Below are 1,145,564 nucleotides of genomic sequence, written 5' to 3' on the forward strand. Positions count from 1 at the left end.
GGATGGAGACCTGAGAGCCACCTCTCAATATCTGGGGGGCTGACCCATGGAAGAGGGAGCCAGCTTGTTTTCTCCTGCCCTAGAGGGGAGCACCCAGAATAAGGGACCCAGAGGACCAGAAAGCAGTTTCTGCTGCCTAAAGAGCAGGAAGAACATTCTGACGGGAAGAGCAGCAGAATCCCTTGGGAGATGGCGGACTCTCCTTCCTTGGAGGTTTTTAAGAAGCGGTTGGATGCTTTGGCTGAGATTCCTGCCTTGCAGGGGGGTTGGAATAGATGACCCTTAGGGCTCCCTTCTGGGACGCAGGTGGCGCTGTGGGTTAAAGCCTCAGCGCCTAGGACTTGCCGATCGAAAGGTCGGCGGTTCGAATCCCTGCGGTGGGGTGCGCTCCCGCTGCTCGGTCCCAGCGCCTGCCAACCTAGCAGTTCGAAAGCACCTCCGAGTGCAAGTAGATAAATAGGGACTGCTTACCAGCGGGAAGGTAAATGGCGTTTCCGTGTGCGGCTCTGGCTCGCCAGAGCAGTGATGTCACGCTGGCCACGTGACCCGGAAGTGTCTCCGGACCGCGCTGGCCCCTGGCCTCTTAAGTGAGATGGGCGCACAACCCCAGAGTCTGTCAAGACTGGCCCGTATGGGCAGGGGTACCTTTACCTTTACCTTTAGGGCTCCCTTCTATCCCTCCCATTCTAGGAGGAGCTTCCTTGCTTCCTGCAAACCCCTTTTCCCTGCAACCTCTTCCTCCACTTTCTGGCCAAGGGAGGGAGCGGATCACAGACCAACCAAGAGCAAAAATAAAATGAGCATCTCTGGGATTGTGCAATGCAGGAGAGAAAAGGCAGAGAGGACTGAGCAGGGTGGACTCGGCTCTGCAAGGGTTAAAGGGAACTGAGCTGCATTCCTAGAGAGGACAGGAAGTAAAGGGGGGCCAGGTCCTCCAGAGGAAAAGCCCCTCCCTCCCCTTCCTGCAAGGGGGGGCAGGGTTGCTTTCTGCTATTGCAAATGCTGCATTGTTCTCTTCCAGGGGGATCTGGTGAGTCTCTTCCTCCCCCCCCCCGAGGGTGCAGTGGGGGGAGAAGGTGGGGGTCCCAGGGCTGCAGCAGGGGAGGGTGGCTCAGGTGGGGGGGGGGAGCCCCAGGGAGCAGGGCGTCCTGCCAGGGAGGGACGGGGTTGCGCGAGGTTTGCAACTACAGTACTCTATATTCTGCATTTGTATAAAGACGCTGCTTACTCCTTTGGGAAGGGCAATCCTCTCCTGGGATCTGGTGAGTCTCCTCTCTCTCCCCCCCCCCCCCGGAGGGTGCAGTGGGGGGAGAGTGGGGGTCCCAGGGCTGCAGGAGAGGGTGGCTCATGTGGGGGGGGGCGAGCCCCAGGGAGCAGGGGGTCCTGCCAGGGAGGGGCGAGGTGGCAGGAACTGTCTCCTTCCTTTAGATCTTTTGTGGGGGGGGGGGAGGTTCCCGCCCCCCTTCCAGAAAAATAATTATTCAGAGCCCCCTGGGAAATCTAGCAGATAAAAATCCGGCTTCTTTAAATAAGCTTATCATTCGGACTTCTGCTGTGTGTGACACGGGTCAGCGTCATTGCACAAGAGAGGAAACGTGTCTGAATGGTTGCTCCCAAACCTCTTTCTTTGTTTCCCTTCTTTCTTTCTCCCTGTTGGCAGAGGAGGCCAGCCAAGCAGATCAAGCCAAGCTTTGTGAGGAGCTGGGTATGTTTACATGGAGAAGAGAGGAGACAGAGAGGAGACAGGAGAGCCATGTCAGATTAGATAATTTATTACGGTCAGAGACCAGCTTATAACACACACTTGGGGGTACAGTCACAGAAGTAAAACAGGCAATTTATGTACAACAACAAATTTAAAAACAATGTACACCAACAAACTATCCCAGGGAGTTGACTCAGAGTCACCCATGAAACCGAGTTTGGGGATTTTCATGACGGACTATTTTGAGTTGGGAGATAGTCTGTGCCCACAGATCTGAACACAGTATCTGGCCACCATCCAGGTCATCTTCTGATCTTTGCCTAACAGGAAACGGTCTAATTTTTGCTTTTGCGGGAGGTCAGCGAGCCTCACCAGCAGCGGATCAATGGTCTTACTACGTGTCTCTTGGTAAAAGGGACGTCTGAAGAACAAGTGTTCTTGGCTTCTTATCTCTCCCAATGGGCAGATAGGCATAGGGGGCATAGGGGACTTTTCTAAAGGCTCCATCCAGGTCCAGCGAGGGAAGAGCCGAGCTTCTGGCGAGTGTAAAGGCCCTTCTTGCATTTCTAGATGCGAGAAAGAAGAGATATTCTGCCGGTGCGCCTATATATTTCTCGATTTCTCCAATTTTATGGTCGGGGCACCTTGCGCAGTCCTGTTGTCTCTCGGTGTCTAATATTCTTTGCCTGACTGTAGCTTTGGCCTGGCCCAAGCCCAGACTTAGAAGGGCTTGAGGGGCAAAACCCAGTTTCTGGAGGGTGTTCAGAACTCCCTCAGGGGAGCAGATTCAATGTCAGCCATTTGTAGATTGATGTTAGTCAGATGCTAGCCTCCACTCTCATCATCCCTGTTTCTCATCTAACCCATGAGTTTGAGACACATCTGGGCACTTGGAGGAGAGCTCTAAGAAGTCTAGAAGGGGAGAGGAAGGCGGGGGCAAAAAGGAACCATAAAGGAGTTGTGCCAAAGTTTTGGCTTTGTATAATTTTAGAGCTGCGGGAACAAAGAAGCCCCCTTGTGCTCTGAAAAATTTAAGGACACAAATTGCGGGTTTTTCCACTGAACTCCCGATGGAGTTTATGTGTAGTTTGTTGTCTCCTGAGGTCTGTACCACCATTCCTAGATACTTGTAGTTTGAGACTTGTTCTAATTTATGCCATTGGAGTTCCCAGCTTTTAAGCTTTGGTTTTGCCCCAAAAGCAAGTATCTTGGTCTTTTGATAGTTGATTTTGAGACTTTCAAATTCACAGTATGCTGCGAGCTTTCCTAGTGCTCTTTTGAGTCCAATGGGGGTTCTAGATAGAATTACTGCATCATCGGCACATAGCAGGACCGAAATATGCCGATTTGCGAGCTTTGGAGGGTGGGGTTCTGAGTCATGGAGTGCAGATACTAAATTATTTAGATAGAAATTGAATAGTAGAGGGGCCAATAGGCACACTTTCCTGACTCCTTTAGAGGTTTTAATAGGGTCCGTTAGGTGTCCTAGGCGGCTACACCTGACTCTAAGAGCCGTGTTTGCGTGCAGTGCCTGAATTAAGAGCAGAAGCTCTTAATTCTATGTAGGTACCCTGTAGTCTGTCCCAGAGTCTGGTTCTGGAGACTGTATCAAAGGCTGCTTTTAGATCAGCAAAGGCAGTGTATAGTGAGGCCGGCCTTTAGGAGAGCCATGTCACCTGGGCGCAGGATTCCAACCAATGGCTTCAAGCTACAAGAAAGTGTTGGCTATTTGCAGTATGGTAGCGCTGCAGAGAGCTTGCTGGGGAGACCTTGCATTAAAAAGGGACTCAAAAATAACGTAAACAAGGTTTTAATAAGAAAAACAAAAACTCCTTATACACTAAATACATCAACAAACAAACCAGACCCAACCACCAACCCATCCCCCAGGGTAAAGGGAGAGCTAGGTGCTGCTTCTTATATACTACACCCAAATGCTGACACACCTTAATCAGTACAACTCAGCAGCACCTGCTATGTTTCACAGCTGTAAAGCTGGGTCTCGTTATTTTGCTCTGGCCCTTGCGCTGGCCCCTTAAAGACATACACATCGGGTGGAACAATGATGAACCTTTACATTTAAAGAAACCATTCAACATTTCCCCTGCGATTCATCATTGTGAAACGAAAACATAAAGCATATTTTGGACATGTCTTTCATGTGTAACCTTTGGAAGTGCTTTTGTAAAAATGTCCGCAATTTGATTGTTACCTGGAACATATTCAAATACAATCATTTCATCAGCAATTAGTTTCTTTACAAACTGCAAACGTAATCTTAAGACTCTAGTGTGCTGCGTATTGGTTTCTGAACGTAGGATGGCGAGTCCACTCTGGGAATCAAGGTAAACTTTTACTGGTAGTGTTACTTGCATCTGTAGGTCTGCGAATACTTGCAGATACCATTCTACATCACGAGTGGCCTGAACGCATGCACATAATTCACTCTGTTGTGGAGAGACAAATAATGGTTTGTGTCTGGGACTTCCATTCAAACGGACAACCATCATAACAAAACACCATACCAGACACACCCCTGCAATTATTTTGTTCCACTGCATGAGATGCATCGCAGAAAATTTCAAAACCTTTGTCAATAGTTGATGTAAACTGCAACCTATAATGTTTGGTATGTTTAAGGTACATTACCACTCTCTTAAGAGCAGAGAAACATTGCGTAGTGGGCTTTTCCACAAAGTGGAAATGTGAAAAGCATAAGTTATATCTGGTCTTGAGATTCTTTGAATGAAATTTAGCTTGCCTATAGCACAACGATACAAAGTTTTGTTAGGAAATGGCTTATCTTCACCTGTAAAGGTGAAACCACACACCATAGGCGTTTCCTTCCCATTTGCATTTTCTAAACATAGCATTTCAACAAGATCATCAATTTTTGCAGTTTGATGAACCAGAAAAGATCCATTTTTGCCTTTCTCAATTTGCATGGATAAGTAATTTTTAGCTATGCCTAATTCCACCACATCAAATTTCTTCTGTAACTGTGAAATTACCTCTTCATATTCCTGTTTAGTTTTTGTAGAAATTAACACGTCATCTACGTACACACATATCTTTCCTTTATAAACACACAGTTGTCTGCCTTTCCTTGTGAAAAACCAATATCCAGCAATTCTTTTGCTAAAGTTTGGTGCCAATTCCTCCACTTTGGTGCAGACCATGAAGGGATTTATTTAATTTGCATACCAAACCTTCAGCGTCGTCTATGCCTTCAGGGACACGCATAAAAATTTGTTCTTTTAAATCTGCAAACAAATATGCAGTTTTTATATCTAGGTGATAAATGGAATGTCCACGTTGTGATGCATCTTTTAACAAAAGCCTAACTGTTTGATATTTTACACTTGGTGAATAACACAAATCATAATCTTCGCCTGGAATTTGTTGAAAACCCTTAGCAACTAATCTTGCCTTGTACCTTACAACTTCATTTTTGTCATTCATTTTAACTCTATAAACCCATTTTGAATCAATAAGTCTCATATCTGGGGTTTGTGGTACAAGAGACCAAGTGTTATTCTCTTTTAAAGAAGCTATCTCGGAGTTCATAGCTTTATACCAATTTACAGCTTGGTGCTTAGGTAAATTCTGAACATCATTGTAGCTTTTTGACTCAAAAACCGCCTTATTGGCATACACAGTATTAAAATGTTCATCTGCAAAACGTTGTGGCTTCTGCCTCTTTCTATCTGAACGTCTCAGTCCGGAAGGAGAGTCAGACTCCTCAGACTTAATGGGACTAAGTGAACTACTAGTTTCAGGTTGTAAATCATCATTGTCAGACTGAAGAGGTGCCTGTAGGCTAAGCTCACGGTCAGAAAAATCAAGAGAATCTAACCTCCCCTCGGGTGCCTGTGACTTTAAATCATCAAACAAATTATCAGATTCAACAGGCTTTTTGTCTTTTTCCATTAATTCAGAAGCACCATTTCCTGCTGCTGCTTCTTCCTCTTCTTCCTCAGTACTATCTATACCGTCAGTATCTTGGAAAACAGCAACTCCATTCCAATTTACAGTTTGTATCATGCTTCTGGTAATATGAAATTTGCCAGTTGCTGGTATGTAAATTCTGTACGCCCCCTGCTGGTAGCCCATTAATTTTCCCTGAACACTACGCTCACCCAATTTTTGCTTAGCGGGATAATGCATAATTACATCTGAACCCCAAATGCGTAGGTATTTCAGATTAGGGCGTTTTTTAAACAGCTTCTCATAGGGGGTGACATCTAAACCAGAATGATAACTGTGATTTCTAACATAAACCGCATTAAGCGCTTCTGCCCAAAAGTCTTTGGGCAGATTAGCATCGTGCAGATATGTTTTAACCCCTGCCTGTAAGTCACGCTGCACAACTTCAACAAGCCCATTTTGCCAGGGACTTCGGGGGCAAGATAACTCATGAGTAGTCCCCTGCGCTTCCAGGAATTTCTCAAAATCCTCAGAAACAAATTCTCCGCCCCCGTCAGAAAACAGGTTCTTAATTGGTTTGTTAAAGTGCATTTTTACCCAGTTGCAAAAAACTTTGTACTTCTCAAATGCTTGGGACTTCTCAGCTATTGCATAAGTCCAACAATATCTACTATACTGGTCTATGAGGGTGAGCCAGTACTTTGAACCTCCTAATGATGGTGGGAGTGGCCCAACTAAGTCACAATGTACACGCTCAAATGGCTCAGTTACTTTCCTATCTGAGCACCTACCCTTGCGTGCAACCTTAATCTTATTCTTGCAACAAGATAGACATTGCATAAAGAATTTACATGGTTTTAAGTTGAGGCCATTAAGAATATTCTTTGTCTTAATTACATCAGCAAAATTCACGTGTCCTAGAATTCTGTGCACCTCGTGGACACACCCGGAGTGAGGCCTTACATTCCTCAACCCCTGGCTTGACTGTGCTGCTCTGCAATTTATAAGCGATTGAAGTAGGTGAGAAAATACAGTCTATATAAACCATCAGAGTCCCGGGCATACAATAGACGTTTGTTCCCCTCAAAAAACTCACACATTGAATTTAAGAAACGCACACTTATGCCTTGACAAGCAAAACACCTTACTGATAATAAATTGTCCACTGATGGGCAGTAAATGCAGTTCGCTATTGTAATGTTTAGAGAGTCAAATTAAACAGTACCCCTGCCAAGCGACTACAAGACTTGTGAATTGGCTAAATGTACATTACCAATTTCCTCTTCGAAAGAAATAAACAAGTTTCGATCATTGCAAATGTGGTGAGATGCTCCTGAGTCCACAATAAAAGACTTCCACTTGGCACCTTTAATTCTTTTATGATCTGCAGTCCGAGCGTGAAAAGCTCGTGGCTCGTTTCTGTCTTTACGGTACGATGTCGACTGCTGGGCTGACAGCCGTGACTGACGAACAGGAACAGGCTTGGGAGTACTTTGCTTTCTTTTGGCTCTGCAGTCCTTTGCAAAATGTCCTTGCTTATTGCAGAACCAACAACGCTTTGCAGCTTTAAATGCAGTCGCATCACCAAAAGGTTGCATATGGCGTTCCTCATTACTTCTGGAAATAGGAGTGCTTATGGCACAAGCCTCCCTTCTATCCAACTCGCCCATTAATCTTGCCGTTACCCCTTCCACAGTTAATTGTGCTGGTGGAACGGCAGATATATGGCTAGCTATGCCATCAAAGTCCTCGTTAAGGGAACAAAGAATGATAAAAACATACTGAATATCAGGTATGTCCATGTCCCTTCGAATTAATTCGCCACGTATTGCCTCCAGACGTCTCAAGTGTGCTGCCAAATCACCACCAGGCTGCAACTTAGTCTGGTACAACTGCTTGAAAAATGTCAATGCAAACGCTGACTCTTTTCTAACATGCACTGCTGCAAGACTGTCCCACATTTCTTTGGCAGTTTTCTTATTCCTTGTATAGACTACTTGCTGGTCGCTGACTGCCAAATTAATTATCGCCCTGGCTTTCGCATCTCCTTTCGACCAAGCATTTGTTACAGGGTCAGGAGGGTCATCAGTTACATAGGTCCATACTTCTCTAGAGGTCAAAAGCGCCTCCACCCGAAAAGACCATAAACTATAGTTCTCATCTGTTAGCTGTGGAAAGACCAGAGCCTTCTCAGCTTCTGGAACCCGGTCAACCATTCTGGAAATCTTCCAGACCCACAGAACTACACTAACAGGAGAAGGAGTTTTCAAACCTTTCTCAGAGTCCAAAAATATGCAGTCATCCACTCAGCAGCTGGGCCCATAACCAAGATGTTGGCTATTTGCAGTATGGTAGCGCTGCAGAGAGCTTGCTGGGGAGACCTTGCATTAAAAAGGGACTCAAAAATAACGTAAACAAGGTTTTAATAAGAAAAACAAAAACTCCTTATACACTAAATACATCAACAAACAAACAAACCAGACCCAACCACCAACCCATCCCCCAGGGTAATGGGAGAGCTAGGTGCTGCTTCTTATATACTACATCCAAATGCTGACACACCTTAATCAGTACAACTCAGCAGCACCTGCTATGTTTCACAGCTGTAAAGCTGGGTCTCGTTATTTTGCTCTGGCCCTTTCTCTGGCCCCTTAAAGACATACACAACCAGCATGAACCTGTTCAACTTCATCTGGACTTGTCTCAAAATAATATAACCCATTTCTGCATTCCACCTGCAAAAGAGATACATTATTCTTTGAAATAGTGCAAACCCCATTTTCAAACACAGTTTTAAACCCAACTCTATCAAGTTCTGACACAGACAAAATACACCCCTTCAATCCCTTTAGCACGTAGGCATCAATTTCTGTTTGCAAACAATTCAAGAACACTGTGCCTACGGTTTAATTAGTTTAATGCAAAGTAAATGTCCGGTGCGCTTCCATCGTCTCAAGTCCCATTACAGCAGAGCATTTCGCGCAGCAGTTTAAGAAGGGCAGGAGAGGCAGTATTTCTTTTCAAAGAGGAGTCTTGGAGCAAGCGGTTTTGGAACTCAAAGAAAAGGTTTATTTACAAAAACAAAAAACCCGGCGATGAACCACACATATCAGCAAATACGCCAAAAGGGGAGAGAAGGGAGGAGCAAACACACAGGAGACTATTTATACAAACTCATGTTCCTGGAAGCCTAATGACTTCCAGCTGCTCAGTGATTAGAGCGTTTCTGCTACCTTTTAACCCTTTGATAGCAACACCCCCTCTCGCTCGTAACACTGAGCTGTACCAACCTTAATTCAAATTTAAACCTGAACAGAAACATTTATGAGATTGCGGACTCAAAGCTTTCGTAAAACCGTCTGCGAGATTTTCTTGGCTTGGACAATACTTTAGTTCAATTAAACCTTGTTTTACACTTTGGCATACATTTTGATAACGGATATCCAAGTGTTTTGTGTGTGCCTTGAATTGACCTGATTTAGCTAGTTTAATACAAGGTTGATTGTCTTCCCACACTCTGATAGGTAGGGAACATTCTCCAAACAATTCTTGTACCAGTTGCTTATAAAATTCCAGTTCTCTACATACATCTGATAATGCATTAAACTCAGATTCAGTTGAACTTAAAGCTATAAGTGACTGCTTTCTTGATCTCCAACCAATTAGTGCATTTCCAAATTTTATCGCCATTCCTGACACTGATTTTCTATCTGGTCCAGCATCTGCCCAACTACTGTCGGCCCAACATTCAAGTTGTGTGCTGCCCTCTGCTGATAGTTTTAAGCGAAACCTTTTGGTAGTTTGGAGATACCTTAAAACTCTTTTTACTCCTTGCCAAGCATGAATTGATGGTTTTTCAGCTTGTCTACACAGCATGTTGACAGCATATGTTATATCGGGCCGAGTCCACTGTGCAATGTGGAGTAGACTGCCTATCGCTGACTGGTAAACCCCGGGATTAGAGAACTCTGCCTGTTGCCCGGCTTGAGCATCCTTTATGTAACTTAACTCCATTGGGGTTTTAACACCAGCACAGTTGTCCATTTTAAACCTTTCCAGCAACTGCTGGATCTTAGCTTCTTGGCTAAGCCAATAGTTCCCATTTTCATCTTGCTGAATTTTAATTCCTAGATAAACAGATACATTGCCTAGTGATTTTATCTGAAACCTTTCTCCAAGCTTTGTGGCAAATTGTTGTGCAAGTTTATCATCCTTTCCACTGTATAATAAATCGTCAACAAATATCAAGACTGCTTCTTGTTCACATCCCGAGCCTTTTAGATAAAGACACGCATCTGCTGCGCTCTTTCTGAAGCCCATGCTCACTAGAGCATCGTTTAAGCAGGAATTCCAATTACGGGCAGACTGTTTCAACCCATAAATGGATTTGTGTAGGCGCCAGACCTGGTTTGGCTTGTCTCCTTCAAAACCCGGTGGTGGTGTCATATAGACTTCCTCCTGTAAGTCTGCATTTAAATAAGCCACATTGACATCAAAATGAAACAGCTTATTTCCCTTCTTAGCTGAAGAGGCTAAAAGCATTCTTAGTGACTCCGATCTTGAAGTAGGGGCATAGATTTGAGAATAGTGAACACCTTTGCGCTGCGAAAACCCTTTTGCAACTAGTCGGGCTTTATATTGCAACTCTTCAGTAGTTGTGGGCTTTAAACGATATACCCATCGACAACCTACAGCTTGTTGCCCTTTCGGAAGCTCTGTACTTGTAAACACACCGAGAGATTTCATTGAAGCCATCTCCTTTTCCATTGCTTCCTGCCACTTTGCGGCTTCTGAGCTTGGAAGCTGTTGTACTTCCATATAGCTATCTGGCTCACACTGTGCCATATTTACGTATACACTTGTCACCTTAAACCGCTCTGGTGGCTTGCCCTTTGTGGCATGGTTTGACCTGCGCAATTGTTCCTCTTGTGCCCCCTCTGACCGTTGGCTGTCAGAATCTGTCTCAGACTTTATATCTGGATGTGCCTCTAGGGATAAAGACCTTCGTTTAGATACCTCCCTTGGGCTTGGTGTTGCAGGTGACCTGCTTCGCTTTTGCTGTCTGCTAGGCCTACTGGGTGGCGATGTTGGAACACTCCTAGATTTTGGCTTTTCTACCTTAGGAGAAGAACCTTGTGCCTGGTCAGAATCTGCATCTGAACCATGTGCACCATCCCCTTCTGGCTCACTACTCTCTGGACTTTCACTCTCAGCATAAATGCCTAAATCATCTCTCAAAATGTCAGGGTTAGCATGTAAGTGAGTCCATCCGGACTGCTCACAAAATTCAGTGCTCCTACTGAGGACCACTCTTGTAGTATCCCCATTTGGGTCCACGAATCTCCAAGATTTGGCGTGTGGTTTGTACCCACAAAAGATGAGTTTCCTAGCCCTTGGACTTCCCTTTTTCCTTAACGCCTTTGGGATAAGTACATAGGCTTGACATCCAAACACCCGAAAGTAATTAATTTTGGGCTTCTTCCCATATAAAGCAAAATATGGGGTAGTGACAATTACCAAATTATATACTCGGTTCAGAATATGAGTAGCCGCCTGCCAGGCTTCCGCCCAGTAACTTTGAGGGAGATTAGCATCAAACAACATAGAGTTTGCCAACTCTTGTAGAACCCTGTTTTTACGTTCGGCCACGCCTCCTTCTTGGGGGGAATAAGGTGTAGACAGACGATGCTTAATTCCCTTTTTCTTAAAGAAATTCTGCAACACAGACCCGGTAAATTCTGACCCTCTGTCTGTCTGAAAAGCAAGTACTTTAGTACCAAATTCAAGTTCTACTGCATGAACCCAATTTTTAACTGTTTCTGCAGTATCTGCTTTTGTTTTGAGAGGAAAAAACCATGTAACCTTCGTTTTGTCATCCGAGAGACACAGTGCATACCTCGAACCTCCCATGCTAGCAACAGGCATTGGGCCACATAGGTCCATATGCACAAGTTGGAATACTTTGTCAGATTTCCTATCTGAACTGGGATAGCTGCATCTATGAACCTTCGCCCTTTTGCATGCAGTACAATCCAAATACTTAGTACATTTGTTCATTTTGCACCCTTCTGATAATTCAGGTTGCTTTTTAATATACTGAAAATTAATATGTCCCAGACGGCGGTGCCATAAATGGACACAAGAATTATGGGTAGGCGTGTTCACACAACCAGCATGAACCTGTTCAACTTCATCTGGACTTGTCTCAAAATAATATAACCCATCTCTGCATTCCACCTGCAAAAGAGATACGTTATTCTTTGAAATAGTGCAAACCCCATTTTCAAACACAGTTTTAAACCCAACTCTATCAAGTTCTGACACAGACAAAATACACCCCTTCAATCCCTTTAGCACGTAGGCATCAATTTCTGTTTGCAAACAATTCAAGAACACTGTGCCTACGGTCTCTAAGGAACGTTTAGTTGAGTCTGCCATTGTCACAACTTTAAGGGTTTGCAAATGTCTGCAATTCTGCAAACGGACACTAGATGGCGCCACCAGGTGGTGAGATGCACCACTGTCGATCAACCAGCGTAGATTGCTGCCTTCGCCACGCCCTTGCATCAACGCCATTGCTGAAGCCATGTGCTGTGTGCTGTGGGAGTAGCCACGACCTCCTCCTCTTCTTCGACGTCCCCTGGAACTCCTTGTCTGGTAACTAGGGGTAACGGCCTTGGTGCTGTCTTGACCAGGTTCACGTGTGCAATTCCTGATTAGATGGGAAGGGGAACCACAGCGAAAACAGTGTCTAGCTGTAAAAGCATTTACTGTGTTCTCAAACTCAGCATCCCCACTCTTAGGCACAGCATAACTCCCCTTTGAAGACAAACCTCTTTCTCTTTGCCTTTTATCCTGTTCATCTGCAAGCCGAGATGAAATGTATTCAAGGGTTAATTCAGTTGAAGGCATAGCCTCCAAAGTTAGAGCTAGAGTCTCATAGCTTTTATCAAGAGAAGACAACAATATGTATGACTGCTGCTCCATAGAGAAAGGAATGCCCAGCTGTCTTAGTTGATTAAAGGCAGACACCATTTTGGCAATATGTTCTTTCACACACGCTCCCGGTTGGAGACGTAAATCAAACAAACATCTTGTAGCATGGATCTTGGCCCCCGCAGTGTTTCTGGAATTTAACCGCTGCAGAACCGTCCAGACCTCATGCGTGTTCTTTAACTCAGAAACATAAGGCATTTGCTCTGGTCCCACTGCCAAAACTAGTAGACCTTGGGCTTTCCTGTCGCGTTTCTGTGAAGCTGCTGCTGCTGCTTTGTCTTCTGCAGACGCGTCTGCAGCTGCCTGTAAAGGCGGTGCTTCAGTACAACTCCACAACTCTTTTGCTTGCAACCAAACCCTTACTCTAGCCTTCCAATCTTGCCAATTTTTCCCATTGAGTCGCGTAAACGGGACAGAAAAACTTTCCTGGGACTCTGCCATCCTCCCTGGGGCTTAGGAACGATACTCACACACCTGTAGACCGTCTCCCAGCTGCTGAGGTGGCTCCTTGAGGAATAAGACGTCTTCCAGCGAGTACAAACTGCTCAGTGCCTGTTTAAAACTTTTCTAGGCACGTTGCAGGACTCAAGCTGCTTTGAAGGTTTTCGTTGTCGGCAACCGCTTCTGACTTCGCTCCAGTCCTTGCATAAATCACTCTGAACTGCACTCCTTAGCTCCTTCTTGACGTACAAACAGCCATAACCTGTCCCATTAAACTTTAATTAGTTTAATGCAAAGTAAATGTCCGGTGCGCTTCCATCGTCTCAAGTCCCATTACAGCAGAGCATTTCGCGCAGCAGTTTAAGAAGGGCAGGAGAGGCAGTATTTCTTTTCAAAGAGGAGTCTTGGAGCAAGCGGTTTTGGAACTCAAAGAAAAGGTTTATTTACAAAAACAAAAAACCCGGCGACGAACCACACATATCAGCGAATACGCCAAAAGGGGAGAGAAGGGAGGAGCAAACACACAGGAGACTATTTATACAAACTCATGTTCCTGGAAGCCTAATGACTTCCAGCTGCTCAGTGATTAGAGCGTTTCTGCTACCTTTTAACCCTTTGATAGCAACATTTCTCTGGCCCCTTAAAGACATACACATCGGGTGGAACAATGATGAACCTTTACATTTAAAGAAACCACTCAACAGAAAGGAGATTCAGATTCAACACACGTAGTCATTTTTCACTAGGAACCAATGAATCCCTTGTCAATCAGTTCTGATTTCATGCATTGACTTGAAGGAAGGAGCAACCAGGCTGATTCGCCTCGCATTAATCTCTTTGCTTGCCACCACATTTCCACAATCTCCCTTCTAGAGGCCTACATCATCTCCCCCTCCTCCTCCTCCTTCTCCTCCTCCTCCTCCTTTTTAGAAAGATAGCTCAGAGTCTGGGCTGTGGTGCAGTCCTACCCTGGTTCCCTGCAAGACTCATCCATGCTTGCTCAAGGAACCTTTTTCTTCTCCTAATATTGTACAATTTTTGTAACAGAACAATGTATTTGCTTTGTAGGAATTTCTAGAGCTTCTCATTCAGACAGACAGAACTTGGCAGAAGACCAAAACGTTCCTTCCGATGTCTCAGAAGCTTCCTAAGAGCACAGATGGATTTGCGAGACACAGCTGGCCCTAGAGCAGGAAGAGGCCATGTCATCCAAACTGGGAGCAGTGGGGGATTCTGGGAAAACTCTGTTCAGAAAATCCTGGGTGAGGAGGATACCCTCCGCTCAGAGGTGGAGAGCCAGCAGTTGAGGCAGTTCTGCTGTCAGGAGGCCAAGGGACCCCGAGAGGTTTGCAGCCAACTCTACCACCTTGATCATCAGTGGCTGAAGCCAGAAAGGCACACGAAAGCTGAGATGCTGGACCTGGTGATCTTGGAGCAGTTCCTGGCTGTCCTTCCCCTGGAGATGGAGAGCTGGGTGAGGGACTGTGGAGTGGAGACCAGTTCCCAGGCGGTGGCCCTGGCTGAAGGTTTCCTCCTGAGTCAGGCAGAGGAGAGAGAGCAGGCAGAGAGAAAGCAGGTGAGAGAGACTTTCCTTTGGATACTCCCAAGGGGCTTCAAACAGGACAGAGAACATCCAAAAATGGTCTGCTGATGGCCCATCCTTTTTCTGGGAATGAGATCTAACACCCTTAAAGATTCTGTTTTTGTCATTCTCTTTCTAACATTTCTCACCATTCATTTACAGTTTTGAATCCTTGTTGTTCTTTCAGAAAAGGGATCATTTTGCAGAAATGGACCTGGTTTCCTGTGAGGCAGAGAGGCCTCCGTTGGACACCAGAGAGAGGCCACTGGGTAAGGAGGAAGGTGGCTTTTCTCCGTTTGGTCTTGTTCTGTTGGTTTTCCAACTCATCTGAGGGTTCTTTTCATCTTGGTGGTTTTTTTTTTTTTGAGGGGTGGGGGTTAGGAACAAGGGTTCAGAGGAGGAAAGATGTATTTCTGCACACCTAACATGAAATGGGCACAAACCTTCAACTGCACTCAGCAGGTAAGGCTTTCTGAAAGGCCCATCAGTAGTTAGAGATGTCCTGTTTCCCCTGTGAGAGAAGCAGGCACTCCTAGCATTCTGCTTACCTTTTTTTCTTTTGCAGGTGAAAGAATGATGCCGGCAAGACCTCCTGATCCATCTTTTCATGGGGGCAGAAGAGAAGCAGTGGCAGTGGAACCAGATCAGGTATGGGGCAGCTGCCTTGTGGGGACAGAGGCCGAGGGATGGAGCAATGTCAGGTTCTGGTTGGGCACAGAGGAATGGTGGGAGGAAGCAGCCAGGGAACCAGGAAGGGAAGATTGCTCTGAGCCCAAGGAGTGAAGGTGGAGGAAGGATTGGCGGCCAGAGGGAGAAGCTTGGGAAGAGGAGGTGTCAGAAGCTGAAGGGGTAACAGGACTTAGTGAGCTGGGAGGCTCTGTGGCAGAATGCAGTGCAGAACCAGAGGCAGAAGAGGAAGGAGGCGAGTGGGAGGAGGGAGGTTGAGAGGCAGAGGTGAGTCAGGAAGAGGAGGAGCCACCGGGGGCTCCCTCTCCTTCTGCTAGAATCCACCCTCCCTGCTTGTCTCTCAGAGCCAAGAGGGGTCTAACATGGAGGAGCAAAGGCAGGCTGCACACTGGCACACTGTTCAATTGCTTGCCAGAAACCCCAGACGAGGGGACTTGGAAAGCTGTGGGGAGCCGGGGGACTTCACTCTCAGCAACTGCTTTTGTGGAGGAAGAGGCTCAGGGAATGAGCTGCTGTTCTCATTAGGCCCGAAACTCAGCCAAGTCTGTGAACATCGTGTTCTTGCTAAGAAAGTGTTAACTCCAGCTGTGAACTGTGGGATTTCCTGCCCATATAACTCTGTGACACCAGCCTTCTGAATGTTGACAGTAGGATTCCTCTGTAGTTGCAGTTTCCATGGAATCCTAGAGTTGAAAGGGACCCCAAGGGTCATCAAGTCCCACCCCCTGCATTGCAGGAATCTCAGCTAGATAATCCAAGACAGATGGCCATCCAAACTAGGCTTCTTGTATTTCTATATTCATCAATGAATTTTAAAATAGGCTTCAAAGCAGCGGACAGACGATAACAAATAGTGTTCAGGATTCACCTAGCCAGCCCCATCTGCTGCAAAATGGGGCCTGCCCCCCACTCCTCCCCCTCTCCATGCCCCCATGATCCCCTTGAATTTGGCTCTAGGGCATTGGGAGGGAACCTCCCCAGAACATCACACGAGGAGAGGAGAAAGTGGATCCTTGCACTGGGGAAACTGGGATGCTTGCGTAGGCAGAATAACGTAATCATAAGCTGGAGTACCACCTATTTGCACAAAGACGAATACCCACAGTTAAAATGCAGAATAAAAGAATTCAACTAAAGCGTTAAAATAGGTACCCATAATTAAAATGTGCAGCAAAGCAATGCTATTGAAATAACACAGCAATTAACAGGAAGGAAATAACAGAGCATTGTGTAGCAGATCATATTTCTGCTGTCTCAGAGGAGGAAATTTCCCTTTTTCTTTTAGGGTCCAGTGTGCTTTGAAGATGTCGCTGTTCGTTTCACGGACGAGGAGTGGGAGTTGCTGGATCCTGACCAGAGAGCTCTGCATAAGGACGTCATGGAGGAGAATCGGGGGATCGTGGCCTCTCTTGGTAAGCCCCCGTGTGCTATCGTCCTATCTGCCAGGAAATTCAAAAAATACCTCTATGTGACAAACCTCATATATTTTCACAGCGCCCCCTACAACACCTGGGAACCTAACACCCCCACAAGAAATAGTAGATTACAGTTTTTTCTGTGAACAATCTTCCTCCAGTTCTGCCTCCTTCTACCACAGTTGGGCTGGTCTGAACTACCCAGGCATCTTAAATGTCAGCTTCAGAGTTGTTCGGAAAGATAAGTAGCTTCTGTCAGGTTTTCTGTTTTTGTTTTTGCTGCTGTCAGTCTTGGGTTGACCAAAGAGACGACTGACATTGGAGATGGAGGAAATGCCATGAGTGGGCCAAACAACATCTGCCCCAGAGAAGAGCCAGGCTGATTGAATCTCAGGTAGTACTAGCAGTGATAATAATAGTAATAATAATAATTTTTATGTATACCCTGACCATCTGGTTGGGTTGCCCCAGCCAATCTGGGAAGCTTCCAACACATATACAGTGGTACCTCTGGTTGCGAATGGGATCCGTTCCAGAGGTCCACCCAGATCCCGAGGTTTTCGCAACCCGCGGATCACAGCGAATGGATTTATTGCTTTCATAAGCTGATATTTATATAATCTGAGGGTTATGTAACACGAGGTGCTACTGTATAAACATGAAACAGTAATAATAACAATCTAATCCAATGAAAAAAGTACAAAATTTTTACAAAAAGTACAAAATTTATAAAATGAGTAACTTACTTCAAACAAAGCAACATTCAACCAACGATTAGAATCCAATAAGAAATACATTGGTTTATTACACATAACAAAGGTAATGAACACTGCCTTCTCTACAACAAATTTAATGAGCATTATTCCCTAGCTGGGGGCTCCATTTGTTCCTGAGGCTCTAATCCCTTTTTCTCTCCATTGCAGATGGTGATGAATTGGAAAGCAAGAACAAAGGTGACCACAAGACAATCTGCAGAGTGGAGAAGGCACGTAAAAATTTGGAATGTGGAAAGAGCTGCAGTCAGAGCTCCCATTCCAGTTCCCATCAACGAAATCTCATTCGAAAGAAACCCTATCAGTGCATGGAATGCGGAAAGATATTCAGTATGAGATCCTCTCTCACTTCCCATCAAAGAATTCATACAGGGGAGAAACCCTATCAGTGTGTGGCATGTGGAAAGAGCTTCAGTCAGAGCGCCAATCTCACTTCCCATCAGAGAATTCATACAGGGGAGAAACCCTATCAGTGTGTGGAATGTGGAAAGAGCTTCAGTCAGAGCTCCAAGCTCACTTCCCATCAAAGAATTCATACAGGGGAGAAACCCTATCAGTGTGTGGAATGTGGAAAGAGCTTCAGTTCGAGCTCCGATCTCACTAAACATCAAATAATTCATACAGGGGAGAAACCCTATCAGTGCGTGGAATGTGAAAAGAGCTTCAGTAGCAGCTCTAATCTCACAAAACATCAGAGAATTCATACAGGGGAGAAACCCTATCAGTGTGTGGAATGTGGAAAGACCTTCAGTAGGAGCCACAATCTGACTAAACATCAAAGAATTCATACAGGGGAGAAACCCTATCAGTGTTTGGAATGTGGAAAGAGCTTCAGTTTGAGCTCCGATCTCACTAGGCATCAGAGAATTCATACAGGGGAGAACCCCTATCAGTGTATGGAATGTGGAAAGAGCTTCTGTATGAGCTCCCATCTCACTTCCCATCAAAGAATTCATACAGGGGAGAAACCCTATCAGTGTGTGGAATGTGGAAAGAGCTTCAGTCAGAGCTCAAATCTCACTTCCCATCAAAGAATTCATACACGGGAGAAACCCTATCAGTGTGTGGAATGTGGAAAGAGTTTCAGTAGCAGCTCCTCTCTCACTAAGCATCAAAGAATTCATACAGGGGGGAAACACTATCAGTGCATGGAATGTGGAAAGAGCTTCAGTAGCAGCTTCGATCTCACTAAACATCAAAGAATTCATACAGGGGAGAAACCCTATCAGTGCATGGAATGTGGAAAGAGCTTCAGTCAGAGCTCCAATCTCACTTCCCATCAAAGAATTCATACAGCGGAGAAACCCTATCAGTGTATGGAATGTGGAAAGAGCTTCAGTATGAGCTTCAATCTCACTTCACATCAAAGAATTCATACAGGGGAGAAACACTATCAGTGTGTGGAATGTGGAAAGAGCTTCAGTCATAAGTCCAGTCTCACTTACCATCAAAGAATTCATACAGGGGAGAATCACGGAATTGTAGAATTTTTGAGCTTGAAGTGATCCCTGGTGCAATATATTCCACCCCTTGTGATGCTGGCATAGCAAGTAAAGCATCCATGACAGATGACCATCCAACATCATTTGAAAACCTCAAAGAATGGAAATTCGAGCACTCCCAAGGGAGTCCAATCCACTAACAGCTCTTGCTATCAAAAAGTTCTTCAGCATGTTTAGTCAGTCTTTTTTTTAAAAAAAATAAAACTTGAAGGCATTGGTTTATGTCCTACCCTGTGGAGCAGGCGTCCTATTGGGAAGACCCAGTTCTCGTGTGCATGTTCTGGAAGTTGGACAATAGGGGCAGTACAGGATTCCTTTTGGTGTACCGAACTCCCCACTGCACCAAGGATTCCCTGCCCGAGCTGCTCCAGGTCATGGCGGATGTTCTCCTGGAGACACCTAGTTTGGTTGTCCTAGGGGATTTTAACATCCAGGCCAACACGACCTTACAAGGGGCCGCTTGGGACTTCGTGGAAAGCATGGCCTCCATGGGGCTTTCCCTGAATATGTTTGGCCGAACTCATAGCCATAGACATGCCTTAGACCTGGTGTTCACCTCTGTGGGTGTTCGTGATCTGACACTAAGTAAAAGCAAAATGAAAGAAGTGCCATGTTCAGATCACTTCCTGGTTCAACTGGACTTCTCCGCGAACTTTCCCCTCTGCAGGGAGGTAGGACCGATTCAGATGGTCAGCCCCTTAATGGATCCAAATGGTTTACAGAGGGCGGTAGGGGATGTTTTATCCCATGTTGATGGCCTCTCAGCTGATTCCTGGTGGCCCGCTGAAATGTGGAGTTAACCAGGACTCCGAAGCGCACTCTCCAATGCATGGAGTCCGGAGAGCCCCGTGGTTTTCCACGGATCAGAGGGCAATGAAACAATCGCTGAGATAGCTAGAGCGCCGGTGGCGGATAATCTGACACTAAGTGAAAGCGAAACTAAAGAAGTGCCATGGTCAGATCACTTCCTGGTGCAACTGGACTTCTCTGCGAACCTTACCCTCTGCAGGTTTTTGGGAATGATTCAGATGGTCCGCCCCTTAATGGATCCAAATGGTTTCCAGAGGGCGGTAGGGGATGTTTTATCCCATGTTGATGACCTCTCAGCTGATGCCTGGTGGCCCTCTGAAATGTGGAGTTAACCAGGGCTATTGACTGTTTGGCTCCAAAGCGCCTTCTACGATTCCATGGAGCCCGGACAGCCCCGTGGTTTTCTTCAGAGCTGAGGGTGATGAAACAATCGCTGAGACGGCTAGAGCGCCGGTGGCGGATAATCCATTCTGAAGCTGACCGGATACGGGTTAGAGCTCAAGGTCGAGCCTACCAAGTGGTGATAGCGACGGCCAAGAAGACTTTCTTCACCACCTCTATTACATCTGTGGAAAACAGCAGCAGGAGACTCTTTCAGGTGGTTCACAATTTAGCAGAACCACCTGCTCCAGTAGGGCCCAGTACCGACCACATGATCTCCTGCAATGATTTTGCAAAGTTTACTGCAGACAAAGTCACTCCGATTCGAGAAGACGTAGACTCCACCGTGGGAGCCGGGGCGGGAGAGTGCTAGAGTCCTGCCTAGTCAAGTTGTGTGGGATCAATTCCAATCTGTTACCCCCGAGGATGTGGACAGGCTGCTTGGACGAGTGAAACCAACCACTTGTCTCCTTGATCCTTGTCCATCCTGGCTTATAAATGTAGCCGAGAAGGGCTGGGCGATGGGCTTCGTGGGGTGGTGAAAGCTTCCCTCTGTGAGGGAGCCTTCCCGCACCCATCTTTAGATGTGGCCACGATGGCCAACTATCGCCCAGTCTCAAATCCTCCATTTGGATTCCTTCCAGACGGGATTCAGGCCTCAACATGGGACTTGAAATTGCCTTGGTCGCACTGGTTGATGATCTCTGGCGGGCTAGGGACAAAGGTGAGAGCTGTTTCCTAGTTCTGCTGGATCTCTCAGCGGCATTTGATACCATTGAGCATAACATCCTTCTGGACCGTCTTGAGGGGCTGGAAGCTGGGGGCACTGTCATACAGTGGTTCCGCTCCTTCCCCCTGGGCTGTGTTCAGCCTGGGAGTCATTTTGGACTCACAGCTGTCCATGGATGCACAGGTCAAATCTGTGTCCAGGGCAGCTTTTTACCAGCTCCATCTGGTACACATGTTGAGACCCTATCTGACTGCGGACTGCCTCGCCAGATTGGTGCATGCTCTCCTTATCTTCCGCTTGGACTACAGCAAAGCGCTCTACATGGGGCTACCTTTGAAGTTCTACCCAGACACTGAGGTCCAGCACCGAGGGCCTTCTGGAGGTTACCTCTCTGCGAGAAGCTAAGTTACAGGCAACCAGCCAGAGGGCCTTCTCGGTAGTGGCGCCCTCCCTGTGGAACGCCCTCCCACCAGATGTCAAAGAGAACAACAACTACCAGACTTTTAGAAGACATCTGAAGGCAGCCCTGTTTAGGGAAGCTTTTAATGTTTGATGTGTTAGTATTTTAATATTTTATTTGAAGCCGCCCAGAGTAGCGGGGGAAGCCCAGCCAGATGGGCGGGGTATAAATAATAAATAATAATTATACTTATCATTTTATTTTCTTACTCCTGTAGTAACCTATGTTATCCATCATTTGAGAACCATGATATTGTTCTCCCTTTGCTCTTCTTTCATTTTTATCACAGTCTTTGAACTCTAATAGTTTGAAGGAGTGAGGTTTTAATTTCATGAAGTGAGGCAGCTCATCCTCTATTAACAGTCGTAGCTGAGATAGGAAGTCCATCTTGAGGGTCTGGAGAGAGTGTTCAGATGGGAAGACTCTTCTTTTGGGGTCTCGTTCCATTTGGGAGGGGAGAGATTTTCTAGGAAAAGAGGATTTCTGAGTCAGTAAAAAGGACACAGATGAGTCTGGCATACAGAGGAAAATACCTCGGGAGTGGGACTGCTAAGAGAGAGGGGAACCGAGGAAAAGTGGCCCCTCGTTCACGGACCAAAGTATGAAGCCATGAAGGAAGCTGGGCTGTTCTGTCATAACTAAGGAAGGGAATGAGAGAGAAGCAGCAGAAACAGAGTTAAGCCTTTTAGCATTTATTCTGGATACCTGAGGAGGGAGTTTAAGAGAAGCTGTGCCTGTACAGTGGTACCTCGGGTTAAGTACTTAATTTGTTCTGGAGGTCTGTTCTTAACCTGAAACTGTTCTTAACCTGAAGCACCACTTTAGCGAATGGGGCCGCCGGAGCACGATTTCTGTTCTCATCCTGAAGCAAAGTCCTTAACCCGAGGTACCATTTCCAGGATAGCGGAGTCTGTAACCTGAAGCGTTTGTAAGCCAAGGTACCATTGTAGTACCTTGTTTAATCCTGTGACATTTAGCTGAAGTAATAAGTTAACGTCTTCCTGACAGAGGCCTTCCAGAATCCGATTCAGAGCCAAATCATGTGGTTGCCGGACAGAAAGTAGATATCTTTAGAGAGATTCCACTGAAATTGAGGAGTAGAAGAACCAAACATAAATATTTAACAATAGCACTCAGGAGAGCTGACATTAGATATAAATGGGAATTCCCAGAGGGCATTTCCTTTACATACATGGAAAGGAGATACAGGCTAACATCAGAATTTCAGAGAGTCCTTTGACAAATACAGGAGAGACTTAGATTCCAACTGCTGAAAGGCACATATGGTATTCTGTTAGAATGGGAGACGAAAGAGTGTGTTTGTGTGTTTTTACAATCAAGCAATGTATACATTTTATGAAAATTACAATACATCATAACATCATATAACATAAGCAGGAGTTATAAAAAATAATAATTAAATAGCGCACTGTCTTTCAGGTTGTGTCTTCCTGGAGTTCCATAACTTTTCTGGGTGGAGAGGAAATGGTCTCTCCTCCTTCATCTCAGCTCCACAGCAGTTCTCTCAAAAAGACTTGGCACTCCAGAAGGCGGGGAAATAGTAATATTAATAATAATATTAATAATAATAATAATAATAATAATAATAATAATAATAATAATAGTATTTATTCAATTTATATACCCCCCTTTATCAGAATATACCGGGGTGGTATACAGCATTATAAGCACAATACAGAACAACAATGATAAAAACATAATAAAAAGCATCCTGTGAGACCGCCTAGTAATGCAGCACTCCTTTTAAAACTTGAGGGAGACACACTGCTCACCTGCTTTTACGGCCACTATGGGGGTGTGGTGATTCATCCAAGGGAGGCTCCTCTGCTGGCCCTCTCAAGATTCTGACATCGTCCACTCTTTCTCCTGTCACCCACAGCCATAGAATATGAATAGAGTTGTCCTCCCAAACTCTGCCTACCCTCCAACATGTTGCAGAGGGAAATTGGGACCTGCGACTTCTGGGGCCACACTCCTGAATGAGTCACGTAAGTCCCGCAAGAGCAAGTACCCCCCAAAATGGGTGTCTTTTGGGGCCACAGTTTCACGGGAGCCAAAACAGGACATCCTGGGAGCCAATCAGAAGCCAGGGTGGCTTCTGGAATTGCAGGACGTCCCACTCAAAGCAGGACAGTTGACAGGTATGTGAAGACCGCCAAAGATGGAGAGTCCACAACCCATAGTGCAGGCATCCCCAAACTCGGCCCTCCAGATGTTTTGGGACTACAACTCCCATCATCCCTAGCTAACAGGACCAGTGGTCAGGGATGATGGGAACTGTAGTCCCAAAACATCTGGAGGTCCGAGTTTGCCTATGCCTGCCATAGTCAAGATGGCTGCCTTTCCCACTGGCTGAGATGCTTCTACCCATTTCATCTGCTTAGCCAATCCAAATATTCACGGCCAACATGTGCCACCCCTGCCTCCAGCAACTCTCTCCCATGGGAATGGCTTGGCCAGGAGGTGGCTCCTGTTGTCACTTGTCTCCCCTTCTTCTCTCTGTGAGAAACCAGGGAACGGGAAGGGGAACGAAACCAAGCTAGAAGATGATCACAGGGGTTTTTTTGGGCGGGGGCTTCTTAACAGTCCTGAGTGGCACCTTGAAGGCTCTCCGATTGAAATATACAGTGAGTTGAGTGTGGATTTCATGCTCTTTATTCAGCTCACAGTGGTGAGGAGGAATGGAAGTTCCCCCAGAATTTCTGCTTTATATACATTATTTACACAGTGGGCCCCATGTGATTGGCTAATATCGGGATTCACCTGCAGGTAAAATCACTTTTGTGACTTTTGTGACTTGTCCCCACAAAACACTTCATCACAGTTTCTTCCTATCTGCTCAAAGCGCCTCTGCTGCACAATACCAAATGTAAGAATTCACTGATAAAGGTATCTCTGTACTGGCTCACTGGGAAAACTTCAGAAATTCTTATGGACATGTGAGCTCAGCTACTCAGCAGCCCCTCTGCCTGAGGGATAATCCCTGGCATCCTGGTACCTGAGTGCCAGACAGGTAGCCATGCCAGAAATTCCAGAAATAACAAACCCAGAGGAAGACAAGAGGGTGTGATTGACTTGGCTGGGAAACAGGGAATATCCGCCCACCCTTCCCCACAGGTGGGCGGGGTTTGCGGCACCAAGCGAGGCTCACCTGGGCGGGTGGCACCCACCTGCTTGAGCTGGCCTTGGACCCGCCCTCGGCCAGGGAGGACAATGGACGGCTGGCTGGGGGTGGGCCTAAGGCCAAAAGAAAAGAGGCTGACCCCTGAGCTCAAGCCTCTTTTGCTCTTCTTCCTTCTAGGATCAGGATCAGGATCAGGAGCATATCCAAGCGGCCGGACTGAGGTAAGTAACCGGCCTTCTTTTGCTTGCATTTGGGTGGCGGGGGGGGCATAGCTCCCCTCCGCCGCCTGTCCGGTGCCCCTTCCGACCCAGGCGGGCAGCGCGGGGCTCCAGCGAGGCCGCGGCTGGGCCTGCTTGCTTTTTTTCGGCGGGGGGGCACTGGGAGGGCAGTGCGGGCCTCACTAGGCCTCAAAACGCAGCCTAGTCCCCTTTTCCCAGCGGCGGGGGGCCAACATTGCCCCCCGCCACTGCCTGCCAGCCCAGGAGGGCTGCACAGGCCTCACTAGGCCTCAAAACACGGCCTAGTCCCCTCTTCCCAGTGGCGGGGGGCCAACATTGCCCCCCGCCACTGCCTGCCAGCCCAGGAGGGCTGCACAGGCCTCACTAGGCCTCAAAACGCGGCCTAGCCCCTTTTCCCAGGGGCGGGGGGCGGCGGCATTGCCCCCGCAGGAGGCCCTGCTGACCCAGGAGGCTCTGTTGAGATTTATGACTTAATTTGTCTGTTGAGGCTTATTGTTGTGGTTTGTTGAAGCTGCTGCTGCCGACCCAAGCAGGATGCACAGGCCCCAGCTAGGCAGCAGCCACTGCCTGCTTGTTTTTTGCAGCTGGGGGGTGGCATTGCTGCTAGCCAGCCACTGGTGTTGCTGGCCAAAATGTGGCGCAGGCCTCAGCTGGGTCGCTATGCTGGCCTGCTGTTTTGCCACCCGCAGAAGAGGGCCATAAGGCGACCTTTTTGAGTTGAATCACGCTGGGGAGGGGGTGCCTTGCCGGGCTGCAGGGCAACCCACTTCAGTTTTTCCTTATTGGGGGGGGGAACTAAGTCAGGCCACATGGCGGCCATGCTTCCACCCCCACCCCCCCGTTCCCCCAAGTTGGTCTTCAGGATGTGTGCTAACTGTCTCTATTTTTTGCAGTCTTAGCGTTTGTGCGCAGTTAGGTTGGCTGGTTCTGTCTTTCACCTAAACATTCCAATTGCAAATATAAATAAATCTAATAATTATAATTAATATAACAAACAAGCAAAAACAAACAAACAAAAACAAATACAACAAACTGCCATCATACTTAGGTATTTGTAGGCCTTAGTAGTGGTTGACTTGCTTCAAGGTGCATTATGTCTCTAGCCGTGGCTGCTGATCAAAGAGAAGGCTCCCCCTCGCACTCTCTTGGTGCCGTAGGGGTGGGCACCCCAAGAGCCGCATCGAGGGGTACCCCTAGCAATGCAGTAAAGGCAGCCAACAGGATTTTAAAAAAGGGCCTTTCAGCCGGAAGGTCCCACCTATGAAGTTAATTATCTCTAAGAAAAAAGTGAGGGAGTATGGCCCCTCCACCTTTGATGCCAGGCCCTACAGGGCCCTTCCTAAGAAGAAAAAGCGGGCATACACAGAGGAGCTCACTGCTGAGAGTGATTCTTCCCAGTCCAGTGACAACGATGTGCAGGAATTGCTGCGTCAGAACCGCATCCTGCAGCGTCACCTGGTTAAGGAGCGCTTAGATAAGTCTAAGTCCCCTGGTGAGTTCCGCATGATACACAATCCTAGGGGTGAGTCTGTAAACGACGCCATACCGCGGGAGCTTTGTTCAGTTAGATATGCATCCTTGGATGTGGCCATTAAAATGATTAGGGAATTGGGCACTGGGGCCTTATTGGCAAAATGTGACATCGAGTCAGCCTTTCGGCTGCTCCCAGTTCATCCTGAAAATTTTGGCTGCTTGGATTCAAATTCAGGGATAGCTGGTACTTTGACAAGGCTATGCCCATGGGCTGCTCTGTGGCCTGCGTAGCCTTTGAAACCTTCAGCACATTCATTGAATGGGCCTTCAAAACCACATCTGGTTCCCCTTTTGTGACCCATTACTTAGATGACTTTCTTATCATGGGTGCTCCAGACTCCCCCAACTGTGCCCTATCCCTAGCTACATTCATGCGCCTTGCAGCCGACTTTGGCATACCTCTGGCTGCTGACAAGACCGAGGGCCCTTCGACTCTCCTTTCCTACTTGGGTATTGAATTGGACACAATTCAGCAGTCGTCGCGCCTACCGCAAACCAAGTTGGAATCCTTGAAAGCTTTGCTGGAGGCCATGCTTGGGGTTAAGAAGACCACCCTTCGCCAGGTGCAATCCCTGTTGGGTCATCTTAATTTTGCGTGTAGAGTAGTGGCACCAGGCCGTGCCTTTTGTGCCCGTCTGGCACGGCTCACAGCCATGGGGGTAGCCCCCCACCATCACATCAGGGTGACAAGGCAGATAAAGGACGATCTGAGGGTTTGGCTTGCATTCCTGCAGGATTATAATGGGGTGTCTTTTTGGCAGAAGTGCCTTAACCCCGGGGCGGAGTTCCAGGTTCATTCTGATGCTTCTGGCTGCTTTGGCATGTTCTTCAGGGGACATTGGTGCGCCCAGCCGTGGCCATCTTCTTGGCACGCAGCAGGCATTACTCGGGATTTAGCCTTTCTGGAGTTCTTTCCTATTCTAGTCGCCATTCGCATCTGGGGAACCCTCTTTTCGAATTCCAGGGTCTGTTTCTGGTCTGACAATCAAGCAGTGGTAAGAGTTATATCTAGGCAGTCAGCAAAGTCCCAGAGGGTCATAAGGGCCCTGCGCCTGTTTGTGCTGGAGTGCCTGCGGCACAATATTTCTTTCACTGCCCGCTTCATACCTGGCCTTAACAATAACATTGCTGATGCCCTGTCTCGTTTCCAGATGGAGCGTTTCCGCGAACTGGCACCAGGAGCAGCCCAGTCCCCAGACGCCTTCCCAGACAATCTGTGGGAGATTGGAAGCAAGAAGTAAACCAGGGAGTATTGGCAGCAATAGCACCCTCCACTAGACGTTCTTATTCCAGGGCCTGGGATGCCTTTGGGCGCTTTTGTGGCTCTGTAACACGGCGCGCATCCGAGGAGGAGGTGCTTCAGTTCTTGGTGCTCCTAAAGCACAAGGGCCTTGCCATAAAAACTTTAATGCTTTACAGGGCAGCTATTTCTTTCTTTTGTAAATTCCGTCACTGGCCAGACCCCTGTGACAGCTTCCATGTCAAGAAGTTACTGGCTGGGTGGCAGCATGTCATTCCCCCTCGTCAGGATGGCAGGAAGCCTATCACCATAGACATACTTTATCTAATTTGGAAAAAACTACCAGAGATCTGCTGGTCAAATTTCGAAACGCGTCTCTTTCGGGCAGCATTTTCCTAGCCTTTTTTGGTGCCATGCGCATTGGGGAGTGTTTGGCTGGGCCCCTGCAATCAGAGTTGGCAGACAATGACATCAAGTTCTCTGGGCATACGTTGAATGTTAAGATTCGGTCCTCAAAAACTGACCAGTTGCGGAAAGGGGTCACGCTCGCGCTGTCCCCAACGGAACAGGCGGGCCCCTGCCCATATCACGACACACGCTGCTTCTTCAGGGTCCGGCCCCAGTGCAAGGGCCCTTTCTTCATTCACTCAAACACGCGCCCGTTGACGTGATCACAATTCACAGCGGTTTCACGCAAAGCCTTATCTGCTTGCGGTGTTAGTCCCCAGGAATATTCCGGGCACTCGTTTCGTATCGGGGCTGCTACTTCAGCAGCGATACAGGGTTGGGACCCCGCACACATCAAGACACTGGGCCGCTGGCGCTTGACACTTGCAATTTAATTGTCTTACAGGTTTGCCCAGCATGAAGATCTGGGTGATAGGCCACAGCATTGTCCATTGGGCAGCAGATTATGCACGGTCTCAAAATTGTGGCCTTAACCTTAACATCCACCCCAAGGTACGCTTTTATTGGATGGCCCAGCGGGGCATGCGTTGGCGGAGCTTGATGCCCATGCTGCGTAGTGCCGCAGCGACCCACGATCCTCCAAGGGTCTTGATTATACATGCGGTGGAGAACGATCTAGTGGAGCAAAAAGGCATTGCCCTTGCCCTTGCTGCAAGGGCAGATCTAAAAAGCCTGCATGCCTTGTACCCATCAATGACCATCGGCTGGTCCAATCTCCTACCCCGTCTTCACTGGAGGGGGGCTTCCAATCCCTCTCACCTCAATTATGCGGTGAGTAAAATTAACAGGGCCATGCGCAACACCATGCGCCAAATTGGTGGGTTCTCTATCCCACATCCCACCATCACATCAGATAGAGTTGAACCATAAGGGAACCATAAGGGACGCAGGTGGCGCTGTGGGTGAAACCACAGAGCCTAGGATTTGCAGATCAGAAGAACGGCGGTTCAAATCCCCGCGACCGGGTGAGCTCCCATTGCTCAGTCCCTGCTCTTGCCAACCTAGCAGTTTGAAAGCACGTCAAAGAGCAAGTAAATAAATAGGTACCGCTCCGTTGGGAAGGGAAACGGCGTTTCCGTGCACTGCTCTGGTTCGCCAGAAGCGGCTTAATCATACTGGCCACATGACCCGGAAGCAAGATGAGCGCCGCAACCCCAAAGTCGGCCATGACTGGAACAAACGGACAGGGGTCCCTCTACCTTTACAGGGAACCATGGGGCAGGGTCCAGGATGCTCAGATTACTGCCACCAGACCTCTCCTTTCATGATGTAACCATGATGTATTAGTGATATAGTTGGGGTTGTATAACATGAGGATTAGCAGCTGATAAATGTTTGGGGGCTCTCTTGTTCTGGGCATCCATCTTGTTCCACCTTGTGGCAGGTGGGAGTCCTGTCGCCACAGTCTTCGATAAAGACCAAGCCAACTGGCTGCTGTTTTGCTCTGGTATTCCTGTCTGGTGTCATTGCTTTCTCCTCAGATTTCTCCATTAACAAAACGTACCCAAAGCCTTCAAAATGTGCACTTTCCTGCATTTTGCAGCTCAGCAATGTGTAGTCCCAGGAGAGGCAGGAACAGCGTGTCTTCCAGTTCCCCCCTCAGCTGAGACCTGCCTGGATGGAGACCTGAGAGCCACCTCTCAATATCTGGGGGGCTGACCCATGGAAGAGGGAGCCAGCTTGTTTTCTCCTGCCCTAGAGGGGAGCACCCAGAATAAGGGACCCAGAGGACCAGAAAGCAGTTTCTGCTGCCTAAAGAGCAGGAAGAACATTCTGACGGGAAGAGCAGCAGAATCCCTTGGGAGATGGCGGACTCTCCTTCCTTGGAGGTTTTTAAGAAGCGGTTGGATGCTTTGGCTGAGATTCCTGCCTTGCAGGGGGGTTGGAATAGATGACCCTTAGGGCTCCCTTCTGGGACGCAGGTGGCGCTGTGGGTTAAAGCCTCAGCGCCTAGGGCTTGCCGATCGAAAGGTCGGCGGTTCGAATCCCTGCGGTGGGGTGCGCTCCCGCTGCTCGGTCCCAGCGCCTGCCAACCTAGCAGTTCGAAAGCACCTCCGAGTGCAAGTAGATAAATAGGGACCGCTTACCAGCGGGAAGGTAAATGGCGTTTCCGTGTGCGGCTCTGGCTCGCCAGAGCAGCTTCGTCACGCTGGCCATGTGACCCGGAAGTGTCTCCGGACAGCGCTGGCCCCTGGCCTCTTAAGTGAGATGGGCGCACAACCCCAGAGTCTGTCAAGACTGGCCCGTATGGGCAGGGGTACCTTTACCTTTACCTTTAGTGCTCCCTTCTATCCCTCCCATTCTAGGAGGAGCTTCCTTGCTTCCTGCAAACCCCTTTTCCCTGCAACCTCTTCCTCCAGTTTCTGGCCAAGGGAGGGAGCGGATCACAGACCAACCAAGAGCAAAAATAAAATGAGCATCTCTGGGATTGTGCAATGCAGGAGAGAAAAGGCAGAGAGGACTGAGCAGGGTGGACTCGGCTCTGCAAGGGTTAAAGGGAACTGAGCTGCATTCCTAGAGAGGACAGGAAGTAAAGGGGGGCCAGGTCCTCCAGAGGAAAAGCCCCTCCCTCCCCTTCCTGCAAGGGGGGGCAGGGTTGCTTTCTGCTATTGCAAAGGCTGCATTGTTCTCTTCCAGGGGGATCTGGTGAGTCTCTTCCTCCCCCCCCCCCCGAGGGTGCAGTGGGGAGAAGGTGGGGGTCCCAGGGCTGCAGCAGGGGAGGGTGGCTCAGGTGGGGAGGGCAGACCCCGGGAGCAGGGCGTCCTGCCAGGGAGGGACGGGGTTGCGCGAGGTTTGCAACTACAGTACTGTGTATTCTGCATTTGTATAAAGACGCTGCTTACTCCTTTGGGAAGGGCAATCCTCTCCTGGGATCTGGTGAGTCTCCTCCCCCCCCCGGAGGGTGCAGTGGGGGGAGAGGGGGGGTCCCAGGGCTGCAGGAGAGGGTGGCTCATGTGGGGGGGGGGGAGCCCCAGGGAGCAGGGGGTCCTGCCAGGGAGGGGCGAGGTGGCAGGAACTGTCTCCTTCCTTTAGATCTTTTGTGGGGGGGGGAGGAGGTTCCCGCCCCCCTTCCAGAAAAATAATTATTCAGAGCCCCCTGGGAAATCTAGCAGATAGAAATCCGGCTTCTTTAAATAAGATTATCAGTAGGACTTCTGCTGTGTGTGACACGGGTCAGCGTCATTGCACAAGAGAGGAAACGTGTCTGAATGGTTGCTCCCAAACCTCTTTCTTTGTTTCCCTTCTTTCTTTCTCCCTGTTGGCAGAGGAGGCCAGCCAAGCAGATCAAGCCAAGCTTTATGAGGAGCTGGGTATGTTTACATGGAGAAGAGAGGAGACAGAGAGGAGACAGGAGAGCCATGTCAGATTAGATAATTTATTACGGTCAGAGACCAGCTTATAACACACACTTGGGGGTACAGTCACAGAAGTAAAACAGGCAATTTATGTACAACAACAAATTTAAAAACAATGTACACCAACAAACTATCCCAGGGAGTTGACTCAGAGTCACCCATGAAACCGAGTTTGGGGATTTTCATGACGGACTATTTTGAGTTGGGAGATAGTCTGTGCCCACAGATCTGAACACAGTATCTGGCCACCATCCAGGTCATCTTCTGATCTTTGCCTAACAGGAAAAGGTCTAATTTTTGCTTTTGCGGGAGGTCAGCGAGCCTCACCAGCAGCGGATCAATGGTCTTACTACGTGTCTCTTGGTAAAAGGGACGTCTGAAGAACAAGTGTTCTTGGCTTCTTATCTCTCCCAATGGGCAGATAGGCATAGGGGGCATAGGGGACTTTTCTAAAGGCTCCATCCAGGTCCAGCGAGGGAAGAGCCGAGCTTCTGGCGAGTGTAAAGGCCCTTCTTGCATTTCTAGATGCGAGAAAGAAGAGATATTCTGCCGGTGCGCCTATATATTTCTCGATTTCTCCAATTTTATGGTCGGGGCACCTTGCGCAGTCCTGTTGTCTCTCGGTGTCTAATATTCTTTGCCTGGCCCAAGCCCAGACTTAGAAGGGCTTGAGGGGCAAAACCCAGTTTCTGGAGGGTGTTCAGAACTCCCTCGGGGGAGCAGATTCAATGTCAGCCATTTGTAGATTGATGTTAGTCAGATGTAAGCCTCCACTCTCATCATCCCTGTTTCTCATCTAACCCATGAGTTTGAGACACATCTGGGCACTTGGAGGAGAGCTCTAAGAAGTCTAGAAGGGGAGAGGAAGGCGGGGGCAAAAAGGAACCATAAAGGAGTTGTGCCAAAGTTTTGGCTTTGTATAATTTTAGAGCTGCGGGAACAAAGAAGCCCCCTTGTGCTCTGAAAAATTTAAGGACACAATTTGCGGTTTTTTTCCACTGAACTCCCGATGGAGTTTATGTGTAGTTTGTTGGCTCCTAAGGCCTGTACCACCATTCCTAGATACTTGTAGTTTGAGACTTGTTCTAATTTATGCCATTGGAGTTCCCAGCTTTTAAGCTTTGGTTTTGCCCCAAAAGCAAGTATCTTGGTCTTTTGATAGTTGATTTTGAGACTTTCAAATTCACAGTATGCTGCGAGCTTTCCTAGTGCTCTTTTGAGTCCAATGGGGGTTCTAGATAAAATTACTGCATCATCGGCACATAGCAGGACCGAAATATGCCGATTTGCGAGCTTTGGAGGGTGGAGTTCTGAGTCATGGAGTGCAGATACTAAATTATTTAGATAGAAATTGAATAGTAGAGGGGCCAATAGGCACCCTTGCCTGACTCCTTTAGAGGTTTTAATAGGGTCCGTTAGGTGTCCTAGGCGGCTACACCTGACTCTAAGAGCCGTGTTTGCGCGCAGTGCCTGAATTAAGAGCAGAAGCTCTTAATTCTATGTAGGTACCCTGTAGTCTGTCCCAGAGTCTGGTTCTGGAGACTGTATCAAAGGCTGCTTTTAGATCAGCAAAGGCAGTGTATAGTGAGGCCGGCCTTTAGGAGAGCCATGTCACCTGGGCGCAGGATTCCAACCAATGGCTTCAAGCTACAAGAAAGTGTTGGCTATTTGCAGTATGGTAGCGCTGCAGAGAGCTTGCTGGGGAGACCTTGCATTAAAAAGGGACTCAAAAATAACGTAAACAAGGTTTTAATAAGAAAAACAAAAACTCCTTATACACTAAATACATCAACAAACAAACCAGACCCAACCACCAACCCATCCCCCAGGGTAATGGGAGAGCTAGGTGCTGCTTCTTATATACTACACCCAAATGCTGACACACCTTAATCAGTACAACTCAGCAGCACCTGCTATGTTTCACAGCTGTAAAGCTGGGTCTCGTTATTTTGCTCTGGCCCTTGCGCTGGCCCCTTAAAGACATACACATCGGGTGGAACAATGATGAACCTTTACATTTAAAGAAACCATTCAACATTTCCCCTGCGGTTCATCATTGTGAAACGAAAACATAAAGCATATTTTGTACATGTCTTTCATGTGTAACCTTTGGAAGTGCTTTTGTAAAAATGTCCGCAATTTGATTGTTACCTGGAACATATTCAAATACAATCATTTCATCAGCAATTAGTTTCTTTACAAACTGCAAACGTAATCTTAAGACTCTAGTGTGCTGCATATTGGTTTCTGAACATAGGATGGCGAGTCCACTCTGGGAATCAAGGTAAACTTTTACTGGTAGTGTTACTTGCATCTGTAGGTCTGCGAATACTTGCAGATACCATTCTACATCATGAGTGGCCTGAACGCATGCACATAATTCACTCTGTTGTGGAGAGACAAATAATGGTTTGTGTCTGGGACTTCCATTCAAACGGACAACCATCATAACAAAACACCATACCAGACACACCCCTGCAATTATTTTGTTCCACTGCATGAGATGCATCACAGAAAATTTCAAAACCTTTGTCAATAGTTGATGTAAACTGCAACCTATAATGTTTGGTATGTTTAAGGTACATTACCACTCTCTTAAGAGCAGAGAAACATTGCCTGGTGGGCTTTTCCACAAAGTGGAAAAGTGAAAAGCATAAGTTATATCTGGTCTTGAGATTCTTTGAATGAAATTTAGCTTGCCTATAGCAGAACGATACAAAGTTTTGTTAGGAAATGGCTTATCTTCACCTGTAAAGGTGAAACCACACACCATAGGCGTTTCCTTCCCATTTGCATTTTCTAAACATAGCATTTCAACAAGATCATCAATTTTTGCAGTTTGATGAACCAGAAAAGATCCATTTTTGCCTTTCTCAATTTGCATGGATAAGTAATTTTTAGCTATGCCTAATTCCACCACATCAAATTTCTTCTGTAACTGTGATACTACCTCTTCATATTCCTGTTTAGTTTTTGTAGAAATTAACACGTCATCTACATACACACATATCTTTCCTTTATAAACACACAGTTGTCTGCCTTTCCTTGTGAAAAACCAATATCCAGCAATTCTTTTGCTAAAGTTTGGTGCCAATTCCTCCACTTTGGTGCAGACCATAAAGGGATTTATTTAATTTGCATACCAAACCTTCAGCGGCGTCTATGCCTTCAGGGACACACATAAAAATTTGTTCTTTTAAATCTTTTAAAAGATTTTTTATATCTAGGTGATAAATGGAATGTCCACGTTGTGATGCATCTTTTAACAAAAGCTTAACTGTTTGATATTTTACACTTGGTGAATAACACAAATCATAATCTTCGCCTGGAATTTGTTGAAAACCCTTAGCAACTAATCTTGCTTTGTACCTTACAACTTCATTTTTGTCATTCATTTTAACTCTATAAACCCATTTTGAATCAATAAGTCTCATATCTGGGGTTTGTGGTACAAGAGACCAAGTGTTATGCTCTTTTAAAGAAGCTATCTCGGAGTTCATAGCTTTATACCAATTTACAGCTTGGTGCTTAGGTAAATTCTGAACATCATTGTAGCTTTTTGGCTCAAAAACCGCCTTATTGGCATACACAGTATTAAAATGTTCATCTGCAAAACGTTGTGGCTTCTGCCTCTTTCTATCTGAACGTCTCAGTCCGGAAGGAGAGTCAGACTCCTCAGACTTAATGGGACTAAGTGAACTACTAGTTTCAGGTTGTAAATCATCATTGTCAGACTGTAGAGGTGCCTGTAGGCTAAGCTCACGGTCAGAAAAATCAAGAGAATCTAACCTCCCCTCGGGTGCCTGTGACTTTAAATCATCAAACAAATTATCAGATTCAACAGGCTTTTTGTCTTTTTCCATTAATTCAGAAGCACCATTTCCTGCTGCTGCTTCTTCCTCTTCTTCCTCAGTACTATCTATACCGTCAGTATCTTGGAAAACAGCAACTCCATTCCAATTTACAGTTTGTATCATGCTTCTGGTAATATGAAATTTGCCAGTTGCTGGTATGTAAATTCTGTACGCCCCCTGCTGGTAGCCCATTAATTTTCCCTGAACACTACGCTCACCCAATTTTTGCTTAGCGGGATAATGCATAATTACATCTGAACCCCAAATGCGTAGGTATTTCAGATTAGGGCGTTTTTTAAACAGCTTCTCATAGGGGGTGACATCTAAACCAGAATGATAACTGTGATTTCTAACATAAACCGCATTAAGCGCTTCTGCCCAAAAGTCTTTGGGCAGATTAGCATCGTGCAGATATGTTTTAACCCCTGCCTGTAAGTCACGCTGCACAACTTCAACAAGCCCATTTTGCCAGGGACTTCGGGGGCAAGATAACTCATGAGTAGTCCCCTGCGTTTCCAGGAATTTCTCAAAATCCTCAGAAACAAATTCTCCGCCCCGGTCAGAAAACAGGTTCTTAATTGGTTTGTTAAAGTGCATTTTTACCCAGTTGCAAAAAACTTTGTACTTCTCAAATGCTTGGGACTTCTCAGCTATTGCATAAGTCCAACAATATCTACTATACTGGTCTATGAGGGTGAGCCAGTACTTTGAACCTCCTAATGATGGTGGGGAGTGGCCCAACTAAGTCACAATGTACACGCTCAAATGGCTCAGTTACTTTCCTATCTGAGCACCTACCCTTGCGTGCAACCTTAATCTTATTCTTGCAACAAGATAGACATTGCATAAAGAATTTACATGGTTTTAAGTTGAGGCCATTAAGAATATTCTTTGTCTTAATTACATCAGCAAAATTCACGTGTCCTAGAATTCTGTGCACCTCGTGGACACACCCGGAGTGAGGCCTTACATTCCTCAACCCCTGGCTTGACTGTGCTGCTCTGCAATTTATAAGCGATTGAAGTAGGTGAGAAAATACAGTCTATATAAACCATCAGAGTCCCGGGCATACAATAGACGTTTGTTCCCCTCAAAAAACTCACACATTGAATTTAAGAAACGCACATTTATGCCTTGACAAGCAAAACACCTTACTGATAATAAATTGTCCACTGATGGGCAGTAAATGCAGTTCGCTTTTTTAATGTTTAAAGAGTCAAGTTTAACAGTACCCCTGCCAAGCGACTACAAGACTTGTGAATTGGCTAAATGTACATTACCAATTTCCTCTTTGAAAGAAATAAACAAGCTTCGATCGTTGCAAATATGCTGAGATGCTCCTGAGTCCACAATAAAAGACTTCCACTTGGCACCTTTAATTCTTTTATGATCTGCAGTCCGAGCGTGAAAAGCTCGCGGCTCGTTTCTGTCTTTACGGTACGATGTTGGCTGCTGGGCTGACAACCGTGACTGATGAACAGAAACAGGCTTAGGAGTACTTTGCTTTCTTTTGGATCTGCAGTCCTTTGCAAAATGACCTTGCTTATTGCAGAACCAACAACGCTTGGCAGCTTTAAATGCAATTGTATCACCACAAGTTTGCATATGGCGTTCCTCATTCTTTCTGGAAATAGGAGTGCTTATGGCACAAGCCTCCCTTCTATCCAACTCGCCCATTAATCTTGCCATTACCCCTTCCACAGTTAATTGTGCTGGTGGAACGGCAGATATCTAGCTAGCTATACCATCAAAGTCCTCGTTAAGGGAACAAAGAATGATAAAAACATACAGAATATCAGGTATGTCCATGTCCATTCGAATTAATTCGCCGCATATTGCCTCCAGACGTCTCAAGTGTGCTGCCAAATCACCACCAGGCTGCAACTTAGTCTGGTACAACTGCTTGAAAAATGTCAATGCAAACGCTGACTCTTTTCTAACATGCACTGCTGCAAGACTGTCCCACATTTCTTTGGCAGTTTTCTTATTCCTTGTATAGACTACTTGCTGGTCGCTGACTGCCAAATTAATTATCGCCCTGGCTTTCACATCTCCTTTCGACCAAGCATTTGTTACAGGGTCAGGAGGGTCATCAGTTACATAGGTCCATACTTCTCTAGAGGTCAAAAGCGCCTCCACCCGAAAAGACCATAAACTATAGTTCTCATCTGTTAGCTGTGGAAAGACCAGAGCCTTCTCAGCTTCTGGAACCCGGTCAACCATTCTGGAAATCTTCCAGACCCACAGAACTACACTAACAGGAGAAGGAGTTTTCAAACCTTTCTCAGAGTCCAAAAATATGCAGTCATCCACTCAGCAGCTGGGCCCAAAACCAAGATGTTGGCTATTTGCAGTATGGTAGCGCTGCAGAGAGCTTGCTGGGGAGACCTTGCATTAAAAAGGGACTCAAAAATAACGTAAACAAGGTTTTAATAAGAAAAACAAAAACTCCTTATACACTAAATACATCAACAAACAAACAAACCAGACCCAACCACCAACCCATCCCCCAGGGTAATGGGAGAGCTAGGTGCTGCTTCTTATATACTACATCCAAATGCTGACACACCTTAATCAGTACAACTCAGCAGCACCTGCTATGTTTCACAGCTGTAAAGCTGGGTCTCGTTATTTTGCTCTGGCCCTTTCTATGGCCCCTTAAAGACATACACATCGGGTGGAACAATGATGAACCTTTACATTTAAAGAAACCACTCAACAGAAAGGAGATTCAGATTCAACACACGTAGTCATTTTTCACTGGGAACCAATGAATCCCTTGTCAATCAGTTCTGATTTCATGCATTGACTTGAAGGAAGGAGCAACCAGGCTGATTCGCCTCGCATTAATCTCTTCGCTTGCCACCACATTTCCACAATCTCCCTTCTAGAGGCCTACATCATCTCCCCCTCCTCCTCCTCCTCCTCCTCCTCCTCCTCCTCCTTTTTAGAAAGATAGCTCAGAGTCTGGGCTGTGGTGCAGTCCTACCCTGGTTCCCTGCAAGACTCATCCATGCTTGCTCAAGGAACCTTTTTCTTCTCCTAATATTGTACAATTTTTGTAACAGAACAATGTATTTGCTTTGTAGGAATTTCTAGAGCTTCTCATTCAGACAGACAGAACTTGGCAGAAGACCAAAACGTTCCTTCCGATGTCTCAGAATCTTCCTAAGAGCACAGATGGATTTGCGAGACACAGCTGGCCCTAGAGCAGGAAGAGGCCATGTCATCCAAACTGGGAGCAGTGGGGGATTCTGGGAAAACTCTGTTCAGAAAATCCTGGGTGAGGAGGATACCCTCCGCTCAGAGGTGGAGAGCCAGCAGTTGAGGCCGTTCTGCTGCCAGGAGGCCAAGGGACCCCGAGAGGTTTGCAGCCAACTCTACCACCTTGATCATCAGTGGCTGAAGCCAGAAAGGCACACGAAAGCTGAGATGCTGGACCTGGTGATCTTGGAGCAGTTCCTGGCTGTCCTTCCCCTGGAGATGGAGAGCTGGGTGAGGGACTGTGGAGTGGAGACCAGTTCCCAGGCGGTGGCCCTGGCTGAAGGTTTCCTCCTGAGTCAGGCAGAGGAGAGAGAGCAGGCAGAGAGAAAGCAGGTGAGAGAGACTTTCCTTTGGATACTCCCAAGGGGCTTCAAACAGGACAGAGAACATCCAAAAATGGTCTGCTGATGGCCCATCCTTTTTCTGGGAATGAGATCTAACACCCTTAAAGATTCTGTTTTTGTCATTCTCTTTCTAACATTTCTCACCATTCATTTACAGTTTTGAATCCTTGTTGTTCTTTCAGAAAAGGGATCATTTTGCAGAAATGGACCTGGATTCCTGTGAGGCAGAGAGGCCTCCGTTGGACACCAGAGAGAGGCCACTGGGTAAGGAGGAAGGTGGCTTTTCTCCGTTTGGTCTTGTATCTGAAGAAATGTGCATGCACACGAAAGCTCATACCAAGAACTAACTTAGTTGGTCTTTAAGGTGCTACTGGAAGGAATTTTTTTTGTTTTGACTATGGCAGACCAACACGGCTACCTATCTGTAACTGGTCTTGTTCTGTTGGTTTTCCAACTCATCTGAGGGTTCTTTTCATCTTGGTGGTTTTTTTTTTTTGAGGGGTGGGGGTTAGGAACAAGGGTTCAGAGGAGGAAAGATGTATTTCTGCACACCTAACATGAAATGGGCACAAACCTTCAACTGCACTCAGCAGGTAAGGCTTTCTGAAAGGCCCATCAGTAGTTAGAGATGTCCTGTTTCCCCTGTGAGAGAAGCAGGCACTCCTAGCATCCTGCTTACCTTTTTTTCTTTTGCAGGTGAAAGAATGATGCTGGCAAGACCTCCTGATCCATCTTTTCATGGGGGCAGAAGGGAAGGAGTGGCTGTGGAACCAGATCAGGTCAGGGGAAGCTGCCTTGTGGGGTCAGAAGCCGAGGGATGGAGCAATGTCATGGACTGGTTGGGCACAGAGGAATGGTGGGAGGAAGCAGCCAGGGAACCAGGAAGGGAAGATTGCTCTGAGCCCAAGGAGTGAAGGTGGAGGAAGGATTGGCGGCCAGAGGGAGAAGCTTGGGAAGAGGAGGTGTCAGAAGCTGAAGGGGTAACAGGGCTTAGTGAGCTGGGAGACTCTGTGGCAGAATGCAGTGTAGAACCAGAGGCAGAAGAGGAAGGAGGCGAGTGGGAGGAGGGAGGTTGAGAGGCAGAGGTGAGTCAGGAGGAGGAGGAGCCACCGGGGGCTCCCTCTCCTGCTAGAATCCACCCTCCCTGCTTGTCTCTCAGAGCCAAGAGGGGTCTAACATGGAGGAGCAAAGGAAGGCTGCACACTGGCACACTGTTCAATCGCTTGCCAGAAACCCCAGAGAGGAGGGGACTTGGAAAGCTGTGGGGAGCCGGGGGCCTTCACTCTCAGCAACTGCTTTTGTGGAGGAAGAGGCTCAGGGAATGAGCTGCTGTTCTCATTAGGCCCGAAACTCAGCCAAGTCTGTGAACATCGTGTTCTTGCTAAGAAAGAGTTAACTCCAGCTGTGAACTGTGGGATTTCCTGCCCATATAACTCTGTGACACCAGCCTTCTGAATGTTGACAGTAGGATTCCTCTGTAGTTGCAGTTTCCATGGAATCCTAGAGTTGAAAGGGACCCCAAGGGTCATCAAGTCCCACCCCCTGCATTGCAGGAATCTCAGCTAGATAATCCAAGACAGATGGCCATCCAAACTAGGCTTCTTGTATTTCTATATTCATCAATGAATTTTAAAATAGGCTTTAAAGCAGCGGACAGATGATAACAAATAGTGTTCAGGATTCACCTAGCCAGCCCTATCTGCTGCAAAATGGGGCCTGCCCCCCCACTCCTCCCCCTCTCCATGCCCCCATGAACCCCTTGAATTTGGCTCTAGGGCATTGGGAGGGAACCTCCCCAGAACATCACACGAGGAGAGGAGAAAGTGGATCCTTCCATTGGGGAAACTGGGATGCTTGCGTAGGCAGAAAAACGTAAAAATAAGCTGGAGTACCACCTATTTGCAAAAAGACAATTACCCACAGTTAAAATGCAGAATAAAAGAATTCAATTAAAGCGTTAAAATAGGTGCCCATAATTAAAATGTGCAGCAAAGCAATCCTATTGAAATAACAAAGCATAATAAGAGGAATAACAAGAAGGAAACAACAGAGCATTGTGTAGCAGATCATATTTCTACTGTCTCAGAGGAGGACATTTCCCTTTTTCTTTTAGGGTCCAGTGTGCTTTGAAGATGTCGCTGTTCGTTTCACGAACGAGGAGTGGGAGTTGCTGGATCCTGACCAGAGAGCTCTGCATAAGGACGTCATGGAGGAGAATCGGGGGATCGTGGCCTCTCTTGGTAAGCCTCCGTGTGGGATCGTCCTATCTGCCAGGAAATTCAAAAAATACCTCTATGTGACAAACCTCATATATTTTCACAGCGCCCCCTACAACACCTGGGAACCTAACACCCCCACAAGAAATAGTAGATTACAGTTTTTTCAGTGAACAATCTTCCTCCAGTTCTGCCTCCTTCTACCACAGTTGGGCTGGTCTGAACTACCCAGGCATCTTAAATGTCGGCTTCAGAGTTGTTCAGAAAGATAAGTAGCTTCTGTCAGGTTTTCTGTTTTTGATTTTGCTGCTGTCAGTCTTGGGTTGACCAAAGAGACGACTGACATTGGAGATGGAGGAAATGCCATGAGTGGGCCAAACAACATCTGCCCCAGAGAAGAGCCAGGCTGATTGAATCTCAGGTAGTACTAGCAGTGATAATAATAGTAATAATAATAATTTTCATGTATACCCTGACCATCTGGTTGGGTTGCCCCAGCCAATCTGGGAAGCTTCCAACACATATACAGTCGTACCTCTGGTTGCGAATGGGATCCGTTCCGGAGGTCCACCCAGATCCCGAGGTTTTCGCAACCCGAGGATCACTGCGAATGGATTTATTGCTTAACATAAGCTGATATTTATATAATCCGAGGGTTATGTAACACGAGGTGCTACTGTATAAACATGAAACAGTAATAATAACAATCTAATCCAATGAAAAAAGTACAAAATTTTTACAAAAAGTACAAAATTTATAAAATGAGTAACTTACTTCAAACAAAGCAACATTCAACCAACGATTAGAATCCAATAAGAAATACATTGGTTTATTACACATAACAAAGGTAATGAACACTGCCTTCTCTACAACAAATTTAATGAGCATTATTCCCTAACTGGGGGCTCCATTTGTTCCTGAGGCTCTAATCCCTTTTTCTCTCCATTGCAGATTGTGATGAATTGGAAAGCGAGAAAAAAGGTGACCACAACACAATCTGCAGAGTGGAGAAGGCACGTAAAAATTTGGAATGTGGAAAGAGCTGCAGTCAGAGCTCCCATTCCAGTTCCCATCAACGAAATCTCATTGGAAAGAAACCCTATCAGTGCATTGAATGTGGAAAGAGCTTCAGTCAGAGCTTCTCTCTCACTTCCCATCAAAGAATTCATACAGGGGAGAAACCCTATCAGTGTGTGGAATGTGAAAAGAGCTTCAGTAGCAGCTCTAATCTCACAAAACATCAAAGAATTCATACAGGGGAGAAACCCTATCAGTGTGTGGAATGTGGAAAGAGCTTCAGTCACAGCCAAAGTCTCACTTCCCATCAGAGAATTCATACAGGGGAGAAACCCTATCAGTGTGTGGAATGTGGAAAGACCTTCAGTAGGAGCTACAATCTGACTAAACATCAAAGAATTCATACAGGGGAGAAACCCTATCAGTGTTTGGAATGTGGAAAGAGCTTCAGTATGAGCTACAATCTCACTTCCCATCAAATAATTCATACAGGGGAGAAACCCTATCGGTGCATGGAATGTGGAAAGAGCTTCAGTAGAAGCGCTGATCTTACTAAACATCAAAGAATTCATACAGGGGAGAAACCCTATCAGTGTGTGGAATGTGGAAAGAGCTTCAGTATGAGCTCTGATCTCACTAAACATCAAAGAATTCATACAGGGGAGAAACCCTATCAGTGTGTGGAATGTGGAAAGAGCTTCAGTATGAGCTCCCATCTCACTTCCCATAAAAGAATTCATACAGGGGAGAAACCCTATCAGTGTTTGGAATGTGGAAAGAGCTTCAGTATGAGCTCCAGTCTCACTTCCCATCAGATAATTCATACAGAGGAGAAACCCTATCAGTGTGTGGAATGTGGAAAGAGCTGCAGTAGAAGCTCCGATCTCACTAAACATCAAAGAATTCATACAGGGGAGAAACCCTATCAGTGTGTGGAATGTGGAAAGAGCTTCACTGATAGCTCCAAACTCACTTCCCATCAAAGAATTCATACAGGGGAGAAACCCTATCAGTGTGTGGAATGTGGAAAGAGCTTCAGTATGAGCTCCCATCTCACTTCCCATCAAAGAATTCATACACGGGAGAAACCCTATCAGTGTGTGGAATGTGGAAAGAGTTTCAGTAGCAGCTCCTCTCTCACTAAGCATCAAAGAATTCATACAGGGGGGAAACCCTATCAGTGCACTGAATGTGGAAAGAGCTTCAGTAGCAGCTTCGATCTCACTAAACATCAAAGAATTCATACAGGGGAGAAACCCTATCAGTGCATGGAATGTGGAAAGAGCTTCAGTCAGAGCTCCAATCTCACTTCCCATCAAAGAATTCATACAGCGGAGAAACCCTATCAGTGTATGGAATGTGGAAAGAGCTTCAGTATGAGCTTCAATCTCACTTCACATCAAAGAATTCATACAGGGGAGAAACCCTATCAGTGTGTTGAATGTGGAAAGAGCTTCAGTCATAAGTCCAGTCTCACTTACCATCAAAGAATTCATACAGGGGAGAAGCACGGAATTGTAGAATTTTTGAGCTTGAAGTGATCCCTGGTGCAATATATTCCACCCCTTGTGATGCTGGCATAGCAAGTAAAGCATCCATGACAGATGACCATCCAACTTCATTTGAAAACCTGAAAGAATGGAAATTCCAGCACTCCCAAGGGAGTCCAATCCACTAACAGCTCTTGCTATCAAAAAGTTCTTCAGCATGTTTAGTCAGTCTTTTTTTTAAAAAAATAAAACTTGAAGGCATTGGTTTATGTCCTACCCTGTGGAGCAGGCGTCCTATTGGGAAGACCCAGTTCTCTGAGTGCATGTTCTGGAAGTTGGGCAATAGGGGCAGTACAGGATTCCTTTTGGTGTACCGAACTCCCCACTGCACCAAGGATTCCCTGCCCGAGCTGCTCCAGGTCATGGCGGATGTTCTCCTGGAGACACCTAGTTTGGTTGTCCTAGGGGATTTTAACATCCACGCCAACACGACCTTACAAGGGGCCGCTTGGGACTTCGTGGAAAGCATGGCCTCCATGGGGCTTTCCCTGAATATGTTTGGCCGAACTCATAGCCATGGACATGCCTTAGACCTGGTGTTCACCTCTGTGGGTTTTCGTGATCTGACACTAAGTAAAAGTGAAATGAAAGAAGTGCCATGGTCAGATCACTTCCTGGTTCAACTGGACTTCTCGGCGAACTTTCCCCTCTGCAGGGAGGTATGACCGATTCAGATGGTCAGCCCCTTAATGGATCCAAATGGTTTACAGAGGGCGGTAGGGGATGTTTTATCCCATGTTGGTGGCCTCTCAGCTGATTCCTGGTGGCCCGCTGAAATGTGGAGTTAACCAGGACTCCGAAGCGCACTCTCCAATTGCATGGAGTCCGGAGAGCCCCGTGGTTTTCCACGGATCAGAGGGCAATGAAACAATCGCTGAGACAGCTAGAGCGCCGGTGGCGGATAATCTGACACTAAGTGAAAGCGAAACTAAAGAAGTGCCATGGTCAAATCACTTCCTGGTGCAACTGGACTTCTCTGCGAACCTTACCCTCTGCAGGTTTTTGGGAATGATTCAGATGGTCCGCCCCTTAATGGATTCAAATGGTTTCCAGAGGGCGGTAGGGGATGTTTTATCCTATGTTGATGACCTCTCAGCTGATGCCTGGTGGCCCGCTGAAATGTGGAGTTAACCAGGGCTATTGACTGTTTGGCTCCAAAGCGCCTTCTACGATTCCATGGAGCCCGGACAGCCCCGTGGTTTTCTTCAGAGCTGAGGGTGATGAAACAATCGCTGAGACGGCTAGAGCGCCGGTGGCGGATAATCCATTCTGAAGCTGACCGGATACGGGTTAGAGCTCAATGTCGAGCCTACCAAGTGGTGATAGCGACGGCCAAGAAGACTTTCTTCACCACCTCTATTACATCTGTGGAAAACAGCAGCAGGAGACTCTTTCAGGTGGTTCACAATTTAGCAGAACCACCTGCTCCAGTAGGGCCCAGTACCGACCACATGATCTCCTGCAATGATTTTGCAAAGTTTACTGCAGACAAAGTCACTCCGATTCGAGAAGACGTAGACTCCACCGTGGGAGCCGGGGCGGGAGAGTGCTAGAGTCCTGCCTAGTCAAGTTGTGTGGGATCAATTCCAATCTGTTACCCCCGAGGATGTGGACAGGCTGCTTGGACGAGTGAAACCAACCACTTGTCTCCTTGATCCTTGTCCATCCTGGCTTATAAATGTAGCCGAGAAGGGCTGGGCGATGGGCTTCGTGGGGTGGTGAAAGCTTCCCTCTGTGAGGGAGCCTTCCCGCACCCATCTTTAGATGTGGCCACAATGGCCAACTATCGCCCAGTCTCAAATCCTCAAATTCCTTCCAGACGGGATTCAGGCCTCAACATGGGACTTGAAATTGCCTTGGTCGCACTGGTTGATGATCTCTGGCGGGCTAGGGACAAAGGTGAGAGCTGTTTCCTAGTTCTGCTGGATCTCTCAGCGGCATTTGATACCATTGAGCATAACATCCTTCTGGACCGTCTTGAGGGGCTGGAAGCTGGGGGCACTGTCATACAGTGGTTCCGCTCCTTCCCCCTGGGCTGTGTTCAGCCTGGGAGTCATTTTGGACTCACAGCTGTCCATGGATGCACAGGTCAAATCTGTGTCCAGGGCAGCTTTTTACCAGCTCCATCTGGTACACAGGTTGAGACCCTATCTGCCTGCGGACTGCCTCGCCAGATTGGTGCATGCTCTCCTTATCTTCCGCTTGGACTACAGCAAAGCGCTCTACATGGGGCTACCTTTGAAGTTCTACCCAGACACTGAGGTCCAGCACCGAGGGCCTTCTGGAGGTTACCTCTCTGCGAGAAGCTAAGTTACAGGGAACCAGCCAGAGGGCCTTCTCGGTAGTGGCGCCCTCCGCGTGGAACACCCTCCCACCAGATGTCAAAGAGAACAACAACTATCAGACTTTTAGAAGACATCTGAACGCAGCCCTGTTTAGGGAAGCTTTTAATGTTTGATGTGTTAGTATTTTAATATTTTATTTGAAGCCGCCCAGAGTAGCGGGGGAAGCCCAGCCAGATGGGCGGGGTATAAATAATAAATAATAATTATACTTATCATTTTATTTTCTTACTCCTGTAGTAACCTATGTTATCCATCATTTGAGAACCACGATATTGTTCTCCCTTTGCTCTTCTTTCATTTTTATCACAGTCTTTGAACTCTAATAGTTTGAAGGAGCGAGGTTTTAATTTCATGAAGTGAGGCAGCTCATCCTCTATTAACAGTCGTAGCTGAGATAGGAAGTCCATCTTGAGGGTCTGGAGAGAGTGTTCCGATGGGAAGACTCTTCTTCTGGGGTCTCGTTCCATTTGGGAGGGGAGAGATTTTCTAGGAAAAGGAGATTTCTGAGTCAGTAAAAAGGACACAGATGAGTCTGGCATACAGAGGAAAATACCTCGGGAGTGGGACTGCTAAGAGAGAGGGGAACCGAGGAAAAGTGGCCCCTCGCTCACGGACCAAGGTATGAAGGAAGCTGGGCTGTCCTGTCATAACTAAGGAAGGGAATGAGAGAAGCAGCAGAAACAGAGTTCAGCCTTTTAGCATTTATTCTGGATACCTGATGCGTAACAACTGATTATGAGAGGAGGGAGTTTAAGAGAAGCTGTGCCTGTACAGTGGTACCTCGGGTTAAGTACTTAATTTGTTCTGGAGGTCTGTTCTTAACCTGAAACTGTTCTTAACCTGAAGCACCACTTTAGCGAATGGGGCCGCCGGAGCACGATTTCTGTTCTCATCCTGAAGCAAAGTCCTTAACCCGAGGTACCATTTCCAGGATAGTGGAGTCTGTAACCTGAAGCGTTTGTAAGCCAAGGTACCATTGTAGTACCTTGTTTAATCCTGTGACATTTAGCTGAAGTAATAAGTTAACGTATTCCTGACAGAGGCCTTCCAGAATCCGATTCAGAGCCAAATTTGGAGGAGACATATGTCACACAGACAATTTCAGAATGGCTGGGAGAAAGCAAAAATTGGTTGGGTGGGCTTTCAGAGAGCTGTTTCAGGATTAGATCGCGTGAAAATCGAGAACGGACGCAGCCAGGAGATGTTTTATTAAGACTAGTAACAAAAAGAGTGAAGGACGCGATTCTTCAGAACAGTTTTTGAAAAAAATCATGTGGTTGCCGGACAGAAAGTAGATATCTTTAGAGAGATTCCACTGAAATTGAGACTTAGAAGAACCAAATATAGATATTTAACAATAGCACTCAGGAGAGCTGACATTAGATATAAATGGGAATTCCCAGAGGGCATTTCCTTCACATACATGAAAAGGAGATACAGGCTAACATCAGAATTTCAGAGAGTCCTTTGACAAATACAGGAGAGACTTAGATTCCAGCTGCTGAAAGGCAAATATGGTGTTCTGTTAGAATGGGAGACGAAAGACGAAGAGGTAAAATCAGTTATGATTAAATGGGCACAAGATAAAGGTCATAATATTATGATGGAAGATTAGGAAAGGTTATAGAAAACCGATTTAAAATTCACAGATTGTTCCTTGCTGAAAGAAAATTATATGAAGATGATGTATAGATGGTATATGACACCAGTGCAGTTAGGAAGAATGAACAAAACCAGCTCAAATATGTGTTGGAAGTGTAAAGAAAGAGACAGGACTTTTTAATATATGTGGTGGGATTGTAATGAAATAAAAAAGCTTGGGGAAATGATATATAGTGAGTTGAAGAAAATGTTCCAATTAAAATTTGTTTAAAAACTTAAGGCATTTTTGTTAGGGATTGATGGAAAAATTGATGGATTACGTAGAATTGGCAAAACTGACACACAAACTATGTGACAAGGATAAATGTGGTTTTAAAGATGAATGGGAACCCTTTACAAAGTACATAAAGAAGCAACAAAATAAACTGGACTCCTTGGCAGTTTTTGAATAAACATTTACAAACTTTTTATCGATAGCATTTAGATAGAAAATTAAAAATCTGTACAGTATTGTAACATGCAGAAAATAAAATATGTTGATAAACCAGAGAGGGGAGCTGAGGGAAGGCTGAGGGGGAGGGGAGGCTGGGTCAGGTTTTTTGGAGAGGAAAAATAAGGGGGGAAATTTTAGGATGATATATTATTTGATAAAATGTTATGTTGAAATTACTAATAAAAATATTTTTAAAAAACATTTTGAAAGTGTTGTGTGTGTTTTTACAATCAAGCAGTCTATATATTTTATGAAAATTACAATACATTATATATTATATTATATACAATACATATAACATAAGCAGGAGTTATAAAAAGAATTAATAAAATAGCGCACTGTCTTTCAGGTTGTGTCTTCCTGGAGTTCCACACCTCTGCTGGGTGGAGAGGAAATGGTCTCTCCTCCTTCATCTCAGCTCCACAGCAGTTCTCTCAAAAAGACATGGTACTCCAGAAGGCGGAACTCAGAGCCCTTTATAACATGAAAACAAGGAACTTATAGTGCTGCGGAAGTAGTAGTAGTAGTAGTAGTAGTAGTAGTATTTATTTAGTAGTAGTAGTAGTATCTGAGGTCCCCCCAGGGCACCTGCTCAGCTGAGAGGAGGGCGTCATAGCACAGGTAGCAAATCAGCTGCTGCTCCGTCCCTTGATTACCCGCCACTGTATAAACCCTCTCACCCCGGCAGCAGGAATGAGGTGGTACAGTGTTCAGGTGCTAAGAGTGTGTCCCTCCTTTGGGAGGGGGAACACAGCCCCCCAGCAAAGTTTGGAGGATGAGCCAAGAGGTATAGCCAGGCATTGGAAGGTAACTGTTGCAGGAATTTATGTATAGGTTGGGGGGGGGGGGTTGCCACTGCAGTAGATATCATGCACATGCAGCCCACTACCAAAATCAGCACCATCACTTTTGTGACTTTTTTGACTGGTCCCCACAAAACACTTCACAGTTTCTTCCTATCTGGTCAAATGGCCTCTGCTGCATGATACCAAATGTAAGAGTTCACTGATAAATGTATCTATGTACTGGCTCACTGGGAAAACTTCAGAAATTCATCTAGACATGTGAGCTCAGCTACTCAGCAGCCCCTCTGCCTGAGGGATAATCCCTGGCATCCTGATACCTGAGTGCCAGACAGGTAGCCATCGCAGAAGTAAAAAACCCAGCCGAAGACAAAAGGGTCAGGTTACATTCCATGGGTGTTTGATGGAAGGCAAGGGGAACCATGGGCCAGGGTCCAGGATGCTCAGATTACTGCCACCAGACCTCCCCTTTCATGATGTATGAGTGATGTAGTTTGGGGGGGGCAACTGTGAGGAGAACCTGAGCTTACAGGGTTAAACAGCTCAGAGTGTACGCACTGCCCACTGTTGGGAGGGGGGAGACCCTGCAACATTTCTGAGTGTCTCCAGCCTTTGTTCTTTCTCTCTACTTTCGCTTTTGAGGAGAGAGGACGATGCTGTTCGCTGTGGACGATAATGGATAGTCTGCTGTAAATAAAACTGCTTCTAGCTGCTAAGATCCAGTCTGGACTTTATTTTAGCACACTGAAGAAAGCATTTGAGCTTACAGCTTTCTCTTAACGCTGCTTCAACTCTGCGTTTGCTCAGAACCTTTGGAATGTGGCCTTTGAAGTCCACCGTAGCTGCGCAGCCGAAGCGCACTGGACGCCAGGATTTATCTGAGCAATAAATCTTATCTTAAGAGCAACATGGGGATTAGCAGCTGATAAAAGTTTGGAGGCTCTGCTGTTTGGGGCTTCCATCTTGTTGCAGCTGGTGTCAGGTGGGAGTCCTGTCTCGACAGTCTTCAAGAAAGACCAAGCCTACTGGCTGCTGCTTTGCTCTGGTATTCCTGGCCGGTGTCCTTGTTTTTTGTCCAAGGGAACCCTCAGATTTCTCCATTAACATAACCTACCCAAAGCTTTCAAAATGTGCACTTTCCTGCATTTTGCAGCTCAGCAATGTGTAGTCCCAGGAGAGGCAGGGACAGCGTGTCTTCCAGTTCCCCCCTCAGCTGAGACCTGCCTGGATGGAGACCTGAGAGCCACCTCTCAATATCTGGGGGGCTGACCCATGGAAGAGGGAGCCAGCTTGTTTTCTCCTGCCCTAGAGGGGAGCACCCAGAATAAGGGACCCAGAGGACCAGAAAGCAGTTTCTGCTGCCTAAAGAGCAGGAAGAACATTCTGATGGGAAGAGCAGCAGAATCCCTTGGGAGATGGCGGACTCTCCTTCCTTGGAGGTTTTTAAGCAAAGGTTGGATGCTTTAGCTGAGATTACTGCCTTGCAGGGGAGCTGGAATAGATGACCCAGGGGGTTCCCGTGCGGCGAGGTTCAAGTACAGTCCGAGGACGAGGGTGAGGTATGGAGACTGTCTGGCACAGCTGAAGCCCAAGGCAGGGAGTCGGGTGAGGTCAGGAACTCTGGCAGAAGAGCAGGACAGGGTGCTGGCAAGAACTGTTACCAACAATGTTGCTCCCGCAACCTGGGACTGGGCTGGCTGGCTTTTATCTGCCCCGAGGCATAGCAAAAGCAATAGACTCAGGGTCTGAGTCTGAAGCAATGGGGTAGCTTTGGAAATACACACATTTCCTTCCCACTTTGCACAGCACTCAACATCCCTAGTGAATAAGATCAGCTTGGTATGACCCTGATGGTTTCTCTTTGGCTTTCTATGAATGTTGTTGTTTAGTCACTTAGTCGTGTCTGCCTCTTCGTGACCCCCTGGACCAGAGCACGCCAGGCACTTCTGTCTTCCACTTCCTCCCACAGTTTGGTCAAATGCATGCTGGTAGCTTCGAGAACACTGTCCAACCATCTCGTCCTCTGTCACCCCCTTCTCCTTGTGCCCTCCATCTTTCCCAACATCAGGGGCTTTTCCAGGGAGTCTACTCTTCTCATGAGGTGGCCAAAGTCTTGGAGCCTCAGCTTCACGATCTGTCCTTCCAGTGAGCACTCAGGGCTGATTTCCTTCAGAATGGAGAGGTTTGATCTTCTTGCAGTCCATGGGACTCTCAAGAGTCTCCTCCAGCACCAGAATTCAAAAGCATCAATTCTTCGGCGATCAGCTTTCTTTATGGTCTAGCTCTCACTTCCATACATCACTACTGGAAAAACCATGGCTTTAACTATACAGTTAAAGCTATGTTGGCAAGGTGATGTCTCTGCTTTTTAAGATGCTGTCTAGGTTTGTCATTGCTATTCTCCCAAGGAGCAGGCGTCTTTTAATTTCATGACTGCTGTCACCATCTGCAGTGATCATGGAGCCAAAGAAGGTAAAATCTTTCACTGCCTCCATTTCTTCCCCATCTATTTGCCAGGAGGTGATGGGCCCAGTAGCCATGATCTTCGTTTTTTTGATGTTGAGCTTCAGACCATATTTTGCACTATCCTCTTTCATCCTCATTAAAAGGTTCTTTAATTCCTCCTCACTTTCTGCCATCAAGGTTGTGTCATCTGCATATCTGAGGTTGTTGATATTTCTTCCGACAATCTTAATTCCGGCTTGGGATTCATCCAGCCCAGCCTTTCGCATGATGAATTCTGCATATAAGTTAAATAAGCAGGGAGACAATATACAGCCTTGTCGTACTCCTTTCCCAATTTTGAACCAATCAGTTGTTCTATATCCAGTTCTAACTGTAGCTTCTTGTCCCACATAGAGATTTCTCAGGAGACAGATGAGGTGATCAGGCACTCCCATTTCTTTAAGAACTTGCCATAGTTTGCTGTGGTCGACACAGTCAAAGGCTTTTGCGTAGTCAATGATGCAGAAGTAGCTGTCTTTCTGGAGCTCTCTAGCTTTCTCCATAATCCAGCACATGTTTGCAATTTGGTCTCTGGTTCCTCTGCCCCTTCTAAATCCAGCTTGCACTTCTGGGAGTTCTCGGTCCACATACTGCTTAAGCCTGCCTTGTAGAATTTTAAGCATAACCTTGCTAGCGTGTGAAATGAGTGCAATTGTGCAGTAGTTGGAGCATTCTATGAATACCCCCACCTCATTTTGCATACTTTTGCCGGGTTTATTCAGATGGTCTGGCCTCGGCCAGTGATAAGTTTCCCACTCCTTTTGCCAGAGATCCTTGTAAGAGGAGATGTCAGGGATCGAAGCCTTTCGTCTTTCAGAGTGCAGAGCGTGAGCTCCCCCGCGATGCTGCAATCCCATACGCTGAGGCAAAGCAGCCACTTCTTTGGCCACAGCTTCCTTGCGATTTGACACAGGCACACATTGCACAGCCTGGCCTGGCTCGTTTCTAAAGCCACACCTGCAGGCATTGCAAGATGGAGAGTGCAATCCCCTGCACATTTACAAAGGAGCATGTTGCATTGAAATCCCTGGGACGATTCAGAGTAATAGTTTGCAATAAATGCATAGATGTTGTTGCTAAGCTCCTCTGTCATAAAAAACATAGGAAGAATCTCAGTACCTTTGTTGTCAATATACTTGTTAAAACTGGGGGGGGGGGGGATTGCAATACCTTGAAAATCTGAAGTCCCCATTGCAGCCTCCAACTAAGGCCAGGACAATAAACCTGACCATTCCCTTAGACTTACCAAACCTTCAAAAATACACAAGAAGTCGACGGTTTGTCTGATTCTTTCCATTCCAATGGCGTATTACTCCTAAAGGGAAGGAGAATCCAGGCTCCTTCCTTCCTCCACAATCCCCTGAGCGTATGGTCACATACTCCCCACTCCTCCACAAGGTGTGAAATCAAACCCCATTGTGGGAGGCAGAAGGTGTGATCAAGAGCAACAGTGTACCAGACAGAAATCCATTGGAATATGACCCGATCTTTTCAAAACACAAACAAGAAAGCCTGGAAGGTCACTCCAAGAGGAATAAAACATTATTGCAGAACAACATTATTAATCATTAATTATTAGTAGCAGAAGCAAAATATATAGAGTGGTGGGGAAGTTTTGTAGGACCAGATTGTGGTACCTGATTAAAGTCTCTTAAGAATTAAACTCCTACAGACACCCTTGGGAAGAGGGCTTAGTGGCGCAGAGAACAAATCAGCAGCTGCCCTCTCCCTTGTGACTGTCCTCACCTCACATATTGCCTGAAGACCCCAAGATTACATCACGCCAGACATCACATATGCTCCCCGCTAGAAGCACTCCCAGGGAACAGGAGCAGCTGTCTGGTGCTATGGAAGGTGGGTGTCCTACAGGGAACAGAAGGCTACAGCTTAGGCAAGACTTAAGGCAGCTCCCTCTCTCCTCAATTGACTGGAACCAAGGAGGAATATGAATGGGGAACGGAGCTTCTGCTTTTGATGGGCAGAATCACCACACTGTTACACAAAATCCCCCAAAAAGAGAGTAAGAGAGAACAGCCCACAGATGAATGGCGCCTTCTGACAACCAGTCTTCTGGATCTGAGCCGTGGTCACCATTGACCTGATATTTCTGATGCTGGGGCACATGTGAGATAAAATCCCAGAGAGTTCTGCATAGATACTTCCTGGTGTCTGCGTCCCGTCACCTGATGCATTTTCATGGACCATGTAGATTCTCTATCATTTGATGCATGTCAATGCATGTTTGATGCACCATACCTGTTGAAGAACGTCAATGCATGTTTGTGCTGCCTGCTTAGAGTGTAGCTTTTCCAGGGTTCACCTAGAAACAAGGGTTTCTTCCATCCCCAGTCTGGAGTGGCGAGGGCAGCATCCTTGGAAACAAGGTAGGTACAACAAAACATGGCTATGGAGTGTGCAGAGAGCCAGCCCCTTTAGCTGCAGAGTTTGCACCAGCCCCACACCCCAAAAAATAATGAACACAAGCTGTAGTGGAAGGAACAGTGTACAGATGGAATGGCACTTGCAATGTAAAGATCTACTGCACCAGTTATCAGTTTGTTTCCGGACAAATGCCAGGCACAAATTTTGACACAGAAAAGCTTAAATAGACTGGGACCAGTTGAATATCTATAGGACCTGTGTGATATTCTATTCACTGTGGAGAAAGGAAGCAAGGTGGGCAAGGAGAACAAGACCTTTCCTATAAGGTCATGTGACCTTTAAGCAAAGTTCTTGTTATTTCTGCTCTTCTCTCCTTTCATGCGCTTGTTAAGCCATTGCTTTTCATCATAGTTTTCATCATATTGTTAGCTGCTGGCTCAGGTGTGGTATAAATATCTTCCTCCTATATACATAAAAATGCAAGGCTGTTGTCATGCAAACATGACGCCAGCACACTTTAACTGATGTGTGTGTGGGGGGGGGGGGAGAGTTTCTTCAGAGTGGTTTGGCATAAGTGCCTAACCCAATACATTATGCTCTTAGCAGGCACTTCAGAAAAACACTCTCCCAAGTGCCTCCCCCTCCCTTAAGAGGAGGTGGGGGTGAGCTGTGAGAGGAGGGAAAGGGCCTTGGGGCAACTTGCAAGGGAAGGAGAGACAGGATAGGAGAGGGGTAAAGCAGGGTGGGAATGAGATGTAAAGGGAGGAGGGGTGGGCCAGGTGTTGGAGAAGGTGACTTGGCAAACAGCTTAGTGGGTAGATGTGGTTGGCAAGTGAAAGGAGGAAGGTTGGCAGCCCCTCACTGAGAGCCAGTGTGGTGTAGTGGTTAAGAGCGGTAGTCTCGTAATCTGGGGAACCGGGTTCGCTTCCTTGTTCCTCCACCTGCAGCTGCTGGGTGACCTTGGGCCAGTCACACTTCACTGAAGTCTCTCAGCCCCACTCACCTCACAGAGTGTTTGTTGTGGGGGAGGAAGGGAAAGGAGAATGTGAGCCGCTTTGAGACTCCTTCGGGTAGTGATAAAGTGGGATATCAAATCCAAACTCTTCTTCTTCTTCTTCTCATTTTCAGTTAAGATACATAAACTGCAAAATCTTAAACTCTAGCAGTGGAATGTCCCCACAGTGGATTCTGATGGTGGTACTTACCTCTGTCCTCTTCGCAGAGGAAGTGGTAGCCATTGCTTTGTTATTCTTTTATTGTATTCTAATTATTTATTTTTATAATATTTATATTTTATTAAGGTGATTTCAGTAAAAAGAAATAAAGTGATACGGGGGGGGGGAGAAGGAAAAGTAAGAGGGAGAAAAACAACAACAAAGATACACATAAAAATGAAAATATACAACAAACAACAACAACAACAACAAGCAAATACAGAAACCTCAATACGGAAAACTCAATACGGAAGCTGTGTAGCATGTTCAACTTCAGAGGCATGTTTGAAAACCAAAGCATTTACTTCTGGGTTTACGGCATTCGAAAACCTAAATGTTTATCAATGCAGGCATTCAAAAATCGAGGTACCACTGTACGCTATTCCCATACATTGTTGCATAAACTGGTATAGTGTGGTTCTCCTAGTGCTTATGTAAATGCTAATAGCCTACTGCATTTTGTATAAACTCATTCCATATGTTATCACATTTATCCACACAGAGCCTGCGCCTCTAAGCAGTCCGTTCATCAATTGACAGTGATGTCATATCATCAGCCCATTGATTGAAGGGTTTCGTATCTTTATTTTTCCAGTTCCTTAATATCAACCTTTTGGCAGCCATTAGGGCATGGAAAATCCTTTTCCGTTGTCCCATTAATAGGAGACAAGGAACTTCTAGCAGCTTGTTAATTGCCTTTGAAGTGGAAACAGGCCGATGATAAGATTAATTGTGAGCCGCACAGGGAGTGTTCTACTCCGAAGTGGCAGCCATTCCTTGAAGTTCCTCATGGCAATGTCCACTCCTGCCAACCTCACGACCATAGAATTTGCCCTGAGGGGCTTCCCTGGGCTGGAGGCGGTTCATGGCTGGATCGGGATCCCCATCTTTTTTGCCTACCTGGCAGCCGTCCTAGGAAACTGCACCATCCTCTATGTCATACGGACGGAGCCCAGTCTGCACCAGCCCATGTACTACTTCCTGGCCATGCTGGCTACCACGGACCTGGGTCTCTGCCTCGCCACGGCACCCACAGTGCTGGGCGTCCTCTGGTTCCAGCTGAAGAAGATCAGAAAGCCCTGCTGCATAGCTCAGATCTTTTTCATCCACTCCTGCTCCTTCATGGAGTCAGCTGTGCTCTTTGCCATGGCCCTGGACCGATTCCTGGCCATCTGCTCTCCTCTGAGGTATGCAGCGCTGCTGAACTCCAGTAGAGTGGTCAGAATTGGGCTGGTCCTCCTGCTAAGGAGCACTGTTCTCCTCATGCCGCCCTTGCCTTTCTTCCTGAAGTTCCCCTTCTGCCCAGATGCTACCCTTTCCCATTCATACTGCCTGCACCAGGACTTGCTCCGCATGGCATGCGCCGACACAACCTTCAGCAGCTTCTATGCCCTCATCCTCATCCTCCTCACCATGGGTTCTGACCTGCTCTTCATCCTCATCTCCTATGGCCTCATCCTGAGGACTGTCCTGGGCATGGCCTTTGATAACCAGGGCCACCATAAGGCTCTGGGCACCTGCGTCTCTCACATCTGTGCCGTTCTGGTCTTCTACGTCCCAGTGCTTGGGCTCTCCATCGTACACTGGTTTGGACAGCATGCCCCTGCCCTCCTCCACGTCATCATGGGCAATGTCTACATCCTCCTGCCACCCTTGATGAACCCCATCATCTACAGCATCAAAACAAAGCAGATCTACAGCAGGATCCTCAGAATGATCTCAGTGAAGAACCTCTGAGGAAGTCAATGTAAGGAAGGCCCTACTTAATTCACTCAAAGGTTCAGTCTTCCCATGTGGAAATAATGCTTTATTCAGAGTTTAATTCCATAGTGTGCCCCCAATGATCTCCTGGTTTCCTGTGTTTCATTTCCTCCAAGGAAACTGTGTTTAGTATCTCATAAGGAAGCTAGTAAAATGTAGGTTGAATGAAGTAACTGTTAGGTAGATTTGTAGCAGACTGACTGAACCCAAATAGTACTCCTTCGTGGTTCCTCATCATCCTGGGAAAAAGTGACAAGTGGGGGGCCTCAGGGTTCTCTCCTTGGCCTGTTGTTGTTCAATATCTTTATAAACAACTTGGATGAAGGAACTGAGGGGATGCTCATCAAATTTGCAGGTGACACAGAAGGCAGAATCAGAACTCAAGACAACAGATTGGAGAACTGGTCCCAAACTACCAATATGTATTTCATTGGGGACGAATTGGGGACGAATGTCAGGTTCTGCACTTAGGCATGAAGAACCAGATGCACAAATATAAGATGGGGGACACCTGGCTTACTAGCAGTACATGTGAAGACGATCTAGGGGTCTTGGTGGACCACAAGCTCAAGAAGAGTCAACTGTGATGCAGCAACAAAAAAAGGCAAATGTTATTCTCAGCTGCATCAGCAGAAGTCTAGTGTCCGGAACAAGGGAAGTAATATTCCTGCTCTCTTCTGCCTTGGTCAGAACACACCTGAAATATTGTGTCCAGTTTTGGGCACCACTATTTAAGAAGGATGTTGACAAACTGGAAGGTGGGCAGAGGAGGGCACCTAGAAGGATAGGAGGTTTTAGGATCCATTTGTAAAATAAAGAGCTGTGGGTCCCCATCATTTTGACTTCCATGCACTGAGGACAGAAATGGATATCTGGCAACACATAATGGGTGTGTGTCTGAGAGAGAGAGAGAACTTCCTTATGCAACCAGCTGGGACTTGGACTATGTGCCTCATATTGTGCACATGTCCTGAAGCAACAGGTCCTTTCCTAGAAGGTTCTAAGCCCTTATTGACTGAAGGAGGAGAAGATTAAAATGCTGTGGCTCACATCCAATGTTTTCCCCGTTGTAGGGTGCCCTGCCGAAGGGGGCCTCTGTGAGCAGGGCTGCCTACTACAAATAGTTCAAAAAAGGGTCAGGGAGGGTGGTATGTCCGGACAGGATGGGGGAGATAATTCATTCAATTTGCTTTGAGAAGCACAACCATGCAATCCACACTTCCCAGAACAATATGCAACACTTAACGCAGCCTTCCTTGAAAAATCATGCTTCTCCAATCCCACTAAGGTGTAGAAAACGAGGTGGTATGCATTATATAGGTGAAAAATAACACTAACATATTTATTATTATTATTATTCATTTCATTTATATACCGCTATATATTTTTAAGAAGAATCTGAAAGCAGTTTACAGCATATTAAACATCAACAAAACAATCGAGAATCAAACATTTCTGAAGAAAGTCAAATGTAAAGTATACAGTCAAAGCAACATAATTAAGAGGAAACAAAAATATTATCTTAAAGATTTCAAAATGAAACATCACAAAGGAGGTCAACTACAGAATACAAATTTAACACAAACAAAGTTAACAAAAAAAAAATCTTAAACGTTAAAAGAAAACACCACTAAGTCAAATATAAAATGTACATTTAAAACAGCATAGTTAACAAGAGGGAAAAAACATTATCATAAATATGACATGGCTGTTTGTCAGGCACAAAAAGGTGGGTCAAAGGAATCCAAGAATTAGGGTTTGTTGCCAGGCATAGCAATGTTACTCCACTCTCACCAGGAGCCTCTTCAGTGGGGCTGGTGAGTCTGGGCCCTGCCCCCTAGGCCAGGTGGAAAAGGTTAGCTGTAAATGTATTCTAATATATTCTAAATGTATTCTAATATATTCTATAAATATGGATCATAAAGAAGACTGGTCGCCGAAGAATTGTTGCATTTGAATTCTGGTGCTGGAGGAGACTCTTGAGAGTCCCATGGACTGCAAGAAGATCCAACCTCTCCATTCTGAAGGAAATCAGCCCTGAGTGCTCACTGGAAGGACAGATTGTGAAGCTGAGGCTCCAGTACTTTGGCCACCTCAGGAGAAGAGAAGACTCCCTGGAAAAGACCCTGATGTTGGGAAAGATGGAGGGCACAAGGAGAAGGGGATGACGGACAACGAGATGGTGGGACAGTGTTCTCGAAGCTACCAGCATGAGTCTGACCAAACTACAGGAGGCAGTGGAAGACAGAAGTTCCTGGCGTGCTCTGGTCCAGGGGGACATGAAGAGTCAGACACGACTAAATGACTATACAACTAAACAACAATATTGAAAGTCTCATTTTAGCTTTCTGTTTCTTCTGAGGATGGTGTGTGTCTGGCTGCTGCTAATACTTCAAAGGGAGTATCAGCCTGAACCCTTGAACTCCAGATGAACTGTTTTCTCTCGCAGAGAAAGGGAGAAAGTCTTTTTACAAACGGCTGGGGGTGCGTTTGCTCATTTTCAAACAAAGACAGACTAGATCATGTTCTAAAGTGGTGGTTCTCTTCAGCAAGCTTAGCATATTCTGTTGTGGGTTATTTTGTATACAGTGGTACCTCAGGTTAAGAACTTAATTCGTTCTGGAGGTCCGTTCTTACCCTGAAACTGTTCTTAACCTGAAGCACCACTTTAGCTAATGGGGCCTCCCACTGCCGCTGTGCGATTTCTGTTCTCATCCTGAAGCAAAGTTCTTAACCTCAGGTACCATTTCTGGGTTAGCGGAGTCTGGGTAACTGAAGCGTCTGTAACCTGAAGCGTCTGTAACCCGAGGTACCACTGTACAAGCTTCTTAATTAGCAAATTTTATAACAAGAGTTTTTAGAGCAATACATAGCTTACAGGTAAAGGTAAAGGTAAAGGTACCCCTGCCCGTACGGGCCAGTCTTGACAGACTCTGGGGTTGTGCGCCCATCTCACTTAAGAGGCCAGGGGCCAGCGCTGTCCGGAGACACTTCCGGGTCACGTGGCCAGCGTGACATCGCTGCTCTGGCGAGCCAGAGCCGCACATGGAAACGCCGTTTACCTTCCCGTTGGTAAGCGGTCCCTATTTATCTACTTGCACCCAGAGGTGCTTTCGAACTGCTAGGTTGGCAGGCGCTGGGACCGAGCAGCGGGAGCGCACCCCGCCGCAGGGATTCGAACCGCCGACCTTTCGATCGGCAAGCCCTAGGCGCTGAGGCTTTAACCCACAGCGCCACCCTTTAGCAAAAAAAGGAAAGAATTTAAAAAGGGACTAGCTCCTATCTACTTCAAACGATTGGCTGCCTGCCAACCTGCTCTCCTGCACTGCTTGTCTGGATAGCCTGGAACTTGCTCAACCTTTCATGGTTCAGCTAACAGGCTGCAGAAAGGAAACAAGCAGATTAACAGGAAAGGAGAGAGAGTCTCACCCTTTCTATACAATTTGGGGTTGAGAATATAGCTACTATGGGTGCATTCTATTAAATCTAGTAAGTAATATATCTTATTTCTGTTAAGCCAATGGAGAGTCAGCATTTATTCCTCACACTCTTCTCAGAAGGATGTTGACAATTCTGAGCCTCTGACTGTCAGGAAACAGCAGAAACTCCTAAAAAATGGACAGATTCACCTTTTTGCATGAATCCTCCTTTATTTGGGGTATTGCCTGTGTGACAATTTGGTGTAGCCATATGCTCCATAATGGAGAAACAATGAAGAGCAAGAAAACTGGACTGGCCCTCTTTCCCACCCAGCTTCATACTCTGGGCCCCAGAAACTCCCAATTATCCTTTGCCTGGATTTTGTGCAACTGAAGCTTAGAGAGCCTTTAAGCCACATATTGCCCAGTAAAGGACACTGTAATCACGTTTGTACCACCTCTCCATTATTAGTGTTCTTCATTTATCAATGTATATATCACTCACATGCTACAATGGTGTCTAAGGGGTATGCATGTATAAAATCCATACATAATTAAAATTCACAAATAAACAAGTCCATTAAAAAGCACAACAATTAACACAGTAAAGGTAACAACTGAAAGAATAAGATCCAGACGTCCAAGTTTGGGGGTGAGGTGGGGGGATGCTTGTCTGAACAGGTGTGTCTTCAAGAGCCAGTGGAATGCTGATAGAAGAAGAAGAAGAAAAAGAAGAAGAGGAGGAGGAGGAGGAGGAGTTTGGATTTGATATCCCACCTTATCACTACCCTAAGGAGTCTCAAAGTGGCTAACAATCTCCCTTCCTCCCCCACAACAAACACTCTGTGAGGTGAGTGGGGCTGAGAGACTTCAGAGAAGTGTGACTGGCCCAAGGTCACCCAGCAGCTGCATGTGGAGGAGCGGAGACGCTAACCCGGTTCCCCAGATTACGAGACTACCGCTCTTAACCACTACACCACACTGGCTCTCAGATACAGATGGAGGCCTCTCGTTCTTCATCCGGAAGGGCATTCCACAACACTCGTGCCACTGCCTGGCATTCAGCAGGCCAGGCAGTCAATGCCAGCTGGTTCAGAGGAACAGGCACACAAATTCTCAGCTGTGAAAGCTCTTCCTTCAACTGGAGATCTCACTTATTGCAGTGAAGCCATTGCAGGGTTCGGATGACACACACACCTTGCACCGAGAGAACACATGATGGGCTTGTGGGACCATTCAGGCTAATTTCTTCCTCCTCCTCACCATTTTGTGTTTGTCATCCATCAGAAGGGGCTCTAGATGCATCCTGACATATGCACGCATGGGTTTGCCAGTGTGGGGAGTTTTTACTGGAGCCAGAATCCACCACTGTGTAAAGGACCTACACGCTCAGACATTTGCATGCACAAAGAGCCCCCTTCTGACACATTTACTGGTTTAATTTATATTCCACATTTCCTCCCTAAGGAGCCCAGGGCAGCAAACAGTAAAGACATATTGAAAACAATTCCAGGGCAGATGCAGACTGGGACTGAGCTAAGAGGACAAGGAGACCACTTTTGGGTCAGGCCAGGGCCCCTCTAGTCCGGCATCCTGCTCTCACAGGGGACGACCAGGTGACCATTATGGGAAACCCACAAGCAGGACCTGGGCACAAGAGCAGCCCTCTCGCCTCCTCAGGTTTCCAGGCAACAGGGATTCAGAAGCATCACTGCCTCTAACCAAGGCAGTGCATAGCAATCATGGCTAGCAGCCATCAATAATCCTCTCTTCCTTGCATTCCGAGCTGCAGAAGAACTTATTTGGGGCACGGCACCTGATTCGAGGTACAGGAAAGGTAGATGACATCGTCCCAATCCAACCAGCTACAAATGGAGTTTGCCAGGGCCCTTCCAGCCAGGTAGGGTTGGCATTTAGGGGGGAAGGGAATCAGTCTCAACTCAGCCTGAGTTTCACCATGACCCTGCCTGGGAGGAAAACCCTGGTGACCCGTTCCCGGATCTCCTTGGTCCTCACCCCATACACAATGGGGTTCAGCATGGGAGGGAAGAGGAGGTAGAGGTTGGCCAGCAGGATGTGGATATGGGGGGCCACAGAGTGGCCAAAGCGGTGGGTGAAGAAGGAGAAGAGGGCAGGGCTGTAGGAGATCAAGATGACGCAGAGGTGGGAGCCACAGGTGCCAAAAGCCTTGTGCCTCGCCTCGCGGGAAGAGAGACGGAGCACTGCACGGACGATGAAGAAGTAGGAGAGCCCAATGCAGAGAAGGTCTCCTCCGATGACGATCAGAGCCACACTCAGCCCATAAGTGCGGTTGATGCTGGTGTCCCCACAGGCCAGTTTGACCACTGCCATGTGCTCACAGTATGTGTGGCGAATGACGTTGGTCCGGCAGTAGGACAGCCTCCGGATCAGGAAAGGGCAAGGTGCCATCAGCAGCGTTCCCCTGACTATGCCGGCCACAGCCATCTTGGCCACCAGTGAGCTGGAGAAGAAAGAGCTGTACCTGAGCGGGAAGCAGATGGCCACATAGCGGTCCAGCGCCATCCCCAGCAGCACCGCTGACTCCATCATGCACAAGGCATGGATGAAGAACATCTGGGCCAAGCAGGCAACAGCCTGGATCTCCCCGCCCTGGAACCAGAAGATGCAAAGCATCTTGGGCAGGGCGGAGGTGGAGGCTGCCAGGTCAATAGCTGCCAGCATGCAGAGGAAGTAGCACATGGGTCTGTGGAGAGCTGGCTCTGTGGCCACCACCAGGAGGATGGTGCAGTTCCCGGCAATGATCACCACGTAGATGCAGGACACCGGCACAGAGAGCCACATGTGGTAGGCTTCCAGCCCTGGGATGCCTTGCAGGAAGAACGTGGGAGGCCAGGAGTGGGTCAGGTTGGCCAGGGCCATGAGGAACCAGCTTCATCGGAGGCAGATGATTCACCACGGCTGCTTAGCCTCACTCACAGGTTTCCTGAAACGCAGAGGAGAAAAACAGACACACACAAAGGTGACATGAGAAGATCGTAGAATTGCAGAGTTGGAAGGGATCCCCCAGTTTTCTAGCTCAACCTCCTGCAATACAGGAATCCCAGTTAAATAACCCCAGCAGATGGCCATTCAATCTCTGTTTAAAAACCTCCAGCCTCTGAGGTCATAAAATAGCAGAAGCGTAGAGTTGAACGAGAGCCATCTGTTTCAATCTCCATCAAAGCAGGAATCCTGGCTGAAGAATTCCTGACAGGGGGCCTTCTGATTTCCCTTCTGAGGGAGTGTTCCATTGTCACACAGCTCTTACCCTCAGAAACTTCTTCCTAACGTTTAGTCAGAACCTCCTTTCCTGCAATTCGAATCTGTTGCTTCAGGTCCTCCCCTTTGGAGCAGAAGGAACCAAGCTTGCTCCATCTTCTGATATTTGAAGGTGACTATCCTATCAGTTCTCAGTCTCCCCTTCTCCATACCCAACTTCCTCAGAAGGTTTGATTTCCAGACTCTTGATCATCAGATATGATGGATGGGGGGGGGGGATCACACTCCCTGCAGTAGCATCCTCTGTGACTCTGAGAGCTTTTGCTTCAGCTGTCCTGGCTCTAGGCATGGAACTCCAGCAATGAGAGAAGAAATACATACTGGGGGAACATGTGGACTGTGCAAGGTCCAGCCCCACATATGGAGGGACAAATCTGTCCATTTTGGATTGGCTCAGGTTCTCATTTTTCCAGTCTTCACTTCAGTTCTTCACATTTGCACGTAAAAAACATAAGAAGATCAGGCCAATGGGGTTCATCCTCCTGGTCTCACAGTGACCAACCAGATGCCCATTATGAGAAATCCGCAAGCAGGATCCAAGCACAAGAGCCCCCTCCCTTCCTACAGTTTCAACAATTGAGATTCTGAATCAGTGCTGCTTCCAAATTTGTTTGCATTTTTTAAAAATAATATTAAATAATTCTTTATGAATATTCATCAGGATTTTTGGTAGGATTATGACAACAATTGTAATGTAACAAGAACTATGGTATGAACAGAATTTTAAGGAAAAATGGAAAACATTACATGATGCAGGTGGGAAAAGATTAACAATTGAATCCATGGAGGGGTGGAGAGGAGTCCAAGGATTCAGGGAATCCTACATTTCTATTATTATGGTTTATGAATGAACGTAAATGTTAAATGTAAAACTGAATAAAAAAAAAAGAAGAGAAAGAATATTCAGCAGGATTTTAGTGCATGTTTCTCCTAACATTTATACAAAATGTTGTCCAATATGCACATTTTAGGAAATCCCTTTTTCTTATTACAATGCATTTCTGTATATTATTTTCAATCATATGTGTGTTGTTGCTGCTGTTATTTCGGTTTATTATTCACTCGTCATAGGGAAGCTTAAGTTAATTTTAAAGTCGGCATTAAAAACAGTTAAAACAATCACTATATATTCCTTGGCCAGGGAGCTGGGATGCAAAACTCAGAGAATTTCAAAGGACAGCTCTATTTCAGCTCAGTTCAAATTAAAGAAGTTCATCTTTAGAAAAAAAAAAAAAGGTGAACTGAATTCCTCCCCCTCCCTTGTCCCACAGGGATCAGGAAGAAAAGCAGTTACACAGGGCACAACCTTATGAATGAACAGAGACAGATATCCTTCATGGAGGAGAAGATAATCTATGGTTCTTAGCCAGGATGGCTCTACTTTGCAAATCCACAGCTGGAGGCAGCAATGCTTCTGAAAACCAGCTGTTGCAAATCACAGTAGGGGAGAGGGCTCTGGTGTTCAAATGCTGCTTGTGGGTTTCCCATAATGGGCCACTGTGAGAACAGGATACTGGACCAGATGAGCCATTGGCTTGATCCAGCAGACACTTCTTATGTTGTGGAGGCTGCGCTGGTGGCCACCAAAGGAAGCTTGAAGTGCTGACTCGCTTTGTATTAGAAAAACTCACCAAGCAGGCAGCAGAGAGGCAGAGTCCTTGTGGGGTCCTGGTGATACCGATTCTACAAGGGGGCACCTGTGAAGGGCAGGCAACAGACTTTATAGGCTCCCTTTGCCAACCTCCCAGCAAAGATCCCCAGAAGCTGAGGCCCTGGTGCTTAAGGGCAGCTGGGCAACGCTGGTGGGAGCGCCTGGGCTTCCTCCTCTCACCTGCTAAATAGCCTCTCAGGTGTTTCAAGTTTGCCTTCCTGAGAGATTTGGCTGGCTGGCTGGATGTGTGGGGCTCCTGAGGCCACCGTGAAGGGAGCAGATGGAGAGGCTTCTCAGGCAGGAGGTTCTGCAGGTATAATGCTGAAGAGCAGCGCCAGCATCTCTGCAGCATTGCTGACCTCATGGAGCAAAGAGCACAGCACCACTCCTTCCAGTGAAAACAACCAGTCCCCAAGAGACTGTTGGAAAACAAGAAGGTCTTCATCTGCTGGCAGAATGACAACGAGGAGGGAGCCTGGTCTAACTTCTCTGGGCATGCAGTTCCAAAATCGCCTGGTCTTTCAGATAGCTTGGACCTAGATAATTTTTAATTTTCTAGTACATGATGTTTACTGTTGCAAATAAAAGATTGCTGTCCAAATGATACAGACTGTCATTGAGTTCAGACTGGCGAGTCTTCACTTTTGAGACATAATCAGCTCAGTTACTAAAGATGAAAGGAATGCATAAGAATACGACAAAATAATATGATTCCAGCCCATTTAACTAACCAGAAAGGACTTGAATGCACCATAAAGTGAGAGGGGGTGCAATTCGGGTTTATTCTCAGATTCTTGCTTGTTCCTTTTATAAGTACAACAAGGTCATACTTTATTATTCTTAAATTGGTTTTATTGATTCCACACACACCCATTTCACATTGTATATCACTTTGAAATAAAAATAATACAAACCAACATTTGTGGTCAGCTGCAAACCTGATGACTCCCTTCCTGGGTATTAAAAGAGGCCACTGTGAGGCCAGGAGTCACATCTGAAGGCAGCCCTGTTTAGGGAAGCTTTTAATGTTTAATAGGTTATTGTATTTTAGTGTTTTGTTGGAAGCCGCCCAGAGTGGCTGGGGGGACCCAGCCAGATGGGCGGGGTATAAATAATAAATTATTATTATTATAATTCATAGGAAGGAAAGGGGGGTGAGCAGCCCTCCAGTAACAAGGTTCACTCTACCTCAAATGCCCCATTCACACCCCCTGTTAATGCCTCCTTTCCCCCTCCCTAGCCAAAGCACACCTGTAGATATGGGTAGACCACTTGCCATACCACTAGCAACCAATCAAAACCCGTAATCTTGACAGTTACTGAAATCCCAGCCTATTGGAGAAGAGAATGCCTAGAGAGTTATGAAACAGCGCCCCCTACCAAGGGCTACACTGGCACTGCAGCTGTCAAACCAGCCTCGGCTCTAGCTTTAGAACAGGCATAGGCAACTTCGGCCCTCCAGATGTTTTGGGACTACAACTCCCATGATCCCTAGCTAGCAGGACCAGTGGTCAAGGATGATGGAAATTGCAGTCCCAAAACATCTGGAGGGGCGAGGTTGACCATGCCTGCTTTAGAAGGTTCCTCTGTCGCGAAAACTTTTAGAAATTCATATAAAATGTTTCCTGTGATGGTTTTACATAGTGATGGTTTTAAATAGCTATCATGGGAGGAGCTTGGGACATGAGATGGGGCAGCTATAATCCCTGAAGCTGAGACCACATGTACTCAGCTGGCAACACTGCCTGGGTGATAATAGCTGGCATCCTGACACCTGAGTGCTAGACAGGTAGTCATTCCAAGAACAATCGCAAACCCAACCTCAGTGGAATGGGGTCTCAGTCGAGACAAAAGGGTGTGCTTAACTTGGCTGGGAAAACCTTTGATTCACTTAAAGGGTGGGAGGTGGAGGTCAGGTGAGGGACGGGGCAAGCCTGGTGCTCAGGTTTCTGCCAGAAGACCCCTCCCAATTTGTGACATAGTTATAACAAATGTATGATGTTTTACTAAAGGTGTTATGGGTAACTTCCGGAAACTTACAAAAAGGAGAGCCATCCTTTTTGGGGGGCTTCTCACAACTTCTTATATGTGGTAGTTTGAAGTCTTGTTGAAACAATAAAGACCAGGCCTACGGGCTGCTGTTTGGCTCCTATATTTTTGCTGGAGTCTTTACTGGCAATCCAAATGAGTCTGGGAAATTCTCCACTACACTCTCTAGATGTTTTGGACTACATCTCCCATCCTCCCCAGCCAGAATAGCCTTGCTCGATGGGGTTGATGGAGGTTGTAGTCATAGAGGCCAGTGAAGGTGGGGTAAGGTGTGTGGTGCAGTAGATGAGTTCACTGTTAAACCACTGTTGCAAAAATGCCTCTTTGGGTCTCTCCTGCCTTGATAATGGTCCCTTTTTTGGAGCTCCAGATCACTATGATGCGCCAAAGTGGTCTTGGGTGGTACAGATGATCTTGATCAATTTCACCCTTGGTTCTAACCCATTTTTGGTCTTAAAACAGCCTTGGGCACCTTGGTGGCTGACCTATCTCAGGTGCTGGACAGGGGAGCTACACCCCTGTTGGGAATGGGTGGAGAGCTTGTCTTCCAGATGAGTGAGGGAGACTACAAAAGGCCCTTAGCCCAGCTCCCATTCTTTGTAGAAATCAACCACTGCTGGGTGAATCCAGCAATAAGGGGAAGTTTCCTTGTAAGCGTGGAAGAGCTCAGAATAATTCCTCCTGCTCCTCGAATTGAGTGTTACTCCCTGGCTACTTCCAGAGTTCAAGAGACTAAAGCAGGCACCTGCTCAAAGAAGGTGCTCATGGGAACATTTAATTAACGGCACAGGCAGCAAATCAGCTGCACTGTTCTAGGCACTGTGGATCTCCCCATCATTGTTATTGTCTGGGGGCTCCTAAGCTGCACTATCATCCTCATCATTCCCACATCAAGAAGGTCCTCTATAAACGCTCATAGCCTGTCCTCTTTCTTGCAACCAAATATTGCATGCAAACTCTCTTTCCCCAAAAACAAAATAAAAAGGGGGAAGAACAGCATTCTGCCAAGGCAGCTTAGACAACATAGCCTTCTCTCAGCTACTTGGAAAGGAGCAGCGGTGAAGAACTCAAGGCTCAGAAGCCTTACCCTTGGAGCTCAGAGAGCCACAAGGAGGCTCTTCCACAGCATCGTAATAGCATCCAAGAGAAGACCCTTCCTGCCCCAGCAAAGATTCCCTCCAGGCCACTCTACTAGCCCCTGAAACACTCAAGGAGGGAGACTCGGATCAAGGAGATCAGGATTTCTCCATCCGCTTCACTGCAAGCTATCCTTTTATTCTTGAAGAAGAGTCAGGAATTCTTCCTTGCATTCCATCCTCAAAGATGACAACTGTCCTCCAATGCTCCATTTCCGTGTGAGAGATCCTGGAAGTGAAAGATAGTAGCCGAGGTTCATCATGGTGCAGGATACTTTTGCCAACTTGAGCACTGCAGTGCTTGCCCTGAGGGGCTTCCCTGGGTTGGAGGAGGTTCATGGCTGGATTGGGATCCCAATCTTCTCTGCCTACCTGGCAGCCGTCCTAGGAAACAGCACCATCCTCTATGTCATACGGACAGAGCCCAGTCTGCACCAGTCCATGTACTACTTCCTGGCCATGCTGGCCACCACTGACTTGGGTCTCTGCCTCGCCACGGCACCCACAGTGCTGGGCATCCTCTGGTTCCAGGTTGAAAAGGTCAGCAAGGAAGCCTGTGTAGCTCAGCTCTTCATCATCCACTCCTGCTCCTTCATGGAGTCAGCTGTGCTCTTTGCCATGGCCCTGGACCGATTCCTGGCCATCTGCTCTCCTCTGAGGTATGCAGCGCTGCTGAACTCCAGTAGAGTGGTCAGAATTGGAGTGGTCCTCCTGCTAAGGAGCACCTTGTTAATACTGCCCCCTGTCTCTCTCCTCTTGACGTTCCCCTACTGTCCACATGCTGTCCTTTCCCATTCCTATTGTCTGCACCAGGATATGATTCGCGTGGCATGCACAAACACAACCTTCAACAGCCTCTATGCTCTCACCTTAATCCTCCTCACAATGGGTTCTGACCTGCTCTTCATCCTCATCTCCTACGGCCTCATCCTGAGGACAGTCCTGGGCATGGCCTCTGATAACCAGGGCCATCACAAGGCCCTGGGCACCTGCGTCTCCCACATCTGTGCCGTTCTGGTCTTCTACGTCCCAGTGCTTGGGCTCTCCATCGTACACCGGTTTGGACAGCAAGCTCCTGCCCTCCTCCATGTCATCATGGGCAATGTCTACATTCTCCTGCCACCCTTGATGAACCCCATCATCTACAGCATCAAAACAAAGCAGATCTACAGCAGGATCCTCAGAATGGTCAGGAACTCCTGAAGGATTTGTCAGTTCATGGATTATTGCTTCATTTTATTTTCCTGTGTTTGTATCCTCCTTTTCCCCCATCATGGAACCCAATGTGGCATTCTTGTGTTCCCATCCTGCCACTGACCAGTCACTGACATGCTTTGCTCCAGCAAGGCGGTGGCCTCATGGACCTTCAGGCAAGGCCCTGGGACCATTCATCCAGGGGAATCCCAAGAGAGAGCCAGTCAATCAACTCACTGTGACCAATATCGATTCATCAATATTGTGCCAGGCACTGTAGAAAAACAGCGTTTCCCCTCTCTGACTCAGAGTTGTACCAGTTTGGATGCTATTTTTGTTGGGTTGTTTCCCTCTATGTCTAATGTTATCATATCTCTTCTGCCTTCTCTAAATAAATACAAGATTAAACAGCCTGGATAGTCCAGCTGGTGAGAGTGTGGTGTTGATCATGCCAAGGTTGCAAATTTAACCCCCATGTGGGACAACTACATATTATTGCAGGGAGTTGGACCAGAAGACCCTCTGGGTCCCTTCCAACTCCATTATTTGATGATTCTAATATTTTATCCTGGGTTCTTTCATTGCTGTGGCTGATCTGCTACTAAAAGTACTGAATGCCACCCTCCCACAGCTAAGTGAAGCTCCTGTGGACACAATGGGTAGAGGAAGAGCAGAGATGGTGATGGACTTCATTCCACACAACTGGGTGAGGGTTGCCTGCCAGTGGTGGACCTTCTCAAGATTTGGTGAGGGTTTCCTTCAGGGCCTGGACTCCTGGCCATTTAGCCACACAGCATCACTTATGGGTCAGGTGGGTGTTGTGTGTAACTCTCAGTTCCCCCAAACATTCACTTTCCAAGCTTCAGCAGGTGCAGGAAACTGTGCCCTGGACAGGGGAACCTCTTGGGCTTGCAGATCGTAAGGTCAGCAGTTCGAATCCACGCAATGGGGTGAGCTCCCGTTGCTCTGTCCCATCTCCTTCTAACCAAGCAATTTTAAAAGCATACCAGCGTGAGTAGACAAATAGGTACCACTGTGGTACCTATGTGTGGTATTTCCATGTGCTCTGGCACTCATCAGAGTCCTATGTACATCAGTAGCGGTTCAGTCCAGAATAACCTTTGTTAAAAAACCAGAAGCCTTTTTGATTGGGTATTACAGGAATCTGTTTGTGTATGCGACAACGGCTGCCCGGATATTGCTAGCGCAACATTGGAAAGAAGAAGAAGTCCCCACCAAAGAAGATTGGCAAATTAAGTTAATGGAGCATGCTGAAATCGCTAAATTAACCAGGAAACTTAGAAATCAATATGACAAATTTTAAAAAGAATGGAATTGTTTATTGCATATTTACAAAAGCAAATATACACAAGTTAATACATCACCAGGATTTTTTTTAAAAAACCACTTGCAATACTATACACAATGTACAAAATTGGAAGTAAATACAGGATTTTATTGACATGCACAAATGAAAATAATATAAAGGAACGGGGGGGGGGGAGGGTCAGGGGATTCAAGTAATCCCATTCTGTGGATTCAGTTTTAATTGTATATATACCGTAGTTGTTTCAAATGTTTTATTTTATGCCTTTTAAGGTAATGTTTTTGCTATTACGAAAATTAATAAAAATTATATATATATATATAGAGAGAGAGTTCATCTACATGCTGAGGGTATACGGGGAGAGAAAAGCTCTTAAAAGGAAAGGCTAGTTTAGAGTAATTTTTAGCTATCTCACTGCAATTGTGGGAAGTTTGAGCAGAGGGACTCTGGTGCTCAAGGTCATTGCAAAGCCTCTGTGGAGTTGAAGCACTTTAATAATAGAGCCACAAGGCGGCTCTTCCACAGCATCTTAGCAGCATCCAAAAGAAGAGACTTCATGGACCCAGCAAACATCACCCCTAGGCCTCTCTTCTATCCCCTGAAACTCTCAACCAGGGAGACCTGGGTCAAGGAGATCAGGATTTCTCCATCCCCTTCACTGCAAGGTGTCCTTTTATTCTTGAAGAAGAGTCAGTATTAGAGTGTCTGCTTTGCATGCAGGAAGTCTCAGGGTCATTGTCCAGCATTTCCAGGTATAGATGTGAATGTCCCCTATCTCAAAATCCTGGAGATCTGCTGCAAGTCAGTGTAACCAACCCTGAGCTACATGGACCAGTGGTCCAACTCAGTTTATTGCAGCTTCCTATGTTCCAATACTTTCCACTCCTGAATGACAGATATCTTCTGCTTGGGGCATAGCTTAGATTTCTACAGGAATTCTTCCTTGCCTTCCATCCTCAAAGATGACAACTGATGATGTCCTCCAAATGCTCCATTTCTGTGTGAGAGATCCTGGAAGTGGAAGATAGTAGCTGGGGTTCACCATGGTGCAGGATACCTCCGCCAACCTCAGCACCACAGAATTTGCCCTGAGGGGCTTCCCTGGGTTGGAGGCAGCTCATGGCTGGATTGGGATCCCCATCTTTTCCATCTACCTGGCAGCCATCCTAGGAAACTGCACCATCCTCTACATCATACGGACAGAGACCAGCCTGCACCAGGCCATGTACTACTTCCTGGCCATGCTGGCTACCACGGACCTCTGCCTCTGCCTCGCCACAGTGCCCACAGTGCTGGGCGTCCTCTGGTTCCAACTGAAGAAGATCAGCAAGGAAGCCTGCGTAGCTCAGCTCTTCATCATCCACTCCTTCTCCTTCATGGAGTCAGCTGTGCTCTTTGCCATGGCCGTGGACCGATTCCTGGCCATCTGCTCTCCTCTGAGGTACACAGCACTGCTGAACTCCAGTAGGGTGGCCAGAATTGGGCTGGTCCTCCTGCTAAGGAGTACCTTGTTCCTACTGCCTCCTGTGCCTTTCCTCTTGACATTCCCCTACTGCCCCAATGCTGTCCTTTCCCACTCATACTGTCTTCACCAGGACACCATTCGTGTGGCATGTGCCAATACAACATTCAACAGCTTCTATGCCCTCATCCTCATCCTCCTCACCATGGGTTCTGACCTGCTCTTCATCCTCATCTCCTACAGCTTGATCCTAAGGACTGTCCTGGGCATGGCCTCTGACAACCAGGGCCATCACAAGGCCCTGGGCACCTGCGTCTCCCACATCTGTGCCGTTCTGGTCTTCTACGTCCCGGTGCTTGGGCTCTCCATCGTACACCGGTTTGGACAGCATGCACCTGCCCTCCTCCACGTCATCATGGGCAATGTCTACATCCTCCTGCCACCCTTGATGAACCCCATCATCTACAGCATCAAAACAAAGCAGATCTACAGCAGGATCCTCAGAATGGTCAGGAACTCCTGAAGGATTTGTCAGTTCATGGATTATTGCTTCATTTTATTTTCCTATTTTTGTATCCTCCTTTTCCCCCATCATGGAACCCAATGTGGCATTCATGGTGTTCCCATCCTGCCACTGACCAGTCACTGACATGCTTTGCTCCAGCAAGGCGGTGGCCTCATGGTCCTTCAGGCAAGGCCCTGGGACCATTCATCCAGGGGAATCCCAAGAGAGAGCCAGTCACTCAACTCACTGTGACAAATATCAATTCATTAATATTGTGCCAGGCACTGTAGAAAAACAGCATTTTCCCTCTCTGACTCAGAGTTGTACCAGTTAGGATGCTATTTTTGTTGGGTTGTTTCCCTCTATGTCTAATGTTATCATATCTCTTCTGCCTTCTCTAAATAAATACAAGATTAAACAGCCTGGATAGTCCAGCTGGTGAGAGTGTGGTGTTGATCATGCCAAGGTTGCAAATTTAACCCCCATGTGGGACAACTACATATTCTTTATTATTATTATTATTATATTTTTATTAGTTTTCAAATACAAAAGCAAATTTATACATTCCATACATCTTAATTACATCTTACTTCTCTTTTTTGACTTCCCTCAATTTGTCTGCCATTCCTTCCTATTGTTACTTTTTACACATTTCTGCCCTTATAACCCTTTCCCCTCACAGAGCTTCCTTAAAGCTTACAAACGTAATTTTATTATCACTCAGTTTTTGCATATATTGGATAAACTTTTCCCAATCTTCTGTAAATCTTTGATCTCTCCGATTCCGGATCCTTCCTGTCATTCTGTCCAGTTCTGCATAATCCATCATTTTAGTTCTCCGTTCTTCTATCGTAGGTAATTCCTCCTGTTTCCATTTCTGGGCCATCAATATTCTTGCTGCTGTCACTGCATATAAAAATAACTTCTTTTCTTTCTTATTTATCTCATTACCTGTAATGCCTAGTAAAAATGCTTCTGGTTTCTTAACAAATGTATATTTCAACATTTTCTTCAATTCATTATAAATCATTTCCCAAAAGCATTTTACCTTCTTACATTCCCACCACATATGATAAAGGTGTGAGGATAACCTGAGCTTACAGGGTTAAACAGCTCAGAGTGTACGCACTGCCCACTGTTGGGAGGGGGGAGATTCTACGTCATGTCCGAGAGTCTCCAGTCTTTGTTCTTTTTCTCTACTTTCGCTTTTGAGGAGAGAGGACGTGTTTTCACGATGCTGTTCGCTGTGATAGATAATGGATAGTCTGCTGTAAATAAACTGCTTCTAGCTGCTAATATCCTGAGTGGACTTTATTTTAGCACACTGAAGAAAGCTCTGAAGAAGTTTTTGCAGCTTTCTCTTGCTGCTGCGTAAACTCTGCGTTTTTTTTGCTCAGAGCCTTTGGAATGTGGCCTTTGAAGTCCAGCAGAGCTGCGCAGCCGAAGTGGGCTGGACACCAGGGCTTATCTGAGCAATAAATCATCTGATAAAAGGTACCTTCTTTTTCTTTACATTTCCAACATTTGTTGCTTATCTTATACATTTTTGCTAACTTCACAGGTGTTACATGCCATCGGTACATCATTTTCATAACATTTTCTTTTATAACTGTGCATGCAGTGAATCTTAAGCCATCATTCCAAAGTCTTTCCCAATCCTCCATTTGAATACTATGCCCTATATCTTTGGCCCAGTCGATCATAACTGATTTTACCTCCTCATCCTTCGTACACCATTCCAGTAATATCTTATACATTTTTGCTAAATTCTTATAATCATTATTCAATATTTCTGTCTGAAATTTTGATTCTTTGTCAGCAAAACCCCTCTGATTTAAATCTTTTCTGAACTTCTCATTAATTTGAAAATAATGCAGTCAGTCATTCACATAGTCCTTAACTTCTTCAAATGATCTCATTTTCCATTTTCCTACACCTTTACACACTAACTTCTCATATGTCACCCAACCCCCTGTCATATTGACTTTCTTCACACTTATCACCTCCAACGGCGACAACCAATATGGAGTTTTTTGTTCCAACAAGTTTTTATATCTTTCCCACACTTCAATCAAAGACCTTCTTATAATGTGATTTTCAAAACCTTTATGTACTCGTCTCATTGTTGGTTTGCAAGCCCCCTCCATAGAGGCCGGCCCCTCTCACTGTCCTCGGAGCTTGCTTACCGGTAACCTCCTCTGGCTGATATCCAGACAGACCAGGGAGATTTTGATAGGCGACATTTTCCCAAGCATGGGTAAAATGCACAACCCCTCCCTCCTGCTACCGCAGGGGAAAGAAAATAAGTCAGAAATCTATTTACATGATGTTTATTCCTGACATTAGAGCACTAGAGAAAAACACGTCCTTTCAGTTCAGTTCTTCCAGCAAGTCTGACAAACTTCCTGAACATGCGCAAATGGAAGGTTTCAAATTACACTCTTCACAAAGACTTATCCAGCCAGTGAACGTCCTGGGAAATTCTTCTTTCCCACAGATAGGCACATCATGTGATGTCAACAGTCTGGCTGTCTGCAGCGGTGATGTTTCCATATACTGACACTCTTGTCATACCACAAATACGCGTGCCACCCAAATCTATTATCCAAACCTTCCAGATCTAACACATCCGTGTCTTCTAATTTCATCCATTCCATCAACCAACAGAGGCAAGATGCTTCGTAATACAATTTCAAGTCTGGCAGGGCGAAGCCTCCTCTTTCTTTTGCGTCCATCAATATCTTAAATTTCATCCTCGGCTTCTTACCCTGCCAGATATACCTTGAAATTTCTCGCTGCCAATTTTTAAAAATCGCTGCCCCTTTGATTACTGGAACTGTTTGAAACAAGAATAACATCTTTGGTAGCACATTCATTTTTATCGTTGCAATTCTTCCCCAAAATGACAATTTCATTCTTCCCCACACCTCTAAGTCTCTTTTGATCTTATTCCATGTTGGAATATAATTATTCTGAAACAAGTCAATACTCCTGGGGGTTAACCAAACTCCTAAATATTTAACTTTCTTTACCACTTCTATTTCAGTTTGCTGCTGTAATCTGTTTACATTCTCCGAATCTACATTTTTAGTAATTGCTTTAGTTTTTTTCTTATTCAGAATGAATCCTGCCAACTGACCAAACTGGTCCATTTCTTTCAACACTTCTGTTACCGTGTTCCTGGGATCTTCCAAAGTTAATACTAAGTCATCCGCAAAGGCTTTAACCTTAAATTCTTTTCTACCCACCGTTACCCCTTTTATCTGATCATTACTTCTGATTGCCCTTAAAAACACTTCCAGGACCGTGATAAATAACAGAGGTGATAAAGGACATCCTTGTCTTGTTCCCTTAGTTATCTTTATATTTTCCGTCATCACATTATTAACTATTAATTTAGCTCTTTGATCCATATAAATAGCCTTAATACCATTTAAAAACGAATGTCCCACCTCCATCATTTCAAAATTCTTTAACATAAATTCCCAAGAAATATTATCAAAGGCCTTCTCTGCATCCACAAATATTAACATCGCTTGTTTGTCATTCTTAGCATTCAGGTATTCCAAAATATTAATTATATTTCTAATATTGTCTTTCATTTGTCTACCTGGCAGGAAACCCGCCTGATCTTTATGTATTAATTCCTTCAATGCTTTTTTTAACCTGTTTGCTAGTATGTTTGCAAATAATTTATAATCATTGTTCAAGAGAGTGTGGTGTTGATCATGCCAAGGTTGCAAATTTAACCCCCATGTGGGACAACTACATATTCTTGCAGGGAGTTGGACCAGAAGACCCTCTGAGTCCCTTCCAACTCCATTATTCGATGATTCTAATATTTTATCCTGGGTTCTTTCGTTGCTGTGGCTGATTTGCTACTAAAAGTACCATATTTTTTGCTCCATAATACGTACCTGACCATAAGACACACCTAGTTTTTAGAGGAGAAAACAAGAAAAAAAATATTCTGAATGAAAGAGTGGATGTATGATTTTTGTGGTTCATTCTGTGGCCACAGACATGATCTTATGGTGAATTTGGGGTGACCCAATGCAAAAATCCTGAGGATCCATGTGAATCCATGCTTTGTAACCACGTTTTTGCGCCATTGCAGCCCCAGGAAACAGTGGATGCATGATTTTTTTTTTTGTGCAGGCTGTAGCCATGGACATGCTATGTGATCTGATGGTAAATTTGGGGTGACCCAATGCAAAAATCCTGTCGATCAATGGGCTTTACTTCCACCTTCCCAGGCAGCCTCCAAAAGTGTCCCTTATCTCTCTTCTGATCCCACCAATCAGCTGTTTCCTTTCAACACTCCCTTCCCTCTTGTTTGCCTTAGTGTCTTTTCCTTAGCTGGAGCAGTTTTTTTGCTTCTGCTTCTTCTAATTTCTCTCCTTATTGCTTTAGTCTTCCTGTCCCCCCCCCCCTTTGCAAGTTTGCTGTCTTCACCTCCCCCCTCCCAGGCAGCCTCCTTTATCTCTAGCATCCCTTATCTCTCTCCCTGATCAGCAAATGATCAGGCTTTGTTTCAACACTCACTTCCCTCTTTCAAAAGAAAAAGCATGATCTTCTTTTTGCCCCTGGGCAATTCGGCTCCTGGGACCACACATTTGCTCCATAAGATGGACAGACATTTCCCCTTACTTTTTAGGAAGAAGAAAAGTGCGTCTTATGGAGTGAAAAATACGGTACTTGAATGCCACCCACCCACAGCTAAGTGAAGCTCATGTGGACACAATGGGTAGAGGAAGAGAAGAAATGGTGATGGGCTTGATTCCACACAACTGGGTGAGGGTTGCCTGCCAGTGGTGGACCTTCTCGAGGTTTGGTGAGGGTTTCCTTCAGGGCCTGGACTCCTGGGAGCTGCCCAGAGTGGCTGGGGAAACCTAGCCAGATGGGCGGGGTATAAATATGGTCATTTAGTCACACAGCATCGCTTATGGGTCAGGTGGGTGTTGTGTGAAACTCTCAGTTCCCCCAAATGTTCACTTTCTAAGCTTCAGCAGGTGCAGGAAACTGTCCCCTGGATGGGGGAACCTCTTGGGCTTGCAGATCGTAAGGTCAGCAGTTCGAATCCACGCAATGGGGTGAGCTCCCATTGCCCTGTCCCATCTCCTGCCAACCTAGCAATTTGAAAGCATACCAGTGTGAGTAGACAAATACAGTGATACCTCAGGTTAGATACGCTTCAGGTTACAGACGCTTCAGGTTACAGACTCCGCTAACCCAGAAATAGTACCTTGGGTTTAGAACTTTGCTTCAGGATGAGAACAGAAATCGTGCTCCGGTGGCGTGGCGGCAGCAGGAGGCCCCATTAGCTAAAGTGGTGCTTCAGGTTAAGAACAGTTTCAGGTTAAGAACGGACCTCCGGAACGAATTAAGTACTTAACCTGAGGTACCACTGTAGGTAACACTGTGGTGGGAGAATAAATGGCATTTCCGTTTACTCTGGGATTCATCACGGTCCTCTGTACATCAGCAGCGGTTCACTCCTGCTGGCCACATGAGCCAGAAAACTGACTGCAGACAAATGTCAGCTCCCTCAGCCTGAAAACGGAGATGAGTGCCGCACTCCACAGTCAAATTCAACTGGACTTAACTGTCCAGGGGTCCTTTACCTTTTACCTTACCTTGCCTATCTGTTTATTTGGTAGCATTTTGTAGCTGCGACTACACAGTGAACCAGGCAAAGCCAGTGGGGTTTTTTCAGGGGGTACTCAGGGGCACACAGTTACCGGCACCTCTTATTCTGGTTGTCAAAAAGTGTAGCACTTACTGTAGCAACTTCACGGTGAGTACCGGTACCTATTTTTCTAGGGAAAAAGCACTGGGCAAAGCTGCTCTATCCTGGAGTTCATCTACATGCTGAGGGTGTATTGGAGGAGTAGAGAAAAGCTCTTAAAAGAAAAGGCTAGTTTAGAATAATAATAATAATAATAATAATAATAATAATAATAAATTTTATTTATATCCTGCCCTCCCCAGCCAAAGCTGGGCTCAGGGCGGCTAACAACAATCAAAATAATCCAACGATTCTAAAAAAAATTTCATTATAAAAATTAATTAAAATCAATTTATGGCAACCAATAAGCAAAATTCTGTGCAGATTGCCAGAGGAGGGGGGTCAGGCTGCGCCCTGACCAAAGGCCTGGTGGAACAGCTCTGTCTTGCAGGCCCTGCGGAAAGATGTCAAGTCCCGCAGGGCCCTAGTCTCTTGTGACAGAGTGTTCCACCAGATTGGAGCCGCGGCCGAAAAGGCTCTGGCTCTAGTTGAGGCCAGCCTAACCTCTCTGTGGCCTGGGATCTTCAAGATGTTTTTGTTTGCAGACCGTAAGTTCCTCTGTGGGGCATACCAGGAGCACTAATAATTTTTACCTAATAATTTTAGCACTAATAATTTTAGCACTAATAATTTTTAGCTAATAATTTTTAGCTATTTCGCTGCAAGTGTGGGAAGTTTGAGCAGAGGGAATCTAGTCACAAGGTTGAAGCCTTTGTGGGGTTGAAGCACTTTATTAAAAGAACCACAAGCATGGGCTTGGGCATAGCCAAGGGGCAGCAGCTGCACTCATCCCCAATCAAGTAAGTAAATAAAAATACTTAACTAAAAGTAGAAATTGTAGAAAGCTGTTGACAGGTTTTTCTGAGAATTTGGGGTCAAAGGAAAGCAATTTAAAACAACTGTTGCTGAGACATTTTATTCCAAATCTGCTAGACAGAACCTGATAGAGGATGGTGATAGGTGGGTGCCCTGCCCCCCCCAACATAGATCCTGTCTGCACCCCTTGCCATGAGTGCCAGAAGAGACTTCTCTTTCTTCTCCAGGTCCATCCATTCCCCTTGGAGAGGCACCATGGAGTGGTCAGAAAGCTCCCAACCAACCAGTGATCCCTGAAGATCACACCGCAGCCCATAAATATTTCCTAGCTTTCCTCCAGGTTCTGGCAGAATCAGGTTTGCTACAGTTGTGACACCGGGGTGCCAATGGCTTGTCTGAGAGGGGCTTCGGCTGAAGGTGGAGTCCTGAACATCCGGACAGAAATTGCGGTAAGGAACCGGGGGGGGGGGGGGGAGGAAGGTGAAGATTAGCAACCAGGATAGTTTGGAACTATGTCTGTTACTGCAGCATTCCCTGCAAAGTGAGGGAATCCCTTTTTGATGGCCTCAGTCACAACAGCAAGATCCTATCTGGGTGTTTGTCTTGGAGAATCCAATTCTGGCTGCATATTAAAGAGAGATAGCAGATTTAAAACAAACAAACAAACCCAGATAATAGAAAGTCCTTCTTCCTCCAGTATGTAGTTAAACTATAGAACTCCCTTCTACATGAGGCAATGATGGCCTCTAACTTGGGTGGCTTTAAAATAGGATTAGACAGGTTCATGGAGGAGGAGAGGGCTATACATGGATACTGGACAGGATGGCTCAGCTCTGCTTCCACAGTTGGAGGCAGCCGTGATTCTGGAGCCCAGATGCTGGAAACCACAAGAATGGAGAGAGCTCTCGTGTCTGAATCCTGCTTGCAGGTTTCCCATACTCGGCATCTGGTTGGCCAGTGTGAGAGCAGGACCCTGGGCAAGATTGGCCCCCACAGGCCTGATCTGGCCAGATCTTCTTAGGTTCTCAGGCCCGTACTCTCTGCTTAGCAAAACCAGGCAATATGCAAGCAAAATGGCCTTTGCTGACTCCCAGGTCTCCTCCAGAAAACCTGGTTATTGAACGTTCCTCCTGCTCTGCTGGTTAGCTGATGCCTGTTCTTTGCTGAACATATTGGTGTTTTTCAACTTTGACCTGTTGCAGGACCTTAGCCAGACCTTAGCAGAGCATACTCAGAGTTCCAGAAAGCAATCATTTGCAGGCAGGATGGACGAAGCAGGAACAAGACGCTGCTACTAGTAACTTGGTTACTTAGAGGTGTTTATTATTTACAGCAGACTCTACGTTACTATATACAAGAACAGAAACAGATCTTAACTAGCTCTCTCTTAACAAACTCTGAAAATTTTCAGTTGAAAATTTTACAGTCCCATATCCAACATAGAAACGAGATTCCAGAGAATCTTCTGGACTCCCCTCTTCCTCTTTGTGGGTCCTATTGTTAATAATTTCCTCCTCCATCTTTTATAATAATACAAATCTTTTACCTCTCCGCTGTGTCCATTAAACTACAAGTGATATTCAAACCCTACTAACGATTTTAACTGTTTACAATGGTTTTTAAGATTAGTTATGAATTTCCCCCATTCCTTATTAAAATTCTGGTCTTTCTGATTTCTGATTCTTCTGGTCGTTTTAGCCATTTTGGCATAATTCATCAACTTGAACTGCCATTCTTCTCTGGTAGGGACTTTATCTTCTTTCCATCTCTGGCCAGAGATGAGCCAGAGACACCCATCTGTTGCCCCAGGAAAGCCCCCTCATCACTGCATGCCAACTCAGAGGCCAAAGGAGCCAGCTGAAGGGCACATCCTCCCTTACCAGGCTCAACCTCACACAGTCCGGCATTGAAGGGTTGGACTAGAAGGCCCTTGGGGTCTGGGTGGATAAGAGAAAGTCCTTCTTCACACATGTTGTTGTTGTTGTTTAGTCGTTTAGTCATGTCCGACTCTTCGTGACCCCCTGGACCAGAGCACGCCAGGCACTCCTGTCTTCCACCGCCTCCCACAGTTTGGTCAGACTCATGTTTGTGGCTTTGAGAACACCATCCAACCATCTCGTCCTCTGTCGTCCCCTTCTCCTTGTGCCCTCCATCTTTCCCAACATCAGGGTCTTTTCCAGGGAGTCTTCTCTTCTCATGAGGTGGCCAGAGTATTTGAGCCTCAGCTTCACGATCTGTCCTTCCAGTGAGCACTCAGGGCTGATTTCCTTCAGAATGGAGAGGTTGGATCTTCTTGCAGTCCATGGGACTCTCAAGAGTCTCATCCAGCACCATAATTCAAAAGTATCAATTCTTTGGCGATAAGCCGTCTTTATGGTCCAGCTCTCACTTCCATACATAGTACATAGCACATACATACATAGCACATAGCAGAGTTAAACGATGGAGCTCATGCCTGCAAAAGACAGTAATGGCCACCAACATAGGTAAAGGTACCCCTGCCCGTGCAGGCTGGTCGTGTCCGACTCTAGGGCTGTGCACTCATCTCACTTAAGAGACCGGGAGCCAGAGCTGTCCGGAGACACTTCTGGGTCACGTGGCCAGCGTGACGAAGCTGCTCTGGCGAGCCAGCACCAGCGCAGCACACAGAAACACCATTTACCTTCCCGCTATAAAGCGGTACCTATTTATCTACTTGCACTTAGGGGTGCTTTCGAACTGCTAGGTAGGCAGGAGCTGGGACCAAAAGACGGGAGCTCACCCCGCCGCGGGGATTCGAACCGCCAACCATACGATCGGCAAGTCCTAGGCACTGAGGTTTTACCCACAGCGCCACCCGCGTCCCTTGCACCACCCGCGTCCCACCAACATGGATGGCTTTAAATGAGAATTAGACAAGTTCATCATCTGGCTGGCCACTGTGAGAAGATGATGGGCCATTGTCCTGATTCAGCAGCCTCCTCTTGGGATCTTTTGACTTGGTGGGAGGCAGTTTCAATGCTCCTACGATGTTCCTCACAGAAGTTCTCTCTCCTTCCTTCTCCTCCAGGAAGCATGCTCAGTGATGATGACCTGATCTCTCCAACAAGAGCATCATGTGTGCTTCCAACTGCAGTTCCCAGGCCACCCCCTCCTCGTTCATCCTGCTGGGAATCCCAGGGCTGGAAAGTGCTCAGCACTGGCTCTCCATCCCCCTCTCTTCCATGTACCTCATCACCATCTTGGGCAACGGCACCATCTTAGTCGTCATCAAGACGGAGCCCAGCCTCCACAAGCCCATGTACATCTTCCTCTCCATGCAGGCTGTCATCGACCTGGTCATCTCGACCGCCACCCTGCCCAAGATGCTCTGCACCTTCCTGTTCGATGCCGGCAAGATCAGCTTTGGTGGGTGCCTGGCTCAGATGTTCTTCATCCACTCTTTCTCCGTGATGGAGGCCACCGTTCTGGTGGCCATGGCCTTTGACCGCTACGTGGCCATATGCTCCCCGCTGCGCTATGAGGCCATTTTGACCAAGTCTGTCCTCCTCAAGATTGGGGTGGTGGTGGTGGCCCGGGCGGTTGCTCTCATCACTCCGCTCCCGGTCCTTGCAGGGCGGCTTCCTGTTCTGCAGAAGCCACCTGGTGCCCCATACCTATTGCCAGCACATGGCTGTAGTGAAGCTGGCCTGCACTGACGTCACGGTCAACAGCCTTTACGGGCTGAGTGTGGCCCTCTATGTGGGCATCTCAGACATGCTGCTCATCGCCCTCTCTTATGGCATGATTCTCCGTGCTGCCCTCCGCCTGCCCTCCAAGGAGGCTCGCCTCAAGGCCTTCAACACCTGCGGCTCCCACATCTGTGTCATATTGATCGCCTTCGTCCCGGGACTCTTCTCCATCCTGACACACCGCTTTGGCCACAAGGTGCCTCCACATGCCCGCATCCTCCTGGCTAACCTCTACCTGCTGCTGCCGCCTACCCTCAACCCCATTGTCTACGGGGTCAAGACCAAGGAGATCCGCAACAGAGTGTTCCGCAAGTTTTGGAAGAGGAAAGACTTGTACTGAAGGCACTGCACTGGTGGGCAAAAAGGCATTGGAGCAATCAGGGAACCCCCAAATGCAACATAACTGGAGACATTGGGGCAGAATGCTGCAACATGATTGCTGACCATAGTGGGGCCTTCTCAGCCTAGAACACCTGTGCTCTGGAATCCGCAATGGCTGCTAATTTGCTGCCGGGGCAAGTTCAAGCTTTTGATTCCTGCATTGCAGGGGGCTGGGCTAGATGACCCTGGGTACCCCTCCAACTCTGCAATTCTATGATTCTATGGAGGGGGGGACGACCAGTTTGCCTTATCCTCTATGTGCCCAGTCAACTGCTACATGAAAGCTGTTCCTTATTTGTAAGAACCCAGTCATTTAGTGTGGCAGCATCTGAACTTTGAAACTCCCTTCCTCTTGACATCAGGCAACCAGGCGCCTTCACTGTACTTTTTTTGGCACCTGCTAAACACATTTATGTTTATTATTTATTATTATTTATTTTAGGTAAATATTAAATTTACTAGTTTTCATAAAACATACAAGAAAAAGTAATACTATACCCTTCTAGTTAAAAAAAACCACCCACTCAAGAACGAGAAATTTCTGTTAACATAAATATATACCTTTCCCATGCCTGTGCTTTCCCACCACCCCTCCCTTTGACCCCCCCTCCTCCACCACACCTCCACTTCCTTATCCTTTATATTCTATACTTCCATTGCAATATTTTAAACACATTTATGTTTAGACAAGCCTACCCAGAAATGTAGAATACTGATATTTGTTTTGAATCTGCTTTTCGTTTATTGCTGATTTTATATCTGCAACGTTTTTGAGAGTTTACTGTTTTTACCGATAATTTATTTTATTGTCTTTGCAAATCACTCTGAGATTGATTGATTTTTACATTCAAGCAGTGTATAAATTTTGTGAAGTGAATGAATGAATAGAAAAGTGCTGCTAAACGCTAAGAGTGGCTTAGCTGTGAGCGACTTGCCACTTGAGTATAACTTTAATAAATAATAAAAGAGCAGTGCATATATAATAAATAAGAATCATCCTAGCATTTAAAATTCAATTTGCACACCATCCAACAATTTGACTTCACTCCCAAAGGTGCACTCCTCTGTTGTCTCCTGAGACAGACGGATGCCAGTCAACATGTGTTGGTTGTGGCTACAGCGATACCTTGGTTTACAACCATAATCCGTTCTGGATGTCCAGTTGTAAACCAAAACAGGTTGTAACCCAAGGCACGCTTTCGCCAATGGGGCCTCCCCCCAAAAATGGGTTGTAATCCAAAAAAAGGGACATGCACTTCCGGGTTTGATGTGGTTATAATCCAAAACAGTTGTAATCCAAAGCAGTTGCAAACCAAGGTACTCTCGGCATGAAGAGGGCTGGGATGCCAGCTGGCTAGCCCCAGCTGGGCCATCTCCTTCCAGCTGTCCCCCCGAGAAGACCATCACTTCTGCTCCGATGTAAATCAGTGACCTGGACTTCAAAACCAGGGCACACTATCAGCAGATCGAACTGCACACACAAAATAGGCGTGAGGCTTGTGGAAGCATACTACAGCTATGGATTTATTGATCATAAATCAGGACAAAGAAACATGTCATCTCTCTCTCATGTCATCCCAGAGAGAACAGCAAAAAGCAAAAGCTATACACAATGGACGTTCCCAGCATACTGTGCTGGAATGTAAACAGACATGTGACACGCAACAATTCCACACACCTGTTCCTTAAGGTGGAATGGAAATGTCAACAGGTACCACTGTAGTCTAGTTGTCAAAGCTGGCCAGCCAAACGGAGCTCCCAGAAAAGCAGAATTTTACCAGAGTTCCTAAATCAAGCTGGTAAATCCTAAATCCATCACTCAGACACCACACCTGCCACAGTCACACCTTGGTGCTTGATGGAAGTAGAGCCAAGGGGGCTTGTGGGGCACCCATCTGGCCCAGTCATATTCAGGGGTGCTGAAAAGCCAGCCAGCTGCTCACACCATTGTCTGAGATGGGAGGCTTTCTAACACCACTGACTTCTTAGCGAGGGTTGCCAAAGGAGCATAAAGGAGGCAAATCAGGATGTCAGTTTGCAACGGAAAAAAGCAGGCTCATCTTGCTCAGGAGGCAAGAAGATACTTATTTAGGGAAGTCAGAAGAGAGACAATAATGTTAGCCATAGAGGCGAGCAACCAAACGAAACTCTTGAGATAGGGATGGAAAATGCTGCTTTTCTTTTTTGTGTGTATAATTTTTATTACGTTTTCTATTTTACAATTTAAAATATTCATTAAACATCCTTAAAATGTCAGCAACTTCTCTTCTTCTCTTTCAATGGTTCATTTTGCATACTGTAAATCCCTGCGTATTTTACATAAACTAAACCATTCAGTATTCCATTAATACATCCATCAGGACTTGTTTACACTGTTGAATTTATCTTAACGTTGCCAACGTTTTCAAGTGTACACCATTTCCTCCCATATATTCAGCAAACATTTTCCAATCTTCTTTAAACGTATGTTCTTCTTGTTCTCTTATTCTATATGTTAGATCAGCAAGCTGCACATATTCCATCAGTTTAAGTTGCCATTCTTCTTTAGTTGGGACCTCGCTTGTTTGATTATTGTTAGCTGCCCTGAGCCCGGCTTCGGCTGGGGAGGGCGGGATATAAATAAAATTTGTTGTTGTTGTTGTTGTTGTTGTTGTTGTTGTTGTTGTTGTTGTTGTTGTTGTTGTTGTTGTTTTCCATTTTTGAGCTACCATAACACAGGCTGCAGTAGTGGCATACATAAATAACCATTTTTTACACCTGGAGAACCCACTCTTTAGTTCTAAATCGAAACAAATAGCAATCTGCGGGAAATTGCCGCTTGCTCCAGTTGAGCACAAAAGTGTGATTTCTGCCAACAGGAAGCATCAGAACAAGAAGAAGGGTGGATTTGCCCCATGTTTTTGGCACAAAATCAAACCAAACAGGAATAAATTCATCTGTTCTACATTGACATCTAAGCATTGACCTGCTCTCCCTTGGCCTTTCCTTGGCTGAATGTTTCCAGGGACTGGTCTGAAGGATCAGGAGGCCACCTCCTTGCAGAAGCTAAGCAGGTCTGGATCTGCTCAACACCTCGATGGGTGACCACCAGGGAACTTGGGTTCTGCGTCGTAAGAAAGACAGGATCTAAACATACTGAAACAAAATCTAGTAACAAGCTGGAACTTGTGCAGAGGAGGGCAACCAAGAAGATCAAGGGTCTGGAAACCAAGCCTTATGAGGAACAGTTGAGGGAGCTGGGTAAGTTTAGCCTGAAGAAGGAAAGGAGAGGGAACTGGGAAAGGCAGAAAGGATACAAAAAACTTATGGAATATGCAGAAATAGTGAAACTTACCAGAATAATGGAAATGGTTAATTGACTATTTACAGATAAATTGTAAACAGATAAAAACATTGGCAGGATTGTTGCAATAACCTGCAGTTTTAAAAGAGTTTATATTTATGGTAGATAATTAAATGACCAAGTTAAAGGAATTTGGATGTGCAGAGGATATTTAAAAATAAATTTAAGGAACTGCAGAAAGAGGGGGAAGGAAGTCAAAATTTGAAATGTTAAATTGATTGTAAAACTAATGAAATGTATAAATTTGAAAAGTATAAATAAAAAGCTAAAAGAAGGAGAAGGAGAGGAGATATGAAAGCCATCTTTAATTATCTGTTGTTGGTTTTTTATAGAATATTTATTAAAGTTTTCAAAAAATAATACAATGTGAAGTGAAAAAAAAGAAAAGAAAAAAAGTAACAAAAATACAAAAAAGACAAAAATACAAAGGTAATTAAAAACGCATAGAATTTCCATTACTTATTTTCTTTTAACTTATTTTCCAGACCTCCTCATACCTCCCTTTCTTGTATTCCAATTCAAATTGTTGGTTCAACAAATCCTCACCGTTAATTTTTACTTATTTCTAAACCTTATTTTTCATATCTCTTAAGCATTACAGCTGGAAACTACTTAATTTCTGTCCAAGATCATTCTAACATTCATTAATTTTACAATATTTCTGCAAATAGTCTTTAAACTTCTTCCAGTCTTCTTCCGCCGACTCTTTACCCTGGTCTCGGATTCTGCCGGTCATTTCTGCCAATCCCATATAGTCCATCATCTTCATCTGCTATTCTTCCAGAGTGGGTAGATCTTGTGCCTGCCATCTTTAATTATCTGAAGGGCTGTCACATGGAGGATGGAGCAAGCTCATTTTCTCTGGCTCCGGAGGGTAGGACCAAACCAATAGTTTCAAGTTGCAAGAAAGGAGACTTCAACTAAACATCAGGAAGAAATTTCTGATGGTACAAGCTTTTGACAGTGGAACAAAATCCCTTGAAAGGCGGTGGAGTCGCCTTCGTTGGAGGTTTTTGAGCAGAGGATGGATGGCCATCTGCCAGAGATGCTTTAGTTGAGATGCCTTGCAGGGCATTGGATGTCCAGCACCCCTTCCGACTCTATAAATCTATGATTCTGTGATTCTACAAATAACTAAATTCTTTGGGCATTCTTGAACATTCTGAGGATCCTGCTGTAGATTTGCTTTGTTTTGATGCTGTAGACAATGGGGTTCATCAAGTGTATCCATGCAGATCTGATGCTCTACTGCAACCCCTTGAATGGAAGAGGATGGAGAGATCCTAATCTCCTTGACTTTAGCCTCCCTCCTTGCCTGCTCCAGGAGTGGCCTAGATGAAGTCTTCACTGGAGCCAGGAAGGCACTTTCCATGGTTCTGCTAAGTTGCTGTAGAAGAGCCTAGCTATGGCTCTCTGAGCACCAAGGACAAGACGGAGACTTCCATGGCTTGAGTTCTCCACCTCTTCTCCATTCCAGGTAGCTGAGAGAAGGCCATGTTGTCTAAGCTGCCTGGGAAGAATGCCATTCTTTCCCCCTTTCCATTGTGTGTCTTTCCTTGCAAGATTTGGTTCCCAGAAGTACGACACGCTCTCTGCCTGAATTAACTTGATGGAGGTAATTGTGGTGATGCAGACCAGGAGCCCCTGACAATAGCACAGGTGGGGAAACCTGGGTGTCTGGAACAAGGCAGCTGATTTTCTGCCTGTGCCATTAATTATGTGCTCCCAGGAGCAACTTCAGTGAGCAGGTGCCTCCTTCAATCTCTTGACTCCTGAAGTGGCCAGGGAGTAACACTCAACGTGTCCAGAGGAGGGCAACCAAAATGGTCAAAGGCCTGGAAACGATGCCTTATGAGGAACGGCTAAGGGAGCTGGGCATGTTTAGCCTGGAGAAGAGGAGGTTAAGGGGTGATATGATAGCCATGTTCAAATATATAAAAGGATGTCACATAGAGGAGGGAGAAAGGTTGTTTTCTGCTGCTCCAGAGAAGCGGACACGGAGCAATGGTTCCAAACTACAAGAAAGAAGATTCCACCTAAACATTAGGAAGAACTTCCTGACAGTAAGAGCTGTTCGACAGTGGAATTTGCTGCCTAGGAGTGTGGTGGAGTCTCCTTCTTTGGAGGTCTTTAAGCAGAGGCTTGACAACCATATGTCAGGAGTGCTCTGATGGTGTTTCCTGCTTGGCAGGGGGTTGGACTCAATGGCCCTTGTGGTCTCTTCCAACTCTATGATTCTATGATTCTATGATTCAATTCAAACACAAGGAATTATTCTGAGCTATTCCCAGGGAAGCTTCCCCTTATGGTTTGACTCGCCAAACAGTGGTTTACTCCAGCGAAGGATGAGTGCTGAACTGGAAGCAAGGCTGCCTTGGGTGGTCTCACCCACTGACCTTGAAGGGGAACCCTCCACCCATTCCCAGATACAGTCATGCTCACCCCCCACTGGGTCCCCCCCCCTTGGGATCATCAGCTGACGACTCCTCAAGCTCCTCCCACCCCTGGTCCTGATCCAACAGGCATGCCCACAACTTCTCCCAGGGCCCTGGGGAGAGCCACACCGAAGGCGAGAGAGGCAGGCGATCTTTTCTGGCACCAGGCAGTTTCCAATGCTGTTTACAGCGGTACCTCGGGGTAAGTGTTGTAATCTTCGAGCCTAGTCAGAGGAATGTGCCATACTCCAGGCACCCGGCTCCGATTACTTTGTTGACCTCCCTGTCCAGCGACTCCCGGCAGGAGACAGGCGAGGTCTCTATCGGCGATTCTCCTCAAACGTGAGAAGAACACACTACTCTCCCTCCTCCCTGTTTTCCCCAGGAGGGGGAAGAGACAGACAGAAATGTATTTACATGCCTTTATTTCTGTCTATGCAGCAGTACAGAGAAACACGTCCGTACTCTTCAAACACCAACAGCAGAGAGAGTAACTCCACCCCTGTACTTCCAGTACATGTCAGGTGACACACTGAGCTAACATCCGGTGCTCAGTACAGTGAATAGGCTGTCCCTTTGCTCCCATGGTACAGCCCCAAACATCAACATCCTGTTTGGCTTTTCCAGCCAGCTGCAGCTCGCTGCTGCATTGCTCCTTTTCGTAACAGTAAGCACTTAATTTGTTCCGGAGGTCTGTTCTTAACCTGAAACTGTTCTTAACCTGAAGCACCACTTTAGCTAATGGGGCCTCCCGCTGCTGCCACGCCGCCGGAGCATGATTTCTGTTCTCAATCTGAGGCAAAGTTCTTAACCTGAAGCACTATTTCTGGGTTAGTGGAGTCTGTAACCTAAAGTGTATGTAACCTGAAGCGTATGTAACCTGAGGTACCACTGTATGTGGTTTGCAAGGGCGATATGGTGGAATGTGAACCATGTACCTGAAGGGATTTTAAGTCAAAAGCCAAAATAAATAAAAATGCTGTTTTACACACACACACACACACACACACACACACACACACATTGAGAGCCAGTGTGGTGTAGTGGTCAAGAGCGGTAGTCTCGTAATCCTGGGGAACCAGGTTCTCGTCTCCGCTCCTCCACCTGCAGCTGCTGGGTGACCTTGGGCCAGTCACGCTTCTTTGAAGTCTCTCAGCCCCACTCACAGAGTGTTTGTTGTGGGGGAGGAAGGGAAAGGAGAACGTTAGCCGCTTTGAGACTCCTTAAAGGGAGTGAAAGGTGGGATATCAAATCCAAACTCCTCTTCTTCTTCTCTTCTTATACCCTGCTGTTTTCCATGTCAGGGACCAAAGGAGACTTACGGGTAATAATAAGAACAACTAAAAACATAGAGAAAGTAATCATGAAGAATCTTCTGCTCTAATCCCACTTGCAGATTTCCCACTGGGGCATCTGGTCAGCCGTGGTGAGAAGAGGGTGCTAAACTAGATGTGCCCCCTTTGGCCTGATCCAGCAGCCTCTTCTTATGGTCTTATAAATATAGGAACAACACCATGTCTAAGTAATGAGCTTAGCTTCAGAATGGGCAGGACAGAAACCACCGAACGAACCAATATGTTGAATAAAGTAAAAGCTTCTGGATGTTTTTTTTGTGTGTGTGTGTGCGTGTGCGTGTGTTTTGCACTCCTAACCCTAACCCCTCCCTGAACCTGCTGGTACCTCTTTCTTGGGCACTATTTTGGCTACGAAAGTACCCACACTTGCCTCTGAACTGCAGAAATAGAAAGAACTAGGAGGACCACCATAGAAGAAAATGTTTATTTTGTTTATCTGTTTATGAATTCTGTTCCACAAAGCACCCCAAGATAAAGTTCTGCCGTGCATCCCTGGTCTCTGCCTTCCTCGTGGTTCCCTCTTCTGCCTGAAACACCCTCTGGCCCAGATGGCACAGTTTAGCCGAGAGGGGTCAAGCCTCTCCTGGAAGCCCATGGGCTGGGAGAAGACATCTTGCTGGCCACTGGGAGGACAGGCTGCTGGACCAGATGGGCCATGGTCAGATGCTGTGAGCCAAGGAAGGAGAAAGGGTCCATTGCAGACCATCTGTAGCCTTATTGGAGTTCACCGACTGGGTCTGCGTTGCTCTGGGACAGGAGGAAAGAAGTCAAAATGACACCGAGGTTGCTTCAAAGAAAGAGTTTATTCTGCTCTCCGGATAGCAGAAGGCACTTGCGTGGTGAGTCCACAGCAAGTACAAAGAAATGACAGGTTTCATGCAGTTTATATACCCTCCAGGCATCCTCTCCCCCTTCCCCAGCCACGTCAACTTGTATATGCAGGTTGACATCACATATGTTCCTGCTCTGGTACTCTCAACCATAAAAGGATCTTCCTTCCTGTACTTCTGACCATAAAAGGATCTTCCTCTTCCTACTCTTACCTGGGAAGAGGTCATAATCTCCGGGAACACGCTTTTGGCGTTTTTCCCGGACATTGGCCTGTGATAAAGTTCTGACGTGTTCTCGCTGTTCCCCTGGGGAGCCAAGGCCATCCCTTGCCGTGACTGATAAAGGAGAGAACTGTTTATGCAGGTGTGCCCTTATTATGGTTTTGCTCAACAGTTCAAGTTTTACGCATTGAAAAGTGCTCTCTTTTGAAAGAACAAAAGGGGGGGGGGTTGAGTCAGTTTTAAAACTTGCTACACAGAAACCCATTCCTTCACATCCAAACTGACGCACTGCAAGGGAGTCACCTCCGTCTCCGCTCCATCCCCCTCTTCCTCAGGGTGCTTTGTTGGAACACCCAGATTATCTCCTTACGCACCTGCTGGGTTTTCAGGGCATAAACGATGGGGTTCAGCATCGGAGGGACCAGGAAGTGGAGGTAGGACAGGAAGATGTGGGTGTGGTGGGGAGCCTTCCTCCAGAAGCGGTGGATCATGGAGAGGCTGATGAGGGGAGTGTAGAAGAGAAGGACCGCACAGAAGTGGGAGACGCAGGTGTTGAGGGCCTTGGCTCGCTCCTTCCAGGAGGCAATGCTCAGCACAGTTCTGAGGATCAAGGTGTAGGAGACAACGATGAGCAAGGAGTCCAGTCCCAGGGTGGAGAGAAGGACGAAGAGGCCGTAGCTGCTGTTGAGGGAGGTGTCAGCACTGGCCAGCTTCATCACGTCCGGGTGCAAGCAGTAAGAGTGAGAGAGCTGGTGGCTTTTGCAGAAGGGCAACCTCCTCAAGAGGATGGGGGCTGGGATGTGCAGCCCAACTCCCCGGATGACGATGGCCAAACCGATGCAACCGACCCATGCTCTGGTCAACATTGAGACGTACCTCAGAGGGTGCCGTATCGCGACATAGCGGTCGAAGGCCATGGCCAGCAGAACGGAGGACTCCAGGATGGAGAAGGTGTGGATGAAGAAGAGAGGGGTGAGGCAGGAGTCAGCGGCCACCTCCCTGGAGCCCAAGGCATACACCTGGAGCATCGTTGGCAAGGTGGAGATGGACAGGCCGATGTCTGCCAGGGACAGCATGGAGAGGAACAGGTACATGGGCTCATGAAGTGTTGGATGCAGCTTGATCACGGCGAGGATCAGGCTGTTGCCGACAAGTGCAACAAGGTACATGAAGCAGAATGGGACGTAGAGCCAGGGCTGAGGTCCAGCCCCAGGGCCAGAGATGCCTGCCAGAAGGAAGGAGGTAGGCTGCCTGCACTTGCTGTCGTTGAGGGTGAGCATCATGGGCCAACCAGCTGCTAGGACGCCAACATCACCCTGTGGTCAAATGAATACACAGAACAACAGACAATGTGCTTTCCAGACAATGACTAATGCTTAACATCTCCTTCCTTTGAGGTTTTTAAGCAGAGGGTGGGTGGCCACCTGAAGGAATGGCCGCCAGGTGTGGACCACACTTCCACCCGCAGACAAGCCACAGCTGTCTGACCTCGTGACCTTTGGGTGTGGAGTACACATCCACCCACAGACAAACCACAGCTGTCTGAACATCATGCCCTCTAACCTTTTGCTCTCTTAGTGGTCTGCTGTGCCCTGTTTGTGACCTTTGTCTCCTTCATACACTGTTCAGGGGGAAAGTGATGTGGTGGAAACAGGTGCCAAAATAACTTTGTACCACCCAAAACAAAATAAAAGAAAAAAATTCCTTCCAGTGGCACCTTAAAGACCAACTAAGTTAGTTCTAGGTATGAGCTTTCGTGTGCATGCACACTTCTTCAGATAGTGCATGCACACGAAAGCTCATACCTAGAACTAACTTAGTTGGTCTTTAAGGTGCTACTGGAAGGAATTTTTTTCTTTTATTTTGTTTTGACTATGGCAGACCAACACGGCTACCTATCTGTAACTTGGTACCACCCCACGATCTCGGGATTGGAAGATGTGTAAAGGTCACAGCCCAAAATGTATCTGACTGGTTTTGCATATTGTGCTAATAAAAAGAGCCTCGGCAGAGCTAGCTGGCAGCTTGCTTGTGCACAGTTCACCTGCATTACCAACTCCTCCCTCATGCCTTCACTTCAGCCACCCGTCAAGGATTCTTGAGCTATGATTCCTGCAGTGCGGGGGGTTGGCCTGGATGACGCTTGGAGTACCTCTCCACTCTACCATTCTATGACTTTATGATTCTAACCCCTTCTTCATTGTCACCAGACATATTCCAGAGTGAAAGCCAGGTTCTGAGCCTTAGACTGGGTTCTGGATTAAACCAGGCCAGACACAGGGTTTGCCTAGAGAGAAAAACCTTGCCAACCCATCTGATGGGGGCTACCTGTCCAGGTGAGCAAACTCTGAAGGGTTGGTAGCAACAATGGCTCTACCTGGCACTGGCAGAATAGCTAAAGGTGATAACCCTCAGCACCCCTTCCAGCTATAATTCTATGATTCTATGATTTGTCAGAAAGCAAAAGAGCCCCATGCAACTGCCACTTCCAACCCCCCAATCCCACCCCACTTGATGACCTCTCAGCAGCCCTGAAGCAGGTGAGGGGGCCTGGGCCGCCCAGTGAGCCTCATGGCTAGGCAGGGATAGGAGCTTGGCCAGCAGAGAGAAAGGTTGAAGCTCAGGGGCAGAGCAGAAGCTTTACATTGAAGCTCTTTGCCCAAATACTTGCAAGGCAATCCTGCACATGCTTATGTTCTGAGTTGTGGGGGTCAGTCTTGATGACACCCTGAGTCCCTTCCAGCTCTTGGGATCCTGTATTGGGGTGGGAATTAAATGTGTGAGAGCAAGCTTGCAAAACAGCTACTTTGTCTGGGTGATGCGTTTGGCTGGCTGGTTAAGCATCACGATAAGCATAACGGAAGACGTTGCTGTGTGCTATAGAAGGAATGGTTGGGCCTTTCCCTCCACCTCCCCAGCAGGAGAACAATAGCCGGATTTTAGTGTGGGTGAGTTGAGCTGAAAGGAGGCTGGAAGCTGGAGACACAGAGACCAGCTTCCTCTGTGCTGGGTCCAAAGCTGCGGCTGCTGGAGAAGCAAGACCTGCTTGGGGTGTTGAGGCTGTGAGCCCCTTCATCCGATGGTCAGGTTGTGTATAAGAGTAAATGAAACCCTCTTTTCTAAAGATACCCTGGTCTCTGCTGACCTTCATCCCAAGGAAAATGAACCTGGCTATAAGGCCCGAAAAAGACCCAATATGGAGGCCAAATGGCCAAAATATTGGGAAATATTAGAAAAAGATGGAGACAATTGGAAATTGCAGAGTTTGGAGAAAATGAAGGATAAAGTGCGAGACTGGTTACACTACGCTCAGATTAAAGAAGTTTTTAAAAATGACAAAAAGCTAGGGTTCCAGGTGGAGAAATCGAAGTTGGAAACAGAACTGTTAGAGCCTAAGACTAAGGTATTATCAAGAATGTATAACTTGCTGCTGAAATGGAATACACAAGACGAAATGGTTAAATCGGTTATGATAAAGTGGGCTCAGGATATTGGGCATAATATCATGTTTGAGGACTGGGAAAGGTTGTGGACCACTGGGCTGAACTTCACTGCATGTAATGCTCTGAAGGAAAATGTAATGAAAATGATATATAGATGGTACATGACCCCAGTTAAACTTGCCAAAATATACCATTTGTCTGATAATAAATGTTGGAAATGTAAAGAACATGAAGGAACATTCTTTCACCTCTGGTGGACCTGCCCTAGAGTGAAGGCCTTTTGGGAAATGATATATAATGAGTTGAAAAAGGTATTTAAGTATACCTTTACTAAGAAACCAGAGGCCTTCCTTCTGGGCATTGTCGGCCAGAAGGTGTTAAAGAAGGACCGAACATTTTTTATGTATGCAACAACGGCAGCAAGGATACTTATCGCCAAGAGCTGGAAAACTCAAGATCTACCCACACTGGAAGAGTGGCAGATGCAACTGATGGACTATATGCAACTGGCCGAGATGACTGGCAGAATCCGAGACCTGGGAGAAGAGAGGGTTGAAGAAGACTGGAAGAAATTCAAGATTTATCTACAAAAGTATTGTAATTTGGTTGAAGGCTAAGAAGGATGCTAGATCATAAATAATTGCCTACCATTTAATTAGATTTGAAATTGACGATAAGTGAGATTGAGGGAAATATAAAATTTGTGGAGAATAGATCAAATTAATTGAACAAAATCTAAGATTATAATCAAGATGATAAATTGCTGGGAAAAATTTATAACGATGTAAGTGGGAGTGGGAGACGTGAGGGAGTCCAAAGAAGTTCTGGAAAATGTGTTATGATTCATGTTATATTGTTTATTATTTTTGCATTTTGTATTTTAAAAAATCTTAATAAATATTTATAAAAAAAAAAAAAGGAAAATGAACCTGGCTAAGGTCTTAGAGCCTCTGAAGTCTCTTGCCACTCCCAGATTGGGACAGCATGTAATAATAATCATAATAATAATTTATTATTTATACCCCGCCCATCTGGCTGGGTTTCTCCAGCCACTCTGGGCGGCTTCCAACAGAACAGTAAAATACAATAGTCTATTAAACATTAAAAGCTTCCCTAAACAGAGCTGCCTTCAGGTGTCTTCTAAAAGTCTGGTGGTTGTTTTTCTCTTTGACATCTGGAGGGAGGGCGTTCCACAGGGAGGGCGCCACTACCGAGAAGGCCCTCTGCCTGGTTCCCTGTAACTTGGCTTCTCACAGTGAGGGAACTGCCAGAAGGCCCTTGGCGCTGGACTTCAGTATCTGGGCAGAATGATGGGGGTGGAGACGCTCCTTCAGGTATGTACCATTTACAGAGAAGTTGCCCTATGTTTGGTGAGGTCTGCTCCCAGATAAATGCATAGAAGACTGGTGAGGAGAGATAAAATCCAAGCACTTACCAGAGCACATTGGATGGCTGTGGTGGCCGTGAGGTTCTCCTGCTTTCTGCTCCCGTTCCCTCCCGTGTGGACTGGGGTGAGCAAATGCTTCAGGGCAGTTATATATATCTACAACAGGAAGGATCTCTGGAGGGCCACTGAAACTCTAGGGAATGGCTCTGAGCTGCAAAATAGCACAATCTCTTAACGGGCTGATTTTCCAAGGAACCCATTTTATGTTGAAAATCAGGGCAACTGTGCACTCCAGATGAGAAGCACATGTGGAGATAAATGTGTTCATGCACAAACACACATTTCAAAATAAGAATAGAACATTTAAGAGCAGAGAAAACCAACAAGGCACAATGTTCCTGCAGCAGAAGAACTTCATAAGAATGGCTCATCTAGTCCAGAGTCCTGTTCTCCCAGGGAACCCTCCGGGGGTTTCCTAAAAAATCTAGGGTGCACTTTGTGCAATATGGGAGGTAGAAATCTGAGGGTCAAAATAGATGTCGCACAAGCCCCACCAGGTGGATTCCCCTCTTCTGCTCAGGTTGCTCAAGGGGCAGGAGTCCTGCCACTGTCTCTTGCAGAGATCTTGCCACCCTATAGTAATGTGCACACAGCCTCAGTCATCATCATCATCATCATTTTGGATTTGTATACCGCCTTTCTATCTTACAATACTCAAGGCGGTTTACAAGCTGAAGAAACAAAAAATGTACATCTTATAACAATCTAATGCAATACAAAAATGTGATAATAAAACATATCTTTAAAATAGGCAAACTCCATCAAAAAAGTAACATTCAACAATTGTTAGAATAGTATAAAATAATAATATCAACATATAAAAGTTAAACAGAAATCCACTCAACACCATATCAGCAGTCATCAGGGAAGTACTAAATTGGAGGTGGGGTAGCTCTTCAGATACTTGAAGATGGCCATCATATCAGCTCTTCATCTTCTCTTCTTACAGCAACAGGGGTTTGGTGGCACAGACAGGTGCTGCCTCACTGCATTCACAGACCCGTTTCTGATGCATCCACCAGGTGACTCTTGTGATTCACCAGAAAATGCCAGTAACCTGTGCAGTCTCCCTCCTTACATGCATCGCACCATGAACTGTGACATGTTCCTGGATTTCATGTCATGTATATCAGCCTTCCCCAAACTGGCACCCTCCAGATGTTCTGGGCAGCTGTGTTGGTTGCATCTGCTGGGAGTTGTGATCTGAAAAATCCGGAGGGCACCAGCACGGTGAAGGTTTGCCCAGCTGCTGAACAGATCTCCATAAAACAGCATGAAAATACAGTGGTACCTCAGGTTAAGAACTTGATTCGTTCTGGAGGTCCGTTCTTAACCTGAAACTGTTCTTAACCTGAGGTACCACTTTAGCTGCCGCTGCACCGCCGCCACATGATTTCTGTTCTCATCCTGAAGCAAAGTTCTTAACCCGAGGTACTATTTCTGGGTTAGCGGAGTCTGTAACCTGAAGCGTCTGTAACCTGAAGCCTCTGTAACCCGAGGTACCACTGTACTGTTGCACACCACCACAATCTCCAAGCGCTTAGCTATGATTTGGTTTCCTTGGAATGAAGGCAAATGGAGACTGTTGCATCTTTAGGATATATGGGATTTACCTATACATATATAGAACCTGAGCATAGAATGGCGGGGCTCACAGCATAACACTGACGGACAGTCCTCAAAGTTGGATGTTGGGAAATGCAGGACGGGCACCAAGGCAGATCTAGGGGAGCTTGACTTCTTCAGTTGCACCAAGGAGGCAGCTTCTGAAGTGCCCCAGCAGGAGACACGACTGTGAAGTCCAATGGAAGGCGAGAGGCCAGGAGTGCCATATTTTGCAATCACAGAGGGCACTGCTGAAATGAGAGACGCCATGGTCCGCCACTGACAGATTAAAAACATGCAGTGCATAGTCAAACTATGGAACTCACTCCCAAAGCCAGCCTAGATGGCTTTGAAAGAGAATCAGATGAATTCATGGAGGAGACTAAGCATGGCGGCTCCGCTCTGCATCCACAGAGGAAGTAATGCACCTGAATGTCCTTTACTGGAACTCCCAGGAGGGGAGAGTCGCTCTTGTGGTCGAATCCTGCTTGTGGGTTTCCCATAATGGGCATCTAGTTGGCCACTGTGAGAACAGGAGGCTGGACTTGAAGGGCTCCGCTTGGACTGATATAATAATAATAATAATAATTTTTATTTGTACCCCGGCCTCCCTGGCCAGAGCCGGGCTCAGGGCAGCTAACACCAATAAAATTACAGTAAAAACATAATGGGGGGGGGGCAATTTAAAATACAGGTTAAAATGCAATTTAAAATGCAGCCTCATTTTAAAAGTGGCCCATAGATCAAAAGCATAAGGGGAGGGAAACATAAGGGTCAGACTGAGTATAAACCAAAGGCCAGGCAGAACCCCAGGGCCCTGGTCTCTTGTGACAGAGCACTCCACCAGGTCGGGGCCAGTGATGAAAAGGCCCTGGCCCTAGTTGAGACCGAACTAACCAACTTGGGACCTCCAAAATGTTGTCATTTGTGGACCTTAAGGTCCTCCGCGGGGCATACCAGGAGGGTCCTAGGCCGCATACGTGGGTCCTAGGCCGCAAAGGGCTTTAAAGGTCAAAAGCAGCACCTTAAACCTGACCCTGGACTCCACCGGGAGCCAGTGCAGCTGGATGAATGTGATCCCGTGACAAGGACCCCGTCAGGATCCTTGCCGCGGCATTCTGCACCCGCTGGAGTTTCCATGCTCTTGCAATATGATAAAGCAGGCTTGCCTGAGCAATTTGGAGGACAAGAAGGACATGAAACTAGGCTTCTCCACACTTGACTTCACTCTTTCCAAGCACGCTCTGGGCACCCTATTTGCGCTCTGAAGTTTTCCCTGCAAAAGCACAGTATTTAAGCTCAACCAGAACAAATGCCAACTGACGTTTGCTCCGACTGAGTGCTACAGAGTGGGTTTGAGGCATCTAATCATAGCCTGCATTTTACTTAGGCTTATATTTTTGATCAGGGCCTGCATTTTAAAAAGAGCTTAAAGATTTTCAAATGTTTCATGCCAGGCAGAAGACCAGCTGCCTAAGTACTTTGGCAAGATGTTTATCCTCCTGGACAAGGGGGCCCCCTGATTTATAGCAGAAAACAATTCTCAAAGTCGTAAAAAGGGAATTACAGGCTGAGAGCCAAGGTTACACTGACCCTACATATTACAGAATATAAAAAAGGCTGAGAGAAAAACATAATTAAGACTTGGTAAATAGTAAAATAAAACCATGTGCCTCCCATTAAACTTGAGCCATATTTTCCTAAGGTTAAAAGGCCAAGAGCAAATAGAAAAGCAACTGGCTTGGCTGGAGAAGGGAGTGTAAACAGAAGAAGAGGTTTTCTTCCTATTTTATTTTGAGACTGTAAAATGTACCTTCCTTTTTTACTTTGAGAAGGTTTATTCTTCTAAAAAGCTATCTATGATAATGTATGAAATATATTAGCTTAAATGTAATTATGCAAAGGATTTAGAAACCAAGAAATGTTAAATCCTTATGCTAGATTCTTATTTCATATAGAGACCACAGGGGCCATCAGCCCAGCCCCCCTTGCCAAGCAGGAAACATCATTAGAGCACACATATGGTTGTCAGGCCTTTGTTTAAAGACCTCCAAAAGAAGGAGATCTTTCAATGTTGATGTGAACTCAAGATCCTTGACATCTGTTTAAGATAAAAATTTAAAACTATTAAACCATCTGTTTTGGAGGGCAATAGGGCAAGGAGGGCAAGAGGTGAGCTGGTAATTAAGGTTTCTTGTTGAGACAAATGTAAGATATATGACTACTTATTTGTCATTTATAGATAGAAGAATATACAGCTTTTTGTTTCCCATAAAAGGCAAAAAGGAAATGGGTGTATCTTTTGTGATTGGTTCTAGCAAACAGCCAATAGGAATTTCAACCAGGCTGATTGGACAGAGGCAGCCACAGGAGGAGCAAGGGGGCTGGATTAAGGAAATATAAGTGCTGGCCAGAATGGCAAGAGGCCAGGCCAGAGCTTGGTAACCATATACCACTGTGCCTCATATTTATTTGTCTGACAAATAAATTATTATTTTAATTTCTCTATTGCTGTGTTGAATATTTCATTCCAGCTAAGCGTTAACCACAAGCAGGGGCCCCAAACACAACTACTGGTTTCCATCCAAAGCCTCGCTCTTCTGTCCTCCTCCTCTGGATGACCCTGGGATCCCCTCCTCTCTCTCCACTCCGGAATTCCAGGAGGAGCTTCCTTGCCTCCTGCAAAGCCCTTTTCCCTGCAGGCTCTTCCTCTGGTTTCTGGCCAAGGGAGGGAGATGCTCAGAGTCCAGCCAAGAGCCTCACCCCCAAAAGGATATCTGGGCATGGGCGGAGCCGGGGGGGCACCTGCCCCCCAAAATCCATAAGAAATAATAAGAATCTGAGAGAGGGCTGAGCGAGGGAGGGCTCGGCTTGGCAAGGGTTAAAGGGAAGTGAGCTGCCTTCCTAGAGAGGCCAGGAAGCAAGGGGGGGCCAGGTCCTCCAGAGCCAAGGCCCCTCCCTCCCAGTCCTTTCCTGCAAGGAAGGGGGGTGTTACTTTGTATCTCTCCTGCAAGGGCCGAATCGCAGCCCCCTCCTGGGATCTGGTGAGTCTCCTCTCTCTCTCTCTGGGATCTGGTGGGGGTCCCAGGGCTGCAGGAGGGGAGGAGGCCTGGGGGGCCTGATCTGCTCCTGCAGGGGGGGGATCCCACGTCAGGGAGGAGGAGAGGGTCCTGCCAGGGAGGGGCCAGGGCTGCCGCGCTCTCCTTCCTGCAGATCAGAGGATCCCAAACTCATTTGGCCCCCCGCCCCCCCCCCCGCTTCAGAAAAGATCTCCCTTCTTTACACAAAGGAGTCCCTGGGACTTTAACTCTGTGTGACGTCGCTCAGCCTCATTGCGCAACAGAGGAAACATCTGCAAATGGTTTTCCAAAGCTGGACGGGGAGGTGGACTAGCCCCCCCCCACTCAAAAAAACTCACGGGGAGGGAGGGAGGGAGGAAGTTAAGGTGGGAGAGAAAGGGCAGGAGTAAAGAGAGGGATCCCAGCCCAGAGCCTGGCTGCTGCATTGCGGACCAGTTTCCCAGTGTCTCCCAGGGCAGCTCCCCACGGAGGCCACTGCAGCAATCCCCTCGCACCCAGAGCAGGGCATCCCAGGACCACATCCTCTCTGTCCCAAAGGGATTGTTGCTGGAAAACCAGCTGAGCCAGAAATGGGCGCTGCTACTCATTGAGGCTCCAGGGCCTAAATTTCAAGGGAGGTGGGGTTGGCCAGAAACATACCTGGCCCTCAGAGCAAAGAAAAAGGGACCCCACCCCAAGGGGTCTGCCTGGAGAGTGGCAGAGAGTTCAAGTGCAAAAAAGGAGACAGAAGCAGGGGAGTGGGGGTGGGGGGGAGAACAACTCCTGAGGACCCCCGGGTGAGGACCCCCACTAGAGCTAAGCATCCATTTTTCACAAGATACAAATGACTCCCTTGTCAGTCAGTTTTGACTTCATGCATTGACTGGAAGGCAGGAGAAACCAGGCTGATTCATCTCCCAGAAATCCCTTCCGTTGCCTCCACATTTTGCATTGCAATCTTCCTTCTAGGAGGATAGAGGCTGCTTTCTTCATCTTCTCCTCTTCCTCCTCCAGATACCTCATGGTTTGGGCTGTGGTGCAGTCCAGCCCTGGTTCCAATAATAATTTTATACTCCACCCACTCTGGGTGTCTCCCAATAGAATACTAAAAACAGAATGAAACATCAAACATTTAAAACTTCCCTAACAGCTGCCTTCAGATGTCTTCTAAAAGTCAAATAGTTGTTTATTTCCGTGACATCTGATGGGAGGCTGTTCCACAGGGCGGGCACCAGTAACGAGAAGGCCCTCTTCCTGGTTCCCTGTAACCTTACTTCTCACAGGGAGGGAACTGCCAGAAGGCCCTCGGAGCTGGACCTCAGGCTGAATGATGGAGGTGGAGATGCTACTTTAGGTCTACTGAGCTGAGGCCCTTTAGGGCTTTCAAGGTCAGCACTAACACTTCGAATTGTGCTCAGAAATGTACTGGGAGCCAATGTAGGTCTTTCAGGACTGGTGTTATGTGGTCACGGTGGCCGCTCCCAGTCACTAGTCTAGCTGCCACATTCTGGGTTACGGTAGTTGTAGTTTCTGAGTCACCTTCAAAGGTAGCCCCACATAGAGCTCATGGCAAAAGTCTGAGCGGAAGATAACTAGAGCATGCACCACTCTGGCGAGACGGTCCGCGGGCAGGTAGGGTCTCAGTCTGTGTACCAGATGGAGCTGGTAGACAGCTGCCCTGGACACAGAATTGACATGCACATTCATGGACAGCTATGAGTCCAAAATGACTCCCAGGCTGCACACCTAGTCCTTCAGGGGCACAGTTGCCACATTCAAGACCAGGGAGTTCCCCACACCTGCCCACCCTCTGTCCCCCAAAAGAGTACTTCTGTCTTGTCAGGATTCAACCTCAATCTGTTAGCCCCATCCATCCATCAACTAGCCGCCTCCAGGCACTCACACAGGACCTTCACCGCCTTCACATGTTCTGATTTAATAGAGAGGTAGAGCTGGGTATCATCCACATACTGATGAACACCCAGCCCAAACCTCCCGATGATCCTTCCTAGTAGCTTCATATATATGTTAAAAAGCATCGGGGAGAGGATGGAACCCTGAGGCACCCCACAAGTGAGAGCCCAAGGGTCTGAAGATTCATCCCCCCCCCCACCACTTTCTGAACACGGCCCAGGAGGAAGGAGCGGAACCACTGTATGACAGTGCCCCCAGCTCCCAATCCCTCTAGCCGGTCCAGAAGAATGTTGTGGTTAATGGTATCAAAGGCCACTGAGAGATCCATCAGAACTAGGAAACAGCTCTCACCTTTGTCCCTAGTCCACCGGAAATCATCAAGCAGCACGACCAAGGGAATTTCAGTCCCATGGTGAGACCTGAATCCCGATTGGAAGGAATCCAAATGATCTGCATCCTCCAGGCATGCCTGGAGTTTTTCAGCAACCACCCGCTCAATCACCATGCCCAAAAACGGAAAATTTGAGACTGGGTGATAGTTGGCTATATTGGGCTGGTGGTTTAATAATTGCCTCTTTCATCGGGTCTGAGAAGGCTCCCTTACAGAGAGAAGCATTCACCACCCTGCAGAGCCCATCGCTCAGCCCTTCCCGGTTCACTTTTATGAGCCAGGATGATCAAGGAGAAAGGTGGTCAGTTTCACTTGTCCAAGCAGCCCGTCCACGTCCTTGGGGGTAACAAACTTGAATTGATCCCACACAACCTAACTAGACAGGACTCTAGCACTCTCCTGCCCTGACCCTGCTCCCACGGTGGGGTCTACCTCTTTCCAAATCTAAGTGACTTTATCTGCAAAAAACTTTGCCAAATCATAGCAGGAGATCTTAGGGTCCTTTTGATGCAGGTGGTTCCACTAAATTGCAAACCACCTAAAAGGGTCTCCTGGTGTTGTTTTCTGCAGATGCAATAGAGGCAGTGAAGAAAGCCATCGCTATCATCACTTGGTAGGCTTGACGTTGAGCTCTAACCCATATCTGGTCAGATTCAGAGTGTGTTTTCTGCCACCGACACTCTAGCCATCTCAGTGATTGTTTCATCGCCCTCAGTTCCGGGGAAAACCACGGGGCTGTCCAGGCTCCATGTATCAGAGAGGTTGCTTCGGAACCAGGCCATCGATAGCCCTGGTTAACTCCACATTCCAGGGGCCACAAGGAAATCAGCTGAAAGGCCATAAACATAGGATAAAACATCCCCTTCTCCTTTCTGGAAACCATATGGATCTATTAAGTGGTGGGGGTGGGCCATCCAAATTGGTCCCACCTCCCTGCAGAGGGGAAGGGTCACGGAGAAGTCCAGTTGCACCAGGAAGTCATCCGACCATGACACTTCTTTTGTTTTAGTTTCACTTCGTGTCAGATCACCCACATCCCTAGAGGTGAACATGCCAGGTCAAGTCCTCCATCCAAGTCGTGGTCTCATGAACCGTTGACCTGGCATTGCGTAGCAGCCCCTTCAGGTCACGTGGGTCTCCCTTGCTAAATCCAGTATCCTTCTGGTCAAGACCTGACCCAGAGGCAGGGATAGTCCTCAAACAATGACGTGGTCTGGTCTTAGTGTAACTCTTCCTCCTACCCGTGACCACTGTGATCAGGTGTCCCAGTGCATCCCCACCCCCACCCCGGGGAACCTGCCCCTGCCATTCTGTTGGATGGGGCCCACTCCCAGACAGCCCTAACCCTCTCACTTAAGGAACAAAACTATACAAACTATATAAAACTATATCAACTATACAAAAAAATAAAAATATTAACTAATAATAATAAAAACAATTCAGTAACAATGCATTTGCTTTGTAGGAATTCCTAGAGCTTCTCATTAAGACAGAACTTGGCAGAAGACCAAAGGGTTCCTTCCGATCTCACAGAGGCTCCCTCAGGGCACAGATGGATGAGCAACACTCAGCTGGCCTTGGAGCAGGAAGAGGCCATGCCAACCAAACTGGGAGCAATGGGGGATTCTGGGAAAACCCTGTGCAGAAGATCCTGGGTGAGGAGGACACCCAACGCTCAGTGGTGCAGATCCAGCAGTTCGGGAGGTTCTGCTGCCAGGAGGACAAAGGACCCCGAGAGGTTTGCAGCCGACTCTACCACCTTGATCATCAGTGGCTGAAGCCAGAAAGGCACACAAAAGCTGAGATGCTGGACCTGGTGATCTTGGAGCAGTTCCTGGCTGTCCTTCCACCAGAGATGGAGAGCTGGGTGAGGGAATGCAGAGCGGAGACCAGTTCCCAGGCGGTGGCCCTGGCCGAAGGTTTCCTCCTGAGTCAGGCAGAGGAGAGAAAGCAGGTGAGAGAGACTTTCCTCTGGATACTCGCAAGGGGCTCCAAACAGGACAGAGAACATCCCATAATGCTCTACTGTTGGCCCATTCTTTTCCTGGGAAGGCATCCATGGGATGAGATTTCACACCCTTAAACTTCTGTCCTTGTCATTCTCTTTCTAACATTTCTCACCATTCATTCTCTGTTTGGAATCGTTGTTGCTCTTTCAGAAAAGGGATCGTTTTGCAGAAAAGGACCTGGATTCCTGTGAGGCAGAGAGGCCTCCGTTGGACACCAGAGAGGGGCCACTGGGTAAGGAGGAAGGTGGTTTTTCTCCATTTGGTCTCATTCTGTTGTTTTCCCAACTAATCTGTGGGTTGTTTTCATCTTGGTTTTTTTTTGGGGGGGGGGAACAGTTGGGACCAAGGGTCCAAAGGAAGTGTCAGGGAACTGAAGACAGAAAGGGAGGAGGGCCTGGGACGAGACCTCCTTTGATCAGCAGCTGTTCGTCTTCAGAAGAGGGAGAAGACGAAGAGGGGTCAGAGGGGGGTGAATCTGAGAGGGAGGATGAACTTCCGAGGGCAAGCACCTCTCGTCATAGAGGAAGGAGGGGGGTTGGGCTTCGACGTTGGCTATGCTGGCTCCCAAAACGGAAGGAAGTTAGTCGGGACAACTACCCACCATAATCGAGTCACACTTTTGAAGTGCTGTAAATAATGTCAAGAAGAAATAAACCCTTTGTAAATATGGCTGGGTTCCCGGAGTCTTATCTCCGCTGAGTGCTCACAACTCATTTCTGACAGGAAGGGAGAAGTAGTTTTGCACAACTAACATGAAATGGGCACAAACGTCCAAATGCACTCAGCAGGTAAGTCTTTCCGAAAGGCCCATCTGTAGTTAGAGATGCCCTGTTTCACCTGTGAGAGAAGCAGGCACTCCTGGCGTCCTGATGACCTTTTTTTCTCTTGCAGGTGGCGGAAGGATGCCGGCAAGACCTCCTGATCCGCCTTTTCATGGGGGCAGAAGGGAATCAGCGGCTCTGGAACCAGATCAGGTCAGGGGAAGCTGCCTTGTGGGGACAGAGGCTGAGGGATGGAGCAATGTCATGGACTGGTTGGGCACAGAGGAATGGTGGGAGGAAGCAGCCGGGGGACCAGGAAGGGAAGATGGCTCAGAACACAATAAGTTGAGGTGGATGAAGGATGAGCTGTCAGAGGGAGAAGCCTGGGAAGAGGAGGTGTCAGAAGCTGAAGGGGCAACAGGGCTTAGTGAGCTGGGAGACTCTGTGGCAGAATGCAGTCCAGAATCAGAGGCAGAAGAGGAAGGAGGCGAGCGGAGGAGGGAGGTCAAGAGGCAGAGGTGAATCAGGAGAAGGAGGAGCCATTGGGGGCTCCCTCTCCTTCTGCCAGAAGCCACCCTCCCTGCTTGTCTCTCAGAGCCAGGAGACGTCTGACAATGGAGGAGCAAAGGCAAGCTGCACACTGGTGCACTGGTGCATCGCTTGTAAGAAACCCCAGAGAGGAGGGGACTTGGAAAGCTGTGGGGAGCCAGGGGCCTTCACATACCCTCAGGGAATGAGTTGCTGTTCTCATTCGGCCTGAAACGCAGCCAAGTCTGTGAATATCGTGTTCTTGCTGATAAAGAGTTAACTCCAGCTGTGAACTGTGGGTTCTCCTGCCCAGATAACTCTGTGACAGCTGTCAGGGAGGATTTGGAGGAGCAATGGACAGAAGAGGCAGAACAGGGGGCAGAGATCGGTCAGGGAGAGCCGGGGCTCAGGGATGCTGAAGAGCCCCTCAACCACCTAGAGGCTCAGGGAGGAAGCTGAGACTCCGGAAGGGAGGGGGCTTTCAAATCAGCACAGACAAGTGGGGAAATGAAACGTAAGGATCAAGGACGTCTTGCGCGGGAATCATAGGAAGATTGTGAATATCGTGTTCTCGCTGATAAAGAGTTAACTCCTATGAACTATGGGATTTCCTGCCCAGATAACTCTGTGACACCAGCCTTCTGAATGTCGCCAGTAGGATTCATCTGTAGTTGCAGTTTTTATGGAATCCTAGAGTTGAAAGGGACCCCAAGGGTCATCAAGTCCCACCCCCTGCATTGCTGGAGTCTCAGCTAGATCCTCCAAGACAGATGGCCATCCAGACTAGGCTTCTTGTATTTCTATATTGAACACTGAATGCTAAAATAAGCTTCTAAGCAATGGACAGATGATTACAAATAGTGTCCAGGATTCACCTAGCCAGCCCTATCTGCTGCAAAATGGAGCCTGCCCCCCCCCACTCCTCTCCCTCTCCATGCCCCCATGAACCCCTTAAATTTGGCTCCAGGGCACTGGGAGGGAACCTCCCCAGAACAACTCACGAGGAGAGGAGAAAGTAGATCCTTCCATCAGGGAAACTGGGATGTTGCGTAGGCAGAATGAATTCAAACCCACAAGGTGGAGAACCACCTATTTACAAAAAAATGACTGCTCCCAGTCACCAGTCTAGCTGCCGCATTCTGGATTAGTTGTAGTTTCCGGGTCACCTTCAAAGGTAGTCCCAGGTAGAGCGCATGGCAGTAGTCCGAGCGGGAGATAACCAGAGCATGCACCACTCTGGCGAGACAGTCTGCGGGCAGGGAGGGTCTCAGCCTGCATACCAGATGGAGCTGGGAGACAGCTGCCCTGGATACAGAATTGACCTGCTCCTCCATGGACAGCTGTGAGTCCAAATTGACAGCTGTGAGTCCAAACTGACTCCCAGGCTGTGCATCTGGTGCTTCAGGGGCACAATTACCCCATTCAGGACCAGGGAGTCCCCCACACCCACCCACCCGCCCCTGTCCCCCCAAAACAGTACTTCTGTCTTGTCGGGATTTGACCTCAATCTCTTAACCACCATCCATCCACCAACCGCCTCCAGGCACTCACACAGGACCTTTACCGCCTTTACTGGCTCTGATTTGAAAGAGAGGTAGGGCTGCGTATCATCCACATACTGATGAACACCCAGCCCAAACCCCCTGATGATCTCTCCCAGAGGCTGCATTAACAGGAAGGAAATAACAGAGCATTGTGTAGCAGGTCATATTGATCCTGTTTCAGAGGAAGACATTTCCCTTTTTCTTTTAGGGTCCAGTGTGCTTTGAAGATGTCGCTGTTCGTTTCACGGATGAGGAGTGGGCGTTGTTGGATCCTAACCAGAGAGCTCTGCATAAGGACGTCATGGAGGAGAATCGTGGGATCGTGGCCTCTCTTGGTAAGTCTCCCTGTGGGATCGTCCTATCTGCCTGGAATATCAAAAAATACCTCTATTTGACAAACCTCATATATTTTCACAGAGCTCAACAGCGCCTCCTCCAACACCTGGGAACCTAACACCCCCACAATAAACCTTGAACAGCAAGTTTTTTCTGTCAAAAACTGTTTTTTCTGTCAAAAATATTCCACCAGTTCTGCCTTTTTATACTACGATTCGGCTGGTCAGAACTGCCCAGGCATCTTAAATGTCAACATAAGAGTTGTTAGGAAAGATATGTAGTTTCTGTCAGGTTTTCTTTTTTTGTTTTTGTTGCTGTCGATCTTGGGTTGACCCCAGAGACGCCTGACATTGGGGATGGAGGGGATGCCGTGACTGGGCCAAACAAAATCCGTCCCCGAGAAGAGCCAGGCTTATTGAATCTCAGGTAGTAGTATCACTGATAGTAATAGTAATAATTTTTATTTATCCCCTGCCCATCTGGCTGGGTTGCCCCAGCTCCTCTGGGTGGCTTCCAACACATATATACACATGAAACATCAATCCCATATTAACTTTAATTGAACAACTTATTGTTGTTGTTTAGTCGTTTAGTCGTGTCCGACTCGTCATGACCCCATGGACCAGAGCACGCCAGGCACTTCTGTCTTCCACTGCCTCCCGCAGTTTGGTCAGACTCATGTTTGTAGCTTCGAGAACACTGTCCAACCATCTTGTCCTCTGTCGCCCCCTTCTCCTTCTGCCCTCCATCTTCCCCAACATCAGGGTCTTTTCCAGGGAGTCGAGTCTTCTCATGAGGTGGCCAAAGTCTTGGAGACTCAGCTTCAAGATCTGTCCTTCCAGTGAGCATTCAGGGCTGATTTCCTTCAGAATGGATATGTTTGATCTTCTTGCAGTCCATGGGACTCTCAAGAGTCTCCTCCAGCACCATAATTCAAAAGCATCCATTCTTCGGCGATCAGCCTTCTTTATGGTCCAGCTCTCACCTCCATACATCACTAATGGGAAAACCATGGCTTTAACTATACGGACCTTTGTTGGCAAGGTGATGTCTCTGCTTTTTAAGACGCTGTCTAGGTTTGCCATCGCCTTTCTCCCATGGAGCAGACGTCTTTTAATTTCGTGACTGCTGTCACCATCTGCAGTGATCACGGAGCCCAAGAAAGTAAAATCTCTCACTGCCTCCATTTCTTCCCCTTCTATTTGCCAGGAGGTGATGGGTCCAGTGGCCATGATCTTCGTTTTTTTGATGTTGAGCTTCAAACCCTATTTTGCGCTCTCCTATTTCACCCTCATTAAAAGGTTCTTTAATTCCTCCTCACTTTCTGCCATCAAGGTTGTGTCATCTGCATATCTGAGGTTGTTGATATTTCTTCCAGCGATCTTAATTCCGGCTTGGGATTCATCCAGCCCAGCCTTTCGCATGATGAATTCTGCATATAAGTTAAATAAGCAGGGAGACAATATACAGCCTTCTCGTACTCCTTTCCCAATTTTGAACCAATCAGTTGTTCCATATCCAGTTCTAACTGTAGCTTCTTATCCCACATAGAGATTTCTCAGGAGACAGATGAGGTGATCAGGCACTCCCATTTCTTTAAGAACTTGCCATAGTTTGCTGTGGTCGACACAGTCAAAGGCTTTTGCATAGTCAATGAAGCAGAAGTAGATGTCTTTCTGGAACTCTCTCGCTTTCTCCATAATCCAGCGCATGTTTGCAATTTGGTCTCTGGTTCCTCTGCCCCTTCGAAATCCAGCTTGCACTTCTGGGAGTTCTCGGTCCACATACTGCTTAAGCCTGCCTTGTAGAATTTTAAGCATAACCTTGCTAGCGTGTGAAATGAGTGCAATTGTGCGGTAGTTGGAGCATTCTTTGGCACTGCCTTTCTTTGGGATTGGGATGTAGACTGATCTTCTCCAATCCTCTGGCCACTGCTGAGTTTTCCAAATTTGCTGGCATATTGAGTGTAGCACTTTGACAGCATCATCTTTTAAAGTTTTAAATAGTTCAGCTGGAATACCATCACTTCCACTGGCCTTGTTATTAGCAGTGCTTTCTAAGGCCCATTTGACTTCACTCTCCAGGATGTCTGGCTCAAGGTCAGCAACCACACTACCTGGGATGTACAAGACATCCAATTCTTTCTGATATAGTTCCTCTGTGTATTCTTGCCACTTCTTCTTGATGTCTTCTGCTTCTGTTAGGTCCTTTCCACTTTTGTCTTTTATTATGGTAATCTTTGTACGAAATGTTCCTTTCATATCTCCAATTTTCTTGAACAGATCTCTGGTTTTCCCATTCTATTGTTTTCCTCTATTTCTTTGCATTGCTCGTTTAAGAAGGCCTTCTTGTCTCTCCTTGCTATTTTTTTGTTTGTTTAAGAAGGCCTTCTTGTCTCTCCTTGCTATTTTTTGGAAATCTGCATTCAATTTCCTGTATCTTTCACTATCTCCCTCGCATTTTGCTTGCCTTCTCTCCCCTGCTGTTTGTAAGGCCTCGTTGGACAGCCACTTTGCTTTCTTGCATTTCCTTTTCATTGGGATGGTTTTCGTTGCTGCCTCCTGTATAATGTTGCGAGCCTCCATCCATAGTTCTTCAGGCACTCTGTCCACCAAATCTAAATCCTCAAACCTGTTCCTCACTTCCACTGTGTATTCATAAGGGATTTGATTCAGATTGTACTTACCGACCCAGTGGTTTTTCCTACTTTCTTAAGTTTAAGCTCGAATTTTTCTATAAGAAGCTGATGTTCTGAGCCACAGTCGCTCCAGTTCTTGTTTTTGCTGACTATATTGAGCTTCTCCATCTTTGGCTGCAGAGAATATAATCAATCTGATTATGATGCTGCCCGGACTTCTGGGGTGGCGCCTTCGGCAATGGCTGTCTCCCTCTGAACTGGAGGGACCAGCTCCGCGCGAAACGGGTCGTATCCGCTACGGCAAAGCGGGGACCTTTTAAGAAATCACAGGTGGACGAAGCCTGTGACCATGGGACTCGGCGGGCACCTTTAGCCCCCCCCCAACCCGCAAAGGAACCCATTAACGGGCTCCGAAGCAAAGAGGGGGAGGTGGCGCGGTGCTGTGAGTCTACTGCTCTTTCCGTGGAGCGAAGCTGCATTGTCGTTGCCAGAGAGCGCTGCCTTTTTCCTGGACAATTTGGCATTTAAAGAATCACCTGTGAGTACTTAAAACTCGAACAACTGGATTTTAAATAAGGACTGGCCAGTAGAGAAGAATTGGACTCAAAATTTATTTCAATTTGGTACTGAAACGGGAAGGTCTATACAGGAAGTCAGCCTTCCGTTTCTTTGTAGTCAGAACAGAGCAAAGACAACATAAACTAGAGCTCAGAAAATTACCTTTAAAGGATTGACTTTCATAATTTAAAATTGTGGAACCCCCCTTCGGTGGCAGGAAAAGAAGGGGGATTCTTTTTGGGACTGTTTAAACCTGCAGAAGTGAGTTTAAAGTAAAGTAACTTTCCACTGTCCTGATCCTGGAGCGGAGTGCCAGGACTGACGTTTGAAGCTCATTGACCAGAGACAAATGTTTTTGACAGATAGTTAAAAGAAAAGTAACATAGGGAATCCATTGTTTCCTTTCGCATTTTAAAGGAACAAATATTGACTGAATATCTTAAAAAAGAAACTTTGTTGCTATTGTTCTTAAAAGAAAGAAGAAACAGACGTTTTCCCCCTAGAGGGAGACTGTGAAATTGTAACCAACTTCAGGAGCTTGCAGCTGTTACAGATTACAGTCGTGGGAAAGGACTTGTGACCTTGTAGGACAATGTCTCCAGAAGCGCGGTTGGGCGCTCTCTGCAAAATAAATGCCCTACTGGACCAGTTAGGACAGAAGATGGATATGGTGACTAATGTGGTTAGAAACTTTGAACAGGCAATAGGAAAGTACGCGGAGCCTACCCAGGAACTAAAACAGGAGTGTGCTACGACAGCACAGATGAGAGAAGAGGATATTGCTGAATCCTGGGTGCCAGAAATGGAGGGAGTTACGGCCCTGCAGGACTGTGGGCCTTTGGATTTGATAAATAAATTTGGAAAAAATCAGATTTGGAAAAATAAAGTTTGGTTTGGTTTGGAAATGGGGGGTTGGATTGACCCTACCACGCAGGAATATTTGGACTCTCTGAGTCTGGCGATGGCCCGTCAGATGTTTGGAGTGGTGAGGGCTCTTAATTTTGGAGGGAATCTGAAACAGGTGTTTAAACATTACATGGAGTTTTGTCCGGACTATGGAAATGGGGCTGATCTGCTGAAAAGGGTCAAAATCATTATTAAGCTGGAGTTCCCATGAGTGAAAGGAAAACATGAAGAAGAATCGCGGGGGGGTCATGGAAGAGGTTTGAGGGCCTCGGACATAAGGGCACCAGGTTAATGCGCTAGGTTAATGGGACAAAAAGGACTGACAAAATCCAGGACCAGGAGGAAGGGACGCTGGGTGAAGATTGGACTGTTCTACATTCTTTTTTTTTCTTTTGTTATTAAGACTGTTTTAAAAATAATTGATGAATGTTAGAAAAATGTTGAAATGGAATTATTTGGCTCTAGCAAAAATGTTTTAAAGAATTAGGTTAATGATATGGCTATGAGAAGTTGATAAAAATAAGATTTAAATTTTAAGTTTGAAGGCCTTCTATAAGACAAGATGAAAATAGATTAAGATAATGTAAGAAAATGTAAGGATAAAATATTGTAAAGAGGGTAAGGATTTGCTGTATTTGATTGGGTAAAGAGGAACACAAAAAGGGGAGGCGTGAGGAAGTCAAGAAAGAAAGTTAATTAAGTATGAATTTAAAAGCTGGAGTTTTTATTTTTCCTTTTGTTGGGTGGAATTTTATTTCTCTTGTATTTTGTTTTTCTGATCTGTTTTATGTGTATTTTTGATTATGTTTTGTTTTTCTTTACTTTTTTGGTTGTTATGTGTTTTTTCTTCTATAAAAGCCTAATAAATATATTTAAATAATAATAATAATACGATGCTGCCCATCTGGTGATGTCCACGTGTAGAGTCATCTCTTGTGTTGTTGGAAAAGAGTGTTTGTGATGACCAGTTTGTTCTCTTGACAGAACTCTATTAGCCTTTGCCCTGCTTCGTTTTGATCTCCAAGGCCAAACTTGCCAGTTGTTCCTTTTATCTCTTGACTCCCTACTTTAGCATTCCAATCCCCTATAATGAGAAGAACATCCTTCTTTGGTGTCACTTCTATAAGGTGTTGTAAGTCTTCATAGAATTGGTCGATTTCAGTTTCTTCAGCACCAGTGGTTGGTGCATAAACTTGGATTACTGTGATGTTAAAAGGTCTGCCTTGGATTTGTATCAAGATCATTCTATCATTTTTGAGATTACATCCCAGTACAGCTTTTGCCACTCTTTTGTTGACTATGAGGGCCACTCCATTTCTTTTACGGGTTTCTTGCCCACAGTAGTAGATGTGATGGTCATCCGAACTGAATTCGCCCATTCCCGTCCATTTTAGTTCACTGATGCCCAGGATGTCAATATTTATTCTTGCCATCTCATTTTTGCCCACTTCCAACTTGCCAAGATTCATGGTTCTTACATTCCAGGTTCCTATGCAATATTTTTCTTTACAGCATTGGACTTTCCTTTCGCTTCCAGGCATATCCGCAACTGAGCGTCCTTTCGGCTTTGGCCCAGCCGCTTCATCAGCTCTGAATCTACTTGTACTTGTCCTCCGCTCTTCCTCAGTAGCATGTTGGATGCCTTCCGACCTGAGGGGCTCATCTTCCAGCGTCATAACTTTTATATGTCTATTGTCTTTGTCCATGGAGTTTTCTTGGCAGGGATACTGGAGTGGCTTGCCGGTTCCTGCTCCAGGTGGATCACGTTTGGTCAAAACTCTCCACTATGACCTGTCCATCTTGGGTGGCCCTGCATGGCATAGCTCATACCTTCTCTGAGTTATTCAAGCCCCTTCGCCACGGCAAGGCAGTGATCCATGAATGGAATGATCCATGAACAACTTATACTAGTGGCTAAAATCATGGAAACCTTTTTTAAAAGTGTGTTTGATGGCTCATAACACCACTTTTTTGGGAAGTGATACCATAGGAAAGGGACGCGGGTGGCACTGTGGGTTAAACCACACAGCCTAGGGCTTGTCAATCAGAAGCTCGGCGGTTCGAATCCCCATGACGGGGTGAGCTCCCGCTGCTCGGTCCCTGCTCCTTCCAATCTAGCAGTTTGAAAGCACGTCAAAGTGCAAACAGATAAATAGGTACCGCTCCGGCGGGAAGGTAAACTGCGTTTCTGTGCGCTGCTCTGGTTCGCCAGAAGCAGCTTAGTCATGCTGGTCACATGACCCGGAAGCTGTCTGTGGACAAACACTGGCTCTCTTGGCCAATAAAGCGAGATGAGCGCCGCAACCCCAGAGTCGGTCACGACAGGATCTAATGGTCAGGGGTCCCTTTACCTTTGCCTTACCATAGCAAAGATAATTTAATGAATATTGCAATGCAATAACTTTTATGAAGGAGTATTTATTAGAACAGTAGTCATAAAAAAGAAATGTGAAACGCTTAGAAAAAAGGAGATATACAGAAATTCTCACCATGTCAATAAATACTGACTTCAGTAACCTTTAGCTTTAATTCCGGCCTTACAATGCCTTCCCATGGAGTGAAGCAAGTTTTTTAGTTCTGCAGCTGCAATAATGTGAAACCAAGACTGAATTATTGCCTCTATTAATTGGGCTTTATTGCTGGGTTGCTTCTGACTAACAAGTTTCTTTAGTCGGCTCCCAAGATTTTCGCTTGGGCTATTCCCAGGCCATTCCAGCAGTGGAATATGATTTCACATTCAGAACACTTCAGTTCAGGCTCAAGTATTTGATTTATGTATTTGGGGGCATTGACGTTCCCATTAATGACACAAATTCTGCCCCCACCTTTTACAACTCCAGATCATCACACTATCTGGGTGTTTCACGGTTGGTGTAATGCAAGTAGGATGTAAATCTCCCATTCTCCTCAGCACGTATTTCATGCCCTCACTACCAAGCAAGGAGATTGGGGTCTCATTGCTCCAAATAACACTGTCCCATTGTTCCGCTGTTCAGTTACCATGGGTTTTAGCCAGTTTAATCTTTTCCACCTTTGCTTGAGAGATAATGGCTTTTACCTTGGAATTCTAGCATTATACCAGTCCTTGCACTCAACTTCACCTTCCATTGCCCCATGTCATCTTGTAAACACCCAGATGATTTTCTTCTGTCACGTAGGCACAGTCTCTTCATCCTTCGATCGTCACTTGCTGTTGTGCACCTTTTCCTGCCTTTACCAGTCTGATTTTGTAGTGACTGAGTCTCCTTATACCTCTTCACAAATATAGAAAGGCCAGCTTTGGTTAAGTTTTCCTCAATCTTTCTTCTTTTTTCTTTTTAAAAAATGAATATTTATTGAATTTTATAACAAATAAAAATATCTCAATCATCATGTTATATACAATTGTTCTCCCTCCCGTCCTCAACTCTGTTACAATATGAGAACATCCCTCAACTCCGTTACAATATGAGAACATCCCTCAACTCTGTTACAATATGAGAACATCGCAGCTGCAGACAGCCAGCTTGTTGACATGATGTGATATGGCTAGCTGTGGGAAAGTAAATTCCCGGAAGTTCACAGGCTTTGGAAGTCTGTGTCCAGTGTGTAATTTGAGACCTTCCTGTTGCATTTGTTAAGGAAGTCTTTGTCACTTGCTGGATGGAAACTGAAGTGACTGGACACGTTTTCTGTAGAGCTGTAATGTCAGAAATAAACAATATGTAAATAGATTTCTGACTACTCTTCTTTCCCCTGCGAAGGGGGAGAAGTGGGTGTGCATTTTCCACGCTGGGAAATGTCACCTATATCAAGATCTCCCTGGTCTGTCTGGGAACGCAGCCAGAGGCAGATCACCGGTAAACCAGCTCCGGGAGCAGGGAGAGGGGGCAGCCTCTCCAGATGGGGCTAGTTTTCCAACAAACTCCCCCTCTACTGAGTTATTTAGTTTTATTTATTGTGTCCTGCTTTATATAAAAGTAAATTTCCTTATCATTTTGTTAAAATTTCTATTACTATAATAAAGTTGTAAATGTTTATTCAGACCCTGCCAGTGAGTCCAATCCATTTTGTTGTTTCTGCAAATAACCTGTAAATGGTTCCCAAACTCTTTCAAAATCCTTTTTGTCCTTCTCTCATAGTTTCTCTGTTAGCTTAGCCAATTCTGCATAATTCATCAGTTTTTCTTACCATTGTTCTTTTGATGGTATTTCTTCCATCTTCCAATTTTGTGCAGTCAAGATTCTTGCCGGTGTTGTAGCATACATAAATAATGTCCATTTGTCTTTTGGCAGCTCTTGATTTGAGCTTCAGGATGTTTACCAAAGCTCATTTTAAACATTTTTTTCAGTTCATTATATATCATTTCCCAATATTTTTTAATGCATTTGCATTCCCACCACATATGATAAAATGTTCCTTCCTTTTCTTTACATCTCCAGCATCCAGGGGGTTGGACTCGATGGCCCTTGTGGTCTCTTCCAACTCTATGATTCTATGATCTCTTATTTTCTTTCTTAAACATCTTTGCCATTTTCACTGGTGTGATATACCATCTATACATCATTTTCATGTAAATTTCTCTTAATAATATAAATTTTATGTCAACTTTCCACAATTTTCCCCAACTTGCAACCTGAATGTTGTGTCCCACATACTGAGCCCATTTAAACATGACTGATTTAACCTCTTCATCTTTGGTTTCCCACTCTAATAAAATGCTATATACCGTATTTTTTGCTCTATAGGACGCACTTTTCCCCCTCCAAAAATTGAGAGGAAATGTGTGTGCATCCTGTAGAGCGAATGCAGGCTGTGCGACTAAGCCCAAAGCCAGAACAGGGAGACGGAGCCAAAACAGGGAGACGGTTCTAGCTTTGGGATAGCTGCGCAAAGCCTCCGCAGGGCAGCGGGGTGACTTCACCCCGCTTCTCTGCGGAGGCATCAAAGGCTGCACTCCGGGGGCTTCAGGCAGCTATCCGCAAGCCTTCCGAGTGCGGCAGGAGATATAATGAGATATCTTGGATTTGTCATGCATAATGAGATATCTTGGATTCTTATCTCATTATACATGACAAAGCCATTTTTCACCTTCTCACCCCTTGCTTTTTCCTGTAAGACCTATTGCAGTCGTTAAGAGTCGTCAACAGGCTCATCACAGCTATCTGCCAATCACCCAATCCCACCACCCTTCTGAGTAATACCCCTCCCCACCTTCTCACTATATAGAAGGGTCTGGTGACTTCTGTTTCAGTGTATCTGAAGAAGTGTGCATGCACACGAAAGCTCATACCTAGAACTAACTTAGTTGGTCTTTAAGGTGCTACTGGAAGGAATTTTTTTTATTTTGTTTTGACTGGGAAAAGTTATGGACCACAGGTATGAAATTTACGGCATGTAATGCCTTAAGAGAGAATTTAATGAAAATGATCTACAGGTGGTACATGACACCAGTCAAGCTTGCAAAAATTTACCATTTGCCCGAAAATAAATGTTGGAAATGTAAAGAGATGGAAGGTACATTCTTTCACTTTGGTGGACATGCCCAAGGATTAAGACTTTCTGGGAGATGATCTATAATGAAATGAAAAAGGTATTTAAATATACCTTCCTGAAGAAACCAGAGGCCTTTCTCCTGGGCATGGTCGGCCAATTGGTGCCAAAGAAGGATAGAACTTTCTTTATGGATGCTACAACAGCAGCAAGAATACTTATTGCAAAGTACTGGAAGACACAAGATCTACCCACCCGGGAAGAATGGCAGATGAAGGTGATGGACTACATGGAATTGGTGGAAATGACTGGCAGAATGCGAGACCAGGGAGAAGAGTCGGTGGAAGAAGATTGGAAGAAATTTAAAGTTTACCTACAGAAACATTGTAAAATTAAGGAATGTTAGAAGGATGCTGGAATGAAGTTATGGGGCTTTAGCAGAAATGTTATAGAATCATAGAATAGAATCATAGAATCATAGAGTTGGAAGAGACCACAAGGGCCATCGAGTCCAACCCCCTGCCAAGCAGGAAACACCATCAGAGCACTCCTGACATATGGTTGTCAAGCCTCTGCTTAAAGACCTCCAAAGAAGGAGACTCCACCACACTCCTTGGCAGCAAATTCCACTGTCGAACAGCTCTTACTGTCAGGAAGTTCTTCCTAATGTTTAGGTGGAATCTTTTTTCTTGTAGTTTGGAACCATTGCTCCGTGTCCGCTTCTCTGGAGCAGCAGAAAACAACCTTTCTCCCTCCTCTATGTGACATCCTTTTATATATTTGAACATGGCTATCATATCACCCCTTAACCTCCTCTTCTCCAGGCTAAACATGCCCAGCTCCCTTAGCTGTTCCTCATAAGGCATCGTTTCCAGGCCTTTAACCATTTTGGTTGCCCTCTTCTGGACGCGTTCCAGTTTGTCAGTGTCCTTCTTGAACTGTGGTGCCCAGAACTGGACACAGTACTCCAGGTGAGGTCTGACCAGAGCAGAATACAGTGGCACTATTACTTCCCTGGATCTAGATGCTATACTCCTATTGATGCAGCCCAGAATTGCATTGGCTTTTTTAGCTGCCGTGTCACACTGTTGGCTCATGTCAGGTTTGTGGTCAACCAAGACTCCTAGATCCTTTTCACATGTACTGCTCTCAAGCCAGGTGTCACCCATTTTGTATTTGTGCCTCTCATTTTTTTTGCCCAAGTGCAATACTTTATATTTCTCCCTATTAAAATTCATCTTGTTTGTTTTGGCCCAGTTCTCTAATCTGTCAAGGTTGTTTTGAAGTGTGATCCTGTCCTCTGGGGTGTTAGCCACCCCTCCCAGTTTGGTGTCATCTGCAAATTTGATCAGGATGCCCTTGAGTCCATCATCCAAGTTGTTGATAAAGATGTTGAATAAGACCGGGCCCAAGACAGAACCCTGTGGCACCCCACTAGTCACTCTTCTCCAGGATGAAGAGGAACCATTGATGAGCACCCTTTGGGTTCGGTCAGTCAGCCAGTTACAAATCCACTGAGTGGTAGCATAGTCAAGTCCGCATTTTACCAGCTTCTTTACAAGAATATCATGGGGCACCTTGTCAAATGCCTTGCTGAAATCAAGGTAGGCTACATCCACTGCGTTCCCTTCATCTACCAGGCTTGTAATTCTGTCAAAAAACAAGATCAGGTTAGTCTGACATGACTTATTTTTCAGAAATCCATGCTGACTATTGGTGATCACAGTATTCCTTTCTAGGTGCTCACAGACTGTTTGCTTAATGATCTGCTCCAGAATCTTCCCTGGTATTGATGTCAGACTGACTGGGCGGTAATTATTTGGGTCCTCTCTTTCCCCCTTTTTGAAAATAGGGACAACATTTGCCCTCCTCCAGTCTGCCGGGACTTCGCCTGTTCTCCAGGAATTCTCAAAGATGACTGCCAGTGGTTCTGAGATCACATCTGCCAGTTCTTTTAATACTCTTGGATGCAGTTCATCTGGCCCTGGAGACTTGAATACATCTAAACTAGCCAAGTATTCTTGTACTATCTCCTTAGTTATTCTGGGCTGTGTTTCCTCTGCTGAATCATTTGCTCCAAATTCTTCAGGTCGGGCATTGTTTTCTTTATTGGAGAAGACTGAGGCAAAGAAGGCATTGAGGAGTTCAGCCCTTTCTGTGTCCCCTGTTTGCATTTCACCATCTTCTCCTCTGAGTGACCCCACTGTTTCTTTGTTCTTCCTTTTGCTACGAACATACCCATAAAAGCCTTTTTTGTTGCTTTTAACCTCTCTAGCAAGCCTGAGTTCATTCTGTGCTTTAGCTTTTCTGACTTTATGTCTACACGTGCTGGCTATTTGTTTGAATTCCTCTTTGGCGGTTTCCCCCCTTTTCCTTTTTTTGTACACATCCTTTTTAAATCTTAACTCAGTTAAAAGTTCTTTAGATAGCCACCCTGGCTTCTTTAGGCACCTTCCATGTTTCCGTCTCATTGGTATTGCCTGAAGTTGTGCTTTTACTATCTCCCTCTTAACAAACTCCCAGCCATCATGAACTCCCTTTCCTTTTAGTATTACTGTCCATGGGATCTCACCCAGCACTTCCCTAAGTTTTATGAAGTCGGCTTTCTTAAAGTCAAGAAATTGAGTCCTAGTATGCTTGGCTGCTCCTTTCCGCTGTATAGTAAACTTCAGAAGAGCATGATAACTCGCGCTTAATGATCCTTCCACTTCTACCCCACTAACCAGGTCATCAACATTGGTTAGGACCAGATCTAAAATGGCTGTTCCTCTTGTTGCTTCTCCCACTTTCTGGACAATGAAGTTGTCTGCAAGGCCAGTGAGGAATCTGTTTGACCTTATACTCTTGGCTGAGTTTGACATCCAACAAATATCTGGGTAATTGAAGTCCCCCATTACTACTATCTCCCTTCCTTTTGCATGCTTGGCCATCTGTTCCAGGAAGACATCATCTATGTCCTCCGTTTGGCTTGGGGATCTATAGTAAACTCCCACAATGAGGTCACTGTTATTCTTCTCTCCCTTAATTTTAACCCAAATGCTCTCACTTTGGCTTTGAGGTTCTAAATCTTGGATCTCTTCACAGGTATACACATCCCTGACATATAACGCCACTCCTCCTCCTTTCTTGTCTGGTCTGTTTCTCTGAAATAGATTGTATCCCTCCATTATTACATTCCAGTCGTGGGACTTATCCCACCAGGTTTCAGTGATGCCTATTATGTCATATTTAGTTTGCTGTACCAAGAGCTCAAGCTCATCTTGTTTATTACCCATGCTTTGCGCATTAGTGTACAGACATTGAAGTCCATTAATCATTCCCCCGTGTCTCTTATTTAAGGATTTTTTCCTCCCACCACTAGGTCTGCGTGCTGTTTGCTCCATTTGGTCTATGACATTTGGATGATCATCTTCATCAATTGATAGACTCCTACCTTCAGGAGCACTGTCTCCCTCCCCCACATTAGTCAGTTTAAAGCCCTCCTGATGAGGTTTCTGAGATTTTTGGCAAAAACATTCCTCCCAACCGTTGTGAGGTGCAGCCCATCGCTTGCCAGAAGTCCATCTTCAAGAAACTGCAGTCCGTGATCTAAGAATCCAAACCGTTCCTGTTTACAGGACTATATGTTATAAAGGACTAAGTAAAAATGGATTGTTAATTGGTGAAAGAAGAGAATGTAAAATTATAGTATAGAGAATGTAAAACTATAGTAAATTAAGATATTAGGATATATTAGGATAAAAACAAAGATGGAAAGGATTTGCTGAAATATCTAACTGAACTAGAATACAAAAAAGGGAGGTGTGAGGAGGTCAAGGAAACAAGCAAATGAAAGATAAGTTATGGGAAGGTTTGATTTGTTTTTTTAATTGTTTGTAATTTTTTTCCTTTTTACTTATTATGATGTATTTAATAAATATTTTTTTAAAAAAATACAGTACTTTTTAAAACAAAATTGGATAAAATTGGAAAAAGAAAAAGAATCCTCCATATTTCTTCTAATTTCTTCATAACTGTAGCCTTTCTCACTTAATAGTACTATTTTACATCACTTTCTGGGTGTCCAGTCAACTTCTTGTGCCATTTCTTTAATTTTATTATGTTTTACAAACCACTAAACGAAAAGACAACAAATAACCAACCAACATGATAGCCATCACACAACACACTGTCAAAAGTCAACCTAAGCAAGTTGTGCTTCCTTTTTCTGGTTATTCAGTTTTGACTTTTGATAGAATACAGATACAGATTACAATCTTCATTAAACTATCTTTCCATTGATACATAATTCTAAGGTATTACTCAAAACAAAGTGGCGTTACGAGCCATCAAATATCTGAAATACACTTTCCCCCCAAAAGGCTTCCACAATTTTGGCCACTATTGTATATCAAACAAATTGACATTCATCAATCCATCAGAATATATTAATAAAAATGTTGGTTAATGACAACCAACAAAGGCAACGAACAAACACCCCACTCCCTTCAGTTCTTCTTGATTTGTTCCTGAGGCTCTAATCCCTTTTTTGTCTCCATTGCAGATTTTGATGAATTGGAAAACAAGAACAAGGAAGAACATGACAAAAACCCCGGAGAGGAGAAGCCATGCAAAAATTTGGAATGTGGAGAGAGCAGCAGTCAGAGCTCCCATTCCACTTCCCAACAAAGAATTCTCATTGGAAAGAAACCCTATCAGTGCATGGAATTTGGAAAGAGCTTCAGGAAAAGCTTCAATCTCACTTCCCATCAGAAAATTCATAAAGGGGAGAAACCCTATCAGTGCTTTGAATTTGAAAAGAGCTTCAGTCTGGGCTCCCATCTCATTTCCCATCAGAGAATTCATACTGGGGAGAAACCCTATCAGTGCGTGGAATGTGGAAAGAGCTTCAGGAAGAGCTCAGATCTCATTTCCCATCAACTAATTCATACAGGGGAGAAACCCTATCAGTGCCTGGAATGTGGAAAGAGCTTCAATACGAGCTCCTATCTCAGTTCCCATAGAAGGATTCATACAGGAGAGAAACCCTATCAGTGCATGGAATGTGGAAAGAGCTTCATTCAGAGCTCCTCTCTCACTTCCCATCATAAAATTCATACAAGAGAGAAACCCTATCAGTGCGTGGAATGTGGAAAGAGTTTCAGTCAGAGCTCCTCTCTCACTTTCCATCAGAAAATTCATACAAGAGAGAAACCCTATCAGTGCGTGGAATGTGGAAAGAGCTTCAGCAAGAGCTCCAGTCTCACTATGCATCAGAGAATTCATACAGGGGAGAAACCCTATCAGTGTGTGGAATGTGGAAAGAGCTTCGGTTACAGCCACCATCTCACTTCCCATCAGAGAATTCATACTGGGGAGAAACCCTATCAGTGCGTTGAATGTGGAAAGAGCTTCACTCAGAGCTCCTCTCTCACTTTCCATCAGAAAATTCATACAAGAGAGAGACCCTATCAGTGCGTGGAATGTGGAAAGAGCTTCAGTAAGAGCTCCAATCTCACTATGCATCAGAGAATTCATACAGGGGAGAAACCCTATCAGTGTGTGAAATGTGGAAAGAGCTTCAGTATAAGCTCCAATCTCACTAAGCATCAGAGAATTCATACAGGGGAGAAACCCTATCAGTGCATGGAATGTGGAAAGAGCTTCACTCAGAGCTCCTCTCTCACTTTCCATCAGAAAATTCATACAAGAGAGAAACCCTATCAGTGTGTGGAATGTGGAAAGAGCTTCAGTACAAGCTCCTCTCTCAATTCCCATCAAAGAATTCATAGAGGGGACTTTTTCCAATCTTCTTCCACCGTCTCTTCTCCCTGGTCTCGGATACTGCCAGTCATTTCCGTCAGTTCCATATAGTCCATCAACCTGGTGATCTTCTGTCCGAGGCTCTTAACTCTTTTCCAAGTCCCTTCTGCAGGTCTTCTTCATATTTATACATACACTTTACTTTGTCTTCTGCTGATCTTGTTCTTAATTTCCTTCCTTTGATACTGAAGAGTAGATCTCGGGGAAGCTCCGACCTAGCAATGTTTTTATTCCTTCTCAACAGGTCAGCCAAATCTCCGTAGTTGAAACTAAAATCCAAAAGATATTTCAGGACGTGTTTCAAAATCCCTCCAAATCTGAAAGTCCCCACAGCTCCAATCTCCTCCTGACCCAGGTCCAGGTCCCAAAGGTCAGTAAATCCCTGCATGAGGTGATCTATCCAACTTTCCTTCTCCAGTCCAAGCAGGGCTCCAATCCTCAAAAACTGACTTTCTCTGAATTCAATCATAGAAGGCAACAACTTATAGTCATCAAATTGCCTCTGTAAGGCTGGGGCTCTCTCCCTCTTCACTTGTATTACTTTAGGTTCAACAACAACTTTTTCCCTCACCTTCTCCCCAGTTTGCCATTTCAAAGTAGATTCCTGTATCAATTCCTGAATAGTTTCTGTATAGATGTTCACTTTTTGTCCCAAATTAGTCACTTTTTGTCCCAAGTTATCAATTTTGATGGTCATCAGATCCGTCTTCTTGTGGAGCTGTTCCAATGAATCACTTATCTTACATTGCATCACTAAGGCTTCTTCTGTCGACATTCTTAGCCGATCCAAGGTCAATCCCTGGTTCTCACGGATTTTTATCTTACAGCTGGAGATTCCACCAGCTCAACTCTTGTAACAGTTTCAAAGGCTCCCTCTAGAGGGAAACAATTTCTATTTGTATCAATCCTTTTAAGCACAGTTCAAGCAATAAAATTAGTTTCAATTTTCAGTTAGTTTTACTCCTTTTTAAGTGCAGAAGGAGACAATGGAAACAATATATTTCTCTTATTTAACTAGCTGTCAACAAACGTTTTATTTGCAGTCAATGAACTTTCCCAAAACGTCAGTCTTGCTAGCAGCCCGTTTCCAGGTTCAGAGGGGTGGTAATTGAACTTTCTTCACTCCTGCAGGCTTATGCGATCCAAAATTTCCCCCCTCTTCTCCTGCTTCCAAGGGGGGTTTAATGATTTTAGCCAATGGAAGTTTAATCCTTTACAGAGGACTTTCCAGGACTTTAGCTTGCAAGCTCTTTGCTTCAATCAAAAGGGGAAGGCGGACTTCCTGTTTGAAACCTCCCTGCTTCGGTGCCAAATTAAGATGTTTGAAAATCCAATTTTCCGTTCTACTCATGGGTAGTTGTTTAGAATCAAATTGTCCACAGGAAAAAGTCAGCGCTCTCCAGCAACAGCAGTGCGGCTTCACTCCGTGAAAGAAGCAGTCAATTCGAAGCACCGTGCCGCTCACGGTGGAAGAAGATTGGAAAAAGTTTAAAGTCTATTTATAGAAATATTGTAAAATTAATGAGTGTCAGAAAAATGTTGGAATGAAATTATATGGCTTTAGTAGAAATGTTATAAGGAGTTAAGTATAAATAAGTATTATAGTATTAATGGAAAATAAGGTTAAAATAAGTTAAGATAATTATATGACAGAAAATAGAGAAATATGGAAAGGAATTGCTGAAACAATTAATAGAAGTGGAATACAAAAAGGGAGGTGAGAGGAGGTCGATGAAACAAGGGATGAAAGATAAGGCATTGAAATGGTATGATGTATGTTTTTAAATTGTTTTTGCTCTGTTTTGTTTAGTCTAATGTGTTAATGTTGCGTTGTGTATTGTTTATATATTGTATTGTATTGTATTTTCTTTTGCTTCTTTTTTCTTCCTTTTCTTTCTCTTCTTTTTTGTAAGGTTTAAAAGTAATAATTTTTTTTAAAAAAAAGAATTCATAGAGGGGAGAAACCCTATCAGTGCGTGGAATGTGGAAAGAGCTTCAGTCAGAGCTCCCATCTCACTAAGCATCAGAGAATTCATACAAACGTTGGAAAAACCATTATATAGCTTTAGGAGCCAGGCAATGCGCACCTTTGGCTGATTGACATCTAATGCCCTTTTAAAATGTGGTAGGGAGGGGGGTTACAGATGTGTATTTTGTGTTTTTATATTGTCTTTTTATGTTGTAACTGTCCTGAGACATGTGGGAACAGGAGTCGACTTTTAGAGGCCGATGGGTCTTTGCCCCCCTCCCCCCCATAATATACAGTCGTACCTCATGTTACGTCATCCTGCGGTGACCTGGAAGTGCCAGAAAGAGTTACTTCCAGGTTTTGCCGCTCACACATGTGCAGACACGTAAAATGACATCACGCGAATGCGCAGAAGCGGCAAATCGCGACCTTCATGTGCGCAGACACACAGATGTGGATTGTGTTCCTTTCAGGTTGTGAACAGGGTTCCGGAACTGATCCCGTTTGCAACCAGTTGGGAAACCCAACTGGTTGCAGAGAACTTGGCAGGGCAGCAGCTGAAGAAGGAGCAAAAGAGTTTTCTTGTGTGTGTGTTTCTTTGTGGCTGATTAGCTGCTCTCCCTGTGCAAAGGTCAGAGGGGGCAGGGCTTCTGTTGAGTCAGGTGATTAGCTGTGGGAGGAGCTTATCAGAGCTTGCAGGGCAGCGCAGTTTCATCCATCTTTTAGATTTAGGGGAGCTAGTCTCAGACATTTGTTGGGGGAGACCTAGGTTTTTTGGGATGGAGAGTGAAGGAACAGCTGCAGTCGCCTGCGGTTCCTGCACAATGTTTACCCAGCTCTACCTCTTGTTTAAATCAGAACCAGTAAAGGTGGTGAAAGTCCTGTGTGAGTGTCTGGAGGCAGTTGGAGGATGGATGGCGGCTAACAGATTGAGGTTGAATCCTGACAAGACAGAAGTACTGTTTTGGGGGGACTGTAGGTGGGTGGGTGTGGGGGACTCCCTGGTTCTGAATAGGGTAACTGCCCCTAAAAGACCAGGTGCACAACCTGGGAGTCATTTTGGACTCACAGCTGTCCATGGAGGTGCAGGTCAATTCTGTGTCCAAGGCAGCTGTCTACCAGCTCCATCTGGTACACAGTCAGACCCTACCTATCCCCAGACGGTCTCGCCAGAGTGGTGCATGCTCTGGTTATCTCCCGCTTGGACTACTGCAATGCGCTCTACATGGGGCTACCTTTGAAGGTGACCTGGAAACTATAGCTAAGCCAGAATGCAGCAGCTAGACTGGTGACTCGGAACGGCTGCCAAGACCATACAACACCGGTCTTTAAAGACCTAAATTGGCTCCCAGTATGTTTCTGGGCACAATTCAAAGTGTTGGTGCTGAGCTTTAAAGCCCTAAATGACCTCGGCCCAGTAGACCTGAAGGAACGTCTCCATTGTTCTGCCCGAACACTGAGGTCCATCGCCTTGGGCCTTCTGGCGGTTCCCTCACTGTGAGAGCAGAAGCTACAGGGAACCAAGCAGAGGGCCTTCTTGGTGGCGGGGCCCCTCCCTGTGGACTGCCCTCCCATCAGATGTCAAGGAAATAAACAACTATCTGACTTTTAGAAGACATCTGAATGCAGCCCTGTTTAGGGAAGCTTTTAATATTTGATGGACTATTGTATTTTAATATTTTGTTGGAAGCCGCCCAGAGTGGCTGGGGAAACCCAGTTAGATAGGCGGGGTATAAATAAAAAATAAATTATTATTATTACTATTAACACCAAACCGGGAGTGGAGGCTAATGTTGCAGAAGGCAGAATCAGACCACTTTATTCTGCCTTGGTCAGGCTCCACCTAGAATACTATGTTCGATTCTTGGCACCACCATTTAAGTATCTTAAATTTTGTTTGCCAGGAGAAATGAAGAAGGTGGGGGAACACAATCCATATTCCTTTTATAACATGTGGCCACAGTTTATTGAATACATAAATTGTGACGACTGTTGCAAGAATCTACCCAGCACTCATAGGAAAAGGTGGTGTGATCTTTTTTAGAATAATCAAATGAAACTTTAACACATGGCAGAATGAAAGTCTACAATTCCATCAGGACAAGTTATTTCTTATTTACTGTTGTAACCATTGCTTTCTTTAAAATGATCTTTTGTACCATGGAAATAAATAAAAGCAATATTTTTTTTCTTTTAAAAAGGAGGTAGAGAAATCATGTGTACTATTCCAATAATCTGCTTATATGTGTTTTCTGTTATTTGGAGACTGTAATTTCACATTATGTGTTTCTGTGTGTTCAGCACACATGATTGCAGGTGAGACTGAATAAAAGACTTCCTAGGAAATTCCCTTTGACTGCTTCTGTATTGTTTCAAATGTGACTTCACTTACAGATAAGAACAAATATTTATTGTTGACAAATCACACCACAGTCAGCTCATTAATCTCAACCCCAACAAACCCTGCGCTTAGCATGAGCAGCTGCTTTCTTTTCATTTCTTAGGTAGAAATAACTGTTAATGGGAAGGAAGAAGGGAGATAGACCCTTTCCCTCAACCTTTGGGGATCTGGGGGGCTTCCTTTCACCCCTTAGTCCTGCTCCTGCAAGCTTGGCAGATGTGGAGTATTTGTTCACACTCTGCCATGACTTAAAAATGAATCTTCCAAAAAAATAAAAATAAAAATGGTATTGCAGTGCTAAAAAGGCTCAATAAAGCATTTCCTGTAGTAGCTGGCATCTTAGAGAGCCCAATGCCACTCTGCCAACTGTCTCACTCCCAGATAACTAATCTGGAAAGTTGTCCTGTCATCTCTGCAAGGACTTCAGTGTTCCTTGAATTAGCAATTAAGTATTTCTGGAAGAGGAAATGATACACTTTGTATACAGTCTCTACTTACAACCGCCTCAGGTTACAAACACTTCAGGTTACAAACTCCACTTACCTGGAAGACTTACTTCGAGTTGAGAACTTTGCCCCAGGACGAGAAAGGAAATCATGTGCCAGCGGCGCAGCAGCAGCAAGAGGCCCCATTAGCGAAAGCACGCCTCTAGTTAAGAACAGTTTCAGGTTAAGAACGAACCTCAGGAATGAATTAAGTTCGTAACTAGAGGTGCCACTGTATTAGCATAAAAGCATGCATCAGAAAGTATTACTCATTTATGATGAGAATAGGATTTATTTATTTTGAACTTCGCTGGATTCATCCTTGACAGAGCTGCCCAAGGTCCCAGCTCACAGAGGACCAACGCCAGGTCGTGGTTATATACAAAAGTCTTTATTGAAGTTCAGTTTCCATTCCAAAGCCGTAGCGCGCAGCTCTACGTCTTAAACCCTAGACCGCCGAAGCTCCGTCTGAGTCTCCTCCCCCTAGACACCAGTTTAAGACTCTAGCCTTACTCCACCTCTTCCGTTGTTCTTTCCTCCTCTGGGTCCGTCTGCCCACCGGGGTGTTGCCCTTTCTGGACTCTTCTGATGCTGAAGAGTCCCCGGATTCTTCCCCCTGCCTCCGGCGTGCTTTAGGACCTGGCTCCCAATCCGAGCTCCCTGCTGTCCCGCGCGCCTGTACATTTGAACTTGGCCACCTTCCTCCTGACCGTTACACTGCTCCTGTCACTGCTTCCCCCTTCGGGGGGGCTAGCTGGATCTGACTTCCCCTCCATTCCCTCACTCAGCGATAGGGGCGTGGTCAGCCCTGACTCATCTTCTCTCCCCACTGGAGGGGAAGCCTGCCCTGACACATGGGACTCTTCCCCCCCGCTACGCTCTGGTGGGGAAACTGGTCCCGATCTCCAGCTGCTGCTTTGGGAGTCGCTGCTGGCCCCTAGCTTCTGGTGCGTCCCTCCCGGGACCCCCCTTGCCCTGGCCATTGGAGCCCCCTTCTGTGAATCTTCCGATTCGCTGGAGAGGCTCATGGAATCTCTCGGGCCACTGTCATCTTCCCCTACGCTGCCCTCAGATTCTTCCCCTTCGCTCTCCATCTCCCCTCTTCCCTGTGCTTCTGCTCCTGAGCCCCTGACAATGTGCCAGCGGCGCAGCAGCAGCAAGAGGCCCCATTAGCGAAAGCACGTCTCTAGTTAAGAACAGTTTCAGGTTAAGAACAAACCTCAGGAATGAATTAAGTTCGTAACTAGAGGTGCCACTGTATTAGCATAAAAGCATGCATCAGAAAGTATTACTCATTTATGATGAGAATAGGATTTATTTATTATGAACTTCGCTGGGTTCCTCCTTGGCAGCCAGTGTGATTCTTTCAGCAGGGCTCGAACTCAGGACCCGCTGCCTTGAGGGACATCTAAGAGCAGTTGGGCAGGGGAAAGGTCTCCCTTGGGAGGTGGGGGACTCTCCTTCCTTGGAGGTTTCTAAGAAGAGATCGGATGGGCATCTGCCACGGACGCTTTCACTGAGATTCCTGCACTGCTGGGGGTTGGACCAGATGACCCTGAGATCCCCTTCTATCCCTCCCACTCCTGAATTCTAGGATGAGGTTCCTTGCTTCCTGCTGATGTAAAAGGATCATGGGGGGGGTGCCCTGTCACAGTCCTGTAACCTCCTATTAATAAAATGTTTGCCAACAGACTGTCCGTACACCCTTTAAAGCCCACGTCTTCAGCTCCTGCATGGGCTGAGTGTCAGGAGCACCTTCTCTGACCCTTCGATCACAGGAACGCAGGAACAGGAGAGCACAGCATTCCTCTGGAACATGTCCTGGTGCAGCGGACTCACATTTGCTACTGTGAGCACCTCAAATGCAGCAGAGTAATGGAAGCGAAACAATGGAAGTTTTGTTGCATGTTGTTGTTGTTGTTGTTTAGTCGTTTAGTCGTGTCTGCCTCTTTGTGACCCCCTGGACCAGAGCATGCCAGGCACTTCTGTCTTCCACTGCCTCCCGCAGTTTGGTCAAACTCATGTTCGTAGCTTCGAGAACACTATCCCACCATCTCGTCCTTTGTCGTCCCCTTCTCCTTGTGCCCTCCATTTTTCCCAACATCAGGGTCTTTTCCAGGGAGTCTTCTCTTCTCATGAGGTGGCCAAAGTCTTGGAGGCTCAGCTTCAGGATCTGTCCTTCCAGGGAGCACTCAGGGCTGATTTCCTTCAGAATGGAGAGGTTTGATCTTCTTGCAGTCCATGGGACTCTCAAGAGCCTCCTCCAGCACCAGAATTCAAAAGCATCAATTCTTCGGCGACCAGCCTTCTTTATGGTCCAGCTCTCACTTCCATACATCGTTACTGGGAAAACCATAGCATTTATTATACGGGCCTTTGTTGGCAAGGTGATGTCTCTGCTTTTTAAGATGCTGTCTCTGCCTAATAATGATATGACCAGCCCTGCAGGAGACCAAGGATTCGGTGCTCCTTACGTGCTCCTTAGGTGCTCTACTTTTTAAGATGCTGTTGCATACCTTATTTTGTTCCATACCTCATTTTATTACTACTGGTTAAACAAAACAAAAGAACATAACAAACATGCACGTGAGAGTCAGGTCTCTAGGCAGATCAAAGAAAAACAGCACAGTGCTAGAGACGGAAGTCTGGAAGAGTGGTTTCCGCCCCTCTTTTCTCTGAGACAGAAAGTAAAACAAACATGATCTTTGCAATGGGAGGGATGAAAATACTGACAAAGACTAACGGGATCATGTACGACCTCAAAGCTGAAATAATGGTGTAAAATATGACACAAATGAAAGAAACGCCCTCTGAAATAAGGCAACCAAACAGTGAATGTAACCAAAGGAATAACTTGTGTGTATCAGGGCCAGGAGAGGGAGACCCAGGAAACTGATGCTTCACACGCCCTGGAAGCTCCAACACAGCACTCTCCGCCCCCCCACCCCGGCCTCCCTGAGAACAGCTCTCCCAGACCGGCTTCTTCCTCTGGCTTCAGCAGGGCTCTCTCTCCCCAGCCAAACCAGCAGTGTCTCGCCTGCTGCGCTCCAGCCTGGCCCCCCAAAAAGGGACCGAGGGAGATGCTCAGAGCCCAGCCAAGAGCCAGACCCCCCCCCCAAAGGGACCGAGGGAGATGCTCAGAGCCCAGCCAAGAGCCAAAGGACCCCCCCCCCAAAAGGGACCGAGGGAGATGCTCAGAGCCCAGCCAAGAGACAAAGCCCCCCCCCAAAGGGACCGAGGGAGATGCTCAGAGCCCAGCCAAGAGCCAAAGGACCCCCCCCCAAAGGGACCGAGGGAGATGCTCAGAGCCCAGCCAAGAGCCAAAGGACCCCCCCCAAAGGGACCGAGGGAGATGCTCAGAGCCCAGCCAAGAGCCAAAGGCCCCCCCAAAAGGGACCGAGGGAGATGCTCAGAGCCCAGCCAAGAGCCAAAGCCCCCCCCCAAAGAGACCGAGGGAGATGCTCAGAGCCCAGCCAAGAGCCAAAGGACCCCCCCAAAAGGGACCGAGGGAGATGCTCAGAGCCCAGCCAGGAGCCAAAGGCCCCCCCAAAAGGGACCGAGGGAGATGCTCAGAGCCCAGCCAAGAGCCAAAGGCCCCCCCCAAAGGGACCGAGGGAGATGCTCAGAGCCCAGCCAAGAGCCAAAGGCCCCCCCAAAAGGGACCGAGGGAGATGCTCAGAGCCCAGCCAAGAGCCAAAGCCCCCCCCCAAAGAGACCGAGGGAGATGCTCAGAGCCCAGCCAAGAGCCAAAGGACCCCCCCAAAGGGACCGAGGGAGATGCTCAGAGCCCAGCCAAGAGCCAAAGGCGCCCCAAAAAAGGGACTGAGGGAGATGCTCAGAGCCCAGCCAAGAGCCAAAGGCCCCCCCAAAAGGGACCGAGGGAGATGCTCAGAGCCCAGCCAAGAGCCAAAGGCCCCCCCAAAGGGACCGAGGGAGATGCTCAGAGCCCAGCCAGGAGCCAAAGCCCCCCCCCCCAAGGAACCGAGGGAGATGCTCAGAGCCCAGCCAAGAGCCAGACCCCCCCCCAAAGGGACCGAGGGAGATGCTCAGAGCCCAGCCAAGAGCCAAAGGCCCCCCCAAAGGGACCGAGGGAGATACTCAGAGCCCAGGCAAGAGACAAAGGCCCCCCCCCCAAAAGCATCCCTTACCATAGGCATAGCCAGGGGGGCAGCTACACCCCCTAAATGCATAAAAAAATAATAAAGGGAAGTGAGCTGCCTTCCTAGAGAGGCCAGGAAGCAAGGGGGGCAGGTCCTCCAGCTCCAAGCCCCCCCCCCAGTCCTTCCCTGCTTCGCTGTCTCTCCTGCAAGGGCTGCCTCGCTCTCCCCTCCTTGGATCTGGTGAGTCTCCTCTCTCTCTGGGATCTGGTGGGGGTCCCAGGGCTGCAGCAGGGGAGGGGGCCTGGGGGGCCGGATGTGCTCCTGCAGGGGGGGGGACCCCAAGTCAGGGAGGAGGAGAGGGTCCTGCCAGGGAGGGGCCAGCTCTGCCGCGCTCTCCTTCCTGCAGATCAGAGGATCCCAAACTCATTTCGCTCCCCCCCCCCTTTCAGAAAAACAATGATTCTCCCACGAAATCTCATTTCTTTAAACAAAGGAGTCCCTGGGACCTTAACTCTCTGTCTCTCAGGGTCACTGCACAACAGAGGAAAAATGTGCAAATGGTATTCCAAAGCTGGACGAGGAGGTGGACTAGCCCCCCCCCCCCAAGAAAACCCCCAGGGAGGGAGGAAGAAAAGGTGGGAGAGAAAGGAGAGGAGTAAAGAGAGGGATCCCAGCCCATAGTCTGGCTGCTGTCTCCCAGGGCAGCTCCCCACGGAGGCCACGGCAGCAATCCCCTCGCACCCAGAGCAGGGCATCCCAGGACCACATCCTCTCTGTCCCAAAGGGATTGTTGCTGGAAAACCAGCTGGAAATGGGCGCTACTACTCACTGAGCCTCCAGGGACCTTGGCATCAATGGCTGTGCGTATGTTAAGCTATCTAAGAGAGTAATCATAATAAATTGGCCGCCTAAATTTCAAGGGAAATGTCTTTGGCCCCGTCCACTTGGCTCTCTGGGGTTTTCCAAATACATTCCTGGCCCTCGGAGCAAAGAAAAGGGGACCCCACCCAGGAGTCTGTCTGGAGAGCAGCAGAGAGTCCAAGTGCAAGAAAAGGAGACAGAAGCAGGGGAGTGGGGTGGGGGGGGGAGCAACTCCTGAGGACCCCCGGCTGAGGACCTCCACTAGAGCCAAGCATCCATTTTTCACAAGATACAAATGACTCCCTTGTCAGTCAGTTCTGACTTCATGCATTGACTGGAAGGCAGGGGAAACCAGGCTGATTCATCTCGTAGAAATCTCTTCAGTTGCCTCCACATTTTGCATTGTTAGAAGGCTAGAGACTTATTTCGTCTCCTCTTCCTCCTCTTTCTTTTAAAAAAGATAGCTCATGGTCTGGGATGCGGTGCAGTCCAGCCCTGGTTCCCTCCAAGACTCATCCATGCTTGCTCAGGGAACCATCCCCCCCCCCCCCCATCCTACAGATTCTGTAACAGAACAATGTGTTTGCTTTGTAGGTTTTGGTACAGCTTCACATTAATACGGACAGAACCTGGCAGAAGACCAAAGTGTTCCTTCCGATCTCTCAGAGGCTTCCTGAGAGCACAGATGAATGTGCGAGACTCAGCTGGCCCTGGAGCAGGAAGAGGCCATGCCAACCAAATTGGGAGCAGTGGGGGATTCTGGGAAAACTCTGTGCAGAAGATCCTGGGTGAGGAGGACACCCTCCGCTCAGAGGGGCAGAGCCAACAGTTGAGGCAGTTCTGCTGCCAGGAGGCCAAAGGACCCCGAGAGGTTTGCAGCCGACTCTACCACCTTGACCATCAGTGGCTGAAGCCAGAAAGGCACACAAAAGCTGAGATGCTGGACCTGGTGATCTTGGAGCAGTTCCTGGCTGTCCTTCCACCGGAGATGGAGAGCTGGGTGAGGGACTGTGGAGCGGAGACCAGTTCACAGGCGGTGGCCCTGGCCGAAGGTTTCCTCCTGAGTCAGGCAGAGGAGAGAAAGCAGGTGAGAGAGACCTTTCTCTGGATACTCCCAAGGGGCTCCAAGCAGGACGGAGAACATCCCATAATGCTCTACTGATGGCCCATTCCAGAAAAAGCATCCATGGAATGAGATCTCGCACCCTTCAAGTCTTTGTTATTCTCTTTCTAGTATTTCTCCCCATTCTCTGTTTTGAATCCTTGTTTCTTTCTCAGGGAAAGGCTCTCTTTGCAGAAATGGACCTGGATTCCTGTGAGGCAGAGAGGCCTCCGTTGGACACCAGAGAGGGGCCACTGGGTAAGGAGGAATTTGGCTTTTCTCCATTTGGTCTCATTCTGTTGGTTTTCCAACTTGTCTGAGGGTTCTTTTCATCTTTTTTGGGGGGGAGACAGTTGGGAACAGGGGTCCAGAGGAGGGGAGATGTATTTTTGCACAATTAACATATGAAATTTGGGACGCAGGTGGCGCTGTGCGTTAAACCACAGAGCCTAGGATTTGCTAATCAGAAGGTTGGCGGTTCAAATCCCTGCGACGGGTTGAGCTCCTATTACTCAGTCCCTGCTCCTGCCAACCTAGCAGTTCGAAAACACATCAAAGTGCAAGTAGATAAATAGGTACCGCTCCAGCGGGAAGGTGAACGGCGTTTCCGTGCGATGCTCTGGTTCGCCAGAAGCAGCTTAGTCCTGCTCCCTCGGCCAATAAAGCAAGATGAGCATCGCAACCGCAGTCGGCCACGACTGGACCTAATGGTCAGGGGTCCCTTTACCTTTACCTAACATATGAAATGGGCACAAAGTTCCTAATGCACTCAGCAGGTAAGGCTTCTCAAAGGCCCATCTATAGTTAGAGATGCCCTGTTTCACCTGTGAGAGAAGCAGGCACTCCTGGCATCCTGATTACCTTTTTTTCTCTTGCAGGTGGCAGAAGGATGCTGGCAAGACCTCCTGATCCGCCTTTTCATGGGGGCAGAAGGGAAGCAGCGGCTGTGGAACCAGATCAGGTCAGGGGAAGCCGCCTTGTGGGGTCAGAGGCTGAGGGATGGAGCAATGTCATGGACTGGTTGGGCACAGAGGAATGGTGGGAGGAAGCAGCTGGGGAACCAGGAAGGGAAGACGACTCAGAGCCGAAGGAGTGGAGGTGGAGAAAGGATGAGCGGTCAGAGGGAGAAGAGGGAGAAGCCTAGGAAGAGGAGGTGTCAGAAGCTGAAGGAGTAACAGGGCTTAGTGAGCTGGGAGACTCTGTGGCAGAATGCAGTGCAGAATCAGAGGCAGAAGAGGAAGGAAGCGAGTGGGAGAGGAAGGTCGAGAGGCAGAGGTGAGTCAGGAGAAGGAGAAGCCACCGATGGAGCCATCCATCCACCCTCCCTGCTTGTCTTTCAGAGCCAGGAAACATCTGACAATGGAGGAGCAAAGGCAGGCTGCACATTGGCGCACTGTTCAATCACTTGCCAGAAACCCCAGAGAGGAGGGGACTTGGAAAGCTGTGGGGAGTCGGGGGCCTTGCCTCTCGGCAACTGATTTCATGGAGGAAGACCCTGACATGGAATTCTACTCAATATTGATCCAGAGCAGAACCCCAATATATAATTAGCAGAGTAAAATTTAAACATGTTATAGGATTCCAAAAAAATAGACCAGAGGCAATGGTATTTCATTCATCAGAGCTTTACTGCTACTGAAGACTAATGAGCATAATGGTCACAAATCCAATACATTCAGGATTGGCACTGCCCATAAGAAATCCAGTTGCAGCAGACTTAACATAAATTCTCAACATAACTTATAATAAGTCTAAACCTTAACACTAAGCATACTGTGTACAGAACATCAGAAAAAACCAAGACAGAAAGAGAAAGTGAAGCCCAGGCTCCTTCTGGCCTCTTATTATAGTCAGCATGACCTTACAGAAGAAATAACAGAACCAGTTTAAACCAACTGTACTCACTTTCTCCGAAGGAATAACCCAAACACCAGGAACTTTCTGCTTGTTTCTTCCAGAGCCCTCTTGAATTAATTAGAATAGGAAAGAGCTCTACATATCAGATCAATACTTTCTGTACTAAGAAATGCAAACCAACAACCTCCCCATTTATTTTGTGAAGGAAGTACTGGTATGCAAAACACTTATAGAAAAACATTTACACAAAACAGCTATCTTATAAACCTTAGCTTATCTTATCATCATCTCATCTTTTCTTACATCTTTTCTTCTTACATCTTTTCTTATATCTATAATATATAAACTCCACTCAAATATATAAACCAAGGCCTGAAAGCCACACTTTATAGCAGGCAGGTCCAATGTCCATTTTGGGGACCTAAAGCCCAACAATTTCAATCCGAAAAAAAGGTCAGCAACTTTGGTCAGCCCTCACACGTTTACTACATCAAATCTGGCCTTCTTTGAAAAAAGTTTGGGCACCCCTGCTTTATAGCAAACCTAAACGGCCTCGGTCCAGTATACCTGAAGGAGCGTCTCCACCCCCATTATTCCACCCAGACACTGGGGTCCAGCACCAAGGATCTTCTTGTGGTTCCCTCGCTGCGAGACGTCAAGTTGCAGGGAACCAGGCAGAGGGCCTTCTTCGTAGTGGCAGCCATGCAGTGGAACACCCTCTCACCAGTTGTCAATGAAATAAACAACTACCAGACTTTTAGAAGACATCTGAAGGCAGCCCTGTTTAGGGACGCTTTTAATGTTTGCCGCACTATTGTATTTTAATATTTTGTTGGAAGCCGCACAGAGTGGCTGGGGAAACCCAGCCAGATGGGCGGCGTATAAACAATAAATTATTATTATTATTATTATTATTATTATTATTATTATTATTACCTCTCTAACAAAATACTCAACAGAGTACCTCTTTACAAGAGCACTTAAACAAACTTTGCACTATATAATCTCACTTTTCATATACCTCCACACTAAAGAAACTTCCACCTAGACTAGTCCATTAATTGACAATACAAACTGGCAGACCCTCAGGGAATGAGCTGCTGTTCTCATGAGACCTGAAACTCAGCCAAGTCTGTGAATATCATGTTCTTGCTAAGAAAGAGTTAACTCCAGCTGTGAACTGTGGGATTTCCTGCCCATATAACTCTGTGACCCCAGCCTTCTGAATATTGCCAGTACGATACATCTTTAGTTGCAGTTTTCATGGAATCCTAGAGTTGAAAGGGACCCCAAAGGTCATCAAGTCCCACCCCCTGCATTGCAGGAGTCTCAGCTAGATCACCCAAGACAGATGGACATCCAGACTAGGCTTCTTGTATTTCTATATTCACCACTGAATGCTGAAATAAGCTTCTATGCTGTGGACAGACAATAACAAATAGTGGCCAGGAGTCACCTAACTAGCCCCATCCGTTACAAAATGGGGCCTGCCCCTCATTCCTCCCCCTCTCCATGCCCCCATGAACCCCTTGAATTTGGCTGTAGGGCATTGGGAGGGAACTCCCCAGAACAACTCACGAGGAGAGGGGAAAGTGGATTCTTCCATCTGGCAAACTGGAATGCTTGCGTAGGCAGAATGATTTGAAAACCACAAGGTGGAGTACCAACTATTTGCACAAAGACGAATACCCATAATTAATGAAATAATTCAATTAAAATGTCAAAATAGGCATCCAGAATTAAAATGTGCAGCAAAGGAATCCTATTGAAACAACACCGCAATTTACAGGAAGGAAATAACAGAGCATTGTGGAGTAGATCAAATTTCTGCTGTCTCAGAGGAGGACATTTCCCTTTTTCTTTTAGGGTCCAGTGTGCTTTGAAGATGTTGCTGTTCGTTTCACGGACGAGGAGTGGGTGTTGCTGGATCCTGACCAGAGAGCTCTGCATAAGGACGTCATGGAGGAGAATCGTGGGATCGTGGCCTCTCTTAGTAAGGCTCCCTGTGGGATCATCCTATCTGCCTGGAAATTCAAAAGATACCTCTATCTGACAAACCTCAAATATTTTCACAGAGCTCAGCAGCGCCCCCTACAACACCTGGGAACCTAACGCCCCCACAATAAACCTTGAACAGCAAATTACAGTTTTTTCTGTGAAAAATCTTCCTCCAGTTCTGCCTTTTTATACCACGATTCGGCTGGTCTGAACTGCCCAGACATCTTAAATGTCAGCTTCAGAGTTGTTCGGAAAGATAAGTAGCTTCTGTCTGGTTTTCTGTTTTTGTTTTTGCTGCTGTCAGTCTTGGGTTGACCAAAGAGACTACTGACAATGGAGATGGAGGGGATGCCATGACTGGGCCAAACAACATCTGCCCCAGAGAAGAGCCAGGTTGGTTGAACCTCAGGTAGTACTAGCAGTGATAATAATAGTAATAATAATAGTAATAGTAATAGTAATAATTTTTATTTATATCCTGCCTATCTTCCAACACACACACACACATATATATGAAACATTAATAATAGCAATCTGATCCGATATAAAAAGTACATTAACTTTAAAATGAACAACTTACACTAGTGGCCAAAATTGTAGAAACCTTTTGGGAAAAGTGTATTTCTGAGGTTTGATGGCTTATAACACCACTTTTTTGGGGAATAATACCATAACGTTATACATCAATGGAAAGATAATAAAATGAAGAATGTAATGCAATAACATTTATAAAGGATTATTTATTAGAACAGCAGTCATAAAGAAGAAAAGTGAAATACATAGAAAAAAGGGGATACAGTGGTGCCCCGCAAGACGAATGCCTCGCAAGACGGAAAACCCGCTAGACGAAAGGGTTTTCCGTTTTGGAGGCGCTTCGCAAAACGAATTTCCCTATGGGCTTGCTTCTCAAGACGAAAATGTCTTGCGAGTTCCTGTGGGTTTTTCCCCCTTCCCCCCCTTTTTCTAAGCAGCTAAGCCGCTTATCAGCTGATCCGCTAAGCTGATAAGCCGCTAAAAGCTGCTAAAAGCCGCTAAACCGTTAATAGCACTAATTTGCTAAGCTGTCAATGGGCTTGCTTCGCAAGACGAAAAAACCGCTATACGAAGAGATTCACGGAATGGATTAATTTCGTCTTGCGAGGCACCACTGTATACAAAAATTCTCACTATGTCAAATAATACTTAGTTTGGTAACCTTTAGCTTTAATTACAGCCTTACAACGCCTTCCCATGGAGTGAACCAAGTTTTTTAGTTCTGCAGCTGTAATAAAGTGAAACCAAGACTGAATTATGGCCTCTGTTAATTGGACTTTATTGCTGGGTTGCTTCTGACTAACAAGTTTCTTTAGGCAGCTCCATAAATTTCTGATTGGGTTGAAGTGTGGGCTATTCCCAGGCCATTCAAGCAGTGGAATATCTTTATCTTGAAAGCACCTTTTGCACACAGCAGCAACATGACATGGAGCTGAATCCTGTTGAAGTATAAAATAAATAAATTATTTATAGAAATATATATAAACGCTTAACTATCTGGGAAAAGATCATATGTGGAACACTTCAGTTTGGGCTCTAGTATTTCATTTATGTTTTTAAAGCATTTACATTCCCATTATTGACGCAAATTCTGCCCACTCCTTTTGCTGTCATACAACCCCAGATCATAACACTATCTGGGTGTTTCAAAGTCAATGTAATGCATGTAGGATGTAAATCTTCTCTGATTCTTCTCCTTGCATATTTCATGCCATCACTACCAAGCGAGGAGATTTTGGTCTCATTGCTCCTAATAACACTGTCCCATTGTTCCACTGTTTTCAATCTTGGCTTGAGAGATAACAGTGGCTTTTCCCTTAGAAATCTAACATTTAGACCAGTCCTTGCACTCAACTTCACATTACATTGTGCCATGACATCTTGTAGACACCCAGATGATTTTCTTCTGTCACATAGGCACAGTGTCTCCATTCTTCGATCGTCACTTGCTGTTGTGCACCTTTTCCTGCCTTTACCAGTCTGATTTTGTAGTGACTGAGTTTCCTTATACCTCTTCAACAATATATTGTTGAGGGGACTTGAGGGGGCCTACAATTTGATATGGGTGAGATAAGGCGATGAGTGGAAGACTGCATTCAATACCAGATATGGGACTTTCGAGTATTTAGTCATGCCGTTTGGTTTGCAATCAGGTATGGCCACCTTCCAGGCCTTCATCAATCATGTGTAGGCAGGCCTCTTAGACAAATGGGTCTTATTGTACCTCAATGACCTCTTAATTTTCTCGGAGAGCCTTAAAGCACATGTGCAACACGTGAAGGAGGTGTTGTGATGGCTGAGGGCACACAGGCTCTATGCCAAGTTGGGGAAATGCCAGTTCCACAGGAGAGAAGTGGAGTTTTGGGGGTATCAAGTGTCTCCTGATGGGGTGTAAATGGACCCTGCGAAGGTGAAGACGGTGTTAGAGTGGCAGAAGCCCAAGACAAAGAAGGACCTGCAGAGGCACTTGGGCTTCGCTAACTATTACCAGAAGTTTGTGCCCAACTACTCGCAACTCACCACGCCCCTCATGGACTGTTTGAGAGGTAAGAAGCCATTTGCCTGGATGGAGGAGGTACAGCGTGCGTTCAAGAAGCTCAATGAGATGTTTGCAGCAGGAGTATCTGTATCATGCAGATCATTATCAACTGATGGTGCTGGAGTCGGATGCTTCTGAAAGGGTGGTAGGAGCAGTGCTGCTTCAGGAAGAATGCCATGGCAACCTGAGGGCGTGCACATTCCACTCTTGGAAGCTGAACACCTCGGAACAGAACTACACCATTTGGGAGAGAGAACTGCTAGCTATAAAGGAAGCCTTAGGGACATGGAGGCACTTCCTAGAAGGAGCACAACACCAAGTGGAGGTGTGCACAGACCACAAGAACTTAGAATACTGGCAGACCGTGACACAACTAAACCAGAGACAAATCCGATGGGCACAGTTTTTTGCTCATTTCAACTTCCACATACAATATGTGCCAGGGCATCAGAATCAGAGGGCGGACGCCTTGTCTGGGAAACCTGAGTACATGGAGAGAGAACAGAAACAAGAGTTGAAACACATTCTGAAGCCAAAACAATTGCAACTGGTGGTGGCGCCTGTTGTCGGAGTAGATGAGTTTAAGCAACAAATAGAAGGAGATGAATTTGCACAGCAGAAACTGACAGTGATACGGAGCGGTGAGAACAATACTGAAGGATTCATTGAAAGGGAAGGTCTCTTGTTCAAGGGAGAGGCGCTCTACATACCAGAAGGTAACTTGCGGGCGCAAGTCATGCGGCAGTGTCACAACAACCCAACAGTGGGCCACTTTGGATAGTACAAGACTGTAGATCAGCTAAGGAGACAGTTTTGGTGGCCCAGAATGAGAGAAGAGGCTAAGGAGTATGTTAAGGCATGTGACACTTGCCAGCAAGCAAAAACGCCACGGGCAGTGCCAGGTGGGCTGCTGCGACCACTTTCGACTCCACAAGGACCGTGGGAGGCGATTACAATGGACTTTATCACGGACTTGCTGGCCTCCAGGAAACAGACAGTGGTCTGGGTTGTGGTGGACTTGTTTATGAAAATGGCGCATTTTGTGCCATGTCCAAAGCTGCCGTCAGCACAGGAAACTGCACAGATGTTTGTCGACCACGTGTTCAAGCTGCACGGGTTGCCATTGCGTGTGATTTCAGACAGAGGGACACAATTTATCTCACAATTTTGGAGGAAGCTGATGCAGCTTTTGGAAGTGGAAGTGTGTTGGACCTCAGCGAGACACCCTCAAACCAACGGAGAGTCAGAGAGAACCAATGCTACATTGCAACAATACCTGCGTTGCTATGTGAACTACCAGCAAGAAGACTGGATGGACAAACTCAGAATAGCAGAATTCGCATATAACAATGCGGTGCATGCGTCGACCCAACAAACACTGTTTTTAGCCAACTATGGAAAACATCCCAGAGCATTTACAGATCCATGGAGCACCTTGTCAGTGCCAGCAGCAGAGCAGCTTGTGGGGGAGATGCAGGCCTTACAAGAACTACTGAGGGAAAAACTGGACAAGGCTGAGGCCTCGTACAAAAAAGATGTGGACGAGCGTAGACAACAGGGGGAGGAGATCCAAGTGGGGGATAAGGTGTGGTTGTCAACAAAGGACTTGCCAATGAAAGGGAGGTGCAGGAGGTTGGAGGCAAGGCAGTTGGGGCCCTTTGAAGTGGTAGAACAGATAAACCCAGTGTCGTTCAAACTTATACTCCCAGCCTGGCTGATGATATATCCTGTTTTCCATAGGGCTCTCCTGTCACTGTATGTACCTGCACACCACTACCAGGAACCTAGGCAGGCACTCCCTCCCGCCATTATGGTAGAAGACCAGGAGGAATTTGTGATCCAACAGATTATAAAGTCAAGGCTGTGTAGAAGAAAGTTGCAGTATTTAGTGTCATGGAAAGGTTATGGACCTCAGGAAAACTCTTGGGTACAGAGCCAGGATTTACACACCCAAGAATTGCAGAGGCAGTTCCACTGTAGGTACCCCCACAAGCCCAAGCCTAGAGGGTGGAGGGAGGAAAACGATCTTAGCTAAGAAGCTGAGGAGAGTGATACAGGGTGGGAACCAGAACCGAGAGAGTCCTCTGTGGCAGGCAGCAAGGCCGAAGAGGAGGAGGAAGGGGGCTTAGAGGAGGGGGTGATGTCAGAGAACCGGATTCTTTGACAGGCAAGACAGAGCCTGGAACAGTGGAAAAACAGTGAGAATTCCTGAGAAGGGGAGGAAGCAATTAGCCCCAGGAATTCAACCTTTGTACACACAGAGGAGGGGGACAGAATGCAGAGAGAAGAAAGTTGCAGAGCACTGAGAGTGAAGCAGACACAGAGTGAAAGGAAATGATCTCTGCCAAACCTCATTAAGCTATGAAAGTTCATGAGACGTGCGAAAAAGAGCGGAAGAGACCGTGGGAGCTTGTCGTTGAAGGAAGGGGCGGAGCTCAGACTCAACATTGAACTTGGGGGAAGACGCCGAAGATTGAGCTCTGCAGTGATTAATGAGTTTGAGCAATAAATATGAAATAATTTCTGCCGGAGGTGCCTCATTGCTCTGGGGAGACCCAAGCCATTACAATAACTAACTTCACGAGTAGAGTTACAAGAAGTTTTGTAAGGTGGATTTTATCAATTATTGCAAAGTATAATTTACAAATTGTTGGTTTATGATTAGGATTTAAAGGTAATAATTATAATCCCAAAATGAAATATAGGATAATAAGTGGGAAAACCATTAGTTGAGGAAGAGGAAAATTTCAGGCTGTTGTAGCCAAATGCTTTCTATATTATATATAAGTTGAATGTTATGTTTAAAATAACTGCAAAAACCAATGAAAATTATTATTTGGCTAAAACTTTTCATAGAATACAGCGAAGTGAACAAATTTTGTTGCATTACGTTCTTGATTAAATTATCTTTCCATTGATATACAATTTTATGAAATAACTCCAAAATAAGTGGTTTTTTGAGCCAACAAACCTCTGAAATACACTTTTTTCCAAAAGGCTTCCACAATTTGGGCCACTACTGTATATCAAACAAAGCAACATTCAAGAATCCATCAAAATCTAATAATAAATATATTGGTAAATGACAAACAACATAGATAATAATCATACACCCAACTCCCTTCAGTTCATCTCCATTTGTTCCTGAGCTCTAATCCCTTTTTGTCTCCATTGCAGATTGTAATGAATTGGAAATCAAGAACAAAGGTGACCATGATAAAATCCCCAGGGAGGAGAAGCCACGTAAAAATTTGGAGTGTGGAGAGAGCTACAGTCAGAGCTCCCATTCCACTTCCCATCAGCAAACTCTCATTGGAAAGAAACCCTATCAGTGCATGGAATGTGGAAAGAGTTTCAGTCACAACTCCTCTCTCACTTCCCATCAGAGAATTCATACAGGGGAGAAGCCCTATCAGTGCATGGAATGTGGAAAGAGTTTCAGTCACAACTCCTCTCTCACTTCCCATCAGAGAATTCATACAGGGGAGAAGCCCTATCAGTGCAGAGAATGTGGAAGGAGCTTTAGTCAGAGTGGCCATCTCACCTCCCATCAGAGAATTCATACAGGGGAGAAACCCTATCAGTGTGTGGAATGTGGAAAGAGCTTCAGGAAGAGCTGCGATCTCACTAGACATCAGAGAATTCATACAGGGGAGAAACCTTATCAATGTATGGAATGTGGAAAGAGCTTCAGTACGAGCTCTGATCTCACTTCCCATCAGAGAATTCATACAGGGGAGAAACCCTATCAGTGTGTGGAATGTGGAAAGAGCTTCAGGAAGAGCTGCGATCTCACTAGGCATCAGAGAATTCATACAGGGGAGAAACCTTATCAGTGTATGGAATGTGGAAAGAGCTTCAGTACGAGCTCTGATCTCACTTCCCGTCAGAAAATTCATACAGGGGAGAAACCCTATCAGTGTGTGGAATGTGGAAAGAGCTTCAGTCAGAGCCGCAAACTCACATTCCATCAAAGAATTCATACAGGGGAGAAACCCTATCAGTGTGTGGAATGTGGAAAGAGCTTCAGCATGAGCTCGGATCTCACTTCCCATCAGAGAATTCATACAGGGGAGAAACCTTATCAGTGTATGGAATGTGGAAAGAGTTTCAGTCACAACTCCTCTTTCACTTCCCATCAAAGAATTCATACAAAGTTTGGAAAAAAAACCCCATCATATAGCTTTAGGTGCCAGGCAAAAACATATCTGTTTATCGAGGCCTTTGGCTGATTAACATCTAACTCCCTTTTAAAATGTGGGGGGGGGGGGTTACAGATGTGGATTTTGTATTTTTATATTGTGTTTTTATGTTGTAACCGTCCTGAGACCTGTGGGCCAGCATGGAGAGGAAAAGGTCCGTGGGCTGGTGGAGACTGGGTTCTGTCTTGATGGCAAAGAGGATGGTTATGTTCTCCAGCACAGTCAGTGTGGCAATGTTCAGGAAGGCAGGAGAGGATTTATTATTTATGTTTGTGCATGTTGTATTGCCTGATGTCAGAAACACATATTGTCACCTCTTCAAATTTTTATATATATTCATGTTTATAAGGAGACTGCAGTAGAATGCTCCCAAATACATATTCTAAACTCCAAATCAGGTAGAAATGTAATTAATTAATTAAGTTTTTTTGTTTGCATTCAGTAAGAAGCCCTTAGCCTACAGGCACAAGTGAGGGTGATTTAGCCAAGATAAGAGCTTAGAAAGAAAAGAACAGCAAAGCCGGACTCATCATTTTGAATGGGCTTCGTGATGAACATGTTAGGAGAACCAGAGCTTACAGGGTTAATAGCTCATGGAGTGATGTCCTGTCCCTGGGGGGGGGGGGGAGGTGTCACATATGCGGTTCTATGCTTTGTTATGTGAGATGAGTTACTTTCGTTTTTGCTGCCAAAGGAGAAACAGCAATGTCTGCTCCCGGACTGCTGATGATTTATTATGCCGCTGTAAATAAAGCTTCATAGATTAGGAAGAAGCTGCATGCTGAGTGTTTTTCTGCATGCCTGAGATTCCTCCACGCAGAGCACACACCGCGGATTGCAACACATCTGGAGCAGAACTGAGGCGCAGCTGGTGTGCTGGATGTTATATTTCACAAGTTATGGCTGCATAACACCACAGAACACCTATCAATGATAGATACTGAAGATCCAGTCAGTCTTCTCCAGAGAGCTCAGCTCCTCCACAATCTTCCCCTGCCTCCCCCTTTTCTCTCTTCTCTCATCATTTATTATGACATTCGTAGCCCACTTTCCTCCCAGGAGCTCAAGGTGGCCTTCATGGTTCTCCCTGCCACCAATTTTTATAATCACAGCAGTCCTGTAAAGTAGGCTAGGCTGGCCCAAGGTTCACTGGGGAGCTTTATAACTGAGTGGGGATTCGAACCCTGCTCTCCCAGGTCCTCCTAGTCCAGCCCTGCAACTGCTACACCTCTGCCTGGCTCCATCTTGCATCTCTCTAGCTGCCCAACGCCAGCTCCCCCTTCTCCCCCTTCCTGGGGGGTCTCTCTGGCTCCAAGGAAGACTCCACCACCTCCCTCAGGTTCTGCTCTTCTGGGACCCCTTGAGACTTGGAGGTCCCTCCTAGGGGTCTCCTTCCTCTCCAAGAAGGGCAGGGCTGTCCTAAGAAGATGAGGCAGAGCAGCCCTTGAACGGCTGGCAATGCTTCTCTTTCCTTTGGGCTGGAGCGTTGGATATAGCAAGGGATATGGCATAGCCGGAGAAGGGGCTTCCGCCCAGAGACAAGGCCAAGCAGATGTCTCCAGGAAGCCCACCAGCAACAGCCCACTCCTGTGGCCTGTCCTCCCGCAGGTGCCTTCCATGCTCGACTCTAGCTGGAAGCTCTGGACAGCTAGGTCTGATTATAACCAGAGATACTCTACTCCTTCTCCTCTGTGAAGAGACGTGACCCCCGTTCCAAACTGGCAAGCCTGTTGTCCTTGCCGCATCTTGTGGCTTCCAATTTCACCAACCAATTAAACATTATGAGAATAAGTTCCCATCTATGTTAATAATGTCCCAAAGCTCTCCCCTCTCCCTGTTTATTTCATTTGTTTCATGAAATTTATACACTGCTTGACTGCATGAATGAGGGAGCCAGGCTCTCTGTTTATATATATATAAATTTTCAAATACAAAATAAAATTATACTCTTCATACATCTTAGTTGCATCTTATTTCTCTTTTTTCGACTTCCCTCAACTTGTCTGCAAATCCTTCATAATTTAACTTTAAACACATTTCTATTTTGTTATTTACATTATTACTGTAAACTTCATCCCAATTTAACATTTATTTCCCATCACAATGCTTCATTAAAACTTACAAATGTAATCTGATTGTCACTTAATTTTTGCAAATATTCAATAAATTTTCCCCAAACTTCTATAAATCTTTGGTCTTGTCGGTTTCGGATCCTTCCTGTCATTCTGTCCAATTCTGCATAGTCTATCATTTTTGTTCTCCACTCTTCTAACGTTGGTAGCTCCTCTTGTTTCCATTTCTGGGCCATCAATATTCTTGCTGCAGTTACTGCATATAAAAATATCTTCTTTTCTTTCTTATTTATCTCATTACCTGTAATACCTAGTAAAAATGCTTCTGGTTTCTTAACAAATGTATATTTCAACATTTTCTTCAATTCATTATAAATCATTTCCCAAAAGCTTTTTACTTTCTTACATTCCCACCACATATGATAAAATGTACCCTCTTTTTCTTTACATTTCCAACATTTGTTACTTGTCTTGTACATTTTTGCTAACTTTACCAGTGTTACATACCATCGATACATCATTTTCATCACATTTTCTTTTATGGTAGTACATGCAGTAAATCTTAAACCTTCTTTCCATAATTTTTCCCAGTCTTCCATTTGTATATTATGCCCTAAGTCTTTAGCCCAGTCAATCATAACTGATTTTACTTCTTCATCCTTAGTACACCATTCTAACAATATCTTATACATTTTTGCTAGAATTTTAAAATCATTATTCAATATTTCTATCTGAAATTTTGATTCTTTGTCAGCAAAACCCCTTTGATTCAAATCTTTTTTAAACATTTCATTTATCTGAAAAAAAATTCAACCAATCATTAACATATTCCTTAACTTCTTCAAATGTTCTCATTTTCCATTTACCTTCTCTTTTACTTATTAGCTTCTCATGTGTCACCCATCCTACAGTCATATTAACTTTCTTCACACTCATCGCCTCCAACGGCGATAACCAATATGGAGTTTTTTGTTCCAACAAGTTTTTATATCTTTCCCACACTTCAATCAGGGACCTTCTTATGATGTGGTTTTCAAATCCTTTATGTACACATTTCTTATCATACCACAAATATGCATGCCACCCAAATCTATTATCAAAACCTTCTAAATCTAACAAATCAGTATCTTCTAATTTCATCCATTCCTTCAACAACAGAGGCAGGATGCTTCATAGTACAATTTCAAATCTGGCAAGGCGAAGCCTCTTTCTTTCATATGTGTCAATATCTTAAACTTTATCCTCAGTTTCTTACCCTGCCAGATATACCTTGAAATTTCTCTCTGCCAATTTTTAAAAATTGCTGCCCCCTTGATTACTGGAACCATTTGAAATAAGAATAACATCTTTGGTAACACATTCATTTTGATCGTGGCAATCCTTCCCCAAAATGACAATTTCATTCTTCCCCACACTTCTAGGTCCCTTTTAATCTTATTCCAAGTTGGAACATAGTTGTTCTGAAACAAATCTATATCCCTGGGAGTTAACCATACTCCTAAGTATTTAACTTTTTTAACCACTTCAATCTCTGTTTGTTGCTGTAATCTATTAATTACCTCCTGGTCTATATTTTTTGTAATTGCTTTGGTGGGAGCCAGGCTCTCTGGGTTCTGGCATGGCTGTAGCTCTTGAACCCAGAGCACTTGGGGCCTCCTTTCTCTCTCTGCCAGCCCTTCGTGCTCCGGGCATGCCGCTTCTGTCGCCTAGTTTTTGGTAAGGAAAGGAGGCGGAGATTTGGGGTGTCTAAGTTCTTATACCTAGATAGCATCTTAAACCTAGATAGCATCTTAAACCTAGATAGCATCTTAAACCTAGATAGCATCTTAAAAAGTAGAGACATCACCTTGCCAACAAAGGTCCGTATAGTAAAAGCTATGGTTTTCCCAGTAGTGATGTATGGAAGTGAGAGCTGGACCATAAAGAAGGCAGATCGCCGAAGAATTGATTCTTTTGAATTATGGTGCTGGAGGAGACTCTTGAGAGTCCCATGGACTGCAAGAAGATCAAACCGATCCATTCTTAAGGAAATCAGCCCTGAGTGCTCACTGGAAGGACAGATCGTGAAGCTGAGGCTCCAGTACTTTGGCCACCTCATGAGAAGAGAAGACTCCCTGGAAAAGACCCTGATGTTGGGAAAGATGGAGGGCACAAGGAGAAGGGGACGACAGAGGACGAGATGGTTGGATAGTGTTTTCGAAGCTACAAACATGAGTCCGACCAAACTGCGGGAGGCAGTGGAAGACAGAAGTGCCTGGCGTGCTCTGGTCCATGGGGTCACGAAGAGTCGGACACGACTAAACGACTAAACAACAACAACAACAACAACAAGTTCTTATACTTGGGGGGGGGGGGGGGGAGAGAGGAAGAAACCACTCCTGGAATCTGCAAGTGACTGAGACAGACATGAACTTTGGGTTTCTGCACTGTACATAGTTTGCACTAAGTAAAACCTGTAAAAAGCAGGTCAGAGTCCTGGCTGTTTACTCGTGAGCAACCACCTGCAAGCCTGACAGTTACATTCTATTTCAAATACTAAAATTTTATTTTATGGTTTATTATTGTATATGCTTTGAATATATCAATATATATGGAGGCACCAACATCTTTTAAGTGCTTTGGGACTCTAAAGGTCTTAATCCGGCTCAACCCATTGCCAGAAACCCACCGCAGGGTTTCAATTTTCAAAGCCTCACCCTCACAGTAGTGCCAAAGGTATTTACGTACATGGGCCCTTAAAGAAAGAGGAGCTATTTCTGTGCCTCTCCTATTACTGGGGATCCTGTACCCAGGGAGGGTCAGAATCTAATGGGGGACTTTTGTGAACTGTTCAGACAAGTTTCTTGGTAAGACAGTGACCTTTGCTGGCCAGTTGAGTGTCCACCTCAGCGTCCCCAAAGAATGAGCTGGGTTGCAAGAACTGCAGCAAAGGGATGGGGCAACCCAGGAAATGTCATCGCCGCCACCCCCCATCTCACCTGTAGGAGGGAAAGAGCCAGAGCGAGTTACGCATGAGCTGAGCTGGAAGCTGGAGACACAGAGACTGTGTAAAGGTGAAAGGACCCCTGACCGTTAGGTCCAGTTGCAGATTGACTCTGGGGGTTGCAGCGCTCATATCACTTTACTGGCTGAGGGAGCTGGCATACAGCTTCCGGGTAATGTGGCCAGCATGACTAAGCCGCTTCTGGGGAGAAGCAAGATGTGGTGGGGGTGTCCATGCTGTGAGCCCCTCCCTCCTCCACTCAGGTTGAATATGTGAGTAAATAAAACTAGATATCATAAAGACATAAAGACAGATATCATAAACCGAAGATGGGCCTGGGGCCCAAGGAGTCTCACTGCTCAGAGACGGGGGTAGTTTGCAAATACACATACACACACACACAAATTTGTGCCTGTATTCCTAATACATAACTAAGCATGAAGGGCATGTTATGTGCTTTAGCAACAGCCCACCTGTAAATAAGGAAATGCAACCTCCGTTGCTGATTTATGGAAAAAGCAACAAAGGAATCTTCTCGGCTGCCCCATGAGGTCTGTGGGGCCCTTCAAGAAAGAGGAGCCTGACCAATGACGTGGTTGCCAAGATGGGACTGACCATCGTGCTACGGGGGGCCATCCTCCTGAGCCCGCACCCTTTCCTCCTGAAATGGCTCCCGTATTGCAGAGGCAACGTCATCTTGCACACGTACTGTGAGTTCATGGCTCTGATGAAACTGACCTGTGTGGACACGGGGGCAGAGAGGGCCTACAGTCTCCTGGTTGCTTTTCTAACTGGGGGGCTGGACTTGGTGTTGATCATCGTGTCTTACATCCTCATTTTCCAGGCTGTCTTCCAGCTCCCTTCCAAGGAAGCACGGGTCAAATCTCTTGGCACCTGCGGCTCTCACGCCTGTGTCATCCTGGTCTTCTACACTCCAGCATTTTTCTCCTTCTTAACCCACCGGTTTGGTCACGTGGCTGCCCATGTCCACATTCTGGTAGCAAATATGTATCTGTGCCTTCCACCCATGATGAACCCCATTATTTATGGAGTAAGGACCAAGAGAATCCAGCAGGGTCTCTTCAAGATCTTCTGTGTCAAAACCAGATAAAAGGCCAGGAACTTGGAGCATCTCTTTGAGTTCAGCTGCATCCACTTGTGGAAAACCACAGACAGAAGAGAGGGCTCTTCATTCTCTGCTTCCTGGTTTTCCACAGGCATCTGGCTGGACATTGTGAGAACAGGCTGAGAACTGGATTGGCCATTGGCCTAATCCAGGAGTCTCTTCTTGGATTCTCATCCACCTATGCTCAACTTGTATAGAGGTGTAAATAAAGCAGTATATCACACAACACCAGTCAGCCTCTAATGACCTCTTGCCAAAAGAACAGGAGTAGTGCAATAGCTTATCCACACTCAGTTTTTGGCCCTCTCTTTCCAAGCAGAGCTTTAACGCTCCGTGTCTGAACATGTTTTCCCTGTCCTCAAAAACCTGCTAATAATACTGGTTCCCCAGCCACTCTGGGCGGCTTCCAAAAAAAGATTTTAAATACCGTATTTTTCACTCCATAGGGCGCACCTGACCATAGGGCGCACCTAGTTTTCAGAGGGGGAAATCAAGGAAAAAAATATGATTCCCCCCCCTGTGTGCTTCTTCCAGACCTTCTCCCTGCTTTTGCGGGAGGTGGGGGAATTTCTGCACCCGATCCTTAGCCTCAGGAATCATCTGAACCAAGTCTGGGGCCTGATCCTGAAGAGTCCCAGTCTGCACAGGTTCCCCTGCAACAAGCACCAGCTGGGCCGAGTCAGGGGCCTGAGCCTGCCCTGACTCCAGATGCAGGGATTACCTCATTGCCTTCAGCTGGGCCATCGCTTACAGCTGCTCCACTACCGGTTGGGTCAGGGGAGGCTGAGGTGGCCCCTCGGTCTAGTAACCCACTGACATCTCCCAAGCTGCAGAGACTAAGGTCTGAGAGGAGAGACCTGAGTACTCGCAGGAGAAATACTCAACCTTCGGGCAAAACAGGGAGGTGAGTTACCGGGGGATCAGGACCAGCCGCTACCCTGATGGAGAGTTGCAGGCAGGATGAATGAAGCAGGAACAAAATGCTGCAACCAGTAACATGGTGACTTAGATGTGTTTATTATTTACAGCAGACTCTACAAGTTACTATATACAAGAACAGATACAGATCTTAACTAGCTCTCTTTTAACAAACTCCAAACGACTCTTTTCTCTCAGAACAACACACACTCCAGTCAGTAAGGTCATAACTCATAATGCCTGTGTGAGTTCTCAACCAATGGTAAAGCTGTATCCAAGGTTTCATATCTCCAAGCAGAATTACTCCCCTCTACTCAGTCATCCTTGGCCTTCGGCCAACTCTTTTTTTTTTTTTTAATAGATTTTTATTAAGATTTTAAAGGTTACAAAGAGAAAAAAACACAAAAAAAACACATATCAATTTAAACAGAAAAAAAGAAAAAAAAATACAAAACAATACAAGACCAAAAAGGAAAAAAGAAAACCAAACCTTTACATAACTTTCTTTCATTTGCTTGTTTCCTTGACCTCCTCACACCTCCCTTTTTTGTATTCTAATTCAATTAGATATTTCAGCAAATCCTTTCCATCTTTGTTTTTATCCTGATGATTTATCTTAATATACTATAATTTTACATTCTCTTCTTTCACTAATTAACAATCCATTTTTACTTAGACCTTTATATTGTTTCTGCTAAAAACCACATAACTTCATTCCAACATCCTTCTAATATTCCTTAATTTTACAATGTTTCTGTAAATAAACTTTAAATTTCTTCCAATCTTCTTCCACCAACTCTTCTCCTTGGTCTCGGATTCTGCCAGTCATTTCCGCCAGTTCCATGTAGTCCATCACCTTCATCTGCCATTCTTCCCGGGTGGGTAGATCTTGTGTCTTCCAGTACTTTGCGATAAGTATTCTTGCTGCTGTTGTGGCGTACATAAAGAAGGTTCTATCCTCCTTTAGCACCAATTGGCCGACCATGCCCAAAAGAAAGGCCTCTGGTTTCTTCTGAAAGGTATATTTAAATACCTTTTTCATTTCATTATAAATCATCTCCCAGAAAGTCTTAATCCTTGGGCATGTCCACCAAAGGTGAAAAAATGTACCTTCAGTCTCTTTACATTTCCAGCATTTATTATCAGGCAAATGAAAATTTTTTGCAAGCTTGACTGGCATCATGTACCACATGTAGATCATTTTCATTATATTCTCTCTTAAGGCATTACATGCCGTAAATTTCATACCTGTGGTCCATAACTGTTCCCAGTCAGCCATCATAATATTATGTCCAACATCTTGTGCCCATTTAATCATAGCAGATTTCACCGTTTCATCCTGAGTGTTCCATTTCAACAGCAAGTTGTACATTCTTGACAAATTCTTAGTTTTAGGGTCTAACAGTTCTATTTCCAATTTTGATTTTTCCACCTGAAAGCCAATTTTCTTATCCAAATTGTAAGCCTCCGTTATTTGGCAATAATGAAGCCAATCTTCATTTTTAGTTTTTTAGTTTTTTAGTTTTTCAAAACTCTGCAGTTTTAATCTGTCTCCTTCTTCTCACAAAATTTCCCAATATTTCGGCCAATTGGCTTTCAGGTGGAACTCTTAATTGACTCTGTGAAGCTGCACAGAATGGCACATAGTCAAAAATACCAACAGCAGTCCCCTGATTATCAAAGTTTCTAACTCCATCCAAAAAAAGAAAAGAAAGAGATTTCTCCGGCTTTCCTTGTTTTTGAGAAAGCCATGCTTTCAACCTGTATGTTTATGCTGTGAACCACTGTGAAATCCTCAGATGATGGGCACATAATTTTTAAAAATGATAAGAAGAAGGATATTGGCAAGCTGGAACATGTGCAAATGAAGGCGACCAAGATGTTCTTATTTTATTTATGCATTTAATTAATTTCTATACCACCCTATACCGGGGGTGCCAACTTGAATAAAATATAGGAGGGGCTTAGTAAGCCTCTCCTCACATAATAAATCACATGATGTGGTGCATGCATGCCATTTCAATGGCAATGCCTATAAACTTGGGGGTGCCCCCTCAAATATTTTATTCGGGGAGGGGGGAAACCTGTGGTCCTTTAAGAGTTGGCGCCTATTCCCTACACCCACAGGTCTCAGGACGGTTACAACATAAAAACACAAGATACACATCTGTAACCCCACTCCCCACCAAATTTTTAAAAGGCCTGGTTAAAAAGGTGCCTATTTGACAGACTCCTAAAGCTGTATAATAGTTTTTCTGACCTCTGAATGAATTCTCTGATGCCTAGTGAGATCGGAGCTCTTCCTGAAGCTCTTTCCACATTCCAGGCACTGATAGGGTTTCTCCCCTGTATGAATTCTTTGATGGGATGTGAGATTGGAGCTCTTCCTGAAGCTCTTTCCACATTCCAGGCACTGATAGGGTTTCTCCTCTGTATGAATTCTTTGATGGGAAGTGAAATTGGAGCTCATACTGAAGCTCTTTCCACATTCCACACACTGATAGGGTTTCTCCCCTGTATGAATTCTTTGATGGGATGTGAGATCGGTGCTCCAACTGAAGCTCTTTCCACATTCCAGGCACTGGTAGGGTTTCTCCCCTGTATGAATTCTCTGATGGGAAGTGAGATCGGAGCTCCTCCTGAAGCTTTTTGCACATTCCATGCACTGATAGGGTTTCTCCACTGTATGAATTCTCTGATGCCTAGTGAGATCGGAGCTCTTCCTGAAGCTCTTTCTACATTCCATACACTGATAGGGTTTCTCTCCTGTATGAATTCTCTGATGGGAAGTGAGATTGGAGCTCGTACTGAAGCTCTTTCCACATTCCACACACTGATAGGGTTTCTCTCCTGTATGAATTCTCTGATGGAAAGTGAGTTTGTAGCTTTCAGTGAAGCTCTTTCCACATTCCACACACTGATAGGGTTTCTCTCCTGTATGAATTCTCTGATGGGAAGTGAGATTGGAGCTCGTACTGAAGCTCTTTCCACATTCCACACACTGATAGGGTTTCTCTCCTGTATGAATTCTCTGATGGGAAGTGAGTTTGTAGCTTTCACTGAAGCTCTTTCCACATTCCACACACTGATAGGGTTTCTCCCCTGTATGAATTCTCTGATGGGAAGTGAGATTGGTGCTTTTACTGAAGCTCTTTCCACATTCCACACACTGATAGGGTTTCTCTCCTGTATGAATTCTCTGATGGGAAGTGAGATTGGTGCTTTTACTGAAGCTCTTTCCACATTCCACACACTGATAGGGTTTCTCTCCTGTATGAATTCTCTGATGGGAAGTGAGATTGCGGCTGTGGCTGAAGCCCTTTCCACATTCCACACACTGATAGGGTTTCTTTTCAACGATAATTCTTTGTTGGAAAGTGTAATGGAAGCTCTGACTGCAGCTCTCTCTACACTCCAAATTTTTACCTGGCTTCTCCTCCTTGAGGATTTTGTTGTGGTCACCCTTGTTCTCGATTTCCAATTCATCACAACCTGCAATGCAGACAAAAACAGGTGAAAGCCTCAGGAACAAATGGAAAAGAACTGAAGGGAATTGGGGAGGGGGATGTTCATTACCTTTGTTGTTTGTCATTAACCAATATATTCATTATTAGACTCCGACGGGTTGTTGAATGTTGCTTGGCTTGATATACATTAGTGGTCAAAATTGTCGAAGCCTTTTGGAAAAAAGTGTTTTTCAGAAGTTAGATGGCTTATAACACCACTTCTTTTGGAGTAATATCATAAAATCATATATAAATGGAAAGATAATTCAATCAAGAACGTAATGCAACTAAGTTTGTTCAATTATCTGTATTCTATCAAAACGTATAGCCAAATAACTAGAAAAACGAAGTACAACTTGCTTAGGTTAACTTTTCTCAGCGTGTTATGTGATTGCAATTGTTGATTGGTTTTTTGTGTTTTTTCATTTAGTGAGTTTCTATAATATAATAAAATTAAAGAAATGGCACAAAGAGTTGACTGTTCACCCAGAAAGCGATGTAAAATAGCCAATGTGGTGTAGTGGTTAAGAGTGGTAGTCTCTTAATCTGGTGAACCGGGTTCGCTTCCCCACTCCTCCACATGCAGCTGCTGGGTGACCTTGGGCCAGTCACACTTCTCTGAAGTCTCTCAGCCCCACTCACCTCACAGAGTGTTTGCTGTGGGGAAGGAAGGGAAAGGAGAATGTTAACTGCTTTTAAGTGAACAAGGCTACACTTATGAAGAAATTAGAAGAAAGATTTTGGGAAACATAACCAAAGCTGGCATTCCTATATTTTTGAAGAGCTATAAGGAGACTCAGTCACTTCAAAATCAGACTGGTAAAGGCAGGAAAAGGTGCACAACAGCAAGTGACGATCGAAGAATGAAGAGACTGTGCCTACGTGACAGAAGAAAATCATTTGGGTGTCTACAAGATGACATGGCGCAATGTAATGTGAAGTTTAGTGCAAAGACTAATCTAAATGCTAGAATTCTAAGGAAAACGCCATTGTTCTCTCTCAAGCAAAGGTTGAAAAGATTAAACCCATGTTAACTGGACAGTGGAGCAATGGGGCAGTGTTATTTGGAGTGATGAGAACCAAATCTCCTTGCTTGGTAGTGATGGCATGAAATACACAAGGAGAAGAATCGGAGAAGATTTATATCCTACAGTGAAACTTTGGATTATGTACCATCCTCCTTACGAACGCTTCGGGTAACGAGCTCCGCTAACCTGGAAGCAGGTGCTTCTGGTAGTGAACTTTGCCCCGGGATGCTAGCAAAAGCGCGTCTCAGGATAAAAATGGATTCGGGTTAAGAATGGACCTCCGGAATAGATTAAGTTCTTAACCCGAAGTACCACTGTATTTCTAAATAAACCTCAACTAGGAAAACTGCCAGCATTCCGTGTCTTGTGTGACAGAAGTGCTAAATCTGACAACATAACACCGGTCTTGAAAGACCTACACTGGCTCCCTGGGCATTTCCTAGCACAATTCAAAGTGTTGGTGCTGACCTTTAAAGCCCTAAACAGCCTCGGTCCAGTATACCTGAGGAGCGTCTCCACCACCATCATTCAGCCTGAATACTGTGGTCCAGCTACGAGGGCCTTCTGGCATTTCCCTCACTGCAAGAAGCCAAATTGCAGGGAACCAGGCAGAGGGCCTTCTCGGTAGTGGAACCCACCCCACTGAATGCCCTCCAATCAGATGTCAAGGAAATAAACAACTATCAGACTTTTAGAAGACATCTGAAGGCAGCCCTCTTTAGGAAAGCTTTTGATATTTGATGGATATTTGATATTTGATGGATATTTGATATTTTTGTTGGAAGTAGCCCAGAGTGGCTGGGAAAACCCAGCCAGATGGGCGGGGTATAAATCAATTATCATCATCATCGTCATCGTCATCATCTTAACCAGAGGTACCACTGTACATGTATTACATCTACTGTGAAACACCCAGTTAGTGTGATGATCTGGGGTTGTATGGCAGCAAAAGGTGTGGGCAGAATTTGCGTCATCAAAGGGAATGTAAATACCCCCAAATGCATAAATGAAATACTTGAGCCCAAACTGAAGCGTTCCACATGTGATCTTTCTCCAGATACTGAAGCATTTACATATATTTATATAAATATTTACTAATTTATTTTTATTTTATATTTCCACAGGATTCAGCTCCATGTCATGTTGCTGCTGTGTGCAAAAGGTGGCTTCAAGATAATCATATTCCATTCCTGGAATGGCCTGGGAATAGCCCAGACCTTAACCCAATCTTTGGAGCTGACTAAAGAAACTTGTTAGTTAGAACCAACCCAGCAATTAATAGAGGCAATAATTCAGTCTTGGTTTCACATTATTATAGCTGCAGAAATTTTAAAAAAAACCTGGTTCACTCCATGGGAGGACGTTGCAAGGTCGTAATTAAAGTTACCAAACCAAGTATTAGTGGACATGGTGAGAATTTCTGCACATCTCCTTTTTTCTATGTGTTTCCCATTTCTTCTTTATGACTGATGTTCTAATAAATACTCCTTCATAAACGTTAATCGGGGAAGATTATTCTTTCAGGGCTCTGCCATCGCCATCAATCCCCGACATTGAATGGGTTGGCCTAGTGTGGGGCTCTGAGGTGAGCTTGGCTGTCTGTTTGGTGTACTAGCCACCTAGTGCACCAGCAGCCACTCTGTCAGGCCTACTGGAGGCGGTGGCCGGCTGGGCCTTGGAGTTCCCTAACCTCTTGGTATTGGGGGACTTCAACATCCATGCTGATGCCACTCCTTCCTCACAGGCTCTGGACCTGGTGTCTTCCATGGCGACACTAGGGCTCTCCCACACATCAAGCAGGCCACATGCTGGATTTGATCTTAGGTGCAAGTATAGATGTGATCATGTCTCTTTCGATGAAGGTGCCATGGTCTGATCACTACGCTCTGAAAGCCAGGATTGACTTTCCACCCCCACCCTTCTTAGGTGGCAAGCCGATTTGGGCTCGCCCGCAGAGGCTAATGGACCCTGATAGATTCTGGCAAGCCTTGCGGGACCTTGCTCCCCCTGGCGACTCATTGAGTGAGCTAGTTGAGGGCTAGAATATCCAGCTCCTGGCAGCCATCGATGAGATCGCACCTAAGCACCCTCTGCGACCCCGCAGAAACTGGGCTCCCTGGTTTATTGAGGAGCTCCGGAAAATGAAGCGGGATCTCAGACGGCTAGAGCGAGTATGGCGGGGTGCCCGTGACGGAGCCTCAAGAACATCTTATAGGGTTTTTATGAAAACCTACGAAATGGCAGTGAAGGCCGCTAAGAAGTCTTACTTCTCGGCTTCCATTGCATCCGCTAGCTCTCACCCGGCGAAATTATTTAGTATAATTAGGTCCTTAATGTCCCTGGAGGAACAGCCAAATTTAAATAACAATTTGACACACAGTGGTGAGGCATTTGCAAGCTTTTTTGAGGAGAAGGTCCTGTTGCTCCGCCGTGACCTCCTTGCCGATTTGGATACAATAATGAAACTGGAGGCCCCTTGACTGTCCTCGGGTCCAGTATTGGACCACTTTGACCTGATATCCCCAGCTGATGTGGATAGACTCCTCCTAGCTGGAAAGCCCACCACCTGTCCTCTTGACCTGTGCCCATCCTGGCTGATTAGATCGTGTCCAGACGAGGTGCGGGCCCCCCTAGGGGATATCATCAATTTGTCCCTTGGCACCGGGACATTCCCAGGGGAACTGAAGGAGGCAGTGGTGCGCCCGCTCTTAAAGAAAACATCATTAGATTCTTTAGATCTATCTAATTACCGCCCGGTTTCAAATCTTCCGTTCCTGGGTAAGGTGATTGAGAGAGCGGTTGCTGAACAGCTTGGCAGGTTTCTGGATGAAACATCGGCTCTGGATCCATTCCAGTCCGGCTTCCGTGCTGGTCATGGGACCGAGACGGCTCTGGTTGCCCTAACAGATGATCTTCGTAGACAGCTGGATCGAGGCGGGTCAGGGCTGCTGATTCTTCTAGATCTGTCAGCAGCTTTCAACATGGTCGATCACGAACTCCTTGCCGACGTGGGGATCCAGGGCACAGTCCTTCAATGGCTGCACTCGTTTCTCTCTGGTCGGGGACAGAGGGTGGTGCTTGGGGGGGGGAACTGTCGCCGCGCCACTCCTTAGTGTGTGGAGTGCCACGGGTGCGATACTCTCCCCGATGCTTTTCAACATATTTATGCGCCCGCCTCGCCTAGCTTGTCCAGAGTTTTGGGTTGGGCTGCCATCAGTATGCTGATGACACCCAGCTCTATCTACTGATGGATGGCCATCCTGACTTGGCCCCAGGCACACTGATCAGATGTCTGGAAGCTGTGGCTGGATGGTTACGTGGGAGCCGGTTGAAGCTAAATCCTTCGAAGACAGAGGTCCTCTGGCTGAGACGGGACGATATGGGATGGGGGGGGACTCCCATCTCTTGCGGGGGCGCAATTATTGCCAGCACCGTCCGTTAAGAGTTTGGGTGTAATCTTCGACACCTCCCTTTCCATGGAGGCGCAGATTGCAGCTATAACAAAGGCGGCATTTTTTCATCTCCTTACCTTTCTCACCCTGACCTAGCCACTGTGATCCACGTGACAGTCACCTCCAGACTGGATTATTGTAACTCACTCTACGTGGGGCTGCCCTTGAGGCTGACCCAGAAACTCCAGCGGGTGCAGAATGCCGCGGCGAGACTCCTTACGGGGTCCTCACTGCGGGATCACATTCGCCCAGTGCTATAACAGCTGCACTGACTCCCAGTGGAGTACAGGATCAGGTTTAAGGTGCTGGTTTTGACCTTTAAAGCCCTATATGGCCTAGGACCCTCGTACCTACGGGACCGCCTCTCCTGGTATGTCCCACGGAGGACCTTATGGTCTTAAAAGAAAAACATCTTGGAGGTCCTGGGCCACAGAGAGGTTAGGCTGGCCTCAACCAGAGCCAGGGCTTTTTCGGCTGTGGCGCCAATCTGGTGGAACGCTCTGTCACAAGAGACTAGGGCCCTGCAGGACTTGACATCTTTCCGCAGGGCCTGCAAGATGGAGCTGTTCCACCAGGCCTTTGGCCAGGGCACAGCCTGACCCCCTCCTTTGGCAATCCCCACAGAACTCTAGCCAATGGTTGCCATTACTCTGATTTGATTTGATTTTAGAATGAACTGATTTTAGAATGTTATATCATTTTACTGTTGTTAGCCACTCTGAGCCCAGCTTCTGCTGGGGAGGGCGGAATATAAATAACAGTGGAATTTGCTGCCAAGGAGTGTGGTGGAGACTCCTTCTTTGGAGGTCTTTAAGCAGAGGCTTGACAACCATATGTCAGGAGTGCTCTGATGGTGTTTCCTGCTTGGCAGGGGGTTGGACTCCATGGCCTTGTGGTCTCTTCCAACTCTATGATTCTATGATTCTATGATAATTATTATTATTGCATTACATTCTTCATTAAATAATTTTTCCAATTTTATGGTATTATTCCCCCAAAAAGTGGTGTTATGAGCCATCAAACCTCAGATATACACTTTTCCCAAAAGGCTTCCACAATTTTGGCCACTAGTGTAAGTTGTTCATTTTAAAGTTAATGTACTTTTTATATGGGATCAGATTGTTATTATTAATGTTTCATGTTTATATATGTGTTGGAAGCCACCCAGTGTGGCTGGGGCAACCCAGCCAGATGGGCAGGGTATAAATAAAAATCATTAATTATTATTATTATTATTACTGCTAGTATTACCTGAGATTCAATCATCCTGGCTCTTCTCTGGGACGGATTTTGTTTGGCCCAGTCATGGCATCCCTCCATCTCCAATGTCAGGCATCTCTTTGGTCAACCCAAGACTGACAGCAGCAAAATCAAAAAGAGAAAACCTGACAGAAGCTACTTATCTTTCCTAACAACTCTGAAGCTGACATTTAAAATGGCCTGGGCATTTCAGACCAGCCCAACCGTGGTATAAAGAGGCAGAACAGGAGGAAGATGGTTCTCAGAAAAGAACTGTAATTTACTGTTTATTATGGGGGTGTTAGGTTCCCAGGTGTTGTAGGTGTCAGGATCTTTATCTCACCAGCTGGTCAGCAAGTAGCACTATGGTTGTTTATATCATGTGAGTGTCTGAGAGCGTGAGACAGGAAGTACTGTTGAGTACTGCGACAGAAGTCACTTTCACTTCTGTGTGAGATGTTGTTCTGTACTGCTGCTGAGAGAGAGAGAGAGTGGACATGCTGGTGGGTTCTCTGTATATATGGACTGTAAATAAAGTAGTTTATAGCTACTGATTGTCTTTTTCTTCTGCAATGAGATGCCAGAAGACGAGCGTACTCCTCTCAGGAGGGAGGGGTCGCTTATCACTGGTCTCTCTGGACTGAGGAAGATTTACAGCCAGAGAGAGACCACCGGAGAGACACCCCAGTGTCTTGGGAAGGTGGTGGCCTTCCTGGGCGTTTTTCCAACAGTAGGGGGCGCTGTTGAGCTCTGTGAAAATATGTGAGGTTTGTCACATAGAGGTATTTTTTGAATTTCCAGGCAGATATGATGTTCCCACACGGAGGCTTACCAAGAGAGGCCACGATCCCACGATTCTCCTCCATGACGTCCTTATGCAGAGCTCTCTGGTCAGGATCCAGCAACGCCCACTCCTCGTCCGTGAAATGAACAGCAACATCTTCAAAACACACTGGACCCTAAAAGAAAAAGGGAAATGTCGTCCTCTGAGACAGCAGAAATATGATCTGCTACAGAAAACTGCCTATTAATTGCTGTGTTGTTTCAATAGGATAGCTTTGCTGCACATTTTGATGATGATGATGATGATGATTTATTTATACCCCACCCATCTGGCTGGGTTTCCCCAGCCACTCTGGTGGCTTTCAACAAAGCAATAAAAGCAGAATAAAACATCAAATAATAAAAACTTCCCTAAACAGGGCTGCCTTCAGATGTCTTCTAAAAGTCAGATAGTTGTTTATTTCCTTGACATCTTATGGGAGGGGGTTTCACAGGGTGGGTGCCACTACCTAGTTCCCAGTAACTTGGCTTTGGACAGTGAGGGAACCGCCAGAAGGCCCTCGGAGCTGGATCTCCATGTCTAGGCAGAATGATGGGGGTGGAGACGCTCCTTCAGGTCTACTGGGCCAAGGCCATTTAGGGCTTTCAAGGTCAGCACCAAACGGACAAGGAGCCAATGCAGGTTTTTCATAACCGGTGTTATATGGTCTTGGTGGCCTCTTCTGGTCACCACTAGTCCAGCTGCCACATTCTGGATTAGCTGTAGTTTCCAGGTCACCTTCAAAGGTAGCCCCACGTAGAGTGCATTGCATAACTAGAGCATGCACCACTCTGGCGAGGAAGGGTATCATCCTATGGACCAGATGGAGCTGGTAGACAGCTGCCCTGGACACAGCATTGACCTGTGCCTCCATGGACAGCTGTGAGTCCAAAATGACTCCCAGGCTGTGCACCTGGTCTTTTGGGGGCAGTTACGCCATTCAGGACCAGGGAGTCCACCCTACACAAACATTCCAGTTTCCCTGATGGAAGGATCCACTTTCTCCTCTCCTTGTGTGCTGTTCTGGGGAGGTTCCTTCCCAGTGCCCTAGAGCCAAACTCAAGGGGCTCATGGCCACTATTTGTTCTCATTTGTGCACTGCTTAGAAGCCTATTCAGTGATCAATCTAGAAATAAAATAAGCCTAGTCTGGATGGCCATCTGTCTTGGAGGATCTAGCTGAGACTCCAGCAATGCAGGGGGTGGGACTTGATGACCCTTGGGGTCCCTTTCAACTCTAGGATTCTATGAAAACTGCAACTACAGATGAATCCTACTGGTGATATTGAGAAGGCTGGTGTTACAGAGTTATCCCACAGTTCACAGCTGGAGTTAACTCTTTATCAGCAAGAACACAATATTCACAGACTTGGCTGAGTTTCGGGCCTCATGAGAACAGCAGCTCATTCCCTGAGCCTCAATGAAATCAGTTGCTAAGAGTGAAGGCCCCCGGCTCCCCACAGCTTTCCAAGTCCCCTCCTCTCTGGGGTTTCTGGCAAGCGATTGAACAGTGCACCAGTGTGCAGCCTGCCTTTGCTCCTCCATTGTCAGACGTCTCCTGGCTCTGAGAGACAAGCAGGGAGGGTGGCTTCTGGCAGAAGGAGAGGGAGCCCCCGGAGGCTCCTCCTTCTCCTGACTCACCTCTGCCTCTTGACCTCCCTCCTCCACTCGCCTCCTTCCTCTATTGCGTCTGATTCTGCACTGCATTCTGCCTCAGAGTCTCCCAGCTCACTAAGCCCTGTTACTCCTTCAGCTTCTGACACCTCCTCTTCCCAAGCTTCTCCCTCTTCTCCCTCTGACCGCCCATCCTCCCTCCAACTCCACTCCTTCGGCTCTGAGCAGTCTTCCCTTCCTGGTTCCGCGGCTGCTTCCTGTCCATTAAACTTTAATTAGTTTAATGTTAAGTAACGTCCAGTGCGCTTCCAACACCATAAGTCTTATCTCAGCAGAGAATTTCATGCAGCGGCTGAAGAAGGCAGGAGAGTCAGTACCTTTCAATGAAGAATCCTGGAGCAAGCACTTTGGAACTCAGGGAAAAACTTTATTCACAAAAGAAAAAAAACCCTGGCGATAAAGCACACATGCTTTTATCTCCGGCATAAAGAAAACTTTACTCTAAACTTAACTCATATCAGCAAACACGCCCTTGGCCCCAAACTGAGTCTGCGAGTCAGGTCAAAGGGGGAAGAAGAGAGAGAAACACGGGTGAACTGACTCTTTATACAAACTAACTCACATTCCTGGATGCTTAATGACTTTCAGCTGCTCAGTGATTAGAGCGACTTGTTACCTCTTAACCCTTTAGTACCAACACTTCCTCCCACCATTCCTCTGTGCCCAACCAGTCCATGACATTGCTCCATCCCTCGGCCTCTGTCCCCACAAGGTAGCTTCCCCTGACCTGATCTGGTTCCACAGCCGCTGCTTCCCTTCTGCCCCCATGAAAAGACGGATCAGGAGGTCTTGCTGGCATCCTTCTGTCACCTGCAAGAGAAAAAAGGTAATCAGGACGCCAGGAGTGCCTGCTTCTATCACAAGTGAAACAGGGCATCTCTAACTACAGATGGGCCTTTGAGAAAGCCTTACCTGCTGAGTGCATTTGGACGTTTGTGACCATTTCATGTTAGTTGTACAAAAATACTTCTCACTTCCTTTGGACCCTTGGTCCCAACTGTGCCCCCCCCCAAAAAAACCCCAAGATGAAAACAACCCACAGATTAGTTGGGAAAGCAACAGAATAGACCAAACAGAGAAAAGCCACCTTCCTCCTTACCCAGTGGCCTCTTTCTGGTGTCCAATGGAGGCCTCTCTGCCTCACAGGAATCCAGGTCCATTTCTGCAAAATGATCCCTTTTCTGAAAGAGCAACAAGGATTCAAAACAGAGAATGGATGGTGAGAAATGTTAGAAATAGAATGACAAAGACTTAAAGGGTGATAGATCTCATTCCATGGATGCTTTCCCAGAAAAAGGATGGGCCATCAATAGAGGAATATGAGATGCTCTCCATCCTGTTTGGAGCCCCTTGAGTATCCAGAGGAAAGTCTCTCTCACCTGCTTTCTCTCCTCTGCCTGACTCAGGAGGAAACCTTCAGCCAGGGCCACCGCCTGGAAACTGGTCTCCGCTCCGCATTCCCTCACCCAGCTCTCCATCTCCAGGGGAAGGATAGCCAGGAACTGCTCCAAGATCACCAGGTCCAGCATCTCAGCTTTCGTGTGCCTTTCTGGCTTCAGCCACTGATGGTCAAGGTGGTAAAGTCGGCTGCAAACCTCTCGGGGTCCTTTGGCCTCCTGGCAGCAGAACTGCCTCAACTGCTGGCTCTGCACCTCTGAGCGGAGGGTGTCCTCCTCACCCAGGATCTTTTGCACAGAGTTTCCCCAGAACCCCCCACTGCTCCCAGTTTGGTTGGCATGGCCTCTTCCTGTTCCAGGGCCAGCTGAGTCTCGCTCATCCATCTGTGCTCTCAGGAAGCCTCTGAGAGATCGGAAGGAACCCTTTGGTCTTCTGCCAAGTTCTGTCCGTCTTAATGAGAAGCTCTAGCAAATCCTACAAAGCAAATACATTGTTCTGTTACAGAATTTGTAGGTCAGGAGAAGAAACAGGATCCCTGAACAAGCATGGATGAGTCTTGCCAGGAATCAGGACTGGACAGCACCAGAGCCCAAACCATGAGAGACCTTCTTTATAAAGAGGAGGAGGAAGAGAAGGAGGAAGCAGCCTCTAGCTCTCCTAGAAGGAAGATTGCAATGCAAAATGTGGAGGCAACGGAAGGGATTTCTGGGAGATGAATCAGCCTGGTTTCTCCTGCCTTCCAGTCAATGCATGAAGTCTGAACTGACTGATAAGGGAATCATTTGTATTTTGTGAAAAATGGATGCTTGGCTCTAGTGGGGGTCCTCACCCGGGGGTCCTCAGGAGTTGCTCTCCCCCCACCCCCACTTCTGGGCACATTTCTCCCCTGCTTCTGTCTCCTTTTCTTGCACTTGGACTCTCTGCCACTCTCAAGGTAGACTCCTGGAGTGGGGTCCCTTTTTCTTTGCTCCGAGGGCCAGGAATGTATCTGGCCAACCCCCTGAGGGCCAAGTGGGCGAGGCCAAAGACATCTCCCTTGAAATCTAGGCTAAGGTCCCTGGAGCCTCAGTGAGTAGCAGCGCCCATTTCTGGCTCAGCTGGTTTTCCAGCAACAATCCCTTTGGGAGAGAGAGGATGGGGTCCTGGGATGCCCTGCTCTGGGTGAGGGGATTGCTGCAGTGGCCTCCGTGGGGAGCTGCCCTGGGAGACACTGGGAAACTGGTTTGCAATGCAGCAGCCAGACTATGGGCTGGGATCCCTCTCTTTACTCCTGGTCTTCCTCTCCCACCTTTTTTTGGGGGGGGGGGGCTAGTCCACCTCCTCGTCCAGCTTTGGAAAACCATTTGCACATTTTTCGTCCGTTGTGCAATGAGGCTGAGCGACGTCACACAGAGTTAAAGTCCTAGGGACCCCTTTGTTTAAAGAAGGGAGATCTTTTCTGAAGCAGGGGGGGGGGAGGGGTAGAGGGCCAAATGAGTTTGGGATCCTCTGATCTGCAGGAAGGAGAGCGTGGCAGACCTGGCCCCTCCCTGGCAGGACCCTCTCCTCCTCCCTGACTTGGGATCCCCCCCCTGCAGGAGCAGATCAGGCCCCCCAGGCCCCCTCCCCTGCTGCAGCCCTGGGACCCCCACCAGATCCCAGAGAGAGAGAGAGGAGACTCACCAGATCCCAGGAGGGGAGAGCGAGGCAGCCCTTGCAGGAGAAACACCGAAGCAGGGAAGGACTGGGGGGGGGGCGGCTTGGAGCTGGAGGACCTGCCCCCCCCCCCGTTGCTTCCTGGCCTCTCTAGGAAGGCAGCTCGGTTCCCTTTAACCCTTGCCAAGCCGAGTCCCTCCAGCTTAGCCCTCTCTCGCTTGGCAGAACCTCAGATTCTTATTTTTTTTAATGCATTTAGGGGGGCAACTGCTCCCCTGGCTCCGCCCATGCCCAGATATCCTTTTGGGGGTGAGGCTCTTGGCTGGACTCTGAGCATCTCCCTCCCTTGGCCAGAAACCAGAGGAAGAGCCTGCAGGGAAAAGGGCTTTGCAGGAGGCAAGGAAGCTCCTCCTGGAATTCAGGAGTGGAGAGAGAGGAGGGGATCCCAGGGTCATCTAGTCCAACCCCCAGCAGTGCAGGAATCTCCGCTCAAGCATCCAGGGCAGATGGCCCTCCGATCTCTGCTGAGAAACCTCCAAGGAAGGAGAGTCCCCCACCTCCCAAGGGAGACCTTTCCCCTGCCCAACTGCTCTTAGATGTCCCTCAAGGCAGCGGGTCCTGAGTTCGAGCCCTGCTGAAAGAATGGCACTGGCTGCCAAGGAGGAACCCAGCGAAGTTCATAATAAATAAATCCCATTCTCGTCATAAACGAGTAATACTTTCTTATGCATGCTTTTTATACTAATATACAAAAGTATGCCATTTCCCTTTCCAGAAATGCTTAATTGCTAAGTTGACAGCTATGGACTCACCAGATCCCAGGAGGGGGCTGCGATTCGGCCTTTGCAGGGGAGACACCCAAGCAGGAAAGGACTGGGGAGGGAGGGAGGGGGATTAGCTCTGGAGGACCTGCCCCCCCTTGCTTCCTGTCCTCTCTAGGAAGTCAGCTCAGTTCCCTTTAACCCTTGCAAAGCTGAGTCCCCCCAGCTCAGCCCTCTCTCGCTTGGCAGAACCTCAGATTCTTATTTTTTTTATTTTTTTATTTTTTTTATAAATATTTTATTAAATTTTCAAAATACATAATACAAGATCCCTACACCAAAAAACCAAAACAAATACACCAAGAAACCATATAGAAAGAAAGAAATAAAAAATAAAAAAATAAAGAAGAAAAAAGAGAAAAATATAACCAACCATTCAATATAGCTTTTCTTATATAACTAACTGGACTTCCTCGCATCTCCTTACCCTGCATTATTTATAATCAGAATGTCAGCAAATTATTACCTTATTTTGTAGCACCCTGCTTGTGGTTAACGCTTAGCTGGAATGAAATATTCAACGCAGCAATAGAGAAATTAAAATAGTAATTTATTTGTCAGACAAATAAATATGAGGCACAGTGGTATATGGTTACCAAGCTCTGGCCTGGCCTCCTGCCATTCTGGCCAGCACTTATATTTCCTTAATCCAGCCCCCTTGCTCCTCCTGTGGCTGCCTCTGTCCAATCAGCCTGGTTGAAATTCCTATTGGCTATTTGCTAGAACCAATCACAAAAGATACACCCATTTCCTTCTTGCCCTTTTATGGGAATCAAAAAGCTATATATTCTTCTATCTATAAATGACAAATAAGTAATAATATATCTTACATGTGTCTCAACAAGGAATCTTAATTACCAGCTCACCTCTTGCCCTCCTTGCCCTATTGCCTTCCAAAACAGATGGTTAATCTTGAATTTTTATCTTAAGCATATGTCAAGGATTTTGAGTTCACATCAACATTGAGAGATCTCCTTCATTTGAAGGTTTCTAAACAAAAGGCCTGACAACCATATATCAGGAGTGCTCGATTGGCGTCTTCTGTCTGGCAAGGGGGGTCTGGTGGCTGATGGCCCCTGTGATCTCTTCCAACTATATGAAATAAGAATCTAGCATTTCTTAAATCCTTTGCATAATTATATTTAAACTAATATATTTAATACATAAATAACCTTTTAAAAGGAAAAGAAATCTTAAAAGGATCTTAGTTTAAGAAAGAAACAGCTTTAGAAAAGATTTCCCAAAATGTTCTCTTTCTGCCAGCTAGATGCTTTTTCACTGCTCTTGACCTTCTTAACCTTAGGAAGAAGATATGGCTCATTTTACTATTTATCCACCCTTAATTTGTAGGGTCAGTGTAACCTTGGCTGTCAGCCTGTAATTCCCTTTTTACGACTTTGAGAATTGTTTTCTGCTATAAATCAGGGGGGCCCCTTGTCTAGGAGTAAAACATTGCCAAGGTTCTTAGGCAGCTGGTCTTCTGCCTGGCATGAAACATTTGAAGATCTTTAAGCTCATTTTTAAAATACAAGCCCTGATTAAACATATAAGCTTTAATAAAAATGCAAGCTTATGATTAGATGCCTCAATTTCATACCTTATTTTGTACTTTCCAAATATTATACTTCTAAATTTAAAATAATTTTTATCAATTGCTCATACCTTAAAATTAAACAAAATATTGCCTTAAATTTTGACCTTTTCTTACTTATAACTTAATTTTCTATTTTACAATGCCTATTTGCTGGAGCTGGTATTTTCTAAATCGTGCAAATACTTAACATTCATACAACTTATAATATTTTTGTAGATAATCCTTAAACTTCTTCCAGTCCTCTTCCATTGTTTCTTCTCCCAAGTCTCGGATTCTGCCAGTCATTTCAGCCAGTTCCATATAGTCTATCAATTGCGTCTGCCACTCTTCCAGTGTGGGCAAGTCTTGTGTCTTCCAGTACTTTGCAATGAGTATTCTTGCTGCTGTTGTCGCATACATAAAGAAGCTTCTGTCCTTCTTTAACACTTTCTGGCCGACAATGCCCAAGAGGAAGGCCTCCGGTTTCTTAACAAAGGTATATGTAAATACCTTTTTTAGTTCATTATAGATCATTTCCCAGAAGGCTTTCACTTTAGGGCATGTCCACCAGAGGTGAAAGAATGTCCCCTCAGCCTCTCTACATTTCCAACATTTATTATCAGACAGGTGATATATTTTTGCAAGCTTGACTGGGGTCATGTACCACCTATATATCATTTTCATAATATTCTCCTTCAAAGCATTACATGCCGTGAATGGTCCATAACCTTTCCCAGTCCTCAAACATAATGTTATACCCTATATCCTGAGCCCATTTTATCATGGCTGATTTAACAGTCTCATCCTGTGTGTTCCATTTAAGCAGCAAGTTATACATTCTCGAAAGTACCTTAGTCTTTGGTTCCAACAGTTCTGTCTCTAATTTCGACTTCTCCACCTGGAATCCTATCTTTTTGTCCAATTTAAAAACCTCTTGGATTTGGGCGTAATGTAACCAATCTTGCACCTTATTCTTTAATTTCTCCAAGCTCTGCAACCTCCATTTGTCTCCAATTTTTTCTATTAATTCCCAATATTTCGGCCAGCCGGCCTCCATATTGAGTCTCTTCCGGGCCTTAGCCTCCATTGGTGATAACCATCTCGGCGTAGATTCTTATTATTTTTAATGGATATGGGGGGGGCAGCTGCCCCCTGGCTACGCCACTGGCCAGATATCCTTTTGGGGGTGAGGCTCTTGGCTGGACTCTGAGCATCTCCCTCCCTTCATCAAGAGATCTCAGAGACATTTGAAACACAGAACACGAGACGCAGACTGATGATGCATCATCTCAAATCCTTTCAAATCTCCAGGGCTGCTGCTGCCCTGAGTGCTGGAAGGAAGTCCTGCTCCCTGCAAGGCCTTTTCCCTCCTGGACTGGGGGGGGGGCGAGGACCAGACTCCCCCTGTTCATCAGAAGAGACTCCTGGGGGGCCGGAGGGACCTTGCCCTGCTGTGCATCCTGGGGAGCCCAGACTCACTGGAAGAAGCTCTGGGGCTGGGGCAAATCTTTTAAAATAGTTTTTAATCTGTGGTGCTTTAAATGCTGGGTGTTGGTTTTTTCCTTTGTTGGGGGTGGGACAAACATTTAGTTGGGGCTGGGGATTACAGTATTTTTCACTCCATAGGGCACACCTAGTTTTTAGAGGAGGAAAACACACAAAAAAATATTCTGGATCAAATGTTGTACTAAACTATTTAAGGCAGCAAAGCGGGTGGCTCCTGTCCGCTTTGCTGCTTTGAAGTGAGCCTCAGAGGAGGGAAGGAAGGGGAACGGTGGCTTATCTACGTCCAGTTAATAATGCTGAGCCTGACTTTATATGCATCTCAAAGCCCTTGACATATATACATTATAATGACAAGCCGAGATAGGCCTCCTGCAGAGGAGCCGGGGAGGGAGCCATCATAGCTCAGTGGGGAAAGCATGGAGAAGATCCCAAGTTCAGTCCTTGAAAGCTTCTCCAGACAGGGCTGAGGGTGGGTCTCCTGAAACCCTGGTGAGCCTCTGCCCATCAGTGAAGACAAAACTGAGCTCAGTGGGCTCCGGGAGGGTCCTGACGTGGTATTCTGTTCCTGTTTAAATTAGCCCTTTCTTCAGAACCATGAGGACTACAATCTTAGTTTGTTTTTAAAGGGAACAGCTGTAACTTCAGCGGCTTTGCATGCAGAACACCACACGCTCAATCCCCGGCTTCTCCAGGCCTGAAACTCTGGCAAACTGCTGCCAGTCAGTGTTGCCATTGCTAAGCTAGATGGAGTGGTGGGTCCAACTCCTTATAAGGCAGCTTCCTAGGTTCCCATTTATGCTACGGATCTGGGCGTGAGGCTTGCTGTCACGTTTAGTGTGGCGAGGGTGGTTCTTTGCACATCTGGAAGACGACTGTGTCACCTCCCATCACCCTCTTGAAGGTGCTTTTTACAGCTCAGGGGAAAGGGCAGGCAGCCACAGCATCTGTAGACTGTAGCATCCTGAATTAAGGGAGGGAGGGATTCCCCTTGCAGCCGAAGGATTGTTTGAGGCCACCACGAAAGCTGATCTTCAGCTTGAAACCAGGACTTGCTCTTTAACCATGCTGCTCCTCCAGTTGCCAATGCCATCCATGTAACCTGTGTGAATATCAAGCGTGGGTTGTGTCCAGGAACCTGGGGGGATTTCTTTCATGTGTGTGCATGTTTTCGTCTTTAAATAAACAGCCCATGCAAGTTTCCAGCTCTTATGGCCATCGAGATTAGCCTGGCCGTCTCAGTGGAAATCTGGGGAGGCTGAAGTGGACTTTCCAGTGGTCAAAGTGTGGTTGTGTCTTCCTGCCAGGCATCTATTTCCTGCCTTCTTTCCCCCCTGCACCCCTGCACCCTGCTTCAAAGCAAGCCACGGAGGAGGGAAGGCTCGCAACAGATTCCCTCCACTTTGAAGCAGGAAAGCGGGAGAGGAGCTGCTTACATGAGTGTAAGCTGCTCCCCTCCCACTTTGCTGCTTCAAAGGGAGCCCGGGAGGAGAAAATCCGCTGCCTTCGCTAGCAAAGGATCCATGGTCCCCTTCCTTCCCTCCTCCATGGTTGCTTTGAAGCAGGAAAGTGGGAGAGGAGCTGCTTACACGAGTGGAGGAGTTATGCTAAGACCAGACCATGTCATTACCGAGGAGGCAGGTTTATTTGTTCTTTGAGGACTATCCCTGCCTCCGGGTCTGGTCTTGACCGGAAGGATACTGGAATCAGCAAGGGAGACCCACATGACCTGAAGGGGCTGCTGTGCAATGCCAGGTCAATGATTCATAAGACCACGGCCATCCATAACTTGATCATGGATGGAGGACTTGACCTGGCATGTGTAACAGAGACTTGGTTGGATGAAGCAGATGGGCCTGTCCTTGCCACAGCTTGTCCACCAGGTTTCTCTTACGCACAGCAACCCAGGTCATGTGGGCGGGGAGGGGGGGTTGCAGTGATTTTTAGGAAGTCACTAGCTTGCACCAGGCGTCCGACTGGGAAGACCTAGTTTTCTGAGTGCATGCTCTGCATATTGGGCAATAGGGGCAGTACAGAATTCCTTTGGGGATACCAAACCCCCCGCTGCACCAAGGATTCCCTGCCCGAGCTGCTTCAGGTTGTGGTGGATGTTCTCATGGAGATACCAATTTTAGTTGTCCAGGGGGGTTAACATCCATGCCATCACGACCTTACAAGGGGCCACTCGGGACTTTGTGGAAAGCATGGGCTCCATGGGGCTGTCCCTAAGTTTGGCCCAACTCATAGTTGCAGACATACCTTAGACCTAGGGTTCACCTCTGTGGATGTGGGTAATCTGACACTAAGAAAAAGTGTGACAAAAGAAGTGCTATGGTCAGATCATTCCTGGTACAACTGGACTTCTCCGCAACCCTTCCCCTCTGGAGGGAGGTGGGACCAACTTGGATGGCCCACCCCACCACTTAATGGCTCCAAATCGTTTCCAGAGAGTGGTAGGGGATGTTTTCGTTGGGTCAAAATGGCGTCCGGCACATTTCCTTGCTGCGCCACTGGCTGTCCGTGCTGATCAAAACAACTTCAGCTTTCTTAGCTTAGTCCTAGCAGAGTTCACGCAGCGGGGGAAAACTGTTGCTGTGTGTGGAAAATAAATTAAACTGGATGCAGGCTTTTCTCTTATCTCCAATAGTCTTTAATGAGTAGAATAACATCGTAAATCAGCCCGGCGAATTGGCTGGCATGCTTCCGCTTCTCCGTCAAAAGCGAAAGAGAACATACACACAGAGAAACACTCCCGTATGTGCCTATAGCACGCCTCAGAATGTGAGACGTCACTCAGAATTGTTTAACCCTGTAAGTTCTGATTCTCCTCACACCCCCTCTCATCTTGCATCCTGAGGGAAACTGTGAGTATAGCTCTCCCCAAACACAACCCTTCACAGAGGTGGACTCCACGGGCGTTCTGACCTCTGCACAGTCAGACTGTTATTCTAAAGCAGCAATGCTGCAGCAAGCAAAGGCTACAGCAGCTCAGACTGCTGCTTGTGGCTGGAAAGCCAAACAGGAAGTATGTGACTGTTGCCATGGAAACAAAGGGGCAGTCCATTCTGTACTGAGCACCGGATGTTAGCTCAGTGTGTGTGTCATATGACCTGTACAGGATGTACATGGGTGGAGTTTGGAGTTTCTCTCTGTTTGTTGAACAGAGCAGACATGTTTTCTCTGTACTGAAGTGAAAGACAGGAATAAAGACAATGTAGATACATTTCTGTCTGTGTCTGATTCCCCTCCCTGGGGATATGCTGGAGAGCAGGGAGGAGGAGGAGCAGTTGGTGTGTTTTTCTCACAGCCTGAGGAAAATCGCCGGAACGGACCTCGTGTGTTTTTCCTACCGGGAGTCGCCGGAGGGAGGTCGAAAGAATTCAGCCGGTGCCTGGAGAGATAGGCACATACCTCTGACCGGCCCTAAATTTTGACAAACACAACCCTTCACAGAGGTGGACTCCACGGGCGTTCTGACCTCTGCACAGTCAGACCTCCGGAACTTCTTGCCAAGCTCTTTGGCAAAACCTTGCATCTGTCTATCTGTGTGTGCACAGCTCTCAGCCTGCTTGCCCTCTGGCAGCTTCGTGGTCGAGCACACATCTAAAGACCTCATTGAGTTCAACTCCTTTCCCATTGCCTCTTGCCCCTTCCTGGCTTTTGTCTCGGGCAACTGTTGAACCTCCTCAAAACTCTCAGGTTCACACTGTTCGAAACCAACCCACGCGCTGATGACCTGAAACCTCTCAGGTGGTACCCCCTTTGTCGTGCGTGCAGAACGTCTGAGCACTGTCTCAGGTGCTCCTTCTGACCCACTGAGGTCAGCAAGTGTGTCACTGGTACCAGAAGACTCCCCCTCTGACTTACTGCGTCTTCGGGCCTTCTGAACTTTGCTAACGGGAGACGAAGGCTCACTCTTGGGCTCTCTTTTAACAACCTGTGGAAATGCCCAATCCTGTTCTTGACCCTGGTCAGCGACCTGGTCCTCATCAACAGGTTCAGCTTCTGCCTCTCCCTCCTCATCAGAATCAAGCAGACATTCTGAGAGAACGTCAGGATTCGCATGGATCCTTGACCAACCATTCTGCTCACAGAACTCAGCATTTCTGCTGACTAGAATCCTGGACTGATCACCATCTGGATATGCAAACCTCCACCCCTTTGTCTCAGGCTCGTACCCACAAAAGATCATTTTCCAGGACCTCGGGTCACCTTTCTTTCGTTGAACCTTTGGCACAAGCACCCACGCTTCAGAACCAAGGACACGGAAGAAATGCACCTTCGGTTTCTTTCCGTGGAGCAAGAAATACGGGGTGTCACCTACCACTGAATTGTAGGACCTGTTCATCGTGAAATTGGCCGCCTTCCAGGCTTCGGCCCAAAAGCTCTGAGGCAAACCAGAGGCAAACAGTAAAGCGTCAGCTGCTTCAGCTAGTGCCTTGCTCCTGTGCTGCGCCACACCACTCTCCTGAGGAGAAGTAGCAACCGTCAACCTGTGACGTATTCCCTTCTGGCGGAAGAAACTCTGCAGAGCAGACCCAGTGAACTCTGCACCTCGGTCACTCTGGAAGCTCTGCACCTTAGTGGAAAACTGTAGTTCCACCGCCGCAACCCAATCTTTGATCAGTTGCGCTGCCTCGCTTTTGCGTTTCAGCGAGAAGACCCACGCGTTCTGGGTAAAATCATCTGTCAGCGTCAGCGCAAATCTGGCCCCGCCCAGACTCTCTGGCATGGGACCACAAAGGTCTGTGTGCACAAGCTCAAAAGGCTTTGTGGTTACCCTCTCCGATCTGGGATAACTGCACCCTTTTACCATTGCCCTTCTGCATGCCCTACAATCTAGGAATTTGTCACATGCTTTCATCTTGCAACCTACAGTGCATTCGGGTAACTTCTGGATATCTTTCCAACAGCCATGTGACATTCTCCTGTGCCACAAATGAGCACATGAATCATGAGTGGGAACATTTGCACACTTCGCCTGTGCTGTCTCAGCTTCCCCCTCACCCTCCAGAGGTGTCTCCAGAACAAAGAGGTTGTTCTGACATGCAACACTGACCAGTTGTCTCCCACCCCTGGAAATAGAACAGACATTATTTTCAAAGCAAACCTTGTACCCTTCCTGTAAAAGAGAAGATACAGATAAAAGACAATGTTTCATTCCAGGCACAACGTAGACCTCCAGCTCCGCCTGCAAAAAAGAAACAAACACATTTCCAACAGTAGTTAAAAGCCTCTGTGACCCATCAGCAAAAACGACTGTCTTCCCAGTTGAAACAGCCCTGCAGTTCCACATTTCACCACTAGGTAGCGCTGGAATCAGATGGTGACTCGCTCCTGAGTCTATAACCCAACGCAGCACTCTGCTCTCACTGGAGTTGTCCCTTAGCATTGCCATGGAGGCTAGATAAGAACCGTCCTCCACACTTCCTGTGTCACGTCCTCCCTGCGCATTCCCACGCTGGCCCCCTCTCCTGGACTGGCTGCCATGGAAACCTGGCTGACTGCCATGGGAAGCGACCTTGGAGACATCCTGCTCAGCCTCTCTGGCTCTCCGCGGACAAGATCGACGCAAATGGTAAACAGGCTTGCAGATAAAGCAGCGATGAGTGGAAAAAACCTGAACTGGGCCTCCAGCTGGCCTGGCCCCCCCTCTGCAACCGGATGGGCTCTCTGTGCCAGCTCTGCCCCCTCTGAAACGGCGTTCTTCCTCGTCACACACAGTGGAAAACTTTACAAACTTGCTTTTGGTCTTCTCTGCCCCCCCCCAACTTTTTCTACAGCTCTCCTTGAGGCTGTGACTTCAGGGACATGACCAGCCGCCCCCTCTGGGCTCTCGGCTTTCTCCCGGCCCTGATCTCCTGCTGAGCTTTTACACAGACTCCTCAGCACCTCCCAGGCAGCCTGAGCTGACTCAACGCCCTCCAAGTGGGGCAACAGCAAAGCATCCATGCTTGCTTTCAACATGCAGAGCTCCCTTTGCATTCTCTGCTCTCTATCCTCCAGCAAAGCAGCCTCAAAGCCTGCTGCATCATCCTCAGCAGCAACTGGCATGGGTGGTGCCGGCTCCTTCTGGGCTATACTCCAGAGCCCTGTGGCCAAAAACCACCCCCTTACTCTTCTAACCCAGATACCCCAGGACTGGGTTGTGAGCTTTTCAAACAGGACGGAATATGACTCCTGGCCATCTGCCATCTTCTCCCCCGGGGCTCAGCCTACTCATGTAACAGCAGCTCCTCCGGCACCCGGTTCTGCAGATCAGATCCTCCCAGCGAGCTCCTCTGCCTCAAAACGTTAGGCAAAAGCTCCAACTGGCTCCAGCTCAGCTAGCTTCTCCCACACACACAGGCACGACTTGGCAACAGCCTCCAAAGCTTGGCTGACTTCCCATAACCTGTTGGGTCAAAATGGCGTCCGGCACGTTTCCTTGCTGCGCCACTGGCTGTCCGTACCGATCAAAACAACTTCAGCTTTCTTAGCTTAGTCCTAGCAGAGTTCACGCAGCGGGGAAAAAGTGTTGCTGTGTGTGGAAAATAAATCAAACTGGATGCAGGCTTTTCTCTTATCTCCAATAGTCTTTAATGAGTAGAATAACATTGTAAATCAGCCCGGCGAATTGGCTGGCATGCTTCCGCTTCTCCGTCAAAAGCGAAAGAGAACATACACACAGAGAAACACTCCCGTATGTGCACATAGCCACGCCTCAGAATGTGAGACGTCACTCAGAACTGTTTAACCCTGTAAGTTCTGATTCTCCTCACAGTTTTATCCCATGTTAATGACCTTTCAACTGATTCCCTGGTGTCCCGCTGGAATGTGAGGTTAACCAGGGTTATTGACCGTTTGGCTCCAAAGCGCCATCTCCGATTGCATGGAGCGCGGACAGCCCCGTGGTTTTCCCCAGAGCTGAGGGCAATGAAACAATCACTGAGACGGCTAGAGAGCTGGTGGCGGAAAACTCATTCCGAATCTGACCGGACACGGGTTAGAGCTCAATGTCGAGCCTACCAAGTGGCGATAGCGACAGTGAAGAGGACCTGCTTCACCACCTCTATTGCGTCTGCAGAAAACAGAAGCAGGAGACTCTTTCAGGTGGTTTGCAATCTAACAGAACCAGCAGCCCTGTGAAGTAGGCTAGGCTGGCCCAAGGTCCACCAGGGAGCTTCATGGCTGAATGGGGGATTTGAACCCTGCTCTCCCAGGTCATCCTAGTCCAGCCCTCCAACAACTACAACTCTGCTTGGCTCCATTTTGCATCTCTCCATCAGAAGAAGCGCGGAATATCCCCTCGGGGGATTCCAAGCAGCACGGGGGCTTTTTAGAGGTTCCACAAGGACTCTGCAGACCTCAAAACCTCAAGGGGGTTTCCTTGAGGGACAGGGTACCCAGCGGCGTCCAGGCAGGTTCTCCTGTTACCCGGGTTTAGCCAAAAATCCGAGGACAGGATAGAGCAGCGGACGCGAAAGGGAAGGCACTGCCAGCTCGGTGCTGCACTGTCTTGAGCTTCAGAGGAAAGCGGTAAGCTTCCAGAGAAAAGAACGAACATAAAGCTCACAGGATAAATTTATCCATGAAAATATTGGAAATTAAAAGAGAAGATTTGGATTGCTGAGGGATGTGTAAAGGGAGTCCGTCCCTTCAGCGGTGAGAAAATGGTGCAGAGAACAAAGTTACAAGGAAGAAGACGGAAGTGAAAGTTCCTGCTAAGTAAGTACGAAAGTGAAAGTCCTCAGAAACAATGTACTGAGGCAACTGGCATTTTGAAACAACTTAACAAGAGAGGAGTTTTAAAAAAGGACCTTGTATCTAGAACTTGGGAAGATTTCTGAAGCTCAGAGGGAGAAAATATTGTGCTGAACTCCAGCCCAAGGAATAGTAATCTTTTGTGAATGAACTTGGAGTGAAAAGTGAAGTGGAGAGAGCTTTAAATGGTGCCAGAGGCTCCATTACTGCAGCGGAAAGATTGAAATCAGAAAAAATCCCAAAGATTTGCTGAACTTTGACTAATCTCAACTTCTCCTTAGAAATGCATTTGAAGGCTCAAGGTTGTGCTGGTTAGGTTTTATTAGGACTTTGCTGGCCTTTAAAAGACTGAGTTGGGGGGGGGGAGAAAAGGGAACTTTGCTTTTTCATGAAGAGGAAACAACCCCTATAATTAAATACTTTGATGGATTAAGCCAGCAAGTGGCTAGAAACTGAGCATTGGGTAAAGAAGTCTCCTTTTTCCTTATAAAAATATCTTTTTTTTTCTTCTTCTCTCCCCCCCTTTTTGTGTGGATTAAGCCAGCAAGTGGCTAGAAACAAAGAGACTTTCTTGACCTTTCTGCTAGAAGAGAGAGCTGTTGGGATTTTATTGAAAGACTAAGTTTATAAGCAGCAGAAGAACAGAAGAGGATGACCCCGGGAAGGAGTAATTAGTTGGACTTAAATTTTAATTGTTGTGGACGTTTGATAACTTTTATTTCATGAGAATTGGTGTATTTTGGGTTGGCACCTCCGGCAATGGCGGAGCTCCTCCGATCAGGAGGAACTTACTCCGTGAAAAACAGGGTCTGACCGTCACGGCGAAGGCGGAGACCCATTGAAATCACAAGCGGGAGAAGCTTGTGAACCTGGGATTCGGCTGGCACCTTTTGCGCCTCCCCTACTCTTGGGGAAACCCTGTTTTGGGGACCCGGAGCGACGTGGGGTGAGTGGCGCAGTGCTTTGAATCGACTGCTTCTTTCACGAAGTGAAGACGCATTGTTGTTGCTGGAGAGCGCTGACTTTTTCCTGTGGACAATTGGATTTTGAACAACTACCCGTGAGTAGAACGGAAAATTGGATCTTTAAACACCTTGATTTGGCGCCGAAGCGGGAAGGTCATAAACAGGAAGTCCGCCTTCCGCTTTTGTAAATAGACTGAAGCAAAGACGTTACAAGTTAAAGTCTTTGAAAGCTCTTGACAAAGGATTAAATCTCCATCAGTTAAAAATACAAACCCCCCCCTTGGAAGCAGGTGAAGAGGGGGAAAATTTTGAACTTAGTAAGCCTGCAGGAGTGAGGGGAAAATCAAATTACCACAGCTCTGAACCTGGGAATGGGCTGCCAGATGACATTTGGGGAAAGTTTATTGACAGAACGGATTTGACAGTTAGCTAAAATAAGAGTAAGATACTGTTTCCATTGTCCTCTTCTACATTTAAAATGGAGGAAAAAGTAACTGAAAATCGAAACTATGTTTATTGCTTGAGTTGTGCTTGAAAGAACTGATACAAGTGGAGACTGTTTCCCTCTAGAGGGAGCTTTTGAAACTGTTATAGAAGTGTAACTGGGAGGTCTCCAGCTGCAAGATAAGGATTCTGAGAACCTGAGATTGACCTTGGACCATTCAAAATGTGGATAGGAGAAGTTATTGTTACTGCATTATGTAAGATAAACTATTCGCTGGAAGAGCTTCATAAAAAGATGGATGACATGACTTTTAAAAATGATAATTTGGAACAGAAAGTGACTAACTTGAGACAAAAAGCGAGCACCAACACAGAAATAATACAGTACCTGGCACAGAAACCTACTTTGGCAGAACAAATGGTGGAGGAAAAGGAGAAAGTTGTTGTATTTGAACCTAAAATAACACAAGCGGGATCCTTAATTTTACAGAAGCAAATTGAGGACTATAAATTGAAGCCTTTTATGATTGAATCTAGAAAAAGCCAGATTTTGAGGATTGGATCCCGGTTTGGACTGAAGAAGGAAAGTTGGAAAGATCCCTCTATCCAGGGATTAATTGACTTTTGGGACATGGACTTGGATTTGGAGGAGATTGAAATTTTGGGGGCCTTTGGATTTGGAGGAATCCTGAAATACGTCCTGAAACACTTTATAGACCCTAGCTTCAACTATGGAAATTTGGCTGAACTGTCCAGAAGGAATAAAAGTATTGTTAGGATGGAGTTTTTTCGAGATTTGCTCTCTAGCATTAAAGAATATGAAGAAGATCTGCAGAAGGGACCTGGAAAAGAGTCAAGAGCCTCGAACATAAGATCTCCAGGTTGATGGACTATATGGAATTGACGGAAAGGACTGGCCGAATCCGAAACCAGGGAGAAGAGTTGATGGAAGAAGATTGGAAAATCTAAAGTTTATATATGGAAATATCGCAAAATTAATGAGTGATAGAAGAATGGTGGATTGATATTTTATGGATTTAGCAGAAATGTTATAAGGAGTTAAGCATATATAAGTATTTTAGTTTTAATGTTAAAATAAGGTTAAAAAATATGTTATTTATAATATGATAGAGAATAGAGAAAGATGGAAAGGATTTGCTGAAATAACTAGTAGAAGTGGAATACAAAAAGGGAGGTGAGAGGAGGTCGAGGAAACAAGGGAATGAAAGAAAAAGTATTGAAAGGGGGGATGTAATTTTTTTAAAAATTGTTTTTGCTTTGTTTTATTTTATTTAGGGTTAGGGTTAGGGAGTGGGTTTGGTTTAGTTTAGTTTAATGGGTTTAGTTTAATGGGTTTAGGTTGTGTTTTGTATTGTCTATATATTGTATTGTATTGTCTTTTTTCCTTTTGTTTTTTCTTTTCTGTCTTCTTTTCTCTTAAAAGTAATAAATATTATTTAAAAAGAGAGAGAGAATTGGTGTATTTTGAATTGGATTGAATTGGATACAAAAAGGGGAAAAGTGAAAGTTATTGTGTGGGGAGGGGAGAGAACCTAGAGGCATATAGATAAATTACAAGTAAGGATAATTGTGCTATATATTTGCTGTGCCTCCAGAGCACTCCCTGATGGACAATGTATATTATTGCAACAAATAAGTCAAAATGTCAGGGGGAAATGGGGGGGATTGGGGGGACTCCAGGGGATAGGAGAATGTCTAAACAAGAAGAAATCATAGATTTGGATATTTTGTGGTTAAAAATAAAAGAGGAATTCAAACAAAATGAACAACACATGGAGAAAAAATTAGCAGAGGTACAAGAAACATTGGGAAAAAAATAGAGGGAGTGGTAGGGGAACTCTCAAACAAAATCAAAGATTTAACAGTTAGATCAAAGACAATGGAAGAGTCAGTGAAAAGAATTCAAAAGGAAGTTAAGGAAAATAGGAAAGACAGAACAAATTAAAGATGAAGCTGCAGACTTAAGTAAAATTCAAGAGCAGGTGTGGGACAATATGGCAATGCTGGAGATGCATCAGAGGCAGATGAATTTGAAATTTCGAGGGGTAGTTGAAGAGATGAATGAAAATATAAATATAAAAATAAAAATGATCAAAGAATTGGCAAGATGGATATGAAAGAGGAAGAAATTGAATACACAGTAGAAAATGTATTTAGAATAAAAGTAAGATCTTTAAGGGCTAAAACAAAGAAACTATCCGGATACTGTCTGATGATTTTCAACTCCTTAGATATGAGAAATGCAATCTTGAGAACGAGTTATAATAATAAGTTGATAATTGGTGGGAAGCCAATTATTATTTTTTAAAGAAATTCCTACCAGATTTTTACGAAAAAGAGACGAATATAAACAATTAGTGAGCTTGTTGAAGAGAAATGGGATTCAACATAGGTGGGAATTTCCCGAAGGGATTTCTTTTTATTACAAAGATAAAAGATTTAGATTAACAGACTTCCAAGAGGTGAGGAAATTCTCAAGGAGATATGAGGAATTAGGAAAGTTGGAAGGAAACCGAGTTGGTCCCAGACCTGCAGGAAAGGAGCTTGAGCCAGGTGTTTCCTGCTTGGCAGGGGGTTGGACTCGATGGCCCTTGTGATCTCTTCCAACTCTATGATTCTATGATTCTAAGAAGGAAGAAGAAGGAGAGAAAAGAAAGAAACGGAAGAGGAAGAAAAAGAAGGAGAGGAAGAAGTAGAAGAAGAGGAGGAAGAAGAAGTAGAGGAGGAATCAGACAACAAATCCACCCAAATTTAAATTAAATTTAAAAGTTGACTGTATTAGAAAATGACTTTGAAATTGTTAACTTGGAATGTGAATGGGCTGAACAATAAATGTAAAAGAAATAAACTGGAAACTGTTCTGGGGGAAAAGAGAATATAGATGTAATTTGTTTACAGGAAACCCACGTCACAAAACTATGGAATGAAGGTCTGAAATTCACAGCATGTACCACCTTAAAAGAAAACAAAATGAAAATGATGTACCGCTGGTATATCACCCCTGACAAACTAGCAAAAATGTACAGAATGAGTAACAAAGCATGTTGGAAATGCAAAACAAAAGACAGAGAGTTTTTTCACATGTGGTGGACATGTGGAAAAAAAAATTGGGATATGGTATATAACGAATTGAAAAAAATATTTAAATATACTTTCCCAAAAAAAGCAGTCTTTTTTGCTGGGGATGATAGGTAATTAATTAAAAAAAGCAGACCACAAACTATTCATGTATGCTACGACTGCCACCAGAATCTTAGTAGCCCAAAAATGGAAAACCCAGGAAATACCAACCTTAATGGAGTGGCAGACGAAAAAGGTCGAATAGGTAGAATTGGCGAAATAGACTCATAGGATTTGGAACCAAGAAGAAACAAAGTTCAAAAAGGAATGGAATAAATTTGTTGAGTATATAGGTAATAACTGCAGAAGCTTAAAGACTGAAGCAGGGTTAAAATAAATCTTGTGATGTGGATAGACGGTAATTAAGATACTGAGAGAAAATTAAATATGAAAGCCGGATGAAAGGAGGGAGGGAAGTCTGGGCGTGACAGTACGCGTGGTAAATAAGTAGACATACAATTGTTGAAATGAAGAGCGTGACATTGCTGCTCTGGCGAGCCAGAGCCGCACACGGCGTTTCCGTGTGCGGCTCTGGCGAGCCAGAGCAGCAATGTCACGCTGGCCACGTGACCCAGAAGTGTCTCCGGATAGCGCTGACCCCTGGCCTCTTAAGTGAGATGGGCGCACAACCCCAGAGTCTGTCAAGACTGGCCCGTATGGGCAGGGGTACCTTTACCTTTACCTTTAATGCAAGTGCTAAAGCTTCTTCAGATGACATACCTTTTGACTTAGATTGTATAGATGAAGCTGCAGATGAGGCAGAAGGGCCAGATGTTGATGCTCTTCGCAGCCAAGATTTCCCAGACCTCGTTGTTTTGTCTTGGAGAGTCTACTTTTTCTTTTCCATCTGCCATAACACTTTAGCTGAATACCCAAGGTCAATCTCACGACCACAGTTTGTTTTGAAGTGGAAAATTCCCCTGGCCCAATTGTTGTAACAATTTCAGAAACTTCCTCTAGGGGGACACAGTAGCAGTCTGTACTTGTTGCATTAAAAAGCAGCACTTTTTAAACCCCCATTTCACAAAATAAAAGACAGTTTCAATTTCAGTTACTTTTCAGTTACTTCCCCTTCTTTCTAAGATCAGAAGGAGACAGCCAGAAACAATGTATCTCCCTTGCAGAGCTAGCTGTCAAAAAGTACTCTATTCACGAACAGTGCATTTCACAATGCGGCAGTCTTATTGTCCATTGGCAGCCCGTTCCCGGGTTTTGAGCAGTAGATTTTTATTTCCTTCCCTCTCTCTTGCAGGCAAATATAGTCCAAGCCTCTCCCCCCTCCTCTCCTGCAATCAAGGGGGGAGTTCACTTATTTTGATGTTGAAATTTTGGTCCTTTCCGATCAACTTTCCCAAGGCTTTAGCTTACAGCTTTTTTGCTTTAGTCTATTTACAAAAAGCGGAAGGCGGACTTCCTGTTTATGCCTCCCCGCATCGGTGCCAAATTAAACCTTTTTTTTCCTTCCTTTTTTAAATTTATCCTACTCACGGGTAGTTGCTTTTGTAGTCGAATTGTCACAGGAAAAAGTCAACGCTCTCCGGCAACGGCTGTGCGGCTTCGCTCCGTGAAAGAAGCAGTTGACTCACAGCAACGCGCCACTCGCCCCGCTTTGCTCCGGAGCCCGTAATCGGGTTTCCTTGCGAATTGGGGGGGCGCAGTTTTGAGATCTATAAATTCCAATTAGCCAGCAGAGGGTGTCACAGGGCCAGCCTACTTTCCCTTTAAAGCAAACATGGGTCTCCAGCTGTTTTTGGACTACAACTCCCATCATCCCTCGCTAGCAGGACCAATGGGGATGGATGATGGAAACTGTAGTCCCGGGAGCTGCTTGGGACCCAAGTTTGGGAAACCCTCCTTTAAAGCAACTTTGGTGTTTGGCCCACAAAGATGGGACCTGTCCACGTTTGTATTTTGTTTTTCTCATGACCTTTGTGCGGTTTTTAAAATTTCTTAAAAGGGAAAATTGAAAGCGAAATTGTATGGCAAGCTGCGAAAGAAAAAAAGGTTGCATTTGAAAAAAACACACAAAGAAAACCTGGGGGGTGGCCTCCTCAAATATTTTATGGGGGGGAGCAAAGACCCCTAGGAATTTAAGAGTGGCTGTATTCCCTACACCCACAGGTCTCAGGAGGCTTAGAACATAAAAACACAACATAAAAACACAAAACATCACGTTAAAATAGCATTAGATGTCATTAAGAAAAAGGCCTGGTTAAAACGGTGTGGATTTGCCAGGCTCCTAAAGCTGTATAATGAATTCTTTGATGGGAAGTGAGATTGGAGCTGTTCCTGAAGCTCTTTCCACATTCCATACACTTATAGGGTTTCTCCCCTGTATGAATTCTGTAATGGAAAGTGAGATTGGCGCTCTGCCTGAAGCTTTTTCCACATTCCACACACTGATAGGGTTTCTCTCCTGTGTGAATTCTTTGATGGGAAGTGAGATTGCAGCTCTTACTGAAGCTCTTTCCACATTCCACACACTGATAGGGTTTCTCCCCTCTATGAATTCTTTGATGGGAAGTGAGTTTAGAGGTAACAGTGAAGCTCTTTCCACATTCCGCACACTGATAGGGTTTCTCCCCTGTATGAATTCTTTGATGGGAAGTGAGATTGGCGCTCTGACTGAAGCTATTTCCACATTCCACACAGTGATAGAGTTTCTCCCCTGTATGAATTCTCTGGTGGGAAGTGAGACTGGCGCTGTGCCTGAAGCTTTTTCCGCATTCCACACACTGATAGGGTTTCTCCCCTGTATGAATTCTTTGATGGGAAGTGAGATTGGCGCTCTTACTGAAGCTTTTTCCACATTCCACACACTGATAGGGTTTCTCCCCTGTATGAATTTTTTGATGGAAAGTGAGATGGCCCCTCTGACTGAAGCTCCTTCCACATTCCACACACTGATAGGGTTTCTCCCCTGTATGAATTATTTGATGGGAAGTGAGATTGGCGCTCTGCCTGAAGCTTTTTCCACATTCCACACACTGATAGGGTTTCTCCCCTGTATGAATTCTGTGATGGGAAGTGAGAGAGGAGCTCTTCATGAAGCTCTTTCCACATTCCACACACTTATAGGGTTTCTCCCCTGTATGAATTTTTTGATGGAAAGTGAGAGAGGAGCTATTAGTGAAACTCTTTCCACATTCCACACACTGATAGGGTTTCTCCCCTGTATGAATTATTTGATGGGAAGTGAGATTGGCGCTCTGCCTGAAGCTTTTTCCACATTCCACACACTGATAGGGTTTCTCCCCTGTATGAATTCTTTGATGGGAATTGAGAGAGGAGCTTGTACTGAAGGTCTTTCCACATTCCACACACTGGTAGGGTTTCTCCCCTGTATGAATTCTGTGATGGGAAGTGAGAGAGGAGCTATGAGTGAAACTCTTTCCACATTCCACACACTGATAGGGTTTCTCCCCTGTATGAATTCTGTGATGGGAAGTGAGAGAGGAGCTATGAGTGAAACTCTTTCCACATTCCACACACTGATAGGGTTTCTCCCCTGTATGAATTCTGTGATGGGAAGTGAGAGAGGAGCTCTGAGTGAAACTCTTTCCACATTCTATGCACTGATAGACTTTCTTTCCAATGATATTTCGTTGATGGGAAGTGGAATGGGAGTTTTGACTGCAGCTTTCTCCACACTCCAAATTTCTACATGGCTTCTCCTCCCTGGGGATTTTATCGTGGTCACCTTTGTTCTCAATTTCCGATTCATCACAATCTGCAATGGAGACAAAAAGGGATTAGAGCCTTAGAAACAAATAGAGAAGAACTGAAGGGAGTTGGGTGTGTGTTCATTAACTGTGTTGTTTGTCATTAACCAACATATTTATTATAAGATTCTGATGAGTTGTTGAATGTTGCTTTGTTTGATATAAAGTATTGGTTAAAATTGTGGAAGACTTTTGGAAAAAAGTGTAGTTCTTCTTTTGGAGTAATATTATAAATTTATATATCAATGGAAAGATAATTTGATCAAGAATGCAATCAAGAATGCAATCCAACAAAGTTTGTTCAATTACCTATATTCTATCAAACCTTATAGCCAAATAACCAGAAAAAGGAAGCACAACTTGCTTAGGTTGACTTTTGTCAGTGTCTTATGTGATTGCTATCAAGTTGGTCATTTAGTGAGGTTGAAAAACATAATCAAATTAAAGAAATGGCACAAAGAGTTGACTAATCACCCAGAAAGTGATGTAAAATTGTACTATTAAGTGAACAAGGCTACAGTTATGAAGAAATTAGATGAAAGATTGGAAAAACTACACCAAAGCTGGCCTTTCTATATTTTTGAAGAGGTATAAAGAGACTCAGTCACTACAAAATCAGAGTGGTAAAGGCGGGAAAAGGTGCACAAAGGCAAGTGACGATCGAAGAATGAAGAGACTGTCCCTACATGACAGAAGAATATCATCTGGGTGGATACAAGATGACATGGTACAATGTAATGTGAAGTTGAGTGCAAGGACTGGTCTAAATGTTAGAATTCTAAGAAAAAGCCATTGTTATCTCTCAAGCAAAGGTTGAAAAGATTAAACCCATGTTAACTGGACAGCAGAACAATAGAACAGTGTTATTTGGAGCAATGAGACCCAAATCTCCTTGCTTGGTAGTGATGGTATGAAATACCCGAGAAGAATCAGGTAAGATTTACATCCTACTTGCATTACACTGACCGTGAAACACCCAGACAGTGTGATGATCTGGGGTTGTATGGCACCAAAAGGTGTGGGCAGAATTTGCATCATTAATGGGAATATAAATGCTCCAAAATGCATAAACAAAATACTTGAGCCCAAACTGAAGTGTTCCGCAGGTGATCTTGTCGCGAATTCCTCGCGGCGCTTTTAGCAGAAACACTCAGAGTCCCAGGTTTTTCCAGTGCAGTCTTTTTAATGTGAGCTATATACAGGTATTTACAAAAACAGTCCATACAGAGTACCTGCTCCTTAAGGCAAACGAATACTCTCCACCACAACATCACCACACCACAGCACAACCACCACACTTACTGTTGAACAGGCTTTCCTTTTAAAACAGGTGATAGCCAATCACATTCCTGCTGAGTCACTCTGACCCAGCACTTCACAGAGTATTGCATCAGCCTGTTGAAGCCTGCAGACTTACTCATCATCCTGCGAATCCCAACACTCCTCCTTAAGTCAAAGGCTTGAGACCTAATAATTCTCTTAAGTCTCGAAATTTAGGAGCATCCAAACATTGTGTATACAAATCCGCCACATTATATTTTGTGTTACAGTGCTGTACCTTTAACACATTTCTTTCCAAAGCATTTTTCACATTTCTGTATCTTATAGCAATATGTTTATTCTTGCTCTTAAAGTTCTGTTGGTTAGCAAGCTGTTGTGCAGCCATGTTGTCACTTAGCACAGTGATTGGCATTTCAGAAGGTATTCCAAGTTCTTTTGTTAGACAAGCAAACCACTCTATTTGTGACACACAATCGCTTATGGCTGAGTAACTCTGCTTCACAAGTACTTGTGGCAACAAATGTTTGTTTCTGGGATTTCCACTGAACCAGGGCATTTCCAATATATATGGCATAGCCAGTGGTAGACTTTCCATTTTCTCTGTCCCCCCAGCTGGCATCAGCGTATGCATACACTTGCTGATTATATCCTGTATCCAGCACCAGTTTGTAATCTTTTGTGCCTTTCAGATACCTTAGGATTCTTTTAAGTGCCACCCAATCTCTCTGAGCCGGGTCTGCACTTCTTTGGCTTAACATGTGCACTGCCAATGTTATGTCGGGTCTTGTCCAACAACTTAAATATAACAGAGAACCCAACAGAGAACGAAACGCTGCTGCATTCTCACATTTTTGCCCTTCTGGTTCATTTTTGTACTGGGTAGTTATGGGAGTGTCAACATCATTTGCCCTCTCCATTCCATATGTCTTTAGTAACTTTTCGATTTTTTCCTTCTGACTCAGAGAGTAGATGCCCTTTTCATTTCTCTGAACCTCTACTCCTAAGTAATTCTGAATCTCTCCCAAATACTTCAGTTTGTATTTGTTACCTAGGCTGTTTATAAACCAAGACACTTGCTTTTGTGCAGTTGTTATTAGACAGATATACAAAAGTAAATAACAAACACTTCCTTGCACCATTGCTGAATATAAACAGGAATCAGCCAGGCTTTGTTTGAATCCCATCTTTTTCAAAGTTGTATCTATGCATTGATGCCATAGACGTGCACTTTGGTGCAAACCGTATAGTGCCCTTTGCAGCTTTAACACCATGCTGCCAAAATAAATGGCCAAAATATTATGAAATTCTAGAATATGATGGTGAAAGGGTTAAACTTCAGAGTTATGAGAAACTAAAGCCCAAGGTTCGAGATTGGTTACACTATCATCAGATAAATGAGACATTCAAACAGGACAGAAAAATAGGATTCCAGAAAGAGAGGTCAAAACTAGAAACAGAATTGTTGGAACCCAATACTAAGAATTTATCAAAAATGTATAACTTGCTGTTGAAATGGAATACACAGGATGAAACGGTGAAATCAGCTATGATTAAATGGGCACAAGATATTGGTCATGATATTATGTTCGCTGACTGGGAACAGTTATGGACCACCGGTATTAAATTTACTGCATGTAATGCTTTAAAAGAAAATATTATGAAAATGATCTATCGGTGGTACATGACCCCAGTCAAGCTTGCAAAAATTTACCACTTGCCTAACAATAAGTGTTGGAAATGTAATGAGACTGAAGGCACTTTTTACCACCTTTGGTGGACCTGCCCAAAGGTTAAAGCTTTCTGGGAAATGATCTATAATGAAATTAAGAAGGTCCTTAGGTGGACTTTTCCTAAGAAACCAGAGGCTTTTCTCTTGGGCATGGTTGGCCAATTGGTGTTAAAGAAGGATAGGATTTTCTTCATGTATGCCACCACAGCAGCAAGAATTCTACTGGCAAAGTATTGGAAGATGCAAGAACTACCTACTCTGGAAGAATGGCAAACAAAGGTGATGGACTTTATGGGACTGGCTGAGATGACGGGCAGAATCCGCGACCAGGGGAAAGAGACAGTGGAAGAGGACTGGAAGAAATTTAAAATATATCTCAAAAACAATTGCAAAATTGAGGAATGTTAAGATGTCAGGGGGTAAGAGGTAAAGAATTGCAGCAGTAACTAAAAAACTAAAGGAAACTGTATGAAAGGGAATTAAGACAATTGACTTGAGGGTTGCTAAAGAATCACTAAACAAGGATGCAGGGATGGGGAGGTATGGGGAAGTCAAAAGAAAGAAGGGTATGAAATGATGACTTTGAAGCTATATTGGTCTAATTGTTTTGTGTGCTTTGATTTTCTTGTTTTTCTTCTGTTTGTTTTGTTTTGTTTTTATTATTTGTCTGAAAAATGAATAAAAATTATTTTTTTAAAAAAAACACACAAAAAAACACCATGCTGCCTTTTTCCAGCTCATAACCTGGTATTTGCTGTAAATACACCTCGGTGTCAATAGGAGCATTTAAATATGCTGAGGCAACATCAAAATGATTAACTTTTAACCCCCTCAGACTTGCCATTGCTAAAACTGATTTTACTGTTTCAGCCTTTGCTGTTGGGGCAAACACTTCATCATAATGTATCATTTTCCTTTGTGTAAAGCCCCTTGCAACCAACCTGGCTTTCCTCTGACAACTACCATCAGCCAGCTTTTTCACTTTAAAAACCCACTTACAGCTTATGGGCTTTTTACCTTCAGGCAATTCTGTAGGTACAAACACATTGTTGTTTAGCAGAGAGTTATACTCTGCCTGCATTGCCTTTAACCACGCCTCTTTCTCTAGAGTAGGTAACTCTTGCACTTCTTCAAAGTTTTCTGGCTCAGTTACACAAACCTGGTTTATGGTGGCTGGAGCCCATTGAGGAGATTTCACCCCTCCCATATCCAAGAATCTCCTGAGGAGCCTGCTGATTCTACAGAGAGGAGGAGCAATGTACTGCTCTCTACTTAATTAGTCAGTGAGTGAATTAGTGTGTCAGTCAGTCAGTTAGTGTATCGAAGAAAGAGAGAGAGTGTTAGAGATTGCTGCTAAGAGCAGCTGCAGACTCTCAGTGTAGCATTGATTTATGCTTAGATATTTTAGCTCTGTATATAGTTTTGTATCATAGTTGTAGCTATAGAATAAAAGGAAGATATTCTACAGAGCTGCTCTCCAAGTGGTTTATACTCTGCAAGACTCTGCAAAACTCTGCTGCGCAACGACTGTATTATTGTACAAGTGAACCCAGTGCTCTCAGCTCTAAGCTGTGAGTCCACAGCACGGTGACCTGTCCCTGTGAGAAAGGTGGTCGCTGGCAGTGCTACCCAGCTCGCCTAGCCCAGTCGGGGTTGTAGTGCATGAGTCCAGTTGGTACACTGGCTCAGGGGCGATGCTGACACCCATAACGGTCTGGAGGTTGACCTTTATTACTTCTTGCAGACCTCCTCGGTTCATTAATCTCACCCCCTGGGCTACCTTCAGGACTGCTTTTGGCGTGGATTGATTCTGGAGATTTACCTCCTCCTGTCCCAGTTGCACTTTCTTCTCTCCCCTGCTCCATGCTAGCTGCTGGGGAAAAATGATCAACCTTCACCTCCTCCCTTTCAGTTTCTCTGGGAGAGCTGCCAATTCTTAGCTTTGTTTCAATTGCCTTATCAGGTACGCTCGGCAGTAAAACTTTTTCTGGCAGCAGGTTTGCATGTATCTTGGGCCAATTTCTTTGCTCATTAAAGCTGGCTGATCGACTATAACTCAAAAGATTTTTATCATCTTCAAACCTGTAGGCTTTCGTACCACTTTCATACCCAAGAAATAGCAACTGCTGTGCCCTTTTCCCACCTTTTCTTCAGTTCTTTACAGGTATGTCAACCCACGCCTTTGTCCCAAAGATTCTCAAATGTTGCAAACTGGGACTTTTGTTATAGAGAATTTTATAGGGTATGTCATCTAGTACCCTTGACCACAAGCGATTCCCAATATAATTCGCGGTCTTAATACTCTCAGCCCAGTACTTAATTGGAAGATTTGCATCTGCTAACAATGCTTTCACTTGTGTCTGCAAGACACCTCCCCTACGCTCTGCTACTCCGTTCTCCTGAGGCGTTGCCACATTGGTAAGCCTATGTTTAATCCCTTGGGAACGCAACCACTTTCTTAGGGAGCTTGCCATAAACTCTCCTCCCCTGTCTGTCTGAATAGAGCACACCTTTTCGCCAAGTTGCCTTTCTACCCTTCTTACCCAGAACTTCAAAGTTTGGGCAACGTCAGACTTTTGCTTTAATGGATAGACCCAGCCAAATCTAGAATAGTCATCCACTAGGATCAAACAGTACTTGTTATGGGAGACACTTGGTGGAAAAGGACCAGTTACATCAGCATGAATCAACTCCAGTGGTTTTTTGGTTTCTCTTTGGCTTGCTCTTGCTACTGGGCAAGCCCTGCTTTTAACTTCCTTGCAGATATTGCAGTCTAAGTAATTATCACAACTTTTAATGTTTTTCATCCCCACACACAACTCCAATGTTTTGTTCAGCACCTTAAAGCTAGCATGAGCCAGACGCCTGTGCAGGAGATGAATACACATATCATGGGTCGGGACATTTTGCACATTCGCAACCTTAGACTCACACTGCAGTACATACATATTAGTTCTAAGGTTAGCATTTGCCAACACTGCCCCATTTTGCTTTGTCTGGCACTGATCTCCCACAAAGTTTACTTCAAAGCCTGTTTTTGCCAAGTCTGGAATACTCAGGAGATTGTTTTGCAAACTAGGCACACACAACACATTCCTGAATATGTGTCCCAGCTGTGGGAACACAACCTCCCCCTCACAAACCACATTAGCTTTCTGGCCCATAGCAAGACACATGTTTTTTGTTTGAAGCCCTAGCATCAGTTAGCAATCCTTTTCTTTTACAAAAGGTTTGAGAAGCTCCACTGTCCAGAACCCACAGCCCTTCCTTTTCTTGACCATCTGCAGGCACCCAAGCGGTAGACTCTCTCTGCTGCCTCCTGTGCTTCTGCTGTTTTTGTTGTTTTCTCGGGCAGTCCCGCAGATGTCCACTGGACTTGCAGCAAAAACACCTTTTTACTTTGTTGACCACCGGCTAGTCTGCAGCAGCTCCTCCTGGCTGTTTCTCCGGCTCCTGACACCTCTGGTCTTCCCGGCTGTTGTTCCCTCTGGGATGCTCCAACAGCTGAGCTGAGGTCATCTTTCGCTCTGCACGCCTGTCCTCCTCTGCATACAACTGTCCAGTAACATATTCCAGAGTCAGCTTATCAGTCTCTACAGACTCGAGGGAATTGACCAGCATATCATAGCTGTTGTCAAGGGAACTCAGGACTATAAAGACTTTGTCCTCTTCCCCCACAGGCCTCCCTCTTAAGGCTAGCTCCTGGAAGCAGCCTGTTAGGAATTTTAGGTGGTTCACCAGGGAGTCCCCCGGTTTCTTCCGACACCGGTACAGTCTCCTGGTCAATGTTATCAGTGAGCCAGCTGTCTCTTGTACATGGACAGCCTTGAGTGCATTCCACGCCTCACTTGCCATCACCTTATCAGCTACGTAGACTAGCTGGCTGTCATCCACTCCAAGAATGATCGTAGCTGTCAGGGACTCAGCGGGAGCGCAGGGAGGAGAAGAGATGGAGAGCGAGGGGGAGCAATCCGAGGGCAGCGTAGGAGAATATGACAGCAGTTCGAGAGATTCCATGAGCCTCTCCAGCGAATCGGAAGATTCACAGAAGGGGGCGCCGATGGGCAGGGCAAGGGGCGAGCCAAGGGGGACACCCCAGAAGCAAGGGGCCAGCGGAGACTCCCAGAGCAGCAGTTGGAAATCAGGAACAGCTTCCCCACCAGAGCGCAGTGGGGGGGAGGAGTTCCAGGTGTCAGAGCCCACATATGCACCACCAGCGAGAGAAGATGAGTCAGGGTTGGCCACGCCTCCATCGGAGAGCGAGTTAACGGTCAAGAGGAAAGTTGCAGGCTGGGCGTGCGCGTCAAGTTCAAAGGTACAGGCGAGCGGCACAGAAGGTAGCCCGGATAGGGAACCAGGTCCTAAAGCCCGCCGGAAGGAGGGGCAAGAATCGTCAGGGTCAGCGTCAGAGGAGTCCAGGAAAGATGAGACCCTAGCGGGCAGGAGGGCCCAGAGGAGAAAGGAACTTAGGAAGAGGTGGAGCAAGGCGAGGGTCTTAAACTGGTGTGGAAGGGGAGGAGACTCAGACGGGACTTCGCCGATCTAAGGTCGAGACGTAGAGCTGCACGCTGCGGCTTTAAAATGGAAACTGAATCTCAATAAAGACTTTTGTACATAACTACAGCCTAGCGTTGGTCCTCTGTGAGCTGGGACCTGGAGGCAGCTCTGACAGTAAGTCCCGTCTCAAATTTCAAAGAACCTCGCAACGTGAGAGGACGCAGCGAGGGGCGAAGATTGGTGCTTCGCGAGCTCACAAAAGCAGCACAAGATGACTACAGAAGAACGACTGGCAGCTTTGCAAGATGCCGTGGTACAACTCAACGCAGAAATACGAGCGGCAAGGAGGAGAGAAGAGGAATCAGATGCTGTCTGCAAGGATCTGCAAAACAGGTTGGAAATGTTGACTAAACAGGGGCCACCGGGAGCCAAATCAGAAGGGATCGGGCTCAGGAAGAGAGGGGGGAGCCTGGTGTCGCATTTCGATGGGAGTCTGCAGCAATATCCTAACTTCAGAGCAGACGTAGTTTTTGCGCTAAAGTTGCTGGAGAAGGACTTTAGAGATGAACAGGAGAAAGTAGGCTTCATACTAACGCATCTCCATGGAGAAGCTAAAGCGTGGTTGCGCAATCTGTGGAGAGATAATGATCCAGCCCTCCAAAACGCAAAAGCCTTCATTAAGGCAATGGACGATTGTTTTTTATCGGAGATAGATGTGGATGTCGCTAGAAAAGAGATTCACGGTCTGAAACAAGGCAGAGCCACTGTAAGGCAATATCATTCCCGCTTTTTTGCATTGGTCAACGCGCTGGGATGGGAAAAAGACTCAGCGTCCGTCAGGGACCTGTTCTGGGAGGGGCTCAACGGGGCTGTGAAAGACGAAATCGCAAGGGGGGAGAGACCGAGGAGCACTCAAGAAGTGGTCCAGAAGGCGCTGACGATTGGTGTGAGGCTAGAAGAACGTCCCTGGAGCAAAGATGAAGGGCGTTGGGGACGCACGCCAGCAAGGGCACCTCCTTTCTTCCCCAGAGACTCAGCGCACGCTCAATCCACGCCTCCACTGGGAGGGGGAGAGGAGCCGATGGAGATAGGTGGTGCCAAGGCTCAGTCAGCGACCAGAGCCCTCACACCAGGAGCAGCCAAGGTGAAGCCTCCTAGAGGGAACAGGAAGTGTTACATCTGCGAAAGTGCTCAGCATATGGCAAAAGAGTGCCCCCAGAGGCTCCACAAGCACAATGCAGCCTCAGCAAAAGTAACAGAAGCAGCTCAGCAGAGGGAACCGCAGCAGGGAAACGACGAAGTCTGGCTGGAAGCAGAGCCGCTGGGGCCCAGCCAGACGAATCAGTGAAGCAGTCCCCAGGAATCTTACAGCCCACAGACCCCCTCCCGCCCAAACCAGTGGTGCAGCTCACCGCAACACTCCAGCTTCCCAATGGGCTCACCATGGAAGTGCCTATTACCATTGACTCTGGTAGCAATGCAGACTTTATAGGAGTGGATTTCATCAAGCAACATAGCATAGCGCTCCTGCCTGCCGCGATGCCCCTGAAAGTAGTGACAGTCGATGGAAGAGAATTGCTGGGGGGACAGGTGGTACAGCAAATGCCGCCAATGGTGATGCACATTGGAAATCACCGTGAAGTCATCAGCTTCAACGTCACCCACCTGTCAGACACGCCCATAGTGTTGGGCATGAGCTGGTTGGACAGGCACAGCCTGGCATTGGCATGGTACCAGCGTAAATTGACCTTCTGCTCCTCCTACTGCGCAGAACATTGCATCATGACTAACCAGGAGGACGAGGGGCAAGAGGATGACCCACAGCTACAACTGGGCATGCTGCAAGCGGTACCCAACAAGTACAAGGCGTTTTTGGAGGTCTTCTGCGAGAAGGAAGCGGACAAGCTGCCTCCCCACAGACCCTACGACTGCAAGATTGACCTCCTGCCGGGGGCAACGCTGCCGACCGGGAAACTGTACTCCATGTCTGAAGACGAACTGCAAGAGCTCAGGGAGTTCATAGATCACAATTTGAAGCGGGGATTCATCCGAGAATCCAAAGCAGTGGGGGGCAGTCCTGTGTTCTTTGTGAAGAAAAAAGACACGCCCCAAAAGAGGCTGGTAGTTGATTTCAGAATTTTAAACTCGAAAACCAAGCCCACGGCTTTCCCGATGCCCAAGATCGACGACTTGCTCACGACGGTGAGGAAGGGACGCATCTTCACCAAGCTGGATCTACGCGGGGCGTACAATCTTATACGCATGCGGGAGGGCGACGAGTGGAAGACGGCCATGTTCACGCCCTTGGGCACCTATGAGTATAGGGTTATGCCTTTCGGTTTACAAAATGGCTCCCACTGCTTCCAAGCCTTCATGCATCACGTGTTAGCGGGGCTCCTCTACAAGAAGTGCGTCTGCTTCCTGGACGACATTCTGATCTTCTCGGAATCGCAGGAGGCTCACGAGAGAGATGTCAAGGAAGTCCTGCAAAGACTACGGGAGCACAGGCTTTACGCCAAACTGGAGAAATGCCAGTTCGACATGACGGAGGTGGATTTCCTGGGCTACAAGCTGTCCGACAAGGGAATCGCCATGGACAGCGCCAAGGTACGATCAGTACTGGACTGGAAGAGCCCGCGCAATCGGAAGGAGGTCCAGAGGTTTGTCGGCTTTGCTAACTTTTATCGCAAGTTCATCAAGGGTTTTGCTATGCAGACGGTGGCCATCACGGACACCCTCAGCTCCAAGAAGAAGAAGTTCATCTGGACGGAGCAGGCGGAGCAGTCTTTTCAGAAACTCAAACGTCTTTTCGCTTCCGAGGAACAACTGCTGCATGTGAACCCCAGCAAGCCCATGAGGGTGGAGACGGATGCCTCCGACAGAGCCGTGGGGGCAGTCCTGTTGCAGCAAGACCCGCAAGGGGATTGGAGGCCGTGTGCTTTCTACTCCAGGAAACTCAGCAAGTCGGAGCAGAACTACACCATCTGGGACAGAGAGTTGCTGGCCATTCATGCAGCATTCAAGGCGTGGCGGCACTTCCTCATCGGAGCCAAACACACGGTGCAAGTTCGCACGGACCATAAGAACCTGGAGTACTGGCGCACGGCGCGGTTCCTGAACCAGAGACACATCCGCTGGGCGGAGTTCTTTGCGGATTTCGACTTCAGGATAGAATATATCCCCGGAGACAACAACATCATGGCTGATGCGCTATCCAGGAAGCCGCAGTATCTGGAGGAAGCAGCACCGGTAGCGGCCAAACACATTTTCGCACCCAAGGCGTGGGCATGCGCTTCAGCCACCGTAGACCTGGAAGCGATACGACGCGAGCTGCGAACAGATTCCTTCGCGCGATCCAAGATGGAGGAGGTGCGCAGCGGCACGGCGAAGGACGACGAGTTCCAGATACGTGACGGACTGCTCCTCCGCAAGGGGGCCATCTACGTACCGGGAGATGAACTCCGCGCGACAGTACTGCAACAGCTACACGACGCACCCAGCGCCGGACATTTCGGCAAGGAAAAGACGGTGGAATTAGTAGCCAGAGACTTTTGGTGGCCCAAGATGCGGGGAGAAGTCGCGGATTACGTCACGAGGTGCGACACATGCCAAAGGGCCAAACCAGTACACAGACCGCCGGCGGGACTGTTAGAACCGCTACAGACCCCGTCCGAACCGTGGGAGAGGGTGGCCTTGGACTTTGTCACTGACCTGCCCAGCTCGAGGGGCAAAACAGCAGTACTCGTGGTAGTTGACATGTTCACCAAGATGGCGCACTTCATTCCTTGCGCGAAGGTGGCCACAGCGGAACAGACAGCCAAGCTGTTCATAGACCACGTGTTCAAGGTGCACGGCCTGCCACGGTCTATCCTGTCCGACCGGGGGCGCCAGTTCATCTCGAGTTTCTGGCGGAAGCTGATGGGAATCCTGAACGTCAAGGTCAACCTAGCGTCGGCAAGACACCCGCAGACCAACGGACAAGCGGAGAGGGTCAACGCCATCATGCAGCAGTACCTGAGATGCTACGCTAACCAGCAGCCCTCGACCTGGGTGGACTACCTGCCCCTGGCCGAGTTTGCCTACAACAACACACAACACGTGTCCACGGGGGTGACACCGTTTTTCGCCAACAACGGGCGACATCCCAGGACCTTCCCAGGCTTAGAGAAAGAGGGGGAGGGGGAGCCGCAGGGAGCAGAGGCATTGGCAGAGGAGTTCCAGGAGGTCCATGAACAGCTCCGTAGACAGTTAGACCTAGCAAAACACGCATACAAGGTGCAAGCAGACAAACACAGAAGAGTGGGGGAGGACATACGGGTAGGGGACTGGGTCTGGTTAGCGGCCCAGGCAGTGCCGGCCAGATCCTTAGCTAAGAAGAAGCTAGGACGCAAGCAGCTGGGCCCTTACCTAGTCGAGGCACAGATCAACCCAGTGGCTTTCCGTTTGACACTACCGGAGGGTTCCAGAATGCACCCGGTCTTTCATAGATCGGTGCTAACGCCCTACAAGGCACCTCACAGGTTTCAGGAGCCAGGGACGGCTCCCAGTCCACTTAGTGACGCACCCAGGACAGGGGGGTCGCCGAGGGCGGGGCCACTCAACGAGGTGACGGAGATTTTGGACTCGAGATGGGGGGAAGAGGGGGTCGAATATCTCATCGCAAGGGAAGGTGCTCCGGCCAGCGCCAACAGCTGGGTGCCGTACTATGCGGTGGAGGAGCACTACCTCAAAGACGAGTTCCACGCACTCTTCCCACACAGGCCCATGCCGGAGGATTATTTTGACGAATATCTTTTCACCCCCACACTCTCAGCCAGTACGTTTCAGGGGTTCTCCTCGGCTGAGGAGACGGTTCCAGAGACTACCTCGCCGGAGGGGTCGGTCTCAGACTTGGGGGCGGAACGCTCTTATTGGTGGGACACTCAACCCGAGGAGTGGCGGCGCAGGGGACTGCTCAGAGGGCCCTGGCACGCAGACTCCCCAGAGGAAATGGGGGAACAAGGGGGCATGGACCGGTTGGGGGAGGATCCTGGGTTCGAGCACGCCGGCAACGAGATGGAAGCGGAGGAGAGCGACGTCGATGTACCCGTCACGGACTGGCAGCATGCCAGGGGGGAAGACCGGTATCCGGCATGCACCCCCACAGCATTGGAGCACCCGGAACCCACGCCAGAAGAGAGGGAGGGGGGAAGGGCGGGCTTCGAGGGGGGGATGGATGTCAGGGACTCAGCGGGAGCGCAGGGAGGAGAAGAGATGGAGAGCGAGGGGGAGCAATCCGAGGGCAGCGTAGGAGAATATGACAGCAGTTCGAGAGATTCCATGAGCCTCTCCAGCGAATCGGAAGATTCACAGAAGGGGGCGCCGATGGGCAGGGCAAGGGGCGAGCCAAGGGGGACACCCCAGAAGCAAGGGGCCAGCGGGGACTCCCAGAGCAGCAGTTGGAAATCAGGAACAGCTTCCCCACCAGAGCGCAGTGGGGGGGAGGAGTTCCAGGTGTCAGAGCCCACATATGCACCACCAGCGAGAGAAGATGAGTCAGGGTTGGCCACGCCTCCATCGGAGAGCGAGTTAACGGTCAAGAGGAAAGTTGCAGGCTGGGCGTGCGCGCCAAGTTCAAAGGTACAGGCGAGCGGCACAGAAGGTAGCCCGGATAGGGAACCAGGTCCTAAAGCCCGCCGGAAGGAGGGGCAAGAATCGTCAGGGTCAGCGTCAGAGGAGTCCAGGAAAGATGAGACCCTAGCGGGCAGGAGGGCCCAGAGGAGAAAGGAACTTAGGAAGAGGTGGAGCAAGGCGAGGGTCTTAAACTGGTGTGGAAGGGGAGGAGACTCAGACGGGACTTCGCCGATCTAAGGTCGAGACGTAGAGCTGCACGCTGCGGCTTTAAAATGGAAACTGAATCTCAATAAAGACTTTTGTACATAACTACAGCCTAGCGTTGGTCCTCTGTGAGCTGGGACCTGGAGGCAGCTCTGACAGTAGCCAAAGCTTTCTCATCCTTTTCTAGCTGGGCCTCTACTAGTGCCAGCTTTTCTTCATCGTCCTCATGCTCCTCAGGGGGCTGCGGTGGAGTTTCCACCACCTTCCACAGGCCCTCACGCTTGAGGAAGTGTTGCATGCAGACTGGCCAGATGCTGTAGTTCGTGGCCGTCAGCTTCTCCAGCAACACGCCAGTTCTGGACTGCTCCATCCCTGCAGCTCACCTCCAGCACCCACAGCTAGATAACTGCCACCTGTACTCTTGCGCAGCGGAAGCGTGCTGGGCCCATAACCCTGTCGCGAATTCCTCGCTGCGCTTTTAGCAGAAACGCTCAGAGTCCCAGGTTTTTCCAGTGCAGTCTTTTTAATGTGAGCTATATACAGGTATTTACAAAAACAGTCCATAGAGTACCTGCTCCTTAAGGCAAACGAATACTCTCCACCACAGCATCACCACACCACAGCACAACCACCACACTTACTGTTGAACAGGCTTTCCTTTTAAAACAGGTGACAGCCAATCACATTCCTGCTGAGTCACTCTGACCCAGCACTTCACAGAGTATTGCATCAGCCTGTTGAAGCCAGCAGACTTACTCATCATCCTGTGAATCCCAACAGATCTTTTCCCAGATACTGAAGCATTTAGTGAGGTTGAAAAACATAATCAAATTAAAGAAATGGCACAAAGAGTTGACTAATCACCCAGAAAGTGATGTAAAATTGTACTATTAAGTGAACAAGGCTACAGTTATGAAGAAATTGGATGAAAGATTGGGAAAAACTACACCAAAGCTGGCCTTTCTATATTTTTGAAGAGGTATAAAGAGACTCAGTCACTACAAAATCAGAGTGGTAAAGGCAGGAAAAGGTGCACAAAGGCAAGTGACGATCGAAGAATGAAGAGACTGTGCCTACATGACAGAAGAATATCATCTGGGTGGATACAAGATGACATGGTACAATGCAATGTGAAGTTGAGTGCAAGGACTGGTCTAAATGTTAGAATTCTAAGAAAAAGCCATTGTTATCTCTCAAGCAAAGGTTGAAAAGATTAAACCCATGTTAACTGGACAGCAGAACGATAGAACAGTGTTATTTGGAGCAATGAGACCCAAATCTCCTTGCTTGGTAGTGATGGCACAAAATACCCGAGGAGAAGACTCAGATAAGATTTACATCCTATTTGCATTACACTGACCGTGAAACACCCAGACAGTGTGATGATCTGGGGTTGTATGGCACCAAAAGGTGTGGGCAGAATTTGCATCATTAATGGGAATATAAATGCTCCAAAATGCATAAACAAAATTCTTGAGCCCAAACTGAAGTGTTCCGCAGGTGATCTTTTCCCAGATACTGAAGCATTTATATATATTTATATATTTTTATTTTTATGTATTATTTCAACAGGATTCAGCTCTATGTCGTGTTGCTGCTGTGTGCAAAAGGTGCTTTCAAGATAATGATATTTCACTGCTGGAATGGCCTGGGAATAGCCCAAACTTTAACCCAATCGGAAATCTATAGAGCCGACTAAAGAAACTTGTTAGTCAGAAGCAACCCAGCAATAAAGCCCAATTAACAGAGGCAATAATTCAGTCTTGGTTTCCCATTATTACAGCTGCAGAACTAAAAACTTGGTTCACTTCATGGGAAGGCGTTGTAAGGCCGTAATTAAAGCTAAAGGTTAGCGATGGTTCCTCCCCATTCGTGGGGACGAATGAAATTATCAATGTGGGGAAGGATGTCAACGATAAAGATGAGCGTGCTGCCAAAACTACTGTTTCTGTTTCAAACAATTCCAGTAATCAGAGGGACGGCTATTTTTAAGGAATGGCAAAGAACAATTTCAAGGTATATTTGGCAGGGTAAGAAGCCTAGAATTCAATTTAAGTTACTAACAGATGCGAAAGAAAGAGGAGGCTTCGCCCTGCCAGACCTGAAATTATATTATGAAGCAGCGTGTCTCTGCTGGTTAAAGGAATGGATAAAACTAGATAATACGGAGTTGCTAGACTTAGAAGGATTTGATAATAGATTTGGGTGGCACGCATATTTATGGTCTGGAAAGAAGAAAGGTTATGTAGGCTTTGAGAACCACATTTTCCGAAGATCGTTGAAAGAAGTTTGGGATAGGTACAAAAACCTACTCGAGCCAAAAACTCCACACTGGTTGTCTCCATTAGAGGTTATGAGTGTTAAAAAAACTAATATGAGGAAAAATTGGGCTACATAGGTAAAGGTAAAGGTACCCCTGCCCGTACGGGCCAGTCTTGACAGACTCTGGGGTTGTGCGCCCATCTCACTTAAGAGGCCAGGGGCCAGCGCTGTCCGGAGACACTTCCGGGTCACGTGGCCAGCGTGACATCGCTGCTCTGGCGAGCCAGAGCCGCACACGGAAACGCCGTTTACCTTCCCGCTGGTAAGCGGTCCCTATTTATCTACTTGCACCCGGAGGTGCTTTCGAACTGCTAGGTTGGCAGGCGCCAACATATGGAGAGTTAATTGTTAAGGAAGGGGGGAGATGGAAAATGAAACCTTATGAAGAGGTAAAAGAGCATGTGTACGACTGGTTGCATTACCTACAAACAAATGAAATGTTTAAGAAGGGTCTTAAGGAGTACGGGTATGCAGAGAAAGAGTCGAAATTTCAAACAGAAATAATAAATAATGAATTTAAGATATTATCTAAAATGTATAAAATTTTGTTGGAATGGCATACCAAAGATGAAGAAGTTAAATCGGTTATGATAAAATGGGCCAGGGATTTTGGATATAATATACAAATGGATGATTGGATTAAATTATGGAATGAAAACACGAAATTTACTGCATGTACAGCGTTAAAAGAGAATATAATGAAAATGATGTATAGATGGTATATTACACCGGTAAAACTTGCAAAAATGTATAAAACATGTAAGAAATGTTGGAAATGTAAAGAAAAGGATGGCACTTTTTATCATATGTGGTGGGAATGTAAAGAAGTGAAGAGCTTCTGGGTACTGATATATAATGAACTGAAGAAGATGTTGAAATATACATTTGTTAAGAAACCAGAGGCTTTTCTTCTAGGAATTACAGGAAATGAAATAAATAGAAAGGATTGCAAACTTTTCCAATATGCAGTAACAGCGGCGAGAATATTACTGGCCCAGAACTGGAAACAAGAACAAGTACCAACAATAGAGGAGTGGAGAACAAAGTTGATGGACTATGCAGAACTGGACAAATTGACAGGGAAGATTAGATATTTACGAGATCAAAAGTTTATCGAGGACTGGAAAAAGTGGGTGGACTATTGGGAAGGTATAAGTGACAGAGAAATAACGTTAGTGGCATTTAAAGAAGCTCTGTAAAAGTCAAAGAAATATTGCAAAAAAGAAAAACAGGTCTCAAATGGTTTTCGAAAGGCAATAGCGAATTTAAGAACTGTGTATTTAAAAATCAAATTTGGATGATTGTCAGAGAGGCTGAGGGAAGTCCAAAATTGGAAAATCTGTTAAAGTTGAAATTGTGATGTGTTATATATTCTTTTTGTGGAAATTAATAAAAAATTATATTAAAAAAAAAAGGTTACCAATGGTCACCAAAGGTTTCACGTTTTTTCTTTATGACTGCTGTTCTAATAATACTCCTTCATAAAATTCATTGCATTACATCCTTCATTAAATTATCTTTCCATTGCTATATAATTTTATGGTATTACTCCACACAAAAGTGGTGTTATGAGCCATCAAACCTCAGAAATACACTTTTCACAAAAGGTTTCCACAATTTCGGCCACTAGGAGAAGTTGTTCATTTTAAAGTTGATGTTCTTTTTATATGGGATCAGATTATTCTTATTTATGTTTCATGTTTATATGTGTGTTGGAAGCCGCCCAGAGTGGCTGGGGCAACCCAGCTAGATGGGCTGGGTAAAAATAAAAATTATTATTATTACTACAGTGGTATCTTGATTTAAGAATAGTCCCCTTCCGGAAAAGATTAAGTTTGTAAACCGAGGTACCACTGTATCATCATCATCATCATCATCACCACCACTGCTACTTCTACCTGAAATTCAGTAAGCTCTTCTCTGGGATGAATTTTGTTTGGCCCAACCATGGCATCCCCTCCATCTCCAATGTCAGTCGTCTCTTTGGTCAACCCAAGATTGACAGGAGCAAAAACAAAAACAGAAAACCTGAAGCTACTTATCTTTCCTAACAATTCTGAAGCTGACATTTAAGATGGCCTGGGCAGTTCAGACCAGCCCAATTGTGGTAGAAAAAGGAATAATTTGAGGAAGATTGTTCAAAGAAAAAACTGTAAGTTACTGTTTATTGTGGGGGTGTTGGGTTCCCAGGTGTTATAGGGGCCACGGTTGAGCTCTGTGAAAATATGAGGTTGGTCCATAGATGTATTTTTTGAATTTCCAGGCAGATAGGACAATCCCACAGGGAGCCTTACCAAGAGAGGCCACGATCCCCCGATTCTCCTCCATGACGTCCTTATGCAGAGCTCTCTGGTCAGGATCCAGCAACGCCCACTCCTCATCCGTGAAACGAACAGCGACATCTTCAAAGCACACTGGACCCTAAAAGAAAAAAGGAAATGTCCTCCTCTGAGACAGCAGAAATATGATCTGCTACACAACACTCTGTTGTTTCCTTCCTGTAAATTGCGGTGTTGTTTCAATAGGATTGTATTGCAGCACATTTTAATTATGGGTGCTTATTTTATTCTGCATTTTAATTATTTGTCTCTGTGCAAATAAGTGGTACTCCACATGTGGTTTTCATTTTTTAAAAAATAATAATATTTATTCAAGTTTTAAAGGTTACAAAAAGAAACAAAGAAAAAATAAATCAATACATAAAAATAAGTCACATCCAAGAAAAAAAATAAAAAACAAATACAGATAAAAAGGAGAAAAAAAGAAAAATAATTAGATATACATACAATCAAAGAGAAAAAAACAAGTCAAACCTTTACATAATTTTCTTTCTTTAACTTATTTCCTTGACCTCCTCACACCTCCCCTCTTTGTTTTGTTTTTTTGAAGATATTTATTAGGATTTTCAATATTAATACAGTAAAATCAAAAAGAAAAACAAGAAAAAATACAAAAATACAAAAGTAAAAATAATTTAAAAACTCACAAAATTTCCATTACTTATTTTCCATTAACTTGTTTCCCAGACCTCCTCATACTTCCCTTTTTTGTATTCCAATTCAAATTATTAGTTCAGCAAATTCTCACCATTAATTTTACTTATTTCTAAACCTTTTTTCCATATCTCTTAAGCATTACAGCTGGAAACCCCTTAATTTCTATCCAACATCATTCTAACATTCATTAATTTTATAATACTTCTGTAAGTAGTCTTTAAATTTCTTCCAATCTTCTTCCACTGACTCTTTTCCCTGGTCTCGGAGGTCCTGCTGAATATGATCAGAAGGGACCAGTTTGTGAAAGGTATACAGGTCGGAGCAAAACAGTACAAATTGAGGGCATTTGCAGATGACTTAGTATTGACATTACAGGAGCCAGAATCTAGTACTAAAAGGGTTCTGGAACTAATTCAAGAATTTGGTCAAGTGGCAGGATTTAAACTGAACAAGTTAAAAACTAAGGTTTTAGAGAAAAATTTAACATCGATTGAAAGAGAGAGGTTTCAGAATGAAACAGGTTTGACTGTGGTTAAAAAAGTCTTTAAATTTCTTCCAATCTTCTTCCACTGACTCTTTTCCCTGGTCTCGGAGGTCCTGCTGAATATGATCAGAAGGGACCAGTTTGTGAAAGGTATACAGGTCGGAGTGAAACAATACAAACTTAAAGCTTTTGCAGATGACCTAGTTTTGACCCTGCAGGAGCCAGAATCTAGTACAAAAAGAGTATTACAACTGATTCAAGATTTTGGTCGGGTGGCAGGATTTAAACTAAATAAACAGAAAACTAAGGTGTTGGGGAAAAATCTGACAGATGTAGAGTCGGAACAGTTTCAGAGAGAAACGGAACTAACTGTGGTTAAAAAAGTAAAGTACCTAGGGGTAAACATAACAGCAAAAAATCTGAGTCTATTTAAGGATAATTATGAAAAATGTTGGTCTGAAATTAAGAGAGATTTGGATAGCTGGACAAAATTGAAGCTTTCTCTGTTAGGCCGAATCGCTGCTGTTAAGATGAATGTATTGCCAAAGATGTTGTTTTTGTTTCAAACATTGCAGATTGTGGACAAGACAGAGTGTTTCCGGAAGTGGCAGAGAGATATATCTAGATTTGTCTGGCAGGGCAAAAAGCCCAGAATTAAGTTCAAGATACTAATTGATGCGAAAGAAAGAGGGGGCTTTGCCCTGCCAGACCTAAAGTTGTATTATGAAGCCGCAGCCTTTTGCTGGCTAAAAGACTGGCTACTTCTTGAGGACACTGACGTATTGGACTTGGAAGGGTTTAATAATGCCTTTGGTTGGCATGCATATCTATGGTACGATAAGGTTAAGATTAATAAGGTCTTTAAGAACCATATTGTCAGGAAAGCAGTTTTTAAAGTCTGGACAAAATACAAAGACTTATTGGAAAATAAAACTCCGAGGTGGCTTTCACCTCTGGAAGCTAAGGCCCGAAAAAGACTCAATATGGAGGCCAACTGGCCAAAATATTGGGAAATATTAGAAAAAGATGGAGACAATTGGAAATTGCAGAGTTTGGAGAAAATGAAGGATAAAGTGCGAGACTGGTTACATTACGCTCAGATTAAAGAAGTTTTTAAAAATGACAAAAAGCTAGGGTTCCAGGTGGAGAAATCGAAGTTGGAAACAGAATTGTTAGAGCCAAAAACTAAGGTTTTATCAAGAATGTATAACTTGCTGCTGAAATGGAATACACAAGACGAAATGGTTAAATCGGTTATGATAAAGTGGGCTCAGGATATTGGGCATAATATTATGTTTGAGGACTGGGAAAGGTTGTGGACCACTGGGCTGAACTTCACTGCATGCAATGCTTTGAAGGAAAATGTAATGAAAATGATATATAGATGGTACATGACCCCAGTTAAACTTGCCAAAATATACCATTTGTCTGATAATAAATGTTGGAAATGTAAAGAACATGAAGGAACATTCTTTCACCTCTGGTGGACTTGCCCTAGAGTGAAGGCCTTCTGGGAAATGATTTATAATGAGTTGAAAAAGGTATTTAAGTATACCTTTACTAAGAAACCAGAGGCCTTCCTTCTGGGCATTGTCGGCCAGAAGGTGTTAAAGAAGGACCGAACATTTTTTATGTATGCAACAACGGCAGCAAGGATACTCATTGCCAAGAGCTGGAAAACTCAAGATCTACCCACACTGGAAGAATGGCAGATGCAGCTGATGGACTATATGCAACTGGCCGAGATGACTGGCAGAATCCGAGACCTGGGAGAAGAGAGGGTTGAAGAAGACTGGAAGAAATTCAAGATTTATCTACAAAAGTATTGTAATTTGGTTGAATGCTAAGAAGGATGCTAGATCATAAATAATTGCCTAGCACTGAATTAGATTGAACTTGACGATAAGTGAGATTGAGGGAAATATAAACTTGTGGAGAATAGATTAAATTAACTGAATAAAATTTAAGAATATAAACAAGATGATAAATTGCTGGAAAAAATTTACAACGATGTAAGTGGGAGTGGGAGATGCGAGGGAGTCCAAAGAAGTTCTGAAAAATGTGTTATGATCCATGTTATATTGTTTATTATTTTTGCATTTTGTATTTTAAAAAAATCTCAATAAATATTTATAAAAAAAAAAAAAGTGAAATACCTGGGGATTAATATGACAGCTAAAAATGGGAATCTATTTAAAGATAATTATGAGAAATGTTGGATGGAAGAGAAAAAAGATTTAGAAATTTGGTCAAATTTGAAGATTTCTTTGTTGGGTCGAATTGCAGCTATAAAAATGAATGTATTGCCTAGAATGTTGTTTTTGTTTCAAACATTGCAAATTGTGGACAAGATGGATTGTTTCAAGAAGTGGCAGAGAGATATTTCTAGATTTGTCTGGCAGGGCAAGAAGCCCAGAATAAAATTTAAGATATTAACTGATGCAAAGGAAAGGGGTGGATTTGCCCTGCCAGACCTTAAACTTTACTATGAATCAGCAGCATTCTGCTGGTTGAAAGATTGGCTGCTCCTTGAGAACACAGACATTTTGGATTTAGAAGGTTTTAACAATTTTTTTGGGTGGCATGCATATTTGTGGTACAACAAGGTCAAAGCACATAAAGCATTTAAAAACCATATTGTCAGGAAAGCATTGTTTAATGTTTGGATAAGATATAAAGATTTATTGGAGAATAAAACCCCAAGGTGGCTGTCACCAATGGAAGCAAAGGCTCTGAAAAGACTCAATATGGAGTCCAAATGGCCGAAATATTGGGAAATTTTGGAACAAGAGGGAGATAAATGGAAACTGCAGAGTTTTGAGAAGCTTAAGGATAAGGTGCGAGACTGGCTTCATTATTTTAAAATAAGGGAGGCTTACAATTTGGATAAGAAAATTGGCTTCAAGGTGGAAAAATCAAAATTAGAAACAGAATTGTTAGAACCCAAAACTAAGACTTTGTCAAAGATGTACAACTTGCTGTTGAAATGGAATACTCAGGATGAAACGGTGAAATCTGCTATGATAAAATGGGCACAAGATGTTGGACATAACATTATGTTTGCTGACTGGGAACAGTTGTGGACCACAGGTATGAAATTTACGGCATGTAATGCCTTAAGAGAGAATATTATGAAAATGATATACAGGTGGTACATGACCCCAGTCAAGCTCGCAAAAATATATCATTTGCCCGATAACAAATGTTGGAAATGTAAAGAAACTGAAGGTACATTCTTTCACCTTTGGTGGACGTGCCCAAGGATCAAGGCTTTCTGGGAAATGATCTATAATGAAATGAAAAAGGTATTTAAATATACCTTCCTGAAGAAACCAGAGGCCTTTCTCCTGGGCATGGTTGGCCACTTGGTGTCAAAGAAGGACAGAACTTTCTTTATGTATGCTACAACAGCAGCAAGAATACTCATCGCAAAGTATTGGAAGACACAAGATATACCCACTCTGGAAGAATGGCAGATGAAGGTGATAGACTATATGGGACTGGCAGAAATGACTGACACCTCCCCTCTTTGTATTCTAGTTCAAATAGGTATTTCAGCAAATCCTTCATCTTTGTTTTTATCCTAATAATTTATCTTAATATACTGTAATTTTCCATTCTCTCTTTCACCAATTAGCCGTCCACTTTTACCTTATTTAATCTTATTTCTCATTAAAACTGATATATTTGAACTTATTCTCTTAAGACATTTCCCCTAGGGTCATAAAAATTTCATTCCACGATTTTCCCATCTCTCATTAAAAATTTTTTTTTTTAAAAAAAGTCTCAATATATACACTTTAAATTCCCAATTTTCTTTCACCATCTCCCCTCCCCGGTCTCGGCCCCTACCAACAGTTCCATCAACCTCCAACAGTCCATCAACCTGGAGATCTTAAATCTGAGGCTCTTAACTCCTCTTCATGTCCCATCTGCCGATCTTCTGGATAATCTTTGGTATTAAAAAGCAGTTCTCGGGGGGGCTCCAACCCAACGATGGTCATATTCCTTCTTAGCAGGTCTGCCAGATTTCCATAGTTAAGGATAGGGCCCATAAAGTATTCCAAATCTTGTTTCACACTTCTTCCAAGTCCAAAGGCCCCAAAGGCTTCGATCTCCTCCTGGCTCAGATTCATATCCCAAAAGTCATTTAATCCCCACATAAGGTGATCTCTCCACCTTTCATTTTCCAGATCAAGCCAGGCTCCCATCTCCAGAAACTGGCTTCTCCTAATTATAATCATATAAGGCCTCAACATATAATCCTCCATTTGCCTCTGTAGGGTTAAGGCTCCCCCTTGCATCACTTTAACAACAACTTTCTCCTTCTCTGGTTTTTCAATTTGTTCAATTGAAAAAAGATTCCTGTGCCGGATTCTTGTCGACTTCTTTGCTGATGCCCACTTTTGTTCCCAAAATATCAACACTGGTAGCCATGGCATCTATCTGTTCATGCAGCTTTCCCAATAGATAAAATGTCCTATTCAGTACAGACGCTACTTCTTTCTCTACCGACATCCTTGAAATGTTCAAGGTCAAAGCTGGTTTCTCAGAGCCTTTATCTTTAAAACCAATTTCCCAGCTGCATTCTTGTAACAATGTCCCAAAACTCCCTCTAGAGGGAAACAGTCTCCATTTATCAATCCTTCCAGCACAGTCCCAAAAGTCTCAAAAGTAAATTAGTAACAATTCCAATTACCTTTCCTTCTTTTTAAACGCAGAAACGGACAATGGAAACAAAGTCTTTCTTTTGTATCTTGACAGCTAGCTGTCAAATTTGTCTATTCACCGTCGATGGGCTCCTCACAGACCGCTCCCAGGTTTAGGGATATGGCGCTTCAATTCTTAAATTTTCACCTTCTCCTGCAGGCTTCCCCTGCTTCCAAAGGCGGTATTAGAATAGTTTCAATCAGTGGAGTTTTAATCCTTTACGTAGGACTTTCCAAGACCCTAGTTAACAAGTTCTTTGCTTCAGTCTATTTACAGAAAGGGGAGGTGGACTTCCTGTTTAGACCTTCCCCGTTCAATGCCAAATTAAATTATTTTAAAAGCCCAATTTCCCGTTCTACTCACGGGTTGTTGTTTGAAATCCAACTGTCCACAAGAAAAAGTCAGCGCTCTCGGGCAACGGCTGTGCGGCTTCACTCCGTAAAAATAGCGGTCGAATCAAAACACTGCGCCACTCACCCCACGTTGCTTTGGATCCCCAAAAAAGGGGGTTCTCTACGAGTAGGGGAGGCGCTCCTGGTGTCAGCCGAATCCCACGTTCCCAGGCTTCCTCCGCCTGGGATTTTTGAAGGGTCTCCGCCTTCGCCGCGGCGGCAAGACCCAAATTTCACGGAGCGGGTTCCTCTCAGTCAGAGGAGCTCCGCCACTGCCGATGACGCTAACCCGGAAGTCCTTCCACATGTGGTTTTCAAATCATTCTGCCTATGCAGGGATTCCAGTTTGCCAGATGGAAGGATCCACTTTCTCCTCTCCTCATGTGCTGTTCTAGGGAGTTCCCTCCCAATGCTGTAAAGCCAAATTCAAGGGGTTCCTGGGAGCATAGAGGGGGGGATGGGGGCAGGTCCCATTTTTCATCCGATGGGGCTGGTTAGGTGAATCCAGGCCACTATTTGTTCTCATTTGTCCACTCCTTAGAAAACAATTTTAGCATTCAGTGATCAATCTACAATTAAAATAAGCCTATTTTGGTCTCCTGCCTCTGAGAGACAAGCAGGGAGGGTGGCTTCTGGCAAAAGGAGAGGGAGCCACCGGTGGCTTCTCCTTCTCCTTACTCACCTCAGCTTCTCGACCTTCCTCTCCCACTCGCCTCCTTCCTCTTCTGCCTCTGATTCTGCACTGCATTCTGCCACAGTCTCCCAGCTCACTAAGCCCTGTTACTCCTTCAGCTTCTGACACCTCCTCTTCCCACGTTTCTCCCTCTTCCCCCTCTCACCGCCCATCCTTCTTCTACCTCCACTCCTTCGGCCCTGAGCCATCTTCTGCATCAATAGGAGTATAGCACCTAGATCAAGGGAAGTAATAGTGCCACTGTATTCTGCTCTGGTCAGACCTCACCTGGAGTACTGTGTCCAGTTCTGGGCACCACAGTTCAAGAAGGACACTGACAAACTGGAACGTGTCCAGAGGAGGGCAACCAAAATAATAATAATAATAATAATAATAATAATAATAATAATAATTTATTATTTATACCCCGCCCATCTGGCTGAGTTTCCCCAGCCACTCTGGGCGGCTCCCAATCAGTATTAAAAACAGTACAGCATTACATATTAAAAACTTCCCTGAACAGGGCTGCCTTAAGATGTCTTCTGAATGTCAGGTAATTCTTTATCTCTTTGACATCTGATGGGAGGGCGTTCCACAGGTCGGGCGCCACTACCGAGAAGGCCCTCTGCCTGGTTCCCTGTAGCCTCACTTCTCGCAATGAGGGAACCACCAGAAGGCCCTCGGCGCTGGATCTCAGTGTCCGGGCTGAACGATGGGGGTGGAGATGCTCCTTCAGGTATACAGGACCGAGGCCGTTTAGGGCTTTAAAGGTCAGCACCAACACTTTGAATCGTGCTCGGAAACGTACTGGGAGCCAGTGCAGATCTCTCAGAACCGGTGTTATGTGGTCCCGGCGGCCACTCCCAGTCACCAGTCTAGCTGCCGCATTCTGGATTAATTGCAGTTTCCGGGTCACCTTCAAAGGTAGCCCCACGTAGAGCGCGTTGCAGTAGTCCAAGCGTGAGATAACCAGAGCATGTACCACTCTGGCGAGACAGTCCGCGGGGAGGTAGGGTCTTAGCCTGCGTACCAGGTGGAGCTGGTAGACAGCTGCCCTGGACACAGAGTTAACCTGCGCCTCCATGGACAGCTGTGAGTCCAAAATGACTCCCAGGCTGCGCACCTGGTCCTTCAGGGGCACAGTTACCCCATTCAGGACCAGGGAATCCTCCACACCTGCCCGCCTCCTGTCCCCCAAAAACAGTACTTCTGTCTTGTCAGGATTCAACCTCAATCTGTTAGCCGCCATCCAACCTCCAACCGCCTCCAGGCACTCACACAGGACCTTCACCGCCTTCACTGGTTCTGATTTAAAGGAGAGGTAGAGCTGGGTGTCATCTGCATACTGATGAACACCCAGTCCAAACCCCCTGATGATCTCTCCCAGCGGCTTCATATAGATGTTAAAAAGCATGGGGGAGAGGACGGAACCCTGAGGTACCCCACAAGTGAGGGCCCAAGGGTCTGAACACTCATCCCCCACCACCACTTTCTGAACACGGCCCAGGAGGAAGGAGCGGAACCACTGTATAACAGTGCCCCCAGCTCCCAGCCCCTCTAGACGGTCCAGAAGGATGTTATGGTCGATGGTGTCAAAGGCCGCTGAGAGATCCAGCAGAACTAGGAAACAGCTCTCACCTTTGTCCCTAGCCCGCCGGAGATCATCAACCAGCGCGACCAAGGCAGTTTCAGTCCCATGGTGAGGCCTGAATCCCGATTGGAAGGGATCCAAATGGTCCGTTTCCTCCAGGCGTGCTTGGAGTTGTTCAGCAACCACCCGCTCAATCACCTTGCCCAAGAATGGAAGATTTGAGATTGGGCGATAGTTGGCCAAATTGGCCGGGTCTAAAGATGTTTTTTTAAGAAGCGGTTTAATGACCGCCTCTTTCAGCGGGTCTGGGAAGGCTCCCTCACAGAGGGAAGCATTCACCACCCCGCAAAGCCCATCGCCCAGCCCTTCCCGGCTCGCTTTTATCAGCCAGGATGGGCAAGGATCAAGGAGACAGGTGGTCGGTTTCACTCGTCCAAGCAGCCTGTCCACATCCTCGGAGGTAACAGATTGGAATTGATCCCATATAACAGGACCAGACAGAACTCTAGCACTCTCCCGCCCTGGCCCTGCTCCCACTGTGGAGTCTACCTCCTTCTGAATCTGAGCGATTTTATCTGCAAAAAACTTTGCAAAAGCATTGCAGGAGATCTTGGGGTCCCTACCAGGCCCCGGTGGTACAGGTGGTTCCGATAAACTGCGAACCACCTGAAAAAGTCTCCTGCTGCTGTTTTCTGCAGATGCAATGGAGGCGGCGAAGAAAGCCCTCTTCGCCGTCGCCATTGCCACTTGGTAGGCTCGACGTTGAGCTCTAACCCGTGTCCGGTCTGATTCAGAATGAGTTTTCCGCCACCGGCGCTCTAGCCGTCTCAACGATTGTTTCATCACCCTCAGCTCCGGGGAGAACCACGGGGCTGTCCGGGCTCCATGCAATCGGAGAGGGCGCTTCGGAGCCAGGCAGTCAATAGCCCTGGTTAACTCCGCATTCCAGCGTGCCACCAGGGAATCAGCTGAAAGGCCATCAACTTGGGATAAAGCATCCCCTACCACTCTCTGGAAGCCAATTGGATCCATTAAGTGGCGGGGGCGGACCATCCGAATCGGTCCCACCTCCCTGCGGAGGGGAAGGGTTGCGGAGAAGTCCAGTTGCACCAGGAAGTGATCTGACCATGGCACTTCTTTTGTTTCGCTTTTAGTTAATGTCAGATCACCAACATCCGTAGAGGTAAACACCAAGTCTAAGGCATGTCCGTGGCTATGAGTTGGGCCAGACTTATTCAGGGACAGCCCCATGGAGGCCATGCTTTCCACGAAGTCCCGAGCGGCCCCTTGTAAGGTCGTGTCGGCATGGATGTTAAAATCCCCCAGGACAACCAAGCTAGGTGTCTCCAGGAGCATATCCGCCACGACCTGAAGCAGCTCGGGCAGGGAATCCTTGGTGCAGCGGGGAGGTCGGTACACCAGTAGGAATCCTGTACTGCCCCTATTGCCCAACTTCCAGAACATGCACTCAGAAAACTGGGTCTTCCCAATAGGACGCCTGGTGCAGACTAATGACTTCCTAAAAATCACTGCAACCCCCCCTCCCCGCCCACATGACCTGGGTTGCTGTGCGTAAGAGAAACCTGGTGGGCAGGCAGCGGCAAGGACAGGCCCATCTGCGTCATCCAACCAGGTCTCTGTCACACATGCCAGGTCAAATCCTCCATCCACAATCAGGTCGTGGATGGCAGTGGTTTTATTCATCATTGACCTGGCATTGCACAGCAACACTTTCAGGTCATGCGGGTTTCCCTTGCTGATTACTGTATCCTTCCGGTCAGGACCAGACCTGGAGGCAGGGATAGTCCTCAAACAACGACTAAACCTGCCTCCTCGGTAATGACATGGTCTGGTCTTAGCATAACTCCTCCTCCTGCCCGTGATCACTGAGATCGGATGTCCCAATACATCTCCCCCTGTGGAACCTGCCCCACCCAATCTATTGGCTGAGGCCCACTCCCAGGCAGCCATGACCCTTCCCCTTAAAAGGCAAAATACAAACTATATAATAATTTAACAGAATAATAATAATAATAAAACAAAACAGAACAAAACAAAACAAAACAAGGAACAATAGTGCTGACTCAGTGCTTATCCCACCCCAAGCAAAAATAAAATAATGAAATAATATAATATTATAAAAAACAACAACCACCATTTAAAGTGCTGCAAATTAAAAGCGATTAAAACATTTAAAACCATTTTCTCCATTGCTGCCGGTAGCTGCTCAGGCCTCTTATGCTGTGGCAGTGAGTGCAGGCCCCGCCCCCTAGGCCGGATGGAGTTGGCAGGAGAGGGAGCGGTCCTCCCAACACTCACGCAAGCAGCAGCAGCAGCAGCCGTCAAAGGCCTGGAAACGATGCCTTATGAGGAACGGCTAAGGGAGCTGGGCATGTTTAGCCTGGAGAAGAGGAGGTTAAGGGGTGATATGATAGCCATGTTCAAATATATAAAAGGATGTCACAAAGAGGAGGGAGAAAGGTTGTTTTCTGCTGCTGCAGAGAAGCGGACACGGAGCAATGGTTCCAAACTACAAGACAGAAGATTCCACCTAAACATTAGGAAGGGAGAACTTCCTGACAGTAAGAGCTGTTTGACAGTGGAATTTGCTGCCAAGGAGTGTGGTGGAGTCTCCTTCTTTGGAGGTCTTTAAGCAGAGGCTTGACAACCATATGTCAGGAGTGCTCTGATGGTGTTTCCTGCTTGGCAGGGGGTTGGACTCGATGGCCCTTGTGGTCTCTTCCAACTCTATGATTCTATGATTCTATGATTCCCTTCCTGGTTCCCCGGCTGCTTCCTCCCACCATTCCTCTGTGCCCAACCAGTCCATGACATTGCTCCATCCCTCGGCCTCTGTCCCCACAAGGCAGCTTCCCCTGACCTGATCTGGTTCCACAGCCGCTGCTTCCCTTCTGCCCCCATGAAAAGGCGGATCAGGAGGTCTTGCCGGCATCCTTCTGCCACCTGCAAAAGAAAAAAGGTAATCAGGACGCCAGGAGTGCCTGCTTCTCTCACAGGTGAAACAGGGCATCTCTAACTACAGATGAGCCTTTGAGAAAGACTTACCTACTGAGAGCATTTGGATGTTTGTGCCCATTTCATATGTTTGTTTGTGCAGAAATACATCTCCCCTCTTCTGGACCCTTGTTCCCAACTGTCTCCCCCCAAAACAAGGTGAAAAGAACCCTCAAATGAGTTGGAAAACCAACAGAATGAGACCAAATGGAGAAAAACCACCTTCCTCCTTACCCAGTGGCCTCTCTCTGGTGTCCAACGGAGGCCTCTCTGCCTCACAGGAATCCAGGTCCATTTCTGCAAAATGATCCTTTCCCTGAAAAAGAAACAAGGATTCAAAACAGAGAATGAATGGTGAGAAATGTTAGAAAGAGAATGACAAAGACTTAAAGGGTGTTAGGTATCATTCCATGGATGTCTTCCCAGAAAAAGGATGGGCCAACAGTAGAGCATTATGGGATGTTCTCCATCCTGTTTGGAGCCCCTTGGGAGTATCCAGAGCAAAGTCTCTCTCACCTGCTTTCTCTCCTCTGCCTGACTCAGGAGGAAACCTTCGGCCAGGGCCACCGCCTGGGAACTGGTCTCCGCTCCGCATTCCCTCACCCAGCTCTCCATCTCCAGTGGAAGGACAGCCAGGAACTGCTCCAAGATCACCGGGTCCAGCATCTCAGCTTTCGTGTGCCTTTCTGGCTTTAACCACTGGTGGCAAAAGTGGTAGAGTCGGCTGCAAACCTCTCGGGGTCCTTTGGCCTCCTGGCAGCAGAACTGCTGGCTCTGCACCTCTGAGCGGAGGGTGTCCTCCTCACCCAGGATCTTCTGCACAGGGTTTTCCCAGAACCCCCCACTGCTCCCAGTTTGGTTGGCATGGCCTCTTCCTGTTCCAGGGCCAGCTGAGTCTTGCTCATCCATCTGTGCTCTCAGGAAGCCTCTGAGAGATCGGAAGGAACCCTTTGGTCTTCTACCAAGTTCTTTCCGTCTAAATGAGAAGCTCTAGCAAATCCTACAAAGCAAATACATTGTTCTGTTACAGAATTTGTAGGTCAGTAGAAGAAAAAGATTCCCTGAGCAACCATGGATGAGTCTTGCTGGGAACTAGGGCTGGACTGCACCACATCCCAGACCATTGGCTATCTTTTTGGGGGGAAAGAGGAGTAAGAGGAGAATAAATATGTCTCTAGCCTTCTAGCAATGCAAATTGTGGAGGCAACTGAAGGGATTTCTGTGAGATTAATCAACCTGGTTTCTGCTGCTTTCCAGTCAGTGCATGAAGTCAGAACCGAATGACAAGGGAGTCATTTGTATCTTGTGATAAATGGATGCTTGGCTCTAGTGGGGGTCCTCACCTTTTCTTGCACCTGGACTCTCTGTCACTCTCAAGACAGACTCCTGGGGTGGGGTCCCTTTTTCTTTGCTCTGAGGGCCAGGTATGTATCAGGCCAACCCCCTAAGGGCCAAGTGGGTGGGGCCAAAGACATATCCCTTGCAATTTAGGCGGGTAATCTATTATTATTATTATTATTATTATTATTATTATTATTATTATTCTCTTAGATGGCTGAACACACACACAGCCACTGATGCCAAGGTCCCCGGAGGCTCGGTTTCCAGCAACAATCCTTTTGGGACAGAGAGGATGTGGTCCTGGGATGCCCTGCTCTGGGTGCGAGGGGATTGCTGCAGTGGCCTCCGTGGGGAGCTGCCCTGGGAGACACTGGGAAACTGGTCCCCAATGCAGCAGCCAGACTATGGCCTGGGATCCCTCTCTTTATCCCTGGCCTTTCTCTCCCACCTTTTCTTCCTCCCTCCCTGGGGGTTTTCTTGGGGGGGGGCTAGTCCACCTCCTCGTCCAGCTTTGGAAAACCATTTGCACCTTTTTCATCCGTTGTGCAATGAGGCTGAGCGACGTCACACAGTTAAATTCCCAGAGACTCCTTTGTTTAAAGAAGGGAGATCTTTTCTGAAGGGGGGGGGGGCAAAAGGCCAAATGAGTTTGGGATTCTCTGATCTGCAGGAAGGAGAGCGTGGCAGACCTGGCCCCTCCCTGGCAGGACCCTCTCCTCCTCCCTGACTTGGGGTCCCCCCCCTGCAGGAGCAGATCAGGCCCCCCAGGCCCCCTCCCCTGCTGCAGCCCTGGGACCCCCACCAGATCCCAGAGAGAGAGAGAGGAGACTCACCAGATCCCAGGAGGGGAGAGCGAGGCAGCCCTTGCAGGAGAGACAGCGAAGCAAGAAAGGACTGGGGGGGGGGTTGGAGCTGGAGGACCTGCCCCCCCTTGCTTCCTGGCCTCTCTAGGAAGGCAGCTCGGTTCCCTTTAACCCTTGCCAAGCCGAGTCCCTCCAGCTCAGCCCTCTCTCGCTTTGCAGAACATCATATTCTTATTATTTGTTATGGATTTCGGGGGGGGCAGCTGCCCCCCGGCTCCGCCCATGCCCATATATCCTTTTGGGGGTGAGGCTCTTGGCTGGACTCTGAGCATCTCCCTCCCTTGGCCAGAAACCAGAGGAAGAGCCTGCAGGGAAAAGGGCTTTGCAGGAGGCAAGGAAGCTCCTCCTGGAATTCAGGAGTGGAGAGAGAGGAGGGGATCCCAGGGTCATCTAGTCCAACCCCCAGCAGTGCAGGAATCTCCGCTCAAGCATCCAGGGCAGATGGCCGTCCGATCTCTGCTGAGAAACCTCCAAGGAAGGAGAGTCCCCCACCTCCCAAGGGAGACCTTTCCCCTGCCCAACTGCCCTTAGATGTCCCTCAAGGCAGCGGGTCCTGAGTTCGAGCCCTGCTGAAACAATCACACTGGCTGCTGAGGAGGAACCCAGCAAAGTTCATAATAAATAAATCCTATTCTCATCATAAATGAGTAATACCTTCTTATGCATGCTTATGCACGCAACAAAAGTATGCCATTTCCCTTTCCAGAAATGCTTAATTGCTAATTAAAAGGACTGAAAATGCATGGTTGTTGTTGTTATGGTTGCTAATAACATAACATTGAAAGGCTAGTGAAATATGGGGAGCCCTAGAGCATCTGCTTGGCATGCAGAATGTCCCGGGGTCAACCCCTGACATCTCCTGCAAGGGCCGGACGAAATCCCTGCCTGAAACTCTGGGGAGCTGCTGCCAGTCAGTGTACACCAGGGGTCCTCAAACTATGTCCCGCGGGCCGAATCCAGCCCTCCAGGGTCATGAATCTGGCCTGCACGGCCATTTCAGAACCCACCAAGTGTCCGAGGCTGAAAGCATCTCGCCGACCGGTCAGTCAGTCCCTGTGTTGTGCTGAGGTAAACACCACTAGCATGGTGGCGGCTCTACCAATGAAAGGCCAGGGGGTTTCACTCAGGGACAGGCAGCGTTGTCTTTTGGCTTGAAGAGCAAAGTTGAGGATGGCGGAGGAAGGCAGACTTGGATCAATTCGGTTTCATTACATAGACGTTTACTTTAAAGGTGGGAGAAGGAGGTATAGTCCTATTTCTGTGAGTGGAGCAGGGGTCTTTCCACTCATGTGATTTACATGCTCTGAAAGTTGGGATCTGTTTTGAGATTTAAATTTTAAAAGGATGGAGTGGAACCGGATATTGACCATCTTGTAAGCCTGGGGCAGGGCTCAGCAACCTTTTTCAGCCGTGAGGCGGTCCACCATCCCTCAGACCCTGTGGGGGGGGGCCAGACTATATTTTTTTTGGGGGGATGAACCAATTCCTATACCCCACAAATAACCCAGAGATGCATTTTAAATAAAATGACACATTCTACTCATCTAAAAACACACTGATTCCCGAATCATCTGTGGGCTGGATTGAGAAGACAATTGGGCCGCATCCGGCCCCCAACCCTTAGTTGCCTATCCCTGGCCTGGGGAGTCACATTCTGGTTGAAGGAGGCCAGGATTGACCGCCAAGGCTTGGGATGTCCCTCCTCCCCTGTAGTAGGACTTGGAACCCAGGAGAAAACTCTTGGAATAGCCTTGCCAGGTGCTCAGGGACGGACTCACCTGTCCCCATGTCCTTCTCTTTGCAGATGTGCTGCGGTTGCACATCCCTCCCCCAGGGGTGAGTATTGGGGAGAACCAGAGCAGGGACTCAGACCTGCCCTCCTTGCCCCCCACTCTGCACTCTCGGATGTGGAGAGACCCTCCCTTTGTGAGGAACTGACAGCCTGACTTTTGCCTTTCAGCTGCTGGAGGAAGATCAGCTGTACCTGCCGGAGGTGATTCAGAGCTGCCAGGCAGCTCAGCTCAGGGGGCTCTGAACCCTGAAGTGCTCCAGGCAGGAGACGGCCAAAGCCATCCTGGTGAGTGATGGGTGGTGTGGGAGACCCCCATGGGGAAGTGGGGGTTTGGGGAAGGGGTTGTCCGTCTGCTGGAGAGGAGGACTCTACTGGCCTAGGTTCACGTATCCTGTTTGAAAGGGGAATCATCTTAGGGACCTCTTGTGGAAATCTGGGTCAGGAATGCTGTTCCTGGAATGGACAAACACACAAGACGTAACCGGCTGTGCATTCACATGAACAATAAGCTTCTATATATTCTTATCACAATATCAAAGGTTTATCTTCCACATAAACAACACATAAAGTGCAATAATATAGACGGAAGTCCCAATAAATCAGTTCATTCATAAAGACCAAATGTCTGCTAAGTCCAAATTGGAGCCTACTACAAGTTCCACATTGTTGACAAGGTGTGATGGCCTGGGATTCGGACTTGTCTGCTGAACCTGAGGGATGCCAGCCTACACACGATTCCCCTCCTCCACAACCAGCTGAGCCAGGGCTGGGGCCTGAGCCTGAAGGGTCCTCACCTGTGCTGGATCCTCAGGTGCAGGCACCAGCTGAGTCTGCTCTGTCTCCTGAGGTGATGGAGGACCCATTGCCTGCAGGTTCTCCACTCTCAGCCCCGTCAGAGAAAGCTGAGGTTGCCTCTGGGTCCGGTAACCCTCCAGGCTCTGCTGGGCTGCAGAGGCTCAGGGTTAGAGAGGCGAGTCACCAGAGGATCTGCCCTATGCCTCAGGACAGATAAAAGCCGGCCAGCCCCAGTCCGAAGTTGCGGAAGCAACATTGTTGGTTGGTAGTTCCTGCCTGAGCTCCTGACCCGCCCTGGCTCCCTGCTTGCAAGCCTGTTCCTGACTTCACCCAACTCCCTGCCCTGCACCCAGCTTCAGCTACTACAGACTGCCTCCACGTTGCACCTTTGACCAAGGACTGGACTTGGACCTAGCCTCTCGGGTAACCCACGGGACCAGCACAGTTTGCTCCTGCCACATCCGCACTCCCCCTTTGTTGGGGTGCGTTCAGGAGGAACCAGAAGCCATGGCTGACCAGGTGGCTGCGCTGGTGGCATTGGCTCAGGAAAACCAGGTCTTGACCCACACCGTTCATCAGCTAAGCAATGACGCCCCAGCTTCTGGCAAGTACCCAGTGGCCCTACCAGAGAAATTAAATGGGTCCCTGGCCAGCTTTCCCATGTTTCTTGCCCAGGCCAAGTTGTATATTCAGGGGTGAGCCCGGAATTTCCCTGATGACTGCACTAAGGTGCACTTCCTGATCAGTTTGTTAAAGGACCAGGCGGCCAAGTGGGCATTGCCGCTGCTCCGGCAAGACTCTCCCTTGCTGACAGACTATACAGGGTTTTGCAACCATCTGGAAACCGCGTTTGGCAACCCTCAAAAGGGGAGTCAAGCCAATCGGGCGATTCGGCGATTGAAACAGGACAAGTCCACAGTGGCCGCCTATGCCCCATAATTTCGGCTGTTGGCACAGGACTTGTCCTGGAATGACTCCACCCTTCAGGACCAGTATCTCTGTTAGGATATTTCCGTTCCACCTTAAAAGGGAGCAGGCTTGTGAGTCACAGAGTCTGCGCATTTCCTGTTCTCAGGATGTTTATGTTTGCTATTGCTTTCGTTTTCTCTCTCTCTGCGCCAGAACACGCTAGCAGGCGGTCATGTTTGTTCTTTGTTCTGACCAACGCTGAATAAACATTCTAAATGATACCCTCCTGAGTGCAACTTTTGCTGTGTGAATTCTGCTGACAGAGTGTGCACCAGCCCAAGAATGTGGCAAGCTATTTCTTAGGCTTCGTGTCGCTAATTGCTGATACTGTAACTACGGGAGGTCGATGGCTCGTCCGGCAGCCGGCTTGGGGGCTCAGATGGACTTTATCTCCCTGGCAGTATCGCAACAACAGGTTAGGGGCTCTAGCAAATCCTACAAAGCAAATACAATGTTTTGTTACAAAATCTGAAGGACAGGGGGGAAAATGGTTCCCTAAGCAAGCATGAATGAGTCTTGCTGGGAACCAGGGCTGGACTGCACCGCATCTCAGACCATGAGATATCCTTTTGAAAAGAAAGAGGAGGAGGAAGAGGAGAAGAAATAAGTCTCTATCCTTCTAGCAATGCAAAGTGTGGAGGCAACTGAAGGGATTTCTTTGAGATCAACCTGGTTTCTGCTGCCTTCCAGTCAATGCATGAAGTCAGAACCGACTGACAAGGGAGTTATTTGTATCTTGTGAAAAATGGATGTTTAGCTCTAGTGAGGGTCCTCACCTGGGGGTCCTCAGGAGTTGCTCCCCACCCCCACCCTACTCCCTGCTTCCGTCTCCTTTTCTTGCACTTGGACTCTCTGCCGCTCGCCAGACAGATTCCTGGGGTGGGGTCCCTTTTTCTTTGCCCTGAGGGCCAGGAATGTATCTGGCCAACCCCCAGAGGGCCAGGTGGGCGGGGCCAAAGACATCTCCCTTGATTTTTATTTATTTATTATTATTTTGTTAGATAACTTAACACAAACTGGTTGCAATGCAGCAGCCAGACTATGGCCTGGGATCCCTCTCTTTATTCCTGGTCTCTCTTTCCTTCCTCCCTCCCTCCCTCCCTCCCTCCCTGTTGTTCTTTTGGGGGGGGGGCTAGGCCACCTCCTCCTCCAGCTTTGGAAAACCATTTGCACACATTTCCTCTGTTGTGCAATGAGGCTGAGCGACGTCACACAGAGTTAAAGTCCCAGGGACTGCTTTGTTTACAAAAGGGAGATATTGGGGGAGTCCTTTTTTTTGAAGAGGGGGAGGGTCAATGATTTCGGGATCCTCTGATCTGCAGGAAGGAGAGCGTGGCAGACCTGGCCCCTCCCTGGCAGGACCCTCTCCTCCCTGACGGCCCCCCCCCCGGCCCCTTCCCCTGCTGCAGCCCTGGGACCCCCACTGTCTCCCCACTGCACCCTCTGGGGGGAGAGAGAGGAGACTCACCCTTTGTCAACCTTCCTTTTTTTTGGCGGGAGATTCCCTTATTGCAGCGCTGTTTCCCGCTGCTTCCTGCTGCTATCCCGGATTGGTAGATAGGTGAGGCTGCTGATCCCTTATTTTCAAGGCTGCTGATCCCTTATTTTCAAATCTGAAAGTTGACAGCCATGGACTCAGCAGATCCCAGGAGGGGGCTGCGATTCGGCCCTCGCAGCAAAGACACAAAGCAACACCCCCCCCCCCTTCCTTGCAGGAAAAGACTTGGGAGGGAGGGGCCTTGGCTGTGGAGGACCTGCCCCCCCTTGCTTCCTGTCCTCTCTAGGAAGGCAGCTCACTTCCCTTTAACCCTTGTAAAGCCGAGTCCTCCCTCACTCAGCCCTCTCTCAGATTTTTATTATTCCCTATGGATTAAGGGGGGCAGCTGCCCCCCCCGGCTCCGCCCATGCCCAGATATCCTTTTGGGGGTGAGGCTCTTGGCTGGACTCTGAGCATCTCCCTCCCTTGGCCAGAAACCAGAGGAAGAGCCTGCAGGGAAAAGGGCTTTGCAAGAGGCAAGGAAGCTCCTCCTGGAATTCAGGAGTGGAGAGAGAGGAGGGGATCCCAGGGTCATCTAGTCCAACCCGAAACAAGAGGGGGCCGGGTCTAGTTCCCTAAACAGATAGCCCTGTTTAGGGAAGCTTTCAATGTTTAATAGGTTATTGTATTTTAGTGTTTGATTGGAAGCCGCCCAGAGTGGCTGGGGAAACCCAGCCAGATGGGCGGGGTATAAATAATAAATTATTATTATTGTTGTTATTATTATTATTATTACAACCCCCAGCAGTGCAGGAATCTCAGCTCAAGCATCCATGGCAGATGGCCCTCCGATCTCTGCTGAGAAACCTCCAAGGAAGGAGAGTCCCCACCTCCCAAGGGAGACCTTTCCCCTGCCCAACTGCTCTTAGATGTCCCTCAAGGCAGCGGGTCCTGAGTTCGAGGCCTGCTGAAAGAATGGCACTGGCTACCAAGGAGGAACCCAGCAAAGTTCATAATAAATAAATCCTATTCTCATCATAAATGAGTACAGTGGTGCCTCGCAAGACGAAATTAATTCGTTCCGTGAGTTTTTTCAACTAGCGAATTTTTCGTCTTGCGAAGCACGAAATCCCATAGGAATGCATTGAAAATCAATTAATGCGTTCCTATGGTCAAAAAAAGTCCAAACAAAGCCAAATTTGGTACAAAAAGAGTTTATTAACTGCTCTTTAAAGTCATACATACTGTAAAGAGCAGTTCAAAAATTGAAGGAAAAATAAATTAAGTTTATAAACATGACAGAAAAACATTTAAAAATCAATAAAATATACAGTACATTTTCTAAGACTCTGGGGGACCACTCGAAGAAGGCTCCTCTTCCACTCTTTGCTTCTTGCTGAAGAACCTGTCCATGGTCTGCTGCTTCATCCGCCTTTTCAGCACCTCCCTGAAAGGCGACATGACCCTCGTATCAAAAGTGTTCGCAAGGTCATGTGCCAGGTCCTTGTCAGGGTGGTGCCTTTCCACTTCAGGCAAATGTCCCTCAGTTCTTTGGAGGACAGCCGTTCCTCAGTTGCTTCCTCCTCTTCCAGCGAGGCCTGCTCCTGCGCAGCCTCTGCCTGCAGTTTGACCAGCTCCTGGGTGGTCAGCTCATGGTCGTGCTCCTCCACCAGCTCGCAGACGTCCTCCTCTGTGACCTCCAGGCCCATGGTCCTCCCCACGGCAACAATGTCCTGCACCACTGTTGACTCTGGTGCATCAGAGTCACTTGGTGCCACACAGGCCGGCCACAGGCTGCGCCAAGCGCAATTCAAATTTCTCTGGCTGAGCCCGTTCCAGGCTGTGCTGATCATCTTCAAGCAGGTGACGATGTCGAAGTGGTCCTTCCAGAATTCCCGCAGGGTGATGGTGGTGCAATCAGTCACCTCGAAGCATCGCCTGAAAAGCTCCTTGGTGTAGAGTTTTTTGAAATTGGCGATGACTTGCTGATCCATCGGCTGGAGCAGTGGCATGGTGTTAGGCGGCAGGAACATGATGTTGATGAAGCTGAACTCCTCCAACAAGTCCACCTCAAGGCCTTTAGGATGAGCAGGGGCTTTGTCCATCAGAAGCAAAGCCTTCAGCGGCAGGTCATTGTCCAGCAGGTACTGTTTGACAGCAGGGCCAAAAGCAAGATTGACCCAGTCCACAAACAGCACACGTGTGACCCAAGCCTTACTGTTGGATCGCCACATGACACTCAGCTGCTCCTTGTCGACCTTGTGTTTCTTGAAGGCCCATGGGTTCTCCGAGTGGTACACCAGCAGGGGCTTGATCTTCAGGTCGCCGCTTGCGTTGGCACAGAAGAGCAGGGTCAGACGGTCCTTCATGGGCTTGTGGCCAGGCAACTTGGCCTCCTCCTGAGTGATGAAAGTCCTTTTGGGCATCCTCTTCCAAAACAGCCCAGTCTCGTCGCAGTTGAAGACCTGCTGTGGAACGTAGCCCTCCGTCTTCACAACCTCCAGGAACTCCGCTGCAAACTCTTCAGCCACAGGAACATCAGAACTGGCAGCCTCTCCATGCCTGACCACGCTGTGGATTCCAGATCTTGTCTTGAACCGGTCAAACCAACCTCTGCTTGCCTTGAAGACTTCTGGCTCGCCTGAGGTTCCTGGCTGTTCCCGGACGAGGTCTGCGTGCAAGGCCTTGGCCTTCTCACAAATGACGGCCTCAGTCACTGTGTCCCCTGCATGCTGCTTCTCTTCTAACCAGATGAGCAGCAACTTCTCCACCTCCTCCAGAACAGCTGGGCGGTTCTTGACGATCCTGGTGACTCCCTTGGCTGCATCAGTCGCCATGATCTTCTCCCTCATCTTCAGGATGGTCCCGATGGTCGATGGATTCCTCCCGTACTCCCTGGCAAGGTCTGTCACACGCATTCCGCCGTCGTGCTTCCGGATGATCTCCTCCTTCATTTCCAGCGTCACCTTCTCCTTCTTCCTCTCGCCGGCCTCTGCAGCAGCAGTCTTCTTGGGTCCCATGGCAGCCCTTCGTAAACTCACACACACACACAAAAATCAGTGATGTGCTTCAAATCCAAAAAATGCAAAAGCACCCAGCCACCCACCACACAGAAATTAAAACCCAGAACCTTGAATCCTTGAATCCCAAACACCCCAACCCAAAATCCAAAAACCCCCCAAAAAGTTTTAAAAGTTTAACTTACCAAATGGATGCAAAAGAAGTTCTGGAAAAGCTTCAACAATCAATCTTCAGAAACCTCAAATGGCTGCAAAAGAAGTTTTGGAAAAGCTTCAAAAATCACCAAAGTCTTCAAAAACCTCAACTGTTCCCCCAGCCACCCACGCACCCACCACACAGAAATTGCAAACCCCTCCCCAACTGCTCCCCCAGCCCCTCCCCAACTGCTGCAAACCCCTCCCCAACTGTTCCCCCAGCCAACCAGCACACAGAAATTCAAACTCAGAAAAAAACATTCAAAAAAAACCCCAACAACCTGGCCCAATGGTCACAGAAAAACAGAAAAATTCAAAAAAAACCCCCACAATCTCCCAGATTCTTGCAAAAACCTCCTCAACTGTTCCCTAAACCACCCAGCACACAGAAATTCAAACTCAGATTTTTTTTTTTAAAAAAACAACATTGCTCAATGGTCACAGAAAATCATAAAAATTCAAAAAAACCCCCACAATCTCCCAGATTCTTGCAAAAACCTCCTCAACTGTTCCCTAAACCACCCAGCACACAGAAATTCAAACCCAGATTTTTTTTTTTTAAAAAAACAACAAAATGGCCCAATGGTCACAAAAAAATAAAAAAAAATCAACCCCCCCCCCACAATCTCCCAGATTCTTGCAAAAACCTCCTCAACTGTTCCCTAAACCACCCAGCACACACAAATTCAAACCCAGAATTTTTTTTTTAAAAAAACAACAAAATGGCCCAATGGTCACAAAAAATCATAAAAATTCAAAAAAAAAACCCCACAACCTCCCAAATTCTTGCAAAAGCCTCCTCAACCACCCAGCACACAGAAATTCAAACCCAGAATTTTTTTAAAAAAAACCAACATGGCCCAATGGTCACAGAAAATCATAAAAATTCAAAAAAAAAAAAAAAACAACCCCACAAGCTCCCAGATTCTTGCAAAAAAACCCCAACACCAAGTCCTTGAATCCCAAACACCCCAACCCAAAATCCCAAACCCCCCAAAAAAGTTTTAAAAGTTTAACTTACCAAATGGATGCAAAAGAAGTTCTGGAAAAGTTTTGGGAAAGCTTCAAAAATGAGCAAAGTCTGAAAAAGGCTACCAAACCGCGTGCTAACAGTTGCTCCTCGAAGTCAAGTCGCAACTGCAGCTGTTTAAGCAAAGCACCCTTGGTTTTAACAGTTCCAAGACAAAGGAAACAAAGTCGCAAGACGTTTTCGTCTTGCGAAGCAAGCCCATAGGGAAATTCGTCTTGCGAAGCAACTCGAAAACGGAAAACCCTTTCGTCTAGCGGGTTTTCCGTCTTGCGAGGCGTTCGTCTTGCAGGGGCACCACTGTAATTCTTTCTTAAACATGTTGCTATGTAAACATTCAATAGTATGCCATTTCCCTTTCCAGAAATGCTGAATTTCTAACTCAATGGACTAAAAATGGATGGTTGTTATGCTTAGAGAAGCTTTTAATATTTTATGGACTATTGTATTTTAATATTTTGTTGGAAGCCGCCCAGAGTGGCTTGGGAAAAACCAGCCAGATGCGCGGGGTATGTATTAATAATAATAATAATAATAATAATAATAATAATACTATTGATCAGGTGAGTGTTCTCCTTTTAAAAGAGGCAGGTGGAATCTCCATGATTGCTAATAGCATAACATTGAAAGGCTAGTGAAATATGGGGAGCCCTAGAGCATCTGCTTGGCATGCAGAATGTCCCAGGGTCAACCCCTGACATCTCCTGCAAGGGCTAGACAAAATCCCTGCCTGAAACTCTGGGGAGCTGCCAGTCAGTGTAGGCCAGGGGTCCTCAAACTATGCCGAATCCAGCTCATATGGGTGGTGAATCTGGCCTGTACGGCCATTTCAGAACCCGCCACGTGTCCGAGGCTGAAAGCATCTCACCACCCGTTCAGTCATTCCTCGCGCAGCACTGAGATAAATGCTACCGGCGTGGTGGCAGCTCTACCAATGAAAGGCGAGGGGGTTTCGCCCAGGGACGGGAAGTGTTGTCTTTTGACTTGAAGAGATGAGTTGAGGTTGGCGGTGGAAGGCAAACTTGGGACGATATGGTTGTTGGGATACTGCCAGGGAGATAAAGCCCATCATGGCCCCCACGTTGCCTCCGGACGATCCATCGATCTCTCGTAGATACAGTATCAGCAATTAGCGACACGAGCTCCAGAAAATAGCTTGCCACATTCCAGAGCTGATGCACGCTCTATCAGCAGAATTTGCACAGCGAAAGATGCACACAGGAGAGCATTATTTAGAAGTTTACTCAGCGTTGGTCAGAACAAAGGAAAAAACATGACTGCCTGTTTGCGTGTTCAGGCACAGAGAGAAAACGAAAGCATAGACACAACAGAAACATCCTGTGAACAGGGAATACGCAGGCTGTGACACAAACATCCTGCTCCCTTTTAAGGTGGAACGGAAATATCCTAACAATGGTTTCATTACGTAGACGTTTACTTTAAAGGTGGGAGAAGGAGGTATAGTCCTATTTCTGTGAGTGGAGCAGGGATCTTTCCACTCATGTGGTTTACATGCTCTGAAAGTTGTGATCCATTTTGTTATTTTAATTTTAAAAGGATGGAGTGGAACCGGATATTGACCATCTTGTTAGCCTGGGGCAGGGGTCAGCAACCTTTTTCAGCCATGAGGCGGTCCACCATCCCTCAGACCATGGGGGGGGCAGACTATATTTTTTGGGGGGGATGAACCAATTCCTATACCCCACAAATAACCCAGAGATGCATTTTAAATAAAAGGACACATTCTACTCATCTAAAAATACACTGATTCCCGAATCATCTGTGGGCTGGATTGAGAAGACAATTGGGCCGCATCCGGCCCCCAACCCTTAGTTGCCTATCCCTGGCCTGGGGAGTCACATTCTGGTTGAAGGAGGCCAGGATTGACCGCCAAGGCTTGGGATGTCCCTCCTCCCCTGTAGTAGGACTTGGAATCCAGGAGAAAACTCTTGGAATAGCCTTGCCAGGTGCTCAGGGACGGACTCACCTGTCCCCATGTCCTTCTCTTTGCAGATGTGCTGCGGTTGTATATCCCTCCCCCAGGGGTGAGTATTGGAGAGAACCAGAGCAGGGACTCAGACCTGCCCTCCTTGCCCCCCACTCTGCACTCTGGGATGTGGAGAAGCCCTCCCTTTGTGAGGAACTGACAGCCTGACATTTGCCTTTCAGCTGCTGGAGGAAGATCAGCTGTACCTGCCGGAGGTGATTCAGAACTGCCAGGCAGCTCAGCTCAGGGGGCTCTGCACCCCGAAGTGCTACAAGCAGGAGGCGGCCAAAGCCATCCTGGTGAGTGATGGGTGGTGTGGGGGACCCCCATGGGGAAGTGGGGGAGGGAGGGGCTTTGGGGAAGGGGTTGTCCGTCTGCCAGAGAGGAGGACCCTACTGGCCTAGGTTTACATATCCTGTTTGAAAGGGGAATCATCTTAGGGACTTCTTGTGAAAATCTGGGTCAGGAATGCTGTTCCTGGAATGGACAAACACACAAGACGTAACCGGCTGTGCATTCACATAAACAAAAAGCTTCTATATATTCTTATCACAATATCAAAGGTTTATCTTCCACATAAACAACACATAAAGTGCAATAATATAGACGGAAGAAATCAGTAAATCAGTTCATTCATAAAGACCAAATGTCTGCTAGTTTCTGTTCCACATATGTTCATAAAGTCCAAACTGGGGACTACTACAAGTTCCACATTGTTGACAAGGTGTGATGGCCTGGGATTCAGACTTGGATGCTGAACCTGAGGGATCCCAGCCTGCACACGATTCCCCTCCTCCGCAACCAGCTGAGCCAGGGCTGGGGAATGAGCCTGAAGGGTCCTCACCTGTGCTGGATCCTCGGGTGTAGGCACCAGCTGAGTCTGCTCTGGCTCCTGAGATGATGGAGGACCCATTGCCTGCAGGTGCTCCACTCTCAGCAACGTCAGAGAAAGCTGAGGTTGCCTCTGGGTCCGGTAACCCTCCAGCCTCTCCTGGGCTGCAGAGGCTCAGGGTTAGAGAGGTGAGTCACCAGAGGATCGGGGCCGCCCTATGCCTCAGGACAGATAAAAGCCGGCCAGCCCCAGTCCCAATTGGGGAAGCAACATTGTTGGTTGGTAGTTCCTGTCTGAGCTCCTGACCCACCCTGGCTCCCTGCTTACAAGCCTGTTCCTGACTTCACCCAACTCCCTGCCCTGCACCCAGCTTCAGCTACTACAGACTGCCTCCACGTTGCACCTTTGACCAAGGACTGGACATGGACATAGCCTCTCGGGTAACCCACGGGACCAGCACAGTTTGCTCCTGCCACACCCACACTCCCCCTTTATTGGGGTGCGTTCAGGAGGAACCAGAAGCCATGGCTGACCAGGCGGCTGCGCTGGTAGCATTGGCTCAGGAAAACCAGGTCTTGACCCACACCGTTCATCAGCTAAGCAATGCAGCTACAGTGCTTCAGCAGCGTTTGGACGCCTTACCAGCTCCTGGTGCCGATGCCCCAGCTTCTGGCAAGTATCCAGTGGCCCTGCCAGAGAAATTCAATGGGTCCCCGGCCAGCTTTCCCATGTTTCTTGCCCAAGCTAAGCTGTATATTCAGGGGCGAGCCCGGAATTTTCCCGATGACCGCACCAAGGTGCACTTCCTGATCAGCTTGCTGAAGGACCGGGTGACCAAGTGGGCATTGCCGCTGCCCCGGCAAGACTCTCCCTTGCTGACAGACTATACAGGGTTTTGCAACCATCTGGAAACCCTGTTCGGCAACCCTCAGAAGGGGAGTCAAGCCAATTGGGCGATTCGGTGGTTGAAACAGATCAAGTCCACAGTGGCCGCCTACGGCACAGAATTTCAGTTGTTGGCACAGGACTTGTTCTGGAATGACTGCAACCTTCAGGACCAGTATCTCTAGGGGCTTTCGGATGAGATACTGGACCAGCTGGCCATGATGGATCACCCCACCACGCTGGACGCCCTCATTCAACGGAGCCTGCAGATAGACGATCGGTTGGAGGACCAAGGCTCCGGGCCGCCAGCACTCCCGGCTCCCGTCCTTCCCAGCAGTTCCACGGCCACAGCCTAGTCACTGGAGGAGCCAATGCAGCTCGGGGCAGCGCGGCCTCGCCTCTCTCCCTCAGAGAAGACTCAGAGTCTGGAGGGGAACCTGTGTCTCTACTGCAGCGGGAGTGGACACTATGCGTAATCTTGTCCCGAGAAAACGCCGGCCACAGGGAAATGGCCAACCCCAGTAGCCGATGGCCCAGGCTACCTGGGGTCCCAGATATCGCATGATGGGCCCTCACCGGTGGAATTGCAACACCTCATGGTTCTGGTGCGTCTATACCCCCCTGGCGGGCCCTGGATTCTCACCCAAACTCTGGTAGATTCAGGGGCAACCCGCTCCTATATGGACTCTGCCTTCGCCGCCCATCATCAGGTGCCACTCCAGGACAAGCCGGAACCGGTACAGGCGGAGACAATTGACGAACGGCTCCTGCACTCGGGGGCCGTTACTCAGGAGACTCAACCCTTGGTCCTGTGTCACTAGCAGCACCGGGAGGTGCGCACCATGAACATTGCCACCATGCCCCGGTTTCCCCTGGTGCTCGGGATGGACTGGCTGGAATCTCACAACCTTCAGATCGACAGTCAATCAGACTGTGCGCTTCCCAAACCCGTGTCCCCATGCTCGGTCCGAGGAGCTAGTGTCCGCCCCCACGGGGGAAGCTGCGTCACTGATCCCTGCTGTTTACCAGGAGTACCGAGAAGTGTTTGAGGAACAGCTGCTGCCTCATTGGTCTTTCGACAGCGGCACAGACCTGCAGCCTGGGGTGCCCCTGCCTGTGAGCTGCCTATACTCTCTTACGGAGCCAGAGCGCTAAGCCTTGCAGAGGATTAGTGAATTGTTATTTTTTTCATTTTCTTATCTCGATTTCATTTATTACTTTGATTTATTTTATTTTATTTATTTTGATTTTCTATTATTCTTTAATCTTTTTATTTTAGCACTTATTTTTCATCTTTGTTTTTTATTTTACATTTTTGTGCACATCTGTGCATATTTTGTATATATTTTGTACATTTTTATTTTGTACATAGTTAGGGTTAGGTGTAGGGTTAGGATGGGGGTTGGGGTTGAGATCATAGCTAGGCTTAGGTGGGCATTTTAGATAGTTAGTTACTTTAGACAGGGGGGTGGGATCTTTTCCTGGAGGAAATGGGCAGGCTGTAAGTAGCATTCCTACCCTTTCTCTTCATCTCCTGGGGAATCCCCTGCCCAGACCTGGCTCTCTGGAGAGGCCTGGTCTTTAGTCAATGAACTGTTGTAACAAGACTTCCAACTACCACATGGAGGAAGCCCATTTCACCCACAACACCTTTTAATAAAATGTCATACATGCATCACATCTCTGTCATACATGCACCACTAATCTGTGGGTTAGTAGTGAGGCGAGTGGAGGAAAGAGGAGTTCATGGTGGTTGGAGAAGAGTTTGGTTTATTGTTATTTTTCCAGTGTCTTATTTTGCTTACCATTTCATTTAATACTTTTATTTGATTTATTTCTTAGTTTTTTATTCTAACACCTTTATCTTATTGTTCTTTATTTTAATATTTTTTATTTTATTTTGTGCACATATGTGCATATTTTGTATATATTTTGTACATATTTATTTTGTACATAGAGGGGTAGTTAGGCTTAGGCTTAGGGCTGGGGTCAGAGTTAGGCTTGGATGGGCATTTTAGATAGTTGGCTAGTTTAGAGAGGAAGGTGGGATTTTTTCCTGGACAAAATGGGAAGGCTATAAGTAGGATTCCTTCCCTTGGTCTTGGTCTCCTGGGGGGGGGAGTCCTGGGGTCCCCTGCACAGTCTTGGCTCTCTGGAAATTGACCCAGCCCGACTTCTCCAGAGAGCTCAGCTCCTCCACACTCTTTCCCTGCCTTCCCCATTTCTTCCCTGCTTTTATTAGGACATTCCTAGCCCACTTTCCTCCCAGGAGCTCAAAGTGGCCTTCATGGTTCTCCCTGCCACCATTTTTTATCTTCTCAGCAGCCCTGCCAAGTAGGCCAGGCTGGCCCAAGGTCCACCAGGGAGCTCCATGGCTGAGTGGGGATCTGAACCCTGCTCTCCCAGGTCCTCCTAGTTCAGCCCTCCAACCACTACACCTCTGCCTGGCCCCATCTTGCATCACTCCAGCTGCCCAACGCCATCAGCCTTCTCCCCCTTCATGGGGGTCTCTCTGGTTCCAAGGAAGACTCCACCACCTTCCTCTCTCAGCCCCCCGCACAGACACAAACACCCCCCACCCATTGGGGCTCCTGAATCGCTGTCTCCGCCCCGCTCCTCTCTTCTAGGTTCAGGTGGTTCAGGGCCCTGTTCAGCTTCTGGCGAAGGATCACACAACTTTCCAGGCCGTCCTAGAGCCAAGCCTGGCGTTTGAGGTCAGAGGTGCCCTCCTGATGCCCCCGGAAGGACCCGACTTTCCTCCTCTGCTCTCTTCCAGGACATCCTGGGGCACCTGGGGTGTTTTGACAAGCGCCCCATAGTCCAAACTTCTCCTCCAACCTCTTCAGTTCAATAGTCCACAGGATGTTTCAGGCACCCCTGGAGTTGAAACGAAGGTGAACAGGAAGCTTTGTAACTGTTGGTCTTCACTTCTCTTGACATGGCTCTTTCTTCTTCCTCTTCACACACTTCCACAACTGCACTCAGGACTCAAAATCTCTCCTCTCTTTCCCTCCTTCACCTTTGTGGACCTGCTGGCTTGAACATGGGCGTCTTCCACAGGAACTGAAGTGGCACTTCCATCGTCTGCTCTGAAAAAGACTCCCAATGCTCCACACCTCCTCCTGCTGCTTAGCATAAGTGTCCTGATGGCATCAGAGATGGTAAAGGAAAGCCAGGGACTCTGTGGTGGGGGCAGTGGAGGGCCGCTTTGGCCCAGGCTGGCCCCTGACTCTGAGATGCTCTTTCCTCCCGCAGGACCTCCGATGTTACGCCCTTTGGGAAAGTGGGGAGGAACAGAAACTAGTGGCCCACAGCATCTCTACTTAGCTGGCCTTTGCCCGAAGTTCCCCCATCTCAGAGCAAGTAGCTTTCCCCCATGGATTCAGTCCTTTCATCACTTCCATCTCCCCAAGAGGCTCCCAAGGCTACTCATCCTCTGCAGTTGATAGCAGACCTAACTGAAAAAAGGGCTTTCTCTTCTGGTGACACCAGAGAATTCTAGAAGACATTCACCCTTTCCATAGCAGTATGGATGCACGACAGTTCTTTAGTTGGAATCTCCTTTTTCGCAAGTCATTTGGGTCCTTGTCTCCAGAGCAGGAGCAGGTGCAAGCTTCTTGCAACTTCCATGTGGGAGCCCTTCGGGTATTTGAAGACGGCTCTCAAGTCATGTCTCCGTCTCCCCTTCTCCAGGCTAAACATCCCCAACTGTGAAATCCACTGTGAAATTGTATGGCAAGTTGCGAAAGAAAAAAAGGTTGCATTTGAAAAAAAAACACAAAGAAAACCTGGGGGGTGGCCTCCTCAAATATTTTATGGGGGGGGGGCGCAAAGACCCCTAGGAAGTAAGAGTGGCTGTATTCCCTACACCCACAGGTCTCAGGAGGCTTAGAACATAAAAACACAACATAAAAACACAAAACATCACATGTTAAAATAGCATTAGATGTCATTAAGAAAAAGGCCTGGTTAAAACAGTGTGGATTTGCCAGGCTCCTAAAGCTGTATAATGCTTTTTCCTATCTTTGTATGGATTCTTTGATGGGAAGTGAGAGAGGAGCTATCAGTGAAGCTCTTTCCACATTCCACACACTGATAGGGTTTCTCCCCTGTATGAATTAGTTGATGGGAAGTGAGATGGCCCCTCTGACTGAAGCTCCTTCCACATTCCACACACTGATAGGGTTTCTCCCCTGTATGAATTCTTTGATGGGAAGTGAGATTGGCGCTCTTACTGAAGCTCTTTCCACATTCCATACACTGATAGGGTTTCTCCCCTGTATGAATTCTTTGATGTTTAGTGAGACTGGAGCTTGTACTGAAGCTCTTTCCACATTCCACGCACTGGTAGGGTTTCTCCCCTGTATGAATTCTGTGATGGGAAGTGAGAGAGGAGCTATGAGTGAAACTCTTTCCACATTCCACACACTGATAGGGTTTCTCCCCTGTATGAATTCTTTGATGGGAAGTGAGTTTGGAGCTCTGACTGAAGCTCTTTCCACATTCCACACACTGATAGGGTTTCTCCCCTCTATGAATTCTTTGATGGGAAGTGAGATCGGTGCTCTGAGTGAAGCTCTTTCCACATTCCACACACTGATAGGGTTTCTCCCCTGTATGAATTCTTTGATGGGAAGTGAGAGAGGAGCTATTAGTGAAGCTCTTTCCACATTCCACACACTGATAGGGCTTCTCTCCTGTATGAATTCTCTGATGGGAAGTGAGACTGTGGCTGTGACTGAAGCTCTTTCCACATTCCGCACACTGATAGGGTTTCTCCCCTGTATGAATTCTTTGATGGGAAGTGAGATTGGCGCTCTTCCTGAAGCTCTTTCCACATTCCATACACTGATAGGGTTTCTCCCCTGTATGAATTCTTTGATGGGAAATGAGATGGGAGCTGTGACTGAAGCTCTTTCCACATTCCACACACTGATAGGGTTTCTCCCCTGTATGAATTATGTGATGGGAATTGAGATCGGCGCTGTGCCTGAAGCTTTTTCCACATTCCATACACTTATAGGGTTTCTCCCCTGTATGAATTCTTTGATGGGAAGTGAGAGAGGAGCTATTAGTGAAGCTCTTTCCACATTCAACGCACTGATAGGGTTTCTCCCCTGTATGAATTCTTTGATGGGAAGTGAGATTGGCGTTCTGCCTGAAGCTTTTTCCACATTCCATACACTTATAGGGTTTCTCCCCTGTATGAATTCTTTGATGGAAAGTGAGAGAGGAGCTATTAGTGAAGCTCTTTCCACATTCCACACACTGATAGGGTTTCTCCCCTGTATGAATTCTGTGATGGGAAGTGAGAGAGGAGCTATGAGTGAAACTCTTTCCACATTCCACACACTGATAGGGTTTCTCCCCTGTATGAATTCTTTGATGGGAAGTGAGTTTGGAGCTCTGACTGAAGCTCTTTCCACATTCCACACACTGATAGGGTTTCTCCCCTGTATGAATTCTTTGATGGGAAATGAGATGGGAGCTCTGAGTGAAACTCTTTCCACATTCTATGCACTGATAGACTTTCTTTCCAATGATATTTCGTTGATGGGAAGTGGAATGGGAGTTTTGACTGCAGCTTTCTCCACACTCCAAATTTCTACATGGCTTCTCCTCCCTGGGGATTTTATCGTGGTCACCTTTGTTCTCAATTTCCGATTCATCACAATCTGCAATGGAGACAAAAAGGGATTAGAGCCTTAGAAACAAATAGAGAAGAACTGAAGGGAGTTGGGTGTGTGTTCATTAACTGTGTTGTTTGTCATTAACCAACATATTTATTACGAGATTCTGATGAGTTGTTGAATGTTGCTTTGTTTGATATAAAGTATTGGTTAAAATTGTGGAAGACTTTTGGAAAAAAGTGTAGTTCTTCTTTTGGAGTAATATTATAAATTTATATATCAATGGAAAGATAATTTGATCAAGAATGTAATCAAGAATGCAATCCAACAAAGTTTGTTCAATTACCTATATTTTATCAAACCTTATAGCCAAATAACCAGAAAAAGGAAGCACAACTTGCTTTGGTTGACTTTTGTCAGTGTCTTATGTGATTGCTATAAAGTTGGTCATTTAGTGAGGTTGAAAAACATAATCAAATTAAAGAAATGGCACAAAGAGTTGACTAATCACCCAGAAAGTGATGTAAAATTGTACTATTAAGTGAACAAGGCTATAGTTATGAAGAAATTGGATGAAAGATTGGGAAAAACTACACCAAAGCTGGCCTTTCTATATTTTTGAAGAGGTATAAAGAGACTCAGTCACTACAAAATCAGAGTGGTAAAGGCAGGAAAAGGTGCACAAAGGCAAGTGACGATCGAAGAATGAAGAGACTGTGCCTACATGACAGAAGAATATCATCTGGGTGGATACAAGATGACATGGTACAATGCAATGTGAAGTTGAGTGCAAGGACTGGTCTAAATGTTAGAATTCTAAGAAAAAGCCATTGTTATCTCTCAAGCAAAGGTTGAAAAGATTAAACCCATGTTAACTGGACAGCAGAACGATAGAACAGTGTTATTTGGAGCAATGAGACCCAAATCTCCTTGCTTGGTAGTGATGGCACGAAATACCCGAGGAGAAGACTCAGATAAGATTTACATCCTATTTGCATTACACTGACCGTGAAACACCCAGACAGTGTGATGATCTGGGGTTCTATGGCACCAAAAGGTGTGGGCAGAATTTGCATCATTAATGGGAATATAAATGCTCCAAAATGCATAAACAAAATACTTGAGCCCAAACTGAAGTGTTCCGCAGGTGATCTTTTCCCAGATACTGAAGCATTTATATATATTTATATATTTTTATTTTTATGTATTATTTCAACAGGATTCAGCTCTATGTCGTGTTGCTGCTGTGTGCAAAAGGTGCTTTCAAGATAATGATATTTCACTGCTGGAATGGCCTGGGAATAGCCCAAACTTTAACCCAATCGGAAATCTATAGAGCCGACTAAAGAAACTTGTTAGTCAGAAGCAACCCAGCAATACAGCCCAATTAACAGAGGCAATAATTCAGTCTTGGTTTCCCATTATTACAGCTGCAGAACTAAAAACTTGGTTCACTTCATGGGAAGGCGTTGTAAGGCCGTAATTAAAGCTAAAGGTTAGCAATGGTTCCTCCCCATTCGTGGGGACGAATGAAATTATCAATGTGGGGAAGGATGTCAACGATAAAGATGAGCGTGCTGCCAAAACTACTGTTTCTGTTTCAAACAATTCCAGTAATCAGAGGGACGGCTATTTTTAAGGAATGGCAAAGAACAATTTCAAGGTATATTTGGCAGGGTAAGAAGCCTAGAATTCAATTTAAGTTACTAACAGATGCGAAAGAAAGAGGAGGCTTCGCCCTGCCAGACCTGAAATTATATTATGAAGCAGCGTGTCTCTGCTGGTTAAAGGAATGGATAAAACTAGATAATACGGAGTTGCTAGACTTAGAAGGATTTGATAATAGATTTGGGTGGCACGCATATTTATGGTCTGGAAAGAAGAAAGGTTATGTAGGCTTTGAGAACCACATTTTCCGAAGATCGTTGAAAGAAGTTTGGGATAGGTACAAAAACCTACTCGAGCCAAAAACTCCACACTGGTTGTCTCCATTAGAGGTTATGAGTGTTAAAAAAACTAATATGAGGAAAAATTGGGCTACATAGGTAAAGGTAAAGGTACCCCTGCCCGTACGGGCCAGTCTTGACAGACTCTGGGGTTGTGCGCCCATCTCACTTAAGAGGCCAGGGGCCAGCGCTGTCCGGAGACACTTCCGGGTCACGTGGCCAGCGTGACATCGCTGCTCTGGCGAGCCAGAGCCGCACACGGAAACGCCGTTTACCTTCCCGCTGGTAAGCGGTCCCTATTTATCTACTTGCACCCGGAGGTGCTTTCGAACTGCTAGGTTGGCAGGCGCCAACATATGGAGAGTTAATTGTTAAGGAAGGGGGGAGATGGAAAATGAAACCTTATGAAGAGGTAAAAGAGCATGTGTACGACTGGTTGCATTACCTACAAACAAATGAAATGTTTAAGAAGGGTCTTAAGGAGTACGGGTATGCAGAGAAAGAGTCGAAATTTCAAACAGAAATAATAAATAATGAATTTAAGATATTATCTAAAATGTATAAAATTTTGTTGGAATGGCATACCAAAGATGAAGAAGTTAAATCGGTTATGATAAAATGGGCCAGGGATTTTGGATATAATATACAAATGGATGATTGGATTAAATTATGGAATGAAAACACGAAATTTACTGCATGTACAGCGTTAAAAGAGAATATAATGAAAATGATGTATAGATGGTATATTACACCGGTAAAACTTGCAAAAATGTATAAAACATGTAAGAAATGTTGGAAATGTAAAGAAAAGGATGGCACTTTTTATCATATGTGGTGGGAATGTAAAAAAGTGAAGAGCTTCTGGGAACTGATATATAATGAACTGAAGAAGATGTTGAAATATACATTTGTTAAGAAACCAGAGGCTTTTCTTCTAGGAATTACAGGAAATGAAATAAATAGAAAGGATTGCAAACTTTTCCAATATGCAGTAACAGCGGCGAGAATATTACTGGCCCAGAACTGGAAACAAGAACAAGTACCAACAATAGAGGAGTGGAGAACAAAGTTGATGGACTATGTAGAACTGGACAAATTGACAGGGAAGATTAGATATTTACGAGATCAAAAGTTTATCGAGGACTGGAAAAAGTGGGTGGACTATTGGGAAGGTATAAGTGACAGAGAAATAACGTTAGTGGCATTTAAAGAAGCTCTGTAAAAGTCAAAAAAATATTGCAAAAAAGAAAAACAGGTCTCAAATGGTTTTCGAAAGGCAATAGCGAATTTAAGAACTGTGTATTTAAAAATCAAATTTGGATGATTGTCAGAGAGGCTGAGGGAAGTCCAAAATTGGAAAATCTGTTAAAGTTGAAATTGTGATGTGTTATATATTCTTTTTGTGGAAATTAATAAAAAATTATATTAAAAAAAAAAGGTTACCAATGGTCACCAAAGGTTTCACGTTTTTTCTTTATGACTGCTGTTCTAATAATACTCCTTCATAAAATTCATTGCATTACATCCTTCATTAAATTATCTTTCCATTGCTATATAATTTTATGGTATTACTCCACACAAAAGTGGTGTTATGAGCCATCAAACCTCAGAAATACACTTTTCACAAAAGGTTTCCACAATTTCGGCCACTAGGAGAAGTTGTTCATTTTAAAGTTAATGTTCTTTTTATATGGGATCAGATTATTCTTATTTATGTTTCATGTTTATATGTGTGTTGGAAGCCGCCCAGAGTGGCTGGGGCAACCCAGCCAGATGGGCTGGATAAAAATAAAAATTCTTATTATTACTACAGTGGTATCTTGATTTAAGAACAGTCCTCTTCCGGAAAAGATTAAGTTTGTAAACCGAGGTACCACTGTATCATCATCATCATCATCATCATCACCACCACTGCTACTTCTACCTGAAATTCAATAAGTATAGTTCTTCTCTGGGATGAATTTTGTTTGGCCCAGTCATGGCATCCCCTCCATCTCCAATGTCAGTCATCTCTTTGGTCAACCCAAGATTGACAGGAGCAAAAACAAAAATAGAAAACCTGAAGCTACTTATCTTTCCTAACAATTCTGAAGCTGACATTGAATATGGCCTGGGCAGTTGAGACCAGCCCAATTGTGGCAGAAAAAGGAATAATTTGAGGAAGATTTTTCAAAGAAAAAACTGTAAGTTACTGTTTATTGTGGGGGTGTTGGGTTCCCAGGTGTTATAGGGAGTGCTGTTGAGATCTGTAAAAATATATGAGGTTCGTCTCATAGAGGTATTTTTGGAATTTCCTGGCATATAAGACAATCCCACAGGGAGCCTTACCAAGAGAGGCCACTATCCCACGATTCTCCTCCATGACTTCTTTATGCAGAGCTCTCTGGTCAGGATCCAGCAACGCCCACTCCTCGTCCGTGAAACGAATAGAGACGTCTTCAAAGCACACTGGACCCTAAAAGAAAAAGGGAAAAGTCCTCCTCTGAGACAGCAAAAATATGATCTGCTCCACAATGCTCTGTTGTTTCCTTCCTGTAAATTGCAGTGTTGTTTCTTTTTTTTATAATAATTTTTTATTGATTTTCCAACACAGATTAAAAACAAAACAACACACACATAAACAAACAAAAACATATAAACATGTATAATTTCAAAACCTCTTTTTCATAAACCTTGCTTCCCAGACTTCCCCTTGCCTCCCCTTTTCTGCATCCCTGTTTTAAACTTTCTTCAACAACCCCTCACTCCAATTACTTAATTACATCTTCTTATTTTAGTTTCTTGTTATACTTAATCAGTTACAGCTATAATTCTGAGTTTTCCTTTCCCTTGACATTTTAGCACTCATTAATTTTACAGCAGTTCTTAAGATATACTTTAAATTTCTTCCAATCTTCTTCCACCGTCTCTTTTTCTTGGTCACGGATTCTGCCAGTCATCTCCGCCAGTCCCATGTAGTCAATCACCTTCGTCTGCCATTCTTCCAGCGTGGGTAGGTCTTGTGTCTTCCAATACTTTGCTAAAAGGATCCTTGCTGCTGTGGTGGCATACATAAAAAATGTCCTATCCTTCCTTGGCACCAATTGGCCGACCATGCCCAGGAGAAATGCCTCTGGTTTCTTATGAAAAGTACATTTAAGTACCTTCTTAATTTCATTATAAATCATTTCCCAGAAGGCCTTAATCCTCGGGCAAGTCCACCAAAGGTGATAGAAGGTACCTTCAGTCGCATTATATTTCCAGCATTTATTATTGGGCAAATGATAGATTTTTGCGAGCTTGACTGGTGTTGTTTCAATAGGATTGGTTTGCAGCACATTTTAATTATGGGTGCTTATTTTATTCTGCATTTTAATTATGGGTATTCGTCTCTGTGCAAATAGGTGGTACTCCATGTTGAATTTGCAGTGTCCCAAGCACAGCGGAATGATGAGGAGTACGTGCCACATACTCTATATTACTTTATTTACACTTCAAAGCTGGTAGATTACAGAAAAACATCTTGCCTCTGCCAGAGCAGAGAAAGCATCCTCTCTCCTCTAAAGCACGGAGAGAACACAGGGTGAACAGTGAAAAACAGGAAACCAGTGTACATCACATCCAGTCTCCTTTCCCGTGGGAAAACCCAACAGCACAGACTGTGGAATGTAAACACCTGTCTCGTGACAAGCACTTCGCTGCACAGTGAAGAGAGCAGAAACCAACACTCCACATGTGGTTTTCAAATCATTCTGCCTATGCAGGGATTCCAGTTTGCCAGATGGAAGGATCCACTTTCTCCTCTCCTCATGTGCTGTTCTAGGGAGTTCCCTCCCAATGCTGTAAAGCCAAATTCAAGGGGTTCCTGGGAGCATGGAGAGGGGGAGGAATGGGGGGCAGGCCCCATTTTTCATCCGATGGGGCTGGTTAGGTGAATCCAGGCCACTATTTGTTCTCATTTGTCCACTCCTTAGAAAACAATTTTAGCATTCAGTGATCAATCTACAATTAAAATAAGCCTATTTTGGTCTCCTCCTTCATGGATCACTGCCTTGCCGTGGCGAAGGGGCTTGAAGAACTCAGAGAAGCTATGAACTATGCCGAGCAGGACACCCAAGATGAACAGGTCATAGTGGAGAGTTTTGACCAAACGTGATCCACCTGGAGGAGGAACCGGCAAGCCACTCCAGTATCCCTGCCAAGAAAACTCCATGGACAAAGACAACAGGCATATAAAAGTTATGACGCTGGAAGATGAGCCCCTCAGGTCGGAAGGCGTCCAACATGCTACTGGGGAAGAGCGGAGGGCAAGTACAAGTAGATCCAGAGCTGATGAAGCGGCTGGGCCAAAGCCGAAAGGACGCTCAGTTGCGGATATGCCTGGAAGCGAAAGGAAAGTCCAATGCTGTAAAGAAAAATATTGCATAGGAACGTGGAATGTAAGAACCATGAACATGGGTAAGTTGGAGGTGGTCAAAATGAGATGGCAAGAATAAATATTGACATCCTGGGCATCAGTGAACTAAAATGGACGGGAATGGGTGAATTCAGTTCGGATGACCATCATATCTACTACTGTGGGCAAGAAACCCGTAAAAGAAATGGAGTGGCCCTCATAGTCAACAAAAGAGTGGCAAAAGCTGTATTGGGTTGCAAATTCAAAAATGACAGAATGATCTCGATACGAATCCAAGGCAGACCTTTTAACATCACAGTAATCCAAGTTTATGCACCAACTACTGGTGCTGAAGAAACTGAAATTGACCAATTCTATGAAGACTTACAACACCTTATAGAAGTGACACCAAAGAAGGATGTTCTTCTCATTATAGGGGATTGGAATGCTAAAGTAGGGAGTCAAGAGATAAAAGGAACAACTGGCAAGTTTGGCCTTGGAGATCAAAACGAAGCAGGGCAAAGGCTAATAGAGTTCAGTCAAGAGAACAAGCTGGTCGTCACAAACACGCTTTTCCAACAACACAAGAGACGACTCTACACATGGACATCACCAGATGGGCAGCATCGAAATCAGATTGATTATATTCTCTGCAGCCAAAGATGGAGAAGCTCTATACAGTCAGCAAAAACAAGACCTGGAGCTGACTGTGGCTCAGATCATCAGCTTCTTATAGCAAAATTCAAGCTTAAACTGAAGAAAGTAGGAAAAACCACTGGGCCGGTAAGATACAATCTAAGTCAAATCCCTTATGAATACACAGTGGAAGTGAGGAACAGGTTTAAGGATTCAGATTTGGTGGACAGAATGCCTGAAGAACTATGGATGGAGGCTCGTAACATTATACAGGAGGCAGCAACGAAAACCATCCCAATGAAAAGGAAATGCAAGAAAGCAAAGTGGCTGTCCAATGAGGCCTTACAAATAGCGGGGGAGAGAAGGCAAGCAAAATGCGAGGGAGATAGAGAAAGATACAGGAAATTGAATGCAGATTTCCAAAGAATAGCAAGGAGGGACAAGAAGACCTTCTTAAACAAGCAATGCAAAGAAATAGAGGAAAGCAATAGAATGGGAAGAACCAGAGATCTGTTCAAGAAAATTGGAGATATGAAAGGAACATTTCGTACAAAGATTTCCATAATAAAGGACAAAAGTGGAAAGGACCTAACAGAAGCAGAAGACATCAAGAAGAGGTGGCAAGAATACACAGAGGAATTATACCAGAAAGAAACGGATGTCTCATATACCCCAGGTAGTGTGGTTGCTGACCTTGAGCCAGACATCCTGGAGAGTGAAGTCAAATGGGCCTTAGAAAGCACTGCAAATAACAAGGCCAGTGGAAGTGATGGTATTCCAGCTGAACTATTTAAAATTTTAAAAGATGATGCTGTTAAGGTGCTACACTCAATATGCCAGCAAGTTTGGAAAACTCAGCAGTGGCCAGAAGATTGGAGAAGATCAGTCTACATCCCAATCCCAAAGAAGGGCAGTGCCAAAGAATGCTCCAACTATCGCACAATTGCACTAATTTCTCACGCTAGCAAGGTTATGCTTAAAATTCTACAAGGAAGGCTCAAGCAGTATGTGGACCGAGAACTCCCAGAAGTGCAAGCTGGATTTAGAAGAGGCAGAGGAACCAGAGACCAAATTGCAAACATGCGCTGGATTATGGAGAAAGCTAGAGAGTTCCAGAAAGACATTTACTTCTGCTTCATTGACTATGCAAAAGCCTTTGACTGTGTTGACCATGGCAAACTATGGCAAGTTCTTAAAGAAATGGGAGTGCCTGATCACCTCATCTGTCTCCTGAGAAATCTCTATGTGGGACAAGAAGCTACAGTTAGAACTGGATATGGAACAACTGACTGGTTCAAAATTGGGAAAGGAGTACGACAAAGCTGCATTTTGTCTCCCTGCTTATTTAACTTATATGCAGAATTCATCATACGAAAGGCTGGGCTGGATGAATCCCTAGCCGGAATTAAGATTGCCGGAAGAAATATCAACAACCTCAGATATGCAGATGACACAACCTTGATGGCAGAAAGTGAGGAGGAATTAAAGAACCTTTTATTGAGGGTGAAAGAGGAGAGTGCAAAATATGGTCTGAAGCTCAACATCAAAAAAACGAAGATCATGGCTACTGGTCCCATCACCTCCTGGCAAATAGAAGGGGAAGAAATGGAGGCAGTGAGAGATTTTACTTTCTTGGGCTCCATGATCACTGCAGATGGTGACAGCAGCCACGAAATTAAAAGACGCCTGCTTCTTGGGAGAAGGGCAATGACAGGCCTAGACAGCATCTTGAGAAGTAGAGACATCACCTTGCCAACAAAGGTCCGTATAGTTAAAGCTATGGTTTTCCCAGTAGTGATGTATGGAAGTGAGAGCTGGACCATAAAGAAGGCTGATCGCCGAAGAATTGATTCTTTTGAATTATGGTGCTGGAGGAGACTCTTGAGAGTCCCATGGACTGCAAGAAGATCAAACCTCTCCATTCTGAAGGAAATCAGCCCTGAGTGCTCACTGGAAGGACAGATTGTGAAGCTGAGGCTCCACTACTTTGGCCACCTCCTGAGAAGAGAAGACTCCCTGGAGAAGAACCTGATGTTGGGAAAGATGGAGGGCACAAGGAGAAGGGGGCGACAGAGGACGAGATGGTTGGATAGTGTTTTTGAGGTTACCAGCATGAGTCTGACCAAGCTGCGGGGGGCAGTGGAGGACAGGAGTGCCTGGCATTCTCTGGTCCATGGGGTCACGAAGAGTCGGACACGACTAAACGACTAAACAACAACAAATTTTGGTCTCCTGGCTCTGAGAGACAAGCAGGGAGGGTGGCTTCTGGCAAAAGGAGAGGGAGCCACCGGTGGCTCCGCCTTCTCCTGACTCAACTCTGTCTCTCGCCCTCCCTCTGCCCACTCACCTCCTTCCTCTTCTGCCTCTGATTCTGGACTGCATTCTGCCACAGAGTCTCCCAGCTCACTAAGCCCTGCTTTCCCTTCAGCCTCTGACACCTCCTCTTCCCAGGCTTCTCCCTTTCACTGCTCATCCTTCCTCCACCTCCACTCCTTGGACTCTGAGACATCTTCCCTTCGTGGTTCCCCGGCTGCTTCCTCCCACCATTCCTCTGTGCCCAACCAGTCCATGACATTGCTCCATCCCTCGGCTTCTGTCCCCACAAGGCAGCTTCCCCTGACCTGATCTGGTTCCAGAGCTGCTGCTTCCCTTCTGCCCCCATGAAAAGGCGGATCAGGAGGTCTTGCCGGCATCATTCCGTCACCTGCAAGAGAAAAAACGTAATCAGGATGCCAGGAGTGCCTGCTTCTCTCACAGGTGAAACAGGGCATCTCTAACTAAAGATGGGCCTTTCAGAAAGCCTTTCCTGCTGAGTGCAGGTGGACGCTTTTGCCCATTTCATATGTTTGTTTGTGCAGAAATACATCTCCCTTCCTCTGGACCCTTGTTCCCAACTGTCTCCCTCCAAAACAAGATGAAAAGAACCCACAGATGAATTGGAAAACCAACAGAATGAGAGTAAGCAGAGAAAAAACTCCTTCCTCCTTACCCAGGGGCCTCTCTCTGGTGTCCAACGGAGGCCTCTCTGCCTCACCGGAATCCAGTTCCATTTCTGCAAAGAGATCCTTTCCCTGAGAAAGAAACAAGGATTCAAAACAGAGAATGGGGAGAAATACTAGAAAGAGAATGACAAAGACTTGAAGGGTGTGAGATCTCATTCCATGGATGCATTCCCAGAAAATGGATGGGCCATCAGCAGAGCATTATGGGATGTTCTCCGTCCTGTTTGGAGCCCCTAGGGAGTATCCAGAGGAAAGTCTCTCTCACCTGTTTTCTCTCCTCTGCCTGACTCAGGAGGAAACCTTCGGCCAGGGCCACCGCCTGGGAACTGGTCTCCACTCCACAGTCCCTCACCCAGCTCTCCATCTCCAGGGGAAGGACAGCCAGGAACTGCTCCAAGATCACCAGGTCCAGCATCTCAGCTTTCGTGTGCCTTTCTGGCTTCAGCCACTGACGGTCAAGGTGGTAGAGTCGGCTGCAAACCTCTCGGGGTCCTTTGGCCTCCTGGCAGCAGAACTGCCTCAACTGTTGGTTCTGCACCTCTGAGCGGAGGGTGTCCTCCTCACCCAGGATCTTCTGCACAGAGTTTTCCCATAACCCCCCACTGCTCCCAGTTTGGATGGCATGGCCTCTTCCTGTTCCAGGGCCAGCTGAGTCTTGCTCATCCATCTGTGCTCTCAGGAAGCCTCTGAGAGATCGGAAGGAACCCTTTGGTCTTCTGCCAAGTTCTGTCCGTCTAAATGAGAAGCTCTAGCAAATCCTACAAAGCAAATACAATGTTTTGTTACAAAATCTGAAGGACAGGGGGGAAAATGGTTCCCTAAGCAAGCATGAATGAGTCTTGCTGGGAACCAGGGCTGGACTGCACCGCATCTCAGACCATGAGATATCCTTTTGAAAAGAAAGAGGAGGAGGAAGAGGAGAAGAAATAAGTCTCTATCCTTCTAGCAATGCAAAGTGTGGAGGCAACTGAAGGGATTTCTTTGAGATCAACCTGGTTTCTGCTGCCTTCCAGTCAATGCATGAAGTCAGAACCGACTGACAAGGGAGTTATTTGTATCTTGTGAAAAATGGATGTTTAGCTCTAGTGAGGGTCCTCACCTGGGGGTCCTCAGGAGTTGCTCCCCACCCCCACCCTACACCCTGCTTCTGTCTCCTTTTCTGTACTCTCTGCCGCTCGCCAGACAGATTCCTGGGGTGGGGTCCCTTTTTCTTTGCCCTGAGGGCCAGGAATGTATCTGGCCAACCCCCAGAGGGCCAGGTGGGCAGGGCCAAAGACATCTCCCTTGATTTTTTTTATTTATTATTATTCTGTTAGATAACGTAACCCAAACTGGTTCCAATGCAGCAGCCAGACTATGGCCTGGGATCCCTCTCTTTATTCCTGGTCTCTCTTTCCTTCCTTCCTTCCTTCCTTCCTTCCTTCCTTCCTTCCTTCCTCCCTGTTGTTCTTTGGGGGGGGGGCTAGTCCACCTCCTCGTCCAGCTTTGGAAAACAATTTGCAGATGTTTCCTCTGTTGTGCAGTGACCCTGAGAGACACAGAGTTAAGGTCCCAGGGACTCCTTTGTTTGAATAAGGAGATTTCGGGGGAGTCATTGTTTTTCTGAAAGGGGGGAGGCAGAAGGCCAGATGAGTTTGGGATCCTCTGATCTGCAGGAAGGAGAGCGTGGCAGCCCTGGCCCCTCCCTGGCAGGACCCCCTCCTCCTCCCTGACTTGGGGTCCCCCCCCTGCAGGAGCAGATCAGGCCCCCCAGGCCCCCTCCCCTGCTGCAGCCCTGGGACCCCCACCAGATCCCAGAGAGAGAGAGAGGAGACTCACCAGATCCCAGGAGAGACAGCGAAGCAGGAAAGGACTGGGGAGGGAGGGGCCTTGGCTCTGGAGGACCTGCCCCCCTTGCTTCCTGGCCTCTCTAGGAAGGCAGCTCACTTCCCTTTAACCCTTGCCAAGCCGAGTCCCTCCAGCTCAGCCCTCTCTCGCTTGGCAGAGCCTCATATTCTTATTATTTGTTATGGATTTCGGGGGGGGGGCAGGTGCCCCCCCGGCTCCGCCCATGCCCAGATATCCTTTTGGGGGTGCGGCTCTTGGCTGGACTCTGAGCATCTCCCTCCCTTGGCCAGAAACCAGAGGAAGAGCCTGCAGGGAAAAGGGCTTTGCAGGAGGCAAGGAAGCTCCTCCTGGAATTCCGGAGTGGAGAGAGAGGAGGGGATCCCAGGGTCATCTAGTCCAACCCCCAGCAGTGCAGGAATCTCCGCTCAAGCATCCATGGCAGATGGCCCTCCGATCTCTGCTGAGAAACCTCCAAGGAAGGAGAGTCCCCCACCTCCCAAGGGAGACCTTTCCCCTGCCCAACTGCTCTTAGATGTCCCTCAAGGCAGCGGGTCCTGAGTTCGAGCCCTGCTGAAACAATCGCACTGGCTGCTGAGGAGGAACCCAGCAAAGTTCATAATAAATAAATCCCATTTTCATCATAAATGAGTAATACTTTCTTATGCACGCTTATGCACGCAACAAAAGTATGCCATTTCCCTTTCCAGAAATGCTTAATTGCTAATTCAATGGACTGAAAATGGTTGTTGTTATTATGTTTAGGGAAGCTTTTAATGTTTGATGGACTATTGTATTTTAATATTTTGTTGGAAGTCTAGGGGCTGTCTAGATAGGAAAGCAAGACCCAGAGAGAGTTGTGGGAGACCCAGAGACCGGCTTCCTCTGTGCCGAAGCCAAAGCTGCGACTAATAGAGAAGCAAGATCTGTTTGGGTGTTGATGCTGTGAGAACCTCCTTCCTACACTCCGGTTGTGTATCTGGGTAAATAAAACTAGATATCATAATGACGCCAGTCTCTGCTGACCTTCATTCCAAGGAAACGGAATCTGGGGAAGTGCCTGAGACCCCTGGAATCTCAAACCTCAAGAGACTGGGGTAGTTTGCAAATGCACACACGCACACACACACACACACACAAATGTTCCTGTGTTCCTAATACATAACTAAGCATGATGGGCATGTCATGTCCTTTAGCAACTGCCCTCCTGTAAATAAGGGAATGCAACCCCCATTGCTGATCAACTCAAAAAAGCAACAAGGGAATCTGCTCTGGTGTCCCATGAGGTCTGTGGGGCCCTTCAAGAGGAGCCGTTGTTTTTGTTTTATAGGGTATAGGGTGGTACATAAATTCAGTAAATAAAATAAACAAATTTGCTCATTGCAAACAGGTGAAAGTCTGTAAATTTTGGTAATAAACCTGATTTGCAATTGGGTTTCGATTGCCACTGTATTTCTCAACCTCCACCCAAGGGTCTCTTTCTAGATTCTTGCTTTGCAGGGTCTTGGACTAGATGACCCTCAGGGTCCCTTCCAACTCAAAAATTCTGATTCTACGATTCTGGCCACCTCCTGGAAGACCCTCCTTGTTGAGATCTCAGCCTCTCAAGCCCCTTGGAACCTCTGGGATTTGGAGCAATCCACAGAAAACCCAAATTGCCATTTGTTCCGAAAAGAGCAGGTTTTCCCAGGCAAAGTTCTGGGGCAAAGAAGTTTGGGGGGGGGGAAGCACTCAGACATGGAACTTTAAAGGCTGAGCCTGTGCCTAAGAAGCATGGTCCAAAGGTAAGTGTGGCTGAGCTCTAAAAGGGGCAAAGCTGCCCCCACTTTGTGGAAGTGAATTGCAGAGACCAAGCAAAGTTCCCTCTTTGCACATTAGTCTCCTTGTTGCCCCAATTTAAAAGCTTGTATCGAGACATGTTATGATAGTACACCAAAAAACTGACCCACTTTTTAGCTCCTGGACTACCCATAGGGCACACGCCTTCCCTGTGATGGGGCTCGCTGCAGATAGACCAATGCACATCATGCTCAAATCTGTTACAAGGTGGAAGGGCAAGGCACACTGCTTGTTCTTGCTCTGCTCAATATTGTTTTGGTGGCAGGTGCACCTCTTTACCCTGACCTTTCGAGTCATGAGATGCCTATTTTCAGGATCCACACTACGGTCACTGCAATCAGGTTCAACCATTTGTATTTTTTTTATTCGCCCTGGGACCTGCTAGTGATGGGCAGGAAATAAACACTCCATTATGGTTTTAAGGCAGCTGTATCCCACCCCATAACTTTTAGATGAAAGGTGGACTATGAAACTTAGAATAATAAGCTTCTGCTTCCTTAGTTTTCATGATTCTGTGTTTGCCTGCCACTGCTTCTGATTGGCTGCAGGAGTGTCCTGCAGCCGACTAGAAGCTATGGAAGACATTTGGCTTCTGAAAGTCCTTTAAAAACCGCAACACTCACTTCTGGGTTTCAATCGTTCGGCAGCCAAGGCATTTGTGATCCAAGGTACAACTCTATGATGTGACTAGTCACCAGGTGAGAACGAATGCTGTGTGCTCTTGAACCAGTTTTAGCTGTTTATGTCTAACATGGAATGACAGATATTTGGTCAATGAAAATGTAATTTCTTTGTTGAGTGGCATCTCACTGAGTTACAATCCTTACGAAGCCCCAGCATGATGCCAGTCCCTTTCCAAACTGATTACTTAATCTGCAGCAGCTTTGAGACTTCTTCATTAAATTAGGTTGGCAATGCTTGTTTCCCCCCAGTATTAGTGCTGTAGTTAAGGAAACACTAGTCTAAGCCGTTTTACCCAGGCAAGAAGAACAGTCTCCAGAGGTTCTATAAGAAACACAAGTGGCATTTTTTAAAAATCCAATCAACTCCCCTGCTGGTGGGTTAGATATGACCAGCAAACCCCTTTTTGCCCTTCAAAACGTAACCACCAGGCAGCCTTGCTTTCAAGTAATGCAGATGAAACACGGGCATTTATCCAGACCAAAGCAACAGATGAGCATGGTTCCTTTAACTCTGAAACCCTATGCTAAAAAAGAAAATAGCTTGGCCAACAGGACAATAATCTACGCAGATTTCTTGTAAGGGAGCAAAGCTGTAGATTATTTTTAGTGTCACTAGAAATGAAAGGAGATGCTGCCCGCCTAACAACTGAAGGACTTGCTGTCCTCCTTTAGAATTAACTTCCACCATGGAGATTTCCCAATTAAGCACAATACTTAATTGCTACCCCTACTGGCACTCGATTTACTAATGGCACCCTTATTTGTTTCTAGGCATGCATTACTGAGTTCTCTTTTCACAGAACAAATTCTGGCAGCTGATGATACAAGCAGATGGGATGTGCCGCAAGGGAGTTGTGTTCCCTACCCCCCAAAAAAACTCCTTCCCCAGAAGTAACAAAATCAAAGGTCTTTACAAAAGGTTTATTTGAGCATCCCAAGGAGAGCCATGAGGAGCCACTTTAGAACTTTTGGAACTGCTTCTTGGTGCCGGCAGCCTTGGTCACCTTGAGGACGTTGAACCGGACTGTCTTGCTGAGAGGACGGCACTCGCCCACAGTCACAATATCTCCAATCTGCACGTCCCTGGAAACATGAGAAAGTGACAACTTTAGGACAGGGATGTAGGAGAGAGCGTATTGAGGGAAAGAAGGGCTTGATGTTTTTTGACAGAATGCAAACTAAGCCTGAGGGAACATGAAAAGACAAACAAACAAACAAACAAACAAACAAATAAATAAATAGTGGCAGATGTGTTGAACAGCTTATATGATCCCTAAAACAAAAATAAATAAAACACCAACTCAGGTGACAAAAACAAAACAATAACTACCCTCTAACTGAGCAAGCTTCATGGTTCAGTGACTGCCAGACTGGCATTTTCAGCAGCCTCTCATTCACTCGAGAGAGCTAGGAAGACCATCGTGAGTTTGTACATCATCACCAACATGCTTGCTAGACCAACCACAAACCCAGTTACAAAAAGTTCTCTGTTATTTGCACTAAAAGAGGGCTACAAATACACAGGGGCAAAAATAACTGGTGCTGTTCTTTGTGTGTTGTAATTATTTTATTTGTGTCAGCTTATACAGCACGAAGCAGGAACTGATCTGCAAACCTTATGCAATTTTCTATAAAGACCTGAAGGAACCAGACAAAACAGTATCTGCACAAGGTCAGGGATGGCAGCTAGAGACCCGCACCCTCTCACCTGAAGCAAGGGGAAAGGTGCACAGACATGTTCTTGTGCCGTTTCTCAAAGCGGTTGTACTTGCGGATGTAGTGCAAGTAGTCCCTGCGGATCACAATGGTGCGCTGCATCTTCATCTTGGTGACCACACCTGAGGGATGGAGGGAGAATGGAAGACAAATGAGATAACCGCTCTGCAAAGGAACAGGCCTGCCTCTTCCCCCACCCCCTCATCTCTCATGAGTTCCCCCAGGGATGCCTGTGTGAGGGTGGTGGGATGGCAGAGGCACAAAATACCACACAAACACCAATAAAGTGCATTTAGGAGGCTCAATTCAGATACAGCAGACCTAAAGATAAGGAAAGCACGTCTGTTCCTCAGTCCATTCAAGCACCATCAGTTCAGCCACTTGGCAATTTCATCAGAACCCTGTTCACCATGGGGGCTCAGCAGACCATCGTGAGAAAAACATCACTTGCAGCTTGAGAACTGTTGGGAACAGATGTGCAGCACCTCTGGGCTATTGGCAGCAAAATATGGCTCTGTCACACAGCTCTATGGGGGAATGCTCTAAATAATCATTCAAATGATGTTACAAGCCCACCACTTTTTACATAGAATCAAACCAGATGAGGAACTTGGGGGACCTTTGGGATGTTGCTGGACTCCAATACCAATCAGCCTCAGCCGGCACGGCCCATGGCCAGGGATCATGGGAACTGTGGCCCGACAGTATCTGGAGAGCCAAGGGCTCCTCACCTCTGCTTTAAGGTTACAATAAGGTAGTCAAAAGTAACAAACTTGACCAGTAAACACCAATAAAGTCCCAATTGCTTCATTTACCAAAATGGGTCTAGATGTCAAAAGAACATTGGAACAATGGCCACAACAAAATCTCTGATTACAGGATGCTGGGGTCTGTTTCTGAACAGGGAGGCTGCCCTACCGTGCATCAAACACATTTCCTATCCAATCTCAACCCATTTTGACCAATTGTCCCTGCAAAACATTTCCTTAACCCAAGAATTAGCAAACACTCATTCCATCAGGCATTTGTGAGCTGTACTGATTTTACTGTTTTGTTGTTTGTTTAGGCAGTTGTATAGCTTTTAAACTCTATCCATCTTAATGCAGAGTTAAGTTGCATGCTACTTAGGGTGCTTCCTTGTAGAAATCTGGTTTATAAATCCTGAAAACAAAAGGAAAGGGGTTACATCCAAGGAATAAGGATCTTCACTTGCCCTGCATGAACTCCCTGCTCTGCTCTGCCCTGGGAGTCTGGGAAGAAGTTGCTCTCTTGAAGACAGCACTACCACGTGGCAGTAAAGTGGCACCTGTCATCATTGCTGATCAGACGCCATGTCTCTTGCTGGGGCAGATGGGAGTGGTCCATCCACATTGGGAGGGCCACAGGCACCCAAGGTTTCCTTTTCCATATGGGACTTTTAAATGTGCACTTGATTTATCATCACTGCAATATGAGTGTGTACTTCATGCTGCTTCAAAACTCACCTTCTGTATTGTTTTCAACTGCTTTTATTGAACAAATGCACCTCTACAAAGCACACAAAGGCATATTGGTGCGCTGGAAAAATTCAATGCCCAGATCACTGTTAAAACTTCTCGATGGCTCACAAATGGTGCCACAGATAGATGCAGGAAACAAAAGAATTCCCAGGAAGCAAATCCACCACAGGGCTCAAGAAAAACAAGAGATAAGTGTCCACATCTTGTACTCTGTTAGCTTTAAACAGCACCTCCTCTTACCTGATAAAATGCGGCCCCGAATCGACACATTGCCAGTGAAAGGACATTTTTTGTCAATGTATGTGCCTTCAATGGCCTGGATGCAAAGAAAGAGTTATCAGAACACAGCCAAGGAAGGAGACAACACAAGCACAGTGAAGGGCCCCCTTTCTCCTCATATAAATACAGCAATAGTCCTCCCGGTTAAGACCTCTCCCCATTTCTTTCCCAGCCAGAGACAATCTGAAAGGAGGGCTTCTTCTCAGCCTGCCTCCTAATGTAGTCCTGTTCTCAGCCTGACTTCAGCTGATGATGGTAATGAAATTTTCACCGAAGGGGTAAAACCGAAATCCGGGCTGCTACTTCAGCCTGGAAGTATGTGTGTGTATCTACACTGATCTTACATCATAGAAACTTCCTGCAAAACCCACCCCCACAAATCCTTGTTTAGAGAAAAGGATCATGGATGAAAAGGCCAAGCAAGAACCTTTCTCTCTGGTGCATTTCCTGCACCTAAACAGTAATGTATCTCTTGGAAGTAGGCACATCCCATTATGTGGATGCTGCCAATAGCAGTGCAGCCCAGAGACAGAAAGGTTTGCCACCTTGATGATAAAATCATATGCTAGATGCAAGAGGCTGCTGTATGAAGAATTAGCCACGCCTCTTGCTTTTATGCACATGAGCTGACGTCAGTAAGGTCCTCTTGGACACTCTCGTCAAAGCCCCTTCACCATTGGGGCTTGGAAGACCATCGTGAGAATGTACATCATACGTCAGCAAAGGGAAACTATCCTACTGTTTAAACATTTGGCCTGATGACTCCACCACATATAGTAATTATTTTGAGCATACAGGTTTGTACTCAAGTTTCCACAAGGGAAAGGATAAAAGCGGAAATGTAGTCTACCTTTGTGTATAATTTTACAAACTTCACAGGGCTTAGCAAGCACCCTCCCATTGGCCCAAACTGCCTTCTAAGCTCAATACCTCTTTGGGGGTCTTGAAGCCCAGACCAATGTTCTTGTAGTAGCGGGGGAGTTTCTCTTTGCCAGTCTCTCCCAGGAGCACACGTTTTTTGTTCTGGAAGATTGTGGGCTGCTTCTGATACGCCCTCTCAGTCTGCATGTGAGAAAAAAGAAACAATAAACAGGTTTAGAAAGGAAGAACATAGACTAGATTGTCATCTGTTAAGGGTCATTAGCAGATGAGCAGCTTCTTTGGGTCCTGCAGAGTCCACAGGCAGCTTCTTTGGCTCTTCTGTCTGGTAGGATACACTAGATTATGGACTGAGTGCCGAACTGTACCACAACACTCTGATAACATTGTATACTAAATGGACTAGTTGGCTGCTTTGGGAAGCGGTCTTGGCTAAAAAGTAAGCTGTAGAAGCTTTAACTCCCTTTAACAGAAAAATTGGGCCACCAGGCCTATAGGAGCTAAGAGGATGGTTGTTTCGCATGTTGAAAAGCATATTTGGGGCGGGTGCTTGCAAGATGGAATGGAGCAGCCTAGAAATGGGCCATGGTTCACCAGACACATCCTGCTCCATGTTAATATTAGAAGCAGTGTGACCCCAAGTTTGAGCATCTTAGGAAACTGTTCCCAGAAGCAAGAGGGACGAGGTGCCAATAGGAAGGCAGCACATGCAAGCTGGGCCCCAACTACCTTAGGAAGGCACAGCAATTAATTTGGTGTTGCAGAGAATAGTCACCAGCAAAGCTCCAGTCCTCTTGCAATGGAAAGGAGTGGCTGAGCCTAAACAGGCACTCTTTCGTCCTCTGGCCCTGGGAAGGCCTGCCGCCCGCCGCCCCCCCGCCAGCTGCTCTGAATGGGTGAGGGCAAATTCATGGAGAGGGCCATCGGATGCCCTGTAAAGCTTGAGGCAGAGCTGCCCTTGTGCTCCTGCTTGCTGCCTTCCCCTAATGGGCATCTAATTGGAACCAGCCAGAGGGCCTTCTCAGTAGTGGCACCGGCCCTGTGGAACGCCCTCCCACCAGATGTCAAAGAGAAGAACTACCACCAGACTTTTAGAAGACATCTGAAGGCAAGCCCTGTTGAGGGAAGCTTTTAATATTTAAAAGACCACTGTATTTTAATGCTTTGTTGGAAACTGCCCAGAGTGGCTGGGGAAACCCAGCCAGATGGGTGGGGTATAAATAATAATTTACTATTATTATTATTACTATTATTATAATCTCATCAGCCACTGTGAGAACAGGATGCTGGACCAGGTGAGCCCTTTCTGGCCTGATCCAGAACCCCCTTCTCATCGTTTTACAGGAAGCACAGGAGGAGGGGAGAGCACGTGTTGTGCCCGATTTCCAGCTCCTCATAATGGGCTGCAGCGCTGCCCCCCCCCGGGCCTGATCCTGCAGCAGGACCCTCCTTCGCCGTGGTCTCAGGAAGGGGGTCAAGGACCGTTTCCTAAGCCGGGATTTTGGGGGGTGGCGTCTCGACCTTGCAGGGCCGCCTGAGCGTTGGAAGGGGAGGAAGGCGAGGGCCGGTGGCGAGGTCCTCCTGCTGCTGAGGGAAGCCGGCCTCGGAGGCCTCAGGGCGGGAGAAAGCAGGACCCCCCCCACTCACTCATCCCCCCACCAATTAACCCCCCCTTAACGGAGACGGGACCCCCCCCCAGCCGCCCCCATCCCCGTTTCCAGGGGACCCGCAGTCTCTCCCCCTCCCCCCGTCACGGGGAGCCGCTCCGACCTGCGTGTCCGCCATCTTGGCCGCGCGAGGCGAAAGGAGGATGCGCGGGGGACGACGGGAAACTTATCGCCGTGAGGGGGTGGGGGGGGAGATGGAGCCGAGGGAAGTGACGTCAGCCGAGCTCCTCTGTCCCGACCATACAGAGCGGCGGCGGGGTGGGGGGGAGGGAAGAGGCAGGCGGACTAGTAGGCGGAGCGAGCGAGGAGAGAGGCGCCTGTTCGCCTCGACGTCATCGCGTTGAGCGAAGGCGGATAGGAGGAGCGCTCAGTTTTCCCGCGCCCCCTTCTTCCCTAAGAAGCCGCGGCGGCCATTGCTGTGTGGGGCGTCTGCGCGCGCAGCCCGGTCGCGAGGCGCGGGAAGGCGGAGTGGGGGAGGGGCAGAAGAACCTGAGGAGAAAAATATTTCTCAAAAAAAAAAAAACCCCGTTTAAATGCTGGTGAAGAGAAAAATTTCCCACATTTCCTTTCTACTCGTAAAAGGTGTCATAGCAGCCGCTCCTTCATTTATTTTTAGTTATGTATTTTTAGGCGATGCCTTTCCGCCGCTTTGCGTGAGAGGAAAGTGAGGCGTTTCTGTCTCCTCTGCCCAAAAAAGAGCCCTCCCGCGACTCTCCTGAGGAAAATTTAAATATGTTATTTATATAATAAATAATATTTTTTGGGGGGGGGATTCAGGGCAGCTTTGAGCGAACGAAACGCCACACAATTTTGGTTTAATTTGGCGTTGATTTGGAAAACTTCACAAATTTTACCTGGCGAAAGAAAAGAATGAAAACAGGGCGGGTGAAATGCAGCTGTGCTAAAACGCAGAGAAGGTGATGGTTGAAAACAGAATTAAAATGGTGGGGTGGGGGAAATGCAGGTCCTAAAATTAAGACAGAACAAAACTCAAAAAACCCCAATGCTACGTGCTTATCGATTGGGGAAAAAATTGCCAGCACCTCAAAGCAGTTTACAAAACCAAACCAAAAAGCCTAATAAAATAATTAACAAAAACAAAACATTTTTTTCCAAAATGTGGGCAGGAGTTTAAATGTTTGTTTTATTTAGTTCATAAATTTTATATACCACTTTATTGTAACAAGCAAATCTCAAAGCAACACCCCATAAGAATATTGCTAAAAACCATTAAAACCTTTAAAAAAGAAATGTAAATTGGAAAAGGCTGAAGTGGGTTTGTTGTTTTTGGAGGGAGCCAGGATGCAACTTTGGCTCCCAGGTGCCCATAATCTCAGAGGTCAGGATGTCCCGGCCGCCTTCGTCCAGCTGCCAGCACATCTGTAGGCTCCGTTGAAGGAGACCTTTAAGTATTTTACGGTCTTTGTGAAATGCATCCCCATGGAACTTACCTGCTATGTAAGCGTTTTAAAATAAAACTTTTGAAAAGATAACAATAGACGAGAAGCAAAATATTTAAACTTGCACCAGCTTTCTAAACCTCTGGACAGGCTCGTCCAGACAAAAATGTTTTTAGCAGAAGGTCAAAAAGAAACTTCTGTGACAATACTAGAGAGGGAGATCATTCTTTCTCCTTGGAAGCATGTAGGCCAGCAAACCCAGGAGCATGTGGCCATTCATTTGTTTGGAAATCCAACTGCAAAAGCTTTTTCCAGGTCTTGCAACCTCCTCAAAAGCTTTTGAACACACAATGTTTGATATGTGGTGATGGTGGGAATCCCCTGTATGAATTAGAACCATATGCAGTTTCACCTAACACGCATATTTTGCTAAGCACATTTCCCCTGATGTATCTTTGTGTGTTATTTTCAGTGATGTATGCATTTGCTCACACACTTTCCCCAGTACATGCGTTCTTATACCCATAACTTGGTTGGAGAACTGCATTGCAAAATCTGGAGAAGTGTGAATTTTGAAGGGTGCCTGCTTTTCGGATTGATTTTTTTTTTGTGAACTGCAAGTTAGTTAGGTTAGCCTTTAGATGCAAACTGAATTGAATTTCTTCTCTATCCCTAGGCCATTGTGACATATTCCCTGGTATGTGCGCCTGGAGCCTGGAGTTGCTGCGGAACGCTGAGTTTGTGGTGATTAGGGCCCTCTACCAGGCACCTAAAAAGGTAAAGGTAAAGGTACCCCTGCCCGTACGGGCCAGTCTTGACAGACTCTGGGGTTGTGCGCCCATCTCACTCAAGAGGCCAGGGGCCAGCGCTGTCCGGAGACACTTCCGGGTCACATGGCCAGCGTGACAAAGCTGCATCTGGCGAGCCAGAGCCGCACACGGAAACGCCGTTTACCTTCCCGCCGGTAAGCGGTCCCTATTTATCTATTTGCACCCGGAAGTGCTTTCGAATTGCTAGGTTGGCAGGCGCTGGGACCGAGCAGCGGGAGCGCACCCCGCCGCAGGGATTCGAACCGCCGACCTTTCGATCGGCAAGTCCTAGGCGCTGAGGCTTTAACCCACAGCGCCACCAGGCACATATATCCATGCTAAAGGATCTACGCTGGCTGCCTGTTAGTCAGCAAGCCAGTATTAAGGCCGTGTGTGTGTGTGTAAGCCCTAAACAACTCTGTACAAGTTGTTGTTATTGTTATTTATTATCTTCTAAACCACTGTCTCAATTTAAACACAATATAATTAAATACAGGCAAAAACACAATGAAGTTTTCTGGTAAAGATCCATTTATCCAACTGAGAAAGTACAGAGTTGTATTTAGTCATTTTCAGAATGTGCAGATAGCAGGTATCTCTTGTTACCTCAAAAAGTACCCTATTCCACAGACCAAGGATAGCCGTTCTAAAAGCCTTGCTCTGAGTTGAGGCTTTTGAGATCTTTGAAACTTGCAAAAGAAACTCTCTTGCAGACTACAGTGATCTAATGTGTGGGTAAGAAATAACTCTCAAGTAACCTGGTCCTGAGCTGCATAAGGACTTGTGTGTTAGGACCAGCACCTTGAACTATCTGGAAGATTGTATTCCCCTCCAGTACCTGCTAAAGGGGATTAATATCAACAAATGGAATTTGCCTAGTCTTGTCTTGACCTAATCATTATTTGTTTTTAGGGGACACTGGTGGCCCTGGTGTAATAGAATGCACTCCCTGTTGAAATACAAGAGACCCCTTGTGTGTTGGCACCTATTTGCACCTGTCTTCCCTTGATCTCTCAGCCTGTCTCTCCTGCTTTAATTACTGTGTTGTTTTAGTGCATATTTTAATTATGGGAATTTTTTAAATGTTCATATACTTCATAAGAGATATGATTCTGGTCCAAGACCAAGAGTGACTGGATTTGTGTCCTTTCTTTTTTCTTTTTGGCATTCACTGCCCCACCAGTAAGTGTTCGGATGCGTCACTAGCCTCCATTTTTTTTAGGAGACATCTTTTCTCCTCAGGAGTAAGCTGACCACCTTGTCACGGATCAGCTTGGTCTTCACACCATAGACGATGGGATTGCAGAAGGGAGGCACCAGAATATAGAAGTTGCCGATGAGGATATGAATGTAGGGGGCCACATTGTGGCCAAAGCGGTGTGTGAGGAAGGAGAAGAGGGCAGGTGTGTAGGCCAAGACAATCACACAGATATGGGAGCCACAGGTGTTGAAGGCCTTGGCCTGGGCTTCCCGAGATGGCAGCCTCAGCACGGTCACAATGATCTTTGCATAGGACACACCAATGAACGTTAAATCCAGACCCACCACCAGCAAGGCCACGGTCAAGCCGTACATGTTGCTGATCACAGTGCCAGCGCAGGCCAGCCTGACAATGCCCATGTGCTCACAGTAGGTGTGGGGGACCACATTGGTTCGGCAGTAAGGCAGCCTGCTGGCAAGGATGGGGAATGGGGCAGTCAGAATGGCCCCCCTGGCAACCGCCAGGCAGCCAATCTTCACGATGGCAGGATTTGTGAGGATGGCCGCATAGCGCAGCGGCTGGCAGATGGCCATGTAGCGGTCAAAGGCCATGGCCAACAAAATGGCTGACTCGATGATTGACAGCGCATGGATGGAGAACATCTGCGTCAAGCAAGCTTCAAAGCGAATCTCTCGTGAGCCGAACCAGAAGAGGCAAAGCATTTTGGGCACAACGGAAGTAGATCCAGCCAGGTCAATGACAGCCAGCATGCAGAGGAATAAGTACATGGGCTCATGCAAGGTCTCTTCCACCCAGATGACGAACATGATGGTGCAGTTCCCCAACACAGTCGCCACGTAGATGAAGCAGAGGGGGATGGCCAGCCAGATGTGGGCCGCCTCCAGCCCTGGGATCCCCAGCAGGAGGAAGATTGAAGGGTGGAGGGTGCCATTGTAAGCGCCGCCAAAGGCAGACATATTGGACTGGAGGAGCCTTGGGACTCCTCCTATGGCCTGTGCAAAGGAGAAGCCTCTTGTTAATCTGGAGGTGTGGGAGGCAGGCAACAGTTAAAGGGCATGTTCTGCATCCAGCAAAATTTCACACCACCATTTTGAGGTCTTGTTTCCACCAGCAGGTATAAATTAGCCTGGTTGCTCAACTCCATTCCTGCTGGCAGGAAGAAATACAAGCTTTCAGCATGGCCTAATGGTGAAGGTCGGCAGCGATACAACAGTTGAAAATTTAAGTGTCGGGTAACAGCACTCAGGAGTGTGATAGATACTCAGAGCCGTTTATCCTCTAGTGTGCCTGGCTGCCTACAATTAAAGGACACTAACGTTAATTGAGCATTCAGTGATATTTTCTTCATTTAGTCAAGTAGCAAAATGTGTATAGTTATCTCAGCCAACCCTCCCCCAGCTGCTTCTGCTGTCTCCTGCCTAGTCGTTCCTCACTAGCTGTTCCTGCATTGCAGGGTGCTACAGGACTAGATGATCCTTGGGATCCCTTCTAACTCTATGATTCTGTGATACTCTTCAGCCTGCCTCTTCTGCTCCAGGGGAAAGATTTGCTTTGACCTGAGCAACTATTGTGCAAATTTGATTTTTGAAAAATTTGCACCTTCTTACTCTGCTGGTATAACAGTAGCAACTGGCGATAAGGCTCTTGAGGCCTTTAACAGCTGGATACCCGGCAAAAGTTCACAGATGCAGCTTTCCCCAACTGGATATGTAAATAGTGAGGACCCATAGTCCAGTTACTCGGCTCAGGAGTTCAAATCCCCACCTGGCCATGAAACATACTGGGCGATCTCGAACAAGTCACTGTCTCTCAGCCTCACCTACCTCACAGGGTTGATGTGAGGGTGAAATGGGGAGATGAGAACCAGGTTTACCACCCTGAGCTCCTTTGAAATAATCAAACCTCTCCATTCTGAAGGAAATCAGCCCTGTGAAGCTGAGGCTCCAGTACTTTGGCCACCTCATGAGAAGAGAAGACTCCCTGGAGAAGACCCTGATGTTGGGAAAGATGGAGGGCACAAGGAGAAGGGGGCGACAGAGGACGAGATGGTTGGATAGTGTTTTTGAGGTTACCAGCATGAGTCTGACCAAGCTGCGGGGGGCAGTGGAGGACAGGAGTGCCTGGCGTTCTCTGGTCCATGGGGTCACGAAGAGTCAGACACGACTAAACGACTAAACAACAACAACAACATATAAATATAAGAAATACTGTAAGTAAATAAATAAATATGCAGGAAGTCCCAGGCTCAGTTCCTAACAGCATCTCCAGTTAAAGGAATCATTTAGCAAGAAACAGAAGAGACGTTTGGGAGATTCTGACATGAGATACATCAAAAAAAGAAGTCTCACCTGCTTTGCTTCATCTGCTTTGCCTGTCTGTTCCTGGCTTGTTTCTGATGCGATGCTCTACCCTGTGGAATTATCCAGGGGTGTGTGCATGTGGAGAACGTTAAACAACAAGAAAATCCCTTGTGGATTTTACACAGGTAATCTGTGGGCTAGATGTCAAATTCGTATTGCCAGCTTCTACAGAATCCATTTGCCTAATACATTACGACATGACATGTCTCTGTTGGACATATCAGTTATGTGTTGAAAGCTCGCTCTTCCTTTTCCTTAGAGAGTACAGTATGCATATAAGATGAGCCCTTCTGGATCAGGGCAATGAGGTCCCAACTAGTCCAGCATCATATTCTTACAGTGGCCAGTCACATGCCTGTGGGAAAGCTGCAAGAAGCACCTGAGGACCACCTCTCTCACCTCCCATGGTTTCTAGCACCTGGAATTCAGAAGCATTGCTGTATCTATGGCCCTAGTCCTAGCAAGGGGGCTTTCAGCTAGAAAATTAAGTTGATGTTTTAACAGCAGCCTTTGCCTCTCAGCGTACACTTCCCTGTCTTTAAAAGCCAGTCCAGCTTACTTTCCAAGCTGGGTCCAAAGTCTCAGCAGGTCTTCAAGGGAGAATGTATTCTTTCATGCAGTTGACTGCAATTCCAGCCCTAAAAAGCCTAATCCCACTGGCTGGGTGAAGACACAGGCTATGAAGATGGTCACCTCTGCCTTACATGCTGCTTCTGCATCCACCTGAAGGAGTCCTCACCAGCTCTTATAGGGGAACAGCACCTGGGTGATATAACCTGCCTGAGGCTAAACATACTCACTCACCTTAGCAGATTGCAGAATCTCCCTTTGAAGAAGTGGCCATGTTGTGCCCAGTGCCCTTGCCAGCCTCTCTAGGATCCGGTGGAGGGAACTTCTGCCAGGTCTTATTTATAGGTCAGTCTGGTCAGCACCCAAGAGGAGGCTTCTAATTCCCTTCAGCCTCTGCCAGTTGCTTTCAAAGACCTCTGTGGGCATGGATGCCTCCCTCTTCGTTCTTCCTTAGATAACCAACAGATGCTCTTGGGAAAAAGAGTACTTTTTCCAGCATACACACAGGCACACTCTTCACTTTCCAGATCAACATTATGATCTAAGTAACTTTATGAGTGGGGAAGCTCTCCCATCTATTTTCCTACTTAAAATCTCTTCTAACCTGGGGTAGTTCTTCCTTTTATGGCACTGGGGATTTATTTATTTATTTATTTTTTAAAAAAACAGCTGCACAAATATAATATGTGGAACATCTGGCTTGCCAGTAGTACATGTGAAAAGGATCTAGGGGTCTTAGCAGACCACAGGCTTAACGTCAATCAGCAATGTGATGCAGCAGCAAAGAAAGGCCAGTGCTGTTCTAGACACCATCAACAGAATTATAGTATTCCAATCACGGAAAGTAATCGTACTGCTTTATTCTGCCTTCGTTAGGCCACACCTGGGGTATTACATCCAGTTCTAGATTACCCTCAGGATCCCTTTCAACTCTATTAGTGTTGTTTTTGGCATCCGCCTGTCTCAGGCTCCCTCTCATTTTAAGAGTCTTGTGCTCTGGAGATCTTTGTGACCATGACAGGGAATTATGACAGGTACAATAGGGTTCCGGGTACAGGGATTTCTGAGCTGTCTACATACAACAAATCATAGAATCATAGAGTTGGAAGAGACCACAAGGGCCATGGAGTCCAACCCCCTGCCAAGCAGGAAACACCATCAGAGCACTCCTGACATATGGTTGTCAAGCCTCTGCTTAAAGACCTCCAAAGAAAGAGACTCCACCAGTAAATATTTATTTACTGTATCACAAAAAAGTTACACAAAACTTGTAGTATAACAAAAACCATATAAGGGACTTACAGTTCATGTAAACAATTGCAAACACATTTTAAAAAGATGAATCTAAATTTGACATAAATACAGCTGCAGAGAGGATAAAACAAATTAAGCATATTCCGTAAATTATGGGCTATAGCCAATGCCAGTCCCGCTCAGAATAGACCCATTAACCCTAAGTTACTCATGACCATTAAATTCCAATGATTCTGCTCTGAGTAGGACTTAACATTGGATAAAGCTGTATATACTTACAGAAGCACGAACAATTTCACAGTTATGTTGAACACCAGATATAACATCAATAAAGCACAAAAAGACTTTGGGTGGTATTCAGCTAAGTTTTATTCAGAGTAGATCCACTGAAATTAATGGGCCTAACTTAGTCATATTCATTAATTTTGATGGGTCTATTCTGAGTAAGAGTCAGTTGAATACCACCCATTAAGATGAAAAAAACATGGGATTAAAAAAAAGTGCTTACAGCCTTACTATTTTTAATATTTCTTTACTGCCTGCGGCCTTCTAGATGTTGCATTCAACACTGCAAGCCCTTATTGAGAGCTTGTTGTTATGTAGGTCACTTCCTCCTGAGAACTATGTGAGTCACTCGTTCACGGATCTCCTTGGTCTTCACACCATACACAATGGGGTTCAGCATGGGTGGGAAAAGGAGGTAGAAGTTGGCCAGAAGGATGTGAACGTGAGGCTGAACATGATGGCCAAACCTGTGTGTTAAGATGGTGAAAAGAGCTGGGGTGTAGGAGACCAGGATCACCACCACGTGAGGTGCACAGGTGCTGAAAGCCTTATAGCGGGCGTCTTTTGACGGCAGAGCCATGACAGCCCTGGCGATCATGCTGTAGGACAAAGTGATGAACAGCAAATCCACTCCCACTACGAGGAGAGCCACCAGAAGCCCATAGACAACATTGGCCAGGATGCTTGAGCAGGCCAGCTTCACCACAGCCATGTGCTCACAGTAAGTGTGGGGGATGACGTTGGTCTTGCAGTATGGAAGACGGGCTGCCAAGATGATGATTGGGATGATGAAGACTGTGCCTCTCAGGATGACTCCTGCTCCAATCTTGGCCAGCAGTGGGTTGGTTAGGATGGAGTCGTATCTCAGAGGATTGCAAATAGCTATGTAACGGTCAAAGGCCATTGCTACAAGCACTGTCGACTCCATGATGGAGAAGGAGTGGATGAAGAACATCTGGACCATGCAGGCACCAAAATCTATTTCCCCAGCTCGGAACCAGAGGATGCAGAGCATCTTGGGCAGGGTGGAGGTGGAGAGCACCAGGTCTATGCCAGCGAGCATGCAGAGGAAGATGTACATGGGCTTGTGGAGTCTCTGCTCTGTTTTGATTGTATACAGTATGGTGCAGTTTCCTAGCAATGTGATGACATACATTGAAGAAAGAGGGATGGAGAGCCAGTAGTAGGACGCTTCCAGACCAGGGATACCCAGCAGGATAAAGGAGTAGGGGGTGGCATAGCTCCCGTTAAATACAGACATCACTCATGGCAGGCATGGCACATGGATAGTCTTGCTGGCTGCAGTGGAGGGAAGAGCCACAAATTGAGACAGCATGTGAACTTTGTGGATCCTCAACAACAAAGGCATTCCCATGCTAAATAACTTTAAAGGTGTCCGTATGAATAGCATAAATTAGGGATTCCCTTAGGTGTAGACTTAGGGAAAGCTAGGCATTACAAGGGTCTGGAAACCAAGCCTTATGAGGAACAGTTGAGGGAGTTGGGGATGCTTAGCCTGAAGAAGAGAAGACTGAGAGGTGATATGATGACCATCTTCAAATATCCAAAAGGCCATCTCATGGATGATGGACCAAGCTGGTTTCCTGCTTCTCTGGTGGATAGGACATTACGAAGAGCTTTTCGAAAGAGCTGTTCAGCAGTGGAATGGACTCTTTTGGAAGGTGGCGGACTCTCCTGCACTGGGTGTTTTTAAAGAGAGATTGGATGGCCATCTGTCAGGGATATTTTGGCCTTTAATTCCTGCTTTGCAAGGGGATGGACTAGATGACCCTTGGGTTACCTTCCAACCTTACAATTCTATGAGTCTATATTTCATTCTAGCAGGCCAAGCCCCTGCTCATTTATGTGGCAGTAAACCCTGTTGAGTTCAAATTTTGTTTTTGTTTAAATTACATTTATATACCACCCTTCATCTGAGGATTACAGGACAGTTTGCAATATAAAAACACAAAAATACATAATATGGTAAACAGTTGTGCTTACTTGAAAATAATGCATGGGAAAAATTGCTCTCTTAGAGAAATCTTGATAGTGTGGGTTGCACCCGGTGAATTGTGTTTAGCTGCCACTGAAATCAAATAGGACTTAAGTCATGTGCTACACTTTCCACATTGGTTCCAGTGGGGCTGAAGCACATCTATCATAATTGACATTTGGTGCAGTGAAGGGCAGCTATGTGTTCTGGGCAAGTGTCTCCCCTATTCTCATATCAAGTGGAGTGGGTATCCCTACAGACACAGCCTTGAGTTGCATGGAAGAAAGCGGGGAGATAAACGTTGTTAGATGCTGCTGAGCCACTTCTCTATTATTGACATTTTCTTCCCACCCCAACAACCCCCAACCTTTGTCATGTAGTAATAATAATAAAAATGATGATGATGATTTTGTATTTGTACCCCACCCTCCCCGGCCGGAGCTGGGCTCAGAGTGGCTAACATCTTATAAATAATACAATATGCATAAAAACAAGCAATCAGTTGATTAAAATGCATCCCAAAATTAATTCAAATAAATTAAAGTTAAAGTTAAAACTGGACAAATAACAATCCTCAGGTTAAAATTGAAAGCGGTTAATACTCGCCAGGACCAACTGTTTCCACTGATATTATAAGGACCTGTGAGCAGGCTGGGAAACCTCCTTCGTGCTTGTTCTTATACAAAGAGAAAATGAGTCAGACTGAACCCTGACCAAAGGCCTGGCGGAACAGCTCCGTCTTGCAGGCCCTGTGGAAGGATGTCAAATCTTGCAGGGCCCTGGTCTCTTGTGAGAGAGCATTCTGCCAGGCCGGGGTCACGTCCAAAAAGGCCCTGGCTCTGGTCAAGGCCAGTCTAATCTCCCTGGGGCCCGGAATTTTTTTTTTAAAATAATATTTGTTACTTTTAAACACTACAAAAAAAAGAGAAAGAAAAAAGAAGAAAAAAGAAAACAATACAATACAATGTATAAACATTACACAACACTAACACAATAAACTAAATAAAACCAAACACACATCATACAATTTCAATGTCATATCTTTCATTTACTTGTTTCAACGACCTCCTCACACCTCCCTTTTTGTATTCCACTTCTGTTAATTGTTTCAGCAATTCCTTTCCATCTTTCTCTGTTTTCTGTCCTATATTTATCTTAACATATTCTAACCTTATTTTTCCCCAATACTCTAATAATCTATCTATACTTAATTCCTTATAACATTTCTACTAAAGCCATATAACTTCATTCCATCATTTTTCCAACATTTGTCAATTTTACAAATATTTCTATAAATAGTCTTTAAACTTTTTCCAATCTTCTTCCACCGTCTCTTTTCCCTGGTCTCGGATTCTGCCAGTCATTTCCGCCAATTCCATATAGTCCATCAACCTGGTGATCTTCTGTCCGAGGCTCTTAACTCTTTTCCAAGTCCCTTCTGCAAGTCTTCTTCGTGCTTATACAGGAACTTTGCTTTGTCTTCTACTGATCATATTTTTATTTTCCTTCCTTTGAGGCTGAAGAGTAGATCTTGGGGAAACTCCCTCCTAAAGATGATTTTATTCCTTCTCGACAGGGCAACCAAATCTCCATAGTTAGACCTAAGATCCAAAAGGTATTTCAGAACGTCTTTAAAAATTTCCTCTCTTGACTGTTGTTCTTCTAAGTTCTTCTGGTAGTTCCAACAGTCTCTTATTTTGTTCTTCTCTTTTCCCCCTCCTCTTCCAAGTCTGAAGGCCCTCACAATTTTAGTCTCTTCTTGACCCAAGTCCAGGTCCCAAGAAACAGCAAATTCCTGTGTGAGGAAGTCCATCAAATCCAGTTCAAGCAGGGCTCTGATCCTCAAAATCTGTTTTTCTTTAGATTCAATCATGACAGGCATCAACTTATGATCATCAAGTTGCGTCTGTGAGGCTGGGACTCTTTCTCTCTCCAATTGTGTTACTTTAGGTTCAACGGCAACAGCTTTCTGCCTAGCCTTCTCCGCAGTTTGCCATGTCAAAGTAGATTCCTGTGTCAATTTCTGGATAGTTTCTGTATTGATGTTCACCTTTTGTCCCAAATTATTTATACTTTCTATATTTAAATCCAGCTTCTTGTGAAGCTGTTCCAGTGAGTCATTTATCTTACATAATGCAGCCACTAAGGCCTCTTCTGTCAACATTCTTGACCGATTCAAGGTCAGTCCCAGAATCTCACAGCTTTTTATCTTACAGCTGGAAATTCCCCCAGCTCAGCTCTTATAACAGTTTCAAAGGCTTCCTCTAGAGGGAAACAGTTTCTATTTGTATTAGTCCTTTTAAACACAGTTCAAACAATAAAGTTAGTTTCAATTTTCAGTTACTTTTACTCCTTTTTAAGAGCAGATGGAGAGAATGGAAACTATCTCTCTTATTTAGCTAGCTGTCAGCGAACGTTCTATTCACTATCAATGAACAATCCAAAAACGTCAGTCTTACTAGCAGCCCGTTTCCAGGTTCGGAGCAGTGGTATTTTAACTTTCTTCGCTCTCTCCTGCCAGCACACACAATCCCAAACTTCCCCCCTCTTCTCCTGCTTCCAAGGGGGGTTTGATATTTTCTACCGATGGAAATTTAGTCCTTTACAGTAGGCTTTCCAAGACTTTAGCTTACAGTCTCCATTACCAGAGGCGCCAACCCGGAAGTCCCCTGGGGCTTGGAATCTTCAGGGTGTTGTTATTTGCAGACTGTAAGGTCCTCCATGGGACATACCAGGAGAGGCGGTCCCGTAGGTACGAGGGTCCTAGGCCATATAGGGCTTTAAAGGTTAAAACCAGCACCTTAAACCTGAACATGTACTCTACTGGGAGCCAGTGCAGCTGGTAAAGCACTGGGTGAATGGGATCCCGCGGCAAAGACATAGAATAAAACATTTTATCACTGCAGTTGGAGGCAGCAGTGCTTCTGAATGCCAGTTACTGGAAACAGGCATCTGTTTGACCACTGTGAAAACAGGATGTTCTTGCATTTCCTACTGGAACTGTATATATGTATATGTTCCCTTGCACCTAATTCTGGAAATATCCTAACGGAATGACATTGTTCTCTCGGATGCTGTTTGTCGAGTTCTTTTTCGAGGGGAGGGGAGGCAATATTTTCTGGCCATTATGGTCAGTATACCAGTAAATGGGTTCAACAAGTGCATTATCTTTATTCTAAAATTACCCTCTCCTAGAACTTCCTGCACATTCTGCTGGTATATGGCATTTTAAAAAGGCATATTTTATTTACTTACTTTCTTATGCATGCATACGCACACATACACTTAGTCAATGGGCATGCAATTTTTGATACAGTAATTTTTTAAACAAAATATATGTCATTTTCTGAAATCATTATTTACTAAAAACCAGCTTACAGAAAGTACAGAGAAAGTAAAATGTTCAGTGTGTGTCCAATATCCTCCAGTGCTTTAAAAACCCCCGACTCACATTCTCCCGGTTGGGGTCTGTATTGTTATTGCATTAAACTAATAGGCTCACGGGCATTGCTTTGTACTTTAGATTTTCTTTCACTTACTCAGATAGTGCTTGTAAGCCACTTTCCACTTAGCAATGTAATAGGGAGTCCTTGGAGCACCCCACAATCGCCTAACCTTGACTCCCTTAGGTTCAGGTCCAGGTCGCAAGCAACAGACTCTTTGTCTTTGCCTTGTGGTGTGGAGAGGCAAGGCTCGTGGTGGTCCCTCACCCTCCCCTTCCAATTTCCCGGTAATAACAAAGGAGTGCCCAAATGATATTTTTACCCTCTAGAAAGAAAGACCCCAGACCATCAAGGTCTGGTGTATTTTTATCCCCGCACTAAGCAATAGCCTAACAAAATCCAGTACAGAACCAAATTATGTGGCTCTGTGCAGTGCTCAAAGGCAAGTGAAGGTCCTGGGTGTCAGCCAGAGTAATCCAGTGGTGATACTCACTTCTGGTGCTGAGCAACAGGCGCTTGAAATAAACATGCTAGCTTCACGGGGGCAGCAGCAGGAGGAGGAACCATCGGCCTTTGCATGTCCTACCCCTTAGCTTTTCCCTGTGGGAAGCAGGATGCTGGACTTTGGTCTGATACAGCAGACTCTTCTTATGTCTTTATGTGCTCTAAGAGTAGAGGGAGCATTTATGCAGCTTTCTTCAGTGCCGCACTGTGTGCAGATGGCCCCAGTGGTTCTGAAAGCACAAGATTTCCCTCTGGATCAGTAGTTTAGGCTGTTTTCTCTCTTTATGGCCTCCTCTCAGGGTTTCATCATGCATTCACAGCTCTGCTAGTTCCCACCCTCCGATGAAAGACTCAGGCTCCCAACTCAGGAAATCCCCAAGTTTTATTAATGAAATGAGCAGGTGGTCTCGGCATCAGCTCAAAGTACAGGTTACACAGTTGGAAGGGTGCACCAGCAGCAGCTAGGATACATGGTTAAAGGTAAAGGGACACCTGACATTTAGGTCCAGTCGCGAATGACTCTGGGCTTGCAGCGCTCATCTTGCTTTACAGGCCGAGGGAGACGGTATTTGTCTGCTTCCGCAGACAGTTTTTCCAGGTAATAATAATAATAATAATAATAATAATAATAATAATTTATTATTTGTACCCCGCCCATCTGGCTGGGTTTCCCCAGCCACTCTGGGCGGCTTCCAACAGAGATGAAAAATACAATAAATGTCACATATTAAAAACTTCCCTGAACAGGGCTGCCTTCAGATGTTTTCTGAATGTCAGGTAGTTGTCCATCGCCTTGACATCCGATGGGAGGGCATTCCACAGGGCGGGTGCCACCACCGAGAAGGCCCTCTGCCTGGTTCCCTGCAACTTGGCCTCTCGCAGTGAGGGAACCGCCAGAAGGCCCTCGGAGCTGGACCTCAGTGTCCGGGCAGACCGATGGGGGAGGAGACGCTCCTTCAGATATACTGGACCGAGGCCATTTAGGGCTTTAAAGGTCAGCACCAACACTTTGAATTGTGCTCGGAAACGTACTGGGAGCCAATGTAGGTCTTTCAAGACCGGTGTTATATGGTCTCGGCGGCCGCTCCCAGTCACCAGTCTAGCTGCCACATTCTGAATTAGTTGTAGTTTCCGGGTCACCTTCAAAGGTAGCCCCACGTAGAGCGCATTGCAGTAGTCCAAGCGGGAGATAACCAGAGCATGTACCACTCTGGCGAGACAGTCTGCAGGCAGATAGGGTCTCAGCCTACGTACCAGATGGAGCTGGTAAACAGCTGCCCTGGATACAGATTTGACCTGTGCCTCCATGGACAGCTGTGAGTCCAAAATGACTCCCAGGCTGCGCACCTGGTCCTTCAGGGGCACAGTTACCCCATTCAGGACCAGGGAATCCTCCACACCTGCCCGCCTCCTGTCCCCCAAAAACAGTACTTCTGTCTTGTCAGGATTCAACCTCAATCTGTTAGCCGCCATCCATCCTCCAACCGCTTCCAAACACTCACACAGGACCTTTACCGCCTTCACTGGTTCTGATTTAAAAGAGAGGTAGAGCTGGGTATCATCTGCATACTGATGAACACCCAGCCCAAACCTCCTGATGATCCCTCCCAGCGGCTGCATGTAGATGTTGAAAAGCATGGGGGAGAGGACAGAACCCTGAGGCACCCCACAAGTGAGAGCCCAGGGGTCTGAACACTCATCCCCTACCACCACTTTCTGAACACGGCCCAGGAGGAAGGAGCGGAACCACTGTATGACAGTGCCCCCAGCTCCCAGCCCCTCAAGACGGTCCAGAAGGATGTCATGGTCGATGGTATCAAACGCCGCTGAGAGATCCAGCAGAACTAGGAAACAGCTCTCACCTTTGTCCCTAGCCCGCCGGAGATCATCAACCAGTGCGACCAAGGCAGTTTCAGTCCCATGATGAGGCCTGAATCCCGACTGGAAGGGATCCAAATGGTCCGCTTCTTCCAGGCGTGCCTGGAGTTGTTCAGCAACCACTCGCTCAATCACCTTGCCCAAGAATGGAAGGTTTGAGACTGGGCGATAATTGGCCATCGTGGCCGCATCTAAAGATGGTTTTTTAAGAAGCGGTTTAATAACCGCCTCTTTCAGCGGGTCTAGGAAGGCTCCCTCACGGAGGGAAGCATTCACCACCCCACGAAGCCCATCGCCCAGTCCTTCCCGGCTAGCTTTTATAAGCCAGGATGGGCAAGGATCCAGGAGACAGGTGGTTGGCTTCACTCGTCCAAGCAGCCTGTCCACATCCTCGGAGGTAACAGATTGGAATTGATCCCACACAACTTGACCAGACAGGACTCTAGCACTCTCCCGCCCCGGCCCTGCTCCCACGGTGGAGTCTACTTCTTCCCGAATCTGAGCGATTTTCTCTGCAAAAAAATTTGCAAAATCATTGCAGGAGAACATGTGGCCCGTACTGGGCCCCGATGTTACAGGTGGTTCCGCTAAATTGTGAACCACCTGAAAGAGTCTCCTGCTGCTGTTTTCTGCAGATGCAATAGAGGCGGTGAAGAAAGTCTTCTTCGCCGTCGCTATCGCCACTTGGTAGGCTCGACGTTGAGCTCTAACCTGTGTCCGGTCAGATTCAGAATGGGTTATCCGCCACCGGCGTCTAGCCGTCTCAACGATTGTTTCATTGCCCTCAGATCCATGGAAAACCACGGGGCTCTCCGGGCTCCATGCAATCGGAGAGGGCGCTTCGGAGCCAAACAGTCAATAGCCCTGGTTAACTCCACATTCCAGCGGGCCACCAGGGAATCGGCTGAAAGGCCATCAACATGGGATAAAGCATCCCCTACCACTCTCTGGAAACCATTTGGATCCATTAAGTGGCGGGGGCGGACCATCCGAATCGGTCCCACCTCCCTGCAGAGGGAATGGGTCGCAGAGAATTCCAGTTGCACCAGGAAGTGGTCTGACCATGGCACTTCTTTCGTTTCACTTTTACTTAGTGTCAGATCACCAACATCCGTAGAGGTAAACACCAGGTCCAAGGCATGTCCGCGGCTATGGGTTGGGCCAGACTTATTCAGGGACAGCCCCATGGAGGCCATGCTTTCCACGAAGTCCCGAGCGGCCCCTTGTAAGGTCGTGTCGGCATGGATGTTAAAATCCCCTAGGACGACCAAGCTAGGTGTCTCCAGGAGAACATCCGCCACGACCTGAAGCAGCTCGGGCAGGGAATCCTTGGTGCAGCGGGGAGGTCGGTACACCAAAAGGAATCCTGTACTGCCCCTATTGCCCAACTTCCAGAACATGCACTCAGAAAACTGGGTCTTCCCAATAGGACGCCTGGTGCAAACTAATGACTTCCTAAAAATCACTGCAAACCCCCTCCCCGCCCACATGACCTGGGTTGCTGTGCATAAGAGAAACCTGGTGGACAAGCAGCGGCAAGGACAGGCCCATCTGCTTCATCCAACCAAGTCTCTGTTACACATGCCAGGTCAAGTCCTCCATCCATGATCAAGTCATGGATGGCAGTGGTCTTATGAATCATTGACCTGGCATTGCACAGCAACACTTTCAGGTCATGTGGGTATGCCTTGCTGATTCTAGTATTCATCCGGTCAGGGCCAGACCCGGAGGCAGGGATAGTCCTCAGACAACGACTAAACCTGCCTCCTCTGTAATGACATGGTCTGGTCTTAGCGTAACTCCTCCTCCTACCCGTGATCACTGAGATCGGTTGTCCCAGTGCATTCCCCCCCGTGAAACATATCCCAGCCATTTTGTGGGCTGGGGCCCATTCCCCGGCAGCCCTGACCCCTCCCCTTAAGAACAAATAACCCCTTTAAAAAAAAAAAATACAACAACACAAATAAAACAATACAAACAAAAAACAATAAAAATTATAAAAATTACAAAAACATAAAATCAAACAAATTCCCAAGCCCAATAAATATCCACCCCACCCCACCCCACCCAACATACAAAAAGTTCAAAATAAAAATTTTAAAACATTTTAAAAGCACTCTGCACCCCTCCAGCAGTAACAGCAACTGTCCTAGTGAGGCCCGTCAGGCCCCACCCTGGGCCAGGTGGTAAGTGGCAGGAAGGAGCAGGGCCCCATACACTCACACAGGAGAGTCCTCCTGGGCAGCAGAGTCCAGCAGTCCCTGTGAGGCTTCAGGCCCCACCCCAGGCCAGATGGTGAGTGGCAGGAAGGAGCAGGGCCCTCAGACACTCACATACAGGAGAGTCCTCCTGGGCAGCAGAGTCCAGCAGTCCCTGTGAGGCTTCAGGCCCCACCTCAGGCCAGATGGTGAGTGGCAGGAAGGAGCAGGGCCCTCAGACACTCACATACAGGAGAGTCCTCCTGGGCAGCAGAGTCCAGCAGTCCCTGTGAGGCTTCAGGCCCCACCTCAGGCCAGATGGTGAGTGGCAGGAAGGAGCAGGGCCCTCAGACACTCACATACAGGAGAGTCCTCCTGGGCAGCAGAGTCCAGCAGTCCCTGTGAGGCTTCAGGCCCCACCCCAGGCCAGGTGGTGAGTGGCAGGAAGGAGCAGGGCCCCATACACTCACACAGGAGAGTCCTCCTGGGCAGCAGAGTCCAGCAGTCCCTGTGAGGCTTCAGGCCCCGCCCCAGGCCAGATGGTGAGTGGCAGGAAGGAGCAGGGCCCTCAGACACTCACATACAGGAGAGTCCTCCTGGGCAGCAGAGTCCAGCAGTCCCTGTGAGGCTTCAGGCCCCACCTCAGGCCAGATGGTGAGTGGCAGGAAGGAGCAGGGCCCTCAGACACTCACATACAGGAGAGTCCTCCTGGGCAGCAGAGTCCAGCAGTCCCTGTGAGGCTTCAGGCCCCACCCCAGGCCAGATGGTGAGTGGCAGGAAGGAGCAGGGCCCTCAGACACTCACATACAGGAGAGTCCTCCTGGGCAGCAGAGTCCAGCAGTCCCTGTGAGGCTTCAGGCCCCACCCCAGGCCAGATGGTGAGTGGCAGGAAGGAGCAGGGCCCTCAGACACTCACATACAGGAGAGTCCTCCTGGGCAGCAGAGTCCAGCAGTCCCTGTGAGGCTTCAGGCCCCACCTCAGGCCAGATGGTGAGTGGCAGGAAGGAGCAGGGCCCTCAGACACTCACATACAGGAGAGTCCTCCTGGGCAGCAGAGTCCAGCAGTCCCTGTGAGGCTTCAGGCCCCACCCCAGGCCAGATGGTGAGTGGCAGGAAGGAGCAGGGCCCTCAGACACTCACATACAGGAGAGTCCTCCTGGGCAGCAGAGTCCAGCAGTCCCTGTGAGGCTTCAGGCCCCACCCCAGGCCAGATGGTGAGTGGCAGGAAGGAGCAGGGCCCTCAGACACTCACATACAGGAGAGTCCTCCTGGGCAGCAGAGTCCAGCAGTCCCTGTGAGGCTTCAGGCCCCACCCCAGGCCAGATGGTGAGTGGCAGGAAGGAGCAGGGCCCTCAGACACTCACATACAGGAGAGTCCTCCTGGGCAGCAGAGTCCAGCAGTCCCTGTGAGGCTTCAGGCCCCACCTCAGGCCAGATGGTGAGTGGCAGGAAGGAGCAGGGCCCTCAGACACTCACATACAGGAGAGTCCTCCTGGGCAGCAGAGTCCAGCAGTCCCTGTGAGGCTTCAGGCCCCACCCCAGGCCAGATGGTGAGTGGCAGGAAGGAGCAGGGCCCTCAGACACTCACATACAGGAGAGTCCTCCTGGGCAGCAGAGTCCAGCAGTCCCTGTGAGGCTTCAGGCCCCACCCCAGGCCAGATGGTGAGTGGCAGGAAGGAGCAGGGCCCTCAGACACTCACATACAGGAGAGGTTATGTGGCCAGCATGACTAAGCCGCTTCTGGCGAAGCCAGAGCAGCGCACAAAAACACCGTTTACCTTCCCGCCGGAGCGGTACCTATTTATCTACTTTCACTGTGTGCTTTCGAACTGCTAGGTTAGCAGGAGCTGGGACCGAACAACTGGAGCTCACCCTGTCGCGGGGCCTCAAACCGCTGACCTTCCGATAGGCAAGCCCGACGGGCACAGTGGTTTAAACCACAGTGCCACCCGCATCCCTAGGATACATGGTTAGGAATAAGCAAAGACTTGACAAGCCCCTTTTGCTGTCCCTTTAAAGGAGAGGAGCAGGGCCCTTCACTTGGGCTACTCTTGTCCCAGGTGGGAAGGTTGAAATTGAAAGCAAACACCTACCTGGGGCAGGGGACTGAATCTGTGCCTGTGCCAGTGGTGGAGCATAGTTGCTAATGGGACTGAAGTCCAGCCCTCTGACTTTCCCTCCACTTGGCCATCCCCACTGACTGGCCTACCGGCTCTTCAGCTACAGGAAGAGCCTCTTTCCCACAGGAGGCAGTGATGACAGCCGGCCTGGATGGTTTAAAAAGAGGATCAGACAACCTCATGGAGGAAGAGAAGGCTATGGATGGTAACGAGCCAGGATGGCTCTGCTCTTCCTCCACAGCTGGAGGTGATACTTATTCCAGCAACTGGTATTCAGAACCATTGCTGCCTCCATCTGTGGAAACAGAGCATAGCCAACGTGGCTAGTAGCCTTTTTGATTTGTTTTTATTTTTTATTATGACAAAGTAATAAGAATAAATAAATAAAAATAAAAATGTGCACCTCACCCCAAAACCATTCCATTATAACTATCCAGCCTTCCAAAATTTCAACACCTCTTGCGATGGGTTGACCTTTTCCATTTTAACAGTGCAAATTCTGCAAACACCTTCCATATCTCCTCAAAATCATTTCTGCTGCATATTCCCAGTCTTAATAGCACATGTTAATTTATCATGGATAGCTATATCCCACACCTCTTTGTACCATTCTTCCATTTTATACTCACCTTGCCCCTTCCGCTTCCTTGCTATAATAACTCCTGTAGCTGTCAATAAATTTGTGAGCAAGACCTTCATAGCCTTCAAACCTCCCACCCCATCATAAATTGATAATAGTGCTACCTCTAGGCTTTCAGCCAGCTTTAACCCAGTGATTTCTGTTATCTCCTTAAACACCCTTTGCCAAAAGATTGTACATATTTACACACCCACCACATGTGAACACATAGCAAATCTCTCTGCACTATTTCCATATCTTTATTTTCCAATTCTCTCCTTTTTATCTTTAGCCAAATGGGCGGTTGTATAAGTAATAAATTATTATTATTATTATTATTATTATTATTATTATTATTATTATTATTGATAACTTATTTTCTCTTTACTATTAATATATTGGTTTTCCAGCCTCCTAATTTCGTCTTCTAATTCTCTCATCTCTTGTTTCCCCCCCCCCCCCATTTACTGGATTCCCTAATACTAATTCCCCTCATCACTGCTTTCACTTTATCTCATATTATTGATTGATTACTTTGCACCTTCTCATTAATCTCCCATATGTCTAATAATTCTTTCCCCATCTTATTTTCTGTTTGGCTATTATGGAAGATCTTGTATCTAACCTCCATCTTCTGGCTTCCTTATAATCTTTCTTTATTTTTAATACCATATTAACCAATGCGTGTTTGGTTACCTTTATGCTAGTAGCCTTTGACAGCCCTCTCCTCCATGAATTCACTTTTAATGCCATCAAAGTTGGTGGCCATCACAGCCTCCTGTGGGAGGATGTTCCATAGTTTGACTCTGCACTGCATGAGAAAGCCCTTTTTATCTCTCCCGAATCTTGCAACATTCAGCTTCATTGGATGTTCCACCTAAACATTAGGAAGAACTTCCTGACAGTAAGAGCTGTTTGACAGTGGAATTTGCTGCCAAGGAGTGTGGTGGAGTCTCCTTCTTTGGAGGTCTTTAAGCAGAGGCTTGACAACCATATGTCAGGAGTGCTCTGATGGTGTTTCCTGCTTGGCAGGGGGTTGGACTCGATGGCCCTTGTGGTCTCTTCCAACTCTGATTCTATGATTCTATGTTCCAAAGTGCCAGACAAATATAATTCCTAGCCTTTATACAAGAGATGGTTTTAACTGGAGATGCCTGGGAATGAACTTAAGGGGTTCTCCATCCAAACCCTGTGAGCCACCACTGAACTATGTGCCCTCCCTGAAAGTGGTTCTTTGTCCACCTGAAATAAGGAATATAGTGAGAATCCTCTCCCTGATCATCTTGGTTTTCACCCCATATATAACAGGATTCAAAGTGGGGGGCACCAGAAGGTAGAGTATAGCCACTATAATGTGGATATGGTGGGGGACATTGTGGCCAAACCGGTGAGTGAGGAAAGTGAAGAGAGCTGGAATATAGAAAGAAAGAATAACACAGATATGGGATGCACAGGTCCCAAAGGCTTTCAAACGAGCTTCTTGGGATGGGAGTCTCAACACGGTCTTGAGAATCATGACATAGGACATAGCAATGATGAAGATATCGAATCCAACAACCACAAAAGCCACAAAGAGGCCGTAAACGACGTTGGCTCGGATGTTCCCACAAGCCAGCTTCACCACAGCCATGTGCTCACAGTAGGAGTGAGAAATGAATTGGTGGCCACAGTAGGGAAGCCTGTTAGCCAGGAAAGCAAAGGGGCTGATGAGGAGAACTGCACGCAGAAGAATGAGGCTGCCCAGGGTCCCTATGGCTTGCAAGGAGAGGATGGCCGAATGCTGGAGCGGGTAGCAAATGGCCACATAGCGGTCTAGCGCCATGGCCATGAGCACGCCCGACTCGACAGACGAGAAGGCATGGATGAAAAACATCTGGACCAGGCAGGCATGGAAGTCAATGGCCCCAGCACTGAGCCAGAAAACAGCCAGCATTTTGGGTACTGTGGAGGTGGAAAGAACCAGGTCGGTGATGGCCAGCATGGCCAGGAAGAGGTACATGGGCTCCTGCAGTCTCGGCTCAGTCTTGATCACGTAGAGAATGATGCTGTTTCCCAGGGCTGCAATGACATACATGGTGCACAAAGGGATGGCAATCCAAGCCTGTGCCCACTCCAAGCCTGGTATGCCCACCAGGAGGAAGAAGGCAGGATGCTGCTGGGCACCACTGTCATTGACCGGCAACATGGCACACAGTGCACTCTTTGTTTCTGCCTCCAGCCTCTGGCATCAGAGCATCTCTGTTCCACTTCGCCGTATTCTTGTTGATCCAGTTGTCAGGTTCATTAGGCTTCTGCTACTCTGCGAGTTTTCAATGAAAAGAACATTGGTCATATTTTGAAATTGGATATCATGTGACTTTCACTGTAAGAGGGAGAGGCTTGATGGACCCTGGTAGATCAATAGATTTTATTTATTTATTTCCTACAATTTCTATCTCACATCATTGTAGAAAAAAACTCAAAACCAATTACAAAAAAGATAAAACCATAAAATTATCAGCAGCAGCTCTCAGTTTGAGCCCTGTCCCATTTTTTCAAGCCAGTCATTTAACTTTGGAACAAGAGGGAGAGGGATTAATGCACCAAGGTTGCACCTTTTGCTAAAGAAAAGCATTTGGGCTTGGAGAACATGGTCACCATACTCCACATATGCTTTTTACTAGGTTCTGCTCCTCCTCTGTTGGCAACCATTTGTCTTTCTTGCACTGGAGTCCTATTAGAACTCTGCTCTGTTAGGACTGAGATATAGAAGGAAAATGTAGCCGAAACAAGAACGTGCCCTCCAGCAGGACCTGTGATGCCTGTGCTGTTTGCATACCCTTGTTCTCTGTCATTCAGGACTCTTTTTTTAAGGAGAGCTTTGCTAGAGAAGACCAGAGTAAGCCCACTTAGCCCAGAACCCTCTGTCCCACAGAGGCCACAAAGGAAAGTCCATTAGCAGGCATTAAAGCAACAACCACTGCCCCAACCCTCGCTTCCTCAAATCATAGATTTGTATAGTCCAACACCCTGCGAGGTTTGAATCACAGCTTCCCTGAGCTACAAGTTGAATAAAGAAATGGGTACCCTAAGCAAGGAAAAATAATAGCCCATTCAGTTGAAAACAGCTGTTGTTGTTGTTGTTTAGTCATGTCCGACTCTTCGTGACCCCATGGACCAGAGCGCGCCAGGCACTCCTGTCTTCCACTGCCTCCCGCAGTTTAGTCAAACTCATGCTGGTAGCTTCAAGAACACTGTCCAACCATCTTGTCCTCTGTCGTCCGCTTCTCCTTGTGCCCTCCATCTTTCCCAACATCAGGGTCTTTTCCAGGGAGTCTTCTCTTCTCATGAGGTGGCCAAAGTATTGGAGCCTCAGCTTCACAATCTGTCCTTCCAGTGAGCACTCAGGGCTGATTTCCTTCAGCTGAAAACAGCTAGAATCAGAATATTTTTGGGAGGAGGGAATGAATTTTCCATGAAGGAAGCTGAGTGAAAATTAGCAAAACTTACCCCTCTGAAAGTCTTAAGAGGTTTGTTCTGCTGTGTACAATGAAAATACCCGTCTTGTTTGCACAATGTCACTGTGTTTGCTGAGGTGACCGGAGAAGGTTTAAGTGGATGCTTGTGAATCGCTTTTGGGAGACCTACTCCCTCTCCTGGGAGCTGGTGCTGATTATGGGCACATTCTGGGTGATTCCTGCCATCTTCACTGGTCGGAAGCTCAAGTGCAAAAGAGAGAGAAAATGCAGCCAGGGGCCCATCTCCCATATGGTGCCCTATTGGTTGTGCATCTACTGGGGGTGGCCAACTCCCAATGGGGTTCAGGTCAAAGCTGTTGAGCTTTTTTAGGGAGGCCTAAGTTATTGAGCTTCAATTGGGGGGAGCCACTGATCTACCACAGACGATCTGCCTGCTGGACGTGCCTGTAGTACACTAACACACTGGCTCAATGCAGCTTGTGTGGCATGAGGCAGGCACCATCACTGTACTCTGAGATGCCTGCTTAAAATGTTTTTCTTTCAGCAGGTCTATCCAGACACTTTGGGTAGGATAAAACTAATGAATCCTCCCAGTGGAGAGCCAGTGTGGTGAAGAGCGGTAGACTCGTAATCTGGGGAACTGGGTTCGCGTCTCCACTCTTCCACCTGCAGCTGCTGGGTGACCTTGGGCCAGTCACACTTCTCTGAAGTCTCTCAGCCCCACTGACCTCACAGAGTGTTTGTTGTGGGGGAGGAAGGGAAAGGAGAATGTTAGCCACTTTGAGACTCCTGAAGGGGAGTGATAAAGCGGTATATCAAATCCAAACTCCTCCTCCTCCTCCTCCTCCTCCTCCTCCTCTTCTTCTTCTTCTTCTTCTTCTTCTTCTTCTTCTTCTTCTTCTTCTACTTCTTCATCATCAGAGCATAAGGAGAGCCTGCTGAGTCAGGCCAATGGGGCCCATCTAGTCTAGCATCCTGTTCTCATGGTGGCCAGCCAGGTCCCTCAAGGGGAAGCCCACACGTAGTGCCTTTTTGCAAGAACCCTCTCCCCTCTTGTGATCTCCAGGAACATTCCTGCCTCCAGCTGTGGAGGCAGAGCATAGCCATCATGGCTTCCACACCTGCACACCTCCTGTGACCCCTGAAGTTGGCTCTGGGGGCCCAGGAAAAGCCCCAGAATAGCATGTGTGGAAAGGAGAGGCAGGTTGCTCTGTTAGTCAAGGTGAAATGCTTGCACTGGTGGTACATTCAACGTAGCTCAAAGTTGAATTCCTCACATGATTTGGTGACACCTGCTCTTAGATTTGTTTTAGATATTGTGTTCTGATGTTTCTAACAGTTTTTTGAATGCTTGAGATTTTATTTCTTTTATTTTCAGTTGTATTTTGATGAATAGAATCAAGACTGAAGCTTTATGTAAATAAACAATATTTTTATTAATGCATTACAGACTTCTGTGTGATTATTTTGTTTAGAAGGAAAAAGCATCCTAGATAATTAATAATAAGGTTAAGCAACCTTGTCTCAGAAGTTTCCGCATTTCATGCTGCAAAGTGATGCTAACTAGATGTTAAACTAACACAAGTGAGTAAAAGGAGGAATAAATAATAAATAATATTATTTATTATTATTATTCATTTAATTTCTATACCACTTTATATTTTAAAGAAAAAAATCTCTTTTTTTTTTAATAAATATTTATTGAGATTTTTTAGATACAAAATGCAAAAATAGTAAACAATATAGCATGGATCATAACACATTTTTCAGAACTTCTTTGGACTCCCTCACGTCTCCCACTCCCACTTACATCATTGTAAATTTTTTTCCAGCAATTTATCATCTTATTTATATTCTTAAATCTTATTCCGTTAACTTAATCTAATCTCCAAGAATTTTATGTTTCCCTCAATCTCACTTATCATCAAATTCAGATCTAATTTAATGGTAGGCAATTATTTATGATCTAGCATCCTTCTTAGCATTCAACCAAGTTACAATACTTTTGTAAATAAATCTTGAATTTCTTCCAGTCTTCTTCAACCCTCTCTTCTCCCAGGTCTCGAATTCTGCCAGTCATCTCGGCCAGTTGCATATAGTCCATCAGCTGCATCTGCCACTCTTCCAGTGTGGGTAGATCTTGAGTTTTCCAGCTCTTAGCGATGAGTATCCTTGCTGCCGTTGTTGCATACTATATTTTAAAGAAAAAAATCTCAAAGTATCCATTACTGACTTCTACGTCTGTGTTCCTTACCTTTTGTTTTCCCTGAGATGTATTTATGCGTAATGTGACTTTCATTTCCCTTTGATACGCTTTGTGGATTATGCTTACATATTTCATAAAGGTAAAGGTACCCCTGACTGTTAGGTCCAGTCGTGGACGACTCTGGAGTTGCGGCAGGAGCAGGAGACGGGCAGGAGCTGGGACCAAACAATGGGAGCTCACCCTGTCGCGGGCATTTGAACTGCTGACCTACTGATTGGCAAGCCCTAGGCTCTGTGGTTTAGATCAGTGTTTCCCAACCTTGGGCCTCCAGCTGTTTTTGAACTACAACTCCCATCATCCCTGACTAGCAATACCAGTGGCAAGGGTTTAGATCACAGCGCCCCTCGCGTCCCCACATATTTCATAGACTGCAATAAATTTAATGGGTTCTTTTGTTGATTAATTTTATATACATTCTTAAAACTGATTTCACCCTCCAGTCATAATCAGATTACAAGTCTCTCACTTCACCGGGGCAAATTAAGGGCATCAATTTCAAAATCCAGACTTGACAACACAGCCATCTACACATAAATGTGTCGAATGTTTTTTCTAAGATATTTTAGTTAACTTTTGCCCTTCTGAAACAGTTTAACTATCCTTGTTCGGATTTGTTTGGTTTTCACACTGTACACAGTGGGATTCATCAATGGTGGCACCAGAAGGTACACATTGGCCATGAGGATGTGGACAATGGGTGGGGCATTTTTCCCATAGCGGTGGATCATAGAGAGGCCAATCATTGGGATATAGAAAGTCAGGACAGCACAGATGTGAGAGATGCAAGTATTCAAGGCCCGAAGGCGCTCCTGCTTGGAGGCAATGCTCAACACGGTTTTGAGGATCATGATATAGGAAAAAAACAGCAACACAGAGTCAAGAGCCATGGAGGAGATCACCACCATCAAGCCATAGATGCTGCTAATTTTCCTGTCGGAACGCACCACCTTCAGAATATCCTGGTGCAAGCAGAATGAATAAGAGAGCACATTCTCTTTTCCATACTGTAGCCTCTTCAGGAGGAAGGAGGCTGGGAACACAAGAAGGGCAGCCCGAAGGGCAACCCCCACTCCTATCTTGATAGGAACAAATAAGAAAGCACATTGACTCTTCCATACCTCTGCCTCTTCAGAAGAATGGCAGTTGGAAAGAGAAGAAGGGCAGCCCGAAGGGCAACCCCCACCCCTATCTTGGTGATGTTTCTGTTGGTCAAGATAGATGTATATCTCAGAGGGTTCCAGATGGCCACCAGATGGTCAAAGGCCATGGCCAACAGAATACCTGACTCAACGATGGAGAAAGTATGGATGAAGTACATCTGAATCAGGCATATGTTGAAATGGATAATGCGGTGGTTGAACCACAGGACTCTCAGCATGGTGGGCAAAGTGGCGATTGATAAACCCAGGTCAGAGAGGGCCAGCATGGAGAGGAAATAGTACATGGGCTCGTGGAGGATTTGTTCCATCCTGATGATGAAGAGGATGGTGCAGTTTCCTGCGATGGCTATGAGGGAAGTGGAGCAGATGGGGGTGGAAAGCCAAATATGTTTTTTCTCCAACCCAGGGAAGCCTGTGAGGAGGAAAGCGGCAGCACTGGCTGTTTCATTAGAGGTGGACATGATGTTGTCCGAAGACCATTCTCCCTTGTTGCTCCCTATTTAAGAGAAAAAGAAGTCATCTGGCTATTCAGACATTCAAATCCTCCCCACCAATGGCAACACAGCCTCTCTTCCAAGAGTTGACATCAGAGCCTGAATGTGAAACAGAGATTTCCTTATGCTGATTTACATTTTGATTTTAACTGAATAATCTGTCCCATACTCTTTGATTTTTATATGCCTGTTGTCTTTGTCCATGGAGTTTTCTTGGCAGGGATACTGGAGTGGCTTGCCGGTTCCTCCTCCAGGTGGATCACGTTTGGTCAAAACTCTCCACTATGACCTGTTCATCTTGGGTGCCCTGCTCGGCATAGTTCATAGCTTCTCTGAGTTATTCAAGCCCCTTCGCCACGGCAAGGCAGTGATCCATGAAGGACAGATCGTGAAGCTGAGGCTTCAATACTTTGGCCAGCTCATGAGAAGAGAAGACTCCCTGGAAAAGACCCTGATGTTGGGAAAGATGGAGGGCACAAGGAGAAGGGGACGACAGAGGACAAGATGGTTGGACAGTGTTCTCGAAGCTACAAACATGAGTCTGACCAAACTGCGGGAGGCAGTGGAAGACAGGAGTGCCTGGTGTGCTCTGGTCCATGGGGTCACGAAGAGTCGGACACGACTAAACGACTAAACAACAACAACACTCTTTGATTCAAAACCACCAATTTCCCCCCCTCATTAGAATTGTGGGTATGAGTGTGCCTTTTTGCAGCTCCTCCTTGACGATCTCCCACACACCTTGGGCTCCTTTTTGCACCAGTATTGTTTGGGATTCTACCTAACATTCCTCTGAGTTCATTAAAAAAAGATTTCCTCAAGTTTCAGACACACACTTGACAATTCTCACCTTTGGATTTCCAAAAGCTCCCGACCTCTAGCATTGTGTGGTCACTTTCCCCCAAGGCCCTCGCTCCTTGCTGTTTGTGTTGTGAAGCTGCAATGGGGCAAAGGAGCATCCGCCAAGGAGACACCAGGCCTACTCCTACAATTCTAGCAGACTCACCTTTTGAGAAGCCTTGTATTTCTTTGTTCTTTGAGATAACAGCACAGATAAATTCTCTTTTCTTCCCTTTAACAGGGAGGCTGGCTGGCTGATGGGACAAACAGGAACTGTATATTGGTGTGTTTCCTCAGATTTATCACTGTGAAAGGTTGGTTAGAACCCAAGAACAAACTTTGACATGCTTAATGCCTGCAACTGCTCTCCATATGGAACCACTTGAATTATCCAGGAGAGGAGAGGTTTGAATGCACTGCAGCTGTTTTAAAGACAGTGAGGTTTGAATTGCAAGAGATAAGAGAGTGAGGGAATGCTAAGGGTGTCTATCTGGAGTTAGTTGGACTTGGGATATGCAGTGAAGGGCAGAGGCTACACACATTGATCTCTGGGAATATATTGTGCCCTGCCTGCTATAGTAAGCTTTTGGTCTCTGCAGTATGTTCTGTTTGCAGTAAAGCCAATACTGAAGATGCCCAAGTCCTCAGTGCCCTCCCACACACCAGAAGGAAACTAAACCAGGGACCTCTGCTGCCCAACAATGTCTCAGCATTTGAGTTTTAGGGGGTCCTCAGAAGGACCACAGGCAGGGAAAGAGGTGTCTATGCAGACCGAAGGAAATGCAGGGCACAAGGTGCTCAGCAAGGCTTATCTTATTTCTTCTCTTGACACTTGCATCTGGAAGTAATGTTTGCTACAGTAAAATTCATGTGGTGTTGGCGTTTTGTGGTGGGCTTACCCTGCTCTCTCATCTGAGTAGAACCTTCTGCACCAGCAAACCCCCATGGCCTGTCAAAATGAGCCTATAAAGATGTCAAGTAAATGAAATGCAACTCGCCCAAATCACATCTCATTAGAGGACTTAAAGCTAGTCAGTTCAAGTGGGCTTTTGGTGCCTCGCTCCAGCAATTTTGTGTGTCTTGCATTCTACAGCAAAGAGACATTCAGTATCATCTTTGCACATGAACAAGTGTTCACAATTCCAGCAACGCAAGGAGCCTTTATGTGTTCCTGTGTTCCCTTCTTGGGAGATTCTTACATCACTGGAAGCCGCCCTTGGGCTGAAAAGGGCATTATCTGCAAAGCCCGAAATGAATTCCTTGGGACTTGGGTAATTTTTGCAGGATTTTGTGTGTGATGCTTATAGATGTTTGACAAAGTTGGTCTTGTGAATTTTAATATGAACTGAAATTATCCCTATCTCTTGCACTATAAGGACAGGAACGTAGTTGCCTTCAGATTTCACAATCCACCAAATTGTCTTTGGCCATGTTTGGTTTAAAGATGTACCAAGATGTATTTTAGAATGCATGTTTTAGTATAAGGATTGGAGAAGTGTATTTTGTGGAAAGATTTACAAAAATATATTGAAATGCATTTTTTAATGCAGGGGTGTTTTGTGTTTGGTATTTTTTAAGTAGTTTAATGCATAAAAAGTGATGGGCAAGTGGTGCTCACTCACTTGGGAAGGTAACCCATCTAGGAGAAGGAAAACTCTGAACTTAAGTCTCTGCTTCCCTGCAGGATATTTTTGGCATAATTATTATTATTATTAATAATAATTTATTTATACCCTGCCCATCTGCCCGGGTCTCCCCAGCCATTCAGAAAAAAAGGCTGAAGGGTAAACCCTACACAGATCCGGAGTGGAGTTCCTATGATGGTTGGATGGCTCCTTGTACATCTCCTTCCAGCAACTCCTGCCCCCTGTCTTGTCTTGCTCTGCTTTCCTTTGGACCACATCAGCAGGTCCAAAAAGGTGATGCTGTCTGGGTAGCCCATGACCTCCAGAAATACTGCCCAGGCTTGCACCCTGAGGAGGTCACTTTGGTGTTGCTAATACAGTGGTTTGACTTCACCCTACCCCCCGGAGGCACACTCCATTGTCTCTTGAGATAGACAGATGACAACAAATGCAGAAACAGGTAGGAATGGACTCATGAATGAGCAGATTTGAAAGAGTTAGTGGGGAAGATTCACCTAACCAACCCCGTCAGCAGAAGCCTTGTGCAAAGACTTCTGCTTATGAAGTGTGGCTTTCCCATGTCTCTTCCCCCTGCACCCCCACACCCTCTGAAAAAGGCCTGGGAGGGGGCTCAGTAGAAGCCCCTGAGCAGCACATAGAGGGAGGAGAGGGGCATCTTTCCATCTGGCAAACAGCAATGCTGCACAGACAGAACAGTTGGAAAGGGGCAATGTTGAATTCCATCTGTCGCCTGGCAAGTGAGGGAGGAGAGCTCAGTAGGCAGGGGTGGGAAAGGGGAGAAACTTACGCTTAAATCTCTCTGCTGTGCAAATTTAACAAGTCTACATACCCTCCAACATTCCTCAAATAATAGAATGTCGCGATTTTCATCTGAGGAGTGTTGGAGGGTATGAGATAAGACAGAGGCACTGTTAGTGGGTGGTTTTGTGGGAAGGTGGGATACTGCCTGCTCTTCATGAGGTTACACTCCCTGTAAAGGAGCAGAAACATAGCTTGGAGTTTCTTCTGAACCCATTGCTGTCACATGAGACCAGGTGAACTTGGTGGCATGGAATGCCTTCTGTCATCTTCAACTGGTGGCCCCTATATGAACAGGGATAGCCTAACTTCTATGGCCTATGCCATGGTAATCTCTAGGTTAGATTACTGTAATTTGTTATCCATGAGGCTACCTCTAAAGATGGTCCAGAACCTTCAGCTAGTGCAAATTTTGATGGTCAGGTTGTTCACCAGGGCAAGACAATTCTGGCTCAGCTGCACCGGCTACTAAGTAGTTCTGGGCCCAATTCTGAGTGCTAGAGCTCACCTAAAATGTCCTACATGGCTCAGGACCTCAATACCTTAAGGACCATCTCTCCCCATACAAGCTGACTCAGATGCTGTGCTTGTCTTCCAAGGCCCTTCTCTGTGTCTCCACTCCCTGAGAGGTTCAGAGGGTGACAACCTGAGGGCTCCTTGTTTGTGGAATTCCCTTGCCAGAGAGGCTCACCATCATTACAGGTCTTTAGGTGCCAAGTGAAAACTTTTCTCTTTACCTAGGTCTTTGGCCATAAAACAATCTGAATGAATAAATAAAATAAACAAATAAATATGTAGCATTGGGAAACCTGTCACTTTGAGGCTTTTAATGCCTTGTTTTCCTTGTTCCGGAGTTTCAAGATTATCCGTGTGCGGATCTGCTTGGTTTTCACACTGTACACAATAGGGTTCATCAGAGGAGGCACCAAGAGATAGACATTAGCGATGAGGATGAAAATGATGGGCGGGGCATGCTTCCCATAGCGGTGGATCATAGTCAGGCCAAGCATGGGGATGTAGAAACTTAGGACAGCACAGATGTGGGAGACACAAGTACTGAGCGCCTTGAAACGCTCCTCCTTGGAGGCAACTCCCAACACAGTTCTGAGAATCATGAAGTAGGACAGGACGAGCAACAGGGAATCCACACCAGTGGAAAAGAGCATCACCAGCAAACCAAAGATGCTGTTGGTTCTCTTGTCTGAATGCACCTCTTTCAGAACATCCTGGTGCAAGCAAAATGAATAGGAAAGCACACTTACTTTTCCATACTGCAGCCTTCTCAGCAGGAGGGATCCAGGGAGGACGAGGAAGGCAGCCCGAAAGGCAACCCCCACCCCAATCTTGATGATAGTTTTGTTGGTCAAGATAGTTGTGTACCTCAAGGGGTTCCGAATGGCCACCAAGCGATCAAAGGCCATGGCCAACAGAATTCCTGACTCAGCAATAGACAAGGTATGGATGAAGTACATCTGGGCCAGGCAGGCGTTGAAGCTGATCACACGGTGGCTGAACCACAGAACGCTCAACATGGTGGGCAGAGTAGTAATGGACAAGCCCAGGTCTGTCATGGCCAGCATGGAGAGGAAATAGTACATGGGCTCATGGAGGGCTTGGTCCGTCTTGATGAGGAGGAGAATGGTACTGTTGCCTGCAATGGCCACTAGATACATGGAGAAGATGGGGATGGAGATCCAGGCATGGTGTTTTTCTAGCCCTGGGAAGCCTGTCAGGAGGAACACAGGAGGACTGAAGGTTGAGTGGTTGGAGGACATGACAGCCTTCCAAGAACTTTCTCCCATATTCTTTGCTGTTCTCTATTAAAAGAAACACAGTTATTTATTTCATAAAGTTTATACACCACTTGATTGTAGAAGAAAAACCCTCAAAGCGGTTTTCAAAAAGTTATTTTCTTGAGTGGTGTGCATTTCTTTCCCCTTCCAGGCTAAGTGTGAATCAAAAATTGCTTTTCCATTGTCACGTGGACATTGACCATCACAGGGAAGCCTGTGCATATGATGGCAACCAAGATGATCAAGGGACCTGAACCTCTGGATTCAAGTTACAAGAAAGGACGTTCCGACTAAACATCAGGAAGAACCTTCTGACAGTCAGAGCCGTTGGATAGTGGGACAGACTCCCTCACACTCCCTCACAAGGTGGTGGACTCTCCTTCCCTGGAGGTTTTTAAGCAGAGGTTGGATAGCCATGGATGCTTTAGTTGAGATTCTTGCATTGGAGGGGGCTGGAGTATATGACCTTGAGGTCCCTTCCAACTCTACTTTCTATGATTCAAGGCTGATGACAGTTACATTGATTAATCTGTGGTGGTCAGTCAATTCAATGGGAACTTTAGCAAAGACTTTGTTGCTGGCATTTATAAAGGAAGCCTGACATATGAATATGTCACCATTCTAAATGGAAGTCACATATGGCCTCCAATACAACTTTGCTGGAGAGCAGATGGCTGCCTGTTTTGGGTATGCTGTGACTGCCACTATCAACAGCTAAAACCCCAATGATATACTGATGGGTCCCTTTTGGAAAAAACAGGCAGTGTTCATGTGCAGAAGGTGGGCTGGATCTACATCGTCCTACAAAAGCTGCACAGCAGTTGCATCAGTGTTACTGGTCATCAGGAATTTGGCCACTTGGCAAATTGTTTGCAAATATCCTAGCTAACAGATTAAAAAATATATTAAATGAATATATACATCAAGACCAAGCTGGGTTCCTACAAGGAAGACAAATGAAGGAGAATATAAGGAATATTTTGAATATAATAGAATATTTGGAGGCTAAAAATGAAAAGAAAGTGGCAATGATGTTTATAGACGCTGAAAAAGCCTTTGATAATGTTTCTTGGAAGTTCATGATAAAGCTGTTAGAACAAATCAGAAGTGGTCCCAAGTTTTTAAAAGCAATAGCAGCAATCTATTCAGAACAAAAAGCTAAACTAATTATAAATCAGGTGATAACGGATGATTGTAAGATCCAAAAAGGAACAAGACAAGAATGCCCATTATCACCATTATTGTTTATTCTGGTCTTGGAAGTACTTGCCAAAAACATAAGTGCAAATAAAGAGATTACAGGTGTAAAAGTTGGGAAAAGTGAATTCAAGTTAAAAGCGTATGCGGATGACTTAGTGATAACAGTGGAAGAACCTAAAACTTCACTCCCTAAAGTAATAGAAAAAATTCAGAATTTTGGGGAAGTGGCAGGATTTAAGCTAAATAGGAATAAAACTAAATTATTAGTTAAAAACATGAAGGAGGAAGAAAGAACCATAATAATAATAATAATAATAATAATAATAATAATAATTTTTATTTATACCCCGCCCTCCCCAGCCAAGGCCGGGCTCAGAGCGGCTTACAAGCAATAATAAAAACAAGTTAAATGATTACAACTTAAAAACAAAATTAAAAAATACAACATTAAAATATTGAAACATTAAAATATTAAAATGTAGGCTCATCGCAGAGGGAGAAGGAAAAGAAAAAAGAAAGAGAGGGAGGGAATCAAATTGGCTCCAAGCCAAAGGCCAGGCGGAACAACTCTGTCTTATAGGCCCTGCGGAAAGAAATCAGATCCTGCAGGGCCCTGGTCTCATGAGACAGAGTGTTCCACCAGACCGGAGCCAGAGTTGAAAAGGCCCTGGCTCTGGTTGAAGCCAATCTAACATCCTTAGGGCCCGGGACCCTAGGGTGTTGCTATTTATGGACCTTGAGGCTCTCCGTGGGGCATACCGGGAGAGGCGGTCCCGTAGGTACGAGGGTCCTAGGCCGTGAAGGGCTTTAAAGGTCAAACGCAGCACCTTAAATCTGACCCTGTACTCTACCGGGAGCCAGTGCAGTTTGAAAAGCACAGGGTGAATATGCTCCCATGGCAGAGACCCCGTAAGGAGTCTCGCTGCAGCATTCTGCACCTGCTGGAGTTTCTGGGACAGCTTCAAGGGCAGCCCCGCGTAGAGCGAATTACAGTAGTCAAGCCTGGAGATGACCGTCATACAGATCACTGTGGCCAGGTCGGGGTGGGAAAGGTAAGGGACCAACTGCTTGATGCGGCGAAGGTGGGAAAATGTCGCCTTGGCTGTTGCTGTAACTTGCGCCTCCATGGAAAGGGAGGCGTCAAGGATTACACCCAAACTCTTAATGGAAGGCAGTGGCACTAATTGGGCCCCCACAAGAGAAGGGAGTTGGTCCCTCATCCCCATGCCATCCCGACCCAGCCATAGGACCTCTGTCTTTGAAGGATTTAGTTTCAAAATATTGAGATTGAAGTCCATAAAAAGGTTAAATATTTAGGGATTTGGTTAACATCAAGAAATATAAACCTATTTAAAAATAACTATGAAAAAAATTGGCTTGAGGTAAAAAGAAATTTAGAAATATGGAGCAGAATGAATCTCTCAATGTTAGGAAAAATATCAGCGATTAAAATGAATGTGTTGCCTAAAATGCTATTCATTAATGAGAGTATGGGAGAGATATAAAGACTTATTGGAACAAAAGATTCCGTGGTGGCTTTCACCACATGAAGCATTACTGCTCAAACCACTTGGAAAGAAAGGAAAATGGCTCACATATGCTGATTTATTAAAGGAACATGATGGGAAATGGAAATTAAGAGATTATGATGAGATCAAAGACCACTTTCAGAGTTGGTTGCATTATTGACAATTACATGAAACATATAAAGAAGACTGTAAGAAAGGATTTAGTTATACTAGATCTAGGTTTCAAATGGAAGTGATTGAAGGGAAAGTGAAATTACTGAAGGCCGCATACAGCATACTATTAGAATGGGAGACGAAAGATGAAGAGGTAAAATCAGTTATGATTAAATGGGCACAAGATGTAGGTCACAACATTATGATGGAAGATTGGGTTAAATTATGGAAAACCGACTTAAAATTTACAGATTGTTCCCTATTGAAGGAGAATTACATGAAGATGATGTACAGATGGTACACAACACCAGTGCAGCTAGGGAAAATGTACAAAACTAGTTCAAATAGATGTTGGAAGTGTAAGGAAAAGGAGGGAACATTTTATCATATGTGGTGGGATTGTAAAGTAATTAAAAAAATTTGGGAAATGATATACAATGAACTGAAGAAAATGTTCCATTTAACATTTGTTAAAAAACCCGAGGCATATTTGTTGGGGATTGTAGGGAAAGACCTGCCAAAAAAGTTGAAAAAACATCTTCATGTATGCAACAACGGCCGCGAGAGTTCTGGTAGCCCAAGGATGGAAGACTGAAGAAATCCCAAGTAAAGAATCATGGCAAGAAAAATTGATGGACTATGCAGAACTGGCAAAATTGACATATAAACTACGAAATAAGGATAACTGTGACTTTAAGGATGAATGGGAACCTTTCACAAAGTATTTGAAGGCGCAACAAAGCGAACTGGACTCCTTGGCAGGTTTTGAATAAACATTCACAATTTTCTTACTGATAATAATTAGCTAAGCTGTTGGAGGATCTATACAACTCTGTAACATGCAGAGAATAGCATTACTGGAGAAACCAAAGACTGGAACTGAGGGAAGTCGGGGGGTGGGGTGGGGGGATGGGTTTTGTGGGGGTGGGGGGAGGAAAAATGGGGGGGGGAATAAGGATATGTTTTTGGAAAATATGTTTTGTTATAACTGAATAATTTTTTTTAAAAAAGGAATTTGGCCACTTGGGCACCTCAATGATGGTGGCAAGGAGCCACAAGGCATTGTCTACATGTGCCATAGCTGCCATGGCAGACTGTACCCAAGCCTTTTAGGGTATTGCAGGGCCACTGCCCAGCAGACCAGACCCAGGGAAAAAATATCATTGTGTAAATAGATCAGCATTGTAGTGCAAACTCTTCCTAATTCAGTACACCCATTTTTGTATGCAGTTCTAGCACACACATTTTTGCAAGCAAGTTCCCGTAATTTCATGCATATGTGCCTGTCATTTTCACTAATACATGTTAGAGAACTGCATCACAAAATTCAGAGAAATGTGAATTTCAGAGGATAGCTCTGTTTCTGTCATGCTGCCTCTTTCTGAATAGCATTTAAGGATGGATAAGGTTGAGGGACGTGGGTGGCGCTGTGGGTAAAACCTCAGCGCCTGGGACTTGCCAATCGCATGGTCAGCGGTTTGAATCCCCGCGGCGGGGTGCGCTCCCGTCATTCAGTCCCAGCGCCTGCCAACCTAGCAGTTCGAAAGCACCCCCGTGTGCAAGTAGATAAATAGGGACCTCTTACCAGCGGGAAGGTAAACAGCGTTCCGTGTGCTGTGCTGGCTCGCCAGAGCAGCTTCGTCACGCTGGCCACGTGACCCAGATGTGTCTGCGGACAGCGCTGGCTCCCGGCCTCTAGAGTGAGATGAGCGCACAACCCTAGAGTCTGGCAAGACTGGCCCGTACGGGCAGGGGTACCTTTACCTTTACCTAAGGTTGAGGTAATGGCACCTTCATTCTCCACCCAACTGCCCAAGGCCTCTCCCTATTTGTGTTTCACTGCGCTTTAGCAAGAAGGCTGCCAACTGCAAACCTCAGCATCTTATTCCTTCATATAGGATGAAGCATCTCTGCATAACATCTAAGCCTTCCCTTCTAAAAAAAAATTAACAAACCAGCTTTTGACAATTTCTGTACTGCCAAAATTTTGGACCACAACTTCTATCAACCTCAATCAGCACAGCTTTTTAAAGTTGTAGTCTGAAACATCTGGAGGGCATCAGGTTGGCAAAGGCTGCTACAACCTCATTGCAGAGGCCCTTGGGGCCCCTTTTAACTACAATTGTATGATTCTTTGAACTTATTAGGGGTTTGAGCAGGTCTTTTTTTTCTCTCTCTCCCTCTCTCCCTGCCTAACTGCCTTCCATTTACTTATCTATAATGGCACAGTATAAACGAAACACAACTCACCAAAATGACCTTCGGTTGGAGGATTCAAAGCAGGTTGGTTCAGGTGGGCTTTGGGTGCCTTCTTCCAGCTTTCTGAAGCTCTGTCATAAGAAGACAACCATCCCCTAGCCTAGGGACATGGGCTCATGCCTGCAACACTATCACAACAGAAGAGCCTTCTTTATATGTCCCTTTGCACCTCTCCTGAGAAGCGCTTGCATTCAGCAGAAGCTGCCCCTGGGAGCTGCTAAATAGCGAAGCTCATTCACTGTGAAGCCTGGGACAAATTCCTAGGAGCCAGGTAAATTTTGCAAGACCTCCATCTGTGGACAAGTGGCTGGGGGTCAGCTAGTTGTTGCCATTGTAGCTACCAGTACATTTAAAATATTTGTGCCATGTAGTCTGAACATGTTTTATTTATTTTGCAGTGCAATCCTATAGATAACCACTCGGCAGTAAGTCCCACTGGATTTAAGGTGACCGACTAGTCACACTTCTTTGAAGTCTCTCAGCCCCACTCACCTCACAGAGGAAGGGAAAGGAGAATGTTAGCCGCTTTGAGACTCCTTCATAGAATCATAGAGTTGGAAGAGACCACAAGGGCCATCGAGTCCAACCCCCTGCCAAGCAGGAAACACCATCAGAGCACTCCTGACATATGGTTGTCAAGCCTCTGCTTAAAGACCTCCAAAGAAGGAGACTCCACCACACTCCTTGGCAGCAAATTCCACTGTCAAACAGCTCTTACTGTCAGGAAGTTCTTCCTAATGTTTAGGTGGAATCTTTTTTCTTGTAGTTTGGAACCATTGCTCCGTGTCCGCTTCTCTGGAGCAGCAGAAAACAACCTTTCTCCCTCCTCTATGTGACATCCTTTTATATATTTGAACATGGCTATCATATCACCCCTTAACCTCCTCTTCTCCAGGCTAAACATGCCCAGCTCCCAACCAATGGAATGCCACATTATTTTCATATGGAAATGTCTTTCTTTCATAAAATTTATACACTGCCTGTTTGTAGAAAAATCCTCAAAGGCACTTACAACTAACAGAGTAAGTTGGGCAGGATTGCTCTGTCAATTTCATAAATAAGTACAATTTTATATACTAAATTATGAACTATGTGTTTTATGTTGTTAAAGCAGTAAAATAAAACTTGATGAGAAAGCACGTAGTGTAAACTTTAATTCCCCCCCAAAATTCATTCCCCTCCCACACGAGCACCTCCCAAAGCAGGATTTTTCCATGCTTCAGAATTTACAAAGCTTTTAATATCTAATCCAGCAGCAAAGTAAAACATTTCTATTTCCTTCCCAGAACATCCAGTGCATGTATTTTTAAACTGTTGTTTGTATTTTGGGCTGTATAGCACTGTAGGGACAGGAGCCAGAAAGTGGGGTAGAAATTCAGAACCAAAACAATGAACAAGTAAATGAACCATAAAGCAACATAGTTGAAGAATTCTCAGTGGAAACCTGGAGTATCCAAATCCATTCCTAGTGGATGGTCCTTTTCTTACCAAATGCCATCAGGATGCCCTTCTGAATGGGCTGAGTTTTCACACTGTACACTATGGGATTGAGGACTGGTGGGATGAGGAGGTAGACATTGGCCATGAGGATATGAGCAACGGGGGAAATGTGCCTCCCAAATCGGTGTATCATTGACACCCCAATCACGGGAATGAAGAAGATCAAGACAACACAGATGTGGGAGACACATGTGTCGAAAGCCTTGAGCCGCTCCTCCCTGGAGGCAATGACTGTGATGGTCTTAATGATCTTCATATACGACAACAGGATGAGCAGAGAGTCTATCACCAAAGTGCAAAGGACAACACACAAACCATAGACACTGCTTACTCTTGAGTCAGAGCAAGAGAGCTTCAGCACATCCTGGTGTAAGCAAAAGGAGTGGGAGAGCAGCAGGGTGCCCCTGGGGTACTTGTACATCCTGAGTAGCCACGGTGTTGGCAGCACAATGCCTGAACTCCTTGCGGCAATGGCCAGGCCAATCTTGACCAACGCTGAATTTGTCAAGATGCTGCTGTATCTCAGTGGGTTGCAGATAGCAATGTAGCGGTCAAAGGCCATGGCCAACAGCACTGAGGACTCCATGAAAGAGAAGGTGTGAATAAAGAAGAGTTGTGTGGCACAGGCATTAAAGTCAATCTCCCTCACATTGAACCAGAAGAGCCCCAGCACCGTCGGTAAGGTGGAGATGGACAAGCCCAAGTCGGTGATGGCCAACATGGAAAGGAGAACATACATGGGTTGGTGAAGGCTTGGGTTGGTCTTGATGACAAAGAGGATGGTGCTGTTACCTAAAAGGGCCATGAGGTAGATAGTGCAGAATGGGACCGAGATCCAGTGGTGATACATCTCCAGCCCAGGGAATCCCATCAGCATGAAGGTTGGTGGACTGAAGTCACTGCTGTTGCTCAGAGTGGGCATTATCTGGGATCAGGAAGGGATCTAGTTACAGACTGGAGATTTTATTTTATGTTAGAAAAAAAAGCAGCAATTATAAATCCATTGCAGTACATAATCTAGCAGCAGACCATCAATCCATGAAGAACATAATGGCATTAAAGACACTGAGAAATGAGTTAGGTCAGTTGTTTAGAGTGTGGTGGTGCTGCGGCTGCTAATAATAATAATAATAATAATAATAATAATAATAATAATAATAATTCATTTATACCCCACCCATCTGGCTGAGTTTCCCCAGCCACTCTGATAATGCCAAAGCCGTGGGTTTATTCCCCTTATGGGCCACCTGCATATTCCTGTATTGCAGGGGGATGGACTAGATAACCCTAGTCATCCCTTACAACTCTACAATTCTATGATTCTGTGGTGTAGCCATCTTAAATATCTCAAAGGCTGTCATATGGAAAATGGAGCAAGCTTGTTTTCTGCTGCTTCAGTAAGTAGGATCTGAATCAATGTAGTCAAATGACAAGAAAGAAGATTCCAACTAAAAATTAGGAAGAACTTTCTCATAGTAAGAGCTGTTCAACAGTGGAATGGACTCCCCCAGAAGGTTATGGACTCTCCTCCCTTGGAGGCTTTTAAGCAGCGGTTGGATGGCCACTTGCCATGGATTCTTTAGCTGTCATTCCTGCCTTGCAGGAAGTTGAACTAGATGACCTTGGGGCTACTCCCAACTCTACAGTTCTCTGTTTCAATTATTCATTGATTCTAGAAGGAGAAGAGCCCTACTGAATCAGACCAAAGGAGGTTCCAGCCCAGCATCCTTGCCCCCATAGTGAGCAGGGATGCATGAGCAAAAAACATCTTGAAAGCCATTGATTGTCATAATCTTGACTCTTCAGGACCCATCTGGTGCTAGATTTCCCCCAGCATCACAGTCCTGATCTGAATCAGGCCTTTTACAACTGCTAATAACAGTTTTAAAACCTGCAAGAGGTGGATTTCCCATGTAACAGTGAGCCAAAGAACATACGGAGAGCTTGCTGGATCAGGCCAGTGGTCCATCTAGTCCAGCATCCTGTTCTCACAGCTGCCAACCAGATGCCCTAGTGGGAAACTCCCAAGCAGAATTTGAACACAAGACCTCTCCACCCTCTTGAGGTTTCCAGCAACTGCTATTTGGAAGCATTGCTACCTCCGACTTTGAGGCAGAGCAGAGCCATCCTGGCTAGTAGCCCTCTCCTCCTCCATGGTTTTATCTCATCCTCCTTTAAAGCCATCCAAGTTGGTGACTCCCTCCTGAGCGAGCGAGTTCCATAGTTTGGCTCTGTGCTGCATGAAAAAAGTCCATTCTTTTATCTGTCCTGAATCTTCCAGCAGGTGTCTGGCTTAACAAACTCTGGTATTCCCCCTACCCCATTCCCTCCTTAACTGCCTTTTGGGATGTAAGTAGAAAAGTTTCTCCAGACATCACCACTGTGCACTTTGCTAAAGAGTAGTCAGCCTTCAAACCGAGAGAGCCCACAGGCATGTTGGGAAATTTGTCATGTGTCGAACAGAGTCTCTCAGTCCTGTAAGGAATATTCCAGCTATCCTTCCGATCACTCTGGGGCTCTGGCAATGTGTGAATCTCCTTCCTATTGTTCTGTAGCGGTCTGTCACTGCCGTCATGCAAGCCTTGTGCTAGGCAGCTTTTGAAGTAAAGGTAAAGGTAAAGGTACCCCTGCCCGTACGGGCCAGTCTTGCCAGACTCTGGGGTTGTGCGCCCATCTCACTTAAGAGGCCAGGGGCCAGCGCTGTCCGGAGACACTTCCGGGTCACGTGGCCAGCGTGACATCGCTGCTCTGGCGAGCCAGAGCCGCACACGGAAACGCCGTTTACCTTCCCGCTGGTAAGCGGTCCCTATTTATCTACTTGCACCCGGAGGTGCTTTCGAACTGCTAGGTTGGCAGGCACTGGGACCGAGCAGCGGGAGCGCACCCCGCCGCAGGGATTCGAACCGCCGACCTTTCGATCGGCAAGCCCTAGGCGCTGAGGCTTTAACCCACAGCGCCACCTGCGTCCCGTTGCTTTTGAAGTAGTGAGGTTTTATTGGATCTGGGGAATTCCTTAAGGAGAATCCCCAGAGCGGGTGCAAGTCTAGCTTGTGGCTGGCGTCGTGCCAAGGAGTGGCCTTGAGGAATGAACAGCAGAGCCATTTGGACCTGAAGAACATTCTGGCGGGCATTCGGATCAATAACTGAGGTTTGATACCAACTGGATTTTTAAAAAAAGTATTTCCAAAGAAAGAACCTCCACTGTTTCTCGGTCCCTCAGGACACCACTCTGCAGCTTGTGATTTTCTTCGCAAGGCAGAGTTCAGCTTAATTTGTCTGCAATTATTTTTTCCATTCTCAGTCTTAGAATGAGACTTACCACTAGGTTTCCCACATTCTCTCTCTCTTAACAGCCAGTAAGACAAAGAGCTCTGTGTAAATCAAAAGCCCCCACACACTATAGTGAAACTTAGTTTTTCCTAATAAAGTAAAGGCATTCTCTTAAAGTTCCTGATTGAATCTTATTCTACTTAACTCTTTAAAAAAATCTGCTGTCTGTGACATGGATGCTCTCCAAATGTTGCAGAACTCAAGTCCCAATAGTGTAAGAATATAACATAAGAAGATGACGTGCTGTTGGATCAGGCCAAAGCCCATCTAACCCCACATCCTTTTCTTGCAGAGGCCATCCAGATGCCTAGGGAGGGCTTGCAAGCTGGACCTGAGTGCAGCAGCCCCAATAGCCAGCATGGCCAATGGTCACAGATGATGGGAGTTGTAGTCCAGCACTGCCTTGAGGGTCCTTACGGGTCTATGGTGTTTCTCATCACTGGTTCCACCCTTAGTCTGTGTGACCTTTAGTTGATATTTCTGAATTGCAGGGGATTGGACTGGATGCCCTTTGGGGTCCCTTCCAACTCTGAGATTCTGCAACCTGTTTGTGGCCCATCCGTCAATGAATCTGTGACATTTGAGCGTTCTCCCGCCCACTGTTAGGTGGGTGCTCTGGGTCAGGTTGTTTGTGGACCAGATGAGTAACCAAAGGAACTTGGACCACTATCAATTGCAAGGCAGCCGAGCTCCAAAGGGTTAATGTTTTCTGGGTGTCAGGCTGGAGCCCTCCTCATCTCCCAGCCGGGCTACTGGATGTCACTGGAAGTGACAGATGGCAGGAAACAAAGAGGCTGGCTTAGCCTAGTCGTGGATGAATAAAAGGGGCTTCTTCTCCCACCACCATGCCATCTGCCCCCCCAAGAGTCTGTAGCAAGGCATGGGCGAGAAGGGCTTCCATGAGGTTCCCTTGTAAATTTAACCACAGCTGAGGGAGGGGATGGGCAGCTGCCTAGGATGGGTTGAGCCCAGACCTGAAGGCTCCCATGTCTCGCCGCATATAAGGCATCTTGGGTAGATGCAGGGCCCTGGGATCTCAGGTTGCAGCTGATCCTCCTGCCATTGTTTCTAAACAGTGAAATGTATATGACTAGACTGGGAGAAGAAGTGGTTCACCTACAAAGGAACCACAGTGAAAGGAGAAATGGAACACAGGAAGAAGCCTTCTACTGACTCAGACCATTGAGCTCAACGTTTTCTACAGTGACTGGCAGCCAATCTCCCACATTTCAGGCAAGGGACATTCCCAACCAGCCACCAGGGATTGAACCTTCTGCATGCAAATCGGGTGCTCTATCACTGAGCTACAGGTGCCTTTCCCGTCTATGAAGCCTCCCTCTTCTTAATCTTTCCTTTCTGTGGAGACATTGCACTGGGGTAGTAGTCAGAAACTGTCTCAGACAGTGAATGGAAAAGGTAAGTTTGAGGGGGTGGAGAAGATTCAGAGGGAAACCCTGGCTGGGAGTGGACGGGGAGACTCTCAAATTCATAATATTGTTACACGCCACCCCATCTCCACAAAAGCAAGATTCCAGACATTGCATGCCCGCCTACTAGGGTCTGTGTTCCCTTTTGGGACAATGAGGCACTGTGGAGAATGTGGTGTCTTTATGATACATGGTTTTATTTACACATATATGCAACCTGCACCTAAATGGAGAGATTGCAGAGCCATCCTATGAGGGTCTGGTTTCCCCCATAAGGGCAGCATTGGATTCAAAGGACAGCAAAAAGCCACCCTCTGTGTCTTTTGGTTTCAGTTTGTCATTCCCAGCTCACTTGAAGTTCTGCCCCTCCTTCTCCTTCTCTACTGAGCTGTTGTTGTTGTTTAGTCGTTTAGTCGTGTCCGACTCTTCGTGACCCCATGGACCAGAGAACGCCAGGCACTCCTGTCCTCCACTGCCCCCCGCAGCTTGGTCAGACTCATGCTGGTAACCTCGAAAACACTATCCAACCATCTCGTCCTCTGTCACCCCCTTCTCCTTGTGCCCTCCATCTTTCCCAACAGCAGGGTCTTCTCCAGGGAGTCTTCTCTTCTCATGAGGTGGCCAAAGTATTGGAGCCTCAGCTTCACGATCTGTCCTTCCAGTGAGCACTCAGGGCTGATTTCCGTAAGAATGGATCGGTTTGTTCTTCTTGCAGTCCATGGGACTCTCAAGAGTCTCCTCCAGCACCATAATTCAAAAGAATCAATTCTTCGGCGATCTGCCTTCTTTATGGTCCAGCTCTCACTTCCATACATCACTACTGGGAAAACCATAGCTTTTACTATACGGACCTTTGCTGGCAAGGTGATGTCTCTACTTTTTAAGATGCTGTCTAGGTTTGTCATTGCTTTCCTCCCAAGAAGCAGGCGTCTCTTAATTTCGTGGCTGCTGTCACCATCTGCATTGATCATGGAGCCCAAGAAAGTAAAATCTCTCACTGCCTCCATTTCTTCTCCTTCTATTTGCCAGGAGGTGATGGGACCAGTGGCCATGATCTTCGTTTTTTTGATGTTGAGCTTCAGACCATATTTTGCACTCTCCTCTTTCACCCTCAATAAAAGGTTCTTTAATTCCTCCTCACTTTCTGCCATCAATGTTGTGTCGTCTGCATATCTGAGGTTGTTGATATTTCTTCCGGCAATCTTAATTCCGGCTTCGGATTCATCCAGCCCAGCCTTTCGCATGATGAATTCTGCATATAAGTTAAATAAGCAGGGAGACAATATACAGCCTTGTCGTACTCCTTTCCCAATTTTGAACCAATCAGTTGTTCCATATCCAGTTCTAACTGTAGCTTCTTGTCCCACATAGAGATTTCTCAGGAGACAGATGAGGTGATCAGGCACTCCCATTTCTTTAAGAGCTTGCCATAGTTTGCTGTGGTCGACACAGTCAAAAGCTTTTGCATAAATGAAGCAGAAGTAGATGTCTTTCTGGAACTCTCTAGCTTTCTCCATAATCCAGCGCATGTTTGCATTTGGTCTCTGGTTCCTCTGCCTCTTCTAAATCCAGCTTGCACTTCTGGGAGTTCTCGGTCCACATACTGCTTGAGCCTTCCTTGTAGAATTTTAAGCATAACCTTGCTAGCATGTGAAATGAGTGAAATTGTACGGTAGTTGGAGCATTCTTTGGCACTGCCCTTCTTTGGGATTGGGATGTAGACTGATCTTCTCCAATCCTCTGGCCACTGCTGAGTTTTCCAAACTTGCTGGCATATTGAGTGTAGCACCTTAACAGCATCATCTTTTAAAATTTTAAATAGTTCAGCTGGAATACCATCACTTCCACTGGCCTTGTTATTTGCAGTGCTTTCTAAGGCCCATTTGACTTCACTCTCCAGGATGTCTGGCTCAAGGTCAGCAACCACACTACCTGGGGTATATGAGACATCCGTTTCTTTCTGGTATAATTCCTCTGTGTATTCTTGCCACCTCTTCTTGATGTCTTCTGCTTCTGTTAGGTCCTTACCACTTTTGTCCTTTATTATGGTCATCTTTGAACGAAATGTTCCTTTCATATCTCCAATTTTCTTGAACAGATCTCTGGTTCTTCCCATTCTGTTGTTTTCCTCTATTTCTTTGCATTGCTCATTTAAGAAGGCCTTCTTATCTCTCCTTGCTATTTTTTGGAAATCTGCATTCAATTTCCTGTATCTTTCTCTATCTCCCTCGCATTTTGCTTGCCTTCTCTCCCCCGCTATTTGTAAGGCCTCGTTGGACAGCCACTTTGCTTTCTTGCATTTCCTTTTCATTGGGATGGTTTTCGTTGCTGCCTCCTGTATAATGTTGCGAGCCTCCATCCATAGTTCTTCAGGCACTCTGTCCAGCAGATCTAAATCCTTAAACCTGTTCCTCACTTCCACTGTGTATTCATAAGGGATTTGATTTAGATTGTATCTTACCGGCTCAGTGGTTTTTCCTACTTTCTTCAGTTTAAGCTTGAATTTTGCTATAAGAAGCTGATGATCTGAGCCACAGTCAGCTCCAGGTCCTGTTTTTGCTGACTGTATAGAGCTTCTCCATCTTTGGCTGCAGAGAATATAATCAATCTGATTTCGATGCTGCCCATCTGGTGATGTCCATGTGTAGAGTCGTCTCTTGTGTTGTTGGAAAAGTGTGTTTGTGATGACCAGCTTGTTCTCTTGACAGAACTCTATTAGCCTTTGCCCTGCTTCATTTTGCTCTCCAAGGCCAAACTTGCCAGTTGTTCCTTTTATCTCTTGGTTCCCTACTTTAGCATTCCAATCTCCTATAATGAGAAGAACATCCTTCTTTGGTGTCACTTCTATAAGGTGTTGTAAGTCTTCATAGAATTGGTCAATTTCAGTTTCTTCCGCACCAGTAGTTGGTGCATAAACTTGGATTACTGTTATGTTAAAAGGTCTGCCTTGGATTCGTATCGAGATCATTCTATCATTTTTGAAATTGCAACCCAGTACTGCTTTTGCAACTCTTTTGTTGACTATGAGGGCCACTCCATTTCTTTTGTGGGTTTCTTGCCCACAGTAGTAGATATGATGGTCATCCAAACTGAATTCGCCCATTCCCGTCCATTTTAGCTCACTGATGCCCAGGATGTCAATATTTATTCTTGCCATCTCATTTTTGACCACATCCAACTTACCCAGGTTCATGGTTCTTACATTCCAGGTTCCTATGCAATATTTTTCTTTACAGCATTGGACTTTCCTTTCGCTTCCAGGCATATCCGCAACTGAACGTCCTTTCGGCTTTAGCCCAGCCGCTTCATCAGCTCTGGATCTACTTGTACTTGTCCTCCGCTCTTCCCCAGTAGCATGTTGGACGTCTTCCGACCTGAGGGGCTCATCTTCCAGCGTCATAACTTTTATATGCCTGTTGTCTTTGTCCATGGAGTTTTCTTGGCAGGGATACTGGAGTGGCTTGCCGGTTCCTCCTCCAGGTGGATCACGTTTGGTCAAAACTCTCCACTATGACCTGTTCATCTTGGGTGCCCTGCTCGGCATAGTTCATAGCTTCTCTGAGTTCTTCAAGCCCCTTCGCCACGGCAAGGCAGTGATCCATGAAGGGGCTCTACTGAGCTACCTTGCTACTAACTGACTCCAAAGACCTCCCCCAGGCTACATCATCCAAAGGTGAAACCCCAAACCTGGCCTTTGCCTCTGCCCACTGGCACCCAGCATAGAAGGGGTGCCACACTCCCTTTCCAGGCAGTCTTGCCCACCAATGGTTTTCTTGATGGGCCATCACTGGCCTTTGTCCCCTGCTAATGGCCCATCTAGCTAGCTCCCAGAGCTGGTTTGCCTTGGTAGCATAACTAAATCCAGGGGGTTTCTGTGTTTGGCAAAGTTTAATCAACAGCAGTCACAAAATTAAAAGACACCTGCTTTTTGGGAGAAAAGCAACGACAAACCTAGAGAGCATCTTAAAAAGCAGAGACATCACCTTGCCAACAAAGGTCCGTATAGTTAAAGCTATGGCTTTCCCAGTAGTGATGTATGGAAGTGAGAGCTGGACCATAAAGAAGGCTGGTCGCCGAAGAATTGATGCTTTTGAATTCTGGTGCTGGAGGAGACTCTTGAGAGTCCCATGGACTGCAAGAAGATCAAACCTCTCCATTCTTAAGGAAATGAGCCCTGAGTGCTCACTGGAAGGACAGATCGTGAAGCTGAGGCTCCAATACTTTGGCCACCTCATGAGAAGAGAAGACTCCCTGGAAAAGACCCTGATGTTGGGAAAGATGGAGGGCACAAGGAGAAGGGGACGACAGAGGACGAGATGGTTGGATAGTGTTGTCGAAGTTACCAGCATGAGTTTGACCAAACTGCGGGAGGCAGTGGAAGACAGGAGGGCCTGGCGTGCTCTTGTCCATGGGGTCACAAAGAGTTGGACACGACTAAACGACTAAACAACAACAAAATCAACCCTTGATTGGCGGGGTATGAATAAAATTACTACTACTACTACTAAATCCAGGAATCATGGGGAGGACCTGGCACCCAGGTATTTAGGGGAATCTAGCCCCCCACAAACTCATAACATTATTCTGCTGGAGATGTTTTGCTTGAGCCTCGCATTACAGAATCAAAAGATTTGCAGGATTTTTATTGTAGGCATCACCTGGAATGAACAGATCCATGTTCCCTGAACCCTAGATGAATGCATTTTGCAAAACTGCCATGCCCTGAATGTTCTTTACTTGCTCAAAATTCAGGGAAGCAGGTTTCGCTCCTTTGCTGTCAGTTTGCATCATGATTAGCAATGGGTGATCAAGCTCTAAAACTCGAGGGGCCATAAAAGGAATGAAGCCTCCCCCCACATTTCCCAGGACTCTGGAGGTGCTTCTTATGTTCTGATCTGGCAGTGTTTGTCACCTTCATTCATAGGAGGGCTGGAAGCACCAGAAGGAAGGTGCCAGGTGGTGGACCCAACTGGTTAGCACAAAGGAGCGTCTGATATAATTGGAGTGACAGGGACTTTGCTCAAAGGGAGCCATTGAGATTAGGGTTGGGTTTCTCCTGCCTGCACAAGGGAGTGGTAATCTTCAAAAATGTGTCACCTGAAAACAATGAGGAGGATTTGGGGCCCTGGCTTTCAAAGTCCTGAGGGCAACTCCAGGCCCTGGTGTCTGCACTGCAGATGCAAGTGACCTGCAAGTTCCCTGCAATTAATCCGGTTAGTTATTCTGCTTTTGTGCATCTTTTCCTGCAGGCTCCCGCAGCTGTTTCATAGGCTAATGTGAGACTGTTCTTGTGTTTCTCTCTGATAATCTGGCCTGAAAACACAGGAGGCTGGCTTACTTCTCAGGGAAAAGGATCCCTGATGAGGAGGAGGTGTCTTGCCCCATTCTGAACATGCTCCCTTAGGATGGAGAAGTTCCCAAGGAGTTCGGGGGAACTTATTTCCTGGTGAGGGTGCTTCGGGTGCTGCTGGTCTTAATCTTGCCCAACAAAATAGCAGCAGGATGAACGAAGAGGTTCAGAGCAATCAAGCAGCTTCCCTTCTCTACCTCTATTTCTAAATATCTGGAAGCTGCAGGTAGCACAGAATTGGAGACAGGTGGGAGGTCTTGTCAGAGGTAGGTGACTTCAATGTGCTCTTTTTGGTGCCTTCCGAAGCTGGGTAGACAAGCCTGTCCAGAAATGTCTTTAGACAAGCCTGTCCAGAAACGTAGAATGTTGATGTGTGCTTTATTCTGTTTTTAGGTTATTATTAGTTTTATTGATCAGGTTATAGTTTCATTTGGTCATGGTTTGGTAGTGCTTAAATTTTATGCAATGCCTAAATAATAAACGAATTCATTCTATGATTCTACATGCCTTGCCCTGGGAAGGAACAAGGGGCACCAGCTGCTTTTCCTTGGTGCCATTTGGGTTTGTACATAACAACCTTCCCCAGCCTCCCCACTCCTGCCGGCTTGGCGTTTCAGACTACGGCTCCGTTGGGGCTCCAGGGTGGGGAAAGCAGGTGCAAATTCCCTCCCTGCCACCCAGCCCACAGCCTGGCATGTGCAGCTACAGCACAGCTCTGGAGTGTATTATTTGTTCAATGAAATATATTTATTTTGCATCTGGGAAGCCTTTTGCCATCATCACTTGTTATGGAGAGGGAGCAGGCAGAGCTGCACCAGGAAATCTCTTCCTGCACAGCCGGATTGCTGGCAACCTCCCTTAAAGAATGTAAGAGCCTTCATTTGAGGAAGCTGGGTATGTTTAGCCTGGAAAAGAGACTGAGAGGTGTTATGATAACCATCCTATCTGTCCCTGGGATAGCTCAGTCGGTAGAGCATCAGACTCTTAATCTCAGGGTTGTGGGTTTGAGCCCCATGTTGCGGGGGGGGGGGAGATTCCTGTATCGCAGGGGGTTGGATTAGATGACCCCTGGAGTCCCTTCCAACCCCACAATTCTAGGGTTCTGGGAAAATGCAGCACAGCAGCAGGAGCAAATGGCAGCAAACAGCCATTGCCCAAGAAGAGAGAGTGTGGCATGGCATGGCGGTCATGCAGCTGAGCATTGCGCTGGGTGAATGTTCCCTGAATAAATAGCAATGGGGAGGGCACAAAACGCAAGAGTGAGCTGTTAGTTAAAAAGCTTTCCCCCCCCCCCTTTTTTCCCCCCAGGAATGAGGCACTGGAATTATTCCAGGGAACGGAAGGCAGAACAGTTCCTTCTTCCCACTGTAGGGCATGAAATGAAAAGGAACTGCAAACTGCGAAGCAGCCAAAGTGAAGAGCAAGGCAGGTGCAGTGTGAGACAAAGGGAAGTTATTTAGAGTTTTGAATCAATGCTTCCCTTCCCTTCTGTATAATGCTTGTCAGGTGATTCAAATGCAAAGCAAAAGATGGAATACAGAGCCCAATCTACATCACATGCTCCTGATGCTTCTCTTCTTCAAAAAGAACCCAAGGCAGAGGTTGTCTTAGGTTCGCGTGACCATTGTGTCTGTACTGGTCATTGCTGCAGAGGGTGCCACAACAATGCTGTAGGATGGAGTGCAAAAGGCAGGGGCAGCGGGGGAATTTTTTAGTGTTGCACAGGTTGCAAATGAAACCTGAGAGGCCAAAGTCTGCCACTGTCCAAGGCGTGGGCTGCATAGGTTCTTCCTTGCTGACCCAGTTCGGATTCAATCTGCAGCTGCAAAAGAAGGATCTCTAAATACCCACCCAGCTTGAACTTGACACTTTTGGAATTTGTGCAACAACAATGAAAAGTGCACTTAACCAGGCACATAACAATTTGTATTGATTTTTAGACAGGGTTTACTCTCTCTTCTGTTATTGCTTTGTTCTGCATTAGGCAGCAGGAGTTATTCTGGCTAAGAGAAGGTTGGATAGTGATCTGTTAAGAAAACGTTGTGGTTAGTTTTGGCTAGGCAAATGACAACAGTTGTGGCCACAAGAAACCACAGCCAGGGGCATTTGATGAACATTTGCATTTTAGTCTCACTCTTAGGTGCTTGCAGATAATGGTGATGATCAGGGATCCTAGGGAGAAGAAATGCTCTCCAGTAGAGCTTTTTGGACTGCAGACACATTGAAACCACCTGATTTATTATTACTATTTTAAGATTTTGCAATTTAGCAACACCCATTTAGTGCAGCAAAGTATAATGCTACCAAGAGTACGTGGCATCACAAGTAAAACATAAAAAGGGGGGCTTGAGAAGAAAGAAAGGAATGAAAAATTGAGAGAGGATAAACTTTGGGATTAGTATTGAAAGGAGAGGTATCATCAAATACACCATCACTCCAAAAAGTCAGTCCCATGGAGTATAATGGGACTTGCTCCCCAATAACTGCACAGGGATGATGTTCCAAACCTTCTTACTTCCATCAACTGCATGGGAAAGTCACAACCCAACTGATGCTCCAATCCAATGTGCAGTTATTACAGTACTGGCTATACATTCCGTATGTTAGTTACCAGTGACATAAATCAATTAACTATTGATTATGGTCTACCAACTTTTAAAGAAAGTACGAAATCAGATCCTGAATGCTATAATACCATCTCTGTTTAGTGAAGATCAACATTTATTTCCGTGCAAAATAATTGAGAATGAATGTCCACATCATCTTCATGATCGATTTACATAATGTAGAAACAAAAAAAACCCCAAACAGGACAGCAAATGTGAGTTTAGTTATGTAAGTATTAATAATTATATTACCTACAATTAAGTGCTTAATTTTGTCATGCACTTCATCCTCTTGAGCATGCAATGTATTGACCTAGTCACTTAGATGATTTTTTTTTGTAGTGAGTGACTAATAAATAAAAAATAACAATAAGAATTTTGGAATGAAAAAAGAGATCTGCATAATCCACAACTGGAGGTAGTAGACGCTTCTGAATCTCACTTGCTGGGCGGGACTTGCTCTTGTGCCTGAGTCCTGCTTGTGCGTTTCCCACTGAGACATCTGGTCGGCCACTGGCCTGATCCTGCCGGCTCTTCTCATGTTCTTCTCTGCAGTCTTAGTTTCATTCCTTTTGCACAGCTTTGCATTGGGTGGTCTTGATGAGGCACCTCAAACTCAGTCACCTGTTGACATTAAATTGTCGTTTGTTGCAACCAACATTGCCCAGCTGAGACAAAGCGCAGCTCACTGGCTCCTGAGAAACCTTAGAAATGGGATTTGGGCGGTGAGGTGGTGGCGAGGCTGCTGCATTGGCCGTGTATTACTGCTTTTGCAAGACATATATTGTTCACAGACATTGTACTGTTGTGGTTAAAATTCTCCATGTAAGAGCAAAAGTGATTACTCGTGTGATGACTTTAAGAATAATCATTCAAATGCACAATTGCTTCACTTCTCGTTTCTCGCATCCTTTTCTAGAGAATGGAGCTGCAAGACCCTCCATCAACGATGAGTAACCACACCATTCTTCACCATCCTAATGATACAGCCCTCCCTGGGCTTCTCTTTCTCCTGATGGGTTTCCCTGGACTGGAATCCACCCCATATTGGCTGGCTTTCCCCGTGGGCACAGCCTACCTGCTGTCCGTTCTTGGGAATGGGGCCATCCTCTTTGTCATAATCACGGAAACAGCCCTCCATTCCCCCATGTACATCTTCCTTGGCCTGCTAGCTGCCTGTGACTTGGCCTTGGCCACAGCCCTCCTGCCCACAATGCTCCGGGTCTTCCTCCTTGGATCAAGGGAGATCAGTCTGGACGCTTGCCTCTCCCAGCTCTTCTTCATCCACACGTTCTCCATCATGGAGTCCTCTGTGCTCTTGGCCATGGCCTTTGACCGCTTTGTGGCCATCTGCTACCCTTTGAGGTACACCTCCATTTTGACCAGCTCCAGGCTGGTCCACATTGGCTTGGCCATTGGCCTCCGGGGTGTGGCCTTGCATGTGCCAATCCCCTTTCTTCTCAGGAGGTTGACTTACTGCCACCATATTAACGCCCTTTCTCACTCATACTGCCTGCACCCGGATGTGATGAAGCTGGCCTGCCACAAGTCCAGCAGGGATGGCATCTACGGGCTCTTAGTGGTCTTCTCCACTATGGGGCTGGACCCACTGCTCATTGTCTTGTCTTACATCTGGATCTTGAAGACCATTGTGGCCATCACCTCGCTGGATGAGCGCCACAAAGCTCTCAACACCTGTGCCTGCCACATCTCCGTGGTCCTGCTGTTCTACACCCCCATGTTGGCATTGTCCTTGATCAGCCGCCTCAAGCTCCACACCCCACCCTTCCTCCACGTTCTGTTGTCCTATGTCCACTTCCTGGCCCCACCTTTGCTCAACCCCGTGCTCTACTGTGTCAAAATGAAAGAGGTGCGCCAAAGGATATCTGCAAAACTCTTTTTGGCCCAAAGGGTCCATTGGGAAGGCTGAAGACCCTTGTCCACCTGCTCTGCTGCAGAATCAGAAGGGAGGCCAGCTCTATGAGGGATCCATTGCTCTTCCCAATAGCTCAAATCTCCCATCTCAACTTACTCCCCTTTTTGTATCTACTCCCAGCCTAAAACAATGCACATTCCATTTGGCCATGACTTCAACACACAATAGCAAAACAGCATCCTTGAGAGCAAGTTCCATCTTCTGCCAGGTGAAATCTCTATGTAAAATGCAGATTTGTGCCATAGAAATTGCCTTTTCTTTACACAGAAGCAATCCATGTCCAGTAAGGAAATGGAAGGTCTTGTTTCAGTGCTAATAAAGTTTTTAACCAATTTTCTACTGTTTGTTTGTGGAATTGCTGCAATCACAAAATGCTGCATAGCTCCATATAGCAAGTCCAACAAATTTAACATGGGATAAAAATTTCATTGACCAGAGTCCACTTCAAATGTATTGTATGCGGTGGACTTCAGTCCACAAAAGTTTCTGCCATGATTAGTCGGTTAGTCTTGAAGGTGCCGCAAAACTCTCTTCTGCTGTTCCACCCTCTAAACCAAACTTTGGACCACTGACCACAGTGTGGTCCCATACTCATCCCCAGCACCCCCTACCCTACCCTATAAAAAGCATTATTCGGAATAGGGGTTTGCACAACCCACCAAGGAAGGTAGCGGCACAATAAAATTCAAAACAGTAACCATTATTGCACACTTATTCAAAATCCAATTAAAACTAGTTAGTTTAATGAATTAATTAGTTTAATTGATTCAACAAAATTGATGAGCTCGATCCAGTGATTTCCTCCCCCCCAAAGTCTGATAGGCGTTCTCACCTCTAGTGCTCTCCTGCCTCTCAATACCCCCCACCCAGGGTGCAGTTCCACCCACTTTGGGAAGCATTACTTTAAATGGTGCCTCTGGCACATCCATCTCCCAGCGGAGTCAGCAGAGGGAGGCAATTACAAGCAGGTACCTGCTGGGAGGCTCAAAGCTGGCAGAGCTTCCTCCTCCCGCAGGGACAAGAGGCCTCAGAGGTGGCAGCCTGGGAAGAACCATAAAGGCCATTTGATTGCTCTGTGGACTACAGGCTCTGCAACACAATCACTCTCTCACTCATGATTTCTAGGGTTCTGAAGCCCCCAGGACCTGTCTTCTAGATAGATTAGGGTGTGCTGGACCACCTGGTTTTCAGGGTGTGAATGCATGCTTCTGTGTGGGAAGAGGTCTGTTTGGGCAGCAAACCAGCAGATGAGCCATTGGTTCTTCCATGCCTACCAGCCATTTTCTCCATAATGGTACCACATTCAGGACAGATACAAGAAACAGTTTCTTCTTGCAGCACATAGTTAAACCATGAAACTCGCTCCCCCAGGAGGCAGTGATGGCCACCCATGTGGATGGCTTTAAAAGAAGATTGAAGAAATTCATGGAGGAGGAGAGGACAACAACCGAGGGTGCTCTGCCTGCCCAGTCATAGACGGTAATGCTTCTGGAAACTGCAGGTGGGGAGACAGTGCTCTTGCGCTTGAATCCTGCTTGTGGGTTTCTCCTTGTGGCATCTAGTTGCCCACTGTGAAAAGGAGATGCTGGGCCAGATGGCCCGTTGGCCTGATCCAGCAGGTGCTTTTTACCTTCTGGTATGATTTGACACTGATATCTACAGCACTAGTCCAGAGTGTGATCTGGTTCCTGCACAGAGACTTTGGTCTGCATCAGATGCAGGTAGTTGGGGGAAGAAGCCAGAGTTGAACAAGCAAAGAGTGGGATGGAGAAAGGAAGGTGAGGTGAAGCGAGGAGGGCTAAGGTGGTCCAGAAAGGTGTGTAGAGGAGCTGGGTCTTGAAAAGGTACTTGAAAGAGGAAAGCGATGGAGCCATCTGCAGAGAGAGGGAAGCTGGTCCAAGCAGAGAAGAGGCTGCCCTATACAGAGTCAGGCACAGGTCTCTGCCTGGTCTAGCTGCTGCTACTGCTGGGGATCTTTTCACCTACTGCTGAGCTACAGCCATGGCACTGCCAATAGAGCAAATCAAGAGCAGCTGTAGATTCGGGACAGACTACATTCTTCTTCACACAATGCAAAATCAATGCCACAGGAGGCAGCGATGGCCCCTATCATGGATGGCTTTAAAAGGGGAATTAGACAAAAGCACACGAAAGCTCATACCAAGAACAAACTTAGTTGGCCTCTAAGGTGCTACCAGACATATATATATATATATATATATATATATATGTGTGTGTGTGTGTGTGTGTGTATATGTGTGTGTGTGTGTGTGTGTGTGTGTGTGTGTGTGTGTGTGTATATATATATATATATATATATATATATATATATATATATATTTCACAGAGGGTAGTTAGGATATCAATGGCTATCCATCACAATGGCTGTGTTACAATCCTAGAACTGTAGATTTGGTACCCTTGCCATCATAAGGCTTTTTCCGGATTTTTTCCGGATTCTTTCTGCCCACCTTGCGTATTCAGTTACAACATCTCACAACTTTAAATGCCTACCCAGATGATTAGAAAGTTGAGGTATTTTTTAATCTGTTTTGATTTTTACCTTTTGTTTGTTTTAATGTAGGGCTGTATTTTCTCTCTCTTGCTTTTACTGTTCTGTTTTCGCTTTGAGGTTTTGTCTCGTTTTGTTTTACAAATGGATAAATTTGTGAAATAAATAGAATAAAATAAATAAATTATTTGAGGACTTGGTTGCACAACTATCCAGCCTCTACCTTTGGGAAGGGAGGCAGGCAGCAAGAAGAGAGAGGGCTTGAGATGGCATTTCTGGGTGCTCAGCATGGAGAGAGCTTTGGGGAAAGATAAGATCTCTAGAGGGCATTCACTTAGGGTGCTGAGGAACTCCTACCTCCTCTTTGCTGCCCCTCAAAAGTCACTTGCACAACTCCTCTTTCTTCTACAATGAGCCCAATTCTAGCTTTTACATAAGCTCACTTCTAGACAGTTGAATTGGATTTTGTACTGGCATTTGGAAGTAGACAGTACTCTTTTCTATCCACAACAAAATCAAAATATTCCCTGCAAAAAGAAAACTCTCACTGTAGTCTCATTATTTGAACCACAGAATAGTAGAGTACAGTTTTGTTGGTCATCTATCCCAACCTCCTGCAATGCTGGAATGGCCATCCAGCCTCACCCTGCCTTCTTTCATACAACCAGTCCATGAGATTCCTCTGGCTGTCAGCTTCCTCTGCCTTAGCATCCCTGTTGCCCCTTGTAGAATTCAACAGGGATGAAGAAGATGGGGACAAAAGTAGAATGAGGTGGCTCTGCTTGTTGTTGGCTCTGGCAACACCTACTTCCCTAAGCCCTACCAGCCCCCACAGCTTTCAGGCAGCTGTGCTATCAAGTTACTACCATTTTTCTGCCTTTTTCCTCTCAGGGGTCCCATCTCCAGAAGACAGGAAAGGACAAAAAGTTGTAAGGAACTCCTTGGATATTCTTCATGCCCTAACCAATGTTGGTTGGTAGTAGGATACATTTTCCTTACTTGCACCCAAGAGGCTGATGCTCCTGGAAGAACCTACCAGACCACATCATGGATCTCCAAAACAGCACCAAGCCCAAGCCACCAATGGTCTGGCTTACTGGGTTCCCTGGCATGGAATCCAGTCACATCTGGATTTCCATCCCATTCTGCTCCATGTACATCATTTCCATCATGGGAAATGCCATTATTCTGTTCATTATCAAAACAGACCAAAGCCTCCATGAGCCCATGTACATTTTCCTCTCCATGCTGGCCATGACAGACCTAGGCTTATCCCTCTCCACCATGCCTACCATCCTGGGCATCTTTTGGTTCAACGCTAGAAGAGTCAGCCTGGATGCCTGTTTCACTCAGCTGTTCTTCATCCACTCACTGTCCTTCATAGAATCCTCCATTCTCTTGGCCATGGCTTTTGACCGCCTCGTGGCCATCCGGAACCCTCTGAGATACGCCTCCATCTTAACTGTGCCAAGGATAAGCAAGATGGGGCTGGCCTTCGTGTTCAGAGGTGTGGCCCTGATTTTCCCACTGCCCTTCCTTCTCAGGAGGCATCAGTACTGCCGGGCCAATGTCCTCTTCCACTCTTTCTGCCTGCACCAAGAGGTGATGAAGCTGGCCTGCTCAGACATCACGGTCAACAGCATCTACGGGATGTTCGTCATCGTCTCCACGGTGGGCGTGGACTCGCTCCTGATCCTGCTGTCTTACATCATGATCCTCAAGACGGTCCTGAGCATCGCCTCGCGGGAGGAGCGCCTCAAGGCCCTCAACACTTGCGTCTCCCACATCTGCGCCGTCTTGCTCTTCTACATGCCCATGATTGGCTTGTCTGTGATTCACAGGTTCGGGAAGGATTCCCCTCTCCTCATACGCATTTTCATGGGGTATGTTTACCTGCTGGTGCCACCCCTAATGAACCCAGTTGTGTACAGTGTGAAAACAAAGCAGATTCGGGCCAGGATAATCCAGATATTCTCCAAGTGAAGGACCAGCTCCTCATTCTTAGAACCTGCTCTGCTTTTCTGAAATTTGCTGGGAAAGGGGTGGTGGTGGGGAGCCACTCTGCAACAGTTTCAGAGGTGATGGTTGGGAACTCTGGGTCAGATGAGGACAGCTGTGGCCCAGCAAGGCTCATCTTATGTTCCTGGTGAGGTCTTGATCCATGTCCTGGGTAGATGGAGAGAGCAGCAGGTGTCTGAAATACAGGTGTCTTAAGATTTAAAAAGACCTCCCAGAGTGTCTTACAAAGACCACTAATAAGGCAGTCCCTGTCCTAAGGCTTTAGAATCTAAAATACCCATTTATTTCTTAGGAATTGTGTTATTGGTTTGGTTTGGTTTTATTATTATATTTTGTGTTCTCATTTTGTATTTTAATGTGAAGCGCCTTGTGATCTTTGGATGAGGGGTGGAGTACAAATTTAATAAATAAAAAATAAATTTCTACCCGATTCCTTGTTAAGTTTGGTGCATCTGCAGCAGCACAACCAGACACCTTCATCTTCCCCACCTGCAACACAACATGTCCCTCCTGAATCAGTCTCTGCAGCCACAGCAGCTGCTGCAATCTTCCAACCGTTTGACTTCACCTTCAAAGGCACACTCCTCCATTGTCTCCTGGGACAGACGGATGCCAATCATTTTATTCACCATCCATGTATTTGCTTTTTACCTTGTTCCTTGTTGGCTACATCCACTTTATCATTGCATTTGCGTTACATGCTTTGCCTCAGTAAACAATGAAAATTGTTTCAGATGTGATCTTGTGTTTTGTGGCCCTTCCTATTTCTTCATCCGTATCCACTGGGTGCAATATTGAGCCCAGGTGTGCTTTCCTTTGAGGAAAGGTTGCAGCATTTGAGGCTTTTGAGTTTAGAGAAAAAGTGAGCAAGAGACAACATAATCTTAGTTTATAAAATTATGCATGGCACAGAGGAAAGTTTTTCTCCCTCTCTTCTAACACCGAGCAATCGTGGAGATCCAATGAAGTAGTAGTAGTAGTAGTAGTAGTAGTAGTAATAATTTATTATTTATACCCCACCCATCTGGCTGAGTTTCCCCAGCCACTCTGGGCAGCTTCCAACAGAATATTAAAATACAAAACCTATTAAACATTAAAAGCTTCCCTGAAGAGGGCTGCCTTCAGATGTCTTCTAAAAGTCTGGTGGTGGTTGTTCTCTTTGACATCTGAAGGGAGGGCGTTCCACAGGACGGGTGCCACTACCAAGAAGGCCCTCTGCCTGGTTCCCTGTAACATGGCTTCTCGCAGTGAGGGAACAGCCAGAAGGCCCTCAGCACTGGACCTCAGTGTCCGGGCAGAATGATGGGGGTGGAGACGCTCCTTCTGAAATATTCAACGCAGCAATAGAGAAATTAAAATAATAATTTATTTGTCAGACAAATAAATATGAGGCACAGTGGTATATGGTTACCAAGCTCTGGCCTGGCCTCCTGCCATTCTGGCCAGCACTTATATTTCCTTAATCCAGCCCCCTTGCTCCTCCTGTGGCTGCCTCTGTCCAATCAGCCTGGTTGAAATTCCTATTGGCTGTTTGCTAGAACCAATCACAAAAGATACACCCATTTCCTCTTGTCCTTTTATGGGAAACAAAAAGATATATATTCTTCTATCTATAAATGACAAATAAGTAGTAATATATCTTACATGTGTCTCAACAAGGAACCTTAATTACCAGCTCACCTCGCCCTATTGCCCTCCAAAACAAATGGTTTAATCTCCAATTTTTATCTTAAACAGATGTCAAGGATCATCATTGAAAGATCTCCTTCCTTGAAGGTCTTTTAAACAAAGGCCTGACAACCATATGTGTGATCTAATGATGTTTCCTGCTTGGCAAGGGGGGCTAGGCTGGTGGCTGATGGCCCCTGTGATCTCTTCCAACTATATGAAATAAGAATCTAGCATAAGGATTTAACATTTCTTAGCTTCTAATTCCTTTGCATAATTACATTTAAGCCAATATATTTAATACATAACATAAATAACCTTTTAAAAGGAAAAGAAATCTTAAAAGGATCTCAGTTTAAGAAAGAAACAACTTTAGAAAAAGACTTCCCAAAATACTCTCTTCCTTTCCGCCAGCTAGATGCTTTTCCATTGCTCTTGACCTTTGAACCTTAGGAAAATATGGCTCAAGTTTAATGGGAGGCACATGGTTTTATTTTACTATTTACCCACTCTTAATTATGTTTATCTCTTTTTTTATCTTCTGTAATATGTAGGGTCAGTGTAACCTTGGCTGTCAGCCTGTAATTCCCTTTTTACGACTTTGAGAATTGTTTTCTGCTATAAATCAGGGGGCCCCCTTGTCTAGGAGGAAAAACATTTTGCCAAGGTTCTTAGGCAGCTGCTCTTCTGCCTGGCATGAACATTTGAAAATCTTTAAGCTCATTTTAAAATACAGGCCCTGATCAAAATATAAGCTTGATAAAAATGCAGGCTTATGATTAGATGCCTCACTTCAATGAAGCTAAATGTTGGAAGATTCAGGACAGATAAAGTCTGTGCAGTGCACAGTCAAACTATGGAACTCCCTCCCACAGGAGGCAGGAATGGCCACCAACCTAGATGGCTTTAAAAGAGAATTAGACACATTCCTAGAAGAGAGGGCTATCAATGGCTATTAGCCCCGATGACTAAGCTCTGCCTCCACAGTTGAATGCTTCTGAATCCCAGCTGCTGGAAACCACAGGAGGGGAGAGTTGCTCTTATGCTCGAATCCTGCTTACAAGTTACCCATAAGGGGCATCTGGTTGGCCACTGTAAGAACAGGAGGCTGGAGTAGATGCGCCACTGGCCTTACCCAGCACAGGCTCTTCTTATGTTCTTATGCTCAGCTGCTGCCACCGGACATTTGCCTCCTTGTGTCACGTGTGGAGAGTCCTCCCCTCCCTTCAGTATCTTCACAGATAAGAATTAACAAGCAGTTGATAGATTTATAGTCTTTTTATTACAGCATCATGTTGTGATCACAAATGCACAGCTCTCCGCAAGGAGGGCAGTTGGCTAGTCTAATTCTCCTTCCGGCGTCCACAGCATTTTGAACGCCAATGGGAAGTTCCTCCCTCCCTCTGACTCTGAAATATACACAAACTGAAATACGCACACTCATATAAGCAGCATAAATTACAAAGTCAGTTAAAAATAATGAGCAACTAAACCATTATTACCATCGCAAGGCTGTCTATTCCCATTCCACTCTCGATCTACAAAAATCCCAGGAAAAGCAAATATGCCTGTACATGGTGCAGAAATGACCTAAGAGTTGGTGCCAAAACTGCCTCTAATTTTTTTTTTTTGGGGGGGGGCACTCCAAAATCTAGAATTCAGCTTTAAAGAGCAGGCTTTTGCAGGGTGGAGAAAACATGTTCGGACACAGAGCATTAAAGCTCTGCCTGGAAAGAGAGGGCCAAAAACTGAGTGTGGATAAGCCATTGCACTCCTGTTCTTTTGGAAACATTAGAGGCTCACTGGTGTTGTGTGATATACTGCTTTATTTACACCTCTTTACAAGTTGAGCATAGGTGGATGAGAATCTAAGAAGAGACTCCTGGATTAGGCCAATGGCCAATCCAGTTCTCAGCCTGTTCTCACAGTGTCCAGCCAGATGCCTGGGGGAAACCAGGAAGCAGAGAATGAAGAGCCCTCTCTTGTCCTGTGGTTTTCCACAAGTGGATGCAGCTGAACTCAAAGAGATGCTCCAAGTTCCTGGCCTTTTATCTGGTTTTGACACAGAAGATCTTGAAGAGACCCTGCTGGATTCTCTTGGTCCTTACTCCATAAATAATGGGGTTCATCATGGGTGGAAGGAGCAGGTATATATTTGCTACCAGAATGTGGACATGGGCAGCCACGTGACCAAACCGGTGGGTTAAGAAGGAGAAAAACACTGGAGTGTAGAAGACCAGGATGACACAGGCGTGAGAGCCGCAGGTGCCAAGAGATTTGACCCGTGCTTCCTTGGAAGGGAGCTGGAAGACAGCCTGGAAAATGAGGATGTAAGACACGATGATCAACACCAAGTCCAGCCCCCCAGTTAGAAAAGCAACCAGGAGACTGTAGGCCCTCTCTGCCCCCGTGTCCACACAGGTCAGTTTCATCAGAGCCATGAACTCACAGTACGTGTGCAAGATGACGTTGCCTCTGCAATACGGGAGCCATTTCAGGAGGAAAGGGTGCGGGCTCAGGAGGATGGCCCCCCGTAGCACGATGGCCAGTCCCATCTTGGCAACCACATCATTGGTTAGGACTGCCGCATGTCTCAAGGGCTTGCAAATGGCCATGTAGCGGTCAAAGGCCATGGCCAAGATGAACCCAGATTCCATGGTTGAGAAGGAGTGGAGCAAGAAGATTTGGGCCAGGCAGCCATTTATATGGATGCTTCCATGGCCAAACCAGAAAATGCTCAAGATCTTGGGCACAATTGTGGTGGTGACCACCAGGTCGGCACCTGCCAGCATGCAGAGGAATAAGTACATGGGCTCATGGAGGCTCGGCTCTCTCTTGACAACTACCAGGAGGAGACAATTCCCAAGGAGGGTGAGGATGTAGAGACAGCAGAAGGGGATGGAGATCCAGATCTGAACATCCTGTAGGCCTGGAATTCCCACCAGGATGAAGGTGGAAGGGTGGAGCAGGGTCCAGTTGGAAGCCAACATTGTATGCTGAGCTCCTGGGAAAGGCTTCACTGAGCAGCAGCCATGGTATGTCTTTGAGCCTGCAAAGAAAGATCCCAGATACGTAACCAGAAGGAGGAGGAGTACCAGGAAGAATGGTCGAAATTCAATGGTAATTAGGTTAAATATGTTAAGTTAAATTAGTTTTAATAAGGTTTGATTTTTGTTTGTTTGTTTAGTTGTTAGTGTGTCTATAATTTTGTGAAAATCAATAAAAATTTTGGGAAAGAAAAAAAAGAAAGATCCCAGATAGTATTGTAAGTTTGAAGAGGAGTCAGTCTGGATGATGTCACAAGTACCTTCCAGTTCTTGGGGGTCCTGTACCCAGTGAGGTTAGAATCTGACAAGAGAAGTTTGCTGAACAGGTCAGACAGATTTATTTGTAAGATAATGGTCTTAGCTGGCCATTTAAGTGTCAGCATCTCAAAAGAATGAGCTCGGTTGCAGGAGCTACAACTAAAAGGTGATGCAGTCCAGGCTAATGGGTGAGCCTCACCTCAAAGCTGCCAGGTGGAGAGAACAATAGGAGTGCATTGTCTCTGAACTCATGGAAGTAGGCTAGAAGCTGGAGACACAGAGACCAGCTTGCTCTGTGCTGGATCCAAACCTGTGACTAATGGAGAGCAAAATCTGTTGTGGTATTAATGCAGTGAGCTCCTCCATGCTTATGGGGTGTGCGCTCACAACCATGTATCGTAAAGACACCACAGTCTCTGCTGGCCTTCATTCCAAGAAAACTGAACTCCAAGTAAGTACCTAGAACCCATGGGAGAAACATGAGTGTCAATAATTGACACTTTTTATTCCAGGGTCTCCCTACTAACCCTACTATCCCCATCCATTTCTCTGATTCAGCTGAATTCAATTTTCTTACCAAAAGGAAGCCCAAAGCAGCTGGGAACACCATGTGAAAACCAATGCAATGATGTCAAAAGACAAACAATTGGATGAATTATCTAATTGGGGAGCAGGAGGATGCCCTCTGTTTGTGAATGATGTCAAATTGATGGAGATGCTGCAAGAAAAGTAAATAGAGGCAGAAAAGTAAAATATAAGCAGCCTCACTTCTTGTGGAGGACTTTTACTGGTCCCTCCAAATTAGCTAGAGCGACGCTGGGGTGGGCTCCCTCCCTTTCTGGCAGGCTCTTCAAGCAGTGAATGATCAACCAGCTCTTAGGGATACCCCAGCTCTGGATTTCCTGCAGTGAGCAGAAATGATTGGACTATATGGCATTCAGGGATCCCTTCCAATGCTATCATTATATGGTTCTACTGACTCACTCTAGACTCCCCCCTTCCCAATATAACAAGTCTCAGTTCCCTCAACTTCTGATGCCAAGGGATGCATTTACAGTAACTCTTTGTTCGCTCAGCTCTTATCTACAGTTTCTACAGTTTCTAGGACTGCCTATTGGGCACCAGGCCCAGGGTTTGCTGAAACGTTTGCATGGCACCCCTCCAGTCTTTTGCCCTCTGAAATTGGCACAAGAGTCTATTTTTGACTCCTCCTGGCAAGCTGGTTTCTCTTGCGCTACTCAGAGTCCTCCTACCTCATTTTCTCTGGCACCAGCGGTGAGGAAAACTGAGCCAAACATTCCCAAACCCCTTTTCCTTCAAGGTCACGATGCCAGGCCCATCAGAGATAACCTCAGTCCTGGAGTGTGCTGAGGCCAGCATCTGAAGGTAGGCTCCGTTAGCATTCTTGGCTGTCATATCCATCCAAAACACGATTGTTTTGTTCAAAATGTAAATCCCTCAGTACATCTTGAAGAAAAGGCCATTAGGTTTTGTATGATGCTTATATTTCACAAAGAATATGCTAGATGCCTCATTTTACCTGTGTTTAAAATATTTCTGTGACTAAATTTCGTGGATTTTTTATTTTTTTTTAGGTGGGGTGAGGGAACCTGTGTGACCATAATGTAAATGTTTATTCAGAGGCAACATTTAGGTTGCTTAAGGTAATCATTTTTAAAATTTAAAGTACTGGTATTTATATATACAGTAGTAATCAATGTAAGGAACTTTTAATGTTAAATGTGGGATATGAACAACAACAACAACAACAACAACAACAACAACAACAACAATTTAATAATGTTAAGGTAATCATTTTTTGGGGACGCGGGTGGCGCTGTGGGTAAAACCTCAGTGCCTAGGACTTGCCGATCGCATAGTCGGCGGTTCGAATCCCCGCAGCGGGGTGCGCTCCCGCTGCTCGGTCCCAGCGCATGCCAACCTAGCAGTTCGAAAGCACCTCCGGGTGCAAGTAGATAAATAGGGACCGCTTACCAGCGGGAAGGTAAACGGCGTTCCCTGTGCTGCGCTGGCTCGCCAGATGCAGCTTGTCACGCTGGCCACGTGACCCGGAAGTGTCTGCGGACTCCGCTGGCTCCCGGCCTCTAGAGTGAGATGAGCGCACAACCCTAGAGTCTGGCAAGACTGGCCCGTACGGGCAGGGGTACCTTTACCTTTACCTAATCATTTTTAAAATTTAAAGTACAGCACTGGTATTTATATATCATAACCAATGTAAGCCACTTTGAATGTTAAATGTGGGATATGAATAATAATAACAATACTAATATATACCTCACCCATCTGGCTGTACATTTATAGTTATGTTAAGAAATTTTATTAGTCAATTGGATATTTTCCTAATAAACTGCTCCCTTGAAACCCTCTGAAGTACAGCTTTGAATGAGGAGAAAGATCTCAGCTGCATGGCGAAAGTGAACTCAGTTAGACTTACTCTTGAGTAAGCCCACACAATCCTATGCACACATTTACCTACAAGTAAAGCTCCATGGTTGAACCCAGGCAGACTTACTCCCCAAGAAAAGCAGAAAGAACCAAACTGTAAAGTGAGCACGATCCTATCTGTGAGCACTTACTTGGTACTGAAGCAATTACTTCAATAAATAAATCACTCAGAAACTGGTGCAGAAATGGGGCAAAGTAAGGAGAAGGCTGAACAAGGAGAAACGGAGAGAAACCAAGATTAACAGATTCGCCCCTTCCCCATTAAGATCCAAGGACTTTTCTGAAATTCAGTAGCAGTTGCTGGAAGCCGCAGGAGGGGAGATTTCTCTTGTGCTCAGATCCTGCTTTCAGGTCTCCCACTGAGGCATCTGGTTGTCCACTGTGAGAACAGGATGCCGGACTGGACAGGCCATTGGTCTGATCCAGCAGACTCTGCTTATGTTCTTATTCCCTGTATTTACCTGTTCCTGTGGTGGCGGCAGCAGCAGCAGCAGGTAGAGAGGGAAGGCCTCTCCAGAAGGCAGAAATTGGACCTGGGAGGTTTTTATGCACCTCTTGCTCAGGGAGGAGATGGTGCAAATCTGCTGGGAATCTTTGAATTGTGCTTGGAAACGTATTGGGAGCCAATCCAGATCTCTCAGGACCAGTGTTATATGGTCTCGGCGGCCACTCCCAATCACCAGTCTAGCTGCCGCATTCTGGATTAATTGCAGTTTCTGAGTCACCTTCAAAGGTAGCCCCACGTAGAGCGCATTGCAGTAGTCCAAGTGGGAGATAACCAGAGCATGCAGCACTCTGGCCAGACAGTCTGTGGGCAGGGAGGGTCTCATCCTGCGTACCAGATGGAGCTGGTAGACAGCCGCCCTGGACACAGAATTGATCTGCGCCTCCATGGACAGCTGTGAGGCCAAAAATGACTCCCAGGCTGCGCACCTGGTCCTTGAGGGGCACAGTTACCCCATTCAGGACCAGGGAGTCCCCCACACCCGCCCGCCCCCTGTCCCCCCAAAACAGTACTTCTGTCTTGTCAGGATCCAACCTCAAACAGCAGTTAGGAGGCCTGATCTTTATTGTTGCAACAAAACTTCGAGCTACAAGGAGCAAAGAGAACGCCCGAGAAAAGGGTGCTTCTCCTTTTAAATTTTCCCCATACTTCCCCTCAGCTGAGCTGTGTCTGCAACACAGGCTTTGACAGCTGCAGTTCCAGGGGAGCCCTTGTTAGGGGGCGCTATTGGATAAGTGTATCATTGTCGCTGTCAAAATGGACTCTTCTGATTGGTTGTCGGTTTGACAGCTATTTGAATAACAGTTCTTGATTGGCTAGGCGTCTGGTGGATGGGGAATCATGAATGAATATTGCAGGGCTTGGCAAACTATGGCCCAGGGGAAAGAGGCAGCCTGAAAGGGCCACGAATCTGACCCGCACAGCCACCTGAAAACCCGCCAAGCGCCTGCAGGGCGGCAAGCATCTCAGCGTGGCTTTTCAGTGGCGTGGGGACTGATTGGTGAACTCCAACATGGCCTTTCATTCATTGAGCCGCCGCCAACACACAGCCCCCCTTGGCTCCCACAGCAGCGGGTGGCTGAGCAGAGAGCAATGTGGGAGGGAGCAGTGAGGGGGCCAGTGGCTTTGGCGAGCTCGTGGGGCTGGTGCTGAGGTTGCAGCTGAAGCTGGGCTTCCTCTTGCGCACGCTGCTGCTGCTCAGCTCCTTCCTGGGGCTGCTGCTGCTCTGGTCGTCGCTCTCCCCCGCGCTGAAGAGCCCAGCCCGGGGGGGGGGGGACAGGGTCCAGGAGAGACACTGCTTCCAGACTTCCGGGTTAGCGCTGCCGATTAATGGCGGATTCCCTCCGAGCTCCGGAGGGAATCGGCTCCGCAGGATCGGGTCTTGTCCGCGCCGGCGACGCGGGGACCCTTAAAAATCACAGGCGCTGATGCCTGTGAACGTGGTGACTCGGCGGGCACCATTTGCGCCCCCCCAAACCGCGAAGGAGCCTTTTTAAAGGCTCAGGAACGGGGACGGGGGACGGCGCGGTGCCGTGAGTCGATTGCTCCTTCTGCGGAGCGAAGCCGCATGCCATTGTCGGAGAAGCGCTGACTTTTTCCTTGGAACATTCGGACTTAAAAACAAGAACCCGTGAGTAAATATGGAATTTGGATCTTAAACAAATTTTTTCTGAATTGGGAACGAGCGGGGAAGGGTCAAAAAGGAAGTCGCCCCCCCCTTTGAGTAGATATCCTAACGCAAAGAGCTTGCAACTTAAGGTCGAGAGAACTCTTTTTTTTTATAAAAAAAACAACCTTCACGGCTTGACGCTATAAACTTTACTGGAGGATAAACTTAACGTTTGGAGCTAAAGCTTCACCCCCCCAGAACCCGGGGGCGCCCCGTGAGAGAACCTGTTGAGGAACTATTGAAGATTTTGACAGCTGTCAAAATAGCTGTCAAAAGGAAAGGATAAAGGGAACTTTGTCTTTGTTGCATCTGCTGGCTATATTTGTTGCAACTTCTAGAAAATAAGGGAGAGCAGCTACAAATTAACTTACTGACTGGTTTTTAAACTGAGAGACACTGCAAAAATGGCTGAAAGAAGCAATAATCAGACTAAACTCAACAAAATACTGGCTCTCCTGGGAAAGTTACAAGATCAGACAGATGTTTTGACTACAAATGCGAACACTCTGGCCCTGGCAGTAAACAACATTGTTGAAGCTGACAGGGAGTGGAGGCAGGAAGTTTATATACATCAACAACAAGAGGAATTTGAGAGCCATGAGACTGTGGATTTTGAGGAAAAGGAAGGTGGACTGGTAATTTTGCAGATGTCAAGGGAGAATTACAGTTTGGGGCCTGGCATGCAGACAACAAAGGAGAATAAAAATTTGAGGTGGAAAGTTTGGACTGAGTTGGAAATTGCAAATTTGAGAGTGGAGCACCTCATTAGTATTAATCTTAAATATGGAGGGTCAACTGGAAAAATCATGGCTCTTGTTGGGTCAGAGCCCCTTCGAGCCTTGGGGCTTAACTTAAAGGACTATCCAAGAGGCCGGCAGAGAGGAACTGAGGGTGACCTGAGAGCCTCGGACGTGAGATCTCCAGGTTAAACAGTATTGATTAACATTTATTGGGGACCAAACCGGGAAAGGGGGGTTGGAGTTTGGTAATCCAAAGGGTACAGAATTCTTAATTACTTACTTTTAATTTGTTTTGATATTTGTATGGAAGTTGGGAAAGCCATGGAAGGGAAATATTGACTTTAAGAAATATGTTAAAGAATAAGAAATGATGTATAAGATGTTTAAGATTAGATAAGCTAAAATTGGTGTCTAAAATGGTTAAAATGAAATGAAAATGAGGAATGCAATAATAACTTTATGGAAGAATGAGGAAATGTAAAATTACAGTATGTTAAAATTATTAAGTTTAAGGTTGAGAATTAAGTAATAAGGATTTGCAGGACTAATAATTTGAACTGGAATACAAGAAGGGGAGGGGAGAGGAGGTCTAAGAAAGAAGTTATATGAAAATAAGCAATTGAAATTTCATTTGTTTTTAATTGTTTTCTTTTTCTAAATTTTTGTATTTTTTTGTTATTTTTCCTTTTTTTTGTGTGTGTGTGTCTATGTGTATTATTGAAATGCTAATAAATATTTATTAAAAAAAAAAAAGGAGAGACACTGCTTCCTGGCCAAGGGAAGGCAGAGGAGGAGGCGGGGTCTCTGCACCTGGATGGATGGTGGACCTCCCCTCCACCCCGGCGGTCTCTCCCTTTGCTGTCTGCCGCCCGCCTGCTTTGGAGGTGCTGGGCTGAAGCCCTCTTTCTCTCTGCCTGGACGCCTTCCTCTTCAGCCTGGGCCAGCGGGTGGGCCGGGAGGGGGCAGCTTCGGCAGCAGCGGCATCTGCTGTCCCTGCCTGGGCTGAGGCCTGTGGCATTGGTGCGGCCCGGGGAAGGGGGAAGGAGCAGTGAGGGGGCCACCGGGCAGTCGTGGTCAACGAGGCGGCAGTGCTTGGGCGCTCCTCCCGCAGCAGGGACTGTGGCTGCAGGGGCTCCCGACTCTGACTCTTTCTTCTTCATCACCCCCCCCCCCCCATGACGATTCATTTTTTCCTCCAAAATATAGTTCAGACCCCCCACAAGGTCTGAGGGAGAATGAACTGCCCCCCTCCTGAAAAAGTTTGAGGACCCCTGGAATATGGCAACCGGTCTAGGGAAGTAATAGTGCCACTGTATTCTGCTCTGGTCAGACCTCACCTGGAGTACTGTGTCCAGTTCTGGGCACCACAGTTCAAGAAGGACACTGACAAACTGGAACGTGTCCAGAGGAGGGCAACCAAAATGGTCAAAGGCCTGGAAACGATGCCTTATGAGGAACGGCTAAGGGAGCTGGGCATGTTTAGCCTGGAGAAGAGGAGGTTAAGGGGTGATATGAGAGCCATGTTCAAATATATAAAAGGATGTCACATAGAGGAGGGAGAAAGGTTGTTTTCTGCTGCTCCAGAGAAGCGGACACGGAGCAATGGCTCCAAACTACAAGAAAGAAGATTCCACCTAAACATTAGGAAGAACTTCCTGACAGTAAGAGCTGTTCGACAGTGGAATTTGCTGCCAAGGAGTGTGGTGGAGTCTCCTTCTTTGGAGGTCTTTAAGCAGAGGCTTGACAACCATATGTCAGGAGTGCTCTGATGGTGTTTCCTGCTTGGCAGGGGGTTGGACTCCATGGCCCTTGTGGTCTCTTCCAACTCTATGATTCTGTTCTATTCTATGGTCTACCCTTATCTATGAGCACACCTTGGATGCAAAGGGGAAGGAAATAAAGGCAGCAGACCAGACAAAGTCTGGTGACCCCGGCCATGGATTCCGGTAACGCACCTCTGCTCAACACATATATTTGTCAGTAAATGCAGATATTGTAGGAATATAAAGGAATAGGAATATAAAGGAGGGCAAACCTGAACAAGCACCCTCACCCCTGAAGCATTTCCCTGCTTGGAAAAGTGACTGTAACAGAGTAATGTCGGAAAGGGGTCCATTTGGCAGCATCTAACAACCATGACACCCAGAAACACATTGAACACCCGAGTGCTGCAAATGAACAAGAGGGAATTGTCAGTATCATTGTGCCTTCCTGGCAGGACCCTCCTGGCAAATATAATGCGCTAGATAGTCAGGCACTTCATGACAATCCAGCCAGACATACAAGGGTTTAGTATGAGTCTCATTTAGCAGAGATTCCATTGCAGGGGCCGGACTGGATGAGCCTCAGGACCCCTTCCAACTCGACAATTCTATGAGCAAGGAGGAAAGCACTACTTTTAAAATATATTTTGGGGCTTTAGCTTAAGAGCAGGTCCAAATGTGCTCCAGCCACACTTTAACTTTTGTGTGATAATCCTGCAGGTTGCGTTTCGGAACCAGTAAGGCAACAGCCTGCCCACATGAAGCAGGATGTTGGTGGCGGCGGCAGCTGTGTCGAGAATTGATTGCACTGGCAAGATTGCTGTGCATGCAGAAGTCATACAGTGTGGAGGTGCTCAGAAGAGCTTCCAGACCTTAAGAAACATTCATGAGAAGGTTTGGGAAGAGGAGTGGGGAATTTTGCACACAGCTGATCGCAGAGAAACCCACCGGCTCACCTAGTCCTTCCATAGTCACACGCCACAGCAGCAAACAGGAAAACAAGGAATATGCTCTCTGGCAGAAAGCATCACAGTTACCTGGGCAGAAAACATTAATGGTTCTACTGCTGGGACTTATGTGGTAGCTTCATAACAGAAGCAGGGAAGGTGCAGAACAAAACTAAGTGTAAGCTTATTCAGTTCAGTCCCACTGGGGTGACGCAGGGCTCTATTTTCTCATTTCCATGTTTCCAGCAGAGGAGACCCCAAGGTTTCTTAGGACGCTTTCTCGGATCTTCTTTGTCTTTGCCCCATAGATGATGGGATTCATCATGGGCGGAATCAAGACATAGATGTTGGCAACAATAATGTGGACGCAGGGGTTGACCCTGTGGCCGAATCGGTGGGTGAGGAAGGAGAAGAATGCCGGAGTGTATGAGATCAGGATGACGCAGATGTGGGAGCCGCAAGTGCCCAGGGATTTGGCCCGCGCCTCCTTGGAAGGCAGCTGGAAGACTGTCCGCAGTTTCAGGGTGTAGGACAGGATGATGAAGGTGAAATCCAGTCAGGAAGGCAACAGTCAAGCTGTATGCTCTGGGGGCACGGGTATCTGCACAGGTCAGTTTCACCAGCACCATGAACTCACAGTAGGTGTGGGAGATGACATTTCCCCTGCAGTACGGGAGCCGCTTCAGCAGGAAAGGGTGGGGCAGCAGGAGCACAGCCCCCCGGATCAAAACGGCCAGCCCAATCTTGATCACAACGGTTTTGGTCAAGATGGCAGAGTGTCTCAGCGGGTTGCATATTGCCACGTAACGGTCAAAGGCCATGGCAGCGAAGAAGCCCGACTCCATGGTGGAGAAGGAATGGATCAGGAACACCTGAGCCAGGCAGGCACTGGTGTGGATGACTCTGTCCTGAAGCCAGAATATAGCCAGGATTTTTGGTAAGGTGGTAGTCGAGACCACAAGATCTGCCACTGCCAGCATGCAGAGGAACAAGTACATGGGCTCATGGAGGCTGGGCTCCTTCTTGATGACCGCCAAGAGGAGGCAGTTCCCCAGAAGGGAGAGGATGTAGATGGAGCAGAAGGGGATGGAAATCCAGGCATGGAAGGCTTGCAGTCCCGGGATCCCAAGAAGGATGAAGGTGGAGGGGTGGAGCAGAGTCCAGTTAGCAGCTGACATGCCAGAACTGGGGACGTGGGCCTGCTCACTTCTGAAACATGGTGGCCTTTCTGAAAGGAAGCAAGCGTTTAGATGTGCTGAGAACATAAGAAGAAGCTGACAAAACAGGGTCACAGCCCATCTCAAGTGGCATCCTGTTTTCACAGTGGCCAACCAGATACCAGTGGGGAACCCACAAGAAGGATTTGAGCGCAAGAGCAGCGTTCTCGTCTGCCATGGTTTCCAGGAACTGGCATAGCTGTTGGTCATATGAGATGTGCCTGAACGAGGGCCATCCATCCTGAGCGCCAATCCCTCTGTCCCTCGACATTGTCAAGGTGGTAGCACATGACCGGGATTCTTTCCAGCATGCTGAGCAGGGAATGAGCTCAGCCAGAAGGACTTGTGATATGTGTGTGAATCTGTGTGTGTCAAGAGCAACAAATAACCCTGGCAAGGATCCAAGCAGTGCCTCAAGCAAAAATTGAATAACTTTGCAAACAAACTTTATTTGTTTTGTTCCATTCCCAGGGATGGAATTCCAGCAACAGAACACACAATGATAAGAAACAATTGTAAGATACACAAAACCATTCCAAACAGGAATGGTTCACTTTCTATGAAGTGGGCTAATCCTTCTCCACGATTCACTGGTAAGGTTAAGATCAGTGGGAATTAGACATGCTTGGGATCCTGTTGTTTGTTTCCAAAGTTGGGTCTTAAATCAGTTCCAAATACAGAGGCAACACTTTCTCCAGCAAGAGCAGACTCTACTATTTATCTGAGGAAAGTTTGGATTAGGAAAAGGGAGCGAAGTTCATTCAGTTTACAGTTCAACATAAACCAGCCTAATTTGCTCTTCCTGAACCACTAAGCAGTCCAAAATGCAGCTAGCCTTGAAAATCTGCACTTCTCAAAATTTGCAGCCTTTCCGCCAACACAAAAATGTGTTTATTAAGGGGAAACTGCACACAACCATGGGTTAATGGGAACAAGGGACAAAAACGCATTGCCTTGTGGCAAATGGCTTGCAAAAGTGTGTCGGCTGAACAAGGCGGTAAGCAAAAGTGTGCCTGTGTTTCTGTGCACCCGTTAAAAATAAACCACAAACTGGTGCAGAAATGGGGCAAAGGAAACATGAGACTCAAAAAAGAGAAACTGAGAGAAACCAAAATTGACAGACACACCTCTTCCACATTATTTTTTAAATTAAAAAAATGCATTTATTCAAAGGTTGCATTACAGCTTTGTCCACTGCCGTAATACCACAGAACAACCACTCCACTCCTCAGTCCTTAATCACCTTCATGTTGGCTCACCAAATACCCTCAAGAGGAATCCAGCTACCTTTCCCCATTTTGATCCAAGGGCATTTCTGAAATTCAGTAGCAGTTGCTGGAAGCCACAGGATCCCCTGTATTTACCTGTTCCCGTGTCAGCAGCATCAGCAGCTGGTAGAAGGCGAGGGCATCTCCTGGGGTGGTCAACAGGCAACAGGCAGGATGCCCAGGAAAGACAGAAGGCAGAAGTTGGAACTCAGATGTTTTTATGCACCTCTTGCTCAGGGAGGAGGCAAGGTCCCAGCAGATTTGCACCATCTGCTGAGAATTGCTACAATCACACACAGATTCAGCGTGGATCTAAATGTGTGTTTAATTACCAGTTGTGCAGGGTGGTGGGGGAGCCTCCCTGAACTGCAGTGGGTGGGTGTTGAGGGTGTGAGTTGGAGCAACTCTTCTGGGGGAAGGATAAGGGGCATTCCCAAGAGTGCTTTGCCGCTCAGCACTTCAGCACAGGGTTCAGGTGATGGAACATGGCCTGTGGCAAGCATGCTCAGCAGCCCTATATGGTTACAACAACCCTGTAAAGTAGGCCAGTGCTATACTCTCCCCATATTGCAGCTGTGGGGGCTCCTGAGGCTGAGACAGGGGCCTAGCTAAAGACACCAAATTACACAAGGGCAGAGGCTGGAACCGGGGACCCCCAGCTATGTAGCTCGTAGCACAGTCCTAACCAGGCCTACTCAGAAGAAGTTAACCCCTTTGAATACAATGAGGCTTGCTCCTGGGTAAATGCCAGTGTCATCTGTACTGAGCTAGACAGATCTAGCTTCCTCAGATCATCAAAGTTCCCTGGGTTGAGAGAATGGTGCCCCCTGCTCAGGCTGGCGTGAACACACTGGCTGCCCTAGCCCACCCCTCAAGGCCATTACCCAGGACTGGATTAAGCATTCAGCAAAATAAGCACATGCTCAGGGCATCAAGGGAAGGGGGCAATTCAGACATTTCCCATGCTGGATTTTTCACATTAATGGTCACTAATTGCTCAGCTGAGCTTTCCTTTCCTCAGCTGAAGTCTATGCAAAATCCCAACAGAACTACTCTACAACAGAGACTTCCGGGTTAGCGCCATCGGCAATGGCGGCGTTCCTCTGACTGAGAGGAACCCGCTCCGTGGAATTTGGGTCGTGCCGTGGCGGCGAAGGTGGAGACCCTTTAGAAATCCCAGGCGGATGAAGCCTGGGAACGTGGGATTCGGCTGACACCAGGAGCGCCCCCCCCACCCACAGGGAAACCCCTTTTTGGGGGTTCCAAAGTGACGTGGGGTGAGCGGCGTGGTGTTTTGAATCAACCACTATTTTTACGGAGTGAAGCCGCGTAGCCGTTGCCGGAGAGCGCTGACTTTTTCTTGTGGACAATTGGATTTCAAGCAACAACCCATGAGTAGAATGGAAATTGGATTTTTAAAATACTTTTAAATTGGCACCGATCGGGGAAGGTCTAAACAGGAAGTCCGCCTCCCCTTTCTGTAAATAAACTGAAGCAAAGAACCTGTTAACTAAGGTCGTGGAGAGTTTTATGTAAAGGATTTAAATTCCACTGATTGAAAATACCATCAATATTCTTTTTGGAAGCAGGGGAGCCTGCAGGAGAAGGTTAAAATTTGGGAACTGAAGCACCACTTCCCTAAACCCAGGAGTGGTCTGTGAGAGCCCGCTGACGGTGAATAGATAAATTTGACAGCTGTCAAGTTAGCTGTCAAGATACAAAAGAAGGACTTTGTTTCTACTGTCTGTTTTTGTTACAAACTTACATTTAAAAAGAAGGAAGGAACTGTTATAATTTAACGTATGGGACCTTTGGGTCTGTGCTGGAAGGAGTGAAAATGAACTTGAATCCCTCTAGAGGGAGCTTTGGGATATTGTCGTAAGGAGCAGCTGGGAAATTGCTTTTAAAGATAAAAGCCCTGAGAAACCAGTTTTTGACCTTGGACTGTTTAAGGATGGCGGTCGGGAAGGAAATCGAGTGTGAACTGAACAGGACATTTTATCTCTTGGGTAAGCTGCAAGACCAGATAAATGTTATGGCTACTAATGTTGTAATCTTGGGAACAAAAGTGGGTATTAGTAAAGAAGCTGACAAGAACTCGGCACAGGAACCTCTTCCAACTGAACAAATTGAAAAATCTGAGAAGAATCATGTTGTGATTAAAGTGATGAAAGGGGGAGCTGTAACCCTACAAAGCCAAATGGTGGATTACAATTTGAGGTTTTACATGATGGCAACTAGGAGAAGCAAATTTTTAGAGATGGAAGCCTGGCCTGGCCTGGAAAGTGAAAGATGGAGAGATCACCCTAAGTGGAGATCAAATGACCCTTGGGATACAAATCTGAGCCAGGTGGAGGTTGGAATTTCGGGGGCCTTTGGATTTGAAAGGAGTGTGAAACAAGATTTGGAATATCCCATAGGCCCTATTCTAAACTATGGAAGTTTGGCAGGAAGGAATATGATTACCGTTGGGTTGGAGCTTCCCCGAGATCTGGTTTTCAACATCAAAGACTATCAAAAAGACCGGCAGACGGGACATGAAAGAGACTTTTTTTTTTTTTCCCAAATACATTTTTATTGAGGTTATACACATAACAAACATACAAACAGATACAAAAGAAAAAATTATAACAAAAAAAACAACAACACAAAAAAGCGTCAGGATATACAAGCCAACTTTTTCCTCTCTCTAACTATACAAAGATAGATTAATCTGGCTGTTTCACAAAACAGTAAACGATTTAAAAAAAAAAAAAACACACACACACACGCAAAAACCACCTCCTGGACTTCCTTCCATCCTTTTGGTAAGTATCAAATATCTGCTTCCATTACGTATTTGATTTTTAATCTATAGGCCTAAATTCACACGCTGGTAGTATTGCTCTGACCCCGCCAATCACATTAAGCATTTATTCCAATATAGTTCCAGTATTTACTCCAATTATTCAGAGATTTCTGTTCATCGTGGTCTCTTAATTTACCTGTTAATTTATCAAGCTCAGCATAATTTATCATTTTAATTTGCCAATCATTTATATTGGGGATAGTTTCCACTTTCCAATATTGTGCCAATAAAATTCTCGCTGCTGTGGTGGCATAGAGGAATATCGTTCTATCTTCTTTCTTAATATCTTTACCCGTCATTCCCAGCAAAAAGGCTTCGGGTCTTTTGGGAAAAGTGTATTTAAATATTCTTTTAAGCTCATTGTAAACCGATTCCCAAAAGCCTTTCACCTTTTTGCATGTCCACCATAGATGATATAGGTCACCCTCCACCTCCCCACATTTCCAGCATTTCTTATCTTTTAGTCTATACATTTTGGCCAACTTCACAGGGGTGTGGTACCACCTATATAGCATCTTCCAAACATTTTCTCTCAGAGACATACATGCTGTAAACTTTATATTACAATTCCACACTTCCAGCCACCTTTCAAAATCGATATTATAACCAAAGTCAATTGCCCATTTAATCATTGCCTCCTTCACCTCCTCGTCCTTTGTATACCACTCTAAAAGTATGTCATAGATTCTAGATAGGGTTTTGTTTTTACCTTCTATTACTTCTACATTGAATTTTGATTTTTTGTCATCAAAACCCAACTTCTTCTTGTCCTCTTTTAGCAAGTCATTCACCTGGTGGTATTGCAACCACCCAGTGAATAGATTTTTTATCTCTTCATAAGGTCTAAGTCTTGGCCCTTGGTCTGTTTTTCTTAACATTTCCTCATAGGTGGCGTTTTTTTCCTCCATGTTTGTTTTCTTCACCGTTAAAGCCTCAATTGGTGAGATCCACCATGGGGTCTTTCTTTCAAGGAGATTTTTATTCCTTTCCCATGATTGGTATAAAGGTCCTCTAAAAATATGATTTAGAAAGCTCTTGTGGACCTTCACTTTCCCATACCAAAGGTACGAATGCCATCCGTACCAATTATTAAAGCCTTCTAAATCCAGTAGATCTCTATTCTCCAGTTTTATCCAATCTTTTAACCAAAGTATACAGGCCGCTTCGTAGTATAGACTTAGATCTGGGAGAGAAAAGCCCCCTCTTTCTTTTTTATCTATCAAAATTTTCATTTTTATCCGTGGCCTTTTCCCCTGCCAGATATACTTTGCCAAGACTCTCTGCCACTCTTTACATTGTTTTAGGTCTTTAAGTATGGGGATGGTCTGGAATAGAAATAGCATTCTAGGCAGAATATTCATTTTAACAACAGCTATCCTCCCCAAAAAGGAGAGTTTCATCCTCCCCCAAAATTCCATGTCTTTCTTTATACTCCTCCAGGTGACTTAAGAGACTTAAGAGCCTCGGACTTAAGATCTCCGGGTTGATGGTTTTCGAGATTGATGGAACTATTGCTAGGGGCCGAAACCAGGGAGGGGATCTGGTGGAAGAAAATTGGGAATTTAAAGTGTATATAATATAATTTGGGGTTTTTTTCTTTTGATGAGAGTGGGGAAAATCGTGGAATGGAATCTTTTTTGACCCTAGGGGAAACGTATTAAGAAACAAGTACAGATATATAAGTTTTAATGAGAAATAAGATTAAATAAAGTAAAAGTGGATGGTTAATTGGTGAAAGAAAGAATGGAAAATTATAGTATATTAAGATAAGATATAAGGATAAAAATAAGATGAAAAATTTGTGGAAGTATTTATATGAATTAGAATATAAAGAGGGGAATTATAGTATGTTAAGATAAATTATTAGGATAAAAACAAAGTTGGAAGGATTTGCTGGAATATCTAATTGAATTAGAATACAAAAATGGGAGGCGTGAGGAAGTCAAGGAAATAAGTGAATGTAAGTGAGTTAAAGGTTTGACTTGTTTTTTACCTCTTTTTTCTCTTTTTTCTATGTTTTGATGGTGTTTTTTTATTATATGTACTGTTTTTTCTTCCTTTTTTTTGATTGTTCTCTTTTTATTTTTTTTCTGTAACCTTTAAAATCTTAATAAAAATTTATTTTTTAAAAAATACTCTGCAACAAAGGCAGGCTGAGAGTCTTATCTCTCTCAAGAATAGAAGGAGATGCAACATGGAAGATGAGTTTTGATAATGCAATCAGAAAAAGTAGGATCCCCCCCCCAAAAAAAAATATAAAGTGGAAGTATACAAAAATAAACATTCTTTCCCATCTTACTGTAAATTTTGTTTCATTTCAAAAAATAAATGGACCACTTATAAACGCCATCTCCAACTCCTTGAAAGATTCCATCAACGGTGTCTCTGAAAACTTTTACACATCACTTGGGAAGACAGGCGAACTAATGCCAGTGTACTGGAAGAAGCAAAGATCACATGTGTTGAAGCGATGATTCTTCAACATCAACTTCATTGGACTGGTCACGTTGTGTGGATGCCTGATGATCGTCTTCCAAAGCAACTACTCTATTCCGAACATGAAAATGGAAAGCATAATGCTGCTGGTCAACAAAAGAGGTTTAAAGACTGTCTCAAGGCAAATCTAAAAAAAAGTAGTATAAACACTGACAACTGGGAAACACTTGCCTGCGAGCGCTCCAGTTGGAGAACAGCCTTTACCAAAGGTGTCATGGGCTTTGAAGACACTCGAACTCAGGACGCAAAGGAGAAATGTGTCAAGAGGAAGGCACACTTGGCAAATCCACACTGCCCAGACAATGTCCCCACTGTGGAAGGACATGTGGATCCAGAGTTGGCCTCCACAGTCATTTACGGACTCATTGTTAAAACCGTGTTTATGGAAGACAATCTTACTCGGCTACGAGTGATCGCCAAAAAGAAGACATTCAGGTTAAATATGAGAGTAAATCAAACTATATAACGTAAAGACACCACAGTCTCCGCTGACCTTCGTTCCAAGGAAACCAAAGATGGGCCAGGGATCCCTGGAGTCTCACCGCTCAGAGACTGGGGTAGTTTGCAAATAGAAACATACACACACAAGAATGTATGGCTGTATTCCTAATACAGTAGTACCTCTACTTACGGGACGCAGGTGGCGCTGTGGGTTAAAGCCTCAGCGCCTAGGGCTTGCCGATCGAAAGGTCGGCGGTTCGAATCCCTGCGGCGGGGTGAGCTCCCGCTGCTCGGTCCCAGCGCCTGCCAACCTAGCAGTTCGAAAGCACCTCCGGGTGCAAGTAGATAAATAGGGACCGCTTACCAGCGGGAAGGTAAACGGCGTTTCCGTGTGCGGCTCTGGCTCTGGCTCTGGCTCTGGCCAGAGCAGCGATGTCACGCTGGCCACGTGACCCGGAAGTGTCTCCGGACAGCGCTGGCCCCTGGCCTCTTAAGTGAGATGGGCGCACAACCCCAGAGTCTGTCAAGACTGGCCCGTACGGGCAGGGGTACCTTTACCTTTACCTTTACCTTTACCTCTACTTACAGTCACCTCCAGTTACATATCCTTTAGGATACGCACCCGGCAAATTCGGAAGTTGTTTTCTTTGTTTCGCCACGTGCGCTTGCGCAGGAGCACTCTATGTGTTGTGCGTATGTGCAGAAGTGTGCTAGTGTGCCACATGCGTGTGCAGAAGTGTGCTAGTGTGCCACAGAAACGGCATCTCCAGTTGCAGAAACAACTCGGGATCTGACTGGAGCTCCGGAATGGATCCCGTCTGCAACCAGAGGTACCACTGTACATAGCCATGTGTGAAGGGCTTTTAGATACATCCATCCTCCAACCGCCTCCAGACACTCACACAGGACCTTCACCACCTTCACTGGTTCTGATTTTAAGGAGAGGTAGAGCTGGGTATCATCCACATACTGAAGAACACCCAGCCCAAACTCCCTGATGATCTCTCCCAGCAGCTTCATATAAATGTTAAAAAGCATGGGGAGAGGACAGAACCCTGAGGCACCCCACAAGTGAGAGCCCAGGGGTCTGAACACTAATCCCCCACCACCACTTTCTGAACACGGCCCAGGAGGAAGGAGCAGAACCACTGTATAACCGTGCCCCCAGCTCCCAGCCCCTCTAGATGGTCAAGAAGGATGTCAAGGTCGATGGTGTCAAAAGCTGCTGAGAGATCCAGCAGAACTAGGGAACAACTTTCACCTTTGTCCCTAGCCTGCCCGGAGATCATTGACCAGTGTGACAAAGGCAGTTTCAGTCCCATGATGAGGCCTGAATCCCGATTGGAAGGGGTCTAAATGGTCCACATCACCCAGGCGTGCTTGGAGTTGTTCAGCAACCACCCACTTGATCACCTTGCCCCCAAATGGAAGATTTGAGACTAGGTGATAGTTGGCCATATTGGCCGAGTCTAAGGATGTTTTTTTAAGAAGCGGTTTAATGTCTGCCTCTTTCAGCGGGTCTGGGAAGGCCAAGATGCTTTCCCTGAAGTCCTAAGCGACCCGTTGTAAGGACATGTCGGCATGGATGTTAAAATCCCCTAGGACAACTAATCTAGGTGTCTCCAGGAGAACATCCACCACAACCTGAAGCAGCAGGGAATCCTTGGTGTAGCAGGGAGGTTGGTAAAGGTAAAGGTAAAGGTACCCCTGCCCGTACGGGCCAGTCTTGACAGACTCTGGGGTTGTGCGCCCATCTCACTTAAGAGGCCAGGGGCCAGCGCTGTCCGGAGACACTTCCGGGTCATGTGGCCAGCGTGACATCGCTGCTCTGGCCAGAGCCAGAGCCAGAGCCAGAGCCGCACACGGAAACGTCGTTTACCTTCCCGCTGGTAAGCGGTCCCTATTTATCTACTTGCACCCGGAGGTGCTTTCGAACTGCTAGGTTGGCAGGCGCTGGGACCGAGCAGCGGGAGCGCACCCCGCCGCAGGGATTCGAACCGCCGACCTTTCGATCGGCAAGCCCTAGGCGCTGAGGCTTTAACCCACAGCACCACCTGCATCCCATGGGGAGGTTGGTACCCCAAAATAAATCCTGTACTGCCCCTATTGCCCAACTTCCAGAACATGCACTCAGAGAAGTGCGTCTTCCCAATAGGACACCTGGTACAAACAAATGACTTCCTAAAAATCACTGCAACCCCCCCTCCCCACCCACATGACCTGGTTTGCTGTGCATAAGAGAAACCTGGTGGACAAACTGTGGCAAGGACAGGCCCATCTGCTTCATCCAACCAGGTCTCTGTCACACATGCCAGGTCAGGTCCTCCATCCACGATCAAGTCATGGATGGCAGTAGTCTTGTGAGCCATTGACCTGGCATTGCACAGCAGCACCTTCAGGTCATGTGGGTCTCCCTTGCTGATTCCAGGATCCATCCAGTCAGGACCAGACCTGGAGGCAGGGATAGTCCTCAGACAACGACTAAACCTGCCTCCTTGGTAATGACATAAGCTTAGCTCCTCCTCCTTTCTGTGATCACTGAGATGGTAGTCGCCTGTAGAACTTGCCCCAGCCATTCTGTTGGGTGGGGCCCCCTCCCCGGCAGTCCAGTCCCCCTCTTCTTAAGAACCAAATACAAACTACACAATAACTATATTGTATAGCAGAAACTAATTTAGTCAGTAGAAACTAATTTAAAAAACAAGAACAATACACAACAACTTACATTTATACTGAAATTAAACTAACCCCCAGCCCCAACTAAATGTTTGTCCCACCCCCAACAAAGGAAAAAACCAACACCCAGCATTTAAAGCGCCACAGATTAAAAACTATTTTAAAAGATTTGCCCCAGCCCCAGAGCTTCTTCCAGTGAGTCTGGGCTCCCCAGGAAGCACAGCAGGGCAAGGTCCCTCCGGCCCCCCAGGAGTCTCTTCTGATGAACAGGGGGAGTCTGGTCCTCGCCCCCCCCCCAGTCCAGGAGGGAAAAGGCCTTGCAGGGAGCAGGACTTCCTTCCAGCACTCAGGGCAGCAGCAGCCCTGGAGATTTGAAAGGATTTGAGATGATGCATCATCAGTCTGCGTCTCGTGTTCTGTGTTTCAAATGTCTCTGAGATCTCTTGATGAAGGGAGGGAGATGCTCAGAGTCCAGCCAAGAGCCTCACCCCCAAAAGGATATCTGGCCAGTGGCGTAGCCAGGGGGCAGCTGACCCCCCATATCCATTAAAAATAATAAGAATCTGAGGTTCTGCCAAGCGAGAGAGGGCTGAGCTGGGGGGACTCAGCTTTGCAAGGGTTAAAGGGAAGTGAGCTGACTTCCTAGAGAGGACAGGAAGCAAGGGGGGGCCAGGTCCTCCAGAGCCAAGCCCCCTCCCTCCCTCCCCAGTCCTTTTCTTGCTTTGGTGTCTCTCCTGCAAGGGCTGCCTCGCTCTCCCCTCCTGGGATCTGGTGAGTCTCCTCTCTCTCTCTCTGGGATCTGGTGGGGGTCCCAGGGCTGCAGCAGGGGAGGAGGCCGGGGGGCCCTGATCTGCTCCTGCAGGGGGGGGGACCCCAAGTCAGGGAGGAGGAGAGGGTCCTGCCAGGGAGGGGCCAGGTCTGCCACGCTCTCCTTCCTGCAGATCAGAGGATCCCTGACTCCCCTGAAATCTCCCTCCTTTAAACAAAGGAGTCCCTGGGACTTTAACTCTGTGTGACGTCGCTCAGCCTCATTGCACAACAGAGGAAACATCTGCAAATGATTTTCCAAAGCTGGACGAGAAGGTGGACTAGGCCCCCCCCCCCCAAGAAAAAGGTGGGAGAGAAAGGGCAGGAGTAAAGAGAGGGATCCCAGCCCAGAGTCTGGCTGCTGCATTGGGGACCAGTTTCCCAGTGTCTCCCAGTGTCTCCCAGGGCAGCTCCCCACGGAGGCCACTGCAGCAATCCCCTCGCACCCAGAGCAGGGCATCCCAGGACCACATCCTCTCTGTCCCAAAGGGATTGTTGCTGGAAAACCAGCTGGAAATGGGCGCTGCTACTCACTGAGCCTCCAGGGACCTTGGCATCAATGGCTGTGTGTGTGTTCAGCCATCTAATAGAATAATCATAATAAATTGCCAGCCTAAATTTCAAGAGAGATGTCTTTGGCCCTGCGAACCTGGCCCTCAGGGGGTTATCCAGATACATACCTGGCCCTCAGAGCAAAGAAAAAGGGACCCCACCCCAGGAGTCTGTCTTGAGAGTGGCAGAGAGTCCATGTGCAAGAAAAGGAGACAGAAGCAGGGGAGTTGGGGGGGGGGAGCAACTCCTGAGGACCCCCAGATGAGGACCCCCACTAGAGCCAAGCATCCATTTCCCACAAGATACAAATGACTCCCTTGTCAGTCAGTTCTGACTTCATGCATTGACTGGAAGGCAGGAGAAAACAGGCTGATTCACCTCAGAGAAATCCCTTCAGTTGCCTCCACATTCTGCATTGCAATCTTCCTTCTAGGAGGGCTAGAGGGTGCTTCTTCCTCCTCCTCCTCCTCCTCCTCCTCCTCCCTCTTATTCTTCTCTCTTGCTTGCTAAGGGAACCTTTTTCTTCTACCGACCTACAAATTCTGTGGCCTCCACATTTGTTGCCTCCACATTTTGCATTGCTAGAAGGCTAGAGACATATCTCTTCTCCAACTCTTCTTTCCCCCAAATAAGATAGCTCATGGTTTGGGCTGTGGTGCAGTTCTACTCTGCTTCCCAGCAAGACTCATCCATGGTTGCTCAGGGAACCTTTTTCTTCTCCTGATATTAGACAACTTTTGTAACAGAACAATGTATTTGCTTTGTAGGATTTGCTAGAGCTTTTCATTCACACAGACAGAACTTGGCAGAAGACCAAAGGGTTCCTTCTGATCTCTCAGGGGCTTCCTGAGAGCACAGATGGGTGAGCGAGATTCAGCTGGCCCTGGAACAGGAAGAGGCCATGCCATCCAAACTGGGAGCAGTGGGGGATTCTGGGAAAACTCTGGGCAGAAGATCCTGGGTGAGGAGGACACCCTCCGCTCAGAGGTGCAGAGCCAGCAGTTGAGGCAGTTCTGCTGCCAGGAGGCCAAAGGACCCCGAGAGGTTTGCAGCCGACTCTACCACCTTTGCCATCAGTGGCTGAAGCCAGAAAGGCACACAAAAGCTGAGATGCTGGACCTGGTGATCTTGGAGCAGTTCCTGGCTGTCCTTCCCCCGGAGATGGAGAGCTGGGTGAGGGACTGTGGAGCAGAGACCTGTTCCCAGGCGGTGGCCCTGGCCGAAGGTTTCCTCCTGAGTCAGGCAGAGGAGAGAAAGCAGGTGAGAGAGACTTTCCTCTGGATACTCCCAAGGGCTCCAAACAGGATGGAGAACATCCAAAAATGCTCTATTGATGGCCCATCCTTTTTCTGGGAAGACATCCATGGAATGAGATCTAGCACCCTTTAAGTCTTTGTCATTCTCTTTCTAACATTTCTCACTATTCATTCTCTGTTTTGAATCCTTGTTGCTCTTTCAGGAAAACGATCATTTTGCAGAAAAGGACCTGGATTCCTGTGAGGCAGAGAGGCCTCCGTTGGACACCAGAGTGAGGCCACTGGGTAAGGAGGAAGGTGGCTTTTCTCTGTTTGGTCTATTCTGTTGGTTTTCCAACTCATCTAGGGGTTCTTTTCATCTTGTTTTGGGGGGAAACACTTGGGAACAAGGGTCCAGAGGAGGGGAGATGAATTTTTGCACAACTAACATATGAAATGGGCATAAACATCAAAATGCACTCAGCAGGTAAGGCTTTCTCAAAGGCCCATCTGTAGTTAGAGATGCCCTGTTTCACCTGTGAGAGAAGCAGGCAGTGCTGGCTTCCTGTTTACATTTTTTCTCTTGCAGGTGACAGAATGGTGGCAGCAAGACCTCTTTATCCGCCTTTTCATGGGGGCAGAAGGGAAGCAGCGGCTGTGGAACCAGATCAGGTCAGGGGAAGCTGCCTTGTGGGGACAGAGGCCGAGGGATGGAGCAATGTCATGGACTGGTTGGGCACAGAGGAATGGTGGGAGGAAGCAGCCAGGGAACCAGGAAGGGAATCATAGAATCATAGAATCATAGAGTTGGAAGAGACCACAAGGGCCATCGAGTCCAACCCCCTGCCAAGCAGGAAACACCATCAGAGCACTCCTGACCTATGGTTGTCAAGCCTCTGCTTAAAGACCTCCAAAGAAGGAGACTCCACCACACTCCTTGGCAGCAAATTCCACTGTCGAACAGCTCTTACTGTCAGGAAGTTCTCCCTTCCTAATGTTTAGGTGGAATCTTCTTTCTTGTAGTTTGGAACCATTGCTCCGTGTCCGCTTCTCTGGAGCAGCAGAAAACAACCTTTCTCCCTCCTCTTTGTGACATCCTTTTATATATTTGAACATGGCTATCATATCACCCCTTAACCTCCTCTTCTCCAGGCTAAACATGCCCAGCTCCCTTAGCCGTTCCTCATAAGGCATCATTTCCAGGCCTTTGACCATTTTGGTTGCCCTCCTCTGGACACGTTCCAGTTTGTCAGTGTCCTTCTTGAACTGTGGTGCCCAGAACTGGACACAGTACTCCAGGTGAGGTCTGACCAGAGCAGAATACAGTGGCACTATTACTTCCCTTGAACTAGATGCTATACTCCTATTGATGCAGAAGATGGCTCAGGGCCGAAGGAGTGGAGGTAGAAGAAGGATGGGCGGTGAGAGGGGGAAGAGGGAGAAACGTGGGAAGAGGAGGTGTCAGAAGCAGAAGAAGTAACAGGGCTTAGTGAGCTGGGAGACTCTGTGGCAGAATGCTGTGCAGAATCAGAGGCAGAAGAGGAAGGAAGCGAGTGGGAGAGGAAAGTCGAGAGGCAGAGGTGAGTCAGGAGAAGGAGGAACCATCGGTGGCTCCCTCTCCTTCTGCCAGAAGCCACCCTCCCTGCTTGTCACTCAGAGCCAGGAGACCCCCTGCATTACAGGAATCTCTGCTAGATCATGCAAACTGACAGACCCTCTGGGAATGAGCTGCTGTTCTCATGAGGCCCGAAACTCAGCCAAGTCTGTGAATATCGTGTTCTTGCTAAGAAAGTGTGAACTCCAGCTGTGTACTGTGGGATTTCCTACCCATATAACTCTGACACCAGCCTTCTGAATGTTGCCAGTAGGATTCATCTGTAGTTGCAGTTTTCATGGAATCCTAGAGTTGAAAGGGACCCCAAGGGTCATCAAGTCCAACCCCCTGCGTTGCTAGATCATCCAAGACCGATGGCCATCCAAAATAGGCTTTTCTTATTTCTAGACTGATCACTGAATGCAAAAATTGGTTTCTAAGAAGTGGACAAATGAGAACAAATAGTGGCATGGGTTCACCTAACCAGCCCCATCCGCTGCAAAATGGAGCCTGTCCCCCATTCCTCCCCCTCTCCATGCCCCCATGAACCCCTTGAATTTGGCTCTAGGGCATTGGGAGGGAACCTTCCCAGAACAACTCACGAGGAGAGGAGAAAGTGGATCCTTCCATTGGGGAAACTGGAATGCTTGCGTAAGCAGAATAACGTAAACATAACCTGGAGTACCACCTATTTGCACAAAGACAAATACCCATAATTAAAAGCAGAAAAAAATAATTCCATTAAAGCATTAAAATAAGCATCCATATTTAAAATGTGCAGCAAAGCAATCCTATTGAAACAACACCACAGTTTACAGGAAGGAAACAACAGAGCATTGTGTAGCAGATTATATTTCTGCTGTCTCAGAGGAGGACTTTTCCCTTTTTCTTTCAGGGTCCAGTGTGCTTTGAAGATGTTGCTGTTCGTTTCACGGACGAGGAGTGGGCGTTGCTGGATCCTGACCAGAGAGCTCTGCATAAGGACGTCATGGAGGAGAATCGTGGGATCGTGGCCTCTCTTGGTAAGGCTCCCTGTGGCATTGTCCTAACTGCCAGGAAATTCAAAAAATACCTCCATGTGACAAACCTCATACATTTCCACAGAGCTCAGTAGCGCAAAATACAACACCTGGGAACCTAACACCCCCACAATAAACCTTGAACAGCAAATTAGTTTTTTCTGTCAAAAATCTTCCTCCAGTTTTGCCTTTTTATACCACGATTTGGCTGGTCTGAACTGCCCAGGATATCTCAAATGTCAGCTTTAGAGTTGTTAGGAAAGATAAGCAGCTACTATCAGGTTTTCTGTTTTTACTTTTGTTGCTATCAGTCTTGGGTTGACCAAAGAGATGCCTGACATTGGAGATGGACGGGATGCCATGACTGGGCCAAACAAAATCCGTCCCAGAGAAGAGCCAGGCTTATTGAATCTCAGGTAGTAGTAGCAGTGATAATAATAATAGTAGTAGTAATAATAATAATAATAGTAATTTTATTTACACCCTGCCCATCTGGCTGGGTTATCCCAGGCACTCTGGGCTGCTTCCAACACATGTATAAACATGAAACATAAATAATAATCTGATCCCATATAAAAAGTACATTAACTTTAAAATGGACATCTTACACTAGTGGCCAAAATTGTGGATACCTTTTGTGAAAAGTGTATTTCTGAGGTTTGATGGCTCATAACACCACTTTTTGGGGAATAATACCATAAAATTATATAGCAATGGAAAGATAATTTAATGAAGAATGTAATGCAAGAAATTTTATGAAGGAGTATTTATTAGAACAGCAGTCATAAAGAAAAAACGTGAAACCATTGGTAACCTTTAGTTTTAATTACGGCCTTAGAACGCCTTCGCATGGAGTGAACCAGGTTTTTTAGTTCTGCAGCTGTAATAATGTGACCCCAAGACTGAATTATTGCCTCTATTAATTAGGCTTTATTGCTGGGTTGCTTCTGACTAAGAAGTTTCATTGGTCGGCTCCATAGACTTTCATTTGGGTTAAGGTCTGGGCTATTCCCAGGCCATTCAAGCAGTGGAATATGATTATCTTCAAACGACCTTTTGCACACAGCAGCAACATGACATGGAGCTGAACTCTGTTGAAATATAAAATAATTAAATAAACAAATATTTATACAAACATATGTAAATGCTTCAGTATATGGGGAAAGATCACATGGAGAACGCTTCAGTTTGGGCTCAAGTATTTCATTTGTGTATTTTGGGAAATTTCCATTTCCATTGTCAGTGTATGAAAATGCAAAGGACCTGACTTCCTTTGTCTCCTCAGCCTGGTCCTCAGACCCTTGTCGGCATAAAGGAGTCCACAAGAAGAGTGCCCTTGCAGAGTATTTTCTGCTTTTATTCTTAAAAGTCTTTATCTGCAAAACAACCGACCAACTGTACACACATCAACACTACCAGCTTTCACCAACCAACCCACACCAACACTAACATTGACCACTCTAAATATACAGGTACAATTAGGTGAAAGGTTGCATGAGTCATTGTAGGCCGCTGACTCATGCTGACTTAGTTCTTTTAGCATTAAAGAAACAGCGGCCAATTTATAGCCGTGACACCCATTAATGACACAATTTCATAACACTAGCTGGGTGTTTCACGGTCGGTGAAATGCATGTAGGATGTAAATCTTCTCTGATTCTTCTCCTTGCATGTTTCATACCATCACAACCAAGCAAGGAGAGTTGGGTCTCATCGCTCCAAATAACCCTATCCTATTGTTCCGCTGTCCAGTTAACATGGGTTTAATCTTTTCAACCTTTGCTTGAGAGAGAACAATGGCTTTTTCCTTAGAATTCTAGCATTTAGACCAGCCCTTGCCCTCAACTTCTCATTACATTGCGCCATGTCATCCTGTATACACCCAGATGATTTTCTTCTGACACGTGGGCACAGTCTCTCCATTCTTCGATCATCACTTGCTGTTGTGCACCTTTTCCTGCCTTTACCAGTCTGATTTTGGAGTGAATGAGTTTCTTCTTTTTTAAAATAATTTTTATTAACAGGCCAATCACATCACATTAATTCCAAATAACAATAATTCCAAATTACATAGCCATTTTTTTAAATTAATTTTTGTTGGGGTACCCATGCTTCAAGCTCTGAAAGGGATCCGATCATCTCTCTTGCTGCTGCTTTAAATACACAGTTCTGTCAAAATAATATTCACAGTTCTGTTCAATCTTCTCTTTGTTGTCTTCCTCATCTTCTTGTTGTTATCTCCTTTCTTTGTGATCTCTGATAATCTCCACAAGCGGGTTGAAGACAAACATCGTTATTTCCTGTGTGGATTTTACACTCATCCAAGAGTGTATGATGGCTGGGAGTTTGTTAAGAGGGAGATAGTAAAAGCACAACTTCAGGCAATACCAATGAGACGGAAACATGGAAGGTGCCTAAAGAAGCCAGGGTGGCTATCTAAAGAACTTTTAACTGAGTTAAGATTTTAAAAGGATGTGTACAAAAAATGGAAAAGGGGGGAAACCACCAAAGAGGAATTGAAACAAATAGCCAGCACGTGTAGACACAAAGTCAGAAAAGCTAAAGCACAGAATGAACTCAGGCTTGCTAGAGAGGTTAAAAGCAACAAAAAAGGCTTTTATGGGTATGTTCGTAGCAAAAGGAAGAACAAAGAAACAGTGGGGTCACTCAGAGGAGAAGATGGTGAAATGCAAACAGGGGACACAGAAAGGGCTGAACTCCTCAATGCCTTCTTTGCCTCAGTCTTCTTCGATAAAGAAAACAATGCCCGACCTGAAGAATTTGGAGCAAATGATTCAGCAGAGGAAACACAGCCCAGAATAACTAAGTAGATAGTACAAGAATACTTGGCTAGTTTAGATGTATTTGTCTCCAGGGCCAAATGAACTGCATCCAAGAGTATTAGAAGAACTGGCAGATGTGATCTCAGAACCACTGGCAGTCATCTTTGAGAATTCCTGGAGAACAGGCGAAGTCCCGGCAGACTGGAGGAGGGCAAATGTTGTCCCTATTTTCAAAAAGGGGAAAAGAGAGGACCCAAATAATTACCGCCCAGTCAGTCTGACATCAATACCAGGGAAGATTCTGGAGCAGATCATTAAGCAAACAGTCTGTGAGCACCTAGAAAGGAATGCTGTGATCACCAATAGTCAGCATGGATTTCTGAAAAATAAGTCATGTCAGACTAACCTTATCTCGTTTTTTGACAGAATTACAAGCCTGGTAGATGAAGGGAACACAGTGGATGTAGCCTACCTTGATTTCAGCAAGGCATTTGACAAGGTGCCCCATAGTATTCTTGTAAAGAAGCTGGTAAAATGCGGTCTTGACTATGCTACCACTCAGTGGATTTGTAACTGGCTGACTGACCGAACCCAAAGGGTGCTCATCAATGGTTCCTCTTCATCCTGGAGAAAAGTGACTAGTGGGGTGCCACAGGGTTCTGTCTTGGGCCCAGTCTTATTCAACATCTTTATCAACGACTTGGATGATGGACTCAAGGGCATCCTGATCAAATTTGCAGATGACACCAAACTGGGAGGGGTGGCTAACACCCCAGAGGACAGGATCACACTTCAAAACGACCTTGACAGATTAGAGAACTGGGCCAAAACAAACAAGATGAATTTTAACAGGGAGAAATGTAAAGTATTGCACTTGGGCAAAAAAAAAATGAGAGACACAAATACAAGATGGGTGACACCTGGCTTGAGAGCAGTACATGTGAAAAGGATCTAGGAGTCTTGGTTGACCACAAACTTGACATGAGCCAACAGTGTGACGCGGCAGCTAAAAAAGCCAATGCAATTCTGGGCTGCATCAATAGGGGTATAGCATCTAGATCAAGGGAAGTAATAGTGCCACTGTATTCTGCTCTGGTCAGACCTCACCTGGAGTACTGTGTCCAGTTCTGGGCACCACAGTTCAAGAAGGACACTGACAAACTGGAACGTGTCCAGAGGAGGGCAACCAAAATGGTCAAAGGCCTGGAAACGATGCCTTATGAGGAACGGCTAAGGGAGCTGGGCATGTTTATTTTTATTTTTTAATAATATTTATTAAAAACTTTCCAGAATAAAAAGGAAAGATAGCAAGAAAGAAAGAAAAAACAAATATGATTTACACTTGGTTTCAGTGGCATCTTTCCCGGACTTCCCCCCCTCCCCCTCTTGTATTCCATTTCCCTTAAATTGATTCCACAGATTCTTACCCCAAATTTTAAAACCTTATTTGTAATTTTAAATAACCCATTTATTCCAAATTAATTTATCTTATTTATCTTAATGAACCATTTCTCCTTATATTTTATATAATTCCCTAAGATCGACCCCATTTCCCTTCCACGAATTCCCCTATTTTCAAACAACAAACATGAAAAAAGAAAAGAAAGAAATAATATATAATTTTACAGCCTTTGGATTCCAAATCTCCCCCCCCCCCCATTCCCCGGTTCCAATCCCCAAAGTTCATCCATTGTCTACTGCCAGCCTGGTGTATCCACGTCTATATCTCAACTCCACTTTGCCGTCTTTTGATAGCTTTTAATTTCAGAAAGTCCAATCTCGAAAAAACTCTCAGAAAAAGTCATTGTTCTTCCATCCAGACCTCTATGTTTAAGAGTCTAACTTAAATTCTATTTCTTGGTCCTTTTAAAGTCTGGATGTTCCAAATACTCTGGCTTCAAATTTGGTCCAGCTCTTATTCCTCAGGTTGCTTTTTCCTGTTCTGCTGCAGAAACCTTCTAATTCAGAAACTTCTTGTTCTCCACAGAGGCTTTTGTTATTCAGGAACATAACTTGCGTCAAGTCCCTTCCTTTCTTCAATAGATAAATCCATTGTCTCCTTTAGTATAGAAACCTCTGTAGACAAAATAATGCTTCGTTTTTGCAGCTTTCCCAAGAGATAACAGATCCTGCTCAAATTCATAGTATTTTTCCACTTGCTGCTACTGTTGCAATGTCCCAGCCTCCCTCTAGAGGGAATATGGTAACTTAATTTCTTTCAAAATCAGACCCAAAAGTCAAATAACTTGTTGCCTTTATTTCCAATAATTTATGTCCAGATTGTAACAAATCTAACCAGCAAAGCCATCGTAACAAAGTTCTCTTTTATCTTCCTGCTTTGACAGCTACTTTGACAGCTGTCAAAGTTTCTGTGTCTCTTCACCAGTCTCTCATAGTGGATCGTTCCCGGTTCCCGGGGGGGTTGCATTTTAGTTCCCACAAATCAGTCTTCTCCTCCAGCACAATTATTGTAATTTCCCTTCGTGAAGTTAAAAATTTTTTTCAGGTAAACAAGTTCATCTCTCGATCTTAGTTGTCAAATCCTTGCGTTGAGCCATCTACAACAGGGGGAGGCGGACTTCCTTTTTGCACTCCCCCCGCTCACTCCAAATTCAAAGATCAAATTTCCCTTTTAAGTCCAATCAATTTACTCACGGGTTGTTCCTTTTAGTCCAAATCCGAAATTTTCAAAGAAGAAGTCGTTGCTCTCCGCCGAATGGCATGCGGCTTCACTGGGCAGGGGAAGCATTGGACTCACAGCACCACACCCCCCCCGTCACCCGCTCCGCAGCCTTTAAAAAGGCTCCTTCGTGGGTCGGGGGGGCACAAACGGTGCCCGCCGAGTCACCAAGTCCATGGGCATCTCCGCCCATGGTTTTTGAGGGTCCCCGCGTCGCCGGCACGGCAGGACCCGACCCCTACCCAGCCGACTCCCTCCGGAGCTCGGAGGGAGTCCGCCATTCGGCGATGGCGCCGACCCGGAAGTCCAGGGGAGCTGGGCATGTTTAGCCTGGAGAAGAGGAGGTTAAGGGGTGATATGATAGCCATGTTCAAATATATAAAAGGATGTCACATAGAGGAGGGAGAAAGGTTGTTTTTTGCTGCTCCAGAGAAGCGGACACGGAGCAATGGCTCCAAACTACAAGAAAGAAGATTCCACCTAAACATTAGGAAGGGAGAACTTCCTGACAGTAAGAGCTGTTTGACAGTGGAATTTGCTGCCAAGGAGTGTGGTGGAGTCTCCTTCTTTGGAGGTCTTTAAGCAGAGGCTTGACAACCATATGGCAGGAGTGCTCTGATGGTGTTTCCTGCTTGGCAGGGGGTTGGACTCCATGGCCCTTGTGGTCTCTTCCAACTCTATGATTCTATGATTCTATGAGCTATAGAAGTAGACAGACGCCATTTCAACACCTCCGTACAAAACATTCCAACAGTCTGTCCTGATCTCCCCAGGCCCACCACTCCCTCGTAAATTTTCTCAGGGGGCCCTGCTATGCTGAACCCACACTCCAACATAGTAACAGCCATAGTCCTCCTCCCCCCTGCGGGCAAGCCTGCCATGATAAATCTCTTTTTATAACTGTGTCACAAATGACTTGCTTTCATTTCCTGATGCTCCCATAAGCCACGTCCTTGCATAGTAACTAATTTCCACACAGTTCTTATTTCTCCTGCTTGTGATCAGTAATTGCAACGATTCTTTTTTTTTGGGGGGGGGGGTTATCGGGTACTCACATAAGACCAAAAAAGAAGAAAATTTCTCCCCCCTCCTTTTCAGTCTTGCTCCGACATACCGATCCTTTGATGAATCTTCTTCTTGATTTATTCCTCTTCTTGATTTATTATTAAGTCCAGCCCGTCGCTCCTCTTCCCAGAGATCCCTTTAGTTAGCAGTCCTTATTCCCGATCATCGCTTGAACTATGTGCGTTTGCTTCTGTTCTGATTGTTTATTTTGAGCTCCCGCAACTAGCTGCGCAGATCAGAGACAGTGTCCAGGAGAGCCGACCCACACAAGGGCTTTTGTGCCTAGTGCCCTCACCCCCTTTCGAATCTGGGGGTGAATTATGGGCACAGCAGGCAAGGCAGCGTTCCCCATTCCCTTGGGGTAACAAGGGAGGCTGCATACTCCCATAACAGCCTCTTACTTACCTCGTGTGAGCCGGAGAGATGGTATTGTCGGCCATCTTCCGATGTGCCCCCTAGCGGCCCCCCAGTGAATGAGTTTCTTATACCTCTTCAAAAATATAGAAAGGCCAGCTTTGGCTAAGTTTTCCCCAATCTTTCTTCTAATTTCTTCATAACTGTAGCCTTGTTCACTTAAAAGTATTAGTTTACATCTCTTTCTGGGTAACCAGTCAACTCTCTGTGCCACTTTTAAAATTTTATTATGCTCTGCAAACTCACTAAATGAAAGAACACGAAAAAACGAGCCAACTTGATAGCAATCACATAAGACACTAACAAAAGTCAACCTAAGCAAGTAGTGCTTCTGTTTCCTATTTCTGGTTATTTGGCTATAATTTTTGATAGAATACAGCTAATTGAACTTTGTTGCATTAAGTTCTTGCTCAAATTATCTTTCCACTGATTTTATGATATTACTCCAAAACAAGTGGTGTTATAAGCCATTAAAACTCTGGAATACACTATTTCCAAAAAGGCTTCTACAATTTTGGCCACTACTGTATATCAAACAAAGCAACATTCAACAACTCATCAGAATCTAATAATAAATATGTGGGTTAATGACAAACAACAAAGGTAATAAACACACACTGAACTCCCTTCCATTCTTCTTTATTCGTTCCTGAGGCTCTAATCCCTTTTTGTCTCCATTGCAGATTGTGAAGAATTGGAAATTGAAAACAAAGGTGACCACAACAAAATCCCCAGAAAGGAGAAGCCACATAAAAATTTGGAGTGTGGAGAAAGCTGCAGTCAGAGCTCCCATTCCACTTCCCATCAAAGAAATCTCATTGGAAAGAAACCCTGTCAGTGTGTTGAATGTGGAAAGAGCTTCAGGAAGAGATCTGACCTCACTTCCCATCAAAGAATTCATACAGGGGAGAAACCCTATCAGTGTGTGGTATGTGGAAAGAGCTTCACTAATAGCTCCGATCTCACTTGCCATCAAAGAATTCATACAGGGGAGAAACCCTATAAGTGTGTGGTATGTGGAAAGAGCTTCAGTAAGAGCTGCAATCTAACTTCCCATCAAAGAATTCATACAGGGGAGAAACCCTATCAGTGTATGAAATGTGGAAAGAGCTTCAGTAAGAGCTGCAATCTAACTTCCCATCAAAGAATTCATACAGGGGAGAAATCCTACCAGTGTGTGGAATGTGGAAAGAGCTTCAGTACCAGCCACAATCTCACGTCCCATCAAAGAATTCATACAGGGGAGAAACCCTATCACTGTGTGGAATGTGGAAAGAGCTTCAGTCACAGCCACAATCTCACTTCCCATCAAAGAATTCATGCAGGGGAGAAACCCTATCACTGTGTGGAATGTGGAAAGAGCTTCCGTCACAGCCACAATCTCACTTCCCATCAAAGAATTCATACAGGGGAGAAACCCTATCAGTGTGTGATATGTGGAAAGAGCTTCACTCATAGCTCCTCTCTAACTTCCCATCAGAGAATTCATACAGGAGAGAAACCCTATCAGTGTGTGGAATGTGGAAAGAGCTTCACTGATAGCTCCTCTGTCACTTCCCATCAGAGAATTCATACAGGGGAGAAACCCTATAAGTGTGTGGTATGTGGAAAGAGCTTCACTGATAGCTCCTCTCTAACTTCCCATCAAAGAATTCATACAGGGGAGAAACCCTATCACTGTGTGGAATGTGGAAAGAGATTCACTTATAGCTCTTCTCTCACTTCCCATCAAAGAATTCATACAGGGGAGAAACCCTATCAGTGCGTTGAATGTGGAAAGAGCTTCACTCATAGCTCCTCTCTCACTTCCCATCAAAGAATTCATACAGGGGAGAAACCCTATCATTGTGCGGTATGTGGAAAGAGCTTCACTCATAGCTCCTCTCTAAATTCCCATCAGAGAATTCATACAGGGGAGAAACCCTATCAGTGTGTGGTATGTGAAAAGAGCTTCACTGATAGCTCCTCTCTCACTTCCCATCAGAGAATTCATACAAGGGAGAAACCCTATCACTGTGTGGAATGTGGAAAGAGCTTCACTTATAGCTCCTCTCTCACTTTGCATCAAAGAATTCATTCAGGGGAGAAACCCTATCAGTGTGTGCAATGTGGAAAGAGCTTCAGGAAGAGCTCCAATCTCACTTCCCATCAAATAATTCATACTGGGGAGAAACCCTATCAGTGTGCGGAATGTGGAAAGAGCTTCAGGAAGAGCTCCAATCTCAATTCCCATCAAAGAATTCATTCAAAGGTCAGAAAAACCCTTCATTATAGACTTCCGGTTGGCTCGCCCGATTATGGTGGACAGGAGTTCTTTCGCGGAAAGGGCACCAGCGCTTTGAAGACGGGAGAGTTGCTAGAGCGCAGCGGTGCCCTGAAAAACCCTCAGATCGAGCCGGGAACGACTGCCCTGCTCCCCGTAAGCTCTAAAAAAGAGGGCTGAGTGAGAGCGGGGTTGGAGACGGTGGCACTAGGGAAACAATTTGCTTCCTTCAAAGCAAGAAGCTCTGAGTCCTGCGATGGTGAGCGGCCAATTCCTCCAAGGGAAAAATTTTTTGGGGACTATCCCTCTTGGAAATCGTGAGTGAAACAATTTCATTTGGAACTTTGAATTGGGAAGGAAAGGGATTTAAAGACAGAGGTTGATCCCTTTCACTGAAGTAAGAATGAAAGCAGCTAACGTTACCAAAAGCCGCAACTTTAGTCTCATCTTTTAGAAACTTTCAAGTCTTTCCTATATCCCCCTTTCTAGCAGGGGGAAGGGGAGGAAAGACAAAAAATAAATTTCCCTGCAGAAGAATCAGGGATTTTTCCTGAACTGTTGTATCTTCTTTGTGGAAACAGACTTCCCGGGTGAGGGGAGGCTAGACTCCATTGTGACGCAACAAAGGGAACGGAAGCTTTCAACTTTCGTTTTCCACTTTGGAAAAATACAAAGTAACCACAGCTGCCAGAGCTCAACAAATACCTGGAACTCTGCAACTAAGTTAAAGACTTGAAATAAACTTTTGGGGACTTGTTTAAAGGAGAAAATAAAGACTTGTGCTTATATTTACTAGATTGAAAGACTGTGTTGAGGAAAGACTCTTACTCTGGAGTGGGGATTTTTGCAGCTGGGAAACAGTCTGTTTATCCTATTGTCTCCCTCTTTTGACTGTAGCTGACCTTGGGGTGGGGAATAAAACTATGGATGGGGGTGACAAAGGAGACAAGACAGAAAAGTCAGAGAGACTGGAAAGAACAAAAATTAAACCAAGAAGAGAATCTAGAACACCAACATTTGAAGAATCAGTAATGCAACTTCTTCAGGAAATTAAAACAGAAGTAAGAGGGAATCAAAAAACCATTCAAGACTTGAGGAGTGACTTTTCTGAACTGAAAGAAGACTTGAAGACAGAGGTCCAACATTACCTCACATGAGGAAAGAATTACACAACTGGAAACAGTAAAAATTCGGGATTTAGAGACTGTCCAGCAGCAGGCGTTAAATTTGATTGCATTTTTGGAATTAAAGGAGAAGGAGGCTCATCTGAGACTGAGGGGAGTGGTCCAGAAGGAACAGGATAACTTGAAGGGTTGGCTCATTGAGGAATTTTCAACTTACTGGGAGATCTCAAAAGAAGAATTGAATTTGTGGATTGATAAAGCATATAGATTTGGTCCTAAAAAGGATTCTAAAATTACACATGACTGTATGGTGATTTTTAAAACAAAGGAACAAAGAGACATGATATTGGGACATCACTATAAAAAAAGTTTAAAGATAGATGGGAAAGCAGTGATCTTGTTCAAAGAGGTCCCACGACATTTTTTATCTTTGAGAAGTAATTATTCAGATCTGGCAACTGCCCCAAGGAAGAAAAATATCTTATTCAGGTGGGAATTCCCAGAGGGTCTTTCCTTCAAATTTCAAGGGAGGAAACAGAGAATCAGAACTGTAGGAGAGAAGGAGAGATTTCTGGAGAAAAACGCAAAAGAGTTCGGTTTTGAAAGTTCCCCTTCTCTGGCTGTAGGGGCTGAAGGACCCTAAAAAATTAAGATGTCTTTAAGAATTTACTCCTGGAATGTTAATGGCTTAAATTCCCTGGAAAAAAGAGGCCGAGTTTTCCATACCTTGGCAAGAAACAATTTGGATATACCGTATTTTTTGCTCTATTGGACGCAGTTTTTCCCCTCCAAAAATTGAGGAGAAATGTGTGTGCGTCCTATGGAGCGAATGCAGGCTTCTGCCATAGCCGTGTGCAACCCCTCCGGCAGGGAGAGGCTCCACGGGCTATGGCTTCTTTAGCCCGGCGCAGCGTCTCCCGGGAGGGAGAGGCTGCGCGGGGCTAAAGGGGAAGCCAAAGCAGCAAGCGGGATCCATCCCGCTCGCTGCCTTGCCTTCTTCCATAGCTGCGTGCAACTCCTCCGCAAGGAGAGGCTGCATGGAGCTATGGATTCTTTAGCCCCACGCAGCCTCTCCCGCAGCAAAGCCCTGGGACCAGATGGATTATCTGCCAAATATTATAAAACTTTTAAAGATTGGTTAATTCAACCTTTGGCAGAGGTATGTAATAAGATACTGAGAGGGGAGAGGGCTCCTGAAACCTGGAAAGACGCATATATAACCTTGATAACAAAATCTGAACAAGATAGATCAGATGTAAAGAATTATAGACCAATTTCATTACTTAATGTGGATTATAAAATATTCGCAAATATTCTGAATAATAGATTGAAAAAAGTCTTAACAGAATATATACATAAAGACCAGGCAGGTTTCCTGCCTAGAAGACATATGAAAGACAGTATTAGAAATATAGTGGATATTTTGGAAAGGCTAGAGGCTAAAAGAAATACTAAAGCATTATTAATGTTTATTGACGTGGAGAAAGCTTTTGATAATATTTCTTGGCTTTTCATGGAATTTTTTTTGGAAAGTATTGAAGCTGGCCAACAATTCCTAAATAGTATTAAGGCGATCTATTCTGAACAAAAAACCAAAATCATTGTTAACAATGTGGTATCGGAGGAAATTAAAATGGAGAAAGTGTTGCAAGGATTTTAAGATGCCAGTGACCAACTCAAATAGTCTAAGAATTGACAGGCGCAGCAGTGGAGAAAAAGAAAGTGATGTTTATTGCTGAGCAATAATTGACCCAGTGGAATCCTTTCCAAAAGACTGGGCCCCGAGCCCTGGCTCCCAGGGGCTTTATACATCACAGATCATGACATAATCAGATACATCGCTAATGGCAGCGAAAAATAACCTAACGAGCGCATTCAAGCCTCTCTCCTGGCCATGTAAAGAGTTTCCTCCCAACTTCTGCTTTGTAGTTTGAACATGCAGTCTTAACCTTTCCCCCAGATTTATAGCAAGAAATAGAAGCTTAAGGCAAAAAGGAACTTTGGCTGTTGAGCTCTGCTACAAGGGACATTCTGCGGTTTAGCATCTTCCTGTTTCACAGCCCAGACCCTGTCTGGACAAGGGGGGGGGGGGGATGTGCCAGCACATCAGATTTATTGCTTCCCCCTTCTTGTTCAGTGAGATAGGGAGAGAACAAGGAGGTACTGGGACAAAGTTCATTTCAGATTTCTCAGATCTAAGCAATTTGCTATTAAGCTAAGCAGAAGCTTTCACAATTCAAACATGGATTATAAAATCATTGTAGAAATATCTGGTTATATATGAATATATATGAGTATATTGATAACTGATTGTATGGATAACTGATTATATGAAAAGCATAAGGGTAAAATTCCTCCAGGTCCTGCTTCATTCCCCCCTTTCAAGCTTAGAAACAGGATTCATCTGTTTCCTGAGTTTGACTCTCATGTTGAAGCCCAGAATAAACCACTGCTCCTTTTAGAGGAATTTGTTCTCGGGGGTCTCACAATGCAGTTGCTCATACTCGTGGTCCTCCACCTCTCCTTGAACAGGAGGCAGAGCACAATATATAGCAAGGATTTGAGGATCAGTGAGATGATTAATATTCAGGCTATCATTCCTCTAAGCAAAGACAGACAGCAAGGGATTACACAGAGAAGCAACAGGAATATCACCCCTCCTATTGCCAGAGCTGTCAGAAAGCTATGCACCCACACCTCTCCTGGAATCCAAGGCCACATCTTCTCCCAGGGACTCTGAGTGGGCCTGTAACTTTTGCAATTCATCCTCGATTGTTTTTTTTAGGGTCATGGAATTTGACCTGGCATTGGCCTTTACGGATAATTTTACAAAAACCGCCAGAATGTGCGAGGAGGTAATCTAAAACTAAGCGATGAGAGAGCGTCATTTGATTCAAATCCTCTATCTCTGCCTGCAGGGAGCGTAAGACATGGGTGGTGGCATGGATAGTTTTCTCCAATCTGCTCGTGAGGGCAAACAATGCTTCTCAGTTTTGTTCAGACACAATTCCCGGGTATATGCCCATGGAGAGGAAGCCAATGAAGGCTCCCCTCACTCCTCCCACTGAGCGAGATAGGAAAATCTCATCACTGTATTGCACTTATGGCCTCCCTCCTCATTCTGCTTCGGAGGTGGGGCACATGGTGATCGGCCTCTACCGTAACTGAGAAAGTCAAAGCACCCACTCCCACACATTGGTAATTGCCAGGATGGAAATTGGTTGCCAATCCACCATATAGAAACTAAAGATTGGGGCCCTTGATCATCCAGCCAGAACAGATGTATCCCTGTCCTGTGAAATTAACCAAATACTGAGGGAAGTGTGGGTACAGATCTGAAGGGGTGGCATTGTCCTGGTAGGAGGCATTGAATGAACCCCATAGCCAAAATTTATCAGTGCATTGTGTATAATTTCCCAGCCATCCTTTGTCACTGTGGTACTGTACTTGGGGCCAATTCTTCCATTTGGAGTTCCACGCTCCAGTGGAGTGACAACAAAAACACAAGCCTTGAGTGGTTCTAGTGAATCAGATGTATCGGTAGGGGATGTCATTCATTTCAGAAGGTGGGGCTGCGAAGAGGCCACTTTGATTGTACAGTAGGCCTGCCAAAACTGTTAGAATTCAGGCTCGGTCAGAGGTATGTGCCTATCTCTCCAGGCACCGGCTGAATTCCTTTGACCTCCCTCCGGCGACTCCCGGCAGGAAAAAACACACGAGGTCCGTTCCGGCGATTTTCCTCAGGCTGTGAGAAAAACACACCAACTGCTTCTCCTCCTCCCTGTTCCCTGCATATCCCCAGGGAGGGGAGTCAGACTCAGACAGAAATGTATCTACATGTTTTTATTCCTGTCTTCAGCAGTCATACAGTAAAAGATGTCTGCTCTCTTCAACAAACAGAGAGAAAACACCCCAAACTCCACCCATGTACATCCTGTACAGATCATATGACACACACACTGAGCTAACATCCGGTGCTCAATAGAGAATGGACTGCCCCTTTGTTTCCATGGCAACAGTCACATACTTCCTGTCTGGCTTTGCAGCCACAAGCATCTGACTGAGCTGCTGGAGCCTTTGCTTGCTGCAGCATTGCTGCTTTATGGTAACATACTCCCCCTAAAGTATCAATGCGTGCTGCGAGCAAAGCGTCATCCAGAGAAGAAAACAAACAGTTGTTATATGTATAACACTCCCCTGTTGTTTCAGTTCCACCCTTGGAACTACCCGCCATTGGTTTTACCAATGTACCTCTCTGGTTGTGTGACTTCCAAGGAATGAGTGCATCTGCATTACCTTGGTTAGTAACTCTCTGTTGTGCCTTTGTCTCTGACTCAGACACAGCTTCAATTTGACCTTGGTCGTTTACAACAGCAACACATGCAATAGCTTGGTTGGCAAACTCTTTTGAATACCTCTTGGGTGGTACACCCTTCGTTGCTCTCTCAGACCTACGTAAGAGGTGCTGTTCTTCTCTGCTTTCTGGTTCAGCCTTTGGACTCTTTGGAGAACCAGTACCAATTGTAAACAGTGGTTCATCCTCCTCTTCTGAGGGTCTAGTCATTGTGTGAGATTTCTTCTCAATGACTGTGACAACTGAGCTGTCTGAGCTATCGCTGTCATCATCAGTACTACTGAACTCAATAAAATCAACATCATCATCATCAGAATCATCATCATCACCTGTGGGAAATGTGTGAACAATCACTCTCTCCTTTTCAGGAGCACTCTCTAGAAATTTTGTGAGAATCACCTTACCAGATTCAGACAAAATTACTCTGTAGAGACCCTTTTCATAACCCACAAAAATGCCTCTGGCATTCTTTACTCCACCTGGAGCTTCTGTCCTCACATGAGACCCAAAAACCTTGAAATGGGCAACAGAAGGTTTTCTGTGGAACAGTTTCTCAAAAGGAGAACTTCCCAATTCATTTGAAACCTTTCTCAACCACGTGTAACAATATGACATTAGCGACTCAGCCGAGTACTCATGTGGCAGATGCGAACTAAGCAATTGCGCATGCATTCCCTTTTGCAATTCTTTGTTCACTCTAACACAGACACATCTGTTCCAAGCTTCTTCGGAAGCTGCAATTTTGTGTCTTATCCCTTTCTTCTTCAGGAACCTCTGGAAATCCTGTAAGAGAAAAATTGGCTTCTCATCTGTGCAAAGACAATCTATGTCAGCATCATGCATATTTTTAACCTTGTCACAAAACTCTTTAAACCTTTCTAAGGCTTCTTTCGGTCTCTCCAAAAGATAAATCCAGACAAAACCTGTGAAAGAATCAACACATATTAGGTAATACTTTGCATTGCCTCTAGATGGTGCTAAAGGACCAATCACATCAGCATACACCCGCTGAAATGCCCTGTCGACCCTTGAGGTGACCTGCTTGGCGTTCTTCTTGGCTACACCTGCAAAAGAAATCATGTTAGAATCACAAGAATTACATTCCATGTAATCATTTTGATCAAAAGTTAACAAATACAGTCCATCTTTCTCTTTGGCAGAAAGATACAACTCTCCATCTTTGTAGATCTCGCAGTGTTGATCATCATAGGACAGTTTTAGTCCCTTCTTGGCAATCTGCGAAACACTGAGCAGATTGTACTTCAACTCTGGAACCAAATAAACATTGTTTATAGTCAAGTTCAGACTTTTAAGATACACAGTCCCAATTCCGGTGGCTTCCAGCTCTTGACCGTTGGCTTGTTGTACAACGAAGCTTTGTTTCTTAAATGACGAAAACAAATCCCTACGATGGGTCATGTGAAATGTGCAGCCAGTGTCAATGACAAAAGCGTTCTCCACATCTGGCTTGGTTCCTTTCGACATCAAAGCCTTTGCAGGCTTCGCCTGTGACTTGGCATGACTTCTGCCTGACGCCTCAGACTTCGTGGAGCTTCCCTTGGCTCCTTTGTTCTGACGTGGCTTCTTGCAGTACCGCTGAAGATGCCCAGTCTGCCCACAATTGAAACATCGGACAACGTTCAAAGCTACAGCGTCTCCTCCAGTAGCTACAGCAGTGGGGGTGTCTGAACTCCGTTCTTCCCTCCCCCTGTCCTTGACTTCCAGGGCGGCAAGTCTGTCATGTTCACAAAGAACCACGGCAAAGACCCTGTCCGACGTTAGATCAGCTGCTGGGAGAGACCCCAGCTGACTGGCAACCGTTTTGTAAGTCCGATTCAGGCTGTTGATCACCATGAAGCAAAACACTTCCTCCTGCAGATGGAAATTGCGTTCCACCATCTGCTGACGCAGAAATTTCATTTCCGTCAGGTGCGCTTGAACATCTCCATCAGGCGCAAGCCTCAGGTTAGTCAGCTTTTCAAAATACAGCAACGCTGAAGAACCTGCATCTCTCTGATGTGTCCTTCTCAGCGTGTCCCAAACATCTTTCGCGTGCTGTAAATCTTGTATATGAATAAGCTGAGAGTCTGACACGCAGAGAATTATAGCGGTTCTGGCCTTCACATCCTGTGACTCCCAAGCACGCGTTGGTGCTGCAGGGATGGGGTTCTCAATCACCCCAAACAGTCTCTGATTCTGCAGCAAGGCCTTCATCTTAATAGACCAAGATGCATAATTGTCACTGGTCAAGAGGGGTGGAGAAGGCAGGCCCCCCCCTTTCTTGGCATCCATTTTGAGTCCTTGCATTGACTCTCAAACACAAGTCCATCCACTTGCAATGAGTTTCCTGGCATAATTTAGCCAGCTGTGTTTTAAGAGTCCGGTTCATCCTTTCTGTTTTGCGAGAACTTTGAGGTCAATAGGCAGCGTGCAGTTTCCACTGTATTTGTAAGGCTTTGCATACACCATCCACTATTGACGCAACGAAAGCTGGTCCATTATCACTGCCTGTACATCTTGGTAGCCCAAATCTTGGGATGATCTCCATTAAAAGGCGATTAATGACTTCCTGTGCTTTCTCTGTTTTCGTGGGATATGCTTCCAGCCAGCCTGTCACGGAATCAACAAAGATCAAAAGAGCCCAAAAACCTTTTGCCTCAGGCATCTCTGTAAAGTCTACTATCAAATTCTCCATTGGCATTGAGCCTGTCTGTTGTACTCCTGGCGGAGGCACTGGGCCTTGCAAAGTTGGAGCAGGTTGGACCAGATATGGGTATCAAGAGAATTAGCAATAAGAGTGTCGAAATGTGAGATACTACCTAGAACACTATCTGATCACAACCCAATAATACTACACTTAAATTTGAAAACCCAGGGTATGTACAGATGGAGAATGAATGATTACTTATTTGAAAAAGAAGAAGTGATAGAAAAGGCTAAAACCACCTTAAAAGACTATTTTGATTTAAACATCAATAAGGAGACAAATATGGACATAGTTTGGGACGCCAGTAAGGCAGTGCTAAGAGTTTTTTTGATACAACAAAATAGTCAAAGAAGAAAGGTGAGAGAACATAAAAAAGAAGAACTAATTACTCAATTGAGAGAATGTGAAAAGAACTTGATAGAAAAACCGAGTGATGAAGGGAACAAGCAACTGTATAAGATATTACAAGCACAATATTCATCATTAATAAATCAAGAGGTAGAATGGGGAATTAAGTTAATGAGACAAAAAAATTTCGAAACGGCAAACAAAACTGGAAAGTTTCTGGCGTGGCAACTGAGAAAATGGAAAAAACAAAATGTTATTAATAAAATAAAGTTGAAGAACAAACCTTGGAGGACCCTAATGAAATAAAAAAGAGCTTCCTCAAATTCTATGAAAACCTATATAAAAGAGAAGAAGAAGACGTCATAGAAATAGAAAAATATCTAGAAGAAAACAGAATTAATAGCATATCGGAAGAGGAAAGAAGTCTACTAAATAAACCCATAAAAGCAGAGGAAATTAAAGAGGCGATAAAGAGAATGAAACTGGGGAAAGCCCCAGGCTCAGATGGTCTATCGGCCAAGTACTATAAAACCCTAGAAGAACTTATAACACCAGTGCTATGTGAAGTAATGAACAAGATTTTAGAAGGAGGAAGAATACCAGCGTCCTGGAAAGAAGCATACATTACGTTGATACCGAAACCCGACTCGGATAGACTGATTATTAAGAACTACAGACCGATTTCATTATTGAATGATGATTATAAGATCTTCGCAGACGTAACGGCGACCCAACTTAAAAAGTGTTTAGTTAACCTTATCCATACCGATCAGGCTGGTTTTTTACCTAATAGGCAAATAAAAGACAACATAAGGCATATAATAAACATTATTGAATACCTAGAATGCAAAAATATTCCCGCAGCTTTAATGTTCATTGACGCCGAAAAGGCGTTCGACAATGTATCCTGGCGTTTTCTTATAAAATGTTTGGAAAGGACAGAGATAGAGGGCACATTCCTTGAAGGAATAAAAGCTATTTACTCACAACAAAGTGCTAAACTAATTATTAATAATAACTTAACAGAACCCTTTGAAATTTCGAAGGGTACAAGGCAGGGGTGCCCTCAGTCACCGCTTTTGTTTATCATGATGTTAGAGACAATTACAAATAAGATAAGGAAAACCTCAGAGATACGTGGAATAAAAATTGGAGTGAAAGAATATAAATTGAAAGCATATGCTGACGATCTTATGTTGTCTTTGGAGGATCCAAAAGAAAGTGTTAGTAAGGTGTTAGATTTGTTAGAAGAATTTGGAAAATTATCTGGTTTTAAATTAAATAGAACAGAAACTAAAATGATGATTAAAAATGTGAAAGAGGAGGTAAAAAAGCATCTGGAATCTCAAACTGGTATTAAAGTAACGAAAAAAGTAAAATACCTTGGAATTTGGTTAACGATGAAGAATATAAATTTGATGGAAGACAATTACATAACCACATGGAAAGAAATAAGGAAGGACTTAGATACTTGGAATAGAATAAAACTTTCTTGGTTGGGCAGAATGGCGGCGATTAAAATGAGTTTATTACCGAAACTGTTATTTCTATTTCAAAACATACCGATAATCAGGGAAACCGCAGTATTCAAAGATTGGCAGAAAACACTCTCTAAATTTATCTGGCAAGGGAAAAGGCCCAGAATCAGATTTAAACTACTCACAGATCAAAGAGATAGGGGAGGATTCGCAGTTATATTACGAAGCCTCGTGTCTTTGTTGGGTTAAAGATTGGATTGTCATTAAAAATAAAGACCTGTTAAATCTAGAAGGATTCGATTTAAGATTTGGTTGGCACGCTTACCTATGGCGCAACAAGGGAAAGGTTCATAAAGGTTTTTCTAATCACATTCTTAGAGGACCACTCCTGGAAGTGTGGGAAAGAAACAAAAAACTATTGGAACAGAAGACCCCTTGGTGGCTATCGCCAATTGATATCCTGACAATAAAAAAAAAAAACATCGAAGGAGAAAGATGGACCTATGAAGACTTGCTAGTAAAAACAGAGACCAGTTGGAGGATTAGACCTTATGAAGAAATAAAGAACAAATTGATAGGATGGATCTGTTGGTTTCTGCTTTCTTCACTGTGCAGCGAAGTGCTTGTCACGAGACATTGTTTACATTCCACAGTCAGAGTTACTGTTGGGTTTCCCACGAGAATAGGAGACTGGATGTGACGTACACTGGCTTCCTGTTTTTCACAGTTCTCTCGGTGTTTCCGAGGAGAGGAGTTGCTTCTCTGCTCTCGCAGAGGCAAGATGCATGTTTGTATTCTCTCAGCATTGAAGTGTAAATAAAGTAAAGTAAAGTATGTGGCACGTACTGCTCATCATTCCGCTGTGTAGAAGACTCTGCAAATACAACAGGATCCAATTTCACCAAATTAATTCTATGTGGACTGAAGATAAAAAGAATGGGATAAGTGAGAAAAAATCTAGATTCCAGATTGAAATACTAGAAAATAAAACAAAACTCCTATCGAAAATGTATAGCCTGTTACTTGAATGGGACACCAAGGATGAAGAAGTAAACGAGGTAATGGTGAGATGGCAATGGACTTCGGACACAACATAGAGTTTGACAAATGGAAGGCATTATGGAATAAAGGTATGAGATTCTCGGCATGCACAACACTCAGGGAAAATATGTATAAAATGATGTACAGGTGGTACGTAACGCCCGTAAAATTGGAAAAAATATATAAAACTGGTGATAAATTATGCTGGAAGTGCAAGATCAAGGAGAGCGATTTTTATCATGTGGTGGTTGTGTGAGTCTATCAAAAAATTCTGGGAATCTATTTACAATGAACTAAAAAAAATCTTCAAATATACCTTTTTAAAAAATACCCAAAGCCTTTCTGCTTGGAATAATTGGAGAGGAAATCAAAAAGGAAGATCAAACACTCTTTCAGTATGCGACAGTGGCTGCCAGAACTCTAATAGCGCAGAATTGGAAGACATCAAAAATCCCAACTATAAACGAGTGGCAATATAAATTATTTGATTATTTAGAATTGGCAAAAATGACACAGAAAATAAGAAATCAAAAAGACATAGAGTTTAACAAAGATTGGAATAAATTTATGACATATATGGAAACCGAGGTAAAAAATCTAAAAATCACAGTAGGTGCGACGTAACACTTGTGATGTAAAGAGTTTTCTGAGGAAAAGAAACTGCAGATAAAAAATCATATAATATATTCTGAAACCGAGATGAAGGCAAGTCAATTGGTGTTGTGTGTTATTTAGTAAATGTAAGCTAATTTGTATCTTATGTTAGGAGATTTCTTTCTCTCTTTTTTTCTCATGTTATTATTTGTCTTTCTTTATGTATATCTTTTCTGTGCGTATGTATTATGTATGTTTTTTTTGTTTTAATGTTTGATGAAATAAAATGATTTTAAAAAAAGAACTTTGTTGCATTATGTTCTTGCTCAAATTCTTTTCATTGATATATGATTTTATGATATTACTCCAAAACAAGTGGTGTTGTAAGCCATTAAAGCTCTGAAATACACTTTTTTCCAAAAGGCTTCCACAATTTTGTATACCAAGCAAAGCAACATTCAACAACTCACCAGAATCTAATAATAGATATGTTGGTTAATGACAAACAACAGAGGTAATAAACACACACTGTAGTGATCAGGTGGGATTGCTATGAGGAATTATAACAAATTGTGTCTGCAATCAAAGCATTGCGTTGACTGAGTTTAAACTATTTTGATATGATTCTTGATCAATCCACACCTCTGCATCCCTGTTCCATTTCTCTTTCTTCACAAGTCTCGCACCCACTTAGACAGGCAGGCGTCCTGGGTCATCAAAGACAGTGGGCAGTTTCTTTGCTGTAGCTTTTCTGATATGTTAATCTTAGGATGTTAATCTTAGGGCCAGGAAACAGGTTTCACATAAAGGTGATAATGATTGCTGTCCTCCTGGCCATCCTCCTTATCATATATATTGATTTTTTATGACCTCCGGGGTTGCTGAATGCACTCCTTTTAAGTTTTCATTCATTTACCCCCAAAATATGCATGCTTAACTAGTGTTTGTAGTTTAACTTTGTCCCCACGTGGGATTTGTTGAAATGCTCAGAAGAAATGTGATTGGTTCTTAAGAAAACTCAGTAAAAGTTCTTTTGTGAATAAAACGACCTGGGCTGAGGGGTGGAGGGAGACAGAGATTAGTATATGCACCACTCCCAGAGTCTTGCTGGTTCAAGCCTCTGCGTGTATTCTTATTAATTAGAGTTCAAGCCTTCCTTTACTTTGTGAACTCCTCAACACACTGAACTCCCTTCAGTTCTTTATTCGTTCCTGAGGCTCTAATCCCTTTTGTCTCCATTGCAGATTATGATGAATTGGAAACAAAGAACAAGGGTGACCACAACAAAAACCCCAGAAAGGAGAAGCCACATAAAAATTTGGAGTGTGGAGATAGCTGCAGTCAGAGCTCCCATTCCACTTCCCATCAAAGAATTCTCATTGGAAAGAAACCCTGTCAGTGTGTTGAATGTGGAAAGAGCTTTAGGAAGAGCTCCTCTCTGAGTTCCCATCAGAAAATTCATACAGGTGAGAAACCCTATCAGTGTGTGGAATGTGGAAAGAGCTTCACTAATACCTCTGATCTCACTTGCCATCAACGAATTCATACAGGGGAGAAACCCTATCACTGTGTGGAATGTGGAAAGAGCTTCAGCGACAGCCGCAATCTCATTTCCCATCAAAGAATTCATACAGGTGAGAAACCCTATCAGTGTGTGGAATGTGGAAAGAGCTTCAGTACGAGCTCCCTTCTCACTTCCCATCAAAGAATTCATACAGGGGAGAAACCCTATCAGTGTGTGGAATGTGGAAATAGCTTCAGTTGGAGCACTGATCTCACTTCCCATCAGAGAATTCATACAGGGGAGAAACCCTATCAATGTGTGGAAAGTGGAAAGAGCTTCAGTCGGAGCTCCAAACTCACTTCCCATCAAAGAATTCATACAGGGGAGAAACCCTATCAGTGTGTGGAATGTGGAAAGAGCTTTAGTCAAAGCTCCGATCTCACTTCCCATCAAAGAATTCATACAGGGGAGAAACCCTATCAGTGTGTGGAATGTGGAAAGAGCTTCAGTCAGAGCTCCAACCTCACTACCCATCAAAGAATTAATACAGGGAAGAAACCCTATCAGTGTATGAAATGTGGAAAGAGCTTCAGTAAGAGCTGCAATCTCACTTCCCATCAAAGAATTCATACGGGGGAGAAACTCTATCAGTGTGTGGAATGTGGAAAGAGCTTCACTGATAGCTCCTCTCTCACTTCCCATCAGAGAAGTCATACAGGGGAGAAACCCTATCAGTGTGTGGAATGTGGAAAGAGCTTCAGGAAGAGCTCCAGTCTCACTAAGCATCAGAGAATTCATACAGGGAAGAAACCCTATCAGTGTATGAAATGTGGAAAGAGCTTCAGTAAGAGCTGCAATCTCACTTCCCATCAAAGAATTCATACGGGGGAGAAACTCTATCAGTGTGTGGAATGTGGAAAGAGCTTCACTGATAGCTCCTCTCTCACTTCCCATCAGAGAAGTCATACAGGGGAGAAACCCTATCAGTGTGTGGAATGTGGAAAGAGCTTCAGGAAGAGCTCCAGTCTCACTAAGCATCAGAGAATTCATACAGGGGAGAAACCCTATCAGTGTGTGGAATGTGGAAAGGGCTTCAGGAAGAGCTCCCATCTCACTTCCCATCAGAGAAGTCATACAGGGGAGAAACCATATAATTGTTTGGAATGTGGAAAGAGCTTCACTGATAGCTCCTCTCTCACTTCCCATCAGAAAATTCATACAGGGGAGAAACCCTTTCAGTGCATGGTATGTGGAAAGAGCTTCAGAAAGAGCTCCCATCTCACTTCCCATCAAAGAATTCATTCAAAGGTCAGAAAAAACCCTTCATTATACAGCTTTCAGAGCCAGGCAAATACACAGCTTTTCAACCAGGCTTCTGGCTGATTGACATCTAATGCCCTTTAAAAATGTGGCGTGGAGGGAGCTTACAGATGTTTATTTTCTATTTGTATATTGTACTTTTATGTTGTAACTGTCCTGAGACCTCTGGGTGTAGACAATAGGAGCCTTCTATTAGAGGCCTAGGGGTCTTTGTCCCCCCCCCCATTAAAATATTTGTTTGTTTTTTTTAAAAAAATGATATTTATTAAAGTTTTAAAGGTTACAAAAAAACAGAAAAACAGAAAAATACAAACAAACAAAAAATCAAACCTTCCCATAACTTATCTTTCATTTGCTTGTTTCCTTGACCTCCTCACACCTCCATTTTTTGTATTCTTTCAGTTAGATATTTCAGCAAATCCTTTCCATCTTTGTTTCAATCCTAATAATTTATCATAATATTCTATAATTTTACATTCTCTTCTTTCACCAATTAACAATCCATTTTTACTTAGTCCTTTATAACTTAATCCTTTATAACATTTCTGCGAAAACCACATAACTTCATTCCAGCATCCTTCTAACATTCCTTAATTTTACAATGTTTCTGTAGATAAACTTTAAATTTCTTCCAATCTTCTTCCACCGACTCTTCTCCCTGGTCTCGGATTCTGCCAGTCATTTCCGCCAGTTCCATGTAGTCCATTACCTTCATCTGCCATTCTTCCCGGGTGGGTAGATCTTCCAGTACTTTGTCTTCCAGTACTTTGTCTTCCAGTACTTTGCAATAAGTATTCTTGCAGCTGTTGTGGCATACATAAAGAAAGTTCTATCCTTCTTTGACACCAATTGGCCGACCATGCCCAGGAAAAAGGCCTCTGGTTTCTTCAGAAAGGTATATTTAAATACCTTTTTCATTTCATTATAGATCATCTCCCAGAAAGTCTTAATCCTTGGGCATGTCCACCAAAGGTGAAAGAATGTACCTTCAGTCTCTTTGCATTTCCAACATTTATTTTCGGGCAAATGATAAATTTTTGCAAGCTTGACTGGTGTCATGTACCACCTGTAGATCATTTTCATTATATTCTCTCTTAAGGCATCGCATGCCGTGAACTTCATACCTGTGGTCCATAACTGTTCCCAGTCAGCCATCATAATATTATGTCCAACATCTTGTGCCCATTTAATCATAGCTGATTTCACCGTTTCATCCTGAGTGTTCCATTTCAACAGCAAGTTATACATTATTGACAAATTCTTAATTTTGGGATCTAGCAGTTCTGTTTCCAATTTTGATTTTTCCACCTGGAAGCCAATTTTTTTGTCCAAATTATATGCCTCCATTATTTGATAATAATGGAGCCAGTCTCGCACTCTATTTTTTAGTTTTTCAAAACTCTGCAGTTTTAATCTGTCTCTCTCTTGTTCCAAAATTTCCCAATATTTCGGCCATTTGGCCTCCATATTGAGCTTTTTCTGAGCCTTCGCTTCCATTGGTGACAACCACCTTGGGGTTTTAAGTCCTTGTATCTTATCCAGACGTTAAACAGTGCTTTTCTGACAATATGGTTTTTAAACGCTTTATGTGCTTTGACTTTATCATACCACAGATATGCATGCCACCCAAATACATTGTTAAAACCTTCTGGATCCAGCACGTCAGTGTTTTCAAGAAGCAGCCATTCTTTCAGCCAGCAAAAAGCGGCTGATTCATAATAAAGTTTAAAGTCTGGCAGGGCAAATCCACCTCTTTCTTTAGCATCAGTTAATATCTTAAATTTTATTCGAGGTTTCTTGCCCTGCCAGACAAATCTAGAAATATCTCTCTGCTACTTCTTGAAACAATCCATTTTATCCAAAATTTGCAATGTTTGAAACAAAAACAGCATCCTAGGCAGTACATTCATTTTATCACAGCAATTCGGCCTAACAATGATAATGATAACAATGATAACAGCCTGTGAATGTGGGATTCGGCGGGCACCTTCTGCGCCCCCCCAACTCGCGGGGAAACCCAACTACGGGTTCCAGAGCGAAGCGGGGTGAGTGGTGCAGTGCTGTGAATCGACTGCTTTTTCCGCGGAGCGAAGCCGCACAGCCGTTACCAGAGAGCGCTGACTTTTTCCTGTGACAATTTGATCTCAAAAGCAACTACCCGTGAGTAGGATAAATCGGAAAAATGGAGGGAAAAGACTTAATTTGGCACCAAAATGGGGAGGCTTAAACAGGAAGTCCGCCTTCTGTTTTTGTAAATAGATCAAAGCAAAGAGGCTGAAAGCTAAAGTCTTGGAAAGCCGATCAGAAAGGACTAAATTTCCAACACAAAAAATAGTGAATCCCTCCCCCCTTGGAAGCAGGGGAAGAGGGGGGGGGGAAATTGGACTATTTATACCTGCAAGAGAGAGGGAAGGAAGCTAAAATCCACTGCTCAGAACCTGGGAACGGGCTGCCAATAGACAATAAGACTGCCGTATTTTGAAATGCACATTGATTGTGAATAGACCACTTGTTGACAGCTAGCTCAATAAGAGAGATACATTGTTTCTGGCTGTCTTCTCCTGTCCTTAAAAAAGGAGAAAAAGTAACTGTAAAGTAACAGAAAATTGAAACTGTTTTTATTATTATTTGAGTTGGGGTTTAAAAGGCGTCACTTAGGATTAAAACAAGTATAGATTGCAGACTGCAACTGTTTCCCCCTAGAGGAAGTCTCTGAAACTGTTATAAGAGTTGGCAGTTAGTTCAAGCCTCTTCCTTCCCCTCTTCCTTGTTCCTAGGATTTTCGAGACAGCTCGGTTCCAGCAGTCGGGCAAAATTCACTTCGTAGTATGCAATAAACTAAAAGCTAAAGGAAAGAGCTGGTCGACAGGGCAGAGGATTTATGCCCAGGAGAACCTTTCACTTATCTCTCCCAGTTAGGGAGGCGGCGGCAGCCGTGGCGGCAAGTCCGGGCGTCAGAGCAACCCAGATAAAAAGAAAACAAAGATAACACAAGCAGCGGGATACTAAAAGATACTAAAAGACAGCCAGCACAGCCAGCAGATCATTAAAACTCACGGATAAAAACAAGGGAGGATAAAAACCGCTTAAAACCACTTAAAAACTCTGATAGGGGTAAGCGAAATTACTCGGAAACTACCTTCGCCGCCATGTTGGATCCTCCCCTCCCCTTTTTTCTGCCTGTTATAAGAGTTGGAGCAGGGGAATTTTCCACTTGTAAGATAAAATTGTGGGACTGTGGGACTGACCTTGGACTTTTTAAGTGTTATGGCAGATGGGAAAGAAAAAGTAGATTCGTCACTCCCAGATAAAACAACAAGATCTGGGAAGTCTTGGCAGCGAAGAGCGTCAGCATCTGGTCTTTCTGCTTTCCCTGCAGCTGTACCAACGCAATTCAAACCAAGAGGAACGACATCAGAAGAAGCTTTAGCAATTGCATTAGCTAAGATTAATGAATCTTTGGAGCAACTTAATAAGAAGGTTGATGTGACAAATGCGAAAGTGGACGCGACAAATGTGAAAGTGGATGCGACAAATGCGAAGGTGGATGCTGGAAATACTAAAATCAATTTAAATACAGAAAGTATAAATAACCTGGGACAAAAGGTGAATACCAACATAGAATCCATTCAGAAATTGATACAGAAATTGATACTTTGACCCGACAGACCGCAGAGGAAGCCAGGGAAAAAGTTGCTGCCGTGGAAGTCAAGGTAACACAATTGGAAACAAAGAGAGTCCTAGATCTACAGAGGCAACTTGAGGACCACAAGTTGATGCTCTCTATGTTTGAGCTTAAGGAAAAACAGACGAATTTGAGGATTAGAGCTGTACCGGAATTGGAGAAGGATAGTTTGATAGACTTTCTCACGCAGGAATTTGCAGAGTTTTGGAAGTTGGATTTGGAACAAGAAGAATTTAAAATTGTGAGTGCCTTTAGACTTGGAAGAGGAGGGAAGAAGAATAGAGTGAGAGACTGTTTGATTAGACTCCGATCTAAAGCAGAGAGAGATAAAATTTTGGGTTGGTACTATCAGAAGACCCTGGTAATACTGCAGTCAAGAGTGGAAATATTCAAAGATATCCCGAAATATCTTTTGGACCTTAGGTCCAATTATGGAGATTTGGTTGCCCTGCTGAGAAGGAATAGAATCTTCTTTAGGTGGGAATTCCCCCAAGGCCTATCCTTCAGCTTCAAAGGAAGGAAAATAAAAATAAGATCAGTTGAGGATAAAGAAAAGTTTTTGAGTAACTACGAAGAAGATCTGCAGAAGGAACTTGGAAAAGAGCCAGGAGCATTGGACAAAAGATCACCAGATAGAGGGCTAGAACAAAAAGTATTGGATAGAAGATCACCAATAGTGGACATAGCAACACTATCCTACGGACTGGATTCCCCAGTGAAAGTGATACCAACACCACCGACAGAACAAGCGCAAGCATTGGATGCAGTTGGAGGAAAATCAAAGTAACTACATCATGGCACTGCAAGCATTAAGCTGGAATGTGAATGGACTCAACTCCCCGGAAAAGAGGTGGAGAGTCTTTCATTTATTAAAAAAAAAGAACAATTGGACTTGATTTGTCTACAACAAACACATGTGATAAGGCTACACAGGAAGGTATTGAGCAATAATAGACTGGGACATGAATTTATTTCATCAGACAAAGTTAAGAAAAGAGGAGTAGTACTTTAGTCAAAGGAGAGCCTATCACTGAAATTTTTATTTAAAGATGACCAAGCAAGATTTGTTGCAATTGAAATCCAATCACAAGGAGAGAAATTTTTGATAGTAGGCATTTATGCACCAAACGAAGGAAAATCGGAATTCTTTAAGAAGTTACACTAGACTTTGATGGATTATATGGATTATAATATGGTTCTGTTGGGGGACATGAATGGAGTGGTGTCTACAAATATGGACAAGGCACAGAGACAGGTAGTTATTAAGGACGGTAGACTACCAAAAACTTTTTTTTGATATGACTGACAATATGGATTTAGTTGACATCTGGAGAATGAAGAACCTCTTGGGAAGAGAGGGAACTTTCTTCACTGAGGCCAAAATGACATGGACAAGAATTGACCAAATTTGGGTAACTAGAGGGCTGGCTCCGAAGACTAGAAAGGTGGAAATTTGCCTTAAAACTTTCTCCGACCACAATGCTGTGAAGATGGAATTGAAACTAACACCAATTGGCTCCTTCAGATGGAGGATGAATGACACTTTGTTTAGGAATGAGGAAGTGACTAAGAAGGCCCAAAAAACTTTGAGAGACTATTTTGAGATAAATATGAATACCACTGTTGAAAAAAGAGTAATTTGGGACGCAAGCAAAGCGGTTATGAGAGGATTTTTGATACAACAGAATGCAATTAAGAAGAGAGCTCAAAATGAGAAAAAAGACAAGATTTTGGAGAAAATAAAGGAAGGAGAAAAGAAACTGAGAGTGAAACCAAAGTCGCAGGAGATTCTGAAAGAGATAAAGTTACATCAAGTACAATATATGAAAATGATGAATCAGGAAATAGAATGGAAAATTAAAGTGGTATGATATTTGAAAGAGAGATTTTTATTTTTTCCTTTTAAATTTTGGTTTTTGTCTTTTTGTTTGTGTGTTTTTGTTGTGTAATTTTCTTTTTGTAAAAATTTAATAAATATTATTTTTAAAAAAATAGAATGGAAAATTAAACAGATGAGACAAAAGATGTTTGATTCGGCAAATAAATGCGGAAAACTGCTGGCTTGGCAAATGAAAAAAAGACAAAAACTTAATACTATTACAAACTTGGAAGTGGAAGGAAAGAATATACAGAACCCAGTGGAGATCAGAAAGTGCTTCCAGAGGTATTTTAAACAACTATATACACAGGAGACACAGAAAGAATTGGACATTGATCGATTTTTGAAAATAAATGGATTACAAAAAATTTCTCAAGAAAATAATCTAATGTTGAATTACAAAATAACGGAGCAGGAGGTAGAAGGGGCCATCCAGAACATGCAACTGGGCAAATCTCCAGGACCGGATGGTTTGGCTTCAAGATATTATAGATCCTTGAAAGAATGGTTAGTACAACCCTTAAAGGAAGTCTGTAATGAAATATTGGAAGGGAAAAAGGCACCAGAGTCATGGAAGGAAGCTTATATTACACTTATACTGAAAACAGAGTCTGAGAAGACACAGCTTAAGAACTACCGCCCCATATCTTTGCTTAATGTGGATTATAAAATTTTTGCAGATATATTGGCTAAAAGACTAAAAAAGGTACTAGTAGAAGAAATTCATAAAGATCAAGTGGGCTGTCTCCCGGGGAGACACTTGTCTGACAATACGAGGAATATAATTAACATTTTAGAAAAACTACAAGTGAACATTAACACCAAAGCAGTTTTGATATTTGTGGACGCGGAGAAAGCCTTTGACAATATTTCCTGGAGTTTCATGAAGAAGAATCTACAAGGGATGGGGGTTGGTCAAGGTTTTGGGAACGGTATAGGTGCAATTTACTCAGAACAAAAGGCTAAATTAATTGTGAATAATGTAGTGACGGAAGAATTTAAGATAGAGAAAGGAACACGACAAGGCTGCCCAATCTCTCCATTGCTTTTTATATCAGTCCTGGAGGTTCTCTTAAACATGATTAGAAGGGACCAATTGGTTAAAGGTATACAAGTCGGAGCTAAACAGTACACATTGAAAACATTTGCCGATGATTTGGTATTGACACTACAGGAGCCAGAATCTAGTACTAAAGAGTATTGGAATTGATTCAAGAATTTGGTCAGGTAGCGGGTTTTAAGTTGAACAAGATGAAAACTAAGGTTTTAGAGAAAAATCTAACAGTGACTGAGAGAGAGAGGTTTTAGAAGGAGACAGGATTAACATTGGTTAAGAAAGTGAAATACCTAGGGGTTAATATGACTGCTAAGAATGTGAATTTATTCAAGGATAACTATGAAAAATGTTGGATGGAAGTGAAAAAGGATTTAGAAATATGGTCAAATTTGAAGTTATAATTGTTAGGCCCATTAAAATATTTGAGGGGGTCACCCCTCAGTTGGTACACATTGACATTCCAATGACGCACATGCATCATGTCATTGATTGTGCAAGGCAGGCCTTACATGCCCCCCCCCCAATATTTTATTCCAGTTGGTACCACTGGGTCGAATGGTATACAAAATAAATAAATACATAAACCGCCTTTCTTTGCACATGTTCCAGCTTGTCAATATCATTACTTATTATCATTTTTAAAATTTATGTGCCCTTCATCTGAAGATTTCACAATATAAACATATAGGATGAAAGCATGGCTTTCCCAAAAACAAGTAAAGCCAGGGAAATCTCTCCTCCTCTTTCTTTGGATGGAGTTACAAACTTTGTTGGTCAGGGGACAGCTGTTGAAATAGTGCATCATGATTTCAGTAAGGCTTTTGACAAAGTCCCCCGTGATCTTTGTGTGAGGAAGCTGTTAACATGAGGCTGAACTTGGTAACTGTTAGGTGGATTCCACTGACCGAACCCAAAGAGGACTCCTTCATGGTTCCTCATCATCCTGGGGAAAAGTGACAAGAGGGGGGCTGCAGGGTTCTGTCCTGGGCCCGATGTTGTTCAACGTCTTTATAAATGACTTGGATGAAGGAACTGAGGGGATGCTCATCACATTTTCATACGACACCAAACGGGGAGCAGAGGCCAATGTGGCAGAAGGCAGAATCAGATTAAGGGCAGGAATAGTACCACTTTCTTCTGCCTTGGTCAGACCCCACCCAGAATACTGTGTTCAATTCTGGGCATCACAATTTCAGTACCTTAAATTTTGTTGGCCTGGGGAAATCAAGGTTGGGCTACGCATGCCATATTCCTTTTATAACAGGTGGCAAATGTTTATTGAATACATATATTGTCAAGACTGTTGCACCCATCACTCATGAGAAAATATTGCATGATCTTTTAAAATAATCAAATGAAACTTTAACACATCAAGATGAAAGTCTGCAATTTCATCAGGACGTTATTTGTTGTTTACTGTTGTAACTATTGCTTTCTCAAAATTTATCTCTATACCATGAAAATAAATAAAAACAATGTTTTTTAAAAAGACAGTGGGGAAATCATGTGTACTATTCCATTAATCTGCTTGCATGTGTTGAGTGTTATTTGGAGTTATTTCACATTATGTGTTTCTGTGTGTTTAGCACACATGATTGCAGGTGAGACTGAATAAAAGACTTCCTAGGAAATTCCCTTTGACTACTTCTGTATTGTTTCAAATGTTAACTTCACTTCCAGATAAGAACAAATAATATTCATTGCTGACAAATCATACCATCGTCAGCTCATTAATCTCAACCCCAACAAACCCAGCACTTAACATGAGCAGCTGCTTTCTTCCCATTTCTTAGGTGGAAATAACTGATAAGAAGGGAGATAGACCCTTTCCCTCAAACTTTGGGGATCTGGGGGGGAGTATTCATTTCACCCCTTAGTCCTGCTCCTGAAAGTTTGGCAGATGTGGAGTATTTGCTCACACACTGACACGACTTAAAAATCAACCTTTTTTAAAATAAATGTAAAAATGGTACAGTGGTACCTCGGTTTAAGTACTTAATTCGTTCCAGAGGTCTGTTCTTAACCTGAAACTGTTCTTAACCTGAAGCACCACTTTAGCTAATGGGGCCTCCCGCTGCTGCCACCCTGCCAAAGCACAATTTCTGTTCTCAAACTGAAGCAACGTTTTTATCCCGAGGTACTATTTCGAAGAATTGATGCTTTCAAATTATGGTGCTGGAGGAGACTCTTGAGAGTCCCATGGACTGCAAGAAGATCAAACCTCTCCATTCTGAAGGAAATCAGCCCTGAGTGCTCACTGCCAGTCGGGCATGTGTCCCTGCCAGAGTCCTACATGCAAGTAGGATGATCCTTAGATGGTTATGGGCCCAGGAATCGGGGCCACAGACTTTGTTCCAGTACAAAGGCTAAGGCAAACCTTTCTGGAAGATGGAACTGGTTCACCACATTTACACCAAGAAGGGTCCGATCCACCAGTTGGGTGAAGACTCCTTGGAGGTGCAAAGTGTTGTGGAGTCTGGCACACTTCCCTGTGTTCCATTCAGCTTTCTGTACTTGTAGCGGAGTGTGCACAGCGCTAGCCGCTTGGTGTGTAAGCTTGCAGAAGATAAGAGTCCACACGCTGTTCTTCAAAACTAACAGCTTTATTTACAGCAGAACAGTAAAAAGAAACAAACCATCCGAGACAGCAGGCATCTTGCTTCCTTGTTCGGCAGCAAAAGCGAAAGTCAGACAGAACAAAGAAGCAGCTTCTCCAGAAGTTGGAGACAGCTCCTCCCCAGAACAGGCAGGACGATGGGTTCTGAGCTGTTAAGCCTGTAAGCTCTGATTCCCCATCACACTCCCTCTCGTCCTGCACTGCTGGGGGCTCACAAGTTTCACCACTTACCCCAAACACAGACCTTTACTCCCCATGACGCTGAAAGCTCAAGGTTTCATGAACCCATCTGCCAGGTTCTTCTGGCTTGAACAGTACTGAAATCTCACCAAGCCTAACTGGATACTCTGACACACATTCTGGAAACAGATGTCTAGGTGTTTGGTTCTGGCCTTAAACTGCCCAGACTCTGCCAGCTTCAGACAGGGTTGATTGTCCTCCCACACCGCGACGGGCAAACAACAATCTCTGCAGATTTCTTGAACCAAACAAATATACAATTCCAATTCCCTGCAAAGCTCAGACAGCGCACTGAATTCAGCTTCAGTAAAGGAAAGCGCAATGAGACTTTGCTTCCAGGTGTGATGGCCTGGGATTTGGATTCAGATGCTGAACCTGAGGAATCCCAGCCTGCACAGGATTCCCCGCCTCCAGGACCAGCTGAGCCAGGGCTGGGGCATGAGCCTGAAGGGTCCCCACCTGTGCTGGATCCTCAGGTGCAGGCACCAGCTGAGTCTGCTCTGGCTCCTGAGGTGATGGAGAACCCATTGCCTGCAGGTGCTCCACTCTCAGCCCCGTCAGAGGAAGCTGGGGTTGCCTCTGGGTCCGGTAACCCTCCAGCCTCTCCTGAGCTGCAGAGGCTCAGGGCAGAGAGGCAGAGGGAACTAAGTTCCTGCAGGAGGAGTGCTCGCCTCCAAGCCAGGAGAGGCGAGTCATCTGAGGATCAGGGCCACCCTATGCCTCCGGACATATAAAAGCCAGCTAGGCCCGGTCCCTGCCTGAACCCTGCCCTGCACCCAGCTTCAACTTTTATGGACTCCCTTCATATTGCTTCATCGACCACGGGCTGGACTTGGACCTTGCCTCTTTATTAACCCCCGGGACCAGCACACCAGGACTTCCACACAACCAAAGAGTCCTCAAACTTTACCACCATTCCAGATACGGACTTCCTGTTAGCCAGATTTGCCCAATCACTATCTGTTCAGGACGTCAACTTGGCGACACCCTTAGCTGACAGCTTGAGACAGAAATCCTTGGTATCCTGCAGATACGCAGCACCCTCTTGATACCATTCCAGGCACTCACACTGGGGTTTGTAGCTTCCCTACTGAGCAGATTGGTAGCAAAAGCAATGTCCGGTCTGCTCCACTGGGACAGATACAACAGCCTACCCAGAGCTGACTGAAAGATCTCAGCATTTTTTAACTCAGCGCATTCTACTTGCTATCTTTCACATAACTTGTCTCCATGGGTGTCCTGACCCATGCATTAAGACATCCTGAACTTCTCAAGCAGTGATGCTGACTTGAATAAAATATTGGTGGGGGGCCAGGTAAGGCCCTCCTTGCACAATCAATCACATGATGCATGCACACCATTTGAATGGCAATGCCTACAATTGCAGTGAAAGTAAAATTTTGAGCCCAGCAGCTCCCCTTGCCCTGGAGAACACTTCTAGCATTTCATCTCCCCTACCTGTGTCCATTTGGTATGGCCCTTTCCAGGTTTTTTTCTGGCCTTTTTGTCTTTGCCAGTAGAAGTCACAATTCTGTGGGTACTCTAGGTGGTGCAGAAAGCACCTAGAAGCTCCCTAGAGGTTGAAGTGCCAATAAACTTCAGTTTTGCGATCTATAAATTCCAATTAGCCAGCAGAGAGTGTCACAGAGCCAGTCTACCTTCCCTTTAAAGCAAACTTGGGTCTCCAGCTGTTTTTGGACTACAACTCCCATCATTCCTAGCTGGCAGGACCAATGGGGAGAGATGAGGGGAACTGTGGTCCGGGAGCTTCTGGGGACGCAAGTTTGGGAAACCCTGCTTCAAAGCAACTTTTGTGTTTGGCCTGTAAAGATGGGACCTGTCCATGTTTGTATTTTCTTGTATTTTGTTTTTCTCATGACCTTTGTACATTTATTTATTTTAAGAGGGAAAATCAAAAGAAAAATTGTATGGCAAGTTGTGGAAGAATAAAAGGTTGTGTTGGAAAAAAACAAAAAAAAACCTGGGGTGTGGCCTCCTCAAATATTTTATTGGGGGGTGGGCAAAGTCCCCTAGGCATTTAAGAGTTGTTGCCTATTCCCTACACCCACAGGCCTCAGGAATGTTACAACATAAAAACACAATATAATAACACAAAACACCACATATTAAAAGGGCATTAGATGTCAATCAGCCAAAGGCCTGCTTATAAAGGTGTGGATTTGTCTGGCTCCTAAAGCTGTATAATGTTTTTTCCGACCTTTGTATGGATTCTCTGATGGGAAGTGAGATCGGAGCTCCTCCAGAAGCACTTTCCACATTCCACACACTGATAGGGTTTCTCCCCTGTATGAATTCTTTGATGGGAAGTGAGATTGGAGCTCTTACTGAAGCTCTTTCCACATTGCACACACTGATAGGGTTTCTCCCCTGTATGAATTCTCTGATGGGAAGTGAGATCGGTGCTCCTACTGAAGCTCTTTCCACATTGCACACACTGATAGGGTTTCTCGCCTGTATGAATTCTTTGATGGGAAGTGAGACTGTGGCTGTGACTGAAGCTCTTTCCACATTCCACACACTGATAGGGTTTTTCCCCTGTATGAATTCTTTGATGGGAAGTGAGACTTTGGCTGTTACTGAAGTTCTTTCCACATTCCATGCACTGATAGGGTTTCTCCCCTGTATGAATTCTTTGATGGGAAGTGAGATCGGAGTTCCTCCTGTAGCTCTTTCCACATTCCACACACTGATAGGGTTTCTCCCCTGTATGAATTTTTTGATGGAAACTGAGATTGTGGCTGTGACTGAAGCTCTTTCCACATTCCACACAAAGATAGGGTTTCTCCCCTGTATGAATTCTTTGATGGGAAGTGAGATCAGAGCTCCGTCTGAAGCTCTTTCCACATTCCACACAAAGATAGGGTTTCTCCCCTGTATGAATTCTTTGATGGGACGTGAGATTGTGGCTGTTACTGAAACTCTTTCCACATTCCACACAAAGATAGGGTTTCTCCCCTGTATGAATTCTTTGATGGGAAGTGAGATCAGAGCTCCGTCTGAAGCTCTTTCCACATTCCACACAAAGATAGGGTTTCTCCCCTGAATGAATTCTTTGATGAGAAGTGAGTTTGGAGCTTTCAGTGAAGCTCTTTCCACATTCCACACACTGATAGGGTTTCTCCCCAGTATGAATTCTTTGATGGGAAATGAGATAGGAGCTCTTTCTGAAGCTCTTTCCACATTCCACACACTGATAGGGTTTCTCCCCTGTATGAATTCTTTGATGGGAAGTGAGATCGGAGCTCTGACTGAAGCTCTTTCCACATTCCACACACTGATAGGGTTTCTCCCCTGTATGAATTCTTTGATGGGAAGTGAGTTTGGAGCTATGAGTGAAGCTCTTTCCACATTCCGCACACTCATAGGGTTTCTTCCCAAATATATTTTCTTGATGGGAAGTGGAATGGGACCTCTGTCTGCAGCTTTCACCACACTCCAAATTTTTACGTGGCCTCTCCTCTCTGGGGATATTGTCGTGGTCACTGTCGTTCTTGATTTCCGATTCATCACAGTCTGCAATGGAGACAAAAGGGATTAGAGCCTCAGGAACAAATAGAGAAGAACTGAAGGGATTTGGGGAGGTGTTCATTACCTTTGTTGTTTGTCATTAACCAACATATTTATTAAGAGATTCTGCTGAGTTGTTGACTGATGCTTTGTTTGATATACAGTAGTGGTCAAAATAGTGGAAGACCTTTGGAGAAAAGTGTATTTCAGAGGTTTGATGGCTCATAACACCTTCTTTTGGACTAATGTCATAAAATTATATATCAACGGAAAGATAATTTAATCAAGAATGCAATTCAACAAAATTTGTTCATTTACCCATATTCTATCTAATGTTATAGCCAAATAACCAGAAAAAGGAAGCACAACTTGCTTAGGCTGACTTTTGTCAGTGTCTTGTGTGATTGCTATCTAGTTGGTTGGTTTTTGTGTTCTTGTAAAACATAATAAAATTATAGAAACGGCACAAAAGTTAACTTGTCAACCAAAAAGCGATGTAAAATTGTACTATTAAGTGAACAAGGCTACGGTTATGAAGAAACTGATGAAAGATTAGGAAAAAACATAACCAAAGCTGGCATTTCTATATTTTTGAAGAGGTATAAGGAGACTCAGTCACTCCAAAATCAGACCAGAAAAGGCAGGAAAAGGTGCACAAAGGCAAGTGACGATCGAAGAATGGAGAGACTGTCCCTACATGACAGAAGAAAATCATCTGGATGGATACAAGATGACATGGTACAATGTAATGTGAAGTTGAGTGCAAGGACTCGTCTAAATGTTAGAATTCTAAGGGAAAAGCCATTGTTATCTCTCAAGCAAAGGTTGAAAAGATTAAACCCATGGGTGAACCTATTTAAAGATAATTATGAAAAATGCTGGTCAGAAGTGAAAAGAGATTTAGAAATATGGTCAAATTTGAAGCTTTCCTTGTTGGGCCGAATTGCAGTTATAAAAATGAATGTATTGCCTAGAATGTTATTTCTGTTCCAAACATTGCAAATTGTGGACAAAATGGACTGTTTCAAGAAGTGGCAGAAAGATATTTCTAAATTTGTCTGGCAGGGCAAAAAGCCCAGAATAAAATTTAATATTTTAACTGATGTAAAGGAAAGGGGGGGCTTTGCTCTGCCGGACTTCAAACTCTATTACGAATCAGCAGCTTTTTGTTGGTTGAAAGACTGGCTGCTTCTTGAGAACACAGACATTTTGGACTTAGAAGGTTTTAATAATGCCATTGGGTGGCATGCATATTTATGGTATGACAAGGTTAAGGTTCATAAAATGTTTAAAAATCATATTGTCAGGAAAGCACTATTTAATGTTTGGATAAGATACAAAGATTTACTGGAAAATAAAACCCCAAGGTGGTTGTCACCGATGGAAGCTAAAGCTTTTAAAAGACTTAACATGGAGTCCAATTGGCCAAAATATTGTGAGATCCTGGAACAAGAGGGAGACAAATGGAAATTGCAGAGTTTTGAGAAATTAAAGAGTAAAGTACGAGATTGGCTTCATTATTATCAGATAATGGAGGTTTATAAAATGGACAAAAAAATCGGATTCCAGGTGGAAAAATCGAAATTAGAAACAGAATTGTTAGAACCTAAAACTAAGAATCTGTCTAAGATGTATAACTTGCTGTTGAAATGGAACACTCAGGATGAAACTGTGAAGTCTGTTATGATTAAATGGGCACAAGACGTTGGACACAACATTATGTTTGCTGACTGGGAACACTTACGGAACACCGGTTTGAAATTTACAGCATGTAATGCCTTAAGAGAGAATGTTATGAAAATGATTTATAGGTGGTACATAACTCCAGTCAAGCTTGCAAAAATTTATCATTTGCCTGATAATAAATGTTGGAAGTGTAAAGAGACTGAAGGCACATTCTTTCACCTTTGGTGGACTTGCCCAAGGATTAAGGCCTTCTGGGAAATGATATATAATGAATTGAAAAAAGTACTTAAGTACACTTTCTTGAAGAAACCAGAGGCCTTTCTTCTGGGCATGGTCGGCCAATTGGTGCCAAAGAAGGACAGAACCTTCTTTATGTATGCAACAACAGCAGCAAGAATACTGATTGCGAAATATTGGAAGACACAAGATTTACCCACTCTGGAAGAATGGCAGATGAAGATGATCGACTATATGGGATTGGCAGAAATGACTGGCAGAATCCGAGACCAGGGAAAAGAGTCGGCGGAAGAAGACTGGAGGAAATTTAAAGATTATTTGCAGAAATATTGCAAAATTAATGAATGTTAGAATGTTGTTGGACAGAAATTAAGTGGTTACCAGCTGTAAAGTAAAAGTGGAGTAATAAGCTAAAATAAGTTATAATAAGGATTTGCTGAGTTAAGATTCAAACTGGAATACAAAAGGGGGAGGTGAGAGGAGGTTCGAGAAACAAGGTAATAGAAATAAGTTTTGGAGACTATATTTGTTTTGTTTTTTCTTTTTTGATTGTGTATTTTTGTATTTCAGTTTTTTGTATTAAATTGGAAACTCTAATAAATATCTATTAAAAAAATAAATAAATAAAAGATTAAACCCATGTTAACTAGACAGCAGAACAGTGGAACAGTGTTATTTGGAGCAATGAGACCCAAATCTCCTTGCTTGGTAGTGATGGCATGAAATTTGCAAGAAGAATAAGAGAAGATTTACATCCTACTTGCATTACACAGACCGTGAAACACCCAGATAGTGTTTTGATCTGGGGTTGTATGGCAGCAAATGGTGTGGGCAAAATTTACATCATTAATGGGAATGTAAATGCCCTAAAATGCATAAATGAAATACTTGCGCCCAAACTGAAGCGTTCCTCAGGTGATCTTTTCCCAGATACTGAAGCGCGCGCGCGCGCACACACACACGCACACACACACATATATGTATTCTATTTTCTATTTCAACAGGATTTTGCTCCATGTCATGTTGCTGCTGTGTGCAAAAGGTGCTTTCAAGATAAATATATTTCACTGCTGGAATGGGCTGGGAATAGCCCAAACTTTAACCCAATCAGAAATCTATGGAGCTGACTAAAGAAACTTGTTAGTCAGAAGCAACCCAGCAATAAAGCCCAATTAACAGAGGCAATAATTTAATCTTGGTTTCACTTTATTAGAGCTGCAGAACTAAAAGCTTGGTTCACTTCATGGGAAGGCATTGTAAGGCCGTAATTAAAGCTAAAGGTTACCAATGGTTACCAAAGGTTTCACGTTTTTTCTTTATGACTGCTGTTCTAATAAATACTCCTTCATAAAATTCATTGCATTACATTCTTCATTAAATTATCTTTCCATTGCTATATAATTTTATGGTATTACTCCACACAAAAGGGGTGTTATGAGCCATCAAACCTCAGAAATACACTTTTCACAAAAGGTTTCCACAATTTTGGCCACTAGGAGAAGTTCACTTTAAAGTTAATGTTCTTTTTATATGGGATCAGATTATTATTTATGTTTCATGTTTATATATGTGTTGGAAGCGGCCCAGAGTGGCTTGGGCAAATGGGCAGGGTATAAATAAAAAAATATTACTACAGTTGTTGTTGTTGTTTAGTCGTTTAGTCGTGTCCGACTCTTCGTGACCCCATGGACCAGAGAACGCCAGGCACTCCTGTCCTCCACTGCCCCCCACAGCTTGGTCAGACTCATGCTGGTAACCTCGAAAACACTATCCAACCACAGTGTTACTACAGTGTTACATCAATTTAAGAGCAATCCTGTTCTGGAAAAGATTAAGTTTGTAAATCATCATCATCATCATCATCATCATCACTGCTACTACTACCTGAGATTCAATAAGTCTAGCTCTTCTCTGAGATGAAATTTGTTTGGCCCAACCATGGCATCCCCTCCATCTCCATTGTCAGTCATTTCTTTGATCAACCCAAGACTGACAGGAGCAAATACAAAAACAGAAAACCTGAAGCTACTTATGTGGTGTCTGGTACGTTTCCACAGCTCCAGAATTCCCGGACTTGTAGCAGAGCGGCACAGCGAGTGCTGCTTGTGTGTGGGAGCTTGCAGAACACAAGAGTCCAATACACTGCTCTTCCTCTAGACTAGTTACAGATAGGTAGCCGTGTTGGTCTGCCATAGTCAAAACAAAATAAAAAAATTCCTTCCAGTAGCACCTTAAAGACCAGCTAAGTTAGTTCTAGGTATGAGCTTTCGTGTGCATGAACACTTCTTCAGATACACTGAAACAGAAGTCACCAGACCCTTCTATATAGGGCCCTTCTATTGTTCTATTACAAAGGAATTTCAGAAATAGACTGGAAAGAGAAGCTGCTGAATTGCAACTTATTACCAAACTTAAAACCATGGAGAGACCTGGTCTGAACAAAGACATTGGATTCTTATCTCATTATACATGACAAAGCCATTTTTCACCTTCTCACCCCTTGCTTTTTCCTGTAAGACCTATTGCAGTCGTTAAGAGTCGTCAACAGGCTCATCACAGCTATCTGCCAATCACCCAATCCCACCACCCTTCTGAGTAATACCCCTCCCCACCTTCTCACTATATAGAAGGGTCTGGTGACTTCTGTTTCAGTGTATCTGAAGAAGTGTGCATGCACACGAAAGCTCATACCTAGAACTAACTTAGTTGGTCTTTAAGGTGCTACTGGAAGGAATTTTTTTTTCCTCTAGACTAGAAAGCTTTATTGTATGTACAGCAAGATAAACCATCGGAAGATGCAGACATTGCGTCTTCCTTGTCTCAGCAGAAAATGAAAGTAAGAAAGAACGAAGAAACAGCTTTCCCGGTTGTTATGAAAGCTCCTCCCCAGATGCAGGACATTCTGAGCTGTTAACCTTGTAAGCTCTAAACTTCACAACTTATCTTTCCTAACAATTATGAAGCTGACATTTAAGATGGCCTGGGCAGTTCTTGTCAGAGTTGCGTTCGATCGAGCGACTCCTCCAGTCGAGCCTTTGGATTCCCCTAGAAAGATAATTAGCGACCTGAGCCTCTGATAAGACTCCAGGCACGTTTCCCCCCATTACGCAGAGTATCCAGCACAGGGAAGGACGAGAAATATGAGCTACATGCTAAGAGTTTTATTGCTAAGCTATGCAGACAGAAAAAAAATACATCCTCTGTGAGAGCAGAGAGCAACTGAAAAACAAAAGAACAGGAAACCAGTAACATCACATCCGTCTCCTGTCTTCCGTGAGACTTCCAATAGCCTGGAATGTCTCTGGAATGTAAACAGAGTCTTGTGACTCCAAGAGCACTGCACAGTGGCAACACACAGAAACTAACAGTTCAGGCCAGCCCAATCATGGAAGAAAAAGGAATAATTTGAGGAAGATTGTTCAAAGAAAAAACTAAGTTACTGCATATTGTGGGGGTGTTATGTTCCCAGGTGTTATAAGGGCCACGGTTGAGCTCTGTGAAAATAGATGAGGTTGGTCGCATAGAGGTATTTTTTGAATTTCCAGGCAGATAGGACGATCCCACAGGGAGGCTTACCAAGAGAGGCCACGATCCCATGAGTCTCCTCCATGACGTCCTTATGCAGAGCTCTCTGGTCAGGATCCAGGAACGCCCACTCCTCGTCTGTGAAACGAACGGCCACATCTCCAAAGCAGACTGGACCCTAAAAGAAAAAGGGAAATGTCCTCCTCTGAGACAGCAGAAATATGATCTGCTACACAACGCTCTGTTGTTTCCTTCCTGTTAATTGCGGTGTTGTTTCAATAGGATTGCTTTGCTGCACATTTTATTTATGGATGCTTATTTTATTCTGCGTTTTAATTATGGGTATTCGTCTTTGTGCAAATAGTTGGTACTCCACCTTGTGTTTTCCAAGTCATTCTGCCTACTCAGATGGGCAGATGGAAGGATCTACTTTCTCCTCTCCTCGTGTGCTGTTCTGGGAAGGTTCCTTCCCAATGCCCTAGAGCCAAATTCAAGGGATTCATTGGGGCATGGAGAGAGGGAGGGGAGAAATGGGGGGCAGGCCCCATTTTGCAGCGGATGGGGCTGGTTAGGTGAATCCAGACCACTATTTGTTCTCATTTGTCCACTGCTTAGAAACCAATTTTTGCTTTCAGTGATCAGTCTAGAAATAAGCCTAATTTGGATGGTCATCTGTCTTTTATGATCTAGCAGAGTTTCCTGCATTGCAGGGGGTCTCCTGGCTCTGAGAGACAAGCAGGGAGGGTGGATTCTGGCGGATGGAGAGGGAGCCCCCGGTGGCTCCTCCTTCTCCTGACTCATCTCTGCCTCTCGACCTCCCTCCTCCCACTTGCCTCCTTCCTCTTCTGCCTCTGGTTCTGGACTGCATTCTGCCACAGAGTCTCCCAGCTCACTAAGCCCTGTTACCCCTTGTTGCGTTCACAAAGTAAAGGAAGGATATTTACTTGAGGCGTTCACAAAGTAAAGGAAGGATTGAACTCTGATTAATAAGAATACACAGAGACTTGAATCAGCAAGACTCACAGTATCATAGAATCATAGAGTTGGAAGAGACCACAAGGGCCATCGAGTCCAACCCCCTGCCAAGGAGGAAACACCATCAGAGCACTCCTGACATATGGTTGTCAAGCCTCTGCTTAAAGACCTCCAAAGAAGGAGACTCCACCACACTCCTTGGCAGCAAATTCCACTGTCGAACAGCTCTTACTGTCAGAAGGTTCTTCCTAATGTTTAAGTGGAATCTTCTTTCTTGTAGTTTGGATCCATTGCTCTGGGAAGGGTGCGTATAATCGTGTCTCTCTGTGCCTGTCCGTGTGCAGCCCCTGGCCCAGGCAGTTTTTATTCACAAAAGAACTTTTTAGAGAGTGTTCGTAAGAACCAATCAGATTTCTTCTGAGCATTTCCACAAACCCACGTGGGGAGAAAGTTAAACCACCATAATTAAGCACGGGGTAAACAAAGAACAGAACTACAAATAAGAGCATTTGGCAACCCCGGAGGTGATAAACAAGCAATACATATGATAATGATGGCCAGGAGGACAGCAATCATTATCACCTTCATGTGAGATCTGCTTCCTGGCCCTAAGATTAACATACTACATCAAAGAAACTTGCCCACTATCTTTATGGCCCAGGATGCCTGCCTGTCTAAGCAACTGGGCTGTGTACGTGACAAGAGAAATGGCCAGAGATGCAGAGGTGTAGATTGATCAAGAATCATATCAAAATAGTTTAAACCCAGTCAACGCAATACTTTCATTGCTGACACAGATGGCTTTATATTTGTTATAATTCCTCATAGCAATCTCACCTGATCCCTACAACCCCTTCAGCTTCTGACACCTCCTCTTCCCAGGCTTCTCCCTCTGACCGCTCATCCTTCCTCCACCTCCACTCCTTCGGCTCTGAGCCATCTTCCCTTCCTGGTTCCCCGGCTGCTTCCTCCCACCATTCCCCTGTGCCCAACCAGTCCATGACATTGCTCCATCCCTCGGCCTCTGTCCCCACAAGGCAGTTTTCCCTGACCTGATCTGGTTCCACAGCCGCTGCTTCCCTTCTGCCCCCATGAAAAGGCGGATCAGGAGGTCTTGCCGGCATCCTTCTGCCACCTGCAAGAGAGAAAAGGTTAGCAGGACGCCAGGAGTGCCTGCTTCTCTCACAGGTGAAACAGGGCATCTCTAACTACAGATGAGCCTTTGAGAAAGCCTTACCTGCTGAGAGCATTTGGATGTTTGTGCCCATTTCATATGTTTGTTTGTGCAGAAATACATCTCCCCTTTTCTGGACCCTTGTTCCCAACTGTCTCCCCCCAAAACAAGATGAAAAGAACCCGCAGATGAGTTGGGAAACCAACAGAACGAGACCAAATGGAGGTAAACCACCTTCCTCCTTACCCAGGGGCCTCTCTCTGGTGTCCAACGGAGGCCTCTCTGCCTCACAGGAATCCAGGTCCATTTCTGCAAAATGATCCTTTCCCTGAAAGAACAACAAGGATTCAAAACAGAGAATGAATGGTGAGAAATATTACAAAGAGAATGACAAAGACTTGAAGGGTGTTAGATCTCATTCCATGGATACCTTCCCAGAAAACAGATGGGCCATCAGCAGAGCATTATGGGATGTTCTCCGTCCTGTTTGGAGCCCCTTGGGAGTATCCAGAGGAAAGTCTCTCTCACCTGCTTTCTCTCCTCTGCCTGACTCAGGAGAAAACCTTCGGCCAGGGCCACCGCCTGGGAACTGGTCTCCGCTCCACAGTCCCTCACCCAGCTCTCCATCTCCGGGGGAAGGACAGCCAGGAACTGCTCCAAGATCACCAGGTCCAGCATCTCAGCTTTCGTGTGCCTTTCTGGCTTCAGCCACTGATGGCAAAGGTGGTAGAGTCGGCTGCAAACCTCTCGGGGTCCTTTGGCCTCCTGGCAGCAGAACTGCCTCAGCTGCTGGCTCTGCACCTCTGAGCGGAGGGTGTCCTCCTCACCCAGGATCTTCTGCACTGGGATTTCCCAGAACCCCCCACTGCTCCCGGTTTGGATGCCATGGCCCCTTCCTGCTCCAGGGCCAGCTGAGTCTCGCTCATCCATCTGTGCTCTCTGGAAGCCTCTGAGAGATCGGAAGGAACCCTTTGGTCGTCTGCCAAGTTCTGTCTGTCTGAATGAGAAGCTCTAGCAAATCCTACAAAGCAAATACATTGTTCTGTTACAGAATTTGTAGGTCAGTAGAAGAAAAAGATTCCCTGAGCAACCATGGATGAGTCTTGCTGGGAACTAGGGCTGGACTGCACCACATCCCAGACCATTGGCTATCTTTTTTGGGGGAAAGAGGAGTAAGAGGAGAATAAATATGTCTCTAGCCTTCTAGCAATGCAAATTGTGGAGGCAACTGAAGGGATTTCTGTGAGATTAATCAATCTGGTTTCTGCTGCTTTCCAGTCAGTGCATGAAGTCAGAACCGAATGACAAGGGAGTCATTTGTATCTTGTGATAAATGGATGCTTGGCTCTAATGGGGGTCCTCACCATTTCTAGCACCTGGACTCTCTGTCACTCTCAAGACAGACTCCTGGGGTGGGGTCCCTTTTTCTTTGCTCTGAGGGCCAGGTATGTATCAGGCCAACCCCCTGAGGGCCAAGTGGGTGGGGCCAAAGACATATTCCTTGCAATTTAGGCGGGTAATCTATTATTATTATTAACGCACACACAGCCATTGATGCCCAGGTCCCTGGAGCCTCAATGAGTAGCAGCGCCCATTTCCGGCTGCTTTGCCAGCAACAATCCCTTTGGGAGAGAGAGGATGGGGTCCTGGGATGCCCTGCTCTGGGTGCGAGGGGATTGCTGCAGTGGCCTCCCTGGGGAGCTGCCCTGGGAGACACTGGGAAACTGGTCCCCAATGCAGAAGCCAGACTCTGGGCTGGGATCCCTCTCTTTATTCCTGGCCTTTCTCTCCCACCTTTTTTTTTGGGGGGGGGGCTAGTCCACCTCCTCGTCCAGTTTTGGAAAACCATTTGCAGATGTTTCCTCCGTTGTGCAATGAGGCTGAGCGACGTCACACAGAGTTAAAGTCCCAGGGACCCCTTTGTTTAAAGAAGGGAGATCTTTTCTGAAGGGGGGGGAGGGGTAGAGGGCCAAATGAGTTTGGGATCCTCTGATCTGCAGGAAGGAGAGCGTGGCAGCCCTGGCCCCTCCCTGGCAGGACCCTCTCCTCCTCCCTGACTTGGGGTCCCCCCCCCTGCAGGAGCAGATCAGGCCCCCCAGGCCCCCTCCCCTGCTGCAGCCCTGGGACCCCCACCAGATCCCAGAGAGAGAGAGAGGAGACTCACCAGATCCCAGGAGGGGAGAGCGAGGCAGCCCTTGCAGGAGAGACAGCGAAGCAGGAAAGGACTGGGGAGGGAGGGGCCTTGGCTCTGGAGGACCTGCCCCCCTTGCTTCCTGGCCTCTCTAGGAAGGCAGCTCACTTCCCTTTAACCCTTGCCAAGCCGAGTCCCTCCAGCTCAGCCCTCTCTCGCTTGGCAGAACCTCAGATTCTTATTATTTCTTATGGATTTAGGGGGGCAGCTGCCCCCCCCCGGCTCCGCCCATGCCCAGATATCCTTTTGGGGGTGAGGCTCCTGGCTGGACTCTGAGCATCTCCCTCCCTTGGCCAGAAACCAGAGGAAGAGCCTGCAGGGAAAAGGGCTTTGCAGGAGGCAAGGAAGCTCCTCCTGGAATTCCGGAGTGGAGAGAGAGGAGGGGATCCCAGGGTCATCTAGTCCAACCCCAGCAGGGCAGGAATCTCCGCTCAAGCATCCAGGGCAGATGGCCCTCCGATCTCTGCTGAGAAACCTCCAAGGAAGGAGAGTCCCCCACCTCCCAAGGGAGACCTTTCCCCTGCCAAACTGCTCTTAGATGTCCCTCAAGGCAGCGGGTCCTGAGTTCGAGCCCTGCTGAAAGAATGGCACTGGCTGCCAAGGAGGAACCCAGAGAAGTTCATAATAAATAAATCCCATTCTCGTCATAAATGAGTAATACTTTCTTGTGCATGCTTTTTATACTAATATACAAAAGTATGCCATTTCCCTTTCCAGAAATGCTCAATTGCTAATTCAATGGACTGAAAATGGTTGTTGTTATTATGTTTAGGGAAGCTTTTAATGTTTGATGGACTATTGTATTTTAATATTTTGTTGGAAGCCGCCAAGAGTGGCTGGGGAAACCCACCCAGATTGGCGGGGTATAATTAATTAATTAATTAATTAGTTAATTAAATTGATCAGGTGAGTGTTCTCCTTCCGAAAGACGGAGGTGGAATCTCCACGGTTGCTAATAGCATAACGTTGAAAGTGCAGGGAAATATGGGGAGCCCTAGAGCATCTGCTTGGCATGCAGAATGTCCCAGGGTCAACCCCTGACATCTCCTGCAAGGGCCGGACAAAATCCCTGCCTGAAACTCTGGGGAGCTGCTGCCAGTCAGCGTAGGCCAGGGGTCCTCAAACTATGTCCCGCGGGCCGAATCCAGCCCTCCAGGGTCATGAATCTGGCCTGCACGGCCATTTCAGAACCCACCAAGTGTCCGAGGCTGAAAGCATCTCGCCGGCCGCTCAGTCAGTCCCTGTGTTGTGCTGAGGTAAACACCACTAGCATGGTGGCGGCTCTACCAATGAAAGGCCAGGGGGTTTCACTCGGGGACGGGCAGCGTTGTCTTTTGGCTTGAAGAGCAAAGTTGAGGATGGCGGAGGAAGGCAGACTTGGGACGATATGGTTTCATTACATAGACGTTTACTTTAAAGGTGGGAGAAGGAGGTATAGTCCTATTTCTGTGAGTGGCGCAGTGGTCTTTCCACTCATGTGATTTACATGCTCTGAAAGTTGGGATCTGTTTTGAGATTTAAATTTTAAAAGGATGGAGTGGAACTGGATATTGACCATCTTGTTAGCTTGGGGCAGGGGGCAGCAAACTTTTTCAGCCATGAGGCGGTCCACCGTCCCTCAGACCATGTGGGGGGCCAGACTATTTTTTTTGGGGGGGGGGGAATGAACAAATTCCTATACCCCACAAATAACCCAGAGATGCACACTAATTCCCAAATCGTCTGCGGGCCGGATTGAGAAGACTATTGGGCTGCATCCGGCCCCCAACCCTTAGTTTGCCTACCCCTGACCTGAAGAGTCACATTCTGGTTGAAGGAGGCCAAGATTGGTCCCCAAGGCTTGGGATGTCCCTCCCCTGTAGTAGGACTTTGAACCCAGGAGAAAACTCTTGGAATAGCCTTGCCAGGTGCTCAGGGACGGACTCACCTGTCCCCATGTCCTTCTCTTTGCAGATGTGCTGCGGTTGCACATCCCTCCCCCAGGGGTGAGTATTGGGGAGAACCAGAGCAGGGACTCAGACCTGCCCTCCTTGCCCCCCACTCTGCACTCTCGGATGTGGAGAGACCCTCCCTTTGTGAGGAACTGACAGCCTGACTTTTGCCTTTCAGCTGCTGGAGGAAGATCAGCTGTACCTGCCGGAGGTGATTCAGAACTGCCAGGCAGCTCAGCTCAGGCGGCTCTGAACCCTGAAGTGCTCCAGGCAGGAGACGGCCAAAGCCATCCTGGTGAGTGATGGGTGGTGTGGGAGACCCCCATGGGGAAGTGGGGGTTTGGGGAAGGGGTTGTCCGTCTGCCAGAGAAGAGGACCCTACTGGCCTAGGTTTACGTATCCTGTTTGAAAGGGGAATCATCTGAGGGACTTCTTGTGAAAATCTGGGTCAGGAATGCTGTTCCTGGAATGGACAAACACACAAGACGTAACCAGCTGTGCATTCACATAAACAATACTCTTCTATATATTCTTATCACAATATCAAATGTTTATCTTGCACATAAACAACACATAAAGTGCAATAATATAGATGAGAGCCAGGGACTCCGTGGTGGGGGCAGCTGAGGGCCGTTTTGGCCCAGACTGGCCCCTGACCCTGAGACGCTCTTTCCACCCATAGGACCTCAGATGTTACGCCCTTTGGGAAAGTGGGGAGGAACAGAAACTAGTGGCCAACAGCTTCCCTTCTCTGTTGGCCTCTGCCCGAAGTTGCCCCATCTCAGAGCAAGTAACTCTCCCTCATGGATTCAGTCCTTTCATCACTTCCATCTCCCCAAGAGGCTCCCAAGGCTACTCATCCTCTGCAGTTGATAAGAGACAGACCTGACTGAAAAAAACAGCTTTGTCTTCTGATGACACCAGAGAATTCTAGAAGACATTAACCCTTTATGGATGCACGATTCCCACATACAGGTTTCTTGGCAAGACAAGGGCCTTCTCTGGCCACTTGAGTGTCCTCCTCAGCATCCCCAAAGAAGGAGCTGGGTTGCAAGAGCTGCAGCAAGGGGGGGGGGGAAACCCAGGCTAATGGGGGGGGGGCTGTCTAGCTAGGAAAGCAAGACCCAGAGTGAGCCCCTCCACTCTGGTTGAATTTGTGAGTAAATAAAACTATATGGACCTGGGACCCCTGGAGTCTCACTGCCCAGAGATGGGGGTAGTTTGCAAATATGCGTGCGCGCACACACACACACACACACAGTCCAGCTTGCCAGGATCAAAGAACTGCAGAGAGTTCTGAATCAGACCGTTGATCCATCTACCTCAGGATAGCCTACACTGATTGGCAGCAACCGCTCTCTGGGGTTTCTCTCCCAGCCTTACAAAACACTCGGATTACGTACAGCATGATATGTATCTGAACTCCCACTCAACAGATTGTAGGAATGCAAAATAGAATCGTAGAGTGGGGAGGGACCCTGGGGGTCATCTAGTCCAACCCCCTGCAAGGCAGGATAATCAGGAGACATTGGACAAAGGCGCCCTTTTGGAGAACAAGAACTGCAGGATCCTCCTGCGCAGCTCCCGGGTCCGGATGCCGTAAATGACGGGGTTGAGCACCGGGGGCAAAATGAGGTAGAGATTGGCAATGAGGATATGTGCATAATGGGGGATGTTGCGTCCGAAGCGGTGGGTGAGGAAGGAGAAGAAGGCAGGAGTGTAGAAGACACAAATGACTGCAACATGAGAGCCACAAGTGCCCAAGGATTTGAGCCGGGCCTCTTTGGAGGGGAGCCGGAAAACAGACTGCAAGATCAGCACATAGGACAAAAGAATGAGGACCACATCAAGCATGAGGATGGTAATAGTGAACAAGCCATAAATCATATTGATCCGGATGTCGGCACAGGCCAGCTTGGCAATGCCCATGTGCTCACAGTAGGTGTGGGCAAGGATGACGTGATCGCTGCAAAAGGGCAGGCGGAGAGTCAAGAGGGCAATGGGCAGCACAAATAGGAATGTCCTCAGCACAACGGAAGCACACATCCAGGCTACCCTTGCCTTGGTCAAGATGGTGGTGTATCTCAGAGGGTCACAGATGGCCACGTACCTGTCAAAGGCCATGGCTAGCAGCACGACAGACTCCATCCCCGTGAAGCTGTGGATGAAGAACATCTGAGCCAGGCAGGCCCCATGGCTGATCTCCCCAAGGCCAAACCAGAAGATGGCCAGCATCTTGGGCAGAGTGGAGGTGGAGAGGCCCAGGTCGATGGCCGAAAGGACGGAGAGGAAGTAGAACATGGGCTGGTGGAGGCTGCCTTCCGTTTTGATGATGAAGAGGATGGTGCAGTTGCCCACGAGAGCAACGAGGTAGCCGAGGCAGAAGGGGATGGAGATCCAGGAGTGAAGCGCCTCCAGCCCCGGGACCCCCAGCAGGATGAAGGTGGGGGAATAAAAGTGGGTGGCATTCGAAAGAGGCATTCTCCTCCTGGACCTAGCCAGAGAACAGGTCACTGAGACCCTGCCAAGAAGAAGAAAACAGGCCAGCATTTTCCTCCATGGTTCCTCATGGACACATAGACCCTTGCCTAGCAATCCTGTTTCATGTTAAGAAAACCATTGTGTGTTTGTGTGGAGGGGATGAGCCCGCCAGCTGGATTTGGCCAGAGTGTAGGTCCCTGTGTCCGAACAAAGAAAATGAAAAAAGCACTCTGCACGCTGCTGCATGAGGAACTTTCCTGTCTGCTCCTCCTCTCCCACCCATCAATTCATTGGGCCAATTTAGTCTGACAAAACTGGTGGGGGTGGTGGCTCTCCACTTTCCTCATCCTGTACATGGTTCTATATTCCTCTGTCGTGTGTCCCCCCCGCCCCCCCCCCCCGCACACCACCACATTTCCCACTAATGTCTCCTTCATCAAAACCAGCCTTTCTCTGGGGGGAACCTGATTCCTCCATCACCACATGCCCTGATCTTCTCATTCACCTTTTGCAGCTCTACAGTGACCAGAGCTAGACATGCCAATTGCAACAAAGATTCCTTGGAAGGAGAGGTAACTTGCTGCCCTCCCCCTTCCAAAAATGGTCCCGGCAACTGCCCCTCCCTCCCCATCTCAGCCTCTTAATCTCAGGGTCAAGCCCCATGTTGGGCAAAAAAGTCCCTCAATGTGGGGAATTGGACTAGAAGCCCCTTGTGGTCCTTCCAACTTGTCAGTTCTATGATTCTATTACTCCCCTCCTTTCCACTCACCTTGTTAGGACCTTTTGTTCTGCCAGCTCACCTACAGATTCACACAGCAAGGTGTGCTCTGCTGAGCCACAGAGTCAAAGGTCTACTGGCAGCTGCATTGTGGATGGAGGAGCATCCCTCAGATCTGACTCCACTTGACTGACCAGAAAGCAGCATTTATAGTGTTTCTGTGGAGGCGCTAGGGTGGACATCTCGGGGGGCTGTTTCACTGTAGAAAGAGCTTTGTTCCATCCCAATTCCCATGGCATCCAAACCGCCCAGACCTGGAGCATCTCTTCCAAGTTTACAGAGTCAGGGGGACTATGGAGAGCAGCTTCCAGGCTTTGGATTCTTTATCATCTCCAGCAGACTTGGTCAGAGTGGAACAGAAGGTAGCTTGAAAGAGACAACAGCTTCACATCTGAGAATCCTGTAATGGGCAGAGCAGGAATACCAGATAGGTGGATTGGCAGGCAGAGAATAAAACAGTGTGATACCTGTATGCATTGATGAATATAAATGGTCAGATCTTTATTTTTTTAAAGAATGGGGAACTGAGGTAGGGCAACTCGTTTTCTTAGAGTGGCAATGGCACCCACCCAAGAGGGGCCAGAACTGAGTTCCAGCAAGTTCTGGCTGGAAAAAGACCCTGGCTAGGCCCATTATTAAGTGAGGCCAGTGTAACATGCACAGGAATGGGAACTGACCACAAGACTAGTAAAAACCAGTTAAAGGGGAAATTAATGGCTGATTGTTAAAGAGAAAAACAACTCCAGATAAGGTACAAGGAGGGTTCTGACACATATACTAAAATCAAATGGGTTGGGTAAGTGTTTTTCATGAACTATGGCTTGATGAGAGATGGTGAAGTGCAGAGGTGGCAGGAAGTGGTTGGGTTAAGGATGAACAGCTAAGATTATGCATATTTTGCCTATGCTGTATAGTCTGTGTCCTAATAGAAATGGTCTCACAGACTTTTTGGGCTCTGTCCAGTAATGCATTACTGAATGAAGTCCTACAAACCTGGGATTTTGTGTGAGGCTCCGTTCTTGAAACCACAGGGAGAATCCCCCCCACCCCGAACCTCATACCTGGAAACTGAATACAGTGGTACCTCTGGTTACGAACTTAATTCATTCCGGAGGTCCGTTCTTAAGCCTCTTATTCTGAGGAACGCTTTCGCTAATGGGGCCTCCCACTGCGCACGTGCCTCCTGTGCACAATTTCCGTTCACATCCTGGGGCAAAGTTCACAACCAGAAGCAGCGACTTCTGGGTTAGCGGAGTTCGTAACCTGAAGCGTTCGTAACCAGAAGCATTCATAACCAGAGGTACCACTGTACTGGCCTCCTGGCAGCTCTGTCTTGCCCTCAGGACCCTGCCCAGGCCACATCCCTCATTGGCCCCATTCTGCACTCTCCCCAAGTGATTTTACCCAGCTGCCATCTGTCTTGGAACTATGACAACTGTTCTTGGTTGCCTGGATGAAGTGGGGTATATGTCTGACCACACCCATTTTGCCACAACCACCTCTGGGATGTGGCTCCCAGAAAGCTTTTGATAAGAAAACATGGCCCTGAGGCTGAAAAAGGGTCACCACCACTGAATAAATCCCTGCTTTTTCAGGACTGGAAACCCAGAATAACATGGCATCAAAAGTTCCAGGATTTTATTAGGCCAGAGATATGATTAAAATTAGGAAAGAAACTTGACCATCATTTGTTAAAGCAGTCTATTACAGTATTACATACAGAACAATATAAATATGTCATTTCTGTGTGCAACCTGAGAAACATGGAAGAGATGGAGGAATACTGTAGGTCCTCAGAAATCTCCACTAATTCCATTTCTGGATTTTCATGATCAAAACAAATATCTCCAGTAGAAGGGGTGGACATCCAGGGGGTTGTTCTATGTTCAGGACCTTATTGAGGGATGCTGACCCATCTTATAATAACCTCTATGAATCCAGTTGACTCCAGATAGCTCAGGTATGATTTTTTAGGCAATCTTTTATGGAAGCAGGAGGGACTTCATTATCAGAAAGTGTGTGAATCTTTTTTTATCTAACTCTGGAATGTATATACCAGGAGAACAACCAAGATGACCAAGGAACTGGAAATCAAGCCTTATAAGGAATGGCTGAGGCAATTTGGTGTGTTTAACCTGGAAAAGAGGATATGATAGCCATCTTCAACTATCTGAACGGCTGCCACATGGAAGATGGAGCAAGTTTATTTCCTGCTTCTCCAGAAGGTTGGATTCAAATGGCATGAAGGAAGATTCCAACTAAACATTTGGAGGAACTTTCTGACAGTAAGAGCAGTTTGATGGGGGAACAGACTCCTTCAGAAGGTGGTGGACTCTCCTTCGTTGGAGATTTTTAAACAGAGGCCGGAGGACCATCCACCAGGGATTGTTCAGCAGCGATTCCAACAATGCATGAGGTTGGGCTGGGTGACCCCTGGGGTTTCCTTCCAACTCTATGATTCTATGATTCCATGAGGCATTTGGAGCTTCAGGGTGGACCAACAACTGCAGGCTGGATTGATCAAAGATGGCATATAAACCTGTATGGACATTTGACACAACACAACAGAGTTGTTAGAAGGGGAATGAAACGAGAGGCAGGACTGAGATTTGGATATGCTTCGAGGTTCAGGCTATGGGAAGTCGTAAAATCAAAATTACAATTCGGAAGACAATTTGATCTTTTTTATTTTAGTTATTTATTTTAATTGGATTATGATTTGATATGTTGTTATGTTAATTGGATGTTTTTTATTGGGAAATTAATGTACACTCTAACAAAAAAAAAAGAGGAATTAAACAACATCAGCCAGCATGGTGTAGTGGTTAAGAGCGGTGGACTCGTAATCTGGTGAACCGAGTTCGCTTCCCCGCTCCTCTACATGCAGCTGCTGGGTGACCTTGGGCTAGTCACAGAGTGTTTGTGGTGGGAGAGGAAGGGAAAGGAGATTGTGAGCAGCTTTGAGACTCCTTAGGGTAGTGATAAAGCGGGATATCAAATCCAAACTCCTCCTCTTCTTCTTCTTCTTCTTCTTCTTCTTCTTCTTCTTCTTCTTCTTCTTCTTCTTCCTCCTCCTCCATTAGACAGGCAGTCTCCCCACCCCCACCCCCTTTCCAGTGCATTAATATGGAGATAGTACTTCCCTTTGGTTTAAGCACTAGATGCTGGGAGCAAACATTTATTCATTCCACTGGTCACCCGTCTTGGTTCCTACTCGAACAGTACGTGGGCACTTCTACATAACTGTTGTTATTGTGTTTGTGATGTGCGTGGTTCATTCTGTCATGAATGCTTTAGCTGAGTTTCTTGCATTCAGGGGGCTGGACTAGATGTCCCTTGGGGTCCCTTTCAACTCTATGATTCTATGATTCATTCAAAACCAATAAAATGTTTGTAAAAGGAAAAAGAAAGATGATGGTTAGATCCAGCGCTTTATTTCTGGGGGTACTCAGGGGTACGCAGACCCCTAAACATTTTGTGAATCTTTGTCGGAATCTCCGCTCGGCCAAGCCGATAAGGCCTCATCTTCCTCCAAGCTGAGCCTTTGAAATCGCCTCCGACGTGTATAATGACCTGAGCCTTTGAAGAGGCCTCAAGCACATTCTATCCAGCAGGGTTCCCAGCACAGGGGAGAGACGAGAGGTTTGGCTACATTGTAAAGAGTTTTCTTTCTAAACTACGCAGAACAGAAAAGACATCCTCTCTCTATGAAAGCAGAGAGCAACTGAACAAAGGAACTAAGGAACAAAGGAAACAGGAAACCACTAATGTCACATCCCGTCTCCCTTTCCCGTGAGACTGCAAGGTCTCTGGAATGTAAACAGAGTCCTGGGACTCCGCACAGCTGCACAGTGAGAAACAGAAACTAACAAATATCTCAAGACCACCAGACTTCTGATTGTTAAATGTCAGTCTGTAATGCATAGTGCCTTTCAAATAGCGTGCTACACGTTTCAGAGCTTTCCAATCCTTAACAGTAGGATTGTTGACTTGTCTGCTTAGCAAGTTACAGCTAAGTGCAATGTCAGGTCTTGAATATCTGGCAATGAATATTAGTTTGCCTAGCACACTTCTGTACAGTGTAGTGTCATTGGTGTGTCTACAGGGTTAGCATTCATCAGGTTTAGCTTGGTTAACACATCAGCAATTTTCTGTGACTGGTATACTAGGAATTAAAGCTGCATCACATGATGGACACTTCAAGATGGCGGGGGCTGCTGAGCAGACTGCCAGAGGTTACACCCCGGGGAAAGCTGAAACAGTATCCCAGAGCATGCAGGGATGTGTTCCTGAAACCGAAAGCTCCACAAAAGGGAGGCTTTTGGAGGAAGAGTGAACGAGGGGGGGGTGTTTCCTGTTCAGGGGGTGAAATCTCCAAAGCAGGAGGAGCAAGGGGAGTTGGCTGCCACGTCATCCCAACCATCACTGCAACCAGCAGGTGGCACTGATGTTGGAAGCAGTGGAAAGTTTTTCCTGTGAGAAGTTTGGGCAGAGTCCAAACGCCAGGATGTTCCAGTACAAAGGCTAAGGCAAAACTTTGTGGAAGATGGAACTGGTTCACCACATTTACATCACAGAAGGGTCCAATCCACCAGTTGGGTGAAGACTCCTTGGAGGTGCAAAGTGTTGTGGAGTCCGGCACACTTCCCTGTTTTCCATTCAGCTTTCTGGACTTTTCCAGAATGTGCACAGCGCTAGCCGCTTGGTGTGTAAGCTTGCAGAAGATAAGAGTCCACACGCTGTTCTTCTAAACTAACAGCTTTATTTACAGCAGAACAGTAAAAAGAAACAAACCATCTGAGACAGCAGGCATCTTGCTTCCTTGCTCGGCAGCAAAAGCGAAAGTCAGACAGAACAAAGAAACAGCTTCTACAGAAGTTGGAGACAGCTCCTCCCCAGAACAGACAGGACGATGGGTTCTGAGCTGTTAAGCCTATAAGCTCTGATTCCCCATCACACCCCCTCTCGTCCTGCACTGCTGGGGGCTCGTAAGTTTCACCACTTACCCCAAACACAGACCTTTACAGAACTCCCCATGACGCTAAAAGCTCAAGGTTTCATGAACCCATCTGCCAGGTTATTCTGGCTTGAACAGTACTGAAATCTCACCAAGCCTAACTGGATACTCTGAAACCCATTTTGGAAACAGATGCCTAGGTGTTTGGTTCTGGCCTTAAACTGCCCAGAGTCTGCCAACTTCAGACAGGGTTGATTGTCCTCCCACACCGTGACAGGGAAACAACAATCCCTGCAGATTTCTTGAACCAAACAAACACAGAATTCCAATTCCCTGCAAAGTTCAGACAGCACACTGAATTCAGCTTCAGTAAAGGAAAGCGCAATGAGATTTTGCTTCTGGGTGTGATGGCCTGGGATTCAGATTCAGATGCTGAACCTAAGGAATCCCAACCTGCACAGGATTCCTCGCCTCCAGAACCAGCTGAGCCGGGGTTGGGGCATGAGCCTGAAAGGACCCCACCTGTGCTGGATCCTCAGGTGCAAGCACCAGCTGAGTCTGCTCTGGCTCCGGAGGTGATGGAGAACCCATTGCCTGCAGGTGCTCCACTCTAAGCCCTGTCAGAGGAAGCTGGGGTTGCCTCTGGGTCCAGTAACCCTCCAGCCTCTCCTGAGCTGCAGAGGCTCAGGGCAGAGAGGCAGAGGGAACTAAGTTCCCACAGGAGTGCTCGCCTCCAGGCCACGAGAGGAGAGTCTTCTGAGGATCAGGGCCGCCCTATGCCTCGGGACATATGAATGCCAGCCAGCCCCAGTCCCAAGTTGCGGGAGCAACGTTGGTGGTTGTCAGTCGCTGCCTGAACCCTGCCCTGCACCCAGCTTCAACTTTTATGGACTGCCTTCATATTGCTTCATCGACCACGGGCTGGACTTGGACCTTGCCTCTTGATTAACCCCCGGGACCAGCACACCGGGACATCCACCCAACCAAAGAGTCCCCAAACCTTACCACCATCCCAGATACGGGCTTCCTGTTAGCCAGATTTGCCCAATCGCTATCTCTGCAGCACATCAGCTAGCCATCACCCTTAGCTGACAGCTTGAGACAGAAATCCTTGGTATCCTGCAGATACGCAGCACCTTTCCATTCCAGGCACTCACACTCGGGTTTGTAGCTTCCTTGCTGATCAGATTGGTAGCAAAAGCAATGTTCGGTCTGCTCCACTGGGACAGATACAACAGCCTACCCAGAGCTGACTGAAAAATCTCAGCATTTTTGAACTCAGCGCATTCTACTTGCTGACTATCTTTCACATAACTTGTCTCCATGGGTATTCTGACCCCTGAATTCATACATCCTGAACTTCTCAAGCAGTGATGCTGACTTGAATAAAATATTGGTGGGGGCCAGGTAAGGCCCTCCTTGCACAATCAACCACATGATGCATGTACACCATTTGAATGGCAATGCCTATAATGGCAGTGACATTTAAAAAAAGTAAAATTTTGAGCCCAGCACCTCCCCTTGCCCTGGAGAACACTTCTAGCATGTCATCTCCCCTACCTGTGTCCATTTGGTATCACCCTTTCCAGGTTTTTGCCTGTCCATTGTGTTTGTCTTTCATTTGTTCTCCTATGTGTGTTGCCAGTAGAAGCCACAATTCTGTGGGTACTCTAGGTGGTGCAGAAAGCACCTAGAAGCTCCCTAGAGGTTGAAGTGCCGATAAACTTCAGTTTTGAGATCTATAAATTCCAATTAGCCAGCAGAGGGTGTCACAGGGCCAGCCTACCTTCCCTTTAAAGCAAACATGGGTCTCCAGCTGTTTTTGGACTACAACTCCCATCATCCCTAGCTAGCAGGACTAACGGGAAGGGATGATGGAAACTGTAGTCCAGGAGCTGCTGGGGACCCAAGTTTAGGAAACCCTGCTTCAAAGCAACTTTTGCGTTTGGCCTGCAAATATGGGACCTCCACACTTTTGTATTTTCTAGTATTTTGATTTTCTTGTGGCCTTTGTACTTTATTTATTTATTTATAGAGAGAAAATTAAAAGAGAAATTGTATGGCAAGTAGTGGAAGAATAAAAGGTTGTGTCTGGGGAAAAAAAACCAAAAAACCTGGGGGGTGTCCTCCTCAAATATTTTATTGGGGGACAAAGACCGCTAGGGCTTTAAGAGTTGGTGCCTATTCCCTACACCCACAAGTCTCAGGAATGTTACAACATAAAAACACAATATAAAAACACAAACCGACCTTTGTATAGATTCTTTGATGGGAAGTGAGATGGGAGCTCCTCCAGAAGCTCTTTCCACATTCCGCACACTAATATGGTTTCTGCCCTGTATGAATTCTTTGATGGGAAGAAAGATGGGAGCTCTGACTGAAGCTCTTTCCACATTCAACGCACTGATAGGGTTTCTGCCCTGTATGAATTCTTCGATGGGAAGTGAGATTGTGGCTGTGACTGAAGCTCTTTCCACATTCCACACACTGATAGTGTTTCTCCCCTGTATGAATTCTTTGATGGGAAGTGAGAGAGGAGCTCTTCCTGAAGCTCTTTCCACATTTCACACACGGATAGGGCTTCTCCCCTGTATGAATTCTCTGATGTGAAATGAGATCGGTGCTCCTACTGAAGCTCTTTCCACATTCCACACACTGATAGGGTTTCTGCCCTGTATGAATTCTTTGATGGGAAGAAAGATGGGAGCTCTGACTGAAGCTCTTTCCACATTCAACGCACTGATAGGGTTTCTGCCCTGTATGTATTCTTCGATGGGAAGTGAGATTGTGGCTGTGACTGAAGCTCTTTCCACATTCCACACACTGATAGGGTTTCTGCCCTGTATGAATTCTTCGATGGGAAGTGAGATTGTGGCTGTGACTGAAGCTCTTTCCACATTCCACACACACATAGGGTTTTTCCCCTGTATGAGTTCTTTGATGGGAAATGAGAGAGGAGCTCTGACTGAAGCTCTTCCCACATTCCACACACTGATAGGGTTTCTCCCCTGTATGGATTCTTTGATGGGAAGTGAGTTTGGAGCTTCCAGTGAAGCTCTTTCCACATTCCACACACTGATAGGGTTTCTCCCTAGTATGAATTCTTTGATGGGAAGTGAGAGAGGAGCTCTTCCTGAAGCTCTTTCCACATTCCACACACTGATAGGGTTTCTCCCCTGTATGAATTCTTTGATGGGAAGTGAGAGAGGAGCTTTCAGTGAAGCTCTTTCCACATTCCACACACTGATAGGGTTTCTCCCCAGTATGAATTATTTGATGGGAAGTGAGAGAGGAGCTCCGACTGAAGCTCTTTCCACATTCCACACACTGATAGGGTTTCTCCCCTGTATGAATTCTTTGATGGGAAGTGAGGTTGGAGCTATGAGTGAAGCTCTTTCCACATTCCACACACTGATAGGGTTTCTCCCCTGTATGAATTATTTGATGGGAAGTGAGAGAGGAGCTCTGACTGAAGCTCTTTCCACATTCCACACACTGATAGGGTTTCTCCCCTGTATGAATTCTTTGATGGGAAGTGAGTTTGGAGCTCTGACTGAAGCTCTTTCCACATTCCACACACTGATAGGGTTTCTCCCCTGTATGAATTCTTTGATGCGAAGTGAGATTGGAGCTCTGACTGAAGCTCTTTCCACATTCCACACACTGATAGGGTTTCTCCCCTGTATGAATTCTCTGATGGGACATGACATCGGTGCTCCTACCGAAGCTCTTTCCACATTCCACACACTGATAGGGTTTCGCCCCTGTATGAATTCTCTGATGCCTAGTGAGAGAGGAGCTCATACTGAAGCTCTTTCCACATTCCACACACTGATAGAGTTTCTTTCCAAGGATATTTTGTTGATGGGAAGTGGAATGGGAGCACTGACTGCAGCTTTCTCCAAACTCCAAATTTTTACGTGGCTTCTCCTCTCTGGGGATTTTATCGTGGTCACCTTCGTTCTTGATTTCTGATTCATCACAATCTGCCATGGAGACAAAAAGGGATTAGAGCCTCAGGAACAAATGAACAAATGGACTACAAAAAATTTCTCAAGAGAACAAGTTAATGCTAAACTATAAAATAACAGAGCAAGAGGTGGAAGGAGCCATTCAGAATATGAAACTGGGCAAATCTCCAGGGCCGGATGGTTTGACTTCAAGATATTACAGATCTTTGAAAGATTGGCTAGTACAGCCATTGAAGGAAGTCTGTAATGAAATACTAGAGGGGAAAAAGGCACCAGAGTCGTGGAAATACGCCTATATTACACTTATACCGAAAACATAATCGGAGAAGACACAACTTAAGAACTACCGCCCCATATCTTTGCTTAATGTGGATTATAAATTTTTTGCTGAAATTATGGCTAAAAGATTAAAAAAGGTATTGGTAGAAGAAATCCACAAAGATCAAGCAGGCTTTCTCCCGGGGAGACACTTGTCAGACAATACAAGGAATATAATCAATATTTTAGAAAAATTACAAGTGAATATTAACACCAAAGCAGTTTTGATATTTGTGGACGCAGAGAAAGCCTTTGACAACATCTCTTGGAGCTTCATGAAGAAAAATTTACAGGGAATGGGGGTAGGCCAAGGTTTTGAAAACGGTATAGGTGCAATTTATTCAGAACAAAAAGCTAAATTAATTGTGAATAATGTAATTACAGAAGAATTTAGGATTGAGAAAGGAACACGACAGGGCTGCCCAATTTCCCCATTGCTTTTTATTTCGGTCCTGGAGGTTTTGCTTAATATGATAAGAAAGGACCAATTGGTTAAAGGTATACAAGTCGGAGCTAAACAGTATAAATTGAAAGCTTTTGCCGATGATTTAGTCTTGACATTGCAGGAGCCGGAATCCAGTACTAAAAGAGTATTGCAATTGATTCAAGAATTTGGTCAGGTTGCGGGATTTAAGTTGAGTAAGTTGAAAACTAAGGTGTTAGAGAAGAACTTAACAGCGATTGAGAAAGAGAGGTTTCAGAAGGAGACAGGATTAACATTGGTTAAGAAAGTGAAATACCTGGGGGTTAATATGACTGCTAAGAATGTGAATTTATTTAAAGATAATTATGAAAAATGTTGGATGGAATAATAATAATAATAATAATAATAATTTATTATTTGTACCCCGCCCATCTGGCTGGGTTTCCCCAGCCACTCTGGGCGGCTTCCATAAAAACCAAAAATACACTAAAATATCACAGATTAAAAACTTCCCTGAACAGGGCTGCCTTAAGATGTCTTCTGAATGTCAGGTAGTTATTTATTGCTTTGACATCTGATGGGAGGGCGTTCCACAGGGCAGGCGCCACGACCGAGAAGGCCCTCTGCCTGGTTCCCTGTAGCTTTGCTTCTCGCAATGAGGGAACCGCCAGAAGGCCCTCGGCACTGGACCTCAGCGTCCGGGCAGAACGATGGAGGTGGAGACGCTCCTTCAGGTATACTGGGCCGAGGCCGTTTAGGGCTTTAAAGGTCAACACCAGCACTTTGAATTGTGCTCGGAAACGTACTGGGAGCCAATGTAGGTCTTTCAAGACCGGTGTTATGTGGTCTCGGCGGCCGCCCCCAGTCACCAGTCTAGCTGCCGCATTCTGGATTAGTTGTAGTTTCCGAGTCACCTTCAAAGGTAGCCCCACGTAGAGCGCATTGCAGTAGTCCAAGCGGGAGATAACTAGAGCATGCACCACTCTGGCGAGACAGTCCGCAGGCAGGTAGGGTCTCAGCCTGCGTACCAGGTGGAGTTGGTAGACAGCTGCCCTGGATACAGAATTGACCTGCGCCTCCATGGACAGCTGTGAGTCCAAAATGACTCCCAGGCTGTGCACCTGGTCCTTCAGGGGCACAGTTACCCCATTCAGGACCAGGGAGTCCTCCACACCAGCCCGCCCCCTGTCCCCCAAAAACAGTACTTCTGTCTTGTCAGGATTCAACCTCAATCCATTAGCCGCCATCCATCCTCCAACCGCCTCCAGGCACTCACACAGGACCTTCACCGCCTTCACTGGTTCTGATTTGAAAGAGAGGTAGAGCTGGGTATCATCTGCATATTGATGAACACCCAGTCCAAACCCCCTGATGATCTCTCCCAGCGGCTTCATATAGATGTTAAAAAGCATGGGGGAGAGGACGGAACCCTGAGGCACCCCACAAGTGAGGGCCCAGGGGTCTGAACACTCATCCCCCACCACCACTTTCTGAACACGGCCCAGGAGGAAGGAGCGAAACCACTGTATAACAGTGCCCCCAGCTCCCAGCCCCTCTAGACGGTCCAGAAGGATGTTATGGTCGATTGTATCAAAGGCCGCTGAGAGATCCAGCAGAACTAGGAAACAACTCTCACCTTTGTCCCTAGCTCGCCGGAGGTCATCAACCAGCGCGACCAAGGCAGTTTCAGTCCCATGATGAGGCCTGAATCCCGATTGGAAGGGATCCAAATGGTCCGCATCCTCCAGGCGTGCCTGGAGTTGTTCAGCAACCACGCGCTCAATCACCTTGCCCAAGAAAGGAAGATTTGAGACTGGGCGATAGTTGGCCATACTGGCCGGGTCTAAAGATGGTTTTTTAAGAAGCGGTTTAATGACCGCCTCTTTCAGCGGATCTGGGAATGTTCCCTCACAGAGGGAAGCATTCACCACCCCGCAGAGCCCATCGCCCAGCCCTTCCCGGCTTGCTTTTATTAGCCAGGATGGGCAAGGATCCAGGAGACAGGTGGTTGGTTTCACGCGTCCAAGCAGCCTGTCCACATCCTCGGGGGTAACGGATTGAAATTGATTCCATGCAACTTGACCAGACAGAGCTCTAGCACTCTCCCGCCCCGGCGCTGCTCCCACGGTGGTGTCTAGCTCCCTCCGAATATGAGTGATTTTATCTGCAAAAAACTTTGCAAAATCGTTGCAGGAGATCTTGGGGTCTTTACAAGGCCCCGGTGGTAAAGGTGGTTCCGTTAAATTACGAACCACCTGAAAGAGTCTCCTGCTACTATTTTCTGCAGATGCAATAGAGGCGGCGAAGAAAGTCTTCTTCGCCGTCGCTATCGCCACTTGGTAGGCTCGACGTTGAGCTCTAACCTGTGTCCGGTCAGATTCAGAGTGAGTTTTTTGCCACCGACGCTCTAGCCGTCTCAGCGATTGTTTCATCGCCCTCAGCTCCGAAGAAAACCACGGAGCTGTCCGGGCTCCATGCAATCGGAGAGGGCGCTTCGGAGCCAGACAGTCGATAGCCCTGGTTAACTCCGCATTCCAGCGGGCCACCAGGGAATCAGCTGAAAGGCCATCAACATGGGATAAAGCATCCCCTACCACTCTCTGGAAACCATTTGGATCCATTAAGTGGCGGGGGCGGACCATCCGAATTGGTCCCACCTCCCTGCAGAGGGGATGGGTCGCAGAGAAGTCCAGTTGCACCAGGAAGTGATCTGACCATGGCACTTCTTTTGTTTCACTTTTACTTAGTGTCAGATCACCCACGTCACTAGAGGTGAACACCAGGTCTAAGGCATGTCCATGACTATGAGTTGGGCCAAACTTATTCAGGGACAGCCCCATGGAGGCCATGCTTTCCACGAAGTCCCGAGCAGCCCCTTGTAAGGTCGTGTCGGCATGGATGTTAAAATCTCCTAGGACAACCAAACTAGGTGTCTCCAGGAGAAAATCCGCCACGACCTGAAGCAGCTCAGACAGGGAGTCCTTGGTGCAGCGGGGAGGTCGGTACACCAAAAGGAATCCTGTACTGCCCCTATTTCCCAACTTCCAGAACATGCACTCAGAAAGCTGGATCTTCCCAGTAGGACGCCTGGTGCAAGCTAGTGACTTCCTAAAAATCACTGCAACCCCCCCTCCCCGCCCACATGACCTGGGTTGCTGTGCGTAAGAGAAACCTGGTGGGCAAGCAGCGGCAAGGACAGGCCCATCTGCTTCCTCCAACCAGGTCTCTGTCACACATGCCAGGTCAAATCCTCCATCCACAATCAGGTCGTGGATGGCAGTGGTTTTATTCATCATTGACCTGGCATTACACAGCAACACCTTCAGGTCATGTAGGTTTCCCCTGTTGATTCCAGTATCCATCTGGTCAAGGCCAGACCCGGAGGCAGGGATAGTCTTCAAACAACGACTAAACCTGCCTCCTCGGTAATGACATGGTCTGGTCTTAGCGTAACTCCGCCTCCTGCCCATGATCACCGAGATCGGATGTCCCAGTGCTTCCCCCCCTGTGAAACTTGTCCCAGCCATCGTGTTGGCTGGGGCCCCACTCCCAGGCAGCCCTGATCCCGCCCCTTAAAAACAAAACACAAACTATACAGAACCAATAAAACAACAACAACAAAAAGAAACAAAACAATTATACTAAAATTAATCCCCAACTAAATATCCATCCCACCCACCCCCAACAATGGAAAAAAGGGGGGGGGGAAATAAAAATTTAAATTTAAATTTAAATTGCCACCGACTGCTTGAGGACATTTTAAAGCACATTAACCACCTGGAACAGGGAAGAATGGCAGAACACTTCCCACCCTTCCCAAAAAGTTTGTTCCAAATAAGTGCCTGGGCCACGCCCCCTGGGCCAGTTGAAAAAGGCCCTGGAAGGGAGCAGGCCCTGCAGTCCTCACCCAGCCGATGGTCCGAGGCCTCACTGCAGCAGGAGTCCCTTTATAGCCGGGGGAGAGGTCCTGGGCCACGCCCCCTGGGCCAGTTGGAAAAGGCCCTGGAAGGGAGCAGGCCCTGCAGTCCTCACCCAGCCGATGGTCCGAGGCCTCACTGCAGCAGGAGTCCCTTTATAGCCGGGAGAGAGGTCCTGGGCCACGCCCCCTGGGCCAGTTGGAAAAGGCCCTGGAAGGGAGCAGGCCCTGCAGTCCTCACCCAGCCGATGGTCCGAGGCCTCACTGCAGCAGGAGTCCCTTTATAGCCGGGAGAGAGGTCCTGGGCCACGCCCCCTGGGCCAGTTGGAAAAGGCCCTGGAAGGGAGCAGGCCCTGCAGTCCTCACCCAGCCGATGGTCCGAGGCCTCACTGCAGCAGGAGTCCCTTTATAGCCGGGAGAGAGGTCCTGGGCCACGCCCCCTGGGCCAGTTGGAAAAGGCCCTGGAAGGGAGCAGGCCCTGCAGTCCTCACCCAGCCGATGGTCCGAGGCCTCACTGCAGCAGGAGTCCCTTTATAGCCGGGAGAGAGGTCCTGGGCCACGCCCCCTGGGCCAGTTGGAAAAGGCCCTGGAAGGGAGCAGGCCCTGCAGTCCTCACCCAGCCGATGGTCCGAGGCCTCACTGCAGCAGGAGTCCCTTTATAGCCGGGAGAGAGGTCCTGGGCCACGCCCCCTGGGCCAGTTGGAAAAGGCCCTGGAAGGGAGCAGGCCCTGCAGTCCTCACCCAGCCGATGGTCCGAGGCCTCACTGCAGCAGGAGTCACTTTATAGCCGGGAGAGAGGTCCTGGGCCACGCCCCCTGGGCCAGTTGGAAAAGGCCCTGGAAGGGAGCAGGCCCTGCAGTCCTCACCCAGCCGATGGTCCGAGGCCTCACTGTAGCAGGAGTCCCTTTATAGCCGGGAGAGAGGTCCTGGGCCACGCCCCCTGGGCCAGTTGGAAAAGGCCCTGGAAGGGAGCAGGCCCTGCAGTCCTCACCCAGCCGATGGTCCGAGGCCTCACTGCAGCAGGAGTCCCTTTATAGCCGGGAGAGAGGTCCTGGGCCACGCCCCCTGGGCGGATGGAAGTGAAAAAGGATCTAGAAATATGGTCAAATTTGAAGTTATCATTGCTAGGCCGAATTGTTGTCATAAAGATGAATGTATTGCCAAGAATGTTGTATTTGTTTCAAACATTGCAAATTTTGGACAAGGTGGACTGTTTCAAGAAGTGGCAGAGAGATATTTCTAGATTTGTCTGGCAGGGCAAGAAGCCTCAAATTAAATTTAAGATTTTAACTGATGCTAAAGAAAGAGGGGGATTCGCCCTGCCAGAAGTCAGGTCCAGCTAGCCTCCCCGAAGGGGGAAGCAGTGACAGGAGCAGTGTAACGGTCAGGAGAAAGGTTGCCGGCTGGGCGCGTGCGCCAAGTTCGAATGTACAGGCGTGCGGGACAGCAGAAAACCCGGATTGGGAACCAGGTCCTAAAGCCTGCCGGAGGCAGGGGGAAGACTCAGGGGACTCAGCGTCAGAAGAGTCTAGAAAGGGCAAGACCCCAGCGGACAGGCGGACCCAGAGGAGGAAAGAGCAAAGGAAGAGGTGGAGCAAGGCTAGAGTCTTAAACTGGTGTCTGGGGGGAGGAGATTCAGACGGAGCTTCAGCGGTCTAGAGTTTGAGACGTAGAGCTGCGCGCCGCGGCTTTGAAATCGAAACTGAACTTCAATAAAGACTTTTGTATATAACAACGAACTGGCGTTGGTCCTTTGTGAGCTGGGACCTCGGGCAGCTCTGACAGGCACAAAGAGTTGAGGAGGCTTCCGGCGATCGCGGGAGTGAAAGCAAGCGGGATCCCTCAGTGCTGAGAGAATCCAGCTTTTGAGGGGAAAAGAGAGTACTGCAAGAGGGCCGCAGCCCCCCAAAACACCCTTGAAAGGATATTCAAGGGGCAGGGTCCTGGCACGGTCCAACAGCTTATCCTCCGGGTGCCAAGTAACCTCTTTTTGGGAGGCGACGAGAGAGGCGGGGTAGAGAAGCAGACAGCAGGAGGCCATTTCTATCCCTCAAGAGTGAAGCTCCGAGCTTGCACACAGAAGCGATCAGCTCTCAAACATTAAGAAATCGAATTGGGACTTTTTAAAATACAAATCCATGGATTAGAGCCAATTTGAAGTGGGTAAGGAGGTCAGCCTTGCCTGGAATTTAAACTACACACAAGAACAATCTTCAGAGCGGGACAAAAACGTAAGTCAATGCAAATGGATTAAACTGATAATTTATTTGACTGCCTTTTAAAGGACTATAAGGAGTAACAGGATTATAAAGATAGAGAAAAGGGGGAGAGTCGTTTGGAAGGCAATTAATAGTCTTATCAGTGAGTCAGTGGGAAACGTCAGGGGAGAAGACTCCGAGAGCTTTCTACTTTTGTTTTTAAAAAGATCTGCGCAATTGGCAGCGACGGACTTTAAAACTACTGATTTATTAATTCTAGCCTGTGAAGAGAGACAGAAGATACTAAGAGGGAAAATACTGTTTCTTTACCTTAATTTGCTGGAAGTTTAAAAGAAGTTTGAGAGGAATTAGGAGTGTTTTTGCCCTCTGAAGTTCATACCCCCCCCCCGCCTGCTTCTCTGCGGAGTATTTGAATGGGATAGAAAGAAGCAAACTGCACCATTTTTGTATCTTTGATGGGGAAGGCTTTTGCCCTTCTCCTCTTCCCCTCTCTTTGAGATTTAACACAGACTTTTATTCGTTTGGTGGCATCTTATGGATTTTGATTTCAAGATATATCTGGCAGGGCAAAAAGCCGAGAATAAAATTTAAGTTCTTAATAGATTTAAAAAAGAGGGGAGGCTTGGCCCTGCTAGATATGAGATTATATTATGAAGCATTGTGCATATGTTGGTTGAAAGAATGGATGAAATTAGAAAATACAGATTTGTTAGATTTGGAAGGATATGACAATAGATTCGGTTGGCACGCATATTTATGGTATGGAAAAAAACAAGTGCATAAAGGTTTCAAAAATCATATTATTAGAGGATCTCTGATTGAGGTATGGGTAGGTACAAAAACCTACTTGAACCAAAAATACCACACTGGTTATCACCATTAGAGGCGATGAGTGTTAAAAAGATCAATATGACTGGGAGGTGGATAACATATGGAAGTTTAATTGAGAAAGAGGGAAGTAAGTGGAAAATGAAACCATATGAAGAAGTGAAAGAATATGTAAACGATTGGCTGCATTATTTTCAGATTAATGAAAATGGATAATTGATGATTGGATAAAATTGTGGAAGGAAGGGATGAGATTTACGGCATGTACCACAATTAAAGAAAATGTTATGAAAATGATATATTGATGGTATAGAACACCAGTTAAATTAAGTAAGATGTATAAGGTGAGTAATAAATGTTGGAAATGTAAGGAGAAAGAAGGGACATTTTATCATATGTGGTGGGAATGTGAAAAAATGAAGTGCTTCTGGGAAATGATATATAATGAGATGAAGAAAATACTGAAATATACATTTGTTAAAAAACCAGAAGCATTTCTATTAGGAATATTAGGTGGTGAAATAAAAAGGAATGATCAGAAAGTATTTCTGTATGCAGTAACAGCAGCCAGAACTCTTTAGGTCCAGAAATGGAAACAAGAAGAAACGCCTACGATTGAAGAATGGAGATCGAATTTAATGGATTACGCGGAACTGGACAGATTGACAGGGAGGATTCGCAACCAACAAGACCAAAGATTCACTGAGGACTGGAGTAAATTTACAGAATATATTAAAAATATTTGTGATAGTGATATAACGTTTGTAAGTTTTGAAGAAGTTCTGTAAGAAGATTTGGTAGAAATATTGTTTAAACAACATGGGAAGAAAAGATATATATAATGCAATCTGTGATAATTACGGAAAATTATCAGACATGTAGATGGAAGTCTAAAAGAAAAAAAGATATGTGATGAGTTTTTGATGTTTAATGATGTTATAAATTTGTTTTTATTGGAAAATTAATAAAAATCATATAAACAACAAAAAAAAAACAGAAAGCGATGTAAAATTGTACTGTTAAGTGAACAAGGCTACAGTTATGAAGAAATTGATGAAATATTACGAAAAACTTAACCAGAGCTGGCCTTTATATATTTCTGAAGAGGTATAAGGAGACTCAGTCACTACAAAATCAGACCGGTAAAGGCAGGGAAAGGTGCACAAAGGCAAGTGATGATGGACGAGTGGAGAGACTGTCCGTACACGACAGAAGAAAATCATCTGGGTGTATACAAGATGACATGGTGCAATGTAATGTGAAGTTGAGTGCAAGGACTGGTCTAAATATTAGAATTCTAAGGAAGAAGCCATTGTCATCTCTCAAGAAAAGGTTGAAATGATTAAACCCATGTTAACTAGACAGCGGAACAATGGGACAATGTTATTTGGTGTGATGAGACCCAAAACGCCTTGCTTGGTAGTGATGGCATGACATACGCGAGGAGAAGAATCAGAGAAGATTTACATCCTACTTGCATTAGGAACGCCTCGTGAAACACCCAGATAGTGTGTTGATCTGGGGTTGTATGGCAGCAAAAGGTGTGGGTAAAATTTACGTCATTAATGGGAATGTAAATGCCCTAAAATGCATAAATGAAATACTTGCGCCCAAACTGAAGCGTTCCTCAGGTGATCTTTTCCCAGATGCTGAAGCATATTGTCAGGGAACTGCCATCGGTTCAGGAGGGAGAGAGGAAAAGCCGAATGGATTACAGAGAGCCTCCAGGGATCATGGGAAGCAGCTCCTCTTCAACGGAGGAGAGTAAACACGGCTCCAGTGGAGCGGAGCTGCAGGAGTCGGAAGAGGCAAGGCGGTGCCAGGACAACTTGCCTGGCCAAAGCGGGGAGGAGAGGGGTCCTCCGTTACCCACGCTCTCCTTGCGCAGAAAGCATCCGTGCAGAGAGGGGAGGCGCAGACTGGGCGTCAAGAAGCTGCTTTGCTGGGGAAAGTTTAGGAACCGCCCACTCACGGATTCTGCCAGCGACTGAGTCAGCCACGAGAGAGTGGCGCTCCGGACAGATAAGGTTTATTTTGGCAGCAAAAGCAAGGCTTCACAGCTAAGCAGGGAGATATTTGCCTGCTTGCTCTCGAGCAACCCCTTGGAAACATTCCACACACACATATATATATATTCTATTTTATACTTCAACAGGATTCCGCTCCATGTCATGTTGCTGCTGTGTGCAAAAGGTGCTTTCAAGATAAAGGTATTTCACTGCTGGAAGGGCTGGGAGTAGCCCAAACTTTAACCCAATCAGAAATCTATGGAGCCGACTAAAGAAACTTGTTAGTCAGAAACAACCCAGCAATAAAGTCCAATTAACGGAGGCAATAATTTAATCTTGGTTTCACTTTATTACAGCTGCAGAACTAAAAACTTGGTTCATATCATGAGAAGGCATTGTAAGGCCGTAATTAAAGTTAAAGGTTGCCAATAGTTATGACTGCTGTTCTAATAAATGGTTATGACTGCTGTTCTAATAAATACTCCTTCATAAAATTCATTGCATTACATCCTTCATTAAATTATCTTTCCATTGATATATAATTTTATGGTATTACTCCACACAAAAGTGGTGTTATGAGGCATCAAACCTCAGAAATACACTTTTCACAAAAGGTTTCCACAATTTTGGCCACTAGGAGAAGTTCACTTTAAAGTTAATGTTCTTTTTATATGGGATCAGATTATTATTATTTATGCTTCATGTTTATAAATGTGTTGGAAGCCATGTTTATATATGTGTTGGGGCAACCCAGCCAAATGGGCAGGGTATAAATAAAAAATATTATTATTACTACAGTGGTACATCAATTTAAGAGCAGCCCTGTTCCGGAAAAGATTAAGTTTGTAAACCATCTTCATCATCAGCGTCATCAGCATCACTGCTACTAAACCATCGGAAGATGCAGACATTTCGTGTTCCTTGCCTCAGGAGACAACGAAAGTCAGAAAGATCAAAGAAACGGCTTTCCCAGATGTTGAGAAAACTCCTCCCCAGATGCAGAACACTCTGAGCTGTTAACCCTGTAAGCTCTAAACTTCACAACTTATCTTTCCTAAGAATTCTGAAGCTGACATTTAAGATGGCTTGGGCAGTTCAGACCAGCCCGGTCGTGGTAGAAAAAGGAATAATTTGAGGAAGATTGTTCAAAGAAAAAACTGTAAGTTACTGTTTATTGTGGGGGTGTTAGGTTCCCAAGTGTTATAGGGGCCACGGTTGAGCTCTGTGAAAATAGATGAGGTTGGTCACATAGAGGTATTTTTTGAATTTCCAGGCTGATATGATGATCCCTATGCAAAAGCCTTTGACTGTGTCGACCACAGCAAACTATGGCAAGTTCTTAAAGAAATGGGAGTGCCTGATCACCTCATCTGTCTCCTGAGAAATCTCTATGTGGGACAAGAAGCTACAGTTAGAACTGGATATGGGACAACTGATTGGTTCAAAATTGGGAAAGGTGTACGACAAGGCTGTATACTGTCTCCCTGCTTATTTAACTTATATGCAGAATTCATCATGCGAAAGGCTGGGCTGGATGAATCCCAAGCCGGAATTAAGATCGCCGGAAGAAATATCAACAACCTCAGATGAGCAGATGACACAACCTTGATGGCAGAAAGTGAGGAGGAATTAAAAACGTTTTAATGAGGGTGAAAGAGGAGAGCGCAAAATTTGGTCTGAAGCTCAACATCAAAAAAACGAAGATCATGGCCACTGGTCCCATCACCTCCTGGCAAATAGAAAGGGAAGAAATGGAGGCAGTGAGAGATTTTACTTTCTTGGGCTCCGTGATCACTGCAGATGGTGACAGCAGTCACGAAATTAAAAGATGCCTGCTCCTTGGGAGAAAGGCGATGGCAAACCTAGACAGCATCTTAAAAAGCAGAGACATCACCTTGCCAACAAAGGTCCGTATAGTTAAAGCCATGGTTTTCCCATTAGTGATGTATGGAGGTGAGAGCTGGACCATCAAGAAGGCTGATCGTCGAAGAATTGATGCTTTTGAATTATGGTGCTGGAGGAGACTCTTGAGAGTCCCATGGACAGCAAGAAGATCAAACCTCTCCATTCTGAAGGAAATCAGCCCTGAGTGTTCACTGGAAGGACAGATCGTGAAGCGGAGGCTCCAGTACTTTGGCCACTTCATGAGAAGAGAAGACTCCCTGGAGAAGACCCTGATGCTGGGAAAGATGGAGGGCACAAGGAGAAGGGGACGACAGAGGATGAGATGGTTGGATGGTGTTCTCGAAGCCACAAACATGAGTCTGACCAAACTGTGGGAGGCGGTGGAAGACAGGAGTGCCTGGCGTGCTCTGATCCAGGGGGTCACGAAGAGTCGGACACGACTAAACGACTAAACAACAACAACAACAATGACGATCCCACAGGGAGCCTTACCAAGAGAGGCCACGGTCCCACAAGTCTCCTCCATGACGTCCTTATGCAGAGCTCTCTGGTCAGGATCCAGCAACGCCCACTCCTCATCCGTGAAACGAACAGCGACATCTTCAAAGCACACTGGACCCTAAAAGAAAAAAGGAAATGTCCTCCTCTGAGGCAGCAGAAATTTGATCTGCTACATAATGCTCTGTTGTTTCCTTCCTGTAAATTGCGGTGTTGTTTCAATAGGATTGTTTTGCAGCACATTTTAATTATGGGTGCTTATTTTATGTATCCGTTTTTGTGCAAATAGGTGGAACTCCTCCTTGTGTTTCCCAAGTCATTCTGCCTACGCAAGCGTTCCAGTTTCCCCAATGGAAGGATCCACTTTCTCCTCTCCTTGTGAGATGTTCTGGGAAGGTTCCCTCCCAATGCCCTAGAGCCAAATTCAAGGGGTTCATGGGGGCATGGAGAGGGGGAGGAATGGGGGCAGGCCCCATTTTCCAGCTCATGGGGCTGGTTAGGTGAATCCAGGCCGCTATTTCTTCTCATTTGTCCACTGCTTAGAAACCAATTTTTGCATTCAGTTATCAATCTAGAAATAAAATAAGCCTGTTTTTGATGGCCATCTGTCTTGGATGATCTAGCAGAGATTCCTGCATTGCAGGGGGTCTCCTGGCTCTGAGAGACAAGCAGGGAGGGTGGCTTCTGGCAGAAGGAGAGGGAGCCCCCGGTGGCTCCTCCTTCTCCTGACTCAGCCTCTCGACCTTCTTCTCCCACTCGCCTCCTTCCTCTTCTGCCTCTGATTCTGCACTGCATTCTTTTTTTTTTTTAATAATTTTTATTAACTGGCCAATCACATCAAATTAAATCACATCATATAAATTCCGAATTACAAAGCCAAATTTTTAAATTTTGTTGGGGGAACCCATACTTCAAGATCCAAAGGGGAATTCAGATCATCTTCTTATTACTGTGTTAATGTCCAAATCAGTCCCAATCAGTCCAAACAAAGTTCATAATTCTATCCAGTCTTATCTTGGTGTTGCCACATCATATCTTGTTCGTATAATTTCTCTTTTTCCTTTACGATCTCTTCTGTTAGTCTCCTTAAGCCGATAGCAAGTGTAATAATCCTGTGTGGATTTCCCGTTCCTTCACTAAGTCCAGATGGTTTCCATATATCTCCTTCGTAGATAACATCACTTTATCCATCGTAAATTTTGGCATTTGTCGCTCTTAAGTCCCACCGAGGAGTTGATTCACGATATGTAAACAACTCTATTTCTCTCTTTCTCCTCCCAGACCCAAGAGCTCCCACAATGCCTCACAAAATGGCGAACGGCATTTTTTCCTGACTGCGTCACTCCAAAACTCTTAGCTTTCCAGCTTCATCTTGAAACATTGCTTTGGATCGAAAGTTTATCTCCACACAGCCTTAAATCCACAGCTTAAGTCCTTAATTTCTGACTCATTAGGGGAGGGGGATTCTTGTTAAATCACATAAAAAGGTAGAGGCAGGTTTTTCCCCCCCTCCCCCCTCAGTCATTACCGTATCTTGACGTTCTTCTCATATTTTATTGTTGTCTTGTTATCAGAGATCTCTTCTGTCAGCAGTATTTACTCCCCTTTTTCCTTGATGTATGTGCAATTAATCATGTCCAAATTATTTCTTTTAAAGATCATTGCAACCAGCGGCGCGAATCAGGGACGGCGTCGAGGAGTGCCGAAAATCCCACAGGAGGGCTTTGTGCCTAGTGCCCCCACCCCCACAAATTCAGGGGTGGTATAGGGCACAGCAGGCAAGGGCCGTCCCCCCCATAATCCTGGGGGGGGGTTAAGGAGGCTAATTACCCCCACCATAGCCTCCAAATTACCTTGTGTGGGTCGGAGAGATGTTATTGTCAGCCATCTTCCGATGCACCACCTAGTGGCCCCCCCTGATTCTGCACTGCATTCTGCCACAGAGTCTCCCAGCTCACTAAGCCCTGTTTCCCCTTCAGCTTTTGACACCTCCTCTTCCCAGGCTTCCCCCTCTGACTGCTCATCCTTCCTCCACCTCCACTCCGTGGGGTCTGAGATGTCTTCCTTTCCTGGCTGCTTCCTCCCACCATTCCTCTGTGCCCAACCAGTCCATGACATTGCTCCATCCCTCGGCCTCTGTCCCCACAAGGCAGCTTCCCCTGACCTGATCTGGTTCCACAGCCGCTGCTTCCCTTCTGCCCCCATGAAAAGGCGGATCAGGAGGTTTTGCTGGTATCATTCTGTCACCTGCAAGAGAGAAAAGGTTAGCAGGATGCCAGGAGTGCCTGCTTCTCTCACAGGTGAAACAGGGCATCTCTAACCACAGATGGGCCTTTGAGAAAGCCTTACCTGCTGAGAGTATTTGGACATTTGTGCCCATTCCATATGTTAGTTGTGCAGAAATACATCTCCCCTCTTCTGGACCCTTGTTCCCGACTGTCTCCCCCCAAAACAAGATGAAAAGATCCCTCAGATGTGTTTGAAAACCAACAGAATGAGACCAAACGGAGAAAAACCACCTTCCTCCTTACCCAGTGGCCTCTCTCTGGTGTTCAACGGAGGCCTCTCTGCCTCATAGGAATCCAGTTCCATTTCTGCAAAGAGATCCTTTCCCTGAAAAAGAAACAAGGATTCAAAACAGAGAATGGGGGACAATATAAGAAAGAGAATAACAAAGATTTGAAGGGTGTTAGATCTCATTCCATGGATGCCTTGCAGAAAAAGCATGGGCCATCAGCAGACCATTATGGGATGTTCTCTGTCCTGTTTGGAGCCCCTTGGGAGTATCCAGAGGAAAGTCTCTTCTCACCTGCTTTCTCTCTGTCTGCATTCTCTCCTCTGCCTGACTCAGGAGGAAACCTTCGGCCAGGGCCACTGCCTGCGAACTGGTCTCCGCTCCACAGTCCCTCACCCAGCTCTCCATCTCCGGGGGAAGGACAGCCAGGAACTGCTCCAAGATCACCAGGTCCAGCATCTCAGCTTTCGTGTGCCTTTCTGGCTTCAGCCACTGACGGTCAAGGTGGTAGAGTCGGCTGCAAACCTCTCGGGGTCCTTTGGCCTCCTGGCAGCAGAAGTGCCTCAACTGCTGGCTCTGCACCTCTGAGCGGAGGGTGTCCTCCTCACCCAGGATCTTCTGCACAGAGTTTCCCCAGAATCCCCCACTGCTCCCAGTTTGGATGTCATGGCCTCTTCCTGTTTCAGGGTCAGCTGAATCTCGATGATCCATCTGTGCTCTCAGGAAGTCTCTGAGAGATCGGAAGGAACCCTTTGGTCTTCTGCCAAGTTCTGTCTTTCTTAAGGAGAGGCGCTAGCAAATCCTACAAAGCAAATACATTGTTCTGTTACAAAAGTTGTCTAATATCAGGAGAAGAAAAAGGTTCCTTGAGGAAGCATGGATGAGTCTTGCTGGGAACTAGAGCTGGACTGCACCACAGCCCAGATCATTAGCTATCTTGGGGGGGGGGGGGAGAGGAAGAAGAGTAAGAAGAGAAGAAATATGTCTCTAGCCTTCTAGCAATGCAAAATGTGGAGGCAACGGAAGGGATTTCTGGGAGATGAATCAGCCTGGTTTCTCCTGCCTTCCAGTCAATGCCTGAAGTCTGAACTGACTGATAAGGGAGTCATTTGTATTTTCTGAAAAATGGATGCATGGCTCTAGTAGGGGTCCTCACCCGGGGGTCCTCAGGAGTTGTTCTCCCCCCACCCCCACTCCCCTGCTTCTGTCTCCCTTTTTGCACTTGAACTCTCTGCCACTCTCCAGGCAGACCCCTTGGGGTGGGGTCACTTTTTCTTTGCTCTGAGGGCCAGGTATGTTTCTGGCCAACCCCCTGAGGGCCAAGTTTGCAGGGCCAAAAACACCTCCCTTGAAATTTAGGGCAAGGTCCCTGGAGCCTCAGTGAGTAGCAGTGCCCATTTCCGGCTGCTTTGCCAGCACCAATCCCTTTGGGAGAGAGAGGATGTGGTCCTGGGATGCCCTGCTCTGGGTGCGAGGGGATTGCTGCAGTGGCCTCTGTGGGGAGCTGCCCTGGGAGACACTGGGAAACTGGATTGCAATGCAGCAGCCAGACTATGGGCTGGGATCTCTCTCTTTATTCCTCCCCTTTCTTTCCCACCTTTTTTTGGGGGGGGGGAGGGGGGCTAGTCCACCTCCGGGACGCAGGTGGCGCTGTGGGTTAAAGCCTCAGCGCCTAGGACTTGCCGATCGAAAGGTCGGCGGTTCGAATCCCTGCGGTGGGGTGCGCTCCCGCTGCTCGGTCCCAGCGCCTGCCAACCTAGCAGTTCGAAAGCACCTCCGGGTGCAAGTAGATAAATAGGGACCGCTTACCAGCGGGAAGGTAAACGGCGTTTCCGTGTGCGGCTCTGGCCAGAGCAGCGATGTCACGCTGGCCACGTGACCCGGAAGTGTCTCCGGACAGCGCTGGCCCCCGGCCTCTTAAGTGAGATGGGCGCACAACCCCAGAGTCTGTCAAGACTGGCCCATACGGGCAGGGGTACCTTTACCTTTACCTAGTCCACCTCCTCGTCCAGCTTTGGAAAACCATTTGCAGATGTTTCCTCTGTTGTGCAATGAGGCTGAGCGATGTCACACAGAGTTAAAGTCCCAGGGACCCCTTTGTTTAAAGGAGGGAGATTTCAGGGGAGTCAGTTTTTTCTGAAAGGCCAAATGAGTTTGGGATCCTCTGATCTGCAGGAAGGAGAGCGTGGCAGCCCTGGCCCCTCCCTGGCAGGACCCTCTCCTCCTCCCTGACTTGGGGTCCCCCCCCCCTGCAGGAGCAGATCAGGCCCCCCAGGCCCCCTCCCCTGCTGCAGCCCTGGGACCCCCACCAGATCCCAGAGAGAGAGAGAGGAGACTCACCAGATCCCAGGAGGGGAGAGCGAGGCAGCCCTTGCAGCAGAGACCCCAAAGCAAGGAAAGGACTGGGGAGGGAGGGGGCTTGGCTCTGGAGGACCTGGCCCCCCCTTGCTTCCTGGCCTCTCTAGGAAGGCAGCTCACTTCCCTTTAACCCTTGCAAAGCCGAGTCCCTGCAGCTCAGCCCTCTCTCGCTTTTCAGAACCTCAGATTCTTATTATTTTTTATGGATTAAGGGGGGCAGCTGCCCCCCCCAGCTCCGCCCATGCCCAGATATCCTTTTGGGCGTGAGACTCTTGGCTGGACTCTGAGCATCTCCCTCCCTTGGCCAGAAACCAGAGGAAGAGCCTGCAGGGAAAAGGGCTTTGCAGGAGGCAAGGAAGCTCCTCCTGGAATTCAGGAGTGGAGAGAGAGGAGGGGATCCCAGGGTCATCTAGTCCAACCCCAGCAGTGCAGGGATCTCCGCTCAAGCATCCAGGGCAGATGGCCGTCCGATCTCTGCTGAGAAACCTCCAAGGAAGGAGAGTCCCCCACCTCCCAAGGGAGACCTTTTCCCTGCCCAACTGCTCTTAGATGTCCCTCAAGGCAGCGGGTCCTGAGTTCGAGCCCTGCTGAAACAATGGCACTGGCTGCCAAGGAGGAACCCAGCAAAGTTCAAAAGAAATAAATCCTATTCTCATCATAAATGAGTAATACTTTCCTATGCATGCTTTTTTTGCTGATATACAAAGTATGCCATGTCCCTTTCCAGAAATGCTGAATTTCTAACTCAATGCACTAAAAATGGATGGTTGTTATGCTTAGAGAAGCTTTTAATATTTTATGGAATATTGTAATTTATATTTTGTTGGAAGCCACCCAGAGTGGCTTGGGAAAAACCAGCCAGATGCGCGGGGTATGTATAAATAATAATAATAATAATAATAATAATAATACTGCTGCTACTGCTGGGCAGATAGGCCTCCTTCTTCAAATGGTTTTGGGTTTTTATCTGTGTCATTTTCAATTGTTATTGATATTAATGTTGTATTCTGAATTTTTGATCTTATGATTTATGTGGAAATTCTTTTCCATTTGGTTGTGTGCCTTTGGATGTGTTTTGCTTATCATTTTTGACTTTGGTTATGTTGGTAATTATGTAAATCTTGTCATAACAATAACAACAATAATTTATTATTTATGCCCCACCCATCTGGCTGGGTTTCTCCAGCCACTCTGGGCAGCCTACAACAAACTAACCTGATCTCGTTTTTTGACAGAATAACAACCCTGGTAGATGAAGGGAACGCAGTGGATGTAGCCTACCTTGATTTCAGCAAGGCATTCGACAAGGTGCCCCATGATATTCTTGTAAAGAAGCTGGTAAAATGCGGACTTGACTATGCTACCACTCAGTGGATTTGTAACTGGCTGACTGACCGAACCCAAAGGGTGCTCATCAATGGCTCCTCTTCATCCTGGAGAAGAGTGACTAGTGGGGTGCCACAGGGTTCTGTCTTGGGCCCGGTCTTATTCAACATCTTTATCAACGACTTGGGTGATGGACTCAAGGGCATCCTGATCAAATTTGCAGATGACACCAAACTGGGAGGGGTGGCTAACACCCCAGAGGACAGGATCACACTTCAAAACGACCTTGACAGATTAGAGAACTGGGCCAAAACAAACAAGATGAATTTTAACAGGGAGAAATGTAAAGTATTGCACTTGGGCAAAAAAATGAGAGGCACAAATACAAGATGGGTGACACCTGGCTTGAGAGCTGTACATGTGAAAAGGATCTAGGAGTCTTGGTTGACCACAAACTTGACATGAGCCAACAGTGTGACGCGGCAGCTAAAAAAGCCAATGCAATTCTGGGCTGCATCAATAGGAGTATAGCATCTAGATCAAGGGAAGTAATAGTGCCACTGTATTCTGCTCTGGTCAGACCTCACCTGGAGTACTGTGTCCAGTTCTGGGCACCACAGTTCAAGAAGGACACTGACAAACTGGAACGTGTCCAGAGGAGGGCAACCAAAATGGTCAAAGGCCTGGAAACGATGCCTTATGAAGAACGGCTAAGGGAGCTGGGCATGTTTAGCCTGGAGAAGAGGAGGTTAAGGGGTGATATGATAGCCATGTTCAAATAGATAAAAGGATGTCACATAGAGGAGGGAGAAAGGTTGTTTTCTGCTGCTCCAGAGAAGCGGACACGGAGCAATGGATCCAAACTACAAGAAAGAAGATTCCACCTAAACATTAGGAAGAACTTCCTGACAGTAAGAGCTGTTCGACAGTGGAATTTGCTGCCAAGGAGTGTGGTGGAGTCTCCTTCTTTGGAGGTCTTTAAGCAGAGGCTTGACAACCATATGTCAGGAGTGCTCTGATGGTGTTTCCTGCTTGGCAGGGGGTTGGACTCGATGGCCCTTGTGGTCTATTCCAACTCTATGATTCTATGATTCTAAATGATTAAAACTACATTAAAACATCAATCCTTAAAAACTTCCCTAAACAGGGCTGCCTTCAGGAGTCTTCTAAACGTCAGAGAGTTGTTTATTTCTTTGACATCCGATGGGAGGGCGTTCCACAGAAGAGGCGCCACCACCGAGAAGGCCCTTTGCCTATCATGTTGTAAGCCGCCTTGAGCGTTGTTTTAACGATGGAAGGGTTACAAATAAAATAAAAGGATGATGATGAAGATTGAACAAATGTCTACGATTTCCCACAGGCTGCTTTGTGGGGCGTCTTGTGTGAGGGAAACTGCAATCCAGGGAGTCTCTGGCAGTAGATAATCAGATAAGGAAAACTTTATTTACAAAAAAGAGAGAATGGTGAAACAAAGTGAAGACAGGAGATGTCTTCTTTCAGGGAGAAGTTAACTTATTACTTCAGCTACATGTCTCAGGATTAAACACAGTTCTGCAGGCACAGCTTCTCTTCAACTCCCTCCTCTCAAAATCAGTTGTCACACTTCAGGGAGATAAAACAAAATAAAAAAATTCCTTCCAGTAGCACCTTAAAGACCAACTTCAGGGAGATGTTCAGGTTTCCAGAATAGGTGGTGAAAGGCTGAACTCTCTTTCTGCTGCTTCTCTCTCACCCCCGAACTTAGTTATGAGGGGTCTTTCCGTGAGGTACTTTTGACACAGCCCAGCTTCCTTCACAGCCAGGGGCCACTTTTCCTGGGTTCCCCTCAGGTATTTTCCTTTGTATGCCAGACCCAGGGGATCCTCTCAGCCCTTGCCACGGACTTGGGAATCTCCTTTTCCTAGAAGATCTCTCTCCTCCTGACTGGAAGGAGACCCCAGAAGAAGAAGAGGGGAGTCTTCCCACAGCTTCTCCCTCCAGCTTCACTCCCTCCAGACCCTCAACATGGTCTCCCCATCTCAGCTGTGAGGCTCCTTCCTCTGGCTCCATAGATATTCTCCTCAGAGCGGAGGATCCACTCAGATCAGAGCCACTTCTCCCTCCCTCCACCCTCTCCTCATCCCCATCTTCTCCCAACCTTCCCTCTCTCCCATCTCAAATCCCCTCAGAAACGGCGCTCTTTATTTTCCCTCCAAAAGTGCTGGCGCCACCCCCCTCTGGGTAGCCAATCAGAAAGCGGCTCTGGCCCCCTGGTGGAATGGTGAGGCACTGCACCCCAGACTCTGCTCTGGCTCTGCTGTCCGTCACAGCAGCCAGCTGCCCCAGCAGGCCTTGCCATCTCCCCACCGCTTGAGCCGTCCCCCATTGTCTCCCGAGACAGACGGATGAGGAGAGAGCCATTCAGGGGCCACAGGAAAGGGGCATCGGGGGCCGACAGAGGCAAACTGGAGCAGGGCAGCATCGCCCAAAGGATGCCTACCTCCCTCTCTCCTTCCTTCTCAATATCCGTTATTTCTAGCTAAGAAATTGGGGGAAAGGCAGCTACTCTGTGTCTTGGGGTTTCTTGGGGTGGAGATCCGTAAGCTGAGTATGGTACGATTTCTCAGCATTTAATGACACACTTTAATGGGTAAGTGAACTCATATTGGAAACATTGCAGACACAGTCATGAAGGATTTTTCTAGAGTGTTTTATTCATCCTCACCTGAATAAACACCTAGATAACGTGAAATTAATGGGTGTTACTGTCTCCAAATAACATTAAACCTATGCAAGCAGATTATTGGAATAGGACAAATGATTTCCCCCACCTCCTGGAATTCCCTAGGCAAAAAAAATTAAATGTTATGGAAATCATGGGGGAGGCACATCTTTATAGTTGTTGCAATGTTACAAATATTAGGCCTGAATGTATCCTTTTGACTTGACAGCTCAGGTAAGGTACCTAGTTTTATAAATTCGTAGAAACTCCATACTTTAACCGCCTCTCCTCATTCCATGTTAGGAGTCATTCTGCAAAGAAACAGAATAGATGATTGTAACTTTAAGAAGCTTTTCTGTGAGTTCTGGGCTGATTAGGTACAGCTGGTCCTGACTACAAAAGGAGGGAAAGTTGCAGTATGAATTTGCCTGCAGAGAGAGAACACCCACATGCTTTGTTTTTGTTGTTTTAGTAATAAAACCTTTGTTTGAGTGTTTTACACCAGTCTCGTGGTCTCATAGTTCTGTTGTCTGCCACCAGAAGAAAAGCCCCTCTAACAGGTCATGCGTACCAGTCCTGAGTGGGCAGAGACAGAAGGTGGAAAATAACCCAGAGACTGGAAGCAACTCAGCAATGATGTTGTTTAGTCGTTTAGTCGTGTCCGACTCTTCGTGACCCCATGGACCAGAGAACGCCAGGCACTCCTGTCCTCCACTGCCCCCCACAGCTTGGTCAGACTCATGCTGGTAACCTCGAAAACACTATCCAACCATCTCGTCCTCTGTCGCCCCCTTCTCCTTGTGCCCTCCATCTTTCCCAACATCAGGGTCTTCTCCAGGGAGTCTTCTCTTCTCATGAGGTGGCCAAAGTACTGGAGCCTCAGCTTCACAATCTGTCCTTCCAGTGAGCACTCAGGGCTGATTTCCTTCAGAATGGAGAGGTTTGATCTTCTTGCAGTCCATGGGACTCTCAAGAGTCTCCTCCAGCACCATAATTCAAAAGAATCAATTCTTCGGCGATCAGCCTTCTTTATGGTCCAGCTCTCACTTCCATACATCACTACTGGGAAAACCATAGCTTTAACTATACGGACCTTTGTTGGCAAGGTGATGTCTCTACTTCTCAAGATGCTGTCTAGGCCTGTCATTGCCCTTCTCCCAAGAAGCAGGCGTCTTTTAATTTCATGGCTGCTGTCACCATCTGCAGTGATCATGGAGCCCAAGAAAGTAAAATCTCTCACTGCCTCCATTTCTTCCCCTTCTATTTGCCAGGAGGTGATGGGACCAGTAGCCATGATCTTCGTTTTTTTGATGTTGAGCTTCAGACCATATTTTGCACTCTCCTCTTTCACCCTCAATAAAAGGTTCTTTAATTCCTCCTCACTTTCTGCCATCAAGGTTGTGTCATCTGCATATCTGAGGTTGTTGATATTTCTTCCGGCAATCTTAATTCCGGCTAGGGATTCATCCAGCCCAGCCTTTCGCATGATGAATTCTGCATATAAGTTAAATAAGCAGGGAGACAAAATGCAGCCTTGTCATACTCCTTTCCCAATTTTGAACCAGTCAGTTGTTCCATATCCAGTTCTAACTGTAGCTTCTTGTCCCACATAGAGATTTCTCAGGAGATAGATGAGGTGATCAGGCACTCCCATTTCTTTAAGAACTTGCCATAGTTTGCCATGGTCGACACAGTCAAAGGCTTTTGCATAGTCAATGAAGCAGAAGTAAATGTCTTTCTGGAACTCTCTAGCTTTCTCCATAATCCAGCGCATGTTTGCAATTTGGTCTCTGGTTCCTCTGCCTCTTCTAAATCCAGCTTGCACTTCTGGGAGTTCTCGGTCCACATACTGCTTGAGCCTTCCTTGTAGAATTTTAAGCATAACCTTGCTAGCGTGAGAAATTAGTGCAATTGTGCGATAGTTGGAGCATTCTTTGGCACTGCCCTTCTTTGGGATTGGGATGTAGACTGATCTTCTCCAATCTTCTGGCCACTGCTGAGTTTTCCAAACTTGCTGGCATATTGAGTGTAGCACCTTAACAGCATCATCTTTTAAAATTTTAAATAGTTCAGCTGGAATACCATCACTTCCACTGGCCTTGTTATTTGCAGTGCTTTCTAAGGCCCATTTGACTTCACTCTCCAGGATGTCTGGCTCAAGGTCAGCAACCACACTACCTGGGGTATATGAGACATCCGTTTCTTTCTGGTATAATTCCTCTGTGTATTCTTGCCACCTCTTCTTGATATCTTCTGCTTCTGTTAGGTCCTTTCCACTTTTGTCCTTTATTATGGAAATCTTTGTACGAAATGTTCCTTTCATATCTCCAATTTTCTTGAACAGATCTCTGGTTCTTCCCATTCCATTGCTTTCCTCTATTTCTTTGCATTGCTTGTTTAAGAAAGTCTTCTTGTCTCTCCTTGCTATTCTTTGGAAATCTGCATTCAATTTCCTGTATGTTTCACGATCTCCCTTGCATTTTGCTTGCCTTCTCTCCCCCGCTATTTGTAAGGCCTCATTGGACAGCCACTTTGCTTTCTTGCATTTCCTTTTCATTGGGATGGTTTTCGTTGCTGCCTCCTGTATAATGTTACGAGCCTCCATCCATAGTTCTTCAGGCACTCTGTCCACCAAATCTAAATCCTTAAACCTGTTCCTCACTTCCACTGTGTATTCATAAGGGATTTGACTTAGATTGTATCTTACCGGCCCAGTGGTTTTTCCTACTTTCTTCAGTTTAAGCTTGAATTTTGCTATAAGAAGCTGATGATCTGAGCCACAGTCAGCTCCAGGTCTTGTTTTTGCTGACTGTATCGAGCTTCTCCATCTTTGGCTGCAGAGAATATAATCAATCTGATTTCGATGCTGCCCATCTGGTGATGTCCATGTGTAGAGTCGTCTCTTGTGTTGTTGGAAAAGCGTGTTTGTGATGACCAGCTTGTTCTCTTGACAGAACTCTATTAGCCTTTGCCCTGCTTCGTTTTGATCTCCAAGGCCAAACTTGCCAGTTGTTCCTTTTATCTCTTGACTCCCTACTTTAGCATTCCAATCCCCTATAATGAGAAGAACATCCTTCTTTGGTGTCACTTCTATAAGGTGTTGTAAGTCTTCATAGAATTGGTCAATTTCAGTTTCTTCAGCACCAGTAGTTGGTGCATAAACTTGGATTACTGTGATGTTAAAAGGTCTGCCTTGGATTCGTATCGAGATCATTCTATCATTTTTGAGATTGCATCCCAGTACAGCTTTTGCCACTCTTTTGTTGACTATGAGGGCCACTCCATTTCTTTTACGGGTTTCTTGCCCACAGTAGTAGATATGATGGTCATCCGAACTGAATTCACCCATTCCCGTCCATTTTAGTTCACTGATGCTCAGGATGTCAATATTTATTCTTGGCATCTCATTTTTGACCACCTCCAACTTACCCATGTTCATGGTTCTTACATTCCAGGTTCCTATGCAATATAAAAGGCAGTTACTTTACCCTAATGCAAATACAGACAATAATAATACAGATATAAAATCTTTTGACTCAATACACAACAGGGCATAAATAATAAATTATTGTTGTTATTGTTATGACAAGATTTACATAATTACCAACATAACCAAAGTCATAAACGATAAGTAAAACGCATCCAAAGGTACACAACCAAATGGAAAAGAATTTCCACATAAATCATAAGATCAAAAATTCAGAATACAACTTTAATATCAATAACAATTGAAAATGACACAGATAAAAACCCAAAACCATTTGAAGAAGGAGGCCTATCTGCCCAGCAGTAGCAGCAGTATTATTATTATTATTATTATTATTATTATTTATACATACCCCAGGCATCTGGCTGGTTTTTCCCAAGCCACTCTGTGCGGCTTCCAACAAAATATTAAATACAATAGTCCATCAAACATTAAAAGCTTCTCTAAGCATAACAACCATCCATTTTTAGTCCATTGAGTTAGAAATTCAGCATTTTTGGAAGGAGAAATGGCATACTATTGAATGTTTGCATAGCAACAGGCTTAAGAAAGTATTACTCATTTATGATGATGTCAGGGGTTCAGGAGCAGAGGCACAGGGAGGAGAGGAGATGGAGAGCGAGGGGGAGGAATCCGAGGGGAGCGTAGGAGAAGAGGACAGTGAACCGAGGGATTCCATGAGCCTCTCCAGCGAATCGGAAGATTCACAGAAGGGGGCGCCAGTGGCCAGGGGTAGGGGGTTCCCAAGGGGAATGCCCCAGGAGCAAGGGGGCAGCAGGGACTCCCAGAGCAGTAGCTGGAAATCAGGACTAGCTTCCCCACCAGAGCAGAGTGGGGGGGAAGAGTCCCAAGGATCAGGGCCAGTGCATTCCTCACCAGGGAGAGAAGATAAGGCAGGGCTGACCACACCTCCATCGGAGAGTCAGACAACGGAGGGGAGGTCAGATCCGGCCAGTGTACCGGAAGAGGGAAGCAGTGACAGAAGTAGTGTAATGGTCAGGAGGAAGGTCACTGGGTTGGCGCGAGAGGCAAGTTCAAATGTACAGGAGCGCGGGACAGCAGAGAATGAGGATTGGGAACCGGGTCCTAAAGCCCGCCGGAGGGAGGGGGAGGAGCTAAGCGACTCAGCGTCGGAAGAGTCCAGAAAGGGCAATGCCCCAGCGGGCAGGAGGACCCAGAGGAGGAGAGAGCAGCGTAAAAGGTGGAGCAGGGCTAGGATCTTAAACTGGTGTGGAAGGGGCGGAGACTCAGACGGGACTTCGCCGGTCTAGGCTTTAAGACGTAGAGTTGCGCGCTACGGCTTTGAAATGGAAACTGAACCTCAATAAAGACTTTTGTACATAACTACAGCCTAGCGTTGGTCCTCTGTGAGCTGGGACCTAGGGGCAGCTCTGACAGATGAGAATAGGATTTATTTATTTTGAACTTCGCTTGGTTCCTCCTTGGCAGCCAGTGCCATTATGTCAGCAGGGCTCGAACTCAGGACCCGCTGCCTTGAGGGACATCTAAGAGCAGTTGGGCAGGGGAAAGGTCTCCCTTGGGAGGTGGGGGACTCTCCTTCCTTGGAGGTTTCTCAGCAGAGATCGGACGGCCATCTGCCCTGGATGCTTGAGCGGAGATTCCTGCACTGCTGGGGGTTGGACTAGATGACCCTGGGATCCCCTCCTCTCTCTCCACTCCGGAATTCCAGGAGGAGCTTCCTTGCCTCCTGCAAAGCCCTTTTCCCTGCAGGCTCTTCCTCTGGTTTCTGGCCAAGGGAGGGAGATGCTCAGAGTCCAGCCAAGAGCCTCACCCCCAAAAGGATATCTGGGCATGGGCGGAGCCGGGGGGGCAGCTGCCCCCCAAAATGCATAAAAAATAATAAGAATCTGAGGCTCTGCCAAGCGAGAGAGGGCTGAGCTGGAGGGACTCGGCTTGGCAAGGGTTAAAGGGAAGTGAGCTGCCTTCCTAGAGAGGACAGGAAGCAAGGGGGGGGCAGGTCCTCCAGAGCCAAGGCCCCTCCCTCCCCAGTCCTTTCCTGCTTTGGTGTCTCTCCTGGGATCTGGTGAGTCTCCTCTCTCTCTCTCTGGGATCTGGTGGGGGTCCCAGGGCTGCAGCAGGGGAGGGGGCCTGGGGGGCCTGATCTGCTCCTGCAGGGGGGGGGGACCCCAAGTCAGGGAGGAGGAGAGGGTCCTGCCAGGGAGGGGCCAGGTCTGCCACGCTCTCCTTCCTGCAGATCAGAGGATCCCAAACTCATTTGGCCCCCCGCCCCCCCCTTCAGAAAAGATCTCCCTTCTTTAAAACAAAATAGTCCCTGGGATTTTAACTCTGTGTGACGTTGCTCAGCCTCATTGCGCAACAGAGGAAACATCTGCAAATGGTTTTCCAAAGCTGGACGAGGAGGTGGACTAGCCCCCCCCCCCAAAAAAAAAGGTGGAAGAGAAAGGGCAGGAGTAAAGAGAGGGATCCCAGCCCAGAGTCTGGCTGCTGCATTGGGGACCAGTTTCCCAGTGTCTCCCAGGGCAGCTCCCCACAGAGGCCACTGCAGCAATCCCCTCGCACCCAGAGCAGGGCATCCCAGGACCACATCCTCTCTGTCCCAAAGGGATTGTTGCTGGAAAACCAGCTGAGCCGGAAATGGGCGCTGCTACTCACTGAGGCTCCAGGGACCTTAGCCTAAATTTCAAGGGAGGTGTTTTTGGCCCTGCGAACTTGGCCCTCAGGGGGTTGGCCAGAAACATACCTGGCCCTCAGAGCAAAGAAAAAGTGACCCCACCCCAAGGGGTCTGCCTGGAGAGTGGCAGAGAGTTCAAGTGCAAAAAAGGAGACAGAAGCAGGGGAGTGGGGGTGGGGGGAAAACAACAACAACAACAACAACAACAACAATAATAATAATAATAATAATAAATTTTATTTATATCCCGCCCTCCCCAGCCGAGCCGGGCTCAGGGCGGCTAACAACAATCAAACAATCAAACAATCAGATAATCGCACATTCTAAAAATATTTCATTATAAAAATCAATTAAAATCAAATTAATGGCAACTGATTAAGCAAGATTCTGTGCAGGTTGCCAGAGGAGGGAGTCAGGCTGCGCCCTGACCAAAGTCCTGGTGGAACAACTCTGTCTTGCAGGCCCTGCGGAAGGATGTCAGGTCCCGCAGGGCCCTAGTCTCTTGTGACAGAGCGTTCCACCAGATTGGAGCCGCAGCCGAGAAGGCCCTGGCTCTAGTTGAGGCCAGCCTAACCTCTCTGAGGCCTGGGCCCTTGAGGATGTTATTATTTGCAGACCTGAGGACCCCCAGGTGAGGACCCCCACTAGAGCCAAGCATCCATTTTTCACAAAATACAAATGATTCCCTTATCAGTCAGTTCAGACTTCATGCATTGACTGGAAGGCAGGAGAAACCAGGCTGATTCATCTCCCAGAAATCCCTTCCATTGCCTCCACAATTTGCATTGCTAGAAGGCTAGAGACATATTTCTTCTCTTCTTACTCCTCTCCCCCCCCCAAGATAGCTAATGATCTGGGCTGTGGTGAAGTCCAGCACTAGTTCCCAGCAAGACTCATCCATGCTTCCTCAAGGAACCTTTTTCTTCTCCTGATATTAGACAACTTTTGTAACAGAACAATGTATTTGCTTTGTAGGATTTGCTAGAGCTTCTCATTAAGACGGACAGAACTTGGCAGAAGACCAAAGGGTTCCTTCCGATCTCTCAGAGGCTTCCTGAGAGCACAGATGGGTGAGCAAGACTCAGCTGGCCCTGGAGCAGGAAGAGGCCATGACATCCAAACTGGGAGCAGTGGGGGATTCTGGGAAAACTCTGGGCAGAAGATCCTGGGTGAGGAGGACACCCTCCGCGCAGAGGTGCAGAGCAAGCAGTTGAGGCAGTTCTGCTTCCAGGAGGCCAAAGGACCCCGAGAGGTTTGCAGCCGACTCTACCACTTTGACCGTCAGTGGCTGAAGCCAGAAAGGCACACGAAAGCTGAGATGCTGGACCTGGTGATCTTGGAGCAGTTCCTGGCTGTCCTTCCCCCGGAGATGGAGAGCTGGGTGAGGGACTGTGGAGCGGAGACCAGTTCGCAGGCAGTGGCCCTGGCCGAAGGTTTCCTCCTGAGTCAGGCAGAGGAGAGAAAGCAGGTGAGACTTTCCTCTGGATACTCCCAAGGGGCTCCAAACAGGACAGAGAACATCCCATAATGGTCTGCTGGTGGCCCATGCTTTTTCTGCAAGGCATCCATGGAATGAGATCTAACACCCTTCAAATCTTTGTCATTCTCTTTCTTATATTTTCCCCCATTCTCTGTTTTGAATCCTTGTTTCTTTTTCAGGGAAAGGATCTCTTTGCAGAAATGGACCTGGATTCCTGTGAGGCAGAGAGGCCTCCGTTGGACACCAGAGAGAGGCCACTGGGTAAGGAGGAAGGTGGTTTTTCTCCGTTTGGTCTGTTCTGTTGGTTTTCCAACTCATCTGCGGGTTCTTTTCATCTTGTTTTGGGGGGAGACAGTCGGGAACAAGGGTCCAGAAGAGGGGAGATGTATTTCTGCACAACTAAAATATGAAATGGGCACAAACATCCAAATACTCTCAGCAGGTAAGGCTTTCTCAAAGGCCCATCTGTAGTTAGAGATGCCCTGTTTCACCTGTGAGAGATGCAGGCACTCCTGGCGTCCTGCTTACCTTTTTTTTCTCCTGCAGGTGACAGAATGATACCAGCAAAACCTCCTGATCTGCCTTTTCATGGGGGCAGAAGGGAAGCAGCGGCTGTGGAACCAGATCAGGTCAGGGGAAGCTGCCTTGTGGGGACAGAGGCCGAGGGATGGAGCAATGTCATGGACTGGTTGGGCACAGAGGAATGGTGGGAGGAAGCAGCCGGGATAAAGTGATGTTATCTACGAAGGAGATATATGGAAACCATCTGGACTTAGTGAAAGAACGGGAAATCCACACAGGATTATTACACTTGCTATCGGCTTAAGGAGACTAACAGAAGAGATCGTAAAGGAAAAAGAGAAATTATACGAACAAGATATGATGTGGCAACACCAAGATAAGACTGGATAGAATTATGAACTTTGTTTGGACTGATTGGGACTGATTTGGACATTAACGCAGTAATAAGAAGATGATCTGAATTCCCCTTTGGATCTTGAAGTATGGGTTCCCCCAACAAAATTTAAAAATTTGGCTTTGTAATTCGGAATTTATATGATGTGATTTAATCTGATGTGATTGGCCAGTTAATAAAAATTATTTAAAAAAAAAAAAAGAATGCAGTGCAGAATCAGAGGCAGAAGAGGAAGGAGGCGAGTGGGAGAAGAAGGTCGAGAGGCTGAGTCAGGAAAAGGAGGAGCCACCGGGGGCTCCCTCTCCTTCTGCCAGAAGCCACCCTCCCTGCTTGTCTCTCAGAGCCAGGAGACCCCCTGCAATGCAGGAATCTCTGCTAGATCATCCAAGACAGATGGCCATCAAAAACAGGCTTATTTTATTTCTAGATTGATAACTGAATGGAAAAATTGGTTTCTAAGCAGTGGACAAATGAGAAGAAATAGCGGCGTGGATTCACCTAACCAGCCCCATCCGCTGGAAAATGGGGCCTGCCCCCCATTCCTCCCCCTCTCCATGCCCCCATGAACCCCTTGAATTTGGCTCTAGGGCATTGGGAGGGAACCTTCCCAGAACAGCTGACAAGGAGAGGAGAAAGTGGATCCTTCCATTGGGGAAACTGGAACGCTTGCGTAAGCAGAATGACTTGGGAAACACAAGGAGGAGTACCACCTATTTGCACAAAAACGGATACCCATAATTAAAACGCAGAATAAAATAAGCACCCATAATTAAAATGTGCTGCAAAACAATCCTATTGAAACAACAGCGCAATTTACAGGAAGGAAACAACAGAGCATTATGTAGCAGATCAAATTTCTGCTGTCTCAGAGGAGGACATTTCCTTTTTTCTTTTAGGGTCCAGTGTGCTTTGAAGATGTCGCTGTTCGTTTCACGGATGAGGAATGGGCGTTGCTGGATCCTGACCAGAGAGCTCTGCATAAGGACGTCATGGAGGAGACTCGTGGGACCGTGGCCTCTCTTGGTAAGGCTCCCTGTGGGATCGTCATTGTTGTTGTTGTTGTTTAGTCGTTTAGTCATGTCCGACTCTTCGTGACCCCCTGGATCAGAGCACACCAGGCACTCCTGTCTTCCACCGCCTCCCACAGTTTGGTCAGACTCATGTTTGTGGCTTCAAGAACACCATCCAACCATCTCGTCCTCTGTCGTCCCCTTCTCCTTGTGCCCTCCATCTTTCCCAGCATCAGGGTCTTTTCCAGGGAGTCTTCTCTTCTCATGAGGTGGCCAAAGTACTGGAGCCTCAGCTTCACGATCTGTCCTTCCAGTGAACACTTTCTGCCATCAGGGTTGTGTCATCTGCTTATCTGAGGTTGTTGATATTTCTTCCGGCGATCTTAATTCCGGCTAGGGATTCATCCAGCCCAGCCTTTCGCATGATGAATTCTGCATATAAGTTAAATAAGCAGGGAGACAATATACAGCCTTGTTGTACACCTTTCCCAATTTTGAACCAATCAGTTTTCCCATATCCAGTTCTAACTGTAGCTTCTTGTCCCACATAGAGATTTCTCAGGAGACAGATGAGGTGATCAGGCACTCCCATTTCTTTAAGAACTTGCCATAGTTTGCTGTGGTCGACACAGTCAAAGGCTTTTGCATAGGGATCATCATATCAGCCTGGAAATTCAAAAAATACTTCTATGTGACCAACCTCATCTATTTTCACAGAGCTCAACCGTGGCCCCTATAACACTTGGGAACCTAACACCCCCACAATAAACAGTAACTTACAGTTTTTTCTTTAAACAATCTTCCTCAAATTATTCCTTTTTCTACCACGACCGGGCTGGTCTGAACTGCCCAAGCCATCTTAAATGTCAGCTTCAGAATTGTTAAGAAAGATAAGTTGTGAAGTTTAGAGCTTACAGGGTTAACAGCTCAGAGTGTCCTGCATCTGGGGAGTTTTCTCAACATCTGGGAAAGCCGTTTCTTTGTTCTTTCTGACTTTCGTTGTCTCCTGAGGCAAGGAACACGAAATGTCTGCATCTTCCGATGGTTTAGTAGCAGTGATGCTGATGACGCTGATGATGAAGATGCTTTACAAACTTAATCTTTTCCGGAACAGGGCTGCTCTTAAATCAATGTAACACTGTAGTAATAAGAATATTTTTTATTTATACCCTGCCCATTTGGCTGGGTTGCCCCAACACATATATAAACATGGCTTCCAACACATTTATAAACATGAAGCATAAATAATAATAATAATCTGATCCCATATAAAAAGAACATTAACTTTAAAGTGAACTTCTCGTAGTGGCCATAATTGTGGAAACCTTTTGTGAATAGTGTGTTTCTGAGGTTTGATGGCTCATAACACCCCTTTTGTGTGGAGTAATACCATAAAATTATATATCAATGGAAAGATAATTTAATGAAGAATGTAATGAAAGAACATTTATGAAGGAGTATTTATTAGAACAGCAGCCATAACCATTTATTAGAACAGCAGTCATAACCATTGGCAACCTTTAGCTTTAATTACGGCCTTACAATGCCTTCCCATGATATGAACCAAGTTTTTAGTTCTGCAGCTGTAATAAAGTGAAACAAAGATTAAATTATTGCCTCTGTTAATTGGACTTTATTGCTGGGTTGCTTCTGACTAACAAGTTTCTTTAGTCAGCTCCATAGATTTCTGATTGGGTTAAAGTTTGGGCTATTCCCAGGCCATTCCAGCAGTGAAATATCTTTATCTTGAAAGCACCTTTTGCACACAGCAGCAACATGAGATGGAGCGGAATCCTGTTGAAGTATAAAATAGAATATATATATGTGTGTGCAAAAACAGGTTTGATTGTGCGGCATATCGACTACGGCTGTGGTGTTAAAGAAGAAGTTGGTGCCGCTTTCCTCTTCATCACACTAAGCAGGAAGTTAGCTGTCATCTCGGTAATCCAACAGTCTGAATCCTGCAAAAGAAGGGACACTATCCAGGGCTGGATTGGGAGATGAAGCTTGTTCACGAGAGGAATTAGAAACCGAGATCTTTCATCTGTCCAGTTGGTACAGAAGAGCATTACATGTTCCATAGTCTCCAGAGCCGTGTCGTTGCAGGTGCATGTTCTATTTGCGATGGGAGCTCTGGAATAGCGACCCGACATAACTGCTGTAGGGAAACAGTTGAGACGGGCACAGGTGAAGGCCCTTCGCTTAGCCTCCGAAGGAATTATAAAGCAGTATGGTGGGATCCCTTCAGGGGGTGGAATAGCTAGGGCTAAGCCTGAACACGGCCCTCTTGCATGGGAAGCTGTGTTAGAGAAATCAAGTTGCTGTAACTTCTTTTTGATTGAAGGTAGGGCCGCAGGGCTAATACACTCTAAGTTAAAAACAGTTTTGAGGGTCAGATTGAGAAGAGAGCGGAATTTGAGATTAATTGTAGTTTTCCAAGGAGAATTATGAATATCTCTTAGGATCAGATTGGAGAAACCACCTCTCATTCGAGCATCCGATGCTAATAGGTGGGAGCTATAGGAAATGGCTCGACTCCATGCTCGTTTTTCAATTGAGGGCTGGGCGAACTCAAGTCGTAGGGCTGCACCTGAGACACATCTCGGGACACTGGAAAGAGATCTCAAAAACATGTGAAGTGGGCGATCCAAGTTACCTGATATTGCTGTAGTCCATACTTCGCAGCCATATAGTAATTTAGGGACAACTTTAGCATTAAATATTTGAATTACTGCTGGAAGGTGTTTGCCACCCTTCTGGTGGTAAAATCGGACAATGGCATTAGAGGTCGTGGTTGCAGCAAGAGAGGCAGATTGTAGATGGGTGGTCCAGGAGAGATTATAGGTAAATATTAAGCCTAGATATTTAAAGGCTTTTACCTTTTCTAAGTAGCCACCTGTGATCTTAAGCGGCTCCAGCTTGAGTTTGCGGGAACGAGTGAAGTGGACGACTTTCGATTTTTTACAATTAATATTAAGAGCTTCCGCCTTACAATAGGCGATAAATGCATTAACTGCATTTGCTAGGTCCGCAGCTGTTCTGGATAAGATGACGGCATCATCTGCATAGAAAAGGGAAGCAACGGGGTGGCCTGCTAAATGAGGAGGATACTTAGTTGCTAGCTTCAAAGGGGAAAGAGCATCATGAAGATAGAGATTAAACAGTAAAGGGGCCAAGAGACAACCTTGTCGGACGCCCCTGGCCGTTGGGAATGGAGCGGTAAGGGAGCCGTTGGGACCAAATCGGACGCGAGCTGTGGTGTTTGAATGAAGGGAAATAATTAGTGAGAGGAGGTGCGGATCAATTCCCAGATGGACGAGTTTGGACCATAATCTCTGCCTAGGAATGGAATCAAAGGCGGCCTCCAAGTCCATGAAAGCGGCAAACAGGTGGCCTTGCCTTGGTGCAGTGTATTTACTGGCAAGGTGATAAAGAGTTAGACAGTGGTCCATGGTTGATGCTGACTTTCGGAAGCCAATCTGTTCTGGCGGTAAAATGTTCCTCTCATGGACCCATGAAAGAAGTTCTTCCAGTAAAACAGCGGCAAATATTTTCCCCGGAATAGATAATAAGCTGATGGGGCGATAGTTCCTAGGGATGTTTGGCTGGCCGCCTTTGAAAATCGGAACTATTGTAGCTTCTCTCCAGGAGTTGGGGATGTCTAAGGCGGAGGAGGTAGCGGTGAATACAGGAGTCAGCTGTTCACTCCACCAGAGAGGATCAGTCAGGAAAAGGTCCAACGGGACCATGTCTGGGCCGGGGGCCTTATTCCTTCGCATGGACATTATGATGTTGAAGATGCGGGTTGAGGTGAAATTTACTGAGGAGGTGGAACTGAGAGAACAGGAACAGAGGTCCAACAGGGATTGAAGGTGATCTGTAAGATGATTTGGAGAAGCGAAACTGGCTGAAAAATAGGCAATCCATTCGTCAGCGGAAATCAAAGTAGCTGAATTGAATGGTGCCGAAGGCCTAACTAAGCGCCAGAAGGAGCGGGAGTCATGCCTCTCTACAGCCGAACAAAGAGTGGACCAAGCCTCAAAGATGTGTTGCTGTTTCTTGCAATGAATCATGTTTCTGTATGCCCTTTTAGTATCTAAAAGCTCTGCACGGGCTTGGGGGTCGTTGGAAAATTTGATGATTCTGACCATTTTCCTAATTCGCCTTCTTAGGGCTTTACATTCCTTGTCAAACCACGGTGATTCAGAGAAAAAGCGTTGGTGAGTAGGCGAGGTGGTGGTTATGAAAGTTGATGAAAAAAACATCAATTAATTTCCGGTATTGGTCAGCGGGCAGAATTGAGTCAGAGAGAACTGCAGGCATATCAAATGATTTTTGTATGTCCAGAGCAAGAGAGGAACTGGGGCTTGTCCATTTCTTTGTTTTGTATACAGGGTAGCTTTGTGCCGTGGAACTATAGTTTGAGGGGACTGAAAATGGCTCTATTAGGTTTAACAATAGAGTTAATGGAAGGTGGTCGCCACCAAAGTATTCAGCCACTTCCATTTTTGTAGAGATTGAGAATAGCTCTGGCGTCAATAGAATGTAGTCGACAACACTGGCTCCCCGGGAAGAAATGCACGTTAACTGCTGCGAGGACAAGGGAGTAACGTTGCCATTTGCGATGCAGAGATCGTTTTCAATGGCCAGTTGGGCCATCAGCCTCCCCGACGCATTTGTTATGGGATCAAGAGAGCATCTGTTTCCCCAGGGGGGCTGCAGGGGATTATCCAGGAGTGCTGCGGGAGATAATATAGCATCGTCATTGGGACCTATTCTTGCATTAAAGTCGCCTAAGAGGATTTGAGGAAGTCCTGGGTTAGTTGTTTGAAGATCATGAAGCCAAGACGAAAGTTCAGACCACCTTTCATTACGGTCGGAATCATTAGTTGCTGGGGGCAGATATACTGTAGTTATCAACCATGGGCTTTTGGTCTTTGGAAGGTGGATCTTTATAGTGAGAAAGTAAGGGGAAGATTTAAGTTCCTCGCAAATAGTGAGGGATAAGCTGGTTGAAATAAGACAGGCGAGGCCAACTTGAGGGCGACCCCTGTTGGCTAGTTTGCGAGCACAGGAGTTAAAGGAACAATAATTTGGGAGAGCGATACTTTGTTGGGACCAGGTCTCTTGGAGGCACACAATGTCAAATGAAGAGATAAAGTTTATTGCCTCAGGATCCATTTGCTTTGTCGCCCAGCCATTAACATTCCAGGAAACAATTTTAAGGCTCTGAGGTGGGTTAGATGCGCCTTTCAAGGGAAGAACTACTTTTGCTTGATTTATGGGTGAGGATTGAGCCTGTTTATTTCTAATGATGTCTATGTATATTATGCTATGGCCACACGGCTAATGCAATAATAAAGTTGTATTGTTGTTGATATGTGTGTGTGTGTGTGTGGAATGTTTCCAAGGGGTTGCTCGAGAGCAAGCAGGCAAATATCTCCCTGCTTAGCTGTGAAGCCTTGCTTTTGCTGCCAAAATAAACCTTATCTGTCCGGAGCTCCACTCTCCCGTGGCCGACTCAGTCGCTGGCAGAATCCGTGAGTGGGCGGTTCCTAAACTTTCCCCAGCAAAGCAGCTTCTTGACGCCCAGTCTGCGCCTCCCCTCTCTGCACGGATGCTTTCTGCGCAAGGAGAGCGTGGGTAACGGAGGACCCCTCTCCTCCCCGCTTTGGCCAGGCAAGTTGTCCTGGCACCGCCTTGCCTCTTCCGACTCCTGCAGCTCCGCTCCACTGGAGCCGTGTTTACTCTCCTCCGTTGAAGAGGAGCTGCTTCCCATGATCCCTGGAGGCTCTCTGTAATCCATTCGGCTTTTCCTCTCTCCCTCCTGAACCGATGGCAGTTCCCTGACAATATGCTTCAGCATCTGGGAAAAGTTCACCTGAGGAACGCTTCAGTTTGGGCGCAAGTATTTCATTTATGCATTTTAGGGCATTTACATTCCCATTAATGACGTAAATTTTACCCACACCTTTTGCTTCCATACAACCCCAGATCAACACACTATCTGGGTGTTTCACGAGGCGTTCCTAATGCAAGTAGGATGTAAATCTTCTCTGATTCTTCTCCTCGCGTATGTCATGCCATCACTACCAAGCAAGGCGTTTTGGGTCTCATCACACCAAATAAAATTGTCCCATTGTTTCGCTGATTAAACATGGGTTTAATCATTTCAACCTTTGCTTGAGAGATGACAATGGCTTCTTCCTTAGAATTCTAATATTTAGACCAGTCCTTGCACTCAACTTCACATTACATTGCATCATGTCATCTTGTATACACCCAGATGATTTTCTTCTGTCATGTAGGGACAGTCTCTCCACTCGTCCATCATCACTTGCCTTTGTGCACCTTTCCCTTTGTGCACCTTTCACTTGCCTTTGTGCACCTTTTCCCATCTACATGTCTGATAATTTTCCGTAATTATCACAGATTGCATTATATATATCTTTTCTTACCATGTTGTTTAAACAATATTTCTACCAAATCTTCTTACAGAACTTCTTGAAAACTTACAAACGTTATATCATTATCACAAATATTTTTAATATATTTACTCCAGTCCTCAGTGAATCTTTGGTCCCGTCGGTTGCAAATCCTCCCTGTCAATCTGTCTAGTTCCGCGTAATCCATTAAATTCGATCTCCATTCTTCAATCTTAGGCATTTCTTCTTGTTTCCATTTCTGGGCCAAAAGAGTTCTGGCTGCTGTTACTGCATACAGAAATACTTTCTGGTCGTTCCTTTTTATTTCACCACCTAATATTCCTAATAGAAATGCTTCTGGTTTTTTAACAAATGTATATTTCAGTATTTTCTTTATCTCATTATATATCATTTCCCAGAAGCACTTCATTTTTTCACATTCCCACCACATATGATAAAATGTCCCTTCTTTCTCCTTACATTTCCAACATTTGTTACTCATCTTATAAGGTAAAGGTAAAGGTACCCCTGCCCGTACGGGCCAGTCTTGACAGACTCTGGGGTTGTGCGCCCATCTCACTTAAGAGGCCAGGGGCCAGCGCTGTCCGGAGACACTTTCGGGTCACGTGGCCAGCGTGACATCGCTGCTCTGGCGAGCCAGAGCCGCACACGGAAACGCCGTTTACCTTCCCGCTGGTAAGCGGTCCCTATTTATCTACTTGCACCCGGAGGTGCTTTCGAACTGCTAGGTTGGCAGGCGCTGGGACCGAGCAGCGGGAGCGCACCCCGCCGCAGGGATTCGAACCGCCGACCTTTCGATCGGCAAGCCCTAGGCGCTGAGGCTTTAACCCACAGCGCCACCTGCGTCCTTATACATCTTACTTAATTTAACTGGTGTTATATACCATCGATATATCATTTTCATAACATTTGGTTATGAAATGGTACATGCCGTAAATCTCATCCCTTCCTTCCACAATTTTATCCAATCATCAAATTGAATGTTATATCCAAAGTCTTTGGCCCATTGAATCATAAATGATTTAACCTCTTCATCCTTCAAATGCCATTCTAATAATAATTTATACATCATAGATAAATTTTTAACTTCGTTATTCAATACTTCTCTTTGAAACCTAGATTCTTTTTCAGAATAGCCTCTTTCTGCAACCTCTTTTCTAAACATTTCATTAATCTGAAAATAATGCAGCCAATTGTTTACATATTCTTTCACTTCTTCATATGGTTTCATTTTCCACTCACTTCCCTCTTTCTCAATTAAACTTCCATATGTTATCCACCTCCCAGTCATATTGATCTTTTTAACACTCATCGCCTCTAATGGTGATAACCAGTGTGGTATTTTTGGTTCAAGTAGGTTTTTGTACCTACCCCATACCTCAATCAGAGATCCTCTAATAATATGATTTTTGAAACCTTTATGCACTTGTTTTTTTCCATACCATAAATATGCGTGCCAACCGAATCTATTGTCATATCCTTCCAAATCTAACAAATCTGTATTTTCTAAGTTCATCCATTCTTTCAACCAACATATGCACGATGCTTCATAATATAATCTCATATCTGGCAGGGCCAAACCTCCCCTCTCTTTTAAATCTGTTAAGAACTTAAATTTTATTCTCGGCTTTTTGCCCTGCCAGAAATCAAAATCCATGATGCCACCAAACGAATAAAAGTCTGTGTTAAATCTCAAAGAGAGGGGAAGAGAAGGAGAAGGGCAAAAGCCCCCCCATCAAAGATACAAAAATGGCACAGTTCGCTTCTTTCTATCCCATTCAAATACTACGCAGAGAAGGAGGCGGGGGGGTATGAACTTCAGAAGGCAAAAACACTCCTAATTCCTCTCAAACGTATTTTAAACTTCTACCAAATGAAGGTAAAGAAACAGTATTTTCCCTCTTAGTATCTTAGAATCATAGAATTGTAGAGTTGGAAGAGACCACAAGGGCCATCGAGTCCAACCCCCTGCCAAGCAGGAAACACCATCAGAGCACTCCTGACATATGGTTGTCAAGCCTCTGCTTAAAGACCTCCAAAGAAGGAGACTCCACCACACACCTTGGCAGCAAATTCCACTGTCGAACAGCTCTTACTGTCAGGAAGTTCTTCCTAATGTTTAGGTGGAATCTTTTTTCCTGTAGTTTGGATCCATTGCTCCGTGTCCGCTTCTCTGGAGCAGCAGAAAACAACTTTTCTCCCTCCTCTATGTGACATCCTTTTATATATTTGAACATGGCTATCATATCACCCCTTAACCTCCTCTTCTCCAGGCTAAACATGCCCAGCTCCCTTAGCCGTTCCTCATAAGGCATCGTTTCCAGGCCTTTGACCATTTTGGTTGCCCTCCTTTGGACACGTTCCAGTTTGTCAGTGTCCTTCTTGAACTGTGGTGCCCAGAACTGGACACAGTACTCCAGGTGAGGTCTGACCAGAGCAGAATACAGTGGCACTATTACTTCCCTTGATCTAGATGCTATACTCCTATTGATGCAGCCCAGAATTGCATTGGCTTTTTTAGCTGCCGCGTCACACTGTTGGCTCATGTCAAGTTTGTGGTCAACCAAGACTCCTAGATCCTTTTCACATGTACTGCTCTCAAGCCAGGTGTCACCCATCTTGTATTTGTGCCTCTCATTTTTTTTGCCCAAGTGCAATACTTTACATTTCTCCCTGTTAAAATTCATCTTGTTTGTTTTGGCCCAGTTCTCTAATCTGTCAAGGTCGTTTTGAAGTGTGATCCTGTCCTCTGGGGTGTTAGCCACCCCTCCCAGTTTGGTGTCATCTGCAAATTTGATCAGGATGCCCTTGAGTCCATCATCCAAGTCGTTGATAAAGATGTTGAATAAGACTGGGCCCAAGACAGAACCCTGTGGCACCCCACTAGTCACTCTTCTCCAGGATGAAGAGGAACCATTGACGAGCACCCTTTGGGTTCGGTCAGTCAGCCAGTTACAAATCCACTGAGTGGTAGCATAGTCAAGACCGCATTTTACCAGCTTCTTTACAAGAATATCATGGGGCACCTTGTCAAATGCCTTGCTGAAATCAAGGTAGGCTACATCCACTGCGTTCCCTTCATCTACCAGGGTTGTAATTCTGTCAAAAAACGAGATCAGGTTAGTCTGACACGACTTATTTTTCAGAAATCCATGCTGACTATTGGTGATCACAGTATTCCTTTCTAGATGCTCACAAACTGTTTGCTTAATGATCTGCTCCAGAATCTTACCTGGTATTGATGTCAGACTGACTGGGCGGTAATTATTTGGGTCCTCTCTTTTCCCCTTTTTGAAAATAGGGACAACATTTGCCCTCCTCCAGTCTGCCGGGACTTCGCCTGTTCTCCAGGAATTCTCAAAGATGACTGCCAGTGGTTCTGAGATCACATCTGCCAGTTCTTTTAATACTCTTGGATGCAGTTCATCTGGCCCTGGAGACTTGAATACATCTAAACTAGCCAAGTATTCTTGTACTATCTCCTTAGTTATTCTGGGCTGTGTTTCCTCTGCTGAATCATTTGCTCCAAATTCTTCAGGTCGGGCATTGTTTTCTTTTTTGGAGAAGACTGTTGCAAAGAAGGCATTGAGGAGCTCAGCCCTTTCTGTGTCCCCTGTTTGCATTTCACCATCTTCTCCTCTGAGTGACCCCACGGTTTCTTTGTTCTTCCTTTTGCTACGAACATACCCATAAAAGCCTTTTTTGTTGCTTTTAACCTCTCTAGCAAGCCTGAGTTCATTCTGTGCTTTAGCTTTTCTGACTTTGTGTCTACACGTGCTGGCTATTTGTTTGAATTCCTCTTTGGTGGTTTCCCCCCTTTTCCATTTTTTGTACACATCCTTTTTTAATCTTAACTCAGTTAAAAGTTCTTTAGATAGCCACCCTGGCTTCTTTAGGCACCTTCCATGTTTCCGTCTCATTGGTATTGCCTGAAGTTGTGCTTTTACTATCTCCCTCTTAACAAACTCCCAGCCATCATGAACTCCCTTTCCTTTTAGTATTACTGTCCATGGGATCTCACCCAGCACTTCCCTAAGTATTATGAAGTCGGCTTTCTTAAAGTCAAGAAATTGAGTCCTAGTATGCTTGGCTGCTCCTTTCTGCTGTATAGTAAACTTCAGAAGAGCATGATCACTCGCGCCTAATGATCCTTCCACTTCTACCCCACTAACCAGGTCATCAACATTGGTTAGGACCAGATCTAAAATGGCTGTTCCTCTTGTTGCTTCTCTCACTTTCTGGACAATGAAGTTGTCTGCAAGGCCAGTGAGGAATCTGTTTGACCTTATGCTCTTGGCTGAGTTTGACATCCAGCAAATATCCGGGTAATTGAAGTCCCCCATTACTACTATCTCCCTTCCTTTTGCATGCTTGGCCATCTGTTCCAGGAAGGCATCATCTATGTCCTCCGTTTGGCTTGGGGATCTATAGTAAACTCCCACAATGAGGTCCCTGTTACTCATCTCTCCCTTAATTTTGACCCAAATGCTCTCACTTTGGCTTTGAGGTTCTAAATCTTGGATCTCTTCACAGGTATACACATCCCTGACCTATAACGCCACTCCTCCTCCTTTCTTGTCTGGTCTGTTTCTCTGAAATAGATTGTAACCCTCCATTATTACATTCCAGTCGTGGGACTTATCTTCTGTCTCTCTTCACAGGCTAGAATTAATAAATCAGTAGTTTTAAAGTCCATCGCTGCCAATTGCGCAGATCTTTTTAAAAACAAAAGTAGAAAGCTCTCGGAGTCTTCTCCCCCGACGTTTCCCACCGACTTACTGATAAGACTATTAATTGCTTCCAAACGACTCTCCCCCTTTTCTCTATCTTTATAATCCTTATACTCCTTAGAGTCCTTTAATAGGCAGTCAAATAAATTATCAGTTTAATCCGTTTGCATTGACGTACGTTTTTGTCCCGCTCTGAAGATTGTTCTTGTGTGTAGTTTAAATTCCAGGCAAGGCTGACCTCCTTTTTTTCCACCTTACCCACTTCAAATTGGCTCTAATCCATGGATTTGTATTTTTAAAAGTCCCAATTCGATTTCTTAATGTTTGAGAGCTGATCGCTTCTGTGTGCAAGCTCGGAGCTTCACTCTTGAGGGATAGAAATGGCCTCCTGCTGTCCGCTTCTCTCAGCACTGAGGAATCCCGCTTGCTTTCACTCCCGCGATCGCCAGAAGCCTCCTCAACTCTTTGTGCCATTTCTATAATTTTATTGTTTTATAAGAACACAAAAAAACCAACCAACTTGATAGCAATCACAAAAGACACTGACAAAAGTCAATCTAAGCAAGTGGTCCTTCTTTTTTCTGGTTATTTGGCCATAGATTTAGATAGAATATGGGTAATTGAACAATTTCCGTTGATACATAATTTTATGATGTTACTCCAAAAGAAGCAGTGTTATGAGCCATCAAACCTCTGAAATACACTTTTCTCCAAAAGTATTCCACAATTTTGACCACTACTGTATATCATACAAAGCAATATTCAGCACCTCAACAGAATCTCATAATAAATATGTTGGTTAATGACAAACAACAAAGATAATAAACACACTGAACTCCCTTCAGTTCTTCTCCATTTGTTCCTGAGGTTCTAATCCCTTTTTGTCTCCATGGCAGATTGTGATGAATCAGAAATCAAGAACGAAGGTGACCACGATAAAATACCCAGAGAGGAGAAGCCACGTAAAAATTTGGAGTTTGGAGAAAGCTGCAGTCGGCGCTCCCATTCCACTTCCCATCAACAAAATATCCTTGGAAAGAAACTCTATCAGTGTGTGGAATGTGGAAAGAGCTTCAGTATGAGCTCCTCTCTCACTAGGCATCAGAGAATTCATACAGGGGAGAAACCCTATCAGTGTGTGGAATGTGGAAAGAGCTTCGGTAGGAGCACCGATCTCACGTCCCATCAGAGAATTCATACAGGGGAGAAACCCTATCAGTGTGTGGAATGTGGAAAGAGCTTCAGTAAGAGCTCCAATCTCACTTCGCATCAAAAAATTCATACAGGGGAGAAACCCCATCAGTGTGTGGAATGTGGAAAGAGCTTCACTGAAATCTCCAAACTCACTTCCCATCAAAGAATTCATACAGGGGAGAAACCCTATCAGTGTGTGGAATGTGGAAAGAGCTTCAGTCAGAGCGCCAATCTCACTTCCCATCAGAGAATTCATACAGGGGAGAAACCCTATCAGTGTGTGGAATGTGGAAAGAGCTTCAGTCAGAGCTCCAATCTCACTTCCCATCAAAGAATTCATACAGGGGAGAAACCCTATCAGTGTGTGGAATGTGGAAAGAGCTTCAGTCAGAGCTCCTCTCTCACTTCCCATCAAATAATTCATACTGGGGAGAAACCCTATCAGTGTGTGGAATGTGGAAAGAGCTTTAGTCAGAGCTCCGATCTCACTTCCCATCAAAGAATTCATACAGGGGAGAAAGCCTATCAGTGTGTGGAATGTGGAAAGAGCTTTAGTCAGAGCTCCGATCTCACTTCGCATCAACGAATTCATACAGGGGAGAAACCCTATCAGTGTGTGGAATGTGGAAAGAGCTTCAGTCAGAGCTCCAAACTCACTTCCCATCAAAGAATTCATACAGGGGAGAAACCCTATCAGTGTGTAGAATGTGGAAAGAGCTTTAGTCAGAGCTCCGATCTCACTTCCCATCAAAGAATTCATACAGGGGAGAAACCCTATCAGTGTGTAGAATGTGGAAAGAGCTTCACTCATAGCTCCAACCTCACTTCCCATCAAAGAATTCATACAGGGGAGAAACCCTATCAGTGTGTGGAATGTGGACAGAGCTTCAGTCAGAGCGCCAAACTCACTTCCCATCAAAGAATTCATACAGGGGAGAAACCCTATCAGTGTGTGGAATGTGGAAAGAGCTTCGGTAGGAGTACCGATCTCACGTCCCATCAGAGAATTCATACAAGGGAGAAACCCTATCAGTGTGTGGAATGTGGAAAGAGCTTCAGTCAGAGCTCCAATCTCACTTCCCATCAAAGAATTCATACAGGGGAGAAACCCTATCAGTGTGCGGAATGTGGAAAGAGCTTCAGTCAGAGCTCCACACTCACTTCACATCAAAGAATTCATACAGGGGAGAAACCCTATCAGTGTGTGGAATGTGGAAAGAGCTTTCGTCAGAGCTCCGATCTCACTTCGCATCAAAGAATTCATACAGGGGAGAAACCCTATCAGTGTGTGGAATGTGGAAAGAGCTTCAGTCAGAGCTCCAAACTCACTTCCCATCAAAGAATTCATACAGGGGAGAAACCCTATCAGTGTGTGGAATGTGGAAAGAGCTTTAGTCAAAGCTCCGATCTCACTTCCCATCAAAGGATTCATACAGGGGAGAAACCCTATCAGTGCGTGGAATGTGGAAAGAGCTTCACTCATAGCTCCAATCTCACTATGCATCAGAGAATTCATACAGGGGAGAAACCCTATCAGTGTGTAGAATGTGGAAAGAGCTTCAGGAAGAGCTCCTCTCTCACTTCCCATCAAATAATTCATACTGGGGAGAATCCCTATCAGTGTGTGGAATGTGGAAAGAGCTTCACTGAAAGCTCCTCTCTCACTACCCATAAAAGAATTCATACAGGGGAGAAACCCTATCAGTGTGTGGAATGTGGAAAGAGCTTCAGTCAGAGCTACTCTCTCACTTCCCATCAAAGACTTCATACAGGGGAGAAGCCCTATCAGTGTGTGGAATGTGGAAAGAGCTTCACTGAAAGCTCCAAACTCACTTCCCATCAAAGAATTCATACAGGGGAGAAACCCTATCAGTGTGTGGAATGTGGAAAGAGCTTCAGTTTCAACCACCATCTCACTTCCCATCAGAGAATTCATACAGGGGAGAAACCCTATCAGTGTGCGGAATGTGGAAAGAGCTTCAGTAAGAGCTCCTCTCTCACTTCCCATCAAAGAACTCATACAGGGGAGAAACCATATTAGTGTGCGGAATGTGGAAAGAGCTTCAGTAAGAGCTCCTCTCTCACTTCCCATCAAAGAACTCATACAGGGGAGAAACCATATTAGTGTGCGGAATGTGGAAAGAGCTTCTGGAGGAGCTCCGATCTCACTTCCCATCAAAGAATCTATACTAAGGTCGATTTGTGTTTTTATATTGTGTTTTTATGTTGTAACATTCCTGAGACCTGTGGGTGTAGGGAATAGGCACCAACTCTTAAAGCCCTAGCGGTCTTTGTCCCCCAATAAAATATTTGAGGAGGCCACCCCCCAGGGTTTTTTTGTTTTTTTTTCCAAACACAAGCTTTTATTCTTCCACAACTTGCCATGCGATTTCTCTTTTAATTTCCCCTCTATAAATAAATAAATAATGTACAAAGGTCACAAGAAAATCAAAATACAAGAAAATACAGAAGTCGACAGGTCCCATATTTGCAGGCCAAACACACAAGTTGCTTTGAAGCAGGTTTTCCCAAACTTGGGTCCCCAGCAGCTCCTGGAGTACAGTTTCCATCATCCCTTTCCATTAGTTCTGCTAGCTAGGGAAGATGGGAGTTGTAGTCCAAAAACAGCTGGAGACCCATGTTTGCTTTAAAGGGAAGGTAGGCTGGCCCTGTGACACTCTCTGCTGGCTAATTGGAATTTATAGATCTCAAAACTGAAGTTTATCGGCACTTCAACTTCTAGGGAGCTTCTAGGTGCTTTCTGCACCACTTAGAGTACCGACAGAATTGTGGCTTCTACTGGCAACACACAGTAGAATGCGCTGAGTTCAAAAAAGCGGAGATCTTTCAGTCAGCTCTGGGTAGGCTGTTGTATCTGTCCCAATTTAGCAGTCCGGACATTGCTTTTGCTACCAATCTGCTCAGCAGGGAAGCTACAAACCCCAGTGTGAGTGCCTGGAATGGTATCAAGAGGGTGCTGCGTATCTGCAGGATACCAAGGATTTCTGTCTCAAGCTGTCATCTAAGGGTGACCTCAAGCTGATGTGCTGAACAGATAGCGATTAGGCAAATCTGGCTAACAGGAAGTCCATATCTGGGATGGTGGTAAGGTTTGGGGACTCTTCGGTTGGGTGGAAGTCCTGGTGTGCTGGTCCCGGGGGTTAATCAAGAGGCAAGGTCCAAGTCCAGCCCGTGGTCGATGAAGCAACATGAAGGCAGTCCATAAAAGTTGAAGCTGGGTGCAGGGCAGGGTTCAGGCAGGGACTGACACCAGCAATGTTGTTCCCGCAACTTGGGACTGGGGCTGGCTGGCTTTAATATGTCCCAAGGCATAGGGTGGCCCTGATCCTCAGATGACTCGCCTCTCGTGGCCTGGAGGCGAGCACTCCTCCTGGGAGAAACCGGTTCCCTTCGCCTCTCTGCCCTTCACCTCTGCAGTTCAGGAGAGGCTGAAGGGTTACTGGGCCCAGGGGGAGACTCACCTGTAGGCACTGAGTCCTCAACCACCTCTGGAGCCAGAGTGGATTCACCTGGTGTCTGCTCCTGAGGATCCGGCACAGGTGCAGGGGCTTCAGAATCAAGGCCCTGCCCCAGTTCAGCCGGCCCTGGAGGCGGGGACTCCTGTGCAGGCTGGGATTCCTCCGGTTCAGCCTCTGAATCAGATTCCCAGGCCATCACACAGGAAAAGCACATCTGGAGTTTGCTATATGTACAACCAGGGTCTATTTGATTGGTTGTGCAAGAAGCTGCAACATGCTAGAGAATGTGTTCAGAAAGGACTTGTAACGGTGTCCTGCATGCCAGGTAATGAAATTCCTGCTGATTTATTGTCCAAGGTTGTTCCGAAGGATCAACACTGTACCTATGTACAGAAATTGGGTTTGTACTGATAATGTACTGGCACGCTGCCCAGTGGTGTTCACAGAAAGGGGGAGGATGTTAGTTTCTGTTTCTCACTGTGCAGCTGTGCGGAGTCCCAGGACTCCGTTTACATTCCAGAGACTTTGCAGTCTCACGGGAAAAGGGAGACGGGATGTGACGTTAGTGGTTTCCTTTGTTCCTTTGTTCAGTTGCTCTCTGCTTTCATAGAGAGAGGATGTCTTTTCTGTTTTGCGTAGTTTAGAAATAAAACTCTTTACAATGTAGCCAAACCTCTCGTCTCTTCCCTGTGCTGGGAACCCTGCTGGATAGAATGTGCTTGAGGCCTTATCAAAGGCTCAGGTCATTATACACGTCGGAGGCGATTTCAAAGGCTCAGCCTGGAGGAAGATGAGGCCTTATCGGCTTGGCCGAGCGGAGATTCCGACAAAGATTCACAAAATGTTTAAGGGTCTGCGTACCCCCAGGAAAAAAGCACTGGATCTAGCCATCATCTTTCTTTTTTCTTTTACAAACATTTTATTGGTTTTGAATGAATCATAGAATTATAGAGTTGAAAGGGACCCCAAGGGACATCTAGTCCAGCCCCCTGAATGCAAGAAACTCTGCTAAAGCATTCATGACAGAATGAACCACGCACATCACAAACACAATAACAACAGTTATGTAGAAGTGCCCACGTACTGTTCGAGTAGGAACCAAGACGGGCGACCAGTGGAATGAATATATGTTTGCTCCCAGCATCTAGTTCTTAAACCAAAGGGAAGCACTATCTCCATATTAATGCACTGGAAAGGGGGTGGGGGTGCAGAGACTGCCTGTCTAATGGAGGAGGAAGAAGAAGAAGAAGAAGAAGAAGAAGAAGAAGAAGAAGAAGAAGAAGAAGAAGAAGAAAAAGACGATGAAGAGGAGGAGTTTGGATTTGATATCCCGCTTTATCACTACCCTAAGGAGTCTCAAAGCTGCTCACAATCTCCTTTCCCTTCCTCTCCCACCACAAACACTCTGTGAGGTGAGTGGGGCTGAGAGACTTCAGAGAAGTGTGACTGGCCCAAGGTCACCCAGCAGCTGCATGTGGAGGAGCAGGGAAGCGAACCCGGTTCACCAGATTACGAGTCCACCGCTCTTAACCACTACACCACGCTGGCTGATGTTGTTTTATTCTCCTTTTTTTCGTTAGAGTGTATATTAATTTCCCAATAAAAAACCTCCAATTAACATATCAAATCATAATCCAATAAAAATTAAAAAATAAAATAAAAAAGATCAAATTGTTTTCCGAATTGTAATTTTGATTTTACGACTTCCCATAGCCTGAATCTCGAAGCATATCCAAATCTCAGTCCTGCCTCTCATTTCATTCCCCTTCTAACAACTCTGTTGTGTTGTGTCAAATGTCCATACAGGTTTATATGCCATCTTTGATCAATCCAGCCTGCAGTTGTTGGTCCACCCTGAAGCTCCAAATGCCTCATGGAATCATAGAATCATAGAGTTGGAAGGAAACCCCAGGGGTCACCCAGCCCAACCTCATGCATTGTTGGAATCGCTGCTGAACAATCCCTGGTGGATGGTCCTCCGGCCTCTGTTTAAAAATCTCCAACGAAGGAGAGTCCACCACCTTCTAAAAGAGTCTGTTCCCCCATCAAACTGCTCTTACTGTCAGAAAGTTCCTCCAAATGTTTAGTTGGAATCTTCCTTCATGCCATTTGAATCCAACCTTCTGGAGAAGCACGAAATAAACTTGCTCCATCTTCCAGTTGAAGATGGCTATCATATCCTCTTTTCCAGGTTAAACACACCAAATTGCCTCAGCCATTCCTTATAAGGCTTCATTTCCAGTTCCTTGGTCATCTTGGTTGTTCTCCTGGTATATACATTCCAGAGTTAGATAAAAAAGATTCATGGTTTATAGCCCCATGCTTATTGTCACTTCTGGTAAGGCCTCGCATTCTCCAGTGTCCATTGTATATTGACTCAAGTCCCACTACAGACCACTAAAATTCTGTGTAAATCTATTCTATAACTCCCCCATTTTTAACTCTCCATGAATCTATTCAATTGATATTGGTAATAATGGTGTAGTAGGTGTTGTTTTACTCCCATGAGATGTTTGGGTTGTGTCAGGGAATTGCAGGCAGAGAAGGGGGAAAGAATACCGAGATAAGCCTCCGTTAATTAGCAGCTGTTCTTCCTCGGAGGAGGAAGGTGACTAAGGGCTGTCAGGAGGCAATGAATCTGAGAGGGGGGAGCCACTTCTGGGGCCCAGCCACTCTAGTAACAGAGGAAGGAAGGCAGGGGGTTGGGCTCAGAAAGTGGATATGCTGGGGGAAACCGAAGGCTTCTTCAGTCGAGGCAACTGACTCACCATGATGGAGGCTGACTTTCAGAGCTCTTGTAAATAACGACAAGAATCCAATAAATCCTGTAAATATGGCTGGATTCCCAGACTCTTATCTCTGCTAGCACTCACCAATCATTCCTGACAGGTTGGATGTGCCCTTTGATCAAGTCAAAGTTCACATACAGCAGTGATTCACCAATTGGAGGTCCAAGGACCACCCACCCAGCGGCTCCATTACACCATTCACATAACAAAAACTGCCACAGAGATATCCAAATGTTCAAAGGTAGAGGGGCCCATGGGTCTTGGCTTCTGAAAAAGAAGGGGTCTGTACTACTTAGCTAACTGGGAACCACTGGCATACAGGGTTTAAGTTCCCAGCTGGCATTATCCAACTCCAATGGCCTTTTGTGAACTTTACTCAATGCCTTTGCCAAAAAGGTTAAGTGATTAGTATTGGGTGCAACAATGGAGATGAATGCCATTGGGTTTTGTTCCAGGAGAAAGCGACCCTCTATTCATCCAGTCTTGGTAATAAATGCCAGACCAGCTCGCTGTTCTACTACCAAGCTGTGGATGAGTGAGATCTTACTCTGACCTTGTCAATCCATCAACACGGGTTGAAAATAACTGTAAGGTACTTAAAGGGAACCATGAACTGTCTTAAACAACCCAAAACTATTGGGGATCTGTCAGTGATTCCCGCTTTGCAGGGGGTTGGACTAGATGACCCTTGGGGTCTTATCCAAAGCTCAGTTTCTATGTGTCTATGATTCTATCCAAGAGAGTGACGTGAACCACGCTCTCTCACACACTTGCCTCATTTTAGTTCTGAGATTGCTAGTTATTCAGATTGTTTAGCAGATAACTGTAGAAATATTTTCCTAAAGAGAGTGTCACTCAGTTTAGGTTCCTGCAAGTCCTTTTGTAGCTGAGCTAAGCAGCACAACCCATTGAAAAGGATGCCCTCACCCTCTTCTGAATCACCACATTCACTAGGTTAGAGAAGCAGGAAGAGCAGCCTTCCTGCCTCTCCAACCTTGTGAGAAGAAGCAGTCGCTCACCTGGACAATGATGTGGAGGAGTACATCTGCAGATCTTTGGTAGCAGAGAAAAGTGCATGGCAAAATATATTTGGAGAGTGAACAGATCAATTATGTAAACAGAACCTGCAACTTTTTGGAATGCATGCCATTAACAAATGTTTCTTCAGAAACTTACTGGACTGCAGCCTCCATTCCTGACAGCCACGACCATTTCTTTCCCTTGTCTTTAAAGACTCCAGTCCAAAAAAACTTTTGATGTCTTTCTACTTGCTTGTTTATAAAATACTAGGGAAGGGGTGCAGAAAGAACAAATAAAATCTTTTTAGACAATGTCCTTTTCTCTAGGAGACTATAGCCCTTGACAGAAATTAAACATGCATAAAACAAGCACATTTTAAAAGCAGCAGGTGTCACATTTGAAGGTCCAATCCACATATATTGAGGAAGCAGTGATCAAAACTATACATAGTATTCCCATCAGCAAGAAAAATTTCGTACAGTGGATGTGGTATTGTCCCCCTGATCACAATTATGATGATGATGGAATCAAGGAAGCATCCCAAAGAGGAAATATTGTAGGGAAGGGTAACTTCACCTGCCCTCACCGAGACTGGCTACACATGTCTTCCAGTCATGACACAAGAGTTAAAATTTCCAAATGCTGTAAATGACTGTGCCATAGAAGAGTTGGTCTTGGAACCACCTAGCAGGGCAGTGACCTGTGTGGCAAATACTCCAATTTCCGCCGCCATGTTTGTTGGTTGGCTCCAAAGACACTGGAATCAGTCTGCTTGTGGGATACTTGATGGCATGATGATGGAGTCTCACCCATGTTTGTGCCCTGTAGCAGCTCAGTAGCTCCTCTACCAGGGCTAAGGTGCTGGGAGAGGTATATACCCTGCAAGCTCCTCTAGAGTAATCTCCATGATACTCTCATGCCAGAGGGTTAGGGTGGTGAGCGAAGCCTTCTTTCTAAGCACTCAGTACATCTCACAGAGCAGAGGAAGAATTTACTGGCAAGCCAAGGGATAGATGCGCCTCAAGTATCTCATCCTTCACCTCCTCCAAGACCTCCTTCTTGACTGCCAGCTTCATTCTATTAGAGCTCAGCAGCTCCAAGAAGCCTCAGTGAGTCCCAGACGGTAGCAGCTGCTCCCTGCCCCACCCACCCCTTGGCTTGACTGATGGAGTTGCTGTCTTGGCCACATACAGGGGGACTGGAGCTTCTTAAATGGATGGTGATGATAGGAGCCTTTGGCTCAAGGAGATCTCCTACCTTCCTGTACTCAGCTTTGATGCTCACCTGTTCTTCCCTTGTTTCCACAGAAATGAGCCTGGCGCCCTCCTGCTCACAATGTTTTTGGGCATCCGTCCATGAGCCTATCTCAATAGAAAACCAATAGAAGGTCCTTTCATATATAACCCAGCCATTGTTCAAGTTTTCAAGAAGGGTATCTTTGAGTCAAGCCATGTATGGAGAAAGTAGAGGGGGGGGAATAGGGAATTTAATGGGGACCACCTTGTTTGTCTGTGCAGATTTCAGTTACAGATAGGTAGCCGTGTTGGTCTGCCATAGTCAAAACAAAAAAATTCCTTCCAGTAGCACCTTAAAGACCAAGTCAGTTCTTGGTATGAGCTTTCATGTGCATGCACATGAAAGCTCATACCAAGAACTGACTTAGTTGGTCTTTAAGGTGCTACTGGAAGGAATTTTTTTGTTTTGTGCAGATTTCAGTTATTTTTGTTAAGTTCATTCCTGTGGCCACGTGATAACATATATTCACCTAGGGAGCTCAGAAAGATTAAAACAAGAATAACATTAACGCTTCAACCCATGCTGGTGCTGCAGTAAATATCTGGGTGGGCATAGCTGGGAGTGCAGTCAAGAAGCTTTTATTTGAGGGAATAGACAAAAGATGTAGGTCCCCCCCCCCAGGCCTTATCTGAACCCCTGGGGCCTCACCTATTTGTTTCCACCTGGATACTCAGGGCAGCATCAGGGCAGACTTGAAGGTTGGGGAGGGGAAGTAGCTGTGGCTTATCAAAATTCTCTTTCTCTCTCCAGGCTCTCTGCTGGGGGTGGGGGTGGGAATCTAGAGTGTGTGTTCCTGGCATTGGGCAACTGGGACAGATGAGGGAGTCTGCTGGTTTACCACCCAGTTTGCTGCCCAGCAGTCTCCCTGCTTGAGCTGACAGGATGGATCCAGTGGGCTTCCCAAATGGCTCTGGGGGATTTTGGTCTCCTGCTGAACTTTGGCCAAGCTCTGGAACAACCTAATAATAATAATAATAATAATAATAATAATAATAAATAATAAATTTTATTTATATCCCGCCCTCCCCAGCCAAAGCTGGGCTCAGGGCGGCTAACAACAATCAAAATAATCCAACGATTCTAAAAACATTTCATTATAAAAATTAATTAAAATCAAATTTATGGCAACCAATAAGCAAAATTCTGTGCAGATTGCCAGAGGAGGGGGGTCAGGCTGCGCCCTGACCAAAGGCCTGGTGGAACAGCTCTGTCTTGCAGGCCCTGCGGAAAGATGTCAAGTCCCGCAGGGCCCTAGTCTCTTGTGACAGAGCGTTCCACCAGATTGGAGTCGCGGCTGAAAAGGCCCTGGCTCTAGTTGAGGCCAGCCTCTGTGGCCTGGGATCTTCAAGATGTTTTTATTTGCAGGCCGTAAGCTCCTCTGTGGGACATACCAGGAGAGGCGGGCCCGTAGGTACGAGGGTCCTAGGCTGTATAGGGCTTTAAAGGTTAGAACCAGCACCTTAAACCAGATCCTGTACTCCACCAGGAGCCAGTGCAGCTGGTATAGTACCGGATGAATGTGATCTCGCAGCGAAGACCCCATAAGGAGTCTCGCCACGGCATTCTGCACTAATACTTTATTTATACGCTGCCCATCAGACTGGGTTTCCCCCAGCCACTCTGGGCAACTTCCAACAAATTAAAACAGAATTGGACACCAACCATTAAAAACTTCCCTGAACAAGGCTGCCTTCAAATGTCTTCTGAAAGTCAGAGAGTTGTTTTTCCCCTTGACATCTGGTGGGAGGGAGTGCCGCAGGGCAGGTGCAACTACCCAGAGGGCCCTCTGCCTTGGCTTGGGCCATTGACATGATTAGCCCTGAGCGCCCATTCCTGCTTCATGCAGCCTGTTTGGCCCCCTGGTATACTGCAGAGGTTAGGGCAAAGAAAGATGCTGGGAGATGGCTTTACGCAAGTGGAGGAAAAATCTGGTTGAATGCAATCGACTACTGGTGAGGGCTCATCATTGAGCCCACCAAGTGGCAGTGAAGGCTGCAAAGAAGACTTGCTTTGCTTCCTCCATTCTGCCATCCAGCAGAGCTTTCCCGGGTAGCGCAGGGCCCGAAAGAGATGATAGAAGTGAGAGCAGCTTTCTGTGACTTGTTTTCAAAGCATTTTGACAGTTCAGGAGAGCTGATCTGAATATATCTAATGTTTCCCTAGGGTGGCTGGATGCCTAGGAGGGCAGCTGTCTGCTCTGGCTCTAAGAGTTTTCAGCTAGAGGAGGGGCTTTCAGCTGGTGCAGAATCAGGGCGGGTTCCCACTGCACTACAATTTTTCAGCGTCGTAGGGTAGCTTACCAATTTCTTTTTGCAGTTGATCATTTAAGTTGGCAAAATACTGCATTTCCTCCTATATGTTTTGAGCTGCAGCAAGTATTTCTAAGTCTAAAAGATTTGAAACTGTTTAAGGCAGGAGTATCTGAAATAACAATCTGCAGATATCAGGATACCATTTCCAAACACTTAAAAACACTCAAGCCTGAAACAAGAAGCTGAGCTCCAGGATGGATTTCTTATGAATACGAGGGCAGACGTGATTCTCTGTGGCTGAGATCACCAACGAAAAGCCTCTGAAGAACCCTGCAGCTGGATCAGACCAAAGACCCATGCAGTCCACTATCCTGTTCTCATATTAAAAGTGGCTCATGAAGTATCTCTGATGTTCCCCTCCTATGTCCTCCTTTTCTGCTGGGAATCACAGGGTCACAAAGCAATTCTGCCTTGAATTCCACAGGAAAGCCAAATATACAAAGAATACTTTGCAGTTTTCAATTATGCTTTGTGAGATCTAAGAAAATAGAGGCACTGAAACTCTTTTAGTGATGTGGGATATAATGGCAGTGCAAGGATTTCCCCTTGTGCAATGCAATCTTCCGCCCCCTTCTCTCCAAATTCCCCCCCCCCCAGAGAGCAGCTTTGGTGATGGCATGCAGGGAGAAGTGGGGGCGGGGGCGTGAGTTACAGTGTGATGGGGGAGGACAGCATTTCTAGTGGGGAGATGTGAGAATCACAACCGTCTGCTTTTCTTTCTGCTGAGCAATGAAAAAGTGATGAACTCTGTTGGGTGCTGAGTTTCATTGAATATATGTATTGCTCAAGCAATATGAACCCCAAATTTAACTACAGGAATTGAACTCTGTTTAATTTAAACATGTTACAGCAAAAGTGTGGATGTGCATATAAAATGCTTACCATCCTTGTCTTCGTAGATTGGATCAGTCCCAACAACAACAGTTCGTATCATATCCATCGCCACTTGAAGCTCCTCTCTCTTTTTCAGTTCCTTCCGATCTAAGAAGGAGGGAGGTAGAAAAGAAATGAAGAAATTGTGTTCCGGCACACTAATCTGATAAGCTGGGGAAGGGGATACTTGGTTTCAAACTGCTATTAATATAGAATTTAAATTGCCGACTTATAACGTGCCCCGGGTCCTTAGGGAGAAGGGCAAATAAAATATCAAATCAAGCAAAACATGAAAACGACTTGTATTAATATTTTCTGCTCTCAGCCCTTAGATTGAGGGTTCCCATGCCTTGATTGTGGCTGTTATGTAGTGAAGTTTCACCCTGGGCCAGCAGGGGGATACTGTATATAGTTTTCACTCAGGTCTGTAGATAGTTTTCCCTCAGGTCCACGTCAGTTATTTTAGGCGGGAAACGCTGGGCTGTTGTTGCTACAATGTTGACAGCCGGCTGCCTATAAAAGCAGGCCGGCTGAGCTGTTTGCAATCAGTTCTATTCCAGCTTACAAAATAAAGAGCTACTTGGAGAAATCGCTGTGTCGTCTGTCATGTCTACCCACTATTCTACACTGGCGACGAAGATGGGATCGATGGACATCAGAGCACAGCCAGATGCGGCCAGCCTCTGAACTGAGCTGAATCACTGAGCTGAATCACAGAGCGAAATCACTGAGCGAAATCACTGGACAGAACCAATTCAGAGCTGACTGTTCTGGCTAAGAGCACTGTGTTCCATCCATCGCCCTTCACACCGGCATCGGAATCATGGCTTCACTTGTGCCTCTACCGCCGTTTGCGCCAGCCTCTGAATCATGGGACTCCTACCTCGCTCGGTTCGACTGCTACCTCCAAGCCAACGAGCTGACAGCAGTATCAAAGGATCGGAAGCGGGGCCTATTCCTCAGCCTCTGTGGGCCTGAGGTGTTTGAGACGGCCCAAGCATTGTTGCGCCTGAAGCAGTCCTGGCAACACCATGGGACACGATCCAAGAGAAGCTCCGCAACCACTACGCACCAAAGCCGTCCAAGATTGCTGCCCGCCATGCGTTCTACCACCGGAACCAGGCAGAGGGGGAGTCAATCAACAACTACACCACCGCTCTGCGACAGGCTGCAATGCACTGTGAGTTCCGAGACTTAGACGATGCCCTGATGGATCGAATCGTCTGCGGGGTCCGGGACATCCATCTGCAACGGCGTCTCCTCGCCAAGCCAGACCTCACGCTACAGAAAGCCAACTGAGGAGGCTGTGGCCTCAGAAGCTGCTGAACACTCCGCCCAGGAGATCCGCAAGTCCAGCAGCCCGCGTCTTGCTAGGGAGCCAGTTCCGGTGCATAATAAAGAGGCCAGCAGTGATGAGGCATCCTCCAGTGAAGACGATGACGTGCACCAGACAAAGCGGGAGCGCAGGAAGTTCCAACAGAAGTCCAAGGGCCAACCGGAATGTGCCGGCTGCGGAGGCAACCATTCCCGTGCCAAGTGTCGATTCAGAGACACCATCTGTAGGAAGTGTTCCAGAAGGGGCCACATCGCTAAGGTCTGCCGATCGGCTCTGTCTGACACCCCCCCTTCATCGACTCGCAAGTCCAAGTCTTCACTCCAGTCCGCCAAGGAAAGTTGTTTCGCTCTCACCAACTGCCGCTGCCCATCTGGAACCACGATTGGCCAAACCGACTCGCCTACGCGACGCAAGCTGAACATCACGGTGCTCATTGAAGGAGCTCCATGTGACATGGAGATCGACACCGGGTCTGCCCTGTCCATCGTGTCATGGAGCATCATCAAAAGACTGGTACCCAGAGTGTCCAAAAGGCAACTCGACTCTCACCGCGTACACCTGAGAGACTACCAGGGAAACGACATTCCCGTGGTAGGCGTTGGCCGGTTCCGGATTGCCTTCAAGGATTTTTCGGGCCTGCTCGAAGGTCAGCGGCCAAGCCTCCTAGGGCTAGACTGGTTTGATGCCCTCGGCCTGGAAGTCACCGGCATCAACTGCATCTCTAACGTAGAGACTGAGGGTCTAGTCAAAGACTTTGCCGAGGTTTTCGACGGCACCTTGGGGCAATATACAGGTACGCCCATCTCCTTTAGCCTTGATCCACAAGTCCCCCATCAAGCTAAAGCCACGCCGGGTTCCCTTTGCTCTCAAGGCTAAGGTGGACGAACAACTGGACAAACTGATCGCCCAAGGAGTTTTGGAGCCGGTTGACCACGCCAAGTGGGAAACCCCCATCGTCACGCCTGTCAAGCCAGATGGGTCGGTGAGAATCTGCGCTGACTACAAGTGCACGATCAACAAGGCACTTCAGCAGCACGCTTATCCGGTTCCTGTTGTCCAACACCTGCTGCATTCCCTGGGTGAGGGTAAGGTCTTCGCTAAGCTGGACCTTGCCCAAGCCTATCAACAACTGCCCGTCGATGATGCCACTGCTGAAGCCCAGACGATCGTCACCCACTGAGGGGCATTCCGTTGCCGCCGGTTGCAGTTCGGGGTGAGTGTGGCTCCTGGCATCTTCCAAAGCCTTATGGAGCATCTCCTGCAAGGGCTTCCGGGCGTGGTACCATATTTTGATGACGTCTTGGTGTCTGCAGACTCACACCAGCAGCTGTTCGAGCGCCTCCGTGCCGTGCTGCCCAGGTTCCAAGAGGCTGGGCTCAAGGTAAAGAGGGAAAAGTGCCAGATCGCCGTTCCACAGGTAGAGTTCCTGGGCTATCTTATCGATGCCTTCGGCCTTCACCCGACCACATCCAAGATCCGCGCTATCCAGCAGGCCCCCACCCCAAAGAACAAGACGGAGTTGCAGGCGTTCCTGGGGCTGCTGAACTTTTATAACATGTTCCTGCCCCACAAAGCCACAGTGGCTGAGCCTCTTCACCGACTCCTTAGCACAAAGACGCCTTGGGCCTGGGGTCATCGGGAGACGGCGGCCTTCAACGCGGTCAAGGCTCTCCTTTCATCAGACAGTGTGCTGATACAGTACAGTGAATCCAGGCCGCTGGTCCTTGCCTGCGACGCCTCACCTTTTGGCATCGGTGCTGTCCTTAGTCACCGTTTTCCAGACGGAAGAGAAGCACCGCTCGCCTACTTTTCCAGGACGCTATCTCCGACGGAACGGAATTACAGCCAGCTCGACAAGGAGGCACTGGCACTTGTGACTGGAGTGAAGAGGTTCCATGAATACCTCTATGGCAGGACTTTTGACCTCATCACTGACCACAAGCCACTCCTGGGCCTCCTCGCCGGTGATCGTCCAACTCCACCGGTCCTCTCGCCACGCATGCTGCGATGGACTGTTTTCCTGGCTGCTTACCACTACCGGCTCATCCATCGCCCCGGGAAATCGATGGGCCATGCCGACGCCCTCAGCCGTTGCCCTCTTCCAGCATTTGTGGAAGACCCGGCTCCAGCTTCATCGCTCCTTCTGATTGAGGATCTTCCGGCAGCGCCTGTATCGGCTGCCACTGTGGCCTCCGCGTCTGCCCAGGATCGCACCATCAGCTGGGTGCTCAACTGGGTGTGGAGGGGGTGGCCACAAGGGCCTTTTGCATCGGAGTTCCAGCCCTTCGCAACCAGACAACATGAACTCTCAGCTCATCACGGCTGTCTGCTGTGGGGAGACCACGTCGTGATTCCCCAGGGACTCCGTCAGTGCGTCCTGGAGGCTCTGCACATTGGCCACCCGGGAATTGTCAAAATGAAGGCGTTGGCTCGGTGTTACGTCTGGTGGCCTAATATGGACGATGCCATCACTGCCTGGGTGTCCGCCTGTCAAGCGTGCCAAGAGTCGAGGCCTGCACCACCGGCAGCTAAGGGACACACCTGGGAGACGCCAAAGACACCCTGGTCGAGGGTGCACATCGATCTGGCTGGCCCCTTTCACGGCCGGACCTTTATGGTAGTGGTGGGCGCCTATTCCAAATGGCTGGAGGTCGCCCTGATGCCCTCCACCACTACCGAAGCCGTCATCCGGGTGCTGCGAGGCCTGTTTGCAACGCATGGGTGTCCTGATGTCCTTGTCTCTGACAACGGACCGCAGTTCACGTCAGGCACGTTTGAGCGGTATCTTTTGGGACTGGGCATCCGCCATGCCCTAACGGCACCCTTTCATCCATCCAGCAACGGGCAAGCGGAAAGAATGGTGCGCTCGACAAAAGAGGCACTGGCACGCCTGGACCGGGGAGACTGGCATGAGCGGGTCGCCGAATACTTGTTCGTGCAACACATCACCCCTCATGCGGCCACAGGGCGGAGTCCTGCTGAACTGCTTATGGGCCGCCGCCTCAGGTCACCGCTCGACCGGCTGCACACGGACTTTGCCGTGGCTGAACCCCCAGGCTGTGCCAACGCGCCACGGTCATTTGTCCCAGGAAACCAGGTCTTTGCCCGGAACTATGTGGGGGACATTCCTTGGGTGCCAGCCATAGTAGTGGGAGTCACTGGACCTCGCTCGTACCAGGTGGCACTCGAAGACAGACGCTTGTGGCGACGGCACATAGACCAGCTTAGGCGCAGGGTTGGGGACTTGGACACTACCGTGGTGCCCCCAACTGCGCTTGCGGCTCAAGAAGAGACACGTACAGATGGCGAGGCCACACCTACACCTCCCTCGCAAACTGCCAGCGTGGAGCCAAACCAAGCCGCTTCAGAGGGTCTGCCAGACTTACCACAGACTCAGACCACTCCACTTGCGGAGGCTCCACCCACAGCAGCGGATCCAGGGGAGTTGGTTCCAACGCCACCTAGGGTCGCACCACAGCCTCAGCAAGAACTGTGTGGCCCTCTGGACTTGGCGAAGGGGCTTGAAGAACTCAGAGAAGCTATGAACTATGCCGAGCAGGGCACCCAAGATGAACAGGTCATAGTGGAGAGTTTTGACCAAACGTGATCCACCTGGAGGAGGAACCGGCAAGCCACTCCAGTATCCCTGCCAAGAAAACTCCGTGGACAAAGACAACAGGCATATAAAAGTTATGACGCTGGAAGATGAGCCCCTCAGGTCGGAAGGCGTCCAACATGCTACTGGGGAAGAGCGGAGGGCAAGTACAAGTAGATCCAGAGCTGATGAAGCGGCTGGGCCAAAGCCGAAAGGACGCTCAGTTGCGGATATGCCTGGAAGCGAAAGGAAAGTCCAATGCTGTAAAGAAAAATATTGCATAGGAACCTGGAATGTAAGAACCATGAACATGGGTAAGTTGGAGGTGGTCAAAAATGAGATGGCAAGAATAAATATTGACATCCTGGGCATCAGTGAACTAAAATGGACGGGAATGGGTGAATTCAGTTCGGATGACCATCATATCTACTACTGTGGGCAAGAAACCCGTAAAAGAAATGGAGTGGCCCTCATAGTCAACAAAAGAGTGGCAAAAGCTGTACTGGGATGCAATCTCAAAAATGATAGAATGATCTCGATACGAATCCAAGGCAGACCTTTTAACATCACAGTAATCCAAGTTTATGCACCAACTACTGGTGCTGAAGAAACTGAAATTGACCAATTCTATGAAGACTTACAACACCTTATAGAAGTGACACCAAAGAAGGATGTTCTTCTCATTATAGGGGATTGGAATGCTAAAGTAGGGAGTCAAGAGATAAAAGGAACAACTGGCAAGTTTGGCCTTGGAGATCAAAACGAAGCAGGGCAAAGGCTAATAGAGTTCTGTCAAGAGAACAAGCTGGTCATCACAAACACGCTTTTCCAACAACACAAGAGACGACTCTACACATGGACATCACCAGATGGGCAGCATCGAAATCAGATTGATTATATTCTCTGCAGCCAAAGATGGAGAAGCTCTATACAGTCAGCAAAAACAAGACCTGGAGCTGACTGTGGCTCAGATCATCAGCTTCTTATAGCAAAATTCAAGCTTAAACTGAAGAAAGTAGGAAAAACCACTGGGCTGGTAAGATACAATCTAAGTCAAATCCCTTATGAATACACAGTGGAAGTGAGGAACAGGTTTAAGGATTTAGATCTGCTGGACAGAGTGCCTGAAGAACTATGGATGGAGGCTCGCAACATTATACAGGAGGCAGCAACGAAAACCATCCCAATGAAAAGGAAATGCAAGAAAGCAAAGTGGCTGTCCAATGAGGCCTTACAAATAGCGGGGGAGAGAAGGCAAGCAAAATGCAAGGGAGATCGTGAAACATACAGGAAATTGAATGCAGATTTCCAAAGAATAGCAAGGAGAGACAAGAAGACCTTCTTAAACAAGCAATGCAAAGAAATAGAGGAAAGCAATAGAATGGGAAGAACCAGAGATCTGTTCAAGAAAATTGGAGATATGAAAGGAACATTTCGTACAAAGATTTCCATAATAAAGGACAAAAGTGGAAAGGACCTAACAGAAGCAGAAGATATCAAGAAGAGGTGGCAAGAATACACAGAGGAATTATACCAGAAAGAAACGGATGTCTCATATACCCCAGGTAGTGTGGTTGCTGACCTTGAGCCAGACATCCTGGAGAGTGAAGTCAAATGGGCCTTAGAAAGCACTGCAAATAACAAGGCCAGTGGAAGTGATGGTATTCCAGCTGAACTATTTAAAATTTTAAAAGATGATGCTGTTAAAGTGCTACACTCAATATGCCAGCAAGTTTGGAAAACTCAGCAGTGGCCAGAAGATTGGAGAAGATCAGTCTACATCCCAATCCCAAAGAAGGGCAGTGCCAAAGAATGCTCCAACTATCGCACAATTGCACTAATTTCTCACGCTAGCAAGGTTATGCTTAAAATTCTACAAGGAAGGCTCAAGCAGTATGTGGACCGAGAACTCCCAGAAGTGCAAGCTGGATTTAGAAGAGGCAGAGGAACCAGAGACCAAATTGCAAACATGCGCTGGATTATGGAGAAAGCTAGAGAGTTCCAGAAAGACATTTACTTCTGCTTCATTGACTATGCAAAAGCCTTTGACTGTGTCGACCATGGCAAACTATGGCAAGTTCTTAAAGAAATGGGAGTGCCTGATCACCTCATCTGTCTCCTGAGAAATCTCTATGTGGGACAAGAAGCTACAGTTAGAACTGGATATGGAACAACTGACTGGTTCAGAATTGGGAAAGGAGTACAACAAGGCTGCATTTTGTCTCCCTGCTTATTTAACTTATATGCAGAATTCATCATGCGAAAGGCTGGGCTGGATGAATCCCTAGCCGGAATTAAGATTGCCGGAAGAAATATCAACAACCTCAGATATGCAGATGACACAATCTTGATGGCAGAAAGTGAGGAGGAATTAAAGAACCTTTTATTGAGGGTGAAAGAGGAGAGTGCAAAATATGGTCTGAAGCTCAACATCAAAAAAACGAAGATCATGGCTACTGGTCCCATCACCTCCTGGCAAATAGAAGGGGAAGAAATGGAGGCAGTGAGAGATTTTACTTTCTTGGGCTCCATGATCACTGCAGATGGTGACAGCAGCCACGAAATTAAAAGACGCCTGCTTCTTGGGAGAAGGGCAATGACAGGCCTAGACAGCATCTTGAGAAGTAGAGACATCACCTTGCCAACAAAGGTCCGTATAGTTAAAGCTATGGTTTTCCCAGTAGTGATGTACGGAAGTGAGAGCTGGACCATAAAGAAGGCTGATCGCCGAAGAATTGATGCTTTTGAATTATGGTGCTGGAGGAGACTCTTGAGAGTCCCATGGACTGCAAGAAGATCAAACCTCTCCATTCTGAAGGAAATCAGCCCTGAGTGCTCACTGGAAGGACAGATTGTGAAGCTGAGGCTCCAGTACTTTGGCCACCTCATGAGAAGAGAAGACTCCCTGGAGAAGACCCTGCTGTTGGGAAAGATGGAGGGCACAAGGAGAAGGGGGTGACAGAGGACGAGATGGTTGGATAGTGTTTTCGAGGTTACCAGCATGAGTCTGACCAAGCTGCGGGGGGCAGTGGAGGACAGGAGTGCCTGGCGTTCTCTGGTCCATGGGGTCACGAAGAGTCGGACACGAATAAACGAAACAACAACAACAACCACAACTGCCTTTTGGTTCCAGAGGGTACAGCTACTATTGGTTCATTTAAGCTGCTGTATTTGGATCCTCTGTCTTATTGGTTTCCTCCAAAAGGCAGGACTGTGATTGCCTGATATTGTTCCCTCCAAAATGTATCCTTTCTAGCTAGTTCCCTGTCCCTATAAATGTAGCTCTCCCCTCCATCAGGCCCCAGTCTTGTTGCTTTAATAAAGAAGTGTTACTAGAGAGCTGTCTCCAGCATATTATGTCTCTTGAGCTGAAATCACAAACCCCACGTCACAACAACTGGCGACGAGGGTGGGATCCGGAATGCTGAGGAGCGGTTAAACGCAGCCCTGCCTCAGAGTCCGGATTGTAGCTAAGAACAAGACTCACTGGCCAGCTGAGAAGACGACGCTGCCCACAGGACAATGGAGAGTCCAAGGGTATTGGAGCCCTTCCAGCCATCAGAGCCCCACACGTGGGAAGACTACATCGAACGCTTCGAGTTCTTCGCAGTGGCTCAAGGGATCACCGATGCCAGCAAAAGAAGGGCCACATTCCTGAGCTACTGTGGGCCTGAGACCTTCAAGCTGGCCAAGGCATTGCTTGCCCCAGCAAAGCTAAGTGAGACATCTCTCAAAGATATTCTTGCCTGCCTAACAAGCCATTTAGCGCCTACTGAGACCAAGATGGCCCAGCGGATGGAGTTTCATAAGAGGCAGCAGCGTGCTGGGGAGTCTGTATCTGCATTTCTAGCTGAACTGCGGAAGCTCGCTCAGCACTGCGACTTCAAAGATCTGGAAGAGACTCTCCTGGATCGGTTTATCAGTGGTCTGAGCAGCAAGAAAGCCAGAAGACGCATCGTGGCTAAAGAAGAGGTTACCCTTGCTTCAGCCTTGAAGGAGGCCACCGCCACGGAGAATTATGAAAGAGAGGAGCTTGATGCCAGTCGCAGGGTCCCTAAGCCACAGATAGAAGTTGCACATGCCATGGACGAGCTAGAGGCTACTCCGAGCCAGAGCCCAGTCCGTGGGGTCGAGTCAGTGCGTCAGGCCTGCACAGTGCACAAAGATCACCGAGGCAGGTGCCCTGGTTGTGGCGGAAACCATGAGCGGAAGAGTTGTCATTTCCGGGATGCTATGTGCCGGACGTGCGGAAAGACAGGTCACATTGCCAGGGTATGTAGATCGGCGGCGTTGGGAGCGACAGGAGCACCTAGACTGGAACATCGCAGATCGGCCACAGCAAACCATGTTCTAAAGGACTGCCACTACGTAACGGAGATCAACGGGAGGGTCGTGCAGTTTCCAGCGCAAGGCAAGGCACACGTCAAGGTGAAGATTGAGGGTCAGCTGTGCGACATGGAGGTGGACTCCAGATCTGGATTCACTATCGTGTCGGACCAGACCGCGAGGACATTCTTCCCCAGGGGTAAGTTGCCCCCTCTGGAACCCTTCCCGGCAACTTTGCAGTCATACTCAGCGGGCCGCATCCATGTCATGGGAATGTGTACCGTGAGAGTACAGTTCCGGGACAAACAGGCGGTACTCAAACTGGTGATTGCGAAGGGCAGTCGCCCCAGTCTCCTGGGCACTGACTGGTTCCCCGCCCTGGGACTGAGTATATCAGGGCTTAATTCAATCCAAACCTGCCCTGAGATGAGCAAGGTATTATGCAAAGAATTTGCTGGTCTCTTTAATGGAAAACTGGGTTGTTATAAAGGGCCCCCAGTTGACTTCGAATTGGACCCTGGGGTGGCCCCAATCCGACTCAAACCAAGGCGAGTGCCATTTGCACTGCAACCCAAGATCGAAGCAGAGCTGGATAAATTGGTCAAGCAGCGAGTTCTCTCACCCGTGGACTCCGCTAAGTGGGAGACTCCAATCGTCACGCCCCTTAAAGCAAATGGGGAAGTCAGGATCTGTGCTGATTACAAATGTACTATCAATAAGGCACTCAGGGGAAACTCATACCCCATTCCAGTCGTATCACATCTGTTGGCTAAACTGGCTGGGGGCAAGGTGTTCGCCAAACTTGACCTGGCACAAGCTTACCAACAGCTGCCAGTAACCCCACAATCAGCGGAAGCACAGACTATTGTCACACATAAAGGGGTGTTCAGAGTTAACAGATTACAATTTGGAGTTTGTGTGGCCCCAGGGATTTTTCAAGGGCTCATGGAACGCCTGTTAAGAGGTCTGCCGGGGGTCTTGCCATTTTTTGATGACGTTTTGATTGCTGGAAAAGACCCACAGGAACTGGTTGCGCGTGTCCGTGCGGTGTTGCTCAAGTTCAAGGAGGTGGGGTTGCAACTAAAAAAAGAGAAATGCAGTTTTGGGGTGCCAACTGTGGAATTCTTGGGGTTTAAAATTAATGCATCAGGCATCCACCCCACAGATGCTAAGGTTAAGGCCATCATCGAGGCACCACGACCACAGAACAGACGGAGTTGCAGTCATTCCTGGGACTTATTAACTTTTAGCATTCGTTCTTACCCCAGAAATCTTCGGTAGCTGAACTATAACATAGACTGTTGCAGAAAAAGAATGTGTGGCGATGGGGGCAGGAGCAGCAGAAGGCTTTTGACTCCTTGCGAGGAATGCTGAGTAGCAAGAGCGTCCTTGCTCATTATGATGAATCGAAGTCGCTGGTCCTGGCATGTGATGCCTCTCAATACGGCCTGGGGGCGGTGCTGAGTCATAGGGAACCAGATGGGTCGGAAAAGCCCATCTCTTTCTATTCCCGTACGTTGTCGCCCACGGAGCGCAACTATGCTCAAATTGACAAAGAGGCGCTTGCAATTGTGGCAGGAATCAAAAAGTTCCATGATTATGTGTACGGTCATCATTTCTCCATTGAAACGGACCACAAACCACTGTTGGGGTTGTTCAACCCGAACAAACAAACGCCACAAATTCTCTCCCCCAGAATGTTGCGTTGGTCTATATTCCTGAACGGGTTCCAGTACACCTTGACCCATGTGCCGGGGAAACAGTTGTGCCACGGTGATGCGCTGAGTCGATTGCCCCTGCCTGGCGGGAGCAATGAGGATCCTGCTCCAGCGGAGCACATAATGATGCTGGAAACACTTCCGGGGGCTCCTGTAACGGCTACTGATATTGCTGAGAAAACAAGGAAAGATGCTGTTCACTCCTGTGTGCTCACTTGGGTGGGGAGGGGGTGGCCAGGTGGTCCGCATGAAGACAAATTCAGGCCTTATGCGACAAGGCAGCACGAGTTGTCCATGCATAAGGGTTGTCTCCTGTGGGGAGATAGGGTGATCATCCCAGCACCACTGAGAAACAGGGTTCTTGAGACGCTTCACATGGGACACCCGGGAATGGTCAGGATGAAGTCGCTAGCCCGATGTTATGTGTGGTGGCCTGGAATGGACCAGAACATAGAGCAATGGGTACGAACATGCAAGGCATGCCAAGAGGTGTGGCCAGAAGTGGCCAGAGCACCAGTTCACTGGTGGGAGCAGTCCAGATCTCCCTGGAGCCGGCTGCACTTAGATTTTGCTGGGCCATTCCAGGGGAAGGTTTTTTTGGTTATCGTTGATGCATATTCCAAATGGTTAGAAGTGGCGATGGTCCCTAGCATGGCATCAGCTGCCGTAATCAAGGTGTTGAGGCAACTGTTTGCAACCCACGGGTTACCTGAGACCATTGTATCAGATAATGGGGCAGCTTTTGTATCCCAAGAATTCAGGGCATTCTTGGCTGATAACTTCATAAGAGGGGTCACATCCGCGCCCTTTCACCCATCCTCCAATGGGCAGGCGGAGCGCATGGTAAGAACAGCCAAAGAATCCATTGCACGCTTAATGGAGGGTAACTGGTCAGCTCGCATCGCGCGAATGTTATTTTTGCAGCATGCGACGCCGTGTACTGCGACGGGCAAGTCGGGTAGAAGATTGGTAACGGTGCTGGATTATGTCCACCCAGATAAAATGCCAAACCGTAATTCAAGAGCAATCCCCCAGGCTGAGACTGACACAACAAGGTATTTCGCCCCTGAAGATCTGGTCTGGGTGAAAAAAAATAAAAAAATTCCTTCCAGTAGCACCTTAAAGACCAACTAAGTTAGTTCTTGGTATGAGCTTTCGTGTGCATGCACACTTCTTCAGATACACTGAAACAGAAGTCACCAGACCCTTCTATATAGTGAGAAGGTGGAGAGGGGTATTACTCAGAAGGGTGGTGGGATTGGGTGATTGGCAGATAGCTGTGATGAGCCTGTTGACAACTCTTAACGACTGCTATGTTTTGCTATGTTTTGACTATGGCAGACCAACACGGCTACCTATCTGTAACTGGAACTATGGAAGGTACCACACTGAGCCGCATGAAATGGAAGTCCATCAACCTCACCAAGAAACTTGCACAGGTATATAGAAGGGTCTGGTGACTTCTGTTTCAGTGTATCTGAAGAAGTGTGCATGCACACGAAAGCTCATACCAAGAACTAACTTAGTTGGTCTTTAAGGTGCTACTGGAAGGAATTTTTTTATTTTGTTTTGACTATGGCAGACCAACACGGCTACCTATCTGGTCTGGGTGAGGAACTATTCACGAGGTTCGCAGTGGGTGGCTGGTGTGGTCACCCGGACTAGTGGACCTGTGTCCTATTATGTGACCTTGGAAAATGGGCAAGTTTGGAAGAGACATATAGATCAGCTGAGGCGCCAGGCGCTCAGCAGGGAGGAGTCTGATAATTCATCCCTGGCTAACGACGCAGAGCTGCAAGACCAGAGTGAAAATGGCCCAGAGGTGCAATCACCAGGAGCTTCAGCAAATGAACCAGGGTCTGCTAGTCCTCAGGATGACGAGGTACGGGTAGGGGACCCTGAGATGTCTGGGACGCCATCTGTTCCTGACGAAACCCCTATAGCAACCCCCCTACCACAGGTGACACCCAATCCAGAACCGGCAACACCTGTTGTCAGGAGATCAAGTAGAAGTTGTAGGACCCCACAGTACCTGAGAGATTACGTCTGCTGTGCTCACTAAGGGGGGAGGGGTGTTGTGTATTGAGTCAAAGGATTTTATATCTGTATTATTATTGTCTGTATTTGCATTAGGGTAAAGTAACTGCCTTTTGGTTCCAGAGGGTACAGCTACTATTGGTTCATTTAAGCTGCTGTATTTGGATCCTCTGTCTTATTGGTTTCCTCCAAAAGGCAGGACTGTGATTGCCTGATATTGTTCCCTCCAAAATTGTATCCTTTCTAGCTAGTTCCCTGTCCCTATAAATGTAGCTCTTCCCTCCATCAGGCCCCAGTCTTGTTGCTTTAATAAAGAAGTGTTACTAGAGAACTGTCTCCAGCATATTATGTCAAGAGAGCTGAAATCACAAACCCCACGTCACAACATGCCCCGCCCATCTGGCTGGGTTTCTCCAGCCACTCTGGGCAGCCTACAACAAATGATTAAAACTACATTAAAACATCAATCCTTAAAAACTTCCCTAAACAGGGCTGCCTTCAGGAGTCTTCTAAACGTCAGAGAGTTGTTTATTTCTTTGACATCCGATGGGAGGGCGTTCCACAGAAGAGGCGCCACCACCGAGAAGGCCCTTTGCCTATCATGTTGTAAGCCGCCTTGAGCGTTGTTTTAACGATGGAAGGGTTACAAATAAAATAAAAGGATGATGATGAAGATTGAACAAATGTCTACGATTTCCCACAGGCTACTTTGTGGGGCGTCTTGTGTGAGGGAAACTGCAATCCAGGGAGTCTCTGGCAGGAGATAATCAGATAAGGAAAGCTTTATTTACAAAAAAGAGAGAATGGAGAAACAAAGTGAAGACAGGAGATCTGTTCTTTCAGGTAGAAGTTAACTTATTACTTCAGCTAAATGTCTCAGGATTAAACACGGTTCTGCAGGCACAGCTTCTCTTCAACTCCCTCCTCTCAAAATCAGTTGTCACACTTCAGGGAGATGTTCAGGTTTCCAGAATAGGTGGTGAAAGGCTGAACTCTCTTTCTGCTGCTTCTCTCTCACCCCCGAACTTAGTTATGAGGGGTCTTTCCGTGAGGTACTTTTGACACAGCCCAGCTTCCTTCACAGCCAGGGGCCACTTTTCCTGGGTTCCCCTCAGGTATTTTCCTTTGTATGCCAGACCCAGGGGATCCTCTCAGCCCTTGCCACGGACTTGGGAATCTCCTTTTCCTAGAAGATCTCTCTCCTCCTGACTGGAAGGAGACCCCAGAAGAAGAAGAAGAGAGTCTTCCCACAGCTTCTCCCTCCAGCTTCACTCCCTCCAGACCCTCAACATGGTCTCCCCATCTCAGCTGTGAGGCTCCTTCCTCTGGCTCCATAGATATTCTCCTCAGAGCGGAGGATCCACTCAGATCAGAGCCACTTCTCCCTCCCTCCACCCTCTCCTCATCCCCATCTTCTCCCAACCTTCCCTCTCTCCCATCTCAAATCCCCTCAGAAAGGGCTCTCTTTATTTTCCCTCCAAAAGTGCTGGCGCCACCCCCCTCTGGGTAGCCAATCAGAAAGCGGCTCTGGCCCCCTGGTGGAATGGTGAGGCACTGCACCCCAGACTCTGCTCTGGCTCTGCTGTCCGTCACAGCAGCCAGCTGCCCCAGCAGGCCTTGCAATCTCCCCACCGCTTGAGCCGTCCTCCATTGTCTCCCGAGACAGACGGATGAGGAGAGAGCCATTCAGGGGCCACAGGAAAGGGGCATCAGGGGCCGACAGAGGCAAACTGGAGCGGGGCAGCATCGCCCAAAGGATGCCTACCTCTCTCTCTCCTTCCTTCTCAATATCCGTTATTTCTAGCTAAGAAATTGGGGGAAAGGCAGCTACTCTGTGTCTTGGGGTTTCTTGGGGTTGAGATCCGTAAGCTGAGTATGGTACGATTTCTCAGCATTTAATGACACACTTTAATGGGTAAGTGAACTCATATTGGAAACATTGCAGACACAGTCATGAAGGATTTTTCTAGAGTGTTTTATTCATCCTCACCTGAATAAACACCTAGATAACGTGAAATTAATGGGTGTTACTGTCTCCAAATAACATTAAACCTATGCAAGCAGATTATTGGAATAGGACAAATGATTCCCCCATCTCCTGGAATTCCCTAGGCAAAAAAAATTAAATATTATGGAAATCATGGGGGAGGCACATCTTTATAGTTGTTGCAATGTTACAAATATTAGGCCTGAATGTATCCTTTTGACTTGACAGTTCAGGTAAGGTACCTAGTTTTATAAATTCGTAGAAACTCCATACTTTAACCGCCTCTCCTCATTCCATGTTAGGATTCATTCTGCAAAGAAACAGAATAGATGATTGTAACTTTAAGAAGCTTTTCTGTGAGTTCTGGGCTGATTAGGTACAGCTGGTCCTGACTACAAAAGGAGGGAAAGTTGCAGTATGAATTTGCCTGCAGAGAGAGAACACCCACATGCTTTGTTTTTGTTGTTTTAGTAATAAAACCTTTGTTTGAGTGTTTTACACCAGTCTTGTGGTCTCATAGTTCTGTTGTCTGCCACCAGAAGAAAAGCCCCTCTAACAGGTCATGGGTGCCAGTCCTGAGTGGGCAGAGACAGAAGGTGGAAAATAACCCAGAGACTGGAAGCAACTCAGCAATGATAATAGTGTTTTACTCTTTTAATGATAATAAATAATTATAATTTTTTTTTTATTTATACAACAACTGCAGCAAGGATTGGAAAAATAAGTAGTGTAGCTGATCTGGGAAAAAAAACATTTTCCTGGGTTTATGCTTCATGTAGAATGCTGAATGGGAGGAGTTCTGGAATGCCTGACATCACAAGGGAAGTGGCTCTTAGCCAGTGGGAGGATGAAACACCCTTAAGAAGAAATTAGAGAAAAGACTCTTATATGGCAACACCAAGGTATCCAAAGAGAAAAAGGTCTGGAGGGTGGAACACTTTCCTTATGAGCTGTGATATTTGCAGGGTCTCATTCCAGGGCCAAAAGGTCACTAAGAGGGAAAATGATCAGGAGCTTTTCTAAAGTACTGTGCAGATGTTTTTTCTCTTTTAAATACAGTACTAGAACCGTGGGTCAGCCAATGAAACTGACTGGTGGTACGTTCTAGGGCTGTGTACAGGTGCCGTCTTGCCAGCGCCCCCTAATGGCTTTCTGGCCAATATCAACCACCAGACAATCTAGAGGTTCTTTAGATTCCACTGGACGGAGGACTGACAGACTCTTAGGTAGAGACAAGCGTTTATTAATTGGTAAACATTAGCAAAGAAATTGACCAGCACCGTAGAATAAGAGTCTAATCCAAAGCCAGCAGCAACTGGAATAAACTACAGAGCTAGCAATATAAGCAATAAGGCAAAAAACCTTAGGCAACAATAATCATAATACGGATAGAATAGGTACAGTTCTTCATGTCTCCTCAGCCGATGGAGATTTGGAAGGTTTATCTGGGACACTTCAGAATGGCAGGCGGCTGCTCTCTTCACATTCTGGAATGGAGCAGAGAACAATATATCCAGATCTCCCTGTCTCTGAAGCTCTCATGCCAAGCTGGCAACAGATGTAATTCATGCTGTAATTACATTCCCATCCTTTGATGTAATGAGGTTCCCATCCTGCACAGCCCCAATCACCCCACACTGCCGGAGGGAAAGGCGCAGACTGTGGGAGGCTGTACCGCAGCCCCCATCCCACCCCCAAAGCCGTGGAAGAGGTGCTGACCGCGGGAGGCCCAGCAGGCTGCTCCGGGGGCCTGAGTCAGGCCACACCACCCAGGCGGCCCCAACCTGGCCCATAGCTGTCAACTTTTCCCTTTTCTTGCGAGGAATCCTATTTGGAATAAGGGAATTTCTCTTTAAAAAAGGGGAAAGTTGACAGCTATGACCTGGCCCCGATGCATCCAGAAGGAAGAAAACAAAGTGAGCCTGGGCTGAAGAGCACCGGCCCTTTGCCTGACCCTCACCCCACCCCCAACTGGGGCCCATTGTCCTGCTGAGATGGGGGCAGGGTGACAGTCACTCTGCAGCAAGGTGGGTGGCACCTGGCAGGTAAGCCCCCCGCTGTGTCGCAAACCCCGCCCACCTCCTGGAGGGGGTGTGAGCAGAAATTACGTTCCCATCCTTTCCCTTCTTCTCAAACAGCCACGTTCCTTATATTAAAGCTACAGCTACATTGCAAATCAGAAGCACCACATTCTGTTTTATTCCCTGGTGCCCTGCTCTGATTCATGGGCCCAGTTTGTCAGTCCAGATCCATATCATGATCCAGAAAATTCAAGTCTTTGCAATTCCATTTGCTAGCTCAGATGGCTTCAAAACGGAATGAGACAACAGCCCTCTTCGTTCTTTCATTAAGCCACAGCATCAGGTGTCAGGCTGGGTCTTGGCACACTTGGAGAGGCTGTGTAACAGCTTCCTCTCTGCTTCTTTTCCAGTTCCAACTCATGGTCTCCATTCCATTGGATTTCTATGCATCTCACGGAGACTGGATCTTGTACCCCATCTTTTCTGATGACCAGGAGGTAGTTCTATAATTAAATGTATATACCTTCCATCAAAGGGACGCGGGTGGCTCAGTGGGTTAAACCACAGAGCCTAGGACTTGCCGATCTGAAGGTCGGCAGTTCGATTCCCCGCGATGGGGTGAGCTCCTGTTGCTCGCTCCCTGCTCCTGCCAACCTTGCAGTTCAAAAGCACGTCAAAGTGCAAGTAGCTAAATAGGTACCGCTCCAGGGGGGAAGGTAAACTGCGTTTCTGTGCACTGCTCTGGTTCGCCAAAAGTGGCTTAGTCCTGCTGGCCACATGACCCAGAAGCTGTATGCCAGCTCCCTCGGCCAGTAAAGCGAGAGGAGCGTCGCAACCCCAGAGTCGGCCACGACTGGACCTAATGGTCAGGGGTCCCTTTACCTTTACCTTCCATCAAGGGTGGTGACCCTCCAGATGCTATTGGTCTACAACTCCCATCGTCCTCAACCATTGACCACGATGCCTGTGATGCAGGGAGTTGGCACCCAGGAACCTAGGAAGACCTCATAGATCCCACAAGATCTAGTAAATGGTGAACATCTTAATGGCGTCCTGCAAACGAGATGTCCAGGAGTTTAGAGAGGAATAGGATGCAAAATGAGAAAGTGCTATATTACCTAAAACAATTTTCAAAAATGCATTGGAATCCATATAGAACATTTCTTTTGGTTCAAAACTGAGATTGATCTAGCAAAAGAAAAAGAAAGATATTTCAGTTATATTTGAAGGAAAGTACCTCTTTACGGGATGGGACGCAGGTGGCGCTGTGGGTTAAAGCCTCAGCGCCTAGGGCTTGCCGATCGAAAGGTCGGCGGTTCGAATCCCTGCGGCGGGGTGCGCTCCCGCTGCTCGGTCCCAGCGCCTGCCAACCTAGCAGTTCGAAAGCACCTCCGGGTGCAAGTAGATAAATAGGGACCGCTTACCAGCGGGAAGGTAAACGGCGTTTCCGTGTGCGGCTCTGGCTCGCCAGAGCAGCGATGTCACGCTGGCCACGTGACCCGGAAGTGTCTCCGGACAGCGCTGGCCCCTGGCCTCTTAAGTGAGATGGGCGCACAACCCCAGAGTCTGTCAAGACTGGCCCGTACGGGCAGGGGTACCTTTACCTTTACCTTTACCTCTTTACGGGAACAACCTCTTTACGGGAAAGGATGGTCTAATACTGATGGACCCCACTCTGTACCTAATGTGCTCATAGTCTTATTCTCCATTTGTTCATGTCTTATTCTTACTCAGAGAATACCAAGAGGATGGGGAAGCTAGCGCTTGCAAAGCGTGGAGGGTCCAGAAGGAACATAGCGTCCAGAAAGCGTAAAGCAAAAACAAATGAAACTGGTGGTCTGTATACAGCACAGTCATATGGGCTGAGGTTTCTCATAAATTAGAGGAATGCGCGGGAAAGGGAAGTTGATGGAGAGACGGGCAGGGAGTGGATTGTGCCAGGGAGGAGAGCTGAGAAAAGCCCCCCCAGCTCTTTGGGGGCCAGAGAGCCACTAAGCCCCATAGAAACCCCAGGGGTGAGCCCACTCTGCTGCTGGCTGCTGTGTTCCTTTAGTGTGTGCAGCCAGGAATGGCTGTACAATTAGGCAGAGTGAGGCAGTTGCCTCAGGTAGCAGGTCTGGGGTGGGTAGAGATGTGCAGACCACACAAGCTGCACTCCACCTCCTCAGTTAGTCTGCTGCCTTATTAGCAACATTGAGATACGAGCCAATGGCCAGCCCAGCCCAGCTTGTGTATGTGGAATTACGTGTTTGGAGGGAGCATCTTGTCATTTGCCTGGGGGGCAGAAAGTCCTATCAAAGGCTCCTGTCTTCTGATCCAGACATTGGTCAGAAAAGTTTCCACAAGCAGCAAGGCATCTCGTCTCCACCTGCTTTTATCCTCCCAATTGCCCACCCCCTGAACAGTTGAGTGTCTCTGGCTGATGGATTCCACAGCATATGGAAACCCTTTTTCCTGGAGTGGCAATGGTATGTTGGCTACTGATGGCTAAAGCAGAATTTTCTTTCTTCAAGCATCTGCTTTTCAGGACTTGGTTACATTCTTCAAATCTCCAGTGGGTGAAAGATTGATCGTTCTTGAGATTTTCATCTTTACTGTCATGACACTGCTGGTTTTCATTCTGTGTAAGTACACAATTGGCATATGGTGATACTTCTGTCGTGGGCTTTGCTTCAATGCCAATAGCATTTCCAAAAAGAGATGGCAGGATCCACCTTCCATTTACTCCTTTCATCTCTCTTTGATTTTAGGGGGGGGGGGGAGTTACAGCTGTCACCCAGTGAGAGCAATGGCTCTGTTTTGTTGAGAGCCAGTGTGGTGTAGTGGTTAAGAGCGGTAGATTCGTAATCAGGTGAACCAGGTTCGTGTCTCCGCTCCTCCACATGCAGCTGCTGGGTGACTTTGGGCCAGTCACGCTCCTCTGAAGTCTCTCAGCCCCACTCACCTCACAGAGGAAGGGAAAGGAGAATGTGAGCTGCTTTGAGACTCCTGAAGGGGAGTGAAAGGCAGGATATCAAATCCAAACTCTTCTTCTTCTTCTTCAAACTCTTCTTTGTTCTCCCTGAATAAGTGAGTCCCAGCACTTGGAACAGAAGCACAGCCTAACACAAGTCCCTGGGACATCCAGGACAATTCCCTTTCCCAGCTTGCAATTCTCTCCTCCTTTCCCAACTAAATCTCATTTGCTGTGGGAGAGCCCCCATTTCTGGTCCTCGGCGCCCTGCCTTCTTCTAGGGCTCCAGTCCCTTCAAGGAAAGTGTTTGGGGGAAACTGGCTGCAAAGGATAATGTGGCTGGATCCATAGCCTACCTAAATATCGAGATATATGCAGGGCTTTTTTCAGCCGGAATTCACCAGGTCTCAGTTCCGGCCCCTCTCAGGTGGGTGATGTTTCCATTCTAAGAGAACAAGGGAGGCATTAATGGCGAGTTTGAGTGCCTCTTTTCCCAGAAAAATAGCACTGGATAGATGAACACATGGCCTATTTGCCTAGTGAATTCGCTTTTAAAGTAAGCAAAGCTCAGGGAGAGGGAGTCAAGTGATCCAAGAATTTGCATATTTTAAGCATATGGCAGAGCACGAGGATACCTGGCAAATGCAAGTCTGTAGGACAAAGAGGACACCAAAAATCTAAAGCTCTTTAAGGAAGGCCAACTATCTGGTGAAGAAATAGCAGGCTAAATGGAAACAGGACTTCAGACGACCAGGGCAGCCACAATCAAGGCATGGGAACCCTCAATCTAAGGGCTGAGAGCAGAAAATATTAATACAAGTCGTTTTCATGTTTTGCTTGATTTGATATTTTATTTGCCCTTCTCCCTAAGGACCCGGGGCACGTTATAAGTCGGCAATTTAAATTCTATATTAATAGCAGTTTGAAACCAAGTATCCCCTTCCCCAGCTTATCAGATTAGTGTGCCGGAACACAATTTCTTCATTTCTTTTCTACCTCCCTCCTTCTTAGATCGGAAGGAACTGAAAAAGAGAGAGGAGCTTCAAGTGGCGATGGATATGATACGAACTGTTGTTGTTGGGACTGATCCAATCTACGAAGACAAGGATGGTAAGCATTTTATATGCACATCCACACTTTTGCTGTAACATGTTTAAATTAAACAGAGTTCAATTCCTGTAGTTAAATTTGGGGTTCATATTGCTTGAGCAATACATATATTCAATGAAACTCAGCACCCAACAGAGTTCATCACTTTTTCATTGCTCAGCAGAAAGAAAAGCAGACGGTTGTGATTCTCACATCTCCCCACTAGAAATGCTGTCCTCCCCCATCACACTGTAACTCACGCCCCCGCCCCCACTTCTCCCTGCATGCCATCACCAAAGCTGCTCTCCGGGGGGGGGGGGACTTTGGAGGGAAGGGGGCGGAAGATTGCATTGCACAAGGGGAAATCCTTGCACTGCCATTATATCCCACATCACTAAAAGAGTTTCAGTGCCTCTATTTTCTTAGATCTCACAAAGCATAATTGAAAACTGCAAAGTATTCTTTGTATATTTGGCTTTCCTGTGGAATTCAAGGCAGAATTGCTTTGTGACCCTGTGATTCCCAGCAGAAAAGGAGGACATAGGAGGGGAACATCAGAGATACTTCATGAGCCACTTTTAATATGAGAATAGGATAGTGGACTGCATGGCTCTTTGGTCTGATCCAGCTGCAGGGGTCTTCAGAGGCTTTTCGTTGGTGATCTCAGCCACAGAGAATCAAGTCTGCCCTTATATTCATACGAAATCCATCCTGGAGCTCAGCTTCTTGTTTCAGGCTTGAGTGTTTTTAAGTATTTGGAAATGGTTTCCTGATATTTGCAGATTGTTATTTCAGATACTCCTGCCTGCCTTAAACGGTTTCAAATCTTTTAGACTTAGAAATACTTGCTGCAGCTCAAAACATATCGGAGGAAATGCAGTATTTTGCCAACTTAAATGATCAACTGCAAAAAGAAATTGGTAAGCTACCCTACGATGCTGAAAAATTGTAGTGCAGTGGGAACCAGCCCTGATTCTGCACCAGCTGAAAGCCCCTCCTCTAGCTGAAAACTCTTAGAGCCAGAGCAGACAGCTGCCCTCCTATGCATCCAGCCACCCTAGGGAAACATTAGATATATTCAGATCAGCTCTCCTGAACTGTCAAAATGCTTTGAAAAGAAGTCACAGAAAGCTGCTCTCACTTCTACCATCTCTTTCGGGCCAGACTGTAGCAGGCCCTGCGCTACCCGGGAAAGCTCTGCTGGATGGCAGAATGGAGGAAGCAAAGCAAGTCTTCTTTGTAGCCTTCACTGCCACTTGGTGGGCTCGATGATGAGCCCTCACCAGTAGTCGATTGCATTCAACCAGATTTTTCCTCCACTCGCGTAAAAGCCATCTCCCAGCATCTTTCTTTGCCCTAACCTCTGCAGTATACCAGGGGGCCAAACAGGTTGCATGAAGCAGGAATGGGCGCTCAGGGCTAATCATGTCAATGGCCCAAGCCAAGGCAGAGGGCCCTCTGGGTAGTTGCACCTGCCCTGCGGCACTCCCTCCCACCAGATGTCAAGGGGAAAAACAACTCTCTGACTTTCAGAAGACATTTGAAGGCAGCCTTGTTCAGGGAAGTTTTTAATGGTTGGTGTCCAATTCTGTTTTAATTTGTTGGAAGTTGCCCAGAGTGGCTGGGGGAAACCCAGTCTGATGGGCAGCATATAAACAAAGTATTATTATTATTATTATTATTATTATTATTATTATTAGGTTGTTCCAGAGCTTCGCCAAAGTTCAGCAGGAGCACCAAAATCCCCCAGAGCCATTTGGGAAGCCCACTGGATCCATCCTGTCAGCTCAAGCAGGGAGACTGCTGGGCAGCAAACTGGGTGCTAAACCAGCAGACTCCCTCATCTGTCCCAGTTGCCCAGTGCCAGGAACACACACTCTAGATTCCCACCCCCACCCCCAGCAGAGAGCCTGGAGGGAGAAAGAGAATTTTGATAAGCCACAGCTACTCCCCCTCCCCAACCTTCAAGTCTGCCCTGATGCTGCCCTGAGTATCCAGGTGGAAACAAATAGGTGAGGCCCCAGGGGTTCAGATAAGGCCTGGGGGGGGGGGACCTACATCTTTTGTCTGTTCCCTCGAATAAAAGCTTCTTGACTGCGTTCCTTTTCCAGTTCTCCCCACCCAGGTATTTACTGCTGCACCAGCATGGGTTGAAGCATTAATGTTGTTCTTGTTTTAATCTTTCTGAGCTTCCTAGATGAATATATGTGTAATGGTTCTAAGGGGGTTGCTCGTGCGTAAGTTGCCGCCACTCCTGGCTAGGTAGCCTGGTTAAACCTTTTCTGTCTGGACAGCCCTTCACTTCGTGGCTGTTCAGTCGCTAGCAGAATCCGTCAGTGGGCGTTTTTTGAATCTCTTCCGGCAAAGAAGTTGTTTGACGCCAAGTCTCCTCTTACTCTCCCTGCGCGGAAGTCTTCTGCGCAGGGAGGGAGTGGGCAGCGGTGTGCCCGTGCTCTCCCCGCTGGTTTCTGGCGAAGAGTCTTGGAGCCTCCTCTCCGAATCCCCCATCTGCCCCCCTTCTCCACTGGTGTTACGCGGATTTCCTTCCCCAGCAGATGGGCTGCCTGTCTCCCTACTGGGACCCTCTCCGGCATCCCTGACAATATGTTATCATGTGGCCACAGGAATGAACTTAAGAAAAATAACTGAAATCTCCACAGACAAACCCTAACCCTCTGGCATGAGAGTATCATGGAGATTACTCTAGAGGAGCCTGCAAGGTATATCCCTCTCCCAGCACCTTAGCCCTGGTAGAGGAGCTACTGAGCTGCTACAGGGCACAAACATGGGTGAGACTCCATCATCATGCCATCAAGTATCCCACAAGCAGACTGATTCCAGTGTCTTTGGAGCCAACCAACAAACATGGCGGCGGAAATTGGAGTATTTGCCACACAGGTCACTGCCCTGCTAGGTGGTTCCAAGACCAACTCTTCTATCGCACAGTCATTTACAGCATTTGGAAATTTTAACTCCGTGTCATGACTGGAAGACATGTGTAGCCAGTCTCGGTGAGGGCAGGTGAAGTTACCCTTCCCTACAATATTTCCTCTTTGGGATGCTTCCTTGATTCCATCATCATCATAATTGTGATCAGGGGGACAATACCACATCCACTGTACGAAATTATTCTTGCTGATGGGAATACTATGTATAGTTTTGATCACTGCTTCCTCAATGTATGTGGATTGGACCTTCAAATGTGACACCTGCTGCTTTTAAAATGTGCTTGTTTTATGCATGTTTAATTTCTGTCAAGGGCTATAGTCTCCTAGAGAAAAGGACATTGTCTTAAAAGATTTTATTTGTTCTTTCTGCACCCCTTCCCTAGTATTTTATAAACAAGCAAGTAGAAAGGCATCAAAAGTTTTTTTGGATTGGAGTCTTTAAAGACAAGGGAAAGAAATGGTCGTGGCTGTCAGGAATGGAGGCTGCAGTCCAGTAAGTTTCTGAAGAAACATTTGTTAATGGCATGCATTCCAAAAAGTTGCAGGTTCTGTTTACATAATTGATCTGTTCACTCTCCAAATATATTTTGCCATGCACTTTTCTCTACTACCAAAGACCTGCAGATGTACTCCTCCACATCACTGTCCAGGTGAGCGACTGCTTCTTCTCACAAGGTTGGAGAGGCAGGAAGGCTGCTGTCAGAGCTGCCCAAGGTCCCAGCTCACAGAGGACCAACGCCAGGACGTGATTATATACAAAAGTCTTTATTGAAGTTCAGTTTCCATTCCAAAGCCGTAGCGCGCAGCTCTACGTCTTAAACCCTAGACCGCCGAAGCTCCGTCTGAGTCTCCTCCCCCTAGACACCAGTTTAAGACTCTAGCCTTACTCCACCTCTTCCATTGTTCTTTCCTCCTCTGGGTCCGTCTGCCCGCCGGGGTGTTGCCCTTTCTGGACTCTTCTGATGCTGATTCCCCGGATTCTTCCCCCTGCTTCCGGCGTGCTTTAGGACCTGGCTCCCAATCCGAGCTCCCTGCTGTCCCGCACGCCTGTACATTTGAACTTGGCGCGCGCGCCCACCCGGCCACCTTCCTCCTGACCGTTACACTGCTCCTGTCACTGCTTCCCCCTTCGGGGGGGGGGGCTAGCTGGATCTGACTTCCCCTCCGTTCCCTCACTCAGCGATAGGGGCGTGGTCAGCCCTGACTCATCTTCTCTCCCCACTGGAGGGGAAGCCTGCCCTGAGACATGGGACTCTTCCCCCCCGCTACGCTCTGGTGGGGAAACTGGTCCCGATCTCCAGCTGCTGCTTTGGGAGTCGCTGCTGGCCCCTAGCTTCTGGTGCGTCCCTCCCGGGACCCCCCTTGCCCTGGCCATTGGAGCCCCCTTCTGTGAATCTTCCGATTCGCTGGAGAGGCTCATGGAATCTCTCGGGCCACTGTCATCTTCCCCTACGCTGCCCTCAGATTCTTCCCCTTCGCTCTCCATCTCCCCTCTTCCCTGTGCTTCTGCTCCTGAGCCCCTGACAGCTGCTCTTCCTGCTTCTCTAACCTAGTGAATGTGGTGATTCAGAAGAGGGTGAGGGCATCCTTTTCAATGGGTTGTGCTGCTTAGCTCAGCTACAAAAGGACTTGCAGGAACCTCAACTGAGTGACACTCTCTTTAGGAAAATATTTCTACAGTTATCTGCTAAACAATCTGAATAACTAGCAATCTCAGAACTAAAATGAGGCAAGTGTGTGAGAGAGCGTAGTTCACGTCACTCTCTTGGATAGAATCATAGACACATAGAAATTGGGTGTTGGATGAGACCCCAAGGGACATCTAGTCCAACCCCCTGCAAAGCGGGAATCACTGACAGATCCCCAATAGTTTTGGGTTGTTTAAGACAGTTCATGGTTCCCTTTAAGTACCTTACAGTTATTTTCAACCCGTGTTGATGGATTGACAAGGTCAGAGTAAGATCTCACTCATCCACAGCTTGGTAGTAGAACAGCGAGCTGGTCTGGCATTTATTACCAAGACTGGATGAATAGAGGGTCGCTTTCTCCTGGAACAAAACCCAATGGCATTCATCTCCATTGATGCACCCAATACTAATCACTTAACCTTTTTGGCAAAGGCATTGAGTAAAGTTCACAAAAGGCCATTGGAGTTGGATAATGCCAGCTGGGAACTTAAACCCTGTATGCCAGTGGTTCCCAGTTAGCTAAGTAGTACAGACCCCTTCTTTTTCAGAAGCCAAGACCCATGGGCCCCTCTACCTTTGAACATTTGGATATCTCTGTGGCAGTTTTTGTTATGTGAATGGTGTAATGGAGCCGCTGGGTGGGTGGTCCTTGGACCTCCAATTGGTGAATCACTGCTGTATGTGAACTTAGACTTAATCAAAGGGCACATCCAACCTGTCAGGAATGATTGGTGAGTGCTAGCAGAGATAAGAGTCTGGGAATCCAGCCATATTTACAGGATTTATTGGTTTCTTGCGTTATTTACAAGAGCTCTGAAAGTCAGCCTCCATCATGGTGAGTCAGTTGCCTCGACTGAAGAAGCCTTCGGTTTCCCCCAGCATATCCACTTTCTGAGCCCAACCCCCTGCCTTCCTTCCTCTGTTACTAGAGTGGCTGGGCCCCAGAAGTGGCTCCCCCCTCTCAGATTCATTGCCTCCTGACAGCCCTTCGTCACCTTCCTCCTCCGAGGAAGAACAGCTGCTAATTAACGGAGGCTTATCTCGGTATTCTCTCCCCCTTCTCTGCCTGCAATTCCCTGACACAACCCAAACATCTCATGGGAGTAAAACAACACCTACTACACCATTATTACCAATATCAATTGAATAGATTCATGGAGAGTTAAAAATGGGGGAGTTATAGAATAGATTTACACAGAATTTTAGTGGTCTGTAGTGGGACTTGATTCAATATACAATGGACACTGGAGAATGCGAGGCCTTACCAGAAGTGACAATAAGCATGGGGCTATAAACCATGAATCTTTTTTATCTAACTCTGGAATGTATATACCAGGAGAACAACCAAGATGACCAAGGAACTGGAAATGAAGCCTTATAAGGAATGGCTGAGGCAATTTGGTGTGTTTAACCTGGAAAAGAGGATATGATAGCCATCTTCAACTGGAAGATGGAGCAAGTTTATTTTGTGCTTCTCCAGAAGGTTGGATTCAAATGGCATGAAGGAAGATTCCAACTAAACATTTGGAGGAACTTTCTGACAGTAAGAGCAGTTTGATGGGGGAACAGACTCCTTCAGAAGGTGGTGGACTCTCCTTCGTTGGAGATTGCTAAACAGAGGCAGGAGGACCATCCACCAGGGATTGTTCAGCAGCGATTCCAACAATGCATGAGGTTGGGCTGGGTGACCCCTGGGGTTTCCTTCCAACTCTATGATTCTATGATTCCATGAGGCATTTGGCGCTTCAGGGTGGACCAACAACTGCAGGCTGGATTGATCAAAGATGGCATATAAACCTGTATGGACATTTGACACAACACAACAGAGTTGTTAGAAGGGGAATGAAACGAGAGGCAGGACTGAGATTTGGATATGCTTCGAGGTTCAGGCTATGGGAAGTCGTAAAATCAAAATTACAATTCGGAAAACAATTTGATCTTTTTTATTTTAGTTTTTTATTTTTATTGGATTATGATTTGATATGTTAATTGGAGGTTTTTTATTGGGAAATTAATATACACTCTAACGAAAAAAAGAAGGGGAATAAAACAACATCAGCCAGCGTGGTGTAGTGGTTAAGAGCGGTGGACTCATAATCTGGTGAACCGGGTTCGCTTCCCTGCTCCTCCACATGCAGCTGCTGGGTGACCTTGGGCCAGTCACACTTCTCTGAAGTCTCTCATCCTCACTCACCTCACAGAGTGTTTGTGGTGGGGAAGGAAGGGAAAGGAGATTGTGAGCAGCTTTGAGACTCCTTAGGGTAGTGATAAAGCGGGATATCAAATCCAAACTCCTCCTCTTCATCCTCTTCTTCTTCTTCTTCTTCTTCTTCTTCTTCTTCCTCCATTAGACAGGCAGTCTCTGCACCTCCACCCCCTTTCCACTGCATCAATATGGAGATAGTGCTTCCCTTTGGTTTAAGCACTAGATGCTGGGAGTAAACATTTATTCATTCCTCTGGTCACCCGTCTTGGTTCCTACTCGAACAGTACATGGACACTTCTACATAAATGTTGTTATTGTGTTTGTGATGTGCGTGGTTCATTCTGTCATGAATGCTTTAGCAGAGTTTCTTGCATTCAGGGGGCTGGACTAGATGTCCCTTGGGGTCCCTTTCAACTCTATAATTCTATGATTCATTCAAAACCAATAAAATGTTTGTAAAAGAAAAAAGAAAGATGATGGCTAGATCCAGTGCTTTTTTCCTGGGGGTACGCAGACCCTTAAACATTTTGTGAATCTTTGTCGGAATCTCCGCTCGGCCAAGCCGATAAGGCCTCATCTTCCTCCAGGCTGAGCCTTTGAAATCGCCTCCGACGTGTATAATGACCTGAGCCTTTGATAAGGCCTCAAGCACATTCTATCCAGCAGGGTTCCCAGCACAGGGAAGAGACGAGAGGTTTGGCTACATTGTAAAGAGTTTTATTTCTAAACTACGCAAAACAGAAAAGACATCCTCTCTCTATGAAAGCAGAGAGCAACTGAACAAAGGAACTAAGGAACAAAGGAAACAGGAAACCACTAATGTCACATCCCGTCTCCCTTTTCCCGTGAGACTGCAAAGTCTCTGGAATGTAAACGGAGTCCTGGGACTCCGCACAGCTGCACAGTGAGAAACAGAAACTAACATCCTCCCCCTTTCTGTGAACACCACTGGGCAGCGTGCCAGTACATTATCAGTACAAACCCAATTTCTGTACATAGGTACAGTGTTGATCCTTCGGAACAACCTTGGACAATAAATCAGCAGGAATTTCATTACCTGGCATGCAGGACACCGTTACAAGTCCTTTCTGAACACATTCTCTAGCATGTTGCAGCTTCTTGCACAACCAATCAAATAGACCCTGGTTGTACATATAGCAAACTCCAGATGTGCTTTTCCTGTGTGATGGCCTGGGAATCCGATTCAGAGGCTGAACCGGAGGAATCCCAGCCTGCACAGGAGTCCCCGCCTCCAGGGCCGGCTGAACTGGGGCAGGGCCTTGATTCTGAAGCGCCTGCACCTGTGCCGGATCCTCAGGAGCAGACACCAGGTGAATCCACTCTGGCTCCAGAGGTGGTTGAGGACTCAGTGCCTACAGGTGAGTCTCCCCCTGGGCCCAGTAACCCTTCAGCCTCTCCTGAACTGCAGAGGTGAAGGGCAGAGAGGCGAAGGGAACTGGTTTCTCCCAGGAGGAGTGCTCGCCTTAAGACCAGGAGAGGCGGGTCTCCTGGGGGCCGGGACCGCCCCTGGCCTCAGAGAAGATAAAGGTCAGTCAGCCCGGTCCCAGGTTGAGGGAGCAACGTCGTTGTAGAGCTGTTTCAGCCAGCATCCAGTCCTGTTCCCCCAGAGTTCCTGTCCTTGCCCGGCTTCTCGCTGTGGAGCCCGCTTCACCTGAGGAGGACTGTCTGCCGACCCTCAACTCAGGTCCTGGACCTCGCCCCACGGTAATCTCCCCCCTGGACCAGCACAATTTGCTCCCGCCACACCTGCACTCCCCCTTCGTTGGAGTGCGTTCGGGAAAAGTCAGAAGCCATGGCCGACCAGGCAGCTGCGCTGGTGGCATTGGCCCAGGAGAACGAGGCCTTGACTCACACCGTGCAGCAGCTCAGCGATGCGGTTACGGCACTTCAGCAGCGGTTGGATGCCCTACCGGCTCCTGTGGCCAACGCCCCAGCTCCAGGCAAGTACCCAGTGGCCTTGCCAGAGAAATTTGATGGGGCCCCGGCCAGCTTTCCCATGTTCCTAGCCCAGGCCAAGTTGTATATTCAGGGGCGAGCCCGGAACTTCCCTGATGACCGCACCAAGGTGCACTTTTTGATCAGTTTGTTAAAGGACCAGGCGGCCAAGTGGGCATTGCCGCTGCTCAGGCAAGACTCCCCCTTACTGACAGACTATATGGGGTTTTGCAACCATTTGGAGGCCACATTCAGCAACCCCCAGAAGGAGAACCAAGCCAACCGGGCAATTAGGCATTTGAAACAGGGCAAGTCCACTGCGGCTGCCTACACCATGGAATTTCGGCTGTTGGTGCAAGACTTGTCTTGGAATGACTCTGCACTTCGGGACCAGTATCTTGAGGGACTGTCGGACGAGATACTGGACCAGTTGGCCATGATGGATCGTCCCACCATGCTGGACGTCCTTATTCAGCGGAGCCTGCAGATAGACGATCGGTTGGAGGTCCGTCGCCAGGCCCGGGACCGCCAGCACCCCCGGCTCCTGGCTCCAGTCCTTCCCAGCAGGTCCACGCCCACAGCCGAGTTGCCGGATGAGCCAACGCAGCTCAGGGCTGCGCTACCTCGCCTCTCCCCCTTGAAGAAGACGCTGCGTCGGGAGGGGAACCTGTGTCTTTACTGCGGTGGGAGTGGACATTACGCCCGATCCTATCCCGAGAAGATGCCAGTCGCAGGAAAACTGCCAACCTCGGTAGCCGAAGGCCCTACCAACCTGGGGTCCCAAACCATGCAAGAGGGGCCCTCACCAGTGGAATTGCGACATCTCATGGTTCCGGTGCGTCTCTACCCTCCAAGTGGACCCTGGATTCTTACCCACGCTCTGGTAGATTCAGGGGCAACCCGCTCCTATATGGACGCTGCCTTTGCCGCTCATCATCAGGTGCCACTTCAGAACAAGCCAGAACCGGTACAGGTGGAGGCAATTGACGGACGGTTCCTGCGTTTGGGTGCCGTTACTCAGGAGACCCAGCCCTTGGTCCTGTGTCTCCAGCAGCACCGGGAGATGCGAACTTTGGACATTGCCTCCATGCCCCGGTTCCCCCTGGTGCTCGGGATGGACTGGCTGGAGGCTCACAATGTTCAGATTGACTGGGTCAATCGGACTGTGCACTTCCCAGACCCATGTCCCCATGCTCGGTCCGAGATGCTAGCAGCCGCACCCACTGAGGAGGCTGCATCTTCGCTCCCCGCCGAGTACCGGGACTATCAAGACATGTTTGAGGAATGGGGGGCAGACCAGCTGCCGCCGCATCGGTCTTTTTTTTTTTTTTAAATCATTTTTATTCGTTTTTCAGACAGATAACAAAAACAATATAAATCAATATAGCTTCAAAATCATCATTTCATACCCTTCTTTCTTTTGACTTCCCCATACCTCCCCATCCCTGCATCCTTGTTTAATGGTTCTTTAGCAACCCTTAGGTCCATTGTCTTAATTCCCTTTCATAAAGTTTCCTTTAATATTTTTTTTTTTAATTACTGCTGCAATTCTTTACCTCTTACCCCCTGACATCTTAACATTCCTCAATTTTACAATTGTTTTTAAGATATATTTTAAATTTCTTCCAGTCCTCTTCCACTGTCTCTTTCCCCTGGTCACGGATTCTGCCCGTCATCTCGGCCAGTCCCATAAAGTCGATCACCTTTGTTTGCCATTCTTCCAGAGTAGGTAGTTCTTGCATCTTCCAATACTTTGCCAGTAGAATTCTTGCTGCTGTAGTGGCATACATGAAGAAAATCCTATCCTTCCTTAACACCACTTGGCCAACCATGCCCAAGAGAAAAGCCTCTGGTTTCTTAGGAAAAGTCCACTTAAGGACCTTCTTAATTTCATTATAGATCATTTCCCAGAAAGCTTTAACCTTTGGGCAGGTCCACCAAAGGTGGTAGAAGGTGCCTTCAGTCTCATTACATTTCCAACACTTATTATTAGGCAAGTGGTAAATTTTTGCAAGCTTGACTGGGGTCATGTACCACCGATAGATCATTTTCATAATATTTTCTTTTAAAGCATTACATGCAGTAAATTTGATACCGGTGGTCCATAACTGTTCCCAGTCAGCAAACATAATATCATGACCAATATCTTGTGCCCATTTAATCATTGCTGATTTCACCGTTTCATCCTGTGTATTCCATTTCAACAGCAAGTTATACATTTTTGATAAGTTCTTAGTATTGGGTTCCAACAATTCTGTTTCTAGTTTTGACCTCTCTTTCTGAAATCCTATTTTCCTGTCCTGTTTAAATGTCTCATTTATCTGATGATAGTGCAACCAATCTCGAACCTTAGGCTTTAGTTTCTCATAACTCTGAAGTTTCACCCTTTCACCATCATATTCTAGAATCTCATGATATTTTGGCCATTTAGAGTCCATATTAAGCTTTTTTACTTCCCTAGCTTCCATTGGTGACACCCACCTAGGGGTTTTACTTTCCAGCAGATCTTTATATCTAATCCAAACATTATACAATGCTTTCCTTACAATATGGTTTTTAAAACTTTTATACACCTTTACCTTGTCGTACCATAAGTATGCATGCCAACCAAAGCTATTGTCGTACCCTTCCAGGTCCAAAATGTCAGTGTTCTCAAGAAGTAGCCAGTGTTTCAACCAGCAGAAAGCTGCCGATTCATAATAAAGTCTTAAGTCCGGCAGGGCAAACCCCCCTCTATCCTTTGCATCAGTTAAAATCTTAAATTTAATTCTGGGCTTTTTGCCCTGCCAGACAAATTTTGATATGTCTTTCTGCCACTTCTTGAAACAGTCCATCTTGTCCAAAATCTGCAACGTCTGGAATAAAAACAGCATTCTAGGCAATACATTCATCTTAATAGTAGCAATTCGGCCTAACAAGGAAAGTTTCAACCTTGACCATATTTCCAGATCCTTCTTTACCTCTGACCAACTTTTTTCATAATTATCCTTAAATAGGTTGACATTCTTGGATGTTAAGTTTAACCCCAGGTATTTTACCCTTTTTGTTATTTCCAAGCCTGTTTCATTCTGAAAACTCTCTCTTTCTTCCATTGTTAAATTTTTTTCCAACACTTTCGTTTTTTGTTTGTTCAATTTGAAACCTGCTACTCGACCAAATATTTCAATTAATTCTAATACTCTTTTAGTACTAGTGTCTGGCTGTTGCAAGGTCAATACTAGATCATCTGCAAATGCTCTTAATTTGTAATGTCTAACTCCGACCTGAACTCCTTTAACCAACTGGTCCTTTCTAATCATGTTTAACAAAACCTCCAGGACTGATATAAAAAGCAAAGGGGATATTGGGCATCCCTGCCGTGTACCTTTTTCTATGGGTATTTCTTCTGTTACCACATTGTTTACAATTAACTTGGCTTTTTGTTTGGAATATATTGCACCTATACCGTTTTCAAAACCTTGACCTACCCCCATCCCTTGGAGATTCTTTTTCATAAAAGTCCAACAGATATTGTCAAAGGCTTTCTCCGCGTCCACAAAAATCAGAACTGCTTTCCTGTTAATGTCAACATCTAGCAACTCCAAAATGTCTATAATGTTCCTCACATTGTCTGACATATGTCTCCCTGGGAGAAAGCCTGTTTGGTCCTTATGAATCTCCTCTATCAACACTCTTTTCAATCTTTTTGCCAAAATGTCTGCAAAAATTTTGTAATCCACATTGAGTAAAGATATAGGGCGGTAGTTTCTGACCTGGTTCTTCTCAGTTTCTGTTTTCGGTATAAGTGAGATGAAAGCCTCTTTCCACAATTCAGGTGCCTTTTTCCCCTTCAGAATTTCATTGCAAACTTCCTTCAATGGTTGTATCAACCATTCTTTCAGCATTTTGTAGTATTTAGCCGTCAGGCCGTCTGGTCCTGGTGATTTTCCCAATTTCATATTTTGGATGGCACCCTCTATTTCTTGTTCTGTTATTTCCTCATTTAAGATCCTTTTACTTTGTTCTGGAATTTTTGGTAAACCGTATTTTCTGATGAATTCTTCTATTTCTTGTTCATTAATTGGCCCTTGTGCATACAATTTCTTAAAAAAACTTTGAAAACAATTGTTTATCTCATTAGGTTTGTGGATAATTTTTCCATCCATTTCTAGACTTGTCACGGTGTTCATTTTCTGCCTTTTTTTCAATTGCCATGACAGAAGTTTCCCACATTTATCCGCTGATTCGAAAGTTCTTTGTCTCATTTGCTTTATCTTCCATTCTATTTGTTGGTTCATGAGCTCCATGTACTGCATCTGATAAAACTTTATTTCTCTCAAAATCTCATGGGACTTTGGTTTGGACCTCAATTTCTTCTCTCCTTCTTTTATTTTTTCTAGGATTTTTTCTTTCCTCTCGTTTTGTTTCTTCCTCTTTATAGAATTCTGTTGAATTAGGAAACCTCGCATCACGGCTTTGCTTGCGTCCCAAATTGTTCTTTTCTCCACATCTGTTTTCCTGTTAATCTCAAAATAATCTTTTAATGTTTTAAGGGCCTTCTTGTAAATCTCTTCATCTCTAAATAGGGTGTCATTCATTCTCCATCTAAAGGATCCAGTTGTTGTTAGTTTCATCTCCATCTTCACAGCATTATGGTCGGAGCAAGTTTTTGGACATATTTCTACTTTTTTTGTTCTTGACGCCAGACTGCTAGAAATCCAAATTTGGTCTATTCTTGTCCATGTCATTTTTGCCTCAGAAAAGAAAGTTCCCTCTCTCTCTAGAGGATTCCTTGTTCTCCAAATGTCAATCAAGTCCATAGTTTCAGTCATTTCAAAAAAGATCTTTGGTAGTCTCCCTTCTTTTGAGATCACTTGTCTCTGTGCTTTATCCATGTTTGTTGAGACAACTCCATTCATATCTCCCATCATTACGATTTTATAGTCTATAAAGTCAACTAGTGTCTCATGCAACTTCTTAAAGAATTCGGCCTTCCCCTCATTTGGGGCATATACTCCAACAATCAAAATCTTTTCTCCTTGGATTTGTATTTCAATTGCCAGGTATCTTCCTTGTTCATCTTTAAATATCAATTTTGGAGCCAATTTTTCCTTTGCATAGATCACCACACCTCTTTTCTTCACTTTGTCTGATGAGATAAATTCTTGACCAAGTCTCTTGTTTATCAATAATTTCCTGTGTATCCTGGCAATATGGGTTTCTTGCAAACATATTACATCTAATTGTTCTCTCTTCAAAATGTGAAAAACTTGTCGTCTTTTCCGAGGAAGGTTCAAGCCATTACAGCTCCAACTAAGAAGTTGCAGAGACATTTTGTGTTTAAGTACCTGTTCCTCCAACTGCTCCAAGCTTCTGTTCTTCCTCCGATGGTGGTGGTAAAAGTCCAAATGATAGATTTGCTATATCAGGTGGTTCTTTCTCCTCTACAGTTCCTTTCTGCAAATCCTCCAGGTATCTCTCCAGAAATTGTTCTTTGTCCTGAATTGTTTTTATTTTGATCTTTTTTCCTTTAAAGTTAAAGGACAGTCCTTGTGGAAACTCCCATCTGAATGGTATGGTGTTTTTCTTCAACAGGTCTGCTAAGCTTTTGTAGAAGGTTCTCACCTCTAAAATATACTTGGGAATGTCCTTAAAGATCTGTATTTGACAGTTTTGGATCACCAGTGCCTTTTGATAGTGCAAGTTCAATATTTTATCTCTTTCTTCTTTTGATCTCAGTGTAATTAGACAATCCCTTGGTTTCTTGTCCTGCCTCCTGCCCAGCCGGAAGGCTGTTGTTATCTCAAATTCATCTTCTTCCGCCCATTCCTCTTGCCAAAAAACTGCAAAGTTCTCTGTAAGGAATTCCACAAGGTTGTCCCCTTCCCCTTCAGGAACCAGTCTTAGTTTTAAATTCTTCTCTTTCCTCTGAAGTTCCAGTAAAGAGAGGGCTGCATCATGCTCATTCACTTTTTTAATGATAGGCCCAAACTTTTCCCTTGTCTCCTCAGCCGTAGTTTTTGCACTTTCTGCAATCTTTCGTGTTTCAGAGCTCTCCTGGATTAATCTATTTATAGAATCTGTATTAGACTTTACGCTGGCTGTATTAACATCTAGTCTTGTTGTCAACTCTGTTAATTTTTTGGAGTTCTCTGTCGACAGCTTTGTCAGTGCTTCCAGAGATTGATTTATTTTAAGGAGTGCCTGTGTCATAGGATCCATAGAAGCTGCTGTTTTTTCCTGTGCAGCTGGTGCAGTTCCTGATATCGAGCCCCTTTTCTTCTGGGATTGTTTTGCTTTAAGCCTTGTTACTATCTCTTCTGTTGGGCCACTCATATCCTCAAGGTCGTTTTCACAGAGTTAGTTTCCAAGTGGAAAATCCCACTGTTACTTTTCCAAATGCAACAATTTCACTTGAGACCCTCTAGAGGGAGCATTCAATTGTATCCAAATGGCAAGGAAAAACAAAGGAGCAAGAAAGTATAACAGTAGCCAGTAGTTTCCAATGTCCAAACCGTAAACTCTCTGTCTTCTATGTAGCCAAAATGCAACAGGGTAAATCTAAAGTCCAGTAACTTTGTTACAAACAAGCCCCCACATTAAGGAGTTTTAAATGACAGTTCACATCCCGGTGTCTTGTTTGGGCAGCCCGACCTGGGGGGGTTTGACAGTGGAAGGTCTTATTTTCCCAATAATTTTCCAGCAGGTTAACAATGTCCCATTCCCTTCCCCCCTTCTCCTGCCTGTCGGGGGGGAAATTTAAGTCCGATGTCAGTTTGACAGCTTAAAAAAAAAAGAAAAGTTCCCTTCAAATGCAGCTTGATTTTTCGTTGCTTTGTTTCTCCTGCAGCTCCGGGGAGGCAGACTTCCTTAATTTATGCCTTTCCCGTTTTCAGCCAAATTTCTTATTTTAGTGTCCCGTCAATTTCCAATCTTACTCACGGGTGTTGTAGTCAATTTCCAGTTACAGGAAGGAATCGGCGCTCTCCGTTCATGGCGACGCGGCTTCACTCCGCTAGCTGGGTGACGACTCTCAGCACCGCGCTTACCCCGATGCCGCTCAGAAGCCTTTAAAAAGGCTCCTTCACAGTGCCGGGGGGCGCAAAAGGTGCCCACCGAATCTCCTTTGTTCACAGGCTCCGCGCCTGTGATTTTAGGGGTCCCCCGCTCGCCGTAGCGGGTAAGACCCAAACTAGCTAAGCAGTCCTGCCTCGGAGCTCGAGGCTCGGACCGCCATTAAACGCTGGCGCCGACCGGAAGTCGCCGCATCGGTCTTTTGACTGCGGCATAGACCTCCAGCCTGGAGCGCCCCTGCCGGTGAGTCGCTTATACTCTCTAAGAGCCAGAGCGCGAAGCTTTGCAGGACTTCCTGCGCAAGAACCTGGAGCATGGTTTCATTAGGCCTTCTACCTTGCCAACCGCTGCGCCAGTGCTCTTCGTTAAGAAGAAGTGTGGGGAGCTTCGCCTTTGCCATGATTACCGGGCCCTGAACAAAATTACCATCCCAGACCGGTACCCCTTTCCCCTTATTTCAGAGTTGCTGGAGCGGGTGCAAGGGGCGCAGGTGTTCACCAAGCTAGACCTCCGGGGGGCCTACAATTTAATTCAGATCCGGGGATGAGTGGAAGACAGCATTCGGGACCCGGTACGGGCAGTTCGAATACCTGGTTATGCCCTTCGGTTTGTGCAACGCACCCGCTGTGTTCCAACAGTACATCAATCACGTGTTCCAGGACTTGCTAGACAAGTACGTGGTGGTGTACTTGGATGACATTCTGGTTTTCTCCCGGGACCCGGCTCGCCACGAAGGTCATGTCCCGACTGTGCTGCAGCGCTTGCGGGAGCACCGCCTATATGCGAAGCTCAGCAAGTGTGAGTTCCATCAGCGGTCAGTGGACTTCCTTGGTCACCGACTCTCTCCAGATGGGGTGCAGATTGATCCTGGGAAGGTGGCAGCGGTTCGGGAATAGGCGGCACCTCGGAACCGCAAGGACCTACGGCGATTCCTGGGGTTCGCCAACTACTACCGGACCTTCATTGCAGATTATGCTCATCGCACCACCCCGTTGACCCGGCTACTGTGCCCCAAGACGCCATTTTCCTGGGACAAGGAGGCAGAGGAGGCGTTTCAGGGGTTGAAGGCCTGTTTCCAGAGAGCACCGATCTTGCAACATCCTGATCCCTCTCGACCCTTTGTGATAGAGACCGACGCCTCCAGTATGGCTCTCGGTGCCGTCTTGTCTCAGCAGTACGGACCTGATGCGCCACTCTTACCCTGCGCCTTCTATTCCCGCCAGCTCCTTCCAGCGGAGCGTAACTATACCGTGTGGGAGCGGGAACTACTGGCCATCAAGGTGGCCTTTGAGGTCTGGCGCCAACATCTTGAGGGGGCACGACACCCGGTGGAGGTGAGAACCGACCACCTCCAGGCCATGAGAGGCCAGTCATCTGAGGATCAGGGCCACCCTATGCCTTGGGACATATTAAAGCCAGCCAGCCCCAGTCCCAAGTTGCGGGAACAACATTGGTGGTTGTCAGTCCCTGCCTGAACCCTGCCCTGCACCCAGCTTCAACTTTTATGGACTGCCTTCATATTGCTTCATCGACCACAGGCTGCACTTGGACCTTGCCTCTTGATTAACCCCCGGGACCAGTACACCCGGACTTCCACCCAACCAAAGAGTCCCCAAACCTTACCAGATACGGACTTCCTGTTAGCCAGATTTGCCTAATCGCTATCTGTCCAGCACATCAGCTAGCCATCACCCTTAGCTGACAGCTTGAGACAGAAATCCTTGGTATCCTGCAGATACGCAGCACCCTCTTGATACCATTCCAGGCACTCACACTGGGGTTTGTAGCTTCCCTGCTGAGCAGATTGGTAGCAAAAGCAATGTCCAGTCTGCTCCATTGGGACAGATACAACAGCCTACCCAGAGCTGACTGAAAGATCTCCGCTTTTTTGAACTCAGCGCATTCTACTGTGTGTTGCCAGTAGAAGCCACAATTCTGTGGGTACTCTAGGTGCTGCAGAAAGCACCTAGAAGCTCCCTAGAGGTTGAAGTGCCGATAAACTTCAGTTTTGAGATCTATAAATTCCAATCAGCCAGCAGAGGGTGTCACAGGGCCAGCCTACCTTCCCTTTAAAGCAAACATGGGTCTCCAGCTGTTTTTGGACTACAACTCCCATCATCCCTAGCTAGCAGGACTAACGGGGATGATGGAAACTGTAGTCCAGGAGCTGCTGGGGACCCAAGTTTGGGAAACCCTGCTTCAAAGCAACTTTTGCGTTTGGCCTGCAAATATGGGACCTGTCCACCTTTGTATTTTCTTGTATTTTGATTTTATTGTGACCTTTGTACTTTATTTATTTATTTGTTTATTTATTTATTTATTTATAGAGAGAAAATTAAAAGAGAAATTGTATGGCAAGTTGTGGAAGAATAAAAGGTTGTGTTTGGGGGGAAAAAACCCAAAAAACCTGGGGGGTGGCCTCCTCAAATATTTTATTGGGGGACAAAGACCGCTAGGGCTTTAAGAGTTGGTGCCTATTCCCTACACCCACAGGTCTCAGGAATGTTACAACATAAAAACACAATATAAAAACACAAACCGACCTTTGTATAGATTCTTTGATGGGAAGTGAGATCGGAGCTCCTCCAGAAGCTCTTTCTACATTCCACACACTAATATGGTTTCTCCCCTGTATGAATTCTTTGATGGGAAGTGAGAGAGGAGCTATGAGTGAAGCTCTTTCCACATTTCACACACGGATAGGGCTTCTCCCCTGTATGAATTCTCTGATGTGAAATGAGATCGGTGCTCCTACTAAAGCTCTTTCCACATTCCACACACTGATAGGGTTTCTCCCCTGTATGAATTCTTTGATGGGAAGTGAGAGAGGAGCTTTCAGTGAAGCTCTTTCCACATTCCACACACTGATAGGGTTTCTCCCCTGTATGAATTCTTTCATGGGAAGTGAGATTGTGGCTGTGAGTGAAGCTCTTTCCACATTCCCCACACTGAAAGGGTTTCTCCCCAGTATGAATTCTTTGATGGGAAGTGAGAGAGGAGCTCTTCCTGAAGCTCCTTCCACATTCCACACACTGATAGGGTTTCTCCCCTGTATGAATTCTCTGATGGGAAGTGAGAGAGGAGCTCTGCCTGAAGCTCCTTCCACATTCCACACACTGATAGGGTTTCTCCCCTGAATGAATTCTTTGATGAGAAGTGAGACAAGAGCTATGAGTGAAGCTCTTTCCACATTCCACACACTGATAGGGTTTCTCCCCTGTATGAATTCTTTGATGGGAAGTGAGATCGGAGCTCTGACTAAAGCTCTTTCCACATTCCACACACTGATAGGGTTTCTCCCCTGTATGAATTCTTTGATGGGAAGTGAGTTTGGAGCTCTGACTGAAGCTCTTTCCACATTCCACACACTGATAGGGTTTCTCCCCTGTATGAATTCTTTGATGGGAAGTGAGAGAGGAGCTATGAGTGAAGCTCTTTCCACATTTCACACACAGATAGGGCTTCTCCCCTGTATGAATTCTCTGATGTGAAATGAGATCGGTGCTCCTACTAAAGCTCTTTCCACATTCCACACACTGATAGGGTTTCTCCCCAGTATGAATTCTTTGATGGGAAGTGAGTTTGGAGCTCTGACTGAAGCTCTTTCCACATTCCACACAATGATAGGGTTTCTCCCCTGTATGAATTCTTTGATGGGAAGTGAGTTTGGAGCTCTGACTGAAGCTCTTTCCACATTCCACACACTGATAGGGTTTCTCCCCTGTATGAATTCTTTGATGCGAAGTGAGATTGGAGCTCTGACTGAAGCTCTTTCCACATTCCACACACTGATAGGGTTTCTCCCCTGTATGAATTCTTTGATGCGAAATGAGTTTGGAGCTCTGACTGAAGCTCTTTCCACATTCCACACACTGATAGGGTTTCTCCCCTGTATGAATTCTCTGATGCCTAGTGAGAGAGGAGCTCATACTGAAGCTCTTTCCACATTCCACACACTGATAGAGTTTCTTTCCAAGGATATTTTGTTGATGGGAAGTGGAATGGGAGCGCCGACTGCAGCTTTCTCCAAACTCCAAATTTTTACGTGGCTTCTTCTCTCTGGGGATTTTATCGTGGTCACCTTCGTTCTTGATTTCTGATTCATCACAATCTGCCATGGAGACAAAAAGGGATTAGAACCTCAGGAACAAATGGAGAAGAACTGAAGGGAGTTCAGTGTGTTTATTACCTTTGTTGTTTGTCATTAACCAACATATTTATTATGAGATTCTGTTGAGGTGCTGAATGTTGCTTTGTTTGATATACAGTAGTGGTCAAAATTGTGGAATACTTTTGGAGGAAAGTGTATTTCAGAGGTTTGATGGCTCATAACACTGCTTCTTTTGGACTAACATCATAAAATTATGTATCAACGGAAATTGTTCAATTACCCATATTCTATCTAAAGCTATAGCCAAATGACCAGAAAAAGAAGAACAACTTGCTTAGGTTGACTTTTGTCAGTGTCTTTTGTGATTGCTATCAAGTTCATTGGTTTTTTTGTGTTCTTATATAATATAATAAAATTATAGAAATGGCACAAAGAGTTGAGGAGGCTTCTGGCGATCGCGGGAGTGAAAGCAAGCGGGATTCCTCAGTGCTGAGAGAATCCAGCTTTTGAGGGGAAAGGGGAGTGCTGCAAGAGCGCCGCAGCCCCCCAAACACCCTTGAAAGGATATTCAAGGGGCAGGGTCCTGGCACGGTCCAACAGCTTATCCTCCAGCTGCCAAATAACCTCTTTTTGGGGGGCGACGAGAGCGGTGGGGTAGAGAAGCGGACAGCAGGAGGCCATTTCTATCCCTCAAGAGTGAAGCTCTGAGCTTGCACACAGAAGCGATCAGCTCTCAAACATTAAGAAATTGAATTGGGACTTTTTAAAATACAGTACAAATCCATGGATTAGAAGTGGGTCAATGGATTAGAAGCGGCCAATTTGAAGTGGGTATGGTGGAAAAAAAGGAGGTCAGCCTTGCCTGGAATTTAAACTACACACAAGAACAATCTTCAGAGCGGGACAAAAACGTACGTCAATGCAAACGGATTAAACTGATAATTTATTTGACTGCCTTTTAAAGGACTATAAGGAGTATAAGGATTATAAAGATAGAGAAAAGGGGGAGAGTCATTTGGAAGGCAATTAATTGTCTTATCAGTGAGTCGGTGGGAAACATCGGGGGAGAAGACTCCGAGAGCTTTCTACTTTTGTTTTTAAAAAGATCTGCGCAATTGGCAGCGACGGACTTTAAAACTAAAGAAAAGGTAAAGGTACCCCTGCCCGTACGGGCCAGTCTTGCCAGACTCTGGGGTTGGTGCGCCCATCTCACTCAAGAGGCCGGGGGCCAGCGCTGTCCGGAGACACTTCCGGGTCACGTGGCCAGCGTGACATCGCTGCTCTGGCGAGCCAGAGCCGCACACGGAAACGCCGTTTACCTTCCCGCTAGTAAGCGGTCCCTATTTATCTACTTGCACCCGGAGGTGCTTTCGAACTGCTAGGTTGGCAGGCGCTGGGACCGAACGACAGGAGCGCACCCCGCCGCAGGGATTCGAACCGCCGACCTTTCGATCGGCAAGCCCTAGGCGCTGAGGCTTTTACCCACAGCGCCACCTGCGTACTTTAAAACTACTGATTTATTAATTCTAGCCTGTGAAGAGAGACAGAAGATACTAAGAGGAAAAATACTGTTTCTTTACCTTAATTTGCTGGAAGTTTAAAAGAAGTTTGAGAGGAATTAGGAGTGTTTTTGCCCTCTGAAGTTCATACCCCCCCTGCCTCCTTCTCTGCGGAATATTTGAATGGGATACAAAGAAGCAAATTGCGCCATTTTTGTATCTTTGATGGGGGGGCTTTTGCCCTTCTCCTTCTCTTCCCCTCTCTTTGAGATTTAACACAGACTTTTATTCGTTTGGTGGCATCTTATGGATTTTGATTTCAAGATATATCTGGCAGGGCAAAAAGCCATTAGAGGCGATGAGTGTTAAAAAGATCAATATGACTGGGAGGTGGATAACATATGGAAGTTTAATTAAGAAAGAAGGAAGTAAGTGTGGCAAACAAAGGACGAAGAAGTTAAGTCAGTTATGATACACTGGGCCAGGGATTTTGGTTACAATATACAGTTAGCAGACTGGGAGAAGGTGTGGAATGAAAATATGAAATTCACTGCATGCATGACGATAAAGGAAAATATTATGAAAATGGTATACAGATGGTATATCACTCCCGTAAAATTAGCAAAAATGTATAAGACATGTAACAAATGTTGGAAGTGTAAAGAGAGGGAAGGGACATTTTACCATATGTGGTGGGAGTGTAAGAAGGTAAAAGGCTTCTGGGAAATGATATATAATGAGTTGAAGAGGATGTTTAAGTACACGTTTGTGAAAAAACCAGAAGCTTTCTTGTTAGGAATTACAGGAAGAGAAATTAATAGAAGTGATTATAAACTTTTTCAATATGCAGTGACTGCGGCAAGAATTTTAATGGCTCAAAAATGGAAACAAGAAGAATTACCAACATTGGAAGAATGGAGACGGAAATTGATGGACTTTGCTGAACTAGACAAACTGACAGGAAAAATTAGATACCAGAAAGATCACAAGTTCACACAGGACTGGAGAAAGTTTACGACTTATCTGGAAAATATTTGTGATGAACAGACAACGCTAGTTGGATTTAAAGAGGCTTTGTGATGAGAAAGGGTATTGTGGGAGGGATAAGAGTTGTAAAGTTTAATTAACTGGCAATACAACTATAAAGGAAATGTGAAATAAATATAAAAGTATGAGGATTGTGGAGGGAGCGGGGGGAAGTCCAAAAGAAATTTGACATTATGGTTGATGTGAAGGTGTTATTTAAATTTGTAAAAGAAAATTTTTCTAAAAATTTAATAAAAAAAGAAAAAAGAAAGAAGGAAGTAAGTGTAAAATGAAACCATATGAAGAAGTGAAAGAATATGTAAACGATTGGCTGCATTATTTTCAGATTAATGAAATGTTTAGAAAAGAGGTTGCAGAAAGAGGCTATTCTGAAAAAGAATCTAGGTTTCAAAGAGAAGTATTGAATAACAAAGTTAAAAATTTATCTATGATGTATAAATTATTACTAGAATGGCATTTGAAGGATGAAGAGGTTAAATCAGTTATGATTCAATGGGCCAAAGACTTTGGATATAACATTCAATTTGATGATTGGATAAAATTGTGGAAGGAAGGGATGAGATTTACGGCATGTACCACAATTAAAGAAAATGTTATGAAAATGATATATTGATGGTATATAACACCAGTTAAATTAAGTAAGATGTATAAGGTAAGTAATAAATGTTGGAAATGTAAGGAGAAAGAAGGGACATTTTATCATATGTGGTGGGAATGTGAAAAAATGAAGTGCTTCTGGGAAATGATATATAATGAGATAAAGAAAATACTGAAATATACATTTGTTAAAAAACCAGAAGCATTTCTATTAGGAATATTAGGTGGTGAAATAAAAAGGAACGACCAGAAAGTATTTCTGTATGCAGTAACAGCATCCAGAAGTCTTTTGGCCCAGAAATGGAAACAAGAAGAAATGCCTACGATTGAAGAATGGAGATCGAAATTAATGGATTACGCGGAACTGGACAGATTAACAGGGAGGATTCGCAACTGACAAGACCAAAGATTCACTGAGGACTGGAGTAAATTTACAGAATATATTAAAAATATTTGTGATAATGATATAACGTTTGTAAGTTTTCAAGAAGTTCTGTAAGAAGATTTGGTAGAAATATTGTTTAAACAACATGGGAAGAAAAGATATATATAATGCAATCTGTGATAATTACGGAAAATTATCAGACATGTTGATGGAAGTCTAAAAGAAAAAAAAAGATATGTGATGAGTTTTTGATGTTTAATGATGTTATAAATTTGTTTTTATTGGAAAATTAATAAAAATCATATTATATGAAACCCAAAACTCCTTGCTTGGTAGTGATGGCATGACATACGCAAGGAGAAGAATCAGAGAAGATTTACATCCTACTTGCATTACACCGACCGTGAAACACCCAGACAGTGTGTTGATCTGGGGTTGTACGGCAACAAAAGGTGTGGGCAAAATTTACGTCATTAATTTTATGGTATTACTCCACACAAAAGGGGTGTTATGAGCCATCAAACCTCAGAAATACACTTTTCACAAAAGGTTTCCACAATTTTGGCCACTAGGAGAAGTTCACTTTAAAGTTAATGTTCTTTTTATATGGGATCAGATTATTATTATTTATGTTTCATGTTTATAAATGTGTTGGAAGCCATGTTTATATATGTGTTGGGGCAACCCAGCCAAATGGGGAGGGTATAAATAAAAAATATTATTATTACTACAGTGGTACATCAATTTAAGAGCAGTACATCAATTTAAGAGCAGTTTGTAAAGCATCTTCATCATCAGCGTCATCAGCATCACTGCTACTAAACCATCGGAAGATGCAGACATTTCGTGTTCCTTGCCTCAGGAGACAACGAAAGTCAGAAAGATCAAAGAAACGGCTTTCCCAGATGTTGAGAAAACTCCTCCCCAGATGCAGGACATTCTGAGCTGTTAACCCTGTAAGCTCTAAACTTCACAACTTATCTTTCCTAAGAATTCTGAAGCTGACATTTAAGATGGCTTGGGCAGTTCAGACCAGCCCGGTCGTGGTAGAAAAAGGAATAATTTGAGGAAGATTGTTCAAAGAAAAAACTGTAAGTTACTGTTTATTGTGGGGGTGTTAGGTTCCCAGGTGTTATAGGGGCCACGGTTGAGCTCTGTGAAAATAGATGAAGTTGGTCACATACAGGTATTTTTTGAATTTCCAGGCTGATATGATGATCCCTATGCAAAAGCCTTTGACTGTGTCGACCACAGCAAACTATGGCAAGTTCTTAAAGAAATGGGAGTGCCTGATCACCTCATCTGTCTCCTGAGAAATCTCTATGTGGGACAAGAAGCTACAGTTAGAACTGGATATGGGACAACTGATTGGTTCAAAATTGGGAAAAGTGTACGACAAGGCTGTATATTGTCTCCTTGCTTATTTAACTTATATGCAGAATTCATCATGCGAAAGGCTGGGCTGGATAAATCCCAAGCCGGAATTAAGATTGCCAGAAGAAATATCAACAACCTCAGATAAGCAGATGACACAACCCTGATGGCAGAAAGTGAGGAGGAATTAAAAAACCTTTTAATGAGGGTGAAAGAGGAGAGCGCAAAATATGGTCTGAAGCTCAACATCAAAAAAACAAAGATCATGGCCACTGGTCCCATCACCTCCTGGCAAATAGAAAGGGAAGAAATGGAGGCAGTGAGAGATTTTACTTTCTTGGGCTCCGTGATCACTGCAGATGGTGACAGCAGTCATGAAATTAAAAGACACCTACTCCTTGGGAGAAAGGCGATGGCAAACCTAGACAGCATCTTAAAAAGTAGAGACATCACCTTGCCAACAAAGGTCCGTATAGTTAAAGCCATGGTTTTCCCATTAGTGATGTATGGAAGTGAGAGCTGGACCATAAAGAAGGCTGGTTGCCAAAGAATTGATGCTTTTGAATTATGGTGCTGGAGGAGACTCTTGAGAGTCCCATGGACAGCCAGAAGATCAAACGCATCCATTCTTAAGGAAATCAGCTCTGAGTGCTCACTGGAAGGACAGATCCTGAAGCTGAGGCTCCAATACTTTGGCCACCTCATGAGAAGAGAAGACTCCCTGGAAAAGACCCTGATGTTGGGAAAGATGGAGGGCACAAGGAAAAGGGGACGACAGAGGACGAGATGGTTGGATGGTGTTCTCAAAGCCACAAACATGAGTCTGACCAAACTGTGGGAGGCAGTGGAAGACAGGAGTGCCTGGTCTGCTCTGGTCCAGGGGGTCACGAAGAGTCGGACACGACTAAACGACTAAACAACAACAGCGATGATGATCCCTCAGGGAGCCTTACCAAGAGAGGCCACGATCCCATGAGTCTCCCCCATGACGTCCTTATGCAGAGCTCTCTGGTCAGGATCCAGCAACGCCCACTCCTCATCCGTGAAACGAACAGCGACATCTTCAAAGCACACTGGACCCTAAAAGAAAAAAGGAAATGTCCTCCTCTGAGACAGCAGAAATTTGATCTGCTACATAATGCTCTGTTGTTTCCTTCCTGTAAATTGCGGTGTTGTTTCAATAGGATTGTTTCGCAGCACATTTTAATTATGGGTGCTTATTTTATTCTGCGTTTTAATCATGGGTATTCGTCTTTGCGCAAATAGGTGGTACTCCTCCTTGTGTTTCCCAAGTCATTCTGCCTACGCAAGCGTTCCAGTTTCCCCAATGGAAGGATCCACTTTCTCCTCTCCTCCTGGGCTGTTCTGGGAAGGTTTTCTCCCAATGCCCTAGAGCCAAATTCAAGGGGTTCATGGGGGCATGGAGAGGGGGAGGAATGGGGGGCAGGCCCCATTTTCCAGCTCATGGGGCTGGTTAGGTGAATCTAGGCTGCTGTTTGTTCTCATTTGTCCACTGCTTAGAAACCAATTTTTCCATTCAGTTATCAATCTAGAAATAAAATAAGCCTGTTTTGGATGGCCATCTGTCTTGGATGATCTAGCAGAGATTCCTGGCTCTGAATGACAAGCAGGGAGGGTGGCTTCTGGCAGAAGGAGAGGGAGCCACCGGTGGCTCCTCCTTCTCCTGACTCACCTCAGCCTCTCGACCTTCTTCTCCCACTCGCCTCCTTCCTCTTCTGCCTCTGATTCTGCACTGCATTCTGCCACAGTCTCCCAGCTCACTAAGCCCTGTTACCCCTTTAGCTTCTGACACCTCCTCTTCCCAGGCTTCTCCCTCTTCTCCCTCTACCCGCTCATCCTTCCTCCACCTCCACTCCTTCAGCTCTGAGCCGTCTTCCTTTCCTGGTTCCCCGGCTGCTTCCTCCCACCATTCCTCTGTGCCCAACCAGTCCATGACATTGCTCCATCCCTCGGCCTCTGTCCCCACAAGGCAGCTTCCCCTGACCTGATCTGGTTCCACAGCCGCTGCTTCCCTTCTGCCCCCATGAAAAGGCGGATCAGGAGGTTTTGCTGGTATCATTCTGTCACCTGCAAGAGAGAAAAGGTTAGCAGGACGCCAGGAGTGCCTGCTTCTCTCACAGGTGAAACAGGGCATCTCTAACTACAGATGGGCCTTTGAGAAAGCCTTACCTGCTGAGAGCATTTAGGCATTTGTGCCTATTTCTTATATTTGTTTCTGCAAAAATACATCTCCCCTTTTCTGGACCCTTGTTCCCAACTGTCTCCCCCCAAAACAAGATGAAAAGATCCCTCAGATGTGTCTGAAAACCAACAGAATGAGACCAAACGGAGAAAAACCACCTTCCTCCTTACCCAGTGGCCTCTCTCTGGTGTCCAACGGAGGCCTCTCTGCCTCATAGGAATCCAGTTCCATTTCCTCAAAGAGATCCTTTCCCTGAAAAAGAAACAAGGATTCAAAACAGAGAATGGGGAGAAATACTAGAAAGAGAATGACAAAGACTTGAAGGGTGTTAGATCTCATTCCATGGATGCCTTGCAGAAAAAGCATGGGCCATCAGCAGACCATTATGGGATGTTTTCTGTCCTGTTTGGAGCCCCTTGGGAGTATCCAGAGGAAAGTCTCTCTCACCTGCTCTCTCTCCTCTGCCTGACTCAGGAGGAAACCTTCGGCCAGGGCCACCGCCTGTGAACTGGTCTCCGCTCCACAGTCCCTCACCCAGCTCTCCATCTCCGGAGGAAGGACAGCCAGGAACTGTTCCAAGATCACCAGGTCCAGCATCTCAGCTTTCGTGTGCCTTTCTGGCTTCAGCCACTGGTGGCAAAGGTGGTAGAGTCGGCTGCAAACCTCTCGGGGTCCTTTGGCCTCCTGGCAGCAGAACTGCCTCAACTGCTTGCTCTGCACCTCTGAGCGGAGGGTGTCCTCCTCACCCAGGATCTTCTGCACAGAGTTTTTCCAGAACCCCCCACTGCTCCCAGTTTGGTTGGCATGGCCTATTTCTGTTCCAGGGCCAGCTGAGTCTTGCTCATCCATCTGTGCTGTCAGGAAGCCTCTGAGAGATCGGAAGGAACCCTTTGGTCTTCTGCCAAGTTCTGTCTGTCTGAATGAAAAGCTCTAGCAAATCCTACAAAGCAAATACATTGTTCTGTGACAAAGGTTGTCTAATATCAGGAGAAGAAAAAGGTTCCCTGAGCAAGCATGGATGAGTCTTGCTGGGAACCAGGGTAGGACTGCACCACATCCCAGACCATTAGCTATCTTTTTTGGAGGGAAAGAAGAGTAGGAGAAGAAATATGTCTCCAGCCTTCTGGCAATGCAAATTGTGGAGGGAAGTGAAGGGATTTCTGTGAGATTAATCAACCTGGCTTCTGCTGCCTTCCAGTCAATGCATGAAGTCAGAACTGACTGACAAGGGAGTCATTTGTATCTTGTGGGAAATGGATGCTTGGCTCTAGTGGGGGTCCTCACCTGGGGGTCCTCAGGAGTTGTTCCCCCCCACCGCCACTCCCCTGCTTCTGTCTCCTTTTCTTGCACTTGGACTCTCTGCTGTTTTCCAGACAGACTCCTGGGGTGGGGTCCCTTTTTCTTTGCTCCGAGGGCCAGGAATGTATCTGGCCAACCCCCTGAGGGCCAAGTGGGCGGGGCCAAAGACATCTCCCTTGAAATTTAGGCAGCCAATTTATTATGATTATTCTCTTAGATAGCTTAACATATGCACAGCCATTGATGCCCAGGTCCCTGGAGGCTCAGTGAGTAGCAGCGCCCATTTCCGGCTGCTTTGCCAGCAACAATCCCTTTGGGGCAGAGAGGCTGTGGTCCTGGGATGCCCTGCTCTGGGTGCGAGGGGATTGCTGCAGTGGCCTCCGTGGGGAGCTGCCCTGGGAGACACTGGGAAACTGGTCCCCAATGCAGCAGCCAGACTCTGGGCTGGGATCCCTCTCTTTATCCCTGGCCTATCTCTCCCACCTTTTTTTTTTTGAGGGGGGGCTAGTCCACCTCCTCGTCCAGCTTTGGAAAACCATTTGCAGATGTTTCCTCTGTTGTGCAATGAGGCTGAGCGACGTCACACAGAGTCAAAGTCATTGTTTTTCTGAAGGGGGGGCGGAGGGTCAAATGAGTTTGGGATCCTCTGATCTGCAGGAAGGAGAGCGTGGCAGACCTGGCCCCTCCCTGGCAGGACCCTCTCCTCCTCCCTGACTTGGGGTCCCCCCCCCTGCAGGAGCAGATCAGGCCCCCCAGGCCCCCTCCCCTGCTGCAGCCCTGGGACCCCCACCAGATCCCAGAGAGAGAGAGAGGAGACTCACCAGATCCCAGGAGGGGAGAGCGAGGCAGCCCTTGCAGGAGAGATACAAAGTAACACCCCCCCTTCCTTGCAGGAAAGGACTGGGGAGGGAGGGGCCTTGGCTCTGGAGGACCAGCCCCCCTTGCTTCCTGTCCTCTCTAGGAAGCCAGCTCAGTTCCCTTTAACCCTTGCCAAGCCGAGTCCTCCCTGCTCAGCCCTCTCTCAGATTCTTATTATTTGTTATGGATTTTGGGGGGCAGCTGCCCCCCCGGCTCCGCCCATGCCCAGATATCCTTTTGGGGGTGAGGCTCTTGGCTGGACTCTGAGCATCTCCCTCCCTTGGCCAGAAACCAGAGGAAGAGCCTGCAGGGAAAAGGGCTTTGCAGGAGGCAAGGAAGCTCCTCCTGGAATTCCGGAGTGGAGAGAGAGGAGGGGATCCCAGGGTCATCTAGTCCAACCCCCAGCAGTGCAGGAATCTCCGCTCAAGCATCCAGGGCAGATGGCCCTCCGATCTCTGCTGAGAAACCTCCCAGGAAGGAGAGTCCCCCACCTCCCAAGGGAGACCTTTCCCCTGCCCAACTGCTCTTAGATGTCCCTCAAGGCAGCGGGTCCTGAGTTCGAGCCCTGCTGAAACAATGGCACTGGCTGCCAAGGAGGAACCCAGCAAAGTTCAAAAGAAATAAATCCTATTCTCATCATAAATGAGTAATACTTTCCTATGCAAGCTTTTTATACTAATATACAAAAGTATGCCATTTCCCTTTCCAGAAATGCTCAATTGCTAATTCAATGGACTGAAAATGGTTGTTGTTATTATGTTTAGGGAAGCTTTTAATGTTTGATGGATTATTGTATTTTAATATTTTGTTGGAAGCCGCCAAGAGTGGCTGGGGAAACCCACCCAGATTGGCGGGGTATAAATAAATTATTAATTAATTAATTAAATAAATAAATTGATCAGTTGTGTGTTCTCCTTCCGAAAGAGGCAGGTGGAATATCCACGGTTGCTAATAGCATAGCGTTGAAAGTGCAGGGAAATATGGGGAGCCCTAGAGCATCTGCTTGGCATGCAGAATGTCCCAGGGTCAACCCCTGACATCTCCTGCAAGGGCTGGACGAAATCCCTGCCTGAAACTCTGGGGAGCTGCTGCCAGTCAGTGTAGGCCAGGGGTCCTTGATCTATGTCCCGCGGGCTGAATCCAGCCTATCAACATCATGAATCTATCCTTCACTGCCATTTCAGAACCCGTCAAGTGTCCAAGGCTGAAAGCATCTCGCCGCCCGGTCAGTCAGTCCCTGCGTTGTGCTGCGGTAAACGCCACTGGCGTGGTGGCGGCTCTACCAATGAAAGGCCAGGGGGTTTCACCTGGGGACGGGAAGTGTTGTCTTTTGGCTTGAAGAGCAAAGTTGAGGTTGGCGGAGGAAGGCAGACTTGGATCAATTCGGTTTCCTTACATAGACGTTTACTTTAAAGGTAGGAGAAGGAATTTAACAACGTGGTGACAGAAGAATTTAAGATGGAGAAAGGGACACGGCAAGGCTGCCCAATTTCCCCACTGCTTTTTATTTCGGTCCTGGAGGTTCTGCTAAACATGATTAGAAGGGACCATCTGATCAAAGGTATTCAGGTCGGAGCCAAACAGTACAAACTTAAAGCTTTTGCAGATGATTTAGTATTGACATTACAGGAGCCAAAATCTAGTACTAAAAGAGTATTGGAATTGATTCAGGAATTTGGTCAAGTGGCAGGATTTAAGTTGAACAAGTTAAAAACTAAGGTTCTCGAGAAAAAATTAACACCGATTGAGAAAGAGAGGTTTCAGAAGTTGGGTTTAACACTGATTAAGAAAGTAAAATACCTGGGGGTTAACATGACCGCTAAGAACTTAAATTTATTTAAAGATAACTATGAGAAATGTTGGTCAGAAGTGAAAAAGGATCTTGAAATATGGTCAAACTTGAAGCTTTCCTTGTTTGGTCGAATTGCTGTTATAAAGATGAATGTATTGCCAAGAATGTTATTTTTGTTTCAATCATTGCAAATCTTGGACAAGATGGAGTGTTTCAAGAAGTGGCAGAGAGATATTTCTAGATTTGTCTGGCAGGGCAAGAAGCCCAGAATAAAATTTAAGATACTAACTGGTGCAAAGGATTGAGGTGGATTTGCCCTGCCAGACCTTAAACTCTATTATGAATCAGCAGCATTTTGCTGGTTGAAAGAATGGCTGCTTCTTGAGAACACAGATATTTTGGATCTAGAAGGCTTTAATAATGTTTTTGGGTGGCATGCATATCTGTGGTATGACAAGGTTAAAGCACATAAAGCATTCAAAAATCATATTGTCAGAAGAGCATTGTTTAATGTCTGGACAAGATATAAAGACTTACTTGAAAATAAAACCCCAAGGTGGCTATTGTTGGGGTTCAGAACTTACTGGGTTAATGTTTGTTCTGAGTGTGCCTCCCATTCTGACGTGGGAAAGGAGGGAGGAGTTTGTTGTTCTCTCTGTGTCTCTGAGAGAGACGGACGGAAGCCATGAATGCTAGCAGTCCAGGAGATTTTGGGAAATGCTGAGCTGTAAATATTTGCTACAATAAAGAACTGATGAAATTTGGACACACACAGGTGCTTCGTGTGTTTGTCTGGATCTGAAGCAGACTGCGACAGTTTTGATCCGCTGTGTTTTTACTCTGCTAGACGAAACCGGAGAAGAGCAAGGTCTGCGCAGCTTGGCTGGGAGCGTGCCGGACCACTGGGGCTAATTGGGGCCATAAAGCAATTAGATGGCCAGTGCAATTAAGATCTTATCAAGATCGTTTCACAGGTTATGGGAGGACCTAATTACCGCTAATAAAACTGTTGCTAAGAGTCTGCCGGTGAGCTTTGAAGTCTTGAAGTCAGCTTGGCAATAGCTGGAAGACGCTACTGAATCAGAGCGGAGGTCTGCGTTCTGTGTTTTGCCTGCTGCAGAGAGGCAAGAGTTGCTGAGGCAGAGAGCTGGAAAAGCAGCTGAGGAATCGGGTGCCGGAGAGCTGACTGGTGAAACGTGAGTACAGCAGCTGGGGCCCCGGGAAAGAGGAGAGAATGGCAGACAGCCAGTTCTTTGAGGACGTTCCGCTTGAGAAGCTCACTTTAAGAAGTTGGGCAACCTGGTCCAGAAGAGTAAGGGGTTGGTTTCTGGTTACTGGGCTTTGGAATGTAAGCCAGAGAGAACCACTTTCCTTGAATCCAGGTCCTGAAGGGACAGACGTTACAGGCTTTGAGGCTGCGTTGCCTGAAGATAGCCAGCAAAGAGAGCTTGCTATGCTAAAAGCATGCGTACATGCATCACTTTTGCCCAGTTTGGAGGGCGTAAAGTCAGCAAGGGCTGCCTGGGAGGTGCTGAGAAGTTTGTGTGAAACTTCAGCAGGAGGCCAGGGCCCTGGAGGAGTCATGGAGAGCCTGGAAATGGCTGTAGCCCCAGTCCCTGAGGTGCACGTCGGGGGGGCTGAGAGTTCCAAAGGCAAGTTTCATAAGTTTTCCACTGTGAGTGCTGAAGTGAAACGCAGTTTCAGCGAGGGCAGGGCTGGCACAGAGTGCTCTTCCGGAAGAAGGGGGGCCAGGCCAGCTGAAAGGAGCCCTGGGCAGTATTTTTCCACTGGGGATCGTCGTCATGCAAAGTCTGGGAAGCGGCGGCGAGCTAGACGCTTCAAGGTCGGCCACCTGGACGAAGTGAAGATAAGGCCTAAAGAGTCGCGTGGGAATGCAGAGGCCAGGCCGGTCTCCAAGGCAACGGAGGAGGCTACTTCTACGGAAGCTGCCAAGGCCCTGAGCAAGGGGGAGTTGGTTGCCAAGACAACCAGACAGAACTGTTGCAGAAGCCCAGAGAGTGGGGGCAACGGGACGTTTGTTGCCAGTATGGCTTTGTTTGAGGACAACTCTGAGAGACACACTGATTTTCGTTTTTTAATCGACTCAGGAGCTAACTGCCACCTGATCCCAGAGACCCCTGCAGTCGAGATGTGGAATTGCAAGGCAATTCCGGCTGGGAAAACTGTTCAGTTTGCAAATGGGACAAAGAAAAATGTGACTAATGTTACAAATGTATTGTTTTCTGTTTTGCAGGAGCAGATGGAAGTTTGCATTGTGCCGGGAGTGCAACACTGTATTTTATCTGTGCCTTATTTGTTGAAAAAGGGGTTTAAGGTTTGCTTTGAACACGATGTTTGTACAATCTCCAAAGGAGGGAAGCAACTGGTCAGAGTTGCAAAGGGGCAGAATGATCTCTTCATTCTTAAAACGTCTCTGGAGGGTGAGGGGAAGGTTGAGAAAGCACAAGCCCTGCGTGCTACAGTTCCCACTCATGTTTCATGTTCGTGTGTGTGGCATAAGAAGACAGCGCATGCCTGTCTTGAAGAACTACAGGTGCTACCTGAGGTTTCCAAAGGCTGTAGAATTGAAGAATGTGCAAGAGTCCTAGATTGTCAGGCTTGCAGACAGGCAAAGGTAAGAGGGTGCAGTTACCCCAGGGTGGAGAGGGTAACCACAAAACCTTTTGATCTTGTGCACATAGATCTGTTGGGTCCCATGAAGGAACCAAGTTTGGGAGGGGCCAGGTTTCTGCTGACACTGCAGGATGATTTCTCGCAGAACACCTGGACACATGGTCTCAAATCCAAGGAAGATGCAGCACAGCTGATTAGACGTTGGATTGAGGAGGTGGAACTAATGTTCTCCACCAGAGTCAGGGAAATTGCTAGTGACAGAGGTTCACAGTTTACTGGGTCTGCTTTGCAGAAGTTCTTTCACAAGAAAGGGATAAGTCACACAGTGACTTCTCCTCAACAGAGGGGGGTGGCAGAGCTCAGAAGTGAGGCTCTGGTTAAAGCTGCACAGGTGATGCTGTTAGATTCTGGGTTACCTCCGAAGTTTTGGATGGAGGCAGTTAAATATGTGAGCTTCACCTGGAATAGGTCCTACAATTCAGTGGTAGGAGACACACCGTTTTTCATGCTTCACGGGAGGAAGCCTCAGGTTCACTTTCTCCGTGAGTTCGGATCAACGGCCTTGCTGCCGGTGCCTGAAGCTTTGCGAGGGCCAGGTGAACCCAAGTTCCAGAAAATGATCTTCTGTGGGTATGAGCCAACGGCTCGTGCATGGAGGTTTGCGTACCCGTCAGGTGATCAGAGTAAGCTGCTGATCAGTAAACACGCTGAGTTCTGTAAGCAGGAGGAAAGGTCAAAGACCCCTGCCAGACGCGATATTCTTTCAGAATGTCTTTCTGATTCAGAGCAGGAAGGTTCTGATGAGGAGGAAGGAGAGCCAGGGGCTGAGTCTGCTGATGACGATCAGCTCACTGACCAAAGTCAGGAGCAGGATGGGGCATCTCCGCAAGTTGTAAAAAGAGAGCCCAAGAGTGAGCCTAGTTCTCCTATGAGGGTAATTCCAAGGGTTCGAAGACGTGTTAAGTCAGAGGGGGAATCCCAGGATGCAGAGGACACACCTGCTGACCACAGTGAGTCAGAGGCAGTGCCTGAGTTTGTGCCCAGGAGGTCCAGTCGCACAACGAAGGGAATTCCACCTGAGAGGTATCAGGCCACAGGTGCGTGGGTAAGTTTCGCACAGTGCGAATCTGAGAGTTGTGAGGATGTTCCACAGATGCCTGACAGGAACGCCAGGAGAGGGCGCAAGGCATTGGGGAAGGGATTGATCTCACAGAGGTCTGCAAAGGTACATCCACAGGTCTTGTCAGAATGCTCTGCAAGAGGGGGTGTTGGGGTTCAGAACTTACTGGGTTAATGTTTGTTCTGAGTGTGCCTCCCATTCTGACGTGGGAAAGGAGGGAGGAGTTTGTTGTTCTCTCTGTGTCTCTGAGAGAGACGGACGGAAGCCATGAATGCTAGCAGTCCAGGAGATTTTGGGAAATGCTGAGCTGTAAATATTTGCTACAATAAAGAACTGATGAAATTTGGACACACACAGGTGCTTCGTGTGTTTGTCTGGATCTGAAGCAGACTGCGACAGTTTTGATCCGCTGTGTTTTTACTCTGCTAGACGAAACCGGAGAAGAGCAAGGTCTGCGCAGCTTGGCTGGGAGCGTGCCGGACCACTGGGGCTAATTGGGGCCATAAAGCAATTAGATGGCCAGTGCAATTAAGATCTTATCAAGATCGTTTCACAGCTATCACCTATGGAAGCGAAGGCTCAGAAAAAGCTCAATATGGAGGCCAAATGGCCAAAATATTGGCAGATTTTGGAACAGGAGGGTGACAAACTGAAATTGCAGAGTTTTGAGAAATTAAAAGATAAAGTGCGAGATTGGCTTCATTATTATCAAATAAGGGAGGCCTACAATTTGGACAAAAAAATTGGCTTCCAGGTGGAAAAATCAAAATTGGAAATAGAACTGTTAGATCCCAAAACTAAGATATTATCAAGAATGTATAACTTGCTGTTGAAATGGAATACTCAGGATGAAACGGTTAAATCTGTTATGATTAAATGGGCACAAGATGTTGGACATAATATAATGTTTGCTGACTGGGAACAGTTGTGGACCACAGGTATGAAATTTACGGCATGTAATGCCTTACGAGAGAATATTATGAAAATGATATACAGGTGGTACATGACACCAGTCAAGCTTGCAAAAATCTATCATTTGCCCGATAATAAGTGTTGGAAATGTAAAGAAAATGAAGGTACATTCTTTCACCTTTGGTGGACGTGCCCAAGGATTAAGACTTTCTGGGAGATGATCTATAATGAATTGAAAAAGGTATTTAAATATACCTTCTTGAAGAAACCAGAGGCCTTTCTCCTGGGCATGGTCGGCCAATTGGTGCCAAAGAAGGATAGAACTTTCTTCATGTACGCCACAACAGCAGCAAGAATACTTATCGCAAAGTATTGGAAAACACAAGATCTACCCACCCGGGAAGAATGGCAGATGAAAGTGTTAGATGATATGGAACTGGCGGAAATGACTGGCAGAATCCGAGACCAGGGAGAAGAGTTGGTGGAAGAAGATTGGAAGAAATTTAAAGATTATTTGCAGAAACATTGTAAAATTAAGGAATGTTAAAATGATGTTTGGATTGAAATGAAACGGCTTTAGCAACAAAGTTAAAAAGAATATGTAAAAATGGACTATTAACTAGATGAAAATATGAAGCTATAACATGTTAAGATATAGAATTAAGATAAAAACAAAGAGGGAAAGGATTTGCTGAATTAACCATGTGAACTGGAATACAAAAAAGGGAGGTGTGAGGAGGTCAGGGAAACAAGTAAACGAAATATAAGACATGAAAAGATTGATCTGTTTTTATTTGTTCTTTATTTTTTATGTATTCTGTATTTTTTCATTTGTATTTTTGTACCTTTTTATTTTTTATTTTTTATTTTTTTTACTCTGTAACTTTTTTTCGTCTATAAATCTTTAATAAATATCTTTTTAAAAAAATTAAAGGTGGGAGAAGGAATTTAATCCTATTTCTGTGAGTGGCGCAGGGGTCTTTCCACTCATGTGATTTACATGCTCTGAAAGTTGGGATCTGTTTTGAGATTTAAATTTTAAAAGGGTGGAGTGGAACTGGATATTGACCATCTTGTTAGCCTGGGGCAGGGCTCAGCAACCTTTTTTAGCCGTGAGGTGGTCCACCGTCCCTCAGACCATGTGGGGGGGGGGTCAGACTATATTTTTTGGGGGGATGAATAAATTCCTATACCCCACAAATATTTTTTTTTAAAAAAAAATTATTAAGAATTTTGTTAATACAGTAGAGAAAAGACAGAATAAACAGATAATAAACAGAAAAAAGAACAAACATCAAATTTAACATCTTTTAGTACCCATCTTTTCTTCATTCTTTGGACTTCCTCACATCTCCCGCTCTTGCGTTCCAAATTTATAAAACTTTAGCCAGCAACTTATCACCTTGTTTCAATTCTTATTATACACATTTCCAATGTTTTATCCCTAACTTTGAATATTTTTGTCTAAGCCTTAAATACCTAATTTTAACACAATATTTATTCAGAATTTATTTTCCTCATAAAATTCACTCATTCTCATAATCTTGTCAACTAACTTTATGGGCCCTGTTATTTTCAAATCTCTCATCCTTCTTAGCACTCATATAATTTACAATGTTTTTGTAGATAGTCCTTAAATTTCTTCCAATCCTCTTCCACGGCTTCTTCTCCCAGGTCTCGGATTCTGCCAGTCATTTCTGCAAGTTCCATGTAGTCCATCAGTTGCATCTGCCATTCTTCCAGCGTGGGCAAATCTTGAGTTTTCCAATACTTAGCGACGAGTATCCTTGCTGCTGTTGTTGCGTACATAAATAATGTTCGATCATTCTTTAACACCCTCTGGCCAACAATGCCCAAAAGGAAGGCCTCTGGTTTCTTGGGAAAGGTATACTTAAATACCTTTTTCAGCTCATTATATATCGTTTCCCAGAAGGCCTTAACCTTAGGGCAGGTCCACCAGAGGTGAAAGAACGTTCCTTCAGTTTCCTTACATTTCCAACACTTATTGTCTGACAGGTGATATATTTTTGCTAGCTTGACTGGGGTCATGTACCACCTATATATCATTTTCATAATATTTTCTTTCAAGGCATTACATGCCGTAAACTTCATACCGGTGGTCCATAACTTTTCCCAGTCAGCAAACATAATATACCCAATGTCCTGTGCCCACTTTATCATAGCTGATTTAACCGTTTCATCCTGTGTATTCCACCTCAACAGCAAGTTATACATTCTTGAAAGTAATTTAGTCTTAGGTTCTAACAGTTCTGTTTCCAATTTCGATTTTTCCACCTGGAATCCTAACTTTTTATCCAATTTAAAAACCTCTTTGATCTGAGCGTAATGTAGCCAATCTCGCACTTTGTCTTTTAGTTTCTCCAAACTCTGCAATCTCCAATTGTCACCATCTCTTTCTAATATTTCCCAATATTTTGGCCATTTGACCTCCATATTGGGTCTTTTCACAGCTTTAGCTTCCATAGGTGATAACCACCTTGGGGTCTTATTTTCTAATAAGTCTTTATATTTTGTCCAGACATTAAACACTGCTTTCCTTACAATATGGTTCTTGAAATTCTTGTGAATCTTAACCTTGTCATACCACAGATATGCATGCCATCCAAAAGCATTATTAAATCCTTCCAAATCTAAGACATCAGCGTTTTCAAGAAGCAGCCAATCTTTCAGCCAGCAGAAAGCTGCTGATTCATAGTACAACCTTAAGTCTGGCAGGGCAAACCCCTCTCTTTCTTTAGCGTTAGTTAGTATTTTAAACTTAATTCTGGGCTTTTTGCCCTGCCAGACAAATTTAGAGATATCTCTTTGCCACCTCCCGAAACACTCCATTTTGTCCACAATCTGTAAAGTCTGAAAAAGAAACAGCATCCTTGGCAATACATTCATTTTTATAGCAGCAATTCGGCCCAACAAGGAAAGTTTCAGTCTTGACCAACTTTCTAAGTCCCTCTTAATTTCTAACCAACACTTTTCGTAATTATCCTTAAATAGACTCAGATTTTTTGCTGTTATGTTCACCCCTAGATATTTAACTTTTTTCACCACATTTAACTCTGTCTCTTTCTGAAACCTCTCTGACTCTGAAGTTGTCAAATTTTTTTCCAGTACCTTAGTTTTTTGTTTATTTAATTTGAATCCCGCCACCCGACCAAACTCTTGAATCAGTTGTAATGCCCTTTTCGTACTAGGTTCTGGCTCCTGTAAGGTCAGAACTAGGTCATCTGCAAAAGCTTTAAGTTTGTACTGTTTCGCTCCGACCTGAATTCCTTCCACCAACCGGTCCCCTCGAATCATATTTAGGAGCACCTCCAGGACCGAAATAAATAACAGAGGGGAAATAGGGCAACCTTGTCGTGTTCCTTTTTCAATTTTAAACTCTTCTGTCACCACATTGTTAACTATCAATTTAGCCTTTTGATCTGAATAGATTGCATCAATCCCATTTTCAAATCCCCGTCCCACTCCCATCCCTTCCAGGTTTTTCTTCATAAACTTCCAAGAAATGTTGTCAAAGGCCTTCTCCGCATCTATAAATATTAGCACTGCTCTTGTATTAATATTTGTTTGCAGAAGTTCCAAGATGTCAGTAATGTTCCTTGTGTTGGCAAACAAATGTCTTCCTGGGAGAAAGCCTGCCTGATCTTTATGAATCACATCATTTAAAACCTTTTTAAACCTGTTTGCTAAAATATCTGCAAAAATTTTATAATCCACATTGAGAAGGGAAATGGGGCGGTAGTTCTTAAGTTGTGTCTTTTCCACTTCTGATTTAGGTATCAATGTGATGAAGGCTTCTTTCCAAGTTTCCGGTGCCTTCTTCCCCTCCATAATCTCATTGCAAACCTCCATTAGTGGGTGTATCAAGTGATCTTTCAATGTCTTATAATATTTGGAGGTAAGCCCATCAGGCCCTGGGGATTTGCCCAATTGCATGTTCTGAATGGCAACTTCAATCTCTTGTGGTGTTATTTTACAATTCAGGATTGATCTGTTTTCTTGAGACAGCCTTGGTAGTCCATTTTTTATCAAAAATTGTTCGATCTCAGCCTCATTTTGCGGCCCTTGAGTGTATAATTGTTTAAAATATCTCTGGAAGCACTTCCTTATCTCCACAGGGTTCTGAACATTTCTTCCTTCACCTATACCCCACAAATAACCCAGAGATGCACACTAATTCCTGAATCGTCCGCGGGCTGGATTGAGAAGACGATTGGGCTGCATCTGGCCCCCAACACTTAGTTTGCCTACCCCTGGCCTGGGGAGCCACATTCTGGTTGAAGGAGGCCAAGATTGGTCCCCAAGGTTTGGGATGTCCCTCCCCTACCATAGGACTTTGAACCCAGGAGAAAACTCTTGGAATAGCCTTGCCAGGTTCTCAGGGAGGACTCACCTGTCCCCATGTCCTTCTCTTTGCAGATGTGCTGCAGTTGCACATCCCTCCCCCAGAGGTGAGTATTGGAGAGAATCATATCAGGGACTCAGACCTGCCCTCCTTGCCCCCCACTCTGCACTCTCGGATGTGGAGAAGCCCTCCCTTCGTGAGGAACTGACAGACTGACTTTTGCCTTTCAGCTGCTGGAGGGAGATCAGCTGTACCTGCTGGAGGTGATCCTGAACTGCCAGGCAGCTCAGCTCAGGGGGCTCTGAACCCCGAAGTGCTCCAAGCAGGAGACAGCCAAAGCCATCCTGGTGAGTGATGGGTGGTGTGGGGGACCCCCATGGGGAAGTGGGGGAGGGAGGGACTTTGGGGAAGGGGTTGTCCGTCTGCCAGAGAAGAGGACCCTACAGGCTTAGATTCACATATCCTGTTTGAAAGGGGAATCATCTTAGGGACTTCCTGTGAAAATCTGGGTCAGGAATCCTGTTCCTGGAATGTACAAACACACAAGACGTAACCGGCTGTGCATTCACATAAACAATACTCTTCTATATATTCTTATCACAATATCAAATGTTTATCTTGCACATAAACAACACATAAAGTGCAATAATATAGACAAGAGCCAGGGACTCTGTGGTGAGGGCAGCTGAGGGCCGTTTTGGGCCAGACTGGCCCCTGACCCTGAGACGCTCTTTCAACCCACAGGACCTCAGATGTTACGCCCTTTGGGAAAGTGGGGAGGAACAGAAACTAGTGGCCAACAGCTTCCCTTCTCTGCTGGCCTTTGCCCGAAGTTCCCCAATCTCAGAGCAAGTAGATTCAGTCCTTTGAACACTTCCATCTCCCCAAGAGGATCCAAAGGCTACTCATCCTCTGCAGTTGATAACAGACCTGACTGGGAAAAAAACAGCTTTGTCTTCTGGTGACACCAGAGAATTCTAGAAGACATTAACCCTTTCCATAGCATTATGGATGCATTCCCACAGACAAGTTTCTTGGCAAGACAAGGTCCTTCGCTGGCCATAGAGTGTCCTCCTCAGCACCTCCAAAGAAGGAGCTGGGTTGCAAGAGCTGCAGCTAATGGGGGGGGCTGTCCTCCCCACTCCCATCCCACCTGGCTGCTACGTAGGAAAGTAAGACCCAGAGAGAGTTGTGGGAGACCCAGAGACCGGCTTCCTCTGTGCCGGAGCCAAAGCTGCGACAGATGGAGAAGCCAGACCTGCTGGGGGTGTCCATGCTGTGAGCCCCTCCATCCTACACTCTGGTTGAATTTGTGAGTGGGTTTCACTGTAGAAAGAGCTTTTAAAAAATAAAAATAAACAATTTTTATTGACAAACCAATCAAATCACATTAGTTCCAAATAACAAAGCCAAATTTTTAAAATTTTGTTGGGGGTACCCATGTTTGCAGCTCAGAAAGGGTTAGGGTTAGGGGGTTGTTTCACTGTAGAAAGAGCTTTGTTCCATCCCAATTCCCATGGCATCCAAACCACCCAGACCTGGAGCATCTCTTCCAAGTTTACAGAGTCAGGGGGACTGTGGAGAGCGGACCCCAACCCCACCTCCAGGCTTAGGATTCTTTATCATTCTACATCTCCAGCAGACTTGGGAAGAGTGGAACAGAAGGTAGCTTGAAAAAGACAACAGCTTCACAGCTGAGAATCCTGTAACGGGCAGAGCAGGAATACTAGATAGGTGGGTTGGCAGGCAGAGAATAAAACAGTGTGATACCTGTATGCATTGATGAATATAAATGGTCAGATTTTTATTTTTTTTAAAGAATGGGGAACTGAGGTAGGGCAACTGTTAGGTCCAGTGCTATTTTTCTAGAAAAAGAAGTTTCAGAACACCTCCCTCATTTTCTTAGGATGGCAATGGCACCCACTCAAGAGGGGTCAGAGTTTGTAACCTGAAGCGTTCATAAGCAGAAGCGTTCATAAGCAGAGGTACCACTGTACAGGCCTCCTGGCAGCTCTGTCTTGCCCTCAGGACCCTGCCCAGGCCGCATCCCTCATTGGCCCCATTCTGCACTCTCCCCAAGTGATTTTACCCAGCTGCCATCTGTCTTGGAACTATGACAACTGTTCTTGGTTGCCTGGATGAAGTGGGGTATATGTCTGACCACACCATTTTGCCACAACCACCTCTGGGATGTGGCCCCCAGAAAGCATTTGATAAGAAAACATGGCCCTGAGGCTGAAAAAGGGTCACCGCCACTGAATAAATCCCTGCTTTTTCAGGACTGGAAACCCAGAGTAACATGGCATCAAAAGTTCCAGATTTTATTAGGCCAGAGATATGATTAAAATTAGGAAAGAAACTTGACCATCATTTGTTAAAGCAGTCTATTACAGTATTACATACAGAACAATATAAATATGTCATTTCTGTGTGCAACCTGAGAAACATGGAAGAGATGGAGGAATACTGTAGGTCCTCAGAAATCTCCACTAATTCCATTTCTGGATTTTCATGATCAAAACAAATATCTCCAGTAGAAGGGGTGGACATCCAGGGGGTTGTTCTATGTTCAGGACCTTATTGAGGGATGCTGACCCATCTTATAATAACCTCTATGAATCCAGTTGACTCCAGATAGCTCAGGTATGATTTTTAAGGCAATATTTAATGGAAGCAGGAGGGACTTCATTATCAGAAAGTGTATGAATCTTTTTTATCTGGAATGTATATACCAGGAGAACAACCAAGATGACCAAGGAATTGGAAATCAAGCCTTATGAGGAATGGCTGAGGCAATTTGGTATGTTTAACCTGGAAAAGAGGATATGATAGCCATCTTCAACTATCTGAACAGCTGCCACATGGAAGATGGAGCAAGTTTATATCCTACTGCTCCAGAGGGTTGGATTCAAATGGATGTTTTTTATTGGGAAATTAATATACACTCTTAACAAAAAAAAGAAGTTGAATGAAACAACATCAGCTAGCGTGGTGTAGTGGTTAAGGGTGATGGACTCATAATCTGGTGATCTGGGATCCTCAGTATAAGTGACTCCAGATAGCTCAGGTATGATCATTTATAGGTAATCTTTTATGGAAGCAGGAGAGACTTCATTATCAGAAAGTGTATGAATCTTTTTTATCTAACTCTGGAATGTATATACCAGGAGAACAACCAAGATGACCAAGGAACTGGAAATCAAGCCTTATGAGGAATGGCTGAGGCAATTTGGTATGTTTAACCTGGAAAAGAGGATATGATAGCCATATTCATGTTGTTTTATTGATTATAGTTTAGATAGTGTCGTAACTGTTGAGTGGATTTTTGTTTAACTTTTATATGTTGATATTACTATTTTATACTATTCTAATGATTGTTGAATGTTACTTTTTTGATGGAGGTTGCCTATTTTAAAGTTATGTTTTATTATCACATTTTTGTATTGCATTCGATTGTTATAAGATGTACATTTTTTGTTTCTTCAGCTTGTAAACAGCCTTGAGTATTGTAAGATAGAAAGGTGGTATACAAATTAAAAATGATGATGATGATATTCAACTATCTGAATGGCTGCCACATGGAAGATGGAGCAAGTTTATTTCCTGCTTCTCCAGAAGGTTGGATTCAAATGGCATGAAAGAAGATTCCAACTAAACATTTGGAAGAACTTTCTGACAGTAAGAGCAGTTTGATGGGGGAACAGACTCCTTCAGAAGGTGGTGGACTCTCCTTCGTTGGAGATTGCTAAACAGAGGTTGGAGGACCATCCATCAGGGATTGTTCAGCAGCGATTCCAACAATGCATGAGGTTGGGCTGGGTGACCCCTGGGGTTTCCTTCCAACTCTATGATTCTATGATTCCATGAGGCATTTGGCGCTTCAGGGTGGACCAACAACTGCAGGCTGGATTGATCAAAGATGGCATATAAACCTGTATGGACATTTGACACAACACAACAGAGTTGTTAGAAGGGGAATGAAACAACATCAGGGAGTGTGGTGTAGTGGTTAAGATTGGTAGACTCATAATCTGGTGAACCGGGTTCGCTTCCCCGCTCCTCCACATGCAGCTGCTGGGTGAACTTGGGCCAGTCACACTTCTCTGAAGTCTCTCAGCCCCACTCACCTCACAGAGTGTTTGTTGTGGGGGAGGAAGGGAAACGAGATTGTGAGCCGTCTTTGAGTCTCCTTAGGGTAGTGATAAAGTGGGATATCAAATCCAAACTCCTCCTCTTCATCGTCCACTTTTTCTTCTTCTTCTTCCATTAGACAGGCAGTCTCTGCACCCCCACCCCCTTTCCAGTGCATTAATATGGAGATAGTTCTTCCCTTTGGTTTAAGCACTAGATGCTGGGAGTAAACATTTATTCATTCCTCTGGTCACCCGTCTTGGTTCCTACTCAAACAGTACGTGGGCACTTCTCCATAACTGTTGTTATTCTATTTCTGATGTGTGTGTTGACAGCTATGGGTTGGACTAGATGTCCCTTGGGGTCCCTTTCAACTCTATGATTCTATGATTCATTCAAAACCAATAAAACATTTGTAAAAGAAAAAAGGAATACAATGGTTAAATCCAGTGCTTTTTTCTGGGGGTTGCACACCCCTAAACATTTTGTGAATCTTTGTACTTTTGTCCATTTACTGTGTTTATTTTTCCTGATTTGAACTATAAAATGGTGATTTTCTTGTGTCAAAATGAGAGTACCCCTAAAAAAATTTTTAAAGAAAAAAAGCACTGGTTAGATCTGCCCAAGGCCACATGCTGAATCCTTGACAGAGGGTGGACTTGAACCCAGGTCTCAGTGGGGTTTGTTTGGGAACAGAACACAGTTGTGTTTTCCCTTTGATACTTGCAATACCAGCTGTGTTTTTAGTTTTGGAAACTTAAGCAACAATATTCCCTAAGTCCTTGTACATCGGCACCAGGAACCTTGCCCTTTCTCAAGCTGTGTTGTCTCAAAGGGATTCCTTGCAAGTTCTACAAAGGAGGCTTCTGCACACAGACCCACAACCTCACTCTCACTCCCAACCATCTCTCCAGGAGAGAATCTGTGCCAGCTGCTCCCTTTATCACCAGACCTTGGTAAGCTGCCTCTGGTTTTGTGTTCATAAACACCTTTCCCCCCTGTGTCCGTTTGGTTTCCATTAGGGAACCCCAACCAGGTCAAACTCTTTTTAAATTTCTCCAACATTTAGGCTATATGGCCCTGGAGATCCCTTCTAGTTCTAGGATACAATGATTTCAAGGCATGTAGGCATTGCCCGCTAAAGAGCTCTCAATTCAACAGGCCTTGTGCAGGAAAATTGGCCCCCACAGTCACGGACTCATTGTTAAAACTGTGTTTATGAAAGACAATCTTACTCGGCTACCAGTGATCTCCAAAGAAGGAGTCTCTGTGCTTCACAGTGACAGCACCTCGTCATTCTACTTCCATCCCTGATTAGTAGAAGTTTGAAGCTGAAGCTGCTTTTCGTGGTTGAACTGCTGGCCTGCCCATCCAATTCAGTATCTGTGTTTTGATCAGCAGCAGCTTTGAGGGATCTCAAACAGATTTTTTCTCAAATCTGCCTCCTGGCCTCCTAATTTGTATTTTTTTCAAAGCATTTTTATCCTGCTCTTTGCAGGGGGAGGGGGGAGGATTCCGGGATGACCTAAAGATATTTGAGACACGAAAGGAAGAGAGAAAGCAAACAGGCATTTTCTTCGTTACATAATTCTTCCAACGACCAGCTAGAATGGGAAGATTTCAAGGAGGAATCAGAAGCTGGTACTGCTTCAGCAGGGCTGATCCTTTATAAGAATCATCATAATGAAGTCTCCACTTAAAGGAAGGTGGAATGCTTTGCTGTCTTCTGTGATTTGTTGCTGATTCTAGTTATTATTCTTTGGGTGGTTGAAATATGAATAAATAAATAGTTCAGTAGCACCTTGGAAACCAACTAAGTTTGTTCTTGGTATAAGCTTTCGTATGCATGCGCACTTCTGCATGCACACGAAAGCTTATACCAAGAACAAACTTAGTTTGTCTCTAAGGTGCTACTGGACTATTTTTTATTTTTTTATATTTCGACGGCGTCAGACCAACACGGCTACCTACCTGAATACTTTGAGTGGTGTTCAACTAAGTTTTACTCAGTGTACGCCCATTAAAATAAATATGTCTAGCTTAGTCATGTTCATTGATTTCATAGGGACACGGGTGGTGCTGTGGGTTAAACCACAGAGCCTAGGACTTGCCGATCAGAAGGTCGGCGGTTCAAATCCCTGCGACGGGGTGAGCTCCCGTTGCTCGGTCCCTGCTCCTGCCAACCTAGCAGTTCGAAAGCACGTCAAAGTGCATGTAGATAAATAGGTACCGCTCCGGCGGGAAGGTAAACGGCGTTTCCATGCGCTGCTGGCCACATGACCCGGAAGCTGTACGCCGGCTCCCTCAGCCAATAAAGCAAGATGAGCGCCGCAACCCCAGAGTCGGTCATGACTGGACCTAATGGTCAGGGGTCCCTTTACCTTTACTATGAATACCACCCATTACATTTTACCTCTGTTTTGTGGCAAGCCACCCAGGGAAAAGTTATAGATGGGTGGCTCTGAAATTGAAATGAATAGATAAATATACAATTCCACTGAGAAAAATAGTTGATGCCACCTTGGGCTGTGTTAACAGCAAGATAAGTTCCAGATTATCAGAAGAAGACAACCCCCCTCCAGGCTCCCTGGCTCTCTTCTTCCATATGCCACCATCTCCAATCTCACAGGCCTGCACATGGTGGGAGCTGAACCTCTGCTCTGCTCACTTAGGTTCCCTGAAATGATCAAGCACCCCAGAAGTAAAGATGAGGGAGAAACTTGACCCAGTGTTGCATTTAAAGGCAAACCTTCTGAATCCACACTTTCTGACATTATATGTGTTGTTGTTTGTTGTTGTTGTTGTTAAAGATTTTCCTTGCTTACAAAGCACATGTATCAACTCTTTCTTCAGGTTGCGTTTTCTACAGATCAGTTACATTTGTTGTGATAAAAAGTGATAAAAGAAGAAGAAGAAGAAAGAAGTAAAGTACAATTATATGTGAACTGAAACATAGGTATCTTTCAGTACAATTTTCTGCCAAGTAATATGTATGAAAATAAATATGCTGGGGTAAAGTGGCCACAAAAACGCAATAATTTCATGTAAAGAAGCATAAAGCAATCTAAAAACATAAAACATCTCCAAGTAAATTTGTATGCCAGTGATTTATTTGTTTTGCAAATATCTACCATCTCTAGCAAGATCTTTCCACCTCTAGTATTCTACAATAAAAACTGTTTTGCTTTCTAGGCACTGACTTTAAAGCACTGAAGTGAAGTAGGACTCTCTTGTGAAATGAACATCTCCCATTTGGAGAACCAAACCTTCAACCCCTCCACATTCCTCTTGACGGGCTTCCTTGGGCTGGAGTACACCCATCGCTGGATCTCTCTCCCCTTCTGCTTCATCTACATGACGGTGATCTTGGGGAACTGTACAATCCTCCATGTGATCCGAACAGACTCAAGCTTGCACGAGCCAATGTATTATTTCCTGGCCATGCTGGCCTTGACCGACCTGGGCTTGTGCCTCACTACGTTACCCACAGTGCTGGGCATATTTTGGTTCGATGCTCGCGAGATCCCTTTCAGCGCCTGCTTCACACAGCTGTTCTTCATTCACTCCCTCTCCCTCGTTGAATCTTCCGTGCTCTTGTCCATGGCCTTTGACCGCTTCGTGGCCATCTGCAACCCGCTGAGATATGGCTCCATCTTGACCACCCAGAGGATCGTGACAATGGCACTGGCCTTTGCATTCCGCAGCTTTTCCCTGATTGTGCCTCTGCCCCTGCTTCTCCGACGCTTCCATTACTGCAGGACCAATGTCCTCTCTCACTCCTACTGCTTGCATCTGGAAATCATGAAGCTGGCCTGCTCAGACATCATCGTCAACCACATCTATGGGCTGACCGTTGTGGCCTTCACGGTGGGAATCGACTCCCTCCTGATCTTCCTCTCTTACGTCTTCATCCTGAAAACAGTCCTGAGCATTGCCTCCAGAGAAGAGCGCCTCAAGGCCTTCAACACTTGCGTCTCCCACATCTGTGCTGTCCTGCTCTTCTACGTGCCCATGATAGGCCTGTCGTTGATCCACCGCTTTGGGGAACGTGCCCCTCACATCGTCCACATACTCATGTCCTACGTCTATTTGCTGGCACCTCCTCTGATGAACCCAGTTGTGTATAGTATCAAGACGAAGCAGATCCGCCAACGTATCCTCAAGAAACTCTGTGCTGTGAAGCTCATCCAGACATAAGGACAATAAAAAGTTTAAGTGCTACACTTACATTGCAATATATTATATCAATGAATAATGTTGCACGAGTCAGGTGGGTGCATACCATCTATTTTGCTTCTCAGGTCTATTCAGGACCTCAAAGTGCAGACACCAACTAAAGACAACATGCCCTGTGATGATTGTATGCTCTACTGCTTCCATTCCACTGCTGTTCGTCTTACACCAACCAAACCACATTATTTCTCCCAGTGTTCACTGTGGTGGAATTATGTGTTTGTGTAGTTTACATAATATATAAAAATTCTGTTGTCATTGTGTTATTCAGCCCCCATCCATTCCTATGCAAAGGAAACACAAAGCGGATGGAGGGAAGTAATCAATTGCATAATCAGGGGTTTCCCCCAGCTGGAATGCAATGGAACTCAGTTTCAGCACCCCTCAGGTGGGCATTGTTGCCATTATAAGAGTTCTAGAAAAACAGCCTGGCACATCATGTTTGCAAACTGAAAGCAACATATGATTACTAACTGTACTTGCTGGATTGTGTTCCATTCCAAAGAAAAAATAAATAAGCAACCAGCAATTTCTGCTCTCGTATCTTTTCTTGCAAGAATTCTCTGATGTCCCTTGCACTAGAGTTACTGAATGCTCCTTCTCTCAGAAGACTTTATGATTCCCAGGACTGTGTTGGGATGGGATGATGCGGAGCAACTAAGCTAGTGAAACATTGAAACTGAAAAGTTTTTTTTTGGGGGGGGGGACATAAATAAGCTTGAAGGAATTTTACGTTTACTGGAAAGCTTTTTAAATGCTCTTACTGACAGAAATGGATGGAGCCTCTGTGTACACAGGAAGGCAGGCAGGCAGAAATATATTGTTATGCTCTCCCCACTTCCCCAAATGGTGTACATTTTCAAGGGTCTAGAACTTGCCCAGCTTTCTTTTGCTTTGGAATGCGGGGTGGGAAGCTTCAGGCTCAAGACCCTGGAAAATGCATGTGAAAATTGGACGGTTTCAAAAGAGGATCGGGCAAATTCATGGAAGAGAAGCCTACCAATGGCTCCTGGCCTTGAATGTCGATGCTCTGCTTCCATGGTCAGGGACAGTGTGCTTCTGCATAAAAGTTGCTGGAAACTTCAGGAGGGGAGAACAGTGGCATAGCATGGATTGCCAGTTCCCGGGGCTGCATGGCGGTGGGGTCGGTTGGAGGGAAATGGACAGAGTATGCATGCACATTCAACTGCCTAACAGTTGAATCATTCTGTTGCCTGGAGGGGTCACTTCCTGCTTGGCATGGAGAAACTGCTCTCAACAGAGCCCAGCGACAGAAGCACACAGCTGTATTGAGGCAGCACTGGATGTTGAAATTTTGCACCCCTAACAATTTTCTCCCGGGGGCAACCACCCCGTGCACCTCCCATGCTTTGTTGTTGTTTAGTCGTTTAGTTGTGTCCGACTCTTCGTGACCCCATGGACCAGAGAACGCCAGGCACCTCTGTCCTCCACTGCCTCCCGCAGTTTGGTCAAACTCATGCTGGTAACCTCGAAAACACTATCCAACCATCTTGTCCTCTGTCGTCCCCTTCTCCTTGTGCCCTCCATCTTTCCCAACATCAGGGTCTTCTCCAGGGAGTCTTCTCTTCTCATGAGGTGGCCAAAGTACTGGAGCCTCAGCTTCACAATCTGTCCTTCCAGTGAGCACTCAGGGCTGATTTCCTTCAGAATGGAGAGGTTTGATCTTCTTGCAGTCCATGGGACTCTCAAGAGTCTCCTCCAGCACCATAATTCAAAAGCATCAATTCTTCGGCGATCAGCCTTCTTTATGGTCCAGCTCTCACTTCCATACATCACTACTGGGAAAACCATAGCTTTAACTATACGAACCTTTGTTGGCAAGGTGATGTCTCTACTTCTCAAGATGCTGTCTAGGCCTGTCATTGCCCTTCTCCCAAGAAGCAGGCATCTTTTAATTTCGTGGCTGCTGTCACCATCTGCAGTGATCACGGAGCCCAAGAAAGTATAATCTCTCACTGCCTCCATTTCTTCCCCTTCTATTTGCCAGGAGGTGATGGGACCAGTGGCCATGATCTTCGTTTTTTTTTGATGTCCCATGCTATGGCACTATAATTCAGAAAGTTCTTCCTGATGTTTAGTTGGAATCCCCTTTCTTGTAACTTGAAGCCATTAGTTGGGTCCTACCTTCCAGAACAGCAGAAAACAAGCTATACCCTATAGTCATTGAAAGCTGATAGATGTTTCTATTGGCTGACACTTAAGTGCCTCCCTCAGCATAACAAAAGAGGTTGCTCAGTGCCATAAGGCAAGTGAGTGGGCCTCCCCACCCTGACTTAACTGCTGGGTGGATGGAACAATAGGACAGGGTGTGGTGAGAGAGCTGAGCAAAGAGCAGGTGGAGAAGCTAGACATGGAACGATAGAAGCAAGATCCATTGGGTGTTAATGCAGTAAGCCCCTCCATTCTATTCTCAGGTTGCATATGTGTGTTGATATATGCTAAAGATGTTGCCGCTCATTCCAAGGAAACTGAGGTCAGGGTCCCCTGAAGGCTCTCACCGCTCAGAGATTGGGGTGGCATTTAACAATACAATAGTACCAAATTACTTTTAAAAAATGCTCACATCTTACTCATCTGTCGTCATGTAAGAGCACACACAAGATCTCCAGAGCATCTCTCTGAGAGTCTTTGCGGAGGGTTCCTTAGAGATTTTCTAGCAATTGCTACTGCAATTTCACATATTACATTCCCCTGGGATTCAGCAGTTTTCCAGCAGTTTTGGGACAGCCTCCCTCCCAGAGGGAAAGCACAGGAGGTTTTAACCAGGCCTTTTGTTCAGCTGCAACACAGTGGGCGCCACTGTCATTATAAGAGAACAAGATATGTGAGTTCCACCACCTCTTTTTCTAGATAAGTAGCTCTAGTATTAACCCTAACTGGAACACAATAAAAAGAGGCATGAATCCCTTAGTGCAGGGATCAGGAACCCTTTTCAGCAAGGGGCTGGTCCACTGTCCCTCAGACCTTATGGGGGGGGCGGACTATTTTTTTTTGGGGTGGGGGTGAACGAATTCCTATGCCCCACAAATAACCCAGAGGTGCATTCTAAATAAAATGACACATTCTACTCATGTAAAAACACGCTGATTCCTGGACCATCTGTGGGCCGGATTGAGAAGGCGATTGGGCCACATCCGGCCCCCGGGCCTTAGGTTGCCTACCCCTGCCTTAGTGCTTACTGTCAGGAAAATCATGTTGCACCCAGAGCTCATGCCTTAGAGTCCATTAAGTGCAGAGACCTCTTTTGAATATAAACATTTTAATTGACTTCAAATAGGTCTTTATCAGTCATAAAATGACAAAGCTTATGCATTTTAAGCATGGATAATATAAGAACCCAAGAACAGCTCTGCAGGATCAAACTCTAGGTCCACTCAGTGTTAATCTATACCATCCCATAAAATGTCTACATTTCTCTTATTTAGATTGTCCCCTTGTAGTCCAGGCTGGTGGCTTTTGCACTTTCTCCATACTTGAAGCAAGCCTATCTCCAAGCTCCCTGGCAATTTTTCAGTAGATTCCCTCCCTAAGGGAAAACATTTATGCTACAATTCCGACACCATAAAAAGCACATGCTGAATAATTACTGGAACAGCAGAGTCAGGTTCAGCATTGACCATGGGAAAAACCATACCAGTTTCACTGTTTGTGCCATAAAGTCAGGTAAGTTCAAAGGATTCCTTGAGAAACAAGGCAGATGAGTTTTTCTTTGATCAACGACAGGTGGGGCTACAGTCATGATGTTATGAAATGGCAGAGCTAATATCTTTTGCATAGGAATAACATGGATAACAAAACAATCTAAGGCCACACCTTGTTCTGGTTCCTGCACCTTAAAGGAAGATTGTAGACCAAAAGGTTGAAGGGCTGGAGGGAAGGATATGACAATGGGGAGATTTTAGCTTAGGAAAAAATGAGACCAGGGGAAGGAGACACAATGGTGCTGTACAAAATTTTGCACAGTGCAATAAGTTCTTCTTCCTCTGCCACAATACTAGAACCTGATGGGAAAGTGAATGTCGGAAGGTTTCTGACAAAATACAGTACAATACCACGAACAGAACACCTGCAAATATTGAAGTGTAATATATTTTTGTGGTGGGCGGTGAATTTTGATTAAGTGAACAGCTCACTGTATCATTTTGCTACTCCACAAAGCAGAGGAGCTTATGAGTTCGGACAAGGTTTTCAGAGCTGAAGAGGACAGATTTATGCTAGACGGTCATAGATTGGAGACAGACTATTTCTGTAAACATGCCGTTCTTCTTCATTGATTCCTGGGGATCCAAACAGATAAGATCTTGCACTGAAGTGTCTCACATATGCTGATTGCCACGCTTAACACGTTGTAAGAATTCCGAAAATAACAGCATGATACAAGGTCTGTGTCATGACTCTTTGGGGGTCTATAGCTGAGGAAGGTCTTCTGGTAGAGAGGTGCAGGGTTTACATGTGTGTGGGGGGGTGTTACACTGCCTTTTTATTTCACTGTTGTGAAATGAATTTAATATGTTACTATATTTGTTTTATTTGGGACGCGGGTGGTGCTGTGGGTTAAACCACAGAGCCTAGGACTTGCTGATCAGAAGGTCGGAGGTTCGAATCCCCGCAGCGGGGTGAGCTCCCATTGCTCGGTCCCTGCTCCTGCCAACCTAGCAGTTTGAAAGCACGTCAAAGTGCAAGTAGATAAATAGGTACCGCTCCGACGGGAAGGTAAACAGCGTTTCCGTGCACTGCTCTGGTTCGCCAGAAGCAGCTTAGTCATGCTGGCCACATGACCTGGAAGCTGTACGCCGGCTCCCTCGGCCAATAAAGCGACATGAGCACCGCAACCCCAGAATTGGTCATGACTGGACCTAATGGTCAGGGGTCCCTTTACCTTTATATTTGTTTAATTGGAATGATTTTTTTCTGAGATTGCCACATAATGCTGTGAAAGGAATAAGTATATGCAACATTTTAGTTTAGGAAAGAGGAGAGCAAGGGAAGGGGACACGATGAAGGTGTTTAAAATTATGCATGGTGTAAGGAAAGTTTTCCTGTGTCACAACACTAGATCCTGATGGAAAACGGTGTGCTGGAATGCTTCTGACAAAATGCAGGACAATGCCATGAACAGACATTGCTCCAAGTGACGTTTATGAAAGACCTGCCATGTAGACTGGTATCATGTTTCAACTGCAGGAGAAGGGCAAAGCCTTTGTGGCTGAAGAAAGCTTTCCAGCAAAGGACTTATGAGGTCCCTGTTCAGAATTGTAGTCGCTACAAATGATGCCAATGCTCTGTTGTCAAACCAACTGGTGGAAGGAAGAAGTTCATCAGATCCCCTTTCAACTGCAAGATTTTGCTTCTGGGACTCATAACTTACACAAGTGATGCTTAAACTGACATTGGTTAGACTTAAAAAGAAAGCTGAGGATTAATATTCATGCAAAGGTTGGAGTGTAATTTGCCTCAGGTAGACAGAACATTGAGTGAATGCGTTTTGGGGTACTAATGCAACTTTTTCCGCTGAACTTAAACTCAGACATTTATCTCTCTTCAGAATGAAAATATAACCACTTCCTTAATATCTTCCCACCAAATGCACATGGGAAATGATGTCCTCCATCACCAGTTCCAATGAGACCCTGGTGAGCCACCAAACCTTTGTCCTGATTGGCATCCCTGGGATGCAGGAGAAGAACTCTTGGATGGCCTTCCCACTGTTTGTGCTCTACGCCCTGACTCTGTTTGGGAACATCACAATCCTCTATGTCATCAAGATTGACCAAAGCCTCCATGAGCCCATGTACTTCTTCCTTTCCATGCTCGCCTGCTCGGATCTGGGCCTCTCCATTTCCACCATGCCAACAATGCTGCAAGTCTATTGGTTTGACTCAGGAGAAATCCCATTCAACGCCTGCATCACTCAGATGTTTTTTCTCCATTCGTTCCAATGGGCAGAATCTGGCATTCTTGTGGCAATGGCTTTTGACCGTTTGATTGCCATCTCTGAGCCATTGAGATATAGATTACTTCTCCCAAACACAGTAATTGCAAAAATAGGTATAGCTGTGTTTTCCCGAGCTTTCTGTGTCATCTTCCCAATCCCTTTTATTATTAAACGGCTCCCTTTCTGTAGATCTAATGTCCTTTCCCACTCCTACTGTCTGCACCCAGATGCTATGAAATTAGCTTGTGCAGACACAAGAGTCAACGTCTTATATGGCTTGATTCTTGTCATGTGCACTTTGGGGTTGGACGTGGTCATCATTCTTGTATCGTATGTCCTGATTCTGAAGACTGTTTTGAGCATTGCCTCCCGGGAAGAGTGTCTGAAGGCTCTCAACACCTGCGTCTCCCACATTTGTGCCATCTTGATCTTCTACGTCCCAATGATTGGTGTCAGTGTGGCACATCGATACGGGAAGCACCTTTCTCTCATTGTCCACATGCTGATGGCCAACATCTATGTTGCGGTCCCACCACTTCTCAATCCCGTTGTGTACAGTGTGAAGACCCAGCAGATTCGGCAAAGGATATGCAACATTTTGAAGTTAAGGAAAAGTAGGGCTTGATCTTTCTGCCAAAGAAGAATTCCGTAATAAAGTGGTGTGAAAGTGTATTGTAATTAGGAATACACAGATAAACCCCATATTGGTACCGTATATATTCAATAACTGGTCTGACTTGTCATAAGAACAAGAAGAGGCTCCTAGATGAGGCCAATGGCCTGTGTAGTCCAGCATTCTCTTCTCACAGTGGCTCTCCAGATGCACATTATGGGAAATCCGCAAGCAGGACCCGAGTCCAGCTCTCTCACTTTCTGCAGCTTCCAGAGGGATAGTGTCATTCAGCCTCTGATAGTGGTAGAATATCACCATTGTGGTTCGTGACCATTGATAGCCTTTCTTAACAATGTTATTTATTTCTACATCATCATCATCATCATCAAATTAGTCTGAGAGCTGACTTCTGCCTTTTCGAAAGAAACAAATAAATTTAAAGAGACTCAGTACAGCCAGTAATATCACTGTTATGCGAGTACAAAGCCTTTTAATATGTTCAAAAGAAGGTGCCATAATTTTAATGTGCCTTTCCAGGAAATGAATACACAAAATCAAGCACACACAAAATCACACACGTACACACACACAAGCTGGCACCATGTGGGGAACGTTGCAGAGCAAGTTACAGGCCAAGTCACTCAGCTGCACTTGGATTTTGCTGCCATGCTTGAAGTAAGATCCAGGGAGGTTTTTAGGACACCACTTGGTCAAACAGTGAGTGATCAGAATCAGCTGTCGCTGCCTGAGGACAAGAGACGTCAAGGGGTTCGGCCAATCACATCAGCTCCTGACCCTTCCCAATCAGGGATAATAAGATCTAACCAAAGGAGGTTGGTTGGCTTGCTACCCAGCCAGATGGGCAGGGTATAAATAAATTCATCATCATCATCATCATCATCATTGCAAAGAAGGATTGTCACTTGCCTTGAACATGATTATTTCTGAAGCTACTACAGCACTGCTTTGACTGATGTGTATTCAATGCGCTTTATTAAATCATTGTAAATCAATTGCTTCATGGTTACTTACCTGGCAGGGGAGACACCTTGTTCATGGTTTGATTATTTGTGTATGCCAGTCTCAGATCCTTCAGGATGACAGATGGTTTATAAATGCAAATAAATAAATGACAGATGGTTTATAAATGCAAATAAATAAATAAATAAATAAATAAATAAATAACCACTGTTGCCAATTCTGATTCCCTGAACAAATGCTACATTTAATCCTTGAACATCTTTTGGACCTTGGCAATAATAACTTTATTCTTTTACTCATGCCCATATTTTTTGTTGTTTACCCCAATCCTCCAAGATGGGGATGGGACCTTTCTGTAAAGAGATTTTACTTTGTATCAATTATGCTTCCTTTATCAAAGAGAGAATCACACAGGAGACCTGTTTCAGGTTCATAGCTGTTAGTGTAAGTGCAAAGAACTGCTTGAGATACAAAGCAGATGAGTTTCCCCATGATCTACTTCAGGGGTCACCAACCTTTTTCAGCCATTGGCTGGTCCATCGTCCCTCAGACCATGTGGTGGGCCAGACTCTGTTTTGGAAAGAAAATGAACGAATTCCTATGCCCTAGAAGTAACCCAGAGATGCATTTTAAATAAAAGGACACATTCTATTCATGTAAAAACATGCTGACTCCCGGACTGTCCGTGGGCCAGATTGAGAAGGCGATTGGGCCGCATCTGGCCCACGGACCTTAGGTTGCCTACCCCTGATCTACTTCATCCCTTCTAATCTGGCTTCAGGCCTGATTTTGACACTTGAATGTCCTTGATCATCTTGGCTGATGATTCTGATCAAGTAAGATAGTGGGGTGTGACACTATATTCTCCTTGCTCTGTAGACCATCATGTCCTCCAGGTGTGGTTCTGTGGTTCTGTGCATTCTGTGGATGTAGGATATGGTTATCAGATTTTTTAAATGAATCTGGGGACACTTTTTTTTAAAAAAAAAAGCTGAGTAGCAACAGGGAGTCAGTAGTGGGGATGGTGAGGCAAAAGACCCTGGGCCCAAGCATACCTGCATATTGTATAAAGGTGCAAAGCCCTTCTTTTGCACCCTGTGAAACATAAATGCGCAGAGTTTTTAAAAAACTGGGCAACGGCCGCCTGCCCGCAACTCCCGAGCCTCCCCCGATCAGTCAAAACAAAAGGGGAAGGGGGCAGGAGATCTTGTGTTTTGATTTTCTTGTTTTTCTTTTGTTTCTCTTTTGTTTGTCTTGTTTTGTTTTTATTATGTGTTTGAAAAACGAATAAAAATTATTTCTAAAAAAAAAAAAAAGGAGATCTGTACCACCAGACGTCCCCTGTTCCCCTTCGACAGTGGCGGCAGCAGCGGCTGTCAGCAGCCCGGAGCCAGCCTGGTAGTTGGCTCTGGCTGGCTTCAGGAGCTGCTCGCTGCCCACTGCTGTGGCGCCCACCATTTTTCCTCACTGGAAGTTCCAGCTGGCAAGGAAAAATGACGGGCGCCACGGCAGCGGGCATTGAGCAGCTCCTGAACCCAGCCAGAGGTGAGGCTGCCGCTGTCACGTTTCCTGGGGACAGATTCTCTCTCTCTCTCTCGCTCTCTCGCTCTCGCTCTCGCTCTCGCTCTCTTGCTCTCTTTCTCAATTTCCATTGTGTATTACTAGACTGCTTTCTAATACCCATTGGCCACAATCCAGAGACTGACAATGTGATAATCATCTACTTTGCAAATGCTAAGAGACCACAGGATCAAAGGCTGTATCTTACACATACAGCAGAATGTTTTGGTAGAGTGAACTGTACCTGAAGGTGCTTCTGTGCAATGCCAGGTCAATGGCTCACAAGACGGCTGTCATCCATGACTTGATCATGGATGGAGGGCTTGACCTGGCATGTGTAACAGAGACTTGGTTGGATGAAGCAGATGGGCCTGTCCTTGCGGCTGCTTGTCCACTGGGTTTCTCGTACGCACAGCAACCCAGGTCATGTGGGCGGGGAGGGGGGGTTGCAGTGATTTTTAGGAAGTCATTAGTTTGCACCAGACGTCCTATTGGGAAGACCCAGTTTTCCGAGTGCATGTTCTGGAAGTTGGGCAATAGGGGCAGTACAGGATTCCTTTTGGTGTACCGACCTCCCCGCTGCACCAAGGATTCCCTGCCCGAGCTGCTTCAGGTCGTGGCGGATGTTCTCCTGGAGACACCTAGCTTGGTCGTCCTAGGGGATTTTAACATCCATGCCGACACGACCTTACAAGGGGCCGCTCGGGACTTCGTGGAAAGCATGGCCTCCATGGGGCTGTCCCTGAATAAGTCTGGCCCAACCCATAGCCACGGACATGCCTTGGACCTGGTGTTTACCTCTATGGATGTTGGTGATCTGACACTAACTAAAAGCAAAACGAAAGAAGTGCCATGGTCAGATCACTTCCTCGTGCAACTGGACTTCTCTGCGACTCATCCCCTCTGCAGGGAGGTGGGACCAATTCAGATGGTCCGCCCCCGCCACTTAATGGATCCAATTGGCTTCCAGAGAGTGGTAGGGGATGCTTTATCCCATGTTGATGGCCTTTCAGCCGATTCCCTGGTGGCCCGCTGGAATGTGGAGTTAACCAGGGCTATTGACTGTTTGGCTCCGAAGCGCCCTCTCCGATTGCATGGAGCCCGGATAGCCCCGTGGTTTTCCACGGATCTGAGGGCAATGAAACAATCGTTGAGACGGCTAGAGCGCCGGTGGCGGATAACTCATTCCGAATCTGACCGGACACAGGTTAGAGCTCAACGTCGAGCCTACCAAGTGGCGATAGCGACGGCGAAAAAGAATTTCTTCACCGCCTCTATTGAATCTGCAGAAAACAGCAGCAGGAGACTTTTTCAGGTGGTTCACAATTTAGCGGAACCACCTGCAACATCGGGGCCCAGTACGGGCCACATGTTCTCCTGCAATGATTTTGCAAAGTTTTTTGCAGATAAAATCGCTCAGATTCGGGAAGAAGTAGACTCCACCGTGGCAGCAGGGCCGGGGCGGGAGAGTGCTAGAGTTCTGTCTAGTCAAGTTGAGTGGGATCAATTCCAATCTGTTACCTCCGAGGATGTGGACAGGCTGCTTGGACGAGTGAAACCAACCACCTGTCTCCTGGATCCTTGCCCACCCTGGCTTATAAAAGCTAGCCGGGAAGGACTGAGCGATGGGCTTCGTGGGGTGGTGAATGCTTCCCTCCGTGAGGGAGCCTTCCCAGACCCGCTGAAAGAGGCGGTTATTAAACCGCTTCTTAAAAAACCATCTTTAGATGCGGCCACGATGGCCAACTATCGCCCAGTCTCAAATCTTCCATTCTTGGGCAAGGTGATTGAGCGAGCGGTTGCCGAACAACTCCAGGCATGCCTGGAAGAAGCAAACCATTTGGATCCCTTCCAGTCGGGATTCAGGCCTCATCATGGGAATGAAACTGCCTTGGTCGCACTGGTTGATGATCTCCGGCGGGCTAGGGACAAAGGTGAGAGCTGTTTCCTAGTTCTGCTGGATCTCTCTCATTTGATACCATCAACCATAACATCCTTCTGGACCATCTGGAGGGGCTGGGAGCTGGGGGCACTGTCATACAGTGGTTCCGCTCCTTCCTCCTGGGCTGTGTTCAGAAAGTGGTGGTGGGGGATGAGTGTTCAGACCCCTGGGCTCTCACTTGTGGGGTGCCTCAGGGTTCTGTCCTCTCCCCCATGCTTTTCAACATTTACATGCAGCCGATGGGAGAGATCATCAGGAGGTTTGGGCTGGGTGTTCATCAGTATGCGGATGATACCCAGCTCTACCTCTCTTTTAAATCAGAACCAGTGAGGGCGGTGAAGGTCCTGTGTGAGTGTCTGGAGGCGGTTGGAGGTTGGATGGCGGCTAACAGATTGAGGTTGAATCCTGACAAGACAGAAGTACTGTTTTTGGGGGACAGGAGGCGGGCAGGTGTGGAGGATTCCCTGGTCCTGAATGGGGTAACTGTGCCCCTGAAGGACCAGGTGCGCAGCCTGGGAGTCATTTTGGACTCACAGCTGTCCATGGAGGCACAGGTCAAATCTGTGTCCAGGGCAGCTGTTTACCAGCTCCATCTGGTACGTAGGCTGAGACCCTACCTGCCCGCGGACTGTCTCGCCAGAGTGGTGCATTCTCTGGTTATCTCCCGCTTGTACTACTGCAATGCACTCTACGTGGGGCTACCTTTGAAGGTGACTCGGAAACTACAACTAATCCAGAATGCGGCAGCTAGACTGGTGACTGGGGGCGGCCGCCGAGAACATATAACACCGGTCTTGAAAGACCTACATTGGCTCCCAGTACGTTTCCGAGCACAATTCAAAGTGTTGGTGCTGACCTTTAAAGCCCTAAACGGCCTCGGTCCAGTATACCTGAAGTAGCGTCTCCACCCCCATCATTCTGCCCGGACGCTGAGGTCCAGCGCCGAGGGCCTTCTGGCGGTTCCCTCATTGCGAGAAGCAAAGCTACAGGGAACCAGGCAGAGGGCCTTCTCGATAGTGGCGCCCGCCCTGTGGAACGCCCTTCCAGCAGATGTCAAAGCGATAAACAACTACCTGACATTCAGAAGACATCTTAAGGCAGCCCTGTTCAGGGAAGTTTTTAACGTGTGATATTTTACTGTCTTTTTGGTTTCTATGGAAGCCGCCCAGAGTGTCTGGGGAGGCCCAGCCAGATGGGCGGGGTATAAATAATAAATTATTATTATTATTACCGATTCCAGTTTGTAGATCAATCACATTCTGAATGTTCCCTTCTGTTAAACACTCCCTACTAATAGAAGGTAAGCATGACAGGGAGTAGAACAATCTATATCAGCGTATCTATCAGAACAATTTAACACGGCGTATCTCAGGGGACGCGGGTGGCGCTGTGGGTAAAACCTTAGCACCTAGGACTTGCCGATCGCATAGTCGGCGGTTCGAATCCCCACAGCGGGGTGCGCTCCCGCTGCTCGGTCCCAGCGCCTGCCCACCTAGCAGTTCGAAAGCACCCCCGGGTGCAAGTCGATAAATAGGGACCGCTTACTAGCGGGAAGGTAAATGGCGTTTCCGTCACGCTGGCCACGTGACCCGAAGTGTCTGCGGACAGCGCTGGCTCCCGGCCTCTAGAGTGAGATGAGCGCACAACCCTAGAGTCTGTCAAGACTGGCCCGTACGGGCAGGGGTACCTTTACCTATCAATATAATGCTATGGGGAGTCATCATATGGGGACTTGGAACACAGCATCATGGATAGCCTATGCAGAGCTCCGTTGGTTAGAGTGTGGCGCTGATAACACCAAGGTTACAGGTTCGATCTCGGTGTTTAGTTCAAAATTAGTTTTACGTTCTGCTGATACACATTCGACACATGGAATGCCTCCACAAGAGTGAAGGAGGAAAGAGGCAACAAGGAGAGGGATTAATTACGTTTAAAAGTTGAAAAGTTACATAAGCTGGGTCATGATCTGACACTGCACTCACTGCACACACCAAGAACCCGATGGGACCTAAAAAGCGATACAAAGATGTTGTTGCAAGTGTGGATAGCATGGCGATAAGGGCAGAACATGTAATTTTTCCGGCACAGAAAGAAATTAGGGGCACCGAGTCTCTGAGAAGACAACTGCAGGTCCATGGGGATTCCCTTGTAAATTGCTGTTGGGATTTCAAGTTTCAAGTGTCTCTTCCCAGTTTTCTGGCGTCTTGGGGCAGCTGGCCTCTCTGAGGGAAAACAGATTTACTGCAATCTTCCATGCCATAAAAGGCACAGGCAGATTCCCTCTTGGAGCAGCAGAGGCAGCTTGGAAGAAGTCATGTCAGGTTCATGAGCTGCACCGTAAACTCAGGTAAGTTCAGATGATTGCGTGAGATACAAAGCAGATGGGTTTTCCCTTGACTGACTTCAGAGATGTCTTTCACAGTCATGAGGCCATGAAAAGATGGAGATGGTTATAAGCCTTGTCTATAGGAGCCTACTGGAAGGCTCCTTCCAGCTCACTGGAAGGACAGAGCTCACTGGAAGGACAGATTGTGAAGCTGAGGCTCCAGTACTTTGGCCACCTCATGAGAAGAGAAGACTCCCTGGAGAAGACCCTGATGTTGGGAAAGATGGAGGGCACAAGGAGAAGGGGGCGACAGAGGACGAGATGGTTGGATAGTGTTTTCGAGGTTACCAGCATGAGTCTGACCAAGCTGCGGGGGGCAGTGGAGGACAGGAGTGCCTGGCGTTCTCTGGTCCATGGGGTCACGAAGAGTCGGACACGACTAAACGACTAAACAACAACAACAAATAGGAGCCTACGGGCTGCAAAACGAAGCACCTCAGCTTCAAGACGTCTTTTCACAAAAGGAGGAGATGGAGGGAGACCTCCATGCTGCTAAGCCAATACTTAGAGGCGGATTTAGGCGAGCACAGGCAGTGCAGTCGCCTCGGGGGTTCTGCAGGAGACGCCACAACTGTTATTTAGAATGGAGTGTGAAAGGCAGAGAGGTGCCAGATTTCGGCATTGCACAGTCTGCCACCGAAATTTGAGACCCGAAGGTCTGCCACTGCAATACATTTAGTCATTTAGATATCTCATTTCCAATCCACAATGAAACTGTGATTGTTATTTCTGATTTTCAGGTGAGAAATTGAAAGAATATGAATGTGCCAAACAACATGCTCCAATCCTCAACAAGAACAACACCTGGGAGTCTCTTTGACACCCCTCAACAGATAATAATGCTAATAACTAATACATTTAAAAATGATATTCACACTGGTTGGAAAGGGGAGACTGTTGGGAACTGAAATTCAGGAGAGGGTTAGGGTTGTATTTGGCCAAAGTAGAAGGATCATTCCAGACTTTCTATGAAAAATTTCCCCTTTAGACTAAACTAAACAATTTAGTCCTGTTCAGAATGAGAGAGATAGATAAAACTTTATTCACATTAGCCAATGGCCATAGCAACAGCAAAACATTACAGAATATGCAGGAAAGGAAATTTGATATAAAAGCACAATTTAAAGTCCTGAATCAGCAGTCTGTTAGTGGCCCTTAATCTGATTGCCCCTGCTATGAACCTAGCAACCTTTGCTGTTACCTGCTCATTTTGATCTGATAGAAGAAAGGACATTGTGGCAGTGGCTGAGCGCCCTGGGATGGTTAGTGCGAGTGGGGTGATGATCTCGTTCCTCAAGCCTTTGTAGAGAGTACAGGACAGGAGGACGTGTGCTGCTGTTTTGGTGGTACCATCTCCACAGGGGTAAAGACTTTTATCAGGCAGGATCTTTGGGAATCGACCCTCAAGTACCCAGTCTTGCAAGTGTAAAAGCACGTCTGTATTTTAGGAGAATAAGTTTGTGCAGATATGGGGCCAGAGAATCAAAATGGAGAGATGGAAACTGAACATGCCAAGGGCAGAATTTCCTTATCGTGGCCAGGTTGTTTTGATGCTCGATATCTTTTAGACGTTGACCAATTAGACTGCTTGCCTTAGTGGGGCCCATAGTGGGTAGGTGGTGTGAGGATAGGCCACAAGAGTGAAGTTTTTGATAGACGGTTTTAAGCCAGGCACTTTTATGGCAGTCTTGAAGTACTAGGGATAGTAAACCGGTGGGATTTGGGTTTAGGCGGAGCCAGAAATTAAAAGTTCTTTGCCAAGTCCGTACTTAAGGGAGACTTGCCTCCAGTCTCAACAATGCGTTTGGGACACGTGACGGTACAGAACAAATCTACCTTAGAAACTTTGATTGCCTGTTCAGAATGTCAATATAAGCTTTACAGAATCTGTAAAATCATTTCAGAACCTCTAATATTCATATCAATTTTCTGGCTCCTTAGAATCTTTCTAAGAAGAAAAACATCAGGGAATGATGTCCTCCATCACCAGATTCAACGAGAGCCTTGTGAGCCACCAAACCTTTGTCTTGATTGGCATCCCTGGGATGCAGGAGAAGAACTCTTGGGTGGCCTTCCCATTGTTTGTGCTCTACTCACTGACTCTGCTTGGGAATTTCACGATCCTCTATGTCATTAAGACTGACCAAAGCCTTCATGAGCCTATGTACTTCTTCCTTTGCATGCTTGCCTGCTCGGATCTGGGCCTCTCCATTTCCACCATGCCAACAATGCTGGGGGTCTATTGGTTTGACTCCAGAGAAATCCCATTCAATGCCTGCATCAGCCAGATGTTCTTCATCCATGCATTACAAGCAATAGAGTCTGGCATTCTTGTGGCAATGGCTTTTGACCGCTTGATTGCCATCCGTGATCCACTGAGATACAAATCACTTCTACCGAATTCAGTCATTGCAAAAATAGGTATAGCTATCTTGTCCAGAGGTTCCTGTGTCTGCTTCCCATTCCCCTTTCTCATTAAACAGCTCCCTTTCTGCAGATCCAATGTCCTTTCTCACTCCTACTGTCTCCACCAAGATGCCATGAAGTTAGCCTGCGCAGACACAAGAGTCAACATCATATATGGCTTGATTATAGTCATGTGCACTATAATGCTAGATGTTCTGATCATTCTTGTATCGTACATCCTGATCCTGAAGACAGTTTTGAGCATTGCTTCTCGAAAAGAGTGTCTGAAGGCTCTCAACACCTGTGTGGCCCACATTTCTGCCATCTTGATTTTTTACATCCCAATGATTGGCATCAGTGTAGCACATCGATACGGGAAGCATCTTTCTCCCATTGTCCACATGCTGATGGCCAACATATTTGTTGCGGTCCCACCACTTCTCAATCCCGTTGTGTACAGTGTGAAGACCAAGCAGATTTGGCAAAGGATATGCAACATTTTGCAATTAAAGAAAAGATGTGATGACTAGAGGTGTTCTGTTATTTTCTTTTTTGGGTCTGTCTTGCAGCAAGTTCTCTCTGGGTATCAGTCTGGCTCTGTTGATCTCTCTCTGGGTATCAGTCTGGCTCTGTTGATCTACAGAGCCAGACTGATACCCAGAGAGAACTTGCTGCAAGACAATGCAATGCCTTAAGAGAAAACATTATGAAAATGATTTACAGGTGGTACATGACTCCAGTCAAGCTTGCGAAGATTTATCATCTGCCCAATAATAAATGTTGGAAATGTAAAGAGACTGAAGGTACCTTCTTCCACCTTTGGTGGACCTGCCCAAAGATTAAGGCCTTCTGGGAAATGATTTATAATGAGATTAAGAAAGTACTTAAATGCACCTTTCATAAAAAACCAGAGGCATTTCTCTTGGGTATGGTCGGCCAATTGGTGCCGAGGAAGGATAAAAACTTTTTTCTGTACGCTACTACGGCAGCAAGGATCCTTCTAGCAAAATATTGGAAGACACAAGAGCTACCCACGCTGGAGGAATGGCAGGCGAAAGTGATTGACTTTATGGGATTGGCAGAAATGACCGGCAGAATCCGTGATCAAGAGAAAGAGACTGTGGAAGAAGACTGGAAGAAGTTTAAAATATATCTTAAGAGCTACTATAAAATTGAGGAGTGCTAAAATGCTAAGGGAGAGGAAGACATAGAATTACAGCGGTAAATTTTGTTTGATTTAGGGTGAAATCGAAAAGGAGAATGAATTTAAATTTAATTGGTTAAAGGGGTTGTTGAATAATTGTTAAAAATAAAAAAGGATGCAAAAAAGGGAAGGTATGGGGAAGTCCGAGAAAAGAGGCTTATGAAAATAAGGTTAAGAAATTATGAATTTATGTGTTTGTTTGTATGTTGTTTCTGTTGTGTTTTTTAAAATTGGAAAACTAATAAAAAAATTTATAGAATACCAAAAAAAAAAAAAAGAGAGAACTTGCTGCAAGACAGACCCAAAAAAGAAAATAACAGAACACCTCTAGTCATCACATACAGCTCCCAAGTTAAAACAGTACAACGCATCATCAGAGATCTACAACCTCTCCTGGACAATGACAGTTCTCTTTCTCAAGCTCTGGGAGGAAGACCTTTCATTGCCTACAGACAGCCTCCCAATCTTAAACAACTCCTAACCCACAATAATACTACAACCAGACCTAACACGGACACTGGCACCAGAGCCTGCAATAAACCCAGATGCCAACTTTGCTGCCACATACACCCGGACAACACCATTACTGGCCCCAACAACATCACACATACCATCTTGGGACTATTTAATTGCTCATCGTCTAACATTGTGTACGCCATCAAATGCCAACAGTGTCCTTCAGCTCTCTATATTGGACAAACAGGCCAGACCTTACGCCAAAGAATAAACGGACATAAACCGGACATCAGGAATCACAAGACAGAGAAACCAGTAGGAGAACACTTCAATCTCCCAGGACATTCTATACATGATCTCAAAGTAGCTGTTCTATTACAAAGGAATTTCAGAAATAGACTGGAAAGAGAAGCTGCTGAATTGCAACTTATCACCAAACTTAAAACCATGGAGAGACCTGGTCTGAACAAAGACATTGGATTCTTATCTCATTATACATGACAAAGCCATTTTTCACCTTCTCACCCCTTGCTTTTTCCTGTAAGACCTATTACAGTCATTAAGAGTCGTCAACAGGCTCATCACAGCTATCTGCCAATCACCCATTCCCACCACCCTTCTGAGTAATACCCCTCCCCACCTTCTCACTATATAGAAGGGTCTGGAAACTTCTGTTTCAGTGTATCTGAAGAAGTGTGCATGCACACGAAAGCTCATACCAAGAACTAACTTAGTTAGTCTTTAAGGTGCTACTGGAAGAAAAAAAATTTTTGTTTTGACTATGGCAGACCAACACGGCTACCTATCTGTAACACACAGAGACAGACACACAAAAATTTCCATACAAAGATTTGGGATTGCATTATCTTGTCAATTTTCATTCTAATAAGTTTTTCCCCCATGAAACAAAGGGCTTTCTCCATAATATTTATATCTATATCTGTATTGAGTTGCAAATTCACCTTCTTGAAAGGGTGGTGTCCCCTTCTCTGAATGGGGCCATGAACCAAAGAATGTAAATGGAACTCTCCAGGAAAACTGCACCAGGGAAATGGATTCTGTTACTTATAGCTCTGTTTGGATTGTATCATACTTTCTATGATGCTGAGCCTGTGCTGGACAGCAGAATACATTGTATGGAAAGTTTTGTGATGTATCATTTAATACTTGTGTTTTGATTTGAAGAGTTCTTCCAGTAAAAGTTTGGCAATGCCTTGACAATGCTTCATTTCCAAAGGAGTCAGTTCTTCTGCTTCCAGTTGCTTCAGACTGCACAATATTAATATATGCAACAATTTCTACTTATGAGGCAGTCTGAGGGATGCTTTCTGTCTTTAATCGCCCAACTCACCCTTTTAATGTTATGTAGAGCAGCCAGTAACTGGATGGTTAGGTGGGTAGAAAGCCTTCTAATCTGGTCCTAGGAAGTGAAGGTATTTCTTGATTTGACTTCCTAGGTAAATAGACAAAAAAGAAAAAGATGACTAGCCTCATGTAGGAACATTTGTATAGCAAATGTGTCACCCACATTTCTGCCATCTTGATTTTCTACATTCCAATGCTTGGTGTCCCATTGGTACATCAGTTTGGGAGACATCTGTCCCCCATTGTTCACATACTGATGGCCAACATTTTTCTTGCAGTCCCTCTGCATCTTAATCCTGTTGTGTACAGGGTGAAGACCCAGCAGATTTGGCAAAGGACTGCAACATATTGCAGTTCAAAAGAAGTAGGGGTTGATATTTCTCCCAAAGGAGAATCCTGCCATAAGAGGAAGATAAAGTGTCAGTATTTCTCCCTATGGAGAACCGATCCAGCCTGTGTCATTTCTGTATCTGTTCACCTGTTCACCAAGACAGCACACTTTGTGCCTTGTAGGGGACTTCAGACAGTCCAAGAAACATCACAGCTCTTTGTAGATTATGTATTCAAGTTGCATGGTCTCCCACTACAGATTGTGTCTGATAGGGGAACCCAGCTCACCTGCAGTTCTGGAAGAAGCTCATGCAGCTTCTCAAAGTGGAGTTGTGTCTTGCCTTGGCCTGGCATCCAGAAACTAATGGAGAGTTGGAAAGGATCAATGCCACATTGCAGTGCCTACGTTGCTATTTGAACTACCAAAATGATGATTGGGTATCCAAGCTTCCCTTGGTGGAATTCTCATACAACAATGCTCTTCATGCTTCAGCACAGAAGACCCCCTTCTTTGCCAGCTATGGATACCATCCTTACACCTTCCCAACCCTGACTGACACCCTGTCAGTGCCTGCAGCAGAAGACTTCATGGAAGAACTGTCAGCAATACAGAGTTTGCTGAAAGATCATTTTGATTTTGCCAAAGAGGCCTACAAGAGATCGGCTGATACACACCAACAACCTGGCACTGAGATTAAGGTGGGAGATAAGGCGTAGCTGTCAACAAGTGATTTGCCACAGAAGGGCAGATGCAGGAAACTGAACCCACAGAAGGTAGTCCCATTTGAAGTTGTGGACAGACCAACCCTGTGAATTTCAGGCTCCAACTACCTGTATCTATGAAGATTTACCTTGTCTTCCACAGATCAGTTTTGTTGCCTGTCGTGCCGGCACACCCTTACCAGGTACCTAGACAAGCACCTCTGCCTCCCTTCATGGTAGAAGGAGAGAAAGAGTATGAAGTATGAAGAGTATGAAGTAGAACAAAATCTAAACACCAGGATGTGAAGAAAGAAGTTGCAATACCTAATTGCGTGGAAGGGGTATGGTCTTGAAGAAAGATCATGGGAGTATGCAGAACATATCCAGAACCCTAAATGTGAGAATCCCTCCTTTGCAGCTTCCAGGCGATCCATTCCAGAGGTGGAAATAAGCCATGAGATCCTTAAACACACAGCGAGAGGCAGAGGGAGACTGTTTCAAACTGCCAGAAGTCTGCTGAATACCACAAGGAGGAGATCTCTGCAATCCCAGCAGCAGTTGCTAGGGGGACCTCTAAGGTCCTGTGCAAGGACCTGAAGTTTGCTCTCGGGGAAATGTTCCAGCAATCAGTTCTGCATTTCTTTCTATCATGGTGGAAGGCAAGGGAGATGTAGCCAGCAGCCCTTTGCTCTGAAGTCCCACCATGGCCTGGGGGTCCCAAGGAGCCCATCATTCTAGGTCTTGTCACAATTGCAATGGTATCATGCATAGTGCAGAACACAGAAAGGAGCTGTTACTTTTCCAGTTGATTTGCTACCCAGATTAGACCGGCAGGCCAGGACTGAAGATATTGGTTAGGGTTTATAGTAAGTTATGAGGAGAGACTGTGCATCCACCATAGCAGGGGTCCTCAAACTTTTTAAACAGGGAGCCGGTTCACTGTTCCTCAAACACTGTCAGGGGCCAGACTATAATTTTTTTAAAAAATGTGCATTTATGAGGAAGTCACTCCCCTATTTTTTACTCAAGAGTAAACCCGTTGACATGAGTGGCCATGCCTAACCCGGGTCCATTCATTCCAGTGGGCCTGACCTCTGTGTAAAAGTGAAGTTGACATCACACCCCACCAGAGCACAACAACTCCTTTTTTTATATATATAATAATTTTTATTAGTTTTCCAATTTTAAAACAAAACAACAACAACAGCATAAAAACGTCAACAAATACAAACAAACACACAAATATAAGTTCTTAACCTCATTTTCATAAACCTCCTTTCTCGGACTTCCCCATACCTCACCCTTTTTGCATCCTTATTTTACAGTTTTTCAGCAACCCTTTTAGCCAATTAAATTTAAATTTGTTATCTTTCTCAATTTCACCTTAAGTCATCAAACATTTTCAGCTGTAATTCTGCATCTTCCTTCCCCTTGACATTTTAGCACTCATCAATATTGTAACAGTTCTTAAGATAAGCTTTGAACTTCTTCCAGTCTTCCTCCACCGTCTCTTTCTCTTGGTCACAGATTCTGCCAGTCATTTCTGCCAGTCCCATAGAGTCAATCACTTTCGTCTGCCATTCTTCCAGTGTGGGGAGTTCTTGTGTCTTCCAATACTTTGCTAGAAGGATCCTTGCTGCTGTAGTGGCGTACATAAAAAAAGTCCTATCCTTCCTTGACACCAATTGGCCGACCATGCCCAAGAGAAATGCCTCTGGTTTCTTGTGAAAAGTACATTTAAGTACCTTCTTAATTTCATTATAAATCATTTCCCAAAAGGCTTTAATCTTTGGGCAGGTCCACCAAAGGTGAAAGAAGGTACCTTCAATCTCATTACATTTCCAACATTTATTATTGGGCAGATCAGAGCACAACAACTCCTGGGTAAGTATGCACCATGCAATGGTCACAACAATATGGTGGCAAGGTCTCTGTGTGCGTGTGTAATCACTGGCCCTGTGCAAGCGCAACACAAATCTTCTTGCAGCAATCATCCCCTCCGCTTTGCATGCTCCTCTTCACTGTGGGGAACTGGAGAGCAGCCCCTCGCCTGAGGCCCAAGCCCAGTTACCTGTAATGGCAGTGCCTCTTTCTTCCTCATATCCCACCCTCCCGGAAAGGGGCCGTGGCCGGTGCAGCAGCGTCGGGGAGTAGGAGAAGCAGCAGCAGGAGCAGCAATGGGAGAGGCGGAGAAGGAGGAGGCCGAAGGAAAGCCAGAGGCCCTTGCCAAGCTTGCACTGTTGCCATGGGGAAAGCCCTGCTCAGGTCCTGGGGGCGGCAGTGCCACCTCCGCTCTGCTCCATGCTGTCGCCTCCCCTGCATGCAAATCCAAATGCCGAGGCTTTGAATTGGCTGCAGGAGCTTCCTGCAGCCAATCCAAAGCTGTGCCAGCATCGCCACCCGCCCAGAAGCCATGCCAGCATAGCGGAAGTCAGTCCCTGTGCGGTGAGGCATCCGCAGAGCGTAGGGACTGACAAAGCGGGTGGCAGGGACCACGGGCCGGATTTATGAGCCTAGGGGGCTGCATCCAGCCCCCGGGCCATAGTTTGCTGACCCCTGCACCATAGTTATACCAATGGGAGTAACTACCCATGTGGTATAAGGAAATGTCATGTGAACTATCATAATGTTTGAGAGATCACATAGCCATCTTCCAAGGTTCAAAGTGCAGGTTGAATAGAGGTGATGGGGCAAATTTGTCTTCTACAGCTCTAGAGGGCAGGACCAGAACCAAAAAGTTCAAATTGCATGAAATTTAGACTAAAGAAAGATGTTCTGACAGCAGTGCAGTGAGGGCTTCACTTGTTCAGTGAATCCAGGTGAGAGATGGGTGGTGATGCAGCAGCAGCAGCAGGAAAGACTGTTTCATACTCTCAGGTATTTGAGGCTGGTAAAATATTGATATGACCTCAAGTGACCTGTTAAGTTCTTTGCTTTGAAAGTAGGCAAAGTTTCACTCTATTCCAGATGAGCTTCTAATATTGTGTTTTTAAACACCTCCCTCTTGACTTTGCCTTTTAACTTGCTTTTTTCTCACCACCAATTCCCTCATTTTGGGGAAATGTCCTCTTCTGAAGTCAAATGTGACCATGTTGGGTTTCCCCCACGATGGGGTGAGCTCCCATTGCTCTTTCCCAGCTCCTGCCAACCTAGCAGTTTGAAAGCATGCCAAAAAGTGCAAGTAGATAAATAAGTATACTGCGGCGGGAAGGTAATTGACGTTTCCGTGCGTTCTGGCTTCTGTCATGGTGTCCCATTGTGCCAGAAGCAGTTTAGTCATGCTGGCCACATGACCCGGAAAGCTGTTTGCAGACAAACGCCGGCTCCCTTGGCCTGAAAGCGAGATGAGCACCGCAACCCCATTTGAGTGGACTTAACCAGGGGTCCTTTACCTTTTTGCATCCTAAGTGCTGCAAGCATCTAGAAACCATTTTTGTTAGAAAGCAAGGGGAGAAAGAACCAGAGGTCTCCTTGGACCACATCATAAAAAATTAGCAAATATGAGTTGGAGGAATCTCTGCTTGTACAGACTCTAGGCATACAGTCTAATTTGCCTGTCCCCATTGCAATCCAAGCACAGCCCTTCATATGTCAAATGAGGAGGTTCACTCCAAATGGTGGAACTACTCGAAGTCCACCCCCATCCCTACTTTGTTGAGATGTGTGTGCCTTCAAAACTTTTAGAGGTAGACCCCCCCCCAGGGTTGAAAGGTTCAATCTTCCCTCAGTTACTCATGGCATAGATGGCTTCCATTCAAGCCAGCTCCCCTGCCCGCCCACCTTCACTCCACCCTCTTTTGTTCTTCCTCCCACCCCCGACAAAACTAGCCAAACATTTGTAATAAGGTCTAAAACTTGAGGCTCCCCAAGATCCTCAAGGAGGTGTGATATCTCAGCATGAAGGGTTGCTGGTAAGGAAGGGCATAGCTGTTGTTCCAGAAAGTATGGATTGGATAGGTTCACTTTTGAATGCAAACAGAATCAAATTTCTCCCCCTTTTGGGCACATCTCCTTTGTCTACCCTTATGAAAGAGAGGAGCACACACAAGATCTCCAGAAGGTCTGGCCCAGAGCTGACCTCCAGGACCTTGCCCAGGAGCTTTAGAGATTTCTGAGTAATTGCCACCAGGTTTTCAGAGATCTCCTTCCCCTGAGACAAAGCAGTTTTCTGGCAGTTTTGAGACAGCCTCTTTCCCAGAGGGGAAACGTTTTTACCTTAATTGTCAATGCCATAAAAAGCATGGGGATAATCTCTCCTGGAACAGTAAAGGCAGGCTTAGTGTTTGCTGCTGCGGAAAACGTGTCACATTGACCATGCCATAAAGTCAGGTATGTGCAAAGCGCTGTTTGAGATATAAACTTTTTGATCGGTTCCAGACAGATCTCTCACAGTATTGTGAAATGACAGAGCTTGTATCTCTTAAGTACGGATAGCATAAGAACCTCAGAACAGCCCTGCAGAAACAGACCAAGAGTCCAGCTGGTCCCTGACCGTTTCATTTTTAAGTCTTTGCTTTAGAGCTCCGTGGATCTTTGGCATTTCTGCCAAAGAAGGTAGGCTTCCAAAAACCTTTTGCGAAATGGCAGAAAATCTGAATTTAATAGATATTTGGAGAAATAAACATTTATTAGATAGGGAATTCACGTTTTATTCACATGTACATGAAAGCGGTGCCAGAAATGATGCCATCTGGATATCTAAAGAATTGGAATTAATAGTAAGAAAAATAGAAATAATACCAATAACATTATCGGACCATAACCCATTATTAACGGAGTCACTAAATAGTAATATAAGAATAGTCTCACAACCTGTTCCCAGCAGGAGGAAGAGAAATGTCAAAGAGGTCACCAAGTCTGCTCACAGCCAAATGTATGCACCTGGGATGCCAGGTGGGTCCAACATGAAAGATGTTTGTGGAAACTTCAGCTCTGAAGCCTAGATGTTTCAAAGGTAAGGTGTGTTTAGGGAACAATATTGTGGGTGGTCCCTCAAGAACAATTGGTTTGGGGATGTTTAGATTTCTCAGCTCCCAGTTCAGACCTACAGCCACTACACAAATCAGTGGTGGAGGGAGTGTCCCACTTTCCCTTTCAGCTCAATCAAACTGGCTTTAGGATCCATGAGCTACACAAATGATGCCAAACTTCTGTCGGGCTGCAGAATAGAGCGGAAGAAAAGCAGGGTTGTCCCACTGATTTGCTGAAAGACCAGCTCCCATCAGTTCTCCACAAGAGAGGCTGAGTAGATATTCCAACAGGCTACCTCAGGTAGTCACTGCAAGAACTGTAGCTTTAAGTGTGGAATAGTGTCTTCTGCTTCCCTCCCCATGCATTTCTCTCTCACATAATTTTATATAGAAACTTAAGAGCAGAAGCCCTCTTGCTAATGAACTTCAGAAGCCACTTTTGTGGATTAAAACTCTGTAAATAACAAACAAATAAATAAATCATAAAACTGACACTGTATGGGCTTAGAAGAGGGAATAATATGTCTGAGTTGGAATATTTCTATTTCGAATGGGTTTTGAGGCTGTAATACAATGTTTGATGTTGGACTGAGTTGGAATATTTCCTTTTCGAATGGGTTTTGAGGCTGTAATACAATGTTTGATGTTGGACTGAGTTGGAATATTTCCTTTTCGAATGGGTTTTGAGGCTGTAATACAATGTCTGATGTTGGACTAAACTAGGATAAAACCTGTAAAATAATACCAGATTTCTAATATCCATTTGACTTTTATTCCTTAATATCTTTCCACCAAAAGCACTAGGTGAATCATGTCCTCCATCACCAGATTCAACGAGAGCCTTGTGAGCCACCAAACCTTTGTCTTGATTGGCATTCCTGGGATGCAAGAGAAGAACTCTTGGGTGGCCTTCCCATTGTTTGTGCTCTACACCCTGACTCTGTTGGGAAACTTCACTATCCTCTATGTCATCAAGACTGACCCAAGCCTCCATGAGCCCATGTACTTCTTCCTTTGCCTGCTCGCCTGCTCGGATCTGGGCCTCTGCATGTCAACCATGCCAACTATGCTGGGGGTCTATTGGTTTGACTCTGGGGAAATCCCATTAAATGCTTGCATCAGCCAGATGTTTTTTATCCATTCATTCCAATGGGCAGAGTCTGGCATTCTTGTGGCAATGGCTTTTGACCGGTTCATTGCCATCCGTGATCCACTGAGATACAGATCACGTCTCCCAAATACGTTAATTGCAAAAATCAGCATAGCTGTCTTTTCCAGAAGTTTCTGTATCTGTTTCCCACCCTCTTTTCTTCTTTCAAAGCTCCCTTTCTGCCGATCCAATGTCCTTTCTCATTCCTACTGTCTCCACCAAGATGCCATGAAGTTAGCCTGTGCAGATACAAGAGTCAACGTTTTGTATGGTTTGATAGCAATTATTTCCACTTTAGGCTTGGATGTATTCATCATTCTTGTATCATATGGCCTGATTCTGAAGACTGTTTTGAGCATTGCATCCCGAAAAGAGTGTCTGAAGGCTTTGAACACCTGTGTGGCCCACATTGCTGCCATTTTGATTTTCTATGTGCCAATGATTGGCATCAGTATGGCACATCGATTTGGGAGACACCTTTCCCCCATTATCCACATGCTGATGGCCAACATTTTTGTTACGGTCCCTCCACTTCTCAATCCTGTTGTGTATAGCGTGAAGACCCAGCAGATTCGACAGAGGTTATGCAACATTTTCCAGTTTCGAAAAAGTAGGGGTTGATATTTATTTTGAAATGCCTTTTATCACAGAAGGATAATTATTTGATAAAGTGGTTTAAAATTAGGGATGGGTTGAACCATATCTCCTCCAGAAGTCTCTGTGTCTGCTTCCCATTTCCATTTCTAATTAAATGGCTCAATTTCTGCCAATCTAATGTGCTTACTCATTCATACCATCTTCACCCTGACACAATGAAGTTAGCCTGTTTTGGCACAAAAGTCAAGATTTGTATGGTTTGCAGAGACGCAGCTAACTTCATATAGATCCCATTAGACAACTGGATTTTCTGCAACCCTTTCCCCACAAATATTGTGCATTTAGTGTGCTTGTAGTAGTAACTCCACTTTTAAATGTGAACAGAATCAAATTTCTCCCCCATCTGGGCACATCTCTTTTGTCTACCCTTATGAAAGAGAGGAGCACACACAAGATCTCCAGAACATCTGGAGCAGAACTCCAGGACCTTGCTCAGGAGCTTTAGAGATTTCCCAGTAATCTACAAGAGTATCTGGTACAACCGCTTAAAGATGTAATGAATGAGATTTTAAATATTGGGAAAGTTCGAGAGTCTTGGACAGAGACCTATATCACATTGATCCCAAAGCAGGCCGATTTCTCTATTAAATCATGATTATGAATTATTTGGAAATCATATGAAAGGGATGTTAAAGGATTTAATTCATCATGAACAGGCTGGTTTTTTACCAAGCCACCAGGTGAAGGACAATATAAAGAATATAATTGATATTATAGGATATCTCGGGGCCAGGAATGAAAAACAAGCTGCATTGATGTTTATAGATGCAGAGAAGGCATTTGACAATGTCTCATGGTCATTTATGAAAAAAGAAATGATGAACTTTGGAGAGGCATTTGGTAGAGGTATTGAGGCAATTTATTCAGACCAACAGACTATGTTGATTGTCAATAATGTGATGACTGAAAAATGTAAAATAACAAAGGGGACAATACAAGGGTGTCTCCTGTCACTGTTATTGTTTATTTTAGTGTTAGAAACATTGCCAAGGGATATCAGATCAGATGAGACAATAAGAGGAATAATGGTAAAACATATAAACTGAAAGCTTTTGCAGATGACCTTCTGATTACTGTGGAAGATCTGAAGAGTAGCATAGCAAGAGTCTTGGAGAGGATCCAGGAATTTGGTCATGTGGCAGGTTTCAAATTAAATAAAAATACAAATAAGGTTTTGGTGAAAAACATGACAGAGCAATATAAAAAGGACCTACAGCAAACCATTGATTTATGCAGAGAGAGAAAGTTAAATATTTAGGTGTATGGTTAACAGTTAAGAATATAAATATTTTAAAAGATAATTACACAGCTACTTGGAAAGAAATAAAGAAAAATGTAGAGATTTCAAAGAATGGCAAAAAATATATATTCTAGATTTATCTGGCAGGGGGGTAAACCTAGACTAAAATATAAATTATTAACAGATGCTAAAGAAAGAGGGGGCTCCACCCTGCCAGATTTAAAATTCTATTAAGAGGCATCCTGTCTCTGTTGGCTCAGGGAATGGATAATATTGAAAAACATAAATATTCTAGATTTGGAAGGACATAATAACAGATTTGGATTGCATGCATATCTCTGCTATGAAAAAGCAAAAGTACAAAAAGCGTTCCAGAATCATTTAGTTATAAAATCAGTTTTTACTGTTTGGGGAAAATATGAAAACTTACTAGAACAGAAAACACCGTGGTGGCTTTTCCCACTAGAAGCGACATCTCTGGAAAAAACTAAACATGAGAAGTTTTTGGGAAATACAGGGAGCTGCTAAGTGAAGTAGAACATCAGCTGAAACTGAAAGATTTTGAAGAATTAAGGAATTTATTAACTAATTAATTACAGTTTCACCAATTAAATAATATTTTTAGGATAGACAAAAAGAAAGGTTTCAGCTATGAGACCTCAAGATTTGAAAAAAGATTTGTTAGCAAATAATATAAAATTACTGTCGAAAATGTACAGATTGCTCCTGGAATGGCATACAAAAGATGAACAGGTTAAATCTAATGATACACTGGGAGAGGGATTTGGGGCATAATATTAAACTTTCAGATTGGGAAAGGTTATGGAAAACTGATTTGAAATTCTCAGCATGTTGTACACTGAAATAAAACAATATGAAAATGATGCACTGGTGGTATTTGACTCCTAGTAAATTAGCAAAAATGTATAAGACAAGTACAAATACCAGCTGGAAATGTAAAGAAAAAGCAGGTGTGGTGGTTGTGTAAAGTAATAAAAGCATTCTGGGAAATGATATATAATGGGGGAAAAATGTTTAAAATAACCTTTATTAAAAAAAACCAGAAGCTTTTTTATTAGAAATTAAAGATGCCAAGATCCCAAAGGAGCAGAAAAGACTTTTTATGTACGCGACAACAGCCGCACGGATGCTACTAGCCCAGAGATGGAAAGAAGATAAATTCCCTACCAGAGAAGAATGGCACACTAAGCTGATGGACTATGCCGAAATGGCAAAGCTGACCAGAAAGTTAAATAAAGAAAGGGGAGAAATTATAATTTATCTAGGAGACCACTGTAAGCAGATGGAAACATTGGCAGGATTCTAATAAGACTTGTAATGTAGCAAATATAATGGACAATATGGAGAGATATAAAAAACAGATTATGAAATAAGATGCAGCTGAAAAGGTTGACAATAGGACCCATGGAGGGGAGGGTGGTGATTAAGAAATCTCTAAATATAGATATGTATTTTGTACTGTTATAATTGTAAAATAAAATAAAAATTATTTCAAAAAGAAGAGAGATTTCCAAGTAATTGCCCCCGGGTTTCAGAGATCTCCTTCCCCTGAGACAAAGCAGTTTTCTGGCAGTTTTGAGACAGCCTCTTTCCCAGAGGGGAAACGTTTTATCCATAATTGTCAATGCCATAAAAAGCATGGGGATAATCTCTCCTGGAACAGCAAAGGCAGGCTTAGTGTTTGCTGCTGCGGAAAACGTGTCACATTGACCATGCCATAAAGTCAGGTATGTGCAAAGCGCTGTTTGAGATATAAACTTTTTGATCGGTTCCAGACAGATCTCTCACAGTATTGTGAAATGACAGAGCTTGTATCTCTTAAGTATGGATAGCATAAGAACCTCAGAACAGCCCTGCAGAAACAGACCAAGAGTCCAGCTGGTCCCTGACCGTTTCATTTTTAAGTCTTTGCTTTAGAGCTCCGTGGATCTTTGGCATTTCTGCTAAAGAAGGTAGGTTTCCAAAAACCTTTTGTGAAATGGCAGAAAATCTGAATTTAATAGATATTTGGAGAAATAAACATTTATTAGATAGGGAATTCACATTTTATTCACATGTACATGAAAGCGGTGCCAGAAATGATGCCATCTGGATATCTAAAGAATTGGAATTAATAGTAAGAAAAATAGAAATAATACCAATAACATTATCGGACCATAACCCATTATTAACGGAGTCACTAAATAGTAATATAAGAATAGTCTCACAACCTGTTCCCAGCAGGAGGAAGAGAAGTGTCAAAGAGGTCACCAAGTCCTCTCACAGCTAAATATATGCACCTGGGATGCCACGTGGGTCCAACAGCAAAGATGTTTGTGGAAACTTCAGCTGTGGAGCCTAGATGCTTCAAAGGCAAGGTGTGTTTAGGGAACGCCCTGTGGGTGGCCAGTGTGGTGTAGTGGTTAAGAGCGGTGGACTCTAATCTGGTGAACTGCGTTCGCGTCTCCGCTCCTCCACCTGCAGCTGCTGGGTGACCTTGGGCCAGTCACACTTCTTTGTAGTCTCTCAGCCCCACTCACCTCACAGGTTGTTTATTGTCGGGGAGGAAGGGAAAGGAGATTGTGAGCCGCTTTGAGACTCCTTCGGGTAGTGATAAAGCTGGATATCAAATCCAAACTCTTCTTCTTCTTCTCTTCATGAACGATTGGTTTGGGGATGTTTAGCCAGGAGAAGAGAAGACTAAGAGGTGATCTGATAGCCATTTTCAAAAAGCTGGAGGGCTGTCCATGGATGGAGCAAGCTTGTTTTCTCCTATTCTGGAGGGGAGGAGCTAAACCAGTGGAATGAAGTTACAAGAAAAAAGATTCTGACTAAGCAGTAGGAAAAAAACTTTATGTTGGTCAGAGTGATAAAAACATTGTGGCATCAGCCCTTTCCTTAAAAACAGTCAGCTCCAAAAGTTCTGCAGGGATAAATCTGTCTTCACCTGCTGGTGAAAGGATATGAAGGAGGAAGTCAATAGAACATCTCAAGGAAGGGAGTTCCAAAGTCTGGGAGCAGCCACCAAGAACTCCCTCTCCCGTGTCCCCACCAAATGTGTCTAGGAGGGTGATGGAACTGAGCCTCCGCCAAAGATCTCAGAGCCCTGGCAGATTCATATGAGAGAATATGATCTTTCAGATAGGCTGGACCTAAGACGTGTATAGTAGCGACTTGAATTAATTCTAAGCAAAAACAACAAAACAAACAGAAAATGTGCATGAAAAGGCTGATTTGAAAGTTCAACTTATGTGAATGGTAGTGTATTCAGCATCATATGCTAATGAGCATTTTTTGCTTTAGCTTATACATGCACTCCTTGAATTAATTCTAAGCTTATTTTCTGTATCCCCCCCACCCCCGTAATCACTGTGTCCAAATGTGTTTTCAAATACATACACGGTTCCTTATATTTTCCTTCCCCAAGCTGGATTTATGTATACTGTAATGTGCCTTTGATTTTCCTTTGATAAGTTTTAGGAATATGGTAACATCTTGAACACACCAAAATACAGTCACTAGCTTTTTGATTATGCACTTAATGGGGCCTCCTGCTGCTGCCGTGTCGCCACCACTGCACAATTTCTGTTTTCATCCTGAGGTAAAGTTATTAACCCGAGGTACTACTTCTGGGTTAGCAGAGTCTGTAACCCGAAGTGTTTGTAACCTGAGGTGTTTGTAGTCCGAGGTACCACTGTATAGCATTTCTAATTCAACAATAATACTGTTCTGCAGAAGAGAAATTAAGAGACTCTGAATTTGCAAAAGTCACACACGGCCACCTCCAACACTGAGCCCTTAGACACAATATTCAAGTGATCAGAACACTTAAGGCATTTTTTTCCTCAGAAATCTTCACAAAATCCCTGCAGCGTAAACCAGTATTTTCATGCTGGGATAGCGGATTCCTACTGAGGCTATCCAGTGACTTTGTGGCTGATGGAAGATTTTCAACAAAATGATTTATCAGCTCCCAGTTCAGACTGACAGCCACTTCACAAGTCCATGGTGGAGAGAGTGTCCCAGTTCCCCTTATGGTGCAATCAAACTGGCTTTAGGATCCTTGAGCTACAGAAATGATGTTAAACCTGTAAAATAATACCAGATTTCTAATATTCGTTTGACTTTTATTCCTTAGCATTTTCCCAACAAACACACTTGGGGAATAATGTCCTCCATCACCAGTTTCAACGACAGCCTTGTGAGCCACCAAACCTTTGTCCTGATTGGCATACCTGGGATGCAGGAGAAGAACTCTTGGATGGCCTTCCCACTGTTTGTGCTCTACGCCCTGACTCTGCTTGGGAATTTCACGATCCTCTATATCATCAAGATTGACCCAAGCCTCCATGAGCCCATGTACTTCTTCCTTTGCATGCTCGCCTGCTCGGATCTGGGCCTCTCCATTTCCACCATGCCAACAATGCTGGGGGTCTATTGGTTTGACTCAGGGGAAATCACACTGGATACCTGCATCAGCCAGATGTTCTTTATCCATTTGTTTCAATGGGCAGAGTCTGGCATTCTTGTGGCAATGGCTTATGACCGGTTCATTGCCATCCGTGATCCGTTAAGATACACCTCACTTCTCTCAAATTCTGCAATTGCAAAATTAGGAATAGCTATATTGTCCAGAGCTTTCTGTGTCTGCTTCCCACTCCCCTTTCTTATTAAACGGCTCCCTTTCTGCCGATCTAATGTGCTTTCTCATTCATACTGCCTCCACCCAGACACAATGAATTTAGCCTGTTCTGGCACAAAGGTCAATATTTTGTATGGTTTGGTAATGGTCATGTCTACTTTGGGGTTGGATGTTCTGATCATTTTCATATCCTATATCCTGATCCTGAAGACTGTTTTGAGCATTGCATCCCACCAAGAGCGCCTCAAGGCTCTCAACACCTGCGTCTCTCACATTTGTGCTATTTTGATCTTCTACGTCCCAATGATTGGCGTCAGTGTGGTTCATCGATTTGGGAAGCACCTTTTCCCCATTGTCCACATGCTGATGGCCAACATATACATTGCAGTCCCACCACTTATTAATCCCGTTGTGTACAGTGTGAAGACCCAGCAAATTCGACAGAGGATTTACAAAACTTTACGTTTTTTAAAAAACAGGAGCTGATATCTTTTCCAAATGACAATTCTGTGCTAAACAGAAGAGAAAGTGTTTTGTAAGGAAACTCAAAGCCTGAAGAAACAACAGGGTACAAAAGGGAAATACTTTTAGCTGGTTCAATCCTTAAAAGGATTAAAAATATATAGGAATTTTAGTTTCACTGTTAAAAAATGTTGTTCTTCAGTCTTTAGATTTCAAAGGTGTTTTTTTTAAAGAAATCGTTCCAGTGACAGAGAAGGATGAAACAAGGGTGCAGGAAGAAACTCAGATGGGCTAAAGCTCGGAATGAGCTCAGACTTGCAAGAAAGATTAGAAAATAACAATAGGGGTTTTTTCCGCTATGTTTGATGCATGAGGAAGAACAAGAACGTAGTACGTCCTTTGTGTGAAGAAGAAAGAGAACTGTTACAAGCTAGGTGGCTCAGGGGGAATGCTGTGGATGCAATGCATCTTGATTTTAGCAAGGCTTTTGTAAAAGTCCCCCATGCTATTGCTGAGAAGAAGCTGATATAATCTGAGCTAGATAGTGTCACTGTGAGGTCGATTTGTAGCTGGTTGACTGAACGAACCCGAAGTGTCATCATTAATGGTTCCTCATCATCTGTCAGGATGCTGTCAGCGACTCTCAGCTATTGCCCAGGAAAGTATAAAGACAAGGGAAGATTTCTTACCATCCTTTTTTTATTATTCAGTATTTACAGAGAGAGGTTACACAACCCAGCCTCTTGGATAATGGCGTTGTCCTGGGTGAATCTCAATCCCCCCCCCTTCTCTCCCACTTGCCCATTAGTCACTTCTATGGGTGCTGCTACGTACCCTCTGTCTTTGAGCTCTTTGCTCTCTTACTTTCAGGGCTCACCAGATTCTGGGAGATGGAGGGTCTGGAATGCTTTCGAATGTTGTGTCAGCCAGGTGTTGCTCTGGCTCTCCCATGATTTCCCAACTTTCCCTCTCATCTGCCTCTGAGCTGTGACCTTCCTCATACAGGAATTGTAAATCAATACTGGCTTTCTTCTACTTCTTCCAGGAAGTTTCAGAAAGTGGGGAGCGGTCGCCACCATTCCTCCTCTGCCCAGGCCCTGACATCATTTTGGAAAAAAGTGTGTGTGCCACAGGTTTCTATTCAGGGCTCGTTGTTGGTCAAGGTCTTGATAAATGACTCGGATGAAGGAATTGAGCGGATACTCAATAAAATTGCATATGACACCAAAACTGGGAGGGGTAGCTAATGCCACAGAAGCAGGATTTGAGATGAACTTAACATATTGGAGAACTGGGCGCAAACTGACAAAATGAGTTTCAGTTTGGACAGATGTAAAGTTCTACATGCAGGCAGGAATAACCAGGTGCAAAAATATATATGATGGGAGACACCTGGCTTGCCAGCACCATAGCGACAAGCTGGAAGGTGTGAAGAGGGGAGCCACCAAGATTATCAAGGGTCTGGAAACCAAGCCTTATTTGTGAGGAATGGTTGAGGGAGTTGGGTATGTTTAGCCTGGGACAGAGGAGACTGAGAGGAGATAATAATGTTGTTGTTTAGTCGTTTAGTCGTGTCCGACTCTTCGTGACCCCATGGACCAGAGAACGCCAGGCACTCCTGTCCTCCACTGCCCCCCGCAGCTTGGTCAGACTCATGCTGGTAACCTCGAAAACACTATCCAACCATCTCGTCAGGAACCGGCAAGCCACTCCAGTATCCCTGCCAAGAAAACTCCATGGACAAAGACAACAGGCATATAAAAAGAGATAATAATAGCCACCTTTATATATCTAAAGGGCTGTCCCATGGAATATGGAGCAAGCTTGTTTTCTTCTGCTTCAGGGGGTCAAAACATAAGGCCGTTTGGATCCCTTCCAACTCTGCGAATCTATGGTTCTATAAAACTTGAATCAATCAGCAGATATCCAATTTGAAAACAAAGCAAAAACATTCTGAAACTCTTAAAACATTCTAAAGACAAATGCAATGGAAAAGATCTGAAAGCAGTTATAATTACATGCATTGTTGGTGGTGCACCACAAAGGGCTTCTCCATCCCCATGCGCCCTGATCTGTTTACTAACTGATCCTCTTTTGAACCTTCATGACAAGACCTGGATTCTTTTACCCACATTTTAGGGGTCTTTGTTCTTCAGGGATCAGGAGTGCCCATTTGAATAATATATGGGGGGGGCAGGTAAGCCCTGCCCTGCATAATTGATCACATGACACAGTGCACACACACCATTTGAATGGCAATGCCCATCAACTTAGCGGTACAGCCCCATCAAATATTTTATTGGAGTGCCAAAGACCTTTTGGCCCCTAGGATTTGGTTCCTCTGCCAGGGAGGATGAGACCTCTCTGTTAAGATATTCTGTACCTCTCCTATTTCTCTGGTTATACAAAGGAGAGGAGCACAGAGTGATCCCTGGAACGCCTCTGAGGCAAGAACTCTGGGTCCTTGTGCAGGATCCACTGAGATTACCTAATACTTGCCACTAGGATTTGCAAGATCTCCTCTCACAGGATTCAGCAATCGTCTCCCAGTTTGAGGGCAGCTTGTCTCCCTGAGGGAAAAGAGTTTTTCAGTAACTCTTCACACACCATAAATATCACAGGCAGAATCCCTCTTGCAGCAGAACAGGCAGGATCAGCGTTGGCCCTGGGAGAAAGCACGTTAGCTTCACAGGCTGTGCCATGAAGTCAGGTAAGTGCAAAGGACTGCATGAGCTATCAAACAGATGTGTTTTCCTCTGATTACTTCAGAGATGTTTGTCTGAGTAATGTAAAGATGCTGCCATTCATACTGGGAGCCAGAAAGAGACTGGGTTTAATCTGGAACTTAATATGGGAGGGAGGGTTTGGGCTGATCAAGAAAACATCTGGACTTCCGGAGGCGGCGCGAACGGCAATGGCTGCCCTTTCCTAGCTGGGAGAGGGAAGCTCCGCCGAAAAAGGGTCTCCCGCTGCGGCGAAGCGGAGACCCATCTTGGAAAACCACAGGCAGCAGAAGCCTGTGGTCTTGGGATCCGGCGGGCGCCAGGAGCAGCCCCCAAAACGTTGAAGGAACCCCGTAAGGGGCTCCGGATCGCGGAGGGGGTTGCGGCGCTGTGGATCGTTCCGCAATCGGCGGAGTGAAGCCGCGTTGCTGCTGTCGGTGAGCGCTGACCTTTCTTCCTAAACTTCAGATTCGGAAAACAACAACCCGTGAGTAAAAGGACTTTACAAAGTTTTGGGACTTAAAATACTGAATTTGGCTGAAAGCGGAGTGACGAAAAATAGGAAGTCCGTCTTCCGCTGTCATTGAATCCCTAAGCAAAGAGCCGGAGGAGTGGAGGCAAAGAGTGAACTTTTAACCTAACTGATCTGGACACCCGTGGAAATTATTTTTAAGCAGAATAAGGACTTTAAGTAATTGATTACATGACTTTTATCTGGACTGTGATACCTTTCTTCTATTTGGATTACAATTTAAGCAAGAAACCCAGGTGCTGGAACTGCCTGAGCAACTGAGCAGTCAGCTTGCAGGGTTGGATACTTTGAATTTAAACTTTGAAACAATCTGAGGGAGTTTGAACTGGCTACTTTGAAGCACCTTTTGGAATACCAGTAAGCACTGTCTGAAACACTGTGGCTTTTTAAACACTAACTCTGCTAAAAGCTACCTTATTGAAGGTTCCTGGACATTAAATTGGATTTTATTATTTTTATTGGAATTGTCTTCTTCCCTAAAGACATTTTAAGCTCCCCCTAGAGGATTTGGGATTAATAGCAGTGACATTGTTTTACTTTCCTTTTCCCGGCCTCCTGCTTGACTATTACCATCTGGGCCGTTGCTCTCTCATGGGAACAACTCAGCTTGACCTTGAATTTTAGATAACTCTGGAATGAGTGGCGCAAGAAAAAAGGGACCGAGAACCAGACAAACAACTTTAACCGCAGTCTCCCAGGCACGCAGATCATCTGTGCCTACTGTGCTTACTTTGCCTACTCTGACTTCTGAGAAAGAAGCTGCTTCTCTGCCACGGGCAGAAACTGAGGAATTACAACCGGAAGAGATGGCCTCAGGAGAAATTAGTTCTACTTTAGAGAAAATTCTTGAAAAACTGGAATCTTTGGATAAAAAAGTTGATCAGCAAACAGCTAAAATTGATCATAATACTGAATGTTTAAATAGACTAACTGGACAAGTTGCACAGAATGTGCAAGCAATTGGAGAACTGAAGGAGACTGCAGGTGAAAATCGGAAATTGGCTGAGGATACCAGCCAAAGACTGGGAAATTTAGAGAAAGAGGTAAGACCACTCAGCAAACAAGTAGGTGAACATCAGACCTATCTTTCTATGATAGAACTACAGAACAGACAGACCAATTTAAGGATAAGGTCGGTACCAGAAGTGGAAGAAGGTAACCTAGCTGAGTTCCTGACTAAAGAATTTTCCAAGTTTTGGAACTTAGAGGAAAAAGATTTTAAAATCATATCAGCCTTCAGACTTGGAAGATTTATAAAGAGAGAGAAGCCCAGAGACTGTTTAATAATACTGAGATCAAAGGAGGAAAGGGACAAGATTTTGGGTCTACATTACGGAGGGTCACTGGATATTTTGGACAAAAGAATTGAAATTTTCAAGGATATTCCTAAACAACTGTTGGACCTTAGATCTGACTACCTGGAACTAGCAAGATTGTTAAGGAGCAACACAATTATCTTCAGGTGGGATTTTCCTCAAGGATTATCTTTCACTTTTAGAGGGAAGAAGATTAAAATCAGATCACTGGAAGATAGAGACAAGTTTCTGACTGTGTACGGAGAGGACCTTCAAAAAGGGCTTGAATTACCCTCGGGGCCTGTAGTACCAGGGGTGCCTGCACCCTCGGATCCTGAAGACCCAGCGAACAAGGTACCACCCCTAGAAAAATAACCAGATTTATCCAGGATGTCTCTGCAACTTTTGAGTTGGAATATAAATGGCTGTAACATTCCGGAAAAAAGAAGAAAAAATTTTCATATATTAAAAAAGGAACAACTGGACATTATTTGCTTACAAGAAACACATGTGACTAGGCTCCACAGGAAAGTATTAATAAACAAAAGACTTGGTCAGGAATTTATATCTTCAGACAAAGTAAAGAAGAGAGGCGTGGTGATATATGCAAAAGAGAGCCTGTCACCTAAATTTTTATTTAAAGATGAACATGGAAGAATTTTGGCAATCAAAATACAACATCAAGGAGAAAAGATTCTGATATTAGGAATTTATGCACCAAATGAAGGGAAGTCGGAATTTTTCAAGAAGTTGCATGAGACTATGCTGGATTATCTGGATTATGACAACATCATCATGATGGGAGACATGAACGGGGTCGTATCAACCAACATGGATAAGTCACAAAGCCAGAATGTTACAAAAGATGGCAGACTATCAAAGACCTTTTTTGAACTGACTGACAATATGGACTGGATTGATATTTGGAGAACGAAGAACCCCTTGGGAAAAGAAGGAACATTCTTCTCTGAAGCCCAGCTGACTTGGACAAGAATCAACCAAATATGGATAACTAGAGGTCTGGCACCCAAGGTCAGAAAGGTGGAAATCTGCCCAAAAACGTGCTCCGACCATAATGCACTGAAAATGGATATGATACTATTACCAACTGGCTCCTTTAGATGGAAGATGAATGACAATTTGTTCAGAGATCAGGAGATTATTAAGAAGGCCCAGAAAGCATTGAAGGACTATTTCGAGATAAATATGAACACTACGGTGGAAAAAAGAATTATTTGGGATGCAAGTAAAGCTGTGATGAGGGGGTTCTTGATACAACAGAATGCTGCAAGGAAGAGGACACAAAACAACAGAAAAGATAAGATTTTGGAGAAAATAAAAGAATTAGAGAAGAAGCTAAGATCAAACCCGAAGTCCTTGCCGATCTTGAGAGAAATCAAACTCTATCAAGCACAATATTCTAAACTGATAAATCAGGAAATAGAGTGGAAGATTAAATTAATGAAACAAAAAACTTTTGAATCGGCAAATAAATGTGGGAAACTGCTAGCTTGGCAGTTGAAGAAGAGACAAAAATTGAATACAGTTACAAATTTGGAAATTGAAGGAAGAAACATTCAGAACCCCACGGAGATTAGAAAGTGTTTCCAGAAATACTTCAAAAAATTATATACCCAAGGGCCGCAGAATGAGGTCGAGATTAAACAATTTTTGGAGAAAAATGGACTTAAAAAATTGTCACAAGAAAATAGATCTCTCCTGAACAGTAAAATAACATGTCAAGAAATTGAACAAGCCATTCAAAACATGAAACTGGGCAAATCTCCAGGGCCAGATGGGCTAACCTCCAAGTATTATAAGACATTAAAAGACCACTTGATACAACCACTGATGGAGGTTAGCAATGAAATTATGGAGGGGAGGAGGGCGCCGGAATCGTGGAAGGAAGCTTTCATCACATTGATACCAAAATCGGAAGCTGAAAAGACACAACTTAAGAACTACCGTCCCATCTCCCTTTTAAATGTGGATTACAAAATATTTGCAGATGTCCTGGCAAGTAGACTTAAAAAAGTTTTAAATGAAGTAATTCATAAAGACCAGGCAGGCTTTCTCCCAGGTAGACACATGTTTGCTAATACAAGGAACATTATTGACATCTTGGAACTTTTGCAAACTGATATAAACACAAAAGCAGTGCTAATTTTTATAGATGCGGAGAAGGCCTTTGATAATATCTCTTGGAAATTTATGAAGGGAAATTTAAAAGAAATGGGAGTGGGCCGGGGTTTTGAGAATGGGATTGATGCAATATATTCAGAACACAAGGCTAAATTGATAGTAAACAATGTGGTTACAGAAGAGTTTAAAATTGAAAAAGGAACACGACAAGGCTGCCCGATTTCCCCTTTGTTATTTATATCAGTTCTGGAGGTGCTCTTGAATATGATTAGAGGGGACCGGTTGGTGGAAGGGATTCAGGTCGGAGCGAAACAATATAAACTTAAAGCCTATGCAGATGACCTAGTTCTGACCCTGCAGGAGCCAGAATCTAGTACGAAAAGAGTGTTACAACTGATTCAAGATTTTGGTCGGGTGGCGGGATTTAAATTAAACAAACAGAAAACTAAAGTGCTGGGGAAAAATTTGACAGATACAGAGTCAGAACGGTTTCAGAGAGAGACAGAATTAACTGTGGTTAAAAAAGTAAAGTACCTAGGGGTAAACATGACAGCAAAAAATCTGAGTCTATTTAAGGATAACTACGAAAAATGTTGGTTTGAAATTAAGAGAGACTTGGATAGTTGGACAAAATTGAAGCTTTCTTTGTTAGGCCGAATTGCTGCTGTTAAGATGAATGTATTGCCAAAGATGTTGTTTTTGTTTCAAACATTGCAGATTGTGGACAAGACAGAGTGCTTCCGGAAGTGGCAGAGAGATATATCTAAATTTGTCTGGCAGGGCAAAAAGCCCAGAATTAAGTTTAAGATACTAACTGATGCGAAAGAAAGAGGGGGCTTTGCCCTGCCGGACTTAAAGTTGTACTATGAAGCCGCAGCTTTTTGCTGGCTAAAAGACTGGCTACTTCTTGAAGACACTGACGTATTGGATTTGGAAGGGTTTAACAATGCTTTTGGTTGGCATGCATACCTATGATACGATAAGGTTAAGATCAATAAGGTCTTCAAGAACCATATTGTCAGGAAAGCAGTTTTTAATGTCTGGACAAAATACAAAGACTTATTGGAAAACAAAACTCCGAGGTGGCTTTCACCTCTGGAAGCTAAGGCCCGAAAAAGACCCAATATGGAGGCCAAATGGCCAAAATATTGGGAAATATTAGAAAAAGAAGGAGACAATTGGAAATTGCAGAGTTTGGAGAAAATGAAGGATAAAGTGCGAGACTGGTTACATTACGCTCAGATTAAAGAAGTTTTTAAAAATGACAAAAAGGTAGGGTTCCAGGTGGAGAAATCGAAGTTGGAAACAGAATTGTTAGAACCAAAAAATAAGGTACTATCAAGAATGTATAACTTGCTGTTGAAATGGAATACACAAGACGAAATGGTTAAATCGGTTATGATAAAGTGGGCTCAGGATATTGGGCATAATATCTTGTTTGAGGACTGGGAAAGGTTGTGGACCACAGGGCTGAACTTCACTGCATGTAATGCTTTGAAGGAAAATGTAATGAAAATGATATATAGATGGTACATGACCCCAGTTAAACTTGCCAAAATATACCATTTGTCTGATAATAAATGTTGGAAATGTAAAGAACATGAAGGAACATTCTTTCACCTCTGGTGGACTTGCCCTAGAGTGAAGGCCTTCTGGGAAATGATATATAATGAGTTGAAAAAGGTATTTAAGTATACCTTCACTAAGAAACCAGAGGCCTTCCTTCTGGGCATTGTCGGCCAGAAGGTGTTAAAGAAGGACCGAACATTTTTTATGTATGCAACAACGGCAGCAAGGATACTCATCGCTAAGAGCTGGAAAACTCAAGATCTACCCACACTGGAAGAGTGGCAGATGCAGCTGATGGACTATATGCAACTGGCCGAGATGACTGGTAGAATTCGAGACCTGGGAGAAGAGAGGGTTGAAGAAGACTGGAAGAAATTCAAGATTTATTTACAAAAGTATTGTAATTTGGCAGAAGACTAAGAAGGATGCTAGATCATAAATAACTGCCTACCATTGAATTAGACTTGAATTTGACGATAAGTGAGATGAGGAAAATATAAAATTTATGGAGAATTATTAGATTAAATTAATTGAACGAGATTTAAGAATATAAACAAGATGATAAATTGCTGGAAAAAGGTTATAATGATGTAAGTGGGAGCGGGAGACGAGAGGGAGTCCAAAGAAGTTTTGAAAAAACGTGTTATGATCCATGTTATATTGTTTATCATTTTTGCATTTTGTATTTATTTAAAAAATTTCAATAAATATTTATAAAAAAAAAGAAAACATCTGGTTTCCTGGATCAGGAGTCAATAATCCGGAGGTTGTACTGCTCTGCTCTATCTTGTGGGCAGGGGGTCTGCTTTCCAGAAAGGAGGAGGAGGAGAAGGACTACACAACAAAAGGACTATAGGACCACTCAGTGAGGAAGAATGGAACATTGTGGTGGCCTGCAATTTTTGCTACATCATCTGTCTGGAGTAGGGGGAAAATCTCCCCCATGGCCCTTTCCACTCTACACTTCTATGATTCTATGATCACGATCCTCTCATCAACTGGATAGGGCTGCAAAATGAAGGACCTCCATATCAAGGTGTCTTCTCATAAGAGGAGGACATGGGTGAGGCCAGTCCTGTCCTTCCCCAATAATACTATACGTCTAGTGATTTATATCTACCTTTTCTAATTTAAGTATTGCACTGTGATTGTTATTTCAATTTTACAGATGAGAAGTTGGGAGACTGAATATTTGAAATCCACACTCTTATGACCTCCACTCCACTGGTAAGACTTGTGAGACTTTTGGGGATTGATTTTGATGTGTTCTATGGCCAGGGCAGAAGGTGAGATTAAGCAGTAGTCAAGACTGCTGTTCTTTCTTTGAGTAGAGGCTCTAAGACAACTTTTCCTCTTGGACTAAACTGGGTGATTTCTCAGTACGTTACAAAATATCTTACATCATGTCACAATAAGAATTTTATGACTCTTTAGAACCCATCCACAGAAAGCTCTTGGGTTGGCATGTTCTCCTTCCCCAGGTTCCTACGATTTTACATCAACCTTGCAAACACTTCAAACACCTTATTGGCCAAACAAGCCTTTGTATCTCTTCAAAAGAACACCACTTGGCATCAAAACCTATCTGAGATCCTGGTTAGATACACCCTACCGGAGTTTAATATCCTCAAACTGTGGAGCCCGGACAAAGTTCGGGAATGGATCCTGGAGACAGACGCTCTGTTAGATATCACAAAAATACAGAACCCAGGGTCCTCCCACTGGTTTCCCCGACTGAAAACAGTCAAAACCTGCGCCAATTACTTGGCGAATATCACCAATCCCACCCTTCGGAGAGCCTTCACCATGGCCCATTTTCAAACCATTCCTACGGCCTATCTGTCAGGCAGATATGCAAAAATCCCAGTAGAGCAGCGTATATGTCCTTGTCATATGAGAACCAAAGAGGATCTCACACATTACATGTTGTATTGTCCCATCTATTCGGCCTTCAGGGATGCGATGTTACAAACTATTCCCAAATCAATAGTCAACTCTGAGGACCAAGTAAAGTTTTTACTGGTGGACGCTGATCCACGGATTTCTCACGTGGCAGCGGTCTTTGTGGTGAAGGCTATGAAAACTAGGGTATGGTTTCTGAATGAAATGGTGAGGTCCCTCCCATTGCTCTCCTAACCTGTTGCTGTATCTTCTTTCCTGAATGGTGGGGTTTTTTGGGGTAGTTTCCTTGCTGGGACAGCATGGCATGAATTTTAGCTTATTTTTATAATTTGATTGTTTATCTTTTAATAATGTTTTATGGTATTTTGTGTAAAGGCATGGACCTCACAAATTTAATAAACTTGTTGTTGTTGTTGTTGAACTTTTATTATTCCTTAATATCTTTCCACCAAAAGCACCAGGGGAACGATGTCCTCCACCAGCAGATTCAATGACAGCCTTGTGAGCCACCAAACCTTTGTCCTGATTGGCATCCCTGGGATGAAGGAGAAGAACTCTTGGATGGCCTTCCCACTGTTTGTGCTCTATGCCCTGACTCTGCTTGGGAACATCACGATCCTCTATGTCATCAAGACCAACCAAAGTCTCCATGAGCCCATGTACTTGTTCCTTTCCATGCTCGCCTGCTCGGATCTGGGTCTCTGCATCTCCACCATGCCAACTATTCTGAGTGTGTATTGGTTTGACTCTGGGGAAATCCCACTCAACGCCTGCATCAGCCAGATGTTCTTTATCCATGCCTTGCAAGGGAATGAGTCCGGCATTCTTGTGGCAATGGCTTTTGACCACTTGATTGCCATCCGTGATCCACTGAGATACAAATCACTTCTACCGAATTCAGTCATTGCAAAAATAGGTATAGCTATCTTGTCCAGAGGTTCCTGTGTCTGCTTCCCATTCCCCTTTCTCATTAAACAGCTCCCTTTCTGCAGATCCAATGTCCTTTCTCACTCCTACTGTCTCCACCAAGATGCCATGAAGTTAGCCTGTGCAGACATAAAGGTCAACATCTTCTATGGTTTGATAATAGCTGTTTGCACTTTAGGGACAGACATTGTTATCATTCTTGCATCATATGTCATGATCCTGAAGACTGTTTTGAGCATTGCCTCTCACGAAGAATGCTTCAAGGCTCTGAACACCTGTGTGGCCCACATTGCTGCCATCCTGATTTTCTATGTCCCAATGATTGGCATTGCTGTGGTACATCGATACGGGAAGCACCTCTCCCCCATTGTCCACATTCTGATGGCCAACACATTTGTTATGGTTCCACCACTTCTCAATCCTGTTGTGTACTGTGTAAAGACCCAACAAATTCGGCAAAGGGTATGGAATATAAAAAGGTAAAAGGTAAAGGTACCCCTGCCCGTACAGGCCAGTCTTGACAGACTCTGGGGTTGTGCGCCCATCTCACTTAAGAGGCCAGGGGCCAGCGCTGTCCGGAGACACTTCCGGGTCACGTGGCCAGCGTGACATCGCTGCTCTGGCCAGAGCCAGAGCCAGAGCCAGAGCCGCACACGGAAACGCCGTTTACCTTCCCGCTGGTAAGCGGTCCCTATTTATCTACTTGCACCCGGAGGTGCTTTCGAACTGCTAGGTTGGCAGGCGCTGGGACCGAGCAGCGGGAGCGCACCCCGCCGCAGGGATTCGAACCGCCGACCTTTCGATCGGCAAGCCCTAGGCGCTGAGGCTTTAACCCACAGCGCCACCTGCGTCCCTATATACTGCACTTTAAAAAAAAGTTGGGTTCGATATTTCGACCGGAATAAAATTCAGTGATGAAAGGAAGATATAGTAGTTTATATTTAGGGATAGATGGATCCATCCCAGGTCATCTCTGTTTTTGTTTTTTGTTTTTTTAAAAAATATGATTTTCAGTTTATTTAAAAAATATTTTAAAAATACGATTTCAATTGTTTTACGATCATTCTAACATTTTGATATTCGACTTCTTTCCTCCTCTTTCTGCGGTTCCTTAAATATATTTTTTATATTTCCTGCATATTCCAAATTAACTTAACTTGTTCATTTATTCATCCACTTTAAATATTTACTCTTATAAAACTGCAGGTCATTATGAGAACCCTGCTAATGTTCTTATCTTTTTACACTTCGTTTTTAAATATTCCACAAACCATTTCCATCCTTTTATAAAAAGTTTGTTATCTTGATTTCTTATTCTTCCAGTAAATTTCACCATTTCTGCATATTCCATAAGTTTTTGTATCAATTCTTCCTTTGCTGGGATTTCTGCTTCTTTCCATTTTGGGGCAAGTAACATTTTTGCCTCTGTAGTAGCATACATAAATAAGTTTCTATACAGTTTGTGTAGTTCTGCACCTATAATTCCAAAAAAAGAAAGCTTCTGGGTTTTTTACAAATGTAAAATGTAGAAATGCATCCCAGGTTATTTCTGAATCTGTTTAATATTGAGTCTGTTTTGTCCTTTTTATTCTGATATATTTAATGGCAGACACTGAGCAATTCTGCACAGATTCCATACACGAAGAAGAAGAAAGATTAATACTTAGGAATAGGGCTGTTGGTGGAGAATATTAATTTTTTTCTTTAAAATTGTATCTTCCTGAAAACTCCATTTTCTTTTCAGCCTGTGGCCTAGCTAAACTGCATGAGCAATATTTACCTCTTACAATGCAGAATGGATTGCTTTTTAGGTAGCAGATGTTTGCTCCAGAACATTGAAAAGAATAAACTGATAATGCCCATGGCAACTGCTGTATGCAGGAAAGGAGGGTTGGCTAGGCTAGATGATTATGCTTAAACCTGAATTGATAGCAGAATGGAGATGTTCCTCACAGAGAGATGAGAGAGGAGGCTGATGGATCCAATGGGTTTCCAGATGGCTCTGGGAGATTTCCTGGCTGATATCACTGGAGCTCCTGGCAAAGACCTGGCCAACTTCTGGAACATCCAGATGGCTCAGGCCATTGATATGATCACCCCAGAGTGCCCTTTCCCACCTCACGGAGCCCCTTGGCTCCCTGGTATACTCCAGTGTATGGGATGAGGAAACATACTGGAAGATGTCTTCAACATGAGTGGAGGAGAGATTTGGTCAAATGCAATGGGGAGGGCTCATTATCAAGCCTACCTAGAGACATCAAAGAAGGCATACTCCATTGAATCCTCACTATGCCATCCAGCAGAGCTTTCCTGTCTAGTAGTGTTTGCAAAGCATTTTGAGGATAAAATCACTTTCATCCACCAAGATCTTGACTCCACTGTTTTAGCAGCTGAAACTCAAGGGTTATCCAGAGCACAGTCTAGTCCTGTTATGTTGCATGAGTTTCAGTTGGTGAGGCTCAAGGATGTGGACAAGGTCCTTGGATCGGTCAGGGTGACGCTCTAGATCAGGCATGGCCAAACTTTGCCACCCAGCTGTTTTGGGACTACAACTCCCATCATCCCTAGCTAACAGGACCAGTGGTCAGGGATGATGGGAATTGCAGTCCCAAAAGAGCTGGAGGGCCAAGTTTGGCCATGTCTGCTCTAGACCTTTGCCTCTCTTGGCTGGTAAAAGCCAGCAGGGTGTGGGTGTTAGTTTCTGTTTGCCACTGTGTAGTGTTTTGGAGCCACAAGACTCTGTTTACATTCCAGAGATTCCAGACTGTTGGAAGTCTCACGGAAGACAGGAGACGGATGTGACGTTACTGATTTCCTGTACCTTTGTTGTTCAGCTGCTCTCTGCTCTCACAGAGAGAGAATGTATATTTATTTTCTGTCTGCATAGCTTAGAAAATAAATCATAGCGATGTAGCCATAAATCTCATCACTTCCACGTGCTGCTTTGACTCTCTGCTGAATGGGGGATGTGCCTGGAGCCTTGTCAGAGGCTCAGGTCGTCAATCACGTCAGAGGCGATTCCGGAGGACTTGGCCGGAGGAGGAATCTCCGCTCGACCGAGCTGATAAAGCTCATCCTCCTCCGCTTGGTGAATCGTACCTTCCTGCGGAGTAAAGGACACGAACAGGTGTTTGTCTTTGCAGACGTGCCGGGTCACTCGTGAGTCAACAATGAAGAAAGATCTAGACGTCTTCCGGACCTTTGGAGTGTAGCATGAGACCATAACCTTGTGTTGCATTATCTTGGACTTCTGACCTTTGTCTTTGCCTTTCCATGCGAGCTGGCTAGGTCAAGAAGGTGATCAATGCCTCTTTAGGAGAGGGGGTGGTCCCTGCCTGTTTGAAGGGGCACATCTTTAAAGAGACACAGCTTCAGGCGCCAAGCAAAAACATTCCTCTTCAACCAGGCCTTTGACTGATTAACACCCAATGACTTTTAAAAGTGTTGCGGGGGGTGGAGCAATATTGGGTTGTTTTCTTATTATTATTATTATTATTATTATGTATCCTGTGGTTTTTATCCTGTATTTTTATGTTGTGAACTGCCCTGAGATCTAAGGATGCAGAACGGTATACAAATGTAATAAATAACTCCATTTGACTGATTAATTGCCACCTGTGATCCACTGACATGCAGATCACTTCTCCAAAATTCTTTAACTGCAACATTTGGTGCAGCTATCTTGTTCAGAGGTCTTGGTTTGTGCTTCCTATTTCCTTTTCTTATTAAATGGCTCCCTTTCTGTAGATCCAATGTTGTTTCTCACTCTGACTGGTGAAAACAACTTCTTTAACCAAAAGTGGATTGATTAAGTCAGGCCAAATCAAACATGCTCATAAACACAATATCTAGACAGGACTCCCCTGCAGATCCCAGGGCCTGACCTGGCAGAAATGGGGAGAGGCGCTCCATCAGGTACTTGGTTCTCAGGTTGTGTGGGGCTTTGTACATTAAAAAAAAAAAAAAACACATTGGCCCCGGTTGCAAATAGGCAAACACACAGTTCACACACGGTTGGTGTTACATGATCCCTTTCTGTTGCACCACTTGCAATGCATGCAGCAGACTTTGGAATCCACTGCAACTCCTGGACAATCCTGAAGGGTAGTTCCTCGTAGAGTGAACTGTAGCAATCCAGTTGCGAAAGCCATAAGAGTATAGGTCCATGTGCCCCATAATTGTCCTTCTCTGGTCAAGCCCTGCATCTAGGAGCGGAACCCCTTCTTGAGGTGTCTTGTCTGTGGCATCAGGTATCAGTAACGAAAAACCTCTAGGTCTCACCTCAGCCATAGAATCAAGGACCAAATGAAGCTGAGTTTCTTTGCCCTTTATGTGCTCTGCAAATTTCCCCTGTATGGGGCAAAGTCGTTGTGATTTAAATAGGATTTTTCAGCTCTGCGTGGATAGTTTTTCCCGTTTTTATGCTCTTAGCCTCATTCATCTTCATTTTTTGTCATATTTGGTTAAGTTCTACTAAGTAGAACTCATGGGCACCCATCAAAGCTGAATGTTGGAAGATCTGGTGCAGTTAAAACAAATAACTCATTTGAGCAATGCAGAGTTAAACTGTGGAACTCTCTCCCACTGGAGGCAATGATGCCCACCAACTTGGATGGCTTTAAAGGAGGATTAGACAACAAGAAGAAGAAGAGTTTGGATTTGATATCCTGCTTTATCACTACCCTAAGGAGTCTCAAAGCAGCTAACATTCTCCTTTCCCTTCCTCCCCCACAACAAACACTCTGTGAGGTAAGTGGGGCTGAGAGACTTCAAAGAAGTGAGACTGGCCCAAGGTCACCCAGAAGCTGCATGTGGAGGAGCGGAGACTCGAACCCGGTTCCCTAGATTACAAGACTACCGCTCTTAACCACTACACCACGCTGGCTCTCACATGGAGAAGAGGCACTCCTGCTTTTTCTGGTTTGATGAAGATATGGTGAGTTTTTCTTAAAGTATTGAAAAGCAACTTTTTAATGATTTTATTGTGTGTGTATACCACCATCCTACAGGTTGAGCGATGGAATATGAATGAAATGTACTAACTAACTAACTAACTAACTAACTAACTAACTATCACTGTTCTCGCAACTGACAATTATTTGTTTACTACTTGAAACTCTTTTAGAGTTTACAGCAATGTCATTCTTTTACCCAGACCCAGAATTTAGGGGTTTTCAGATCTGCATGGAGAATGAGACCACCCTGTTAGGATAGTCTGTCTGCATCCCACTTCTCTGGTTATACAAAAGAGGGGAGCGCCGAGTGATCTCTGGAATGCCTCTGAGAGTGGAACTGCAAGTCCTTGCGCAGGTTGCCTGGATGCGTCCTTCTACTTGCAGCAGGGATTTCAGAGATCTCCTCCCAATGGGGTTCAGCAATTTTCTAGTGGTTCGGGAGTAGCTGGCCTCTCTGAGAAAAAACATTCTTGCTATAACCCTTTGTGCATTAAAAAGCGCAGATGGGATCCCTCTTGGAGCATCAAAGACAGGCTCAGCGTCCCTCTGGGAAGAAATCATGTCAGGTACACAGCCTGTGCCATGAAGTCGGGTAAGCGCAGCAGACACCACGAGACACAAAAGAGAGAGAGAGTTTTCGATTGATCAGCTTCAGAGAGGTTTCCCTCAATCAAGAGGCCACGAGATGATGGAAACTGTTCTGATTTTATTCTCATGCTTTATGTTATATCATATTTGGGGGGGTTGTAAATATTGTGCATATCAGAGTTCTTGCTAATTGTTAGTTTCAGGTAATATGAAAATAACTGTGACACGCTTATGGGAAGCTATCACATACATGAAGTACTGTGGTATCACTGCTGAATTTTGATGAGAATAATTATTATCTTTTCCAATACGGTTATTATGGTCCTTATCATGCAACTTAAAATGCTGCAATTCATACTGGGTCAGCCAGAGAGAGACTGGGATTCAATGTGGAATTTAATATTGGGGGGATGGTTTGGGCCAGTCAGGAAAAACTGCTGGCTCCTGGAACAGGTGCCTATAATTTGGAGTTTGCACTGCTTTTCTGTTGCTTATTGTGAACAGGAGCATTGCCCAGGGATATAGAGGACAAGGTCTACAGAACAATGGAATGGTAGAAGCTTTCGTTTGAGAATTGTAGCTTATATGAAGCCTGACTGTTTCAGACAGGAAAAAACATTAACAACCTCTTAAAGAAAAACAGATTTATGTAAGATTTCCTGCACTCTTTAATATTTATTTATCTTCCTCTGCAAATAGCTTGGTGGTTCTTATCTTCTGCAAGCAAAATCTAATTTCAGCACTTTTTATTCAGTGTTGTTTGTATTTTTGTTTTTCTCTTAAAAATTACTCTGTCAATATTCTCTTTCTTCATATTTCAGCTTCTGATCATCTCTGGTCATGTTCCTCTTGCCCACTTGATGGGGCTGTAAAAAGGACCTCCGTTTCAAGGTGTCTTCGAAGAAGAGCAAGATGAGGGGTGACTGCTACCCAATCCTTCCCTTGTACAGCTATACATGCAGTCATTTGGACAGATAATTTCTAATTCAGCAATGTCACTGTATTTTTTATTTCTGTTTTGCAGATGAGAAACTGGCAATTTTTATGACAGGGTTGGAGTGTTATTTAGCCAGGATAGGAGGTGAACTGAAGCAGCATTCAGGACTTTTCTTCCTTCCTTGAATAGAGGATCTAACACAAATTTTGCTGTTGAATTAAAACGGGGTATCCCCTTTCATAAAGGCAATATGACATTGATAGAATCTGTAAGGTTGTGGAAAAACCTCTAATATACAGATCACTTTTAGGACTCCTTCAACTCCTTTCACCAAAAGCACTTGGGGGATGATTTCACTTCTGACCAACTCCAATGACAGCATTATGAGCCACCAAAACTTTGTCCTGATTGGCATCCCTGGGATGCAGGAGAAGAACTCTTGGGTGGCCTTCCCACTGTTTGTGCTCTACGCCCTGACTCTGCTTGGGAACATCACGATCCTCTATGCTATCAAGATTGACCCAAGCCTCCATGAGCCCATGTACTTCTTCCTTTGCATGCTCGCCTGCTCGGATCTGGGCCTCTGCATCTCCACCATGCCAACTATGCTGGGGGTCTACTGGTTTGACTCTGGGGAAATCCCATTCAATGCCTGCATCAGCCAGATGTTCTTTATCCATATATTACAAGCAATAGAGTCTGGCATTCTTGTGGCAATGGCTTTTGACCGATTCATTGCCATCCGTGGTCCCCTGAGATACAGGTCACTGCTCTCAAATTCAGTCATTGCAAAAATAGGTATAGCTATCTTATCCAGAGGTCTCTGTGTCTGCTTCCCATTCCCATTTCTCATTAAACGGCTCCCTTTCTGCAGATCCAATGTCCTTTCTCACTCCTACTGTCTCCACCAAGATGCCATGAAGTTAGCCTGCGCAGACACAAGAGTCAACGTTTTATATGGTTTGATCGCAGTCATGTGCACAGTACTGTTGGATGCTCTCGTCATTCTTGTATCTTATATTCTGATCCTGAAGACAGTTTTGAGCATTGCTTCTCGAAAAGAGTGTCTGAAGGCTCTCAACACCTGTGTGGCCCACATTTCTGCCATCTTGATCTTCTACGTCCCAATGATTGGTATCACAGTGGTACATCGATATGGGAAGCACCTTCCCCCCATTGTCCACATGCTGATGGCCAACATATTTGTTACTGTCCCACCACTTCTCAATCCCATTGTGTACAGTGTGAAGACCCAGCAAATTCGGCAAAGGATATGCAGCATATTGCATCTGAAAAGAACTAGGGGTTGATATTTCTCCCAAAGGAGAATTCTGCCGTAAGAGGAAGATAAAGTGTTTGTGTTTTATAATTAGGGATAAATGGATCCATTCCATGTCTCCTCTGTATCTGTGCACCTTTTGTGCCTTTGTGCAATAAGGATGGGAAGTTTCTCCCAGTTGCTGTGACAGTGGCAGTGCATTGCCACTCAGCAATACCTCATACCCTCCAAAATCTCCAATGGTCTACCATCATACTGCCTTGCCACAGAGGATGGAAGATTTCTGGGGTGATTTTTGCACCGCTTCTGGGCCTGCAGTGGGGGCAGGTTTTGCCAACACCTAGGTATGCCTCTGCCTCTCTAATAACTAGTCTGCTTTGTCCTTTCCTCAAATTTATTTTCTTACAAAGGATCCTAAACAATGCCACAGTTTCCATACAAAATATAATCTATGCTTACTTACGAGTAGGGCTCTAAGGTGCTGTCAATTTACCTTTTGGTGTGTATTCTTTAAACCAAGGGGTTTGTCCCATCATGTTGCTGTTCACATTTGGCATTAAAAGAAATGGAATTCATTTTGTTGGTTATTCTTCTTCCTCAACCTGCTGTCTCGCTTCAACCTTCAGCCCGACGGGAAGCAGAAGTCCCACTGTCTCTCCATCCCTATGTTGCTCTGCAGGCTTAGCAGAGACACTCTCTTAGCTTAGAGAAAAAGTGGGTAAGAGCAGTGGCATAGCGTGGGTTGTCAGCACCCAGGGCAAGGCAAGTAATTTGCACCCCCTAACCCGTGGATTTGCACCCCCTAACCCGTGGATTTGCACCCCCTAACCCCCAGATGTTGCACCCGGTGCAGCCAGCCCCCCCTGCACTCTACACCACTGAATCATAGAATCATAGAGTTGGAAGAGACCACAAGGGCCATCGAGTCCAACCCCCTGCCAAGCAGGAAACACCATCAGAGCACTCCTGACATATGGTTGTCAAGCCTCTGCTTAAAGACCTCCAAAGAAGGAGATTCCACCACACTCCTTGGCAGCAAATTCCACTGTCGAACAGCTCTTACTGTCAGGAAATTCTTCCTAATGTTTAGGTGGAATCTTCTTTCTTGTAGTTTGGAACCATTGCTCCGTGTCCGCTTCTCTGGAGCAGCAGAAAACAACCTTTCTCCCTCCTCTATGTGACATCCTTTTATATATTTGAACATGGCTATCATATCACCCCTTAACCTCCTCTTCTCCAGGCTAAACATGCCCAGCTCCCTTAGCCGTTCCTCATAAGGCATCGTTTCCAGGCCTTTGACCATTTTGGTTGCCCTCCTCTGGACACGTTCCAGTTTGTCAGTGTCCTTCTTGAACTGTGGTGCCCAGAACTGGACACTGTACTCCAGGTGAGGTCTGACCAGAGCAGAATACAGTGGCACAATTACTTCCCTTGATCTAGATGCTATACTCCTATTGATGCAGCCCAGAATTGCATTGGCTTTTTTAGCTGCCGCGTCACACTGGGTAAGAGGAGACATGAAAGAAGTCTATAAAACAATGCCCAGCATGGAGGAAGTTTTTATCCCTCTCTCATAACACTAGAACTCATGGACACCCATTTATTTATTATTATTTATACTCCGACCATCTGGCTGGGCCTCCCCAACCACTCTGGACGGCCCCCAACAAAATATCAAAACACAGTAATCCATCAAACATTAAAAGCTTCCCTAAACAGGGCCACCTTCAGATGTCTGGTAGTTGTTGTTCTCTTTGACATCTGGTGGGAGGGTGTTCCACAGGGCAGGTGCCACTACCGAAAAGGCCCTCTGCCTGGTTCCCTGTAACTTGGCTTCTTGCAGTGAGGGAACCACCAGACGGGCCTCGGATCTGGACTTCAGTGTCTGGGTAGAACGATGGGGGTGGAGACGCTCCTTCAGGTATACTGGGCCGAGGCCGTTTTGGGCTTTCAAGGTCAGCACCAACACTTTGAATTGTGCTCGGAAACGTACTGGGAGCCAATGTAGGTCTTTCAAGACCAGTGTTATATGGTCTCGGCAGCCGCTCCCAGTCCCCAGTCTAGCTGCCACATTCTGGATTAGTTGTAGTTTCCAGGTCACCTTCAAAGGTAGCCCCACGTAGAGCACAACTGTGGAACTGGCTCCCAGCCCCATTGGAGGCAGTGATGGCCTCCGTCAGGTGGCTTTAAAGTGGGGCTGCCTTATTTTAAAATGTGAAAATGCGGACACAAAAGTTGTTGAGATTTTTTCCCCAACAGACGAATCCCAGATATGTCCAAGAAAACTCAGACGTATGACAGCCGTATTTAAAAGAGGATTCATGGAGGAGGAGAGGACTATCGATGGCTACTAGCCATGATAGCTGTTGTCTGCCTCCATAATTGGAGGCAGTTAGGCTTCTGAATAGCAGCTGTTGGGAATGACAGGAGCAGAGAGGGCTCTGGGCCTTCATTTCCAGCTTATGGGTTTCAGTGTGAGAGCAGGAGGCTGGACAAGATTGGCCATTGGCTTAACCCAGAAGCCTCTTCTTCTGTTCTTCTTGACTGGTCCCAGACACCTCACAGGAGCCACAGACAGACACACACCCATCACCTTGGTCTAGGAAGAGTCAAAAGAGAAGGAAGCAGTGGGCTCAGCCCACCAGGAAGAGCGAGCAGCTGCAGAAACCCTTAGAGCCTTAGCAGCTCAGGGGCGTAGTGTGGGGCATGCCAGAGGGACAGTGCCCCCCGGGTTCAGGTTTTTGAGGGGGTGCAAAGCAGGCACCCCCATGCAGGCACCCCCAGAGCAGGCCAGTGCTCCACTCCCGGCACTGGAGGAACCAACGCTCACAGAGAGGAGCACCAAGTGCCACGTTGTCTGGCTGGGCTCTCTCCTGTAAATGCACCCTTCAAGGGACGTGTGGCTGTTCTGTCCTTTTCACACCTCTCTCCCTGGATCCACTCAGAGAGGTAGGCTGAGACCTCCTGGTTAAGATATTCTGACTGTGTTATGTACTGAGCCTGGATCCTAGAGCAATAGGAAGGATCCTAGAATGCAGCAACCTGATTCATCTGCAGGAGTAGCCCAATCAGGCTCCAGGAGGGGAGTTGAGTCAGTCAATCACACAGGACCCATTGTGTAAATAATGTATATATAGCCAGAGGTTTTGGGGGAAATTTGCACTGTTGTACTATGAGCTGAGGGACGTGGGTGGCGCTGTGGGTTAAACCACAGAGCCTAGGACTTGCCGATCAGAAGGTCGGCAGTTCGAATCCCCGCGACAGGGTGAGCTCCCTTTGCTTGGTCCCTGCTCCTGCCAACCTAGCAGTTTGAAAGCACATCAAAGTGCAAGTAGATAAATAGGTACCGCTCCGGCGGGAAGGTAAACGGCATTTCCATGTGCTGCTCTGGTTCGCCAGAAGCGGCTTAGTCCTGCTGACGACATGACCCAGAAGCTGTGTCCCAAGCACAGCGGAATGATGAGGAGTACGTGCCACATACTCTATATTACTTTATTTACACTTCAAAGCTGGTAGATTACAGAAAAACATCTTGCCTCTGCCGGAGCAGAGAAAGCATCCTCTCTCCTCTGAAGCACGGAGAGAACAGAGTGTGAACAGTGAAAAACAGGAAACCAGTGTACGTCACATCCAGTCTCCTTTCCCGTGGGAAAACCCAACAGCACAGACTGTGGAATGTAAACACCTGTCTCGTGACAAGCACTTCGCTGCACAGTGAAGAGAGCAGAAACCAACATCCTCCCCCTTTCTGTGAACATCACTGGGCAGCGTGTTCGTACAATATCAGTACAAACCCAACTTCTGCACATAGGTACAGTGTTGATCCCTTGATACAATCTTGGACAATACATCAGCAGGAATTTCATTACCTGGCATACAGGACACCGTTACGAGTCCCTTCTGAATACGTTCCCTAGCATGTTGCACCTTCAATTGCAAGTGCTTCGTGCTTTGCTTACAACCTTCAGAATTCAGCAAAGCCAAACATGCTTTGTTGTCCTGGTAAACCTGGATTGGACATTTGACAGGAATTTTCATGTCTTTGCACAATTGTAACAACCATTCACAATCTTTGAGTGAATAAGACAGTGCATTCAGTTCAGCTTCACAAGTACTTAAGCTAACTGTTGTTTGCTTCTTGCATGACCAATCAAATAGACCCTGATTGTACATATAGCAAACTCCAGACGTACTTTTCCTGTCTGTAGTGTCACTTCCAAAACTTGCATCTGCAAATATCTCAAGACCACCAGACTTCTGATTGTTAAATCTCAGTCTGTAATGCATAGTGCCTTTCAAATACCGCGCTATGCGTTTCAGAGCTTTCCAATCCTTAACAGTAGGATTGTTGACTTGTCTGCTTAGCAAATTACAGCTAACAGCAATGTCTGGTCTTGAACATCTGGCAATGAAGTTTAGCTTGCCTAGCACACTTCTGTACAGTGTAGTGTCAGAAAATGCTTCTTCAGTGTCATCTACCTGATAACCTGTTGTCATCGGTGTGTCTACAGGGTTAGCATCCATCAGGTTTAGTTTGCTTAACACATCAGCAATTTTCCTTGACTGGTGTACTAGAATGTTACCATCTTGATCTCTCTCTATTTCCAGAGATAGGTAGTTGTTTACCTCACCAAGATCTTTCATGTCAAAGTGTTCTTTCAGTTGAGCTAGGGCGTTATTGTACATTGTGACATCATCCCAAAAGAATAAAAGATCATCAACATAAAACAAACAATACAGTTTCTTTTGCCCCTCCTCTTTGACAAATACACATGGATCAGCTTTCCCTTGCTTAAAACCTAGAGAAAACAATACCTCAGTGAGTTTTGTGTGCCAACACCGTGCACTTTGTTTGAGACCATAAAGGGACTTTTTCAGAGCACAAACAAATCCATGTTTTACCTGTACGCCATCAGGTGGAAGCATATAAAGAGATTCACCTAGAGATCCGTACAGAAAAGCTGTATTCACATCGTGGTGACTAATGTGTAAATTCTCCTCTGCAGCTAGCTTGAGCATAAGCCTAATGCTCTCATACCTCACTGTGGGTGAGTAGGTCTCGTGATAGTCTTCACCTGGTACCTGTGCAAAACCTCTGGCTACCAATCTGGCTTTGTGTCTGACTATCTTGCCATTTTGATCTGTCTTCGCTTTGAAGACCCATTTGCTTCCAAGCAGTTTCATTCCTGGAACTACTGGAACTAGTTCCCATGTTTTGTTCCTTTCCAAGGAATCAAGCTCAGCCTTCATGGCATTTAACCATGGCTCAGCTTCCTTTGAATCCAAATCCTGGATTTCTTGGAAACTTGAAGGTTCAAAAACCTTCTTGGAGCTTTTAACAGCTGTTACTGCTATCTTAGCAAACTCATCAGCAAATCTCTTTGGAGGTCTGCCTTTTGTGGCTCTCTGTGACCTACGAATTAGCCTTAGGTCTTCAACACTCTCCTCTTCCTTCTTGGGAGAAAAGTGACCTACTGTGAACAATGGTTCCTCCAATTCTTGATCAGAGCTTTCAGAGGGTCGCATAGAGGCTTTCGCACTCTTGAAATCCTCTGAATCACCCGATTCAGTTTCAGACTCAGAATCAGAACCTTCATCAGTGGGTGTGGGTTGTTGTGGCTGCTTTTGACTATCCTCAGTCTCATCACTGTCATCAGGATAACATTGGAAAATTCCCACATTCTCCCCCCACTTGGCATTGTACTCAACACTTCTTGTGAGCTTAATTGTCTTAGAGTCAGTCATTATTCTGTAAGAACCTTTCTGATAACCTAGAAAGATACCATGCAATCCACGCTTGTCTAACTTGGAGTTTTGTGGTGAGTGAACCCACATGTCAGAACCAAAAATCTTCATGTGTTTGATGTATGGTTTCTTGCCAAACATCTTCTCATAGGGGGTACAACCAATCGCTGAAGATAACCTGCGATTATAACTGTAAGTAAAACACGAGAGAGCTTCGGCCCAATAACTCTCTGGAAGATTTCCATCATGCAGCAAGGTTTTTAACCCTTGAAGCAATGTTTGATTTGCCCTCTCGCAAAGTCCATTCTGCCATGGCGAGCGAGGACTAGACAAATCGTGTTGAATTCCTTTCTCAGACAGAAAAGCTTCAAACTGCTGAGAAGTGAATTCCCCCCCGCGATCAGTGAAAAGAATTTTTATCTTCTTACCATGCACATTTTCCAACCAAGCACAGAATTCCTTGAACCTTGGAAAAGCCTCTGATTTCTGCTTGAGATTGTACACATAAATATACCTGGAAAATGCATCAATGAGAACCATGAAGTACCTATTTCCACCCAAAGAGGGCGCTAGTGGTCCAACCAAATCAGCATGAACAATTTGGTATGGTTCTGTAGCTTGCCTACTAGACACCTTACCTTTCGCAGCCATTTTCACCTTGTTTGCTGCGCATGCCTTGCACTTCATGTGGTACCTGCAGGGTTTAATAGTCATACCTTCAACCAAGGCAGGCATTTTAGATACTGCCTCAAAATTCAAATGACAAAATTTTCGATGAAAATCATGAATACATTCTGCATGCAAACTTTTGTTAGAACCTGCAATGCAACAAGTGTCATCCTGCACAACATCATCATAATACAAAACATACAAACGATCAACATATTCAGCATGCAATACATAATCATTTTTCTTTGTGATGATGCACCTTTTGTTCTTAAAGGAAACGTCAATTTTCCGCTCATTCAGCTGTCCAACGCTGAGCAGATTATGTTTAGCATCTGGTACATAAAGTACATCTTTTATCGATAAGTCCAAACTGTGAAGAACAACAGTTCAGTAGCCTTTACTGGGGATTGTGTGGTCATCCGCCTGGTGAATTGCACCTTCCTGCGGTGTAAAAGACACGAACAGTCGCTTATCGTTGCACATGTGGTGCGTTGCAGCCGAATCAACAACGAAGAAAGATCTAGATGTCTTCTGGACCTTTGCAACCTTTGGAGTGAAGCGTGAGACCATTGCCTTGTGCTGCGTTGTCCTGGACACCGGACCTTTGCCTTTGCTTTGGCCTTTTCCACGCGATGAGCTTTCGCTGCACTGCTCTGTCTTGGCCCTGGGATATTTGCATTCCCTCTTCATATGGCCTAGACGTCCACACAAGTAGCATTTCACTGCCTTCAAAGCTTTGGCGCCATCTGGTGTTCCACTGCACTCTGGGATGACGTCTGTGAAGACTCCCCCTTACCCATGCAGCTATCACCCTGGCGGTCTGCTTCATTCTGAATCATGGCAGTATCATGGGCTACTGTGAGCTGAGCAGTATCATGAACAGCAACCTGAGTGCCACAAGCATCAGCCAGCCTTCTGCAGCTAGCCATCATGACTCTGGTATTAGCCTTCTGCATCATCTCTGCTGCATTAAATCAAGCTGCTTTATACAAGCTGTGTCTGTGCTGCTTCAAGCCTCATTCCAAAGGCAAGCTCAAAAGTGCTTTCTCTCTGCTGCCTTAAATCAAGCTGCGTCACTGCTGCAGCTGCTTTATTCCAAAAGCACTTTTAAAAGTTACTTTCGGTTTCCCCAGCATAGGAGCTTGTTCCGCCTTTGCCTGTGCCCGGCAAAATGGCCATAAAAGTTCAAAGTCCAGCCATAAAGCCATTAAATAGAAGCTGGCAGGCTGCCCGGAGCATGAGCAACATACCTCTCATCAATCATCCTGACACGCAGAGATATCGTCCGATCCGTCCCTCTGCATTCCTTTGCATTCTTTGCCGGCACTCCGAAGTCCATCCATCACTTTGACTGCGTTGTTCTGGGCTGATAACCAGGAATGTTGAATTTGCAGTGTCCCAAGCACAGCGGAATGATGAGGAGTACGTGCCACATACTCTATATTACTTTATTTACACTTCAAAGCTGGTAGATTACAGAAAAACATCTTGCCTCTGCCGGAGCAGAGAAAGCATCCTCTCTCCTCTAAAGCACGGAGAGAAGACTCTGTGAGAACAGTGAAAAACAGGAAACCAGTGTACGTCACATCCAGTCTCCTTTCCCGTGGGAAAACCCAACAGCACAGACTGTGGAATGTAAACACCTGTCTCGTGACAAGCACTTCGCTGCACAGTGAAGAGAGCAGAAACCAACACCCTCCGCCAATAAAGCGAGATGAGCGCCGCAACTCCAGAGTCAGCCACGACTGGACCTAATGCTCAGGGGTCCCTTTACCCATTACCTTTAGTATGAGCTGAAATAAAGAGCATGAAATCAATACTCCACTCTGAGCATATTTCAGTCTGCATCCCACTTCTCTGGTGTTAAGGAATGAGGGAGCACAGAGTGGTCTCCAGTACACCTCTGAGAACAGAATTGCAGGTCCCTTCACAGGATCCTTGGGGATTCTCTAATAACTGCTGCTGGGATTTCAGAGATCTCCTCCCAGTGGGTTCAGCAGTTCTGGGCACCTAGGCTCCATGGTGCCACTGCCTGGAGGGAAAACAGTTTTTCTACAATGCTTATTGCCATGAACATCACAGGCAGGAGCTGGCAGGTTCCATGTTCACCAGGTCAGGTTCACAGCCTGTGCCATAAAGTCAGGTAAGTGCAAAGGACTCGATGAGATACAAAGCATGTGAGTTTTCCCTTGACTGAGCTCAGAGAGGTTTTCCTCAGTCATGAGGCTATAAGATGATCGAGAGGGTTTACACTTGCTTTTTGTTCCAATGTTCCATGTTAAATATTGTGTATACCAGAGGCATTTTTGTTAATTGTTAGCTGCAAATAACAATAACGGTCTAATATCCATATCTATATGGAAAAGCAACATATGCCTCTGTACTACTGCTGAACTTTGATGATAATCATGCTTCTCATTATCAATATGATTATTATGAACATAATCACCATTATCATCTCTATCATTTGAGTGAAAATGCTGCAATTGCTACTGGGCAGGCCAGAGAGAACCCGGGATTTAATGTGTAATTACATATTGGAGGAGTCCATCTGCTGCCCAGGACTACGGAGGACAATGGAAGCTGTAAACAATTGTAAAAAGAATCTTTTAGCTTTGATTGCTTTATCAGTTTGATTTCTTCCCCGCCCTTCACCCCATAGTCCCAGGGAAGGTTGCCACCAGAAAGCATACAAAGAAAGCTGAAATATGCAAGAAAGGTGGGGGGGGGGAGAGAACCACAGTTGAAAATGTGTTTAAAAATTCCAAATGATTCCAATATAAAAACCATACAGAGATTTAGGAACAAATTCATTTATACAAATACTCTAATTTATACACTCTAAAAGTGCAGATGCCAACTGGGATCGAAGAGGAGGGTCTTCAGTAGGTGCCCAAATGACAACACTGTCTCCTATTGAAGAACAGGCCATTCCAAAGGGACACTGGGTCCCATTCAGGAGGCAATTCCAGAGGTCCGTTTCCTTCATTGTGCAGATCCCACATCTTGCTAAGATGGTATCTGCAGGAGATCCCAGTCTACATATATAAAGGGTGAGTTGATCATTCAGGTTATCTTATTCCCAACCTATATCAAGCAGAACACGCCAGTACATGCACTTCACACAGGACCTGGAAGAAATTCTCCCTGCCTTTCAATATAATTTTATACTGGATTAGATCTTTCTGCTCCATCTTTCCCACAGACATTTTCTGTTGCTCTGATTTATCACTGGGCATCTCCAGACCACCAATATTTTCAGGCGAGTCCTTCAATCATGCACCAGAATTTTCAGTTTACACTTTTAAAGTGGGAATGCTCTATCACCCTAGTACAACAAATCTGCTTCTTACATATATTTATTTTTTAAAAAACATACTGTTTACAATTTGGAAAGTGACAGGGAAATGACTTGAAAAGTGCAGGATGAACAAATGAGTGACTAATAGATGAGCAAGGGCTCTGAATGCAAATCAGGATGAAGGCAGGATAAATATGCATTCTCTTATAACCACCTCACAAACGAAGCAGAATGAAAATGCAGTCACTAACCTCTCTGTCAGATTTGCCCAAGCAACTCAAGATGAATCCTCAATAAATTGGCCATCTAGAGGGGCCCTTTGTTATTCCTTTGAGAAGATCTTGCTTCTCTCTTATCGCAACATCTTAGGACTGAGGTATGAACAGAGGCAGCTTTTTCTAGGCTTCAGACTATGGACGGCTTTGAATAAGTTTAGTTGTAAAAGGCTACTTTTTCCTCCTCCTTCCATACTTCATTTTATTCTGTTTTACTTTTACGCTTGCATGTTCTAAGTCTTGCAGGTTTTAGCCACTTTTCCTCATGCAGATTGTTTCACATCTTATTTTCCCAGATCATCATAATTACTATTTTTATCTATTCTATTTGTCTACTGCTCTTCACCCAACATCAGAGGGAGCTTCACAACATAACATTACAAAATAAGGCAAAATGCATAACCAAAAGACAAAAAAGCAAACAAAAGACTCTGCTCCCACAATTGTTTAAAAGACCAGAGGCCTGGTGTTAGAGAAACATTTTCACCTGGCGCCTAAAGGTATGTTATCCTGGTATCCTAGTTTTTCTTCCTTCATCCATTCTTAGTATTCATTTCTACTCATTTGTACATTTTTGTTTTTATGTACACAATTATAAAATCAGTCAATATCTGCCCCCCCCCCCCGATTCCAGCCTCTGGTCATATCTGGTCACATCCCTTTCGCTCACTGGGCTTTTCAGTTTTAAGGTTGTCTTCTCAGAAGAGGAATCATTGACTTGTATAGTTGGGAGGAACCTCAAGGGTGAAGGAATGGCAGCCAAAGCATCCATGACAGATGGCTGCCCAACCTGTTCTTTAAAGGCGGAGCAGAAGAAGGTGGGATGAGACATGTCCCACCCCCTATTCCTTATGCTGCTATACATTTAGTCATTTAGATATATCATTTCCATGTCAGCAGTTACACTGTGATTGTTAGTCCAAATCTGCAGATGAGAAATTGAGAAACAATGAATTTGCCAAGGCCACAAAAGCCAGCACCACCTTGGCAAAAGCAAGCAAACAGGTATAGAAGCTTTAAATAATAAAAGAGATGAACTGGTTGGAGTTGGGATACTGCTGAGGACTGAGGTTGATGATGATGATACTGTACTTTTATTATTTATATCCTGCCCATCTGGCTGGTTTTCCCCAGCCACTCTGGGTGGTCCCCAACAGAGGACTAAAAGCAGAATAAAACTTCAAACATAAAAAATAGGGTTCTTAGTTGACCATCATAAAAGGAGAATTTAGCACTGATTTTAGGACTGTTTCTCCTTCTTTGAATGGAGGCCCTAATAACAACATTTCATGTTGGACTGAACCAGGATATCAGAATCTCTAACATTCAGATCAATTTTGTTACTCCTTAGAATCTTTCTACCACAACACTTAGGGAACGATGTCCTCCAGCTCCAGCTCCAATGAGACCCTGGTGAGCCACCAAACCTTTGTCCTGATTGGCATCCCTGGGATGCAGGAAAAGAACTCTTGGATGGCCTTCCCATTGTTTGTGCTCTACGCCCTGACTCTGCTTGGGAACATCATGATCCTCTATGTGATCAAGATTGACCAAAGCCTCCATGAGCCCATGTACTTCTTCCTTTGCCTGCTTGCCTGCTCGGATCTGGGCCTCTGCATCTCCACCATGCCAACAATGCTGGGAGTCTATTGGTTTGACTCAAGAGAAGTCCCACTCAACAGCTGCATCACCCAGATGTTCTTTATCCATATACTTCAAGAGATAGAGTCTGGCATTCTTGTGGCAATGGCATTTGATCGCTTGATTGCCATCCGTGATCCACTGAGATACAAATCACTTCTATCAAATTCAGTCATTGCAAAAATAGGAATAGCTATCTTATCCAGAGGTCTCTGTGTCTGCTTCCCATTCCCCTTTCTCATTAAACGGCTCCCTTTCTGCAGATCCAATGTCCTTTCTCACTCCTACTGTCTCCACCAAGATGCCATGAAGTTAGCCTGCGCAGGCATAAAAGTCAACATCATATACGGCTTGGTTGTAGTCATGTGCAGTATAATGCTGGATGTTCTTATCATTCTTGTATCGTACATCCTGATCCTGAAGACAGTTTTGAGCATTGCTTCTCGAAAAGAGTGTCTGAAGGCTCTCAACACCTGTGTGGCCCACATTTCTGCCATCTTGATTTTCTACATCCCAATGATTGGCATCAGTGTGGCACATCGATTTGGGAAGCATCTTTCTCCCATTGTCCACATGCTGATGGCCAACATATTTGTTGCTGTCCCACCACTTCTCAATCCTGTTGTGTACAGTGTGAAGACCAAGCAGATTCGGCAAAGGATAGGCAACATTTTACAATTTAAAAATAAGTAGGTGTTGATATTGCTTCTGAAGAAGAAGTTAAAGTGGTTTATAATTAGGGATAGATGGGTTAATTTTGTGTTTGTTCAATATCTCTTTAATAAGTATTCTGTTTTTTCCTTTTAATGTGTTGATTTTTTAAATGGAAGATCCTAAACCATTTTGCACAATTTATTTCCCCAATGAATACTTCCAAGTAGGGCATTAAGCTGTTTATTTCCATCACAATGTTTATTCATTAAAGAAATTGCCCCCCCCCCACCGATGTATACTCAATCATTTCTTTGAATGAGACTTATTTCCATATTATGAAAGATGGCATTCCACAAAATATTCAACTTCGATAAAGGATTTGATAGATCATAAGTTCAAAACCACAGAGACTAGGACTTGCCGATCAGAAGGCTGGCGGTTCAAATCCCCACGACGGGGTGAACTCCCATTGTTCGGTCCCTGCTCCTGCCAACCTAGCAGTTTGAAAGCATGTCAAACTGCAAGTGGAAAAATAGGTACTGCTCCGGCGGGAAGGTAAACTTCATTTCCGTGCGCTGCTCTGGTTCGCCAGAAGTGGCTTAGTCATGCTGGCCACATGACCCGGAAAAACTGTCTGCAGACAAACGTCGGCTCCCTTGGCCTGTAAAGCAAGATGAGCACCGCAATTCTAGAGTCGTCCACGGCGGGACCTAATGGTCAGTGGTCCCTTTACCTTTACCTTTAAGTTCAAAACACATGCACTGTAAACATTTGTAAATCTTAAAAAAAAATATCTGAATGGGAGTTACATACATACTTCCGAAACATAAATGATATGTTGGTGTTTGCATATGAGCATACTAAAAGTATCAGTGCTAAAAGTAGGATTCTTGGTGGACACTACTTGTTTAACTAATCTATAAAGGTGATTTGTTTGTTTGTTTGTTTGTTTGTTTGTTTGTTTGTTTGTTCATAACAAGAGACATAAGGGTATTGGTTCAAAATAGATGCAGGGAGCCAGAAGACATTGGCCTTGGTGGACTGCTTGGGCCCTTAGCTTTTGTCCTGGGAGGCCCTGCCTGATTCCCTCATGTCCCCCTGCAGCTTAATATCTACACAAAGCCATGGGTAGACATCCTCAGCCCTTCTCACTTGAGAACCGCTGTCATTTAGTGACTTTGTTGTTGTTGTTTAGTCGTTTAGTCGTGTCTGACTCTTCGTGACCCCAGGGACCAGAGCACGCCAGGCACTCCTGTCTTCCACTGCCTCCCGTAATTTTGTCAAACTCATGCTGGTAGCTTTGAGAACACTGTCCAACCATCTCGTCCACTGTCGTCCCCTTCTCCTTGTGCCCTCCATATTTCCCAACATCGGGGTCTTTTCCAGGGAGTCTTCTCTTTTCATGAGGTGGCCAAAATATTTGAACCTCAGCTTCAGGATCTGTCCTTCCAGTGAGTACTCAGGGCTGATTTCCTTCAGAATGGAGATGTTTGATCTCCTTGCAGTCCATGGGACTCTCAAGAGTCTCCTCCAGCACCATAATTCAAAAGCATCAGCCTTCTTTATGGTCCAGCTCTCACTTCCATACATCACGAATGGGAAAACCATAGCTTCTACTATACGGACCTTGTTTAGTGACTAAGGGTGCCTATTTCCAGCTACAATGGTTCACCGCCTATGAGCGGAGTGTAAATAATATAAAGTAATAGTAAATATAAAATTATTATTATTATTCCTGAGAAGTACAATCTGGCCACAAGGACCCACAGTGTGGTGGCCTTCGCAAGTGAATTAGGGCAATGCACTGTATGAGGGGCTATTCATTGGTTTATTCCAGAAGCTGCAGCTGGTTCCAAATTCTGCTGCATGTGTGTTGGACAGAGGTAAAGAAAGATCTAGAAATATGGTCAAGGTTGAGACTTTCCTTGTTAGGCCGAATTGCTGTTATCAAGATGAATGTGCTGCCCAGAATGCTGTTTTTATTTCAAACATTGCAGATATGGGACAAGATGGAGTGTTTCAAGAAGTGGCAGAAAGATATATCTAAATTTGTCTGGCAGGGCAAAAAGCCCAGAATAAAATTTAAGATTTTAACTGACGCAAAAGAAAGAGGGGGGTTTGCCCTGCCGGACTTAAGACTTTATTATGAATCGGCAGCTTTTTGCTGGTTGAAACAATGGCTGCTTCTTGAGAATACAGACATTTTGGATCTGGAAGGGTTCGATAATAGATTTGGTTGGCACGCATACATATGGTATGACAAGGTGAAAGTACATAAGGGTTTTAAAAACCATATTGTTAGAAAAGCATTATATAATGTTTGGATGCAGTATAAAGATTTGCTAGAAAGTAAAACTCCCAGGTGGTTGTCACCAATGGAAGCCAAAGAGGTGAAAAAACTTAATATGGAGCCTAATTGGCCAAAATATTGTGAAATTTTAGAACAAGATGGTGAAAAAGTTAAATTACAGAGTTATGAGAAACTAAAGCCTAAAGTACGAGACTGGTTACATTATCATCAGATATATAAGGCATTTAAACAGGACAGGAAAATAGGCTTCCAGAAGGAGAGGTCTAAACTAGAAACAGAATTGTTAGAACCCAATACTAAGAATTTGTCAAGAATGTATAATTTGCTGCTAAAATGGAATACACAGGATGAAACGTTGAAATCAGCTATGATTAAATGGGCACAATACATTGGTCATGATATTATGTTTGCAGACTGGGAGCAGTTATGGACCACCGGTGTTAAATTTACGGCATGTAATGCCTTAAAAGAAAACTTAATGAAAATGATTTATAGGTGGTACATGACCCCAGTCAAGCTTGCAAAAATTTATCATTTGCCCAATAATAATTGCTGGAAGTGTAATGAGACTGAAGGTACTTTCTACCACCTTTGGTGGACCTGCCCGAGGATCAAAGCCTTTTGGGAAATGATCTATAATGAAATTAAGAAAGTCCTAAAGTGGACTTTTCCTAAGAAACCAGAGGCTTTTCTTCTGGGTATGGTTGGCCAATTGGTGTCAAGGAAGGATAGGACGTTTTTTATGTACGCTACTACAGCAGCAAGAATTCTTCTCGCAAAGTATTGGAAGACACAAGAACTACCTACTCTGGAAGAATGGCAGACGAAGGTGATTGAATATATGGGACTGGCAGAGATGACTGGCAGAATTCGTGACCAGGGGAAAGAGACAGCGGAAGAAGATTGGAAGAAATTCAAGATATATCTTAAAAATTATTGCAAAATTGAGGAGTGTTAGATGACAGGGAATAAGAAATAGAGAATTGCAGCTGTAACTAATAAGTTAAAGAAAAAGGAATGTAATGAAAGTGAATTAAATAATTAATTATTGGAGAATTGCTAAAAAAAATGTTAAAAATAAGGATGCAGTAAAAGGGAGGTATGGGGAAGTCGGAGAAACAAGGGGTATGAAAACAGGATTATGAAATTATACATGTTTTATATGTTTTTGTTTGTGTATGTGAATGTGTTGTTTGTTTTTATTTGTGTTGGAAAACCAATAAAAATTATTATTTTTTTTAAAAAACAAAACAAAACAAATTCTGCTGCATGTGTTTAAGAGGTGCGACAAGAATGGATCACATGGCACCAGCCAAGCGTGAACTGTATGTTTGCCTCTTTGCTACTGGCCCAATTCAAGGTAGTGACTTCCATGTGCAAAGCCCTGAACAACTTGGGTGTCAGGGACTGGACTGAGGAGGAATGGTGGAGATCGCCTCCCCTCACCCCCAAATCTTCCAGAGAAGTGGGAAGCAGTATAGATTTAAAACAGTGGTTTGCAGAAAGGCACGGCACAGAGATAGAAGAGGGACAAAGCTGGGAAATACTGGGAGAAGAAGAGGAGGAGGGGGAAGCAGAGCCGGAGCAGCCAGCTGACATGTTATCACTAGAAAGCATTCCAGACCCCCCCTTCTCCCAGAACCCGGAGAGCAGTGAAGCAGAGAGAGCAGAGAGCTAGAAGACAGTTGGCCTTAAGGGGGACGAATGAGAAGGGAAGGGGGTGAAGTTTACTCGGAGCAACGCCATTACTCCAAGAGGCAGCATTCCTAAGCCTCTCTCTGTAGATATTGAATAAAGAGCCTTTTTGTCTACTTTCCTAAGCAGCCTGCCGTGAGGGGGGAGGATCGGATTTCCCTGGAGCCTGACATTGGGATCCAGGTGTGAGGAATGAGGATGTTGTTTTTCCCCTTAAACCACAAATGCAATCAGTTAGACATTAGCAGTTCAGATCGATTCACACCTGAAAACTGGAGAGGTTTAGAGCATGTGGCCAGAATGCATTTATAACTGGTTAGGCAGACTCCTGCAGTCTAAGTCAACCCACTTCTTATGACTGTAGATGTTTAGAACTTGAGGTGAGGATGTGGTATTTTTGCTTGGCTTAGCAACTAACTGCATAGGAACACAGACCAAATAAGAGAATTAATAAATACTGGCAAAGGGGCGCTGAAATCCAAGTAATGTTTTGTGTAATTAATTAATTAATTGATTGATTGATCAATCACCACTCTTTTCTCTTGTGTTAATAATAATAATATCTGTGAAATTAACCAAGCCTCCCCCCCCCACAAACACTCAATCCCATTGCACTCTGTGTGCTTGTCACACAACACACCAACCCCAAAAGTCAGTTGCACTATATTATTTTCCGTTCAGGAGCCTAACAGCCCAAGGATAGAAACTGTATTTTAGCCAGTTGGTACAACTGATTATACTTTTATATCTCCTGCCCAAGGGTAGAAGATTAAATAGGTGCTGGCCGGGGTGTGAATCATCCCTGAGAATTTTTTCTCGCTCTCCTAAGGCAAAGATCCCTTGCGATGTCATCTAGCAGGCTCAGGGAACAGCCCATGATATCATGTGCTGTGTTCACCACCCTCTGTAAAGACTTTCTGTCCGTGGCTGTCAAGCCAACGTACCACACTGTGATACAATATGAGAGGAATCTTTCTATTGTGGACTGGTAGAAGGAGGTCATCAATTGTTGTTTAACATTGATCTTTCGCAAGACCTTGAGGAAATGGAGTCTCTGTTGGGCCTTCCTAACCACCTGAGTTATATTGTTTTGCCAAGTGAGGTCTTTCCTTGGTTTGAAATGATACATTTACTATTTCAACCTCATTTAAATCTAGAGGACGATAATGTCATCCTTTTGCTTAAACACACACGTTTTAGTGGTCCTCAGATCTGTGGGGAGGAGGGTCCTCTCTCTTTTTATATTCCATCTACATCCAAGTTCTCTGGTTTCATGGAAGGTGGGAGCCCAGGTGGTCTCTGGAATGCCTCTGGGAGCAGAACTGCAGGCCCTTGGGCAGGATGTGTGGAGATTCCCTAGCAATTGCCAACGGGATTTCAAAAATCTCTGCCCAGATATCTAACAGTCTGGGAACAGCTTGTCTCCCTAAGGGCAAACATTATCACTATAACCCTTCCTGACATAAAAAAGCATAGGCAGAATCCCTCATGGAACAGCAAAGGCAGACTCAGCATTCATCCTGGGAGAAATCGTGTCAGGTTTGTGTCCTCTGTCCTAAATTCAGGCAAATTCATGAGATATAAAACAGATGAGTTTTCTTTTGATTAACTTCAGAGAGATCATCATCAATCAGGAGGCCATGAGATTATGGTGATGGCTTGCATTTGTTTCTGATTTTATTTCCGTGTTGTATGCTATATTTTATTGGAGGTGGTCAGCTAAATATTGTGGATATTACTCAGAGTTCTTTTTTGGTAATTGCAGATGATGATGATAATATGTTGAAGTATCATATGGATTCAGTACTAGCATACTGTACTTTGATGAGAATATACCGTAATTATCAATATGATGGCCATTAAGCTCATTGTCATCAAAGGGGAAAATGCTGCAATTCACGCTGGGCTAGCCAGAGTGAGACTGGGATTCATTTCAGAATTTCACATTGGGGAGAAGGTTTGGGCCACTCAGGAAAGCAACTGGATTTCTGGAACAGGAACCAATAACCTGGAGTTTTTACTGCTGTGCCCTTGGTTTCCCACGCGGGGGAGAGGGATGTCAGACTTCACCATTTTATTTTGAACATTTTATGGAACATTTTGAACATTTTTACTTGGAATGAATTTCTATTTGGGGCTTTCTGGCTCCTATATTCCAAATACCTGACTTCCCTCCGCTAACCACCACTTAAGAACATTGACATCTGGGAGTAGCTATTAAAATGATAGCTCTCTTTATCATATACTAATCTAGTTCTTGGAATCTTTTATTGAATTTTGTTTGGATTTTTTTATTCATATACAGTGGTACCTCTAGTTACGAACTTAATTCGTTCCAGAGATCCATTCTTAACCTGAAACTGTTCTTAACTAGAAGCATGCTTTCAGTAATAGGGCTTCTTGTTGCCGCTGCGCCGCTGGCACATGATTTCCATTCTCATCCTGGGTTAAAGTTCTCAACTCTAGGCAAATATTCCAGGTTAGCAGAGTTTGTAACCTGAAGTATTTGTAACCTGAGGTGTTTGTACCTCGAGGTCCCTCCCTCCCTCTCTCTCTCTCTTTCTCTCTCTCTCTCTCTGTGTGTGTGTATTATTGAATGTTTGTTTGTTGGTTTTTTTGTAAATTAAATTATTAAAAGTCAAACTGATTTCAAGTTCTGGTCACAACCCTTTCACCCACTGGAGGTGAAAAATTCAGGACCTCCGTTTCAATGTCTTCACAGAAGAGGAGGAGCTAGGGTGAGACATGTCCAATCCTCCCCATTTAACTATCCATTCCGTCATTTAGATATATCCTTTCTAATTTAACTATTACACTGTGGTGTTTATTTCTATTTTGCAGAGGAGAGATGGAGAGGCTGTGAATTTGCCAGAGCCACACGATGAGATCTCCATCGCCAATACTCAACAACAACACTTCACACTTTGATAGAGCATGTAATAATTAAATTACTCTGCCCATTTTCTCTCCTTGGTCCTCCCAGAAGCCCTGCACTGTAAACCAGTATCATTCTTGGATAACAGAGTCAGGGAGAGACCATCCAGTGACTTTGTGGCTGAAAAAAGATTTTGAACACAGGACTTCTCATTCCTGCTTTGCAGGGGTCCTTTTCAACTCTACAATTCTATTATTAGTGAGTCCATGTTGGAGAATATCTATCAGATCCCCTATCATCTGTATTCTGCTGGCTTTTGAGATTCATCGGCTACACAAGTGATGGTAAAATTCCACCAGGCTGCTGTGTCATTGCATCTGCTGAGAGACCAGCAGCCTTTGAGTTGCTGGACTGTTTTCACCTCAAGTGATCATTGTAATAATTTAATTTGAGAAAGCATTCCCAATCACCCTCCATCCCACTCCATCCCTCTTTCTTTTCATGTCATGTCTTTCATATAGTAATTTCAAGGGTAAGGACTCTTACGCAATTTCTTACTCAACTTTGTAAGATGCTTTAACTGTCTCTTTGACAAAAGAGCCAGGTATAATGGCATAGACCTTCTTTTTTAAAAAAACCACACTGCTTGGAGCAGGGTGAGTGCCGGAGATTGACTTAATATTCGAGTTGGGGAGCTTATCTGCACAGGACAGGATGAGCACTTAGGACAAACTTTCCTTCCCTGAATAAGTTTGGGGCTCCACTCTCAGGCACGGAGAAAGCACCTGAACACTTGCCTACAACTTGAGTATTTCCCAAAGTCCTTTATAGCAAATATTCACAGCTTATTACAACTTAGCATTTTCCCACCAAATACACTTGGGGAACAATGTCCTCCATCACCAGATTCAACAGCAGCCTTGTGAGCCACCAAACCTTTGTCCTGATTGGCATCCCTGGGATGCAAGAGAAGAACTCTTGGGTGGCCTTCCCACTGTTTGTGCTCTACGCCCTGACTCTGCTTGGGAATTTCACGATCCTCTATGTCATTAAAAGTGACGAAAGCCTCCATGAACCTATGTATTTCTTCCTTTCCATGCTTGCCTGCTCGGATCTGGGCCTCTCCATGTCCACCATGCCAACAATGCTGGGAGTCTATTGGTTTGACTCCAGGGAAATTCCATTCAACGCCTGCATCAGCCAGATGTTCTTTATCTATATATTTCAATGGGCAGAGTCTGGCATTCTTGTGGCAATGGCTTTTGACCGATTCATTGCCATCCGTGATCCACTGAGATACAGATCACTGCTCTCAAATTCTGTAATTGTGAAAATTAGTATAATTCTCTTTTCAAGAGGCCTGTCTGTCTGCTTCCCCATCCCCTTTCTTATTAAGCGGCTCCCTTTCTGCAGATCCAATGTCCTTTCTCATTCCTACTGTCTCCACCAAGATGCCATGAAGTTAGCCTGCGCAGACACAAGAGTCAACGTCCTATATGGTTTGATCGTAGTCATGTGCACTGTAGTGTTGGATGCTCTCATCATTCTTGTATCTTATATTCTGATCCTGAAGACTGCTTTGAGCATTGCCTCCCGCAAAGAATGTCTGAAGGCTCTCAACACCTGCGTCTCCCACATTGCTGCCATCTTGATTTTCTACGTCCCAATGATTGGCGTAAGTATGGCACATCGATATGGGAAGCACCTTCCCCCCATTGTTCACATGCTTATGGCCAACATCTATGTTGCAGTCCCACCACTTCTTAATCCCATTGTGTACAGTGTGAAGACCCAGCAGATTCGGCAGAGGATATGCAGCATTTTGAAGTTAGGGAAGAATAGGGAGTGATGTGTCTTCTGCCGTGTCTTCTGTCTCATCATGGGAGTGAAACTGCCTTGGTTGCACTGGTCAATGATCTCCGGCGGGCTAGGGGCAAAGGTGAAAGCTGATTCCTAGTTCTGCTGGGACTCTTAGTGGCCTTTGATACCATCCTTCTGGACCAGCTAGAGGTGTTGGGAGATGGGGGCACAGTTATACAGTGGTTCTGCTCCTTCCTCCTGGGTCATGTCCAGAAAGTGTTGTTGGGCTCTCACTTGTGGGGTGCCTCAGGGCTCTGTCCTCTCCCCCATGCTTTTCAACATCTATATGAAGCCACTGGGAGAGATAATCAGGGGGTGTGGGCTGGGTGTCCACCAGTATGTGGATGATACCCAGCTCCACCTCTCCTTTAAGTCAGAACCAGTGGAGACAGTGAATGTCCTGTGTGAGTGTCTGGAGGCCATTGGAGGATGGATGGTGGCTAACAGATTGAAGGTGAATCCTGACAAGACAGAAGTACTGTTTTAGGGGGAAGGGGTGGGTGGGTGTGAGTGACTCCCTGGTCCTGAAAGGGGTAACTGTGCTCCTGAAGGACCAGGTGCACAGCCTGGGAGTAATCTTGGACTCACAGCTATCCATGGAGGTGCAGGTACATTCTGAGTACAGGGCAGGTTGGTGTTGACCTTTAAAGCCCTAAACAGCCTCAGCCCAGTATACCTGAAGGAGCATCTTCACCCCCATTGTTCAGCCCAGATGCTGAGGTCCAGCTCCGAGGGCCTTCTGGCGGTTCCCTCGCTGTGAGAGCTACAGGAAACCAGGCAGAGGGCCTTCTCGGTGGTGCCGCCCTCCCTGTGGAACGCCCTCCCATCAGATGTCAAAGAGATGGGGTCCAGAAGACTAATTTGACACTGGGCACAAAATAAAGCTGAAGCAAGAAAACTTGCTTCTTTATGAATAGGCCTTCGTGCGGAGTGTAAAGCATAGACAATCATATTCAAAGCAAGGGAGACTACTTCTCCAAAGGTTTTTAAATGTCCATAAATGAATTAAAAGGAATTTCCTGTTGGAATCCATGAGGTTGGTCTCCTCACAGAATCTTAAGAGGGACCCAATACAGGAATCTTAGCTAGATCATCCAGGACAGATGGCCATCCAAACTATGCTTATTTTATTTCTTTCTTTCCTAACATATGTTTAAGGGTGTTTTAGGACTCTCTGTTTGCTGTGTTTGAACTACTTTATTGGCTTTTGCCCTGATGTGCCTCGGGGGAGACCTTCTTAACTAGCACATTGAGTGAGCTCTGTCCTATTGCAACAGATAAATAAAAACACAGATGGATGCTGGCTTTCAAAGAAGTGAATGATTACCACAATATCTTACAAGGAGAGTGGGAAACATGCTTTGGAAAATTGTACTGAATTGAATTAAGTTGGCAATGACTTGTAATAATTTGGAAAATCAATAAAAACAATTGAAAAGAAATTCCGCCCAGCCGCCAAGGTTAGAGAACTTTCTATCATTATTCTGTAGCTGTGCCCTGTGAAAATCCAGTCTCACCTGCTGAATTGAAGCTCGGTTAAGCAAAGTCTCCCTTGGGATTTCCCACTTTAACCTCGTCCAAAAGTTTGAGGGAAAAGCTGTACCTCGTTTCTTCCTTTCCAATATCAGTTATTTCCACCTAAGAAATTGCAGGAAAGAAGTTACTCATGTTAAGTGCAAGGTTTGTTGGAGTAGAGATTAAGGAGCCAACGATGACATGACTTTTCAGCAATAAATATGATCTTATGTGTAAATGAAGTCACATTTGAAACAATACAGAAGCAGTCAAAGGGAATTTCCTGGGAAGTGTTTTATTCAGTCTCACCTGCAATCATGTGTGCTGAACACACAGAAACACATTGATAATGTGAAATTACTGAAATTATAGTCTCCAAATAACACTCAACACATGCAAGCAGATTAATTATTTCCCCATCTCTCTTTTTTAAAATTACTTTGATTTATCTTCATGGTATAGAAGATGAATTTTCAGAAAGCAATGGTTACAACAGTAAAAAAAAAGAACTTGTCCTGATGAATTTGCAGACTTTCTTCCTGCCATGTGTTACAAGTTTCATTTGATTACTCAAAAAGATCACGCCACATTTTCCCTTGAGTGCTGGGTGGATTTCTGCAACAGTCTTAACAATATATGTATTCAATAAACATTGGCCACGTGTTATAAAAGGAATATGGATAGCGTTCCCCCCACCCTCTTGATTTCCCCAGGCAAACAAAATTTTAAATACTTAAATTGTGGTGCCCAGAACTGAACACAGTATTCTAGGCAAAATAAAGTGGTACTATTCCGGCCCTTGATCTGATTCTGCCTTCTGCGACATTGGCCTCCGCTCCCTGTTTGATGTAATCCTCAAATTTGATGAGCATCCCCTCAGTTCCTTCATCCATGTCATTTATCAAGACATTGAACAACAACAGGCCCAGGACAGAACCCTGCAGCACCCCTCTGGTCACTTTTCCCCAGGATGATGAAGAATCATGAAGGAGTACTGTTCGGGTTTGGTCACTCAAATCCAGCTAACAGTTACCTCATTCAGCCAACATTTTACCAGCTTCCTCGCAAAAATATCATGGGGGACTTCAACAAAAGCCATACTGAAATAAAGATGCACTATTTCCACAACAGACCCCTGATCAATGAAAAAAGAAAACAAGAAAAAGAGAGGTTTTTCTGGCATGACTTGTTTTTGAGAAAGTCATGCCTTCATCCTTATGTTTATGTTGTGAAATCTTAAAATGAAGGGCACATAAATTTAAAAATGATAATAAATAAGGATATTGACAAGCTGGAACATGTGCAAAGGAAAGCGATTTATGTATTTATTTAAATTGAATACCACCCGACCCAGTGGTGATGACATGAATAAAATATTGGTGGGGGGCAAGGTAAGGCCCGCCTTGCACAATCAATCACAGGATCCTGTATACCTGAAGGAGTGACTCCACCCATTGTTCAGCCTGGACACTGAGGTCCAGCTCCAAGGGCCTTCTGGTGGTTCCCTGATTGTGAGAAGTGAGGTTACAGGGAACCAGGCAGAGGGCCTTCTTGGTAGTGGCACCCGCCTTGTGGAACACCCTCCCTTCAGAAGTGAAGGAAATAAGCAGCTATCCTATCTTTAAAAGACATCTGAAGGCAGCCCTGTTTAGGGAAGTTTTTAATATTTAATGCGGTATTGTTCTTAACACTCGATTGGGTGGCTGGAGAAACTCAGCAAGATGGGCGGGGTATAAATAATAAATTATTACTATTATTACTATTATTATTTTATTATTATTATTATGCACACCATTTGAATGGCAATGCCTATCAACTGGATGGTGGCGCCCTCAAATATCTTATTGGGGGGGGGCAAAGACCCATTGGTCTCTAAGAGTTGGCTCCTATTCCCTACACCCACAGGTCTCAGGACGGTTACAACATAAAAATACAATATAAAACCGCAAAATACACATCTATAACCCCCGTCCCCACCATATTTTAAAAGGGCATTAGATGTCAATCAGCCAAAGGCCTGGTTAAAAAGGTGTGGATTTGCCTGGCTCCTAAAGCTGTATAATGAAGGGTTTCTCCTCTGTATGAATTCTTTCATGGAAAGTGAGATAGGAGCTCGTACTGAAGCTCTTTCCACATTTCATGCACTGATAACGTTTCTCCCTGGTATGAATTATTTGATGCGCAGTGAGATGGGAGCTCTTCCTGAAGCTCTTTCCACACTGCATGCACTGATAAGGTTTCTCCCCTGTATGAATTCTTTGATGGGAAGTAAGATAGGAGCTCAAACTGAAGCTCTTTCCACATTCGAAACATTGATAGGGTTTCTCCCCTGTATGAATTTTTTGGTGGGAAGTGAAATCGGAGTTCCAACTGAAGCTCTTTCCACATTCCCCACACTGATAGGGTTTCTCCCCTGTGTGAATTCTTTGATGGGAAGTGAGAGAGGAGCCCTGACTGAAGCTCTTTCCACATTCCAAGCACTGATAGGGTTTCTCACCTGTATGAATTCTTTGATGGGAAGTGAGATAAGAGCTCAAACTGAAGCTCTTTCCACATTCCATGCACTGATAGGGTTTCTCACCTGTATGAATTCTTTGATGGGAAGTGAGATGGCCACTCTGACTAAAGCTCTTTCCACATTCCCCACACTGATAGGGTTTCTCCCCTGTATGAATTCTTTGATGAGATGTGAGAGAGAAGCTGTTACTGAAGCTCTTTCCACATTCAATGCACTGATAGGGTTTCTCCCCTGTATGAATTCTTTGATGGGAACTGAGAAGGGAGCTCGTACTGAAGCTCTTTCCACATTCCACACACAGATAGGGTTTCTCCCCTGTATGTATTCTTTGATGAGAAGTGAGATGGCCACTCTGACTAAAGCTCCTTCCACATTCCCCACACTGATAGGGCTTCTCCCCTGTATGAATTCTCTGATGGGAAGTGAGAGAGGAGCTGTTACTGAAGCTCTTTTCACATTCCAAACAATTATATGGTTTCTCTCTTGTATGAATTCTTTGATGGGAAGTGAGATGGGTGCTCTGATTGAAGCTCTTTCCACATTCCAAGCACTTATAAGGTTTCTTCCCAATGGGATTTCTTTGATGGGAAGAGGAAAGGGAACTTTTTCCACATTCAATATATTTATACTGCTTCTCCACTGTGGATATTTTGTCATGGTCACCCTTGTTCTTGATTTCCAGTTCATCACTACCTGCAATGAAGAAAGAAATGGATTAAAGCCTCAGGGAGAAATTAATGAAGAATGCTTGTTAACTCTGATAATAGAGGAATAACACAAGTGGGTTAGATGGATGGTTTTCTGAAGGGTTGGGTGTATTAATTAATGGAGATCAACTGACATCTTTGGGAGAACCTGTGATTTGATAAGCCTGGCTCTTCTCTCAAATGGATTTTGTTTGGCTCCATCATGGCATCCCTTCCATTTCTAATGTCAGTCTTCTCTTTTGTCAGCCAAGGACTGACAGGAGCAAGAACAAAAACAGAAAACCTGACAAAAGCTACTTAAACTTCCCTAACAACCCTGAAGTTTACAGATAAAATGGTCTAGGTAGTTCAGACCAGGCTGATAATTATTTAAAAAGCTGTAACTGGAGGAAGGAGACTCTTGAGAGTCCCATGGACTGCAAGAAGATCAAACGTATCCATTCTTAAGGAAATCAGCCCTGAGTGCTCACTGGAAGGACAGATCGTGAAGCTGAGGCTCCAATACTTTGGCCACCTCATGAGAAGAGAAGACTCCCTGGAAAAGACCCTGATGTTGGGAAAGATGGAGGGCACAAGGAGAAAGGGACGACGGAGGACGAGATGGTGGGACAGTGTTCTTGAAGCTACCAGCATGAGTTTGACCAAACTGCAGGAGGCAGTGGAAGACAGGAGTGCCTGGCGTGCTCTGGTCCAGAGGGTCACGAAGAGTTAGACACGACTAAACGACTAAACAACAACAACAACTGGAGGAAGGACACTCAAAGAAAAAAAAGTAATTTCCTGTTCAAGGTTAATTGTGGGAATATTGTAATCCCGGTTGTTATTGAGTTCTGTGAAAATATAGAGAGCTGCTTTGAATTTAAAAACAGATATTTTGATCCCAAAGGGAGCTGTCAGGGACGCTTTCTGTCTGACAGAAAGCGAGAAATCTAGAGAGGAGGGAGTGCAAACTGGGGGGAGCAGGAGCTGGAGTCCTTCGCATAGTCAGGAAGAGACAAGCTCCGGAATGCAGCCTGTGGAACGTCAAAACAACACAGAGCAAGCCACAGGAGGAGGGGAACCGTTAGAATCCACTCTAGACAAAGGGGGGCTAACAGAACCAGACTCCCCAAAGACTAGAAGAAATAATAAGGTATTAGCTTTGCGCAGGACCAGAAACAGGGGGACCCGGAGGTTTAATTTAGGTTGCCTGGGAAAACGACGGAAGTTTAGGGCAACAGCTGACTGATGTGTTACAGTGATTGATGTGTTACAGAAGCTGGGCTACTGAGCTCAGTAATTGCTTAATAAATCAGAAGGTAAAACAACTTCCAGCCTGTCGCGTCTTTTGTGGGAGACCTGACAGGAGCCTTACCAAGATAGGCCACGATCCCACGATTCTCCTCCATGACGTCCTTATGCAGAGCTCTCTGGTCAGGATCCAGCAAACCCCATTCCTCGTCCGTGAAATAAACAGCAACATTTTCAAAGCACACTGGACCCTGAAAGAAAAAGGGAAATGTCTTCCTCTGAGACAACACTGTTGTTCACCACCACTCCTTGAGATAGGACACTGTTCCACCCCTTGGCCTCTGTCCCCACAAGGCAGCTTCCCCTGACCTGATCTGGTTCCACAGCTGCTGCTTCCATTCTGTCCCCATTCAGAGATGGATGAAGAGGTCTAGCCAGTATCACTGTGTCACCTGCAAGAGGGAAAAGGTAAGGGCGAGGCCCAGGGTGCCTTCTTGCCTCACATGTAAATCAGTGCATCTCAAACTACAAAGGAGCATTTGAGAAAGTCTTGCCTGCTGATGATTGAGAGTATTTCAGATGATAGTTGTGAAGAAAAATATTTCCCGATCTAACAGATCTCTATTCTTTAACAAAATCCAATCCCTTAACAAATAACAGCAAGTTAGATCTGGAAGGATATGATAACAGATTTGGATGGCATGCTATTTACTGTATGAGAAGGTAAAAATGCATAAAGAATTCCTGAACCACATTATAAGAAAGACAATTTATGAGGTGTAGAATAGATATAAAGTCTATTAGAATGTAAAACTCCATGGTGGCTCTCACCATTGGAAGTGATTGCAGTTAAAAAAAATAAATATGGAAGAAAAATGAGCCACCTACAGAGATTTAGTGGTGGAGGAAGGAAACCAGTAAAAATTAAAAACGTTTGAGGAAACAAAAGAATTATTGAGGGATTAGTTGCATTATCGTCAGATAAATGAAGTGTTTGAAGAGGATAAAAAGAAAAATGGTTTTGAAACAAAAAGATCTAGATTTGAGATAGATTTATTGAATGATAAGACAAAAATATTGTCAAAAATGTATAAATTATTATTGGAATGGCATACTAAAGGTGAGGAAGTAAAACCATTAATGATACAATGGGCTAAAGATATTGGGCATAGTATACAGTTAGAAGATTGGGAGAGGTTATAGAATGAAAGTATTAACTTCACAGCATGCAGTACGCTTAAAGAAAATGTTATGAAAACGATGTACAGGTGGTATTTAACACCAGTTAAACTGGCCAAAATGTATAGAACAAAAAATGAACGTTGGAAATGTAAGGAAAAGGAAGGTACTTTTTACCATATGTGGTGGACATGTAAAGACGTAAAAGCTTTCTGGGAAATTATATACAATGAGTTAAAGAAAATGTTTAAAGACACCCTTGTTAAAAAACCAAAAGCTTTTTTATTAAGTATAGTGGGTAGAGAGATACCGAGACAAGATAAAAAATTGTTCTTATATGCAACAACTGTGGCAATAATTTTGTTAGCCCAAAGATGGAAACACCAGGAGTTACCAACAAAAGAAGGGTGGCAGATGAAAATGATTGACTTTGCAGAACTGGTTACAGATAGGTAGCCGTGTTGGTCTGCCATAGTCAAAACAAAATAAAAAAATTCCTTCCAGTAGCACCTTAAAGACCAACTAAGTTAGTTCTTGGTATGAGCTTTCGTGTGCATGCACACTTCTTCAGATCTGAAGAAGTGTGCATGCACACGAAAGCTCATACCAAGAACTAACTTAGTTGGTCTTTAAGGTGCTACTGGAAGGAATTTTTTTATTTTGTTTTGCAGAACTGGTGAAACTAGGGGAAAGAATCCGGAACCAGTGAGACCAAGTATTCCAAAAGGACTAGAACAAATTTGTATTATATCTGAACGACAACTGTAAGCAATTAACATCATTAGCAGGCTTATCTGAAAATCTGTAAGGTGAAATTGCTACCTATTCAGGTAGAGGTAATGATATAACAAGGATAGGAAACAAAGCAAAATGTAAAGCTGTAAAGTTTAATTTTGTAAACCAACAGACGGGAGGGAGGGAAGTCGTAAGGCTCAGTTGAGCCAAAGAGATAAAACAAGAGGATATGATGTTATGTAATGTGATTATATGCAAAACAAATAAAAATCATTTATATTTCCCCTCCTCTGGGCTCTTGGCCCCAACTATCTCCCCCAACAAAAGATGAAAAGGATTCACACAGGAGTCGGAAAACTAACAGGGGGGCCACCAGGTGGCACATTGGAAGATGGCCGACAATAACATCTCTCTGACCCACACGAGGTAATTAAGAGGCTGCTATGGGAAGTATGCAGTCTCCCCCCCCCCAAGGATATGGGGGGGACTGCCTTGCCAGCGGTGGCCACAATGCACCCCCAGATTCGAGAGAAGGGGGTGCGCCAGTCACTTGGCTCAGCCCTAGGTGTGGTCGGCTCTTCCCGGACGCCGTCTCCAATCTGCACATGCTGGTTTGCTTTAACATGAAAATATAATTGGAAATATATAATTGGAAGATGTTAAAGCACATACGTCAAGCAAAGGTCGGGAGATAAGACTGCTGATTAATGGATTTCTGGGATCGGAGCGGCGGGCGAAGACAAAGAAATCAGGAGATGAAGCGCCATTAAGAGATGGGTATGTCTGGAGCTAAGAAGGTGGGGTGGAGGAAAAAAAATTCTTCTTTGTCTTATACGAGTATAAATAACTCTCCACCACAAAGAAAAAAGAACCGCCATATTTTACTACACAAGAAGGAATTTAAAAACTGTGTGGGTTGAATAAATGATGAATGAAGAGAGGATTGGTAAAGATCGGAGAATGGAAAAATTTTATGACGCAGTTTTAAAATGGCGCCTCGCAAGACAGGCTTGTTTAAGAAAGACGGGGGGAGGAGAACCAGGACTGTTTGAAAGTGAACGATGTTTGGAATTTGATCTTTAACCTGGCAGAGCCCTCTAGGAGATATTTTACAAGCCTGGGAAAACTAAAGGGCAGACTGAAGATAAATTTTCGAAGGAGGAGTGGAATGGCGGCTGTCCCTATGAGATATGACTTGTGGAGTGCGTAAAACCCACGCAGACGATGTTTGTTCTTAACCTGCCTGTGAAGATTAAAAGAGACCGTAAAGAAAGGAATATATGACAACAACAAGAAGATGAAGAAAGTAAAAAAGAGACTATCTGGATAGAACCGGATAGAACTGTTTAATTAAAGCAGTAATAGAAGTGATGTTTGAATTCTCGTCCGGAGCTTGATGTATGGGTACCCCCAACAGAATTGAAAAATTTGGCTGTTTAATCTGGAATTAATGTGATTTGAAATAATGTGATATGATTGGCTTGTTAATAAAAATTATGTGTTTTTTTAAAAAAAGGAAAACTAACAGAATGAGACCAAATGGAGAAAAACCACCTTCCTCCTTACCCAGTGGCCTCTCTCTGGTGTCCAACGGAGGCCTCTCTGCCTCACAGGAATCCAGGTCCATTTCTGCAAAGAGAGCCTTTCCCTGAAAAAGAAACATGGATTCAAAACAGAGAATGGGGAGAAATATTAGAAAGAGAATTACAAAGACTTTAAGGGTGTGAGATTTCATTCCATGGATGTCTTCTCAGAAAAAGGGTGGGCCAACAGTAGAGCATTATGGGATGTTTTCCGTCCTGTTTGGAACCCCTTGGGAGTATCCAGAGGAAAGTCTCTCTCACCTGCTGCTCTGCCTGCTTCCTCTCCTCTGCCTGACTCAGGAGGAAACCTTCGGCCAGGGCCACCGCCTGGGAACTGGTCTCCGCTCCGCATTCCCTCACCCAACTCTCCATCTCTGGTGGAAGGACAGCCAGGAACTGCTCCAAGATCACCAGGTCCAGCATCTCAGCTTTCGTGTGCCTTTCTGGCTTCAGCCACTGACGGCAAAGGTGGTAGAGTCGGCTGCAAACCTCTCGGGGTCCTTTGGCCTCCTGGCAGCAGAACTGCCTCAACTGCTGGCTCTGCACCTCTGAGCGGAGGGTGTCCTCCTCACCCAGGATCTTCTGCACAGAGTTTTCCCAGAACCCCCCACTGCTCTCAGTTTGGATGTCATGGCCTCTTCCTGTTTCAGGGCCAGCTGAGTCTCGCTCATCCATCTGTGCTCTCAGGAAGCCTCTGAGAGATCAGAAGGAACCCTTTGGTCTTCTGCCAAGTTCTGTCTGTCTTAAGGAGAGGCGCTAGCAAATCCTACAAAGCAAATACATTGTTCAGTTACAAACGTTGTCTAATATCAGGAGAAGAAAAAGGTTCCCTGAGCAAGCATGGATGAGTCTTGGAGGGAACCAGGGCTGGACTGCACCACAGCCCAGATCATTAGCTATCTTCTGAAGAAGAAAAAGAGGGAAGAGGAGGAGGAGGAGGAGGAGGAAGCAGCCTCTAGCCCTCCTAGAAGGAAGATTGCAATGCAAAATGTGGAGGCAACGGAAGGGATTTCTGGGAGATGAATCAGCCTGGTTTCTCCTGCCTTTCAGTCAATGCATGAAGTGAAAACTGACTGACAAGGGAGTCATTTGTGTCAAAAATGTATAAAATGTTGTTGGAATGGTATACGATGGATGAGGAAGTTAAGTCGGTAATTGTCAGGCAGCTCTGACAGCTACGATTCATTGGGGCAGAGATTTTGGGTACAATATACAATTTGAAGATTGGGTTAAAGTATGGAATGATAATTTGAAGTTTACACCATGTACCACGTTAAAGGAAAATGTTATGAAAATGGTATATAGATGGCATATCACACCGGTTAAGTTAGCAAAAATGTTTAAAACTTGTAATAAGTGTTGGAAATGTAAAGAAAAAGAAGGAACCCTTTTTCATATGTGGTGGGAATGTAAAAAAGTGAAGGGGTTCTGGGAGATGATATATAATGAGCTGAAGAAGATGTTGAAATATACTTTTGTAAAGAAACCAGAAGCCTTTCTCTTAGGAATAACAAGAAATGAAATAAATAGAAAGGATTGTAAACTTTTTCAATATGCAATAACAGCAGCGAGAATATTAATGGCCCAAAAATGGAAGAAGGAAGAACTACCGACTCTGGAAGAATGGAGAATGAAATTAATGGACTATGCAGAACTGGACAAACTAACTGGAAAAATAAGGTATCAACGAGATCACAAGTTCATCAAGGACTGGGGAAAATTTACAGAATATTTGAAAAGTATATGTGATGAACAAACAACACTAGTGGGATTTAAAGAAGCTCTGTGAAAATATAAGGAATATTGCAAGAAAGTAAATATGATTGAAAAGGTATTTTAAAAGGCAATACTAAATTTAGGGAATGCGTAGTAAAAAATTTAAATACAGATGATTGTCAGAGAAGCTGAGGGAAGTCCAAAAGATGAAAATATGTAATTTGTGAAATTGTCTGATTGGCGATATTTGTGTAAAACTTAATAAAAATTTATTTAAAAAAAAAAAAAAAGACAAGGGAGTCATTTGTATCTTGTGAACAATGGGTGCTTCAGTTGGGGTCTTCACCTGGGGGTCCTCAGGAGTTGCTCTCCCCCCCCACCCCACTCCCCTGCTTCTGTCCCCTTTTCTTGCACTTGGACTCTCTGCCGCTCTCCAGGCAGACCCCTGGGGTGGGGTCCCTTTTTCTCTCTCTCTCTGAGGGCCAGGAATGTATCTGGACAACCCCCTGAGGGCCAAGTGGGCGGGGCCAAATACATCTCCTTTGGAATTTAGGTCAGCAATTTATTATGGTTATTCTATCAGATAGCTTCACACACACACACAGCCATTGATGCCAAGGTCCCTGGAGGCTCAGTGAGTAGCAGCGCCCATTTCCGGCTGCTTTGCCAGCAACAATCCCTTTGGGACAGAGAGGATGTGGTCCTGGGATGCCCTGCTCTGGGTGCGAGGGGATTGCTGCAGTGGCCTCCGTGGGGAGCTGCCAGGGCCAGATTTATTTATAAGCTAAAAAATATATATAGCTTAGGGTCCCACTCTCTTGGGGGGTCCCCAAAAAAATTTAAGGGGAAAAAACCTGGATAAAATAAAATCTACATACAGCAACAGTGTTTTGTGTTGTGTAGGTTGCTATGATGTAAGTCATGGGCCCCGCCTGCTATCCTGCTTCCTAAAATATCACTGGTTTGCTCATTTCTATATATAGGGTGTCGGCATTCTGCAAGTACTGGTAGCCTTGGCAACACTTACAAATAACTATTAGGTCCATAAATAACCATATAGCATATATTCAACAACAACAACAACATAACCCAGCGACTATTTGTTGTTGACAAAGGACAGCTGGACATATAAAGGGCCCTATTACCTTCAGGAGCTGAGGGTCTCATCAACCCGAAATCCAGCCCTGGGAGCTGCCCTTGGAGACGACTGGGCAGCTGGTTTGCAATGCAATGCAGCAGCCAGACTATGGGCTGGGATCCCTCTCTTTATTCCTGCCCTTTCCCAGAGGAGAGGGAAGGGGGGGCTAGTCCACCTCCTCGTCCAGCTTTGGAAAACCATTTGTTGTGCAATGACGCTGAGTTAAAGAAGGGAGATTTCGGGGGAGTCAGTTTTTTTCTGAAAGGGGGGGAGGCAGAAGGCCAAATGAGTTTGGGATGCTCTGATCTGCAGGAAGGAGAGCGTGGCAGACCTGGCCCCTCCCTGGCAGGACCCTCTCCTCCTCCCTGACTTGGGGTCCCCCCCCCCTGCAGGAGCAGATCAGCCCCCCCCCAGGCCTCCTCCCTTGCTGCAGCCCTGGGACCCCCACCAGATCCCAGAGAGAGAGGAGACTCACCAGATCCCAGGAGGGGACAGGGAGGCAGCCCTTGCAGGAGAGACACAAAGCAACCCCCCCCTTCCTTGCATGAAAGGGGGGGAGGGGCCTTGGCTCTGGAGGACCTGGCCCCCCCTTGCTTCCTGTCCTCTCTAGGAATGCAGCTCGGTTCCCTTTAACCCTTGCAAAGCCCAGTGTGCCCAGATCTGACCGCTGCGTTTTTCTCTCTAGCACACATTGCACACTTCCAGAGATGCTTTTTGGGGGACGCCTCCTGCTTTCTTTTCCCGAGAGTTTTCACATAGGCTAATATTGGGCCAAGACCAGATACATTGTATCCGCTTGGAATCGACACTTTCGCTGTTCTCTCAGCGGGGGGCAGCTTCTCCTGCCAACGGAGATGAGCTCCTTTTCTGGCAGTTGCAATGCCCCCCTTCTCATGTTCGTAGCACTCCCTCAACGGGGGGGGGCTGTTTTGCAATGTCCCGCTGCGGAAAATTTCTTGTCACCACCCCCCTTAAATTATTAAAAGAAGGAAAAATAAGATACTTACAGTTGCAAGTGTTATTTTCTGGTTTATTTACTTGAAATTGTTAGCATAAGCACTCAAAACATCCCCCCCCCCCCACGCATCATCAAAATCATTTCCTTTCGCTACTTTGTTTTCAGTTGACAAGATGGCTAAGCCAGAGAGCTCAGCTTGACTCATAGTGGACCTAAGATAACTCTTGATTAATTTTAGTTTTGAAAAACTTCTCTCACATGATGTCTAGCAATGTAAACTGAATTTTAGAATAACTATTCAGAGATTTGAATTAAGGCTCAAAGCAAACAGGAAATTGCCCTAAAATGGCAATATATACATATATTTGTAATAATGATGATGATGATGATGATGATGATGATGTTTAGTCGTTTAGTCATGCCCCACTCTTCGTGACCCCCTGGACCACAGCACGCCAGGCCCTCCTGTCTTCCACTGCCTCCTGCAGTTTGGTCAAACTCATGTTTGTAGCTTCGAGAACACTTCACCACCATCTCATCCTCTGTCGTCCTCTTCTCCTTGTGCCCTCCATCTTTCCCAACATCAGGGTCTTTTCCAGGGAGTCTTCTCTTCTCATGAGGTGGCCAAAGTATTGGAGCCTCAGCTTCAGGATCTGTCCTTCCAGTGAGCACTCAGGCCTGATTTCCTTCAGAATGGAGAGGTTTGATCTTCTTGCAGTCCATGGGACTCTCAAGAGTCTCCTCCAGCACCATAATTCAAAAGCATCAATTCTTTGGCAGTCAGCCTTCTTTATGGTCCAGCTCTCCCTTCCATACATCACTACTGGGAAAACCATAGCTTTAACATAACAACAACAACAACAACAACAACAACAACTTATTATTTATACTCCGCCCATCTGGCTGCGTTTCCCCAGCCACTCTGGGTGGCTTCCAACAAAATATTAAAATACTATAGTCCTTCAGATATTAAGAGCTTCCCTAAACAGTATTTACCTTTTAGGCTGTGTGCCTGTTTCAGCAATTCACATAAGCCTCTAGTAAAAATATCATTTATGGAAATAGCAGGAGTTACACAAATGGGTCTTACTCAAACGTGTCAGAAAGCTACTTTGCAACTACCGGTACTCACTTCTAACTTAGGACTGCATCCTCTGCGAAGAGAGCAGCTTCAAGGCTATCTGCCTACTGACAGAACCACCTTGCGCTAGTTAATGTCACCCTGTATAGCAGCTGCACCTTGTCTTCATTGACCTGACGCTGAAGCCCACAAAGTACCATATTTTTCTGTGTATAAGTCTCCCCCATGTATAAGACACCCCCTACTTTTAGGGACCCCAAATTTAGAAACTGGGCATATGCACTATGCATGTATAAGACACCCCCAGATTTTTAACCTTATTTTAAAGTAAAAAGAACCTAGTCTTATACACAGAAAAGTACAGTACTTAGTACTTCAGTACTTAGCAAGTGAATAAAAAGTAAAGCACCAAGGACTACATGCCTCTGTAGACTAAATGTCACACCCATGAAAAATAAACTCTATACATTTACTTGAAAATTTCACTCATTATGTGTGGATATACATATTGCAGAAACCACAAGAAGCCTTAGAAAGGTTTAAAAAGTTTTGTGACAAGGTTAAGAATGTTCATGATGCTAAAATTGATTGTCTTTTCACAGATGAAAAGCCAGTTTTTTACAGGATTTCCTGGATAAGAAAGGGATAAGACACAAGACTGCTGTTTTTGCAGGAGCATGGAACAAAAGTGTCTGTGTGCAAGTGAACAAAGAATTGCAAAATGGGATGAAGGCGCAATTGCTGAGTTCACATTTGCCACATGAATATTGGGTGGAATCGTTATTGTGTTTTTGTTACTCTTGGTTGAGAAAGGTTTCAAAAGGTTTGGGATGTTCTCCTTTTGAAAAGCTATTTCATAGAAAACCTTCTGTTGCCCATTTTAAGGTTTTCGGGTCTCATGTTTTGACTGAAGCTCCAGGTGGAGTAAAGAATGCCAGAGGCATTTTTGTGGGTTATGAAAAGGGTCTCTACAGAGTAATTTTGTCTGAATCTGGTCAGGTGATATTCACAAAATTTCTAGAGAGTGCTCCTGAGCAGGAGAGAGTAATTGTTCACACATTTCCCACTGAGGACAATTCAGATGATGATGATGATGATTTTACTGATTACAGTGGTACCGAGAGTGAAAGTGATAGCTCAAAGAGCTCAGTTGACACAGTCATTGAGAAGAAATCTCACACAATGGCTAGACCTTCACAGGTGGAGGGTGAACCACTGTTTACTATAGGAACTGGTTCTCCAAAGAGTCCTGAGACTGAACCAGTGAGCAGAGAGGATCAGCACCTCATACGCAGGTCCGAGAGAGTTACAAAGGGTGTACCACCCAAGAGGTATTCAAAAGAGTTTGCTAACTCAGCTGTTGCATGTGTTACTATTGTTGACAACTCAAGACAGGTTGAAGCTGTGTCTAAGTCAGAGACAAAGACACAACAGGGAGTTGCTAAGTGTAACAATACATTCCCTAGCCAAGGTAATGCAGATGCACTCATTCCTTGGAAGTCAGACAACCAGAGAGGTACACTGGGGAAATCAGTGGCGGGGAGTTCCAAAGATGGAACTGAAACAACAGGGGATTGTTATATGTATAACAACTGTTTGTTTTCTTCTCTGGATCAAGCTATGTTTGCAGCGCACATTGATTCATATGGGGGAGTATGTTACGATATGGACGCAATGCAGCTGCAAAGTGCTAGCTTGAAAAGTAAACATGATGGGAATGTTGGGACTGCCCGTGGGAATCAGAGGGACAGTCAATTCACAGTGCGAAGCACCGGAATTAGCTCAGAGTGTAATATGAGCTCTTCCGTTTATTCCTGTCCAGGAAGTGTTTGTCTCTAGACAGCTGGAGTTTGAAGAGAGCAGTCATGTTTTTTGTAATGCTGCAAAGACAGAAATAAAGGCATGTAAATACGTTTCTGTCTATCTCTTTCCCCTGCCAGGGGGGGGGGCAGGAAAGAGGGGGGGTGTTCTTCTCACACTGAGAAGGATCACCTATTGCGACCTAGCCTGGATCTTGGTGGGGAATGAAGCCAGGTAGGTCAACAGGAGATCAAGCCGGGTGCCTGAGAGAGTTGCCAGTTTCTCCTGATATGGGCTTGATTTCCGACATCTAGCCTTGTTCTCACAGTGGCTGATCAGGTGCCCCAACAGGAAACCCCCAAGCAGGATCCGAGCACTAGAGCCCTTTTCTTCCCCTCCTGCGATTTCCAGCAACTGTTTTTCAGAAGCTTGGCTGCCTCTCCCTGTGGAGCCAGAGCAGAGCCCTCTCCTCCTCCTCCGGAAATTTGTCTAACACTCCTTGAAAGGCACATCAGTTGGTGGCCTCATGACCTTGGCATCTATGGCTGTGTGTGGGTTAAGCTATAATTAAAAATGATAATAATTAAGAAGAATATTGACAAACTGCAACATGTGCAAATGAAAGCAACCAAGATGGTATTATTTTATTTATGCATTTATTTAATTTCAATACTTCCCTATACCAGGGGTACCAACTTGAATAGAATATAGAAGGGGTTTAGTGAGACCACCTCACATAATCAGTCACATGCTGTGGTGTGTGCATGCCATTTGAATGCCAATGCCTATCAACTGGGGGGTGCCCCCCTCAAATATTTTATTGGGGGAGCAAAGACCCCTCGGCCTCCTATTCCACAGGTCTCAAGATGGCTACAAGATAAAATAACAATATGAAAACAAAAAACCTCCCCAACATGTAATCCCCACCTCCCTATCACATTTTTAAAGGACATTACATGTCAATCAGCCAAAGGCCTGGTTCAAGAGGTGTGTTATTCCCTAGCGCTGAAAGCTGTACAATGAAAGCTTCTTCATTCTTTGTATGAATTCTTTGATGGCAAATGAGATCAAAGCTGTCCCTGAAGCTCTTTCCACATTCCACACACTGATAGGGTTTGTCCCCTGTATGAATTCTTTGGTGGGAAGTGAGATTGGAGTTCTGACTAAAGCTCTTTCCACATTGCACACACTGATAGGGTTTCTCCCCTGTATGAATTCTGTGATGGGAAGTGAGATGGGAGGTGGCACTGAAGCTCTTTCCACATTGCACGCACTGATAGGGTTTCTCCCCCGTATGAATTCTGTGATGGGAAGTTAGAGAGGACCTCTTCCTGAAGCTCTTTCCACATTCCATGCACTGATAGGGTTTCTCCCCTGTATGAATTCTTTGATGGGAACTGAGTTGAGAGCTGTCCCTGAAGCTCTTCCCACATTCCACACATTGATAGGGTTTCTCCCCTGTGTGAATTCTTTGATGGGAATTAAGAGAGGAGCTGTCCCTGAAGCTCTTTCCACATTTCACGCACTGATAGGGTTTCTCCCCTGTATGAATTCTTTGATGGGAAGTGAGATCAGTGCTCCGAAGGAATCTCTTTCCACAATCCACACACTGATAGGGTTTCTCCCCTGTATGAATTCTTTGATGGGAAGTGAGAGAGGAGCGATCAGTGAAGCTCTTTCCACATTCTATGCACTGATAGGGTTTCTCCCCTGTATGAATTCTTTGATGGGAAGTGAGAGAGGAGTTCATACTGAAGCTTTTTCCACATTCCACACACTGATATGGTTTTTCCCCTGTATGAATTCTTTGGTGAGAAGTGAGATGGGAGCCCTGAGTGAAGCTCTTTCCACATTCCAAACAATTATATGGTTTCTCCCCTGTATGAATTCTTTCATGGGACCTGAGTTCAGAGCTCTTCCTGAAGTTCTTCCCACACTCCATGCACTGATAGGGTTTCTCCCCTGTATGAATTCTTTGGTGAGAAGTGAGATGGGAGCCCTGAGCGAAGCTCTTTCCACATTCCAAACAATTATATGGTTTCTCCCCTGTATGAACTCTTTGATGGGAAGTGAGATGGGAGCCCTGAATGAAGCTCTTCCCGCATTCCACACACTGATAGGGTTTCTCCCCTCTGTGAATTCTCTTATGCTTAGTGAGATCGGATCTCTTACTGAAGCTCTTTCCGCATTCCACACAATTATATGGTTTCTCACCCGTATGAATTCTTTGATGGGAAGTGAGATGGGAGCTATGAGTGAAGCTCTTTCCACATTCCACACACTGATAAGGTTTCTCCCCAGTATGAATTCTTTGATGGGAAGTGAGTGAGGAGCTATCAATGAAGCTCTTTCCACATTCCACACACAGATAGGGTTTCTCCCCTGTATGAATTCTCTGATGCTTAGTGAGATCAGAGCTCGTACTGAAGCTCTTTCCACATTCCACACACTGATAGGGTTTCTCTCCTGTATGAATTCTCTGATGGGAACTCAGAGAGGAGATCGTACTGAAGCTCTTTCCACATTCCAAGCACTGATATGGTTTCTCTGTTGTATGAATTATTTGATGGCAAGTGAGATGGCCACTGTGACTAAAGCTCTTTCCACATTCCCCACACTGATAGGGCTTCTCCCCTGTATGAATTCTCCGATGGGAAGTGAGATGGGAGCTCTTACTGAAGCTCTTTCCACATTCCATGCACTGATAGGGTTTCTCCCCTGTATGAATTCTCTGATGGGTGGTGAGATCGGAGCTCTGACTGAAGCTCTTTCCACATTCCACACACTGATAGGGTTTCTCCCCTGTATGAATTCTTTGATGGGAAGTGAGATGGGCTCTCTGTCCGAATCTCTTTCCACATTCCACACACTGATAGGTTTTCTCCCCTGTATGAATTCTCTGATGGGAAGTGAGAGAATAGCTCTGACCGAAGCTCTTTCCACATTCCATGTACTGATAGGGTTTCTTCCTAATGAGATTTCCTTGATGGGAAGTGGAATTGGAACTTTTTCCATTTTCAAGATATTTATACAGATTCTCCATTGTGGGGATTTTGTCATGGTCACTCTTGTTCTTGATTTCCAGTACATCACTATCTGCAATAAAGAGAAATGGATTAGAGCCTCAGGGAGGAATTAATGTAGAATACTTGTTAAAACTGGTCAAAAAGAATGTTGAATCCACACCCTAAAAACGCAGTAAGGTAGAGGTAGAGGTAAAGGTAAAGGGACCCCTGGACTTCCGGGTTAGCGCCATCGACTAATGGTGGATTCCCTCCGAGCTCCAGAGGGAACGACTCCGCGGGATCGGGTCTTGCCGCTGCGGCAAAGCGGGGACCCTTAAAAATCACAGGCGCGAAGCCTGTGAACGTGGGGACTCGGCGGGCACCTTTTGCGCTCCTCCCAGCTGCGAAGGAGCCTTTTTAAAGGCTCCGGAATGGTACGGGGTGAGTGGCGTGGTGCTGAGAGTCGACTGCTTCTCCCATGGAGTGAAGCCGCACAGCCGTTGTCGGAGAGCGCTGACTTTTTTCTGTGAACAATTGGACTTTAAAGTAATAACCCGTGAGTAGCATGGAAATTGGAACTTTAAAGAAAAATCTTTTTTCATGAATTAGGCACGATCGGGGAAGGTGTAAACAGGAAGTCCGCCTACCCGCTAGGTAAACAATTTAAAGCAAAGGACTTGTTAACTAAGGTCGAGAGAATCTTTCTTTATTGCAAAAGACTTTAATTCCACGGTTTGGCAACATATGAAATTTTATTGGAAGCAGGGGAGCCTGCGGACAAAGAATTAATTTTGGGAGCTGAAGCGCCACCCCCCCCCGGACCCGGGAGTGCTCCGCGAGAGAGCCTGTTGAGGTATTGAAGAGTCTGACAGCTGTCAAGTTAGCTGTCAAGACGGAAATAGAGAATTTTGTTTCTGTAGCTTTTGCTGGCTATATTTGTTGCAATTTGCTGAAAATAAGGAAGGGCTGATACAAATTAATCAGATTTTTGGTTTGGAACTGAAAGGAATACTAAGGAACTAAAATCCCTCTAGAGGGGGTTTTGGGACATTACAATGGCTGGAGGAGGGAAAATTCAGGCTGAACTGAACAGAGCATTTGTTCTCTTGGGAAAGTTACAAGGCCAAATTGATGTTTTGGCTACGTGTTACAACTCTGGACTTAACAGTAAACACCATCATTGAATTTGACAAGGATTTGGAACAGGAAACCCATCCATCTGGACAAATAGAGAAACTTGAGAGCTTTGAGAATTTGGAGAAGGAGATATATGTTGCTCTTGAAGAAAAGGAAGGAGGAGCCGTAATTCTGCAGATGCCAAAGGAGAGCTGTAGTTTGAGGCCTGACATGATGGCAACAAAGGAAAATAAGAACTTGATGTGGAAAGTCTGGCCTGAATTGGACAATGAAAAATGGAGAGATCTCCTTGTGTGGAGATCTGAAGACCTAAGGATTACAAATTTGATTAAGGCGGAGGTTGGAGCTGTGGGGATAATCGGACTTGAAAGGAGTATGAAACAAGATTTGGAATACCCCATAGGCTTCACCTTTAAGTATGGAGGTTTGGCTGGAAGAAATTTGGATCCTGCTGGGCTGGAGCTTCTCTGAGACTTGGCGTTCAACATTAAGGACTATCAAAAAGACCGGCAGAGGAAGTGAGAGAGAATTAAGAGCCTCGGATGTTAGATCTCCAGGCTGATTGTATATTGAGACAGACTGACATTTGTCGGGGACTGAAACCGGGAAGGGGGTATGGGTGGAATAGAAATTGGGAATTTACAAGGTATATAATCATAATTTGTTTTCTTTTTCTTATTGCTATTTGTATGAAAATTGGGAAATTCGTGGAAGGGAATCATGGTCGATCTTAGAAAATGTTTCAAGAATAAGTATTGATGTACAAGTTTGGATGAGAGTTAAGTTTAGATAAAGTAGAATTGGGTTTTAAAGTGAATTAAAAGGTGAGGATTTGCTGAATAATTTGAATTGGAATACAGAGAGGAGAGGTGTGAGGAGGTCTGAGAAATAAGTCAAAAGAAAAGTAAGCAATGGAAATTCTATGTGTTTTTAATTGTTTTTAAGTTTTGCATTTTTGTTATTTTTCTTTTTTGTCTTTTTTTTTGTTGTCTTTGCATTTTGTATTATCTTGGAAATGCCAATAAATATTCATTAAAAAAAAAAAAAGGTAAAGGGACCCCTGACCATTAGGTCCAGTTGTGACCGACTCTGGGGTTGCGGCGCTCATCTCGCTTTATTGGCTGAGGGAACCGGCGTAATAATAATAATAATAATTTTTATTTATACCCTGCCCTCCCCAGCCAAGGCCAGGCTCAGGGTGGCTAAGAAGCAAAAATAAAAACAAGTTGAATGAATGCAACTTAAAAACAAGATTAAAATACAACATTAAAATATTGAAACATTAAAATATTAAAATGCAGCCTCATCACAGGAGGAGAAAGGAAAAAGAAAAGAGGGTGAGGGAATCAAATTGGCTCCAAGCCAAAGGCCAGGCGGAACAACTCTGTCCTACAGGCCCTGTGGAAAGAAATCAGATCCTGCAAGGCCCTGGTCTTATGAGACAGAGCGTTCCACCAGGCCGGAGCCAGTGTTGAAAAGGCCCTGGCTCTGGTTGAAGCCAATCTAACTTCCTTAGGGCCCAGGACCACTAGGGTGTTACTATTTATGGACCTTAAGGTCCTCCGTGGGGCATACCGGAAGTGGCGGTCCCATATGTACGAGGGTCCTAGGCCGTGAAGGGCTTTAAAGGTCAAAACCAGCACCTTAAATCTGACCCTGTACTCCACCGGGAGCCAGTGCAGCTGGAAAAGCACTGGGTGAATATGCTCCCATGGCAGAGACCCCGTGAGGAGCCTCGCTGCAGCATTCAGCACCCGCTGGAGTTTCTGGGACAGCTTCAAGGGCAGCCCCGCGTAGAGCGAATTACAATAGTCAAGCCTGAAGGTGACCGTCGCATGGATCACTGTGGCCAGGTCGGGGCGAGAAAGGTAAGGGACCAACTACTTGATGTGGCGAGGGTGGAAAAATGTCGCGTACAGCTTCCAGGTCATGTGGCCAGCATGAATAAGTCACTTCTGCTGAACCAGAACAGCACACGGAAACACCATTTACCTTCCCGCCAGAGCGGTACCTATTTATCTACTTGCACTTTGACGTGCTTTCGAACTGCTAGGTTGGCAGGAGCTGGGACCGAACAATGGGAGCTCACCCCGTCACGGGGATTCGAACTGCCGACCTTCTGATCGGCAAGTCCTAGGCTCTGTGGTTTAACCCACAGCGCCACCCGCGTCCCTAACACAGCAGTTCACATTTTAAAACAGCCAAACACCTTTGTCAGGCAACCCACTCTTGGGTTGGTGGAGAGCAAAGGTTATGGAATCCCTTCCGTTTCCAACATCACTCTTCTCTTTGGACAACCAAAGACTGACAGGAGCAAAAACAAAAAGTGAAAACCTGACAGAAGCTACTTCAACTTCCCTAACAACTCTGAAGTTAAAATGGCCTCGATAGTTCTGACCAGCCTGATCCTTGTTTAAGAAGCTGCAACTGGAGGAAGATCATTCACAGAAAAAACAGTAATTTACTGTTCAAGGTTTTTTGTGGGAATATTGTAATCCCAGGTGTTGTATGGGGCGCTGTTGAATTCTGTGAAAATATATGAAGTTCATCACAGACAGCTGTTTTGAATTTAAAGAGATATTATGATCCTACAGGGAGCCTTACCAAGAGAGGCCACGATCCTACGAGTCTCCTCCATGACGTCCTTATGCAGAGCTCTCTGGTCAGGATCTAGCAACGCCCACTCCTCGTCCGTGAAACGAACAGCGACATCTTCAAAGCACACTGGACCCTAAAAGAAAAAGGGAAAAGTCCTCCTCTGAGACAGCAGAAATATAATCTGCTACACAATGCTCTGTTGTTTCCTTCCTGTAAACTGTGGTGTTGTTTCAATAGGATTGCTTTGCTGCACATTTTAAATATGGATGCTTATTTTAACGCTTTAATGGAATTATTTAATTCTGCATTTTAATTATGGGTATTGGTCTTTGTGCAAATAGGTGGTACTCCACCTGGTGTTTTTCAAGTCATTCTGCCTATGCAAGCATCCAAGCTTCCCAGATGGAAGGATCCACTTTCTCCTCTCCTCGTGAGTTGTTCTGGGGAGGTTTCATCCCAATGCTCTAAAGCCAAATTAAAGGGGTTCATGGGGGCATGGAGAGGGGGAGGAATGAGGGGGGCATTTTGCAGTGGACAGGGCTGGGTAGGTGAATCCTGGCCACTATTTGTTATCGTCTGTCCACTGCTTAGAAGCCTATTTTAGCATTCAGTGATGAATATAGAAATACAAGAAGCCTAGTTTGGATGTCCATCTGTCTTGGAGGATCTAGCTGAGACTCCTGCAATGCAGGGGGCGGGACTTGATGACCCTTGGGGTCCCTTTCAACTCTAGGATTCCATGAAAACTGCAACTACAGATGAATCCTACTGGCGACATTCAGAAGCCTCGTGTCACAGAGTTATCTGGGCAGGAAATCCCACAGTTCACAGCTGGAGTTAACTCTTTCTTAGCAAGAACACGATGTTCACAGACTTGGCTGAGTTTCAGGCCTCATGAGAACAGCAGCTCATTCCCTGAGGGTCTGTCAGTTTGCATTGTCAATCAATTAATGGACTAGTTGTCCAGGTGGAAGTTTCTTTAGTGTGGAGGTATATGAAAAGTAAGATTAGGTAGTTTGTTTAAGTGGTCTTGTAAAGAGGTGCTCTGTTGAGTATTCTGTTGGAGAGGTTTGCTATGAAGTGATGTTTTCAGGTCTTCGTTTATATATTTGAGTGGAGTTTAAGATAAGGTAACGTAAGGTAAGGTTTATAAGATAACTGTTTTGATACCTTTTGATAAGATACATTCAGAGCTTGCAGGGCAGCAGCAGCTGAAGAAGGAGCAAAAAGGGTTTTCTTGTGTGTGTGTTTCTTTGTGGCTGATTAGCTGCTCTCCCTGTGCAAAGGTCAGAGGGGGCAGGGTTTCTGTTGAGGCAGGTGATTAGCTGTGGGAGGAGCTTATCAGAGCTTGCAGGGCAGCGCACAGTTTGATCCATCTTTTAGATTTAGGGGAGCTAGTCTCAAAAGTTTGTTGGGGGAGACCTAGGGTTTTTTTTGGGTGGGGAGTTATTTGTCCTGTCTTCACGCTTTTTATGATGGAGGACCGCTGCAGCCACCCCCAACGACACGTTCTCAAGATGGAGGGTGAGGGAACAGCTGCAGTCGCCTGCGATTCCTGCGCAATGTTTGCCATCTTGCCAAAGGTTGCAGGCAGCTTTACCTGCAGCAATTGCATGTTGATTGCCCTCTTAGAAGACAAAGTCCAGCAACTGGAGGAACGTGTAGCTACGCTCCAAAGAATTAGAGAGCTGGAGCTCTTCTTGGAAGCAACAGAGCACACCGTCTCCACCAAGGAGGAGACAGGGGACTCCCCTGAGAAGGAGGCTAGTTCACCAACACAGGAGCCAGATATATGGAGAAACGTGACTCAAAGAAGTAGGAGGCCCAGGGTTCGCTCTGATTGTTTAGAAATACACAATCGCTTTGAGGTCCTCTCCCCTAGCATGGAAGACGAAGAGCAGACTCCATTTGAGGATCTCTCCCTCATTACAGTTGATCAGGTATATGAAGATGAGCAGCAAAGTCAGTCCTCAGGGAATGTGCAGGCGACCTTGGAACGGACAGCTCACGGAAGAACCCCGACCAGACCTAAGAGGAGGCGTGTAGTGGTGATAGGGGATTCCCTACTGAGGGGAACAGATGCAGTGATCTGTGGGCCTGACAAGATGTCTCGGGAAGTGTGCTATCTCCCCGGGGCTAAGATCCAAGATGTAACTGAACGACTGCAAGGAATCATAAAACCCACTGACAAATACCCCTTCCTCTTGGTTCATGTGGGAACCAATGACACTGCAAGCAATAGCCTCCAGAAGATCAAAAGAGACTACGAGGCTCTGGGCAGGAAATTGAAGCAATTAAATGCACAAATTGTCATCTCATCTGTCCTCCCAGTTGAACGACGTGGCCCAGGGAGAGAGGGAAAAATAGTGGAAGTGAACAGCTGGCTTCGCAAATGGTGTAAACAGGAACGGTTTGGATTCTTAGATCACGAACTGCAGTTTCTTGAAGATGGACTTCTGGCAAGCGATGGGCTGCACCTCACAACGGTTGGGAGGAATGTTTTTGCCAAAAATCTCAGAAACCTCATCAGGAGGGCTTTAAACTGACTAATGTGGGGGAGGGAGACAGTGCTCCTGAAGGTAGGAGTCTATCAATTGATGAAGATGATCATCCAAATGTCATAGACCAAATGGAGCAAACAGCACGCAGACCTAGTGGTGGGAGGAAAAAATCCTTAAATAAGAGACACGGGGGAATGATTAATGGACTTCAATGTCTGTACACTAAAGCGCAAAGCATGGGAAATAAACAAGATGAGCTTGAGCTCTTGGTACAGCAAACTAAATATGACATAATAGGCATCACTGAAACCTGGTGGGATAAGTCCCTCGACTGGAATGTAATAATGGAGGGATATAATCTATTCCAGAGAAACAGACCAGACAAGAAAGGAGGAGGAGTGGCGTTATATGTCAGGGATATGTATACCTGTGAAGAGATCCAAGATTTAGAACCTCAAAGCCAAAGTGAGAGCATTTGGGTCAAAATTAAGGAAGAGAAGAATAACAGTGACCTCATTGTGGGAGTTTACTATAAATCCCCAAGCCAAACGGAGGACATAGATGATGCCTTCCTGGAACAGATGGCCAAGCATGCAAAAGGAAGGGAGACAGTGTTATTCTAAAGCAGCAATGCAGCAGCAAGCAAAGGCTCTAGCAGCTCAGTCAGCTGCTTGTGGCTGGAAAGCCAAACAGGATGTGTGTGACTGTTGCCATGGAACAAAGGGGCAGTCCATTCTGTACTGAGCACCGGATGTTAGCTCAGTGTGTGTGTCATATGACCTGTACAGGATGTACATGGGTGGAGTTTATTCTTACTGCTGTTGTGTGCAGACATGTTTTCTCTGTACTGAAGTGAAAGACAGAAATAAAAGATGTAAATAGATTTCTGTCTGCTTCTTTCCCCTCCCTGGGGGACACCAAAGGGGAGAGAGAAGGAACGGTGTGTTTTTCTCACAGCCTGAGAAAAATCGCCGAGACCTCGCCTGCTTATCAGCGGAGTAGCAGCCGGGAGGTCACCGAGGAATATCTGCCGGTGCCTGGAAGACTGGCACATCCCTCTGACCGAGGCAGAATTCCAACAGATAGTAGTAATGGGGGACTTCAATTACCCGGATATTTGCTGGATGTCAAACTCAGCCAAGAGCATAAGGTCAAACAGATTCTTCACTGGCCTTGCAGACAACTTCATTGTCCAGAAAGTGGGAGAAGCAACAAGAGGAACAGCCATTTTAGATCTGGTCCTAACCAATGTTGATGACCTGGTTAGTGGGGTAGAAGTGGAAGGATCATTAGGCGCGAGTGATCATGCTCTTCTGAAGTTTACTATATAGCGGAAAGGAGCAGCCAAGCATACTAGGACTCAATTTCTTGACTTTAAGAAAGCCGACTTCATAAAACTTAGGGAAGTGCTGGGTGAGATCCCATGGACAGTAATACTAAAAGGAAAGGGAGTTCATGATGGCTGGGAGTTTGTTAAGAGGGAGATAGTAAAAACACAACTTCAGGCAATACCAATGAGACGGAAACATGGAAGGTGCCTAAAGAAGCCAGGGTGGCTATCTAAAGAACTTTTAACTGAGTTAAGATTAAAAAAGGATGTGTACAAAAAATGGAAAAGGGGGGAAACCACCAAAGAGGAATTCAAACAAATAGCCAACACATGTAGATACAAAGTCAGAAAAGCTAAAGCACAGAATGAACTCAGGCTTGGCTAGTTTAGATGTATTCAAGTCTTCAGGGCCAGATGAACTGCATCCAAGAGTATTAAAAGAACTGGCAGATGTGATCTCAGAACCACTGGCAGTCATCTTTGAGAATTCCTGGAGAACAGGCGAAGTCCCGGCAGACTGTCCCTATTTTCAAAAAGGGGAAAAGAGAGGACCCAAATAATTACCGCCCAGTCAGTCTGACATCAATACCAGGGAAGATTCTGGAGCAGATCATTAAGCAAACAGTCTGTGAGCACCTAGAAAGGAATGCTGTGATCACCAATAGTCAGCATGGATTTCTGAAAAATAAGTCATGTCAGACTAACCTGATCTCGTTTTTTGACAGAATTACAAGCCTGGTAGATGAAGGGAACGCAGTGGATGTAGCCTACCTTGATTTCAGCAAGGCATTTGACAAGGTGCCCCATGATATTCTTGTAAAGAAGCTGGTAAAATGCGGTCTTGACTATGCTACCACTCAGTGGATTTGTAACTGGCTGACTGACCGAACCCGAAGGGTGCTCATCAATGGTTCCTCTTCATCCTGGAGAAGAGTGACTAGTGGGGTGCCACAGGGTTCTGTCTTGGGCCCGGTCTTATTCAACATCTTTATCAACGACTTGGATGATGGACTCAAGGGCATCCTGATCAAATTTGCAGATGACACCAAACTGGGAGGGGTGGCTAACACCCCAGAGGACAGGATCACATTTCAAAATGACCTTGACAGATTAGAGAACTGGGCCAAAACAAACAAGATGAATTTTAACAGGGAGAAATGTAAAGTATTGCACTTGGGCAAAAAAAATGAGAGGCACAAATACAAGATGGGTGACACCTGGCTTGAGAGCAGTACATGTGAAAAAGATCTAGGAGTCTTGGTTGACCACAAACTTGACATGAGCCAACAGTGTGACGCGGCAGCTAAAAAAGCCAATGCAATTCTGGGCTGCATCAATAGGAGTATAGCATCTAGATCAAGGGAAGTAATAGTGCCACTGTATTCTGCTCTGGTCAGACCTCACCTGGAGTACTGTGTCCAGTTCTGGGCACCACAGTTCAAGAAGGACACTGACAAACTGGAACGTGTCCAGAGGAGGGCAACCAAAATGGTCAAAGGCCTGGAAACGATGCCTTATGAGGAACGGCTAAGGGAGCTGGGCATGTTTAGCCTGGAGAAGAGGAGGTTAAGGGGTGATATGATAGCCATGTTCAAATATATAAAAGGATGTCACATAGAGGAGGGAGAAAGGTTGTTTTCTGCTGCTCCAGAGAAGCGGACACGGAGCAATGGATCCAAACTACAAGAAAGAAGATTCCACCTAAACATTAGGAAGAACTTCCTGACAGTAAGAGCTGTTCGACAGTGGAATTTGCTGCCAAGGAGTGTGGTGGAGTCTCCTTCTTTGGAGGTCTTTAAGCAGAGGCTTGACAACCATATGTCAGGAGTGCTCTGATGGTGTTTCCTGCTTGGCAGGGGGTTGGACTCGATGGCCCTTGTGGTCTGTCCAACTCTATGATTCTATGATGAGTGAGTTGCGTCTTTTCCTTAACTGTGTCAGGTTTCATAGGTACTGTTTTGTTTTATAATGTGAGGGACTACATTTGAAAAACGTGAGTTGGTTTTTTAGGAGACAGGATGTTGTTCTGCTGCTCATAGAAGCATCTGGTCAGACTGTTTCGTCTTTGGTCTACCAACCAAAGGCTAGGATTTATTCCTGTAGAAGGAAAGTGTACATGCAATGTTTTTCTAGAGGTGTTTTGCATGTCAATACTTCCTGCACCTAATAAATGGGGGGGGGGATTGTCAGTCTGCATTTATTAGTGCAGAAAACATTGATCTCTTTCCTATTCTGATTAATTCAAGAGGGTTCTGGAAGCTTGTCTGCATAAGAGAAATAAGCAGAAGGTTCCTGATGTTTGGGTTATTCCTTCAGAGAAGCTGAGTACAGCTGGTTTAAAGTGGTTCTCTTATCTCTTCTGTCAAGGTCAGGCTGACTATAATAAGAGGCCAGAAGGAGCCTCTTTCTCTTTCGCTCTCTCTTCCTTCTGGTGTTCTGTACAAAGTATGCTGAGTGTTAAGGTTTAGACTTATTATGTTATGTAAGTAAAGTCTGCTGCAACTGGATTTCTTATGGACAGTGCCAATCTGCTAACTATATATTGGAGTTCTGCTCTGGATCAATATTGAGTCGAATTCCATGTCAGGGTCTTCCTCCACAAAATCAGTTGCTGAGAGTGAAGGCCTCCAGCTCCCCACAGCTTTCTAACTCCCCTCCTCTCTGGGGTTTCTGGCAAGCGATTGAGCAGTGCACCAATGTGCAGTCTGCCTTTGCTCCTCCATTGTCAGACGTCCCCTGGTTCTTAGAGACAATCAGGGAGGGTGGCTTCTGGCAGAAGAAGGAGCCAATGATGGCTCCTCCTTCTCCTGACTCTCCTCTGCCTCTCAACCTCCCTTCTCCCACTCGCCTCCTCCCTCTTCTGCCTCTGATTCTGCACTGCATTCTGCCACAGAGTCTCCCAGCTCACTAAGCCCTGTTACCCCTTTAGCTTCTGACACCTCCTCTTCCCAGGCTTCTCCCTCTTCCCCCTCTGATCACTCATCCTCCCTCCACCTCCACTCCTTGGTCTCTAAGACGTCCTCCCTTCCTGGTTCCCCGGCTGCTTCCTCCCACCATTCCTCTGTGCCCAACCAGTCCATGACATTGCTCCATCCCTCGGCCTCTGTCCCCACAAGGCAGCTTCCCCTGACCTGATCTGGTTCCACAGCCGCTGCTTCCCTTCTGCCCCCATGAAAAGGCGGATCAGGAGGTCTTGCCGGCATCATTCTGTCTCCTGCAAGAGAAAAAAGGTAATCAGGACGCCAGAAGTGCCTGAATCTCTCACAGGTGAAACAGGGCATCTCTAACTACAGATGGGCCTTTGAGAAAGCCTCACCTGCTGAGTGCAGATGGACATTTGTTTCATATGTTTGTGGTGCAGAAATATGTCTAGACCCTTGGCCCCATCAGTCACCGCCCCAAAGAAAAAACAAGATGAAAAGAACCCACAGATTAGTTGGGAAACCAACAAAAGGAGACCAAAAGGAGAAAACCCACCATTCACCTTACCCAGGGGCCTCTCTCTGGTGTCCAACGGAGGCCTCTCTGTCTCACAGGAATCCATGTTAATTTCTGCTAAATGATCATTTTCCTGAAAGACGAACAAGGATTCAAAACAGAGAAAGAATGGTGAGAAATATTACAAAGAGAATGAAAAAGAAAAAAACTTTAAGAGTGTTAGATCTCATTCCATGGATGCCTCCCCAGAAAAAGGATAGGCCATCAGTAGGTCATTATGGGATGTTCTCCATCCTGTTTGGAGCCCCTAGGGAGTATCCAGAGGAAAGTCTCTCTCACCTGCTTTCTCTCCTCTGCCTGACTCAGGAGGAAACCTTCGGCCAGGGCCACCGCCTGGGAACTGGTCTCCGCTCCGCATTCCCTCACCCAGCTCTCCATCTCCAGGGGAAGGACAGCCAGGAACTGCTCCAAGATCACCAGGTCCAGCATCTCAGCTTTCGTGTGCTCTTCCGGCTTCAGCCACTGACGGTCAAGGTGGTAGAGTCGGCTGCAAACCTCTCGGGGTCCTTTGGCCTCCTGGCAGCAGAACTGCTGGCCCTGCACCTCTGAGCTGAGGGTGTCCTCCTCACCCAGGATCTTCTGCACAGAGTTTTTCCAGAATCCCCCACTGCTCCCAGTTTGGATGGCATGGCCTCTTCCTGTTCCAGGGCCAGCTGAGTCTCGCTCATCCATCTGTGCTCTCAGGAAGCCTCTGAGAGATCGGAAGGAACCCTTTGGTCTTCTGCCAAGTTCTGTCCGTCTTAATGAGAAGCTCTAGCAAATCCTACAAAGCAAATACATTGTTCTGTTACAAAAGTTGTCTAATATCAGGAGAAGAAAAAGGTTCCCTGAGCAAGCATGGATGAGTCTTGCTGGGAACCAGGGTAGGACTGCACCACAGCCCAGACTCTGAGCTATCTTTCTAAAAAGGAGGAGGAGGAGGAGGAGGAGGAGATGGAGGCCTCTAGAAGGGAGATTGTGGAAATGTGGAGGCAAGCGAAAAGATTAATGCGAGGGGACTCAGCCTGGTTGCTCCTTCCTTCCAGTCAATTCATGAAGTCAGAACTGATTGACAAGGGAGTCATTGGTGCCTCGTGAAAAATGACTAGGAGTGTTGAGTCCTAATCTCCTTTCTTGTAGCTTGAAGCCATTGGTTGGAATCCTACCCCCAGGGGACATGGCTCTCCTATCTTCTCTCTGTCTCCTCCTCTCCAACTAAACATACCCAGCTCCTCACAAAGCTTGGCTTGATCTGCTTGGCTAGCCTCCTCTGCCAATAAGGAGAAAGAAAGAAGGGAAACAGACAAAGAGGTTTGGGAGCAACCATTCATACATGTTTCCTCTCTTGTGCAATGACGCTGACCCGTGTCACACACAGCAGAAGTCCTACAGGAGAAAAAGGAGGAGGAGGAGGAGGAAGCAGCCTCTAGCTCTCCTAGAAGGAAGATTGCAATGCAAAATGTGGAGGCAACTGAAGGGATTTCTGGGAGATGAATCAGCCTGGTTTCTCCTGCCTTCCAGTCAATGCATGAAGTCAGAACTGACTGACAAGGAAGTCATTTGTATCTTGTGGAAAATGGATGCTTGGCTCTAGTGGGGGTCCTCACCTGGGGGTCCTCAGGAGTTGTTCCCCCCCACCGCCACTCCCCTGCTTCTGTCTCCTTTTCTTGCACTTGGACTCTCTGCTGTTTTCCAGACAGACTCTTGGGGTGGGGTCCCTTTTTCTTTGCTCCGAGGGCCAGGAATGTATCTCGCCAACCCCTGAGGGCCAAGTGGGCAGAGCCAAATACATCTCCCTTGAAATTTAGGTGGGTAATTTATTACTATTATTCTGTTAGATAGCTTAACACACACACAGCTACTGATGCCAAGGTCCCTGGAGGCTCAGTGAGTAGCAGCGCCCATTTCCGGCTGCTTTGCCAGCAACAATCCCATTGGGGTAGAGAGAGGATGTGGTCCTGGGATGCCCTGCTCTGGGTGCGAGGGGATTGCTGCAGTGGCCTCCGTGGGGAGCTGCCCTGGGAGACACTGGGAAACTGGTCCCCAATGCAGCAGCCAGACTCTGGGCTGGGATCCCTCTCTTTACTCCTGCCCTTTCTCTCCCACCTTTTTTTTTGGGGGGGGGGCTAGTCCACCTCCTCGTCCAGCTTTAGAAAACCATTTGCAGATGTTTCCTCTGTTGTGCAATGAGGCTGAGCGACGTCACACAGAGTTAAAGTCCCAGGGACCCCTTTGTGTAAAGAAGGGAGATCTTTTCTGAAAGGGGGGGCGGAGGGTCAAATGAGTTTGGGATCCTCTGATCTGCAGGAAGGAGAGCGTGGCAGACCTGGCCCCTCCCTGGCAGGACCCTCTCCTCCTCCCTGACTTGGGGTCCCCCCCCCATGAGCAGATCAGGCCCCCCAGGCCCCCTCCCCTGCTGCAGCCCTGGGACCCCCCCTGTCTCCCCCCCGCACCCTCTGGGGGGAGAGAGAGGAGACTCACCAGATCCCAGGAGGGGAGAGCGAGGCAGCCCTTGCAGCAGAGACACAAAGTAACACCCCCCTTCCTTGCAGGAAAGGACTGGGGAGGGAGGGGCCTTGGCTCTGGAGGACCTGGCCCCCCCTTGCTTCCTGGCCTCTCTAGGAAGGCAGCTCACTTCCCTTTAACCCTTGCCAAGCCGAGTCCCTCCAGCTCAGCCTCTCTCGCTTGGCAGAACCTCAGATTCTTATTATTTCTTATGCATTTAGGGGGCAGCTGCCCCCCCCGGCTCCGCCCATGCCCAGATATCCTTTTGGGGGTGAGGCTCTTGGCTGGACTCTGAGCATCTCCCTCCCTTGGCCAGAAACCAGAGGAAGAGCCTGCAGGGAAAAGGGCTTTGCAGGAGGCAAGGAAGCTCCTCCTGGAATTCCGGAGTGGAGAGAGAGGAGGGGATCCCAGGGTCATCTAGTCCAACCCCAGCAGTGCAGGAATCTCCGCTCAAGCATCCAGGGCAGATGGCCCTCCGATCTCTGCTGAGAAACCTCCAAGGAAGGAGAGTCCCCCACCTCCCAAGTAGACCTTTCCCCTGCCCAACTGCTCTTAGATGTCCCTCAAGGCAGCGGGTCCTGAGTTCGAGCCCTGCTGAAACAATGGCACTGGCTGCCAAGGAGGAACCCAGCAAAGTTCATAATAAATAAATCCTATTCTAGTCATAAATGAGTAATACTTTCCTATGCATGCTTTTTATGCTAATATACAAAAGTGTATCATTTCCTCTTCCAGAAATGCTTAATTGTGAATTCAAGGGACACGGAAGTCTTTACAGACAGAGATGACAAGAGAGCTTTCCAGATTAGTTTATCTGGGAGTGAGACAGTTGGCAGAGTGGCACTGGGCTCGCTAAGATGCCAGCTACTACAGCAATTGCTTTCTTGAGCCTTTTTAGCACTGCAATACCATTTCTTTAAAAAATAAAACAAAAAAATTTCTTCCAGTAGCACCTTAAAGACCAACTAAGTTAGTTCTTGGTATGAGCTTTCGTGTGCATGCACACTTCTTCAGATACACTGAAACAGAAGTCACCAGACCCTTCTATATAGTGAGAAGGAATTTTTTTGTTTTGTTTTGACTATGGCAGACCAACACGGCTACCTATCTGTAACTTTAAAAAATAAAAAGGTTGATTTTTAAGTCATGGCAGAGTGTGAGCAAATACTCCACATCTGCCAAGCTTTCAGGAGCAGGACTAAGGGGTGAAAGGAAGCCCCCCAGATCCCCAAATGTTGAGGGAAAGGGTCTATCTCCCTTCTTCCTTGTCATTATTAGTTCTTTCCACCTAAGAAATGGGAAGAAAGCAGCTGTTCATGCTAAGCGCAGCATTTGTTGGGTTGGAGATTTATGAGCTGACGATGGTAGGATTCATCATTAATAAATATTATTTGTTCTTATCTGTAAGTGACGTCACATTTGAAACAATACAGAAGCAGTCAAAGGGAATTTCCTAGGAAGTCTTTTATTCAGTCTCACCTGCAATCATATGTGCTGAACACACAGAAACACATAGATAATGTGAAATAACTGGGAGTACATATGATTTCCCCACCTCTTTTTTAAAAAATTGCTTTTATTTATTTTCATGGTAGAAAAGATAATTTTAAAGAAAGCAATGGTTACAACCATAAACAACAAATACCTTACCCTGATGAAATTGCAGATTTTCATCATGCCATGTGTTAAAGTTTCATTTGATTACAGTGGTACCTTGGGTTAAATATGCTTCAGGTTACAGACACTTCAGGTTACAGACCCCGCTAACCCAGAAATATTACCTCGGGTTAAGAACTTTGCTTCAGGATGAGAACAAAAATTGTGCTCCGGCGGCACGGCGGCAGCGGGAGACCCCATTAGCTAAAGTGGTGCTTCAGGTTAAGAACAGACCTCCGGAACGAATTTCCGTATTTTTCGCTCTATAGGACGCACTTTTCCCCCTCCAAAAATTAAGGGGAAATGTTTGTGTGTCCTATGGAGCTAATGCAGGCTCCTTGGCTTCAGCGAAAGCAATGCGAAGCATCCAAAGCACAGAGGGAGCGCTCCAGAGGCTACGCGTGTCTTTCGCTGATGCCTGGTGCGCACCGACCCCTCTCGCTCTCCAGGCTTCAGGGATAGCCGCCTGAAGCCTTCGGAGCGCAGCGGGAACTCGGGCTGCGCTCCAAAGGTTTCGGGTTCCTGTCTGCGCAGCTTGCCCCGAGGCAGCTTGGCCGGCGGGTGGGCTGAGGGAACTCCTTGGCTATGCAGACGAAGTGCGGCATCACCGCCTGGTAGCTCGAGTAGATGCCCATCAGCAGTGGCGTAGCGTGGGTTGTAAGCACCCGGGGCAAGGCAAGTAATTTGCACCCCCTAACCCATGGATTTATGCCCCTAACCCTAACCCCCAGATGTTGTGCCCGGTGCAGCCGGCCCCCCCTGCACCCCCCACGCTACGCCACTGCCCATCAGCTCTGTGGGCTTGGTGGCGGCGGCAGCCATCAAGCGGGGGAAAGAGAAAAGCAGCAAAAAAGGGAACGCCAAGAAAGAGCGCGTGCGGCAGAAAACCAGTGTCTCGCTTTGTGCTGCTGCTTATTCTTCGCTGCCTTGAGGCGTTTCTCTCTAATGCGAGGGAGACCCGGGTGAAAAAGGCAGGAAAGCCGCCGGAGGTGGAACAAGAGGGTGGCTTCTGTAGCCGAAAAAGCACGCTGGGGAGGAGGGTAAATCCTGCTGGTGGCAGCGACGGGCAGAAAGAAGCGGGCGCTCCGCTGGTGTCCCTGCGCCACGCTCTGTCTCTCTCGCCTGCCCACGCAGGAGCTTGCTCAGATGACATGCAATGCCACTTAAAGGCGGTGAGGCCGCTTCCCTTCCGCCTGACGTGCGCTCCCACCTCCCCTCTCCCTCGCCGCCGTTGGGGGATTGCTCTTCCAAGGAACGGCGGAAAGACCCGCCAGCACCCACCGCAGAAACGGCAGGGGAGGGAGCGAGGGAACCCAGAAAGTGAGGCGGGGGGGGGGGGGAGACAAGGGACGCGCCAAAACACCTTGCCCCTGCCTGCTGCCTGCATTTTTAGAGAAACCAAAGACTGGAACTGGGGAAGTCGGGGCAGTGGCGTAGCGTGGGTTGTCAGCACCCGGGGCAAGGCAAGTAATTTGCGCCCCCTAACCCGTGGATTTGCGCCCCCTAACCCATGGATTTGCGCCCCCTAACCCTAGCCCCCAGATGTTGCGCCCGGTGCGGCCGGCCCCCCCTGCACCCCCTACGCTACGCCAGTGAGTCGGGGGGGGTTGTTAGGGGAGGGGGGTTCCTGGAAAAGAAGCGGCCCCTTTTTTGCAGGGGGAGGTGGCGAAGGCTGCCGGGAAGGCAGACGATGGGATCTCCCGACTTTCTTACTTTTTTTAAAACTTTGAAGCAGCCACAGAGGAAGCATAGAATCATAGGAGTCCGACTTTGATCATAGAATTGTAGAGTTGGAAGGGGTCCCAAGGGTCATCTAGTCCAACCCACTGCAATGCTAGGGGATTTTATTAGCAGCGTTTACGGGGGGGGGGGGTTTAAGCGCATGAGTGTGGATTTAAACCCCGCTCCCCACATGGTCTGTTTCCTTCCTCTTTGCAGCCCCAAATTCTGGCTGCTGTTACCCCACCTGCACTGGGGACGATTTTCACACACAAACACGACTGAAGACGGCAAAAAGATCGGTGCAGACAAACATCGTGTCGCTTGCAAAGCAGCGCTTGGTTTTGTCAACCCGATTTGGAAGGATGGTTGGTCTGGGGCTCTGTCGCTTCAGTCCCCCTAACCCTAGCCTTGTGCCGCAAAACGGATCCCCACATCAATTTTCTTGATTCCCACCCCCCCCCCTTAAAACTAGGTGCGCCCTATGGAGCGAAAAATACGGTAAGTAGTTAACCCGAGGTACCACTGCACTCTAAAAGATCACACCATATTTTCCCATGATTACTGGTTGGAGTCTTTAAAAAACAACATTTTTTAAAGCAAATTTTACATAACAAATTTAAATTCAAACAAATATCTCATCTCATCATGGAGGATTCCCTGACTCAAGGACTTATTCCACCTGCCTTGCTCCCTCTCTGGCCCTAGGACTCCTCATGAGGAGCTGTTCCTGGAGGGAGACCTGTGAGGGGAAAGGCTTTGTCAGGCAAGGCCTCCTTCCACTTGCCTTGCCCCACCCTCCAGTCTCTGCTTTTCAATTTCCATTGAATTGTTTTACGCGGCTTGCCATTGTTTTATTTATCATACTTTAGAAATTATTTATTGTAACAGTTAAGAGTGAATTTCTGTTTAACTTTTATATGCTGATATTACTATTTTATACTATTCGAATGATTGTTGAATGTTACTTTTTTGTTGTAGGTTGCTTATTTTAAAGTTGTGTTTTATTATCTCATTTTTGTATTGGATTAGATTGTTATAAGATGTACATTTTTTGTTTCTTCAGCTTGTAAACTGCCTGGAGTATTATAAGATAGAAAGATGGTATACAAATTTAAAATGCTGATGATGATGGTTTCCATTTAAAGCAGTTCTATACATTTTTGCTACTCTTACAGGTGTTAAATACCACCAATACATCATTTTCATATAATTTTCCTTCAACGCACAGAACGCTGTAAATTTCAAGCCCTCCCTCCAGTTTTTTCCAAGATGAAAATTGAATATTATGCCCAATATATTACGTTTAATCATTACTGATTAAACACCTGCTACAATTTGACTTCTTCGTCTTTTGTATGCCACTCTAGCAACAATTTATACATTTTAGAAAGTAACTTCACATTATTTTCCAATAAGTCTTTTTCAAACCTTGAAATTTCTGCACTAAATCCATTTTTCTTATCTATTTTAAATACATCATTTAATTGATGCTAATGCAATGAGGTTACATTTTAATGCGATGAGGTTACATTTTAATATTTAAATGTTTCAATATTTCAATGTTGTATTTTAATTTTGTTTTTAAGTTGCAATCATTCATCTTGTTTTTATTATTGCTTGTAAGCCGCTCTGAGCCCGGCCTTGGCTGGGGAGGTCAGGGTATAAAGAATAAAATTATTATTATTTATTATTAAAAGTCCAGGGAACATTAGATGCTTCTAATTTTTCCGATGAAGTGTTTTATTCAGTCTCACCTGCAATCATGTGTGCTGAACACACAGAAACACATACAGATAATGAAATTACTGGGAGCTACAGTCTCCAAATAAAACTCAACACATGCAAGCAGATTGATGGAATAGTACACATGATTTCCCCATCTCCTTTTTAAAAAAACATTATTTTTCTTTATCTTCATGGTACAGAAGATAAATATTCAGAAAGCAAAAGTTACAACAGTAAACAAAAAGTAACTTGTCCTGATGGAATTTCAGACTTTCAGCGTGTCATTTGTTAAAGTTCCATTTCATTATTCTAAAACAGGCATCCCCAAACTCGGCCTTCCAGATGTTTTGGGACTACAATTCCCATCATCCCTGATGGGGGACATGAATGGAGTAGTATCAACTAACATGGACAAAGCTCAAAGACAGGTAGTTACAAAAGATGGAAGACTACCAAAAATCTTTTTTGAAATGACTGACAATATGGACTTAGTTGACATTTGGAGAATAAGACACCCACTTGAAAGAGAAGGAACCTTCTTTTCTGAAGCCAAAATGACATGGACTAGAATTGACCAAATCTGTGTTACTAGAGGAATGGCACCAAAGGTAAAAAAAGTTGAAATCTGCCCATTAACTTGCTCCGACCACAATGCGGTAAAGATGGTGATGAAGCTAACAACAACGGGCACCTTCAGATGGAGGATGAATGACACCTTATTTAGAGATGAAGTTTGTAAAAAGGCCCAGAAAATTTTAAAAGAATATTTTGAAATTAACATGAAGACCAATGTAGAAAAAAGAATAATCTGGGACTCAGGTAAAGCAGTTATGAGAGGATTCTTGATACAACAGAATGCAATAAAGAAGAAAAGCCAGAATGAAAAGAAAGAAAATTTTTTGGAGAAGATAAAGGATGGGGAAAGGAAATTAAGATCAAAACCAAAATCACAGGACATTCTGAAAGAAATTAAATTATACCAGACACAATATATGGAGTTGATGAACCAAGAAATAGAATGGAAAATTAAGCAAATGAGACAAAAGACTTTTGAATCGGCAGATAAATGTGGTAAACTGCTGGCTTGGCAAATAAAGAAGAGACAAAAATTGAATACGGTTTCAAATCTAGAAGTGGATGGAAAGAATATTTATAAACCAACAGAAATTAGGGACTGTTTCCAGAGATACTTCAGACAATTGTATACACAAGGGCCGCAGAAAGATATTGATATAGAACAATTTTTGGGAAAAAATGGACTGAGAAAGATCTCACAGGAAAGTAAAAGAATTTTGAATCAGGAAATAATAGAGCAAGAAATAGAAGCTGCCATTCAAAACATGGTATTGGGCAAATCTCCAGGACCGGATGGACTGACTTCCAGATATTACAAGGTTTTGAAGGAGTGGTTATTACAACCTTTGAAGGAAGTCTGTAATGAAATTATGGAGGGGAAAAGGGCACCAGATACGTGGAAAGAAGCCTACATCACACTTATACCGAAGACAGAGACGGAAAAGACTCAACTTAAAAACTACCGCCCTATTTCTTTATTAAATGTAGATTATAAATTTTTTGCTGACATTTTAGCAAAAAGGTTGAAAAGAGTTTTGATGGAGGAGATTCATAGAGATCAAGCAGGCTTTCTCCCGAGAAGACATTTATCAGACAATGTAAGGAATATAGTTGACATCTTGGAAAAGCTGGAAGTGAACATTAATACTAAAGCAGTCTTGATATTTGTAGATGCCGAGAAAGCCTTTGACAATATTTCTTGGAGTTTTATGATGAAGAATCTCCGGGGGATGGGGGTAGGTCAAGGGTTTGAAAACGGTATAGGTGTGATATACTCTGAACCAAAAGCAAAACTTATTGTAAATAATGTGGTTACGGAAGAATTTAATATAGAAAAAGGGACACGTCAGGGATGCCCAATCTCTCCACTACTTTTTATATCAGTCCTGGAGGTTTTTCTGAACATGATTAGGAGGGACCAGTTGGTTAAAGGAGTGCAGGTCGGAGCCAAACAGTATAAACTGAGAGCATTTGCAGATGATTTGGTACTTACACTACAAGAGCCTGAATCTAGTACAAAAAGGGTCTTGGAACTAATTCAAGAGTTTGGTCAAGTGGCAGGATTTAAATTGAATAAGTCTAAAACGAAGATATTGGAGAAAAATTTAACATCATTTGAAAAAGAAAGGTTTCAGAATGAGACAGGGTTAACTGTGGTTAAGAAAGTGAAATATCTGGGGATAAATATGACATCTAAAAATGTGAACTTATTTAAAGACAATTATGAGAAATCTTGGACAGAAGTGAAAAAAGATTTAGAAATTTGGTCAAATATGAAGCTTTCCTTGTTGGGTCGAATTGCGGTTATAAAGATGAATGTATTGCCTAGAATGTTGTTTTTGTTTCAAACATTGCAAATAGTGGACAAGATGGATTGTTTCAAGAAGTGGCAGAAAGATATTTCTAAATTTGTCTGGCAGGGCAAGAAGCCAAGAATAAAATTTAAGATATTAACTGATGTAAAAGAAAGGGGCGGATTTGCCCTGCCAGACCTCAAACTTTACTATGAATCAGCAGCTTTTTGCTGGTTGAAAGACTGGCTACTTCTTGAGAACACTGACATTTTGGATCTAGAAGGTTTTAACAATATTTTTGGGTGGCATGCATATCTGTGGTGCGACAAGGCTAAAGCTCATAAGGGTTTTAAAAACCATATTGTCAGGAAAGCATTATATAATGTCTGGATTAGATATAAAGATTTGTTGGAAAGTAAAACTCCAAGGTGGTTGTCGCCAATGGAGGCAAAGGCTGTTAAAAAACTTAATATGGAGGCTAAATGGCCGAGATATTGGGAAATTTTGGAACAAGAAGGGGACAGATTGAAATTGCAAAGCTTTGAGAAACTAAAAGGGAAAGTGAGAGATTGGCTTCAATATTATCAAATAATGGAAGTTTTTAAAATGGACAGGAAAATTGGCTTCCAGGTGGAAAAATCAAAACTAGAGATTGAACTGTTAGAACCCAGTACTAAGAATTTGTCAAGAATGTATAATTTGCTGTTGAAGTGGAATACACAAGATGAAACGGTTAAATCTGCAATGATTAAGTGGGCACAGGTCATAACATTATGTTTGCTGTCTGGGAAAAGTTGTGGACCACCGGGATGAAATTTACGGCATGTAATGCCTTAAGAGAAAATATTATGAAAATGATTTTCAGGTGGTACATGACCCCAGTCAAGCTTGCAAAAGTTTACCATTTGCCCGACAATAAATGTTGGAAATGTAAAGAAATTGAAGGAACATTCTATCACCTTTGGTGGACGTGCCCAAGGATTAAGGCTTTCTGGGAAATGATCTATAATGAACTCAAAAAAGTACTTAGGTACACTTTCCCTAAGAAACCAGAGGCCTTTCTCCTGGGCATAGTTGGCCAATTGGTGTTTAAGAAGGACAGAACATTTTTTATGTATGCTACAACAGCAGCAAGAATACTCATTGCAAAGTACTGGAAGACACAAGATCTACCCACCGTGGAAGAATGGGAGATGAAGGTGATTGACTATATGGATTTGGCAGAGATGACGAGCAGAATCCGAAACCAGGGAAGAGAAACGGCGGAGGAAGATTGGAAAAAATTTAAGGACTATTTAAAGAAATATAGCAAAATTAATGAATGTTAAAATGACGTTGGATTAGAAAATAAGTGGTTAGTAGCTGTCAGGGACTCAGCGGGAGCGCAGGGAGGAGAGGAGATGGAGAGCGAGGGGGAGCAATCCGAGGGCAGCGTAGGAGAGGATGACAGCAGCCCGATAGATTCCGTGAGCCTCTCCAGCGAATCGGAAGATTCACAGAAGGGGGCGCCGATGGGCAGGGCAAGGGGGGACCCAAGGGGGACACCCCAGAAACAAGGGGCCAGCGGGGACTCCCAGAGCAGCAGTTGGAAATCAGGACCAGCTTCCCCACCAGAGCGTAGTGGGGGGGGGAGTCCCAGGTATCAGAGCCCACATATTCACCACCAGCAAGAGAAGATGAGTCAGGGGTGGCCACGCCTCCATCGGAGAGCGAGGGAACGGTCAAGAGGAAAGTTGCAGACTGGGCGCGCGCGCCAAGTTCAAATGTACAGGCGAGCGGCACAGAAGGTAGCCCGGATAGGGAACCAGGTCCTAAAGCCCGCTGGAAGGAGGGGGAAGAATCATCAGGGTCAGCGTCAGAGGAGTCCAGGAAGGATGAGACCCTAGCGGGCAGGAGGGCCCAGAGGAGAAAGGAACTTAGGAAGAGGTGGAGCAAAGCGAGAGTCTTAAACTGGTGTGGAAGGGGCGGAGACTCAGACGGGACTTCGCCGGTCTAGGGTTGAGACGTAGAGCTGCGCACTGCGGCTTTAAAATGGAAACTGAACCTCAATAAAGACTTTTGTACATAACTACAGCCTAGCGTTGGTCCTCTGTGAGCTGGGACCTAGAGGCAGTAGCGGTAATGGTTAATTTAAAGAAAATAAGTAATATTAAAATTAAGCTAAAAGTAAGGGAAGTATTTGCTGAAAATAAATCAGAAATTGGAATACAGAAAGGGGAGGTACGAGGAAGTCGGGAAAGTAAGTTACAAGAAATTAAGATTTGAACTTATATGTGTTTTTTGTTTCTTATATTTTACATTGTTTTTTGTTTGTTATTGTGTTGTTTTGTTTTGTTGTGATAAAAATTTGTTGAAACTTTAATAAAAAATTTATATATATAAAAAATACAATTCCCATCATCCCAGACCACGGGTCCCGTTAGCTAGGGATGATGGGAGCTGTAGTCCCAAAACATCTGGGGGACCGAGTTTGGGGGTGCCTGTTCTAAAAGACCACGATACATTTTCCCGTGAGTGTTGGGTGGATTCCTGCAACAGTTTTAACAATTTATATATTTAATAAACATTTGCCACGTGTTATAAAAGGAATATGGATTGTGTTCCCCCACCTTCTTGATCTCCCCTGGCAAACAAAATTTAAGATACTTAAATTGTGGTGCCCAGAATTGAACACAATATTCTAGGTGGGGCCTGACCAAGGCAGAAGAAAGTGGTACTATTCCTACCCTTGATCTGATTCTGCCTTCTGCCACATTGGCCTCCGCTCCCCGTTTGGTGTCATCTGCAAATGTGATGAGCATCCCATCAGTTCCTTCATCCAACTCATTCATAAAGACGTTGAACAACAACAGGCCCAGGACTGAACCCTGCAACAGCCCTCTTGTCACTTTTCCCCAGGATGATGAGGAACCATGGAGGAGGACAATTTGGGTTCGGTCAGTCAAATCCGCCTAACAGTTACCAAGTTCAGCCTCATTTTACCAGCTTCCTCACATAAATATCAAGGGGGACTTTCTCAAAAACCTTACTGAAATTAAGATGCACTATTACCACAGCAGTCCCCTGAGAAAAAATCTGTAACTCCATCCAAAAAAAGAAAAAGAAAAAAGAGAGATTTCTCTAGCTTGACTTGTTTTTGAGAAAGCCATGTAGGGTACATAATTTTTTTAAAATGCTAATATTAAGAGGGATATTGACATGCTGGAACAAGTGCAAAAGAAGGCGACCAAGATGATTTTGTTTTATTAGTGCATTTATTTGACTTCTATAGCGCCCTATAGCAGGGGTGCCAACTTGAATAAAATATAGGAGGGGTTTAGTAAGCCCCGCCTCAGTTAAACAGTCACAGGATGCGGTGCAAGCATGCCATTTGAATGGCTGTTCCTATGAACTGGGGGGTGGCCCCCTCAAATATCTTTTTGGGGGGCAAAGACCCCTCAGACTCTAAGAGCTGGCTCCCATTCCCTACACTCACAGGTCACAGGACGGTTACAACATAAAATCACACAATGAAAACACAAAACACCCCCCAAAAAACCTGTAACCCCCACCTCCCCACCACATTGTAAAAGGGCATTAGATGTCCATCAGCCAAAGGCCTGGTTAAGGAGATGAGTTTTTCCCTGGCACTGAAAGATGTATAATGAAGGGTTTTGGGAACTTTGTATGAATTTTTTGATGGGAACTGAGTTTGCAGCTCCTCATGAAGCTCTTTCCACATTCCGCACACTGATAGGGTTTCTCCCCTGTATGAATTCTTTGATGTTTTTCCCTGGCACTGAAAGATGTATAATGAAGGGTTTTGGGAACTTTGTATGAATTTTTTGATGGGAACTGAGTTTGCAGCTCCTCATGAAGCTCTTTCCACATTCCGCACACTGATAGGGTTTCTCCCCTGTATGAATTCTTTGATGGGAAGCGAGATTGCCCTTCTGACTGAAGCTCTTTCCACATTCCAAGCACTGAAAGGGTTTCTCCCCTGTATGAATTCTTTGATGGGTACAGAGATGGGAACTATGACTGAAGCTCTTTCCACATTCCACGCACTGATAGGGTTTCTCCCCTGTATGAATTCTCTGATGCTTAATGAGATAGGAGCTTGTATTGAAGCTCTTTCCACATTCTACACACTGATAGGGTTTCTCCCCTGTATGAATTCTCTGATGGCGAGTGAGATTGCTGCTGTAACTGAAGCTCTTTCCACAATCCACACACTTATAGGGCTTCTCCCCTGTATGAATACTGTGATAGGAAGTGAGAGAGGAGCTCTGACTGAAGCTCTTTCCAAATTCCACACACTGATATGCTTTCTTCCCAATGGGATTTTTTTGATGGGAAGTGGAAAAGGAACTTTTCCCACATTCAAGATATTTATTCAGCTTCTCCATTGTGGGGATTTTGTCATGATCACCCATGTTCTTAATTTCCAGTCCATCTCTATCTACAATGAAGAGAAATGGAATAGAGACTCAGGGAGAAATTAAGGAAAAATACTTGTTAACACTGGTAATAGAGGAATAACACACAAGTGGGTTAGATGGATGGTTTTCTGAAGGGTTGGGTGCATTAATTAACGGGGATCAACCGACATCCTTAGGGGAACCTGTGATTCGATAAGCCTCGCTCTTCTCTCAAATGGATTTTTTTGGCTCCATCATGGCATCCCTCCATTTCTAATGTCAGTCTTCTCTTTGGACAACCAAAGACTGACAGGAGGAAAAACAAAAACTGAAAACCTGACAGAAGCTATGTCAACTTCCCTAACAACTCTGAAGTTTACAGTCAAAAGGGTCTGGGGAGTTCAGACCAGCTGATCCTTGTTTAATAAGCTGCAACTGGAGGAAGAACATTCACAGAAAAAAACAGTAATTTACTGTTAAAGGTTTTTTGGGGGGGATATTGTAATATCCAGTGTTGTAGGGGGCGCTGTTGAGGTCTGTGAAAATATATGAGGTTTGTCACATATGGAGTTTTGAATTTAAAAACAGATATTATGATCCCACAGGGAGCCTTACTGAGAGAGGCCACGATCCCACGATTCTCCTCCATGACGTCCTTATGCAGAGCTCTCTGGTCAGGATCCAGCAACTCCCATTCCTCATCCGTGAAACAAACAGCAACATCTTCAAAGCACACTGGACCCTAACGGAAGAAGGGAAATGTCCTCTTCTGAGACAACACTGTTGTTCACCACCACTCCTTGAGCTAGGACATTCTTCCACCCCTTGGCATCTGTCCCCACAATGCAGCTTCCCCTGACCTGATCTGGTTCCACAGCCGCTGCTTCCATTCTGTCCCCATTCAGAGATGGATGAAGAGGTCTAGCCAGTATCACTGTGTCACCTGCAAGAGGAAAAAGGTAATGGGGAGGCCCAGAGTGCCTTCTTGTCTCACAGGTGAATCAGTGCATCTCAAACTACACAGGGGCCTTTGAGAAAGTCTCGCCTGCTTAGTGCATTTGGATATTTGGGTGCATTAGAGATGTTATGTGTGAAAAAATATATCTTCCCTCCCTGATGAGTTGGAAAACCAACAGAATGAGACTAAACAGAGAAAAAAATCCTCCCTCCTTACCCAGTGGCCTCTCTCTGGTGTCCAATGGAGGCCTCTCTGTCTCAGAGGAAATCTGGTCCATTTCTTCAAAGAGATCCTTTCCCTGAAAAACAAACAAGGATTCAAAAGAGAGAATGGGGAGAAGGATTAAAAAATGAATGTCAGAGAGAATTCCAGCTGATCACAGGAGCGAAGACAAGCGGGATTTCTCTCTGGAGAGGGAATCCAGCTCTTGGGAGGAAAAGGGGGGTGCTGCAAGGGCGCCGCAGCCCCCCAAAACACCCCTGGAAGCAGATCCAGGGGGCAGGATCCCGGCCCGGCCGTTTTGCGATTCCCCCGGCCGCCAGGTAACCTCCTTTGGAGGCGACAAAAGCAGCGGGGTAGAAAGGCAGGCAGTGGGAAGCCATTACTATCCTCTAGGAGCGAAGCCCCGAGGTTGTGCGCAGAAGCGATCGGCTCTCAAACACTAAGAATTCGAATTTAAAAGGACTTAAAAGGATTAAAAAAATCAAAATAACAATAGGAGACAATTTGATGAGGACGAGGTGGGGAAAAGGAGGTCAGCCTCATCTGGAATTCTAAGTATACACAGGAGGGATTCACAGAACGGGACAAAACTGTAAGTTAATTCAAACAGATTTTACTTTGGCGATTAGAAATCTTTTTTATGGACCTTTAATTAACGCTAAGAGGGATGAGGAATTAAAAAAGCCTCTCTTTTTTTAGTCTTTTTTGTGAAATTTCTGGGAACGTCGGAAATGGACCTCTGTACTTTCTACTTTCGATTACAAAAGATCTGCATAACAGACAATTAGTGCCTCTAAGACCTTTGATGTACCTTGTATTTTTTTATGGTGGAGGGATGGATTAAGTGGTAAAGTTCTTAGAAGATAGAGGCTGTTCTCTTTCGTCATTTTTGTTATTTTTGTGATTATGGGACTTTGAGAGTGCTTCTCTTTTTCTTGGAGACTGTATTCCCCCGCTTTCTTTCTTGCTTCAATTTCTGTGACGCAGGAAAATAAGCAGCGCCATTTTAATTCTCGGAAAGGGAGAATTTCTTTCTCTTTCCGGTATAAATAAAAACTTTAAGGACGTTGACTTGGGAGTGGATTAGTGGACTATATTTGGACATTTTTGATTTTTTTTCTTCCCCTTTTTTCCCCTTCCCTTTCGTGGATTATAAAGTCTGCTTCCTTTGCTAAGTTTTTGTCTTTTGTTTCTTCTTAGAGGCTTGTTTTTGGAGTTTGGGATTTCTTTTTATAATTTATTTTTGTGTGGATATTTTGTCGGGAAATTGGGAATAGCCAAACAAGTGGCAAGAAGGCTATTGTAATAAGTGGATATTTTAACCCTGGCTGTTGGAGCGTGGATTGGATTAGCCATACAAGTGGCAAGAAGCTAATATTTAATATTAGGAATGTCTCATACTCAAAAAAAAAGTGAAGGGGCGGTACCAGTAGAAAGAAAAAGTTCAAGGCAAAAGTCAGAATTAAAAGGGGAAATAGTAAAGATGTTTGCAGAAATTAAATAAGAAATTTTAAAAAGTGAGAAAAATTTAGAGACAAAATTAGAACAGATGGACAAAAAAATAGATGTCACAGTTAAAAAAATAGACTTAACAGTTAATGAACTAAAAGGACAAATGAAAGATATGTCCAAGAAATACCAGGAACATGGAAAGAAGCCTATATCACTTTTATTCCAAAACAAGATTCTGACCTGACACAAGTTAAAAATTATAGGCCAATTTCATTGTTAAATTATGATTATAAATTGTTTGCAAGTATATTAGCAAATAGGATGAAAAAGATAGTAAAGGAAATGATACATAAGGACCAAGCAGGTTTTCTTCCTGGTAGGCAGATGAAAGACAACATTAAAAGGGGGCTTCCGGAGGTGGCGCCTCCAACAATGGTGGATTCTCCCTGATTTAGAGGCAGACAGCTCCACAGAAACCGGGTCTTACCGCTGCAGCGAAGCGGGGACCCTTTCAAAAATCGCAGGCGGAAGAAGCCTGCGACCGTGGGACTCGGCGGGCACCGTTTGCGCCCCTCTGTTTGGCAAAGGAGCTCTACAAAGGGCTCCGGAGTGAGACGGGGGTTGGCGTGGTGCTGAGAGTCAATCGCTACTTCTGTGGAGTGAAGCTGCATAGCCAGAGTCGGAGAGCGCTGTCCTTTTTCCTATGCCAATTCGGATTTCAAACAACAACCCGTGAGTAGGATAATTGAAACTTGTGGATCAAAAGTATACCTTTGAATTAGAGCCGAGACGGGAAGTGTAAATAGGAAGTCTGCCTCCCGCTCTTTGTAGAAAGATCAAAGCAAAGACTTTACAAGCTAAAAGCCGTAAATTGACAGCCTGGAATTTCCTGCTCTTTTAACTACTAAATCCCCCTGACAGCAGGAGGATAGGGGGAAAATAAATCGTGACTTTGCAAATCCTGCAGAGAGTAATTTAAGAAAATAAGTCTTCACTGTTCCTGACCTGGGGACGGAATGAAAGGAAAGAAACTGTCGGTGGTGCCTATAACAGGAATATAAGAAATCTGACAGATAGAGTTCGAAGAAAAAAAAAAAAAAAAGTCCAATGCTGCCTTCTGCCTGATTGTTTTATATTGAAAGGAAACAAAATATCTGAAAATCGAAAGTAACTTTTATTTTCCCTTGTTGGATACACTGTAAAAATGGATGCTAAAAAGTAACCACACCCCCCAGAGGAAGTCTGCCAGTGCTTTTGTTTTATTTTATAAAGAGAACATAGCAGCTGGGAAAATCAGACTGTGGGACCAGCTTTCTGACCTTGACAGAATGAAGAGAGAGGAAGTTTTATCTGCCCTGGACAAAATATATGATGTGCTGCAACAGATGGATGAGAAAGTGTCTCTTATGAATCAAGAGACGGCCTACATTTTAGCTGCAGTTAACAAGGAGGTGCCAATGGAATGTACAGTTACAGAAACTGCACAACAATCTACCCAGGATATTGACTTAGGGCAAGTGCATGAGGTTATGAATGTATCTCATAAGACACAGAGTCTTCAAGTTTTACAGGATCAGAAGCCGCAACATTGGGAGATGGAATTCGCAGGACACTGGTTAAATTGTGGACTTAAGAGAGTTATTACCTTTGGTGGGATTGTGAAACAAGTGGAAGATTATCTTTGGAATGATTACCCTTTGGATTACAAACTAGATATTGGGGAGTGCAACACTGGGGAATGGGACAACTGGATAAAAGGAGATGAAGAATTTTACTGCATAGAGTCCTCCAGAGATTGGCTCCCCAAAGAGAAAGAGAAGAAAATGCGAAAGAATACAACAGGGAACAAGGATTTATGTAACTACAAACAGAAACAAGAAAACTCGCAGAGGGGGCCTGGAGGTGACTTGAGTGCCTCAGATATTAGAACGCCGGACTGACAAGGGTTAAAGACTTAAGGACTGACATTATCCGGAACCAGGAAAAGGGACGTTGGAGAAACTTAAAATGAGAAATGCTTTTGTAATAAATTCATATTTATGGAATTAGTGTAATTCTAATGAAATACTGAGATGCCGGAAAGGAAGTAATTGGCTTTAGCAATGGTTTAAATCTAAGAATTTTAAAGATTTGAGGACAAGATAAAATTGGGGAAATAAGAATTTGTAAGAATGGGATGATTATAAATGAAAATATGAGGTAAATATCACATGGGGACATATAACTAAGGGTAAGACAAGTGGCTATGAATTTGCTGAATTAAATTTAAAATGGAATACAAGGAGGGAGGTGAGAGGAAGTCAGGAAAATAAGTTAAAGAATGTTGAGAATTTGAAAGGAGAGATTTTTATTTTTATTTTTCTTATCTTTTTGTTTTCTGTGTGGAATTTTTGATTTTTGATTATTGTAATTTTTCTTTTTCTGTCTCTGATGTTGTTGTTTTTTTTGTTTTTTCTTTGTTATCTTTGTGGTCTTTATTCTTGAGAAAACTTAATAAATATTATTAAAAAAAAAAAAAAAGAAAGACAACATTAAAAGGAGTAAAAGTATCTGAAAATTGAAACTAACTTTGGATTGCTTTGAAACTGTGTTCAAAAGAGGACATTGCTGATTAATATAAATAGAAACTGTTTCCCCCTAGTGGAAGCCTTTGAAACTGGTTGTTTTACAAGAGCTGGGCTAGGGGAATTTCCAGCAGTAAGAGAAAAAACTGTGAGACTCTGGGACTGACCTTGAATCTTTAAGTGTTATGGCAAATGGGAAGGAAAAAACAGATCAGCAAACTGTAGAAAAAACATTAAGGTCTGGGAGGACTTTGCAGCAACCCAGGAGAGGCTCAACACCAGACCTACCTGCTTCTTCTGCGGCTGCTTCTGTATCAGTTCATTTAAAATCAAGAGGAATGCCGACAGAAGAAGCTTTGGCGATTGCATTAAATAAGATAAATGATTCACTGGAACAGCTTAACAAGAAAACAGACGCAATAAATGTGAAAGTGGATGCCGCAACTACTAAAATTGACTTAAATACAGAAAGTATAAATAATTTGGGACAAAAGGTGAATACCAATACAGAAACCATCCAGAAATTGATACAGGAATCTATTCTGATACGGCAGACTGCGGAAGAAGCCAGGGAGAAAGCTGCTGCTGCTGAATGCAAAGTAACAGAACTTGAGAGAGAGAGAGTCCCAGCCTCACAGAGGCAACTGGAGGAACATAAGTTGACGCTGGCTATGATTTAACTTAAAGAAAAACATACGAATTTGAGGATCAGAGCCCTACCTGAATTTGAGAAGGAAAGTTTGACAGATTTTCTCACACAGGAACTCGCTGACTTTTGGGACTTGGACTTGGGCCAAGAAGAGTTTAGAATTGTGAGGTCCTTCAGACTTGGAAGAGGAGGGAAAAAAGAGAAGAACAGAATAAGAGACTGCTTGATCACCCTTCGAACTAAAGAAGAGAGAGATAGAATATTGGGTTGGCATTATCAGAAGAACTTAGAAGTACAACAGTTAAGAGTGGGAACTTTTAAAGACGTCCCGAAATGGAATAAAATCATCTTTAGGTGGGAGTTCAAGGGGGGGAAAAAAGGCAGATGAAGTTGATGGACTATATGGAACTGGTGGAAATGACTGGCAGAATCCGAGACCAGGGAGAAGAGTCGGTGGAAGAAGACTGGAAAAAGTTTAAAGATTATTTACGGAAATACTATAAAATTAATGAATGTTAGAAAAATGTTGGAATGAAGTTACAGTGGTGCCTCGCAAGACGAAATTAATTCGTTCCGCGAGTCTCTTCGTCTTGCGGTTTTCTCGTCTTGCGAAGCACGGCTATTAGCATCTTAGCGGATTAGCGGCTTAGCGGCTTAGAAAAAGGGAAAAAAAGGGAAAAAACTCGCAAGAACTCGCAAGACGTTTTCGTCTTGCGAAGCAAGCCCATAGGGAAATTCGTCTTGCGAAGCACCTCAAAAACGGAAAACTCTTTCGTCTAGCGAGTTTTTTGTCTTGCGAGGCATTCGTCTTGCGGGGCACCACTGTATATGGCTTTAGTATAAATGTTATAAGGAATTAAGTATAAATAGATTAATAGAGTATTAAAGGAAAAATAAGGCTAGAATGTGCTAAGATAATTATAGGATAGAAAACAGAGGAAGATGGAAAGGAATTGCTGAAACAATTAGTAGAAGTGGAGGTGTGAGGAGGTCGCGGAAATAAGTGAATGAAAGATAAGATATTGAAATTATTTGATGTGTTTTAAATTGTTTTTGTTTTGTTTTGTTAGTTTAATGTTAGTGTTTTGTTAGTGTTATGCAGTGTGTGTGTTTTGTATTGTATTGTATTGTATTGTATGGTTTTTCTTTATTGTAGTGTTTAAATTGTTGGAAAAGGCAATAAATATTATTTTTTAAAAAAGGAAAAGAAAGACAACATAAGAAATATAATAAATATAATGGAATATCTGACTACCAGGAACGATAAACAACCGATGTTAATGTTTGTGGATGCTGAGAAGGCCTTTGACAATATTTCATGGGAATTTATGTTGAAAAACTTTGAATTTATGGATATGGGTCAATCTTTCCTTAATGGTATAAGGGCGATATGTACTGATCAAAGAGCGAAATTAATAGTTAATAATGTAACAACAGAAAATATTGTAATAACTAAAGGCACGAGACAAGGGTGTCCTCTTTCACCGTTGTTATTCATTTCGGTTCTGGAGGTCTTTCTAAGATCAGTAAGAAGTAATGAGCTAATAAAGGGAGTGACAATTGGTCAAAATGAATATAAAGTAAAGGCCTTTGCCGATGACTTGGTCATAACAGTGGAAGATCCCATAAGTAGTGTTAAAGAGGTGTCAGAAGAAATAGAACAGTTTGGTCAGGTTGCGGGTTTTAAATTAAATAAGAAAAAGACAAAAATAATTGTGAAAAATATGGATCAAGAAATAATTGAAAAAATGCAGCAACAAATAGGGATAGAGGTGGTTAAGAAAGTTAAATATTTGGGGATTTTGTTAACCCCTAGGAGTATTGATCTGTTTCAAAATAATTACATACCAATATGAAATAAAATTAAGAGAGATCTAGAGCTGTGGGGGAGAATGAAGTTATCATTTTGGGGAAGAATTGCAATGATAAAGATGAGTGTGTTACCGAAAATGTTATTTCTGTTTCAGACTATTCCAATAATCAATGGGGCAGCAATATTTAAGGAGTGGCAAAGAATGATTTCAAGGTATATCTGGCAGGGTAAGAAGCCGAGAATAAAATTTAAGTTACTGACAGATGCAAAAGATAGAGGAGGCTTCGCCCTGCCAGACTTGAAATTATATTATGAAGCATCGTGCCTCTGTTGGTTGAAAGAATGGATAAAATTAGAGAACACAAAATTGTTAGATTTGGAAGAATTTGATAACAGATTCGGTTGGCACGCATATCTATGGTATGACAAGAAACGAGTGCACAAGTGTTTCGAAAACCACATCATTCGAAGATCTCTCATAGAAGTCTGGGATAGGTATAAAAACCTACTGGAGTCAAAAATTCCACATTGGTTGTCTCCGTTGGAGGTGATGAGTGTGAAGAAGATCAATGTGAAGGGGAGGTGGATAACATACAGAAGTTTAATAATGAAAGGAAGTAAGTAAATGGAAACTGAAACCATATGTTGAAGTAAAAGAAAATGTAAATGATTGGTTGGATTATTTTCAGATTAATGAAATGTTTAAAAAAGATGTATTAGAAAGAGGTTTTACCAACAAGGAATCAAAATATAAATTGGAAGTATTGAATAATGACGTAAAAAATTTGTCTAAAATGTATAAATTATTATTGGAATGGTATACAAAGGACGAGGAGGTTAAATCGGTTATGATCCATTGGGCGAAAGATTTTGGATATAATATACAATTTAAAGACTGGGTTAAATTGTGGAATGAAGGACTGAAATTTACTCCGTGTACTATAATAAAAGAAAATGTGATGAATATTATATATAGATGGTATGTAAACACCAGTAAAATTAGCAAAAATGTATAAAGTATAAAGTATAAAAGTATAAAAATGTATAAAGTAAAGTTGGAAGTGTAAAGAAAAAAAAGGAACATTTTACCATATGTGGTAAAAGGATATATAATGAGTTAAAAAAGATGTTGAAATATACATTTGTTAAGAAACCAGAAGCATTTCTATTAGGAATAATAGGAAATGAAATTAATAAGAAAGAATGGAAGTTATTTTTCTACGCAGTAACGGCAGCAAGAATACTAATGGCCCAAAATGGAAACAAGAAGAATTACCTATGATTGAAAAATGGAGAATGAAATTTATGGAATACGCAGAACTTGATAAATTAACAGGAAGGATCCGGAACTGACGAGACCAGAGATTCACTGAAGACTGGATTAAATTTACAGATTATATGAAAACTATATGTGATGACCAGATAACATTTGTAAGCTTTCAGGAAGCTCTGTGAGAATGTATGGTAGAAATATTGTTTAAAAAATAAGGTAAATTAAGGTATTATTGTAGTGCAATATTAATTTAAGAAATGTGCAAGAAGTGATCAAGACGGAGAATTATCAAACATGTTGATGGAAGTAAAAAAAAAAGATGTTGGTGATAAATCGGATGTTTTGTTTTGTATAGTTTTATATTGGAAAACTAATAAAAATATATATTAAAAAAATAAAAAATAAAAAATGAATGTCAGGGCCAACAGCTTTAAGGATGTCAGAACTCATTCCATGGATGTCTTCCCAGAAAAAGGATGGGCCATCAGTAGAGCATTATGGGATGTTCTCTGTCCCGTTTGGAGCCCCTTGGGAGTATCCCAAGGAAAGCCTCTCTCACCTGCTTTCTCTCTTCCTGCTTTCTCTCCTCTGCCTGACTCAGGAGAAAACCTTCGGCCAGGGCCACTGCCTGGGAACTGGTCTCCGCTCCACAGTCCCTCACCCAGCTCTCCATCTCCAGGGGAAGGACAGCCAGGAACTGCTCCAAGATCACCAGGTCCAGCATCTCAGCTTTCGTGTGCCTTTCTGGCTTCAGCCATTGATGGCAAAGGTGGTAGAGTCGGCTGCAAACCTCTCGGGGTCCTTTGGCCTCCTGGCAGCAGAACTGCCTCAACTGCTGGCTCTGCACCTCTGAGTGGAGGGTGTCCTCCTCACCCAGGATCTTATGCACAGAATTTTCCCAGAACCCTCCACTGCTCCCAGTTTGGATGGCATGGCCTCTTTTTGTTCCAGGGCCAGCTGAGTCTTGCTCACCCATCTGTGCTCTCAGGAAGCCTCTGAGAGATCGGAAGGAACCCTTTGGTCTTCTGCCAAGTTCTGTCTGTCTGAAGGAGAGGCACTAGCAAATCCTACAAAGCAAATACATTGTTCAGTTACAAAAGCTGTCTAATATCAGGAGAAGAAAAAGGATCCCAGAGCAAGCATGGATGAGTCTTGGAGGGAACCAGGGCTGGACTGCACCACAGCCCAAACCATGAGCTATTTTATTTATTTAAATTTCTATAACACTTTATATTTTAGAGATAAATCTCAAAGCGGTTTACAGCATATTAAATCTGTGGGGATAATTGGGGAGTTAGAAGAAGATATATTATTGAATGATATCCTTCCTAACATGCATTAGCAAGTTCCATATTCTAGTTCCATACAACCCCCTTTTTTAGATTACGCAGCGATCAGCTTGTTGCTGACTCATCTGAGTCTTACTATTAAAAATTCCTTCCTGGTAAAATCCCTTGCAATCCCTCTTAAATGAATAAGCACAATAGTCTGATTCACATTAATATAAAAGTAGTTTACTCACAGATTCATTCACGTTCACAGACATATCCCTGAAGGCAGGCTTAGGTTACATAACAACTAGAACTATTCCATAAAGAAGTTAGTCCCAAATGACTGCGACTAAGGAGTCACTTCTCCAAACACACAGCAACATACAAAATGGAGAAGACACACTGATCAGAAGATGGAGGCCGTGTGCTCCTCCATGCTAGTACAACAGACTGCACCCTCTTCAAGTCACATGGAGTGGAAGTCTGTCCCTGCTCTGGAGGAAACAGGAACATAGCAGTCAAGCGTCCCTTATTTGGTGGGGCAGATCCTTATTCCTGCACCATGTCCCACTATTGTCCCTTAATGATGATGTCTCTTAAATAAGCTACTGAAGGTAATGGGGCCCTTTCTATGTCCAGCTTGCTTTGTCAACAACAAATTGTTGCTGGGTTTTTTGTGTTGAATATATGCTATATCGTAATTTATGGACCTTATAGGTATCTAAAGCCATCTGCACGAACCAAAATATGTATTTTATAAAAGTAATTGTTGATCCCTTATTTTGGCTGCTGGTCCCTTATTTTCAAATTTGTAAGTTGACAGCTATGAACAGGAACTCTTCTACTGAGTGGTAGAAAACATCCCCTAACGTGTCCAGTGTAGGAATATTGTACTTGACTGCAGTTTCACATCCCACAAAATCAATAAAAGAGAAATAAATCAAGGTAAAGAAAGTCAAATATATAGTCTATAGTCAAAGCAACATAACAGAAAACAAATATTCTCTTAAAGATATCAAAATAAAACATTACAAAGGAGGTCAACTACAGAATACATATTTAACACAGTAGGGCTGGTTGAGTCTGGGCTTCACCCCCTAGGCCAGGTGGAAAGGGCCTTTTTAAAAAGGGGAATCATAGAATCATAGAGTTGGAAGAGACCACAAGGGCCATCGAGTCCAACCCCCTGCCAAGCAGGAAACACCATCAGAGCACTCCTGACATATGGTTGTCAAGCCTCTGCTTAAAGACCTCCAAAGAAGGAGACTCCACCACACTCCTTGGCAGCAAAGAAGAAAGAGGAGGAGGAGGAAGAGGAGGAGGAGGAGGAAGAGGAGGAAGAAGAAAGAGGAGGAGGAGGAGGAGGAATAGGAGGAAGCAGCCTCTAGCTGTCCTAGAAGAAAGATTGCAATGCAAAATGTGGAGGGAAGTGAAGGGATTTCTGGGAGATGAATCAGCCTGGTTGCTCCTGCCTTCCAGTCAATGCATGAAGTCAGAACTGACTGACAAGGGAGTCATTTGTATCTTGTGGAAAATGGATGCTTGGCTCTAGTGGGGGTCCTCACCTGGGGGTCCTCAGGAGTTGCTCTCCCCCCACCCCACTCCCCTGCTTCTGTCTCCTTTTCTTGCACTTGGACTCTCTCCTGCTCTCAAGACAGACTCCTGGGGTGGGGTCCCTTTTTCTTTGCTCTGAGGGCCAGGTATGTATCAGGCCAACCCCCTGAGGGCCAAGTGGGTGGGGCCAAAGACATATCCCTTGCAATTTAGGCAGGTAATCTATTATTATTATTATTATTATTATTATTAACGCACACACAGCCATTGATGCCAAGGTCCCTGGAGGCTCAGTGAGGAGCAGCGCCCATTTCCGGCTGCTTTGCCAGCACCAATCCCTTTGGGAGAGAGAGGATGGGGTCCTGGGATGCCCTGCTCTGGGTGCGAGGGGATTGCTGCAGTGGCCTCCGTGGGGAGCTGCCCTGGGAGACACTGGGAAACTGGTCCCCAATGCAGCAGCCAGACTCTGGGCTGGGATCCCTCTCTTTACTCCTGCCCTTTCTCTCCCACCTTTTTTTTGGGGGGGGGGGCTAGTCCACCTCTGTTTCCTCTCTTGTGCAATGAGGCTGAGCGACGTCACACAGAGTTAAAGTCCCAGGGACCCCTTTGTTTAAAGAAGGGAGATCTTTTCTGAAGCGGGGGGGGGGGGAGGCGGGGGGCCAAATGAGTTTGGGATCCTCTGATCTGCAGGAAGGAGAGCGTGGCAGACCTGGCCCCTCCCTGGCAGGACCCTCTCCTCCTCCCTGACTTGGGTCCCCCCCCCCTGCAGGAGCAGATCAGGCCCCCCAGGCAACCTCCCCTGCTGCAGCCCTGGGACCCCCCCCCCCGTCTCCCCACTGCACCCTCTGGGGGGGGAGAGAGAGGAGACTCACCAGATCCCGGGAGGGGGCAGCGAGGCAGCCCTTGCAGGAGAGATACAAAGTAACACCCCCCCTTCCTTGCAGGAAAGGACTGGGGAGGGAGGGACCTCGGCTCTGGAGGACCTGCCCCCCTTGCTTCCTGGCCTCTCTAGGAAGGCAGCTCGGTTCCCTTTAACCCTTGCAATGCAGAGTCCGTCCTGCTCAGCCCTCTCTCGCTTGGCAGAACCTCAGATTGTTGTGACGTGGGGTTTGTGATTTCAGCTCTCTTGACATAATATGCTGGAGACAGTTCTCTAGTAACACTTCTTTATTACAGCAACAAGACTGAGACCTGAGGAGGGAAGAGCTACATTTATAGGGACAGGGAACTAGCTAGAAAGGATACATTTTGGAGGGAATAATATCAGGCAATCACAGTCCTGCCTTTTGGAGGCAACCAATAAGACAGAGGATCCAAATACAGCAGCTTAAATGAAACAATAGTAGCTGTACCCTCTGGAACCAAAAGGCAGTTACTTTAGCCTAATGCAAATACAGACAATAATAATACAGATATAAAATCCTTTGACTCAATACACAACACCCCTCCCTCCCTAGTGAGCACAGCAGACGTAATATCTCAGGTACTGTGGGGTCCTACTTCTACTTGATCTCCTGACAACAGGTGTTGCCAGTTCTGGATTGGGTGTCACCTGTGGTAGGGGGGCTGCTATAGGGGTTTCGTCAGGAACAGATGGCGTCCCAGACATCTCAGGGTCCCCTACCTGTACCTGGTCATCCTGAGGACTAGCAGACCCTGGTTCATTTGCTGAAGCCCCTGGTGATTGCACCTCTGGGCCATTTTCACTCTGGTCTTGCAGCTCTGCGTCGTTAGCCAGGGATGAATTATCAGACTCCTCCCTGCTGAGCGCCCGGTGCCTCAGCTGATCTAAATGTCTCTTCCAAACTTGCCCATTTTCCAAGGTCACATAATAGGACACAGGTCCACTAGCCCGGGTGACCACACCAGCCACCCACCGCAAACCTCGTGAATAGTTCCTCACCCAGACCAGATCTTCAGGGGCGAAATACCTTGTTGTGTCAGTCTCAGGCTGGGGGTTTGCTCTTGAATTACGGTTTGGCATTTTATCCAGGAGGACATAATCCAGCACCGTTACCAATCTTCTACCCAAGAGCAGCTCAGCTGGTGACTTGCCCGTCGCAGTACATGGTGTCGCATGCTGCAAAAATAACATTTGCGCGATGCGAGCTGACCAGTTACCCTCCATTAAGCGCGCAATGGATTCTTTGGCTGTTCTTACCATGCGCTCTGCCTGCCCATTGGAGGATGGGTGAAAGGGCGCGGATGTGACCCCTCTTATGAAGTTATCAGCCAAGAATGCCTTGAATTCTTGGGATACAAAAGCTGCCCCATTATCTGATACAATGGTCTCAGGTAACCCGTGGGTTGCAAACAGCTGCCTCAACACTTTGATTACGGCAGCTGATGCCATGCTAGGGACCATCGCCACTTCTAACCATTTGGAATATGCATCGACGATAACCAAAAAGACCTTCCCCTGGAATGGCCCAGCAAAATCTAAGTGCAGCCGGCTCCAGGGAGATCTGGACTGCTCCCACCAGTGAACTGGTGCTCTGGCCACTTCTGGCCGCACCTCTTGGCATGCCTTGCATGTTCGTACCCATTGCTCTATGTTCTGGTCCATTCCAGGCCACCACACATAACATCGGGCTAGAGACTTCATCCTGACCATTCCCGGGTGTCCCATGTGAAGCGTCTCAAGAACCCTGTTTCTCAGTGGTGCTGGGATGATCACCCTATCTCCCCACAGGAGACAACCCTTATGCATGGATAACTCGTGCTGCCTTGTCGCATAAGGCCTGAATTTGTCTTCATGCGGACCACCTGGCCACCCCCTCCCCACCCAAGTGAGCACACGGGAGAGAACAGCATCTTTCCTCGTTTTCTCAGCAATATCAGTAGCCGTTACAGGAGCCCAAGGAAGTGTTTCCAGCATCATTATGTGCTCCGCTGGAGCAGGATCCTCATTGCTCCCGCCAGGCAGGGGCAATCGACTCAGCGCATCAGCGTGGCACAACTGTTTCCCCGGCACATGGGTCAAGGTGTACTGGAACCCGTTCAGGAATATAGACCAACGCAACATTCTGGGGGAGAGAATTTGTGGCGTTTGTTTGTTCGGGTTGAACAACCCCAACAGTGGTTTGTGGTCCGTTTCAATGGAGAAATGACGACCGTACACATAATCATGGAACTTTTTGATTCCTGCCACAATTGCAAGCGCCTCTTTGTCAATTTGAGCATAGTTGCGCTCCGTGGGCGACAACGTACGGCAATAGAAAGAGATGGGCTTTTCCGACCCATCCGGTTCCCTATGACTCAGCACCGCCCCCAGGCCGTATTGAGAGGCATCACATGCCAGGACCAGTGGCTTCGATTCATCATAATGAGCAAGGACGCTCTTGCTACTCAGCATTCCTCGCAAGGAGTCAAAAGCCTTCTGCTGCTCCTGCCCCCATCGCCACACATTCTTTTTCTGCAACAGTCTATGTAATGGTTCAGCTACCAAAGCTTTCTGGGGTAAGAACGAATGATAAAAGTTAATAAGTCCCAGGAATGATTCAACTCCGTCTTGTTCTGTGGTCGTGGTGCCTCGATGATGGCCTTAACCTTAGCATCTGTGGGGTGGATGCCTGATGCATCAATTTTTAACCCCAAGAATTCCACAGTTGGCACCCCAAAACTGCATTTTTCCTTTTTTAGTTGCAACCCCACCTCCTTGAACTTGAGCAACACTGCACGGACACGCGCAACCAGTTCCTATGGGTCTTTTCCAGCAATCAAAACGTCATCAAAAAATGGCAAGACCCCCGGCAGACCTCTTAACAGGCGTTCCATGAGCCCTTGAAAAATCCCTGGGGCCACACAAACTCCAAATTGTAATCTGTTAACTCTGAACGCCCCTTTATGTGTGACAATAGTCTGTGCTTCCGCTGATTGTGAGGTTACTGGCAGCTGTTGGTAAGCTTGTGCCAGGTCAAGTTTGGCAAACACCTTGCCCCCAGCCAGTTTAGCCAACAGATGTGATACGACTGGAATGGGGTATGAATTTCCCCTGAGTGCCTTATTGATAGTACATTTGTAATCAGCACAGATCCTGACTTCCCCATTTGCTTTAAGGGGCGTGACGATTGGAGTCTCCCACTTAGCGGAGTCCACGGGTGAGAGAACTCCCTGCTTGACCAATTTATCCAGCTCTGCTTCGATCTTGGGTTGCAGTGCAAATGGCCCTCGCCTTGGTTTGAGTCGGATTGGGGCCACCCCAGGGTCCAATTCGAAGTCAACTGGGGGCCCTTTATAACAACCCAGTTTTCCATTAAAGAGGCCAGCAAATTCTTTGTATAATGCCTCGCTCATCTCGGGGCAGGTTTGGATTGAATTAAGCCCTGATATACTCAGTCCCTGGGACGCAGGTGGCGCTGTGGGTTAAAGCCTCAGCGCCTAGGACTTGCCGATCGAAAGGTCGGCGGTTCGAATCCCTGCGGCGGGGTGCGCTCCCGCTGCTCGGTCCCAGCGCCTGCCAACCTAGCAGTTCGAAAGCACCTCCGGGTGCAAGTAGATAAATAGGGACCGCTTACCGGCGGGAAGGTAAACGGCGTTTCCGTGAGCGGCTCTGGCTCGCCAGAGCAGCGATGTCACGCTGGCCACGTGACCCGGAAGTGTCTCCGGACAGCGCTGGCCCCTGGCCTCTTGAGTGAGATGGGCGCACAACCCGAGTCTGTCAAGACTGGCCCGTATGGGCAGGGGTACCTTTACCTTTACCTTTATACTCAGTCCCAGGGCGGGAAACCAGTCAGTGCCCAAGAGACTGGGGCGACTGCCCTTCGCAATCACCAGTTTGAGTACCGCCTGTTTGTCCCGGAACTGTACTCTCACGGCACACATTCCCATGACATGGATGCGGCCCTCTGAGTATGACTGCAAAGTTGCCAGGCTGGGCTCCAGAGGGGGCAACTTACCCCTGGGGAAGAATGTCCTCGCGGTCTGGTCCGACACGATAGTGAATCCAGATCCGGAGTCCACCTCCATGTCGCACAGCTGACCCTCAATCTTCACCTTGACGTGTGCCTTGCCTTGCGCTGGAAACTGCATGACCCTCCCGTTGATCTCCGTTACGTAGTTGCAGTCCTTTAGAACATGGTTTGCTGTGGGTGATTTGCGATGCTCCAGTCTAGGTGCTCCTGTCGCTCCCAACGCCGCCGATCTACAGACCCTGGCGATGTGACCTGTCTTTCCGCATGTCCGGCACATAGCATCCCGGAAACGACAACTCTTCCGCTCATGGTTTCCGCCACAACCAGGGCACCTGCCTCGGTGATCTTTGTGCACTGTGCAGGCCTGACGCACTGACTCGACCCCACGAACTGGGCTCTGGCTCGGAGTAGCCTCTAGCTCGTCCATGGCATGCACAACTTCTATCTGTGGCTTAGGGGCCCTGCGACTGGCATCAAGCTCCTCTCTTTCATAATTCTCCGTGGCGGTGGCCTCCTTCAAGGCTGAAGCAAGGGTAACCTCTTCTTTAGCCAGGATGCGTCTTCTGGCTTTCTTGCTGCTCAGACCACCGATAAACCGATCCAGGAGAGTCTCTTCCAGATCTTGGAAGTCGCAGTGCTGAGCGAGCTTCCGCAGTTCAGCTAGAAATGCAGATACAGACTCCCCAGCACGCTGCTGCCTCTTATGAAACTCCATCCGCCGGGCCATCTTGGTCTCAGTAGGCGCTAAATGGCTTGTTAGGCAGGCAAGAATATCTTTGAGAGATGTCTCACTTAGCTTTGCTGGGGCAAGCAATGCCTTGGCCAGCTTGAAGATCTCAGGCCCACAGTAGCTCAGGAATGTGGCCCTTCTTTTGCTGGCATCGGTGATCCCTTGAGCCACTGCGAAGAACTCGAAACGTTCGACGTAGTCTTCCCACGTGTGGGGCTCTGATGGCTGGAAGGGCTCCAATACCCTTGGACTCTCCATTGTCCTGTGGGCAGGGTCGTCTTCTCAGCTGGCCAGTGAGTCTTGTTCTTAGCTACAATCCGGACTCTGAGGCAGGGCTGCGTTTAACCGCTCCTCAGCATTCCGGATCCCATCCTCGTCGCCAGTTGTTGTGACGTGGGGTTTGTGATTTCAGCTCTCTTGACATAATATGCTGGAGACAGTTCTCTAGTAACACTTCTTTATTAACGCAACAAGACTGAAACTTGAGGAGGGGAGAGCTACATTTATAGGGACAGGGAACTAGCTAGAAAGGATACATTTTGGAGGGAACAATATCAGGCAATCACAGTCCTGCCTTTTGGAGGCAACCAATAAGACAGAGGATCCAAATACAGCAGCTTAAATGAACCAATAGTAGCTGTACCCTCTGGAACCAAAAGGCAGTTACTTTACCCCAATGCAAATACAGACAACAATAATACAGATATAAAATCCTTTGACTCAATACACAACACAGATTTTTATTATTTTTTATGCACATAGAGGGAAGCTGCTCCCCTGGTAATGCCGAGGTACCAAGCGAAGTTCAAAATAAATAAATCCTATGCTCATCATAAATGAGCAATACTTTCTTATGCACACTTTTAATGCTAATATACAAGAGTATGCCATTTCCCCTTCCATAAATGCATAATTGCTGATTCAGGGGACACTGAATTCCTTGCAGATATGACAGGACAACTTTCCAGATTAGTTAGCTGGGAGTGAGACAGTTGCCAGAGTGGCATTGGGCTCGCTAAGATGCCCGCTACTACAGGAATTGCTTTCTTGAGCCCTTTTAGGACTGCAATACCATTTTTAATATTATTTTTTTTCAAGATTCATTTTTAAGTCGTGACAGTGTGTGAGCAAATACTCTACATCTGCCAAGCTTGCAGGAGCAGGACTAAGGGGTGAAATGAAGCCCCCCAGATCCCCAAAGGGTGAGGGAAAGGGTCTATCTCCCTTCTTCCTTTCCATTAACAGTTATTTCCACCTAAGAAATGGGAAGAAAGCAGCTGCTCATGTTCAACACAGGGTTTGTTGGGGTGGAGATTATTGAGCTGACGATGGTATGATTTGTCAGCAATAAATATGATTTGTTCTTATCTGTAAGTGAAGTCACATTTGAAACAATACAGAAGCAGTCAAAGGGAATTTCCTAGGAAGTCTTTTTTCAGTCTCACCTGCAATCATGTGTGCCAAACACACAGAAACAAATACAGTGGTACCTCTGGTTACAAACTTAATTCTTTCTGGAGGTCTGTTCTTAACCTGAGACTGTTCTTAACCAGAGACGTGCTTTCGCTAATCGGGCCTCTTGCTGCCGCTGCACTGCCAGCACACGATTTCCATTCTCGTCCTGGGACAAAGTGCTCAACTCAAAGTAACTCTTCCAGAACAAAATAAAAAAATTCCTTCCAGTAGCACCTTAAAGACCAACTAAGTTAGTTCTAGGTATGAGTTTCGTGTGCATGCACACTTCTTCAGATACACTGAAACAGAAGTCACCAGACCCTTCTAAATAGTGGGAAGGTGGGGAGGGGTATTACTCAGAAGGGTGGTGGGAATGGGTGATTGGCACTTAAAACCATGGAGAGACCGGGTCTGAACAAAGACATTGGATTCTTATCTCATTATACATGACAAAGCCATTTTTCACCTTCTCACCCCTTCCTTTTTCCTGTAAGACCTATTGCAGTCATTAAGAGTCGTCAACAGGCTCATCACAGCTATCTGCCAATCACCCATTCCCACCACCCTTCTGAGTAATACCCCTCCCCACTTTCTCACTATATAGAAGGGTCTGGTGACTTTAAGATACTTAAATTGTAGTGCCCAGAATTGAACACAATATTCTAGGTGGGGCCTGACCAAGGCAGAATAAATTGGTACTATTCCTGCCCTTGAACTGATTCTGCCTTCTGCCACACTGCAAATGTGATAAGCATCTCCTCAGTTCCTTCATCCAAGTCATTTATAAAGACGTTGAACAACAATGAGCCCAGGACTGAACCCTGCTGCACCCCTCTTGTCACTTTTCCCCAGGATGAGGAGGAACCATGAAGGAGTCCTCTTTGAGTTCTGTCAGTCAAATCCACCTAACAGTTACCTCATTCAGCCTCATTTTAACAGCTTCTTCGCATAAATATCACAGGGGACTTTGTCTTTTTTTAAAAAATTAATTTTTATTCAAATTTCCAATAACCAATCCATTTATAATTTAACATCCAATTTAACTTATACATTCTTTTTGACTTCCATCAGCCTATCTGACAATTTTCATATTTATCACAACTTCACATTTCATACATTTATGTTGCACTTTGACAATCCCTATTTTATCTTCTCTTTTAAGCGACATTCCAGTTTATTTTTTCACAGAGCTTCTTGAAATCCAACAAGCGTTATTTCCTTATCACACGCAGATGTCATATACTCTGTAAATTTGTTCCAGTCCTCGGTGAATCTCTGATCGCGTTGGTTTCGAATTTTCCCAGTTAATTTGTCCATTTCTGCGTACTCCATCAGTTTCATTCTCCATTCTTCCCTCGTTGGCATTTCTTCCTGTTTCCACCTTTGGGCCAACAAAATTCTGGCTGCTGTTACTGCATATCTAAATAACTTCACATCTTTCTTTTCAACATCATTCCCTACTATACCAAGTAAAAATGCTTCTGGTTTCTTTACAAAAGTGTATCTCAACATTTTTTTCATCTCATTATAAATCATTTCCCAAAAGCATTTCACTTTCTTACATTCCCACCACATGTGATAAAATGTCCCTTCTTTCTCTTGACACTTCCAACATTTATTACTAACTTTAAACATCTTTCCAAGTTTCACAGGAGTTATATACCATCTGTATATCATTTTCATAACGTTTTCCTTTATCGTAGTACATGCGGTGAATTTCATTCCCTCTTTCCAAAGTTTAATCCACTCCTCTAATTGTATATTGTAACCAAAATCTTTGGCCCATTGAATCATAACCGTTTTTACTTCTTCATCTTTTGTGTGCCATTCAAGTAATAATTTATACATTTTTGACAATATTTTTACATCACTATTCAAGATTTCTTGCTGAAACCTCGATTTTTTCCCTAAGAAACCTTTTTCTCACATCTCTTTTTTAAACATTGCATTCAATTGGAAATATTGCAACCAAACATTCACCTTTTCTTTAACCTCTTCATATGGTTTCAGATTCCACTTATCTCCTTCTTTAATTATCAAATTTTCATATGTGGCCCAATTCCCTGTCATATTGACCCCTTTCGTACTCATTATTTCCAATGGCGATAGCCACATTGGAGTTTTAGGCTCTAATAGATTTTTGTACCTGTTCCACACTTCAATTAACGTTCCTCTAAAAATATGATTTCCAAAACCTTTGTGCACTCTGTTCTTATCACACCATAAATACGCATGCCACCCAAATCTATTGTCATATCCTTCTAAGTCCAACAATTCTGTGTTCTCTAATTTTATCCATTCTTTTAACCAGCAAAGACAAGAAGCTTCATAATATAACTTTAAATCTGGCAGGGCAAAGCCTCCTCTTTCTTTTACATCTGTCAATATCTTAAATTTAATTCTGGGCTTTTTGCCCTGCCAGATATATCTTGACACTGTTCTTTGCCATTCTTTAAATATTTTCACACCTTTAATTATTGGTATTGTTTGAAACAAAAACAACATTTTCGGTAGCACGCTCATTTTTATCGTTGCGATTCTTCCCCATAACGATAGTCTCATCCTTGTCCATACATCTAAATCACATTTGATTTTGTTCCAAGTAGGTACATAGTTGTTTAGAAATAGGTCAATATTCCTGGGAGTTAACGTAATCCCTAAATATTTTACTTTTTAAACCACTTTCATTTCTGTTTGTTGCTGTATTTCTTCTATCACTTCTTGATCTAAATTTTTAACCATTATTTTGGTTTTTTTCCTATTTAATTTAAAGCCTGACACCTGACCAAAATGCTCAATTTCTTCTAACACCTCTTGAACACTCTGTATGGGATCTTCTATAGTTATAACTAAGTCATCAGCAAAGGCCTTAACCTTATATTGATTACCACCCACTGTTACACCTTTTATCTTTTCGTTGTTTCTTATTGTTCTTAGAAAAACCTCCAGAACCGATATGAATAACAGTGGTGACAACGGACATCCTTGTCTTGTACCCTTTGTGATGGCAATATTTTCTGTTATAACATTGTTTACAATTAATTTTGCTCTCTGTTCTGAATATATCGCCTGTATACCACTCAAAAAAGATTGGCCCACATCCATATGTTCTAAATTCTTTAACATAAATTCCCAAAAGATATTATCAAAGGCCTTCTCAGCGTCCACAAAAATTAGCATAGCTTGTTTTTCCTTCCCGCTAGACAAATATTCAATTATATTAATTACATTTCTTATGTTGTCTTTCATTTGTCTGCCAGGAAGGAATCCTGCTTGATCCTTATGTATCATTTCATTTAATACCTTTTTCAACCTGTTTGCTAGAATATTTGCGAACATTTTATAATCATTATTCAATAATGAGATTGGCCTATAGTTTTTGACTCGCATTAGATCTGAATCTTGTTTGGGAATTAACGTTATGTATGCTTCTTTCCATGTTTCAGGTATTTCTCCTTTTTCCAATATCTTATTCATTACTTCTTTCAGCGGTACAAGTAGGATGTGTTTCATTTCTTTATAATATCTTGCACTGAATCCATCCGGTCCTGGTGCCTTTCCACTTTTTAGATCCTTTATTGCCCTTGAAATCTCTTCCAATCCTATTGGTTCATTCAATTTGTTTTTGTTACTTTCTGATATTTTTTGCACCTTTTTCTTCTTCAAATATTCTTCTATTGTCTTAATATTAAGCTTCTCTTTTCTTTTATATAGATCTTTATAAAAGTCCACAAATCCTTTCCTTATTCCCTTCGGATTCTCTATCTCTTGTTCTTCTATTTTGATTTTATTAATCGTACTTTGCTCCTTCCTTTTTTTAATTTGCCACGCAAGCCATTTTCCAGATTTATTTGCGAATTCAAAGTTCTTTTGCTTCATCCTTTTTATGTTCCATTCCACTTCTTTATTGATTATCATTGCAAATTGTGTCTGAAGCATTTTTATACTCTGTTTAGCCCTCTCATCATTTGGTCTTGTAGTCAGTTTCTTTTCATTTTCCATTATTTGTTTTAAAATTTCATTCTTCCCTTTTTCTCTCATTCTATTTTTGATTGAGTTTTGTTGAATAAAAAATCCCCTCATTACAGCTTTGCTGGCGTCCCAAACCGTACTCATTTTCGTTCCTTTGTTAGAGTTATTCACAAAATAGTCCGTCAAACATTTCTTAGCCCTGTCCACAATTTTTTGATCATCCAGAAGGTTTTCGTTTAGTCTCCATCTGAAAGATCTTTCTTCATTCCCTTTTAGAATGGCTTTAACTGCGTTGTGGTCTGATAATACTTTGGGTTGAATCTCAATCTTCAATATTCTTGTAGTTAATTCACCAGAAACCCAAATCTGGTCAATTCGGGACATCGCTTGATTTACATCTGAATAAAAAGTAAATTGTTTTTCTAGCGGGTGCCTCAGTCTCCAAATGTCCACCAAATTGCAGTTTCCCGCCATATCAAAAAAGGTTTTTGGTAGTTTCCCTTCTTTCAATTTGCCTTTAGCCCGCAGTCTATCCATTTCCATTGAAACCACCCCATTCAGATCTCCCATTATTATTATTTTCTGGTCCAGGTATTCAAATAGCTTCTCCTCCAGTCCTTTAAAGAATTCAGCTTTACTTCCATTTGGTGCATAAACTCCAATAATTATTAATTTTTCTCCTTGCCAATTGACTTGAACTGCTATGATCCTTCCTTCTTCATTTTTGAATAATTGTTGTGCCTCTAATTTGCTTTTAATATACAATACCACCCCTCTCTTCTTGCTTTTATCCGATGAAATAAATTCATTTCCCAATTTCTTATTAACCAAAATTTTCGTATGTGCTCTTTTAACATGAGTCTCTTGTAAACAAATGATATCCAAATTCTTCTGTTTTAAATATTGTACCACTTTATTCCTTTTTTTTCTTTCATTCAGTCCATTTGTATTCCATGTCCATAATTTTAAAGCCATGATGTCTGCCTATTAAATTATATATTTCCCCCCTCTTATGACTTCTCTTTCTCTTCTTTATCTTCTTCACTTTCCTCGTCTTCATCCTTTTTCTCTCCTCTTCCTCTTCTTTTTTCCTTTCTACTTCGTTCTTCCTCCTCCTCCAACTCCAATGAATCTCCCTCATCACCTCGTGCTCCTGCCCCTTCTGCAACCTCTCCTTCTCTGGTCAGTTCTCTGTATCTTCTGAAATTTTTTTCCACATCTTCTGATTTTGTCAATCTGTGCCTCTTCCCTTTGTATGTAAATGTCACTCCTTCTGGAAATTCCCACTTGAATTCTATGCCGTTTTTCTTCAGTGTTTGTACTAATTGTCTGTATCGATCTCTCTTTTTCAACAACCTCACCGGCACGTCTTTAAAAATAATTATATAATTTCCATCAATGTTTAGACGTTTTTCTCTGTTTTTTTTGTAAAATCAGGTCTCTCATTTCCTTATCTTTAAAAATAATCAAACAATCACCAGGAAACTTTTTGGCTTTGGTCGTTCTTATTTTTATCCTGAAGGCATTTTGTATCGTTTTCTCCACTTCTACAATTTCCATATCCAACCATTGGACAATTTCTGCTGTCAATTTTTCTTTAATCTTTTCTCCTTGGGTTTCTGGTACAGATCTTAATCTCAAATTAAATTCTCGTTGCCGAAGTTCGTTCATCGCAGCCACGTCCCAGATTTCTTCCTGCGTTCTATTCACTTCCGACATTTCTGCCCTGATTTTTTTCCTCTTCCTTTCGGACCTCTCTCATCTCTAATTTTGTCCTTTTCATTCCTTCTTGCAAATTCTGTGTTCTTTTGACAATTTCAGTATTTTTTTTAACAATTTCTTTCATCTGGTCTTTCAGTTCATTCACTGTTAAGTCAATTTTATTGTCCATTTGTTCTAATTTAGTTTCCATCTGACCCAGTTTACTTTCAAGATTTTTCTCACTACTTTTTATATCCGTCTTAAGTTCTGAAAACATCCTTACGATAGCTGCTTTCCAATCAGGTTCTTGTTTCGAACTCTTTCTCTCTCCTGGTGTTGCTCCTTCAGTCTTTTTCTGAGTGTGCGACATTTTTACCTTCTCCTCTCCTTTGTAACATTCTTAGAAATAACAAAAATTAAGACAACCAAAAAACAGCCAATAATTTGTTTTCCCACCACCTAGTAGATATCAACAGTTCAGCAAATAAATCAACTTCCTCCAAACATCTAATTTCTTACACTGTTTTTGTTCAATATAAAACCAAAATAAAATCCTTAAATTTAATTTCAATCATATAGTTTTCATATCTATCTATCACCCCCTAGATGAAATCAGAGTACATTGAATTCTGGTAGAGAGAAGAGTTAATCAATTTGTTAATAAACAGCAGCAGAATAAATTGAGAGGCCCTCCAATATCTTCTTGCCACTTGCTTGGCTAAATCCCAGGGATTTGTTGCGAATTTTAAATTAAAACAGTAACCAAAATCTTTCTTCAATCTTTCCAACAGTCTCTTTCACAAATCATATCCTTTTAATCCAGTAATCCAAGTTTCAAAGTTCCAAAATCCCAAATCCAAAGCCCAAATTCCGAGTAGAGAATGTAGAGGGGAACCCCCCCAAAACCCGTCAAAAAAGAGAAAAGGCAAAAAAGCAAAACGGCAAAAAAACAAAAAAAATGAAGAGGGAGCAAAAACAAGGAAGAGTAAGCCCGAATGTGTCCACTGTTCTGGGGTAGATGGAGTTCTTTTCCCTGGTAACTAAATAGCCACCAGAGTATTCTTCTTTGGCAACAAAATGGCGCTTTGTATCCCTTGCGTATAACTTCAAACACACGAGGGGGGAGAGTCTGCTTTATATGAAAAATAAAGGCTTTACAGTCTCGAAGTCCTTAAGTATCCCAACAGAAAAAACCAAAAAATAAAGAGGTTAGGTGTCTATCGTCTTAAATCTCTTATATTACTTGAGTTGCACTTATTTATATCGTTCCACATCAATGCCTCAGGGTCCGTAGCTTAACTACGCAGTTTTTTAAAAAAGTGAAAGTAATCTCGCTGTCTTCCTTTCTCCTTCCCCCTCTCCCTTACTTATTACGAAGTCAATCTTTTGGAGAGGCTTCCCCCCACAAATATCTCGTAATATCCTTAAAGAAACTTTGCCGCTTGTCGTAACTTACAGTCTTTCCGTTCCGCGAATTCTTCTTGTGTTAAAATCAGATTCCCGGCAAGGCTGACCTCCTTTTTAGCACCTTGCCACCACGAATTAGTCCAAATTAGTCCAAATTTATCCGAATCCAAGCATAAAAATCCCAATTCGTTTTCTTCTTGTTTGAGAACGGATCGCTTTGTGCGCAAGCCCGGGGCTTCGCTAAGGAGAGATAGAAATGGCTTCCCGCTGCCGACGTCTCAACCCCGCCACACTCGTCACCTCCAAAAAGGGGGTTACTTGGTGGCCGGAGGAGAATTTTTGCGGCAGAGCTGGGACCCCTGCCTCTTGGATCCCCTTCCAAGAGTGTTTGGGAGGCTGCGGCGCCCTTGCAGACCCCCCTTTTCTCTCCCGATAGCTGGATACTCCTGCGAGCAAGAGATCCCACTTGCTTTCACTTCGCGATCCGCCGGAAGTCTCATCACAGGGGACTTTGTCAACAGCCTTACTAAAATCAAGATGCAGTATTTTCACAGCAGTCCCCTGATCAACAAAGTTTGTAACTGCATCCAAAAAAAGAAATGAAAAAGAGAGATTTATCGGGCTTAACTTGTTTTTGAGAAAGCCCTGCATTCAACTTGTCTGTTTATGTTGTGAAACACCATGAAATCCTCAGATGATAGGCACATAATTTTTTTAAAATGTTGATAAAACGAAGGATATTGTCAAGCTGGAACATGTGCAGATGAAGGCGATCAAGATGGTGTTATTATATTTATTTCATTTCTATAGCGCCCTATAGCAGGGGTGCCAACTTGAATAAAATATAGGAGGGGTTTAGTAAGCCCCGCCTCAGTTAAACAGTCACAGGATGCGGTGCAAGCATGCCATTTGAATGGCTGTTCCTATGAACTGGAGGGGTGGCCCCCTCAAATATCTTATTGGGGGGATAAAGACCCCTCAGACTCTAAGAGCTGGCTCCCATTCCCTACACTCACAGATCACAGGACGGTTACAACATAAAATCACACAATGAAAACACAAAACACACAGCCCAAAACCTGTAACCCCCAACTCCCCACCACATTTAAATAGGGCATTAGATGTCAATCAGCCAAAGGCCTGTTTAAACTGGTGTGTTTTTCCCTAGCGCTGAAAATTGTATAATGAAGGGTTTTCCACTCTTCGTATGAATTCTTTGATGGGAAGTGAGATTGGAGCTCTTCCTGAAGCTCTTTCCACATTCCATGCACTGATAGGGTTTCTCCCCTGTATGAATTCTCCGATGGGAAGTGAGACTGGAGCTCTGATTGAAGCTCTTTCCACATTCAAAGCATTGATAGGGTTTCTCCCCTGTATGAATTCTCTGATGGGAAGTGAGATTGGTGCTCTGACTGAAGCTCTTTCCACATTGCCCACACTGATAGGGTTTTTCCCCTGTATGAATTCTTTGATGGGAAGTGAGACACTGGCTGTGACTGAAGCTCTTTCCACATTCAAAGCATTGATAGGGTTTCTCCCCTGTATGAATTCTCTGATGGGAAGTGAGATTGGTGCTCTGACTGAAGCTCTTTCCACATTGCCCACACTGATAGGGTTTCTTCCCTGTATGAATTACTTGATGGGAAGTGAGACTGTGGCTGTGACAGAAGCTCTTTCCACATTCAAAGCATTGATAGGGTTTCTTCCCTGTATGAATTACTTGATGGGAAGTGAGATTGTGGCTGTAACTGAAGCTCTTTCCACATTCCACACACTGATAGGGTTTCTCCCCTGTATGAATTCTTTGATGGGAAGTGAGAGAGGAGCTCTTCATGAAGCTCTTTCCACATTCTACACACTGATAGGGTTTCTCCCCTGTATGAATTCTTTGATGGGAAGTGAGACTGGACCTCTGACTGAAGCTCTTTCCACATTCCACACACTGATAGGGTTTCTCCCCTGTATGAATTCTCTGATGGGAAGTGAGAGAGGAGCTCTTCATGAAGCTCTTTCCACATTCCACACACTGATAGGGTTTCTCCCCTGTATGAATTCTCCGATGGGAAGTGAGAGAGGAGCTCTGATTGAAGCTCTTTCCACATTCCATGCACAGATAGGGTTTCTCCCCTGTATGAATTCTCTGATGGGAAGTGAGATTGGCGCTCTGACTGAAGCTCTTTCCACATTCCACACACTGATATGGTTTCTCTCGTGTATGAATTCTCTGATGTGAAGTGAGATTGGTGCTCTGACTTAAGCTCTTTCCACATTCCACACGCTGATAGGGTCTCTCCCCTGTATGAATTCTCTGATGGAAAGTGAGAGAGGAGCTCTTCATGAAGCTCTTTCCGCATTCCACACACGGATATGGTTGCTTCCCAATGGGATTTCTTTGATGGCAAGTGGAATAGGAACTTTTTCCATTTTCAAGATATTTATTCAGCTTCTCCATTGTGGGGATTTTATCATGGTCACTCATGTTCTTAATTTCAAGTCCATCACTATCTGCAATGAAGAGTAATGGATTAGAGACTCAGGGAGAAATTCATGAAGAATACTTGTTAACCCTGGTAACAGAGGAATAACAGAAGTGGGTTAGATGGATGGTTTTCTGAAGGGTTGGGTGCATTAATTAACGGGGATCAACCGACATCCTTAGGGGAACCTGTGATTCGACAAGCCTGGCTCTTCTCTTGAATGGATTTTGTTGGCGTCCATCATGGCATCCCTCCATTTCCAATGTCAGTCTTCTCTTTGGACAGCCAAAGACTGACGGGAGGATAAACAAAAACAGAAAACCTGACAGAAGCTACTTCAACTTCCCTAACAACTCTGACATTTATACTTAAAAGGGTCTGGGGAGTTCAGACCAGGCTGATCCTTCTTTAATAAGCTGCAACTGGAGGAAGAACATTCACAGAAAAAACAGTAATTTACTGTTCAAGGTTTTTTGGGGGGGGGGATTGTGATATCTGGTGTTGTAGGGGGCGCTGCTGAGTTCTGTGAAAATATATGAGGTTCGTCACATATGGAATTTTGAATTTAAAAACAGATATTATGATCCCACAGGGAGCCTTACTGAGAGAGGCCACGATCCCACGATTCTCCTCCATGACGTCCTTATGCAGAGCTCTCTGGTCAGGATCCAGCAACTCCCATTCCTCATCCGTGAAACAAACAGCAACATCTTCAAAGCACACTGGACCCTAAAAGAAGAAGAGAAATGTCCTCCTCTGAGACAACACTGTTGTTCACCACCACTCCTTGAGCTAGGACATTCTTCCACCCCTTGACCTCTGTCCCCACAAGGCAGGTTCCCCTGACCTGATCTGGGTCCACAGCCGCTGCTTCCATTCTTTCCCCATTCAGAGATGGATGAAGAGGTCTAGCCAGTATCACTGTGTCACCTGCAAGAGGAAAAAGGTAAAGGGGAGGCCCAGAGTGCCTGCTTCTCTCACCTAGAAAGGAATGCTGTGATCACCAATAGTCAGCATGGATTTCTGAAAAATAAGTCATGTCAGACTAACCTGATCTCGTTTTTTTACAGAATTACAAGCCTGGTAGATGAAGGGAACACAGTGGATGTAGCCTACCTTGATTTCAGCAAGGCATTCGACAAGGTGCCCCATGATATTCTTGTAAAGAAGCTGGTAAAATACGGTCTTGACTATGCTACCACTCAGTGGATTTCTAACTGGCTGACTGACCGAACCCAAAGGGTGCTCATCAATGGTTCCTATTCATCCTGGAGAAGAGTGACTAGTGAGGTGCCACAGGGTTCTGTCTTGGGCCCGGTCTTATTCAACATCTTTATCAACGACTTGGATGATGGAATCAAGGGCATCCTGATCAAATTTGCAGATGACACCAAACTGGGAGGGGTGGCTAACACCCCAGAGGACAGGATCACACTTCAAAATGACCTTGACAGATTAGAGAACTGGGCCAAAACAAACAAGATGAATTTTAACAGGGAGAAATGTAAAGTATTGCACTTGGGCAAAAAAAATGAGAGGCACAAATATAAGATGGGTGACACCTGGCTTGAGAGCAGTACATGTGAAAAGGATCTAGGAGTCTTGGTTGACCACAAACTTGACATGAGCCAACAGTGTGACGCGGCAGCTAAAAAAGCCAATGCAATTCTGGGCTGCATCAATAGGAGTATAGCATCTAGATCAAGGGAAGTAATAGTGCCACTGTATTCTGCTCTGGTCAGACCTCACCTGGAGTACTGTGTCCAGTTCTGGGCACCACAGTTCAAGAAGGACACTGACAAACTGGAACGTGTCCAGAGGAGGGCAACCAAAATGGTCAAAGGTCTGGAAATGATGCCTTATGAGGAACGGCTAAGGGAGCTGGGCATGTTTAGCCTGGAGAAGAGGAGGTTAAAGGGTGATATGATAGCCATGTTCAAATATATAAAAGGATGTCACATAGAGGAGGGAGAAAGGTTGTTTTCTGCTGCTCCAGAGAAGCGGACACGGAGCAATGGATCCAAACTACAAGAAAGAAGATTCCACCTAAACATTAGGAAGACAGTAAGAGCTGTTTGACAGTGGAATTTGCTGCCAAGGAGTGTGGTGGAGTCTCCTTCTTTGGAGGTCTTTAAGCAGAGGCTTGACAACCATATGTCAGGAGTGCTCTGATGGTGTTTCCTGCTTGGCAGGGGGTTGGACTCGATGGCCCTTGTGGTCTCTTCCAACTCTATGATTCTATGAGGTGAATCAGTGCATCTAAACTACAGACGGGCATTTGAGAAATTCTCGCCTGCTGAGTGCATTTGGATGTTTGGGTGCATTTCAGATGTTAGTTGTGCCGAAATATATCTCCCCTCCTCTGGGCTCTTGGTCCCACTATCTCCCCAACAAAAGATGAAAAGAAAAACGAACAGAATGAGACTAAACGGAGAAAAACCTCCTCCCTTCTTACCCAGTTGCCTCTCTCTGGTGTTCAACGGAGGCCTCTCTGCCTCAGAAGAAATCTGGCCCATTTCTACAAAGAGATCCTTTCCCTGAAAAAGAAACAAGGATTCAAAAGAGAGAATGGGGAGAAGGATTAAAAAATGAATGTCAGGGCCAACAGCTTCAAGGGTGACAGATCTCATTCCATGGATGCCTTCCCAGGGGGGAAAAATGAGCCATCAGTAGAGCATGATGGGATGTTTTCTGTCCTGTTTGGAGCCCCTTGGGAGTATCCAGAGGAAAGTCTCTCTCACCTGCTTTCTCTCCTCTGCCTGACTCAGGAGGAAACCTTCAGCCAGGGCCACCGCCTGGGAACTGGTCTCCGCTCCACAGTCCCTCACCCAGCTCTCCATCTCCGGTGGAAGGACAGCCAGGAACTGCTCCAAGATCACCAGGTCCAGCATCTCAGCTTTCGTGTGCCTTTCTGGCTTCAGCCACTGATGGCAAAGGTGGTAGAGTCGGCTGCAAACCTCTCGAGGTCCTTTGGCCTCCTGGCAGCAGAACTGCCTCAACTGCTGGCTCTGCACCTCTGAGCGGAGGGTGTCCACCTCACCCAGGATCTTCTGCACAGAGTTTTCCCAGAATCCCCCACTGCTCCCGGTTTGGATGCCATGGCCCCTTCCTGCTCCAAGGCCAGCTGAATCTTGCTCATCCATCTGTGCTCTCAAGAAGCCTCTAAGAGATCGGAAGGAACCCTTTGGTCTTCTGCCAAGTTCTGTCTGTCTTAAAGAGAGGCGCTAGAAATCCTACAAAGCAAATACATTGTTCAGTTACAAAAGCTGTCTAATATCAGGAGAAGAAAAAGGATCCCAGAGCAAGCATGGATGAGTCTTGGAGGGAACCAGGGCTGGACTGCACCACAGCCCAAACCATGAGCTATTTTATTTATTTAAATTTCTATAACACTTTATATTTTAACAATAAATCTCAAAGCGGTTTACAGCATATTAAATCTGTGGGGATAATTGGAGAGTTAGAACAAGATATATTATTGAATGATGTCCTTCCTAACATGCACTAGCAAGTTCCATATTCTAGTTCCATACAACCCCCTTTTTTAGATTACGCAGCGATCAGCTTGTTGCTGACTCATCTGAGTCTTACTATTAAAGATTCCTTCCTGGTAAAATCCCTTGCAATCCCTCTTAAATTAATAAGCACAATAGTCTGATTCACGTTAATATAAAAGCAGTTTACTCAGATTCATTCACATTCACAGACATATCCCTGAAGGTTACATAACAACTAGAACTATTCCATAAAGAAGTTAGTCCCAAATGACTGCGACTAAGGAGTCACTTCTCCAAACGCACAGCAACATACAAAATGGAGAAGACACACTGATCAGAAGATGGAGGCCGTGTGCTCCTCCATGCTAGTACAACAGACTGCACCTTCTTCAAGTCACATGGAGTGGAAGTCTGTCCCAGCTCAGGAGGACACAGGAAGTCTTCTCCTGAGTGCTAGAAAACATCCCCTAATGTGTCGTCCACTGTAGGAATATTGTACTTGACTGCAGTTTCACATCTCACAATATCAATAAAATAGAAATAAAACCATTGGAAGAAAGTCAAATCTATAGTCTATAGTCAAAGCAACATAGCAGAAAACAAATACTCTCTTAAAGATATCAAAATAAAACCTTACAAAGGAGGTCAACTACAGAATACATATTTAACACAGTAGGGCAGGGTGAGTCTGGGCCTCACCCCCTAGGCCAAGGGGAAAGGGCCTTTCTAAAAAGGAGAAGAGGAGGAGGAGGAGGAAGAAGAAGAAGAAGAAGAAGAAGAGGAGGAGGAGGAGGAGGAGGAGGAAGAGGAGGAATAGGAGGAAGCAGCCTCTAGCTCTCCTAGAAGAAAGATTGCAATGCAAAATGTGGAGGGAAGTGAAGGGATTTCTGGGAGATGAATCAGCCTGGTTGCTCCTGCCTTCCAGTCAATGCGTGAAGTCTGAACTGACTGACAAGGGAGTCATTTGTATCTTGTGGAAAATGGATGCTTGGCTCTAGTGGGGGTCCTCACCTGGGGGTCCTCAGGAGTTGCTCTCCCCCCACCCCCACTTCAGGGCACATTTCTCCCCTGCTTCTGTCTCCTTTTCTTGCACTTGGACTCTCTGCCACTCTCAAGACAGACTCCTGGGTGGGGTCCCTTTTTTTTTCCTCTGAGGGCCAGGAATGTATCTGGACAACCCCCTGAGGGCCAAGTGGGCAGGGCCAAAGACATCTCCTTTGGAATTTAGGTCAGCAATTTATTATGGTTATTCTATCAGATAGCTTCACACACACACACAGCCATTGATGCCCAGGTCCCTGGAGGCTCAGGGAGTAGCAGCGCCCATTTCCGGCTGCTTTGCCAGCAACAATCCCTTTGGGAGAGAGAGGATGTGGTCCTGGGATGCCCTGCTCTGGGTGCGAGGGGATTGCTGCAGTGGCCTCCGTGGGGAGCTGCCCTGGGAGACACTGGGAAACTGGTCCCCAATGCAGCAGCCAGACTCTGGGCTGGGATCCCTCTCTTTACTCCTGCCCTTTCTCTCCCACCTTTTTTTTTTGGGGGGGGGGGGCTAGTCCACCTCCTCGTCCAGCTTTGGAAAACCATTTGCAGATGTTTCCTCTGTTGCGCAATGAGGCTGAGCGATGTCACAGAGAGTTAAAGTCCCAGGGACTCCTTTGTTTAAAGAAGGGAGATTTCGTGGGAGTCAGGGATCCTCTGATCTGCAGGAAGGAGAGCGTGGCAGACCTGGCCCCTCCCTGGCAGGACCCTCTCCTTCCTGAATTGGGGTCCCCCCCCCCTTGCAGGAGCACATCCGGCCCCCCAGGCCCCCTCCCCTGCTGCAGCCCTGGGACCCCCCCCCGTCTCCCCACTGCACCCTCTGGGGGGGGGATAGAGGAGACTCACCAGATCCCAGGAGGGGAGAGCGATGCAGCCCTTGCAGGAGAGACCCCCAAAGCAACACCCCCCCTTTCTTGCAGGAAAGGACTGGGGAGGGAGGGGCCTTGGCTCTGGAGGACCAGCCCCCCCTTGCTTCCTGGCCTCTCTAGGAAGGCAGCTCGGTTCCCTTTAACCCTTGCCAAGCCGAGTCCCCCCAGCTCAGCCCTCTCTCGCTTGGCAGAACCTCATATTCTTATTATTTTTTATGGATTTAGGTGGCAGCTGCCCCCCTGGCTTCGCCAATGCCCAGACATCTTTTTGGGGGTGAGGCTCTTGGCTGGACTCTGAGCATCCCCCCACACCTACACATACAGAATTTTTTTCATCAGTAAAAGAAGTTACACACACATATTTAAAATATTTAGAAATAATTACAAATGAACCGTTTGCTAAGAATCAGATTAAAATACATGTCCACATTTTAAATATCTGGATGGTCTTGCCTAAACAAACATTTATTTATTTTTGCAGGCACCAAAAAGAAAAGAGGGATAAAAAAGAAGTGCAGGCAGGGAGTTACAAAGTCTACCTGTGTCGCCACACTAAAATTTTGATTTCTCACAAATTTAGGTGTTTTATGTGGAACCGGTAACTGTGCCAGTTTTCTCAAAGCAGTTGAGTTGGGAATACATGGGGGAAGGCAATCTGATCAGAAGCTGTTAAGAGCTTTGCAGTCCACCATAAGATGAGTGGGACCAGGACAATGGCCCGCCTAGCCCTAGAAACGTGGCTTTAGGGAATTTCTTTGTAAACCAACCTTTTTTTGTTAAGTACCTTTCATCATCCTCAAGCACCAGCACCAATCAGAAAGAAGCCGTTCCAAAGCAGTGTTGTGGTGCAGAGACAGACAGACAAGTCTTTGGGAGCAGCCAGATTTTTATGTGCCAAACAAAAGCACCATGCATTGCCCTAAAAGTGATCCATGCGACGGTCATCTCCAGGCTTGACTACTGTAATTCGCTCTACGCGGGGCTGCCCTTGAAGCTGTCCCAGAAACTCCAGCGGGTGCTGAATGCTGCAGCGAGGCTCCTCACGGGGTCTCTGCCATGGGAGCATATTCACCCAGTGCTTTTCCAGCTGCACTGGCTCCCGGTGGAGTACAGGGTCAGATTTAAGGTGCTGCTTTTGACCTTCAAAGCCCTTCACGGCCTAGGACCCTCGTACCTATGAGACCGCCTCTCCTGGTATGCCCCACGGAGAGCCTCAAGGTCCATAAATAACAACACCCTAGTTGTCCCAGGCCCTAAGGAAGTTAGATTGGCTTCAACCAGAGCCAGGGCCTTTTCAACTCTGGCTCCAGTCTGGTGGAACGCTCTGCCTCATGAGACCAGGGCCCTGCAGGATCTGATTTCTTTCCGCAGGGCCTATAAGACAGAGTTGTTCTGCCTGGCCTTTGGCTTGGAGCCAATTTGATTCCCTCCCTCCCTCCCTCTCTTTCTTTTTTCCTTTCCTTCTCCTCCTGCGATGAGGCTACATTTTAATATTTTAATGTTTCAATATTTCAATGTTGTATTTTAATTTTGTTTTTAAGTTGCAATGATTCATCTTGTTTTTATTATTGCTTGTAAGCCGCTCTGAGCCCGGCCTTGGCTGGGGAGGGTGGGGTATCAATAATAAAATTATTATTATTTATTATTAAAAGTCCAGGGAACATTAGATGCTTCTAATTTTTCTGATCAAGTGTTTTATTCAGTCTCACCTGCAATCATGTGTGCTGAACACACAGAAACACATACAGATAATGAAATTACTGGGAGTTACAGTCTCCAAATAAAACTCAACACATGCAAGAAGATTGATAGAATAGTACACATGATTTCCCCATCTCCTTTTTAAAAAACATTATTTTTCTTTATCTTCATGGTACAGAAGATAAATATTCAGAAAGCAATAGTTACAAAACAAAAAGTAACTTGTCCTGATGGAATTTCAGACTTTCAGCATGTCATGTGTTAAAGTTTCATTTCATTATACTAAAACAGGCATCCCCAAACTCGGCCCTCCAGATGTTTTGGGACTACAATTCCCATCATCCCAGACCACGGGTCCCGTTAGCTAGGGATGATGGGAGCTGTAGTCCCAAAACATCTGGAGCGCCGAGTTTGGGGGTGCCTGTTCTAAAAGATCACGATACATTTTCCCATGAGTGCTGGGTGGATTCCTGCAACAGTCTTAACAATTTATATATTCAACAAACATTTGCCACGTGTTATAAAAGGAATATGGATTGTGTTCCCCCACCTTCTTGATTTCCCCGGGCAAACAAAATTTAAGATACTTAAATTGTAGTGCCCAGAATTGAACACAATATTCTAGGTGGGGCCTGACCAAGGCAGAATAAATTGGTACTATTCCTGCCCTTGATCTGATTCTGCCTTCTGCCACATTGGCCTCCGCTCGCTGTTTGGTGTCGTCTGCAAATGTGATGAGCATCTCCTCAGTTCCTTCATCCAAGTCACTTATAAAGACGTTGAACAACAATGGGCCCAGGACAGAACCCTGCAGTACCCCTCTTGTCACTTTTCCCCAGGATGAGGAGGAACCATGAAGGAGGACAATTTGGGTTTGGTCAGTCAAATCCACCTAACAGTTACCTCATTCAGCTAACATTTTACCAGGTTCCTCACATAAGTATCACGGGCGACTATTTCCACAGCAGTCCGCTGATCAACAAACTTTCTAACTCCATCCAAAAAGAAAAAAGAAAAAGAGAGATTTCTCTGGCTTGACGAGTTTTCAACTTGTGTATGTTTATGTTCTGAAACACCGAGAAATCAGATAAAGGGCACATAATTTTTTTAAATGATGATAATAATAAGGATATTGACAAGCCGAAACATATGCAAATGAAGGCGATCAAGATGGTCTTGCTTTATTTATGCATTTATTTAATTTCTATAGCGCCCTATACCTGGGGTGCCAACTTGAATAAAATATAGAAGGGGTTTAGTAAGCTCCTCCTCGCATAATCAATACATGATGTGGGGCATGCATGCCATTTGAATGGCAATGCCTATCAACTGGGGGGGTGCCCCCCTCAAATATTTTATGAAGGGGCAAAGACCCCTCATCCTCTAAAAGTTGGCTCCTGTTCCCTGCTGTTGCATTCTGAAGGCAAAGGACGGACTGGATCCTGATTAATACAATAGACACGAGGCTTGACCAGCAAGACTCTGGGAGAAAGTGCGCGTTCCACTTCCTGGCCCAGGTCGTTTTTATTAACAAAAGAACTTTAACACAGCATTTGTAAGGGCATTAGCGAAACAGTTTAAAAAGGTATGCAAAAATGTAACAGAAAAGGGTGAAAGACTAAAGTTATATTATGTCGAAAGTAAATAATAGTTTAAAGGAGTTTAAGTATAAGGAGGAAAGATTGGAGACATAACAGAAGAACTTTAACACAGCGTTTGTAAGAACCAATCAGATTTCCTCTGAGCATTTCAAAAAATCCTCACGTGGGGACAAAGTCAGATCAGAGGAAGCCTCTTAACTACAAAGAACTATTTACTATTTGAGCATGCATTCAGGCTAAATAATCAGGAACCAAGGAGGAATTAACAAACCCCGGTGGTAATAAACCCAGCAGTAAAAGGAAAGACAGGCATTTTACCACATCCATGTGAACTCTGTTCCTGGCCCTAAGATCTACCTAAAGATTAACAGAAGCTACATCAAAGCTACCTCCCTATTTTTATGTACCCAGGAGCCCTGGTAAGCAACTGGTCTGTGTTAGAATGCTTTACACGTGACTGACAGACATAGAGAAAATGGGGCAGAGATGCAGAGGCTTGTGGGATCGATCAGAAATCAAGTCAATGACCCAAACCCAGTCAAAGCGATGCGTTCACCATTGACAAAGTAGCTTGCTTCATTTTTCATAATTCCTCATAGCAATCCCACATGACCAGACACCTACACCCACAGTTCTCAGAATGGTTTCAACATAAAATCACAATATGAAAACACAAAACCTGTAACCCCCCACCGCCCCTGGCAAACAAAAGTTGAGATTCTTAAATTGTAGTGCCCAGAATTGAACACAGTATTCTATGTGGGGCCAGACCAAGGCAGAAGAAAGTGGTACTATTCCTGCCCTTGATCTGATTCTGCCTTCTGCCACATTGGCCTCCACTCCCCGTTTGGTGTCGTCTGCAAATGGGATGAGCATCCCCTCAGTTCCTTCATCCAAGTCACTTATCAAGACGTTGAACAACAATGGGCCCAGGACAGAACCCTGCAGCATCCCTCTTGTCACTTTTCCCCAGGATGAGGAGGAACCATGGAGGAGGACAATTTGGGTTTGGTCAGTCAAATCCACCTAACAGTTACCTCATTCAGCCCACATTTTACCAGCTTCCTCACATAAATGTCGCAGAGGACTTTGTCAAAAGCCTTACTGAAATTGAGATGCAGTATTTTCACAGCAGTCCCCTGATCAACAAAGTTTGTAACTGCACCCAAAAAAAGAAATGAAAAAGAGAGATTTATCGGGCTTAACTTGTTTTTGAGAAAGCCCTACTTTCAACCTGTCTGTTTAGTTTATGTTGTGCAGCACTATGAAATCCTCAGATGATAGGCACATATTTTTTTTTAAATGATGATAATAAGAAGGATATTGTCAAGCTGGAACATGTGCAGATGAAGGCGATCAAGATGGTGTTATTATATTTATTTCATTTCTATAGCGCCCTATAGCAGGGGTGCCAACTTGAATAAAATATAGGAGGGGTTTAGTAAGCCCCGCCTCAGTTAAACAGTCACAGGATGCGGTGCAAGCATGCCATTTGAATGGCTGTTCCTATGAACTGGGGGGGTGGCCCCCTCAAATATCTTTTTGGGGGGCAAAGACCCCTCAGACTCTAAGAGCTGGCTCCCATTCCCTACACTCACAGGTCACAGGACGGTTACAACATAAAATCACACAATGAAAACACAAAACACACAGCCCAAAACCTGTAACCCCCAACTCCCCACCACATTTAAAAAGGGCATTAGATGTCAATCAGCCAAAGGCCTGTTTAAACCGGTGTGTTTTTCCCTAGCACTGAAAGTTGTATAATGAAGGGTTTTCCACTCTTCGTATGAATTCTTTGATGGGAAGTGAGACCGGCGCTCTGACTGAAGCTCTTTCCACATTCCACACACTGATAGGGTTTCTCCCCTGTATGAATTCTCTGATGGGAAGTGAGATGGGCGCTCTGACTGAAGCTCTTTCCACATTCCACACACTGATAGGGTTTCTCCCCTGTATGAATTCTTTGATGGGAAGTGAGAGAGGAGCTCTTCATGAAGCTCTTTCCACATTCCACACACTGATAGGGTTTCTCCCCTGTATGAATTATCCAATGGGAAGTGAGACCGGCGCTCTGACTGAAGCTCTTTCCACATTCCACACACTGATAGGGTTTCTCCCCTGTATGAATTCTCTGATGGGAAGTGAGACTGGCGCTCTGACTGAAGCTCTTTCCACATTCCACACACTGATAGGGTTTCTCCCCTGTATGAATTCTCTGATGGGAAGTGAGATTGGCACTCTTATTGAAGCTCTTTCCACATTCCACACACTGATAGGGTTTCTCCCCTGTATGAATTCTTTGATGGGAAGTGAGACTGGAGCTCTGACTGAAGCTCTTTCCACATTCCACACACTGATAGGATTTCTCCCCTGTATGAATTCTCTGATGGGAATTGAGATGGTGGCTGTGACTGAAGCTTTTACCACATTCTACACACTGATAGGGCTTCTCCCGTGTATGAATTCTCTGATGGGAAGTGAGATTGCTGCTCTGACTGAAGCTCTTTCCGCATTCCCCACACTGATAGGGTTTCTCCCCTGTATGAATTCTCTGATGGGAAGTGAGATTGGCACTGTGATTGAAGCTCTTTCCACATTCCACACACTGATAGGGTTTCTCCCCTGTATGAATTCTTTGATGGGAAGTGAGACTGGAGCTCTGACTGAAGCTCTTTCCACATTCCACACACTGATAGGATTTCTCCCCTGTATGAATTCTCTGATGTGAAGTGAGATTGGTGCTCTGACTTAAGCTCTTTCCACATTCCACACGCTGATAGGGTTTCTCCCCTGTATGAATTCTCTGATGGAAAGTGAGGGAGGAGCTCTTCATGAAGCTCTTTCCGCATTCCACACCCGGATATGGTTTCTTCCCAATGGGATTTCTTTGATGGCAAGTGGAATAGGAACTTTTTCCATTTTCAAGATATTTATTCAGCTTCTCCATTGTGGGGATTTTCTCATGCTCACCCATGTTCTTAATTTCCAGTCCATCTCTATCTACAATGAAGAGAAATGGATTAGAGGAATAACACAAGTGGGCTAGATGGATGGTTTTCTGAAGGGTTGGGTGCATTAATTAACGGGGATCAACCAACATCTATAGGGGAACCTGTGATTCGACAAGCCTGGCTCTTCTCTTGAATGGATTTTGTTGGCCTCCATCATGGCATCCCTCCATTTCCAATGTCAGTCTTCTCTTTGGACAACCAGAGACTGACGGGAGGAAAAAAAAACCAGAAAACCTGACAGAAGCTACTTCAACTTCCCTAACAACTCTGACATTTATACTTAAAAGGGTCTGGGGAGTTCAGACCAGGCTGATCCTTCTTTAATAAGCTGCAACTGGAGGAAGAACATTCACAGAAAAAACAGTAATTTACTGTTCAAGTTTTTTTTTGGGGGGGGGGGGATTGTGATATCTGGTGTTGTAGGGGGCGCTGCTGAGTTCTATGAAAATATATGAGGTTCGTCACATATGGAATTTTGAATTTAAAAACAGATATTATGATCCCACAGGGAGCCTTACTGAGAGAGGCCACGATCCCACGATTCTCCTCCATGACGTCCTTATGCAGAGCTCTCTGGTCAGGATCCAGCAACTCCCATTCCTCATCCGTGAAACAAACAGCAACATCTTCAAAGCACACTGGACCCTAAAGGAAGAAGGGAAATGTCCTCCTCTGAGACAACACTGTTGTTCACCACCACTCCTTGAGCTAGGACATTCTTCCACCCCTTGACCTCTGTTCCCACAAGGCAGGTTCCCCTGACCTGATCTGGTTCCACAGCCGCTGCTTCCATTCTTTCCCCATTCAGAGATGGATGAAGAGGTCTAGCCAGTATCACTGTGTCACCTGCAAGAGGAAAAAGGTAAGGGGCAAGAGGAAAGAAAGAGGGGGCTTTGCCCTGCCAGACTTAAGGCTGTATTATGAATCAGCAGCTTTCTGCTGGTTAAAAGACTGGCTGCTTCTCGAAAACACAGATGTATTGGATTTGGAAGGCTTCAACAATGCTTTTGGTTGGCATGCATATTTATGGTATGACAAGGCTAAGATTCATAAGGCGTTCAAGAACCATACTGTCAGAAAAGCAGTGTTTAATGTCTGGACAAAATACAAAGACTTATTGGAAAATAAAACTCCGAGGTGGCTTTCACCATTGGAAGCTAAGGCCCGGAAAAGACTCAATATGGAGGCCGAATGGCCAAAGTATTGGGAAATATTAGAAAAAGATGGAGATAATTGGAAATTGCAGAGTTTGGAGAAAATGAAAGATAAAGTGCGAGATTGGCTACATTACGCTCAGATTAAAGAAGTTTTTAAACTTGACAAAAAGTTAGGATTCCAGGTGGAAAAATCGAAGTTGAAAACGGAATTGTTAGAGCCTAAGACTAAGGTACTTTCAAGAATGTATAACTTGCTGTTAAAATGGAACACACAAGATGAAACGGTCAAATCAGCTATGATAAAGTGGGCACAGGACATTGGGTATAATATCATGTTTGAGGACTGGGAAAGGTTGTGGACCACGGGGCTGAACTTCACTGCATGTAATGCTTTGAAAGAAAATGTTATGAAAATGATATATAGATGGTACATGACCCCAGTCAAACTTGCAAAAATATACCATGTGTCTGATAACAAATGTTGGAAATGTAAAGAAAATGAAGGAACGTTCTTTCACCTCTGGTGGACTTGCCCTAGAGTGAAGGCTTTCTGGGAAATGATATATAATGAGCTGAAAAAGGTATTTAAGTATACCTTTCCTAAGAAACCAGAGGCCTTTCTTCTGGGCATTGTCGGCCAGAGGGTGTTAAAGAAGGACCAAACATTCTTTATGTATGCAACAACAGCAGCAAGGATACTCGTCGCCAAGCATTGGAAAACCCAAGATTTACCCAAACTGGAAGAATGGCAGATGCAACTGATAGACTACATGGAACTGGCCGAGATGACTGGCAGAATTCGAGACCTGGGAGAGGAGACGGTGGAAGAAGATTGGAAGAAATTCAAGACTTACCTACAGAAACATTGTAAATTGTATGAATGCTAAGAAGGATGCTAGATTATAAATACCTTGGCACCATTAAGTTAGGTGAAGTGATATATGAAAATAAGTTAAATTCAAGAAAAGACAAATTTTGGATAATTATTAGGCTAAATTTAAATTTTTAAGGTTTGAATAAATGATATCAAAAATTTGAGACAGAACATTGGAAAATTAGATAATAAGAATGGAAATAAGGTGATAAATTGCTGGTTAGATATTCATAAATTAGGAACGCAGGAGTGGGAGATGCGAGGGAGTCCAAAGAAGTTAAGAAAATATATCATGATATGTGTTATCTTGTTTCTTTATTTGTATTGTAATTTATAAAAAAAACCTTTAATAAATATTTCTAAAAAATAAAAATAAAAAATTTGCAGATGACACCAAACTGGGAGGGGTGGCTAACACCCCAGAGGACAGGATCACACTTCAAAATGACCTTGACAGATTAGAGAACTGGGCCAAAAAAAACAAGATGAATTTTAACAGGGAGAAATGTAAAGTATTGCACTTGGGCAAAAAAAATGAGAGGCACAAATACAAGATGGGTGACACCTGGCTTGAGAGCAGTACATGTGAAAAGGATCTAGGAGTCTTGGTTGACCACAAACTTGACATGAGCCAACAGTGTGACGCGGCAGCTAAAAAAGCCAATGCAATTCTGGGCTGCATCAATAGGAGTATAGCATCTAGATCAAGGGAAGTAATAGTGCCACTGTATTCTGCTCTGGTCAGACCTCACCTGGAGTACTGTGTCCAGTTCTGGGCACCACAGTTCAAGAAGGACACTGACAAACTGGAACGTGTCCAGAGGAGGGCAACCAAAATGGTCAAAGGTCTGGAAACGATGCCTTATGAGGAACGGCTAAGGGAGCTGGGCATGTTTAGCCTGGAGAAGAGGTTAAGGGGTGATATGATAGCCATGTTCAAATATATAAAAGGATGTCACATAGAGGAGGGAGAAAGGTTGTTTTCTGCTGCTCCAGAGAAGCGGACACGGAGCAATGGATCCAAACTACAAGAAAGAAGATTCCACCTAAACATTAGGAAGAACTTCCTGACAGTAAGAGCTGTTTGACAGTGGAATTTGCTGCCAAGGAGTGTGGTGGAGTCTCCTTCTTTGGAGGTCTTTAAGCAGAGGCTTGACAACCATATGTCAGGAGTGCTCTGATGGTGTTTCCTGCTTGGCAGGGGGTTGGACTCGATGGCCCTTGTGGTCTATTCCAACTCTATGATTCTATGATGTGAATCAGTGCATCTAAACTACAGACGGGCATTTGAGAAATTCTCGCCTGCTGAGTGCATTTGGATGTTTGGGTGCATTTCAGATGTTAGTTGTGCCGAAATATATCTCCCCTCCTCTGGGCTCTTAGTCCCACTATCTCCCCCAACAAAAGATGAAAAGAACCCACAGACGAGTTGGAAAACGAACAGAATGAGACTAAACGGAGAAAAACCTCCTCCCTTCTTACCCAGTGGCCTCTCTCTGGTGTTCAACGGAGGCCTCTCTGCCTCAGAAGAAATCTGGCCCATTTCTGCAAAGAGATCCTTTCCCTGAAAAAGAAACAAGGATTCAAAACAGAGAATGGGGTGCTAATATTTGTGGATGCAGAAAAGGCCTTTGATAACATTTCTTGGGACTTTATGTTAAAAAGCCTAGAATATATGGAGGTGGGGAAGGGATTTCTCAATGGAATAAAAGCAATCTACACTGAGCAAAAAGCGAAACTAATTGTAAATAACGTGATTACGGAGGAAATAGGGATATCCAAAGGTATGCGACAGGGATGTCCACTCTCACCATTGTTATTCAGCATGGTACTGGAGGTTCTTCTAAAATCATTAAGAGAAAATGAGACAATAAAAGGGCTTACAGTAGGCCGGAATGAATATAAGGTGAAAGCCTATGCCGATGATCTGGTCATAACGGTGGAAGAGCCATTGGAAAGTGTGAAAAATATACTTACGGAGGTAGAAAGATTTGGCCAAATAGCAGGATTTATACTGAATAAGAAGAAGACTAAAATAATTGTTAAGAATATGGATCAAGATAAGATAGAGAATATACAGCAACAAGTTGGCATAGAGGTGGTGAAAAAGGTGAAATATTTGGGAATTTGGATAACCCCCAAAAAACATAGATTTATATCAGAATAATTGCATACCAGTGTGGAATGGGATAAAGAAAGATCTGGAGGTGTGGGGACGAATGAAATTGTCATTTTGGGGAAGGATTTCAACGATAAAGATGAGCGTGCTACCAAAATTATTATTTCTGTATCAAACGATTCCAATAATCAAGGGGACCGGGGTATTTAAAGAATGGCAAAGAGTTATTTCAAGGTATATCTGGCAGGGAAAGAAGCCAAGAATTCAATTTAAGTTACTAACTGACGCAAAGGAAAGAGGAGGCTTCGCCCTGCCAGACTTGAAATTGTACTATGAAGCCTCATGTCTCTGTTGGTTAAAGGAATGGATAAAACTAGAAAATACAGAACTGTTAGATTTGGAAGGATTTGATAATAATAGATTTGGATGGCACGCGTATCTATGGGTGGGAAAGAAGAAAATCCATAGAAGTTTTGAAAACCACATTTTCCGAGGATCGTTAACAGAAGTATGGGAGAGGTATAAAAACCTACTCGAACCAAAAACTCCACACTGGTTGTCTCCGTTAGAGGTTATGTCTGTTAAAAAAACTAATATGAGAAAGAATTGGATTACATATGGAAATTTGATTATGAAAGAAGGGGGGAAATGGAAAATGAAACCATATGAAGAAGTGAAAGAATCTGTGTACGATTGGTTGCATTATTTTCAGATAAACGAAATGTTTAAAAAAGATTTTAAAGAATATGGATATGCAGAGAAGGACTCTAAATTTCAAACAGATATAATAAATAGTGAATATAAAATCCTATCCAAAATGTATAAGATATTGTTGGAATGGCATACAAAAGATGAAGAAGTTAAATCAGTTATGATAAAATGGGCCAAAGATATGGGACATAATATACAATTTAATGATTGGATAAAACTATGGAATGAAAGTATCAAATTTACTGCATGTACTGCATTAAAGGAAAATATTATGAAAATGATGTATAGATGGTATATTACACCAGTAAAACTTGCAAAAATGTACAAAACATGTAAGAAGTGTTGGAAATGTAAAGAAACAGATGGTACATTTTTTCATATGTGGTGGGAATGTAAGAAAGTGAAAAGCTTCTGGGAGTTAATATATAATGAATTGAAAAAAATGTTGAAATATACATTTGTTAAGAAACCAGAGGCTTTTCTCTAAGGAATTGTAGGCAACGAAATGAATAGAAAGGACCATAAAATCTTTCAATATGCAGTAACAGCGGCAAGAATATTATTGGCTCAGAAATGGAAACAAGAACAATTACCAAGGTTGGAGGAATGGAGAACGAAGCTGATGGACTATGCAGAACTTGATAAACTGACTGGGAAGATCAGATATCAACGAGATCAAAAGTTCATCGAGGACTGGGGAAAATTAACAGATTATTGGGAATGTTTAAGTGATAATGAAATAACGTTAGTGGCATTTAGAGAAGCTCTGTGATAAAATAAGAAATATTGTAAAAAAGTAAAATGTAAGAGGGGGGAAGGTATAAAGGCAATATAAAAATTTGGAAATGTGTATTTAAAGAAACTAAATTCGAATGATTGACAGAAAAGCCGAAGGAAGTCAAAAATTGAAAAGTTTAATAGAAATTGTATTGTGGAATGATTGTATGGAAAATTAATAAAACATGATTATAAAAAAAGAGAGAGAGAGAATGGGGAGAAGGATTAAAAAATGAATGTCAGGGCCAACAGCTTCAAGGGTGACAGATCTCATTCCATGGATGCCTTCCCAGGGGGAAAAAATGAGCCACCAGTAGAGCATGATGGGATGTTTTCTGTCCTGTTTGGAGCCCCTTGGTAGTATCCAGAGGAAAGTCTCTCTCACCTGCTTTCTCTCCTCTGCCTGACTCAGGAGGAAACCTTCGGCCAGGGCCACCGCCTGGGAACTGGTCTCCGCTCCACAGTCCCTCACCCAGCTCTCCATCTCCAGTGGAAGGACAGCCAGGAACTGCTCCAAGATCACCAGGTCCAGCATCTCAGCTTTCGTGTGCCTTTCTGGCTTCAGCCACTGGTGGCAAAGGTGGTAGAGTCGGCTGCAAACCTCTCGAGGTCCTTTGGCCTCCGGGCAGCAGAACTGCCTCAACTGCTGGCTCTGCACCTCTGAGCGGAGGGTGTCCTCCTCACCCAGGATCTTCTGCACAGAGTTTTCCCAGAATGCCCCACTGCTCCCAGTTTGCATGGCATGGCCTCTTCCTTCTTCAGGGCCAGCTGAGTCTCGCTCATCCATCTGTGCTCTCAGGAAGCCTCTGAGAGATCGGAAGGAACCCTTTGGTCTTCTGCCAAGTTCTGTCTGTCTGAAGGAGAGGCACTAGCAAATCCTACAAAGCAAATACATTGTTCAGTTACAAAAGCTGTCTAATATCAGAAGAAAAAGGATCCCAGAGCAAGCATGGATGAGTCTTGGAGGGAACCAGGGCTGGACTGCACCACAGCCCAAACCATGAGCTATTTTATTTATTTAAATTTCTATAACACTTTATATTTTAACAATAAATCTCAAAGCGGTTTACAGCATATTAAATCTGTGGGGATAATTGGGGAGTTAGAAGAAGATATATTATTGAATGATATCCTTCCTAACATGCATTAGCAAGTTCCATATTCTAGTTCCATAAAAACCCCTTTTTTAGATTACGCAGCGATCAGCTTGTTGCTGACTCATCTGAGTCTTACTATTAAAGATTCCTTCCTGGTAAAATCCCTTGCAATCCGTCTTAAATGAATAAGCACAATAATCTGATTCACGTTAATATAAAAGTAGTTTACTCAGATTCATTCAGGTTCACAGACACATCCCTGAAGGCAGGCCTAGGTTACATAACAACTAGAACTATTCCATAAAGAAGTTAGTCCCAAATGACTCCCACTAAGGAGTCACTTCTCCAAACACACAGCAACATACAAAATGGAGAAGACACACTGATCAGAAGATGGAGGCCGTGTGCTCCTCCATGCTAGTACAACAGACTGCACCCTCTTCAAGTCACATGGAGTGGAAGTCTGTCCCAGCTCAGGAGGACACAGGAAGTCTTCTCCTGAGTGGTAGAAAACATCCCCTAATGTGTCGTCCACTGTAGGAATCTTGTACTTGACTGCAGTTTCACATCCCACAAAATCAATAAAACAGAAATAAAACCATTGGAAGAAAGTCAAATCTATAGTCTATAGTCAAAGCAACATAGCAGAAAACAAATACTCTCTTAAAGATATCAAAATAAAACCTTACAAAGGAGGTCAACTACAGAATACATATTTAACACAGTAGGGCAGGGTGAGTCTGGGCCTCACCCCCTAGGCCAAGGGGAAAGGGCCTTTTTAAAAAGGAGAAGAGGAGGAGGAGGAGGAAGAAGAGGAAGAAGAAGAGGAGGAGGAGGAGGAGGAGGAGGAATAGGAGGAAGCAGCCTCTAGCGCTCCTAGAAGAAAGATTGCAATGCAAAATGTGGAGGGAAGTGAAGGGATTTCTGGGAGATGAATCAGCCTGGTTGCTCCTGCCTTCCAGTCAATGCATGAAGTCAGAACTGACTGACAAGGGAGTCATTTGTATCTTGTGGAAAATGGATGCTTGGCTCTAGTGGGGGTCCTTACCTGGGGGTCCTCAGGAGTTGCTCGGCCCCCACCCCACTCCCCTGCTTCTGTCTCCTTTTCTTGCACTTGGACTCTCTCCTGCTCTCAAGACAGGCTCCTGGGGTGGGGTCCCTTTTTCTTCGCTCCAAGGGCAGGAATGTATCTCGCCAACCCCTGAGGGCCAAGTGGATGAGGCCAGAGACACCTCCCTTGAAATTTAGGTGTGTAATTTAGTATTAGTGTTCTGTTAGATAGCTTAACACCCAGAGAGACATTGATGCCCAGGTCCCTGGAGGCTCAGTGAGTAGCAGCGCCCATTTCCGGCTGCTTTGCCAGCACCAATCCCTTTGGGACAGAGAGGATGTGGTCCTGGGATGCCCTGCTCTGGGTGCGAGGGGATTGCTGCAGTGGCCTCCTTGGGGAGCTGCCCTGGGAGACACTGGGAAACTGGTCCCCAATGCAGCAGCCAGACTCTGGGCTGGGATCCCTCTCTTTACTCCTGCCCTTTCTCTCCCACCTTTTTTTTTGGGGGGGGGGGGGCTAGTCCACCTCCTTGTCCAGCTTTGGAAACCATTTGCACGTTTCCTCCGTTGTGCAATGAGGCTGAGCGACGTCACACAGAGTTAAAGTCCCAGGGACTATTTTGTTTTAAAAAGGGAGATTTCGTGGGAGTCAGGGATCCTCTGATCTGCAGGAAGGAGAGCGTGGCAGACCTGGCCCCTCCCTGGCAGGACCCTCTCCTCCCCCCTGACTTGGGGTCCCCCCCCTGCAGGAGCAGATCAGGCCCCCCAGGCCCCCTCCCCTGCTGCAGATCCCAGAGAGAGAGAGAGGAGACTCACCAGATCCCAGGAGGGGAGAGCGAGGCAGCCCTTACAGGAGAGATACAAAGTAACACTGGGGAGGGAGGGGCCTTGGCTCTGGAGGACCTGCCCCCCCTTGCTTCCTGGCCTCTCTAGGAAGCCAGCTCACTTCCCTTTAACCCTTGCAATGCCGAGTCCACCCAGCTCAGCCTCTCTCGCTTGGCAGAACCTCAGATTCTTATTATTTCTAATGGATTTAGGGGGAGATCTGCCCCCCCCCCGGCTCCGCCAGTGCCCAGATATCCCTTTGTGGGGTGAGGCTCTTGGCTGGACTCTGAGCATCTCCCTCCCTTGGCCGGAAAGTGGAGGAGCAGCTTGCAGGGAAAAGGACCAATTCTGCAGCTCCAGCTCCAGAGACATAGCAAGGTCAGGTGGTTCCCGGTTTCTCACACACCCCACACACACATACAGACCTTTTTCCATCAGTAAAAGAAGTTACACACAGAACTATTTAGAATATTTAGAAATAATTACAAATGAACCGTTTGCTGAGAATCAGATTAAAATCCATGTCCACATTTTAAATATCCGGATGGGCTTGCCTAAACAAACATTTATTTATTTTTGCAGGCACCAAAAAGAAAAGAGGGATAAAAAAGAAGTGCAGGCAGGGAGTTCCAAAGTCTACCTGTGTCGCCACACTAAAACTTTGATTTCTCCCATTTGGATCCCTTCCAGTTGGGATTCAGGCCTCATCATGGGACTGAAACTGCCTTGGTCGCACTGGTTGATGATCTCCGGCGGGCTAGGGACAAAGGTGAGAGCTGTTTCCTAGTTCTGCTGGATCTCTCTCATTTGATACCATCAACCATAACATCCTTCTGGACCGTCTTGAGGGGCTGGGAGCTGGGGGCACTGTCCTACAGTGGTTCCGCTCCTTCCTCCTGGGCTGTGTTCAGAAAGTGGTGGTGGGGGATGAGTGTTCAGACCCCTGGGCTCTCACTTGTGGGGTGCCTCAGGGTTCTGTCCTCTCCCCCATGCTTTTCAACATCTACATGCAGCCGCTGGGAGAGATCATCAGGAGGTTTGGGCTGGGTGTTCATCAGTATGCGGATGATACCCAGCTCTACCTCTCTTTCAAATCAGAACCAGTGAAGGCGGTGAAGGTCCTGTGTGAGTGTCTGGAGGCGGTTGGAGGATGGATGGCGGCTAACAGATTGAGATTGAATCCTGACAAGACAGAAGTACTGTTTCTGGGGGACAGGAGGCGGGCAGGTGTGGAGGACTCCCTGGTCCTGAATGGGGTAACTGTGCCCCTGAAGGACCAGGTGCGCAGCCTGGGAGTCATTTTGGACTCACAGCTGTCCATGGAGGCACAGGTTAAATCCGTGTCCAGGGCAGCTGTGTACCAGCTCCATCTGGTACGCAGGCTGAGACCCTATCTGCCTGCGGACTGCCTTGCCAGAGTGGTGCATGCTCTGGTTATTTCCCGCTTGGACTACTGCAATGCACTCTACGTGGGGCTACCTTTGAAGGTGACCCGGAAACTACAACTAATCCAGAACGCAGCAGCCAGACTGGTGACAGGGAGCGGCCACCGAGACCATATAACACCGGTCTTGAAAGACCTACATTGGCTCCCAGTACGTTTCCGAGCACAATTCAAAGTGTTGGTGCTGACCTTTAAAGCCCTAAACGGCCTCGGTCCAGTATACCTGAAGGAGCGTCTCCACCCCCATCGTTCTACCCAGACACTGAGGTCCAGCACCGAGGGCCTTCTGGCGGTTCCCTCACTGCGAGAAGCCAAGTTATAGGGAACCAGGCAGAGGGCCTTCTCGGTAGTGGTGCCCTCCCTGTGGAACGCCCTCCCACCAGATGTCAAAGAGAACAACAACTACCAGACTTTTAGAAGACATCTGAAGGCAGCCCTGTTCAGGGATGCTTTTAATGTTTGATGTATCATAGTATTTTAATATTCTTTTGGAAGCCGCCCAGAGTGGCTGGGGAGGCCCAGCCAGATGGGCGGGGTATAAATAATAAATTATTATTATTATTATTATTCTCACAAGTACAGGTGTTTTATGTGGAACCGGTAACTGTGCCAGTTTTCTCAAAGCAGTTGAGTTGGGAATACATGGGGGAAGGCAATCTGATCAGAAGCTGCTAAGAGCTTTGTAGTCCACCATAAGATGAGTGGGACCAGGACAATGGCCCGCCTAGCCCTAGAAACGTGGCTTTAGGGAATTTCTTTGTAAACCAACCTTTTTTTGTTAAGTACCTTTCATCATCCTCAAGCACCAGCACCAATCAGAAAGAAGCCGTTCCCAAGCAGTGTTGTGGTGCAGAGACAGACAGACAATCTTTGGGAGCAGCCAGATTTTTATGTGCCAAACAAAAGCACCATGCATTGCCCTAAAAGTGATCCATGCGACGGTCATCTCCAGGCTTGACTACCGTAATTCGCTCTACGCGGGGCTGCCCTTGAAGCTGTCCCAGAAACTCCAGCGGGTGCTGAATGCTGCAGCGAGGCTCCTCACGGGGTCTCTGCCATGGGAGCATATTCACCCAGTGCTTTTCCAGCTGCACTGGCTCCCGGTGGAGTACAGGGTCAGATTTAAGGTGCTGCTTTTGACCTTCAAAGCCCTTCACGGCCTAGGACCCTCGTACCTATGAGACCGCCTCTCCTGGTATGCCCCACGGAGAGCCTCAAGGTCCATAAATAACAACACCCTAGTTGTCCCAGGCCCTAAGGAAGTTAGATTGGCTTCAACCAGAGCCAGGGCCTTTTCAACTCCAGTCTGGTGGAACGCTCTGCCTCATGAGACCAGGGCCCTGCAGGATCTGATTTCTTTCCGCAGGGCCTATAAGACAGAGTTGTTCTGCCTGGCCTTTGGCTTGGAGCCAATTTGATTCCCTCCCTCCCTCTCTTTCTTTTTTCCTTTCCTTCTCCTCCTGCGATGAGGCTACATTTTAATATTTTAATGTTTCAATATTTCAATGTTGTATTTTAATTTTGTTTTTAAGTTGCTATCATTCATCTTGTTTTTATTATTGCTTGTAAGCTGCTCTGAGCCCGGCCTTGGCTGGCGAGGGCGGGGTATCAATAATAAAATTATTTTTATTTATTATTAAAAGTCCAGGGAACATTAGATGCTTCTAATTTTTCCGATGAAGTGTTTTATTCAGTCTCACCTGCAATCATGTGTGCTGAACACACAGAAACACATACAGATAATGAAATTACTGGGAGTTACAGTCTCCAAATAAAACTCAACACATGCAAGCAGATTGATAGAATAGTACACATGATTTCCCCATCTCCTTTTTAAAAAACATTATTTTTCTTTATCTTCATGGTACAGAAGATATTCAGAAAGCAATAGTTACAACAGTAAACAAAAAGTAACTTGTCCTGATGGAATTTCAGACTTTCAGCATGTCATGTGTTAAAGTTCCATTTCATTATTCTAAAACAGGCATCCCCAAACTCGGCCCTCCAGATGTTTTGGGACTACAATTCCCAGCATCCCAGACCACGGGTCCCGTTAGCTAGGGATGATGGGAGCTGTAGTCCCAAAACATCTGGAGCGCAGTTTGGGGGTGCCTGTTCTAAAAGACCACGATACATTTTCCCGTGAGTGTTGGGTGGATTCCTGCAACAGTTTTAACAATTTATATATTCAACAAACATTTGCCTCGTGTTATAAAAGGAATATGGATTGTGTTCCCCCACCTTCTTGATTTCCCCGGGCAAACAAAATTTAAGATACTTAAATTGTGGTGCCCAGAATTGAACACAATATTCTAGGTGGGGCCTGACCAAGGCAGAATAAATTGGTACTATTCCTGCCCTTGAACTGATTCTGCCTTCTGCCACATTGGCCTCCGCTCGCTGTTTGGTGTCCTCTGCAAATGTGATAAGCATCTCCTCAGTTCCTTCATCCAAGTCACTTATAAAGACGTTGAACAATAATGGGCCCAGGACTGAACCCTGCAGCACCCCTCTGGTCACTTTTCCCCAGGATGAGGAGGAACCATGAAGGAGTCCTCTTTGGGTTCGGTCAGTCAAATCCACCTAACAGTTACCTCATTCAGCCAACATTTTACCAGGTTCCTCACATAAATATCACGGGCGACTATTTCCACAGCAGTCCGCTGATCAACAAACTTTCTAACTCCATCCAAAAAGAAAAAAGAAAAAGAGAGATTTCTCTGGCTTGACGAGTTTTTGAGAAAGCCATGTTTTCAACTTGTATAGTTCCAGTTACAGATAGGTAGCCATGTTGGTCTGCCATAGTCAAAACAAAAAAATCACAAGACAGAGAAACCAGTAGGAGAACACTTAAATCTCCCAGGACGTTCTATACAAGATCTCAAAGTAGCTGTTCTATTACAAAGGAATTTCAGAAATAGACTGGAAAGAGAAGCTGCTGAATTGCAACTTATTACCAAACTTAAAACCATGGAGAGACCTGGTCTGAACAAAGACATTGGTTTCTTATCTCATTATACATGACAAAGCCATTTTTCACCTTCTCACCCCTTGATTCACCCATTCCCACCACCCTTCTGAGTAATACCCCTCCCCACCTTCTCACTATATAGAAGGGTCTGGTGACTTCTGTTTCAGTGTATCTGAAGAAGTGTGCATGCACACGAAAGCTCATACCTAGAACTAACTTTGTTGGTCTTTAAGGTGCTACTGGAAGGAATTTTTTGTTTCAGCTTGTATGTTTATGTTCTGAAACACCGAGAAATCAGATAAAGGGCACATAATTTTTTTAAATGATGATAATAATAATGATATTGACAAGCCGAAACATATGCAAATGAAGGCGATCAAGATGGTCTTGCTTTATTTATGCATTTATTTAATTTCTATAGTGCCCTATACCTGAGGTGCCAACTTGAATAAAATATAGAAGGGGTTTAGTAAGCCCCTCCTCGCATATGTGGGGCATGCATGCCATTTGAATGGCAATGCCTAACAACTGGGGGGGGGTGCCCCCCTCAAATATTTTATGAAGGGGCAAAGACCCCTCATCCTCTAAAAGTTGGCTCCTGTTCCCTGCTGTTGCATTCTGAAGGCAAAGGACGGACTGGATCCTGATTAATACAATAGACACGAGGCTTGACCAGCAAGACTCTGGGAGAAAGTGCGCATTCCACTTCCTGGCCCAGGTCGTTTTTATTAACAAAAGCACTTTAACACAGCGTTTGTAAGGGCATTAGCGAAACAGTTTAAAAAGGTATGCAAAAATGTAACAGAAAAGGGTGAAAGACTAAAGTTATATTATGTCGAAAGTAAATAATAGTTTAAAGGAGTTTAAGTATAAGGAGGAAAGATTGGAGACATAACAGAAGAACTTTAAGACAGCGTTTGTAAGAACCAATCAGATTTCCTCTGAGCATTTCAAAAAATCATCACGTGGGGACAAAGTCAGATCAGAGGAAGCCTCTTAACTACAAAGAACTATTTACTATTTGAGCATGCATACAGGCTAAATAAACAGGAACCAAGGAGGAATTAACAAACCCCGGTGGTAATAAACCCAGCAGTAAAAGGAAAGACAGGCATTTTACCACATCCATGTGAACTCTGTTCCTGGCCCTAAGATCTACCTAAAGATTAACAGAAGCTACATCAAAGCTACCTCCCTATTTTTATGTACCCAGGAGCCCTGGTAAGCAACTGGTCTGTGTTAGAATGCTTTACACGTGACTGACAGACATAGAGAAAATGGGGCAGAGATGCAGAGGCTTGTGGGAATGATCAGAAATCAAGTCAATGACCCAAACCCAGTCAAAGCGATGCGTTCACCATTGACACAGTAGCTTGCTTCATTTTTCATAATTCCTCATAGCAATCCCACATGACCAGACACCTACACCCACAGTTCTCAGAATGGTTTCAACATAAAATCACAATATGAAAACACAAAACCTGTAACCCCCCACCGCCCCTGGCAAACAAAAGTTGAGATTCTTAAATTGTGGTGTCCAGAATTGAACACAGTATTCTAGGTGGGGCCAGACCAAGGCAGAAGAAAGTGGTACTATTCCTGCCCTTGATCTGATTCTGCCTTCTGCCACATTGGCCTCCGCTCCCCGTTTGGTGTCATCTGCAAATGGGATGAGCATCCCCTCAGTTCCTTCATCCAAGTCACTTATCAAGACGTTGAACAACAATGGGCCCAGGACAGAACCCTGCAGCACCCCTCTTGTCACTTTTCCCCAGGATGAGGAGGAACCATGGAGGAGGACAATTTGGGTTCGGTCAGTCAAATCCACCTAACAGTTACCTCATTCAGCCCACATTTTACCAGCTTCCTCACATAAATGTCGCAGAGGACTTTGTCAAAAGCCTTACTGAAATTGAGATGCAGTATTTTCACAGCAGTCCCCTGATCAACAAAGTTTGTAACTGCACCCAAAAAAAGAAATGAAAAAGAGAGATTTATCGGGCTTAACTTGTTTTTGAGAAAGCCCTGCTTTCAACCTTGAATAAAATATAGGAGGGGTTTAGTAAGCCCCGCCTCAGTTAAACAGTCAGAGGATGCGGTGCAAGCATGCCATTTGAATGGCTGTTCCTATGAACTGGGGGGGTGGCCCCCTCAAATATCTTTTTGGGGGGCAAAGACCCCTCAGACTCTAAGAGCTGGCTCCCATTCCCTACACTCACAGGTCACAGGACGGTTACAACATAAAATCACACAATGAAAACACAAAACACACAGCCCAAAACCTGTAACCCCCAACTCCCCACCACATTTAAATAGGGCATTAGATGTCATTCAGCCAAAGGCCTGTTTAAACTGGTGTGTGTTTCCCTAGCACTTAAAGTTGTATAATGAAGGGTTTTCCACTCTTCGTATGAATTCTTTGATGGAAAGTGAGATTGGAGCTCTTCCTGAAGCTCTTTCCACATTCCAAGCATTGATAGGGTTTCTCCCCTGTATGAATTCTTTGATGGGAAGTGAGACACTGGCTGTGACTGAAGCTCTTTCCACATTCAAAGCATTGATAGGGTTTCTCCCCTGTATGAATTCTCTGATGGGAAGTGAGATTGGCGCTCTTACTGAAGCTCTTTCCACATGCCACACACTGATAGGGTTTCTCCCCTGTATGGATTCTTTGATGGAAAGTGAGATTGGAGCTCTTCCTGAAGCTCTTTCCACATTCCAAGCATTGATAGGGTTTCTCCCCTGTATGAATTCTCTGATGGGAAGTGAGACTGGCGCTCTGACTGAAGCTCTTTCCACATTCCACACACTGATAGGGTTTCTCCCCTGTATGAATTCTCTGATGGGAAGTGAGATTGGCACTCTTATTGAAGCTCTTTCCACATTCCACACACTGATAGGGTTTCTCCCCTGTATGAATTATCCAATGGGAAGTGAGCTTGGAGCTCTGACTGAAGCTCTTTCCACATTCCACACACTGATAGGGTTTCTCCCCTGTATGAATTCTCTGATGGGAAGTGAGATTGGCGCTCCGACTGAAGCTCTTTCCACATGCCACACACTGATAGGGTTTCTCCCCTGTATGAATTATTTGATGGGAAGTGAGAGAGGTGCTCTTCATGAAGCTCTTTCCACATTCCACACACTGATAGGGTTTCTCCCCTATATGAATTCTTTGATGGGAAGTGAGAGAGGAGCTCTTACTGAAGCTCTTTCCGCATTCCACACACTGAAATGGTTTCTCTCCTGTATGAATTCTTTGATGGGAAGTGAGAGAGGAGCTCTTCATGAAGCTTTTTCCACATTCCACACACTGAAATGGTTTCTCTCCTGTATGAATTCTTTGATGAGAAGAGAGATGAGATCTTCTACTGAAGCTCTTTCCACATTCCTCACAGTTATAGGGTTTCTCTCCTGTATGAATTCTCTGATGGGAAGTGAGAGAGGAGCTCTTCATGAAGCTCTTTCCACATTCCACACACTGATAGGGTTTCTCCCCTGTATGAATTATCCAATGGGAAGTGAGACCGGCGCTCTGACTGAAGCTCTTTCCACATTCCACACACTGATAGGGTTTCTCCCCTGTATGAATTCTCTGATGGGAAGTGAGACCGGCGCTCTGACTGAAGCTCTTTCCACATTCCACACACTGATAGGGTTTCTCCCCTGTGTGAATTCTCTGATGCATAGTGAGATTGGAGCTCTGACTGAAGCTCTTTCCACATTCCACACACTGATAGGGTTTCTCCCCTGTATGAATTCTCTGATGGGAACTCAGAGAGGAGCTTGTACTGAAGCTCTTTTCACATTCCAAGCACTGATATGGTTTCTTCCTAATGGCATTTCTTTGATGGGAAGTAGAATGGGAACTTTTTCCACATTCAAGATATTGATACGGCTTCTCCATTTTGTCATGGTCACCCTTGTTCTTGATTTCCAGTCGCTCGCCATCTGCAATGAAGAGAAATGGATTAGAGTCTCAGGGAGAAATTAATGAGGAATAGTTGTTAACATTGGTAATAGAGGCATAACGCAAGTGGTTTAGATGGATGGGTTTACTAAGGGGTTGGGTGCATTTATTCACGGGGTTCAACTGGCATCCTTAGGGGAACCTGTGATATATGATTTAATATATATATATTATTTTTATTAATTGCACATATTAGACTTCCGGTCAGCGCCAGCAATTAATGGTGGACTTTTCCCAGAGCTCCGGGAGAAGTGTGCTCCGCGGGTTCGGGTCCTGCCACTACGGCGAAGCGGGGACCCTTAAAAATTACAGGTGGAGAAGCCTGTAAACAAGGAGGCTCGGCGGGTACCATTACGACTTTGTTACATTGTGAGAAACAACTAAGCAACTAGAAGCTGAGCCACTGAAAATTTACTAGTAAAAACAAATCTAGGAGTGTGGGACTGACCTTGGCCTGGCTGATAGTGGCATGGCAGATGGTAAAGGAAAGATAGATCAGGCTCAGGAGAAAAACCTCAGATCCGGCAAAACTTACAGCACTACACAGCCAAGAAGGGCCTCATTGATAGGAGCAGCTGCGGCCTCACAAACAAAACCTAAAGCCATGTCTGCAGAAGATGCTTTGACGAAAGCTCTTGGAAAAATAAACGAATCTCTGGAATTTTTAACAAAACAAGGGACTGATACAAGTAAACAAGTAGCTGAGATCTCAAAAAAACTTGATCTGAATACTTCTAGCCTAAAAGAATTGGGAACTCAAGTTACTGCTAATGCTCAGAATATTGGGAAACTCCTAGAGGAATCAGCTACTACCCGAAAGATTGCTGAGGAGGCAAAGGAGGTTGCAACCGAAATTCAGGGAAAAATACCACCGGTTGTAAAGAAACTGGCGGACTATGATTTATCCTTTGCTATGATAGATCTTCAAAGGAGGGATCGTAACTTAAGATTAAGATTTGTCCCAGAAAGTGAACAGGACAACTTGGTGGACTTTATTATAAAAGAATTCTATGACTTTTGGCAAGAAGGCCTGCAGGGGGAGGAAGTTAAGATTGTGAGTGCATTCAGACTTGGAATAAGACAAAAAAAGAACAAGCCAAGAGACTGCTTGATTACTTTGGGATCAAAGGAGGAAAGAGATAAAATTTTAAATTTGCACTATCAAAATACACTGCAAATTGAGGATTCTTTCGTGGAGATCTTCAAAGATATCCCAAAGCCTATTCTAGATGCAAGAGAGGACTACAAAGATCTTGTTGTACTACTGAAAAAAAGCAGAATCTTCTTTAGGTGGGAATTCCCCCAAGGCCTATGTTTCAAATACAGAGGAAAGAAGGTTAGACTAAGGACACTGAGTGACAAAGACAAATTCTTGAGAGATCACGAAGAAGACTTAGTGAAGGAAGCAGAACTTGGAGAAGAGCCAACAATACCAGGAAAAGGAATATTGGACTTGGCAAATTTATCGTTTGGACTACAGCCACCAACAGAAGAAGAGCAACAATTGGGAGCAGTAGGAGGAGTAAGTAAATAATCCCATCATGGCCCTGCGACTATTGAGCTGGAACTGTAATGGACTCAATATTCCTCGGAAGAGGAAGAACGTTTTTCATATTCTACAGAAACAACAATTGGACTTGATTTGCCTGCAAGAGACACATGTGACAAGAACACATAGAAAACTACTTATCAATAAAAAACTAGGACATGAATTTATTTCATCTGACAGAGTGAAAAAAAGAGGAGTGGTTATATATGCAAAGGATAGATTGATGCCGAAACAAATATTTAAAGATGAACAAGGAAGATATCTGGCAATTGAAATCCAAGTACAAGGCCAGAAATTTTTGATTCTAGGAATCTACGCACCAAATGAAGGCAAATCTGAATTTTTTAAAAAGTTGCATGAGATTTTGTTGGACTACATGGATTCAAATATAATTTTGATGGGAGATATGAATGGAGTTGTCTCTACAAACATGGACAAAGCAAAGACAAGTAATTTCTAAAGACGGAAGGCTACCAAAAACATTTTTTGAAATGACTGACAATATGGACTTAGTCGATATTTGGAGATTAAAAAATCCTCTTGAAAGAGAAGGAACCTTCTTTTCTGAAGCCAAAATGACCTGGACTAGAATTGACCAAATATGGGTTACTAGAGGACTGGCATCAAAGATAAAAAAAGTGGAAATCTGCCCAAAGACTTGCTCCGACCATAACGCCGTGAAGATGGAGATGAACCAAACAACAGCTGGCACTTTCAGATGGAGGATGAATGACTCATTATTCAGAGACAAAGAATTTTGTAAAAAGGCCCAAAAAACACTAAGAGACTATTTTGAAATTAACATGAGATCTAATGTGGAAAAAAGAGTAATCTGGGACGCAAGCAAAGCGGTTATGAGAGGTTTCTTGATACAACAAAATGCAATAAAGAAGAAAAGCCAAAACGAGAAAAAGGATAAGATATTAGAAAATATTAAAGAAGGAGAAAAGAAATTGAGATCAAAACCAAAGTCTCAGGAGATCTTGAGAGAAATTAAATTATACCAAATGCAATATATGGAACTGATGAACCAAGAAACAGAATGGAAAATTAAACAAATGAGACAGAAAACGTTTGAATCTGCTGATAAATGCGGGAAATTTTTGGCTTGGCAATTGAAGAAGAGACAAAAACTAAATACAGTGACAAATTTAGATGTGGATGGAAAGAACATTAACAATCCAACTGAAATTAGAAGCTGCTTCCAGAGATACTTTAAACAATTATATGCACAAGGGCCAGAAAAAGAGATTGATATAGAACAATTCTTGAAGAAAAATGGGATGAAGGAAATTTCATGTCAAGACAAAATGCTTCTGAATCAGAAAATAACTGAACAAGAAATAGAAGATGCCATTCAAAACATGAAACTGGGCAAATCTCCGGGACCTGATGGACTGACTTCCAAATATTACAAGGCTTTAAAAGAATGGCTAATACAACCTTTGAAGGAAGTCTGTAATGAAATCTTTGAGGGGAAAGAAGCACCTGATACGTGGAAAGAGGCTTATATCACGCTTATACCGAAGACAGAGACTGAAAAGACCCAACTTAAGAACTACCGTCCAATCTCTTTATTAAATGTGGATTACAAAATTTTTGCTGACATTTTAGCTAAGAGATTGAAAAAAGTTTTGATGGGGGAGATTCATAGGGATCAATCGGGCTTCCTCCCGAGAAGACATCTATCAGATAATGTAAGGAACATAATAGATATTTTGGAAATGTTAGAAGTCAATATAAATACAAAAGCTGTTTTGATATTTGTGGACGCGGAGAAAGCCTTTGACAATATTTCTTGGACCTTTATGAAGAAGAATCTCCATGGGATGGGGGTAGGCCAAGGTTTTGAAAACGGTATAGGCACAATTTATTCTGAACAAAAAGCAAAGCTAATTGTAAATAATATTATTACAGAAGAACTTAAGATAGAAAAAGGGACACGTCAGGGGTGCCCAATTTCCCCACTACTTTTTATTTCGGTCCTGGAGGTTTTGCTGAACATGATAAGAAAGGACCAGCTGGTTAAAGGGGTTCAGGTCGGAGCGAGACGATATAAATTGAGAGCATTTGCAGATGATTTGGTACTTACATTGCAAGAGCCGGAATCCAGTACGAAAAGGGTTTTGGAATTAATTCAAGAGTTTGGTCAAGTGGCAGGATTTAAATTAAATAAATTAAAGACTAAGGTATTAGAGAAAAACCTAACAGTAAGAGAGAAGGAGAGGTTTCAGAATGAAACAGGTTTAACAGTGGTTAAGAGTATAAAATATTTGGGGTTTAATATGACAGCTAAAAATATGAACTTATTTAAAGACAATTATGAGAAATGTTGGAACCAAGTGAAAAAAGATTTAGAAATTTGGTCGAACTTGAAGCTTTCTTTGTCTGGTCGAATAGCAGCTATTAAGATGAATGTATTGCCTAGAATGTTATTTTTGTTTCAAACATTGCAAATTGTTGATAAGATGGAGTGTTTTAAGGGATGGCAGCGAGATATTTCTAAATTTATCTGGCAGGGCAAAAAGCCCAGAATAAAATTTAAGATCTTAACTGATGCAAAGGAAAGGGGGGGATTTGCCCTGCCAGATTTGAAACTTTACTATGAATCAGCAGCTTTCTGCTGGTTGAAGGATCGGCTGCTCCTTAAGAACACAGACATTTTAGATTTGGAAGGCTTCAATAATGTTTCTGGGTGGCATGCATACTTGTGGTATGACAAAGTTAAGGTTCATAAAGGTTTTAAAAATCATATTGTCAGGAAAGCATTGTACAATGTTTGGATCAGATATAAAGACCTACTGGAGAGCAAAACTCCAAGGTGGCTTTCACCAATGGAGGCAAAAGCTGTGCAAAAACTCAATATGGAGTGTATATGGCCGAAATATTGGGAAATTTTAGAACAGGAGGGTAGTAACTTCAAATTGCAGAGTTTTGAGAAATTAAAGGATGAAGTGAGAGATTGGCTCCACTATTACCAAATAATGGAGGTTTATAAGATGGATAAGAAAATTGGCTTCCAGGTGGAGAAATCGAAACTGGAAACAGAATTGTTAGAATCCAATACTAAAAATTTATCAAAAATGTATAACTTGCTGCTGAAATGGAATACGCAGGATGAAACAGTTAAATCAGCTATGATTAAGTGGGCGCAAGATATTGGTCATAACATTATGTTTGCTGACTGGGAAAGGTGGTGGACCACCGGCATGAAATTTACGGCGTGTAACGCCTTGAGAGAAAATATTATGAAAATGATATATAGGTGGTACATGACCCCAGTCAAGCTTGCAAAAATTTACCACTTGTCAGATAACAAATGTTGGAAGTGTAAAGAAAATGAAGGCTCATTCTTTCACCTCTGGTGGACATGCCCAAGGATTAAGGCTTTCTGGGAAATGATATATAATGAAATGAAAAAGATGTTTAAATACACTTTTCTGAAGAAACCAGAAGCCTTTCTCCTGGGTATGGTCAGCCATGTGGTGTTAAAGAAGGACAGAACTTTGTTTTTGTATGCCACAACAGCAGCAAGGATCCTTATCGCAAAGTATTGGAAGACATCAGATCTACCCACTCTGGAAGAATGGCAGATGAAGATGACAGACTACATGGGACTTGCAGAGATGACGGGCAGAATCCGAGACCAGGAGAAAGAGACAGTGGAAGAAGATTGGAAGAAATTTAAGGACTATCTTAACAAATATTATAAGATTAAAGAATGCTAGATTGACATGGACTTAAAAATATTGGTTTTCAGAGACATTAGAGTAAGAAAAGGAATGGAATTAGTAAGAAACTTTTGGGAAATAAGGGAATGGAGTTGCTGATGGGATAATGAAACTAGAATACAAAACGGTGAGGTATGAGGAAGTCGGGGAAATAAGGTTGAGAAAATAAGTTTTGAAATTATACTTGTTGTTTTTTGTTTGTGTTTGTTTTTATTGTAGTTGTTTTTTGTATTTGTATGTTCTTATTGGAAAATTAAATAAATATTATTTAAAAAAAAATTAATTTCACATATTAGTTGCACATATTTTCCAACATTACAGCTCCAATACCACATAATAAATATTTGGCTTTGACAGCCTTAGACTTCCTTCAACCCCTTCTAATGGTTTTCTAAATTTCTTTCTGTTTTGCATTTTTGTTACTCTTCTTTTTTATATATACATACTATTTTTACTATTCTTTTATTATTGTGCATAAAAAGGAATACAAAAACACACAAAGAAAAATACATAAACACAGAACAATCTGCCATTTCCAGATTTGTCAGTCTTCTATTTTGTCAACCAAAAGCTTATAGAAGGAAAAACAAAAATAGAAAGCCTACTTTAGACAGAAGCTCCTTCAACTTCCCTAATGACTCTGAAGTTTGCAGTCAAAAGGGTCTGGGGAGTTCAGACCAGAACGATACTTGTTTAAGAATCTGCAACCAGAGGAAGAACATCCACAGAAAAAACAGTAATTTACTGTTCAAGGTTAATGGTGGGAATATTAAAATCCCAGGTGTTGTAAGGGGCACTGTTGAATTCTGTGAAAATATATGAGGTTCATCATAGAGAGCTGTTTTGAATTTAAAAACAGATATTATGATCCCACATGGGCCTTACCAAGAGAGGCCACGATCCCACGATTCTCCTCCATGACGTCCTTATGCAGCGCTCTCTGGTCAGGATCCAGCAACTCCCACTCTTCGTCGGTGAAACAAACAGCAACATCTTCAAAGCACACTGGACCCTAAAAGAAAAAGGGAAATGTTCTCCTATGAGACAACACTGTTGTTCACCACCACTCCTTGAGCTAGGACATTGCTCCACCCCTTGGCCTCTGTCCCCACAAGGCTGCTTCCCCTGACCTGATCCACAGCCGCTGCTTCCATTCTGTCCCCATTCAGAGATGGATGAAGAGGTCTAGCCAGTATCACTGTGTCACCTGCAAGAGGGAAAAAGGTAAGGGGGAGGTGCCTGCTTCTCTCACAGGTGAATCAGTGCATCTCAAACTACAGAGGGGCCTTTGAGACAGTCTGGCCTGCTGAGTGCATTTGGATGTTTGGGTGCATTTCAGATGTTAGTTGTGAAAAATATATCTCCCCACCTCTGGGATCTTGGTCCCACTATCTCCCCCAATAAAAGATGAAAAGAACCCACAGATGAGTTTCAAAACCATGGTGGATTAGAAAAGCAATGATTCAAAAATATATAAAATAAACAGGGTTTTTAAAAATGTAATTTGGATTTTTAAAAATTTAAATCTGATTTTTAAAAATAAATTGCTTTTGGAGGAAAAATCTTTCTATTGATAGTTTTCTATTTAAGTAACATTATAGTTCAAAGGCTATTCATAAGGAAATAAGGATTTGTTTTTAATTATGTAGCATGAGCCTTTATATACAATGTCTAAATTTTTTGGTAAATGAATTCCATTAATCCATTCACAATGTCATGCAATTCCAGAGGTTTCTGTAAGAATATTTGGGGCAGTTTTTCTAACATGAAGATATTATCACAGATGTTTGTTTTTGCAGTTCTTAAAAGAGTGAATTTGTGTCCGCAAAGAAATCATGCCTTTTCTTCACAGGAAAATGCTATAAAATAAACATACAGAGTTGAGGAGAAAACCTTAATCCCATTCTCCCTTTGCAAATTTATATACACAGAATCAACCCTTTACTCTTAAATGCTAAATTCCAAGAAGTTCAATGAATAGATGGTTTGGAGTAGAATAGATCTGCTGAAGTAGCTAAGTGTGAAGCAGTAAAAATGAAAGTGCAACCTTGTGACCAGAATACTCCCCAAATCTTGGGACCTTTGGGTGGTAACCGGGATCTGTAAGTTCATGGTGAGACCTTGAAGTGCTTGCCAGTCAACTAATAAGAGTTCACGGGTTCCAGGCCCTTCTTCCCAGGGCTCAACTGGCACTGTCCAAACAATAAAATCTCTAACTACTGTACGTCAGTTAAGAAACATGGATACATATGCTGTAACGTTATTGTTTTAGTTAAATAAAATATTTAAATTGTTATTAAGGAAATGATTATTTATTTATTTTTCTCCTTCCAATAAAGTACAGCAGAAAAGTTATCTTAGAGATCCTGACAATAATTCCATAATTATCTATGTATTTCTAACCAAATCAGTAATCTTTGATAAAACTGTAAAAACCACTCCGAAAATTTATTATTCTAAAAATGAAACCTTCATCTGGTTGTAAATATTAAGATTATACCAGCAAGAATGAGATTTTCTGTAAAAACAAATGATTCAAATCCATCCTGTTCAAAGCCAAAGGAATATGACCAAATGGAGAGAGAAAAACCACCTCCCTCCTTACCCAGTGGCCTCTCTCTGGTGTTCAGCGGAGGCCTCTCTGCCTCACAGGAATCCAGTTCCATTTCTGCAAAGAGATCCTTTCCCTGAAAAAGAAACAAGGATTCAAAACAGAGAATGGGGAGAAATACTAGAAAGAGAATGACAAAGACTTGAAGGGTGTGAGATCTCATTCCATGGATGCCTTGCAGAAAAAGCATGGGCCACCAGCAGACCATTATGGGATGTTTTCTGTCCTGTTTGGAGCCCCTTGGGAGTATCCAGAGGAAAGTCTCTCTCACCTGCTCTCTCTCCTCTGCCTGACTCAGGAGGAAACCTTCGGCCAGGGCCACCGCCTGGGAACTGGTCTCCGCTCCGCATTCCCTCACCCAGCTCTCCATCTCCAGTGGAAGGACAGCCAGGAACTGCTCCAAGATCACCAGGTCCAGCATCTCAGCTTTCGTGTGCCTTTCTGGCTTCAGCCACTGATGGTCAAGGTGGTAGAGTCGGCTGCAAACCTCTCGGGGTCCTTTGGCCTCCTGGCAGCAGAACTGCCTCAACTGCTGGCTCTGCACCTCTGCGCGGAGGGTGTCCTCCTCACCCAGGATCTTCTGCCCAGAGTTTTCCCAGAATCCCCCACTGCTCCCAGTTTGGTTGGCATGGCCTCTTCCTGATCCAGGGCCAGCTGAATCTCGCTCATCCATCTGTGCTCTCAGGAAGCCTCTGCGAGATCGGAAGGAACCCTTTGGTCTCCTGCCAAGTTCTGTCTGTCTTAAGGAGAGGCGCTAGAAATCCTACAAAGCAAATACAGTGTATAAAGTTGTATAAAGTTTACACACCCTCTTCTCTCTCTACTGAGCACCCAAGAATCCTGCAAAATCCCTTTGTTAATAAATACAGTATGGGGGAAAAACATTTTAGATTTCTTTTTAGCAGCAATGCCAAAATTGTTAGGAAACCAGACAATGAGGCAGAAGAGGCTACCAGCACCAACAATAGTGATATAAATCCTCACAGGAAAAATGTTAATCCACCAACTTTCTCAAAGTTGCAGTGAGAACATCCATGGCTGGAGATGTTCTCTAATGTTTCGGTATGCCCTGACTGCCAAGAATTTGCCTGGGCCGAGGACACAGGTTTTGTGAAAGGCAGAGCAGCATAAAGGAATGAAACAGGGAGTATATATTTATATTCTGCTTTTGAAATTTTGTACAGGTGTTAAATGTGCCATTTTTGTGATCTGGAAGGAAGTGGGTGAAATCTAAGAGGAGTCAGTCAGTGAATAAAATTCTCAGGCTCCTTTAAGACCAGATGCGCTGAGTCCATGTTCTCTGCTTATGGTGATGTTTTATTCTCTGGGCTTGGTCTGACTTACATGTGAAACCCATTTCCGGATTGTTTTATTCAGTGCTGTGATGTGTTGCAAAATCCAGGACTGTCCCTGTGAAATAGGGATACTTGGGGGGTCTGCATCACAGACCCCATTCCTTCCCCACAGGAGAAAGGGAATGTAGTCTACAAGTAACTACGGAGAAGAAGAACTGAGCGAAATAACAGAAGCATTGCCTAGCAATGCGAAAGTTGACAAGAAAGCCATCATGGAGGAATTTCGGGGTTTTAAAGACAAGCTGGGCAAGGTCTCCAAGCAGCGTCTGCAGCTTCTGGCTCATATCTTAATCTATGCAGAGTTCTGAACTTCTTGCAGCTTCTCCCACTTCTTGAGGCTTCTCCCACAACCCCCTGAGGGCCAAGTGGGCAGGGCCAAAGGCATCTCCTTTGGAATTTAGGTCAGCAATTTATTATGGTTATTCTATCAGATAGCTTCACACACACACACAGCCATTGATGCCCAGGTCCCTGGAGGCTCAGGGAGTAGCAGCGCCCATTTCCGGCTGCTTTGCCAGCAACAATCCCTTTGGGAGAGAGAGGCTGTGGTCCTGGGATGCCCTGCTCTGGGTGCGAGGGGATTGCTGCAGTGGCCTCCTTGGGGAGCTGCCCTGGGAGACACTGGGAAACTGGTCCCCAATGCAGCAGCCAGACTCTGGGCTGGGATCCCTCTCTTTACTCCTGCCCTTTCTCTCCCACCGTTCCTTCCTTCCTCCCCATGGTTTTTTTTTGAGGGGGGGGCTAGTCCACCTCCTTGTCCAGCTTTGGGAAACCATTTGCAGATGTTTCCTCTGTTGCGCAATGAGGCTGAGCGATGTCACAGAGAGCTAAGGGACTTCTTTGGGATCCCTCTCTTTACTCCTGCCCTTTCTCTTCCACCTTTTTTTTTGGGGGGGGGGGCTAGTCCACCTCCTCGTCCAGCTTTAGAAAACCATTTGCACATGTTTCCACTGTTGCGCAATGAGGCTGAGCGATGTCACACAGAGTTAAAGTCCCAGGGACTGCTTTGTTTACAAAAGGGAGATCTTTTCTGAAGGGGGGGGTAGAGGGCCAAATGAGTTTGGGATCCTCTGATCTGCAGGAAGGAGAGCGTGGCAGACCTGGCCCCTCCCTGGCAGGACCCTCTCCTCCCCCCTGACTTGGGGTCCCCCCCCCGCAGGAGCAGATCAGGCCCCCCAGGCCCCCTCCCCTGCTGCAGCCCTGGGACCCCCACCAGATCCCAGAGAGAGAGAGAGAGAGGAGACTCACCAGATCCCAGAGAGAGAGAGAGGAGACTCACCAGATCCCAGAGAGAGAGAGAGGAGACTCACCAGATCCCAGGAGGGGAGAGCGAGGCAGCCCTTGCAGCGGAGACACAAAGTAACACCCCCCCTTCCTTGCAGGAAAGGACAGGGAGGGAGGGGCCTTGGCTCTGGAGGACCGGGGGGGGGGGGGGCCCTTGCCTCTCTAGGAAGGCAGCTCACTTCCCTTTAACCCTTGCAATGCCGAGTCCACCCAGCTCAGCCTCTCTCGCTTGGCAGAACCTCAGATTCTTATTATTTCTAATGGATTTAGGGGGAGATCTGCCCCCCCCCGGCTCCGCCAGTGCCCAGATATCCCTTTGTGGGGTGAGGCTCTTGGCTGGACTCTGAGCATCTCCCTCCCTTGGCCGGAAAGTGGAGGAGCAGCTTGCAGGGAAAAGGACCAATTCTGCAGCTCCAGCTCCAGAGACATAGCAAGGTCAGGTGGTTCCCGGTTTCTCACACACCCCACACACACATACAGACCTTTTTCCATCAGTAAAAGAAGATACACACAACTATTTAAAATATTTAGAAATAATTACAAATGAACCGTTTGCTGAGAATCAGATTAAAATACATGTCCACATTCTAAATATCCGGATGGGCTTGCCTAAACAAACATTTATTTATTTTTGCAGGCACCAAAAAGAAAAGAGGGATAAAAAAGAAGTGCAGGCAGGGAGTTCCAAAGTCTACCTGTGTCGCCACACTAAAATTTTGATTTCTCACAAATTCAGGTGTTTTATGTGGAACCGGTAACTGTGCCAGTTTTCTCAAAGCAGTTGAGTTGGGAATACATGGGGGAAGGCAATCTGATCAGAAGCTGTTAAGAGCTTTGCAGTCCACCATAAGATGAGTGGGACCAGGACAATGGCCCGCCTAGCCCGAGAAACGTGGCTTTAGGGAATTTTTTGTAAACCAACCTTTTTTTGTTAAGTACCTTTCATCATCCTCAAGCACCAGCACCAATCAGAAAGAAGCCGTTCCAAAGCAGTGTTGTGGTGCAGAGACAGACAGACAATCTTTGGGAGCAGCCAGATTTTTATGTGCCAAACAAAAGCACCATGCATTGCCCTAAAAGTGATCCATGCGACGGTCATCTCCAGGCTTGACTACTGTAATTCGCTCTACGTGGGGCTGTCCCAGAAACTCCAGCGGGTGCAGAAAGTGAGGTTCCTCACGGGGTCTCTGCCATGGGAGCATATTCGCCCAGTGCTTTTCCAGCTGCACTGGCTCCCGGTGGAGTACAGGGTCAGATTTAAGGTGCTGGTTTTAACCTTCAAAGCCCTTCACGGCCTAGGACCCTCGTACCTATGAGACCGCCTCTCCCGGTATGCCCCACGGAGAGCCTCAAGGTCCATAAATAGCAACACCCTAGTGGTCCCGGGCCCTAAGGAAGTTAGATTGGCTTCAACCAGAGCCAGGGCCTTTTCAACTCTGGCTCCAGTCTGGTGGAACGCTCTGCCTCATGAGACCAGGGCCCTGCAGGATCTGATTTCTTTCCGCAGGGCCTGCAAGACAGAGTTGTTCCACCTGGCCTTTGGCTTGGAGCCAATTTGACTCCCTCCATCTCTTTCTTTTTTCCTTTCCTTCTCCTCCTGCGATGAGGCTACATTTTAATATTTTAATGTTTCAATATTTCAATGTTGTATTTTAATTTTGTTTTTAAGTTGCTATCATTCATCTTGTTTTTATTATTGCTTGTAAGCCGCTCTGAGCCCGGCCTTGGCTGGGGAGGGCGGGGTATAAATAATAAAATTATTATTATTTATTATTAAAAGTCCAGGGAACATTAGATGCTTCTAATTTTTCTGATCAAGTGTTTTATTCAGTCTCACCTGCAATCATGTGTGCTGAACACACAGAAACACATACAGATAATGAAATTACTGGGAGCTACAGTCTCCAAATAAAACTCAACACATGCAAGCAGATTGATGGAAGAGGACACATGATTTCCCCATCTCCTTTTTTTAAAAAAAAAATATTTTTCTTTATCTTCATGGTACAGAAGATAAATATTCAGAAAGCAATAGTTACAACAGTAAACAAAAAGTAACTTGTCCTGATGGAATTTCAGACTTTCAGCATGTCATGTGTTAAAGTTTCATTTCATTATTCTAAAACAGGCATCCTCAAACTCGGCCCTCCAGATGTTTTGGGACTACAATTCCCATCATCCCAGACCACGGGTCCCGTTAGCTAGGGATGATGGGAGCTGTAGTCCCAAAACATCTGGGGGACCGAGTTTGGGGATGCCTGTTCTAAAAGACCACGATACATTTTCCCATGAGTGTTGGGTGGATTCCTGCAACAGTCTTAACAATTTATATATTTAATAAACATTTGCCACGTGTTATAAAAGGAAGATGGATTGTGTTCCCCCACCTTCTTGATTTCCCCGGGCAAACAAAATTTAAGATACTTAAATTGTAGTGCCCAGAATTGAACACAATATTCTAGGTGGGGCCTGACCAAGGCAGAATAAATTGGTACTATTCCTGCCCTTGAACTGATTCTGCCTTCTGCCACATTGGCCTCCGCTCCCCGTTTGGTGTCATCTGCAAATGGGATGAGCATCCCCTCAGTTCCTTCATCCAAGACATTTATAAAGACGTTGAACAACAATGGGCCCAGGACAGAACTCTGCAGCATCCCTCTTGTCACTTTTCCCCAGGATGAGGAGGAACCATGGAAGAGGACAATTTGGGTTCGGTCAGTCAAATCCTCCAGTTACCTCATTCAGCCCACATTTTACCAGCTTCCTCACATAAATGTTGCAGAGGACTTTGTCAAAAGCCTTACTGAAATTGAGATGCAGTATTTTCACAGCAGTCCCCTGATCAACAAAGTTTGTAACTGCATCCAAAAAAAGAAATGAAAAAGAGAGATTTATCGGGCTTAACTTGTTTTTGAGAAAGCCCTGCTTTCAACCTGTCTGTTTATGTTGTGAAGCACTATGAAATCCTCAGATGATAGGCACATAATTTTTTAAAAATGATGATAATAAGAAGGATATTGTCAAGCTGGAACATGTGCAGATGAAGACGATCAAGATGGTGTTATTATATTTATTTCATTTCTATAGCGCCCTATAGCAGGGGTGCCAACTTGAATAAAATATAGGAGGGGTTTAGTAAGCCCCGCCTCAGTTAAACAGTCAGAGGATGCGGTGCAAGCATGCCATTTGAATGGCTGTTCCTATGAACTGGGGGGGTGGCCCCCTCAAATATCTTTTTGGGGGGCAAAGACCCCTCAGACTCTAAGAGCTGGCTCCCATTCCCTACACTCACAGGTCACAGGACGGTTACAACATAAAATCACACAATGAAAACACAAAACACACAGCCCAATACCTGTAACCCCCAACTCCCCACCACATTTAAATAGGGCATTAGATGTCAATCAGCCAAAGGCCTGTTTAAACTGGTGTGTGTTTCCCTAGCACTGAAAGTTGTATAATGAAGGGTTTTCCACTCTTCGTATGAATTCTTTGATGGGAAGTGAGACTGCAGCTCTGACTGAAGCTCTTTCCACATTCCACGCACTGATAGGGTTTCTCCCCTGTATGAATTATCCAATGGGAAGTGAGAGAGGAGCTCTTCATGAAGCTCTTTCCACATTCCACACACTGATAGGGTTTCTCCCCTGTATGAATTATCCAATGGGAAGTGAGACCGGCGCTCTGACTGAAGCTCTTTCCACATTCCACACACTGATAGGGTTTCTCCCCTGTATGAATTCTCTGATGGGAAGTGAGACTGGCGCTCTGACTGAAGCTCTTTCCACATTCCACACACTGATAGGGTTTCTCCCCTGTATGAATTCTCTGATGGGAAGTGAGATTGGCACTCTTATTGAAGCTCTTTCCACATTCCACACACTGATAGGGTTTCTCCCCTGTATGAATTCTTTGATGGGAAGTGAGATTGGAACTCTGTCTGAAGCTCTTTCCACATTCCACACACTGATAGGGTTTCTCCCCTGTATGAATTCTTTGATGGGAAGTGAGACACTGGCTGTGACTGAAGCTCTTTCCACATTCAAAGCATTGATAGGGTTTCTCCCCTGTATGAATTCTCTGATGGGAAGTGAGATGGGCGCTCTGACTGAAGCTCTTTCCACATTCCACACACTGATAGGGTTTCTCCCCTGTATGAATTCTTTGATGGGAAGTGAGACTGGAGCTCTGACTGAAGCTCTTTCCACATTCCACACACTGATAGGATTTCTCCCCTGTATGAATTCTCTGATGGGAATTGAGATGGTGGCTGTGACTGAAGCTCTTTCCACATTCCACACACTGATAGGATTTCTCCCCTGTATGAATTCTCTGATGGAAAGTGAGGGAGGAGCTCTTCATGAAGCTCTTTCCACATTCCACACACGGATATGGTTTCTTCCCAATGGGATTTCTTTGATGGCAAGTGGAATAGGAACTTTTTCCATTTTCAAGATATTTATTCAGCTTCTCCATTGTGGGGATTTTCTCATGCTCACCCATGTTCTTAATTTCCAGTCCATCTCTATCTACAATGAAGAGAAATGGATTAGAGGAATAACACAAGTGGGCTAGATGGATGGTTTTCTGAAGGGTTGGGTGCATTAATTAACGGGGATCAACCGACATCCATAGGGGAACCTGTGATTCGACAAGCCTGGCTCTTCTCTTGAATGGATTTTGTTGGCCTCCATCATGGCATCCCTCCATTTCCAATGTCAGTCTTCTCTTTGGACAACCAGAGACTGACGGGAGGAAAAAAAAACCAGAAAACCTGACAGAAGCTACTTCAACTTCCCTAACAACTCTGACATTTATACTTAAAAGGGTCTGGGGAGTTCAGACCAGGCTGATCCTTCTTTAATAAGCTGCAACTGGAGGAAGAACATTCACAGAAAAAACAGTAATTTACTGTTCAAGTTTTTTTTGGGGGGGGGATTGTGATATCTGGTGTTGTAGGGGGCGCTGCTGAGTTCTATGAAAATATATGAGGTTCGTCACATATGGAATTTTGAATTTAAAAACAGATATTATGATCCCACAGGGAGCCTTACTGAGAGAGGCCACGATCCCACGATTCTCCTCCATGACGTCCTTATGCAGAGCTCTCTGGTCAGGATCCAGCAACTCCCATTCCTCATCCGTGAAACAAACAGCAACATCTTCAAAGCACACTGGACCCTAAAGGAAGGGAAATGTCCTCCTCTGAGACAACACTGTTGTTCACCACCACTCCTTGAGCTAGGACATTCTTCCACCCCTTGACCTCTGTTCCCACAAGGCAGGTTCCCCTGACCTGATCTGGTTCCACAGCCGCTGCTTCCATTCTTTCCCCATTCAGAGATGGATGAAGAGGTCTAGCCAGTATCACTGTGTCACCTGCAAGAGGAAAAAGGTAAGGGGCAAGAGGAAAGAAAGAGGGGGCTTTGCCCTGCCAGACTTAAGGCTGTATTATGAATCAGCAGCTTTCTGCTGGTTAAAAGACTGGCTGCTTCTCGAAAACACAGATGTATTGGATTTGGAAGGCTTCAACAATGCTTTTGGTTGGCATGCATATTTATGGTATGACAAGGCTAAGATTCATAAGGCGTTCAAAAACCATACTGTCAGAAAAGCAGTGTTTAATGTCTGGACAAAATACAAAGACTTATTGGAAAATAAAACTCCGAGGTGGCTTTCACCATTGGAAGCTAAGGCCCGGAAAAGACTCAATATGGAGGCCGAATGGCCAAAGTATTGGGAAATATTAGAAAAAGATGGAGATAATTGGAAATTGCAGAGTTTGGAGAAAATGAAGGATAAAGTGCGAGATTGGCTACATTACACTCAGATTAAAGAAGTTTTTAAACTTGACAAAAAGTTAGGATTCCAGGTGGAAAAATCGAAGTTGAAAACGGAATTGTTAGAGCCTAAGACTAAGGTACTTTCAAGAATGTATAACTTGCTGTTAAAATGGAACACACAAGATGAAACGGTCAAATCAGCTATGATAAAGTGGGCACAGGACATTGGGTATAATATCATGTTTGAGGACTGGGAAAGGTTGTGGACCACGGGGCTGAACTTCACTGCATGTAATGCTTTGAAAGAAAATGGTATGAACATGATATATAGATGGTACATGACCCCAGTCAAACTTGCAAAAATATACCATGTGTCTGATAACAAATGTTGGAAATGTAAAGAAAATGAAGGAACGTTCTTTCACCTCTGGTGGACTTGCCCTAGAGTGAAGGCTTTCTGGGAAATGATATATAATGAGCTGAAAAAGGTATTTAAGTATACCTTTCCTAAGAAACCAGAGGCCTTTCTTCTGGGCATTGTCGGCCAGAGGGTGTTAAAGAAGGACCAAACATTCTTTATGTATGCAACAACAGCAGCAAGGATACTCGTCGCCAAGCATTGGAAAACCCAAGATTTACCCACACTGGAAGAATGGCAGATGCAACTGATAGACTACATGGAACTGGCCGAGATGACTGGCAGAATTCGAGACCTGGGAGAGGAGACGGTGGAAGAAGATTGGAAGAAATTCAAGACTTACCTACAGAAACATTGTAAATTGTATGAATGCTAAGAAGGATGCTAGATTATAAATACCTTGGCACCATTAAGTTAGGTGAAGTGATATATGAAAATAAGTTAAATTCAAGAAAAGACAAATTTTGGATAATTATTAGGCTAAATTTAAATTTTTAAGGTTTGAATAAATGATATCAAAAATTTGAGACAGAACATTGGAAAATTAGATAATAAGAATGGAAATAAGGTGATAAATTGCTGGTTAGATATTCATAAATTAGGAACGCAGGAGCGGGAGATGCGACGGAGTCCAAAGAAGTTAAGAAAATATATCATGATATGTGTTATCTTGTTTCTTTATTTGTATTGTAATTTATAAAAAAAACCTTTAATAAATATTTCTAAAAAATAAAAATAAAAAATTTGCAGATGACACCAAACTGGGAGGGGTGGCTAACACCCCAGAGGACAGGATCACACTTCAAAATGACCTTGACAGATTAGAGAACTGGGCCAAAAAAAACAAGATGAATTTTAACAGGGAGAAATGTAAAGTATTGCACTTGGGCAAAAAAAATGAGAGGCACAAATACAAGATGGGTGACACCTGGCTTGAGAGCAGTACATGTGAAAAGGATCTAGGAGTCTTGGTTGACCACAAACTTGACATGAGCCAACAGTGTGACGCGGCAGCTAAAAAAGCCAATGCAATTCTGGGCTGCATCAATAGGAGTATAGCATCTAGATCAAGGGAAGTAATAGTGCCACTGTATTCTGCTCTGGTCAGACCTCACCTGGAGTACTGTGTCCAGTTCTGGGCACCACAGTTCAAGAAGGACACTGACAAACTGGAACGTGTCCATAGGAGGGCAACCAAAATGGTCAAAGGTCTGGAAACGATGCCTTATGAGGAACGGCTAAGGGAGCTGGGCATGTTTAGCCTGGAGAAGAGGTTAAGGGGTGATATGATAGCCATGGTCAAATATATAAAAGGATGTCACATAGAGGAGGGAGAAAGGTTGTTTTCTGCTGCTCCAGAGAAGCGGACACGGAGCAATGGATCCAAACTACAAGAAAGAAGATTCCACCTAAACATTAGGAAGAACTTCCTGACAGTAAGAGCTGTTTGACAGTGGAATTTGCTGCCAAGGAGTGTGGTGGAGTCTCCTTCTTTGGAGGTCTTTAAGCAGAGGCTTGACAACCATATGTCAGGAGTGCTCTGATGGTGTTTCCTGCTTGGCAGGGGGTTGGACTCGATGGCCCTTGTGGTCTATTCCAACTCTAGGATTCTATGATGTGAATCAGTGCATCTAAACTACAGACGGGCATTTGAGAAATTCTCGCCTGCTGAGTGCATTTGGATGTTTGGGTGCATTTCAGATGTTAGTTGTGCCGAAATATATCTCCCCTCCTCTGGGCTCTTAGTCCCACTATCTCCCCCAACAAAAGATGAAAAGAACCCACAGATGAGTTGGAAAACGAACAGAATGAGACTAAACGGAGAAAAACCTCCTCCCTTCTTACCCAGTGGCCTCTCTCTGGTGTCCAGCGGAGGCCTCTCTGCCTCAGAAGAAATCTGGCCCATTTCTGCAAAGAGATCCTTTCCCTGAAAAAGAAACAAGGATTCAAAACAGAGAATGGGGTGCTAATATTTGTGGATGCAGAAAAGGCCTTTGATAACATTTCTTGGGACTTTATGTTAAAAAGCCTAGAATATATGGAGGTGGGGAAGGGATTTCTCAATGGAATAAAAGCAATCTACACTGAGCAAAAAGCGAAACTAATTGTAAATAACGTGATTACGGAGGAAATAGGGATATCCAAAGGTATGTGACAGGGATGTCCACTCTCACCATTGTTATTCAGCATGGTACTGGAGGTTCTTCTAAAATCATTAAGAGAAAATGAGACAATAAAAGGGGTTACAGTAGGCCGGAATGAATATAAGGTGAAAGCCTATGCCGATGATCTGGTCATAACGGTGGAAGAGCCATTGGAAAGTGTGAAAAATATACTTACGGAGGTAGAAAGATTTGGCCAAATAGCAGGATTTATACTGAATAAAAGAAGACTAAAATAATTGTTAAGAATATGGATCAAGATAAGATAGAGAATATACAGCAACAAGTTGGCATAGAGGTGGTGAAAAAGGTGAAATATTTGGGAATTTGGATAACCCCCAAAAAACATAGATTTATATCAGAATAATTGCATACCAGTGTGGAATGGGATAAAGAAAGATCTGGAGGTGTGGGGACGAATGAAATTGTCATTTTGGGGAAGGATTTCAATGATAAAGATGAGCGTGCTACCAAAATTATTATTTCTGTATCAAACGATTCCAATAATCAAGGGGACCGGGGTATTTAAAGAATGGCAAAGAGTTATTTCAAGGTATATCTGGCAGGGAAAGAAGCCAAGAATTCAATTTAAGTTACTAACTGACGCAAAGGAAAGAGGAGGCTTCGCCCTGCCAGACTTGAAATTGTACTATGAAGCCTCGTGTCTCTGTTGGTTAAAGGAATGGATAAAACTAGAAAATACAGAACTGTTAGATTTGGAAGGATTTGATAATAATAGATTTGGATGGCACGCGTATCTATGGGTGGGAAAGAAGAAAATCCATAGAAGTTTTGAAAACCACATTTTCCGAGGATCGTTAACAGAAGTATGGGAGAGGTATAAAAACCTACTCGAACCAAAAACTCCACACTGGTTGTCTCCGTTAGAGGTTATGTCTGTTAAAAAAACTAATATGAGAAAGAATTGGATTACATATGGAAATTTGATTATGAAAGAAGGGGGGAAATGGAAAATGAAACCATATGAAGAAGTGAAAGAATCTGTGTACGATTGGTTGCATTATTTTCAGATAAACGAAATGTTTAAAAAAGATTTTAAAGAATATGGATATGCAGAGAAGGACTCTAAATTTCAAACAGATATAATAAATAGTGAATATAAAATCCTATCCAAAATGTATAAGATATTGTTGGAATGGCATACAAAAGATGAAGAAGTTAAATCAGTTATGATAAAATGGGCCAAAGATATCAGACATAATATACAATTTAATGATTGGATAAAACTATGGAATGAAAGTATCAAATTTACTGCATGTACTGCATTAAAGGAAAATATTATGAAAATGATGTATAGATGGTATATTACACCAGTAAAACTTGCAAAAATGTACAAAACATGTAAGAAGTGTTGGAAATGTAAAGAAACAGATGGTACATTTTTTCATATGTGGTGGGAATGTAAGAAAGTGAAAAGCTTCTGGGAGTTAATATATAATGAATTGAAAAAAATGTTGAAATATACATTTGTTAAGAAACCAGAGGCTTTTCTCTAAGGAATTGTAGGCAACGAAATGAATAGAAAGGACCATAAAATCTTTCAATATGCAGTAACAGCGGCAAGAATATTATTGGCTCAGAAATGGAAACAAGAACAATTACCAAGGTTGGAGGAATGGAGAACGAAGCTGATGGACTATGCAGAACTTGATAAACTGACTGGGAAGATCAGATATCAACGAGATCAAAAGTTCATCGAGGACTGGGGAAAATTAACAGATTATTGGGAATGTTTAAGTGATAATGAAATAACGTTAGTGGCATTTAGAGAAGCTCTGTGATAAAATAAGAAATATTGTAAAAAAGTAAAATGTAAGAGGGGGGAAGGTATAAAGGCAATATAAAAATTTGGAAATGTGTATTTAAAGAAACTAAATTCGAATGATTGACAGAAAAGCCGAAGGAAGTCAAAAATTGAAAAGTTTAATAGAAATTGTATTGTGGAATGATTGTATGGAAAATTAATAAAACATGATTATAAAAAAAAGAGAGAGAGAGAATGGGGAGAAGGATTAAAAAATGAATGTCAGGGCCAACAGCTTCAAGGGTGACAGATCTCATTCCATGGATGCCTTCCCAGGAAAAAAATATGAGCCACCAGTAGAGCATGATGGGATGTTTTCTGTCCTGTTTGGAGCCCCTTGGGAGTATCCAGAGGAAAGTCTCTCTCACCTGCTTTCTGTCCTCTGCCTGACTCAGGAGGAAACCTTCGGCCAGGGCCACCGCCTGGGAACTGGTCTCCGCTCCGCATTCCCTCACCCAGCTCTCCATCTCCAGTGGAAGGACAGCCAGGAACTGCTCCAAGATCACCAGGTCCAGCATCTCAGCTCTCGTGTGCCTTTCTGGCTTCAACCACTGATGGCAAAGGTGGTAGAGTCGGCTGCAAACCTCTCGAGGTCCTTTGGCCTCCGGGCAGCAGAACTGCCTCAACTGCTGGCTCTGCACCTCTGAGCGGAGGGTGTCCTCCTCACCCAGGATCTTCTGCACAGAGTTTTCCCATAACCCCCCACTGCTCCCAGTTTGCATGGCATGGCCTCTTCCTTCTTCAGGGCCAGCTGAGTCTCGCTCATCCATCTGTGCTCTCAGGAAGCCTCTAAGAGATCGGAAGGAACCCTTTGGTCTTCTGCCAAGTTCTGTCTGTCTGAAGGAGAGGCGCTAGAAATCCTACAAAGCAAATACATTGTTCAGTTACAAAAGCTGTCTAATATCAGGAGAAGAAAAAGGATCCCAGAGCAAGCATGGATGAGTCTTGGAGGGAACCAGGGCTGGACTGCACCACAGCCCAAACCATGAGCTATTTTATTTATTTAAATTTCTATAACACTTTATATTTTAACAATAAATCTCAAAGCGGTTTACAGCATATTAAATCTGTGGGGATAATTGGGGAGTTAGAAGAAGATATATTATTGAATGATATCCTTCCTAACATGCATTAGCAAGTTCCATATTCTAGTTCCATACAACCCCCTTTTTTAGATTACGCAGCGATCAGCTTGTTGCTGACTCATCTGAGTCTTACTATTAAAAATTCCTTCCTGGTAAAATCCCTTGCAATCCCTCTTAAATGAATAAGCACAATAATCTGATTCACGTTAATATAAAAGTAGTTTACTCAGATTCATTCAGGTTCACAGACATATCCCTGAAGGCAGGCTTAGGTCACATAACAACTAGAACTATTCCATAAAGAAGTTAGTCCCAACTGACTCCCACTAAGGAGTCACTTCTCCAAACGCACAGCAACATACAAAATGGAGAAGACACACTGATCAGAAGATGGAGGCCGTGTGCTCCTCCATGCTAGTACAACAGACTGCACCCTCTTCAAGTCACATGGAGTGGAAGTCTGTCCCAGCTCAGGAGGACACAGGAAGTCTTCTCCTGAGTGGTAGAAAACATCCCCTAATGTGTCGTCCACTGTAGGAATCTTGTACTTGACTGCAGTTTCACATCCCACAAAATCAATAAAATAGAAATAAAACCATTGGAAGAAAGTCAAATATATAGTCTATAGTCAAAGCAACATAGCAGAAAACAAATACTCTCTTAAAGATATCAAAATAAAACCTTACAAAGGAGGTCAACTACAGAATACATATTTAACACAGTAGGGCAGGTTGAGTCTGGGCCTCACCCCCTAGGCCATGTGGAAAGGGCCTTTTTAAAAAGGAGAAGAGGAGGAGGAGGAGGAAGAAGAGGAAGAAGAAGAAAGAGGAGGAGGAGGAGGAGGAGGAGGAGGAGGAAGAAGAGGAAGCAGCCTCTAGCTCTCCTAGAAGAAAGATTGCAATGCAAAATGTGGAGGGAAGTGAAGGGATTTCTGGGAGATGAATCAGCCTGGTTGCTCCTGCCTTCCAGTCAATGCATGAAGTCAGAACTGACTGACAAGGGAGTCATTTGTATCTTGTGGAAAATGGATGCTTGGCTCTAGTGGGGGTCCTCACCTGGGGGTCCTCAGGAGTTGCTCTCCCCCCACCCCACTCCCCTGCTTCTGTCTCCTTTTCTTGCACTTGGACTCTCTCCTGCTCTCAAGACAGGCTCCTGGGGTGGGGTCCCTTTTTCTTCGCTCCAAGGGCCAGGAATGTATCTCGCCAACCCCTGAGGGCCAAGTGGATGAGGCCAGAGACACCTCCCTTGAAATTTAGGTGTGTAATTTAGTATTAGTATTCTGTTAGATAGCTTAACACCCAGAGAGACATTGATGCCCAGGTCCCTGGAGGCTCAGTGAGTAGCAGCGCCCATTTCCGGCTGGTTTTCCAGCAACAATCCCTTTGGGACAGGAGCTGGTCTTGGTGAAGCAGGTGAACGTAAGCGGGTACTCGCTTGGTGTTAAATAAGGATCAGGCAGACTCAGCAATGGAGAATAAGAAGGTGAAGTTTATTGCCTGGCAATAAGGACCCAGTTTGGAATCTCTTCCAAAAGCAACTGGGACCCCGATTGACAGAAATCCAGAGGTCTTTATACCTGAGCAGATCACAGCAAATCATAGATCATGAGACAACCATGAGGGATTCACGATATTGTCAGCGAAAATTAGCCACTTAGCAAGCTTCATGCCACGCTACCAAGCATGGAGTTCTAGTTCTGCTTTCCGACGCTTACAGTGACGCTCTGTCTAACCTCTCCCCTAATTATGACAGGACAGGGAGTTTGGAGATTTTGTGGTTTTGCTCTTCCTGTTCTGTGGATTAATTTAGCCTGTATCTGAGGGGATTTTGTACCAGAATCTCTGATTCACGTCTTCCCCTTGTCCAGGGTACACGGATATTTGTAGGGGAAAGGTCGGCTCTTAACTTTGCTGTTTCAAGCAGTTTGCAGTTTAGCTAAGGCACAGCTTCCCTTTGATTCAAAATGGATTATAAAATACTGTAAGCCTTGATTATGTGTGAGCATATATGAATATATTGATTTCTGATGATTATATGGATAGCATAGGGGTAGCCCTTCTTCCTTGCCTCACTGGGATGCCCTGCTCTGGGTGCGAGGGGATTGCTGCAGTGGCCTCCGTGGGGAGCTGCCCTGGGAGACACTGGGAAACTGGTCCCCAATGCAGCAGCCAGACTCTGGCCTGGGATCCCTCTCTTTACTCCTGCCCTTTCTCTTCCACCTTTTTTTTCGAGGGGGGGGCTAGTCCACCTCCTCGTCCAGCTTTGGGAAACCATTTGCAGATGTTTCCTCTGTTGCGCAATGAGGCTGAGCGATGTCACAGAGAGTTAAGGGACTTCTTTGTGTAAAGAAGGGAGATCTTTTCTGAAGGGGGGGGGCGGAGGGCCAAATGAGTTTGGGATCCTCTGATCTGCAGGAAGGAGAGCGTGGCAGCCCTGGCCCCTCCCTGGCAGGACCCTCTCCTCCCCCCTGACTTGGGGTCCCCCCCTGCAGGAGCAGATCAGGCCCCCCAGGCCCCCTCCCCTGCTGCAGCCCTGGGACCCCTACCAGATCCCAGGGAGAGAGAGGGGAGACTCACCAGATCCCAGAGAGAGAGAGAGGAGACTCACCAGATCCCAGGAGGGGGCAGCGAGGCAGCCCTTGCAGCAGAGACACAAAGTAACACCCCCCCTTCCTTGCAGGAAAGGACTGGGGAGGGAGGGAGGGGCCTTGGCTCTGGAGGACCTGCCCCCCTTGCTTCCTGTCCTCTCTAGGAAGGCAGCTCACTTCCCTTTAACCCTTGCAATGCCGAGTCCCCCCAGCTCAGCCTCTCTCGCTTGGCAGAACCTCAGATTCTTATTATTTCTAATGGATTTAGGGGGAGATCTGCCCCCCCCCCGGCTCCGCCAGTGCCCAGATATCCCTTTGTGGGGTGAGGCTCTTGGCTGGACTCTGAGCATCTCCCTCCCTTGGCCGGAAAGTGGAGGAGCAGCTTGCAGGGAAAAGGACCAATTCTGCAGCTCCAGCTCCAGAGACATAGCAAGGTCAGGTGGTTCCCGGTTTCACATACACCCCATACACACATACAGAATTTTTATCATCAGTAAAAGAAGATACACACAACTATTTAAAATATTTAGAAATAATTACAAATGAACCGTTTGCTAAGAATCAGATTAAAATACATGTCCACATTCTAAATATCCGGATGGGCTTGCCTAAACAAACATTTATTTATTTTTGCAGGCACCAAAAAGAAAAGCGGGATAAAAAAGAAGTGCAGGCAGGGAGTTCCAAAGTCTACCTGTGTCGCCACACTAAAACTTTGCTTTCTCCCAAGTACAGGTGTTTTATGTGGAACCGGTAACTGTGCCAGTTTTCTCAAAGCAGTTGAATTGGGAATACATGGGGGAAGGCAATCTGATCAGAAGCTGTTAAGAGCTTTGTAGTAGTTTGTTAAGATGAGTGGGACCAGGACAATGGCCCGCCTAGCCCGAGAAACGTGGCTTTAGGGAATTTTTTGTAAACCAACCTTTTTTTGTTAAGTACCTTTCATCATCCTCAAGCACCAGCACCAATCAGAAAGAAGCCGTTCCAAAGCAGTGTTGTGGTGCAGAGACAGACAGACAAGTTTTTGGAAGCAGCCAGATTTTTATGTGCCAAACAAAAGCACCATGCATTGCCCTAAAAGTGATCCATGCGACGGTCATCTCCAGGCTTGACTACTGTAATTCGCTCTACGCGGGGCTGCCCTTGAAGCTGTCCCAGAAACTCCAGCGGGTGCAGAATGCTGCAGCGAGGCTCCTCACGGGGTCTCTGCCATGGGAGCATATTCACCCAGTGCTTTTCCAGCTGCACAGGCTCCCGGTGGAGTACAGGGTCAGATTTAAGGTGCTGGTTTTGACCTTCAAAGCCCTTCACGGCCTAGGACCCTCGTACCTACGGGACCGCCTCTCCCGGTATGCCCCACGGAGAGCCTCAAGGTCCATAAATAACAACACCCTAGTTGTCCCAGGCCCTAAGGAAGTTAGATTGGCTTCAACCAGAGCCAGGGCCTTTTCAACTCTGGCCCCGCCTAGTGGAACACTCTGCCTCACGAGACCAGGGCCCTGCAGGATCTGATTTCTTCCTGCAGGGCCTATAAGACAGAGTTGTTCCGCCTGGCCTTTGGCTTGGAGCCAATTTGATTCCCTCCCCCTTTCTTTTTCCTTTTTCCTTTTTCCTCCTGTGATGAGGCTACATTTTAATATTTTAATGTTTCGATATTTCAATGTTGTATTTTAATTTTGTTTTTAAGTTGTAATCATTCATCTTGTTTTTATTATTGCTTGTAAGACGCTCTGAGCCTGGCCTTGGCTGGGGATGGCAGGGTATAAATAATAAAATTATTATTATTTATTATTAAAAGTCCAGGGAACATTAGATGCCTCAAATTTTTCCGATGAAGTATTTTATTCAGTCTCACCTGCAATCATGTGTGCTGAACACACAGAAACACATACAGATAATGAAATTACTGGGAGTTACAGTCTCCAAATAAAACTCAATACATGCAAGCAGATTGATGGAAGAGGACACATGATTTCCCCATCTCCTTTTTAAAAAAAACATTATTTTTCTTTATCTTCATGGTACAGAAGATAAATATTCAGAAAGCAATAGTTACAACAGTAAACAAAAAGTAACTTGACCTGATGGAATTTCAGACTTTCAGCATGTCATTTGTTAAAGTTTCATTTCATTATTCTAAAACAGGCATCCCCAAACTCGGCCCTCCAGATGTTTTGGGACTACAATTCCCAGCATCCCTGACCACTGGTCCTGTTAGCTAGGGATGATGGGAGCTGTAATCCCAAAACATCTGGAGCGCAGAGTTTGGGGATGCCTGATCTAAAAGACCACGATACATTTTCCCGTGAGTGTTGGGTGGATTCCTGCAACAGTTTTAACAATTTATATATTTAATAAACATTTGCCACGTGTTATAAAAGGAATATGGATTGTGTTCCCCCACCTTCTTGATTTCCCTGGGCAAACAAAATTTAAGATACTTAAATTGTAGTGCCCAGAATTGAACACAATATTCTAGGTGGGGCCTGACCAAGGCAGAATAAATTGGTACTATTCCTGCCCTTGAACTGATTCTGCCTTCTGCCACATTGGCCTCCGCTCGCTGTTTGGTGTCGTCTGCAAATGTGATAAGCATCTCCTCAGTTCCTTCATCCAAGACATTTATAAAGACGTTGTACAACAATGGGCCCAGGACAGAACCCTGCAGCACCCCTCTTGTCACTTTTCCCCAGGATGAGGAGGAACCATGAAGGAGTCCTCTTTGGGTTTGGTCAGTCAAATCCACCTAACAGTTACCTCATTCAGCCAACATTTTACCAGGTTCCTCACATAAATATCACGGGCGACTATTTCCACAGCAGTCCGCTGATCAACAAACTTTCTAACTCCATCCAAAAAGAAAAAAGAAAAAGAGAGATTTCTTTGGCTTGACGAGTTTTTGAGAAAGCCTTGTTTTCAACTTTTATAGTTCCAATTACAGATAGGTAGCCGTGTTGGTCTGCCATAGTCAAAACAAAAAATTCACAAGACAGAGAAACCAGTAGGAGAACACTTCAATCTCCCAGGACATTCTATACAAGATCTCAAAGTAGCTGTTCTATTACAAAGGAATTTCAGAAATAGACTGGAAAGAGAAGGTGCTGAATTGCAACTTATTACCAAACTTAAAACCATGGAGAGACCTGGTCTGAACAAAGACATTGGTTTCTTATCTCATTATACATGTGTCAGAGCTGCCTCCAGGTCCCAGCTCACAGAGGACCAACGCTAGGCTGTAGTTATGTACAAAAGTCTTTATTGAGATTCAGTCTCCATTTTAAAGCCGCAGCGTGCAGCTCTACGTCCCGACCTTAGACCGGCGAAGTCCCGTCTGAGTCTCCGCCCCCTCCACACCAGTTTAAGACTCTCGCTTTGCTCCACCTCTTCCAAAGTTCCTTTCTCCTCTGGGCCCTCCTGCCCGCTAGGGTCTCATCCTTCCTGGACTCCTCTGACGCTGACCCTGACGATTCTTGCCCCTCCTTCCGGCGGGCTTTAGGACCTGGTTCCCTATCCGGGCTACCTTCTGTGCCGCTCGCCTGTACCTTTGAACTTGGCGCGCGCGCCCAGCCTGCAACTTTCCTCTTAACCGTTAACTCGCTCTCCGATGGAGGCGTGGTCAACCCTGACTCATCTTCTCTCGCTGGTGGTGCATATGTGGGCTCTGACACCTGGGACTCCTCCCCCCCACTACGCTCTGGTGGGGAAGCTGGTCCTGATTTCCAACTGCTGCTCTGGGAGTCCCCGCTGGCCCCTTGCTTCTGGGGTGTCCCCCTTGGGTCGCCCCTTGCCCTGCCCATCGGCGCCCCCTTCTGTGAATCTTCCGATTCGCTGGAGAGGCTCATGGAATCTATCGGGCTGCTGTCATATTCTCCTACGCTGCCCTCGGATTGCTCCCCCTCGCTTTCCATCTCCTCTCCTCCCTGCGCTCCCGCTGAGTCCCTGACAACATGACAAAGCCATTTTTCACCTTCTCACCCCTTGCTTCACCCATTCCCACCACCCTTCTGAGTAATACCCCTCCCCACCTTCTCACTATATAGAAGGGTCTGGTGACTTCTGTTTCAGTGTATCTGAAGAAGTGTGCATGCACACGAAAGCTCATACCTAGAACTAACTTAGTTGGTCTTTAAGGTGCTACTGGAAGGAATTTTTTGTTTCAGCTTGTATGTTTATGTTCTGAAACACCAAGAAATCAGATAAAGGGCACATAATTTTTTAAAATGATGATAATAATAAGGATATTGACAAGCCGAAACATATGCAAATGAAGGCGATCAAGATGGTCTTGCTTTATTTATGCATTTATTTAATTTCTATAGTGCCCTATACCTGAGGTGCCAACTTGAATAAAATATAGAAGGGGTTTAGTAAGCCCCTCCTCGCATAATCAATACACGATGTGGGGCATGCATGCCATTTGAATGGCAATGCCTATCAACTGGGGGGGGGTGCCCCCCTGAAATATTTTATGAAAGGGGCAAAGACCCCTCATCCTCTAAAAGTTGGCTCCTGTTCCCTGCTGTTGCATTCTGAAGGCAAAGGACGGACTGGATCCTGATTAATACAATAGACACGAGGCTTGACCAGCAAGACTCTGGGAGAAAGTGCGCGTTCCACTTCCTGGCCCAGGTCGTTTTTATTAACAAAAGCACTTTAACACAGCGTTTGTAAGGGCATTAGCGAAACAGTTTAAAAAGGTATGCAAAAATGTAACAGAAAAGGGTGAAAGACTAAAGTTATATTATGTCGAAAGTAAATAATAGTTTAAAGGAGTTTAAGTATAAGGAGGAAAGATTGGAGACATAACAGAAGAACTTTAACACAGCGTTTGTAAGAACCAATCAGATTTCCTCTGAGCATTTCAAAAAATCCTCACGTGGGGACAAAGGCAGATCAGAGGAAGCCTCTTAACTACAAAGAACTATTTACTATTTGAGCATGCATACAGGCTAAATAAACAGGAACCAAGGAGGAATTAACAAACCCCGGTGGTAATAAACCCAGCAGTAAAAGGAAAGACAGGCATTTTACCACATCCATGTGAACTCTGTTCCTGGCCCTAAGATCTACCTAAAGATTAACAGAAGCTACATCAAAGCTACCTCCCTATTTTTATGTACCCAGGAGCCCTGGTAAGCAACTGGTCTGTGTTAGAATGCTTTACACGTGACTGACAGACATAGAGAAAATGGGGCAGAGATGCAGAGGCTTGTGGGATCGATCAGAAATCAAGTCAATGACCCAAACCCAGTCAAAGCGATGCGTTCACCATTGACACGGTAGCTTGCTTCATTTTTCATAATTCCTCATAGCAATCCCACATGACCAGACACCTACACCCACAGTTCTCAGAATGGTTTCAACATAAAATCACAATATGAAAACACAAAACCTGTAACCCCCCACCGCCCCTGGCAAACAAAAGTTGAGATTCTTAAATTGTGGTGCCCAGAATTGAACACAGTATTCTAGGTGGGGCCAGACCAAGGCAGAAGAAAGTGGTACTATTCCTGCCCTTGATCTGATTCTGCCTTCTGCCACATTGGCCTCCGCTCCCCTTTTGGTGTCGTCTGCAAATGGGATGAGCATCCCCTCCGTTCCTTCCTCCAAGTCATTTATAAAGACGTTGAACAACAATGGGCCCAGGACATAACCCTGCAGCATCCCTCTTGTCACTTTTCCCCAGGATGAGGAGGAACCATGGAGGAGGACAATTTGGGTTTGGTCAGTCAAATCCACCTAACAGTTACCTCATTCAGCCCACATTTTACCAGCTTCCTCACATAAATGTCGCAGAGGACTTTGTCAAAAGCCTTACTGAAATTGAGATGCAGTATTTTCACAGCAGTCCCCTGATCAACAAAGTTTGTAACTGCACCCAAAAAAAGAAATGAAAAAGAGAGATTTATGGGGCTTAACTTGTTTTTGAGAAAGCCCTGCTTTCAACCTTGAATAAAATATAGGAGGGGTTTAGTAAGCCCCGCCTCAGTTAAACAGTCAGAGGATGCGGTGCAAGCATGCCATTTGAATGGCTGTTCCTATGAACTGGGGGGGTGGCACCCTCACATATCTTTTTGGGGGGCAAAGACCCCTCAGACTCTAAGAGCTGGCTCCCATTCCCTACACTCACAGGTCACAGGACGGTTACAACATAAAATCACACAATGAAAACACAAAACACACAGCCCAAAACCTGTAACCCCCAACTCCCCACCACATTTAAATAGGGCATTAGATGTCATTCAGCCAAAGGCCTGTTTAAACTGGTGTGTGTTTCCCTAGCACTGAAAGTTGTATAATGAAGGGTTTTCCACTCTTCGTATGAATTCTTTGATGGAAAGTGAGATTGGAGCTCTTCCTGAAGGTCTTTCCACATTCCAAGCATTGATAGGGTTTCTCCCCTGTATGAATTCTTTGATGGGAAGTGAGACACTGACTGTGACTGAAGCTCTTTCCACATTCAAAGCATTCATAGGGTTTCTCCCCTGTATGAATTCTCTGATGGGAAGTGAGATTGGCGCTCCGACTGAAGCTCTTTCCACATGCCACACACTGATAGGGTTTCTCCCCTGTATGGATTCTTTGATGGAAAGTGAGATTGGAGCTCTTCCTGAAGCTCTTTCCACATTCCAAGCATTGATAGGGTTTCTCCCCTGTATGAATTCTCTGATGGGAAGTGAAACTGGCGCTCTGACTGAAGCTCTTTCCACATTCCACACACTGATAGGGTTTCTCCCCTGTATGAATTCTCTGATGGGAAGTGAGATTGGCACTCTTATTGAAGCTCTTTCCACATTCCACACACTGATAGGGTTTCTCCCCTGTATGAATTATCCAATGGGAAGTGAGCTTGGAGCTCTGACTGAAGCTCTTTCCACATTCCACACACTGATAGGGTTTCTCCCCTGTATGAATTCTCTGATGGGAAGTGAGATTGGCGCTCCGACTGAAGCTCTTTCCACATGCCACACACTGATAGGGTTTCTCCCCTGTATGAATTATTTGATGGGAAGTGAGAGAGGAGCTCTTCATGAAGCTCTTTCCACATTCCACACACTGATAGGGTTTCTCCCCTATATGAATTCTTTGATGGGAAGTGAGAGAGGAGCTCTTACTGAAGCTCTTTCCGCATTCCACACACTGAAATGGTTTCTCTCCTGTATGAATTCTTTGATGGGAAGTGAGAGAGGAGCTCTTCATGAAGCTTTTTCCACATTCCACACACTGAAATGGTTTCTCTCCTGTATGAATTCTTTGATGAGAAGAGAGATGAGATCTTCTACCGAAGCTCTTTCCACATTCCTCACAGTTATAGGGTTTCTCTCCTGTATGAATTCTCTGATGGGAAGTGAGAGAGGAGCTCTTCATGAAGCTCTTTCCACATTCCACACACTGATAGGGTTTCTCCCCTGTATGAATTATCCAATGGGAAGTGAGACCGCCGCTCTGACTGAAGCTCTTTCCACATTCCACACACTGATAGGGTTTCTCCCCTGTATGAATTCTCTGATGGGAAGTGAGATGGGCGCTCTGACTGAAGCTCTTTCCACATTCCACACACTGATAGGGTTTCTCCCCTGTATGAATTCTCTGATGGGAACTCAGAGAGGAGCTTGTACTGAAGCTCTTTTCACATTCCAAGCACTGATATGGTTTCTTCCTAATGGCATTTCTTTGATGGGAAGTAGAATGGGAACTTTTTCCACATTCAAGATATTGATACGGCTTCTCCATTTTGTCATGGTCACCCTTGTTCTTGATTTCCAGTCGCTCGCCATCTGCAATGAAGAGAAATGGATTAGAGTCTCAGGGAGAAATTAATGAGGAATAGTTGTTAACATTGGTAATAGAGGCATAACGCAAGTGGTTTAGATGGATGGGTTTACTAAGGGGTTGGGTGCATTTATTCACGGGGTTCAACTGGCATCCTTAGGGGAACCTGTGATATATGATTTAATATATATATATTATTTTTATTAATTGCACATATTAGACTTCCGGTCAGCGCCAGCAATTAATGGTGGACTTTTCCCGGAGCTCCGGGAGAAGTGTGCTCCGCGGGTTCGGGTCCTGCCACTACGGCGAAGCGGGGACCCTTAAAAATTACAGGTGGAGAAGCCTGTAAACAAGGAGGCTCGGCGGGTACCATTACGACCCCTCCGAACTGCGAAAGAGCCTTTTTAAAGGCTCTGGAATGGTGTCGGGGGAGCGCAGTGCTGAGATCCGCTACCCAGCCTGTGGAGCGAAGCCGCGTCGCCATTATCGGAGAGCGCTGATTTCTTCCGGCAAATTGATCCTGAAAGCATCTACTCATGAGTAGGATTAAAAGCTTAAATTGGACTTTAAAGAGTAAAGATTCAAAGACTTAAATTGCTTGAAAGTTTAAAAGATTGGCCACCACGGGAAAGGTACAAAAAGGAAGTCTGCCTTACCGCATTGTAGTGAGAAGAAAGCAAAGAAACTATCAAACTGAAACCTTTGAGGATTGCATTTGAATAACAAAGCCATTGCCTAAAAGCAAGATACCCCCTCACTTAGCGGGCAGGAGCGGTGAGGGAGAATTGCCATTGAACTATTGAACCTGCATGAAAGGAAAGAATTGAATTTTATCCATTGTCTTCTGTATCCTGGGAACGGACTGCCCTGTAAGAAGGGAGAAGGAACTTTGAACTGTCAAAAGTGAGAGCCTTGAAATAACTGGGAAAGATACAGTGTTGAGGACTTTTACCTGGACTGTTACATATTTGTAACTATTTAAGAAAAAAGTGCTGGAACTGGGGACTTTCTCCTTTTTAGAGAGACGGGGGGGGGACTTTGAGACAATATATCTGTTGTAAGAACTGTGAACTGTGAATGCAAGTTGGGAATTCCCCTCTCTAGAGGAGACTTTGTTACATTGTGAGAAACAACTAAGCAACTAGAAGCTGAGCCACTGAAAATTTACTAGTAAAAACAAATCTAGGAGTGTGGGACTGACCTTGGCCTGGCTGATAGTGGCATGGCAGATGGTAAAGGAAAGATAGATCAGGCTCAGGAGAAAAACCTCAGATCCGGCAAAACTTACAGCACTACACAGCCAAGAAGGGCCTCATTGATAGGAGCAGCTGCGGCCTCACAAACAAAACCTAAAGCCATGTCTGCAGAAGATGCTTTGACGAAAGCTCTTGGAAAAATAAACGAATCTCTGGAATTTTTAACAAAACAAGGGACTGATACAAGTAAACAAGTAGCTGAGATCTCAAAAAAACTTGATCTGAATACTTCTAGCCTAAAAGAATTGGGAACTCAAGTTACTGCTAATGCTCAGAATATTGGGAAACTCCTAGAGGAATCAGCTACTACCCGAAAGATTGCTGAGGAGGCAAAGGAGGTTGCAACCGAAATTCAGGGAAAAATACCCCCGGTTGTAAAGAAACTGGCGGACTATGATTTATCCTTTGCTATGATAGAACTTCAAAGGAGGGATCGTAACTTAAGATTAAGATTTGTCCCAGAAAGTGAACAGGACAACTTGGTGGACTTTATTATAAAAGAATTCTATGACTTTTGGCAAGAAGGCCTGCAGGGGGAGGAAGTTAAGATTGTGAGTGCATTCAGACTTGGAATAAGACAAAAAAAGAACAAGCCAAGAGACTGCTTGATTACTTTGGGATCAAGAAGAAGAGTTTGGATTTGATATCCCGCCTTTCACTCCCTTTAAGGAGTCTCAAAGCGGCTAACATTCTCCTTTCCCTTCCTCCCCCACAACAAACACTCTGTGAGGTGAGTGGGGCTGAGAGACTTCACAGAAGTGTGACTGGCCCAAGGTCACCCAGCAGCTGCATGTGGAGGAGCGGAGACACGAACCCGGTTCCCCAGATTAGGAGACTACCGCTCTTAACCACTACACCACACTGGCTCCCAAAGGAGGAAAGAGATAAAATTTTAAATTTGCACTATCAAAATACACTGCAAATTGAGGATTCTTTCATGGAGATCTTCAAAGATATCCCAAAGCCTATTCTAGATGCAAGAGAGGACTACAAAGATCTGGTTGTACTACTGAAAAAAAGCAGAATCTTCTTTAGGTGGGAATTCCCCCAAGGCCTATCTTTCAAATACAGAGGAAAGAAGGTTAGACTAAGGACACTGAGTGACAAAGACAAATTCTTGAGAGATCACGAAGAAGACTTAGTGAAGGAAGCAGAACTTGGAGAAGAGCCAACAATACCAGGAAAAGGAATATTGGACTTGGCAAATTTATCGTTTGGACTACAGCCACCAACAGAAGAAGAGCAACAATTGGGAGCAGTAGGAGGAGTAAGTAAATAATCCCATCATGGCCCTGCGACTATTGAGCTGGAACTGTAATGGACTCAATATTCCCCGGAAGAGGAAGAACGTTTTTCATATTCTACAGAAACAACAATTGGACTTGATTTGCCTGCAAGAGACACATGTGACAAGAACAAATAGAAAACTATTCCTTCCAGTAGCACCTTAAAGACCAACTAAGTCAGTTCTTGGTATGAGCTTTCGTGTGCATGCACACTTCTTCAGATACACTGAAACAGAAGTTTCCAGACCCTTCTATATAGTGAGAAGGTGGGGAGGGGTATTACTCAGAAGGGTGGTGGGAATGGGTGATTGGCAGATAGCTGTGATGAGCCTGTTGACGACTCTTAACGACTACAATAGGTCTTACAGGAAAAAGCAAGGGGTGAAAAGGTGAAAAATGGCTTTGTCATGTATAATGAGATAAGAATCCAAGGTCTTTGTTCAGACCAGGTGTCTCCATGGTTTTAAGTTTGGTGATAAGTTGTAATTCAGCAGCTTCTCTTTCCAGTCTATTTCTGAAATTCCTTTGTAGTAAAACAGCTACTTTGAGATCTTGTATAGAATGTCCTGGGAGATTGAAGTGTTCTCCTACTGGTTTCTACTTCTTTATGGAATAGTTCTAGTTGTTATGTTACCTAAGCCTGCCTTCAGGGATATTGGCAGAGTTTTTTTTTGTTTTGACTATGGCAGACCAACACGGCTATCTATCTGTAACATAGAAAACTACTTATCAATAAAAAACTAGGACATGAATTTATTTCATCTGACAGAGTGAAAAAAAGAGGAGTGGTTATATATGCAAAGGATAGATTGATGCCGAAACAAATATTTAAAGATGAACAAGGAAGATATCTGGCAATTGAAATCCAAGTACAAGGCCAGAAATTTTTGATTCTAGGAATCTACGCACCAAATGAAGGCAAATCCGAATTTTTTAAAAAGTTGCATGAGATTTTGTTGGACTACATGGATTCAAATATAATTTTGATGGGAGATATGAATGGAGTTGTCTCTACATACATGGACAAAGCACAAAGACAAGTAATTTCTAAAGACGGAAGGCTACCAAAAACATTTTTTGAAATGACTGACAATATGGACTTAGTCGATATTTGGAGATTAAAAAATCCTCTTGAAAGAGAAGGAACCTTCTTTTCTGAAGCCAAAATGACCTGGACTAGAATTGACCAAATATGGGTTACTAGAGGACTGGCATCAAAGATAAAAAAAGTGGAAATCTGCCCAAAGACTTGCTCCGACCATAACGCCATGAAGATGGAGATGAACCAAACAACAGCTGGCACTTTCAGATGGAGGATGAATGACTCATTATTCAGAGATAAAGAATTTTGTAAAAAGGCCCAAAAAACACTAAGAGACTATTTTGAAATTAACATGAGATCTAATGTGGAAAAAAGAGTAATCTGGGACGCAAGCAAAGCGGTTATGAGAGGTTTCTTGATACAACAAAATGCAATAAAGAAGAAAAGCCAAAACGAGAAAAAGGATAAGATATTAGAAAATATTAAAGAAGGAGAAAAGAAATTGAGATCAAAACCAAAGTCTCAGGAGATCTTGAGAGAAATTAAATTATACCAAATGCAATATATGGAACTGATGAACCAAGAAATAGAATGGAAAATTAAACAAATGAGACAGAAAACGTTTGAATCTGCTGATAAATGCGGGAAATTTTTGGCTTGGCAATTGAAGAAGAGACAAAAACAGTGACAAATTTAGATGTGGATGGAAAGAACATTAACAATCCAACTGAAATTAGAAGCTGCTTCCATAGATACTTTAAACAATTATATGCACAAGGGCCAGAAAAAGAGATTGATATAGAACAATTCTTGAAGAAAAATGGGATGAAGGAAATTTCATGTCAAGACAAAATGCTTCTGAATCAGAAAATAACTGAACAAGAAATAGTAGATGCCATTCAAAACATGAAACTGGGCAAATTTCCGGGACCTGATGGACTGACTTCCAAATATTACAAGGCTTTAAAAGAATGGCTAATACAACCTTTGAAGGAAGTCTGTAATGAAATCTTTGAGGGGAAAGAAGCACCTGATACGCGGAAAGAGGCTTATATCACGCTTATACCGAAGACAGAGACTGAAAAGACCCAACTTAAGAACTACCGTCCAATCTCTTTATTAAATGTGGATTACAAAATTTTTGCTGACATTTTAGCTAAGAGATTGAAAAAAGTTTTGACGGGGGAGATTCATAGGGATCAATCGGGCTTCCTCCCGAGAAGACATCTATCAGATAATGTAAGGAACATAATAGATATTTTGGAAATGTTAGAAGTCAATATAAATACAAAAGCTGTTTTGATATTTGTGGACGCGGAGAAAGCCTTTGACAATATTTCTTGGACCTTTATGAAGAAGAATCTCCATGGGATGGGGGTAGGCCAAGGTTTTGAAAACGGTATAGGCACAATTTATTCTGAACAAAAAGCAAAGCTAATTGTAAATAATATTATTACAGAAGAACTTAAGATAGAAAAAGGGACACGTCAGGGGTGCCCAATTTCCCCACTACTTTTTATTTCGGTCCTGGAGGTTTTGCTGAACATGATAAGAAAGGACCAGCTGGTTAAAGGGGTTCAGGTCGGAGCGAGACAATATAAATTGAGAGCATTTGCAGATGATTTGGTACTTACATTGCATGAGCCGGAATCCAGTACGAAAAGGGTTTTGGAATTAATTCAAGAGTTTGGTCAAGTGGCAGGATTTAAATTAAATAAATTAAAGACTAAGGTATTAGAGAAAAACCTAACAGTAAGAGGGAAGGAGAGGTTTCAGAATGAAACAGGTTTAACAGTGGTTAAGAGTATAAAATATTTGGGGTTTAATATGACAGGTAAAAATATGAACTTATTTAAAGACAATTATGAGAAATGTTGGAACCAAGTGAAAAAAGATTTAGAAATTTGGTCGAACTTGAAGCTTTCTTTGTCTGGTCGAATAGCAGCTATTAAGATGAATGTATTGCCTAGAATGTTATTTTTGTTTCAAACAATGCAAATTGTTGATAAGATGGAGTGTTTTAAGGGATGGCAGCGAGATATTTCTAAATTTATCTGGCAGGGCAAAAAGCCCAGAATAAAATTTAAGATCTTAACTGATGCAAAGGAAAGGGGGGGATTTGCCCTGCCAGATTTGAAACTTTACTATGAATCAGCAGCTTTCTGCTGGTTGAAGGATTGGCTGCTCCTTAAGAACACAGACATTTTAGATTTGGAAGGTTTCAATAATGTTTCTGGGTGGCATGCATACTTGTGGTATGACAAAGTTAAGGTTCATAAAGGTTTTAAAAATCATATTGTCAGGAAAGCATTGTACAATGTTTGGATCAGATATAAAGACCTACTGGAGAGCAAAACTCCAAGGTGGCTTTCACCAATGGAGGCAAAAGCTGTGCAAAAACTCAATATGGAGTGTATATGGCCGAAATATTGGGAACTTTTAGAACAGGAGGGTAGTAACTTCAAATTGCAGAGTTTTGAGAAATTAAAGGATGAAGTGAGAGATTGGCTCCACTATTACCAAATAATGGAGGTTTATAAGATGGATAAGAAAATTGGCTTCCAGGTGGAGAAATCGAAACTGGAAACAGAATTGTTAGAATCCAATACTAAAAATTTATCAAAAATGTATAACTTGCTGCTGAAATGGAATACGCAGGATGAAACAGTTAAATCAGCTATGATTAAGTGGGCGCAAGATATTGGTCATAACATTATGTTTGCTGACTGGGAAAGGTGGTGGACCACCGGCATGAAATTTACGGCGTGTAACGCCTTGAGAGAAAATATTATGAAAATGATATATAGGTGGTACATGACCCCAGTCAAGCTTGCAAAAATTTACCACTTGTCAGATAACAAATGTTGGAAGTGTAAAGAAAATGAAGGCTCATTCTTTCACCTCTGGTGGACATGCCCAAGGATTAAGGCTTTCTGGGAAATGATATATAATGAAATGAAAAAGATGTTTAAATACACTTTTCTGAAGAAACCAGAGGCCTTTCTCCTGGGTATGGTCAGCCATGTGGTGTTAAAGAAGGACAGAACTTTGTTTTTGTATGCCACAACAGCAGCAAGGATCCTTATCGCAAAGTATTGGAAGACATCAGATCTACCCACTCTGGAAGAATGGCAGATGAAGATGACAGACTACATGGGACTTGCAGAGATGACGGGCAGAATCCGAGACCAGGAGAAAGAGACAGTGGAAGAAGATTGGAAGAAATTTAAGGACTATCTTAACAAATATTATAAGATTAAAGAATGCTAGATTGACATGGACTTAAAAATATTGGTTTTCAGAGACATTAGAGTAAGAAAAGGAATGGAATTAGTAAGAAACTTTTGGGAAATAAGGGAATGGAGTTGCTGATGGGATAATGAAACTAGAATACAAAACGGTCAGGTATGAGGAAGTCGGGGAAATAAGGTTGAGAAAATAAGTTTTGAAATTATACTTGTTGTTTTTTGTTTGTGTTTGTTTTTATTGTAGTTGTTTTTTTGTATTTGTATGTTCTTATTGGAAAATTAAATAAATATTATTTTAAAAAAAATTAATTGCACATATTAGTTGCACATATTTTCCAAGATTACAGCTCCAATACCACATAATAAATATTTGGCTTTGACAGCCTTAGACTTCCTTCAACCCCTTCTAATGGTTTTCTAAATTTCTTTCTGTTTTGCATTTTTGTTACTGTTCTTTTTTTTATATATACATACTATTTTTACTATTCTTTTATTATTGTGCATAAAAAGGAATACAAAAACACACAAAGAAAAATACATAAACACAGAACAATCTGCCATTTCCAGATTTGTCAGTCTTCTATTTTGTCAACCAAAAGCTTATAGAAGGAAAAACAAAAATAGAAAGCCTACTTTAGACAGAAGCTCCTTCAACTTCCCTAATGACTCTGAAGTTTGCAGTCAAAAGGGTCTGGGGAGTTCAGACCAGAACGATACTTGTTTAAGAATCTGCAACCAGAGGAAGAACATCCACAGAAAAAACAGTAATTTACTGTTCAAGGTTAATGGGGGAATATTAAAATCCCAGGTGTTATAAGGGGCACTGCTGAATATTAAAATCCCAGGTGTTATAAGGGGCACTGTTGAATTCTGTGAAAATATATGAGGTTCATCATAGAGAGCTGTTTTGAATTTAAAAACAGATATTATGATCCCACATGGGCCTTACCAAGAGAGGCCACGATCCCACGATTCTCCTCCATGACGTCCTTATGCAGCGCTCTCTGGTCAGGATCCAGCAACTCCCACTCTTTGTCGGTGAAACAAACAGCAACATCTTCAAAGCACACTGGACCCTAAAAGAAAAAGGGAAATGTTCTCCTATGAGACAACACTGTTGTTCACCACCACTCCTTGAGCTAGGACATTGTTCCACCCCTTGGCCTCTGTCCCCACAAGGCTGCTTCCCCTGACCTGATCCACAGCCGCTGCTTCCATTCTGTCCCCATTCAGAGATGGATGAAGAGGTCTAGCCAGTATCACTGTGTCACCTGCAAGAGGGAAAAAGGTAAGGGGGAGGTGCCTGCTTCTCTCACAGGTGAATCAGTGCATCTCAAACTACAGAGGGGCCTTTGAGACAGTCTGGCCTGCTGAGTGCATTTGGATGTTTGGGTGCATTTCAGATGTTAGTTGTGAAAAATATATCTCCCCACCTCTGGGATCTTGGTCCCACTATCTCCCCCAATAAAAGATGAAAAGAACCCACAGATGAGTTTCAAAACCATGGTAGATTAGAAAAGCAATCGTTAAAAAATATATAAAATAAACAGGGTTTTAAAAAATTTAAATCTGATTTTTAAAAATAAATTGCTTTTGGAGGAAAAATCTTTCTATTGATAGTTTTCTATTTAAGTAACATTATAGTTCAAAGGCTATTCATAAGGAAATAAGGATTTGTTTTTAATTATGTAGCATGAGCCTTTATATACAATGTCTAAATTTTTTGGTAAATGAATTCCATTAATCCATTCACAATGTCATGCAATTCCAGAGGTTTCTGTAAGAATATTTGGGGCAGTTTTTCTAACATGAATATATTATCACAGATGTTTGTTTTTGCAGTTCTTAAAAGAGTGAATTTGTGTCCGCAAAGAAATCATGCCTTTTCTTCACAGGAAAATGCTATAAAATAAACATACAGAGTTGAGGAGAAAACCTTAATCCCATTCTCCCTTTGCAAATTTATATACACAGAATCAACCCTTTACTCTTAAATGCTAAATTCCAAGAAGTTCAATGAATAGATGGTTTGGAGTAGAATAGATCTGCTGAAGTAGCTAAGTGTGAAGCAGTAAAAATGAAAGTGCAACCTTGTGACCAGAATACTCCCCAAATCTTGGGACCTTTGGGTGGTAACCGGGATCTGTAAGTTCATGGTGAGACCTTGAAGTGCTTGCCAGTCAACTAATAAGAGTTCACGGGTTCCAGGCCCTTCTTCCCAGGGCTCAACTGGCACTGTCCAAACAATAAAATCTCTAACTACTGTACGTCAGTTAAGAAACATGGATACATATGCTGTAACGTTATTGTTTTAGTTAAATAAAATATTTAAATTGTTATTAAGGAAATGATTATTTATTTATTTTTCTCCTTCCAATAAAGTACAGCAGAAAAGATGTCCAAATATAAACAGCTATCTCAGAGATCCTGACAATAATTCCATAATTATCTATGTATTTCTAACCAAATCAGTAATATTTGATAAAACTGTAAAAACCACTCCGAAAATTTATTATTCTAAAAATGAAACCTTCATCTGGTTGTAAATATTAAGATTATACCAGCAAGAATGAGATTTTCTGTAAAAACAAATGATTTGATTCAAATCCATCCTGTTCAAAGCCAAAGGAATATGACCAAATGGAGAGAGAAAACCCACCTTCCTCCTTACCCAGTGGCCTCACTCTGGTGTCCAACGGAGGCCTCTCTGCCTCACAGGAATCCAGGTCCATTTCTGCAAAGAGATCCTTTCCCTGAAAAAGAAACAAGGATTCAAAACAGAGAATGGGGAGAAATACTAGAAAGAGAATGACAAAGACTTGAAGGGTGTGAGATCTCATTCCATGGATGCCTTGCAGAAAAAGCATGGGCCACCAGCAGACCATTATGGGATGTTTTCTGTCCTGTTTGGAGCCCCTTGGGAGTATCCAGAGGAAAGTCTTTCTCACCTGCTCTCTCTCCTCTGCCTGACTCAGGAGGAAACCTTCGGCCAGGGCCACCGCCTGGGAACTGGTCTCCGCTCCGCATTCCCTCACCCAGCTCTCCATCTCCAGTGGAAGGACAGCCAGGAACTGCTCCAAGATCACCAGGTCCAGCATCTCAGCTTTCGTGTGCCTTTCTGGCTTCAGCCACTGATGGTCAAGGTGGTAGAGTCGGCTGCAAACCTCTCGGGGTCCTTTGGCCTCCTGGCAGCAGAACTGCCTCAACTGCTGGCTCTGCACCTCTGCGCGGAGGGTGTCCTCCTCACCCAGGATCTTCTGCCCAGAGTTTTCCCAGAATCCCCCACTGCTCCCAGTTTGGTTGGCATGGCCTCTTCCTGATCCAGGGCCAGCTGAATCTCGCTCATCCATCTGTGCTCTCAGGAAGCCTCTGAGAGATCGGAAGGAACCCTTTGGTCTCCTGCCAAGTTCTGTCTGTCTTAAGGAGAGGCGCTAGAAATCCTACAAAGCAAATACAGTGTATAAAGTTGTATAAAGTTTACACACCCTCTTCTCTCTCTACTGAGCACCCAAGAATCCTGCAGAATCCCTTTGTTAATAAATACAGTATGGGGGAAAAACATTTTAGATTTCTTTTTAGCAGCAATGCCAAAATTGTTAGGAAACCAGACAATGAGGCAGAAGAGGCTACCAGCACCAACAATAGTGATATAAATCCTCACAGGAAAAATGTTAATCCACCAACTTTCTCAAAGTTGCAGTGAGAACATCCATGGCTGGAGATGTTCTCTAATGTTTCGGTATGCCCTGACTGCCAAGAATTTGCCTGGGCCGAGGACACAGGTTTTGTGAAAGGCAGAGCAGCATAAAGGAATGAAACAGGGAGTATATATTTATATTCTGCTTTTGAAATTTTGTACAGGTGTTAAATGTGCCATTTTTGTGATCTGGAAGGAAGTGGGTGAAATCTAAGAGGAGTCAGTCAGTGAATAAAATTCTCAGGCTCCTTTAAGACCAGATGCGCTGAGTCCATGTTCTCTGCTTATGGTGATGTTTTATTCTCTGGGCTTGGTCTGACTTACATGTGAAACCCATTTCCGGATTGTTTTATTCAGTGCTGTGATGTGTTGCAAAATCCAGGACTGTCCCTGTGAAATAGGGATACTTGGGGGGTCTGCATCACAGACCCCATTCCTTCCCCACAGGAGAAAGGGAATGTAGTCTACAAGTAACTACGGAGAAGAAGAACTGAGCGAAATAACAGAAGCATTGCCTAGCAATGCGAAAGTTGACAAGAAAGCCATCATGGAGGAATTTCGGGGTTTTAAAGACAAGCTGGGCAAGGTCTCCAAGCAGCGTCTGCAGCTTCTGGCTCATATCTTAATCTATGCAGAGTTCTGAACTTCTTGCAGCTTCTCCCACTTCTTGAGGCTTCTCCCACAACCCCCTGAGGGCCAAGTGGGCAGGGCCAAAGGCATCTCCTTTGGAATTTAGGTCAGCAATTTATTATGGTTATTCTATCAGATAGCTTCACACACACACACAGCCATTGATGCCCAGGTCCCTGGAGGCTCAGGGAGTAGCAGCGCCCATTTCCGGCTGCTTTGCCAGCAACAATCCCTTTGGGACAGAGAGGATGTGGTCCTGGGATGCCCTGCTCTGGGTGCGAGGGGATTGCTGCAGTGGCCTCCGTGGGGAGCTGCCCTGGGAGACACTGGGAAACTGGTCCCCAATGCAGCAGCCAGACTCTGGCCTGGGATCCCTCTCTTTACTCCTGCCCTTTCTCTTCCACCTTTTTTTTTGGGGGGGGGGCTAGTCCACCTCCTCGTCCAGCTTTGGGAAACCATTTGCAGATGTTTCCTCTGTTGCGCAATGAGGCTGAGCGATGTCACAGAGAGTTAAGGGACTCCTTTGTGTAAAGAAGGGAGATCTTTTCTGAAGGGGGGGGCGGGGGGCCAAATGAGTTTGGGATCCTCTGATCTGCAGGAAGGAGAGCGTGGCAGCCCTGGCCCCTCCCTGGCAGGACCCTCTCCTCCCCCCTGACTTGGGGTCCCCCCCCCGCAGGAGCAGATCAGGCCCCCCAGGCCCCCTCCCCTGCTGCAGCCCTGGGACCCCCACCAGATCCCAGAGAGAGAGAGGGGAGACTCACCAGATCCCAGGAGGGGAGAGCGAGGCAGCCCTTGCAGCAGAGACACAAAGTAACACCCCCCCTTCCTTGCAGGAAAGGACTGGGAGGGAGGGGCCTTGGCTCTGGAGGACCGGGGGGGGGGGGGCCCTTGCCTCTCTAGGAAGGCAGCTCACTTCCCTTTAACCCTTGCAATGCCGAGTCCCCCCCCCCCTCAGCCCTCTCTCGCTTTTCAGAACCTCAGATTTCTATTATTTTTTATGGATTTAGGGGGAGATCTGCCCCCCCCGGCTCCGCCATCGCCCAGATATCCCTTTGTGGGGTGAGGCTCTTGGCTGGACTCTGAGCATCTCCCTCCCTTGGCCGGAAAGTGGAGGAGCAGCTTGCAGGGAAAAGGACCAATTCTGCAGCTCCAGCTCCAGAGACATAGCAAGGTCAGGTGGTTCCCGGTTTCTCACACACCCCACACACACATACAGACCTTTTTCCATCAGTAAAAGAAGTTACACACGACTATTTAAAATATTTAGAAATAATTGCAAATGAACCGTTTGCTAAGAATCAGATTAAAATACATGTCCACCTTCTAAATATCCGGATGGGCTTGCCTAAACAAACATTTATTTATTTTTGCAGGCACCAAAAAGAAAAGAGGGATAAAAAAGAAGTGCAGGCAGGGAGTTCCAAAGTCTACCTGTCACAAATTCAGGTGTTTTATGTGGAACCAGTAACTCTGCCAATTTTCTCAAAGCAGTTGAATTGGGAATACATGGGGGAAGGCAATCTCTCAAGTAAACTGATCAGAAGCTGTTAAGAGCTTTGTAGTCCACCATAAGATGAGTGGGACCAGGACAATGGCCCGCCTAGCCCGAGAAACGTGGCTTTAGGGAATTTTTTGTAAACCAACCTTTTTTTGTTAAGTACCTTTCATCATCCTCAAGCACCAGCACCAATCAGAAAGAAGCCGTTCCAAAGCAGTGTTGTGGTGCAGAGACAGACAGACAAGTTTTTGGAAGCAGCCAGATTTTTATGTGCCAAACAAAAGCACCATGCATTGCCCTAAAAGTGATCCATGCGACGGTCATCTCCAGGCTTGACTACTGTAATTCGCTCTACGCGGGGCTGCCCTTGAAGCTGTCCCAGAAACTCCAGCGGGTGCAGAATGCTGCAGCGAGGCTCCTCACGGGGTCTCTGCCATGGGAGCATATTCACCCAGTGCTTTTCCAGCTGCACTGGCTCCCGGTGGAGTACAGGGTCAGATTTAAGGTGCTGCTGTTGACCTTTAAAGCCCTTCACGGCCTAGGACCCTCGTACCTACGGGACCGCCTATCCCGGTATGCCCTACGGAGAGCCTCAAGGTCCATAAATAGCAACACCCTAGTGGTCCTGGGCCCTAAGGAAGTTAGATTGGCTTCAACCAGAGCCAGGGCCTTTTCAACTCTGGCTCCGGTCTGGTGGAACGCTCTGCCTCATGAGACCAGGGCCCTGCAGGATCTGATTTCTTTCCGCAGGGCCTGTAAGACAGAGTTGTTCTGCCTGGCCTTTGGCTTGGAGCCAATTTGATTCCCTCCCTCCCTCTCTTTCTTTTTTCCTTTCCTTCTCCTCCTGCGATGAGGCTACATTTTAATATTTTAATGTTTCAATATTTCAATGTTGCATTTTAATTTTGTTTTTAAGTTGCAATCATTCATCTTGTTTTTATTATTGCTTGTAAGCCGCTCTGAGCCCGGCCTTGGCTGGGGAGGGCGGGGTATAAATAATAAAATTATTATTATTTATTATTAAAAGTCCAGGGAACATTAGATGCTTCTAATTTTTCCGATGAAGTGTTTTATTCAGTCTCAGCTGCAATCATGTGTGCTGAACACACAGAAACACATACAGATAATGAAATTATTGGGAGTTACAGTCTCCAAATAAAACTCAACACATGCAAGCAGATTGATGGAATAGTACACATGATTTCCCCATCTCCTTTTTTTAAAAAAACATTATTTTTCTTTATCTTCATGGTACAGAAGATAAATATTCAGAAAGCAATAGTTACAACAGTAAACAAAAAGTAACTTGTCCTGATGGAATTTCCCCTGTATGAATTCTGTGATGGGAAGTGAGATGGGAGCTCTGACTGAGGCTCTTTCCACATTCCACACACTGATAGGGTTTCTCCCCTGTATGAATTACTTGATGGGAAGTGAGACTGTGGCTGTGACTGAAGCTCTTTCCACATTCAAAGCATTGATATGGTTTCTCCCCTGTATGAACTCTTTGATGGGAAGTGAGAGAGGAGCTATTCATGAAGCTCTTTCCACATTCCACACACTGATAAGGTTTCTCTCCTGTATGAATTCTTTGATGGGAAGTGAGACTGCAGCTCTGACTGAAGCTCTTTCCACATTCCACACACTGATAGGGTTTCTCCCCTGTATGAATTCTTTGATGGGAAGTGAGATCGGTGCTCCTACAGAAGCTTTTTCCACATTCCACACACTGAAATGGTTTCTCTCCTGTATGAATTCTTTGATTAGAAGAGAGATGAGATCTCTTACTGAAGCTCTTTCCACATTCCTCACAGTTATAGGGTTTCTCTCCTGTATGAATTCTTTGATGGGAAGTAAGATTGGCACTCTGACTGAAGCTCTTTCCACATTCCACACACTGATAGGGTTTCTCCCCTGTATGAAATCTTTGATGGGCAGTGAGATGTGAGCTCTTTCTGAAGCTCTTTCCACATTCCACACACTGATAAGGTTTCTCTCCTGTATGAATTCTTTGATGGGTAGTGAGCTGGTGGGTCTTACGGAAGCTCTTTCCACATTCCACGCACTGATAGGGTTTCTCCCCGGTATGAATTCTCTGATGGGAAGTGAGAGAGGAGCTATCAGTGAAGCTCTTTCCACATTCCACACACTGATAGGGTTTCTCTCCTGTATGAATTCTTTGATGGGAAGTAAGATGGGCGCTCTGACTGAAGCTCTTTCCACATTCCACACACTGATAGGGTTTCTCCCCTGTATGAATTCTCTGATGGGAACTCAGAGAGGAGCTTGTACTGAAGCTCTTTTCACATTCCAAGCACTGATATGGTTTCTTCCTAATGGCATTTCTTTGATGGGAAGTAGAATGGGAACTTTTTCCACATTCAAGATATTGATACGGCTTCTCCATTTTGTCATGGTCACCCTTGTTCTTGATTTCCAGTCGCTCGCCATCTGCAATGAAGAGAAATGGATTAGAGTCTCAGGGAGAAATTAATGAGGAATAGTTGTTAACATTGGTAATAGAGGCATAACGCAAGTGGTTTAGATGGAAGGTTTTACTAAGGGGTTGGGTGCATTTATTCACGGGGTTCAACTGACATCCTTAGGGGAACCTGTGATATATAATTATATATATATATATTATTTTTATTAATTTCACATATTAGTTGCACATATTTTCCAAGATTACAGCTCCAATACCACATAATAAATCTTTGGCTTTGACATCCTTAGACTTCCTTCAACCCCTTCTAATGGTTTTCTAAATTTCTTTCTGTTTTGCATTTTTGTTACTGTTCTTTTTTATATATACATACTATTTTTACTATTCTTTTATTATCGTGCATAAAAAGGAATACAAACACACACAAAGAAAAATTACATAAACACAGAAATCTGCCATTTCCAGATTTGTCAGTCTTCTATTTTGTCAACCAAAAGCTTATAGAAGGAAAAACAAAAATAGAAAGCCTACTTTAGACAGAAGCTCCTTCAACTTCCCTAATGACTCTGAAGTTTGCAGTCAAAAGGGTCTGGGGAGTTCAGACCAGAACGATACTTGTTTAAGAATCTGCAACCAGAGGAAGAACATCCACAGAAAAAACAGTAATTTACTGTTCAAGGTTAATGGTGGGAATATTAAAATCCCAGGTGTTATAAGGGGCACTGTTGAATTCTGTGAAAATATATGAGGTTCATCATAGAGAGCTGTTTTGAATTTAAAAACAGATATTATGATCCCACATGGGCCTTACCAAGAGAGGCCACGATCCCACGATTCTCCTCCATGACGTCCTTATGCAGCGCTCTCTGGTCAGGATCCAGCAACTCCCACTCTTTGTCGGTGAAACAAACAGCAACATCTTCAAAGCACACTGGACCCTAAAAGAAAAAGGGAAATGTTCTCCTATGAGACAACACTGTTGTTCACCACCACTCCTTGAGCTAGGACACTGTTCCACCCCTTGGCCTCTGTCCCCACAAGGCTGCTTCCCCTGACCTGATCCACAGCCGCTGCTTCCATTCTGTCCCCATTCAGAGATGGATGAAGAGGTCTAGCCAGTATCACTGTGTCACCTGCAAGAGGGAAAAAGGTAAGGGGGAGGTGCCTGCTTCTCTCACAGGTGAATCAGTGCATCTCAAACTACAGAGGGGCCTTTGAGACAGTCTGGCCTGCTGAGTGCATTTGGATGTTTGGGTGCATTTCAGATGTTAGTTGTGAAAAATATATCTCCCCACCTCTGGGATCTTGGTCCCACTATCTCCCCCAACAAAAGATGAAATGAACCCACAGATGAGTTTCAAAACCATGGTAGATTAGAAAAGCAATGATTCAAAAATATATAAAATAAACAGGGTTTTTAAAAATGTAATTTGGATTTTTAAAAATTTAAATCTGATTTTTAAAAATAAATTGCTTTTGGAGGAAAAATCTTTCTATTGATAGTTTTCTATTTAAGTAACATTATAGTTCAAAGGCTATTCATAAGGAAATAAGGATTTGTTTTTAATTATGTAGCATGAGCCTTTATATACAATGTCTAAATTTTTTGGTAAATGAATTCCATTAATCCATTCACAATGTCATGCAATTCCAGAGGTTTCTGTAAGAATATTTGGGGCAGTTTTTCTAACATGAAGATATTATCACAGATGTTGGTTTTTGCAGTTCTTAAAAGAGTGAATTTGTGTCCGCAAAGAAATCATGCCTTTTCTTCACAGGAAAAATGCTATAAAATAAACATACAGAGTTGAGGAGAAAACCTTAATCCCATTCTCCCTTTGCAAATTTATATACACAGAATCAACCCTTTACTCTTAAATGCTAAATTCCAAGAAGTTCAATGAATAGATGGTTTGGAGTAGAATAGATCTGCTGAAGTAGCTAAGTGTGAAGCAGTAAAAATGAAAGTGCAACCTTGTGACCAGAATACTCCCCAAGTCTTGGGACCTTGAAGTGCTTGCCAGTCAACTAATAAGAGTTCACGGGTTCCAGGCCCTTCTTCCCAGGGCTCAACTGGCACTGTCCAAACAATAAAATCTCTAACTACTGTACGTCAGTTAAGAAACATGGATACATATGCTGTAACGTTATTGTTTTAGTTAAATAAAATATTTAAATTGTTATTAAGGAAATGATTATTTATTTATTTTTCTCCTTCCAATAAAGTACAGCAGAAAAGTTGTCCAAATATAAACAGCTATCTTAGGGATCCTGACAATAATTCCATAATTATCTATGTATTTCTAACCAAATCAGTAATCTTTGATAAAACTGTAAAAACCACTCCGAAAATTTATTATTCTAAAAATGAAACCTTCATCTGGTTGTAAATATTAAGATTATACCAGCAAGAATGAGATTTTCTGTAAAAACAAATGATTTGATTCAAATCCATCCTGTTCAAAGCCAAAGGAATATGACCAAATGGAGAGAGAAAAAACGCCTCCCTCCTTACCCAGTGGCCTCTCTCTGGTGTCCAACAGAGGCCTCTCTGTCTCACAGGAATCCAGGTCCATTTCTGCAAAATGATCATTTTCCTGAAAGACCAACAAGGATTCAAAACAGAGAATGAATGGTGAGAAATATTACAAAGAGAATGACAAAGATTTGAAGGGTGTGAGATCTCATTCCATGGATGCCTTCCCAGAAAAAGGATGCGCCATTAGAAGAGCATTTTTGGATGTTCTCCGGCCTGTTTGGAGCCCCTTGGGAGTATCCAGAGGAAAGTCTCTCTCACCTGCTTTCTCTCCTCAACCTGACTCAGGAGGAAACCTTCAGCCAGGGCCACCACCTGCGAAGTGGTCTCAGCTCCACAGTCCCTCACCCAGCTCTCCATCTCCAGTGGAAGGACAGCCAGGAACTGCTCCAAGATCACCAGGTCCAGCATCTCAGCTTTCGTGTGCCTTTCTGGCTTCAGCCACTGATGGTCAAGGTGGTAGAGTCGGCTGCAAACCTCTCGGGGTCCTTTGGCCTCCTGGCAGCAGAACTGCCTCAACTGCTGGCTCTGCACCTCTGAGTGGAGGGTGTCCTCCTCACCCAGGATCTTCTGCACAGAGTTTTCCCAGAACCCCCCACTGCTCCCAGTTTGGATGGCATGGCCTCTTCCTGCTTCAGGGCCAGCTGTGTCTCGCTCATCCATTTGTGCTCCCAGGAAGCCTCTGAGAGATCGGAAGGAACCCTTTGGTCTTCTGCCAAGTTCTGTCCGTCTTAATGAGAAGCTCTAGCAAATCCTACAAAGCAAATACATTGTTCTGTTACAGAATTTGTAGGACAGGGGGGAAAATGGTTCCCTGAGCAAGCATGGATGAGTCTTGGAGGGAACCAGGGCTGGACTGCACCACAGCCCAAACCATTCATTCGAGTTTACAGACATATCCCTGAAGGCAGGCTTAGGTTACATAACAACTAGAACTATTCCATAAAGAAGTTAGTCCCAACTGACTGCGACTAAGGAGTCACTTCCCCAAACGCACAGTAACATAGAAAATGGAGAAGACACACTGATCAGAAGATGGAGGCCGTGTGCTCCTCCATGCTAGTACAACAGACTGCACCCTCTTCAAGTCACATGTAGTGGAAGTTTGTCCCAGCTCAGGAGGAAACAGGAAGTCTTCTCCTGAGTGGTAGAAAACTTCCGCTAATGTGTCCACTGTAGGAATGTTGTACTTGACTGCAGATTCACATCCCACAAAATCAATAGAATAGAAATAAAACCATTGGAAGAAAGTCAAAGATATAGTCTATAGTCAAAGCAACATAGCAGAAAACAAATAATCTTATAAAGATGTCAAAATAAAACCTTACAAAGGAGGTCAACTACAGAATAGATATTTAACACAGTAGGGCTGGGTGAGTCTGGGCCTCACCCCCTAGGCCAGGTGGAAAGGGCCTTTTTAAAAAGGAGAAGAGGAGGAGGAGGAGGAAGAAGAAGAAGAGGAGGAGGAGGAGGAGGAGGAGGAGGAGGAGGAGGAGGAATAGGAGGAAGCAGCCTCTAGCTCTCCTAGAAGAAAGATTGCAATGCAAAATGTGGAGGGAAGTGAAGGGATTTCTGGGAGATGAATCAGCCTGGTTGCTCCTGCCTTCCAGTCAATGCATGAAGTCAGAACTGACTGACAAGGGAGTCATTTGTATCTTGTGGAAAATGGATGCTTGGCTCTAGTGGGGGTCCTCACCTGGGGGTCCTCAGGAGTTGCTCTCCCCCCACCCCACTCCCCTGCTTCTGTCTCCTTTTCTTGCACTTGGACTCTCTGCCACTCTCAAGGCAGACTCCTGGGGTGGGGTCCCTTTTTCTTTGCTCTGAGGGCCAGGAATGTATCTCGCCAACCCCTGAGGGCCAAGTGGGTGGGGCCAAATACATCTCCTTTGGAATTTAGGTCAGAAATTTATTATGGTTATTCTATCAGATAGCTTCACACACACACACAGCCATTGATGTCCAGGTCCCTGGAGGCTCAGTGAGTAGCAGCGCCCATTTCCGGCTGCTTTGCCAGCAACAATCCCTTTGGGACAGAGAGGATGTGGTCCTGGGATGCCCTGCTCTGGGTGCGAGGGGATTGCTGCAGTGGCCTCCTTGGGGAGCTGCCCTGGGAGACACTGGGAAACTGGTTTGCAATGCAGCAGCCAGACTATGGGCTGGGATCCCTCTCTTTACTCCTGCCCTTTCCCACCGTTCCTTCCTTCCTCCCCATGGTTTTTTTTTTGAGGGGGGGGGGCTAGTCCACCTCCTTGTCCAGCTTTGGAAAACCATTTGCAGATGTTTCCTCTGTTGCGCAGTGAGGCTGAGCGACGTCACACAGAGTTAAAGTCCCAGGGACTCCTTTGTTTAAAGAAGGGAGATTTCGTGGGAGTCAGGGATCCTCTGATCTGCAGGAAGGAGAGCGTGGCAGACCTGGCCCCTCCTTCCAATAAAGTACAGCAGAAAAGTTGTCCAAATATAAACAGCTATCTTAGGGATCCTGACAATAATTCCATAATTATCTATGTATTTCTAACCAAATCAGTAATCTTTGATAAAACTGTAAAAACCACTCCGAAAATTTATTATTCTAAAAATGAAACCTTCATCTGGTTGTAAATATTAAGATTATACCAGCAAGAATGAGATTTTCGGTAAAAACAAATGATTTGATTCAAATCCATCCTGTTCAAAGCCAAAGGAATATGACCAAATGGAGAGAGAAAACCCACCTTCCTCCTTACCCAGTGGCCTCTCTCTGGTGTCCAACGGAGGCCTCTCTGCCTCACAGGAATCCAGGTCCATTTCTGCAAAGAGATCCTTTCCCTGAAAAAGAAACAAGGATTCAAAACAGAGAATGGGGAGAAATACTAGAAAGAGAATGACAAAGACTTGAAGGGTGTGAGATCTCATTCCATGGATGCCTTGCAGAAAAAGCATGGGCCATCAGCAGACCATTATGGGATGTTTTCTGTCCTGTTTGGAGCCCCTTGGGAGTATCCAGAGGAAAGTCTCTCTCACCTGCTCTCTCTCCTCTGCCTGACTCAGGAGGAAACCTTCGGCCAGGGCCACCACCTGGGAACTGGTCTCCACTCCGCATTCCCTCACCCAGCTCTCCATCTCCAGTGGAAGGACAGCCAGGAACTGCTCCAAGATCACCAGGTCCAGCATCTCAGCTCTCGTGTGCCTTTCTGGCTTCAGCCACTGATGGTCAAGGTGGTAGAGTCGGCTGCAAACCTCTCGGGGTCCTTTGGCCTCCTGGCAGCAGAACTGCCTCAACTGCTGGCTCTGCACCTCTGAGCGGAGGGTGTCCTCCTCACCCAGGATCTTCTGCCCAGAGTTTTCCCAGAATCCCCCACTGCTCCCAGTTTGGTTGGCATGGCCTCTTCCTGATCCAGGGCCAGCTGAATCTCGCTCATCCATCTGTGCTCTCAGGAAGCCTCTGCGAGATTGGAAGGAACCCTTTGGTCTCCTGCCAAGTTCTGTCTGTCTTAAGGAGAGGCGCTAGAAATCCTACAAAGCAAATACAGTGTATAAAGTTGTATAAAGTTTACACACCCTCTTCTCTCTCTACTGAGCACCCAAGAATCCTGCAAAATCCCTTTGTTAATAAATACAGTATGGGGGAAAAACATTTTAGATTTCTTTTTAGCAGCAATGCCAAAATTGTTAGGAAACCAGACAATGAGGCAGAAGAGGCTACCAGCACCAACAATAGTGATATAAATCCTCACAGGAAAAATGTTAATCCACCAACTTTCTCAAAGTTGCAGTGAGAACATCCATGGCTGGAGATGTTCTCTGATGTTTCGGTATGCCCTGACTGCCAAGAATTTGCCTGGGCCGAGGACACAGGTTTTGTGAAAGGCAGAGCAGCATAAAGGAATGAAACAGGGAGTATATATTTATATTCTGCTTTTGAAATTTTGTACAGGTGTTAAATGTGCCATTTTTGTGATCTGGAAGGAAGTGGGTGAAATCTAAGAGGAGTCAGTCAGTGAATAAAATTCTCAGGCTCCTTTAAGACCAGATGCGCTGAGTCCATGTTCTCTGCTTATGGTGATGTTTTATTCTCTGGGCTTGGTCTGACTTACATGTGAAACCCATTTCCGGATTGTTTTATTCAGTGCTGTGATGTGTTGCAAAATCCAGGACTGTCCCTGTGAAATAGGGACACTTGGGGGGTCTGCATCACAGACCCCATTCCTTCCCCACAGGAGAAAGGGAATGTAGTCTACAAGTAACTACGGAGAAGAAGAACTGAGCAAAATAACAGAAGCATTGCCTAGCAATGCGAAAGTTGACAAGAAAGCCATCATGGAGGAATTTCGGGGTTTTAAAGACAAGCTGGGCAAGGTCTCCAAGCAGCGTCTGCAGCTTCTGGCTCATATCTTAATCTATGCAGAGTTCTGAACTTCTTGCAGCTTCTCCCACTTCTTGAGGCTTCTCCCACAACCTCCTGAGGGCCAAGTGGGCAGGGCCAAAGACATCTCCTTTGGAATTTAGGTCAGCAATTTATTATGGTTATTCTATCAGATAGCTTCACACACACACACAGCCATTGACGCCAAGGTCCCTGGAAGCTCAGTGAGTAGCAGCGCCCATTTCCGGCTGCTTTGCCAGCAACAATCCCTTTGGGACAGAGAGGATGTGGTCCTGGGATGCCCTGCTCTGGGTGCGAGGGGATTGCTGCAGTGGCCTCCTTGGGGAGCTGCCCTGGGAGACACTGGGAAACTGGTCCCCAATGCAGCAGCCAGACTCTGGGCTGGGATCCCTCTCTTTACTCCTGCCCTTTCTCTCCCACCGTTCCTTCCTTCCTCCCCATGGTTTTTTTTTTGAGGGGGGGGCTAGTCCACCTCCTTGTCCAGCTTTGGGAAACCATTTGCAGATGTTTCCTCTGTTGCGCAATGAGGCTGAGCGATGTCACACAGAGTTAAGGGACTTCTTTGTGTAAAGAAGGGAGATCTTTTCTGAAGGGGGGGGGCGGAGGGCCAAATGAGTTTGGGATCCTCTGATCTGCAGGAAGGAGAGCGTGGCAGACCTGGCCCCTCCCTGGCAGGACCCTCTCCTCCTCCCTGACTTGGGGTCCCCCCCTGCAGGAGCAGATCAGGCCCCCCAGGCCCCCTCCCCTGCTGCAGCCCTGGGACCCCCACCAGATCCCAGAGAGAGAGAGAGGAGACTCACCAGATCCCAGGAGGGGAGAGCTAGGCAGCCCTTGCAGCAGAGACACAAAGTAACACCCCCCTTCCTTGCAGGAAAGGACTGGGGGGGGGAGGGGTCTTGGCTCTGGAGGAGGGGGGGGGGCCTTGCCTCTCTAGGAAGGCAGCTCACTTCCCTTTAACCCTTGCAATGCCGAGTCCACCCAGCTCAGCCTCTCTCGCTTTTCAGAACCTCAGATTCTTATTATTTCTAATGGATTTAGGGGGAGATCTGCCCCCCCCCCGGCTCCGCCAGTGCCCAGATATCCCTTTGTGGGGTGAGGCTCTTGGCTGGACTCTGAGCATCTCCCTCCCTTGGCCGGAAAGTGGAGGAGCAGCTTGCAGGGAAAAGGACCAATTCTGCAGCTCCAGCTCCAGAGACATAGCAAGGTCAGGTGGTTCCCGGTTTCTCACACACCCCACACACACATACAGACCTTTTTCCATCAGTAAAAGAAGTTACACACACAACTATTTAGAATATTTAGAAATAATTACAAATGAACCGTTTGCTGAGAATCAGATTAAAATACATGTCCACATTATAAATATCCGGATGGGCTTGCCTAAACAAACATTTATTTATTTTTGCAGGCACCAAAAAGAAAAGAGGGATAAAAAAGAAGTGCAGGCAGGGAGTTCCAAAGTCTACCTGTGTCACCACACTAAAACTTTGTTAAGAGCTTTGTAGTCCACCATAAGATGAGTGGGACCAGGACAATGGCCCGCCTAGCCCGAGAAACGTGGCTTTAGGGCATTTTTTGTAAACCCAACTTTTTTCGTTAAGTACCTTTCATCGTCCTCAAGCACCAGCACCAATCAGAAAGAAGCCGTTCCAAAGCAGTGTTGTTGTGCAGAGACAGACAGACAAGTCTTTGGAAGATTTTTATGTGCCAAACAAAAGCACCATGCATTGCCCTAAAAGTGATCCATGCGACGGTCATCTCCAGGCTTGACTACTGTAATTCGCTCTATGCGGGGCTGCCCTTGAAGCTGTCCCAGAAACTCCAGCGGGTGCTGAATGCTGCAGCGAGGCTCCTCACGGGGTCTCTGCCATGGGAGCATATTCACCCAGTGCTTTTCCAGCTGCACTGGCTCCCGGTGGAGTACAGGGTCAGATTTAAGGTGCTGCTTTTGACCTTTAAAGCCCTTCACGGCCTAGGACCCTCGTACCTACGGGACCGCCTCTCCCGGTATGCCCCACGGAGAGCCTCAAGGTCCATAAATAGCAACACCCTAGTGGTCCCGGGCCCTAAGGAAGTTAGATTGGCTTCAACCAGAGCCAGGGCCTTTTCAACTCTGGCTCCGGTCTGGTGGAACACTCTGTCTCATGAGACCAGGGCCCTGCAGGATCTGATTTCTTTCCGCAGGGCCTATAAGACAGAGTTGTTCCGCCTGGCCTTTGGCTTGGAGCCAATTTGATTCCCTCCCTCTCTTTCTTTTTTCCTTTCCTTCTCCTCCTGCGATGAGGCTACATTTTAATATTTTAATGTTTCAATATTTCAATGTTGCATTTTAATTTTGTTTTTAAGTTGCAATCATTCATCTTGTTTTTATTATTGCTTGTAAGCCGCTCTGAGCCCGGCCTTGGCTGGGGAGGGCGGGGTATAAATAATAAAATTATTATTATTTATTATTAAAAGTCCAGGGAACATTAGATGCTTCTAATTTTTCCGATGAAGTGTTTTATTCAGTCTCAGCTACAATCATGTGTGCTGAACACACAGAAACACATACAGATAATGAAATTATTGGGAGTTACAGTCTCCAAATAAAACTCAACACATGCAAGCAGATTGATGGAATAGTACACATGATTATCCCATCTCCTTTTTTTAAAAAAAACATTATTTTTCTTTATCTTCATGGTACAGAAGATAAATATTCAGAAAGCAATAGTTACAACAGTAAACAAAAAGTAACTTGTCCTGATGGAATTTCCCCTGTATGAATTCTGTGATGGGAAGTGAGATGGGAGCTCTGACTGAAGCTCTTTCCACATTCCACACACTGATAGGGTTTCTCCCCTGTATGAATTCTTTGATGGGAAGTGAGCTTGGAGCTCTGACTGAAGCTCTTTCCACATTCCACACACTGATAGGGTTTCTCCCCTGTATGAATTCTATGATGGGAAGTGAGACTGTGGCTGTGACTGAAGCTCTTTCCACATTCAAAGCATTGATATGGTTTCTCCCCTGTATGAACTCTTTGATGGGAAGTGAGATGGGAGCTCTGACTGAAGCTCTTTCCACATTCCACACACTGATAGGGTTTCTCCCCTGTATGAATTCTTTGATGGGAAGTGAGATGGGAGCTCTGACTGAAGCTCTTTCCACATTCCACACACTGATAAGGTTTCTCTCCTGTATGAATTCTTTGATGGGAAGTGAGACTGCAGCTCTGACTGAAGCTCTTTCCACATTCCACACACTGATAGGGTTTCTCCCGTGTATGAATTCTTTGATGGGAAGTGAGATTGGCGCTCTGACTGAAGCTCTTTCCACATTCCACACACTAATAGGGTTTCTCCCCTGTATGAATTCTCTGATGGGAAGTGAGATTGGAGTTATTATTGAAGCTCTTTCCACATTCCACACACTGATAGGGTTTCTCCCCTGTGTGAATTCTCTGATGCATAGTGAGATTGGAGCTCTGACTGAAGCTCTTTTCACATTCCACGCACTGATAGGGTTTCTCCCCTATATGAATTCTTTGATGGGAAGTGAGAGAGGAGCTCTTCCTGAAGCTCTTTCCACATTCCAAGCACTGATAGGGTTTCTCCCCTGTATGAATTCTTTGATGGGAAGTGAGATCGGTGCTCCTACAGAAGCTTTTTCCACATTCCACACACTGAAATGGTTTCTCTCCTGTATGAATTCTTTGATGAGAAGAGAGATGAGATCTCTTACTGAAGCTCTTTCCACATTCCTCACAGTTATAGGGTTTCTCTCCTGTATGAATTCTTTGATGGGAAGTAAGATTGGCACTCTGACTGAAGCTCTTTCCACATTCCACACACTGATAGGGTTTCTCCCCTGTATGAAATCTTTGATGGGCAGTGAGATGTGAGCTCTTTCTGAAGCTCTTTCCACATTCCACACACTGATAAGGTTTCTCTCCTGTATGAATTCTTTGATGGGTAGTGAGATGGTGGGTCTTACGGAAGCTCTTTCCACATTCCACGCACTGATAGGGTTTCTCCCCGGTATGAATTCTCTGATGGGAAGTGAGAGAGGAGCTATCAGTGAAGCTCTTTCCACATTCCACACACTGATAGGGTTTCTCTCCTGTATGAATTCTTTGATGGGAAGTAAGATTGGCACTCTGACTGAAGCTCTTTCCACATTCCACACACTGATAGGGTTTCTCCCCTGTATGAAATCTTTGATGGGCAGTGAGATGTGAGCTCTTTCTGAAGCTCTTTCCACATTCCACACACTGATAAGGTTTCTCTCCTGTATGAATTCTTTGATGGGAAGTGAGCTGGTGGGTCTTACGGAAGCTCTTTCCACATTCCACGCACTGATAGGGTTTCTCCCCGGTATGAATTCTCTGATGGGAAGTGAGAGAGGAGCTATCAGTGAAGCTCTTTCCACATTCCACACACTGATAGGGTTTCTCTCCTGTATGAATTCTTTGATGGGAAGTAAGATGGGCGCTCTGACTGAAGCTCTTTCCACATTCCACACACTGATAGGGTTTCTCCCCTGTATGAATTCTCTGATGGGAACTCAGAGAGGAGCTTGTACTGAAGCTCTTTTCACATTCCAAGCACTGATATGGTTTCTTCCTAATGGCATTTCTTTGATGGGAAGTAGAATGGGAACTTTTTCCACATTCAAGATATTGATACGGCTTCTCCATTTTGTCATGGTCACCCTTGTTCTTGATTTCCAGTTGTTCGCCATCTGCAATGAAGAGAAATGGATTAGAGTCTCAGGGAGAAATTAATGAGGAATAGTTGTTAACATTGGTAATAGAGGCATAAGGCAAGTGGTTTAGATGGATGGTTTTACTAAGGGGTTGGGTGCATTTATTCACGGGGTTCAACTGGCATCCTTAGGGGAACCTGTGATATATAATTTAATATATATATATTATTTTTATTAATTGCACATATTAGTTGCACATATTTTCCAACATTACAGCTCCAATACCACATAATAAATCTTTGGCTTTGACATCCTTAGACTTCCTTCAACCCCTTCTAATGGTTTTCTAAATTTCTTTCTGTTTTGCATTTTTGTTACTGTTCTTTTTTATATATACATACTATTTTTACTATTCTTTTATTATCGTGCATAAAAAGGAATACAAACACACACAAAGAAAAATACATAAACACAGAACAATCTGCCATTTCCAGATTTGTCAGTCTTCTATTTTGTCAACCAGAAGCTTATAGAAGGAAAAACAAAAATAGAAAGCCTACTTTAGACAGAAGCTCCTTCAACTTCCCTAATGACTCTGAAGTTTGCAGTCAAAAGGGTCTGGGGAGTTCAGACCAGAACGATACTTGTTTAAGAATCTGCAACCAGAGGAAGAACATCCACAGAAAAAACAGTAATTTACTGTTCAAGGTTAATGGTGGGAATATTAAAATCCCAGGTGTTATAAGGGGCACTGTTGAATTCTGTGAAAATATATGAGGTTCATCATAGAGAGCTGTTTTGAATTTAAAAACAGATATTATGATCCCACATGGGCCTTACCAAGAGAGGCCACGATCCCACGATTCTCCTCCATGACGTCCTTATGCAGCGCTCTCTGGTCAGGATCCAGCAACTCCCACTCTTTGTCGGTGAAACAAACAGCAACATCTTCAAAGCACACTGGACCCTAAAAGAAAAAGGGAAATGTTCTCCTATGAGACAACACTGTTGTTCACCACCACTCCTTGAGCTAGGACACTGTTCCACCCCTTGGCCTCTGTCCCCACAAGGCTGCTTCTCCTGACCTGATCCACAGCCGCTGCTTCCATTCTGTCCCCATTCAGAGATGGATGAAGAGGTCTAGCCAGTATCACTGTGTCACCTGCAAGAGGGAAAAAGGTAAGGGGGAGGTGCCTGCTTCTCTCACAGGTGAATCAGTGCATCTCAAACTACAGAGGGGCCTTTGAGACAGTCTGGCCTGCTGAGTGCATTTGGATGTTTGGGTGCATTTCAGATGTTAGTTGTGAAAAATATATCTCCCCACCTCTGGGATCTTGGTCCCACTATCTCCCCCAACAAAAGATGAAATGAACCCACAGATGAGTTTCAAAACCATGGTAGATTAGAAAAGCAATGATTCAAAAATATATAAAATAAACAGGGTTTTTAAAAATGTAATTTGGATTTTTAAAAATTTAAATCTGATTTTTAAAAATAAATTGCTTTTGGAGGAAAAATCTTTCTATTGATAGTTTTCTATTTAAGTAACATTATAGTTCAAAGGCTATTCATAAGGAAATAAGGATTTGTTTTTAATTATGTAGCATGAGCCTTTATATACAATGTCTAAATTTTTTGGTAAATGAATTCCATTAATCCATTCACAATGTCATGCAATTCCAGAGGTTTCTGTAAGAATATTTGGGGCAGTTTTCCTAACATGAATATATTATCACAGATGTTTGTTTTTGCAGTTCTTAAAAGAGTGAATTTGTGTCCGCAAAGAAATCATGCCTTTTCTTCACAGGAAAATGCTATAAAATAAACATACAGAGTTGAGGAGAAAACCTTAATCCCATTCTCCCTTTGCAAATTTATATACACAGAATCAACCCTTTACTCTTAAATGCTAAATTCCAAGAAGATCAATGAATAGATGGTTTGGAGTAGAATAGATCTGCTGAAGTAGCTAAGTGTGAAGCAGTAAAAATGAAAGTGCAACCTTGTGACCAGAATACTCCCCAAATCTTGGGACCTTTGGGTGGTAACCGGGATCTGTAAGTTCATGGTGAGACCTTGAAGTGCTTGCCAGTCAACTAATAAGAGTTCACGGGTTCCAGGCCCTTCTTCCCAGGGCTCAACTGGCACTGTCCAAACAATAAAATCTCTAACTACTGTACGTCAGTTAAGAAACATGGATACATATGCTGTAATGTTATTGTTTTAGTTAAATAAAATATTTAAATTGTTATTAAGGAAATGATTATTTATTTATTTTTCTCCTTCCAATAAAGTACAGCAGAAAAGTTGTCCAAATATAAACAGCTATCTTAGGGATCCTGACAATAATTCCATAATTATCTATGTATTTCTAACCAAATCAGTAATCTTTGATAAAACTGTAAAAACCACTCCGAAAATTTATTATTCTAAAAATGAAACCTTCATCTGGTTGTAAATATTAAGATTATACCAGCAAGAATGAGATTTTCTGTAAAAACAAATGATTCAAATCCATCCTGTTCAAAGCCAAAGGAATATGACCAAATGGAGAGAGAAAAACCACCTTCCTCCTTACCCAGTGGCCTCTCTCTGGTGTCCAACGGAGGCCTCTCTGCCTCATAGGAATCCAAGTCCATTTCTGCAAAGAGATCCTTTCCCTGAAAAAGAAACAAGGATTCAAAACAGAGAATGGGGAGAAATACTAGAAAGAGAATGACAAAGACTTGAAGGGTGTGAGATCTCATTCCATGGATGCCTTCCCAGAAAAAGCATGGGCCATCAGCAGACCATTATGGGATGTTTTCTGTCCTGTTTGGAGCCCCTTGGGAGTATCCAGAGGAAAGTCTCTCTCACCTGCTCTCTCTCCTCTGCCTGACTCAGGAGGAAACCTTCGGCCAGGGCCACCGCCTGGGAACTGGTCTCCACTCCGCATTCCCTCACCCAGCTCTCTATCTCCAGTGGAAGGACAGCCAGGAACTGCTCCAAGATCACCAGGTCCAGCATCTCAGCTTTCGTGTGCCTTTCTGGCTTCAGCCACTGATGGTCAAAGTGGTAGAGTCGGCTGCAAACCTCTCGGGGTCCTTTGGCCTCCTGGCAGCAGAACTGCCTCAACTGCTGGCTCTGCACCTCTGCGCGGAGGGTGTCCTCCTCACCCAGGATCTTCTGTCCAGAGTTTTCCCAGAATCCCCCACTGCTCCCAGTTTGGCTGGCATGGCCTCTTCCTGATCCAGGGCCAGCTGAGTCTCGCTCATCCATCTGTGCTCTCAGGAAGCCTCTGAGAGATCGGAAGGAACCCTTTGGTCTTCTGCAAAGTTCTGTCTGTCTTAGTGCGAAGCTCTTGCAAATCCTACAAAGCAAATACAGTGTATAAAGTTGTATAAAGTTTACACACCCTCTTCTCTCTCTACTGAGCACCCAAGAATCCTGCAAAATCCCTTTGTTAATAAATACAGTATGGGGGAAAAACATTTTAGATTTTTTTTTAGCAGCAATGCCAAAATTGTTAGGAAACCAGGCAATGAGGCAGAAGAGGCTACCAGCACCAACAATAGTGATATAAATCCTCACAGGAAAAATGTTAATCCACCAACTTTCTCAAAGTTGCAGTGAGAACATCCATGGCTGGAGATGTTCTCTGATGTTTCGGTATGCCCTGACTGCCAAGAATTTGCCTGGGCCGAGGACACAGGTTTTGTGAAAGACAGAGCAGCATAAAGGAATGAAACAGGGAGTATATATTTATATTCTGCTTTTGAAATTTTGTACAGGTGTTAAATGTGCCATTTTTGTGATCTGGAAGGAAGTGGGTGAAATCTAAGAGGAGTCAGTCAGTGAATAAAATTCTCAGGCTCCTTTAAGACCAGATGCGCTGAGTCCATGTTCTCTGCTTATGGTGATGTTTTATTCTCTGGGCTTGGTCTGACTTACATGTGAAACCCATTTCCGGATTGTTTTATTCAGTGCTGTGATGTGTTGCAAAATCCAGGACTGTCCCTGTGAAATAGGGACACTTGGGGGGTCTGCATCACAGACCCCATTCCTTCCCCACAGGAGAAAGGGAATGTAGTCTACAAGTAACTACGGAGAAGAAGAACTGAGCGAAATAACAGAAGCATTGCCTAGCAATGCGAAAGTTGACAAGAAAGCCATCATGGAGGAATTTCGGGGTTTTAAAGACAAGCTGGGCAAGGTCTCCAAGCAGCGTCTGCAGCTTCTGGCTCATATCTTAATCTATGCAGAGTTCTGAACTTCTTGCAGCTTCTCCCACTTCTTGAGGCTTCTCCCACAACCCCCTGAGGGCCAAGTGGGCAGGGCCAAAGACATCTCCTTTGCAATTTAGGTCAGCAATTTATTATGGTTATTCTATCAGATAGCTTCACACACACACACAGCCATTGATGCCCAGGTCCCTGGAGGCTCAGGGAGTAGCAGCGCCCATTTCCGGCTGCTTTGCCAGCAACAATCCCTTTGGGACAGAGAGGATGTGGTCCTGGGATGCCCTGCTCTGGGTGCGAGGGGATTGCTGCAGTGGCCTCCTTGGGGAGCTGCCCTGGGAGACACTGGGAAACTGTTCCCCAATGCAGCAGCCAGACTCTGGCCTGGGATCCCTCTCTTTACTCCTGCCCTTTCTCTCCCACCTTTCCCAGCTTTGGGAAACCATTTGCAGATGTTTCCTCTGTTGCGCAATGAGGCTGAGCGATGTCACAGAGAGTTAAGGGACTTCTTTGTGTAAAGAAGGGAGATCTTTTCTGAAGGGGGGGCGGAGGGTCAAATGAGTTTGGGATCCTCTGATCTGCAGGAAGGAGAGCGTGGCAGCCCTGGCCCCTCCCTGGCAGGACCCTCTCCTCCTCCCTGACTTGGGGTCCCCCCCTGCAGGAGCAGATCAGGCCCCCCATGCCCCCTCCCCTGCTGCAGCCCTGGGACCCCCACCAGATCCCAGAGAGAGAGAGAGGAGACTCACCAGATCCCAGAGAGAGAGGAGACTCACCAGATCCCAGGAGGGGGCAGCGAGGCAGCCCTTGCAGCAGAGACACAAAGTAACACTGGGGAGGGAGGGGCCTTGGCTCTGGAGGACCTGCCCCCCCCCTTGCTTCCTGTCCTCTCTAGGAAGGCAGCTCACTTCCCTTTAACCCTTGCCAAGCCGAGTCCCCCCCCCCCCCCCCCGCTCAGCCCTCTCTCGCTTGGCAGAACATCATATTCTTATTATTTCTAATGGATTTAGGGGGAGATCTGCCCCCCCCCCCGGCTCCGCCAGTGCCCAGATATCCCTTTGTGGGGTGAGGCTCTTGGCTGGACTCTGAGCATCTCCCTCCCTTGGCCGGAAAGTGGAGGAGCAGCTTGCAGGGAAAAGGACCAATTCTGCAGCTCCAGCTCCAGAGACATAGCAAGGTCAGGTGGTTCCCGGTTTCTCACACACCCCACACACACATACAGACCTTTTTCCATCAGTAAAAGAAGTTACACACACAACTATTTAGAATATTTAGAAATAATTGCAAATGAACCGTTTGCTGAGAATCAGATTAAAATACATGTCCACATTTTAAATATCCGGATGGGCTTGCCTAAACAAACATTTATTTATTTTTGCAGGCACCAAAAAGAAAAGAGGGATAAAAAAGAAGTGCAGGCAGGGAGTTCCAAAGTCTACCTGTGTCGCCACACTAAAACTTTGCTTTCTCCCAAGTACAGGTGTTTTATGTGGAACCGGTAACTGTGCCAGTTTTCTCAAAGCAGTTGAGTTGGGAATACATGGGGGAAGGCAATCTGATCAGAAGCTGTTAAGAGCTTTGCAGTCCACCATAAGATGAGTGGGACCAGGACAATGGCCCGCCTAGCCCGAGAAACGTGGCTTTAGGGCATTTTTTGTAAACCAACCTTTTTTTGTTAAGTACCTTTCATCATCCTCAAGCACCAGCACCAATCAGAAAGAAGCCGTTCCAAAGCAGTGTTGTGGTGCAGAGACAGACAGACAAGTCTTTGGAAGCAGCCAGATTTTTATGTGCCAAACAAAAGCACCATGCATTGCCCTAAAAGTGATCCATGCGACGGTCATCTCCAGGCTTGACTACTGTAATTCGCTCTACGCGGGGCTGACCTTGAAGCTGTCCCAGAAACTCCAGCGGGTGCTGAATGCTGCAGCGAGGCTCCTCACAGGGTCTCTGCCATGGGAGCACATTCACCCAGTGCTTTTCCAGCTGCACTGGCTCCCGGTGGAGTACAGGGTCAGATTTAAGGTGCTGCTTTTGACCTTCAAAGCCCTTCACGGCCTAGGACCCTCGTACCTACGGGACCGCCTCTCCCGGTATGCCCCACGGAGAGCCTCAAGGTCCATAAATAGCAGCACCCTAGTGGTCCTGGGCCCTAAGGAAGTTAGATTGGCTTCAACCAGAGCCAGGGCCTTTTCAACTCTGGCTCCAGTCTGGTGGAACGCTCTGCCTCATGAGACCAGGGCCCTGCAGGATCTGATTTCTTTCCGCAGGGCCTGTAAGACAGAGTTGTTCTGCCTGGCCTTTGGCTTGGAGCCAATTTGATTCCCTCCCTCCCTCTCTTTCTTTTTTCCTTTCCTTCTCCTCCTGCGATGAGGCTGCATTTTAATATTTTAATGTTTCAATATTTCAATGTTGCATTTTAATTTTGTTTTTAAGTTGCAATCATTCATCTTGTTTTTATTATTGCTTGTAAGCCGCTCTGAGCCCGGCCTTGGCTGGGGAGGGCGGGGTATAAATAATAAAATTATTATTATTTATTATTAAAAGTCCAGGGAACATTAGATGCTTCTAATTTTTCCGATGAAGTGTTTTATTCAGTCTCAGCTGCAATCATGTGTGCTGAACACACAGAAACACATACAGATAATGAAATTATTGGGAGTTACAGTCTCCAAATAAAACTCAACACATGCAAGCAGATTGATGGAATAGTACACATGATTTCCCCATCTCCTTTTTTTAAAAAAACATTATTTTTCTTTATCTTCATGGTACAGAAGATAAATATTCAGAAAGCAATAGTTACAACAGTAAACAAAAAGTAACTTGTCCTGATGGAATTTCCCCTGTATGAATTCTGTGATGGGAAGTGAGATGGGAGCTCTGACTGAAGCTCTTTCCACATTCCACACACTGATAGGGTTTCTCCCCTGTATGAATTCTATGATGGGAAGTGAGATTGGCGCTCTGACTGAGGCTCTTTCCACATTCCACACACTGATAGGGTTTCTCCCCTGTATGAATTACTTGATGGGAAGTGAGACTGTGGCTGTGACTGAAGCTCTTTCCACATTCAAAGCATTGATATGGTTTCTCCCCTGTATGAACTCTTTGATGGGAAGTGAGAGAGGAGCTATTCATGAAGCTCTTTCCACATTCCACACACTGATAGGGTTTCTCCCCTGTGTGAATTCTTTGATGGGAAGTGAGAGAGGAGCTATTCATGAAGCTCTTTCCACATTCCACACACTGATAGGGTTTCTCCCCTGTATGAATTCTTTGATGGGAAGTGAGACTGCAGCTCTGACTGAAGCTCTTTCCACATTCCACACACTGATAGGGTTTCTCCCGTGTATGAATTCTTTGATGGGAAGTGAGATTGGAGTTATTATTGAAGCTCTTTCCACATTCCACACACTGATAGGGTTTCTCCCCTGTGTGAATTCTCTGATGCATAGTGAGATTGGAGCTCTGACTGAAGCTCTTTTCACATTCCACGCACTGATAGGGTTTCTCCCCTATATGAATTCTTTGATGGGAAGTGAGAGAGGAGCTCTTCCTGAAGCTCTTTCCACATTCCAAGCACTGATAGGGTTTCTCCCCTGTATGAATTCTTTGATGGGAAGTGAGATCGGTGCTCCTACAGAAGCTTTTTCCACATTCCACACACTGAAATGGTTTCTCTCCTGTATGAATTCTTTGATGAGAAGAGAGATGAGATCTCTTACTGAAGCTCTTTCCACATTCCACACACTGATAGGGTTTCTCCCCTGTATGAAATCTTTGATGGGCAGTGAGATGTGAGCTCTTTCTGAAGCTCTTTCCACATTCCACACACTGATAAGATTTCTCTCCTGTATGAATTCTTTGATGGGTAGTGAGCTGGTGGGTCTTACGGAAGCTCTTTCCACATTCCACGCACTGATAGGGTTTCTCCCCGGTATGAATTCTCTGATGGGAAGTGAGAGAGGAGCTATCAGTGAAGCTCTTTCCACATTCCACACACTGATAGGGTTTCTCTCCTGTATGAATTCTTTGATGGGAAGTAAGATTGGCACTCTGACTGAAGCTCTTTCCACATTCCACACACTGATAGGGTTTCTCCCCTGTATGAAATCTTTGATGGGCAGTGAGATGTGAGCTCTTTCTGAAGCTCTTTCCACATTCCACACACTGATAAGGTTTCTCTCCTGTATGAATTCTTTGATGGGAAGTGAGCTGGTGGGTCTTACGGAAGCTCTTTCCACATTCCACGCACTGATAGGGTTTCTCCCCGGTATGAATTCTCTGATGGGAAGTGAGAGAGGAGCTATCAGTGAAGCTCTTTCCACATTCCACACACTGATAGGGTTTCTCTCCTGTATGAATTCTTTGATGGGAAGTAAGATGGGCGCTCTGACTGAAGCTCTTTCCACATTCCACACACTGATAGGGTTTCTCCCCTGTATGAATTCTCTGATGGGAACTCAGAGAGGAGCTTGTACTGAAGCTCTTTTCACATTCCAAGCACTGATATGGTTTCTTCCTAATGGCATTTCTTTGATGGGAAGTAGAATGGGAACTTTTTCCACATTCAAGATATTGATACGGCTTCTCCATTTTGTCATGGTCACCCTTGTTCTTGATTTCCAGTCGCTCGCCATCTGCAATGAAGAGAAATGGATTAGAGTCTCAGGGAGAAATTAATGAGGAATAGTTGTTAACATTGGTAATAGAGGCATAAGGCAAGTGGTTTAGATGGATGGTTTTACTAAGGGGTTGGGTGCATTTATTCACGGGGTTCAACTGACATCCTTAGGGGAACCTGTGATATATAATTATATATATATATATTATTTTTATTAATTTCACATATTAGTTGCACATATTTTCCAACATTACAGCTCCAATACCACATAATAAATCTTTGGCTTTGACATCCTTAGACTTCCTTCAACCCCTTCTAATGGTTTTCTAAATTTCTTTCTGTTTTGCATTTTTGTTACTCTTCTTTTTTATATATACATACTATTTTTACTATTCTTTTATTATTGTGCATAAAAAGGAATACAAAAACACACAAAGAAAAATACATAAACACAGAACAATCTGCCATTTCCAGATTTGTCAGTCTTCTATTTTGTCAACCAAAAGCTTATAGAAGGAAAAACAAAAATAGAAAGCCTACTTTAGACAGAAGCTCCTTCAACTTCCCTAATGACTCTGAAGTTTGCAGTCAAAAGGGTCTGGGGAGTTCAGACCAGAACGATACTTGTTTAAGAATCTGCAACCAGAGGAAGAACATCCACAGAAAAAACAGTAATTTACTGTTCAAGGTTAATGGTGGGAATATTAAAATCCCAGGTGTTATAAGGGGCACTGTTGAATTCTGTGAAAATATATGAGGTTCATCATAGAGAGCTGTTTTGAATTTAAAAACAGATATTATGATCCCACATGGGCCTTACCAAGATAGGCCATGATCCCACGATTCTCCTCCATGACGTCCTTATGCAGCGCTCTCTGGTCAGGATCCAGCAACTCCCACTCTTTGTCGGTGAAACAAACAGCAACATCTTCAAAGCACACTGGACCCTAAAAGAAAAAGGGAAATGTTCTCCTATGAGACAACACTGTTGTTCACCACCACTCCTTGAGCTAGGACATTGTTCCACCCCTTGGCCTCTGTCCCCACAAGGCTGCTTCCCCTGACCTGATCCACAGCCGCTGCTTCCATTCTGTCCCCATTCAGAGATGGATGAAGAGGTCTAGCCAGTATCACTGTGTCACCTGCAAGAGGGAAAAAGGTAAGGGGGAGGTGCCTGCTTCTCTCACAGGTGAATCAGTGCATCTCAAACTACAGAGGGGCCTTTGAGACAGTCTGGCCTGCTGAGTGCATTTGGATGTTTGGGTGCATTTCAGATGTTAGTTGTGAAAAATATATCTCCCCACCTCTGGGATCTTGGTCCCACTATCTCCCCCAACAAAAGATGAAATGAACCCACAGATGAGTTTCAAAACCATGGTAGATTAGAAAAGCAATGATTCAAAAATATATAAAATAAACAGGGTTTTTAAAAATGTAATTTGGATTTTTAAAAATTTAAATCTGATTTTTAAAAATAAATTGCTTTTGGAGGAAAAATCTTTCTATTGATAGTTTTCTATTTAAGTAACATTATAGTTCAAAGGCTATTCATAAGGAAATAAGGATTTGTTTTTAATTATGTAGCATGAGCCTTTATATACAATGTCTAAATTTTTTGGTAAATGAATTCCATTAATCCACTCACAATGTCATGCAATTCCAGAGGTTTCTGTAAGAATATTTGGGGCAGTTTTTCTAACATGAAGATATTATCACAGATGTTTGTTTTTGCAGTTCTTAAAAGAGTGAATTTGTGTCCGCAAAGAAATCATGCCTTTTCTTCACAGGAAAATGCTATAAAATAAACATAAAGAGTTGAGGAGAAAACCTTAATCCCATTCTCCCTTTGCAAATTTATATACACAGAATCAACCCTTTACTCTTAAATGCTAAATTCCAAGAAGATCAATGAATAGATGGTTTGGAGTAGAATAGATCTGCTGAAGTAGCTAAGTGTGAAGCAGTAAAAATGAAAGTGCAACCTTGGGACCAGAATACTCCCCAAATCTTGGGACCTTTGGGTGGTAACCGGGATCTGTAAGTTCATGGTGAGACCTTGAAGTGCTTGCCGGTCAACTAATAAGAGTTCACGGGTTCCAGGCCCTTCTTCCCAGGGCTCAACTGGCACTGTCCAAACAATAAAATCTCTAACTACTGTACGCCAGTTAAGAAACATGGATACATATGCTGTAATGTTATTGTTTTAGTTAAATAAAATATTTAAATTGTTATTAAGGAAATGATTATTTATTTATTTTTCTCCTTCCAATAAAGTACAGCAGAAAAGTTGTCCAAATATAAACAGCTATCTTAGAGATCCTGACAATAATTCAATAATTATCTATGTATTTCTAACCAAATCAGTAATCTTTGATAAAACTGTAAAAACCACTCCGAAAATTTATTATTCTAAAAATGAAACCTTCATCTGGTTGTAAATATTAAGATTATACCAGCAAGAATGAGGTTTTCTGTAAAAACAAATGATTTGATTCAAATCCATCCTGTTCAAAGCCAAAGGAATATGACCAAATGGAGAGAGAAAACCCACCTTCCTCCTTACCCAGTGGCCTCTCTCTGGTGTCCAACGGAGGCCTCTCTGCCTCACAGGAATCCAGGTCCATTTCTGCAAAGAGATCCTTTCCCTGAAAAAGAAACAAGGATTCAAAACAGAGAATGGGGAGAAATACTAGAAAGAGAATGACAAAGACTTGAAGGGTGTGAGATCTCATTCCATGGATGCCTTGCAGAAAAAGCATGGGCCATCAGCAGACCATTATGGGATGTTTTCTGTCCTGTTTGGAGCCCCTTGGGAGTATCCAGAGGAAAGTCTCTCTCACCTGCTCTCTCTCCTCTGCCTGACTCAGGAGGAAACCTTCGGCCAGGGCCACTGCCTGGGAACTGGTCTCCGCTCCGCATTCCCTCACCCAGCTCTCCATCTCCGGGGGAAGGACAGCCAGGAACTGCTCCAAGATCACCAGGTCCAGCATCTCAGCTTTCGTGTGCCTTTCTGGCTTCAGCCACTGACGGTCAAAGTGGTAGAGTCGGCTGCAAACCTCTCGGGGTCCTTTGGCCTCCTGGCAGCAGAACTGCCTCAACTGCTGGCTCTGCACCTCTGAGCGGAGGGTGTCCTCCTCACCCAGGATCTTCTGCCCAGAGTTTTCCCAGAATCCCCCACTGCTCCCAGTTTGGTTGGCATGGCCTCTTCCTGATCCAGGGCCAGCTGAATCTCGCTCATCCATCTGTGCTCTCAGGAAGCCTCTGCGAGATCGGAAGGAACCCTTTGGTCTCCTGCCAAGTTCTGTCTGTCTTAAGGAGAGGCGCTAGAAATCCTACAAAGCAAATACAGTGTATAAAGTTGTATAAAGTTTACACACCCTCTTCTCTCTCTACTGAGCACCCAAGAATCCTGCAAAATCCCTTTGTTAATAAATACAGTATGGGGGAAAAACATTTTAGATTTCTTTTTAGCAGCAATGCCAAAATTGTTAGGAAACCAGACAATGAGGCAGAAGAGGCTACCAGCACCAACAATAGTGATATAAATCCTCACAGGAAAAATGTTAATCCACCAACTTTCTCAAAGTTGCAGTGAGAACATCCATGGCTGGAGATGTTCTCTGATGTTTCGGTATGCCCTGACTGCCAAGAATTTGCCTGGGCCGAGGACACAGGTTTTGTGAAAGGCAGAGCAGCATAAAGGAATGAAACAGGGAGTATATATTTATATTCTGCTTTTGAAATTTTGTACAGGTGTTAAATGTGCCATTTTTGTGATCTGGAAGGAAGTGGGTGAAATCTAAGAGGAGTCAGTCAGTGAATAAAATTCTCAGGCTCCTTTAAGACCAGATGCGCTGAGTCCATGTTCTCTGCTTATGGTGATGTTTTATTCTCTGGGCTTGGTCTGACTTACATGTGAAACCCATTTCCGGATTGTTTTATTCAGTGCTGTGATGTGTTGCAAAATCCAGGACTGTCCCTGTGAAATAGGGACACTTGGGGGGTCTGCATCACAGACCCCATTCCTTCCCCACAGGAGAAAGGGAATGTAGTCTACAAGTAACTACGGAGAAGAAGAACTGAGCGAAATAACAGAAGCATTGCCTAGCAATGCGAAAGTTGACAAGAAAGCCATCATGGAGGAATTTCGGAGTTTTAAAGACAAGCTGGGCAAGGTCTCCAAGCAGCGTCTGCAGCTTCTGGCTCATATCTTAATCTATGCAGAGTTCTGAACTTCTTGCAGCTTCTCCCACTTCTTGAGGCTTCTCCCACAACCCCCTGAGGGCCAAGTGGGCAGGGCCAAAGACATCTCCTTTGGAATTTAGGTCAGCAATTTATTATGGTTATTCTATCAGATAGCTTCACACACACACACAGCCATTGATGCCAAGGTCCCTGGAGGCTCAGGGAGTAGCAGTGCCCATTTCCGGCTGCTTTGCCAGCAACAATCCCTTTGGGACAGAGAGGATGTGGTCCTGGGATGCCCTGCTCTGGGTGCGAGGGGATTGCTGCAGTGGCCTCCTTGGGGAGCTGCCCTGGGAGACACTGGGAAACTGGTCCCCAATGCAGCAGCCAGACTCTGGCCTGGGATCCCTCTCTTTATCCCTGGCCTTTCTCTCCCACCTTTTTTTTTGGGGGGGGGGCTAGTCCACCTCCTCGTCCAGCTTTGGGAAACCATTTGCAGATGTTTCCTCTGTTGCGCAATGAGGCTGAGCGATGTCACAGAGAGTTAAGGGACTTCTTTGTTTAAAGAAGGGAGATCTTTTCTGAAAGGGGATGGGCGGAGGGCCAAATGAGTTTGGGATCCTCTGATCTGCAGGAAGGAGAGCGTGGCAGGCCTGGCCCCTCCCTGGCAGGACCCTCTCCTCCCCCCTGACTTGGGGTCCCCCCCCCGCAGGAGCAGATCAGGCCCCCCAGGCCCCCTCCCCTGCTGCAGCCCTGGGACCCCCACCAGATCCCAGAGAGAGAGAGGGGAGACTCACCAGATCCCAGGAGGGGAGAGCGAGGCAGCCCTTGCAGGAGAGACACAAAGTAACACTGGGGAGGGAGGGGCCTTGGCTCTGGAGGACCTGGCCCCCCCCCTTGCCTCTCTAGGAAGGCAGCTCACTTCCCTTTAACCCTTGCAATGCCGAGTCCACCCAGCTCAGCCTCTCTCGCTTTTCAGAACCTCAGATTCTTATTATTTCTAATGGATTTAGGGGGAGATCTGCCCCCCCCGGCTCCGCCAGTGCCCAGATATCCCTTTGTGGGGTGAGGCTCTTGGCTGGACTCTGAGCATCTCCCTCCCTTGGCCGGAAAGTGGAGGAGCAGCTTGCAGGGAAAAGGACCAATTCTGCAGCTCCAGCTCCAGAGACATAGCAAGGTCAGGTGGTTCCCGGTTTCTCACACACCCCACACACACATACAGACCTTTTTCCATCAGTAAAAGAAGTTACACAGAACTATTTAGAATATTTAGAAATAATTACAAATGAACCGTTTGCTGAGAATCAGATTAAAATCCATGTCCACATTCTAAATATCCGGATGGGCTTGCCTAAACAAACATTTATTTATTTTTGCAGGCACCAAAAAGAAAAGAGGGATAAAAAAGAAGTGCAGGCAGGGAGTTCCAAAGTCTACCTGTGTCGCCACACTAAAACTTTGATTTCTCACAAATTTAGGTGTTTTATGTGGAACCGGTAACTGTGCCAGTTTTCTCAAAGCAGTTGAGTTGGGAATACATGGGGGAAGGCAATCTGATCAGAAGCTGTTAAGAGCTTTGTAGTCCACCATAAGATGAGTGGGACCAGGACAATGGCCCGCCTAGCCCGAGAAACGTGGCTTTAGGGAATTTTTTGTAAACCAACCTTTTTTTGTTAAGTACCTTTCATCGTCCTCAAGCACCAGCACCAATCAGAAAGAAGCCGTTCCAAAGCAGTGTTGTGGTGCAGAGACAGACAGACAAGTCTTTGGAAGCAGCCAGATTTTTATGTGCCAAACAAAAGCACCATGCATTGCCCTAAAAGTGATCCATGCGACGGTCATCTCCAGGCTTGACTACCGTAATTCGCTCTACGCGGGGCTGCCCTTGAAGCTGTCCCAGAAACTCCAGCGGGTGCTGAATGCTGCAGCGAGGCTCCTCACGGGGTCTCTGCCATGGGAGCATATTCACCCAGTGCTTTTCCAGCTGCACTGGCTCCCGGTGGAGTACAGGGTCAGATTTAAGGTGCTGGTTTTGACCTTCAAAGCCCTTCACGGCCTAGGACCCTCGTACCTATGAGACCGCCTCTCCTGGTATGCCCCACGGAGAGCCTCAAGGTCCATAAATAGCAACACCCTTGTGCTACCGGGCCCTAAGGAAGTTAGATTGGCTTCAACCAGAGCCAGGGCCTTTTCAACTCTGGCTCCAGTCTGGTGGAACGCTCTGCCTCATGAGACCAGGGCCCTGCAGGATCTGATTTCTTTCCGCAGGGCCTATAAGACAGAGTTGTTCCGCCTGTCCTTTGGCTTGGAGCCAATTTGATTCCCTCCCTCTCTTTCTTTTTTCCTTTCCTTCTCCTCCTCCGATGAGGCTACATTTTAATATTTTAATGTTTCAATATTTCAATGTTGTATTTTAATTTTGTTTTTAAGTTGCAATCATTCATCTTGTTTTTATTATTGCTTGTAAGCCGCTCTGAGCCCGGCCTTGGCTGGGGAGGGCAGGGTATCAATAATAAAATTATTATTATTTATTATTTATTATTAAAACTCCAGGGAACATTAGATGCTTCTAATTTTTCCGATGAAGTGTTTTATTCAGTCTCACCTGCAATCATGTGTGCTGAACACACAGAAACACATACAGATAATGAAATTACTGGGAGTTACAGTCTCCAAATAAAACTCAACACATGCAAGCAGATTGATGGAAGAGGACACATGATTTCCCCATCTCCTTTTTAAAAAACATTATTTTTCTTTATCTTCATGGTACAGAAGATAAATATTCAGAAAGCAATAGTTACAACAGTAAACAAAAAGTAACTTGTCCTGATGGAATTTCAGACTTTCAGCATGTCATTTGTTAAAGTTTCATTTCATTATTCTAAAACAGGCATCCCCAAACTCAGCCCTCCAGATGTTTTGGGACTACAATTCCCAGCATCCCAGACCACGGGTCCCGTTAGCTAGGGATGATGGGAGCTGTAGTCCCAAAACATCTGGGGGACTGAGTTTGGGGATGCCTGTTCTAAAAGACCACGATACATTTTTCCGTGAGTGTTGGGTGGATTCCTGCAACAGTCTTAACAATTTATATATTTAATAAACATTTGCCACGTGTTATAAAAGAAAGATGGATTGTGTTCCCCCACCTTCTTGATTTCCCCGGGCAAACAAAATTTAAGATACTTAAATTGTAGTGCCCAGAATTGAACACAATATTCTAGGTCGGGCCTGACCAAGGCAGAATAAATTGGTGCTATTCCTGCCCTTGAACTGATTCTGCCTTCTGCCACACTGCAAATGTGATAAGCATCTCCTCAGTTCCTTCATCCAAGTCATTTATAAAGACGTTGAACAACAATGGGCCCAGGACAGAACCCTGCAGCACCCCTCTTGTCACTTTTCCCCAGGATGAGGAGGAACCATGGAGGAGGATAATTTGGGTTTGGTCAGTCAAATCCACCTAACAGTTACCTCATTCAGCCTCATTTTACCAGCTTCCTCACATAAATGTCGCAGAGGACTTTGTCAAAAGCCCTACTGAAATTGAGATGCAGTATTTTCACAGCAGTCCCCTGATCAACAAAGTTTGTAACTGCATCCAAAAAAAGAAATGAAAAAGAGACATTTATCGGGCTTAACTTGTTTTTGAGAAAGCCCTGCGTTCAACCTGTCTGTTTATGTTGTGAAGCACCATGAAAATCCTCAGATGATAGGCTAATATTTTTTTTTAAATAATGATAATAAGAAGGATATTGTCAAGCTGGAACATGTGCAGATGAAGGCGATCAAGATGGTGTTATTATATTTATTTCATTTCTATAGCGCCCTATAGCAGGGGTGCCAACTTGAATAAAATATAGGAGGGGTTTAGTAAGCCCCGCCTCAGTTAAACAGTCAGAGGATGCGGTGCAAGCATGCCATTTGAATGGCTGTTCCTATGAACTGGGGGGGTGGCCCCCTCAAATATCTTTTTGGGGGGCAAAGACCCCTCAGACTCTAAGAGCTGGCTCCCATTCCCTACACTCACAGGTCACAGGACGGTTACAACATAAAATCACACAATGAAAACACAAAACACACAGCCCAAAACCTGTAACCCCCACTTCCCCACCACATTTTAAAAGGGCATTAGAAGTCATTCAGCCAAAGGCCTGTTTAAAGTGGTGTGTTTTTCTCTAGCGCTGAAAGTTGTATAATGAAGGGTTTTCCACTCTTCGTATGAATTTTTTGATGGAAAGTGAGATTGGAGCTCTTCCTGAAGTTCTTTCCACATTCCAAGCATTGATAGGGTTTCTCCCCTGTATGAATTCTTTGATGGGAAATGAGATTGGAGCTCGTACTGAAGCTCTTTCCACATTCCACGCACTGATATTGTTTCACCCCTATATGAATTCTTTGATGGGAAGTGAGACTGTGGCTGTGACAGAAGCTCTTTCCACATTCCACACACTGATAGGGTTTCTCCCCTGTATGAATTCTCTGATGGGAAGTGAGAGAGGAGCTCTTCATGAAGCTCTTTCCACATTCCACACACTGATAGGGTTTCTCCCCTGTATGAATTCTCCGATGAGAAGTGAGACCGGCGCTCTGACTGAAGCTCTTTCCACATTCCACACACTGATAGGGTTTCTCCCCTGTATGAATTCTCTGATGGGAAGTGAGATCGGAGCTCTGACTAAAGCTCTTTCCACATTCCACACACTGATAGGGTTTCTCCCCTGTATGAATTCTTTGATGGGAAGTGATACTGGAGCTCTTCCTGAAGCTCTTTCCACATTCCCCACACTGATAGGGTTTCTCCCCTGTATGAATTCTCTGATGGTAAGTGAGAGAGGAGCTCTGATTGAAGCTCTTTCCACATTCCACACAATGATAAGGTTTCTCCCCTGTATGAATTCTCTGATGGGAATTGAGATGGTGGCTGCGACTGAAGCTCTTTCCACATTCCACACACTGATAGGGTTTCTCCCCTGTATGAATTCTCTGATGTAAAGTGAGAGAGGAGCTCTTCATGAAGCTCTTTCCACATTCCACACACGGATATGGTTTCTTCCCAATGGGATTTCTTTGATGGGAAGTGGAATAGGAAGTTTTTCCACTTTCAAGATATTTATTCAGCTTCTCCATTGTGGGAATTTTGTCATGGTCACCCATGTTCTTAATTTCCAGTCCATCACTATCTGCAATGAAGAGTAATGGATTAGAGACTCAGGGAGAAATTAAGGAAGAATACTTGTTAACTCTGGTAATAGAGGAATAACACAAGTGGGTTAGATGGGTGGTTTTCTGAAGGGTTGGGTGCATTAATTAACGGGGATCAACCGACATCCTTAGGGGAACCTGTGATTCGACAAGCCTGGCTCTTCTCTTGAATGGATTTTGTTGGCCTCCATCATGGCATCCCTCCATTTCCAATGTCAGTCTTCTCTTTGGACAACCAGAGACTGACGGGAGGAAAAAAAAAACAGAAAACCTGACAGAAGCTACTTCAACTTCCCTAACAACTCTGACATTTATACTTAAAAGGGTCTGGGGAGTTCAGACCAGGCTGATCCTTCTTTAATAAGCTGCAACTGGAAGAAGAACATTCACAGGAAAAACAGTAATTTACTGTTCAAGGTTTTTTTGGGGGGGGGGATTGTGATAACTGGTGTTGTAGGCCGCGCTGCTGAGTTCTGTGAAAATATATGAGGTTCGTCGCATATGGAATTTTGAATTTAAAAACAGATATCATGATCCCACAGGGAGCCTTACTGAGAGAGGCCACGATCCCACGATTCTCCTCCATGACGTCCTTATGCAGAGCTCTCTGGTCAGGATCCAGCAACGCCCACTCCTCATCCGTGAAACAAACAGCAACATCTTCAAAGCACACTGGACCCTAAAATAAGAAGGGAAATGTCCTCCTCTGAGACAACACTGTTGTTCACCACCACTCCTTGAGCTAGGACATTCTTCCACCCCTTGACCTCTGTTCCCACAAGGCAGGTTCCCCTGACCTGATCTGGTTCCACAGCCGCTGCTTCCATTCTTTCCCCATTCAGAGATGGATGAAGAGGTCTAGCCAGTATCACTGTGTCACCTGCAAGAGGAAAAAGGTAAGGGGGAGGCCCAGAGAGCCTGCTTCTCTCACCTAGAAAGGAATGCTGTGATCACCAATAGTCAGCATGGATTTCTGAAAAATAAGTCATGTCAGACTAACCTGATCTCGTTTTTTTACAGAATTACAAGCCTGGTAGATGAAGGGAACGCAGTGGATGTAGCCTACCTTGATTTCAGCAAGGCATTCGACAAGGCATTCTTCTTCTAAAGAAGCTGGTAAAATGCGGACTTGACTATGCTACCACTCAGTGGATTTGTAACTGGCTGACTGACCGAACCCAAAGGGTGCTCATCAATGGTTCCTCTTCATCCTGGAGAAGAGTGACTAGTGGGGTGCCACAGGGTTCTGTCTTGGGCCCGGTCTTATTCAACATCTTTATCAACAACTTGGATGATGGACTCAAGGGCATCCTGATCACATTTGCAGATGACACCAAACTGGGAGGGGTGCCTAACACCCCAGAGGACAGGATCACACTTCAAAACGACCTTGACAGATTAGAGAACTGGGCCAAAACAAACAAGATGAGTTTTAACAGGGAGAAATGTAAAGTATTGCACTTGGGCAAAAAAAATGAGAGGCACAAATACAAGATGGGTGACACCTGGCTTGAGAGCAGTACATGTGAAAAGGATCTAGGAGTCTTGGTTGACCACAAACTTGACATGAGCCAACAGTGTGACGCGGCAGCTAAAAAAGCCAATGCAATTCTGGGCTGCATCAATAGGAGTATAGCATCTAGATCAAGGGAAGTAATAGTGCCACTGTATTCTGCTCTGGTCAGACCTCACCTGGAGTACTGTGTCCAGTTCTGGGCACCACAGTTCAAGAAGGACACTGACAAACTGGAACGTGTCCAGAGGAGGGCAACCAAAATGGTCAAAGGTCTGGAAACGTTGCCTTATGAGGAACGGCTAAGGGAGCTGGGCATGTTTAGCCTGGAGAAGAGGAGGTTAAGGGGTGATATGATAGCCATGTTCAAATATATAAAAGGATGTCACATAAAGGAGGGAGAAAGGTTGTTTTCTGCTGCTGCAGAGAAGCGGACACGAAGCAATGGATCCAAACTACAAGAAAGAAGATTCCACCTAAACATTAGGAAGAACTTCCTGACAGTAAGAGCTGCTCGACAGTGGAATTTGCTGCCCAGGAGTGTGGTGGAGTCTCCTTCTTTGGAGGTCTTTAACCAGAGGCAACCATATGTCAGGAGTGCTCTGATGGTGTTTCCTGCTTGGCAGGGGGTTGGACTCGATGGCCCTTGTGGTCTATTCCAACTCTATGATTCTATGATCCTATGAGGTGAATCAGTGAATGGTTTCTTTAAATGTAAAGGCTCATCATTGTTCCACTCGATGTGTATGTCTTTAAGGGGCCAGAGCAAGGGCCAGAGCAAGATAACGAGACCCAGCTTTACAGCTGTGAAACATAGCAGGTGCTGCTGAGTTGTACTGATTAAGGTGTGTCAGCATTTGGTTGTAGTATATAAGGAGCAGCACCTAGCTCTCCCATTACCCTGGGGGTTGGGTTGGTGGTTGGGTCTGGTTTGTTGTTAATGTATTTAGTGTAAATGGAGTTTTTGTTTTTTCGTAATTAAAACCTTAAGTTATTTTTGAGTCCCTTTCTTTTTAATGCATGATCTCCCCAGCAAGCTCTCTGCAGCGCTTTTGTTGTTTGTTGTTGTTTAGTCGTTTAGTCGTGTCCGACTTTTCGTGACCCCATGGACCAGAGCACGCCAGGCCCTCCTGTCTTCCACTGCCTCCCGCAGTTTGGTCAGACTCATGTTTGTAGCTTCGAAGACACTATCCAACCATCTCGTCCTCTGTCGTCCCCTTCTCCTTGTGCCCTCCATCTTTCCCAACATCAGGGTCTTTTCCAGGGAGTCTTCTCTTCTCATGAGGTGGCCAAAGTATTGGAGCCTCAGCTTCACGATCTCTCCTTCCAGTGAACACTCAGGGCTGATTTCCTTAAGAATGGATCGGTTTGTTCTTCTTGCAGTCCATGGGACTCTCAAGAGTCTCCTCCAGCACCATAATTCAAAGGAATCAATTCTTCGGCGATCTGCCTTCTTTATGGTCCAGCTCTCGCTTCCATACATCACTACTGGGAAAACCATAGCTTTTACTATACGGACCTTTGTTGGCAAGGTGATGTCTCTACTTTTTAAGATGCTGTCTAGGTTTGTCATTGCTTTCCTCCCAAGAAGCAGGCGTCTCTTAATTTCGTGGCTGCTGTCACCATCTGCAGTGATCATGGAGCCCAAGAAAGTAAAATCTCTCACTGCCTCCATTTCTTCTCCTTCTATTTGCCAGGAGGTGATGGGACCAGTGGCCATGATCTTCGTTTTTTTGATGTTGAGCTTCAGACCATATTTTGCGCTCTCCTCTTTCACCCTCAATAAAAGCTTCTTTAATTCCTCCTCACTTTCTGCCATCAAGGTTGTGTCATCTGCATATCTGAGGTTGTTGATATTTCTTCCGGCAATCTTAATTCCGGCTTCGGATTCATCCAGCCCAGCCTTTCGCATGATGAATTCTGCATATAAGTTAAATAAGCAGGGAGACAAAATGCAGCCTTGTCGTACTCCTTTCCCAATTTTGAACCAATCAGTTGTTCCATATCCAGTTCTAACTGTAGCTTCTTGTCCCACATAGAGATTTCTCAGGAGACAGATGAGGTGATCAGGCACTCCCATTTCTTTAAGAGCTTGCCATAGTTTGCTGTGGTCGACACAGTCAAAGGCTTTTGCATAGTCAATGAAGCAGAAGTAGATGTCTTTCTGGAACTCTCTAGCTTTCTCCATAATCCAGCGCATGTTTGCAATTTGGTCTCTGGTTCCTCTGCCTCTTCTAAATCCAGCTTGCACTTCTGGGAGTTCTTGGTCCACATACTGCTTGAGCCTTCCTTGTAGAATTTTAAGCATAACCTTGCTAGCGTGTGAAATGAGTGAAATTGTGCGGTAGTTGGAGCATTCTTTGGCACTGCCCTTCTGCAAATAGCCAACATCTTTGGTTATGCGCCCAGCTGCTGAGTGGATGACTGCATATTTTTGGACTCTGAGAAAGGTTTGAAAACTCCTTCTCCTGTTAGTGTAGTTTTTGTGGGTCTGGAAGATTTCCAGAATGGTTGACCGGGTTCCTGAAGCTGAGAAGGCTCTGGTCTTCCCACAGCTAACAGATGAGAACTATAGTTTATGGTCTTTTCGGGTGGAGGCGCTTTTGACCTCTAGGGAAGTATGGACCTATGTGACTGATGACCCTCCTGACCCTGTAACTAATGCTTGGTCGAAAGGAGATGCGAAAGCCAGGGCGATAATTAATTTGGCAGTCAGCGACCAGCAAGTAGTCTACATAAGGAATAAGAAAACTGCCAAAGAGATGTGGGACAGTCTTGCAGCAGTGCATGTTAGAAAAGAATCAGTGTCTGCATTGACGTTTTTCAAGCAGTTGTACCAGACTAAGTTGCAGCCTGGTGGTGATTTGGCAGCACACTTGAGACGTCTGGAGGCAATACGCAGCGAATTAATTCGAAGGGACATGGACATACCTGATATTCAGTATGTTTTTATCATTCTTTGTTCCCTTAATGAGGACTTTGATGGTATAGCTAGCCAGATATCTGCCGTCCCACCAGCACAATTAACTGTGGAAGGGGTGACGGCAAGATTAATGGGCGAGTTGGATAGAAGGGAGGCTTGTGCCATAAGCACTCCTATTTCCAGAAGTAATGAGGAACGCCATATGCAACCTTTTGGTGATGCGACTGCATTTAAAGCTGCCAAGCGTTGTTGGTTCTGCAATAAGCAAGGACATTTTGCAAAGGACTGCAGATCCAAAAGAAAGCAAAGTACTCCTAAGCCTGTTTCTGCTCGTCAGTCACGGTTGTCATCTCAGCAGCCAACATCGCACCGTAAAGACAGAAATGAGCCGCGAGCTTTTCATGCTCGGACTGCAGATCATAAAAGAATTAAAGGTGCCAAGTGGAATTCTTTTATTGTGGACTCAGGAGCTTCTCACCACGTTTGCAACAATCGAAGCTTGTTTATTTCTTTCGAAGAGGAAATTGGTAATGTACATTTAGCCAATTCACAAGTCTTGCAGTCACTTGGCAGAGGTACTGTTAAACTTGACTCTTTAAATATTACAATAGCGAACTGCATTTACTGCCCATCAGTGGACAATTTATTATCAGTAAGGTGTTTTGCTCGTCAAGGCATAAGTGTGCGTTTCTTAAATTCAATGTGTGAGTTTTTTGAGGGGAACAAACGTCTATTGTATGCCCGGGACTCTGATGGTTTATATAGACTGTATTTTCGCACCTACTCCCAATCGCCTATAAATTGCAAAGCAGCACAGTCAAGCCAGGGGTTGAGGAATGTAAGGCCTCATTCCGGGTGTGTCCACGAGGTGCACAGAATTCTGGGACACTTGAATTTTGCCGATGTAATTAGGACGAAGAATATTGTTAATGGCCTCAACTTAAAACCATGTAAATTCTTTATGCAATGTTTATCCTGTTGCAAGAATAAGATTAAGGTTGCACGCAAGGGTAGATGCTCAGATAGGAAAGTAACTGAGCCATTTGAGCGTGTACATTGTGACTTAGTTGGGCCACTCCCGCCATCATTAGGAGGTTCTAAGTACTGGCTCACTCTCATAGACCAGTATAGTAGATATTGTTGGACTTATGCAATAGCTGAGAAGTCCCAAGCATTTGAGAAGTACAAAGTTTTTTGCAACTGGGTAAAAACGCACTTTAACAAACCAATTAAGAACCTGTTTTCTGACCGGGGCGGGGAATTTGTTTCTGAGGATTTTGAGAAATTCCTGGAAGTGCAGGGGACTACTCATGAGTTATCTTGCCCCCGAAGTCCCTGGCAAAATGGGCTTGTTGAAGTTGTGCAGCGTGATCTGCAAGCAGGGGTCAAAACTTATCTGCACGATGCTAATCTGCCCAAAGACTTTTGGGCTGAAGCGCTTAATGCATTTTGTTATGTTAGAAATCGCAGTTATCATTCTGGTTTAGATGTCACCCCCTATGAGAAGCTGTTTAAAAAACGCCCTAATCTGAAATACCTACGCATTTGGGGTTCAGATGTAATTATGCATTACCCCGCTAAGCAGAAACTGGGTGAGCGTAGTGTTCAGGGAAAATTAATGGGCTACCAGCAGGGGGCGTACAGAATTTACATACCAGCAACTGGCAAATTTCATATTACCAGAAGCATGATACAAACTGTAAATTGGAATGGAGTTGCTGTTTTCCAAGATACTGACGGTATAGATAGTACTGAGGAAGAAGAGGAAGAAGCAGAAGCAGCAGGAAATGGTGCTTCTGACTTAATGGAAAAAGACAAAAAGCCTGTTGAATCTGATAATTTGTTTGATGATTTAAAGTCACAGGCACCCGAGGGGAGGTTAGATTCTCTTGATTTTTCTGACCGTGAGCTTAGCCTACAGGCACCTCTTCAGTCTGACAATGATGATTTACAACCTGAAACTAGTAGTTCACTTAGTCCCATTAAGTCTGAGGAGTCTGACTCTCCTTCCGGACTGAGACGTTCAGATAGAAAGAGGCAGAAGCCACAACGTTTTGCAGATGAACATTTTAATACTGTGTATGCCAATAAGGCGGTTTTTGAGCCAAAAAGCTACAGTGATGTTCAGAATTTACCTAAGCACCAAGCTGCAAATTGGTATAAAGCTATGAACTCTGAGATAGCTTCTTTAAAAGAGCATAACACTTGGTCTCTTGTACCACAAACCCCAGATATGAGACTTAGATTCAAAATGGGTTTATAGAGTTAAAATGAATGACAAAAATGAAGTTGTAAGGTACAAGGCAAGATTAGTTGCTAGGGGTTAGGGGTTTTCAACAAATTCCAGGCGAAGATTATGATTTGTGTTATTCGCCAAGTGTAAAATATGAAACAGTTAAACTTTTGTTAAAAGATGCATCACAACGTGGACATTCTGTTTATCACCTAGATATAAAAACTGCAGATTTGTTTGCAGATTTAAAAGAACAATTTTTTATGAGTGTTCCTGAGGGCATAGACGCCGCTGAAGGTTTGGTATGCAAATTAAATAAATCCCTTTATGGTCTGCACCAAAGTGGAAGGAATTGGCACCAAACTTTAGCAAAAGAATTGCTGGATATTGGTTTTTCACAAGGAAAGGCAGACAATTGTGTGTTTATAAAGGAAAGGGCAAACTCTGTAACAAAGATATGTGTGTATGTAGATGACGTGTTAATTTCTACAAAAACTAAACAGGAATATGAAGAGGTAGTATCACAGTTACAGAAGAAATTTGATGTGGTGGAATTAGGCATAGCTAAAAATTACTTATCCATGCAAATTGAGAAAGGCAAAAATGGATCTTTTCTGGTTCATCAAACTGCAAAAATTGATGACCTTGTTGAAATGCTACGTTTAGAAAATGCAAATGGGAAGGAAACGCCTATGGTGTGTGGTTTCACCTTTACAGGTGAAGATAAGCCATTCCCTAACAAAACTTTGTATCGTTCTGCTATAGGCAAGCTAAATTTCATTCAAAGAATCTCAAGACCAGATATAACTTACGCTTTTCACTTTCTGGCAAAATTTGTGGAAAAGCCCACTACACAATGTTTCTCTGCTCTTAAGAGAGTGGTAATGTACCTTAAACATACCAAACATTATAGGTTGCAGTTTACATCAAGTATTGACAAAGGTTTTGAAATTTTCTGCGATGCATCTCATGCAGTGGAACAAAATAATTGCAGGGGTGTGTCTGGTATGGTGTTTTGTTATAACGGTTGTCCATTTGAATGGAAGTCCCAGACACAAACCATTGTTTGTCTCTCCACAACCGAGAGTGAATTATGTGCATGCGTTCAGGCCACTCGTGATATAGAATGGTATCTGCAAGTATTTGCAGACCTACAAATGCAAGTAACACTACCAGTAAAAGTTTACCTTGATTCCCAGAGTGGACTTGCTATCCTATGTTCAGAAACCAATACACAGCGCACCAGAGTCTTAAGATTACGTTTACAGTTTGTAAAGAAACTAATTGCTGACGAAATGATTGTATTTGAATATGTCCCAGGTGATAATCAAATCGCGGACATTTTTACAAAAGCACTTCCAAAGGTTACACATGAAAAACATGTACAAAGTATGCTTTATGTTTTTGTTCCACAATGATGAACCGCAGGGGAAATGTTGAATGGTTTCTTTAAATGTAAAGGCTCATCATTGTTCCACTCGATGTGTATGTCTTTAAGGGGCCAGAGCAAGGGCCAGAGCAAGATAACGAGACCCAGCTTTACAGCTGTGAAACATAGCAGGTGCTGCTGAGTTGTACTGATTAAGGTGTGTCAGCATTTGGTTGTAGTATATAAGGAGCAGCACCTAGCTCTCCCATTACCCTGGGGGTTGGGTTGGTGGTTGGGTCTGGTTTGTTGTTAATGTATTTAGTGTAAATGGAGTTTTTGTTTTTTCGTAATTAAAACCTTAAGTTATTTTTGAGTCCCTTTCTTTTTAATGCATGATCTCCCCAGCAAGCTCTCTGCAGCGCTACCATACTGCAAATAGCCAACACTAAACTACAGACGGGCATTTGAGAAATTCTCGCCTGCTGAGTGCATTTGGATGTTTGGGTGCATTTCAGATGTTAGTTGTGCCGAAATATATCTCCCCTCCTCTGGGCTCTTAGTCCCACTATCTCCCCCAACAAAAGATGAAAAGAACCCACAGATGAGTTGGAAAACAAACAGAATGAGACCTAACGGAGAAAAACCTCCTCCCTCCTTACCCAACTGCCTCTCTCTGGTGTTCAACGGAGGCCTCTCTGCCTCAGAAGAAATCTGGCCCATTTCTGCAAAGAGATCCTTTCCCTGAAAAATAAACAAGGATTCAAAAGAGAGAATGGGGAGAAGGATTAAAAAATGAATGCCAGGGCCAACAGCTTCAAGGGTGACAGATCTCATTCCATGGATGCCTTCCCAGGGGGAAAAAATGAGCCACCAGCAGACCATTATGGGATGTTTTCTGTCCTGTTTGGAGGCCTTGGGAGTATCCGGAGGAAAGTCTCTCTCACCTGCTTTCTCTCCTCTGCCTGACTCAGGAGAAAACCTTCGGCCAGGGCCACCGCCTGGGAACTGGTCTCCACTCCACAGTCCCTCACCCAGCTCTCCATCTCCGGTGGAAGGACAGCCAGGAACTGCTCCAAGATCACCAGGTCCAGCATCTCAGCTTTCGTGTGCCTTTCTGGCTTCAGCCATTGATGGCAAAGGTGGTAGAGTCGGCTGCAAACCTCTCGAGGTCCTTTGGCCTCCTGGCAGCAGAACTGCCTCAACTGCTGGCTCTGCACCTCTGCGCAGAGGGTGTCCTCCTCACCCAGGATCTTCTGCCCAGAGTTTTCCCAGAATCCCCCACTGCTCCCAGTTTGGATGGCATGGCCTCTTTTTGTTCCAGGGCCAGCTGAGTCTCGCTCATCCATCTGTGCTCTCAGGAAGCCTCTAAGAGATCGGAAGGAACCCTTTGGTCTTCTGCCAAGTTCTGTCTGTCTTAAGGAGAGGCGCTAGAAATCCTACAAAGCAAATACATTGTTCAGTTACAAAAGCTGTCTAATATCAGGAGAAGAAAAAGGATCCCAGAGCAAGCATGGATGAGTCTTGGAGGGAACCAGGGCTGGACTGCACCACAGCCCAAACCATGAGCTATTTTATTTATTTAAATTTCTATAACACTTTATATTTTAACAATAAATCTCAAAGCAGTTTACAGCATATTAAATCTGTGGGGATAATTGGGGAGTTAGAAGAAGATATATTATTGAATGATATCCTTCCTAACATGCATTAGCAAGTTCCATATTCTAGTTCCATACAACCCCCTTTTTTAGATTACGCAGCGATCAGCTTGTTGCTGACTCATCTGAGTCTTACTATTAAAAATTCCTTCCTGGTAAAATCCCTTGCAATCCCTCTTAAATGAATAAGCACAATAATCTGATTCACGTTAATATAAAAGTAGTTTACTCAGATTCATTCAGGTTCACAGACATATCCCTGAAGGCAGGCTTAGGTTACATAACAAGTAGAACTATTCCATAAAGAAGTTAGTCCCAAATGACTGCCACTAAGGACTCACTTCTCCAAACGCACAGCAACATACAAAATGGAGAAGACACACTGATCAGAAGATGGAGGCCGTGTGCTCCTCCATGCTAGTACAACAGACTGCACCCTCTTCAAGTCACATGGAGTGGAAGTCTGTCCCAGCTCAGGAGGACACAGGAAGTCTTCTCCTGAGTGGTAGAAAACATCCCCTAATGTGTCGTGCACTGTAGGAATCTTGTACTTGACTGCAGTTTCACATCCCACAAAATCAATAAATATAGAAATAAAACCATTGGAAGAAAGTCAAATATATAGTCTATAGTCAAAGCAACATAGCAGAAAACAAATACTCTCTTAAAGATATCAAAATAAAACCTTACAAAGGAGGTCAACTACAGAATACATATTTAACACAGTAGGGCAGGGTGAGTCTGGGCCTCACCCCCTAGGCCAGGTGGAAAGGGCCTTTTTAAAAAGGAGAAGAAAGAGGAGGAGGAGGAGGAAGAAAAAGAAGAGGAGGAGGAGGAGGAGGAGGAGGAGGAGGAGGAGGAGGAGGAAGCAGCCTCTAGCTCTCCTAGAAGAAAGATTGCAATGCAAAATGTGGAGGGAAGTGAAGGGATTTCTGGGAGATGAATCAGCCTGGTTGCTCCTGCCTTCCAGTCAATGCATGAAGTCTGAACTGACTGACAAGGGAGTCATTTGTATCTTGTGGAAAATGGATGCTTGGCTCTAGTGGGGGTCCTCACCTGGGGGTCCTCAGGAGTTGCTCTCCCCCCACCCCACTCCCCTGCTTCTGTCTCCTTTTCTTGCACTTGGACTCTCTCCTGCTCTCAAGACAGGCTCCTGGGGTGGGGTCCCTTTTTCTTCGCTCCAAGGGCCAGGAATGTATCTCGCCAACCCCTGAGGGCCAAGTGGATGAGGCCAGAGACACCTCCCTTGAAATTTAGGTGTGTAATTTAGTATTAGTATTCTGTTAGATAGCTTAACACCCAGAGAGACATTGATGCCCAGGTCCCTGGAGGCTCAGTGAGTAGCAGCGCCCATTTCCGGCTGGTTTTCCAGCAACAATCCCTTTGGGACAGGAGCTGGTCTTGGTGAAGCATGTGAACGTAAGCGGGTACTCGCTTGGTGTTAAATAAGGATCAGGCAGACTCAGCAATGGAGAATAAGAAGGTGAAGTTTATTGCCTGGCAATAAGGACCCAGTTTGGAATCTCTTCCAAAAGCAACTGGGACCCCGATTGACAGAAATCCAGAGGTCTTTATACCTGAGCAGATCACAGCAAATCATAGATCATGAGACAACCATGAGGGATTCACGATATTGTCAGCGAAAATTAGCCAATCAGCAAGCTTCATGCCACGCTACCAAGCATGGAGTTCTAGTTCTGCTTTCCGATGCTTACAGTGACGCTCTGTCTAACCTCTCCCCTAATTATGACAGGACAGGGAGTTTGGAGATTTTGTGGTTTTGCTCTTCCTGTTCTGTGGATTAATTTAGCCTGTATCTGAGGGGATTTTGTACCAGAATCTCTGATTCACGTCTTCCCCTTGTCCAGGGTACACGGATATTTGTAGGGGAAAGGTCGGCTCTTAACTTTGCTGTTTCAAGCAGTTTGCAGTTTAGCTAAGGCACAGCTTCCCTTTGATTCAAAATGGATTATAAAATACTGTAAGCCTTGATTATGTGTGAGCATATATGAATATATTGATTTCTGATGATTATATGGATAGCATAGGGGTAGCCCTTCTTCCTTGCCTCACTGGGATGCCCTGCTCTGGGTGCGAGGGGATTGCTGCAGTGGCCTCCGTGGGGAGCTGCCCTGGGAGACACTGGGAAACTGGTCCCCAATGCAGCAGCCAGACTCTGGCCTGGGATCCCTCTCTTTATCCCTGGCCTTTCTCTCCCACCTTTTTTTTTTTTTGAGGGGGGGGCTAGTCCACCTCCTCGTCCAGCTTTGGAAAACCATTTGCAGATGTTTCCTCTGTTGTGCAATGAGGCTGAGCGATGTCACACAGAGTTAAAGTCCCAGGGACCCCTTTGTTTAAAGGAGGGAGATTTCGTGGGAGTCAGGGATCCTCTGATCTGCAGGAAGGAGAGCGTGGCAGAGCTGGCCCCTCCCTGGCAGGACCCTCTCCTCCTCCCTGACTTGGGGTCCCCCCCCCTGCAGGAGCAGATCAGGCCCCCCAGGCCCCCTCCCCTGGTGCAGCCCTGGGACCCCCACCAGATCCCAGAGAGAGAGAGAGGAGACTCACCAGATCCCAGGAGGGGAGAGCGAGGCAGCCCTTGCAGGAGAGACACAAAGTAACAGCCCCCTTCCTTGCAGGAAAGGACTGGGGAGGGAGGGGCCTTGGCTCTGGGGGACCTGCCCCCCCTTGCTTCCTGGCCTCTCTAGGAAGGCAGCTCACTTCCCTTTAACCCTTGCAATGCCGAGTCCCCCCAGCTCAGCCTCTCTCGCTTTTCAGAACCTCAGATTCTTATTATTTCTAATGGATTTAGGGGGAGATCTGCCCCCCCCCGGCTCCGCCAGTGCCCAGATATCCCTTTGTGGGGTGAGGCTCTTGGCTGGACTCTGAGCATCTCCCTCCCTTGGCCGGAAAGTGGAGGAGCAGCTTGCAGGGAAAAGGACCAATTCTGCAGCTCCAGCTCCAGAGACATAGCAAGGTCAGGTGGTTCCCGGTTTCTCACACACCCCACACACACATACAGACCTTTTTCCATCAGTAAAAGAAGTTACACACACAACTATTTAGAATATTTAGAAATAATTACAAATGAACCGTTTGCTGAGAATCAGATTAAAATCCATGTCCACATTCTAAATATCCGGATGGGCTTGCCTAAACAAACATTTATTTATTTTTGCAGGCACCAAAAAGAAAAGAGGGATAAAAAAGAAGTGCAGGCAGGGAGTTCCAAAGTCTACCTGTGTCGCCACACTAAAACTTTGATTTCTCACAAATTCAGGTGTTTTATGTGGAACCGGTAACTGTGCCAGTTTTCTCAAAGCAGTTGAGTTGGGAATACATGGGGGAAGGCAATCTGATCAGAAGCTGTTAAGAGCTTTGTAGTCCACCATAAGATGAGTGGGACCAGGACAATGGCCCGCCTAGCCCTAGAAACGTGGCTTTAGGGAATTTCTTTGTAAACCAACCTTTTTTTGTTAAGTACCTTTCATCATCCTCAAGCACCAGCACCAATCAGAAAGAAGCCGTTCCAAAGCAGTGTTGTGGTGCAGAGACAGACAGACAAGTCTTTGGAAGCAGCCAAATTTTTATGTGCCAAACAAAAGCACCATGCATTGCCCTAAAAGTGATCCATGCGACGGTCATCTCCAGGCTTGACTACTGTAATTCGCTCTACGCGGGGCTGCCCTTGAAGCTGTCCCAGAAACTCCAGCGGGTGCTGAATGCTGCAGCGAGGCTCCTCACGGGGTCTCTGCCATGGGAGCATATTCACCCAGTGCTTTTCCAGCTGCACTGGCTCCCGGTGGAGTACAGGGTCAGATTTAAGGGGCTGGTTTTAACCTTCAAAGCCCTTCACGGCCTAGGACCCTCGTACCTACGAGACCGCCTCTCCCGGTATGCCCCACGGAGAGCCTCAAGGTCCATAAATAGCAACACCCTTGTGCTCCCAGGCCCTAAGGAAGTTAGATTGGCTTCAACCAGAGCCAGGGCCTTTTCAACACTGGCTCCGGTCTGGTGGAACGCTCTGCCTCATGAGACCAGGGCCCTGCAGGATCTGATTTCTTTCCGCAGGGCCTGTAAGACAGAGTTGTTCTGCCTGTTGTATTTTAATTTTGTTTTTAAGTTGCAATCATTCATCTTGTTTTTATTATTGCTTGTAAGCCGCTCTGAGCCCGGCCTTGGCTGGGGAGGGCGGGGTATCAATAATAAAATTATTATTATTTATTATTTATTATTAAAACTCCAGGGAACATTAGATGCTTCTAATTTTTCCGATGAAGTGTTTTATTCAGTCTCACCTGCAATCATGTGTGCTGAACACACAGAAACACATACAGATAATGAAATTACTGGGAGTTACAGTCTCCAAATAAAACTCAACACATGCAAGCAGATTGATGGAAGAGGACACATGATTTCCCCATCTCCTTTTTAAAAAACATTATTTTTCTTTATCTTCATGGTACAGAAGATAAATATTCAGAAAGCAATAGTTACAACAGTAAACAAAAAGTAACTTGTCCTGATGGAATTTCAGACTTTCAGCATGTCATTTGTTAAAGTTTCATTTCATTATTCTAAAACAGGCATCCCCAAACTCGGCCCTCCAGATGTTTTGGGACTACAATTCCCAGCATCCCAGACCACGGGTCCCGTTAGCTAGGGATGATGGGAGCTGTAGTCCCAAAACATCTGGGGGACTGAGTTTGGGGATGCCTGTTCTAAAAGACCACGATACATTTTTCCGTGAGTGTTGGGTGGATTCCTGCAACAGTCTTAACAATTTATATATTTAATAAACATTTGCCACGTGTTATAAAAGAAAGATGGATTGTGTTCCCCCACCTTCTTGATTTCCCCAGGCAAACAAAATTTAAGATACTTAAATTGTAGTGCCCAGAATTGAACACAATATTCTAGGTCGGGCCTGACCAAGGCAGAATAAATTGGTGCTATTCCTGCCCTTGAACTGATTCTGCCTTCTGCCACATTGGCCTCCGCTCGCTGTTTGGTGTCCTCTGCAAATGTGATAAGCATCTCCTCAGTTCCTTCATCCAAGTCATTTATAAAGACGTTGAACAACAATGGGCCCAGGACAGAACCCTGCAGCACCCCTCTTGTCACTTTTCCCCAGGATGAGGAGGAACCATGGAGGAGGACAATTTGGGTTTGGTCAGTCAAATCCACCTAACAGTTACCTCATTCAGCCTCATTTTACCAGCTTCCTCACATAAATGTCGCAGAGGACTTTGTCAAAAGCCCTACTGAAATTGAGATGCAGTATTTTCACAGCAGTCCCCTGATCAACAAAGTTTGTAACTGCATCCAAAAAAAGAAATGAAAAAGAGACATTTATCGGGCTTAACTTGTTTTTGAGAAAGCCCTGCGTTCAACCTGTCTGTTTATGTTGTGAAGCACCATGAAAATCCTCAGATGATAGGCTAATATTTTTTTTTTAATGATGATAATAAGAAGGATATTGACAAGCTGGAACATGTGCAGATGAAGGCGATCAAGATGGTGTTATTATATTTATTTCATTTCTATAGCGCCCTATAGCAGGGGTGCCAACTTGAATAAAATATAGGAGGGGTTTAGTAAGCCCCGCCTCAGTTAAACAGTCACAGGATGCGGTGCAAGCATGCCATTTGAATGGCTGTTCCTATGAACTGGGGGGGTGGCCCCCTCAAATATCTTTTTGGGGGGCAAAGACCCCTCAGACTCTAAGAGCTGGCTCCCATTCCCTACACTCACAGGTCACAGGACGGTTACAACATAAAATCACACAATGAAAACACAAAACACACAGCCCAATACCTGTAACCCCCACTTCCCCACCACATTTTAAAAGGGCATTAGAAGTCATTCAGCCAAAGGCCTGTTTAAAGTGGTGTGTTTTTCTTTAGCGCTGAAAGTTGTATAATGAAGGGTTTTCCACTCTTCGTATGAATTTTTTGATGGAAAGTGAGATTGGAGCTCTTCCTGAAGTTCTTTCCACATTCCAAGCATTGATAGGGTTTCTCCCCTGTATGAATTCTTTGATGGGAAATGAGATTGGAGCTCGTACTGAAGCTCTTTCCACATTCCACGCACTGATATTGTTTCACCCCTATATGAATTCTTTGATGGGAAGTGAGACTGTGGCTGTGACAGAAGCTCTTTCCACATTCCACACACTGATAGGGTTTCTCCCCTGTATGAATTCTCTGATGGGAAGTGAGAGAGGAGCTCTTCATGAAGCTCTTTCCACATTCCACACACTGATAGGGTTTCTCCCCTGTATGAATTCTCTGATGGGAAGTGAGAGAGGAGCTCTTCATGAAGCTCTTTCCACATTCCACACACTGATAGGGTTTCTCCCCTTTATGAATTATTTGATGGGAAGTGAGTTTGAAGCTCTGACTGAAGCTTTTCCCACATTCCACACACTGATATGGTTTCTCCCCTGTATGAATTCTCTGATGGGAAGTGAGATCGGAGCTCTGACTAAAGCTCTTTCCACATTCCACACACTGATAGGGTTTCTCCCCTGTATGAATTCTTTGATGGGAAGTGATACTGGAGCTCTTCCTGAAGCTCTTTCCACATTCCCCACACTGATAGGGTTTCTCCCCTGTATGAATTCTCTGATGGTAAGTGAGAGAGGAGCTCTGATTGAAGCTCTTTCCACATTCCACACAATGATAAGGTTTCTCCCCTGTATGAATTCTCTGATGGGAATTGAGATTGTGGCTGTGACTGAAGCTCTTTCCACATTCCACACACTGATAGGATTTCTCCCCTGTATGAATTCTCTGATGGGAATTGAGATGGTGGCTGCGACTGAAGCTCTTTCCACATTCCACACACTGATAGGGTTTCTCCCCTGTATGAATTCTCTGATGTAAAGTGAGAGAGGAGCTCTTCATGAAGCTCTTTCCACATTCCACACACGGATATGGTTTCTTCCCAATGGGATTTCTTTGATGGGAAGTGGAATAGGAAGTTTTTCCACTTTCAAGATATTTATTCAGCTTCTCCATTGTGGGAATTTTGTCATGGTCACCCATGTTCTTAATTTCCAGTCCATCACTATCTGCAATGAAGAGTAATGGATTAGAGACTCAGGGAGAAATTAAGGAAGAATACTTGTTAACTCTGGTAATAGAGGAATAACACAAGTGGGTTAGATGGGTGGTTTTCTGAAGGGTTGGGTGCATTAATTAACGGGGATCAACCGACATCCTTAGGGGAACCTGTGATTCGACAAGCCTGGCTCTTCTCTTGAATGGATTTTGTTGGCCTCCATCATGGCATGCCTCCATTTCCAATGTCAGTCTTCTCTTTGGACAACCAGAGACTGACGGGAGGAAAAAAAAACCAGAAAACCTGACAGAAGCTACTTCAACTTCCCTAACAACTCTGACATTTATACTTAAAAGGGTCTGGGGAGTTCAGACCAGGCTGATCCTTCTTTAATAAGCTGCAACTGGAAGAAGAACATTCACAGGAAAAACAGTAATTTACTGTTCAAGGTTTTTTTTGGGGGGGGGGATTGTGATAACTGGTGTTGTAGGCCGCGCTGCTGAGTTCTGTGAAAATATATGAGGTTCGTCGCATATGGAATTTTGAATTTAAAAACAGATATCATGATCCCACAGGGAGCCTTACTGAGAGAGGCCACGATCCCACGATTCTCCTCCATGACGTCCTTATGCAGAGCTCTCTGGTCAGGATCCAGCAACGCCCACTCCTCATCCGTGAAACAAACAGCAACATCTTCAAAGCACACTGGACCCTAAAATAAGAAGGGAAATGTCCTCCTCTGAGACAACACTGTTGTTCACCACCACTCCTTGAGCTAGGACATTCTTCCACCCCTTGACCTCTGTTCCCACAAGGCAGGTTCCCCTGACCTGATCTGGTTCCACAGCCGCTGCTTCCATTCTTTCCCCATTCAGAGATGGATGAAGAGGTCTAGCCAGTATCACTGTGTCACCTGCAAGAGGAAAAAGGTAAGGGGGAGGCCCAGAGTGCCTGCTTCTCTCACCTAGAAAGGAATGCTGTGATCACCAATAGTCAGCATGGATTTCTGAAAAATAAGTCATGTCAGACTAACCTGATCTCATTTTTTTACAGAATTACAAGCCTGGTAGATGAAGGGAACGCAGTGGATGTAGCCTACCTTGATTTCAGCAAGGCATTCGACAAGGCATTCTTCTTCTAAAGAAGCTGGTAAAATGCGGACTTGACTATGCTACCACTCAGTGGATTTGTAACTGGCTGACTGACCGAACCCAAAGGGTGCTCATCAATGGTTCCTCTTCATCCTGGAGAAGAGTGACTAGTGTGGTGCCACAGGGTTCTGTCTTGGGCCCGGTCTTATTCAGCATCTTTATCAACGACTTGGATGATGGACTCAAGGGCATCCTGATCACATTTGCAGATGACACCAAACTGGGAGGGGTGCCTAACACCCCAGAGGACAGGATCACACTTCAAAACGACCTTGACAGATTAGAGAACTGGGCCAAAACAAACAAGATGAGTTTTAACAGGGAGAAATGTAAAGTATTGCACTTGGGCAAAAAAAATGAGAGGCACAAATACAAGATGGGTGACACCTGGCTTGAGAGCAGTACATGTGAAAAGGATCTAGGAGTCTTGGTTGACCACAAACTTGACATGAGCCAACAGTGTGACGCGGCAGCTAAAAAAGCCAATGCAATTCTGGGCTGCATCAATAGGAGTATAGCATCTAGATCAAGGGAAGTAATAGTGCCACTGTATTCTGCTCTGGTCAGACCTCACCTGGAGTACTGTGTCCAGTTCTGGGCACCACAGTTCAAGAAGGACACTGACAAACTGGAACGTGTCCAGAGGAGGGCAACCAAAATGGTCAAAGGTCTGGAAACGTTGCCTTATGAGGAACGGCTAAGGGAGCTGGGCATGTTTAGCCTGGAGAAGAGGAGGTTAAGGGGTGATATGATAGCCATGTTCAAATATATAAAAGGATGTCACATAAAGGAGGGAGAAAGGTTGTTTTCTGCTGCTGCAGAGAAGCGGACACGAAGCAATGGATCCAAACTACAAGAAAGAAGATTCCACCTAAACATTAGGAAGAACTTCCTGACAGTAAGAGCTGCTCGACAGTGGAATTTGCTGCCCAGGAGTGTGGTGGAGTCTCCTTCTTTGGAGGTCTTTAACCAGAGGCAACCATATGTCAGGAGTGCTCTGATGGTGTTTCCTGCTTGGCAGGGGGTTGGACTCGATGGCCCTTGTGGTCTATTCCAACTCTATGATTCTATGATCCTATGAGGTGAATCAGTGAATGGTTTCTTTAAATGTAAAGGCTCATCATTGTTCCACTCGATGTGTATGTCTTTAAGGGGCCAGAGCAAGGGCCAGAGCAAGATAACGAGACCCAGCTTTACAGCTGTGAAACATAGCAGGTGCTGCTGAGTTGTACTGATTAAGGTGTGTCAGCATTTGGTTGTAGTATATAAGGAGCAGCACCTAGCTCTCCCATTACCCTGGGGTTGGGTTGGTGGTTGGGTCTGGTTTGTTGTTAATGTATTTAGTGTAAATGGAGTTTTTGTTTTTTCGTAATTAAAACCTTAAGTTATTTTTGAGTCCCTTTCTTTTTAATGCATGATCTCCCCAGCAAGCTCTCTGCAGCGCTACCATACTGCAAATAGCCAACATCTTTGGTTATGCGCCCAGCTGCTGAGTGGATGACTGCATATTTTTGGACTCTGAGAAAGGTTTGAAAACTCCTTCTCCTGTTAGTGTAGTTTTTGTGGGTCTGGAAGATTTCCAGAATGGTTGACCGGGTTCCTGAAGCTGAGAAGGCTCTGGTCTTCCCACAGCTAACAGATGAGAACTATAGTTTATGGTCTTTTCGGGTGGAGGCGCTTTTGACCTCTAGGGAAGTATGGACCTATGTGACTGATGACCCTCCTGACCCTGTAACTAATGCTTGGTCGAAAGGAGATGCGAAAGCCAGGGCGATAATTAATTTGGCAGTCAGCGACCAGCAAGTAGTCTACATAAGGAATAAGAAAACTGCCAAAGAGATGTGGGACAGTCTTGCAGCAGTGCATGTTAGAAAAGAATCAGTGTCTGCATTGACGTTTTTCAAGCAGTTGTACCAGACTAAGTTGCAGCCTGGTGGTGATTTGGCAGCACACTTGAGACGTCTGGAGGCAATACGCAGCGAATTAATTCGAAGGGACATGGACATACCTGATATTCAGTATGTTTTTATCATTCTTTGTTCCCTTAATGAGGACTTTGATGGTATAGCTAGCCAGATATCTGCCGTCCCACCAGCACAATTAACTGTGGAAGGGGTGACGGCAAGATTAATGGGCGAGTTGGATAGAAGGGAGGCTTGTGCCATAAGCACTCCTATTTCCAGAAGTAATGAGGAACGCCATATGCAACCTTTTGGTGATGCGACTGCATTTAAAGCTGCCAAGCGTTGTTGGTTCTGCAATAAGCAAGGACATTTTGCAAAGGACTGCAGATCCAAAAGAAAGCAAAGTACTCCTAAGCCTGTTTCTGCTCGTCAGTCACGGTTGTCATCTCAGCAGCCAACATCGCACCGTAAAGACAGAAATGAGCCGCGAGCTTTTCATGCTCGGACTGCAGATCATAAAAGAATTAAAGGTGCCAAGTGGAATTCTTTTATTGTGGACTCAGGAGCTTCTCACCACGTTTGCAACAATCGAAGCTTGTTTATTTCTTTCGAAGAGGAAATTGGTAATGTACATTTAGCCAATTCACAAGTCTTGCAGTCACTTGGCAGAGGTACTGTTAAACTTGACTCTTTAAATATTACAATAGCGAACTGCATTTACTGCCCATCAGTGGACAATTTATTATCAGTAAGGTGTTTTGCTCGTCAAGGCATAAGTGTGCGTTTCTTAAATTCAATGTGTGAGTTTTTTGAGGGGAACAAACGTCTATTGTATGCCCGGGACTCTGATGGTTTATATAGACTGTATTTTCGCACCTACTCCCAATCGCCTATAAATTGCAAAGCAGCACAGTCAAGCCAGGGGTTGAGGAATGTAAGGCCTCATTCCGGGTGTGTCCACGAGGTGCACAGAATTCTGGGACACTTGAATTTTGCTGATGTAATTAGGACGAAGAATATTGTTAATGGCCTCAACTTAAAACCATGTAAATTCTTTATGCAATGTTTATCCTGTTGCAAGAATAAGATTAAGGTTGCACGCAAGGGTAGATGCTCAGATAGGAAAGTAACTGAGCCATTTGAGCGTGTACATTGTGACTTAGTTGGGCCACTCCCGCCATCATTAGGAGGTTCTAAGTACTGGCTCACTCTCATAGACCAGTATAGTAGATATTGTTGGACTTATGCAATAGCTGAGAAGTCCCAAGCATTTGAGAAGTACAAAGTTTTTTGCAACTGGGTAAAAACGCACTTTAACAAACCAATTAAGAACCTGTTTTCTGACCGGGGCGGGGAATTTGTTTCTGAGGATTTTGAGAAATTCCTGGAAGTGCAGGGGACTACTCATGAGTTATCTTGCCCCCGAAGTCCCTGGCAAAATGGGCTTGTTGAAGTTGTGCAGCGTGATCTGCAAGCAGGGGTCAAAACTTATCTGCACGATGCTAATCTGCCCAAAGACTTTTGGGCAGAAGCGCTTAATGCGGTTTATGTTAGAAATCACAGTTATCATTCTGGTTTAGATGTCACCCCCTATGAGAAGCTGTTTAAAAAACGCCCTAATCTGAAATACCTACGCATTTGGGGTTCAGATGTAATTATGCATTACCCCGCTAAGCAGAAACTGGGTGAGCGTAGTGTTCAGGGAAAATTAATGGGCTACCAGCAGGGGGTGTACAGAATTTACATACCAGCAACTGGCAAATTTCATATTACCAGAAGCATGATACAAACTGTAAATTGGAATGGAGTTGCTGTTTTCCAAGATACTGACGGTATAGATAGTACTGAGGAAGAAGAGGAAGAAGCAGAAGCAGCAGGAAATGGTGCTTCTGACTTAATGGAAAAAGACAAAAAGCCTGTTGAATCTGATAATTTGTTTGATGATTTAAAGTCACAGGCACCCGAGGGGAGGTTAGATTCTCTTGATTTTTCTGACCGTGAGCTTAGCCTACAGGCACCTCTTCAGTCTGACAATGATGATTTACAACCTGAAACTAGTAGTTCACTTAGTCCCATTAAGTCTGAGGAGTCTGACTCTCCTTCCGGACTGAGACGTTCAGATAGAAAGAGGCAGAAGCCACAACGTTTTGCAGATGAACATTTTAATACTGTGTATGCCAATAAGGCGGTTTTTGAGCCAAAAAGCTACAGTGATGTTCAGAATTTACCTAAGCACCAAGCTGCAAATTGGTATAAAGCTATGAACTCTGAGATAGCTTCTTTAAAAGAGCATAACACTTGGTCTCTTGTACCACAAACCCCAGATATGAGACTTAGATTCAAAATGGGTTTATAGAGTTAAAATGAATGACAAAAATGAAGTTGTAAGGTACAAGGCAAGATTAGTTGCTAGGGGTTAGGGGTTTTCAACAAATTCCAGGCGAAGATTATGATTTGTGTTATTCGCCAAGTGTAAAATATGAAACAGTTAAACTTTTGTTAAAAGATGCATCACAACGTGGACATTCTGTTTATCACCTAGATATAAAAACTGCAGATTTGTTTGCAGATTTAAAAGAACAAATTTTTATGAGTGTTCCTGAGGGCATAGACGCCGCTGAAGGTTTGGTATGCAAATTAAATAAATCCCTTTATGGTCTGCACCAAAGTGGAAGGAATTGGCACCAAACTTTAGCAAAAGAATTGCTGGATATTGGTTTTTCACAAGGAAAGGCAGACAATTGTGTGTTTATAAAGGAAAGGGCAAACTCTGTAACAAAGATATGTGTGTATGTAGATGACGTGTTAATTTCTACAAAAACTAAACAGGAATATGAAGAGGTAGTATCACAGTTACAGAAGAAATTTGATGTGGTGGAATTAGGCATAGCTAAAAATTACTTATCCATGCAAATTGAGAAAGGCAAAAATGGATCTTTTCTGGCTCATCAAACTGCAAAAATTGATGACCTTGTTGAAATGCTACGTTTAGAAAATGCAAATGGGAAGGAAACGCCTATGGTGTGTGGTTTCACCTTTACAGGTGAAGATAAGCCATTCCCTAACAAAACTTTGTATCGTTCTGCTATAGGCAAGCTAAATTTCATTCAAAGAATCTCAAGACCAGATATAACTTACGCTTTTCACTTTCTGGCAAAATTTGTGGAAAAGCCCACTACACAATGTTTCTCTGCTCTTAAGAGAGTGGTAATGTACCTTAAACATACCAAACATTATAGGTTGCAGTTTACATCAAGTATTGACAAAGGTTTTGAAATTTTCTGCGATGCATCTCATGCAGTGGAACAAAATAATTGCAGGGGTGTGTCTGGTATGGTGTTTTGTTATAACGGTTGTCCATTTGAATGGAAGTCCCAGACACAAACCATTGTTTGTCTCTCCACAACCGAGAGTGAATTATGTGCATGCGTTCAGGCCACTCGTGATATAGAATGGTATCTGCAAGTATTTGCAGACCTACAAATGCAAGTAACACTACCAGTAAAAGTTTACCTTGATTCCCAGAGTGGACTTGCTATCCTATGTTCAGAAACCAATACACAGCGCACCAGAGTCTTAAGATTACGTTTACAGTTTGTAAAGAAACTAATTGCTGACGAAATGATTGTATTTGAATATGTCCCAGGTGATAATCAAATCGCGGACATTTTTACAAAAGCACTTCCAAAGGTTACACATGAAAAACATGTACAAAGTATGCTTTATGTTTTTGTTCCACAATGATGAACCGCAGGGGAAATGTTGAATGGTTTCTTTAAATGTAAAGGCTCATCATTGTTCCACTCGATGTGTATGTCTTTAAGGGGCCAGAGCAAGGGCCAGAGCAAGATAACGAGACCCAGCTTTACAGCTGTGAAACATAGCAGGTGCTGCTGAGTTGTACTGATTAAGGTGTGTCAGCATTTGGTTGTAGTATATAAGGAGCAGCACCTAGCTCTCCCATTACCCTGGGGTTGGGTTGGTGGTTGGGTCTGGTTTGTTGTTAATGTATTTAGTGTAAATGGAGTTTTTGTTTTTTCGTAATTAAAACCTTAAGTTATTTTTGAGTCCCTTTCTTTTTAATGCATGATCTCCCCAGCAAGCTCTCTGCAGCGCTACCATACTGCAAATAGCCAACACTAAACTACAGACGGGCATTTGAGGAATTCTCGCCTGCTGAGTGCATTTGGATGTTTGGGTGCATTTCAGATGTTAGTTGTGCCGAAATATATCTCCCCTCCTCTGGGCTCTTAGTCCCACTATCTCCCCCAACAAAAGATGAAAAGAACCCACAGATGAGTTGGAAAACAAACAGAATGAGACTAAACGGAGAAAAACCTCCTCCCTTCTTACCCAGTGGCCTCTCTCTGGTGTTCAACGGAGGCCTCTCTGCCTCAGAAGAAATCTGGCCAATTTCTGCAAAGAGATCCTTTCCCTGAAAAATAAACAAGGATTCAAAAGAGAGAATGGGGAGAAGGATTAAAAAATGAATGCCAGGGCCAACGGCTTCAAGGGTGACAGATCTCATTCCATGGATGCCTTTCCAGGGGGAAACAATGAGCCATCAGAAGAGCATGATGGGATATTTTCTGTCCTGTTTGGAGGCCTTGGGAGTATCCAGACGAAAGTCTCTCTCACCTGCTTTCTCTCCTCTGCCTGACTCAGGAGGAAACCTTCAGCCAGGGCCACCGCCTGGGAACTGGTCTCCGCTCCGCATTCCCTCACCCAGCTCTCCATCTCCGGTGGAAGGACAGCCAGGAACTGCTCCAAGATCACCAGGTCCAGCATCTCAGCTTTCGTGTGCCTTTCTGGCTTCAGCCACTGATGGCAAAGGTGGTAGAGTCGGCTGCAAACCTCTCGAGGTCCTTTGGCCTCCTGGCAGCAGAACTGCCTCAACTGCTGGCTCTGCACCTCTGCGCGGAGGGTGTCCTCCTCACCCAGGATCTTCTGCACAGAGTTTTCCCAGAACCCCCCAGTGCTCCCAGTTTGGTTGGCATGGCCTCTTCCTGCTCCAAGGCCAGCTGAGTCTCATTCATCCATCTGTGCTCTCAGGAAGCCTCTGAGAGATTGGAAGGAACCCTTTGGTCTTCTGCCAAGTTCTGTCTGTCTTAAGCAGAGGCGCTAGAAATCCTACAAAGCAAATACGTTGTTCTGTTACAAAAGTTGTCTAATATCAGGAGAAGAAAAAGGTTCCCTGAGCAAGCATGGATGTTGTCTTGGAGGGAACCAGGGCTGGACTGCACCACAGCCCAAACCATGAGCTATATTATTTATTTAAATTTCTATAACACTTTATATTTTAAAGAGAAATCTCAAAGTGGTTTACAGCATATTAAATCTGTGGGGATAATTGGGGAGTTAGAAGAAGATATATTATTGAATGATATCCTTCCTAAAATGCACTAGCAAGTTCCATATTCTAGTTCCATACAACCCCCTTTTTTAGATTACGCAGCGATCAGCTTATTGCTGACTCATCTGAGTCTTACTATTAACAATTCCTTCCTGGTAAAATCCCTTGCAATCCCTCTTAAATTAATAAGCACAATAATCTGATTCACGTTAATATAAAAGTAGTTTACTCAGATTCATTCAGGTTCACAGACATATCCCTGATGGCAGGCTTAGGTTACATAACAACTAGAACTATTCCATAAAGAAGTTAGTCCCAAATGACTGCGACTAAGGAGTCACTTCTCCAAACGCACAGCAACATACAAAATGGAGAAGACACACTGATCAGAAGATGGAGGCCGTGTGCTCCTCCATGCTAGTACAACAGACTGCACCCTCTTCAAGTCACATGGAGTGGAAGTCTGTCCCAGCTCAGGAGGACACAGGAAGTCTTCTCCTGAGTGCTAGAAAACATCCCCTAATGTGTCGTCCACTGTAGGAATCTTGTACTTGACTGCAGTTTCACATCCCACAAAATCAATAAAATAGAAATAAAACCATTGGAAGAAAGTCAAAGATATAGTCTATAGTCAAAGCAACATAGCAGAAAACAAATACTCTCTTAAAGATGTCAAAATAAAACCTTACAAAGGAGGTCAACTACAGAATACATATTTAACACAGTAGGGCAGGTTGAGTCTGGGCCTCACCCCCTAGGCCAGGTGGAAAGGGCCTTTTTAAAAAGGAGAAGAGGAGGAGGAGGAGGAAGAAGAGGAAGAAGAAGAGGAGGAGGAGGAGGAGGAGGAGGAGGAAGAGGAGGAAGCAGCCTCTAGCTCTCCTAGAAGAAAGATTGCAATGCAAAATGTGGAGGGAAGTGAAGGGATTTCTGGGAGATGAATCAGCCTGGTTGCTCCTGCCTTCCAGTCAATGCATGAAGTCAGAACTGACTGACAAGGGAGTCATTTGTATCTTGTGGAAAATGGATGCTTGGCTCTAGTGGGGGTCCTCACCTGGGGGTCCTCAGGAGTTGCTCTCCCCCCACCCCACTCCCCTGCTTCTGTCTCCTTTTCTTGCACTTGGACTCTCTCCTGCTCTCAAGACAGGCTCCTGGGGTGGGGTCCCTTTTTCTTTGCTTTGAGGGCCAGGAATGTATCTCGCCAACCCCTGAGGGCCAAGTGGATGAGGCCAGAGACACCTCCCTTGAAATTTAGGTGTGTAATTTAGTATTAGTATTCTGTTAGATAGCTTAACACCCAGAGAGACATTGATGCCCAGGTCCCTGGAGGCTCAGTGAGTAGCAGCGCCCATTTCCGGCTGGTTTTCCAGCAACAATCCCTTTGGGACAGGAGCTGGTCTTGGTGAAGCATGTGAACGTAAGCGGGTACTCGCTTGGTGTTAAATAAGGATCAGGCAGACTCAGCAATGGAGAATAAGAAGGTGAAGTTTATTGCCTGGCAATAAGGACCCAGTTTGGAATCTCTTCCAAAAGCAACTGGGACCCCGATTGACAGAAATCCAGAGGTCTTTATACCTGAGCAGATCACAGCAAATCATAGATCATGAGACAACCATGAGGGATTCACGATATTGTCAGCGAAAATTAGCCACTTAGCAAGCTTCATGCCACGCTACCAAGCATGGAGTTCTAGTTCTGCTTTCCGATGCTTACAGTGACGCTCTGTCTAACCTCTCCCCTAATTATGACAGGACAGGGAGTTTGGAGATTTTGTGGTTTTGCTCTTCCTGTTCTGTGGATTAATTTAGCCTGTATCTGAGGGGATTTTGTACCAGAATCTCGGATTCACGTCTTCCCCTTGTCCAGGGTACACGGATATTTGTAGGGGAAAGGTCGGCTCTTAACTTTGCTGTTTCAAGCAGTTTGCAGTTTAGCTAAGGCACAGCTTCCCTTTGATTCAAAATGGATTATAAAATACTGTAAGCCTTGATTATGTGTGAGCATATATGAATATATTGATTTCTGATGATTATATGGATAGCATAGGGGTAGCCCTTCTTCCTTGCCTCACTGGGATGCCCTGCTCTGGGTGCGAGGGGATTGCTGCAGTGGCCTCCGTGGGGAGCTGCCCTGGGAGACACTGGGAAACTGGTCCCCGATGCAGCAGCCAGACTATGGCCTGGGATCCCTCTCTTTATCCCTGGCCTTTCTCTCCCACCTTTTTTTTTTTTGGAGGGGGGGCTAGTCCACCTCCTTGTCCAGCTTTGGGAAACCATTTGCAGATGTTTCCTCTGTTGTGCAATGAGGCTGAGCGATGTCACACAGAGTTAAAGTCCCAGGGACTCCTTTGTTTAAAGAAGGGAGATTTCGTGGGAGTCAGGGATCCTCTGATCTGCAGGAAGGAGAGCGTGGCAGACCTGGCCCCTCCCTGGCAGGACCCTCTCCTCCCCCCTGACTTGGGGTCCCCCCCCTGCAGGAGCAGATCAGGCCCCCCAGGCCCCCTCCCCTGCTGCAGCCCTGGGACCCCCACCAGATCCCAGAGAGAGAGAGAGGAGACTCACCAGATCCCAGGAGGGGGCAGCAAGGCAGCCCTTGCAGCAGAGACACAAAGTAACACTGGGGAGGGAGGGGCCTTGGCTCTGGAGGACCTGCCCCCCCTTCCTGTCCTCTCTAGGAAGGCAGCTCACTTCCCTTTAACCCTTGCAATGCCGAGTCCCTCCAGCTCAGCCTCTCTCGCTTTTCAGAACCTCAGATTCTTATTATTTCTAATGGATTTAGGGGGAGATCTGCCCCCCCGGCTCCGCCAGTGCCCAGATATCCCTTTGTGGGGTGAGGCTCTTGGCTGGACTCTGAGCATCTCCCTCCCTTGGCCGGAAAGTGGAGGAGCAGCTTGCAGGGAAAAGGACCAATTCTGCAGCTCCAGCTCCAGAGACCTAGCAAGGTCAGGTGGTTCCCGGTTTCTCACACACCCCACACACACATACAGACCTTTTTCCATCAGTAAAAGAAGTTACACAGAGAACTATTTAAAATATTTAGAAATAATTACAAATGAACCGTTTGCTGAGAATCAGATTAAAATACATGTCCACATTCTAAATATCCGGATGGGCTTGCCTAAACAAACATTTATTTATTTTTGCAGGCACCAAAAAGAAAAGAGGGATAAAAAAGAAGTGCAGGCAGGGAGTTCCAAAGTCTACCTGTGTCGCCACACTAAAACTTTGCTTTCTCCCATTTGGATCCCTTCCAGTCGGGATTCAGGCCTCATCATGGGACTGAAACTGCCTTGGTCGCACTGGTTGATGATCTCCGGCGGGCTAGGGACAAAGGTGAGAGCTGTTTCCTAGTTCTGCTGGATCTCTCAGCGGCGTTTGATACCATCGACCATAACATCCTTCTGGACCGTCTTGAGGGGCTGGGAGCTGGGGGCACTGTCCTACAGTGGTTCCGCTCCTTCCTCCTGGGCCGTGTTCAGAAAGTGGTGGTGGGGGATGAGTGTTCAGACCCCTGGGCTCTCACTTGTGGGGTGCCTCAGGGTTCTGTCCTCTCCCCCATGCTTTTCAACATTTACATGCAGCCGCTGGGAGAGATCATCAGGAGGTTTGGGCTGGGTGTTCATCAGTATGCGGATGATACCCAGCTCTACCTCTCTTTCAAATCAGAACCAGTGAAGGCGGTGAAGGTCCTGTGTGAGTGTCTGGAGGCAGTTGGAGGATGGATGGCGGCTAACAGATTGAGATTGAATCCTGACAAGACAGAAGTACTGTTTCTGGGGGACAGGAGGCGGGCAGGTGTGGAGGACTCCCTGGTCCTGAATGGGGTAACTGTGCCCCTGAAGGACCAGGTGCGCAGCCTGGGAGTCATTTTGGACTCACAGCTGTCCATGGAGGCACAGGTTAAATCCGTGTCCAGGGCAGCTGTGTACCAGCTCCATCTGGTACGCAGGCTGAGACCCTATCTGCCTGCAGACTGCCTTGCCAGAGTGGTGCATGCTCTGGTTATCTCCCGCTTGGACTACTGCAATGCACTCTACGTGGGGCTACCTTTGAAGGTGACCCGGAAACTACAACTAATCCAGAACGCAGCAGCCAGACTGGTGACAGGGAGCGGCCACCGAGACCATATAACACCGGTCTTGAAAGACCTACATTGGCTCCCAGTACGTTTCCGAGCACAATTCAAAGTGTTGGTGCTGACCTTTAAAGCCCTAAACGGCCTCGGTCCAGTATACCTGAAGGAGCGTCTCCACCCCCATCGTTCTACCCAGACACTGAGGTCCAGCACCAAGGGCCTTCTGGCGGTTCCCTCACTGCGAGAAGCCAAGTTACAGGGAACCAGGCAGAGGGCCTTCTCGGTAGTGGTGCCCTCCCTGTGGAACGCCCTCCCACCAGATGTCAAAGAGAACAACAACTACCAGACTTTTAGAAGACATCTGAAGGCAGCCCTGTTCAGGGATGCTTTTAATGTTTGATGTATCATAGTATTTTAATATTCTTTTGGAAGCCGCCCAGAGTGGCTGGGGAGGCCCAGCCAGATGGGCGGGGTATAAATAATAAATTATTATTATTATTATTATTCTCCCAAGTACAGGTGTTTTATGTGGAACCGGTAACTGTGCCAGTTTTCTCAAAGCAGTTGAGTTGGGAATACATGGGGGAAGGCAATCTGATCAGAAGCTGTTAAGAGCTTTGTAGTCCACCATAAGATGAGTGGGACCAGGACAATGGCCCGCCTAGCCCGAGAAACGTGGCTTTAGGGAATTTCTTTGTAAACCAACCTTTTTTTGTTAAGTACCTTTCATCATCCTCAAGCACCAGCACCAATCAGAAAGAAGCCGTTCCAAAGCAGTGTTGTGGTGCAGAGACAGACAGACAAGTCTTTGGAAGCAGCCAGATTTTTATGTGTCAAACAAAAGCACCATGCATTGCCCTAAAAGTGATCCATGCGACGGTCATCTCCAGGCTTGACTACTGTAATTCGCTCTACGCGGGGCTGCCCTTGAAGCTGTCCCAGAAACTCCAGCGGGTGCTGAATGCTGCAGCGAGGCTCCTCACGGGGTCTCTGCCATGGGAGCATATTCGCCCAGTGCTTTTCCAGCTGCACTGGCTCCCGGTGGAGTACAGGGTCAGATTTAAGGTGCTGCTTTTGACCTTCAAAGCCCTTCACGGCCTAGGACCCTCGTACCTATGAGACCGCCTCTCCTGGTATGCCCCACGGAGAGCCTCAAGGTCCATAAATAACAACACCCTAGTTGTCCCAGGCCCTAAGGAAGTTAGATTGGCTTCAACCAGAGCCAGGGCCTTTTCAACTCTGGCTCCAGTCTGGTGGAACGCTCTGCCTCATGAGACCAGGGCCCTGCAGGATCTGATTTCTTTCCGCAGGGCCTATAAGACAGAGTTGTTCCGCCTGGCCTTTGGCTTGGAGCCAATTTGATTCCCTCCCTCCCTCTCTTTCTTTTTTCCTTTCCTTCTCCTCCTGCGATGAGGCTACATTTTAATATTTTAATGTTTCAATATTTCAATGTTGTATTTTAATTTTGTTTTTAAGTTGCTATCATTCATCTTGTTTTTATTATTGCTTGTAAGCTGCTCTGAGCCCGGCCTTGGCTGGCGAGGGCGGGGTATCAATAATAAAATTATTTTTATTTATTATTAAAAGTCCAGGGAACATTAGATGCTTCTAATTTTTCCGATGAAGTGTTTTATTCAGTCTCACCTGCAATCATGTGTGCTGAACACACAGAAACACATACAGATAATGAAATTACTGGGAGTTACAGTCTCCAAATAAAACTCAACACATGCAAGCAGATTGATAGAATAGTACACATGATTTCCCCATCTCCTTTTTAAAAAACATTATTTTTCTTTATCTTCATGGTACAGAAGATATTCAGAAAGCAATAGTTACAACAGTAAACAAAAAGTAACTTGTCCTGATGGAATTTCAGACTTTCAGCATGTCATGTGTTAAAGTTCCATTTCATTATTCTAAAACAGGCATCCCCAAACTCGGCCCTCCAGATGTTTTGGGACTACAATTCCCAGCATCCCAGACCACGGGTCCCGTTAGCTAGGGATGATGGGAGCTGTAGTCCCAAAACATCTGGAGCGCAGTTTGGGGGTGCCTGTTCTAAAAGACCACGATACATTTTCCCGTGAGTGTTGGGTGGATTCCTGCAACAGTTTTAACAATTTATATATTCAACAAACATTTGCCTCGTGTTATAAAAGGAATATGGATTGTGTTCCCCCACCTTCTTGATTTCCCCGGGCAAACAAAATTTAAGATACTTAAATTGTGGTGCCCAGAATTGAACACAATATTCTAGGTGGGGCCTGACCAAGGCAGAATAAATTGGTACTATTCCTGCCCTTGAACTGATTCTGCCTTCTGCCACATTGGCCTCCGCTCGCTGTTTGGTGTCCTCTGCAAATGTGATAAGCATCTCCTCAGTTCCTTCATCCAAGTCACTTATAAAGACGTTGAACAACAATGGGCCCAGGACAGAACCCTGCAGCACCCCTCTTGTCACTTTTCCCCAGGATGAGGAGGAACCATGAAGGAGTCCTCTTTGGGTTTGGTCAGTCAAATCCACCTAACAGTTACCTCATTCAGCCTCATTTTACCAGGTTCCTCACATAAATATCACGGGCGACTATTTCCACAGCAGTCCGCTGATCAACAAACTTTCTAACTCCATCCAAAAAGAAAAAAGAAAAAGAGAGATTTCTCTGGCTTGACGAGTTTTTGAGAAAGCCATGTTTTCAACTTGTATAGTTCCAGTTACAGATAGGTAGCCATGTTGGTCTGCCATAGTCAAAACAAAAAAATCACAAGACAGAGAAACCAGTAGGAGAACACTTAAATCTCCCAGGACGTTCTATACAAGATCTCAAAGTAGCTGTTCTATTACAAAGGAATTTCAGAAATAGACTGGAAAGAGAAGCTGCTGAATTGCAACTTATTACCAAACTTAAAACCATGGAGAGACCTGGTCTGAACAAAGACATTGGTTTCTTATCTCATTATACATGACAAAGCCATTTTTCACCTTCTCACCCCTTGCTTCACCCATTCCCACCACCCTTCTGAGTAATACCCCTCCCCACCTTATCACTATATAGAAGGGTCTGGTGACTTCTGTTTCAGTGTATCTGAAGAAGTGTGCATGCACACGAAAGCTCATACCTAGAACTAACTTTGTTGGTCTTTAAGGTGCTACTGGAAGGAATTTTTTGTTTCAGCTTGTATGTTTATGTTCTGAAACACCGAGAAATCAGATAAAGGGCACATACTTTTTTAAAATGATGATAATAATAAGGATATTGACAAGCCGAAACATATGCAAATGAAGGCGATCAAGATGGTCTTGCTTTATTTATGCATTTATTTAATTTCTATAGTGCCCTATACCTCATTCAGCCCACATTTTACCAGCTTCCTCACATAAATGTCGCAGAGGACTTTGTCGCAAGCCTTACTGAAATTGAGATGCAGTATTTTCACAGCAGTCCCTTGATCAACAAAGTTTGTAACTGCATCCAAAAAAAGAAATGAAAAAGAGAGATTTATCGGGCTTAACTTGTTTTTGAGAAAGCCCTGCTTTCAACCTGTCTGTTTATGTTGTGAAGCACTATGAAATCCTCAGATGATAGGCACATAATTTTTTTAAAATGATGATAATAAGAAGGATATTGACAAGCTGGAACATGTGCAGATGAAGGCGATTTAGATGGTGTTATTATATTTATTTCATTTCTATAGCGCCCTATAGCAGGGGTGCCAACTTGAATAAAATATAGGAGGGGTTTAGTAAGCCCCGCCTCAGTTAAACAGTCAGAGGATGCGGTGCAAGCATGCCATTTGAATGGCTGTTCCTATGAACTGGGGGGTGGCCCCCTCACATATCTTTTTGGGGGGCAAAGACCCCTCAGACTCTAAGAGCTGGCTCCCATTCCCTACACTCACAGGTCACAGGACGGTTACAACATAAAATCACACAATGAAAACAAAACACACAGCCCAAAACCTGTAACCCCCAACTCCCCACCACATTTAAATAGGGCATTAGATGTCATTCAGCCAAAGGCCTGTTTAAACTGGTGTGTGTTTCCCTAGCACTGAAAGTTGTATAATGAAGGGTTTTCCACTCTTCGTATGAATTCTTTGATGGAAAGTGAGATTGGAGCTCTTCCTGAAGCTCTTTCCACATTCCAAGCATTGATAGGGTTTCTGCCCTGTATGAATTCTTTGATGGGAAGTGAGACTGCAGCTCTGACTGAAGCTCTTTCCACATTCCAAGCATTGATAGGGTTTCTCCCCTGTATGAATTCTGTGATGGGAAGTGAGATGGGAGCTCTGACTGAAGCTCTTTCCACATTCCACACACTGATAGGGTTTCTCCCCTGTATGAATTCTTTGATGGAAAGTGAGCTTGGAGCTCTGACTGAAGCTCTTTCCACATTCCACACACTGATAGGGTTTCTCCCCTGTATGAATTCTCTGATGGGAAGTGAGATGGGAGCTCTGACTGAAGCTCTTTCCACATGCCACACACTGATAGGGTTTCTCCCCTGTATGAATTCTTTGATGGGAAGTGAGAGAGGAGCTCTTCATGAAGCTCTTTCCACATTCCACACACTGATAGGGTTTCTCCCCTGTATGGATTACTTGATGGGAAGTGAGACTGTGGCTGTGACTGAAGCTCTTTCCACATTCAAAGCATTGATAGGGTTTTTCCCCTGTATGAATTACTTGATGGGAAGTGAGACTGTGGCTGTGACAGAAGCTCTTTCCACATTCAAAGCATTGATAGGGTTTCTCCCCTGTATGAATTCTTTGATGGGAAGTGAGAGAGGAGCTCTTCATGAAGCTCTTTCCACATTCCACACACTGATAGGGTTTCTCCCCTGTGTGAATTCTTTGATGGGAAGTGAGAGAGGAGCTCTTCATGAAGCTCTTTCCACATTCCACACACTGATAAGGTTTCTCTCCTGTATGAATTCTTTGATGGGAAGTGAGACTGCAGCTCTGACTGAAGCTCTTTCCACATTCCACACACTGATAGGGTTTCTCCCCTGTATGAATTCTCTGATGGGAAGTGAGATTGGCGCTCTGACTGAAGCTCTTTCCACATTCCACACACTGATAGGGTTTCTCCCCTGTATGAATTCTCTGATGGGAAGTGAGATTGGAGTTATTATTGAAGCTCTTTCCACATTCCACACACTGATAGGGTTTCTCCCCTGTGTGAATTCTCTGATGCATAGTGAGATTGGAGCTCTGACTGAAGCTCTTTTCACATTCCACGCACTGATAGAGTTTCTCCCCTGTATGAATTCTTTGATGGGAAGTGAGAGAGGAGCTCTTCATGAAGCTCTTTCCACATTCCACACACTGATAGGGTTTCTCCCCTGTGTGAATTCTTTGATGGGAAGTGAGAGAGGAGCTCTTCATGAAGCTCATTCCACATTCCACACACTGATAGGGTTTCTCCCCTGTATGAATTCTCTGATGGGAAGTGAGAGTGGAGCTATCAGTGAAGCTCTTTCCACATTCCACACACTCATAGGGTTTCTCCCCTGTATGAATTCTCTGATGGGAAGTGAGAGTGGAGCTATCAGTGAAGCTCTTTCCACATTCCACGCACTGATAGGGTTTCTCCCCGGTATGAATTCTCTGATGGGAAGTGAGAGAGGAGCTATCAGTGAAGCTCTTTCCACATTCCACACACTGATAGGGTTTCTCTCCTGTATGAATTCTTTGATGGGAAGTAAGATGGGCGCTCTGACTGAAGCTCTTTCCACATTCCACACACTGATAGGGTTTCTCCCCTGTATGAATTCTCTGATGGGAACTCAGAGAGGAGCTTGTACTGGAGCTCTTTTCACATTCCAAGCACTGATATGGTTTCTTCCTAATGGCATTTCTTTGATGGGAAGTAGAATGGGAACTTTTTCCACATTCAAGATATTGATACGGCTTCTCCATTTTGTCATGGTCACCCTTGTTCTTGATTTCCAGTCGCTCGCCATCTGCAATGAAGAGAAATGGATTAGAGTCTCAGGGAGAAATTAATGAGGAATAGTTGTTAACATTGGTAATAGAGGCATAAGGCAAGTGGTTTAGATGGATGGGTTTACTAAGGGGTTGGGTGCATTTATTCACGGGGTTCAACTGACATCCTTAGGGGAACCTGTGATATATAATTTAATATATATATATTATTTTTATTAATTGCACATATTAGTTGCACATATTTTCCAACATTACAGCTCCAATACCACATAATAAATCTTTGGCTTTGACATCCTTAGACTTCCTTCAACCCCTTCTAATGGTTTTCTAAATTTCTTTCTGTTTTGCATTTTTGTTACTGTTCTTTTTTATATATACATACTATTTTTACTATTCTTTTATTATCGTGCATAAAAAGGAATACAAACACACACAAAGAAAAATACATAAACACAGAAATCTGCCATTTCCAGATTTGTCAGTCTTCTATTTTGTCAACCAAAAGCTTATAGAAGGAAAAACAAAAATAGAAAGCCTACTTTAGACAGAAGCTCCTTCAACTTCCCTAATGACTCTGAAGTTTGCAGTCAAAAGGGTCTGGGGAGTTCAGACCAGAACGATACTTGTTTAAGAATCTGCAACCAGAGGAAGAACATCCACAGAAAAAACAGTAATTTACTGTTCAAGGTTAATGGTGGGAATATTAAAATCCCAGGTGTTGTAAGGGGCACTGTTGAATTCTGTGAAAATATATGAGGTTCATCATAGAGAGCTGTTTTGAATTTAAAAACAGATATTATGATCCCACATGGGCCTTACCAAGAGAGGCCACGATCCCACGATTCTCCTCCATGACGTCCTTATGCAGCGCTCTCTGGTCAGGATCCAGCAACTCCCACTCTTCGTCGGTGAAACAAACAGCAACATCTTCAAAGCACACTGGACCCTAAAAGAAAAAGGGAAATGTTCTCCTATGAGACAACACTGTTGTTCACCACCACTCCTTGAGCTAGGACATTGTTCCACCCCTTGGCCTCTGTTCCCACAAGGCTGCTTCCCCTGACCTGATCCACAGCCGCTGCTTCCATTCTGTCCCCATTCAGAGATGGATGAAGAGGTCTAGCCAGTATCACTGTGTCACCTGCAAGAGGGAAAATGGTAAGGGGGAGGTGCCTGCTTCTCTCACAGGTGAATCAGTGCATCTCAAACTACAGAGGGGCCTTTGAGACAGTCTGGCCTGCTGAGTGCATTTGGATGTTTGGGTGCATTTCAGATGTTAGTTGTGAAAAATATATCTCCCCACCTCTGGGATCTTGGTCCCACTATCTCCCCCAACAAAAGATGAAATGAACCCACAGATGAGTTTCAAAAGCATGGTGGATTAGAAAAGCAATGATTCAAAAATATATAAAATAAACAGGGTTTTTAAAAATGTAATTTGGATTTTTAAAAATTTAAATCTGATTTTTAAAAATAAATTGCTTTTGGAGGAAAAATCTTTCTATTGATAGTTTTCTATTTAAGTAACATTATAGTTCAAAGGCTATTCATAAGGAAATAAGGATTTGTTTTTAATTATGTAGCATGAGCCTTTATATACAATGTCTAAATTTTTTGGTAAATGAATTCCATTAATCCACTCACAATGTCATGCAATTCCAGGGGTTTCTGTAAGAATATTTGGGGCAGTTTTTCTAACATGAAGATATTATCACAGATGTTGGTTTTTGCAGTTCTTAAAAGAGTGAATTTGTGTCCGCAAAGAAATCATGCCTTTTCTTCACAGGAAAAATGCTATAAAATAAACATACAGAGTTGAGGAGAAAACCTTAATCCCATTCTCCCTTTGCAAATTTATATACACAGAATCAACCCTTTACTCTTAAATGCTAAATTCCAAGAAGTTCAATGAATAGATGGTTTGGAGTAGAATAGATCTGCTGAAGTAGCTAAGTGTGAAGCAGTAAAAATGAAAGTGCAACCTTGTGACCAGAATACTCCCCAAATCTTGGGACCTTTGGGTGGTAACCGGGATCTGTAAGTTCATGGTGAGACCTTGAAGTGCTTGCCAGTCAACTAATAAGAGTTCACGGGTTCCAGGCCCTTCTTCCCATGGCTCAACTGGCACTGTCCAAACAATAAAATCTCTAACTACTGTACGTCAGTTAAGAAACATGGATACATATGCTGTAACGTTATTGTTTTAGTTAAATAAAATATTTAAATTGTTATTAAGGAAATGATTATTTATTTATTTTTCTCCTTCCAATAAAGTACAGCAGAAAAGTTGTCCAAATATAAACAGCTATCTCAGGGATCCTGACAATAATTCCATAATTATCTATGTATTTCTAACCAAATCAGTAATCTTTGATAAAACTGTAAAAACCACTCCGAAAATTTATTATTCTAAAAATGAAACCTTCATCTGGTTGTAAATATTAAGATTATACCAGCAAGAATGAGATTTTCTGTAAAAACAAATGATTTGATTCAAATCCATCCTGTTCAAAGCCAAAGGAATATGACCAAATGGAGAGAGAAAAAACTCCTCCCTCCTTACCCAGTGGCCTCTCTCTGGTGTCCAACGGAGGCCTCTCTGCCTCATAGGAATCCAGTTCCATTTCTGCAAAGAGATCCTTTCCCTGAAAAAGAAACAAGGATTCAAAACAGAGAATGGGGAGAAATACTAGAAAGAGAATGACAAAGACTTGAAGCATGGGCCATCAGCAGACCATTATGGGATGTTTTCTGTCCTGTTTGGAGCCCCTTGGGAGTATCCAGAGGAAAGTCTCTCTCACCTGCTCTCTCTCCTCTGCCTGACTCAGGAGGAAACCTTCGGCCAGGGCCACCGCCTGGGAACTGGTCTCCGCTCCGCAGTCCCTCACCCAGCTCTCCATCTCCAGTGGAAGGACAGCCAGGAACTGCTCCAAGATCACCAGGTCCAGCATCTCAGCTTTCGTGTGCCTTTCTGGCTTCAGCCACTGACGGCAAAGGTGGTAGAGTCGGCTGCAAACCTCTCTGGGTCCTTTGGCCTCCTGGCAGCAGAACTGCCTCAACTGTTGGCTCTGCACCTCTGCACGGAGGGTGTCCTCCTCACCCAGGATCTTCTGCCCAGAGTTTTCCCAGAATCCCCCACTGCTCCCAGTTTGGTTGGCATGGCCTCTTCCTGATCCAGGGCCAGCTGAATCTCGCTCATCCATCTGTGCTCTCAGGAAGCCTCTGCGAGATCGGAAGGAACCCTTTGGTCTCCTGCCAAGTTCTGTCTGTCTGAAGGAGAGGCGCTAGAAATCCTACAAAGCAAATACAGTGTATAAAGTTGTATAAAGTTTACACACCCTCTTCTCTCTCTACTGAGCACCCAAGAATCCTGCAAAATCCCTTTGTTAATAAATACAGTATGGGGAAAAAACATTTTAGATTTCTTTTTAGCAGCAATGCCAAAATTGTTAGGAAACCAGACAATGAGGCAGAAGAGGCTACCAGCACCAACAATAGTGATATAAATCCTCACAGGAAAAATGTTAATCCACCAACTTTCTCAAAGTTGCAGTGAGAACATCCATGGCTGGAGATGTTCTCTGATGTTTCGGTATGCCCTGACTGCCAAGAATTTGCCTGGGCCGAGGACACAGGTTTTGTGAAAGGCAGAGCAGCATAAAGGTATGAAACAGGGAGTATATATTTATATTCTGCTTTTGAAATTTTGTACAGGTGTTAAATGTGCCATTTTTGTGATCTGGAAGGAAGTGGGTGAAATCTAAGAGGAGTCAGTCAGTGAATAAAATTCTCAGGCTCCTTTAAGACCAGATGCGCTGAGTCCATGTTCTCTGCTTATGGTGATGTTTTATTCTCTGGGCTTGGTCTGACTTACATGTGAAACCCATTTCCGGATTGTTTTATTCAGTGCTGTGATGTGTTGCAAAATCCAGGACTGTCCCTGTGAAATAGGGATACTTGGGGGGTCTGCATCACAGACCCCATTCCTTCCCCACAGGAGAAAGGGAATGTAGTCTACAAGTAACTACGGAGAAGAAGAACTGAGCGAAATAACAGAAGCATTGCCTAGCAATGCGAAAGTTGACAAGAAAGCCATCATGGAGGAATTTCGGGGTTTTAAAGACAAGCTGGGCAAGGTCTCCAAGCAGCGTCTGCAGCTTCTGGCTCATATCTTAATCTATGCAGAGTTCTGAACTTCTTGCAGCTTCTCCCACTTCTTGAGGCTTCTCCCACAACCCCCTGAGGGCCAAGTGGGCAGGGCCAAAGACATCTCCTTTGGAATTTAGGTCAGCAATTTATTATGGTTATTCTATCAGATAGCTTCACACACACACACACAGCCATTGATGCCCAGGTCCCTGGAGGCTCAGGGAGTAGCAGCGCCCATTTCCGGCTGCTTTGCCAGCACCAATCCCTTTGGGAGAGAGAGGATGGGGTCCTGGGATGCCCTGCTCTGGGTGCGAGGGGATTGCTGCAGTGGCCTCCTTGGGGAGCTGCCCTGGGAGACACTGGGAAACTGGTCCCCAATGCAGCAGCCAGACTATGGGCTGGGATCCCTCTCTTTATTCCTGCCCTTTCTCTCCCACCTTTTTTTTTTTTGAGGGGGGGCTAGTCCACCTCCTCGTCCAGCTTTGGAAAACCATTTGCAGATGTTTCCTCTGTTGTGCAATGAGGCTGAGCGAGGTCACACAGAGTTAAAGTCCCAGGGACCCCTTTGTTTAAAGAAGGGAGATTTCGTGGGAGTCAGGGATCCTCTGATCTGCAGGAAGGAGAGCGTGGCAGAGCTGGCCCCTCCCTGGCAGGACCCTCTCCTCCTCCCTGACTTGGGGTCCCCCCCTGCAGGAGCAGATCAGGCCCCCCAGGCCCCCTCCCCTGCTGCAGCCCTGGGACCCCCACCAGATCCCAGAGAGAGAGGAGACTCACCAGATCCCAGGAGGGGAGAGCGAGGCAGCCCTTGCAGCAGAGACACAAAGTAACACCCCCCCTTCCTTGCAGGAAAGGACTGGGAGGGAGGGGCCTTGGCTCTGGAGGAGGGGGGGGGGTTTGCCTCTCTAGGAAGGCAGCTCACGTCCCTTTAACCCTTGCAATGCCGAGTCCACCCAGCTCAGCCTCTCTCGCTTGGCAGAACCTCAGATTCTTATTATTTCTAATGGATTTAGGGGGAGATCTGCCCCCCCCCGGCTCCGCCAGTGCCCAGATATCCCTTTGTGGGGTGAGGCTCTTGGCTGGACTCTGAGCATCTCCCTCCCTTGGCCGGAAAGTGGAGGAGCAGCTTGCAGGGAAAAGGACCAATTCTGCAGCTCCAGCTCCAGAGACATAGCAAGGTCAGGTGGTTCCCGGTTTCTCACACACCCCACACACACATACAGACCTTTTTCCATCAGTAAAAGAAGTTACACACGACTATTTAAAATATTTAGAAATAATTACAAATGAACCGTTTGCTGAGAATCAGATTAAAATACATGTCCACATTCTAAATATCCGGATGGGCTTGCCTAAACAAACATTTATTTATTTTTGCAGGCACCAAAAAGAAAAGAGGGATAAAAAAGAAGTGCAGGCAGGGAGTTCCAAAGTCTACCTGTGTCGCCACACTAAAACTTTGATTTCTCACAAATTCAGGTGTTTTATGTGGAACCAGTAACTGTGCCAGTTTTCTCAAAGCAGTTGAGTTGGGAATACATGGGGGAAGGCAATCTGATCAGAAGCTGTTAAGAGCTTTGTAGTCCACCATAAGATGAGTGGGACCAGGACAATGGCCCGCCTAGCCCGAGAAACGTGGCTTTAGGGAATTTTTTGTAAACCAACCTTTTTTTGTTAAGTACCTTTCATCGTCCTCAAGCACCAGCACCAATCAGAAAGAAGCCGTTCCAAAGCAGTGTTGTGGTGCAGAGACAGACAGACAAGTCTTTGGGAGCAGCCAGATTTTTATGTGCCAAACAAAAGCACCATGCATTGCCCTAAAAGTGATCCATGCGACGGTCATCTCCAGGCTTGACTACTGTAATTCGCTCTACGCGGGGCTGCCCTTGAAGCTGTCCCAGAAACTCCAGCGGGTGCTGAATGCTGCAGCGAGGCTCCTCACGGGGTCTCTGCCATGGGAGCATATTCACCCAGTGCTTTTCCAGCTGCACTGGCTCCCGGTGGAGTACAGGGTCAGATTTAAGGTGCTGGTTTTGACCTTCAAAGCCCTTCACGGCCTAGGACCCTCGTACCTATGAGACCGCCTCTCCTGGTATGCCCCACGGAGAGCCTCAAGGTCCATAAATAACAACACCCTAGTTGTCCCGGGCCCTAAGGAAGTTAGATTGGCTTCAACCAGAGCCAGGGCCTTTTCAACTCTGGCCCCGCCTAGTGGAACGCTCTGCCTCATGAGACCAGGGCCCTGCAGGATCTGATTTCTTTCCGCAGGGCCTGTAAGACAGAGTTGTTCTGCCTGGCCTTTGGCTTGGAGCCAATTTGATTCCCTCCCTCCCTCTCTTTCTTTTTTCCTTTCCTTCTCCTCCTGCGATGAGGCTACATTTTAATATTTTAATGTTTCAATATTTCAATGTTGCATTTTAATTTTGTTTTTAAGTTGCAATCATTCATCTTGTTTTTATTATTGCTTGTAAGCCGCTCTGAGCCCGGCCTTGGCTGGCGAGGGCGGGGTATAAAGAATAAAATTATTATTATTTATTATTAAAAGTCCAGGGAACATTAGATACTTCTAATTTTTCCAATGAAGTGTTTTATTCAGTCTCACCTGCAATCATGTGTGCTGAACACACAGAAACACATACAGATAATGAAATTATTGGGAGCTACAGTCTCCAAATAAAACTCAACACATGCAAGCAGATTGATGGAAGAGGACACATGATTTCCCCATCTCCTTTTTAAAAAAAACCATTATTTTTCTTTATCTTCATGGTACTGAAGATAAATATTCAGAAAGCAATAGTTACAACAGTAAACAAAAAGTAACTTGTCCTGATGGAATTTCAGACTTTTAGCATGTCATGTGTTAAAGTTTCATTTCATTATTCTAAAACTGGCATCCCCAAACTTGGCCCTCCAGATGTTTTGGGACTACAATTCCCATCATCCCAGACCACGGGTCCCGTTAGCTAGGGATGATGGGAGCTGTAGTCCCAAAACATCTGGAGCGCCGAGTTTGGGGATGCCTGTTCTAAAAGACCACGATACATTTTCCCATGAGTGTTGGGTGGATTCCTGCAACAGTCTTAACAATTTATATATTCAACAAACATTTGCCTCGTGTTATAAAAGGAATATGGATTGTGTTCCCCCACCTTCTTGATTTCCCCGGGCAAACAAAATTTAAGATACTTAAATTGTAGTGCCCAGAATTGAACACAATATTCTAGGTGGGGCCTGACCAAGGCAGAATAAATTGGTACTATTCCTGCCCTTGAACTGATTCTGCCTTCTGCCACATTGGCCTCCGCTCCCCGTTTGGTGTCGTCTGCAAATGTGATAAGCATCTCCTCAGTTCCTTCATCCAAGTCATTTATAAAGACGTTGTACAACAACGGGCCCAGGACAGAACCCTGCAGCACCCCTCTTGTCACTTTTCCCCAGGATGAGGAGGAACCATGAAGGAGTCCTCTTTGGGTTTGGTCAGTCAAATCCACCTAACAGTTACCTCATTCAGCCAACATTTTACCAGCTTCCTCACATAAGTATCACGGGCGACTATTTCCACAGCAGTCCGCTGATCAACAAACTTTCTAACTCCATCCAAAAAGAAAAAAGAAAAAGAGAGATTTCTCTGGCTTGACGAGTTTTTGAGAAAGCCATGTTTTCAACTTGTATGTTTATGTTCTGAAACACCGAGAAATCAGATAAAGGGCACATAATTTTTTTAAATGATGATAATAATAAGGATATTGACAAGCCGAAACATATGCAAATGAAGGCGATCAAGATGGTCTTGCTTTATTTATGCATTTATTTAATTTCTATAGCACCCTATACCTGGGGTACCAACTTGAATAAAATATAGAAGGGGTTTAGTAAGCCCCTCCTCGCATAATCAATACATGATGTGGGGCATGCATGCCATTTGAATGGCAATGCCTAACAACTGGGGGGGGGGTGCCCCCTTCAAATATTTTATGAAGGGGCAAAGACCCCTCATCCTCTAAAAGTTGGCTCCTGTTCCCTGCTGTTGCATTCTGAAGGCAAAGGACGGACTGGACCCTGATTAATACAATAGACACGAGGCTTGACCAGCAAGACTCTGGGAGAAAGTGCACGTTCCACTTCCTGGCCCAGGTCGTTTTTATTAACAAAAGAACTTTAACACAGCGTTTGTAAGAACCAATCAGATTTCCTCTGAGCATTTCAAAAAATCCTCACGTGGGGACAAAGTCAGATCAGAGGAAGCCTCTTAACTACAAAGAACTATTTACTATTTGAGCATGCATACAGGCTAAATAAACAGGAACCAAGAAGGAAACACAAAACACAAAACCTGTAACCCCCCACCGCCCCTGGCAAACAAAAGTTGAGATTCTTAAATTGTGGTGCCCAGAATTGAACACAGTATTCTATGTGGGGCCAGACCAAGGCAGAAGAAAGTGGTGCTATTCCTGCCCTTGATCTGATTCTGCCTTCTGCCACATTGGCCTCCGCTCCCCGTTTGGTGTCGTCTGCAAATGGGATGAGCATCCCCTCAGTTCCTTCATCCAAGACATTTATAAAGACGTTGAACAACAATGGGCCCAGGACAGAACCCTGCAGTACCCCTCTTGTCACTTTTCCCCAGGATGAGGAGGAACACACTGATAGGGTTTCTCCCCTGTATGAATTCTTTGATGGAAAGTGAGACTGGCGCTCTGACTGAAGGTCTTTCCACATTCCACACACTGATAGGGTTTCTCCCCTGTATGAATTCTCTGATGGCGAGTGAGACTGTTGCTGTGACTGAAGCTCTTTCCACAATCCACACAATGATAGGGTTTCTCCCCTGTATGAATTATTTGATGGAAACTGAGAAAGGAGCTCCTACTGAAGCTCTTTCCACATTCCATGCACTGATAGGGTTTCTCCCCTGTATGAATTCTCTGATGGTAAGTGAGAGTGGAGCTATCAGTGAAGCTCTTTCCACATTCCACACACTGATAGGGTTTCTCCCCTGTATGAATTCTGTGATGGGAAGTGAGTTTAGAGCTATTCCTGAAGCTCTTTCCACATTCTACACACTGATAGGGTTTCTCCCCTGTATGAATTCTTTGATGGGAAGTGAGACCGGAGCTCCGACTGAAGCTCTTTCCACATTCTACACACTGATAGGGTTTCTCCCCTGTATGAATTCTTTGATGGGAAGTGAGAGAGGAGTTTTCAGTGAAGCTCTTTCCACATTCCACACACTGATAGGGTTTCTCCCCTGTATGAATTCTTTGATGGGAAGTGAGATTGTGGCTGTGAGTGAAGCTCTTTCCACATTCCCCACACTGATAGGGCTTCTCCCCTGTATGGATTCTTTGATGGGAAGTGAGTTTTGAGCTATTCCTGAAGCTCTTTCCACATTCCACGCACTGATAGGGTTTCTCCCCTGTATGAATTCTTTGATGGGAAGTGAGTTTTGAGCTATTCCTGAAGCTCTTTCCACATTCCACACACTGATAGGGTTTCCCCCTTGTATGAATTCTTTGATGGGAAGTGAGATTGACCTTTTGACTGAATCTCTTTCCACATTCCATGCACTGATAGGGTTCCTTCCCAATGGGATTTCTTTGATGGGAAGTGGAAAAGGAACTTTTCCCGCATTCAAGATATTTATTCAGCGTCTCCATTGTGGGGATTTTGTCATGGTCACCCATGTTCTTAATTTCCAGTCCATCACTATCTGCAATGAAGAGTAATGGATTAGAGACTCAGGGAGAAATTAAGGAAGAATACTTGTCAACTCTGGTAATAGAGGCATAACACAAGTGGGTTAGATGGATGGTTTTCTGAAGGGTTGGGTGCATTAATTAACGGGGATCAACCGACATCCTTAGGGGAATCTGTGATTCGATAAGCCTGGCTCTTCTCTTGAATCGATTTTGTTTGGCTCCATCATGGCATCCCTCCGTTTCCAATGTCAGTCTTCTCTTTGGACAACCAAAGACTGACGGGAGGAAAAACAAAAACTGAAAACATGACAGAAGCTACTTCAACTTCCCTAACAACTCTGAAGTTTACAGTCAAAAGGGCCTGGGGAGTTCAGACCAGGCTGCTGCTTGTTTAATAAGCTGCAACGGGAGGAAGAACATTCACAGAAAAAACAGTAATTTACTATTCAAGGGTTTTTTTGTGGGGGGGGGCGGATACTGTAATATCCAGTGTTGTAGGGGGCGCTGTTGAGGTCTGTGAAAATATATGAGGTTCGTCACATATGGAGTTTTGAATTTAAAAACTGATATTATGATTCCACTAGGAGCCTTACCAAGAGAGGCCATGATCCCAGAATTCTCCTCCATGACGTCCTTATGCAGAGCTCTCTGGTCAGGATCCAGCAACGCCCACTCCTCATCCGTGAAACAAACAGCAACATCTCCAAAGCACACTGGACCCTAAAATAAGAAGGGAAATGTCCTACTCTGAGACAACACTGTTGTTCACCACCACTCCTTGAGCTAGGACATTCTTCCACCCCTTGGCATCTGTCCCCACAATGCAGCTTCCCCTGACCTGATCTGGTTCCACAGCCGCTGCTTCCATTCTGTCCCCATTCAGAGATGGATGAAGAGGTCTAGCCAGTATCACTGTGTCACCTGCAAGAGGAAAAAGGTAAGGGGGAGGCCCAGAGTGCCTTCTTGTCTCGCAGGTAAATCAGTGCATCTCAAACTACACAGGGGCCTTTGAGAAAGTCTCGCCTGCTGAGTGCATTTGGATATTTGGGTGCATTAGAGATGTTATGTGTGAAAAAATATATCTTCCCTCCTCTGATGAGTTGGAAAACCAACAGAATGAGACCAAACAGAGAAACACCACCTCCCTCCTTACCCAGTGGCCTCTCTCTGGTGTTCAGCGGAGGCCTCTCTGCCTCAGAAGAAATCTGGTCCATTTCTGCAAAGAGATCCTTTCCCTGAAAAAGAAACAAGGATTCAAAAGAGAGAATGGGGAGAAGGATTTAAAAATGAATGTCAGAGAGAATTCTGGCTGATCGCGTGAGCGAAGACAAGCGGGATTTCTCTCTGGAGAGGGAATCCAGCTCTTGGGAGGAAAAAGGGGGTGCTGCAAGGGCGCCGCAGCCCCCTAAAACACCACTTGAAGGAGATCCAGGGGGCAGGATCCCGGCACAGCCATTTTGCGATTCCCCCGACCGCCAGGTAACCTCCTTTGGAGGCGACGAAAACATTAATGAAATGTTTAAAAAAGATGTATTAGAAAGAGGTTTTACCGACAAGGAATCAAAATATCAATTGGAAGTACTGAATAATGACGTAAATTTTTGTCTAAAATGTATAAATTATTATTGGAATGGTATACAAAGGGCGAGGAGGTTAAATCAGTTATGATCCATTGGGCCAAAGATTTTGGATATAATATACAATTTAAAGACTGGGTTAAATTGTGGAATGAAGGACTGAAATTTACTGCGTGTACTATAATAAAGGAAAATGTGATGTGTCCATATCCTTCTGCGGCCCTTGTGTACAAAGTTGTCTGAAATATCTCTGGAAGCAGTTCCTAATCTCAATTGGATTATAAATATTCTTTCCATCCACTTCTAGGTTTGTAACCGTATTCAATTTTTGTCTCTTTTTTATTTGCCAAGCCAACAATTTACCACATTTATCTGCAGATTCAAAAGTCTTTTGTCTCATTTGCTTAATTTTCCATTCTATTTCTTGATTCATCAACTCCATATATTGTGTTTGATATAACTTAAATTCTCTCAGAATTTCCTGCGATTTTGGTTTTGATCTTAATTTCCTTTCCCCATCTTTTATCTTCTCCAAAATTTTTCCTTTCTTTTCATTTTGGCTTTTCTTCTTTATTGCATTTTGTTGTATCAAGAGTCCTCTCATAACGGCTTTACTTGCGTCCCAGATTATTCTTTTTTCTACATTAGTCTTCATATTAATTTCAAAATAGTCTTTCAAAGTTTTCTGGGCCTTTTTGCAAACTTCCTCGTCTCCAAATAAGGTGTCATTCATCCTCCATCTGAAGGTGCCAGTTGTTGTTTGCTTCATCACCATCTTTACCGCGTTGTGGTCGGAGCAAGTTTTTGAGCAGATTTCAACTTTTTTTATCTTTGGTGCCATTCCTCTAGTAACCCAAATTTGATTAATTCTAGTCCATGTCATTTTGGCTTCAGAAAAGAAGGTTCCCTCTCTTTCAAGAGGGTGTTTTATTCTCCAAATGTCAACCAAGTCCATATTGTCAGTCATTTCAAAAAAGGTTTTTGGTAGTCTTCCATCTTTTGTGACTACCTGTCTTTGAGCTTTATCCATATTTGTCGATACCACTCCATTCATGTCCCCCATCAAAATTAGATTATAGTCCATATAGTCCATCAGTATCTCATGCAACTTCTTAAAAAACTCAGCTTTCCCTTCGTTTGCTGCATAAATTCCCACAATCAAAAATTTCTCTCCTTGAACTTGAATTTCAATTGCCAAATATTTTCCTTGATCATCTTTGAAAATTAATTTCGGTTGCAATCTTTCCTTTGCATATATCACCACTCCTCTTTTTTTTACTCTGTCAGAGGATATAAATTCTTGTCCCAATCTTTTATTGATAAGTAATTTCCTGTGTGACCTCCTGTAAACAAATCAAGTCCAATTGCTCTTTTTTTAATATGTGAAAGACACTTTTTCTCTTCCGGGGAATGTTAAGACCATTGCAATTCCAACTTAGAAGTTGCAGAGCCATGATGGGGCTATTTGTTCTTCCCTCCTACTGCTCCAAGTTGTTGTTCTTCTTCTGTCGGTTGTTTCAATCCGTATGGTAAGTTTGCTATGTCCAGAATTCCTTTTCCTGAAGAAAGTGGTTCTTGTCCCGAATCCACCTCCTTCTGGAGATCCTCTTCGTGTTCTCCTAAGAACTTGTCTTTATCGCCCACTGTCTTTATTCTTCTTTTCCTTCCCTTGTACTTAAAAGATAGGCCTTGAGGAAATTCCCACCTAAATGGTATGCTGTTTCTTTTCAGTAATACCACCAGATCCTTGTACTGACCTCTTGCATCCAGGATATATTTTGGAATATCTTTAAAAATTTCCACGAAAGAATCTTCAATTTGCAGAGTTCTTTGATAGTGCAGGTTCAAAATTTTGTCCCGCTCTTCCTTTGATCTTAAAGTTATCAAACAGTCTCTTGCCTTGTTCCTTCTTTGTCTTGTACCCAGTCTGAATGCACTCTCTATCTTAAATTCTTCCTTCTCCAAATCCTGTTGCCAAAAATCCAAAAACTCTTTTGTTAAGTAGTCCACCAGGTTGTCCCCTTCACTTTCAGGTACTGATCTGATCCTTAAATTCCTCTCTTTCCTTTGCATCTCAATCATAGACAATGTCAGATCATGATCCTCCAATTTCCTGAATACCGGTGGGAACCTTTCGTCAGCAGCAGCTGCAATTTCTTTGGCCTCCTTGGCTATCTTTCGAGTGGTGGATGATTCCTCAAGCAATTTTCCAATTGACTCTGTGTTAGAATTCACCTTATTTCCAAGTTCAATTATACTTTTAGTGTTTAAATCAATTTTTCCTGAGATCTCAGCTACTTTCTTATTGGTTTCGGCAACTTGTTTACTGGTCTCTGCGCCTTGCTTTGTTAGCTGTTCCAAAGAGTCATTAATTTTCTCAAGTGCTTTCGCAAGCGCATCTTCAGAAGACATAGCTCTTGCTTTTATCTGTGGGACAGCAGCTGTTCCAGTGGCTCCGGATGTAGAAGCCCTCTTTGTTTCAAAAGTTACAGCTTAACAGTCCTTTGCTTTGATCTTACTGCAGAGCAGAAAGGCAGACTTCCTTTTTAATCCTTTTCCGTCTCGGTGCCAAGATTCTTTAAATTTAACTTCCAATTAATCTTTAAGCCTTTATCGCACTCACGGATAGTAGTTTCTTTTAGCTCCAATTCTCAGGAAGAAATCAGCGCTCTCCGCTAATGACGACGTGGCTTCACTCCGCAGGCTTGGTAAAACAACTCTCAGCACCGTGTCACTCACCTGCTGCTGTTCCGTAGCCTTTAAAAAGGCTCCTTCACAGCTTTGGGGGGACACAAAGGTGCCCACCGAGTCTCCGGTTCACAGGCTTCGCGCCTGTGATTTTTTAGGGTCCCCGCTTCGCCGTGGCTGCAGGACCCGAACCCGCGGAGCAGATCTCCCTCGGGAGCTCTGAGGGAAATCCGCCATTAAGCGATGGCGCTAACCGGAAGTCCAGCAATGGATTGAAAAAGATATCACAGGAAAGCAAAAGAGCCTTAAACCAGGAAATAACAGAACAAGAAATAGAAGGTGCCATTCAAAACATGGCATTGGGCAAATCTCCAGGACCGGATGGACTGACTTCCAGATACTATAAAGTTTTGAAGGAGTGGTTATTACAACCTTTGAAGGAAGTTTGTAATGAAATTTTGGAGAGGAAAAGGGCACCAGATACGTGGAAAGAGGCTTATATTACACTCATACCAAAGACAGAGACTGAAAAGACTCAACTTAAAAACTACCGCCCCATTTCGCTTTTAAATGTGGATTACAAAATTTTTGCTGACATTTTAGCAAAGAGATTGAAAATAGTATTGATGGAGGAGATTCATAGAGATCAAGCGGGCTTTCTCCCGAGAAGACATTTGTCAGACAATGTAAGGAACATAATTGATATTTTGGAAAAGTTGGAAGTGAATATAAATACTAAAGCAGTTCTGATATTTGTGGATGCTGAGAAAGCCTTTGACAATATTTCTTGGAGTTTCATGATGAAGAACCTCCGGGGGATGGGGGTAGGCCAAGGGTTTGAAAATGGTATAGGTGCAATATACTCTTTCCTTCCTGTGTGGCCCATTGTTGTTGTTGTTGTTGTTGTTGTTGTTTAGTCATTTAGTCGTGTCCGCCTCTTCGTGACCCCATGGACCAGAGCACGCCAGGCACTCCTGTCTTCCACTGCCTCCCACAGTTTGGTCAAACTCATGTTTGTAGCTTCGAGAACACTGTCCCACCATCTCGTCTTCTGTCGTCCCCTTCTCCTTGGGCCCTCCATCTTTCCCAACATCAGGGTCTTTTCCAGGGAGTCTTCTCTTCTCATGAGGTGGTCAAAGTCTTGGAGCCTGAGCTTCAGGATCTGTCCTTCCAGTGAGTACTCAGGGCTGATTTCCTTAAGAATGGACACATTTGATCTTCTTGCAGTCCATGGGACTTTCAAGAGTCTCCTCCAGCACCAGAATTCAAAAGCATCAATTCTTCGGCGATCAGCCTTCTTTATGGTCCAGCTCTCACTTCCATACATCACTACAGGGAAAACCATGGCTTTAACTATACGGACCTTTGTTGGCAAGGTGATGTCTCTACTTCTCAAGATGCTGTCTAGGCCTGTCATCGCCCTTCTCCCAAGAAGCAGGCGTCTTTTAATTTCGTGGCTGCTGTCACCATCTGCAGTGATCATGGAGCCCAAGAAAGTAAAATCTCTCACTGCCTCCATTTCTTCCCCTTCTATTTGCCAGGAGGTGATGGGACCAGTAGCCATGATCTTCGTTTTTTTGATGTTGAGCTTCAGACCATATTTTGCACTCTCCTCTTTCACCCTCAATAAAAGGTTCTTTAATTCCTCCTCACTTTCTGCCATCAAGGTTGTGTCAATTGCATATCTGAGGTTGTTGATATTTCTTCCGGCAATCTTAATTCCGGCTAGGGATTCATCCAGCCCAGCCTTTCGCATGATGAATTCTGCATATAAGTTAAATAAGCAGGGAGACAAAATGCAGCCTTGTCGTACTCCTTTCCCAATTTTGAACCAGTCAGTTGTTCCATATCCAGTTCTAACTGTAGCTTCTTGTCCCACATAGAGATTTCTCAGGAGACAGATGAGGTGATCAGGCACTCCCATTTCTTTAAGAACTTGCCATAGTTTGCCATGGTCGACACAGTCAAAGGCTTTTGCATAGTCAATGAAGCAGAAGTAAATGTCTTTCTGGAACTCTCTAGCTTTCTCCATAATCCAGCGCATGTTTGCAATTTGGTCTCTGGTTCCTCTGCCTCTTCTAAATCCAGCTTGCACTTCTGGGAGTTCTCGGTCCACATACTGCTTGAGCCTTCCTTGTAGAATTTTAAGCATAACCTTGCTAGCGTGAGAAATTAGTGCAATTGTGCGATAGTTGGAGCATTCTTTGGCACTGCCCTTCAATAGCCCTGTCAATAGCCCTGGTTAACTCCACATTCCAGCGGGCCACCAGGGAATCAGCTGAAAGGCCATCAACATGGGATAAAGCATCCCCTACCACTCTCTGGAAACCATTTGGATCTATTAAGTGGCGGGGGCGGACCATCCGAATTGGTCCCACCTCCCTGCAGAGGGGATGGGTCGCAGAGAAGTCCAGTTGCACCAGGAAGTGATCTGACCATGGCACTTCTTTCGTTTCGCTTTTAGTTAGTGTCAGATCACCAACATCCATAGAGGTAAACACCAGGTCCAAGGCATGTCCGCGGCTATGGGTTGGGCCAGACTTATTCAGGGACAGCCCCATGGAGGCCATGCTTTCCATGAAGTCCCGAGCGGCCCCTTGTAAGGTCGTGTCGGCATGGATGTTAAAATCCCCTAGGACAACCAAGCTGGGTGTCTCCAGGAGAACATCCGCCACGACCTGAAGCAGCTCAGGCAGGGAATCCTTGGTGCAGCGGGGAGGTCGGTACACCAAAAGGAATCCTGTACTGCCCCTATTGCCCAACTACCAGAACATGCACTCAGAGAACTGGGTCTTCCCAATAGGACGCCTGGTGCAAACTAATGACTTCCTAAAAATCACAGCAACCCCCCCCCTCCCCGCCCACATGACCTGGGTTGCTGTGCGTAAGAGAAACCTGGTGGACAAGCAGCGGCAAGGACAGGCCCATCTGCTTCATCCAACCAAGTCTCTGTTACACATGCCAGGTCAAGTCCTCCATCCATGATCAAGTCATGGATGGCAGTGGTCTTATGAATCATTGACCTGGCATTGCACAGCAGTACCTTCAGGTCATGTGGGTATCCCTTGCTGATTCTAGTATCCATCCGGTCAGGACCAGACCCGGAGGCAGGAACAGTCCTCAGACAACGACTAAACCTGCCTCCTCTGTAATGACGTGGTCTGGTCTTAGCGTAACTCCTCCTCCTACCCGTGATCACTGAGATCGGTTGTCCCAGTGCATCCCCCCCATGGAACATGCCCCAGCCATTTTGTGGGCTGGGACCCACTCCCCGGCAGCCCTGACCCCTCCCCCTAAGAACAAAATAACACCTTAAACAAACAAACAAAACCAATCAAACAATACAACAACAAAAATGTAAAAATTACAAAAACATCAAAATAAAAAATAATTCCCCAAACCAACCAAACATCCATCCCACCCCCACCCCCCACATACAAAAAATCCAAAAGAAATTTTTTAAAAAAGCATTTTAAAACCTCTCTGTGCCCCTCTTGCAGTAACAACTGTCCTAGTGAGGCCTGTCAGGCCCTGCCCTGGGCCAGGTGCTAAGTGGCAGGAAGGAGCAGGACCCTCAGGCACTCACTCAGGGGAGTCCTCCTGGGCAGCAGGCAGCAAGCACCACGCAGTCCTTATGAGGCTTCAGGCCCCGCCCCAGGCCAGATGGTAGGTGGCAAGAGCAGGACCCTCAAGCACTCACTCAGGGGAAAGTGAAGTATTTGGGGATAAATATGACAGCTAAGAATGTGAACTTATTTAAAGACAATTATGAGAAATCTTGGACAGAGGTTTAAAAGGACTTAGAAATTTGGTCAAATCCGAAGCTTTCCTTGTTTGGTCGAATAGCGGTTATAAAGATGAATGTATTGCCTAGAATGTTGTTTCTGTTTCAAACATTGCAAATAGTGGACAAGATGGACTGTTTCAAGAAGTGGCAGAAAGACATTTCGAAATTTGTCTGGCAGGGCAAGAAACCCAGAATTAAATTTAAGATTTTAACTGATGCAAAGGAAAGGGGGGGATTTGCCCTGCCAGACTTTAAACTTTATTATGAATCAGCAGCTTTCTGCTGGTTGAAGGACTGGTTACTTCTTGAGAACACAGACATTTTGGATTTAGAAGGTTTTAACAACACTTTTGGGTGGCATGCATATTTGTGGTATGACAAGGTTAAAGCTCATAAAGGCTTTAAAAATCATATTGTCAGAAAAGCATTATATAATGTCTGGACTAGATACAAAGATTTGTTGGAAAATAAAACTCCAAGGTGGTTGTTGCCAATGGAGGCAAAAGCTGTTAAAAAGCTTAATATGGAGCCTAAATGGCCGAAATATTGGGAAATTTTGGAACAAGGGGACAGATTGAAATTGCAGAGTTTTGAGAAATTAAAAGGAAAAGTGAGAGATTGGCTTCATTACTATCAAATAATGGAGGTTTTTAAGATGGACAGGAAAATTGGCTTCCAGGTGGAAAAATCAAAATTGGAGACTGAATTGTTAGAATCCAGTACTAAAAATCTGTCAAAAATGTATAATTTGCTGTTGAAATGGAATACACAAGATGAAACGGTTAAATCAGCAATGATTAAGTGGGCACAGGATATTGGTCATAACATTATGTTTGCTGACTGGGAAAAGTTGTGGACCACCGGGATGAAATTTACGGCATGTAATGCCCTAAGAGAAAATATTATGAAAATGATTTATAGGTGGTACATGACTCCAGTCAAGCTTGCAAAAATTTATCACCTGCCTGATAATAAATGTTGGAAATGTAAAGAAAATGAAGGTACATTCTTTCACCTCTGGTGGACGTGCCCAAAGATTAAGGCATTCTGGGAAATGATTTATAATGAATTGAAAAAGGTATTTAAATATACCTTCCTGAAGAAGCCAGAGGCCTTTCTTTTGGGTATTGTCGGCCAAGTGGTGCCAAAGAAAGATAGAACATTCTTTATGTATGCTACAACAGCAGCAAGAATACTCATCGCAAAGTACAGGAAGACACAAGACCTACCCACCTTGGAAGAATGGCAGATGAAGGTGATAGACTACATGGGATTGGCAGAGATGACGAGCAGAATCCGAAACCAGGGAAGAGAAACAGCGGAAGAAGATTGTAAAAAATTTAAGGACTATTTAAAGAAATACTGCAAAATTAATGAATGTTAGAATGACGCTGGATTAGAAAATATGTGGTTATAAGCGGTAATGGATAAGTTAAAAAGAAAAAGAAAGGTTAAAATTAAGTGAAAAATAAGGGAAGGATTTGCTGAAGAGTAATTTAGAAATTGGAATACAGAAAGGGGAGGTAAGAGGAAGTCGGGGAAGTAAGTTATAAGAAAATAAGGGTTGAAATTATACTTGTCTTTTATACTTTTTGTTTGTCATTTTTATTGTATTGTTCTGTTTTGTCTTTGTAGTTATAAAAAACTTTTGAAACTTTAATAAAAAAAATTATATAAAAAAAGGAAAATGTGATGAAAATGATATATAGATGGTATGTAACACCAGTAAAATCAGCAAAAATTTATAAAGTAAGTAATAAATGTTGGAAGTGTAAAGAAAAAGAAGGAACATTTTACCATATGTGGTGGGAGTGTAAAAAAGTGAAATGCTTTTGGGAAAGGATATATAATGAGTTACAAAAGATGTTGAAATATACATTTGTAAAGAAACCAGAAGCATTTCTATTAGGAATAATAGGAAATGAAATTAATAAGAAAGAATGGAAGTTATTTTTATACGCAGTAACGGCAGCAAGAATACTAATGGCCCAAAAATGGAAACAAGAAGAATTACCTATAATTGAAAAATGGAGAATGAAATTTATGGAATACGCAGAACTTGATAAATTAACAGGAAGGATCCGGAACCGACGAGACCAGAGATTCACTGAAGACTGGATTAAATTTACAGATTATATGAAAACTATATGTGATGGCCAGATCACATTTGTAAGCTTTCAGGAAGCTCTGTGAGAATGTATGGTAGAAATATTGTTTAAAAAATAAGGTAAATTAAGATATTATTGTAGTGCAATATTAAATTAAGAAATGTGCAAGAAGTGATCAAGACGGAGAATTATCAGACATGTTGATGGAAGCAAAAAAAAAAAGGCGAAAGATTTATACGATCTGAGGTGAAACTTTTGGAACAAGAAGGAGACAAATTGAAACTGCAGAGTTTTGAAAAATTAAAAAACAAAGTGAGAGATTGGCTTCATTACTATCAGATAATGGAGGCATATAATTTGGAGAGGAAAATTGGCTTCCAGGTGGAAAAGTCAAAATTAGAAACAGAACTGTTAGAACCCAAAACTAAGAATTTGTCAAAAATGTATAACTTGCTGTTGAAATGAAATACTCAGGATGAAACTGTGAAATCTGTTATGATTAAATGGGCACAGGATGTTGGACATAACATTATGTTTGCTGACTGGGAACAGTTGTGGACCACAGGTATGATATTTAGGGCATGTAATGCCTTAAGAGAGAATATTATGAAAATGATATACAGGTGGTACATGACACCAGTCAAGCTTGCAAAAATCTACCATTTGCCCAATAATAAATGTTGGAAATGTAAAGAAACTGAGGGTACATTCTTTCACCTTTGGTGGACGTGCCCTAGGATTAAAGCTTTCTGGGAAATGATATATAACGAATTGAAAAAGGTATTTAAATATACCTTTCTGAAGAAACCAGAGGCCTTTCTCCTGGGCATAGTCAGCCAATTGGTGCCAAAGAAAGATAGAACTTTTTTATGTACGCTACCACAGCAGCAAGAATACTCATTGCAAAATATTGGAAGACACAAGATTTACCCACGCTGGAAGAATGGCAGATGAAGGTGATTGACCACATGGAACTGGCGGAAATGACTGGCCGAATTCGAGACCAGGGAGAAGAGTCGGTGAAAGGAGACTGGAAGAAATTTAAAGACTATCTACAGAAATATTGTAAAATTAATGAATGTTAGAAGGATGTTGGATAGAAAATAAGTGGTTTCCTGCTGTAATGCTTTAAGAGATATGAAAATAATAAGGTTTCACAAATGGGTAAAGGTTTAATGGTAAGGATTTGCTGAACTAACAAATTGAACTGGAATACAAAAAAGGGAGATATGAGGAGGTCTGGGGAAATAAGCGTATGGAAGATACGTTATGAAAATAAATGTGTTTTTAACTGTTTTTATTTTGTATGTTTCTTTTTATTTTTCACTTTTCCTGTTATATTTTGAAAAACTTTAATAAAATATCTTTTAAAAAAAAGATGTTGGTGATAAATTGGATGTTTTGTTTTGTATAGTTTTATATTGGAAAACTAATAAAAATATATATTTAAAAAAAAAAAAATGAATGTCAGGGCCAAGAGCTTTAAGGATGTCAGAACTCATTCCATGGATGCCTTCCCAGAAAAAAAAATGAGCCATCAGAAGAGCATGATGGGATATTTTCTGTCCTGTTTGGAGCCCCTTGGGAGTATCCAGAGCAAAGTCTCTCTCACCTGCTTTCTGTCCTCTGCCTGACTCAGGAGGAAACCTTCGGCCAGGGCCACCGCCTGGGAACTGGTCTCCGCTCCACAGTCCCTCACCCAGCTCTCCATCTCTGGTGGAAGGACAGCCAGGAACTGTTCCAAGATCACCAGGTCCAGCATCTCAGCCTTTGTGTGCCTTTCTGGCTTCAGCCACTGGTGGCAAAGGTGGTAGAGTCGGCTGCAAACCTCTCGGGGTCCTTTGGCCTCCGGGCAGCAGAAGTGCCTTAGCTGATGGCTCTGCACCTCTGAGCGGAGGGTGTCCACCTCACCATGGATCTTCTGCACTGGGATTTCCCAGAACCCCCCACTGCTCCCGGTTTGGATGCCATGGCCCCTTCCTGCTCCAGGGCCAGCTGAGTCTCGCTCACCCATCTGTGCTCTCAGGAAGCCTCTAAGAGATCGGAAGGAACCCTTTGGTCTTCTGCCAAGTTCTGTCTGTCTGAAGGAGAGGCGCTAGAAATCCTACAAAGCAAATACATTGTTCAGTTACAAAAGCTGTCTAATATCAGGAGAAGAAAAAGGATCCCAGAGCAAGCATGGATGAGTCTTGGAGGGAACCAGGGCTGGACTGCACCACAGCCCAAACCATGAGCTATCTTATTTATTTAAATTTCTATAACACTTTATATTTTAAAGAGAAATCTCAAAGCGGTTTACAGCATATTAAATATGTGGGGATAATTAGGGAGGCAGAAGAGGATATATTATTGAATGATATCCTTCCTAATATGCACTAGCAAGTTCCATATTCTAGCAGAGTTCCATACATCCCCCTTTTTTAGATTACGCAGCGATCAGCTTATTGCTGACTCATCTGAGTCTTACTATTAAAGATTCCTTCCTGGTAAAATCCCTTCCAATCCCTCTTAAATGAATAAGCACAATAATCTGATTCACGTTAATATAAAAGTAGTTTACTCACAGATTCATTCACCTTCACAGACATATCCCTGAAGGTTTCATAACAACTAGAACTATTCCATAAAGAAGTTAGTCCCAACTGACTGCAACTAAGGAGTCACTTCTCCAAACGCACAGCAACATACAAAATGGAGAAGACACACTGATCAGAAGATGGAGGCCGTGTGCTCCTCCATGCTAGTACAACAGACTGCACCCTCTTCAAGTCACATGGAGTGGAAGTCTGTCCCAGCTCAGGAGGACACAGGAAGTCTTCTCCTGAGTGGTAGAAAACATCCCCTAATGTGTCCACTGTAGGAATGTTGTACTTGACTGCAGATTCACATCCCACAAAATCAATAAAATAGAAATAAAACCATTGGAAGAAAGTCAAATCTATAGTCTATAGTCAAAGCAACATAGCAGAAAACAAATAATCTTATAAAGATGTCAAAATAAAACCTTACAAAGGAGGTCAACTACAGAATAGATATTTAACACAGTAGGGCAGGGTGAGTCTGGGCCTCATCCCCTAGGCCAGGGGGAAAGGGCCTTTTTAAAAAGGAGAAGAGGAGGAGGAGGAGGAAGAAGAAGAAGAAGGAGGAGGAGGAGGAGGAGGAGGAGGAATAGGAGGAAGCAGCCTCTAGCTCTCCTAGAAGAAGGATTGCAATGCAAAATGTGGAGGGAAGTGAAGGGATTTCTGGGAGATGAATCAGCCTGGTTGCTCCTGCCTTCCAGTCAATGCATGAAGTCAGAACTGACTGACAAGGGAGTCATTTGTATCTTGTGGGAAATGGATGCTTGGCTCTAGTGGGGGTCCTCACCTGGGGGTCCTCAGGAGTTGCTCTCCCCCCACCCCACTCCCCTGCTTCTGTCTCCTTTTCTTGCACTTGGACTCTCTCCTGCTCTCAAGACAGGCTCCTGGGGTGGGGTCCCTTTTTCTTTGCTTTGAGGGCCAGGAATGTATCTCGCCAACCCCTGAGGGCCAAGTGGATGAGGCCAGAGACACCTCCCTTGAAATTTAGGAGGGTAATTTATTATGGTTATTCTATCAGATAGCTTCACACACACACACAGCCATTGATGCCAAGGTCCCTGGAGGCTCAGGGAGTAGCAGCGCCCATTTCCAGCAACAATCCCTTTGGGAGAGAGAGGATGTGGTCCTGGGATGCCCTGCTCTGGGTGCGAGGGGATTGCTGCAGTGGCCTCCGTGGGGAGCTGCCCTGGGAGACACTGGGAAACTGGTCCCCAATGCAGCAGCCAGACTCTGGGCTGGGATCCCTCTCTTTACTCCTGGCCTTTCTCTCCCACCTTTTTTTTGGGGGGGGGGGGCTAGTCCACCTCCTCGTCCAGCTTTGGAAACCATTTGCACGTTTCCTCTGTTGTGCAATGACGCTGAGTTAAAGTCCTAGGGACTCCTTTGTGTAAAGAAGGGAGATTTCGGGGGAGTAATTTTTTTCTGAAAGGCCAAATGAAACATTCAGTTTTTTTCTGAAATGGGGGGAGGCAGAAGGCCAAATGAGTTTGGGACCCTCTGATCTGCAGGAAGGAGAGCGTGGCAGACCTGGCCCCTCCCTGGCAGGACCCTCTCCTCCTCCCTGACTTGGGGTCCCCCCCCTGCAGGAGCAGATCAGGCCCCCCAGGCCCCCTCCCCTGCTGCAGCCCTGGGACCCCCACCAGATCCCAGAGAGAGAGAGAGGAGACTCACCAGATCCCAGGAGGGGAGAGCGAGGCAGCCCTTGCAGCAGAGACACAAAGTAACACCCCCCCCTTCCTTGCAGGAAAGGACTGGGGAGGGAGGGGCCTTGGCTCTGGAGGACCTGGCCCCCCTTGCCTCTCTAGGAAGGCAGCTCACTTCCCTTTAACCCTTGCAAAGCCGAGTTTCTCCAGCTCAGCCCTCTCTCCCTTGGCAGAACCTCAGATTCTTATCATTTTTTATGGATTAAGGGGGGCAGCTGCCCCCCCTGGCTCCGCCCATGCCCAGATATCCTTTTGGGGGTGAGGCTCCTGGCTGGACTCTGAGCATCTCCCTCCCTTGGCCAGAAACCAGAGGAAGAGCCTGCAGGGAAAAGGGCTTTGCAGGAGGCAAGGAAGCTCCTCCTGGAATTCCGGAGTGGAGAGAGAGGAGGGGATCCCAGGGTCATCTAGTCCAACCCCAGCAGTGCAGGAATCTCCGCTCAAGCATCCAGGGCAGATGGCCCTCCGATCTCTGCTGAGAAACCTCCAAGGAAGGAGAGTCCCCCACCTCCCAAGTAGACCTTTCCCCTGCCCAACTGCTCTTAGATGTCCCTCAAGGCAGCGGGTCCTGAGTTCGAGCCCTGCTGAAACAATGGCACTGGCTGCCAAGGAGGAACCCAGCAAAGTTCAAAAGAAATAAATCCCATTTTCATCATAAATGAGTAATACTTTCTTGTGCATGCTTTTTCTGTCTAATAATTCTTATGCATGCTTGTTATGCTAATATACAAAAGTGTATCATTTCCCTTTCCAGAAATGCTGAATTGTTAATTCAAGGGACACTGAATTCCTTGCAGAGATGACAAGAGAGCTTTCCAGATTAGTTAGCTGGGAGTGAGACAGTTGCCAGAGTGGCATTGGGCTCGCTAAGATGCCAGCTACTACAGGAATTGCTTTCTTGAGCCTTTTTAGCACTGCAATACCTTTTTTTGTTTTGTTTTGTTTTGTAAGATTCATTTTTAAGTCATGGCCGTGTGTGAGCAAATACTCCACATCTGCCAAGCTTTCAGGAGCAGGACTAAGGGGTGAAATGAAACCCCCCAGATCCCCAAAGGGTGAGGGAAAGGGTCTATCTCCCTTCTTCCCTTTCATTATCAGTTCTTTCCACCTAAGAAATGGGAAGAAAGCAGCTGCTCATGCTGAGTGCTGCGTTTGTTGGGTTGGAGATTAATGAGCTGACGATGGTATGATTTGTCAGCAATAAATATGATTTGTTCTCATCTGTAAATGAAGTCACATTTGAATCAATACAGCACCAGTCAAAGGGAATTTCCTAGGAAGAGTTTTATTTCGTCTCACCTGCAATCATGTGTGCTGATCACACAGAAACACATACAGTGGTACCTCTGGTTACAAACTTAATTCATTCCGGAGGTCTGTTCTTAACCTGAGACTGTTCTTAACCAGAGACGTGCTTTCGCTAATTGGGCCTCTTGCTGCTGCTGCACTGCCAGCACACGATTTCCATTCTCGTCCTGGGACAAAGTGCTCAACTCAAAGTAACTCTTCCAGGTTAGCAGAGTTTGTAACCTGAGGCATTTGTAACTTAGTCTTAGGGTACCACTGTGATGGTAAATTACTGGGAGTTACAGTCTCCAAATAACACTCAACACATGCAAGCAGATTAATGGCATGATTTCCCCACCTTTCGTATAAAAAAATAATAATACAGTGGTACCTCTACTTATGCTCCCCTTGTTACCTATCCTTTGGGATATGCATGCGGCAAACCCAGGAGTGTCTTTCTGGGTTTCGTCCCGCGCATATGCGCATAAGCACTCTACGCATAAGCACATGCGCAAAACAGGCACCTCTGGTTGAGGAGACCTTGGGATCCAACCAGAGCTCCGGAACAGAACCCGTGCGCAACCGGAGATACCACTGTATTGCTTTTATTTTCACAGCACAAAAGATAATTTTAAAGAAAGCAATGACCACAACAGTAAACAACAAATAACTTGTCCTGGTGAAATTGAAGACTTTCATCCTGCCATGTGTTAAAGTTTCATTTGATTATTCTAAAAGATCATGGCACATTTTGCCATTAGTGCTGGGTGGATTCTTGCAACAGTCTTAACAATTCATGTATTTAATCAACATTGGCCAAGTATTATAAAAGGAATATGGATTATGTTCCCCCACCTTCTTGATTTCCCCTGGCAAACAAAATTTAATATACTTAAATTGTGGAGCCCAGAACTGAACACAGTATTCAAGGTGGGGCCTGACCAAGGCAGAAGAAAGTGGTACTATTCCTGCCCTTGATCGGATTCTGCCTTCTGTGACATTGGCCTCCGCTCCCCGTTTGGTGTCGTCTGCAAATGTGATGAACATCCCCTCAGTTCCTTCATCCAAGTCATTTATAAAGACGTTGAACAACAACCGGCCCAGGACAGAACCCTGCAGCATCCCTCTGGTCACTTTTCCCCAGGATGAGGAGGAACCATGGAGGAGTCCTCTTTGGGTTTGGTCAGTCAAATCCACCTAACAGTTACCTCATTCAGCCTCATTTTACCAGCTTTCTCACATAAATATCACGGGGGACTTTCTCAAAAACCTTACTGAAATCAAGATGCACTATTTCCACAGCAGTCCCCTGATCAACAAAGTTTGTAACTCCATCCAAAAAAAGGGGAAGCGAGATTTCCCTGGCTTTCCTTGTTTTTGAGAAAGCTATGCTTTCATCCTGTATACTTTCAGCATGGGGGAAGCTGTGGAAGGAAGATCTCAAATTCACAGCATGCTATACCCTCAAAGAAAATTATATGAAAATCTTTAATGCTTGTATGTAACACCTAATGGGGACGCAGGTGGCGCTGTGGGTTAAAGCCTCAGCGCCTAGGACTTGCCGATCGAAAGGTCGGCGGTTCGAATCCCTGCGGCGGGGTGCGCTCCCGCTGCTCGGTCCCAGCGCCTGCCAACCTAGCAGTTCGAAAGCACCTCCGGGTGCAAGTAGATAAATAGGGACCGCTTACCAGCGGGAAGGTAAACGGCGTTTCCGTGTGCGGCTCTGGCTCGCCAGAGCAGCGATGTCACGCTGGCCACGTGACCCGGAAGTGTCTCCGGACAGCGCTGGCCCTTGGCCTCTTAAGTGAGATGGGCGCACAACCCCAGAGTCTGTCAAGACTGGCCCGTACGGGCAGGGGTACCTTTACCTTTACCTTTAACACCTAATAAAATGATGTATAAAAATAATTCATATTTGTGTTGGAAATGTAACATAGCAGTCGGGACAATGTATCGTGCATGGAGTGTAAAAAAAAAAAAAAGAGAATTCTGGAATACAATTTACAATGAGTTAAAAAATATGTTTAAATTAACATTTCCTAAAAAGCCATAAGCTTTTCTCTTAGGAATCCTTGAGGATGAGATCCCCAAATTCTGAAGAAGTTGCTTTATGTGCGCCACCACAGCAGCGAGAATATTGTTAGCACAAAACTGGAAAGGAAACCAAATTCCAATGAAGAGGGAGTGGCAAATTAAGTTGAAAGTTGATGGAATATGAAGAGATGGCTAAGCGGACAGGGCAGTTTTGAGGACTTTTAACCTTTTCCCAAAGGGAGAGGTTTAGAGGTCCCCACCTTTCAATATCAAAAGAAATTTCATTTATAATTTTATTCAAATTTAATTTTACAATTTGATCTATATCTAATGAAATCATTATACCCAAGTATTTAATAAAGTCTTTGCACATCCAAAACTGATGGTTTCTATACAATGTAGCCCTTGGCCCTATCAGTAAAATCTGATTTTGTCCAATTTATGGAATATCCCAATATTCTGCCAAAGGTTTTTATTTTCTCCATAATTTTCGGAATTCTATCTTCTGGTTTTGTAATAAATAAAAGGATATCGTCCGTCAATAATACAATTTTGTAATTATCTTTGTTGTGCTTTACACCCTTGATATGCTCATCCTGAATTATTGCTCTTGCTAATGGTTCCAGGCAGAGATTAAATAATAACGGAGAAAGAGGACATCCTTGTCTCATTCCCTGATTTAAACTACCGTATTTTTCGCTCTATAACACGCACCAGACCATAACACGCACGTAGTTTTTAGAGGAGGAAAACAAAAAAATATATATTCTAAATGAAATAGTGGATATATGATTTTTGTGGTTCATGCTGTGGCCATAGACATGTGATCTGACAGTGAGTTTGCAGTAGCCCAATGCAAAAATCCTGAGGATCCATGTGGATCCATGCTTTGTAACCACAGAGGAGGGAAGGAAGGGGAACCATGGATCCTCTGCTCACGACTGCAACAGATCCCCCCCGCCACCCGCAGGCATTCGCTCCATAACACGCACAGACATTTCCCCTTACTTTCTAGGAGGAAAAAAGTGAGTGTTAGGGTGCAAAAAATACAGTAATCAAATTCAAAATTCTTCCATTTGTAACAATCCGGGACGGGTTTTTATAAATCATTTTAATCCAATTACAGTATTCTATAGGGAAACAAAATTTACGTAACACAAACCCTATGAATTCTTTATATATTCTGTCAAAAGCCTTTTCTGCATCTAATGACAATATCATAAACTCCTCTTAATCTTTGTTTAAATTTATCAAATCTATTGTTAATCTGATATTATCTGTAGTTTGTCTTGTTTTTATAAAACCTGTTTGATTATTAGGAATCAAGTTTTGAATAACTTTTTGTAATTTTGCAGCCAATATTGCATTCAAAATCTTTGCATCAACATTCATTAATGATATTGGTCTATAATTTGCACATTTAGTAGGGTCTTTGTTAAGTTTTGGTATAATTATTATTAAAGCTTCATTGAATGTTGCAGCAGATATACCTTTCTGAGCTATTTCCTCATAGACTTCTAGAAGTCTGGGGACTAGTAGATTTTGAATATTTTATACCATTCTATAGGAAAACTGTCTGGTCCAGGTGATTTCCCATTCCACATTGTTTCTATTACATTCTCAATATCTGATATATTTAGGGGTGCTGATAGCATATCTTTTTGATATTCTTCAATAGTTGGTATTTTAATATCTTGAAAGAAATTCTCCACCTCATTCTCTGATATATTTTCTGGCCCTTCATATAATTTTTGTAGAATTTTAAAAATTCATTATTGATATCAATTGATGAGGTTGTTGCGATGTTATTTTCATTTCTGTTTAAAGGTATTATTTGGTTCGCTTTCTTTTGTTTTAGACGATTAGCTAGAATTTTTGTCAGTCTTTCTCCCTGTTCCCAATATATTTGTCTTAGACTTAGTAGTCTGAACTCAATTGTTTGAGCTAGTATATTATTCAGTTCTAATGTTTGTTGTTGTATTCTTTCATATGTAACCTTAGATGAGTTTTTTGCCATATCACCCCATAGTGTTTTTAAAGAAATTTTTAGATTATTTTCTTTTAATCTTTGTAGCTTGGCCTTGCTGGCCGAGAAGGATATAATATTCCCTCTGATGTAAGTTTTATATCCTTCCCATTCCATCAGTCTTGATGTTGAAGATTTGGAGTTATTTTTAAAATATATTTGTGTTTCTTGGGTTATATATTGAAATGTTTTTCATTTTCATTAAAAAATCATATATTAAGATACCATCTCCTCATACTTCCCTGGGTTTTAGATAAATTATATTCCAGTATTGAAACTGTTCTCAACTAAAGGCTTGCTTTCGCTAATGGGGCCTCTTGCTGCTGCCGCGCTGCCATCAAACAATTTCCATTCTCATCCTGGGGCCAAGTTCTCAACTCAAGGTAACTCTTTCAGGTTAGCAGAGTTTGTAACCTTAAGCATTTGTAACTCGAGGTACCACTGTATATGAAAATGAAACCCCTCTCCAGTAATTCCCATCTGTAAGGTACTTTATTGTTTCTCAGTGCATAAGCCAGGAATTTGTAACTGCTTCTTTTTTTCCAGCAATCTCACTGGGATCTCCTTCAAAAGTATATTTTCATCTCCAAAATGTAATCTTTTTTTCACATTCACCTGTAATATTTTCTCTTTCATTCCTCTTGAATTAAAAGTCACCAAACAGTCACCTGGCCATTTTTTGGCTTTTGTGAAGCTTGATTTAATTCTGAAGAGCTTGTCAATTTTAAAAATTACTTCTTCATGTACCTGTAACCAGTTTGCGAGTGTTTCTATGATTTTCTTTCTAATATCCTCTCCCTTTGTTTCAGGGATCCCCCAAATTCCAAATTTAATTGCTTCTGATGCATTTCCATTACCGCCATAGAGTCCCAGGTCACTTCCTGTAATTTACTCAATTCTGCCGCTTCCAGCTTTGTCTTCTCTTGGCCTCTCTTCAGTTCTTTAACCTCTGTTTGTGTTTTTTTTCTCAAAGTGCCTTCTAAGCCTTTTGTCTTGATGTTTAACTCTTGGACTATTTTCCCTAAGTCACTAATTTGGCCCAACAAGACTCCCACTGATTTCATGTTTTGCTCTATCTTAGTTTCTATACAGTCTAAATTTTTTGAATTATCTTTTAAGTCTCTCTTTAGTTCAGCCAGCATTTCTGCAATTAACATTATAGGTTCAGGATCCTGCATGGACCTTCTCTGTTGAGCTTGTGTTGTTATCACCACTGTTAACACTTCTTTTTTTGTAGCCATATTCTATTTGTTTTAACTTTTTATTTTTAACATCTGACGTTCCTTATTTGTCCCTATAAATGTCACTTTATTCTTTTCTTAAAGGCAGAATATGATTTCACATCCTACCAGTACATGGCGTTAACCTGTTCTACCTGTGTTTTCCCACACTTCATATGAATTCTTTGATGGGAAGTGAGATGGGCCCTGTGAATGACGCTCTTTCCACATTCCAAGCAATTATATGGTTTCTCCCCTGTATGAATTATCTGATAGGAAGTGAGATTGGAGTTATCAGTGAAGCTCTTTCCACATTCCACACACTGATAGGGTTTCTACCCTGTATGAATTCTTTGATGGGAAGTGAGATCAGAGCTCTGACTGAAGCTCTTTCCACATTCCACACACTTATAGGGTTTCTCCCCTTTATGAATTCTTTGATGGGAAGTGAGACTGGCGCTCTGACTGAAGCTCTTTCCACATTCCACGCACTGATAGGGTTTCTCCCCTGTATGAATTCTTTGATGGGTATAGAGATGGGAACTATGACTGAAGCTCTTTCCACATTCCATGCACTGATAGGGTTTCTCCCCTTTATGAATTCTTTGATGGGTATAGAGATGGGAAATATACCTGAAGCTCTTTCCACATTCCACACACTGATAGGGTTTCTCCCCTGTATGAATTCTTTGATGGGAAGTGAGAGAGGAGCTCCTACTGAAGCTCTTTCCACATTCCACACATTGATAGGGTTTCTCCCCTGTATGAATTCTTTGATGGGTAGTGAGATCAGTGCTCCAACGGAATCTCTTTCCACATTCCACACACTGATAGGGTTTCTCCTCTGTGTGAATTCTTTGATGGGAAATGAGATCGGTGCTCCGACGGAAGTTCTTTCCACATTCAACACACTGATACGGTCTCTCCCCTGTATGAATTATTTGATGGGAAGTGAGATGCTTGCTCTTACTAAAGCTCTTTCCACATTGCACACACTGATAGGGTTTCTCCCCTGTATGAATTATTTCATGGGAAGTGAGATGGTCACTTTGACAGAAGCTCTTTCCACATTCCACACCCTGATATGGTTTCTTCCCAGGGAGATTTCTTGGATGGGAAATGGAATGGGAACTTTTTCCACTTTCAATATATTTATACGGCTCCATTGTGGGGATTTTGTCATGGTCACCCTTGTTCTTCATTTTCAGTCCATCACTATCTGCAATGAGGAGAGAAATGGATTATAGCCTCAGGGAGAAATTAATGGTGCATTCACACAAAAGCTTATATGAAGAACAAACTTTGTTAGTCTCTAAGGTGCTACTTTACAATTTTTAAAATATATTTCGACTGTGTCAGACCAACACGGCTACCTACCTGAATCTAGAATTTGTAAACACTGGTATTAGGGGAATAACATATTGAAGTTTCGCAACCTTAACCTGTTGCAGGATCTTAGCCAGATCAAGTTGAATATAGCAGTGCATATGCAGACTTCCAGAAGCAATCAGTTGCAGGCATGTAGGATGAAGCAGGAACAAGACGCTGCTACCAGTAACTTGGTTACTTATAGGTATTTATTATTAAAGCAGATTCACAAGTTACTATATACAGGATACGGATCTTAACTCTCTTAACAAACTCCAAACGACTCTCAGAACACACACTGTTCAACCAACTAACCAACCAACCAACCAACCAACCAACCAAGGAAGGTCATGAGTCATCATGCCTAAGTAGAGACCTCAACCAATAGCAGAGCTGTATCCAAGGCCCCATATCTGTAGGCAGAACAACTCCCTCTGCTCAGTCTTCTTGGCCTTCGGCCAACTTCTTAATTGCTTTGTGAGAAGCTGCATCAAATAGCACGTAGGCAAAAAAATCCCAACATAACACAAGTGGGCTAGATCGATGGTTTTACTAAAGGGTTGGGTGCATTTATTAACAGGGATCCACTGACACCCTTAGTGCAACCTGTGATGCAAAAAGCCTGGCTATTCCCTCGAATGGATTTTGCTTGGCTAAATCATGGAATCCCCTCCATTTCCAATGCAAGTTTTCTCCTTGGTCAACCAAAGACTGACGGGAGGAAAAACAAAAACTGAAAACCTGACAGAAGCTACTTCAACTTCCCTAACAACTCTGAAGTTTACAGTTAAAATGGCCTGAACAGTTCAGACCAGGCTGATCCTTGTTTTAAGAAGGTGGAGGAAGAACATTCACAGAAGAAGAAGAAGAAAAGTAATTTACAGTTCAAGGTTTATTGTGGGAATATTGTAATCCCAGATGTTTTAAGGGGGCACTGTTGAGTTCTGTGAATATATATGAGGTTCAACATAGAGAGCCGTTTTGAATTTAAAAACAGATATTATGATCCCACAAGGAGCCTTACCAAGAGAGGCCAAGATCCCACGATTCTCCTCCATGACCTCCTTATGCAGAGCTCTCTGGTCAGGATCCAGCAACTCCCACTCCTCATCCGTGAAACAAACAGCAATATCTTCAAAGCACACTGGACCCTAAAAGAAAAAGGGAAATGTCCTCCTCTGAAACAACACTGTTGTTCACTACCACTCCTTGAGCTAGCACGTTGTTCCACCCCTTGGCCTCTGTCCCCACAAGGCAGCTTCCTCTGACCTGATCTCGTTCCACAGCCGCTGCTTCCATTCTGTCCCCATTCAGAGATGGATGCAGAGGTCTTGCCATCATCGTTCTGTCACCTGCCAGAGAAAAAAAAGTTGGATGCGTTTGAGAACGCTTTGCCTGCTGAGTGCATTTGGATGTTTGGGCAAATTTCAGGTGTTAGTTGTGAGAAAAAATATATCTCCCCTACTCTGGGCTCTTGGTCCCAACTATCTCCCCCAACAAAAGATGAAAGCACTCCACAGATGATTTAGAAAACCAACAGAATGGGACCAAATGGAGAAAAACCACCTTTCTCCTTACCCAGTAGCCTCTCTTTGGGGTCCAACGGAGGCCTCTCTGTCTCACAGGAATCTGTGTTCTTTTCTTCAAAGAGATCCTTTTCCTGAAAGAGCAACAAGGATTCAAAACTGTGAATGAATGGTGAGAAATATTAACAGAGAATGACAAAGCCAAAATTATTAAGGGTGTTAGATCTCATTGCATGGATGTCTTCCCAGAAAAAGAATGAATGGGCCATGAGGAAAGCATTTTTGGATGTTCTCCATCCTTTCTGGAGCCCCTTGGAAGTATCTTGAGGAAAGTCTCTCCAACCTGCTTTCTCTCTTCCTGCTTTCTCTCCTCTGCCTGACTCAGGAGGAAACCTTCGGCCAGGGCCCCTGCCTGGGAACTGGTCTCTGCTCGACAGTCCTTCACCCAGCTCTCCATCTCCGGTGGAAGGACAGCTAGGAACTGCTCCAGAATCACCAGGTCCAGCATCTCAGCTTTTGTGTTCCTTTCTGGCTTCAACCACTGACAGTCAAAGTGGTAGAGTCGGCTGCAAACCTCTCGGGGTCCTTTGGCCTGCTGGCAGCAGAACTGCCTGAACTGCTGGCTCTGCACCTCTGAGCGGAGGGTGTCCTCCTCACCCAGGATCTTCTGCACAGAGTTTTCCCAGAATCCCCCACTGTTCCCAGTTTGGATGACATGGCCTATTTCTGCTTCAGAGCCAACTGAGTCTTGCTCATCCATCTATGCTCTCAGGAAGCCTCTGAAAGAACAGAAGGAACCCTTTGGTTTTCTGCCAAGTTATGTCTGTGCTAATGAGAGGAGCTAGCAAATCCTAAACAGCAAATACATTGGTCTGTTATAATGCTGATATACAATAAGGAGAAGAAATGGTTCCCTGAGCAAGTGTGTGTGAGTCCTGCTAAGAACCAGGATAGGACTGTACCACAGCCCAGACTCTGCCCAGGAAGGTACCATGCCAAATCTTCAGACAATTGAATGCAGGAGAAGGGTGTTACTGGGGTGGGTCCCCTGCAGCCGTGGGACCCCCACCTTCTCCCCACTTCACCCTTGGGGGGAGGAAGAAGAGACTCACCAGATTCCTGTGGAAGAGTGCAAGGCAGCATTTGCAATAGAGCCCAAACTTTTTTCAAAGAGGGCTAAATTTGATGAAGTGAACATGTGTGAGGACTGACCATTTTGTCTGAAGTTCTTTGAACCATCAAAATTAAATGCAAATTAAATGCAAATTAACTATTTTATGCAAAGTTTATTGCAAATGACATACTTTTCATTTCGTCACATGGATGACAAATCTAAACAGGTGTTAAATCACTCTGCCTTTCATATCTGAAGGTCAGATGGGGAAAAAAATATCCAGGAAGCTGAAATATATGTCAGGAACATTGTAAAGTACACTACATATTATTGCTAATAAAGGTTGTCTGTCAACTTTTTAGTTTAAAAATATGAACAGGAACATAGCACCAAGGATACATGTTGTGTCCAAATGTATTTAAACCAACTGACATTAACCAAGATTTTACAATGTATTCATCTCAATTGGGGGGGGGACTTGCTTGCACTAATGTGAAGGGTGAAATTGAGATCTGGACTGCCGCACATAGGCTAGATCTGGTTCAAAGGCAGTGGTGTTGATTCGCAAAATGTCACACAGGTGAGTCTTGTCCTCACACAAGGCTACAGGGAACCAGACAGAGGGCCTTCTCGGTAGTGGCGCCCGCCCTGTGGAACGCCCTCCCGTCAGATGTCAAAGAGATAAATAATTACCTGACATTCAGAAGATATCTTAAGGCAGCCCTGTTCAGGGAAGTTTTTAATATGTAACGCTGTACTGTTTTTAACACTTGATTGGGAGCCGCCCAGAGTGGCTGGGGAAACTCAGCCAAATGGGCGGGGTATAAATAAATTATTATTATTATTATTATTATTATTATTATTATTATTATTATTATTATCACACAGTTCTTGTTAAAGTTCATAGCAGAGCACGAAAAGCTCAGCATTTTCTGCATGGATAGGACTGTACCTAATAGTTCCCTGATGGCACAACGAAACCAGATGTTATCTGTGTTAGAACATTCAAAGGTACCGTGTGCACCTATTGCACCAAACAGCTGCAGCTCCCAAATTACATATAAGGAAATAGCTCTTGAACTCACAAGTTTGAAAGCTATGCAAATGTAGGCTTTCATAAATCCATGGGACTTCATGGTCCGGAAGATGGGGTTATGAAACAAAGACCGTTATCCCAGCATTATCCACCCACCCATCATTCCATTTTTCTTCCACCTGTCTCCAAAGAGCTCAAGGCAATCTATGTGGTTCTTCTCCTCTGCCCTCACTTTAACTCTCACAACAGCCCTGTGAGTTGGGTTAGGCTGGGAAAAAGTGGCTTCCCCCTAAACCACAGCAGTGAGTTTTAAGTAAGAGTGGCAGTTTGAAGCTGGTTCTCCCCCAGGCCTCTAACCACTACATCACAATGGCTTTCAAACTTCTGAAAGGAAGGAAGATATGAGTAGATGTGTGTATGTGTGTGAATACACACACACACACACGGGGCAGGAAAGAACAGTTGAATGCTATAAATATGCACACGACTGGGTGTTTCACAGCATGAAAACACAATATAAAAACACATAACACATAATGAAAATAGAAATAAAAACAAGAGCAACTCAATCATCCCACCCCCTTCCGCCACACATTTTAAAAGCACCTAGCGCAGCTCCAGACTGGAAAGGGGGGGGGGCCCTGGGACAAGCCAAGAAACTCACCACCAGATGTAAGTAGAGGGCTGTGGAATTCAGTTTAAACAGCATCTGGTGAATGGAAAGATGCTTTGTTAAGCACTCCTAAGTTTTTAGAAGGGACGCGGGTGGCGCTGTGGGTAAAAGCCTCAGCGCCTAGGACTTGCCGATCGAAAGGTTGGCGGTTCGAATCCCCGCGGCGGGGTATGCTCCCGTTGCTCGGTCCCAGCGCCTGCCAACCTAGCAGTTCGAAAGCACCTCCGGGTGCAAGTAGATAAATAGGGACCGCTTACTAGCGGGAAGGTAAACGGCGTTCCGTGTGCTGTGCTGGCTCACCAGATGCAGCTTGTCACGCTGGCCACGTGACCCAGAAGTGTCTGCGGACAGCGCTGGCTCCCGGCCTCTAGAGTGAGATGGGCGCACCAACCCCAGAGTCTGTCAAGACTGGCCCGAACGGGCAGGGGTACCTTTACCTTTACCTTTAAGTTTTTAGAAGAATGTGAAGAGAAGCAAAAGCCTCCGAAAAGTGCTCAGAAGACCCTCACCAAGCTCAGCTCTGGGAGAGGGAGAGCTTTGGGTGCTCAAGATCCTTTCAAGCAAGAATACACGGCTCCGGAGTTGCCTCCTGCTGCCCCACTCCTGGCTGCCCCTTCCCAACCGAGATACCCTCAGAGGAGAAATGCACAAACTTCACGAGCGAGTGATCTTTTCCCACCCCTTCCCGCCGTCTTTCCTCTCTGTCTGCGCTCCTCTCCACGCAGGACTTGCCCCGCAGAGTTCCTGCCAGCAAGCGAGCGGCCAGGGCTCCAGCCAGACCTCTTGCGACCCCCGCCTGCCGAGAAACCTGAGCAGGGAGGCTCTCCCCCTATCGGGGGGGGGGGGAGAAGACGGGACGCAGTAAAAGCGAATCTCTTGGCCTGTCTTCAACTGCCCCCGCGAGTCCTTATTAAGAGAGCCATGCAGGGGCGTAGGAAAGGGGGGACAGGCCACCCCTGGTGCCATCATGGAGGGGGTGTGTGACAAATTATCAAGGAAAAATTACTGCCCTACTAGGGCGGTTCATAAAAAACTTTTTTTTTTTAAATGCCTGCTCCAAAGGTCTTATATTACTACTCTAGAGATCATATGGCTATATATGAAATTTCAGGCATATCAGTTAAGATCTTGACCCTCCTCCACGAAAACAGGCTGTTTACTTGGCCATTTCCCCATGTTGTGAAGGCTGAAATTTCCATTCAGTGGAGCAGGCTCAAGCTATTAACCGATAGGCACGAAATTTCAGATATAGCTACATAATCCCTAGTTTAGTAACACTTTTGGAGCAGGCATTTTCACACACAAAAGAGTTTTTTTATGATCCATCCTACTGCCCTATACTCCGCTGGGCTTCCCGGGTCCTGGAAAGTCGGCCTGTGTGAAGAAAATGAGACTAGGTGAATTAGAAGGCAAGGCAAGGCTGAAACTAATTGGCCTAGTCTCATTTTCTTCACACAGGCCGACTTTCCGGGCTGCTGAGGACAAGACGGCTGCCTGTCCTGGGCGCCCACTTTGGGCCCCAACCCTCCTCCGAAAAGGCCTCTGCTGCCCCTGAAAGGGGAGTGCGTGGGACACTGGCAGTTGTGTAATTAAAGCAGTTGTGTAATTAAAAGAAGATGAGAAAAAAATCAGCAAAGCTATTCTGTGGCTAATTGACAAATTCGTTTAAATAGGGTCTATTAATGAAGTCCACATTTTGACAACCAGTCTGATGCTTTTGCAGAAAAATATTACTTTTTTATAATATTTTTTTATTATTTTTAGCATACAAAATTTTTTAAGACATACCACACAAATTATTATACATATGTCCTTGTTTGGACTTCCCTCAGCATCTCTGATAGCCTTCCGTCTTGATTATTTATCCTGCAATTCTTAACTTAATACTGCCTTTACCTTTTCTAACAAATCATTTCTCCCTTTCCATTTTTACAATATTTCTTAAATTACTCCTCACAGAACCTTTTGTAGTCCTACTCTGTTTTCTCTGCAGAAAAATATTCCTAGACACAAAACCTTTATTTATTTTTAAGCCCTTTCAGTCTCCCATCTCAAGGCTAAGTACAGCAAACTGTACATTCCCATCCCTCTCCCCAAGGCTGGATTTACTTCTGTGTGCTTGTGTATCTGTGTCTCCCCTGTATCTATCAGGGACTACAGTGGTACCTCGGGTTGCATACGCTTCAGGTTACAGACGCCGCTAACCCAGAAATATTACCTCAGGTTAAGAACTTTGCTTCAGGGTGAGAACAGAAATCGTGCGGCGGCGGCGCAGTGGCAGCAGGAGGCCCCATTAGCTAAAGGGATGCTTCAGGTTAAGAACAGTTTCAGGTTAAGAATGGACCTCTGGAACGAATTAAGTACTTAATCCGAGGTTCCACTGTATTCTCTTGCCTTTCCTTTGATATCTATGCTACTGATTACTTCTGCCATTTTAATTTTAGAGAAAGTGTTTTAATTTAAAAAGGATCTGTACTATAGAATAACAGTGGTAAAAATACATTGAAGACAAGTAAATATTTTGGGAGGGTGGTCCCAGAGCCCTAGAGCCACAATCCCAAAGAGGATAAAATGGGCGGACTTTGGTACTCTTGTGTCCTGTCCTCTCGCAATGTCTTTTTCTCTATCTGAGATGGCTCCCTGCCTGTTACGTTACATGTGGGGAAACCCCTGTGGGGTTCCTCTCTGTGAAAAGTCTTCAAGCTGTTCCTGCGCACAGCTGGCAAATCTGCCCCATTGTCAAAATTTATCTTTTCCCCCCACCTCCAGTTGTGTGTCCTGGCTGAGGGGGGAAACAGAAGACTGATGGCCATCGGTCAGGGATGGTCTAGCTGAGATTCCTGCATTGCCCCAGGGGGTTGGCTAGATGACCCTCAGGGGTCCCTTCCAACTCTACAATCCTCTGGTGCAGGCTTGTGCAGAGGTTTAGGTACAAGTTGAATGCAAGGGGTGCAAACGATTGCAGCCCATCTTACGCACCGTCGGCTCGGGAATAAGTCCCACTGATCAAGATGGGACTAGATTGCTGCTGTGCAGTCCTGTTTTTTAAATAAATGTTTTCCTTTTCAGATAATGCAGAGCATGGTGAAATCACAATAAATAAAACCTCCCCTTCAGTAGTTTCAAGCACTACTACAGGTTCCGCATAATATCTGTACTGCATTGTTTACTGTGACAGCACCTGCCCTTTGGAACTCCCCGCCTCTTGCAACAAAACACGTGCCTTTGCTAGACTCTTTTCGGGCACCTGCTAAAAGCATTATTCTTTAAGGCGAGCATACGTAGATGCTTAGGAAGTTGAAGTAAATTTAATCTGTTTTAATTTTTTAGCTTTTGTATGTTTTAAAGTAGGATTGTTGATTTTTCTTGATTTTACTGCTGTGGTTTTTTTTTGTTTGTTTGTTTTTTGTTTTGGTAAACCACTTTGCAGGTTTTTAAAAATAAATTTTATTAAACAAACAATAAATATAAATAAAATAACACAATCCATCCTGTAGATTTACGTATCTGTCCATAGTTGCCTACTTGTTATCAGAGGCCCACAATCGACATTCCTTTGTAAGAAAATATGAAATAACGCAAAACCATTTTTGCAGGCAAAAAATAAAATGAAAAAAAAAATCATCAATGGGGAGGGGGGTGGCAAGAAATTTTCCGCACCGGGTACCACCTGACTTTCTTCGCCTCTGGAGCCACGTGCTTTTAGCTCAGCCTTAAGCGGGCTTACTCGGGAGTAAGTGACCTGGCACGCCTTGAGCCTTCAGAGATCCTGCTGGAGTGCAGGATGACCCGGGCAGCCCCCTCCCACGGGCCAAGCGACCAATCGCAGCAAAAGCAGCACCGCCCAAGGGAAGCAACCGACCAGGGGAGAGTAAGCAGAGCAGCAGGCAGACGCTTGGAGTGGGGTGGGGGGGGTGGTTTTGCAACAGATGGATTTTTCCAAATTGCACCTGGGGCTGTTTTAAACCTCCCCGCAGGAGCCACCCTCCTCTGCTGCAGCCCTGGGACCCCCCCTCTCCCCACTCCACCCTCCTGGGAGGGGGGGGGGAGAGAGAGAGGAGACTCACCAGATCCCAGGAGAGGATTGCCCTTCCCAAAGGAGTAAGCAGCGTCTTTATACAAATGCAGAATATAGAGTACTGTAGTTGCAAACCTCGCCCCTCCCTGGCAGGACCCCTTGCTCCCTGGGGCTCCCCCCCCCATGAGAAACCCTCCCCTGCTGCAGCCCTGGGACCCCCCCTCTCCCCACTCCACCCTCCTGGGGGGGGGGGAGAGAGGAGACTCACCAGATCCCAGGAGAGGATTGCCCTTCCCAAAGGAGTAAGCAGCGTCTTTATACAAATGCAGAATACACAGTACTGTAGTTGCGGACCTCGTGCGATTTCGCCCCTCCCTGGCAGGACCCCCTGCTCCCTGGGGCTTCCCCCCCCCACATGAGCCACCCTCCCCTGCTGCATCCCTGGGACCCCCACCTTCTCTCCACTGCACCCTCGAGGGGGGGAGAGGAAGAGACTCACCAGATCCCCTTGGAAGAGAACAATGCAGCATTTGCAATAGCAGAAAGCAACCCTGCCCCCCTTGCAGGAAGGGGAGGGAGGGGCTTTTCCTCTGGAGGACCTGGCCCCCCTTTACTTTCCTGTCCTCTCTAGGAATGCAGCTCAGTTCCCTTTAACCCTTGCCAAGCCGAGTCCACCCTGCTCAGTCCTCTCTGCCTTTTCTCTCCTGCATTGCACAATCCCAGAGATGCTCATTTTATTTTTGCTCTTGGTTGGTCTGTGATCCGCTCCCTCCCTTGGCCAGAAAGTGGAGGAAGAGGTTGCAGGGAAAAGGGGTTTGCAGGAAGCAAGGAACCTCATGCTAGAATCCAGGAATGGGAGGGATAGAAGGGGGTCCTAGGGTCATCTAGTCCAACCCCCTGCAGGGCAGGAATCTGCAAAAGCATCCCTGGCAGATGGCCTCTGCTCTGAAACTCCAAGGAAGAAGAGTTCCACCACCTTCTTACCTTCAGAAAGATTTTCCAGCTGTTGAGTCAGAACCTTTTTCTTGCCAATTGAAGCCATGGGTTCGGCTCCTACCCTGGGGAGGAGGAGAAAACAAGCTGGCTCCATCCTCCATGGGACAGCCCTTGAGATATTGAGAGATGTCTCTCATGTCTCCCATTCAGCTGGATCTCAACTGAGGGTGGAGTATGACACGCTGTTCCTGCCTCTCCTGGGAGTGAAGATGAAATGTCCCTGTTGATTTTTAGTTGCATTTAGGATACTTAAATTGTGGCACCCAGAACTGAACACAGTACAGTGGTACCTCGGGTCTAGTACTTAATTCGTTCTTAACCTGCAACTGTTCTTAACCTGAAGAACCACTTTAGCTAATGGGGCCTCCTGCTGCTGCCGTGCTGCCAGAGCAAGATTTCTGTTCTCATCCTGAAGCAAAGTTCTTAACCTGAAGCATTATTTCTGGGTTAGCGGAATGTGTAACATGAAGTGTATGTAACCTGAAGTGTATGTAACCCGAGGTACCACTGTATTCCAGGTGTGGTCTGACCAAGGCAGACTAGAGTGGTTCTGTGACTCCCCTGAGATGCCTCCCACTTTTCTTTGTTGCTGAAATTGTCTGCATTTGTGCCTTCCATATTTCTCCTTGGAGAAACTGCCATCCATCCTGGACTCTCTTCTCTTGGAGTATTTCTGACCATAGGATCTCACCCCGTAGCTCCTTCAGCTTTTTGAAATTGGCCTTCTCAGAGTCTATAGCATGTGTCCGACTACACTCAGCTTTCCCTTCCCTCTGTATCGTGAAACTTAGGAGGACCCAGATCTTCCTCTTCCTGCCTGTGCATGCATTGCTCACTATTTATAAAAAAAAATATAGCAGGAATTTCTATCCCTTTTGATCTGGCCGAGTTTTGATGAAGCCTCCAAAGGAACATCAGAAGCTGCCTGAACTCTTAAGATCATCTTCTGAGGCCCTTCTTCATATGCCGCCTCCTTGAGAAGTCCAGAGGGTGGCAACATGAGATTGGGGCCTTCTCTGCAGTGGCTCCCTGTCTATGGAATGGTCTCTCCAGGGAGGTTTGCCTGGAGCCTTCATTATACACCTGTAGTGTCAGGCGGATGTCAGCGACTCCCGGCTGGTTGCCCAGGAACGAATAAAGACAAAGGAATGTTTCTTATCACCCTCTTTTTATTCATTTTTTACAGAGAGAGGCTATAGATCCCAGCCTTTTGGATAATGGCATTGTCCCGAGTGAAACTGTCTTTGAGCTCTTTGCTCTCCTACTTTCAAGGCTCTCCAAGTTCTGGGAGATGGAGGGTCTGGAATGCTTTCTAAATACATTTTGTCAGTCAGGTGTCACCCCCCTGCTGCTGCTTCCTCCCCCTCCTCCTCTCCCATTCTTTCCCAACTTTCCGCCTCATCTGCCTCTATGACCTCCCTCAAACCCCTGTTGTAAATCTAAACTGTCTTCTTCCTCCTCCTCCTCCCTGGAAGGGTCAGGCTGGGGAGGCGGTCTCCACCATTCCTTCTTTGCCCAGCCCCTGACATTTAGGCACCAGGAGAAAACATTCCTCTTGAACCAGACCTTTGGCTGATTGACATCCAGTGTCCTTCTGAAATGTGTTGGGGAGGTTTTTGACTTGTTTTTGTTTTTATTTTGATTATGTATTTTGTGGTTTTATATTCTGATTTTATTCTGTGAACGGCCCTGAGGCTTTTGCGTATAGTGTGGTATATAAATTTACAGTAATAATAATAATAATAATAATGCTATTAGCAATCGTGATTTGACCTACTTCAAAAGAAGGACCGTCACCGTAACTTGAAGCCATGGGTTCGAGTCCTACCCTCCAGAACAGGAGAAAACAAGCTTCTTCCCCCTTTCAAGTGACAGCCCTTGAGATATTTGAAGATAGCTCTCATACCTCCTCTCAGTCTCCTTTGTCCCCAGGCTAAACATATCCAGCTCCTTCAACTGCTCCTCACAAGGCTTGGACTCCAGACCCTTGATCATCTTGGTTGTCCTCCTCTGCACACGTTCCAACTTGTCAACATCCTTCTTAAATCGTGGTGCCCAGAATTGGACACAATATTCCAGCTGTAGTCTGACCAAGGCAGAAATTAAATAAATGAAGAATAACTAATAATAAGGATATTGACAAGCTGGAACATGTGCAGAGGACAGCTACCAAAATAATCAAGGGTCCAGAAACCAAACATTATGTGGAAAAGCTGAGGGAGTTGGGAATGTTTAGCCTGGAGAAGAGGAGACTGAGAGTGACTATGTGAGCCATCTTTGAATAACTTGTGTCATAGAAGATGGAGTAAGCTTGTTTTCTCTGGCTCCATAGAGTAGGACCTGAAGAAATATCTTCCAGTTACCACAAAGGAGATTCTAATGAAACATCAGGAAGAACTTTTTAATAGTATGAGCTTTCATGTGCATGCACACTTCTTCAGATACCTGTCTGAAGAAGTATCTGAAGAAGTGTGCATGCACACCAAAGCTCATACCAATAACAAACCTAGTTGGTCTCTAAGGTGCTACTGGATTTTTTTTATTTTGTTTTGACTATGGCAGACCAACACGGCTACCTACCTGTATCTAGAACTTTTTAATGGTAAGAGCTGTTAGACAGTGAAGTGGACTCCCTTTAAAGTGGTGAACTCTCATTTATTGGAGGCCAGCTGACATTAGATGGCTCTCCATCATGGAGGCTTTCGTTGTGATTTCTGCATTGCAGCAGGTTGGACTAGATTACATTAGGGGTCACCTCCAACTCCACAATTAAAGGATTCTCAGATTCTCCCCTATATGAGTTCTTTGATGGGAAGTAAGATTTTGCTTCCAGCTGAAGCTCTTTCCACATTCAACACAATGATATGGTTTCTCCCCTGTATGAATTCTTTGATGGGAAGCGAGATTGCCCTTCTGACTGAAGGTCTTTCCACAATCCAAGCACTGATATGGCTTCTCCTCTGTATGAATTAAGTGATGGGAAGTGAGAGAGGAGCTCGTACTGAAGCTTTTTCCACACTCCACACACTGATATGGTTTCACCCCCGTATGAACTCTTTGATGGGAAGTGAGAGAGCTCCTGTGACTGAAGCTCTTTCCACATGCCAAACACTGATGGGGTTTCTCCCCTGTATGAATTTTCTGATGTGAAGTGAGAGAGGAGCTTGTATTGAAGCTTTTTCCACATTCCACACACTGATAGGGTTTCTCCCCTGTGTGAATTCTTTGATGGGATGTGAGACTGTCCTTCTTACCGAAGCTCTTCCCACATTCCACACACTGATAAGGTTTCTCTCCTGTATGGATTCTTCGATGTGAAGTGAAAGAGGAGCTCTTACTGAAGCTCTTCCCACATTCCAAGCAGTGATAGGGTTCCTCCCCTGTATGAATTATTTGATGGATAGTGAGAGTGTTCTTCCAGGTGAAACTCTTCCCACATTCCTTGCACTGATATGGTTTCTCCCCGCTGTGAATTCTCTGATGGGAAGTGAGATAGGAGCTGGTACTGAAGCTCTTTCCACATTCCACACACTGATAGGGTTTCTCCCCACTGTGAATTCTCTGATGTAAACGTAAATCTGTGTTTCTAGCAAAGCCCTTCCTGCATTCTCCGCACTCATAAGGTTTCTCCCCGGTATGAGTTATTTGATGGGAAGTGAGAGAGGATCTGCGAATGAAGCTCTTTCCACACTCTTCACATTTAAATTGTTTCTCCCCACTGTGAATTTTCTGGTGTGAATGTAGATCTGTGCTTCTACTAAAGGCCTGGATGCATTTTCCACACTGATAAGGTTTCTCCCCTGTATGAGTTCCTTCATGGGAAGTGAGCTGGGAGCTCTGACTGCAGCTCTCTCCACACTCCAAATTTTTATGTGGCTTCTCCTTTCTGGGGATTTTGTCGTGGTCACCCTTGTTCTTGATTTCCAATTCATCACAATCTGTAATGGAGACAAAAAGGGATTGGAGCCTCAGGAACAAATAGAGTGCCCAATTATGTAATGATGCTAATTAAAGCTTGCGATGGAAGAAGAACTGAAGGGAGTTGGATGTGAGGTCAACCTTTGTTGTATGCCATTATCTAACACACTTATGGGAACGTGAAATTTGATAAGCCTGGCTCTTCTCTGGGATGGATTTTGTTTGGTCCAGTCATGGCATCCCCCCATCTCCAAAGTCAGTAGACTCTTTGGTCAACCAAAAAATTACAGGAGCAAAAACAAAACCTGACAGAAGCTACTTATATTTCCTAACAACTCTGAAGCTGACATTTTACATGGCAATTTTACATGGCATTTTACCTGGTAATTGTTTAAGAAGCCGCAACTGGAGGAAGAACATTCATAGGAAAAAGAGTAATTTACTCTTCAATGTTTATTGGGGGGTGTTGTAATCTCATGTGTTGTAGGGGGAGATACTGAGCTATGTGAAAATATATTAGGTTCATCTGAGAGAGATAAGTTTTGAATTTCAATACAGATATTACGATCCCACAAGGAGCCTTACTAAGAGAGGCCATGATCCCAAGATTCTCCTCCATGACATCCTTATGCAGAGCTCTCTGGTCAGGATCCAGCAACACCCACTCCTCGTCCGTGAAACGAACAGCAACATCTTCAAAGCACACTGGGCCCTAAAAGAAAAAGGGAAATGTCCTCTTCTGAGACAGCAGAAATATGATCTGCTACAGAAATCTCAGTTGTGTATGGGTATTCATCCTTGGGCAAATAGGTGTTACTCCACATTGTGTTTTTCAAGTCATTCTGCCTACGCAAGCATTCCAGTTTCCCCGATGAAAGGATCCACTTTCTCCTCTCCTCGTGTGATGTTCTGGGGAGGTTCCCTCCCAATGCCCTAGAGCCAAATTCCAGGGGTTCATAGGGGCATGGAGAGGGGGAGGAGTGGGGGGCAGGCCCCATTTTGCAGCGGATCGGGCTGGTTAGGTGAATCCTGGCCACTATTTGTTCTCGTGTGTCCACTGCTTAGAAGCCTATTTTAGCATTCAATGTTCAATTTAGAAATAAAATAATCCTAGTTTGGATGGCCATCTGTCTTCGATGATCTAGCTGAGACTCCTGCAATGTAGGAGTTTAGACTTGGTGACCCTTGGGGTCCCTTTCAACTCCAGGATTCCATGAAAACAGCAACTACAGATGAATCCTGCTGGCAACATTCAGAAGGCTGGTGTCACAGAGATATAAGGTCAGGAAATCCCACAGTTCACAGCTGGAGTTTACACTTTATTAGCAAGAACATGATATTCACAAGCTTGGCTGAGTTTCAGGCCCACTGTGAACAGCAGCTCATTCCATGAGCATCTTCTTCCACAAAAGCAGTTGCAGAGAGTTAAGACCCCCGGCTCCCCACAACCTTCCAAGTCCCCTCCTCTCTTGGGTTTCTGGCAAGTGATCGAACAGTGCGCCAGTGTGCACCCTGCCTTTGCTCCTCCATTGTCAGACATCTCCTGGCTCTGAGAGACAAGCAGGGAGGGTGGCTTCTGGCAGAAGGAGAGGGAGCCCCCGGTGGCTCCTCCTTCTCCTGACTCACCTCTGCCTCTCAACCTTCCTCTCCCACTCGCCTCCTTCCTCTTCTGCCTCTGATTCTGCACAGCATTCTGCCACAGAGTCTCCCAGCTCACTAAGCCCTGTTTCCCCTTCAGCTTCTGACACCTCCTCTTCCCAGGCTTCTCCCTCTTGCCCCTCTGACCGCTCATCCTTCCTCCACTTCCACTCCTTCGGCTCTGAGCCATCTTCCCTTCCTGGTTCCCCGGCTGCTTCCTCCCACCATTCCTCTGTGCCCAACCAGTCCATGACATTGCTCTATCCCTCAGCCTCTGTCCCCACAAGGCAGCTTCCCCTGACCTGATCTGGTTCCACAGCCGCTGCTTCCCTTCTGCCCCCATGAAAAGGCGGATCAGGAGGTCTTGCTGGCATCATTCTGTCACCTGCAAGAGAAAAAAGGTTAGCAGGACGCCAGGAGTGCCTGCTTCTCTCACAGGTGAAACAGGGCATCTCTAACTACAGATGGGCCTTTGAGAAAGCCTCACCTGCTGAGAGCATTTGGAGGTTTGTGCCCATTTCATTAGTTGTGCAAAAAGACATCTCCCTTCCTCTGGACCCTTGGTCCCAACTGTCTGTTGGGTGATAATGCTGAGGCTGCTACCTCCCCCGCAATGCAGCGTTGCCCCGGATCCATCACTCTGGTCTGCCATCACGCAGATGTGGCACATCTCCAGGGACATGAGCACATGACTAGCAGAGTTCAAACAGAAGCTTAGCCGTGAGGAGGAACATCTAAGCCTAATTTATTTGCGCATAAAAACAAACCTAACAGAACAAAGAAAAACATGACTCTCTCTCTGTCTTTCTTCCTCGGAGAGAAAACTGCAAAAGCAATACAGAGCGGAAACAGCATATCTCCCTTTCTGCTCACAAGACCCAATAATCAGTGCTGGAATATAAATAGACATGTGACATGTAACAATCCCACACATATGCAGTACGGGAGGAATGGAATTCTCAACACTGCCCCCCCCCCAAAAAAAGAAAACAAAATGAAAAGAATCCACAGATTAGTTGAAAAACCAACAGAAAAATACTCCTTCCTCCTTACCCAGTGGCCTCTCTCTGGAGTCCAACGGAGGCCTCTCTGCCTCACAGGAATCCAGGTCCATTTCTCCAAAATGATCCTTTTCCTGAAAAAGAAACAAGGATTCAAAACAGAGAACGAATGGCAAAAAATATTAGGAAGAGAATGACAAAGACAAAAACATTAAGGGTGAGAGATCTCATTCCATGGATGCCTTCCCAGAAAAAGGATGGGCCATCAGTACAGCATTATGGGATGTTCTCCATCCTGTTTGGAGCCCCTTGGGAGTATCCAGAGGAAAGTCTCTCTCACCTGCTTTCTCTCCTCTGCCTGACTCAGGAGAAAACCTTCGGCCAGGGCCACCGCCTGGGAACTGGTCTCCGCTCCACAGTCCCTCACCCAGCTCTCCATCTCCAGGGGAAGGACAGCCAGGAACTGCTCCAAGATCACCAGGTCCAGCATCTCAGCCTTTGTGTGCCTTTCTGGCTTCAGCCACTGATGGTCAAGGTGGTAGAGTCGGCTGCAAACCTCTCGGGGTCCTTTGGCCTCCTGGCAGCAGAACTGCCTCAACTGCTGGCTCTGCACCTCTGAGCGGAGGGTGTCCTCCTCACCCAGGATCTTCTGCACAGAGTTTCCCCAGAATTCCCCACTGCTCCCAGTTTGGTTGGCATGGCCTCTTCCTGCTCCAGGGCCAGCTGAGTCTCGATGATCCATCTGTGCTCTCAGGAAGCCTCTGAGAGATCGGAAGGAACCCTTTGGTCTTCTGCCAAGTTCTGTCCGTCTATATGAGAAGCTCTAGCAAATCCTACAAAGCAAATACATTGTTCTGTTACAGAATTTGTAGGACAGGGGGGAAAATGGTTCCCTGAGCAAGCATGGATGAGTCTTGGAGGGAACCGGGGCTGAAGTGTGCCGCATCCCAGACCATGAGCTATCATCTGAAGAAGAAGAGGGAGAAGAAGAAGAAGAGGGGGAAGAAGAAAAAGAAGGAGAAAGCAGACCCTAGATCTCCTAGAAGGAAGATTGCAATACAAAATGTGGAGGGAAGTGAAGGGATTTCTGGGAGATGAATCAGCCTGGTTGCTCCTGCCTTCCAGTCAATGCATGAAGTCAGAACTGACTGACAAGGGAGTCATTTGTATCTTGTGGGAAATGGATGAATGGCTCTAGTGGGGGTCCTCACCTGGGGGTCCTCAGGAGTTGCTCTCCCCCCACCCCACTCCCCTGCTTCTGTCTCCTTTTCTTGCACTTGGACTCTCTGCCACTCTCAAGGCAGACTCCAGGGGTGCGGTCCCTTTTTCTCTGCTCCGAGGGCCAGGAATGTATCTGGACAAGGGCCAAGTGGGTGGGGCCTAAGACACCTCCCTTGAAATTATGTGGGTAATTTTTTATTATTATTGTATTTGATAGCTTAACTAGAAGAAGAAGAAGAAGAGTTTGGATTTGATATCCCGCCTTTCACTCCCTTTAAGGAGTCTCAAAGCGGCTAACAATCTCCTTTCCCTTCCTCCCCCACAACAAACACTGTGAGGTGAGTGGGGCTGAGAGACTTCAGAGAAGTGTGACTGGCCCAAGGTCACCAGCAGCTGCATGTGGAGGAGCGGAGACGAGTACCCCGTTCACCAGATTACGAGTCCACCACTCTTAACCACTACACCACACTGGCTCTAGACAGCCATTGATGCCAAGGTCCCTGGAGGCTCAATGAGGAGCAGCGCCCATTCCCGGCTGCTTTGCCATCAACAATCCCTTTGGGACAGAGAGGATGTGGTCCTGGGATGCCATGCTCTGGGTGCGAGGGGATTGCTGCAGTGGCCTCCGTGGGGAGCTGCCCTGGGAGACACTGGGAAACTGGATTGCAATGCAGCAGCCAGACTATGGGCTGGGATCCCTCTCTTTATTCCTGGCCTCTCTCTCCCACCATTTTTTTTTGGGGGGGGTAGTCCACCTCCTCGTCCAGCTTTGGAAAACCATTTGCAGATGTTTCCTCTGTTGTGCAATGAGGCTGAGCGACGTCACACAGAGTTAAAGTCCTAGGGATTCCTTTGTGTAAAGAAGGGAGATTTTTTCTGAAGGGGGGGCGGAGGGCCAAATGAGTTTGAGATCCTCTGATCTGCAGGAAGGAGAGCGTGGCAGACCTGGCCCCTCCCTGGCAGGACCCTCTCCTCCCTGACCTCCCCCCCCCCCCCGCAGGAGCAGATCAGGCCCCCCAGGCCCCCTCCCCTGCTGCAGCCCTGGGACCCCCACCAGATCCCAGAGAGGAGACTCACCAGATCCCAGGAGGGGGCAGCGAGGCAGCCCTTGCAGGAGAGACACCAAAGCAACACCCCCCCTTCCTTGCAGGAAAGGACTGGGGAGGGAGGGGCCTTGGCTCTGGAGGACCTGCCCCCCCTTGCTTCCTGTCCTCTCTAGGAAGGCAGCTCGGTTCCCTTTAACCCTTGCAAAGCCCAGCATGCCCAGATCTCCCCTCTGCGTTTTTCTCTCTAGCGCACATTGCACACTTCCAGAGATGCTTTTTGGGGGACGCCTCCTGCTTTCCTTTCCCGAGAGTTTTCACATAGGCTAATATGGGGCCAAGACCAGATACATTGTATCCGCTTGGAATCGACACTTTCGCTCTTCTCTCAGCAGGGGGTCCCACGCTTCTCCTGCCAACGGAGCTGAGCTCCTTTTCTCGCAGTTGCAGTGCTCGCCTTCGCCTGTTCATGGCGCTGTTTTGCAGTCGCTGATTGGCCAGCTGTCAAATGCTGATGACCCCGGCTGGCCTCCCATTGAGAACTGAGGTCCCTCGCTGTGTCTGGCTCTGCTACAGCACTAGGACTTTCTCTCTGGTGGGGTTTGTAATCGGGAAAGATCAGGAATAGGTGTTTGCCTGGGGCTCCGTGGTTCGCGTGTCCCCCCCCCCCTTTGTGTCCATATCACACACACTCAAGCAATGAGCAGGAAGAACAAGGCATGTTTATAACGTCTCTAAAATGTTCCTCCAAGGCCTAGGGACACATTGCTCTCTACCAAGGCAACGCACAGAGTGTCCCTTTTCCATTTTGCATAGAGATCATTTAAGGTAAAGGTAAAGGTACCCCTGCCCGTACGGGCCAGTCTTGACAGACTCTGGGGTTGTGCGCCCATCTCACTTAAGAGGCCAGGGGCCAGCGCTGTCCGGAGACACTTCCGGGTCACGTGGCCAGCGTGACATCGCTGCTCTGGCGAGCCAGAGCCAGAGCCAGAGCCACACACGGAAACGCCGTTTACCTTCCCGCTGGTAAGCGGTCCCTATTTATCTACTTGCACCCGGAGGTGCTTTCGAACTGCTAGGTTGGCAGGCGCTGGGACCGAGCAGCGGGAGCGCACCCCGCCGCAGGGATTCGAACCGCCGACCTTTCGATCGGCAAGTCCTAGGCGCTGAGGCTTTAACCCACAGCGCCACCTGCGTCCAGAGATCATTTACTGAACGTTTAAAGAGAAGCGGACACAGAGCAATGGATCCAAACTACAAGAAAGAAGATTCCACCCAAACATTAGGAAGAACTTCCTGACAGTAAGAGCTGTTTGACAGTGGAATTTGCTGCCCAGGAGTGTGGTGGAGTCTCCTTCTTTGGAGGTCTTTAAGCAGAGGCTTGACAACCATATGTCAGGAGTGCTCTGATGGTGTTTCCTCCTTGGCAGGGGGTTGGACTCGATGGCCCTTGTGGTCTCTTCCAACTCTATGATTCTATGATTCTAACAAGAACCACAGAAAGCCCATAGGAGAAAGCATGGAGCTCAGCCTGGAATCAACGCTTCCAGAACGGCCGTACCTGAACGTTGTGAACTTTTCTCTGGTTCTGTTGAACAAGCTCTACTGAACTGCCCCATAGAAAGAGTTGAAACAAGGGGGGGCACATGAGAGAAGTCATCTAGGACACAGCCAATACCTGGAACCCCCCGGATTCTCTCACCACTCAGAGATCGGGGTGGCATGTAACAAAATGTTGTTTCTTTTACTGTAAAAGTCATATTAAAACACGTTTTTCATATATACAGTAGGTGGGTATTTGAGGTCTCCGAAGTATGTTTCTTTTACTGTTGATTTCCTCCCCCCTCTGTTTCATTTTCTAAAGATGTACAATAGTATTGTATGCATGTTCACATGGAAGTAAGGATCACCATCTATGGGGTTTACCCTCTTGCAAGTCTGCTGAAAATTGCAGCCCTATAGCATTTCCACATGTGTCACGATGGGAGAAATAGTCTGCGACTTTTCTTTCTCTTACACACACACACACACACCCCACAACACAACACAACACAACACAACACAACACAACACAACACAACACAACACAACACAACAAAACAAACACATTAGAACAGATCCAGTCAATTCCTTCTGTGGTCTGATTGTGGAAGCCAAATCAGTTTCTGAAATTCTTAACGAGAGTGTGGAAAGAGCTACAATGAGGAGAAGAGCTACAATGTGGAGAAACCTCATTGTGATGGTCTCTGGCGCCAGGAGCGGACAGGTGTTTTAATTTCACTCAAGCATCCCATTCCAACATCACCACTGCTTTTTTTTTGCCCAAGCTGTGGGACAATCAATTGAAAAGTTTCAGCTCTCATGAACTCTTTTTAAAAAGAATTTTATTTTCAGTTTTTACAAATATAACTTACATTCAAATATAATCAGTGTTATACATATATAGGATCGCCTGAATCCTTGGACCTCCCCCTCCCCCCCGCCCACATGGTTTCCATTGTAAATCTTTTTCCACTGCATCTTATAATATTTATCAAATTTTCGTTTAAATCCAATTTTAACCATAAAATTGTTATATTACAAGTGTTATGTCAATCCTGCTAACGTTTTAAAAATTTTACAGTGTTCTTCAAGTTCATTATAATTTTTTTCCATTCTTTGTTGAATTTCTTGTCTTCTTGATTTCTGTTTCTCCCAGTCAGTTTTGCCACTTTGTCAGCTCTCATGAACTCTTGACCAGGAGGCTAGCGGCTGCCAGAACCTCCATTGCTCCAAAATAGAAAATCTTATTTATTTCAGTTATTCCGTTTATATCCCACCTTTTTCTCCCCAAGGTCAACCCCAGGGAGCTTCATGGCTGGGTGGGAATTCGAACCCTGGTCCCCCCGGTCATAGAGTCCAACACCCAAACCTCTATCCAGCACCGAAAACCTTACATGATTTCCAGATTTTACTTTGGTATAGAAATATGTGGATTTCAGCATTAGCTGAAAAAATGACTTATAAATTACTTGCTGCCAAAGGCTCGGATGACCCTGTACAAGTCCCATGATGTCTGGTGGGATTTTATCTTTTATCTTACCAGCTACACTGGCTCCTGGTGGAGTACAGGGTCAGGTTTAAGGTGCTGGTTCTGACCTTTAAAGCCCTTCGCGGCCTCGGACCCTCGGACCAACGGGACCGCCTCTCCTGGTATGCCCCATGGAGGACCTTATGGTCCATAAATAACAACATTTTGGAGGGCCTCAAGGATGTTAGGTTGGCCTCAACCAGGGCCAGGGCCTTTTCAGCACTGGCCCCGAACAGGTGGAACGCTCTGTCACGGGAGACCAGGGCCCTGTGGGATTTGACATCTTTCCGCAGGGCCTGCAAGAGGGAGTTGTTCCACCTGGCCTTTGGTCTGGACTCAGTCTGATCCTCCTCTCTTTTTTTGATGGAACCCCTTATATGGGATCCTGTATATAAATTTTCCCTCGGGCCTTTTGCTGGCCCATATAGGACCAGCATGGATAGCTGACCCTGGTGAATATTTCATCCCCTTCTGGTCTTGATTTGTGAGTCGCCAGTAAAATAAGGCTGCATTTTAAGCTGTATTTTAAGCTATATTTTAATCAATTGGTTCTTTGCTTTTTTTAAGCTGTATTTTATATTTGGTGTTAGCCACCCTGAGCCCGTTCTCGGCCGGGGAGGGCGGGGTATGAATAAAAATCTTCTTCTTCTTTGCAACAAATAAAGACACACAGAACTCCCTCTCTGCAGTGCAATCTGAAATTTGGGTTTCCTGAAGGTCCTAAGGACTTGGCCAACCTAATATTAAGTAAATAAGGTAAGCCAAAGGTTCTCTCCATATGAACCATCCTCTAGTCTCTGCTTCTCAATTTGTACTGTATTATTTTATGTAGTGTGCCTTGCCATTGTTTTACTGATTACAGTTTAGAAATTATTTATTGTAACTATTGTGTGGACTTCTGTTTAAACTTTTATATGTTGATATTATTATTTTATACTATTCTAATAATTGTTGAATGTTACTTTTTGATGTCGGTTGCTTATTTTTAAGTTTTATTATCTCATTTTTGTATTGCATTAGATTGTTATAAGATGTACATTTTTTGTTTCTTCAGCTTGTAAACCGCCTTGAGTATTGTAAGGTAGAAAGACGGTATACAAATTAAAAATGATGATGATGAACCTCGTGGGACTTTGAGCTGCTTCCGGATCCAGCTGAGACTCAGGCAGACTTCCAGATTTCACTTTGGTATAGAAATATGTGGATTTCAGCATTAGCTGAAAAAATAACTTATAAATTACTTACTGCCCAAGGCTCAGATGACCCTGTACAAGTCCCATGATGTCTGGTGGGATTTTATCTTATATGCAACAAATGAAGACACACACAACTCCCTCTCTGAAGAACAATGCGAAATTTGGCTTTCCTAAAGGATTTAAGGACTTGGCCAACTAATATTAAGTGTCTTTACGATATACGTACTGCACTGCTTTCTCGCACTTCTGTTATTTTTATTGTATAGATTGGTTTGGTTTACTTCAATAAAACACATTTTAACAACAACAACAACAACCCACACTTAGGGATGGGAGAACAATTGCATTCCATTTACAATTATAAGCAAATGTGTCCAAACATACCTTGCTAAAATGATTTTTTAAAAGCAACATATCACTTAGAAAATGAAACTATAAAAATACCTGTCAGAACAGACCTAATCAAACCAACATAATACTGTCGCAAACCAGCAAAGCCTTAAAAATCTCGTGGCTCATTGCAACTCTTGTTATCTGGAGTTGTCACTCATTATGTGTTGTTTGTTTAATACGCTGACATCCCAACTTTTCTTCCAGGTGGTGTCCATGGTTCTCCCCTTCCACATCTTATTCCCTCAACAACCCTGTGAGGCTGTGTGTGTGTGTGACACCTTGATGGGCTTCATGTCTTGGTGGGGATATGAGCTCTGATTCCCCAGGGTCAATACTCTAACCACAGGCTCTCTGTTATTCACGACCCAGACCCTTTCCCTGGATGAGGAGAGTTCTCCAGTGGACCCCCACACATTCAGGGCTCACTCCATCAGAAATGGTGATTCTCACCATTCCCTCCAAGATACTCAGGGGTCTTCAGGGGTCCCAGCCTCTTCCATCCAAGGCAAGAGGAAGCAATCCCACTGACTCATTGTGTGGGAACGTTTAGGAAGGTAGGAGAGGGTTTATTGTTTTGATATGATCCCTCCTCACTCATGCTAGTTCCCTTGCAACATTCCCTTGCAACTTTGTTAGGTACTAAGCTTGGATCCTAGAACAATAGGCAAGCAGGATCCTAGAATGCAACAACTGATTGGCTTGCAGGAGAAGACCAATCAGGCTCCAGGAAGAAGTTAACCAGCCTATTAGGCTGGTAGGATCCTAGAATGTAACAACTGATTGGCCTGCAGGAAAACGCCAATCAGGCTCCAGGAAGAAGTTAATCAGCCTATTAGGCTGGTAGGATCCTAGAATGCAACAATTGATTGGCCTGCAAGAAAACACCAATCAGGCTCCAGGAGGGAAGCAGAATCAGCCAATCAGATGGGACTCATTGGGTAAATAATGTATATAAAAGCCTGAGGTTTTTTTTGGGGGGGGCAATTCAATCACTGTTTTACAAGCTGCAATAAAGAGCATGAAATCACTACAGGACTCCGAGTATATTTCAAACTTGTTGGAAGCAGTTGATGACTCATTAGAATCTTTTAATTAAGCAACCCAGTCTGCCTTGTGCAAAGTGAATTCTTCCTGGTAAATTTCCCCTTTCTTTCCCTCTTAAAATAAGAATAACACAACACAGACTTCTTGAAAATAACAAGCCGTAATCTGAAGGCAGGCTTCATACAGTTTCATCTGTAGAGAAAATGAAGTCTGTGCTAAATCTCAGACTTGCTACTTGTGGGCTCCATCCTTTGTAAAGGATGAGCCTTGCGCTGGCTAAGAGCCAGGAGCAGTGGAAATCCAGAAGGACGAAAGGGAGAAGCAGGTAAGAGGGAGATAGCCATGTGCCTGGCCCTTTTATTTGCACCAGGTAGGGTCACGCCCATCGACCTGGTCATAGTCAGAAGGAGGTTGCTCCCAACAGGTACTGCAAGAAATCCTCCCTGTTTGGAGCCACGTTCCCCTGGGTGTCCACTCTAGGCAACAGGAAAAGGTGGTACTTGACCTACTGATGACAACACAGGAAATAGCAGTGACGTGGCCAGTTGTGGGCTGTGAGGCATGTCGCCTCTTATGTGAGCCAGACTTCACTTGTCTATGCAGGTGTGTGATAATCTGACCTATAGACACCTTGCTTTATGGACCAGGAAGCAGATTTCCCTGACACGGTGTTTTCTCTCCCTTCTGTGATTTGTTCCCTGATCTCTGGGCTGGGCTGGCTCCAGAGAAATGTTCCAAGACCCCTTTGAAAATCTTGGCCTTGGCAGTACAGTAAAAGTGTGTTCCAAAGCATTGTGTGAGACACAGCCAAAGATTAATTGGTTTAATCTACCCGAAATACAAAGTTTGGCACATTTTTCACTTCCCAAGACATAAATCAGAACCTAAATGCAAAACAGAAAAACTGCCTTGATGCACCTAAGTGAGAAGCATTGCGACTGCTACAGTTTGGTGTTGAACTGACGGTATGCTTCACAGAGTCATGGAATTGTAGAATTGCACAGTTGGAAGGGACCCCAAGGGTCATCTAGTCCAACCCCTGCAATGCAGGAATCACAGCTAGAGCATCCACGACAGACAACCATCCAACCTCTGCTTAAAAACCTCCAAGGAACGAGAGTCCACCACCTTCTGAGTGAGTCTGTTCTACTGTTGAATGGCTCTTAGCATCAGAATGTTCTTCCTAGTGTTTAGTCGGAGTCTTTCTTGTCATTTGGATCTGTGGTTCTTGTCCTCCCCTGTGGAGCAACAGAAAACAAGCTTGCTCCATATTCCCAGTGAGAGCCCTTCAGGTGGAAGATGGCGCCAGCTTCACAGTGACACGTTCTGATCTTCCTATTTGCTTCAGCTCTTTTTGCAATTAGGTAGAGTTGTCAATCATTGAATCATAGAATCATAGAGTTGGAAGAGACCACAAGGGCCATCGAGTCCAACCCCCTGCCAAGCAGGAAACACCATCAGAGCACTCCTGACATATGGTTGTCAAGCCTCTGCTTAAAGACCTCCAAAGAAGGAGACTCCACCACACTCCGTGGCAGCAAATTCCACTGTCAAACAGTGTGCTGGTTTCCTTTGCAAATTTGGTGCAGGCAGCTCCACAGAATACAAAACTGTCCAGGGAATTGCAACATGGCTAGTTTCACAACGGCTGAACTGAAACAGTTCCTGCTTGACCTCTCCGCTCCATTTCAAAGAGGGACCGTCTTCCAAAGCAACAGCTTCCAGATGGCTTTCCGGATCTGCTTGGATTTAATACTGTAAATGATAGGGTTCAAAGCGGGGGGCACGATCAGGTAGACGTAGGCAACCATGGCTTTTACAAGCGGGTCCACACCGTTGCCAAATCGATGGATGATGGATAGGCCAATCATGGGGATGAAAAAAATGAGGACCGCACAGATGTGAGAGACACAGGTATTCAAAGCCTTCAGGCACTTCCCCTTGGGACCCACCTTGATGACAGTCCTGATGATCAGGAAATAAGACAGCACAATGAGGAGCGAATCTATCCCAGCGGTTGAAAGAATGATGATTAAGCCGTACAGAACGTTGACGCTGATGTCAACGTCTTTGCAGGCCAGCTTCATGATGTCAGGATGCAAGCAAAAGGAGTGGGAGAGGCTGTTGTCGCTGCAGTACGTTAGCCTCCTGAGAAGAAAAGGGATCGGGAGCAGGGAGACGGCTGCCCTCAGCAACATGGCCAGGCCTATCTTGACAATGGTTGGCTTGGTCAAGATGGCTTTGTACCTCAGGGGGCGTGAGATGGCCACAAAGCGGTCAAAGGCCATGGCCAGCAGCACTGAGGATTCCAGCATGGAGACGACATGGATGAAATACATCTGGGTGAGGCAGGCATCAAAGCCAATCGCCCTGACGTCGAACCAGAAGATGCCCAGCGTGGTCGGGAGGGTGCACAGAACCAGGCCCAGGTCCATGAGGGCCAACATGGAGAGGAAGTAATACATGGGCTCATGGAGACTGGTCGTTCTGCCAATGATGAAGAGGATGATGCAGTTCCCCAAGAGGGCCACAAGGTAAAGCAAGCAGAAGGGGATGGAGACGAGTCTATGGTGGCTCTTGCCCATTCCAGGGATGCCCATCAGGAGGAGCACGGAAGGCTGGTAGAAGGAGGCGTTGGGAGCGTCTGGCTCGGGAGGTTCCATCCTGCCTTGGGCGCCGTGTCATGGTCTGGAATTGAAAGAAAACCAGCTCTGTATTACTGTGTGATCTCCAGGAATTGTAGAAGCATAGAATTAGGTAAAGGTAAAGGTACCCCTGCCCGTACGGGCCAGTCTTGACAGACTCTGGGGTTGTGCGCCCATCTCACTTAAGAGGCCAGGGGCCAGCGCTGTCCGGAGACACTTCCGGGTCACGTGGCCAGCGTGACATCGCTGCTCTGGCCAGAGCCAGAGCCGCACACGGAAACGCCGTTTACCTTCCCGCTGGTAAGCGGTCCCTATTTATCTACTTGCACCTGGAGGTGCTTTCGAACTGCTAGGTTGGCAGGCGCTGGGACCGAGCAGCGGGAGCGCACCCCGCCGCAGGGATTCGAACCGCCGACCTTTCAATCGGCAAGCCCTAGGCGCTGAGGCTTTAACCCACAGCGCCACCTGCGTCCCTAGAAGCATAGAATTAACAGAAAATTATTAGGAGTTAGTTTGGACATGGTATTTAACGCCAGTCAGATTAAATCAAATAAACAAGGAATATTTGGTGTTATGCTGGAGGGGATGACCGGAAACCGGGACTTACGTTCACATGTGGTGGAGGTGCATATATGTACAATTATTATTTTTTTGGCAAAGAGTGTTTAAGGAGATAACAGAAATCACTGGGTTAAAGCTAACCGTAAGTCCAGAGGTACTATTATTATCAATTTACAATGGGGTGTAAAATTTACAAAATCAAAACAATTGAGACAATCTGTGAGAGACAATGGAAAGTGGGCAGTCAAAAATGCACCCCAGGAAACACGTTGGGATGATTGGAAGTCATAATGGAATCTGTTACGTATGAATCTATTTCCCCTCCTTTTTGTAATATGTATTGATTTTGGATTCTTTTGTCAATTTTGTTTTTGCAAAAATTAATAAAGCATTTAAAAATTATGATGGGGTGGAAGGTTCACAGGCTACGAAGGTCTTGCTCACAGATTTATTGGCACAAGTTATTATAGCTAGGAAGTGGAAGGGGGCAAGGTGACTATAAAATGGAAGAATGGTACAAAGAGGTGTGGGATATAGCTATTCATGATAAATTAGCATGTTCTATTAATGTGAGATGGGGAATATGCAGAAGAAATGATTTTGAGGAGATATGGAGGGTGTTTGTAGAATTTGTACAGTTAAAACGGAAAAGGGTCAAACCATCGCAAGAGGCGTTGAAGTTTTGGGAAGTTGGATAGTTACAACGGAAGGCTCCCGGAGGTGGGGGTGCACATTTTTATTCTTATTTATTTATTTATTTATTTATTATTACTTTGGCAAAATAAAAAATAAATCTGAAGAAACATAAAATTGTAGAGTTGGAAGGGACACCAGGGGCCATCTAGACCAACCCCCTTGCAAGGCTGGAATGCAGCAAATCAAACACTGGCTAATGGGCCACATAAAGCAGAGACATCACCTTGCCGACAAAGGTCCGTATAGTTAAAGCCATGGTTTTCCCTGTAGTGATGTATGGAAGTGAGAGCTGGACCATAAAGAAGGCTGATCGCCGAAGAATTGATGCTTTTGAATTCTGGTGCTGGAGGAGACTCTTGAGAGTCCCATGGACTGCAAGAAGATCAAATGTGTCCATTCTGAAGGAAATCAGCCCTGAGTACTCACTGGAATGACAGATCCTGAAGCTGAGGCTCCAAGACTTTGGCCACCTCATGAGAAGAGAAGACTCCCTGGAAAAGACCCTGATGTTGGGAAAGATGGAGGGCCCAAGGAGAGGGGGACGACAGAAGACGAGATGGTGGGACAGTGTTCTCGAAGCTACAAACATGAGTTTGACCAAACTGTGGGAGGCAGTGGAAGACAGGAGTGCCTGGCGTGCTCTGGTCCATGGGGTCACGAAGAGGCGGACACGACTAAACGACTAAACAACAACAACAACAACAATGGGCCACACAGGAAGGACCCCAGAGACAAAGGAGCTGCCTTATACTGAATAGACCACTGGTCTATTTAACCCAGCACTGACTGGTTGCAAAGACTCTGCAGGATTTTAGAGCCTCTCCCAGACCTACCTAGAGGAGCCAGAAATTGAACCTGGGAACTTCTGCAGGCAAGGCAGTTCCTCTGCCACTGAGCTATGGCCCCCCTTTGCCCAAATGAACAGGCCAAGAAGTCCTCCTGTATGTGCAGAACATTGCCAGCAGTTGCTTCGTTCCGGATTCATGTGATAATAAGCTTTTAGTACGGATTATGTAATGGGTGCCTCAGGCAGAAAGACAAGAGACAGGATATGAAGAGGAAGTTGCTGTTTTGTGGCGCACACTCCCCACTTTCCATAAATTGACATCTGCCTCCAGGGATTTATTGACATTGCTTTCTCTGACACAGGTTAATTGGAAATCTGGTTGCAAACACAAGAAAAGGGCAGCAAAGACAGGCTCTGGAAGATGGGCCAGACAAGACCGTTTGTGGGTCCTGACACTCAAGAAGGCAGCTTCTGCACATGGAGGGAAGTGAGGGGCAGATGGGGCTTGACAACATGGGGAAAACTCAACAGGGAAAATGTTCCGAAAGGCTTGTAATAATAATAATAATAATAATAATAATAATAATAATAATAATAATAATAATATATTATTTATACCCTGCCCATATGGCTGAGTTTTCCCAGCCACTCTGGGCGGCTCCCAATCAAGTGTTAAAAACAGTACAGCATTAAATATTAAAAACTTTCCTGAACAGGGCTGCCTTCAGGTGTCTTTTAAAGCTAGGATAGCTGCTTATTTCCTTCACAGCTGAAGGGAGGGTGTTCCACAAGGCGGGTGCCACTACCGAGAAGGCCCTCTGCCTGGTTCCCTGTAACCTCACTTCTCACAATAAGGGAACCGCGCTGGATCTCAGCGTCCGGGTAGAATGATGGGCGTGGAGACGCTCCTTCAGGTATACTGGACCGAGGCCGTTTAGGGCTTTAAAGGTCAGCACCAACACTTTGAATTGTGCTCGGAAACGTACTGAGAGCCAATGTAGGTCTTTCAAGACCGGTGTTATATGGTCTCGGCGGCCGCCCCCAGTCACTAGTCTAGCTGCCGCATTCTGAATTAGTTGTAGTTTCCGAGTCACCTTCAAAGGTAGCCCCACTTAGAGTGCATTGCAGTAGTCCAAGCGGGAGATAACTAGAGCAAACTCCAAAGTGGCAGTCAAAACAACACTAATTGGCATTTACTGCTTTGATATGTGCTAAATGGCTGGCTTTGATGCTTTGCTTCTGTGACTATGGGACGCTTGACTTTTGGCCTTGGGACTGACAGAAGTTTCTAGCCCAACTGATATATGATACTTTCTGTATACAGCCATACCGCGGAAGTCGAACGGAATCCATTCCGGAAGTCCATTCGACTTCCAAAATGTTCAGAAACGAAGGCGCGGCTTCCGATTGGCTGCAGGAAGGTCCTGCAGCCAATTGGAAGCATGGAAGTTGCATTGGACGTTCCGATTCCAAAGAACATTCGCAAACCGGAACAATCACTTCTGGGTTTGTGGCATTCGACTCGCAAGGTGTTTGGGATCCAAGATACAGCTGTATAATGCATTTTATTATTTTTATTTATTTTATTTTATTTTTTAGAATTTTTATTGATTATTTTCACATAACAAATTATTTTAACAATTATATTTCCCTCCCATTTCCCCCCTCCCCCCCCACAACCCCCCTCCCCCCCTATGTCTTCCCTCAGCTCCTCTCTCTGATTTATCAACACATATTGTTCTCTGCATATTGTAAAAATGTAAAGATCTCTAAACTATCCATCTATTATGTTAAGAAATAAATTTGTGTATGTTTATTCAAAACCTGCCAAGGAGTCCAATTCGTTTTGTTCTTTTTAATCTTTATAATGCATAACATCAGTGGCGGTTTGGGGGCTTTAAAATTTCAGTAGCGCCCTCTGTGATGCCAAAATTTGGTACTTCCAAGCCTCACCCCTTCCATTGTTCACCACCACCATCATTTTAATAATTTTATTATTTATACCCCACCCCCTGAAGTACCCTCTCGTCTCAGCCCCATGTGCGGGCAAATTGGTCTTGCCCCCCCCTAAATCTGTCTTTGCATGACATGCTTGTCCGGGTGCGGAAGTCACGACGAATGCTTGCTGTTTACTTTGCAGGCTTCCTTCTAATAAATCACTAATAGATCACTGGAACTGCTCCCTGTGGCATCTCTGGGAACCCTGCGTTCAACAAACTCGCACCGGCTTTCCTTTGGGCACTAATTATGGCAGCAGACGAGCTGCTCATTTGCATGGCTAACTTTAAATGCAAAGCACATCCATGTTTCTGTTCCCATTCATCTAACAACACACGAGAGGCAGGCTGGAACGGTGCTGGGTTGTAAGTTGCCTTTGGAACAAAGCATTGATGACCACTGTCAGGGGATTTAGAATTGGGAATGGGGACTAAAAGTTATGGGCAGTAAATGATAAAAGTGAAAAAATAGGGGCAAATGAGAGAATCATAGAATCCAAGAGTTGGAGGGGAACCCAAGGATCATCTAGTCCAACCCCCTGCAAGGCATGAATCTGAGCTAAAGCATCCAGGACGGAGGCCTATCCAACCTCTGCTTTAAAACCTCCAAGGAAGAAGAGCCCACCGCCTTCCAAGGAAGCCCGTTCCACGGTTGAACAGCTCATACTGTCAAGAGGTTTTTCCGTATGTTTAGTCGGAATCTCCTTTCGTGTAACTTGAAGCAATGGGTTCGAGTCCTGCCCTCCAGAGCAGGAGAAAACAAGCTTGTTCCCTCTTCCATGTGACAGCCCTTAAGATATTTGGAGATAGCTCTCCTTATCTTCTCTCAGTCTCCTCTTTCCCAGGCTAAACATACCAAGATCCTTCAACCGCTCCTCATCAGGCTTGGCTTCCAGACCATGGGTCAAGAGGAAGTCCTTCTTCATGAATTGCAGAGTTAAACTATGAATTTCCCTTCCACAGGAGGCTGTGATGGGCACCAACATAAAGGTAAAGGTAAAGGTACCCCTGCCCGTACGGGCCAGTCTTGACAGACTCTGGGGTTGTGCGCCCATCTCACTTAAGAGGCCAGGGGCCAGCGCTGTCCGGAGACACTTCCGGGTCACGTGGCCAGCGTGACATCGCTGCTCTGGCAAGCCAGAGCCGCACACGGAAACGCCGTTTACCTTCCCGCTGGTAACCGGTCCCTATTTATCTACTTGCACCCGGAGGTGCTTTCGAACTGCTAGGTTGGCAGGCGCTGGGACCGAGCAGCGGGAGCGCACCCCGCCGCAGGGATTCGAACCGCCGACCTTTCAATCGGCAAGTCCTAGGCGCTGAGGCTTTAACCCACAGCGCCACCTGCGTCCCTTGGGCACCAACATAGGTGGCTTTAAAAGAGGAGTTAGGATTCCTGCATTTCTTTCCTTGTGAGTAAGAAATACCTGGAGAGAGGGCAAGGGGTTACGTTTCCATTCCCCCCAGCACAGCTATGCTGGCACCATTAAATCTGCAGCCCCCTCCCCTCTGTTTCCATTAAAAGGAATATCTGGATCACAGATCTCCCCAAAGATCTGGTGTGCAGTTCGGTCTTGAGCATCCAGGTCCCTTGACTGATCTCTGAGGTTAAAGGGCAGGAAGCAGAGGGTCAGAGTAAACCCACAGCACATACAATAGGGGGAAGTCAGTGGTGAGGGCTGCCAAGCAACAGTCCTCAGACTGGGGGGGGGGGAGTTAGCACTGCCCCAGCCCAAGACACTTTGTGCCCCACAGTCAAGTCCAGTGGGGCTCAGCATCTTCTACCACACTGCAAGTGATACTGGTGGGCTCAACTTGGACCTTGCTCTGCTCCATTCCTGCACCCCCCCCAAAGCACATTACCCCTTAAGGCAATCGGATCATCTTCCAGCCTTTGCCAACTGGGTGCCCTCCAACTCTCATCAGCACCCGAGCAGTGGACTCGTAATCTGGTGAACTGGGTTCGCTTCCCCGCTCCTCCACATGCAGCTGCTGGGTGACCTTGGGCCAGTCACACTTCTCTGAAGTCTCTCAGCCCCACTCACACACTCACCTGTTTGTTGTGGGGAGGAAGGGAAAGGAGAATGTGAGCTGCTTTGAGACTCCTTAGGGTAGTGATAAAGCGGGATATCAAATCCAAACTCTTCTTCTTCTTCATTGAAAACCGATTTGTGCATAGAAGGGACCCCACTGGGGAAGGGACACCCACAAGAGCCATCAAGTCTAACCCCCACAGCTGAAGAGCCCCCTGCAGAGGGCCACCCAACCCCTGCTTAGAAACCTGCAAGGGATGGGATGATACAAGGAAGGAATAGCGCTTGCTATCCTATCTACTTACTGAGCTTGCATGACCGTTGGGTTAGAGTCCATAGCCAGAGCCTCGTCCCACGTTAGAAAAAGCATTGAATCCTGCTTGCGATCCAGAATGGTTGTTTTCCCAGGCTGGAGGGGGGTGGAATGCCTTTTATTTGGCATCCTGAAAAAGAGCCCAGCTGTTGCAGCTGCCCAACCAATCAGGGGCCGCCTCCACTTCAGTGCAAAGGCCCACGAGGATAGAGGATGCTCTGGGCAGTAAATCACATCTTTCCCCACTGATGACGCTGCTGCTGCTGCTGCTGCTGCTGCTTCTGCTGCTGTCTTGGCAAAGGCTGCTTTTCCTCTCTGGGTCTGCTGGGCAAGCTGTTTATCATCATCAGCAACCCCCCCCCCCCAATCTCCCGGCCCACAGCCCAGATTTATTACCAGATGAGCCAGCCGTGCTCTGGGAAGACAAACAACTTTATGGTGAGAATGGGCTCGGAGGACAAACACCAAGAGGACGCTGGGGGATTAAAGGGAAGCTGGCCCTGCCACACACCCCACCCCCACCCCCACCCCCACCCAAGGGCACCACAGCCTGAAGTTATTCAATTAAAAGCCACTTTAAAAAACAAAATGAAAGACTACCGTCATTTTCAGCTGCGAAGTTATAAAGCAGCCAATTACTTGGGATGTTAAGAGCTGAACAGATCTGCACCGATCAAAGTTCAGTGTTGCATTGTGGGTCGCAAACAGTTACTAAGAGTCACAAACAGCTACTAAGAATGCGTTGAATTAATACACTGGTACCTTGGTTCTCAGATGCCTTGGTACTCAAACAACTTAGAACCCAAACACTGTTCTGGTTTTTTGGGGAACTCTTTTCGGAAGCCGGACGTACTCCGTTTTGAGTGTTACACTTCCAATTTGAATGCCACCCTGAGGTCGGTCTTTTTTTGCTATTTACAGTGGTACCTCAGGTTACAGACGCTTCAGGTTACAGACTCCGCTAACCCAGAAATAGTGCTTCAGGTTAAGAACTTTGCTTCAGGATGAGAACAGAAATAGCGCAACAGCATCGCGGCGGCAGTTGGAGGCCCTATTAGCTAAAGTGGTGTTTCAGGTTAAGAACAGTTTCAGGTTAAGAACGGACCTCCAGAATGAATTAAGTACTTAAGCCGAGGTACCACTCTATTTTGCGTTTTTGCGGCTCTTTTTTTGTTTGTTTTTGTGACTGTGTGGAACCCAGTTCAGCTACTGATTGATTGCTTGTGTGACTGCTGTGCATTGTTTATTGCTTTCATTTTCTGGATGAAGGCTTTCGTTAGAGATAGTAAAATCCATGTTAAATTGCTATTTTAGGGGTTATTTTTAAAAGTCTGGAATGAATTAATCCATTTTGCATTACAGTGGACCCTCCGGATACAAACTTAATTCGTTCCAGGGGTCCGTTCACACCCCGAAAATTACTTAAACAGAGGCACGCTTCTGCGCACGTGCGCGGCGCGATTGAGTGGCCGTAACCCAAAGATTACGTATCCAGAGGGATACGTAAACAGAGGTACGACTGTACTTTCTATGGGAAAGCGCACCTGTACTTTCTATGGGAAAGCATTCTATGGAATGCTTTGGTCTGGAACCGACTTCCGGAACAGATTAAGTTTGAGAACCAAGGTCCCACTGTACAGGACAGGACAGCCCTCTCCTGCCAAGCTCATTGCCACTCGCCCGACCCCCAGCATTTGCTGCCTGAGGTGGTCGCTTTGTTGTTGTTGTTGTTGTTGTTTAGTCATTTAGTCGTGTCCGCCTCTTCGTGACTCCACGGACCAGAGCACGCCAGGCACTCCTGTCTTCCACTGCCTCCCGCAGTTTGGTCAAACTCATGCTGGTAGCTTTGAGAACACTGTCCAACCATCTTGTCCTCTGTTGTCCCCTTCTCCTTGTGCCCTCAATTTTTCCCAACATCAGGGTCTTTTCCAGGGAGTCTTCTCTTCTCATGAGGTGGCCAAAGTATTGGAGCCTTAGCTTCACGATCTGTCCTTCCAGTGAGCGCTCAGGGCTGATTTCCTTCAGAATGGAGAAGTTTGATCTTCTTGCAGTCCATGGGACTTATAGAATCATAGAATCATAGAGTTGGAAGAGACCACAAGGGCCATCGAGTCCAACCCCCTGCCAAGCGGGAAACACCATCAGAGCACTCCTGACATATGGTTGTCAAGCCTCTGCTTAAAGACCTCCAAAGAAGGAGACTCCACCACACTCCTTGGCAGCAAATTCCACTGTCAAACAGCTCTTACTGTCAGGAGTAATGTTTAGGTGGAATCTTCTTTCTTGTAGTTTGGAACCATTGCTCCGTGTCCGCTTCTCTGGAGCAGCAGAAAACAACCTTTCTCCCTCCTCTATGTGACATCCTTTTATATATTTGAACATGGCTATCATATCACCCCTTAACCTCCTCTTCTCCAGGCTAAACATGCCCAGCTCCCTTAGCCGTTCCTCATAAGGCATCGTTTCCAGGCCTTTGACCATTTTGGTTGCCCTCCTCTGGACACGTTCCAGTTTGTCAGTGTCCTTCTTGAACTGTGGTGCCCAGAACTGGACACAGTACTTCAGGTGAGGTCTGACCAGAGCAGAATACAGTGGCACTATTACTTCCCTTGATCTAGATGCTATGCTCCTATTGATGCAGCCCAGAATTGCATTGGCTTTTTTAGCTGCCGCGTCACACTGTTGGCTCATGTCAAGTTTGTGGTCAACCAAGACTCCTAGATCCTTTTCACATGTACTACTCTCAAGCCAGGTGTCACCCATCTTGTATTTGTGCCTCTCATTTTTGTGTGCCTCAAGAGTCTCCTCCAGCACCATAATTCAAAAGCATCAATTCTTCAGCGATCAGCCTTCTTTATGGTCCAGCTCTCACTTCCATACATCACTACTGGGAAAACCATGGCTTTAACTATACGGACCTTTGTTGGCAAGGTGATGTCTCTGCTTTTTAAGATGCTGTCTCTGCCTAATAATGATATGACCAGCCCTGTGGGAGACCAAGAATTCGGTGCTCCTTACGATACAATGCAATAATCTTTATTGTCATTGTCCCATACTGAACAACGAAATTGAAAATCTACATCAGACATTCAAAAACCCACAGGCCTGCTATCCCAGCTATCCCAGCCTGGTTAGCCCCCTAAAAACTCTGATACCCCATTTTTAAAACACAATATACCATACTCCCACAGAGACTACCTTACACTGCATTTAAAACCAAAATCTCATTTGGATAGAAACTTTTTCTCAGGCGGCTGGTGTTGTGTATTAAGTCAAAGGATTTTATATCTGTATTATTATTGTCTGTATTTGCATTAGGGTAAAGTAACTGCCTTTTGGTTCCAGAGGGTACAGCTACTATTGGTTCATTTAAGCTGCTGTATTTGGATCCTCTGTCTTATTGGTTTCCTCCAAAAGGCAGGACTGTGATTGCCTGATATTGTTCCCTCCAAAATGTATCCTTTCTAGCTAGTTCCCTGTCCCTATAAATTTAGCTCTCCCCTCCTCAAGTTTCAGTCTTGTTGCGTTAATAAAGAAGTGTTACTAGAGAACTGTCTCCAGCATATTATGTCAAGAGAGCTGAAATCACAAACCCCACGTCACAACAGCTGGCGACGAGGATGGGATCCGGAATGCTGAGGAGCGGTTAAACGCAGCCCTGCCTCAGAGTCCGGATTGTAGCTAAGAACAAGACTCACTGGCCAGCTGAGAAGACGACCCTGCCCACAGGACAATGGAGAGTCCAAGGGTATTGGAGCCCTTCCAGCCATCAGAGCCCCACACGTGGGAAGACTACATCGAACGCTTCGAGTTCTTCGCAGTGGCTCAAGGGATCACCGATGCCAGCAAAAGAAGGGCCACATTCCTGAGCTACTGTGGGCCTGAGACCTTCAAGCTGGCCAAGGCATTGCTTGCCCCAGCAAAGCTAAGTGAGACATCTCTCAAAGATATTCTTGCCTGCCTAACAAGCCATTTAGCGCCTACTGAGACCAAGATGGCCCGGCGGATGGAGTTTCATAAGAGGCAGCAGCGTGCTGGGGAGTCTGTATCTGCATTTCTAGCTGAACTGCGGAAGCTCGCTCAGCACTGCGACTTCCAAGATCTGGAAGAGACTCTCCTGGATCGGTTTATCGGTGGTCTGAGCAGCAAGAAAGCCAGAAGACGCATCGTGGCTAAAGAAGAGGTTACCCTTGCTTCAGCCTTGAAGGAGGCCACCGCCACGGAGAATTATGAAAGAGAGGAGCTTGATGCCAGTCGCAGGGCCCCTAAGCCACAGATAGAAGTTGCGCATGCCATGGACGAGCTAGAGGCTACTCCGAGCCAGAGCCCAGTCCGTGGGGTCGAGTCAGTGCGTCAGGCCTGCACAGTGCACAAAGATCACCGAGGCAGGTGCCCTGGTTGTGGCGGAAACCATGAGCGGAAGAGTTGTCGTTTCCGGGATGCTATGTGCCGGACGTGCGGAAAGACAGGTCACATTGCCAGGGTCTGTAGATCGGCAGCGTTGGGAGCGACAGGAGCACTTAGACTGGAGCATCGCAGATCGCCCACAGCAAACCATGTTCTAAAGGACTGCCACTACGTAACGGAGATCAACGGGAGGGTCGTGCAGTTTCCAGCGCAAGGCAAAGCACACGTCAAGGTGAAGATTGAGGGTCAGCTGTGCGACATGGAGGTGGACTCCGGATCTGGATTCACTATCGTGTCGGACCAGACCGCGAGGACATTCTTCCCCAGGGGTAAGTTGCCCCCTCTGGAGCCCTTCCCGGCAACTTTGCAGTCATACTCAGCGGGCCGCATCCATGTCATGGGAATGTGTGCCGTGAGAGTACAGTTCCGGGACAAACAGGCGGTACTCAAACTGGTGATTGCGAAGGGCAGTCGCCCCAGTCTCTTGGGCACTGACTGGTTTCCCGCCCTGGGACTGAGTATATCAGGGCTTAATTCAATCCAAACCTGCCCCGAGATGAGCGAGGCATTATACAAAGAATTTGCTGGCCTCTTTAATGGAAAACTGGGTTGTTATAAAGGGCCCCCAGTTGACTTCGAATTGGACCCTGGGGTGGCCCCAATCCGACTCAAACCAAGGCGAGTGCCATTTGCACTGCAACCCAAGATCGAAGCAGAGCTGGATAAATTGGTCAAGCAGGGAGTTCTCTCACCCGTGGACTCCGCTAAGTGGGAGACTCCAATCATCACGCCCCTTAAAGCAAATGGGGAAGTCAGGATCTGTGCTGATTACAAACGTACTATCAATAAGGCACTCAGGGGAAACTCATACCCCATTCCAGTCGTATCACATCTGTTGGCTAAACTGGCTGGGGGCAAGGTGTTCGCCAAAATTGACCTGGCGCAAGCTTACCAACAGCTGCCAGTAACCCCACAATCAGCGGAAGCACAGACTATTGTCACACATAAAGGGGCGTTCAGAGTTAACAGATTACAATTTGGAGTTTGTGTGGCCCCAGGGATTTTTCAAGGGCTCATGGAACGCCTGTTAAGAGGTCTGCCGGGGGTCTTGCCATTTTTTGATGACGTTTTGATTGCTGGAAAAGACCCACAGGAACTGGTTGCGCGTGTCCGTGCAGTGTTGCTCAAGTTCAAGGAGGTGGGGTTGCAACTAAAAAAGGAAAAATGCAGTTTTGGGGTGCCAACTGTGGAATTCTTGGGGTTTAAAATTGATGCATCAGGCATCCACCCCACAGATGCTAAGGTTAAGGCCATCATCGAGGCACCATGACCACAGAACAGACGGAGTTGCAGTCATTCCTGGGACTTATTAACTGTTATCATTCGTTCTTACCCCAGAAAGCTTCGGTAGCTGAACCATTACATAGACTGTTGCAGAAAAAGAATGTGTGGCGATGGGGGCAGGAGTAGCAGGAGGTTTTTGACTCCTTGCGATTAATGCTGAGTAGCAAGAGCGTCCTTGCTCATTATGATGAATCGAAGCCGCTGGTCCTGGCATGTGTTGCCTCTCAATACGGCCTGGGGGCGGTGCTGAGTCATAGGGAACCGGATGGGTCGGATAAGCCCATCTCTTTCTATTCCCGTATGTTGTCGCCCACGGAGCGCAACTATGCTCAAATTGACAAAGAGGCCAGGTGTACGTGCGTCATTTCTCCATTGAAACGGACCACAAACCATTGCTGGGGTTGTTCAACCCGAACAAACAAACGCCACAAATTCTCTCCCCCAGAATGTTGCGTTGGTCTATATTCCTGAACGGGTTCCAGTACACCTTGACCCATGTGCCAGGGAAACGGTTGTGCCACGCTGATGCGCTGAGTCGATTGCCCCTGCCTGGCGGGAGCAATGAGGATCCTGCTCCAGCGGAGCACATAATGATGCTGGAAACACTTCCGGGGGCTCCTGTAACAGCTACTGATATTGCTGAGAAAACGAGGAAAGATGCTGTTCTCTCCCGTGTGCTCACTTGGGTGGGGAGGGGGTGGCCAGGTGGTCCGCATGAAGACAAATTCAGGCCTTATGCGACAAGGCAGCACGAGTTATCCATGCATAAGGGTTGTCTCCTGTGGGGAGATAGGGTGATCATCCCAGCACCACTGAGAAACAGGGTTCTTGAGACGCTTCACATGGGACACCCGGGAATGGTCAGGATGAAGTCGCTAGCCCGATGTTATGTGTGGTGGCCTGGAATGGACCAGAACATAGAACAATGGGTACGAACATGCAAGGCATGCCAAGAGGTGCGGCCAGAAGTGGCCAGAGCACCAGTTCACTGGTGGGAGCAGTCCAGATCTCCCTGGAGCCGGCTGCACTTAGATTTTGCTGGGCCATTCCAGGGGAAGGTCTTTTTGGTTATCGTCGATGCATATTCCAAATGGTTAGAAGTGGCGATGGTCCCTAGCATGGCATCAGCTGCCGTAATCAAGGTGTTGAGGCAGCTGTTTGCAACCCATGGGTTACCTGAGACCATTGTATCAGATAATGGGGCAGCTTTTGTATCCCAAGAATTCAGGGCATTCTTGGCTGATAACTTCATAAGAGGGGTCACATCCGCGCCCTTTCACCCATCCTCCAATGGGCAGGCAGAGCGCATGGGAAGAACAGCCAAAGAATCCATTGCGCGCTTAATGGAGGGTAACTGGTCAGCTCGCATCGCGCGAATGTTATTTTTGCAGCATGCGACGCCGTGTACTGTGACGGGCAAGTCACCAGCTGAGCTGCTCTTGGGTAGAAGATTGGTAACGGTGCTGGACTATGTCCACCCGGATAAAATGCCAAACCGTAAGTCAAGAGCAACCCCCCAGGCTGAGACTGACACAACAAGGTATCTCGCCCCTGAAGATCTGGTCTGGGTGAGGAACTATTCACGAAGTTTGCGGTGGGTTGCTGGTGTGGTCACCCGGACTAGTGGACCTGTGTCCTATTATGTGACCTTGGAAAATGGGCAAGTTTGGAAGAGACATATAGATCAGCTGAGGCGCCGGGCGCTCAGCAGAGAGGAGTCTGATAATTCATCCCTGGCTAACGACGCAGAGCTGCAAGACCAGGGTGAAAATGGCCCAGAGGTGCAGTCACCAGGGGCTTCAGCAAATGAACCAGGGTCTGCTAGTCCTCAGGATGACGAGGTACAGGTAGGGGACCCTGAGATGTCTGGGACTCCATCTGTTCCTGACGAAACCCCTATAGCAGCCCCCCTACCACAGGTGACACCCAATCCAGAACCGGCAACACCTGTTGTCAGGAGATCAAGTAGAAGTTGTAGGACCCCACAGTACCTGAGAGATTACGTCTGCTGTGCTCACTAGGGGGGGAGGGGTGTTGTGTATTAAGTCAAAGGATTTTATATCTGTATTATTATTGTCTGTATTTGCATTAGGGTAAAGTAACTGCCTTTTGGTTCCAGAGGGTACAGCTACTATTGGTTCATTTAAGCTGCTGTATTTGGATCCTCTGTCTTATTGGTTTCCTCCAATAGGCAGGACTGTGATTGCCTGATATTGTTCGATCCAAAATGTATCCTTTCTAGCTAGTTCCCTGTCCCTATAAATGTAGCTCTCCCCTCCTCAGGTTTCAGTCTTGTTGCTTTAATAAAGAAGTGTTACTAGAGAGCTGTCTCCAGCATATTATGTCAAGAGAGCTGAAATCACAAACCCCACGTCACAACAGCTAGTCCTAGTCTTTATAACCCTGGACCTTTCTTCCAGAAGGCAGAAGCTGAAAGAGATCATTTCTGGGGTGCGCACTATCCTGCGCTATCTCTGCCGCTTTTTTATGGCACCTGGAAGCATAGATTTGATCCAAGGTGGGAAGAGTGCACCTAATTATTCTCTCCACAGTCTTTGCAACCCTGGACAGCATTGTTTTTCCCCTGACCGTGCAGCTCCCAAACCACACACAGAGACCATAAGTTAATACACTCTCAACAGCACGATGGTAAAATGCCATCAACAGGTCCTTTGAGAGATTGTTTTTCCGGAGGAGTCTCAGAAAATATAACCTCTGCTGTGCTCTCTTTATCAGGTTGCAGATATACTAGAACAACAAAAACAACTGCTATCAGCAGTTCGAACAACTGCTGGTGGCTTCAGGGTGTGTAATGACAGGCTGTGCGCAAAAGGGCCCCTTTGCTGTTCATGCACATTAATTTATATGGATGAGCACAAGATGGATCTTCCCACCAGCTTTTATAGCCCAGGGAAAGGGACTGGATCATGATTCATAAAAGAGCCAATTAGAGTGTTGAACCTGGAATTCAGAGTTCACATTCCCACTGAATTGTAAAGATCACCACCTTGAGCTCCCTTGAGAAAAGTTTCCATGTAAACCTAAGAAACAAACAAAACATCAATAGTGACAACTCCAGGTATCTAGGGTTTTAATGGGCTAAGCAGCCTTTCTCAACCTGTGGGTCCCCAGATGTTGTTGAACTACTACTTCCATCAGCCCTAGCTAGCAAGGCCAGAGCTCAGGGATGATGGGAGTTGTAGTCCAACAACATCTGGGGACCCAAAGGTTGAGAAAGGCTGGGGGGATTTTAAAGACTTTGCTGCTTTTTGACAGTATTATGTTGGTTTGATTACGTACATTTGAGGGTAGTTTTACGGTTTCATTTTTTGGAATCGTTTGATGATTTCCTAAGAGGTTATAGTGCTGGTTTTTAAAATTATTTCAGTACCATACAGAGAAGGAGGTTGCCCTATGGCTGGTAAATATTTCAAATAAAACAAACAAACACACAAATAACATTTTTGGCAAGGCATCCTGGAAATGAGAACACAGGGAAAAAATAAGCACAGGAGTGGGACTCAGGCCAGTAAATAGGGACAGCTGAGGGAGGACAGTATGGCCTGGTGTAGACACATCACAACCCATGATGCAGCCCCCAGAGGACAGCGATGTACTGATTTTAGCTCATATACTGTAGTTGTAACTATATCAATCTATCAGTCTCAGATCCATGGTCAAAAGGTCAAAATGGGGCCCACAGCTGCTGAGCCTGTCGCCTTCGTACCCCCTAACTGTGGCTCTGCCCCACTGGGCACAGAAAAGGTTGCCCAACCTCCCAGCCCTCTCCACCTCAGCTCTCCTCTCCTCATTCCCTCCCACCTGCCACCAACTCATCAGCCTCCAGCTTATGACTGACAGGCTGCACCAAGCCAAGCAGAACCTCCACTCCGCCCCCTCCCCAGGTAGAACCTGCCCTGCGACATCCATGACCGGTTGCCAATTCTGAAGGCTGCGACCCCTGGCGCCAATCACGTCTCAGGCCAGGCTGCCCAACCTTGATGCTGGCGGGTGTCAGGGAGCAGTGGGAGCGAATAAATCCCACCTCCAGAGACAGCCTATTGGACAGCCCTCGCCAAATGCCCAGATTGATTAGCCAAGCTTGATGTGGGGATAACTATTTGTCCTGTTATTGGTTCAACGAGCTTTGTTTGGATGTTACTTCGCAAGCACACAAACACGTGAATGGGAGTTGGGCTAGCTTGCCATCACTGACCACCCTGTGTTACACATGGCAAGGGAAGCCCAGTGGGTTGGCACGATGGGTTAGGGCAAATGTGTGGCTGCCCTTAGCAATGGCCACAGTGGATGCTCCTTTGGAACTTAGCAAAGGCCACATGTTGGAGCACTTTAACTTGGGACTTTCCATGGAAGCTGTGGTTGCTAGACAGTTTTGGGGATGATCCCAGCATTTTCAGGACAGTTGGAGGGTATGCTCCCCTCCTGTGGTTTCCAGTGATGATATTTGTCAGGGACTCAGCGGGAGCGCAGGGAGGAGAGGAGATGGAAAGCGAGGGGGAGCAATCCGAGGGCAGCGTAGGAGAATATGACAGCAGCCCGATAGATTCCATGAGCCTCTCCAGTGAATCGGAAGATTCACAGAAGGGGGCGCCGATGGGCAGGGCAAGGGGCGACCCAAGGGGGACACCCCAGAAGCAAGGGGCCAGCGGGGACTCCCAGAGCAGCAGTTGGAAATCAGGAACAGCTTCCCCACCAGAGCGTAGTGGGGGGGAGGAGTTCCAGGTGTCAGAGCCCACATATGCACCACCAGCGAGAGAAGAGGAGTCAGGGTTGACCACGCCTCCATCGGAGAGCGAGTTAACGGTTAAGAGGAAAGTTGCAGGCTGGGCGCGCGCGCCAAGTTCAAAGGTACAGGCGAGCGGCACAGAAGGTAGCCCGGATAGGGAACCAGGTCCTAAAGCCCGCCGGAAGGAGGGGCAAGAATCGTCAGGGTCAGCGTCAGAGGAGTCCAGGAAGGATGAGACCCTAGCGGGCAGGAGGGCCCAGAGGAGAAAGGAATTTAGGAAGAGGTGGAGCAAAGCGAGAGTCTTAAACTGGTGTGGAGGGGGAGGAGACTCAGACAGGACTTCGCCGGTCTAAGGTCGGGACGTAGAGCTGCACGCTGCGGCTTTAAAATGGAGACTGAATCTCAATAAAGACTTTTGTACATAACTACAGCCTAGCGTTGGTCCTCTGTGAGCTGGGACCTGGAGGCAGCTCTGACAATATTCATCAGTGCCCCCTCTTCGCCATGAATTTGTCCAATACTCTTTTAAAGCCATCCAGCTTGGTGGCCATCCCTGCCCCCATAGTTTCCATGAAGAAAGACTTTCTTTTATGTGCCCTGAAACGCCCAACATTCAGCTTCACTGGAGTTCCATGAATCCTAGCATGATGTGAGAGGGAGAAAAACTCCCCTCCATGCAATTTCTCCATGCCTTGTGTAATTTTATAAACTTCTGTCATGTCACCTCTTCCTCGTTTCAAACTAAAAAGTCCCAAACACTGCATCCTTCCTTCTTTCACAAGAGACTCACTCCAGCCCCTTGATCATTTGGGGCCCACTGCTGAACCTTTTCCAACTCTACAATACCTTTTCAGAGGCGAGGCAACCGGAACGGTACACAGTGTTCTGTATGTGGTTGCCCCATAGATTTGCATAATGGCATTATGATACTGCCAGTTTCCTTTTCAGTTCCTTTCCTAATGAAAGCTCATTTCCGACATTTGCTTCTGCTCTGTGGGTCCTCCGTGAGTGAGAACTGCAATGTGTGTTCTCCCTCAAATCCCTTTTCTGTGCAACCTTGCCTTGCTTGCAGAGATGTAGGAAGGTCAGGTGGTACCCGGTGTGGAAGATTTCTTGTCAGCCCCCCACATTGATTTTTCTTTTTGCCTGCAAAAATGGTTTTACATTATTTCATATTCCCTTACAAAGGAATAACAATAAGGAATAATAATAAACTTTTATTTATATCCTGCCCTCCCCGGCCGAAGTCAGGCTCAGGGCAGCTAACATCAGATACATAACATTGATATAAAATCAAATAATACTTAAATTACCTCCTAAAAACATGTCAAAATCAAATTCAAGTCTAATTAGGTGGCTTTCCGCAGAGTTAGGGTTGGGAACAGTAAGTGCTCCACTGAACTGAAATTTCAGCCGTCACGGCATAGGAAAACAGCCAAGTAAACAGCCATTCTGGGTCATGTGGCCAGCATGACCACGCTGCTTCTGGCGAACCAGAGCAGCGCACAGTACCACCGGAGCAGTACCTATTTATCTACTTGCACTTTGATGTGCTTTCGAACTGCTAGGTTGGCAGGAGCAGGGACTGAGCAACGGGAGCTCACCCTGTCGTGGGGATTTGAACCGCCGGCCTTCTGATCGGCAAGTCCTAGGCTCTGTGGTTTAACCCACAGTGCCACCCACGTCCCTATGAACCGCTCTAGTAGGGCAGTAATTGTTCATTGATAATTTGTCCCCACCGTCATGATGGAACCTGGGGCGGCCTGCCCCGCGCCCCCTTCCTGCGCCCCTGCTCGCTTGCCTTTACTGACTCTACCTGGCCAGGACGTCAGGAAGTTTACATTCTGTTCTGCTTCCCTTTGAAAAATTCCTCTCCCAAACCCTATTTCTCATCTCTCTTTTTTGGCAGCTCAGAATGCAAGCAGCTCCACTTGGCAACTAAACACACTTCCTGAAGATGTTTAGAACACGTTGCTGACAGTCTGTTTATTTTATTTTTCTAAAAAGGACAACCAACGTGCTTGGAAGTGACCAATGTCAGATCATTAGGGTCTGCTGGCTGGAACCAATGGAGAAGGTTGCCTGTGTTAAAAGAAAGGGGTCTCAAGGCTGCCCGTATTTGCAGAGGCACTTCGAAGGAAACCTGTTGTTACAACCCAGCACAATCTCCAAAAGGTGAGATAATTCTGGCATTCCAGGTTTCAGTTTCCTTGGATTGAAGGTCAGCAGAGAATGTGGTGTCTTTAGGATTTATGGTTTTATTTACATATATCTATATAACCTGAGTCTAAGGTGGAGGGGTTCACAGCATCAACATCCCAACAGGTCTTGCTTCTCCACTGGTCACAGCTTTGGCTCCAGCACAGAGCAAACAGGTCTCTGTGTCTCCAGCTTCCAGCCTGCTTCCAGCTTCTTCACACACAATTCCTGCGGCTCTTGTCCTCCTGCCTAGCAGCTAGATGAGGGTGAGGAGGAAAGGTCCATTCATTAGCCACAACGGCACCATCACTTATTTGTAGCTCTTGCAAGCTAGCTCATTCTTTGAAGATGCTGGTGAGGACACTGAAGTGACCAACTAAGGTCATTGTCTTCCAAGGAAACTCATCTGAACCAGAGAGCCAGTGTGGTGTAGTGGTTAAGAATGGTGGACTCGTAATCTGGTGAACCGGGTTCGCTTCCCCGCTCCTCTACATGCAGCTGCTGGGTGACCTTGGGCCAGTCACACTTCTCTGAAGCCTCTCAGCCCCACTCACCTCACAGAGTGTTTGTTGTGGGGGAGGAAGGGAAAGGAGAATGTTAGCCGCTTTGAGACTTCTTCGGGTAGTGATAAAGCGGGGTATCAAATCCAAACGCTTCTTCTTCTTCTGTTAGATTCCTCCCTGATTACTGGACCACAAGAACTGGGAGGACTCAGGGCATCATCCAGACTGACCCCCACGCACCCACCACACTATTTTAGCTGGACTTTGGATGGGAGGGTGAGTTGATAGAAAAGAGGAGGGGGGCCTTTTTGTAGGGACCAACATGGCGGCAACCTGCGCTTTTTAGAGCTCCAGGGATTATTACTCTGACAGTCCCTGAGCTCCTTTCCACACCCTTGACTGGTCCTAGGAAAAAGCAAGGAGGTTCATAGAATCATAGAATAGTAGTATTGGAAGGGAACCCCAGAGGCTATCTAGTCCAACCCCCTGCAATGAAGCAATCACAACTAAAGTATCCCTGACAGTTGGCGGCCTGGCCTTGGTTGAAAAGCCTCCAAGGGAGGAGAGTCTTCCACCTTCTGAGAGAGTTCATTCCACTGTCAAACAGCTCTTACTCTCAGAAAGTTCTTCCTAAGGCTTAGTCCAAATCTTTCTGGCCATTTGAATCAGTGTCCTCTCCTCTGGAGCAGCAGAAAACAGGCTTGCTCCACCTTCCATCTGACATCCCTTCAGATATTTCAATAGTCCTGCCTCTCGTTTCTTTCCAGGATTCTCCTTCCCTGGTGGAATCTACACAAATATTTTAAAAAGTTCTGAAAATGCTTTTTTTAAAAAAGCGTTTTTTAAAAAATACCTACATTGAATTTTCCATAAGGCTCACCATCACCATCTAGTGTCACATTGTATGTTGCACTTTGTTGTCGTTTAGTCGTGTCCGACTCTTCGTGACCCCCTGGAGCAGAGCATGCCAGGCCCTCATATTGCACTTAAAGCACACGTAGAACATTCTCTTTGCAGCTGTAGAGCTGAGTCTCTTGTGTGACTTGCTGCTTGAGCTCAGCATTCCTCGCCCAGGAAATGTAGGAAACGGTGTGTGTGTGTGTATGTGTGAGGTGTCATCTGGATTGCGCTGGCCTTTTCTTAAGGCTGGTGTCTCCAAAGGGGTTGCCCCTGGCAGAGGAGAGAGAGCAGAGAGCCACATCGCTTGGCACCAGCACACTCATTTCCAGGGAAATCACGTGAGGACACCCACCTAGAGCCAACATTTGAGAAATCTGTAAATAAATATCTAAATAAGCTACTGGGGATTAACTGGGTCATGCAAACTGGAAGAACACTCCCCACCCCACCCAGAGCTTTCTGGACATGTGCAAGCACAAGAGCTGTGCCGTTTTGCTGACCAGAGCCCCCTTCTCCTTTTGCGCCAAGTTAGAAACCCCCCAAGCCCAGCTCTTGCATTGCCCCACCTGGTCCCCTCAACCTTCCCCACCACTCGCCCTGCCCTGGAGAAAGCAGCAGCTCTGATCTGGAGAGGGAGGGGGGAGAGAAAGTAAAATGGGGGTGGAAGGAGGGAGGGAGAATTCAGCAGAATTATTTTTGACTCTGGGAACAAAAATTGCTTTCTGGAAAGGAGGGGTGGAGGACAGACCCAACACAGTGGGATAAACAGACCACATCCTTTCTCTGAGATGTTTCCATCTGGGGAGAAATGTAACTCGGAAGGAAAACAGCCTGGCTTGAGGGCATGCAACACAATGTGCTTTGAAGGAAAAGAGGGGTAATTTGGAGTGTCTTTGCTTAACCCATAGATTTGAATCTCATGGTTTGCTTCTTGTTTTCCGGCTTCTGTGCTTCTTATTAGATCTGTGGCATAGATTGCTCAAGAGTCAGGAAAGAGTCAAGAAATCAAGGTGTGGACTTTTATTTCATATTACAGTTGTACCTCGGGTCTAGTACTTAATTCGTTCCGGAGGTCCATTCTTAACCTGAAACTGTCGTTAACCTGAAGCACCACTTTAGCTAATGGTGCCTCCTGCTGCCGCTGTACCGCTGGAGCACGATTTCTGTTCTCATCCTGAAGCAAAGTTCTTAACCTGAGGTAATATTTCTGGGTTAGCGGAGTCTGTAACCTGAAGCATCTGTAACCTGAAGCGTCTGTAACCTGAAGCGTCTGTAACCTGAGGTACCACTGTACTGTTATCTTGTAAGCTGACTGAAGTTTCCAGGCATCTCCGTGTTCAGCGCAGTGCTAGTCCAAACGGGAGCTTACTGGGGTCAGTGTCAAAACCCTACAAAACTGGGAGAGGCAATTTAACAGGTCTGCTTTGTTATGTAAGTTTTGGCCGTGGTGCTTCGCTAGAACCTAAAAAGCTGGAGATGTATTTCTGGAAAGTGAGCTGAGGGGTCCCATCCCTCCGGTGAAATCCACAAGATCTGTATGTGTGAGAGGGAGGACAATAGCCAGTCAGTTTGAGATATGGCCCTGGGGAAAAGAGAGAGGCCTGATTTGTTCTCAGCGAGAATCAGAGTAATGCCTTTGAGGACCCCCACCCCACTGCCAAAAACCTAATAGGGCAGCAGGATCTGCCAGAAGGTGAATGCTCTAAATTATACTCACCTTGTATACAGTATAAGGTAAAGGTAAAGGGACCCCTGACCATTAGGTCCAGTCATAGACAACTCTGGGGTTGCAGCGCTCATCTCGTTTTCTTGGCCGAGGGAGCCGGCGTACAGCAGGACTAAGCCAGCAGGACTAAGCCGCTTCTGGCGAACCAGAGCAGCACACAGAAATGCCGTTTACCCTCCCGCCAGAGTGGTACCTATTTATCTACTTGCACTGGCATGCTTTTGAACTGCTAGGTTGGCAGGAGCAGGGACCGAGCAACAGGAGCTCACCCTGTCGCGGGGATTCGAACCGTCACCTAGGCTCTGTGGTTTAACCCACAGCACCACCCCCATCCCTTGTATACAGTATATGTATTCAATAAACTTAGTATCACAGAAAATGCTGCAATTTCAGTGACCTTCCTTCCAAGGAAACCCAAAGCAAGGTATACACACCCCACAAAATTACAATTACAAGGAGGGAGATTCTGACTCAACGTTAGGAAGAGTTTTCTGAGGGTAAGAGCTATTTGACGGTGGAACAGTCTCCCTCGGGAGGTTGTGGAGTCTTAAGCAGAGGTTGGGTGGCCATCTGCCATGGATAATTTAGCTGAGATTCCTGCATTGGAGGGGGTTGGACTAAATGACCCTCAGGGGTCCCCTCCACCTCTACACTTCCATGGCTGTATAAGCCCTACCATTACTGGCTCCTGGTTTTGAACGGAAACGGGTTTACTTACGTCTCTTGACACGAGACTCTCAGAATAGCCTCACACAGAGAGAAACAGACAGACAAAACTCAGCTGCTGCTCTTTTTTGTTGATTTTACAATGTCTTTTTTTTAAAAAAAACCACAGTCCCTATTTTGGAAAGGAATTAATACTTGGGACAGCACTGGATTATATATGTTTATTGGTTTCCTTTTGTAGGATGAGAGTCCAGACCAGTAAGCTGAGTTTTATTAACTGTTGCAACTGGGTCCCAGCTCGCCACACGCGGGAGGCAACAGTTAATAAAGATCAGGTTCACTAGCTGCCTTGCTTCTCAATATTCTCTGGTTGGCCTCTGTTACTTTCTCCTTCTGATAGGGAACCCACTTAAGGACTCTATATGGGCTCTTGGATACCCCAGAAGGGAAAAGGAGCAGTATTTTCCTTATAACAGTTGCCATCGCAATGCTAATAAAAGAGTCTGGTGGCACCTTATATACCAACAAAATTTATTGTGCCAGAAGCTTTTTGTGGGCTTCACTTTATGGGGAACGGCTACAGCTGGGTGGTGGAGCATCTGCCGTCCATGCAGAAGGTCTCAAGTTCCACCTGAATCATAGAATCTTAGAGGTGGAGGGGACCCCTGAAGGTCATCTAGCCCAACCCCCTGCAATGCATGCCCGGGAGAGCCAGCGTGGTGTAGTGGTTAAGAGTGGTAGACTCGTAATCTGGTGAACTGGGTTCGCTTCCCTGTTCCTCCACATGCAGCTGCTGGGTGACCTTGGGCCAGTCACACTTCTCTGAAGTTTCTCAGCCTCACTCGCCTCACAGAGTGTTTGTTGTGGGGGAGGAAGGGAAAGGAGATTGTGAGCCGCTTTGAGACTCCTTAGGGTAGTGATAAAGTGGGATATCAAATCCAAACTCTTCTTCTCTTCTTCTTCCTGCCTGACACCTTGATGAGCCACTGCCAGTCAGTCTAGACCAGGGGTAGTCAACCTTCTTATACCTACCGCCCACTAATGCATTTTTTTCTCGATGGTAAAATGTCCTTACCACCCACCAGTGTTGCAGTAACATGGGGCGTAGAACCCCCTACCGCCCACCTGGAATCCTGAAATGCCCGCTTAATAATGCTGATTATGAACATCATTGGGTTACCCACTCCACAGTGAGTGGATAAGTTGCGAAATCTGGAGGTTGTCTGCATTTCCATTCTCATTTCGTTTCTGGAATCGCGAGTTTGATAAAATTCAGCTCTGAAGGCAAACTGAACTGAATCCTGTCACATCCCTACAGTGGCGTAGCGTGGGTTGTCAGCACCCAGGGCAAGGCAAGTAATTTGAGCCCCCTAACCCGTGGATTTGCGCCCCCTAACCCGTGGATTTGCCCTAACCCCAGATGTTGCGCCCGGTGCGGCCGGCCCCCCCTGCATCCCCCATGCTACGCCACTGCATCCCTATGCACATATCCAAATAATGTTCTCTTGGAACTAAGTCCTACTGATTTCAGTAAACCACGACCCTTTCCTATTCATAGAATTATAGAAAGGACCCCAAGAGTAATCTACTCCAGATGGACAGACAACCTTTGCTTATAAACCTCCAGTCCACCTTCCACTGCCACACAGCTCTCATCCTCAGAAAGTTCTTCCTAATATTTAGCCGGAATTTCCTTTCTTGTCATTTGAACCCATTGGTTCAGGTTACAAGAAAACATGCATTTTCAGACTGCAGCCTCAGACAGCTGTCTTCGGCTGCAAAACTGTGTGCATTTACACAGAGGAGGAAGTTTCACAGAATGCAACTGGTTGAGCTGGAAGAAACCTAGAGGGTCATTCAGGGACCACATCTTTTTATGCTCCCCATTGGAAACTGGTGGAATTCAGAAACACTCTGTTCATGACCCCGTTTCCCCTGCTCTTCTTCCAATTCAGTTTGACCAGGGACCTCCCTGGGCCACGGATCCTTCCTCCTCAGTGCCTGAGTAATCAGCAACATAGTTCAACCTGCCGTGATTATCAGCAACAGAGAACCGGGGCAGAGGCACACTGAAGCCCTTGTCTGCCTGTGTGCTCTTGGAAGGGGCTGCAGTAGAATAATAACAATAGCAAATTTTATTTATTCCCCAGCCAAGACTGGACTCAGGGCAGCTAACAACAAATATAAAAACAATTGATTGAAATACTGCTGAAAAAACAAGATTAAAATACAACATTAAAACATTAAAACGCAGCCTCAATTCAGTGGAAACTCAATTAAAAACTTTTTGGGGGATAAAAACGTCAAGTCTTCACCAAGGCTAACAAGAAGAAGCAGAAGAAGAGGAGGAGGAGGAGGAGTTTGGATTTGATATCCTGCTTTTTAAAAGGCCCATATAGTTAAAGTTCTGGTTTTCCCAGTAGTGATGTATGGAAGTGAGAGCTGGACCATCAAGAAGGCTGATCGCCAAAGAATTGATGCTTTTGAATTATGGTGCTGGAGGAGACTCTTGAGAGTCCCATGGATCAAATCTATCCATTCTTAAGGAAATCAGCCCTGAGTGCTCACTGGAAGGACAGATCCTGAAGCTGAGGCTCCAATACTTTGGCCACCTCATGAGAAGAGAAGACTCCCTGGAAAAGACCCTGATGTTGGGAAAGATGGAGGGCACAAGGAGAAGGGGACGACAGAGGACGAGATGGTTGGATGGTGTTCTCAAAGCCACAAACATGAGTCTGACCAAACTGTGGGAGGCAGTGGAAGACAGGAGGGCCTGGCGCGCTCTGGTCCATGGGGTCACGAAGAGTTGGACATGACAAAACAACTAAACAACATCCCGCTTTTTCACTACCCTAAGGAGTCTCAAAGCAGCTAACAATCTCCTTTCAAGTAGTGTCACAGAGCACATCCTGTGCATGAATAATAATAATAAATAAATAAAAATATTTATATCCCTCCCTCCCCAGCCGAATAAGGTCCCTGGTTCAGTCTTCATCCTCATCTTTCATCAGAAAGGGATCCTCAGGCTGGGAAAACGGCTCTGTCTGAAGAGCTATGGCTGCTGTATGTCAGAACATGCCACACTGATCTCGGTGAGCTATCTATATAAGGCAGCTTCAGTTCAACAGTTGAGCTTCTTGCACCCCCCCCCCCCCCGTGGCAATGACAAACTGTCCCCAAGGGGCCGGGCTTGAGAGTGTGCTATGTGCTATAATTCCAGCCTCCTCCCGCCTGTTCAGTTCTGCTAGTGGCTTTCGTTGCAAGGAAGGGTCCACCTGGCCTCTGGTGCTAGAGGATGAGCCCCCTCCCAGAGTGACAAAGGTACGGGAAAGGTAGGGGATGCTTGCCTCTTGAATCTTAGGTGCGTTGCGAACCTGGGCTTTGTGTATCCCCCCCCCCAAAAAAAGCTGAGAATCCTTTCATCCTGTCTCAAGGCGTCTGCTTGCGATAAAAGGCACCGGAGCAGGAACAGGGAGATGTGATGTTTATATGAAGCCAGACACTTGTATGGGGCTTTTTACCAAGATGATATCAAGGAGAGGCTGGGAGAATAACTTCCTGGGGCTGGTTTGCAGGCTTCTTTTAAGCAGAGATTTTCCAAGAGTCAATTTGCTTGTCTGCACAGTCTCGTGGGCTGTGCAACCACTGTACCCTTAAAACACATTTTTGAAGCATATTTTGAAGGGCATTTGAAGGCTCTTCTTATTTCCCCCCTCAAAGAATTCTGGGCACTGCAGTTTGCGCCTGCATTGGTGGAAACCAAAGGAGGGGAGGTATCTCTTGTGCTCGGATCCTGCTTGTGGTCTTCCCATAATAAGCATCTTTTTGCCACTGTGAGAACAGGATTCTGGACTAGACAGGCCATTGGCTTGATCACACAGGCTGCTCTTACGATCAAAGGGTTTCTGGGAACTGTAGCACTGTGCAAGGCGAACAAGAGAATTATTTAAGGGACAGAACATGCTCCAAATGTGCTAAAGTTATGGTGTGTACACTGCCTGCCCTCTATAAAAACCACAGCAACCTCCCACGTATCCTAGTGTTCCACTCAAAGTTTTGTTACGAAGGTTGCATTCCATGCCCTAATCTCTGCAGAGCGATAGCAAGGGGGGTCCAGAAGCTCACCCAGGATTGTGTTTCCATTGGGAAAATTGAGGCACTGTGAAGGCTAGAGTTTCTCTAAGAAATACTGTGTTGGCCCGAATATAAGTCACAATTGTGAATAAGCCGCACCTTTAAAATTGGGGGGGGGGGGGGAGGAAAAAAGACAATACCCGAATATAAGCCGTTCCCTTAAAATTGGGTTACAGGCTGAAAACCACTGTGGTTAGTAGAATTGTAACTCCTAGCCAATTCAAGTCTTCGGTCTTGCAAGCCCGCAAAAGTTAACACAGAATTGCTAAAGCTGCAAATCGCTATTCAGTTGCTACAATTCCGCAGGCAGTCAAGCTCGCAAATTGGCAATAAAACATTTTTTTTTTGTTCAGTTTTACCGTACGTCTGTTTCAGCAGTGATATCGTAAAAGCCAATTTTTGTAAGGTTGCGAATTTAAGCCGCACTTTAACTTTTCATGGTCGGAATTTGGAATAAATGTGTGGCTGATATACTGGCCAATGCGGCATGGGTCATTTGGAATATATTTATGCCGGAGGTATTCAATGGGGGGGGGGGGGGGCGGTTTGCAGAACATTATGCCCCTAGAGTGTCCCTCATTGCCCCCCTTCAGAAAGCTTAAGTCCAAAGCTAACCTAGGAATTTTGCATATGTCACAGTTCTGCAGATTGTATTTTCCCTTCATATCCCAGATATTATCTAAATGCTGCCATGTATTGATTTCTACCATTCACTGACAGACTCTGGTACCCAAGATCTATGACAATATTCTGCTCTGTATGAATGGAAGAAGTGCTGGAGAGACAGGGCTACCTAATATTTCCCCCTCTCACCCTTTCCATAACTCAGGGAGAAAGGCCATGAAAATGTGCAAATTTTCAGCCACAGAAGCATTGTAGCATTGCTAAGATACCCCAAGTGTCGTTGAGTCCAACTTCCTGCATGGCACTGCTTTCCAGCTCCATGTTTTGAACTCAAGACAGCCAACCCTGGTGCTTAGATGAGCCTTTGTGATTCTGGCGCCTTCCAGATGTTTTCGTCCCAGACCATTGCCCATGCTGGCTGCTGAAAGAGATGGAAGCTGTCGTCCAAAACATCTGGAGATATCAGGTTGGCAAAGGTTGACCTGCTAACCCGCTAACCTCTGAGTAGGACGTGTTAGGCTGCTGTTCTGATGTCTTTGCAGTCAAAGGTAGGAAAGAGCAGTGCTTTTTTCCTTTCTAAAAAATGTTTAGGGATACTCTCATTTTGACTCAAGAAAATCACCATTTTATAGTCCAAACCGGGGAAAATAAGTACAGCAAAATGGACAAAGGTACAAAAGTCCACAAAATGTTTAGGGGTATGCATCCCCCCCCCCCCGAAAAAAAAGGACTGGGAAATGGTGTGGCCACAGCAACCGGGTCATTGGAGAAGAGAGGCTGGCAGGCAGGCTGCCCACACATATGGCGCCTTTGGCACATAATGATGCAGCAGCAGCAGCACTGAATGTGTCATGAGTCTAATGTTCTGCTCTTAGTCGCCAGTATCTGCTAGCCAGAGAAGTTCACCACAACCAAGAATGGAGGTTGCATTTTAATTTGACTTTGTGGTCATTAATAACTCGTGTTATTAATGCCAGTGTGGTGTAGTGTTTAAGAGTGGTAGTCTCGTAATCTGGTGAACCGGGTTCGATTCCCTGCTCCTCCACATGCAGCAGCTGGGTGACCTTGGGCCAGTCACACTTCTTTGAAATCTCTCAGCCTCACTCACCTCACAGAGTGTCTGTTGTGGGGGAGGAAGGGAAAGGAGAATGTTAGCTGCTTTGACTCCTTAGGGTAGTGATAAGGTGGGATTTCAAATCCAAACTCTTCATCCAAACTCTTCTACTGCTTTTATGGCAGTTATTGATTTTATCCTGTCCTCTGATGTTGTTGTTGTTGTTGTTGTTGTTTAAAATGGGAAGGTCCATAGCTCAGTGATAGAGCATTTGCCTGGAAGCAGAAGTTCCTGGGTTCAGTCCCTGGCATCTCCTAGTAGACGTGGGAGAGACTCCTGCCTGAACTCTGAGACAGCCACTGCCAGTCAGTGTGGGCAATACTAAGCTAAATGGACAAATGTTCTGACTCAGTATAAGGCAGCTTCCTATGTTCCTAGTCATGGAATTGTAGTGTTGGATGGGACCCCAAGGGTCATCTAGTCTAACCCCCTGCAATGCGGGAATCTACAACTAAAGCCTCCCCAACAGACGGCCACCCAACCTCTGCTTCAAAACCTCCAAGCAAGGAGAGTCCACCACCTCTCGTGGGAGTCTGTTCCACTGTCGAAAGGCTCTTACTCCTGAGATGTAGTCGGAATCTCCTTTCTTGTAACTTGAAACCATTGGTTCAGGTCCTCTGGAGCAGCAGAAAAGAAGCTTGCTTCATCTTCCATGTGACATCCCTTCAGATATTTGAAGATGGCTATCGTGTGACCTCTCAGTCTTCTCTTCCCCAGGCAAAACATAACCCTTAAGGGTTCCTCGTAAAATTTGGTTTCCTGATCCTTGCTTTGAAGAACATGAGCTGTTCATTTTTAATGCCTGGTTTAAAACTGGACTAGAAATAAGTCAACTGGCAGGCCTGGTCATTACCCTCATTGTTCCTCCAACCCTTCCGAGCTAATGTTCATCCTATTACCCCGTGGAGTTGACTCCCTCTGCTTGGTTACATAGGAATGGGGAGCTGTCATTCTGGTTTCATGGGTTCAAACCCACCTGATTCCTTCTCTCTCCTTCCCTTTCAGCTGTGCAGAACAACACAAGGGCACCACACCAGACATGTTGTTGTCCGCCACCAACAGAACTCATGGCGACTCCTTCTCGTTCATCTTGATGGGCCTGCCTGGCCTGGAAGGTGCCCACTTCTGGCTGGCCTTCCCTCTCTGCGCCATGTACCTTGTGGCCGTGGTGGGGAACTGCACCGTGGTGCTTGTCGTGAAGACAGAGCCAGCTCTCCACACACCCATGTACTTCTTCCTCTGCATGCTGGCTGCCGTTGACCTCGCCCTCTCCACCTGCACCATGCCCAAACTCCTGTCCCTCTTCTGGTTTGATGCCAAGGAAATTGGCTACAGGACCTGCCTCCTCCAGATGTTCTTCATCCACTCTCTCTCCGGAGTGGAGTCCACCATCCTTCTGGCCATGGCAGTGGATCGTTATGTGGCTATCTGCCATCCCCTGCAGCATTCCTCCATCCTCACCAACGCAGTGACAATGAAAGTTGGCTTAGTGGCCGTGGTGAGAGGTGTCGTCTTCTTCCTTCCTCTGCCCCTTCTGATCAGCCGCCTGCACTTCTGCGGCTCCACCAACCTCACCCATTCCTACTGCCTCCACCAAGATGTCATGCACCTGGCTTCGAGCAACAGCACCACACCCAATGTTGTGTATGGCTTGACTGCCATTCTCCTGGTGATGGGTCTTGATTCTCTGCTCATCTTTGTCTCCTACGTGATGATCATTAAAACTGTCTTGCAGCTGAAGTCAAGGGAGGATCGCCTCCGGGCTTCTGGGACCTGTGTGGCCCATGTGTGTGTTGTCTTGTCCTTCTACGTGCCCCTGATTGGGCTCTCTGTGGTGCACAGGTTTGGGAGAGACCTTCCTGTGCTGATTCAAATCACAATGGCCAACGTCTACCTCTTGGTGCCTCCAGTGCTCAACCCCATTGTCTATGGAGCCAGGACCAAGGAGATTCGGAAACGGGCATTGAGGATAATGAGGATAGGGAGTGAGGGAGGCCTTCATTGACCCAGAATTTTCTTTGGAACAGATTATCCTAGAGTTATTTCACTAACAGCTCATCTGTACAGCTGTGCTTGGTCAACCTTTAAGATCACAGTCCTTGTTAGACAAATCAGGCAGAACAAAGCTGTGCACTGCTGCATCTCCAAGCCACTGTAAGTCAGTGGCCATGTCTCCTTCCAGGTAGCTCCCAGTAGCTGCAAGACCCTAGTAGCCATGCTTCTTGTGTAGTTGCCACACCATTTCCTGGAGCCTGAAGTTCATACCTGAAGGATCTGTCCTCTACCCAACTGAGCACTGAGCTCTGTGGAGAAGGGCCTCCTGCAAAAAGAGGCCCCCGAAAAGGTGTTTCTTAGTGACCTACCTTGGTGTTATTCAGGGATGTGTAACAAAAGGGTTGTCCACCACTATGTAGGTGATAAATGCTATGGAATTTATAATGCAGAATAGGAAGTCTCCTAAACCCACTTGTACTCATTGTTGCTTGTGAGGTGGCTAGAAAAAGCTTCATGCTCCAGGAAAGGCAAGGTGGAGGAGGACTCTCCCTCTAGGTGACAGTGCAACTGGAGACCCAGTGTGGTGCAGTGGTTAAGAGCGGTAGACTCGTAATCTGGGGAACCGGGTTCGCGTCTCCGCTCCTCCACATGCAGCTGCTGGGTGACCTTGGGCCAGTCACACTTCTCTGAAGTCTCTCAGCCCCACTCACCTCACAGAGGAAGGGAAAGGAGAATGTTAGCCGCTTTGAGACTCCTTAAAGGGAGTGAAAGGCGGGATATCAAATCCAAACTCTTCTTCTTCTTCTTCTTCTTCTTCTTCTTCTTCTTCTTCTCTCTCTCTCTCTCTCTCTCTCTCTCTCTCTCTCTCTCCAACTTTCCTCATACTGTTGATAATAAATTGAAAAATGCTAGATGGGTTTATTCCATACTTTAAAATAAACCAAAGTATAATTAACTTTTGGCAAACTGAATTGGGCCACTGGAAATATTGTATGCACATTTGTTCCTACTTTTCTGGAAACTTGTTGTGTGGTGAATAAAAACTACCTTTTAGATTTCATCTATCTGCATTGCCTCTTTAGGAGACTTGAATCCCCACATACACTTCAGAAGAAGCCTGTTGGGGGAAGCTGTAGTGATGGTCACCAACAGGGGTAGCTTCAAACAAGGATTAGACAAATTTGTGGAGGAGGCTTTCAATGACATTACATCGTAAAGGGTTGGACTCTACAGTCCCTTGATTCTATGTGCAAACAGCCTCAGCATATAAGACATGTCTGTATATATTAGATTAGGGCAGATCCTTCAGTTTGGAATCCGCAGCTGGTTTCTCAGAGGTAACAAATTGGCCCCCAGGGACTGGGCTGTCTATAAATGCCTCTCCTTTGCACAGCTGTGTTGGCTGTGTGAGGTTATGCAGGCAGGGTCCACACAGCGACTGCTGCTGCAGAGCGTTCTCTCGGAGGTATGTTGAGGGGGGTTTCTTCTTGGTACTAGAATCATAGAAGTATAGGATCATAGAGTCAAAGGGTTGGAAGGGACCCTGAAGACCATCCAGTCCAACCTCTTGCAGTGCAGGAATAGGCAGCTGTTCGATACGATGCGATATGATACTATAGTCTTTATTGTCATTGTCCCATACAGAACAACGAAATTGAAAAAATCTACATCAGACATTCAAAAACCAACAAGACTGCTATCCCAGCTATCTCAGCCTGGTTAACCCCCTAAAAACTCTGATACCCCATAATTAAATACAATATACTCCCATGGAAACTACCTTACACTGCGTTTAAAACCAAAATCTCATTTGGATAGAAACTGTTTCTCAGGCGGCTGGTCCTAGTCTTTATAACCCTGTACCTTCTTCCAGAAGGCAGAAACTGAAAGAGATCATTTCCAGGGTGTGCACTATCCTGCACTATCTCTGCAGCATCCTTATGGCACCCGGAAGCATAGATTTGATCCAAGGTGGGAAGAGTGCACCCAATTATTCTCTCCGCAGTCTTTACAACCCTGGACAGCATTGTTTTTCCCCCTGACCGTGGGGATCAAACCTGCAACCTTGGTGTTATCAGCACCACGCTCTAACCAACTGATCCATCCAACCCCCACCTGGAACCCTCTCCTGCTTAGTCTGAAGATGGGCATTTTATTTGTGTTAAATATATTTATATTATATCAGTTGCTGGGAACCACAGGAGGGCAGAGCCTTGCTCTTGTGGTCAAATCCTGTTTACTGGTTTCCCACAGGCATCTGGTTGGCCACTGGGAGAAGAGGATGCTATGCTAGATGGATCATTGACCTGATCCAGCAGCCAGGCTCTTCTAATTTTAAGACCTGTAGGAAATGTTGAATAGCACTGTTGCTGACCACAATAGACTTCTTTTGACAAGCTATTATAAAACTGGTTCCATTAGATTTCAGGCACTGGGGGAAGGTTCATCAATCAGAAGAGCTGGTTTGGTGCTTCTGGGAATGGCTATTGCAGGAAAGAAGATTCCACCTAAACATTAGGAAGAACTTCCTGACAGTAAGAGCTGTTCGACAGTGGAATTTGCTGCCAAGGAGTGTGGTGGAGTCTCCTTCTTTGGAGGTCTTTAAGCAGAGGCTTGACAACCATATGTCAGGAGTGCTCTGCTGGTGTTTCCTGCTTGGCAGGGGGTTGGACTCGATGGCCCTTGTGGTCTCTTCCAACTCTATGATTCTATGATTCTATGATTCTAGGCTCCTGTTGCCAATGGCCAAGCTTGCCTCTTTCTAACAAAACCAACAAAAATTCTCTGCTGTGTTTCTTGTTCCCAATAAGACCCTGAATGAGCCCTCAAGAGTCTTAGAATGGTTCTTTACTTGGATTCCATTTGGTGGGTCCTCAAGACCACAAGGAGAAAAGGGTCTTTCTCATCCTCACAAGGCACCTTATGCACTAGGTGGGGTGGGGTGTGGACCGGCAGGTACAATCCAAGACAACTGCTGGTGGACGCACAGTGTCCCAAGCTCACCCAACTCTGATATGCGGCAGTGACCACTGTCCATGGTCTGTGGCCATGTTGCTCCTCACCAGCTGCTCCTGGAGTTGTGGGGTGTATCTACCTGAAGACACAAATCGTTTCTAATCTGCACAACTTGCAGAGTTAGCATATAGAATAAGAGAACAAGAAGAACATATGTTTAGAGAAGATTGGAAAATCTTTATTGAACATACGGGGAATAATTGTATACAGCTGAAAACGTTGGCAGCATTAAGATCAATTCAACAGTGTAAATAGGTTTTGATGGATGCAATAATGGAAAACTGATTGGTATAGTTTTTGTAAAATATTCAGGGGTTTAAGATATGTAAAATGAACCATGGAAAGAGAAGAAGGGAAGTCATTCCTATCTTAAGGATGTAAAATGAGTATTTGAAATTGTAAAACTGAAAATTTAATAAAAATTATAAAAAAGTCACAAATTGTTTCTCAAACTGTCTTGCCCTACTGCCCAACACATCAGGCCTGAACAATGAGTCCTGCTGGTTAAGATGCATTGTGTGATCAGTAAAGAAGGCTACAATGGGGGGGGGGGAGAGTGACAGAGAATGAGAGAGACAGATGCTGCCTCATGGCTTACAATTAGAGACGGGAGGGCATATTGGTTTCATGGAATCAAACCCAATTTGGCATTATGAATCGACCCTCTCCTTCTCTTTCAGGTGAGTAGCACTCACAGGGCTTCAAGCCAATCATGTCATTGTCAGCCACCAACAGAACTCATGGCGACTCCTTCTCGTTCATCTTGATGGGCCTACCTGGCCTAGAAGGTGCCCAGTTCTGGCTGGCCTTCCCCCTCTGCGCCATGTACCTTGTGGCCATGGTGGGCAACTGCACCGTGGTGCTTGTCGTGAAGACAGAGCCAGCCCTCCACACGCCCATGTACTTCTTCCTCTGCATGCTGGCTGCCGTGGACCTAGTGCTCTCCACCTGCACCATGCCCAAACTCCTCGCCTTCTTTTGGTTTGATGCCAATGAGATCAGCTATGGGAGTTGCCTTCTCCAGATGTTCTTCATCCACACTCTATCAGGCATTGAGTCAACCATCCTCTTGGCCATGGCAGTGGATCGCTATGTGGCCATCTGCCATCCCCTGCAGCACTCCTCCATCCTCACCAACGCAGTGACGGCTAAAGTGGGCTTGGTGGCCGTGGTGAGAGGAGTCATCTTCTTCCTTCCTCCTCCATTGCTGATCATTCGCCTGTACTTCTGCGGCTCCACTGTCCTCACACATTCCTATTGTGTTCACCAAGATGTGATGCACCTGGCTTGTGGGGACAGAATGCCCAACATTGTATATGGCTTGACTGCTATTCTCCTGGTGATGGGCCTTGATTCTTTGCTCATCTTTGTCTCCTACTTGATGATCATTAAGACCGTCCTGCAGCTGAGGTCAAAGGAGGAGCGCCTCCGGGCTTCTGGGACCTGTGTGGCCCATGTGTGTGTTGTCTTGTCCTTCTACGTGCCCCTGATTGGGCTGTCTGTGGTGCACAGGTTTGGGAGAGACCTTCCTGTGCTGGTTCATGTCACAATGGGCAACGTCTACCTCTTGGTGCCTCCAGTGCTCAACCCCATTGTCTATGGAGCCAGGACCAAGGAGATACGAGAAAGGGCATTGAGGATAATGAGGATAGGGAGGGAGGGAGGCCCTCATTGACCCAGATATACATATTTTTAGAACAGAATATCCTAGAATATTCCACTTAGCAGTGTATCTGGACAGATGTGCTTGGTCAACCTTTAAGATCGTGGTTCTCATTAGACAAATTGGTGCAAACAAAGCTGTACACTGATCTGCTGTATCTCTAAGCGTCCCATAATTCAATAGCCATATGTCCTTCCAGGCAGCTCTCACGATCTGTAAGACCCTGGTAGCCATCTTTCCTGTGCGGTTGCCACGCCATTTCCTGGAGACTGAAGCTCACACCTGATAGATCGTCTCAGCACTCATACACCCTACCAATTACTGTGCTTTGTGGGTGAGGGCCTCCTGCAGAAACCATCTTATCAAGAGGTCCATCCCACACATTGAAGGAATTGGACCTTTAGTGTGGTGACGCCTTTGGATATCCCTGCCCTATATATGAGGCAGGCACCATCTCTGTTAAGACCTTCCTCTTACAACAAGCATTTTAAGTCTGAATCTGTCCTGGAATTCTTTTAAATATTATGTTATTGTTCTCTTGTTGTATGCCACTCTGAGTTCCTTTGGGAGGAAGGTTGTGATATAGATTTAATAAATAAATTAAACAAAATTAATACCACATCCAGGCTGCACCCCCACCGATGTGTTACATCACTCTGGTGTCAAGATATCCCAAAACACAACATACGTTGAGTAGGAATTTCCTCCCTTTCGGGTGGAGGGGTGCTGCATAATGTTTAAGGTGTTCTTTGCTATTGTTTATAGACCAGCTCCTGAAGAGGCAAAGAATCATAAGAAAAAATTACCATATTTTCTTTTTTGTGTGTGTTGACAAGCATTCTGCCCCTCTGAGTTTTGGGTCATCTCCACCTGGGGAAATTGTGTGGCTGTTCCATTCTGTTAGATTTTCTGAGCTCATGTGGTTGGGGAGAAAGTTAAGCAGGGAAGAAAGCACTGAGGAGGGAACGCTGTGTTCACAATAGTGTGCAGATGCCCCACAAAAAGTGGGTCAGCAAAGTGTTGGTGGTCCCAAGTAGGTGCTCATTGTAGAAGCAAATGGATTAGGTTTTTAGTTGTTTCGTTTTCTGCATTTCAATCGATTAGGCTTTTTTTTTTTTGCATTGTTTAAATTCCATTATGAATTACTATTTAACTATTATACTATATTTGTTTTTACAGCGTTTGTGTTTGAGCCGAGCTTGCTTTAATTTATGTAAGCTGCAATGAGTCCCAGTTCTGGGGAAAAGGCAGATAAATAATATAACAAATAAATACAATAACAGCAGTCCCCACCAAAGGGAGTTTCTTAGGAACCAACCTCAGTGTTATACAGGGATGTCTGAGAAAAGGGTTATCAGCCACTGTGTTGGTGATAAATGATACAGAATTCACTATGCAAAACAGGAAATCTATTTGTATCTCTCCTGAACTCGCCCTTACTCATCTTTGTTTGTGAGGCAGGCTAGAGAAAGTTTCCTGCTCAGGAAGAACAAGGATATAGTTTGAATGCTTCACCTGTAGCTCTATAAATCGCTTAATGTGTCAATACGAATGGAAGTCATTAAAACTGCAGTTGCTGTATAAGGGATTGTTATGTTGACTGGAAATCAGTAACATTTTGGAATGCAGAAATAAAGTAAATCATCAAATGGTATAATTTGGCATCTGAATGATTGGTATTAGCAACTGTATTATAATTTGGTATTGTTATAATGAGGCTTTTATTGGATTGTTGTAATTGATAACTAATAAAAAATATCCAAAAGAAAAAAGAGAAAGAAAAAGTTTCATGCTCCAGGAAAGGCAAGATGGAGAAGGACTCTCCCTCTCGATGGCAGAAAAGGGTCCCTCAGAAGACTATGTCTGATCTTTGGTTGGAAGCCGCCCAGATGAGTGGGGTATAAATAAATTATTATCATTATCATTATCATTATCATTATCATTATCATTATCATTATCATTATCCTCATCCTCATCTCTCCGCCATTTCCCTCATACTGTTGATAATATTTTGAAAAACGCACGATGGGTTTCTTCCATAATTTAAAACAAACCCAAGTGTAATTTACTTTTGGCAGACTAAATGGGTCCCTGGAAATACGGTATGCAGATTTGTTCCCCTCTTCCTGGAAACCTGTCACAAGGTGGATAAAAGCTACCCTTGAGCTTATTGCGTCTGTCTGTGTTGCCTCTTTAGGAGACTTGAATCCCCCCACATATGCTTCAAGGGAAGCCTGTCGGGGAAAGCTGCAGTGATGGCCACCAACAGGGGCAGCTTTAAACATGGATGAAACAACTTCATTAAGGAGGAGGCTATCAATGGCTCTTAGCTGCAATGGCTACCTTCCATCTCCACCACTGGACTCAGCAAGCTTCTGAAAATAGTAATAGTAATAGTAATAATAATAATAATAATAATAATAATAATAATAATAATAATAATTTATTTCTACCCCACCCATCTGGCTGGGCAGCTTCCAACAAAGATTAAAAATACATTAAAATGTCACACATTAAAAACTTCCCTGAACAGGACTGCCTTCAGAGGTCTTCTAAATGTCAGGTAGTTGCTTATCTCTTTGACATCTGGTGGGAGGGTGTTCCACAGGGCGGGCGCCACTACTGAAAAGGCCCTCTGCCTGGTTCCCTGTAGCTTTGCTTCTCGCAATGAGGGAACCGCCAGAAGGCCCTCGGCGTTGGATCTCAGTGTCCGGGCAGAACGATGGGGGTGGAGATGCTCCTTCAGATATACTGGACCAAGGCCATTTGGGGCTTTCAAGGTCAGCACCAACACTTTGAATTGTGCTCGGAAACATACTGGGAGCCAATGTAGGTCTTTCAGGACAGGTGTTATATGGCCTCGGCGGCTACCCCCAGTCTCCCCAGTGTTGCGTTGCTCCTGTCCTTCTAACAAGTTTCCCATTGGGACATCTGGTTGGCCGGCAAGAGCAGGGTGCTGGATTAGAGGGACCATTGGCCTGACCTTCTCATGTTCTTAATCTTGTCACCTCTAAACAAGTTGGCAAGAGCTGCACCTTCTCATGAGTCAAGGCACACATTATGGAAATGTCTCTGATTCATTCCTCCATGGGTTGTTGGGCTGCTGTTTTTCGTTTTCTTTTTTAAAGCCTAAAGCATCTTTTGGTGGGTGCAGAGGAGAAAGCAGGTGGGAGAAGGGAGCCAGAAAGATCCCTTTGATACCAGTTGGGGAAATATAGTGCATATGGAAGCCGTTGGGTGAATAAAAACTGACTCTTGTATTGAAATGAAAATCATTCAGTCCAAAAATATGGCCCAAAAGTTTTACTTACTCAGAACTTAACTCCAAACAACTTAAAGCAATTAAAGTTACATTCCATTAGATGCATAATTACTTATACTGATCACAGCCTAAGGCCTATCTTAGATTACAAATACAGTGGTATCTCAGGTTACAGACGCTTCAGGTTACAGTCTCCGCTAACCCAGAAATAGTACCTCAGGTTAAGAACTTTGCTTCAGGATGAGAACAGAAATCGTGCGGCAGCAGAGCGAGGCCCCATTAGCTAAAGTGGTACCTCAGGTTAAGAACAGTTTCAGGCTAAGAACGGACCTCCAGAACGAATTAAGTTCTTAACCTGAGGTACCACTGTATATTGCATCCTGAGCTAAAAATCAAAGTTCACTCTCTTCTCCATTGCAGCCTCCATTAGCCCCAGGCTGTTTGCTGGAGGCAGAGATTCACAGTCCATTCTTTTCAGCAGCTTGGAACAAAGAAAGCACCCCACCAAAGGTGGACCTGCAAATTAGCATATGCATAAACCTGTGACTAAGCTAGAAGACATACAGTCCCTTGATGCAGCCCCATTAATGATAAACCTGTTAGGCTCTTCTTTAGCTCCAATGGAAATTTCCTGCCATGCCTCACATGACAATACAGGCACATTATAGATATATTTTCCATTTCAATGTACATTACACAATTATGCTTAACAATTCTGACTAAACATTAGGAAGAGTTTTTTGATGGGAAGAGCTGTTCAGCAGTGGAATGGACTCCCTCTGAAGGTGGTGGACTCTCAACAACAGCAGCAAGAATACTCATCGCGAAGTATTGGAAGTCACAAGATTTACCCACCCGGGAAGAATGGCAGATGAAAGTGATGGACTATATGGAACTGGCGGAAATGACTGGCAGAATCCGAGACCAGGGAGAAGAGTCGGTGGAAGAAGACTGGAAAAAAATTAAAGATTATTTACAGAAATATTGTAAAATTAATGAGCTATAGAAAAATGGTGGAATGAAGTTATATGGCTTTGGCAGAAATGTTATAAGGAACTAGATACAGATAGATTGTTAATGTATTAAAGGGAAAAAACAAGGTTAGAATATGTTAAGATTAATTACAGGACAGAAAATAGATGAAAATGGAAAGGAATTGCTGAAACAGTTAATTGAAGTGGAATACAAAAAGGGAGGCGTGAGGAGGTCAAGGAAATAAGTAAAGGAAAGAAAGCTATGTAAATGTCTGATCTGTTTGTTTGTTTTTAATTGTTTGTTTATGTTTCTTATGTCTTTTTTATTTTTATTTTTTATTGTTCCTTTTTGTAATTTTCAAAATTTGAATAAATATTATATATATATATATATATATATATATATATATATATATATAAATGAAGGTGGTGGATTCTCCTTCCTTGGAGGTTTTGAAGCAGAGGTTGGGCGGCCATCTATCTTGGGAGCTTGAGCTGAGATCCCTGCATAGCAGGGGTTTGGGGCGCCTCTTTGAGTTCCCTTCCAACACTACAGTTCTATGATTCTATATGCAAAACAGCCTCCGCATAAAAGAAATGTCTAGATATATTGCATTGTGGCACACCCTTCAGCTGGATCCTCAGAGGTAACAAATTGGTCCCTAGCGGCTTTGCTTTCTATAAATCTCTTTCCTTCTCTCAGTTGTGTTGGCTGTGTGAGGTCCAAACAGCGACTGGCGCTGGAGAGCGGTCCCACAAAGGTATGGAGTGGGGTTTTCTTCTTGAGATTAGGGCAGACTTTTTGTTTCTGATAGACTAACATTCCCCTGAGACCTGGAAGCCCCTCCTGCTGAGTCTGTAGATGGGCATCTTATTTGCCTTAAATATACTTATATCAGTTGCTGGAAACCTCAGGATGGGAGAGGGCTACTCTTGTGCTCATGTTCTGCCCTCTGGTTTACCACAGGCATCTGTTTGGCCACCTTGAGAACAGGATGCTGCTCCTGGAGTTATGGGATGCATCCACCAAAGAGCACAAATGGTTTCTTAAACCCTCTTGTCCTACTGCCCAACACATCAGGCCTGGACAATGAGTCCTGCTGGTTAATCATGCAGTATGTGATCAGTAAAGAAGGCAACAATGGGAGGGGAGAGAGAAAGAGAGTGAGTGAGAGAGGAAATGAGTGAGAAACAGATGCTGCCTTGTGCCTTGCTCTTATGGAGAGAACATTTTGGTTCCATGGAATCAAACCCAGTTTGGCACTGTTAATTTGCCATCTCCTTCTCTTTCAGCTGTGCAGAACAACACAAGGGAACCATACCAGACATGTCGTTGTCCGCCACCAACAGAACTCATGGCGACTCCTTCTCGTTCATCTTGATGGGCCTACCTGGCCTTGAAGGTGCCCAGTTCTGGCTGGCCTTCCCTCTCTGCGCCATGTACCTTGTGGCCGTGGTGGGCAACTGCATGGTGGTATTTGTCGTGAAGACAGAGCCAGCCCTTCACACGCCCATGTACTTCTTCCTCTGCATGCTGGCTGCCGTGGACCTAGTTCTCTCCACCTGCACCATGCCCAAACTCCTCGCCTTCTTTTGGTTTGATGCCAATGAGATCAGCTATGGGAGTTGCCTTCTCCAGATGTTCTTCATCCACACTCTATCAGGCATTGAGTCAACCATCCTCTTGGCCATGGCAGTGGATCGCTATGTGGCCATCTGCCACCCTCTGAGGCATGCTGCCATCCACACCAATGCAGTGACGGCTAAAGTGGGCTTGGTGGCCGTGGTGAGAGGGGTCATCTTCTTCCTCCCTTTTCCATTGCTGATCATCCGCCTGCACCTCTGCGGCTCCACTGTCCTCACACATTCCTATTGTGTTCACCAAGATGTGATGCACCTGGCTTGTAATGACAAGCTGCCCAATGTTGTGTATGGCTTGGCTGCCATTCTCCTGGTGATGGGCCTTGATTCTTTGCTCATCTTTTTCTCCTACTTGATGATCATTAAGACCGTCCTGCAGCTGAGGTCAAAGGAGGAGTGCCTCCGGGCTTCTGGGACCTGTGTGGCCCATGTGTGTGTTGTCTTGTCCTTCTACGTGCCCCTGATTGGGCTGTCTGTGGTGCACAGGTTTGGGAGAGACCTTCCTGTGCTGGTTCATGTCACAATGGGCAACGTTTACCTCTTGGTGCCTCCAGTACTCAACCCCATTGTCTATGGAGCCAGGACCAAGGAGATACGAGAAAGGGCATTGAGGATAATGAGGATAGGGAGGGAGGGAGGCCCTCATTGACCCAGATATAATGCCCCACTCTTCTCCAGTCATGTCTTGCTGCCCTGAGCCATAAACACTGAGGTTCATTCTACTTTGCCTCCCAACCCCACTTGAACATTGCTCTGGTCCTGAATATCATCTTATCCAGGGCTGACACCCACCTCCATGTCTCTGGCAGTGATTTTGCCTTCGACAGATCCTAAGGCTCCTTTTGGGTTACCTGCAGATTCCCTTTGTCTTCATATAAATGTGGGCTTGATAGCCATATTTTAAGGCTGCTTTTGCAATTGTGAGGCATGTGCTTTCCCCATCTCTCTCTGTTGACCAGGGTCAACCTCTGTCTGTTTCTCAGTACCGTCTGATCATTGCTCATGTGAGAGTTCCCGTCCAGAGGCACCATGGATACACAAAATCATGTGTAGCTAAAAGCTGCCTGATTGAAGGGCAGGAACCTTCTTCTCCACTTCCCAGGACGAAGAAACCTGGATTCCTTGGCTGTGGAAGAGAGGGGAAAAGCAGACAGCGAGAGAGGCAAGCAGAACCTGCAGCACAATTCCAGCGTTTTTCTTCCGCCTGCATCTCTCTGTCAGCCTCTCTCCTCCCTTCCACAGTTGGAGTTTCTTCTTCCTCCATCGACCTCCATTTCCTCACTCATTTTGTAGCCTAAGGCGCCAGGGTTCCTTCTCCCTCTGTCTGCATTCTGCCTCCCTCCTGCCTTATTCTCTTCTTCTTCTCCTCCACTACAACCGTCACCTGGAAGGCTGGCTCTGGCTGCCCCAGCCAAGCTCTCATAAAGGAATTTGTGCAGGTAAAAGGTACGATGTGTGATGTGTGAGCACTTCAAATCAATGTCTCCGTTTTATCCTGAGGTACCTCTTAAGATATGAGTGCAATGCCTGCTCCTGCGATGCCACAGAATACTGAGCCAGTTAATATGAAGGCAAGGAGCAGTAAGAAGAGTAGGGAGGTTGGAGGAAGGGTGAGTTAGCAGAGGAGAGCCATGAAGAAGAAGCAGAAGGGAGACCTCAGGGTGGGAGCAAAGAGGAAGGAGAAAGTGGAGAGGGAAGATTGCGAGCCTCAGAGAGAAAGAAAGCGGGGAGAGCCAGTGTCAGAAATGTCAGACCGTGGACGAACAGCCTCTCCACAGGGTCCATCTGCCTCCATGAATCTAAGCAAAATATTATAAAGTATTTTTCAACAATAAAAAATAATAACACTAGATGTTCTAAGAAGTGAAGAAGAGGCATTGGAGGTTTTTAAGCAGGTGCTGGGTGGTCATCCTCATGGATGCTTTCGTTGAGATTCCTGTACTGCAGGGGATTTAGGTATCCTTGGGGTCCCTTCGAACTCTACAGTTCTATAATTCTGTGGCATGGAGCCTGCCCTGGTCACCAGTAAAGGACCATCTCGCTCATCAATTCATTTGGCCTTTGACTTATGGTGAAACTTTCCATTGTTATTATTTTGCCCCTTCAGGATTTTTGTTGTTTTGTGAGCGAACACTGAATGATGGTGTCATTCTAATGAAACTCTAAGCATGACTATGCCCAGAGTTGTTTTGAATTAATGAGCTGCACTGAAGCAAAGCAGCATGGCCTGTGATTACAGCACATTGAGAGAGGTGGTGTGTCAGCCGCCAGATCCCAACTCTTCTCTCTTCTCTCAGGGAATCATTAGCTCTGATACCTGCATTCCAAAGGATTGGACCAGGTGACACTTTGGGGCCCCCTCCCAACTTTGCGATTCCTCTTGCAAACAAGGGGTCCAAAGTGGTGTTCTTTTGAGCCTTGCAGGCAGCAGTTTCCCCACAATCATTCCTCAATCATTCCTCAAAGATGCCCTCTTTGGTGGTTGCTGAAGTTGACTATTTGAGCAGAAGTCACTTCTCGTCGCCACTGGCACAGAGCCCTCTGCGGCCAATTCCTTTGAGATGCTTCCTGACTGCGACTTCTCAACAAATCCTCCATTGAGCTCCGTCTGCCCCTTTACCAGCATAATAATAATAATAACAAGAATACTGCTTCTAATAATGATTTACATTAAAAGCACATCAAAAGCAGCTGCCCCCCCAAAAAATGGGTTGCCATTCCCAGGACCTTTAACAAACGACAGCTCCCAGCACTCTTTTTTATCAGTGTGTGTGTTTAAAATGTTTCGTGTGATGGACTGCTAGATTCTCCATTGACAGAACAACACATTGCACCTCACGCAGGTAGGGCTTGTTTGGGTTGCTCCCAGGCAGAGGTTTCTAGGCAGTAGCCAAGTGAGCTTCATAGAACCCCTTGCACCTTACCCACCCAGAATCACCAAGGGATGTCTCACCTGTGCTCCATTTCCCACTGATGCAGCACCTGAGGGACTCTGAGGTCACTAAAACTCCCTGGCCATTATCTCGACCTAGCCATTCAAAAGTCTATAAAATGAAGGCACTGAATCCACCCACTTCGCAGATGTTCCTGTGCACATTTGAGCTATGAATCCAAGCCATTTCTAGACCCAGGACTGCAACAACTTTGGAGGACTCCAAGCTCCTCACCAGCAGAAAAGATGTTAAAAGCTGATCTACCGTGGCAGGTCTTTGTCGGTGAACCGTTTCTGATTAATTACTCACAGGGTGGGTTGCAAAAAGTCTGGTATCTGCTCTGCAACTTAAGAGAGAATACAAGGGTGTTGCTAGCAAAATAATGGAAAGGTCCATCTGTACCTTCTCTGCCAGAGGAGGGGAGAATTGTTTGCTGGGTTGGGCTGGGTGGAGGGGCTTCAAAGCACAAATATGTGGACAAGAGGATAGCTAATATGGGGACTGTAGCAGTTGTGCAAACATTCTAATAATAATAATAATAATAATAATTTATTATTTATACCCTGCCCATCTGGCTGGGTTTCCCCAGCCACTCCAGATGGCTTGCAGCAAAATATTAAAATATAATAATTCACCAAATATTTAAAACTTCCCTAAACAGGGTTGCCTTCAGATGTCTTCTAAAAGTCTGGTAGTTGTTTATTTCTTTGACATCTGAAGGGAAGGCGTTCCACAGGGCGGGTGCCACCAATAAGAAGGCCCTCTGCCTGGTTCCCTGTAACTTGGCTTCTCGCAGCGAGGGAACTGCCAGAAGGCCCTCGGAGCTGGACCTCAGCGTCCAGGCAGAACGATGAGGGTGGAGACACTCCTTCAGGTATACTGGGCCGAGGCCGTTTAGGACTTTAAAGGTCAGCACCGACACTTTGAATTGTGTTCGGAAACGTACTGGGAACCAATGAAGGTCTTTCAGGACCAGTGTTATGTGTGGTCTTGGCGACCACTCCTATGGGATCCTAGGGACAGTGAAGAGGGAAAATCTATTGCCTTCATGCCTTGTTTCTGGGCTTCATGGGAGATACTGGCTTCCCAGCCTCGAAAGCAAAAGAAAATCTGGAGAACAGCTGGGGGGAGGGGTGGGAAAGTAAGGTGGTCTATGCATGATCTAAGACTGACAGTTCATGGAGCAAAGCTGTCATAGAATTATGGAATTGTAGAGTTGGAAGGGATCCCAAGGGTCAGCTAGTCCAACTTCCTGCCATGCAGGAATCTCAGCTAAACCTTCCATGACAGATGGCCGCCCAGCCACTGCCTAACAGCTCTTACCGTCAGAAAGTTCTTTCTGCTTTTTAGTCGGAATCTCCTTTCCTGTAACGTGAAGCCAATGGTTCAAGTCCTACTGTCCTTGAGCCAGTGGTTTGAGTTCTAGTTTCAAATGAGTGTGATTCCTGCATTGCAGTGGCTGGAATAGGTGGTGCTTGGTTTCCCTTCAAACTCTACATTTCTATGATTCTATGAAACTACAGTTTTCAATGGAACATTTTCTACTTTGGAGTAGTACTGTACTATGTGGAAAGAGGTGAGTTTATGGGGCAGGTTGGTGGTGATAATAGTGGTCATAGAGAAGAACTATGTGCAGAGGAGGGTGACCCAGATATTCTTGGGTCTGGAAACCAAGCCTTATGCGGAATGGTTGAAGGAGTCAAGCTATGTTTAGCCTGGAAGAGAGGAGACTGAGAAGTAATCGGATAGTCATCTCCTGATATCTGGAGGGCTATCTCCTGGAAGATGGAGCGAGCTTGCTTTCTCCTGCTCCAGAGAGTAGGGCCTGAAGCAACGGATTCAGATAACAAGGACTGAGATTCTGATGAAGGATTAGGAACAACCTACTGGTAGTAAGAGCCATTCTACCCAACAGACACCAATAATAATAGAAATTATAATAGTAATCGTAATAAGGTCACATTGTGCCAGAACAACTGCAGAGGCTGGATCTCTGCCCACAAGCTGCTGGGCTATCTGACCCCATAGACTGAGATCCATGCTGGGATGTGGCACCTCCCAGCCCCTAGGACACTTGCAAGGCAGTCTTTGTCACGGGGCTGAACAACAGCGTGGCGTCACCTCTTATCAATCACCTTCCTTTTACTCCCCCCTTACGTTGAGGGGAGTTGCTAGTTTATAGCCATTTTTGTAAACCTGAGTTGTAGCCCACTAGGAAGGCCTATGGCCACAGCATTGTGCTGCAACACTTCCTTTGCCTGGGGAAGGTCCAAGGTGGCAGATACAGGTAAGGCTGGGGAAAACCCCTGTAGCCAATACTGAACCAGATGGTTCCATAGGCTTTCTTTCAATAACCAACTGAGTCAACTTCCTGTATTCATATGGACAAATGCAAGAAGGATGAGTCTGTTTGTTGGTCATCATGGATGAAAGGAACCGACTGAGGTAATATGTCTCTGAATTCCAGATGGAAGTATCAAACAGCGGGAGGAGGGGGGGATGCAGAGTGCTTGACTAGTAGGACCCTTGCCTGATCTACCAAAGCTGTGGCTAATGTTCTTATCTTCTTCCCTTTTTTTGCCAACAGAATTTGTGTCTCTGATGTCATAAGGAACTCCCCACTTGTAGCATCGCAGAGTTATAGCTCAGAAAGAGCTTATGGTCCCATCTGGTATGCCTTGCCTGTGAAAGGAAAGACTATTTGATGCAGATATCGACATGAACACAGCTCCCAACCACACCTTCTCTGACCCCTCGGTGTTCTTCCTGTCTGGTATTCCTGGACTGGAAAGCTCCCACGGTTGGATCTCCATACTTTTCTGCTCTGTCTTCACCACCTCCCTGCTGGGCAACAGCACCCTGCTGTACGTGATCAAGACTGATGAGTGCCTCCACAAACCCATGTTCTTCTTCCTCTCCATGCTGGCCTCCATTGACCTGACCTTGTCCCTCACTACCATGCCCAAAACACTGAGCATCTTCTGGTTCAGGGCCAGGGAAATAAGTCTGACTGCCTGCCTTGTTCAGATGTTTCTCCTCCACACCTTTTCCATCATGGAGTCCGCCATCCTCTTGGCCATGGCCTTTGATCGCTATGTGGCCATCTGCCACCCTCTGAGGTACACCACCATCCTCACCAATTCCTTGGTAGCCAAAATTGGGCTGGTGGCTTTGGTGCGGGCTGCGGTCCTGATGCTCCCATTGCCCTTCCTGCTTAGGAGATTGCCCTATTGCCGCTCCCATGTCATCGCCCACTGCTACTGTGAGCACATGGCGGTGGTGAGATTGGCATGTGCCCACACTTGGTTCAATAACATCTACGGGATCATAGTTGCTCTCTTTGTTGTAGTACTTGATTTGACCTTTATTGGTCTTTCCTACACCAAGATCCTACAAACTGTCCTCAGTCTGGCTTCAAAGGAAGAGCAGCTCAAAGCCTTCAGCACTTGCATCTCTCACCTGTGTGCCATATTGGTTTTCTACACGCCTGTGGTCCTCTCCTCAGTCATCCATAGATTCGGTCATCATGTTGCTCCCTACATACATATCCTGCTGGCCAACTTCTACCTCCTCTTCCCACCCATGATGAACCCCATCATCTATGGGGTGAAGACCAAACAGATACGGGACAGAGTTCTCCTCCTCTTCCACCAGAAAAGCTTTTGAAGGGCAATCCAGCATGGGAAGCCAGCGATTATCATACCCATGGGTGGTTCTGCTCTTCACAGTTACAAACTTGGTTGGATGCTCAACGGCTTTAAAGGAGGATTAGACAAATCCCACTTGGTGGAAGTCACAGAAGGAGAGAGTGTCCATGTGAGGGAAGGGAAATAAATGGAGCCATTTCTTAGGGAGTTTGGGGGTAGTTGGGGTAGTTGAGAGATGGTTTACAGAAGAGTAGGAGGGAAAGAGGGAGATAGAGAATTGGTTCTGGCTTCTGTGTAACATTCACTCAACTTTTCCTGCCCCGATCTGACCACAGTGATCCATGCGACGGTCACCTCCAGGCTTGACTACTGTAATTCACTCTACGTGGGGCTGCCCTTGAAACTGTCCCAGAAACTCCAGCAGGCACTGAATGCTGCAGCAAGGCTCCTCACAGGGTCCCTGCCATGGAAGCATATTCACCCAGTTTCACTGGCTCCCAGTGGAGTATAGGGTCAGGTTTAAGGTGCTGGTTTTGGCTAAACATCTGCTTAGCCAAAGATGCTCTCTTGGCCTCCAGCCAGGAGAGGACAAAGGGACTGTCTCCTTATGAGATAGTTTCCAGATGTATGTTACTTTTCTAAGCTAATTCTGCCTTCTGGGATCCGATTGTGAACAGAATGTGAGTGAGTAAACTCTTTTTATACTGTTATAGAAGACTGTGTCGTGTTTTATCTTTTATAAGGGAATAAGGGGGAAATAACAGGACAGGACAGTTATTATAGAGGCTTTAGTGAGCCTGAGCAAATACATCTGCTGTGAGTTTAAAAGGGGGAATGTTACTCTGCTAAATTGTGGAACTTGTTAACACAAGTTGGAAAGGCTATAATCAAACAATATATCCTCTCCTGCATCTCTGAACATTCCCACAAAATTCAAGGAAGAGAGGGGTATCAAGGGCTACAAGCCATGATGCCTATGCACTGCCTTTAATGTTGGAGACAGCAATGCTTCTGAATACCAGTTGCTGGAAATCACTGGAGTGCTCTTGTGCTCAGTCCTGCTTGCGGGTTTCCCATAATGGGCATCCGGTTGGCCACTGTGAGAAGAGGGTGTTGGGAGCAGGGCCAGGGTGGGAGAGTACTAGAGTTCTCTCTAGTCGAGTTGTGTGGGATCAATTCCAGTCTCTCACCTCCAAGGATGTGGACAGGCTGCTTGGACGAGTGAAACCAACCACCTGTCTCCTTGATTCTTGCCCATCCTGGCTGATAAAAGCGAGCCGGGAAGGGCTGGGCGATGGGCTTTGCGGGGTCGTGAATGCTTCTCTCTGTGAGGGAGCCTTCCCAGACCCACTGAAAGAGGCGGTTATCAAACCGCTTCTTAAAAAGCCATCTTTAGATGCAGCTAATATGGCCAACTATCGCCTAGTCTCAAATCTTCCATTCTTGGGCAAGGTGATTGAGCGAGTGGTTGCTGAACAACTCCAGGCACGCCTGGAAGAAGCGAACCATTTGGATCCCTTCCAGTCGGGATTCAGGCCTCATCATGGGACTGAAACTGCCTTGGTCGCGCTGGTCGATGATCTCCAGCAGGCTAGGGACAAAGGTGAGAGCTGTTTCCTAGTTCTGCTGGATCTTTCAGTGGCTTTTGATACAATCGACCATTACCTTCTGGCAGTTCCCTCGCTGTGAGAAGCCAAGTTACAGGGAACCAGGCAGAGGGCCTTCTCAGTAGTGGCATCCACCCTGTGGAACGCCCTCCCACCAGATGTCAAAGAGGAAAACAACTACCAGACTTTTAGAAGACATCTGAAGGCAGCCCTGTTTAGGGAAGCTTTTAATGTTTAACAGACTATTGTATTTTAATATTTTGTTGGAAGCCACCCAGAGTGGCTGGGGAAACCAGTCAGATGGGTGGGGTATAAATAATAAATTATTATTATTATTATTATTATTATTATTATTATTATTATTATTAAAATATACAGTGCTTTTTCTGGGGGGTGCAGCAGTACACATACCCATAAACATTTTGTGAATCTAAGTTTGGCCTCATTGAGGGGCAATATATCAATATGAGTAGGAAAATGAGAGTACCCTTAAACATTCTTTTTCAGAAAAAGAGCACTGCAAATATATACTGTATGTCCTCCCCACTAAAGTCTGTGTGTCCCAAACACCTTCAGTTTCAAGCTGAAGGAAATAAAACTGTCAAGAAGCTCTCAGTAGCTCTCTCCTCCATGAATTTGTCTAATCGCCATTTGAAGTCACCAAGCTGGTGGCCATCACTGTCTCCTTGATGGAGGAGCACTTAACTGCTCCAAAACTAGCGTTCCGAACGTAGCATACATCAAAAGCACCTTCAAAGCAGCTGCCCCCCAAGTGAGCTATCATTCCCAGCACTTTTATCAAACTACAGCTCACAAGATTCTCTTTTTTTATTGTCTCTCTCTCTCTCTCTCTCTCTCTCTCTCTCTCTCTCTGTGTGTGTGTGTGTGTGTGTGTCTGTGTGGTGTGTATGCAGCCTTGGTGATTTTCAGCAAGAATCTCCCTGGACAGAACACATTCCATCCCAGCTGCGTGAAGCTGGCCTGGCCTGCTCCCTAGCAACCATCTCTAGGCAATAGCCAAGTGGGCTTCATAGAACCCCTTGCACCTTACGCACCCAGAATCACCAAGGGATTTCTCACCTGTGCTCCATCACCCACGGATGCAGCACCTGAGGGACTCTGAAGTCACTAAAAATCCCCTTCCATTATCCTGACCTAGCTGCTCCAAAGTCTATAAAATGAAGGCACTGAATCCGCCCACCTTGCAGATGTGCCTGGGCTGGGCACACGTGAGCTATGGATCCAAGCTGTTTCTGGACCAGGGACCCTGGAGAGCTCCATGCACCTCGCCAGCTGATACAGACATTGAAAACTGATCTAAAGTAACAGGTGTGTGTGTCCGTGTACCATTTCTGATTAATCACCTACTGCATGTGTTGCAAAAAAGGCTGGTATCTGCTCTGCAGTCAAAAAGGGAATGCAAGTGTGTTGCTAAAGAAGAGGAGGAATTTGGATTTGATATCCCGCTTTATCACTACCCGAAAGAGTCTCAAAGCGGCTAACATTCTCCTTTCCCTTCCTCCCCCACAACAAACACTCTGTGAGGTGAGTGGGGCTGAGAGACTTCAAAGGAGTGTGACTGGCCCAAGGTCACCCAGCAGCTGCATGTGGAGGAGCGTAGATGCGAACCCGGTTCACCAGATTACGAGTCCACCGCTCTTCACCACTACACCACACTGGGTCTCCAGTTGCACTTTCTCCGCTGGAGGATGGTAGAATGGTCTGCACGGAGTGGCCATTGGGGGGGGGCCCACGGCTGGGCTGAGGGTCTTGAACACAGACTAGTTGATAACATTAGTCAGTGAAGACAATTGTGAGCTGGTCTCACTCAGTATAGGATAGCTGCTTATAGCTGTTCGGCTTTTAGGCTTCCCACTGGGACATCTGGCAAAGCAGGATGCTGGACCAGGTGAACTTTCTGCCTGATCAAGCTAGAGGGCTCTTCTTGTGCTTTTAATGCTGGGTGTATATGGGGGGGGGGGAGGGAGATGGGCGGCTTGTGCTGGAACCCAGAAGAGAGCCACTCCATGTGTCAATGTCTTCTGAAAGCACTTATGCTCCCTGACCCTGACCCTGCATTTATCTGCAGTTGTGACATGGCCTGGAACCTCATGTTTAGGGAAGCTTTTAATGTTTAATAGGTTATTGTATTTTAGTGTTCTGTTGGAAGCCGCCCAGAATGGCTGGGAAAACCCAGCCAGATGGGCGGGGTATAAATAATAAATTATTATTATTATTATTATTATTATTATTATTATTATTATTATTCTATCCTATCTTTTCATGCAGGTGGTTTACTCCAGAATTGGACTCCTGAGGATGTTGTTCTGGCACTAGTTGTTCTCTTCTTGAACTTCATTTTTTCCTTTCAAAGATATAAATTAAGTCAAAAATATATATTTTTTAAATTATCACCCTCAAAGATGAGCTCAGAAGAGCTGAAGAATGGGGGGGGGGGGAGAGTAAACAAAAGCAAATTTTCCAAAAAGGGGGCTTCTTGATGAGTAATTGATGGGGGGATCCTAGGAGAATCTATAGAGCACCCCTGAATTGTCTGATTCCACAACTTAAACCAAGCAGCAAAAGCCTCCTCATTGAGAAGCATCAAATTCATTTTCTATCTGCTCGCTTTTTGATGGAGCATATAAAGAGAACCGACCTTGGAAGAACAGAGAACATTCGTAGCAGCAGGAAAGACCCTGAGGTCAGTAGTCTCCCCCTGGGCAATGTCTCTGGAAGCCAGTATATGCAACTGCAGGAAAATCTAGAGGAAGCCACACACAAACCTTTTACGATTTTGCAAGGAGCAGTCTGAACACATCCATTTAAAGTTAGGAGCACCTGTGTCACAAAGGGAGAAATTCTGATAGATAAGCCGCAGGGTCAGGTCTTTGCTCAATTTAACACGAACAATCTCACTGCAAAGGGGGAGCTTTAAGCAAAAGAAGTGGCTCTACTCTCTCTGCATACTGTATATGCAATTCACTAGCATCTGTCATGCCAGACATTGGCAACATTAGCAGCCATGCCCCTTCCTCCTCCTCCTCCTTCTTTCTCCTGGGTATTCCAGGTCTGGAGAACATACAGGTTTGGATCTCCATCCCCTTCTGCTTCATCTATGCCATGGCCGTCTTTGGCAATGCCACCCTGCTCTGGATCATCAAGACTGATTCCAGCCTCCACAAGCCCATGTACCTCTTCCTTTCCATGCTGGCTTTGACTGATATAGCCATGCCCACCTGCATCGTTCCCAAGATGCTGGGCATCTTCTGGGCTGGCGCCCAAGAGATCACCTTTGCTGGCTGCCTGGTGCAGATGTTCATGATCCATGCCCTCTGTGCGGTGGAGTCTGGGACCCTCACTGCCATGGCTTATGACCGCTACGTGGCCATCTGCTCCCCACTCAGCTACACAACATTACTGACGACAAACACTGTGGCAAAGTTTGGTGCTGTTATCGGGGTCCGGGCCTTCATCATTGTCTTGCCCTTTCCTTTCCTGGTGAAGAGACTGCCGTTCTGCCACTCCCACCTTATATCCCATTCCTACTGTGAACATATGGCAGTAGTGAAGCTCGCATGTGGGGACACCACACCCAACAACCTCTATGGGTTAATACTATCCCTTGTCATTGTCGGTGCTGACCTTGGCTTTATCTTCGTCTCCTATGGACTGATCCTACACGCTGTTTTCCAGCTGCCCTCGCTGGAGGCCAGGCACAAGGCCCTGGGTACCTGTGGGGCCCACGTGGGGGTCATCATCGTCCTCTACACACCGGGCCTCTTTTCTTTCCTCACCCACCGCTTTGGACACAACATCCCTCACCACATCCACATCTTCCTGGCAAACATCTATCTCATGGTTCCAGCCATGCTCAACCCCATCGTTTATGGCGCCAAGACCAAGGAGATCCGTGAGCGGGTGCTGAGTGCACTGGGGCTGAGGAAGAGCGCCTCCTAGACTCCCAAGGGGGAACTGCAGGAAGAGCAGGAGAGGAGCAGGAGGGCAGGGATGAGCTGCCAGGGGCTTTGAAGAACTTTACCCCCATGGTGTCTTCTCAAGTTGTCAGGGGAGGTGTCAGAATTCATCCATTGCTTTTTGGCACAGCATGTTTAAGTGAGGGGGTTTGTGTGTGGGGGGGTGTATTCACTTGTCAGTGATGATATGTAACAATATTGTCTCATGGTCTTACCAATATTTTTTTGTAATGCTTTGTAATGCTTTTGTAACTGCTTTGTCCTGGGTGAGGCATGGGACTTTTGTCTGGGGAGCTGACCAGTTAACATGGAGGGTTTGTCTGGTATCAGGTTTGTTACAGGAATTCTAAGGTCTCAAATATAGAATAAATGTTGATAATTGGACAAGGTTGAAGCAGGAGTCAGCCATTAAAGGAATGACCAAGGATTTGAGGGAAAATCACCCTTTATTTGGTTGCAACCAGTCTCCAGTCTTAAGGCAGACGGAAGCGTCAAGCTATGTTTAGCTCAGGCTTTTATGGAAGAGTTTGGATTTGATATCCCGCTTTATCACTACCTGAAGGAGTCTCAATGCGGCTAACATTCTCCTTTTCCTCCCCCCCCCACCACAAACACTCTGAGAGGTGAGTGAGGCTGAGAGACTTCAGAGAAGTGTGACTAGCCCAAGGTCACCCAGCAGCTGCATGTGGAGGAGCGGAGACGCGAACCCGGTTCACCAGATTACGAGTCCACCATTCTTAACCACTACACCACACTGGCTCTCACCACACTTATACATTTCAGAGGACCAGCCCACACGATACATGAGCAATTAAACTCGAACACTCTGGCATACCGTATTTTAACTCCATAAGACGCATCTGACCATAAGACGTACCTGGTTTTTGGAGGAGGAAAACAGGGGGGAAATATTCTGAATCAAATGTTGTACTAAACTATTTAATAAACTACCGTTTATTAACTACTCTATCAGAGTTAGAGTGAGAGGGACAGGAGCTTTATGTTTCTTTACCATGCGTGCACAAGGAGCGACGAGCGGGGAGGCAGCACGCCCCCGGACGGACCTGACACAGGAACCCCAGCAGCCTCCTCTCGTGTAAGCGGCTCTCTCCAGCTCTGCTGCTTCAAAGTGAGCCACGGAGGAGGGAAGGAAGGGGAGTCATGGATCCTCCGCTCGCAACTGCAGCGGGATCCCGCCGCCGTCCATAGGCATTCACTCCATAAGACGCACAGTCATTTTCCCTTACTTTTTAGGAGGAAAAAAGTGCGTCTTATGGAGCGAAAAATACGGCAATTCATGACACGGGATGAGCCAGATGAGCAACAGGTCAAGAAGGTCGTTACAGCATGCAATTATGCAGTGCCGGTTTCTTACACGGCTTCCCATTCTTCCCTTAGATCTCTGGGCCAAAGATAACAATTGGCAAGCTTCCTGGTAACCTTACACTTAACAGGCGAGGATCTCTAGCTTAAGCCTATCAGGTAAGGATTTCAATCACTGGCACATTTCAGGAGGCCTTTCATCTATATTTCCCTTGCTAAGATTCATTTTTTTAAAAAATAAATTTTTATTAACCGGCCAATCAAATCAAATTAAATCACATCACATAACTTCCGAATTACAAAGCCAAATTTTAAATTTTTGTTGGGGGGACCCATATTTCAAGATCCGAAGGGGCAGTGGCGTAGCGTGGGGGGTGCAGGGGGGGCCGGCCGCACCGGGCGCAACATCTGGGGGTTAGGGAAATCCACGGGTTAGGGGGCGCAAATCCACGGGTTAGGGGGCGCAAATCCATGGGTTAGGGGGCGCAAATTACTTGCCTTGCCCCGGGTGCTGATAACCCACGCTACGCCACTGCGAAGGGGGATTCTGATCATCTTCTTGCTACTGCGTTAATGTCCAAATCAATCCAAATCAGTCCAAACAGAGTTCATAATTCTATCCAGTCTTATCTTGCTGTTTCCACATCACATCTTGTTCATATATTTTCTCTTTTTTCTTATGATCTCTTCTGATAGTCTCCTTAAGCCGATAAATACCAATAATAATCCTGTGTGAATTTTTCCGTTCTTCCAATCCTCAAATCGAGATGGTTTCCATATATCATCGCCTTCATAGATAACATCGCTCTTTCCATCATTAATCTCGCAAAACTGTCGCTCTTAAGTCCCTCTGAGGAGTTTCACCCACAATATAAAAACAGCTCTATTTCTCTATTTCTCCTCCCAGACTCAAGTCCTCCGACAGAACTTCCCAATATGGCGACGGTATTTTTAACTGCGTCATTCCAAAGCTCTTATACATTCCACGCTCTTCTTAAAACATGCTTTGGTTCGAAAGTTTATCTCCACACAGTCTTAAATCCACAGCTTAAGTCCTTAACACGACATTTCTGATTCGTGAGGGGAGGGGATTCTTGTTTAATCACATAAGGAAAGAAAGGAAAGGTTTTTTTCCTCCCCCATCAGTCATTTGCCATACCATGTCTTGGCATATCTTCTCATGATTTAATCTTGTCTTGTTTTATCAGAGATCTCTTCTGTTAGCAGTCTTTACTCCCCCTCCTTCCTTGAAATATGTGCATTCCTTCATCCAAATTGTTTCTTTTGAAGTTCTTGCAGCTAGTGGCGCTGATCAGGGACGGCGTCCAGGAGCACCGGAATCCCACAGGAGGGCTTTGTGCCTAGTGCCCCCATCCCCACAAATTCAGGGGTGGTATAGGGCACAGCAGGCAAGCCAGTCCCTCCACCATCCTGGGGGGGGGTAGGGAGGCTAATTACTCCCATCATAGCCTCCAAATTACCTCGTGTGGGTCGGAGAGATGTTATTGTCAGCCATCTTCCGATGCGCCCCCTAGTGGCCCCCCTTCCCTTGCTAAGATTCATGCATGTTTAGCCTGCAAGTCTTCCCATTGGAGCAATTTTATAACTTATAAACTTTCTTTGCTGCACTGTGATGTTTGCTCATTAGCATGCGAGTTTTCATGTTAATTGTCCAGCTCCTATCTGCTGTTCTGTTCACAGTGACCTTGAATGTGTTTCTGCTCTTCCTATATGCACGGCACGGGGGATTGGATATGACAGGAAACTAGAATTCCCCTTTGCAGCAGCCTTCTATTTAAACAAGCTCCTTTTGGGGTGCCGTTTGAAGTCAAGTCTTTTAAATGATTTTAATTGTCTTTTTTTAAAAATCATTTTCCAGCTTGTGCTGTTTGTATTCATAAAGCTCCTTTAGAATTAACAGGCCTCCCTGTGATGATTTCTCAGCCCCTGAGGAGTACAGTGGTGCCTCGCAAGACGAAATTAATCTGTTCCGTGAGGCTCTTCGTATAGCGGTTTTTTCGTCTTGCGAAGCAAGCCCATTGACAGATTAGCGGATTAGCGCTATTAGCGGTTTAGCGGCTTTTAGCGGATCAGCTGATAAGTGGCTTAGGGCTTAGGAAAAGGGGGGAAAGGGGGGGGAAACCCCGCAGGAACTCGCAAGACATTTTCGTCTTGCGAAGCAAGCCCATAGGGAAATTCGTTTTGCGAAGCGCCTCCAAAACGGAAAACCCTTTCGTCTAGTGGGTTTTCCGTCTTGCGAGGCGTTCGTCTTGTGGGGCACCACTGTATCTGGAGTTTGTCTATAGCACTGATGGGCTGTAATGAGCTGTAACTTAGCGGAACTTCAAAAAGAATTTTCTAGCCATTTGAACTGGTGCTCAGCATAGGAAAGAGAGAAAACTTTTTGCATGCAAACATTTCAGTGTTGGTGTTTTTAAGCTACCTTTCTCATTTCTCTAAGCAAACTTCTTTTTTTTTTAAAAAATAAATTTATTTAAAGTTTTTGTGACAGAAAAAGAAGTAAAAACTGGGGGGGGGGAGCTTACAACCACAGTCATTCAACATAATTCCAATTACAAGCACAAACATTTTACTTTTATATCACATTCTTAATAATTTTCCAAATACCACCCTCTACTTCCCTCCCCCCCACCCGACTTCCCTTCACCCATGTGAAATCTTATTGGCATTTGTTTCTTGTTGTGTTAGCACTTATTTATACTTAATAGTCATATCCTTTATAATATCATCTTGTATCCTTGTGAATCTTTCCTTTTACGTTTATGTTAAAATTAATTTTAAGGAAGGACCAAACATTTTTTATGTATGCAACAACAGCAGCAAGGATACTTATCGCTAAGCACTGGAAAACCCAAGATCTACCCACACTGGAAGACTGGCAGATGCAGCTGATAGACTATATGGAACTAGCCGAGATGACTGGCAGAATCCGAGACCTGGGAGAAGAGAAGGTTGAAGAAGACTGGAAGAAATTTAAGATTTATTTTAAAAAGCATTGTAATTTGGTTGAATGTTAAGAAGGATGCTAGATCATAAATAATTGACCACCACTAAATTAGATGGAATTAGGACGATAAGTAGATCGAGGAAAATATAAACCATTTGGAGAACGATTAGATTATGTTTAAAAGAATGGGACTTAGGAATATAAATAAGATGATAATTTGCTGGTTAAAATTTAAGACGATGTAAGTGGGAGCGGGAGATGTGAGGGAGTCCAAAGAGGTTTTGAAAATATGTCATGATATATGTTATATTGTTGATTATTTTTGCATTTGTATTTAAAAATTCTAATAAACATTTTTTTAAAAAAAAAAGATTAAGCTGCTGCTAATTGGGGTCATAAACCAATTAGCTACGCCACGCCAATTATCTAACAGAACTAACTTAGTTGGTCTTTAAGGTGCTACTGGAAGGAATTTTTTTATTTTGTTTTGACTATGGCAGACCAACACGGCTACCTATCTGTAACTAGATATGAGGAATGCGATACTGAAAACAAGTTACCAAAAAAAGTTGATAATTGATGGCAGGCCGATTATTATCTTCAAAGAAATTCCTACCAGATTTTTACGTAAGAGAGATGGCTATAAACAACTAGTGAGTGTTTTGAAAAGAAACAGTATACAACACAGGTGGGAGTTCCCGGAAGGGATCTCCTTTTATTACAAAAATAAAAGATTCAGGTTGACGGACATTCAAGAGGTGAGGAAATTTTCAAGGAGATACGAGAAGGAGATTGGAAAGGTAAAGGATAAATTTGGAGAAAGGGATTCAGATTTAGAGGAGAGAAGAAGGAAAAGGGAGAGAGAGGAAGAGAAAGAAAGAAGAGGAAAAGAAGAAGAGGAGGAGGAAACAGAAGAAAGAGAAGTGGGAGAAGAAGAAGAGGAGGAGGAGGACATAGGCAACAAAACCACTCAAATTTAATTTTAATTTGTTACTATGGTTAATTCGGTTAAATAATAATGATGTTGAAATTAATAACCTGGAATGTGAATGGTTGAAACGAGAAATCTAAGAGGAATAAAATTGAAAATGTATTGAAGGAAAAAAATCTCGACATAATTTGTTTACAAGAAACTCATATTGCCCAAAAGCACAAATATATTTTGAAAAAGAAAAGGTTAGGGGTGGAATTTATTAATTCTGATGTGAGTAAAAAAAGAGGGGTGGTACTCTATGTCAAAGAAAAATGGGAACCTAAATTAATTTGTAAGGATGAGGAAGGGAGAATATTGGGGGTACAAATCAATCATCAGGGTGAAAAACTTAATGTGGTTGCCATTTACGCGCCAAATACAAACAAGGCAGAGTTTTATAGGAAATTGGAAGAGAGATTGATTGAAATAGAGGATCAAAAAATAATTTTATTAGGAGATTTCAATGGAGTGGTACAGTCAGAATTGGACAGGCTAACAAAGAAGAAGAAAGGTAATCAAGGGAAATTACCAAGGTCCTTGTTCAATTTGGTGGAAAATCTGGACTTAATAGATGTTTGGAGAGATAAACATCCAAGTACAAAGCAATTTACATTCTTTTCGGAACCTCACCAGAGTTGGGCGAGGATAGATCAGGTCTGGACCTCAAGGTACCTAACTCCAAGAATTTCGAAATGTGAAATACAGCCAAGAACTCTTATCAGACCATAACCCCATAGTCTTAGAAATAAAAGGTAAAGTGCAAAGTATATATAGATGGAGGATGAATGAAAATCTTTTTGAGAACTCCGAAGTAATTGAAAAAGCTAAAGACACCCTGAAATAATATCTTAAATGGAATTTAAATAATGATATTAATATTGACATAGTCTGGGACGCAAGCAAAGCCGTCATGAGGGGTCACCTAATACAGCAAAACAGCTATAAAAGAAAATTAAGAGAAAAGAAGAAAGAAGATATTCTAATGCAATTAAGAGAATGTGAGAAGAATTTAACGATAAAACCCAAAGACGAGCAGAATAAACGAGTAATTAAAATGTTACAAACCCAAAATTCAATGCTGGTAAATCAGGAGGTAGAATGGAAAATAAAATCAATGAAGCAGAGATTTTTTGAATCAGCCAACAGAACAGGAAAATTTTTGGCATGGCAGTTACGGAAAAGACAAAAACAAAGTGTAATAAATAAGATAAAAGTTGAAGGACGTCAAATAGAAGATTTGAATGAAATAAAGAGATCATTCCATAAATATTATGAAAAACTATAGAAAAGAGAAAATGAAGAAACAAACAAAATAGGAAAATATTTAGAAGATTACAAAGGAAAATACATAACAGAAGAAGAAATGGCACAACTGAATAAACCAATTACGAAAAAGAAATACAAGAAGCGATAAAAAAGATGAAATTAGGTAAAGCCCCAGGCCCGGACAGATTACCAGCCAAATATTATAAAACCTTGGACCAACTGACTCCGGTGTTATGTGATGTGATGAACAACATTTTGCAAGGAGGGAATATACCAGGTACCTGGAAGGAAGCGCCTATAACCCTGATTCCTAAACCAGACACTGATAGACTGAATATAAAAAACTACAGACCTATTTCATTGTTAAACAATGATTATATTTTTTTTGCAGAAATACTGGCAAACATACTTAAACTATTTCTCCCAAATAGACAACTTAAGGACAACGTCAGGCATATCATAAATATTATAGAATATTTGGAAGTCAAAAATGAAATACCGGCGGCCCTAATATTTATAGATGCCGAAAAAGCATTTGATAACGTATCATGGCAGTTTCTGTTAAAGAGCATGGAGACAATGGGGATAGAGGGCACTTTCATGAAAGGCATAAAAGCGATTTACTCTAATCAAACAGCTAAATTGATTGTTAACTGTCAGGGAACTGCCATCGGAGCTCAGGGGGGTGGAGAGGCTCTCGGATGCTGGGAGACCCTCAGATGCTGAGGAAGGAACCAGCAGGGGGAGAGGGAGAGTTTCCGCTGAAGAAGGAGGGAAGGAGGAGACAGCGTCGGAGGTGAGGCTCAGAGACGCTTCAAGCGAGACCAGTGGTGAGAGCTCAGGACCTCCCCTTGGAACGCCCACTCTGCGCAAAAAGCTGTCACGCAGGGAATCAAGGAGGAGACTTTCTGTCAAGGAACTTTTATGTTGGAAGAAATTCAGGAAACGCCCACTGACAGATTCTGCCAGTGATTAAGGCAGCCACGCACTTATGGCTGTGCGGTTAGGGAGAGTTTAAAAACTGACTACAAAACTGGGAGCGTTTTATCGCTTACGCACAAGCAACCCCTTATCCCATTACAGCAATCCGTCAGTCTTTGACACTGTTTGTGCGAAGGAAGGGCATCATGAGCAACCCAACCGGAGTCGGAGGAGCGGAGGGAGCCGGAGGAGGACCAACTCTGGAGGAGAGAAACAGAGATTTGGAACACCAGCTGGCTCTGCTAGCAGCGCGACTCAATGAAAGGCGAGCTCCGGATGCACAGGGGAAACCCACCCCCATTGCAAGGAAGGTACCAGGACTGGTGCATAAATTCGGGGGTGACCCAAGGGACTACCAGGCTTTTAAGACAGAGATGCAGTATGCCCTGAACCTGCAGTATGATGACTTTGCCGATGAGGGGGCGAGAGTAGCCTTTGTGATTGGACACCTGGAGGGGGGGGCTAGAGAATGGGTTAGACCCCTGATGGCATCGGATAATGACGCCTTGAAAGACTTGAGGAAATTTTTTTTAACTATGGACTTGATGTTTTCCAGCCAGATTGAACAGGGCATTGTACGCAGGCAGTTGATGGCGTGCAAACAGGGGAATCAATCAGTCCGAGAGTATTGGGTGCAATTTGCCATGCTCATACACAGACTGGGGTGGGATCTGGCTTCGGACCCAATACAAATGTTATTCAAAGAAGGCCTAGCCCCGGCAGTAAAAGATGAACTTTCCCGCGCGCCCCGCCCGCAGTCGATGTATCAGCTGACCAAGGTTGCACTTGTGATTGGCGCGCGCCAGGAAGCGAGGGCTCTAGAGAAGCGGGAAGGCAGAGGAGAGCGTTGGAATGATTTCCGCATTCCTGAGATGCCAGAACAACCTGCCCAGCCAGTGGAGCCAATGGAAATTGGAGGCGCGCGCACGCGCGCGTGGGACTTCAAATTCAAACGAAGGGCGGAAGAAGGAGGGGAAAGGCGCCAAAAAGTGTTTCCTCTGCCAACAGCCAGGACATTTTGCCAGGGTCTGCCCTCAAAGAAAGGCATGGCAAGGAATGGTGGGGGCTGTTGGGAGTGAGGAGGAGGGGGTTAAGGAGCAGGTAAAAGCCAACGCCTGGCTACCGAGGACAGGGCACAGCAGCCAGGCCAAGGACCAGTGAACGTGCCCAAGCCTGAACCCCCCCGAGCAGCCATCGCCGTAGGGGTGGTGCTAGAGCTACCCAACAGACATCCACTCACGATAAAAGCTCTGTTAGACTCAGGCAGCTCTTGCAATTTCATGAGTAAGGAATTCTCATCAGAGCATCAGATACAGACTCTGCCCCTAAGTAGTCCTTTGCAAGTCACCACGATTGATGGGAGGGAACTTCTGGGAGGAGAAGTAACCCAACAGACGGTCCCCATGACAATGAGGGTGGCCAGGCACACGGAAGTCATTGCCTTTCCTGTAGCCACCCTGGCGGGACCACCCATCATATTGGGAATGAGCTGGCTGGCGCTACATGATCCGTTAGTGGGATGGCACTACCCAAGGACCACTGGGTGTGTGGGGCAGTATTGGTTGGACGAGAACTGGTAGAGGGGACCGAGGGCGATGAGTACGCCCAAAACAAGCTCAGAGAGCTCAGGGGAGCAGGGGAAAACCTGGGGGGGTGAGGGAAAAAATGGGGTGCTGTACTACAGGGGGGCTTTGTATATACCAGAGGGGCAATTGAGGAGTAGAGCACTCAAACAACTGCACGACAGCCCCACGGCGGGACATTTTGGGCAACACAAAACCATGTTGTTAGTCACCAGGCAGTTCTGGTGGCCAAAGGTGAGGGAAGATGTACAAGAATATATAAGGGGGTGTGACCGCTGCCAGAGAGCCAAAGGGGAGAGGGCGGCACCTGCGGGGTTGCTGGAACCATTACCCACACCAGAAAGGCCATGGGAGGCAGTGTCCATAGATTTTATGACAGATTTGCCCAAATCTAGGGGGAAAACGGCGGTCATGGTGGTAGTAGACTTGTTAACTAAGATGTGTCATTTTATAGCTTGCTCACATGCAGTGACGGCGGAGGAAACCGCCAGGCTATTTGTAAAACACATTTTTAGGTTGCATGGCGCCCCGTTGAGGGTGGTCTCTGACAGAGGAAAACAATTCATGTCCAGGTTCTGGAGGAAGCTCATGAGCCTACTGCACGTGGAGGTCAATTTCTCGACGGCCAGACACCCAGAAACCAATGGGCAAGCGGAAAGGGCAAACAGTATTTTGCAACAATACTTGAGGTGTTATGTCAATGAGAGAGAGTGTGACTGGGTAGAGAAATTAGCCCTGGCCGAATTTGCCTACAACAACGCCGAGCATGTGTCCACGGGCATGAGTCCATTTATGGCCAATTATGGTTGTCACCCTAGGGCCTTTCCAGGGGAAGGGGAGGAAAGATGGAGTGTACCGGCGGCGGAACATTTCGTAGAAGAAATGGAAACAATACACCAACAGCTTAAGTTGAATTTAGAGAGGGCCAAGGAAGCGTACAAAAGGCAGGCAGATAGGAGCAGGAGGGAAGGAGCGACTATAAGGGTTGGGGACCGGGTGTGGTTGTCAACACAAGGGTTACCGTTCAAGGGTGGTTGCAAGAAATTGAGACCGAGACGACTGGGATCCTTCGAGGTTACACAACAGGTGAATCCGGTGGCCTTTAGGCTCAACCTGCCGGACAACATGAAACTACATCCAGTATTTCATAGATCATTACTGTCACCATACAGGGAAGGGCGGGAATTTCAGGAACGAGAGGGAGAGGTTCCCGAGGCACCACAAGTAGAAGAGAGGGAGCGCAGCAGTCATGTAGCAGAAATACTCGATTCAAGGTGGAAGGGTAAACAGGTGGAGTACCTAGTGGCGTGGGAAGGGGAACCGGAGTCAGAAAATGCTTGGGTACCAGCGGAAACCATCAAGGATGAGTTTCACTTGGGAGAGTTTCACCGTAGGTTCCCAAGGAGGCTCAAACCCTTAGCTACGTTCTGGGAGGAGCAATTTGGCACCACCGACGAGGAAGAGGAGTTTGAGGGATTTCCGGACTCTGGGCAGGAAGAGGAAGAAGAATCTGAAGAGGGGGAATCAGATTGGGAAGATTATTCAGGAAGACGGGATAGTAGTAGGTGGAGAGCAGTTTTCGAGTCATCAGAAGATGGGGGAGATTCTTTCCGGGGGTTCCCAGCCTCACCGCCCAAAGAAAGGGGGAGAACAGGGGGTGAGGGGGGTCCTGGAGGGGAGGTGGATGTCAGGGAACTGCCATCGGAGCTCAGGGGGTGGAGAGGCTCTTGGATGCTGGGAGACCCTCAGATGCTGAGGAAGGAACCAGCAGGGGGAGAGGGAGAGTTTCCGCTGAAGAAGGAGGGGAGGAGGAGACAGCGTCGGAGGTGAGGCTCAGAGACGCTTCAAGCGAGACCAGTGGTGAGAGCTCAGGACCTCCCCTTGGAACGCCCACTCTGCGCAGAAAGCTGTCATGCAGGGAATCAAGGAGGAGACTTTCTGTCAAGGAACTTTTATGTTGGAAGAAATTCAGGAAACGCCCACTGACGGATTCTGCCAGTGATTAAGGCAGCCACGCACTCATGGCTGTCCGGTTAGGGAGAGTTTAAAAACTGACTACAAAACTGGGAGCGTTTTAGCGCTTACGCACAAGCAACCCCTTATCCCATTACAGTTAACAATAATTTGACAGCTTCATTTAATATTATGAAGGGAACAAGACAAGGCTGCCCTCTATTCCCTTTACTATTCATAATGGTGTTAGAGGTAATAGCAAACAGGATGAGAACTACGCCAAAGATATGGGGGGTTAAAATTGGTACCAAGGAGTACAAGTTGAAGGCATATGCGGACGACTTGGTGTTATCCTTAGAAGAACCACAAACAAGCGTCGGTAAGGTTTTGGAACAATTAGAGGAATTCGGCAAATTATCAGGTTTCAAATTAAACAAAATAAAGACTAAAATGCTGGTTAAAAATATGGATAGGAATATAAGAGAGCAATTAGAACAAAAATATGGAATTAAAGTCGTTGAAAAAAGTAAAATATCTAGGTATCTGGTTGACATCAAAAAATATCAATTTAATCAGTGATAATTATATACCTACATGGAAAGAGATTAAAAAGGATTTGGATATATGGAATAGGTTAAAGCTTTCATGGTCCGGAAGAATGGCGGCAAACAAGATGAATATTCTCCCGAAAATGTTGTTCCTATTTCAGACTATTCCGATAATCAGGGGGCCTTCGATATTTAAGGAATGGCAAAAAATTCTTTCAAAATTCATATGGTGGGGAAAGAGGCCGAGAATTAAATACCAACTACTTACGGACTTACAGGGGACGCAGGTGGCGCTGTGGGTTAAAGCCTCAGCGCCTAGGGCTTGCCGATCGAAAGGTCGGTGGTTCGAATCCCTGCGGCGGGGTGCGCTCCCGCTGCTCGGTCCCAGCGCCTGCCAACCTAGCAGTTCGAAAGCACCTCCGGGTGCAAGTAGATAAATAGGGACCGCTTACCAGCGGGAAGGTAAACGGCGTTTCTGTGTGCGGCTCTGGCTCGCCAGAGCAGCGATGTCACGCTGGCCACGTGACCCGGAAGTGTCTCCGGACAGCGCTGGCCCCTGGCCTCTTAAGTGAGATGGGCGCACAACCCCAGAGTCTGTCAAGACTGGCCCGTACGGGCAGGGGTACCTTTACCTTTACCTTACTTACGGACCAGAGAGAAAGAGGCGGGTTTTCCATGCCAAATCTAAGATTATATTATAAAGCTTCCTGTTTATGTTGGCTTAAAGAGTGGATTGTTTTAGAAAATTCAGACTTGTTGGACTTAGAAGGCTTTAATAATAGATATGGCTGGCATGCTTACTTGTGGCTCAACAAAGAAAAGGTTCACAAAGGTTTTTCAAATCATATTTTTAGAGGAGCCCTGTACGAAGTTTGGGAGAAAAACAAAAAACTTCTAGAAAGAAACACCCCCTGGTGGTTATCTCCGGTAGATATTTAAACAATAAAAAAATTGAACATGGAGGGGGAAAGGTTAACATATGAAGATTTATTGGTAAAAACAGAAAAAGGTTGGAAGATTAGAACTTATGAGGAATTGAAAGATAGATTGACAGGTTGACTACAAGACCACCAGATAAATGCACTTTGGAATGAAGATAAAAAATTGGGGATGAATGAGAAAAAAATCTAAATATCAGATAGAAATTCTAGAAGGCAAAACCAAACTTTTATCTAAGATGTATAATTTTTTGTTAGAATGGGATACAAAAGATGAGTTGATAAAGGAGGTGATGGTAAAATGGGCAATTGATTTTGGATATAACATAGAGTACGGCAAGTGGGTGAGGCTATGGAATAAAGGAATGAAGTTCACGGCATGCGTCACATTACGGGAAAACCTAGAGAAAAAGATGTACTGACGGGACATCACACCGGTAAAATTAGGAAAAATGTATAAAATTGGAAACGGCATGCTGGAAATGTAAGCAGGATGGGGACCTTTACCATATGTGTTGGGTTTGTGAGGAAATGAAAAAAAATTGGGAGCTTATATATAACGAATTAAAGAAAATTTTTAGATATACTTTTTCAAAAAATCAGAGGCATTTTTGTTAGGAATAATAGGTGATGAAATTAAAAAGGAAGATCAGAGATTGTTTCAATATGCGACGGTGGCGGCCAGGGTATTGATAGCTCAAAAATGGAAATCAGCAGAGATCCCTACGGTTATGGATTGGCAAGTAAAATTATTTGAATACGCAGAATTAGCAAGAATGACACATAAAATTAGACACCAAGAAGGTACAAAGTTTATTGAAGAATGGAGTGAATTTGTGACATATATTGAAAGTAATTGTAGAAATTTAAAAAATACAGTAGGCTTAACATAAACCTTGTGATGTGTACATAATTGGAACAGAAACTGTAAGAGTAGAAGTATACCAAGAAAACTGCAACGGGATAGGAAGGAAGTCAAGGCGTGATCCAACGCAATGTTAATAAGATGATGGTACCAAAGAATGATCGTTAAGAGTGTTTGTTTTAGTTTTTGATTGTTTGTTCTGGTCTGTTTTCTGTTTAACTGAAAATCTCAATAAAAATAATGTTAAAAAAAAGAAAAAAGGAAAGACAAACCTGGAAAGAGCCATACCAAATGGACATCCGGTGTGAAGAGGTCACTTTCCCCATTGTTGAACAATGCCACAGGTAGAGGAGATGGAATGCTAGAAGTGTTCTCCAGGGCAAGGAGAGCTGCTGAGAAATTGAACTATGGACTCAAAATATTACTTTTTTAAAAAGTTGCTGCCATTATAGGCGTTGCCATTCAAATGGTGTGCATGCATCATGTGATTGATAGTGCAAGGCGGGCCTTACCTGGCCCCCCACCAATATTTTATTCAAGTCGGCACCACTGGGTTGGGTGGTTTACAAATTAAATAAAGACATAAATCGCCTCCCTTTGCTAATATTCCAGCTTGTCAATATCCTCATTTATGCTTTTTAAAATTTATTTGCCCTTCATCTGAAGATTTTACAACATAAACATACAGGATGAAAGCATGGCTTTCTCAAAAACAAGCCTAGCCAGAGAAATCTCTCATTTTCTGTTCTTTTTTTGGATGGAGTTACAAACCGTTTTGATCTTGGGACTGCTGTGGAAATTGTGCATCTCGATTTCAGTAAGGCTTTTGACAAAGTCCTCTGTGATATTTATGTGAGGAAGCTGGTAAAATGTGGGCTGAACTTGGTAACTGTTAGGTGGATTTGACGGACCGAACCCAAAGAGGACTCCTCCATGGTTCCTCCTCATCCTGGGGAAAAGTGACAAGAGGGGGGCTGCAGGGTTCTGTCCTGGGCCCGTTGTTGTTCAACGTCTTGATAAGTGACTTGGATGAAGGAACTGAGGGGATGCTCCTCACATTTGCAGATGACACCAAACGGATCATAATGGCATCCTCTCTTTTCTTCAGCAACAGACAGGGAGACAAAGAACAGTGCAAAAGCGCAGTAGAGTGGAAGAGATAAGACTGACGTCCGTTCTTACACTTTCCAAGCCTAGGAAAGTAAACAGGGGCATGTGACATACTAGCCACATATCCAGCAACAGGAAGAGTGAAATGCTAACTCACCACACATGATTGCAGGTGATATAAGGAAAAAAACCTGCTCCTTTTTCCTTATGGGGTACCCAAGGGCCCATATGGAGTCCTTTTGAAGGTTCTCTGTTGGTAGGAGAAAATAACAGAGACCAACCAGAGAATATTGAGAAGCAAAGCAGCTAGTAAGCCTGTTCTTTATTAACTGTTGCAACAGGGTTCTCCACCCACAGGCAGGACAGAGGAGGAGGACCACGAGCCCTGCATGCAAGCCCTTATACAGACATTTTTAATTGCCCACCCTGGAGTTCAAGACCACCCCCAGAAACATCATACATACATCACAGAAGGGGTGTAGCCCAAGACCACCCCCCAGATACATCATACCTACGAGAGCCAGTGTGGTGTAGTGGTTAAGAGCGGTAGTCTCGTAATCTGGGGAACCGGGTTTGTGTCTCCGCTCCTCCACATGCAGCTGCTGGGTGACCTTGGGCCAGTCACACTTCTCTGAAGTCTCTCAGCCCCACTCACCTCACAGAGGAAGGGAAAGGAGAATGTTAGCCGCTTTGAGACTCCTTAAAGGGAGTGAAAGGTGGGATATCAAATCCAAACTCTTCTTCTTCATCACAGAAAAGGCGGTCTACAACAGAAATCTGAGTGTGTTGTTTTTACCCTGTCTGCCAGGTTACTTGTTAATGGTCACTTAACTGGATTACCTGGGGGCATTGTTTTGTAATGATAATACTTCATTCCTGAGCCAGAGGACAGAGACAAGGCAGAGGTCTTTTGGGTCTTAAAGGCACAGTTATAAAGGTAAGAGATAAAATTCAAAAAGGGGAGAATCTCCTTGAGTTTCTGAGCTACAAACAATAAAAATCTTAGAGAGTTAAGAATTTTCTTCATTTCAATATTATCACATTTCCATATACCGTATTTTTCGCTCTATAACACGCACCCGACCATAATTACTAATGTTATTATAAGCTAAAAATTTAAAAGGAAAAATATAAAAAGAAAGAAAAAAGGTAAGAAAGATAGATTACCAGTTAAAAAAATTTTCCAGATAAAAAATAAATGGACTTGACACAAAGACAGTGAATTTTTTTTTTAAAAAAAAATAATAATTAAATAATATCAAGATATTATCAAAAGCACACAGATTATTACTGGACTGGAACCTTAAGGACTAGGAGGTGAAGGAGGTGGTGGTGAAATGGGCACACGAATGTGGCTATCCAAACAAAATGAAAAATGGGGGAAATTATGGGAAAAGACTTAAAATTCACCTCATGCTATCTGATTTTTAGATGGTACCTGACCCCATCCAAATCAGTCAAAATAAATATTAGCAATAAGCGTTGGAGATGCAGACCAAATGAGGGAACATTATTCCACATGTGGTGGACATGTCCCCAAAAGGTAAATAATAAAATAAAATAAATGCTATTTATTTTAAAGAAAACCGAAGCTTTCTTATTTGACATTCTAACGATAAGCATCCCAAATGAAAATAAAAGTGTTTCTTTACACGACAGCAGTGGCTAGGATGCTAATAGCAAAATACTGGAAAATGAGTTAATATCAACAAAAGATGAGTGGCAATTAAAGTTGTGCTTGTACCTTGAACTAGCTACAACGACAGAACTTCCAAGAGACTGAGATCTACTCCCAGTAATAAAAAACCTGCCAGTGATCTACCCATTGTCTTTGCCCAGAGTTCTTGAGCTTTTCTCAGGGAGCAGTGACCAGAGTGGTGGATCGACCGGTAGATCGCGATTGACCTGTTGCACATGCCTACATCCTAGGAACAGCATTCCTGACCCAGATTTTCACAGGAAGTCCCTAAGATGATTCCCCTTTCAAACAGGATACATGAACCTGGGCCAGTAGGGTCCTCCTCTCCGGCAGACGGACAACCCCTTCTCCAAAGCCCCTCCCTCCCCCACTTCCCCATGGGGGTCTCCCACACCACCCACTACTCACCAGGATGGCTTTGGCCGTCTCCTGCTTGGAGCACTTCGGGGTGCAGAGCCCCCTGAGCTGAGCTGCCTGGCAGTTCTGAATCACCTCCTGAAGGTACAGCTGATCTCCCTCCAGCAGCTGAAAGGCAAAAGTCAGTCTGTCAGTTCCTCACAAAGGGAGGGCTTCTCCACATCCCAGAGTGCAGAGTGGGGGGCAAGGAGGGCAGGTCTGAGTCCCTGCTCTGGTTCTCTCCAATACTCACCCCTGGGGGAGGGATGTGCAACCGCAGCACATCTGCAAAGAGAAGGACATGGGGACAGGTGAGTCCGTCCCTGAGCACCTGGCAAGGCTATTCCAAGAGTTTTCTCCTGGATTCCAAGTCCTACTGCAGGGGAGGAGGGACATCCCAAGCCTTGGGGGCGAATCCTGGCCTCCTTCAACCAGAATCTTCTCTAAGGAGCCTTTGATGTCTCTTATGTATTTAAAAATATAAAGGTAAAGGTAAAGGTACCCCTGCCCATACGGGCCAGTCTTGACAGACTCTGGGGTTGTGCGCCCATCTCACTTAAGAGGCCAGGGGCCAGCGCTGTCCGGAGACACTTCCGGGTCACGTGGCCAGCGTGACATCGCTGCTCTGGCGAGCCAGAGCCGCACACGGAAACGCCGTTTACCTTCCCGCTGGTAAGCGGTCCCTATTTATCTACGTGCACCCGGAGGTGCTTTCGAACTGCTAGGTTGGCAGGCGCTGGGACCGAGCAGCGGGAGCGCACCCCGCCGCAGGGATTCGAACCGCCGACCTTTCGATCGGCAAGCCCTAGGCGCTGAGGCTTTAACCCACAGCGCCACCTGGTTTGCTTAGTGAGGGGCAAACATGCCATTTCCTCTAAGTCCTCAGATTCTCTGCAGCGTTTTCCAACCCCCCCTCCTCGTATCAGCGGGGCTGTCGAATTGCTGAGTCATCTCTCTCTTTACCTCACTCTTCTATCTTCCCTAGGTATTTCAAAGAGTCGAGGGAGTATTTTCCTTGAAAGTATCCTATTCAAGGGGGAGTAATGTGCCAAGGGTTACTGGCATAACACTAAATTATGCTCGGTCTGTGCCTCCAAACTTGTGGTGGAAACAGCCCATGAATCTTCCTGTAAACTCTTCGCAATGTGATAAGATAGTCAATTCAGCTTTAAACTTCCAAGAAGAGTCAGGAGTACAGAAAGTGAGGTGCGGTGGGATGCTTAGATTTATCTAAGCTCAATGTTCGTTAAAATAGTCTTTAAAAGGAGTAAGAAAGAATAAAAAGATAAAATCAACGAGCTCGCGTTAGTAGAGTGCTGGTTGCCATCATACCAGAAGCTCTCGGCCGGTTAATTTTGAAGGAGGCATCAAAGGCTCCTTAGAGAAGATTGTATCCTTGTATCCCCAAAAGCTAATGTCAGACCCGTAGATGCTTCACCGGAGGATAGGGCCGAACCAACACCCAGAGCACCTGCGCTACTGCGCTCAACTTCGCAGACTGGCTGCAAACTTGAAAATGAACAAACTATGGAAGAACTACACTCCATATCTTCCTATAATCTTTCACTGCAAGCCACTAGACTTTGTCTAATTATCCTCCCCTTCAAAGGTCAGGTTGTTAACTGGTCGTCCATACATGTCGCAAGAAGGCATCTAGCTGAACTTTTGGGCGTAAATCCCCTTTCCATCGATCTGAAATCCACTGCCCACATTTACAGCAAGCCACACATGCAGAGGATACTGCTCACCTTCGAATCTAAAAAGTTTCCAACGTATATTATGTCCCTACGAAGCTCCCTGACTAACTATGGAATTTTTATTACAAGAGTTTTTATCAACACTAAGATTTGCCCTCTTTTACCCTACTCGCCAGCTAAAAGGAAAGCAACTAAAAATGAGGGCACCCCATCTACTACGAGCTCTACATCTCCACCCTCAGACTTAATTAGTTGGACAGAGACCCCCATTCCCCTCCTATCAAAGGCTACTCATTTAGAGAATTCGATGGAGCAGGAGTTTCCTTGTTTCCTTCTCCCATCTGCCAAAAACCAAACAAACAGAGATAACGGACAGACTAGATGAGTTATTACTCTATCTTCGCAACTCTGAAGACCTAGCGCCCACAAATGAGGCAAATACTCCACCTAACTAGGAGCGAAAAATGGAAGATGAAACTCCTCAGGTCACGTCAGAACACACACCCCTACTCTGTCCAACTGAAATCCACGCTGAAATCTCTGTGGCGCCCCTAATCACATTACCGGAGACTTCACCATCCAATGGATGCATCTTCCACGACTCTGAGAAAGCCCTAGATGCTATTGAAGAGACAAAATGACTCTCACCTCTATTACTATCCTGGAACATTGCTGGATGGCAATCGAAAACAATGGACAAAGACGTTCTAACCTACGTATCACAGTTTAAGATCATCCTGCTCCAAGAAACCTGGATGCAAAATCCTTTTGAACTACACAATCATTTTGCTTTCCATTCCTGTGCCTCAATCGGCCCAAAGGGCGGAAGACCGGCGGGTGGTCTGAGCACTTTCGTATCGACAGGCCTAGGAACCTCCCCTACCCAATTAAAAATCGATAAAAAATGGATTTTGGCTGTTAAAATATTCTCTACCCACTTTAAGATCATATGCATCAATGTTTATATTCACCCACTTATGAAACAAACTAATCTTAAAAACATCTGGAACGAACTGGAAGACTGCATTCTCCTTGTCTCAAATAAGTTTCCCTCTGCCTCCTTAATTATTGGTGGGGACTTTAATGCAAGGTTAGGCTATTCAGACGAACAGCTAATCAACAAAAATGGAATGGGTCCCCTAAATGCTAATGGTGAACACTGGCCCCTATTCAGGCGTCATTCACTTGACCCAGTTACCAATTTTGCTGGTACATGTCTTTTTCTAATGGCACTTAGATTAAACCTTGTTATTTTAAACGGCCTCTCCTCGGGAGACTGCCCTAGCCAATTTACTTATTGGTCAGGCTTAAGGCATTCTGTTCTTGACTACATTCTTGTCTCCCAAAAACTCTTTGATGAGCATATTGAATTTACTGTAGATATAAGAACCGAAAGTGACCATCTACCCCTAAATCTTAAAAGGACTGAATTTTGGGAACCCTCCAGATGTGGGCTCGCCCCACAGACACCTGATCCTAATGTTTTACAACAAATAGGCAGATCCAGAATTAAATGGTCCCCTTATGTTAATAACAACTTTAGCATTTGGACACAATCAGTGGAAGGTCAACTCCTCTGGGCTGATCTGACCTCCAACGATATTGAAGAGACCTCCCCAATTGACCATTATAATACATTAATCTGAAAACTCCAACCGTTATTGTCAAGACTCAGGAGATCTAGCCACAATGAGTTCCCTACCAACAAAAAATGGTTTGACCGTGAATGCATCCAGGCAAAACTTATACTCAGGGAATGCTTTAAGATCTTCCAGCAAAATCCTAACCCTATTACTAAATTAGAGTTACAACTTAAAAAAAAGAACTACAAAGAGTTTTTGTTGTTGTTTAGTTGTTTAGTCGTGTCTGACTCTTCGTGACCCCATGGACCAGAGCACGCCAGGCACTTCTGTCTTCCACTGCCTCCCGCAGTTTGGTCAGACTCATGTTTGTAGCTTCGAAGACACTATCCAACCATCTCGTCCTCTGTCGTCCCCTTCTCCTTGTGCCCTCCATCTTTCCCAACATCAGGGTCTTTTCCAAGGAGTCTTCTCTTCTCATGAGGTGGCCAAAGTATTGGAGCCTCAGCTTCACGATCTGTCCTTCCAGTGAGCACTCAGGGCTGATTTCCTTAAGAATGGATCGGTTTGTTCTTCTTGCAGTCCACGGGACTCTCAAGAGTCTCCTCCAGCACCATAATTCAAAAGCATCAATTCTTCGGCGATCTGCCTTCTTTATGGTCCAGCTCTCACTTCCATACATCACTACTGGGAAAACCATAGCTTTAACTATACGGACCTTTGTTGGCAAGGTGATGTCTCTACTTTTTAAGATGCTGTCTAGGTTTGTCATTGCTTTCCTCCCAAGAAGCAGGCGTCTCTTAATTTCGTGGCTGCTGTCACCATCTGCAGTGACAAAGAGTTACTAAAACCCAAACAAAAGAACCGCAGACTCTCTCATCTGGCAGGCCCTCATAAAAGCATCAATAGAAAAAGACAATACCAACTTCTGGAAAATTATCTCCAGTCAAACCAAAGCTCCTAACGAGGGCACAATAATCCCTGCAAACTCATGGGAAGAGCACTATAAAGCGCTGTTTAGGGAACATCGACCTCCTGAGCTGCTTAACATCTCTTTAGATAATGATACACCATGGCCCCCAACATCTGAAACTGAAATCACTTCGTTAATTCTGCAAATGAAATCTGGCAAAGCCCCAGGAAGTGATTTCATTGTTGCTGAACTTCTGAAAGCGCAAATAAACTGGTGGGCCCCGGTTCTTGCAAATCTATTTTCATATATAGATAAGACAACTGAAATCCCTAAAGATTGGGGTCTGGCTATAATTGTTCCTATATTTAAAAAGGGCAACCCCTCTGATCCATCTAATTATAGACCAATTAGTCTTCTGAATGTGATCTGCAAACTTTATACAAAACACCTATGCCTAAAATTGTGTGAATGGTTAGACCATAATGATTTGCTAGAAATTGAAGAAGCAGGATTTATATCTGGACGTTCCACCATTGATCACTGCTTAGTGTTAGATTATTTTGTTTATAAGTATGTGAAACATTGGAAAAAGTCATTGTATGCGGCCTTTGTGGACCTAAAGGCAGCATTTGATTTTGTACCCAGGGGTAGGCTCTGGGCCAAATTGGCCAATATGGGTATTAACATGAAGGTTATTACTTCTGATGATTAAGCTTCATGAGAACAATACCCTCCAGATAAGACTCGCACAGGACGGCAGACTCTCTAGAGAAATCCCAGTCCAAAGAGGAGTTAGACAAGGATGTCTATTAGCCCCATTTTTATTTAACATCTATGTTAACTCCCTGGTCACATGTTGCCGTGAAATCGAAACCCATCCCCCCGTGTTCTCTAACGGCAGAAAAGTACCAGTTTTAATGTAAGGGGATGTTATGTACTGGGTTGAATAGGATCCAAACTGCAGCAGTCTGATTGGCCCTAGAACAATAGGATCCAAAAGGCAGCAGCCTGATTGGTCCTAGAACAATAGGATTCAGAATGCAGCAGTCTGATTGGTCCTAGAACAATGCAGCAGTATGATTGGTTGGCAGGAACTACCCAATCATGCTCCAGATAGAAGTGAATCCACAACCTGATTGGCTTACAGTAGAATTCCGGAATTAGCCAATCATGTGCAGCCCATTGTGTAAATAATGTATATAAAGCAGATACCTTGAGGGGACTTTCATTCATTCCTCCTCACCACTATGAGCTGAATAAAGAGCATGAAATCACTTTGCGACTCTGAGTATATTTCACTGGCGACGAAGGTGGGATCCCGCTGAGCTGACTGCCACACATAGCACCGCAGCACCGCCACCTGCCGCATCGCTGCCTCGCACCGTGTATCCAGGCTTCAGCTCCGGGACACAAGGAACTCAGAATGGCAACCAACAGCAGCTTTTCGCCGTTCAACCCAGCATCTGGAGACTGGGAAGCATACGCCTCCCGTTTCACCTTCCTCCTAGAAGCCAAAGGGGTCACCGATGAAGAAGACGCCAAGAAGAGGGCAATATTCTTCAGCGTCTGCGGAGAGGAGACGTTTGAAATCGCCCGGGCTCTCCTTGCGCCTGAAGACGTCGCTACTGTTCCATACAAAACAATAATGGAACAGCTGAAGGGGCACTTTTCGCCGCAGCCCTCAGTGGTGGCTCGTCGAAATGCCTTCTACGCAAAGCGGCAAGCCCCTGGGGAAACCATAACTGGGTTTGTGACCTCTCTCCGCCAAGCCGCCCGGTTCTGCAACTTCTCAGAACTGGAGAACATGCTTCGTGACCGCCTCGTCGGTGGCCTGAGGGATGAGAAGCTGCAACGACGCCTCTACGCTAAGAAGGACCTAACGTTCCAGGTCGCTCTGGAGGAGGCCCTGGCAACGGAAGCTGCCGAGAGGTCGACGCAAGAGGCACGGCCGAGCCAGCCATCCCAACCGAGGGTCCACCATGAAGACCTCACCGACGACTCAGGATCCAACAGGGAGGAGGTACACCGAGTACAGCAGCGCACTCAAGCAGCCCACATACCACAGCTGCCTCGACGAGAAGGAGGGAACTGCGCAAGCTGCGGAGAAAGTCACGAGAGGAGGACCTGCCGTTTCCGCAACGCAGAGTGCAGGCAGTGCAGAAAATCGGGACACATCGCCCGGGTGTGTCGGGCTCGGCTCACCCAACGCCAGGCATCAGATGACCAATCCAAGAGCCCCAGGTCCCGGGGCCCAATGCACCAAGGCAACTCGACTGAGCTCACGGACTTCCAGGTATACCAGTTGCCCCACCCCAACGTAGAGAAAATTTATGTTGACGTACAGATAGAGGGGGCCCCATGCCGCATGGAGCTTGACACGGGTTCAACTCTATCCATAATCTCGGCAAGGACCTTAAGGAAACTCTGTCCTACTGGGGGTCCCAAACTCAGGCCGGCCCCATTCACCCTCCGGGACTTCCAGAAACGTAAGGTCCCCACAATGGGGGTGGGGACCTTCAGGGTGCAATACCGAGGGCGGACGCGGCAACTGGAATTGCTGGTGGTCAAGGGCCCCTACATTAGCTTACTGGGATTGGCATGGTTTGGACCACTGGGGCTAGCCGTCACCGGGGTGAACCACACTAGCTTACAAGTGGACGTGGACGCCATATGCAAGGAATTTCCGGGGGTTTTTGATGGGAAATTGGGACAGTATACGGGCCCCCCATTGCTCTACAGCTTGACCCCACAGTACGACCGGTCAGGCTCAAGGCCCGCCGGGTCCCGTTCGCCCTGAAACCCCGTATAGACGAGGAATTGGACCGGCTTGTGGAGCAAGGAGTGCTGGAGCCGGTGCCTAATGCCCCCTGGGAAACCCCAATTGTCACACCCGTCAAGCCTAATGGTTCGGTCCGCATCTGCGCAGACTACAAATGTACCATAAACAAGGCCCTTACGGCCCATGCATACCCAGTGCCAGTGGTCAGCCATGTTCTTGCCACCCTGGCTGGGTCGAAAATTTTTGGCAAGCTGGATTTGGCCCAAGCATATCAACAGCTGCCAGTAGATGAGGCCACAGCAGAGGCACAGACGATTGTGACGCACAGAGGAGCATTCAGGGTAAAGCGGCTGCAATTCGGTATCAGCGTGGCACCAGGCATATTCCAGAATCTAATGGACTCTCTACTTAAAGGGATTCCTGGCGTCACCCCCTTCTTCGATGATGTGTTGATTGCCGGGCCCACACCAGAGGAGTTTGAGGACCGCCTCCGCACCGTTCTGCACCGTTTCCAGACGGCGGGTCTCAAGGTGAAGCGGGAAAAATGTCTACTAGGAGTGCCTCAGGTGGACTTTCTGGGATTTATGGTGGACGCAGAAGGGGTCCACCCGACTGGGGACAAGGTACGGGCCATTTGTGATGCCCCAGCACCCAAGAACAAGACTGAACTTCAGGCCTTCTTGGGACTATTGAACTTTTACCATTCCTTCCTTCCCCACAAGGCGGCGGTAGCGGAGCCCCTACACAGACTCCTGGACAAGCGGGCCCCTTGGGTGTGGGGCCAGCGCCAGGAGGCCGCATTCCAGGCAGTCAAGGACTTGCTTGTCTCAAACTCGGTCTTGGCACACTTCGACGAGAGGCTGCCGGTGGTGCTAGCATGCGACGCCTCGCCCTATGGAATTGGCGCTGTCCTGGGACACCAACTCCCGGATGGAAGAGAGGTACCAGTGGCATACTTTTCCCAGACACTCAACGCAACCGAGCGGAACTACTCGCAAATCGACAAGGAGGGTCTGGCAATCGTGAAGGGAGTAAAAAAATTCCATGATTTCTTGTACGGGCGGCCCTTCACCGTGGTGACTGACCACAAGCCGTTGCTTGGCTTGTTTGCCCCTGAAAAGCAGACCCCCCAAGTGCTGTCTCCTCGTGTCCTCAGGTGGTCAATTTTCCTTGCCAGCTACCAGTATGCACTGATTCACCGTCCGGGGAAGGCGATGGGCCATGCGGACGCCCTCAGCAGGCTACCACTACCGGAAACAGGCCCCGACCCAGCACCTGCACAAGAGGTTATGAGCCTGGAGCTGCTTCCTGACCGCCCCATTCAGGCACAAGAAGTTGCACACCATTCCAAGAAAGATAGGGTCATCTCCCGGGTCCTGGACTGGGTGTGGAGGGGATGGCCCAGCAGCAGCCCCGGGCCAGAATTCGCCGGCTACACAACCCGCAAACATGAACTGTCGGCCCACAAGGGGTGCCTGTTATGGGGAAGCAGGGTCGTTGTTCCCCAGCCCCTCCGCAAAAGGGTCCTCACAGCCCTACATGAGACACACCCAGGGGTAGTAAGAATGAAGGCCCTTGCCAGGAGTTATGTGTGGTGGCCAGGGATCGATGGAGAGATAGAGGCCTGGGTCAAACACTGCCAGGCCTGCCAAGAATCCCGCCCAGATCCCCCAAGGGCCCCAGTCCAGTCCTGGGAGTCCGCCCGAGCACCATGGTCACGCCTGCATGTGGACTTCGCTGGCCCCTTTCAGGGGAAAACATTCTTCATAGTGGTGGACTCCTACACCAAATGGCTGGAAGTCGCACTGGTACCGTCCACTTCTACGTCCGCAGCCATCCGGGTACTACGCAGGCTGTTTGCAACCCACGGGCTCCCTGACACTCTTGTCTCAGACAACGGGACTGCATTTACGTCAGGAGAATTCCAAACCTTCACAACGCAGAACGCCATCCGCCACATCCGTTCGGCGCCATTCCACCCTGCCACCAACGGCCAAGCAGAACGCATGGTGCGGACCACCAAGGACACCCTTCGCCGTATGACACAAGGGGATTGGGAGTACCGCCTTGCCACATTCCTTCTAGCACAGCACAGCACCCCCAGCTCAACGACTGGCCGGAGCCCCGCTGAACTACTAATGGGTCGGCGCCTTGCAATCAGATTGGACCGCCTTCACCCCGATAGAGCTCAGGATGAGGCAGTGGTGGGGGAAGGCAAGAACCCCCGGACCTTCGAGGCTCAGGACCCAGTGTACGCAAAGAATTTTGGGGCAGGCCCAGCATGGGTACCCGCCACAGTCACCAGGGTCACTGGCCCCGTGTCGTATGAGGTGCTAACGGATGGGGAGCAATGCTGGCGCCGCCACTGCGACCAGATACGGCGACGATTCCCAGGAGAAAACCAGGAAGAGGAAAGGGCAGAGGAGTCCCAAGGAAACAGAGGGGCAGTGAGGCCCATAGAGCACGAGGGGCCAGCAGGAGAGGCAGAATCATTAAATACAGAGAGGACCTGCGAGGCCAAAAGGACACTGGAACCAGAACCACGACTGAGTGAGCCGGTTGCGCCAGACCAAACAGCCCCATCACAGCCAGCATCCTTGGAACACGAGCCAGAACCTGAACCCCGGACCAGGGAACACCCCAGGCCGCAACGCACACGTAGGCCGCCGGCGTACCTCGAGGACTATGAATGCGACCTCCCGGGCAGGACTGGAACTTAGAGGGGAGGGGTGTTATGTACTGGGTTGAATAGGATCCAAACTGCAGCAGTCTGATTGGCCCTAGAACAATAGGATTCAGAATGCAGCAGTCTGATTGGTCCTAGAACAATGCAGCAGTATGATTGGTTGGCAGGAACTACCCAATCATGCTCCAGATAGAAGTGAATCCACAACCTGATTGGCTTACAGTAGAATTCCGGAATTAGCCAATCATGTGCAGCCCATTGTGTAAATAATGTATATAAAGCAGATACCTTGAGGGGACTTTCATTCATTCCTCCTCACCACTATGAGCTGAATAAAGAGCATGAAATCACTTTGCGACTCTGAGTATATTTCAGGGGACGACGCTGTTCTTCTCTCTCAAACCAAAGTGGGTCTGAAACGTGCCTTAGGAAAGTTTAGTGACCAATGTAACACTGAGCTGTTAACAATTAACTTTGCCAAAACTAAAATTGTACATTTTAACTGCTCCTTCAGGAAAGATAATTGGAGCGTAAAGGGAAACGCCATTGAACAGACTAAGATCTTCCAATACTTAGGCATTACTTTCTCTTATAATGCCAAATTGTCAACACACCTGACCACATCAGCTATATCAGCAGGAAGAAGTGCAAATGCCATCCTTAAGATTATTCAGAAGGAAAGGAGCTGGCTTCCTCCCGATGGCCCTTAAAGTTTTCCAGGCAAAATCTTTAGCCCAACTCCTGTATGGCTCTCAAATTAGCCTTTCTGCCAACCTTAAGACCCTTGAAACAGTACAATCAAAATTCTTAAGATCATTATTTGCTACCCCAAAGTGTACACCTAATGCAGTCTTAAGGCAAGAGGCAGGACTGCCCAGAGTGGAACTAAAAGTCTGGGAGCAAGCAATATTCCTCTGGCTGAAAATCCACTACAATCCCAAGGGACTGTCACCTTACCTCCTGGCCGCAGTTCCCTATCCTCCTTGGCTTATGCAAATAACTAACAAGATCAAACAAATTGGCCTAAACCCTGAAAATCTTCTTATTGGAACTCTGAACAAGGCAAAAGTAATTATCACTCAGAGACTCTACGATGTCGAATTACAACAAGAAGACGCCCTACTCCGGAGACGTATAGATGTTTAAAAGCTTGGCCTAATTTTGCAGCTGCCCCTTACTTAACTAACATCACTAACGAAGCTTATAGATGGGCTTTCTCCAGAGCCCGCTTTGAGACAATGCCCTCAGCAGTGCTGTACGGCAAATTTACGCGGGCACCAATGCATGCGCGTCTCTGCCCCTGTATGTCTAATAAGGTAGAATCTGTCACTCACATCCTTCTATTTTGCGAATTTTATAGTGAAGAAAGAGTTCAACTTATTTTGCCGCTTTTATCAAAATTTATACCCCTACAACATTATTTGGAATCCTCCCCCGAAATTCTACGAAAATACCTTCTGGAAGATTCCTCAAGCTCAATATCATATGAGGTGGCCAAATTTTGCACTTTAGCAATCAGGAAGCGTAAATCTCTTTTGTTGAATGGCACACTGCGAAGTTCCCTTGTGTAATTTTTTTTTTTTTTGATGTTGTTGATTTCCTTTTGTTTGATCTTGTGGTGTTCTGTGTCGCTGGCTTTTGCCGCAATAAAACTAACTTGAAACTTGATTAAAACTAACTTGAAACAGGAAGTCCCTAAGATGATTCCCTTTGCAAACAGGATACATGAACCTAGGCCAGTAGGGTCCTCCTCTGCGGCAGACAGACAACCCCTTCTCCAAAGCCCCTCCCTCCCTCCCCCATCTCCCCATCACTCACCAGGATGGCTTTGGCCGTCTCCTGCTTGGAACACTTCAGGGTTCAGAGCCCCCTGAGCTGAGCTGCCTGGCAGTTCTGAATCACCTCCGGCAGGTACAGCTGATCTCCCTCCAGCAGCTGAAAGGCAAAAGTCAGTCTGTCAGTTCCTCACAAAGGGAGGGTCTCTCCACATCCGAGAGTGCAGAGTGGGGGGCAAGGAGGGCAGGTCTGAGTCCCTGATATGATTCTCTCCAATACTCACCCCTGGGGGAGGGATGTGCAACCGCAGCACATCTGCAAAGAGAAGGACATGGGGACAGGTGAGTCCGTCCCTGAGCACCTGGCAAGGCTATTCCAAGAGTTTTCTCCTGGATTCCAACTCCTACTGCAGGGGAGGAGGGACATCCCAAGCCTTGGGGGCCAATCCTGGCCTCCTTCAACCAGAATGTGGATCCCAGGCTAACGAGATGATCACTATCCAGTACCACCCCACCCTTTTAAAATTTAAATATCAAAACAGATCCCAACTTTCAGAGCATGTAAATCACATGAGTGGACAGACCGCTGCTCCACTCACAGAAATAGGACTATACTTCCTTCACCCACCTTTAAAGTAAACCTCTAAGTAACAAAACCAAATCGACCCAATTCTGCCTTCCACCGCCAACCTCAACTCCTCTCTTCAAGTCAAAAGACAACAACACTTCCCTGTCCCTGAGTGAAACCCCCTGGCCTTTCATTGGTAGAGCCACCACCAAGCTAGTGGCATTTACCGCAGCGCAACGCAGGGACTGACTGAGCGGCCGGCGAGATGCTTTCAGCCTCGGACACTTGGTGGGTTCTGAAATGGCCGCGCAGGCCAGATTCACGACCCTGCTGGGCTGGATTCAGCCCACGGGACATAGTTTGAGGACCCCTGGCCTACACTGACTGGCAGCAGCTCCCCAGAGTTTCAGGCAGGGATTTCGTCCAGCCCTGGCAGGAGATGTCAGGGGTTGACCCTGGGACATTCTGCATGCCAAGCAGATGCTCTAGGGCTCCCCATATTTCACTAACCTTTCAACGCTATGCTATTAGCAACTGTGAAGATTCCACCTGCCTCTTGAAAGGAGAACACTCACCTGGTCAATTTAAACGACAACAACAACAACGATTTATTATTTATACCTGCCCATCTGGCTGGGTTTTCCCAGCCACTCTGGGTGGCTTCCAGCAAAATACAGTGGTACCTTGGGTTACAGATGCTTCAGGTTACAGACTCCGCTAACACAGAAATAGTACCTCAAGTTAAAAACTTTGCTTCAGGATGAGAACAGAAATCGTGCTCCGGCGGTGCAGTGGCAGCAGGAAGCCCCATTAGCTAAAGTGGTGCTTCAGGTTAAGAACAGTTTCAGGTTAAGAACGGACATCCAGAACGAATTAAGTTCTTAACCTGAGGTACCACTGTATTAAAATACAATAGTCCATCAAATATTAAAAGCTTCCCTAAACATAATAACAGCAACCATCCATTTTCAGTCCAATGAATCAGCAATTAAGCATTTCTGGAAAGGAAAATGTCATACCTTTGTATATTAGCATTAAAAGGTATTACTCGTTTATGATGAGAATAGGATTTATTTCTTTTGAACTTTGCTGGGTTCCTCCTTGGCAGCCAGCACCATTGTTTCAGCAGGGCTCGAACTCAGGACCCGCTGCCTTGAGGGACATCTAAGGGCAGTTGGGCAGGGGAAAGGTCTCCCTTGGGAGGTGGGGGACTCTCCTTCCTTGGAGGTTTCTCAGCAGAGATCGGAGGGCCATCTGCCCTGGATGCTTGAGCTGAGATCCCTGCACTGCTGGGGGTTGGACTAGATGACCCTGGGATCCCCTCCTCTCTCTCCACTCCTGAATTCCAGGAGGAGCTTCCTTGCCTCCTGCAAAGCCCTTTTCCCTGCAGGCTCTTCCTCTGGTTTCTGGCCAAGGGAGGGAGATGCTCAGAGTCCAGCCAAGAGCCTCACCCCCAAAAGGATATCTGGGCATGGGCGGAGCCAGGGGGGCAGCTGCCCCCCGAATGAATAACAAATAATAAGAATATGAGGCTCTGCCAAGCGAGAGAGGGATGAGCTGAAGGGACTCGGCTTTGCAAGGGTTAAAGGGAACCGAGCTGCCTTCCTAGAGAGGCCAGGAAGCAAGGGGGGCAGGTCCTCCAGCTCCAAGCCGCCCCCCCAGTCCTTCCCTGCTTCGCTGTCTCCCCTGCAAGGGCTGCCTCGCTCTCCCCTCCTGGGATCTGGTGAGTCTCCTCTCTCTCTCTCTGGGATCTGGTGGGGGTCCCAGGGCTGCAGCAGGGGAGGGGGCCTGGGGGCCTGATCTGCTCCTGCAGGGGGGGGACCCCAAGTCAGGGAGGAGGAGAGGGGCCTGGGGTGCAAAGACCCCCCCATATGCTCCTGCTACCCAGAGGAGGAAGGAGCCCCGGGGCTGAGAGCCAGAGATTTTTGCCAGACTCCCCAGGAGGAAGGTCAGGGAAGGAGAGAGCGCGTGCCGGGAAGAGGCGCCTGCCAGCCAGAGCCTGCCCACCCCAGGCAGGAAGGCAGAGGCGCCTGCCAGCCAGAGACTGCCCACCCCAGGCAGGAAGGCAGAGGCGCCTGCCAGCCAGAGCCTGCCCACCTCAGGCAGGAAGGCAGAGGCGCCTGCCAGCCAGAGCCTGCCCACCTCAGGCAGGAAGGCAGAGGCGCCTGCCAGCCAGAGCCTGCCCCTCCCCAGGCAGGAAGGCAGAGGCGCCTGCCAGCCAGAGCCTGCCCACCTCAGGCAGGAAGGCAGAGGCACCTGCCAGCCAGAGCCTGCCCACCTCAGGCAGGAAGGCAGAGGCGCCTGCCAGCCAGAGCCTGCCCACCCCAGGCAGGAAAGCAGAGGCGCCTGCCAGCCAGAGCCTGCCCACACCAGGCAGGAAGGCAGAGGGGCCTGCCAGCCAGAGCCTGCCCACACCAGGCAGGAAGGCAGAGGGGCCTGCCAGCCAGAGCCTGCCCCCCCAGGCAGGAAGGCAGAGGGGCCTGCCAGCCAGAGCCTGCCCACCCCAGGCAGGAAAGCAGAGGCGCCTGCCAGCCAGAGCCTGCCCACACCAGGCAGGAAGGCAGAGGGGCCTGCCAGCCAGAGCCTGCCCACACCAGGCAGGAAGGCAGAGGGGCCTGCCAGCCAGAGCCTGCCCACCTCAGGCAGAAAGGCAGAGGCGCCTGCCAGCCAGAGCCTGCCCCCCCCCCAGGCAGGAAGGCAGAGGCGCCTGCCAGCCAGAGACTGCCCACCCCAGGCAGGAAGGCAGAGGCACCTGCCAGCCAGAGCTTGCCCACATCAGGCAGGAAGGCAGAGGCGCCTGCCAACCAGAGCCTGCCCACCCCAGGCAGGAAGGCAGAGGCGCCTGCCAGCCAGAGCCTGCCCACACCAGGCAGGAAGGCAGAGGCGCCTGCCAGCCAGAGCCTGCCCACCTCAGGCAGGAAGGCAGAGGCACCAGCCAACCAGAGCCTGCCCACCCCAGGCAGGAAGCCAGAGGCGCCTGCCAACCAGAGCTTGCCCACATCAGGCAGGAAGGCAGAGGCGCCTGCCAACCAGAGCTTGCCCACATCAGGCAGGAAGGCAGAGGCGCCTGCCAACCAGAGCTTGCCCACATCAGGCAGGAAGGCAGAGGCGCCTGCCAGCCAGAGCCTGCCCACATCAGGCAGGAAGGCAGAGGCGCCTGCCAACCAGAGCTTGCCCACATCAGGCAGGAAGGCAGAGGCGCCTGCCAACCAGAGCCTGCCCACCCCAGGCAGGAAGGCAGAGGCGCCTGCCAGCCAGAGCCTGCCCACACCAGGCAGGAAGGCAGAGGCGCCTGCCAGCCAGAGCCTGCCCACCTCAGGCAGGAAGGCAGAGGCACCAGCCAACCAGAGCCTGCCCACCCCAGGCAGGAAGCCAGAGGCGCCTGCCAACCAGAGCTTGCCCACATCAGGCAGGAAGGCAGAGGCGCCTGCCAACCAGAGCTTGCCCACATCAGGCAGGAAGGCAGAGGCGCCTGCCAACCAGAGCTTGCCCACATCAGGCAGGAAGGCAGAGGCGCCTGCCAGCCAGAGCCTGCCCACATCAGGCAGGAAGGCAGAGGCGCCTGCCAACCAGAGCTTGCCCACATCAGGCAGGAAGGCAGAGGCGCCTGCCAGCCAGAGCCTGCCCACATCAGGCAGGAAGGCAGAGGCGCCTGCCAACCAGAGCTTGCCCACATCAGGCAGGAAGGCAGAGGCGCCTGCCAACCAGAGCTTGCCCACATCAGGCAGGAAGGCAGAGGCGCCTGCCAGCCAGAGCCTGCCCACATCAGGCAGGAAGGCCGAGCGCCCGGCTCTCCAAGCAGTTCAGTTCTGGGTAGGAGAGCCGAGTTTGGAGAGGGCTCCTTTTGGGGGGTTTCCAGACCACCTGGACCACCCCTCTTCTGTGCTGAGAGGGACTCACTCCCGGCCGCATCCTGATCTCCCCTTGCAGATGCAGATCTCTGTGCAGTGCTCAGCTCTGGGGTTCGCCCAATAGGATGCAGTTTCTGGACCCTCATGGGCCGAATCCTCTGAGCGTCTGATAACGTCAAGTCAACCAAACAATCTTGGCAGAAATGTCGTGAAAACACAGCATAAAGCATTGTGTAAACAGCACAAAAAGAGACCAGTACGAAATGCTGGCGCTCAACTATTAAAACACAAACAATAATAAAGTCAGATTAGCCTCCACCAGAGCCAGGGCCTTTTCAGAGCCTGGTGGAACGCTCGTGTCTCCTGAGACCAGGGCCCTGCAGGATCTGATTTCTTTCCGCAGGGCCTGTAAGACAGAGTTCTTCTGCCTGGCCTTTGGCTTGGAATCAACTTGATCCCCTCTTTCTTTTTTCCTTTCTCCTTCCGTGAGGGAACTCCTACTTGGGGACTTCCCTGGCTTTTTCTGGCCCACGTAGGACCAGTCTGGATAGTTAGCCTTGGTGAAGACCTGACGTTTTCATCCCCAAAAAAGTTTTTGAGTTTCTGCTGAAATGAGGCTGCATTTTAATGTTATATTTTAATTTTGTTTTAAAGTTGTATTTCAATCAATTGTTTTATATTTGGTGTTAGCCACCCTGAGCCTGGTCTTGGCTGGGGAGGGCGGGGTATAAATAAAATTTATTATTATTATTTTATTATCAATGTGAGGGACAGTTCATGGCAAACATAAATCATGCTTTATATGGAAGAGTGACTAGTGGGGTGCCACAGGGTTCTGTCTTGAGCCCGGTCTTATTCAACATCTTTATCAACGACTTGGATGATGGACTCAAGGGCATCCTGATCAAATTTGCAGATGACACCAAACTGGGAGGGGTGGCTAACACCCCAGAGGACAGGATCACACTTCAAAATGACCTTGACAGATTAGAGAACTGAGCCAAAACAAACAAGATGAATTTTAACAGGGAGAAATGTAAAGTATTGCACTTGGGCAAAAAAAATGAGAGGCACAAATACAAGATGGGTGACACCTGGCTTGAGAGCAGTACATGTGAAAAGGATCTAGGAGTCTTGGTTGACCACAAACTTGACATGAGCCAACAGTGTGACGCGGCAGCTAAAAAAGCCAATGCAATTCTGGGCTGCATCAATAGGAGTATAGCATCTAGATCAAGGGAAGTAATAGTGCCACTGTATTCTGCTCTGGTCAGACCTCACCTGGAGTACTGTGTCCAGTTCTGGGCACCACAGTTCAAGAAGGACACTGACAAACTGGAACGTGTCCAGAGGAGGGCAACCAAAATGGTCAAAGGCCTGGAAACAATCATAGAATCATAGAGTTGGAAGAGACCACAAGGGCCATCAAGTCCAACCCCCTGCCAAGGAGGAAACACCATCAGAGCACTCCTGACATATGGTTGTCAAGCCTCTGCTTAAAGACCTCCAAAGAAGGAGACTCCACCACACTCCTTGGCAGCAAATTCCACTGTTGAACAGCTCTTACTGTCAGGAGGTTCTTCCTAATGTTTAGGTGGAATCTTCTTTCTTGTAGTTTGGAACCATTGCTCCATGTCCGCTTCTCTGGAGCAGCAGAAAACAACCTTTCTCCCTCCTCTATGTGACATCCTTTTATATATTTGAACATGGCTATCATATCACCCCTTAACCTCCTCTTCTCCAGGCTAAACATGCCCAGCTCCCTTAGCCGTTCTTCATAAGGCATCTGCTGAACTTGGTGTGTCTTACTTCTGAGTAGAAATGTATAGACTTGCACTGACACATTCTTGAACTTACTGAAATAAATGGCCCTAAGTGCAGCTAAGTGCCTAATTCCGTCTTAGACTGGGGACAAATGTCTCTGGGTTATCATGCTTCTGTATTTTCTTGTCTTTTAGCCAGTGTACTTGTGCTCAGTCAGTAGAGCAAGAGACTCCTAATCTGGGGTTCCTTGGTTTGAAAAATTCCTGCATGGCGGGGGGTCGACTAAATGGCCCTCGTGGTCCCTTCCAGCTCTAGAATTCTATGAATCTAAGTTTTTATAGTCTATACATAAGACTAATGTGCTGGGGGTCACCACAAGTTGCTGCTCCACCCCCACCCCCACCCCCCGCGCAGTGGATTTTGGCATATAGGAGGGGTTGCGTGGCAATTCCCGCCCCCTCCCACAGTTGGAGTAATAAAGACACCGGACACCAGAATTAAGGTTAATGGGTGTCAGGGGCTCAGGAGCAGAGGCACAGGGAAGAGAGGAGATGGAGAGCGAAGGGGAAGAATCCGAGGGGAGCGTAGGAGAAGAGGACAGTGGACCGAGGGATTCCATGAGCCTCTCCAGCGAATCGGAAGATTCACAGAAGGGGGCGCCAGTGGCCAGGGGTAGGGGGTTCCCAAGGGGAATGCCCCAGGAGCAAGGGGGCAGCAGGGACTCCCAGAGCAGTAGCTGGAAATCAGGACCAGCTTCCCCACCAGAGCAGAGTGGGGGGGAAGAGTCCCAAGGATCGGGGCCAGTGCATTCCTCACCAGGGAGAGAAGATAAGGCAGGGCTGACCACGCCTCCATCGGAGAGTCAGACAACGGAGGGGAGGTCAGATCCGGCCAGTGTCCCGGAAGAGGGAAGCAGTGACAGAAGTAGTGTAACGGTCAGGAGGAAGGTCACTGGGTTGGCGCGAGAGGCAAGTTCAAATGTACAGGAGCGCGGGACAGCAGAGAATGAGGATTGGGAACCGGGTCCTAAAGCCCGCCGGAGGGAGGGGGAGGAGCTAAGCAACTCAGCGTCGGAAGAGTCCAGAAAGGGCAATGCCCCAGCGGGCAGGAGGACCCAGAGGAGGAGAGAGCAGCGTAAAAGGTGGAGCAGGGCTAGGATCTTAAACTGGTGTCAGAGGGGAGGAGATTCAGACGGTACTTCGCCGGTCTAGGGTTTAAGACATAGAGCTGCGCGCTGTGGCTTTGAAATGGAAACTGAACTTCAATAAAGACTTTTGTACATTGCTACAGCCTAGCGTTGGTCCTCTGTGAGCTGGGACCTAGAGGCAGCTCTGACAATGGGCGTAAATGGCCACAACTTTATTGATTACAGGTAAGAGCGGTATTGGCTTTAGGCATTGGCCCTAACAGACTATCCGGTCTAACCGGGAAGGGTTAAACACCACCAGGGGGAGCCCCCGAGATGCACATCCCTAGGCGCTCCCCGAAGGGTTACCGCTTGGGGTCGCGCTTTAGGCCCTAGCCTCCGTAGGTTTCAGACGAGGCGACGCCCCCCGGAGTCCTTTAACGAACTACCCTTCAAGATTTGGGGGAGGTGATGGCGTTCCTCCCCCCCCCCCCCGACTTCATTTGCATAACAATACCCCTGCCAATGCCTAACCGCCAAAACCAAGGAGTTGTGACGTTTTGCTACGAGGTAGGCGAAAAAACCAAGTGGCTTCAAAATGCAGCCAATTAGCCAAATGGAAAAACTCCTACCAGGCCCCTTGCGGCGACCAGCCGAAGCCCATAGCAAAGTCCGAATGCAAACCTAGAGGGCGGGTGGGTGGGAAAAAAACCGCAGCTGCTGTGAGAAGGAAAAGGGGCGAGCCGGGGCTGCCCTGACCTTAAGAGCCCCTGGTAAGCCCGCCCCTAGCAGAGATGAATATTGATGAGAGAGGGGGAATCCCTGAGTCCCGCGGGGCTGACGCCAGCCCCGCGAGATTGTAGTTGGGGGCGTGAGCCCCACAACCCCACCCCCTCCTGATATCGGTAGTGGCTTTGTGATACAAATGCTTTGTTTTGCCATGTATTCAGATAATTAACATCCTTAATATCCACTAAGCGTATGATTTTTTGGGTGAAAAGAGTATTCAGGCTAGCCTGGAGCATAGTGGATCAGAATCTGAATTTGCCAACCAATTCACAAGACTAATTCAACACTAAAATACAGGGCGGCTGCCCATAGATAAAATGATTGCATTAATTTGCTCCAGCATTGTAACACTGTACAGTGGTACCTCGGGTTGCATACACCTCAGGTTACAGACGTTTCAGGTTACAAACTCCGCTAACCCGGAGGTAGTACCTCGGGTTAAGAACTTTGCCTCAGGATGAGAAGAGAAATCGCACGACGGCAGCAGGAGGCCCCATTAGCTAAAGTGGTACCTCAGGTTAAGAACGGTTTCAGGTTAAGAACGGACCTCCGGAACGAATTGAGTTTGTAACCCAAGGTACCGCTGTATTCTCTTTCAGTGCTGTACTGAATGTATAATTATTTGACCTTGCAGCCTGAAATTCTTGTGGTCTGCAGGGATTTCCTGGGTGAGGGGAGTTATTTGGGGAGGGTGCCGACTGTGATGGCAAGTGGCTTACTCTGATGGTTTCCTAAGAACGTGAAGAGCTGATCAATAGCAGAAGAATGTTAGATTAACCAGGAGAATCTCAGTATACTTCATGGTCCAGTTTGGAAGTTTCCTATGGTGGTTATTAAAAAGGAAATGTGACCATGTCTCTAGCGAACCAGCTTTCTTTTCAACACTGGCTGAGTAATTATTTGGGCGAAAAAAGTCAGTGGGAGGCCTAAGAGTGGGGCAGACTGAATTTGTCATGGAAAGCCCATGGAATGACTGTTATACAAAGGAATTTCTCAGAGTGTATGGAATCTTTCTCCAGCATGTGGGCTTAAATTCTTTTTTAAAGAAAGAATTCTGTCCGGAGGCTGCATTTTATACCGAAGGTGTTGGACAGGCTTTAGTCAGGCGGCTTGCAGAAACCTCTTGGAGCCATTGCACTGCTCCTTCCAGGAAAGAATGCGTGCAGGGTAGGGGCCTCCAGTGAGAAAAACCCTTTGGGCCAGGCAGAATTGCAGGTGAGGGAGGAAGAGGAGGAAGAGGTTGGGCAGCAGACAAAGTAAGGGAGAACAACCAGGGGACAAGGAGTCGAGGTAATTTGCTCTTGTTCTTGTAGAGCTAGATCTCCAGGAGAGCCGGAGCGGCTGTAGGGAATCTGGGAGAAGGGAGATCAAGGACCACAGTCAAGGAGGAGGCCGCAGGCGCCCTTCCTCCCTGCCTAACTCGGGCGTTCCCTGCGCCAGCCCTCCTCTCATTGCTTGCTTGCGCGCAGGTAGCGGTGGGCAGTCGCGGTTGTTGGTGGACAGATGCTACTTGCTCCTAGCCGCTTTTCCCAGGCGAGAGCAGCGGCAAGAGGAGGAGGAGGAGGAGAACGCAGGGCGCCCTGCCAGCAGCGGAGCGTTGCCCAAGGGAAGTCTGCAAAAGGCTGCGCTGGCTGGCGCCCCAAAGAGAGGGGAAAGGGGAAACCTTTCCTGAGGAAGTGTGAGGCCGGAGGGAGGCAAAGTCTGGCACAAGTCTCCACACAGGTCTGCTTCTTCTCCTGCGGAAGAAGACTTCCATCTGCCACCCAAGGGGCAGCGTTGCCCATGTCTCCAGAAACATGCCTGCCTTGTAGCTTCATTCTTCTCATGCTCACAGAAAAACCAAATTCTCAGAGTCTGGACATCGTCTAGACTTTGTAAGGAAGCTCAGCATTCAAGCATGTTACTTGACGTCCCCCCTCTGCTGAGAATTCATATACATAGCAAGATCTGCTTTCTGCCTTCGCCCTGCTCTGGGCCAGAAAAAAAGGCGGGAGCGCCATCTTGGAAGGGAATCTTCTCTCTATCTTTCCAGGTCCTCTTGCAGCTCCCTTTGGCTCTCCTGACCCCCTTTCCGTTCTCTCCCTCCTCCCTAGATCTCTCTCTTCCGGCTTTCCATTTTTGGGGGCCTCTCTTGTTTCTCATGCTGTAAGACGGTTGGTCCATTTCTAATTGGAATTTTTCTGTGAAATCTCTAGCTTTCTGCACTGAGTCCAGTCGAAATCTCTGTTATTTGAAGGTAATTATCAATCCTTCTGGTACATCCCGTCTAAATTGGATTCTTTTCTGCTTAGGTTTGGTAGCTAAGAAAGCATAGTCTACGAGTACATTCTGTTGTTTTTGCAGTGTCCCGTGCACAGCGGAATGATGAGGAATACGTGCACATACTCTATATTGCTTTATTTACATTTCAAAGCTGGTAGATTACAGAAAAACATCTTGCCTCTGCCGGAGCAGAGAATGCGTCCTCTCTCCTCTGAAGCACGGAGAGAAGCACTCTGAGAGAACAGTGGAAAACAGGAAACCAGTATACGTCACATCCAGTCTCCCTTTCCCGTGGGAAAACCCAACAGCAACTCTGTGGAATGTAAACACCTGTCTCGTGACGAGCACTTCGCTGCACAGTGAAGAGAGCAGAAACCAACACATTCTGCCAAGGGCTCCATAGGTACATTTCACTTCACCTTCAAATCTATAATAAAAGGAAATGATCTCAGATGCCACGGTCAACCTCTCTGTTGAGCCACCCGCCAAAATACCAAACAAATTGACTTTACTCCATTGGGCATTGAGTTCCAGGCAGAGGCTTTTCAGTCTTTCCCCCTACTCTTGTGCCAATTTACTTGAGGCCTAGACAAAGGCATGGGAAGCCCTGCAACGAAAAGTGCAGGGAGGACAAGCCCCTCCCCATTCGTGTGCAAATCTCCCTCTCCCTCGCTTTTATTGCCTGTGCCATTGGGATTGACATAGGATTTGACCTGGCAGATTTAGCACGACCAGCTTCTTGTTGAGTGGCAGACACAGCCTGTTTTCTGGTTTCCTAAAAATTTTAGCATTGCTGCCAAAAGAATCTGAAATCCCCCCCCCCATACTGTATTTATTGACAAAGGCATTTTGCAGGATTCTTGGGTGATAAGGGGGAAAAGAGAGAGAGGAGGGTGTATAAACTTTATAGCAGAACAATGTATTTGCTTTGTAGGATTTGCTGCAGCTTCTCATTTAGACGGACAGAACTTGGCAGAAGACCAAAGGGTTCCTTCCGATCTCTCAGAGGCTTCCAGAGAGCACAGATGGATGAGCGAGACTCAGCTGGCCCTGAAGCAGGAAGAGGCCATGCCAACCAAACTGGGAGCAGTGGGGGATTCTGGGAAAACTCTGTGCAGAAGATCCTGGGTGAGGAGGACACCCTCCGCTCAGAGGTGCAGAGCCAGCAGTTGAGGCAGTTCTGCTGCCAGGAGGCCAAAGGACCCCGAGAGGTTTGCAGCCGACTCTACCACCTTTGCCATCAGTGGCTGAAGCCAGAAAGGCACACGAAAGCTGAGATGCTGGACCTGGTGATCTTGGAGCAGTTCCTGGCTGTCCTTCCACCAGAGATGGAGAGCTGGGTGAGGGACTGTGGAGCGGAGACCAGTTCCCAGGCGGTGGCCCTGGCCGAAGGTTTCCTCCTGAGTCAGGCAGAGGAGAGAAAGCAGGTGAGAGAGACTTTCCTCTGGATACTCCCAAGGGGCTCCAAACAGGACAGAGAACATCCCATAATTATCTGCTGATGGCCCTTTTTCTGCAAGGCATCCATGTAATGAGATCTAACACCCTTCAGGTTTTTGGCCCTGACATTCATTTAATAATCCTTCTTGTCATTCTCTGTTTTGAATCCTTGTTTCTTTCTCAGGGAAAGGTTCTCTTTGCAGAAATGGACCTGGATTCCTGTGAGGCAGAGAGGCCTCCGTTGGACACCAGAGAGAGGCAGTTGGGTAAGGAGGAAGGAATTTTTTCTCCATTTAGTCTCATTCTGTTAGTTTTCCAACTCATCTGTGGGTTCTTTTCATATTTTATTGGGGGAGATAGTTGGGACCAAGAGCCCAGAGGAAGGGAGATATATATTTTCACAACTAACATCTGAAATGCACCCAAATATCCAAATGCATTCAGCAGACGAGACTTTCTCAAAGGCCCCTCTGTAGTTTGAGATGCATTGATTTACCTGTGAGAGATGCAGGCACTCTGGGCCTCCCCTTTACCTTTTTTCTCTTGCAGGTGACAGAATGATGCTCGCAAGACCTCTTCATCCATCTTTTCTTGGGGACAGAAAGGAAGCAGTGGCTGTGGATCCAGATCAGGTCAGGGGAAGCTGCCTTGTGGGGACAGAGTTCAAGGGGCGGAACAATGTCATAGATCAGGACGTGGTGGTGAACAATATTGTTGTCTCATAGGAGGACATTTCCCTTTTTCTTTTAGGGTCCAGTGTGCTTTGAAGATGTTGCTGTTCGTTTCACAGATGAGGAGTGGGAGTTGCTGGATCCTGACCAGAGAGCTCTGCATAAGGACGTCATGGAGGAGAATCATGGGATCGTGGCCACTCTCGGTAAGGATCCCTTTGGAATCATAACATCTGTTTTTTGATTCAAAACAGCTGTGTGTTGAACCTCATATATTTGCACAGAACTCAACAATGCCCCCTTAAGACACCTGGGATTACAATATTGCAGCTTCTAAACAAGGATCAGCTAGTCTGAACTCCCCAGGCCATTTTAACTGTAAACTTCAGAGTTGTTAGGGAAGTTGAAGTAGCTTCTGTCAGGTTTTCACTTTTTGTTTCTCCTGTCGGTCTTTGGTTGTCCAAAGAGAAGACTGACATTGGAAATGGAGGGGATGCCATGATGGAGCCAAAGAAAATCCATTCGAGAGAAGAACCAGGCTTATCAAATCACAGGTTCCCCTAAGGATGTTGGCTGATCCCCGTTAATTAATACACCCAACCCTTCAGAAAACCATCCATCTAACCCACTTGTGTTATTCCTCTATTACCAGAGTTAACAAGCATTCTTCCTTTATTTCTGCCTGAGACGCTAATCCATTACTCTTCATTGCAGATAGTGATGGACTGGAAATTAAGAACAAGGGTGACCATGACAAAATCCCCACAATGGAGAAGCTGTATAAATATCTTGAAAGTGGAAAAAGTTCCAGTTGCACTTCCCATCAAGGAAATCTCATTAGGGAGAAATCCTATCAGTTCATGGAATGTGGAAAGAGCTTTAGTCAGAGCTCCGATCTCACTTCCCATCAAAGAATTCATATAGGGGAGAAACCCTATCAGTGTGTGGAATGTGGAAAAAGCTTCAATACGAGCTCTGATTTCACTAAGCACCAGAGAATTCATACAGGGGAGAAACCCTATCAGTGTGTGGAATGTGGAAAGAGCTTCACTCATAGCTCCTCTCTCACTTCCCATCAAAGAATTCATACAGGGGAGAAACCCTATCAGTGCATAGAATGTGGAAAGAGCTTCAGGAAGAGCTCCTCTCTCACTTCCCATCAAAGAATTCATACAGGGGAGAAACCCTATCAGTGCATGGAATGTGGAAAGAGCTTTGGACAGAGAGCCCATCTCACTTCCCATCAAAGAATTCATACAGGGGAGAAACCCTATCAATGTGTGGATTGTGGAAAGACCTTCAGAGACAACAGCAATCTCACTTCCCATCAGAGAATTCATACAGGGGAGAAACCCTATCAATGTGTGGAATGTGGAAAGAGCTTTAGTCAGAGCTCCTCTCTCACTTCCCATCAAAGAATTCATACAGGCAAGAAACCCTATCAGTGTGTAGTATGTGAAAAGAGCTTCAATAGAAACTCCAGTCTCACTTCCCATCAGAGAATTCATACAGGGGAGAACCCCTATCAGTGTGTGGAATGTGGAAAGAGCTTCAGTCAGAGTGCCAGTCTCACTTCCCATCAAAGAATTCATACAGGGGAGAAACCCTATCAGTGCATAGAATGTGGAAAGAGCTTCAGTCAGAGCTCCAATCTCGCTATCCATCAAAGAATTCATACAGGACAGAAACCCTATCAGTGTGTGGAATGTGGAAAGAGCTTCAGTCACAGCCACAGTCTCACTTCCCATCAAAGAATTCATACAGGGGAGAAACCCTATCAATGTGTGGAATGTGGAAAGAGCTTCAATAATAACTCCAATCTCACTTCCCATCAGAGAATTCATACAGGGGAGAAACCCTATCAGTGTGTGGAATGTGGAAAGAGCTTCAGTCAGAGTGCCGATCTCACTTCCCATCAGAGAATTCATACAGGGGAGAAACCCTATCAGTGTGTGGAATGTGGAAAAAGCTTCAGGAAAAGCTCCAATCTCAGTTCCCATCAAAGAATTCATACGAAGGGTGGAAAACCCTTTATAATACAGCTTTCAGCGCTAGAGAAAAACACACCACTTTAAACAGGCCTTTGGCTGATTGACATCTAATGCCCTTTTTAAATGTGGTGGGGAGGTGGGGGTTACAAGTTTTGGGCTGTGTGTTTTGTGTTTTCATTGTGTGACTTTATGTCGTAACCGTCCTGAGACTTTGGGGTAAAGAGAATAAGGGCCAACTCTTAGAGTCTGAGGGGTCTTTATCCCCCCAATAAGATATGTGAGGGGCCCACCCCCCTGTTCATAGGAACAGCCTTTCAAATGACATGCATGCACCGCATCCTGTGACTGTTTAACGGAGGTGGGGCTTACTAAACCCCTCCTATATTTTATTCAATTTGGAACCCCTGCTATAGGGCGCTATAGAAATGAAATAAATATAATAACACCATCTTGATCGCCTTCATCTGCACATGTTCCAGCTTGTCAATATCCTTATTATCATCATTAAAAAAAATTATGTGCCCATCATCTGAGGATTTCACGGTGTTTCACAACATAAACATACTGGTTGAAAGAATGGCTTTCTCACAAACAAGTCAAGCCAGAGAAATCTCTCCTTCTTTTCTTTTTTTGGATGGAGTTACAGACTGTTGCTCAGGGGACTGCTGTGGTAATAGTGCATCTCGGTTTCAGTAAGGCTTTTGACAAAGTCCCCTGTGATATTTATGTGAGGAAGCTGGTAAAATGAAGCTGAACTAGGTAACTGTTAGGTGGATTTGACTGACCAAACCCCAAGAGGACTCCTTCATGGTTCCTCATCATCCTGGGGAAAAGTGACAAGAGAGAGGGCTGCAGGGTTCTTTCCTGGGCCCATTGTTGTTCAATGTCTTTATAAATGTCTTGGATGAAGGAACTGAGGGAATGCTCATCACATTTGTGGAGGACACCAAACAGGGAGCGGAGACCAATGTGGCAGAAGGCAGAATCAGATCAAGAGCAGGAATAGTACCACTTTATTCTGCCTTGGTCAGGCCCCACCCAGAATACTGTTCCAGTTACAGGTGAGTAACCATGTTGGTCTGCTGTGTGAGGAGAATCAGAACTTACAGGGTTGCTGGCCCCAGTGGGTCAGAGGAAGCACCTGAGACAGTGCTCAGACGTTCCGCACGCTCGACAAAGGGGGTACCACCTGAGAGGTTTCAGGTCACCAGCGCGTGGGTTGGTTTTGCACAGTGCGAACCTGAATGGTTTGAGAAGGTTCAACAGTTGCCTGAGACAAAAGCCGGGAAGGGGCAAGAGGCAATGGGAAAGGAGTTGAACTCAAAGAATTCTGTGGATGTGTCCTCACAGTTTCCCTCAGGATGCGAGACGAGAGGGGGTGTGAGGAGAATCAGAACTTACAGGGTTAAATAGTTCTGAGTGACGTCTCACATTCTGAGGCGTGGCTATGTTCACATAGGGGAGTGTTTTCTCTGTGTGTCTTCTTTCGGTTTTACCGAGTAAGCGGAGGGATGGCAGCCAGCTCACCGGGCTGATTAACGATGTTTTTCTATGCAATAAAGACTATTTGAGATAAGAGAGAAAAGCCTGGAATTCACTCTGATTTATTCCCACACAAAGCAACAGCTCTCCCGCTGTGTAAACTCTGCTAAGAGAGCTAAGGAAGCTGCAAGAGGTTTTTACCGGCACGGACAGCAGCAGTAAGGCAGCTAGGGAGAGTGCCGGACTCCATCTTGGAACAATCAAAATAAAATGGTCGAATCAAAATAAAATGGTATCTGAAGAAGTGTGCATGCACACGAAAGCTCATACAAATAACAAAATTTGTTGGTCTCTCAGGTGCTACTGGAAGGAATTTTTTTATTTTGTTTCCAGAATACTGTGTTCAATTCTGGGCACCACAATTCCAGTATCTTAAATTTTGTTTGCCAAGGGAAATCAAGAAGGTGAGGGAACACAATCTATATTCCTTTTATGACAAGTGGCCAAAGTTTATTGAATATATAAATTGTTAAGACTGTTGCCGGAATCCACCCAGCACTTATGGGAAAAGGTGGCGTGATCTTTTAGAGTAATCAAATGAAACTTGTAACACATGGCAGGAAGAAAGTCTGCAATTTCATCAGGGTAAGGTATTTGTTGTTTATAGTTGTAACCATTGCTTTCTTTAAAATTATCTTCTCTACCATGAAAATAAATAAAAGCAGGTTTTTTTAAAGGAAGTGGGGAAATCATATGTACTATTGCATTAATCTGATTACATGTGTTGCGTGTTATTTGGAGACTGTAACTCCGAGTAATTTCACATTATCTATGTATTTCTGTGTGTTCAGCATACATGATTGCAGGTGAGACTGAATGAAAGACTTCCTAGGAAATTCCCTTTGACTGCTTCTGTATTGTTTCCAATGTGACTTCACTTACAGATAAGAACAAATCATATTTATTGCTGACAAATCATACCATCGTCAGCTCATGAATTTTCACCCCAACAAACCCTGCGCTTTACACGAGCAGCTGCTTTCTTCCCATTTCTTAGGTGGAAAGAACTGATAATGAAAAGGAAGAAGGGAGATAGACCCTTTCCCTCAACCTTTGGGGATCTGGGGGGCTTCCTTTCACCCCTTAGTCCTGCTCCTGAAAGCTTGACAGATGTGGAGTATTTGCTCACACTCTGCCATGACTTAAAAATCACCCTTTTTGATTTTTTAAAGAAATGGTATTACAGTGCTAAAAAGGCTCAAGAAAGCAATTCCTGTAGTAGCTGGCATCTTAGCAAGCCCTATGCCACTCTGCCAACTGTCTCACTCCCAGCTCACTAATCTGGAAAGCTGTCTTGTCATCTCTGTCTGTAAAGACTTCAGTGTCCTATGAATTCACAGTTAAGCATTTCTGGAAGAGGAAATGATATGCTTTTGTTTTAAAAGCACTAATACTGGGCCACTGACTGTGCAACCTGCCAGCCCTGCCCTGTAGGAACCTCCAACTTTAAAGATGGATCTTCTGGTGTGGCAGCAAGTGTACTTTGGAATTCCCTGCCACTTGACATCAGGCAGGAGGCTTCATGGTCCACTTTGCAGCATTCAACTTTGTTACCGCTGCTGAGTATGTGATAGCTAAATATTGAGGAGAGAGCAGCCAATCTCCTATGTATATCTGAATAAATTGAGAAAGTCTGTTTTTCAGTAACTACAATTAAGCTAACATTGCAAAAGAATGCATATGAACCGGCCTAACGGACTCTTGGGGAAATGGGTATTTTGGGGGATGTTTTGAAAAAGTAAATTTAGTGAACCAGTGAAGCCCTCTGAGCCAAAGGGTCATATGCCGAGAAGGCCTCGCTTTGGCAGCAATCGTGCTGCAGCATTCTGCACCAGCTGAAGCTTCTGGACCAAGCGCAAGGGATGCCCCACAAGGAGGGCACTGTGGTCATCCAGCCTTGGAGAAACGAAGGCGTGAGGCCAGGCTCTCCTGGTCCTGGAATGTCAAACCATCTGCAGTTGCTCAAAGGCACTTCCAGCCACTGAGTCTGCCTGAGTCTCGGCTGGATCCGGAAGCAGCCACAAGTCTCATAAAGTTCATATGGAGAGAATTTTACCCTTAACTTATTTACTAATAAAAATAACTGGAAACAGACATGAGATAAATAAAACGAAAGCAAACATTTGTGGCCGCCTCTTGTGGTTTCCACCCAAATGCCAGCGTTGTGGGATAGGCACCATGACTGGCAGAGCCCGGCTTGGCACCCAGGAGGGCAAGGATGTGTCTAGTGGTTTGCAGGCCCCTTTCGCCCTTGGCCAAAAAGGCCAAGCACCCTCTGGCGGATCTGCTGGGTCTTCACCCCACAGACTACAGGTGTCAGAAAGGGAGTGTGGATCCTTGCGAAGATAACAGCCCAGGACTCCAGCCTGTCTTTTTCAGGATTTATTGAGTGCAAACTTATGTACAGTGCAGAAGTTTCAAAAGCAGAATCTGGAAGTGCCCCCCTCCAGCAAAAAAGACCCGGAAGCCCCCTCTCCGTTTTTTTCCCTTACATGGAAAACTGAGCGATGGAAACTGCTCATTCCTTTCCTTGGTCGCAGTTTTTTGGCTCCGCTCTCTCTCATCTTCCGTGTCTCCTGAAAGCTGCCCCTTCCCTGACTCTGACGAAGTGTAGCTGCTCAGCAGAGGGGGGGGCTCTCTGTACATGCCTGTCTCTCCCCCCTCCCCTGCAAACAGATCCCTGATGCCGGGGTTCACCATGGGCGGCAGGAGGAGGTAGATGTTGGAAAAACGCCCGGGAGGGTTGCCAGCATCCCAGGCACTCCGAGGGCCTTTCTCTGGAGGTCACTCTCTGGCTAAAAAAAATCCACCATTAGTGTTCCTTCTGAGAGGAACACACTATCTATCTTCTGGCAATCCATCCCAGAAGAAAGAAGACAGTCCATAGTCTTTCCAGCTACTTTATTTGACTGTACAAATCATGTCTGCTCGCCTTGAGCAGTACAGCATGAGAGTCAGCAACTCGACTTTGCTTCAATCCAGAAGCAGAAGGCACACACAGTAACTCCACTCCGGTTACTCTGAGAACTCTGAGAACTGACTCGGACTACCTGTCTCACGCTCAGTCACATCACATGATGTAAACAATGTAGCTACTTCCTCGCAGCTGGTGGGAATTAAAATCCCCCATTTGAGTCACACTAGCTGCGAAAACAAGTGCAGCATCAAGAGAGGAAAACAAACAGTTGTTATACACATAACAAACTCCTGTTGTCCCAGCTCCACCTTTGGAACTACCTGCAACTGGATCCACCAGTTGAAACCTCTGGTGACCTCTTTCCCAAGGAACTAGAGCTTTGGCTATACCTTGGCCAGGGAGAATTGTGTTGCGCCTTGCAACCTTCAGGAATGGCTTTGTCTCTGCCCTGGACAAACCTTGAACCTGGCTTAAGCTGTTAACTACAGCTATACATGCCATAGCTGAGTTAGCAAACTCCTGAGAGTACCTTTTGGGTGGTATGCCCTTTGTGACTCTCTCAGGTCTGCGAATGAGGTGCAGATCCTCCTTGCTGGCTAGTACTTCTTTGGGACTTTTGGGAGAAACCCGTCCAACAGTAAAAAGTGGTTCTGTCAATTCCAGTTCAGCCTGAACTTCTGTAGGCCTGGACATTGTGTGTGAACCCTTCTCAATGACCATGTCATCAGAGCTTTCAGTGGTGCTTTCACTGTCACTCTCAATACCAGAATACACATCTGTATTGATCTCAGTGGGAAAACAGTGGAGAACCTCTCTCTCCTGTCTACCAGTGCATTCTACAAATTTTGTCAGAATCACTGAATCAGACTCGTGAAGAACTACTCAGTAGTAACCCTTTTCGTAACCCACGAAAATGCCCTTTGCACCTTTGACTCCCTGTGGTGTCTCCACATGCACATGGGATCCGAAAACCCTTAAGTGTCCCACTGAAGGTTTTCTCTGGAACAGTTTCTCAAATGGAGAACTTTCCATACCAGCTGAAACTTTTCTTACCCACGTGTAAGAATACGCATTCAGCGACTCAGCCCAAAACTTTTGGGGCAAATCTGCACTTAGCAGTTGTGCTTTCATGCCTTTTTGCAACTCTGTGTTCACCTTGACACACACACACTTGTTCCATGAAGCCTCAGAGACAGCAACTTTGTGCTCTGTCTCATGTTTCTTTAGGAAATCTTTGAAATCCTGTGAAACAAAAACCGGCTTTTCATCTGTGAAGACTTTCAATATTAGCATCATGAACAAATTTCACCTTTTCACAAAACTCTTTGAATTTTGCTAAGGTCTGTTGCGGCTTCTGCAATACATAAATCCATGCATATTTGAGAAAAACAATCAACCATTATAAGATAGTACTTTGCATTGCCTCTAGAGAGTGGTAGAGGACCAATTACATTAGCATACACTCGCTGAAACACCTTGGTAACCTTTGCAGGACCTTTCTGGCCTTTGGCACCTGCTGAACCTGTAAAACAAGACACTTTAGTTTTACAATCATTACAATCAGTACTATCAAAACGCAAGAAATACAGTCCATTCTCTTCTTTGGCAAAAGAAATGACTTTTTATCCTTGAAGATTGTGCATCTTCTCTCATCGAAGGACACCACCAGTCCTTGCTTTGTCAGCTGTGACACGCTGAGCAGGTTAAACTCTAAACCTGGCACAAAGTACACACTGTTAATGGTCAAATTGAGACTTTTAAGAAACACAGACCCAAAACCAGTAGCTTCCAGCTCCTGACCATTAACTTTCTTCAAGGTGAAACATTGACTCTCAAACGTGGAAAATAATCCTCTTCTACCTGAGAGGTGGTTTGTGGCACCCGTGTCTGCCACAAACAAATTCCAGGTCGACGATGAAGACTTTGGCAAAAACAAAGCTTTAGCTGGCTTTGTCTGAGGCTTAGCACAACCCTTGCTACCGGCCTCTTCCTTCCCTGAGCTCCCCTTGGCTCCTTTGGAAACACGGCTGTCAGAGCTGCCTCTAGGTCCCAGCTCACAGAGGACCAACGCTAGGCTGTAGTAATGTACAAAAGTCTTTATTGAAGTTCAGTTTCCATTTCAAAGCCACAGCGTGCAGCCCTACGTCTTAAACCCTAGATCGGCGAAGTCCCGTCTGAGTCTCCTCCCCTATGACACCAGTTTAAGATCCTAGCCCTGCTCCACCTTTTACGCTGCTCTCTCCTCCTCTGGGTCCTCCTGCCCGCTGGGGCATTGCCCTTTCTGGACTCTTCCGACGCTGAGTCGCTTAGCTGTGGGGGTAGCTGACGTAGCTCCACTCTCCCCCTCAGAAACGGCAAATGCAGCCAATCGATCGTTCTCGTTCATTAGAGCTGCACAAATCCTTGAGACGTTAAGATCTGCAGCTGGCAGGGTGCCCAGCTGACTGGCAATAGTCCCAAACCTCTGGTCTAGACTGTTTATCATCATGAAGCAAAACACAGCCTCATCTAGTGGAAAATTCCGCTGTGCCAGCTGGTTACACAAATATTGCATCTTAGTGAGGTGTTCCCGGAGAACTCCTCCCACTTTCAACCTCATATTGGTGAGCTGCTGAAAGTGCAGCAATGCTGTCCCGGCTGCTTCATGCCTGTGCACTCGGCGTAATGCCTGCCACATAAGCCTTGCGTGTACACAGTCCTGCACATGAAATAACTGGTCATCTGACAGACACAAAATTATTGCAGCCTTTGCTTGGGTGTCGCGATCGTTTCATAGCCTTCCCGGGGCTGCAGGAACCGCGTTCTCAACCACATCCATATTCTCTTGTGCTGTAACATTGCTTTCATTTTCAGACACCAGCTCGAATAATTATCATTGGTCGGGGGGGCAGATCAGTGCTACCGACCCCGGCTTGGAATCCATCCTGGCTCCAATTAAACAGCTATCAGCTTCTCCTGAGCAAGCTGTAAAAATTTCAAGCAGTCTGTGAGCCTCTTAATTGCTCAATTCCGACTTGCTTCTCTCTTTGAGGACTCTCCTGTGTGGGTGTCTGAGGGCCCTGCTCCTTCTTGCCACTCACCATCTGGCCTGGGGTGGGGCCTGAAGCCTCACAGGGACTGCTGGACTCTGCTGCCCAGGAGGACTCTCCTGTATGTGAGTGTCTGAGGGCCCTGCTCCTTCTTGCCACTCACCATCTGGCCTGGGGTGGGGCCTGAAGCCTCACAGAAACTGCTGGACTCTGCTGCCCAGGAGGACTCTCCTGTATGTGAGTGTCTGAGGGCCCTGCTCCTTCTTGCCACTCACCATCTGGCCTGGGGCGGGGCCTGAAGCCTCATAAGGACTGCTGGACTCTGCTGCCCAGGAGGACTCTCCTGCGTGTGAGTGTCTGAGGGCCCTACTCCTTCCTGCCACTCACCATCTGGCCTGGGGCGGGGCCTGAAGCCTCACAGGGACTGCTGCGCTCTGCTGCCCAGGAGGACTCTCCTGTGTGAGTGTCTGAGGGCCCTACTCCTTCCTGCCACTCACCATCTGGCCTGGGGTGGGGCCTGAAGCCTCACAAGGACTGCTGCGCTCTGCTGCCCAGGAGGACTCTCCTGTATGTGAGTGTCTGAGGGCCCTGCTCCTTCCTGCCACTCACCATCTGGTCTGGGGTGGGGCCTGAAGCCTCACAGGGACTGCTGGACTCTGCTGCCCAGGAGGACTCTCCTGTATGTGAGTGTCTGAGGGCCCTGCTCCTTCCTGCCACTCACCATCTGGCCTGGGGCGGGGCCTGAAGCCTCATAAGGACTGCTGGACTCTGCTGCCCAGGAGGACTCTCCTGTATGTGAGTGTCTGAGGGCCCTGCTCCTTCCTGCTACTCACCATCTGGCCTGGGGCAGGGCCTGAAGCCTCATAAAGGACTGCTGGACTCTGCTGCCCAGGAGGACTCTCCTGCGTGTGGGTGTCTGAGGGCCCTGCTCCTTCCTGCTACTCACCATCTGGCCTGGGGCGGGGCCTGAAGCCTCATAAGGACTGCTGGACTCTGCTGCCCAGGAGGACTCTCCTGCGTGGGTGTCTGAGGGCCCTGCTCCTTCCTGCCACTCACCATCTGGCCCGGGGCGGGGCCTGAAGCCTCATAAGGACTGCTGGACTCTGCTGCCCAGGAGGACTCTCCTGCGTGTGAGTGTCTGAGGGCCCTACTCCTTCCTGCCACTCACCATCTGGCCTGGGGTGGGGCCTGAAGCCTCACAGGGACTGCTGCGCTCTGCTGCCCAGGAGGACTCTCCTGTATGTGAGTGTCTGAGGGCCCTGCTCCTTCCTGCTACTCACCATCTGGCCTGGGGCAGGGCCTGAAGCCTCATAAAGGACTGCTGGACTCTGCTGCCCAGGAGGACTCTCCTGCGTGTGAGTGTCTGAGGGCCCTGCTCCTTCTTGCCACTCACCATCTGGCCTGGGGCGGGGCCTGAAGCCTCATAAGGACTGCTGGACTCTGCTGCCCAGGAGGACTCTCCTGCGTGTGAGTGTCTGAGGGCCCTGCTCCTTCTTGCCACTCACCATCTGGCCTGGGGTGGGGCCTGAAGCCTCACAGGGACTGCTGCGCTCTGCTGCCCAGGAGGACTCTCCTGTATGTGAGTGTCTGAGGGCCCTGCTCCTTCTTGCCACTCACCATCTGGCCCAGGGCAGGGCCTGACGGGCCTCACTAGGACAGTTGCTGTTACTGCTGGAGGGGTGCAGAGTGCTTTTAAAATGTTTTAAAATTTTTATTTTGAATTTTTTGTATGTGGGGTGGGGTGGGGTGGGGTGGATGTTTATTGGGCCTGGGAATTTGTTTGATTTTATGTTTTTGTAATTTTTATAATTTTTATTGTTTTTTGTTTGTATTGTTTTATTTGTGTTGTTGTTTTTTGTTGTTGTTTTTTAAAGGGGTTATTTTGTTCTTAAGGGGAGGGGTCAGGGCTGCCGGGGAATGGGCCCCAACCCACAAAATGGCTGGGATATGTTTCACGGGGGGGAATGCACTGGGACAACCGATCTCAGTGATCACGGGTAGGAGGAGGAGTTACGCTAAGACCAGACCATGTCATTACAGAGGAGGCAGGTTTAGTCGTTGTCTGAGGACTATCCCTGCCTCCGGGTCTGGCCCTGACCGGATGAATACTAGAATCAGCAAGGGATACCCACATGACCTGAAAGTGTTGCTGTGCAATGCCAGGTCAATGATTCATAAGACCACTGCCATCCATGACTTGATCATGGATGGAGGACTTGACCTGGCATGTGTAACAGAGACTTGGTTGGATGAAGCAGATGGGCCTGTCCTTGCCGCTGCTTGTCCACCAGGTTTCTCTTACGCACAGCAACCCAGGTCATGTGGGCGGGGAGGGGGGGTTGCAGTGATTTTTAGGAAGTCATTAGTTTGCACCAGGCGTCCTATTGGGAAGACCCAGTTTTCTGAGTGCATGTTCTGGAAGTTGGGCAATAGGGGCAGTACAGGATTCCTTTTGGTGTACCGACCTCCCCGCTGCACCAAGGATTCCCTGCCCGAGCTGCTTCAGGTCGTGGCGGATGTTCTCCTGGAGACACCTAGCTTGGTCGTCCTAGGGGATTTTAACATCCATGCCGACACGACCTTACAAGGGGCCGCTCGGGACTTCGTGGAAAGCATGACCTCCATGGGGCTGTCCCTGAATAAGTCTGGCCCAACCCATAGCCGCGGACATGCCTTGGACCTGGTGTTTACCTCTATGGATGTTGGTGATCTGACACTAAGTAAAAGTGAAACGAAAGAAGTGCCATGGTCAGACCACTTCCTGGTGCAACTGGACTTCTCTGCGACCCATCCCCTCTGCAGGGAGGTGGGACCGATTCGGATGGTCCGCCCCCGCCACTTAATGGATCCAAATGGTTTCCAGAGAGTGGTAGGGGATGCTTTATCCCATGTTGATGGCCTTTCAGCCGATTCCCTGGTGGCCCGCTGGAATGTGGAGTTAACCAGGGCTATTGACTGTTTGGCTCCGAAGCGCCCTCTCCGATTGCATGGAGCCCAGAGAGCCCCGTGGTTTTCCACGGATCTGAGGGCAATGAAACAATCGTTGAGACGGCTAGAGCGCCGGTGGCGGATAACCCATTCTGAATCTGACCGGACACAGGTTAGAGCTCAACGTCGAGCCTACCAAGTGGCGATAGCGACGGCGAAGAAGACTTTCTTCACCGCCTCTATTGCATCTGCAGAAAACAGCAGCAGGAGACTCTTTCAGGTGGTTCACAATTTAGCGGAACCACCTGTAACATCGGGGCCCAGTATGGGCCACATGTTCTCCTGCAATGATTTTGCAAATTTTTTTGCAGATAAAATCGCTCAGATTCGGAAAGAAGTAGACTCCACTGTGGGAGCAGGGCCGTGGCGGGAGAGTGCTAGAGTCCTGTCTGGTCAAGTTGTGTGGGATCAATTCCAATCTGTTACCTCCGAGGATGTGGACAGGCTGCTTGGACGAGTGAAGCCAACCACCTGTCTCCTGGATCCTTGCCCATCCTGGCTTATAAAAGCTAGCCGGGAAGGACTGGGCGATGGGCTTCGTGGGGTGGTGAATGCTTCCCTCCGTGAGGGAGCCTTCCCAGACCCGCTGAAAGAGGCGGTTATTAAACCGCTTCTTAAAAAACCATCTCTAGATGCGGCCACGATGGCCAATTATCGCCCAGTCTCAAACCTTCCATTCTTGGGCAAGGTGATTGAGCGAGTGGTTGCTGAACAACTCCAGGCACGCCTGGAAGAAGCGGACCTTTTGGATCCCTTCCAGTCGGGATTCAGGCCTCATCATGGGACTGAAACTGCCTTGGTCGCACTGGTTGATGATCTCCGGCGGGCTAGGGACAAAGGTGAGAGCTGTTTCCTAGTTCTGCTGGATCTCTCAGCGGCGTTTGATACCATCGACCATGACATCCTTCTGGACCGTCTTGAGGGGCTGGGAGCTGGGGGCACTGTCATACAGTGGTTCCGCTCCTTCCTCCTGGGCCGTGTTCAGAAAGTGGTGGGGGGGGGATGAGTGTTCAGACCCCTGGGCTCTCACTTGTGGGGTGCCTCAGGGTTCTGTCCTCTCCCCCATGCTTTTCAACATCTACATGCAGCCGCTGGGAGGGATCATCAGGAGGTTTGGGCTGGGTGTTCATCAGTATGCAGATGATACCCAGCTCTACCTCTCTTTTAAATCAGAACCAGTGAAGGCGATAAAGGTCCTGTGTGAGTGTCTGGAAGCGGTTGGAGGATGGATGGCGGCTAACAGATTGAGGTTGAATCCTGACAAGACAGAAGTACTGTTTTTGGGGGACAGGAGGCGGGCGGGTGTGGAGGATTCCCTGGTCCTGAATGGGGTAACTGTGCCCCTGAAGGACCAGGTGCGCAGCCTGGGAGTCATTTTGGACTCACAGCTGTCCATGGAGGCACAGGTCAAATCTGTATCCAGGGCAGCTGTTTACCAGCTCCATCTGGTACGTAGGCTGAGACCCTATCTGCCTGCAGACTGTCTCACCAGAGTGGTACATGCTCTGGTTATCTCCCGCTTGGACTACTGCAATGCGCTCTACGTGGGGCTACCTTTGAAGGTGACCCGGAAACTACAACTAATCCAGAATGCGGCAGCTAGACTGGTGACTGGGAGCGGCCGCCGAGACCATATAACACCGGTCTTGAAAGACCTACATTGGCTCCCAGTACGTTTCCGAGCACAATTCAAAGTGTTGGTGCTGACCTTTAAAGCCCTAAATGGCCTCGGTCCAGTATATCTGAAGGAGCGTCTCCTCCCCCATCGGTCTGCCCAGACACTGAGGTCCAGCTCCGAGGGCCTTCTGGCGGTTCCCTCACTGCGAGAGGCCAAGTTGCAGGGAACCAGGCAGAGGGCCTTCTCGGTGGTGGCGCCCGCCCTGTGGAATGCCCTCCCATCGGATGTCAAGGTGATGGACAACTACCTGACATTCAGAAAACATCTGAAGGCAGCCCTGTTCAGGGAAGTTTTTAATATGTGACATTTTAGTGTATTTTTCATCTCTGTTGGAAGCCGCCCAGAGTGGCTGGGGAGACCCAGCCAGATGGGCGGGGTACAAATAATAAATTATTATTATTATTATTATTATTTAACAGCCTCATAAATCAGAACACTGATTTACCCACAGTTCCTTTTTAGCGGCAAGCTGTCCTGGCTTCTGTCTCCTCCGGCAGGAAAACAGCTGTAACAGGCTGCTTTAAACTCTCCCCCGGAATGAGGAACTGGCCAGTGCTTTGTTCCAAAACAGCAGCTTCTTTTGCAGAACTTCAGAGATCCGATCGGCACCATTAGTCAAGCCTTTCGACCATCGATCCGCATCGGCATCCATCTGCAAACAGGCAACCTTCAGCTGTCCGGCAAACATCAGAGGTCTGGCAATCGACCAACCATCCTCTGCTACCATATGTTGGAAAAACACCCACCCGGGAGGGTTGCCAGCATCCCAGGCACTCCGAGGGCCTTTCTCTGGAGGTCACTCTCTGGCTAAAATCCACCATTAGTCCAGAGAGACCGGTGATAAGCGATCCCTCCCTTCTGAGAGGAACACACTAACAATTTTCTGGCAATCCATCCCAGAAGAAAGAAGACAGTCCATAGTCTTTCCAGCTACTTTATTTGACTGTACAAATCATGTCTGCTCGCCTTGAGCAGTACAGCATGAGAGTCAGCAACTCGACTTTGCTTCAATCCAGAAGCAGAAGGCACACACAGTAACTCCACCCTGGTTACTCTGAGAACTCAGACTTCCTGTTTCACGCTCAGTCACATCACATGATGTAAACAATGTAGCTACTTCCTCACAGCTGGTGGGAACTAAAATCCCAACAGTAGAGGCAGGCCAGCAGGACGTTGGGGTAGTTGCCGGCAGGCAGGGCGGGTGACTAGGCAAACATTATACGTGCCAGCCTGTTCTTCTCATCTGCGTGCTGCTCCTGGGATCCATCAATCTTCTTCCCTGACGAGATTCTGTGACTCATGTCCAGAGACACTGAGCACACATTAGCAAAGAAAGAACATCAGCAGAAGCCAGGCTCTGGGGTGTGAGTACTAAGCTACTTTATTTATATACACAATCAGGCCAAAGGAAAACATGGCTCCTCTCCTTCTTGCTCTCGGAGAGGAGAGAACAAAAAAAACAATATGGAACAGAACCTCTGTTCACAAGACTCCAACAATCAGTGCTGGAATGTAAAACACAGACGTGACTAAAACATTCCCACATGTCTGCACAGCGGGGGAATGGAATACCAACATCCTCCCCCTTTCCATGTACCCACTGCTGCAATCCTTCAGCACAACTGCAACCGCCATACATATTCATCAAGCTGTTCTCTGGGAACAACTTTTGACAACAGATCTACAGGAATCTCTTTTCCTGACATATAGGAGATCTGAATGTCCCTTCTGGATACATTCCCTTGCACAATGTAATTTAATCTGCAAGTACTTGGTTCTTTGCTTACATCCCTCAGACATTAGCAAAGGCAAACATGACCTGTTGTCTTGATAAACCTGTACAGGACATCTCACATCAATCTTCATGTCCTCACACAACTGCAACAACCATTCACAATCCAAAAGTGAATATGAGTGCATTAAGTGCCTTAAGTTCAGCTTCACAGGAACTTAAACTCACTGTTGTTTGCTTCTTGCATGACCAGTCAAACAGACACAGGTTGTACATGTAGCATACTCCAGAAGTGCATCTGCAAATATCTCAAGACCTCCAGACTCCTGATTAGTGAATCTCAGTCTGTAGTGCATAGTCCCTTTCAGGTAACATGCTATGCGTTTCAGTGCTCTTCAATCCTTAACTGTAGGTTAGCATGTCTGCTCAGCAAAGACACAAGACACAAGTATCATATATACTACCAAGTATAAATATATACTACCAAGATGATTGTCAGCTATGTCCCTTTACTGACAGGAAGCGGGAACGCTGGCAGACAGAGGGAACAGATTAGGCAGCTCAAGCAGTGAATCAGACAAAGAAAGACAGGCAGTAGCCTCTCCAAAAACTTGTAGGCTCTTGAGACTTTGCAAGAGGCCCGAAAAGGAAAGGAAAGGATGGTGGGGGTTTTCCTGCTGGAGGAAAAGGGGGTGGAGCTCAGTCCCAGCAACTGCTTCCTTGTGGGATGACGCTGAGTAGCTGAGCTCCGTCATGTTTTGGTTTGTTTGAGCAATAAATCTGAAATAATTGACTGGCGGAGTCGTCTCGCGTCTGTGGGAGAGACCCAAGCCATTACAATGATATCCTTTTGTCAATGAACGTCAGGAGTGGAGAACCCCTCTCCTCCCCTGGCAGCATCAAAGACAAGAAGAACAAGCAAGTTTGTATCAGTCTTCTGGTTGCAAGACAAAGAATCCAGGTCACCACACAAAGGAGATGTTGACTGCTCTGAAGACCACCTCTTCCATCCCCAACAACATCCTGAGTACCTACAGAAGGTCCCGGGAATCACACTCCTCTACATTCTCTGTCCCTGAAGGTGGAGTGACTGATGAGCCCTTGGAGAAGGAGGATCTCCCAAACTTTCCAGGGAAGTCTCTGCCATCTGCTCCCTCACTCCCCCCTCCTCCACCACTATCTTGTAACTAGGCATTTCTTCCTCCAGCTATAATTCAGCTCTGTCTTCTCCTCCTCTTGAAACTGCTGGAGACAAGGGGCAAACCTTCCCACCCTCCCTCCTCTTCTGAGAGGAGCTGAGCAGACCGAGTGGACACTTCCCAGTCTTCCTGTTCAGTTTATTCCCTGAAAGTAAAGAATTAAAATATCAGTTCACATTGGCTTGCTATGCAGGACAGATTGAAGCGACCACAGCCACTTCCATCCATCAATCTTGCAAGACATGACAGGAGAGGTCCCCGGCTAGACTCCTGGGGTGCTAGTCCTCAACATAGACCAAGCAATTCACACCTTGTAATTTGCCCCATTCTCATTGCTTGGCATGCATGGTTGTCCTTATGTGCCTTGTAAGGTAGCGACCATGGAGATCAGACGGGGCAATGGGGCATCAACACACAGAGTAAGGAAACAAATACTGGTATACATTGCAAATAAAGACATTAAACAGAAAAGAGGCTATGACCGGACCCTTCCATTCTTTATTTTCGTAGCCATCTATGTTTGAGCTTGCAGATTAAGGTCTTTTCAATGTGTGTTTGAGGGTTGGTGCCAGAGAGTCCCAAAATCTAGGTGGCAGGGTGTGGATTGTGCACTAAAACCGTGGGGTGATCTCTTGGTTTTGGTTTTGTGTGGTAATCATGGGATACAGTTACGTTCATCTTAAGGTGTCTTCTTAGAGCCAAGTATCATTAGGCACCTTCTTACAAATATAGTGTATTTGCAGATCACATTCGAATGCCATCCAGCATCTTTCATAGTAGCAGTCATAGGACACTGCACCACAGTCATGGTTCGCTTCATAATTTGGCTCATAGTAATTCCAGTAGCTGAAAAGAAAAGAAAAGCAGGAGTGATCAATCAAGATTGGATGTCTACTTCCTCACTCACTCCCCATGCCTTCTACCATTAAAAAGATGTTCAGCTCTTTCTCTCTTCACATCCACACAATCGTGATGGATTTTTCTCCCCAGATTTTAGAAATCTAACCATGTAAAAAACCACAACTGTGGGTCAAGACTATTTTCTTCTGATATGAAGTGATTCCTCATAGGAAACTACAAAAAAGAGGGTGGCACTGTGGAAGGCTCAGTGGTACACACAAGAACTTGCAGTCAATTTATTTAACAATTTTGTGTAGTATCCCATGCAGTACTTCTGCTATTGCCAGAATTTCCACTTCTGCAACAGAACTGCCCCTCTTTCCTCTCCATATGCACCCACATCCTCCTCAGATCTGCTGTGTACCATTTTGGGTGTTGAGAGATAGCACAGTAGTGATTGTTCTGAGCAAATAAAAACTTTGTTAGATTTGCATCTGCCATAACCCACCTCCTCTCACATCTATCACTCACCTTATGCACAAGGATGGCAATGACACTATAGAGAAACAAAAAATAGCTAAGGCTACAACTGAAATACAAAATATATATAACCACAAAGCCATTATAGAGATGGCTGGAATGATATGATTTCTCTCTCATATATATATTTACTCTAATCAATTATCCATGGTTTATAGCTCCATGCTTATTGTCACTTCTGGTAAGGCCTCGCATTCTCCAGTGCCCATTGTATATTGAATCAAGTCCCACTACAGAACACTAAAATTCTGTGTAAATCTATTCTATAACTCCCCCATTTTTAACTCTCCATGAATCTATTCAATTGATATTGGTAATAATGGTGTAGTAGGTGTTGTTTTACTCCCATGAGATGTTTGGGTTGTGTCAGGGAATTGCAGGCAGAGAAGGGGGAGAGAATACCGAGATAAGCCTCCGTTAATTAGCAGCTGTTCTTCCTCGGAGGAGGAAGGTGACGAAGGGCTGTCAGGAGGCAATGAATCTGAGAGGGGGGAGCCACTTCTGGGGCCCAGCCACTCTAGTAACAGAGGAAGGAAGGAAGGCAGGGGGTTGGGCTCAGAAAGTGGATATGCTGGGGGAAACCGAAGGCTTCTTCAGTCGAGGCAACTGACTCACCATGATGGAGGCTGACTTTCAGAGCTCTTGTAAGTAACGACAAGAAACCAATAAATCCTGTAAATATGGCTGGATTCCCAGACTCTTATCTCTGCTAGCACTCACCAATCATTCCTGACAGGTTGGATGTGCCCTTTGATCAAGTCTAAGTTCACATACAGCAGTGATTCACCAATTGGAGGTCCAAGGACCACCCACCCAGCGGCTCCATTACACCATTCACATAACAAAAACTGCCACAGAGATATCCAAATGTTCAAAGGTAGAGGGGCCCATGGGTCTTGGCTTCTGAAAAAGAAGGGGTCTGTACTACTTAGCTAACTGGGAACCACTGGCATACAGGGTTTAAGTTCCCAGCTGGCATTATCCAACTCCAATGGCCTTTTGTGAACTTTACTCAATGCCTTTGCCAAAAAGGTTAAGTGATTAGTATTGGGTGCAACAATGGAGATGAATGCCATTGGGTTTTGTTCCAGGAGAAAGCGACCCTCTATTCATCCAGTCTTGGTAATAAATGCCAGACCAGCTCGCTGTTCTACTACCAAGCTGTGGATGAGTGAGATCTTACTCTGACCTTGTCAATCCATCAACACGGGTTGAAAATAACTGTAAGGTACTTAAAGGGAACCATGAACTGTCTTAAACAACCCAAAACTATTTGGGATCTGTCAGTGATTCTTGCTTTGCAGGGGGTTGGACTAGATGACCCTTGGGGTCTTATCCAAAGCTCAGTTTCTATGTGTCTATGATTCTATCCAAGAGAGTGACGTGAACCACGCTCTCTCACACACTTGCCTCATTTTAGTTCTGAGATTGCTAGTTATTCAGATTGTTTAGCAGATAACTGTAGAAATATTTTCCTAAAGAGAGTGTCACTCAGTTTAGGTTCCTGCAAGTCCTTTTGTAGCTGAGCTAAGCAGCACAACCCATTGAAAAGGATGCCCTGACCCTCTTCTGAATCACCACATTCACTAGGTTAGAGAAGCAGGAAGAGCAGCCTTCCTGCCTCTCCAACCTTGTGAGAAGAAGCAGCCGCTCACCTGGACAATGATGTGGAGGAGTACATATGCAGATCTTTGGTAGCAGAGAAAAGTGCATGGCAAAATATATTTGGAGAGTGAACAGATCAATTATGTAAACAGAACCTGCAACTTTTTGGAATGCATGCCATTAACAAATGTTTCTTCAGAAACTTACTGGACTGCAGCCTCCATTCCTGACAGCCACGACCATTTCTTTCCCTTGTCTTTAAAGACTCCAATCCAAAAAAACTTTTGATGTCTTTCTACTTGCTTGTTTATAAAATACTAGGGAAGGGGTGCAGAAAGAACAAATAAAATCTTTTAAGACAATGTCCTTTTCTCTAGGAGACTATAGCCCTTGACAGAAATTAAACATGCATAAAACAAGCACATTTTAAAAGCAGCAGGTGTCACATTTGAAGGTCCAATCCACATATATTGAGGAAGCAGTGATCAAAACTATACATAGTATTCCCATCAGCAAGAATAATTTCGTACAGTGGATGTGGTATTGTCCCCCTGATCACAATTATGATGATGATGGAATCAAGGAAGCATCCCAAAGAGGAAATATTGTAGGGAATGTTAGGGTGTGAAACCTAAGACGCTGGCAAGTTAGCAATGTCATGTCACTTTAAGTAGTGAAGCTCGTTATGTTGTTAAGTTGCTCAGTATATAAAGAGTGTTTGTTTTCTCTGCCTCCGGGGGGCGTGAAGCAAAAATGTCTGAAAGCTCCGGAGGTGTTTCTGTTATCTTTCTGTAATAAACCTGTCTTTGGAAAGACAGGCTTCCCTGTGTCGTTATTTCCTTGCTGCTGAGACTCTGAAGCATGTACTGCAACAAGAATCTCTGCACTGGACTTAATCAATGCTCTGCAAAGAGAACTGTTGCTGGTTGCGCAGCGGAAGCGTTTACTGGACCAGTACACAGACTCTCTTAGGTTATGGCTCCTTCTACGTTTCTACAGCTGTATGGTGTGTAGAGAAAGTGAAAGCAGCTTTCGGATGAGAGAAGACTGGCTTGGTCGTAAATCCAGCTCTTAAAGGAACTGAGAGGCTGCAGAGAGCTGCGTAAGTGAAGATTTACAGCTTCATTAGCTGCAGAAGGCTAGCTTGACCTCCCGTTGTGTTTTTGTTTTGTTAATAAAACCAGAGGACGGTGGTAGGTTGCTAGTGAAGAGACGGAAGGAAAAAGTTTAAAAGGCTTCAGAGAAGGCTGGAGGCGTCTGAAAAGTGAGTAAAACAAATCCCAAGGGGAAAGAGAAGCAAGGGCACACAGAGGGAGTAGCAGCCAACCCCAAGAATGGCAGTGGAAAATTTCCAGGTTCCCTTTACAAAGTTGAACTCTGCTAATTACGTGCAGTGGTCTAAGAGGGCTCAAGTCTGGTTGGAAGCCAAAGAAGTGTGGGCTGACTATGTCCAGAGGCGAAAGCCGTTTGTGGCTGTTGCAGCAGATGCCACAGCAGAGCAACAGGCTGCTGCACATGCTCAGAACAGGGAACATGATAAAATGGACACTAAAGCTAGATGCATGTTGATGGTATCGATAGACGATTCCCAATTACCTCATGTGGAAAATTTAAGGTCTGCATTTGAAATTTGGGAAGCTCTTAGGCGAATTCACCATATAGCCACCATAGAGCGTGGGGGAACTAGCAGGCAGAGTTGTAAGGAAGCCTCACAAGTGTCTGCTATGGCCAGCAAGTCATGTTTTCGATGTGGCAGCAGGTTTCATTTGATAGCAAAGTGTCCAGAAAAGCAACAGGAATTTCAACAGTCCAAGGTCAGTTTCCGGAGCTACAGGGGAAGACGAAGTGAGAACTACAAGAATCAACGATCCAGAGGGGGAGCAGGTGCTGATAAGGGACTATCTGCAATGGCAGCACAACAGAGTCCTAAAAGGAGCCAACAAACCTTGAAGTGGATAATTGACAGTGGAGCAAGTCACAGTTTAGTTCCAGCGACATCTAGTGGCCGCTTGATGAACTGCAAGACATTGCCAGTTGCAAAAACTGTGACTATAGCAGACAATAGTAAACGAGAAATGAACCTTAAAGGCACAATTTATGTTAATTGTTTGCAAACTAACCTTCCTGTTTTCGTTCTTCCAGGAATGAAGAATGGACTTTTGAGTGTGTCATGCCTGGTAAAAAGTGGTTTTAAGGTTGAGTTTGAAAATGATGTGTGCACCATTTCGAAACAGGGGAAGGAGCTAGTTAAAATTCCCTGTGAGGATGGGCTTTTTGTTTTGGATGAAGAGCAGTTAGCAGCAGGTAGATGTTCAACAGGTGAAGCGCAAGCTAAGTGTGTAAATAAGGCTCCTCATACAGGTTGTGCACATCTACTACACAGAAGGTTAGCTCATATATGCTTTAAGTATGTAAGCAAGATGCCAGATTTAGCTGAGGAGTGTAACATTAAACCCTGTCCAAATTTTCTGGATTGTTGTGCTTGTAAACATGCTAAGGTTAAGACATGTAACTATCCTAGATCTGATAGAGTAAGCAAGAAACCCTTTGAACTTGTGCACACAGATGTGTGTGGCCCTATGCCAGTCAAATCGCTTGGAGGTGCGAGATTTATGCAAATTTTGGTGGATGATTTTTCAAGGGCTAGTTGGGTTTTCTTTCTGAAAGAAAAATCACAAGCAGCTTCCATCCTGATGGATTGGATTGAAGAAGTCGAATGGAAATTTGACACCAGGGTGCGTAAAATACAATCAGATCGTGGTGGGGAATATGTGAACCACACGCTGGAGACGTGGTTAAAAAGGAAAGGTATAGTTCATAGACTTACCAATCCCTATTCACCACAGGAGAATGCAGTTGCAGAAAGAAAATTTCGAACATTACAGGAAGCCATTGCTGCTTTGCTGTTTGATTCTGGACTTCCTCAGCGGTTTTGGGCTGAGGCGGCACTGTATGCGAATTATACTTTTAACAGAGTGTACAATAGCACAGTAGGCAACACTCCTTACTTCATGCTATTTGGGAAAAAACCAAAAATTGATCATCTAAGAGTTTTTGGATGTCGTGCTTATGTGCTGGTGCCTAGGGCACAACGTAGGAAAGGCGATCCTAGATCTAAAGAAATGCTTTTCTGTGGTTATCAAGCCAACACAAAAGGTTGGAGATTTGTGAATGTAGAAGGCAATCAAACAAAAATCACAATCAGCAGAAGTGCAGAATTTTGTGAACAGGATGGTTGGAATAAAATTCATGGAAATCCTGACATACTATTTGATGTGGTGAACAGTACTAATGAAACTCAGGCCCCAGGGCAGGTATTAGTTCCAGAACAGGCTGAGGAATTTGAGTCTGAGGACGAGGGTGAGAAATCGCCTAGTTCACCCAAGTCTGTAAAGTCAGAATCTTCTAGCTCTAAAAGTTCACCCGTACAGCAAGAGAGACGTGTAAAGTCAGAATCAGAAAGTTCTTCAACTACTAGTGACAAACAGGTGACAACTAGTGATTCTGGGTCAGAGGGGGAAACTGAAGGAACATCGCAGGAACTGTTAAGGCGTTCCAAGCGTACCAACAAAGGTAAACCTCCTGAAAGGTACCAAGCTATTAGTGTTTGGGCTGGTTTGGCAAATTGCGAACCTGAAAGTTTTGAGGAGGTTGAGCAATTACCCCAGGAGGAGGCCAGTAGGTGGCGTGAGGCCATGCAAAAAGAGTTGAATTCTATGAAAGAACTGGGTGTATTTTCCATCACCAAACTGCCAGAAGGTACCAAGGCAGTAAGTTGTAGGTGGGTGTACAGGATAAAGACAACAGCGATGGGGAAACCAGAGTACAAAGCAAGGCTTGTAGCTCGAGGTTTTACGCAAAGAGAGGGGTTACATTATTCTGAAGTCTATGCACCCACTTCAAGGAGTGAAACCCTTCGGGCACTATTAGCAGTTGCTGCTCAGAAAGGGTTTAAAGTGAATCAATTTGATGTCTCTACAGCTTATCTTCATTCAGACTTGGCTGAAGAGCTCTATATGGAGCTACCGCCAGGATTGAAAGTTGGTAAATCAAATCAGGTATGGAAACTACATAAATCTATTTATGGACTCAAGCAATCTGCTCATAATTGGAATGAGTGTTTGAATGACGTTTTGGTAGGCATTGGTTTTAGCAGGAGCAAGGCTGACAATTGCTTATATTTCAGAGGTTCAGGAGATGCCCAAGAATCTTTGCTTGTTTATGTAGATGACCTGATTTATACTTCAAAGACACAAGAACAAGTAAAAAAACTAGCCAAAGAGTTAAATAAACACTTCAAAGTTAAGAATCTTGGTGATGTAAAGGTCTATCTTGGTGTTCAGATAGATAGGACAAAAAATGGCAGTTTTCTACTGAATCAAAAAGGCAAGATATTGCAAATGTTGAAAAAGTTTGGCATGACGGAGTTTGCAGGTGTTAGAACACCAATGGAAATGGGTTTTGTAAAAGACAATGAGTTCAAGGATAGTGCTGAATTCAAGCGTGCTGAAATCTTTCAGTCAGCACTGGGAAGCTTACTTCATCTTTCGCAATGGAGTAGACCAGACATTGCTTACGCTGTTAACTTACTCAGCAGAGAAGCTTCAAAACCTAGTGTAAATGCATGGAAAGGAATTCAAAGAGTGTTAAGATATTTACAATACACTAAAGATTTTTGCCTTGAATTATCTTCTGAAGGACAAGCACAGATTACTTGTTGGGCAGATAGTGATTGGGGAAATTTAAAGGATAGAAAATCAGTGTCTGGCTGTGTAATAAAATTTGGTAACTCTCTGATTGGGTGGAGATCCAAGAAACAGAACCTGATTGCTTTGTCGTCAACAGAAGCTGAGTTCTGTGCCTTATCTGAGTTATGTAGAGATCTAGAATTTTACAAATGCTTGGCACAAGAGATGTATGAAAAGGCCACCACTCCAATCACTGTATGGGGTGATAATCAACCATGTCTTAAGTTAGCACAAAATGGGCAGTTTAAAGGTCGTACAAAACATTTGGATATCCGCTTTCAAAATGTTTGTCAAACGGTAAAAGCAGGAATTGTTAAATTAAATTACTGTCCCAGTCATGAAAATCAAGCTGATGGTTTTACAAAACCGCTTGGGTTTCAGCGGCATGAAAACTTTTGTGAAGAAATGGGTCTGAAGTAATTTTGGTTTTGTATTGCCAGCGAGAGGGGGTGTTAGGGTGTGAAACCTAAGACGCTGGCAAGTTAGCAATGTCATGTCACTTTAAGTAGTGAAGCTCGTTATGTTGTTAAGTTGCTCAGTATATAAAGAGTGTTTGTTTTCTCTGCCTCCGGGGGGCGTGAAGCAAAAATGTCTGAAAGCTCCGGAGGTGTTTCTGTTATCTTTCTGTAATAAACCTGTCTTTGGAAAGACAGGCTTCCCTGTGTCGTTATTTCCTTGCTGCTGAGACTCTGAAGCATGTACTGCAACAAGAATCTCTGCACTGGACTTAATCAATGCTCTGCAAAGAGAACTGTTGCTGGTTGCGCAGCGGAAGCGTTTACTGGACCAGTACACAGACTCTCTTAGGGAAGGGTAACTTCACCTGCCCTCACCGAGACTGGCTACACATGTCTTCCAGTCATGACACAGAGTTAAAATTTCCAAATGCTGTAAATGACTGTGCCATAGAAGAGTTGGTCTTGGAACCACCTAGCAGGGCAGTGACCTGTGTGGCAAATACTCCAATTTCCGCCGCCATGTTTGTTGGTTGGCTCCAAAGACACTGGAATCAGTCTGCTTGTGGGATACTGAGGCATCTAATCATAGCCTGCATTTTTAATCAAGGCTTATATTTTTGATCAAGGATTGTATCTTAAAAATTAGCTTAAAATCCACAAATATTTCGAGGCAGGAAACCAGCAGGCAGCTGGTAAGCGCTTAGGCAGAGAGAGGCCCTCTGGTTTATTGCGGTCATAAAAGGCTGAGAGCGAGGTCGCTGACCTTGCATGTTGCAGAGTACAACTAAGCTGTAAAAGCGATTAAATTAAGTTGGTAAATAGTAATAATTATTGTGCCTCCCGTTAGACTTGAGCCACATTTTCCTAAGGGCAAGAGCTAATGGAAATAGGGAAAGGGGGGCTTCTCTCTGAAGAAAGTGTTTTTAAGTTTTTTCTTACTTTGAAAACGTCTTTGCTTATAAAAAAAACTATATATGTTATGTATTAAATATATTGGCTTAAATGTAATTATGCAAAGGATTTAGAAAGTAATAGTTGGAAGAGACCACAAGGGCCATAGAGTCCAAACCCCTGTCAGGCAGGAAAACACCATCAGAGCACTCTAGACATGTGGTTGTCAGGCTTTTGTTTAAAGGAACCTCCAAAAGAAGGAGATCTTTCATTGATGATGCTGAGAATGTGAACACAAAAGATCTCTGACATCTGTTTAAAATAGAATTAGCCATCATCTGTTTTAGCCATCTGCTCTATTTTAGAATTAAGGGGGCAAAGGTGATCTGGTAATTAAGGTGCCTTGTAGAGGTTAATGGCTACTTGTTTGCCAATTACAAATATAGCTTTTATTTGCCATAAAAGGCAATAGGAAATGGGTGTATCTTTTGTGATTGGTTCTAGCAAACAGCCAATAGGAATTTCAACCAGGCTGATTGGACAGAGGCAGCCAAAGGAGGAGCAAGGGGGCTGGGTTAAGGAAATATAAGTGCTGGCCATAATGGCAGGAGGCCAGGCCAGAGCTTGGTAACCATATACCACTGTGCCTCTCATTTATTTGTCTGACAAATAAATTATTATTTTAATTTCTCTATTGCTGCGTTGAATATTTCATTCCAGCTAAGCGTTAACCACAAGCAGGGTGCTACAATACTTGATGGCATGATAATGGAGTCTCACCCATGTCTGTGCCCTGCAGCAGCCCAGTAGCTCCTCTACCAGGGCTAAGGTGCTGGGAGAGGGATATGCCCTGCAAGCTCCTCTAGAGTAATCTCCATGATACTCTCATGCCAGAGGGTTAGGGTGGTGAGCGAAGCCTTCTTTCTAAGCACTCAGTACATCTCACAGAGCAGAGGAAGAATTTACCGGCAAGCCAAGGGATAGATGCCCCTCAAGTATCTCCTCCTTCACCTCCTCCAAGACCTCCTTCCTGACTGCCAGCTTCATTCTATTAGAGCTCAGCAGCTCCAAGAAGCCTCAGTGAGTCCCAGACGGTAGCAGCTGCTCCCTGCCCCACCCTCCCCTTGGCTTGACTGATGGAGTTGCTCTCTTGGCCGCATACAGGGGGATTGGAGCTTCTTAAATGGATGGTGATGATAGGAGCCTTTGGCTCAAGGAGATCTCCTACCTTCCTGTCTGTACTCAGCTTTGATGCTCACCTGTTCTTCCCTTGTTTCCACAGAAATGAGCCTGGCGCCCTCCTGCTCACAATGTTTTTGGGCATCCGTCCATGAGCCTATCTCAATAGAAAACCAATAGAAGGTCCCTTCATATATGACCCAGCCATTGTTCAAGTTTTCAAGAAGGGTATCTTTGAGTCAAGCCATGTATGGAGGAAGTAGAGGGGGGGGGAAATAGGGAAATTAATGGGGACCACCTTGATTGTCTGTGCAGATTTCAGTTATTTTTGTTAAGTTCATTCCTGTGGCCACATGATAACATATATTCATCTAGGAAGCTCAGAAAGATTAAAACAAGAACAACATTAATGCTTCAACCCATGCTGGTGCTGCAGTAAATACCTGGGTGGGGAGAGCTGGAAAAGGAACGCAGTCAAGAAGCTTTTATTCGAGGGAATAGACAAAAGATGTAGGTCCCCCCCCCAGGCCTTATCTGAACCCCTGGGGCCTCACCTATTTGTTTCCACCTGGATACTCAGGGCAGCATCAGGACAGACTTGAAGGTTGGGGAGGGGAAGTAGCTGTGGCTTATCAAAATTCTCTTTCTCTCTCCAGGCTCTCTGCTGGGGTGGGGGTGGGAATCTAGAGTGTGTGTTCCTGGCATTGGACAACTGGGACAGATGAGGGAGTCTGCTGGTTTACTACCCAGTTTGCTGCCCAGCAGTCTCCCTGCTTGAGCTGACAGGATGGATCCAGTGGGCTTCCCAAATGGCTCTGGGGGATTTTGGTGCTCCTGCCGAACTTTGGCCAAGCTCTGGAACAACCTAATAATAATAATAATAATAATACTTTGTTTATATGCTGCCCATCAGACTGGGTTTCCCCCAGCCACTCTGGGCAACTTCCAACAAATTAAAACAGAATTGGACACCAACCATTAAAAACTTCCCTGAACAAGGCTGCCTTCAAATGTCTTCTGAAAGTCAGATAGTTGTTTTTCCCTTGACATCTGGTGGGAGGGCTGGAGGAGGCTGCAGGAGGGCATCTGGTGGCAGGGCAGGTGCAACTCCCCAGAGGGCCCTCTGCCTTGGCTTGGGCCATTGACATGATTGGCCCTGAGTGCCCATTCCTGCTTCATGCAGCCTGTTTGGCCCCCTGGTATACTGCAGAGGTTAGGGCAAAGAAAGATGCTGGGAGATGGCTTTACGCAAGTGGAGGAAAAATCTGGTTGAATGCAATCGACTACTGGTGAGGGCTCATCATTGAGCCCACCAAGTGGCAGTGAAGGCTGCAAAGAAGACTTGCTTTGCTTCCTCCATTCTGCCATCCAGCAGAGCTTTCCCGGGTAGCGCAGGGCCTGCTACAGTCTGGCCCGAAAGAGATGATAGAAGTGAGAGCAGCTTTCTGTGACTTCTTTTCAAAGCATTTTGACAGTTCAGGAGAGCTGATCTGAATATATCTAATGTTTCCCTAGGGTGGCTGGATGCATAGGAGGGCAGCTGTCTGCTCTGGCTCTAAGAGTTTTCAGCTAGAGGAGGGGCTTTCAGCTGGTGCAGAATCAGGGCGGGTTCCCACTGCACTACAATTTTTCAGCATCGTAGGGTAGCTTACCAATTTCTTTTTGCAGTTGATCATTTAAGTTGGCAAAATACTGCATTTCCGCCGATATGTTTTGAGCTGCAGCAAGTATTTCTAAGTCTAAAAGATTTGAAACCGTTTAAGGCAGGAGTATCTGAAATAACAATCTGCAAATATCAGGAAACCATTTCCAAACACTTAAAAACACTCAAGCCTGAAACAAGAAGCTGAGCTCCAGGATGGATTTCTTATGAATATAAGGGCAGACTTGATTCTCTGTGGCTGAGATCACCAACGAAAAGCCTCTGAAGAACCCTGAAGCTGGATCAGACCAAAGAGCCATGCAGTCCACTATCCTGTTCTCATATTAAAAGTGGCTCATGAAGTATTTCTGATGTTCCCCTCCTATGTCCTCCTTTTCTGCTGGGAATCACAGGGTCACAAAGCAATTCTGCCTTGAATTCCACAGGAAAGCCAAATATACAAAGAATACTTTGCAGTTTTCAATTATGCTTTGTGAGATCTAAGAAAATAGAGGCACTGAAACTCTTTTAGTGATGTGGGATATAATGGCAGTGCAAGGATTTTCCCTTGTGCAATGCAATCTTCCGCCACCTTCTCTCCAAATCCCCCCCCCCCCCCCGGAGAGCAGCTTTGGTGATGGCATGCAGGGAGAAGTGGGGGGGGGGGAACGTGAGTTACAGTGTGATGGGGGAGGACAGCATTTCTAGTGGGGAGATGTGAGAATCACAACCGTCTGCTTTTCTTTCTGCTGAGCAATGAAAAAGTGATGAACTCTGTTGGGTGCTGAGTTTCATTGAATATATGCATTGCTCAAGCAATATGAACCCCAAATTTAACTACAGGAATTGAACTCTGTTTAATTTAAACATGTTACAGCAAAAGTGTGGATGTGCATATAAAATGCTTACCATCCTTGTCTTCGTAGATTGGATCAGTCCCAACAACAACAGTTCGTATCATATCCATCGCCACTTGAAGCTCCTCTCTCTTTTTCAGTTCCTTCCGATCTAAGAAGGAGGGAGGTAGAAAAGAAATGAAGAAATTGTGTTCCGGCACACTAATCTGATAAGCTGGGGAAGGGGATACTTGGTTTCAAACTGCTATTAATATAGAATTTAAATTGCCGACTTATAACGTGCCCCGGGTCCTTAGGGAGAAGGGCAAATAAAATATCAAATCAAGCAAAACATGAAAAGGACTTCTATTAATATTTTCTGCTCTCAGCCCTTAGATTGAGGGTTCTCATGCCTTGATTGTGGCTGCCCTGGTCGTCTGAAGTCCTGTTTCCATTTAGCCTGCTATTTCTTCACCAGATAGTTGGCCTTCCTTAGAGAGCTTTAGATTTTTGGTGTCTAGATACACCTGTCCTCTGTGTCCTACAGACTTGCATTTGCCAGGTTGCCTCGTGCTCTGCCATATGCTTAAAATATGCAAATTCTTGGATCACTTGACTCCCTCTCCCTGAGCTTTGCTTACTTTAAAAGCGAATTCACTAGGCAAATAGGCCATGTGTTCATCTATCCAGTGCTATTTTTCTGGGAAAAGAGGCACTCAAACTCGCCATTAATGTCTCCCTTGTTCTCTTAGAATGGAAACATCACCCACCTGAGAGGGGCCGGAACTGAGACCTGATGAATTCCGGCTGAAAAAAGCCCTGCATATATCTCGATATTTAGGTAGGCTCTGGATCCAGCCACATTATCCTTTGCAGCCAGTTTTCCCCAAACACTTTCCTTGAAGAGACTGGAGCCCTAGCAGAAGGCAGGGCGCCGAGGACCAGAAATGGGGGCTCTCCCACAGCAAATGAGATTTAGTTGGGAAAGGAGGAGAGAATTGCAAGCTGGGAAAGGGAATTGTCCTGGATGTCCCAGGGACTTGTGTTAGGCTGTGCTTCTGTTCCAAGTGCTGGGACTCACTTATTCAGGGAGAACAAAGAAGAGTTTGAAGAAGAAGAAGAGTTTGGATTTGATATCCTGCCTTTCACTCCCCTTCAGGAGTCTCAAAGCGGCTCACATTCTCCTTTCCCTTCCTCTGTGAGGTGAGTGGGGCTGAGAGACTTCAGAGAAGCGTGACTGGCCCAAAGTCACCCAGCAGCTGCATGTGGAGGAGCAGGGACGCGAACCCGGTTCACCCGATTACGAATCTACTGCTCTTAACCACTACACCACACTGGCTCTCAACAAAACAGAGCCATTGCTCTCACTGGGTGACAGCTGTAACTCCCCCCCCCCTAAAATCAAAGAGAGATGAAAGGAGTAAATGGAAGGTGGATCCTGCCATCTCTTTTTGGAAATGCTATTGGCATTGAAGCAAAGCCCACGACAGAAGTATCACCATATGCCAATTGTGTACTTACACAGAATGAAAACCAGCAGTGTCATGACAGTAAAGATGAAAATCTCAAGAACGATCAATCTTTCACCCACTGGAGATTTGAAGAATGTAACCAAGTCCTGAAAAGCAGATGCTTGAAGAAAGAAAATCCTGCTTTAGCCATCAGTAGCCAACATACCATTGCCACTCCAGGAAAAAGGGTTTCCATATGCTGTGGAAGCCATCAGCCAGAGACACTCAACTGTTCAGGGGGTGGGCAATTGGGAGGATAAAAGCAGGTGGAGACGAGATGCCTTGCTGCTTGTGGAAACTTTTCTGACCAATGTCTGGATCAGAAGACAGGAGCCTTTGATAGGACTTTCTGCCCCCCAGGCAAATGACAAGATGCTCCCTCCAAACACATAATTCCACATACACAAGCTGGGCTGGGCTGGCCATTGGCTCGTATCTCAATGTTGCTAATAAGGCAGCAGACTAACTGAGGAGGTGGAGTGCAGCTTGTGTGGTCTGCACATCTCTACCCACCCCAGACCTGCTACCTGAGGCAACTGCCTCACTCTGCCTAATTGTACAGCCATTCCTGGCTGCACACACTAAAGGAACACAGCAGCCAGCAGCAAAGAGTGGGCTCACCCCTGGGGTTTCTATGGGGCTTAGTGGCTCTCTGGCACCCACAGAGCTGGGGGGGCTTTTCTCAGCTCTCCTCCCTGGCACAATCCACTCCCTGCCCGTCTCTCCATCAACTTCCCATTCCCGCGCATTCCTCTACTTTATGAGAAACCTCAGCCCATATGACTGTGCTGTATACAGACCACCAGTTTCATTTGTTTTTGCTTTACGCTTTCTGGACGCTATGTTCCTTCTGGATGCTCCACGCTTTGCAAGCGCTAGCTTCCCCATCCTCTTGCTTTTGTCTGAGTAAGAATAAGACATGAACAAATGGAGAATAAGACTATGAGCACATTAGGTACAGAGTGGGGTCCATCAGTATTAGACCATCCTTTCCCGTAAAGAGGTTGTTCCCGTAAAGAGGTAAAGGTAAAGGTACCCCTGCCCGTACGGGCCAGTCTTGACAGACTCTGGGGTTGTGCGCCCATCTCACTTAAGAGGCCAGGGGCCAGCGCTGTCCGGAGACACTTCCGGGTCACGTGGCCAGCGTGACATCGCTGCTCTGGCGAGCCAGAGCCGCACACGGAAACGCCGTTTACCTTCCCGCTGGTAAGCGGTCCCTATTTATCTACTTGCACCCGGAGGTGCTTTCGAACTGCTAGGTTGGCAGGCGCTGGGACCGAGCAGCGGGAGCGCACCCCGCCGCAGGGATTCGAACCGCCGACCTTTCGATCGGCAAACCCTAGGCGCTGAGGCTTTAACCCACAGCGCCACCTGCGTCCCATCCCGTAAAGAGGTACTTTCCTTCAAATATAACTGAAATATCTTTCTTTTTCTTTTGCTAGATCAATCTCAGTTTTGAACCAAAAGAAATGTTCTATATGGATTCCAATGCATTTTTGAAAATTGTTTTAGGTAATATAGCACTTTCTCATTTTGCATCCTATTCCTCTCTAAACTCCTGTACGTCTTGTTTGCAGGACTCCATTAAGATGTTCACCATTTACTAGATCTTGTGGGATCTATGAGGTCTTCCTATGTTCCTGGGTGCCAACTCCCTGCATCACAGACATCGTGGTCAATGGTTGAGGATGATGGGAGTTGTAGACCAATAACATCTGGAGGGTCACCACCCTTGATGGAAGGTAAAGGTAAAGGGACCCCTGACCATTAGGTCCAGTCGTGGCCGACTCTGGGGTTGCGACGCTCCTCTCGCTTTACTGGCCAAGGGAGCTGGCATACAGCTTCCGGGACATGTGGCCAGCAGGACTAAGCCACTTTTGGCGAACCAGAGCAGTGCACAGAAACGCCATTTACCTTCCCCCCGGAGCGGTACCTATTTATCCACTTGCACTTTGACGTGCTTTCGAACTGCAAGGTTGGCAGGAGCAGGGACCGAGCAACGGGAGCTCACCCCATCGCGGGGAATCGAACTGCCGACCTTCAGATCGGCAAGTCCTAGGCTCTGTGGTTTAACCCACTGCGCCACCCGCGTCCCTTTGATGGCAGGTATATACATTTAATTATAGAACTACCTCCTGGTCATCAGAAAAGATGGGGTACAAGATCCAGTCTCCGTGAGATGCATAGAAATCCAATTGAATGGAGACCATGAGTTGGAACTGGAAAAGAAGCAGAGAGGAAGCTGTTACACAGCCTCTCCAAGTCTGCCAAGACCCAGCCTGACACTTGATGCTGTGGCTTAACGAAAGAACGAAGAGGGCTGTTGTCTCATTCCGTTTTGAAGCCATCTGAGCTAGCAAATGGAATTGCAAAGACTTGAATTTTCTGGATCCTGATATGGATCTGGACTGACAAACTGGGCCCATGAATCAGAGCAGGGCACCAGGGAAGAAAACAGAATGTGGTGCTTCTGATTTGCAATGTAGCTGTAGCTTTAATATAAGGAACGTGGCTGTTTGAGAAGAAGGGAAAGGATGGGAACGTAATTTCTGCTCACACCCCCTCCAGGAGGTGGGCGGGGTTTGCGACACAGCGGGGGGCTTACCTGCCAGGTGCCACCCACCTTGCTGCAGAGTGACTGTCACCCTGCCCCCATCTCAGCAGGACAATGGGCCCCAGTTGGGGGTGGGGTGAGGGCCAGGCAAAGGGCCGGTGCTCTTCAGCCCAGGCTCACCTTTGTGGCTTCCCCCCGGGGATGGGCAGGGGATTGGGGCCGTGGTGGGGCCTGCTTAGGCCTTGCTGCGGCCCCCACCTCCTTCCCGGCATCGGGGCCAGGTCATAGCTGTCAACTTTTTCCTTTTTTTAAGAGAAATTCCCTTATTCCAAATAGGATTCCTCGCAAGAAAAGGGAAAAGTTGACAGCTATGGGCCAGGTTGGGGCCGCCTGGGTGGTGTGGCCTGACTCAGGCCCCCGGAGCAGCCTGCTGGGCCTCCCGCGGTCAGTGTTGGTTTCTGCTCTCTTCACTGTGCAGCGAAAGTGCTTGTCACGAGACAGGTGTTTACATTCCACAGTCTGTACTGTTGGAGTTTTCTCATGGGAAAGGGAGGCTGGATGTGACGTACACTGGTTTCCTGTTTTTCACTGTTCTCAGTCACAGTGTGATTCTCTCCGTGCTTCAGAGGAGAGAGGATGCATTTTTTGCTCCAGCAGAGGCAAAATGTTTTTCTGTAATCTACCAGCTTTTAAATGTAAATAAAGCAACTTAGGGTATGTGCACGTATTCCTCATCATTCCGCTGTGCTTGAGACACTGCAAATCAACAGTCAGCACCTCTTCCACGGCTTTGGGGGTGGGATGGGGGCTGCGGTACAGCCTCCCACGGCCTGCGCCTTTCCCTCCGGCAGTGTGGGGTGATTGGGGCTGTGCAGGATGGGAACCTCATTACATCAAAGGATGGGAATGTAATGACAGCATGAATTACATCTGTTGCCAGCTTGGCATGAGAGCTTCACTATGGACTATATAAGGGCCAGCAGCTTAAGGAGACAGGGAGATCTGGATATATTGTTCTCTGCTCCGTTTCAGAATGTGAAGAGAGCAGCCGCCTGCCATTCTGAAGTGTCCCAGATAAACCTTCCAAATCTCCATCGGCTGAGGAGACATGAAGAACTGTACCTATTCTATCCGTATTATGATTATTGTTGCCTGAGATTTTTTGGCTTATTGCTTATATTGCTAGCTCTGTAGTTTATTCCAGTTGCTGTTGGCTTTGGATTAGACTCTTATTCTACGGTGCTGGTCAATTTCTTTGCTAATGTTTACCAATTAATAAACGCTTGTCTCTACCTAAGAGTCTGTCAGTCCTCCGTCCGGTGGAATCTAAAGAACCTCTAGATTGTCTGGTGGTTGATATTGGCCAGAAAGCCATTAGGGGGCGCTGGCAAGACAGCACCTGTACACAGCCCTAGAATGTACCACCAGTCAGTTTCATTGGTGACCCACAGTTCTAGTACTGTATTTAAAAGAGAAAAAACATCTGTACAGTACTTTATAAAAGCTCCTGATCATTTTCCCTCTTAGTGACCTTTTGGCCCTGGAATGAGACCCTGCAAATATCACAGCTCATAAGGAAAGTGTTCCACCCTCCAGACCTTTTTTCTGTTTGGATACCTTGGTGTTGCCATATAACAATCTTTTCTCTAATTTCTTCTTAAGGGTGTTTCATCCTCCCACTGGCTAAGAGCCACTTCCCTTGTGATGTCAGGCATTCCAGAACTCCTCCCATTCAGCATTCTACATTAAGCATAAACCCAGGAAAATGTTTTTTTTTTCCCAGATCAGCTACACTACTTATTTTTCCAATCCTTGCTGCAGTTGTTGTATAAATAAAAAAAATTATTATAATTATTTATTATCATTAAAAGAGTAAAACACTATTATTATTGCTGAGTTGCTTCCAGTCTCTGGGTTATTTTCCACGTTCTGTCTCTGCCCACTCAGAACTGGCACCCATGACCTGTTTTTTTTTTGCCTAGGGAATTCCAGGAGGTGGGGGAATCATTTGTCCTATTCCAATAATCTGCTTGCATAGGTTTAATGTTATTTGGAGACAGTAACACCCATTAATTTCACGTTATCTAGGTGTTTATTCAGGTGAGGATGAATAAAACACTCTAGAAAAATCCTTCATGACTGTGTCTGCAATGTTTCCAATATGAGTTCACTTACCCATTAAAGTGTGTCATTAAATGCTGAGAAATCGTACCATACTCAGCTTACGGATCTCAACCCCAAGAAACCCCAAGACACAGAGTAGCTGCCTTTCCCCCAATTTCTTAGCTAGAAATAACGGATATTGAGAAGGAAGAAGAGAGGGAGGTAGGCATCCTTTGGGCGATGCTGCCCTGCTCCAGTTTGCCTCTGTCGGCCCCCGATGCCCCTTTCCTGTGGCCCCTGAATGGCTCTCTCCTCATCCGTCTAGGGAGACAATGGGGGACGGCTCAAGCGGTGGGGAGATGGCAAGGCCTGCTGGGGCAGCTGGCTGCTGTGACGGACAGCAGAGCCAGAGCAGAGTCTGGGGTGCAGTGCCTCACCATTCCACCAGGGGGCCAGAGCCGCTTTCTGATTGGCTACCCAGAGGGGGGTGGCGCCAGCACTTTTGGAGGGAAAATAAAGAGCGCCGTTTCTGAGGGGATTTGAGATGGGAGAGAGGGAAGGTTGGGAGAAGATGGGGATGAGGAGAGGGTGGAGGGAGGGAGGGAGAAGTGGCTCTGATCTGAGTGGATCCTCCGCTCTGAGGAGAATATCTATGGAGCCAGAGGAAGGAGCCTCACAGCTGAGATGGGGAGACCATGTTGAGGGTCTGGAGGGAGAATTCAGATGGGAGTGAAGCTGTGGGAAGACTCCCCTCTTCTTCTTCTTCTGGGGTCTCCTTCCAGTCAGGAGGAGAGAGATCTTCTAGGAAAGGGAGATTCCCAAGTCCGTGGCAAGGGCTGAGAGGATCCCCTGGGTCTGGCATACAAAGGAAAATACCTGAGGGGAACCCAGGAAAAGTGGCCCCTGGCTGTGAAGGAAGCTGGGCTGTGTCAAAAGTACCTCACGGAAAAACCCATCATAACTAAGTTCGGGGGTGAGAGAGAAGCAGCAGAAAGAGAGTTCAGCCTTTCACCACCTATTCTGGAAACCTGAACATCTCCCTGAAGTGTGACAACTGATTTTGAGAGGAGGGAGTTGAAGAGAAGCTGTGCCTGCAGAACCGTGTTTAATCCTGAGACATTTAGCTGAAGTAATGTTAACTTCTACCTGAAAGAACACATCTCCTGTCTTCACTTTGTTTCACCATTCTCTCTTTTTTGTAAATAAAGCTTTCCTTATCTGATTATCTCCTGCCTGAGGTTCCCTGAATTGCAGTTTCCCTCACACAAGACGCCCCACAAAGTAGCCTGTGGAAAATCGTAGACATTTGTTCAATCTTCATCATCATCCTTTTATTTTATTTGTAACCCTTCCATCGTTAAAACAACGCTCAAGGCGGCTTACAACATGATAGGCAAAGGGCCTTCTCGGTGGTGGCGCCTCTTCTGTGGAACGCCCTCCCATCGGATGTCAAAGAAATAAACAACTCTCTGACGTTTAGAAGACTCCTGAAGGCAGCCCTGTTTAGGGAAGTTTTTAAGGATTGATGTTTTAATGTAGTTTTAATCATTTGTTGTAGGCTGCCCAGAGTGGCTGGAGAAACCCAGCCAGATGGGTGGGACATAAATAATAAATTATTGTTGTTATTGTTATGACAAGATTTACATAATTACCAACATAACCAAAGTCATAAAAGATAAGCAAAACACATCCAAAGGTACACAACCAAATGGAAAAGAATTTCCACATAAATCATAAGATCAAAAATTCAGAATACAACATTAATATCAATAACAATTGAAAATGACACAGATAAAAACCCAAAACCATTTGAAGAAGGAGGCCTATCTGCCCAGCAGTAGCAGCAGTATTATTATTATTATTATTATTATTTATACATACCCCGGGCATCTGGCTGGTTTTTCCCAAGCCACTCTGGGCGGCTTCCAACAAAATATTAAAATACAATAGTCCATAAAATATTAAAAGCTTCTCTAAGCATAACAACCATCCATTTTTAGTCCATTGAGTTAGAAATTCAGCATTTTTGGAAGGGGAAATGGCATACTATTGAATGTTTGCATAGCAACATGCTTAAGAAAGTATTACTCATTTATGACGAGAATGGGATTTATTTCTTTTGAACTTTGCTGGGTTCCTCCTCGGCAGCCAGTGCCATTCTTTCATCAGGGCTCTAACTCAGGACCCGCTGCCTTGAGGGACATCTAAGAGCAGTTGGGGAGGGTTAAGGTCTCCCTTGGGAGGTGGGGGACTCTCCTTCCTTGGAGGTTTCTCAGCAGAGATCGGACGGCCATCTGCCCTGGATGCTTGAGCGGAGATTCCTGCACTGCTGGGGGTTGGACTAGATGACCCTGGGATCCCCTCCTCTCTCTCCACTCCGGAATTCCAGGAGGAGCTTCCTTGCCTCCTGCAAAGCCCTTTTCCCTGCAGGCTCTTCCTCTGGTTTCAGGTGAACTGAGGGAGATGCTCAGAGTGTTATGTATTGAAGTACCACTGTATATAGTTTTCACTCAGGTCCACGTCAGTTACTTTAGGCGGGAAACCCTGGGGTGTTGCTGCTACAATGTTGACAGCCTATAAAAGCCGGCCGGCTGAGCTGTTTGCTGTCCAGTTCTGTTCCAGCTTACAAATAAAGAGCTGCTTTGGAGAAATCACTGCATCGTCTCCCCACTATTGAACACAGAGCCCAGCCAAGAGCCAAAATCCCCCCCAAAAGCACACCTTGCCATAGGCCGAGCCAGGGGGCAGCTGCCCCCTTAGAGCCATTAAAAAGAACAGAAATGAATAGAAATCAGAGTTCTGCCCTGGCTAAGTGAGTGCGCAATGGGGCGGGGGGGGGGCTGACTCGGCTTTGCAAGGGTTAATGGGAACTGAGCTGCCTTCCTAGAGAGGAGAGGATGAGGTTTCCGGCTTCCCAGGCAGCAAGGTTCTTCTTCTCCCATAGTCTTCCTGCCTCTTCCTCACACCAGGCCTCCTGTCTTTCCCAGCATCAGGGTCTTTGACAGGGAGGCTTCTCTTCTCAGGAGGTGGCAGCTCAGAGCCCAATTCTGCCATTGTGCGATGATGGACAGAGCGAGAGAGGGCTGAGCTGGGGGGGACTGGCCTTGCAAGGGTTAAAGGGAACCGAGCTGCCTTCCTAGAGAGGCCAGGAAGCAAGGGGGGCCAGGTCCTCCAGCTCCAAGCCCCCCCCCCAGTCCTTTCCTGCTTTGGTGTCTCTGCTGCAAGGGCTGCCTCGCTCTCCCCTCCTGGGATCTGGTGAGTCTCCTCTCTCTCTCTCTGGGATCTGGTGGGGGTCCCAGGGCTGCAGCAGGGGAGGGGGCCTGGGGGGCCTGATCTGCTCCTGCAGGGGGGGGGGACCCCAAGTCAGGGAAGAGGAGAGGGTCCTGCCAGGGAGGGGCCAGGTCTGCCACGCTCTCCTTCCTGCAGATCAGAGGATCCCAAACTCATTTGGCCCTCCGCCCCCTCCCCCCTTTCAGAAAAGATCTTCCTTCTTTAAACAAAGGAGTCCCTGGGACTTAGCAACTCCTGAGGACCCCCCCGAATGAGGACCCCCACTAGAGCCAGGCATCCATTATTCAAAAGATACAAATGACTTCCTTGTCACTCAGTTCTGACTTAATGCATTGACTGGAAGGCAGGAGCAACCAGGCTGATTCATCTCCCAGAAATCTCTTGCCTCCACATTTTGCATTGCAATCTTTCCCAGGTGCGCAGCCTGGGAGTCATTTTGTACTCACAGCTGTCCATGGAGGCACAGGTCAAATCTGTGTCCAGGGCAGCTGTTTACCAGCTCCATCTGGTACATAGGCTGAGAACCTATCTGCCTGCGGACAGTCTCGCCAGAGTGGTGCATGCTCTGGTTATCTCCCGCTTGGACTACTGCAATGCACTCTACATGGGGCTACTTTGAAGGTGACTCGGAAACTACAACTAATCCAGAATGCGGCAGCTAGACTGGTGACTGGGGGCGGCCGCCGAGACCATATAACACCGGTCTTGAAAGACCTACATTGGCTTCCAGTACGTTTCCGAGCACAATTCAAAGTGTTGGTGCTGACCTTTAAAGCCCTAAACGGCCTCGGTCCAGTATACCTGAAGGAGCGTCTCCACCCCCATCATTCTGCCCGGACGCTGAGGTCCAGAGCCGAGGGCCTTCTGGCGGTTCCCTCATTGCGAGAAGTAAAGCTACAGGGAACCAGGCAGAGGGCCTTCTCGGTAGTGGCACCCGCCCTGTGGAACGCTCTTCCAGCAGATGTCAAAGCGATAAACAACTACCTGACATTCAGAAGACATCTTAAGGCAGCCCTGTTTAGGGAAGTTTTTAACGTGTGATATTTTACTGTATTTTTGGTTTTTATAGAAGCCGCCCAGAGTGGCTGGGGAGGCCCAGCCAGATGGGCGGGGTATAAATAAATTATTATTATTATTATTATTATTATTATTATTATTATTATTCTAGGAGAGCTAGAGGCTGCTTCTTCCTCCTCCTCTTCTTCCTCCTCCTCTTTCTTCTCCTTTTTAAAAAGGCCCTTTCCCCCTGGCCTAGGGGGTGAGGCCAAGACTCACCCAGCCCTACTGTATTAAATATGTATTCTGTAGTTGACCTCTTTTGTAATGTTTTATTTTGATATCTTTAAGAGAATATTTGTTTTCTGTTATGTTGCTTTGACTATAGACTATATATTTGACTTTCTTTAGCTTGTTTTATTTCTGTTTTATTGATTTTGTGGGATGTGAAACTGCAGTCAAGTACAATATTCCTACAGTGGACGACACATTAGGGGATGTTTTCTACCACTCAGGAGAAGATTTCCTGTTTCCTCCTGAGCTGGGACAGACTTCCACTCCATGTGACTTGAAGAGGGTGCAGTCTGTTGTACTAGCATGGAGGAGCACACGGCCTCCATGTTCTGATCAGTGTGTCTTCTCCATTTTCTTTGTTGCTGTGTGTTTGGAGAAGTGACTCCTTAGTGGGAGTCATTTGGGACTAACTACTTTATGGAATAGTTCTAGTTGTTATGTAACCTAAGCCTGCCTTCAGGGATATGTCTGTGAACGTGAATGAATCTGTGAGTAAACTACTTTTATATTAACGTGAATCAGATTATTGTGCTTATTAATTTAAGAGGGATTGGAAGGGATTTTACCACGAAGGAATCTTTAATAGTAAGACTCAGATGAGTCAGCAACAAGCTGATCGCTGCGTAATCTAAAAAAGGGGGATGTATGGAACTCTGCTAGAATATGGAACTTGCTAGCGCAAGTTAGGAAGGATATCATTAAATAATATATCCTCTCCTGCTTCCCTAATTATCCCGACAGATTTAATATGCTGTAATCCACTTTGAGATTTATCTTTAAAATATAAAGCGTTATAGAAATATAAATAAATAAAATAGCTCATGGTTTGGGCTGTGGTGCAGTCCAGCCCTGGTTCCCTCCAAGACTCATCCATGCTTGCTCAGGGAACCTTTTTCTTCTCCTGATATTAGACAACTTTTGTAACTGAACAATGTATTTGCTTTGTAGGATTTGCTAGCGCCTCTCCTTAAGACAGACAGAACTTGGCAGGAGACCAAAGGGTTCCTTCCGATCTCTCAGAGGCTTCCTGAGCGCACAGATGGGTGAGCGAGACTCAGCTGGCCCTGGAACAGAAAGAGGCCATGTCATCCAAACTGGGAGCAGTGGGGGGTTCTGGGGAAACTCTGTGCAGAAGATCCTGGGTGAGGAGGACACCCTCCGCTCAGAGGGGCAGAGCCAGCAGTTGAGGCAGTTCTGCTGCCAGGAGGCCAAAGGACCCCGAGAGGTTTGCAGCCGACTCTACCACCTTTGCCATCAGTGGCTGAAGCCAGAAAGGCACACGAAAGCTGAGATGCTGGACCTGGTGATCTTGGAGCAGTTCCTGGCTGTCCTTCCCCCGGAGATGGAGAGCTGGGTGAGGGACTGTGGAGCAGAGACCAGTTCCCAGGCGGTGGCCCTGGCCGAAGGTTTCCTCCTGAGTCAGGCAGAGGAGAGAAAGCAGGTGAGAGAGACTTTCCTCTGGATACTCCCAAGGGGCTCCAAACAGGACAGAAAACATCCCATCATGCTCTACTGATGGCTCATATTTTTTTTCCTGGCAAGGCATCCATGGAATGAGATCTGTCACCCTTGAAGCCATTGGCCCTGACATTCATTTTTAATCCTTCTCCCTATTCTCTCATTTGAATTCTTTTTCTTTTTCAGGGAACGGATCTCTTTGCAGAAATGGGCCAGATTTCTTCTGAGGCAGAGAGGCCTCCGTTGGACACCAGAGAGAGGCAGTTGGGTAAGGAGGAAGGAGGTTTTTCTCCGTTAGGTCTCATTCTGTTCGTTTTCCAACTCGTCTGTGGGTTCTTTTCATCTTTTATTGGGGGAGATAGTTGGGGCTAAGAGCCCAGAGGAGGGGAGATATATATTTTCACAACTAACATCTGAAATGCACCCAAACATCCAAATGCACTCAGCAGGCCAGACTTTCTCAAAGGCCCCTGTGCAGTTTCAGATGCACTGATTCACCTGTGAGACAAGAAGGCACTCTGGGCCTCCCCCTTACCTTTTTCCTCTTGCAGATGACAGAATGATGCCCGCAAGACCTCTTCATCCATCTTTTCTTGGGGACAGAAAGGAAGCAGTGGCTGTGGATCCAGATCAGGTCAGGGGAAGCTGCCTTGTGGGGACAGAGTTCAAGGAGCAGAACAATGTCGTAGATCAGGATGTGGTGGTGAACAATATTATTGTCTCATAGGAGGACATTTCCCTTTTTCTTTTAGGGTCCAGTGTGTTTTGAAGATGTTGCTGTTGGTTTCACGGATGAGGAATGGGAGTTGCTGGATTTTGACCAGAGAGCTCTGCATAAGGACGTCATGGAGGAGAATCGTGGGATCGTGGCCTCTCTCGGTAAGGCTCCCAGTGGGATCATAATATTTGTTTCTAAATTCAAAACTCCATATGTGACTAACCTCATATATGTTCACAGAACTCAACAGCGCCCCCTACAACACCGGATATCACAACCACAAAAAACCTTTAACAGTAAATTACTGTTTTTTTCTGTGAATGTTCTTCCTCCAGTTGCAGCTTATTAAACCAGAATCAGCTGGTGTGAACTTCCCAGACCCTTTTGACTGTAAACTTCAGAATTGTTAGGGAAGTTGACGTAGCTTCTGTCACGTTTTCAGTTTTTGTTTTTCTTCCCGTCAGTCTTTGGTTGTCCAAAGAGAAGACTGACATTGGAAACGGAGGGGATGCCATGATGGAGCCAAAGAAAATCCATTCGAGAGAAGAGCCAGGCTTATCGAATCACAGGTTCCCCTAAGGATGTCGGTTGATCCCCGTTAAGTAATGCACCCAACCCTTCAGAAAACCATCCATCTAACCCACTTGTGTTATTCCTCTATTACCAGAGTTAACAAGTATTCTTCATTAATTTCTCCCTGAGTCTCTAATCCATTTCTCTTCATTGCAGATAGCAATGGACAGGAAATCAAGAACAAGGGTGACCATGACAAAATCCCCACAATGGAGAAGCCATATAAATATCTTGAAAGTGGAAAAAGTTCCAATTCCACTTCCCATCAAGGAAATATCATCAGGAAGAAACCCTATCAGTGCATGGAATGTGGAAAGAGCTTTAGTCAGAGCTATTCACTCACTTCCCATCAAAGAATTCATACAGGGGAGAAACCCTATCAGTGTGGGGAATGTGGAAAGAGCTTCACTCACGGCCACCATCTCACTTCCCATCAGAGAATTCATACAGGGGAGAAACCCTATCAGTGTGTGGAATGTGGAAAGAGGTTCACTGATAGCTCCAGTTTCACTAGGCATCAGAGAATTCATACAGGGGAGAAACCCTATCAGTGCATAGAATGTGGAAAGAGGTTCACTGATAGCTCCTCTCTCACTTCCCATCAGAGAATTCATACAGGAGAGAAACCTTATCAGTGCTTTGAATGTGGAAAGAGCTTCACAAATAGCTCCTCTCTCACTTCTCATCAAAGAATTCATACAGGGGAGAAACCATATCAGTGCTTAGAATGTGGAAAGAATTTTAGTCAGAGTGCCAGTCTCACTTCCCATCAAATAATTCATACAGGGGAGAAACCCTATCAGTGCATGGAATGTGGAAGGAACTTCATTCACAGGGCTCATCTCACTTTCCATCAGAGAATTCATACAGGGGAGAAACCATATAATTGCTTGGAATGTGGAAAGAGCTTCATTCACAGGGCTCATCTCACTTCCCATCAGAGAATTCATACAGGGGAGAAACCCTATCAGTGCTTAGAATGTGGAAAGAGCTTCACTCACAGCCACCATCTCACTTCCCATCAGAGAATTCATACAGGGGAGAAACCCTATCAGTGTGTGGAATGTGGAAAGAGCTTCAGGAAGAGCTCCGATCTCACTAGGCATCAGAGAATTCATACAGGGGAGAAACCCTATCAGTGTGTGGAATGTGGAGAAAGCTTCAGCCAGATTGCCAGTCTCACTTCCCATCAAAGAATTCATACAGGGCAGAAACCCTATCAGTGTGTGGAATGTGGAAAGAGCTTCAGTCAGAGCTCCACTCTCACTTCCCATCAAAGAATTCATACAGGGGAGAAACCCTATCAGTGTGTGGAATGTGGAAAGAGCTTCAGTACGAGCTCTGATCTCACTAAGCATCAGAGAATTCATAAAAGGGAGAAACCCTATCAGTGTGTGGAATGTGGATAAAGCTCCAGTCTCACTTTCCATCAAAGAATTCATTATACGGCTTTCATTCATTCATTCATTCATTCATTATAAACCCTTCATTATACAGCTTTCATCGCTAGGGAAAAACACACGACTTTAAACAGGCCTTTGGCTGATTGACATCTAATGCCCTTTTAAAATGTGGTGGGGAGGTGGGGGTTACAGGTTTTGGGCTGTGTGTTTTGTGTTTTCATTGTGTGACTTTATGTTGTAACCGTCCTGAGACTTTTGGGTATATAGAATAAGAGCCAAATCTTAGAGTCTGAGGGGTCTTTATCCCCCCAATAAGATATGTGAGGGGCCCACCCCCCAGTTCATAGGAACAGCCATTCAAATGGCATGCATGCACTGCATCCTGTGACTGTTTAACCGAGGCGGGGCTTGCTAAACCCCTCCTATATTTTATTCAAGTTGGCACCCCTGCTATAGGGCGCTATAGAAGTCAAATAAATGCATAAATAAAACAAAACCATCTTGGTTGCCTTCCAGCTTGTCCCAGCTTGTTCCAGCTTGTCAATATCCTTCTTAATATTATCATTTTAAAAATTTATGTGCCCATCATCTGAAGATTTCATGGTGATTCACAACATAAACAGACAGGTTGAAAGCATGGCTTTCTCAAAAACAAGTCAAGCTAGAGAAATCTCTTTTTTCTTTTTCTTTTTTTGGATGGAGTTACAGATTTTTTCTCAGGGGACTACTGTGGTAATAGTGCATCTTGATTTCAGTAAGGTTTTTGACAAAGTCCCCCATGATATTTATGTGAGGAAGCTGGTAAAATGAGGCTGAATGAGGTAACCGTTAGGTGGATTCCACTGACCGAACCCAAAGAGGACTCCTTCATGGTTCCTCCTCATCCTGGGGAAAAGTGACAAGAGAGGTGCTGCAGGGTTCTGTCCTGGGCCCGTTGTTGTTCAAGTTCTTTATAAATGACATGGATGAAGGAACTGATGGGATGCTCGTCACATTTGCCGACGACACCAAACAGGGAGCGGAGGCCAATGTGGCAGAAGGCAGAATCAGATCAAGGGCAGGAATAGTACCACTTTATTCTGCCTTGGTCAGGCTGCACCCAGAATACTGTGTTCAATTCTGGGCACCACAATTTAAGTATCTTAAATTTTGTTTGCCAGGGGAAATCAAGAAGGTTGGACTACACATGCCATATTCCTTTTATAACAGGTGGCAAATGTTTATCGAAGAAATATATTGTCAAGACTGTTGCAGGAATCCACCCATCACTCGTGAGAAAATATGGCATGATCTTTTAAAATAAGCAAATGAAACATTAACACATGTCAAGATGAAAGTCTGCAATTTCATCAGGACATGTTATTTGTTGTTTAGTGTTGTAACTATTGCTTTCTGAAAAGTTATCTTCTGTACCATGAAGATAAATAAAAACAATGTTTTTAAAAATGGTGTGGAAATCAGGTGTCCTCTTCCATTAATCTGCTTGCATGTGTTGCGTGTTATTTGGAGTCTGCTACTGCCAGTTATTTCACATTATCAATGTGTTTCTGTGTGTTCAGCACATATGATTGCAGGTGAGACTGAAGAAAAGACTTCCTAGGAAATTCCCTTTGACTGCTTCTGTATTGTTTCAAATGTGACTTCACTTACAGATAAGAACAAATCATATTTATTACTGATGAATCCTACCATTGTCAGCTAATTAATCTCCACCCCAACAAACCCTGCGCTTTACACGAGCAGCTGCTTTCTTCCCATTTCTTGGGTGGAAAGAACTGATAATGAAAAGGAAGAAGGGAGATAGACCCTTTCCCTCAACCTTTGGGGATCTGGGGGGCTTCATTTCTTTTTCTTTTTTTAATAATATTTATTACTTTTCCAACAATTTAAACACTACAAAAAAAGAATCATAGAATCATAGAGTTGGAAGAGACCACAAGGGCCATCGAGTCCAATGCCCTGCCAGGCAGGAAACACCATCAGAGCACTCCTGACATATGGTTGTCAAGCCTCTGCTTAAAGACCTCCAAAGAAGGAGACTCCACCACACTCCTTGGCAGCAAATTCCACTGTCGAACAGCTCTTACTGTCAGGAAGTTCTTCCTAATGTTTAGGTGGAATCTTTTTTCTTGTAGTTTGGAACCATTGCTCCGTGTCCGCTTCTCTGGAGCAGCAGAAAACAACCTTTCACCCTCCTCTATGTGACATCCTTTTATATATTTGAACATGGCTATCATATCACCCCTTAACCTCCTCTTCTCCAGGCTAAACATGCCCAGCTCCCTTAGCCGTTCCTCATAAGGCATCGTTTCCAGGCCTTTGACCATTTTGGTTGCCCTCTGGACATGTTCCAGTTTGTCAGTGTCCTTCTTGAACTGTGGTTCAAGAAAAAACAATACAATACACAAACACTACATAACACTAAAACATTAAACTGACAAAACAAAGCAAAAACAGTTTAAAACACATCAAATAATTTCAATATCTTACCTTTCATTCACTTATTTCCACGACCTCCTCACACCTCCCTTTTTGTATTCCACTTCTGTTAATTGTTTCAGCAATTCCTTTCCATCTTCCTCTGTTTTCTACCCTATAATTATCTTAGCACATTCTAACCTTATTTTCCCTTTAATACTCTATTAATCTGTTTATACTTAATTCCTTATAACATTTCTACTAAAGCCGTATAACTTCATTCCAACATTTTTCTAACATTCATTAATTTTACAGTATTTCCGTAAATAATCTTTAAACTTTTTCCAGTCTTCTTCCACCGACTCTTCTCCCTGGTCTTGGATTCTGCCAGTCATTTCCGCCAGTTCCGTATAGTCCGTATAGTCCATCAACTTCATCCTGGTGATCTTCTATCCAATGCTCTTGGCTCTTTTCCAAGTCCCTTTTGCAGATCTTTGTATTTATACAAAAGCTTTACTTTATCTTCTACTAATCTTATTTTTATTTTCCTTCCTTTGAAACTGAAGGATAGACCTTGGGGAAACTCCCACCTAAAGATGATTTTGTTCCTTCTCAGCAGGGCAACAATATCTCCGTAGTTAGGCCTAAAATCCAAAAGATACTTCGGGACGTTTTTAAAAATGTCCACTCTTGACTGTTGTACTTCTAGGTTCTTCTGGTAATGCCAACCCAAGATTCTATCTCTCTCTTCTTTAGTTTGAAGGGTGATCAAGCAGTCTCTTAATCTATTCTTCTCTTTTTTCCCTCCTCTTCCAAGTCTGAAGGCCCTCACAATTCTAAACTCTTCTTGGCCCAAGTCCAAGTCCCAAAAGTCAGCAAATTCCTGTATGAGAAAATCTGTCAAGCTTTCCTTCTCCAATTCAGGTAGGGCTCTGATCCTCAAATTCGTCTGTTTTTCTTTAAGTTCAATCATAGCCAGCGTCAACTTATGTTCATCAAGTTGCCTCTGTAGGGCTGGGACTCTCTCTCTCTTGAGTTGCGTTACTTTGCATTCAGCAGCAACGACTTTCTCCCTGGCTTCTTCCGCAGTCTGCCGTATCAAAGTAGATTCCTGTATCAATTTCTGGATGGTTTCTGTATTGGTATTCACTTTTTGTCCCATATTATATATACTTTCGGTATTTAAGTCAATTTTAGTAGTTGCAGCATCCACTTTCACATTTATCGTGTCTGTTTTCTTGTTAAGCTGTTCCTGTGAATCATTTATCTTATTTAATGCAACCGCTAAGGCTTCTTCTGTCGACATTCCTCTTGGTTTTGAGTGTACTGATGCAAAAGCAGCAGCCGAAAAGGCAGAGGGGCCTGATGTTGAGCCTCTCCTGGATTGCTGCCAAGTCCTCCCAGACCTTAATGTTTTTTCAGCAATTGACTGGTCTGTTTTTTCCTTTCCATTTGCCATAACACTTAAAGAATTCAAGGTCAGTCCCAGAGTCTCACAGTTCTTTATCTTGCAGCTGGAAATTCCCCTAGCCCAGCTCTTGTAAAACAACCAGTTTCAAAGGATTCCACTAGGGGGAAACAGTTTCTATTTATATTAATCAGTAATGTCCTCTTTTGAACACGGTTTCAAACAATCCAAAGTTAGTTTCAATTTTCAGTTACTTTTACTCCTTTTTAAAAGCGGCCGGAGACAATAGAAACAATGTATTTCTCTTATTTAGCTAGCTGTCAATGAGCATTCCAAAAGAAGTCAGTCCTGCTAGCAGCCCGTTTCCAGAGTCAGAGCGGCAGTATTTTAGCTCTCTTCGCTCTCTCCTGCAGGCATACTCAATCCACAACTTTCCCCCCTCTTCTCCTGCCTCCAAGGGGGGGTTTAATGTTCTTTACCAGTGGAAATTTAGTCCTTTACAGTAGGCTTTCCAAGACTTCAGCTTGCAGCCTCATTGCTTCAGTCTATTTACAAAAGGGGAAGGCGGACTTCCTGTATTGAACCTCCCCGTTACGATACCAAATTAAACTTTTAAAAATCCAATTCTCCCACTTCAGCTCTACTCACGGGTAATTACTTTAAAATCAAATTGTCCACAGGAAAAAGCGCTCTCCGGCAACAGCTATGCGGCTTCGCTCTGTGGAAGAAGCAGACGATTCGAAGCACCACACCGCTCACCCCATGTTGCGAGTAGGGGAGGCGCAAAAGGTGCCCGCCGAATCCCACGCTCACAGGCTTCTCCTGCCTGTGATTTTTTGCGGGTCTCCGCCTTCGCCATGGCAGCCAGACCCAGATTCCCACGGGGCAAATTCCTCCCGATCAGAGGAAGTCTGCCATTACCGGAGGCACCAACCCGGAAGTCCCTCTGGGGGGGCTTCCTTTCACCCCTTAGTCCTGCTCCTGAAAGCTTGGCAGATGTGGAGTATTTGCTCACACTCTGCCATGACTTAAAAATCAACCTTTTTGACTTTTTAAAGAAATGGTATTGCAGTGCTAAAAAGGCTCAAGAAAGCAATTCCTGTAGTAGCTGGCATCTTAGCAAGCCCAGTGCCACTCTGCCAACTGTCTCACTCCCAGCTAACTAATCTGGAAAGCTGTCTTGTCATCTCTGTCTGTAAAGACTTCAGTGTCCTATGAATTCACAATTAAGCATTTCTGGAAGCGGAAATGATATGCTTTGGTTTAGAAAGCACTAATACTGGGCCACTGAGTGTGCAACCTGCCAGCCCTGCCCTGTAGGAACCTCCAACTTTAAAGATTGATCTTTTGGTGTGGCAGCAAGTATACTTTGGAACTCCCTGCCACTTGACATCAGGCAGGAGACTTCACGGTCCACTTTGCAGCATTCAACTTTGTTACCGTTGCTGAGTTTGTGATAGCTAAATATTGAGGAGAGAGCAGCCAATCTCCTACGTATATCTGAATAAATTAAGAAAGTCTGGTTTTCAGTAACTACGATTAAGCTAAGTTAAAATGCTGATATTCACCTCAATTTTCTAAGCAGCTGCACAGGCATGTTTTTAGCAGGTTCCCCAAAAAGGTGGGAGGGAGGTGCCTGCTTGATCTCAAGAGGCAGGGAGTTCCAAAGGGTCCGTGCTGCCATACTAAACAATGGAGGTCTTGCGTGGCACCTGTAGTTGAAGCGGTCAAGTGTCTGCCTGTGGGGTAAGGAGGGGATCTCATGGGTAAACTGTTCCCTATGATAATGGAAAGGCCTTGAACTGGTCCTGGTAGCCAATGGGCAACCAGTGATGCCCCCTGAGCCAAAGGGTCATATGCCGAGAAGGCCTCGCTTTGACAGAAATCGTGCTGCAGCATTCTGCACCGGCTGAAGCTTCTGGAGCAAGCGCAAGGGATGCCCCACAAGGAGGGCACTGTGGTCATCCAGCCTTGAAGAAACGAAGGCGTGAGGCCAGGCTCTCCTGGTCCTGGAATGTGGAACCATCTGCAGTTGCTCAAAGGCACTTCCAGCCACTGAGTCTGCCTGAGTCTCGGCTGGATCCGGAAGCAGCTCAAAGTCCCACGAGGTTCATCATCATCATTTTTAATTTGTATACATTTTTAATCTTTCTACCTTACAATACTCAAGGCGGTTTACAAGCTGAAGAAACAAAAAATGTACATCTTAGAACAATCTAATGCAATACAAAAATGAGATAATAAAACTTAAAAATAAGCAACCGACATCAAAAAGTAACATTCAACAATTATTAGAATAGTATAAAATAATAATATCAACATATAAAAGTTTAAACAGAAGTCCACTCAAGAGTTACAGTAAATAATACAATAAACTATAATCAGTAAAACAACGGCAAGCCACAGTACATAAAATAATACAATACAAATTTGAGGCATCTAATCATAAGCCTGCATTTTTATCAAGCTTATATTTTTTGATCAAGGTTGTATCTTAAAAATGAGTTCAAATTCACAAATGATTCATGCCAGGCAGAAACTAGGCTGGCTAAGATATTGGCAGATGTTCATCCTCTTCCGCCAGAGAGGCCCTCTGGTTTATTGCGGTCATAAAAGGCTGAGCGAGGTCACCGACCTTGCATATTGCAGAGTACAATTAAGCTACAATTAAGTTGGTAAATAGTAAGAATTATTGTGCCTCCCATTAGAGACTTGAGCCACATTTTCCTAAGGGCAAGAGCTAATGGAAATAGGGAAAGAAAGTGTTTTTAAGTTTTTTCTTACTTTGAAAACGTCTTTGCTTATAAAAAATTATATATATTATGTATTAAAAATATATTGGCTTAAATGTAATTATGCAAAGGAATTAGAAGCTAAGAAATGTTAAATCCTTATGCTAGATTCCTATTTCATATAGTTGGAAGAGATCACAGGGGCTATCAGCCACTAGCCTAGCCCCCCCCCTTGCCAACCAGGAAAACACCATCAGAGCACTCTAGACAGATGGTTGTCAGGTTTTTGTTTAAAGGAACCTCCAATGAAGGAGATCTTTCATTGATGATGCGTACAAAAGATCTTTGATACCTGTTTAAAATAGAATTAGCCACCATCTGTTTTAGCCATCTGCTCTATTTTAGAATTAAGGGGGCAAAGGTGATTTTGGTAATTAAGGTGCCTTGTAGAGGTTAATGGCTACTTGTTTGCCAATTATAAATATGGCTTTTATTTCCCATAAAAGGGCAAAAGGAAATGGGTGTATCTTTTGTGATTGGTTCTAGCAAACAGCCAATAGGAATTTCAACCAGGCTGATTGGACAGAGGCAGCCACAGGAGGAGCAAGGGGGCTGGATTAAGGAAATATAAGTGCTGGCCAGAATGGCAGGAGGCCAGGCCAGAGCTTGGTAACCATATACCACTGTGCCTCTCATTTATTTGTCTGACAAATAAATTATTATTTTAATTTCTCTATTGCTGCGTTGAATATTTCATTCCAGCTAAGCGTTAACCACAAGCAGGGTGCTACAAATTGAGAAGCAGAGACTAGAGGATGGTTCATATGGAGAGAACCTTTGGCTTACCTTATTTGCTTAATATTAGGTTGGCCAAGTCCTTAGGACCTTCAGGAAACCCAAATTTCAGATTGCATTGCAGAGAGGGAGTTCTGTGTGTCTTCATTTGTTGCAAAGAAGAAAAAGAAGAAGAAGATGATGATGATTTTTGTTTATTCCGAGGTTTGATGGCTCATGACACCACTTTGTTTTGGAGTAATACCAGAGCTTTTTTCTCTGTGGGGACGCAGGGGGACGCATGCCCCTAAACATTTGGTGAATTTAACAGGAGAAGAAATTCACTGTATTTATTTTCCCAGATTTGAACTGTATTTTTTTTCTCCCGAGGGTGATTTTCTTGAGTCAAAATGAGAGTACCCTAAACATTTTTTTAAAGAAAAAAAGCACTGAGTTATACCATAAAATCATGTATCAATGGAAATAAAATTTAATGAGGAATGTAATGCAATAACTTTTATGAAGGATTATTTATTACAACAGCAGTCATAAAGGAAAACACAGGAAAAATGAGATACGCAGGTTAAATTGCCATGTTGACACTTTGCGATAAAATCAATGGGTTTGGGGTTGCAGTTTGGGGACTCGGTTCCTAAAAGGTTCGCCATCACTGCGCTAGAAGGAAAGGAAAGTGGGGGGGGGCGTCCCCCAAAAAGCATCTCTGGAAGTGGGAAAGAAAGAAAAGGCGGAGGGGAGAGGTGGGCACGCTGGGCTTGGCAAGGGTTAAAGGAACAGAGCTGCCTTCCTAGAGAGGCCAGGAAGCAAGGGGGGGCCAGGTCCTCCAGAGCCAAGGCCCCTCCCTCCCCAGTGTTACTTTGTGTCTCTGCTGCAAGGGCGGCCTCGCTCTCCCCTCCTGGGATCTGGTGAGTCTCCTCTCTCTCTCTCTGGGATCTGGTGGGGGTCCCAGGGCTGCAGCAGGGGAGGGGGCCTGGGGGGCCTGATCTGCTCCTGCAGGGGGGGACCCCAAGTCAGGGAGGAGGAGAGGGTCCTGCCAGGGAGGGGCCAGGTCTGCCACGCTCTCCTTCCTGCAGATCAGAGGATCCCAAACTCATTTGGCCCCCCGCCCCCCCGCTTCAGAAAAGATCTCCCTTCTTTAAACAAAGGGGTCCCTGGGACTTTAACTCTGTGTGACGTCGCTCAGCCTCATTGCGCAACAGAGGAAACATCTGCAAATGGTTTTCCAAAGCTGGACAAGGAGGTGGACTAGCCCCCCCCCCTCAAAAAAAAACCATGGGGAGGAAGGAAGGAACGGTGGGAGAGAAAGGCCAGGGATAAAGAGAGGGATCCCAGGCCAGAGTCTGGCTGCTGCATTGGGGACCAGTTTCCCAGTGTCTCCCAGGGCAGCTCCCCACGGAGGCCACTGCAGCAATCCCCTCGCACCCAGAGCAGGGCATCCCAGGACCACATCCTCTCTCTCCCAAAGGGATTGTTGCTGGCAAAGCAGCCGGAAATGGGCGCTGCTCCTCACTGAGCCTCCAGTGACCTTGGCATCAATGGCTGTGTGTGTGTTAAGCTATCTAACAGAATAATAATACTAAATTACACTCCTAAATTTCAAGGGAGATGTCTTTGGCCCCGCCCACTTGGCCCTCAGGGGGTTGGCCAGATACATTCCTGGCCCTCAAAGGGACCCCACCCCAGGGGTCTGCCTGGAGAGTGGCAGAGAGTACATGTGCAAGAAAAGGAGACAGAAGCAGGGGAGTGGGGGTGGGGGGGAGCAACTTCTGAGGACCCCCCGGATGAGGACCCCCACTAGAGCCAAACATCCATTATTCAAAAGATACAAATGACTTCCTTGTCAGTCAGTTCTGACTTCATGCATTAACTGGAAGGCAGGAGCAACCAGGCTGATTCATCTCGCAGAAATCCCTTCAGTTGCCTCCACATTTTGCATTGCAATCTTTCTTCTAGGAGAGCTAGAGTCTGCCTCTTCCTCCTCCTCCTCCTCCTCCTCCTCCTCCTCTTTCTTCTCCTTTTTAGAAAGGCCCTTTCCGCCTGGCCTAGGCGTGAGGCCAAGACTCACCCAACCCTAATGTGTTAAATATCTATTCTGTTGTTGACCTCCTTTGTAATGTTTTATTTTGATATCTTTAAGAGAATATTTGTTTTCTGTTATGTTGCTTTGACTATGGACTATATAATTGAGTTTCTTCCAATGGTTTTTTATTTTATTGATTTTGTGGGATGTGAAACTGCAGTCAAGTACAACATTCCTACAGTGAACACATTAGGGGATGTTTTCTACCACTCAGGAGAAGAGTTCCTGTTCATAGCTGTCAACTTACAGATTTGAAAATAAGGGACCAGCAGCCAAAATAAGGGATCAACAATTACTTTTATAAAATACATATTTTGGTTCATGCAAATGGCTTTAGATACCTATTAGGTCCATAAATTACCATATAGCATATATTCAACACAAAAAACCCAGCAACAATTTGTTGTTGACAAAGCAAGCTGGACATAGAAAGGGCCCCATTACCTTCAGTAGCTTATTTAAGAGACATCATCATTAAGGGACAATAGTGGGACATGGTGCAGGAATAAGGATCTGCCCCACCAAATAAGGGACGCTTGACTGCTATGTTCCTGTTTCCTCCAGAGCAGGGACAGACTTTCACTCCATGTGACTTGAAGAGGGTGCAGTCTGTTGTACTAGCATGGAGGAGCACACGGCCTCCATCTTCTGATCAGTGTGTCTTCTCCATTTTGTATGTTGCTGTGTGTTTGGAGAAGTGACTCCTTAGTGGGAGTCATTTGGGACTAACTTCTTTATGGAATAGTTCTAGTTGTTATGTAACCTAAGCCTGCCTTCAGGGATATGTCTGTGAATGTGAATGAATCTGTGAGTAAACTACTTTTATATTAACGTGAATCAGATTATTGTGCTTATTCATTTAAGAGGGATTGGAAGGGATTTTACCAGGAAGGAATCTTTAATAGTAAGACTCAGATGAGTCAGCAAGAAGCTGATCGCTGCGTAATCTAAAAAAGGGGGATGTATGGAACTCTGCTAGAATATGGAACTAGCTAATGCATTTTAGGAAGGATATCATTCAATAATATATCTTCTTCTAACTCCCCAGTTATCCCCACAGATTTAATACGCTGTAAACCGCTTTGAGATTTTTCTTTAAAATATAAAGTGTTATAGAAATTTAAATAAATAAAATAGCTCATGGTTTGGGCTGTGGTGCAGTCCAGCCCTGGTTCCCTCCAAGACTCATCCATGCTTGCTCAGGGAACCTTTTTCTTCTCCTGATATTAGACAACTTTTGTAACAGAACAATGTATTTGCTTTGTAGGATTTGCTAGAGCTTCTCATTTAGACGGACAGAACTTGGCAGAAGACCAAAGGGTTCCTTCCGATCTCTCAGAGGCTTCCTGAGAGCACAGATGGGTGAGCGAGATTCAGCTGGCCCTGGAACAGGAAGAGGCCATGCCATCCAAACTGGGAGCAGTGGTGGATTCTGGGAAAACTCTGTGCAGAAGATCCTGGGTGAGGAGGACACCCTCCGCTCAGAGGTGCAGAGCCAGCAGGTGAGGCAGTTCTGCTGCCAGGAGGCCAAAGGACCCCGAGAGGTTTGCAGCCGACTCTACCACCTTTGCCGTCAGTGGCTGAAGCCAGAAAGGCACACGAAAGCTGAGATGCTGGACCTGGTGATCTTGGAGCAGTTCCTGGGTGTCCTTCCACCGGAGATGGAGAGCTGGGTGAGGGATTGTGGAGCAGAGACCTGTTCCCAGGCAGTGGCCCTGGCTGAAGGTTTCCTCCTGAGTCAGGCAGAGGAGAGGAAGCAGGTGAGAGAGACTTTCCTCTGGATACTCCCAAGAGGCTCCAAACAGGACAGAGAACATCCCATAATGCTCTACTGATGGCTCATATTTTTTTCCTGGGAAGGCATCCATGGAATGAGATCTGTCAGCCTTGAAGCTGTTGGCCCTGACATTCATTTTTTAATTCTTCTCCCCATTCTCTCTTTTGAATCCTTGTTTATTTTTCAGGGAAAGGATCTCTTTGCAGAAATGGGCCAGATATCTTCTGCAGCAGAGAGGCCTCCGTTGGACACCAGAGAGAGGCCGCTGGGTAAGGAGGGAGGAGGTTTTTCTCCATTTAGTCTCATTCTGTTGGTTTTCCAACTCATCTGGGGGTTCTTTTCATCTTTTGTTGCGGGAGATAGTTTAGATTCACTGATTCACCTGTGAGAGAAGCAGGCACTCTGGGCCTCCCCCTTACCTTTTTCCTCTTGCAGGTGACAGAATGATGCTCGCAAGACCTCTTCATCCATCTTTTCTTGGGGAGAGAATGGAAGCGGTGGCTGTGGATCCAGATCAGGTCAGGGGAAGCTGCCTTGTGGGGACAGAGGTCAAGGGGTGGAACAATGTCCTAGCTCAAGACTTCATGGCGAACATTATTATTGTCTCATATGAGGACATTTCCCTTTTTCTTTTAGGGTCCAGTGTGCTTTGAAGATGTTGCTGTTCGTTTCACAGATGAGGAGTGGGAGTTGCTGGATCCTGACCAGAGAGCTCTGCATAAGGATGTCATGGAGGAGAATCATGGGATCGTGGCCACTCTTGGTAACGATCCCTTTGGAATCATAATATCTGTTTTTAAATTCAAAACAGCTCTCTTTGATGAACCTCATATATTTCCACAGAACTCAACAGCGTCCCCTTAAGACACCTGGGATTACAATATTGCAGCTTCTAAACAAGGATCAGCCTTGTCTGAACTCCCCAGGCCATTTTAACTGTAAACTTCAGAGTTGTTAGGGAAGTTGAAGTAGCTTATCGAATCACAGGTTCCCCTAAGGATGTCGGTTGATCCCCGTTTATTAATGCACCCAACCCTTCAGAAAACCACCCATCTAACCCACTTGTGTTATTCCTCTATTACCAGAGTTAACAAGTATTCTTCCTTAATTTCCCCCTGAGGCGCTAATCCATTTCGGCTGGGTGAGGACTGCAGGGCCTGCTCCCTTCCAGGGCCTTTTCCAACTGGCCCAGGGGGCGTGGCCCAGGACCTCTCCCCGGCTATAAAGGGACTCCTGCTGCAGTGAGGCCTCGGACCATCGGCTGGGTGAGGACTGCAGGGCCTGCTCCCTTCCAGGGCCTTTTCCAGCTGGCCCAGGGGGCGTGGCCCAGGCACTTATTTGGAACAAACTTTTTGGGAAGGGTGGGAAGTGTTCTGCCATTCTTCCCTGTTCCAGGTGGTTAATGTGCTTTAAAATGTCCTCAAGCAGTCGGTGGCAATTTAAATTTAAATTTAAATTTTTAATTTCCCCCCCCCTTTTTTCCATTGTTGGGGGTGGGTGGGATGGATATTTAGTTGGGGATTAATTTTAGTATAATTGTTTTGTTTCTTTTTGTTGTTGTTGTTTTATTGGTTCTGTATAGTTTGTGTTTTGTTTTTAAGGGGCGGGATCAGGGCTGCCTGGGAGTGGGGCCCCAGCCAACACGATGGCTGGGACAAGTTTCACAGGGGGGGAAGCACTGGGACATCCGATCTCGGTGATCATGGGCAGGAGGCGGAGTTACGCTAAGACCAGACCATGTCATTACCGAGGAGGCAGGTTTAGTCGTTGTTTGAAGACTATCCCTGCCTCCGGGTCTGGCCTTGACCAGATGGATACTGGAATCAACAGGGGAAACCTACATGACCTGAAGGTGTTGCTGTGTAATGCCAGGTCAATGATGAATAAAACCACTGCCATCCACGACCTGATTGTGGATGGAGGATTTGACCTGGCATGTGTGACAGAGACCTGGTTGGAGGAAGCAGATGGGCCTGTCCTTGCCGCTGCTTGCCCACCAGGTTTCTCTTACGCACAGCAACCCAGGTCATGTGGGCGGGGAGGGGGGGTTGCAGTGATTTTTAGGAAGTCACTAGCTTGCACCAGGCGTCCTACTGGGAAGATCCAGCTTTCTGAGTGCATGTTCTGGAAGTTGGGCAATAGGGGCAGTACAGGATTCCTTTTGGTGTACCGACCTCCCCGCTGCACCAAGGACTCCCTGTCTGAGCTGCTTCAGGTCGTGGCGGATTTTCTCCTGGAGACACCTAGTTTGGTTGTCCTAGGAGATTTTAACATCCATGCCGACACGACCTTACAAGGGGCTGCTCGGGACTTCGTGGAAAGCATGGCCTCCATGGGGCTGTCCCTGAATAAGTTTGGCCCAACTCATAGTCATGGACATGCCTTAGACCTGGTGTTCACCTCTAGTGACGTGGGTGATCTGACACTAAGTAAAAGTGAAACAAAAGAAGTGCCATGGTCAGATCACTTCCTGGTGCAACTGGACTTCTCTGCGACCCATCCCCTCTGCAGGGAGGTGGGACCAATTCGGATGGTCCGCCCCCGCCACTTAATGGATCCAAATGGTTTCCAGAGAGTGGTAGGGGATGCTTTATCCCATGTTGATGGCCTTTCAGCTGATTCCCTGGTGGCCCGCTGGAATGCGGAGTTAACCAGGGCTATCGACTGTCTGGCTCCGAAGCGCCCTCTCCGATTGCATGGAGCCCGGACAGCTCCGTGGTTTTCTTCGGAGCTGAGGGCGATGAAACAATCGCTGAGACGGCTAGAGCGTCGATGGCAAAAAACTCACTCTGAATCTGACCGGACACAGGTTAGAGCTCAACGTCGAGCCTACCAAGTGGCGATAGCGACGGCGAAGAAGACTTTCTTCGCCGCCTCTATTGCATCTGCAGAAAATAGTAGCAGGAGACTCTTTCAGGTGGTTCGTAATTTAACGGAACCACCTTTACCACCGGGGCCTTGTAAAGACCCCAAGATCTCCTGCAACGATTTTGCAAAGTTTTTTGCAGATAAAATCACTCATATTCGGAGGGAGCTAGACACCACCGTGGGAGCAGTGCCGGGGCGGGAGAGTGCTAGAGCTCTGTCTGGTCAAGTTGCATGGAATCAATTTCAATCCGTTACCCCCGAGGATGTGGACAGGCTGCTTGGACGCGTGAAACCAACCACCTGTCTCCTGGATCCTTGCCCATCCTGGCTAATAAAAGCAAGCCGGGAAGGGCTGGGCGATGGGCTCTGCGGGGTGGTGAATGCTTCCCTCTGTGAGGGAGCCTTCCCAGACCCGCTGAAAGAGGCGGTTATTAAACCGCTTCTTAAAAAACCATCTTTAGACCCGGCCAGTATGGCCAACTATCGCCCAGTCTCAAATCTTCCTTTCTTGGGCAAGGTGATTGAGCGCGTGGTTGCTGAACAACTCCAGACACGCCTGGAGGATGCGGACCATTTGGATCCCTTCCAATCGGGATTCAGGCCTCATCATGGGACTGAAACTGCCTTGGTCGCGCTGGTTGATGACCTCCGGCGAGCTAGGGACAAAGGTGAGAGTTGTTTCCTAGTTCTGCTGGATCTCTCAGCGGCCTTTGATACAATCGACCATAACATCCTTCTGGACCGTCTAGAGGGGCTGGGAGCTGGGGGCACTGTTATACAGTGGTTTCGCTCCTTCCTCCTGGGCCGTGTTCAGAAAGTGGTGGTGGGGGATGAGTGTTCAGACCCCTGGGCCCTCACTTGTGGGGTGCCTCAAGGTTCCGTCCTCTCCCCCATGCTTTTTAACATCTATATGAAGCCGCTGGGAGAGATCATCAGGGGGTTTGGACTGGGTGTTCATCAATATGCAGATGATACCCAGCTCTACCTCTCTTTCAAATCAGAACCAGTGAAGGCGGTGAAGGTCCTGTGTGAGTGCCTGGAGGCGGTTGGAGGATGGATGGCGGCTAATGGATTGAGGTTGAATCCTGACAAGACAGAAGTACTGTTTTTGGGGGACAGGGGGCGGGCTGGTGTGGAGGACTCCCTGGTCCTGAATGGGGTAACTGTGCCCCTGAAGGACCAGGTGCGCAGCCTGGGAGTCATTTTGGACTCACAGCTGTCCATGGAGGCGCAGGTCAATTCTGTATCCAGGGCAGCTGTCTACCAACTCCACCTGGTACGCAGGCTGAGACCCTACCTGCCTGCGGACTGTCTCGCCAGAGTGGTGCATGCTCTAGTTATCTCCCGCTTGGACTACTGCAATGCGCTTTACGTGGGGCTACCTTTGAAGGTGACTCGGAAACTACAACTAATCCAGAATGCGGCAGCTAGACTGGTGACTGGGGGCGGCCGCCGAGACCACATAACACCGGTCTTGAAAGACCTACATTGGCTCCCAGTATGTTTCCGAGCACAATTCAAAGTGCTGGTGTTGACCTTTAAAGCCCTAAACGGCCTCGGCCCAGTATACCTGAAGGAGCGTCTCCACCTCCATCGTTCTGCCCGGACGCTGAGGTCCAGTGCCGAGGGCCTTCTGGCGGTTCCCTCATTGCGAGAAGCAAAGCTACAGGGAACCAGGCAGAGGGCCTTCTCGGTCGTGGCGCCTGCCCTGTGGAACGCCCTCCCATCAGATGTCAAAGCAATAAATAACTACCTGACATTCAGAAGACATCTTAAGGCAGCCCTGTTCAGGGAAGTTTTTAATCTGTGATATTTTAGTGTATTTTTGGTTTTTATGGAAGCCGCCCAGAGTGGCTGGGGAGACCCAGCCAGATGGGCGGGGTACAAATAATAAATTATTATTATTATTATTATTATTTCTCTTCATTGCAGATAGTGATGGACTGGAAATCAAGAACAAGGGTGACCATGACAAAATCCCCACAATGGAGAAGCTGTATAAATATTTTGAAAGTGGGGAAAGTTCCAATTCCACTTCCCATCAAGGAAATCTCATTAGGAAGAAACCTTATCAGTGCATGGAATGTGGAAAGAGCTTCACTCACAGCCACAGTCTCACTTCCCATCAAAGAATTCATACAGGGGAGAAACCCTATCAGTGTGTGGAATGTGGAAAGAGCTTCACATGTAGCTCCTCTCTCACTTCCCATCAAAGAATTCATACAGGGGAGAAACCCTATCAGTGTGTGGCATGTGGAAAGAGCTTCAATAGTAACTCCCATCTCACTTCCCATCAGAGAATTCATACAGGGGAGAAACCCTATCAGTGTGTGGCATGTGGAAAGAGCTTCAGTCAGAGCTCTGATTTCACTAAGCACCAGAGAATTCATACAGGGGAGAAACCCTATCAGTGTGTGGAATGTGGAAAGAGCTTCAGTCAGAGCTCACATCTTTCTTCCCATCAAAGAATTCACATAGGGGAGAAACCCTATCAGTGTGTGGAATGTGGAAAGAGCTTCAGGAAGAGCTCACATCTTTCTTCCCATCAAAGAATTCACATAGGGGAGAAACCCTATCAGTGCGTGGAATGTGGAAAGACCTTCACTGATAGCTCCTCTCTCATTTCCCATCGAAGAATTCATACGGGGGAGAAACCCTATCAGTGTGTGGAATGTGGAAAGCGCTTCAGGACCAGCTCCAAACTCACTATCCATCAAAGAATTCATACAGGGGAGAAACCCTATCAATGTGTGGAATGTGGAAAAAGCTTCAGTCAGAGCTCACATCTTTCTTCTCATTCAAAGAATTCACATAGAGGAGAAACCATATAATTGTTTGGAATGTGGAAAGAGCTTCACTGATATCGCCTCTCTCATTTCCCATCGAAGAATTCATACAGGGGAGAAACCCTATCAGTGTGTGGAATGTGGAAAAAGCTTCAGTCAGAGCTCACATCTTTCTTCTCATTCAAAGAATTCACATAGAGGAGAAACCATATAATTGTTTGGAATGTGGAAAGAGCTTCACTGATATCGCCTCTCTCATTTCCCATCGAAGAATTCATACAGGGGAGAAACCCTATCAGTGTGTGGAATGTGGAAAAAGCTTCAGTCAGAGCTTCAAACTCACTTCCCATCAAATAATTCATAAAGGGGAGAAACCCTATCAGTGTGTGGAATGTGGAAAAAGCTTCAGTCGGAGCCACAATCTCACTTCCCATCAAAGAATTCATACGAAGAGTGGAAAACCCTTCATTTTACAGCTTTCAGCACTAGAGAAAAACAAACCACTTTAAACAGGCCTTTGGCTGATTGACATCTAATGCCCTTTTAAAATGTGGTGGGGAGGTGGGGGTTACAAGTTTTGGGCTGTGTGTTTTGTGTTTTCATTGTGTGATTTTATGTTGCAACCGTCCTGAGACCTGTGGGTATAGAGAATAAGAGCCAACTCTTAGAGTCTGAGGGCTCTTTGCCCCCCAATAAGATATTTGAGGGGGCCACCCCCCAGTTCATAGGAACAGCCTTTCAAATGGCATGCTTGCACCGCATCCTGTGACTGTTTAACCGAGGCGGGGCTTACTAAACCCCTCCTATATTTTATTCAAGTTGGCACCCCTGCTATAGGGCGCTATAGAAGTCAAATAAATATAATACAACCATCTTGGTCACCTTCATCTGCACGTGTTCCAGCTTGTCAATATCCATATTATTATCATTTTAAAATTCATGTACCCGTCATCTGAAGATTTCACGGTGGTTCACAACATAAACAGACAGGCTGAAAGCATGGCTTTCTCAAAAACGAGTTAAGCTAGAGAAATCTCTCTTTTTTCTTTTTCTTTTTTTGGATGGAGTTACAGACTGTTGCTCAGGGGACTGCTGTGGTAATAGCGCATCTTAATTTTAGTAAGGTTTTTTGACAAAGTCCCCTGTGATATTTATGTGAGGAAGCTGGTAAAATGAGGCTGAACAAGGTAACTGTTAAGTGGATTTGACTGACTGAACCCGAAGAGGACTCTTTCATGGTTCGTCATCATCCTGGGGTGCTGCAGGGTTCTGTCCTGGGCCTGATGTTGTTCAGCGTCTTTATAAATGTTTTCGATGAAGGGGTACTCATCACATTTGCGGAGGACACCAAATGGGGAGCGGAGGCCAATGTGGCAGAAGGCAGAATCAGATCAAGGGCAGGAATTGTACCACTTTCTTCTGCCTTATCAGACCCCACCCTGAATACTGTTCTAGTTACAGGTAAGTAACCATGTTGGTCTGCCGTAGTCGAATCAAAATAAAATAGTATCTGAAGAAGTGCCCATGCACACGACATGTTATTTGTTGTTTACTGTTGTAACTATTGCTTTCTGAAAAGTTATCTTCTCTACCATGAAAATAAATAAAAGCAGGTTTTTTTAAAGGAAGTGGGGAAATCATATGTACTATTGCATTAATCTGATTACATGTGTTGCGTGTTATTTGGAGACTGTAACTCCCAGTAATTTCACATTATCTATGTATTTCTGTGTGTTCAGCATACATGATTGCAGGTGAGAATGAAGAAAAGACTTCCTAGGAAATTCCCTTTGACTGCTTCTGTATTGTTTCCAATGTGACTTCACTTACAGATAAGAACAAATCATATTTATTGCTGACAAATCATACCATCGTCAGCTCATGAATTTTCACCCCAACAAACCCTGCGCTTTACACGAGCAGCTGCTTTCTTCCCATTTCTTAGGTGGAAAGAACTGATAATGAAAAGGAAGAAGGGAGATAGACCCTTTCCCTCAACCTTTGGGGATCTGGGGGGCTTCCTTTCACCCCTTAGTCCTGCTCCTGAAAGCTTGGCAGATGTGGAGTATTTGCTCACACTCTGCCATGACTTAAAAATCAACCTTTTTGATTTTTTAAAGAAATGGTATTGCAGTGCTAAAAAGGCTCAAGAAAGCAACTCCTGTAGTAGCTGGCATCTTAGCAAGCCCAGTGCCACTCTGCCAACTGTCTCACTCCCAGCTAACTAATCTGGAAAGCTGTCTTGTCATCTCTGTCTGTAAAGACTTCCGTGTCCCTTGAATTCAGAATTAAGCATTTCTGGAAGAGGAAATGATATGCTTTTGTTTTAAAAACACTAATACTGGGCCACTGACTGTGCAACCTGCCAGCCCTGCCCTGTAGGAACCTCCAGCTTTAAAGATTGATCTTTCGGTGTGGCAGCAAGTGTACTTTGGAACTCCCTGCCACTTGACATCAGGCAGGAGGCTTCATGGTCCACTTTGCAGCATTCAACGTTGTTACCGTTGCTGAGTTTGTGATAGCTAAATATTGAGGAGAGAGCAGCCAATTTCCTATGTATATCTGAATAAATTGAGAAAGTGCTTTTCAGTAACTACAATTAAGCTAACATTGCAAAAGAATGCATATGAACCGGCCTAACGGACTCATGGGGAAATGGGTATTTTGGGGGATGTTTTGAAAAAGTAAATTTAGTGAACCAGTGATGCCCCCTGAGCCAAAGGGTCATATGCCGAGAAGGCCTCGCTTTGACAGCAATCGTGCTGCAGCATTCTGCACCAGCTGAAGCTTCTGGACCAAGCGCAAGGGATGCCCCACAAGGAGGGCACTGTGGTCATCCAGCCTTGGAGAAACGAAGGCGTGAGGCCAGGCTCTCCTGGTCCTGGAATGTCAAACCATCTGCAGTTGCTCAAAGGCACTTCCAGCCACTGAGTCTGCCTGAGTCTCGGCTGGATCAGGAAGCAGCTCAAAGTCCCACGAGGTTCATCATCATTTTTAATTTGTATACCGTCTTTCTACCTTACAATACTCAAGGCGGTTTGCAAGCTGAAGAAACAAAAAATGTACATCTTATAACAATCTAATGCAATACAAAAATGAGATAATAAAACTTAAAAATAAGCAACCGACATCAAAAAGTAACATTCAACAATTATTAGAATAGTATAAAATGATAATATCAACATATAAAAGTTTAAACAGAAGTCCACTCAAGAGTTGCAATAAATAATACAATAAACTATAATCAGTAAAACAATGGCAAGCCACAGTACATAAAATAATACAATACAAATTGAGAAGCAGAGACTAGAGGATGGTTCATATGGAGAGAACCTTTGGCTTACCTTATTTACTTAATATTAGGTTGGCCAGGTCCTTAGGACCTTCAGGAAACCCAAATTTCAGATTGCACTGCAGAGAGGGAGTTCTGTGTGTCTTTATTTGTTGCAAAGAAGAAGAAGAAGAAGATTTTTATTTATACCCCGGCCAAGAACGGGCTCAGGGTGGCTAACACCAAATATAAAATACAGTTTAAAAAGGCAAAAAAAAAAAAATTGATTAAAATATAGCTTAAAAGATAGCTTAAAATGCAGCCTTATTTTACTGGCGAGTCACAAATCAAGACCAGAAGGGGATGAAACATCAAATATTCACCAGGGTCAGCTATCCATGCTGGTCCTATATGGGCCAGCAAAAGGCCTGAAGGAAAATTTATATACAGGATCCCATATAAGGGGTTCCATCAAAAAAAGAAAGAGGAGGATCAGACTGAGTCCAGGCCAAAGGCCAGGTGGAACAACTCCCTCTTGCAGGCCCTGCGGAAAGATGTCAAATCCCGCAGGGCCCTGGTCTCCCATGACAGAGCGTTCCACCTGTTTTTCAGTGGAGACTGAAAAGGCCCTGGCCCTGGTTGAGGCCAATCTAACATCCTTGAGGCCCTCCAAAATGTTGTTATTTATGGACCATAAGGTCCTCCATGGGGCATACCAGGAGAGGCGGTCCCGTTGGTACGAGGGTCCGAGGCCGCAAAGGGCTTTAAAGGTCAGAACCAGCACCTTAAACCTGACCCTGTACTCCACCAGGAGCCAGTGCAGCTGGTAAGATAAAAGATAAAATCCCACCAGACATCATGGGACTTGTACAGGGTCATCCGAGCCTTTGGCAGCAAGTAATTTATAATGGGACGCAGGTGGCACTGTGGGTAAAAGCCTCAGCGCCTACGGCTTGCCGATCCCGTCGTTCGGTCCCAGCGCCTGCCAACCTAGCAGTTCGAAAGCACCCCCGGGTGCAAGTAGATAAATAGGGACCGCTTACAAGCGGGAAGGTAAACGGCGTTTCCGTGTGCGGCTCTGGCTCTGGCTCTGGCCAGAGCAGCGATGTCACGCTGGCCACGTGACCCGGAAGTGTCTGCGGACAGCGCTGGCCCCCGGCCTCTTGAGTGAGATGGGCGCACCAACCCCAGAGTCTGGCAAGACTGGCCCTTACGGGCAGGGGTACCTTTACCTTTACCTTTAATTTATAATTTATTTTTTCAGCTAATGCTGAAATCCACATATTTCTATCCCAAAGTGAAATCCGGAAATCATGTAAGGTTTTCGGTGCTGGGTAGAGGTTTGGGTGTTGGACTTTGTGACTTGGGGGACCAGGGTTCGAATTCCCATCCAGCCATGAAGCTCCCTGGGGTGACCTTGGGTAGAAAAAGGTGGGATATAAACGGAATAACTGAAAAAAATAAGATTTTCTATTTTGGAGCAATGGAGGTTCTGGCAGCCGCTAACCTCCTGGTCAAGAGTTCGTGAGAGCTGACGAAATGGCAAAGTGGCAAACCTGGAGCCCTCTCTGTGGGCACGCGCACTGTGATCCCAGTTGCCCGAGCGAGGGGCCGGCCAGTCTGTTTTTCCTACTCGGGAGTAAGCTGCCGTGAGTTCAGCAGGGCTTGACTCCCAGGTCAGTAAGCATAAAGACGGCAACATGAGAAGGGGCTGCTGGGTTGACATGTTGGCTGGGCTTTCCCATGGAAGCCAACGGAGGAACTCATTCCTTGGAGGCTGTGAGCAAAGGGCAGCCGAAGAAACTGCAAAATATAACCACCTCCACCACCACTGTGGCAACGTGCTCAGGGAAGGCGTTTGGGGAGTTAAAATGTTAAGCAAGGCAGCCATTGGGTTGATCTAGGCCAGGCCCATATCCGGTCCATACACTCAGACACCCACTGCCCAGAGACTCCCAGAAATGGGCTGATAAGGATTGCTAAGTAAGGACAGGGAAGGTGCATGTCCAACTGTAGCAGCCTGCTTGTGGTTAACGCTTAGCTGGAATGAAATATTCAACGCAGCAATAGAGAAATTAAAATAATAATTTATTTGTCAGACAAATAAATATGAGGCACAGTGGTATATGGTTACCAAGCTCTGGCCTGGCCTCCTGCCATTCTGGCCAGCACTTATATTTCCTTAATCCAGCCCCCTTGCTCCTCCTGTGGCTGCCTCTGTCCAATCAGCCTGGTTGAAATTCCTATTGGCTGTTTGCTAGAACCAATCACAAAAGATACACCCATTTCCTCTTGCCTTTTATGGGAAATAAAAGCTATATTTATAATTGGCAAACAAGTAGCCATTAACCTCTACAAGGCACCTTAATTACCAAATCACCTTTGCCCCCTTAATTCTAAAATAGAGCAGATGGCTAAAACAGATGGTGGCTAATTCTATTTTAAACAGGTATCAAAGATCTTTTGTACGCATCATCAATGAAAGATCTCCTTCACTGGAGGTTCCTTTAAACAAAAACCTGACAACCTGCTCTGATGGTACTTTCTTGCTTAGCAAGGGGGGGGGGCTAGGCTAGTGGCTGATAGCCCCTGTGATCTCTTCCAACTATATGAAATAGGAATCTAGCATAAGGATTTAACATTTCTTAGCTTCTAATTCCTTTGCATAATTACATTTAAGCCAATATATTTTTAATACATAATATATATAATTTTTTATAAGCAAAGACGTTTTCAAAGTAAGAAAAAACTTAAAAACACTTTCTTTCCCTATTTCCATTAGCTCTTGCCCTTAGGAAAATGTGGCTCAAGTCTCTAATGGGAGGCACAATAATTCTTACTATTTACCAACTTAATTGTAGCTTAATTGTACTCTGCAATATGCAAGGTCAGTGACCTCGCTCAGCCTTTTATGACCGCAATAAACCAGAGGGCCTCTCTGGCGAAGAGGATGAACATCTGCCAATATCTTAGCCAGCCTAGTTTCTGCCTGGCATGAATCATTTGTGAATTTGAACTCATTTTTAAGATACAACCTTGATCAAAAAATATAAGCTTGATAAAAATGCAGGCTTATGATTAGATGCCTCACAACTCTTCATGCCCTGTCTCTAGGCAGAACTTAATGTATCTGCAGTGGTACCTCTGGTTACATACGCTTCAGGTTACAGACTCCGCTACCCCAGAAATACTACCTCAGGTTAAGAACTTTGCTTTAGAATGAGAACAGAAATCATGCAGCGGCAGCAGAAGGCCCCATTAGCTAAAGTGGTGCTTCAGGTTAAGAACAGTTTCAGGTTAAGAATGGACCTCCGGAACGAATTAAGTACTTAACCTGAGGTACCACTGTATGTCTAATGCTGTAAATTTTGACTGGATAAAGACCTGATTCAAGAATGTATAAAGGGAAGCCTCCCCTGTTGGGAACGGTCGGACTACGGAACTTATTCCTCCGTGCCATTGCTTGCTGCCGGCAAACTTCACTTTCTTGCTTTCATTCTTCTAATGTAATTCATTTAACTTTAATTCATTTGACTGGCCTGACTACTTGCTACACCACCACCCATCTGGCTGGGTTTATTTATTTATATTAATTTCTATGTGCGCACGCAGACAGTCATTATTATCTCATATTAAGAATTGGGAGAGGGTGACTCTTAGTACGGCCCTCCAGTGCACACTAGCGGCCAAAATTGTGGAACCTTGCAGACAAAATGTACAGGGGGGGGGGAGTATTTGATCCCCTGCTAAATTTGCCCATTTGCCCTCTGACCTACCATTAAAATTATGGACTGGTCATTTCTTCGTCAGAGGGCGAAGGGGCAAATTTAGGAGGGGATCAAATACTTTCCCCCCTCAGTGTATTTCCAAGGTTTGATGGCTCATGACACCACTTTGTTTTGGAGTAATACCAATGCTTTTTTTTCTCCCGAGGGTGGTTTTCTTGAGTCAAAATGAGAGAACCCTAAACATTTTTTTTAAAAAAAGCACTGAGTTATACCATAAAATCATGTATCAATGGAAGTAAAATTTAATGAGGAATGTAATGCAATAACTTTTATGAAGGATTATTTATTACAACAGCAGTCATAAAGGAAAACACAGGAAAAATGAGATACGCAGGTTAAATTGCCGTGTTGACCCTTTGCGATAAAATAAATGTGTTTGTGTTTGTAAAAGGTTCGCCATCACTGCGCTAGAAGGAAAGGAAAGTGGGGGGGGGCGTCCCCCAAAAAGCATCTCTGGAAGTGGGAAAGAAAGAAAAGGCGGAGGGGAGAGGTGGGCACGCTGGGCTTGGCAAGGGTTAAAGGAACAGAGCTGCCTTCCTAGAGAGGCCAGGAAGCAAGGGGGGGCAGGTCCTCCAGAGCCAAGGCCCCTCCCTCCCCAGTGTTACTTTGTGTCTCTGCTGCAAGGGCGGCCTCGCTCTCCCCTCCTGGGATCTGGTGAGTCTCCTCTCTCTCTCTCTGGGATCTGGTGGGGGTCCCAGGGCTGCAGCAGGGGAGGGGGCCTGGGGGGCCTGATCTGCTCCTGCAGGGGGGGACCCCAAGTCAGGGAGGAGGAGAGGGTCCTGCCAGGGAGGGGCCAGGTCTGCAATGCTCTCCTTCCTGCAGATCAGAGGATCCCAAACTCATTTGGCTTTCTGCCTCCCCCCCTTTCAGAAAAAATCTCCCTTCTTTAAACAAAGGAGTCCCGGGGACTTTAACTCTGTGTGACGTCGCTCAGCCTCATTGCACAACGGAGGAAACATGTGCAAATGGTTTTCTAAAGCTGGACAAGGAGGTGGACTAGCCCCCCCTCAAAAAAAGGTGGGAGAGAAAGGGCAGGAGTAAAGAGAGGGATCCCAGCCCAGAGTCTGGCTGCTGCATTGGGGACCAGTTTCCCAGTGTCTCCCAGGGCAGCTCCCCAAGGAGGCCACTGCAGCAATCCCCTCGCACCCAGAGCAGGGCATCCCAGGACCACATCCTCTCTCTCCCAAAGGGATTGTTGATGGAAATGGGCGCTGCTACTCACTGAGCCTCCAGGGTTAAGCTATCTAATTGAATAATAATAAAAAATTACCCACCTAAATTTCAAGGGAGATGTCTTTGGCCCCGCCCACTTGGCCCTCAGGGGGTTGACCAGATGCATACCTGGCCCTCGGAGCAAAGAAAAAGGGACCCCACCCCAGGAGTCTTTCTGGAGAGTGGCAGAGAGTCCAAGTGCAAGAAAAGGAGACAGAAGCAGGGGAGTGGGGTGGGGGGAGAGCAACTTCTGAGGACCCCCAGGTGAGGACCCCCACTAGAGCCAAGCATCCATTATTCAAAAGATACAAATGTCAGTCAGTTCTGACTTCATGCATTGCCTCTGTTTCTCTATTTTGAATCCTTGTTTTTTTCTCAGGGAAAGGGTCTTTTTGCAGAAATGGACCTGGATTCCTGTGAGGCAGAGAGGCCTCCGTTGGACACCAGAGAGAGGCCACTGGGTAAGGAGGAAGGTGGCTTTTCTCCGTTTGGTCTCATTCTGTTGGTTTTCCAACTCATCTGCGGGTTCTTTTCATCTTTTTTTTTTTGGGGGGGGCTTTTGGGATCCAGGGCCCTGAGGAAAGGAGATGTATTTCTGCATAACTAACATATGAAATGGGCACAAACGTCGAAATGCTCTCAGCGGGTGAGGCTTTCATAGAATCATAGAATCATAGAGTTGGAAGAGACCACAAGGGCCATCGAGTCCAACCCCCTGCCAAGCAGGAAACACCATCAGAGCACTCCTGACATATGGTTGTCAAGCCTCTGCTTAAAGACCTCCAAAGAAGGAGACTCCACCACACTCCTTGGCAGCAAATTCCACTGTCGAACAGCTCTTACTGTCAGGAAGTTCTTCCTAATGTTTAGGTGGAATCTTCTTTCTTGTAGTTTGGAACCATTGCTCCGTGTCCGCTTCTCTGGAGCAGCAGAAAACAACCTTTCTCCCTCCTCTATGTGACATCCTTTTATATATTTGAACATGGCTATCATATCACCCCTTAACCTCCTCTTCTCCAGGCTAAACATGCCCAGCTCCCTTAGCCGTTCTTCATAAGGCATCGTTTCCAGGCCTTTGACCATTTTGGTTGCCCTCCTCTGGACACGTTCCAGTTTGTCAGTGTCCTTCTTGAACTGTGGTGCCCAGAACTGGACACAGTACTCCAGGTGAGGTCTGACCAGAGCAGAATACAGTGGCACTATTACTTCCCTTGATCTAGATGCAATACTCCTATTGATGCAGCCCAGAATTGCAGTGGCTTTTTTAGCTGCCGCGTCACACTGTTGGCTCATGTCAAGTTTGTGGTCAACCAAGACTCCTAGATCCTTTTCACATGTACTGCTCTCAAGCCAGGTGTCACCCATCTTGTATTTGTGCCTCTCATTTTTTTTGCCCAAGTGCAATACTTTACATTTCTCCCTGTTAAAATTCATCTTCTTTGTTTTGGCCCAGTTCTCTAATCTGTCAAGGTCGTTTTGAAGTGTGATCCTGTCCTCTGGGGTGTTAGCCACCCCTCCCAGTTTGGTGTCATCTGCAAATTTGATCAGAATGCCCTTGAGTCCATCATCCAAGTCGTTGATAAAGATGTTGAATAAGACCGGGCTCAAGACAGAACCCTGTGGCACCCCACTAGTCACTCTTCTCCAGGATGAAGAGGAACCATTGATGAGCACCCTTTGGGTTCGGTCAGTCAGCCAGTTACAAATCCACTGAGTGGTAGCATAGTCAAGACTGCATTTTACCAGCTTCTTTACAAGAATATCATGGGGCACCTTGTCAAATGCCTTGCTGAAATCAAGGTAGGCTACATCCACTGCATTCCCTTCATCTACCAGGCTTGTAATTCTGTCAAAAAACGAGATCAGGTTAGTCTGACATGACTTATTTTTCAGAAATCCATGCTGACTATTGGTGATCACAGCATTCCTTTCTAGGTGCTCACAGACTGTTTGTTTAATGATCTGCTCCAGAATCTTCCCTGGTATTGATGTCAGACTGACTGGGCGGTAATTATTTGGGTCCTCTCTTTTCCCCTTTTTGAAAATAGGGACAACATTTGCCCTCCTCTAGTCTGCCGGGACTTCACCTGTTCTCCAGGAATTCTCAAAGATGACTGCCAGTGGTTCTGAGATCACATCTGCCAGTTCTTTTAATACTCTTGGATGCAGTTCATCTGGCCCTGGAGACTTGAATACATCTAAACTAGCCAAGTATTCTTGTACTATCTCCTTAGTTATTCTGGGCTGTGTTTCCTCTGCTGAATCATTTGCTCCAAATTCTTCAGATCGGGCATTGTTTTCTTTATCGGAGAAGACTGAGGCAAAGAAGGCATTGAGGAGTTCAGCCCTTGCTGTGTCCCCTGTTTGCATTTCACCATCTTCTCCTCTGAGTGACCCCACTGTTTCTTTGTTCTTCCTTTTGCTACAAACATACCCATAAAAGCCTTTTTTGTTGCTTTTAACCTCTCTAGCAAGCCTGAGTTCATTCTGTGCTTTAGCTTTTCTGACTTTGTGTCTACATGTGTTGGCTATTTGTTTGAATTCCTCTTTGGTGGTTTCCCCTCTTTTCCATTTTTTGTACACATCCTTTTTTAATCTTAACTCAGTTAAAAGTTCTTTAGATAGCCACCCTGGCTTCTTTAGGCACCTTCCATGTTTCCGTCTCATTGGTATTGCCTGAAGTTGTGCTTTTACTATCTCCCTCTTAACAAACTCCCAGCCATCATGAACTCCCTTTCCTTTTAGTATTACTGTCCATGGGATCTCACCCAGCACTTCCCTAAGTTTTATGAAGTCAGCTTTCTTAAAGTCAAGAAATTGAGTCCTAGTATGCTTGGCTGCTCCTTTCCGCTGTATAGTAAACTTCAGAAGAGCATGATCACTCGCGCCTAATGATCCTTCCACTTCTACCCCACTAACCAGGTCATCAACATTGGTTAGGACCAGATCTAAAATGGCTGTTCCTCTTGTTGCTTCTCCCACTTTCTGGACAATGAAGTTGTCTGCAAGGCCAGTGAGGAATCTGTTTGACCTTATGCTCTTGGCTGAGTTTGACATCCAGCAAATATCCGGGTAATTGAAGTCCCCCATTACTACTATCTCCCTTCCTTTTGCTTTCTCAAATTTCTTTTTAATTTCTATCATAGTAATGGGTGCATTTGGTGTTTCTCTTTGGGCTTCTGTTATTCCTGGTATTTTATGAAATTTTAGGTATTGTTCTATGTCCTCTAGCCTTTCTTTCCCTTTTTTATATAGCTTTCTATAGTATTCCACAAAATCCTGTCTGATCTTTTTTGGATCATCCGTTGTTCCATTGTTATTTCCTCCAGTAAATCTGCTTTATTTTTTTCTCTTTTCCTTTTTTGAATTGTGCTCTGTTGGATAAAATAACCCCTGATGATGGCCTTACCTGTGTCCCATGCCACCACTTTCTCAGTTCCCTTATTATTGTTGCTCTCGAAGAATTCCTTTTAACACTTTTGTTAGAGGTATCGGTTGGTTGCTCGAGAGCAATAAGGCAATATGCTTCACTAGTCTGTTTTAAAAGTTTCTTATTGATGATAAAAAACTGTTAGAATGCAGAGCGCTTCTATTCTGTGTCTTGCTCATTCACTGGCAGAATCTGAGAGTGGGTGGTCCCTAAACCTTCCCCAGCAGAGTTGTTTCTTGATGCCCAGTCTGCGCCTCCCCTCTCTGCGCAGAAGCCTATTGTGCAAGGAAGGTGTGGGTAACGGGGGACCTCTCTCTTCTCCGCTTTGCTCAGGCAAGGTGTCCTGGCACCGCCTCGCCTCCTCCGAGCCCTGCATCTCCTCTCCACTAGAGGCATGGCTACCTTCCTCCTCTGAGGAAGTGCTGCTTCCCACAATCTTTGGGGGCTCTCTGTAATCCATCCAGCTTTTCTCCTCTCGCCCCTGAGCCGATGGCAGTTCCCTGACAACTTTCTTACCTCTTAAAATTATTTTTTCATCATTTAGAAGGGATTCATCTAATCTCCATCTTTTCGGCCCTTCCCTCCCTTTCCCTCTCAGTTTTAGTAGCATTGAGTTATGGTCTTAAAGTGTTTTTGACTGGATTTCCACTGCTTCAATTTGTTCTACTAAATCCTTGGAGATCCAAATGGCATCAGTTCTACTGGCCGATTTGTTTGACTCAGAGAAATATGTATAAGCTTTTTTGTTTGGGTATTTATGTCTCCAACTATCAATTAAATCTAGGTGTTCTATCATAGCTATGAAACGGCACAGAAGTCCCCCCCCCCCTTTCCTTTATTCCATCCTGCAGATCTATCCAGTTCTGGATTAAATACCCCATTCAGGTCTCCCATCAGTATTAGTTTCTCTCCTATATACTGTATCAGTATCTCTTCTAAACCCTTATAAAATTTTGCTCTTTTTTCATTTGGGGCATATATCCCAATTATCATAAAAGATTCCCCTTGTGATTTTTATCTTAATTATTACTATCCTTCCATTTGCATCTTTATATATTAGCTTTGGCTCCAAGTTAGGTTTTACATATATCACCATACCTCTTTTTTTTTTTGTCTGCTGTTATAAATTCTGACCCTAGTTTTGGATTTATCAACACTCTTGTGTGTTTTTTATTTATTTGCGTCTCTCGGATACATTCTATATCTAAATTCTGTTTTTCCACTATGCGTTTCTTTTCTTTTTATCATTCAATCCTTTTATATTCCATGATAGTATTTTTAGATTCATTCTCTATTAATTTGAATAAAGAAGAAAGAAGACAAGAGAGAAAGAAAGAGGGGAGAAACAGGAGAAATCAGATATTACAATTAAACAATTTAAAAATGCAGTATTAACTGCACAGATTGTTTCTAAGAAGTAACTGCTAAAAGTTGCCTTGGTTTGTTATGCTCTTTCTTAGAGTCTTTTTATTTGTGGTGCCTAGTCACTGTCATGATCTTGATTTGATATTCCTCATTTGTTGCTGGGGTCTTCATCAATTGGTTGCCTACCACAAATTTAATTAGCATTAATCCATAACTGGGACTTCCATTTGTTCCTCAGGCTCTGATTCCTTTTTGTTTCCATTGCAGATTGTGAAAAATTGGAAATCAAGAACAAGGGTGACCATGAGAAAATCCCCAGAGAGGAGAAGCCTCATAAAAATTTGGAGTGTGGAGAGAGCTGCAATCAGAGCTCCCATTCAATTTCCCATCAAATAAATCTCATTAGAAAGAAATCCTACCAGTGCATGGAATGTGGAAAGAGCTTCAGTCAGAGCTCCAATCTCACTTGCCATCAAAGAATTCATACGGGGGAAAAACCCTATCAGTGTGTGCAATGTGGAAAGAGCTTCAGTCAGTGCGCCTCTCTCACTTCCCATCACAGAATTCATACAGGGGAGAAACCCTATCAGTGCTTTGAATGTGGAAAGAGCTTCAGGAAGAGCTCCGATCTCACTTCCCATCACAGAATTCATACAGGGGAGAAACCCTATCAGTGCTTTGAATGTGGAAAGAGCTTTAGTATGAGCTCCTCTCTCACTAAGCATCAAAGAATTCATACAGGGGAGAAACCCTATCAGTGCATGGAATGTGGAAAGAGCTTCATGGATAGCTCCTCTCTCACTAAGCATCAGAGAATTCATACAGGGGAGAAACCCTATCAGTGTGTGGAATGTGGAAAGAGCTTTAGTATGAGCTCCTCTCTCAATAAGCATCAGAGAATTCATACAGGGGAGAAACCCTATCAGTGCATGGAATGTGGAAAGAGCTTTGTGGATAGCTCCTCTCTCACTTCCCATCACAGAATTCATACAGGGGAGAAACCCTATCAGTGTGTGGAATGTGGAAATCGTTTTAGTGTGAGCTCCAATCTCAAATCCCATCAAAGAATTCATACAGGGGAGAAACCCTATCAGTGCTTTGAATGTGGAAAAAGCTTCAGTCAGAGCGCCAGTCTCACTTTCCATCAAATAATTCATACAGGGGAGAAACCATATCAGTGTGTGGAATGTGGAAAAAGCTTCAGTCAGAGCTCCTATCTCGTTTCCCATCAGAGAATTCACACAGGGGAGAAACCCTATCAGTGTGTGGAATGTGGAAAGAGCTTCAGGAAGAGCTCCTCTCTCACTTCCCATCAAAGAATTCATACAGGGGAGAAACCCTATCAGTGTGTGGAATGTGGAAAGAGCTTCATGGATAGCTCCTCTCTCACTAAGCATCAGAGAATTCATACAGGGGAGAAACCCTATCAGTGTGTGGAATGTGGAAAGAGCTTTAGTATGAGCTCCTCTCTCAATAAGCATCAGAGAATTCATACAGGGGAGAAACCCTATCAGTGCATGGAATGTGGAAAGAGCTTTGTGGATAGCTCCTCTCTCACTTCCCATCACAGAATTCATACAGGGGAGAAACCCTATCAGTGTGTGGAATGTGGAAATCGTTTTAGTGTGAGCTCCAATCTCAAATCCCATCAAAGAATTCATACAGGGGAGAAACCCTATCAGTGCTTTGAATGTGGAAAAAGCTTCAGTCAGAGCGCCAGTCTCACTTTCCATCAAATAATTCATACAGGGGAGAAACCATATCAGTGTGTGGAATGTGGAAAAAGCTTCAGTCAGAGCTCCTATCTCGTTTCCCATCAGAGAATTCACACAGGGGAGAAACCCTATCAGTGTGTGGAATGTGGAAAGAGCTTCAGGAAGAGCTCCTCTCTCACTTCCCATCAAAGAATTCATACAGGGGAGAAACCCTATCAGTGTGTGGAATGTGGAAAGAGCTTCTGTCAGAGCTCCCATCTCGCTTCCCATCAGAGAATTCACACAGGGGAGAAACCCTATCAATGTGTGGAATGTGGAAAGAGCTTCAGGAAGAGCTCCCATCTCACTTCCCATCAGAGAATTCATACAGGGGAGAAACCCTATCAGTGTGTGGAATGTGGAAAGAGCTTCAATACGAGGTCTGATTTCACTAAGCACCAGAGAATTCATACAGGGGAGAAGCCCTATCAGTGTGTGGAATGTGGAAAAAGCTTCAGTCAGAGCGCCAGTCTCACTTTCCATCAAAGAATTCATACAGGCGAGAAACCATATCAGTGTGTGGAATGTGGAAAAAGCTTCAATCAGGCCTCCAATCTCACTTTCCATCAAAGAATTCATACAGGGGAGAAACCCTATCAGTGCTTTGAATGTGGAAAAAGCTTCACTCACAGCCATAATCTCACTTCCCATCACAGAATTCATACATGGGAGAAACCCTATCAGTGTGTGGAATGTGGAAAGCGTTTTAGTGTGAGCTCCAATCTCAAATCCCATCAAAGAATTCATACAGGGGAGAAACCCTATCAGTGTGTGGAATGTGGAAAAAGCTTCAATCAGAGCGCCGGTCTCAGTTCCCACCAAAGAATTCATACAGGGGAGAAACCCTATCAGTGTGTGGAATGTGGAAAAAGCTTCAATCAGAGCTCTCATCTCACTTCTCATCAAAGAATTCATACGAAGGGTGGAAAATATGGCTATTGGCGTAGCTATTTGTAGCCTGGCACACTTCCTTGCGCCGCTCTGCTCTCCGTCAGCTACTTGTAGCAGAGTTTCCGCAGCGTAGAAAACTGTCGCTGTGCGTGTGTGTACCAAATCAAACACACTCAGGCGTTCGTGCGTAATTCTTTCAGTCTTTAATTGTGTAGAAAAACAACTCATATATAACCCGGCGAGAGAGCGCTCATTTTGCTGCCTCACCGTCAGAAAACACGGAAACAGAACAGAACACACAGAGAAAAACACTCCCCTCTGTGAAACCTAGCCATGCCTCAGGAATGTGAGACGTCACTCAGAACTTCTTAACCCTGTAAGTTCTGAATCTCTTCACACCCCCTCTCGTCTCATATCCTGAGGGAAACTGTGAACATACATTTACAGACCTTTGAGACTTCAATCCCTTTCCCATTGCCTTTCGCCCTTTCCTGGCGTCTTTGTCAGGCAATTGTTGAACCTCCTCACAACTCCCAGGTTCGCACTGTGCGAAACCAACCCACGCACTAGTGACCTGAAACCTCTCAGGTGGAATTCCCTTCGTGGTGCGAGTGGACCATCTGAGCACAAACTCAGGTGCTCCTTCTGACCCACTGTGGTCAGCAAGTGTGTCCTCTACATCGGAAGTTTCCCCCTCTGACCTAGCGCGTCTTCGGGCCTTCTGTACTTTGCTAACAGGAGACGAAGGCTCACTCTTGGGCTCTCTTTTAACTACCTGTGGAGATGCCCAACCCTGTTCTTGACCCTGGTCAGAGACTTGGTTCTCATCAACAGGTTCAGCCTCTGGCTCTCCTTCCTCCTCAGAATCAGACAGGCATTCTGAGAGAACGTCAGGACGCGTATTGCGCTTTGACCAACCACCCTGCTCACAGAACTCAGCATGTTTGCTGATCAGAAGCTTAGTCTGATCACCTTCTGGATATGCAAACCTCCACCCCTTTGTCGCAGGTTCATACCCACATAAGATCATTTTCTGGAATCTAGGGCCACCTTGCTTTTGTTGTGCTTTTGGTACCGGCACCAAGGCCTGTGACCCGAAACCTGGCCCCTCCCAGACTTGGCTTTGGCATGGGCCCAAAAAGGTCTGTGTGCACAAGCTCAAAAGGTTTTGTAGTTACCCTCTCCACCCTGGGATAACTGCACCCTTTTGCCTTTGCCATTTTGCATGCCCTACAATTTAGGGATCTGCCACATTCCTTTATTTTGCAACCCTTAGTGCACTCTGGCAACATCTGGATCTCTTCTAAAGAACCATGTGACGTTCTTCTGTGCCATACACAAGCACATGAAACATGAGTGGGAACGGTTGCACACTTTGCTTGTGCCCTCTCAGCATTCCCCTCACCCTTCAGAGGTGTTTCCAGAACAAAGAGGTTGTTCTGCCCTTTTGCAACACTGACCAGTTGCTTCCCCCCTCTGGAAATTGTACAGACATTGTTTTCGAAGCACACCTTATACCCCTCCTGTAAGAGACAAGGGACAGATAAAAGACAATGTTTCATCCCAGGTGCCACGTAGACTTCCAGCTCCGCCTGCATGACAGAAACATAAACATTTGCCACGTTACACAAAGGCTTTTGCGTCCCATCAGCAAATTCAACTGTTTTCCCAGCTGAAACAGCTCTGCAGTTCCACATCTCGACACCAGGTGTTGCTGTTATCAGGTGCCTGCTGGCTCCAGAGTCAATAATCCAGCACATTACTCTGTCCTCACTGGAGTAGTCCTCAAACTTTGCCATTGAGGCCGTCAGCTGATAAGGACCGTCTTCATTCTCTAAGTCACGTACTCCTTGCGCCTTCCCACGCCTGCCTCTTCTCCTGGACTGGCTGCCATGGAAACCTGGCAAATTCCCATGGGAAGCGACCTTGGAAGCATCTTGCCCAGCCTCCCTGGCTCTCTGGGGGCAGGAGCGATGCAGATGTTCAGCAGAATTGCAAACAAAACAGCGACGAGTGGAAAAACACTGATGTGGGCTTCCAACTAGCTTGGCCCCCCTTCTGCCGGATGGGCGCTCTTTGCCAGCTCTGCCCCCTCTGAAACGGCGTTCCTCCCCGTCACACACAGTGGAAAACTTTACAAACTTGCCTTTGGAATTCTTTGCCCCCCCCCCAACCTTGTCTACAGTGCTCCATGAGGCTAAGACTTCAGGGACACGGGCTACAGCCCCTTCTGGGCTCCTCATAACTTCTTCAGGGCTCTGGCCTCCTGCTGAGCTTTTACACAAACCCCTCAGCACCTCCCTGGCAGCCCTAGCCGACTCAACGCCCTCCAAATGAGGCAACAGCGTAGCGTCCACGCATGACTTGCAAAATTCCCTTTGCATGCAAAATTCCCTTTGCATTCTCTGCTGGCTATCCGGCAAAGCAGCCCCACAGCCTGCAGCATCTGTCCCAGCAGCAACTGGCGTGGGGGGTGCTGGCTCCTTCTGGGCTGGATTCCAAAGCCCTGTAGCCAAAAACCAACCCCTCACTCTTCTAACCCAGATGTGCCATGACTGGGTGGTGAGCTTTTCGAACAGGATAACTTCTAACTCCTGGCCATCTGCCATCTTCTCCCCCGGGGCTCAGCTTACTCACGTAACCAGCAGCAGCTCTCCGGCACCCGGCTCAGCAGACCAGCTCCTCCCAGCGAGCTCCTCTGCCCTCAAACGTTAGGCAGGACTCCCAGCTGGCTCCAGCGTCTTCTTCAGCTGTCTTCAACACACACCGGCACACTTTGGCAACAGCTTCAAACAGCTTGGCTGACCTCCATAACCTATGGCTATTGGCGTAGCTATTTGTAGCCTGGCACACTTCCTTGCGCCGCTCTGCTCTCCGTCAGCTACTTGTAGCAGAGTTTCCGCAGCGTAGAAAACTGTCGCTGTGCGTGTGTGTACCAAATCAAACACACTCAGGCGTTCGTGCGTAATTCTTTCAGTCTTTAATCGTGTAGAAAAACAACTCATATATCACCCGGCGAGAGAGCACTCATTTTGCTGCCTCACCGTCAGAAAACACGGAAACAGAACAGAACACACAGAGAAAAACACTCCCCTCTGTGAAACCTAGCCACGCCTCAGGAATGTGAGACGTCACTCAGAACTTCTTAACCCTGTAAGTTCTGAATCTCTTCACAGAAAACCCTTCATTTTACAGCTTTCAGCGCTAGAGAAAAACACACGACTTTAAACAGGCCTTTGGCTGATTGACATCTAATGCCCTTTTAAAATGTGGTGGGGAGGTGGGGGTTACAGGTTTTGGGCTGTGTGTTTTGTGTTTTCATTGTGTGATTTTATGTTGTAACTGTCCTGAGACCTGTGGGTAAAGGGAATAAGAGCCAGCTCTTAGAGTCTGAGGGGTCTTTGCCCCCCAATAAGATATGTGAGGGGGCCACCCCCCAGTTCATAGGAACAGCCATTCAAATGGCATGCTTGCACCGCATCCTGTGACTGTTTAACCAAGGCGGGGCTTACTAAACCCCTCCTATATTTTATTCAAGTTGGCACGCCTGCTATAGGGTGCTGTAGAAATGAAATAAATGCATAAATAAAATAACACCATCTTGGTTGCCTTCATTTGCACATGTTCCAGCTTGTCAATATCCTTATTATTATCATTTTAAAATTCTTTTCCCGTCATCTGAAGATTTCACGGTGATTCACAACATAAACATACTGGTTGAAAGCATCGCTTTCTCAAAAACGAGTCAAGCTAGAGAAATCTCTCTTTTTTCTTTTTCTATTTTTGGATGGAGTTACAGACTGTTTCTCAGGGGACTGCTTTGGTAATAGTGCATCTCGATTTCAGTAAGGCTTTTGACAAAGTCCCCTGCGACATTTATGTGAGGAAGCTGGTAAAATGAGGCTGAATGAGGTAACTGTTAGGTGGATTTGACTGACCAAACCCAAAGAGGACTCCTCCATGGTTCCTCATCATCCTGGGTTGCTGCAGGGTTCTGTCCCGGGCCTGTTGTTGTTCAACGTCTTTATAAATTACTGGGATGAAGTCGGAAAAAAATAAAATGGTATCTGAAGAGGTGTGCATGCACACGAAAGCTCATACAAATAACAAAATTTGTTGGTCTCTCAGGTGCTACTGGAAGGATTTTTTTTATTTTGTTTCCAGAATACTGTGTTCAATTCTGGGCACCACAATTTCAGTATCTTAAATTTTTGTTTGCCAAGGGAAATTAAGAAGGTGAGGGAACACAATCTATATTCCTTTTATAACACGTGGCCAAAGTTTATTGAATATATAAATTGTTAAGACTGTTGCCGGAATCCACCCAGCACTCATGGGAAAAGGTGGCGTGTTCTTTTAGAGTAATCAAATGAAACTTGTAACACATGGCAGGAAGAAAGTCTGCAATTTCATCAGGACATGTTATTTGTTGTTTACTGTTGTAACCATTTCTTTATTTAAAATTATATTTTGGCTTCATTTCACCCCTTAGTCCTGCTCCTGAAAGCTTGGCAGATGTGGAGTATTTGCTCACACTCTGCCATGACTTAAAAATCAACCTTTTTTATTTTTTAAAGAAATGGTATTGCAGTGCTAAAAAGGCTCAAGAAAGCAACTCCTGTAGTAGCTGGCATCTTAGCAAGCCCAGTGCCACTCTGCCAACTGTCTCACTCCCAGCTAACTAATCTGGAAAGCTGTCTTGTCATCTTTGTCTGTAAAGACTTCCGTGTCCTTTGAATTCAGAATTAAGCATTTCTGGAAGAGGAAATGATATGCTTATGTTTAGAAAGCACTAATACTGGGCCACTGAGTGTGCAACCTGCCAGCCCTGCCCTGTAGGAACCTCCAACTTTAAAGATGGATCTTTTGGTGTGGCAGCAAGTGTACTTTGGAACTCCCTGCCACTTGACATCAGGCAGGAGACTTCATGGTCCACTTTGCAGCATTCAACTTTGTTACCGTTGCTGAGTTTGTGATAGCTAAATATTGAGGAGAGAGCAGCCAACCTCCTATGTATATGTGAATAAATTGAAAAAGTCTGGTTTTCAGTAACTACGATTAAGCTAAGTTAAAATGCTGATATTCACCTCAATTTTCTAAGCAGCTGCACAGGCATGTTTTTAGCAGGTTCCCCAAAAAGGTGGGAGGGAGGTGCCTGCTTGATCTCAAGTGGCAGGGAGTTCCAAAGGGTCTGTGCTGCCATACTAAACAATGGAGGTCTTGCGTGGCACCTGTAGTTGAAGCGGTCAAGTGTCTGCCTGTGGGGTAAGGAGGGGATCTCATGGGTAAACTGTTCCCTATGAGAATGGAAAGGCCTTGAACTGGTCCTGGTAGCCAATGGGCAACCAGTGATGCCCTCTGAGCCAAAGGGTCATATGCCGAGAAGGCCTCGCTTTGACAGCAATTGTGCTGCAGCATTCTGCACCGGCTGAAGCTTCTAGACCTCGGCTGGATCCGGAAGCAGCTCAAAGTCCCACGAGGTTCATCATCATTTTTTATTTGTATACCGTCTTTCTACCTTACAATACTCAAGGCGGTTTACAAGCTGAAGAAACAAAAAATGTACATCTTATAACAATCTAATGCAATACAAAAATGAGATAATAAAACTTTTAAATAAGCAACCGACATCAAAAAGTAACATTCAGCAATTATTAGAATAGTATAAAATAATAATATCAACATATAAAAGTTTAAACAGAAGTCCACTCAAGAGTTACAATAAATAATACAATAAACTATAATCAGTAAAACAACGGCAAGCCACAGTACATAAAATAATACAATACAAATTGAGAAGCAGAGACTAGAGGATGGTTCATATGGAGAGAACCTTTGACTTACCTTATTTACTTAATATTAGGTTGGCCAAGTCCTTAGGACCTTCAGGAAACCCAAATTTCAGATTGCACTGCAGAGAGGGAGTTCTGTGTGTCTTTATTTGTTGCAAAGAAGAAGAAGAAGAAGATTTTTATTTATACCCTGGCCAAGAACGGGCTCAGGGTGGCTAACACCAAATATAAAATACAGTTTAAAAAGGCAAAAAAAAAATTGATTAAAATATAGCTTAAAAGATAGCTTAAAATGCAGCCTTATTTTACTGGCGAGTCACAAATCAAGACCAGAAGGGGATGAAACATCAAATATTCACCAGGGTCAGCTATCCATGCTGGTCCTATCTGGGCCAGCAAAAGGCCTGAAGGAAAATTTATATACAGGATCCCATATAAGGGGTTCCATCAAAAAAAGAGAGGAGGATCAGACTGAGTCCAGACCAAAGGCCAGGTGGAACAACTCCCTCTTGCAGGCCCTGCGGAAAGATGTCAAATCCCGCAGGGCCCTGGTCTCCCATGGCAGAGCGTTCCACCTGTTCGGGGCCAGTGCCGAAAAGGCCTTGGCCCTGGTTGAGGCCAACCTAACATCCTTGAGGCCCTCCAAAATGTTGTTATTTATGGACCATAAGGTCCTCCATGGGGCATACCAGGAGAGGCGGTCCCGTTGGTACGAGGGTCCGAGGCCGCGAAGGGCTTTAAAGGTCAGAACCAGCACCTTAAACCTGACCCTGTACTCCACCAGGAGCCAGTGCAGCTGGTAAGATAAAAGATAAAATCCCACCAGACATCATGGGACTTGTACAGGGTCATCCGAGCCTTTGGCAGCAAGTAATTTATAATTTATTTTTTCAGCTAATGCTGAAATCCACATATTTCTATACCAAAGTGAAATCCGGAAATCATGTAAGGTTTTCGGTGCTGGGTAGAGGTTTGGGTGTTGGACTCTATGACTTGGGGGACCAGGGTTCGAATTCCCATCCAGCCATGAAGCTCCCTGGGGTTGACCTTGGGGAGAAAAAGGTGGGATATAAACGGAATAACTGAAATAAATAAGATTTTCTATTTTGGAGCGATGGAGGTTCTGGCAGCCGCTAACCTCCTGGTCAAGAGTTCGTGAGAGCTGACGAAATGGCAAAGTGGCAAACCTAGAGCCCTCTCTGTGGGCACGCACACTGTGATCCCAGTTGCCCGAGCGAGGGGCCAGCCAGTCTGTTTTTCCTACTCGGGAGTAAGCTGCCTTGAGTTCAGCCGGGCCTGACTCCCAGGTCAGTAAGCATAAAGACGGCAACCTAAGAAGGGGCTGCTGGGTTGACATGTTTGCTGGGCTTTCCCATGGAAGCCAACGGAGGAACTCATTCCTTGGAGGCTGTGAGCAAAGGGCAGCCGAAGAAACGGCAAAATATAACCACCTCCACCACCACTGGGGCAACGTGCTCAGGGAAGGCGTTTGGGGAGTTAAAATGTTAAGCAAGGCAGCCATTGGGTTGATCTAGGCCAGGCCCATATCCGGTACATACACTCAGGCACCCACTGCCCAGAGATGGCCTGATAAGGATTGCCAAGTAAGGACAGGGAAGGGGCATGTCCAACTCTTCATGCCCTGTCTCTAGGTGGAACCTAATGTATCTACAATGGTACCTTGGGTTACATACACTTCAGGTTACAGATTCTGCTAACCCAGAAATAGTACCTCGGGTTAAGAACTTTGCTTCAGGATGAGAACAGAAATCGTGTGGCAGCAGGGGGAGGCCCCATTAGCTAAAGTGGTGCTTCAGGTTAAGAACAGTTTCAGGTTAAGAACGGACCTCCGGAACGAATTAAGTACTTAACCCGAGGTACCAGTGTATGTCTAATGCTGTAACTTTTGATTGGATAAAGACCTGATTCAAGAATGTATAAAGGGAAGCCTCCCCTGTTGGGAACGGCCGGACTACGGAACTTATTCCTCCGTGCCATTGCTTGCTGCCGGCAAACTTCACTTTCTTGCTTTCATTCTTCTAATTTAATTCATTTAACTTTAATTCATTTGACTGGCCTGACTACTTGCTACACCACCACCCATCTGGCTGGGTTTATTTATTTATATTAATTTCTATGTGCGCACGCAGACAATCATTATTGTCTCATATCAAAAACTGGGAGAGGGTCTCTTAGTACGGCCCTCCAGTGCACACTAGCGGCCAAAATTGTGGAACCTGCTAAATTGTGGAACCTGCTAAATTTGCCCATTTGCCCTCTGACCTACCATTAAAATTATGGACTGGTCATTTCTTCGTCAGAGGGCGAACGGGCAAATTTAGGAGGGGATCAAATACTTTCCCCCCTCAGTGTATTTCCAAGGTTTGATGGCTCATGACACCACTTTGTTTTGGAGTAATACCAGTGCTTTTTTCTCTGTGGGGACGCAGGGGGACGCATGCCCCTAAACATTTTGTGAATTTAACAGGAAAAGAAACTCACTGTATTTATTTTCCCAGATTTGAACTGTATTTTTTTTCTCCCGAGGGTGATTTCCTTGAGTCAAAATGAGAGTACCCTAAATATTTTTTTAAAGAAAAAAAGCACTGAGTTATACCATAAAATCATATATCAATGGAAATAAAATTTAATGAGGAATGTAATGCAATAACTTTTATGAAGGATTATTTATTAGAACAGCAGTCATAAAGGAAAACACAGGAAAAATGAGATACGCAGGTTAAATTGCCATGTTGACACTTTCCGATAAAATCAATGGGTTTGGGGTTGCAGTTTGGGGACTCGGTTCCTAAAAGGTTCGCCATCACTGCGCTAGAAGGAAAGGAAAGTGGGGGGGGGCGTCCCCCAAAAAGCATCTCTGGAAGTGGGAAAGAAAGAAAAGGCGGAGGGGAGAGATGGGCACGCTGGGCTTGGCAAGGGTTAAAGGAACAGAGCTGCCTTCCTAGAGAGGCCAGGAAGCAAGGGGGGGCAGGTCCTCCAGAGCCAAGGCCCCTCCCTCCCCAGTGTTACTTTGTGTCTCTGCTGCAAGGGCGGCCTCGCTCTCCCCTCCTGGGATCTGGTGAGTCTCCTCTCTCTCTCTCTGGGATCTGGTGGGGGTCCCAGGGCTGCAGCAGGGGAGGGGGCCTGGGGGGCCTGATCTGCTCCTGCAGGGGGGGGGGACCCCAAGTCAGGGAGGAGGAGAGGGTCCTGCCAGGGAGGGGCCAGGGCTGCCACGCTCTCTCTCCTTCCTGCAGAGCAGAGGATCCCAAACTCATTTGACCCCCCGCCTCCCCCCCTTCAGAAAAGATCTCCCTTCTTTACACAAAGGAGTCCCTGGGACTTTAACTCTGTGTGACGTCGCTCAGCCTCATTGCACAACGGAGGAAACATCTGCAAATGGTTTTCTAAAGCTGGACGAGGAGGTGGACTAGCCCCCCCCCCAAAAAAAAGGTGGAAGAGAAAGGGCAGGAATAAAGAGAGGGATCCCAGCCCAGAGTCTGGCTGCTGCATTGGGGACCAGTTTCCCAGTGTCTCCCAGGGCAGCTCCCCACGGAGGCCACTGCAGCAATCCCCTCGCACCCAGAGCAGGGCATCCCAGGACCACATCCTCTCTCTCCCAAAGGGATTGTTGATGGAAATGGGCACTGTCACTCACTGAGCCTCCAGGGTTAAGCTATCTAATTGAATAATAATAAAAAATTACCCACCTAAATTTCAAGGGAGATGTGTTTGGCCCCGCCCACTTGGCCCTCAGGGGGTTGACCAGATGCATACCTGGCCCTCTGGAGCAAAGAAAAAGGGACGCCACCACATGAGTCTTTCTGGAGAGTGGCAGAGAGTCCAAGTGCAAGAAAAGGAGACAGAAGCAGGGGAGTGGGGTGGGGGGAGAGCAGCTTCTGAGGACCCCCAGGTGAGGACCCCCACTAGAGCCAAACATCCATTATTCAAAAGATACAAATGACTTCCTTGTCAGTCAGTTCTGACTTCATGCATTGCCTCTGTTTCTCTGTTTTGAATCCTTGTTTTTTTCTCAGGGAAAGGGTCTTTTTGCAGAAATGGACCTGGATTCCTGTGAGGCAGAGAGGCCTCCGTTGGACACCAGAGAGAGGCCACTGGGTAAGGAGGAAGGTGGTTTTTCTCCGTTTGGTCTTATTCTGTTGGTTTTCCAACTCATCTGTGGGTTCTTTTCATCTTTTTTTTGGGGGGGGGGCTTTTGGGATCCAGGGCCCTGAGGAAAGGAGATGTATTTCTGCATAACTAACATATGAAATGGGCACAAACGTCGAAATGCTCTCAGTGGGTGAGGCTTTCTCAAAGGCCCATCTGTATTAGAGATGCCCTGTTTCACCTGTGAGAGAAGCAGGCACTCCTGGCGTCCTGATGACCTTTTTTCTCTTGCAGGTGGCAGAATGATGTCGGCAAGACCTCCTGATCCGCCTTTTCATGGGGGCAGAAGGGAAGTAGTGGCTGTGGAACCAGATCAGGTCAGGGGAAGCTGCCTTGTGGGGACAGAGGCCGAGGGATGGAGCAATGTCATGGACTGGTTGGGCACAGAGGAATGGTGGGAGGAAGCAGCCGGGGAACCAAGAAGGGAGGACGTCTTAGAGTCCAAGGAGTGGAGGTGGAGGAAGGATGAGCGGTCAGAGGGAGAAGAGGGAGAAGCCTGGGAAGAGGAGGTGTCAGAAGCTGGAATGGTAACAGGGCTTAGTGGGCTGGGAGACTCTGTGGCAGAATGCAGTGCAGAATCAGAGGCAGAAGAGGAAGGAGATGAGTGGGCAGAGGGAGGGCGAGAGTCAGAGGTGAGTCAGGAGAAGGAGGAGCCACCGGTGGCTCCCTCTCCTTCTGCCAGAAGCCACCCTCCCTGCTTGTCTCTCAGAGCCAGGAGATGTCTGACAATGGATAAGCAAAGGCAGGCTGCACACTGGCGCACTGTTCGATCACTTGCCAGAAACCCCAGAGAAAAGGCGGCCTTCATTCTCTGCAACTGATTTCATTGAGGAAGATGCTCAGGGAATGAGCTGCTGTTCTCATTAGGTCTGAAACTCAGCCAAATCTGCAAATATCGTGTTCTTGCTGATAAAGAGTTAACTCCAGCTGTGAACTGTGGGATTTCCTGCCCATTTAACTCTACTATACCAGCCTTTTGAACGTCACCCCTACAATTCATCAGTAGTTGCTGTTTTCATAGACTCCTAGAGTTGAAACGGACCCCAAGGGTCATCAAGTCCCATCCCCTGCATTGCAGGAGTCTCGGCCAAGACAGATGGCCATCCAGACTAGGCTTATTGTATTTCTATGTTGATCATTGAATGCTAACATTTCTAAGAAGTGTACAAATGAGAACAAATAGTGGCCAGCATTCACCTAACCAGCCCCATCAGCTGCAAAATGGGGCCTGCCCCCCATCCCTCCCCCTCTCCACACCTCCCTGAACCCTTTGGCTGTAGGGCATTGGGAGGGAACTCCCCAGAACAACTCACGAGGAGAGGAGAAACCCTCTCTCTCCCTGGCTGCTTCCTTCCCTGGGAGCTGGCTCATTCATGTCACACACACAACCGAGTTTTCTGTAGCGGATCATATTTCTGCTGTCTCAGAGGAGGAATTTTCCCTTTTTCTTTCAGGGTCCAGTGTGCTTGGAAGATGCTGCTGTTCGTTTCACGGATGAGGAGTGGGCGTTGCTGGATCCTGACCAGAGAGCTCTGCATATGGACGTCAGGGGGGAGGAGAATCGTGGGATTGTGGCCTCTCTTGGTAAGGCTCCCTGTGGAATCGTCCTATCTGCCTGGAAATTCAAACAATGCCTCTCTGATGAGCCTCATCTATTTTCACAGAGCTCAACAGTGTCCCCTACAACCCGTGGGATCCTAACACCCCCATCATCATCATCATCGTCTTTATTATTTATACCCTGCCTATCTGGCTGGGTATAATTTGCTGGGTTGAACAACAAATTACTATTCTTTCTGTGAACAGTCTTCCTCCAGTCCTGCCTTTTTATACCATGATCGGGGTGGGCTGGACTGCCCAGGCCATCTTAAATGTCAGCTTCAGAGTTGTTGGGAAAGATAAGTAACCACTGTCAGGTTTTCTGTTTTTGCTCCTGTCAATCTTGGGTTAACCAAAGAGACAGCTGGCATTGGGGATGGAGGGGATGCCATGACTAGGCCAAACAAAATCCATCCCAGAGAACAGGCAGGCTTTTCGAATCTCAGATAATACTAGTAATTAGTGATAATAGTAATAATAGTAATAATAATTTGTTCATAACCCTGCCCATCTGACTGGGTTTCCCCAGCCACTCTGGGCAGCTCCAAGCAGAAGATTTCAACCACGATGAAACATCAAATATTAAAATCTTCCCTAAACAGGGCTGGCTTCAGATGTCTTCTAAAAGTCTGATAGTTGTTTATTTCATTAACATCTGATGGGAGGGCATTCCACAGGGCGGGCACCACTACCAAGAACGCCCTCTGCCTGGTTCCCTGTAACCTCACTTCTCTCTGGCAGGGAACCACCAGAAGGCCCTCGGAGCTGGACCTCAGTGTCTGGGCTGAACGATGGGGGTGGAAACGCTTCTTTGGGTATACTGGGCCAAGACCGTTTAGGGCTTTCAAGGTCGGCACCAACACTTTGAATTGTGCTCGGAAACGCACTGGGAGCCAGTGTAGGTCTTTCAGGTCTGGTGTTATTTGGTCTCAGCCTGCATACCAAATGGAGCTGGTAGACAGCTGCCCTAGACACTGAATTGACCTGCACCTCCATGGACAGCTGTGTGTCCAAAAAGGAAAAAGCGAGGGGGGGGGAGAAAAGAAAAGATAAAGCAAAACAATATATTTTGTGTGGAATTTGGGATTGGGATGTAGACTGATCTTCTCCAATCCTCTGGCCACTGCTGAGTTTTCCAAATTTGCTGGCATATTGAGTGTAGCACCTTGACAGCATCATCGTTTAAAATTTTAAATAGTTCAGCTGGAATACCATCACTTCCACTGGCCTTGTTATTTGCAGTGCTTTCTAAGGCCCATTGGACTTCACTCTCCAGGATGTCTGGCTCAAGGTCAGCAACCACACTACCTGGGGTGTACGAGACATCCATTGCTTTCTGGTATAGTTCCTCTGTGTATTCTTGCCACCTCTTCTTGATGTCTTCTGCTTCTGTTAGGTCCTTTCCACTTTTGTCATTTATTATGGTAATCTTTGTACGAAATGTTCCTTTCATATCTCCAATTTTCTTGAACAGATCTCTGGTTTTTCCCATTACTCATTATTTATTAATTTCGCCTTTTGCATGGAGTAGATAGATTCCATACCTCTTTCAAACCTTTCTCTGCAGCCCATTATTTTTTTTAAAAAAGCTGCGTCATTCCGATTCTAATTCCAGGCAAACTTCCAAAGATTTTTTGGCGTCTCTCCAGTCATTCTCCATATCAAGGTTGGGAAACTCTTTATCCTCTTCCAAATATATCTGCAGATGAATGCTTTGAACTTGGTTTTCCACTTTTGAATAATTGTTATTTCCACACAGTTAATGATTATTAGAGTCATATTATATCACCAAATACACCACCTCTCCAGTCTCGCTTGCTATAAATAATCAGGCAGTTGGTTCTTTCAGAGGAGAATATTGCCATTTAACATAGCAAAACGAAATATAATAACAACGGAGGCTCACCCCCCCTTTCAGTTCCAACATACCAAGTCTATGTAGATGTTAATCCTTCTTCTGTTCATATCCTTTTTAGCACCTCAGTGGCTGAATTAATAAGTTGAGTAGTTTCTCCCCCTTCGCTCAGATCATGTCCAAAACTTAAATCCAATTTTTCATCTTAAGAATTGGAAGCTTGCTGCTAAACGGAGGCGACTTTGGAGAGTTGCCAAGAAACATTCCGGGTTTTCCATCCAGGACCCCCCAGCCCCTCCTTTCTTCTGAATATGGGGCCAGGTGTTGGGTGATCTGCGGAGGAGCTGCCACTCCCCAGCCCAGGGACTGTAGGGAGGCTGATTAATCCCAGCTCAGCCTCTGATTCTGGAACGTACGGCAGTGATGGAATTCAGCCATCCTCCATGGCAGCTCACCAGAAGCTCCAACGCAGCCCATTAAATTTAACTGTTTTTTCATAAAGCTCCATGCGATGTTATCAAACGCCTTCTGGCATCGATTAGCATCATAGCCGCTTGCTTTTCATTTTTGAACTCCAGATTTTCTAATAAATTAATAATATTCCTTGTGTTTTTCGGGATCTGGTGTTTGGGAAGGAATGCTGCCCGATTAGGGTGAATTATGTCTTTTAATACATGTTTTAGTCTACCTGCTAGGGTACCTGCATAGATTTTGTAATCACAGTTTAGCAGAGATATCGGTCTGTAATTTGCTGTTATCTCTAGGTCGCTTCCTTTTTTTGGTAGTAAAATCACATAGGCCTCATTCCAGGGGGCCGGGGTCTTTCCTTCAATGAGAGTATCCTTAATTACTTCATTCAGTGGTGGTGACAGTATTTCTTCAAGTTTTTTAGAAACTTCTGCAGGTATTCCATCTGGGCCAGGCAACTTTCCTGACTTGGCATTTTTAATTGCATTTTTAATTTCTATCATTGTAATGGGTGCATTTAGTGTTTCTCTTTGGGCTTCTGTTATTCCTGGTATTTTATGAAATTTTAGGTATTGTTCTATGTCCTCTAGCCTTTCTTTCCCTTTTTTATATAGCTTTCTATAGTATTCCACAAAATCTTGTCTGATCTTTTTTGGATCATCCGTTGTTGTCTCTCCTATTTTCAATCTATTTATTAATCTTTTGATTTGTCTTTTCTTGATCTGCCAAGCCAGTAGTTTCCCTGGTTTATTGGCATTTTCAAAGTTTCTGCTTTTTAAGATGTTTAAGTTACAATCAATTTCTTGTTCTAATATAGAGGAGTATTCTGCTCTTAATAATTTGCTTTCTTTAGAGATTTCTTCATTACTAAGGTCCTTGGTCAGATCCTTTTCTTTCTTTTTTATTTCCTCCAGTAAATCTGCTTTATTTTTTTCTCTTTTCCTTTTTTGAATTGTGCTCTGTTGGATAAAATAACCCCTGATGACGGCCTTACATGTGTCCCATGCCACCACTTTCTCAGTTCCCTTATTATTGTTGCTTTCGAAGAATTCCTTTTAACACTTTTGTTAGAGGTATCGGTTGGTTGCTCGAGAGCAATAAGGCAATATGCTTCAATAGTCTGTTTTAAACGTTTCTTATTGATGATAAAAAAACTGTTAGAATGCAGAGCGCCTCTATTCTGTGTCTTGCTCATTCACTGGCATAATCTGAGAGTGGGTGGTCCCTAAACCTTCCCCAGCAGAGTAGTTTCTTGATGCCCAGTCTGCGCCTCCCCTCTCTGCGCAGAAGCCTATTGTGCAAGGAAGGTGTGGGTAACGGGGGACCTCTCTCTTCTCCGCTTTGCTCAGGCAAGGTGTCCTGGCACCGCCTCGCCTCCTCCGAGCCCTGCATCTCCTCTCCACTAGAGGCGTGGGTACCTTCCTCCTCTGAGGAAGTGCTGCTTCCCACAATCTTTGGGGGCTCCTTGTAATCCATCCAGCTTTTCCCCTCTCGTCCCTGAGCCGATGGCAGTTCCCTGACAACATTCTTACCTCTTAAAATATTTTTTCATCATTTAGAAGGGATTCATCTAATCTCCATCTTTTCGGCCCTTCCCTCCCTTTCCCTCTCAGTTTTAGTAGCATTGAGTTATGGTCTTAAAGTGTTTTTGACTGGATTTCCACTGCTTCAATTTGTTCTACTAAATCCTTGGAGATCCAAATGGCATCAGTTCTACTGGCCGATTTGTTTGACTCAGAGAAATATGTATAAGCTTTTTTGTTTGGGTATTTATGTCTCCAACTATCAATTAAATCTAGGTGTTCTATCATAGCTATGAAACGGCACAGAAGTCCCCCCCCCCCTTTCCTTTATTCCATCCTGCAGATCTATCCAGTTCTGGATTAAATACCCCATTCAGGTCTCCCATCAGTATTAGTTTCTCTCCTATATACTGTATCAGTATCTCTTCTAAACCTTTATAAAATTTTGCTCTTTTTTCATTTGGGGCATATATCCCAATTATCATAAAAGATTCCCCTTGTGATTTTTATCTTAATTATTACTATCCTTCCATTTGCATCTTTATATATTAGCTTTGGCTCCAAGTTAGGTTTTACGTATATCACCATACCTCTTTTTTTTTTTTTGTCTGCTGTTATAAATTCTGACCCTAGTTTTGGATTTATCAACACTCTTGTGTGTTTTTTATTTATTTGCGTCTCTCGGATACATGCTATATCTAAATTCTGTTTTTCCACTATGCGTTTCTTTTCTTTTTATCATTCAATCCTTTTATATTCCATGATAGTATTTTTAGATTCATTCTCTATTAATTTGAATAAAGAAGAAAGAAGACAAGAGAGAAAGAAAGAGGGGAGAAACAGGAGAAATCAGATATTACAATTAAACAATTTAAAAATGCAGTATTAACTGCACAGATTGTTTCTAAGAAGTAACTGCTAAAAGGTGCCTTGGTTTGTTATGCTCTTTCTTATACTCTTATTATTTATGGTGCCTAGTCACTGTCATGATCTTGATTTGATATTCCTTATTTGTTGCTGGGGTCTTCATCAATTGGTTGCCTACCACAAATTTAATTAGCATTAATCCATAACTGGGACTTCCATTTGGTCCTCAGGCTCTGATTCCTTTTTGTTTCCATTGCAGATTGTGAAAAATTGGAAATCAAGAACAAGGGTGACCATGAGAAAATCCCCAGAGAGGAGAAGCCTCATAAAAATTTGGAGTGTGGAGAGAGCTGCAATCAGAGCTCCCATTCAATTTCCCATCAAATAAATCTCATTAGAAAGAAATCCTACCAGTGCATGGAATGTGGAAAGAGCTTCAGTCAGAGCTCCAATCTCACTTGCCATCAAAGAATTCATACGGGGGAAAAACCCTATCAGTGTGTGCAGTGTGGAAAGAGCTTCAGTCAGTGCGCCTCTCTCACTTCCCATCACAGAATTCATACAGGGGAGAAACCCTATCAGTGCTTTGAATGTGGAAAGAGCTTCAGGAAGAGCTCCGATCTCACTTCCCATCACAGAATTCATACAGGGGAGAAACCCTATCAGTGCTTTGAATGTGGAAAGAGCTTTAGTATGAGCTCCTCTCTCACTAAGCATCAAAGAATTCATACAGGGGAGAAACCCTATCAGTGCATGGAATGTGGAAAGAGCTTCATGGATAGCTCCTCTCTCACTAAGCATCAGAGAATTCATACAGGGGAGAAACCCTATCAGTGTGTGGAATGTGGAAAGAGCTTTAGTATGAGCTCCTCTCTCAATAAGCATCAGAGAATTCATACAGGGGAGAAACCCTATCAGTGCATGGAATGTGGAAAGAGCTTCGTGGATAGCTCCTCTCTCACTTCCCATCACAGAATTCATACAGGGGAGAAACCCTATCAGTGTGTGGAATGTGGAAATCGTTTTAGTGTGAGCTCCAATCTCAAATCCCATCAAAGAATTCATACAGGGGAGAAACCCTATCAGTGTGTGGAATGTGGAAAAAGCTTCAGTCAGAGCGCCAGTCTCACTTTCCATCAAATAATTCATACAGGGGAGAAACCATATCAGTGTGTGGAATGTGGAAAAAGCTTCAGTCAGAGCTCCTATCTCGTTTCCCATCAGAGAATTCACACAGGGGAGAAACCCTATCAGTGTGTGGAATGTGGAAAGAGCTTCAGGAAGAGCTCCTCTCTCACTTCCCATCAAAGAATTCATACAGGGGAGAAACCCTATCAGTGTGTGGAATGTGGAAAGAGCTTCTGTCAGAGCTCCCATCTCGCTTCCCATCAGAGAATTCACACAGGGGAGAAACCCTATCAATGTGTGGAATGTGGAAAGAGCTTCAGGAAGAGCTCCCATCTCACTTCCCATCAGAGACTTCATACAGGGGAGAAACCCTATCAGTGTGTGGAATGTGGAAAGAGCTTCAATACGAGGTCTGATTTCACTAAGCACCAGAGAATACATACAGGGGAGAAGCCCTATCAGTGTGTGGAATGTGGAAAAAGCTTCAGTCAGAGCGCCAGTCTCACTTTCCATCAAAGAATTCATACAGGGGAGAAACCATATCAGTGTGTGGAATGTGGAAAAAGCTTCAATCAGGCCTCCAATCTCACTTTCCATCAAAGAATTCATACAGGGGAGAAGCCCTATCAGTGCTTTGAATGTGGAAAAAGCTTCACTCACAGCCACAATCTTACTTCCCATCACAGAATTCATACATGGGAGAAACCCTATCAGTGTGTGAAATGTGGAAAGCGTTTTAGTGTGAGCTCCAATCTCAAATCCCATCAAAGAATTCATACAGGGGAGAAACCCTATCAGTGTGTGGAATGTGGAAAAAGCTTCAATCAGAGCTCTCATCTCACGTCTCATCAAAGAATTCATATGAAGGGTGGAAAATATGGCTATTGGCGTAGCTATTTGTAGCCTGGCACACTTCCTTGCGCCGCTCTGCTCTCCGTCAGCTACTTGTAGCAGAGTTTCCGCAGCGTAGAAAACTGTCGCTGTGCGTGTGTGTACCAAATCAAACACACTCAGGCGTTCGTGCGTAATTCTTTCAGTCTTTAATTGTGTAGAAAAACAACTCATATATAACCCGGCGAGAACGCTCATTTTGCTGCCTCACCGTCAGAAAACACGGAAACAGAACAGAACACACAGAGATAAACACTCCCCTCTGTGAAACCTAGCCATGCCTCAGGAATGTGAGACGTCACTCAGAACTTCTTAACCCTGTAAGTTCTGAATCTCTTCACACCCCCTCTCGTCTCATATCCTGAGGGAAACTGTGAACATACATTTACAGACCTTTGAGACTTCAATCCCTTTCCCATTGCCTTTCGCCCTTTCCTGGCGTCTTTGTCAGGCAATTGTTGAACCTCCTCACAACTCCCAGGTTCGCACTGTGCGAAACCAACCCACGCACTAGTGACCTGAAACCTCTCAGGTGGAATTCCCTTCGTGGTGCGAGTGGACCATCTGAGCACAAACTCAGGTGCTCCTTCTGACCCACTGTGGTCAGCAAGTGTGTCCTCTACATCGGAAGTTTCCCCCTCTGACCTAGCGCGTCTTCGGGCCTTCTGTACTTTGCTAACAGGAGACGAAGGCTCACTCTTGGGCTCTCTTTTAACTACCTGTGGAGATGCCCAACCCTGTTCTTGACCCTGGTCAGAGACTTGGTTCTCATCAACAGGTTCAGCCTCTGGCTCTCCTTCCTCCTCAGAATCAGACAGGCATTTTGAGAGAACGTCAGGACGCGTATTGCGCTTTGACCAACCACCCTGCTCACAGAACTCAGCATGTTTGCTGATCAGAAGCTTGGTCTGATCACCTTCTGGATATGCAAACCTCCACCCCTTTGTCGCAGGTTCATACCCACATAAGATCATTTTCTGGAATCTAGGGCCACCTTGCTTTTGTTGTGCTTTTGGTACCGGCACCAAGGCCTGTGACCCAAAACCTGGCCCCTCCCAGACTTGGCTTTGGCATGGGCCCAAAAAGGTCTGTGCACAAGCTCAAAAGGTTTTGTAGTTACCCTCTCCACCCTGGGATAACTGCACCCTTTTGCCTTTGCCATTTTGCATGCCCTACAATTTAGGGATCTGCCACATTCCTTTATTTTGCAACCCTTAGTGCACTCTGGCAACATCTGGATCTCTTCTAAAGAACCATGTGACGTTCTTCTGTGCCATACACAAACACATGAAACATGAGTGGGAACGGTTGCACACTTTGCTTGTGCCCTCTCAGCATTCCCCTCACCCTTCAGAGGTGTTTCCAGAACAAAGAGGTTGTTCTGCCCTTTCGCAACACTGACCAGTTGCTTCCCCCCTCTGGAAATTGTACAGACATTGTTTTCGAAGCACACCTTATACCCCTCCTGTAAGAGACAAGGGACAGATAAAAGACAATGTTTCATCCCAGGTGCCATGTAGACTTCCAGCTCCGCCTGCATGACAGAAACATAAACATTTGCCACGTTACACAAAGGCTTTTGCGTCCCATCAGCAAATTCAACTGTTTTCCCAGCTGAAACAGCTCTGCAGTTCCACATCTCGACACCAGGTGTTGCTGTTATCAGGTGCCTGCTGGCTCCAGAGTCAATAATCCAGCACATTACTCTGTCCTCACTGGAGTAGTCCTCAAACTTTGCCATTGAGGCCGTCAGATGATAAGGACCGTCTTCATTCTCTAAGTCACGTACTCCTTGCGCCTTCCCACGCCTGCCTCTTCTCCTGGACTGGCTGCCATGGAAACCTGGCTAATTCCCATGGGAAGCGACCTTGGAAGCATCTTGCCCAGCCTCCCTGGCTCTCTGGGGGCAGGAGCGACGCAGATGTTCAGCAGAATTGCAAACAAAACAGCGACGAGTGGAAAAACACTGATGTGGGCTTCCAACTGGCTTGGCCCCCCTTCTGCTGGATGGGCGCTCTTTGCCAGCTCTGCCCCCTCTGAAACGGCGTTCCTCCCCGTCACACACAGTGGAAAACTTTACAAACTTGCCTTTGGAATTCTTTGCCCCCCCAACCTTGTCTACAGTGCTCCTTGAGGCTAAGACTTCAGGGACACGGGCTACAGCCCCTTCTGGGCTCCTCATAACTTCTTCAGGGCTCTGGCCTCCTGCTGAGCTTTTACACAAACCCCTCAGCACCTCCCTGGCAGCCCTAGCCGACTCAACGCCCTCCAAATGAGGCAACAGCGTAGCGTCCACGCATGACTTCAACATGCAAAATTCCCTTTGCATTCTCTGCTGGCTATCCGGCAAAGCAGCCTCACAGCCTGCAGCGTCTGTCCCAGCAGCAACTGGCGTGGGGGGTGCTGGCTCCTTCTGGGCTGGATTCCAAAGCCCTGTAGCCAAAAACCAACCCCTCACTCTTCTAACCCAGATGTGCCATGACTGGGTGGTGAGCTTTTCGAACAGGATAACTTCTAACTCCTGGCCATCTGCCATCTTCTCCCCCGGGGCTCAGCTTACTCACGTAACCAGCAGCAGCTCTCCGGCACCCAGCTCAGCAGACCAGCTCCTCCCAGCGAGCTCCTCTGCCCTCAAACGTTAGGCAGGACTCCCAGCTGGCTCCAGCGTCTTCTTCAGCTGTCTTCAACACACACCGGCACACTTTGGCAACAGCTTCAAACAGCTTGGCTGACCTCCATAACCTATGGCTATTGGCGTAGCTATTTGTAGCCTGGCACACTTCCTTGCGCCGCTCTGCTCTCCGTCAGCTACTTGTAGCAGAGTTTCCGCAGCGTAGAAAACTGTCGCTGTGCGTGTGTGTACCAAATCAAACACACTCAGGCGTTCGTGCGTAATTCTTTCAGTCTTTAATCGTGTAGAAAAACAACTCATATATCACCCGGCGAGAGAGCACTCATTTTGCTGCCTCACCGTCAGAAAACACGGAAACAGAACAGAACACACAGAGAAAAACACTCCCCTCTGTGAAACCTAGCCACGCCTCAGGAATGTGAGACGTCACTCAGAACTTCTTAACCCTGTAAGTTCTGAATCTCTTCACAGAAAACCCTTCATTTTACAGCTTTCAGCGCTAGAGAAAAACACACGACTTTAAACAGGCCTTTGGCTGATTGACATCTAATGCCCTTTTAAAATGTGGTGGGGAGGTGGGGGTTACAGGTTTTGGGCTGTGTGTTTTGTGTTTTCATTGTGTGATTTTATGTTGTAACTGTCCTGAGACCTGTGGGTAAAGAGAATAAGAGCCAACTCTTAGAGTCTGAGGGGTCTTTGCCCCCCAATAAGATATGTGAAGGGACCACCCCCCCACACCTCATAGGAACAGCCATTCAAATGGCATGCTTGCACCGCATCCTGTGACTGTTTAACCGAGGCGGGGCTTACTAAACCCCTCCTATATTTTATTCAAGTTGGCACGCCTGCTATAGGGTGCTGTAGAAATGAAATAAATGCATAAATAAAATAACACCATCTTGATTGCCTTCATTTGCACATGTTCCAGCTTGTCAATATCCTTATTATTATCATTTTAAAATTCTTTTCCCGTCATCTGAAGATTTCACGGTGATTCACAACATAAACATACTGGTTGAAAGCATCGCTTTCTCAAAAACGAGTCAAGCTAGAGAAATCTCTCTTTTTTCTTTTTCTATTTTTGGATGGAGTTACAGACTGTTTCTCAGGGGACTGCTTTGGTAATAGTGCATCTCGATTTCAGTAAGGCTTTTGACAAAGTCCCCTGCGACATTTATGTGAGGAAGCTGGTAAAATGAGGCTGAATGAGGTAACTGTTAGGTGGATTTGACTGACCAAACCCAAAGAGGACTCCTCCATGGTTCCTCATCATCCTGGGTTGCTGCAGGGTTCTGTCCCGGGCCTGTTGTTGTTCAACGTCTTTATAAATTACTGGGATGAAGTCGGAAAAAAATAAAATGGTATCTGAAGAGGTGTGCATGCACACGAAAGCTCATACAAATAACAAAATTTGTTGGTCTCTCAGGTGCTACTGGAAGGATTTTTTTTATTTTGTTTCCAGAATACTGTGTTCAATTCTGGGCACCACAATTTCAGTATCTTAAATTTTTGTTTGCCAAGGGAAATTAAGAAGGTGAGGGAACACAATCTATATTCCTTTTATAACACGTGGCCAAAGTTTATTGAATATATAAATTGTTAAGACTGTTGCCGGAATCCACCCAGCACTCATGGGAAAAGGTGGCGTGTTCTTTTAGAGTAATCAAATGAAACTTGTAACACATGGCAGGAAGAAAGTCTGCAATTTCATCAGGACATGTTATTTGTTGTTTACTGTTGTAACCATTTCTTTATTTAAAATTATATTTTGGCTTCATTTCACCCCTTAGTCCTGCTCCTGAAAGCTTGGCAGATGTGGAGTATTTGCTCACACTCTGCCATGACTTAAAAATCAACCTTTTTTATTTTTTAAAGAAATGGTATTGCAGTGCTAAAAAGGCTCAAGAAAGCAATTCCTGTAGTAGCTGGCATCTTAGCAAGCCCAGTGCCACTCTGCCAACTGTCTCACTCCCAGCTAACTAATCTGGAAAGCTGTCTTGTCATCTCTGTCTGTAAAGACTTCCGTGTCCTTTGAATTCAGAATTAAGCATTTCTGGAAGAGGAAATGATATGCTTATGTTTAGAAAGCACTAATACTGGGCCACTGAGTGTGCAACCTGCCAGCCCTGCCCTGTAGGAACCTCCAACTTTAAAGATGGATCTTTTGGTGTGGCAGCAAGTGTACTTTGGAACTCCCTGCCACTTGACATCAGGCAGGAGACTTCATGGTCCACTTTGCAGCATTCAACTTTGTTACCGTTGCTGAGTTTGTGATAGCTAAATATTGAGGAGAGAGCAGCCAACCTCCTATGTATATGTGAATAAATTGAAAAAGTCTGGTTTTCAGTAACTACGATTAAGCTAAGTTAAAATGCTGATATTCACCTCAATTTTCTAAGCAGCTGCACAGGCATGTTTTTAGCAGGTTCCCCAAAAAGGTGGGAGGGAGGTGCCTGCTTGATCTCAAGTGGCAGGGAGTTCCAAAGGGTCTGTGCTGCCATACTAAACAATGGAGGTCTTGCGTGGCACCTGTAGTTGAAGCGGTCAAGTGTCTGCCTGTGGGGTAAGGAGGGGATCTCATGGGTAAACTGTTCCCTATGAGAATGGAAAGGCCTTGAACTGGTCCTGGTAGCCAATGGGCAACCAGTGATGCCCTCTGAGCCAAAGGGTCATATGCCGAGAAGGCCTCGCTTTGGCAGCAATCGTGCTGCAGCATTCTGCACCAGCTGAAGCTTCTAGACCTCGGCTGGATCCGGAAGCAGCTCAAAGTCCCACGAGGTTCATCATCATTTTTTATTTGTATACCGTCTTTCTACCTTACAATACTCAAGGCGGTTTACAAGCTGAAGAAACAAAAAATGTACATCTTATAACAATCTAATGCAATACAAAAATGAGATAATAAAACTTTTAAATAAGCAACCGACATCAAAAAGTAACATTCAACAATTATTAGAATAGTATAAAATAATAATATCAACATATAAAAGTTTAAACAGAAGTCCACACAATAGTTACAGTAAATAATACAATAAACTATAATCAGTAAAACAATGGCAAGGCACACTACATAAAATAATACAGTACAAATTGAGAAACAGACTAGAGGATGGTTCATATGGAGAGAACCTTTGGCTTACCTTATTTACTTAATATTAGGTTGGCCAAGTCCTTAGGACCTTCAGGAAACCCAAATTTCAGATTGCATTGCAGAGAGGGAGTTCTGTGTGTCTTTATTTGTTGCAAAGAAGAAGAAGAAGAAGATTTTTATTTATACCCCGGCCAAGAACGGGCTCAGGGTGGCTAACACCAAATATAAAATACAGTTTAAAAAGGCAAAAAAAAAATGATTAAAATATAGCTTAAAAGATAGCTTAAAATGCAGCCTTATTTTACTGGCGAGTCACAAATCAAGACCAGAAGGGGATGAAACATCAAATATTCACCAGGGTCAGCTATCCATGCTGGTCCTATATGGGCCAGCAAAAGGCCTGAAGGAAAATTTATATACAGGATCCCATATAAGGGGTTCCATCAAAAAAAGAAAGAGGAGGATCAGACTGAGTCCCTTTGCGATAAAATAAATGTGTTTGGGTTTGTAAAAGGTTCGCCATCACTGCGCTAGAAGGAAAGGAAAGTGGGGGGGGGCGTCCCCCCAAAAGCATCTCTGGAAGTGGGAAAGAAAGAAAAGGCGGAGGGGAGAGGTGGGCACGCTGGGCTTGGCAAGGGTTAAAGGAACAGAGCTGCCTTCCTAGAGAGGCCAGGAAGCAAGGGGGGCAGGTCCTCCAGAGCCAAGGCCCCTCCCTCCCCAGTCCTTTCCTTGCTTTGGGATCTCTCCTGGGATCTGGTGAGTCTCCTCTCTCTCTCTCTCTCTGGGATCTGGTGGGGGTCCCAGGGCTGCAGCAGGGGAGGGGGCCTGGGGGGCCTGATCTGCTCCTGCAGGGGGGGGACCCCAAGTCAGGGAGGAGGAGAGGGTCCTGCCAGGGAGGGGCCAGGTCTGCCACGCTCTCCTTCCTGCAGATCAGAGGATCCCTGACTCCCACGAAATCTCCCTTCTTTAAACAAAGGAGTCCCTGGGACTTTAACTCTGTGTGACGTCGCTCAGCCTCATTGCACAACAGAGGAAACATCTGCAAATGGTTTTCCAAAGCTGGACGAGAAGGTGGACTAGGCCCCCCCCCAAGAAAAAGGTGGGAGAGAAAGGCCAGGGATAAAGAGAGGGATCCCAGCCCAGAGTCTGGCTGCTGCATTGCGGACCAGTTTCCCAGTGTCTCCCAGGGCAGCTCCCCACGGAGGCCACTGCAGCAATCCCCTCGCACCCAGAGCAGGGCATCCCAGGACCACATCCTCTCTGTCCCAAAGGGATTGTTGCTGGCAAAGCAACCAGAAATGGGCGCTGCTACTCACTGAGCTTCCAGGGTTAAGCTATCTAATAGAATAATCATAATAAGTTACCTGCCTAAATTTCAAGGGAGAGGTATTTGGCCCCGGCCCACTTGGCCCTCAGGAGGTTGACTAGGTGCATACCTGGCCCTCAGACCACAGAAAAAGGGACCCCACCTGAGGAGTCTGTCCTGAGAGTGGCAGAGAGTCCAAGTGCAAGAAAAGGAGACAGAAGCGGGGGGGGGGGAGCAACTCCTGAGGACCCCCAGGTGAGGACCCCCACTAGAGCCAAACATCCATTTCCCACAAGATACAAATGACTTCCTTGTCAGTCAGTTCTGACTTCATGCATTGACTGGAAGGCAGGAGCAACCAGGCTGATTCATCTCCCAGAAATCCCTTCCGTTGCCTCCACATTTTGCATTGCAATCTTTCTTCTAGGAGAGCTAGAGGCTGCCTCTTCCTCCTCCTCCTCTTTCTTCTTCCTCCTCTTTCTCCTCCTCCTCTTCCTCCTCCTCCTCTTTCTTCTCCTTTTTAAAAAGGCCCTTTCCACCTGGCCTAGGGGGTGAGGCCCAGACTCACCCTGCCCTACTGTGTTAAATATGTATTCTGTAGTTGACCTCCTTTGTAATGTTTTATTTTGCAATCTTTAAGATAATAATTGTTTTCTGTTATGTTGCTTTGACTATCGACTATATAATTGACTTTCTTCAGATGGTTTTATTTCTGTTTTATTGATTTTGTGACTTCCTGTTTCCTCCAGAGCAGGGACAGACTTCCACTACATGTGACTTGAAGAGGGTGCAGTCTGTTGTACTAGCATGGAGGAGCACACAGCCTCCATGTTCTGATCAGTGTGTCTTCTCCATTTTGTATGTTGCTGTGCGTTTGGAGAAATGACTCCTTAGTTGCAGTCAATTGGGACTAACTTCTTTATGGAATAGTTCTAGTTGTTATGTAACCTTCAGGGATATGTCTGTGAATGTGAATGAATCTGTGAGTAAACTACTTTTATATTAACGTGAATCAGATTATTGTGCTTATTCATTTAAGAGGGATTGGAAGGGATTTTACCAGGAAGGAATCAGATGAGTCAGCAACAAGCTGATCGCTGCATAATCTAAAAAAGGGGGATGTATGGAACTCTGCTAGAATATGGAACTTGCTAGTGCATATTAGGAAGGATATCATTCAATAATATATCCTCTTCTGCCTCCCTAATTATCCCCACATATTTAATATGCTGTAAACAACTTTGAGATTTCTCTTTAAAATATAAAGTGTTATAGAAATTTAAATAAATAAGATAGCTCATGGTTTGGGCTGTGGTGCAGTCCAGCCCTGGTTCCCTCCAAGACTCATCCATGCTTGCTCAGGGAACCTTTTTCTTCTCCTGATATTAGACAACTTTTGTAACTGAAAAATGTATTTGCTTTGTAGGATTTGCTAGAGCTTCTCATTAAGACGGACAGAACTTGGCAGAAGACCAAAGGGTTCCTTCCGATCTCTTAGAGGCTTCCTGAGAGCACAGATGGATGAGCGAGACTCAGCTGGCCCTGGAACAGGAAGAGGCCATGCCATCCAAACTGGGAGCAGTGGGGGATTCTGGGAAAACTCTGTGCAGAAGATCCTGGGTGAGGAGGACACCCTCCACTCAGAGGTGCAGAGCCAGCAGTTGAGGCAGTTCTGCTGCCAGGAGGCCAAAGGACCCCAAGAGGTTTGCAGCCGACTCTACCACTTTTGCCACCAGTGGCTGAAGCCAGAAAGGCACACGAAAGCTGAGATGCTGGACCTGGTGATCTTGGAGCAGTTCCTGGCTGTCCTTCCACTGGAGATGGAGAGCTGGGTGAGGGACTGTGGAGCAGAGACCAGTTCGCAGGCGGTGGCCCTGGCCGAAGGTTTCCTCCTGAGTCAGGCAGAGGAGAGAAAGCAGGCAGAGAAAAAGCAGGTGAGAGAGACTTTCCTCTGGATACTCCCAAGGGGCTCCAAACAGGACAGAGAACATCCCATAATTGTCTGCTGATGGCCTATTCTTTTTCTGCAAGGCATCCATGTAATGAGATCTAACACCCTTCAGATTTTTGGCCCTGACATTCATTTTATAATCCTTCTCCCCATTCTCTGTTTTGAATCCTTGTTTCTTTCTCAGGGAAAGGATCTCTTTGCAGAAATGGACTTGGATTCCTGTGAGGCAGAGAGGCCTCCGTTGGACACCAGAGAGAGGCCACTGGGTAAGGAGGAAGGAGTTTTTTCTCTGTTTAATAATAATAATAATAATAATAATAATAATTTTTATTTATACCCCGCCCTCTCCAGCCAAGGCCGGGCTCAGGGCGGCTAACAAGCAATAATAAAAACAAGTTGAATGATTACAACTTAAAAACAAAATTAAAATACAACATTAAAATATTGAAACATTAAAATATTAAAATTGCGACTACGGAGAAGACCTTCAGAAAGGGATTGAAGGTGAACTAGGAGCCTTAGGACCTGGACCATTAAGTTCTGTACCCACACCTTCGGGATCTGTGGACCCTGAGAAAGTGACACCACCGCCAAAGGGAGAATAAAACCACTTCAACATGTCTCTGCAACTGCTAAGCTGGAACATTCATGGCTGTAACTCCCCGAAGAAAAGGAAAAAGGTATTTCATTTATTAAAAAAGGAACAATTAGATTTAATTTGTTTACAGGAAACACACGTGACTAGGCTTCACAGGAAAGTTTTAATTAATAAGAGATTGGGCCAAGAATTTATCTCTTCTGACAGAGTGAAGAAGAGAGGAGTTGTTATCTATGCAAGAGAAAGCCTGTCACCAAAATTTCTTTTTAAAGATGAACATGGAAGAACTTTGGCAATTGAAATCCAAGTACAAGGTGAAAAAATTTTGATCTTGGGAATTTATGCACCGAATGAGGGGAAGTCGGAATTTTACAAGAAGTTGCATGAGACAATGCTGGAGTACATTGACTACAATAACATCATTATGATGGGAGACATGAATGGGGTGGTATCTACGAACATGGATAAAGCGCAAAGCCAAAATATAACAAAAGAGGGCAGACTACCAAAGACCTTTTTTGAACTAACTGACAATATGGACTTGATTGACATCTGGAGAACAAAAAACCCCCTAGGAAGGGAAGGGACTTTCTTTTCTGAAGCTAAAATGACATGGACAAGAATTGACCAAATGTGGATAACTAGAGGACTGGCACCGAAGACTAGAAAAGTGGAAATCTGCCCAAAAACCTGCTCCGACCACAACGCAGTAAAGATGGAAATGAGACTAACTACGACTGGTTCCTTCAGATGGAGGATGAATGACACCTTATTAAGAGATCAAGAGATTGTTAAGAAGGCCCAAAAAAATTTGGAGGACTATTTTGATGTAAATCTGAAAACCACAGTGGAAAAAAGAATAATCTGGGACGCAAGTAAAGCAGTTATGAGGGGGTTTCTGATACAGCAGAATGCAATAAAGAGGAGAGCTCAAAATGAGAAAAAAGACAAAATCTTGGAAAAGATAAAAGAAGGAGAGAAAAAGTTAAGATCGAAACCAAAGTCACAGGAGATCTTGAGAGAAATTAAACTATATCAAGTACAATATATGAAACTAGTAAATAAAGAAGTTGAATGGAAAATTAAGCAAATGAGGCAAAAAACTTTTGAATCGGCAAATAAATGTGGAAAACTGCTGGCATGGCAGTTGAAAAAAAGACAGAAGCTGAATACGGTAACCAACCTTGAGATAGAAGGGAGAAATATACAGAATCCTGTGGAGATTAGAAAGTGCTTCCAGAGATACTTCAAACAACTTTATACACAGGGGCCGCAGAAAGAGTCTGATATAGACCACTTTTTAAGAGCTAATGGATTACAAAAACTATCTCAAGAAAATAAGACAATATTGAACTATGAGATAATGGAACAGGAGATTGAAGGTGCCATTCAGAATATGCAATTGGGCAAGTCTCCAGGGCCAGACGGGTTAACCTCCAAGTACTACAAGACTTTGAAAGACTATTACCTCAACTCAACCACTAAAGGAGGTGTGCAATGAGATTATGGAGGGGAAGAAGGCACCGGAGTCGTGGAAAGAAGCTTTCATCACACTTATACCAAAATCCGAAGCTGAAAAGACACAACTTAAAAACTACCGTCCCATATCCCTGCTAAATGTGGATTACAAAATTTTTGCAGATATTTTAGCCAACAGATTGAAAAGAGTGTTAAATGAAGTAATACCCAAAGATCAGGCAGGCTTTCTTCCAGGTAGACATTTGTCTGATAACACAAGGAACATTATTGATATATTGGAGTTACTGCAGACGAACACAAATACAAATGCAGTGTTAATTTTTATTGATGCGGAGAAGGCCTTTGACAATATTTCTTGGAATTTTATGAAAAAAAATCTTAAGGGAATGGGTGTGGGACGAGGGTTTGAAAATAGTATAGAAGCAATCTATTCGGAACAAAAAGCAAAATTGATAGTTAATAATGTGGTGTCAGAAGAGATTAAAATTGAAAAAGGAACACGACAGGGGTGCCCTATCTCTCCATTGTTATTCATTTCGGTCCTGGAGGTGCTCTTGAATATGATTAGGAGGGACCAGTTGGTTAAAGGTGTTCAGGTTGGAGCCAAACAATATAAACTTAAAGCCTTTGCAGATGACCTGGTTTTGACGTTGCAGGAGCCAGAATCTAGTACGAAAAGAGTTTTAGAATTGATTCAGGAGTTTGGTCAGGTGGCAGGATTTAAATTAAATAAGCAGAAAACTAAAGTATTGGAGAAAAATATGACTGTAATGGAAATAGAAAAGCTTCAGAAAGAGACAGATTTAAATGTCGTGAAGAAAGTGAAATACCTAGGGATAAATATGACAGCCAAAAACCTGAACTTATTTAAAGACAATTATGAAAAATGTTGGTCAGAGGTAAAAAAAGATCTAGAAATATGGTCAAATTTGAAGCTCTCCTTGTTGGGCCGAATTGCTGCTATAAAGATGAAAGTATAGCCAAAAATATTGTTTTTGTTTCAGACCTTGCAGATTGTGGACAGAATGGACTGTTTCAAGAGGTGGCAGATAGATATTTCTAAATTTGTCTGGCAGGACAAAAAGCCCAGAATAAAATTTAAAATACTGACTGATGCTAAAGAAAGAGGGGGGTTTGCCCTGCCAGACATGAAGTTATATTATGAATCAGCAGCTTTCTGCTGGATAAAGGACTGGCTACTTCTTGAAAACACTGACATTCTGGATTTGGAAGGGTTCAACAATGCGTTTGGGTGGCATGCATATCTGTGGTATGACAAGGTTAGGGCTCATAAAGCATTTAAGAACCATATTGTCAGGAAAGCAGTTTTTAATGTCTGGACAAGATATAAAGATTTATTAGAAAACAAGACCCCAAGATGGTTGTCACCTATGGAAGCTAAGGCTCGGAAAAGACTCAATATGGAGGCCAAATGGCCAAAATATTGGGAGATATTAGAACATGATGGAGATACATGGAGATTGCAGAGTTTTGAGAAATTAAAAGACAAAGTGCGAGACTGGTTACATTATTACCAAATTAGAGAGGTCTTTAATATGGACAAGAAACTAGGTTTCCAGGTGGAAAAATCGAAATTAGAAACGGAATTGTTAGAACCTAAAACTAAGGTACTGTCAAGAATGTACAACTTGCTGTTAAAATGGAACACTCAGGATGAAACGGTCAAATCAGCTATGATTAAGTGGGCACAAGACATTGGTTATAACATTATGTTTGCTGACTGGGAACGGTTATGGACCACTGGTATGAAATTTACGGCATGTAATGCCTTGAAAGAAAATATTATGAAAATGATTTACAGGTGGTACATGACACCAGTCAAGCTTGCAAAGATATATCATTTGCCTGATAATAAGTGTTGGAAATGTAAGGAAACTGAGGGAACATTCTTTCACCTCTGGTGGACGAGCCCAAAGGTAAAGGCTTTCTGGAAAATGATCTATAATGAACTGAAAAAGGTATTTAAGTATACCTTCCTTAAGAAACCAGAGGCCTTCCTCTTGGGCATTGTTGGCCAGAAGGTGTTAAAGAAGGATAGAACCTTATTTATGTATGCAACAACAGCAGCAAGAATACTTATCGCTAAGTATTGGAAGACACAAGATTTGCCCACCTTGGAAGAATGGCAGATGCAATTGATAGACTACATGGAACTGGCAGAAATGACTGGCAGAATCCGAGACATGGGAGAAGAACAAACAGAAGAAGAATGGAAGAAATTTAAAGATTATCTGCAAGAACATTGTAAATTATTTGAATGTTAAAGTGATGCAGGATAGTGAGACAATGTGGCATTAGTGACAAAGCTGAAAGGAATGTGCAAAGATGTTTTATGAGTAACAAATAAAGAAACATAGTTAAATTAATCAAATGATGGGGGATTAGAACGTAAGTGGACAGCAGTGGGAGTGGTTAATTTAAAAGAAATTAAGAAACATTAAAATTAGTTAAAATAGAAGAAGAATTTGCTGAAACTAAATTGGAAATTTGAATACAGAAAAGGGAGATGTAAGGAAGTCAGGAAAGTAAGTTATATGAAACTAAGAGTTGAACTTATATATTTTCGTTTGGTTTTTGTGTTTTTTATTGTTTATTGTTTGTTGTGTTGTTTTGTCTTGTTTGTTATTATAAATCTGTTGAAACCTTAATAAATTTAAAAAATAAAATAAAATATTAAAATCTCATTTAGTTTAGTTTAGTCTCATTCTGCTGGTTTTCCCAACTCATCTGTGGGTTTTTTTTCCATATTTTGTTGGGGGAGATAGTTGGTACCAAGAGCCCAGAGGAGGGGAGATATATTTTTTTCACAACTAATATCTGAAATGCACCCAAATATCCAAATGCACTCAGCAGGCAAGACTTTCTCAAAGGCCCCTGTGTAGATTGAGATGCACTGATTTACCTGTGAGACAAGAAGGCACTCTGGGCCTCCCCCTTACCTTTTTTCTCTTGCAGATGGCAGAAGGATGCCAGCAAGACCTCCTGATCCGCCTTTTCATGGGGCTAGAAGGGAAGCAGCAGCTGTGGATCCAGATCAGGTCAGGGGAAGCTGCCTTGTGGGGACAGAGGCTAAGGGGTGGAACAATGTCCTAGCTCAAGGAGTTTTGGTGAACAACAGTGTTGTCTCAGAGGAGGACATTTCCCTTTTTTCTTTCAGGGTCCAGTGTGCTTTGAAGATGTCGCTGTTTATTTCACGGACGAGGAGTGGGCGTTGCTGGATCCTGACCAGAGAGCTCTGCATAAAGATGTCATGGAGGAGAATCATGGGATCGTGGCCACTCTTGGTAAGGATCCCTTTAGAATCATAATCATCTGTTTTTAAATTCAAAACAGCGCTCTGTGATGAACCTCATATATTTTCACAGAACTCAACAGCGCCCCCTTAAGACTCCTGGGATTACAATATTGCAACTTCTAAACAAGGATCTGTCTGGTCTGAACTCCCCAGGCCATTTTAACTGTAAATTTCAGAGTTGTTAGGGAAGTTAAAGTAGCTTATAGAATCACAGGTTCCCCTAAGGATGTCGGTTGATCCCCGTTAATTAATGCACCCAACCCTTCAGAAAAACATCCATCTAACCCACTTGTGTTATTCCTCTATTACCAGAGTTAACAAGTATTCTTCCTTAATTTCTCCCTGAGGCGCTAATCCATTACTCTTCATTGCAGATAGTGATGGACTGGAAATCAAGAACACGGGTGACCATGACAAAATCCCCACAATGGAGAACCTGATTAAATATCTTGATCGTGGGAAAAGTTCCTATTCCACTTCCCGTCAAAGAAATCCCATTGGGAAGAAACCATATCAGTGCATGGAATGTGGAAAGAACTTCAGGAAGAGCTCCCATCTCGCTTCCCATCAGAGAATTCACACAGGGGAGAAACCCTATCAGTGTGTGGAATGTGGAAAGAGCTTCAGTCACAGCCACAATCTCACTTCCCATCAAAGAATTCATACAGGGGAGAAACCCTATCAGTGCATGGAATGTGGAAAGAGCTTCAGTCAGTGCTCCTCTCTCACTTCCCATCACAGAATTCATACAGGGGAGAAACCCTATCAGTGCTTTGAATGTGGAAAGAGTTTCAGTCAGAGAGTCAATCTCACTAAGCATGAAAGAATTCATACAGGGGAGAAACCCTATCAGTGTCCAGAATGTGGAAAAAGCTTCAGGAAAAGTTCCCATCTCACTAAGCATGAAAGAATTCATACAGGGGAGAAACCCTATCAGTGTGCAGAATGTGGAAAAAGCTTCAGGAAAAGTTCCCATCTCACTAAGCATGAAAGAATTCATACAGGGGAGAAACCCTATCAGTGTGCAGAATGTGGAAAAAGCTTCAGTCAGAGCTCCCATCTCACTTCCCATCAAAGAATTCATACAGGGGAGAAACCCTATCAGTGTGGGGAATGTGGAAAGAGCTTCAGTACAAGCTCTGATCTCACTAAGCACCAGAGAATTCATACAGGAGAGAAACCATATCAGTGTATGGAGTGTGGAAAGAACTTCACTGATAGCTCCAGTCTTGCTTCCCATCAAAGAATTCATACAGGGGAGAAACCCTATCAGTGCATGGAATGTGGAAAGAGCTTCAGTCAGTGCTCCTCTCTCACTTCCCATCACAGAATTCATACAGGTGAGAAACCCTTTCAGTGCGTGGAATGTGGAAAGAGCTTCAGGAGGAGCTATAATCTCACTTCCCATCAAAGAATCCATACAAATTTCGCAAAACCCTTCATTATACAGCTTTCAGTTCCAGTGAAAAGCTCATCTCTTTAACCAGCCCTTTGGCTAATTGACATCTAATGCCCTTTTAAAATGTGGTGGGGAGTTGGGGGTTACAGGTTTTGGGCTGTGTGTTTTGTGTTTTCATTGTGTGATTTTATGTTGTAACCGTCCTGTGACCTGTGAGTGTAGGGAATGGGAGCCAGCTCTTAGAGTCTGAGGGGTCTTTGCCCCCCAAAAAGATATTTGAGGGGGCCACCCCCCCAGTTCATAGGAACAGCCATTCAAATGGCATGCTTGCACCGCATCCTGTGACTCTTTAACCGAGGCGGGGCTTACTAAACCCCTCCTATATTTTATTCAAGTTGGCACCCCTGCTATAGGGCGCTATAGAAGTCAAATAAATGCACTAATAAAACAAAACCATCTTGGTCGCCTTCTTTTGCACATGTTCCAGTTGGCAAAATCCTTATTATTATTATCATTTTAAAATTCATGTACCCGTCATCTGAAGATTTCATGGTGATTCACAACATAAACAGACAGGTTGAAAGCATGGCTTTGTCAAAAACAAGTCAAGCCAGAGAAATCTCTCTTTTTTCTTTTTCTTTTTTTGGATGGAGTTACAGACTGTTTCTAAGGGGACTGCTGTGGAAATAATGCATCTCCATTTCAGTAAGGTTTTTGACAAAGTCCCCCGTGATATTTATGTGAGGAAGCTGGTAAAATGAGGCTGAACTTGGTAACTGTTAGGTGGATTTGACTGACTGAACCCAAAGAGGACTCCTCCATGGTTCCTCCTCATCCTGGGGAAAAGTGACAAGAGGGGTGCTGCAGGGTTCTGTCCTGGGCCCATTGTTGTTCAACGTCTTTATAAATGACTTGGAGGAAGGAACGGAGGGGATGCTCATCCCATTTGCAGACGACACCAAAAGGGGAGCGGAGGCCAATGTGGCAGAATGCAGAATCAGATCAAGGGCAGGAATAGTACCACTTTCTTCTGCCTTGGTCAGGCCCCACCCAGAATACTGTGTTCAATTCTGGGCTCCACAGTTTCAGTATCTTAAATTTTGTTTGCCAGGGGAAATCAAGAAGGTGAGGGAACACAATCCATATTCCTTTTATAACATATGGCCAATTTTATTGAATATGTAAATTGTTAAAACTGTTGCTGGAATCCACCCAGCACGAATGGGGAGATGTGGCGTATCAGTGTGTGGAATGCGGAAAGCGTTTCAGCTTTAGCTCCTCTCGCTTCCCTCCAAAGAATTCATACAGGGGAGAAACCCTATCAGTGTGTGGAATGTGGAAAAAGCTTCAGTAATAGCTCCAATCTCTGTTCCCATCAAAAAAATCATATAACGAGTGGAAAAAACCTTCATTCTGCAGCTTTAAGCGCCAGGGAAAAACGCACCTCTTTAACCAGGCCTTTGGCTGATTGACATCTAACTCTCTTTTAAAATGTGGTGGGGAGGTGGGGGTTACAGGTTTTGGGGTTTGTGTTTTGTGTTTTCATATTGTGATTTTATGTTGAAACCATTCTGAGAACTTTGGGTGTAGGTGTCTGGTCATGTGGGATTGCTATGAGGAATTATGAAAAATGAAGCAAGCTACTGTGTCAATGGTGAACGCATCGCTTTGACTGGGTTTGGGTCATTGACTTGATTTCTGATCGATCCCACAAGCCTCTGCATCTCTGCCCCATTTTCTCTATGTCTGTCAGTCACGTGTAAAGCATTCTAACACAGACCAGTTGCTTACCAGGGCTCCTGGGTACATAAAAATAGGGAGGTAGCTTTGATGTAGCTTCTGTTAATCTTTAGGTAGATCTCAGGGCCAGGAACAGAGTTCACATGGATGTGGTAAAATGCCTGTCTTTCCTTTTACTGCTGGGTTTATTACCACCGGGGTTTGTTAATTCCTCCTTGATTCCTGTTTATTTAGCCTAAACATGCATTGCTAACGAAACTTTGATTCTCACCGTGATCTGTTACATTGTGTTAGTATGGATGTTGGGAACCTGTGTTACGTGTAGCAATGTTTCAATTTATGTTCTAGTTTATGAGCTGTATCTTCATGATTTATGTATTAGCTGTCCTTCTGTCCCAGTGGGGGACGGCATCATACAAAATCATCAGTTTCTTAGAGCTGCCAACTCGGCTCCACGGTGTTCCGTTTGGATGATGGCGTTACCCCAGCGATGTGCTCATTCAAAGGGTGACAATTTCAGTGTTCCCTTTGGGTAACAACGAATTCTAGGCAGGAAAATTGGGAGAGCCTCTGTCTATTTCTTTAAAAAAAAAAAAATATTTATTAAAGTTTTAAACACAAACATAGAATTACAAAATAAAGTTTACAAAGATCATAAGTTTACAGAATAGGAAAAGTTAACAAACTAAAGAAAAACCACACATAGAAAGAATATATCGAAAAGGAAAAAAAATAACTAAATAGAAAAAAGAAAACAAAGAAAATTTAAAATTAACTCCATCTTTCAATAATCCTTGATCTCATTTCCTTAATTCTTTGACCTCCTCACACCTCCCCTTTTGTATTCCCGTTTAAACATGCTTTCAGCAAATCCTTACCCTCTATCTTTTGTCATAACTCAGTATCTTAACCTATTGTAAATATGTATTTTTAACCGTTATCAAACCATACTTGCATATTCTTAAAAATCTTTTTACCAATACCACTTATTTTCCATCCGACATCATTTTAACTTTCCTTAATTTTATAGTATTTCTGCAAGTAGTCTTTAAATTTCTTCCAGTCTTCTTCCACCGACTCTTCTCCCTGGTCACGGATTCTGCCAGTCATTTCTGCCAATTCCATGTAGTCCATCACTTTCATCTGCCATTCTTCCAGTGTGGGTAAATCCTGTGTCTTCCAATACTTTGCAATCAGTATTCTTGCTGAGCCTCTGTCTATTTCAACACAATCTCTGGAGTGCTAGCTTTCTCCACTCCCTCCAATAACCAGAGCCACCTTCAGACTCCTCTCATCATCTCATGCTCCCGTGGTGGCCAGCTTGGCGGGCTGCCAACTCCGCTCTACGGTGTTCTGTTTGGACAATGGAGTTACCTTTCAGATGTTCTCTGCAATACAGGCATGGAGGGTTGTGAAAGCAAACCTCAAATCTGTGTAGAAGATAAACATTGCCTTCAAGGTGTACACATTCTCTTTTCCATCAATTTCTTTTTCTGCAAAGCATTCCAAATCTCTGCCCCCAGCCTCCATACTGGTTGCATCCCAGTCTCTCCCCTTTTTCTCCTGGGGTTCCAAGTTCCCCCACGTCCTCACAATGTCGGGGCTCCTACTGCAGTTGCTGCTGCCAAGAGCCTCGCCTTTTCCATTCCCAACATCCCATTCTTCACGTGCCACCCTCATTCCACGTCACATACACCTTCATCTTCATTGCCACATGCAGCAACTGTACTCTGTTCACATGTTCACTGGCCGTTTGGAGCCAGGCTCCCCAGGGGTCATGAGGCCCCCCCAGTCCCTCTTGCTTGGATTAATGCGCAAAAAGGGGCTACATGACAAAATAGAGACTCGAAATGAGAAAAACTGCACTACAAGGGTTCAAGTTGCCATGGCTGCAAACTGCGGGGTGGGGGGGTGGGGAATGAGACAAGGTGTACAGGTAATGGACAGATGCACCTGCTTCAAAAGCCAAGGCTACAAAGGTGTACAGAAATGCGAAAATAAGTAAGGTGACAGTTAAAAAGAATACAGCTGTGTACAGGTAAACAACAGATGAGGCCTGCTACAGCAAGCCAAGGCTACAAAGGTGTACAAACTGAGAAAATAAGTAAGGTTGTAGCACCCTGCTTGTGGTTAACGCTTAGCTGGAATGAAATATTCAACGCAGCAATAGAGAAATTAAAATAATAATTTATTTATCAGACAAATAAATATGAGGCACAGTGGTATATGGTTACCAAGCTCTGGCCTGGCCTCCTGCCATTCTGGCCAGCACTTATATTTCCTTAATCCAGCCCCCTTGCTCCTCCTGTGGCTGCCTCTGTCCAATCAGCCTGGTTGAAATTCCTATTGGCTGTTTGCTAGAACCAATCATAAAAGATACACCCATTTCCTTCTGTCCTTTTATGGGAATCAAAAAGCTATATATTCTTCTATCTATAAATGACAAATAAGTAGTAATATATCTTACATGTGTCTCAACAAGGAACCTTAATTACCAGCTCACCTCTTGCCCTCCTTGCCCTATTGCCTTCCAAAACAGATGGTTAATCTTGAATTTTTATCTTAAACATATGTCAAGGATTTTGAGTTCACATCAACATTGAGAGATCTCCTTCATTTGAAGGTTTCTAAACAAAAGGCCTGACAACCATATATCAGGAGTGCTCGATGGCGTCTCCTGTCTGGCAGGAGGCTGGGCTGGTGGCTGACTTAATTTCAGGATAGTTACAACTCTTACAACTATATGAAATAAGAATCTAGCATTTCTTAAATCCTTTGCATAATTATATTTAAGCTAATATATTTAATACATAAATAACCTTTTAAAAGGAAAAGAAATCTTAAAAGGATCTTAGTTTAAGAAAGAAACAGCTTTAGAAAAGACTTCCCAAAAATGCTCTCTTTCTGCCAGCCAGACCAGTTGCTTTTCAATTTGCTCTTGGCCTTTTTAACCTTAGGAAGAAGATATGGCTCATTTTACTATTTATCAACCCTTAATTTGTAGGGTCAGTGTAACCTTGGCTCTCAGCCTGTAATTCCCTTTTTACGACTTTGAGAATTGTTTTCTGCTATAAATCAGGGGGCCCCCTTGTCTAGGAGAAAAACATTTTGCCAAGGTTCTTAGGCAGCTGCTCTTCTGCCTGGCATGAAACATTTGAAAATCTTTAAGCTCATTTTAAAATACAAGCCCTGATTAAACATATAAGCTTTAATAAAAATGCAGGCTTATGATTAGATGCCTCAAGGTAACAGTTAAACCAGTACAATCCAGTAAAGAAGGCCTGTAGCCCCTTTGAACCAGTGGGAAAAGATGAGAAGCCTATGTGCAAAAGCTTATAGAGGAGGCCTGCTCAGAAGGCCTATAGCTTTAGCAGAAAGCGGTGGGGAAAGCTATAGTTCACTAGGTCTTCCCCCCTTTTTTTGAAACAAGGCCTGGGAATTCAGTAAAAAAGATGAATGCAAGGAACAATCAGGGAAAGAGAACAAAATATAAGAAGATACAATTCTTACTACAGTGGTACCTCTGGTTAAGAACTTAATTCGTTCCGGAGGTCCGTTCTTAACCTGAAACTGTTCTTAACCTGAGGTACCACTTTAGCTAATGGGGCCTCTTGCTGCTGCTGTGCCGCCGGCGCACGATTTCTGTTCTCATCCTGAGGTAAAGTTCTTAACCTGAGGTAATATTTCTGGGTCAGCGGAGTCTGTAACCTGCAGCGTCTATAACCTGAAGCGTCTGTAACCCGAGGTACCACTGTACTAGCTAGGGAACACAAAGAAGGAAACGTCAGCAACAGCCCAGGCCCAAGCCTCAATGCAAACCACACAGAAAGGGAAAGAGTTTGCTGAGGGAGAAGCCTCACAGCTCTTGTGTGCTATACGTTCAGGGGTGCAGAATAAAACAGAAAGGGGTGCAAAGAGGCCAACCAGTTAAAGAAGAAAGAGAAACCAGCCAGCTGTCAGGAAGGCCTGGAGAAAGCAATGCGCTGGGAAAAGGGTTAAGCAATGTGCAACCAGGAAGGATAACAACAACAACCCATCTGGCTGGGTTTATTTATTTATATTTATTTCTATGTGCGCATGCAGACAATCATTATTATCTCATATTAAAAATGGGGAGAGGGAACCTTCTGGAAAAAATGTATTTCCGAGGTTTGATGGCTCATGACACCACTTTGTTTTGGAGTAATACCAGTGCTTTTTTCTCTGTGGGGACGCAGGGGGACGCATGCCCCTAAACATTTTGTGAATTTAACGGGAGAAGAAATTCACTGTATTTATTTTCCCAGATTTGAACTGTATTTCTTTTTCCCCAGTGGTGATTTCCTTGAGTCAAAATGAGAGTACCCTAAACATTGTTTTAGAAAAAAAGCACTGAGATATACCATAAAATCATGTATCAATGGAAAGAAAATTTAATGAGGAATGTAATGCAATAACTTTTATGAAGGATTACACTGGTCAACAACAAATTTGTTGTCTGCGTTTTTTCAGTTGATTTAGGATGAATCTGATGCGCTGAATCCAAAAATCACATTGGTTTTGCTCAATCAGATCAAGTTTTTGAGCTATGGCCACATGTCTTTTTTATGTTTTTGTTCACATGTACGCTTGTGTGGAGCATTTTAGAAGAAGTTGCTGGGGGTAAAATGCCATGTCGAATAATTGTTTTGATTGGAAATGATTATTTTAATGACAAGAAGTATTCAGGTCCGATAGTTCTGGGTGATTATGTCGAAAAGGGATCAGTTTGTTTGTTTGTTTTTAATAATTTTTTAATTGATTTTCCAACACAAATTATAAACAAAACAACACACACGGAAAAACAAACAAAAACATATAAACATGTATAATTTCAAAACCTCTTTTTCATAAACCTTGCTTCCCAGACTTCCCCTTACCTCCCCTTTTCTGCATCCCTGTTTTAAACTTTTTTTCCAACAACCCCTCACGCCAATCAATAACATTTTCTTATTTTAGTTTCATTTTCATACTTAATCAGTTACAGCTGTAATTCTATACTTTCCTTTCCCTTGACATTTTAACCCTCATTAATCTTGCAGCAGTTCTTAAGATATACTTTAAATTTCTTCCAGTCTTCTTCCGCCGTCTCTTTTTCTTGGTCACGGATTCTGCCGGTCATCTCGGCCAGTCCCATATAGTCAATCACCTTCGTCTGCCATTCTTCCAACGTTGGTAGTTCTTGTGTCTTCCAATACTTTGCTAAAAGAATCCTTGCTGCTGTGGTAGCGTACATAAAAAACGTTCTGTCCTTCCTTGATACCAACTGGCCGACCATGCCCAGGAGAAATGCCTCTGGTTTCTTATGAAAAGTACATTTAAGTACCTTCTTAATTTCATTGTAAATCATTTCCCAGAAGGCCTTAATCCTCGGGCAAGTCCACCAAAGGTGGTAAAAGGTACCTTCAGTCGCATTACATTTCCAGCATTTGTTGTTGGGCAGATGATGAATTTTTGCAAGCCTGACCAGGGTCATGTACCACCTGTAAATCATTTTCATAATATTTTCTCTTAAGGCATTGCATGCCGTGAATTTGATACCGGTGGTCCATAACTGTTCCCAGTCAGCAAACATAATGTCATAACCAAAGTCTTGTGCCCACTTAATCATAGCTGATTTAACTGTCTCATCTAATGTATTCCACTTCAGCAGCAAGTTGTACATTCTTGATAGATTCTTAGTATTGGGTTCTAACAATTCTGTTTCTAGTTTTGATCTCTCCAACTGGAAGCCAATTTTCCTGTCTTGTTTAAACACCTCCATTATTTGATAATAATGAAGCCAATCTCTTACTTTAGACTTCAATTTCTCGAAGCTCTGTAATTTAATTTTCCCACTATCTTGCTCTAAAATTTTATCATATCTTGGCCATTTAGATTCCATATTAAGTTTTTTCACCTCCTTAGCTTCCATTGGTGACAGCCACCTAGGAGTTTTATTTTCCAGCAAATCCTTATGTCGATTCCAAACATTATATAATGCTTTCCTAACAATATGGTTTGTAAATCCTTTATGAATTTTTACCTTGTCATACCATATATATGCATGCCAACCAAATCTGTTGTCAAACCCTTCCAAATCCAAAATATCCGTGTTCTCAAGAAGTAGCCAGTCTTTCAGAAAAGGGATCAGTTTGAAGTCATAAAACCTCGAAATCTTCCATAAATTGGTGCGGCAAAGTATAAAGTTGCTTACCATGCTTATTTTGGTATTAAACTTGGTGACCAGGATAAACCTTGGGCGCCACACATGGTGTGCAAGGCATGCACTGAGACTCTATGTGGGTGGACCAATGGCAAGAAGAGTCTGAACTTTGGAATTCCCATGGTTTGGAGGGAACCGACAAACCATGTCACTGACTGGTACTTCTGCGCTGTTGATGTGACTGGGATCAACAGAAAGAACCGGAGCAGCCTCAAGTATCCTGATCTTCAATCTGTCGGGATTCAAGCCTATATAAGTAGTAACTGGCAACTCTCCAGGCACCCGGCTTGATCTCCTGTTGACCTCCCTGTCTGCATTCCTCAGCAAGATCCAGGCAGAGGTCGCGATAGGCGATCCTTCTCAGTGTGAGAAGAACACACACCCCCTCTTTGTTGCCCCCCCGGCAGGGGAAAGAGATAGACAGAAACGTATTTATATGCCTTTATTTCTGTCTTTGCAGTGTTACAAAAAACATGACTGCTCTCTTCAAACTCCAGCAGTCGAGAGACAAAAACTTCCTGTACTTCCTGTACAGCTCATATTACACTCTGAGCTAATTCTGGTGCTTCGCACTGTGAATTGACTGTCCCTCTGTTTCCCACGGACAGTCCCAACATCATGTGATGTTTTCAAGCTAGCAGCTCGCAGCTGCATTGCTTCTATATCGTAACACAATCAGCACGTCGTGCTGTAGCTCATTGTGATGAAATTCCAGTGCCTATCTTCAGAGAACTTCCTGACATTAGTGACGAAGATGCCTCCAGTGTTGAAGGACATGAAGAAGAAGAAGTGGTTCTTGAAGATGATGCTCCACATCCATTTTCCCAAAAGGAGTTGAATAATCTAGTTCGCGACCTCAGCTTGTCAAAGGACTCTGCTGAATTGTTGGCATCCAGATTGAAGGAAAAAAACCTCCTTTCTGACAGTGCTCGCATCAGCTTCTTCCTCAACAGGCATCAAGAGTACCTCCGTTTTTTCTTGGAAGAGAAGGACTTGGTGTACTGTGCAGATATTGCGCAGCTTCTGCTCAAGCTTGGAGTGCCACAGTACGAACCCAAAGATTGGAGACTGTTCATTGACAGCAGCAAGCGATCACTGAAATGTGTTCTGCTACACAATGGCAACCAGTTTGCCTCTATACCCCTGGCTCACTCGACTACACTGAAGGAGAACTATGAAGCAGTGAAGTATGTGCTGGAGAAAATTGGTTATGATCAGCATAAGTGATTTATTTTTGTTGACCTGAAGATGGTGAACTTTTTGTTGGGACAACAGTCTGGCTTCACCAAGTACCCATGTTTTCTGTGCATGTGGGATAGTAGGGACCGTGCTCAGCATTACATGAAGAAGGACTGGCCTGTGCGGGAGGAATAGGTGCCTTGCAAAGAAAGGAACGTCATCAACAACCCTCTGGTGGACAGAGACAGAATACTCTTCCCACCACTGCACATCAAGCTCGGCTTAATCAAGCAGTTCACCAAGGCTCTGGACAAGGATGGTGACTGCTTCACTTACTTGTGCCAGGCTTTTCCAGGATTGACCATGGAGAAGTTGAAAGCTGGCATTTTTGACAGTCCTCAGATCCGTCAGCTCATCAGAGACCCAGAGTTTGGAAACTCAATGAACGAAGTGGAACTGGAAGCATGGAAGGCATTTGTTCTGGTAGTGAAGAACTTTCTTGGCAACAATAAGGCCAGAAACTATGCAGAACTTGTCAACAACATGCTGACTGCTTTCAGAAACCAGGGCTGCAACATGAGCATCAAGATGCACTACCTATTTTCACATGTGGACCGGTTTCCTGAGAACCTGGGTTCAATGAGTGACGAGCAGGGGGAGGGATTCTATCAGGACATGAAAGAGATGGAGACCAGGTATCAGGGTCGCTGGGACACAGTCATGATGGCTGACTACTGTTGGACTCTGAAGAGAGACCTCCCTGCCGCTGAGCATTCCAGGAATTCCAAGAAATGGAAGTTCAAGCCCTGAAGTTTGAAAAATGGTGAAGCAACATGCAGTTTACGTGTACTTACCTTTATCAATGCCCACCATTCAGTTTACAGTAATCGATGTTTCTATCAGGTAATCAATATATGTTGTTGGGAAAACATTTTTTTCTCTTAAAAACATATTTAGGATGATATGTGTTATATACTGAGTTGAATAGGATCCAAACTGCAGCAGTCTGATTGGTCCTAGAACAATAGGATCCAAAATGCAGCAGTCTGGTTGGTCCTAGAACAATAGGATTCAGAATGCAGCAGTCTGATTGGTCCTAGAACAATGCAGCAGTATGATTGGACGGCAGGAGCCACCCAATCCAACTCCAGATAGAAGTGAATCCACAACCTGATTGGCCTACAGGAGAAGTCCGGAATTAGCCAATCACGTGCAGCCCACTGTGGAAATAATGTATATAAAGCAGATACTTTGAGGGGACATTCATTCTCTCCTCACCACCATGAGCTGAATAAAGAGCATGAAATCACTTTGCGACTCTTAAGTATATTTCACTGGCGACGAAGGTGGGATCCCGCTGAGCTGACCGCCACACACAGCACCGCAGCACCGCCACCTGCCGCACCGCTGCCTCGCACCGTGTATCCAGGCTTCAGCTCCGGGACACAAGGAACTCAGAAGGGCAACCGACAGCAGCTTCTCGCCGTTCAACCCAGCATCTGGAGACTGGGAAGCGTACGCCTCCCGCTTCACCTTCCTCCTAGAAGCCAAAGGGGTCACCGACGAAGAAGACACCAAGAAGAGGGCGATATTCTTCAGCGTTTGCGGAGAGGAGACGTTTGAAATCGCCCGGGCTCTCCTTGCACCTGAAGACATTGCTACTGTTCCATACAAAACAATAATGGAACAGCTGAAGGGGCACTTTTCGCCACAGCCCTCAGTGGTGGCTTGTCGAAATGCCTTCTACGCGAAGCGGCAAGCCCCTGGGGAAACCATAACTGGGTTTGTGACCTCTCTCCGCCAAGGCGCCTGGTTCTGCAACTTCTCAGAGTTGGAGAACATGCTTCGTGACCGCCTCATTGGTGGCCTGAAGGATGAGAAGCTGCAATGACGCCTCTACGCTAAGAAGAACCTAACGTTCCAGGTAGCTCTGGAGGAGGCCCTGGCAACGGAAGCTGCCGAGAGGTCGACGCAAGAGGCACGGCCGAGCCAGCTGTCCCAACCGAGGGTCCACCACGAAGACCTCACTGACGACTCAGGATCTGACAGGGAGGAGGTGCACCAAGTACAGCAGCGCACTCAAGCAGCACACATACCACAGCTGCCTCGACGAGAAGGAGGGAACTGCGCAAGCTGCGGGGAAAGTCACGAGAGGAGGACCTGCCGTTTCCGCAACGCAGAGTGCAGGCAGTGCAGAAAATCGGGACACATCGCCCGGGTGTGTCGGGCTCGGCCCACCCGACGCCAGGCATCAGATGACCAATCCAAGAGCCCCAGGTCCCGGGGCCCAACGCACCAAGGCAACTCGACGGAGCTCACGGACTTCCAGGTATACCAGTTGCCCCACCCCAACGTAGAGAAAATTTATGTAGAGGTACAGATAAAGGGGGCCCCGTGCCGCATGGAGCTTGACACGGGTTCAACTCTATCCATAATCTCGGCAAGGACCTTAAGGAAACTGTGTCCTACTGGGGGTCCCAAACTCAGGCCGGCCCCATTCACCCTCCGGGACTTCCAGAAACGTAAGGTCCCCACAATGGGGGTGGGGACCTTCAGGGTGCAATATCGAGGGTGGACGCGGCAACTGGACTTGCTTGTGGTCAAGGGCCCCTACATTAGCTTACTGGGATTGGCATGGTTTGGACCACTGGGGCTAGCCATCACCGGGGTGAACCACACTAGCTTACAAATGGACGTGGACGCCATATGCAAGGAATTTCCAGGGGTTTTCGATGGGAAATTGGGACAGTATACGAGCCCCCCCCCATTGCTCTACAGCTTGACCCCGCAGTACGACCTGTCAGGCTCAAGGCCCGCCGGGTCCCGTTCACCCTGAAACCTCGTATAGACGAGGAATTGGACTGGCTCATGGAGCAAGGAGTGCTGGAGCTGGTGCCTAATGCCCCCTGGGTTACCCCAATCGTCACACCCATCAAGCCTAATGGTTCGGTCCGCATCTGCGCAGACTACAAATGTACCATAAACAAGGCCCTCACGGCCCACGCATACCCAGTGCCAGTGGTCAGCCATGTCCTTGCCACCCTGGCTGGGTCAAAAATCTTTGGCAAGCTGGACTTGGCCTAGGCATATCAACAGCTGCCAGTAGATGAGGCCACAGCAGAGGCACAGATGATTGTGACGCACAGAGGAGCGTTCAGGGTAAAGCGGCTGCAATTTGGTGTCAGCGTGGCACCAGGCATATTCCAGAATCTAATGGACTCTCTCCTTAAAGGGATTCCTGGCGTTACCCCCTTCTTCGATGATGTGTTGATTGCTGGGCCCACACCAGAGGAGTTTGAGGACCGCCTCCACACCATTCTGCACCGTTTCCAGACGGCAGGTCTCAAGGTGAAGCGGGAAAAAATGTCTACTAGGAGTGCCTCAGGTGGACTTTCTGGGATTGGTGGATGCAGAAGGGGTCCACCCGACTGGGGACAAGGTACGGGCCATTTGTGATGCCCTAGCGCGCAAGAGCAAGACTGAACTTCAGGCCTTCTTGGGACTATTGAACTTTTACCAATCCTTCCTTCTCCACAAGGCGGCGGTAGCGGAGCCCCTACACAGACTCCTGGACAAGCGGGCCCCTTGGGTGTGGGGCCAGCTCCAGGAGGCCACATTCCAGGCAGTCAAGAACTTGCTTGTCTCAAACTCGGTCTTGGCACACTTCGATGAGAGGCTGCCAGTGGTGCTAGCATGCAACGCCTCACCCTATGGCATCGGCGCTGTCCTGGGACACCAACTCCCGGATGGAAGAGAGGTACCAGTGGCATACTTTTCCCAGACACTCAACGCAACCGAGCGGAACTACTCACAAATCAACAAGGAGGGTCTGCCAATCGTGAAGGGAGTAAAAAAAATCCATGATTTCTTGTACGGGCGGCCCTTTACCGTGGTGACTGACCACAAGCCGTTGCTTGGCTTGTTTGCCCCCGAAAAGCAGACCCCCCAAGTACTGTCTCCTCGCATCCTCAAGTGGTCAATTTTCCTTGCCAGCTACCAGTATGCACTGATTCACCGTCCTGGGAAGGCGATGGGCCATGCGGACGCCCTCAGCAGGCTACCACTACCGGAAACAGGCACTGACCCAGCACCTGCACAAGAGGTTATGAGCCTTGAGCTGCTTCCCGACCGCCCTATTCAGGCACAAGAGGTTGCACACAATTCCAAGAAAGATAGGGTCATCTCCCGGGTCTTGGACTGGGTGTGGAGGGGATGGCCCAGCAGCAGCCCTGGGCCAGAATTCGCCGGCTACACAACCCGCAAACATGAACTGTCGGCCCACAAGGGGTGCCTGTTATGGGGAAGCAGGGTCGTTGTTCCCCAGCCCCTCCGCAAAAGGGTCCTCACAGCCCTACACGAGACACACCCAGGGGTAGTAAGAATGAAGGCCCTTGCCAGGAGTTATGTGTGGTGGCCGGGGATTGACGGAGAGATAGAGGCCTGGGTCAAACACTGCCAGGCCTGCCAGGAATCCCGCCCAGATCCCCCAAGGGCCCCAGTCCAGTCCTGGGAGTCCACCCGAGCACCATGGTCATGCCTGCATGTGGACTTTGCTGGCTCCTTTCAGGGGAAAACATTCTTCATAGTGGTGGACTCCTACACCAAATGGCTGAAAGTCGCACTGGTACCGTCCACTTCCTCGTCTGCAGCCATCCGGGTACTACGCAGGCTGTTTGCAACCCACGGGCTCCCTGACACTCTCGTCTCAGACAATGGGACCGCATTTACGTCAGGAGAATTCCAAACCTTCACAGTGCAGAACACCATCCGCCACATCCGTTCGGCGCCATTCCACCCTGCCACCAATGGCCAAGCAGAACGCATGGTGCGGACCATCAAGGACACCCTCCCACCCATGACGCAAGGGGATTGGGAGTACCGCCTTGCCACATTCCTTCTATTCTAGCACAGCACAGCACCCCCAGCTCAATGACTGACTGGAGCCCCGCTGAACTACTAATGGGTCGGCGCCTTGCAATCAGATTGGACCGCCTTCACCCCGATACAGCTCAGAATGTGGTAGTGGTGGGTGGAAGGCAGGAACCCCCGGACCTTTGAGGCCCAGTACCCAGTGTACGCAAAGAATTTTTGGGCAGGCCCAGCATGGGTACCCGCCACAGTCACCAGGGTCACTGGCCCCGTGTCATACGAGGTGCTAACGGATGGGGGGCAATGCTGGCGCCACCACTGCGACCAGATACAGCGACGATTCCTGGGAGAAAACCAGGAGGAGGACAGGTCAGAGGAGTCCCAAGGGAACAGTAGGGCAATGAGGCCCATAGAGCAGGAGGGGCCAGCAGGAGAGGCAGAATCAGTAAATACAGAGAGGACACGCGAGGCCGAAAGGACACCGGAACCAGAACCACGACTGAGCGAGCAGGTTGCACCAGACTGAACGGCCCCATCACTGCCAGCATCCTTGGAACACGAGCTAGAACCTGAACCCCGGACCAGGGAACATCCCAGGCTGCAATGCACACGTAGGTCGCCGGCGTACCTCGAGGACTATGAATGCGACCTCCCAGGCAAGACTGGAACTTAGAGGGGAGGGGTGTTATGTACTGAGTTGAACAGGATCCAAACTGCAGCAGTCTGATTGGTCCTAGAACAATAGGATCCAAAATGCAGCAGTCTGGTTGGTCCTAGAACAATGCAGCAGTCTGGTTGGTCAGCAGGAGCCACCCAATCCAGCTCCAGATAGAAGTGAATCCACAACCTGATTGGCCTACAGGAGAAGTCCGGAATTAGCCAATCACGTGCAGCCCATTGTGTAAGTAATGTATATAAAGCAGATACTTTGAGGGGACATTCATTCCCTCCTCACCACTATGAGCTGAATAAAGAGCATGAAATCACTTTGCGACTCTGAGTATATTTCAATATGTGTTGACAAAAATCAGCTGATGCCACAAAAAATGTAATCAATTCAAATCAACATAGCACAAAAACCTGACCTGATGGAGAGAAATAGATGCCATTTCCTGATTCAGCAGTGCAAAAATACCCTAAAGCAGTTGTAGAAATCTAGACAACATTCAAAAAGTAAAAAATTGTTGCCCAGTGTCATTTATTACAACAGCAGTCATAAAGAAGAAACGTGAAAACACAGGAAAAATGAGATATGCAGGTTAAATTGCTGTGTTGGCACTTTACGATAAAATCAATGGGTTTGGGGTTGCAGTTTGGGGACTCGGTTTGTAAAAGGTTCGCCATCACTGCGCTAGAAGGAAAGGAAAGTGGGGGGGGGCGTCCCCCAAAAAGCATCTCTGGAAGTGGGAAAGAAAGAAAAGGCAGAGGGGAGAGGTGGGCACGCTGGGCTTGGCAAGGGTTAAAGGAACAGAGCTGCCTTCCTAGAGAGGCCAGGAAGCAAGGGGGGGCCAGGTCCTCCAGAGCCAAGGCCCCTCCCCCCCCCCAGTCCTTTTCTTGCTTGGGTGTCTCTGCTGCAAGGGCTGCATCGCTCTCCCCTCCTGGGATCTGGTGAGTCTCCTCTCTCTCCCCCCAGAGGGTGCAGTGGGGAGACGGGGGGGGGGTCCCTGGGCTGCAGCAGGGGAGGATGCCTGGGGGGCTGACCTGCTCCTGCAGGGGGGGGGACCCCAAGTCAGGGAGGAGGAGAGGGTCCTGCCAGGGAGGGGCCAGCTCTGCCACGCTCTCCTTCCTGCAGATCAGAGGATCCCAAACTCATTTGACCCTCCGCCCCCCCCCCCCGCTTCAGAAAAGATCTCCCTTCTTTAAACAAAGGAGTCCCTGGGACTTTATCTCTGTGTGACATCGCTCAGCGTCATTGCACAACAGAGGAAACATCTGCAAATGGTTTTCCAAAGCTGGAGAAGAAGGTGGGCTAGCCCCCCCAAAACAACAACAACAACAACAACCCATGGGGAGGAAGGAAAGGTGGGAGAGAAAGACCAGGAGTAAAGAGAGGGATCCCAGCCCATAGTCTGGCTGCTGCATCGCAGACCAGTTTCCCAGTGTCTCCCAGGGCAGCTCCCCACGGAGGCCACTGCAGCAATCCCCTCGCACCCAGAGCAGGGCATCCCAGGACCACATCCTCTCTGCCCCAAAGGGATTGTTGCTGGCAAAGCAGCCGGAAATGGGCGCTGCTACTCACTGAGCCTCCAGGGACCTTGGCATCAGTAGCTGTTTGTGTGTTAAGCTATCTAACAGAATAATAGTAATAAATTGCCCACCTGAATTTCAAGGGAGGTGTCTTTGGCCGTGCCCACTGGGCCCTCGGGGGTTGGCCAGATACATATCTGGCCCTCAGAGCACAGAAAAAGGGACCCCACCCCAGGAGTCTGTCTGGAAAACAGCAGAGAGTCCAAGTGCAAGAAAAGGAGACAGAAGCGGGGGGGGGGGGGAGCAACTCCTGAGGACCCCTAGGTGAGGACCCCCACTAGAGCCAATCATTCATTTTCCACAAGATACAAATGACTCCCTTGTCAGTCAGTTCTGACTTCATGCATTGACTCCAGGTAGAGGCAGGAGAAACCAGGCTGATTCATCTCCCAGAAATCCCTTCAGTTGCCTCCACATTTTGCATTGCAATCTTCCTTCTAGGACAGCTAGGGTCTGCTTTCTTCTTCTTCTTCTTCTTCTTCTTCTTCTTCTTCTTCTTCTTCTTCTTCTTCTTCTTCAGATAGCTCATGGTATGGGCTGTGGTGCAGTCCAGCCCTGGTTCCCTCCAAGACTCATCCATGCTTGCTCAGGATCCTGTTCCTTCTTCTGACCTACATATTCTGTAACAAAACAATGTGTTTGCTTGGTAGGATTTGCTAGAGCTTCTCATTTAGACGGACAGAACTTGGCAGAAGACCAAAGGGTTCCTTCCGATCTCTCAGAGGCTTCCTGAGAGCACAGATGGATGAGCAAGACTCAGCTGGCCCTGGAGCAGGAGGAGGTGATGCCATCCAAACTGGGAGCACTGGGGGGTTCTGGGAAAACTCTGTGCAGAAGATCCTGGGTGAGGAGGACACCCTCCGCTCAGAGGTGCAGAGCCAGCAGTTGAGGCAGTTCTGCTGCCAGGAGACCAAAGGACCCCGAGAGGTTTGCAGCCGACTCCACCACCTTGACCATCAGTGGCTGAAGCCGGAAAGGCACAAGAAAGCTGAAATGCTGGACTTGGTGATGTTGGAGCAGTTCCTGGCTGTCCTTCCACTGGAGATGGAGAGCTGGGTGAGGGAATGCGGAGCGGAGACCAGTTCCCAGGCGGTGGCCCTGGCCGAAGGTTTCCTCCTGAGTCAGGTAGAGGAGAGAAAGCAGGTGAGAGAGACTTTCCTCTGGATACTCCCAAGGGGCTCCAAACAGGACAGAGAACATCCCATAATGGTCTGCTGATGGCCCATTTTCTAGGAAAGCATCCATGGAATGAGATCTCACACCCTTCAAGTCTTTGTCATTCTCTTTCTAGTATTTCTCACCATTCTCTGTTTTGAATCCTAGTTTCTTTCTCAGGGAAAGGATCTCTTTGCAGAAATGGACCTGGATTCCTGTGAGGCAGAGAGGCCTCCGTTGGACACCAGAGAGAGGCCACTGGGTAAGGAGGAAGGTGGGTTTTCTCCATTTGGTCTCGTTCTGTTGGTTTTCCAACTCATCTGAGGATTCCTTTCATCTTGTTTTGGGGGGAGACAGTTGGGAACAAGGGTCCAGAGGAGGGGAGATGTATTTCTGCACAAACAAACATATGAAATGGGCACAAACGTCCAAATGCACTCAGCAGGTAAGACTTTCTCAAAGGCCCATCTGTAGTTAGAGATGCCCTGTTTCACCTGTGAGAGAAGCAGGCACTCCTGGCATCCTGCTAACCTTTTGTCTCTTGCAGGTGACAGAATGATGCCGGCAAAACCTCCTGGTCCATCTTTTCATGGGGGCAGAAGGGAAGCAGCGGCTGTGGAACAGGTCAGGGGAAGCTGCCTTGTGGGGACAGAGGCTGAGGGATGGAGCAATGTCATGGACTGGTTGGGCACAGAGGAATGGTGGGAGGAAGCAGCCGGGGAACCAGGAAGGGAAGACGGCTCAGAGCCCAAGGAGTGGAGGTGGAGGAAGGATGGGCGGTCAGAGGGAGAAGAGGGAGAAGCTGTTGCGTTCACAAAGTAAAGGAAGGATTGAACTCTGATTAATAAGAATACACACAGATACTTGAACCAGCAAGACTCTGGGAAGGAGATAGGCATGGTTATCACCTTCCTGTGAAGCTATTTCCAGGCCCTAAGATCAACATATCAGAAAGCTACATCAAAGAAGCTTGCCCACTATCTTTAATGACCCAGGGTGCCTGCCTGGCTAAGCAACTGGGCTGTGTATGTTGACTTGTGAAGCAGAGAGAAATGGGCAGTAGAGGAAATGGTCAGAGATGCAGAGGGTTGTGGGATTTGGTCAGAAATTATTGTCAATGTATCAAGCCCAGTCAACACAATGCATTCATCGTGGACACAATGGCTTGATGTATATTTTATAATTCCTCATGGTAATCCCATCTGATCACTACAGAAGCCTGGGAAGAGGAGGTGTCAGAAGCTGAAGGGGTAACAGGGCTTAGTGAGCTGGGAGACTCTGTGGCAGAATGCAGTGCAGAATCAGAGGCAGAAGAGGAAGGAGGCGAGTGGGGGGAGGGAGGGCGACAGGCAGAGGTGAGTCAGGAGAAGGAGGAGCCACCGGTGGCTCCCTCTCCTTCTGCCAGAAGCCACCCTCCCTGCTTGTCTCTCAGAGCCAGGAGACCCCCTGCAATGCAGGAATCTCTGCTAGATCATCCAAGACAGATGGCCATTCAAAATAGGCTTATTTTATTTCTAGATTGATCACTGAATGCTAAAATTGGTTTCTAAGCAGTGGACAAATGAGAACAAATAGTGGCCTGGGTTCAACTAACCAGCCCTATCGGATGAAAAATGGGTCCTGCCCCCCATTCCTCCCCCTCTCCATGCCCCCATGAACCCCTGGAATTTGGCTCTAGGGCATTGGGAGGAAACCTTCCTGGAACAGCTCACTAGGAGAGGAGAAAGTGGATCCTTCCATCAGGCAAACTGGAACGCTTGCGAAGGCAGAATGACTTGAAAAACACAAGGCGGAGTAACACCTATTTGCACAAAGACGGATACCCATAGTTAAAATGCAGAATAAAAGAAGCACCCATAATTAAAATGTGCAGCAAAGCAATCCTATTGAAACAACACAGCAATTAAGATGAAGGAAACAACAGAGCATTGTGTAACAGATCATATTTCTGCTGTCTCAGAGGAGGACATTTCCCTTTTTCTTTTAGGGTCCAGTGTGCTTTGAAGATGTCGCTGTTCGTTTCACGGACGAGGAGTGGGCGTTGCTGGATCCTGACCAGAGAGCTCTGCATAAGGACGTCATGGAGGAGACTCGTGGGATCGTGGCCTCTCTTGGTAAGGCTCCCTGTGGGATTGTCATATCAGCCTGGAAATTCAAAAAATACCTCTATGTGACGAACCTCATATATTTTCACAGAGCTCAGCAGCGCCCCCTATAACACCTGGGAACCTAACACCCCCACAAAAAATAGCAAATTACAGTTTTTTCTGTGAACAATCTTCCTCCAGTTCTGCCTCCTTCTACCACTATTGGCCTGGTCTGAACTGCCCAGGCATCTTAAATGTCAGCTTCAGAGTTGTTAGGAAAGATAAGTAGCTTCTGTCAGGTTTTCTGTTTTTGTTTTTGCTCCTGTCAATCTTGGGTTGACCCAAAGAGACAACTGACATTGTGGATAGAGGGGAAGCCATGACTGGGCCAAACAAAATCCATCCCAGAGAAGAGGCAGGCTTTTCGAATCTCAGATAATAATAATAATAATAATAATAATAATAATAATAATAATAATTTGTTTATACCTTGCCCATCTGGCTGGGTTTCCCCAGCCACTCTGGGCGGCTCCCAACAGAATATTACAAGCACGACAAAACATCAAACTTTGGCAATTCCCTAAACAGGGCTGGCTTCAGATGTCTTCTAAAAGTCTGATAGATGTTTATTTCCTTGACATCTGACAGAAGGGTGTTCCACAGGGCAGGTGCCACCACTGAGAAGGCCCTTTGTCTGGTTCCCTGCAGCCTCACTTCTTGCAGTCAGAGAACCGCCAGAAGGCACTCGGAGCTGGATCTCAGTGTCAGGACTGAATGATGGGGGTGGAGATTTTTTATTTATTTTATTTTTTTGTATACTGGGCAAGACCGTTTAGGGCAGGGGTCAGCAAACTTTTTCAGCAAGGGGCCGGTCCACTGTCCTTCAAACCTTGTTGGGGGCCGGACTATATTTTGAAGGGGGGGGGGACGAATTCCTATGCCCCACAAATAACCCAGAGATGAATTTTAAATAAAAGGACACATTCTACTCATATCAAAACACACTGATTCCTGGACCATCCGCGGGCCGAATTTAGAAGGCGATTGGACCCAGGCCTTAGTTTGCCTACTCATGGTTTAGGGCCTTAAAGGTCAGCACAAACACTTTGAATTCTACTCGAAAACATACTGGGAGCTAATGTAGGTCTGGTGTTATGTGGTCTCGATGGCCCCTCCCAGTCACCAGTCTAGCTGCCGCATTCTGGATTAGTTGGAGTTTCCGGGTCACCTTCAAAGGTAGCCCCATGTAGAGCGCATTGCAGTAGTCCAAGCGGGAGATAACTAGAGCATGCACCACTATGGCGAGAAAGTCCTTGGGCAAGTAGGGTCTCAGCTGGCGTACCAGATGGAGCTGGTAGGCAGGTGCCTTAGACATTGAATGACGTGCGCCTCCGTGGACAGCTGTGAGTCCAAAATGTCCTTCAGGGACACAGTTGCCACATTTTTAGATTAGCCTCCAACACAGAAAAACATGAAACAATAATAATGCTCTGCTCTAATATAAAAAGTACAATAACTTTAAAATGAACAACTTATATCAAACAAAGCCACATTAATAATCAATCAAAATCGAATAGTAATTATGTCGGTTAATGGCAAACAACAATGGTAATGAACACACACCCTACTCCATTTACTGTATTTTTCGCCCTATAGGGTGCACTGGCCCATAGGGCACACCTAGTTTTTTTGGGGGGTAAATAAAGGGGGGGGGGAATTACTTGCAACCCCAGCCCCCAGCACAGGCTGCTATCCGCAAGCTTTCGGAGCCTGCAGGAACTCCCGTGGGCTCCCCAGGCTTGCTGATAGCTTCCTGAAGCCTGGAGAGGGAGAGGGGTCGGTGCGCACCGACCCCTCTCGCTCTCCAGGCTTCAGTGAAAGCCTGCATTCGTCCCATAGGACACACACACATTTCCCCTTCATTTATGGAGGGGCAAAAGTGTGTCCTGTAGGGCGAAAAATGCAGTACTTCTTCCTCTAGCACAAATTCAATTAGCATCTTTCTATAACAGGGACCTGCATTGGTTCCTGAGTCTCTAATCCCTTTCTGTTTCCATTGCAGATTGTGAAGAATTGGAAATCAAGAAAAAGGGTGATCAAGACAAAATCCCCAGAGAGAAGCAAGGTAAAAATTTGGAGTGTGGAGAGAGCTGCAATCAGAGCTCCCATTACACTTTCCAACAAACAATTATCATTGAAAAGAAACCCTATCAGTGCATGGAATGTGGAAAGAGCTTCCGTTACAGAAATAGTCTCACTTTTCATCAAAGAATTCATACAGGGGAGAAACCCTATCAGTGCGTGGAATGTGGAAAGAGCTTCCGTTACAGAAATAGTCTCACTTTTCATCAAAGAATTCATACAGGGGAGAAACCCTATCACTGCGTGGAATGTGGAAAGAGCTTCAGTACCAGCTCCAATCTCACTTCCCATCAGAGAATTCATACAGGGGAGAAACCCCATCAGTGCATGGAATGTGGAAAGCGCTTCAGTCAGAGCGCCAATCTCACTTTCCATCAAAGAATTCATACAGGCGAGAAACCCTATCACTGCTTTGAATGTGGAAAGAGCTTCAGAAGAAGCTCCTTTCTCACTTCCCATCAAAGAATCCATACAGGGGAGAAACCCTATCAGTGTGCAGAATGTGGAAAGAGCTTCACTGATAGCTCCTCTCTCACTTCCCATCAGAGAATTCATACAGGGGAGAAACCCTATCAATGTGTGGAATGTGGAAAGAGCTTCAGTACCAGCACCAATCTCACTTCCCATCAAAGAATTCATACAGGGGAGAAACCATATCAGTGCATGGAATGTGGAAGGAGCTTCACAAATAGCTCCTCTCTCACTTCCCATCAGAGAATTCATACAGGGGAGAAACCCTATCAGTGCTTGGAATGTGGAAAGAGCTTCGGACAGAGAACCCATCTCACTTCCCATCAAAGAATTCATACAGGGGAGAAACCCTATCAGTGTGTGGAATGTGGAAATAGCTTCAGTACCAGCTCCAATCTCACTTCCCATCAAAGAATTCATACAGGGGAGAAACCCTATCAGTGTGTGGAATGTGGAAAGAGCTTCAGTACCAGCTCCAATCTCACTTCCCATCAAAGAATTCATACAGGGGAGAAACCCTTTCAGTGCTTGGAATATGGAAAGAACTTTAGTCGGAATGGCAGTCTCACTTCCCATCAAATAATTCATACAGGGGAGAAACCCTATCAGTGCTTTGAATGTGGAAAGAGCTTCAGGAAGAGCTCCAATCTCACTACCCATGAAAGAATTCATACAGGGGAGAAACCCTATCAGTGCATGGAATGTGGAAAGAGATTCAGTACCAGCTCCAATCTCACTTCCCATCAAAGAATTCATACAGGGGAGAAACCCTATCAGTGTGTGGAATGTGGAAAAAGCTTCAGGAAGAGCTCCAATCTCACTTCCCATCAAAGAATTCATACAGGGAAGAAACCCTATCAGTGTGTGGAATGTGGAAAGAGCTTCAGTACGAGCTCTTCTCTCACTTCCCATCAAAGAATTCATACAGGGGAGAAACCCTATCAGTGTGTTGAATGTGGAAAGAGCTTCACTGATAGCTCCTCTCTCACTTCCCATGAGAGAATTCATACAGGGGAGAAACCCTATCAGTGTGTGGAATGTGGAAAGAGCTTCAGTCAGAGCCACAGTCTCACTTCCCATCAAAGAATTCATACAGGGGAGAAACCCTATCAGTGCATGGAATGTGGAAAGAGCTTCTGTCAGAGATCCACTCTCACTTTTCATCAAAAAACTCATAGTGAGGAGGATCATAGAATCACAGGATCATAGAATTGTGGAGTTGGAAGTGACCTCTGGTGTAATCTAGTCCACCCCATGTGAAGCAGGCATCGCAGCTAAAGCATCCATGAGAGGTGACCATCCAACTTCATAAAACCTCAAAGGATGGAGATCCCAGCACCTTCCAAGGGAGTCCATTCCACTAACAGCTTTTGCTGTCAAAAGTTCTTCCTCATGTTTAGTCAGAAATCTCCGTTCTTTTAACTTGAAGTCATTGGTTGATGTCCTACCCTCTGGAGCAGGAAGAAAAAAAGGTTTGCTCTATCTTCCATTATTTATAGTTTTATTGTGTATTTTGTGTTTTTATAGTGTGATTTTATGTTGTGATCACTCTGAGACCTGTGGGAATAGGGTGGTATACAAATTCAATCAAATCAATCAGTAAATCAATAGATTCTTGGTTGCCATCCTCTGTACATGTTTCAACTTGTTGATATCCTTTTTATTATTTTTAAAAGTCATGTTCTGCCCTTCATCCGAGGATTTCAGTAATGGTTCTTCGCCATCCTGGGATGAAGTGACAAGTGAGATGCCACTTGATTCTGTCCTGGGCCCGGTGTTGCTCAACTTCTTTATAAAAAAAATTGGGTGGAGGAATTCAGGGGATGCTGATGAAATTTTCAGGTGAACCAAACTGGGAAGAGCAGCTAATGCCACAAAAGACAGAATTGGGATTCAAAATGACCTTAATGGATTGGAGAACCAGGCCCCAGCTCACAAAATGAATTTCAGTAGGGAGAAAAGTAAAGCTTTGCACTTAGGCGGGAAGAACCAAATGCACCAATATAAGACGGGGGTTTGATGGACAGCAGAGTCTGGGGATGCAGTGCCTGAGAATTCCACCAGAGGGCCAGAGCCTCTCTGATTGGCTACCTTGACAGAGGGAAGGGGATAGAGCCAGGACTTTGGGCAGGACAATAAAAGGGAGAGAGTTGGAGAGGGCTGGATTTGAGATGGGAGAGAGGGTTGGATAGAGGGAGAATGGCTCTGATCATCTGTGAGGAGAATATAGAGCCAGGGGAATATCTATAGAGTCAGACTTGTCAGTTTGCATTTCTTAGTACAGAAAGTATTGATCTGATTGGACACGACTAAACAACAAAAAACTACAAGCCTATCTCTCTGCTAAACAATGACTACAAATGGTTTGCAAATATACCGTGTTGTTGTTGTTGTTATCGTTTAGTCGTTTAGTCATGTCCGACTCTTTATGAACCCATGGACTAGAGCATGCCAGGCATTCCTGTCTTCCACTGCTTCCCGCACTTTGGTCAAACTCATGTTTGTAGCTTCGAGAACACTGTCCCACCATCTCCTCCTCTGTCATCCCCTTCTCCTTGTGCCATCCATCTTTCCCAACATCAGGGTCTTTTCCAGGGAGTCTTCTCTTCTCATGAGGTGGCCAAAATATTGGAGCCTCAGCTTCAGGATCTGTTCTTCTAGTGAGCACTCAGGGCTGATTTCCTTAAGAATGGATACGTTTGATCATCTTGCAGTCCATGGGACTCTCAAGAGTCTCCTCCAGCACCAGAAATCAAAAGCATCAATTCTTCGGCGATCAGCCTTCTTTATGGTCCAGCTCTCACTTCCATACATCACTGCTGGGAAAACCATGGCTTGAACTATATGGACCTTTGTTTGTCTCTGCTTTTTAAGATGCTGTCTAGGTTTGTCATTGCTTTCCCCCCAAGAAGCAGGCGTCTGTTAATTTCGTGACTGCTGTCACCATCTGCAGTGATCATGGAGCCCAAGAAAGTAAAATCTCACACTGCCTCCATTTCCTCCCCTTCTATTTGCCAGGAGGTGATGGGCCCAGTGGCCATGATCTTCGTTTTTTTGATGTTGAGCCTCAGACCATATTTTGTGCTCTGCTCTTTCACCCTCATTAAAAGGTTCTTTAATTCCGCCTCACTTTCTCCCATCAAGGTTGTGTCATCTGCATATCTGAGGTTGTTGGTATTTCTTCCAGCAATCTTAATTCCAATTTAGGATTCATCCAGCCCAGTCCAGGATTGCAGTAAAATTAAAATGTTTTGGGAAATGATATATAATGAAAATGTTCCATTCAACATTTGTGAAAAAGCCTGAAGCTTTCTTATTAGGGATTGAGGGAAAAGACCTGCCAAAGAAATTAAAAAATATTTTTATGTATGCGACAACAGCGGCAAGTGTCTTCATAGCACAAGGGTGGAAGAATGAGGAAAGAACTGTGGCATGAAAAACCGATGGACTATGCGGAATTGGCAAAATTGACACACAAACTACGTGAGAAGGATAATTGTGATTTCAAAGACGAATGGGAACCTTTTATGAAATATTTGAAGAAACAACAAAATGAACTGGACTCTTTGGCAGGTTTTGAATAAATATTCACAAACTCTTTATTGTAATATATAGATAGATAATTTGAGGATTTTTACAATTTTATAACATGCAGATAGAAATATGTGTTGAGAAACCAGCGAAAGGAGCTGAGGGAAGTCTGGGGGTGGGGTAGGAGGGGGGTGTTCTGTTTATTTTTTATTTTTTTATATATATATAAATATTTATTAAGATTTTTTTTTTTAATACAAAATGCAAAAATGATAAACAATGTAACATGAATCATAACACATTTTTCAAAACTTCTTTGGACTCCCTCACGTCTCCCACTCCCACTTACATCATTATGACCTTTTTCCAGCAATTTATCATCTTGTTTACATTCTTAGATCTCGTTCAATTAATTTAATCTAATAATTCTCCAAAAATTTTATATTTTCCTCAATCTCACTTATCGTCAAATTCAAATCTAATTCAATGGTAGGCAGTTATTTATGATCTAGCATCCTTCTTAGCCTTCTACCAAATTACAATACTTTTGTAAATAAATCTTGAATTTCTTCCAGTCTTCTTCAACCCTCTCTTCTCCCAGGTCTCGAATTCTACCAGTCATCTCGGCCAGTTTGGAGGGGGGTGTTCTGTTTAGAGGGGGAATGGGGGGGGGACAATGTGGAGGATGTATTTTTGTTGAAACTATTGTGTTGAAATTTCTAATATATATATTTTTAAAGGAAATCTTGAAAGTATACTGCATAAGGATTATTCTGAGTGGTTTAGATTAACTGATTATCTGATTAATGATGTATGGAAAGTAGAATTATCATCACTTGAACATAGTGGAATACATAATACCACAATATCTATGATGTGTGATGTTACACTTTTACCTATTATTGTTAATGATATATTTTGGGTTCCTTATTTTCTTTCTCATAAGTTGTTATGTTCTAATGTTTTGAATCATAAGGATAATGTTATGACTGAAATCTCTAGGTGTGAAAAATGGGGGAAAGTATATGTTTGCTCACCACATTTTGGACAAAGTGAACCTTGTGTGTTAAATGTTAGTGATGAAATCTGTCAATTACAAAAGATGAGTAATGATACTTTTATTTAAGATACTGGGATTGGATGCTTACGTGTTACTACTGTGGATCCTGAACTGTGGTCAGATGGAACTCTCACTGGAATTGATAAACATCAGGGATGCAAATGTAACCTGTAGTGATGTTGGGAAATCTACATAACCTATGTGCAAAATTTGAGAACTGGAAATATTGTGTCGGAAACGATTAAGGATTCTGTGTATTTGCCATTAAACCTACACAGTTTTGATATTTCTATAGGACCAGACTATCAGAAGTTAATGGCATTGTTTTTGCATAATGATCAAATACGAAAACACTTGGAACAACATGCTTAGAATACAAAAAAGGCATTTCTAAAAATACAATATGAAAATGGAAAATTTCAACAAATTGCTGATGAAGAATCTAGCTTTACTGAATATCATTTGTGAGATATATTTAAAGGCTGTTCTCCAAAGACGTCTGCTTTCTTACATCTATTGAAACACCCTATTGTGATTATTCTGTTGATATTATTCAGTGTAATTGGATATGCATTTTGCTTAAATGCTTAAAGAATCTGCAGACACGACTGAATTCTGTCTTAGAATATTTGCATATTGATTTTAAAGTGAAGTATAAATAAATTTACACATCAAGAGGGGGAATAAGTAATGAATGGCATGGTTTGTATGGGCCTAAGATGGCTGAAGAACACCACAAAATGGATGCAGTTGATGAACTATCAGTGAACTGCGTTGATCAAAGAGCTAATGGAATGTGCATGTTCTGGCTAAAGCAGTATATTGGGAACGGTACATGCAAGGAGGAATGAAGACCGGCTATACAACATCAGTTTTGAACAGTAAGAGTTGTGATATGCCAAAAGCTACACAACATCAGTTTCAAATAATAAGAGTTGTAAAATACCAAGAACATGCCAAGGATGAAAGAATGCGAAGATTCAGATGAACAACAAGGAAAGTATACAAGGCGAGACTCTCCAATTTGTGTGTGTGTGTGTGTGTGAGTGTGAGTGAGTGACTGAGTGCATGTTCCTCTGTCTTGTTAAATGTATTCCATGGTAATCAATAAAGTAGTACTATAGAGGAAATCCAATATTGGTTGTCTGTTGTGTTGTGCTCTCCTGGAGTAGCCTACGTTTCATCTATGTTAAACACCTAAACAGATCTAAAAGAACCTAATTGCTCTTTATACATCTTATAAGGTCTTCCATTTTTTTCTTAAAACACTATTCTTACCATAATTCTTGCTACAATATGAGTGTTACAACAATCCTGCCAATGTTTTCAGTTGTTCTCCAAAGTAGCTTTCCCCCATTCCTTATTTAAGTTCTGGTCTTCTGGATTTCTGATCCTCTTGGTCATTTTCGCCATTTCAACATAGTCCATCATCTTCATTAAGCATTCTTCTTTAGTAGGGACTTTTTCTTTCTTCCATCTCTGGGCTATAAGTATCTGCGCTGCTGTCGTTGCATACATAAATAATCTTTTCTGATCCATTGGTATTTCTGCACCTAAAAGTCCTAGTAAAAATGCTTCTGGTTTTCCCACAAAGGTTATTCTAAACATTCTGGTGAATTCAAGATGGTTCTCAAAGCTTCTCTGTGTTTGAGAAACAAGAAGCACAAGGTTCCTGATGTTTGGGTTATTCCTTCATGAGAAGCTGAGTGCAGCTGGTTTAGACTGGTTCTGTTATCTCTTTCTGTTGACTATAATATGCTGGCTATCATAGTGAGGCCAGAAGGAGCCAAGGTTTCACCCTGGGACATTCTGCATGGCAAGCAGGTGGTCTGGTGTGGAGCTAGGGGGCTTCCCCATATTTTGCTGGCCTTTCTTGTGTTGTTTAGTTGTTTAGTGGCGTCCGACTCTTCATGACCCCATGGACCAGAGCACGCCAGGCCCTCCTGTCTTCAAAACTCTATGGAAAAAGACAACAGGCCTTTCTGCATTATGCTATTAGCAATCGTGATGATTTACTCAACTGAATTAGCAACTCAGCATTTCTGAGAGGGGAAATGGCATAGTTTTGCATATTGGTTTTTAGATAATGCATAAAAAGAAAATATTTATCATTTAGTATGAGTTTGTGAGATGTCCGGAGGGTGGGAACACAAGAAGAGGCCTTTTCAGTGGTGGCCTCTTGTGTGTGGAATGCTCTTCACCTGTCATCTTGATTAAATATATTTAGGCACCAGGCCAGAATATTTCTCTTCTCTTTAGTTGATTAACATCCTATGGCTTTTTAAATGTGTGAGTAGTGGGGGAGGGGTATTGTTATTATTATTATGGTATGTATTTTGGTGGTTTTATATTGCAAACCGCCATGTGATCCCCAGATGAAGGACGAGATAGAAATTTAACAAATAATGTATAAAATAATAAACTACCGGGTGGAATTGGTGTTATGTGTCACCTGTGGTAGTGCGTTTTTCACTGATTGAAGCAGTCAACTGGGCACATGTGGGGTAAGGATCTCATGGGCAGACTGGCACCAAGTTGTTGAGAATCCTGTACATTCCTGACAGGTGTTGGGGAGCCCAGTGCGGCTTCAAAGGCTGATCACAGGGTCTGGGTTGGTTCATATGGAGAGAGGTGGGCCTTGAGGTATGGCAGCCTTGAGCCATTTAAGGCTTTATAGGTCAAAACCAGCACTCTGAAGTTGGCCCAGAAACTGTGCGGCCTCTGAAGTCGGGCAAAGATCAGTGTAATATGTTCAAACCATTTTACTCAAGTGAGCAACCTGGCCACCGAATTCTGCACCAACTGAAGTTTTTGAACAGTCTTCAGAGGCAGCCCTACGTATAAGGCATTGTGGTAATCTAACCTACAGGTTACCAGAGTATAGATGAAAGAAGCCAGGCTACCCCTGTCTAGATAGGGGTGCAGCTGGGCCACCGGCAAAAGCTGATGGAAGGCATTGCAACCCCCGGTGACCACCTGAGCCTCAAGCAGCAGGAAAGGATCCAGGAGTCCCTCCAGGCTACAAACCTGTTCCTTCAGGTGAAGGGTAACCCCGTCAAGAGCAGGAGATCTCCCACCCATCTGGTGTGGGAAACCACCCACTAACAGGGCCTCAGTCCTATCTGGATTGAGCTTCAGTTTGTTGGCTCCTTTAAAAAAAATATTTTTAATTGATTTTAACATATAAATTATAATACGTACCACAAAACTTTGTCACTTATACAACCTTTTTGGACTTCCATCAGCACCTCTGATGGTCCTCCGTTTTAATCACTTCTTATGCATCTTAACTTTATATTACCTTTAAATTTCTTAACAAATCATCCTCCCCCTTATCCATTTTTGCAATAATTCCAATAATACTCCTCACAAAACTTCATGTAAACCTACAAAGGTCGTCACTTCAGTTTGTTGGTTCTTATCCAGTCCATTAGCGAGGCAAAACATTGAGCATTGACTGTTTCACCTGCAGATGTCAAGGAGAAGGAGAACTGAGTGTCACCAACAAGTTGCTGACAACGTGCCCCAGATCTCTGGATAACCCCACCTAGTGGTTTCATGTTTCTTAGGGGATAAAATCAAACCCCAAGGAACCCCACATTGAAGGCTCCATGGGTCAAAGAGCACTTTCCAAGCATCACCATGTGGAGATGCTCATACACAAAGGACCAGAAGCACTGCAAAGCAGCGTCACCCACCCCAAACTTAGACAGAGGACACCATGGCCAATGGTGATGGTATTATTATTGTTGTTGTTGTTGTTGTTGTTGTTGTTGTTGTTGTTAATTTGTGTACACCCATCATCATGGCAAGCTCTGTCCATGGACCAGGACCCAGGACCAGGTTCTCAGATGGGCCATCAAGTTCTTTTGTCATGTTAACACCTCTATCCCAGGCATAGCTGTCAACTTTCATATTTGAAAACAAGGGACCAGCAGCCTCACCTGTCCCGGGGACAGTCTGCGGGATATCTAACAATCCGGGATAGCAGCAGGAAGCAGTGGGAAACGGCACTAGAATAAGGGAATTTCCCGCAAAAAAAGGGGGAAGGTTGACAGCTATGATCCCAGGTGAGTCCCTGGCTTGGAAAGGAAGCTTAGCCTGTATTTTTCCACTGGCCCCCAATCTTCCCTTCAGTACAGGTTATCCTGTTAATTGGATTTTAATTAACTGCCCTGCCCTGTAGGAACCTCCAACTTAAAACATTGATCTTTTGGTGTGGCAGCAAGGGTACTTTGGAACTCCCTGCCACTTGACATCAGGCAGGAGGCTTCATGGTCCACTTTGCAGCATTCAACTTTGTTACCGTTGCTGAGTTTGTGATAGCTAAATATTGAGGAGAGAGCAGCCAATCTCCTATGTATATCTGAATAAATTGAGAAAGTCTGGTTTTCAGTAACTACAATTAAGCCAACATTGCAAAAGAATGCATCTAAACCGGCCTAACGGACTCATGGGGAAATAAGTATTTTGGGGGATGTTTTGAAAAAGTAATCATTTATTTATTTATTACATAAAATGTATATACCGCTTGATTGTAAACTGTCCATTAAACTTTAATTAGTTTAATGTTAAGTAAACGTCCAGTGCGCTTCCAACACCATAAGTCTTATCTCAGCAGAGAATTTCGTGCAGCGGCTGAAGAAGGCAGGAGAGTCAGTACCTTTCAATGAAGAATCCTGGAGCAAGCACTTTGGAACTCAGGGGAAAAACTTTATTCACAAAAGAAAAACCCTGGCGATAAAGCACACATGCTTTTATCTCCGGCATAAAGAAAACTTTACTCTAAACCTAACTCATATCAGCAAACACGCCCTTGGCCACAAACTGAGTCTGCGAGTCAAACTGAGTCTGCGAGTCAGGTCAAAGGGGGAAGAAAGAAACACGGGTGAACTGACTCTTTATACAAACTAACTCACATTCCTGGATGCTTAATGACTTCCAACTGCTCAGTGATTAGAACGACTTGTTACCTCTTAACCCTTTAGTACCAACATAAACAAAACTCTCAAGGCAGTTTACAAAAAGATACATTGAAATCATGAAAAATGTACAGCAGTACTTTGAAACATGCAAAAATTAAAATGCTAATATTCACCTCAACTTTCTAAGCACCTACACAGGCATGTTTTTAGCAGGTGCCAAAAAAAAGTGGGAGTGAGGCGTTTGCTTGATCTCAAGAGGCAGGGAGTTCCAAAGGGTCTGTGCTGCCATACTAAACAATTGAGGTCTATTATGTGGCACCTGAAGCTGAAGCGGTCGAGTGGGCGCCTCTAGTTCTCTCAATCCACTTTCTACATGCCGTGCAGAAATTCATAACCATCCATACCAAGATTTCAAAGGCGGAATTGTCCAACAACTTTCGGGGTGTCCTGGCTTTTACTTTTTGAAATCGGGCAACCCTAGGTCACTTGGGATACAATGGAGAATCTCCTTCAGGGCTGAAGTCAAACTGTTGGAAGATTGCAGCACCTGCAATAGAAGCCGATACAGGAGAGACATGTTTAGTTGCAGCTGGGGCTGATGAAATCATCTGTTTGTGCTGCCACAGATGCACCAGGGCATGTTGAAACGTCACCAGCCCGGGAGCTGTGCAAGCCTCCAGCCAGCCTCCCGAACATCCTGCAAATGGCGAAGCTTCATGATCATCCCTGGCTGCCGTTCAGAAATCTTCCTCCTCCTCTAAGTCCAGGACGGTCGGACAAATGGGCAGCCTCTCTCTCTCATGAGGAAGCATACCAATTTTCCCTTGTACGGCAACAAAGGGAAAAGGCAGTTCTGTAGTTTCACAACTACTTTATTTACTGCAAAACAACAGCAACACAAAGGACTGCATGTTTGAGCACCCAAGCTCTGGGTTTTGCCATACAACCCAGCTCTCTCCTGAGAGCGGAAGAGACTGGGAGAGACCCCTCCCAGCACACAGTGAGTCAGGCTGAGAATCCTCTCTGACTTCCTGTCTCACGCTGTGAGGCTTCACGTGATGTAAACAGGACCTGCTGTTTCCTGCCAGCGTGGCAACTGAAATCCCAACAGGGCATGTCTTCCCTCTGCTCTCCTCCTCGCAGAGGTCATTCCTCCTCTAGTCACTGCTATGGATACATGACCATATTGTCTGTCTCCAGGCTCTGCGGTCGTCTGTGGACTGTATCTCTCTTCCCTCACCCAAAGGAATACCTGAAAGATGGATAAATAGACCCAGGAAGTGAGTATTATGTATGAGGCCATGGCATGCAGGCAACAGATCTGGTGTATTTGTTTCAAGAAACAGTGAGAGGAGGTGAGTGTGCCATGATTTTGGTGGTGATATTTCTGAGCAGAATTTGTGATCTTGTCATGTTTTAATTGGATCTTGAATTACACAAAGGAGGATATCTTCATACAATCTTAGAGTTGGAAGGTCCAGTCCAACCCCCCCCCCCCCCCGGAATCTCAGTTTAAGCATCCAGGACAGATGTCCATTCAGCCTCTGTTTAACAGCCTCCAAGGAAGGAGAGCCCACCACCTCTTGTGGGAGTCTGTTCCACTGTCAAACAGCTCTTACTGTCAGAAAGTTTTTTTCCAAATGTTTAGTCAGAATCTCCTTTCTTGCAACTTGAAACCATTGGTTTGAGTCCTCCCCTCCAGGAGCAGGAGAAAACAGGCATATTCCCTCCTCCATGGGACAACCCTTGAGATATTTGAAGATGGCTCTCATATCTCCAATCAATCTCCTCTTTTCCAAGCTAAACATACCCCGCTCCATCAACCGTTCCTCATAAGGCTTAGTTTCCAGAACCTCCTCTGCCCACCTTCCAGCTTGTCAACATCCTTATTAAATTCTGGTGCCCAGAATTGGACACAGTATTCCAAGTGTGGTCTGACTAAGGCACAATAGAGTGGGACTATTACCTCCCTTGATCTCGACACTAGACTTCTATTGGTGCAACCTAGGTAAAGGTAATGGGACCCCTGACCATTAGTTCCAGTTGTGGCTGACTCTGGGGTTGCGGCGCTCATCTCACTTTATTGGCTGAGGGAGCCGGCATACAGCTTCCGGGTCATGTGGCCAGCAGGACTAAGCCGCTTCTGGCGAACCAGAACAGCATATGGAAACGCCGTTTACCTTCCTGCAAGAGCGGTACCTATTTATCTACTTGCACTTTGACGTGCTGTCAAACTGCTAGGTTGGCAGGAGCAGGGACCGAGCAACGGGAGCTCACTCCGTTGCGGGGATTCGAACCACCAACCTTCTGATTGGCAAGCCCTAGGCTCTGTGGTTTAACCCACAGCGCCACCCGTGTCCCTTGATACAGCCTGTTGTTGTTGTTGTTGTTTAGTCGTTTAGTCGTGTCCGACTCTTTGTGACCCCCTGGACCAGAGCACGCCAGGCACTCCTGTCTTCCACTGCCTCCCGCAGTTTGGTCAAACTCATGCTGGTAGCTTCGAGAACACTGTCCAACCATCTCGTCCTCTGTCGTCCCCTTCTCCTTGTGCCCTCCATCTTTCCCAGCATCAGGGTCTCTTCCAGGGAGTCTTCTCTTCTCATGAGGTGGCCAAAGTCTTGGAGCCTCATCTTCAGGATCTGTCCTTCCAGTGAGCACTCAGGGCTGATTTCCTTAAGAATGGATAGGTTTGATCTTCTTGCAGTCCATGGGACTCTCAAGAGTCTCCTCCAGCACCATAATTCGAAAGCATCCATTCTTCGGTGATCAGCCTTTTTTGCTGCTGCATCACACTGTGACTCATGTTGAGCTTGTGGTCCACCAAGATCCCTAGATCCTTTTCACATGTACTGCTAGTAAGCCAGGTGTTCCCCATCTTATATTTGTTCAGCTGGTTCTTCCTGCCTAAGTGCAGAACTTTACATTTGTCCCTACTGAAATTCATTTTGTTAAGGTCATTTTGAATTCTGATTCTGCAGCATTAGCTACCCCTCCCAGTTTGGTGTCATCTGCAAATTTGATGAGCATCCCCTCAGTTCCTTCATCCAAGACATTTATAAAGAACTTGAACAACAACGGGCCCAGGACAGAACCCTGCAGCACCCCTCTGGTCACTTTTCCCCAGGATGAGGAGGAACCATGAAGGAGTCCTCTTTGGGTTCGGTCAGTCAAATCCACCTAACAGTTACCTCATTCAGCCTCATTTCACCAGCTTCCTCACATAAATATCACAGGAGACTTTGTCAAAAGCCTTACTGAAATCAAGATGCACTATTTCCACAGCATTTCCCTGATCCACCAAGTTTGTAATTCCATAAAAAATTAAAAAACAAACAAACAGATTGGTCTGGCATGACTTATTTTTGAGAAATCTTTTTTTTAAAAAAATAATAATATTTATTAACATTTTAAAGACTCCAAAAGAAAGAAAAAGAATTAAACAAAACAATACAATATAATACAAAAACAAAAACAGCACACAACACCAACCCCAAAACATTAAATCAACAAAACCAAACAAACACAGTTTAAAACACATCTAATAAGTTCAGTATCTTAAATTTCATTTACTTGTTTCAACGACCTCCTTGCACCTCCCTTTTTGTATTCCACTTTTATTAACTGTTTCAGCAATTCCTTTCCATCTTCCTCTGTTTTCTGTCCTGTAATTTATCTTTACATATTCTAACCTTATTTTTCCCTTTAATATATAATTGTCTTAACATATTTTTGAGAAATCTTAGTAATCACAGCACCCTTTTCTAAATGCTCACATACCAACTTGAATTATCTTTTCTAGGAGCTTCCGTGGTATCGATGTCAAGTTCACCAGTCGGTAGTTACCTAGGCCTTCCTTTCCCTCCTTTCTGAAGATGGGGACAACATTTGCCCACCTCCAGTCTGTAGGGACATCACCTGTCAGATGACTGGGAGAGTGGTGACAGCTGTATAGTCAGATCCAGTTGGCAGCACTGCAGGGTTGTTGTGCAAGAGATGGGCCAAAAAGGGGTGTGAGGAGCTCTCCTGAGGCTCCTCTCCAACTTCTCCACAATGCATAGAACCACTAAAACACATATTCTGTAACGTTCTCAACTGGCTACACAGTACTACCTGAGTCTGAAGGGGGAAATTATTATTTATTCAATTAATATACAGCCCTTTATCAAAAGATCCCAGGGCAGTGTGCAACATTAAAAACACATCAATGATAAAACATAGTAAAAAGCATACTGACAGATAATAATAAATCAATACAATAAAAAAGAATACCCGCTCCCTGTGTTTCAGTGCTCACTGAATCCAGGATGAACACAGAGGCACTGACCATGTCCTCTTTCCATCAAGGCAACGTCACCACTGCCATGTTCATTTTAGTCGGCTTCCCAGGCATGGAAGCATCTCACTTCTGGCTGGCTTTCCCCCTGTGCTTCCTCTTCCTGCTGGCCATCCTGGGCAACTGCACCATCATCTACATCATCCGAGCGGAGCGCAGCCTCCACGAGCCCATGTACCTCTTCCTCTGCATGTTGGCAGCCATCGACATCATGATCACGCTGTCCACCGTGCCCAAGATGTTGGCCATATTCTGGTTCAGATCCACCAGCATCGCCTTCGACGCTTGCTTGGTCCAGATGTTCTGCATCCACAGCCTCTCTGGAATGGAATCCACCATCTTGCTACCTATGGCTTTCGACCGCTACATCGCCATATGCTACCCACTGAACCACTCGTCTATCCTCACCACGCCCAGGATAGCTAAAATAGGACTGGTGGCCGTATTTCATGGAGCAGCCCTGATGGCCCCGATGAATCATTGGGTACAAGCTCCCATCTCCTGCTCCTTCCATTTTTCTTCATGGATATTTTCCTCCTCAATACTAGAAGCATGGATGCGTCAAGAAGACCCCTTGCTATGGTGATTTTGAGCACTACAGATGACAGTCCTGGTTCTGCTCCATTTTACCCCCAAGTGGTTGTGAAGATCCTTCTGAAGATTCCACACTGTGAACTTCCATAACCACCCAGATCTAAGGAATCCTTCTCTATATATGGGCTCATTCCTGGTCCATTTGGAAGACCCAGTACAGTTTTCTCTTACTGGCCATCTGTCAGGGATTCTTCAGCTGTGACTCCTGCATAGCAGGGGGTTGAACTCGATGGCCTTTAGGTGAACTTCCAACTCTACAATTCTATGATTCTGTGACAAGGAGGTTTGGAGTGAAGTGCCACCGGCAGGTGTTTTGACAACCTGCTCTTTCTCTCTGTTCCACCAGAATCAAAAGAAGAAGTTGAGGTATCAGAGTGGTGCCTGGTTCAATAATCTGAAGCTGAATCTTGAAAATACAGAAGCATTCCATGTCCTAAGTTATTGAATCTGGAAGGAGATGACACACAGATGATGATGATGATGATGATGATGATGATGATGATGCTTACCAGTTCTCTGTTCCATCGGAATCAGGAGAACTAGTTGATGTTATTAGACTAGTGATCTTGAAAAGACCCGTCATATATGCTGAGTGGCTTCCTTTTGTTGTTGTTTTACCTTTGTTTGTGCTTTAAATTAGAGGCTACCTCGGCAGTAAATGCATGTAAGTAGGAACTTGGTCTAGATAGCAGAGGAAGTTTACAGTGGATTCCAGAGAAATTCTACCCAGCTTCTGATGAAGGCTAGCAGATTTTCATTCATTCATTCATTCATTCATTCATTCATTCATTCATTCATTCATTCCATTTATGTCCCATTCAGCTCAGAGTGTCCTCCAACAGTTATTATTATTATTATTATTAGTCCCATCCTCCAGGAACGCACAATCTAATACAATCAAACAGTTGGGGGATAAAATGGGGCAAATGAAATTAAAAAGACTTAGAAATGATAAATCTATCCTCTCAAAACTAACCCAGAGCCCCAGGGTAGCAGAGCTTGCTGTCAGGTCCTGCTGACCATACAAATTTTCCTGCCAAGGGCAGTGGTTCTTTTAGGATTTAGAAGCAATGGACACACTGCTGGGTGAAGGCTGAAGATTCTTTATTAATGCAGAGAAAGACTAAAGCATAAAAGTGAAGAACAAGACCACAATGCTTATGTCCCTCTTATTGCTGGGAACCCCTTGAGCAGCAATGCAGACTCCTCTGTCTGCATTCTGGGTGTGCACTGAGGTTCAAAGATGTCGGGCTTCGCTTGGGATGACTATACTGCCTTCATCTCCTGGACCTCAAATTATCCTTGCACGTCAGATTGATGTGTTAATCACACCAGTGGTGAGAATTAGAAAACGGCCCCCCGGTTCATACATTCTTGCACACATAGGTGAGTCTGTGGCAAGCAACCAATATAGATGATTGCATTTACCGTATTTTTCGCTCCATAAGACACACTTTTTTCTTCCTAAAAAGTAAGGGGAAATGTCTGTGCGTCTTATGGAGCGAATGCGTGGTCCCTGGAGCCGAATTGCCCAGGGGCAAAAAGCAGATCATGCTTTTTTTTGTTTTTGAAAGGGGGAAAGGGTTGTTAAAAGGAAGCAGCTGATCATTTGCCGGTCGGGGAGAGAGATAAGGGACGCTAGAGATAAAGGAGGCTGCCTGGGAGGGGGGAGGTAAAGATAGCAAACTTGTAAAGAGGGGAAACAGGAAGACTAAAGCAATAAGGAGAGAAATTAGAAGAAAAGGAGGAGCAAAAAACTGCTCCAGCTAAAGAAAAGACACTAAAGCAAACAAGAGGGAAGGGAGTGTTGAAAGGAAACAGCTGATCGGTGGGATCGGAAGAGAGATAAGGGATGCTAGTGGAGGCTGCCGGGGGGGGGGGAGGTAAAAGCCCATGGATCCTCAGGATTTTTACATTGGGTCACCCCCAATTCACCATCAGATCACATAGCATGTCCATGGTTACAGCCTGCACCAAAAAAATCACACATCCACTGTTTCCTGGGGCCGCAGTGGTGCAAAAACGTGGTTACAAAGCACGGATCCACATGGATTCTCAGAAATTTTGGGCTACACCAAACTCACCATTAGATCACATGTCTGTGGACACAGCATGAACCACAAAAATCATACATCCACTGTTTCGTTCAGAATATTTTTTTCTTGTTTTCCTGCTCTAAAAATTAGGTGTGTCTTATGGTCAGGTGCGTCTTATGGAGCGAAAAATACGGTATACATTTTTTTTCCAAAGATAAGGGATGTGGTGGGAAGCAGCCAGTACAGAACCATCCCAGGTGCTCCCTTAGTCAGCTGGTGGGACATACTTAACTCAGGACATCCTTAACTTGGACAGAAACAGACATACGGACACACATAACTTGCTAGTGTGTGAGGAAATATTGAAGCTGAGAAATAGCAAAGAAATCAACAGAAAGAAGCATGGCTGACCACCAAAAGACTGTCGGGATCGTCCTACACGCAAGTAGGCATCCGATAGAGACACATGCCTGATTGGCATGTTCTCTCCCTCCTGGTCGGTTGTTTGGGAGCTTCAAAAGCTTTCTCCAGCCCAAACATCACAGTGACTGATACCAAGAGGTATCAGCGCACTTAGGAACAGCAGAGTGTAAGCAGTTCGCGTAACAGACTCAGCAGCACAGCATTTTGGCTAATCTACTTTATTTACATATAACACACTCAGAGCATTCTGACTCAGCTCCTTCCTCTTTCTCATCAGACAGCAAAGAGAGAAAGACAAAGGACAAGAGTCCCACATCATGGAAACACAGTACAGTGGTACCTCGGGTTAAGTACTTAATTCGTTCTGGAGGTCCGTTCTTAACCTGAAACTGTTCTTAACCTGAAGCACCACTTTAGCTAATGGGGCCTCCCGCTGCTGCTGCGCCGCCGGGGTCTGATTTCTGTTCTCATCCTGAAGCGAAGTTCTTAACTATTTCTGGGTTAGCAGAGTCTGTAACCTGAAGCGTATGTAACCTGAAGCATATGTAACCCGAGGTACCACTGTAATCCAAACATCCTGTCTCCATCAGTTCCCACACTGTGGAATGAAAACATAGAATCATAGAATCATAGAATCAGTTGGAAGAGACCACAAGGGCCATCAAGTCCAACCCCCTGCCAAGCAGGAAACACCATCAGAGCACTCCTGACATATGGTTGTCAAGCCTCTGCTTAAAGACCTCCAAAGAAGGAGACTCCACCACACTCCTTGGCAGCAAATTCCACTGTCAAACAGCTCTTACTGTCAGGAAGTTCTTCCTAATGTTTAGGTGGAATCTTCTTTCTTGTAGTTTGGAGCCATTGCTCCGTGTCCGCTTCTCTGGAGCAGCAGAAAACAACCTTTCTCCTTCCTCTATGTGACATCCTTTTATATATTTGAACATGGCTATCATATCACCCCTTAACCTCCTCTTCTCCAGGCTAAACATGCCCAGCTCCCTTAGCCGTTCCTCATAAGGCATCGTTTCCAGGCCTTTGACCATTTTGGTTGCCCTCCTCTGGACACGTTCCAGTTTGTCAGTGTCCTTCTTGAACTGTGGTGCCCAGAACTGGACACAGTCATGTGAAAAAAAAAAACAATCCCATGACTGCAAGCACGGGGCAAGAATCCTAGCAAAGACTCGGGCAAGCTGGGTACAAAAGGATGAAGGGTGTCTTACCACACAATGCTAACTCCTCGATATCACAACGGTCTTCCAATACACCCAACCCACACCATAAATAACCATTCTAATATATCAACCAAATGACAATAATTCAGCCAGCTGCTAAATGCCCACTTTGCTCTTTGTTTTGATTGTTTCCTTTCCTTTTGGTCCAGGAGAACCTGAACATCCAGAAATACAGCACAGTACATGCCAAATACTTCAGATTTGCTCCTATCCAACAGGATGCTTGAGCTTTAGAGAAGACAGAGCTGGGCTTCCCAGCCTCTGATCACCCATCTGCACCAGGTTTCCTGATTTTGAATCTTCATACACAGCTTGCTTACTTGCTTCTTCGTTCATTTCAGTCGTGTCCCACTTTTTGACTGGAGTCTCCAAAGCAGCTGAGAACATTCATTCAGAAAAACACACAAACAAACCACGAAAGCAACCAACTGTTCCATTAAAAACCAACTGTTCCATTAAAAACTCTACATTTAAAAATGGAAACCATGAAAAAGATAGAGAGGAGGTGGAGAACAAGGAAAATAAATTTAAAAATCATTCTTTGTAAGAAAGTGAAATGCTTCTGGGAAATGATTTACCGTATAACGAGATGAAAAAGATGTTGAAATATACATTTGTAAAAAAAACAACCCAGAAGCATTTCTACTTGGTATTGTAGGCACTGACATTAATAGACAAGATTTTTAAAAATGTTTTTATATGCAACAACTGCAGCAAGAGTATTATTGGCACGGAAATGGAAGCAGGAAGAACTACTGATGAAAGAGGAATGGCAGATGAAATTAAAGGACTATGCAGAATTGGATAAGATGACAGGGAGAATTCGAAACCAGCAGGACCAGAAATTCTTGAAAGATTGGAGTAAATATGTGAGTTATTTGAAAGACAATTGTAATCAATTGACTACGTTTGTAGGACTACAGGAAGTTTTGTAAGGAGAACTATATGAAATATTGCAGAAAAGATTTATGAGTGGATTTTAAGTTATTGATTACTAAAAGTAATGTCAGCATCGCCCCTGAGCCAGTGCCACCAACTGGACTCATCCACTTCAGCCCCCACTGGGCCAGGCGAGCTGGGTAGCACCTCCAGAGACCACCTTCTGGACAGGAACAGGTCAAAGTGCTGTGGACTCACAGCTTAGAGTTGTGAGCACCGGATTCACTTCCACAAGAAGACAGTCGTCGCACAGCAGAGTATAGCAGAGTCTAGCAGAGTATAAATGACTCGGAGAGCAGCTCTGTAGAATATCTTCTTTTATTCTATCTACAACTATAATACACAACTATATAGAGAGCTAAATAGGTCTACACATAAATGAATGCTGCACTGTACTGAGTGTCTGCAGCTGCTCTTAGCAGCAACCTTATCTATACACACGATCTCTAACATAATAATATAATAATAATAATAATTTATTATTTATACCCCGCCCATCTGGCTGGGCATCCCCAGCCACTCTGGGCGGCTTCCAAAAGAATATTAAAATACTATGATACATCAAACATTAAAAGCATCCCTGAACAGGGCTGCCTTCAGATGTCTTCTAAAAGTCTGGTAGTTGTTGTTCTCTTTGACATCTGGTGGGAGGGCATTCCACAAGGAGGGCGCCACTACCGAAAAGGCCCTCTGCCTGGTTCCCTGTAACTTGGCTTCTCGCAGTGAGGGAACCGCCAGAAGGCCCTCGGTGCTGGACCTCAGTGTCCGGGTAGAACGATGGGGGTGGAGACGCTCCTTCAGGTATACTGGACCGAGGCCGTTTAGGGCTTTAAAGGTCAGCACCAACACTTTGAATTGTGCTCGGAAACGTACTGGGAGCCAATGTAGGTCTTTCAAGACCGGTGTTATATGGTCTCGGTGGCCGCTCCCTGTCACCAGTCTGGCTGCTGCGTTCTGGATTAGTTGTAGTTTCCGGGTCACCTTCAAAGGTAGCCCCATGTAGAGTGCATTGCAGTAATCCAAGCGGGAGATAACCAGAGCATGCACCACTCTGGCGAGGCAGTCCACAGGCAGATAGGGTCTCAGCCTGCGTACCAGATGGAGCTGGTACACAGCTGCCCTGGACACGGATTTAACCTGTGCCTCCATGGACAGCTGTGAGTCCAAAATGACTCCCAGGCTGCGCACCTGGTCCTTCAGGGGCACAGTTACCCCATTCAGGACCAGGGAGTCCTCCACACCTGCCCGCCTCCTGTCCCCCAGAAACAGTACTTCTGTCTTGTCAGGATTCAATCTCAATCTGTTAGCCGCCATCCATCCTCCAACCGCCTCCAGACACTCACACAGGACCTTCACCGCCTTCACTGGTTCTGATTTGAAAGAGAGGTAGAGCTGGGTATCATCCGCATACTGATGAACACCCAGCCCAAACCCCCTGATGATCTCTCCCAGCGGCTGCATGTAAATGTTGAAAAGCATGGGGGAGAGGACAGAACCCTGAGGCACCCCACAAGTGAGAGCCCAGGGGTCTGAACACTCATCCCCCACCACCACTTTCTGAACACGGCCCAGGAGGAAGGAGCGGAACCACTGTAGGACAGTGCCCCCAGCTCCCAGCCCCTCAAGACGGTCCAGAAGGATGTTATGGTCGATGGTATCAAACGCCGCTGAGAGATCCAGCAGAACTAGGAAACAGCTCTCACCTTTGTCCCTAGCCCGCCGGAGATCATCAACCAGTGCGACCAAGGCAGTTTCAGTCCCATGATGAGGCCTGAATCCCGACTGGAAGGGATCCAAATGGTCCGCTTCTTCCAGGCGTGCCTGGAGTTGTTCAGCAACCACTCGCTCAATCACCTTGCCCAAGAATGGAAGATTTGAGACTGGGCGATAGCTGGCCATCGTGGCCGCATCTAAAGATGGTTTTTTAAGAAGTGGTTTGATAACCGCCTCTTTCAGCGGGTCTGGGAAGGCTCCCTCACGGAGGGAAGCATTCACCACCCCATGAAGCCCATCGCCCAGTCCTTCCCGGCTAGCTTTTATAAGCCAGGATGGGCAAGGATCAAGGAGACAGGTGGTTGGTTTCACTCGTCCAAGCAGCCTGTCCACATCCTCGGAGGTAACAGATTGGAATTGATCCCATGCAATTTGACTAGACAGGACTCTAGCACTCTCCCGCCCCGGCCCTGCTCCCACGGTGGCGTCTACCTCTTCCCGAATCTGAGCGACTTTATCTGCAAAAAACTTTGCAAAATCATTGCAGGAGATCATGTGGCCCGTACTGGGCCCTGATGTAGCAGGTGGTTCCGCTAAATTGCGGACCACCTGAAAAAGTCTCCTGCTGCTGTTTTCTGCAGATGCAATAGAGGCGGTGAAGAAAGTCTTCTTCGCCGTCGCTACCGCCACTTGGTAGGCTCGACATTGAGCTCTAACCTGTGTCCGGTCAGCTTCAGAATGAGTTATCCGCCACCGGCGCTCTAGCCGTCTCAACGATTGTTTCATTGCCCTCAGATCCGTGGAAAACCACGGGGCTCTCCGGGCTCCATGCAATCGGAGAGGGCGCTTCGGAGCCAAACAGTCAATAGCCCTGGTTAACTCCACATTCCAGCGGGCCACCAGGGAATCAGCTGAAAGGCCATCAACATGGGATAAAGCATCCCCTACCACTCTCTGGAAACCATTTGGATCCATTAAGTGGCGGGGGCGGACCATCCGAATCGGTCCCACCTCCCTGCAGAGGGGAAGGGTCGCGGAGAAGTCCAGTTGCACCAGGAAGTGATCTGACCATGGCACTTCTTTTGTTTCACTTTTAGTTAGTGTCAGGTCACCAACATCCGTAGAGGTAAACACCAGGTCCAAGGCATGTCCGCGGCTATGGGTTGGGCCAAACTTATTCAGGGACAGCCCCATGGAGGCCATGCTTTCCATGAAGTCCCGAGCGGCCCCTTGTAAGGTCGTGTCGGCATGGATATTAAAATCCCCTAGGACAACCAAACTAGGTGTCTCCAGGAGAACATCCGCCACGACCTGAAGCAGCTCGGGCAGGGAATCCTTGGTGCAGCGGGGAGGTCGGTACACCAAAAGGAATCCTGTACTGCCCCTATTGCCCAACTTCCAGAACATGCACTCAGAAAACTGGGTCTTCCCAATAGGACGCCTGGTGCAAACTAATGACTTCCTAAAAATCACTGCAACCCCCCCTCCCCGCCCACAAGGCCTGGGTTGCTGTGCGTAAGAGAAACCTGGTGGACAAGCAGCAGCAAGAACAGGCCCGTCCGCTTCATTCAACCAAGTCTCTGTTACACATGCCAGGTCAAATCCCCCATCCATGATCAGGTCATGGATGGCAGTGGTCTTATGAATCATTGACCTGGCATTGCACAGCAGCACCTTCAGGTCATGTGGGTATCCCTTGCTGATTCTAGTATCCATCTGGTCAGGACCAGACCTGGAGGCAGGGATAGTCCTCAGACAACGACTAAACCTGCCTCCTCTGTAATGACATGGTCTGGTCTTAGCGTAACTCCTCCTCCTACCCGAGATCACTGAGATCGGTTGTCCCAACGCATCCCCCCCTGTGGAACATGCCGCAGCCATTTTGTTGGCTGGGACCCACTCCCCGGCAGCCCTGACCCCTCCCCTTAAGAACAAAATAAGACCTTAAAACAATGAAAACAAAACAAAAAAGAAACCCCAAAAAACAAAAAACAATACAAATAAAAAACTCCAAAAATTACAAATCCATCAAAATCAAAACAAATTCCCAACTAAACATCCATCCCACCCCCACCCCATCCCTGCATATACAGTAATAATAATGACAATAATAATAATAATAAAGAAATAAAAAGGAAAAGGAAAATTTTAAAACATTTTAAAAAGAACTCTGCACCCCTCCGGATCCCCCTGGGCCGCAGCAGCAGTGACAGCAATCGTCCCTGTCAGGCCTGTCAGGCCCCGCCCCGGGCCAGATGGTGAGTGGCAGGAAGGAGCAGGGCCCTCAGACACCCACGCAGGAGAGTCCTCCTGGGCAGCAGAGCACAGCAGTCCTTATGGGGCTTCAGGCCCCGCCCCGGGCCAGATGGTGAGTGGCAGAAAGGAGCAGGGCCCTCAGACACCCACGCAGGAGAGTCCTCCTGGGCAGCAGAGCACAGCAGTCCTTATGGGGCTTCAGGCCCCGCCCCGGGCCAGATGGTGAGTGGCAGAAAGGAGCAGGGCCCTCAGACACCCACGCAGGAGAGTCCTCCTGGGCAGCAGAGCACAGCAGTCCTTATGGGGCTTCAGGCCCCGCCCCGGGCCAGATGGTGAGTGGCAGAAAGGAGCAGGGCCCTCAGACACCCACGCAGGAGAGTCCTCCTGGGCAGCAGAGCACAGCAGTCCTTATGGGGCTTCAGGCCCCGCCCCAGGCCAGATGGTGAGTGGCAGGAAGAAGCAGCGCCCTCCGACACCCACACAGGAGAGTCCTCCTGGGCAGCAGAGCACAGCAGTCCTTATGGGGCTTCAGGCCCCGCCCCAGGCCAGATGGTGAGTGGCAGAAAGGAGCAGGGCCCTCAGACACCCACGCAGGAGAGTCCTCCTGGGCAGCAGAGCACAGCAGTCCCTGTGAGGCTTCAGGCCCCGCCCCGGGCCAGATGGTGAGTGGCAAGAAGGAGCAGGGCCCTCAGACACCCACGCAGGAGAGTCCTCCTGGGCAGCAGAGCACAGCAGTCCTTATGGGGCTTCAGGCCCCGCCCCAGGCCAGATGGTGAGTGGCAGGAAGAAGCAGCGCCCTCCGACACCCACACAGGAGAGTCCTCCTGGGCAGCAGAGCACAGCAGTCCTTATGGGGCTTCAGGCCCCGCCCCAGGCCAGATGGTGAGTGGCAAGAAGGAGCAGGGCCCTCAGACACCCACGCAGGAGAGTCCTCCTGGGCAGCAGAGCACAGCAGTCCTTATGGGGCTTCAGGCCCCGCCCCAGGCCAGATGGTGAGTGGCAGGAAGGAGCAGGGCCCTCAGACACCCACGCAGGAGAGTCCTCCTGGGCAGCAGAGCACAGCAGTCCCTGTGAGGCTTCAGGCCCCGCCCCGGGCCAGATGGTGAGTGGCAAGAAGGAGCAGGGCCCTCAGACACCCACGCAGGAGAGTCCTCCTGGGCAGCAGAGCACAGCAGTCCCTGTGAGGCTTCAGGCCCCGCCCCGGGCCAGATGGTGAGTGGCAAGAAGGAGCAGGGCCCTCAGACACCCACGCAGGAGAGTCCTCCTGGGCAGCAGAGCACAGCAGTCCTTATGGGGCTTCAGGCCCCGCCCCAGGCCAGATGGTGAGTGGCAGGAAGGAGCAGGGCCCTCAGACACCCACGCAGGAGAGTCCTCCTGGGCAGCAGAGCACAGCAGTCCTTATGGGGCTTCAGGCCCCGCCCCGGGCCAGATGGTGAGTGGCAGAAAGGAGCAGGGCCCTCAGACACCCACGCAGGAGAGTCCTCCTGGGCAGCAGAGCACAGCAGTCCTTATGGGGCTTCAGGCCCCGCCCCAGGCCAGATGGTGAGTGGCAGGAAGAAGCAGGGCCCTCAGACACCCACGCAGGAGAGTCCTCCTGGGCAGCAGAGCACAGCAGTCCTTATGGGGCTTCAGGCCCCGCCCCGGGCCAGATGGTGAGTGGCAGAAAGGAGCAGGGCCCTCAGACACCCACGCAGGAGAGTCCTCCTGGGCAGCAGAGCACAGCAGTCCTTATGGGGCTTCAGGCCCCGCCCCAGGCCAGATGGTGAGTGGCAAGAAGGAGCAGGGCCCTCAGACACCCACGCAGGAGAGTCCTCCTGGGCAGCAGAGCACAGCAGTCCTTATGGGGCTTCAGGCCCCGCCCCGGGCCAGATGGTGAGTGGCAGAAAGGAGCAGGGCCCTCAGACACCCACGCAGGAGAGTCCTCCTGGGCAGCAGAGCACAGCAGTCCCTGTGAGGCTTCAGGCCCCGCCCCGGGCCAGATGGTGAGTGGCAAGAAGGAGCAGGGCCCTCAGACACCCACGCAGGAGAGTCCTCCTGGGCAGCAGAGCACAGCAGTCCTTATGGGGCTTCAGGCCCCGCCCCAGGCCAGATGGTGAGTGGCAGGAAGGAGCAGGGCCCTCAGACACCCACGCAGGAGAGTCCTCCTGGGCAGCAGAGCACAGCAGTCCTTATGGGGCTTCAGGCCCCGCCCCGGGCCAGATGGTGAGTGGCAGAAAGGAGCAGGGCCCTCAGACACCCACGCAGGAGAGTCCTCCTGGGCAGCAGAGCACAGCAGTCCTTATGGGGCTTCAGGCCCCGCCCCGGGCCAGATGGTGAGTGGCAGAAAGGAGCAGGGCCCTCAGACACCCACGCAGGAGAGTCCTCCTGGGCAGCAGAGCACAGCAGTCCTTATGGGGCTTCAGGCCCCGCCCCAGGCCAGATGGTGAGTGGCAGGAAGAAGCAGCGCCCTCCGACACCCACACAGGAGAGTCCTCCTGGGCAGCAGAGCACAGCAGTCCTTATGGGGCTTCAGGCCCCGCCCCAGGCCAGATGGTGAGTGGCAGAAAGGAGCAGGGCCCTCAGACACCCACGCAGGAGAGTCCTCCTGGGCAGCAGAGCACAGCAGTCCCTGTGAGGCTTCAGGCCCCGCCCCGGGCCAGATGGTGAGTGGCAAGAAGGAGCAGGGCCCTCAGACACCCACGCAGGAGAGTCCTCCTGGGCAGCAGAGCACAGCAGTCCTTATGGGGCTTCAGGCCCCGCCCCAGGCCAGATGGTGAGTGGCAGGAAGAAGCAGCGCCCTCCGACACCCACACAGGAGAGTCCTCCTGGGCAGCAGAGCACAGCAGTCCTTATGGGGCTTCAGGCCCCGCCCCAGGCCAGATGGTGAGTGGCAGAAAGGAGCAGGGCCCTCAGACACCCACGCAGGAGAGTCCTCCTGGGCAGCAGAGCACAGCAGTCCTTAAGGGGCTTCAGGCCCCGCCCCGGGCCAGATGGTGAGTGGCAGGAAGGAGCAGGGCCCTCAGACACCCACGCAGGAGAGTCCTCCTGGGCAGCAGAGCACAGCAGTCCCTGTGAGGCTTCAGGCCCCGCCCCGGGCCAGATGGTGAGTGGCAAGAAGGAGCAGGGCCCTCAGACACCCACGCAGGAGAGTCCTCCTGGGCAGCAGAGCACAGCAGTCCTTATGGGGCTTCAGGCCCCGCCCCGGGCCAGATGGTGAGTGGCAGAAAGGAGCAGGGCCCTCAGACACCCACGCAGGAGAGTCCTCCTGGGCAGCAGAGCACAGCAGTCCCTGTGAGGCTTCAGGCCCCGCCCCGGGCCAGATGGTGAGTGGCAAGAAGGAGCAGGGCCCTCAGACACCCACGCAGGAGAGTCCTCCTGGGCAGCAGAGCACAGCAGTCCTTATGGGGCTTCAGGCCCCGCCCCAGGCCAGATGGTGAGTGGCAGGAAGGAGCAGGGCCCTCAGACACCCACGCAGGAGAGTCCTCCTGGGCAGCAGAGCACAGCAGTCCTTATGGGGCTTCAGGCCCCGCCCCGGGCCAGATGGTGAGTGGCAGAAAGGAGCAGGGCCCTCAGACACCCACGCAGGAGAGTCCTCCTGGGCAGCAGAGCACAGCAGTCCTTATGGGGCTTCAGGCCCCGCCCCGGGCCAGATGGTGAGTGGCAGGAAGGAGCAGGGCCCTCAGACACCCACGCAGGAGAGTCCTCAGTCTCTCTCTCTCCGACACTGACTGAGTGACTGATGTTAGGCTGGAGCGGAATAAGTAGAGAGCAGAACACTGCCCCTCCTCTCTGGAAAACCACCAGACTCATCAGCAGATTCTTGGATATGGGAGGGGTGAAATCTCCTCAAGTAATAGTTAGGATAACAAATGCAAGATTAAGAGAGGAGGTTTGAGAATCATTAGACATGGTTGATGGAAGTCTCAGGCTAAAATAGCCAAAATGATGTATAAGATGAGATGATGAGATGAGATGTTCTGTTTGAAAAATATATGTAAAAACTAATAAAATTGTGTGTGTGTGTGTGTGTGTGTCATTCTGGAGTAGTGAAACAAACAAACCAACCAACCACAGGAGAATGTTTAGTTCACCTGAATTTGGAATAGGGAACAGTGGGAGGGCAACTCTTAGATGAGCTATCTGATAATCTCTCTCTCTCATCTTTTATGACCCTGTGAGAGGCAAATGGGTCAAACAGAACCAGAATACCAAAGTTTTTTATTGCCTCCCGAAGGTCCTTTAATGGGCTAAGGAAGGAGAGGAAACAAGAAAAGCTCCGTGCCTTCAAAGTTTCCCAGAACAGGTTCTTGTCCCATGCATCTCCCATTTGCCACTTCCTCCACAATCGGATTCTGCAATGTCTCTTATGTGGCTGTTGAGGTTGCCTGCCAAGCCTGCCAGAATCGCTTTTGGCAAAGCAATACTTATTTCCGGTGTAGGGTGCAACATATAATGATTGCTGGAAAGTCCAGAGAGTAAGTAGGCTAGGAAGAAGCTGGGGTTTCATAATGCCATTCAGATTAGAAACTTCGGAAAGATTAGAAAACTTCTGTACTGCTGTCATCTTGGCTGGCTGTTGGCCGAAAGATTCAGCATTCACTACTGTGTCCCTAAGAGGAGAGCTTTCTTCCTAAAACTACAGCAGAAATACTGGATGAAATTTGGGCCTCCTGCATCTGAGGAAGTGGTATGCATCGGTGATGGGGGTGCACATAGAATGTGTTTGTTGATGGCTTGACCTATGTATCTTCTCCACCTTCAATGGCCATAAGGCACCATGGTCTTTCCCTTACTGAACAGCCTTAGGACGCTTTCACGTATCTCTTTGGTCTTCACGCCATAAACAATGGGGTTCATCATGGGGGGCAGAAGAAGGTAAAGGTTGGCCATAATGATGTGAACGTGAGGAGCAACGCTGTGTCCCCCAAAGCGGTGTGCGAAGAAGGTGAAGAAGGCCGGAGTGTAAGATATCGTGATGGCGCAAATGTGTGCAGTGCAGGTGCCAAAGGCCTTGCTCCTCGCCTCCTTAGAGGAAAGTCCCACCACAGCCTTCAGGATCATGAAATAAGACACTGTGATGCAGAAAATGTCGAAGCCCCCTATCAGCAGGGCTACCGTCAGGCCATAGATGGCGTCCACGTGGATACTGCCGCAGGCCAGCTTCACCACTGCCATGTGGTCACAGTAAGTGTGAGCAATGACGTTGGTGTTACAATATTGCATCTTCCTGACCAGGAAAGGGAAAGGGAGGATGAAAACGGCGCCCCTGATGAAGGTCGCTAGCCCCACCTTCAGAATCAAGGGGTTGGTCAGAATGGTGGCATACCTCAGTGGGTAGCAGATGGCCACGAATCTGTCCAGAGCCATAAGCATGAGGACGCCAGACTCCATCCCAGTGAAGGTGTGGACAATGTACATCTGGATCAAGCAGGAGTTGAAGTCAATCTCTTTGAGGTTGAGCCAGAAGATGCAGAATGCTTTGGGCATGGTAGATGTTCCCATCACTATGTCTGTGATGGAGAGCATGCAGAGGAAGAAGTACATGGGTCTGTGAAGGGCCTCCTCAGTCCAGATGATGTACAGGAGCCCACAGTTCCCCACCATGCCAATGAGATACATGGAAAAAAATGGGAAGGAGATCCAAAGGTGAGCATGTTCCAGGCCTGGGATCCCGTTCAAGATGAACTCCAAGAGAGGCTTACCTGTTCCATTGGTGGCTGCCATGTTGGAAAGAGAAAAATCATTTGGAGATCTAAAGATAATAAAACACAGGAAGAAATCCATTAAAATGGCTCTTGAGCTGAATAGTGTATGGGATTAAAAACAGGATTTTTAAATATAAAATATTTTTTAAAATATATTTATATACCCCTTCAGTTAACCACCAATTTACTGTTTTCAAAACTCTTCCTCTCTTTTATCCTTTGGAATCCATGAATGAAAACTTTGCACAGTGGTACCTTGGTTCTCAAACTTAATCCATTCTGAAAGCCTGTTCCAAAACCAAAGCGTTCCAAAACCAAGGCACGCTTTTCCATAGAAAGTGATGCAAAATGAATTAATCCGTTCCAGACTTTTAAAAACGATCCCTAAAACAGCAATTTAACATTAATTTTACTATCTAACGAGACCATTGATCCATAAAATGAAAGTGATAATCAATGTACTGGACTATAAAATAAATAAGACAGTATTGTAGATGATAAAAAATAAAATAATTTTCCCCCCCTTACCTGCACTGATGATAGTCATTGTTGGATTTTATCCATTTTCACAGTCACACAATCAATCAATCAGTAGCTGAACTGGGTTCCACACAATCACAAAAACAAATTAGCTGAAAAAGCATCAAAAACAAAAACGCAAAATAAATAGCAAAAGCGACAAACTTAATCTGTTCCGGAAGTCCGTTTGACTTCCGAACTGTTTGAAAAGTGCAGTTTCTGATTGAAGCAGGTGCCCTGGAAACAATAGCTGACAGCTGCATTGGATGTTCAGCTTCCAAAAATGTTTGAAAACAGGAACACTTACGGTACTTCCTGGTTTTCAGCATTTGAGAACCAAGGCGTTTGAGTACCAAGGAGTTTGAGAACCAAAGTACCACTGTATTAAAACTATTGCATGCCATACTAGGAAATACTGTCAAATCAGATTTTCAAACCCTCTTCCAGGCTGGCCTCAGCTTATTAGGGAGCTCTCAATGAGAAGAACTCCCTGGAAAAGAGAAGACTCCTTGGAAAAGACCCTGATGCTGGGAAAGATGGAGGGCACAAGGAGAAGGGGATGACAGAGGACGAGATGGTTGGACAGTGTTCTCGAAGCTACCAGCATGAGTTTGACCCAACTGCGGGAGGCAGTGGAAGACAGGAGTGCCTGGCGTGCTCTGGTCCAGGGGGTCACGAAGAGGCGGACACGACTAAACAACTAAACAACAACAATAACAATGAGAAGAACAGATGAGACACGGCTTGCCTGCGATTTCTGAATCTTTGCCGGCAATTAGCAGAGACGGGAGGAGAAGGACTCACTTCACACTGGGTTACAAGCCCTGCGCTGGTCCTGTGGCCCAGCAACAAGCAAGGAGCAGCGTTCTCGTGGCATGTATGCTGAGGTTACTCAACAGTCATTGACAAGGAAAGCACCCCTTGAAAAGCAGGGAAATTGCCATGATATACCATTGCATTATCAGTTATCAGCATAGTCAAACTTTGAACACCCTTCCATGTGTCAGTTATCTAAAACTCTCAGTTACTCTTTTGTAACCACCAGTTATATGGAAATTGAACTGAAGTGCGTTGTTTTTGGTGCTCAGTTCAGATGTAAGAACCTAAGAAGAGTCAGCTGGAGCAGGCAGCTTGAACCTAAGCTGTGTCGGGCTTTACAGGTCATAAAAAGCCCTTTTAATTGTGCGCAAAATCAGAGCGGTAGAGAGTGGAGCTGTTCTAGCAATGCTCCTTTTAACCAGCCCTGGTGAACCAATGGCTGCAGCTCTTTGAGACAGTTTTCAAAGGCAGCCCCACCTACAGCAAGTTCCCGTGGTCCAAACAGGATGCAACCAAGGCATGTGTCGCTGTGGCCAAATCAAACATCTCAAGGAACGGCCACAGTCCATGCCCATTTCCAATGCATGACATTTCACCATTCACTGGATTGATCACACTCAACCTCGTGTCCGTCAAGGATCTCTCATCTTTTATTCATTTGGAAATAAATCACACCACCAACATTAAGAGAAAGAAGATCCCTGTGGCCATTCTTAAAAGAAGAGATGGATCTGACCATAGAGAAAAAGGTTAACTTACAAAAGCCCAGGAGCTCTCAGGAGCTCTGTTCATCATCAGCTGTCTGCTTGGTTTTTCCTTTCAGAACAGAAGGAGAGACTGTTTATAAAGCTTCGGCGTATATAGTCCCTTTGGGTTTCTGCTGGGCAAAGAGCGGCCTGTGATTCTATATATAGCCTTCAGATCTCAAGGTAGACCAGGAGGAATTCCCTAACTAGAGGATGTTAACCTCTCTGGCATGCTCTTGGAGAATGTGGCAGCCTTTCACAAATGGATCCATGGGAATGAAATTATAGGCAACTGAGGGGCTAACCATAGGAATCAGCATCATCCAAGCATCTCAACCTGAGAAGAGGAGGCAGTGTGGTGTAGTGGTTAGAGCGTTGGAGGCCAGGATTCGAATCCCCCACTCAGACATGAAGCTTGGGCCAGTCACTGCCTCTCAGATAAACCTAACTCACAGGGTTGTTGAGAGGAATAAATTGGGAGGGGTAGAAATGTATATCCCGCCTGGATCTCCCTGGAAAGACAAGATGGGATATAAAGGCAACAGATAAAATTGAATACATTATGAGACGCCCCAAGGGAGGCTCCCACAACTACAGTGGTACCTCGGGTTACATACGCTTCAGGTTACAGACACTTCAGGTTACAGATTCCGCTAACCCAGAAATGGTACCTCGGGTTAAGAACTTTGCTTCAGGATGAGAACAAAAATCGTGATCCGGCAGCGCGGCAGCAGCAGGAGGACCCATTAGCTAAAGTGGTGCTTAAGGTTAAGAAGAAGAAGAGGAGAAGAAGAAGAGTTTGGATTTGATATCCCGCTTTCTCACTACCCGAAGGAGTCTCAAAGCAGCTCACATTCTCCTTTCCCTGTGAGGTGAGTGGGGCTGAGAGACTTCAGAGAAGTGTGACTAACCCATGATCCACGATGAAATAAAAAAATTGATAAGGACATCACACACAAAAAAGGCAGAGGCATATCTATTAGGAATTCTAGATAAAGATATCCCAAAAGATAAAACTAACTTATTTCTATATGCGACAACAGCGGCAAGAATTTTGCTTGCTAGCTATTGGAAAGAAGACAGCATCCCAACAAAAAGAGAATGGTTGGGGAAACTTTGTGAGTACCTGGAATTAACAAAATTGACGGATATAATAAGGAGAAAATCCGAAACTATGGTTATGAAGCAATGGGAGTTCTGAAATGATTATTTACAAAACCAGGGCTCGACTACAAAAATCTGGTTGTGTTAAGAATAATCTTGTGCGTAATATAAAAAATACAAAGTGAGACATTAAGGAAATCCAAAGGGAAAATATGAAGAACAGAGGTTCTGACGAACGGATTATTAAAAATGTGTGAGGTAAATGGCGGAAGTCTTTTTTAAAAAAAACAACAACCACACACTTTATTTAAGGTAGATAAGGACAAGATGAAATTATACAATTGAATATAAATATAGATGGGAATTGGCTATGTATTGTGAGTACTTATCTACTTTTAAAATTTTTCACCTATGATCTTTTTCTTTTACGTCTTTATTTTTTCTTTGTTCTTTTTTTCTTTTTTCTAAACAAAATAAAAAAATTCCTTCCAGTAGCACCTTAAAGACCAACTAAGTTAGTTCTAGGTATGAGCTTTCGTGTGCATGCACACTTCTTTAGATACACCATTCTTTTTTCTGATATCTTATTTTTCATTTCACTGCTTTATTGTGAATAGCGTTTTATAGAGGTATAAATAACTGTAAATATGAAAAGAGACAAAATATTCTCTAATTTTTTTCCCTTGGTTAGACGTATTTTCTTTTTCTTTTGTATTTTCTTTTGTTGTGAATATGTATGTTTTCTAATTCGTATTTAATAATTTTTTGTTTTTTTTAAAAAAGCTATTTTTGCATTCAAGGTAGAAGATCATACGAACCCTCCTTATGCAAGCTTTAGCAGATTCCAATTTTTTAAAAAAAGATAATTGTTTCCTTACTGCTAAACTCTGCCAATTCCAGAGACCAGGTTCAATGGGTCAGTCTGTTATCCTAAACTTTCCTTCACCCTTCAACTTGCAGAAAGACCACAGGTATGAGGTTCACAGCATGTAATGCCTTAAGAGAGAATTTAATGAAAATGATCTACAGGTGGTACATGACACCAGTCAAGCTTGCAAAAATCTATCATTTGCCCGATAACAAATGTTGGAAATGTAAAGAGACTGAAGGTACATTCTTTCACCTTTGGTGGAGATGCCCAAGGATTAAGACCTTCTGGGAGATGATCTATAATGAAATGAAAAAGGTATTTAAATATACCTTCCAGAAGAAACCAGAGGCCTTTCTCCTGGGCATGGTCGGCCAATTGGTGCCAAAGAAGGATAGAACATTTTTTATGTATGCAACAACAGCAGCAAGAATACTTATTGCAAATTACTGGAAGACACAAGATCTACCCACCCGGGAAGAATGGCAGATGAAGCTGATGGACTACATGGAACTGGCGGAAATGACTGGCAAAATCCGAGACCAAGGTGAAGAGTTGGTGGAAGAAGATTGGAAGAAATTTAAAGTTTATCTACAGAAACATTGTAAAATTAAGGAATGTTAGAAGGATGCTGGAATGAAATAATGTGGTATTAGCAGAAATGATATAAAGGATTAAGTAAAAATGGATAGTTAATTGGTGAAAGAGGAGAATGTAAAATTACAGTATATTAAGACAAATTATTAGGATAAGAACAAAGCTGGGAAGGATTTGCTGAAATATCTAATTGAATTAGAATACAAAAAAGGGAGGTGTGAGGAGGTCAAGGAAGTAAGCAAATGAAAGTAAGTTATGTAAAGGTTTGATTTGTTTTTTCTTTTTTCTTTTGTCTTCTTGTTTTTTGATGATGTTGGTTTTATGTATTGTTTTGTTTTCCTATTTTTTATTTTTTAAATTGATATTCTTTTTATTTCTCTTTTTGTAACCTTTAAAATCTTAATAAAAATTTATTAAAAAATAAAAAGGCACCTTCCTCTGTTCCTTTGACTATGTGTTCAGCAGGGCTTATCCCCTGGTAAATGTGTTCACAGCTGCAATCCTAATTTATTTGTCTTGATATGTTATTATTGTACATTGGTTTTGGGGACCCTTAACTGCAAAGACCAGCCATGAGAGCAAAACCACTGTTTTCATTGCAGCCTCTGATAATCTGATATCATTTGTACCAGAGACCATTACTGACTGTCAAAACTTTGGGTTAGACACCCAGATTTCCTGTCCACGTTCCTCTGGAGGGGGGGAGGGGGGAAATTATGGCATTTACACTGAAGGTGCAAAGACAGTAAACAAAAGTTATGAGAGGGTGTTCAGAAGAGGGTGTTGTAAAAGAAGTCGAGATGCCCGTGAAGACCTTGGTAGGTGAGTCTGTGGCCCTGTTCTTCCTCAAGTCTTGGCCTGTGATGTCACCTTTGAAATACTTTATTGTCACCTGTACAACTTGTATACAGTGAGATTACACGAGCACCCCCCCCCACTCAGCTCTCTTAGTCTTAATTCCCCTCGTTTACTGACACACACCCACTCACTTAAAGAGATGGCTTTGGAGTTCTCCACATTCTGGCTTTGATGACATCACGATGGTAATTTGGTGTCAATGGCAAACTTGCCAATTTTCTGCTCATCCCTGACTCCAGCAATGCCTGCAAAAACCATTCAAGCAATGACAGGGACGCTAGGTGCTGGGGAAACCTCCACTGCTTGGAGGAAAAACCTCAAGTTTAGCTAGAAACCTCCACACCACAAAAATACCAGTGAAGGCAAGAACTGAAGGGATGAGTTCTGTACATTCTGCAGCTAGGAATGTTCGTTGTAGACCTTTGGCCCTCTAGAAGTTGCTGGACTAGAACTCCCATCATCCTTGGCCACTGACTATGCTTGCTGTGACTGGTGGGAGTCATAGTTCAACAGCATCTGGAAGGTCAAATGTTCCCCACCCCAGAACTAGGGAATAAGAAGATGCCCTTGCCTTGACTTCAGAGAATCATCTGAAAGCAGCCATTGCAGAAGAGTGTGTCGATTCCTTTCCACTTGAGCATCCTTTATGTTTATAAAACACGGAATCAGGTTGGTATGGCTTTTAATTGTATCTAGAGCAGCGGTTCTCAACCTGTGGGTCCCCAGATGTTGTTGGACTACAACTCCCATCATCCCTGAGCTCTGGCCTTGCTAGCTAGGGGTGATGGGAGTTGTAGTTCAACAACATCTGGGGACCCACAGGTTGAGAAAGGCTGATCTAGAGGAATTTGGTAATATTTGCTACAGTTCACCAATACAAAGTTGTGGTTTGCTGATGGTTTGCAGGAACTCTTATGGTGGCTTGCAAACCTACAAATAGAGCTCCCTGAAGAACATACTGGATGAGGCCAATGCCCCCTCAGTAGGAAGCACCCCAGCAGGACCCTCTTCACTACTGTGGTTTCCAGCAACTGGTATTCAGAAGCATTTCTGCCTCTGACTGTGGAGGCAAAGCAGAGCCAGCCTGGCTAGGAGCCATCAGTAGCCCTCTCCTCCTTCATAAACTTGTCCAATCCTCTCTTACAGCCATCTAGGTTGGTGGCAATCACTGCCTTCTGTGGAAGTGAGCTCCATAATTTAGTTATGCACTACATAACATGCTTCCTTTCACATAGCTGTTTCATGAGCTCGATGATGACAAAATCGATGCAGTTAATGTTGATGGTCTCATGGGCCCTGGGCTGAAGCTGCTGTCCCCCTAGGAGTTCCAGTAGAGACTATAACTTCCTCCCCTCCCAACTGGCTTGCAGAAGGTTCTCCGCATGTGGCTGCAGAAACCCAAGAGGACACGGCCAGCATCAGAGCACAAGCACAGGCAAAAGTGTGGCCAGGCAGCATCTCCAACAGACCTTGAGAAGGGCAACAACTGAGATGGCCCCAGTTGTCTGCTTGAGAGCATGGGGCAGCTGGAGTTTCGCTGAGACTGAGGAGCCCATGATAAGGTAACAACAGAGGGGAGCAGAAGGGTGATGCCAGCAGCCGAGGAGGCCACTGAAAACTGGCTCCAAGGAAGGGACTCATAGAATCATAGAATCATAGAATCACAGAGTTGGAAGAGACCTAGATCCTTTTCACATGTACTGCTCTCAAGCCAGGTGTCATCCATCTTGTATTTGTGCCTCTCATTTTTTTTTTGCCCAAGTGCAATACTTTACATTTCTCCCTGTTAAAATTCATCTTGTTTGTTTTGGCCCAGTTCTCTAATCTGTCAAGGTCATTTTGAAGTGTGATCCTGTCCTCTGGGGTGTTAGCCACCCCTCCCAGTTTGGTGTCATCTGCAAATTTGATCAGGATGCCCTTGAGTCCATCATCCAAGTCGTTGATAAAGATGTTGAATAAGACCGGGCCCAAGACAGAACCCTGTGGCACCCCACTAGTCACTCTTCTCCAGGATGAAGAGGAACCATGGATGAGCACCCTTTGGGTTCGGTCAGTCAGCCAGTTACAAATCCACTGAGTGGTAGCATAGTCAAGACCGCATTTTACCAGCTTCTTTACAAGAATATCATGGGGCACCTTGTCAAATGCCTTGCTGAAATCAAGGTAGGCTACATCCACTGCGTTCCCTTCATCTACCAGGCTTGTAATTCTGTCAAAAAATGAGATCAGGTTAGTCTGACATGACTTATTTTTCAGAAATCCATGCTGACTATTGGTGATCACAGTATCCTTTCTAGGTGCTCACAGACTGTTTGCTTAATGATCTGCTCCAGAATGTTCCCTGGTATTGATGTCAGACTGACTGGGCGGTAATTATTTGGGTCCTCTCTTTTCCCCTTTTTGAAAATAGGGACAACATTTGCCCTCCTCCAGTCTGCCGGGACTTCGCCTGTTCTCCAGGAATTCTCAAAGATGACTGCCAGTGGTTCTGAGATCACATCTGCCAGTTCTTTTAATACTCTTGGATGCAGTTCATCTGGCCCTGGAGACTTGAACAGCTAATGATCCAGACCTCCCTGTTAACATTGCCAGAACTGCTAGCTATTCATGGGGGTTAGGGGTCCAAATAGACCTACAACAATTTCCAAGCTCAACATCTCTATTCTGGTATAGGACTTAGTGGAAAGGGGTGAACAGCGCCCCTAGCCTGATGGAGGATCTTGTAGCTCATAGTATTGTTGTTTTTTAAAAAAAAGTGGTAGAGGAATAAGCTGCTCCGGTTTGTTCTCATTTTCCACCTCTGGTGTGGAGCTCTTAAGAACTGGATGTTCATTCCCAGGGTGAACGTTCCGCACATTAGCAATCAATGAAGTTCCTCCTAAAGTGCTTGCTCCTAGTTTTGTGGTTAGGTCATACACTTGAAGATATGAAACTGGCCTTACTGATGATTGGTTTTGAAGTATTTCTACCTCAGAGTCAAAAGAGCTGACGCAGAAGACCAAGTGTTAAAACACTACTGTATGTTCCTAACCTCCTTGGTCTCACCTAACCTTAAGCAGCAAGCGTAGGAGCCCTGCCTAACTTCCTTTTCGCCTTAACAGCAGGTTATGAAATGGTTCCGGGAGCCAGGTGGAAGCCATGGCATGCAACAATCGCTCCAACAGCAACCCCTCCGTTTTCATCCTGGTGGGCATTCCTGGCCTGGAAGCTGCTTACTTTTGGATGGCGTTCCCCTTCTGCTCCATGTACTTAGTAGCCTTGCTGGGCAACTTGACCATCCTCTTTGTGGTCAAGAAGGAGCCCAGCCTCCACTTGCCTATGTACTACTTCCTGTGCATGCTGGCCGCCCTCGACTTGGTGCTGTGCTCCTCCACGGTGCCCAAAATCCTTGCCATCTTCTGGTTCCAGTCCCACTCCATTGGCTTCAAGGCCTGTGTCATCCAGATGTTCTTCATCCATGGTTTCTCAGCTGTGGAGTCAGGGGTGCTGCTCGCGATGGCCTTTGACCGCTACGTGGCCATCTGCGCCCCTCTACGCTACACCACCATCCTCACCAGCTCCGTCATTGCCAAGATTGGGTGTGCAGCCTTCGTGAGGGGCATTGGCTTGATGACCCCTTTGACTTGCATGGTGAGCCGTCTACCATATTATGGGCCCAATGTCATCGGCCATTCCTACTGCGAGCACATGGCCGTGGTCAAGTTGGCTTGTGGAGATATCACACCCAACCACATCTATGGGATCACGGCAGCCACCTTTGTGGTGGGCTCAGACACCATCTTCATTGCTGTCTCCTATGTGCTCATTCTCAGGGCAGTCATGGGGCTCTCCTCTAAGGAAGCCCGACAGAAATCCTTCGGCACTTGTGGCTCCCACATCTGCGTCATCCTGATCTTCTACACTCCTGCCCTTTTCTCCTTTTACACACAACGCTGGGGACACCACATCCCTGCCCACATCCACATCTTGTTGGCTGACCTCTATGTCCTAGTGCCCCCCATGCTCAACCCTATCATCTATGGCATGAAAACAAAGCAGATTCGGGAGCAAGTACTGAAGCCATTCTACCCGAAAGGAGTCAAGGTTGAGACTTGACTCCAACTGCTGTTAGACCCCCCAAAGGATGAGAAGGTTAGAACTTGTTACAATTTAACTGCATCTAGATCCCCCTGCCAGGTGGAGCCTCCAAGCTTTGGGTAGCTCAGTTATTAGAAGTGTGGTTCAAGTTTCATTATTCTTGTCTCAAGTATACCAAGAAATATCTAAAATAATTAATTTGCCTGTTCAGGCTTCCTCACAACTGTCATTACTGAATATGTGGATGGACAACACATGACAGCTTGTTGAAGAGCTCCTGACATGGATTTTTGCTGCAGCCAGGATTTCAATAGCCCATTAATGGGAAACCTTGAAAAAATCTACATTTGTCATTGTAATGCAAGAACATATGGATTTTGGCCATTGTGGAAAAAAATCACACATAAATTGCATGTTTCCCAGGGGATGATGGGGGATCCAGAACATTTTTATGTCAGCTGGTGGGATTTTATTCTCTATGCTTCAAACTTTCATGCTCAACATTCGCAATCCATACCAGTTTGGGAAATATGGGTGTCTAGATTTATATTTCTTTCTCTTACTGTCTGTCTGTCTGTGTTTGTTTGTTTGTTTGTTTGTTTGTTTGCTTGCTTGCTTGCTTGCTTGCTCTGGGTATGGTATGATGTAATCCCTTGCTACCACACTTTTGGGTTGTTAGTAATGGGGGGGAGGAACGAGGGAGGGAGGGAGGGAGGGAGGGAGAGAGAGAGAGAGAGAGAGAGAGAGAGAGAGAGAGAGAGAGAGAGCTGTAGTTCTAAATACTTATTGGTCCCTGTAGGAATAACATAGGAGGTTGACGGGAGGTTGGATGCAGGTGAGCTGTGCAGGAGCAAGCTGGCAAGCCTGCTCCAAGCAGGCTGCCGACTAGCTGTGCAGAGGCTCCTTTTATTAACAGAAGTTAACAATTGGAAACAAGGGACGCGGGTGGCGCTGTGGGTAAAAGCCTCAGCGCCTAGGGCTTGCCGATTGAAAGGTCGGCGGTTCGAATCCCTGCGGCGGGGTGCGCTCCTGCTGCTCGGTCCCAGCGCCTGCCAACCTAGCAGTTCGAAAGCACCCCCGGGTGCAAGTAGATAAATAGGGACTGCTTACCAGCGGGAAGGTAAACGGCGTTTCTGTGTGCGGCTCTGGCTCGCCAGAGCAGCAATGTCATGCTGGCCACGTGACCCGGAAGTGTCTCCGGACAGCGCTGGCCCCTGGCCTCTTAAGTGAGATGGGCGCACAACCCCAGAGTCTGTCAAGACTGGCCCGTACGGGCAGGGGTACCTTTACCTTTACCTTTTAACAACTGGAAACAGTAGTGAAACCACTCTGAACATGACATACCTCCATCTCAGTACATTTCCAGCGTTGTCAAATACATGTGTCAGCAGGTGTTTCCCTAAAATGTTTCCCCCAATACTTGTTTACATCTGCGTCCCCAGTCATGCTCCAGCCAAGCATTATGTCTCAGGGAACCTATAGACAGAACAATTCAAGCTTATCATAGGATCATCCAACGCTTCCCACATTGCAAGATTTTAACTGCTAACAAAGCTGTCCAAAGTTAGGTGGAATGGACCATCTCACAAGGTGGTGGACTCTCATTGGAGGTTTTTTAACAGAGGTTGGGTGACCATCTCTTCAGGGATTCCTTAGTTGTCATTTCTGCATAGCAGGGGGTTGGACTAGATGACCCCCCAACTCCACAGTTCTGTGATTCTCTGTGTTAAAACAACTGACAAGTTACTTACAAAAGATACACAAAAGTGATAAGCTGTAGAATACCCTGGTTACCTCAGATGGTTGTTGTGTGGATAAAACCGGGAGAGGGAGAGCTATGTATTTCACCTTGAGCTTCCTGGAGGAGGAGGGGAAAATGGGATATAAATGTAATGGCTGTTAGGCTTTTCCTCAATAAAAATGGAAATTGCTCTTGAGGTACATTGTAATCTGTGCTTGACTTTATAACCCTTCCGTGTTTTAATCTGCCTGCTGTTCAAGTTTTTTACCTGCTGCATTCTGCCATTTGTTGATTAGAGTGTCACGGAATTCTACTCAATATACTGATCCAGAGCAGAACTCCAATGTATAGTTAGCAGAGTAAAAACTTAAACACGTTGCAGGACCCCCCCAAAATAGACCAGAGGCAATTTCATCCAGCAGAGCTTTACTGCTACTGAAGGCAGATGAGCATAATGGTTGCAAATCTAAAACCTTCAGGACTGGAACTGTCCATAAGAAATCCTGTTGCAGCAGACTTAACTTAAACTTACAATAACTTATAATAAGAATAAAACCTTAACACTAAGCATACTATGTACAGAGCACCACACTGGAAGGAAGAAGAAGAAGAGTTTGGATTTGATATCCCTCTTTATCACTACCCGAAGGAGTCTCAAAGCGGCTCACATTCTCCTTTCCCTTCCTCTGTGAGGTGAGTGAGGCTGAGAGACTTCAGAGAAGTGTGACTGGCCCAAGGTCACCCAGCAGCTGCATGTGGAGGAGCAGGGAAGCGAACCCGGTTCACCAGATTACGAGTCCACCACTCTTAACCACTACACCATACTGGTAGAGAAAGAAAGAGAAAGTGAAATCCAGGCTCCTTCTGACCTCTTATTATAGTCAGCATGACCTTGAGAGAAAGAGATAACAGAACCAGTTTAAACCAGCTGTACTCAGCGTCTCTGAAGGAATAACATGAACCTTCTGCTTGCTTCTTTCACACAGAGAAACTTCCAGAAACCTCTTGAATGAATTAGAATAGGAAAGATCTCTACACATCAGATCAATACTTTCTGCCCTAAGAAATGCAAACTGACCTAGAGGTTTTTTCCCAGGTGGGGCAGACTGCCCTTAGAGGTCTGTCCCGCAGGCCTGTTCTAAGCTCAATAACTGACTTAGTGAGGAAGATTCTCAAAAACATTAGCCACATCTCCTTCCCCACTTCCCTCGTCCTTTCCTCAAAGAGAGCCATTGTCATGAAAACACCACCATTTCATGAACCTGTTACCAAAAAAAAAAAGAGTCAGGCTTTGCTTTTGCAGCTCAACTCCCTCTCAAGGGACCTAAGACCCCGCAATGTCCGCTGTCAGTCAGAGGAAGTGAATAGAATTGACAACCAGGGAAAGGGAAACAGCTACTTAATTTTTTTTTTATTTTTTTTAAAAAAATAATTTTTATTGCATTTTTCACAAAAAAGAACAAAAAAAAAGCAAATTTTCACAA

The 1,145,564-nt window shown here is 45.6% G+C and overlaps 60 protein-coding genes and 4 long non-coding RNA genes across 89 annotated transcripts; 32 read left to right on the forward strand and 32 right to left on the reverse strand.

Annotated features, from left to right (window-relative positions):
- Positions 1–739: 739 nt before the first annotated feature.
- LOC307214714 (uncharacterized protein) lies at positions 740–43,626 on the forward strand (the record flags this gene model as incomplete). 4 transcript variants are annotated; one of them, XM_079973635.1, is made up of 6 exons in its annotated part: positions 29,558–29,877; positions 38,334–38,841; positions 39,035–39,116; positions 39,549–39,631; positions 40,966–41,092; positions 42,020–43,626. In XM_079973635.1, exons 2-6 carry the CDS (start codon positions 38,425–38,427, stop codon positions 43,624–43,626), a joined length of 2,316 nt encoding a protein of 771 aa, XP_079829761.1. In that variant the 5' UTR covers positions 29,558–29,877; positions 38,334–38,424. The 4 variants fall into 4 exon arrangements, with proteins under 4 accessions (XP_079829762.1, XP_079829764.1, XP_079829761.1 ...); XM_079973636.1 differs by lacking the exons at positions 29,558–29,877; positions 38,334–38,841; positions 39,035–39,116; positions 39,549–39,631; positions 40,966–41,092 and adding exons at positions 740–1,030; positions 14,839–14,920; positions 15,217–15,299; positions 16,624–16,750; XM_079973637.1 differs by lacking the exons at positions 29,558–29,877; positions 38,334–38,841; positions 39,035–39,116 and adding an exon at positions 39,396–39,445.
- Positions 30,332–31,769, forward strand: LOC307215174. Its single transcript, XR_013838347.1, has 3 exons — positions 30,332–30,680; positions 30,867–30,911; positions 31,301–31,769. It is a non-coding gene; the product is annotated as an uncharacterized lncRNA (long non-coding RNA).
- A 12,142-nt stretch (positions 43,627–55,768) lies between the features above and the next one.
- LOC307213927 (olfactory receptor 51G2-like) lies at positions 55,769–56,716 on the forward strand (the record flags this gene model as incomplete). Its single annotated transcript, XM_079972158.1, has 1 exon — positions 55,769–56,716. One exon carries the CDS (start codon positions 55,769–55,771, stop codon positions 56,714–56,716), a length of 948 nt encoding a protein of 315 aa, XP_079828284.1.
- A 5,378-nt stretch (positions 56,717–62,094) lies between these two features.
- LOC307214958 (olfactory receptor 52P1-like) lies at positions 62,095–63,060 on the reverse strand (the record flags this gene model as incomplete). The annotated part of the gene is made up of 1 exon (XM_079974074.1): positions 62,095–63,060. The coding sequence occupies one exon, from the start codon at positions 63,058–63,060 to the stop codon at positions 62,095–62,097; it is 966 nt and encodes a 321-aa protein (XP_079830200.1).
- A 5,496-nt stretch (positions 63,061–68,556) lies between these two features.
- LOC307214980 (olfactory receptor 51G2-like) lies at positions 68,557–69,498 on the forward strand (the record flags this gene model as incomplete). Its single annotated transcript, XM_079974097.1, has 1 exon — positions 68,557–69,498. One exon carries the CDS (start codon positions 68,557–68,559, stop codon positions 69,496–69,498), a length of 942 nt encoding a protein of 313 aa, XP_079830223.1.
- Positions 69,499–71,859: 2,361 nt separating this feature from the next.
- Positions 71,860–72,801, forward strand: LOC307214981 (olfactory receptor 51V1-like; the record flags this gene model as incomplete). The annotated part of the gene is made up of 1 exon (XM_079974098.1): positions 71,860–72,801. The coding sequence occupies one exon, from the start codon at positions 71,860–71,862 to the stop codon at positions 72,799–72,801; it is 942 nt and encodes a 313-aa protein (XP_079830224.1).
- A 9,681-nt stretch (positions 72,802–82,482) lies between these two features.
- Positions 82,483–83,437, forward strand: LOC307213928 (olfactory receptor 52L1-like; the record flags this gene model as incomplete). Its single annotated transcript, XM_079972159.1, is given in 2 exon segments — positions 82,483–82,986; positions 82,988–83,437. Coding segments are annotated over 2 exon segments (954 nt in total).
- Positions 83,438–91,961: 8,524 nt separating this feature from the next.
- LOC307214953 (olfactory receptor 51G2-like) lies at positions 91,962–92,943 on the reverse strand (the record flags this gene model as incomplete). The annotated part of the gene is made up of 1 exon (XM_079974069.1): positions 91,962–92,943. The coding sequence occupies one exon, from the start codon at positions 92,941–92,943 to the stop codon at positions 91,963–91,965; it is 981 nt and encodes a 326-aa protein (XP_079830195.1). The 3' UTR covers position 91,962.
- Positions 92,944–101,154: 8,211 nt separating this feature from the next.
- Positions 101,155–370,097, forward strand: LOC307214639 (uncharacterized protein). Its single transcript, XM_079973374.1, has 7 exons — positions 101,155–101,202; positions 134,487–134,979; positions 135,171–135,252; positions 135,873–135,955; positions 346,080–346,206; positions 353,829–355,396; positions 368,442–370,097. Exons 2-7 carry the CDS (start codon positions 134,578–134,580, stop codon positions 369,939–369,941), a joined length of 3,762 nt encoding a protein of 1,253 aa, XP_079829500.1. The 5' UTR covers positions 101,155–101,202; positions 134,487–134,577; the 3' UTR covers positions 369,942–370,097.
- LOC307214770 (uncharacterized protein) lies at positions 102,423–138,874 on the forward strand. The gene is made up of 7 exons (XM_079973756.1): positions 102,423–102,605; positions 104,988–105,476; positions 105,682–105,763; positions 106,423–106,505; positions 108,573–108,699; positions 122,818–124,446; positions 138,718–138,874. The coding sequence occupies exons 2-6, from the start codon at positions 105,075–105,077 to the stop codon at positions 124,125–124,127; spliced, it is 2,004 nt and encodes a 667-aa protein (XP_079829882.1). The 5' UTR covers positions 102,423–102,605; positions 104,988–105,074; the 3' UTR covers positions 124,128–124,446; positions 138,718–138,874.
- On the reverse strand, positions 152,803–166,760 carry LOC307214772 (uncharacterized protein). The gene is made up of 5 exons (XM_079973758.1): positions 165,823–166,760; positions 165,543–165,624; positions 165,171–165,253; positions 162,780–162,906; positions 152,803–156,214 (listed from the first exon to the last, which is right to left on the reverse strand). The coding sequence occupies exons 1-5, from the start codon at positions 166,222–166,224 to the stop codon at positions 154,956–154,958; spliced, it is 1,953 nt and encodes a 650-aa protein (XP_079829884.1). The 5' UTR covers positions 166,225–166,760; the 3' UTR covers positions 152,803–154,955.
- Positions 185,583–224,365, reverse strand: LOC307214731 (uncharacterized protein). Its single transcript, XM_079973683.1, has 6 exons — positions 224,120–224,365; positions 217,412–217,895; positions 217,130–217,211; positions 216,762–216,844; positions 205,329–205,455; positions 185,583–187,396 (listed from the first exon to the last, which is right to left on the reverse strand). Exons 2-6 carry the CDS (start codon positions 217,802–217,804, stop codon positions 185,862–185,864), a joined length of 2,220 nt encoding a protein of 739 aa, XP_079829809.1. The 5' UTR covers positions 217,805–217,895; positions 224,120–224,365; the 3' UTR covers positions 185,583–185,861.
- LOC307215168 lies at positions 220,206–235,351 on the forward strand. The gene is made up of 3 exons (XR_013838341.1): positions 220,206–220,935; positions 230,544–230,660; positions 235,334–235,351. It is a non-coding gene; the product is annotated as an uncharacterized lncRNA (long non-coding RNA).
- Positions 225,331–227,152, reverse strand: LOC307215039 (putative CENPB DNA-binding domain-containing protein 1; the record flags this gene model as incomplete). The annotated part of the gene is made up of 2 exons (XM_079974193.1): positions 225,331–225,745; positions 226,670–227,152. 2 exons carry the CDS (start codon positions 227,150–227,152, stop codon positions 225,569–225,571), a joined length of 660 nt encoding a protein of 219 aa, XP_079830319.1. The 3' UTR covers positions 225,331–225,568.
- On the reverse strand, positions 233,253–392,780 carry LOC307214709 (uncharacterized protein). Its single transcript, XM_079973629.1, has 6 exons — positions 392,646–392,780; positions 247,933–248,425; positions 247,655–247,736; positions 247,287–247,369; positions 241,983–242,109; positions 233,253–237,753 (listed from the first exon to the last, which is right to left on the reverse strand). The coding sequence occupies exons 2-6, from the start codon at positions 248,332–248,334 to the stop codon at positions 236,075–236,077; spliced, it is 2,373 nt and encodes a 790-aa protein (XP_079829755.1). The 5' UTR covers positions 248,335–248,425; positions 392,646–392,780; the 3' UTR covers positions 233,253–236,074.
- On the reverse strand, positions 252,920–258,305 carry RPS11 (ribosomal protein S11). Its single transcript, XM_079974233.1, has 5 exons — positions 258,157–258,305; positions 256,438–256,569; positions 255,469–255,544; positions 253,722–253,851; positions 252,920–253,096 (listed from the first exon to the last, which is right to left on the reverse strand). Exons 1-5 carry the CDS (start codon positions 258,169–258,171, stop codon positions 252,973–252,975), a joined length of 477 nt encoding a protein of 158 aa, XP_079830359.1. The 5' UTR covers positions 258,172–258,305; the 3' UTR covers positions 252,920–252,972.
- LOC307214968 (olfactory receptor 52P1-like) lies at positions 260,587–263,366 on the reverse strand. The gene has a single exon (XM_079974084.1). The coding sequence runs from the start codon at positions 262,438–262,440 to the stop codon at positions 261,481–261,483; it is 960 nt and encodes a 319-aa protein (XP_079830210.1). The 5' UTR covers positions 262,441–263,366; the 3' UTR covers positions 260,587–261,480.
- LOC307213887 (uncharacterized protein) lies at positions 265,660–281,834 on the reverse strand. Its single transcript, XM_079972117.1, has 2 exons — positions 279,927–281,834; positions 265,660–267,216 (listed from the first exon to the last, which is right to left on the reverse strand). Exons 1-2 carry the CDS (start codon positions 280,894–280,896, stop codon positions 266,273–266,275), a joined length of 1,914 nt encoding a protein of 637 aa, XP_079828243.1. The 5' UTR covers positions 280,897–281,834; the 3' UTR covers positions 265,660–266,272.
- LOC307215104 (olfactory receptor 51G2-like) lies at positions 284,766–288,613 on the reverse strand. Its single transcript, XM_079974283.1, has 3 exons — positions 286,726–288,613; positions 285,619–286,247; positions 284,766–285,511 (listed from the first exon to the last, which is right to left on the reverse strand). The coding sequence occupies exons 2-3, from the start codon at positions 286,054–286,056 to the stop codon at positions 285,002–285,004; spliced, it is 948 nt and encodes a 315-aa protein (XP_079830409.1). The 5' UTR covers positions 286,057–286,247; positions 286,726–288,613; the 3' UTR covers positions 284,766–285,001.
- LOC307214950 (olfactory receptor 51A4-like) lies at positions 290,098–292,022 on the reverse strand. Its single transcript, XM_079974065.1, has one exon. The coding sequence runs from the start codon at positions 291,173–291,175 to the stop codon at positions 290,186–290,188; it is 990 nt and encodes a 329-aa protein (XP_079830191.1). The 5' UTR covers positions 291,176–292,022; the 3' UTR covers positions 290,098–290,185.
- LOC307213888 (uncharacterized protein) lies at positions 297,229–321,867 on the reverse strand. Its single transcript, XM_079972118.1, has 2 exons — positions 320,707–321,867; positions 297,229–298,732 (listed from the first exon to the last, which is right to left on the reverse strand). Exons 1-2 carry the CDS (start codon positions 321,643–321,645, stop codon positions 297,773–297,775), a joined length of 1,899 nt encoding a protein of 632 aa, XP_079828244.1. The 5' UTR covers positions 321,646–321,867; the 3' UTR covers positions 297,229–297,772.
- LOC307214982 (olfactory receptor 51G2-like) lies at positions 307,774–317,417 on the forward strand. The gene is made up of 2 exons (XM_079974099.1): positions 307,774–308,180; positions 315,860–317,417. Exon 2 carries the CDS (start codon positions 316,016–316,018, stop codon positions 316,949–316,951), a length of 936 nt encoding a protein of 311 aa, XP_079830225.1. The 5' UTR covers positions 307,774–308,180; positions 315,860–316,015; the 3' UTR covers positions 316,952–317,417.
- On the forward strand, positions 308,254–312,793 carry LOC307214943 (olfactory receptor 51G2-like). The gene has a single exon (XM_079974050.1). The coding sequence runs from the start codon at positions 311,443–311,445 to the stop codon at positions 312,448–312,450; it is 1,008 nt and encodes a 335-aa protein (XP_079830176.1). The 5' UTR covers positions 308,254–311,442; the 3' UTR covers positions 312,451–312,793.
- On the reverse strand, positions 329,196–333,591 carry LOC307214895 (olfactory receptor 52P1-like). Its single transcript, XM_079973970.1, is given in 2 exon segments — positions 329,196–330,604; positions 330,606–333,591. Coding segments are annotated over 2 exon segments (1,236 nt in total). The 5' UTR covers positions 331,508–333,591; the 3' UTR covers positions 329,196–330,270.
- On the forward strand, positions 341,709–453,868 carry LOC307214663 (uncharacterized protein). Of its 3 annotated transcripts, none has more exons than XM_079973484.1 (6): positions 341,709–341,767; positions 434,923–435,415; positions 435,607–435,688; positions 435,974–436,056; positions 437,240–437,366; positions 449,426–453,868. In XM_079973484.1, exons 2-6 carry the CDS (start codon positions 435,014–435,016, stop codon positions 451,762–451,764), a joined length of 3,033 nt encoding a protein of 1,010 aa, XP_079829610.1. In that variant the 5' UTR covers positions 341,709–341,767; positions 434,923–435,013; the 3' UTR covers positions 451,765–453,868. The 3 variants fall into 3 exon arrangements, with proteins under 3 accessions (XP_079829610.1, XP_079829609.1, XP_079829611.1); XM_079973483.1 differs by lacking the exon at positions 341,709–341,767 and adding an exon at positions 433,221–433,338; XM_079973485.1 differs by lacking the exons at positions 341,709–341,767; positions 434,923–435,415; positions 435,607–435,688; positions 435,974–436,056; positions 437,240–437,366 and adding an exon at positions 438,031–438,124.
- Positions 379,084–384,296, reverse strand: LOC307213929 (uncharacterized protein; the record flags this gene model as incomplete). The annotated part of the gene is made up of 2 exons (XM_079972160.1): positions 379,084–382,890; positions 384,233–384,296. 2 exons carry the CDS (start codon positions 384,294–384,296, stop codon positions 381,548–381,550), a joined length of 1,407 nt encoding a protein of 468 aa, XP_079828286.1. The 3' UTR covers positions 379,084–381,547.
- LOC307214939 (olfactory receptor 52E4-like) lies at positions 396,023–398,158 on the reverse strand. Its single transcript, XM_079974045.1, has 2 exons — positions 397,854–398,158; positions 396,023–397,124 (listed from the first exon to the last, which is right to left on the reverse strand). The coding sequence occupies exon 2, from the start codon at positions 397,082–397,084 to the stop codon at positions 396,122–396,124; it is 963 nt and encodes a 320-aa protein (XP_079830171.1). The 5' UTR covers positions 397,085–397,124; positions 397,854–398,158; the 3' UTR covers positions 396,023–396,121.
- Positions 402,605–616,720, reverse strand: LOC307214706 (uncharacterized protein). Its single transcript, XM_079973626.1, has 6 exons — positions 616,630–616,720; positions 421,717–422,224; positions 421,439–421,520; positions 421,072–421,154; positions 418,902–419,028; positions 402,605–406,805 (listed from the first exon to the last, which is right to left on the reverse strand). The coding sequence occupies exons 2-6, from the start codon at positions 422,131–422,133 to the stop codon at positions 405,139–405,141; spliced, it is 2,376 nt and encodes a 791-aa protein (XP_079829752.1). The 5' UTR covers positions 422,134–422,224; positions 616,630–616,720; the 3' UTR covers positions 402,605–405,138.
- On the forward strand, positions 470,774–531,533 carry LOC307214967 (olfactory receptor 51G1-like). Its single transcript, XM_079974083.1, has 2 exons — positions 470,774–470,948; positions 529,923–531,533. The coding sequence occupies exon 2, from the start codon at positions 529,968–529,970 to the stop codon at positions 530,925–530,927; it is 960 nt and encodes a 319-aa protein (XP_079830209.1). The 5' UTR covers positions 470,774–470,948; positions 529,923–529,967; the 3' UTR covers positions 530,928–531,533.
- Positions 476,945–658,573, forward strand: LOC307215192. The gene is made up of 3 exons (XR_013838366.1): positions 476,945–477,393; positions 478,923–479,009; positions 658,561–658,573. It is a non-coding gene; the product is annotated as an uncharacterized lncRNA (long non-coding RNA).
- Positions 500,070–509,870, reverse strand: LOC307214802 (uncharacterized protein). Of its 2 annotated transcripts, XM_079973817.1 has the most exons (4): positions 509,792–509,870; positions 509,424–509,506; positions 508,372–508,498; positions 500,070–502,516 (listed from the first exon to the last, which is right to left on the reverse strand). In XM_079973817.1, exons 1-4 carry the CDS (start codon positions 509,850–509,852, stop codon positions 501,018–501,020), a joined length of 1,770 nt encoding a protein of 589 aa, XP_079829943.1. In that variant the 5' UTR covers positions 509,853–509,870; the 3' UTR covers positions 500,070–501,017. The 2 variants fall into 2 exon arrangements, with proteins under 2 accessions (XP_079829943.1, XP_079829944.1); XM_079973818.1 differs by lacking the exons at positions 508,372–508,498; positions 509,424–509,506; positions 509,792–509,870 and adding an exon at positions 507,145–507,235.
- Positions 536,582–537,544, forward strand: LOC307214962 (olfactory receptor 51H1-like; the record flags this gene model as incomplete). The annotated part of the gene is made up of 1 exon (XM_079974078.1): positions 536,582–537,544. The coding sequence occupies one exon, from the start codon at positions 536,582–536,584 to the stop codon at positions 537,542–537,544; it is 963 nt and encodes a 320-aa protein (XP_079830204.1).
- Positions 546,372–547,337, forward strand: LOC307213890 (olfactory receptor 51H1-like; the record flags this gene model as incomplete). The annotated part of the gene is made up of 1 exon (XM_079972125.1): positions 546,372–547,337. The coding sequence occupies one exon, from the start codon at positions 546,372–546,374 to the stop codon at positions 547,335–547,337; it is 966 nt and encodes a 321-aa protein (XP_079828251.1).
- On the forward strand, positions 556,646–557,605 carry LOC307214970 (olfactory receptor 51H1-like; the record flags this gene model as incomplete). The annotated part of the gene is made up of 1 exon (XM_079974086.1): positions 556,646–557,605. One exon carries the CDS (start codon positions 556,646–556,648, stop codon positions 557,603–557,605), a length of 960 nt encoding a protein of 319 aa, XP_079830212.1.
- Positions 563,050–582,865, forward strand: LOC307213891 (olfactory receptor 51H1-like; the record flags this gene model as incomplete). The annotated part of the gene is made up of 2 exons (XM_079972126.1): positions 563,050–563,082; positions 581,939–582,865. The coding sequence occupies 2 exons, from the start codon at positions 563,050–563,052 to the stop codon at positions 582,863–582,865; spliced, it is 960 nt and encodes a 319-aa protein (XP_079828252.1).
- LOC307213892 (olfactory receptor 51H1-like) lies at positions 574,617–575,558 on the forward strand (the record flags this gene model as incomplete). Its single annotated transcript, XM_079972127.1, has 1 exon — positions 574,617–575,558. One exon carries the CDS (start codon positions 574,617–574,619, stop codon positions 575,556–575,558), a length of 942 nt encoding a protein of 313 aa, XP_079828253.1.
- Positions 594,205–595,158, forward strand: LOC307213893 (olfactory receptor 51H1-like; the record flags this gene model as incomplete). The annotated part of the gene is made up of 1 exon (XM_079972128.1): positions 594,205–595,158. One exon carries the CDS (start codon positions 594,205–594,207, stop codon positions 595,156–595,158), a length of 954 nt encoding a protein of 317 aa, XP_079828254.1.
- On the forward strand, positions 602,878–604,262 carry LOC307214969 (olfactory receptor 51H1-like). Its single transcript, XM_079974085.1, has one exon. It carries the CDS (start codon positions 602,890–602,892, stop codon positions 603,847–603,849), a length of 960 nt encoding a protein of 319 aa, XP_079830211.1. The 5' UTR covers positions 602,878–602,889; the 3' UTR covers positions 603,850–604,262.
- LOC307214673 (uncharacterized protein) lies at positions 605,655–636,731 on the reverse strand. The gene is made up of 7 exons (XM_079973517.1): positions 636,550–636,731; positions 634,369–634,852; positions 634,081–634,162; positions 633,723–633,805; positions 626,767–626,893; positions 620,865–623,116; positions 605,655–607,258 (listed from the first exon to the last, which is right to left on the reverse strand). Exons 2-6 carry the CDS (start codon positions 634,759–634,761, stop codon positions 620,973–620,975), a joined length of 2,829 nt encoding a protein of 942 aa, XP_079829643.1. The 5' UTR covers positions 634,762–634,852; positions 636,550–636,731; the 3' UTR covers positions 605,655–607,258; positions 620,865–620,972.
- LOC307215030 (uncharacterized protein) lies at positions 647,281–694,671 on the reverse strand. Its single transcript, XM_079974182.1, has 2 exons — positions 694,600–694,671; positions 647,281–648,486 (listed from the first exon to the last, which is right to left on the reverse strand). The coding sequence occupies exon 2, from the start codon at positions 648,458–648,460 to the stop codon at positions 647,747–647,749; it is 714 nt and encodes a 237-aa protein (XP_079830308.1). The 5' UTR covers positions 648,461–648,486; positions 694,600–694,671; the 3' UTR covers positions 647,281–647,746.
- Positions 675,382–680,249, reverse strand: LOC307214762 (uncharacterized protein). Its single transcript, XM_079973743.1, has 5 exons — positions 679,598–680,249; positions 679,312–679,393; positions 677,704–677,786; positions 677,459–677,585; positions 675,382–676,884 (listed from the first exon to the last, which is right to left on the reverse strand). Exons 1-5 carry the CDS (start codon positions 679,997–679,999, stop codon positions 675,524–675,526), a joined length of 2,055 nt encoding a protein of 684 aa, XP_079829869.1. The 5' UTR covers positions 680,000–680,249; the 3' UTR covers positions 675,382–675,523.
- Positions 687,147–713,541, reverse strand: LOC307214878 (uncharacterized protein). 2 transcript variants are annotated; one of them, XM_079973945.1, is made up of 3 exons: positions 713,457–713,541; positions 689,095–689,221; positions 687,147–688,565 (listed from the first exon to the last, which is right to left on the reverse strand). In XM_079973945.1, exons 2-3 carry the CDS (start codon positions 689,126–689,128, stop codon positions 687,289–687,291), a joined length of 1,311 nt encoding a protein of 436 aa, XP_079830071.1. In that variant the 5' UTR covers positions 689,129–689,221; positions 713,457–713,541; the 3' UTR covers positions 687,147–687,288. The 2 variants fall into 2 exon arrangements, with proteins under 2 accessions (XP_079830071.1, XP_079830070.1); XM_079973944.1 differs by lacking the exon at positions 713,457–713,541 and adding an exon at positions 692,090–692,153 and having other exon boundaries at positions 689,095–689,422.
- Positions 702,168–769,456, reverse strand: LOC307214725 (uncharacterized protein). The gene is made up of 6 exons (XM_079973659.1): positions 769,413–769,456; positions 767,279–767,771; positions 755,353–755,434; positions 721,398–721,480; positions 721,156–721,282; positions 702,168–705,552 (listed from the first exon to the last, which is right to left on the reverse strand). The coding sequence occupies exons 2-6, from the start codon at positions 767,678–767,680 to the stop codon at positions 703,976–703,978; spliced, it is 2,271 nt and encodes a 756-aa protein (XP_079829785.1). The 5' UTR covers positions 767,681–767,771; positions 769,413–769,456; the 3' UTR covers positions 702,168–703,975.
- Positions 732,048–745,833, reverse strand: LOC307214827 (uncharacterized protein). The gene is made up of 3 exons (XM_079973859.1): positions 745,519–745,833; positions 735,638–737,739; positions 732,048–732,634 (listed from the first exon to the last, which is right to left on the reverse strand). Exons 1-2 carry the CDS (start codon positions 745,550–745,552, stop codon positions 736,220–736,222), a joined length of 1,554 nt encoding a protein of 517 aa, XP_079829985.1. The 5' UTR covers positions 745,553–745,833; the 3' UTR covers positions 732,048–732,634; positions 735,638–736,219.
- On the reverse strand, positions 756,105–769,468 carry LOC307213894 (zinc finger and SCAN domain-containing protein 31-like; the record flags this gene model as incomplete). Its single annotated transcript, XM_079972129.1, has 4 exons — positions 769,386–769,468; positions 758,374–758,865; positions 758,085–758,178; positions 756,105–756,127 (listed from the first exon to the last, which is right to left on the reverse strand). The coding sequence occupies exons 2-4, from the start codon at positions 758,773–758,775 to the stop codon at positions 756,105–756,107; spliced, it is 519 nt and encodes a 172-aa protein (XP_079828255.1). The 5' UTR covers positions 758,776–758,865; positions 769,386–769,468.
- LOC307214854 (uncharacterized protein) lies at positions 762,496–765,331 on the reverse strand. The gene is made up of 2 exons (XM_079973907.1): positions 765,263–765,331; positions 762,496–764,458 (listed from the first exon to the last, which is right to left on the reverse strand). Exons 1-2 carry the CDS (start codon positions 765,294–765,296, stop codon positions 763,065–763,067), a joined length of 1,428 nt encoding a protein of 475 aa, XP_079830033.1. The 5' UTR covers positions 765,297–765,331; the 3' UTR covers positions 762,496–763,064.
- Positions 769,469–770,607: 1,139 nt separating the features above from the next.
- LOC307214695 (uncharacterized protein) lies at positions 770,608–810,436 on the reverse strand. 7 transcript variants are annotated; one of them, XM_079973579.1, is made up of 6 exons: positions 810,381–810,436; positions 791,639–792,130; positions 791,354–791,435; positions 783,454–783,536; positions 783,209–783,335; positions 770,608–773,279 (listed from the first exon to the last, which is right to left on the reverse strand). In XM_079973579.1, exons 2-6 carry the CDS (start codon positions 792,038–792,040, stop codon positions 771,439–771,441), a joined length of 2,535 nt encoding a protein of 844 aa, XP_079829705.1. In that variant the 5' UTR covers positions 792,041–792,130; positions 810,381–810,436; the 3' UTR covers positions 770,608–771,438. The 7 variants fall into 7 exon arrangements, with proteins under 7 accessions (XP_079829705.1, XP_079829704.1, XP_079829706.1 ...); XM_079973578.1 differs by lacking the exon at positions 810,381–810,436 and adding an exon at positions 794,918–795,014; XM_079973580.1 differs by lacking the exons at positions 791,639–792,130; positions 810,381–810,436 and adding an exon at positions 807,108–807,530.
- LOC307214868 (uncharacterized protein) lies at positions 797,813–800,644 on the reverse strand. Its single transcript, XM_079973927.1, has 3 exons — positions 800,245–800,644; positions 800,000–800,126; positions 797,813–799,424 (listed from the first exon to the last, which is right to left on the reverse strand). Exons 1-3 carry the CDS (start codon positions 800,272–800,274, stop codon positions 798,232–798,234), a joined length of 1,350 nt encoding a protein of 449 aa, XP_079830053.1. The 5' UTR covers positions 800,275–800,644; the 3' UTR covers positions 797,813–798,231.
- Positions 810,437–813,759: 3,323 nt separating the features above from the next.
- Positions 813,760–898,365, reverse strand: LOC307214690 (uncharacterized protein). Of its 4 annotated transcripts, none has more exons than XM_079973561.1 (7): positions 868,283–868,686; positions 839,463–839,954; positions 828,844–828,925; positions 828,529–828,611; positions 818,662–818,788; positions 815,239–817,859; positions 813,760–814,431 (listed from the first exon to the last, which is right to left on the reverse strand). In XM_079973561.1, the coding sequence occupies exons 2-6, from the start codon at positions 839,862–839,864 to the stop codon at positions 815,920–815,922; spliced, it is 2,634 nt and encodes an 877-aa protein (XP_079829687.1). In that variant the 5' UTR covers positions 839,865–839,954; positions 868,283–868,686; the 3' UTR covers positions 813,760–814,431; positions 815,239–815,919. The 4 variants fall into 4 exon arrangements, with proteins under 4 accessions (XP_079829687.1, XP_079829686.1, XP_079829688.1 ...); XM_079973560.1 differs by lacking the exon at positions 839,463–839,954 and adding an exon at positions 866,325–866,817; XM_079973562.1 differs by lacking the exons at positions 828,529–828,611; positions 828,844–828,925; positions 839,463–839,954 and adding exons at positions 865,286–865,368; positions 866,037–866,118; positions 866,325–866,817.
- Positions 858,681–860,588, forward strand: LOC307215249. Its single transcript, XR_013838426.1, has 2 exons — positions 858,681–858,733; positions 860,219–860,588. It is a non-coding gene; the product is annotated as an uncharacterized lncRNA (long non-coding RNA).
- On the reverse strand, positions 861,355–863,780 carry LOC307214897 (uncharacterized protein). Its single transcript, XM_079973976.1, has 2 exons — positions 863,726–863,780; positions 861,355–863,365 (listed from the first exon to the last, which is right to left on the reverse strand). Exons 1-2 carry the CDS (start codon positions 863,763–863,765, stop codon positions 862,197–862,199), a joined length of 1,209 nt encoding a protein of 402 aa, XP_079830102.1. The 5' UTR covers positions 863,766–863,780; the 3' UTR covers positions 861,355–862,196.
- LOC307214956 (olfactory receptor 51G2-like) lies at positions 875,506–883,176 on the reverse strand. The gene is made up of 2 exons (XM_079974072.1): positions 882,973–883,176; positions 875,506–876,639 (listed from the first exon to the last, which is right to left on the reverse strand). Exon 2 carries the CDS (start codon positions 876,612–876,614, stop codon positions 875,640–875,642), a length of 975 nt encoding a protein of 324 aa, XP_079830198.1. The 5' UTR covers positions 876,615–876,639; positions 882,973–883,176; the 3' UTR covers positions 875,506–875,639.
- A 4,413-nt stretch (positions 898,366–902,778) lies between the features above and the next one.
- LOC307214957 (olfactory receptor 51E2-like) lies at positions 902,779–907,865 on the forward strand. Its single transcript, XM_079974073.1, has 2 exons — positions 902,779–902,793; positions 906,350–907,865. The coding sequence occupies exon 2, from the start codon at positions 906,384–906,386 to the stop codon at positions 907,347–907,349; it is 966 nt and encodes a 321-aa protein (XP_079830199.1). The 5' UTR covers positions 902,779–902,793; positions 906,350–906,383; the 3' UTR covers positions 907,350–907,865.
- Positions 907,866–911,066: 3,201 nt separating this feature from the next.
- Positions 911,067–912,029, forward strand: LOC307214961 (olfactory receptor 51E2-like; the record flags this gene model as incomplete). Its single annotated transcript, XM_079974077.1, has 1 exon — positions 911,067–912,029. The coding sequence occupies one exon, from the start codon at positions 911,067–911,069 to the stop codon at positions 912,027–912,029; it is 963 nt and encodes a 320-aa protein (XP_079830203.1).
- A 5,551-nt stretch (positions 912,030–917,580) lies between these two features.
- LOC307214965 (olfactory receptor 51E2-like) lies at positions 917,581–918,543 on the forward strand (the record flags this gene model as incomplete). Its single annotated transcript, XM_079974081.1, has 1 exon — positions 917,581–918,543. The coding sequence occupies one exon, from the start codon at positions 917,581–917,583 to the stop codon at positions 918,541–918,543; it is 963 nt and encodes a 320-aa protein (XP_079830207.1).
- A 5,002-nt stretch (positions 918,544–923,545) lies between these two features.
- On the forward strand, positions 923,546–924,493 carry LOC307214977 (olfactory receptor 52K1-like; the record flags this gene model as incomplete). The annotated part of the gene is made up of 1 exon (XM_079974094.1): positions 923,546–924,493. One exon carries the CDS (start codon positions 923,546–923,548, stop codon positions 924,491–924,493), a length of 948 nt encoding a protein of 315 aa, XP_079830220.1.
- Positions 924,494–929,078: 4,585 nt separating this feature from the next.
- On the forward strand, positions 929,079–930,041 carry LOC307213930 (olfactory receptor 52D1-like; the record flags this gene model as incomplete). The annotated part of the gene is made up of 1 exon (XM_079972161.1): positions 929,079–930,041. One exon carries the CDS (start codon positions 929,079–929,081, stop codon positions 930,039–930,041), a length of 963 nt encoding a protein of 320 aa, XP_079828287.1.
- A 39,231-nt stretch (positions 930,042–969,272) lies between these two features.
- LOC307213931 (uncharacterized protein) lies at positions 969,273–1,066,152 on the forward strand (the record flags this gene model as incomplete). The annotated part of the gene is made up of 5 exons (XM_079972162.1): positions 969,273–969,878; positions 970,076–970,157; positions 1,026,921–1,027,003; positions 1,059,264–1,059,393; positions 1,064,381–1,066,152. The coding sequence occupies exons 1-5, from the start codon at positions 969,369–969,371 to the stop codon at positions 1,066,150–1,066,152; spliced, it is 2,577 nt and encodes an 858-aa protein (XP_079828288.1). The 5' UTR covers positions 969,273–969,368.
- LOC307215013 (CD209 antigen-like protein D) lies at positions 988,115–1,006,641 on the reverse strand. 7 transcript variants are annotated; one of them, XR_013838260.1, is made up of 10 exons: positions 1,006,060–1,006,190; positions 1,004,021–1,004,107; positions 1,002,689–1,002,790; positions 1,001,899–1,002,009; positions 1,000,451–1,000,549; positions 999,552–999,638; positions 998,643–998,764; positions 997,980–998,056; positions 990,831–990,940; positions 988,115–988,484 (listed from the first exon to the last, which is right to left on the reverse strand). XR_013838260.1 is itself a non-coding variant. In XM_079974149.1 (9 exons), exons 3-9 carry the CDS (start codon positions 1,002,774–1,002,776, stop codon positions 988,331–988,333), a joined length of 801 nt encoding a protein of 266 aa, XP_079830275.1. In that variant the 5' UTR covers positions 1,002,777–1,002,790; positions 1,004,021–1,004,107; positions 1,006,618–1,006,641; the 3' UTR covers positions 988,115–988,330. The 7 variants fall into 7 exon arrangements, 6 of the variants coding, with proteins under 6 accessions (XP_079830275.1, XP_079830277.1, XP_079830274.1 ...); XM_079974149.1 differs by lacking the exons at positions 998,643–998,764; positions 1,006,060–1,006,190 and adding an exon at positions 1,006,618–1,006,641 and having other exon boundaries at positions 997,980–998,131; XM_079974151.1 differs by lacking the exon at positions 998,643–998,764 and having other exon boundaries at positions 1,006,060–1,006,189.
- Positions 1,009,597–1,105,650, forward strand: LOC307214699 (uncharacterized protein). Of its 4 annotated transcripts, XM_079973600.1 has the most exons (6): positions 1,009,597–1,009,800; positions 1,074,596–1,075,103; positions 1,075,305–1,075,386; positions 1,080,174–1,080,256; positions 1,080,376–1,080,502; positions 1,103,475–1,105,650. In XM_079973600.1, exons 2-6 carry the CDS (start codon positions 1,074,687–1,074,689, stop codon positions 1,105,232–1,105,234), a joined length of 2,469 nt encoding a protein of 822 aa, XP_079829726.1. In that variant the 5' UTR covers positions 1,009,597–1,009,800; positions 1,074,596–1,074,686; the 3' UTR covers positions 1,105,235–1,105,650. The 4 variants fall into 4 exon arrangements, with proteins under 4 accessions (XP_079829726.1, XP_079829728.1, XP_079829729.1 ...); XM_079973602.1 differs by lacking the exons at positions 1,009,597–1,009,800; positions 1,074,596–1,075,103; positions 1,075,305–1,075,386; positions 1,080,174–1,080,256; positions 1,080,376–1,080,502 and adding exons at positions 1,099,950–1,100,129; positions 1,100,555–1,101,439; XM_079973603.1 differs by lacking the exons at positions 1,009,597–1,009,800; positions 1,074,596–1,075,103; positions 1,075,305–1,075,386; positions 1,080,174–1,080,256; positions 1,080,376–1,080,502 and adding exons at positions 1,099,950–1,100,129; positions 1,100,558–1,101,439.
- On the forward strand, positions 1,013,405–1,034,098 carry LOC307213895 (uncharacterized protein; the record flags this gene model as incomplete). The annotated part of the gene is made up of 3 exons (XM_079972130.1): positions 1,013,405–1,013,463; positions 1,031,290–1,031,858; positions 1,034,085–1,034,098. The coding sequence occupies exons 2-3, from the start codon at positions 1,031,339–1,031,341 to the stop codon at positions 1,034,096–1,034,098; spliced, it is 534 nt and encodes a 177-aa protein (XP_079828256.1). The 5' UTR covers positions 1,013,405–1,013,463; positions 1,031,290–1,031,338.
- Positions 1,097,478–1,101,099, forward strand: LOC307213896 (zinc finger and SCAN domain-containing protein 32-like; the record flags this gene model as incomplete). The annotated part of the gene is made up of 5 exons (XM_079972131.1): positions 1,097,478–1,097,531; positions 1,098,821–1,099,313; positions 1,099,506–1,099,587; positions 1,099,873–1,099,949; positions 1,101,004–1,101,099. The coding sequence occupies exons 2-5, from the start codon at positions 1,098,912–1,098,914 to the stop codon at positions 1,101,097–1,101,099; spliced, it is 657 nt and encodes a 218-aa protein (XP_079828257.1). The 5' UTR covers positions 1,097,478–1,097,531; positions 1,098,821–1,098,911.
- Positions 1,105,651–1,117,268: 11,618 nt separating the features above from the next.
- Positions 1,117,269–1,142,357, forward strand: LOC307213932 (olfactory receptor 52K1-like; the record flags this gene model as incomplete). Its single annotated transcript, XM_079972163.1, has 2 exons — positions 1,117,269–1,118,172; positions 1,141,707–1,142,357. The coding sequence occupies exons 1-2, from the start codon at positions 1,117,846–1,117,848 to the stop codon at positions 1,142,355–1,142,357; spliced, it is 978 nt and encodes a 325-aa protein (XP_079828289.1). The 5' UTR covers positions 1,117,269–1,117,845.
- LOC307214940 (olfactory receptor 52N4-like) lies at positions 1,131,128–1,132,831 on the reverse strand. The gene has a single exon (XM_079974046.1). The coding sequence runs from the start codon at positions 1,132,828–1,132,830 to the stop codon at positions 1,131,805–1,131,807; it is 1,026 nt and encodes a 341-aa protein (XP_079830172.1). The 5' UTR covers position 1,132,831; the 3' UTR covers positions 1,131,128–1,131,804.
- Positions 1,142,358–1,145,564: the final 3,207 nt, after the last annotated feature.

The sequence above is a fragment of the Podarcis cretensis genome, assembly GCF_951804945.1.
Source record: "Podarcis cretensis genome assembly, chromosome: 4".
Classification (NCBI taxonomy): domain Eukaryota; kingdom Metazoa; phylum Chordata; class Lepidosauria; order Squamata; family Lacertidae; genus Podarcis; species Podarcis cretensis.

Coding starts and splice junctions, on each gene's coding strand:
- LOC307214770 (XM_079973756.1), top strand. CDS start 105,075: ATGGATGAGCAACACTCAGCTGGCCTTGGAGCAGGAAGAGGCCATGCC. Junction 105,764..106,422: donor CACCAGAGAGGGGCCACTGG/GTAAGGAGGAAG, acceptor TTTCTCTTGCAG/GTGGCGGAAGGATGCCGGCA. Junction 106,506..108,572: donor CGGCTCTGGAACCAGATCAG/GTCAGGGGAAGC, acceptor TTTTTCTTTTAG/GGTCCAGTGTGCTTTGAAGA.
- LOC307214639 (XM_079973374.1), top strand. CDS start 134,578: ATGAATGTGCGAGACTCAGCTGGCCCTGGAGCAGGAAGAGGCCATGCC. Junction 135,956..346,079: donor CGGCTGTGGAACCAGATCAG/GTCAGGGGAAGC, acceptor TTTTTCTTTCAG/GGTCCAGTGTGCTTTGAAGA. Junction 355,397..368,441: donor ATCAAAGAATTCATTCAAAG/GTCAGAAAAACC, acceptor CTCATTGGAAAG/AAACCCTGTCAGTGTGTTGA.
- LOC307214772 (XM_079973758.1), bottom strand. CDS start 166,224: ATGGATGAGCGAGACTCAGCTGGCCCTGGAACAGGAAGAGGCCATGCC. Junction 165,254..165,542: donor CACCAGAAAGAGGCCACTGG/GTAAGGAGGAAG, acceptor TTTCTCTTGCAG/GTGACAGAAGGATGCCAGCA. Junction 156,215..162,779: donor TGGGATCGTGGCCTCTCTTG/GTAAGCCTCCGT, acceptor TCTGCATTGCAG/GTTGTGATGAATTGGAAATC.
- LOC307214731 (XM_079973683.1), bottom strand. CDS start 217,804: ATGGATGAGCAAGACTCAGCTGGCCCTGGAACAGGAAGAGGCCATGCC. Junction 205,456..216,761: donor CGGCTGTGGAACCAGATCAG/GTCAGGGGAAGC, acceptor TTTTTCTTTTAG/GGTCCAGTGTGCTTTGAAGA. Junction 187,397..205,328: donor GGGGATCGTGGCCTCTCTTG/GTAAGGCTCCCT, acceptor TCTCCATTGCAG/ATTGTGATGAATCGGAAATT.
- LOC307214709 (XM_079973629.1), bottom strand. CDS start 248,334: ATGGATGAGCAAGACTCAGCTGGCCCTGGAACAGGAAGAGGCCATGCC. Junction 247,370..247,654: donor CACCAGAGAGAGGCCCCTGG/GTAAGGAGGAAG, acceptor TTTCTCTTGCAG/GTGACGGAATGATGCCGGCA. Junction 237,754..241,982: donor TGGGATAGTGGCCTCTCTTG/GTAAGGCTCCCT, acceptor TCTCCATTGCAG/ATTGTGATGAATCGGAAATT.
- RPS11 (XM_079974233.1), bottom strand. Junction 255,545..256,437: donor GCTTCAAGACCCCCAAAGAG/GTATTGAGCTTA, acceptor CTTTGCATCCAG/GCCATTGAAGGCACATACAT. Junction 253,852..255,468: donor TCGGGGCCGCATTTTATCAG/GTAAGAGGAGGT, acceptor TCCATCCCTCAG/GTGTGGTCACCAAGATGAAG.
- LOC307214968 (XM_079974084.1), bottom strand. CDS start 262,440: ATGTCTGCCTTTGGCGGCGCTTACAATGGCACCCTCCACCCTTCAATC.
- LOC307213887 (XM_079972117.1), bottom strand. CDS start 280,896: ATGTTGCCGGTCAATGACAGTGGTGCCCAGCAGCATCCTGCCTTCTTC. Junction 267,217..279,926: donor AAGAACCACTTTCAGGGAGG/GCACATAGTTCA, acceptor GCCTGCCATGAG/TGATGTCTGTATTTAACGGG.
- LOC307215104 (XM_079974283.1), bottom strand. CDS start 286,056: ATGTCCACCTCTAATGAAACAGCCAGTGCTGCCGCTTTCCTCCTCACA. Junction 285,512..285,618: donor GAAACATCACCAAGATAGGG/GTGGGGGTTGCC, acceptor GTTCCTATCAAG/ATAGGAGTGGGGGTTGCCCT.
- LOC307214950 (XM_079974065.1), bottom strand. CDS start 291,175: ATGGGAGAAAGTTCTTGGAAGGCTGTCATGTCCTCCAACCACTCAACC.
- LOC307214943 (XM_079974050.1), top strand. CDS start 311,443: ATGGAGCTGCAAGACCCTCCATCAACGATGAGTAACCACACCATTCTT.
- LOC307214982 (XM_079974099.1), top strand. CDS start 316,016: ATGGATCTCCAAAACAGCACCAAGCCCAAGCCACCAATGGTCTGGCTT.
- LOC307213888 (XM_079972118.1), bottom strand. CDS start 321,645: ATGTTGGCTTCCAACTGGACCCTGCTCCACCCTTCCACCTTCATCCTG. Junction 298,733..320,706: donor TCTTCTGTGTCAAAACCAGA/TAAAAGGCCAGG, acceptor TCCTGATCCCAG/ATAATGCCCACTCTGAGCAA.
- LOC307214939 (XM_079974045.1), bottom strand. CDS start 397,084: ATGCCTCTTTCGAATGCCACCCACTTTTATTCCCCCACCTTCATCCTG.
- LOC307214706 (XM_079973626.1), bottom strand. CDS start 422,133: ATGGATCATCGAGATTCAGCTGACCCTGAAACAGGAAGAGGCCATGAC. Junction 421,155..421,438: donor CACCAGAGAGAGGCCACTGG/GTAAGGAGGAAG, acceptor TCTCTCTTGCAG/GTGACAGAATGATACCAGCA. Junction 406,806..418,901: donor TGGGACCGTGGCCTCTCTTG/GTAAGGCTCCCT, acceptor TCTCCATGGCAG/ATTGTGATGAATCAGAAATC.
- LOC307214663 (XM_079973484.1), top strand. CDS start 435,014: ATGGGTGAGCAAGACTCAGCTGGCCCTGGAGCAGGAAGAGGCCATGAC. Junction 435,416..435,606: donor AGGCAGAGGAGAGAAAGCAG/GTGAGACTTTCC, acceptor TTTCTTTTTCAG/GGAAAGGATCTCTTTGCAGA. Junction 437,367..449,425: donor TGGGACCGTGGCCTCTCTTG/GTAAGGCTCCCT, acceptor TCTCCATGGCAG/ATTGTGATGAATCAGAAATC.
- LOC307214802 (XM_079973817.1), bottom strand. CDS start 509,852: ATGGAACTGGATTCCTATGAGGCAGAGAGGCCTCCGTTGGACACCAGA. Junction 509,507..509,791: donor CACCAGAGAGAGGCCACTGG/GTAAGGAGGAAG, acceptor TCTCTCTTGCAG/GTGACAGAATGATACCAGCA. Junction 502,517..508,371: donor TGGGATCGTGGCCTCTCTTG/GTAAGGCTCCCT, acceptor TCTCCATGGCAG/ATTGTGATGAATCAGAAATC.
- LOC307214967 (XM_079974083.1), top strand. CDS start 529,968: ATGAACATCTCCCATTTGGAGAACCAAACCTTCAACCCCTCCACATTC.
- LOC307214969 (XM_079974085.1), top strand. CDS start 602,890: ATGTCCTCCATCACCAGATTCAACAGCAGCCTTGTGAGCCACCAAACC.
- LOC307214673 (XM_079973517.1), bottom strand. CDS start 634,761: ATGGATGAGCGAGACTCAGCTGGCCCTGGAACAGGAAGAGGCCATGCC. Junction 633,806..634,080: donor CACCAGAGAGAGGCCCCTGG/GTAAGGTGAATG, acceptor TTTCTCTTGCAG/GAGACAGAATGATGCCGGCA. Junction 626,894..633,722: donor CGGCTGTGGAACCAGATCAG/GTCAGGGGAAGC, acceptor TTTTTCTTTTAG/GGTCCAGTGTGCTTTGAAGA.
- LOC307215030 (XM_079974182.1), bottom strand. CDS start 648,460: ATGGGTGATCATGACAAAATCCCCACAATGGAGAAGCTGAATAAATAT.
- LOC307214762 (XM_079973743.1), bottom strand. CDS start 679,999: ATGGATGAGCAAGATTCAGCTGGCCTTGGAGCAGGAAGGGGCCATGGC. Junction 677,787..679,311: donor CACCAGAGAGAGGCAACTGG/GTAAGAAGGGAG, acceptor TTCCTCTTGCAG/GTGACACAGTGATACTGGCT. Junction 677,586..677,703: donor CGGCTGTGGACCCAGATCAG/GTCAGGGGAACC, acceptor TTCTTCTTTTAG/GGTCCAGTGTGCTTTGAAGA.
- LOC307214878 (XM_079973945.1), bottom strand. CDS start 689,128: ATGGAGGAGAATCGTGGGATCGTGGCCTCTCTCA. Junction 688,566..689,094: donor TGGGATCGTGGCCTCTCTCA/GTAAGGCTCCCT, acceptor TCTTCATTGTAG/ATAGAGATGGACTGGAAATT.
- LOC307214827 (XM_079973859.1), bottom strand. CDS start 745,552: ATGGAGGAGAATCGTGGGATCGTGGCCTCTCTTG. Junction 737,740..745,518: donor TGGGATCGTGGCCTCTCTTG/GTAAGGCCCATG, acceptor TCTTCATTGCAG/ATGGCGAGCGACTGGAAATC.
- LOC307214854 (XM_079973907.1), bottom strand. CDS start 765,296: ATGGAGGAGAATCGTGGGATCGTGGCCTCTCTTG. Junction 764,459..765,262: donor TGGGATCGTGGCCTCTCTTG/GTAAGGCCCATG, acceptor TCTTCATTGCAG/ATGGCGAACAACTGGAAATC.
- LOC307214725 (XM_079973659.1), bottom strand. CDS start 767,680: ATGGATGAGCGAGACTCAGCTGGCCCTGGATCAGGAAGAGGCCATGCC. Junction 755,435..767,278: donor AGGCAGAGGAGAGAGAGCAG/GTGAGAGAGACT, acceptor TTGGTCTTTCAG/GAAAATGATCATTTTGCAGA. Junction 721,283..721,397: donor CGGCTGTGGAACCAGATCAG/GTCAGGGGAACC, acceptor CCCTTCCTTTAG/GGTCCAGTGTGCTTTGAAGA.
- LOC307214695 (XM_079973579.1), bottom strand. CDS start 792,040: ATGGATGAGCGAGACTCAGCTGGCCCTGGAACAAAAAGAGGCCATGCC. Junction 783,537..791,353: donor CACCAGAGAGAGGCAGTTGG/GTAAGGAGGGAG, acceptor TTCCTCTTGCAG/GTGACACAGTGATACTGGCT. Junction 783,336..783,453: donor CGGCTGTGGAACCAGATCAG/GTCAGGGGAACC, acceptor TTCTTATTTTAG/GGTCCAGTGTGCTTTGAAGA.
- LOC307214868 (XM_079973927.1), bottom strand. CDS start 800,274: ATGGAAGCAGCGGCTGTGGAACCAGATCAG. Junction 800,127..800,244: donor CGGCTGTGGAACCAGATCAG/GTCAGGGGAACC, acceptor TTCTTATTTTAG/GGTCCAGTGTGCTTTGAAGA. Junction 799,425..799,999: donor TGGGATCGTGGCCTCTCTCA/GTAAGGCTCCCT, acceptor TCTTCATTGCAG/ATAGTGATGGACTGGAAATT.
- LOC307214690 (XM_079973561.1), bottom strand. CDS start 839,864: ATGGGTGAGCGAGACTCAGCTGGCCCTGGAGCAGGAAGGGGCCATGGC. Junction 828,926..839,462: donor AGGCAGAGGACAGAAAGCAG/GTGAGAGAGACT, acceptor TTTCTTTTTCAG/GGAAAGGATCTCTTTGCAGA. Junction 818,789..828,528: donor CGGCTGTGGAACCAGATCAG/GTCAGGGGAAGC, acceptor TTTTTCTTTTAG/GGTCCAGTGTGCTTTGAAGA.
- LOC307214897 (XM_079973976.1), bottom strand. CDS start 863,765: ATGTTCTTCCTCCAGTTGCGGCTTCTTAAACAATTACCAG. Junction 863,366..863,725: donor GCTTCTTAAACAATTACCAG/GTAAAATGCCAT, acceptor TCTCCATTACAG/ATTGTGATGAATTGGAAATC.
- LOC307214956 (XM_079974072.1), bottom strand. CDS start 876,614: ATGGAACCTCCCGAGCCAGACGCTCCCAACGCCTCCTTCTACCAGCCT.
- LOC307214957 (XM_079974073.1), top strand. CDS start 906,384: ATGTTGTTGTCCGCCACCAACAGAACTCATGGCGACTCCTTCTCGTTC.
- LOC307215013 (XM_079974149.1), bottom strand. CDS start 1,002,776: ATGGGGAAGCTAGCGCTTGCAAAGCGTGGAGCATCCAGAAGGAACATA. Junction 1,002,010..1,002,688: donor AAAAACAAATGAAACTGGTG/GTCTGTATACAG, acceptor TCTTTCTTCAAG/CATCTGCTTTTCAGGACTTG. Junction 1,000,550..1,001,898: donor ACTGCTGGTTTTCATTCTGT/GTAAGTACACAA, acceptor CCTCCTTCTTAG/ATCGGAAGGAACTGAAAAAG.
- LOC307214699 (XM_079973600.1), top strand. CDS start 1,074,687: ATGGATGAGCGAGACTCAGCTGGCCCTGGAACAGGAAGAGGCCATGCC. Junction 1,080,257..1,080,375: donor CAGCTGTGGATCCAGATCAG/GTCAGGGGAAGC, acceptor TTTTTCTTTCAG/GGTCCAGTGTGCTTTGAAGA. Junction 1,080,503..1,103,474: donor TGGGATCGTGGCCACTCTTG/GTAAGGATCCCT, acceptor TTTCCATTGCAG/ATTGTGAAGAATTGGAAATC.
- LOC307214940 (XM_079974046.1), bottom strand. CDS start 1,132,830: ATGGATTTCTTCCTGTGTTTTATTATCTTTAGATCTCCAAATGATTTT.